This window comes from Macrotis lagotis, chromosome 7 (genome assembly GCF_037893015.1).
Source record: "Macrotis lagotis isolate mMagLag1 chromosome 7, bilby.v1.9.chrom.fasta, whole genome shotgun sequence".
NCBI classification, from domain to species: domain Eukaryota; kingdom Metazoa; phylum Chordata; class Mammalia; order Peramelemorphia; family Peramelidae; genus Macrotis; species Macrotis lagotis.
In genome coordinates, this window is record NC_133664.1 from 49,493,238 (window position 1) to 50,336,106 (window position 842,869).

Genomic DNA, 842,869 nt, shown 5'->3' on the forward strand with positions numbered 1-842,869 from the left:
TTGAAACTCCTGACTACAAGGCCAGTGCTCTATCCTCTGTGCCATCTAGCTGTCCTTCATTATCTAAGAAGACCACAACTTGGCATCATTATGTTAGAGTCTTGCAATATGTTTGATTATGGCTAATGTGAACACCTGGGTGGATTCCTCTATTGAGTTGCTTCAATTCTTGCTCATAGAGTACAGGAACCCATCTGATGAGAGCACACCACTCAGGGTGGTCCTGTGCCAGTGTCTGTCATGCCACACAATCAACTTCAAAGTTCTGAGTGTCCTTATATGACATTTTGGATAGCACTGAGTTGAAAAAAGACCTGGGGGCCTTAATGGACCACAAGCTCAATGAGTCATCAGTATGATATGGCTATTAAAAGAGCTAATGAGATCTCTATGAAAAGAGACATGACTTCCCCCCCCCAAAAAAAAGGAAGTGATAGTTCACAGTACTATGCCCCTTGTCAGATCTCACCTGCAGGATTATATTGAGTTCTAAGGACCGCAGTTTTAGAGGGACACTGTTAAGCTAGATAAGCTATAGATCTGCATCTTAGTGAAGGTCCTTGTCTGTGCCATTAGAGAATCGTTTGAAGGAATCGGGGATGTTTAGGGTGTTGAAGAAAAGGGTGTTATGTCCAAGGGATATAATGGCCATCTCCAGGGTTTGAAGGGCTGCCATGGAGAGCAGGAATTATGTAGTCCTGATTGACCCCAGAAGGCAGAAAGGAAAGCAATGAGTGGAAGCCACAATGAGGCAACTTGAGACTTATAGTAAGAAAAATTGCCTAACAATCAGAACTGTGCAAAACTGTAACAGGTTGCCTCAAGAAATGATGGGATTTCCCTTCTTAGAGGTCAGTATGCAGAGAATGGGTGACCAATTATCAGGTTATGTCAGTGTAGGTATTCTTCTCAGGATGAGTGTTGCACTAGATGGCCATGAAGCCCCCCCCCCCCAACTTTTCAGCTGCTGTGATTTATGGATTGAATTAGAGTGAGGAGGTAATCTGGTGGAGTAGGGAAAGTTCTAGCTAGGAGAATTACGGCTTATAACGCTTGCTCAGTCACGAAAGTTACCTTTGGCAGATGGCTTCACCTCAGTGTATTTCCTTCATTTCTTTATCACAAATGAGATGGGCAGAATGACTTTGAAGGCCCCTTCAAGCTTGGAGCTGTTATGATTTTATCTAAATCAAAATAGCATGTTAAATGCCAAAGTCCCCATGGGTTGGCTGGAGCTTCAAAACTCTGAAATGTTACATATATGCTTATATAACCAAACCTGTTTTTCTCTAGATGATGTTTCCTATACTTGATATATTTTAGAATTTTTGAAAAGTCATATTCTAGGAGGTCCTCTGGACCCTAGTGAATTTGTACTTTTATAAAGCAAGTACATAGTCAAAATACATATGCTCTACATACATTTGTTTTCTTTCTTTTCTACTTCATTCTTCCTCCTTCCTTTATTTCCCTTCCTCTCATTTTTTCCTCACTCTTATCCCTTTTTCCTATCTTCACTTCCTTCTCTGTTCTCTCCCTTCCTTTTTCCTTCCTTCTCTCTCCATCCATCTCGTCCTTCCTTCCTTTTTCCTTCCCTCTCTCTCCATCCATCTCGTCCTTCCTTCCTTTCTCCTTTTCTCTCTCTCTCTCCCTTCCTTTTCCTCCTTTTTTCTTTCTTTCCCTCTCTCATCCTCCCTTCCTTTTCCCTTTCTCTTCTTTCCTTTTTTCTCTTTCCTTTTCCTTCTTCCCTTCCTCACTCTCCCTTTCCTTCCTTCCTTCCTTTCTTCCTTCCTTCCTTCCTTCCTTCCTTCCTTCCTTCCTTCCTTCCTTCCTTCCTTCCTTCCTTCCTCTCTCTGTCTGTTTTTGTCTCTGTCTCTCTTTCACAGTCCTCTCCCTCTCCTTCTCTGTATCTGTCTCTCTGTTTCTGTATGTGTGTCTCTATCTCTTTGTGTCTGTTTAACTATAAGTGTAATGATCACTCACAGGTCCAATGCCAGAAACAGGCCACACTGATGCTTTAATCTATTCCAATTTCCCAAACTGGATCTGTTCAGCTTTCCTTGGCAGCCTCTCACTTAGCCTCTAGTCCTTGCTGCTCACTGTATCAGTGCTGAACTTATTTCTACTATAGCTCAGAATTCCTAAACTCAAATAGTCCACTAGTCTCAGTCTTGCCAGGGACTATAGGTCAGACACTCAACATTCTAAGCTGAACTTGGGTAAATAATTTTCTCACTTTCTCTTGGCCTCTGGTTTCTTATTTAAAATTGGTTGTAAGGATAAAATATCTGAGGAATGATAGAGAATCAGAAATTTTTAAACCACGGGCTGATGACAGTATTTCTTTAAAATATTTAATGATTAATTAAATAATTTTGTATTTGATTATATTATATCTATTTGGTATTATATTATATATTTATATTAATTATATTATAGATGTGGTATTTTATTATTTTTTAAAATTTATTTATGAAATACTCTGTATTTTATCTGATGTATTTGAAAAAAATTATCATGAGAAGATCTCCACAGGTCTCATAGGCCTGCCAAAAGTGGTCATGATATAAATAAAAGTGAAAAATTCCTGTCCTAAATGTTCCTTCTAACATTAAAATTCGATGCACCTATGAAATAATAACTTGTATTATGTACTTTGATATCCTTTATTTAGTATAAACATTTATCTTTTGAAAATGATGCAAATTTAACCTTCAGATCTCTGAGAAATATCCACATTTCATTAAGTGCTAAAATAGAGATTAACTTTGCCAATTCACAAGCTTGTGGTTTCACCTGAGCCTCCTGTAATATTCTATACACCAAAATGAATGAAACCCAGACAAAGGGATGATGCTTCCAAATCTCTTTTATTCCATCTTGCTACAACATGGGATGCTGTCTTTGAGTCTTTCTTCATTCTAATGGTACCATATTGAGATTCTTTTTTTAATAATTTTTATTCATCCTCCTCTATAAAACTTGGCTTCAATCTGCATTTTTATGACCTGTTAATCAGTAAGTCAACAAGCCTTTATTATGCACCTACTATGTATCACACAGTGTTGGAAGTACTGGAGAGGGCTAAGAAGTGAAACAGTCCTTGCCTTCAGGGTGGTCCATGACTGAAGGAAACTAAATGAATATATACACGTTAGATGCAAGGTGAGGAAGGTACTGAGAAGGTAGATAGGAACTGCATGATCTGCAACCATTTACAAAGACTGGCCCAGAGCCTAGAACATCCTCCCTGCCTCACCCTTAGTCTATTGGAATCCTTCTGCTCCTTCATGGTCAAGTCAGAGGATACTCCTCCATGAAGCCTTCCCTATGATCCCAAATTGGAGCTCTCCACTAAGGAAAGTTTCTTGCCCCAAATTGTCTAGATCACCCTTCTTAGATCCTTCGCCCCTCCCCTTGGCTTTTAGCTCACTCTATGAATTTACCCAAATACTTAGCCTACATATATGGACATGTCTTATTCTTCCTATTGAATTCTAACTAGAAAACTAGGTGGCATAGTGGGTAGATTACTTGGAGTCAAGAAAGCTACAAATTTGATTTCAGATTTAGAATCGGTGTGATTCTGGAAAGTCACTGAACCACTATTTGCCTCAGTTTCCTCCATTGTGTTAATAGGACCTATTCCCCAAGTTTGTTGAGAGGATCAAATAAGCTAATATTTGTAAAGTGCTTAGTACATACAGTGACTGATACCTGGTAGGTTCTTAATAAATGTTTCTATCTTTCTTAAACTTCTTTTTTTTTAGGGTTCTTTTGTTGCAAGGCAATGGGTTTAAGGGGCTTGCCCAAGGCCACACAGCTAGGTAATTATTAAGTGTCTGAGACTGGATTTGAACTCAGGTACTCCTGACTCCAGGGCTGGTGCTCTATTCACTGCGCCACCTAGCCACCCCTTTCTTAGAACTTCTTAAGGGCAGAACCTAGCATATTTAATTTTGTAATTCCATCCTGGAACAGCATCTTGCAGTTTTATTAAATGCTCCATCAACTAAGTTGACCTGATAAAATGCAAGAATAAGGTTTTATGATAGATAAGAATACATGGCCCACTTCTATATGCTGAAAAAAATGAGAGTAGAATGGCAAAAGTGGGTGTATGTAGCCCAACATAGACATGGCATGTCTCTATTCCCTCTGGAACCTGGCAACTAGGGACTGCCACACAGACTGGCAAGAAATAGTCAAAGTGACTATCTTTCCAAGTTTTGGGGAGACTCCCACCTGGCTGTTATGATATCTGCACACTAGCCCCATCACTAATATTAGTGTCTTTCAAAAATGGTGTCCTTGAGATCCTGGCCCTGAAACTTTAAACCTCCAGGTATTTATAAAGTTGCTACTCTGTGATGAGCGCTGACTCCATGTTAAAATGAATTTCTTTTGGTTCGTCCATCATCCTCGTTGTTTAGCCATTTTCAAATGTGTCTGATTCTTCTTGACCCCCATTTCCTTTTTCAGATCATTTTATATGTAAGGAAACTGAGGCAAACAGGGATAAGGGACTTGTCCAGGGTCACACAGCTACTGAGTGTTTGAGGCCGGATCTGAACTCAGGTCTTCCTGACTGTGTCACCTAAAACCTAACTCCCAGGATGGTAGTGAGGATAAAATATTTGAAGAGCAACCTGAAAACCTTAAAACACTATATTAATAATAGGTAGGTGGTACAAGACATGGAGCACCAGGTTTAGAATCAGGAAGACATCTTCATGAGTTCAAATCCGGCCTCAGACACTAGTTGTGTGACCCCGGATGTCTCTTAACCCCATGATGAAGAAAGACATAGCAAAACACTCCAGTTATGCTTGCCAAGAAAACCCCAAACGGGGTCATGAAGAATCAGACACAACTGAGCAACAACAAAAATTATTGTATCTATATCACTTAATAAAATATTTAGGAACTGCTTAATAAATGTTTTTGAAGTGACAAGTTACATCAAGGCTCTGTCTTTCAACCATCTTACTGATATTGGTAGATATGTCAAAGGGAGAAAGAGGTGCTTTTCCCAATTTTAGGAAAGGAAGGAAGGAAGGAATTGGCACAACAGTGGAGCTCCTTTGCAATTTTGTATTAAGTGTCACCTTAGGGGCTCTTACTGTTTGTCATCCCAGCCTAGGCCCCATGATTTGACTGAATGTGACTGTCTGAATCCATGTAAGGGCAAGCTATAAGGAGGTTCTCTTGGATTGTGGAAATGAAGGGTTCAAACCTTTGCTTTCCATTGTCTGTGCAATCACTGCGCTCAATTATCTTAGGTAATTGGATATGTCATACTAAAATGCATCCCTGCTTTTATCTTAGATATAAATTAAAGAGACCCCCACACATATTCCACCCCCCCCGAAAAAAAACCCTGATTCACAGCAGAGGAAAAATTGTATCAGTTTAACATAATAGTCCTTGACATTTTTCAACTTCCAACTAAGCCTTCAGGTCTATTTGACTTCCAGGCACTTGGATGCTGGGATTGTGAGGAAGAATCTACTCCAAGGGCAAGAGAACACTTTGTTTCACTGCACATCATTTAAGCAAGGGCACACTGCTGATTTGAAAGGAAGCAGAGGCTACATTTTGTCTATGGGGAGAATTTGAAGTTATTCCCCTGCAAATTTAATTCAAACAGGTGTGGAGATCTGAAACATGGAGATAGCCACAGATTAGAGGATAATACTTGATTTTTAAAAAGAAAAGGGAAGGAAAGGAAAGACAGGTCACACTGAACTATTTCAAAGCATTGCTGCTCATTCTTTTTTAATGTGTTAATCACTGCATTGCTGTGAATATACTTTTTAAGACCTGTTCTGTAGAGAAATATTCTTGAGATTGCAATCATTTCAAAGGTACAGAATATCTGTGGATTGATGCTTACAATTTTAAAAACTTAAAATTTTAAATAAAATGATGGCCAAGAAGGTGTCTATTTTAAAGAAATGCAATCTAAAATAGTTTAATAAAGGATGCTAACTGGGGAAAAGGTGCATAAACATGCTTTTAAGAGATATTTTATATCTGATACCTACTCCAAGACATTCAGGCATCACATTTAAGTGGCGTATCAAAAACCATCTAAATGGTATTACTTAGAAGTATGTGTCTATCTTAGAACAGAACCATCTGAAAAACGAAAACAATAATGTATGAATATTCTCTACTGGGAAATCAGAAACAAAACTGGAGTTTTTTTCCTTTTCTAAATAATTGAAGTTAAATATCTCCTTGGCTGGTAGAGCTGATTATGACCTTCAGAGTATTTACTTTAAAAAAATGTACAATCACCCTAATCAAAATCATATTGAAGAAATTAAATTTTGTTACTCTGTCATGTTAAAGCCCCAATTTCTAAAACATGTAATTCCCTATTTAAAACATCAAAGGGAGAATTCATATGTTCAAAGATCATGATGCTCTATTTATAGGGAGAAATTGGTTATCACTTCTTGCAGTGTACCTTTTCAAAATGAATGAGTCCAGAGGTTTGTCTGCAGCTTAATCAACAAAGTGACTTCTTATTCAGCTGGAAGGTTGCAGTGTCACATAGCTATGTATAAAAGAACATCATAAAGCCAGAAGAAAATACTTACCCTCCCAAAGTTAGTGGGGAATTCTAAGTCCCTTTGGACCAAAGCTAGAATCACAACTTCATTGGTGCATGAGAAACAGCTACATAACTTTGAAGTCCAAGGTTATACTAACCCCCTCCCAATGGACTCTAATGAGAAATTCTGCAGGGTGTCTACAAAGACCATGCCATTGATTCCACCTGATCCATGGGACAAAAGCTGGCCTATAGTCAATTACATTGGCTAGAAGAAAAATTCCAAGAAAAGCAGCGATGTGAAAAGAAAATCTTTTTCTAAACAAGTATATATTCAGCCTGCAGTGTGCGGTGTCAGCGGAACTGCTCTGAAATCACACTGAAGAACTAAGATGACTTGTGTTTCGTTATTATTTTAAGTACTTGGCCCATCATTCACTGCTCCCTAGCTAAACACCAAAAGGTCTGCCATTGCTCACTGGAGATAAAAAGAGCAGTAATACAAACTCCTATTTGATGAGTGATTGCCACAGAACTAAATGAAAGAAACTGCTTCAGGCCCTGCCTCTCCATCTTGCAAGGGCTGATATGGGAAAACACTCTCTGAAATTAAGAATATGACCCTAGGGGGCTACAAAACGTAAGTGTATTAAATATTTGTTTTTCTTTTAAAAGCTTCAGAAGATTCTCTTTACTGAATATATATATGATCATCCCAAAAGTTAAATCAAAGAAGCTGGGGGTAGAGGAGAAAAGACTCCAACTGACAGTTGTTATTAAGAATAACAAGAGAACACATTAAATCATATTTCAAAATAAAGATTGTCAGGGGAACACCAACATGGTCCTATAGCTACTGTGATACAGTGCCAATGGCTCTATGGCCTTTGAGGCACCTTGGTTTGGAAATCAGTATTAAGGCACCTAATCTTTTCTTTTTGCTTTTCAGTATTAAAGCAATTTCAACTGCAATGACGGAGCCAGGTGTTGATTTTAAAAGTCCTTCTACAGTTACTGAAACCTAGTTTACAAAACTGGTCTGCATCAAACCCATTATCAAACCATCCTGACTCCCCAGGCTAAGGAGCATCCTGGCATTTATTCCTCGTGTAAAATCTGGTGCAACTTCTCAAAAATAAGCCGGGGCTTCAAAGTAAATTTTTGGAACTGACATCTTAACTAATCTAGTGTCCTAAGAGATAGATTTTAAAATTATTCTTTAGAGCTGTTGATATTTCCATGTCTTTTCAAATAGCTTCCTTATTTACTTAGAGCAACTGAACAAGGGTAGGGGAGAAAAAACATATGAATTACAGTTACAAATGCTCCCTAAAATTCTGGGTTATAAATATTTACTTTTCCCCAAAGGGAAAGTATTTTCAATTTCCCTAGAAGTTGAATAACAAAAACAGTTTTTTTTCAATTCCTTTATAACCAAAACATCATTGTGATATATAGATGTTCATTTTAGCCCATTGTGATTGACTAAAAACACTACAATGTAAAAATATGTCACAAAAGAAAGTATTGAATCTATATAGTAACAGGTCTTTCAACTCCCCTTCTTTTAAACAAAGCTATTTGGGGTTTTAAAACTTCCATTTTCTCGTTTATAGCTTAGACAATAAATCTGTCCGTATTTCCATATTATAAAATGTTCACTAACCTCTGCATGTATGCATTAAACTAAAAAAAAGACTGTAAAACTCTTTAATTAAAAAAATCAAACTCTTTGAGCTAATCATAAATAATTTTGTGGGAGACTACAATAAAGGTTCCTTGGAAGAGAAATTTGGGAGCTTCCAAAGCTTTCCATCTAATTTTTTTTAAAAAAGTGACAGATCTAGATGCAACAGAAAATGCTTAAACCTCATTTCCTTGTTTGTTTCTGAATATTCAGAACTGGAGAGAGAAATTAATCTCATAAATATTAGAACAAAAGTAATTGATGAAATATGAACAAAAATGTTAAAGTGTAAATCTTTGGGGTTTTTTGGTAATAAAATCCCAAGCTCTGTGGACAAAATCCTTACAAACTTCTATTTTCCTCTTTTATAAAAACAGTTCTTTTCTTGAGTTCCATGAGATCAAGCACGGCAGAGATCCTGAATATGGTCACCATGGTTCTTTGGACAGACAGATTTATTTAACCCAGCCTCAATGTTGAAGCAGCAAACCTGTTTTTTGAATCTCTGTCCTGAATTCCTCATGCAGTGGGCTGGGCTTGGGAGCCCCTTATAAAATGAAAAGACAGCAGACAGTACAAGCTCTATTCCCGTGAGGCACAAAGACCATAGCATTTTATACAAAACCTCAATTTTTTTATTTGCGAAATTAAAAATATGGTATTTGATATATATAAACTTCTATTCCTCTATAAATATAGATGATCTTGTGATAGTGAACAGAATAAATGCATACCAATTTTTTAAAAAAGAAAGAAACCTTTGCATTTTAGGGTTATGACAGCCATAGATTAATTTAGGATCTTAAGTACAGGCTTTATGATATACTCTGAAAGTTTAAAACAATGCTATCAGGACAGTTTTCTTCTCCTTTCCTTACACACAAACCCACAAAAAAATCTGACTGGATCATATTTTTTTTTTTTGCATGTACCAATCCATGAGGAAGGAGGAATACACAAGATTTTAAAAGTAGCAGAATTTGGCCCCCCTTTCTCCCCCCTGAATGCATTTGACTGAGGAAGTAAACTCATCAATCACGGATACTCCTCAGCACAGCTTGTCTCTTCTCCCTCCCCCCACCCAGGACTCACTCCTCAGTTTTAGTTTCTTAGTAACGAGAATGGGTTAACAAGGTACAACATTTTCTTTGCTTAGAGTCCTGCAATTATTGTAAACTGATTTCCAAAAGTGACTAACAATATAATATGGAAAAGGTCATTTTCTTGAACCCCTGAAGTTTTCTGATCCTGCTTACATTTTGTTGTCCTTTTAGGGGCAATAAATATCCATTTCCCAATAAAGATTTCCAGGTGATCTCAACTGTTTTGTTTACAGAAGAGTAAAATATAAACACTTAAGCTGTCTCAATCCAAGAGGCCGACAGCCAAGAATGAGTCTCCGATTGAAATGCACATTTTCAAACCACCATTTTCAGTCTCTTCCAACCCACACAAAAGTGTGATGCCTCTTCTGAAGACTCAGCCACCACATTTTTTTTCCATGAGGTTGGCCAAATCTATTTCAGATTTTACACACTCAGGGAAAAAAAATTAGTTCATCCACGAAAAAGTAGACTGGAAAACAAGCTTGGAATTTACATCCTATTTGCCTCCCCCCCCCCAAAAAAAAACAGGTTAAAGTGTCACTAAGAGAGGGCTTGGGAAGGAGAGGTGGGTTGTGGTGGAAGGCTGAGCACTGTCAGCACCCACATCTGCCAGATCCCTGGTGAGCTTGGAGCACGGTTCTCATAGAAAATTCAGTTTTATAAAGTAAAAAGACAAGGCTTCAGAATCTGCCCCCAGGGGAGGGTGGAAATGGGCCTGGCAGGGCTCCCAGTGTAGGGCTTGGAAGGCTGGAAGAGAGATCTGAGTCCCCCCCACCCCCACTCCACTTCAGAAAGGGGGAGTGGGGTCAGAGGGAAAGGAGGGGAGAATAGTCAGACACCGGCAACTAAATCAAGACTTCTCTGCTCAATCCTGAGCAGATGGCTCTGAAAGGGGGGAAAAAAAACCAAAACAAAAAAAAACCTGTGTGAAGGAGGGAAGGAGTTCCCCACCCCGCCCCAGCCCCTTTTCTTTTTGCAATACTTGGGGGAAAATAAAACAACCCGAGGAGGAAAATCTGGGAATGGTTTAAAAATCCTGAAATAATTAAAAATGTGATTTTCTTTTTCCATCATTTAAATACAAATATACTTACAAAAAATCTTACACAGGCTATTTACAATCAAAAGCATAAAGTCTTGGAACCAGAGAGCGAGCTGTCTGTGGTCCATAGGTCCCAAATCTCTCTCTTGGTGGTGAAGTCTCCTCGTCTGCCGGCTTTGGGGGACGGCTCTGGAGAGTGGAGGGGGGCTTTGTTTCTTTGTTTATTTTTTGGAAATGTGTGTGTGTGTGTGTGTGTGTGTGTGAGTGTGTGTGTGTGTGTGTGAGAGAGAGAGAGAGAGAGAGAGAGAGAGAGAGAGAGAGAGAGAGAGAGAGAGAAAGCAAAGCCAGAGGAATGAATCCATCCCAGGGAGCTGGGGAGGGGAAAGTAACTGGAGGAGCCTGGACGGCTGGTTTTTGTTCTCGTTCTCTCTCTCTCTCTCTCTCTCTCTCTCTCTCTCTCTCTCTCTCTCTCTCTCTCTCCTCTCTCTCTCTCTCTCTCTCTCTCTCTCTCCCCTGTCTCTGTCTCTCTCAGACGGTGGTCTCCCCCTGCTTGCTGTTGGTGAGTCTGGTGTAGAATTTTCTCCAAGAGTTGAGGGTCTTGCCCGACCAGATCCAGAAGCCCGAGGTGATCCCCACGATCAAGGTCATGAGGTACTTGATCATGAAGACGGTGAAGTCGGGGCTCATGGGGGGGTGGGGCGGGCCCGGGTGGGGGGGGCAGGGGATGGCGTAGCTCTTGCAGCTCTGGGCCACCCAGCTGCGCTCCCACTGGTCCCTGAAGGCCTGCTCGTAGAAGTAGCAGGCGATGACGATGGTGGCGGGCACGGTGTAGAGCACGGAGAAGACGCCGATGCGCACCATCAGCTTCTCCAGCTTCTCCGTCTTGGTGCCGTCGTGCTTCATGATGGTGCGGATGCGGAACAGCGAGACGAAGCCGGCCAGCAGGAAGGAGGTGCCGATGAAGAGGTAGACGAAGAGCGGCGCCAGCACGAAGCCGCGCAGCGCGTCCACGTTGTGCAGCCCCACGAAGCAGACGCCGCTGAGCACGTCGCCGTCCACCTGGCCCAGCGCCAGGATGGCGATGGTCTTGACGGCCGGCACGGCCCAGGCGGCCAGGTGGAAGTACTGCGAGTTGGCCTCGATGGCCTCGTGGCCCCACTTCATGCCGGCCGCCAGGAACCAGGTGAGCGACAGGATGACCCACCAGATGGAGCTGGCCATGCCGAAGAAGTAGAGCATCATGAAGAGGATGGTGCAGCCCTCCTTCTTGGTGCCCTGCGCCACGGTGCGCGCGCCCTCCTCCGAGAAGCGCTCGTTGCAGACGGCGCGGTCCTCCAGCAGGAAGCCGGCGATGTAGGCCACGGCCACGGCCGTGTAGCAGCCCGACAGGAAGATGATGGGCCGCTCCGGGTAGCTGAAGCGCCGCATGTCCACCAGGTAGGTGAGCACGGTGAAGAGCGTGGAGGCGCAGCACAGCACGGACCAGACGCCGATCCAGGTGCGCGCGAAGCGCAGCTCCTCCGGCCCGAAGTAGAGCAGCCCGTGCGCGCGCGCCGGCTCGCAGGGCGCCCCGCAGTCCGGCTCCCCCAGGAAGCGGTAGTTGAGGTAGGCGGGCACCCGGAGCGCCCGCGGGCAGGAGAAGCGCCCCCCGCCCGCCCCGCCGCCGCCGGCCCCGGCCCCGGCCCCCGCCGCCGCCGCCGCCGCCGCCGCCTCCCCGGGGGTTGCTGGTCCAGAACTCGGGCAGCAGCGAGGGCGTCGGCGTGCCCTTGTCCGACGTGTTCTGGCCCACGCAGAGCTCGCCGGCGCCGTGCACCGGGAACTTCTCGCAGCGCAGCGTGTCGGGCCACTGGAAGCCGAACTTGTTCATGAGCGCCTCGCAGCCCTGGCGCGCGCGCTCGCACAGGGAGCGGCAGGGCGGCAGCGCCTGCTCCAGCACGGTGCACACCGGCGCGTACATGGAGCAGAGGAAGAACTTGAGCTCGGCCGAGCACTGCACCTTCACCAGCGGGTAGAACTGGTGCACCTCCAGCCCCGCGTCCTCCTGGTTGGTGTGGCCCAGCAGGTTGGGCATGATGGTCTGGTTGTAGGCGATGTCGGTGCACAGCGGGATGGAGATGGGCTGGCAGTAGCCGTGGTCCGGCACCGAGATGCCGCGCTCGCCCTGGTACTGCGGCGCCGGCGGCGGCGGCGGCGGCGGGGGCGGCGCGGGGGGCCCGGCCGCGGGCGGCGGCGGCGGCGGCGGCGGCGGGGGCGCGGGCTGCGCGGGGCCCGGCCCGGCCGCCTGCGCGCGGCCCCCCGACGGCAGCAGCAGCAGCAGCAGCGGCAGCAGCAGCGGCGGCGGCGGCGGCCGCCCGCGCGCCCCGCGCTCAGCCATGCTTGGCGGGCCCCGCTCGGCGCCCGCCGCTGCCCTCCGCGTCCCGCGCTGGCTCCGCGTCCCGCCGGCCCCGCCGCCGCCGGAGCGGCCGGCTCATGAAGCGCCGGCGGGGGGTGCCGGCCGCGCCGCGTCCCGGGCCCCGGCGAGAGCGCACCTCTGCCGCCGCCGCCGCCTCCGCCGCCGCCGCCGCCGCCTGACCATTTGTGTCAGTCCCTCCGCTGGGCTCCCGCTCCCTCTCCCCGGCCGGTTTCCAGGCGCCCCGGAGTCTGCCTTTCACTCGGAGGGAGGAGCCTTGAAACCGACGCGGAACTGGTGGGCTAAGGGAGCGTCACCCAATCACCGCACCCGCTTCCCGGCGAAAAGCAGCCCGCCGCTGTCTACTCGCTGGAAGCCGTGGGGGCTGGGCCGGGAGCGGGGAGGGAGGGGGGCAGAGAGTTGGTGCGCCCCGGAGCCCGCCCCGGCACAAAGAGCCGGCTTCCCTCCGCGGCGGGACGGGCCAAGAAAGAGGCAGGAGGAGCCGCCGGAGCACAGCCCGGGGCGGCGGGCCGGGCGCTCCCGGCTCGTCCCGTGGCTACAGGGTAGCGAGTAGGGACCGGCCCTCGGCCCCAACCTGCTACACTAGCTACGGTGTGGCGAGTAGGGACCGGCGCTGGACACGGCTGCCCCCAACCTGCTACAGTGTAGCTACAGTGTAGCGAGTAGGGACCGGCGCTGGACACTGCCCCAACCTGCTACAGTGTAGCGAGTAGGGACCAGCGCTGGACACTGCCCCAACCTGCTACAGTGTAGCTACAGTGTAGCGAGTAGGGACCGGCGCTGGACACTGCCCCCAACCTGCTACAGTGTAGCTACAGTGTAGCGAGTAGGGACCGGCGCTGGACACGGCTGCCCCCAACCTGCTACAGTGTAGCTACAGTGTAGCGAGTAGGGACCGCCCGGCTGCCCCAACCTGCTACAGTGTAGCTACAATGTAGCGAGTAGGGACCAGCGCGGGACACGGCTGCCCCAACCTGCTACAGTGTAGCGAGTAGGGATCGGCCCTCGACCTGCCTCCACGCTGCTGTCACTCAAAGTTTTCAGCGGCGCCAATTCCGGACCATCCCCCACACTGGGGACCGGAGGGTGGGCCAGGCCCGGTGCCGCTCAACTCTGCCTGTTGACCACCTGGGTCGCCACGATCACTGAGCCTTAGTTATTTGTATATCTCCTCGTCCTCGTCCACTTTATCCATCTCTTTATGCGTTTACTCATTCATTTATGTAGTTCTTTATCTGGTCATCCAGCCATTCATTCATTTCTTTCTTTTTCTACTTAGTTATCTATTCATTTATGTAGTCATTCATTCATATATTTATTTATCCATTCATTCATTCCTTCCTTCCTTTTTTTCTACTTTTTAAATTTATGCTGTCATTCATATATTTATTTATTTATCTGGTGATTTATCCATTCATTCATTCATTCATTTCTTTTTTCTACTTATTTATCTATATAGTCATTCATTCTTATATTTATTTATTTATCTGGTGACTTCTCCATTCATTCATTTAGTTATCTATCTATATCTATTTATTCCTTCGTTTCTTTTTCTACTTATGTACTCATTCATTTTGTTCTTTATATATTTCTTTATTCATTGATCCATTTATCTGTGCATTCACTCATTCATTCATTTATGCGTTTATTTATCTGGTTATCCATTCATCTAGTTATCTTTTTCTTTATCTGTTTATCTATCTATTTATTTATTTATGACTGAAATCAAGAAAGTCTAAGTCCATGGCTCCCACCTTCCTCTTCTTCTTAAGCCAGGAAACATGGCTTTGAAGCTAAGAAACTAAGAACTTTAGCGCAAAAACCAGCAGCTCTAAATAATAATAAAAATCAACCTCTTAGGACTGCAATAAAATGTGTAAGAGATTCTTAACCTGGGGGAAGGTGGAGGTGGAAGAGGGGGTTCTATGAAGTTTTTTTTTAATTTTTGAGACTTGTATTTCTTTATAATTGGTTTCCTTTGTGATCCCATGGATTTTATCTGTTTAAAAACAGTATTCTAAGAAACGATCCTTTGGCTTTAGCTCACTGCTAAAGGGATCCAGGGCACAGATAAGGTTAAGAAGTCCTTTCTTTAGAGGAATTGGAGAAGTCAGCATCTGGCTGAAGCCTCTTGAAAGTGGGAGGGGGGGAGGAAGAGGAGGTTGAAGACCTCTGAGTCTGCCAGGGGTGGGGAGTAACTTGAGGCTCTTGCCGAGCTTTTGACTTCCCTGGCCTATGAAGAGCTGGACTGTTTTGAGGTTCCACCGGTTCCCAAGAATAGAGAAAAATAACAATATTCTGACCTGGGTGTTTGTGAAAATACCTAAAACTCTGGGAGGACTTGGGGGCAGGGGATTTGGGATCTAACTTGCTTTGAGACTGTGCCATGTTCAGTTTCCAGTCACCTTGAAATCTACCTAAAAAGAGAGTCTTCCTCTAATTATGAAAAGAAATAGTGTATTTATGCCAGACCATATTATTTTGTGATCCATATGGTTATTCCATCAGTCCAAAGAACTTTCATTATTTCAACTCCTTCACCAAGGCAGAATAAGCAACTCACTGCAAATTATAACTTCAGAGAGTTACCAGAATGACTGAGATATTAAGTGATTTGTCCAGGGGTTACACAGTTAGTAAACTGGAGCTCCGGTTTTCCTTACTGCAAAATATGCTTTGTCAGGTTACCTCTTGCCAGACCTACATACCTGTGGGTTTTTAATCTCCCATGTAAATTTTTTTTGTGATTTTTTTTTTAACCAAGTGGCACAACTATGTAAATCCACCTCTTTACCCTATAATTTTATGAAATAAAAGATTGGAAGATTTTTTTGCCAAGTTTTATCAGACTGCTGTCTCCTTATCTACAGCCATCTTTCAATAACTATTCTCTAATCCTGCTACTATTATTTATATCTCTGTAGTTTAATTTCCTTCTTGCCAGAACAATGTCTTGAAAGAAAAGGCCCATAGAGCTGCAACTCATTACATGAAATGATATGAGTTCATAATTACTAGAGGCCAAAGTTAAATTGAATGAAACCTTCAGGGATCTCTGAATCTTTTTCTTACCCATTTGTCTTTTCTAATGTTTCTAAATTGTCTAATGCTCCACTCATGACTTTCTTCCTAACACTCCATGTTGATAATCATCATGATAAAATGGCTAGACAATCTCTTATACATGCTATATGACCCTGGACAAGTCACTAACCTCATACTGCAGTTATCAATCTCACTAGGGTGTTCCCTGTTCCAGTAAAATGGAAAATCCAGTTTCCTACCTCCATGCTGTGGGCCCTCTGACCTAGAAAAAAATTTGCTAGTGTTAGATCTCAGCTGCCATACTTACAAGTCATGTGGCCATGGGGAAATCATTCAACTTCACAAAACCTGAATTTTCCCTTTTCTAAAATAGAGATGATACTTTTACAGCCAGCCTCACAAGATGTTGTAAGGAAAGCACTTTATTTCTCAATCATATATGTGTGTGTGTATGTGTCTGTGAATATTGAATATATATTCAATCACACATAATGTATGATTTAAATGTGGGATATCATGAGTATCATTATTAATCATATAATTTCCTACTTCAAATCAAAATTTACCTTGTTCCATATTCTAAATGTCTCCAAATTCTGCTATATAATTCACCAATAAACTAATTTATACCAAATCAATCAATATAGAATGATAATCTTTTATTAATTTCTAATAATTAATAGTGACTTATCTTTTCATATAATAGTTTCTAACAGTTATCTTCAGAGCTTCCAATATGGAGATTTCCACCAAGCTGTTTAAAGACCATGATCAATGTTGAGGGGAAGGGTGGAGATCCCTTTGTCCTACCCTTCAAGCCATGTCGGGGTGGCCTATGAGAACTGGTTAGGTGGTGGTGAAGTCAAATTCTCTCTTAGATTGATAGAATACAGTTTTAGTTCTGCTTTTTCTGACCCTCTCAGTTTCTCTCTAAAACAGGTGTGCGATGTTTTGAAGAAAAACTGTGCTAGAGTGGGAATTCTGGGAATTTTTGTGCCTTCAAAGCATAATCTTGGTGAAGATTTCACTAGAGCTGAGACCAGGCCTAAGATCTCATTTTCCTCATCTGCCAAATGATGAGTTGGACTACATGACCTATAAGTTTGGTTTTTTCCCCCCAATTCCCAATCTATGATCCCATAAGTCTCCATGTAAAAACTTAATGTGTTCCCCACCCTGCATCATATCCCCTAATTGGGCCTCACCACAGAATGCTTCCTGGAGCAAAGCACAAATACTCTCTCCTATCAGTTCTTTACATAAATGAACAATTGCATATTACTCCCTTTGCGTTCCCTACATCAATAATGAAATGTTTGGAGGACCTAAGTTTGAAGCATAGATAAAGAGCCAATCATGGTACCATAGATTCTTACTCTTCTTACTATTTTTATTAACTTTCTGAATAAAGACAGGTGGCATGCTCACCAAATCTGGGGATGATACAATGTTGGGAGAGAGAGCTGAAATGTGCAGGTTGATAGAATTAACATCAAAAAATATCTTGACAGTCCAGAATCCAAGAAGTTCAAATTCATTAGAGCTCCATGGAAAGTCTTGCACTTGGGTACAAGATATCAACTTTATAAGTAAAAGGTGATGGAAGTATGATTAAACGACGGTCTGTCTGAAATAAAGATGTGGGAGTTTTAGTGGATTGTAAGTTCATTATGACTTGCCTTGAAAGGCTAATGGATTCCTGGACTGAATTAAGAATAAGGAAGTGATTCTGCCCCCATCAGATCTTATCTGGAATATTCATTTAAGTGCTGGTGCCCCAATTTAAGACAATGATAAACTGGAAAACATCCAGAGGACAGGCAACCAGAATAGTAAAAGGCCTTGGATCCATATCATCTGCGGATCTTATAAGGGAACTGGGCATGTTACCTTGAAAAAAAAAAAGACTAGGGGAATAGGAGATTGTCTTTAGGTATTTGAAGAGTTGCTATGCCAAGGAAAAATTACACTCTTTGGTTTGATCTCCAGAAGGCAACACCAGAAGCAAAGAATAGAAATTATAAAGAGACTAATTTGTCAGGAAAGGCCTCCCCCAAATTGAAGCTGTCCAAAAGGGTAATGGAGCACTTGAGAAGATTCCTCCTCCATTGAGGTTTGCGAGCAGAGGCTGCATAACCGCTCATTACATAGGTGGTAGTGGAGATTACTTTTGGATATGAGTAAGACTAGAGAGTGCCTGAGGTCCTTTCAGACTCTCAGATCTTGTCATTCTGTGAAAAGAGAACTAGGGCAGAGCATATAACCAATAGTAACTACAATGTTAATTGGGAGATTGGGGAGAAGAGGAGAGGAGAGTGGGGGGGGGAAGAGAAGGGAGAGAAGGGAGAGGGGAGAAGAGAAGAGAAGAGAAGAGAAGAGAAGAGAAGAGAAGAGAAGAGAAGAGAAGAGAAGAGAAGAGAAGAGAAGTAGAGGGGAGGGGAGAGGAGATGAGGGGAGGGGAAAAAGAGAGCCAATATTGGTACCATAAATCCTTGCTCAGCTTAAAAGAAAAGGAGAAGAGAAGGGGATAATAGGGAAAGGAAAACAAGAAGAGAGAGAGAGAGAGAGAGAGAGAGAGAGAGAGAGAGAAAGGAAGGGGAAGGAGGAGAGGGGGAAAGAGATGGAAAGACTTTTCCTTTTTTAATATCTACTTTTTCAGCTGATGAAATTACTTTCTAAGGATATTATGATGTTTAAGAGCCTCAGATGACGATGAGTAAACAAGAACAAACTATAATTTAACGATGTAATAAAATATTTACACTCAAGTGACTTGCATAATATTCTCCTGTGGGCTTGGTTGCATCATGCTCTTCATCATCTTAAACATGTTATCTTATTTTAAATATCTTGTTTGACCAGCTCTTTCCCAAATCCCCCAAACTTTTTCAAGTTAGATTATTTCGTCAAGTTCAGTGTGGTTAATTATCAAGGACACTGTTCCTTTTAGACATAGCCTAGCACATTGAAGCACCTGGCCAAACTATGGATAAATAGCTGAATGACAGAACTGTCCTTATTTTTGAATGACAGTCTCTGACTGAAGGGGAAAAAAGAGATCTGAATAGAACACAAGAAACACATGGATAAATAAGAGAGGGTTTCTCTTGTTCCAGATGCTCCCCCCATTCACCTAGTGAATTAATTTCAATTTGACAAATATATTAACATCCTTTGGTTTGCAAGGCACTGTGCTAGGCTATGATACTCCACAGTCTTTGCGATCCTTTGCAACTCAAATTTCATGTGATTTTGAGATTGTGCTCAGATTCAGGTTTGCCTTAGAAAGATGCAGTATGGTATGACAATAGTCTCCAAGTCTTTTTTATGACAAGCCCCTATAAGGAAAAAGAGAAGACTGAATATGCAATCCAAAATGAGCATATTTGTTCGTTTATATATTATTAACATATACTACTAAGCTAATAATTGCATGCATAATTATACAAAATAGAAATTTTAAGTGAAGAGATAAAGATGAAACGATATCTAATTCTAGAGTCACTAGGAAGCCTCAGGAGCATAATAAATGAGGGGATTGACTTGGTCATGTTTATGCTTTTTTTTTTTTTGGTTGGTTTTTGCAAGGCTATGAGGTTGTGACTGGCCCAAAGTCACACAGCTAAGTGATATTAAGTGTCTGAGGCTACATTTGAACTCAGGTCCTCCTGACTCCAGGGCTGGTGCTCTATTCACTGTGCCACCTAGCTGCCCCCTACATTCATGCTTTAGGAAACTTATTTTGTCAACTGTATGGAGACTCAATTGGAGAAGGGGAAAGAATGGAGACTGAGAACCATTAGAAGATGACTGCAATAGTCCCAACAAAAGGTGATAAGGGCTTGACATAAGGAAATCTCTGAATGGGTAGTGAGAAGACAACAAAATTATGGGAGTTAGTGAAGACAATATGGACTACATTCTGCAACTTATTGGATATATATGGTGAGAAACTTAAAAATGTCCCCTCCAGGTCTGAAGGGAGACAGCCCAGAGTTCACTCCCTTGGTCAAGCTTCCAGCCTTTCCACAAGGTCATCTGTGGCATGAGGAAATGGTATTGTGGGTTGTGAGAAGAGAATTTCCCCAATGGCACCTGTGTAGTGGATACCTAGGAGTCGGATTCTTAGATATCTTTAATTATAATTAGGTGAGAGGCCTACAAAGAGGGAAGGGACAGCTTTGGGAAATAAGAGGAGGTAAAGTTTCAATGGAAACCAATCCAGGACTTGCTATCCCAGGAAGGGTTGGATCCAGCTCATTATTCCACTTTCTGATTGGTTGATCATATGCCCTTCTTTGAGGGGTCAAATCAGATGAGAGCCTCTTTTGTGTCACACTTTAAAGACTTCTAGTGTAATGAATACAAGACTGGCCTTGGAATGAGCTAGGAATACCAAGTTTGAATCTTGCCTCATGGATATTAGATTGCACATTAGCTGGTTAAGTCAGGTAATGCCCCAGTGCCTCTGGCAACTTTCTAAGACTATAAGTGGCAGAGCTTCAGCTGGGCAGGAAGTTTCCACATAGGAAATTCCCAACTGATGAAATCTCAATGACTTGGAAGCAAATAATATAAGGTTGGACTCTTAGGCTTTGATTCATTGTTGATTATAGAAATATAGACAAAGCAATCCAGTCCTCCAAGTGCCTACCTCTTATCATTGAATTTTTAGGGAATGCCTATTAATTAGCTAGCCCCATGATTACTGACAGATAAATCTCACACACTGATACTCCCAACGGGGCCTCACAGAAGATTTAGTTGCCAGTAGTCAAACGTCCTTGCTGTGGTGACATGCTGGCATCTTGGCTATAACTCTGTGCCATGTGATTCAATTACCTGACCATACACCTGGGCACCTACATGGATGATCTAGCACAGATCTCTATCTGATTTCTTCTTGGAAGAACGACAACTCAGAGTTTCTGCAGAAGTCAACTCATCTTCAAAAACAAATCAAAACAAAACAAAAAAGCCTAGCTTAGTAATTTTGCAACACTTTAAAAGTAAGCAAATAAATAGGGCTTTCATTTCTTCACCCTTTCCCCGGAATCACACTTACACAACACTATGCCTCACAGTTACAGTGTAGTCCCTTACATAATAAGCCTCTATTCAGATAGAGGCTTTGAATGGACCAGTTTTTCTCAGAATTTCATCTTCATCAAAGCAACTAACTTATAACAACCACATAATAATAATAATAATAATAATAATAATAATAAATAGTTGTAGTAGTTGTATAAGTAGCTAGCATTTATGTAGTTCTTTTTAAGGTTTGCAAAAGACTCTAAATATCTCATTCAACAATCTTGAGAGATATGGGTCAATATCCCATTTTACATATGGAGAAACTGAGGCCCATAGAAGCTAAGTGACTTACCTGAAGTCTTAGAGCTGACTAGTATGCATCTGAAGTGAAATCTGAACTCAGGTTTTCCTCTTTCCAGGACTAGGTTCGTGTTGGAATTAGGGTTAGAATCAGAGGTTGAATTACCATCTGACCCTTTTATCATATAGAAAATCCTATACTAGGCTTTAAAATACTATTTCATTTTGGAGAATTATCACTTCATTTGTTAGAAATTTCCATTAGAAGCACTAGATTCAAAGATAACTAAAAGATTTTCTAGTAGAATATAAGCTCCTTGAGAGCGGGGGCCTGTGTCATTTTGGTATGATATTTGTATGCTCAACACTCTACCCAAAGCAAGCACCTAATAAATTTTTTTGACTGACCAGTAGGAGAGAGACTAGATACTAGGTATGAAACTGTATAGGTGTCATAATTAAGGAAATTTTTTTAATTTTTTTAACTTCATATAGAGAAAAAAACAGGAAAAAATTGAAATTGTGAAAAGATAATTAATGTGTCATACAGGACTTTTGAGTCAGCCTCAAAGTCAGGAAGATCTGGGTTTGAACTCTGTATAATACCAACTGTGTGACTTTGGATAAGTTACTAGACCACTCAGTATCCCCAAGCTGCAGAAGTGGGGGGAAGATCTGACTTGATTGAATTTCCTCACTGGTAGTTCCTGGGACCAAAACAAAATTACAGCTCCCTTAAAGTCATAAGATCTTAGAGCTGGAAGACCTTTTTTTTTTTGAAGAGATCATCTTGGCTAACTCATTTTACAAATGAAGAAACTGAGGCCCAGATCAGTTACGAAACCTAAGATCTGTGATGGAGAATACCATCTGTATCCAGAGAAAGAACTGTGGAATTTAAACAAAGACCAAAGACTATTACTTTCATTTTTTTAAACAAGTTGTCTTTTGTACTACATAATTTTGCTATCTCTAATATTTTCTTTCTTCCTCAAGGCTATTTTTTTCTCTCAAAACATTCAATTTTGATCAATGCATAGCATGGAAACAACGCAAAGATTATCAGATTGCCTTCTGTGGGGAGAAGGCGTGGGTGGGGGAAAATTGTAAAATTCAAAACCTTATCAAAAATGATAAGTAGAAACTACTGTTGTATATAATTGGAAAACAAATAAAATATTTATATAATTAAAAAAAGAAACTAAGCTCACACTAGATTTGAACACAAATCCCTGGAGAGTACTCATTACTCAAAAATCTATTCATAAATATTTTTATGATCAAAATTCACCTATTAAACTCCCCCCCCAAAAAACTTCATAAAATATGTTCTCCCACTGGACTTCAGCATTTAATGTCTCAAGAACACAAGATTCAAAAGACACACTTCAGATCAATCCTTTTTTTATTCTTTCTAGAGCAATGATGCTCAAATTGGCAAAGTTTGCAAGCTGCCTCCTATCTTTGTATTCCATTGAAAATGTTGCATTTCTGCAAACACTTGGGACAGAATTGTCGACGATCCCTTGTAAATGAAAGCCTGGCTGCTTAGCTTTCCAGATTTCTTCTCTGATTGGTTGGACTGGACTTGGAACAAGTGCTCAGAAAAGTTTGGGAGAACAAGACAAACTTTTGCCCATCCTGCTGGTGGTTTGGCATTTTTTAAGTCTGTGTCAGGAAATCCCTTTAGATCTCTGCTTTCAAACCTTGTTATATCCTGTTCAAATACCCTTATTATAGTATTATTTTGCTTTCTTTAATTTGTATTTCCCCCCCTGAAGATTACATGAAGAATAGCCCCCTGATTTCAGGACTGCCTCTTCCTAGCTTTGCTGTTTTAGAATGGCAATTGTACAAGACTGAAAGATGCTTCCTTCCCCATCACTGACTCACCCAACCAATGCCTTCATTTCCTCAATTTAAGGGTCACCTCTCTACCTGTCATTCCGAGGTGGTAGGTTCCCTCTAAGCAGCAAAATAACTCAGTGGTTAGTATGCTGGATCTAGAGTCAGAAAGGTGGGTTCAAATCCATTAAAGATAGCTTGTGGGACTTAACCCCATACTGCTTTAGTTTCTTTCCCTGAAGGGGCAGCTAGGGGTACAGTGGATAGAGCACTGGCCTTGGAGTCAGGAAGATGGGAGTCCAAATCCAGCCTCAGACACTCAACTCTTACTAACTGTGTGAACTTGGGCAAGTCACTTTACCTAGATTGCCTCATTTCCAGGACCATCCATTGGACCCAAATGACTCTGGAGGAGAAAGTGAGGCTGGTGATATAATACAGCATTCCCCTTCCTCAAATCCAATTCATGTGCTTGTCATGGCATCTTCTCCCTGATGTCATGGTCATCTTTGAAAATGAAGGACAAAACATTATCCTCTGTAAAAGCAGGGAAAATATAGCCTATTCTTCCCAGAGTTATGAGGAGATAATGAGAAAATGTTGGTAAAGTGCTTTTTCCAACTTTAAAATACTATATAAATAATAACCATACCCCGAATCACTTTGTACATGCTTTTTATTTAGTTTAGTTTTTTTAATGTAGAGTGTATATAGTTCCCCCAGCAGAATATAAGCTCTGAGAAAACAAGGAGGGGATGACTTACTTTTGTATTTTTTAATCCCCAGTTCTAAAATAATACTTCTTGAGTTGAGTTGAACTGAATAACAGGAGGACTGTCCAATGACTTAGATCAGGTGGAAAATTCTAAACTTCTAATGACCTAAGACCAGAGAGGAATGTTAAGGGGTTTTTTGTTTTGTTTTGTTTTGATAGGAAAAAATTTGTCTAACACAAAATCTGTCATCATTATACACCCTGATGTCAATCACAAATTTAAATTTTATAGAATTCTGTATATTTTATAATTGTTAAAAATGTCATCATTGTATTTTATTTTTTATATTTGAAAGGTAGTTTAATGACTGAGTGTCATTAAATGTATATATATTTTTATATTATATTTTTGTTTTATATTATATTTTTTATATTTTAATTTTGAAATTTGTTAAAGACTATCTTGTCATAGACAGTTACTATTTATTTTCCCCTGGGCAAGTTACAAATCTCCTTGGGCCTCAGTTTCCTAATCTGTAAAATGGAGATAAGGATACTCAGAGAACTTTCTCCACAGAGTGAGAATCAAATGAGATAAGCAGGCTTTGCTTCATATAAACTCTAGTTGGGATGCTGCCGCTGCTGCTGTTACTGATATTAATGATGATGGTGTTGATATGATGTGAGAAATATTACAACTCATACACAGTGTCCACAAAGAGAAAGAAATCAGTCCCAGAATGTATCTTGTCCCCAGAAAGAATGCTTCAGACCACCTATCATCATCAAAAAAGTTTCCCATCTTGAGTTATTAGGAGCTGGAGCTGGAAGGAACTTCAGAAATCACCTAACCTCCTCAGGATGAGCAAATGTGCCCACAGAGTGACTTGCCCAAGGTCTCAAAATTAGTAAATAGCAGAGCAGATTTCAATCCAGGTCCTCTACCTCTAGCCTAGCCTTCTTTCCACACAGGTTTGCCAAAGTAATTTCCATTTCTTTTGCCAATACTTATAACTCATAAACATTCACATTTCCAACTGTTATCTTATTTTGTTATATATGACTGTTACAAGTATTGACTTTAAGAATCAAAACTTTTGCACTACTGTTTCTGATAAAAGAGTTCTGTTACCCACTGATGGGGGAATATATAAGAAGTTTGGGGTGAGAAATGTACTCATAGATCTCAGATTTCTTGCTATTTCTGTCTTTTCTTTGGTACTGTATAAAGGCCATTACCTGAATGACTTTATTAATGGGTAACATTCCTGGTGTGGGAATTTCCTTCTACCTAGTCAGGTGGCTAGCCTTTCATGACATTGTAAATAAATCCCAAAGACTTTCTGGACCTTTGCAATGACTTTGACAGGACCAAAAGGCTAGTAAAAATCAGACAGAGAATTAGAAACTCAGCTCTTCCCTGACTTAATTCTACCACTCTATCCCTTGTACTACATTGATTCTGTCAAAAGGAAACAAATAAATATGGTTTCTTTCATAATTTTTGGATGTTTGGGTCTTTAATTTTCTCATATGTTTGAATAAGAGAGAGTTGAACTAATTAGTTTCTTCCACCTCCAAACTCTATAGATTTATAATAATATAAATTAGGTGGAGTTATGTTAAATTGCAGGTTCTTAAGGTCTATTTAGGCACATTTAAAAAAAATGATCACCCAAAATTTATTTTGTGATTAAACTGGAGAACATTTTATGTAAACTCAAACTGAGAAGTAGTCTGTAATCTCTCATTTTCATCTTTTATTTTCCCCAAGTCTCAGGGGCAGTTGGTGATGCAGTGGATAGAACATTGGCCTTGGAGTCAGGAGGACCCAAGTTCAAATATGACCTTGGACAATTGTGACTTACTAGCTGTGTGACCTTGGGCAAGTCACTTAAACCTGATTGCCTCACATCCAGAACCATCTCCTTTGTTCTGATTCATATCTGGCCACTGGACCCAGATGGCTCTGGAGGAGAAAGTGGGGTTGATGACTTAGCACAGCCCCCCTCACCCAAATCCTGTTCATGTGCTTGTCATAGTTTCACCTCCCCTAATGTCATAGTGCTCTTCGAGAATGAAGGACAAACAAAATATTACCTCCTGGTGACTCAGCGGAAGGAGTTCAAATGCTTACAATTAGATTATTTCCATTCTTCAAGATTAATAATCTAATCTTTTTTTTAGGTTTTTGTTTTTTTGCAAGGCAAATGGAGTTAAGTGGCTTGCCCAAGGCCACACAGCTAGGTAATTATTAAGTGTCTGAGACAGGATTTGAACCCAGGTACTCCTGACTCCAGGGCCGGTGCTTTATCCACTACACCACCTAGCTGCCCCGCTATGCCACCTAGCCGCCCCAATCTAATCTATTGATATAATTTTCATGAATAAAGAGAACAGGGTGAAGTCATTAGGACATTTCTAGGATGATATCTGCCTTGTGATATATTTCTAAAACACACACAGACAAAAGTGGAATATGGGATACATAGGATACATTTATTTAGAACTAGAAAGGACCTTAGAAGTTATCCAGTCCAGCCTTTTCATTTTCCAGATGAGAAAACTGAGGCTTAGAAAAATACTGTAATTTGGGGTGGCTAAGTGGTGCAATGAACAGAGCACCAGCCCTGGAGTCAGGAGTAGCTGGGTTCAAATCCAGCCTCAGACACTTAATAATTACCTAGCTGTGTGGCCTTGGCAAGCCACTTAACCCCATTGCCTTGCAAAAAAAAAAAAAACTGGAAAAAAGAGGAAAAAAAGAAAAATACTATAATTTGACCAAGAACCACTATTCAAACCCCAGTTCTTTAACTCCAAATCTAAGGACTCTTTCCAGTGTGCCATGATATGCTGACTTTAGGGCCATTTAAGATCACTCTTTCATCTAAACTCCATTATCATATAAACTATCTGAACTCATAATAAATGAACAAAAAACATTCATTAAGTACTTATTTTAAGTGCTAGGGAGACAAATGCAAAAAAAAACAAAAACAAAAACAAAAACAAAGAAAGTTCCTGCCCTTTAGGAGTTTGCATTTTAATGGTGAAGGGAAGCCACTTTGGTTTTGAAAGTTAAGGTATAGGGAGGAGGGCCAAAGGGGAGTATGATGATAAACCCTATCCAGGAATAATGATAGAGTTGATCATAGAATAGTTCTTGGTTCTGGAACTGGAGGAAGAGAAATTCAGAGGGGAGAAAAAAGCTAGAGGGAGACAGAGAAATTCCTTCAGAACATAGTTTCTGATCTGTGCTCCAAGGAGCTTTTGGTGTTGATGGTTGGAAAGGATAGAGTATAATTTATAAAATGACATTCTCCAAATAATTTTTTATTGATGTAGGCTTTTGCAGTTTGTACCATAGCCATATATGATTCTTGAAATTTTGAATGATACCTTTATAAAAATACAAGAACCTGGACCTTCAATAGGCATTAACATTTGTACAAAAAACTATTTTGACTTAACAGGTTCAGTAGTTTCAGCTTAGGACCCATTAGCCAAAGCTTCCTATGCCTGAATAAAAGCCTGAAAGTTGGCTCTATATTATAATGGCTGAGCTAAGTGAGCCTTGAAAGGTTTGAATGCTTCCCCAAAAGAATAAGGTGACTCACAGGGACACGGAGGGCTGCTGCATTATGACTGTTGGGAAACTACATCTTAGCTCTGTACTCTGTAATAGATTTCACTATCCAGAATTTTGCTGTCATCAAGCAATGTTCTAATACAAAGGGTTTTCATCTTGAAGAACAATTAAAATGTAAATTGCCAAAGCATAGAAATAGAAAGCTCACTTTTTCAATGTGAATAATTTTCATCCATCAAACTGAGTTACTTAGTACATTCATGTTTTGAAAAAATATAATTTACCCAAAAAAGTTATAATGAATTTGCAGATATTCAAATAACTGTATCCTGCCATAGTTCTATTTTGAGCAAGAATACTGGTGCTCTTAAGATTAGAAATGCATATTACTGACACTTCTGACTTAGTGTTAGCAGCCTCTGTTACTAAAGACCTAGAAAAGAAAATTTTCACCAAAGTCCTTGGCACTGTCAAATGCCTCACCATTAGAGGTGGATTTGACATAACCATCAGCTTTGCCATTACACCCTAAAGACCATAGGACACTTCCATCTGACTTTCAGCTGTAATCTTTCATGTGTTGTCTCCATCATTATGGCATGGGAACCTTGGGAGCAGGGACTGTCTTCCTTTTCTTTTTGTATCTGAAGATGTTAACAATGATGGTAACTTATTAAAGGGTTTTTATTATTATTATTATTATTAATTCAGAAATTTTGAAAAAACCCTTGGGATTTCCTTTTGAAAAAAATGGATAAAGTAATTCCTTTTTTTTTTCAAATGTACAGATAAGTCTATGAACTGGAGTATCTTCAAAATATCAGAACTTTTTGACTTATAGTTCATCTGAGTGTTATAATTTTGCTAAAAAGTCATGAAAATGATTAAAATAAATTAGGATCAAATTTTTTTTGAGTTCCAAATTCTCTCCCTCCCTCCCTCCCCCCTCCTTGAGACAGCAAGCAATTTTCTATAGCTTATACATGTGCAATCCTACAAAACATATTTCCATATTAGTCATATTCTGAAAGAAAATCCAGACCAAAAATAAGCCCCACCAACCAGAAAATAAATAGTATGCTTCAATCTGTATTCAGACTCCATCAGTACTTCCTCTGACAGTGGGAAGCATTTTTCATCATCAGTCCTTGGGAATTATAAGCCCAAATCCTGAGGTTTTTTAGGGGGAGCAAAGTATCGGTATCATCTGAAACTCTGGCCAGTGGTTAATAATAGCTAGCATTTATATAGCTTTTCCCAAAAGTCTTAGTGCAGTTTTCTGTTATTAAATTCTTAAAAAGTGAACTAATACTTTGGGGAAATCGGAATAACTAACTTAGACTCATATGGAACTTCAATATTTGCCTACTTTATTTACTTGATGTTATTTGAATCTCACAAAATCCTGTGCTACAGGAATTGCCCCCATTTCACAGCTGACTAAACTGAGGCTCATATTGATAATTTTAATTGTTCAAAGTCTCACACAGGATAAGTAGTATAACCAGAATTTAAATTAAGGTCTTCTGACTTCATGCTCAGAATTATAACTGCCTTTAAAGAAACACTGTCATAATTCAACAGAGCCCTGATCACAAAGAACACTGTGAATACTCATTCGGCAGATTGGAACCCAGCCACATCCTGGTCTTCTGTGAAACTCTTATCCATGGCAATGCTGTAAATGCCCATGGAGGATCTATCCAGAAGAAGTCCACCCTGGAGGTCTTTTCCTATTGTGTGTTTTACTTTGCATCACTTCATCTTTTGCTCTCCTTCATTTCCTTGGTGATTTCATTTCATTCAAGGCACCACCAGTATTTCGCTGCTGCCCACTTATGCTTCTCATGTATTTTCCCACTATACTTTCTTTCACACGTGATATTGATTCTTGATTCTCTAGAGACTGTGGATTCTATGGTACTTACTCATTCTTATAGCAACATCTAAAGAATAGTGCTGTCAAAGGGATGCCTACATTTGCTTGTGGGTGTAGTTAGGAGCATTAAAAATTCTACTCAGATCCAATTCCATCCAACAACTTCTCTTCCTCCCATTTAATTTTCTTCCCAGCTCATTGCCCATCTATGGTGCTTGTCTAAATTGGATACTGATGAATTAATTTAATGAACATCTAGATGTATATCATGCTCTGGGTATCTTCCACAGAGGTAGGCTGGTAAATGTCTAACAGCCAGGGAAAAAAATTGCACAAACAATACACTTTTAAATTGCATTATTAGCATTCCCTCTATCACTTTCTTAAGTTTAGCCAATAATCAAAACAGTAATTTAAGCCTGACTTGTAACATTTGCCAACTTCCAAAGTCAAAAAGCTCACTCTGAATATTTAAGAATTAGTTCTCATGAGCCAGCAGTCTCCAGTACCCCTATTGTTTCATCCATTTGGTTTTTCCTATATGGATTGTTAATCTGATCTCTTTTGAGAATTCATGAAGTTTGGGTGGAAGTGGGGGGAGGGAAGCAAGAATGGGGGAAAATTTTTAAAACTCAAAATCTTTCTTAAAAAAACCAAAAAACACAAAAAGGTGGAAGCATCTGAAAGTCAAGTGAACAAATATTTTCTGAGTGTTTATTGTGTACTCCCCGAGCTAAGTTCTAGGCATAGATTGTTGTTGGTGAGTCATTTTCAGTTGTGTCTGACTCTTTTCTACCCCATTTGGGGTTCTCTTGGCAAAGATACTAGAGAGGTTTGCCATTTTCTTCTCCACCTCATTTTTACAAATAAGGAAACTGGGGAAAACAGAGTTAGATGCCTTGTCAAGGGTCACACACCTACTAAATATCTGAGATCAGATTTGAACTTAGGAAGATGAGTCTTCCTGACTTCAGACCTGATACTCTCTCTGTACATTAGCCAACTAGCTGGATGTTTTAAAGGGGGGGGGGACCAGTCCCTGCCCTTGAGGAGCTCACATGCTAATGGGGGGGGGGATATCATACAAACAGTTATGTACATATAAGGCTTTTACAAGGTAAACTCTAAGGAAGGCACAAACATTGCAGGGACTCTCATAGAAGGTGGAATTTGAGTTTAGATAAAGGAACCAAGATACTTTCAATGTGGGCATAGAGCATTCTCTTAAAAATTGTACAGAGGCTTTAGATAGTAGCAATATGAATTGGTATTAACCGATACTCCCTTTAAGATTTTTGAAAGTTTGTTTATTTCTTGTGGTGATATCCACCATGGGGCAGCTAAGTGGCACAGTGGATAAAGCACCAGCTCTGGAGTCAGGAGTACCTGAGTTCAAATCCAGCCTTGGACACTTAATTATCTAGCTGTGTGGCCTTGGGCAAGCCACTTAACCCCATTTGCCCTGCAAAAAAAAAAAAATCAAAATAAATGACACTGCCTCAAGTACAGTCCTCCATTCATCAGGTCCCACTGCTCTTCTTAACCTCATTTCCAGGTGCCATTTCCATTTTTCCCCTAGTGCCTGGGTTCATATAGATTAAAGTGGAGTCCTGAGTTATCAGAACTTGAGAATTTCCTAGTTTCACAGAACAGATGTGGCATTGATGTGGGCTCCTTTTCCATTTTGCTGGGGGTTTCCTTTTGCCTCCCAAAGGCAAAGTTGTAGAAGGAAATGATACTCAAGGAGATGGTCTCAGCAGGCTCCACAACTTTGGTGTTTCAATTAAAGTAAAAAGTACTCTCTGTGTAAATTTTCCTTTCCAAAGGAATAGAAAGCAATTACTGAAATCAAAAAAGTTTAAAGGTTTTTTTCACTCCTAGAAATCTCTATTATGACATTAGGATCTGAGCTGATTGACCCCCAAATTACCTTTTTCGGTTTTTTTTTGTTTGTGGGGAACCTCAGACCCTATTGGTCTGGCATTACCAAGGTAACCACAGGTGGAACTCAAAATTCAATAAATCTAGTAGATTTTTATGGGTGAATTAATGAAATGTTTGACCAAACATAGCTCTTGAATGATGTTATAAATATTCAAATGGTTCTTGGCAGAAAAAAAAGATTCCCTACCTCTGGTTTAAAACATCAAACAATGGGACAAAGAGTTGATATTCCCCAAAGCACCATAATTATCCTTCACAACTTAAGAGGAAAATATAATAATTAGTCTATGGAATCCTATTAAGGGCACCTTGTCTTTCCACAACTTTCTTCCTCAGATCCTTCCTTGATTTTCCATTCACTCTAATGATTTTCATCATTAGGACATTTGTGATTGTTCTTTCCACACATGGTTTGTAGACTAAAAGCCTTGAGCCCTATTTGGGCTCTTCTACCCACTAGGCTACCAAGGATTTCAGGCCACTGAGCAAATATATAGGAAATGATTAGCATGATATAGCCAAGGCAAATGCCTAAAAAAATACTCATGAAATCCTATATTTACATGATATTTTATAGTTTACAGGTGTTTTAGTTCATTATGTCATTTAAGTTTCCTAACAACTTTCTGGGTAACTTGGACAGGGATCATTCTAAGCTGAAAGAAATCTTAGGAGTTCAAACCCCTCATTGTAAAGATGAGGAAATGAGTCATGGAGAAATTAAATGACTTACCCAAGGCAACCTAGCCAGTGAGTATAAGGGGCAGAATTTATATTCAGTGGTTTCTAACTCAAAATCAAGTGTCCTTTACACTGTGCTGTACCATTCCAAATATTCTATGCATGAGAAGTACGTTATGAAACTATGTCTCCATACAGCAACCAAAATAATTATATTTATTTTACAGAAGGATAAGCTGAGGCTCAGAGTGGTGAATAATTGGCCCCCGATCACAGTGAGTGGCAAACTTGAACCCATCTTCTGACTCTGAGACCAATTCTCATTCATCTATACCATGTTTCCTATACTTGTTAGTTGCCTTTTGCCTTAAGTTTGTTGGAGGAAAATCTAATGAATAGACAGTAAGTTTTAAAATTCATTCATTATATTGATCTTCTCGGTTTGTGATATAGGTAGGCAATTATTCTCATTTCTCCTTTTGAACAGAAAATAAAAAGGAATTTAAACATAGGAACATGATAGAGCAGTGATATATATGGCCAAAAGGAAATATATATATATATATATATATATATATATATATACACACATATATATATGTATGTATGTATGTATGTATGTATGTATGTATGTAGAGAGTGATGTATGTGATCAAGAGAAATGGATAATCAGGGCCAGAGGATCAGATAAAAGGATCTTAGAAGTCATAGATTCCAACCTCCTCGTGTTGCACATCAAAAAATTGAAACCCACAGGGTTTAAGGGGCTTGCCCTAGGTCTCAGAGGTGGCAAACAGAATAGCCAGGAGTCCAACCTGGGGCCTTTGATCGCCAGATCAACTTGGTGATCAGTTGTATCCAACTCTTCTCATCTGATTCATTAATCAGAGCAGTTAGAGAATCAGCAAGGTTTCTTTGAAGCCATGTCCTCCAGATCTGTTAATTAGACATTAGCCATGATAGTTGGGGATTTTTTTCTGGTTTTTAAAAATTCTTGAATGTGACTGATAATCATTTGGAGGGATCAGGAGGGAATGTTTTAAACATGGCTGGGTAGAGTGTGCCAAAGGAGTTCATTCTGGAGAAGATGGACCTCTCTAGTTGTCTCGAACTGACTTTGTGTTCATCGGAATGTGGCTTTTTCTATCTGGAGACCAGAACACAAAGACTAAGGTTATCATGACAATGATCGTCAAGCCAGTCAACATGCCTAAGGAGAGTGCAAAGCACAGGCGAGGTAAAGAAAAGGAAAAGACAATCCCTGCTGTTGAACATGTCATCAAGTTTAATGGGAGAAACATGCAAAACTATATACAAACTTTGTCCATAAATTGGAAATAACTACCGGGGAAAGACATCCACCATCTAAGAACTGACTAAGAGGGGGTGCAATTGGGAGTTCAGTTTCAGGGACAGCTTAGCAATTCTTGGGGGCTTGTACTTAGAGGTTTCAAAGGCAACAGGAGGGACAGATGGAACTTCTTTTCCTTTTGGTTTCCCTGGAGAACACATTGTTATACTCTCAAGCTGGGAGAGGAGAGCCAAGTCTGTCAAGAGTCAATGTCTATAAAGATCTCAAGTGCCTGTAACACCTATTTAAATGTTTCTGGATTTACTCTCTGATTTCTAATTTTAGTCATGGTTTTATTGGTATGTTTTATGCTTTCTATAAGAAGCAAGCTCATTTATAAAACTTGTTAACATATGTATGACATATTAGAAAGAGTCTGAGATTAGTCAGAAGTTGTGGAGTTGTAAAAGTCCCAGGGTCTATAGTTACCAGCTACATCACCTTGGGTGTGTAATTTAACTAATCTGAACCTTACCTTCCTCATCTGTAAAAGGGGAATAATAACACCCTCCATGCAGAAACAGTGTCTGGCACAACTTAGGTACATATTAAAAGGTCGATTGAGTCTCCCAGCTATGTTGTCTTGCCCTATTAGAATGTTGCCTTCTTTAGATCTGGCTCTTTTATATATGTCCCCAGCTTTCAAAGCAATATTTAGAGCATAATAATTCTTTTTATTATAATTGTTCTTAATAATATGTCTTGATTACAGTTACCTCCATGCCAGACTCCCTCTTTTCTTAAATGTCTTCTCTCCCTTCTTTCCTTTCTTCTATCCTTCTTTCCTTCCTCCCTCCCTCCTCCTTCCTCCCTCCCACCTTCCTCCTTCCCTCCCTCCCACCTTCCTCCTTCCCTCCCTCCCTTCCCTTTTCCTTCTAACCTTCCCTCCTTCCTTCCTTCCTTCCTTCCTTCCTTCCTTTTTTCCTCTTTCTTTGCTTCCATTAGCTTTAGTACCGTCACAAATAAATGTTAAGGGAGTAGACTCAATGTGAGATCCCACTCAACTCTAAATCTTAGACCACAGTATGAGCCAGATTCACGTTAGTGTAGACACTTCTTCCCCTGTAAAGTCACAACTTCGCCACATCTTCTCATCGTCTTATCCATACCTTTCCATCTAGCCTCCACAGAGTACACACCCAAAGCTCCAGAGGACTTCCTTGGTTCCCTTTCTTGGTGTTGCTATTGTTATTTTTAAATGCTTACAGTAACCTATGAATGAAGAATATAAAAATAATCCAAACCATGATGACAGGTTATCATCCACGTGGAATCTGAGATTACAGCAATGAGGCAGCCAATTAAAGTGGTCAAGATGCTGAATCTGATTTTTGACGATATAAGTACAATGAGTTGGCCTGGGACTGACTTCAGTGAACAGAGTGCGAAGTGCATACCATACATATAATTCTCTTAAATGACAGTATCTAAGGAGGGGAAAAAGTCTTTGGATTTTCTGATCTTAAATCTGACCACGTCTAGACTCTAGGCCATTCACTTAACCCTTTCGTGCTTTGGTTTCCATATCTTTAAAGGAATGATAATGTCTGGCTTCCTTGTGAAGATAAATTAGAGATAACATTGGCAAAGCCCTTGAAGCTTTGCAGTGAAAGGCGCCATATAAATATAAAATGTAATTATTAATATTATCTCATATCCTAATTGAACCTGATTTGAATGCAATTATATTATTAAGTGACTAAAGCCAATCCCGGGAATTGCAGTGTTGGTCGATTGGCTCAGTGTGGAACCAGAAAAACGCAAACCTAGAGCCAAAGAGCTGACTCCATTGCAGCTATGTGCTGGGAAGGCCACACGTGTTAAAATGGATTTATAGTGCTGCCCAGATTCCCCTGGGAAAAGACCATCATAAAAAGACCTCAAGCAGTTTGCAAACATGGCTCATTTTTTCTTGTCCTTTGTGATTCATGATCATTACACAGTCCACAGGAATCCTAAGTGGGAATATTTACAGCAGAATCTTTGACCTGAATTTCATTATTCACATTTGCTCACAAGGCTTTTTTCTAATGGCTTAAGGACTCTTCGAGGATGCCATTCATTTCAGTCTATCCTTGCCTGCCTTGGCTTGCACACAGTTGACATTTGAGAAGAAATGACTTGAGTAGGTGAAAAAATGCAGTTAATGATGGCAGAGTTCTGGGGGATTTTACCATCCAAGGAAAAGTGAAGCCCTAGCTCACTTCAAGGTCCGGTTATAAGTGTTACCTCTTATAGGGGGTTTTCTTGATTACCAAAGTTGTTAATGCCACCACCTATCCATGACATTGTATTTATTTAGATTACAGATCATAAGCTTCCAGTTTGTGGTCTCTTCCAGAGACCATGTAGTCTAACCCCCCTCATTTTATAATGAGGAAACTGCCCCAGGACCCACAATCTGCAAATTTTGAAGCGACACTTGAACACAGATCTTCCTAACCCCCAAATCAGCACTCCATCTACTATGCTCAATTTATCTGTTAATACTATGTTTCTTTTCCCAAGTTAAAAGTTTTGAGGGCATCAACTATTATGCCTTTGAACCTATAGGGTCTAGAACAGAGGTGGGGACCCTCTGACTCTTGGGTATGTAAGGCCCTCGAAATCATGTGATCTGGGGCTGTCAAGGCAACAGCAGTAGGAAGGAGATTTTTAGGGGTGCATTAATTAAATGTTTGACCAAATTTAGCAAGATAATTTTAAAATTTTCACCTTTGGCAGAAAAAAAAAAGTTTTCCCACTCCTGGTCTAGGACTGCTTGGCATACAAAACAATTGCTTGTTGAATTGAATTGAATCCACAATCTATAGGGTTGGGATTTCAAAGCAAAATTCAGAAATAACCAATACGTCATCTTCCTTTACAAATTTAATGACTGTTATTTCTTCAGGATTCTTCAGTTGAATGAATTGAATGAATTTCATAGCTGTGATTGAACCATGGACCATTTTTTTCTTTTCTTTCTATGTCTTTTCTTTCAGGACTCCCAACAGTTCCCAGGGGGAGAGGAAGGGGTTGATTATAATATCTCTGCAGACTACTCTTAGTTCTATATATCCAGTCCTAGGCTCTTTCCTGAGCTGGAGCTCCAATCACTAACTGCCTATTGGATAGTTTCAACTTGTTGACTTCTAAACATCTCAAACTTAGCAGAACTAATGCATCAAGGTATCTGGCTCCTTTGTCCTACACTTTCACTCACACCATATTCAGTTGCCAAATTTTGTTGACTGACCTCCACAATATCTTTCACATCTTCCCTTTTTGCTGCTCATGCCTTAGCCATCTTAGATCAGGTCTTCTTTATTTGTCACTAGGATTTTGTAAAGTAATACTTTTCAGTCTCCTTGTCTCATGCCTCATGGTTCTTCAGCTTCCTGGAGCACTGGGCTGTCCAATTTATCCCCTACTCAGAAAGTTCCAATCGCTCTCTATTAATGATGGAAAGTTCATTTAAGATTTGACCATTCAGAGAAAAACCATGGGTTCTTCCCTCAGTGAACCCCTAGCTCTTTTTTTCTTGATATCCAAAGGTGTTAATGGCACCACTCATCCACATACATTGTTCCAATGAAATTGGAACTCTTCTGTTTGGCATTGAAAATCCTTCATAGTCTGGATCCAGCCGACTCCTTCAAGTTTATGAATGCATACGACTTCCTTTCATATAACTGACATTCTAGCTTTAGTAACATTCCTTATCCACAGCACTTTAACTCCTTTCTCTGTCTTTGCACAGGCCACACCCCTTGAACTTTCTTTTTACCTATGTCTTTTAGAATTTCTAATTTCCTTTAAATGCTGCTTCTTGGAACTGTAGAAAAGAGTCCTGGACCTGGACATTGGAAAACCTGATTCAAATTCAGTCTCAGTCATTTGGTAGCTGTATGAGTCTTTCTTGCCTCAGTTTCCTCAGCTGTAAAATCCCATTTCTCAGGATTACTGTGAGGATAAAAATGAAATATTTGTAATGAACTAGCAAACTTTGAAGTACTATATAAATGTTAACTATGAAGTTTTTAACTGTCTTGACCCCTCACCCAGGTTCTAGAGCCTAATTTCCCTTGTTTATATTTTGTATTTGCTTCATATGTTGCTTCTCCTAATACAAGAGCAGGGACTACCTAGAAACTAAACTGGGAACTGCCATAGAAGAGGATTATGGACACAAATTTGTGGTTCTTCTAAGTGCTAAAAATTGGAATATCTAGTATTCAATCAGACATCACCAATCAAAAGAATCATTCTTAGGTAAGTCCTGCCATATTAAATCTATATATGAACTAGGAAGATATACCTTATCTTTTGTTAAAGATGTGTTTCTGAAAAATTATAAGTTGAAATTTTCTTTTAAAAAATTATTATCTTTAGCATTCTTTTCCTTTTAAATTTTGAAATTTAATTAATTAAAATTTGAAATTTAAATTTCAAATTCTTTCCCTCTCTCTAATTCCCCCCACTCAATGATAAGTGCAAGCAAATGATATCAATTATATGAGTGAAATTATGAAATCATATTTTCATATTATCCATATCACCAAAAAATAAAGCAACAAGAAGTAAAGCAAAAAAGTTATACTTCAGTTTGTAATCACAGTTTATCAGTTCTCTCTCTGGAGATAGAAAACATTTATTCATCATGAGTCCTTTGGAATTGTCATAGATCATTGATTTGATCAAAGTAGTCAAGTCTTTCACAGTTGATCATCATCCCAACTTTGCAATGATCTCTTGGTTCTTCTAACTTTAATTTGCCTCAATTTATATATGTAGATCCTCCTTTTTTTTCTGATTTCTACCATCCCCATCATTTCTACAGAACAGTAGTACTCCATCACAATTATATGCCATGATTTATTTAATGATTGTCCAATAGATGACCATTTGCTCAATTTCCAGTTCTTCAGCACAACAGCAACAACAAAAGGTACTTTAAATAATTTTGAACATATAGGTCCTTTTCCTTTTTCTTTGATCTCTTTAGGAATAAATCTTGTAATGGTTGTTGTTTGTTCATGATTCCAAAGAGGACCATGACCTTTGACCAATTCAATTTTTAAAATGTTATTTTGTTCAGTAATTTTTATAGTTCTTTGTCTGAGTCATCCATTTTTCTTTTAATAATTTTCTTACTTCATTCTCATTTCTTTTTTCAAATTTTCTCTTACCACTCATCTCTTTCTTGTTGGGTTTGGGCCCAGTTAGCATCTTTCTTTTAACCTTTGGTCGTAGCTATTTTTTTTTAGGTTTTTGCAAGGCAAATGGGGTTAAGTGGCTTGCCCAAGGCCACACAGCTAGGTAATTATTAAGTGTCTGAGACCGGATTTGAACCCAGGTATTCCTGACTCCAAGGTTGGTGCTTTATCCACTATGCCACCTAGCTGTCCCCGGTATTAGCTATTTTAAAAAATGTTGTTGTCTTCTGAGTTTGTGTCTTTGTCTTCCCTGATCATAGAAGCTTTTTATGGTTAAGTTCTTTCATTGATGTTTTTCCTCATTTTCCAAGTCTGTTTTTTGACTTTGAACTTTATATTAAAATTGTATTCTGCTCACCTTGGGGTGAAGAGGCACTGTCCCAATCTTCAGGAGGCTTTGTGCTACTGTTTTCAGAACTATTTCAGGGGATCTACAAGTTTTGCGAAGAGATTTGGTTACTGTTCTCCTGGTCTACATTCTGGTCTTTACCTAGAGGCCCCTGCCTCCCAAGTGTGCCCCTTGGCCTTGGAACTGTGACCAGGTTCCTCAGTCTTCTGCAGCCACAAGTGCTAATACTCCTCTCAGGTCCCCCCTTCTTTGTATTTGACCATGAGTGCTCCTTTCTGCTCTGGAACTGTGATCCAGAACTGCTAATGACCAATAAATTTGCCAATCAATGTCAGCTGGTACCAATGCCAGCAAAGGGCAGTAATCTCCCTCTGATCAGTTGTCTAACCTTCATTCCATTCATTGAAAGCTCCTGAAGTTACTCCTGCCTCTGCCTGCGTCCAAGGTCCACAGCTGGTTCTGCTTCTGCACTCTAGACCAAGTGCCCACCCTGGTGTCATAGACCTTTCCTGCCCATCTCCTAAGCTGTCTTAGACTAGAAAAATTTCTAATGACTTTTGGCCCAATCTGCCATTCCAAAATTTGATTTGTTCTTTTAAAGTTGTCCGCAAGAGAATGTTTAACTCAGTTGCAGCCTGTACTCTACCATCTTGGCTCCCAACTGAAACTTTCTAAAATGAGCCTTGATACTCACGGGCCATCAAAGCTTCAAAGCTTTTGGACTTGAATCACGCAAAATTCAAACCTAGTATTTTTTCTTCTATAATTGAACCATAGATCATCCATTGTGCCATTGGCCCTAGGATTTCCCTAGGGCATTTAAAATATGACTTGTTACCTTAGGTCATATTTCTAGTGCCCTGGGGGACTGTTTAAGCAAAGAAATAAGATACTTTTGAAAAAGAGAGACCTCATTTGTCAAACCTGCAGTCACCCCCACCTTAGCTGATCTCTAAATCAGCATTTCATAGATTGATTTCTTAAAGCTGAGAACTGATGAGAAATGTGATAAGCTCACTAAAAGAGTGGAAATTCAAAATGTAGACTAATAGATATTTAATTCAATAAATATTTATTGAGTGCCTACTATGTGCCAGCTACTAGGGAAAACTATATGGAAAAACCATGTTTTGCTTGACGTATGAAGAGACAGGAAGGATCAGGGAGGCTTTATTTATTTGTAATAGCTGCATTACATTGGATGGATTATTTCTCCTGTCTAGACCTCAATTTCCATCCCTGCCAAATATGGAATTGGCAGTGATTTAGCTGATCTCTAAGGTCCTTTCCAGTTTGAATCTACTCTCCAGTTTTCCTCTATGCTAGAGGCAGTTAGATGGCATAGTGGATAGAGCACTGACCTTGGAGTCAAGAGGATGGGAGTTTGAATCCAGCCTCTGACATTTACTAGCTGTGTGACCTTGGACAAATCACTTCGATTGCCCCACATCCAGGGCCATCTCTGGCATACATTTACCCCCTTCTACATACACATGAGTGTATGGGGTCCTTAAGGAGAACTAGCGTCTCTGATGTGAGGGCTTGCCAAACCCTTCTCAGGGTTGCTCATCTGGTGTCTACCTAGCCCTCAAGTTCTTAGCCATAGTTCCAAGAAACTTTAGGATGGACAGCAGGTACAATGTGGTAAATCATCTTGGCAGATGGGCTAAACCAGGTTGAGATCTCAAATCTATTGGTGAGTTAAAGGGGTGCCTAGCCTAAGCATAGCCATTAGATGGCACAGTAGATAGAGTACCAGTCCTGAAGTCAGGAAGACCTGAGTTCAAATTCAACCTCAATCGTTTAATAGCTGTGTGCCTTTGGACAAGTCACTAAGCCCAGATCTCCCTGATGTCATGGTCTTCTTCCAAAAGGAAGGACCAACTTTATCCTATATGCTATTATAAGGTTGAATAAGATCTATGATGGCTTAATTTTCATGAATGTGTAACAATGATGAGTTGTTTTGTCAATTAAAACTGAATTTTTACAGTAAGGTACTTTGCTCCAAGCTTGAACCTACAGGGTATTTTCCTCTAGCCACTTGAATACATTCAGTGGCATATTTTAGGAGCTGAATGACCCAACACTACTGTGCACCTGTAGCATCTCTCACATGTGCAGGTAGAGGGGGGGGGGAAATATAATGATTTCCCAAGTCTCTCTTCAACTCCTAAGAATTCTCTGTGTCTGAGATTCTAAGATATGGAAAAGGAAATTATTTCAGTGTATCTTAAAGTAATATTAAATATCTTTAAGCCCCTCAACCTCATAGTTGATTCTCTGAGAATTAGGGGAATATTTGGAGCTTAAAATATAACCATTTTTTTTGGAGAGGGAAACATATTAATATAAAAATTTGATTATTAAGGTTTATCTGGAGAAAATATCTTGCCCTAGAAATCAGAAAAGCTTTGCATTCAAAGGGTTTAGAAAATAAACTCCCCTTCTGCAGAGTCCTCCTCCTCAGGATTTGCCCTAAGAAGGGAAAGGGAATTTTGATGAAATAGCAAGGGGTCCTTGCTGGCATATTCTGACTTCGTTCTGAAACATCTTGACCTCTCCAGGTAAATTTCCACAAGCATGGGTTTTACTAAATGGAAATGGAAGGAAGTGGGTGGATGGGAAGAAGTCAAGGTTGGATGACCTGGCATGATGATATTGCTAGTCCTCTGGGTTGGCAGTTAGCAGAAGTCTTATCATTGAAGGCTGCCAATTAATTACATGTGCCTAAGGTGTGAGTTGGGGAATGTCAGTGATAATGTGTGTGGCAGGCAAATGAGGATCAAGGCCAAGACATGCCAAGAACAAGAGCAGGCAAAGAGCTGGCCAAGTGGGCTGGGTTTTATTGCATTCCTCTCTTGTCTCCTTTCCCCATCACCTTTAGGAAGCTCTCAGAAAGCCATTATCATAACTGAATACTTTGCATAATAGAAAACAGGGCACCTCAGATCTTCTTTTGCATGACAAACGCTTAATTAGAAAAATAATAGGATGGAAATGAAATTGGTATTTACTATGGCTGGCACACAGACTGGTCCTGGAAAAGATCCAGTCTGAAAGCACCAGAGGCCAAGAAAGAAAGAAAAAAAGAAAGAAATGAAAAATGCAGAAAGAAGTCACATAGGGAAGTTTAGGAATAATGTATATAGCTTATAGGATGCATATAATAATAAAGGGAATGATACACATAATTCAAACCTGCAGACATAATGCAATATGTCTTAGCGGTAGAAAAAAAAGCCCACCATTGCCCCTACAGAGAGAAAATATTAATACTCTTATGTTGAAGGAAGGGCTGCTTACTTGCCTGGGGAAAGATTCCTGCTGTCTAAATATGGCATTTCTATCAGATAAGTGGAATTGTGTACCAAATTAATGTATTGTCCCATTCTGCACTGCATTAGCAATCTCATTATAACTGTGAAATAAAGCAGTGTGGAACCATATGCTAAAATATGGTAATTGGAGAATTAGTTATGTTTTTCAATGTCCTTTTGATTCAGTGTTGCAGAATCTGCCTTCTTGGGTCAGTTAATCAGGAATAAGGGCTCTTTTTTTTATCATAGGAACCAGATTTCCTACTCTTTCACATGATGACATCTGGTCCAACCCCAAATGGGCAGGCCTCTTCTGTATGGCTGTTTTCAGGGTCCAATATCACCTCACTCAATTAGTTTGCTGAGAACCCTTTGAGCATCTGGGTCCGACCTTCCTTGATCCTTAGAAGACTGAGTTTGTAGATTAATTTATCAGAAGGTCATATCTACCAGACTAGGCTTCATTGAGAATTGTCCAATATTTCATTTCTGGACACTTTTAGAAAAATAAATGAGCTATTTAACCTGAGTAAACATTCAACATGTCCTAGAATTGAAGGATCTTTCCCAGTCACCCAGATACAAAGTAGTTAGTGACTCTACTTTGACTCTAAGTTCACTATTCTTGAGTTAGAGTTTACTTTGATAATCAGTGGTGATCTACTGTGTTTTGGCCCCATGGTTAAGAACCCATAGGTGGCGCAGTGGATAGAGCATCGGCCCTGGAGTCAGGAGTACCTGGGTTCAAATCCGGCCTCAGATACTTAATAATGACCTAGCTGTGTGGCCTTGGGCAAGCCACTTAACCCCATTTGCCTTGCAAAAACCTAAAAAAAAAAAAAGAACCCATAGTATTTGATTAATAAGACCAATGGGTGCAGCAGATTGGAACACAATGCAGCTAAATACTAGCCATCTTTTCCAGGCTCACTCTGCCTTGCCCTTCATTTCTTTAATAGTGGTTAAAACTCGATGTGCTGGCTTAATCACAAATATCAAACTGAAATTTTTCTTAAACGTGAAGGAATCATTCCTAAGCCACTGAAAGATATAACTAATTTATACAACTGCTAACTTTTCTTCAGATAATTTTTTTACACTGAATATCCTTTGATTTTCAGATTCCTTCAATGAAGTAACATCTGAAACTGGAATGATGTCAGGAACAAGAATTGTGGAAAAAACCCTGAAATTTACTCTTTGGACTAGCAATACTCTGGTAATATGGCCATTTTCTATTATGAATATCTAATATCATTAAAGTAAGTTGGAACTGGAACTCTGAGCCCAGGAAAGGACAGGGGCCAGGATAGAGAAAGGTGAGACTGACTTCTGGAAATACTATCTTTGCAGAAATGTTGAGCTGTCATTTAAAAAAATATCACCTGTTATTTTCTTAATTACTACAGACATCTTAAGCCTTCCTCACAATGGGAGAGGATTAGGACGGTTTTTATTTCTTCTTCTTCTTCTCCTTCTTCTTCTTCTTCTTCTTCTTCTTCTTAATTATTCTTATTACTCATCCTCCTTTTCCTTTTTTTTCTTCTTTTGCTGCTGCATTTCTTCCTTTTCTCCTTTTCTCCTTCTCCTCCTCTTCTTTCTTTTCTCCTTCTCCTCCTCTTCTTTCTTTTCTCCCTCTCCCTCTTTTTTTTTAGGTTTTTGCAAGGCAAATGGGGTTAAGTGACTTGACCAAGGCCACACAGCTAGATCATTATTGCCACCTAGCTGCCCCTCTCCCTCTTCTTCTTGCTCTTCTATGACTCATCCTTCTTTTCTTTCTTCTTTTCCTTCTTCTGTTGCTGCTTCTCTTCCTTTGCTCCTCTTCTCCTTTTCCTCATTCTTTTCCTCCTCCTTTCCTTCTCCTTCTCCTTTATTCTCCTCCTTTCCCTTTTTCTCCTTCTCCTTTCTCTCCTCCTCCCCTCCTCTTCTTTTCCTTCTTGGTTTTCTTCTTCTTTTCCTCCTACTTCTCCTTTCTCCTCTTCTTCCTCCATGACATGAACCCAGCAGAGTATTACTGAAGGAGAAAACCTGCAAGTCGATTTTTGAATTGGCCATTCAGTACAGTGACTTCTAAATTTCAATTAGTAAGTTAAAGGCTAGATATTTCACAGAAAATACCCATGGTGGTTTCTACCAAAGAAAATAGTAGGAGAGGCTATCAAAGCTCCACCATTTTTTCTCACATTACATAAAAGCTAATCTTTTCCCCCATAGCTAATGACAGGAATTTTGATAGAACCAGCATTTGTGAGGAAAGGAATATGAGTGGTGGGCTAGCCTCATATTCCTCCATCTCGTAAAAGAATTCCAATTCTCTTTCTGCTGAATGTCTCCAGGAGTTAACATGGGGTGATCTCTGTGACTTATGACTTTGAATTTCAGTTCCAAGACATATAAAATGATTTTTAGAAAGCAATCAGTAACTCCATGCATGATTATTGCTCCATTGTGTAGATTAGGTTCCCAATCAGTTTCTTTGTTTAGATGATATACAATCCTCAGAACATTTAGACCAGTCTGTCTGTCTGGACCCCCACTAGCTCCTGGGACAGCAATAGGAGAATACATTCCGAGAAGTGATCAGAAGTTTGATGAGCCAGAAATGAGAAAGTTGGGTATTCTAAAAGGGGCAGAGTTCCACAAAGGTAGGTTGAAGCCAAGAGGGACTATAGGGCTAGACAGGACAGATAACATTGCTAGAAGTCAGACAGCAATAAAGAATTCAAGCTAGGAGAGAAGAGAGCAAAGGCTCTAGGCAAGAGGGACCAATAGTCCAGAACAAATCATAGAATATTGGAACTGACCTGTAAGGAATCTTGGAGATTGTCTAGACAACCCCTCCCCAGCCCCCACCCCACACACATTTTGCAGATGGGGGAATTAAGGATTAAAGAAGAGAAATGCCGCCCAAGGTCATAACAAGATTTAGTGTAAATGTTGAGTCCATGGGGCTTGGCATTTCTGTACTCTGGAATATCCAACCACACCTGGAATATCCTTCCTCTAGGCTGGCCCACTTCTCTGAGTTCCACCTGGGGCTTCCATTTTTGTGGAGATGCCCAAGTTGACAAAACTTCATTCCCCTCCTTAATTTCCAAACTTCAAGACCATATCCTGAACCATTCTTTTCCTTCTTTTTCCTCCCTTTCCTGACCCTTCCCAGTTATCTTTTGCATCGTCCTCTCCGATTAGAGCATAAGTTCTTTGCAAGCAAGAATTGTCTTCCTTTGTGCTCATATTTCTATCCCCAGAACTTAGCACAGTAAAGAATGCTTATTACATTTTGTTTGAGGGAGCTTGAACCCGAGCCAAGGATTTTGTGAGCCAGTTACTCCCTATAAGCTTCCTGCCCAGGACCAAAGTGCTTCTGGAGTGTGGGTGGGCTGGGGTTTGCAGGTGGGGGCAAGTTGAGTGTGCCTGGGTGGAATAAGGGAGTGAACTGGCAGGGAAGCCGGCAATTCTTAAAAATAAAGGGTCACTGAACTGAATGTATTTGGGGCTTCTTAGTGTCCCATATTTTTCATGATCTACAGACTGTCCTTAAAAAAAATCTACCTGTAGGTCTTCAGTGTGTTATCAAATCTTTCCCCATGTGATTAATCTTCTCATTTTATGATTTCATATTCTTGGTCAAACATTCATTGCTTCTTAAACTATTTCAGGAAAAGCCTAATTAGCCGCCTGCAGAGTGTAGCCTCTTCAACTTAATGCTTCTCACATGAAGATCTTTGTAGTAACATGTTTTGACTCCCAAACACCTGAAAGGAAAAAGAATCTGGAGACAGAGACACTTGAAGTAATTCCAGCCTAGTCAGAATGAAGTAGCTAGCCGCTTGGGTCAATAAAGTGCTCAATCTGGAGTTAGGGAGGCCCAAGTTTGAAGTGAATCTTAGGCAATGATTGACTGTGGGGCCCTCTGTGAGTCACTAACCATTCTGTGTCTTTGTAAAATGGGAGAATCATAGTAACAACCTCCCAGGGACCTGCTTATCCTGTTAAGCCTCAGTTTTCTCATCTGTAAAATGAGAATAATAATAGTAACAACCTTTCAGGGATTGATTTAACCTCCCTAAGCCTCAGTTTCCTCATCTGGAAAATGTGAATGCAAAGACTCTATTAACCTCTTAAGCCTCAGGTTCCTCATCTCTAAAATGGAGATAATAATAGTAACACCTCCCAGGGTTCATTTAACCTCTCTAAGCCTTAGTTTCCTCATCTGTAAAATGGGACTAATAAAAGGAACAATTTCCCTGGGATACACTTAACCTCACTAAACCTTAGTTTCCTCATCTATAACATGGAGATAATAATAGTAGCAACCTCTCAGGGATTGACCTAACCTCTCTAAGCCTCAGTTTCCTCATCTGCAAAATGGGGACAAGAATAGTAACAGCCTCCCAGGGATGTGATGAGGAGAAAATGAGCTCCTAGAGGGAAATACTTTGCCCATTTTATGGTGCTACATAATCCTTAGATTATTATGATTAGTTTAGCATAAGTGAGGTATGGCACCAGGTGAGACATGTGACCCCGAGTCTAGGCCATTAAAGGATGCCATAGACTTTTAGCCGGTTTGAGTTCAGGTGTCTCCCCAGCCCACTCTGGCAAACAAACAAACAAGACTGAAAGGCAAGAATTTCATGGACATTGTTACTAAGGAAACCAATTCCTTAGTATTCATGTGCTCGGCAGCTCCTTCTTGCTGTGTCTCAGAGGCAAAGGCAGCATCATCCAGTGACATTGTAGGAGAAAACAGACAAACGGATAAATGCCAACGACCGTTAACAAGAAATTCAGTACATCAACCTCCAAATAGTGGTTTCCAATCCTACTGGCTAATGAGGACATTTGCAAATATCCAACAGTGCCTCAACTGATTAGGGAGGGCTCTTGGGGCACTGGCCCCTATGCTTAGTAGAGGAAAAAAATATATAGCTCTGCCCTCCTCCTGTTCACAGCTCATGCCCTAGCCAAAAGGTGGGGTCTCTCTCAAAGGCTGCAGGTCTTTCTAATCTTCAGTTTCGAGGAAGTCATTGAAGGCATCTTTCCCAGCCTCGTCCCTAGCAAACAATCTTCCTGGCTAAATAAAGGAAGTGTCAGGGATATGGGCTGTCAGAGACCTCTGGGGTGACATTTTTTCCGGTGAGAATGTAAACAGTCACGTTCCTTGCTATGGGCCATTTGAATCTTTAGGACGGGTAGAGGATTATGGATGAAGTGAGTGACTCTCAGGATTTCATTTTCATTTTTTTCCCCTCCAGACTTTTTTCTTTGCATCCCTTCAGAATGTCTCAGTTTGACTGGTGCTCCTTGGAATCACGTATTCTCTCTGTATCTGGATGTTCGAGCTACTCGAAAAACTGGAAATTAATTATGTGAGAAGAAATCGGGAGAAACTGACTGTGAGTGAGGATAATTCCACAACACAGATCTGTTCTCACCAGGCCTCCTGGCTGTGGCCTACTCATTCCATCTCCAGACCTTTGCTCCTGCTGGTTCCTCCACTGTCAATGACTGCTTTTCTCTACCTCTTTTTTCAAGGCCTCCCTAGCTAGCTCAAGCCCCACCCTCTTGTATTTGCACTCACCTAACTACATCAGCCTTAGGCCATCTTTTCTGACTCTGGATTCACCAATATCAGTTTTGACTCCTTTTATTCTTATTAGTAGTAGATTGTTCCTACAATAGTAGCAGATAATAGATTGTGGATAGTTGATAATAGATAAGAGTAGAAGTAGGAATCGGGATAGGGATAGTGGGAGTAGGGGGGAGAGCGGGAGTAGAGGGAGGAGTAGGAATAGGGAGAAAGAGGAGAAGGAGAAGGAAGAAGTGGAGAACGGGTATACAAGAATTATAGGAAAAAAATTATCATTAGTATGATTTTCCAATTAATCTCAGAGGGTCGCCAATCCAATCTGTGCCTGGAGAAGACACAGACACCCCCCAAATGACCAATAAACTTCTATTTGAAGATCTCTGAGAAGTAACTCAGCACTATCCAAGGCAATCCACACCACCCATGGGCAACTCTTAGTTTTTTTTTTAGGTTTTTTTTTGCAAGGCAAACAGGGTTTAAGCAGCTTGCCCAAGGCCACACAGCTAGGTAATTATTAAGTGTCTGAGACCAGATTTGAACCCAGGTACTCCTGAATCCAGGGCCGGTGCTTTATCCACTACGCCACCTAGCCTAACTCTTACTTTTTAGGAAGATTTTCCTTCTGTAATTATATGCTGCTTTATATTGCAATTTGACTTAGTATATCTGCCTATCCTCCAGCCTGGAATGCTTTCCCTCCCCTGCTCTGACTACAGATCCCTGGCTTTCTCCAAGTCCCCATTCAAATCTCTCCTTCTACAAGAAGCCTTCTCTACTCCTTTTGTGAATAACTCCCTATTTATCATGTATACCCTTTGCTTTGTCTATATTTGTTTTCCTGTGGTTTCTCCCATTAAGATTGCAAGTTCCAGGAAGGCAAGGACTTAATGTTGATTGATGGGTATTGATTATCCCTGAGCCCTACTAGGCTGGAATCATGTCTTATTCTCTGAGTCAGGCACAATGAATAAATAGCATTTGGGATCTGTGTGTGTTTAAGCTCTGTGTGCAGCAGGAGAGGAATGGTTACCATTGGAAAGATGAGACAAAATGGATTCAGAGGAGTCCAAGGGTTCCATTTGGAGTTCTTGCTATACTTGTATTTAAGCACCAGCTAAACAGGTCTACTCTCTGCCCTGCTGAACATGCCCTGTGCTTCAGATCTCCATGTCTTTTCTCATTTTCATATTCCTGCAATGTCCTCTTTCCCCATATTTGTTAGGTAGCACAGTGGATAGAGTTGTTGTATCTGGGGCCAGGAAGACTTACCTTCGGAGTTCAAATCTGGCCTCAGATACTTACTAATTATGTGACCCTGGGCAAGTTACTCAACCCAATTTGTCTCAGTTTTCTCATCTGTAAAATGAGCCAAAGCAGCACAAAGTAATTTTTTTTTTTGCCAAGAAATCCCCAAATGGAATCATGAAGAATTAGATATGACTGAACAACACTTATTGAATTGTTATTCCCCCTTTAAAGTCTGACTTTAACTGCCAGCCTTCTCCATGAAACCTTCATTTATTGTGCTATTAGTAGCAAATGTTCCCCTAGCACCTTAAGCATCTTTTTTGTCCCTTTCTACTACACTTATGTAATGTTGATTATATATTGTACATTGCCCTGTTTTCGTCTTCTCCCTCCACCAGATAAGCTACGAGAGGTCTGGGGACCTACCGCCCCCAGTCCCTATCACAATTTTCCCTATCCATAGATACTTACTGTTGTCCTTCATTTTTGAAGAAGACTACAACATGAATTAAATTTGAGTGATGGGAGGGTCTGTCTCACCTTCTCCTACAGAGCCATATGGGTACAGTGACCAGAAGTGGATCAGGACCACTGGAGATGGCCCTGGATGTGAGGCAATCAGGGTGAAGTGACTTGCCCAAGGTCACCTAGCTAGTAAGTGTCTGAGGTCATATTTGAACTCAGGTCCTCCTGACTTGAGAGCCAGTGCTCTACTCCCATGTCATCTAGATGCTAGATTTTGAAGGACTGAATGACTGAATAATGAGTCTTAATACAAGAATTGTGCAGTTCATATTATAACCTCTTGGATTGTCTTTTTTCATTCTTCCTATGTACACTGCTTTTTTTTTTCTTTTTATCTGCTGTCCAATGACAGGGCCAACCTAAATGAAAAAGAGCATGTCTTCACTAGAGGATATCTCCTCTGAGAGTAGGTCCACATTGGGGTCAAAAGCTATTCCTCATGGTTATAAGTCAATGAGTGAGCCCCATCTCTTCATCGTTGGATATCAGCTCCAAGATACCAGAGAAGGACCCACTGAAAAAAACTGAGTAAGTGATGGCTCCCATGACCCTAGTGACTAGCTAGCTTCTAGTGACCATTCTTGGAATTTTATTTATATCTCTTTCCAATTACCTCATAAGAGAATTGAGAGTTGTGATGGAGTTAAAAGATAGAAAACAAGAACTTTTCATTGAATGGAAAGAGCAAGATAAAACTGGTAAAACACAAATAAATAAAAAATTTTCATTTTAAAAAATGTGTTAAATGCTTATATGGGCATTTAGCATGAAGTAGTGAATACAAGTCTGGCAAAGGAGTCAAGATGACTGCTACATAATGATTGTGTGACCTTAAGCAAGTCACTTCATCTCTGATCCTCCAGGAAACTAAGATTATAATTTGAAAACCAATTGATTATCTACTTTGATAGAGGGAATTTGCTCCCAGAGTTCCCTCACATCAGAAATCACAAGTCCAGATCAAAGCAAATGGCATAGGAAATAAACACAGCAAAAAGGCTAATGGTGGGATAATGCTTGATCCTGTCCACCGCAATTGACCTAACTTATCTTGGGGCAAACACTCCACAGAGAATGTCTTCAGCCTTTGAGGAATTCTATGCTCTCTCCTCCACGTTCTACAACAGCATCTTTCTGGTAGAAAGAATCTGACCAACTAGTAATTTTCCTAATGAGATTTAAAGACAAAATGGCTTTAGAACTTGGGCAAAGAAATAACTTCCTGTCCCTAGGAAAAATGCTCTCTACTCCCCAAATTAAAACATTTCTAAAGACTAAAAACAGAATTTCCTAGTGCCCCTTTGATTTCCTAGGTCTGGGAGCAATGTCTGTTCTTGGTTTAGATCACTGGGGATTCTTGAAAATGCCTTATTCTTGAGGCAGCTAGGTGATATGGTGGATGGCACACCCACCCTGAAGTAAGGGGGACCTAAATTCAAACCCACCCTAAATATTTAATGCTTACTTAGTAGAGTGACCTTAGACAAGTCACTTAATCACATTGCCTTGCTAAAATCCAGAAAAGAAAATACTTTATTCTTGGTGACATGGCTTTTATTCAGCTTTGAGGGTCTCCTCTTCATCACCAGTAGTTTGCTCTCTTGACCATGTAGAACATATGTAGTAATGCTATACAATAATAGCAATAACAACACCAAACACTTATGTCGCATGTATGTTGTCCAATTTTTTCAGAATAAGACCTGATATATTACCTTTTAAGGTTCCAGGGAATTTCCAGGAGTTTGGGGAGTCTTTTCTCTAGTCCATTGGCTCTAGGACTATATTCCTCCTGTTTGTTAAGGGGTCAGTAACATTGTATGGTTTTTACAAATGGATATTTACTTCAAAGATATAGGAAGAACAAATGTATAAGCATTTTCCTCAATACTTCTAGATTCCTGGGGGAGTAGAATCCTCTTGGTTTCTGGGGGAGTAGAATCATAATTTAGGCCAGTTTCTACTGAGTTCCACATTCATGCAAGGGAATTGAATTTAAGTGAGGGAGCTGGTGTTCCTAATACCGGCCTCACTTTCTCCTCCAGAGCCAGATCTGAATCAGGATGACTGGAGATGGCCTTGGTTGTAGTAGAAGATATTGGCTAAGGTCTTTCCCAAGACTCAGTTTAACTGAGGGAACACCCAGTCCATAATTATGGTAAGTAAGAGAGATAACAAACAAAGAGGCCTTTTGCAAAGTCAAAAAAAAATTTTAAAAAATCAGTCTGGGAAGGGAAGACCCTCATGGTTTCTGGCCAAAACAGAGACAATGGCTATTTACATTCACTCTGAGCCAATTAGGCCCCAAATGCCAACTAAGTGGGGCCAGGTCTGAGACCTGTTGTTGGCCAGTGAAGAAAAGTTTAGAGTGAATTGGACTCTGTAAACCCTAAGGTATTTAGTGAGGTTCCAATGAACAAAATATACATTGCTTTGGGCAAAGCTCCCCTGGTTCTACCAAATCCATATCCAAATGCTGAATGACCACCAGACAACTCCTTCCTCTGGGCTGGCACGCTGAAAGACACTCCTGAAGATTGCTCCTTGTTCTCTACAACCTCATTGCTGCTCTGCATGCCATAGACTGATTTCAACTTCCCGGATTCCTGTGGCAAGGTTGAAAACTTTACCCCTATCACCTAAAATGAAAAAGAACAAATGAAAAAAGCCAAAGAGGCCTGAATGAATTGGAGTCAAGTTCGAAGGGAGTCTTGGTATTGTTGACTGGCTCACCTTTAATTAAATCTAAGTCCGACTGTTGCCGCAATATGCATAACCCTACCCAAGCCACCACCAAAAATGTAAAGCATCTTTGCTTCCTGAAGGGGAATCTAAAAAGTTCTCCTATGAGAACTCACTATTGCTAATATCCCATTCAAAACAGACAGCAGCCGCATTGGGAATGCTATTGGTAACAATGGAGATTTATGTCGCCATCTGTCTCTGGTAAATTTAAATACTTGTGTCATTCTCAGCTGCAGGGTTTTGGCAGCAATATCCCTAACACCAGGAAGCAGAGAAGGATGCAATTAAAATTAGTAACCACAGGCTGCACAATAATCCATATGGGATGATTCATGCTCTACTGAAAAGTAAGGAAACTGAGGCCTAAAGAAATTCAACTGATGAAAAAACAGAACTAAAACCTGAATGTTCATGACTTTGCAAATTATCAGGCTACCACTGTGGTTCAGTATAATGACTTTTTAGGGATGGAGGAAGTATGGGAGTGGGGAGAGAGAGAGAGAGAGAGAGAGAGAGAGAGAGAGAGAGAGAGAGGAGAAGAGAGAAGAGAGAAAGAAGAGAGAAGAGAAAAGAGAGAGGAGGAGGAGCAGAAGCAGGAGGAGGAGGAGGAGGAGAAGGAGGAGGGGAAGAAAAGGAAGTGGAAAGAGGGAAAGAGAAAGAGGAAGGGAAGGAAGAGAAGGAAGAAGAGAAAGAGGAGAAGAAGGAGAGGAAAAGAAGAAAGAGAAGAAAGAAAAAGAAGAAAGGAAGAGGATAAGGAAAAGAAGAGGAGGAAGAGAAAGAAGAGGAGGAGGAAGAGGAGGAAGAAGAGGAGCAGGAGGAAGAGGAGGAGGAGGAGAAAGAAGGAGGAGAAAGAAGAGGAGGAGAAGGTGGGAAGGAGGGAGGGAGAGAAAAAGGATGAGAAAGAAGAGAGAGAGAGAGACATAACTAATATATATATATATATATATATATATATATATATATATATATAAACAAGTATATATTTGTTAAACTTATGTCCTGTCCCAGTAATGAATCTTTGTTTTTCTACTATTCCACCCCAATCAATTATCTTAACATAATGAATCTTAACATAGATCAGATGAATATATCTATACCTGATATCCACCTATCTGTCTGTCTGTCTATCTATCTATCTATCTATGCCTGATATAATTTTGAGTGTTGTGGCACAGCTGACAAGGGAAGGATTTCCCTTGACAGTTCTGCAACAACACTCAAAATTATAATAAAGTAGGGTGATGCATAAGAAGAAAACATTAATCAGAGCAGTGCATAGCACAGTTCTGTCATATAATCGGTATTTAATAAATGTTTGTTGAGTCAGTATTCAAAAGAAGAAAGGAATGGACATTTCTTAAACATTTATGTTGTGCAAAGTATGCTAAGAGCTTAATAAATATCTTATTTGATAATATAGATGATATACAATCAGTGCAATGCAAACCATATAGACATATATCTCCATTAAATAATAATGATGATGATAATAATAATAATAATAATAATGATGAATTTAATTTTCCTTATTTTAAATTTGGCATATAAAGCTCTTCTTGCAGATTTCCCAAGAACACAGTGAGTTTTTGTTCACGGTTCCTTAGGTGAATGTATCAATTTATTTATGCAATAGAGGATAGAAAGTAACTTCAGACTACTAAAAATAATACTTCAAATTCTCTGGATAATTTATTGTCATATAAATTATTTCCTGAATGAAAAGTGCCCATAGATACCTGCACATTCTTTCCGCTAGTGTAACCTATATAACCAAGAGGGGAGAAAAGAGGGGTTTTTGTTGGACAAGCTGGCATTGGACAACTCAGGCATTAGGAATAAGCCACATAGAACTCAGTTATTAATCTTCTAAAAGCTCTTTGTGGGTGAAGGAAAGGGAGCATCTTAATTAGAAACAAACATCGTGTTTCTTAAAAGAGCTCGTTTTGACTCAAGTGCATTAGATACAATAGGAAGATAAGGAAAGAAGAGGATTAATAAATCAATCAACCAGCATTTATTAGACAATTACTATGAGCCAGACACTGTACTGGAGATACAAACAAGACTAACAGCAACAGCCATAACAACAAAAACAGAACTTGACCTCAAGGAGCAAGTCCAGCTGGGGGAGCAAGCAAATAAATAATTAGCTACATACCAAATACATATGAAATAGATGGAAGATAACCTGGAAGGAGAAGGCTCTCAGATTTTGGAGGAGTGAGAAAGGTTTTCTGTAGAAGGTGGCACATGTGACCTAAATCTTGAAGGAAGCAAGGATTCTAAGAGGTGTCAGTGAAGGAGCAGAGCCCTCTGGCCAGGGGTTCAACCAGTGCAAAGGCTCCCAGATAGAAGATGGAGCATCCCAAATGAAGCTGACTAGGTTGGAAAGGAATGGAGGACTGTAAATCATAATAGGAAGGGACCAGGTTGTTTTAAAAACCAAACAAAGGGCTTTTTATTTGAACCTGAAATTAATAGGAAGCCAGTGGAGTTTATCAAGTAGTAGGGGGAAAAGAGGGAAGGGGAAAACAGGGACAGCATTAAGAAAACTGCTTTGGCAGTGGTGTATGGATTGAACTGGGGTGAGATTCGAAGATGGAGTGATTAATTTCCCAATATTGCCAATGCAACAGTCTAGGCAAGAGGAAGTGAGAACCTGATCTGTAGTTCATGTTTTATTTTCAAAGATAACCACTGACATCATAGAGTAATATTTTGACTTGTATGTGAATTGGATTTCAGTGAGGCAGAGCTGCAGAAAGTCATCAGACTCACTCTCTCTTCCAGAGTCATCAGACTCCTGTGGCAGGACAAAAGTCAAAACAACTTGGTGACAGCCTGGGATGCAGCTGATGGACTTGGTGACTGAACAAGCTTTAAGCACTCCTCAGTTTCTATTTCAGTCCCTTCATGGACATGGAATCAAATTGTTTTTATCTGCCCATTCCACCAGGGGAAGTCTTTACATGCTTAGAATTTGTCCTTCGATCTCAAAGAAGACCATGGCATCAAGGAGGTGATGCCATGACAAGCACATGTATTAGATTTAACTTGGGTGGGGGGACTATGCTCTATGCTGTCACCAACCTCACTTTCTCCTTTAGAGCCTATCTGGGTCCAGTGGCCAGATATGAGCCAGGATGCCTGAAGATGGCCTTGGATTCAGGCATTCTGGGCCTAGTGACTTGTCCAAAGTCACACAGCTAGTAAGTATCTGAGGCTGGATGGAACTCAGCTCTTCCTGACTTCAAGACCAGCACTCTACCTCCTGTGCCATATAGGTGCCATGCTTAGGTTAGGCACCCCTTTAATGCATCAGTGAATTTGAGACTTCAACCTGGTTTAGCCCATCTGCCAAGATCTGCTGTCCATCCTAAAGTTTCTTGGAGCTCTAGGTAAGAATTTGAGTGCTAGGTGGACACCAGATGAGCAGCCCTGAGAAGGGTTTGGCAAGCTGTCACATCAGAGGTGCTGGTTCTCCTTAAGGGCCCCATATACTCCTGTCTAAGTAGAAAGGGGTAAATGTATGCCAGAGACGAGAAGGTTGTAAAGGTAGAAATAGCAAGATCTGAGAACTAATTGTGGATATGTGGGTCAGTAAGTGGACTTTAAGAATGACACTCGCTAAGGTTGTAAACCCAGATGACTGGGAGGATAGTGGTAGATTGAAAAAAGGGAGAATTTGAGGAGAAAGATGGTGAGTTCTGTTTCAGACATGTTGAGTTTGAGATATTAGTAGGTATCCTGGATCTAGAACCAACCTCAGAAAGCATGACGAAGTAGTGTATCATTTTGTAGATGAAAAATCTGAGGCCCAGAGACGGCAAGTGATAGGAAATAGCCAGGATAGGTCCATCACCATTCCAGTAAAGATTTAAGGAAAAAATGCTGGTCCCTGGCTATCACTTCCTCTGGTGTGTTGTCTCCCTTATTAGAAGGTGAGCTCAAAGAAGGCAGGGGCTTAGGACACAATAAGCACTAATAAATGATGGGGTTTTTTTTAATTCACACATTTACCCCCTCATCTGTTCTTTGAATTGTCGAAAACCATGTTTTCTGACTTTTAGAAATAGAGTTCTTTCTATTGTACTTTTCCCCTTTAAGGTCAACCCCTTTACTTTAATTTCTTATTTTGCAAAGAAATGCTTCTGGGAAAGGGACAAGAGAGAGATACAGACAGACAGGCACAGAGAGACAGAGACGGAGAGACAGAGAGACAGAGAAGACAGACAGAGAGAGAGAGAGGGACAAAAAGAATTCAAATCCTGCCTCAGACATTTAATTACTGGCTGTGTGACCTTGGGCAAGTCACTTAACCCCATTGCCTTGCAAAAACAACAAAAGGAATGTATGTTTATTCCCAAATATCACAAATGAGATAATCTCTGTAAAATGCTTTACAAATCTTAAAGCACCATATAAATGCTTGCTATTTTGTTGTTAATGTTAAAAAGTACAAACAGAATAAGCTTCCTTGTCTCTAGTAGTTCTTTGAGTGTGAATTCTAAAAAAGCTTTTCTTCCACAGTATAAGACTTTCAAGTTCACTAATGATCTTTAGTAGATTCGCTAGGATCTAGGATCTAGTATAGGGGCAATCTGTTCTGGTGGCCCTGGGATTGTATAAGGCCCACAAAATCATTTGGTCTGGTACTGCCATGGCAACCACAGGCAGGACTTGAAAATCAATAAATCTGGGAGCTTATTAGGGGTGAATTAATTAAATGTTTGACCAAATACAGCAGGCTAATTTTCCAGTTGATAATTTTGTTTGACCCACAAATGATATCATAAATATCCAAATGACCCTTGGCAGATAAAAGGGTGCCCACCCCGATCTAGGTCTTGGGAAATAGTATTCCCTGAAGAGGAGTCACAAAGCTAAAGAGAACTCATTTGTCGCTATGGACACAGCCTGTGTGTCCAAATAAATGGCTCGGAAGGTAGCTCAGGACCTGGTATGTATATAACAGACATCCCTACTGCCACTCTTGCTCTGAAAGGGGCTTTGTATCACAAAACAGCACATGTCAATCAATAAATAATATTTATCAATCACCTGCTAACTTTACTAAGCACTGGGGACACAAAAAAGAGCAAAAGGATACTTCCTGTCCTCAAGGAGCTTACAACCTAATGGGGAAGCAAATACATATAGACACAGAGAGGAGGCACTATAATGAAGAGGGGTTTGAAAAGGTTTCCTGCAGAAGATGGGATTTTACTTGAGAATTAAAAGAAACCAGAGATTTGAGCACATGAGATTAAGAGTAATGAGTTTTAAAAGCATTCAAAGAATCATACATCACGAATTTAGAGTTGGAACAAACCTTGGACGTCAGTTCAACCCTTTGTTTCACGAATGAGGAAACAGGTTACCTTCAAGGGATACATAACTCCCTGACTCCAACACTCTACTCCACCATACAACACCATTCTACAACACGATACTACACAAAGCTACTTGAATATTAATGATTTGCAAGGAAGTGCTATTAACTTTGGGTTGATTTGGTCCAGAGTTGGAAACACTTGAATCCTAGTAATCCTGATTCTGAAAATGCATCTCTATTGACTTCATTCCATTATGAATTGGAGGTCACCGTTAATTCTTTGGGAAATGATTTGTGCCAAACCACTACTTCCCTGGCAAAATGGTTTATCTCATTACTGATGTTACAATACTTCAATGGATAGACTTCAAAGACCAAGGATTTCAGCAATGTAGGGATGGTCTCCTCTGATGCAGATCATATCTCCTTGTGCCGCCTTCAGTTTCACAGGTGGTACAGTGAAGATGATCCATCCTCCAAGGTCAACCATCTGGGAGAGGCACCTCTAAACGTCTCAGATGCTGGACACACCAGCCAGCACTATATCCACCACACCATCCATGCTGGAAACTTTCCTATTTTTTTCATGATGTGGCAGAGAATACATTCCACTCTTGTGATGCCAGGGAATCAAGTGCCAGAGACATGTCACAACAAAGCAAAGGAGAATGACTTTAGTGGAAAGGGGGATGTTTATAATAATATAAAGAATAAGTTATCATTAATATAAAACCTTAAAGTTTGTAAAGAGTTTTGTTATCTTATGTGATTCTTAGAGCAAACCTAGCAGGTAGAGGTTACAATGCACATTTTGCAGAGGAGGAAACAGATTCCAGGTCATATTAGTCAATAAATATTCATTAAGCACCCACTCTGAGAAAAGTAACTTGTCCAGGCTCACACAACTAGGACATGATTGTGGCAGGATTCACAATCAGTCTTCTAGAATGAAATTCAGGTCTTTATTCTCACCACCTAGCTACTTTTTATGAAATCCATCTTAATAAGGAAAGGAAAATGTTTTATCATTTCATTGAGTACCCCTCATTTTCTACTAGACTCTATGGCCCTTTATTTCATACAAATTCATACTCTGATGCCTTATTATAAGAGGAGATGACCCTGGTTTCCCAAAGGCTCTGAAAGTCCAGCATAAACTCCAGAAAGTTTCAACTTTTTTTTGGAAAGACCTTTGAATATGGTCCTGACTTCCCAGTAATAAATGTCATAGTTATGTATATACCCTTAATAGTCAACTGACTATTTGATCATGAATTCTTTGGTAAAACAGGTAACAAAGGAAAAAATGAAACAAAACTAAAGGGAGGTGACTTGTCCACTCAGTATCTACTTGGTATTGATGATGGTCAAATGGTGGAAGGGAATGGAGTAGAGACCAAGGATGGTCAGAGAAGCCTGGAGGGGTAGTGATCTATCATCTAAGAAGTTCCTTGAAGGCAGAGACTATTTTTGCATTTCTCTTATACTTAGTATGGTGACTAACATACAGTAGGCACTTCATAAATGCTTCATTGGAGGGAGTAAATATATTGATGATGACATGGAGCATCCACCTGAAACTTACCTTCACCCTTCATTAAATCCCATGCACTACAGTGTAACTATGATGGACTGGACATGTTGTCAGAATGCCAGATGTACGTTTGCCAAAATGTATGGAGAACTCATGTAGGCCAAATGCTCACAAGGGGATCAGAAGAAGTGACACTGAGACACCCTAAAGAACTCATTAAAGAACTTTAGAACTGAGTGTACAGCATGGGAGACACTGGCACAGGATCATCCTGCATGGCGTGCCCTTATCAGTGAGGGTGCCACACTCTATGAGGAAGGCAGAATTGAAGCAGCGCAAAGGAAATGTGACAACTGTAAGTTCCCTGGTATTGATGCTCAATTTGTGGTAGGGCATTCCAAGCTCGTATTGGTCCAATCAGCTACAGTTGGATATACTATCATTTGTCTCAAAGTGTTATCATTTTGGTCTTCTTCAATACTGAAGGACAAGAACCAAGAACCAACCTAATCCCATGCAGCCTCCCTTTGTTATATAGCCTATCAAGTGAAGATAGATAGAATATAATAAAGGTCATCCTCAAGGAATGCCTTGGATGAGGCATGACTGTGAACAGTTGTGTAATTACAGGTTGTTTTAATGCTTTTCCACATTCTCTGTAGAATTCTCAAGTGAACATGAGACATTGGGTAAAAGCCTTGAGATGTAGGTGGAGGGAGGCAGAACAAGGTAGGGTTTAATTTTTATATTTTAATTGTTTTATTTTAATCTGGAAATTATTGAACAAACAGGCCTATGATGACACTACTTGCCCCCTTCCCCAATCCCAATTATTTGCCTTTTGCTTTACAGCCTGGAGTGGGGTGATATATAGACTCTACCTTAACTTTGACCCTTGATGGGCTACTTCTCAGCTACCCTAGCTGTAAACACTTCTAGGTAGGTCCTGTCCTAGGAATGTCCTTAAAAATTTTGGGTGGTCTTGGAGAGAAGAAGAAAAAAGACAAATCTATCAGAATCATGCTCTCTCTTTCCCCAGTAAGCGCCATTGGCGGAGAATAGCTCAGGGGGCTCCAAGGCTGCTCTCAGCTATTATTGTGCCGGGCTCTCTCTCAGCATGACTCACAGCAGACAATATATAACACCACAAGCAAGGAGGATGAACAGTAAATACTAGGCCCTGGATTTTTTTTTTAATCTTGTCAGTTTTCCCCTGATTTGTGTCCTTTATCCCAGCCCCCTCTGCTCTATAAGCTTCTCAAAGCTAATGCCCATAACACCACCACCCACTGGTAGCAGCAGGCAGCTGTGCCACGCTAGGGCTCTCATTGCAAAGACTGACAATGACGGCCATTATCTGGCGACTGTCTACGTTAACCTAGTGGCAGAAGGTTGCGTGAACACCTTCCCCTCTGGTTTCTCTTTACTCTGGGGGGCAACAGTGACTACGGTGAGTGCCGCCCTCCTGACTCTTCACTGCCGGCCTACAGCGCCACGATTCTGCCAGAGCAGGAGAGCAAGAACTGAACAATTACTGAGCTGAATGGAAGCTGGGATGCTGCCATGCAACTGGAGAGCCATCTTTTTATACTATCCAAGCCAGTTTTCTAAGCAGTTGTCCCTCTTGCCTTGGATATGGATCCCAAGAGCTTTCCCCATCAAACAAGGTTGATTACTTGTCTTGTGTTCTGGGAGATGAAATCATTGTGCCAGTCACATTTCTGGACTGGAGAGATCTCAGTAAGAAAACTCACCAACTGTTTTGTGACATATCTTAGAGTCACCTGGGGGCACATGAAGGGTTAAGTAATTTGCTTAGCATCACATAGCATGTGTCAAAGTAGGACTTGAACCCAAGACTTGACATTGATCAGATCACTCTTTCCCCATGATACCATGCAGACAACATGAAACAGCACTGTCCATATTTTTATAGTGGCTGGGTTGACATCCAATGAGCATGGTCATGGACACTCTCATCACACTCACTAGAAAAATGGGATGAGTTCCTGGCTTGCTCTTTTCCAGTAGATTCTGAGGAGAATGATAGCCTTTTGCCCATGCTTTATCCACTAATTCATTTGTTCATTCATTCATTTGTGATCTCAACTAGTATGAATCTCAACTTCATATGAAGGCAGATGCTCATCTTAATAAAAAAAATCATGCATCATTATTTGGTTTCATCAAGGGTTATTTTTTCCAGTCCCTGGGTCATGGATCTTGTGCCCAACTATCTGAAGCCATTGGGGTGTACCTCTTTGATCTCTCAGAGGGCTAAAGATTGCACCTCTTGTTGACCACTTTTTGGTAGTTACTTGGCCAGCACTTTCCCTGAGCAAGATAAGCCAGGAAAATAAAGGAAGTTTTACGAGACAATGACAAAAACGGACCTATGATTTCTTTGATATAGGTTACTCCAAGATGAAAATATCCTTTTATCAATGCAGGTCAGTACCCTTTCTGTAACAAAATCTCAGAATTGCCTAAAGGACTGAGAGGCTAAGTGACTTGACCAGGGTCACACAGCTAATATGTATCAGAGGTGGGAATTTCGTAAGAATTCTTTAAAATTTTATTTTGTAATTTGATCTGAGAGTCTGGAAGCTCTAGGCTAACTCTAGTTGGCCATGGCTTCCAAATAACTGATTATTTAGTATAGGGACCATAGGGAAGTGTGAAGCACCTTCACCTCCCTTTTGGATAAAACGTCAAAGCACATGATAGTAAATAGAGCCTCGGCAGATCTCAAAGATCATCTAGTCCTGGCTTTTATTTTATGGATAAGAAAATCCAGCCTGACTACATCAGTTGTCAATAGCTGAGCTGGGATCTGAAGCCAGGATCTTCTGAACCTAGATGCAATACTTTTCCATTGTGCCACAATCAGCCTCCATGATACTTTGCTCTCTCTTAAGAGTTTATTTCTTCACTTTGGAAGATATAAAAAATGAAACCTCATGTTCCCAACAGTAGCTGACATCCCACTTCTGAAAACTTCATTAATTACATGAAGAAATCTTGTTAACTTGATAAATCTCTTGGGGGGAGAGCAAAAATGAATATTCACAGTGTCAGTCCATCACCACCAAGGTCAGAATTTGTTAATCTGGGATTTGACCCAAACTTGTTCTGCTTCAAAGCACTAACTCTTCCTAGCTGGTATTCTAGGTTGTCTGGGAGGCTCTGAGAAGAGTTCGCACTGAGCTCCCCTCAACTGCATGAGTCTGGGAAGGGAGATGGGGTGGAAAAGGTCAACTGGAAGATGCTGTATAACATTAAGGCGGGGGAAACCACTTGTACTTTGATATGTATTTGATGGAGACTAACAGATGCGTCCTACATCATAGGAGAAGGTGCAAAAAACAAAGCAAAAGCCAGTAAAATGCAAAAGGAAGAGTCATTACACAAGATCAGATCACAGATGAAATTTGTGATGGGTGAAACATGTGGTGAACATCTGCATCATGTCTTGGGAATGCTGATGATCTTGCAATGGCTGGGTTTGTTTTGCAATGTCTCTGCTCATTTTGGGGAAAACCGGCACAGCAAATAAAATAGTTTTAGTGGGATCTTCTGGAATGTTCCATTTAATTTTTTTCTGTCTGATCCAGTCCTACAAAGTTTCTTTGGGGGAAGGGGTGGTCAGAAGAGAGGATATGTGATTATGAGCACTCAAAGAAACAACAACCAGTTGTAAAATTATATCTTACAAACTCCTTGAAAGCTGGGACAATTTCCTATTTGTTTTTGTATTCCCATTGGCTAATACAGGAGAAAATATAGGGAGATTCGGCTACACTTTATTCCATATCATATTACAAGAAAACAACAGTTACAGCTGACAAACCATTACATCTCTCATAATACAGACAAAGTACAAGTTGTAACAAATAATGCAACATGTATTATACCATTCTGCTTACGAGGCTGTCATTGTGAAGAAATCATACTTTTTTTTTTTTGAATGACACGGCCGCTTTCATCCTGTGCCCATTTGCCCTTTTACAAAATACACAGCATGGTGTATCATCCAAAAACTAAAAGTTAAAAAACAAAACAAAACAAAACAAAAAAAACCCCAACAAAAAACACTTCCAGCTAGAAAACGAGTATCTTGTACGTGCCGCTAAAATACACTTGGGTGGGGGTTGGGGAACATTGCTTATTTCATTTTATTTTATTTTTTGGTGTGTGTGTGTGTGTGTGTGTGTGTGTGTGTGTGTGTGTGTGTGTGTGAAAATTGCAAAATGGTGACATACAAAGTTACTGTCACCCACAAGCCAGGAAATAGGCTTCTCTACATAATGAAGCAGCAGTGCATTTCTATTTTAAAGGGGAGCCAGTCTTCTTCCCTATTATGTACAGCCTAAACATCTTAAGTAACAGAGATTACAAAATCAAGAATATTCACAAATAGTATCTAGTAAAGAAGTATAACATAGAATGTGGACTATACTTTCAGTTATGTGCGTACAGAGAATGCCAAGAGGCCTGTGTCCTCTCCCAAAGCCTGGGGGAAATGTCTCTTCCCCTCTTCTCTTATCACTCTTGGGAGGTAGAAATATCTCTCACCCCTCCTATCGGTAAATTGACAGTTGTCTTCCCCCACCCCACCTCCCCTAGAAAGTTTTGCAGGACTTTCCTTTGCAGAGGAAAGTTTCCCCATTATGTGTGCAGAAGTATTGCTAACCAGAATGTTGCTTTTAAAAAGAAGAAAAAATGGAAATCAGATCCCAAGACTCAATTCAGAATTCTCTGCAGTGATGTAATGTTGATACAATCACAGTGCTTAGGCGTTCGAACTACCCCAGCTCTTTGATTTCAAGTTATTCTTTTATAGGAAAATAAACTTGTCCAACATACTAGTGCTTCCTTTGACTAAAAAGTAAATGGAACACAATTTCCAGGGCTAATTTAAACATGAAGGGGAGAAAAGGGGAAGGAAATATGAATGAGAATGGAAGAGAGAGTCAGCCAAATCTTTGGCTTTATAAATTGGATGGCAAAGTAGTAAACCTTCCTGAAAGGCAATTAACTCCGTAGACAGTTCATTTATAAGTCAGACCAGCAGATTTCTTCATTGAGTAATACAAATACAAAAAAGTTTTCTGGTCTTTCTAGAGCAATTATCGCTGAACAAGTGACACATACCTATGGAATGGCCGCCTCGTTCCTAATTTGAACCTTTGTTATAGTAAATGTTTTCAGGTTTTCTTTCTCCCTCTTGTCAGCAACCATAATACTTTTAAAACAGCAAATTATAATTCTCCATTCTAATCACAGGATGAAGTTCTGCCTCTGACCAAATAGAAACATGAAGCTTTAGAACAAACCCGTGAAAATGTTGGTTGAGATCAAGAATGTAATTTCCTTTTAAAAAAAATTTCCAGTATCAGCTTTAAAACAAAATACTTCAAAGGTTCAAAATGCCTTGAAATACCTTAAATTTGGTAGGAATATATGATAAAAGAATGGAATAGATCTCCTGGGAGCAAATGGTGAACATTTTCTCATTGGGTAAATGTTTTGTTTTTCCTTAAGTGTCAAATAGCAAAGACTTTCTGGTTTAGTAGGTACTGTACAATTAAAAATCAATGTTGAATTCACATCGTATTAATGTAGTTAAGCAATGACATCATATTCTACATGCTTACAATTCTGGGTCTTATGAATTCTGAAATTCAGCTCCCTTTTTCTGCTGTGTCCTGAATGTGAGAAAAAGCTCTTCAAGATTGAGTGTTGGCTTCCCTTGTTGTAGCCATAGTAAATGGAAAACCAAGAAGGAAATGGTAAGATTGAGCCAATGTATAATCTGAAGTTTCCATGGCAAGCTGTGTCCTCAGGATGTGAATGAAGTATTCCTTGGGCTCTATACTGTTTACAATGCAGCAGTGAGCCCCACAGTACTCCTACTTTTCTTGAATTCAGACACCATTCATTCCAGATCTGAGAAACTCAGAGCTTCCATCTCTCTTTTGCTTCCAATTTGAGGTCTTCTCCTTCTTACCCAAATTTCCCTCGTGTCCTTAAATCTGGGTAGCTGGGTCCCTCTTTCTAAATGATGCATTGCAAAATTTTTAAAATGTGTACTGCATATTTGTTTTGGCAGTCTCTCCAATGGGTGTCCAGTGGCATCTTCCAATTATGTTGAAATGAAGACAAAATGGAACTTTGAATTTGAGACAGCAAACTTACTTGTGGAAAGCTTTACACTTTGTTTTTTCCTAAAGCTAACAAGCAAAGATTGCTTTAATGGCTCATTCAGCATTTCCTAATCCTATAAACTCTTTTTTTAAGGAAATACTCCAAAGATAACACAATATGAGAAAAACCAAGTGTAGAGAAGATCTATGAAAACCAAAAGGCTACTTTGAACTCTAAGGACCAAAGAGCAATTAATTAATCAATGAAGCAATAATTGTCTTTGTTCATATGTTCTGTTTCCCTTTTCCTTCACCCCCCCCCCCCCAGCCCTGGTCTCATTGTCAACCTATTCTGATGACTGGCATGCTCTGTAATTTAAGAACAGTAACCAAGTTTCGATGTGCTAATTGTGCAATTATTTCCTTGGATTAAAAAAAAATCAAAGCTATATGTAAAGATTCTTACGAAGTAAATAAAACATTGATGGCATCGTGGCCAGGGACTGTCCTTGTCAGTCAGCAAATAAGGGTTTGTTCTAGCTAAAAATGGCTTCCTACTGGTCAAACTATTCTCAGAGAAAACACACATTCTTTTATGCCACTCTGTGGCTTTTATGTACAGACATTACTGGAGAAGTGTGAACACCAAATGTGTTGTCTTAATGTATTTAAGACCTTGCTGGTGAAAGCATAAAAACCTTTACAACGATGCCGCACCGCAGTGGAAAATCAAACAAAATCCAACACAAAAGACTGGAAAGAATACATGCCATGTATCAGTAAGCAAAGCTTAATCTTCACATAGTTCTCTGAAATCACAAGGTATCCGAATGCGTGCAAGGTTTTAAATAAATTGCAGGGAAAATAGGGTCTTGCCAGCTTCAATTTTCTTCTGAACAAAATCCACCATAGGGAGAGAGAAAGGAAACTGAACCATGATTCACTTCATATTATTGGCCTCTTCATTAGATTTTCTTCTCCCTGGAATGATGACAACTTAATCCTGCAAGAAAAAAGTAGAAAAGCAAATTGTGAAGAAAGAAAAGAAATCCAAAACAAAACAAAACTCTCAAACTTCGCACCCTTTCATGCTCCCCAAATTATATGATAGGTTAAAGGAAAAAGTCCCTCAAAAGTAGGGCCAGTTATTTCCACAACAACTCAGCAGAAACTTGGAGCAGTAGATCCAGACTGAACCCACCTATTAGTGTAATATGATAAACAGATGCTTTTATTTTAGTTTCTCCTCTCACTTAGAAAGAAAGAAATTTGGCAACTTTTCTTCTCTAAATCTGTAAATTGTATGTGTTCACCGGTTAGAAGCATTTAGTATTTTGGAAGAATTAGCCCCAAATTTGTCAATATGGTTTATGTTGCAAAAATAAAAACAAAACTTAACATATCAACAAACAAATATAACATACAACAAAGAAAAAAAAATCACACCTCACTTGGATGAAATAACCAGTGGGTGCCTACGGTTGATTAATATAGTAAATACTTAGGGTGGCTAGGTGGCGTAGTGGATAGAGCACTGGCCCTGGAGTCAGGAGTACCTGAGTTCAAATTCGGCCTCAGACACTTAATAATTACCTAGCCATGTGGCCTTGGGCAAATCAATTAACCCCATTGCCTCACAAAAACTGAAAAAAAAAAATACTTTCAGCCAAACAGCTCAAGAAGACAGAACGTTCAATCCCACAACACCCTCTTATATCCCTCAATCCCCCCCCCGCCGTTAATTCCTTTTCATCCTTGAATACTTCCAAAGGATGGCTGATGTAAGTTAATCACTAAGCAACTAATCAGCAAGAATTTATTAAGTGTCTACTATGTGTCACTGTTCCTAAGACCAGGAGATACAGAGAAAGGCAAATGGGGGAGACAACAGGCTCCATACATACAATATTCTATAGGTGGTAAACTGCAAGCTATCTTAGTGGGAAACAACCTTTTAAAGGGGAGAAAGAAAGAATTCTTGCAGAAGGTATGATATGAGTTGTGACTCACAGGAAGCAAGGGAAGCTATGAGCTAGAGATGAAGAGGTAAATATTCCAGACGAGGGAGATGGCCCAGGGAAAAATTGGAAGATGTCATACTGTGTGCTTGAAATAGCAAGAAGACTGGTGTCACTGGATCACAGAGTATATGCAGAAGGGCAAAGTATAAGAAGACTGGAAGGGTATGAAGGATCCAGGCTGTGATGGTTTTTAAAAGTCAAATGAAGGATTTGCTATTTAATCCTATAGGGAGAGGAGAGAGAGGTTACATGGGCGGGGGTGGAGGGTTACAGGTTACATAGTTTTATGCTTTAGGATGATCTAAGTCTAAGATAGACTATAGAGGAAAGAAAATAAAATAAAGCTAGGGAGATGGACCAGAAGGCTATTGCAGGGCTTGTACCAGAGTGGCTTCCATGTCAAGGAAGAGTGGGGGGGGGCAGGGGACAAATAGGGGAGACATCGCAAAGTAGAGATAATGGGACCTGATAATGGATTAGATATGTAGAGGTGAATGAGGAGCTGAGAATGACAACTGATTTGTGAGCCTCAAACTGAGAGGATGGTGGGGTCCTTGACAGTAATGACAGTAATTCTTTAACAGGAATGTTTAGAAGGAGGGAAGGGAAGAGAAAGAGATGGAGTTTGGGGGGAATAACTTAAATTTGATAATACTGGATTTAAGATGTCTGGCAAGCAATTGGAAATGGAAGACTGGAGGTCAGGAAAAAGGTTAGGGCTGGATCTGAGAATAATCTAAATGAAAATTTCAACTGTATTCACTAGAAGGGAGAAGGCAAAAGAAGCAAAAATGTATTAATTGCCTACTATGTGCCAGCGCTTTACTATTAATATTATTTCATTTGATTCTTATAAGAACTCCAGTTAGTAGGTATTGTTATTATCCACTGTTTACAGTTGGGGAAACAGAGGCAGACAGAGGTTAGATGATTTGCCCAGGGTTCCACCACAATCAAGTGTCTGAGGTTGCCTTCAGTCTCAGGTCTTTCTGATTCTATGACCAGCTTTCTACCCACTTAGCTGGTTGAGTGATGAGAGCAAGATAGAGAAAAGAAGAGGGCCTATTCCAGAGCCTTGGGGAAGACTCAGTTAACAAGCATGACATGGACAGGTAAGTGAAACATTTCATTGATAAGGAAAATAAGAATAACCCAAGTAAATGATTCTTCTTCATCAAAATTATGGCTCTTGAATCTACTTCATCATTTAGGAACTGAAACGAGAGACTATTCCAATCCAGTTGGGATTTTGTCTTCTTTCAAAGAGATGGAACTCAAGATAACTCTTGATGCTGCATCTTTCCTCTAGGCAAATACTTGCTATATAACTCCTGGTTCCTGGATTTCTAATTTCTCCCATATCACTGGCCTCTCTCAAATATAGACAGGCACCTCTGAGTCTACTGTGTCTATATAGATATTGCATTCCCGAGACAGAGAACATGGAAACAACTTCTTGACAAGTAGGTGCTGGGCAGGGTGCTAGATTTCACAGTTTTACAGTTCTGTGATTATGAAAATAGAATATTTCCCTTTTAGTCCCCACATCTCCCCTTTACTGTTAATATTATCTTTGTGTCTCTGAGCACACATGCATGCCTCTGATTTCTCACTCATGTTCCCCCTTCTTTTAGTGCTCTTTCCTTAGAGCCTGAGCCAGATTATACAAAAGATAGTCTCAAAAGAGTCATAGAATTCTGGGGTATGTCTGGATTCATCTAGATCTAATTTGGTCATCTTGTCATAGTTTTGATGCTTTCAGGGCCATATCTGCTAACTTGCTTAAAACTATTCAATAGTTGTTTTTAAAGGGAGGGTATGCTGTGCGTCAGGGTAGCTAGGTGATGCAGTGGATAAAGTGTGGTAAAAAGGGTAGAAAAATGAGTTATGTGTAATACATCTAAAAAAAGTGGGTTGGAGCCTGATTGTGAGGAATCTTTAAGTATCAAAAAGAGGAAGCACCAATCTAGAGACCCTCCAGAACTCGTTGAAAAGGACAGTGATATGGTCACATCCATGGGAGGATGGGTTCCAGGGAGATCAATTAACAGATTACTATCATAGCACAGATCTGAACTAAGAGAGTGGCTGTGTGAGTGGAGTGAAGGGAAAATATATATATGAGAGAGATAAATGGTAAATGGTTGGCTAAGGGGGATGCTGAGAGGGAAGGGTCAAAGATAATTCTGAAGTTGTGAGATTGAGAGATGGTGGTGCCCTCAAGAGAAATAGAAAAGTTAGCAAGAAAATGGTCATTGGCTGTCTTTTTTGGACACATTGAGTTTAAGATGTGTTGGAAACCGGGTTGGAAATATTCAATGGACAATTAGTTATCTCTGCAGTACATCCCCACATGGGGACCAAGATAGTAAGTCATCTGGCAAAGGAGATCAAGATGGAGCCACTGGATGGGTTAAGAGGAGAATCAGAAGAAAGCAGTGTCATGAAAACACAGGAAAGGAAGAGGTGAGGAGAAGAGGTTGTTACCAATATCAGATGCTGTATATAGATGAATAAGGATGAGGACTAAGAAGATGCCACTGGACTGGGCAATTAACAGAGAGCACTTGTCACTTTGGTGGGAAAGAGTATTAGTTAGGCAATGAAGCCAGAGAAGTTAGTGAGAGGAGAAGGGAAAGCACTAAATGCAGACAGCTCTTTTGGAGCCTTTGATCCAACAGCAGGAACCATGTCTCTATAATTCTTTGTGGGTTTAACTTAGTATCACTTTAAGGCTTAAATCAATGGTTCTTTGTTATTGTTGATCATGGTAAGCGGCTCATTTGAAAGGGAGGTGGCTTTACATATCACTGAAGTTTGCGTTCTCAAAGCTATTGGGAGACTTGAGAGAATTAAATATGTTGGAATGGAAAGATGTTCTCCATAAGGTGGCCCTTGCTACATACATAGTTTATTGCTAATCATTTTTTATGCTTTTTTGAATTTCTATCAGGTTTGAGTTCTAGTAGTAGTGTGCTGTAGTGACTTCTATTCTAGAAGAAGTTTTGGTCCAGCGTAATTTTGTAGCAATTAAGTACTATCACAGTGAAAGATGACTTTGCTCCCTCCTTCCACTTTTTTTTTAAATTGATACCCAACACATCACTTGAAGAGACCCAACAATGGTGTCGATGCTGCCTTAGTGAAAGTTTCACCAGAAGTTACTATTTAGCCCAACCTCTTATGGAACATCACTTTAGCTATGATCCTGAATACCCAGTTTGAGGTTGAGGTAGCTGTCAAAATACTTGATTGGCCCACAGTGTAGCACTGTTTATACTGCTGGCAATTTGGTGGTGGAGAGAACTACTCATGTATGTGAGTACACTGAATATATGTAGAAATTCTTTTAAGTGTAAGTATGACCAGATGTTTGGTGAGTAGGTTTAGGGTGGGGATGAGTGAAGGATGTTTCTGTCTCTTATGGGAAGTAAAATATCAGATCGATTTAAATCATCCACTTACACATTCTCAACCATTGAGATATACGGCACACCCAGAGACACGAATCTTTTACATGCATCGTCCCCTCAGATATACAGACACCACCATTTGTCATTTGTGACTTTCTTCTATCTCTACAAAAGAAATCCATTTCGCATGAAATGGATTATTATTGATAACCATTTTATTCAGAAACTATCTACATGGAGCTCCTTGGCTATAAATATTAATTAATTGGATCCCTGATACCCATAATGCAACTTTGTTCTGACCTGGGTGCCCTATGAACTAGATATTTTTTGGATTCAATTTTCTTAAAACCAACTGTCAGCATCATGTGACAGAAGAGATGAAAAATGAAAGTGAGCCTTCCCGCTGTGCAGGTGAGTGACCTGTGGGAGAGAGCTCTGCCGGGTAGGATTTTTACACGTACCATCAGACACAGACCAATTGATTAGATCATCTCATACCCGCCACCAACTAGGCTCAAGAGACTAATTAGAGAGAGTACTGCCGGAGCGGGCACCCCATTGACACCTAATTTGCTCAGCCAAAGCCTTTGGGGAAAATGTATTATCTCTGCAGCTGCCCTTCATGCATTTCTGATTGGAGGCATGGGCAAGGAAAACTTGATCACTCTTTTGAGCAAACTGAATGCAGGAGCCCTTAAGTGCTGAATACAAGCAAACAGACCCAAATTAAAAACAGGCCAGGCTCCTCCACTTTCCCCTTTGTGCCCCCCATTAAATCTATGTGTGTATGTAGGATGGCACATATGTGCTGTTTGTCTACCCCAGGAAAACACTCTCTCTCTCTCTCTCTCTCTCTCTCTCTCTCTCTCTCTCTCTCTCTCTCTCTCTCTCTCTGTCTCCAGAACACTTGTTTCATGTTCTCAAGGATGATCAGGTAGTCAAGCCTTGGCTGGTTGGTCTATTTTGCTCACTACTAGCTACCCCCTCCTTTCTCCCTCTCCTTCTCTCTCCCTCCCTTCCTTTTTAAAATTTTAAAACAGAATAAAAAATAAACCCAAGAACTCTTCTTGTAAAGGAACCAAGAAGATTCCACAGCCTATATTTTTTCTCTCCCTTCCCCCCCGCCCCCACCCCACACTCCTCCTGTTCCTCAGTGGTGTCAATGCTCAGCTATAAAGCAGTGATGATTTCAGTTCTAACTTAAATGTGCTGGGGGCCTTCCTTGCATCGGCTAAAATGTGCATATAGTTTGATGAGAGCTACCATTCACTGGGGTATATAGGGGCGAATGGGTGACTTAGCTCATTTCTATTTCAGGCTCTGTTTGGTACAGTTGCCTAGTGAAGGTAGGAGAAATACTCAGGCTGGCTGGATAGAATACAACTGCACTTTGGAAATTAGAGCATTAACAAATAATTTTGATCTTTTCAAAGAAACCAAATACATCCTTTCTATGCTTGGAGTTTTTTTCCTACTCAGAATCTATTAAGCACCAGATTTATTTAGTAACGGATTCCTGATGTCCCACAAATGGGCACTCTGGAATGAGACACATCAAAATGATGAATAATGATCGAATCAGTGGAGACGAAAATAGGAAGAAAAGGAAATGAAAAAAAAAAGAAAAAGAACCATCGATATACTATGAAGATAGGTAAAATGGCTAGGTCAAATCCCATAATCCCTGAACAAGAATTTCCATAATTGAAAATGTCTCCCAAATAAACTCGTGATACCAGCTCTCTATAGCTATAGCTTTCTTCCTGTGGTTTCCTTCCAAAAGATTTCGACAAATCCCTTCCAGAGTCTGCGTGAAGTCTGACTCTATATTGTTACTTTCCCATTTTTGCTACTTTCCAAAATTCAATTAAAATTTTACTATCTTGGCCACTCCATTCTATAGAGAACCTTTCTCGGCTTCAGAGACTCATGTATTTGAATAATGTTTATTTAGGAACCCATTTTTTCAACTGTGGGAGATTCAGGTGGATACCCAGATGGGTGGCATATGGAAGTGGTGGTATGAGGAATATGTGTATGTATATATATATATATATATATATATATATATATATATATATATGCTTTAAGTTTGAAAATCAAGCCCTGAGTCTTAGCTAAATAAGCCTTTGTTACTCATAACTGCCTAGGGAGTGTGCCCACAGTCTCTGAAGAGAGAATAAAGTCCACAAGTATCTTTGTCTCCCCTCAGTTACCATATGAATAGATTCTCACATGAAATATACCCAGGAAAAATTTCTATAGCTGTCACTCTGAGCTTTGATAGGGAAACATCACTCCCCTTACAGGGATATGATGAACATTTTGGATTAAAAACTCACCCAAATAAGTAAACAAAATAAGTCTTTTGTAACCAACCCACCCTCAAGCAGAGTTTTCTGCAGTGTGCAATCAAGCCCATGAAAAGTCTTGATCAAAGCTTAAGGGCCGAATTACCCCAGAGAGCAGAAATTCCCTCCCAAATGAAGATATCTGTGCATGAAAAAAACAACAAAAGTCAGATGAGCTTTCAAAATCTATCAAATAAAAAAAGTCAATGATTAAACATACTTGTTGGCACACATACACATACAAGCATCCAGAATTTGAAGTGTATAATTTGAAATAACAGTTTTAAAACTGAGTTGAGATAATGAACTCTGACCTTGCTGGTACATAGGTAAGCTTTTAAACATGGGTTGCTTTCAGTAAAAGCTCAGATATATTAACATTTGGTTACAACTATTTTTATGGAGTTAAGACAGCTCACTTCACATCCACGTAATCATTAATGAGAAATGTTTAATGATTTTACAATAGAGAAACTCTTTGATCACACATAGCAGAGCTCCAATTCAGACAAAAATCAATGGAAAAGTGATGGGGACAGGGGGATTGGGGATGGTAAATGGAATATTTCTGCACCATATCCAAGCACTGCCAGAAGAAATTTGTGACCTTTAAGGATAGATTGTAGAGTATGGATGTTTAAAATTTCCTGAACTGATGCTTATCAAAGTAGAAAGCTTTCTAAGTCACACAGTAGAAGGAACTTTTAGTTCATCCAATTATCTCACCCTTTCTTGTACATTTAAACAAGATTCAGTTTGGTGGAACAGTTTGGTAGGAGAGTTGTCTGAGAAAATTGTTATATTTTTTAAACAGCAATCTGAAATAAATGTGCACCATTTATCCTTATTTTGTAGATAAAGTTTTAGCTGTGGACCTTTGGGGGAAGGGGGTGAATGGGAGTTTATTGAGATAATACTGGACTATTAAATTGTAGTAAAATAATGAAAACACTTTTTGTAACCAATTTCTACCTTCAATTATCTAAACTCTCCAACTTCTACCATCTTCTACAACGAGACAGCATGCTGTTTTTGAGCCCAGCAAAAGAATATCAATTAAAATGTGTTAAGATCTGCAAGGTTCTCCCCTCCCCCATTCAACAGAAGGGACATAATTATAGGCACCTCCTAGATCGCCAAAATCCTTCAAGTTGAAAGCTGTTATTTGGTCATGTCCATCTGGATACACCAGTCACTAATTGCACTTATTTTTCATATTTTAAGCATTGTGCCAAAACAAAGGACTTGATTTTTTTTAAAACCAGAATTGAAAACTTTAAGTGAAATCTTACTTCAAATTAAAGTACCTCATATTTTAAAAATCTGACTTTATTCATCATTAACAGTTCAGGCTGATGGAAATTTCCATTGGAGATGTGGCATTCTATGGTTTTAGTGGGCATGACTGAGAAAATGATACATATTGATTGTGACTTAAAAAGTGGCTTTTCTCTAAATTAGAAACCTTAGATACATTCATTAAAATATCATCAACTTAATATATGGGTTAGATTATGCCAGATATAGGGTTATTTTTGGTACAACACACATTATACTCTAAGATATAATTATTACAACAATAATGAAAAGAATTGTAACTTATTTTTCTTTTCAGGTCTCAAGAATAAGTTTTTTCTTGTAAACACCAAGGCTTATTTAAGCTTGCTTTTGAAGTGCCATGCAATATTAAATGTAAAGCCTGGAATAGCTTATGCAAATAATTAAAATGATACAATACTAAGAATAGGAAAGCCTTCTTCAAAGGTAGCTTGTTCTTTCCCAGATTTCATATGACTTGTGATTTATTTTCTCAGCACACCTTTGCACTGACTTGGTGGTCTTCCAAGTAAGCACAAGTTAATTAAATTAAATAGGATTTTAACCCTTTTACCTTCCTTATATATCACATCCCAAGTACTACCTATTTAAATAAACCACAGGAAAAAGTCCTAAGGTTACAATGTCTGCATTACATTTTCTGATTATGGTAAAGAAACAAAATAAATATCCCATAAACCAATTCCTAAGCACTTCATAATCAGAGCAACCACTACCAGCTCATGCTGACTTTAATGAAGAGATCTGAGGGGAATGTGAATCTATTCAGGATGGATTTCCTCAAATTAAAGCCTGGCTAGTATTATTGCCCAGGGTATTGAAGTATACAGATTCTTCATTCTTGTGCCACATCGAAGTCATCAGTTCCTATATGTTCTGTGGGTTCAATTTTATTCATTAGTTTGCAAAGTCATTGTCCTGGTGATAATAAGAAAATGACAAAGAAGGAAAACTGAAGCATATTAAAAGGTAGCTGTTGTTTCTGAAGATTTATAGAACAACAGAGGAAAAATCTTAACTGAAGCCAGTATGTGATTCAAATAAAAAAAAAAAGTCTCCAATATTTAAAAATGATACAATTTTATTTGGTCTATGTAAAATTATTATTATTATTATTATTATCATCACTAAATAATAATAATACTTTGTCCTGAAGTGATTCTTAAAATAAACTGTCATAAGATCATGGATCTAGAATGCAAAGAGGACTCTAAGGACCTCTAGTTCAATCTTCTCATTTTACAGGTGAGAAAATTGAGGCCAAGGCTAGATTAAATGACTTGCCCAAGATTGTCACATAGAAATCTCCAGGGGTAAGCTTTGAACCAGCATTCATGGACTCCAGAACTATTGTTCTTGCCTTTCTTATACCTCATCTCAATTTAGGCAAATTCAATTAACTCAACAATTAAGTCAATTAGCTGATTGGAGATACAAAGACAAAAACCTATTAGTTCTCTAAGAAGGAATAAACTTTTTTTTTCAGATGTGGGGACTGCAAATTTATGCAAATGTACAAATAAATATTTACAAAGCTTGTTTAGCCTGTTTTGAAGTTCTGACCTTTTAGACTACTGGCATATAATATTGTTAACAGTTTTTGTTATCTGTCTTCATCATGACTCCATTTGGGGTTTTCATGGCAAAGGCACTGGAATGATTTGCTATTTCCTTCTCCAGTTCATTTTACAATAAGGAAACTGAGGTCAACAGGGTTAAGTGATTTGCTCAAGGACACACAAGATTTGAACTCATGAAGATGAGCACCCATGTTCTCTCCACTGCATCACCTACCTGCCTGGTAGCAGGGATTTAGGCACTTTTAAGCTATTCAAAACATTCATTGTAAGAGCTGCATCAAAAGTAGGGGGTAATAGGAATTAGTGTGTAATAATTTCTAAAGACATAAAAATGGAGCTAACAAGCTAGTTATCTGGGCTTCTAGATTCAAACAGTGAGACAGAGCAGCATTGCCACTATTTAACACCAAGAATGGTCAAGAATATGCTAGCATAATGAGAGAACTGGGCCAGTCTCCTACTTCCCTCATCACTGAATCCCTACTCCAGGCTCGATAATAGGGGTTCTTAAACATTTTCTTGTGCCATGACTTCCTTGAGCAATCTGGTGAAGTCTATGAAATACCTCTTAAAAGAATGGGTTTAAAAATATAAAATAAAAGTCATAGACCTACAAAATGAACCAAAGGTCAATGGGAAAAAAAAAAGCTGTGATGTCTGAACTCATAGACCTCCCAATATATATTTACAGACCCCTTGGGTCAATGGCACTAGGTTAAGAAACTACATCCAGGAGGGAACTCTCATCTACTTCTATGCATGGTTCTCTTTTTTTGGCAAGGCAATGAGCACCCAGCTAGGTAATTACTAAGTGTCTGAGGTGTTTGAACTCAGATCCTCCTGACTCCAGGGCCGGTGCTCTGTTCACTTCACCACCTACCTGCCCTTCATGGTTACATTTTAGTTCCATCTCCTATAAATTTTCCTCTTAGTGGAGGTGGACTATACTCTATTTCATCTTCCCTGATGTGGTAGCTAAGCTTAGGATCACTTTTTTTGTAACTCTATATGGTAATCAAATATATTTACCATAGACAAATATTGACAAAGACATCTAGAAGAAGGAATAATGTTTTATATATGCATAGATGAAACTCTCAAGTTCAAATATGTAACTGGATTAATAGATTGCAAAAGAGAAACAGTGGTAGTGAAAATAGACAAATGCCTATATGAATACCAAATAGAGTTTCAATTTAATGCCTTTGTTCTAAGTGCATTAGTTTTAAAATGAATAAGAGGTAGATGTTCTAGATTGAAACTCACCAAGGGGATGGCAGTGGGGACATCTTAGGTATAACAATTTGTCCTAGGCTAGGTATTATCTCATAGATATGGTGAGTAAGATAACAGGAACTTTTAGGATACACTATGGGAATGGATGGCAGAAGCACAACAAATAAATTTCCATTGGCATAGGAAGGGAAAGAGGAAACAAAGCAGGAACAAGACCTGAGTGATAAAAATTAGCCAAGGTGAATAGGCTTAGGGAGATGAGGTACATGGTAGAGAAGGGAAGATGGGACTCAATGATTACTAAAATAATGATTTAATATTTTATACATTTTTCTCCAGGTCAATCCTTATTTGAGATGGATAGTGAGGTGGAAGGAAGTAATCTCTAAGGAGGCCACTTGATACCAGTTCTATGACTCTAGGCAGTATATTTTTACTCTATTTTACTCTAATTCTTCTGGACTAAGGATCAGATCTGGTAGAATGGGGAAATTGCTCATCATGCCTTTCTCAATAATGACTTGGTACTCCATCATAACATTTCATACATGAGTGGCCTTAACAGCAGACTCTAAACATAATGTTTTTTGCTGTTCAAGAAATAACCAAGGTGTTCTTTCCAGTTTTGATGTTTTAGAAGGATAATTATAAGAGCACGGCACAGAGGAAAGAATTCTGACTTTGGAATCAGAATGACTTAGGGTCAAGTCCTCATTCTACTATGCAATAGCTTTGTGCCCTTGGGTATGTTATTTTACTTTCTGAGACTCAGTTTCCCCATCTTGAAATTAGATTTGGATTATATGACTTTTCCAGTTTTTACATCCTCCCCCTGGGACCTGAATTCTGCTCCTGGGAATCTGGGTTCAGATAGATGAATCTTCGCTTTATCTTGTCTGCAACCAGGCCTCCATTTTACTTCCTTGGCATTTCCATATAGACATACTTGCTCAGTCTCCATACTTTCTAGTTATCTTTTTATGGATTTATTTCCCTCTTTAGAACATAAGCTCCTTGAGAGAAAGAACTCTTTTGCTTGCTGGCTTTTAATAGTACCATTGACCCTTAGCATAGTGCTTGATCACAGTAAGTACAAAATAAAAGTTTCATTCATTCACCTATCCATCCATCCATCCATATATCCATCCATCCATCCATCCATTAATTCATTCATTTATCCTTCATTCATTCATTCTAGGTTTTGTAAATCACAAGAATACATGACAATCTCTTCCCTAACTTTTTCCATATACAACAAATATTTCTATGCAACACAACACATTACAAATGACAAATGTGGCTGCTTTACATGAAAGGCAACCAATCTTAACTAGGGTGTTTAAAATCCAGTATATAGCATAATGGGAAAGATAATAGTTCAAATCAAAGATCTTGGCCCCACCACTTAAAATACTTGAGCTTCACCAAGACACTTAACTTTTCCCCATATCAGCTTCTTCAAATAAATGTGGAGAATAGTGAGAAACCCATCTCACAAGTCTGTTGGGAAGGACATGTGAAAAATTGCTTTATACTCATAACAATCTATAGGAATGTGACCTATTGTTATTGTCATTATTATTATTACTATTATACCAATTAAAGGTTAGATAGGAAGGACCAAAAATATGGTCAAAGGTAATTTCATATAGGTGAACTCTCTGGATGCTTTTGGCTAGATTCAGTGTACACATATGTGCTCTCCAGTGGTTACTCTGTTATTACTAATGAATATGATGGTCATTTGAGTAGGTCAAAACACCATTTTACCTGCTTAGAAAGTATGAGGACATATTTACTGATTAAAAAAAACCCACTTTCCTTGTGCCTATGCAGAAAAGTCTGTTTTGTAGTGGACAAGCTATGGCCTAGAATCCAAACTTTTTTTTATTGGTGTCTAAATTTCCAAAGTTTAACCCATGGGGAAATGTGAATTTTCATGCAACAGAAAGCTGTCATGGATACTTAGACAACAGTATGTTGTAGAGAAGGAAATGAAGGAAGAAATGCCAAGGAGAGACCTTTGGGAAACACATCAAAGGACTGGGAAGAGGTAGAGGAATTAGTGAAGACAGAGGAGAATTGGGAGAATATGATGTTTCTGAAGCTAAAGGAAACAAGAGTGTTCAACCAATTAAAATATTTATTAAATGCTTACTATGTGTCAGAAACTAGGCCAAGAACTGGTATATTCAGTACTCAGCAGTAAGAAATGGTCAATTGTGTCAAAGGCAGAAAAGAGATTAAGGAGGTGGAGACCAGAAAAAAAGATAATTAAAAGGTCATGAATGACCTTGGAGGGAAAAAATTTTAGCAAGGTGCTGGGGCTAGATGCTCAAATACACAGGGTTGAGGGAAACAACGAATGAATCAAGGAACTAGAAGCATCAGGTATCAAACCCATCCAGAATTATTTGATCATATGTCACATGTTGAAGGAACTTGTACTCTCATAATGATTAGACTAGATGACTTCATTCCACTCTGACCATCTGTGATTAACCTAAAAGTTAAACACACTTTAAAGTAAAAAAAAAAAACAAGGTAGTGCCCTTTACTAACTTTATGACTTCATTTCGCATTTCTATCCTTAAAAGATTAGTTGTTTTAGATGACTATACAAGTCTCAACCATTGTCATAATACTATAATCAATCAATTTTTTTAGGTTTTTTTGCAAGGCAATGGGATTAAGTGACTTGCCCAAGGTCACACAACCAGGTAATTAGTAAGTGTTCAAGGATGGATTTGAACTCAGGTCCTCCTGACTCCAGGACCAGTGTTCTATTCACTGTACCACCTAGCTGCCCCCCAATTGTCAAAAATGTTACCAATAAATACTCTAAAGTTCTAAAGGGAGATTTGGTCACTATATTCAAGTTTAGGTTGACTCTGATTACATGTCCTCCTGGGCCAGAAATTCCAATGCATTCCTTCCACCCTGCTAAAATTTTTTCCCTCCAAGGTCATTCATGACCTTCTAATGATCTTTTCTCTGGTTTCTACCTCCCTGATCTCTTTTCTGCCTTTGACACAATTGACCATTTCTTACTGCTGAGTACTGAACATCTGAATCATTAACAACTGGCCTCTCCTAGGTAGGGAAAAAGAGGAAGTGTTAAAAGTTTAGTAGTTTAGAGGTACTGGAAAGAAATAGGGTTATCTCCTACTGCACAGCTGAAGAGGCTAAGCAAGTTGTGGCAGCAGGTGGGACTCAAGAATCCTATGGATAAAAGAAGACTTCAGAATTGGTTAGGATCAGTTGCCTAGAAGAGTATTAATGAAGTACAGAAATGAATCTAGTTCATGATGCTCAGGTCAATGCCACAGCATTCCTGTCCCCTCTCCCCCGCCCAAGCCCTCCTCTTAGCAACCCAGTAAATTCCTTCCAAGCTGAGAGAACAAAAAAGTGAGAGATCATATAAGTTCTGCCTCTTCCTTCTGGGCAGGACCACACCTAAACCACCCCAGTCTATTGATTTGGTGAGAAAAAACATATTTCCTCTTCAAACTCACGCAAAACAACAGTCATGTCTTGTCTGAGTTATTTTGTTTGTTTTCCAGTCTACTGGCATGAACATCACCAAAGAGGATGCCCCACACCAATCTTCTTCAAAGTTTTTGATTTTTCACACTTAGATCATGTTAGAAAAAGAAAAGCCCAGTGATTTGGGCTGTCTCATATTTTCAGAAGAGAAAAAAAAGCAGCCCAATACAACACCCATACAACAATGTAATTTTAACCAATGATAACCAAAGATGACACCTCTCGTGCAAAGAACAGCTTATATGGGGGAAAAAAGGTCAAGCAAAATCAACTTCTAGCAGTTGCTTTTTTCCCATAGCAATCCTTAGTTTCAGCTGCTCAGCATGAGACACCTTGCTCAGTGAGCAAGGACATGAGCCACAAAAAGAGAAGAAAACTCTTTTATTTATTAATTACCAGTCCCTAGAGTTTCAGGAATAGAATTTGTATATATATCTCATATCAATTATTTCAGACATTGAGCTAAACAGTCTGTGTACCACAGCTCACACCCTGTAAAAGTAAATCAAGGTTTTTCCTGTAGAACCTTATTTTTAAAAAAGGACAACCAATTTATTTCTAAGGAAAAATACATGTCCATAAAAAAAAGAGGAAGGGCTAGATGTTAGAGTGAATCGGGTAGAACAGAACTAGTATTCAAATGTGAAACCTCAATTTTATCATTTGTAAAATTGGGATAATAATTTTTTCCCAACTACCTCAGGGTTGTGACCTTTTCAGGGTCACATAGCTAATAAGTGTCTGAGGTCAGATTTGAATTTAGGTCCTCCTCTGTGGACTATTCACTGCCCTTCACAAGGCCATTTTGAATAAAATGTTTTGCAAAATTTAAAGATCTCTATAGATAGGAGATACTATTATTAGTATTAGTATTTTATTTGCTCCTAAGACATCTCTAATGGCTTGGAAATTCATAGCTAATCTAACAGAGACTATGAATTTCTTTTTATTCTGATACTTCTACATAAGTGGTTATACTTTTGGTTCAATGTAATAGAATAGACTATGCAAAATATAGCAAATTTTGATTTGGACATAAAGGACTAATCTATGCTGATCATGTTGTTCCCTATCTAAAAATACTCTTTATTTAAAAAAAACCCAGGAAAAACTAACATAAGGACAAATAGATACCAACTACAATAAGGGTAAAAAATAGAAACATCTAGGTATAATGAGATACTTTCTTCTCTCACTTAGACATAACAGCTATCATGTGCAATTTATCGTAATAATCTTTTGTATACTATGTTGATCAGATTATAGTTGGACTATTAAATGCAATCTGGTCATTGTATCTAAAAAGAGACATTTATAAATTATAGTAATATAAATTATATTATTCAGCATATATATTATAGTACATGCATTATAATATATAATTGAATTATAGTATATATGGATAGTAAGGTCAGGAAATCATGATATAAGGGAAAAGTAGAAAGAACTGTTAGTATTTAGTCTAGGAAAGATTAAGAGGAGAAATGTTAAATGTCTTCAGATTTCTGAGGACAGTCCTTTGAAAGAGAGAAAAGATCTGTGATAGAGAAATAAATTCTGAACCTGAATCTTAGGAATAGCTTTTAGATAATTAGAGACATTTGCCAATGGCAAAGTCTAACTAACAATGCAGGGGACTCAGGTCTTATTCTGAAGATGATTATAAAGAGGCAGATGTGGATCTTAAAGCAACACAAACTCTTTAGAATAAAACGACAGAGGGCTAAGTCAGTGGAGAGAAAGCATTAGGAAAAATGGGACCAATTCTCATGAAATCTAAGTCATTTGTTGCTAATTATGTTATTACAACCCCTTAGTGATAATCTTAAGAAAAAAAGGAAAATTGACAAAGGCCATAGATCATATAAGGAAACTTGTAACTCTATGAAAGAATGAAGAGAATAGAAAATGGAGCTGTGATTTCATTACTATCAGGGACCCAGGGGAAGGGAACGTCTCCCAATGAAATCTTGTCTGCAATTTCTAATGTTATAAAGTTTCCTAGACATCTGAGAAGTTAGATGACTATCACAGACATTCAGGCAGAGAGTGTCAGAGGCAGAAGTTCTGATTTTGAAGCTGGTTCTCTATCTATATAGCATACTGTCTCTCAAAGGGATGACAAATTTACATTTAATAAAATATTATTTGGTACATCTAATTGATATTAGATTAGCTAGTCATAGTTTGAAACTTTGCAAAACTTCTATAAATCTAACTGAAATCACAAGAAGAAAAAATTTTGATGGTTTAAATCATTTATATAAGTCAAATGCTTTCTGTGATTCTTTTATGTTTTGTTTTTTTTTTTTGCAAGGCAAATGGGGTTAAGTGGCTTGCCCAAGGCCATACCGCTAGGTAATTATTAAGTGTCTAAGGCTGGATTTGAACTCAGGTACTCCTGACTCTAGGACTGGTGCTCTATTCAGTGCGTCACCTAGCCACCCCTTTCTGTGATTTTTTTTTAAACAAATGACAACACAATTTGTAAAAAGAGGTTAATAATGGAATTGAGGAAGAAAGAAACTGAAGGCTACATAAAAAATTATTTCAGTTGCACATGAGACACAACTACTAGTAAAAACAAATGGATTCCATATAGTCTAAAATCAGTCATAAAATCAAAGAAGGTCAAATGATTGACACTTGTGGAAACCACCATAATCATTTGAAATCATGATGAACTGACCCTATTTCCCACAATTCCAAGGTAACTTTCAATTTTATAGAATTTATAGAAATAGAATTTCAAGCAGAAATGATTTCTTTGTAAATCTAAGTTTGATATAGTGAATAATGGAGTCAGGAAAATCTGGGCCAAGTGATTTATTTAACTGTCCAGTGCGCCAACAATTTCTCAACGTCTCTAAGTTGCAAAGCAGGTGTTGATCTGCATTTGGTCAAGGTAGCTTCCTCATTGGGAGTTTACTAGATTGATGAAATCACATTCTGGGTCCAAAAACAGGATACTTCTAAGATTGTGAAGGCTCTAAGTGAAGGGTCTCCCTGTATAACAAGTAAGATAGTAAGCTTAAATCTCATCTAAGACTTTTACCTCTATATTATTTCAGTCTCACAATAATCCTGTGAAATAGAAATTACAGGTAATATTATCCTCTATTTAGAGATGAGGTTGTCCAAGATTATATAAATAGTAAATTTCAGAGCCAGAATTTGAGAACTGAGGACTTCTGTACCATGATATACAATGATACTTACCCTCCTGGCTGTTTGAAGGAACAAAACACTCCATCTCTTAGTTCTAAGCATTTTCTTTGGCTGCCCTCCATACCTGGAACCTCTCCCTCACCTACTCTGCCTACTGACCTCCCTGCTTTCCTTTAAGTAAATCCCACCTTGCCCAACTGTCTTAATTTCTTAAGTGATTTCCATCTGTTATTTCCTCTTTTATCCTAAATATAGCTGGCATTGTGTATATACATATATACATACATACATATATATATATATATTTGGCATGCTGTTTCTCATCATCAGATTGTAAACTTTTGAGGGCAGGGACTGTCTTTTGCCTTTTTTTTGTATCTCTATCACTTAGCACACTGTCTAGCCCATAGTAGATATTTAATAAACACTTATAGATTGAATATTCACAACCATGGCCATTGTTTAAGGAAGATTATGTTGACACTGTTATATAGACTAGATTAGATTAGTGGGGAGGTAGTTTGAAGTCCTAACAATCCATTATTAGGCATTCTACTGTGGAAATGGAATTCTGAGGGTCTAGATTAGGTGATGGCAAAGGGAATGGAGATGAGATAGATATGAGACATCTTAAAGTTAGAAAAAAGTAAATGGTGTAGGGACATGGTTGAATAAAATGTGAATCCAAGGTTTCAAATGTTAATAGGAAGAATGGTGGTGGCCTAGACTAGAAGGGGGAATGGATTTGGGCATAAGAATAATAAGGTTAATTTCAAATTAGACTTAGATTTTTAGAATTTGTGTTTAAGGAAATATCCAGTGAATAGTTGTAGGTAGGAGATCCAGATAATTCCAGCAGCACAGATGGGAAGGATATCTGGAAAATTCAGGTAGTAGAGCTATTATTTGTGTGTGGACCCAACTTCAGATTATAGTATTTTGTAACTCAGTCTAAGAGTTAAATCAGAAGATTGGGGATTTGCCTTGTGTTCTCTTTAGCTTATGTGAACAATGATGAAATAATAATAGTTAATATTTATATAGTGCTTTACAAATATAATCTAATTTGATGTTCACCACAACCTTGAGAGGATTGTTATTTTTTTACTCCATTTTACAGATGAGAAAACTGAAGCAGACAGAGGTTAAGTGACATACCCAAGGGTTACATAGCTAGTAAGTGTCTGAGGTCAAATTTGGACTCGGCTCTGACTCAGGACCAGCACTTTATCCACAGCACTATCTAGCTGTTATGGATACCAGTGAAGTTAATGGACTATCTAGGAATTATCCCTTGGTTACATGGTTAGCTCATCTTCTCCCCCCCCCCCCCCCCCGTTATACTGTCAGTTTTTTGATGACATTCTTTATACTAAAGTTGTCTGGAAGATCTCAGTTCAAATCTTGCCTTGGATACTTAGAATTATTGAGAGCATTGGGGGTCCTTTATAATAACTTTATGTATTATTAAATTACATAAAGCCAATCTATTTGTAATATGCTCATTATTTGTGACATAAAATTCTGAGCTATTCTATCAAACTCTTCTCCCCTCACAGGGTTAAGCTTTAGCCAATGAAAACAAATTCCTCATAAAATTAATGGAAACAATCTGCTCCTTCCTTACTGAAAAGGGATTTTTCTTAATTACATTTTTTTTCTTTGAATCATATATCCTGTAGCTTGATTAAATCCTCTTAGAAGTTAGCTAAGCATCTAGCTTTGCAGTGTGACTCTCAAAGCTCATGTTTACTTGTTAGATGTAAACCTCTCTATCTAGGAAAGTCCAGATTCTGCTCAAGTAATGAGAGCCCATGTTTTCCCCTTTGAGGATACAATTTATTCCTGAATTTTTTCAAAGCTGTATGATCTGGACTAAATGTTATGAAAAATTGAAACAGTTAATTATGGGTCCTCTGATTAATCTTTCAACATACATTTAGGCTTGGTAAATCTCTGAATCTGAGTGGAATATTTAAAGGAAAAAAAGAGTTAGAGATTAGAGGAAATGGCAAGGTAACAGGAAAACAGGTCATAACCAGACATTTCATTGGCTATAAAAACAATGGCCCAAGTCCTCAACAAGTTCATGTCACAGGTCAAGAAGTTTATACTTAGTATTAGTCTTTCATTCCCATTTCTTCCTAGTTTCCATGATGGTCATTACTTCTTTTCAAGAGCCAAATTTATTTGACAGCCAATACTAAGAAGAACTAAATGATGGATGAGTTATCAGGGTGTCCCTAGTCTACCTCCTACTTGGTAGTTAGGAATATAACCAGTTTATTCTCAAAAGATCAGTGTTTGGTTAATTTTTGGAGGTTTTTTAGAAAGTATATTTTATGGCTTCTCTTGGCAATCACACTAGTACTTAAATAACTTTCTAGAAAATGTTCTTTTGTATAGCAGTATGGACTCACAACTGGATCAATGGCAAGTCTTCGGCTTGTTACCACAGTGATAAAGTTTTGGTGAATTGAGGGATTAAAACATATTGAGGCTTGAATTCCATGTTGTTTGGGGTTCTATAGCTGAGTCCTCCCAACCCCTCACCAAAAGGCATCTTTACTGCTTTTTAAACTGAAACCCAGTCTCCTTAGCTTGACTTTCCAAGTCCTGTATAGTAATTCAACTATCTTCCTACCCTTTTACTTCCACTCAATCCATTTTCACTGATTTGGTTAGTCTCCTTACCAGAAAGCTGTCTCCCCATTCTTTGAGGGGAATTCGAAATTCCCAACAAAACCCAGCTGAAGTCCAATGTTTTCCATGAGGATTTCCCAGATTATCCTCTTAGTGATTGTTCTTTCATCTGAACTACTGTAGTTCTAAACCATGCAAAAATAGTCAAATTAAGAGGCAGATTTATGCTTGACAGAAGGAAGAATTAGAGCTAAACTTTTCAGAAGTCCGTCCTTCTTCACTGAGGTCATCAAATAGTAAAGACTGGAAGCTCAATTTCAGGAAAATGGTAGTCAACTGTATTTATGGAGAAGATGCATTAAACAGATCACTATTCTGAATCTAATATTCTGTTACTACAATTCAGTTAGAGTAGAAATGGACAAACCTTTTCATCAAATGACTTCACTCTACTCCCTCTAAATTCTCTCTTTTGAAGATTCTACATTGCCTCTTCTGCATCAAATAATAGGTGAGATCTCCAGGTAGGATCCAGGAGTTATGTTTTGAAACTAGTAGCCAGTACATTGACATAGAATGACAGACTTAGTCCTAGAAAGGACCTCATAGGACTTCTCCTATCATTTTACAGAGGAGCTGAATCAGAGTGGATAAATTATGTGCTCAAGATCTTAGAGATAACTATCAGTCAGCTAACAAGCATCTAATAAATGCCTACTATATCCTAGACATTGTGCTAATTACTGGGAATATAAAGAAAGGCAATGGGGGGCAGCTAGGTGGCACAGTGGATAGAGCACCGGTCCTGGAGTCAGGAGTACCTGGGTTCAAATCCAGTCTCAGACACTTAATAATTACCTAGTTGTGTGGCCTTAGGCAAGTCACTTAACCCCATTGCCTTACAAAAAAACCTAAAAAAGAAAAAAAAAGAAAAAAAAAGGCAAAAGTACAGTTCCTGCCCTCAAGAAGTTCAAATTTTGTGCATGTAAAAAAAAACGTACATACAAGATATACATAGGATAAATGGAAGGTAATCTTCGAGTGAATGGGTTAAAAAAAGACTGGGAAAGGAAGGTGGAATTTGACCTGAACCCTATAATCTCTGGTGCTGGCAGTTCAGAGCTTTGCAGCATTAATGCTTCTGGGTTGCCACCACAGGTAGACTTTTGCTATGGCCAAACTGGCTATTGAGACTTGAGCAAATGTAAGCCTGTGTCATGTCCACTGTGGAGAAGAGGTACTGAGTAAACTCTGATTCAAAAAGTGCCGGTTTCTTTTTTAAAAAGCTTCTTTTGGATTCTAGATCATGGAGATGTCATGAACAGGTTTGAGAAGTCATGGAGAGCGGAGGAAATGTCTAGTCTGCTATCTTTAGAGGCATTTCATAATAGAAAAAGTTGTTTTGGTTTTTTTTTTTTTTACTAAAAGAATACCTAAAAATGACTTTGAGATTTGGTCTGATTGCATACATTATATGCCTCTTCTCTAAATGTCTAATGAATATATTAAATGTCTCTAAGGATTTCAAAGTCAGTTGGAAAATTGTGTTTAAATCACTTTTGAAACAACTTACAAATTGCATTTCATGATTATGTCCTATGGATGTGTAAACTTGATTCCATAAAATATCTTTGGATTCTACCATGTTTAATGAGCCACTTCATGATATTGAAATAATAATAATAGATGGAAATGCAAAACTTTCCAGGCAATGATTTTTGAAAACCTGTGCCTTCATTATCATGTTTGTGCCTAACATGGGGCTCTGGTAAGGTCTAGATACACAGCATCTGCATTTAGGCATCAGATACACAGTAAATATCTTATACTCTAGCATCCTTAATCTCACTGTATTTGACCTCTAAGGAACAGCTCTTGTCATTGTAGAGTGAAAATGGTGGTGAAACATTTATCAAGATAAAAGACCTCAAGCAGTTAACCTGCTCAGTCTAAGCGACACAAGCAGCCGACAGGATAATGACCTCCATCCAAATGTGGAAGGTCTATCAATTTAATACTATGACAGCTAGACAAAAGATGATGGCAGCTCAGCGGGAAAACATTAGCAATGATAACTCTGGGTACTTGGTGTGCAGAGAATGAATTCTAAGCATTTGGGTCTATAATAGGGATTTTTTTTAAGCCAACTTTATATTTGGGACTATGGTTATGACTTAAATTCTTTCTTTCCATTCTTCTCCACCTGAAGAAAAGTCTGATAAAAGAGGAAAAGCAGAGTGGATTAAATTTGAAACTTAAATAAAGAATTTTGAGGCTAGCCAAGGAACTGAGTGCTATTAAGCCTAGTGTTTTTTCCGCATAAAAAACCTGGGGATTGAAAACTGAGCTGATCGCACTTTAAAAGATAGAGAAATTGTATCAGGGTGGAATGCTAGAAGGATGATTGCTTAATCATCATCTTCATTAATGTTTTTGGTTGAATTTTTAAAGAAAGAGGGTGTTTTTGTCTTTAATGTTTGTTTCAGATAGTGGACTGAAAAGTTTTTTTTTTCTCATAGGGTTTCTCTAAGGAAAAAAAAAAACTGTTTATTTTAAAAGTAGTAGCCAGTTCAGACTTGCCTGGTTATTCCCAAACCTCTACTTTCCAACTGGGATTTCAGCCTGTGAGGTTCTTGCTGCACATGGTGGGCAGCTGTCAGAATCAGTGTGAGAGGTCAAAGGACACACCAGCTGCTCTGCTAAATCATGGGGTTCCATCAACATCTCTGGATTCCTGCCGAGTGGGAGCTGGAAGACCACAGATTAGAGTACCCTAGAGTGTGTATACTAGGTCACTCGGTGTCTATCAAAGCACTATCACGCTGGAAAGCTGTACAATAGATTTTACTGTGTTCCGTTCAAAGAGAGCATAAGGAAAATGGACATATGTGGAGCAGATTCCCGTAAAAAACGGAATTCTATATTATCTTTAATTTGATGGATTTATTATCTACAAATAGATATTGACTCTGAACAAGCAGAATGAATGCCTTTAGGAAACCGTCACTGGTGGGGTCTCCATTCAATCTTTAGCCATTGCCGCATACCAAAGAGGCAGTGATGAAGGAAAACGTGGCCCAGGCCGGTCTATATGGAAAGAATAGCAACCCAGGATTTCGTCCTGACTGATTAACTTCACTACTTTAACCATTCACCTAACAAATACTTGTAGGTTTATGTGAAAAGTGGAGGGGTAATAATGATACCTTACAAGGTTATGATGATTATTTCCACAAGACTATGAGCGACAGAGGTAAATAAGCCAGTTCCCTTTTGTCCGCCTCAAGTAACATGAGCAGGTCAGAACAGAAGATCTTCCTGACCCTATGGTCTCAACATGGAAAAGAGGTCCCCACAATATGATGAATAGAATCCACCTTGAAGCCAAATACCTGATTCCTAGCCCTGCTTCTCTCCTTCTCTCCTTCTCACTCTCACTCTCACACACACACACACACACACACACACACGCACACGGGGGGTGGGGGTAGCTCCCTAAGAGAATAAGTTGTTAAGCATGAAACCAATATATATTGGTAGAGGAAGTTTTCTTCTTCTTCTAAATTCTTTATACCTAGCCTCACATGGCAAGGCACACATGAAAATAATACTAGCAATAATACCCCAAAAATGAAGTCAACAAAAGGAATTTTTCTAAGTCATGTCACTTGACACAACAACCCTGTGAGGTAAGGGCCTTGATAACCACCTTACAGAGGGGTAAATGAATGCTGTAAGGATAAGAACCAATGGGAAACAGGATTCAAACTCTGACCTTGGGACTCCAAGCCCGGCTCTCAATCTATTATACCACACTGCTTCTTGTGTGCTTGAATGTATGGCATAGTTTGTTTACATAGAAACAGAACAAATATTTACTGACATGAATATGCACTGTTTAATATTTTTCTTTATTAAATTTAAGTTCCTTGAAAGGTCTTTGTTTCTATAAGAAAGGGAAAGAGGAATATAATTTTACAAGGCTTCTATTTAGACTGCCAGAGAATGTTGTTTTCATCTGTGGTTCAGCACACAGGGCCAGATGAAGGTCCTTCCGGGACCTTGGCACTTCTATTTTGTAGGCTCTTTGGGGAAGGCAATTTTCCAACTGTAACGTCTGCCTTGAGTCAGTGAGGGGATAATTCTGTTTTCTTTCTTCTGTAAAATTTTCTATTGAGAATGAGATTGTAGGAAAAATTATTGATCATACCATCACAGATTTAGTTTTGGAAGGGTACCTAGGGGTCATCTAGTCCAAAGAGGTCATTATGCCTGTCTCTCAAGTGACATTTTCTGTTAAGAGTATTCTCTTCTCTTTACAATTGTTATCATCATAGGCAGCTAGGCAGTGCAGGAGAACAATGCATTTGTAATCAGCAAGTCTTGGGTTCAAATGACCTCCTACTTACTAGTTCTGTGACCCTAGGCAAATCTCTTAACCATTATTTGCCTTAATTTCTTCATCTCTAAAAATAGTACCTATTTCCCAGTGTTGTTAAGATAAAGTGAGGATGTTTGTGTAAAGCATTTTGTAAACTGTAAAGAGATATGTAAATGCTCATTGTTATTATTCTTATTATACTATAACTGGGGAAAGGAAGTAACAGAAGCAAGTGACTTGTCCATGGTCACACAGATAATGATGGAGAGAGCCAGGATTTGCATCTTGTACTTCCTGACTGCAAATTCTCCTATAAACACTACACACTTCTGTCTCCATGAAAAAAAAGTTAGGAGGAACGGAGTTTAAATCTGGTCTCGGACAGTTGTGTGACTTTGGGCAAGTCACTTAACTTTGAATGCCTCACATCCAGTACCATCTCCAATCGTCCCGACCTCATATCTAGCCACTGGACCCAGATGGTTCTGGGGGAGAAAGTGAGGCTGATGACTTAGCACAGCACTCCCTCACTCAAATCCAATTCACATGCTTGTCATGGCATCACCTCCCTGATGTGTTCTTCTTTGAAAATGAAGGACAAACATTATCAATAAAAAAAAATCTCAAGAAGCTCATGTTGGAAGTTTTAAATTCCTTTTATGGGGAAAAAAGAGATGACACTGACTGATCAATCAATATTTAAGCACTTAGTAGGTGCCAAATACTGTGACCCCACCTCTATGGATATACAGTTCCATTCTTGACAGCCCTTCCTTCACAGTTCGGCTTTTCATATTGTATTTACCTTGTACATAGTTTGTATTTCCTTATAGATATAGAAATTGTTTCTCCTGAGGGGATATGTGATTTTATTTTTGATTCTATCTTCTTAATAACTAGTATAAAATATTTTCTGATAGACAATTAAGGTGTCTCAAAATTCAAAGAATAGGTTTAAGCTTTAAAAGCATTAAGACTTTGGGCTACTTAATTTCATTTATTAGATTTTTATTATAGTTTTTGATCCTATAAATCAAACAGGGACTCTACAAAACAAAAACAAAAGTACATTTTCCCCCCTTAATTCTTTAAGCACAATGCTTAATGTGCCTATGAGTAACAGTGCCTTTTAAAAATGTGTAGCATAGGATGTCCATGTTTACATTATAAGGTACATGAAGCCTCCTTCAGATGCAGAAATAAAATCTCACTCTATTCTGCCTACTAGAATGCAAAGCTCACAGATCAGAATTCTGCTCAAGTAATTAATAATCATTCAAATAATTGCTCATGTGAAACATCCATTAAGACTCTATTCACATTAGTGTAATTATCCTGTCTCCATTAGAAAAACCAACTGAGTATTTGTTCTCATGTGAACAAGAGCATGGCAATTATGGCAGGGGAATGGAATGTATCACCAATGGAAAAGACCAGAAATTTGGTTTTCTGATCTCAAGCTTACAAGTACCCATATAAACTGGAACTTGAACCTAGCAGGAATGGGAAATGGCACCCTAAGGCTACAAAAAGGAGCAATGAGAGCCTCCCCCATATTTTTTAAGCAGATAGAAATATGAATTCCATTCTGTAGAGGAAAAACATGACATAATGAGAATCAGCAGGTTGTCCTGGAAGATGTGTCAAGGAGCCATGAGTCTGAGTATGATTCTTGATATGTAAAAGCTTTATGACCATAGGCAAGTCATTGCCTTTTCTGTCAGTTTTCTTACCTTTAAACTATGGATAATAATACATGTGCTTTCTACCTCGCAGGATGATGTGGATTATAAGCATATAAAATTATTAACATTCATCATTCTTCAGAATAGTTAACAGTGACCACATATTATTTAACTTTGTATTTTTTGGCAGCATGTGCCTTAACCTTTTTTGGATGCTCCATTTTTGTTGAATCAAAGAATAATCCAATAGAACCTACCAAAAATCTTGGTATGGCACCATCTCTTACAAGAAACCTTTTCTGGGGGCTGCTAGATAGAGCAGTGGATAGAGCCCTGGTCCTGGAGGACCCGAGTTCAAATCTGACCTCAGACACTTAATAATTGCCTAGCTGTGTGACCATGGAAAGGTCACTTAACCCTATTGCCTTAAATAAAACAAAATTTAAAAAAAACTTCTCTGATTCTCTATTAACACTCCTTACTCTCATTACTCTGAATATATGTACACACACATGCTATATCAATTAACTATGAATGTGTCTTATTCTCCCAATAGAAAACACCTTGAGGGCTGGGAGTCCTTGTTTCCCCAGGGTCTAGCGTGGTATCTGCCACATAAAAGGGAATCAGTAACTGTTTGTTGAATTCAGCTGAATTGAACTCTTGTCAAGATGGGCCAGAACAGAAGAAAACAGCCACATAGCCACAAGGTGAGTCACACAGAACTCGTTTTGTATCTCCCTATGTGTAATTTGCTGGTTTGGCAACCAAGTGACCTTCTACTAGGGGATTTTCAATCCTATTTTGCTTTCCAACTCTAAGGTTCTATGATCTTTGAGTCTACACAGAAGAGTAATATCATGACTAAAAGGAAATGATATGCAGAGGAACTTTATTCTAAAGAATCACTGTTAAAATCTATAAAACTTGAGGAGTATGGATTGCCCAAAGGACAAATTTTGAATCTCATCCTTTTTGATCACTATTCACAATTCAGCTTAAGTGAGAAATAAGTGAAATAGGGAATTCTCTCTGGGCTTTCTTATGAGTGAAAGGAACACTTGGAGAATCCCAGTTGAGTACCTGCAGAAAAGCAGCCTTATTCAACACTTAGCACCTTCAACAATTTCCAAGATGACCACCAATACGTAGAGGAAAACAATCTGAAGACTGCAGAACTCTCATTAATGTGGTGACCAATATGGATTGTAGAAATCTGATGGTGAAACATGTACTACTATTGCCTCCTGGAAGAGAACTAGGGAGGGGGAATGAGACAAAGGCATTCTCAGACATGGTCAGTGTGTGTTGATTTGTTTTGCATAATATTTCTTCCAACTGATGGATCCTATGGGTCAGAGAGTGAGTTAGTGGGATGTGATAGAGATGTTTAAAACATAAGCATGATTGTCTCCTCATAAAAACAAAAAGAAATTGGGAAGGGGATACAAACAGGACAATTTTTCTATCATCTTATAAAATTTAATGTACACTTTTTTTTTTAGTTTTTTTGCAAGGAAATAGGGTTAAGTGGTTTTCCCAAGGCCACACAGCTAGGTAATTATGAAGTGTCTGAGGCCGGATTTGAACTCAGGCACTCCTGACTCCAGGGCCGGTGCTCTATCCACTGCGCCACCTAACTGCCTCTAATTTACACTTTTAAAAAACAAACTTCACAACAGAAATTTACAGTTTTAAATATAATCATCTCTTTTTGCTCCTTATATGTTGGAACGTTTGTATTAACTGATGATTAAATTTATTATAAAAATATTTTTAAAAATTGTTTGAAGAAGTTAAATAAACCAGGGATAATATAATTAGAAGATAAATAGAGACCTGCATTTTTGAGGCATTCCCAAATCTAGAACATTCTCAGGGATAGGACAAATAGTACAAATAAAAAGTTCAGGGATAGTACAGATAGTACAAATAAAAAGCTAAAGTCTGAGGGTCCTTCAATGATGAAACTGATTGTTGCAGTCAGCTCTGATCAGATGGGCAAACTGAGGTCTAGAGAGGTTAAGTGAGTGAATCCAAAGTTACATGGCTAAGTAGAAGATGTAGGATTTGAAATCAGGGTCTCTGATTTCAGAATCAGTGTTTCTTTTACAATACTACATTATCTCCCAAAGTAATATATACACATCTGATTCTAATAAGACATACATACATGATCTTTATCATAATGGCACCCTAGTTTATTTTCCATCTTTTCTTTAAATTCTTTTAAAATACAAGCAAGCTGATTCTTGGAAATCAGTTTTAATCCACAAACTGGACATTAGTAAGGCAGTCTGCTATTTCTTTTCTTATTAATGTAAGGGCATCTCTGACTTCAAATCTTCACAAGGACATCCTATTTCTTTATTAATTTTATTAATTCTGAAGTGAGTTGCACCTCAATGGTATACTTATACTCAACTAGGTCAGGTCTGCTGGGATGAGATTTGAGCTTTCATTACAGACACACATTGACTGTCCCAGAAGCAATCTCAAGCTACTAAACAAATTTCCTTTCCAAAGATTTGGGTGGAAGAATCAGTTAACCTTTTGAGAAAACATCTATTTGGCAATCTCAGGTTGCATTTTCTGAAGTATATATCTATATTCAAATATTTATATATAAGGCCTTGACAGCACACTGCCAGCTTAGAAATGAAAGCAAGCATATTCTAGACAGTCCATTTACAATGTGGAGATGTGGAAGCTGGAATATATATGTTATATAAATATAACTAGTAGAATCAAAAGAGTCTCCATGAATTCGTGCTCTCTAATCAAAAAGATTTTCTTTGCGGACTTAATTTGAGATTACAGTTCTACAGAGTCTGAACTATTTTATAAAATAAAGTTAAGCATGAAGACATGAGGGCAACAAATGGTTAACCGCTCATTAAAGTTGTTTAATTTAAGTATCGTTGTTGGGAGAAGCTGTAGTTGGAATAGTGATATCATTTAAAAGACTTTGGAAAGAAAATGTAATTCAGAGGTATGCTCTTTAGAAAAAAATTTAAAGAAAAAAATGACTTTTATTCTGCCAAGATATTTCAGCATGGTATAGTGGGATGAACCCTGGATTTGGAAATAGGAGCTCTGGGCTCAGTGCCCAGCTTTGACAATTTAATAGCTGTGTGATCTTGGGCAAGTAAATTCACATCTCTGAGCTTCAGTTTCCTCATCTGGAAAAGTAGGGAGTAATAATATTTTCACAAACAATTCACCACCTTTAGAAACTTTAAAGTTTGAAGAAAAGCAAATTATTTGTCATTGCACAAAAGGGCCCTGAACACCTGCTAAACTTAACTGCTGTATCTTCAACAACAAAAACGGTATGGTGGCAAAATAGTGTGCCACACCTGGAGTCAGGAATATTCAACTTTCTAGTTCAAATTCAGCCTTAGATACTTGGGAGCTGTGTGAGCTTGGGTAAGTCATTTAACCTTGTTTTTCTCCATTTCATCATCTGTCAAATGAGCTGGTGGAGGAAATGCTAAACCACTCCAGTACCTCTGCCAAAAAACCAAACAAACAAACAAACCCCAAACCCAAATGGAATCACAAAGAGTCAGTGTTTCAACAGGAATAAAAATGGTTTAGTTGTAACCGTGGAAAAGTCCTCAAATATCTTCCCTTTGGCCTTTAATTATAGAAACATAAAATAGTAATTTCCTATCAAAAAAAGAGGTTTGATTAGCAGCACTTGAGCTTTAAATGTGATGAGAAAGGTTGATGAACTTTTTGAATGAAGGTTTCTTAAGAATTGTCCAAAGAAAGCAGAATGTGGTGATGATTTCTCTCTTCTAAACTGAACCTCAGAACTTTAAAGGGCAGTGAAGATGACATGGTCCATCCCTTTCATCTAATCTTACGGATGGGATAAATGAGGCTCAGAAAAATGATTTACTCAAAGTTACCCCATTAGGAATGGGTGGGAAGAGGAACTTGAACCCAGACCCCATGAATTTCACACTGGTGCTTTCTGCTCCCACCATATATCCATGATGCAAAGGAGCTATACAGAATCAACCCATCCCCATTCTTTACTGCTTCTCTCTCTCTGTCATCACATAATTATTAGATGTGTGCAATTTGCTAGGGGAATTCTTTGAGGTTAGATAAAATATGTAGCAATCTAAATGTCACGGGTCTGGAAGTAATCAAAAGGAATGAGAATGCTAGGTACGACCGTGCTTAATGCTTGCAACATCTCTTCGGTCTATTGCAATGTTATTATTATAGTCTAGGTTTTTGTTGTGACTGTAGGAACCAAGCCGCAGAGGGATCACTGAAGAGTGATCACAAAAATACCTTTCTTTCCCTACTGTCCCTCAAGCAGCAGGGATCAAATGACTGTTTCTCAGCTGTCTTTCTTTTAAACAAAAATATGTTCTTCACTCTACATGTATCTGTGGCAAGTTGGTGTCTGCTTCCTCTCTTCTGTTCTGTTCTATTTTTCAGACCCCAACCTTGGATCACCGGGGGATACGGGGACTAGAAAGGGTCTGACATGATGTTTTACAAATTTAACTCAGATTCTTTGCGTACGTCACAGTTTGTGTTCGATAACTGTGGTGAGTAAAGAACTGCCGTATGGAAAATGGTCCGCCAATGGATGCTTAGAGGGATGGAACTACCTGCCACCAGCTGTTGTCTTGTGAATGGCCTTCCAATGAAGTAGGACTATGTTGCATGCTTTGTACCCTCTCCCCCCTCACCCCAGTCCAATTAATGGTATGTCATAAAAGTGGTGATATTATGGTTTCAACATCTATAGTAAATCTGTCTGTTATCTTTGTTTAGGTAAAGACCACAACTAGGAAAAATCCTGGAAATGGTCACTTTCCCTGCTCTACTACTGCCATTTCTTTTTTTAAAGCTATTTTATTTTTTTCCAATTTCATGAAAAGATAGTTTTCAACATTCATCTTTCTGTAAGATTTTGAGTTCCATATTTTCTACTTCACTCCTCCCCACAATTTCTACCAGTCTTGAATAGCACTTAAATTATCCAAGAAAGTTTTTGATCCATTTTCTTAAAGCCTGGTTACCTTTACATCACTGATACAAAAATGGTGTTGATTTGTTTAAGAGGTCAAATTGTTTTTAAGGTTTTGAGCATAATAATCACTTTCATTTCAAGCAATATTGCTAGTTATATGTACAACTTCCTCTCTTTGTTAAAATATAACCTTGTCCTCGCATTCCCACCCCCAGGCCTTTATTTGTTAGTTTTTTTTAGAGGAAGATAAATCGAGTCATCTCTATCCACTTGAAATTAACTAAATAGATTGTCTTTAAAAATGTTATAAATCAAGTTTTTAATTCAAACCACTCTTTGCTTAATTTGTCTTTCTAAATGATATGTTTTCTTGGATGTTCCACCAGCACTTGAAACTTGACAAAGTCAAAAGTAGGCTTATTATATTTTTTCCTAAGCCTGATCCCTTATTTGTCTTCACTCTATTTTTATGGTATAGCTATTTGGTCCAACTCTCATGTTCAAGACTTTGGTATTAACTTTGAAGCTCCTATTTCTCTCAACACTCACATCCAGTCAGTCATCAAGCGCTCTTCACTTGACCAACCCACCCACAATTATCTGCCACATTCTTATCTTCCCCTCCTCTCTTTGCCCATGGTCCTTATTAACAGCATCTTGCACTAAAGGTCTTCATTAACAATAGCTTAGACTATTAGCAGTAACCTCTGGACAAGCTTTTCTTGCTCTACTCTTTGGTCCTCCCTATCATTGCTAGAGGGTAGCTAGATGGCTCTATGGCTAGAGTACTGGTCCCAGAGTAAAGAAGACCTGATTTCAAATCTAGCCTCAGACATTTACCAACTGTGTGTACCTGGGCAAGTCAGTTAATCTCTGTTTGCTTTAACCCAATGGAGAAGCAATGGCAATACACTCTATTATACTTGTCAAGAAAAGCCCATGGACAGTACGATCTGAAGATTCAAGAGCTGGGCCCAAGTGAACCACAACCACTGCTAGAATGAACTTTCTTATGTTTAGCTCTGGTAAGGACACTAAAATCTTTGGTGACCCTCTCCCTTGCACATTAAGTGCTTTTGAGTTGCTTATTTCTTTAATGTAGTTATCACATGGTATCATGTAATGTAATATCAGGTATTATCAGGTAACTTTAACAATTTGGAATAAAGCGGAGAGAGAGGAAAAAAAAGTTTTAAAAAGCCCTCAGCCACAATAAGTCAAAGAATGGATGAATTGATTAACACAGTGTTACCCTGAAGCAACATGTGCTATTTAGGGATATAGGAGATCTGCCTCTGTGGAGATTTTCCAACAGGTGATCATTTGTTGCATACCCCAAAATCGAGAAGACCCCCCCCTTTTCTCGTATAGGTCAGAACAGATGACCTCTCGGGTATCCTCTTTTTCTGACATTTGATTGCAGTTCCTATGCTCTCTCTCCTCTAGGTGTGTGGTCTCTAGTTCAACCATACCTGAACAAGACTGCTACTCAATAATATATCTGAAAAGTGGTCAGTTAACCTCTATTTAAAGATTTCTATTGACAAGAAACTACCTTGCAAAGTGACCCATATTACTTCTGATTGCCCAGAACCATCAGCTTCTTAGAAATGTTAATTGGCTTCAAAAGCATTCACTCAGACTAATTCCTTCTAACAATTCATTCCAAACTGCCTGGGCCAGCAGTGATCTACAGAAAAGCCTGGTATATGGTGGTGACATTAGATAATTTCAAGAGAACAATGAGATAACAAAATCACATTCAGACCATAATGTGATAATTACTGTTTTCCTTTATAACAGGCTGCCCTGATGTGTGTATTTGTGTATGAGATCAGACTAAGGCTCATGAGGGGAGGGAATTCCTTTCATCAACATTCAGCCTATGCTTAGAGCACCACACAAATGTGAGTGAGGTGGGGGGGAGGGGCCAATATATTATGGTGACTGGAAAAAATTAGTTGGCTTAGAGGAAAGGAGTATGCTTGGGAAGGAAAAAAAAAACCTAAACTGCAATCTATTTGAAATAAGAAACCAAGCAAAGAATTGGAAATTGAGGGAATGTCCATCAGTTGGGGAATGATTGAACAAATTGTGGTATATGAATGTGATGGAACGCTATTGTTCCATAAGGACTTCAGAATAGCCTGGAAAGACCTGCATGAATTAAAGCTGAGTGAAGTGAGCAGAACCAGAACATTATACTCACTAACAGCAACATTAGGTGATGATCGACTATGATGGACTTGTTCATTTCTTTTAGTTTTTGCAAGGCAAGGGGGTTAAGTGGCTTGCCCACTGCCACACAGCTAGGTAATTATTAAGTGTCTGAGGTCAGATTTGAACTCAGGTACTCCTGACTCCAAGGCCAGTGCTTTATCCACTACACCACCTAGCCGCCCCTGACTTGTTCATTTCAACAGTACAATAATAAAAGACATTTCTAAAAAACTTGTGATAAAAAATACCATTCATATCCAGAGAGGAAACTGTAGACTTTAAATGCTAACCAAATTTTACTATCTTTAATTTTTAAAAGTTTTCTTAGGTATTATGTCTGTTTCTTTCATTTTGATTTGATTCTTTTTTCATAACATGATTAATAGGGATCTATGTTCAGCATGACTCTACATGTATGGCTTATATTAGATTGCTTTCTGTCAGAGGGAGGGGAGAAGGAAGGGAGGAAGGAAGAAAAATGTTAAACTCAAAACTGCAAAAAAAAAAGGTTGTTGAAGAGTTGACAATTCTATATAATGAATGACTGTGCTGAAGAAAAAGGAAATAGGAAGCCAAGAATTCACATAGGAAAGATTATAGTAATGATAGGTCCAAACTCTGGAGATGTCCCTTACAAGCAAGGTCATATAAATATCATGGATTGGGGGGGGGGAACAGGACAGAAAACATGAAAATGTACATTTTTCTTAAGCAAAGAATCATCCTGATACAGTATTTTTTTGACAATTGAAGTATACTAGCTATGTTGTCACCTCAGTTAGCTAATGCCGAAAAGCTGTAGGACTAGACTTATAATCTCCAGTGAACTCAAGGCTATGTATTGGTCAGCAAACATCAATTAAAAGCTTCCAACACTCCAGCTCCCGTGTTTTCTGTTTGCATTCTCCCAGTCTTCTGGTACTGTAGATAGTCCTATCACCACCATCACTCTTCAACCCTCCCAATTCCAACTCTAGGATCTCTTGGAGTGCATATTTTTCTTTTCTATTCACAATTAATGGGGGTTAGGGAAGGGTTCGATGACTCTAGTTTATCATTAAGGTGGGTCCATCACAATAAACACAGTAAGAAAATAAGATGGATGGAAAATAAGATGGACAGATATAGTTCATGTTATCACAGTCTACAACTGGCAGATTCACTGAGGGACCCTTTATTTCCCAATTGGCTAGTTTTGGGGAGTGTATATTTGGGGACTGGTTAGAGGGCCAACTGAGGACTTACATATAAGGACTTCCCAGAGGTACAGTATGGAAAAACTGCCATTTAAAGGTGAACTTGGGTAGGTTCTGTCTTCTTTCTCTATAGTTATTATTGGTGGGAAAAACACAAGTGAGTACCCTAGGGTGTACAAAGTCTATATAACATATCTAGAGGGTATGAGAGGGTGGATGATATCAGATGCCATCATGGGAAGCAGAGTAAGCTGTCTTGTTAGGAGGTGGGGTTCCTGAGATGCTGTTCAAGGGCCCCAGGTTTAATACTCTGTCTTGTGAGTGGTAGTGTCATAGATGATGAAGAAAAATGAAATCTTCCCTTACCAACACTCAGATCTGATTATGTGACATGTGTCCATATTCAATGGCAGCCTAGTTCCTCTGGAATCAAATATAAAAATCTTCCATTTGGTATTTAAAGTCCGTCCTAATGTGGCCCAATCTTACTTTCCATACTTGATTCAATCCTTTATAATCCTGCCTCAATGACTAGCCCATTTGCTGCTATTCCTCATATTCAAACTCATTTCCCATGCTATCTTTGCCCGGGCTGTTCAATGTACATAGAATGCTCTCAATCCCTACCTCTATCTCCCGGCTTCTTTCAAGACCTATCTTCTGAAGAAGGCCTTTATTGTTCTCCCAAAACTGACCTCCTGCTACTCTGTGTGTGTGTGTATATAAATAAATATATATATATATATATATATCTTATATGTCTAAAAAATGAATGAAACAAGCATTTAATTAAACAGTGCTAAATGATTTACAAATATTATCTCCTTGGATCTTCACAGGTAGGTGCTTCTATTACCCCCATTTTACAATGAGGAAATTGAGGCAGAGGTTAAATAATTTGCCCAAGGTTCCAGGACTATTAAATATTTGAAGCTACATTTGAACTCAGGTCCTCCTGATTCCAGGCCAGAGCTTAATCTATAAGCAGTAATTGAGAAAGTCTTCCCAGTTAGAATGTGAACTCCAAGTCAGGACTATGATTGATTTTCTTTGTATTGCCCTTTGAATAGGGCAAGGGTGGGAAACCTCTAGCCCTCTAGCCTTTATAAGATCCATGAAATCATGGTATAAATATCAAATGGCCCTTGGCAGAAACAGGTTCCCCTCCATTGCTGTAGGGCAAAGCAGAATGGAACTTTATAAATATTACTGACTTTGGCAAAGAATGTAAAACATGATTATCTTTTGTTTTGGTTTTTTGTTTTTTGTTTTTATTTTAGGTTTTTGCAAGGCAAATGGGGTTAAGTGGCTTGCCCAAGGCCACACAACTAGGTAATTATTAAGTGTCTAAGGCTGGATTTGAACTCAGGTGCTCCTGATTCCAGGGTCGGTGCTCTATCCACTGTGCCACCTAGCAGCCCCAAAACATGATTATCTTAATGAAAAATCCTAAGTAGTCATTTTTATATCTGCCTCCAGGAAGCACATCTGAGGATACCCAGAAGTTTCTAAGCTGCTTACATGTGGTTGGGGTTGAGAGAGCACCTCTCACTTCCCCTAGGATAGTTAGCGCCTACATTTTCCACCCTAGACAAAGGCCCTGCCACCCTGCTTTGCCTGGCCCCTTTAGGGAGAACGGAGTTTTACTAATGAAGACCAGAGGAAAATTAGATATCTGAGGGGAGAGAGCCTTGAGAGAAAGAGTATGATCAGAACTGAGACTCAAAATCCTCTTAGGGTCATGTTCTAATTTCATCCTCTCCTTGCTCAGTGTTTTCTGAACAAGTGTGGCCCCTGGACATTTGATCTGAGGGTCAAAGTCATTGCCCAAGACAGGGGTTCTCAATGCTTTTTGTGACAGATCCCTTTGGCAATTTGGTGGTGCCCATGGAAACTTTCTAGGAAAGTCTTTAAATTCATTAAATAAAACACATGGGCCTATAATAGAAATCAAAACTTACCAAAATATTTTTTGAAAAATAGGCTCAAGGGCCCCAGATTGAAAACCCATTCTCTGAAAGGAGATGAAAGAAAGGGTTGAGAGAGGACACAACACATAAAAAAAGACAGAAAAAATGGCAGTTGAGTGAGATTTGTTGTTGACAACAAATATTAAATGGTAAAACACAGAGACAGGTGTGAAAGCTGTGTCCTGGAAATCCCTCTGATTTTTGCAATTAGCCTTTCTGGTGACAGGCTGCCTCTGCTTTAGAAATATTTCCTCTTTCTTCTATGTCCTTTCTTTGGAACCTCTTATATTTGTGGTGGTTTTTTTCCCAGGACTTCCATTCTTCATCCAACCTTAATAATCAGGCATCTCTCTGTCTGTAACATGAAGTTGGGAAGTTCATCAGAGATACTGGAGTAAGATTCCATCCCTCTCGAACCTGTGCTACTCTTCAGTGATCTTATTCATGCAGTGAACAAAAAAACAGAAATTGTGTCCATCAAACTTTTGGGATGTACTGAGTCCTGGGGACCAGTATCTTGTAAGCCCACTGTGCCCTATCTTGGCTATGGGGTATAGGTCTTTATGTCTGAGGCTCTCTACAGATGGCCATCCCCGTATATTATAGACCTTCTCTGCTGTTTTTGCCTTTTCCTATTTGCCCCGTCTCCCTTCCACCTCTCTTGGCCAGGAGACTCCAGTTAGGGACATTCTTCCATGTGATAAATGTACCAAAGAAAGGGTTTCACCAGTGGCTAGAGGCTCATTGATTTGTTTGGCAAAACTCCCTTGGATCCCAGCAATGAAGCAAAAGCATGATTTATCTTTAATTTTTTAATCTCAGCATGACCAGAGTGAATCACAAAATTTCCAAAGAAAAGTCAGTCTACTTCCCCATGAATCTTTTTGACTTTGCCAGAATTTCCTTTTGGTCATCTGTACTCTTTGACCCTCTCTTATGGCAAAACGACTTTATGACCAGTAGCCTTAATGTGGTGTTTGTCTCAAGTTCTATCATTCTATCATTTTAAACATTGATATGGTTCTATGAGCTGACTTGCACCAGGTGGTTATGGAGACAAACATTTAACAGCACCCACGTCAAAGACTTTACATTCTAATAGGGAGACAATGTGTGTTAATATAAAATGAATGCAATATATTGGGGGGGGGAGGCAGTGGTGGTAGAGGAAACCCAAGAAAGTGGAAGGGTAGGTGTGGGGGTGGGAGGAGAAATTAGAAAAGGACTTTTATGGGAGGTAATGATTGAGCTGAGCTTTTAAAGAAGCTAAATATTTTAGAAGGCAAAGATAAGTGGAAGTATGTTCAAGTATGAGGGAAAGTCAGGTAGTGTTAGGAATGAACAACAGTAAGAAGATCAGTGTGGCTGGACCATAGATGTATGGAGGTGAGTTATGGAGAATAAAGTTGGAAACGTAGCTTGGAGGTGAGTTGTGCCCAACAAAAGAGCTGAAAGATACCACTGCTTCTTGGCAACCTGTTCCTCCATGCCAGTGGAGTTCATTAGAGGATAATATATTTAAAGTTGGAATGAAATTTGGGGTTCACCTAATCTAACCCCTCATTTTATAAATGAGGAAATGGAGGAACAGTGAGGTTCATTATTTGCTCTTAGACACAGGTCAAGATAAGAGCAGGATCTAAACCCAGATTCTTTTACTCCAAATCAAGTGCTCTTTACACTGTACCTTAGTTGTGGTCATGAATGGTTTTTCCATGATTCTTTGCATCAAGGTTGACATAGCCTATACTGCCTATTCCCTAGGAAGAAAAACAGACTACATGGTGTTGGTTGTTATCAATAGTCATGCACTTGCTCATTCCCCGTGATCTCTATGCCAATCTCCCTTTCCTTTCATTTGTTTCCAATTGTACACCTTCATTATGATACCATCAATTTATGATTGAGAAAATATTCTTTCAGTCAAAAGAATGTCTTAAAATCCTCTCTGCATGCAGCCTTCCTAAAGAGAGGAAGGGGACTAAACTGAGGTCAGTGAAGGAAGAGTATTACTTCTCTTCAATCTAAGATTCATCAGCACTAGTCATAATCAGGGGTAATTATATAAATTAGAAAGCATTTCCAAAGCATCTCATGGATACAAAAATAATATATAATAACTCTACCTGTGTGGTAACTATATGTGGCTTAGAATGGAAGTCCTTGGAAATGTATTTTTAGTCTAAAGTCAGTGCTGAGAAAATGTGGTTTGGGGGCAGGAGTCTCCTAAAGGGAGACTCACTCAGTCAGCACGTAGCCGTTCCAGTACTCCTGACGGCCCTATTGGTCCCCATGGCCTCTTACATATCTGTCCAAGTGGATAGTGTCAGTTTTCCCCAGAAGACAAAGACTAGTCCTCTCGACTTGGTCACATTTACACATCTCCTCTATTACTATTCCAGTGACTGGCAGTCATTCTAATAAAACACTGAGGGTATAACAGGCAGAGAATCTAATTTCTACTCTCCACTTCTAAGGGGGCTTCATTGCTGTTCTGCTCTTATTTAAGTTAAAATATGTGCTTATTCTGTCCCATTGACAGGTTGTTGAGCACACTGTTATCAGAGATGATTGCCTCAAGGTAGCTCTTCTGAAGGAAGTGGGAATAAACATTTAGTGACTTATTATGCCCCAGTAGCCTGTTAAACACTAAGTGGAATTTAGCAGTAAACAGAGCTTTGTCCCTTGGATAATCATTTCCAATAATCCATTCTAGATTAACTTCTTATGTTCTCAAACTCATTTGAGCTGCATCTGGTTATATTTATTAAGATGAGACAAATGATTTAATTGAAAAAATTTGGTACCTTATTCCAAAGTTGACATCTAACTGGGAATGAGACAAAAAGAGTCAGCTCTGAATTACCCCCCCCATGCTTACAAATAGCCAATATAATACTACTAATAAGAATTTATTTACCTAGTATTTGAGTATTTGGGGATTTACAAAGTGTATGCTGGCTCTGAAGTCAGGAAGACTCATCTTCCTAAGTTCAAATCTGATCCCAGATGCTTACTAGCTGTGTGTCTCTGGGTAAGTCACTTCAACCTGTTTGCCTTAGTTCCTCATCTGTAAAAAGAGTTGAAGAAGGAAATGGTAAACTACAACAGTATCTTAAGTCAAGAAAACCCCAAATGAGATCATAGAGTCTGAAATGACTGAGCAAAAGCTTTATATATGTTAATCTTCTTGGATTATCGTGACTAGTTGAAAAATATTGAGGCTCAGAGAAATTAGAGTAGCTAATAAATGGAAGAACTAGAATTTGAATGCTCTGCTTACAAACCCAGTTCCTCATACTGAATTAATGTTGGATGCTATTCACCAATGAAAACATGGAACAATTCTTACTGTTTTTTATTGAGTTCATTCATAAATCTCCTCTAAACCTGTGGGGGAAGCAGAAGTAAGAAGAACTCTTAGACAAGTGACTTCCCCACTCTGGAACTAGTCTCCTTTTCTGTAATGCAGGTAACACAATACCTCATGAACCTAAGTTGTGAAATCAATATTTCATAGGCATCTGTAATCCCTGCCTATAGGAAAGAGTGAGATCCATCACTTGAGCTTGGGGGTTTGAGATGTAGTTGCATGAAGTGCATGACCAATATGGTGAACCCCAGAATGGAGGAGTACTGGGTTACATAAGGAAATGAAATTTCAAATTAGGGTATAGAACTCTGAAGGTCTTTCATCTCACCCTAATCTGAAATTCATTTTATTTGTATTAATTTTTTAAAACTTCCTAGTAGTATCTCAATACATCTCTCTCTTCTCCTAGTCATTCCTTAAAACAAAGATTGAAAGGGGAAAAACTATTTGTGAAAACTAACAGACATATCAGTCATATTCGACAGTATATGAAATATTCCATGTGGTCTAGTCCCCCACTGAAGGAAAGAGGTTCAACTTCTCAATACTTCTTTGGAACCAAGCTTGGTTTTTCTAATAGCCTTACATTCCATTTCAATGTATTATTCTTTCTATATGCATCACTGTAGCTGTGTGTATTAACTTCCTTGTTCTGTTTACTTCACTCCATACTAGTTCAAGTCATTCCATGCTTCTCTATATTCTTCAAAGTAATTCCAATTCTTTGTTTAGCCATTTGCCTATTCATGGTCATGGACTGTGATTTTTTTTTGCTATGAAAAATTACTATTAATATTTTCTTTGTTTTTTACTATTAATATTTTCAATAAAGATTTTTCTTCTGTTTTTGACTTTCTTTTGGTTGAATCAATGAATCTCTGGGGACAAGATATAGGAGTAGGGATATCAGCATGTTAGTAACTTATTTTTTTAAAAAAAAGCAAAATTCCAAAATGTTTTTCATACAATTTAGACCAATCCATACTTCCATCAACAAGGTATTAGTGTTTCTGTCTTATTGCAGGTATCCTCCCCACCCCATATCCATTTTTTGGCATCTTCCCAATAACTGAGAGTTTCTCTTAATTTCTTCTCTGAAGGAATCTTTGTAATAGTTTGCTGCTCTTTGAGAACTATTTGTTTATAAGCTCTGATGACTTAGTCACTGGGGAATTGATCACTCCCTCATTTTATTTATGAAGAAAAAGCTAATATGATTTTCTCAGCATCACCAAGGCAGTAAGCAGTCAGGTTGGGATTTAAACCCAAATTCTCTAACTCAAAACCAATTATTCTTCTCATGTTGATTCCACAAATCTGCTTCTCCTGCTATTGTATAATATTTTGGGTTCCATTTGGATGAAGTCCACCTGTCCAGCCTCATTTCTTCAAATCCTTCCTCTCTATCAAAATACTTTATCCACTATTAAGCATCCTTTGTACTTTCTACTTTTTGACTCTGATTTTTTTTTTTGCATCTACATTGTCTTTAGCATTCACCTCAAAATACCATCTTTGAATACCTAGCTCAAATACTTATACACCTCAAACTTTTTCTTTTCCTTTCCTCTTCCTTTTGCCTATAGGCTTGCTATCTCCCATGACCTACAAGGCAGTTATCTGTAGCTTCTGCCTTTCCCCAAGATTACCCAACTAATGTTGTTACGACTATAAAGTAAGAGGACCTAATGGATGGCTTGTGGAAGCAGCCTTCTAACTTTACAATTATTATAAATATATATATATATACATATTTTATTATAATATATATTATAATAATATAATATAATATAATATAATATAATATAATATAATATAATATAATATAATATAATATAATATAATATAATATACTCTTTGCAGCCTCAACCACAGTTAGTGGCAGGAACAAATAGTAGGAGTTTGATAAATGCTGAATGAATGTATGAATGAATGAGTTGTAACAAAGAGAGGCAGAACATAAAGTAAAAAGGCCCCCCCCCCCAAATAAAGGGACATGTGAAATTAGTTTTCTAAAAAAATGGCCCAGACAACTTCTGAGTAGCTAACATATTGGAGAGGAGAGATCAATCTGAAATTATTTTTCAATCCCCCCATGTCAATAAAAAGCAAAACCCCTTCATTTCAATTTCCTTCTCTATCCTTGCCCCCAATGCAGCACCTAATAAATATAATGAAATGGCCAAAGTGTTGGTAAGGAGGAGATGTAAATACAGAGGATAATGGGGACCAGACTAATTAACTAACTAACCGGACTAATTAACCAAACTAATAACACTTTGTATTTTCAAAATCTTTGCAACTACTATTAATATTTTTGATTCCACAGTCCTATGAAATGTATTGACACTTCAAATTCTTTTTTCCATCAAAGAGGCAATAGGCAGAATGAGGATTACGTGACTTAGTGAAGCAGGTTGCACAAGAAGACAGAAGAAGAAATGGAATTAGTCTCTCAATTCCCAAGTCTTTTGTCAGTTAACTGAACTTATTCAATGAGGAGACAGAAGTCATCAACCCTCTATCAACTTAATTTTTCTCAGCAAAACAACTTTAAGATGTATTTTTCATTCGAAACTACACCATCCCTCAGTTATGATTCCATGCCAGTATTTTATCTGTTTCCAGTTAAAGGAAATGTAAAGATGCCAGGAAATAGTTGCCCAAACAGTGCTGGTTTTCATTAAGCCTGTGCTCCTAGGGCCTGGTGACTGCAATATAAACTTGGTATTGTGCTATTACCACAAAGTACACACTGGAAATCCATTCTCGATTCCCTCCCCCACTATCAGCAGTATATCGCATTTGTTGAGTATTAAATACAATGTTCACAGATATTAAAACTCTTTTCCCCCCTGGGAAGGACACATCATTGGAATGAAACATAACTTCCATTCTTTTTTGGCAGCTCCCAAAGTGGACCATTCAAGAACCTAATCTTTACAAGCTGTTCTAGACAGCCAGGATGTTATACACCTCCTGTGGTCTGTGTATTTATGCATACGTGAGTGTATGAGATATACAGACAGATAAAAATTTCGCCCTTTCACCCTTTGGTCCTTTACTTCTGTCAGGACAAAGGACTGCACTCCTTCCCCAGAAGGGGTATCTATTTTCAAAATTTATTTTATTCCTATGGCAATATCAAAACAATTTATCTATGTACCTGCCATGTTCTCCTTTGAGAGATGATGATTGCAATAATAATAGGTATAATGTGTCCTCAACTATGTGAGTTAAGTCCTATTTATTATCTTCTTCATTTTACAGATGAGGAACATAAGGCTGAAAACAGTTAAGTGATATAGCAGGGTACAAACATCCAAGGCAGATCTGAACCCATCTTTTTGACTTTAAGTTCAACTAAACAGATATGGGTGACTCCTTGATTTCATTGGTCTAAGCAATTGTCTTAGCAGCATAGCTGTAATCCATCTGTGGCTTGTCATCCCATGTTATTCTTGTTCATGTATTTCCATCAATCATAAACTTTCAATGATGGGCGAGATTCTGCTGAATAATGATCCCTCCACAAGTTTAACTAGCAACTAACCCCCTAACTTTTACTTGAAGACTACCAATAAGGGGGAACTCTACTGCTTTCTAAGGCATACATTTTACTTTTAGTTAGCTCTAATTGTTTGAATGTTTTCCCCTTATCTTTTCTAAAACTGTTTCTCTGAAACACCTACTCTTTGCTATTAGTGTTTCCCTTTGGGGGCCAAGAACTAAACTATCCTATTTTCTACAGATACTTGTAGGCAAATAGCTTGTTCTCCTGCTAACCTTTCCTTTACCTAGATTTAATATCATTTTCTTTTATTTCAACTAATATGGACCAAGCCTCAAATGGTACAGTCAAGATCCTTTGTTGGCTTGGTTGCATTCTTCCAAATGCTCCCTAGTTTATTTATCATTATCTTTCCCAAACTGCGAGTCCCAGAAAGGAATCTGATATAGTCTGACTAGGGTAAATGGCTCAGTGGGGTTGTCATCTCAGTCCTGAAGACTGTGGTTCTCAATTTGGTTTATGTTGGTTTTGTTGGCCACCGTATCACACTGTTGACTTATAATGAGCTCGGGAGTCCCACAGGATGTGTTGTTAGCAAATAGGGGCATCTGGAGAACTTTTCTGTAGCAAAGGGACTCCTATCAACATATAGGAGCCAACAGGAACAATAAAACAACATGTGCCATGGGCTTTTATTTCCAAAGGAAAATAACAGTCAAAGCCATGAGATTATAGGGCTTTCAAAGTCCATTTGCATGTAAATGATGTTTAATTCTTCATGTGCAAGGGGAAAAAATCCTGAAGAGGTGATATCTTGGATGGTTGATAAAAATGAAAAGTCTGGCATTTACTTGTATTTTATAGAAATATAAAGTAATTAGGGGAGCTGCTGAATTTATTATAGAATATTTTATTTGCTGGGCCAGATGCCTTTGCTGTCAAGAACAAACGTCAAAGTGGTGAATTGAGCTTAGCCACTAGAATACTAATTACCCATTCACTGCACTGGAAGCTAATACATGGGACCAAAGTGGAGTTGATCATATCTGTCAACTGGCCTGGTAGTCCACTGGAATCATATAGCCCCCCCTCACTTTTATTAGGCCCTTTAATAAAAGACTTTGGTTTTTTTTAGTTAGCATTAAATAGTTATATGGGACCCCCAAACTGCCTTCTTACTGCTATACTGGAAACAGAGAGGGTATGATTCACCAAGTCATGCACTGAGTCTCCCCCCTCAACAAATACTGGTTTGGAAATTGCAGCCTATCTTTCCATATGCTGGTTCCTTTTCCTTTCCCTATATTAAATGTGCTTGAGCATTAAAGGTACCTTAGTTACAAGGATAGATGGAAACATATAACCCACAAAGTATGGAAATGATAGCTGCTTAAAATAAAAGTACATACTGATCCAAAACTCCATTTCCAGGGCCTGAGAATGTTTCTTTAAATGTTATCTTCATATTTCTTCATTCTGTTTGCAGTGTTTTAATGGGCCTTCTTATTCTCCAATCACAAACTATGCCAACAAGCTCCACATAAATGGTTTCAGATGCATTGAATGTGATGAGAATTTCATTCAGAACCATATGGCAGCAGCAGTAACACACACACACACACACACACACACACACACACACACACACACGACCACCACTCACAGGTATGAGGCCTAAAGGCAGCCCTGTTCCCGTTAGAAATAATAAACTAAATAATGAGCAGTCAGAGTGATTTCCTTCTGTTTAATTCCTAGCTCAATAGAGAAGTCTACGCCTTTCCTACGCCACAGCTGAATTTGGGTTCAGAAATCCCATCTTTATTCATTTCCTTTCACTCATGATGAGCCATATTGAGAGCAGCTGTAAGCTAAGGAAAAAACATAATCCTCTCACTCTCCCCAAATCATCATCAAATAATGGTGATAAAGAGTCCATCTGTGCTCAGAGCTGGTCACCCAGAAATGGAGCAAGAAAAGAAAACCAAAGAAAAGAGAAAGGAAAAAGCATGAGGGATGAGTCCATCCAAAAGCATTCAGATCCCCCAAACCATGACCATGATGACTTACAGTAAAGTTGGGGGGCAAGGCCTAGAGGGAATCTACAATTCCAGTTAACCTTGAGAACCTCTCGTTCAAGGTAAGAGGAAACAAGGATAGACAAGGGACAGGTCAGAAGATCTCAGGAAACCAACTCCAATGAGATTTTACAGACAAGAATAGACTGGGACAGTTCGATATCAGTAAGTTGAAGCCAAGGAGAGTGATCCAGTTATAAGAAAACAAACAGTTTGAACAAGGGCAGAAAGAAACTAGAAATGACTTACATATGGGACTGCCTTTTCACAATGGAGAAACAGTCTAAGTTCAGGCAGCAAATGAACTCAACATCAAAACTCAGTTAATACAATCATGGACCAAGGATGCATACTTTATACAGGGTTGAGGCCAGGAAACAAATGGTTTTTAACATTTTTATTAAAAAATGATTTCATCTGTTTTGATGTGATAAGAGGACAAATGGACTGTCATTTGCTGGTTGTTGACCATTTTATTAAGCTTCAGTGACTCAGAAATAGTTTTAGTTTCAAAGAGGAAATCTGGCAAGTGAGAACAAGCATAAAGTTTGTGAGGCTGTTTATTTTGAAGGAGATTTTACCCTGTGCATGTTTAATGGTTATATGAACCAAATGCTCATAAAACTGTACAGGGGACACAGAATAGGGAAGAAGCATGCTTCTGCTGCAGAAGTGATGAAAAAGGAGACAGATTTGTACAGACGCTTACAATGTGATTTAAAAGAGAGACATTCTCCAAAATCAGGAAAAGGAAAGGAGAATTACCTGAAAGTGACCAAAGGGGAAAAACGAAAGGTAAAGGGAGGGACTTGGACCAGATAGATAATAGCTAAGGTCCGATTTGACTCTACAATAAACACTCTAAATAACTGGGTTCTTCCCACTACCATGTACCACGTCCTTGTGGATGCTCTCTTCTCTCTTGGTTTCTATGATCCCTGTTAGTCAGTCAACAATCATTTCCTTAAACCTATTATGAGTCAGATACTAGGCTAAATGTTGAGGATATCAAGAAAGGTTATACAATCCCTGTCTTCGAGGAGCACCAGTCAAGTGGGGGCAATTAGGTGGTGCTGAGTCTTGAGTGAGGAAGACCTGAGTTCAAAATCAGCCTCAGACATTTACTGAAAAGCCACTTGGCTTCTATTTGTCTCACTTTCCTAATCTGTAAAATGAGAATAGTAACAGAACCTACCTTCCAGTGTTGTTGTGAGAATTAAATGAGAGGAAAATTAAAATGATCTTAAAACAGTAACCCCTTCCACAGTATGCATTATATAAATCTTAGCCATTGTTATTAATAGAGCACAACAATGTACAAATAAGATATATATATATACAGGATGAACTGGAAATGAACTCAGAGGGGAGGCAAAAACATTGAGGAAGACTGGGATAACCTTCTAAGAAAGAGGTAGTAATTTAGCTAAATTTAACATAAGCCAGGAAGACCTGAGTTAGAGATAAGAGGGAGGGTGTGCTAAGCATGGATAAGACCTCAAGTTAGGGGATGGAATGTCTTCTGTGGAGACAGCAAAAGGAGGTGGGTGCAGTTAGATTAAAGGATAAGAGGACTGGAAAGGAAGGAAAAGGTCAAGTTATAATGGATTTTGAAAGTCAAAATGAGCATTTTATTTTTTATTCTCAAGGTAATAGGCAACTATGGGAGTTTATTGAGTATATTTGGAGGGTGTGTGTGTGTGTGTGTGTGTGTGTAAGTAATGTGGTTAGAGCTGCTGTTATTTTTTGGCATGTTTTGTAGCTGTATTTATTTTTTTAATGCAAATTTAATCATCTTTGACTCTTATCTTTTGATAGAATATAGGGAACTGTATCAAGTGGTTTTTTTTTTCTTGGAATGGGTTTTTCAAAGTTGTCCCTTCCTGTTACCATAGACAGCATCTTAGTCTGGATTTTTATTTCTTTCCATTCAGATTACTCTCCCACCTTGGTTAACAATGACACCATGGTTTCTTTATTTGCCTAAATGATCTCTTGTCTTAAATTTTACAGGCTGCTGTCAAATTAATCTTCCCCAAATACTATGTTTATACTGCTCCAGATTGTTATAACAGTTCCCTACGGTCTATTGCAGTGTCTAAAATTCTTCCTTCCCATCCTAGTCTTTTGATTTCTCCTTCTCTCACTCTTCTCTCTGGTTTATTTAAGGGGAGGTGAACACAGCAACAGGAAGGGTCCCTTAGCTTTCCTTTTTTGCCCTCTTTCCAGCTGTTTTCCCCTCTATGCGTTTACTACTAAACCTTCCAATTCTTCCCTCACCCACCTCATCCTTCTTGAGTCCATTGGATTTTTCTCATAATTGCTTCCTGATTCTCTCCTATGTTCTCACTTCATTCATTCACCGAGACTTTCTTACTCCCTTTTGAATAGGGGGCTCTCACTGCTCTCTCAACTTGGTTGCCATCTTTTCTTTTGTTCCTTCCCCTTCCTCCACTGTATTGATTTCCTTCTCTAATTATATAGCACTTTATAGAGCCAAAGAACAAATCTATTGCCCTGCCCTTAAAAAACAGACACAAACAACAACAAAGCCATCTTTTTTCTAAAGGTCTGACCTTCTGTGATTTCACTTTACCCCTACCTAAACAACTTCATATGCAACTTCTCCCCAATAAAAACCTTCCACAACAACTAAACAAATCTCCTATTCTCCCTTTCCCCATGATAATTTGCTGTTTGCCTATAAAAATATATGAGCTTTCTCCTATTATGAAAAGAGCTCCCCCCACAAAGGAATGTTACTTTCAAGCTACAATCCTCTCTTGTTTTTTGCTCTTGACCAATACATTTCTTGAAAAAAGTCATCCATGTTCACTGCTTCTACTTTCTTACTTCTTATAGGCTTACAGAACACTGCACTTGGAATACTGAAGGCCTGGGTCTAAATTCTACCTTAGTTATTTAGCTGGATGACCTTAGGCAAGTCTCAGCCTCAGTTTCTCCATCTGTAAAATAGGGATAATAGGGATTAAAAACAGCACCAACCTCACAGGGTTATCATGAGGCTCAAATAAGAAAACATGTAAAAGGTTTTTAAATCCTCAAAGCACTATATAAATGTGCCAATTATTGTTTCTCAGGAAGCCCTTGACATTCTGCTTATCTAACATGTAAATCTATGAATTCCTCAAGCACAGTCTTGAAGGTGACTAAATCTTAAATAGAGCACTATTGGTTCTTGGTTCTTCCTTCAGGTCATTCATTTCCCAAGGACAGGACTTCCAGCTCCTCTCTCTGTGTTTGTTCACAAATGTTACACACACAGTGAGAGTCTGAAAAATGCATGGCTACTGGTGGGACAGATTCCACAAAAAACTTACTAATAATTCATAGATCAGAATATTGGGTCCTTTCTGATTCTTAACTTTGATCCGTAAAAAAATAAAAAGGTTTTTGAAGGCAAGATCAATATTAATTAGAAAAGTGGGAAAGGATTTCTGTAGGAGACTGATTTTAAGGTAGGTCTTGAATTCAGTTAAAAAAAATGTATGTACCTCTCTTCTAACAATCTTATCTCACCAATAATAAAGGAAAGAATTAGAGGACAGAGGTGGAAGAGACCTTCTTAAGACAGACAATCTATTGTTTCCTCTCAGTGTCAGGGAATACCTAAAAGGCTTGTGAGAAAATGCAGTATGTCTGCATGTATATTTGAATGGAGCAGTAACACCTGGCTATTATCTCCCACTAACCCAGCAGTATTAATCACAGATAAATCAATCAGAACAGCTAGCACCTCCAAAAAGCAGGCAGGTGATGGATCAGAGGTATGGAATGAGATGCGCATTCTCAGAAAGAGTCAATGTGTGGATTTCTTTCACTTGATTAAATATTCTTGTAGAAGGGAGGGCTTCTGGGTAGATTAGTGTGAAGGGAGAGATATGGGGGAAAACATGAATAAAACATTTTTTTAAAAATGCAGAGAAGAAAAGGAAATTCCGAAGAGGACACAAATAGCAATTTTGTTACCACCTCGATAAATTATATATGTACAGTATGTATGTATCTATATGTCAAAAAATAATTTCTTTTAAAAATATACAAAACAGAACTTTGCATTTTCTTATTCATTTTTTCTTCTTTTCATATGGCAAAGTTTGTTGATGATCAACTTCACAATAAGAAATATATATCTGTGAATGTGTTCATCAATCAATGTGTATATGCATACCTATATCTATCTAATCTAGCAAGAAATCAATCTCTCTCTCTCTCTCTCTCTCTCTCTCTCTCTCTCTCTCTCTCTCTCTCTCTTCCTCCCTAGTAAGAAATAGTTGGAGGTAATCTAGAAAAGCTAATTATAATAAAAAGGAGAGGAATTGGCAAGATCTGGAGTTTGGGGAAAACTTTCTGTGATAGGTCAGACAGGAGAAAGAAGGACTAACAGAATTTTGCCCAGGGCTAAACCCTGCCTACAAGCCCAAGCAAGGAAAGTAGACTTTATCATTGCTATACACTAGACATTCAGATATGATCTCCACCTATCTACAAAGTCTTAGCTAGAGACCACAGTTGAAGATCCTGAATAACAATAGACACCTAAATCCTTTTGGGTACAACAAAGGCACCTGAGTACTGAAGGACAGACAAGGCCTTTCTAAGACTTTAAATATAAAGTCACCTAGATATATCTGGTCAAAAAAAATAATTTACAGTTGACCTTTATATTGCATGAATTATTTAAGAAGTTGCATATCATGCATTTGGGAAATTCATGATCTTAGTAGGCAGTGAAAACAAAATTTGTCAAATTCTGGAAATAATTTTCATTTCAGGTATGAGTAGACCATGACATTAGCCTTCCAATGGGTTTGATTTTAGTGAATTAAGTAGTTTAGATAAATACATATGTATATAGACAATTTTATTTCAACATAATTGATTTCCACTGAAATCTTATGGCTTTATTGTAGGCATTTAAAGTCATTATTATGAAAAGGGGTTCACAGGCTTCATGCCAAGGGAATCCATGATACACAAAAAAGCCTAAGAACCCTTGGAACATTGCCTAGGAACATGGAAAGGTTAAGAGTCTTTCCCAGGATCATATAACAAGGAAGCTAACCTGCAAAATAAAGTGAAATGAAATTGGATTGCTATCATCCTAATTTCACATTGCAAATTTATACCAGCTATTGAATTTATTGATCTTTCTTTTAAAAAGAATGTAGATAACTGATGGCAGTCACAAATTTTTCTTATTATATCCATCAAAAAAAGGTAGCATATTTCTCTTAGGTCCAAAAAGAAATTAGAATTCCTAATAAGCAGACATTGTAAATGATATACACGGAGAACAGCAATTTTGTAAACGGTTTTAGGGAAGGATATGACTGTACAAGGAAACTTTGACTAGTTTGTGTGTAGTCATCCAAGCAAACTAAGGCTGGTATTAGCAGCATCATAATTCTGAACCTGCCATTTTGGTTTTTAAATAATATGTGGGTCTCACTCAAGCATGGTGTATCCACATCATAGATATTTTCCATCTCATATTTGTCCTAACCATCATTACTTTGGGCTACTTCACTACTCTCATTGAGATCCCAACTTTCTCCAAACAGTAATATAATTAAGGCAGAAGACTAACACTGGCTGTATTCATAGTGACAAATGTTTTAATATTATTGAAGTTAAAGATAAAAAATGATCTCTTGACTGGAGGATAATAATATAATACAAGGAAATCAAGAAAATTACTCCAAACCTCAGAAGGCTGAATTAGAATGATTATATATATATATATATATATATATATATATGTATATATATACATATATACACACACACACACACACACACAGACCATCACACACAGTGCAGACATATTTAAAAAAAAACAATCATGAGATCATAGCTTTAGAGCTGGAAAGTAGCTTAGGGTTCATCTAGTTCAACCTCCTCATTTTAAAAAAAAGACTAGAGAGAGATCACATGGACAGCAGCTGGCAAAGAAAGGATTCAAGCCTAGGATTTAGGACCATGCATTTAACACCCTATTTGTGGTACCACATTGCAGAGAAGCAATTGTGTATAGAGGAAAAAGAGAAGGGAAGAGACATGAAATAAATCATTATTGTTATTTTGCCAAAGATTATAAAATTTTTATATCTAAAAGAAAAATGATTTGAAATCTACTGTTTCATTCGGAGCTTGATTTTATATTTTATTTATTTTCATTTTTTGACTTTGCATTATGAATTATATTTTTTGGAGGAAAAATGTCCTTTGACTTCACTATTGATTCCATACAACATTTGCAAAGAAGGTGAGCTGCTGACAAAGGGCTAATTAAGAACAGGTGAGGAGCAAGGATTGACTTATCAATAGATATACAGAATTGTGACATGGCCATCCTAGATTTAGCCATTAAGGTGTAGGGGATCTCAGGAATTGTCAAGTCCAACCCTTTCATTTTACAAATGAAGAAACAGGTCTTAAACAGGTCTTGAAGGATTAAGCGAGTTGGCCAAGATCATACACAGTCAGGGGTAAGAGTCCAGACTTGAGATCAGGTCTTTAGACTTCAAGTTCATTGCCTTCTCCAAGGCATCACTTGGCCTTCTATATATAATGGGCTCATTGAAGCAACATCTGAGTAGCTCTACTCATTGGGAACCATTCAACCTAAGTGTCCTCTCTTGGTGGGTGTACAGCCTGGATACCTAGCCACCAAGAGATTTTTTCATTCACCTAATGAAAGTGTAATTGAAGGGGGAAGGGGGAAAGGGGAAGTAGTGAAGGGAAACATTCCCTCCTCTGTATTTTAGCAGATTGGAACACAATGAAGGAAAAGTCTTCCAATTCACAGAATTTTTTTAAAACTATAAAAATGATATGCCTGAGATGGTTCATAAAACAAAGAAATGAAGATATTCCCTACAGAATCCTTTTATAATACTAATGTTAGAGAAAAGAACTTGCTTTTTTCCTTCTCTCTCCCATCCCTGGACCAAATAATAGCAGGGTTTTCAGAAATGGAGCAGTATTTGGGGAAAGAAGCCTATTTCCATTGGTGTGAATAATAAACTTAATTAATTCAAGACCAGATGGCTCACAAGAGAATTCTACCAAGCATTTAAAGAACAATTAATCCCAATTCTATATAAACTATTTGGAAAAATAAGCAAAAAAGTTTTACCAAATTCCTTTTATGAACAAATATGGTGTTAATATTCAAAGCAGGAAGAGCAAAAACAGAGAAAGAAAATTATAGCTCAATTTCCTTAATGAATATTGATGCAACAATTTTAAATAAAATACTAGTAAAGAGATTACAATAATACATCACAAGGATCATACACTATGACCAGGTGGTATTTATACCAGGAATGTATGACTGATTCAATATTAGGAAAACTATCAGCTCAAGTGACCCAATTTATAACAAATCCAACAGAAATCAAATGATTGTCTCAATAAATGAAGAAAAAGTCTTTGACTAAATATCACACTCATTCCTATTAAAAACACTAGAAAGAATAGTAAAAAATGGAACATTTAATATTATATATATCAAAATTCTAAGTAATATTTATCTAAAATTATCAGCAGGTATTATCTGTAATGGGGATAAACTAAAAGCCTTCAAATACAATCAGGGATGAAGCAAGGATGACCATCATCACTCCTATTATTTAATATTGTAGTAGAAATGTTAGCTACAGGAATAAAAAAAGAAAAAAGAAACTATAATAGTTAATGAGGAAACTATTAATCTTTGCAGATGATATGATGCTATACTTAGAAAATCCTAGAGAATCATATAAAATTATTTTAAATTATTCACAACTTTAGCAAAGTTTCAGGATACAAAATAAATCCACATAAGTTATCAGCATTTCTATATTTTACCCACAAAATCCATAGAAAGAAAATTCCATTTAAAATAATTATAGAGACAATATAAAATGTTTTGAGAGTCCACTTGCCAAGGGTCAGACCCAGGAACTACATGAATACAACTACAGAACACAATTCACAAAAATAAAGTAACAGCTAAACAATCAGGAAAATATTAATTGTTTATGGGTAGGCTGAGCCAATATAACAAAAATGATAATTCTATTTGAATCTATTTATTCAGTACCATACCAGGCAAACCATCAAAAATTATTAGACAGAACAAGGAAAATTGATTTTAAACAAGTCATCTGGAAGAACAAAAGCTCAAGGATATCAAGAGAATAAATTTTAAAAAATGGAAAAGATAGTAGTCAGACTATATCAGATCATAAACTATATTATAAAGTGATAATTGTCAAAACAAACTAGTACTGGCTAAGAAAAAGACTGGTGGATCAATAGAACAGGTTAATACTCAAGACAACAATCTGGCATTTGATAAACCCAAAAGAGTCTAGTGTTGGGGGAAAAAAAACTTGCTATCTAAAAATATTTCTGGGAAAACTGAAAAGCAGTATGACAGAAATTATTTATAAATCAATACTTCATACCGTGTACCAATATAGAGTCAAACTAGGAACATGATTTACAAATAAAGGACGAAACCATAAATAAATTAAGAGAGCATGGAATAGTCTGCCTGTCAGATTTATGGATAAGGGAAGAATTTAGATCCAAAGAAGATATAAAGAACATTACAAAATGAAATTAAAAAGCTCTGCACAAAAAAATCAATGCATCCAAAATTATAAGGGAAGCAGAAAATTAGGAGAAAAATTTTGCAAGAAGTATCTCTGATACAGGTCTCATTTTTCAACTATACAGAGAACTAAGTCAAATTTAAAAAAATATACAAGTCGTTCCCTGATTGAGAAATAGTCAAAAAATATGGACAGTTTTCAAACAAAGAAATCAAAGCTATCTATAATCATATGGAAAAATGTTCTAGAACACTAGTGATCAGAGAAACAAATTAAAACAACTCTGAGACACTACTTCAAACCTATCAAAGTGGTTAATAAGAAAAAAAGGAAAATGTTGAATGTTGGAGGGGAAAACTGGGACACTAATGTACTGTTAGTGGAGCTGTGAATGGGGCAACCATTCTGGAAAGCAATTTGGAACTTTGTCCAAAAGGCTATAAAACTGTGCATATCCTTTGATCCAGCCATACTGTTTCTAAGTCTATATTCCAAAGATATTACCCCCAAATGGGAAAAGACCTAAATGTAACAAAATATTAATAACAGCTCTTTTTGTGATGGCTAAAAGCCAGAAATCAAAAGGGATGTCCATCAATTGGGGAAAGGCTAAGCAAGTTGCAGAATATGACTGTAATGAAATATTATGCTATAAGAAATGACAATCAAGATGGTTTCAGAAAAAACCTGGAAAACACATACATGAACATAGTGAAGTGAATAGAACCAGGAGAACATTGTATCCAGTATTGCTCAATGAAGAATTGTGAATGACTTAGATATTCTCAGCAATACCATGACCCAAGACAATCCCAAAGGACTAATAATGAAACTACTGGCTTCCAGAGAAAGAACTGATATTGATTGAATGCAGACTGAAGCATGGTGTTTTTCCACTTTCATTTTTTTCCCCCATTATTCAAATCTTCTTGTAAGAAATGACTAATATGGAAATGTTTTACATAAATGCACATGTATAAACTGATTGTTCACTCTCGTAGGGAGGTGGGAAGGAAGGAGAGATAGAATTTGGAACTCAAAACTTTAAATAAAAATGTTAAAAAAAAACTGAGGAAAACCCTCAGAATTTTCCTATTTTAGGGATATAATCAGTGATGAATGTACTTTCCTTTTCCATATTCTTACAGTTTGTAATGTAAATGAATTCTATTTACTTCTACAGATTCATCATGATATTGTAGACATAGGCACCCCTCCTATGTATAGAACCTATCCATACCTTATCATCTGGCATAATTCTTGCTTATATGTTCTAATAAATGGATAAATAGGGGCGGCTAGGTGGCATAGTGGATAATGCACCGGCCTTGGAGTCAGGAGTACCTGGGCTCAAATCCAGTCTCAGACACTTAGTCATTACCTAGCTGTGTGGCCTTGGGCAAGCCACTTAACCCAATTTGCCTTGCAAAAACCTAAAAAAATAAATAAATAAATGGATAAATAACTCAACATACTGAAGAGTTTCAAAACATTCCAAGGGCATTGGAATATTTGCTGTTCCTGATTCTTGACATGTCTAGCCTACAGACATTTCTGATCATATTTTTTTATTCTATTCTATGTACATGTCTTTGTGGGCAATATGCAGCTAGTCTTCTTGCCATAATACCATTGCCCCTTACTTTACCTATAATTATGATGTTTTCATGATGATGGAGTTCCGTACCTTTTGGGCACATAATATCACAAAAAGAATGCTGGTGTTTAAAAGAAGGATTTTTGTGTTGGGGCAATTTTGGCATTCTTAAAAGACAATGTGCAATTCAATACTTGAATTCAATATAAAATGTATTTTTGAAGTATTTTAAGGCATATTATACCATGTGATTTCTGATGTCTGAAAAACAAATTCAAAGAAATACATGAAATATATATGCTATAACACAGCATAGTGAGAAAACCACTGTACTGGGAATTATGAATTTAGGCATTTCATATCCTGGGCATATATCACTGAATTGTCTAAGCCTAAGTTTTCTTACCTTTAAAATGAGAAAGTTGGGCATAAGTCCCTCTGGCTCTAAAATCCTATTACTCTCTGGAAAGGAATATATCCAAACATTGTATTGTAGTGTGTTATTAAATATGACTGACCTTGGTACTTGGGAATAGCAGTTGTCAGTTCCAAAGTTTGACAAAAGAAACTCAACAACTGAAACAAACATTTAGCAGCAAAATAAACACAGCTATAAATTCAGTCAAATTATGATCCTGTTAAACTTTGTAAAATAATCTTTAAACGTATCAATCATAGATGTTTTGTAGCATGAACAAAATTCGGAATTCAGGTAGATTTACCAGCAACAAAAACTCTTGTGATTTGTTGCCCTGCAAGTAAAAAACTGAACCTTTAACTTAGGAACATTACTAAAAAATTGAATAAAGTAACCTTCCTTATTAAGTCAATGTTAGAAAGAGCCCCTGACCATTAATTAACTTTGACTTTATGGAGCAAAAACTGTTGAATCTGGATAAATTGGCCAGTAGACCAATATGTATAAAACACTCATTGTCTAAATTACAAAAAAAATGAATTTAAATAGTTTTTTAAAAGAGCAATATTGTTGTTTTCAATTAATGGACTAAGGAAACATTAATAAAGAAAGGTTTTTTCCAGGACCTAGTACAATGTAAATATACAACTGATTTCTCATTAGGTAAATGTTATTCGTCCATTCTATGTGTCTATTAATTTAGTTAGAAAACACTTAAGTTGGGGAAGAAGCCAAGGTGGTGGCATGAGAACAGCCTTTCCTAGAAGTTCTCTCCAAAATATTCCAAGAAGCATAAAATTATGGCTCTAACTAAATTTTCGAAAGATAAAACCCACAGAAAGATCCAGTGAGCCAATTCTCTAGCTCAACCTGGAAGATCTTGAGAAAGCTCTGTTCCATGGGGGTAGAGGGGGCAGCAGCACAGCCAGTAATATCATGTCAGAGCTAAGGAGTTCCATTCTTCCAGGAACAGCCCGCTGGGCGCCTGGGCACCTGGGTCCCAGAGAGTAATGGCTTCCAGAAGCAGAAGCAATTTCCTGACCTGCAACTCAGTAGACACCAAGCACAACTTGGAAGATCAGTGGGGGAACCTCTTCCAGAGCAAGCGTGAAGCCCAGGTCATCATGGCCCTCCTCAATGAGGCCCTCCTCTGGGCCATCTGTGCAGCCCAGATCTCAGGAAACAGAATCAGTTCCATAGAGTTGTCCAGTAGGGAGGCACCCCGCAGCTGCTTCCAGAGTGCTCAGGTCATGGAAGGTAGGGAGTGGGAGGAGACTGTTGATGTCTCTCCTCTGGCCCTGCTCTGGGGTTTTGTCCATATTCAGACCCTGGCTGCAGTCTGGAAGCCCCCATTGCCATAGAGCAGGAACCCTCCTCATAGCTACAGAGCAGAGGGGGTGTGCTTGTGGTCATCGACAGACTAAAGCACGTACCAGGAGATCAGTCAGAGCCTCTCATAAGACCTTGAAGGAACTGAGGTCCTTGCATGGGTGTCCCAATAATATTCAAAAGCTCAGGAAGCTCCCCAAAACCAAGGCATAGGCTGGGGAAATGAGTACATAGAAAACAAAAAAGGAACCTGACCATAGACAATTACTTTGGTCCCATGGAGGACCAATACACATACTCAGAAGGTGAGAATCCAAGCTTCTACATCTAAATCTTCCAAGAAATATAAAGCTGGTCTCAGGCAATTTCAGAGCCACAAAAAGATTTTGAATATAAAGTTAGGGAGGTAGAGAAATAATTTGGAAGAGAAATGAGGGAGATGCAAGAAAAACATGAAAGCCAAGTCAATAGCTTAGTCAAGGAGATCCAAAAAAATGCTGAAGAAAATAACATACTAAAAACTTGTTTAGGTCAAATGGAAAAAAAAACAGTTCAAAAAGTTAATGAGGAGAAAAAATCCCTTAAATAGCAGAATTGGTTAGATGGAAAAGAAAATAAGAAAGCTCTCTGAAGAAAACAAATCCTTCAAATGTACAATGGAGTTGAAGGAAGCTGATGACTTTGTGAGGAATCAAGATGGAATAAAACAGTATCAAAAGAATGAAAAACTAGAAGAAAACATGAAATATCTCACTGAAAAAAATGATCTGGAAAACAGAACTAGAAGAGACAATTTAAAAATTTTGGACTACCTGAAAGTCATGATCAGGAAAAGAACCTTGACTTCATTTTTAAAGAATTTTTACAGGAAAATTGTCCTGATATCCTAGAAGCAGAGGATAAAACAGAAATTGAGAGAATCTACCCATCTCCTACTGAAAGAGATCCAAAAAAAAATAACCCCCAGGAATATTAGAGCCAAGTTCCAGAACTCCCAAGTTAAAGAGAAAATATTACAAGCAGCCAGAACAAAACAATTCAAATATCATGGAGCTGCAGTCAGGATTACACAGGACTTAGCAGCATCAGCAACACAGGCTCATAGGGCTTAGAATATAATATTCCAGAAGGCAAAAGAGCTTGGAATGCAACTGAGAATCAACTAGCAAAACTGAACATCCTCTTTCAGGGGAGAAGACACACTTTCAATGAAACAGAGGAATTTCAAATGTTCCTGTTGAAACAACCAGAGCTGAACAGAAAGTTTGATCTTCAAGTACAGGACTCAGGTGAAGCATAGAGAGAGTGGACAGGAAGGGTCATTATGAGGGACTTGATGATGAACTGCATGTATTCCTGCATGGGAATATGATACTGATAATACTCACATGAATGTTCTCTTTTATTAGAGCAGTCAGAAGGAGCTTATATAGACAAGGCACAAGAGGGAGCTGAATATGAAGGTATAATATATTTTAAAATGGAGTCAATGGGTGAAAAGGAAATGTACTGGGAGAAAGGAAATGAGAGGTAGAATAGACTAAGATATTTACAATGGTATGGAAGGGGGAAGGTGAGGGGGGACTGAGGGAGCCTTCATTCTCATCAGAAATAGCTCAGAAAAAAAACAACATATATACTTATTAGGGCAGAGAAATCAAGAAGAAAAAAGAGAGAAAGGGGATGAGAGAAGGGAAGGAGGATGTAGGGCATAGAGGAGAGGGTAGATCATGGGAAAGGAGAGTCATATAGAACACATTTGCTTTTTTACTTTTTTGCAAGGTGGTGGAATTGGATAGCCTGTCTGGAACCAGAGAGAGGGCTGGGTGGTTGCTGGGTCTCTTGGGGGGGCGGGGTAGGCTTGGGGCCTCTTGGTCCCAGGGTTGGTGCTCTGTCCTCTGCACCATTCTGTTGTCCCATAGCACACTTTTGAAGAGGGACAGAGTTAAAGGAGAGAGAAAATATAACAAGTGGTAGTGGGGAAAAATGGATGGAGGGAATTACAAGCAGCAACAGCAAAAATATGTGGAAAAATATGGAAGTAACTTCTCTTATGGACTTATGATAAAGAATGTGATCCACCCCAGAGACAGAGTTGATGGTATCGTAACACAGACTGAAGCACATGTTTTTTCTCTTTCTTTCACTTTATTTCATGTGAGGTTTTTTTTATTTTTGTTGGGGAGGGGAACATATTTACTCTTACAACAAGACTTTTCAGTAATGTGTAAATAAATAAAAAAAGAAAAAACTAAAAAAATAACACAAATCATTTAGAAGATATACAGTATAAAGTGATATAGGTACATGACACTTAGCAAGTTGTGTAATCTCAATTTGTCTCAGACAACTCGAAAGGATTTAAGTCACTGACAGATTGCCTCATTGTTGGTAGAAAGCTTTCCATATAGATATAATCATGGATCTTTCCTATATTATTTTGTAAATATTGTTTATATCTCTCTTATCCACAAATTATTTAATGTATTACATCTCATTTCCTCAACTGAATTAAAAGATTGTTTTTTGGATATGAAAAAAAACGAAAACACTGAAGTCCTTACTCTGCTAGGCAGTGGGGAAGGGATAAAGATCAATAAAATAACATCTCTGCCATTTTGGAGTTTTGAAGTTAATAGGTTTGGAACTAGAAGGGACCTTAGAAGGCATCAATCCAATGTCCTAATTTTTATAGATGAGGAAACTGAGGGTCAGAGTGGTCGCCACTTGTTTTAAGTACTGATACACGATTCAACCCATTTCTTCTTGACTTCAAGTCCAGCACTCTCTAACAACTCTATTGTGCTACTTCTATGTAAAAGGTATTTCTAATATGCCTTTGAAATTTAATTTTCTCAAATAAAAGTCTAAACATTGCCCCCTTGTGATCATTTTCATACTTAATATTTGCTTAGCAAGTCTCTTTTTCATAAATAATTCAAAGATAAACTTTTAGCCCAGGTCTTGTCAGAATGATCACAAATTCTAAATTATAATTTAATTATATACTAGACTTTTACAATTGTACATATTTCAATAATATCACAACCCAATTAAGTTATTATTAACCATCAGACACCCTCATTTCCTTCACCCCCTCCCACTTTTTTTTAATTCTATTTAGCAGACATATTTCAAAACTACTAGTTATCTGAAAAAAACAAGCAACACATCACCACCGCCAACATGGAATGAGATGGCAAACAAAACAAATGGGTTATGTTATCTACTCCTGTGACAACCAACTTGACAACAACTGATTAAACAAATAAAGATGCCAAACTGGAAGGTCTTAAGTCAGGGTATTTATATATCAGGGGCTTTATAAATTCCACTTTAATGCATGATTGTTAGAGTGACTTCCCTCAGTCTGGCAGGATGAATCGAGTGCCTGTCTGTACAGTAAAGGGTTAATGATCTAGCTAAGTGTCTACTCCGTTTCCTGATGAGAGGAGAATGTTGTAATTTGGAGGATTTATGAATTACCCAGTCCAGTCAGCATCTTTCATACAACAGCTCCTGTCTAGATCTATTCCTTACCTGCTGGGAAGAGACAATTCCCCTCACACTTGGAACCCTGAAGCCCTTTAAGCTTCTTGCTCTGTAGCCTTGGCAGCTGGGCCCTACACAATTCTTCATCTTTTGCAACTGGGCCTCACTAAATAAAAACTATAGTGCCTTGTTAGCCAACAACTGAGCGTGAAATCACTACATTGCAATCCCCTACTCTACCAGTCAATCATTTTTTTTCCACTATAGATCTAGATGCTAGGGGTCGGGGGGGGGAATAGTAGGGAGCAAAGTGATGGTGACAAGAGAACATTCCAAACCACACATTTAATTCCATTCAACAACATTTGTTAATTTATTTGTTAATATATTAATATAAAGCAGTTTCACCTTAGCTAATAAAGCTGAGGAAGCATGCTGTTGAATGTTGTCATTCTTTGAATGCTGCATAGGATATAATGGACTGAGCTGCAGAGACAGATACATGGCCCAGGAATGAGTTTTTATCAGGTCTGAAATTGTGAACAGATTAGTCTGTTTGACAAGATACTGAAGTTGTAACATATGTTCTTTTACAGAGTATTAACATTTTATGCATTGGATACATGGTAACTGAAAGAGCAAGTGCTGCTAATCTATCAGAATATTCTCTCTATTACATCATGCCGGTCCACCACTGTCCATACATGTAAAGACTGGGGGGGGGGGGGGTAAGGAGGAGAAGGGAAGAACTAGGGAGGGAAAAAGGTGGCTTCAAGAACAAAGATGGAAGAGAGAAGGGATGGGGAAAAAACACTGCAATGTTCTCTAGGGGGAAAAAAAAGTTAAATTTTGAAAATAATGGCTCTCAACATAACTTAGATGGATTAGGGGGTTTCAGAAAAATAAACAATATTCTATAAACTTATCACATTTTTAGTCTTCAACACATTTTTTTTTCTGGTTAATTACTGTATCGCCAAACAGTCCACAGAAACCTAAAAAGCTATTCAGGTCAGTTGGCCCTTCAATCCAATCCCAATTTGAACTGAGATCAATTAAACAAAATAAGATTAAAATAAACCAGTCCTTGACTCTATTCAAGGTGAAGCAAAAGTCTTAGTGAAGGTTTAAGCTTCATGCTGAACTAAGTTTAAAAACCTCACTAAGACTTTTAGGACACTGTATCTGTCGGTTCTATTTAAGGAAATTAAGATCTTTGCATTATGCCAAGTACACAATACAGAAGGTTTATTTCAGGGGAATGATAATGAACTGTCTCACATGATATTCTCTACTAGTAGGGAATGGTAACTTTAGTCATAGTTCTCGTATGTTAAAGATCATAGTTTTGTTTCTTTATTTTATTGAATATTTTCAATAATTGCTACCAGAAAAGGGATTAGAGAGATATGAAAGAAATGAAAAGTTGGGCATGCTTGCAAGTAATCAGAGCTTTTGATTACAAAGTGTCAGATGAAAATGAGCATCATTCCTTACTCTTGAGTCCAGTGATGGTTGATTTTTCTATAAATACACAATCTGATTGTTGCTGTGCCCAATCTCTACTTCATAAAGTTAACTAGTATCCAAATTTAATTCTTTATCTCCTTTCCTATACTCTCTCCTAAACTTCAAGGCTAGTGCAGCTACTCTTGTCTTAGGGGATAGTAATTTCAATATATTTTTTGTTAAATCCCATAAATAGAACTACAAATCAGACAAAATAAAATATAATGTTTTGATGTCAAACCAAAAGAATATAGAATTACCCCATTTTGGAATACCTGGATTATTTTGTTATGGGGTACCTACCTTACATATGTAACAGAATAAGAGGCAAAATTGTGAAGTTGATAGAAAAATTGTCTTGTGGGGGCGGCTAGGTGGCACAGTGGATAAAGCACCTGCCCTGGAGTCAGGAGTACCAATCTGAGCTCAGACACTTAATAATTACCTAGCTGTGTGGCCTTGGGCAAGCCACTTAACCCCATTTGCCTTGCAAAAACCTAAAAAAAAAGTCTTGTGTCCCTAAAAAAATGACTGCTATGCTCTTCTCAGAGGACCTATACTCTCACTTTACAATCTTGTAAATTGGGAGAATATCTATTCAAGAGTAAGGTCATTATTACTCATGCACCATAACCTACTGGGGGAAAGCAACATGGCTTGTTTAAGAAGAAATCATGTCTTACTAATCTTCTGGAGTTCTTAGATAGGGTAAACAAGCAGCAAGCATAATTTATTTAAAGTTTCAAAAAGCACTTAACAAGGTTTTTCATCAAAGGATTTTTTTTCTTGAGTGAACATGGAATTGGGAGTAGGAGCAGAAATGCTGGGTTTTCCCCCCCTTTGGATAGAGAACTGGATTAAAGACAGGAAATAAAGAGTAGAGATAACACTTCTCTAATGCAGGAATGTTAATAGTGAGGGCCCCAGAGGGATTGGAGCTGGCTGGCTTTCTGTAATATTTTTAGAAATGATGTGGAAGAGTGCACAGGGAAACTTCCAGGTTTGCAGATGTCATTAGGAGCTTTCAAATAATGAAATGCCCATCTGGTCTCAGTTTCCTTCTCTTACAAATGAAGAGGTTTGCTTTTTGTCATCTCTACAGTTCCTTTCAGTTCCGCCATTTTTGATGCTATGCAAAAAATAAACTAGAAGGATCTCATAAAGGGGGCCAGAAAAGTGACCATGTATAAGGGTGTGCATGAAGGGTGAAATTCAGCTCAGTGACCAGAATGACCTACTCTAAGCTGTCTGCTACAGTTGAAGATAGGGATCTAGATGTCATTTCCTACATAGAAACAGCCTTCACTCAAGGGATTGCTTTACTGGCATAGGGTAATGAAATGCTGGGCATAATCAAGAAGCATACTGGAATTGAAATAAATTATTCCATCCTGAAGAAAAAAAAAACAGGATTTGTGCAGTTTGGGTCACTGCACTTCAAGGAATGAAATCACAGAGGCCTAAAAAATATCAGAGAAAGATGACTGAAATCAGGGGAGGACATACAGATCCTATATTGTATATAAAGAATCTCTTTATAAAGAGGAGAGAGTATCTTTCCAGGAAGAGAGAAAACACAGGCTCTCCAAGATGGAGGGTTATCACAGAAATTTTTTAAAAAAATCACAAAAGCTATAGAGCAAATCCTACATTTAGTCTTGAACTATCAGAAGATCCTTATTACAACATAGAAAGATGGAGTTTAAGGAGAAATATAAGCATTTACATGAGTTACAGTGGGTAGTAACTTATCACCTGAGTTTATCAAAAATAAACATTGGCACATGCTGAAAATCTAAATGGGTTCAAGAAAATGTTAGAGAAATGTATTTGGACAATAGATAATTTATTAAGTTTGGGGTCTTCAAGGACATGCCAAATCTTTTGAGTATGGCATTTCAGTGCAAAATCATGTCTTTACCCCAAAATATTAAACCAATATGATCTGGTTATATTATTTCTTTTACTTCTTTTTAATAACATAGAGTTGATTATTTATATTACTCTATTCTAGCTGGCACCTACTGAATCGATTTTGGAGGAGCAGAGGGAAAAATTCCAAACAAACAAGCAATATTATTTGAAAATGCAAAACATCTTTTTTTGGGGGGGTTATTAATTTTAAAAATTTTAATTTTAATCTTATCATTAGTAATTACCATGAGACATAAAGTAGAAGAACTTGTGGGCATTAGATCAATAAGTTTCAGTGAATTTTTAAATCTAGTTTAGTTTAATCTAATGGCAAATTTATATTTTAAGCAATCTAAAAATCACTTGTACGCTTGATTACTCAGGAGCCCTGTCCAGTCAATAGAAAACATGTAAGAGACTAGGCCCCTTGGGCCTTATTTCTCATTCTCTCTTCCATTTCTTGTTGTTCAGGTGATTTAGTTATGTCCAATTCTCCATGAACCCTTTTGGAGTTTTCTTGGTGTAGTAGTAGTAGTACTACTACTACTAAAGTATTTTGCCATTTCCTTCTCCAGCTTATTTTACAAATGAGGAAACTGAGTCAACAGAAGTAAGTGACTTGCCTGGGGTCACAAAGCCAGTAAGTGTCTGAGTCCAGATTTGAACTCATGTCTTATAGATTTCAAGCCCAGCACACTACCTATGAGGTGCTACCTACCTGCCCCTTTCTTTCATTAGGCTTTGCCATTATTTTATATTACATGTTTTAAGGTTATTGGGTTTTTTAAAATGAAATCCAGGATTCTCAACCACATTTTCCAAAAATGGGTCTATCAATTTATTAAGCAGGGCATCAGTGACTAGACACCTTGGCCACAAAATTGAAATCAAAGATAGAAGCTTTTTTTCTTGTGTTAGCCTACTCTACCTTACCCACTTCCTTCTCTTCTTTCCTTGATACTTCTAAATAGAAAATTCTCAATCAGGTGTACACGGATTATCCAATTTGTGTTATTTCCCACAGCAAATTTTAAATCTCATGCTATATGAATTAGTTTATAGTCAAGTAACCCAAACTAATTTTAATATTAATCCAAATAAAACATGGAGGCAACTAGGTGGCACAGTTGATAAAGCATAGGACATGGAATCAGAAAAGACCTGAGTTCAAATCTGAACTCAGGCATTCACAGTGTGGCTCATGGCAAGTTACTTAAATGTGTTTGACTCAGGTTATTTATCTGTAAAATGAGGTGGAAAAGGAAATTGCAAACCACTCCTATATCTCTGCCAAGAAAGTCTCATATGGGATCATAAAGAATTAGACATGATTCCAAAGAGATCACAAAAAGGGTAAAAATGTACAAAAATATTTATAGCAGCTCTTTTGGTAGTGGCGAAGAATTGAAAATAGAGGGATGTCCATCAGTTATTCAATGGCTGAACATTGTGGTATATGAATGTGATAGAAAACTATTGTTCTATAAGAAATCATGAGGCACACAACTTCAGAATAGCCTGGAGAGACTTGTATGAACTAATGTTGAAAGAAGTGAGCAGAACATGAAGAAGTAAAATAATAGAAGAAAAATAATTTGGCGATCAACATAACAAGCAGAGAGGCAGTTTTGGCAGAATGGCTAGAAGAGAGCTGTGCTCAGAAGTCTTCGATTCAAATTTTGATTCTGGCACATACTCCATGTGTGACTAGAGGTGAGTCACAGAGCTTCTCTGTTGGAAATTTCAAGTCATAAAGCACAGTCTGACTTGTAGTTAGCGATGAAGAAAATTTCCCCACTCATCATTCCTTAGATAGAAAAAAAACAAAAGATCTATCCATAATAACAACTGATATTTATAAATCGAATGTAATAGTTATAACTATTCTGGGAGGTAAGGGGTAGTTACTTTATTATTAACTTAGAACATTCTATATTCTAGGAATGAGAGCTTGGAGATGATTAAGAATGTTTGCCCAGGGTCACAAGGCTATTAAATATCTAAGGAGGGATTCTAATCGAAATTTCTCTGACTCCACTAGATAAGTGAGAGTGGCCTATAGATATTCACACTGGGCAAAAAACAGAGACCAAAGCCTATTTCTCTCTAGCAAGGTATCCAGTGTAGTTTTCATGCTGAAGGCAATGTTAAATAATAATATCAACCATGTGTGGCCAATGCTAACCAAGGTCTTAAATATGTTTTAAAAATGAGTTTCCGTGTTAAAATCTCAGGTAGTTTCAGAAGGAGCAAACCTTAATGAAATTTCACAGAGAGTAACTATGTTACAAATTTTATTTAAAACAAATGGTGAATTTGACTGAAATGATGAGATAAAAAATGACCATTTTATGGTGAAGTTATTAAAATTATGTGTAGAAAAACTAAAAATATATTCTTTTCTGTTTTGTTTTAATGTTGGCTCCCAAAGCTTCTCACTCACAGTGAAATTACATTTAAATAAAGCCTTTAGGGGGTTTAGAGTTATGGATTAATTAATTTGACTTGGAAAGCTTTTTTATTTTTATTTTTTTGCATTGTGTTTCCCACTTTAATTTTCATTTCCTGGAATAGTGAAAGCTCCTTCCTACACATCAACTAAATAATGGCTTGAGGTTCTGGCTTATAACTGACTATGATTGAAACATCTGCAGAACAGGGAATTGAGACACATCATTCTCAGTGAAGTAACGTGGGTCTTGCTTAGTTTACATTTCTATCTAAAATGGGTTGAGAGACTGATTCTCTAAAATAAAATCTAATAAAATGAAGGAAAAAAAACTACAACAAGTAATTTCTGCACCAAGTCCTGCTAAAAGTACTGGATTTGGAGAAGGAGAAATCAGGTTGGATTCCGGATTTTCTCCCTGGCACTGGCCAATTGTGTCCCTTTGGGCAAGTCCCCCTGGGCCTCTGTCCCTAATCTGTCACTCAAGGGGGCTGACCTAGATGACCTCTAATCAAGATTCTGAATTCAGGATCTCATGATCTCATCTTGGCTTTTCTTTATCTGGACCTCTCTATTGAGATTCCACTAACCAACTTTGTTGTAGCAATGTTCATTTGTTCTTTTTCTCTCCTTCCTTCCTTCCTTCCTTCCTTCCTTCCTTCCTTCCTTCCTTCCTTCCTTCCTTCATCCCTCCCTTCCTTCTTTCTTTCTCTTTGGACCTACCTACCTAATCTACCTAATCTATCTATCTATCTATCTATCTATCTATCTATCTATCTATCTATCCATTTATCTATCCATCCATCCAACTATATATCTATAGTATACAGTGTAATTAAATATATACTTTATGCAGAACACTATTCTAGAGGTAACAGTAGTACATCACAGGGAACATAATTAGAAGCCCCTCTCTGCCCTTGAAGAGCTTACAGTCTCTTTGAGGAAATAAGACATGAAAAACAGGTATAAAGAACCACAGAACATATAATCAAGTACCAGTGGAATATAGGGGGAAATCAAAGCAAGGAGAGAGCACTGTGAATTTACCAACAGGTCAAACTAAAGTTCATTCATCCCATTCCTTCTTTCATTCAAACCTTTCCTGATTCCTGAGCTGCTGGATTCTGTTCTGTCAAATTAACTTGCACTTTGTATATCTTATATATAGTTATGTATGTACATTTTTGTCTGCCAGGATAGAAGGCAAACTCCTTGAGGGCAGGGACTATGTAATTTTTGTTCCTGTGTCTTCATGGTCTCTCCTCTTGCTATTTATTCTGTTTTTTTTTTAGGTTTGTTCAAGGTAATGGGGTTAAGTGGTTTGCCCAAGGCCACACAGCTAGGTAATTATGAAGTGTCTGAGGCCAGATTTGAACTCAGGTACTCCTGACTTCAGGGCTGGTGCTCTATCCACTGAGCCACCAAGCAGCCCCTGCTAATTATTCTTTTGCAACATCTCTAAGACCTACCCCTTTCTATTTTTACAGTAACATCTTTGAAAGGCATGATCAATGGAATGCTTGGAATACTGCTAGGAATATAAACATCATAAAGATACTTAAAATAATGCTTTAAGGTTTACAAATCCTTTTATGTACATTCCCATTTAGTCTTCACAAAATGTCCTGGGGGGTTGGGGTTCTTATCATCCTCATTTCATAGATAAAGAAATGGTGAACTCCTCTTTTACTTTTCTATCTTATACATTGCCTGATCCATTAAGTAGATACTTAAATGCAAAGCTGATTAGAATAGCTACTCTGACTTTCTAATCTAGCTAGTTATGTATTGGAGCCTAGATTTAAACCCAAGTATCTTGTAACTCTAAAATCAAATCATCTGGATAAATACATCATACCAGCCTATAGGCTGGTCCTCTAGTCCCTTTGGATTTTCCACTATTTTCTACATATTTCTCTTAAAATAATCTTCAAACATTCTTTTTTTATTCAGTTGACCTTTTGTTCATACCAAAGAATCTGCTTGATTTCTTCCTGTATAGCTTGTTTATTCCCTATTATCATGTTTTTGTATATATCATTTCCTTCAAGTTGAATGGCCTTCTAGCAAACCTATTCCCTCACCATCTTCAAAACTTACTCTGCTATAAAACTTAGTACATTTCAATATTCTTAAAAAACACTACCATCTAAAGTTCTGGCTGCCTTTTTTTGATATGACTCAACATATATATATATATATATATATATATATATATATATATATGTATATATATATACATATATATATATGGAGAGAGAGAGAGAGAGAGAGAGAGAGAGAGAGAGAGAGAGAGAGAGAGAGAGAGAGAGAGAGAGAGAGAGGGAGGGAGAGGGAGGAGTTTGGACAAATTTATATCTTACTTTGTAAAATTCTCTTAAATTTTTTGCAGGTAGACTAAGAGATCAATAAACAGGTATACCTTAAATTAGATTTGTGGTTAATTCTGTCATCTTGAAACAAAAGCAGTTTCTTTTTTGGTCACTCATCACATATTTTTATAATATTTTGCTTAAGTGTCACCTTCTATAATTCCCTCTTATAGGTCCCTCCCTTCTCTCCCCAACTCTACCTGTTGAATTTAATGAATTTCTACCACAAAATATCCATACATGTATTCAGTTCCTTTATTTATCAGTGGCCATTTCCTCCATTCTTTCTCCATATTTGTACATTTTTCTATTTCCTGTACCTTTATTATGTGGTATAGTAAATTCACTCCTTTTCTTTTCCCTTACTTTACTAGAATGTTTCCTTTACTCTCCCTTTTATCTCATAAGTCCATTGAAACAGAACACAATCACTTCCCAGGCTCTCTGTTTACCTTACTTAATTCTCTATTCAACTCTGGAAGACAGGATTTTGAAGGAGGACATTTTTCCTCCTAAGAGAAAATAAGCACTTTATTATTATAGAGCCTCTTCACAGTTTCACTTAATTCTGGCCCTTTCATTAGTAATACTTTAAATACTCTATCCTATTAAAGATGTATTTGTAGCATTATCATAAGCTTTTCCAGATAGGTCATTCTTGGTTGTAAGTCTATTATCTTTTGCCTTTTGAAATAATGTATCCAAGCTCTTCTCTCTTACATTATAGCAGCTCTGAAATTGTGTACAATTCTAAATATTTTGCCTATTTTATTCTTGAGGAAACTTGAGGTAGAGATCATATGACTATTCTACATTATTGTGTTTAGTATTTTCTTATGTTTATAAATAGCTCTAACCACAGTTTCTAGATTGAGGCTTTGTGTTTGGGTCACATTCTACTCCAGCCTGTTCTATTGAATGGTGATCACAGACCCTTCTTTGTGGATCCAGATGCTGAGCCAAGACTAGGCAATGTGATTCACAGGAATTCTTGGGTTTTGATTCAATGTCCTGCTGGCTTGACTTAGGTTCAGGACTCAGCCACTTCTCTGTCTCCTTCTTGCATTGTCTGACAGAGTCCTTCATTAGACCTTAGGTACACTGCTTCTTGCTGCTACCCTGATCCTTGAACCTACTGTGGGGTGGGTGTAGGCTGCCTGGGTGTTAGTTTGGTCTTGTCTCCTGAGATGAAGGCTTTGCGAATATGACATCTGAGAGGTGGTCTGGGTCTGCCCCTTCTAGGGATTGGACACAGTTTCCCTTGGTGCTGCTAGTCATGACTTTTAATGAAATGAAGTACATGAGTACATGTCAGAAGCTAAGTAAGGAACCCTTGACAAACAACAAACCCAAGTAGGCTAGGTGATTGAGCATATTACGCTAATGGCCAAAGAAAGTCAGGACTTAAAATGGGTTCAACTTTGACAAGGAGATGGTTTTGCAAAAATACACTTATTGGTGAAGATACAGGTTTTCTAACTAACTCACTCACATGTCTTTCGTTTTGTTAAATGGTATGATCCTGAACTTTGTCATAAACTTTTGTTCTGGGAGCTTTGTGGTACAGTCTACACAGTCTTCACTCCAATCACCTTATGTGATAGCCAGAATTCTCATTCTCTCTTCTATTTGTCAATCTTGTTCAATGGAATAAGGAGTCAAGATGAATATATGACTTTTTTTTCCTTTTTCATATACAAAGTTATTTAAAGTCATATGCAGCTTCAAGAAGGTCAAGCTTTTCTAAGAGACTCAAGAGAAATTTAAATTAGAGAAAACCCAGGGGTTGAATTGGTAGCCAATGTCATATTCCAAATGAATGCCCTGCTTAGTCCCTGTGGCAGTTAACTACTTATGTCATACATGACTAATCTTGCTGCTCAGACCAGGAACCATTCTTGCTTTTGATTAACTGTTTCTGAAAAAAAATTTGGATCTTCTTTCCAAAGTCAATTCTCTGTGAATAGGTCTCAGATTTCAACCTCCAGTCCATTACTTTATTTCTTTAATCATCAGACAACAATGAACACAAGGTTAGTCTCTTCAAATAAGATGATTATAGGTTCAAAGATATAAGGTTTTCAGAATAACATCCAATCACTATAAGAAGCTCAAAAATGTTAGCTTATCTGAATGTGGGAGCTCTGTGATGTTCTCAGTGGGGGGGAATCCCTTCACCAAGGAAGATGGCAAGTTAGATTTAGATTAACCCAAGGGAGCTAAATGAAGGCATATAGAAGCCCAAGGTCACAAAACCAGAGAACATAAGAGGTAAGATTTGAATCCAGATTTCACTGATTCCAGATAATAATACTTCCTAAATCTTTCTTCAGTTAAAACTTTAATTCATCTTCAAAGGACAACAGGTAACTTTTTCAAGGACGGTCCTGAAAATTTTAGTTTTAAAATGCCAAAAGCACAAAACAAGAAAGATAATATAAAAAAACTTTAGAAAGAATTGTCATTTCAATGCAACAATATGCCAATATCAATTCACCTTCTGCATTCAGAAATGATTGTATACAAAATTTTTTCAGTACAATTCCACATGTGGAATGGTTTGCATAAAACAGACATGACAAAAGTTTAAGGTTTTAAGAAATTATTATTGAATTCTATGCTTAATCTCATAAAGCCATCCCAAATGCTATCCCATTAAATGCATGTGTGTAATAATTCTTCACTTTTGTCTTTTAATTTGGCATCATGCCCCACATGGTGCAACTTTTAAAACTGCATCTAACACTCTTGTCTATATAAGGTTGCTTCAAACCTATTCATTTAAACACCACATCAGAAAATGGATTCTATAATTTCTTTCCTACAAAAATAAATAAGAGAAAGGAATAAAATAGATAAAACCTTCATAGAGAATTGCAGCAATTATATCTCCCCAGCTACAATATAACCCAAAACTTTGCAGGGGCTTTGATGATTGAACCATGGCTGAAGTGAATAATTTGCCTTTCACTAAGAAAACAAGCACATTCATTCTCACCACAATGGAGAGAGGCAGTTTTAATTAAACCTTATCAAAAGATGAATAAAGAATAAACTCAATACCCATTTGACAGAACTCTATTTTCATCTGTTTAGTTTAAGCTTGCCATGTTCCTGCAATAATTAACCACTGTCCAAGGAATGCTGAAGTTGTGTTAATGTTGGTAAAGATTTAATTAGTTCAATTATCTGGAGAGTATTGAAGGCTCAGCACAGTACTAATTTCTTTAGGCTTTATACATACCTCTGATCAAAATACATTAAACTGAAATATAAGTGAACAAAGGAAACTTACCATAACAATTCAGCTATTGAAACAGTCTATACTTCATAATTTCATTACCCTGACTTACAAAAAAAAAAGTATCTTTAGAGGCAGAGTTCATAAATGAAGGCTTATCCGTGTGTGTGTGTGTGTGTGTGTGTGTGTGTGTGTGTGTGGTAACATTCTGAACTTGTAAATATCTTTGTAGATAGTTAATTAAATTTATTTTTAGGAAGGAATATTAGAGTTAAAACTCCAATGACTGGTGAAAAAAACCAAACTACTAACCTAATGTTTTTTAATGCTGTCTCCATATTTTGCCTCTTTCATGGAAAGTGAGGCTTTTAGCAAGCATTGAAAGTAAAGTAACACAGACAACTGTTTCAATCTGTCAGACACCAGGGACAGACAGTAGGGATCATTTCAGAAAATAGCCTGGCCCCCAGCAGTCTGACCTTCCTGGTGGGAAAGAGATCACAGTGCTGTGCTCAACAAGCTTGGCAACAAAGGAGGATATTCAGTCACCCCCCTCCCCAATTCTGACACGCTTCTCATAGGGAAAAATGCAAAGAGGGAGGAAAAAAAACTTACTTTTTTTTTTACAAAGTGGAATTTATTTCTATCACAGATAATTATCCACGCCATTTAAAAAAATTAGCAGATCCACAAAAACAGTAAAAATTACCATCTTCTTCACTCATTTAATAGTTTATTATTATTTTTTTAAAAAGAATGTTGGACCACTGCAGATCCCCAGGGACCCAGCCTTAACCTTGATTGATAGTCACCAACATCAGTGACGTCAATGTAAAGACCAAATGGGACTCACTGGGCTGGTGAAAGATTCCCTACTTATTTTCCGGATACAGAGGGCATAAACTTCTCTGAAAGAAGTCTCAAATTAGTTTCTAAGTACCCTTCTATTTCCCTGAATGTGTTATGAGCTTTCCCTTTATTTTGGAAGAAAGACATCCATTTTCTTCACTTTGTAGGAACTTATAATGATATATTTTTCATTGCATTTGCATTATGCTTCTATAGGGTGAGCTCACATGTAGATCTCAAAGTTTAGTTCTAGAAAATTAATCCGTTAAAAAACACACTTCTTCCCCCCCATGTCTACAGTCAATATTCCTAATGCTTTTAATCTGAATATTGAATTTGAAAGTGAATATTCTATTTGAAGTCAAGATCTTCTCATGCAAATTCCCCACTCCATTCAATAGTGTACATCTAGGATAGATATACTGAGCCCATGACCTCAAATTTAAAAAGCACCAAATTCAGTCTAAAAAAACAGTAAACCAACTGACCAATTAGTGTCTTGTCTTCTGATTTCAATATATAATAGAGTCTTGATGGCTTCCTATCATATTCCTCATATCTGTCCCTTCCTCTCCAGACTCCTGGACAACTTATTATGGTGCCCTTTCACTGGTCTCCCTCATATATAGTCTTTATTCTTTCTCAATTCATATAACACAGCCCCTCCTTTGCTCAAAAACCTTCAGTAGTGCACAGGATAAAATACACATTCCTCATTCTAGAATCTGGGCTCTCCATTTCTGGCTCTAACTTCCCTGCCTATTCATTTCATATTATTTCCCTTCGTGGGGCAGTTAGGTGGTACAATGAATAGAGTGCTAGGTCTGTAGTCAGGAAGACTTGGAATTGAATTCAATTCAGCCTCAAACACTTGCCACCTGTATGACTGTTTGCCTCAGTTTCCTCATCTGTAAAATGAGCTGGAGAAGGAATTGCAAACCCTTCTAGTATCTTTGCCAAGAAAACTCCAAATGGGGTCACAATGATGCAACAACAATGAAATGACTCAAGAACAATAACACTATTTCCCTTCTTACTGTACATTCTAGTCCAACTGGACTGCCTGTTGACCCCATTCTTTTTACTGACCCCTATTCTTATTCTCTCTGGATATCCTCTCTTCTTGAAATGCCTGCCTCCTTCAAAGAAACCTTTCCTCAACTTCACCAGGGGAAGTATACTTTCTTTGGTCCTATCATATTCTGTCTGATATTTTTTTTTTTAGATTTTTGCAAGGCAATGGGGTTAAGTGGCTTGCCCAAGGCCACACAGCTAGGTCATTATTAAGTGTCTGAGACTGGATTTGAACCCAGGTACTCCTGACTCCAAGGCTGGTGCTTTATCCACTACGCCACCTAGCCGCCCCATATTCTGTCTGATATTAAAAATAATCTGTACCAGTTATATTTCTTTATTATAAGGTAAACTCCGTGGGGCTCTACAATTTTTGCATACCCAGCACTTTAGATCTACCTTGTCCCTTGGACAGATAAACATAGTGCACTGAAAAGAACATTGCATTTGGAGGGAGAGGACATGGATCTGAATTCTAGATCTGCCATTTCCTTCTCCAGTGGATTAAGGCAACTGAGTTAAGTGACTGGCCCTGGGTCATACAGCTACTAAATGTCTGAGAATGGATTTGAACTTAGGTCTTCCTGACTTTAGGCTCAGGGCTCTATCTACTATGCCTCCTATCTGACTTGCTAATATAGTATAATGAAAACAGTGTTGAATTTGGACTAAGAGGTTCTGTGTGCAAATCTTGGCTCTGCTACTTATTGCAAACCACTCCAGGATCTTTGCCAAAAAAACATCATGAATAGCATGGTCCATGAGGTCATGACAGGTCAGATATGAACAATTGAACAATCTGCTACTCTGTGAGGTCATTTTTACAAATGAGGAAGCTGAAGCCCAGAGACACTTATCAAGATCATGTAGGTAGTACCTGGCAGATCTAGAATTCGGATCCATGTCCTCTCCCTCCAAATGCAATGTTCTTTTCAGTGCACAATGTTATTCATCTAAGGGTCAAGGAATGGGTCTAAAGTGCTGGGTATACAAACATGATGATATAATTTTATCTAGGTTTCTATGCTTCTATTTTCCTAACTTTAATAATCTTTAGTGATGCTAAGAAGACTCCCCAGCCAAATATTAAATATGAGAGATGCCAAAACACCACAAAGTCCCAAATACTTCACATACTCTAGGGCAGGGTTCTTAACTTGGGGTTCGCAGATTCCAGGAAGGTCCATAAACTCAGGAGAGAAAAAGTACCTATTTATTTTAATCTGCTTCTTTTCCAATCCTACATATTTTATGCATTTGTAAATATTTTTCTGAGAAGAGTTCCATAGACTTCATCAGACCACCAAAGGGGAAGATGACAGACACACACAAAAAAAAGGTTTAAAACTTCTTGCTCTAGAGCAAGACATCTGGGGATATGTTCAGAAATGTATGCAATGTGAAAGTGACCTTTAATTTAAAGGATAAAAATTAGAAGAAGAAGAAATTTCAATGAGTGGAAAATGATTATGCTATAGACAGTATTTTTAATTCTGAAGAGCAGATCTGTAAAAGTGGAGATCATCATTATCTCAGCTCTAGATGTGAACTCTCATCCTTCTTTGTCCTTTCTCTCCCTCAGTCTAAAGATTATGTAGATGTCCCTATGGGAAAAGGCAGTTTTACAGATTTGATAGGCTTCCCCTCCACTTGGGGAGTCTCCAGTGCATGGCCCGCTATGCCAGAGTGAGGGAGCTGCACCTTGTTTTTCAGCCCACAAACATCACATTTACAGTCCGCCTCAGTTGGATGTTAAAGTCTGTCTGTGACTCTTCAGAGCAGATCTGGGGCACAGAACAAAGGGAGCTTGGTTCAGTTGGCAACACAAGTCACTTTTTTTCCCCTTCCTGAAATTGCCACTTTTGTGCTGGGGAAGGGGAAAGCTTTGAGCCTTGGACTTTAGCAGATCTTCAAATGGACAATAGTGGGCAAACAAGCCACAGGGACTCAACTTTACCAGAATAACCTCCAGGCTGAGACTGGGGCTCTGAGAAAGGCCTCTTCAGGAGATTTCCTTCTCCTCTTTACCCTGAACAAAGCCCTGACTGACAATACCGAAATCTCCCACTTTCTTTGGATTAAAACCCTTTTTACAGAAGCAGTATGCAAATATGCTGCCTTGGTTCCCTTGTCTGAGGCTCCTCACACCCAGCTATCTTTTTCCCTGTCTATTTTACTCAGCAGACCATCCTACTGGCTGACAGGGGGACCAGCCTTCCAATTCAATATCATTCAGAATGCTGACAGTTGGATCCTGGGGCCTGCCACTGACTCTAAAAAGGACCTCATTTAGTCATAATTAACTATTCCCTGCATATTTTCTAAGGTATGGTAATTGTGCTAAAAGCCAACAAGTGAAGCATTCATTCGGATCCCATTTAAGTCTTTTTTTTTTCTTTTCCACATTGGTCTCTCCCTCCCCTCTATTTTCTTCTCTTTTCATTTTTTTTCTCTCTCACTTTCTTTTCTGCCTCCTCCCTGGTAACCTTTAGAGTAAAGAGATGGAATGAAGGTAGAGACTGAGGTCTACAGAAAAAGACTTCAAGTAAAAGGCAAAACCTGTTTTGCTTCCTGATACAGAATTCTTGGAAGGACTGAAATAGCCAGCTCAGGAAGCAGACACAAGTTAAATGTGATTTGGATATTAAATAGATAATAGTGGTAAATGGATAAACCACATTCAGGTGTCCAGAAAAGTGTGTATCTATATGCATGTACATACAGAAGATCAGACAACTGGAGGCCAGGCTATTTTCTGAAATGATCCCTACTGTCTGTCCCTGGTATCTGATGATTGAAACAGTTGTCTGTGTTTCTCTGCTTTCAATGTTTGCTAAAGCTCACTTTCCATGAAAGAGGAAAAATATGGAGGATCTAGGCATATGTGTGTATGTGTGTTTTGGAGGAGTGGTGGGAATGATGTGGCCCTGTGATTTCACATCTAGTGAGAAAACACCTTTATCAGTGTAGACTTACCATTGGTTGGGAGCTTATTTAATTTTACTGAGTTGCTTGGGTTATTGAGAGGTTCAGTGAGTTATCTAAGATCATACAACCAATATATATCAAAAGCAGATCTTACCTTCTCTGGGCTTCACTCTTTTAATCACTAAAATGACAGACTGGATTGGACAGCCCAGAGGTCACTTCCAGTTACCAGTTGTATGATCTTATGGCCTTGAACCCTTGTCTTTCTGATACTTGATTACTATCATCAGTATCAGTGCTGCCAAACTTAAATAGAAACAGTATTCGCTAAGTCATATAGAAGGCTCCCCATGGGTTATGTATAGACTTAGAAAACTACATTTGAATATTATCTATATTACATTGTATTTTAAAAAAATTATTAAATATTTCCCAATTATATTTTAAGCTGGCTTGGGCCACACTCAGGAATGTTGTAGGTAGGTCTCATGCTGCTTGCTGGATGCCTATTTACATCTCTGCTGTCTTTGATAATTTAATAAACGTTAAGAGATCTGACTTCACTCCTTATGTTTTCATAATGCTTTAAAATAGAAGCCAATGATTTTGTGCCACCAGTTTGCATTCCGTTCAGGTTTTAAGACCACTCATAGAAACATTTAGTTACTTAGCCAACAAGAACTTCTAAAGTTCCTAACATATGTACAACCACACGATAGGATCTAGAAATTAAAAAATACATATACACACAAATATAGGCATACAAACACAGCACACACATATATGTGTGTGTGTGTGTGTGTATATATATATATATATATATATATATATAAATGTAAAAACCTGATCTTTTTTCTGGAGCTGGCAATCTAATATAGAAACAAGTAGGATACAAGGTAGAATGTTATAAGGAGAAATCCAGAAAAGAAAGGTTTCACAGAATCAAAAATATGGAGCTAGAAAAGACCTGAAAATCTACTGAATCCATCCCCTGCCTATATTACAAATGAGGAAATAAAGGCATGGAGAGATTAAATAATGGTTCAGGATCACACAGCAAGTAAGGTTCTGTGGCAGGATTTGAATCCAGGAATTTCCAATTTCAAGTCCAACACCATATCAATTACACAATGCTGGAGGATCAATTTTAGCTGTGAGAAATCTGAAGAGGCTTTTTTTTTTGGAAGGAGACACTTCAGTTGGGCTCTGAAGAAAAGGTTAAAAGTTGGACTACTAACCTGAGCAGTCTAGGTGAGTGGATAAAGTAGCCGCCGCCCATTGGGTGCCTAAATTCTAGGGATCTGAAAACAAGACCAAAATCCCTGTACTCCAGGGCTGTCATTGTACTGAAGGAAACCTCATGTACACAGATAAGGAAATAATTATACAGTAAATATAAGGTAATTTGAGGGAAGGTAAGCATGGGTGGGGATTGGGGATTTCTGAATAATTGAGTGACATGATCAAACCTATATTTTAGTGGTAGCTTTCCAACAGACATGAGGAGGATGGACGGAGAGGAGAAATACTTGTTATTATGGTCTAGAGGTAGAGAGAAATATGGAAGTAGAATCTACTGACAATTGATTGGAGGAAGAGAGAATGAGGAATGGAAGATGCCTCTGAATCTGCCAACCCAGTTGATTTTTGGATACAATGTGATGCTATTTTTGTGAGATCTCAGAGGTCGAGTTCAATCTTCTCTTTTTTACAGATGAGGAACTTCGTTTACTTGTAAGATAGATAAGGATGATAATTATAATTCTCATTTTAGGAGTGAAGAAACAAAGGCCTTGCTAAAGGGAACCCACCAAATAAATGTCAGAGATGGAATTTGAACTTGTGATTTTTCAAATGTACTACACTTCCTGAAGGTTTTGCACACAGTCCTATGGTGAGTTTCTACTCTTTTTAAAGTATTACATAGGATCAGTTCCACTTTAGGTTGGCCTTGTCACACTTCCTCAGCACCATCAATATGTATCACTGAATGTACAAGTTATAAAATTGACTTGGGCATATTGTTTGTCTGTATCAAGTTTATAGTTCAACTAGATTAGATAAAATCTTGGGCATATAATAATTTACAACTGTGTCTTATAAGTATTAAGGAATTTAATGGATTATGTACTTTACTTTGTAGTTCCTTTTGGGCAAATCCCATATAGGAAAACTAGATTGTCTCCTCCCTCCCCCAAAAGTAACAGGTAACTATTAAAAGCATTAACTTTTGAATAGATTAACATAGAATTCACAGTAAAATTTCTTTAACTAGCTTATACAAGATATATTTAAATCCAAGAAACATTTAATAAGTAACTACTGTTTGTAGAACACCATATTAAGTAGGAGAAATAACGAGTTTAGGCAAGAATGGTCCTTATATTCATAGGGCTTGAACACACAAATAACTACAAGACAAAATGATATATTCTAATATAATACTGGAGGAAATCAGAGAAAGCTTCATGGAGAAAATATTAGTTCATCAAAACTTTAAAGGATAAATAAGATTTCCAAGGGTGGGGAAAATAGGAAAGCATTCCCAGTGTAAGGAAAAATATGAGCCAAGGCCAGAAGTCAGAGGAGGATAGCCAATAATCAGTTTGGCTGGCATATATTTTGCCAAGAAAATTATCTCCTGGTCACATGAGCAACATGGCAGAGTAGATATTCTCTTTGATTTCCACAAACTCCAAAACAGAAATTATAAACCAAAGATAAAGCAACTTTAGTTGTTTCCATGATGTAAGGCACCCAGAATTCAAAAGAAGGTAAAAGGAAATATATAAACCCCACAAACCCAGAGCCTGAGAGCTCCCTTAGATGCTACCCTCCAGGACCTCTATTTATTAGTAGACACAAAGATACAACATGAGCTTATATCAAAACCCATCTCTGTGTCCCAAATGCCCCATCTCTTTTCAGTGCTGTAGAGACTCCAGCTCCAGATTGTGGAAGTTTGCTCAGACTTAATAGCCAGCTTGGTCATTGCCCTTCAGGAGAAAAAGTCTCCTAGAGATTGCAACCCAGAAGCACCAATGATCCTAAGTTCAGAACTGCTTTTGTTGGATAAAACAAGCCCTTATCTGCTAGTGATGAGCCAAAAAACCAAGGAACAAACAGTGGGGCAGGTCATCAAAACAGGATACCATACATGTAGGGGTGCCTTCACCAAGCCTCAAGAGAGTATAGCATCTAGGTGGCGCCAGTTCTGATCAGTCAAAAGTCAGCCTAGGCAGAGACTTAGACTGGTGATTCATGAATTGATCAATGTAGGAGAAGGCAAATATGTACTGTTATTCAGACCTCAAGGGAAACTACAGTCAGGGGGAAGGAATCAGAAACTGGGCAATAAGGAAAACAAGGGGAGAAAACTGACTGAAAGTCCCAAAGATTTCAGAAAGAAGAAATCTCAAAGACCTTGAATATAAACAGATAAACCAAGAAAAAAAACAGTAATAGGAGAAGGAAATATGGCCTCCAGATCAAGTGCATGTGTTCAGGCTTCTTTGAATAAACATTGTAAAATGAAGGAAAATTCAAAACTTGATGAGACAGAATTTGTAGAATTTGAGGAGAATAGAACCACAGCATCTTGCTTCTGAGTGATATAAAAGAGAAACGAGAACTATGAGAGCAGAATTTATATCTTGCATAGAAAAATAATGAGCAGAATAGAAAATATTGAATCTACAATGGCAGACTGCACAAAGAAACAATAGGTGAACAATGGTTTGAGAATACAAATACACATAAGTGAAAGACAACCTAACAAAAACTAAGAATATTAAAAGAAAATATGCTCACTATGAAAGGAAAACATGGATCTCAAAAATAAATTGCATAGAGACAATCTAATGATTATGAGTCTTCCCTTAAGAACAGAACACCATAATGAGGGGGAAATAATGAAAGACAACTGTCAAGGACTCCTGAACATAAAAAATGAAATTACAATTGAAAGAATTTACAGATTACTTCCAGAAAAAAAAATCTAAGGTTGCAAACCCCATGACAAAGTGGTTAAGTTTAAAAATCAGTTCAGAAACAATATGTTCTAGAAGCCATCAGGTGAAAGACTTTCAAATACAAAGGAAACAAGACATTTGACTAACAAGACTATTCTGCACCTACTTGAAAAAAAGGAGGAAGAAATGGAATAATGTGTTTCAAAGAGCACTGGAGTTCAGGATGCAGTCCAGGGTGATCTAGTCTACAAATCTGAGCTTAACTATAACAGGACAACAGGTGGCTATTTAATAATAAAGAAGAGTTTAAAACATTTTTAGAAGGAAAACCAGAATTGGAGAGATCATTTGCTTCCTCAAACAGCCCTAAAAACAGAAATGCTGGAGTAGTGAATATAAGGACAACTCAGTAACCACAGAAAAACAGAAAGAGACTTCTCTTTTTTTAATTTTTAAATTTTATTTATTTTGAGTTTTATGATTTCCCCCCAATCTTCCTCCCCGCCCTAGAAAGAGACTTCTTAAATGTACACAAGGAGATAGAAATGAAGGCAGAGATCTGGTAGAGGTAACAGTGAAGAGGCAGATGGTGGGGTATGATGGAGAGAACCTGGTGACACTGTCTATACCCAAAGGCTGCTTTTGTGGGATTACATTACAATATATAAAGATAAAAGGTGTGGGGAGGGGAGCAGGGGGATAGAGAAGTGAGTGATACTCCAATGTCAAATTAAGGGCTATTAGGAAGTGGGAGGAGGTTCCACTGATGAATACTACTGTGGGTGAAGGGATTTATACTTGATGAGACCTGGGAGGTTTGGCATTTAACAAGTTTCCTTGTCTAAGAGAAATGAGAAGTTGGAACCTCTGGGGGAAATTGTCCCCTGTAGAAGTGAGGAAAAATGGACATAGGCAAATGTTGGAAAAATAAAAGGGTCAACAAGAGAGAATATAGCTCAATACCCCCCTTTCATAGATCAATGGGGGACTTCATAATCAGATATGTGGTTGGAGACCACATACATGTCTGACATCTTTTTGTTTTTTAGGTTTTTGCAAGGCAAACCAGGTTAAGTGGCTTGCCCAAGGACACATAGCTAGGTAATTATTAAATGTCTGAGGCCAGATTTGAACCCAGGTACTCCTGACTCCAGAGTCGGTGCTTTATCCACTATGCCACCTAGCTACCCCCCATCTCTGACATCTTTAGTAAAACTGGCATTGTTCTGAGAGTGAGGTATAAGAGGAAGATGGGAATTCATGGGGCAAGCCCTACCAAAATAGTGAAGGAAGCACCTAGAAGGCAGAGACTAGAATGGATACTTTGGAAGCTGTGACAGTATGAAGAATACAGAGAAAAGAGAGAGATCAGATGATTATGGGGGGAGGTCATGAATCAAAGAATGAGGGTCTAGGATAAAGAGTTAAAGAAAATGGATAATGAAGAAAATGAGAGAAATTCTTTTTAGGAAAAGAGTGCAAAAATGAAATAGAAAAACTAAGGAAAAATTTCACTGGAAGATAGGAGGGAAGGGGGAATCTATTTGGAAACTGTGGGGAGAAAAAGTGAGAGAAAACATATAACCAGATAAAGCAGAAAAAGAGAAACTAATAAGCAAAACCTTGTGGTAACAAATGAGGAGAAGGAATCAGGGATAAGGGGAAAAGAGTCAATGGGATTTATTACCCTCCCTATTCACTCCTCTTATTTCTTTCTGAATTTAGAAAACTTTTGTAACCTTATGCATATGTATATATTATATATATATGCATATATAAATATATGTGCATATATATAAATATGTGTGTCTATATATAATGCATATATATATATATCATGCATCAACAGCAGAAGAAAGGAAAATGTATAACTTAAAACAAAACAGTTTTAGGGAAAGGAGGAAAAAACATAAATCTATCTTTAATATCTTAAATGTGAATGGATTAAACAATCCAATAAAGTGAAAAAGAGAACAGATTAGATAACAAAAGAAAATCCTACAATCTTTTGCTTACAAGAAATACTAGCTAGGTGGTACAGTGGATAGAGCACTAGCCCTGGAATCAAGAGGACCAGAGTTCAAATCTGGCCTTAGGCACTTAATAATTACCTAGCTGTGTGACTTTGGGTAAGTCACTTAACCCCACTGCCTTGCAAAAACCAAAACCAAAACAAACCAAAAAACCCAAAATATATTTAAAGAATAAAGACATACACAAAATAACTCTGAAGAAATGGAAAAAATTTGTTTACTATCCATCAGGTGAATTTAAAAAAAAAGCAAGATTTACCATTATGCTATCAGTAAAAGCAAAAATCAATATTCAAAGAATTAAAAAGGATTAAACAGAGAAATACAGTTTGGTGAAAGAAAAAATAAACAACAATATCAGCAATAAACTTATAGACTACTAATGTTTTAGCAACCAAATTTATAAAAGATACATCATCTGAGCTTTAAGAAGACATAGATAGTAACATAACAGTGAAGGAGACTTTAATAGTCCTCTGAAAATTCTAGATAATTATAATAGGAAATATGGAAACAAAAGGGAAAATATGGAACTAAAAATGTCAAGGAAAGTTCCTTGAAAGAAGGGATTGTTTTTCATTTTTCTTTTTATATTCTCAGTGCCACTTGGAGAACTAAGATTTAGGAACTGTCTCCCTTGTCAAGAATTTAGCAAATTAAGTAGAATAATCTAAAATAATAAACAGTAATAAAAATAACAACTAACACACTGGTGGGTTAACATTTACAAAACACTAGCCCTACTAGCCTGCATTTATACAGTCTTTTAAGGGTTGTGAAATACGCCTATATGCTACTTCATTTCATTCTTACAATAAGTCCTGTGAAAGAGGTGCTTATCTCCATTTTAGAGATGAGGAAATTGAGGCCTAGAGACTTTTCCTGGGCCATTTAATTCATAAGTGTCAGAGTTACGCTTTAAAATCAAGTGCAACGTTGTCTCAAAGAGCAGCACTCTATCCACTGGACCACCCAGCTGCCTTTACATGCTAGATTAGAAGGTACCTGGCCCAATTCCCTCACTTTATTGAAGTGTTATTTATTTTTTAACATTCTTTCTTTTTTGTTTCAAATTCCCTCCTTCCTTCCTGTCCCTCTCCCACCCAAGAAGGCAAGCAATATATCAATTATACATGTGAAATCATGCAAAACATTTCCATTTTAGCCATATCGCAAGAAAAATATTTCAATTTGTGCTCAGAGTTCATCAGTTCTTTCTCTGGAGATGGAAAGAACTTTTCACCATAAGTCCTTTAAGCTAATTCCCTCATTTTAGAGATGATGATGATGATGATGAAGAAAAGGAGGTAGAAAATAGCAGCTATCTATGTAGCTTGTTAGAATTTACAAAATGTTTTACACATTGAAATCTCAAAGCAATTCTGTACAGGAGGTATTAGGTGTATTTTTAGCCCATTTGCACATGAAGAAACTGAGGCTAACTTATTCCAGATCTCACTTCAAGTAAGCCGGCAGAGTTAGGATTAGCTCTCTGGTCACCAGCTCTTTCCACTTTGCAAGTGGCTTCTATTAGTGTTCTCTGGAAAAGTAGACAGATTTGGCAGATAGGAAGGTATCTATTGTCAAGGCATTGTAGAGGAGAAAGCAACATCATGTACAGACATTTAAGTTTCTTGAAGTACGCTTTCCTTTCCACTAGTGTCTATTTCTATTCACTTCTAACTTTGGAGGTATATTCTTTCTCCCTTCTGTCTCTGTTTAGGTGGCCTTCATGTTGGCTCAGCAGCTTGACTCTGCCCTTCTGGACTTTCTTCCTTGGTATACTAAACTTATCTGAGTAATCAACTGGTTTGATTGAATAGATTGACATCTATCTATCTATCTATCTATCTATCTATCTATCTATCCATCCATCCATCTATCTATCTATACAAAACCATATTTTACAGAGTGTACAACAATTTCCTGACCAGAACTCTGGAAGATAGGGAATGTATTATTATCTTGAATTGATGGAACATAAACTTATCCAAGATCTCCTGGCTATGAGGCAATACAATATATAGAGGCAATGAGATGTTCTACTTCCATTAGACACTAATTTTTGAGATTTAGAATAGGCAAGCATCTAAATGTCCAACTCCCTTATTTTGCAAATCAGGAAATTGAAATCTAGAGAAACTATGATATGCCCAGATTCACACAAATAAGAACCAGGTCTTCAGATTCTACATCCAGGATCATCTTTGTTATTCCAACCTGCTTCTGTACCATGTAGATTCTATTTCAGAAAATTATTTTTATGCTGCCAGTAAAGGAAAATGATGCATGGGATATCTTTTTCATATCAGAAAATCAGATACATAGGTCCCAAAAGAAAAGTCAACAAGAAGAGGAAAATGAAGAGTGGAAAATCCTTTTTTTTAAAAAAAAATGCTGGCCATGAGAAGGCATCCTCCAGGAAAAGGATCTTGGGGAGGGGCTGCTAGGTGGTACAGTGGATAGAGCACTGGCCCTGGAGTCAGGAGTACCTGAGTTCAAATCCAGCCTCAGATATTTAATAATTACCCAGCTGTGTGGCCTTGGGCAAGCCACTTAACTCCATTGCCTTGCAAAAAAAAAAAAACCTAAATAAAAAAAGAAGAAGCAGCAGCTTGGGGAGGAAAGGCTTCTTACAATTTGTGAAGCCTAGACAGTGACTCCTAGGTAGCAGTCCTCAGGAAAGGGTTGCCCCACCTCTTCCCTACTAGAATGGTCATTTGAACCCTGAGAGTATTAGTTCTTAAAGAAAAGTGGAGATATGTACAAGAAATGATTGTTAACTCATTGCATAATAAACATTGTATAACTTTAGTTAAAATGCTAAAATAAATGCTGGCCTATCACTAATAAGGAAATCAATAAAGTGTATTATAGCATGAATTAAAGATAGTACCTCTTGAGAATACATAAAAGGAAATTTATTTATTATATACCATGAACACTGAGATAACAGGTTACACAGGTGGAATTAGCATAACCATAGGAAGCTAAACTTCTTGCCATGTTCACCCATTTCTTCCAAACAGAAAAAGGAACAAAATATCATCAATATCATTAACACAGAAGTATCAAATGGAGCATAAGTAGAGAAAAAAAATCTGTTTTTTCTTTGGATAATGTAGATCTTATTTGAAAAGTAAAAAGAAAAAAAACACAGTCCATAGTCCACAGATACAGATATAATGATGCTAGTCAATAGGAATGTTTTAAAAATGAAAATGTCAATACATACTATAAATAATTCATGTGAATAGCCAGAAGAAGAGTTTGAATCATCCAAAATATTAGATAATCATAAAGTCATTTAGCATAGTTGGCTTTGGAATTTAGAGAGAGGGAATAGGATGGAAGAAAGAGGAAAAGAGTCAGAAACAAAAGAAAGGAAGAGAAGGGGACAGGGTTGGAGAAGAAGAGAGAGAGAAGACAGAGAAGAAGGTAAAGAGAAAGAAAGGAGGACAGAGAGACAGAGAGAGACTAACTATATGAACTGAATATATTTAATAAGAAACCATCTATCATCAGACACAAACCACAAATCCTTACATCCCTTTCTGCCTGGCTAAATCTCCCTCTTGGCATAGCCCTTTTAGGAGCTGGGGATGGGTGGAGGTCTTTAACTTTTGCAAGATAATACACAAACTACAAAATTCACTTATAGGTAATTGGAAATATAAATATATACCCATATATATAATCAAATAGAAAAATGTTGAATTCTATTCTGAATCTTATTGAAATGAAACAAATGGTAAATTTATATATTTTCCAAAAACCTTCTTCAGCATCTAAACAGTCTATGTAATAACTTGGTTCTTTATTAATAAACTTATAGATTTTTTGTGAGTTGGTTTAAATAAAATTTCCCCTAAGAAAATGTTTAGAGAATTACTAGAGCCATAGAATAAAATATATACTATATATATATATATATTTTTTTTTTTTTTAAAAGAGAAGATTTCTGGATTCTGGATTTCTGGTTAAAATCTTCACTTTGACTATCTTGATGACTATATATATAGCACCTAAATGCTAAGCTTTTTTTTAAAACTCTGAACACAGGACAAAATGCATTTTCCAGTACTGTTTTGACTAGAAGATTTTAAAAGATGCTTATTCATATTAGACAGGCAAAGGGAAATCCAACAGTCTGTGGTTGGTTGATAAAACAAGCCCAGTTATTTCATAACTGCCTTGTAAAATGTCTCAATATTTAAGAGCAAAAAGAACTCAAGGCAGAGAGAGGGATTCTGAAAATCTCTGTTCTGACCAAAGTCTGAATGCTAAGTAAACAGACTTTAGTATTCAACCAGAAAGACTCATGGCTGGAGCATTTGTGACTTGCAATAACAAGAAAAGATCTAAGACATGTGAAAGATATATGAGATCATAAAAGTTTCTCACAAAAAGAAAATACATTTTCACATGAAATATATATGGGACAAAGCCTAAGTGCATTTAAACTTGACTCAAAAAACCTCAAATAGTATTTGAAGGCTAATTTTGATAATCTACTGTAATAAGTATATGTGAGGTTGCAATATTCCTTTGTTTAATCATGGTAAATTATGCTAATATATTTCATCTACTAAGACAGGACTTGCCAATCGCATATGCACACATAGATAAATGTTTATGCGTTTATTAAGGAAGAGACTAGCATTCTTATTTTAGGATAAACACATTTATGTGTTTACATACAAGATGCAAAATAAACGATTAGGGAAGCCTTTAGGTTTTGACATTTGGAAAATGTAAAATTTTTTCATGTGCAATTTGTAATAAAATTTTATAAATGTAAAAAATTGCAAGAGTGCAACTGACTTCTAGGCAGTGAACATTCTAAAGCAGTCTTACTTAAGACACAGATCAAATTTTAATCAGCAATCATAAATATGGAAAACACCCAAGAACTATATCTCCAATAGCTCTTTCTCTACAAATGTGATTCATTGAAATTAATTCATTAAACAAACATGAAGCCCCTACTAGATATGGAGGGTCTTGTCTATCTATTTATGAATGTCTATGTACATGATGTATTATCAATTTCTCCAAAGAACCAATAGTCTCCTCTATAAGTGAAATTACAGTATAGATCATAAAAGATATTCTGATTTCATTCCATTTAGCTACCCATTAAAGATAAACATGAACTCTCCTCTAATTCAGTATGCAACTGAGACAATCTTCCTTTTACACAGCAGCAGGGGGACAAACACCACCACCACCATCACCACCACAAAAACCTGCAGCCTTATTTTCCCAAGTAGTCTATTTCTCTCCATCTCAGCCGAAATGCCGCCATCGCCCATATAAACCATTTGAGAGAATGTCAGCTTTAATTAATACAACATGACCTGATCATTTCCACAGTTAAGAAGAAAGAAGTTGGCATTCTTTAAATCCTGAGCTCAACCTGGAGATTATGCTAAGTTGCTTCATTCATAGTCCACACTCCTCCACACATGTCAGGAGGACAACGTTTGTCCCCTCTAGTGATAAACAAATTATACATGAAATCAATTCCACTTCACAATAATTTTCCCTATTGGGTATTATCTTTCCTCTTCTGCTCCCTCCAGTTAAGCTTGCATCCTGGAACTTGCTAATGAGCTAGGGGCTCTCTGTTCCAGGTGGCACCCCCTGCCTGGAAGTCATGACATTTCCCATTTCGGATGCTGCTGGCATTTTTTCGACAGCTCCTGCTAACTAGCCTTTTTGACCTGCACTAAGAGGAACTCATCTGATCGAATCCTCTAACCTGCCAATCATTCCAGCAAATGATCTTCACAGTCACTCCCAAGGCAGGGGGAAAAAAAAGGAAAGGGAAAGGAGAAACTAGGGAGAGAATGGGGGAGTAGGCAAGCCGGCTGCCTCTGCAGCTACCTAATGAGAATACTTTAACTCTCTGAGGCAGCTGAAACATTGAAAAACTGGTGGGAAAATTAGGACAGGATGGAACGAATGCCTGGCTGGGTAATTACTGATTTCTTTCCATCCTGAGATCATTTTGAGAGCAACACCTCTGAGATGTGCCAATTTCTAAGGAACACAACTACACTCCACCATAGACCCGGAAAATAGATTTATTTCTCCTGCCACTATCAATACCCAACTCTCATAATTCTACTCTGTCAAACAGCATCATTCCCAGAATTAATTATGTGCTAGAAGCTCGTTAAGTGTACATTTGCAACCAGGGATGATTATAATGTTTCTCACAGTCAAGACAAGAATTCATTTTTTCCCCAAGCATATTTTAAATGTTGCCATCATTCAAATGTGTTTATTTATATATAGATGTTCTGAATATAAACAGGCAGACATGGGGGAGGTTTTTCTAGGCTACAAAGTTGAACTGTATTTCCTCTGGCTTTTATACAGGAGGTGACTGAAGAATAATGTGGCCATTTTCAATTATTGGGGGGGGAGTCAAATAAGATTTTTATTCTTAGAGCATTCCTCTCTTGTGCAAAAAAGTGTTTATTCCATTAAAATGAAGCTTAGTGGGTACCCAGCCCATTTCAAAAACTAATTACTTAAGAAGGAAGAGCCTGAAGATACTGAATTTGGCAGTGTCGGAGGACTATAGTATCTTAACATGGGGCAGATATATTTTTGAAAGATTATACAATATAATTATGTGTTATCATTATACCATTAGATGTAATAATATAAAATAAATACTGTACATGGTGTAATTGGACAGTATAATCGCACATCTTTCCCCACATTTCTAGTAATTAGGCCAATAGCCCCATTTACAGTAATTATTATGTGTAATTGATGGCATTATACTAATTGCATTGAAAATGATAATCCAGAGCAATTAAAAATCCAAGGGCACATAACACAAACCCTATTAAAAGAATGGTGATAATTTGAAACAAACCAACCAAAGTATAGATGTTAACCTAAGGTTCTGTTCTCAAGAAGACACAACAGTGTTTGGTGTCAAGGTGGGAAGTTTGGATTTAAAATGATTTGGCATTATTATTTCCTTTTTAAAAAACAATAGTTTTGAAAATGTTTTTGGTGAAAGCTATGACCAGATGGAACTGTGAGATCAAATAACTGAAGTCCAGCTGACCCACTGATAATATCTGACTCCCTATTTGGGAGGAGTTGGTTGGTCTAGGGCTGAAAACTCTTATTTTGGTAGAAATATCAGTGACTCTAAACTCTGAAATGAGTCAGTGTAAATTATTTTATGCCACTGAGGTAATGCTTTTAAAAGATATGCCCAAAGAAAGAATCCATTGCATTGCAAGTATTTTGCTAAATGTATCTGTCACCATTTAGCCAAAATGCTTTTCTCCTGGCACAACCACATGTTTTAGAACAGGGATTTTCATTAGATTTGTTCTCTCCCTTTAGGCTATTTCAGACTCTGGATAAAGGGCATTGAAACCTTGATGTCTGGGAATCTCACATTCTCCCCTTCACTGATTTCACTCCCCCTGCCTTGAGAGACAAAGCCCAAACATGGACCCAAATATCTCTGAAAGGAGCTGGAGCTTTCCACAGGATAATGGACACAGTTTAGTTTCTTTTGCCTCGACTTGTAGACACTGTCATTAGACATTGTCCTCTGTTCATTCAAATGCCATCCCAGACTATCAGCCCACATCAACAAAAAGAGTCTCCTTTTAAGCTCAGATGCTTCTTAGAGCATCAGTATAACACAAAGACAGTCGAGAGGGAATCGGCTGCTAGTCTGGTATTAATAATACAATACAGTGCACTTAGGACATGGCAGATTCCTTCTTCTGTATCCCAAATTTGGAAGAATGAACATTAAATGAAAAGATAAAAAAAAAGCATGGGCTTACTGGTACTGTTCAACACATTCACTGATAACTTCCTAATTTAGCCAATTGCCAATCACAGACTCTGTCTCATTATCTGCTGTACCAAATCCCATACTAGCTGTTTGTAAGAACTTCCCACTCATAGGATGATGAAAGCTAAATAGTTATAAAAACAGTGTTAAAAAAATCAGAAGACACAAACTTCATTGCTTCTCCCTAGCCCCAACCACCTGAAATCTCATCTGACTTGTAAATGCTGAAAGAGAATGACACATTAAATTCTCAAAATTTCATGGACTGATTAAAATTACTTTTGAATTACCCAATGCCGATTTCATTCATTTGCCTATCTTTCAGCTATTTCAGTTCTATAATTCAAAGACTGAGGAAGCAAAAGCAAAGGACAGGAAATTGTGAATTCTGAAATCATCTCAGTCTATTCCCTAGGAAGATAAAATGACTGGTTTGCCGAATGTTTCTGTGTACACACACACACACACACACACACACACACACACACAGATATGTATGGACACTCAGAAAGGGAAAGAGACACAAAGATACAGAAAAAGAAGTGGGGAGGAAAGGAAAGAGAACTATAGAGAGTCAGAAAGATAGAAACAGATACTCAAAGACAGGCACATAGAGAATTTCTAGTTCTTCTATGAGGGAGAAGCAAGGGGAAAGCTGGACAACTTTCTGGTTTCTTTTGAATCAGGTATCCACAGTATAGAGTCAACTTGAAGTAGAAGACTGGACTGAGTGACAAAAAGCTCTGGATTCAGATCTTCACCTCTTAGCCCTAACTTCCTCATATAAAATGGGGATAATATTAGTGCCTGGTCCAGAGTTGTTGTGGGGATCAACTATGCAGTGTATTTTTGTAAACTCTAAGGGGCCATTTAAAGGAAAGGTATTACTTTTTAAGCACAGTGAAAGAACAAAATGACTGATTTTTTAAAATTTATTCTATCATAATGTGGGTCAATCAGTATTGATTGGTAGATTTGTGAAAACATCAGTAAAGGTAGGTCCATTATACCCAATACTTGTTTTTTAAATGTATTCTTTTGAACAAAGATCTCCTTTCTTTTCTTCCTTCCCACCACATTGAGAAAGTATAAACACGAAACCCATTACAAACACGTATGTAGTCAAACAAATTCCACATTGGCCATGAAAAAAAAAAGCTTCAATCTCTACCCTGAGTACCAGGACTGAGGAGGTAGACAGAATGTTTTTCAACAGCAGTCCTCTGGAATCTTAGTTGATCATCATACTGATCAGGGTTCCTAAGTCTTTCAGAGTTAATAACCTTTAAAATTGTTGTTACTATTTAAATTGTTCTCCTGGTTCTGCTCACTTCATTTTGCATCAGTCCATATAACTCTTCTCAGAAAGTATCCCCTTTTCATTTCTTAAAGCAGAGTAGTATTCTATCACATTCACATATCACAGTTTGATCAATCATTCTCCAGTTGACAGGCATCCCCTCAGTTTCTAATTCTTTATTAGAGTAGTTGTAAATATTTTTGCTCATATGGATCCTATTTGTTCTTTATTTGATCTCTTTGGTGGATTGTCCTAGGAGCTTTATCACTGAATCAAAGGCAAAGTTTCAAACTGATTTTCAGAATGGCAAACCTGTTCAGAGCTACACCAACAATACATTCATTAATGTATTTTGTTTTCCCACAGTCCTTCTGGTATTTGTCAGTTTCCTTTTTTTTGGTTAACTTTTCCAATTTGATAGATGTGAGGTAGAATCTCAAAGTTGCTTAATTTGCATTTCTAGTGATCTGGAGCATTTTTTTTCATATGGCTTCATTACTTGAATCTGTTCTTTTGAAAACTGCATATTCATATCCTTTGATCACTTGCTAATTGGAGAATAATTATTATTCCTATAAATTTGAATCACTTCTTAAAAAATCTGGTTTTGTTTGTGCAAAAAAATAACTTATTTTAGGTTTTTGGTAATCAAAATGGTCCATTTTACTTTCTATGATACATTCTATCTTTTGTTTGATCATCAGCTCTTTCCCTATATATAGCTCAGATGGATAATTTATTCCTTTTGCCTCTGTTTATGATGTCATCCTTTAAGTCTAAATCCTGCCTCCTTTTGGAGCATATTTTGGTATACAGTGATCTAAACCCAGTTTCTAGTTTTACCCTAGTTTTTTGTCAAATAATGAGCTCTTGCTTCAATAGGTGGAATCTTTGGGTTCATCAAACACTAGGGTCTTGCACTCATTTGCTACCTTATATTCTGTACCTAATCTTTTTTTCTACACATGAGCTTTTATACTTCTTAACCAATACCAAATTGTTTTTGATAATTACTGCTTTGTAGTATAGAATGTAATTTAGTGCTGCTAGATGCCCTCCTCACATTAATTTCCTTGAGATTCTTGACTTTTGTTCCCCAAGATGAATTTTTTTCCTCTAGCAGTATAAAGTAATTTTTGATACTTTTATTGGTATGGCACCAAATAAGTAGGGAAGCTGGATGACACAGTGGATAGAGACTAGCCTTGGAGTCAGAAGGATAGGAGTTCAAATCTAGCCTCAGATACATGACACTTACTAGCTGTGTGACCTTGAGCAAGTCATTTAACCCTGACTGACTCACATCCATGGCCATTTCTGATCATCCTGATTCATCTCTGGACAATGGATTCAGATGGTTCTGGAGGAGAAAGACTGATGACTTAGCCCAGCACCCCCTTATTCAAATCCATTTCATTTGCTTGTCATCTGATGTCATGTTCTTCTTCAAGAAGGAAGGACAAACAACAACCAAATAAGTAAATTAATTTAGACAGTATTATTATTTTTAAAATTGGTTTTGACCTACCCATCAGCAATGTTAATTGCCCCAATTATTTAGATATGTTAGAATGTTTTGAGGTTGTGTTCATATGTGTGTGTGTGTGTGTGTGTGTGTGTGTATGTGTGTGTGTATTGGCAGTTCTGAAGTTATTTTAAATGGAATATTTAGTTTTGTCTTTTCCTTTTGGATTTATTGGTAATATAACAAATGCTGATGATTTATAAAGATTCATTTTATATCTTGCAGTTTTGATAAAATTGCTAACTCCTGATTAACTTTTTTTTGGTTTATTCCTCAAGGCTTCTCTAAGTAAACCATCATATCACCTACAAAAAGTATTCATTTTGTTTAGACTTTGTTCATGCATATTTCCTCAATTTCTTTTTCTAATCTTATTGTCATAAATTAAATTTCTAGCACTAGTAATATCGATAACAGAGTCTTACTTTATCTTCACTGGAAAGGTCACTAGATTATCCTTATTACAGATCATGTTGACTCCTGGTTTTAGATGGATACTGGTGGTGCTTGTCTTTCATTATTAAAGAAGACAAAAATTACATCATTATGCTTGAGACAAATTACAGTGGGTTGGGCTATGGCTGACCAAATCAATATGAGCTTAGAATACTTTGCCATGGGTCAGACACAAATAGTCCATGGGAACACCTGAGGTGCTTACCCTGTATTTATAAAACTCATATTTCCTTTGAGCTGCTTCATAGAGCACACCCTCACTGATGAGGGCATGCCATGATGGGTGGTTCTGAGCTAGTGTGTCCCATGCTGCATAATCAATTCTAAAGTTTTGAACAGATAATGATGATATATCTTGTCAAAAGGTTTTTAGGATCTATTGATATAATTATAGGATTGTTATTAACATAATCAATTTTGTTTATTGTTTTCCTAATACTAAAACAGTTCTATATTCCTGGTTTAAACACAAGTTGACCAAAGTGTATAATCTTTGATATATTCTTGTAGTCTCCTTGCATCTAGATTTATTAGGAATATTAATTCATAATTTTCTTTTTCGATTTTGATGCTCCCAAGCTTAGGTCAAAGAAGAATTTGGTAGGATACTTCTTATCCAATATTTCCTATTTTTCTTATATTTTATGCAACACAGGAATTAATTTTTCTTCATGTGATTGATAAACTTCACTGATAAATCCATCCAATCATCTTTTTCTCTCCTTTGGGAATTCACATAATTGCTTATGCAATTTTTTTCTTAGATTAGGTTGCTTCAGTTTTCTTTAGTTAGTTAATTTTGCTATTTTAATTTTGTAAATATGCATCTATTTCATTTATATTATTAGTGTTTTGGAGGTAAATAATTGGGAAAATAGTTCCTCATAATTTCTTTTATTCTATTTTCATTGTTTGTGAACTACCTTTTTTGCTTTTTGATATCGGTAATTTGGTTTTCTTTCTTTTTTGAATCATATTAGTTAATGGGTCTAAAACAAAAAATTATTAATTCAATGTTTTGTTTTGCTTTCAACTACTTTTATTTTCAGGATTTCTATTTTCCTATTTAATTGGTTTTCTAGTGACTTGTTTGTGTTTTCCTCAATTACATGGCAAGATCATCTTTAAACATTCATTTTCATAAAATTTGATTTCCAAATTTTTCTTCCTCCTTCCCTTCCCCTTTACCTAATACAGTAGGCAATTTAATACAGATCATGTATGATAGCATGTAAAACATATTTCCATATTCCACATGGCTGTGAAAGAAAAAAAAAACAGCTCAAAAGGGAAAAAAAGAATAAAGTAGCAAAAAATCATGTTTCAATCTGCATTCAAAGTCCATCCATTTTTTAATGTTTGTTTTTAGTTTTTTATTTTTGTAAGGCAGTGAGATTAAGTGACTTGCCCAAAGTCACGCAGTGTCAAGTGTCTGAGGTCACATTTGAACTCAAGTCCAACTAGACTACCAGGCTGGTGCTCTACTGCACCACCTAGCTGCCCCAAGTTCAACAGTTCTTCATCTGGATGTGGATAGCATTTTCCTTCATAAATCATTTGTTCTTTTGTATCACTGTGTTACTGAGAAAAGCTGAGTCATTCATAGTTGATCATCACACAATATTGCTGATACTGTGCAAAATGTTTCCTGATTCTTTTCAGTTCATTCAAGTCCTTCCACGTTTTTCTGAAATCCGTCCTTTTATCTTTTCTTATTGTATAGTAGAATTCCATCACATTCACATGCCAGTTTGTTTTGTCATTCCCAAATGATGGACATTCCTTCAATTTCCAATATTTTGCCACCACAAAAAAGGGCTAAGAATATTTCTGTACATGGAGGTAGCCTTTCCCATATTTTAATGATCTCTTTGGGATAAAAACCAGTAGTGTTGTTGCTACATCTAAGGGTATACACAGTTTGGTTGCCCCTTGGGCACAGTTTCAAATTATTCTTCAGAATGGTTGGATCAATTCACAAATCCATCAACAGTGTTTTGGTATTCCAATTTTCTCACCTTCTCTTCAACATTTATCATTTTTCTTTGTTGCTATATTAGTCAATCTGATATGTTTGAGGTGATAACTCAAAGTTGTTTTAGTTTGCATTTCTAAAATCAAAAGTGATTTGGGGCACTTCTTCATATACCTGTAGATAGCTTTGATTTCTCCAGCTGCAAACTGCCAATTCATATTCTTTGACTATTTATCAATTGGGGAGTAGCTTGTTTTCTTACAAATTTGACTCAGTTCTCCATATATTTGAGAAATGAAGTTTTTAATCAGACTTTTCCTGTGAAGAATGCTTCCTAGCTTTCTACCTTCTGCTTTTGGTTGCACAGGTTTGTTTGTGCAAAGCTTTTTTTTTTTTTTTTGCAAGGCAATGGGGCCAAGTGGCCCGCCCAAGGCCACACAGCTAGGCAATCACTAAGTGTCTGAGGTCGGATTTGAACTCAGGTACTCCCAACTCCAGGGCCAGTACTCTATCCACTGCACCACCCAGCCGTCCCTGTGCAAAGCTTTATAATTTAATATAAACAAAGTTTCCCATTGCTCTTTCATAATGCTTTTTCTCTCATTGGTCATTATCCATGGTATTGTTTAGGATGATGTAGTTTCCTTCCTTTTCTCTATTAATTAAGTCTATTTTTGCCTTTCCTTTGTCTGAGATCAGGGTTGCTTTCCCTTTTTTTAATTTAGCTGAAGCATAATAAATTTTGCTCCAGCCCCATACCTTTATTCTCTGTGTGTCTTTCTGCTTCAAGTATGTTTCTTGTAAAAAAGATATTTTAGCATTCTGTTTTTTGCTGTTATTGTGGGGTTTTTTTTTTGCAAGGCAATGTTTGCCTAAGGTAACACAACTAAATAACTATTAAGTGTCTGAAGCTTGAATTTAAACTCAGGTCCGCCTGACTCCTTGCTGGTGCTCTAGCTACTGCACCATCTATCTGTCTCCTGGGATTCTGCTTTTTGATCTACTCTGCAATGCTTCCATTTTATGGGAGAACTCACTCATAGGTTATGATTACCATGTATTTCTCTCCATATTATTTTCCTCCTATTTGTCCTCTCCTTTCACCCTTTCATCCTCGAGTGTTTTGCTTCTCTGTAGAGCCTCTCTCTCTCTCTCTACCTTTTTTTTCTGTCATTCCCATTCCCCTTTCCCCAGTCTTCCCTTAATCTTGCTTCCTATTTTCCTGTTGGGTAAGACAGATTTTTATAACAAGTGATTGTGTATATTATTTCCTTTCAACAAATACTGATTAGAGCAAGGTTCAAGCAATGCACATCACCGACCCTCTCATCTTTCCCTCTACTGTAATAGGATTTTTGGTGCCTGTTCAAGGGAAATAATTTACCCCATTTGATTTCTCTTCTGCTCTTAGTATACTTTTCTTTCTCTTCCTCAATTTTTTTCCTGTCATTTTCTCAAATTCACTTTATACCCCCACCCTTTCTTTAGATGTATGTATGTATGTATGTATGCATGTATGTATTCCTTCTAGTGTACTGTTAGTGGTACAATTTTAAAGAATTACAAGTATCATCTTCCTATGTGGGAATGTAAACAGTTCAGCTTGATTGAATCCCCGATAGGTTTTTTTCCTCTTTCTTCCTTTTAAGTCTTCTCTTGTGTATTGGTATTAATGATTAAACTTTTTTGTTCAATTCTGGTCTCCTTATAAAAGGGTAAAATCCTTCTGTTTCATTGAATGACCACTTTCCCCTTTAAATATTATGCTAAATTCTTCTGGGAAGGTGATTCTTGGTTGAGTTCTAGCTCCTTTGCACTCCTGGAATATCATGTTCCATGACCTCTAAATCTTTAATGTTGCAGCTCTTAAGTCCTGCATAATTCTGATTGTGGCTTCTCAATATGTAAATTGTTTGGGTTTTTGGGGGGGGTGGCACTTGCATTATTTTTCCATTGACCTGATAGTTTTGAAATTTGGCTATGATATTCCTTGGAGGGTTTTTTTTGGGGGGGGAATCTCTTTCCTTAGATGATTGGTAGAGTCATCCAATGTCTATATTGTCCTCAGACCTTTTAACAATAGCATTCAAGTAGATCAATGATTCTGCCATTGTCTCTCCTGGATCTATTTTCCAGGTTGGTCTTTCCCTTGAGTTATTTTACCCTTTCTTTTATTCCCCCCCCCCTTTATTTTGATTTATTTGATTGATTCTTGACATCATTAGCTTCCACTTGCCCAATTCTAACTTTAAGGAGTTATTTTCTTCAGTGAAGCTTTTGTACTTCTTTTTCTAACTGGCCAATCATACTTTTTAAGTTTTTGAGTGTATTTGTCTAAATCCTTTTTCATTTGGCCAATCCTACCTTTATAAGAAGGCGTTTTCTTTTCCCAAGTTGTTGACTTTTTTTCATAATTCTCTTGCATCATTCTCATTTCTTTTCCCATTATTTCTTCTACCTCTCTTATATGATTTTTAAGCTTCTTTATTTGAGATCTTCCATGAATTCTTTCCAGTCAAGATAATTCCCATTTTTCTTTGAGGTTTTTGCCATAGTTGTCCTCTTCTAAATTTGTATCTTTATCTTCTCTCTCACCAAATGACATCAAATTTTCTTGTTTTTTTATTTTGCTCATCTTTTTTGGGACCATTTTTCCTTTCTTTTAGATTTGAACTCTGCTCCTGGGATGGAAGTGGCACTGTCTCATGTTTCTTGTGCAAGGTGTTACAGACCCTCGCTGTTTTCCTGGTACTTCACTGAAAGGTCCATAGGGACCTTTTTGTCTGGCATTGTGAGGTGGGGGGGGGTAACTAGCACTGTTGTAGGTCACAGCTGGGGTCCTGTGCTGATGTCTCATGTGCTGAAGCTGTTTGGGATGTTTCTCTATTTCCTTGAGGCTGTACTGAAGTACACAGAGGTCTGGCTAATGGAAGCTGCCAGTTTGCCCAGAGCTTTGCTGAAGCTTGTAGCAATCCTCCAAGCTAAAATCTGCCTATTCCCCTGGTTATTCTGAGGCACATGGGGAAGGGGTGGTCCCTGGTATTAGTATTTATTTGTTCCAATCAAATTTGTCCCAATTGTCCCAATTTGTACTGGGAATCAGGGTCTCCTGCTCATTTAGTGATGTGGGGCTTACTGCTGGTTTGCTGGGCCATTCCCTGCCATGGACTGTGTTCCCCTTTTATCTGAGTGAGACAGACCTTTCTTGCTGAACTTCCAAGTTTCCTGGACTAAAAGATTGTTTAATTTCATCTTTTTTTGCAGAATTTTTTCTGTTCCAGGATTTTTTTTTTGGGGGGGGGGCAATTTTAAGGATATTTGAAAGTGAATATGGGAGAATTACAGCTATTTACTGCTTTACTCCACCATCTTGGCTCTCAGAAGTCAATAATCTCCATTGTAAATTCTATTTAATTTTTCTAATGTATTATTCAGTTTCTTTACTCATTTAGATTAGATTCATCTAGCCCTAAGAAAGGTAAATTAAGGTCTTTCCCTATTAAATTTTGCTGTTATTTCTCTCTGTAATTTCATTCAAGTATGTAGATGTCATGCTCTCTCTCTCTCTCTCTCTCTCTCTCTCTATATATATATATATATATATATATATATATACGGATATATATATATATATATATAAAATTGATATTCTTTATGGTATCTTTTAGCAAAATGTAGTTTCCTTATTTATCTCTTTTATTCAGGTCTGTTTTTTGCTGTTGATTTGTCTGAGGATCATGATTGCTACTCATTTTTATTTTTACTTCAGTGAAACCATAAACAATTTTGCTCTAGTGTCTAATTTTACCTCTGCAGGTAGAATTAAATCTAAAGGTTAAATCTAATGCTACTCGCTTTATATCCCTAATCCTCTTTCTTGAATTCTCTGTGGCCTCTGACGCTGTCAACCACCCTGTTCGTCTTGATAACCTCTTCTCTATAGGATTCCATGACATTCCTCTATTCTGGTTCTCTGCATACCTGTCTGACCATTCCTCTTCAGTATCCTCTGCTGGATCTTCATTCAGGTCATGTCCAATAAAGATGGGTATCCCCAAGGATTCTGTTCTAGGTTCTTTTCTCTTTTTCTATATGATTTCATTTAGATATCTCATCAGTTCTCATAGACTCATTTATGCTAATGATTCTCAGATTTACATACCTACTTCCAACCATTCTCCTGGTCTCAGGAGAGACTTCTTCTATTCTCTTATCTCCAAATACCACTAGAAATCTCAAAGTGGACATCTCATTTTAAACTCAACATGTCCAAAACAACTCATTATCTTTACTTTTACACCATGTTCCCTTCCAAATCTCCCTATTACGGTGAAGGGTACCTGTACTTCCCACTCAGACAACTACACAACTTAGGTGTCATTCTTGACTCCTCACTCTCCATATCTAATCTGTTGCCAAGGTCTATTGATTATACCTTTATAACATCTCTCACATAATATTCCCTTTTGTTCTCAGTCACTGCCAGTGGAGGTAACTGAGAAAGAAAGGAAGATATAGGGGGAAATCTGCCATTAAAAATAGTAAGAAATTTGTGCACGTAGAGGGGTTAACCTTGATAAGGAGAAGGTCATAAGCAGAGAAAAAGATAGAATGATTAAAAGTTATGATCAGATAAAGGATTTTCTCAGGATTCATGAATACGGAAGTGAAATGAGACACCCCCTGTTGCCTTTACTGACTTTCTTCTTTTGCTTCCCACTGCCTCTCATGTTGGAGGAAGAAGAAGGCAATTCTAGTGACTAGATTGTTCTGCCATCCAGAACCTCTCTATGGTTATTTCCCCCCCATAATCTCTGTTGTACTATCTTGCCTCCTATGGAGATATTTCTGCTTGGCAGAGGCTCAGTTTCTATGAGGGTGGGTAGTTTGTCCATTCTCCTTCTTGCCATTCAAAAGAGAAATTATTTCCTTCCTCCTTGCTTCCTTTAGGCTCTTCCAGTCATCTTGCTTTCTATGGTTCAGCACTATGGTACATCATTTTGAGAAACTTTGAATAAAAGGCAAAAAAATCCCTTAAAACTTCACAGTTTACATAGAATTCACCTTTGGTTCTCAGTCCTTAAACTCTATCATAAGAAAGTGGCAAAGAGTAGGAAAAGATACTCTTTTTTTGTCAAAACAATATTGATGAAAAAGCTGTCCTCTATTTTAGGGGAAAGGTTTGAGTAAAAGTAACCCTCTGTAAAGTTTGGGCTTTTTGAAACCAAGTTTAAGTTTTCCTTTCTTTATTATTACAATAATGCCCTTTATGATAGTTCATTTTTTTGTGGAAGGGGAAAGGAATTAAGCACCATAGTGCTAAATTTTTTACAAATATTATCTCATTTGTTTAATTCAAAAATGAGAAAAACCTTTCCTCGACTCACAGCAATGAAATGTGCTGAACATTCTTGTGTATAAAGCACATTGACCATCAATGCACAAAGAGATTGGAAGAGGGCTCTCTACAAGTTCATCCAGTTGGATGTTTAGACTTGGCTATGTTGCCAGAAAGACCAAGTCAGAGAGCACAGTGAATTTCGAATAAGGAGAACTCCAGTCAAGACCCAAGGTTCTGACACTGAGGAGCTGTGAGATGTTAGGTTAGTCATTGATCCATTCTTTAGGTCTCATCTAATTGATCTATAAAATGGGAACCACACTTCCTTTCTGCCAGGAGAGTGCTCTGTAAACCTTAAAGTATGATAGAAATGTGAGTTTCCAATCTAACCTGAAGAACATTATTTCATTTTCCAGATAATGTAGTATTTTTGTGATTTCTATAGTTGTAATAGATTTGAAGAGATGATTTGTTGCTAGATAACATATCACAACCCATATGTATTATTTTTTCAACCTATATTCCAAAATAAGTTAAAAAATCAAGACAAAAGGACACTTCATTATATCCATCAATGAAGGAACTAGGCAGTGCATTGCCCTACTCCTTTCTCTTAAGATTGTAAAATTAAACTTGTCCTAGAGATGTGTGGTATGTGCATGTAAGTATGTTTATATAAATATAAAATATGTAGTATAAACATAATTAAATTTTATAATCATATAACATAATTATAAAATATACACTATAATATAAATATAGATTTTATGTGCATATATTTGTGTGTGTGTATGTGTGTGTGTATATATATATATATATATATATATATATATGCATATACACATACAAAAGACTTGGTCTTTCTGTCAATACAGCTAAGTCTAAATTTCTCTCTCTCTCTCTCTCTCTCTCTCTCTCTGTTGCAAAGAAAACTCCAAATGGGGTCACAAAGAGTTGAACACAACTGAAATGACAAAACAGTAACAATAACAAGGTGTTATCAGTGATGAGAATAAGTGTGCAACTATCAATGTAGACTGACTTTTTTGTCCTCTCATATAATTTCCAGTTTTCTCTTTCTGGTGGTCTCATCCTTTGATGTGAATAAACACATGTAGGATAAAAACAAAAAACCCATCAAGCTATATTTCTGAATGACAGGAAAAATGTGAAAACAAAGCACAAACCAAAAAACAAAAACAAATCCTAATGATCCAGTGGCACTCACCCCGTTTTAAATACAGATGCTTATAATTTTAAGTAACTCATCTTGGTTGTTACTAGATTCTAAAACCTAAATTGCTTTCAGCTGCAAAGCAAAATGCATCTTATTAGCCTTTCCACTAAAGCCAATTTATGCAAATCCAACATGATTAGCTAAATAATTAAAGTGACCCTCAACATACATGTATAGAAATAATTTGGTGCTGAGATATGGGAGGGAAATTAGGGCTGGAAACACATCATCCTCACCACTTAGTCTTCCATCTTTACAATGGCTGTAGTCATACAATGAATGCTTCTTCACAGTTATTTTGGTTTAAGTCCCCAAAGCTGGGTTATTAAAGTACTAGCTTAAAGCCTTGTCATATCTGAATCCCTATCCCCCATCCACACTCCCACTGCTTTACCCAGAACACAGACATTTGGGCAAGTCTAAGATGCTACTGCCTGTTCAAACACTTATTTAAATCAACAACAGAAAAACAGAATCTCAGGAGCCATGGTATTGTTTTTTTTTTTTTCTCCCATGAATCTTTTTTCAGGCAGACTTTCTACACTAAAACTTCTATAGTTTTATCTTTAGATGTGGGTGGAAGCAAGACCAATACATGGCTGTTATTAACTGGCTTTTCAGTGATTAGCTAGTCATTGCACAGATAGGTTTAAAACCCCCACACAGGCAGGGAAATAAAATGAGATGTCCAATGACTGACAGAAAAATGCCTGGACCACAGTCTCCCTGCTACTCTGAGAAGCAACTCACTCACTCTCTCTCTCTCTCTCTCTCTCTCTCTCTCTCTCTCTCACACACACACACACACACACACACAATCAATGTTCTTCAACAGCATTTCTGAATAAAGAAGGAATTGAAAGGAAAAAAAGATAAAAATTTTAAAAACTTAACAGACAAGAGACAAAAAAAGATAAAAATATCTGTTGCTGCCAAATAATTCTTTGTGGTTGTCCAGTCATTTTTTAAGTCGGGTCCAATCATGTCCAATTCTTCATGACCCCATTTAGGGTTTTCTTGACAAAGATACTTAAGTGCTTTGCTGTTTCCTTCTTCAGATCATTTTATAGATGAGGAAACTGATTTGTCCAGGGGTCAAACAGCTAATAAGTGTCTGAGGCTGGATTTGAACTCAGGAAGGTGATTCTACCTGACTTCTGCCCTAAGAAGCAAATAGTCCTAGAGGAATAATGCTCACAGAGGAGGCATAGGCTTGCCTCCACTTGTTATATTTAATAACATAACAAGCACAAATTTTAAAAAGAAAATATTAAACATTAATTAAATTTAATAACACATGTATAAATAACATATAACAAAAATCAAAAGGTAAACACACAATATACAGAAATATATATATATATATATATATATATATATATATATATACACATATTTTTTAATGAATGAATAAGATTGCAGAGAAAATGCTTTCCTCAAATGACTTTCCAATGTTGCCAATGGCAGCTCCAAGTCTACTTTAAAAATTCTTTTCAGTGAATGCTTTTGGCTACCAGATTGACAGTGGTTTTGATACTGGACTTCATGTATCTGATGAAGATAATTTAAAAGATGTTATGCCTGCTTTGATTGGCTATTGGAGGAGTTCTGTTCTACTGAATTGGGTAGGGAAATTATAAAGCTGGGAACCTCATTATGGAAATATATATTTCATAATTTAAAGGCATATGATTATCTTCCTGTATCACATTTCTCTTAGAATCCCAATGTCATTGGTCAGAAACACAAATCCTGACTTCGTTTGGTCATCTGAAATCTGAGTTATAAGTTTTTATACGCTAAAATATTGAGAAGGAAAAGTTGAAATACCTGAAGTTTTTCCCCCTCCCCCTCAATCCCACCCTCCTACATCATAGAAAGAGTCAGAACTGAAGAAATTTCAGGATTTTCTAGTTCTGGCTATGGTTCTTTACCAACAAGGGCTCAGTTCTGCAGTAATTCTGACCAGCATTTACAAATTATCTTTCATCTTGTCATCTTTCATCTCAGGATCATTCATAAATCATCACCCTGCTCCTGAGAGGGAGGAATTTCCTTGCTCAAAGTACAAAAGAGAGAGCTCGAGGTCCCAACTCAGTGAGTCAAACAGGTTACAGTATTGACCAGTCATCCACATGGTCAATAATGACCAAAGCAGAACCAGGAGGCTTGTTCACCATGGTAACCATTGAAGCAACTTTGATAGTGGGCCATGCTCCTAAAATGCCTTAAGAGGCATGTCCTAAGGCACATGATGAGCAATGGGTCTGGAAAGTAACAGGGGAACTTCCTCATATTATTAAGTTCATGCACCTAACAAGTGATCCTGAAATCCAGGGTTTTAAAAAAATCAAAATTTATAATATAAATTTATTCATGGTTTAGAGAAGATATATAAAGCATGTTATTAGTTGTGTTTGTGTGTGTGTGCGTGAACAAGATTATTTCATTTGATCACCACAACAGTAGGTAGAGTCTAGTTCATTTATGCTGGTATGACATCAGTTAAAAATTTTAAAGGATTAAAGCTTAAAATTATACAAGACTCTTAGGACTCCCTGTGTAGAAGTATGTATGTAAGTATGCAGATACACACACATATACCCATGTGTGTGTTTACATATATATTATACTTACATATATATTATATCTAATATACATACCACAAATACACAGTCTATAAAGATACACTACATATACACTGTGTGTAGATATTTAGATATCTCTATTGTTATCTCAAGATAATCCACCATTACACATACAAAGTCAAGAGATATAGACAAAGGTCCTATACCTTGGGTGATTAGCCCCAAGCCAGTGCCAACTAGCTCCAACACATTCCTGGCATTGATAAACATCCAGTCATGACTTGTCCAAGACCACAAAGGAAGTAGAGAACAAACCAGAAAAAGAATCAAAGCCCAGGACTTCTGATTCCAAATTCAGACTTCTTTTCCTTCTGCCATCTCACTAATCTCTATTGTTTTCGCTTCTTGGTTTTCTTCTTTCTTATTTTCATCTCTGATCTTCTCTGGGTTTCTTATTATGACTTAGTCAAATTTCCTACTGATGTGACATGTCCATGGTCCTCTCTGTTTTCTCTAGGATAGTGACAGCAGATGCTAACCCATGGTACTGCAGTCAACATCATTCACACCTAACAAACGCAAATGGTATCATGTTCTACCTTGATCTAAATTGTTTCTGGTGATGCCTCCTGTTGGTAACTGGCATTTTAATCATACTGTGTCTAGGCTCTGACCAGGTGTGTGTGGGTAAATGTTTAACTACTGGTTCTCTAAAAGACTGATATACTTTTAAATTTATCCTTTATCATTAATATTTTCTCCATCAGTTTCTTAAATCTAAACAAACAAAAAAAAATCAAATTCCAATTTGGAGCACTTGCTGATTTTCTGAGGTAGAAATGCTCACAGTGAAAACTTATTTACCAATCCCAAGCTGGTATCAACTGACTCCATCACATCCCTGGCTCTTGATAAAAATCAACCCATTTTCTGGAGAAACAAGGAATGAGTTTGAAAGGAGTAAGGGGACGAAGTCAGTCTGAAAAAGAGGTCAGTGAGCAAAGCAAAGTCCAAACACTTAGAGATCAACATTGCATTTCAGAAACTGAGCTAGGGTTCCATTTTGTGGCCTCTTCAGTTTTAAAAGTCTTGGTCCTGAATTCAAATACAGTCTAGGATACTTAAAAAATTACCTAGCTGTGTGACCTTGGGCAAGTCACTTAATCTCATTATCTTGCAAAAGAAAAAAGAAAAAAAAAGACTTGGTCTCCGGAGCCATGTGGGAATAGGAAGAATATAGAAAACTAATTTGACTTCTTAAGTGTCCATGGCAATACCATGGATGGTATTGAAAATGTTAATGCTTCCATGATATATTTAGAAGAAAATCAAACCCTACAGAAAAGAATCTGAAATATTCTCTTCATGGGGGACAAAAGTTTGCAGCTTAAATTTTTCTTGAAAGCTTTGTTTTCAAAACAACGTGTGCCTTCTTACCTGCATCCCCTTCGGCACCCATGTGTTCTTCAGTGCTTGCTGTTTGACAGACTTTTGCCATAACTATTGTTTTTTCCAAAGGCCCGCATACTTTCTCCAACCTCTGGTTGTAATCTTACATTTGGGACAGTAAAAACAGAAGACACTGTGGACAAAATAGAAATTTTAGATATTACTTATTAACTTATTTCCTTCTGCTTTCATTACTACGAATCACCAATGAAGAATTATAAAGAAGAATAAGTAAAGGGGTTTTTTGTTGTTTTTGTTGTTGAGTTTTAAGTTTTTTGTTGTTCTTTCAGTCCTGTCCAACTCTTGTGATACAATTTGGGATTTTTTTAAAAAGTTTATTTAAAGCAATGGGGTTAAGTGACTTGCCCAAAGTCACATAGTGAGGCAATTGTTGTGTCTGAGGCTGGATTTAAACTTAGGTCCTCCTGACTCCATTGTGCCACCTAGCTGCCCCCATTTGGGGTTTTCTTAGCAAAGATGATGGAGTGGCTTGTCATTTCTTTCTCCAATTCATTTTACAGATAAGGAAATCAAGGCAAACAAGGTTAAGTGACTTGCCCAGGGTCGTATGACTAGTAAGTGTCTTAGGTCTGATTTGAACTCGGGAAGACCAGTCTCCTGATTCCAAACCCAGGGTTCTATTCACAATATATCATCCAAAGGATGTAAGACTAAGAAATGAGATAACCTGGTTATATAATGAGAGCAAACAATAACTAATGATGGACAGCATGGGTGCTCGATTTATACTTATATACAAATTTGTTGTTGTTGCTGTTAGTGAGTCATTTAATTATGTTCAGTTCTTTATGACCCTAAGGACCACAGTGATCATGGGGGTTCTCTTGGCAAAGGTACTGGAGTGGTTTGCCACTTCCTTTTTTTCCAGGGGATTAAGGCAAATAAACCTGCCTGGAGCCACACAGATAGTAGTTATCTGAGACTGGATTTGAGTTCTGGTCTTCCTAACTCCAGGCTAAGTGCTCCATTCACTGTTGCACCTAGCTGCCTCAATGTACATCTTTATCAAGGTAGAATTTGTACCCAAGAGACCCATGGAAAGACTCCTAGCATGGTAGAACCAAGCACCCATGGAGACTTTATAGGGGGCATGAGTCAGAGTCATACAGAATGAAAAGATGTGGCTGGTTTCTGAACTGTACTGGGGTTAGGTGCTGACGCTGATGAGATCATAGCTACAGGAAATGCTCTCCCTCTAAGTTCCATCTCTTAGAATTCCTGGTTTCTTTAAGATTGTAGCTCCAGGGCCATCTCTTAGAAGTGGCCTTTCTGGATCCTTTCTGGCAGCCACATGGTGCAGTAGAGAAGGTGATAACTTGAAGTCAGGAAGATCTGAGTCCAAATAGTGCCACAGAGGCTTACTAGCTGCGAGACCCTGGGCAAGTTTCTTTTTTTTCTTTTTTTTTTTTGCAAGGCAATGGGGTTAAGTGATTTGTCCAAGGTCACCCAGCAAGGCAATTATTAAGTGTCTGAAGATGGATTTAAACTCAGGTACTCCTGCCTCCAGGGTCGGTGCTCTATCCACTGTGTCACCTAGCTGCCCTGAAAGTTTCTTAATGGCTACCTCAGTTTTTTCATCTGCAAAGTGGGATAATAATAGTACCTATGTCCCAGGGTTGCAAGGATAAAATGCCATGCTATTTGTAAAGCACTGCAAAATTTAAAATGCCGCTATTATCCACAAGCTGCTAGTGCCCTCACTCAAAAAATGAAGTATGTATTTAATAAACATTATTGAATTAGTGAATGCTTAACCTCTCTCTTGCCAGAATGACTAATTGTTGCAAAAGCAACATCTCAATATAGCACAGCAGCAATTCATTTCAATATAGTAAATGTTTCTTGAGCACCTTCTCTGTACAGAACTGGGAGTTATTACACACTGGGAAATCATCCTATGGGGCCAAGAACGCATAGTAGGGACTATACCTAACGATATACTAACTATGCCAGCAAAACAATAGATGGATCATTGAAGATGACCCATGGGTAATGAATGGATTTACTGAAGATGAAATATGGGCAACTGATCTATCCACTGTGGCTCCAAGTAGGTTATAACGTCTTATCTCTGAGGCACACAAGAACTTACACACATGATTATTATTGTACTAATGCTAGAAAAGAAAGTGTGCTGGTCATGTGGTGAGAGCCTAGGAAGTAGGAATAATGATAATAACTGTCACGGACATAGCAGTTTAAATTTTGTGATGTATTTTTTTGAATGGGATTTCATTTGTGTCTCCTAATAACTTTTGGGAGGTAGGGATTACCTGCATTTTATAGATGAGAAATCTAAATCTTAGAGTTGCAATGTCTTCCTGAGATTACACGTCCAGTCAATGTCAGAGGTGGGATTCTTACCCATATCTTCCTGACTCCATGTCCAGCACTCTATCTACCATGTTGCCTTTGATAATATAGGGATAAGAGACAGAGACTTTCATGGGACCTAAAGAAGCTTAAAATAGTCCAAGGAAAGGCTGTAGCATATTTTTTGTTAGAATGCCTAAGGAAATCTTGTGGGAAAAGTCTTACATGATGAAATAGTATGTGTGTCATATGATATATATCTACACAGAAGATATGCACATAGATGAGATCATGGCTCCATCCAAAAAAGAAATATTTCTCAAGACATATGGCTTAAGAATAAGAACATTATTAGTGTTCTTGAAAGATCTGTTGATTAGCTAACTGACCTCACTTCATTCTTTTCCTTATCTAACATCTGCTGAGGAACAACTCACTTCCCATTTTAATCATTCCCTCCATCCTTCTCTCTCTAACCTCTCCTCCCTCCCTCCCTCTCCCTCCTTCCCTCCCCCTCCTGTCTCTGTCTCTCTCTCTCTCTCTCATCTCCCTATTGCACCTTCAATCTGGAAGTATAGCAGTCACTCATATATAGCCTAATCCCCCCAACTGATAAGCATGGGAATTTTGACCTGCTCTGTTTCCAACCTGGACTTGGCTTGCTCCTCCTTGTGCAGACCTCTACTTGCATGGGCTCCCTGTGTTGGTGTTGGACTCAAGAATGGACACCTCATCAGTCTAGCTCACTGTAGTTCAGAATTCCAGAGAACAAACAAATCTTAGAGATGAGAGACAGATACCATCATGTCTTTCTAACTTTCTAACTTCCAATGTGGCTGTGGGCAAGAGACTTTATAATCTTGGGCTCAGTTTCCTCATATGTAAAATAAAGTTGACATCTCTAAAGTTTCTCCCAGCTTTAACATTCTAGGATTCTTTATGAACAAGCAAAGATCCTTAGGTGAACTCATGAGCAATTTGGTAACAGGTGAGTTCTCATTTTCTTTTGGGTGAATGTGTGCCTTTTTTGTTTACAATTGATCTTTGAAAAATATTTAAAAAAAAAAACATTAGAATTGCTTCCAAGTGTGAACACAGCTCTAGAAGAATATATTAAAAAGCCTTACTAGCTATTCCAAAGATGAGATTCATCCTTCACAGATGCACATTTTGTGAATTAGCAAATGAACATATAAAACTAGGGCCTTCGCACTGTAAAGTCTACTTTGTTCATTTACTTTGACAAGGGTAGTTCAGCTTTAATTATTTATGAAATTTGATAGTATACACTAGAGCCCTATAGTGTATTTGGTGAAAGTAATGAATTCCATCTATGCCCAATCCTCTCTTTCCCTCTTAGCAAGTAAATCTTTGTGAAGAAGTGGAGCAAGACTGGTGGGGCATTAGGATGGAGGGTGAATGGCAAGGGATGGGGAATAAGAGACACAAAAATTAACCACCTTCTAGAGCTAGGGTACAGGAAGTCTTCACCACTGATTATTCTTGTTCACGCTAAAATGTTTCTTGCCTTGTTTCATTTGAAGGTGGGTTATAAATTATTTAAACATATGGGTCCTATGCAGATGGGCTGAGATAGTTTAAAGAAGTAAAATAAAGAGCAATGTTAAAATTTGTGTGTCCTTTCGTAATAGGGAGAGTAGCATACTGAATAACAGGCAGATTCTTCATTTTTTCAAGCCAATGTTAGTGACTAAAAGCATCTTACCCAATGAAATCAAAGTATAATATTTTTATAGTACAGAGTTTGGGTTATAAAGAAGGGGAAGAAGAAATTATGAGAATCACATTGTCCCTTAAGTATCTAAATTCCTTTCTTCCTGCCCTCCTTCTTTCCCTAACTTCTTCCTTCCTTTCCTCCCTCCTTCTCTCTGTTCTTCCTTCCTTCCCTACCTCCCCTCTCCCTTTCCTCCCTTCTTTCTTCCTTTCCTCTCTCCTTCCCTTCCTTCCTCCTTCTCTCCTTCCTGCCTTCCTAAATAGCTTTTGTTTCCAGGTTAGAGAAGTCTTTTCCCTTCACTGTTACTTTCCCAAAAGAGTCACAAGTCATTTTTGACTATATTAGGTCTATTCTGGTGTATGAATCCAAACCAAGATTTAGTCCCTAGGCCAACTCCTTTATTGATTCTGCAAGGTTCCTTACCATGAAGGCCTCCTTAAAAAAAAAAAAAGCCCTTGGGAGAGGAAACCAGCTTATATATTGGTATGGCTGCCCACTCTACTGTCTATTTTCATTCATATGATTCTACATATACTCAAATTATCATTGTGGAAGTTTGTAAGGAAAACCTTTGACCATGGGGGGAAACCTGAACTTAGCAACAAAGTCCCTAAACTAGTCATTTCCCATAAAGGGAATATTTCTCCAAGACTCCAAAGTCTGTGAATCCTTTGTTTTGTAAACATGTTTACAAGTAGGGCCAAGTTGTTCCAAATGAAGTGATTGTAGTTTTCGATACTGGGATTGTGCTTTTTTTTTTTTGCCACTGGATTTATGCTCCATAATGATTATCTACTAGACACAGAAATAGCATTTCTGTAACTCGAAATTGTTACCGGAGGCCTTTAGCAGAATCTTGCTTTAAAAATATAATGATTTTTCATCTTTATTCTCCCCCCTTCAAAAGGTTCCACCGCTCCTGATGTTTAACGCTATGCAAAGACGTGTTTCTGCCAATGAATATCGCCTTATGGTTATGCTTCTGCAAATAACCTGCTGTGAGCTGATAAAAGGATTAATGCAGCCAAAATTCTTAATCTGTGAAATTACAAATTAAATTCTCATATTAAAAATGCCACCCTGAGGTATTTTTTGTGGCTTTAATTCCCCTCTGGTGTTCTGCATACATTGTGCTCGTTAATGATGGGGACAAGGCTGTCTCTGCTGGCAGCCTGCTGCCGAGTGATAATGTGCAGGCATTTACTCCACCGATAGAACTGGATTTAACCACTGGCTGATAAACTAAGTGGCAAGTGGCTAATAAGTCCATATTAACTGGGAAGCACTACTACAGAATTCAGAACTCGGAGACTATCAAAATCCTGGCTTAAGCTCAATCGTGGAGTCAGATGGGATTGAGATGTCACCAATGCCGAGCGGTTTGGGGTTATCTGTTACACTAAATGAAAAACAAACCGTATGTTTGATGTCTGATGAGCCATAAACTAATGAAGCTCTTTGTATCATTTTTTTTCAAGCAGAGAGAGATTCATCATCATTTCATTATCTAGCCACAGGGATTTCATCTTTAATTTAAGGGAAAAAATGGGTAGAGTTGTTGTGATGGTCAGCTATATGACTTCTGAGGGGAAAGAAATAAAATAGGAGAAGGATTCACTGGTCAGGAAGGTCTGGGTTCAAATTCTTTCTCTGACACTTGTTAGCTGTTTGACTCAAGGCAAATTATTTGATTTTCCTGTTCCACAGGCAACTTTCTAAGACTATTAACTGCAGAGAAGGTGCCAACCTTGCATTAGTTTCCTCATCTGATACTTGCCTCTGTCACTGAAATTCTAGATACAGTTCATTTTCCTAAGAACTTTTTGGAGAGGAGGAAATATGTGGGCTGTTCAGAGGAGGTGGGGTGGTCAAATTTCTCATGAGTAAGGATATATATGGAAAAGAAAGCATTTATAATTAAATGTGTAGTTAGTATCAAACTTTTTTCCTCCCCCATGAGAATCATTTCTCAGGGAGGCTGCCACTTGGGTTTTATCACCAAGTGATGGGGTTATACTGTGGTCAGTTAGGAACCTAACACAACGATAAACAAAGAAAATTCCGAAATCTAGGTAAGTAAAGAACAAAATGCCTCATAATCAGAGAGATAAACAGCAAACAGGTTATTAAATATGCACATATCAATATAACTTTAGAAAATAACCTTGATTTTTAAAATGATAAAACCTTAAGAACAAATAGCCATTTGGGTGTAACATATCTATAAAGATCAGAAATATTCTTACTGCAATTCAGTTTCACAAGATTTCACAAGACAGAGGCTTTACACTTTGGAAAAAGAGATAAGGACCCTTTGCCCTAAATCCTTCCAAATATTTAAAATGTAATTGAAAAAGGCTGTGTAAATAAGAACTTTTTTTTTATAAAGACAAAATACAATCCCACCAGGAGAATGTTTTGTTTTAAAAGGCTTGGAGGAGGACTGCTTCTGAGAATACCAAAAGCATTTCTGGTTATAGTGAATTACAAGTCATCATTCTTACATTTTTTTGCTCAGTAAATTAACCAGTTGTCAATTCTGTGCTCCTCAGTCAATCTGTTTTAAGGTTATTGTTCTAACAAAGATAATATCTGAGAATCAAATAGAAATGAATCTTTTTTAAAGAAAAAATTCTATGTACTGTAGCCAGTTACAAAGTAGTGTATGTAGAAAGCACTAAATATGTAAATTGCATTTTTCTTTTGCTTTTTGACTGACTACTCAGATAATTCTTTTGGATGCACACATAATCAAATACAAAGATATCTCGCTACACACTGCAGAGTGGAGATAGCGAAAAAAGGAATCCATTTTCTTCCTGTGTCAAGCAAACTCTGCTCTTTGAATGGCAGGATTCCAATAAACACACACACATATCTATGTATGTTTGCATGTCCAGTCACGTGTGCATGCGTGGGGATATGTGCACATGCATGCCAATTTCCCAGCTTTCATAGGACTCCGAGGTTGGGTCATACTCACTATCAGTTAGCTCCCATAGCCGGGGGGGCAGATCACTGAAATACTCATGGTTCAGGGCTGCTGGGGCAGACAATCTGTTCTTTGGGAAACACTGGAGTAGTTTGGAGGCCAGATCCTCTGCATGGTTCACATAGCTGAGTCTGAAATGCAAACAGTAAGGGGTGAGACAAAGCAGCTGAATTTTTCAAGAGGCTCACTTCATTCTTTTTTTTCCCCAAGCTTCCCCATATTTTTATTCACAAAGGGGGCTTAAAAGAAAACCTGCTGAAAACCCAGCACCAACAGAGTTCTCTTCCTCTCCTCTTTTCTTAGGATATTTCTATTGATCAAAATAGGTCTTCAACTACAGAAATCTGAAAAACATCTATTTAACGGTGGTTCTTCTGTATGCAAACTAAAGAAACATTTGGAACAGAAATCCCAAGGCTCTGGATAGACCAGTCCAGCGACTACTTGCTGAGTGGCTGGAGAATAAGTATTTTGTAGCTAATAGGACCCAACCTTAGAAGACACATATTCTCTATATATCTGCATACCTTTCCATGAAAATCAATCCAAAATGACTATGATGGTTAGAATAAAAGCTTTCAAGTTACTCATTTTTCCCCCCTAGACATCTAAATTTCCCTCAACTGAACACAAGATAATTTGCCTAATTAGACCATAAGATATCAGCTACCACAATATTAGCCCAAGGGGATTCCTTTCACCAGATGAGGCTGTAGAATGTGAGTATTTAAACTTCTGTATTTGATGGAAAAGGAGTATCTATAATGCAAATCATGGAGCCCAGTCATAATGTCTTCTAGTCTTTGCTTTTCCAGACTTCCATTTTGCTTCTTTCAATTATTTATAGGTAGCCAATTAACACCTAGATTTTTTTTAATGTTTTAGCTTATTTCTTTATTGATTTCTAGGGGAGGGTTTCATGTAGAGAATGATTCAAGAAGGCAGTGGCAAAAAGAACTTGTTGAGTCTACCAGAGTTTAATGTAGAAACAACAGAACAATAAATAGATTTCTCCTTACACAACTTTTAATAGGTTACACTGAAAATTTTAATATACAATTGATTGTTGGACTTTTCAGCTCTAAGTGATGTCAGTTGGTTGCAGAAATGTTTCTCTAAGTTTTTAACCTATTTTTCATATATTCGTAGGACATCCGTAAATAATCTTCTTCTTAATTGATGAGGAAATATATTTCTATAGCTGCTTTGAGAAAGACCTGTTTTGATAATATTTCACTTTGCTTAGATACTTTGTTAATCTGTGATCTGTTTTACAATTCTAAAACTATATGTTAATGTGCAGATAATAATTATTCCCTTTGAGCTTTGACTTAAGGATGCCATTAAGTCTCCTAACATACAGTCACTGCTTCCTCTCTGATTAGTTTTATGTTCAGTGGGTCATGACTGGAGAAGACAAAGGTCTTTTTAAGTAGAGAAAAAGAAACATCCATTTATTAAGTGCCTATCATGGGACAGGCACTATGCTAAATAAAGCACATTTAATCCTCAAACAATCCCATAAAGTAAGTCTATTATGATCTCCGTTTTATAGCTGAGGAAACTGGAGATAGACAGAGGTTAAGTGTCTTGTTCAGGGGCAGATAATAAGTGTGTGAGGCCAAATTTGAACTCAGATCTACCTGACTCCAGATCTAGGGCTCTATCCATAATTCATTTCATGTTAGAATTTAATAGGGATTAGAATTTCATACATATCTTAGCATTGTTGCTAAGATAATCATTTGTCCCTGTCAAGCTACTAGGACAATTGTGTTGATGTTCTGTCAATCAGTCATGTCCAATTCTTCATGACCCAATGGACCATTCAAAGCAAAGATAGTAGAATGGTTTGCCATTTCCTTTTCCAGTGGATTAAGACAAAGAGAGGTTAAATGACTTGCCCAGGGTCACACAGCTAGTAAGTGTCTGAGCACATTTAAGCTCAGATCTTCCACTGAGTCATCTAGTTGCCCTACTAGAACAATATTGTCATGTTAATCAATCAATGGGTGACAGTTTCTGGGCAAGAAGGGGAGGACTCATAATTGCATCAAAAGACATATTAAATCATTCATGACCAGAGACCATCAGTGGCACAACTCTCACATTAAGCAAGAATAGTTTTATGAATAGCACTAGAATAGTACAGATTAATAAAAACCATCTATCAGTGCAAACAAGTGTATTCCCTTTCTTCAGCTTGCCCAGATGAAACACTCTTCCTTGTCTACACATCAAAGGCAAAATTTTTTTCACCCACTACACTTCAAAGTTTGCTGACTTGTATGGAGTGAACTAGCCGGAAAATGATTTGGAGTAAAAGAATTTGGCTTCAGTTTCTTCATATGGCAGAGGCAGGTCAGTATTTGGTCAAGCAGAACATAGTTAGGATCACTGGCATTTGGTTGAGGGTTTTGGGGGGAAAAAACCTCAACAACAAAAACCAAAGGAAGAAAAGATTTAGGGATGTTCAATGAACTTCTGAACCCTGGGGACTTGATGCATGAGAAATGAAGAGAACTCTAATTTACATTAATGGTTAGACATTATTATTCAAAATTTTTTAGTTTTGTCTACATATATATTTGTCAAAAAGAAAGGGTAATGAGATCTTTCAAAACAAAGTTTGTTTTGGGTATAATTTTTATATTCAAGTTATATTTTTCATAAAAAACTGTCCAATACAAGTGTTTCACATTCAATGATATTACTATAATAAACCTTTCAAAATTAACAACTTAGGACATAATCAACCCATAGCACATTCTTCACCTGAAAATACTTGAAATCAGGGGTGCCTTATAAATGTTTTAACAAGTGGCTCTCTGGGGAAAATGTAGGTATTACAGTTTTAAATTAAATATGCCTTAAGAATATATTCTTCATTGCTCTCTTAAGGGCTAAAAATTCAACAAAACAATAAATCATGCTCTGATGTGTAGCGTTTGTGGATTTTCAAAGTATAAATGCTCTCACTGAAAAATTAACAATCGGCTCAGCCAGTTCAAGTTTGCTTTAGCACAGCCCTACTTGAAATGAAACTACCCAAGAGACAAGGTCACATTGAACCATAGCATGAATGAGAAAAGGCTGTCGTGCAGAAAAGAGTCTAAAAGGGACCTTAGAGATGATCTAGCATCACCTAATCTTACTCTATGTTTCTCCTTCATTCTTTTTTTTCACCCTCATTCTTTGAAGATTCTGACATCAGGGAGATGGTGCACATGCACATGAATAATATTTGAATGAGGGGAGGCTGTGCTAAGTCACCAGTCTCACTTTCTTCTCCAGAGTCATCTGGGTCCAGTGGCTTGACATGAATCAGGATGACTAGAGATGGCCCTGGATACAAGGCAGTCAGGGCTAAGTGACTTGACCAAGGTCACACAGCTAGGAAGTATCAAGTGTCTCTGGCTGGATTTGAACTCTCCATCCTCCTATCTTCAAGGCAGTGTTCTATCCACTGTGCAATCTAGCAGCCTGATACCTGATCTTATTCACAGATGAGGAAACTGAGGCCCACAAAGGTGATATATCAAGATTATATCTTAGCAGCTTTAGGTCCTCAGACTCTACAGTCAGTGCTTGCCCAACTATATTATGCTCTTTCAAAAGCATGATTTAATAAATCTATTCTTTGTTCTCTTCTCTTCTCTCTCTATCGATGAGCTATTGCTTTTCTACATGAATCAACTCTCCCTTCAAAGATCCCTTTGTATAGGGGCTAGTCTTTGAATTGTCTTAAAGTCTCCCTAGTCCCTAGCAAATGTTCTGAATGACAGGCTCGATGGGGGAAAAGATGCTGCCTGTAGATGGTGCATCAGTTGGGTAATGCTCAGAAAAATCCCACTAGTACCAACTGATCACAGAATTTTCAACTTCTCCCTCTTCAAACTTCTTTCTCTCCTTGCTCCCTCCTCCTTCCCTGCCATTGGAAAAAAAAAGCAGGGCTTTTGGTCAACCCACAGACCCAGGGGAAATGTTCTAACTGTACTTTGAAGCAGTGTAATAGAACTTTTATTTTTAATTTTGCTGAGACTGCTCTAGTGTTGGCTAACAAAAACTGGTCAAAGAAAATAAAAATCTTAACTTTTGATTTGGATTGTTTGGAGTGATAAAATAAAACACAGAAAGCAACTAACACTTGACTTGACAGATGCACAGAATCTCAGAGTGAAGAGGGACCTTAGAGACCATTTGGTTCAGTTTGTACCTGACCTAGAAATCACTAATTTTTCACTTGAAACTTTCTAGGAAAGGACTATTGGTGTCTATCCATTTTTTTTTCTGTTTAATTGCACTTAAAAAACTATTGATACAGAGAAATAATGCTATGATAGATTTAGGAGTTGAAATCAGGGTTCAAAATAATGATGCAGTCACTTTTAGCTATGGGAGTCTGGGCAAATTACTTTATCCCTCTGGAACACAGTTTTCTCATCTAGACAGTGGGGTCTACCAAATAGGATCTACCACAGCCATCAAGGCCTCTATTATCTCTCACCTAAACTACTGCAATAACTTTTTCTTTCTTCAGTTTCTCTCTTCCCATCCCATTACTTCTCCAATTAGAATGAGTCTTCTTAAATGCAGACATGACTCTGACACTCTCCTCCATTTACTCTAAAATTAAATAAAAGCTCCTTGTTTTTAGCATTTAAAGCTCTTTACAACCTGGCCTCAACTCAACTTCATATTATGAAGTCTCAGTTCCATTTGTTGTTCTTATGGTCCAAAAAATAATGGCCTTATTCATGCTCAGAGCCAGCTTCACTTCTTTCTCTGCCTTCTCAACTAGCAGATGAAGTGCCCAAGACATTATAAATACTTAATAAATGTTTGTTGACTAACAGATTATCCTCCCTGGGATATACTCCCTCCTTACCTCTCTCTACATCTGAGAATCATATCTCTTTCAAGTCTCACCATGAGTCTCTTTCTATGGTGATACCTTCAAATTATGCACTTTCCATTTTTTTATATCCCTAAGTGTTGATATTTCATTACTTCATAATAATTATATGAAGATATTTTGTATAATAGAAATAATATTTGTATTTTATATAAAGAAATTTTGTAATAGACTGCACCAACAGTTTGTTTAGCAAAACAAAACAAAACAAACAAAAAACCTGTTATTTGCTAGATATAGGAGTTTGGGCAGATTACTTAACCTCTCCAGTTTCAATTTCTTCAGTCGCTAAAGGTTAAGGGCTGTGGCACTATCTCTAGATTAAATAGTTTTACTTTGCAATTTCCCGGCATGGGAATAACAGAAATTTCAGAATGTGTATCCACTTCTCAACAAATCTCTGAAATCAACCTTGGTTTACATTTTAAATTTTTTCAGTTTTAAAAACATCCATAAAAGTTTAAATAAAATGTTTCTTCATGATATGGAGATGATTGGAGGTTCTCAAAGGTCATGGCAACACAATGTAAGGTCTAGAAGGTTCTTTGAAGTGACAAATAAAGGGAACTGTCTTCACCTTGCACCCAAATACAAAAGACATGGATTCTAATAGTCATAAAAATTGAAGCTGAAATCATTAATTTTATATATAACTTAAAGTGTGCTCATTATTTTATGGATGTTAGTTCCCTGAATTCTTACAAAAAGCTGGTGAAATATGTAGTATTATTTTATAGATGAAGAAAATGAAATTTGGAATGATTTATTATCTCTACCACTAACTTGTATAGATATAATTCTTTAAATTGATATAGGATTTTACAAAATACTTTTAAAATTTTATCTCATATTATCCTTACAGCCCTGAGAGTTTAGGTGCTTTTATTATGAAAATTTTATAGAGAAGAAAAATGAAGCAGAAAGAAGTTAAGTGATTTTCTCAGGGTCACACAGCTAGGATAGATTAAATCTCAGGTTTTCCTGACTTAGATTCAGGTTCTACCCATTGAATCACCAGGTATTGTGCCATTTTGCTTATGGCTATATATTTAGTAATTATTAAAGGTGAGATTTGAACAAGGCATCTACTAAAATCAAAACTCAGCACAATTTTTACCACATCATATTCCACCTCAATTATTACTATTGTATCTTACAAATATTTTAAATCACGTAAAATAGTTGTCACAATACAGAGACTGAGTCCAGAAACTGTCAACAATTTAATGTCTTTGTCAAGCAAAAAGATTGTCAGTCATAACACCAGTTTAGAGTACAAGTTAATTTACCATTAATAAAAGGGTAGAGAATCATGAAACATTATGACTCATATGGTCTCATAATGAAATGAAACTCAGTGGGGAGGAAAACAAACATGTTTGTTATGAGAGTCAAGAATATACATATAAGAAACAAGAAAAACAACAAACTAGACTTATCTATAATAAGCACCTTCATTTTCTTTTCTTACTCTCTTCATAACTCCTAACTTTAAGGTTTCTGATCTCATCCTTACATCAGAACTGTTCTCTTCAAAAGTTACTAATCATCTTGTAGTTGCCATAAACAATAACTTTTTCTCTATACTCATTCTCCTTGACTCTTTGCAGTCTTTGACACTGCTGATCATCCTTTCTCCTTGATATGCTTCTTTCTCTAGGCTTTCAGGATACCTATCTCTCTCCTGGTTTTCATCCTACCTGACCAGTCTTCTGTCTCCTTTGCTGAATCTTCCCCTAGAACATGTTCCCCAGGATTCTGTCCTTGACCTTCTTCTCCTCTCCTCTTACTTTACTTGGTGATCTCTATATTGAAGATTCTCAATTCTATTTTTCCTGCTCCAATCTCTCTGTTAAGCTCCAACCTCATATCTCCAGTTGCCTTTCAGACATCTCAGAAGAGGAAAACAATGACAAAATGCCTACATGTGAAGTCTCAAAGGGGTTTATGAATTAGTCTCAAATTCAAAAAGAGCTCTTGGAAGAGTTCAAAAAGGATTTTAAAAAAACAAAGAGAGAAAGAAGAAAAATGGAAAAAAGAAATGAGAGTCATACAGAATGATGAAAAATTGAATGAAGAAAATGATAGCTTTAGAAATAAAATTGGTCAAATGGGAAAAGAAACCAACTCCTTTAAAAAATAAAATTGACCCAAATAGAAAAGGAAAATTATTCTTTCAAAAGTGATAATGACCCAATTGGGAAAGAAAAACAACTCATCAAAAAGTAAAATCAACTAACTGGAGAAATAATATAACTCATCATAAAGTAAAATTAACCAAATGGAAAAGGAAAACAACTCATCTAAAAGTAAAATTAACCTTCTGGAAAAGGAAACTGAAGAAAATAGAGCCCTAAAAATTCAAATGGACAACTGGAAACTAATGACTCCATACATCAAAGAAAACCAAAATGTTAAAAACAATTCAATGAGTTTTTATTTGGGATTTCTCTCTGGGGATAATTGATGGATTCTTTTGAGGACTATTTTTCTCTTCCTCTTCTAGGCTACTAGGTCAGTTTTCCAAGATAATATCCTGAAAGATAATGTCCAGGTTACTTTTCTTATTGTGTCTTTCAAGTAGACCAATAATTCATAAATTATCTTCCCTCAATCTATTTTTTCAGTCAGTTATTTTTCCTAAGAGGTACTTTATATTTTCTTTTATACCTCATCATACTCTGGAGCAAATTAGGAAGCACTAGGAAAGAAGGATTTTAAGGTACAGAGTAGGGATTATTAAACTAGAGTCACTGTCAATGGCCTTTATTATCTCAGTAAAGTAAGAGAAGTCTGCTGGATGGAAGAGAGATGTGGAAGGAGTTTAGAAGAAGATGGTACAGGAAATTTGAAGAGAAAGAAGATATGCATTGGTCAAGCAAAAGTTAATTGTTTAACAATAAAATAAAGTGTTTAGTAATGAAAATTTAAAAAGTGATCAAAGAGTTCCCATGCAGCAGTGAGGGCAAGGCATTAGATGAATGTTATTATTTTTCTTCTAGCTCTCTAAAGGATCTGGAAAGGATTCATGTAGAAGGCAGAATTTTGAAGATAAAAGGGCATTCTATGGAGCAGAGATGAGAAGGGTATGCTGTGACTGAATGCTGTGTTTGAGGCAGTTATAAGAGTTTTCTTATCCACCATTTTGTCCCAGTGTTTCAGGGAGAATAAGAATATCCATTAAAGGTTGGACTAGGGTAAACATCTTTTGGGATGACCATGTTTCTGTTGGTGCAAGAAGATGGAAAAATGTGAAGAGAGGCAAGATAAAAGAGAGTTCATTAACTTAAGATTTCACAGGTTGACAATGCCCAGATGAACAGAGTTCAGAGCTGTGGGTGTCTTCATTGATGAGATTTCCTATCCATTGAAAGGCCCAAATATGAAAATTATTTTCTTTGCATCTTTCAAGGAAGGCCTATGATGTCAAAGACTATTACAAATCCCATGTCATCCTTATTATTGACAGTTTCCAAATATTCATAAGTTGAAGAAGCTAGATTTTTAAAAACAAATGTTTTATGGAGGCTTTAAATTATGTATTTGAATCTTCATAAAGACATTCACATATTATCATATGATAGAATTAATGATATAATGTGCAAAAATAAATGCTTCTTGACTGACAATATTATATAAATATGCTATAAAGATGGGTTTATATATCACTTTCATTTGCTAATTATCTCCTCTCCCTTGCCAACTCAGGATTCTCCCCTGTAAAAGAGGATATTTAAAGAAAGAATATATTTAAGAAAGTATGTTTAAGCAAAACAAACCAATTCCCTGCCCATGATTAACAATATAGGCCTCACTGTACCCAAGATAAGGAGATTTCCTTTTTCTAAATACAAAGTGTGTTTGTTCCTGGGTAGTAACTCTCATCATTTCTGGACATTTTTATTCATCTGTGGCCAAATCAACTCCACAAAATCCTATCCATCATTACTAAGCCCAAACCCTGGACCAATGTTTTATGCATCAACAGATGGTATTCTAGTCTGGGTAATTTGCACCTATTTAGATAAAATCACATGGGTGATACAAAGATGCCTCTGTCACTAGAATATTTCAAGGTAGGTAAAGAAAGTTGCTTTTAAGTATCTATGCATAGGGTAAGCTTGTCTAATAGGAGGCTCTAACTCCACGACAATCAGGACCCCTTTGTTCCTTTGAAGCACTCTAGAAGGTCACAAATCTCAGGATCAGAAGCGCGGTTTCTGAACGCTATCTTCCACATCTCAGCAAATGGAGCGGTGTGTCCTTCGAAAGTAAACAGGACTAAATATAGCTCCTGAAAGGCATCTTTTGGGGCTCTATTATTTCTTCAGGAAAGGAGGGGGTAGGGGAAATATATCTTTAATCCTGGACAAAAACCTCTCCAAGGTTGATGTTCTCAATAAACCTTTCACCAAGAATCGAAAATATAACTTAGTAATGCAATAAATGCCCTAACAAATAGATCAGATTTTTCACTTAATGCTTTTTACAGGCTTAGATCAAATGGAGAGAGAGAAAATCACCTTTTACAGTCTGACTCTTAAAGGAAGAATGCCGAGCTGTTATGCTCTTTAAAGAAGGCATGGTGAATTTATATCAACTTTGCTGAATCTTGGGGCATGATAAAAGGAAGAAATACACCAGGGCCGTCAACATTCCATAGCCTTCTTCTTTCCATATTTATTTCCTCACTGACTGGACATCAGCCAAAGTCAAAAGAAAAATTGGGGGGAGGAATATAAAAAAAACAAACAAAACATACAAGGTAAAGAAAAAGAGGGGGCTAATGGGGGGGAGTAGTCAGGGAGGTAAAGACACAGGGAGGGTTGAAGTATATCCCTCTGGCACTATATGCAGTTACATAGGGAGTTTTATTTTATTTCCTTTAAAGTCATCATCATCATCCTGGATTGCTATTTTCTGAAAAGTCTTGGCCATGGTTGAAAAGGAATTTGGAGCCTAGCGTGCTTTGGGTCACTGGGTGTTGTGTGAGAAGAATGGAACAACAGTGAAAAAACAGATTCACATTTCTGTAGTTGTTGCCTTGAGACAATCCTGTGAAACTAGCACATCCCTTTAACATTCCCCATTTTGCAGAAGACACAAATTCAGAAAGGAGATGACTCCTCAAATCATAGGATCATAGACTTAAGAGCTGAAGGAACCTCAGAAGTCATGGGATCCAACCAATCCCTTCCATTTTACCCATCAGTCAACTGAGGTTAAGGGATTCCCTCAAGTTCTCACAACTAGTAAGTAATGGAACTAGAAGGTGAACCCTTGTTCTCTGACTCTCCATCAAGAGCTCTTTACACTGCAAATGATATCTCTCTATAGCTAATAAATGTTGGCTCTTACCATAAAGGAAGTACAGAGAATCAGTTTCCTTGACCTTTCCAAGTGAAAGCTTCCTTTCTCTTCTCGTATTCATCATATAGCTTTTTTTGGGGGGGGGGCAGGGTAAAGAAGGCACATGTAAGCTATCCAGTAGATAGAGAGCTGTCCCTGAAGTCAGGAATAGCTGAACTCAGACACTGGCTGTGACCCACACTGCTTGCCTCAGTTTCATCTATTTTAAAATGGGAATAATACCTACCTCCCAGGGTTGTTGTGAGGATCAAATGAGAAAATACTTTGTAAAAGTATAAGGACTGATTCCTGTACACAGTAAATAGTTCATAAAAATGCCAGTTCTCTTTTCTATTTGTCCCCTCTCATTCTTTCCTGTAGCAGATTCATTTTTGTATTAGAATCTTATCTCAATTATTACATGAGATTATAAACTCACTCATGGCAGCAGTAGCATCACTTTCCCCTTCACTTTTATAATTCATAGCTTGAAGAAGAAGCAAAGTATGATAGAAAGAAGGCCATCCTCAGAGTCTGGGAGAAATGAGTTTAAGTCCCACTTTTGCCACATATGGACCATGACCCAACACTGAATCTTTCAGTGTTTCTGGCAACTTTAAAAAGACTAATGTGGAGCAGGTGCTAACCTGCATTAGTACATTAGAAGATGGAACTTACTCATTGGGAGTTTCCTCTACAATTAGAGCAAAGGCACAGTAAAACCAAATAAAACAAAAACACTAAATAGCAGGGACTTTTATTTGTTTTACTCAATTAAAGAGAAGGGGAGACAGGAAAATAAATTAAAGCTGCAAAGAGATTTCTATCCTCTTCTCCTAAAGTGAGAAATCAGGAAATCAAGGTGATCTCTTTCCCAAAAGGGGTCAAATCTGTGGAAAAGGAGTTTCTTCATTTACCTCTTCGGCTTTAGTGACACACTTCTACATATCTATTCCTATATACTTAAGAATTATTGCCACTTCCTCCCCATCCTCTCCTACCCAATACTTCTACTATGCTCTTTGACTCCTTTCATCTCTTCAAATTAATTGAAAATTGTTTTTCTTATAGGGTCCAGAGGCAGATTTCTGGATACTGCTACTGATTCAAGGTCCTTAGTCAACAAGTCAATTGGCAAATAAGCATATATTAAATTCTTTCCACTAATTGCTAGGGATACAAAGAAAGGCAAAACGCCCAAAAGAGGGATCCCAAGGCTAGAAAAGTCACCCTGCATACAACTATGTAGAAACAAGATAGTCCCATGATAAACTGGGCATAATTGGCAGAGGAAAAGTGCTCACATTATGGGTGATTGTGAAAGGTTTCTTGGGACCACTTCTTGTCCCTTATCCAGAACTTAAAGAAAGCTGAGGATTCCAGGAGAAGATCTGAGCCCATTAACTCCATACAACTCAAGTAAACACCATTTCCTCATGTAAAGGGCTGTCATCTCCCAATCTCCTAGACACTCTCTTCCCTTTCTCTATAACTCTGATGTCTAATTTGCTGTTTTTCCCATCCTCTCCTCTTTCATGATAAGTCTAGAAAATTCAAGTATACACTTAAAGAATTTTAGAAAGAAGAAGTTTTATTCCTCCCCAAGGCTGTCCATTCAGCTTCAGAATGATTCCTCCCTTCAAAACTCAGCTTATATGTGTGACCTCCTACAAGAAGCATGACCTGAGTTTTCCATTTGTTAATGTTTCCCCCTCACCAAAGAATCTGTTATTTGCTTATCTGTATTTGTGGTGCACCCTTCTCATAACAGAACATAAACACTCTTGAGAGTGGAATAAAAGTTAAAACCCTCAGATTACAATTATGGCTGGAATGGGAAGAAGGAAAAGGGCTATGGCAAGATTGAAGTTCAAGAGAGAACTCATAAATTTGGGATTCATCCTCCAAAAGATGACAGTTGAATTCATGGGAGTGGATGATATCATCAAGAGAGAATGGGGAGAGCTAAGAGAAGAAGATCCAAGGGCAGAGCTTGGGAAATACTAATTCATAGGGAGTAAGACACATAATGATTCTGCAAGGAAGTCTGAGAAGACTTGGTCTGGTAGGTAGGAAGAGAACCAACACAGAGGAGTAGCATGGAAAATTCAGTGAGAAAGAGAATGAATCTAGGTCTGTGGCAACTTCAATAGAGTTGCCAAATTGACTTTCCTAAAGTACACATCATTTCCCCATTCAAGGAGCTCTGGTGGCTTGTTAGCACTTTGCGGACAAAACATACACACTCCTCTGCTTGTCATTTAAAGCTTTCAAATCCTGGTTCCCAATTAGCTTTTCAGGAAAATTAGATATTACTCCCCTTTCCATCAGATGGGTGTACTTCCTAGTCTGACACAAGACATTCCATCTCCTTCCTCTGTTTTTTGCTGAAATTCTCTCCTTTACTTTTACTTCTTATAACCTATAACTCTCAGTAACTTTAAGGTTCAGCATCATGTTTCTCCTAATTATTAATTTCCATCATTTAGTGTATTTTGCATACATAACATATTTATTTATAAATTAACATGTTTTATATTTCCAATATAATATGAGAGGGAAGGAAGTCTCTCTACTTTTGCTTAATAATCTAATGTGTATCTATTGATCTGGTAAGACACATGATTGGCTAAGATGGAGTAATTTAGAAGATGAGTGTTAATCATGTCATGACTCTCTTTAAAGTTTTGAATTTCATGCTTTCTTTGTTTCTAAAAGTAGTACCAGCTTCTAACTTCCAACTTGATCCTTGGTTAGGACTATTTTATGAGAAAGCTAAATCATTTCTCATCATTTTGTTTTGTTTTTAAACTCTAAAGGTGGCTTCTGTGTAAGAGTGGCTTAGGTAGATCTAGCTTGGCTGTGTCTAAAATTGAAAGCTAAATCTTTAAAGTCAAAAGTCTTTAAAAATTAAAGTGAAAATTAGTGAGCAAAATAAAATTGCTACATATGTACTCTCTATGAGGGTCCAAGTCATTATCACAACATGGTTTTTGGATGGCAAGGCAGAATAGACAAAATGATTTGTTTATATCATAAAGACTGCCTAGATATTTATCCACATAATACAAAAAGCTGAAGTCATTAGCATTCACCACATCTTCTTAAAACAAAACAAAAACTCCACCTAATTACACAATGCAATTCTATTGACACAATATCAAAGGCAAATTGACATAAGTTCAACATAATAGGCATGATTTGGAGTCATTGTAGGCGGGTGAGGTTGGAAAATAGGTAGAGGCAGAATGGTACACATTGACACTTGCCCTTGTTTGGTTAGCAGCTGTAAGAAAAACAAAATATGCCTGAAAACAGGGCAGATCAAGGTTAAGACTGTGGAGCCGCCAACTCCAGGCAGAAGAAATGACACACCATCCTGGAAACCCAAGACAGCTATATGGAATATCTGACTGAAATCAAGGTACCAGAAAATTGGCATTTATAATGCTGTTGGGAGAAAGCAAACCCTGGATCAGTGTCAAGAAACTAGTATATGTGAATGGGGAGGATGGGTGGGGTAAGCCTGGAGAAGGAATAAACCAGAGTTTATAATAAACTAAATTCTAAGCCTACAAAATCTTATCTATCCAGTGAAACATCTTAGTAAGGAATGTATCCTAGAAAGTTGACAAGGAGCTGCCCATCAAAGTAAGAGAACCTTCTAGAAATCAACCACAATTTTTGTACCAGTTCCAGTTGAGGTCTTCCAGGTTTCCTTGTAGCATGTGGGTTTCCCAAGGCTAAGTTGGGTATGTATATGGGTGAGGTGGTGGGAGGGTACATAGTGAACTGAAACCATGTAGTCTAGTACAGAGATTATGATATATAATAAAGAGAAGAGTCACAACTGGTAGAATTGGATGGGGTGAAATCTAGATAAGTTTCTCCAGAAACAATGTAGGAAGGAAGAAAACATTTTTCAGGGTTGGGAAGAGTTTCATGTAAGAAGAAAAAGGTTTTTAACATGTGGAGATGGGTGTGATAGCTTGTGCAAATACTGTATATGTAGGTAGGCTGAGTCTTGGTAACTTCTAATAATCTAGTTTGGGTGAAGCACCAAAGACTCAAATAAGAACAACGGGAAATCAAAGTAGGTTGGAGTCCAAATATGGGGAGCTTCAAATGACAGATATAACAGTATGAATTTCTGAGCAGAGACATGATCAGATCTGTGTTTCATGAAGACGATCCTGGCAATTCTGGAATGGATAGACTGGATCAGGGAGTGACCAGAAGGCAAGGAGTTAAGAGGTTATAATTATAAAGGTGTAAAACTATGGCGAAGATGGGAGGAGAAAGAAGGGAATGGATATGAGGGATGCTGTGGTGTAGACTTAGGAGAACTTTGTGACTGGTTGGATGTGTGACTAGGACCAGTAACAGAAAGAGTAGGGAGGTGGGGCTTGGTTGGGGTGGAGAGGGGAAGATGTTGAGTTTAAGACTCCTAGAACCCATCCAGGTGGCAAAGTTCTGGAGACAAAAGGAGATGTATAAATGAAGCTCTCAGAAATATAGACAGGTGGTGGGAAAGAAAGGTGGCTTCAGGAAGATGTGAATTCAAGTCTTAACTTTGGCACATACTAGCCGTGTGTTTTTGGGCAAATCACTGCAGTGTCCCAGGGAAGTTTCTAAGTTACTGAGAAGGTGCTGATCTGTACCAGTAGAGGGAGTTCCTTACACTGAAGAAATCACTGTCAAAAAAAAAAAAGCATTTAAAAGGCAACATAGTTTCTCCAAAAGATCTATGTTACTCTTAGGGCACATTATAATTTATTTGCTGGAGAAACTGGTTCATTGTTTAATGACAGAAGTAGTTCTAGAAAAAAGATCTTATATGAGGCTACTGATCTTTGAAAGTGGAAGGAACAATCAATAGATCCATGGTATGATTTCGGATGTTAGAGATCACCAAATACAACTTGCTCATTTTACAAATGAAGAAATGGAGGCACAGAGCATTGAAGTAAACTTCCCAAAGTCAACAAGTCACTTAAATAGAGTTGAGATTAGAATCCAGGCCTTGTTGTGCTTTATCCACTTTATCTGCCATATTAGCATTCTATCTTCATAACAGAGGGATGCAAAGTAGACAAGAGAATGAAAAAAAAGTGAATAGAAGATACGGATCTTGGCTTAGATATGAGAAGCATGTGGCATCAGGCTACAAAAGTGGACAAAATCTTCATGTAGTCAAAAATGGTTTACTAATGGGATGGGTAAAAAGAAGCAGAAAAAATTGGGAGAAAAAACATGGGACCCTAGGAAATAGAGCAGGAGTGACTTGTTTAAGGTTTGGCTAAAAAAACCAAATCAGCACCAGAGTTAAATGGGATTCATTCAAGCTTCTCTATAGTATTCCCAGAGATTCTCAATTATACCTCAAGAGTTTCTGTTATAGACAGGAACTTGGAAGTTGATCCTACAGGTATCGGTCATGTGGGAGCCAGGCACAGTACTTGGTAGAATCTTATATTAAGCACATAACTATTGGATAGTTGAATAAATTCACAGAGACTTTTACCACCTAAGTCTACCATATGGCTCCTGTTAGAAACAAATGAGAGCTTGACAACGAAAGGAGGTGGTGAGCTTGTCTTGAGAAATGACAGAAAAATTCCAACTGCTAAAAATGCAACTCCTTCACAACTGTCCCTATCAATTAGAGAATGGCTAAAAATGGAGGGGCACATGAATATAACGGAATATTACTATACTGAAAGAGACAATGAATATGATGTATATAGAGAAGCATAGGAAAACTTACATGAACCAACATGGTTCATAAGTAGTAGAACTGGGAAAACTATAATTAAAAGGGTAATAACAATATAAATGGGAAGATATACAACCAGTAAATAACTAAAATTGAATAGGGTAAAGCTTGATCCCAAAGCAGAGACATAAGAAGGAACCTTTTTCCCCTTCTCTGTAGAGATGGGAGATATAGACAATTGGAACACACAAACAATACTAGACTTTCTGATTATGGTGGTGAGTTCTGCTGAACTGTTTTTTAAATGATCATTTATATACTATCAATTTTAAGAGATGACTCTTTAAAAGACAGATTGAGAAACTAGGTGATGTTGAAAAAAAGGATATCAATAAAGTTTTTTTTAAAAGAAAATACATCTTTTATGAATATAAAGAAATGTTTCCATGCCCTTTTCAGAACATGATATCTGATTCCAATATGGACATAATGAAAGTGGGAGGAAGAGTGTATTTGGATGGTTAAAAGGTTACAGAACTAAAATAACTTTAAATATCTTTTGGTTTTAGATCATCTTTATTTGCAAATATAAATCTCTTTCAGGCTCTACTCATCAAGTAATCTTTTGTAACAAATCACATAACAGGGAGAGGGGAAAAAACAGTTCGGTAAAATTAGCCACACATTAGCATGTACTCTGACAGCTTATCTGATCTTCTACATCCACGATTCGCCATCTCTACGAGGAGGGAAAGAAAATACATTTTCTCATCTTTTTCTCTGAGGTCGAGTGAAGTTATATAATGAAAATTAAATGAGATTTTATAAACCTCTAATAATTGTTTCCTTTTCAGATGGCACACAAATGAATAACCTGAAAAATGGTAACATGCAACCCACATTGCCCTTTTTCTAACCAAGAAACTCAAAAAGATGTCTAATTGTCCATTATTCAGTTATTTGGACCAGTAATTGGCCCAGGGATAGGACTACAACATAGGAAGAGAAAGAGAGAAGGGTGGTGGGCAGATGCCATTTGTCAGCCTTCAGTAAAATCCCTAGCGCTCACAGCTTTGTGTCACCACCCAAAGGTATTTCAACACAGTTCTAAGCCTGTAAACAAAGGCCAATGCATTCTCAGGAATATGCTGCATCCCTAAATCTGCCAGGTTTTAGAGGAATAACACTGGACCCTCTACAGACCTGAAATGCCCACAATCTGGCCAAAGAAATGAGACCTTTCCTTCATTTTCACTTCAAACTCCTCTCTCACAAGAGTAAAACTCTTTAAACACACACAGCTGGCCTCTTTCTTGGTTTATTCACTGAAGGATTTAGCTGGACAAACATCACAAAGACAGTGGCTGATTTAATTGAATTTATGATCAAATAGTCTCTGCTGCAGGAAGAGTGGGGAATCACTTATTGAGAGATGTGAATAATTTAAGGCAAAGTTCTGCATTTGGCATCATGTTTGTATATCTAATCTTGAGGGAGCAAATACAGCCGGCATACTGGTTTTTGAAAATCGCATATGGTAGAACACACTGTCTTTGGTACCTAGACAACCAAATTGATTCATTTTGCAGTAAAATTCCTATTTGCTTGTCTCTCCTGATGTTTATACAGCATCAACATTAGGAACTAATCATAACTCGTCAAGGGTGAAATGAAACTGAAGGAAAACATCAATTTTAAACTCCTATTGGAATTTTTTGCTTGATTTACAAAATGCAGCTATGACCTAATAATTCCCATTTAAATCAGACAATTTATGCCACAATCATTTGGTTTCAGGGATAGTCTTCCTCCTTATTTTTATTTATTAAACATTTTAATGCTTGCCTTTAGGCGATAGACAAAATAAAGCCTACTGTTAAAATCAGTACCACAAAGAGTATAACAATTTAGCATAGGATTTGTGCCTTAGGATATAGAATTAACTCTGCACCTGAAAGAAAAAAAAGATCTGTTCCCTTTGGAATCTCTTGTCTCGCTCCCCATCAGAGATGACAGGTGCATCAGTGCTATCCTCAGAGCCCTTATTTACAAAGTATCACTGGAGATAATATAATCTACCCTCTCCTTTTTAATATCCTAGCAAGAATAATTCCCTTCTTTCCATCTATTTAAACTACAGGTTAAGTGAATATAAGGAGCATACCTGGCTTTAGATTCATTCATCGATTTACAGAGGAAAACTCTAGGCAGCTTTAAATAGGTCCTTCAAATTTTCTAAAAGTGTATCATCTATATAGGCTTCATTTGATCTAATTAGGAAAAATGTTTGTCTAATAGAGTGTTTCAAGGCCTGAAATAAATCCCAGTTTTACATTAATTATGTACAATGCCATTTGTTAACATAGCATAAATAAGAGGAAAATGTAAGAGAACTGAAAATTCAATTTCTACACAAGAATTATAAATACAATTATGAACTGGTTAATGATTATTTTTAATACATGGAACTTAAAAGCCCAAAGGAGATTACTTGGAATTCCTACATGAGTGGTCTGGTCTTTAAGAGAACTATTGACTATCTGGTAACTTTATAACCATGGCTAAAGTAGAAATAACAAGCTTTGGTCATTTAGTTCAGAACCAAAAGTATTGATTGGAAATACTCTGATTGTGGAAGACCCATGAGTTTTATTGCCAACTATACCATATGTTCCAGTGTCTAGATCCCCTGCCTCCTCTACATTCTTTTCTGATCAGATCAACGGCATTTATTGAAGAGTATATGGGGCATAACATCGGAGACCTAGATTTCAATTTTTTCTCAATAATTTATTAGTTGAATAATTGAGCAAATCACTTAATCCTATCTGCATCCCAATTTTTTAACTCCATAAGATGCAGGTGACCAGAGTACTTTCCATAGAGGGTTTTTCTTTTCTTTTTTGTTTTTTGCAAGGCAAGGGGGCTAGGGGCCAATGTTCTCTCTACTGTGCAACCTCACTGCCCCAATAGAGGGTTTTTCTTTTTAAAAAAAAAATTGAATTGTATTTAATTTAAGGCAATGGGGGTTAAGGGACTTGCCCAAGGTCACACAGCTAGGCAATTAGTAAGTGTCTGAGGCCTCATTTGAACTCATGTACCCCTGACTCCAGGGTCAGTGCTCTATCTACTGTGCCATCTAGCTACCCTGAGGGTTTTTCTACTGAATGAGACAACTTATTTAAAGAACATTAAATTTATTATTATGCTCCTCTCATAGAAAGTAAATTTATTTCATGGGATCTCAGATTTAGACCTAGAAGAGGTATAGAGAGAAATTTCTAGCTTAAGTCCTTCATCTTACAGATGACTAAGTCTCAGAGAGTTTAAATGATTTGTTGCAAAACAAAGAAGTGGTACTCAATCAAACATTTTTAAAGAACTTACTATGTACCAACACTGTGCTAAATAATTCAGTTTACAAAGAAAAAAGTCGAATTAGTTCCTGTTCTCAGAAAGCTTAAATTCTAACAGCAGAGTCAGAATGCAACCCTAGTGGTCCAAGACCCCAAATTCAGCAAGCCTTCTTCACATTCTGCCATAGTGACCTTTAAAGGAGAGAGCGAAAGAAGGATAATTCTGCAAAATGTTAGACAAATTATTTCCTCAAATACATTTATGACATGTTCACTTTCCCAAAACTCCCTTCTTCTGAGATTATTTGCATGAAACAGATTCCAGAGAGAGGACATGGAGAATAGAAACTATTTACCACTTAACCAATGTGAACCTCTGACCCAATGAGGGTAGAAGGCAATGACCTATGGATCTAGGGTGCTACTCATATTTTTAGCACCCTCTGATTATTCTTTTTGGTATAAACCCATTTGTCTGGGGGTGGAGCTAATAGGATGGGAGAAGAGGAATGGGATTTTCCAAATATCCCTCCAACCAACTTTAAATAACACTTCATAATGAATTCTGGGATGGCAGAATTCTCAAAATAATGGGCTCAAACATGTCCTAGTGAAGGCAACATCTAAGGTCATCAGGAAAGATCACAGGAACAAACACTTCATATTCAATCTATTTCAATGGTACAGAAGTTTTCTTAAAAACTATGATAAAAAGTTGTTATTAAAGATAAGTAAAAAACTGAAAAAAAACTGAAGAGCCATTATTCCCTAGCAGAAAAGTAGTTGATGAATATGAACATTTTTAAAAGATAATACAAATGATCAATAACCATATAAAAATTATTTAATTCTCCAAGACTAAGAGAAAGAAAAAAGACAACTTTTTGGCATTTACCTAAGACCATTTAAAATATCACAGATAATAAAAGATAGAAACAGTTCATATTAGAGGGGCTATGTGAAGAAAGGCCCTCTAATATCATCTTGGGAGAACTATGAGTTGGTTTGGTTATTGTAGAAACCATTTTATACTCATGTGGGAAGAAACACCAAGTTTTTCCATACCCTTTGTTCCAATGATTTCATTCATGGCACCCAAAGGCAATCAAAGACAAAAGGAATATTCAGTAATAATAATAATAACAATGATAATAATTCTTGAAAGTTAAAATTAAAATAATCACAATGTTGTTATAGCATATGCTGTCATAGTGTGCTAATTAGCCTATAATTATTGTCTCATTTGATTCTTACAACCCTGGGAAATTGAGGATATTATTATTATTTTGATTTTACAGATAAGGAAACTGAGGTAAACAGATTATTTGACTTAACCAGGGTTGCCACACAATTGGTAGGTCTCTACAATCATATGTGAACTCCAGGTCTGGCATTCTATTTACTGAGTCATGTAGCTGCCTTCCATATACCAAAATATTCACAGCAACATTTTTTTTTGTTAGTAAAAACTGAGAGCTGAGTCAAGTATCCATTGATTAGAAAATGGAAGAGCAAATTGTAGTAAATGAATAATTGTTGTCATAAAAAGAAATAATTATGATAAATTTTAATCAATTGAGTATAAAAAAACACCAAGGAAACAGAATAAGCAATACCTACAATGAAGTATCCAAAGAATTAACACTGAGAAGCTGCAGAACTCAAAGTAATTTTTGTTTAGAAGAGGAGTTCTTAAAAAAAAAAAAAGAAGAAGAGTTCTTAACCAAAGAATTCATAGAAGCCTCAAGTGATGATGGAGAGAATACAAGGAGGTCCATGGACCTGGATGGGAAAATATTACATCTTTATTTCAATTTAATTTGATTGCTTTATAAGCCTTTTAATTTTATTATATTTTATGAATTTTATTTTCATATATATGTATTTTATTTTAGGAATTTTAAAACATTTTGTCACCAGTGTTACCAAATACTTTGGGGATCCAAGACACACAAAATGTTTAAGAACCATTGGTTTAGAAGGGCAGGTATTATAACATCTATTTTTCCTCTTCATTAAGAGATGAGGGTCAATGAATATGCAATGCTGCATGTACTTTCAGAATATAGTCCTTTTCTCAGTTAGTTTTACCTAACATTTTTCTCTTACAAAGAGAGGTTCAATAGAAAAAGGCATGATTTAAAAACAAAAGGTATCGATTTAAAAAAAGAATTGACTGCTTCTCTCTTCCTCTCTATTTTAAAGAGTAGGATATTATTTTTCCTTAGGTCAAATTTTGAGGAGGACACTTCTGAACATGGTACTACAATAGCCCTAGATACATTTTATACTGGAGAGTCAGAAATAGTCTGAACCAAAGGCCATGGTTTGCCTTCCTTTACTCTAAGGAATCCTTTGTGGGCATTTTTAATTTAAGAAGATTAGAAGAACATCTTTAGGCCACATTTCTGGAAACTTTCGAAGAAAAGTTTGAGAATGTCTATTTCCATCCTGCTTCAAGGCACAATGGTTCCCGGAGCAGCTTTGTGATTGCTGTTGGAGTAGCCGATTGGATTTTATCCTTTAACGAGTTGAAAAGCAGAAGGAAGATATTAGTTTAACCATAAGCATGCCTCTTTGGACAATGAGCCCAACATATAATTAGAAAGAACGGAAAACAACGGTTGTTGCCAATTCACAAATCTGGCACACACTGCCAATTAGTAAGCAAGAAGATGGAGATTTTTCTGTCTATCAGAGAGTGAAAAAAATTCCTGCCTGTCAGATAATAAACAGAGGGCCCAGAGTTTACAATGGATTGCTCTAACTCTGAGAAAAGAAGCATCAACAAGATGGTCATCCGATGGTGACACAAAATGACAATAAAGTAAACTTCTGGGTCATACAGGGACAATGTAAAGTGTGGGGGGAAAATTAAAAATTTACTAGGAAACTGAATGCTTTCAGGACTATCACAAATATGGCATTTATCTAAATGATCCTCTTAAATGACAATTGTAGGAAGGATGACATAGTCAACCACATAGCTGAGTTCTCGGTGCATATTCCACTGTCATCATTATGGTCAGGATAAATGAAGTCAAAACCCTGTTCTAGACCAGATGGGTCCCAAAGCTAAGATGGGACATAACTACTCTTATACAGACCTATCTCTCTAGAAGGGTTGGTGGAGGAAGAAATGAGTTCATGTACATGTAACACCTCTGAAAAATTGAAGGACTATTACAAATGTGAGATACTATTTTCATTATTACTCATAAAAATAAATAATAGGACTGACCAATTAATTAGTATGAGGTCTCTGCTTTGGGTCATTTTTTCCCCAGGGGCAGTGATAGAGCACAGAATTGGATTTTGATACTTTCCCACGTCTCTTTTGGAAATTCTACTCCTTCCTCCAGATCCCAGGATTTTTACTGCCAATGCACCACTGACTCCTATATTTCCATCAAGGTTGTCATCTCCCCATCTCCCATTTGTCATCCTATTTTTTCTCTTTCTCTTCCAAAACAAACTTCTTGAAAATCAATCAGACACTAATTCATCAATGGTGGAGTTGTAAAAATGATCCAATTATTTTGAAAAGCGATCTGGAATTAAACTTAAGAGTTACTAAACTACCAATACCCATTACCCAGCAAAATCAATACTTGGTCTATTTCCAAAGATGGTTAGGGAAAATGGAAAAGAGCCTATATGTTCTAAAATGTTCAGAGCAGCTCTCTTTGTGGTGGAAAAGAACTGGAAATTTCAAGGCTGTTCATCATGGGGGAATAGTATATGGCTATGATGGAATTACTACTGTGTTATAAGAAATGATGAGCTCAATGATATTTGAAAAAATGGGAAGACTTGCATGAAATAATGAAGAGTGAAATGAATAGAACCAAGAGAGCATTGTAGTAAGTAATAGCAAAGTTGTTTTAAGAATGACTGAGTGAATAAGTTTTTTGGTCTTTTATAAATATCCAAATTAGCTATAAAGGACAAATGAAGAAAGATGTTATCTGCATCCAGAAAGAACTGGTAAAGAGATGTACAGACTAATTCTACATATGTGTGTGAGTGTGTATATGCATGCACACATGTGTGTGTTTGTGTGAATGTGTAATCTGTGTATGTCTAATGGTGGTTACCTCTAAGGTGGGAGAGGGAAAGGGAAGAAAAAAAATTATATGATAATGTGTATATTGAAAAGGAATAGCAAGCTGAACATGGCAAATTTTTTTTTTATTTTTTATATTATTATATGAAATGCTTATTTTGTTTCATAAATTAAAAATAAAATGAAAAAGTCAGCTAATAAACCTATAGTAAGAGTTCACAGTGCTAAATATTGGACCAGTAAGTCAGCTAGCAACACAGCAAGCTATGCTGGGAATAAAAAGAGAGACAGTGGGGCGGAGCCAAGATGGCAACAAGAGCAGATCATGTCTTAGGTGCTCTGTCATAAATCTTTGAAACTAAGGACTCTAACTAAATTTTTGAGAGACAGAACCCACAGAGGGACCCAGTGAGGCAGTTCTCCTACTCAAGGTAACCTGGAAAAGAGCAGAAAGGCTCTGCTCCCCCAGGGTCGGAGGGGTGGCCCACCAGAGGGGTGTCCCACCAGAGGGAAAGAACTTCAGCCTCTGGGAGGCAGCCCCAGGGCGCTGAGAGCCATGGCTCACAGCAGTGGGGGAGTTTCCTGCCCTTTGCCCCAGGGAACACCAGGAACAAATTGGGGGAACAGCGGGGTGACCTCTGCCAGAACGAGCACATGAAGCCCAGCCCTCAGGGCATACAGCGAGCAGCATGGGGACCACAGCCCAGATCCAGAAAACAGAAGCAGGCAGAGCTGGTAAGCAGGAGCCCCCAGGGCATGAGCCCATTGAACCTAGGGAGGGGAGTGAAGAGAGAGGGACTACCCAGCTCTGTCCTCTGCCCCTGGAACAGGACTCTGGGGCTCTGACCACATTCAGATCCTGTTCGCAGTCTAGGCTCCCCATAGAACAGAAGGGTCCCCCCACCTCAGCCCCGTGGCAGAGGGGGGCTCATATGGTCATTCACAGACCAGGAGGGAGGACAGTGCCTCACCCACTGAGACCCTTGTGGGAGTGTCCCAAAAGCTCAGGAAGCACCCCAGAGACAGGCTAAGGCTGGGGAAAATGAGCAAGCAGAGAAAAAAGAGGAACACCATTGAGAAATATTTTGCATATGAGCCCAAGAAGGATCAAAATACTCATTCTGAAGATGAGGTAGCACAAGCTCCTGCATCTAAAGACTCCAAGAAAAACAGAAATTGGGCTCAGGCTATGATAGAGCTCAAAAAAGACTTTGAAAATCAAATGAGGGAGTTGGAAGAAAAACTGGGAAAAGAAATGAGATACAGGAAAAACATGAAAATGAAGTCAGCAGCTTAGTCAAGGAGATCCAAAAAAAAAAATGCTGAAGAAAATAGTATGCTAAAACCCAGCTTAGGTCAAATGGATAAAACAGTTCAAAAAGTTATAGAGGAGAAGAATGCTTTAAAAAGCAAAATTGGCCAGATGGAAAAAGAGATAAGAAAACTCTCTGAGGAAAATAAATCCTTTAGACAAAGAATAGAACTCAGGGAGATTGATGAATTTATGAGAAATCAGGACTCAATACTTCAAAACCAAAAAAATGAAAAATTAGAAGAAAATGTGAAGCATCACACTGAAAAAACAACTGATATGGAAAACAGACTTAGGAAAGATAATTTAAAAATTATTGGAATACCTGAAAGTCATGATCAGGAAAAGAGCCTTGACATCATTTTCAAAGAATTACTACAGGAAAATTGCCCTGATATCCTAGAAGCAGAGGGCAAAATAGAAATGGAGAGAATCCACCGAGCCCCCTGAGAAAGAGATCCCAAAAAACCAGCCCCTAGGAATATTTTAGCAAAGTTCCAGAACTCCCAAGTCAAAGAGAAAATATTACAAGCAGCCAGAAGGACACAATTCAAATATCATGGAGTTGCAGTCAGGATCACACAGGACTTAGCAGCAACTACATTAAAAGCTCGTAGGATAATATACCAGAAGGCAAAAGAGCTTAGAATGCAACTGAGAATGAACTACTCAGGAAGGCTGAATGTCCTCTTCCAGGGAAAAAGATGGACTTTCAATGAACTAGGGGAATTTCAAATGTTCCTGTTGGAATGGCCAGAGCTGAACAGAAGGTTTGATCTTCAGATACAGGACTCAGGTGAAGCATGGAGATTGGAGGAGAAGGGGAAAATATGAGGGACTTAATGATGTTGAACTGCATGTATTCCTGCATAGAAAAATGACACTGATAATACTCATATGAACCTTCTCAGTTAATAGAGCAGGGAGCTTTTATAGTTGAAACACAGGAGAGAGCTGAATTTGAAGATAAAATATGGTGTAAAAATGGAGTCAATAGAAAAAAGGGAAATGTAATGGGAGAAAGAAAAAGGAGAGGGGGAATAGGCCAAGATTTTTTCTTTATTACAATGAGCTATTGCAATGATATGGACGGCGGGGAGGCAAGGGGGAATGAGGGAATCTTTCCTCTCATCAGAGGTGGCTAGGAGGAAACAACATATATACTCAATGGGGTATAGACATCTGGAGTAAGAAGGAGAGGAGGGCACAGGGGGATGTGAGTGATGAAGGAGAGGATGGACCATAGAGGGGGAGAGTGGTCAGATATAACACATTTTCTTTTTTAACTCTTGCAAGGGGCTGGGATTGGAAGGCCTGTCCTGGACCATAGGGCCAGGTGGATGCTGGGCCTCTTAGCCCCAGGGCCAGGGATCTGTCTGCTGTGCCACTCAGCTACCCTACAGCAGAGTCAGAGTGAAAGGAGAAAGAAAACATAGTACATGGTAGTGGAGAAATAAGAAAGGAGGGAGTTGCGATCAGCAATGGCAATGGTGGCAAAATATGGAAGTAACTTTTCTGATGGACTTATCATAAAGAATGTGATCCATCCACAACAGAGTTGTTGGTGTTGGAACAAAGACTCAAGCACATTTTATTATTATTATTTTTTGGGGGGTGCAGGGCAAATGGGGCTGGGTGGCCTGCCTGGGGCCATATGTCTGAGGCCGGATTTGGACCTGGGTGCTCCTGGCTCAAGGATCAAGGCTCTGTCCGCCACCCAGCCACCCCTACTATTAGTACTATTTTATTTTATTTGGGGTCTTTTGTTTTTCTATTTTTGGTTTTTTCAGGGCAGTGGGGTTGGGGCGGCTTGCATGTCACATGGCTGGGTGATTGTTGGGTATATGGGGCTGGATGTAGGCTTGGATGCTCATGGCTCCAGGGCTGGTGCTCCATCCATTGTGCCACCTGGCATACCTACAATTATTACCATTATTTTTTTAATTTTAATTTTTTCTCTCCCCTTTACTTTATTGCTCAAGTGAGTCTATTTTTGGGGGGGAGGGTGTATTTTGTTTACTCTTAAACAAGAATATTTTATTAATGTATAAAAAACATTATTTGTACAAAATGAGAATAATATTAAATATAAAAAATTTAAAAAAATAAAAAGAGACAGAAGACAGACCACCTCTACTTTCAAACAGCTCAGTCTAATGGGGGGAGAGACAACATGGGAATAGCTATGTACAAACAAGATACATACAAGGTAAACCAGAAACAAAGAAGGTAGTTTAACAACTCTTTCTTTCAAAGGAAAGAACTCTAGCTGAAACCTTGGGGAAGTCAGGGAAGCCCCAAGGTGAAAAGCAAAAAAAGCATTCCAGACATGGCAAGACAGTCAGTGAAAGTATCCAAGCTGGATGATGGAGTGGACTATATGTACACTGGAGGAAGGTCCAATAAACCCCAAATGTAGTCTACCCTTAATATATTTAGTTCATTCTTATACATTTACTCTTTTTTTTAGGTTTTAAAGACAATGGGGTTAATTGACTTGCCCAAGGCCACACAGCTAGGCAATCATTAAAGTGTATGAGGCCAGACTTGAACTTGGGTATTCCTGACTCCAGGGTTGGTGCTCTATCCACTGTGCCACCTAGCTGCCCCTACACATTTGCTGAGTCCTTGAAGGACTTGTTTTGACCTCACCATTTAAATTGAAACATCTTTCTTGGAGGTCACTAGTGACCTCCTCCTTCTCCTAACTTCTCTACTCAATCACCATTTCTCATTCCTCATTATCCTTAACCTCTCTCTTGTACTTGAAACTTTTGAGCATTGCCTTCTCAAAACTCCTTTCTTTGGTTTCTGTGACACTAAACTGTTCCCAGTACTCTTCTTCCTCTATCTGATAAATATTTCTTTATATCATTTGTAAATTTTCTCTTCCTCTTCTTACTTCCTAAACAATATCATTTCCATGTATTCTGCTCTTAATCTTTGTTCCCCTTGCTCTATAATTCCTGGGTAAATATATCACTATTCACAGCTACCTGCTCTATGAGAATGATACCTAAACTCACTGGCATGGTTTAAATTAGAATAAAACCTCTATCTTCCATCACCCTTGTCAGTAGTTGAACCTAATAAATATTTTTGTATGGAAACATCTATGACTACATTTGGTAGGTGCAAACAAATAATAGTTACTCTTTCTCTTGCAATCCAAGCTCGAAACCTTGTAGTCACTTTGGACTTTATCTACCATGTCCTGGGCCTGTTACTTTTGTTTCTCCCCTCTCCCTTGGTCTTTGCTTTCACATAGTCATGACTTTAGCTTAGATCCTCATTATTTCTGACTTGTACTACTGCAGTAGCCTCATAACTGATCTCCTTGGGGAGATCTGGTAATTTTAGTGGACTGAAAGTTCAATTAAGCCAGCAATGGAATTGGCATTTGAAAAAGCTGATGCCATCTTGAGTTGCATTAACAGAGACTTATTTTTGAGATTGGGGGAAGGCTAAATGCTCATTGTACACTGCCCTTTTCAATTCTTCCCTGGAGCATGGTGTCCATTTTTAAGCCACAAAATTTAAGAAGAATATTGCTAAGATGAAGTGACTCCAGAAGAGAGTAACTAAGATGGTGAAGATTGTGTCCATGTGATATGGGGGTGGATTGAAAATAACTCGGTATGTGTAGGGTAGAGATGAGCTGCCTTTAAGCATCTGAAATGTGGGAGTAATGCTAGATGTGCTTCATTTGGCAGAACTTGTTCCAGATGGCAAAACCAAGACTCATGGGTGCCATGTCTACAAGTAGACTGGGTTGTTAAGATCATGGAGGCTGTGCTTTCACCTGTCAGCTTTGTGACAACAATGTGGGTTAGACTAGTTGGCACCTGATATTTCTGTCTCACATTCTGTGATTCATTTTTCCAAGCTTTCCCACCCACATATATTTATTTGTTTTATAAGCTCCATAGACTATCTCCCCCATTAGCTGGACTATACCATTCCTACAGTCCTTTAGGAGATGCCACATCTTCCTCGTCTGTGTAGTTTTTTTCTTATTGATCCTTGCAATGGAATCATTCTCATCCACATCCAAACTCCCATTACTTTTTCTTTTTTTCTCTATGTTACTCTATGTATTCTCTTTCATTTACCCCCTAAGTTCCCATAGGTTCAAATACCATCTCCATAAAGATGATTTTCCCAAATAAAATCTCTGGAATCCAGACATTTTCCCTGTCTTTTCCCTGGTCTGGAATGCTATTCCCTTCTCACGTCCAATTCCTGGCTTCCTCCAAACTCCAGCTAAAATCCCACCTTCTTACAGGAAGCCTATCTTAGTTCCCCCCTTAATTCTAGTGCCTTTGCTCAGGTGATAACTTCCAATTTATCCTCTATGTAGCTTCCATATTGTATCCTACAGACTGTCAGTTCCTTGACAGTAGGTTTTTTAATCTTTCTTTCTATCACCAACATTTAGCACAACTCTTAGTACACAGTAGATACTTAATGACTATCTACAAAACGCCTATATACAGCTCTAATTTTTTCCCTAAATTCCATTCTCCTTGTCAATGACTTGCTCCTCACTAGATCTCTCTAACCGAACTCAATATAGTCCTTAAATTCACTCTTCATTCAAACTTCCCTATTTAAAAAATGATAATTTGTATTATATATCTAAAAAGAATAGCAAGTTATATATAATAGATTTGCAGTTTCATGGGCAATTGCTTTTGGTTATATACTCTGTTATGAAAATGCTTGTCTTATTCCACAAATTTATTTTTTTCCTAATTAGGGAAGTCAGAGATAGATAGACAGACAGACAGACACAGAAAGAAAGAGACAAAGAGTAATGTTTAAGTGTTCTTTGTACTAATATTCCAAGGAAGCAAACTATTTCTTATCCTCAGGGAGCTTACATTTTAATGAAGATAATACATAAAGAGGTACAAGAAAACAGGGAATAGAGTGGGGTGACAGACTTCATCAGAGATATTGAGGAGATAAAGGCTAAACTCACCAAAAATAACTGAGCAATTGGAGGTGGAATTCAGATTTCTGGAGATGGTTAGAGAGGAGGATCATGTTGAGAAGCTGTAGTAATAGCTTATTATAGCATTGTATACTCAGACTAACTGGTTTACAGCATCATTTTCATTCTCATTCCTGTCATTTATAGGGTCAGTTCACAGAGTTTTTCTAATTATAAGCTGATGTTACAGATATAGATATAGATATAGACAATACAACAATTCTGGAAGATTGGTACTAATACTCCTTCTCTTTCCACCCCAACACCCTTTCCAATTCTAAGAATAATGAAACTAAAACTCAAGGGTTGGTGTTTCTCCTATGGGTCAAAAAGCTAGTAATGTGTGAGTTGGGATTTGAACTTTCAACACTTTCCAAGTCCAATCCTCTTTCTACTACATACTGATGTTCCACATCGATCCCCATGGCCTTAGGCTCATTAGTACTGTGGCCTCACATCAATTGAACTAACCAAGAGGACAGTCCAAAATTGATTCATGATTCATCCTGTGAGCTCATTTTTACTGAGCTGTCAAAAATCTGTGCCCCAATATTAAATTGTCACCTTGTTGCACTGATTACTTCACCATTTTGAAGTTAGGGAAGGGAAAACACATCAATGATACAAATAATTATTTCGGTAGAAATATAAGAAGAAACCTCCAGGCCCTGAAATAAAATAAAACTGTTACTTTGAAGCAAATAGAATTTTAACAAAAATGGTCAACAATAAAAAATATTGCACCTAATGGAAAAGAGGACAGTTTGCCTTTGAAGAGTTGGCTCTTAACTCAACTGCTCCTCCTAGTGTCAATAAGAATTTTGTTCCCAGCACATTTTAACCTACTTGCCACTGATTACATCTTTAAGTAGTGCACCGAATTAATTGACTCATTCTGCTACTAGCCAGCAAATTAAAATTCTCTTCCATTTTGCTACATATTAATACATAAGAAAATCTGAGTCCCAGAAGAGAACAAAAAAGGCAGAGTGAAAACAGCAGTTTTCATGAAAAGGAACTAAACGTTTCATAGGGAAGAGATTTCTGAACTAAAATTTAATGGAATTCTACTGATGTGCCAACACCCAAAATGTAGCAAGGATCAACCAAAATAAATACACAGGGAAATTCATGGCTTCCTCTACACGTGTTATTTTGAATTTATTACAATGTGTACTGTACTTATCTCGGGGTGCCTTCTTAAAATATATTTTGGAGGTTAAATATGGATCAAGATAAGAATACTTCAGACAGAGTTCATGAAGCCAGAGCTTGGATATAGTCCAAAATATTTTAGATTAAAGTCTATGACTTTGCCAATAAATCCAAATATATGGAGTGGGTGGGGACAGAGTATGTGGGTTATTTTTTTAACCCTTTCTTCACTTCCTTGGATTCGGTTTCCTGACTTTCTCAATTTATTAACATAACCAGGGGAGGTCTCAGCAAGTCGGAAGCTCAGAAAGCATCATCTCATGTTAAACTTAAGGAAACTGAGTCCCACTTGGACATGGCTCATGAGAGGAAGAGTTCTGAACTGAACCAAATTCTTAAGTCTAGTCTTTCTTGCATTGCACCGAAGTTCTCTTAAAACTATGAATTTCCATAGAACTTATTCATTAATCTGAATGCCAGGAAACCCCAGTTGTTTCTAACTAAAAAGAATGAACAGACTACATTTCAGCACTGGGATAAATTAAGGGGAAAAAAACTCAACAACTTTTTATAGCAATTCACTCTCTAATAAGTTTTGCTGTGAAAATTAACTATATTTCCATTCCCAAGTTTGCTGTGGGTTTTTGCTGTATGTTTTTTGGTATTCTCTTTATAATGGCTAAATTTCTGACGTTTTTCAGCTGTTAAAGAGTTCCAAAACAAGCAAGTATCTTCCTGGAAGCTAAGTCTTAACTTTGCTGGAGAGCACATTAAGGCCTCTGCTCCAACCGTAATAATAAAAGATCTTTTTAGTGGTCAAAATTCTTGGTTCATTGCACATACATGCCAATGTTAGACAACTATAAATAGGAAGATCTGGGAGAAAAATAAGGAGAGTCATTATAACCCCAGTGAAATACAACAGGGTTTGTTTTTGAAAGATGAAAACAGTTCACATTTTTATGAAATTAGGGTTTGTTCCTTGTTGCCCCTTATGCAGAGCCAGTAGCTATGGTGTGATGCCAACGTAAGAGAACAAAGAAGCCTATATTCTTTATTAATACATATCTTCTACCCTGAGTTCTACAATTAAGATTTCATCCTCTTAATGGCCTTTGGAGTTGGGGGATCTTGTATCTTTTGAAGACTCCCCCCCACCTCTGCTTTGTTACCCCCAGAATCCTAAAACACCTTTCAAAGGGCCAAATTATGCCCATGGTTACATGTACAAATGAAGTCAGTGGGGGATTGTATGTTACCTAAGGCAGACTTTGCCCCAAAATAAATTGGGTTACTTATTATATCCAGTTGAGCAGCCTCAGGTTTGTGTGCGCTCTCGCTCTCTCTCTCTCTCTCTCTCTCTCTCTCTCTCTCTCTCTCTCTCGCTCTCTCTCTCTCTCCCCCTCCCTCACTCTCTCTCCCTCCCCCCTCCCTCTCTCTCTCCCTCTCCCTCTCTCCATCCCCCTCTCCCTCTCTTTAAAGCATTTGGGCACAATTCTACTTAGTTGACTCAATATGGCTCATCTTCTAGATTCTTCCACTAGCTGGATGAAGCAGCTCAGAATTTTTTTTTTTTTTTAGTTTTTTTGCAAGGCAAATGGGGTTAAGTGGCTTGCCCAGGCCACACACCTAGGTACTAAGTGTCTGAGGCTAGATTTGAACTCAGGTACTCCTGACTCCAGGACTCTATCCACTGTGCCACCTAGCCACCCCCAGAATTTTTTTTAAAGAACACCACATCTTCATTTTGAACATTATACTGGATCATGCTTTTACACTCAATTCATCCTAGCAATGAAGCTACTCCAGAAATGCAAGGTTTGCTATGACTGTAAATTAGTTCACCTAATTTTGAATCTATTACAACAGTCTTTCTGGATGGTTCAACTTTGTAGTGGAAGAGAACTAACCGGTTGCTACAATTTAGTCATTGTAGCGTGGATGTGTAAATTAGCCAGCATTAGGTACATGTATCACTTGCTTTACAAATACAGCTTTTAATGGTATAATTATTTTGCATCTCGACACCATTCTGGGAATGTTACAGATGATGAAATGGACACAACTGTTTTGAGATCACCAAGTCATTTAGTAGAGAAAGCAGTATAATTAGAATTGCTTCGTTCTTAGCTCCTTTCTGAAATTATGTTGGGTTTGAATTGACCACAGGCTTTCTTTCCAAGCTGCTAACTAAGTATGCTGCATAAAAGTGGCAAAAAAGTAATACTCCTCACTGATGATTATGTTTCTTAAAATTTCTCTAATAGATCTTTGAGAGAGTGAAAAGTTAAGACCATGAGGTATGGACCATTTAATGTGATGGAAAAATCAGAACCTTACAAAACTAAAAACTTCTTAATTCAGGTTATGTGAATAATTTAAAAAATATTCATTTAAGAAATCCAATAGGTTGACAAAGCTATATTTCAAAAATCCTTCTCAATGACCAATTCAGTTCATCTGTTAATTAAAGATCTAACATAAGTTTTAAGAATGATAGACAACTATATAAAATATAGTTAGAAAATATATGTGTATATACATAGAATATATGTAGAATTATATATAACAAAGTTAGAATATCATTAAGACAATCCTAATTGCCACCACTGAAAATCACAGTTTAATGATGTGGACATAGTACTGTAATCTGGTACACCTACAGATTGTGTAGCAGCAACAATAATGACAAGTATTACCAACAATTTAGGCAAATTACTTAAACAGAATTTTGTCTTGAAAGTCCCTTTCTTGTACTGGGAAGTTCTTCCCAGAACCTCTATTTTAAAGGAAAATATCCAGGGTACCTCTGGAGATCTTTGGAGAGATTGACTTCTGACTCTCCATCTTACCTTCAACCCCTTTTCATTTTCTTTTTGTATATTTTCTACCTTTAGACTATAAGCTCCTTGAAGGCAGGGTCTAGCTTTCTTTCTCCTTGTTATTTTTATACCCAGCTCTTGAGTCAAATATTTATAAAATGCTTGTGGATTTGAGTTCAGTTTTCTCATCTATAAAATGGGGACAGTGATAGCTGCAGAACTAGAATCTTGTACATACAAACTTTAAAGGGCTATGTGAATATCAGTGACTATTAACATATTTGTTATGAAAACAAATTATCCTTATGACCTAATTACCAATGCTGCTAGTGTTTGAATAACCAGTTGTATGGTAATCCATATCACAAAATGGCCAATTATAGCTGAGAATAGGCAGTTCTACTGGATCAAATAATTAGCTTATGCAAATCATTTTGAAAACCTTTAAGTTAAAGTGCTCTATAAATGTTATTGCTGTTATCATCATCACCATCATCAGTTTAAGTCTGACATCTTATTGAAAAAAATGCTAATCTTTTGTTAATGGAAAACAGATACTCATTATTTCAGAAGTGATGAATCAAATGAAATTCTAGTTCCTTATTTTGTTTAAATCCTGTCATGAAAAGCTCCTATTGTCCACAGAAACAAGGCTTCATTGATAAGTCTCTGATGTTAAATGCTTTTATAAATCAAAGTGAACACCCCTACCATGGGAAACACCTAGTCTTAGATTCTGAGAGAGAAAGAAAGAGTAGAAGTAGAAGTAATCTCAGAGGACATCTAGTCCAACCCTTTCATTGTATAGATGTAGAAAAGGACACCCAATGAGGCTGTGATTTGGCCAAGGTTTTGGATTGGAACAGGGTCTAGGTCTTCTAATTCTGAAGCCAGATTGTTGATGGTGCTTGTCCTTCATTCTTTTTTTCAAATTTTTTATTTATTTTAATTTAAGGCAATGGGGTTAAATGACTTATCCAAGGTCACACAGCTAGGCAATTATTAATTGTCTGAAGCCACATTTGAACTCAGGTACTCCTGACTCCAGGGCTGGTACTCTATCCACTGTGCCACCTAGCTGCCCCTACTTGTCCTTCATTCTCAAAGAGAACCAATAACATCATAACTTCCCCACCCCCTCCATTTTATAGAAACATGAGGCAAGAGAGCATATTAGATAGAATCCTCAATATGGAGTTATAAAGATCTAGTATCAAACCTCCTGTTCGATGTTTACCCTCAGGCACCTATCTAAACTTTAAGTTACTATGGGGTTGCAATCTGTGTTTGTGGCGGAAGTTCTCATGAAAATGAAACCAAAGTTCCTAAATAATACTGAAAACAACTTATAAGCAGCACATCTTCATTTCCTGATTGTGCTTTGATAATGAAATGAATTACTTTGCAAATTTTCAAAGGAGCTAGAGGGACATTAGGGTCTTTAAGAATGAGAGACAACTATATATAATATAGTTCACCAGTTAGTGTTTAAGAAAGGAACCTGAGGTCCAGAGAAATTTGATTGATGATTGGCTCAGATCGTACACTTCTTGTAAAAATGTAAAAATGAACTGGATATGTCTCAGGAAAAGGCCACAAACCAGACCAAAACTTTAAAAAGCAAAGTGCAGGTCTGTTTTAATTATCTTTCCATTTGAAGGATGGAGAAAAACCTGATTGTGCCTTCCTGACATCAGCTAAAGGTAATCCAGAAATATTTGCAAAATTAAAAGGAAAAGCAAAAAAATCAATGGACACAGCTTCCTGTTCCTCAGCTCTGGCATTCTGCTCTAACTACAGTCACATCACAAATGGAGGGCCACCAAATTTTGGTTGTAAAAGGAAAGCTGATCAATCAGCTTCAAGTCACTGGCCTTAGAAGGAGTACGTACACAGAATGCCTATGGAATGGGCAGGGGACTGATAATCCTGAGATTGAATCCCCTATCAATGGGTTAGGTTTCACCTTCCTCTCTGTGACTATCTTTATACTTCCGCCTCTCTAAAATGATCAGTCTTGGGTGCCATTTTTCAAAACTGGTAGATCTCAGTATTACTTAAAAAATTGGTCAGGAGGTTAAAACTATATCAGAAAAAATATTTTCAAAATTTGGGGAATCACTGCATGGGATGATTAAAACTTGATGACATTCCTTCTTTAGCCAACATTTATAAAGGAATGCACATGACTGTTTTTTTAAAAACAATTTAAAAAGGAGAACTTGATTTATATATTTTATACCATATTAAAATATTAATTAGTATATAATAAAAAATAAATAATTCTAACTCAGGGCAATGAAGATTTTTTCTAAAATGTGAGGTCAGACAGAATAAATCTGTAAATTTCACTAACACATAAAGGCATGAAAAAAATCTGTCTTTTAAATAATTAAAATAATTCCATGAGACTCCCTAAGAAAAAATTACACAAAACTAGAATCACTAATACTACAGATGAGACTTGAACTATTTGAAGAAACTAAAGTTGTTTTCTTGTATTTCATTTTCCAGGAAATGGTGCCTAAATAACCAGATACATCATAATAAAAAGGCACCATATATAGGAACTTCTCCCAAGAAAAGTATCATAATTTCTTTAATCATATCCAATTGGGCTTCCTGATTTTTCTTGAAATGTGATTCTTAAAAAAATTATTTAAAAGAGAATGCCAGCAATTGAATAAGAATTTCTTAATCTGTTTTTAATTCTATCAAAACTTTCCCAGTAGGTTGACTTAGTGTTTTGTTTAATTTAAAAATTTCTCTGAATAATTTTATATGGTGATACTTCTTGGTGTAATCAATTTCAAACATAATGAAATAAAATTCTTCTAGAAATAAAGGAAAACAGACTTTTAAAGAGAGCAACAAATTAAAACATAATGTTCAGATCTCATGTGGAAGAGAGAGAGAGCTCTATGAAAAGTTTTAAGAGTGACTTGGATATCAAATATCATATCATTCATCCATTGCACCAAATTGTGTAGGCTGGTCAGCAGCCCTCTAAATTTTATTAGTAATGATGTTTCCCTTGATGTAAACTTTTCTTTGAAAACTTCAGAACATTAAGCATTGACAAATTTGAAATGTGTACTCTTGGAAAAAAATTGATATCATATAACAAAAATGATTACAAAGTATTCAAATATTAGTTCGGGCCCAGAAATATAAGCAAGAGAAAAAAAGATTCAACAAGGAACAATAGTTTTAAAGACTTACTTATTCCATGCTTGTCTAAGGTTTTTAGAGCTGTACAGGGTAAAGCGTTCTGGAAAAAAAAAAAGAAAAATACCAAATTACCTTTTTTGAAAAACAAAGTGATATAAACCTGTACAAGAAAAACTGATTTTAAAAAAAACTTAGTTTAATGAATGATGATGGAGGCAACATTTACACCAGATGTTCTGCTCTCACTTCCAGCTGAGACCTTAAAGGGAGAAATGAAAAGGAAAAAAAAAATGACAAAAGAGTCTTTAATTTGAGAACATTATTTTCTCCAGTCTAGTTAAAAAATTATTCTATAAACTTAGTTCCTAGAGTCACCATTTTTCACCTAGATAAATAGCACAAAGGGAATGAAACCATGGGGGAAGACACTCCATAGTGCCTGTGTATATACATGTAAACTAGACTTTTTGCTTCCTTCAGGAAGATTACCTTCTTCTTGGTTCCAGAAAAATACTGAACTTTTTCCCCATTGTATGTTATGTTCATACATCCCCAGAAGAGAAATTTATGAGTATTATATGTAATGACTATTGTGCCCCAAGTAACTTGTGTGAGAATGGGCTCAGAGTATGTGTTGAGTCGCCAAGACAAACTCCAGGATAGTGTAGCTCAGTTCTGAAGAAACTGATGCTTTGAGATGATTACACATTCCTCTAATTGGCTATAGAACAAGAAAAGCTGATGGCTCAGTGGACCTTTAAAAAGTGGTAGATCAAACTTCAGAATTCTTGTATTGAGATTATAAGAAATTCTTTTTTGAGAGATAGGGGAAGTGACTGGTCTCCCATGATGGCTAAAAGCACATGGCAGGTGAAGAACACAACCTGCCTAGGGGAGCCTGAGCATGGAACCAAAAGTCCGTTATGCTTTTTCAACTTTTCTGTGTGTTTCTTTCACAAGTATGGAAGGTCAAAGATGAAGCCTAAAATAGATGTTTGGAGACTACCTTGGGAGTTCCAGAAGGTTTGAGTCCTAGGTCATTTTGAAAGTACCCTCTTTTTTCAGAGCTGATGAGTACTAGCTACCTCCTACACTGAGTTACCAGGGAATTGTTTGGATAATGAGATGAGGTGAAATGTAAAATGCTTATTCAGCAGTCCCACAAATTTCATGCTTAGATGTTCCTGGGAGAGTAAACAAGGATGATGAGTACTTCTTATGATCATAGGATCATAGATGCAGAGCTACAAGTGAAGGATATAGGCCAGTCTCTTTTTTACAGATGTAGAAATAAGACCCAGAGAATAACTAGCCCAGCATCACAGCTGAGTATCCCACAGTTGGGATTCGAACCTAGGACTTTTTGACACCAAGTCTAGAACTCTATTATATCAAACTTCTTTGAAATATAATAACTTATATGGGAAATAAACTCAGAACCTTATTACAGAACCATGTTCTGACCAAGTGAGCTAAAATCAGTAGTTATGAGCTTAAGTCTTTGTTAAAGCAGGTTAGTGAGTTTTTATTTCAAATATCTTTAGGACAGAAAAACTAAATAGCTCTCCCATACTTAATCCATAACATTTGAATACTTTTTTACTCCTCTCCTTTGGGGAGACTCTAGATATGAGACCAATCCTAAGGAAATATTTACCTGTGCTTTTGGGGGGATGTTTATACCTAAGATTTATAGGGGGGGAAAGTCTGACGATTATTTTAGGTGGCCTGAGTTGAAAGGTAACATATGCAGTTTTTACTGTTAGATAATATGAAATGTGCTTCCTTAGATATAGACTTATTATGTAATTTTTATATTCAGTTTGTCTCAGATTATGTTTCACATCTATACACTCCATACATTATCATAATCATCATATTGCTAACATTTATGTCTCAGGTACTATGCTAAGCACTTTATGGTTATATCTTATTTAATTCTCACAAGAATTTGGGGAGGTAGAACTATTATTACCTGAATTTTATAAAATAGCAAATAGAGGCAAAGAGAAGTTAACTGACATGCCCAAACTCACACAGTCTGTATATGTCTGAGGTCACTTTTAAACTCAAGTCTACCTGACTCCAGGACCAATACTCTCTCCATCAAGTCACCTAACTGCTTATCTCAGGACAATTTGTCATCTGCTTTGTTGCAGTACTTCCTCTCCAAATAGAATGGATCTGGGTGAGTCAATCACTTAGTTGAACAAGATATGGTATATGACTGTGATGGACTATTATTAGAGATGGTCTGGCTGTTGCGGGACTCTTTTGGCCTTACATGGTTTAGTTTCCTCCTGTCCCACTTCTGATATACTAGTTATGGTACTCATGGGTTCTCATTGTGACCATGCTACTCCTCTGTGACTTCAGAAAAATCTCAAAAACTCTTGCAAAAGAGTTACCTATCTCTTTTGGCCAAGAACGTTTTCCCATTGGAAGTTTCTCTTAGAAAAATAATCACAAGTCACATTTAAAAAAATCAAGAAAATTACATAAAAATTCTCAGACTTTTTCATCTCAGGATCTATTTATACTATTGGTTAGTTAGCAATTCTCCTTCATATTCAAAGTTGTTGTTGCTGTTTGTGCTTCATTCTTGATGAAGAATATGGCATCAGGGACATGATGTCATGACAAGCACTTGAATTGGATTTGAGTGAGAGGGGTATTGTCCTTTCACCGATGTAACTTTCTCTTGCATAGCCATCTGGGTCCAATGGCCAGATAAGAATCAGGACAACTGAAGATGACCTTGGATGCGAGACAATCGGGGCTAAGTGACTTGCCCAAGGTTCCACTGCTGGAAAGTGGTAAATGTCTGAGGCTGCATTTGAACTCCCATCTTTATCAATTCATATTCAAATAAGAATATGTTGTTAGGTATATAAGGACATGACTTACACATTAAAAAATTAATGATCTTCCAAGTCTCTGTCTGTGGCTTATATCTTTGGTATTTATAATATCAAATATTAAATGTATAAGTTTAAAATTTTATCAATTCATTAAATCTAATAATAATAAAATTCATTATACTGACAAATGACATTTTAATGAAAAATAACTGTTTTATAAAACAAAACACTAATGAAAAATTGGCATTGTTTAATAATTTTTTAAAAAACTTTAATTTTGGGCTTAATTGAAGACAGCTGAATATTCATATATTTCTACATTCAATGTATCATGATATGTTGCTTTGGTTGAAGTATATAAAGAAAATCCAGGTTCAGACAAATATGTATGTATGTATGTATGAATATATGGAAAAATATTTTAATGGACCAATAATATCATAGGATCATTATGAAATTAGTTTTGACCTCAAGTCATCCTGAGGTTCTGGTAGCTCATACTTTTGAGAAGTGAGTTTTCTGGCATTTTTGATGACTCAAACAAAAACAAACAAACAAAAAAAAAGGAACCCCTAGCTCCCTTCAAAGTACAGTTCAGACTATCACCTTCTAAATGGGTCTATTCCTAATCCTATCTGTTATTGTGGATCCTCTCAACAAAACTTTTTTTGTATTTACTTATCTATGTGCAAATTGCAAAATTTAAGCTTCTTGAGGAAAAATATAGAGTGTCCGACAAGTTTAAGCACTTAACAAATCTGGTTGAATGGAGCTGCTTTGAAAAATTGCCTTTGAGGTCTTTATGAAAATCAGTGATCACTGGATTAAACAGGACTAATTGGATAGTGGTGTCTGGTAAACAATCTTGGATGTCCAGGTGTCCTGACCACTGGACTGCATGAGATGAGACAACTGAATGTCTAATTGAGTGAGTTGCTGAATAAGTTTAGTTTACATTTCAGGCTAAAATTAAAGGTGTTTTCTAGTTTTAATGGATAATTGAAAAGGATAACATCCATGGGAAAAGGAAAATTTTACTTTTCAAAGCTCTCCAATGTCATATTCTAAAACTAACTGGTATTAAACAGGAGGAAACATTAGAAAAATTAATTATATCATAGCCCTATATAACAAATTTGATTCATTTAAAAAAATACTTAGTACTCTTCACAAAGTAACCTCTGCAATTTGTAATGATTTCCCAAGTAACAAGAATTTCATTAAAGATAACACAAGTTAATATCATTTAGCACTTACAAAGTAACTTGGTTTCTCATTTCTATCAATCATTTGCCAGACATTAGAATCAGTTCTAGGGAAGCTCTCAAACTTTGCAGTCTACCACACTAATGGCAAAAGACTTATTCTTCATCAGTCTTTTTCTTTCAGGGATCAAATGCTAACAAGGCAGTTTTAGATGGGAACAAAAGAACTGGAAGGAACATGAAGAAAAGGATAGTGCTGGATTGAGAATGGGAGTATCTAGTCCAGACCCTAGCCCTGTCTTTTATGACCTGTGTGACCTTGAGCAGATGATTTAATCCATATCAACCTCAATTTCTTCCTTGTGAAAATAAATGAGTTTAATAGATGATCTCTAAGGTCTTTATATGATCCTATGAACTAAGCTTAAAACTGAAGTTAAAATTAAAAAGAAAACATTAAGAAAGAGGAATTAACCATCACGAGGAAATTCATAAAATCACAGAATCTGATAGCTTTGAAAGGAATTTCATCTGACATTTGAAAGGAATTTCACTATAACATCACTGATAAGTGGTCATCCAGTCTCTGCTTAAAGACCCCTATGGAGATCCTTCTATGGTTGGATCATTTCTGAGTTCCAACAACAGTATATAAGTGTGCCTGTCTTTCCAAAGTTCCTCCAACAATGACCATTCCTACCTTTAGTCATGTGTGCCAATGTGCTAGGAATGATATGAAAGTTCAGAGTATGATTTGTTCTCTTATTATTGACTTAGATCAATTGCACATATGTATGCCAATTAATCTGAAATATTTTTTTGAGAATTCTGTGCTTGCATGCTTTGACCATTTATTTATTAGGTAGCAATCATGTATGAACAGAGCACCGGAGGAGGCCCTCAAGGTGGAAAGGTCATTTTTGATGCAGGGGATCTGGAAAGAAGAGGTGGTATTTTACCTGGGCTTTGAAGGATAGAATTTCTAAGCAAGATAGAGTATAGAGACCATCCCTTAAATGGAAGATGGGAGAGGCAGAATCATAAATCCAACCCTGAGTTCAAATTCTAGCTGTGCAGTCAGGGGCAAATCACTTAATCTTTTGAAGCTTCAATTTTCTTATCTGTAAAAAGGAAGGAAATAATAATACCTTTTTCAAAGAATTCTTGTAAGGATAAAAATGAAATAATATATATATAGATGCTAATTATCATTATTATTACTACTATTACTTCAAGAACTTATACAGTACTTCTCATCCTGCTTGATTTGGATATGAAGATTACACACTTAACCATATTTATTGCTTATTTTATTTTATTTTTTTGAGAACAAGACATGTTCTTAAGTAAAATGATTTCACAAAATCAATATTGGATGTTTTTCATTAAGTAGATACCTGTCTAAGAAGAGGTTTTGTCCTGTTGCTCTCACATTAGCATAAGAATGTTTTTCTACTGCTCTCCTAGAGTAGGTTTACTATAACACTTAGAATTTTAATAACTACATTCCCTTTCCAATTATGGCTAAGTTAGAAGTTTAAAATTGTGTTCTCCAAAAGCACTGGCTCGTTTGGAGCATAGTGGAGAAATGCAATTAATTTAAACCTGCAGGGGCACATTCACCTTCTTTTCTTCTGCTGGGATGGCTCTGGCGGATGCCCGTATCACAGCAGGAGATGAAGAGCATCCACAAATGAAGAGGAGAAATAACTTACTGCAACAAAAAACAGTGATGGAGAAAAGTCTAGTAATCCTAAATTCTACAAATCCAGAGTCATATACCTTTATTTGCTTGAAAATTCCTAAGGAATAGCCTTTAACCCTAGCTGGGAGGACTGAACTAGCTGGGAAAGAGGACAATCAAGTCAAAAGGCATCTGAGACCCAACATAAACAAGACTTTACCCACAGAAAATCAATTCTGAAAGGTGGATTTTATTTATTAGCTCATAGGGAATATAATAAACATTTCTTAATTGTGTTTATATTCATTTGCTTCTTTTTAGTTATAGGAAAAGAGAGATTTTCTTTTTTAAATTAATTAGGTTTTTATAAGAAATAATGAGGGGAAATGCAAACATACAAACAAATGAGAAATTCCAAAAGTTTGAATGGCTTTATAAAATTCCTAATACTTTTTTTGGGGGGGGGACAAGGGGCTTGGGGGAATCACTATTTCAAACAAGGTTAAGACCCTTGTATTTTTTTAGACAAAGATTGATATTTGTTGTTATATAATATTTATCAGTGGATTAATTAAGGATGAGGAAGAACGCAGCATACAAAAACCAACTGTGAAGTGAAACATTTAAAATACTTGACTATTTGATATATGAATGTCTCCAAAATTCTAACCATTATCAAGGCAGAGTGCATTACAGATCATGTAACCTAACCATCATGGTGCACAAATGGCAGAACTGAGGTTCCATTAGGATCAAGATTAAATTCAAGTTAAATGTCACCCCATTTCCATGGTGCTATCTGTGATCAGGAATGACCTTCTCCTTTGGACATCCCTCAGAATTTTGTACTTCTCTAATGTGTTAATTCTAATATTGTGTATTATAGTTTTTCTTGTATGTATGAACATGACTAATATAGTAAAATGTTTTACTTGATTGCACATAAATAACCTATTTAAAATTGCTTATCATCTTGGAGAGGGTGTTAGGGAGGGAGAAAACTTGGAACTCTGTAATTTTTTTAAATGAATGTTAAAATTTGTCCTCTCATGTAATTAGAAAAAAATATTTAAAAATGATGTATGTGAGCGGAAGAGGAGAGGTTGATGTCTAAATATATGAATATGGCTTCTGGGAGGTACAGATGACCTAAAATCTAGTGTATTTTCACAGAGAACAGGAGAAGGGTCATATGTGCACCACTAGGTGTCTAGCTGGGAGGAAGAACAGGCAAATTCCTGGACCTCTAAGGCTATATCTCTCTTCTTATGACTCTATTAGAGGAATCAGGCTAGAATTATATCTTTCTGGAACCCCTTATATCTTTGATCAATAGTGGTACAATATGTCCAACAAAAATCACTTCCCTGATTGCTCTTTAAGAGGAAAGTAGATTACAGGTTACCTTCAACAGCTCATCCCCTCCTCAACAGAAATTAGTGTATGAGTAACCATTATATATATAATAAATAATAGATGACTGCATTTATCCAGGCAGAAGCAAACAGGAATCAGAGAAATCCTATAGCAGAGAATACATGGAATTGAATAAGCTCTTCCTCAGGGAATGAGATAAAATCTCAGATCAGACCAGAACATAGAGTATACCTCACCCAAGGGAGTTCCTCTTAAATGTCCCTATAATTGCAAACTCAGGAGGGCAAAGAGCATAAGGGGGTTAACTCCTATACCTGTCTGTGATTCAGATTTCCAGGTTATCATTCAAATCCTCTTGATTACCTCCTAGATGGTCTTCTTTTGATATGAAACCAGTTTCTCCCCTATGGTCTACAGAGATCTTCAGTTGAGTAGGCAATCTAATCCTTTTTTTCTTTGGCATGACCCTGCTATACTGTCAAGGTTTCACAGGCATACAACGATGAGGTCAGCACAATAATTCAGTCAACTTACAGTTTGGTAAGCAACTTAACAATTCTTCTCTACCACATTTTCCTCTGGAGTCTCCCAAATACTGAACTATTTCTGGCAATGTATGTATCAACTTCATCATCTATGTGTATATCTCTAAAAGTATATTGCAAAGGTAAGTGAATTTATCTACAGCATTCAAAAATTTCTGAATTTGCTGAAAATGATAGTTGCACATATGCACATATGGAAGTTGTGATGCTGACTGTTTTCTTGGTGTTAATTGTCAGGCCAAAATTGGCAGAGGAACAGAAAACTGATCCATACTTTGAGGCTGAGATGCAATCATCTGCTAACAAAAAGATTGTGCACCAATTCTCCTTTCACTTTAGTCTTGGCTTGTAGGCTTTGCAATTTAAATAATTTACCATCAACGTGGTAGCTAATCTTGATGCCATTTTAGTCCTTGAAGACATCTGACAACATCTCTGAAAACATCATGCTAAAAAACATGAAAGAAAAGACACAGCCCTGCTTAACATCATTGGTCACTGAGAAAGTCTGAAAACATTGTTTATTATCTAGAAATATGCAAGCCTATTGTCAGGAGGTTGATATATCATTGTGATAAACTTTTCCAAGCAATCATATTTTGCCAGAATTTTCCAACTGACAGTATTGGTATCAGGTGTTTTGTCATGCAAAAATGAAAAAATGCCTTATGGAATAAAAGTTTGATTAGAGAGGAATTGACTTTAACATTAGGTAATTTGCTTAATGACTTCAACATTGGTTAACGACAATCTATTAAAAAACACTATGAAAGGGATCAGTCTATCTCTTTAGGATCAAATTCATGTCATTAATCAATGTGGCTCTATCAGCACTAAGAGATGGACCCTTTATCCTTGATATATGATTTGGATTGTTTCTATTAGTGTACAACTTAATTTTTTTTATCTGAATTTTTACTGAGCCAAGAATCCTACATCTCTCTAAGCTTTGCTTGCACTTTACTTTTGATGAAGATAAATGCTTCCTTAGAGATGGATGAATCCTCCTGCCGAGTTCTCTCATGACATGATTTCATCTTGCAGTTCTGCATTTCACATCCAGGGTCACATAGCTGGTAGAGTATCTGAGGTTAAATTTGAACTCAGGAAGATGAGTTTTCCTGACTCTGGACACTGTGCCACCTAGCTGACCCATTTTACAGATGAGGAAACTTGAGTAAGTGATTTGTTCAGGAATATAACTAATGGAGAGTTGAGTTAGGTTTAGACTTTAAGAAATTAAAAATAAATATATCTATTATGACAATATGAAAGTGAAGAATAAAAATGTTTAGGCATTCATTCTTAGCAGCACTAGACATCCTCCCAAATTTGAAAGAATAAGGGAACTTCTTTTTCAAATATGGAAGAATATTTTTAGCCCTCAGTAAATGAAAGTATGTTTTCTTTCATAAAGCTATGATTTTTACTTCCTGGCACTTTAGTTTAGGGAACTAAACTCAGCATTTTTATTGACACTTCTGATTAATATCTAAAGCTCAATTTTACACAATGACATAACAGAAGGAAAATGCATGAGTTTATTAACTCTTCCATTCCAGCTAAATTTATGATCCTGAGATTATCCTATAAACTCTTCTATTTTGAAGTGACATTTTCTTTTCTAAAATTATTTATAAATAATAAATTATTATTATAATTATAAATAATCCACGACTCTCCCCAACTCCTTCTAAAAAACATATCCCAGATAGTCAGTATCACAGTGGCCCTCCAAACTAACTTTTTAAGGCTCACATAGTATTTTATATTATATATGAAATTGCATTTGATCATCTTAGCTATCCTGTAAGTTATTATCCCCTTTTTACAGGGAAGAATATTAAGGATCAGAGATGTGGGGAATTGCTTGAGGTTGCACAGTTAATAACTGTCCAAGGAAGGATTTAAGTTCAAGTTTTTCTGACAACAGGTTCAGAGCTCTACCCAGTTGCTTAACACTAATTGTTTATATCAATTTGCATCAGAATTAACTGGGGAAACTGATGCATAGAACAAGCAGCCTTAGCCTAATTTGTTATATAAACTCTGATATCTGAGACTAACCCACAAAGAAAAACAGATTCCATATTAATATTCTCTCCTGAGAAAAATATCAATTGCATTTCCTCTTATGGATTTGCCTATTATTAGTTAGAGTTACCATTGCACATAATAGCATATGTTTGCATGCATGCATACACACACGTACACACACACACAAACACTCTGTCATAATAATCTCTACTGCAATTTGACTGATAAAGAGGCACTTTCTGACAGACTTGCATCAAGGACAGGTTCAAACTGACTGAAATTTCAGCAGAATTCACAAGTGAGTTTATTAGCAGACAGCTGAATATACATCTGGTCTGCCATGAGAATTTGGGGAGAAAAATAAACATTGCATCTAAACTAGTGAAAAAGCGAAAAAGGCTTTCTTTTTTCTTCCCCCTTCCCTCTCCCAAGTATGTTCTTTGGACCATAACAAAAATAGTCATAAAACATTCTAAGATTTGCAGAACTTCCTCAAAATAACCCTAATATTATTATTTCCATTTTAGAGATGAGGAACTAGAGGTTCTGAGAGATGAACAAACTTGCTTATGGATTTATAGCTAATACATGTCTACAATGTGATTTAAACTATGTTTCATGCTTCTAAGCTAGCGTCCACTTTCCAAGGCTGTCCATCATATGATGCTTTGTCTCCAAAAAGCATAAAACTCATTCTTTCATCGCAATTGTTTGATACAAGGATAATGTATGGCCTGTCGAAAAATATTAATGGCTTGACTTGATTTCCCTTATTTAGGCAGGGAATGTTTTATTGTTGTTGGTGTTAATCAGTTGTGTCTGCCTCTTTAGGACCCCATTTGGGGTTTTCTTAGCAAAGATACTGGAGTGGTTTTGCCATTTCCCTCTCCAGCTCATTTTACAGATGAGGAAACTGAGGCAAACAGGGTTAAGTGACCTGTCCAGGGTCACACAGAAAGCAGGTTTGAACTCATGAAGACGAGTTTTCCTGACTTCAGGCCCAGTACCCTGTCCACTGCATTTCCTAGGGAGTGGCAACTAATTATTTAACTGGCAGCAAAACACTGTACGACAACATGTTAATTCACCTAAGTGGATATATTTTTTCATCCCAACAACCCATCCCTTGTCCTAGAACACTAGAGTCAGGTAGCGGTCTTCTTAGGCTCCAGAAAGAGAAAATCTTCCTTCTCTCTAAGGCTACTTAGCTCTTGGCCAGACCAGGGTTGGGACTGTTCCCTTCTACTCAGTGGGAGAATTATAGGTGGAACAGATGTGTGGCTAGGAGAAGTGGCCTGTATTCTTCACTCAGATCTGCATCCTTCCTGCAATCTCACCTCTCTCACTCAGGACAGTCCATATAGCATATTCTAAGAGCTAGAGAGCCTCTTTTGTTTTACAAAGGGGAAAAATATCTGGTTAGATAGGTTAAGGGATTTGTCTCAAAGGGCCCAAGTGCCCAGACCCCACTTAGAATCCAATCTTGCTGAGCTTGGCACTGGGTACCTTGCCACCACTGTACACCTAAACCTATCATCCTGGATGATATTCTATTCATCATGATATTCTAAATCATCAGGCTATATTTTTATACTTCTGAACAAACAAGTTGCTGCGGTCATACTCTTTCTTGAACTATAGGATAATTATTTATATTGGATTTATTGGATGCTTCTCTAGCATAAAATTATATTTGTTGTTTGTTGTTATTTAATTGATTAGTTGTGTCTGACTTTGATATATGTGGCATTTGTACCATTAGAATGTACATTTCTTGAAATCAGGGACAGTTATACTATTGCCTTTGTAGAACCTAATATTACTTATAATTTTGTCATTGCATAAATGGATGTTTACCTAATTCAAACCTTTTGAAGCCAATTCAAAAGGGCAGAACTAAACCACCAACATAAACATCAATTTAGTAGGAAATCCACAAACAGAAAAAGCACTGAAATCTTTCATTTCTTCAGATAATGATAGTACTCACTGCTTAGAGGTTAAAACTGTATCTTATACTTAACATCACATTCTCTATCTTAGAATATAAGATTCTTCAAAATGAGCAATTTAATTTATTAAGTTTATCATCCTACATAAATTTCATAAGGCAAATTTCAAAAGAAATCAGTGCTATTTTTTCCTCCCTTCAAATTTCCAGTTTTTTCATGGACTTAAAATAAACTCCTTAAAGTGAATTCTAGAATTTCAACAGGAATTGGAGTTATAGGTAGGTGTGTGTGTGTGTGTGTGTGTGTGTGTGTGTGTGTGTGTGTTATTAAAAAAAACACCCTATCATTGACTTTGAGAATTACATTTAAATTCTTCTCATGATCAGCAAATAATGTCATCAGCTGGTATGGCATTAAAGTAGGCCCTCTAGTGAATATAAAAGGGAAATAGTTTTTTTAAAAAGCAGGTATAGTAAAAATAGCTATAGTAAAAAAATCTCTGAATCAAAAATCTTAATTAGATATAGAAGGGAGAAAAGTCTTTATGGGGGGGCTTGGGAGAGTCTAAATATATAGAAGAAACATGTATGTGGACATGTATATACATATATATGTATGGCTGCATGTATATAGGACTTTGCCTTTCCACTTGATACCAGAGAGATTTCAAATCAACAACATCCGATCTATTTATACTTTTATATTATTTTCTATAATTTTTCTAATTCAACAAAAAGAAAGACTCAACCATTTGTCACCATAGCCTTTGCTTTCTAAAATGAATTTGTGAACAAGGGGCTGGAGGAGGTCCCTCCAAGTGACTCCTACAACTGGATCCTGTTTGCTCTTTAGTACAATGAGTTGGTTGATCAGACTAACTACTTTTAACTTTAGAAATCAGAGAAAGACTGAATAGAAGGACAGGGGAGATGAGGAAGAAGAGGGCACCATGGCAATCACTAGCAGAGATGGGAGGGAGGGATAAGGGCGGTGTCCAGAGGCACTAACTCAAGAGAGAGGGCACAAATGAGGCTGACCAGAAGCCAGAGGAGGTAGGGAAGGGAACAAGACCTCCAGACCTGCCCATTTGTACCTTTTTGTACAGATTCAGGCTCCCCTCTTTGTTTTGGTTAAATGAGTGGTAGTGTAGATTTTTAAAGTCATGTATAGGTCAGAAGGATGTTCCTTGCTGCTGACCTTGTAGCTCTATAGCAGAAATAGCCAAAGAAGTGAAAGAAACTAAAATCAAGTCCCCTAACTGCCAGTCTGCTCTGGTCTAGGTCCTTTTCCCTGGGCATTTGAGCAATAAAAATGTTTATTTTTCCTTTAGGAGCACTATGGAATCAAGGTTTAGGTTAATATTAAATCCATCATACAAATGATCAACAGCAGGTCATAAAACAAAGCTGTAACAACATTACAATGCCATTTTAATGTCATAAAATTTGGAATCTTAGAAAATGGGAATGCCGACTAATTAACCACTGATTATGTTATATAAAGTTAGAAGACAAATGTACTAAAAAATATCTACAAAACACATAAAAAAGGAGTACTCTGCAGTATCATAAATTTCATTTCAAATGAAATCTGCATCGATAATAAAGCTTAAGTAAATATTTAGACTTCTTATAATTTAGAATATATTTGGGGATAATATTGGGTTATTTTAACATACATTAATATGATATTCTGGAAAGGTTCAACAAACATCATCTAGCTAAGAGGCTTTGGGACAACGAGGGACCCTAGATACCCTTGTCTAGACCAAGCACAGGGAAGGTGCTTTGCACCAGAGCCTTAGAAGTATGAAACGTCAAGCTGAAGGTCAATATTCATTTGCATAATAACTGGTGTGATTTACATAATTGTGTAAATTACGCAGTCATAGTTTAGCCTTAACTTCATTAGCTTTCAAGTTCATAAAGATTTTTGAAAAGATAGACATAAGAAACGTTAAGGTGAGAGAGAGAATGGGGGAAGGGAGAGGAAGGAGAGGAGAGGAGGGAGAGGAGGAGAGGAGAAAGGATGAAAGGGGAAGGAGAAGAGAGGAGAAGAGGAGAAAAGGAGAAATGTGGGAAGGGGAAAGGAGAGTGGAGAAGGGGAAAGAAGAGGAGGGTGGGGGGAGGATTCAGCAGTGCTGAGGGGGAAGCTCATCCCTGTGTTCCACTGGCATTGGTATTAGTATGTTTTAGACAAGAACTGAGCAGCTTCCACCCCTTAGCTTCCTAATTATTCCATGCAGGAAGATAGTGATCTCATGGTCTGCTTTCTGGGAGGAACATTCATCCACTTAGTGCCACAAGCCAACCTTTCTTCTTTTGCTTTTTCATAGGTTCTTTAAATAGCTTGGTAGCTTCCACACAGAAAAGACAATGGGAGTACAAAGAGTCAGACACAACTGAGTAACAACAACAGTAACAAAACATTCCTTGCCTCAACAAAGGAAATCAAGCCAAGCTATTAATAATCTTTGTGTGGCTTCTCCTGAAAGCCATGAACAGTTGCCTTAAGCAACTAAGGGGCAACACAGCACAAAGAGTTCAAGGCTTCTTGGGGTCTGGAAGATGTGAGTTTAAATTTGTCCTTCAACACTGACTAGTTGAATGATCCTGGGCAAGTCATTTCACATACTTGCCTTAGTTTCCTCAATAATAAAACATATCTCCCTTCCAAGGTCGTTGTGAGGATCAAATGCACTCATTTTTACATTTAACCTGGCTTGACCTCCTTCTTCTCCTCTTTCTCTTCTGCCTCTTCTGCTTCCTCCTCTTCTTACTCCTCCTCCTCCTTCCTCTTCCTCTTCTTTCTCTCCTCTTCCTCTTCCTCCCTCTCTTCTTCCTCCTCCTCCTACCAGTCTAAGCACACATATCTTAGACAAGCAGTCCAATACATTTTTGGTTCAAACAAAGTAATAATAAAAAAGATAATAATAACCTTTATACAACTTTTATAAATAACTTTTATATGGGAAACATAAGCTTTCCATACATATTGTACTTTATACATAATTATTTCCTCACAACAACTCTATGAAGGAGATGCTGCTATTATCAGTATTTTACTAAGGCACAACCTGCAGGAGAGAGAGTGATTTTCCCAGGGTCTCACAGTTAGTAAGTGTTGAATGAGGATTTGAAATCAGGTTTTCCTGACCACAACGAACTACTCTGCCAACTTCTTGTCTCAGATAGGCTTAGATGAGACTTGGGGTTTTGACTTGACTGTTTTGGTTTTGTTTTTGTTTTTTTGAGTGGGCACAAGTGGAAATAACTATGACCCCGATTAGCACACAGGTATTGTATCAGTTATCAGCACTGATTGCCGCGAAGTACTCTGAGAAAACTATGCAACCTCAGGAATTCCACAGGAATAAAACACTGAGCATAAAGGGAATAAAAAATAGAGAAAATTTAAGCCATAGCTGGTCCTACCACTCACATAGAAGAGATGTGTTTTTATTTATTTTGTGCTATTCTCTCCTACCCTAAACCTGATCTTGTAGAATTGACAAGATTTTTTAAATGTCTACTCATAATCCATCAACAAGTATTTACTGAATGCCTGCTATTTGCCTGGTGTTAAGTGCTAGGGAGATAAGAACAAAAATGAAGAATCCCTGGCCTCAAGGAGCTTCCATTCTAATAGGGAGAGATGTCCTGGATACAGGGGCTGTATGCTTCAATTTCCCCATGTGTAAAATGGGGATTATAATATGGGTTGTTGTGAGGATCAATTAAGTTGACAAATGCTGACTTTAAATTGCTATTTTATGTGTAAGGGATAACATGAAAATCAACCCCAAAATGCAGGTGCTTTTTCCAAAAGTCCTTTCCTTAAGTTCAGTGGTTCTTACTTTTCTTGAAAAAGAAATCTGTTTGAAAGTAGTCATCAATACTTAAAGATGACAGCTGTAATGAAGTTCCAAAGATAAGAATGATCTTCCATGATCTTCTTATCTCTTTCATGATTCTGGCCATTACTGTAAGGGCTTATCACTTGAGTTTTTGTCTCTTCACCTTAGGGGTCTTAGAATATCTTTATTTAGTACTGAATTATTGAATATGAACTTAGTATGTCTCTGTGTTGTTTGAAATTTGTATCTTTGTATTCAAAAACTGGAGGGGGGGATTTATTTCAATTTCTCCAATTTGCTCTTTATCCAAATCAAGTCTATTTTTGGTTTTGCATCACTTAAATTTCTTAATGTAACTCTCTTCCCATGTTTGCCAGAGAGCAAGCTTCTAAAACAGGGGAAAACAATTCAGCAAAACTAAAGGTCTGACATAAAATGTAGCATTCCAAGGAAGTATGCAAAAGTGTATACTTTGGAGTCAAACTTAGTCAACATATTTATACAACAAGCCATTTCAATTTTTTTTTTTTGTGATTGTGTTGTTCGTTTCAATTGTAATTAATTTTTCGGCTTCTGCTTACTTCACTTTGCATCCGTTCATAAGTCTTCCCAAACTTTTGAGTCAACATATTTCATGTTTCATGTACTATAGTAACATTCTATTATATTTATATACCACAACTTGATTAACCATTCTTCAACTACTTGTGGATTGTTCCTAGAGAAGTTAGATGGTTTCTAGTCATCTCTGTTTTCCCTCCTAAGTTTGTACAAACTCTTCTGTTCATGAACTGTTAAAGAATTTTGCTAGAGATGGTACCAGCATCAAATGACCTACCACTAATAATTAATCTACTTCTTTCTCTTTTTTTGAAAATTATCTCTGATCAGTACTGTAGCACCTTTTCCAGGTACCCAGAATCCTTAAAGTCACTGCTAATAGCCCAATGGTAACATCTTTGAGGGATTTTTTTCTTCAAAAATCTGATGTGTTGCTTGTTTAAGCCAGGGGATAAATTCATTTAAGGATGTTAGGAATGCTATTATTAATTCCTCACTTATCTTTAGTTTGAACTTTTCCTCAACTAGTTTAGTTTAACATTTGCCAACTGCAAATTTCCTGGAAAATAAAAAAAAACAAAGAAAAATCATAGTTGAATGGTTCCAGTTTTGCTTCCATTATTGTTGGATGTATTATTTTAAGGAGAGATCCCGTACTTTCCTTCTCATTATTCCTATATTGTTGTTATTTTTAAAACATTTTTCATAAGTTTCAGTATACTCTGGGATTCAATCATCTTGGGATTTTTATGCTATTCTTACACATCCCAGCCCTTCTTTAACAAATAACATATATCCTTGGAGATGTGGCTTTGCTTCCATCATTTGAATGTGTACTTTCAGAATATGAGCTCATTGAAAAGCTCTCAGTGCCTGGGCTCTTTAGATGTTCTCTCTACCTCCTTTTATCTTTGAAGAGAATAGTCACAATGGTGAATAATCAGATTCTTGCTGATATGACACTTCCTTCACTCTCTTAACTTTCAGAACTCTTGATTATGCCAACTCTTTCTTTGAAACTTCTGATATCCACTTACCTAAAGTTCAAGGTGTATGTGCATTTTTATAAGTATCATATATATATATGCATGCACACATGTATTATGTGTTTATATAAATATGTAAGGACATACATGTATTTGTGTGCATTTAGGCGGGTATCGATATGTATTATATGTAATGTAATATGTGCGTATTATGAAAACTATTTTCAGATTTATATATTTGTGTATATATATATATGATGATGGACTTGCATTATTACTAAAAGCAGGTAAAATGAAATTCCTTACATCTCACCAACATATCTTTCTTCCCATACTGAAATAGGAGTCACTACTAGAAAAAAAAAATCCATTTTTAAGTGGATTTAGCAATAAAATGCAAAGTCATAAGAAAAAGACAAGGACATTTTTTTTTTACCATAGAGTCTTATCTACACTGTTAGAGTATGGAAGATGGTTTGCCTTGAAACTCATCCATATGGCTATAATTACTGAAGTGCTAAAAAGACCTCATTATAACCTCTAACCTCAAAGGTGGTCCCCATAGCCTGTACCCTGAGGACAGCATTATAATGAGACTCCAGTGAATTAGAAGATGCCAATTTTTAAATGACCATGAACCACAAAGTCATGGGGAGAGAAAAGTAGGGAGGCAATAACATTCCAGGCAGAATAGCACCACTACTCTCCTCCAATAGGAGAGGAGGGCAATAATAGCGATTTCTTTTATGATGGATTTAAATTTAAAGGCATAGTAGAATCCAGCAGAACCTAGAGTCTCAGGTTAGCCTCTTTTATGCGTATTTTTGAAGGCAGGGCTGTGGACTTTCAGGGCAGCATGTGATGTAAGGTTGCTATGGGAATAAGCTGGAGTTAAAGAATACTGAGTTAGAATAAATGTGAGGGTCTAACAGAGCATCTGAAGACCGAAGAAACACATATCGATTCAACCATAATTCAATCATCCATTTTTTTAGTGGGGAATATAAATTTTATTTTATATATATATATATAGAGAGAAACACACACACAAACACACGCACACACACATACTTTCTTAATTGAATCAAGTCACTTCCTTTCAGTGGAATATTTGCTCCCCATTCTCTTTGTTCAGGATATACTTAGAGAAAACTACCTGAGTTTAGCACACAAAGGAAGGTCAGGAATCTAAAAAGTAACACTTCTTCTCAACATTAGTATTTTGTCTTTGCTGTATTAAATTCATCCAAGGAAAAATAACTGACCTTTTAGATAATTAGTTCAAGGAATGATAGAAGCAAGAGCGTAAACTTGATATAAGGCCAAGATCATAACAAAATGATGAGACCATTCCCAACAAAATGATCGATTCATTTGCAAACATTAAAAGAACTCTCCTGCCAATCAGAAAATGTAAATGAGGTTTAAAGTCTATACAACAAAAGGAAATATTTATCAAAATTTAAGAGAACTCAAGATGTGATGATAAAATCATTATTTGAAGGGCGGCTAGGTGGTGCAGTGAATAGAGCACCGGCCTTGGAGTCAGGAGTACCTGGGTTCAAATCCGACCACAGACACTTGATAATTACCTAGCTGTGTGGCCTTGGGCAAGCCACTTAACCCCATTGCCTTGAAAAATCTAAAAAGAAAATTATTATTTGCCCAGAAATTCTACAACATATTTTTTTCTCTTTTACATAATGGCCAAAGGTTGTGGGTTGGTTAGTTTTTGGTGAATATCCTGTCTCTTACTATACAAGAGCATTTAAATGAAAGCTCACAGTAGAAGAAGGGTTGTATAGTAGAGTCAGGAGTCCAAATTCAGCCTCAGACACTTACTAAGTAATCCTAGACAAGTCTCAGTTTCCTCTTCTGTAAAATGGAGATAATAAGAGCATCTATTTTCCATGATTTTTATAAGGATCAAATAAGATGATATTTATAAAGTACTGAGGACAGAGAAAACACAGAAGACAGACTTCTGTCTTTAATATACTCTGGTTATGATACTTGTTAAATGTTGAGGACAAAAAATAATAACCACCTGTCTTTTCCCTGTCTTCCTAGTAGTGTCTAATTCATTCCCTTCTCCTCCCAAGCAAACTTTTAAAATGGCCTCTCCCTTTTTTTTAAAAAATCCTTTCATGCCTACTTCTAGGCCTACAGTTTAACCAATTAGGTGACAAGGGAATAGAGTACTGAGACTGGAGTTAGAAAGACCTAAATTCAAATTCAGCCTTAGATACTCACTATATGTGACCCGAGTCCAGTATTTAACCTATCTGCTTCAGTTTCCTCAAATGTAAAATGGGGATGATCTCCCATCCATCTCCCAGGATGGTTTTGAATATCAAATGAAATAATATTTATAAAGTGCTTAATACAGTATCCTAGCACATAATAGATATTTAAGAAATGTTTGAGATTTTTTTCCTTTTTACCGTGAAGTCACATCATGGTACAGTAAAATGGATTGGGGGTAAGAGGACTTGAATTTAAACCAAGACTCTACCTGTGTGACAAGGGAAAGTCATTTCCCTGTGAGTTTCCTCACTTATAAAATGACGACAGATCACTTCATTGTCCTTAAATGTCCCTTCCAGTTTTCAAGACATGATCCTTTAATTCTATCCTGTTCTTGGAATAACTTCCACATTGACACACCAGGATCTAACCTTTCTTTTCCTTAGGTAGATCCTAAAATTTCTCATCTTACACAAAACCTACATGATCAATTAAAATAAAGAGAGATTCTCCATTGCCCTTCCCCATCTAAATATACAGTTTTCCTGAACCCCCTGTGCCTTGAATACTAAAATGGATGTGAAGGTTCATCAATTTGAACATAACCTCTAATGAAACAAAAAGTAAACCACACCTGTCCATACATCTGACATGACTAATGCCCGGGTATTGCTATTAGTTCACCAAAGAAGATCTACTTAATATATGGGAGTGTTTGGTGACCAGAATCATATCAGCAGCAAGACACTTGGGTCATCCATTTCTTATTTCTCCTCCTCATTCACCATGTGACCAGAAATCTTTACACCCATTCATTTCCCTGATGACAGTGTTCACTCTTATGCATCGAGACTCCTTATTTATTACATGCTACAGCTTGTTCATTCCCACCATGTTTTTCTATTACCTTCAATCACTGCCACATGAGAAAAAACTTAATATTGCACCTTACAATATATTGCATTCATATTTGATAAACTTCCCTATATATCCAATTGTCTGTTTTTCTGGCTATAGGAACACTTTCTTGGATCTTATTTTTCATTTACGTGATCCCTAACGGTGGTACACATTGAAAAATACAATCATAAATTCAGATATTGGTGAAATAAAAGGACATACAGCCATGTAAAGCTAAATCTGGTCTGACTTGGATCTCCTCCAAGGGGTGTGATGCTGAATAGAATTCAGGAATAATTTGATCTAATCTTCTCAATTTACAGATAAACCTTTCCTTTCAAACTCCACTCTATTTCTCTTCTAAGACTTAGGACTTTAGACTTTAACCTGTTTTAAAAAATGCTGAACTTCAGGTTGCTAAGTTGAGAAAATTGATCAGGTATGGTGTTCTTCATTGGTACTTGACTTGGAACAAGTAGATCAGACAGAGAATATTTCTTACTTAGTCCAACCTCCCCAAATCTGCAGGACTTCTGAAATATCTCAAAATGTAGAGGGCATTTAGGATTTTCAGCAAAAGAACAAAAAAAAAAGAGGACTTGGAGAAGGAGGAGGAAAGGGTTCACAGAACAGTATCCACTTTGAGGAAACAATTCAAGTTAAAGAGGATAAAAATAGAATTTCATTTCAGCCATTCGTTTGGAAAACTAATTTATTCTTATGGCCCCTAAAAGAAAGACGAGGAGAAAAGGAACGGGGTTGGCTCCTGGACAGAAATTATCCATAGCTCCTTTTCCTTTCACAGAACTGGGTAATTTTAGAGCTTCCTTGCAATTGTTCTTGCAATTTTATGGTGAGTCTGGGTTTCACAATCCATGTTTTATAGCAGAAGGAAAAAAGGAGAAAGAGTCCAACCAAAGAACCATGTTACAAATAGCTCATTTCATTGTATTTTATTGACTGTCCAATTCTAACCCTTTTGGGCCTCCTAAAAAGATAACTGTAGAAAACTAGAGAGATGCTTCCGAGTTGAGGATAATCATGAAAAGGGAAAATTTCGTGACTGCCATCTACTGACCAGGAAAATTGTGACTATTTTTAAGAAATGGATTACATTTCTATTTTTCCTGTTGGATTTAGGAAAAGCCTTGGTTTACATTTTTACATCATTATATTTAAATATCAAAACAGGAATATTATGTATAAGCATGTGTTTACATAACATTGCAATAGTATATGCAAATTTATAAGGTTTCTTTTCTGATATCCAAAGAGAGGGAGAAAGAGTAAGAGTGCAAGATGGGGGGAGGGAGGGAGAGAACAATATAGAGAGGAAAAGAAAAGAAAGAAAATGAAAACTAGTTGGGACTCTAGTTATTTAGGACTATCTTTTAAGGGATGAGAACTGTCTGAGTTTGAACAACTTGCCTTCTAGGATTTGAAGATTTTACTATGTTAAAGATCCTAAACTTCTCCAGAAAACAAAGGTGCATCTTAAAAAAAATCACACATTTAAGCAATGTTCTTTTGCGTGTGTGTGAGTCATGGAAAATAACCATTTTGGAAAAACTCAAATAAGAATATGACACTGAGGATGAGGAGGAGGTACATGGTAGTCATGTGGACAGGTTACTCCATACAGCCCCAGAGGAACTTCAAAGAATAGAAGTACAAGATATCACAAGACAAATGGAAGTTAGAGAAGAGAAGAAGGGCTGAGCAAAGATGAGGATTTCAGATGGATAGTTGGAGTCTTCCACTTGCAATGATGGCAGAAAGGAGAGTCACTAGCACAGGAGTGTGGTGAACTTAGGGAGGATGTGATGTAGGATAGGAAGGTAGGGATGAGTTACCATCTCTATCACTGGAAGAAAGATCCAAATTGATGAGATCAGAGATATATTTCAGCATTTTGAGTATTACTTTAGAAAATCCCATGAACAGGATTTTTATTTCTTCTTTTAAAATTTATTTTAGGACTATTCAATCATAGAAAAATAAACTATAATGAAAATAAACTGTCACTTATTTTTTCATCTGATAGTCAATCTAGCTGTCACCTAATGATTGATGAACTAATGTCAATACCTTCTAGTTGGCCTCCCTGTCTCAAACCTTTCCCCACTCTAGTCCATACTCCATTTAGTTATTAAAGAGTTTCTGCCAAAGCACAGCCCTGATCATGTCACTCCCCTACCATCTAATCAATCAACTCCAACTCTTGCACATTATCTCTCAAATATACCCTAGGATATTGGTCTCCATGCTGTTGCTCTTCATCTCCCCACGGTCCACAATGACTGGAACTCTCTCCCTCATTATCTCTTATGGCCTACCTTCTCAGTCAAGCAAAAGGTCTAACTTTTTTCTGCAAGAAGTCTTTCCTTAACCTTAGCATATTCCTTCTTATATTATCTCCAATTTATATACAGGATATTCCAAAATTCTTTATGTCATTTTAAAATCGTTAAAGTTTAGATGCTAAATGATATTGAAGTTATTGAAACTTAAAATTACATTAAGAATTTTGGAATATACTGTATATCTTGTACATGGATGTTTTCATATCTCTCCTCCATTAAACTATGAGCTTTCTCAAGATCAGAGAATACTTTTGTCATTTTTTTTCATTCCTAGTCTATATTTGTGTGTCACACAGTAGGTTTTTAACAAGTATGTTTTTAATTGATTTATCAAGAATTTTCTCTGAAAATTTTCTTCAGGATAACTGAAGAAGTGAGAAGAGCAGAAGTATGTGTGTTGAGGATGGTGAATATGGAACCCAGTCTCATCATGAACCAGAATTGATTTCATATGTGTCCAGCTTGGGGGAGAGTCTTAATAAAATAGGTGATGACTATAAAACTGAACAGATGTTTCTTTGAAGAGCAAAGATATCAGACAAAAACCTGTCCTGTTGGAGTAAAAAGGAAGACTGAAAACAGAAATTGTATTATAATGCAAAATTAAGAGCATGCTACTTTTAAAAACCAGTCGCTCATTAACAACATTGTGAAATGAACAGCCTTGATGGAAACAGCTCCTCTCAACAGTTCAGAGATCTATGGACAACGCTATCCCCACCCAGAGGAAGAAAAACAAAACACACACACACACACACACACACACACACACACACACACACACACACACCCCAACCCTTCAGAATCTAATGAACACTTTATAAAAAAAATCTCATGAATTTTTCTCTTAATCCTAATTCCCCATAATGAAAATAATCTGTAAACATATTTATCAAAAATATGTATGTACAATGCTAACCTGTTTGTCACCAAGGGAAGGAGGTAGAAATAAATTTTGTAATTTAAGAATATACATGTGCATATGGCTGCAAACTAATTAATTAATTAATTAAAAAGAGGGGAAAAAAACAGTCACTCTAATGATGGGTGAGATATTCAAAATGAATTCACCTGAGATGCCTACCAACTTACTTTACTATGGAAGTCTCTTCTAAAAGCTATGATGTAACAACTGTGAGATCCACAACATACAAAAACGACTAAAGCATACTTGGGGTTTAATTTGAGCTTGTGGGAAAAGATTTATTTGTGTATCCTCAAAATGGGTGGTACACTTAAGAGGATATAGCTGCTTAAATAAACTTACCCGGCTTAAAATGTGGTAAAGAATAGACTCCAGGCCAAGTATCTTCATTAGGTGTTCCAAGAACCTGTTGAAAAGCAGGAAACAGGGAGAATAGTGGTTAATATTTCTGAAGCACTCGGAATCCTCAAGTGTCCAAGAACATTAGACACAATGTATTATGATACCCTGCATTCTTCCCATTACTATGTGCCAGGATGTTTTACTCGAATGAAAGCAAAACCTGGTTACAGTGCCTCCCCAGACATAAGTCTTTGTAATTTAAGAAATACTTGAATGAGGTAAGAAAAGCTGTGTTTGCTGTGCTTTATATAAATCACATCTAAACCTGATCAGTCAGTCTGGGACTTGAACCAAGGGCTGTCAGGACCACTCAATGGGCTTCTTTCTGAAGCTTTCATACCTCATTCCAAAGTTACACACCTCATTGCCCAATGCATCTTAAGAATTCTGGTATCCGCTTCCCTAATTCCTCTCTGTTTGGGCATTCTAATACTCAAAGGATTAGAACAAACAGCTGAATGCTCACCATCTTTTATTGGACTTATTTATCAAGCTAAAGTATGTAACAATGACAGGTCAAGGTTTTCTCCTCCAAATACAAATCTTCATATTCTTTTATCATCCCACCCAAATGCTGAATGTGTGGACTTCCACTGGCTTCATCATAGCCTATCCTTTAAGAAGGAAAGTCACTGACAAGTGCCCCATATTTTTATATTCAAAGGGAATTCTTATGTTGATAATCTCTATTTGGGACACCCCCCCCCCCAAAAAAAAAGCACTGAAAATCACCAGTGGAAACTGAAGAAGAGGTTTATGGGTGAAAAGAAGGTCCTATAAGTCAGAGATAAGAAAAATGAACATCAGCTTTGCCGCTTGCAACTGTCAGTGGGGCCTAAGGTCAATTATGTCACCTCATTGGGTTTTAGTTTCTTCATCTCTAATTAAGAGAGCTGAACTAGGGTCCCCTTTAGATCTAAGAGAAAGATTATTTCTTTCATTTTCTGTAACAGAAATCTGACCTAGTCTGGTACCTAAAAGGGGTTGTATGGAAAATTACCTCCATTAAAGAGACTCACAGAATTTCAGAGTTAGAATACTTTTAAACAAAGTCAAACTTAATAATTAACAATAAAAGCAAACAACTAATTACCAAATAGGGCATTTCATCTTACAGAAAACAGCAAGCATTGATAAGGTGGAACCAAATAAATTAAGAACCTGCAAGTAAACATCTTTCCTAGTCCCTGTCATTCATTTCCCATCCCTCTTTTGTTTCTCCCCTAATCCATAAGAAGCAGGGGACTCCTGTTGCCCCTGGGATCAAATCAAAACATCTTTAATCAGCATTTAAAAGCTGTCTAGACTCCACACAAATTCCTGCACTCTGTAGTCCAATCAAACCAGCCTAGGTGATTTCCTTCCCAACACCAAGGTTTCGTCCACAGGCTGTCCTTGATAGTTGGAAGGACTTCCCTTCTGTCCCTACTGGTTATCTCTCAGAAGCATTCCAAAGCATCAGCTTCAGGTGCCTTCGTGGCTGCCCATTCCCACCAGGGGGAAACTTTCCCATGCTTGGGGCAGACATCTCCCTAACTCACCCATAGATTCGAAGCCTATCAGCTACTTTCAATCTGAATTAGCTGATCAGCTGAGATGGTTTTACTCAGGTGTGGCCATCAGTTTGTATAGGTCTTTTTTAGCTACTGATAGTTTTGAAAATTCTGCTCGCCACTCCTCATTTTTGTTAGGATTTTTTGAATATAAAGAATCAAGCACTAAGCACCACTAAAATAGGGAACACCCAAACTGTGGCTACATAATAAGTAATGATGCTTTGTATTCATTTCGAAGGTCAAGGAGCATTTATTATAATATTCTAGTTACTGTATTAAATAAAAGAGATACAAAGAAAGGCAATATATGGTCTCTGCTCTCAAAGCTTGGAAATTTTCTAATGAGGGAAACAATATGTACATAGTATATAAGATATATACAGGATAAGATAAGAAACCTGGGAAGAAAAGATACTCTCAGCAGTATGAGAGACAGGGAAAGTCCTTCTGTAGAAAGTAGCATCAGATTAGAGACTTAAAGGAAACCAAGTGAACTACACGGTATTGTGGAAAAGAGGAAGAACATTCCAGGCATTGTAGACAGAGAGTGTGTCAAGGCAGAGAGATAGCCCATAGAGTGGCTTACAGCTCAGAGACAGGGGGATGGAGAATTGACTTCCCTGCTGAGATCTGTGGCAAACAACAAAAAAAATAGGAGGAAACCCTCCAAAACTTTTACCTGCAGGGCAATTTAACAACATGAAAAGTCAGATTCTGCCTATAATTCTTCTGTTATAACTAACTATAAACAATGTCACTAGCTCCCTAGATTGACACTCAGCAGACTTGGGAGATTTTTCATTGCTGTACAATCAGACTTCTTAAAAATCAGAGAAAACCCCAAGACTAACCAATAGAAATTGGCTGCAAACAATTTTAGCAAACTCTAAGGGGGGGGGGGTCCATAACAAGAGTGAAAAGGGAAGTTGCCCCTGATTCACCAAAGATCTTAAGGAAATGTACTTCAGTTCTTGCCAAAGGGTCCATCATAGATGTATTAATGACTTTGAGCTGATGTGGGGGTGACTTGTAAGTTAACCAGAGGAACACACAATCATTTGAAATGTTTTCACGGTTACCAAGCTTTTGCAGCCCTACATGTGAATAGAGCCATACCTAAATTTTTTTTTTTAGGTTTTTGCAAGGCAATGGGGTTAAGTGTCTTGCCCAAGGCCACAGGGCTAGGTAATTATTAAGTGTCTGAGACCGGATTTGAACCCAGGTACTCTTGACCCCAGGGCCGGTGCTTTATCCACTGTACCACCTAGCTGCCCCCTCATACCTAAAATTAAGAGGCATCACTAACCTAGTATATTGGGGGGGGGTGGATATGCAATCAAGAAGGCTTGAATTCAAATCTGACCAATTAGCTCTATAACTCTGGTGAAGTGGATAGAGTTAGGAAGACCTGAGTTCAAATGTGTACTCAAACACTTCACACTTACTAGCTGTGGGACCTTGAGCAAGTCCCTTAACCCTGACTTCCTCTTATCCAGAGCTGTCTCCAGTCATCCTGACTCATATCTAGCCACTGGACCCAGATGGCTCTGGAGGAAAAAGTGAGGCTGATAACTGAGCACAATACCCCTTTGCTCACAGCACCTCCAATTCACTCACTTCTCATGGCATCACCTCCCTGATGTTGTGGACTTCTTCAAGGATGAAGGACAAACAACAACCACCACAAGTGGACCAGGCTCTTCAATTCTTGGGACCTCAGAATCCCAGATATAAAAGAAAGCAATGTGGTATAAAGGAATAGCCACTTTTTTGGAATCAGAGGCCTTGAATTAAAATCTCAGCTCTGCCCCTTCCTGGCTGTATAACCTTAGTAAATCATATTTGCTTCTCTCCAACTGTTTTCTTTCTCAGGTACAAAAATATACCTAGTTATTTTGTCCGACTTAAGCTTATTTTACTCCTTTCAGCAGAGGTATTCCTTCAGTTTGTTAGGGTCAGCCCTCCTACAGCCACCTCGGAGCCCTTTTGCTCCCATTTGCTCCAGCAGATTACCCCCACTATTATTTCTACTCTATTTCTCTCTGTTTTTGTTGCCCTAAAACCATGCTGGTGTTGGATCCATATTTAAAATACAAAAAACTTGATACTGGTTATTGAGTGCTTTTAGTCATGTCTGGCTCACCATTTGGACTTGTTTGCCATTTCTTTCTCCAGTTCATTTTATTCATGAGGAATTGAGGTAAACAGAGTTTAAATGACTTGCTCAAGGTCACATGGCCAGTATACATTTGAGGCTAAATTGGAATTCAGATCCTCCTGACTCCAGGGTTGGCAAATGAAGCACTGTACTACCTAGCAGCCCCAAAATGTTACCTGATCTTTCCATTCTTACTAACTGTTCTATATCTCTCCTCTTCTTGGCTAAATTTAAGAAAGTCACCTGCACTAGGTACCTATAGCATTCACTTCCAAACTCTCAGAAGTCTGCTTTCCTAACTTATCATTCAAAAGTTACCAAGGATCTCTTAATAACCAAATCTAATGACTCCCCCTCCCCCATTCTCATCTTTCTTGACCCCTGTAGTTGGATACTCTCTTCTCCTGAAATTGCTTTCTCCTGGTTTTCTTATCTATATGACCACTCCTTCTCAGTCTCTTTCCTTGAATCTTCATCTAAACATGGGTATTCCAAGGCCTTGTTCCTGAGCTCCAAATGCTAGTTAAAGATGTTTTTATTTGATCCTACAGCCAACAGGAGTCCCACAAAATGCTTTTATGATGCCCTAAAGGCTATTCATGGGCCAAAGACATATGGTGTATCTCAACTATTCAATGCTCATGGATCTACATTGATTAACAATAGGGACACGATCCTAGAGAGATGGGCTGAACACTTCCAGTGTTCTTAACAGACTATGATCAATCAATGCAGAAGTCAGTGACCTTTTGCCTCAGGTTGAAGTCAATCAGTGCCTAGTTGAAGTTCTGACAGAAGAAGAGGTTTTGAATGCCATTAGGCTCCTTTCAAGTGGCAAAGCACCTGGTGCTGATTCTATCCCAGCTGGGATGTACAAGATGGGAGGTCCATTGCTCATCTACAAACGGAAATTTTCCAGGTTACATGGCATGAAGAGGTTATCCCCCAAGAATTCAAGGATGCCTCCATTGTCCATCTCTATAACGGTAAAGGAAATCACAGGGGTACTTTTCTTTTAGTCATTGCTGATAAGATTCTCGTCAGAGTCCTTCTCAATAAGCTGATCCTGTGGCTTCAGGGTAGAGGAACAGTCGACATGGTGTTTGCTGCCTGAAAACTCCAGGAAAAATGCCAGGAACAGAACAGAGGTCTGTGTGCAACATATGTAGATCTGACCAAGGCCTTTAATACCATCAGTTATGAGGGTTTATGGAAAATTATGTCAAAATTTGGTTGCCTGGAGAAGTTCATCAGTATTGTCTGTCAGTCTCATGATAACATGCATACCTGGGTTCTGGATAGTGGTTGATGCTCTCAAGATTTCCCTCACCACTGGAGTAAAACAAGGATGTGTCCTTGCTCCTATGCTTTTTAGCACGACATTTTCAGCCATGCTATCTAATGCCTTCACTGAGGATTGAACATGGCTGCAAGGTCAGCTACTGCACTGATGGCAAATTCTTCAACTTGAAAAGACTTCAAGCCAATACCAAAATGGAAAGAGTGTTGGTGCAGGATCTTCTGTTTGCAGATGATTGTATACCCAATGCAGACTCTGAAGCTGAGATACAGCAAAGTATGGATCAATTCTCTGCTGCTTGTGTGAATTTTGGTCTAACAACACCAAGAAAACATAGATGTTCTATCAGCCAGCTCCACAACACCCCTATGTGGAACCATCAATTACAGCAAATGGAGAAGTCTTGAAGACTGTGGACAAGGTCACTTCCATTGGCAGTGTTCTTTCCAGGAAGGTATGCACTGACAAATGAGGTTGACACATGCATTGCCAGAGCTAGCTCAGTATTTGGGAGGCTCCAAAAGAATGCATGGGAGAGAAAAGCTATTAGACTGACACCAAACTGAAGTTCTACAGAGCCATTGTGCTGACCTCACAGCTATATGTCTGTGAAGCCTGGACAGTCCACCAGCACCATTTCAAGAAACAGAATAGCTTCCATTTAAATTGTTTCAGGATGAGTCTGAAGATCATCTAGCAGGAAAAGATCCTAGACACTGAGGACCTTTCTGGAGCTAAACTGCCAAACAGTTCAATATTACTATAGAATGCACAACTATGATGGGCTGGACATGTTAGAATGCCAGATGTTTGCTTGCCAAAAAAAAAAAACCCAAAAACCTGTTTTATAGAGAACTCACACAGGGCAAGAGGTCACATGAGGGTTAGAAGAAGCAACACTGAGACACTAAAGGTTTCATTAAAGAACTTTAGAATTGATTGTACGGCATGGGAAAGACTGGCACAGGGCCATCCAAGCATGGCGTGCCCCCAACAGTGAGGGGAGGGGGCTGCACTCTATGAGGAAGGCAGAACTGAAGCATCTAAAAGGAAACATAACATCCGTAAGTTTAGAGTGCCCACCCCAGGTGTTCACATGGACTATTTGTGCACAGTTTGTGATAGAGCATTCTGAGCTCATATTGGTCTGAGCAGTCACAGTCAGTTATACTGTAATTTGTCTCAAATATAGTGATGTCATCTTGGTCTTCTTGGATAACAAAGTACAGCAACCAACCAAGCAATCCTGCATTCTCTTCTCTTTTTGACTTGGTGATTTCATTATGTCACAAGGTAAAATTATAATTTCTAGGCAGATTACAGATCTATATATCCATCTCTAATCTCCCTTCAGAATGCCAATATAAAGCCAGTTATCCTTGGGTCATTTTTAACCAGATTCCCATAGGCAACATGTTCAATATAAAGTAAATTACCTTTACCTCAAACTATCTCAAACCCCTCCCAAACTTTATCACTTTGGAGAATACCACCATCCTCCCAGGCATTTAGACTCCCAACTTCAGTATTATTATATACAGCTTTCAGTATTATTATATACAGCTCACTCCCACTTATTTCATGTAAATAGGGGACAATTATTGTAATTTTTACCTCTGAAACATCATATATATGTATATATGTATATTGGACAGGTAAAGAGAAGGGGGCATATATATATATATATATGCCCCCTTCTCTTTACCTGTCCAATACTCTAGATTCCAGGTCTCATCACCTCAAGCACACAAGTCTAATAATTTTCTAATTAATTTCCTTATCTACTCATTGTAATTCATCCTCACATGCCAAAATGATAAAGGGAGAAACAGGTCAACCTTCTACTTAATAAAGCCCACTGGTTTTCTATTCCCTTCAGAATTAAATGTTAGATCATTTGTCCACACTTCCTTTCTAATTCTTTTTTTTGTCTTTTCAAATATATACATATATGCCTATTTATTTTCCTAACCATATAAAGAGATAATTTTCAATATTCATTTGTGTAAAGTTTTCTCCCTCCCCCACCCTAGGATAGTAAGTAATCAGATATAAGTTATGTATATACAATCATGTTACACATATTTCCATATTATTTACTCTGTGAATGAAGAAGCAGGACAAAAAGGGGGAAACCACAAGAAGGGAAACCTTTATAATACTTTATCCCCTCCCATTTCCTTTTAAGACCCAGATACAAGGTCTATTTGATGCTTCTTGTTACTCCATCTCCTGTGTATGAAGTTTTACATCACCTGTCCTCCATGACAAGAAGACTCTGCCTTCTTGGTTCCTCTTCTTGCTCTCTTCAAAAATTTGCTTAAACCTCATCATCCACTGGAGGTCATTCCTGGTCCCTCCAGGTATACATAAATACTGTACAAGTTGAAAAACCAGCACCAAAGTTATGTGTGTCTAAGAACTAGAGGTTGTGTTCCTCATTTGAATGTGAGGGTAGGGATGATATATGACGGTATGTGTGTGTGTGTGTGTGTGTGTGTGTGTGTTCTCATACTTATCTTAATTCCTGAAATACAGCAAATGTTATCAGACTAATGTTATCAGACTCTAGTCCTTGAATTTTCTCATTTGAACATTCCCTTACCCTTTGTCAGAGAAAGTCAGATAACTTACTGGCCATATAATCATGGACAAGTTACACTATCAATTGTTTGTGTACCTAAAGTTAGATTATTCATATTAATTAATATATCAATATTAATAACAAAAATAGTTATCAACAAAGTATGAATGTATTATAAGAAGCAATGAATTTGAAGAATACCAAGAAACTCATAAGACGTATGAGCTGAAAAAGAACTTATATGAACAACATGGAGAAAAGTAGAAAATATGGACATAATAATGACAATAATGCAAATGGAAAGAATAATAAAAATTGCAGTCAGTGTAATTATGTGTGGGTGGGTGGGTGGGGTGGGGGACTAATCATTAATTGAGTATTCATCAATTTACACTATCAAATTAAAGGATTTACTGAAAACAATAGAGACAATGAGACATAATGGTAAGTAAGCCCTTTCAGACTCTGCTTGGCAAATGTGTTACAAAATGATAGATTTTAAACTGAAAGAGACCTTAGAAGTTATCAAGCCCAATTTCCCCATCTGTCAGATGAGGAAATTAAGATACAGGGAGGTTAAAGCACAACTAGTATCTGAATTCATTTCCTTATGATTCCAAATCAGGGTCTTCTCAAGGATATATAAAGAATTGCTTACCCTTTCGGATGCCTTTAAAAAGTATGAATAAGTTCCTCACTCATCTTGACTTATAGGGTGTCTAGCTTTTGGCCATCCATGCTCTTGCTGACTAAATTAAAATGTTAGAGCAAGTTCTGAGAAGTCATCTCAGGCAGGTGAATAAACTGACAGCTGTAGAAGTAATTCTAGCTCTTTTGAGAAATAACTGTGAAACTTTTTTTCCTTTTGCCTCTTAGGAGTCTGGAGGCTATGTGTGTGAAGGGAAGGGGCTCACTCTCCCATCCTTCTACAAATACAAATGCACACACATGCACACATCCAAACACACACACACACTCTTTTTCAAAGGCAATGATATTCTGCAGAACATGTCATCCATGAGCAGATGCCATCCCCAGCAGAAAAAAGTTCCATAAATTTCAGTTTGAGTTGTTGTTCCAGGTAGTCCAGCAAAGAAAGTGACCCCTCCAGGAGAGAGAGAGAGAGGGAGGGAGGGAGGGAGGGAGGGAGAGAGAGGGAGAGAGAGAGAGAGAGAGAGAGAGAGAGAGAGAGAGAGAGAGAGAGAGAGAGAGAGAAGTAAAAGGATACCATGAGAAGGGGGAAGACTTCAGAACTTCAGAACCTGCAGTACTAGAAGTGTGAGTTGCCTTGGACCACTTATGTCCCCAATATGTAACCTCTACTATCATTCTCTGTATATGTTCATTACCCCCACTGACACTATTATTATTTGTGGAAGAGTGTATTTTTGGTTCAATGAAGAAATATTTTATCATTATTGTTTATGAGCAATTTCAGTCAATGTTTTTGCTTGCAATTACTCGTAACAATTGGCTATTCAAGGGAAACACACACATAGGGACACAATCTAGAATTTTAGGAACTAGGATGCACCAACTACCTTGAACCTAGGGTGGTCATCCCCTGGGTGATTCACCATGTGAAAGCAAGCTAAGGTGGTGCAGCAGCTGACAGAGGGTACTACAATTTTAAGGACCAAGCTTTAATGACTCCAAAGAATTAAGAAAATAAATCTGCTACCTTTCCTTAAAAAAGAAGGGAAGTATGGGTGTGAAATATTCCACAAATTTCTCAAATATATTCTTTGTCTGAACTGGTTTAGCTAATTTTTTTTATTTGTTTTAGAAATACTTATCTGGGTAGGAGATTTAGGAGATATATATTCAGAAATGAATGTACTTAAAAAAAGACAGAAAGGAAAAAATTATTTCATGGATATGGCTTTCTATAACCCTACATGCTCTCAAAATTCTTTTCTATCCACTTTATAATTAGATCTCCACAACAATTATGTGAGGGGGATAAGATAGATATAAGTCAAGGATGCTTATAAATATGGTAACCTGTGGAGGCTTAGGATCAGGACAGTAAAAATAGCCCTAGTATTATCTCTGGTCAGAAATCCATAATATCTTCCCTGATTTCTAACTGTTTAGAAATAAGGTCACTGCAACATAGAGAGAAGGTAGAATTATGTTCCTAGGAGGGGGAAATATTAATAAAGACTAATTTGCTGTTTTTTAGCAACAGGACACAGGTAGGGGGACATCTGTTTAAGAAGGTCTTTGCTATCGATTTTTAATTTTCTTATAACATTGGGTTGGAAATTAAATGGGAAAAATCAAATTCCCCAGGTATGAGGGAGATGATATTTTCTTGCACATTCATTTAACAGAGGTTCACATGATAGAGTGGAAATGCTGCTGGCTTTAGAATCCCGGCTCTGCCAATATTTCTTGAATGAACTTAGGTAATTTGCTTTACTTCCTTTTGTCCTAATTCCCTTACCTTTAAAATAAGGAAGTTGTGCTAAATGACCTTTGTGGACCCATCCAACTCAATCCTATGGAGGATTCCAGACCTTTTTCAGGGAGTGTACCATTTTCAATGAATTATACAGCTATACTTGAGCATAACCAGGAGAGGGAGCTAACGGATAGCAAAACAGTTTCATTTCAACTAGGCCATACACATTACACAGCATTTACACTTGAATGTTGTTAAAAGCAGTAGAGTTGAGAAAGTCGGGAAGCAAGCTATCCCCACACAGTTTGAGCACTTTACCATAAAACCATGTAACCTCATGAGGCGAACTCAAACAGCCTAGAGGTTGGACAATGTCATTTTCTACAAAGTCTTCGAGTCTGTCAATTATCTACTCTAAAAGCAAAGAGATTAGCTTCACCAGATAATCTCTCAAAGTCTCCTTCATATTTGTACTGCTACAGAATGAGGAAAAGAAAATTCCGTCATTAATACAAGTAGACAGGAAAGATAATATTTGTAACAGACAAAATAAAATCAGTACAGTCTGAGGGAAAAGCATTGACCTGGGATACATAGGGGTTTGAGGTTCTGAGATGATTAGCACCAGTTACTGTTGTTTGTCCAGCATTCTCGAAGAAGACCATGACGTCACGGAGGTGACGCCATGACAAGCATGTGAACTGGATCTGAGTGAGGGGGTTGTACTAATTCACCAGTCTCACTTTCTCCTCCAGAGTCATCTGGGTCCAGTGGCCAGCTATGAATCAGGACTACTGGAGATGGCCCTGGAGGGGAGGCAAGCAGGGTGCAAGGTGAAGTGATCTGCCCAAGTTCACACAGCTAGTAAGAATCGAGTGGTGAGATCAGTACTGGTAATGATTTGCTGAACAACCTTAGGCAAGTCACTTGAAACTCTCTAAGTCATTTTTTTTAATCTGCCAAAAAAGGAGACTGGATGGAATGATCTCCAAGCACTTTTCTAATTCTGGCATTCATGGTCAATCATGGTGCTGTCATGTGTACATAATAATGAGAACACAAAAACACATTCATGTCAATATGAAACAAGTATAGGGAAAAGGAGCTTGATTTCATTCTTCTTGTACCAAGTTTAACTGCTCTGAGACTCAGTTTCTTCTTCTGTAGACTTATTCATCTGATTTTGAAGAGGACCAATGACATCATAGGATGATGATGTCTCGACCCATGTGTGAATTGGATTTAAATGATGCAGAATTCCCCCCCAAATCAGCCTCACTGTCTCCTAGAGTCATCAAAGTCCAGTGACAAGATAAAAATAAGGATGACTATCGATGGCCCATGATGCACTGGATGACCCTGGAGTATACCATGTTTGACCACGCTCTAAACATGCCACAACATCTACTTCTGTCATCATGAATTCATGGGCTGTGGAACCAATTATTTTCCTCCACCCATTCCACAGTGGGGAAGTCTTCACAGGCATGGGGTAAACACTCCCCCTCCCAACTCACAGAGAAGTTTGATGTCCATTGGTTACCTGGTTTGTGCTTGCTTCAACTTCTTAGAACCATAAGTGAAACTTGATTGCCAGATGAACATGGAAGGTAGATGAGTAGCTCTGACAAAGGTTCTGCAGTCCTCCCACTAATCCTCCTTGAAAACCCCATAAACCTCCCTCTATGCTCTGTGGAGTAAAATGAGCATATTAAAAATCCATGATTTCTATTTCACAGGTCTGCTGTTGACCTTGAAATGATAGAGAAATATTACTATGAAAACAAAATGATTTTAGAAAAGAATGATCATATCTCTCCCCCATGTTCCTGTTTCCTTTGATCTTTAAATATACAATTAATCCATCTTCTTAAGTCTATTTTCTTTTTTTGTCTATTTTCTTTAAATAATTCAAATTAGTTTTTTCAGAATTAGTTTATTCTAGTGCAACTTTACAAATTAGTGTAAAAACTGACAAATTAAAATCTGCTATTTTTATCTAAATCATTCATGGGATCTCACGGGTGGGGGGGGTGGAGAGAAATTCCAGATGCTGAGAATGACAAAAATAAAAAATAAAAATAACACAATGTATTTGTGATGCTTTCAAGAGGATATTTACCCTTTTCTATTAGTTCTGGTAAATTTGAAATAAATTATAGGACTTATACCTATTCCTTGAAAATGAAATTTTGTATTTCAAGAAAGGAAAAATAATACAGGGACAATTTAAAGGCAGTCTAATCAAATATTAATAATGATGACTGATATTTCTAAAGTGTTCTATGTTTTGCAAAGTGATTTACATACACTCATTCATTTAAGTCTCAAATCAGCCCTGCTAGTTTGATACTATATTGTTATACCCTTTCTGCTGTTTAAAAAAACCCCACAACTTGACAAAGAAATCTGGCCATGTTCATAGAGCTAGTTAGGTAGGTAAGTTAATAGTACTTTGAACCTGATGTAGTTCAAAATTCCCTTCCCTAAAACTATAGGCTCCTTGAGGGAAGGTACTATCTCTCTTTTTAATAATTGTCCCCTTAGAGCAGTGCCTGCAAGTAGTAATAAGGATAATAATGAATGTGGATTGGATTGGGCAGCTGGAAGTTCCAACTTGCCTGGTAGGGGCAAGGTTGCTGTTTAATCATTTTCAGTTATATGGACTCTTTGTGACCCCATGTAGGGTTTTTCTGGCAAAGATACTTTTCCAGATGAGGAAATTGAGGAAAACAAGGTTTAGTCACTTCTCAGGGTCACAGTCTAACCATCCCATTACCTAGCTGCTCAACACTCTTTCCAATTGATTGTATTGCCTTTAAATTGAACTATCAAATCAAATATTATGTGTAGAAAGCTGGGTAATAGATGACAGATTTTGTTTTTCTCTGAAAATGGAACAAATTTATACATCATGGAGATGTTCACAGACTGGAACTAGCACAATCAACCCCCCCCCCCCCCCCATTGCCTCTTCTCTCATCTGTTTTGCCTTCCTCTTGGTCTGTCTCCATCCTATTTCTCCCTACATTCTGACTTGCCCAAGTCTGTTTCCCTCCGCTCTTTACAGACAGAATGATATTAAATAGTGATCTGGCTGCAGTTTAACTGTCAGCTCCTCACTGTGCGCCACAGGAGCCTGAATAAGCATCAAGATGCACACAAACACACAGAGAAAGACGAGGATTTTGCACTGAGAGGAGGCACTGTTGTCCTGAGCAAAGGCAGGAAGCAGACAGGCAGAAAGAGCTGGCTTTGTTGTTATGCCTTTAGCCATAGAAAACATCCCAGGAAGCACCACAGTAATGAAGGACTGTGTAGGAAATTGAGCATTCGGGCTTCCCTGGGGAATCCCCATCATCCAAATTCTGCACCAAAAACAAAACAAAATTGAGAATGGAAGATCAAGGGGAAGTTCAGTTTCGGTTCTATGTATGGGCTGATAGGAACTGGAGGGTGGGGAAAGGAAGTGTGGGCAGCCCCCAGTAAACTGGTGCTTAATAATCAATAAATACAGGGTGTCCACATTCAAAGCATCATGGGAGTCGTCAATGTGAACTAGATCTTTCAGAAAGAGGATGATTCATCAGTTAATAGGAACAATGCTAGTCGTTAATGATGTTTCATTCATTGATACTTTCAGTAATATGAGTGGCAACCTGAAGGTCAACAAAAAACACACATAAGAGATGCACAAACACTTGAGCTCTGTATTCATTATCACTCATTATACAAAACTTACTTATATAATTAGCTTGGAAAACAGTGAGCCATCAAGCCACAATAATGACATAATGACGAAATGGACAGGCCATACAGGTGTCTAACAGTTATGATAGATTCAAGTGTATCTTGGGAAAAGGGAAAATTCTGCAAACTAAATTTTGTGTTATATTTATCAAAAATATGAGTATCAGAGTGGAGCAGCAGATACAGACTGAAGCACATTATTATTATTATTATTATCATTATTATTATTATTTGGGGGGTGCAGGGCAAATGGGGCTGGGTGGCCTGCCTGGGGCCGCATAGCAGGGTAATCGTTGGGTGCCTGAGGCCAGATTCAGACCTGAACTCCTGGGTCAAGGGCCAGTGCTCTGTCGCCACCCAGCCACCCCTATTATTATTACTATTTTATTTTATTTTGGGTCTCTTTTTTTTCTTTTTTTTTGGTTTTTTGCAGGGCAGTGGGGTTGGGGTGGCTTGCATGTCACAAGGTGGGGTGATTGTTGGCTGTATGGGGCCAGATATAGGCTTGGGTGCTCCTGGCTCCAAGGCTGGTGCTCCGTCCACTGCGCCACCTGGCCATACATACAATTATTACTATTATTTTTTTAAATTTAAATTTAAATTTTTTTCTCTCCCCTTTACTTTATTGCTTAAGCTAGTCTATATATTTTTTGGGGGTATTTCATTTACTCTTAAACAAGAATATTTTATTAATGTATAAAAACATTTGTACAAAATGAGAATAAATATTAAATTAAAAAATATGTGAGTATCAGGGGGTGGCTAAGTGGCACACCGGCCCTGAAGTCAGGAGTACCTGAGTTCAAATCCAGCCTCAGGCACTTAATAATTACCTAGCTGTGTGGCCTTGGGCAAACTACTTAACCCCACTGCCTTGCAAAAACCTAAAAAAAAAAAAAAAAAAGAGTATCATAAGACACACCTTAATTTGGGGGCCCAAAATTTGAAAAAAAAATGGATCCCATAAAGTTACTGAACTCAAGTTTTATTCATTATAAAATTCATATAACTCCTCATCACTGTCAAAACTCCCATCCACTAGCTTGTCCTCATCTGTGTTTAATGACGAACCATTGACTTAGGAGAGGCCCTGCTGAACCACTGTCTTAGGAGAGCTCTTGCTAGGCTCTGGTATGGGGCTGACCACAAGCGCTCCCTGGGCAAGTCTGGTTCATGGACACAGGCTTAGTCTGTCCGTTTCATGAATCTCGGGCACCAATTGTGTCCTCCTTGGAAATCAGTCACTTCTTTTTCATCACAATTCTTCTTGCCTCCTGCTGAACCATCTTGGTGGACACAGGAATTCCAATGCCCCTTTGCTCTTCAATTCCTCTCTTCAATTCCCTCTTGAACTCAGGCCATTTGGCTGCCTTGCCTCTTAAGGCCTCCTTCTGCTGGAGTGTTTTCAGTTGGGTTTCTTCTTCCTTTAGTCAGTCTTAGATTATTTTTCCTCCATTGGAGGAGGACCAGATTGATGTTCAGCAGCACAATTTCCATTCAGTTTTGCAAACTGGATTACTTTTAACATGAATTCAGCACTGGATGAAAATCTTTTCTGAGTCATTTCTGGGCAGAACATGGCAAAACGTTACCTAATATACTGTAACAAATGTGAAACAATGAGCACAAAGACAGCAAGCACAAAAAAAGCAGGAAGTGCAAGCAAAAAATCTACAACCGCTGTATAAGACACTCCCAGCTTTTAGACCCCAAATTTTTTGAAAAAGGGTACATCTTATACATGGGGAAATATGGTAAGTAGGAATGTTGAATACAAAGAAGTATACTTTAAAAATAATGTTTTAAAATAGGTATTTTGGCACACTTAAGAAAATATGACTATAGATGTTGTGCATATCAATTTAAACAAACAGAAGGAGAGTGCTCTTGAATACTGACATATTAAGAGCAAAAGAGATATTATTCCCAAATCTCCATATGGCTTTGCTTTATAATTACCAACTTCATAATTCTCCCCTCATATCCATCCATCCATACATACATATATACATACATACACACACACACACACTCACTCTCAGTCTGTAAATGATGTGGTAACTGGACCCAAATAGAAAAGCATATATCCAGAAGTTCTTATTGTGGTTATAGAAAAATTAAACTTATCACACAAGTTTTTGATAGGTGGAGACTAGAAGTTAAATTGAAATAGTCCCTGATTCTTTTCAAAAATCAGTTGTAAGGCAGCTAGGTGGCACAATGGATAGAGCACTAGCTCTGGAGTCCGGAGGACCTGAGTTCAAATCCAGCCTCAGACACTTAATAATTACCTAACTGTGTGACCTTGGGCAAGTCACTTTAACCCCATTGCCTTGCAAAACAAACAAAAAACAATTCCGTTTATTAAAGCAAAAAGAACTCTGGGTTTGGAACCAGAGGGTCTGCATTTGAATCCTGGCTGTGCCACTTATTGCTTATAGAACCCTAGCCACATGGCACAGAGGCAGCTGAGGTGTGGTGGACAGAGGGGTGGCTCAGGGCCAAGAAGTCCTGGATTCAAGCCTCTAGCACATCTTAGCATTTTTCAAAAAGAAAACATAAGACAAGGTACTTTGGCTGGACTGCCAAAGTCTTTTTAGTTCATATTAAAACTGTCACATATAGTATACTGAATTAATTGCTTTTTTCCCTCTTTGCTTATCTCCATTTCATTCTGTTCAAAACTTATTTGTGTACACAGTTATTTGCATGTTGCCACTCCCCTTAGACTGAAGGCTCTTCAAGGGTAGGGACTGATATTTGGCTTTCTCTATAGCTGCAGGTAAGTAGGTATTTAATCAATGCTTGTTGACTTGACTTTAATTACTAGTAACCTAGACCCTGACCTGCTCATGATATTGTGGGAAAATGTGTTCAGAGCTCTCACTTGATAAAATAGGAAGAAATGTAACTCCAATTCAGTCCTGGCAGTGGAAGGAGGCACTCCCATCCCTGGTCCTTTTAACTTGAAGCAGGGTCTTAGGGGTGAGATGGGGAAGGCAGTGGGTCCCACCTGCACCTCTAATTTCCCCTCTTACTTATGATCCTGGAAGGGACCCAAGAGTAGGTAGGAACAGTGTCACAGGATCCTCTAGTAACCTCTTATCTTCATTTTTTTTTATTCCCTTCTTTTACAATGCATGTGAAACATGCTCAAACAGGAGCAAACAATTTAAAGATGAAGGAATAATAACAGTAGTAAAGCAGACTTTTCCTCCTCCTTTCTTCCCAATTACCCTTATCATGATCTGTCCTACCCCTGTGGATTCCTTCTCCCATCACAATTAGGAAAAGGAAAGAAATAGGCTGTCTGGGATGAGGGATTCAAGAGTAATGGTGGAAGGAAGAAGAATTTCTTCTATGGTGTGTCACAAAGCACCTTCATATTAAAAGGATGACCATTCATAATATAAGGAGTATAAACCAGGTGCATATAAGTCACTTGTACCTCCAAGTGGGAAACAGTTTATGTTTATTTTAACATAATTTTTAAAAGCCACCATTTAACTTTTTTTTGCAAAGTTTTTTTTTTTGCCCCGCAATAAGTTTTTACATAATTACTGTAATAGAACTCATATTTATTGGGATCTTTTCACCATTGTGAATCCCAGGCAAAAAATATATATGAAAATGAAAAATTGGAGATAATATTATAGAGATAAAACTGATTAAGGAGGACAAAGAAAGGCAGAAGGACTTTAACTTAGGCTTGATGGAAGCCAGAGAAAGTAGGTGGAGAGATAAGAAGAGAGTTCCAAAACTGGGGGACATTCAGTAGTGATGATTAACTATATCTTTAACCATAATGGAGTGGCTCTTGAGTCAGGAAAATCTGAGTTAAAATCTGGCTTCAAATGTTACAAGTTATTTGTCCTTGGGCAGTACAATGTGCCTCAGTTTCTCCATCTGTAAAAATGTGGATAATAATAGCATCATCTCTTAGGGATGTAGTGAGAATGAAATGAGATATTTGTAAAATGCTTAACACAGGGTCTGGCCCATAATAGGAGCTTAATAGTTGTTTTTTCCCCTTCTCTGCTCTTTCTACAAGTCAGGAGATGAAGTATGTTAGGAACAACAAGGAGATGCAAGTCACTGGATGAGAGTATATGGAGGGAAATAAGGTATAAGAAGGAAAGGTAAAAGGGGGCCAGGTTATGAAGGGCGTTAAAAAGCAAGCATAGGATTGTAGAGTTGATCCTGGAGATAATAGGGAACCACTGGAATTTGCTGATCAGGTCAACGGGCCAGCGGTGACATGATCCATTTGACAGATGAATGAAGAATGAACTGAACTTGAGTCACTTGGGATCAACCAGAACACTACTGAGAAAGTCCAGGCATGAAGGGAGAAGGGATGGCACTGGGGCAGTGAGAATGTCAAAGACATGAGTGTGCGTATATGAGAGATGTTGTGATAGTATACAATATAATGGCAAACAAAAGGATGACAACTCATTGAATACAAATACTGAGAGGAACTGAAGATGACACCTGGATGGCTGGAACCTACAGAAGTCTACCTTTTTTCTTTCTGTGAATTTTTACATAATCTCCCCATTTTCATTCACTAGTAATTAGATGATAGGGGACACACTTTCACAAATCACTGGGAGAACATTGGTGTAGTCCCCTGCTGGGCCTCTCTCAGGCTGCCAGACTCTCTGGGATGGAATTGTTTCTAATTGCAGTGTGCTCAAGCTCCCAGATCGTTGAAACTGGTATTCTGAGCTTGGCAATTTACTCTTTGGGAGCTGCTGGGACTTGGAGAAGGCTGAGAGACCAGGCCTGCAGAATGACGTCGTTTTTAGGGTTTTTTCTTAAGATGGGGTGATCTCAGTCTCATTCCTCTGCGCAAAGGTAGTGCCTGTAAGTGGGACAAGGACCTGGGGAAGCTCCTCTGGGTGGCCTCCATTGGGGATGTGGTGAAGATGCAGCAGCCGCTGCTGGTGTGGGAGCAGGGCCTGAACGATCTGGAAAAACTGAACCTCCCCCAATCCCCCACTTTGGTCCCTGGGCCTCTGCTAACCTTGGGAGAGTTTTTTTCCTCCATACCTGGGAAAAAGCAGAACCTCCCTTGAGGGGTAGGGGCAGGATGGAGTCACCCCCACTCCTGCCTGTCCATTGTTAATAAGTGGAAAATGTCTTCATTTTACTTTTAGTCAGGTTTCAACTAACTTTGTGTTCCTCAATGGCGACATGGTGGTAAGTAAACCTTACTTTTGGTGAAATTTCGTGGAGTCTGTCAGGACTGTTGACTCTCCCTTGGAGGCATTTTGAGGATTCTCTTGGCAAAGCTATTGGAATGGTTTGCCATTTCCTTCAGCAGTTCATTTTCCAGAGGAGGAAATTGAGGCCAACAGGGTTAAGTGACTTGCCAGGGTCACACAACTAATAAAATGTCAGCATTAGAATTGGAAGGAGGAGATGCAGAATCACCATGGGATAGAGAGGTGGCTGACAGTCATAAACAAGAAAAATATTTGCTGCATCAAATTTGTAGCCTAAAGAGAAAAATTGCTACACTCTAACTGGCACTAGCAGAGAGAAAAAAACTAAAGAGATGAAAATCCAGTATACCAAAGAAAATGAAGTTTTAAAAGAATGATGAACTTCATAAATTAAAACTGACTGAAGTGAACAAATAAATGTTCTGCTAACTGAGAAGGCAATGCTGAAATCTAAATTGGAAACTGAAAAACAAAACAGAGACAATCCAGAGACGGAGACCAAAACTGAACTCCACCATTCCCATCTGACTTGTGCTATTCCTCATCATGAACAAAGTCAGACATCAGAACTAGTCCTTGAACATAATGTTCAGCAAGAACAAGCTCAGTGGCTTCATTTTCTAAATTGTGACTTGTCTGGTCTTAATGATAAGAATGATGTCCTTTGTCAAGAACATTCTAAAATGGAAAGTAAAATGAATACTGTAGCAAATGAGCTATCCCTTGAACACGATTTCTTCAGAAAACCCCCCCCCACTAATTATAGAACACAAAGAGAATTAAACCCAGGTCCAGTATAAAGCAAAGGAACTACAAGAAACAATTCAAATGGTAAAGGCAAAATGGAACCAATATGATCTCCAACAAGAATCCATCCAAGAAAGATTAGTTCCAATCCAGAGTGAAAATCCAGAGCTTGAAGATGTCCAAAAACGAAGGCATCATTAAAATTACGGTTTAATGATCTCATCAGTCAGTTATACTAGTAGTGGAAAACAAGTTCTTAGGATAGGATAGAGAAACCAAAATTATTCAGGGTATTTACCTCCTTTAGAGAGGAGTTAATATGTAAATATGGACATGAGAAAGCAAAAAAAGGAAAAAGTTGGAATAATTAATTTAACTACTAAAGAAATTGCTACTCGAAAGAGAATAAATTAAAGAAAATCAGTAAACAAAAGAAAATGCAGTTTTAAAAGGATGAACTTCATAAGAGATTAAAACTGACTTTAGCTTTAAGTGAACAAAGAAATATTCTGAGAATGCAATGCTGAAATCTAAATGAAAAACAAAACAGAGACCAAAACTGAATTCCATCGTTCCTGGCTTGACTTCTACTGTTCCTGATCATGAACAAAGTCAGACATCAGAACTAGACCTCGAACATAACATTCAACAAGAGCAACTCAGTGGCTTCATTTTCTAAATTGTGACTTGTTTAGTCTTGGAGATAAGAGTGATATCCTTTGTCAAGAACAATTTTACAATTTTACAATGGCTTCTCTTAGTTTGGTTTTTTAAATCTTTACTAGACTTCAGTTAAATTTTTGCAAGATACCTAATCTAATAAGACAGAAAATTTTAAATTTCTTTTGATTTTTAACTTCATTTGCTATTAGTAATATGCTCCATGATTGTCTTTGATATAATTTTTAAATCATATCTTTATGTGTATATGTATTTGCTTGTGTGTAACCACGCAATTATATATATACAGATATAGTATACACTCATGCTTTTGTGAATGTATAAATGGTGAGGCAGGGTGAGACATGAGGTGTCTGTGCAGAGTCATTGTGAATTCATGACTCTTTCTCCACCCATGGAGAGTTGTGTGGTGATTAGGTAGAGTGCCGCAGCTGATGGCATCGATTCCTATGTCATGGAGAAGTCAGAGAACACCAAAGCAGTGCAGCCAGGAAAGAAATGAGGAGATGCCTGTCCTTGTCTTCCCTTTTAAATGGGAGGATTTGGAGTTCAGGGCCCTCCCCTTCAATAAGAGGGTCTTGTACCTTCCCTATTACATTATTATTTGAGAATAAGAATTATTTAAGTTTACTGAAATAAGAATTAATACATTTATCAACATATGTGTTGCTATAAATGATTTTTTTCTTATGGAGATGAGCTTTGTTTTAAAGCAAATATCCAAAATAAGTGATTGGGAAATCTATAGGTTTGCATGATTTGATTTTTTAGAGCTGTCACTAACTGACAGAATATTAGATATTTTTACCATGTTCATGCTTGCAAAAGATTAAGAAAAAATTTTGGAGGACATTGTACATTTCCTTCCCACTAATTTTAGAAAGACCCAGTAGAAGAAAAGAAAGATAGTGTACTGACTGATTCTGGGTTTTGTTTTTTTTTGCAAGGTAATGGGGTTAAGTGATTTGCCCAAGGGCACTTGGCTAGGTAATTGCTGAGTGTCTAGGGTTGAATTCGAACTTGAGTCCTCCTAACTCCAGAGCTGGTGCTCTATTCACTGCTCCACTTAGCTTCCCCAGTGTATTAATTGTTAATGGTGTTAGATAAGAAACAACTCATAGGGGCAGCTAGGTGGCAGTGGATAGAGCACCGACCCTGGAGTCAGGAGGACCTGAGTTCAAATCCAGCCTCAGACACTTAATAATTACCTAGCTGAATGGCCTTGGGCAAGTCACTTAACCCCATTGCCTTGCAAAAACTAAAAGAAGCAACTCATGAAACTCCACGGAATCCCAATGGACTTCAGGCTCCAGTTACATCAGAGAATTGTTCTGCTAGACAATGTAAGATATTGTTCTGCCAGGAACCATGATGTCATCACTGCAGATAATTCACAATGGGGAAATTTCTACCAATGCAGATTGGCACCTGTTTTATAGTTTCTAATCTTTCAAGCAGCCTGGGGCATTATGTTCATTGGCTTGCTATGGTCATACAGTCAATTTACCAGAAATGGGATTTGTTCATTCATAAAATGGAACCCATATGTAAGATGTGGTGCTATCCCTCAAAGTGAAGAATATGTGCACAGAAATTTATTTTGTAAAATTGCATTGTAGGGGCGGCTAGGTGGCGCAGTGGATTAAAGCACCAGCCCAGGAGAGTCAGAAGTACTTGAGTTCAAATCTGACCTCAGAAACTTAATGATTACCTAGCTGTGTGGCCTTGGGCAAGCCATTTAACCCAATTTGCCTTATAAAAACCTAAAAAAAAAATTGCATTGTAAACTTATAAAGTATTTGACCTAAGAGGTATGTCAAATAAAAACAATTTTCCTTTCCTTTTTTACCCCAAATGAAAGAATGTTAGTGTAAATTTGATGAGGTTTTATAACCCAAAGCTATCTGAGATCATTTAGGCTTTCTTTATTTCTCCAGTGCTCAGCCTGCTGCCAGTTCTTATTGAAAGACTATGAATTTGCAATTGTAATTCAAGCTAATGTCTTCCTTTTAATTACAGGTCCAAATCATTATCCAGACAAGAACCATGCATACACATGCATACACAGAGACATAAACAAATGCAATGAACTATCCATACCATTATATGCCTAATCTGGGTCATATTCATTCTTCATCCACTTAATTTGTCTTATGGGGATTATTAATACATTTTCTTTCGTGTGGTTATGGATCTCACCGAGTTGATCCTTTGGCATTCTAGGACTGGATGCAATAATGTTGCCCACAAGCTGGAACAGCTGGAGTACCTCACTAAACACAAGAACAGCTGGAATTCTTTTTCCATTTGAACTGCAAATCTGACATCACAACAGTGGAGAACATCTTTTGTAAACATATGTTTTCCTGGATTATATCTCATTTGCAGTCTAAGGTTTGTTGAACATAGTTCTCTGTGGTAGCATCAAAGAATGTGTACAAAGATCTTATAATTTAACGTCTGTAGAAGATGCCTTGTTGTGAGAAAATCTTAAAATCGTTTTGTTTTTAATTAGCCATAGTTCTTTCTCTGGATGTGGATGTTATTTTCCAGCACAAATCTTTTGGAACTGTTTTGGATCACTGTATTGCTAAGAAGAGCAAAGGTCAAATAGAGGATCATCACTTAATATTGCTATTAATGTGGACCATGATCTTCTGGTTCTGTTGAGCATCATTTAAGTTTTTCCAGGTTTTTATGAAATCTGCCTGCCTGTGATTAAAAGCCAATTTTTTTTTGCAATTTACAAATGATAAACCCAGCAAGATCATGTATTTTAATATATTTTAGTCAATGAAATGAATTAAAGTATCCTATTTTTTGTTTCTCTTATTTTCATCAATTATCCCATTGATATGTGTGTAGACCACTCACTATACAAATAAATGAAAAAAGTAACTGCTGAAATCTATCTAGTGTGCTGCTTGGCTGTTTCTGCCTCATCACATTTCAAGTCAAAACATTATTTGAGCAAATGCCAAGAGTATGAAATTTTAGGAGCTGGGGATGCAAACACAAAAACTAAATAGTCTCTCTGCCTTCAAAAAGCTGACATTCTTCTAAAGAAATGATTATCAGAGGCTCCTAGGAAGGAAACAAATGGGCTTTTATTTAGCTGTCATTCTGTGTCAGATTGTTAAATGCTTTACAATTTGATCCTTCAACCCTGAGGTAGAGGCTAATATCCTCACTTCACAGTTGAGGAAACTGAGGGAAGCAGCAGTGTAGTGACCTGCTTTATTTTTCTGAAATCTGCCTGCCCGTGATTAAAAACCAATTTTTTGCAATTTAAAATGACAAAGCTAGCAAGATCATGTACTTTAATATATTTTAGTCAATGATGTGAAATAAATTATCTTATTTTTGTTTACCCTATTTTCATCAAGGATCCCATTGATACGTGTGTAGACCTCTATACAAATAAATGGAAAAAAGTAACTGCTGAAATCTATCCAGTATGCTGCTTGGCTTCTTCTGCCTCATTTGAATTGACCTAGTTACCTTTGCACTACACCATCTACATAGACAGGAGACATTAGTTCCTCTGGGAACTGGCTGCATTCATACACATATCTGCTCTGCAGCATGGTCTTGGCTTTGTGCCTTAAAAATGTGATTGGGAAACATTTTTGGCCTGGATGTCCTCATAAAAGCTAAGCTTGTATTTAATTACAACTTCACTTTATTGGTAATTTTATTAAGTAAACTGCATATGTCATGCAATGTTCCATTAATCTGCATATTAATAGGTAAACTGCTGTGACTCTGCATATTAATGTATATAGAATTCGAAGCAGTAATCTTTTCTTAATATAATAATATTTCCCAGAATATCACAGTATCATAAAATTAAAGGGTATACAAAACCTCAGGGATAATCTAGTCCAACCTTTCATTTTTGTTGTTGTTGAGGCATACCAGACTCTTCAAGGAGAGAAAACTGAGGCAAACAAGGTTGTGACTTGCCCGGGGTCACACAGCCAGTTAAGTGGTTGAGGCTGGATTTGAACTCAAGGAGAAGAGTCTTCCAGGCCCAGAGCTCTATCCTTTCATTTTAACAAGGGAGAAAACTGAGCCTCATAAAAGTTAATATAGCTAAGGTCATGAAAGTTAGTTAATTCCATGGATAAGAACAGAGTTGATCTCCTGATTGATGTGTGTGGTCTGTATATCTGAATACAATATACTCATATATATGATAGATTATATATGACAGACACATATAGTCTATATACTTATCTGTATAACATACTCAAACTAATTTCAAAACAATTTGATTTTCTACTTGGGACCTCATTCTAAATCCCTATTTCTATAATGTTTTGAATATTTAAGAGGTGATTTCCCTACAATTGTAATATTCCTTTGCAAGAGATAAAGTATCATTCCCAATTTACAGAAAAAGAACTTTAGAGAAAGTGACTTGTTTAGGGCTGCACAATGAATAAGAGTGGGTCAATATTCAAACATTTCCTGGCTCCAGATATAGTTTTTTTTAAACTACACTTTGTTGGCTCCATTTAATAAGACAAATCAATTATGATGTCAGCAATTGCTTCAAAAAATGGGAGTCCTGGAGTCAACACATTTTGCCAAACTAAATGAAATGTTTTGAGGTCAAGTTATTGGCAAATCTCTAAAATACTGTCAAGGTGATCTGTTATTTTCAGTAAAAGGCAAGTCTGTAAAAAAGTTATCAAACTCTAGTTGGCATCAAAATGCTGGCAACATTACATGCTTTCCCCGCTCTCTAGAGATGTTTATTTCTTTTCGTATTATTTCACTCTTCCACTCTGATCCTATGGGGGTCATGTTGACAGGATAAAAGAGAAGATAAGTTAGCCATCAAAACTATCCATCAACCCAGGAAGGAAAAGGTGACATCCCATTGTACCAATGATCATAGCCTCTGAAAGATTGGTTGCCTTCTGCCCATTAAAGAGTCAGATCTGAAGGTCAGATTTCCATTGCTTTCTGTTACCTTGCTGTTCTTTAGAATGAGGATAAGTTGATGGAATCAAATATTTAATTTACTAATGAAACAAGGGAAGATATGGGTGAGAGGAGTGTGGAGTGAAGAGAGTAGTTCATTCTGGAAAAATGAAACAAAAAAAATTGGCTTTTCCCCATTGGGGAAGCATTAGGATTGACATAACCCATTACAAAGATATTCTTCACAAGATAACAGACCCCTGATAAAATACTCTCCTCCACACTGTCTGTTTCTTACTGTTCTGATAAATGTAAACCTTAGTTTCACAAAGAATTATTTTAATATTTCTTTCTTTGATCTATAAACTTCCCTCTTCAGAGACAATGAAACCAACAGCTTGTTCTTATTCTTAATCATACAAAACTGATCTCAGGTTTATTTCTAGACTATTTTGTGATTCACATCTGCCAGCATTTTTATTACTTATTGTCCTTCCAATTAATACTGATGGAGCAAACATAAAAGCCAGCATTTTTACATCATTTATATTTTACAAATATTTAGCTCAAAACAACTCTGGGACACAGGTGCTTTAATTATCCCCATGTTGTAGATAAGGAAACTAAGACAGACGAAGGATAAGTGACTTGCCCAGAGTCACATAGCTAATAAATATCTCTTGTTGAATTTGAGCACAGGACTCTCCAAACTCAGGTCCAGCTGTTCTATTCACTGTGCCACCTTGGATACCTTATAAAATATCCTCTGAGTCTACTTGCTCCTATTTGCTCCCTGAACATACATGGGCTAGTCACTTCCATTCTTTGGGCCTAGATTCCTCATCCATGAAAAGAGAGGGAGGCAGCTGGGTGGCACAGAAAATAGAGCACTGGCCCTGGAGTCAGAAGGACCTGAGTTCAAATCTAGCCTCAGACACTTAATACTTAGCTGTGTGACCTTAGACAAGTCACTTAAACCCCAATAACTTGCAAAACTCAAATTGACATCTGTTGCTACCCACATATATCTAACTCTTAATGACCTCATTTGGGGTTTTCTTGGCAAAGAGTGGTTTGCTATTTCCTTCTCCAGCTCATTTTACAGAGGAGGAAACTGAGGCTAACTGAGTGAAGTGACTTGTCCAAAGTCACAGAGTTATTAAGTATCTGTGGACAGATTTGAACTCAGGAAGATAAGTCTCCCTCACTTCAGGTCTAATACTATGATGTCACCTAACCTCCCTAAATTCTTAGTCTGAGAACACTAGGAAATTCTCCCATCACTTTCTCTTTCATCCATTGCTTAAATGTGATTTTGGTAGGAGGTCAAGAGATCAAAGTTACTAAGACCTGATAAAGTTGGTCTCTATTAGGATAATTATCGGCTAAGCTTCAAATCAATTTATACTTGATGGATTACTTACTATTCTATGAAGCCAGAGCAGGTTCCTTCCAAGCACATTACCTTCCCGAGTGTACCATTTGACTCAGTTATAGAATCCAATCTCTTACCTTTTGAGTTACTTTCTTAGCTACCTTTAAGATGCTATTTCAAACTGGAAAACACAGTTTTAGTATTTTGTTTGTTGTTGGCTGGTTTAAATCACCACCTCCTGCCACTATAAAGCAGAATCTAGTGCTTTTATTCTTTTTTCAGTGTGCACTAGTAAGTCCCCTGTGAATGAGTTAGAAGCAAAATATTTTAGAGTTTAGACAGCACCTTTTTTCAAAGGATTTCATTTAGACTTTAATCATATCAGTATGGCAAGGAGACTAGAAGCAAGAAGTCCACAAAACAAATACACAAAAAGACAAAAGGGACTTTTTTCACCTAGGATTTCCAGTTTTTTTTCAGAGGGTTAGATATCATGAACCAACTACATTAGGAATAGTGAAGAAGTGGATCTAAAGACCTGGGGAAAACTTCATGGCACCATGCTGGTAAGGAGGAAAGAATAGGTTCTTAATAAGGAGTTAGCAATAAAGAGTCACTAGTAGAGATTATTAGAAACTTGGTATCAGCATATGTAGGATGCTCTTGGGCTATGGCATGCCGCCCCTAACAGTGGGAGTACTTCAACCTTATAACATTATATAAGTGCCAGCAAGTATTATTTTTAGTATTATCCAATCCCCTTCCAATTCCTGCTGGGGTTTCTTTCACATTGCTCCAGTCATCATTCAAATTATTCATGTAAGAATTTATCCCATTTTACTGCTGGGAAAGTAAGGTTAAGTTACACATCACAAATTCAAAATGCCTAGAATGGAAATGATATTAATTCAAAGACCAGAAATCTTTCCATTATACTTCTCATCTTGCTTCTGGCAACAAAATCTTTCCAAGTTAGAATATCTTCTAGGACAAGCAAAATGACCGGCACACACTATGTGATTAATAAATATTTACTGACAACTGACTTTTCTTACCAACATGTATATGCTGGTTCTATTCATTATTAAAATATGGCATTCTCAGATTCCTCTTGCATCTTCACTTCTTCATATTCATTTTAAGAACTTTTTTGCTTTGGCTTCAACCATAATCTCATTTAGTCTCCATTTCATTCTAAGTCCAAGTGAATATTTTTTCTATTTATTCTATCACTCTTGGTTCTTTAACTCTGAAACAACTATAATATCTTTTTAATGTATAGAAGTAACTGGAAGCCCATTTTGTCTGGATCAAACATAAAGTTAAACTTTTCTGTGCCATCATTCCAAAGGCAGATTTATGAATCGTCAGTAAGGACAATGTACTGTTTGTAAAAGAACAAGCTTTTATCCAAACACTATGTTCTGTCAACTGGAACAGTAGTGCTAGGAGGTGAAAAATCCAACTTGGTGATATGTGTTTTCTCTTCAGATGCAGCAGGAGATCAATAAAATAAAATAAAATAAAAATTGTCACCCACATGAGCACAATAAAAACCTAAGTGTGAGTACTTCGAAGGATTTGGTTGCTTTAACAGATGAGAAATATCTACAGTTGTCTTCCACTTTCATAAGGCATCGGTCTTGAAGAAGGTGATGCCAATTAGACCATAAGGGATAAAGGGGATCAGTTCAGGTAGATCATGCTTTTCATCTTCATTCAGGGAGTCAGAGTGAGCCTAGAAAGAACTGACAACCTCTTTTCACAATGGGTAACAAACCCCAAGAAAAATGAATGAACCCTACCATTTCCCCCAATTCATCTTGAAGATGTGAATATGGCCCAGATAGATAGATAGATAATACACACACACACACATACATTATTCTCTATGCTGCTTCTTGCATTTATGACCAAAGAAAATGCTTCCTTCCTTCCTTGGTAATGTTTCATACTTAATGAAAGTTTGCCAAGAAGTCAATGTTTGCCTGGAAATGCAATCAGTGCCAAAGGATAGAGAGCTATAGACATGTTCTGAAGATAGTCACAGCATCATAAGAACATGGAAACTGAGTCAGAGAGACCTTAAATCTGTCTAATCAACTCTGCTTTTTTATAACAAATGAGACTCAGAGAAGTTAAATAACATCCAAGGATAGAAAGTGACAGAGGCAGGATTACAGGGTAACTCATCTGGAATCCAGTTCTTTTCAACCTGGGCTGTCCTAGGCCTGGAATCAGGAAAACTTATCTTCATAAGTTCAAATTCTCACTAGCTATGTGACCTTGGGCAAATTATTTAACCTGTTTGACTCAATCTCCTCAACTGTAAAATGAACTCAAGAAGGAAATGGCAAAACCACTGAAGTATTTTTGCTAAGAAAACCCCAAATGGGGCCATGGAGTGTCAAATACAACTCAACAAAGCAATAATAAAATCTCTTCTCCCTTTTAATTATTTCTTTCGTGGATTTTAAAAGATATATGAGCAAGGTGGTTGAAGACAAAGCCAAAATATATAAATATATAAGGAATAGGAAATAAACAACCATTTAGTCACTTTATGCAATAATCCTCCAATATTTTAAAAATAATGATAATAATATTTAATCTTTATTTAGTACAAAATCTATTATTATTTTGGATATTCAGAACAACTTTGAAAGGTAAATGGTATGAATATTTCCATTTCATAAAGAAACTAAGGTATAGACAAGTAATCAGACCCCTGTGTCTCACCCACAGACAATTAATGGCAGAGCCAAAATTTGTTTATTTTATATTATTACAATAACCTAGTTGTGAGAGTCAACATAAACCTCTCGCCCTAAAAAAAGATGAGAAACCCCAATAATAATGAGAGAGGAAAAAATGTATTTATTCTGTGTTCAGATTCCAATGGTTCTGTCTCAGGGATGAGTTGCCTTCTTTATCATAATCCACCAAAGAAGTTGGTTCAATATTTTTCCTACAGTTGCTGTTAATAGCTGTATTTCGCTCCACTCTATTCCTTTCCACTCTCATTCTTTTCTCTCTCTCCTTTCAGCCCATCCCTGGTCAAAAGTGTGTTGTATCTGAGTATCCTCTCCCACAATCTTCCCTCTCTTCTATCACCTATTTCCCCTTTCCCTACCCCCATTTTTCCTTATCCTATCCCTTTCTTCTCATTTTTCTCTAGGGTAAGATAGATTTCCTCACCCTATTAAGTGTGTATGCTATTTCCTCTCTAAGTCATTTCTGATGAGAATGAAGACTCACTCATTCCCCCCCACCCCATTCCACTCCATTGAAAAAGCTTTTTCTTGACTCTTAAGTGAAATAGCTTAGTCCTTTCTTCATCTCCTTTCCCTTTCTCCCAGTACTTTCCTTTATCACCCATTGACTCCATCTTTTTACTATATTATAACATTTTATTCAGCTCCTTCCTATGACTCGTCTACATATGCTCCTTCTAACTGCTCTTATAAATAAAGTTCATATGAGTTATCAGTATCTTCTTCCCATTCAAGAATACAAATGGTTCAACATCATTAAGTTCATCATAGTTAGTCCTACCCATTGACTCCCTCTATGATTCACCTGAGTCCTGTATGTGGAGATGAAGCATTCTGTTAAACTCTGGTTATTTCAAAAGTCCCATTTCATTGAAAGTCCATTTTTTCATGGAGTGGCTAGGTAGCGCAGTGAACAGAGCACCGGCCCTGGAGTCAGGAGTACCTGAGTTCAAATCCGGCCTCAGACACTTAATAATTACCTAACTGTTTGGCCTTGGGCAAGCCACTTAACCCCACTGCCTTGCAAAAACTAAAAAAAGTCCATCTTTTCCCCTGAAAGAGGATGTTCAGTTTTGCTGAGTATTTGATTCTCAGTTGTAAAACAAGATCTTTTGCCTTCCGGAATATATTCCAAGTCCTATCAGTCCTTAATGCAGATGCTGCAGATCCTGTGTAATTCTGACTATGGAGCCATAGTAGTTGAATTGTTTGTTTATGGCAGCTTTTAGAATTTTCTCTTTGACTTGGGAGTTTCGGGATTTGGTTATAACATTTCTGGAAGTTTTTCTTTTGGGATCTATTTCAGGAGTGGATCAGTGAATTCCCTCAATTTTTATTTTACCCTCTGCTTCTAGGATCTCAGGGCAATTCTACTGTATTATTTCTTGAAAAAAATGTAGTCTAGGCTCTTTTCCTGGCTGTGACTTTCAGGTAGTCCAATAATTTTTAAATTATCTCTTCTGGATCTGTTTTGGAGGTCAGTTATTTCTCCAATGAGATATTTTACATTTTCTTCTAATTTTTAAATTTTGGAATAGTTTCATTTCTTCCTGATTTCTTGCAACATTATTGGATTCCTTTAGTTCCATTCTGCATTTGAAGGAGTTATTTTTTTTCAGAGAGCATTTTTATCTCCTTTTCCAGCTGGCCAATTCTGATTTTTAAGATATTCTTCTCCTCATTTGCCTTTTGTGTTGCTTTTTCCATTTGGCCTAAATGGGTTTTTAACATACTGTTTTCTTCAGTATTATTTTTTGTATTTCTTTCACCAAGCTGCTGATTTGATTTTCATGATTTATCTGCATTGCTCTCATTTCTCCTCCCAATTTTTCCTCTACCTCCCTTAATTTCTTTTCAAAGTCTCTTTTGATCTCATCCATAGCCTGGACCCATTTTCTATTTCTCTTGGAGGTTTTGGATATAGAAGCTTCGATTTTGTCATCTTCTGAATCTTCTAAGGGACCAAAGTAATTTTCTATTGTCAAATTCTTCTTTTTCTGTTGTTTGTTCATTTGCTCAACCTATGACTGATTAGCTTTGGGGGGGGGGGTTTGGGACAACCCACAGGGACCTTAATTCCTCCAAGGTCTTATGAGAGGTTCTGATTGCTCTCTTGCCTGTTTTCAGGCCCTCTCCTCTGCCCTGGAGCTGTGAGGATGGTCCCTGCTTGGCTATGGTGGTGTTGTAGGGACCCAGACTGCAACCTGATGGGCAAACAGCTAAGTCCTGCCCCAGGGAGAGCAGAGAGATTTCTGCAGTCTCCCCCAACCCCCTTACTGTCTGTGGGCTGTGCTCTGGAAGTACAGGTTGGCTTTCCTGATTACCACTGCAGTTTCTCACCACAAGGCTGCTCGGAGGCCAGCACCCAATCTGCACTCACTATGGCAGAGTCCTCTGACCACCCCTTCCAGTGTCCCTGATGACCCCTGGGCCAAGAGGTTTGGAAACCTTCCCCTCTGCCACAGACTTAGGCATCCACAGAGATCTAGGCATCTAGGCCTGTTGTTCTGTGCTGTGACTGTGGCTGTGCTTCCAGTGGCTTTTTCCAACCATGGTCCCAGTGAAACAGACCTTTCTCATGGAACTTCTAAGTTGTCTTAGACTGGGAAATTGTATCACTCACCTGCCCCTCTAAATTTGGGCTAGAGTCATAATTTTTTATTGCTTTTGGAGGTTTTTTGGGGGGCATTCCTACCTTCATGGAGCTATCTTGGCTCCACCCAATCCAGAGTCAAAATTTAAACTCAGGTTCTCTATCCCATGACTGCCTCCCTTAGTAGTCTAAGGGAGTACTTTTGGTAGTGACAAAGCCATGGGCAGGACAAGTAATTTCACAACAGCATCCTCTCAACAACTAAGGATTTCTGAGACTTTCCATTGGCCCTACTACCTGCCCTTAAGAACTTTGAGCCTTGGGGGCAGCCAGGTGGTGCAGTGGATAGAGCACCGGCCCTGGAGTCAGGAGTACCTGAGTTCAAATCCGGCCTCAGACACTTAATAATTGCCTAGCTGTGTGGCCTAGGACAAGCCACTTAACCCCACTGCCTTGCTAAAACCTAAAAAAAAATACTTCATAAATATTGCTACCTTCCTTTTCTTTCCTTCCTTCTTTCTTCCTGTCTTCCTTCTTTTTTTTGTTCCTTCTTCCTTTCTTCCCTTTCCTTTTTTCCTTCCTATCAGAATCTCAATTCTTAAGGCCAAGAAATGGTTGATTTTTATAATAATAATTATTATAATTATAATTATAATGATGATAGTTGACATTTATATAGTACTTACTTAGGTTTCAGACATTGAGTTCTACAATTTATCATTATTATTTCATTTTATCCTCACAAAATTCCTGGGAGGTAGATGAAATTATCATCCCTATTTTACAGAAGAGGAAACTGAGGCAAACTGAGTGCCCAGAGTCACACAGTTAGTAAGCCTATGAGGCTATATCTAAATTCATGTCTTTCTGACTGCAGGTCCAGTGTTCTATCCACTGTGCTGCCTAATATCAGTATATAGTATGGTGCCCTGCCTATAGGAGGGGTTTAATAAGTACATCAAGCATTGAATTTCCATGAAGATTCTTGTCCAGGCTCTTTTTATGGCTCTATGTAGATTTATTTCACTTTTTGCCATGACAGAATCATAGGATTTAAAAAGGGATTATCTTGACCAATGATTCATTTCCAGATGATGAAACTGAGCACAAATAAGACATTCAAATTGTTCAAGTATTTAGTGACAGAGATAGGACCAGAATGTCAGATTTCTGGCCACCTTAGCCCAGTTCCCTTTCCAGCATATCAAAATTCAATTATCAGTTACCACACTTAAGTTATTGAGATGAAAAATACCATATAAAAGCAAGGTACTTGTAATAACAATAGTACTCTGGATGGTCACATAACACTCTACACCTAACAAACTAAAAATGTTTACAATGAAAGAATAAATCAATGAGATGATTAAGATTTTCTAAGAAAAAATCATAATTCTGCTTAAATGACAAAACCAAATATCTATTTTGAAACTTAGCATATTTTCTTAAAAGGATCAAATAATCCTGAAAGAAAATAAAAGAAAATAAAGGTGTGAATCAGAATCAGGAGTTCAATTGCCAAGAAAGCCCAAGTTAATACAGCACTGATAATGTTTAATCATTTACTTTTGTAAGTTGAAAAGATGAAAAGGCTTTGAATTTTCCAGCCCTGGGTCTTGAAGCTACACTTAAAAAAACAGTATTATGTTCATGATTGAGTCAAAAATTGAAAACAGATCAAAGGGAATTCTATTTGGTCTAATTTTCAATGGATATGGAAACAGCAGGAAAGTCAGATGGATATTAAAGAATATGAAACAAGAAGTCCCTGGTAGCTGGGATTTGGATAAATTTAAGCACCATGTATTCACCCAGTCCCATGCAAGAGTCACATTTTGGCAAATGAGTTTGAAGAAAAAGCAGAAAAATCTATAAGACATCAGAAGAAGACATTCTGACTTAAATATTGTAACCTCCTCTGTAGGGAAGGAAATAAGCAATGAGAACTAATATTAGTCTGAGTCCTTTTTACAGTTATCTCATCATATCCTCACAATGACCCTGAGAGATAGGTGCAATGATGATCCCCATCTTGCAGTTGAGGAAACTGAGCCACACAGATGTTAAGTGATTTGTTCAGGCAAGTTAAGTGTTTGAAGTCAGGGTGTGTCTGAAACTAGATTTGAACTAGGATCTTCCTGACTTAGGGTCCAGAACGCTATCTATGGGGCTACCAGCTACTTAAAACCAAAAAAAACAAAATCACTCACCTGTCAAACTAAAGATAAGTCTAAAATTCACCTCAAAGTAGAATTAGAAGCAAAAACCTATCTTTCAGGCATATCTTTTCCCCTTCAAATTTACATTACTTTTTAACTTATGGAATAAAACAAACATTTCCATAACAGTATAATAAAAAAGATGATTGCAGGTGAAGCCACAAGTCAATTATGTTCAACTGATAATTCCTTTTAACATATAATAAAGTTATCATGTAAATTTCTCTCTCCCTAGCCCCACCCTAGAGATGGCTACTTTTAGACCCAAAAAGTTGTGTAGATGTGTATATGTACGCAATACATACTTCTATTGATCAGTTCTTTCTCTGAATGCAAATAATATCATCTCTCATGCCTTTATTTAAATTGTATATAATAATCAAATAACTCTTGCTTAAAATCATTCTTGAAACAATATTGCTGTTACTGTATAGAATGTTCTCTTGGTTCTGCATATTTCCCTTTTTACCATTTTATTCACATCTTAGAGAATATTTTTCCTTATTTAAAATAGGGGAAAACTTGAGATGGAGTTAATAGTGAAGCCAGTAACAGTTGATATCAAGAATAAAGTCTTTACTATTCCATGATTAAGAGTAGTCCACATAAAGAATGGGTTTCTAATTAGAAACACTGACTCTATTATATCTCCTTTTAATTTTGGAGGGGGAAAATCCTCAAGGCCAAACATCATAATTTAAAAGGACTCAGATTATTTTTGCAGATTACTAGGATGGAGGAGGGTCTTCAATCCATATAATAGACCCAAGTGAAGAACTGGGGATGTTTAGCTTAGTGAACAGAAGACTCAGGCTGTGTCAAGACCATTGGGGTACTTAGCAGCTGAGAAAAAAGCAGAAATCCAAAGGGAAAGTCTATGAAACAACTCAAAGAAAGTTTTTCTTTTAGGGGGGAAAAAAGCCCACCCTTACTACTAATAAGGTCTTAGAAATTGGTTATTACTCTGCCTTGATCTGTTAGAGGGATTCCAAGTTTCAAATCTAGAAGGATAAAACTCACTTTAGTTTCCTCTCTCTGCTGGCTTAGTACAAAGCATGAAACAGATCCCCACATGTATATGTGTGTGTATATATATATATATATATATATATACATATATATATATAAATAACATAAATATAATGTTTCCCCTTTATTCTTATTTTTTTTTTTTGCAAGGCAAATGGAGTTAAGTGGCTTGCCCAAGGCCACATAGCTAGGTAATTATTGAGGCCAGATTTGAACCCAGGTACTCTTGACTCCAGGGCTGGTGCTCTCTCTATCCACTGTGCCACCTAGCCACCCTTTCCCCTTTATTCTTGAAGAAGACCAGGACATCAGAGAGGTGATACCATGATAAGCACATGAATTGGATTTTAGTGAGAGGGGCTGTTCTAAGTCACCAGCCTCACTTTCTCCTCCAGTCAACTGGGTTCAATGGCCAGATAGGAATCAGGCCAACTGAGGACAGCCCTGGATGTGAGGCAATCATGGTTAAGTGACCTGCTCAAGGTCATTCAACTAGTAAGTGAATGAAGCTAGATTTGAACTCAGGTTCCCCTGACTTGAATCACCATCAGCATTCTACCCACTGCACCAACTAGCTGCCCTTAACATAAATATAAAGTGAATCTTTACACACACACACACACACAGGAGTTTTTTTTTTAAAGGGATATTTGGGGAGGGAAAGTCCAAGTAATTTGTGGGATCATGTAAAAAATCCACAAGATAGTGTTTGAGTGATGTTTTTAAATTTTCTTTTGTTTTGTTTTTCTGAAGACTAGGTCTCTCCATCTTTGCCACACTATTACAGTGGTCATTCTGGGCCAAGCTGGGTGCTGACTGACAATGCATTTTTGATATCTTCCATTTCTTAAGAGGGCAGCTTCGATTCTCCTGAACCCCTCCTCTCCCACTGGAGCCAATTTCAGGAGCTCACCATGGTGCTGATGCAGATAACAAATTGGCTTCCATTCTCCTGAAACTCAAAACTCAAGTGATCCATCAGTATTCATCAGCTCCTAAGTACCAGAAATTATTGGAAGGATGTACAATAAGGCCTGGCGAGTAATATCTTAAAAGAAGAAAGGAACTCTACAGGCAAAAGATGGGAAGGTATTTGAACTGCAGCCTTAGGAAATTCAGGTTTATTTAGTTGATTTAGAAAGTCATGCATATCAGAATATTTAAATTTTCCCCCTGTGGTTGGGTCATAGTAATTCAAAACCATATCAAACTCCTTTGGATAGTATGTTGACTTAAAATCTTAAATTATCTATAATGAATTGCACTTTTATTTTCCTTAAACTCTTATCAATTATATTTTAATCTCATTCTGGCCCTACATAGAAGTATTGTGGAATTTACTTTAATACCACTAATTTAAAATATACAAACTCTTACAACATATAATTTTGAATTTTGGTGGGACTTATTAATAAAAACAATTACTATGAACTGCTGACACTGAGAAAATAGGGGAAAAATGTCATAATCACATACTTCTAGGGTTGCCCTAGAATGATGAGATTTAGACTTTACAATCTAAGACCTGGGATTTATCTTCTGCAATCAGTCTTCTGGAAATCAATTAACTATCTCTGAGCACCTGTGACATAATGAAAAAAAGATGTGAATTTGGAATCAAATGAGTTGGGCTCAAATCTTAACTTCTCAAATTCTGAACTTAGAAAATCATAGCCTCTTGAATCCTTGGATTTTTCAGCATAATTTAATTATAAAGAGGTCAGAAGCAGCACTGAGAGACCCTGAAGGTTTCACTTTAGAGCTTAGAATTGACTGTACCAGACCACCCAGCCTGGCATGCTCTCTCAGAGAGGGGGCTGTACTCTATGAGGAAGGCAGAATTGCAAGCATATGAAATATGCATAAGTTTAGAGTGCCCATCCCAGGTGTTCACATGGACTATTTTGTTCTTGACTTGTGGTAGAGCATTCCCAGTTCATATTGGTCTGATCAGCCACAGTCCAACATACTGTAATTTGTCTCAAACATAGTGATGTCATTTTGGTCTTCGATAATGAAGAACAAGAACCAACCAACCATAATTAAATTAAACTACATGATCTTGAAAATCTGTCAGCTGTAAGTATAAGATTCTATGACAGCAAGAGAGAAGGTAGGAGAGATACATGGCCCCTACCTGTAAGGGATGTATAAACTACTTGAGGAAAGAAGGCATCAAATAAAAGAAAATGACAGGATACAAGTGCACAATAAAGACAATGAATAGAATTTTCATAAAAAAGTTGGTGAAAGTGGGACTTGAACTAGACCTTGGGTGTCTAAATTTGGATGTCTAAAAATTTAGAAAAGTGTCAAATTTAGATGTCTAAAATTTGGAAAAGTGTCAAAAATATAAGTAAAGGTACTAGAGGAGAAGAGTCAGTCCAGAGTAGATGAAAGCAGTAAAGAGACTAGCTTAAATAAAAAGAGTTGGTGCAAAAGTGAAGGAAGGTAAGAGATTAGACAGGAAAGGCAGAGTTCTGACTACTAGATCATCTAATTGAGATAACCAAACAAGAAACAGGATCTAAGTTGAATGATTATAATAACCAAGGGCAATTTCTTGATGTCATGAACTTCATTACTAGGACATATTCACATTTATTTAATCTGGCAACAGTACATGGCCTTTTAATCAAGACGGGAAAATAATGGACTCATCGTTTGATCTTAAGCCAGGACACGTTTGATTATTGTAAAGGTTTATTTTAGTCACTTTGGCAACAATTCTAGAGAGAGTCTGAGAACTAGAAAAGTCTATCATAAAAATAGACCTTAACATTTTGATTCTAGGAATAGCAAAAAGGAGTTCAGAGAAAATAATTTTGACTTTTGACTACTTTGTTTCAGTTCCCTTGGAATTAGGACTAAAGAGAAGATAACCCTGAATTGATTAAAGAAGTAAGATTTCCAAAGAAGGGTTGAGATAACCTGTTAAATGCAAACTATTTGTGGTGAGATTTGCTTAGGGAAAAACCAATAACACTGCAAAAAAGATGGGAAGAAAAATCCAAAGCATGCATTTTTTTTTTAGAAAATGATGCATAATTCAGTAGGCCTAAGAATTGATCAGAGAATCTCATATTAAAGAAATTGTTTTCTGTGATTTTTCTGGCAAACTTAATAGAGAGCTGATCCCATAGAAAGAAAAAAAATGGCTTCATGACTTCTGATACATATTGGGATGTGCCTCTGGGCAAATCACCTAATGATTCAGGTACGTCATTTAAGCCACTAAGACTATCAGGTGAAAATGTGCATTGGAAGATGGAGTTCCCTCATCTCGGACTTCTTTATACCAAAGAAATTCCAGGACCAATATCCCCTCACACCTTGATAAGGAACAAAGTGTCACCAGTTTTGAGAAAATATGATATGATGAGATGAAATGAGAAAATTTCAAAACTCCCAGAACTATGTATCAAAATAAAAATGTGACCTACTTTTTTCTCCCAATCTTCCAATTTTAAATATTTGATTCATAAATCATACAAAAATATATAATGCATGGATATAGTCTTGAGTATTATATTATAGCAAAACTTAGGATGAATCTTAAATACATGTTATCTCAAATTTTGTATGGAAGTTGTAACATACACATCCACCCACCAAGATTCTTTCTCCAGGCTCCCTTTCCTCTTACTCAAAATAGATGAAAAAGTATGAAGGGAAAAATGCTTGAAGGGTTTGCTAAAAAAATCTTATACTTTTGAAAGAAGTGTTTTGCTATTGGAGACTTGTTAGTTTAAGAAATTGTGATTTTATACAAATTATAAATTACCTTCCTAGAATTACAAGGATTCTCATTGTCAGAGTAACATTTTGGAAAAAGGGGAGGGAAACCTATGGGAAAATGAACCAAATTATTATATTTCAAATATTTCTAGAATGTCCTATTTTGATTCTTGACTCATCTTTGAGCTTGGCATAGAACTTGATTGATTTTGTCTAAAAATGAATCAAATCTCCCACTCCACCCAAATTAGAGCAATAAAAAATATGGAGTTTAAAATTTGTATTTATCAGAGACAAAATTTCAAAGCAACATAGTTCTCAATAGAGCCAAACAGTGAAAGAGACAGGACTCGGGAGACACTGGAGATACCACGAGCTTTGTTAGATGGACAGATATTAATTAAGAAGCCAAAATTATAAAAGTTGAATGGTTACCTGTGTAATGACATAATTAGGTATTTTCCCCACAACTTTACTCAAGTGTTATGAAGGCAAGTGAAAGCTTTAATCCCAGGAATGTTTTTCCAAATATACTAACTAGAAGTAAACCAGTTCTAGAAAGCAATGTTGACATTTCTGTCCTCTTCTATGATGATTTTAGGCTATCTTTCCACATTCCTCAAAGCTAAACAGAAGGGTGCCAGGGAAACAGCTAAACCATCCTCAGTTAAAATCAGAAACAGAGAAATTCAGAATTATTCATTCTTCTTTATTTCTGTTTTTACTATTGGATAGCTTAGCAGCCATTAGAACCTGGCCCATTCAGGGTTTTTTCAAGTCTTTATTTGCAATAAGCAATTTTTGCATACTAGGGAATAATCAGGACTTTTGATAATAAATTCACCACTTTTTTTTAGATTTTTGCAAGGAAAATGGGGTTAAGTGGCTTGCCCAAGGCCACACAGCTAGGTAATTATTAAGTGTCTGAGACTGGATTTGAACCCAGGTACTCCTGACTCCAAGGCCAGTGCTTTATCCACTACACCACCTAGCTGCCCCAATTCACCACTTTTTAAGGTACTTCATTAAGAAAATAAAAGAATAATTACCCAATACAGTTCAGGACAGTGAGGCATGCCATCATATGGAATCTGTTACTGAGAAAGAAATTGGATTGTAGACATGGCAAGAGTTATTGAAGCAAAAGATAAAGAGAGAAGGAATAGAAAAATAGTGACAACAATAGCAACAACGACAACAATCAACACATTTATACAGGGCTTTAGTGTTTGCAACATGTTCTGCATCCATCAGATTTCAACTGGGTCACTTACTTCTGTAATATTGAACAAGTGATTTAACCTTTTTGAACCTCAGTTTCCTCATCTGTCAAAGCAAAAGGTTGAACCAGATAACTTCCAAGATTCCTTCCAGCTCTAAATCTATTATGCTAATATATCATTTGATACCTGTGGGGTAGGTAAAGGGTATTATGAATGCTTGTCACACTTTACAAATGAAGAAACTAGATAAGAGAGTTTCAGTTCCCAGAGTCAGACAGCTACCAAGCCAGAGGCAAAATACAAATTCATTTCTTCCTTACTCTTGTTGTTCTTTGTACATTGAAATGCTTTTGCTTGCTGGTAATTGTTCAGTTCATAATGAAAAGAAAAAAATAAATTTTTAAAAAAGAAAGGCATTTTACTTCTCTATTCCTCAGTTTCCTCACATGTAAAAGAAAGAGGTTCATCAAAATGACCTGTCTTTTCTAGCTCTAAAATTCTAAAAGGGAATTGCTTGACTTTTTTGGTACAGAAATAAATATGTACAGGAAACATGCACACACATATTTTAATTGCTTTTTCATTACAAAACAATCTGCTCCCACTCCAGAGCTTCATTTAAATGAGAAGTAAGCTAAGCAGGTTGTAAACACTTAATATGGATTTGTTGAAATCAAGCCTCATCCAGTTAAAAATAACTTGCATATGTATCACGCCTCACAGTTTACACAACACTCTCACATATATTATTTTATTTGATCTTCACAACAGTCCTGTGAGACAATCAGGGTAGTTATCCCCATTTTTCAGAAGAGGAAATGAAATGGGAAAAAATTAAGCAATTTGTTCAAAACCACAAAGCTGATCAAGTACTATGTTGAGACTAAGACCCAGATCTTGGCACATTAGTCAGGTGTTCCTTCCATGACATAACCGTTACTTGAAATATAAAGTAACATCTGAGATATAATTAACTGGGCTCCTATCTATCATTCTGTGAAAAATAATTACTTGTTTGCTTAAGTAAGACTCCATGATTTGAATGCTGGGGCAGAACCCAGTAACGCCACAAGATCTTAGCTCTTACTGTATAGACATAATAATTCAAACAAACTAATGAAACTCACTTTGTTTATTTACAGTTAACCATCGATAGTCATAATTAAGGCAGGGTTGTTCAGGCAAACCAAATACAATTATCTTTGGTTATAAGAATATGAACAGAATTGTTGTTAATAAATTTGATGATCATTATTCTCTTTTGTGATCGATATGGCTTATGGATGATTGATAGATAAGAGTATATAAGAAAACAAAAAAGGAATTTTATGCATTTAAAAGGCTAGCAACTAGAAAGAAGAATATGAATACAAAAGTACAAAAGAATGTTTAGTATTTCTAAAAAGTATCTATGGAGAATTTACTGTGTTGATTGGGATGATCTGAGAAAGGAAAGAACACTGGCAGCTGAGGGAAAGGTAGGAAAGGTTTGATTTGGAGGTGATACAAAAACTGAAAGAAACCACAAACCCTAAATAGAGGAAGGTGAATGTTTCAGAAAGGGAGGAGAATCTATTAAAAGAAAACAAAAATTGTCTTCAAATAAATAAGCAAAAGTCCACTTCAAAATTTAGAGTGAATGAAAGGAAGCCAAATGCAGATATTAGCTTCTAAGTTGACCTTGGAGTAGAAGGAAGAGCTTGCATTCTGATTTTTTTCCCCATTTGGCTAATGTTTTTATAGCCCCCTTTGCATCACCTCTCCACCAATCCCAGAAGTATTACCCTCACCGTCCCCCATCTGAATCTTACAGCCAGACTAAAGGGAGTAGATTGAAAATTCGCAACTGAAAGCTGTCTCTTCATCCCATTGGGACTGAGGCTCCATTCACTCCCTTGTGTAGGAATCAGACATCATGAGTGACAGTTGTGGCCTGCCCCAGTCGCCAATCCTTCCCTATGGATCTGACCCAGTAGCATTCAGCTTCTGCTATGTAGCATCCAAGTGCTTAAGGATGCCCAGGTTGTCCCTCCTGAAACAGCAGCTGCTTCACACTGCATAGGAATGAGCATCAACAAATAATTGATGTTCAGCAGACACTGGCCAGTGACTGTGCGTGGAAAGACTGCAACCAAAGTTTGTAGACATTTGCTAGTTTGAAGGATTTCTCATTCTAGTCAATTATAAAGGATTCAGGATGCAGGCTTCTATTCATTTGGAAAGGACAAAGAAACCCACACATTTATTTTGTGGGTGTTAGCAGCAGGGATGGATTTGTCTGACTGCCAATTACTGGCAACAGTTATCTAATTGTATAAAATTGATAAAATGTGCCTGGCATCAGAATAAGTGAGTATATATATTATTTCAAACACAAACATGATGAAGAAGATCTTGCATGCTCTGTGAGGAGGAGACTCAGTCAGGTTCTAATTTAATGACAGTGTTAATTCTTTCACTAAGGTCACAGTTAATGTTCCCAGAGCTTTCAGGGAGGTATACTAGAGAGAAAGCCCCAGGGAATGGAATGGAATAGAGTGCTTAGTTACAGGAAACAAGCTTTCAGTTCAGTTCAGTCTGTCCCAGGTAGAGTGAATTATGGATTGCAGAAGAAAATGAGTACAGATTAAAGCAAGTCAGGAAAAAGACAGGACTCTATTATACAAAGTTTGCTAGCAAACTGATGCTAGAATGGGCTTATATCAAATAAGATGTGGTATGTTTATAAAGATTGTGGCCCTGAGAATTCCACTCCTTGGAAAGGGAAGGGATTACAGACTAAATGACTGGCCTCCCCACAACTACCTTAGTATCCTGTTTATTTGTTTGAATAGACTCATGCAAAGAACCTAAGACAGACTCAGTAGGTTTCAATTCTTCCTGAGAAAATCAATTTGAAAAAAATTAAAAGAAAAAAGAAAATTAATTAACCTCTCTCAAGTTCAGGTCCTTCATTTTTTTAAAAAATAAAAAAAGATGACAGCAACACTTATCTTGCAAGTTTGTTGTGAGGATCAAATGAGATAATACATGCAAAATATTTTATAAACTTTCAAGTGCTATATAAATGTTATTATTAAATGGGAGCAGACCTAGAAAAGTCTCAACGTTTACTATTATCTTGATATAAATTTAGAGAGAAAGATAAATAGAAAGATCAGATGATTGATAGTAGGCTGGTAGATGGATGGATGGATGGATAAAGGATAGATCAATAGATTGAGATAGCTAGAGAGAAAGATACATGGACAGGTGAATAGATATGTAGGTGGATCAATAGATGATAGATGAGAGATTAATAGACTAATCACGGATAGGTGGAGACTAAAATAAGTAGATAGGTGAATAGATAAGTAAACAGACAGATAAAATATTAATTAAGTACCTACTAAATGTGAAGCACTGTGCTTAGCAAATAAAAAAAGCAATATGGTACCTCTTCTCAAGGACTTAATATTCCAATAGAGGAAGATAAAATATAAAAGACAGGTAGAAACACTAGGGGTGAGAGGGAGGAGGGAGAAGGAATGATTAATGTAGGCCTTGGAGAGAGCAAGCAAAGCTTGAGATTAAAATGAGCATTGTGGGGCAGCTAGATGGTGCAGTAGATAGAGCACCAGTCCTGGAGTTCAAGTCTGCTCTCAGACACTTAATAATTACCTAGCTGTTTGACCTTGGGCAAGTCACTTAACTCCACTGCCTTGAAAAAACTAAACTAAAATAAAATGAACACTGCATCTTCCATTTCATTTAGCTGACAATTATATCTGGGCTGAACTCCTGGCCACTCCTCTCAAGCAGCTCCTTTTTCCACTAGTTATCAACTTCCACCCACAAGACTTAAACCAATTTTCAGCCAAGATGGTTGGAAGGGTATCCTTGGGGCACCATGTTATCCTTTACCACATCCAGGGTAGGAACAAAGGATGGACATGAAAACTCTCATTAACTTCTCCAGCTCTTATGCCACAGCTACCCATGATATTGTCTGCTTCCTTGTTGGCTGTGCTCTTAGAATCTTGTGGAATCTAAAGAAAAAACCATTTTGGTCTCCAGAATATAATTTGCTTACAAGGAGTCAGGTCCCACAGACTTGGCCCCATTTTTCACATGATATCAATTAGAGATATTAAATCTATATTTGGTCCCCAGGAATAGCACAGCTGTTATACCTTTGTGGGCGGGAATGGGAAGCCTTAACACAGTCTGGAAAAACAAGTAATTTTATCCAACTACAAATTTATCCAACTACAAAGCCATTGCTGTCTAACCCATCAGTTCTTTACGGCTAAAGTCAAGCTACCAAACCTTTACAAAGTCTTCTCGGGATACTCTAGACTGCACTGACCTCTTGCATTTTTGAATTCTTATGCCTGTGGTAGGCAATAAGAAGTAGCGAAAAGACTGCAACCACAATTACTGTATTACAAGTTCCTCAAGAGCAAGGACCATCTTTTGCCTTTCTTTGTAACATCACTACTTAGCATAGTACCTGGGACCCAAGAGGAACTTAATAAATGCTTATTATTTTCCTGACTGAAATCCTATTTCTAACACTGGTTAGCCGTGTGACAGTGGCTGGAGTCACTTGGTCTCTGTGGGCCTCTGTTTCCTCACCTATAAAATGAATGATATGCAATGTAATAATAATGAACTGTAATAAAAATAGCCTCACATGGTTGCTGAGGTCAAATGATAAAGTGAATGCATAGTACTTTTCTTTTTTTTTTTTTAGATTTTTTTTGCAAGGCAAATGGGGTTAAGTGGCTTGCCCAAGGCCACACAGCTAGGTAATTATTAAGTGTCTGAAGTCAGATTTGAACCCAGGTACTCCTGACTCCAAGGTTGGTGCTCTATCCACTGTACCACCTAGCCACCCCATTTTTCAAAGCACTTAATGTCAACCAGCATCAGCATTCTGGCTAATAATCAGTAACATATAGTTTAATACTTAATTGTTTTATAATTATTTATTATAAAGTAAATTGAGTATCTCCAATTAGACTTTATGTTGACAGAATATTTAAACCCAAACTCTATTTCTAAATACAGTAGAGTAAATGGTTCTTGGAAATCATTTCAAAGAACCAGAGTTCTTAGAAAGATGGAAGATGAATTACATACATCTTCCAGGATCCATGTTAAAACCTGCCTGCTATACCTTACTGACAAAGAAATCTATTCTGTTTGTAGTTTGTATATCCTATGCATCCCCAGATGTAACTGGCTGGAACCTTCTGGAAGGTTGTCAGCAACAGGGAGGAGGAAGATGAAGGAAGGCTAGCTCCCATCATTCTCAGGTCCCTAGTACTGGTTCCCTAAGTTGCCAATCAGCATTAGTCCAGTCAACTACTATACTCCAGGCTGAGGGAGGGGGTGACACTGAGATGGGAGAAGGCGTATCCTTAGTGAGGAATAGCAAGAAGACCAGTTTAGTTGGCATATAGAGTGTGTTCCTGAGGGGAATGTGTAATAAATTGGAAAGGTCTACTATGGTTAGGGAAGAAAGAGGTTAAATAACATACATAGATTTACTGGGGTGGTACTTGAGCTCAGTAGAGGTGACTGGGTATATAAATCTAGGAGGCTTCTGCACTGAACGGATAACTAAATGCATGTAAAATGGATAAAATCAAGAAAAGAGAAAGCAAGGGGGGGAAGGGGTGAATCATTGCTCCCTGGTCTAAAACACACTAGCAATTTCACCAGTCAGTGACAATGATGGAGAACAGCAGCATGAACTCTTCCTTTTATGCTTTCTGGAACACTACTATTACAAAATTCTTAGCCCCCGTTTAGGGCGTTATACAGTTCCCAAATGTTGACTTGACTTATCTAACTGTCAATACTGGTACCTTTCCTCTAAAAATAGCTTCAATTTATCCTGTATACATCTATGCATCTTTTTAGTTGTTTGTGTGTTATCTTGACCATTAGATTGGGAGCTCCTTGAGAGGAGGAACCATTTTTGAGGTAGTCTCTGTATCCCCAGTATTTAATAAAATGCTTGGACCATTAAAATGTATGCTCCCTAAGGACAGGGAGCAATTTTTTTCTTTCTGCTTATTATGTAAGTAAGTCTCACCAACATTGAGCATGGTGCCCAACACCAAGACTAAATGGGACTTAATAAATGTTGGTTGACTTAGCCTAAACCACATTATTCTTTTTTTTAAAAATTTTATATATTTAAGGCAATAGGGTTAAGTGACTTGCCCAAGATCACACAGCTAGGCAATAATTAAATGTATACAGTCACATTTGAACTCAGGTTCTCCTGACTCCAGGGCCATTGCTCTATCCACTTCGTCACCCATCTGTCCCTACATTATTCTTTAAAGCAACAATTTTACTATATTTTATTGAGGATTCCCATTTCACACATGTAATAAATATGCATATGTGGCCAGTACCTCCCACTAAAAGAGATATCACAAACCACTTCAGAGCCAAATGAAAATCTGATCCTCCTCATTTTTCAAATTATATTTTTTAAATGAGGAAATCCATTTCCCCAGGTTTTTTGACTTCCATAAGAGATTTCCAAAGAAAGATGGAGGGAGAAAAAGCTTTTAGAAAAGAGGAAAAACTAATTAACTGTTGATTATTTACTCAGAAAAAGAAGAGTGAAATAATAATTGCAATAATGGGAAACAAAATTAATATGTGATTATGGTCCTAATTTTCAAAGAAATATCCTTTAACAGAAAGAACAGGGAATGAGAAAATGCTTTTAGTACTGCTATTATTACAACTGTTATTGTCCATAAAGAAATGACACTAAGTGTCACTGAATTCCAACAAATGCAAAAGTTATTTGAGCCTAGAATTACAGAGTTAATGGGTTTGTTGAAAATGACTCAGCCATCTGTAATCTGGGAACAGAAGTCAATTGGACAGTTTGCTAAGCCTTTTACATGTGAATGGAAGAATTACTATCACCTGACTCTTCCAAACTCATCTTAAATATTAAAACAACAAGATTTCCTAAGATGTCTAATTTGATTCTTGCTGGGGCAGAGGGCAGGGGAGGAGGGCAAGTGGGCTTTTGTTGTTGAGTCATATCTGAGTCTTCATAACCCCATTTTGGTATTATCTAGGCAAAGATACTAGAGGGCTTGCTACTTCCTTTTCCAGCTCATTTAATAGATGAGTAAACTGAGGCAAACAGGGTTCACTGACTTGGTCAGGGTCATACACTAGTATGTGTACACAGCTGGATTTGAACTCAAGAAGATGAGTCTTCTTGTCTCAGGTCTAGTGTTGTCTTCACTGCCCCAATTAACTGCCTATGGAAAATGTAGATTTCTGTTACTTGAGGTTTATCCATGAGGAAACCCCATAGATTCCATGAGAATAAGTTTTCTCATCTATAAAAGGAGAATTATATATATGTGTGTGTGTGTGTGTGTGTGTGTGTGTGTGTGTGTGTGTATCTTATAGAATTTGTGGTGTGAAATAACCACAAATGCACGTCAGTTTTTGATTTGAAGACTATAGATTAAATGATTATCCAGAAACCCCATAGCAATATAACATGAATGCTTTCCTCAACAAAGGCTATGGCAGACACTAAATCACAACATATAAAATAAAATGTAGTATATTTTAATAGGAAAGAAATGGCTGATTACCTGAGTATTTCTGATTCAGCTATTACCATCAGACTTGGACATGTTACAACAAATATCTTAAGCACAACCCAATTACAAGAATAAAAATAAGGAAAAGATATTGTGTGACACTGATTCCAACATGCTCTTTTTAAATGAGTTATTGATTCCACAAAATGGTAAATAGATAAAAGAACAGATATTGAAGATGACTGCCATCATTTCCTAAGAAATTGTAACTGATATAAATCAACTGCCAAAATATGTCAAAAATACCCATGAAATTGCCTCAGTTAGAAAACTCTCCATTTACTTAATAGGGCAGCTAAAAATGATGGCTTGGAATATAAATTCAGGCTGGTAACAATTATGAACTGTAGTACAAAAAACACTGGAGAAAAAGAAAACTGTAGAATTTGTAGTATGAGAATAAATTAAGCCAAATTATCCCAAGACAATTTAAAGATGAAACTGAAAGACAAAGAACAGATGAAAACTGGAAAAACACCTTGTAAAAAACACTTTTCACCATTGTAACCAAGATCAAAAGAAATGTAGCAACTGGGAAACAAGTTTTGCAACTAGTATTTCTGATAAAGTACTCATTTCTAATATACAGAGAACTGAGTCAAATTTTCAAAAAAACAAGCCATTCCCCAACTGACAAATGATGAAAGGATATGCAAAGGCAATATACAGATGAGGAAATCAAAGCAATCTATAGTCATATGAAAAACTGCTCCAAATCATTACTTATTAGAAAAAAGTAAAATTAAAGCTTCTCTGAGATACCACCTCACACCTCTCAGACTGGCCAATATGACCATAAAGGACAATGATCAATGCTGCAAGGGATATGAGAAATCTGGGACACTAATACATTGTTGGTGGAGCTGTGAACTCATCCAACCTTTCTGGAGAGAAATTTGTAATTATGCCCAAAGGGCAACAAAAATGTGCATACCATTTGATCCAACATTACCACTACTGGGTCTATACCCTGAAGAGATTATGAAAAAGGGTAAAAACATCACTTATACAAAAAATTCAAAGTAGCCATCTCTGTGGTGGCAAAAAATTGGAAATTAAGTGAATATCCTTCAATTGGGGAATGGCTTAACAAACCGTGGCATATATATGTCATGGAACACTATTGTTTTAATAGAAACCAGGAGGGATGGGAATTCAGGGAAGCCTAGAAGGATCTGCACGAACTGATGCTGAGCAAGATAAGCAGACCCAGAAAAACATTGTACACCCTAACAGCAACATGGGGGTGATGATCAACCTTGATTGACTTGCTCATTCCAACAGTGCAAAAACCAGGGACAATTTTGGGCTGTCTGCAATGGAGAATACCATCTGTATCACAGAAAGAATTATAGATTTTGAACAAAGATCAAAGACTATTACCTTCAAATTAGGAAAAAACCCATTATCTTATTATGTAATTTTACTATCTCATTCTTTATTTTTCTTCCTTAAGGATATGATTTCTCTTTCATCACATTCAACTGAGATCAATATACACCATGGAAACAATGTACATACTAACAGAATATCTTCTGTGGGGGGTGGGGGGAAGGAAGCAAGAATGGGGGGGAATTGTCTTTCTAAAAAAAGAAAATCAATCATCTCAAAAAAATAAAAATAATAAAACCACTTTTCTGCTGGAGCGACAATATAGTCGACACATTTGGCCTTCAACAGTTCCCAAAGTACTGCCAGACCAGCAGAAATTAAATAAATCAAAGATGAGAAGGACAAGAGGATGAGGCACAGGCTGGAGGCAAAAGAATTTTCAATACTGATGGATCAGTTTTCAAGATAACAGAAATGTGAGATGATAATAAAGGCTTGAACTTCATTAGTTTCAAAGTTTTAAAAATTTCAATAAGCATTACCTTATGTACCTGTTTTTCTGTTGCTATAAAATTTTTATGCAAATAAATTATATGTTTACTGATGACATTGATAAAGCTATGAGGAGGAACATGTGGGTCAGTCAGTCAGTAAACATTTATTAGATGTCTATTTTGTGTTGGAAACTGTGTTAATTGCTGGGAATAAAAAGAAAGGCAAAAGATAGTCCCTCTAATCAAGGAGCTCACACTCTAAGGGAGGAGACAACAAGTATGTCAGTCTCATGAGATTTCTTGGAAGATTTAATGACCTAGATAATTTCGATAATCACTTGCCTTTAAAGAACATCAGGAATAAAACAGGGAAACAGATGGACAACAAATTGGTTTGTCACTGTCTTGGAGGATAGCCTATTTAGAAACAAAAGAACAAAGCTGACTTCACCCAAAGACTCTTGTGCCTAGATGACACTGAACAAATTCTCTCAAATCCAAGAATACTGTGGAGTCTTTGAGATTAATAATCATCAAAATTATTTTACCTGGCTATCCATATGGGAAAAACCAAGTGGATAACGATTATCTTCTTTTATGCTCTAATGTGCAAGTTGGATGTGCCATTTGAAGAACCCAGATAGTTATAGATATAGATATAGATATAAATATATCTATTTCTATATGATAGACAGAAAGACAATGTGGATGGCCAATGAATGACCCAGGCCCCAAAATAGAGAAGGATAGGATGAACTGCTTTTCAGAAATTATGTAGGACTTTTATTAGCTTCTTCTAGAAATAAAGTCCTTTCAACATTGCCATCTAGCAATATTTTAATGGTTATGAGCCATGTAATATGACAAAAAAAGGAAAATGATAAATGTTGGAGAAGATATGGAAAAATGGGATAGTCATGCATTGTTTATGGAGTTACGAACAGATCCAACCTTTCTGGAGAGTACTTTGAAACTATGCCCAAAGGGCAATAAAACTGGACATACCCTTTGATCCAGTAGCCCCACTTCTAGGTCTGTATCCTAAAGACATCATAAAAAGGGAAAAGGACCTAACTGTACAAAACTTTTTATAACAACCCTTTTTGTGGTGACAAAATAATTTGAAATTGAGGATATGTCTATCAATTGGGGGATGGCTAAATAAGCTGTAGTATGTACATATAATGGAATATTATTGTGCAATAAGAAAAGATGAACAGACAGAATTCAGAAAAACCTGGAAAGACTTATACAAAATGATGCAAAGTGAAATGAGCAGATCCAAGAAAGCACTGTATACAGTATCAGCCACATTGTTTCATGATCAATATCATCAAAGAAGACTATGACATTGAAATGATGCCATGACAAGCAAGTGAATTGGATTTGATGATATGATGATAAATGATCCAGTTCTTCATAGCAACACAATGATTCAAAACAAGTATAAAAGCCTCAGAAAGAAAATGCTATCCACATCCAGATAAAGAACTGATGAATTCTGAATGTGATTTGAAACATACTTTTTTCACTTACTTTATACTTTTTTGTGTTTTTTGACCCTTTTGATTTGTTTCGTTTTTAACCACTGTGGCTAATAAGGTTTTACATGATAGCACATAAATAACTATTTCAAATTGCTTATCATTGTCAGAAGAGGGAAAGCAGAGAGTGGAAGGAAGAAAAATTTGAAACTCAAAATCTTGTGAAAATGAATGTTAAAAATTGTCTTGGCATGTAATCGGAAAAAATAAACTACTCTGAAAAATAAAGGTACAAGCCACGAAATAGCAAATTGCACATCACCCAAGGAGTAAGGGCAAGCCAGATGGTGGACATATCTTGGCTGAAATCCATTACCAATCAAGATTTTTATATAGGAATGTAAAGAGAGTCAGCAGAGAGATATGTAAAATAGACAAACTGATTCAATAATATAGAAAGAATGTGAAATAACTGATAGCTTCCATGATTCAGGGTCATCACTATTCACTCAATTCAATGAGAAGAGAGTTAGGAAAAAAAAGATGGCCAGGACATTGAGCAAACTCTTTGTGGTTGTGGAGGATTTAAGGAGAGCTGCAAAAGCAGAAAAGGTGGGATGAGTTACCATCTGCATCACTGGATGAAGTACCTAAAGCAGTAAGATCATAGAGTCATTGAAATATCAAAGGTACTTTTTTTACTTATTTATCAAAATTAACATCTTGCATATGTCTAAACAAAAATTAATGTACAATTTAATTTTTTGTTTTGCGTTTTATGAAGATCAAGGTTCTGCTACCTACCACCCAATCAGTTTCAGAAATAAACATTTCTAAAAAAAAGGACCCCTATGTGAAATGGCTTGGAGTCAGGAGGACAGGAGTTCAAATTTGATCTCAGACATCTGACACTCTGGAGGAGAAAGTGAGGCTGGGGACTTAGCACAGTCACCCCCTCCCTGCTCAAATCCATTTCACTTGCTTGCCATGACATCACTTCAATGTCTTAGTCTTCTTTGAGAACAAAGGACATATATCACCCCTATGTATAGAAGAAAACTGAGTAATTATAAGAGGACAAGGTAATGCAAAAAGAAGTCTCACAATTAAATTTAATGTTTCTTTTCCTACTGCATCTTGGTGAGTCACTGACATTGATCCTCATTGTCCTAATTATTATGAAGAAAGTTCAATAACATTTCCCTGGACTTTTCTAAGCCTGACTGAATTTATATTAAGTCTCATCCTGCTAATAAAATCAAAACCCATAAATTACTAATCTGAATAGAATAAGCAGTTTGTAATTCTGCTGAAGGTAGGAAGTGTTGGGTAATGTATCCTTCATGGCTATTTCTCAAGGTTTTTTTTTAATTGTACTAATCATGCTCTACTGAGGGAGGGGGAGAGAAACCCAACAACAACCTAGATTCATTCAACAATGAGTTTCGCTTGCTTCAAACTGACAATTATTTTTATTGATCTTCAATACAATCAAGCTTGATTTGAATGCCATCTTAATGTTAAATTTTAATGTCTGTTAATGTGTTGTATCTTATCAGACTAATGGAAGAGCTAATGGAGTAGTTAGAAGGAAAATTTCAGCTCATTAAATTCATTAGTTTGCTTTTTAAACCAAAAAAGAAGACATCTTTTATTTTGTGAATAGGTAATAAAAAGAAACCTCTCTCTCTTTTCCCAAAAAGTCATGCCCTTACACCATCACAAAAACACAGTTACAAAGTATTATAGTCTATTTTGAGAAGATACTTAGATCAGGAAATAATTTTGTCATTAATTAACACATAATATCATCATGATCAAGATTCTGGATGGGCATTTGTTGGTGAAACTTACCAGCAGGTTGAGTTCCTGAGTGCCAACAAACATTTATTAAGCACCTGTTCTTTCAAAAGCCCTCTGAGGAGAGACTGGAGGAGAAGCAAAATCCCTGCCTTGAAGAAGCTCATATCACTCTTGGAACTAATCATTTAGTTAAAGAGGTAAAGCTACTAAGCTGAAAAAAACAATGAACAACAGAAGACAGCATGGAATTAAATGTTAACTCAAATATGTCTGAAAATGAATGTTCTAGGATTGGAGAGCACTAGTGCAGTCAGAGAACCAGTAGAACCAGCTAGGTGGCTCCATAATGAACAGAGCTCTAGGTCTGGAGTCAGGAAGACAGGAATTCAAATTTGATCCCAAAGATGTGTAACTTTGGGCAAATAACTTATTTCCTTTAGCTTCCTCAACTGTAAAATGGAAATAATAACATCACTTCCCCTCACAGGACTGATATGAAGATAAAGTGAAATAACATTTGGGAGGGGGGGAAAGTGCTCAATAGAGAACAAAAGAAAACCTAGGGAAGCAAAGCTGTGTAACTTTGAAAACAATATGTAATATTTATTATACAGGTTTTCTTGAAATGGAAATTTATTGTTTTATCTTGAATTCTCTCATGTTCTGCTATGTACATAAAACTATTCTTTCTTTTTTTTCATTCTTTAATTTTTTTAATTAAGCTTAAAATGAATTTTTAAAATTACATTAAAAAGCAACAATAAACATTAAAAAGTGCTTTGGCAGCTAAATGACCCAACGAATAGAATGCCAGGCCCGGAGTCAGGAAGATAAGTTGAAATCTAGCCTCAGGCATTTAATAGCTGTGTGACCCTGGGCAAGTCATTTAACTGTTTGCCTCAGTTTCTTTATCTGTCAAATGTACCTGAAAAGGAAATGGCAAATCACTCCAGTATCTCTGCCAAGAAAACCCTAATTGGGGTCATGAAGTTTCAGACACAACTCAAAAATGACCAAAAACAATGAAAAGGCTTAACCCTGTATTTTGTACTTTAAAAAATATTCTTCTAAGAAGGGAACCACAGGTTTGACCCAAGCAACAAAGGGTTCCACAGCATAAAGGCGAAGAATCCCCGATTCCTACTTTTCCTACTTGCTATTAAAGTTAGAAGACCTCTCTTCTATGATCATTACTAGTTATGTGAGCTGGAGGAAGTTGCTTAACCTCTCTATCCCTAGGTTTCGTCATTTGTAAAATGAGGATAATACCAATACTCTCTACTACAATGTTGTTGTGAGGTATGTCTGTGATTCATAAATGTCATAGAAATAAGAATTATTATGATCATTAAAGCTAAAAGTATGAATGAGTTTTTATGTAATTTTATTCATTCAATTGTCTATTCGTTCAATTAGCAAATATTTAATCCTAAGAGTAAGTCCCTACCCACAAATGGGCAGATTTCTACAAATTTTAGGAATCCCGAATCTCCACTGATCCTAGCTCATCTGCCACTATTCTAATCAAGATTATAGTTCATCTCTAACTTTCTTCCCTTCTTCTAGGTGATTAAAAGTCTTTTCCATATTTCTGACTATGATTAATACCTGTGATCTCTCTGCCCAATATTAAGTAGTAAATATTTCTTAAAGAGAATAGAGAATCATCCTCTCATTACTATCATTCTTATTTAGCATCATGCTTATTAACACCCAGCACAGTGTCTTGTTCCTACTATACACTTAATAGATGAATGCTGAATGACCAATTAATTGATTACTCTCTTGACCTCTGAGTTTCTAAGCAGACAAGGTCTTTGTCACTATGACTTTAGAATGAAAGTATAAACAGAATTACAGAAGGCCATTAACCAGCAATCTCATGAAAAAAACACCAAAAACGAAAGCTAATTCTGATTTTTGCTGTTGTTTAAAATTAATTGAGGCCAAAAAGTGTACTTATCACAGCATTACAAGTTGCTGTTGCCTGATGGGTATACAACATATCATTCCTGACACAGTGAATTAGAGAACCAAGTCAAGGAAATTAGTTTTTTAAGGGTTATGCAAAATGACACATCCTATACATTTAAAAAAAGCATACTGTCAAAAGAAATCATAGGAATTAGCAGGAGAAAAAGAGGCCTAAAAGGTTAACTAATTGCTCATTAGGGCCATAAGAGAACAATTTGATGTCAAAATCACCCAAGAAACCTTCCAGTAAGGCTTGAACCAGATTAAAATGCAATTAAGAAAGATTTAACAGAATAAATAATAATAATAATACAATATCTACAGGTAATGTTTACTTGTGAATTTTTAAATCAAAATGGGGCTCCCCTTTCTATTTGAATTTGATATTACTACTCTAAATGCTTTCTATGGGCAATTTTTTAGAAATAAATTCAAATTTTAAAAGTTCAAATTTTATAAATGTACATATTGTTAAATAATAAGCAATCAAAGAAAGATCAAATTAATATTGGAAGTTTTTAGGGAGAATAGGCAATTAAGACCAGGATTTAAATTCCACTTCACAAATAAAATAGTCGATTGGCTATATTTGTCTTTGAGGGGGAAAAATATTTTAAAACATACAAAATGTGGACAACACCATCCACATCCAGATTAAAAAAAATACAGAATATGAATGAACATTATGTCCATTTTTTAAAAGTTTCTCTTATGTTTTTCCTTCCTATCACATGGTTTTCGTTCTTTTCTTAGTCCTAATTTCTCATGCACAAAACGATTAATGTATAAACATGTTAAATACAAATGTAGATGTACACTAGACTGTTTGCTGCTTAGGGGAGGGCATAGGAAAAGAGGGTAGAAGAAAATTGTGTAATTTATACATATGCAAATGGATGAATGCTGAAAAACTTTTCTAATATGTAATTGGAAAAATAAAATTAAATATCAATAAAAAACCAACAAACATACAAAATGGTAAATTACAAAGTATAGTGAATTATGAAAAGCATGGAAGTAAAGTCAGAAGAAGAAGTTAATATTACCACTAAGTTCCAAAGATAATCATTATAAGGCCAGTTTCCACGGCATAGTGTATGATTGAATGAATGTTTTAAAAATCATGCTTGCCTAGTGTGTGGTGCACTAGCCTTAAAATCAGGGAAGTCTCAAGTACATGAGTTCAAAACAAACCTCAAACTAACTGGATAACCTTGGACAACTCACTCACCCTGTTTGCCTTGGTTTCTTCATCTGTCAAGTGAGCTGGAGAAGGAAATGACAGTATCTTTGCCAAGAAAAATCCCAAATGGGGTCAGAGTTGGACAAAACTGAAATGACTGAACAACTCTGTGAATACAAATGTGAGACAGTTCAAGGTTCCATTAAAGGGCTTATATTTGACTGTATACATACATACATATATATATATATATACATGTATACATATATGTGTGTAAATATATATATATATATATATATATATATATATAATGGACTCAATTGCAGACAGTAAGTGTTAGTAACTGTAAATAAACTTCTTGGTGTCGGGGAAGGAATTTTGGTGGAGGGAGTCACTGGGATGGTGAATGGAGCCACAGAAGAGTTGCTTGTCACACCTATTTCATCAGTAATGGCTAGATTGAGGATTATTCCTGGAAAAAGAAGTGAAAAGAGTGGTGGGGTGGTACACATTCCTTGGAGGCAGTGATTATGTCCCTTTCATTGCTCCATTTTCTACAGTGCCCAGTGAAATGTAAACAACATACAGAGCTCTACAATTTTTTTTAATGAATGAATAAATACATCTTTAAGACATTTCAATAAGCTGAATATGTTACAAATTTGTAAGGCTATTATGTAATGCTGATGAAAGATCAGTCTCCAAAAGAGGCTTAAATTCCTTCATCCAAATAAATAGTTTCCTATTTGGTTTCATATCAAATGAAATCAACAAATATTTAGTTAGAGATAAGTGGGAAACAATTATTTTCTTTTCACAACATACACTAAACACCAACCAACTGGAGATCAGAATTTTTAGACTTGTTAAAAGCATTGATATCTATATACATTATCAAATGGGGTCACTGTTCCTGCTGATTTTTTTAACTGCTTATCTTTGGTACAAAGAAAGGCTCAATTGGAAAGGCAAACAGGTGATCCTAAGTGGAAAAAAGCATTAATAAGAGATATAAAAAAATAAAAGCCCAGGGCCACCACTAATGTGCTGAATGAAGAAAATATTACTACTAAATCATACCAGTTGCTAAATCAAGAACTAAGTATTTAATAGCTTCTACTATATATCTGGCTCTGTGCTAGTCATTGGAACTACAAAGATAAAAATTAAATGTAGTGCAAAAGACATATTAAAATTATATCCACAGCTACAAAATCAACTGTATTATCCATTGGAGGAAGTCTTAGTGCTCCATCACATCTAGGGCCTTCGTAGTGATTGGAATACACTCAATATATCATTAGTAAGGTAAAGAAATCTCCAAGGAAGCTGTAAAATAATCCCATAAAAGTGTGCAAATTTTATTTCACACATATTTCACAATGTGATAGAAACTAGAGGTGCTGGATGCTGCAGAGGACATTGCGCAAAATAATACAGTCTTTGATTTTAGAGACTTCATAAACTAGGAAGAAAGTCATTCTTATACTAGCATTAGAAAGGACCTAGTATATGTCAAAGAAAGGCTCTTAATTGATAAAGATTAGCCTAGAGGACTATAAATGCTATCAGTAATTGTATCATTCTTCAATCTCAGCATTGAGACTTCATGGCATTCTCTTCATCCCTTCTTTTGAAGAAAATACATGATCTTTAATCCAAGAGTATTTGGGGACAAATAAATCTACAACCTGACTCACTCCAAATTTTTTCTAAACAACAGATTGGGCATCCTGATAATCTAAATTCTCTTGAAAATGAAAATGTCAGTAGCTAGACTGTGGTAGGCTTGCAGTACTGTACTACTTTGTCTTAAGATAAATGACCCTGCTCAAGTTTGCTGCCAACATTTCCATTATACTTAATAAGCACAGCCCATTCTTTATTAGAACATTAATCTACTGTCCCTGTTTATGGATCGCTCAATTCCTCCCTCTCCAAAGTGTTCAATCTCTCCCTCTCTTCCCCTGAATTCTTCCCTCTTAAGTATTTCTCATTTTATGTAAATGAGCAGTCTACCTCTACTGGAGAGTTTCATTTCCAATCCCTCCAAACTCCCTGCCATTTGACTTCTATCATCTTAGCATGGAAATGGATGCAAGCTCAACAGTGACCTTAACTGAATGGTACACATTTCTTCATTTTCATCCTCTTGTAGTTCTTTCTTTTTTTTTAGGTTTATTGCAAAGCAATGGGGTTAAGTGGCTTGCCCAAGGCCACACAACTAATTATTAAGTGTCTGAGGCCGGATTTGAACTCAGGTACTCCTGACTCCAGGGTCCATGCTCTATCCACTGTGCCACCTAGCCACCCCTCTAGTTCTTTTTAATGTCGTGAGATCATTCTTTTCTTTTTTTTTCTGGGAGATGACACCCTTCTGATCTTCCTCCTTGAACTGTACTGAACAAATTCTGTTGTTCATTCATTTTAGTCTTGCCTAAATCTTTGTGACCCCATTTGAGGTTTTCTTGGCAATGATGCTAGATTGGTTTGACATTTCTCTCTCAAACTCATTTTACTGATGAGGAAACTGAGGTAAACAGGGCTAACTGAGTTGCCCACATAGACAGTAAATGTCTGAGGCCAGACTTGAATTCATGAAGATGAGTTTTCTTGATTCCAGGTCTGGCACCCTGCCCACTGGGTCACCTAGTTGTCTTTATTAAATTCTATTCCTTGATGATTCTTTTATTCTTTCTTCCTTCTAGTTCAATTCAACAATCAGGTATTAAGTATCTACTGTATACAGAGTACCATGTAGGTGTTGGTAAAGGTTTAATATCTATATAATCAATTATACAATCATTGAACATGCTAGAGTCAGGATGATACAAAGAAAATCCTGTCATCAAACACTACATTTTATTGAGGGAGTCAAGATTAATACAAAAATCATTGATTATATGAGGTGAGGCAGAGTCAAAGATAATACTGGAACTGCAAACTTGGGGAACTAGAAGAATGGCAGTGTCCTTCAGTGAAGACACTGTACTGTCTATCCGAATGAGGTTTACAGTCTTGCAGGACAACTAAGATACATATATGAATAATCTTAAGGCACCATTACATAGGATTAGCATGATACAGAAAAGCTCCCTTCTAGTCATATTCTCTTCACTCTTGTTGTTCCCTAGTATAAGCACTGAGGTCAAGGACTATGTTTCTCCTTTTATCTTATATCCCCGTTGTCTGGCATTAACACATGCTTGTAGAATTGAATTAAATTGAATTGAGTTACATGGTGAGGAGAAAGTTGGCAAAAACATCCTATTCGTGGGAATGGACAAAAGATCAAGAGAACAAGCCAACCACCAGGACTCATGTATGGAAAATGTGCAGATGGTTCATTAAAAAGTAGGCCAATCAGGACCCACATGATTCCTCTGGGATAAACAAGGCGACTTTGAGAAGAAATCTGATCTGTCAGAAACATTCAAATATCCAGGGAGCAGAAAGAATAATTTCAAAAAGAGTTTCCTTCAAAATTTGTAAAAGTAGTCACATCAATGCAGAGGAATATTATATAAAGTGTGCCAATGAAATACAATTTAGCACAAACTATCATAAGATTATAATGTAACACTGAGAACTTCATGCTCACACTCATATGAGAATACCAGGGTGAATCAGATATTCAGAGAAAGGAAAACTTAAATCAACCAAAAGATTCATTCATTCTAATTCCTCAATCTTAGTTGAGCAGAAGTTAATGATCATTACAGGTGTGGAATTTACTGACCTCACAACATTAAGACTGTAGCAGAGTCTGCAACTTGCATCTGGTACCATGTGCTTCTTCATAAAGGTGTAACTCACAGCTATTCAAATGCTTATTCAATGTTTCTTATTTTATTGTCTCCCAACAAACATAACTTGAAACCAGAATGATAGTTCATATTATTAGCAAGCATCCTATGATTCATTTTTTAAAAAGTAAGCAAAAGGATTCTAAATTTCTTGAAATTGATGAGAACTGTTGTCCTCATGATCTCAAAACTGATTTCTTTATCCAGAATTTAGCAATTCTTTAAAGACAATTACTGATTGATCAGTATTTTTCCTTTCCTAAGCATGAAAATAATTTGTAAGAAAAAAGAATCTTATTAGTTTTTCATTTATTTATTATTTAACCAGCAGTATGTGAAGCAATGTTTTGTCATCAGTTATACTCATGGCAGTACGTCATAAAATCTCTAAAAATGGTTTTGCTGAAGGCAGATTAGACAAAGCACATATCTTGAAGTACATTTATCATCAACACCAGAGGCACCATGAGGTACGTGTGTACCCCAGGCAAGGTTTATAAAAAACTACAATGTGCCATCCCTCATTAGAAAACTGGATGGTCCACATTTTATTATCCATCAGAATCATCACAGAAAATATGCAGCTGATCATAGAATAAATACTTACATGTTGTAGACTCCGGAATTTTCAGGCAATGAAAATATGCACAATATTAAGTAGCATCTCTAATGAGTCCCACCAAGTTACACCCTAAGAAACTATCTACTTTGCCAATTCTAGTTTCAGCTCTGTTTGGTCCACCCTGATTCGTGGAATTATTTCATTGAAGATGTTATCAATAAAAATAGTTTCTCTGTTGCTCTCCTCTCCTCAACCCAGCCACTAATATAAAATAAAATAATTCAGCATACATACACACACACACACACACACACACACACACACACACACACACACACCTTCCAAAGGAAAAAAAATGCTTTTTGTGATATGGTTCTTATTTCCTTTCACAATTTAAAAAAATTCTCAGTGTGTGATAGTTAATTGTATTAGTTACTGGAGGTAGGGGGGTGGGATTAAACTGATTAATTTTGTACTCCAAAGTTATTAACTACCTTTCTGTATGTAATTCACAGAGGAAATGAATACATTTAGTTCTCCTGTTAAAATATAAAAAGAACAAGAATAATCCCCATTTTATTATTTTAAAATTGATTATCTGCTTAACGATGCTTATAACAAATGGAACTCAACTGCTTCTTCAGTAAAGGGTCTTTTTTGATATTTCTATTATAAGTCCTATTTTAAGGAGATTTAATTAGGTTTTTGAAATACCCTCTAGGTTAGAATATGACATAAAAGCATGTCCACTCTATCTCCTGATAACTACCATCAATTCAACCATAATGAACTGAAATTATTTCTTGTTCAAAGAGATCTACCAGAAGTCAAATCTAATATTTTCCAGAGGTTCAAGCTAATTTATAAAAGAAACTTTCTGTTTTATTTTCTTAGCTGAAATATTTTAAACTCAATCACTGATTTCAAAAATAAGTCAATAGAATATAGTATCTTAAAGATTAAGATCATATGATTTTTAAAGGACTAATTTTAGGTAATGGAGGGAGAAAATTCTAATAATCTTTAAAGAGGACTCCTCATCCTTAAAAGATATTCTCCATCCAGTATGAAGCATCCAAAGCTATTGTAGGAGCTATTAACATCCATCACGATAATTACCTACATATTTAAGGTCCCTGCTCTTTATAAGAGACAATAGTATCCTGTATCAATAATTTCATGCACACTGTGGGGAATATGCATTTATTTATTTGATTTATTAAAAGACTACACATTTCCCAAAAGTCTCTGGATGCTCATAACAAAGTATTAAAATGCACCATAAAATTAAGTAATAGGAATAAAACCCTTTATAGAAGCAACCTGGCATGACCATACCAATTGGGAAATTAGTTAATTACATAAATAATAAATATTTTAAGTATTCACTTTGACAGGCTCTGTCAAGGCAATTCAATAATCTATGCATTCATTCATTCTACATAATGTTTTTCAGCAAGACAGCCCAAAGAAATAGGTATTTCCCTCCTAATTCATTTTCCCCCCACAAAAAAATCCAGTAAGGAATTTTGCAACTCTTATTACAAGAGTTATATCTTAAAAACATAAAAAAAACTACTTTCCAAAAAAAAGTAATAAAGCAAAATTATCTGGGATCCTAAAAGAGATAATAAATCTCAATGAAAAGAGAAGAATAGAATGGAAAATAAGGAAAAAAATAAAAATCTGGGGAAGCATTTTCAAAGAACATTTTAAACTCAGGCAATATTTAGTGTTTATTTTTGAAGTTTACTTTTATTGAATATAAACATTCTTTAGAAAGATTTCAAAATGAAAATCCAAATGAAAGCTATTAATGCTCTTATTACAATTACAAAATAGGCAGATGTTGTATCTTGCTAAAAATCTACTTACCAATTTGTTTTCAGTTGCACTTCATAGTTCTAGCTTAACAACTCTGTTCCTAATAACAAAAGAATACTAAAAGATGGCCTGAGAGTCTACTGGAAAATAGCTTTTAAAAAGAAGGATATCCATTCCCCTTTGGAATCAGATCAAGTTCTACTAGCCTCAGTTGTGCAGTTCATGAAATATCAGTCATAAAGTCTAGATTTAGTAGAACCTTTTCAATTTATAACTGGACCAGATTCATTCATTTGGACATTCATTCATTCACTGATGCAAAAGCATTGTAAGTGCCTACTGTGCTGTGAACTGACCCTAGTTCAGATGAAAATATTCCCTGCCCTAAAAGAGCTTATATTTCACAGAGGGGGGGAAAGGAGTAATTTGGAATAATCTGTGAGATGAGAAATTAGGAAACCAGAGTTTAAGAGCTGGAAGTTCATTGGAGGTCATCTAATCTAATCCTCTCATTTTAGAGATGGGAAAATAAGTCCTCAGGGTTTAAGTCACATGAGTATTAAATGGCAGAACTGCCAGCTCCTTTGATTCCAAAACCAATCTTATTTTTCACTGTATCTGACCTAACTTGACCATTAAAATAAATACAAAACAGTAGATGCAAGAAATCACTAGGAATACAGAGATGCCAAGAGATGGACATGAGGACAAAGAACATTCTCATCACTGCAGACAGTTTGGGCAAAAGCATGGAGGTGAGAAAATATCATGTACAGCTAGGAAACCAGAGTGGCTGAAACAGAGTGGGAGGTCAGATGTAATATGATTGGAAAGACAGATCAAACTTAGATATCTGACATGCAAAGTCTTATTTTACATTTATTTATAACCATCACAAAGGAAAAAAAACAAAAACAACTGCTGGTCAGTTATGACAAGCAACCAAATGGATTCTGCAGAGTTTCATCTCCTTTAATTTTCAGAGATGATGTTGAACATTGACAGGGTAGGAAAAAAACAGAGGAAAGAGGAAGTCAGGAAATAAAAAGTCTGGTTAATTATAGCCCTAGGTTAATTACAATATATTGAAGATTACCACATGGTAAGAAAAAAAGTCTCAAAGGAAGGAAAATAAGCCAAAAATAAGCTGTTTTAAAAAAAAATCTCTATTCATATACTGACCTTAGTTTCCTTAAATTTTAAAAATAACTACTAAAGTTACCACTAAGAATATATTCCCATCATACTTAAATTTAAAAATACTTAAGAGATTTTTTAAAAGTCTTGTAGTAAAAAGAAAAAAAGGAGAGCAACATGAGCAACACAGTTTTATAAAAATGAATGCTAACAAAGCCCATATTTAAGTCTCAAAATACAAATCATCAATATAAGGATCTTAGTGTATAATTATCTTGGATTATGGGAGGAAATCAGTGATTTCTAGGAGACCAATGATTCTTTTCCATTCTCAGAAAGCAAAATTTCTGAAAACCAATTTCAATCAAGCTTTTAAAGATCTAGACTCAGGTGTGGTAAGAGTAATGAAGCCTTCATATACCCATACATTTACCTTGGGGATAGCGAGAATCATCTTCACCATGCAAGTCCAACAGGAGGAAGTCAGGAAAATGGATCTTCAATAGGAAGCTTTTTCACCACCCCTTCTCAATTCAAGTGCCTTTCTTCTTTTAATTATTTCCAATTTATCCAAAATAACTTATTTATAATTTTTGGATTTGTTGTTTTATCCACTAAACAGTAAACTTCTTGAGAATAGGGACTGTGTCCTTTACTTCTATTTTTAAGACAGTACCCTTCACATGGTAGGTACATAATAAATATTTATTAAATAACTGATTATTTCATATGTATCTATTACCATATATATGATATTTTAAAAGAGATAAATATGGAGATGACCATAATGAGCACTAGAAACTGTAACACCTGGTCCATTTTGAATACTTCTCAGCCAAAGAGACAGTTGAATTATAGGAAAGAGGTTCAGATGGTCCTCTTCTATCAAAACAAGTATGATTCTACTTTAACAGAGTCCTGTGTTTTCCCCCCAGCTCTATAGAATAGGGTTGATTCCACATTCTGTCTTAGGTATCACAATAAAACCATTTTGCCAAGAGGAACAGAACAAATTCTGCAGATTTAATCATCTTTTTATTTGCAATTATTTACAACCGTTCAAATAAATAAAAGCTTGGATCACAATTCTGCATTCAGCTAACATTTCAATTGTGAGTCTAGAATGCTATCCTTTTTATGATATTTGGTCCAAGATTTTAATACTCAACTTTTTACCCTTGTCTGTATTTCCAATATTTGATACAACAAATGATATTTTAATGGTATTCTATCAAGCACTGTATAAATTAGTCAGCAAAAATTAAAATTAAAAATCAGATGCCCATTCTACAGAAACAATATTTAGAGAACTTACCAGAAATATTCGTTCAAGTTGATCCTGAATGTCTTTCATTCCTGGAAAAGCAGCAACTCCTTGAATCATTTCAACGAAGATGCAGCCGACTCCCCTACAAAGAGATATATAGATATAGATACAAATGTCAGAAAATCCTATTTACAATGTAAAGTTTGGAAATAAACTCTAAAGTCCCAGTGCAATCCGAAATTATTTTTTAAAAAATTATTATATACTTAATATAAATTATTCCATTTCTTTTTCATAATGTTATAAATTGAGAAACATCAAATATATGTCATGGGTCCACTGAGTTCAGTCAAACTAAAAATGATACAAGAATTTCCAGAAGCTCTTATCTACTTAAACTGGCAAAGATAATCACAGAGTGCTATCCTAATGGAGATTTTTCATAGCATTATGTCTTAAAGGGTTTTTGAGAGTATATTACTATGGTTGCAAAAATTATGTTCAAAGCACTTACTCTAAAGTGATTTAAAGCACAAGAAAAAAGAATGAAACAAAAATGGATTAGGTATATAAACATTTCCGTAGGAAGCTTTGTAACAAAAAACTGATTTACTTTCAGAGAAGAGGCCAACAGCTCAGTCCAGAATGGGAAGAAGCACAGTCTTATGGTCATTTCTCCTCAGCTTTCTATCTTCCATTAATGTTATTGCCATGTTCTCTCTTGATGCATTTATATTAAGTTGTCTGATCAGCTAAAGTAAGTAGTTCATTGAAAAAGAATTCACCCACTTAGGCACTATAAATTATAATATATAATCTCATTCCAGTAAATGCTTGCTTCATCTCTGTGGCCTCTGATGAGAATCTGAATAATTATACCATTATTGCCCATTTATCCTAAATTTCTTAAGCATGAGAACTGATTATAACAATTCACTATAAAGCTGTCACTGAAGTCCATGGCATCATTCTATGAAAACTATTTCATGATGGTTTTAGATCTCTAATAAACTATTCTTATTGTTGTCTTACATATAGATGGAGATAAATATTTACTGAATAAACAAATAAATTAGATCCCTTCTGAATGAAAATTTCCCACAGGTAATAAATAAATTATTCAGAAGTTGACAAATGGACATTATGAACCCAATTCCCTCACTCAAAGGGTTTCAAAGTTCTGGTTCTCGAGACTTTGTAAGTCAAAATTCTCTAAGCATGAACTCCAACAAATGTATTTACTTTTAATAGCCAACCAGAAAAGAGACAACTTACAACAAATTAAAGGCCAATGCAATAAAAGTTACAATAGAACACAGTTTACAATACCTGAAGCTTACTCTGACAAATATTTATACTTCAAAGAGAATATATCTTCCCAGGAATAGTATTATCAAACATAAATATATGAGAAATTTGTGTGGTCAGAATGTGTTTGATACCTGTGTGAAAGGGTTCACACACAAGGAACAGATATGAGCCAAGCTCAGGTGTTGGGGGGCAACTCATGACTCTTAATCACCTATGCCAGGTATCTTCATCATCCACCTTTGTCCTGGAGAGAAGGTTATGGATGTTTCAACTTTCTACTATGTTATATATACATTTATATTTATACTTATACAGGAAAGATAAAGTTCTTCACAACCAGACTTCAAAACTCATTTTCTCATGCAAGACGGGAAGCTATCAAACAGAGATAAAGCTCTGCCTGGTTCTGAATTTTCTCTGTACTCGCGAGACTCTATTAAACTATTTTGGCTTTTTACCCTTCATATTGACATGCTATCCTTTGCTGTCTCACTCTAATATTTCAATTCAACTGTCACTTAAGGCAAAAAAAAATGACTTGAGATTTGTTCTTAGACTTTCTTTGGGGGAAGAATAGAGACTTGGATTAAACATTACTGAGCTGAGAGTAGAAGGCCATAGATGTATCTACCTGACTCTACATTTAGACAAAAAGATTTTTCATGGAATTATTTTGCATTGTTATGTCCAAATTATAATATATATTATTTATATATAATAAATGTAAATATCTAAACATAAAAATTCACTTTATTTCAAAGATCTCATTATTCTGCCTTCTACCAGTTAAATATTTTCTTAAATCTAGTTCCTATCAAAGAAGAAAAGCTTGAGTGAACCAGGGCTGTAGAACTGTTATTTGTTAATTTCCCATCATATCTCCCTGTTCTATGCAAATAGAAATGACTGTGATTAAGTTATATTTCTGTAAAAATATGTTTGCAGAATTTGGTAAATATCCAATATGATAACTGGATGGGTGACTAGATGATTTAAATATTTTGTTCACAGGGAATCATGAAAAAATACAAAAAACAAAAGGTCTTCAATTCCTTTGATGTAGTGATAAAGGGATGGAATGAAGTTTTTGAGAATTGCATAATTATTAGACTATTTTGGCACAGTAATTCCCCAAAATCACTCTTAATGTGAGATCTTTGTCCAATGATCAAACAAGTTAAAGGACCTCTCTAGGAAATAGACCACATCTAAATTGCATGAAGTGATACATTGGACAGAGTTCAATTTAAAGTCAAGAAGATATGAATTCAAATCCTCTCTCATTTACTTGCTATGCAATCCTGGATAAGACACAACTGTTCTGTGAATCAGTTTCCTCATCTGTAAAACAAGGTTAATAATAGTGCCCAGTCTGCAGGGATCAAATGATATAATATTTTGCAAACATTATTATGCTTTATAAGTGCTAGTTATCATTATTATTATTATTATTATTATTAATGACATCACATTCAATCAGAAAACAGGCAAACTGAAGAATAACTGAAAGATTCTCCTTGGAGACAGATGAATTGGTGATCTACAGAAAGCTTGAGAAAAAATACTATTTCTTAATATTTTCAGTTTTACTAAGAAAACATAATTTTAATGTGTTTCTACAATTTTTTTGTGTATTTTCTATTTATTTATTTTAAATATATCTGACCATAAATACAGGATGTGAGTTTAAACACCCTCTTCTAAGTGTTCTTCATATCTATGTTAAATCACGCAAGATTCTAGAACAGATTGTGGTTGTGGAGATGGTTTTGTTTAATAATCAACTTAAAAACACCAAGTGAAATATAAAACAGGGAAACATATGCTCACCTACATTGTTTGCCAGTATCATGGAGGATGTCTCAAAGAAGCAATAGGAGCTGTTCCATAGGTTATTTTCTGACAAGTAGAAAGTCTCAGTAGTGACTTCTGAATTTATTTGAAAGAAGTCATTTTAACCATCCATAGTGGATAAAAGTATCTTACAAAAATAGAAGGCTGGTCATGGTACAGCTGGACAGACACCTTATTTTACTGATCTCAGGCTTGATTATGATATGCAACTGGATGGTAAACAATCTGAGCAAATGGAAGAACGTACATAAGCACCTATGTGAACTCTTGAGTAGACTTGGGCATCAGAAAGACCTGAGTTCATATTCTTCCTCAAATGCTTATTAAGTGTGTATGATTCTGGGAAAGCCACCTAGCCTCTTTTCAGCCTCAGTTTACTCAAAAAGTAGAATGGATATAATAATGGCACCTATGTCAGAAGATTATTATGAAGATTAAAGTAGAATAGTAAGAAAAGTGCTTTACAAACTCTGAAGTGAGATATAAATTTTACCTATTTATACATATATATTTAAATTTATTTATGTTTTTAAATATATAGGCATGTAAAAATCAGATGAAAAGATAGCCTAACAGAATAGATCTTAATAATAAGAAATCAAACTGGATTTTGTTTAAATGGTGCTGCCTTCTCTCAATCAATTCCTCCCATGTTATTTTATTATATATCTGTGACTCATGGAACACTATAATTTTCAAATAACTGAAATTTTCATCACCAGAAAGACATAAAGATTGTATAATACATTACAAGCAAAGAATTACAACATTGATAAATGGTCTTAAAGCACATCATCAAAGAATTGTATCAGTAGAGAGGGAAATAAAAGGACTGACCAGAAAGCAAAAATGGCAGACAACCTACATATTCCATTGGAATCTGTGATATTAAGAGAAAGAAAAGAAATATTTTATGGCTCTGGACTGATGACTTGTGGACAAACATTTAGGAGGACACAGATGTGTCACACGGTTCAAGAAGCATGAATGGGTTGAGATCTGTATCCCTGGAGGTTATGTCCACACTTGAGGAGCTGATAGATTCAGTCCATTATTTGTGCAACGAGAAGATATATGGTAGGTGTAAGTAGGCTGCAGTAGTCAATCAGTCAACAAGAAATTAGATATGGCAAAGTGAAGACAAAACCTAGATACAAAAAAATCCTGTCATGAACAAATTAGAGGAATAAAGAAGAAATTATTTTTCAGATCCACTGGCAAGTATTCATAACCAAAGTAAGGGAGAAAATCATAAAAATAAAATTTTATTATATTTGTACAAACAAATGCAATATAACTAAGATTAGAGAGTTAATTGGCAAAAATATCTTTGCAGCGGGTTCCTCTAATAAAAATCTAATTTCCAAAATACATAAGATTCAAATTTGTGAAAACAAAAGTCATTCTCCAAATGATGAAAGATTTAAGGATATAAATGGGTATTTCTCAAGGAAAGAAATTCAAATTATTTATGACCATATGAAAAATATGCTCTCAATCACAATCAGAGATGTACATATTATAATAACTTTCCAATTCATTCCTATGAGACATGTAAAACTGTTAGAAAAGGAAAAGAAGGAGGAAGGAAGAAAGGAAGGAATGGATGGGAGGGAGGAAAGAAAGAAGGAAGGAAGGAGAGAGGGAGAAAAGAAAGGAGAAGGAATGGAGGACATGGGGAAAGGAGGGAAGGAGGAGAGAAGGAAGGGAATTTGGAAGGATTACAGGAAAATAGGTATTCTGATGCTATGTTGTGTAGATGTAAGTTATTTCCACTGTGGGGAAAAAAATTAGAATTAAGTCTTCTAAATGTGGAGTTATTGTTGGAGTTATTTCCATTGTGGAGGGAAAAAATTAGAATTACATCCCCCTAACAATGAACACTCTTTGAAACCCAGCAACATCTTTACTGGGCACATACCCTAAAAAAATCAGAGAGTGGGGGGAGGAAAAAATGTATATGTGTAAAAATATTTCTAGCAGATTTTTTTTATATGGTGGCAAAAAACTGGAGACTCTAAGAGGGAATCCCACAATTAGAGAATGGCTGAACAACTACAGTATATGGATACAATGGAGTACTAATGTATGGGGGTTTACTGAAACATTCAGTTTCTATTCTTTCAGTCTTAAATCCACATTCAAATTGGTTTTCAGGAATATATCCAAATGGACCCATTTGCCAGTATGGGTGAATGAAGCCTATAGATCCCTTCTCAGAATAATGTCTTTAAATACATAAACTAAAATTCATAAGATTAACAAGGAAATCAGTTACATTGAAAGGAAGAGCTTGAAAAAGAAACAAGCCCTGATCTGTCCCACCAAAATGATCAAGCATAATAATACATTGCATATGGGAAATGTGGAGTTAAAGAAGAGGGGAGGAAAGAAGACCAACTTTCTATTTAACTTGGTGACTAAGAGATTTGCACATGCTGTCATAAATCTGTACCACATTGAGTTGGCTCCTCCTCTGTTCAAGTAAACAACAAAATCGACGTCATTCTCAAAACTGAACTACCTCTCAAAGTCTCCAACAGACCTGCCTTCTCTTCTCTTCCTTCAATTCAACAAATGCTTAAATGATCCACTTTAGATTTCTTCTTCCTTTGGTGTCCTACTCCCTCCATTTTCGTCACCCTTCCCACCTCCTTCTTCCTCTCCCAACTCTTTGCTCTTTTCATGCTAAATTTATAAACAATCAAAAAAAAAAATCAAAACCACTAAGTCAAAAATAGCTATGCCAAAAATATTCCTACTTTGGCCATGTCTGAAAATGTATGACATTCTTCAATTTGAGGTAAGCACCTCATTCTTAGGACGTGGGCAGAAAATTCTAACAGATCTCTTGATCAAATTGATCCTTCTCTTTCAATCTTTCCTAACTTTTTGAAATTTACAGTATGTTGTCATGCTCCAAGTTCTTCTCATTTTATTCTATACTAGTTAATTTGCCTGCATAGGTTTCTCTGAAACTCTCCTTTTCATGTAAGGGTGATCCTATTATTATAGTCATATACCATTATTCATATATCATGAGATTCTATTATTTTATTAATATACCATAACTTGTTCAAATATTCTGCCCTTCATGTATTACATCCCAACTTTCTAAATCTTTGATTTTGTACATTGTACTCAATTTCACCAAATAGCTCCTTTTTTCTTTCTTTGATGTCTTTTAAAGTGTCACTTCAAATTTGCTTTACAGAATGACTAGTGAGTTCACAAGTCCCTTTGTTTTTCCTTTATTCCCTCCAACAACTGTGATTTTTTCCAATCTCCTGGATAAAAGAAGAAATTTCAGCCTTTTTTAAAAAATAATATTTCATTTCCCCAATTATATTTAAAAACAATTTATTTTTTTCAAGTTTGGAGTTTCAAGTACTATTCCCCCCTTTCTTTTCCTCCCCTCCCTAAAGCAGCAATCTGATACAGATTATAAATGTGCTATTATGTAATATGTATTTCCATATTAGTCATTTTGTGAGGCGAAAACAAAAAAAGGAAAAAGAAAGGGAGGGAAGTAGAGAGAGAGAGAGAGAGAGCGAGCATTTTTCATCATGAATGCTGTGGGATTATCTTGTATCACTGTATTGTTGAGAGTAGCTAAATCACTCACAGTTCATCATATAATATTACTGTGCACAATGTTCTTCTAATTCTGTTCACTTCACTCTGCTTGAGTTTAATTTGTATTTCTCAGGGCAATTAGGTGGCCCAGTAGACAGAGCACTGGTCCTAGAATCAGGAATACCTGAGTTCAAATCCCACCTCAGATATTTAATAATTAGCTAGCTGTGTCACCTAACCTCACTGCCTTGCAAAACCCAGCAATAATAATAATAATAATAATAATAATAATAATAATAATAATAATAATTGTATTTCTCTAATCATTAAAGATATGACTAATTTTTAATCACCATATGACTATAGCTAGCTTTGATTTCTTCTTCCAAAAACTACCTGTCCATATTTTTTGACCATTTATCAACTCAGTTTTCTAATTATTTGAGACCTGAAGTCTTTATCAGAGAAAATTCTTGCTTTTGCTTAATTTTAATTGCATTGATTTTATTTCTGCAAAACTTTTTTAATTTAATGTAATCAAAATCACCTATTTTAACATTACATAATAGTCTCTATCTCTTGTTTGTTCCTAAAATCTTCCCTTATTCATGGATCTGATGGGTAAACCATTCTATGCTCTCCTAATTTGCTCATGGTATCATGACTGGTATCATTTATATCTAAGTCATATATACATTTTGACTTTATCTTGATATAAAATGTGAAATATTGGTCTATACCTAGTTTCTGCCATATTTTTAAATGTTTTCAACTTTTATTTTTTGTACAAATTTGAGTTCTTTTTAAAAATATATTTGAATATATTTTTCTCCCTCCTTTCCTCCCCTCTCCCCATAACAGCAAGTAATCTGATAAAGATTATTTATGTACAATCATGTTATACATATTTCCATATTATTCATGCTGTGAAAGAAGAATCAGAACAAAATGGGAAAATCAAGAAAAATTTAAAAATATACAATAAATTTTAAAAAGCAAAAAAAAATAATGTTTTGTTCTGTATCCAGGTTCTATAGTTCTTTCTCTGGGGGTGGATGGCATTTTCCATTGTAAGATTTTTAAACTTGTCTTTGATCATAATATTTCTGAGAAGAGTTAAGTTAAGATCATCACAATGTTGCTGTTAAGATGTATAATGATCTCCTGGTTCTGCTGACTTTGCAAGGCAATGGGGTTAAGTGACTTGCCCAAGGTCACACAGGTAATTATTAAGTGTTTAAGGCTGGATTTGAACACAGATCCTCCTGACACCTGACACTCTTGGTGCTCTATCCACTGGGCAACCTAACTGTCCCTTATTCGTTACTTCTTACAGAACAAGAGTATTTCATGTATTGAGCCCTTCCCCAATTAATGGGCATCCTCACAATTTCCAATTTTTTGCCACTACAAAAAGAACTACTCTAAACATTTTTGTATTTTTGAGATCTCTTGGAGTAGAGACCTAGTAGTCATATTGCTAGATCAAAGGATCAGTTTTATGTCCTTTGGGCATAGTTCCAAATTGCTCTCCAGAACTCCATCAACGATGCATTAGTGTTCCAGTTTTCGCCTATCTCCTCCAACATTTTTCATTTTTCTTTTTTGTCGTGTTGGTCAATCTGAAAGGTGGGAGGTAGTAACTCAGAGCTGTTTTATGTTTTAATCAATAATGATTTAGAGATCTGTAGTCATGTGACTATAGATAATTTTTATTACTTCTAAAAACTCCCCGTTCATATCATTTGATAATTTATCAATTAGGGAATGTACCATATTGTTTGCTAGCTTTCCCAATAGTTTTTGTCAAAAAATGAGTTTTTGTCCAAAAATCTTGGATCTTGTGGGTTTATCAAACATGAAATTACAATGGTCATTTACAATAATGTAGTGTAGGCCTAATCTATTCTACTGAACTACCACTCTATTTTCTTAGCCAAGACCAGACTTTTTTGATGATTACTGCTAAATAATACATTTCTAAATATAGTACTTGGCAACTTTATTCAAATTTTTTAAGTCTTTTGATAACCATGACCTTTTATTCTTCCAAATAAATTTATTACTTTTATAGCCCTAAAAATAATTTTTGTAGTTTGATATGGAATTTAATAAGTAGATTAATTTAGGTAGAATTGCCATTTTATTATAATGACTCTGCCAACTCATTAGCAATAAATATTTTTTCCAGTTATTTAGATCTGACTTTATTTGTGCAAAGGGTTTTATAATTGTGTTCATATAATTCCTGACTTTGTCTTGGCAGGTAGACTTCCAAGGAGCTTATATTGTTTACAATTATTTTAAATGGAATTTCTCTATTACTATCACTTGAAGTTGACCTTTCTTGGCAATATATAAAAATGCTGATGATTTATGTGAGTTTATTTTATACCCTGCAACTTTGCTAAAGTCTTAATTATTTCATCTAGTTGTTTTAGTTGATTCTCTAGGATATCATCACATCATCTGCAAAGAGTGATAGTTTTGTTTCTTCATTTCTTAGTCCAATTCTTTCAATTACTTTTTCTTCTCTTTTTGCTACAGCTAATATTCCATGTATAATATTAAATAATAGTTATCCTAGTATCACCCCTGTTCTTCCTGGGAAGGTTTTGGCTTATCCCCATTACAGATAATGCTTGCTGATGATTTTAAAGATATATTACTTATCATTTTTAGGAAACTTCCATTCTATGTTTTCCACTGTTTTTATAACAGGATTGGGTATTATATTTTATCAAATAATTTCTGTTGGTTTTGTTACTGATAGGGTCAATTCTGATATTTTTCCTAAAATATAGAATCAATCCTGAATTTCTGGTATAAATCTCAAGTGGTCATAGTGTATGATCTTTGTGATGTATTTTTGGAATCTCTTTATTTGAAATTCTTTTCATAAATATTCATTTGGTCAAAGCGGACTACAGTCTTCTTTGTTTTTGCTCTTCTTTGTTTGGGTATCAGTACTGTATTGATGTCATAAAAGGAATTTGGGAGGACTTCACCAATGTTTCCAAAGAGCTTATATAGTATTAGGCTTAATTACTCTTTAAATATTTAGTATAATTCACTTGTGAACCCAGATGGCCCTGACTATTTTTTCTTGGGGAGTTCACTGATGGTTTCTTCAATTTCTTTTTCTATAGAGTTATTTAAGTATTATATTTCCTCTTCTGACGATCTGGACAATTTATATTTTTGTAGACATTCATCTATTTCGCTTGGATTGTCAGAGTTATTGGTATATAATTGGTGAAAATTGCTTCTAATGATTGCTTTAATTGCCTCTTCATTGATGGTGAATTCACCCCTTTCAGTTTTGATACTGGTAATTTGGTTCCTTCTTTGTTAAAATCAAATTTAAAAATGGTTTATCTATTAAAGTTGTTTTAATGTACATTTCTCTATTTAGCTGGGGAAGGAAATTACAAACTTCTTTAGTATTTGCTAAGAAAAGCCCAAATGGGATACAACTGAAAAACACCTCATTTCTCCACTTAGTGATTTGTATTTTTATTTTTTTCTTATGTCCTTATAACATAAAAGTTCACCAGAGCTCTGAAATTTTATACATTTCTGTGTTTACATAACGGATCATAGCAACACAGAAAAATATGTCCAATCAGATAAGGATATCATAGAATGAGAAATCAAGCCAGAAGAAACCTTAGTAAGTCCCCTATTCCATTCCTTTCAATAGGTAATAAAAGCCAAGAGAGATAAACTGACTTGCAAGAGAGCACATAGGTAAAAATTACAGAATAAGAGTTTAAAATGGGATCCTCTGAATCATATCCAGCGTTTGGTATCTTCAGCAAATTATCAGGTAAATTCCTAATTCTTAGGCTACATATTTTACAAAGAAGTTAAAAGGGAAGTAAAATTCAGGTAACTTCTAACTTGAGGTAAATAGAATAACAAAACCCTGTCAAAGGACAAGTTAGTCTGATAAATGGAATTAAGAGTAAAGGGCTGGACTTGGGAGTCAGGAAGACCTGAATTCAAATTCTGCCTAAAGCTGTTTATTTGCTGTATGATCTTGAAAAGTCTCAATTTCATTACCTGTAAAAGGAGGGATTGGGGTAATAAGGATAAAATGGGCTTTTCCAGTTCTAAAATCAAAAGTGCAATGAAAACAATATTAAGTTCCTCTGGATTTTACCCTTTCATGTCATTACCATGACCAGGACTATTCTCAAAGTTTTCATGGCCTTCAAATGCAAAGACTTGTCAAAGGATTCTGCTATTCTGCTTCTAAAAACTCTTCTTGTTCCATTGTTTTCTTTAATAAACAGAAAGTTTTTCAAATAGGGGTTATAACCTAACCAAAAAAGTCTCTGAAGAGTGAAATAATTTTCTTTTCAGTGTCAAATAAACCCTTAATTGAACATATAGGGAGCCATATTATTTGGTAAAGTTCAGCAAGTCACCCTATTTGATAATCATATTTAGCTAAGGGTCATTGAAACAGATGACTACTCATGAAAACAAATGGTTTTTGGTCCACAAAGCAAAGCATATATTTGTATCATTTCAGTAAAAGAAGTATTTATACTTGTAAATCTGGTTCAAAAGCTATGCTATTTCCTACTGAAGCCTGGTTCCAAGAAATCAAAAATAATTACAATATAAGCAATAAGGAAAATTCAGTACCCAGAACAGTAGTGATTTTTTCCATGTGGGTATTCAGTGTATTTGAAAAGTAAGAGATTAAAAAATTATATTCCCCATGCCCTTGGTGGCTACTGACAGAATTGGATTGATTAAACTGCCACTCATCATTTACTTTGGTTAGTGCTTCATTAAGCACAGATAGGCACAATATATCTTAGTCAAATTCTTATACACAGAATTTAGCTCTTGAGAAAAGGGAAAAAAGATTTTGGAAAGAAGCCATTTACTCAGCTAGAAAATAAAACAACAACTGAATTTTTTGGAGAAGAGAACTCAGCTATTGTTTCAGAGGAGTAGGATGTGAAATAATAAGAGATTGACTTTTAGCGAGTCTGAAAAAATAAATATAACCTCAAATTTTATATTAGCAAACAAAGAAAAAGGTCAATATTACCTATAAAAGGAACACAGTTCAATGGTCAGACTCTAAATCTGGCTCCATTGTTGATTGGGCTCAAGACATTGGCCAATTCCTTTAGTCTCACTTTCTCAGTTTCCACATTTGTAATTCTGGATGTCATGGTGAAGAATAAGCCATTACAAAGCATCTGACAACTACTACTGTTAGAAAAGTCTTTAATGCTTATGTCTGGATGCTTATAGATATATCTCAAATACACAAATGGATTTGTGATGTCATAGATTTGCATATTCTCTCTAGTGATGCATATTGCAACTTATTCACCTCATTCATTTTGTACTACTCTGGCCAATGTGCTGTTCCAAGTTCATCATGGGTAGTTAATTGAACATGCTAGAAATGTATACACACCATCATCACCATCATCATCGTAATAGATATTATTCTCAATATTCATATTCTTATTTATAATCTTATGGATTTTACTATTCTTCAGCAATAAATATTGTAAATGATTGCCAACAAAATTATATATTATGTACACATACATAGATCAAAATATATGTATTTGTGTATATATTCTGTAGGCTCAAATATATACAAATAATAACGAAGGTGGGTAATATTAATAATGTAATTTATATCGAACTTTAAAGTTTACAAAGTATTTTACATATATCATGTTTTGTTATTCTCGTAACACTCAGTCCTTTGAGGCAAGAACTATCATTAATTCCATGATACAGATGAAAAATTGAGAATGAGAATTTCAATGAATTGCCTAGGATCCCATAGCTAGGAAGGCTCTGAACTCAGATCTTCCTGAATGCAGGTCTAGCATTCATCTCCTTGTTATCAGGCAAAGAAATAACTGAAGTCAAGGTGATTGATGAGATAACCAAGAGAAAAAATATTGTAAGAAAAGAAAGGAGGGACTGACCTAGATCCTTAGTTGAAACCCTTTGTGGTGAGTAAGACATGGGTAGAGGACATAGCATAGCTGATTAGAGGGGAGAGGTAGGAAACCTAGGAGAATCCAATTCCATTCACACAACCTTTGAGGTTTCTTTTTTCCAGGAGGTTTTAAAGTGAAAATTTTTCTTCAATGGCTTTGAATTAAATAACACATCTGATAAGAGTTTTGCCCTTAATTGTCCCATTTGATATGATAATGATTTTCCTGAGATACAGATTCATAATATTTTAATTTTTTATACTTGTATTTCTTTTGAAACATCATCATTACCTGGCACATTTAAGAAGTGAATGGTCCACCGACTGTAGTATATAAATGCTAGGACCTGTCTGTGTTCATTTGCATATATATATGAACATATATTATGTAGTCAAAGATTTTAAATTTATTTTTATATATGAGATTATTTTCAATTCTTCCAAAACAAAATTTAGCATGAAAAGAGTTAAAGTTAAAGTACAAATAAGATAAGTTTGGAAATAGAAACAAAATGGTCTTTCAAGGGTATGCTCTATTACCCTGGTGTCAAAAATTTATATTCTGGGCACACTTTCTGAAGATGGATTTAGACAAAGAAATAAAAACCACCCGAACAAAATTTTGCCTCCACTAAGAATACAGGAAGTGCATTGAGTCATTCAACCTCAGTCAGTGCTCTTTAACTAAATGAGTATTAGTAGAACACTGAATTATGTTCATAATTGTTTCAGGTTAGTTTCCTCTCAAAAGAAAAAAAATGTCTTTGGCAAAATTTTATGTTGTGGTATCTAACTTCCATGTTCTTAATCTTATTTTTTCTTTATATCTGCCCTCTGGTAAGTATTATTTTTGCTATTTTATAAATTAAAATTGAGGTTTTATGAGATGTTGACAAATAAATGGAAGGGACAAGAAAGGCCACATTAGGATTCTTCCCTTTAGATCAAACAACCTATATTTCCAATGTTGATGCATTCCATCCAGTTTTTCAGGGAATTCATTTTTGGAGTGCTCAGACCTCAAAATATAAAGCAGTTAAAGATATCTAATAACTTAGCAGCTTGAGTATTGGTCCTTAATATATATATATATAAAATCTGCAAATTATTATCTTTTTTAACGTCAATAATCAAGAAATATCTTATATGTAGGCATTTGTTAAATAACTACTGTATGGTCAAATTCTTCTGTAAAGCAATTTGGAATTATTATAAAAATAAAAACAAAAACAAAAAATCTAGTATTTACGACCCAGATATCCTAATACTAGGTATATACCTCAAGGACAACTCCTACCTATAACCAAATATTGATAGCATCAGCACTTTTTTTTAAAAAACCCAGAAATGTAAATAAAGCAGAAGACTAAATGGCTAAACAGATTGAGCCACATGAAATTAATGGAATATTACTACTCTGTAAGAAACAAGTATAAAGAATTCACAGAGGAATGAGGAGATTTATTTGGCTGAATTTAGACAGCAGAATCAAGAAAACAGCATATATAACTACAACAATGTAAATGAAAATAATTACAAAACTTCAAAACTGAACTGAATTATAATGTTAAACTATAAATTCAAGTAATAATTAGAATGATTAAGTTTAGTCCCAAAGATGAGATGATAAAAATTTACCTCCCTCTCTTTCAAAAGTGGAGACTATGGATGTGGATTATAGGTGAATCTGGCAGACACTGATTATTTTGAGTGTACTGTCTTTTATTTTCTTCTTTAAATTTTTATTTTTTTGGTTTTACTTTGAGTAGAGGAAGGAGGAAAGATACAAAAAAAATACAAAAATCTTTTTTTTAGTTGAAAGTAATATAAAATTATAAATAAAAATATTAAGTGTATCATGCTGGGCCCTGTAGGTAATACATCACATAGAAAATACAAAGTTGGGGCAGCTAGGTGGCGCAGTGGATAAAGCACTGGCCTTGGAGTCAGGAGTAACTGGGTTCAAATCTGGTCTCAGATGCTTAATAATGACCTAGCTGTGTGGCCTTGGGCAAGCCACTTAACCCCATTTGCCTTGCAAAAACCTTAAAAAAAAAAAAAAAAGAAAATACAAAGTCCATTGCCATGAAGACCTTGGAAGTGCAAAATTTATTCTGAGAAATAAGAAAAGCCACATTGTCCCCCACTGCAATAGGGTTTACAATCTCAGGGGGATTGTTGGGATTATTAGTTTCCATACAGAAAGGAGAATGGGCTGCATTTATTTTTTCCATAATTCTGCAATAGAAATATGGAGGATCACTGATTAACCTGATGAGCATGCAATGCCTTATATTTACATGGTACTATATTTTTCAAAGTACCTTCATATTCATTATATTAATTGTTGCAACCAGTAATCTCATTTGAAAATAAAGGTAGGTTATCATCATTATGGACCTCAACTGTAGAAAGGACACTGAAAACTAGAGAGGTTATAACCAATCTCACAGTGTTCAGTCATTTTATGTTAAGATATTTAAAAAAACCCTTGAAAAAAAGTTGAAGGCTAGGTAAATGTTTCTCCAGCAGTGATAGATTTCCATTCAATTTTTACGTGGAAGTTAGGGGTCACAATTTTCTCTTTTTTGGAATAAAAATAACTTTTGTCACTTACAAATGACTGATCCCTAACATTTTTTCATTTTGAGGTCTCATACAAAACAATAACATGTGGACAATTACAAAGGGGTTGGATTTTATGAGTAGAGTTCTGTTTTTCTTTCTGCTGACTTATCAACAGCTTGAAATTGGAATTCGTTGTTTAACCTTATTTCAGCTTTTATTGTTTAATGCATCAAAAATCCATTACTAGAACATCATAGAGACAGAGCTTATTTTTTTTTTATTTGAAAGGTAGAAATTAGTTTTTCTTAAATTAGTTTTTCACAAGTATAGACTCATTCCCCTGGTCAGAATACTTTGGAAGATCCATGTATTCCTTTTCAGATCACTCAGATTTCTTTCTCTTACTGAATCCTCCTCTGATGTCTCAGTATGTATGGAGGTGTTACTGGGATTCTGATGGCTTTGCCAACAAGGTAAAAAAAAAATACAAAACAAAAGATAACAACTGATAGTCCAAAAAAACTAAAAAGACATAATATGGAAACAGAAATGGATTAAATGCCTGCAGTTATGATTGCAATGTGAACCTTTCACTTGATAAACTCTAATGGTTTCCTATTGTCTCCAGTACCAAATACAAAATCCTTCGTTTGATGTTAAACCTCTTAGTAATCTATCTCCCTCCTCTTGTACCTTCTGGATCCTTCACACTTCCTATTCTGCCACGTGCTCTTTAATCCAGTGACTGGTAGTCTCCTTGCTGTTCCAATAGGAATAAGACATTCCATCTCCAATATCTGGACACTTCCTCTGGCTGTCCCCATACTTGGAATGCACCTCCTCTTTTCATCCCCAGAGATCAGGGCCCAACTAGAAGCCTTTTCAAACTCTTCTCTGAATTCTAGTGCCTTTCCTCTGCTAATTATTTCCTATTTTTCCTATACATAGCATATTTGTCCATATTCATTTGCTTGTTGTCTCCTGGTTTTTGCCTCTTTTTTTTGTGTCCCCAGTGCCTGGTATATAGTGGGCATATAATAAATATTTATTGACTGACAGACCACTGGAGTAGTAGTATAATTCAAGTTTTGGTTCAGCTTATTACCAGGTTCTCTTTAGCATAATGAACTTTCTGATCACAGCAAATCTCTAAGACAATTTATTAATTTAAATTAAGTCATTTAAATGTTTAAATTTTAGACAGACTGGAATAATCCATGGCAATCAATAGAGGGGACACTTTCAAGTATCCCCTTTAGGGATATCATTGTCCTTCACAAGACTCTGGAGGCAGAATTAGGCCATGAAAGCTGGCTAACCAGTGCTTATAGTTCCTTGCACATAGTAGTTCTTCCTAAACATTTACTATCACAAATACTACAATTTTCATTGATCACATAGGCGCTTCTGATTATTTCTGACTTGGTGGCTATTTGTTGCTGCTACTGTGTTGTTGTTGCTGTTGTGATGGTGGTGATGGTGGTAACTAATTACCAATATAGTGCAAAGGACTACCACAAACAATCACTTAGATTGGAAGTCACTTGGGCAAGCCTCCCCTTTGAGAAAGGTGAAGCAATTTCTAACTGTACCTAAGTCAAACCTTCCTGCTTTTCACATCTTAATTTTAATAGCACTGAAGGTGAACAGTCCTGAAGGGTAGCTTTTATCAAAAGAAATCAAAGGTTCATTATTATTAAAAATCTCTTTAGAGTTTGTCACATTATTTTCAGGAGCCAGTGTAAATAACACTGGGGAGTTGGGAAAACAGACCCTAGTCCAGACTTTGTCTCAAGAGATATTTAACGAATCAAATGATTTATGACTTAGTTTATTTCAAAACAACTCTCCCAATAGTATCAGAACCCCACTATAATATGGCGATCAGGGAACAAGAGTAGACCATGTAATGGACTTTTTTACATTATAATGAAAGATGTATGACAGGTTTTATTTACACAGGTAGGTCTGACTTGACATGGAACAGAAACAGTTTTATGGATTGCAAAATTTACAGCACTTGTTTCATAGCAGCAAAAAGACTGGTTTCTTCCTAATTTTATCATTCAAGACAAACTAAAATATGATCTTACATATATTATTCTAAAGTTATAAATAGGGTGAGGGGAAGACTTTTTTTCCAATGGTTCCATTTCTAAAGTTATAGTTTTATAGTCATACATGTGACAACAGAAGGAGGAAAGGTAAGAGTGAGAGGGAGAAAAGTGTGGAATTCAAAATCTTACCAAAAAATAAATGTTGTAAACTATCCTTGTAGTTGGAATCATAAATAAATAAATACATGTACATTTTTTAAAAATAAATAAAAATAGGGCGGCTAGGTGGCGCAGTGGATAAAGCACCAGCCCTGGAGTCAGGAGTACCTGGGTTCAAATCCAGCCTCAGACACTTAATAATGGCCTAGCTGTGTGGCCTTGGACAAGCCACTTAACCCCATTTGCCTTGCAAAAAAAATAAAAATTAAAAAATTAAAAAATAAAAATATAGCTTGGTATATTTGGGTACCAAGACATCTTTGTTTACAAATCTGTACATGTGGTAAATGTGATAATTAAGTAAGAATTATCAAAACCATAACCTCGATGATAAAATAGGGAGACTAAAAATTCCAAAACACTCAGGAATACATACCTTGATTTCTGACATAGAAAGCATCACCCCAATACAGACACCTTTCTCAACCAATTAAAGCCAGCATACCAATTTTTTTCTCCAATCACCCAGCTGCTACAATGTTAAATAAATTAATTTTAATCTTAAATCAGAGATGTAATGGAGAAAATTCTGATTTAATATGCAATCTCATTACATTTGACAGGCTTATTTATAAGTGATTTGTCCCACACTTTGACAAGCATAGTTAATATGTTAATTAGTCTTTAGAAAGATGAAAGAAAGAAGCTGACATATGATTTCTCTCTTTACCTGGCTAAGGAGTATCATAGATGAGACTGCAAGGTAGCTTTAATGCATTTTTTTGAAATGCCAAAGGGCCCTGTGATCACCACAAAAAACCCATTTCTTGGTCAAATATGGCTTAAAGTTAACTACATTAAAAATGTATCCCTGGTGGCATACTACTGTTGAAAACAGATGCTGTCCTGAATGCATTATGAGACTCCAAAAGGGCAAAAAACAATGACCACAACTAAAGCTGGACTCCCCCTGCAAAGGCTAAGTAAAACAAGGAACATCTTTCAGATTTGGTACTACTAAATACCATTTTAACCATTTTTATATTCTCTTTGGTAAAGGTGGTTAAAGATGCTTTCCACAGCTCTGACCCTTAAAGAGCTAGTAAATTCAAATATTAAGACAAGTTCCAGTAGAGATAATGCTTAACTTTAGCTTTCCCACTTAAATCCTTCTTCAAGGGAAAAAAATGGAAAAAGGATGAAAGATGATCTTAGCTTCTTGTCAAATTGGAGGCTACACTTCTGCTCCCTAAGCATCATACACTTAAATCAGTAAATCATAATACATCCTGCTCATCTACTTCCATCACCTGCTGACAATCTTAATGTGCCTGTGTATTCATTAATATTTTTATTGCCTGTGGCTATTTAAACAAAAACTGGGAGAATATCACACTGTATGGGGATCATTAGTTTTTACTTACTAGCATAATGCCCTCCAAAGACAAATGAAGTGTAAAAACAGCCCAAAACCACAGCCACCTGCTTCCTCACCGCTGTCCATGGGTTAATATTTGCACTGCTCTTTGGTGCAGCTGGGCTGAAGCTCAATTACAGGCACATTTTCAGGTCTTTGAGAGCCCAGCATTTATGTCATTGATTATGTTAAAGTCAATGCCCCTGCAATCTCTGTTCTAAATAGAAAAGTACATATATTTCTCTAGATGCTACTTGCAGGATAATAATGAAATAGCTTTGTAAGAAAAAAAAATAGGAAAATGCAATACGAAAATGAAAGATTTAGGAGATAACAGTACAAAGAATGACAGGCATAACAAGGACATAACTCATGATTTTAGGGTTTGGATGTGAACAGCCAATAAATATGAGCAGCTGCTCAAATATAACACATTTGTTATTATTTTCTGGCAAAGAATAATCTTGGCAAGTAGACAAAAGGGCATGTGGGTTCTACGATTTTCTTTCAGATTTTTTTCCGCCCTTCCATTTAAATAAGAGTCTTATTGTGATGGTGCCATTATGTCTCCACTCAAAATAAATTGGCAAAGGGATCCCAAGCCATCCTCTCTTCAGAGGAGAAACAAAAACTGGAACAAAATTGGAAAACAAGCCCTGTGTATCTAAAGTAGACCCATCACAAGCTTTCTAAAAGATCTGTACTTGAAAGAAGATGATCTAAAGTTTTTGGAGAAACCCCTTCACTTATTTGTCCATAGATTTCGCCATGTAAAATACAAGCTTAATATTCAAATGATCCGCCCGTTACTGAAATATGACTGGCTTAAAACCATTATTATTTTCGGAATTATGTTCTACAACTAAAGTCCTTAACTGACCTCTCTGGTGGAACCTAGACTTTTCATACTAATGGGACACAAAGGAAAACATTATCAGTTTGGAAAAGAATATACACAAGCCCAGCTCATTGAAGTTGGGATAATAATTCTGTGTGTGTGTGTGTGTGTGTGTGCATGTGTGTGTGTGAGTGAGCCTTTAACTCAGTCAAATATAATAGTTTAAATTATCATCTGTATCTTCTGTTCATGTCCAATGGTAACCAAAGCATAAATAGTTCAAAAGGCATTCAGGAGATGAGATGAAAAAATTGATTTTATCAACCCCCAAATAATGGGAATTCATTATTGCTAGTACTTTTGTGTGTGAACTGTGACAGCACCAAAACAAGAAAAATGCAGAGAACTATGAAAGAGAAAGGAAACACTGTACAGAGATGGGAAGAGGTTAGGCCAAGAGTCAGAAATACAGAAGGCAGAATGAAGTCAGAAAAATATCACTAGTATCTACCATCAATGAATTCAGTTCGAGGAGAAAGAACTCAGAGATCAAAGTTTACCACATCTCTCAAGGGAAAAGGAGAAAAATGCAAACATTCCTGAGCACCATTCAAATGGGAATTTGAACAATAAAGTAAAAGTATGTGCTTAAGTCCAAAAAGGTTAGGCATAGTCAGGGGGAATTAAAGCACACCACCACCACCACCACCACCACCACATGATGTTGGATCAATAATAGTCACCCTATAGACCACACGTTCAAGGTCAGCAACAGTGAAGTCCTGAAGAGTGGTATCAGAGGGACAAATACTTTTTAGGTTCTGAGTAGCTGAACAGCTCTATTTCATTTTCCACCTTTAGGAATCATGTCCCTTAACTTATGGGAAATTCTTGACTCTTGGTTCAGTCTTTCTTGAGGTTGTAATAAGCAGATTTTAGAGATGACAAAGGAAGCTGGGTGGTACAAATGGATAGAGTGTCAGGTCTGGAGTGGCTTCAGACACTAGTTGTGTGACTCTGGGCAAGTCACTTAATCATGTTTACCTCAGTTTCCTCATCTGTCAAATGAAGTGGAGAAGGAAATGGCAAGACACTCCAGTACCTTTGCAGGAAAAAACCAGCAACAATAACAACACAAAAACCAAATTGGGGTCACAAAAAGTCAGAAAACAACTGAACAAAACAACAAAAAAGGTGATATGGAGTGTATTGTCATGCAAGGATGATGAACATCTGTATACATCAAAGCTTTAGGGGACAGAATGGCATAGAGTACACTGAACAGCCAAAGCTTAAACCTGGACTTAGGGACCTTTGAGACCTTAGGACACTTACAATTCTTGGGTCTCAATTTCCTCATCTGCCAAATGAGTGACTTATTTATCCCAGATGGCTGATGATAGCTGCTTTTACTCTATATCAATGATCATATGGTATGATAACCATGAATACCAGAAAGGAAATCTGACTTTACCTTAGTCAAATAGATCTCAGCTTCATGAAGAAAAAGTATCGTCAACTATTCTAGTATGAACTGCATTTGATGCTTCCATCACTTCAGAATACTCCACACCTTGGATATGTATCAGATATTTATAGAAATTTTATTAACAGGAAATTAAATTTAAAATGGTAAATGATAAAGGATAAAGCATAATTTCACTTTGGGAAGACTGAAAAATATAAGATAGCCAGAAATAGAAATAAAAAATTATCATATCCTTCCCCACCATTCCATTTGTTAAAGCTTGTTATTGACACATCTGCAGTCCCTAAAATATTAAAATTCATGGGAGAGAATTATCTTTAAATAATCCCCAGGTGCTGTGTGAATCAATTTTTGCTCTGAACAAAAAAAATGTAGCCTTGATAGAACTGTTCTATGAAAATGCTTCTAATATCAGCCTTACACCTCCTTGGTCCCTCAAAACAAAGTCATTCCCAAGGCAGAACTTTTGATTCATGGTATAAAATATATGATAATTAAGCATTTAAAAATAATAAATCTTTTCTTCCTGTTGATGTCATAAGATAGATACTTACTTAATATCACATAAAATGCAAGCTAAGCGAGATTAAACCTTCTTAAAATAAATATGAGTTGATTTCCTTTTTTGTTTTTTTTTTCCAAATGATTCATGTTAGTGATTTTGGAGGTAATGCTGAAACTCCTGTGTTTAACAGTTGGAAAAGAAAAACTTTTGAGGCCACTAAAGTATCCTTCATGTGAGTACCATTTTAGCATTATTACATTCTAGATGAAAGGGTGTTGGGGACATTTCCCTGATATAGGGAATAACAGAAGAATAAATTAAGATTCTTGGGGAAAAGAAAACCATCATATTCATGGTTAGAAAAATGTCCCTATCCCTGCTCATCAAGAATCATTACTATACACCATCTGCAAACCAGGAGATGATTAAGGAGTATCCCTCCTTCAAGGAGAGGAGAGGGGAAGGGAAGGGAGGGGAGGGGAGAAAAGACAAGAAAAAGCAAAGGAAACAACACTCTCAGTCTTACCACATACCAGCAAGTTTTGCTCCACCATTAATCTTCAAAGCATAATGATTATGATATTTCTATAGGCTTGACCCTAACCCAAAGCTGCAGTTAAATTAGCTAATGTAAAGCTTTTGTTTCTCACCACATGTCAAGGCAGGTGGAGTATTCTGTTGAACCCAAGAGAACATCTGGAGGCCTGTACCATAGAGTAACCACTTCATTGGAGTATGTGTGGCTAGGGACCGATTTTGCTCTTGCAAGACCTGTGGGTGACAGAATAGAAAGAAAGCTTCATCAGCATAAGTGGGAATTGAATGTTTACAAGTTTCAGAGGTCAGACTGAGAATGTAATACAAAATACATGAATGGAATGTGATCAGTTTTTTTGGTGAATTAAAAGTGCCACCTTAGCTTTTGAGGCCATAACCAAAGAAATGTATTGGTTATAAATTATTAAAATTACAAAGCTAAGAAAAGTAATTTATGGTCAACATAGGCCACCCAATTGGTTTAATAGTAACTTTTTCATATATCTGTGTAAGAATTATGAGAATAATCTGGCAGAGTAAGGCATTGTTCTTCTACCAACTCAATCATTTTACATTTCTGAAGATCAAATAATCATTAAAGGCAACAAAGCTAACGAGAACAAATGTATCAAATTTGTTATATCACCAATAAGACGCTAGCATAATGAGTTCAATATATTTGAAAAGGAAAACAATCAATCTTGAAACATGGCTTACTTTCTAGTCCTGATGAATGCAATTTGGCATAATAGTTATTACATCTTTGGTTACTCCAATTTCTGGTAATGTATGTGAACTAAAGAATGAAAGAAATCTCTCCAGTTTTGTGGTGTATAATATATTAAAAATACCCTTGCAAAAACAAGGTTGATATCTCCCACCTTTATCAATTCCAGAATGGAATGTTTTATCATTGCCAAATCTAAAATATATACACATGTATTTTAAAATTTCTCTCTCTCTCTCTCTCTCTCTCTCTCTCTCACACACACACACACACACACACACACACACACACACACACACACAAACACACACACACCAGACTCTTCCAGGAAGTTAATCATCATTATGCTAACTTTAATACTCTAATAGTTGGAGTATTGGAAACTATCTCAACATGAACTCTTTTTTTTCTATTTATTGGAACAGTTTTCTAAGCATACATTTAAAGATTAATTGGACACACGATGAAAGAACTCTAATTAATAACACCACTGAAGTTGTCACTCTACTCAAACATCAAATGCAATTTTTCTAAGACTGAATTATTTAATTACTCCCTTGTATATTATTCAAAATTGCATATTTATAAATGCATGAAGAAAAAGTTTTAATTTTTTGCATAAATCATGTGGATTTTTACAACAGATACCCATAATCAATTTTTAGGTATGTTTTCTCCTCCAAAAATATTTTATTTGGGATTTTTCATACTTTAATGCAAACATAAAAAAAAGACATAAAACAAGACTAGGCAAGATGTATTTAATCAGTTTGATGGAAGGATGGCTTTTAGTAGCACACAGACAGCACACATAATGCTAAGAACTCCCCCTCATCATGTGCCTTTTCATGACATGGAGGTAAACTTATGCTCTCAATGGCAAATAATAAGCTTTGGAGCTTTCAGCATAATAGAAGATGTGAAGGACCAGCCATGAGCTTGACTGCACATCTCTTGTCTCAGGATCAGTCTGGATAAGTTGAGATGCTCATCAACAGGCAGAACCTGAACTAATGAATATATCGGACAAAGTCAACTCTCAAAGAACAACTGTTTAGTCATAGAGGGACCGCAAACAACACTTGGTGGAGTATATGCTCTTATCAACAGAGCTAACAGTCCTTGAAATTATTAGGAAAATACAAACACCATAAAGCAGAACTAAAAAGTAGGGAGGGAAAGGCAACAGGAATCCAAGAGATAAAACCATCATAGACTATTTTTCTAGCATAAAAATAAAACAAATTACAGAGATTTTTTTTGAAGACATGTCATGTTATTGTTATGACAAGATCCAGATAGCCAAGACTGAATTTTTTTATTTAGGTTTTTGCAAGGCAATGGGGTTAAATGGCTTGCCCAAGGCCACACAACTAGGTACTTATTAAGTGTGCCGGATTTGAACTCAGGTACTCCTGACTCCAGGGCTGGTGCTTTATCCACTGCGCCACCTAGCCACCCCAAGACTGAACGTTCTGTGGTTCCCAGAAGACTGGTCTTCTTGATGCTTTTCACATATAACATTCTATTCTTCTTCTCCATGTTTTTTCACTGGCTTCCCCTTGTACTTGAAAAGTTTATTCTTATCACCTCCTCCTCTATAAACTCTCAAAACTAAGTTAAAGGGCTCATTGTCTTTTCTTTAGTATTCAAAAAGAACCAAAATGACATCATGATGTTGGGGTTATTGTATAGTGTGTTCAACATGAGCCTGGAAGGGTCTACCACAGGTCAAGCACAAATAATCCATATTCAAGAGCTACTTTCCTCATGAAACCTTCCTTAACTGGGAAAGGCATCAGGAGTATGAAACTAAAAAGCTTCATCTAGGGAACATATGCAGCAATGTTTCTTGGGCTAATAGAAATGTTTATTTGAAAGAGAGCTAAGATCATATAGAAAAGGATCTTACATTGTCTTGTTTAAGGATTTTAACCTGTGTCCTGTAGATAATGGGGAGCCACTGACTATTTTTTGTACATAGAGGTGACATATGCAAAGTAGTAGTTTGTGAAGGTTAATCTGGCAGCTATTTGTAGGAGAAACTAGAAAGGAAAGCAAAGGAACAACAACTACTGCAACAATACAGGCAAAGAAATTCTGAATTAGGTCAGCAAAAGTGAGAAGAGAAAGTAAAGGATGATTGATGCAGGAGGCAAAGGGAGAAGTCTTTAGTAACTGAGAAAATACTGGTAGCATTGACAGATTTGACAGATCTATTCTGTACCCCACACTCTAGGGACCCAGCTCTTTGATCAAATAGAGTGATCACCGAGAGGTTTTAGTTTAGTAGTGCTTTGTCATAGTGAAGTCCATGGTATGGACAGGACAACTTGTGGTGAGTGTGGAGCATCAGAAATGTCACAGAAGCCAAAAATTTGCAAAGTGGAAATCCACTAAAGATAATGGCAAGAATTTAAGAGAAAGGGAAAATTGTGACTCTCTAGCTGACATCATCATATAAGGCTAAAAAGACTCCTGGAGAGGGAACAGATAATAGCAGGAATGCAATCGAAATTTTCTTGTTGAATAGAAAAAGCAGTGAAATTAGGGAAAGCCCTTTGAATTTCAATCTGTTATGCTTGCTGGACAAGTCCTGGAAGATGTGAGAACACTTTTAAATTTAGAGTTGGAAGACCTCCATTCCAGTCAAGCCTTTCATTTTACTAATAAGGAAACAGAATTTCAAATAAGTGGAATATCTTGCCCAAAGTCAACCAGATAATTAGCATTCAGGATCATCCTTGAACACAGAACCTCCAAGTCAGAGCCACCATGTCATATTACTATTTGGGCAGCAGTCCTAACTTTCACCATTTAAGACTGAGGCAACTCAAAATTACATAAAGAATTGTAGAAATGTAGATATAGATTTAGCACGATTCCCCTATAAATGAAAAGTTCTCTAAAAATGGTAAAGTATAATTATGTGAACAAATGCTATAAATCACTAAGAATTAGAGATTCTAATGCCTGTCCAAAAAAAAAAAAAACCAAACACCCTGGTCTCACATTATATCTGAGAAACAGGGAAAATGAATAAAAAATGCCCATGTTGGACAGGTTATAGAAGAATGAGTATATTAATACATTGGTGGTGAATCTGTGAAATATTACTTTCATTTTGAAAAGCAATTTGCAATTAATAAAATGAAATAAAAGAAAAAAAGAAAAGAAAATGTAATTAACAAAATAAAATGACTAAAATGTTCATATCATTTGAATCACAGAATCCATTACTGAGTTATATCCCAAGGAAGCCTTTAAATAAAAAAAAAGTTCTCATATACCCCAAAATAATTACAGCAGCACTTTTTTGTAACAGTTAATGCCTGGGGAAAAAAGGAAATACCTATCAACTGGGGAATGGCTAAGCAAACTGTGACACATGAATGTAAGAAATGATGCAAGCGATGAATAAAAAGAAACATCAAAAGATCTATATGTATTGTTGAAGAGTGAAGTAAGCACAATCAAATAAACAACATACATAGTGACTATATTAAGTAACTGAAAAGAACACTGAAAAAACAAAAAATATACCAAAATTAGAAAGATCAAGCTTGACTCAAATAAATAGTGATAAGAAAACACTTCCCAACTTACCCCTTCTTAGAAGAGGGAGATTCATAGGTATTCCACATTGCACATGTCTTTGAATTGTTTTCAATGTATTGATCAGATGGGATAATTTGGGGGGGTTGTTTTTCACTTTTTTAAAAACTACTATTTGTCATAAGGAATAGCTCTCTGGAAGATAGGGTTGGAGGTTAGGGATAGTTGAAAAAACAGAAAATAACAATAAAAACTTTTAATAGAAGAATGAGGCCTAGACCCTCTAAATTAAAGTGAAAATTAGACCTTTAACTATGTAACTTTTCTGTGTGTTTGTGCTCTTATCTGCTTAAAGGTTTCCTCATGCATTGGTTATGGCCAAGAATTACTACATGTTATCAAATACATTTCCTCTCAGAGGTCCTCTTTAATATCCCTAGAGTAAAATTATCTCTTCCTGTTCTCATATAAAGAGTTGAGAGTAAAATTATCTCTTCCTAGTCTCATACAGACTATTAAAAACACAAGTTCCTAATGAAGGTGTTCTGCCTTCTCAGAAGCAAAACATTTTTTACCTTAAAATACATTTAAAAACTTAATGTAGGGGGCAGCTAGGTGGAACAGGGAATAGAGTATCAGCCCTGGAGTCAGGAGGATCTGAGTTCAAATCTTATTTTAGACCCTTAATAATTACCTAGCTATGTGATCTTGGGCAAGTCACTTAACCCCATTGCCTTGGCAAAAAGAACCAAAAAAATGCAAGAGGGAAATAAAATACAAAAGTTTTCAAAAGTTTGTACAAAGAAAGTCATAGCAATGACTGGACTGCAAAAGTGTAAGAATTCAATCACACCTAAGAAGGGATTCTTCTCTAATCATGAAATAATTTGGAAACAGTAAACTTCTCAAATATTTTTGGTAAAGATATATTGCTACATATTTATCCATCAAAACATGCTTACTCATGCAAAATTTATTTAACCACATCCTCCAGCTGAAGGAAAACTGGATGGTTAGATTAATTAGCACAGCATGTGTGAAAGCTTTCTTTCTAGGTTCCTTGTCAGTTGCCATGGTGACACTACAGGAAGAGAGATATCCTACCTTTTCAAAAAGGTGGAGCTCGGGGACTATCATCAAAACTTCTTATATTAATGGTTAGTGTTATTGTGAACTAAAAGTCAAAAGTCAATGTGATCAGCTTGCCAGATGACTACATGTTATTTACAGGATGCAATTCTTGCAGAAGAACCTATGAGTAGGTATCTCTTAAAGTGTGTATATGTATGATTATTTCATAACTCAATGAGGTCAACTTTCAACTGCTGGTGCAAATTTTTTTAATGGCAAAAAGAGAAAGGAAAGGAGAGAAAATAGAGGAGAATGAAGGAAAGGGAAGGATAAGAGCAATGGAAAAGAGGAAAGGAAAGGGAAGAGAATGGGGAGAAGGGGAAAAATAGAAAGGAAAGGGAAGGGGATAAGAAAGGGAAGTGGAAGGGAAGAGGAAGGAATGTGAAAGAGAAGGGAATGGGAGAGAAGAGGGGAAGGGGGAAGAAGGGGAAGGAGAAAGGAAAGAAAAGGGAAAGGGAAAGGAAGTGGAAATGAAAGAGAGGTGAAGGAAAGGGAAGGGAAAAGGAGACAAAGAAAAGGAGAAGGGGGAGGGTAGGAGAGAGAGACAGAGACAGACAGATACTTGGGGAGTTGGGTGGAGGGGAGGAAGAAGGAGAGGTTCTTATTAAATGTTAGTTGAATGGATGATAAAGCCTAATCCAATATCATGATGAATGCACTAACAACCCTGTTAAATAAACATCTTATCTAACTTCCAGGGACAAACAACAGCTCTGAGGTGCAGGAAAAGGGAAAGTCTGTTCCTATTTCGGCCAATTTTAATGATTAGTTCTTCCACATATTAAACTAAAGTCTTCTAAACTAGAATTTCTACACAATTGGGTAAATTGTAATCTCAGATAACACAGGTTTATGCTAAGAGCATATAAAAATCTTTTAACTATTTACTAAAATTTAACTTCAAAAAAGTCAAGATGAGCCAACCAAGCAACCAGGACCACAAAAAATCACTGCTAAGGCGCTATAAAAACTCTCTAAAAATGCCACCCCTGATTTAATAACCATAATGGGGGGGCAGGTATTAGTTTACTGAAGGTATCTGATACATTGTGATGAAATACTGAGCATGGACTGTCTGAATACTGTATGGGAAGAGGATATAATGCGAAATTTACCACACCTGGATGCTCAGTCCCATTTCAACATGTGTCAAACTAAGAGACTGAGAATATCTCTAAGATTTCTTTTATTTTTAATTCATTCCCTTGTAAAGGTAATAGCCCATTATACAAAAAGATAAATGAAATGTTTTAGAAACATTTTACATAAAAGCTTAAGCTTCATTTATTTATGTTTAATAACATCTTGTTTGTTTACATAAATCTATAGTTTTAAAATTTCACAATTCTGTGAAATGTACTAAATTATGCTTATATGAAGATCATACATGTACAAGTTCATTGAAAATATTACTAATCAGTAATCCACTTCAATGATACATCACATCATGTATGCATTAATGAGGAAAAGAGAATCCTTTCCAGGGTTGTAGATATGAATACATCATCAATTTCACAGTTCACTGATTTATATTTGCATCTCTGGCTTCTGCTTTTCATTTAATGATCCTCATTGCTATTATTTCAATGTTGGATATGAGCAAGATGACCTCTACGTTGGAAGACAAAAAAAACACAACAGAAACCAAAAGCTACAATGACTTTACTATTCCAATAATTTTTACAAATTTGGGTGATGTTTGTGGATTAAATTCCTTTCTATGAGAAAAAAAACTTAATGGCAATATAAACTATTTAAATAAATTTCAACAACTTAGCTTCCCAAACCAGTTGTATCTTTAAACATGTCATCATAAGCCAGCTGCTTAGCACATATATGCAAAATATACAACAGGTATGTTTGAATGTATGTATATATTCATATGTATGCTAATGAGATATTATTTTGTAAAGTAACAGTATACTATAATTAAGGGGTCAGGTAGGATAAATGAGCTTTTGACTTGATGTCAGAAACATGGTTTTAATACGAGATATTCAATCAACTGTAAATTATTTCATCCATTCAATGTCTGAATTAGCAATATATTTGGTTTTCAAAGTCTCTTTCTTCATCTTCCTGGGATAAATGTCTCTCAGTGTTCACAGTAAAAATATCCCTTACCTAAGACCTAACAGTATAAGTGAATTTACTGTAGGGAAACTACAAAAATAAAAATGGGAGTTTTAAATGTGCAAATGTTTTTAAAAATGTGAAAAATGAGACTGAATACTATTTGTGTAGAAGTGGTATCTTTAAAGCAAAGTGGTACAGATCATCTTGTTTTAAAACCAATTGTTTTAGGCTTTTTTTCTGCTAGTCATTTTTGCATTTAGCATCTAATATTTCCCTTTACCTCTATCTTTATAACAAGGATATATTTATATTTTTATTTTTTTCTTCAATCAATCAAGCAAAATATATTTATTAAACAATTACTATGTACTATTCTTTGTAAATTTTAAGTCATCACTTCTCTAAAGGAACTGACAAGCCGTTGGGGAAGAAAATATGTACACATATAAATACATGCAAAATAAATCAAAATTAAATACATATTCTTTAAAGTTATGAGAACAATTAAATAGGCTAAGCATATGTTTTAGGCTGTATTCTGTGGTAAAGATCATACTCAGTTAAGGTTTGTAAGTCATATTGCGTTTTTTTTTTGAAAAAGAAAAATCTTTCAATCTCTAAGTTGTTTCATTCTTGCTTCTAGAACCATACACACAATGTATGAAACTGATTATTATAAAAAGATTTTATAATCTGGAACTATTAATAGACTTGGAAAGTCATTTGGAAACCTATTCTAACCTTTCTAAAATATTTTAAAATATTTTTATTATTTTCCTTTTTTCAACAACATGCAACAATAATTTTAACCAATCATTTTTGACAAGGTTTTAAGTTTTACATTTCTTCCCTCCCTCTCTTCTCTCTCTCTGACAGAAAGCAATGAAATATAGGCTCTATGTTTAATTATGCTAAGCAGATTCATATTAATCTTGTTGTAGAAGAAAAATCAAATTCAAATGGAAGAAAAAACATTAGAAAGAAAACAATGATATAAAATGATATAAAAAGTTTTGGTCTGCATTCAAACTCCACAGTTCCCTCTGGCAATATGAATGATATTTTCCATCACAAGATTTTTTAGAATTATCTTTGATTATTGTACTGCTGAAATGAACAAGTTCATCATAGCTGATCATCTTCCAGTGTTGTTGTAAGTGTTCTTTTGGTTCTGCTCATTTCACTTAGCATCAATTCATATAAGTCATTGCAGACTTTTTCTGAAGTCCTATCCCTCATGATTTCTTATAGAACAATAGTGTTCATTCACATTCAAATATCATAATTTGTTTAGACTTTCCCTAATTGATGGGTATCCCCTCCATTCCAATTCTCTGCTACCACTAAAAAAACTACTGTGAATATTTTTGTACATGTGGGTTTTTTACCCTCTTCTATGATCTCTTTGGGATACACAACCTAGTAACTATTGCTGGATACAAGGGAATGAATAATTTTATTGCCCTTTGGGTCTAATTCCAAAGTGTTCTCCAGAATTTTGGATCAGTTCACAACACCACAAAGAATGCATTAGTGGCCCTGTTTTCCCACATTCCCTCCAACATTAATGATTTTTCCTTTTTGGTCATATTGGCCAATCTGTTCAGTGTGAGATGGTAACTTAGAGTTGTTTTAATTTGCATTTCCCTAATCAAAAATGATACAATTTTTCATATGATTACAGATAGATTTATTTTCTTTATCTGAGGAGTGCATTTCCATATTCTTTGACCATTTATCAATTGCTTTCTTATAAATTTGATTCAGTTCTCTATATTTTAGAAATGAATCCTTTATCAGAAATACTAGGCATGGGGGCGGCTAGGTGGCACAGTGGATAAAGCACCAGCCCTGGAGTCGAGTACCTAGGTTCAAATCTGGTCTCAGACACTTAATAATTACCTAGCTGTGTGACCTTGGGCAAGCCACTTAACCCCATTTGCCTTGCAAAAAAAAACTAAAAACAAAAAAGAAATACTAGGCATAAAAATTGTTTCCCAATTTAAGGCATTCATTTTAATCTTGGCTATACAGGCTTTGTCTGTTCAAAACCTTTTTCAATTTAATGAAAACAAAATAATTCATTTTGTCTTTTACAATGTTCCTTCACTTTTTTGTCATAAACAGTTCTCCTTTCCATAGATCTGACAGATAAACTATTCCCTGTTCTAATTGGTTTGTGATATCACCTTTTATGTCTAAATTCTGTACTCATTTCAACCCTATCTTGGTTAGAAGGGGGTGAGGTATTGGTCTATACTTATTTTCTCCCAGCAATTTTTTAAAGAGTGTCTTCTTATCCTAAAAGCTGGAAACTTTGAGTTTATCAAACAGCACATTACGGTAGTTGTTTACTACAGTTTCTTTTACATCTAGCTATTTCACTGATCTGCCACTTTATTTCTTAGCCAGTACCAAACAGTTTTAATGACTGATGCTTTATAACATAATTTTAGAAATGGTATGACTTGGTCTCTTTCTTTTGCATTTCTAATTAACTGCCTTGATATTCTTGACCTTTTGCTACTCATTTGAATTTAGTTACTATTTTTTCTAGCTCAATAAAGCAATTTTTTTGGAAGTTTGGTATGGCCCTGAAAAAGTAATTTAATTTAGGTAGAATTTTCATTTTTATTATTATTAGCTTAGCCTACCCATGAGCAATTTACACTTATCCAGTTATTTAGAACTGATTTTATTTGTGTGAATGGTGTTTTATAGCTTTTTCACAGAGTTTCTGAGTCTGCCTTGACAGGTCGATTTACAAGTATTCAATGCTATCTATTATTATTTTGAATAGAATTTTTCTTTCTATCTCTTGCTGCTGTGTACTGCTAGGAATATATAGAAATACTGATGATTTTTGTGGGTTTATTTTATATCCTACAACTTTTCTAAAGTTAAAAATCATTTCAAATACTTTTAGGGAGATTTTCTAGGGTTCTCTAAGTATAGCATCAGATCATCTGCCAAAGAGTGAGAGTTTTGTTTCTTTGTTATTTATTCTAATTCCCTCAATTTCTTTTTCTGATCCTATTTCTAAGGCTAACATTTCTAAAACGTTAAGTAATAGTGGTGATAATGGATATCCTTGTTTCCACCGCTGATCCTACTAGGAATGCTTCCAGCTTCTTCCCATTATATTTAATGCTCATTGATAGTTTCAGATAATTCTGCTTATTGTTTTAAGATGTCCTCGATTTGTTTTTTGTTTTGTTTTGTTTTAGATTTTTTTAAGGCAATGGCGCTAAGTGGCTTGCCCAAGGCCACACGGCTAGGTAATTAGTGCCTGAGGTCACATTTGAACCCCAGTACTCCTGACTCCAAGGCCGGTGCTCTATTCACTGTGACACCTAGCCACCCCCTCGATTTGTTTTTAAAAGGAAAGGGGGCTATATTTCGTCAAAAGTTTAATCACAGGATTACTGTTAGGTTTATTAGCAATACCGTAAATTATATTGCTAGTTTTCCTAATACTGAACCAGATCTGCATTCCTGGTATAATCCTACTTGGCCACAGTCTATTATCCTAGTGATCACACGATATAATCACTTGGCTAAAATTTTATTTAAAATTTTTGCATCCATATTCGCTATGGAAATTGGTCTATCTTTTTCTTTCTCTGTTTTGAAACTTCCTGGTATGGAAGATCAGTACCATATTGTTATCACAGAAGTAATTTGGCAAAACTTCTTTATTTTTTCAAATAATTTATATAGAATTGGAAATTATTGTTACTTGAATATTTGATAGAATTCACTTGTGAATCCATCTGGCACTGAAGATTTTTCTTAATTCACTGATGGCTTGTTCAATTTCTTTTTCTGAGACAGGGCTATTTATGCATCTAATTTCTTCTTCCTTCAACCAGGGAAACTTATTTTTGTAAATATTCATCCATTTTACTTAGATTTTCAAATTTATTGGCATGCAGTTAGGCAAAATAGCTCTGAATTATTATTTTAATTTCTTCCTCATTGTTGGTGAATTCACCTTTTTCATTTTTGATATTGGTAATTTGGTTTTCTTACATTTTTAAATCAAATTAATCAAAAGTTTATCTATTTTTATTGTTTTTTTCATAAATACAGTAGTTTTATTTATTAATTCAATAGTTTTCTCTCTTTTTTTGGAGGGGGGTCAATTTACTTAACATTTTATTTGCTTTTCAACTATATACAATAGTAGTTTTTACCTATCATTTTTTGTAAGGTTCTGAATTTTACAATCCCACCCACACACAGAAGGCTGTCTGATAGTCTTTACATGGTTTCCATGCCATACACTGATGTAAACTGAATGTGTTATAAGAGTAAACATGAGTGAACATAAACCCCCTCCCCCTCCAAGAAGAAGAGAAACCTCAAGAATAGAGAGGAAAAAAAATGTACTTCAGTCTATGTTCAGATTCAAATGGCTCTATCTCTGAGGTGAGGTGTTACTTTATCATAAGTCCACCAGAGAAACTGCTTCAATATTTTCCCCACAGTTGCTATTACTAGCTCTATTCCTCCCCACTCTCATTTATTCTGTTCTCTCTTTCCTTTCACCCTGGTCTTGTCCAAAAATGTGTTGAATCTGAGTACCCTCTCCCTCGATCTTCCCTCTCTTCTATCACCTATTCCCCCTTCCCTCCCCTCATTCCCCCTTATCCTGTCCCATTCTTCTCATTTTTCTCTAGGGTAAGCTAGATTTCCTCACCCTATTAAGTGTGTATGTTATTTTCTCTCTGAGTTATTTCTGATGAGAATGAAGGCTCACTCATTCCCCCCCTGCCTTCTCCCTTTCCACTCCATTGAAAAAGTTTTTCCTTGACTCTTATCTGAAATTTCTTAGCTTATTCTTCATTTCCATTCCCTTCCTCCCAGTACTTTCCTTTTTCACCCATTGACTCCATTTTTTACTATAATATCCCATTATATTCTGCTCCTTCCTATGTCCTGTCTATATATGCTCCTTCTAGCAGCTCTTATAAATGAGAAAGTTCATATGAGTTATCCATACCTTCTTCCCATGCAAGAATACAATCAGTTCAACATCATCAAGTTCCTCATAGTTATTCCTTCTCTTCTACCCCCTCTATGGTTCACCTAAGTCCTGTACTTGGAGATCAAACTTTCTGTTCAGCTCTTGTTGTTTCAGTAGGAAACTTTGAAGGTCCCCAGTTTTATTGAAAGTCCATCTTTTCCCCTGAAAGAGGATGTTCAGTTTTGCTGGGTAGTTGATTCTCTGTTGTAAACCAAGATCTTCTGCCTTCCAGAATATCATATTCCAATCCCTATGAGCCCTTAATGTAGATGCTGCCAGATCCTGTGTAATCCTGACTATGGAGCCTTGGGGGTTGAATTGTTTGTTTCTGGCAGCTTTTAGAATTTTCTCTTTGATTTGGGAGTTTGAGAATTTTGCTATAATATTCCTGGAAGTTTTTCTTTTGGAATGTCTTTCAGGAGGTGGCTGGTGAATAATCTCGATTTCTATCTTACCCTCTGCTTCTAGGATCTCAGGGCAATTTTGCTGCATTATTGTTTCTTGGAAAATGAAGTCTAGGCTCTTTTCCTGATTGTGGCTTTCAGACAGCCCGATAATTTTTAAATTATTTCTTCCGGATCTGTTTTTGAGGTCAGTTGTCTTTCCAATGAGATATTTTACATTTTCTTCTAATTTTTTGCTTTTTTTGGAAAAGTTTTTTCTTGCAAAGTCATCAGCTTCCTTTAGTTCCATTCCGCATTTGAAGTAGTTATTTTCTTCAGAGAGCTTTTTTATCCCCTTTTCCAGTCAGTCAATTCTGCTTTTTAAGGCAGCCTTTTAACATATTCTCTTCAGTATTTTTTTTTTTGTATCTTTCACCAAGCTGTTGATTTGGTTTTTGTGATATTATCTGCATTGCTCTCATTTCTCCTTCCACCTTTTCCTCTATCTCCCTTAATTGCTTTTCAAAGTCTTTTTTTGAGCTCATCCATAGTCTGAGCCCATTTTCTATTTCTCTTGGAGGTTTTGGATATGGAAGCTTCAATTTTGTCATCTAAGTATGTGTTTTGATCTTCCATGGGACTAAAGTAATTCTCTATGGTCAGATACTTCTTTTTCTGTTGTGTACTCATTTCCTCAGCCCAAAAGTAATTTACAGCACTTTCAAGGCTTTGGGTTTTTTTGGGGGGGGCAGCCCACTGGGCCCTTTATTCCTCAAGGTCTTATGCTCTCTTGCCTGTGCTTTGATATGTAGACTGCACTTCCCTTTGTCCTGGAGCATAAGGAGGGGTCCAGCTTGGTTACTTAGTATGGAAGCCCAAATTGCAAACTGGATCTGAGTGTAGGCTAGCAGCAGAGTCCTACCCTGAGGGAGAGCAGAGATATCTCTGCAGTCTTCCCTGACCCCCTTACTTTCTCTGGGGGTGCAGGCTGCTTTCTCCTGATTCTCGCTGCAGATTCTGCGGTTGGTGCTCCTCACTCCACACTCATTCTGGTGGAGCAGAGTTCTCTCACCACCCCTTCCAGCTGTTGCTGGTGATCTCTGGGCTGGGCTGGGCTTCGGCCTTGACTGGGGCTTTTTTCCCCAACTCCCAATCCTAGTAGACAGAGCTTTCCTGTGGAACTTCTAAGTGATCTTGGACTGGGAAAATATATCAGTCAGTCTTTCTGCCCCTCTAAATTTTAGCTAGAGTCATCATTTGTTGGCTTTTGTAGTTTAGAGGGGAAGGAATTCCCAGGAAATGTTGCCTTCATGCTGCTATCTTGGTTCTGCCCCATTTTCTCACTTTCAATTTTGTTAATATCTCCTTCCATTTTCAAATTTCTACTTTGGTATTTAATTGGGGATTTTTAATTTGTTCTTTCTCTATTTTACTTCATTGATTTCCTGTTTATCTTATTCATGTTTGCATTTAGATATTTCCCCTAATAACTTCTTGGCTGTATTCCACAAGTTTTGGTATGTTCTTCCTTTATTGTCACTATCTTGAATGAAGTTATTAATTATTTCTATGACTTGCTGTTTGATCCACTCATTCTTTAAAATTAGATTATTTTGTTTGAAATTAATGTTAGATATAACTCTCCATGGCCCTTTATTGAATGTGATTTTTGCACCATATTCTGAAAGGATGCATTTAATATCTCTGCCTTTAAGCATTTGATTATGAGATTTTTATGCTCTAATACATTTTCAGTTTTTGTGTGGATGTCATATACTACAAAAAGATATATTCCTTTCTATTGCCATTTAATTTTCTCCAGTGATCTAACATACATAACTTTTTTAATATTCTCTTCACCTTCTTAACTTCCTTCTTGTTTACTTTATGGTTAGATATATCTACTTCTAAGTGGGAGACTGAGTCACCCATCAGTATAGTTTTGCTGTCTGTATCTTCCTGAAACTCATTCAGCTTCTCTTCTAAGAAGCTGGATGCTATACCACTTGGAGCATACATATTTAGTATCAAAATGACTTCATTGTCCAAGGTACCTTTTAGGAGGATATATATGGTTTCTTTCCTTATCACTTTCAATGAGATCAATTTTTGCTTTTGCTTTATCTGAGTTAAGGGCTGCCAACACTTCTTTTTTTTTGCTTCAGCTGAAGCATAATATACCCTGTTCCAATCTTTTATCTTTACCCTGTGTATATCTCTATGCTTCAGATGTGATTATTGTAAGCTGCATATTGTAGAATTCTGGTTTTGAATCTACTTTTTCTGCTTCCATTTTATGAGAGAGTTCATATCATTCACATTCACAGTTATAATTACTTTTATTACTCTTCATATTATCTCCCCTCCATTTGTACTTCCCCCCTCCCTTCACCCTATCGTTTCTCACTAGTGTTTTGCTTCAGAATACCATCTCCCTCAATCTGCCCCCCTTTCTACCAGTCCCCTTCCTTTTTTCCCTTTCCCTTTCCTCCTTCTTCCTTCCTTTTCTTCTATTAGTCACTCCTTCCTCCACCCCCACACCTTTTCCCCTCCTAAGACATGGGGATAAATTTCTATTCCAAATGAGTATATGTATTGTTCCCTCTTCAAGCTAAATTCAATGAGATTAAGATTCAAGCAATTCTCACCCCTCCATTCTTTCCTTCTGCTGCAATAGTTCCTTTGAGTATTTTCATGTGATGTAATTTACCTCAATCTGCTTCCCTCTTCCTCAAATGTCATGATAATCCCCCCCTCTTTTAAAAGTCTTATTTTTTAAATCATTCCATCAAAATATACATGACCATATACTTCCCCTAATAGAGTTAAAATTCCTAAGTATTTTGAGAATTTTCCTCCCAGGTAGGGATGTATCCCAGTTTTAATCTTTTAAATCTTTTTCTTTTCCCTTAATTACTTTGTATGCATTTCTTGAGTCTCCTGTTTAAAGATCAATTTTTTTGCTCAGTTCTAGTCTTTTTATCTGGAAAGTTTGAAAGCCACTTGTTTCATTAAATATCCATCTTTACCTTGAAAGAGTATGCTCAATTTTGCTGGAAAGTTGATTCTTGATTATAATCCAAGTTCCCTTGAGATCTGGAATATCATGTTTCTGGCCCTTTGAGCATTTATTGTTGATGCAGCCAGGTCCTGTGTAATCCTGACTGTGGCTCCTTGGCATTTGAATTGCTTCTTTCCAGTCATTTATAGGATTTTTTTCCTTGATTTAATAATTCTGAAGTTTGGCTACAATATTCCTTGGCATTTTCATTTTGGAATCTCTTTTAGGAGGTGATTGGTGTATTCTTTTGATGACTATTTTTTTCCTCTGGCTCCAAGATGGCAGGGCAATTTTCCAGAATGATTTCTTGAAATATGAAGTCCAGGATCTTTTTTTAGATCATGGATATCAGATAGAACAATTATTCCTCAAATTATCTCTCCTGAATCTATTTTCCAGATTAGTTATTTACCAATGAGGTATTTTACATTTTCTATTTTTTTCATTTTTTCATTTTGTTTGACAGATTCTTGATTTCTCATGAAATCATTAGCTTCCATTACTCCTATTCTATTTCTCAGGGAGGTACTTTTTTCCTTTAGTTTTTTTTGCATCTCCATTTCAGTTTAGTAAATTTTATTTTTAAAAGAAGTGTTAGCTTTTTTAGTTGACCAATTCTTTTTTTTAAAAGTATCTGCTTTATCCCGTCACTTTTTATTGTAATATGTTAATTTTCTCTAATTTTCTCTTGCATTTCTTTCTCTGATTTTTTCCATTTGGTTTTTTAAACTCTTTTTTGAGCTCTACTAAAAAACCTTTCTGGGATGGAGACCAATTTATCTTCTCCTCATAGTTTCATATGTAGCTCCCCTTCTGCTCTCCTTTTTGCCCATTCTTATCTCCAAGGTAACTTTCAATGGATCCTGTTTTTTCTGGCCTTTCTTCATTTTGAGTTTTGTTACTTTATTTTCAAAGTTACTGTGATGAATGAGGAGCTTGCCTGCAAACCTATGGTGTGGAGAATCTTAAAGACTTGCTAACTGCCCTGGGCGTTAACATTAGGAACTTCCATGGGATGCTCAATGGACTGACTGGTAAGGGAAACCTGAGGCACTCCTATACTGGGGATGTCAGTCACCCGTTTTCCACAAAGTGGAAATGTCTGGGACAGCACTATCTTTGGGTTAGCCACAGGCATCCCAGTCACTTGGCTAGGCTGACCAAACTGTAAACATCAGAGGTTCTCTCAGAGTTGGGAAGTCACCCACTCCCTCTGGGGATGTCTGAGCTGTTTGCACAGGAACAACTGGGGCTGTTTCTCTGGACTGGCTGTCAGCACTGGGGGATCTCAATCTACCTGGGTTATAGGGAAACATAGGAACATCTAGAGTCATCTTAGGGTTGTTTATGGCAAGATGTCAGGCCCTACATCTGGCTCAGAATGCCAGAAGCTTACTGTCATTGTCAGATCATCTAGACAGTCATGCTGGCTGAATATGGGGTCTGGGTACCTATGCTAGAGCTTTCCCTGCCCACTGGAGCTTCCCACCACACAGTCAAGTCCCACCTCCAAAGTCTTCACTCTCACAGTCAAGGAACTCAGGTTAGTACACCTTGCCACCATTAGCTGGGTCTCTGCTCTCTGTCTTGGTATTGCCCCTCAACATCCTTGGTGCCTTTTGCTACTCCAAAATATGTTAAGAGGCTTGATTAATTAGAAGAAGAAGCTAACTAGAGTCTAAAACATTAAAAAAACAGTTTTGAGGGAAACTCAGGAGTGATTACCAGAAGTTCTGGTTTCTCTCTGCCATCTTGACAAATGTACACAAAGACAAATTTTTAACTGAAAACAACTGAATAAAGTAACCAAACTAGACAATATATGCAATATGGTGTCCTGGTACTGCCCAGACTCTCTACTAAGAAGAAAGAAGATTATTTCATTTAGTATTTGGGTAGGATTTGATTTTCAAATGCTCAAATTTTGGCTTCCTTTTAGTGACCGTTCCATTGAGACCATGGTCTAAATATGTTAGGATATACATATTTAAGTCTGCATCTGCTCAGTTACACAATTTATTACTATAGTTTTCTGCATTTCTCATATATGACATTTGTTAGTGTATATAGTCTTATTAAAACATTCATGTACTCCCAGTTTTCCAACTATTCTGCACATTCTTTAGTTTTCAATCCTTGGCTACCACAAAGTGTAGCCCTGAAAATACATTTAGTATACATTTAATCAAAAGAGAATTGTTTTGATGGGATGAGGGGAATCATTATAAAAGCCTGAAAAGAGTCTGGGTGTGCTAAAGCTGAAGCTGTGAAGGAAAAAAAGGAGGAAAAATATTTTAGAAATAGAGATCAGTAAAGACAAGTACCCAGAGGTCTGGGGGTAAGAGTGTAAAATTTTTTTGTGTTGCTTTGTTTAGTCATTTTTCAATCATGTCCAACTTTTTATGACCTCATTTGGGGTTTTTTTGTCAAAGATAATAAAGTGGTTTGTCATTTCCATCTCCAGAAAATTTTACAAATGAAAAAACTGAGGAAAACAGGATTATGTGACTTGCCCAGTGACTTGTCACACAGCTACTAAGTGTCTGAGGGTGGATTTGAACTCAGGAAGATGAGTTTTCTTAACTCCGGTTCCAGTGCTCTATTCACTACAATACCTAGCTGCCCAAAAAGTGAAAAATGGACTGGCTCATACTGAAAAGGACCAAGGCAACTCATCTCTGTAAAGAAGCATCAAAGGCCATGATTTCATCACAGAGTCCTCACCCCAACACTCACACACACACACGCCAAAGTAAAGAAGAGGAATTAAACAGAAACTAAAGGCATGATCATCTGCATTTTTATAATAACAATCAATATTGACTCCAAACAGTTGAATAATTTTATCTAATTCTGTTCCATAAAAAATTTTGAAAACAGTTTCTCTAAAAATGAACTTAGAGATGCTTTTAGAATTTACTTTCTAATACAATAGCTATCTGATCTCTTTTGACTCTACTAGATTCAAAGTTAATTCAAAGTAATGAAACAATTATGCAGATGGTTTAATGAAGAAGCATAAGTGGAGAAGCCAACTGGAGTATAAAATATTGGATTATCATTTTTTTATGTGAACCTGTGACCAAGATTTGATACTCTTCATTTACAAAGAAGAGGTTCAAACTCAAAAGACTTTTCAAGAAATAGCTTTCTTTGTAGTGGTTGCCAGATCTTCCTCTGGGACATCAGAATGTCTCACATCTAAGTCTTTATCCTCCCCCCAAAAAAGAGCCATTACTTTTTGAAAATACCTGGGTAATGAGTCATCAAGTGTAGCATAGAATTTATATATATATATATATATATATATATATATATATATATCTATCTGTATCTATCTATCTAGATAGATAGATAGATATACCTGTCAATTTTTTAATAAAAAATACTTCCCAATATAACTCTTAAAGAATACTTTTATAGAGACTATAGTTCCTTCTCTAGCTAATCCCTCATTCCAGAAACCTGGATAATACTTACAGCTTAGAGTAAAAACTACAGTGGTGTGGGGCATTCAGGATTGCCAGAGACCTTCACAGGATCTACACAGTCCATATAACACAACTCCCAATGGTGATTCAGGTTTAATTTTTGTGGAACTGTCTGTTGTTCTCTAGCTTCAGCTCTCACTCAGAAATTGTGAGGACCCTCTCACTTTCTAATTTGTATTCCTAGTCCTAACTATAGTTAGATCATAACACAGAGTAGGTCTCACATTCTTGGAAAGTCCAGCTTGGCACAGGAACCATAATTCCTTTAATTGTGCCTGAATTTTGATGGTCATACAATTTCCTAGGGAAACTATCTGTCTGTTCCAGCTGCTTTTCAGAAAACCAACTATACACACACACACACACACACACACACACACACACATATATATATATATATATATATATATATCTGAGTTTTTATGATATTGGCAATATTATCACCTTCAATGGTTTAAGTAAACTATCCTATCTCTATGTAGTAGATTATTCTTAGACCTATATATTGAGCCATCATCTCTACCTAGAGTTTTACCTTCATGTCACTAATGACTCCACGTACATCGTGAATTGGATATTAGATAAGCAACATAAACTCAACATACTCAAAACTGAACTCATTATTCTTTCCTCTTAGCTTCTCCTTTTTCATATTATCCTATTTCTGTCAAAAGCAGAAATATCACTCTTCAGGAGTCTCAAGTCTTAGGGCCAGCACTAGCCTGGATTCCTCACTCTACTTTCACCTATTCAATCAACTGCCAAATATTGCTGTTTCTACTATGACAACATTTCTTGCATATGACTTCTCTACCCTAAGAGACTACATCCTCAATTCAAGCTCTTATCACTTCTCACTTAAATTATTATAATGTCCTCTTAATTGTTTGTCTTCCCTCAGTTCTCTCCCTCTTCCAGTTCACCCTTTGCATTGCTGCCAAATAATTTTCCTTCATCACAGATATGATCATATGACTCTTTCTTTTCAACCAGCTCCAATAGTTTCTGATTGTTTCTCTGATAAAATACAGTCTGCTGTTCTTTAGTTTTAAAACACTCTACAACTTGGTCCCAGTCTCTCCTTCTTTCCCTCTCTCTGGGATCCATCCAAATTGTACTTTTCTTTCTCTCTCTCTCTGGGATCCATCCAAATTGTACTTTTCTTTGTTCTTTACAGTGTCCCTCCATCTCTCATTTCTGAGCCTTTCTATTAGCCATCTCCAGGCTAGAAATGCTTCTCCTGCCATTTCTTTCTTCCATCTCATATAATCTCTCTATTCTTTTAATATGCAGCTTAGGCCTAGTCTTTTGTAATGAAGACTTTCCTGATTCCTTCACCTTCTGATGAGTGTCCTTCTCAGGTTACCTTGTATTTAATTACTTTGTTTATATTCATTATATATACATATATATATATATTATTCTAGATATACATACACACACACACACACACACACACACACTTGTTTCCTGCCCCAGTTGAATGTAGGCTCATTTATGAATAAGAAGAGTTTTTCTCCTTTGTCCATGAGTTCCTAGGACAGAGCACAGTATCTGATACAGAGCAGTTACTTAATGAATAGGTGTTGATGGATTGACATCCTACTATTGGTGATGTCTCCTGAAGCAAAGTTCAAATGCTCCATGGTGAAGAACTTTGCTCTAACATGGATTAGCAATTCTCGATAAAATGTAAATTCTTTGCCTCCCCTTGGGTTAACCCTGTTATGATTCGCCAACAGTGATGGCAGATTAATTGGTTTATGACCAGTTTGCACCGATCATAAATAAGCTATGCTGAGGAATTTAAGCCTTTTAAAGGGAAAATATGTGTAGGAGAGTATGGCAAAGGGAGACCAAGACCTGGGAGACTGGAGAGCAGCTGGTCAGCTATGCATGTGTCTAAACACATCTATGTCCATATTTACATGTGCATAAATATCTACTTACATATGCATCAACAGACATTTATGAAATCCTTACTCTCAAGCAGGTACTGTACAATTCTATCTCTAAAATTCTCATGCAAAGGTCATGATGTGAGCAATCAATGTAAACAAATGGCACAAATCCACATGCCTAAAAGATGGACCATAAGATCAAATATTTATAGAACAGGAGGGAAAGAGCTCATCTGGCCCAAATCTCTTATTTTCTATTTCAATAAAGTGAAGTTAAGAGAATTATCCAAGGTTATACAGGTAGTTATGATGGGGGGGGAGGGGGAATTTGAACACAGGTGCTCTCGCAGAATCAGGAATGATAAGGGAATTGTCAGAGAGAACTGCAGTCAATTTCGAGGAATACATCCAGAAACATAATTAAAAATCTTTTCTGGTTGAGTTACATAAATTCTCATTGCCCCCAAGAAAACCTCTAAGTAGTAGATAATATTCTCTATTGTGTAGGGAATTTTTTCATTGAGAATGCTCTATAATAGTGACACCACAATCCTAAAAGAAATATCAATACAAACACTAAACTCACAAAGATATGTATTTGGAGGATTACATATTATTGGGGGTTTTGGGGATTTTTTTGTTTGTTTTTTGTTTTTGCAAGGCAATGGGGTTAAGTGGCTTGCCCAAGGCCACACAGCTAGGTAATTATTAAGTGTCTGAGGCCAGATTTGAACTCAGGTCCTCCTGACTCCAGGGCTGGTGCTCTATCCACTGCGCCACCTAGCTGCCCCTACATGTTATTATTTACTGGGAAACAATTTATCCAAACACTTAAAAATAGATGATACTTCACTGATGGTCATTGCTGTTAGCATTGATATTACTTACAGAATGCAGAAAATAACTGTCTTTTTAAATAGTCATGAATGCCCATTTTTAAACAAATGGAAAGGGGTGTCCCATTTTTAAAAATTCTGTTCAAGGGGCAGCTAGATGGCTCAGTGGATAGAGCACCAGCCCTGGAGTCAGGAGGACCTGAGCTCAAATCTGGCCTCAGACACTTAATAATTACCTAGCTGTGTGGCCTTGGGCAAGCCACTTAACCCCATTGCCTTGCGAAAACCTAAAAAAAAAAAAAAACATTCTGTTCAAGCAGACTTGAAGAACTCTAATAAATGTAGTGCTCAACTATACTTCTAAGGGAAGATGAAGAATGTTAACCACCTCCCAAAAGATAGGTGATGGACTCAGGGTAGAGAATGAGTCAAATTGTCTGACCATGGCCAGTGTGGGAATTCGATTTTTCTTGACCATAAATGTTTGGAACAAGGGTTTTATTTTTCCTTCTCCTCCCCACCAGTCCCATCACCAATATGGATTACAGTAGGGGAGAAATAGGCGGCAGATAAAAGAGATTTTTGGTCAAGTAAAAGTATATTTTCAAAATCAAAGAAACAAACAAAAATAAACTAAAATTCACTTCAAGTTTTTAGGCAGTCTGTCATATTTTAGACCAAGGGTTCTCAGGAATGAAGATCCTGACCCTTCTGTGCCTCAGCATTTCTGTAACAGCCAAGGACTTCTTCATAGTATCACAAGTTAAGAGCTATCAAAATATTCTAAAGTCATATTGTTGCTGGAATGGTAGGAAAAAACCCTATGGTGAGGAGTTAAAAAAAGAAAGTAGAGAAAATTGAAATAGGGTATGACTTAAATCTTTCTTACCACTGAAACCCTGCTGCTCCCAGAGATCTGGCATTTCTCCAGAAAGGTCAATTATCTAAAGAAACATAGACTTGTGACAACAATCTGAGTCGCCCAGCAATTCTGAAGTTGAAAACATCTCTCTGGAAAAATTGCTCCCATTATAAAATTTAGAACAGCTTTGCCTTGGTTGAGACCATCAGAAAATGACCCTGGTTGCTATGAGTTTTTTTTAAACAATTAATGCACAAAATGTTCTATGTCTTTATCTCACTCGGTGGTGTCAAACTCAAGAGTATGAAGATGTGCTTCTCTTTATATTACAAAAGAATGAAGAAAAGAGCAAACAAAATCGAACTCTGGATCGTGACTGCACAGCTGAATAGTTTGTTTAGGCATTTCAAACTCAAAAGCAAGTATCTGACAATTTATTTCTCTTCACTTGTTAACTTACACAGACATTACAGGTGCCAAGTTTTAGAGTGCTGAGGCAGTCTAGGCAATGAACAGGCAGACAGTTGCACAGAGCTGTCACACCCAGTACAAATTCATCCTTTTCTCTCTTCTAAGCAACTGTCTATTACTTTGAGGGCTACAGACAGTAATGGAACTCTTGTACCACATTTGCCATTTCTTTAATATCAGTATACTATCTTGACTATACCAGTCTCATCAGCCCAAAAGACTCTTCAGTGAATTTCATATTTTTTTTTAGGTTTTTGCTAGGCAATGGGGTCAAGTGGCTTGCCCAAGTCCACACAGGTAGGTAATTATTAAGTGTCTCAGTCCAGATTTGAACTCAGGTTCCTGACTCCAGGGTTGGTGCTCTATCCACTGTGACACCTAGCCACCCCAATTTCCTAATTTTTTTTAACAGTCCTTTAAGAAATATTTCCTTTTCCATTACACTTGATTTGGAATTTTATGATGCAATAGAGGGGACTTTCAATTTAGAGATTTTCTTAAAACTGAATGTAGCACAAAATGACTAATGTGTAAAAATGCTAAACACGCAAATGTACATGTACAATATTTACAAGACATATTTACAATATTTTGCCACCAAGGGGGAGTAGGGAAGGTGAAAGAAAATTGTTTAATTTATAAATATGCAAGTGGATGAATATTGAAAAACTTTCAAACCATGTAACTGGAAAAATGAGATAAAATATTTTTAAAAACTGAATGTAAATTCCCAAGTTATAATGTGCTCTTCTGTCTATCTTGTTAACCAGAAACTTTATAGTCTGGGTGTTTTCCTTCATTGAATATTTCATTACAGCAGGATATAAGAGAAGTTGAGTAAAAATGCAGGATATTAATAAAAATCAAATCCCTAGGCTGATCAGCCCTTGAAATCATGATTCTGGTTGAACATCTATGTCAATCAAGACAAAGACACTGATCTTTAAATGATTCCTAACCAACATTGCAGTGTTAAGGATGGCATTCCATTAATTGCTGAGACAAAGATATGTCACCTAATTTATGCTTTGGAAGGTTAAAGTAGAAGTAATATTCAAAACAGAAGAATCAGGTCAATTTTAATGGAGATATATTTCAGAAGGAGTATCCCTTTGGCAGTCAGCAAAGCCTGTAGATCCTTTCTCAGTTTTGTAAAGTTTTATAATGTATAAAATAAAAATACATAGCATTACAAAGGAAGATAATTATGCTGAAGATCAATTTTGACTAATTCATGTTAATTTATTTTTTTAAAAGGTCATAGACCATGATTCAAGAACCTTTGCTTTTGGAAGTTATCTCCAGTAGGAAATAAGGACACCCATACAGAAGAGAAGTTAAGTGATGGTGGTGGCACTCCTAAATAAAGAAAGAATTTTAACCAAGGTCTTCCTGAGTCAAGTCTCTATAAATCATGATTCTTCAGCCTTTGGTGCCCCTCAAAGTCAGTTGCAGAAATAGTTTCTGGTATTAACCTAATCATAAGGTCATCACTCCTTCCACAATAGCTGAATCAAATTAAACTTCAGAAAGAAAAGAAAGCTGGCCCTTTTAATAGAAGAAAGTGAGAAAAAAATACATCACAATGAAGAAGGCAAAAATCCTAGAACATTTACAGTTGCCTAGAGTCTGAACAAGCAAAGGTCCTTCTAGAATGATCTAATACCCCTTGACTTTATTTTTCCCTGAATTCTCAAGACCTTGGGAGAATTCACTGTTTTTCAAAGGGTTAGTGCTACATAAACAAGAAGTATCTGCTAAATCAAAAAGAAATTCTTCTTTTCTTTAAAATTCTATAATATTCACACTATTAGGGGAAAGTCTTTTAAGGTTTGAATGTAAAACTCTAAATTTAGAAGAAACATAAACTAAAAACCATACTTTCTTAAGCACAGTCTGAGAATCATATAGTATACAGCATTCCATGTAAGGAATTGTTAATGCTGCACAAAATTTCAAAAAATAAATACCCTCATTTAACAGTTCAGCAACAAGATTTCAGGTTCAATCTTGTATCTGAGGTCTCACTTCATACACTGAATTTACAAATGATTCTCCCCTACTCCCATGGCTGTCAATTTGCCTGTAATATTAATAAAGCGGATGAGTAGTCCTGATTTTGTCAGCTTACAATAGTTCCCAAAAGATTCTGAATACTTTTTTTGGTTACTACATATTCTATGAACTTGCGGAAATCATGAAGCTCAAGAGACAAATGTACTAAATTAAAATTTTACAAAACATTCCATTACCTAATGTGTTCATTTATTAAGGGCACACTGAAATCCATGGGAAATATAATCAGCTCATAAAGCAGTAGGGAGCAATAGTGATATTTAAACCAGTGATTTTAATTTCAAATCTCTAGCACAAGCCTGGGAATGAGATTAATTCTCCAGGCAGACATTTCTTCTTGGGGATAGGGTGGTTCAAAAAAGGAAGGGAGCTATTAGTAGCAGACTGATTCTAAGGCAATAAGGGAAAAAACCCAACAATATTTTAAAAAATGAAGACAATTGCACTTCTCATTGTGAGAATTTGGCAAAAAAAAGTATGCATCATTGAATTAAAGATGGCTTCCCTTAAAGAACCATAATAACAACACAATACCTAACTCAAATGAATATAGGCTTTCATCAATTTAGATGCCCCCCCTGTGAGGAGGAGGAGGAGGAGAAAGAGAAGGATTTTTAACCTATTCATATCTTTCCATTATGTTATTTTGAAAAATTATAGAAGGACTGCAAACACACTAAGTACCTATGAGCTTTAAAAATATATCATTAATATCCCTGTTCTACTGATGAGAACTGAGGAAGACTGGTTCAGTGATTTGCCAAGTGTCCCACAACTAGTAAGAGTCTGCGTCTAAATTTGAACTTGGGTCTTTCTGACTCCAAAGTCGAGGTTCAATCCACTGCACCATCAATCTACCAAATCCACCAAAGTTTATAGCCAATGTACTGGAAGCTGCCTCTGCTTTCTCCTGCCAATGCAAAGACAAGTAGTATCCACATATCATCAGTCATCTGGACCATCCCATTTTTTCGTCCTATTATGCATTTCTCTGCTGACCTCTTTCTTATATATCTGTTCTTCAAAGTTTCTCACTGACTATCTTCCAAAGCCTTCTCAGTCACCATGCTCCTCTCCATTGAAATAAAAAAGTGATGTCACTTTAAGCTGTTTAAATACTATCATGTGCTATAACTCTCAGTCATTTAAAACCTCTGGTAAATTACAAGTATCAATTAATTAATTTTATCCCTGTAAGGAGCTAAGGGTCATTAAATTTGAATTTTCCTCAAGGCACTCTAGACCCCATTTTTCTCCCTGTTTAATTCGGAGTCCAACTTATGATGCATTTGCATTCTCTATCCCAGATATACATATTGATGAACAAACCCCATCCTGATCCAAGTCACAATCTGGTCAATAGTCACTCTTCAACCATAAAGTTTTCTGATCTGGATCATTATTAGGCCAAACTCTAAAAAGTTATGGCCTCTCTTCAAGATGAGATCTTCTATAATATTCAAGAGTTCAATGCCATCAGAAAAATTAATTTGAAAACAGGCACACCCCTAAAAACAAGAGGACCGACCATCCACAGAAAATCATTCCTGTCCTGTTGACCCATGTCTTTCCTTTAGGAACAACAGTTCTGCCTATTTGGCCCAAATTTCCAGAAACCTGTCCCATGTCCCTGGAAAAGTTGCTCTACTCAACTCTGGAAACCCCAAAGAGGGTGTTGAGCCATCTTAATTGGTGAGTGATTGAGCACAGACTTAGTAAGTCATCTTTATCTGACCAGACATAGACCATGCCATGATTTACTTTCCTTCCAGCTGTTTCCCAGAGAAATCTTGCAATCTCCCACTCCTCACTTCCCAAGGTACCCCCACTTGCTTGGGGCATAGTAATAAAAATCAATTTACTATTGCTCAGCAAATACAAAAATTCTCTTCTATCACTCCCCCCATTTGTGTTTTCCTCCATTAGACCATAAGCTCCTGGAGATCAGTGGCTAGTTCACTTTTTGTATCTATATCCCCATCATTTATTTACCACAGCAATTGGGACAAAGTGCTTAAAAAATGATTTTTTCTTTTCAGTCATTCTACATGGTACAAGGGAATGGGTGCTGAATTTAAAGAATAAGCCCCCAGGTTAGAATCTTGGCTCTATCTTGGGCAAATTACTTAATCATATTGGGCCTCAGCTTCTTTACCTTTAAAACAACAGAAATGGGGGCAGCTAGGTGGTACAGTGGATACAGCACCAGTCCTGGAGTCAGGAGTACCTGGGTTCAAATCTGCCCTCAGACACTTAATAATTACCTAGCAGTGTGGCCTTGGGCAAGCCACTTAACCCCATTGCCTTGCAAAAACCTTAAAAAAACAAAACCCAGAAATGGACTAAATGATATCTAAGCTCCCTCCTAGATCCAAATTTATTATCCTATCTATGATCCTCTGAACTTAGAATCGATACAGGTCTCCTGCATCATAGTACTGAACACTTTAAGCAAAAATATATTTCTCTTTGTTTTTGTTAGTCAATATTCAGTCAGATCAGAACCTTTGTGTCCCCATTTGGAGTTTTCTTGGAAAGATACTGGAGTGGTTTGACATTTCCTTCTCCAGATCATTTTGAACATGAGGAACTGGGGCAAATTAGGTTAAGTGACTTGTCCAGGGTCATATAACTATTAAAGATCTTAGCCTAGATTTAGATTCAGGAATATGATCCTGCTTGACTCCAGACCTGGTGCCCTATCCACTGAGTCACTTAGCTGCCCCCTGTGTGACTCCATGTCTATCTTTCAAAGAATTTGGATTACTTTGATGTATATATGGGGTAGCAGCAATCATAATAATGATGATAATAGTGGGGATGATGATAATGTTTGCCATTTGTGGTATAAGAAAAGCACAAACTGTCCATGATTTTCCACATTCAGGATAAAAGAAATTGATGGAAGTGACAGATGACAGGAAGTCCAAGACCAACTCCTCCTTTGGTTCTGTGGCTTTCATCTTATTTTATTTGTACTTTTCATTTTTAGGGGAATGTAACCTAATATGACCTGGGAAATGAGTCACAGGGATTTTTGAACCCATGGTTGGAGGCTTAACATTTATTAAGTAGGGAAGCCTGGCAAACCAGGCAATGAGATACAAGGTAAGTGAGTCCAGGGAAATGTCTGAATTTAGAACTTGGAGAGTCAAATGCTATGCTGGAACTGAGCAAAAATACACAACTAGTCCCTATCTTCTTCTCAGAGATTGTGGTGGAGTAGAAAGAGGATTATTCTCCTAGGTGTTGGTGTTGGGGAAGTATTCCTTAGTAAAAGCTATTTATTCTGACAATTAAATGGTTAATGGAACTTGGGTTCCTGGAACTCTAAACATATGAGAACACAAGGATGCGTGTTTGAATCAATGGCAAAGATAAGAGATTCCTTGGGATAGCAGAAAATCCTGGGAAAGAGGTGAAAAGTAATCCACTTGACCTTCAAACAATGAAGGTTACAGAATCACTGTTACTGATTTAAAGGAGAAGCTTCCTAAGGAATAAGAGTGATAGGGATTTCATTGGGACTTATTTGCTTTAACCTAAAGCTAGATGATCATTAAATCATAGTATCTTCTATTTAGAGAGAGAAGAGATTGTAGAAGTCATCTTATTTGATGAAGAAATTGAAACAAAAGAGATGAAGTGACTTGCCCAAGGTCACAGAGAATCTGTGCGGCCCAATGAGGATTTGAACTCAGATCACGGAACTCCAGAATCCCAAGGTCTATCATCTTTCTACCATACTGCAATGTCTGCCCAGATGTTAAAGGAAGGAATCTTGATCGAATGATAACTGAACTAAATGGCTTCTGAGGGGCCTTCCAATTTGAAGATTCTTCTTCAGTGAGATAGTCTTATTTCTTCATATAACAAAAAGATAAAAAGGTAAGAAGAGCATTGGCTTGAGAGCCAGAAGAACTGGGTTTGAATCCAAGTTGGCACCCCATAGCTATGTGGGCAACTAATATATTGGTGGTTTTCTGAAACCACAGAGAAAAATCAATAATGATAAAAATAGAGAAATGAAAAATAGTTTAAAATGAATCAACACATACACCCTGAAGAGCAGACACTCCATTATATAATGTCTTTTAGTGTACTGTACACTGGCTTTTCTGGACATGATTGAATTTATTAATTAATCAAGCACCAAGTTTTTTAAAAGGATAAAATTTCATTTCTCCCATTATTCACTGTCCCTACTGCAAAGAAACAGGGTCTAAAAAAAAAGAATCTTCTTTCTGGAGATTCCACTAAAGAAAACTCTTACTGACAAACAACCTGAACTTCATGAATCAGAATCTAACTGAGCTGAAGTCAGCAAAAACATTTGCTAAGAATATTAAAAAAAGTGTCAAAAATACAGCATAGTGCACATTTCATTTACTTCAGCCAACAAACTCTTTATGCATTTTTATCACATGCTTGTTTCATGTAAATGATAGACATTGAGGACTGAAAAATGAGGATTCTAAGGCAGAGAGGTAGGGGTTTCCTCCAAGGTCACTCCATTTAGATAGTGATATAAACTAGAACCCAAACTGAATCCCATTTCACAGATATCTCTGTCCTAGGGGTAGCCTCACAAAGAATATTTCTATTGGAGCTTAATTCAGACCCCCTATACGATCATTAGAAGGACCTTTTCCAATACAGCCATCTACTTTGGAATTCAATTAATTTATCAGTCATTTCCCAAAACCTTTGGTACTTTTCCAATTTCCAACTCCAGGTTTCAGTCTAGTTTTGAAGTGGAGGAAAAAAAAATCCCTGGAGCTAAAAGATACAGATACAAGTTAAGATTCACAATTTTATCCCCCCTTTCTCTAATCCTGATGACTAACATGGTCAATTATTAGTTAAGAGGCTACACCTTCCCACAAAATCTCACTTGTACAAAAACTGAATGCAGTTCATAACTGATATGAATTGATCAATGTGTAACAACATATAAACACACACATACATATACATATGTATTTTTTCCCCTTTACAACCAAGTTCTTTTTAAGAATGGAGCCAACTTTTATTTGAATCAATAGGGAACACTCTAATGATGTCATTTTCAACAGAACATCTGACTTGTTAGTTGTCTGATTAAGTTCTAGCATTTAGCAGGAGCTCAGTAAATGTTTATAGATTGGTTACTGTAAAATATTTGTTATAACTTCACAGAAATCTTATCTTAGAAATCTAAAGATTAGAAAGTGCTTTTATGGGGGCAGCTAGATGGCACAGTGAATAGAGCACCTGCCCTGGAGTCAGGAGTACCTGAGTTCAAATTCGGCCTCAGACACTTAATAATTAATTACCTAGTTGTGTGGCCTTGGGCAAGCCACTTTTGCCTTGCAAAAACCTTTAAAAAAAAGTGATTTTATTGTTCCAAAGTACAATACACATGTAAGAGGTGACATTGCTGTTATTTTTACCTGTGTAGTACAACTGCTAATGTGATCATATCAAATGGCATGCCAAAAAGCAAAAAATAAAACTATTTTCCTGAATGTTTCCCTTCACAAATACAAATTAAAATGAAGGGGGAAAAAACTTCAATAGTTTGAACAAGTCACTTAGCCTTCCAACAACTAATTCCAAGTTTTTTTGTGTGTATGGGGGGGGGGGTGTTAGATCTAACATCAAAAGTCATGCATTTTTGACACTTTCTTTTCTCTCTCTGACAGACAACTGAGAGAAAGAATTTCTTTTTCCCACCAGAATTGTTTTCCTTTGCTTAACTTACCAGAACTGGTGTATTCTTTCCCTTCCATTTCTTTCAGGCTTTTTCAAAGTGAGCAGTCTGGAGTTCAGGGTCATCAATCCAGGCGACTAATTTGAAGATTTGTATTGAGAGCTGGGACACTAGCTGGTATTGACAAAGCCAGTGATCTATGCCCCCCAGGCAAGAGCTGAAAGAATGGGAACCGGTCTCCAGAGCTGAAGGAGCCAGTCAGCCAACAGCTGTGCCTGGGGGCTTTCAGCTCATTACTGTTCAATTGGGTATGGGTGTTTTGTCTACCTACATCCCTGAGCTACACTCCACTGAGGTACAGACAGACAAGATTTGACACCAGCCAAACTCTTACTCCTCAGGAGAGGTGACCCAGAGCAGCTGCATCCAGAACCCTGCCAGCAACAGAAGGATGAGGTCAGTGGAGAAGCTGCTGTTGTTGAGTCAAGTTTCATTCATGTTCGACTCTTCATGACCTCATTTGGAGTTTTCTTGGAAGACATAATGGAATCGTTTGCTATTTCCTTCTCCAGCTCATTTTACACAGGAGGGAAACTGAGGCAAAAAGAGTTAAGTGACTTTCTCAGGTCAGATCTGAACTCAGCAAGAGCATACTCCATCTATTTGTCTTTAGATATACTAGTCAAACCATTTAGGAAAATACCAGCTAAACATTATATAGAATAGGTACAAACCTGTTTACAATTATCTCATTAATCACAACAATCCCATGCAGACAGAAGTCACAGTGACTAGTCCTGTCTCACACAGTTAATAAATGTTTGAGGCTGGAATTTGAATTCAGGTTTTCCTAATTCAAGTAGTGCAGTGATCATACTTCCTAGTTGCAATACTAACTGTTAAAGGAACACAATTGCTTATCATCTATTTTCTAGCCTTGTGAGGTCAGGCCCAGGGCTCTCTCCCAAATGCTGCCCCATCTACTGGCTTCCTTCCAGACCCAGCTCAAGTTTCACTTACAAAAGAACCCTGGGAGATAATTATTCCTTAACTCAGTGTATATCTCACATAGACACAATTCTTAGAATGATTTCTTCTGGGGAAGCTAGGTGGCGCAGTGAATAGAGCACAGGCCCTGGAGTCAGGAGTACCTGGGTTCAAATACGACCTCAGACACTTAATAATTACCTAGCCACGTGGTCTTGGGCAAGCCACTTAACCCCATTCATTGCCTTGAAAAATCTAAAAAAAAAAAAAAGAATGATTTCTCCTCATTACAAAGGGAATTAACTCTTTGAGAGCAGAAACTATTTTTGTCTCTTTTTTCATCTTCAGCAATCAGTAGATGGCTTGAAACCTTTAATAAATATTTATTTGACAGAGTGACTATTACTGGCAGATATCAATTCAAGAAACATGTATTAACATGACCACACACATATATAACCTTGAGCAAAGTGCTTACTCTCTTGAGGAAGGGGAAAAACTGGAATTCAGAAAAATTTTTAAATGAATGTTAAAAAATGTCTCTAAATGTAATTGGGAAAAATATTTTTAAGTATTAAGTATTAAAGTATTAAGTACACAAATTAAATACCTGCTAATGTATAATGAATTGGGGTAAAATGAAATGATAGCTACTAGGGTGGGAGAAGCTTAGAGTTTAATGGGTACACAGATAAGAACATACAAGATAATATGAGAAAGAAAAGAACAAAGATGGGGAGGGGAAGGATGGGTAAGGAATAGGGGTCAGGTGTCAAACTCAACCCTTACTAAGATCTTGTCATCTCTATCTCTCCACATCCCTCTACCTGTTCCCTTCTCACAGCTCACAGCCTATTTAGGTCCTGCATTTACAACCTATGAAATGGCAGCCTCTGCCACCTTTCTAGTCTTCTTCCATGGTACTTCCTTCATGTGCTCAAAGTTCCCCCTTGTTCCTCCACAAAGACACCAAGTCTCCATGTCTTTGCACTGGCTTTCCATCAACCCTAGTATGATCTGCTGCTATAGTCTCTCAGCTCTATCTCCGAATCTCTCCAACTTCCTTCAGGCTTCAGTTCAACCCTCCACTGGTACAAGAGACTACTCCAGATTGGCACCAGCTATAAGGAGACTTCCTTCTGCAGACTACCTTCCAGTTAAACCACATATATTTTGCATGAACCTAATTATTTTCAGGTTGTCTCCCCTCATTAGAAGGTGAGTTCTCTGAGAGCAAGGGATTTTTAACCATTCATTCCATTACCTTTATTTACTTTAGGAAGCATTTATTTATTTATTTCTTGATTCTCAGTTAAAAGGGGAACCTGAGTTGTGGCATGAAAGAATCATAGATGTTAAGCCTTGCTGAGTATTTTTTACATGTATTATCTCATTTGATCCTCACAACAAACCTGGGAGCTAAGTGTTTATAGCTGAATTTTAACTCCTATCTTCCTGATTAAAGACCTAATGATCTATCCTTTCAACCCCAGCTGTCTGTATGGTAGAACTACTATATAAGATGACGTCTACTATAAAGACTACACAATCATCTCATGCCAGATAACAATACTATATTAAAGATTTATTTGCAGGATTTCACAAAATATAACCATAATCATGGTGCATTGGGATTGTAAAACTTAGGACAATTCTTTGCATAAGTCTGGACTGGGCTGTATGGATCTGGTCACAGACCTGAATCATGAAAGCTAGAAATATTTACACCCTAATATGATAAAGAGTGAGAAAAGCAAGCAAAAGAAACCTGGAATGAAGGAAAAGGGGTTAAATCTTTCTTTCCCAGGAACCCCCTAAAACAGCTTATGAAATGATAGGGGGATGACAATTCTTAAATGAGTTTTAGACATTGTTTGGGGGGGAGGAAAATATTCTCACCTTGTGAAAGATGGCACTCCTTGTCCCAGAAAAAAAGTTATAAGCATAACTAAAAAATATAAGGGCTAGTGAGAGCTAGAGATTATGAAAGGAACATTTCCATGACATCCCCTTTCCTTCTTCAAAAGACTGGAGGCAAAGGATCACCAACTTTGAGGCTGCCTTCTTATGAATTGGCTCCTATAAACTCTTAAAAAACTTAGCTCTGGTTTTTTCAACAGTAGTTAACATCTCTCAAGGATATTAAGTACTCCCAGTTAAGACAAATAGGAACAGAAGGTTTCAGGCAAACAAGATATGAAACAAATTTTATGTGTAGATTGGTTAAAGTATATTTTCATAGGACATCTGATTTTTTAAGACATATACATACATATGATCTTATGAGAGTTGGCCTGGATACCATTATGTTAAATATGCCTATAAGTTGGGGGGGTTTCCAAATTAGAAAAGTAAATCACCCAGGTAAATGCTTATGTCTGAGGCTCACACCTAGACTGAGAAAAGCAAAGTCAATAGCATTTATTAAAACACTATTATGAATTAGGCAATACACTAAGTACTAGGAATGCAAAGAAAGGCAAAAATATGTAATTTTACCACCTAGTATAAACCATGACATAACCAAATAAAAAACTCTGTAAAGCATTTCACACGCCTGTTACTTCAGAACAAGTGAAATATCAAATCCCACCCAACCTATAGGTGATTACTTTTTTTTAATTGCATGTGATTTCCAGAGTTGGTTCTTGAATTTACTCTTTCTTAAAGATATATCTTTCTGTAGGCTCCAGACAACTTGTGGGGAAACCAAATATCAGTTTAATTTAGGCAATACTAAACCAAGGTTGTATGCATAAAAGTTAAAGTAATCCTGTATTTATTTATCACATAATGCCTATTCTCTGACCAACAGACCTCCAAGGAGTCTCGTGAATCAGTATCATGTTCCTGAAAGCTGTTTCACATTTGATTTCTGCCTCTGTGACAGATGCAGAAAGAGACCAGAGTAATCAGGTTGGTGGAGAAAGACCATATAGCAGCCAGAACAAAAAGAAATGAAAACAGTCACTTTTCCTAACATCTAATTAAGGATATTCTTTGAGATAGCCACTGTTCACCAATTTGGTGTTCAATTCAAATGACTGAATCTTAAGAGGTTTGAATCATCATTTATTAGAGAAAAGAGAAGGCCAGTGAACACTGAATCTGACTTTAGACATAAAAGAATTTAACAAGGTGACATGTTATTCCTATCCAACACATCAAGTTAAGAAAATCCCATTTGCCCAAACATCTTTGATACTTTTACTAGAAAAATTAGTGCTCCATTTTGTTTTGTTTTGTTTTTTGCATCAGATCAATAAATACTAAAAAGTATCTAGCATCAATGCTGCCCTAATTATATCCTTGGTGCTCAGTTCTCCTCTCCATATATTCCTTTCCTTAGCAATACTATTGACTCTTCATGGATTCTATTATCAAATCAATGTGTGGGATGTCCAAACCTATTAGTCCAACTTAGATCTTGCCCAAAAGCTGGAGCCTGACATTTCTAACTACCTGCCAAACATCTCTCCTTGAATATCTGCAATGTGTTCAAATGTAAACTCATCATATTCCAATTCCAAATCTACCATTCTAGAATCACCTCCAAACCCATGTCAATCCCTAAATTTTCTTTTTCTTAAGATCACATCAAAATTCCCAGCTTCAGACCTGAAAAACTGGAACAATCTCTGACTTTCATCTTATGTGTCCTGCTCCCTAAATGCAGGCAATTTCCAAGTCCTGTCAAATTTATCTTTGTTATCTGTTCATTCTTTAACATTTACAAACAAAGTTTCGTTCAGGCATTCAAAATCTCTTACTTTTATCACCTTCAATCTTGTCAGATAGGCATGGATATTACAATTTATTGAAAGTAAATACATCTGCTAACACAACAGCTTCTATGTGAGGAACTGTGGGTGGGAATAAATGAAAACACTTGGAGTTCTCTTTATCCTTTGGTGTAATTGGGAGTTGGGATGGAAGGTAAAAATACTGCTCTGAAGTAATAAAGTTGAATATGGTTAAAGTATACATAATTTCCCCTCTGAGTGACCATTCCTCAGCTATTGTAAAATCTCATCAGATGGCTATTTTACTTTTCTGCTTTTTTTTCTTTGAAATGCTTATGGTTGCTACATCCTGAACAATATTGCAAAACTGTGTCCATTGTTCTTCAGGCACAATATTTAACAGATCTAATTCCTTCATCTATTCATTATCCCCACTTCATATTGATAAATAATGTCATTTAGGCCATACCTATATAGTCTGAATTTTTTTTAATTTATGGCAATAGGGTTAAGTGACTTGTCCAAGGTCACGCAGCTAGGCAATTATTAACTGTCTGAGGTCACATTTGAACTCAAGTCCCCCTGAATGGTGCTCTATCCACTATATCACCTAGCTGCCCCTTATACAGATTATATATATATATATATATATATATATATATATATATATAGTCTGATCATTTTCCCCTCCTTTCTTCAACTTAAGTCTGAATTTTGCAATTAAGAACTTCATTATTTGAATCACAGTCAATTTGAAGTCATGTTTGAATTGATTGTGAAGAGCTTCTCCACCTTTCCCTGCAAAGTATATAATCAGTCTAATTTCAATACTGGCCATCTGACAATGTCTGTGTGTGGAGTTGTCTTTTGACTTGTTGAAAAATATTGTATATGAACAATTTGTGAATAAATAAGATGTAGAGAATAGAATAAGGTGTAAAAATGGATAATTTTGATTAGATTAAGGCAAGAAGATTTTGTTCAAATAAAGTAAATGTAGCCAAGATCAGAAAGTAAGCAATGAGCAAAAAAAAAATTACAGCCATTTTCTCCAAGGTCTCATATCACAAATATGGAGAACTTAATAAAATCTATAAGAATGATTCACTCCAATTAATAAATGATCAAAAATATGAACAGGAAATTTTCTGATGGAATCAAAATAATTTACAGTCAAATAAAAAATGCTCTAAATATCACTGATTAGAGAAAAGCAAATTAAAACAACCTTGAGATATCATTTTAACCCATCAGAATGGCTAAAATGATTAAAGGGGAAAGTGACAAATGTTGTTAGTGGAATTGTAAATTAATCCAACCATTCTAGAGAATAATCTAAAAATTATATCCAAAAGAGTATTATTAAACTGCCTATACCGTTTGACCCCAAAATACTAATACTAAGTCTATTTCCAAAGATGATTAGGGGAAAAATAAATAAAAGAACCTAAATGTTCTAAAATCTTTAAAGCAGCAAAGAACTGGAAATTGTGGGGATGTCTGTCAATTTAGGGAAAGGCTGAATAGTCATGGTATATGATTGTGATGGAATAAAGAAAAAATGAGCTTGACAATCTTAGAAAAATATGGATAGACGTGCAGGAAATAATGAAGAGAGAAATGAAAAGAAACAAAAGAATGTTGTTTGCAGTAATGGCAACACTATTTTGAGAACAACTTTGAGAGAATAAGTCATTTTGATTATTATAAATCCCCTAATTAATTTATTCTTTCTTGAAGATAGATCTTTCTCTCTGGAGGCTCCAGACAACTGCTGGGAAAATAAAACATGAATCTAATTTAGATAATACTAAAGTTAGGTTGAATGCATCAAACTTAAAGCAATCCTGTATTTGTTTCTCACATAATGCCTATTCACTTATGTAATTCTTATGTCAACGACATTCTCTTTACAGCATCAGACTTCACTTTCACCAGTAGATATATTTGCAGCTGAGCATCCTCTTTGGTTCTGGTCCAGTCACTTCTTTAGTACTGATCCACTTGTAGCTGTCTTCTGATCTTCCCTAGTAGTATATTAGATACCTTCTAACCTGGGGTTAATCATCAAATGTCATCTCTTTTAACAGTTTAGCACTCTCCCTGGGGTTTTCTTGACAAAGAAGGAATGGTGAAAGGGGAATATATACCCAAATGAATGCAAGGGAATAGCAAGGAGAGATAGGTTTTTTAAATGATCAAAGAAATAGAAGCAAACAATAGAATGGAATGGAATGGACAAAATCTTTTCATGAAAATTAGAAATATCAAGGGAACATTTGAAGAAAAATGGGCATGATAAAAGTAAAAAAAAATGATATCAATATAATAGAAACTGAAGAGATTGAGAAGAGGTGGCAAGGATATGCAAAATAACTATAAAAGAAAGATCTTTACATCATTAATGACCATGACCAGACATATTGGACAATGAAGTCAAGGGGAAGCATCATTAACAATAACTAGTGGAGATGGTAGAATTTCAGCTGAGTTATTTAAAACCATAAAAGATAATACTGATTAAGTGTTGCATTGAATGTACTAGTAAATTTGGAAAATACAACACTAGTGATGGGATTGGAAAAGATTCGTTTATGTTCCAATTCTAAAGAAGGGCAATTGGTCAAAGAACGTTCAAATTACCGAGCAATGTTATACTTAAGATTCGGCAAGCTAGGCTTCAGGAATAGGTGAACCAAGAATTACCAGAAGAGCAGGCTAGTCTTTGAAGAGGCAGAGGAGTTCAAGGATGAGCTTGCCAATATTCCCTGGATTACAGAAAAAGCAAGGGAATTCCACTAAAATATAACTTCTGCTTCAGTGATTACAATAAAATCTTTAACAAATTGTGGTAAATCCTCAAAGTATTTGAAATACCAGATTATCTTGCTTGTCTCCTGACAAGCAGGCCAAGAAACAACAGTTAGAACATGGAACAACTAATTGATTTAAGATTGCAAAAGGAATATGAGAAGAGTGTATTGCAGAGAACATCAAGTGAAATGCCAGGCTGAATGAATCAAAAGCCAGAATTAAGATTGCTGGGAGGAATATCAACAGTCTCGGATATATAGACGACACCATTCTGATGGGAGAATGTGAAGAAGAATTCAGAAGCCTCTTGCTGAGACTGAAAGAAGAGAGTGTAAAAGCTTAACACTGAAAAAAAAAATGAAGATCTTGGCAATTGGTTCCATCACTTCCTGGCAAAATAGAAGAAGAAATGAAAGCAGTGTCAAATTTTATATTCTTGGGCTCAAAAATCACTGCAGATGGTGATAGCAGCCATGAAATTAAAAGATACTTGCTCCTTGGAAAGAAAGCTATGGCAAATCTGGTCAGCATACTAAAAAGCAGAGTCATCACCTTGCCAACAAAGGACTGCATAGCCAGGGGCAGGAAATCTCCCACCTGAGGGCCACCTTGGTCTGGTGTTGCCAAGGCAAATGTAGGCAGGGCTCAAAGAAATTCAACAATTCTAGTAAATTTTTAGTGGTGAATTAATTAAATGTTTGATTATAAATATCCAAATGACCCTTGACCGAAAAATGTTCCCCACCCTGGTATAGTCAAAATTATGTTTCTTTTTCTGTTTTTTCCTAGTAGCAACTTAGTTGGACTTCAAGGAAGTTCTGAGTGTGACATCCTGGATAGCAAAGAGATCAAATGAATCGATATTTAAAGAAATTAATTCAGATTATTCAGTAAAATCAAACAGAGAAATTGAAGTTTAAATACTTTGGTCATATAATGAGTAGGTGGTACTCACTGGGAAAAAATCCTGATACATTAAAGGCAAAAGTAAATGGGGATGACAAAGAATGAAAGAGATGTACAATGTTATGGAAACAATGAACATGAACATGGACAGATTCAAAAGATAATGAAGGACTTGGCATGCTATGGTCCATGGAATCATTAATAATTAGACACTACTGAATTGAAAATAATGTGAGCATCAAAGGTGGATGATGCCTGTGATGAAGAGCAGATTAATGGGCACTGAATAAATTTCTTACTTTATATTTATATATGATTTTTATAAATATATACTGTATATTTATATATGTGATTTTTTTCATCATGGAAATGAGATGCCAGGTCCTTTCTCCATCTTGGTGGCTAAGATCTCTAAGGACATTTTACTACTAAAGAAGTTCAATATAGACTACTTTTGGATCTAATTATAATTGATCTTTACCAGCACTTCCTTATTCCATCCTCTTTGTAGGGTCACTGATGCCTCACGTTTTAATCCCCTAGGTGAGAACTGTACAACCTGAGGAAACAATGACAATCTCTCTTAACTAGAAGTTTTCTTTCCCCTAATATGGTTCACACAGCTCCATCCTGAAAAGAGTTAGGGGAAACCAACGTATGGAATTAGTGGAATGGGTCTTGTTAAAATTGGGAAGGTAAAACTATCTTTTATATGCAAGGTGTATGGGAGTTTATATGAGAAGGATATTTGGCCTATTTGGAGAAGATTTTAACTGAGTTTTTTAAGTCTTGAAAGGGACAAATCTCATGGAAGAATATGGTGATTCCCTCAGAAAAGGTCCCTAAATGGAACAAAATTTGGTATTTATGGACTTCCAGCCCAGATAGCAGAGAGAAGACAGGCACAGTTCTAAAGTCTCCTGATATTCCCTTATAAATCATTTGAAACACATCCAATCAACAAAACCCAGAAAGAAAAGCCAGGAGAAGAGCATCCACCACAGGATCTGTCTCCTGAGATCCTGGGTGACTCCAGGCACAGAGGGTGGACTCTACTGGGAAGCATGGATCAGTGAGAGCTTGGGAGCCTGGATTAACCTCGGATTAGCCTGATTAGCAGATGGGCTGGAGCCCGGAGCCGGAGGGCCTGAGAACCAGACCTGCTTGATCAGCAGCAGGCTAGAGCCTGGTCAACCTCTGGGCCTTGGATCAACTAGGGAACAGAGGCATTGGTGGTGGTGCTGACCATCTGGAGTTTGCCTGCAGGGCTGGAGGGAGAGTTCCTGAGCAGGAAAGCTACAGACATCAGATCCCTTGGGCTCCTCTGGTCCAGAGGAACTCAAAGTACACATCTCCATTTCAGCTGAAGCCTCTTCCCAGAACAAACACAATTACAGACTACTTCTGCCCCAGGCCCAGGTGTGTGAGCAGAAGAACTAGCTCAGCTGACAATAGGGAGAGGGATGGCCTCACCCCAAGGTAAAGCCCACCATTGATCAAAGACAAAAGTATTTAAGAGCTTCAATAATTCCCTCCAGGCTAAGGGAGAGAGCCTCAATCAAGGTCACAGACATTCCAGAGAAAGCAACAAGCACCCCCTACTGGCCAGCTGGAGATATTACACTCAGTGAGCAAAACCTCTAACACAACCTACTGACCAGCTGGAGATATTGCACTGTGAGTAAAGCCTCTAGGGATTCCAACACCAAACCTCTGTGAACCAACCCCTCCCCAACCCAGGGTTTTAGGATAATGAAGAAAGGCCAGTGCAAAGGAGGGTCTGTAGAAAAATTCTGGGAAGGAAAAGACACTAACTCAGATAGACCTAGAACCTCTGAGGAAAATATGACATGCTTTCCAGCACAGAAAGACTTCTTTGAAGAAATAAGGAAGGAGTTTAAAAATCAACTGGAAAATTTGGGAGAGAAAATTAACACCTCGCAACAAGAAAACAAATCAATGGAAAATACAATTGAACAAATGCAAAAGAAAATGATTCTCTCAACACCTCAACTGGCCAAATGGAAAACTCCTTCAAAAATAGAATTGACGAATTGGAAAAGGAGTTGCAAGAGGTAAATGAAGAAAATTCTTCTCTAAAAAAAAGAATGGAGTCTTTGTAAACTAATGATTTCATGACACAGCAAAAGTCTATTAATCAAAACCAAAAAATAGAAAAAATAGAAGAAAATGTAAAATACCTCATCAGCAAAACCACTGACCTCAAGGATGAATCGAGAAGGGACAACCTGAGAATTATAGGTCCTCCTGAAAACAATGAAGGAAAAAAAAAGCCTAGACTTAATATTACAGGATTTAGTGATTGAAAATTACCCTGATATCACAGAACCAGAGGGCAAAATAGTTATTGAAAGAATACATGGATCCCCTCCAGAAAGTGGTCAAATTCCAGAACTATCAGATAACTATCAGATAAAAGAGAAAATCCTGGAAGCAGCCAGAAAGAAATGATTTAAATACCAAGGAGCCAAAGGATTACATAGGACCTGGGTGCATCAACATTAAGGGATCAAAGGGCTTGGAATGAGATATTCCAAAGAGCAAGGGAGCTTGGAATGTAGCCAAAAATCCACTATCCAGCAAAGCTGAACTTTCTCCTTCAGGGAAAAAGATGAACATTTAACAAAATGGAAGATGTCCAACAATTCCTGATGAAAAAACCAGAGCTAAATAGAAAATTTGGATAAGAGGCACATAAAAAGGTAAAAGCAAAAGGGGGGGGTAAAGAATAAAAAATGATACCCAATAAGATGAAACTGGCTATACCCCAGGATGAGAAAAAGATTCTCATACCTCTTGAGAATTGTAACTCTATCAGAGAGAAAATTCTTAGCTAGAAGTGATGGACACGCATGACTTAGCCAGGAGACTGCTACCCAATGGAATGAAACTGGCTATATCCCTACTTGGGAGAAAGAGTCTAATAACTCTCAAGAACTGTAACTCGAGGGGCGGCCAGGTGGCGTAATGGATAAAGCACCGACCTTGGAGTCAGGAGTACCTGGGTTCAAATCCGGTCTCAGACACTTAATAGTTACCTAGCTGTGTGGCCTTGGGCAAGCCACTTAACCCTGTTTGACTTGCAAAAACCTAAAAAAAAAGAATTGTAACTCTATTAGAGAGTTAGCCATAAGTGATTAGCCAATTAGCCATAAGTGATGGATACTCAGGATTGTCTATGATTCACACAGAATGATTTAAAAACACTTCCTCCTTAAAAGGGGGGACAGGAAGGTGATGGGAGAATGGAGGTGATTGAATGGGGTAAATCTCATTACATTAAGAAGTACAAAAGAGCTATTGTAATAGAGAGGAAGAAGGGAGGAGATGAAAAACACCTGAATCTCATCAGACTTGGCTAAAAGTTAACTTACACACATACTCAGTTAACTTAAAAAACATCTTACCTTTCAAGTATTAAAAGGGGGAAAAGGGGAGGGGGAGATGGAGAAAGGGAAGGGGAGAAAAGGAGGAACTGACAGAAGGCAGGGAATGGAAAAGAGAAAAAGGAAAAAAGGTCAAGGGGAAAGAAAGGGGAGGGGAGTGGATATAGGAGGACAAACACACAGAAGGTGGTGGTATTCAGAAACAAAAATAATGGGGAATACAGATAAAGGGAAATAAGGGGGAAAATACAAACAGAGGGAAGATAGCATGGAGGGCAGTAAAGAGTTCATAATTATAACTTTGAATGTGAATGGGATGAACTCTCCCTTAAAAAGTAAATGAATGGCAGAGTGGATTGAAAACCAGAATCCTGCAATATACTGCTTACAAGAAACTCATTTGAAACAGAGAGATACATATAGAGTAAAGGTAAAAGGTTGGAGAAAAATATATTTTGCTTCAGCTGAAGTGAAAAAAAAGCAGCAGTAGCAATCCTTATCTCAGACAAAGCAGCAGCAAAAATAGATAGTGTTAAAAGAGATAAGTAAGGAAACTTTATCCTCCTAAAAGGTACCATAGACAATAAAGTAATTTCAATATTGAATATGTATGCACCCAATGGGACAACATCCAGTTTCTTAGAGAAGATGAAAGAGCTACAGGAAGAAATAGACAGCAAAATTCAACTAGTGGGAGACCTCAAACTTCTGCTCTCAGATCTAGACAAATCAGATCATAAAATAAACAATGGGAAGTTAAGGAGGTAAATAGATTGTTAGAAAACCTGGAAATGATAGAGTTATGGAGGAAACTGAATGGAGATAAAAAGGAATATACTTTTTTTTCTGCAGTACATGGCACTTGCACAAAAATTGGCCATGTACTAGGGCATAAAAATCTAATGAACAACTGCAGAAAGGCAGAAATAGTGAATACATCTTTCTCAGATCATAATGCAATAAAAATCATATGCAATACTGGGCCAGGGATATATAGACCCAGAACTAATTAGAAACTAAATAACCTCATTTTAATGAATGAGTGGATCAAGTAACAAATTATAGAAAGAATTAATTATTTCATCCTAGATAATGACAATAATGATACAACATACCAAAACCTATGGGATACACTTTAGGTAGCTGTCAGGGAATATATATTATATATCTTTAAAAGCTTACATGAATAAATTAGAGAAAAATGAAATCAATGAAGAAATTAAAGAAAGACCAAATTAAAAACCCCCAATTAAATGCCAAATTAGAAATTATAAGAATTAAAGGAGAAATTAATAAAATCAAAAGTAAAAAAATAACTATTGAATAAAACCAAGAATTGGTTCTATGAAAAAAAACAATAAAATGATAAACCTCTGGTAAATTTGATTAAAAAATAGAAAGAAGAAAGCCAAATTGTTAGGATCACAAATGAAAAAAGGTGAACTCACCACCAATAAGGAGGAAATTAAAGCAATAATTCAGAATTGTTTTGCCCAACTCTATGCCAATAAATTTAACAATCTAAGTGAAATGGATAAATATTTACAAAAATATAAGTTGCCCACATTAAATGAAGAAGAGAGTAAATACCTAAATAACCCTATCTCAGAAAAAAGAAATTCAAGAAGCCATCATTGAACTCCCTAAGAAAAAAATCTCCAGGGCCTGATGGATTCAATAGTGAATTCTATCAAATACTTAAGGAACAATTGGTTCCAATTCTATATAAACTTTTTGGAAAAATAGGGGAAGACGGAACTCTGCCTAACTCTTTCTATGACACCAATATGGTGCTGATACCTAAACCAGGAAGAGTTAAAACAGAGAAAGAAAATTATAGACCTATCTCCCTGATGAATATAGATGCAAACATCTTAAATAAAATCTTAGCAAAATGATTACAACATATTATCACTAGGATAATACATTTTGACCTAGTAGGATTTATTCCAGGAATGCAGGGTTGGTTCAATATTAGGAAAACTGTTAATATAATTAATCAACAACAAACCTATCAGAAATTATATGATTATATCAATAGATCCTGGAAAAGCTTTTGACAAAATACAACACCCATTCCTACTAAAAACATTAGAGAGTGTAGGAATGAATGGATTGTTCCTTAGAATAATAAGCAAAATCTATCTGAAATCATCAGAAAGCATTATATTCAATGGGGAGAGGCTAGAAGCATGCCCAATAAGATCAGGGGTTAAACAAGAATGTCCATTATCATCACTACTATTCACTATCATAATAGAAATGCTAGCTTCAGCAATAAGAGAAAAAGAAATTGAAGGAATTAGAATTGGGAAGGAAGAGAAAAAAACTCTCATTCTTTGCAGATGACATGATGGTATACCTAGAGAATCCCAAGAAACAATCCAACAAACTACTGGAAACAATTAGCAACTTCGGCAAAGTTGCAGGATATAAAATAAACCCTCATAAATCCTCAACTTTTTTATATATGACTAGGAAGACACAGCAGGAAGAGCTAGAAAGAGAAATCCCATTCAAAGTAACCTCAGACAATATAAAATACCTGGGAGTCTATTTGCCAAGGCAGACTCAGAAACTTTTTAAAAACAATTACAAAACACTTCTCATGCAAATAAAATCAGATATAAATAACTGGGCAAACATCAACTGCTCATGTATTGGTTGAGCTAATATAATACAAATGATAATTCTACCAAAACTAAACTATCTGTTTAGTGCCCTACCAATCAAAATTCCAAAAAAATACTTTAATGAGTTAGAAAACGTGGTAAGTAAATGCATATAGAGTAATAAAAAGTCAAGAATTTCCAGAGATTCAATGAAAAAAAAAGTGCAAAAGAAGGTGGCTCAGTCCTACCAGACCTAAAATTATATTATAAAGCATCAGTCATCAAAACTATATGGTATTGGCTAAGAAATAGAGTGGTAGACCAGTGGAATAGAATCTGCTGTTTGATAAATCCAAAGAGTCCAGCCAGTTATTGGGATGAAAACTCTCTCTTAGATAAAAACTGCTAAGAAAATTGTAAGTTAGTATGGAACAAACTTAAATTAGACCAACACCAATCAGATCAAAATGGATATAGGTTTTAGACATAATAAACAATGTTATAAGCAAACTAGAAGATCAAGGAATAGTTTACCTGTCAGATCTATGGAAAGGGAAGCAATTTATGACTAAGGAAAGATGCAGAACATCACTAAAAACAAACTAGATGATTTTGATTACATTAAATTAAAAAGCTTTTGCACAGAGAAAACCAATGTAACCAAAATCAAAAGAAATATAGTAAAATCGGAAACAATCTTTACAACTAGTATTTCTGACAAAGGACTCATTCCTAAAATATACAGAGAACTGAGTCAAATTTTTTTTAAAAAGCGATTCCCCAATTGGTCAAAGGCAATCTACAGATGAGGAATTCATAGCCATATGAAAAATTGCTCTAAATCATTACTTATTAGAGAAATGCAAATTAAAGCTTCTCTGAAGTACTACTTCAAACTTCTCAGACTGGTCAATATGACCAGAAAGGACAATGACCAATGTTGGAAGGGTTGTGGGAAATCTGGGACACTAATACATTGTTGGTGGAGTTGTGAACTTATCCAATCTTTCTGGAGAGAAATTTGGAATTACACGCAAAGGGCAACAAAAATACACATACACTTTGATCCAGCAATATCACTACTGGATCTATACTCTGAAGAGATGATGAAAAAGTGTAAAAACATCACTTGTACAAAAATATTCATAGCAGCCCTCTTTGTGGCGGCAAAGAATAGGAAATCAAGTAAATGTCCTTCAGTTGGGGAATGGCTTAGCAAACTGTGGTATATGTATGTCATGGAACACTATTGTTCTATTAGAAACCAGGAGGGATGGGAATTCAGGGAAGCCTGGAGGGATTTGCAGGAACTGATGCTGAGTGAGATGAACAGAAGCAGAAAAACACTGTATAGCCTAACAGCAACATGGGGGCGATGATCAACCTTGATGGACCTGCTCATTCCATCAGTGCAACAATCAGGGACAATTTGGGGCTGCCTGCAATGGAGAATAACGTCTGTATCCGAGAAAGAACTGTGGAGTTTGAACAAAGACCAAGGACTATTACCTTTAATATAGAAAAAAAAACTGATGTCTTATTGTCTGATCTTGCTATCTGGTTTCTTCCTTGAGGATGTGATTTCTTTTTCCTCACATTCAATTTGGATAAATGAATACCTTGGAAACAATGTAAAGACTGACAAATTGCCTTCTGTGGGGGGGAGGGAAATAAGATTGGGGGAAAATTGTAAAACTCAAAATAAATGAAATCTTTAAAAAATGTTGGTATTTATTCTTTCTGCTCAAAGGTTTTGGCTGGCAGTTCTGGAAACAGAGAAAGCTTTATAGTTTGGGGTGACATGATATCCATTTCAATTCTGGCATAATTTGAGATGCAAAACACCTAAGAATTCTTAGCTATTTTAATTTACATGGCATGAATTGTTTTAAGATAACTACTTATATTATTTTGTGTTTTTATTTTTATTTGCTAAAAGATGCTTCCTCAATTGTTAGTTTGAAAGTTTCTAGATACTGATGAAAAGTCTTCCAAAAAAAATTGGACCTTTTCAACAAGTGGAAGGAGGAGATATGGTAAGAGTTTAGGCAGACTCTAGGGGCTATTCCTGTCCTTCACTACCAGCTAATACTTAAGATCCCTATAGTTCTAAATTACAAAAGAAATTAGTCTGGTGACAGGAAAGGCTATGAGAAGTCTTTTCCTGATTTCCAAACAATCCTTCAGTCCCTGATTTAAGGACAGAAGAACAAAAGATATATTTTATTTCCTTTTTAAATCTTATGAGGTTTTAGTGTTCGATTACTATAGTAGTGGCTTTTATGATTTTATATAATGGTTTTTATAATTCCTAACTAAATGCTGAATTAAAAAAAAGTCTTGAATCTATTGGACTAAGTTCATTTTTTACTTAACGCATAATATGGCTCATCACCCTATTAAGATACTAACTGAAACGAGCTGGTTGTTTTATAATAAATTTCTATCTCCCTAATCTTTTTTTTCTTTGTGAATACTTATGAATGATGCAATAGAAGATAGCTGATTATTTTATAAAATTTTTTTCTTGACTTGGATACATGAAAAAATAATTCTGGTTTGAACAAAGTAAGACAAGAAAACTTAAAGAAATTTGTTGGATGAAAGTGAATAGAAAAAGGTCACTAACCAAATACTATGGTGTCCATTCATTATAGCAAATGACCTTTTATCAAAATGGAAATATGAAGATCTATCATGAGAGCCCTTATTCAGTTCAATGTTTTAATTACTCAGGTACCTGCTTTCCGAGTCCATAGCAAAATTTGTAAGAAAAAAGGCCCCAGAGATAGGTACAGAAGTATTAATAACGACTAAAAGACCAACAATGTAGGAAAAAACAAGGGAAAAAGATAACAAAAAGTAGTTACAAAAACTTAAAAAAGACACAACATTAGGGTCTACTTAATATAGGGACAAAAAGCCATTTTTAGTCTATAGTCCCTTTGTACAGTGCTATATCACTCTCCATCCCAAACTAACATTTATATTGAAAATCTAAAGTTGTCAAGAAAAGTATAAGTTATGTTCAGTTGAAGATGGCAAGAACAGGGAAAACAAAAGGGAGGAGTACCGGCTCTGGAGTCAGGAGTACCTGGGTTCAAATCCAGTCTCAGACACTTAATAATTACCTAGCTGTGTGGCCTTGGGCAAGCCACTTAACCCCATTTGCCTTGGGAAAAAAAACAAGGGAGGAGATAGAAAAACCATTAAGAAACAGACCCATAAGAACCCAAAGATATGCCCTAACTTACCTTTTTTATTTTTTTTTAATTTCTTCTCCTTCCCACTTAAGTAGTGTTAGTTGAAGTGGGAGGATGCAATGAACATACCTGCAGAACAACTTGGATTAGATTTTACAGTACTGGCTTTTCCCAACTTTTTGGAAAAAGGGAGTATTTTGAAGGTTAAAACTCATTCCATAGAGCATTTTCCAGCTATTGCTAAAAATAATAAGCACTTCCACCACCTTTATATTTCACCTTGCTGCTATTATGTTTTCATTTCACTCAAAAAGACATTAGAGAATGGAACAATACTTTGTAATTTAGAAAACACAAAACCCCTTAACTCCCAGGGATGAGGGCTTAACCCTGTTCTGTGTAAGATTTTTATCAGTGACTTGGTAAAAGCATAAATGGTATACTAACTGAATTGCAAAAGGAGAGCTGATGCACTAAATAATAGAGTCAGATTTCAAAGAAGTCTTGACAAGTTAAATAGAGACCAAATAAAATGGGGGACATGGGCTGAAAAAAAGTTAATTTTTACAAGCATAAGATGAGGGTGGGGACTGACTTTACAGTACTTTGTTTGTAAAAGAGCTAGGATTTTTCAACATTGATATGACCAACAATGGAATATGGTAAACTAAGGCTGAGTGAAATCAGCAGAACCATAAGATCATTCTCCACCTTAAAAGCACTATATGATGATCAACTATGACAGATAGAGCTCCTCTCAGCATTACAGTGATCAAAGACAATTCTAAAAGACTTGTGATGAAAAAAACCATTCATATTCAGAGAAAGAACCATGGAGCATGAATATAGATCAAAACATATTATTTTCATTTTTTAAATTTGTTGTATATATTTTTTCTTTCTCAAAATGTTTCCTTTTGTTCTGATACTTCTTTCATAGCATGACTAATATGGAAATATATTTAACATGGTTGATATATATAATCTATATCTGATTGCTTGCTATCAAGGGGAGTGGGAGGGAAAAGAGGAAGAAAAATGTAGAACTCAAAATCTTACATAAATGAATATTTTTTTAATTTTTAAATGAATATTTTTATTTAAATCAATATTTTTAAATGAAAGCTTTTTATATATAATTGGAAAATAAAATAAAATAAAAATGAAAAAAAAATGGCAGCTAAAGTAAAAAAAAGTCCTAGAGGACTTGAGAAAGGCTAGTTCTGTTCATCTGCCATGGTCAGCCATATATGACATTCTGGTTTTTGCATTTCAGAATATATATTGATAGGCAAGAAAACATTCTGAGATAGTAATGGGGAAGAGCTTAGTTAAGAACCTTGAAATCAAATCATATGAGGATGGGGAGGAAGATAAAGATCAAGGAACTAGACATATTTAAGTCAGATGATGGAAAAACTTAGGGAGGATATGATAATATGCAGTATTTGAAAGGCTATCATTTAGAGAGGGAGCAGATTTATTCTACTTGTTATATATTTTAAAGAGACAAAATGAAGTTGGACATGAAGTTACAGCTTCTTATCAGAGCTGTCTCTGAGTAAAAGAGGCTGGCTTCTCATAGTTTTTTCTCAGAGGTTCCTCAAAAAAAAAAAGATCATTTAACCACTTATTGGGTTCTATCTTTGGTGTTCCTTTTTAGAATCTCCTTGGATTAGATGGTCTTCAAGATTCTTTGAAATCCTGAATATGAGTCTATTAATATGACATTTACCATAATGAAAAAACTCTATAAATATTCTATAAAACACTTTGGCCATTTTCATATCCAGATTGTAATGTCTTCTAATAGGTTTCTTCATTTTCATTGATAGATATAAACCCTCTTTCTGTCTCCACCTAATAAAGAGCAGCTTAAGTATGGCAATGGTACATGCCATCTGACCATCAGGGACCACTCTAGTTTAGAGAACAAGCTAGTTAATCACTAGCTCCCAAATAATATTTTCTTATGATACCTCAGCAAGAAGCAAAAATGTGATGGCACCACACACTTATCCTTTGATGGATACTCAAGCTCATAAATGTGAATTTTCCCATCAACATATTTTAGCATCACCATGACTTCCTGGTCTGTATGATTCTATCATGTCCTTTCTTGAGACCTGCACCGATGATACTAGAGGAATTCTTCTAGGTCATTTATTATTTTGTGGAAATAAGTACTATTTTCTTGCTGTCTATCTGTTATTGTTGGTTTTTTTATGACTGCTGCATTTCTCTTTTTAATGATATTTGGCTTTTTTGCAAAACAAAACAATTTCAAAATTGTAGAGAACTTCAGAGGTCAACTGATTAAAATTCTCATTATGGAGGGAAGCAAATGTTGATAATTACATTCACCACATACCATTTCATTTATCTTTGGGTCACAAATATTTTTGATTCTCAGGATCATGCTGTTCCATAAATCACTGTCAATATATATTCTTTAGAATTTTTCAAAGGAGATAGCTGGGTTTAAATATTCAGAATACAATGTTCAGAGGGATGTGGGAAATCTGAAACACAAATACATTCATTGTTGGTGGAGCTGTGAACTCATCCAACCTTTTTGGAGAGCAGTCTGGAACTATGCTCAAAGGGCAACAAAAATGTGCATACCTTTTGACCCAGCAATACCACTACTGGGTCTACCCTGAAGAGATTATGAAAAAGGGTAAAAATATCACTTGTACAAAAATATTCATAGCAGCCATGTTTGTGGTTCAAAGAATTGGAAATTGGGGCAGCTAGGTGGCACAGTGGATAGAGCACCGGCCTGGAGTCAGAAGTACCTGAGTTCAAATCCGAACTCAGACACTTAATAATTACCTAGCTGTGTGACCTTGGGCAAGTCACTTAACCCCACTGCCTTGTAAAAAACTAAAAAAAATTGGAAATTAAGTGAATGGCCTTCAATTGGGGAATGACTGAACAAATTGTAGTATATATGTATGTGATGGAACACTATTGCTGTATTAGAAACTAGGAGGGATGGGGAATTTAGGGAAGCCTGGAAGGATTTGCATGAATTGATGCTGAGCAAGATGAGAAGAACCAGAAGAACACTGTATACCGTAACAGCAACCTTAATGGACTTGCTTATTCTATCAGTGCAACAATCAGGCACAATTTTGGGGTATCTGTGATGGAGAACACCGTATGTATCCAGGGAAGGAATTGTGGAGTTTGAGCAAAGACCAAAGATTATTAACTTTAATTTTAAAAAAATTAACTTATTATGTAATTTTGTTATCTCTTATACTTTGTTTCTTACTTAAGGATACAATTTCTCTCTCATCACATTCAACTTAGATCAATGTATAATATGGAAACAATGTAAAAACTAGCAGACTGCCTTCTGTGTTGGGGGAGGAGGGAAGCAAGATTGGGGGAAATTGTAAAATTCAAAATAAATACAATCTTTTTAAAAATAAATAAATATTCACAATACTGAATATTGGAAATGTCTAAAAATCAGGGTTTGTTTGTTAGAGAAAACATGGTTAATACACTAAAAAATTCCTTTGGATAGTTAAAGTTCCTCTCAATCATGACTACTGACATGCTACAATTATCAGCGAATAATTTATAAATAAGAAGAAGCCTAAGTAGAAGAAAGTTGGTATATGCAGAACTTTCCATAGTCATACATTAAATCCCATAGAAAAACATTTCCCATAAGTTTCTAATAAAACCTATCTTTTCTTAAAATTATTTCTATCTTCCAGCCAAGATGGCAGAGAGAAGACAGGCACAGTTCTAAAGTCTATCTATCTATCTATCACATGAAACAAACCTCTTAAAATAAATATGACCCACAAAACCCAGAAAGAAAAGCCAGGAGAAAGAACATATACCTCACAATTTGTCTCTAGCAGCAGCTTTGGCCAAATTCAGGCAGGTGAGTCTGGGCTCAGAGGGAGGATCAGCCCTGGATCAGCCAGATTAACAGCTGAATTGAAACCAGGAGTCGGAGGGCCCGAGAGCCAGACTTGCTGAATCAGCGGTGGGGCTGGACGACAGGGGCTTGGGTCAGCAGGGCAGCAGAGGCGCTGGTGTTGGTGCTGTCCCCCTGGAGCTTGGGGATGGGGCTGGGGGGGAGAGTTCTGGTGCAGGAGAGCTGAAGACACCATCCCTGGGCTCCTCTCCTCTGAGGAACTCTGAGTCCCATTACAGCTCAGACCTCTTCCCAGAGCAAACAAATGCAAACTACTTCTGCCTCAGGCCCAGGTGTGTGAGCAGAAGAACCAGTCCAGCTGAGGAATAACCTCAGGCCAGGGTAAAGCCCACCATTGATTGAAGACAAAAGAATTCAATAGCTCCAACTCCTCCCTTCAAGCAAAGAGAGAAGGCCTCAGCCAAGGTCACAGACACTCCAGAGAAAGCAACCAATACCTCCTACTGGCCAGCCAGAGAAATTGCACACAGGGAGTAAAGCCTTTAGCGATCCCAAGCCCTGGTGAACCAACCACCCCATAACTCAAGGTCTTAGCAAAATGAAGAAGGGTCAGCAGAAAGGTGGATCCATAGAAAAATTCCTGGAAGGGAAAGACCCTAACTCAGAGAGACCTGGAACCTCTGAGGAGAATACAATCTGGTCTCCAGCACAGACAGACTTCCTTGAAGAAATAAGGAAAGAGCTTAAAAATTTTGGAGAGACAATTAACTCCTTGCAACAAGAAAACAAAACCTTAGAAAGTACAATTGGACAAATACAAAAAGAGAAAAATTCTCTCAGATCATCAATTGGACATTTACAAAATGAGAATAAATCTCACAGCATCAACTGGACCAATACAAAATGAGAATAAATCTCTCAGATCCTCAATTGGACAAATAAAAAATGAGAATAATTCTCTCAGATCCTCAAATGGGCAAATGCAAAAAGAAATTAATTCTCTCAAAACCTCAATTGGCCAAATGGAAAGCTCTTTCAAAAGTAGAACTGACCAATTGGAAAAGGAGTTGCAAAAGGTTAATGAAGAAAACTACTCCCCCAAAACAAGAATGGGGTCTACAGAAACTAATGACTCCATGAGACAGCAAGAGTCAGTTAAACAAAATCAAAAAATAGAAAAAATAGAAGCAAATGTAAAATACCTCATCAACAAAACCACTGACCTCGAGAATAGATTGAGGAGGGGCAACCTGAAAATTATAGGACTTCCTGAAAACATTGAAGAGAAAAAAAGCCTGGACTTAATATTACAGGATCTAGTGATGGAAAACTGCCCTGATATCATGGAACTGGAGGGCAAAGTAGTTATTGAAAGAGTACATTGATCCCCAACAGAAAAAATGCTAAAATGACAACACCAAGGAATGTTTTGGCCAGACTCCAGAACTATCAGATAAAAGAGAAAATCCTGCAAGCAGCCAGAAAGAAACAATTTAAATATCAAGGAGCCACAGTAAGGATCACTCATGACCTCGCTGCATCAACATTAAGAGATCAAAGGGCCTAGAAAGAGATATTTCAAAGAGCAAGGGAGCTTGGAATGCAGACAAGAATCTACTTTCCTGCAAAGTTGAGCCTTCTCTTTCAGGGAAAAAGATGGACATTTAACAAATTGGAAGAACTCCAACAATTTCTGAAAAGACCAGAGCTAAACAAAAAATTTGGACATCAAACAGGAGGTTCAAGAGACTCATGAAAAGGTAAAAAAAAAGGGTGTGGCAGTAAAAGGAAAAAAAATGCAATCCAGTAAGTTGAAACTGGATATATCCCAGCATGGGGCGGGGGGAGATTCTCATCAATCTTGAGAATTGTAACTCTAACAGAGAGAATACACCTAGCCAGAAATGATGGACATTCATGACCTATCCATGAGACTGCTATCTAATGGGATGTAACTGGCTTTAACCCCACTTGGGAGAAAGACTAATAACTCTCAGGAATTTTGACTCTATTCTATAGAATATACTGAACTAGAAGGGACAGACACTCAGAATTTTCTATGACTTAGATAGAATAATCTAAAAAACACTACCTCCTTAAAAAGGGGGATAGGAAAGAGACTGGAGGAGGGAGGGGATTGAATGGGGTAAATTTCATTACACTAAGAGGTACAAAAAACCTATGGTAATAGAGGGGAAGAAGGGAGCAGAGGAGAAACACCTGAATCTTCTTCTCATCAGACTTGGCTTAAAGTCAACCTACACATACTCAGTTAACTTATAAAACATCTAACCTTTCAAGTATTAAAAGGGGAAAAGGGGAGGGTGGATGGAGAAAGGGAAGGGGAGTGGGGGAAAAGGGGGAAATAACAAAAGGAAGGGAAGGGGAAAAGGGAAAGGGGAAAGAAAGGGGAGGGTGTGATATAGGAGGGCAAACACACTGAAGGGGGTGGTATTCAGAAAGAAAATACTTGAAAATACAGATGGGGGAAAGGGGGAAAAATACAAACAGAGGGAAGATAGCATGGAGGGCAATAAAGAATTAGTAATCATAACCTTGAATGTGAATGGGATGAACTCTCCCCTAAAACGTCAGCAAATAGCAGTGTGGATTAAAAAACAGAATCCTACAATATGCTGCTTACAAGAAACTCATTTGAAGCAGAGAGATACATATAGAGTAAAGGTAAAAGGTTGGAGCAAAATATATTTTGCTTCAGCTGAAGTAAAAAAAAAGCAGGGGTAGCAATCCTTATCTCAGGCAGCAGCAAAAATAGATAGCATTAAAAGAGATAAGGAAGGAAACTTTATCCTCCTAAAAGGTACCATAGACAATAAAGTCATTTCAATATTGAATATATATATATATATATATATATATATATATATATATATATATATATATATACACACACACCCAGTGGGACAGCACCCAAATTCTTAGAGGAGAAGGTGAAAGAACTACAGGAAGACATAGATAGCAAAACCACTAGTGGGAGACCTCAACCTCCCACTATCAGAGCTAGATAAATCGAATCATAAAATAAACAAGAAAGAAGTTAAGGAGGTAAATAGACTGTTAGAAAAATTAGTAGACTTATGGAGGAAACTGAATGGGGATAGAAAGGAATATACCTTTTTCTCTGCAGTACATGGAACTTATACAAAAATTGACCATGAACTAGGACCTAAAACCTAATGATCAACTGCAGAAAGGCAGAAATAGTGAATACATCTTTCTCAGATCACAATGCAATAAAAGTCATATGCAATACTGGGCCGAGGAGATATAGACCCAGAACAAATTGGAAACTTAATAACCTCATTTTGAAAAATGAGTGGACCAAAAACCAAATTATAAAAAGTATTAACCATTTTATCCTAGATAATGATAATAATGAAACAACATACCAAATCCTATGTGATTCATTCAAAGCGACTCTCAGGGGATATATTATAGCTCTAAATGCTTACAAGAATAAATTGGAGAAAGAGGAAATCAATGAACTAAACATGCAACTGAAAAATTAGAGAAAGAACAAATCAAAAATCCCCAATTAAATACCAAATTAGAAATTCTAAAAATTAAAGGAGAAATTAAAAAAAGCAAAAGCAAAAAAACTATTGAATTAATAAATAAAACCAAAAGTTGGTATTATGAAAAAAAATAAAATTGATAAACCTCTGCTCAATTTGATTAAAAAAAGAAGAAAACCAAATTGCTATTATCATAAATGAAAAAAGGTGAACTAACCACCAATGAGGAGGAAATTAAAGTAATAATTTGAAATTATTTTGCCCAACTCTATGCCAATAAATTTGATAATCTAAGTGAAATGGACGAATATTTACAAAAATTAAGTTGCCCAGGTTAAATGAAGAAGAGATTAAATACCTAAAAACCCCTATCTCAGAAAAAAGAAAATCAACAAGCCATTATTGAACACCTTAAAAAAAAATCTCCAGGGCCTGATGGATTCACAAGTGAATTCTACCAAACATGTAAGGAACAATTGGTTCCAATTCTATATAAACTCTTTGGAAAAATAGGGAAAGATGGAACTCCGCCTAACTCTTTCTATGAAACCAATATGGTACTGTTACCTAAACCAGGAAGAGTTAAAACAGAGAAAGAAAAGTATAGACCTATTTCCCTGATGAATATAGATGCAAAAATCCTAAATAAAATCTTAGCAAAAGGATTACAACAAGCTATCACTAGGATAATACATTATGATCAAGTAAGATTTATTCCAGGAATGCAGGGTTGGTTCAATATTAGGAAAACAGTTAGTATACTCAATTATATCAACAACAAACCTATCAGAAACCATATGATCATATCAATAGATGCTGAAAAAGCTTTTGACAAAATACAGCATTCATTCCTATTAAAAACATGAGAGTGTAGGAATAAATGGACTGTTCCTTAAAATAATTAGCAGTATCTATTTGAAACCATCAACAAGCATTATATTCAATGGGGAGAGGCTAGAGGCATTCCCAGTAAGATCAGGGGTAAAACAAGGGTGCCCATTATCACCACTACTATTCAATATTGTATTAGAAATGTTAGCATCAGCAATTAGAGAAGAAAAAGAAATTGAAGGAATTAGAATTGGGAAGGAAGAGATAAAACTCTTACTCTTTGCAGATGACATGATGGTCTACCTAGAGAATCCCAAGAAATCATCCAAAAAACTACTGAAAACAATTAGCAATTTTAGCAAAATTGCAGGTTATAAAATAAACCCTCATAAATCCTCAACTTTTCTATATATCTAGCAAGAAACAGCAGGAAAGGTTAGAAAGAGAAATCCCATTCAAAGTAACCTCAGACAATATAAAATATTTGGGAGTCTATTTGCCAAGACAGACTCAGAATCTTTTTTAAAACATCTATAAAACACTTCTCACACAAATTAAATTAGATTTAAATAAATGGGCAAATATCAACTGCTCATGGATAGGTAGAGCTAATATAATAAAAATGACAATTCTACCAAAACTAAACTATCTGTTCAGTGCTCTACCAATTAAAATTCCAAAAAATTACTTTAACAAGTTAGAAAAAATTGTAAGTAAATTCATATGGAGAAATAAAAAGTCAAGAATTGCCAGGAGCTTAATGAAAAACAGTGCTAAAGAAGGTGGCTTGTCCCTATCTGATCTAAAATTGTATTATAAAACATCAGTCGTCAAAACTGTTTGGTATTGGCTAAGAAATAGAGTGGTGGACCAGTGGAATAGACTAGGTGTAAAAGCAGAAGATGATTATAGTAATCTGCCATTTGATAAACCCAAAGAGTCTGGCCATTGGGATAAAAACTCCCTCTTTGATAAAAATTTCTGGGATAATTGGAAGTTAGTATGGAAGAAACTTAGATTAGACCTCACACAGCTCACACCCTTTACCAAGATAAGATCCAAATGGTTACAGGACATAGACATAAAAAACAATACTATAAGCAAATTGAAGATCAAGGACTAGTCTACCTGTCAGATCTATGGAAAGGGGAGCAGTTTATGACTAAGGAAGAGTTGGAGAACATCACCAAAAACCAATTAGATGATTTAGATTACATTAAATTAAAAAGCTTTTGCACAGATAAAAACCAATGTAACCAAGATCAAAAGACATGTAGTAAATTGGGAAACAATCTTTACAACTAATGATTCTGACAAAGGACTTATTTCTAAAATATACAGAGAACTGAGTCATATTTTTAAAACAAAAATCCATTCCCCAATTGACAAATGGTCAAAGGATATGCAAAGGCAATTTACAGATGAGGAGATCAAAGCAATCCACAGCCATATGAAAAAATGCTCTAAATCATTAATTATTAGAGAAATGCAAATTAAAGCTTCTCTGAGGTACCACCTCACACCTCTCAGATTGGCCAATATGACCAGGAAGGCTAATTATCATTGTTGGAAGGGTTGTGGGAAAACTAGGACACTACTACACTGTTGGTGGAGCTGTGAACTCATCCAACCCTTCTGGAGAGCTGTTTGGAACTATGCCCAAAGGGCAACAAAAATGTACATACCTTTTGACCCAGCAATACCACTACTGGGTCTATACCCTGAAGAGATGAGGAAAAAGTATAAAAACATTACTTGTACAAAAATATTTATAGCAGCCCTGTTTGTGGTGGCAAAGAATTGGAAATCCAGTAAATGTCCTTCAACTGGGGAATGGCTTAGCAAATTGTGGTATATGTATGTCATGGAACACTATTGTTCTATTAGAAACCAGGAGGGACGGGATTTCAGGGAAGCCTGGAGGGATTTGCATGAACTCATGCAGAGTGATACGATCAGAACCATAAAAACATTGTACACCCTAAAAGCAACATGGGAGTGATGTTCAACCTTGAAGGACTTGCTCATTCCATCAGTGCAACAATCGGGAACAATATTGGGCTGTCTGCAAAGGAGAGTGCCATCTGTATCCAGATAACGAGCTGTGGAGTTTGAACAAAGTGCAAGGAGTATTCCCTTTAATTTAGAAAAAAACAGATATCTTATTGTCTGATCTTGCCACCTCTTAGACTTCTCTTCTTTAAGGATATGATTTCTCTCTCACCACACCCAATTTGGATCAAGGTACAACATGGAAACAAAGTAAAGACTGACAAAGTGCTTTCTGTGGGGGTGGGGAGAAGCAAGATGGGGGGGGAAATTGTAAAACTCAAATAATATCTTTAATAAAAATAAATTTAAAAAAATAAAATAAAATTATTTCTAACCTATTGGAATATTCCACATCTATGAAATTGCTGGTAAATGGTACCTGCTATATGTTTAATAAGTCTTTTGTTGAATTACTCTAATTGTAAAGATTTACAGTGAAAAATGCAGAACACAAAAGAAGGCAACCTCATCCAAATAACAATTATGATTATATAGTTTGCCTTTATTCCTGGAAAAAAATCTATCAGTATATTTATTTGTTTATATACAATTCCCAGAGATCAAACTCTTAAAAACTTGAAGCAATGAACAAAACAAAAAACTAAATTAAGAAGACACAAACTTTCAATCATCAACAGGGCACCAAAGCATTCAATACATAAAATAAATCCAATGAAAACACAGGAATTTGAGAAACTTTCTAACTTTGTTCTCTTGTGGCTTCTTTAATAATTTCAACTTGAAATCTAAGATATCTCCTGCCTCTGATAAAGATTCCAAAGCAGGTTTTCTGAGTTTGTCCCTTTTTTGTCACTTTCTACGACTTTCCTAAAACGGTTACACTGGCTCAGTCTAAAAATTTCATTTCTTTTGTTTTAATCAGACACATCCATGATACATTGTAAGTATCTGTACAAATTCTTGATCTGATAATTCAACAATCCAGCACAATTTTATTAAATGCTATTAAGTGATGGAGATTCAAAGCAAAACAACAGATCCTGCCAAATCAAAATAAGTTGATTAAAATTTTTAATTAATAAAAAATACCTTGTTTGCAAGGAATACACATGTTATTGGATAAAAGTAATATGGTACAATTACTTTCTTAAAAGAAAAATATTGTCAGTGTAGAGGATGATCACTGAGAAAATTTCTCTACCAATTAATAGTCTTAAAGCAATTTATAGTTTTAGAGAGCTGTCTGGGACACAGAGAAACTAGGGTAACCCAGACATTATGTGTCAGAGACACAGAGATCTGTTGCCTCAAAACTTTAGGGAATCTGTGATAGTAAATCCTCTACAGAAATAGGTCATTGTACACTCAGGAAAGCACTACTAATGGAGAAGTTTCTCAGTGGTGAATAAGAGCCAAGAGCTAAATGACTTCTCCCTCAAAAGGTAAAACATATGTTGCTATTAATAGATTAAAATGAATTACCATAATCCAGACTATCACACATTCATGGGACTTTGAGCTTATCACTTCTTAACAATTAACATTTATGTTCCAAAACTTCGAAGAGTGTTTCATGGCAACTGAGCAGATAGAAGTCTCAGAGGAACCTTAGTAAAGTAAAGCATAGCCTTTCAGTGGCAATTTGCCAATAGTTTACTTCCATTTTGTTCCCATTTAAAAATTTGTTATATTGAGCATTTCAGTATGAAAAAAAGACCTACATTTTATTTCATTCTGACAATATGAACAGCAGAATATAACTAAAAGATAAAGTTTTTTTTTTTTTAATTCAAAATAAAAGTTAAATCTATGCTCCTAGAAAATCAGTCACATTTTGGGATTGGGGAAAAAAACAAAATAATATATTGTATAGATACCATGATAAAAATATTTAGAAAAGACATAAAGTTGGGCTAAGTGGACATGAAAAGCTAAACTGGAGAACAACAGAAAATTTCAAACCTAAAAGGGTCTTTAAAGATTGCCTAGTCTAACCCATTCACTTTTCAGATGAAGATATGGGTATAAAGTGAAGTGGGGGGGGTGAAGTGGAAAGATGGCTGAATTTGGAGTCAGACATGGTAATTATTCTGTCATTTCAGTTGTGTCTATCCCTTGGTAACCCCATGTAGGATTTTCTTGTTCAAGATACTGGAGAAGGTTACCCATTCTCTTCTCCAATTCATTTTACAGATGAGGAAACTGAGGGTAGATTTGCCCAGGTCCTACAGCTAAGTGTCTGTCTTCCTGACTTTAGGTCCATCACTCTAGAAACTATATTGCCAGTCAGCTACCCTCAGTATTCAGAGGACCTGAGTTCAAAACCTGATGCAATATTGTTTATTGCTCATGGATTAATGGACTTCCATTCCTCATTTATAAATAGAGAGGGTTGTATGAAATTATTCCTAAGGTCTCTTTAAGATCTAAATTTATGATTCCATGAAACTGAGGTCTAATTAAAGAGAATAGATTGTTCCAGGTCATATGGGAAAGTGAGTCTTAGTAGTAGACTTTGAACCCAAGTACTCTGAAAAAAGTGTGTCAATGGATAAAAACTGGAATTGGAGACAGAAAAGATGAGTCTTCAAGAAATGTACACCCTTGTAGGAAAATGACAATCATTATCATCATTATAAGCATTTATGTGACACTTAACTAGTGATCCAATTAATGATAGCATGGGGAAAACGGGGAGAGGGCTGCATTTGAAAGCAATGAAGCGATGTTCAAATTCTCTGATCCTTATAAGTTATGTTATATTTCCTCTACCTGTGTCAATCCATACTCTAGGTAATAACACCAAATCCTAAATAAGTTGTAATGGAGTTGACAGAGGGAATGCCCACAAAGGAGAGCCCCCATATTGGCACAATTACTGATCTTTTATGGATTCATGCAGCCTTATTTTAAATTCAGCACTCTTTCCATTGTAACTTGTTGTCAAATACTGACATTCATTTCTACTTCAGAAGAACGTTAGTTATTGCTTTACTTTGTCTTACAAAGAAAATTTGCTGAGAAAAGTTTAAATTGAGTACATGGATCAAATTAAAATTAATTATTGCTATCATGTTATCATTTTTATGACAGATTGTAGAATATTTAAATTTTCCCCTGGAATTTCAATGAGGTTTGGAGAAAGAGGAAACAAGCAGCTCTTTCTCCAGTTCCTACTAGAGCACCAATTATTCTAAATATATTCCTTCACCTTTCAGATTCACATGAAAGCCTCTGCTTACACTTCATCATCAATTCTTAAATGGCTTCTCATATCTCTCTTCTTCCAGAAATTATCTATCGTAGAGAACTGTGGCAAGATATAGCAATAAGAAATAAGACTCCCTTGGTTTATACTCTTTAAAGAACAATAATCTCATATGTGCATGTCAATAACCTGGAGCTCTCCTTATTCAATATGATCCTCTCTAGCTTTCTAATGCTCTAGGGTTCGGTCTTAGTCACTGTGTGATGCACCACTGAGCAATGAAACTTCTTTTTTCTTTTAGCATATTGCTTCAAGAACAAAGATATACCAAAAATTCTATTTTCCAGGCCAAAGAAAACATACTGGAGTAAATCTAACCTTGAATTAAAAATTATGACTGCAATATTGAATTTTGTATGCTCACAATACAAAACACTAAAAAGGTTTTCTCTCCCGGGATCAAAAGGTTTTTATTCAGAGATTTTATATTTATCATCCTGACAAAGTCTGGCCTACTCTTGACACTAGCTGATTTCTCATTGCTTTCTTCTATCCCCAATGTGGATTTTAAAAAATAACACACACAAACTCAGAGCCTCTGAAGATTTGAATTTCTAGGGTATTTTGCAATTAATCTAAAATATGTCATATAATAGTTTCCCTTCCCTAACCTGGTCAAGAAGTAACCTACAGGAGAAAATATATCAACAATAGGAAGATAATGTTTTATGACCATATGAGGAACAAAGGGCTGATAATTTTTAGGTGTTCAAAAACAGGGTGATTTACCCTGGTATAGTTAATGAAAGATGTCAGGACCCTGGCATGCCTTTACTGAACACTTAACAATTCAGCCCTACTGGTCCTGACTTATTTGTGAGGTGGTAAATCTAGCACAGTCGTCTTTTTAGGAAGGGCATGCCCTACGAAGGGGTGGAAGAGAGAATGGAAAATACGAACAAGAAATAAAAGCTACTACTAAAAAACTGCATTTCCATACAATTATTTACTAAAGCAGCATAAACAATGATATGGCTGATGTTATGATCCAACATACTATATGATAAATGTTACATGATATTCTCTAGTGACTTTTTGTTTGTATTTATCCTCAAAAGATTTCCTCTACTTTTTCTTTAAGATTATCTTTCTGAACATTCTTGAATATATATGACATATATCTAAAGAATTTTCTAGTAACTAGAGCTAAATAATAAGAATGGGGGATGAGTCAAGGGCAGTGTCTTCCTTTCCATATTCACTATTAGGTTTATTAACTATAGACTGAATAACAATACCCAGATTTGAATCATAGTTTATCACAATGATTAGAAATCATGTTGGATGCATCTACACAGATTCAGGAATCTATACTGATTCTCTTTCAAACTAATAATTAAAGTCAATAAGCTTTGAGTAACTTTCTACTATTAAGTCCCTGTCCTCTGGAAGCTTTGAAAAGTCATATATTAGGGGCAGCTAGGTTGCGCAGTGGATAAAGCACCTGCCCTGGAGTCAGGAGTACCTGAGTTCAAATCCAGCCTCAGACACTTAATAATTACCTAGCTGTGTGGCCTTGGGCAAGTCACTTAACCCCATTTGCCTTGCAAAAACCTGAAAAAAAAGAAAAGAAAGGAAAAGAAAAGAAAAGAAAAGAAAAGAAAAGAAAAGAAAAGAAAAGAAAAGAAAAGAAAAGAAAAGAGAAAGAAAAGAAAAGTCATATATTGACAAGAATTAAAAAAATAAAAGGGAGAAAGAATTAACCACTAGAAATCAGGAAAGGCTTTCCATAGGAATTTACCTCTGAAATGAACACTGAGAAATTCTAAGAAGAGGGCATATTATAAGTTGACAGGATGGTCTTTATAATGTCCTGGAGTTGGGAGATTAAGATGCCCAATACAAAGAAAGCACCAAGTAGGTCCTTTGGGATGTAACTGAAAATATATGAAGGGGAGTAAAGTGGGAAAAAAAATCCAGAAAGATGACTGAGAACCAGATGTTATAAGGGTTTGAATGACATTAGAGGCAACAGAGAGCCATGTGAGATCCTGAAATGGTGGTAGTAATAGTGGTGGGGGGGAGAGCCACACAGAGTAAAGGTTTAGAATGATTTTTTTGGCAGAGGATTGGAGAATGGGCTGAAGAGGGAAAAAGGGGATTGTTAGGCACTGGAGATATATAAATAAGAGTGAAACAGGAACTGGCTTCAAGACATTTATATTCAACTGGAGGGATAGAAGTAAAAATTTATATACTCATTCCTCTGACTTCATATAATTTAAAGGTGAGTGGCTTTAAAAAGTCCACCTCAAAAAATGTAGCTTAAAAAATAACACAAATGATCTCAGTACTGTAATAGTCCATGGAATGACCTTCAAGACCTTGACTTTCAGGGTCTCTCACTAAACCAGGTCATGCAATGGAAAGGACACTACCCTAGTATTGAGAGACCCAAGTGCGAGTCGGCTTTATCATCAACTAATTGGGTGGTCTTGAAGAGACAAACACTATGGGACCTCAATTTCATCATCTGCAAGATGAGGGCATCAGTCAAGATATTATTTGAAGCATAAGGGTGCAACCTTCTCATACATATCTCTACTTTCCCCATTCATTTGACATAGTATTCCAGATATCCTGGAGAACTTATATAGATGAACAGAAAAATAAAGGTCTCTACAAATTTCAAGTATGATACTTTCAACCACACCATAATGCCGCAAAAGTAGTCTATAGTTGGTTATCAGGAAAATTAGCTTCCTAGATTTATAACCAGAAGAGACAGTGGAGATCTTCAGTTGAGAAAACTGGGCTCAGGTTAAGTAACTTGCCCAAGGTCATACAGTGAGTCTAGTCACAGAGTGAAGATTCAAACCTTCTGAATTCAGATTTGGCATTCTTTTTACTGCACAATAATTTCTATGCTAAACAAAACTCCACTTAGAATATCTGTTCTTTAATTTCTCTATAAATAAGAACTCAGTCCCATAGAACAAACACCCACATTAGTAGAGACAAACATCAAGAAGCTGTTGCAACTTCATCAATACTAGATATTTACCATTCATTGAGAGGAGGTGGGATGCGACTATTTAAATATTCAAAGACATAATAAAAATTGTATGCAGATATTTTAACAAGAAATACAAATCCCTTAACAAGACAAAGTTAAGTATTTAATCAATGTGTTTAATGAATTAATTAAGAATTTCTTCCAGAAGACTATTAAGGGGTTTTGACCCTATGGATACCAGAAAAGAACCTTGTTTAAATTTAACTAACTATTCTTCCTTCCTATTATGCCTCTCCAATTCCTCCCAGACAATACTTTGATTACTTCACTCCAGAAAATTTCAGCCGTTCCTTATTAGTACTCAATAAAGCAAAAACTCCTGTTAGACAGTTAAAGATCTTCATAATCTCATTGCTGTTGAGTTGTTTTCCAGTCATGTCCAATTTTTCATGACTCCTTTGGGGTTTCTTCGGCAAAGAGATTGGAGGGGTTTGTCATTTCCTTCTCCATCTCATTTTACATGAGGAAACTGAAGCAAACAAGGGTCACGTAGCTAAGTGTCTGAGGCTGGATTTGAACTCATGAAGATGAGTCTTCCTGATTCCAGGACTAGGGCTCTGTTCACTACACCACTTAGCTGCCTGATAATCCACACAATCTCCCTCCACACCAAAGTTGACCTTTGCAGCTCTATCCCCTATTTCTTCTCTTCCAGAACAACTCTTCCAACTCTGCTAAGATGAACACACCTCTTCTTATTCCATAGTAAAGAATGGACTCCGTATTCATCTCTAAATGTTAAAATACTACCCTTCCATCAAGGACCCGAACTGTTACCGTCTCCTGTAAAATCTTCACTGATTCTTCTTGTGAAAGCTTTCTGCATATGCCAAATGTCTTAGTGCTTTATATTTATAATGTTCTTTCTTACAGATTAGTCATTTCTATATGCATGTGTGTTATGTGTATCTATAGTGTCTATGTCCTTCTGCTTTGTTCAAATAAGAATGGAAGAACTAGAGTTGGAAGGAATCTCAGAGATGACTTCATCCAACATTTTCAATATACAGATGAGGAAATGAAGGCTTATAGGACTTGCACAATTCCTCAGAGACTAGTAAACTTCAGAGAGGATGAATTTAATCCATGTCCCCTAACCCTACAAGCAATTCTCTTCTCATTTTATAATATCCTATAATAACAAGAACATTGTTGATGATGATGATGATGATGATGATGATATTTCAAGAGTGCTTTACAAAATATTACCTCACTTGATGCTCAAAGCAATCCTAGGAGAGAGGTAATATTAATAGATACTAGAGAATAAGATCTGCATCCTTAGCTTTAAATAACAAACAAAAAAAAACTTAAGTACTTTCCATTAAGGTAATGTTTGCTGAAAATATTTTTTTAATTTAAATTTATTTTTATTAAAGATATTATTTGAGTTTTACATTTTCCCCCCCCAATCTTGCTTCCCCCCCCCACAGAATGCACTCTGTCAGTCTTTACTTTGTTTCCATGTTGCACCTTGATCCAAATTGGGTGTGATGAAAGAGAAATCATATCCTTAAAGAGAAGTCTAAGAGGTAATAAGATCAGACAATAAGCTATCTGTTTTTTCTAAATTAAAGGGAATAGTCCTTGTACTTTGTTTAAACTCCACAGCTCCTTATCTGGATACAGATGGCACTCTCCTTTGCAGACAGCCCAAAATTGTTCCCAATTGTTGCACTGATGGAATGAGCAAGTCCTTCAAGGTTGAACATCACTCCCATGTTGCTGTTAGGGGGTACAGTGTTTTTCTGGTTCTGCTCATCTCACTCAGCATCAGTTCATGCAAATCCCTCCAGGTTTCCCTGAAATCCCATCCCTCCTGGATTCTAATAGAACAATAGTGTTCCATGACATACATATACCAGTTTGCTAAGCCATTCCCCAGTTGAAGGACATTTACTGGATTTCCAATTCTTTGTCACCACAAACAGGGCTGCTGTAAATATTTTTGTACAAGTAATGTTTTTACCCTTTTTCCTCATCTCTTCAGGGTATAGACCCAGTAGTGGTATTGCTGGGTCAAAGGGTATGTACATTTTTGTTGCCCTTTGGGCATAGTTCCAAATAGCTCTCCAGAAGGGTTGGATGAGTTCACAGCTCCACCAACAGTGTAGTAGTGTCCCAGATTTCCCAGGATTGCTTTGATCTCCTCATCTGTAAATTGCCTTTGCATATCCTTTGACCATTTGTCAACTGGGGAACGGCTTTCTGTTTTAAAAATATGACTCAGTTCTCTGTATATTTTAGAAATGAGTCCTTTGTCAGAATTATTAGTTATAAAGATTGTTTCCCAATTTACTACATTTCTTTTGATCTTGGTTACATTGGTTTTATCTGTGTAAAAGCTTTTCAATTTAATGTAATCGAAATCATCTATTGGCTTTTGGTGATGTTCTCCAACTCTTCCTTAGTCATAAACTGTTCCCCTTTCCATAGATCTGACAGGTAGACTAGTCCTTGATCTTCTAATTTGCTTATAGTATTGTTTTTTTATGTCTATGTCCTGTAACCATTTGGATCTTATCTTGGTAAAGGGTGTGAGCTGTTGGTCTAATCTAAGTTTCTTCCATACTAACTTCCAATTTTCCCAGCAATTTTTATCAAAGAGGGAGTTTTTATCCAAATGGCCAGACTCTTTGGGTTTATCAAACAGCAGATTACTATAATCATCTCCTGCTTTTACATCTAGTCTATTCCACTGGTCCACCACCCTATTTCTTAGCCAATACCAAACAGTTTTGATGACTGATGCTTTATAATATAATTTTAGATTGTGTAGGGCTAAGCCACCTTCTTTTGCACTTTTTTTTCATTAAGCTCCTGGCAATTCTTGACTTTATTTCTCCATATGAATTTACTTACAATTTTTTCTAACTCATTAGAGTAACTTTTTGGAATTTTGATTGGTAGGGTACTAAACAGATAGTTTAGTTTTGGTAGAACTGTCATTTTTATTATATTAGCTCTACCTATCCATGAGCAGTTGATATTTGCCCAGTTATTTAAATCTAATTTAATTTGTGTGAGAAGTGTTTTATAATTGTTTTCAAAAAGATTCTGAGTCTGTCTTGGCAAATAGACTCCCAAATATTTTATATTGTCTGAGGTTACTTGGAATGGGATTTCTCTTTCTAGCTCTTCCTGCTGTTTCTTGCTAGACATATATAGAAAAGTTGAGGATTTATGAGGGTTTATTTTATAACCTGCAACTCTGCTAAAATTGCTAATTGTTTCCAGTCGTTTTTTCAGATGATTTCTTGGGATTCTCTAGGTAGACCATCATGTCATCTGCAAAGAGTGAGAGTTTTGTCTCTTCCTTCCCAATTCTAATTCTTTTCATTTCTTTTTCTTCTCTAATTGCTGATGCTAACATTTCTAATACAATATTGAATAGTAGTGGTGATAATGGGCACCCTTGTTTCACCCTTGATCTTACTGGGAATGCCTCTAGCCTCTCTCCATTGAATATAATGCTTGTTGATGGTTTCAGATAGATACTGCTAATTATTTTAAGGAACAGTCCATGTTTTTAATAGGAATGGATGCTGTATTTTGTCAAAAGCTTTTTCAGCATCTATTGATATGATCATATGATTTCTGATAGGTTTGTTGTTGATATAATTGCGTACACTGACAGTTTTCCTAATCTTGAACCAACCCTGCATTCCTGGAATAAATCCTACTTGATCATAATGTATTATTCTAGTGATGACTTGTTGTAGTCGGTTTGCTAAGATTTTATTTAGGATTTTTGCATCTATATTCATCAGGGAAATAGGTCTATAATTTTCTTCCTCTGTTTTAACTGTTCCTGGTTTAGGTAACAGTACCATATTGGTTTCATAGAAAGAGTTAGGCAGAGTTCCATCTTTCCCTATTATATTGGAACCAATTGTTCCTTAAATGTTTGGTAGAATTCACTTGTGAATCCATCAGGCCCTGGAGATTTTATTTTAGGGAGTTCAGTAATGGCTTGTTGAATTTCTTTTTCTGAGATAGGGTTTTTTAGGTATTTAATCTCTTCTTCATTTAACCTGGGCAACTCATATTTTTTTTAAATATTCATCCATTTCACTTAGATTATGAAATTTATTGGCATAGAGTTGGGCAAAATAATTTCGAATTATTACCTTAATTTCCTCCTCATTGGTGAAAATATTTTTGAATGAAGCATCACTGCTTCTCACCCCAGTCTGCCACTTATTCATTATATGAAATCTTTTAAAAGGTAATCCTTTGTTCAGGTTGAATTTATTCAAGTGCCCAAATGCCTCTTTAAATTCTTTGGTTCATGTATGGTAATTGTTAATGTGGCATGCAAAATATATTCAAACAAAAGAATGAGGCTTCTCCAATTTCATCAAAAGCTTTAAATTTCTCTTATCTCAGATATTTAAAAGTATAAGAACTGTTAAGCTGGGGGAAAAATGACAAAAACAATGTAATAAATTCAATTCCATACTCATTTATTAAGGACCTATCATGTGTCAGATACAGAGGAAATTCAGTTATAGGAATTTAAATACACACACACACACACACACACACACCTCTCCTCCAAATTTGAGGCTGTATCTTGCAAACCCAAACAAAAAGGCATCACAGGAAAGCTATAAGTAAAGCCCTCTCTACAGCCCAACCCTGGGTCTGGATACTGCTCAGTGTTGATCTTCTCAGTTTTAAAGTAAGGAAGTCAATTGATTGTGCTTGCAGTGTGGTTTTCTTCCACTTTCATCTGGCTGCCATCATTTCACATTTTCTCATGGGTACACATGCACACTGCTCACACAAAGTTAAGCACAATAATTTTAATTAAAAGAAAAAATAATGCAAAATTAATCGAGTAAATTGCCAATTAGTGAATAAGTCACTCTTGTTACATTTAATAAATAAGACTATGAGGCCTCCTGCCAGAGATGAATTTTGAATATAGAAACTCAAGAAGATCCAATTAATGATTTTCAGTAACTAGAAGCATACTCAAAAGAATCATTTTAAAAAAAAAAAACATTGAGCTCTCTCATAACATTTAATTTGCTATTGAACCTGATCATTATATCAGAATACCTGGCTAGGTCTACGATATCATTACTGGAGGTTTTTCTGCACTAGGTGATGCAGTGGATAGAACACTGGCCTTGGATTCAGGAGGATGGAAATTCAAATCTGGCCTTAAACATGTGACTTTGTGTGACCTTGGAGAAGTCACTTCACCCTGACTGACTCACATCTAGGGCCATCTCCAGTCATCCTAATTCATTTCTGGCCACTGGATCCCAGTTGGTTCTGGAGGAGAAAGTGAGTCTGAAGACTTAGCACAGCCCCCCTCACTCAAATCCAATTCATGTGCTTGTCATGTATCACCTCCTTGATGTCATGTTCTTCCAGAATGAAGGACAAACATCATCCTGTTCAGAATGTAATCATCCATGCCTTTTCCTTCTGTGAAATCCTGTCTGGGTCCTTCTAGACATTGACCCCAAAGGGCAAACTCCTATGTCAGAACCATTCTGTGGGAACTTCCTGGCCAGTTTTTGGACTGACCCCTTTCCCCCCAACCCATTCTCACCATATGGCCTCCTTTTCTAATCATATATCTCCTCCATGATAGCTCTGACACCATTTGTTGCAGATAGGTAATCACTAATAGTATACACTACTACACAAACCATGGCAATGTCCTTTTCGGCCACTTTTTCTAAGATTCCCCACCATAAATTATCACTGGGCAAAATGATTGGGTGAAAAATATGTGAATAATAGGAGGGAGAGAATGACTAAAACCCTGTTTCTATAAATCATCATGTTGCTTAGAAATAGAAAAGAAAATGTCTTCAGTGAACCCCTATATGTTATTTATTCCTATTAAAATGTAAATATATTTATAATTTTTAAATTAAAATTTATGAGCAAGCAAGTCTTTCCATGAAAATACAACAAAGGTTATGTCCAATAGTTTACTGTATACCAACACATTTTGGCACCCTATTCAAACTTATGCTTTATAAACTATTAGGGCATAGGTTCAAAGTAAAGATTCAATGATCATTGGTTGATAAGCAGCCATCCATAGCTCCCCTCCTTTTGGGCTTTCTACACTTTGATATACTGGAGTAACATGCAGTGTTTAACTTGATTCTAAAGTAGACATTGCCTATAAAAATCAAAGAGAAAATATACTCAGATTTCCTTCCCCCCCCACAAACAATACAACCAAGATCAAGCTAAAATATAATGGCAAAATTTTCTGTATCTTAAAAAGGAGAGTTAAGAGCAAAGGATCAAGAAGAATGTTCAAAATATCTCTCTACATTTGAATTTAATATAACATTATATTGGAAAATAATTCTTTTCTTCTCTTTCTCACACTGTCTTCTAGGCCCCTCCTGTCTTTCGGTGAAGTAATTATATTATAGTAATAGCTTATATCACATCCTCAGGCATCCTTTTGTCCCAAGGGCAATATTTCATTTGACTATCAAGCAAAATTCTAATCAGAATACACACACACACACACACACACACACACACACACACACACACACACACACTCACTCAAAATTAATTGAAGCAATGCATTGTCAACAACATCATGCATCCATGACAATTCTGGTTGTTAAGGCCTTGCTCAACACTCCATTTTCTCTAGGTTGACAGAGAGCAAGGGCAATTCAGATATTTCTGAATACATCAAGACAGAACGGAGAAATTGAGGAGGGTACAAGGAGGAGAACCAAGCTCTTCGAATGTCTCCTAAGTCATAGAGACAAAGTTTGAAGGAATATGATCTTAGAGTGAGATAAACTAATTTAAAAACTTCTGTGGAAGGCTCAGTTTATAATTTTTTTTATTATTAGTCATGTCCAAGCCTTAATGATTCTGTTCTGGGGTTTTCTTGGCAGATAGGAGTGGTTTGTCATTTCCTTCTCCAGTTCTATTATATATGAGGAAACTGAGATAAATAGGTGAAGGGACTTACCCAGGGTCACAGATCTAATAAGTGTCTGAGGTTGGATCTGAACTCATGAAGATGAGTCTTCCTGATTCAGATCCAGATTCTATCCAATACCACCTAGCTGCCCTCAAGTTTAAAAATGAATAGACTAAAACAATTCTCTTCTTTTCAATGATATTCCAGGTTTACCCTCCTAATTCTTCAAAAATTCTTGAGTCAAATGTCACTTCAAGAAAGTTAACTCAGCTTGTGGATCCTTGGACTCAAGGATTATGACCTCAGGATGATGATACACCTAAGTAATTATAAGCCAGGGGGATGACTTGGTACCTTGCTTTCAAGACTTCTTTGTCCCAAACCCTTTCTGCAAGTCCATCTCTTGTTGTCTATCTCTGTCTCTTTCCCTCCTCCTTTCTTCTCAAAGTGGATACTCCCCCATACCCCACCATTCTCTCTGTGTGAAAGATGTTTCCCTTTCCCACTTCTCAATCTATCAACCATTATTTAGATCATAATGAATCCTTCATTCCAGAGGAAATTTTACCAGTCTCTACAATGCAGTAGCTGTGTCTAAGCAAAATCCACACCACCATCTGCCTGGCATTCTCACAATATGACAAAATAGACTCATAATTAACTGCTTTCCTACCGAAATCTGCCAGCTTTAACTCCCCCGTGTCACTGATGAGAAGATTCTGTGGCTTCAGGTCTCTGTGCAAAATATAACGCTGGTGGATGTAAGACAATCCTCGCAGCAACTGAAATAAAAACAACTGGAAAAATGGGGGTGGGGGGTAGAGAAGACACAGTTAAAATCTGAAGGCAGATAAAACAACAGTTTTTATACACATCCTGAAAAGTAACTGTATAGGAAAATGAATATCAATTTTTTTTAAATCAAATCATCTGGCATAAATGGGAGGAGAAATCTATACAGAAAAACTAGAATCACCAAGGAACAGGAGCACCAGAATTTCACAGCATTCTTTGAGCTAGTAGGAATACCTCCTCCACCTGTTCTAGAACCAACTGAATTCTGTTTTCTATTAAATGAATCTAAGTATAAAAAAATTAAACATTTGCAATTTTCTGTTTAATTAGTTTTAAATAAGAGTTTGAAGGGGAAAATTCATTCCAAACAAACAACTGGTATATAGAAAGCACACAAGGCAATATATGCTAATATATGTCCATATATAATATCATACCATTGAAACAATGCTGCTAGCCACTGTAGTCCTTATGAAATCACCCACTCAAATAAAACTACAGTAATTAGAGCTGGCAGGGTCCTTAGAGGTTACCTAAATCAACCCCCCTCACTTTATAAAAGAGTAAACTGAGGCCCAGAGGTAAAGTGGCTTGCAGTGGCATCACACAGGTAATGAATATCATTAGCAGTACTTGGCCCCAATGTTAAAACCAAATCCAAATCCAGAATTTTTTCTTCTGTACCATTCTTAAATGGAGTCCAGACATAGAGAATAATGGATATAGCATTAGAGATCATGCCCCTTGGTGCAGGGATCAGGGCTGGAGAGGGAGGACTCACCAACGAAATAAGGTAACATTTTCTTTTTTATATCCTAGTGATTTCCTCCAGAAAAGAGGCACAAATAGAGCCAAACTGATTCAACATTTTCCTACTATGGAAACTTTCCATTTTCTAAGGAAACGCTCCTTTGAGGGTTCCTGTTTCCTTTTACATTATACTTGGCCCCTTATGGAATCTCAATAGACTGACATGCTTTATAGAAAGAGGACAACAAGGAAAGGAATACAAAACAATCATAAAATTAAATTGTGCCATCTTGTACACATATACAGGAAAAAATGACAGACATAAGGCTCAATTCCTATAAAATTGTAATTATTTTTCATTTACCCACATAGCTTCAAAAGATTAAACTGTTGCCTGAGGACTGATTTGTATCTTCTCCAATTATAAAATAGCTCAGAAACAAGGAAGGGGGGTAGGCTTAGGAAGGAACACAAAGAAAGGTCAACATTGATCTGAAGAATAACTCCAAAGTTGTCTTTGGATTTTCACTTAGATGTGTGATGTTGTGCAAAAGAAATGCTAGATATGCAAATTGAGGAAATCCATCCCAAATGTTCATATGAACTATTTGTGTCCGATCTGTGGTAGAGCATTCCAAGCTGGTACTGCTCTGATCAATCACAATTGATTGGACATATTGTAGCTTAACCCTAATATAGTGATGTCATTTACTCTTCAAGAGCAAAGGAAAACCAATCAGATGTGTGAGATGAGACCATAATGAATGCTTCTAATTCTATAAGATACAATCTGTAGACTTTCCACTCCTGTAATTATGAAACAAGGGGCACATTTTAAAATAATTCCATTAACCCCAAAATGCTTAACTGTCTTTGTATATATTCCCCAAAACTAATTACTGGCTACCAGGAAAAGCAGCATCCCTCCTCCACCTCCACCCTTGAAACTAGAGATTTGGAATTATCATTTCTTCAGCTGTTAAGTTTCCATCCATTGGAACTTCTACGTTTTTGAAGGATGCTCCTTCCATCCTCATATTTTGGATGGTAGCAACATGGAGTCTTTGCAAACTTAAAGATCACTGTGTAAAAGTAATCTAGAAATGGATCATCTCATCTGAAGAGCTCATTTTACTGAAAAGCTGAAGTACCTTCACTGAGATCATGCCGATTATAAATAAGGATTAAAATTTGAACCTGGCTTCATATTATCATTGATTTTGAATTGGAAAGGATTTTAGAAGTTTTTTCATCCAACCAATGAATACTTGTCCTCTATTACTGGCATTCTTTCTACTCCACTGTGCTGTTAAGTAACTTCTCACATGAGGCAGGAATACCTGGAATCTAGTCCTAGCCTTGCAATGTTTTTGCATCTATTATCATATTATGAACAACAAATAAAATATAAGTGATAAACCAGATAAGTGAAAAACCCTAGTCTTAGGATGTTCAAAACAAGTATACTAAACTAGACTACTATTTTCTAACCAGTGCATATCAATTTTTCATATGACTCACACTTTACTGATAGGACAGATTGGTTTTACTCAAGGCTGATAACTAACTTTTGGCCACTTACTCTCTTCTAACAATGGTTGGGCTAATCCCTAGGCAGCACTGAGTCAATAACTAGAAATACCCTTAAAAGCCACTAGTCTAAATAATTAAAGCCATCAAGAGGAGGTAAGAGATATGGTACCCTGGCAAATAGAAGTTACTTTAGTTTGCAATATGAACTTCAAAGACTGATACATCTAAAATGCAAAAAGACAGAAGGAATGAAAAATCAGAACTGAAACAATCTCAGGTGTAACTTAAGGTGTTTTTTTTTAAATAATTCATTTGTTATTCAGCAAAAGTATGAAAGAAATTTTTTTAGCAATATAAAGAACAAGATGCTCTACAATCCAAAGGGACATGGCCTGGATTGTGACAATTTCCTGAGTACATATTTATGTGTGACAATACATGCCTTGGGACTCCCAGGGCAGAGAGAATTTTAACAACAAAAACTTTTCTTATCAGTGGGTGTTGGATTGTGTCTAGATTATTATTAGTCCATTTACTTCCCCCCCAATACAGATAAGATGCTATTATAAGCACACAGATAGTCAATGGTAAAAATAAGTTGGGAGCTAAATTAAAATGTCAATTCTTTAATTTATCATATTGCAATTTGCTATCATCCAAAAATAGAATTTTTATTGTATCTTTCTGAACCAGGAATATAGATATAACCTCCTTTACTGTCTGAATAATTTTTAAATAACTTTGTTAATATCAATAATAACCAAACCTTACTATTACACAAACTATATATAATATAATTATGTATATTATATATAACACACAAATATTACAGAAAGTATATAATATATAATATTATAATTATATGTATTATATATAATAATATATAGAGTTCATTGTTGTTCAGTTTTCTGGGTTTTTTTAAGTCATTTGGGGTTTTCTTGTCAAAGATACTGAAGAGATTTGTCATTTCTTTCTCTAGCTCATTTTACAGATGAAAACCTGAGACAAACAGGGTTCAATGACTTGCCTAGGTCACATAGCTACTCAAAGTCTGAAGCTGGATTTGAATCTTCCTGGCACTCTATCTTATTGCCTAATGGTACTCAGATTGTGGTCCAGGATCTCTGAAAGTCCCTGATACTCTTTCAGGGAATTCTCAAGGTCAAAAACAAGTTTTATCATCATCATAATATTAAGATTTTAAAAAATCTCAATTATACTATATCCTGACAGAACTACTAAACAAAAGACCTCTGGGATCTTCAATAATTTTCAAAACTGTAAAGTCTGATAATTCATGAGATAGGGAATAGAGAGGCATGGTTGAAAGTCATTGATTTCAGACTCATCTCTGATACCTATTTGTTACATGAAGATAATCAAGTCATTAGACTTCTTAATGTCCCAGGTAACTGTCTATAAATTCTGAAATTTGTAGCTCTGCATTGATTGAAGGAGTTGCATCATTGGGAGCTCCCTAACCCAATTCAATCACAGGCCCAGAGTACAAAGTGACAAATCTCTTGATGATGACCACATATTTAAATCACATTTAAAACAGTGGAACCATAGCATCATCAAATACAAAAGGCACCAGTTTTGGAGTTTAGGGCTTAAACTTTGTCTGAATCTCAGTTCTATAACTTACTACCCAAATCATTCCTTCCTAATGGGCCTCCTTATTTAGGAGTAGATGATTTCAAAGGCCCCCTTCCATCTATATCATTCCATGGGTCACTTAATATCATATCAATATTGTCTTTTCTAAATGTGAAATAGTTGATTTACTAGGGGAAAACATAGATGGAAGTATCATTATAGAAATTTGAAAATATATGTGTTCTTGATAGTGGGAGCAATGTGCTTATGGACATTATCTTTTATTTTTAAAAAATGTCTTTAATTTGCCTTGGAAATCCAAGAAATTTAGTTCTTGATTATCAGAGTATGAAGAATATAATGAAAACGAAATTAGGGACAGCTATGTGGCACAGTGGATAGAGCACCAGCCCTGGAGTCAGAAGGACCTGATTTCAAATCTGACCTCAGACACTCAACAATTGCCTAGCTGTGTGACCTTGGGCAAGTCACTTAACCCCATTGCCTTGCAAAAAAACCTAAAAAAAATATGAAATTGACATTTAAAAAAAAAAGACTTAGAGGATCCTTTAAAGAATGTCATTAATCAATGATTCAGTCATTAAAGTTGTAAAGTGGACTAAAAGGACAGATGTGAAAGAGGAACTAATTGAACAAAAATAGACAAGAAATTACTCTAAACAATTCAACTAAAATAGAGTAAGAAAAGGTTAGTTATGCTGTAAGAAATTCAGCATCATTTCTGACCATCATCATTTCATGTCAATGTAAAATTCTTTTATTTAATTATAATAATCACATTTAATTACAACTGATCAATTAAAATAAATTATTTTATATTATAAACCACTGAGTAAAACTGTCAATGGAACTTTCCCCACTGCTCAGAGAATATCTCTCATTACTTTGTAAGCATCACTAAGTGAGAATGTATATTGTTTTTATTGTAAGATGACAGTTTTGGTCAGCTTCCAGACCAAACTCCTGGAGGGTCATTAATTAACAGTTGATGAGACTGGATCAACTTTAACTGTCATCAAAATTAGACTGGAAAGCAGGTTCTTGCCAAGAAGAAAATGGAGAAATGCATACTAAATAGAGATCCAAATGTCTTCAGTCAAATTTTGTCCAATTATTACCAAGTGTTTACTAATATTTCATCCTTAACTAATTTCTGAATAAAATTTTAAAAAAATTTTCAAATATGAACTGCTCAAAAGCACACAGAATATATTCAGGGTATTTTCCCTCAGATTAAAAAAAAATCTGCATCACTGCTAGAAAATGACTCAAAGAATGTTAAAAGTAATTTGGGGGATCAATCTTTTTTTTACCAATGAAAAAAATGAAAATCAGTGAAGTTTTTAGCTAGGTAAACTTAAAAAACCTTTCATTTATCTTAGAAGAGAGAAAAGGGGAGAGGGAGAGGGGGAAGGGGAGAGAGAGAGAGAGAGAGAGAGAGAGAGAGAGAGAGAGAGAGAGAAGAAGAAGAAGAAGAAGAAGAAGAAGAAGAAGAAGAAGAAGAAGAAAAGACGACGACATAGAACTAGTTAGGAACAAAGAAACCATCCCTGGGGACTAAGAGGAATTAGGATGCTATCCTAAGAAATGATTTTTCATTTGTATTTAAATAATAATACTTATCTTACTGAGAAACAAAGCATGCTAGACAGATTCTGCAAAGTAGAGAAGGACAATGACAGAAAGGCCACATTGTATAGCTGCTTACTCACAAAAGCAAAATACTTAGATGAAGATTTTTAAGAATCACACAGGCAGGAATTTTCCCAAAGGGATGGGTTAAATATCACTGCCAATTAATGAAGAAATAGAATACTAGAGCTTATCCAGAAACAGTTCAAAGCAGGATAATACACTAAAAAAGATTATGAAATACAATGTTAGAAAGGGATACAATTATATAAGCCTTAAGTTAATTGTATTCATAGCAAAAACAAACTCCAGATCACAGGATCCATCACTCACTATATTTTTAGGTTTTTAATCAATAGATAGTGTTGCATCAAAGCAGCTTCTCACTGCAAGGAATTTTTTTTAACAATTTACTGACAAAAAGAGCAGCATCCTGTGAGAAAGAAGTCAATAGAAGAGAAACTGAAGTGGTCTAATTTCTCCTTTGAATTGTGGTGAGCCTGGTATTCACAGCACACACACTGTTTATACAACAGGAAACAGAACTGGCATTCACACCAGCCTGGAGTTAATATCATGTGTAATTTGACAACCTCCTTGTGATCCTGAGGAAAAAGTGAGTAACACCAAGAAAGGAAAAAAAAATTACTTTATTAAAATAAAGTATGAGAAAAGTCATTTTTAATCCTGATCTTACTAAATTAAAAAGCAATACAAAATTTTAAAATGACAAAATATAAATCTCTATATCCTACTATTAAAAGTTGTGCTTTTAAAACTCTTTACTGCAACCATTTGAAAATTTATTATTATAAAACAATGTTGTAAAAGGTGGTTTCTTTGGTTCATTTTTTACTTAGAAGTCTTCTTACACTCAGGTTTCTAATGTGAAAGACTTGATCAATGGACTGTCATACCGAGTTAAACAGCAAGCCCCCAAAGGGTTAAAGAATGTTCTTGGAAACTAAAGACATTGGGTCTCAGGCTGATCTCAGATGCATAGATTATTACCAAGCTTTTCCATGGCTATTTGCATGAGAAAAGGAATTAATTCTTTGATGGTTATGTAAATTACCACCTTCACAAGCTTTGGTTGGCCATTTTCCTTTGACATGAAGTCACTGCAAAGAGAAATAAGGGATACCAAAGACAGAAGAATCATTAAAGAAATGAAGGTGGAGATAAAGGAGCTTCAAGAGTTTACCTTGAGAGTGTAACTCATTTTATAGTTGAGGAAGATAGGACCCAGAGAGACTAAATGATATAACACACATTTCAATGGCAAAGCCATGGAGTTAACATAATGTCCCTAACTACCAAGACACCAATATTTTAACTGCATCACAATGGAACTTAATAATAATACTTTCAATCCATTTGTATTAAGATATTAATATTGCATATTACATAAAATATAATAATATCATTTCATGCACACAATGGACCTCAATAAAATCTTTACAAATAAATGGATGCTCATTTTCACATCCATGTGTCAGATGATTAAAGTATCTTATGTTCATTACATTCATTAGTTTATGATATAACATAAAGTATCCACCAAAGTCCAAATGACACATTTAGATGCATTCCATGACAGCCAAATCCAGTTTTACTTTTTTTGGCTATGAAAAATCTTTTTTCAGAAGTAAGCAATATGACTGAGGATTAGTTTTGCATATCATATTTGAACATAAATACATCTGAAACATTTTTTCTTAGTATTTTGATTTCCCAGGGAAAGGCTTCCCCCAGATGGTTATATTCCTTGTGATCACTGAAAAGGTACTTGAAATGGCAAACATGCGTATTGGCTATAAAAATCTATCATGAGTCAAACAGGTCAGTGATGTGAATAGCAGGGGTTAATGTAGAGAGTAGAGTTTCCAGCCTTAGCACATCCAGCGGGGAAAAAAAATGGCCCATTCCTCTTACCTCTATTCCTCCACCCCAATCTTGAAATTAAGTGGTTTTTTTATTGTGCCAAAAATATTACAGCAAAACACTTCAGCAAAAGTTTAACAGAAACAACATTAAAAAGTAATTTAGCAAAGGGCACCTCTTAAAGGATTTCATTGTATTGTTCAAATTAGTTGTGGGCAATTTAATTTCTGGGTTAACCTGCATTTGAAATGAACTGTACCACTTATGTTTTTTTTTCCTATGTGTAATGGCACATATAGTACTATTCCTTCCTCTTCTCCAAAATAAAAATTCACCATACATCCCACAACCAAAACTTAAAAAAATCCCATTAAAACCATCGGAAACCTTGGCATTTACAATGAAAGCTTAAAATGCTATTTAGGACTGTTCTGTCTTTAGTACTCATGGAGATTTCAATTAAATCTAAGTTTATTTAATGATTTATCCAAAGTTTGAACCCAACCAGTGTTCACATTTTTACATATTTCCATATTTCCTATTCCTCCAGCAACTGACACAAGGCTTTAATTTACCCCCACAAAAGAGCTCTGTGTTTTTTCCCCTTGGATGAAAGCTAGTCTCTTCTAATTTCCAGAATGTCTAGACTAGTCTAGTTTGAATGCATGAACCATCTAGATAGGGTGTATAGTACTGAACACACAGACTCATTTGCCATATGATTGTGCAATGAAAACACTGACTTGGAAATGACTCAAAAATAACTGAAAAAAGCCCAATTCTTAATTTTATAGATGAATCTTCTCCTACTCTGTTTCTTAGAATACGGAATTTCAACTTGGATAACTACTGCTACTTGCCCTTCTCCCTCTCAAATCCTTCAAATATTAGCTCTCCCCTCTTTTGTCATGTCATGAAGGAAGGGGCAGACACACCCTATGGCAAATTTGAAGGGATCTGGGGTAAAAGAAAAGAATTGAATTACTATAACACTGCAATATATGTGTTCTTATCTACTTTTGGTTTTTTTTTTTTTAAACAGATTAATACACATTATTTTCTGTTTTTTCTCATCCAAAAAGGGATCCGGTCATTAACTTTCTCAAAGGGATCACAGCTTCTTCAATCAATTCAGTCCAATTCAACAATCACTTATTAAGCAAATTCTGAAGATAGGACATTGGACTGGGCTTGGAATAGGTAACAAGTTGAAGGACAAAATAAAGCAGAAGACCTGACCCATGGGAGTTTATGTTCCAGGAGGGAAGATGGAACACTGACCCTCATGAAAGATAAATACAAATTAATTAGAGAGGGGAGAGCTAACATTCCTTCTCCATATCATTTTATAGATGAGAACACTGAGGCAAATAGTGTTAAGTGACTTGCTCAACATCACATAGTTAGGAAGAATCTGAGGTCAGATTTAACTCTTCCTGACTCCAGGTCCAGGGCTCTTTGTACTGCATCAGCTGACCACTAATACTCATTCTAACAGTAAAATTCTCTGAAATTCTATTTCATTAAATATGACCCAGAAATATTGTTTTCTAACTTCTCCAAAATACCTTCTTTTCAACTCTCCCTTTTGAGCTATTCTACATAAATTCAGAATTCAGTAGATTATGAATTTCTTGAACTAAAGATAAGTAAGTAATTAATTCAAATCAAAATGAAGAGTAAGTAGAGTGCCCTAGTGGATGTTCTGTTGAACACTTTTAATTATTTTTAAATAAAGGGACCGTTAGCAAAGTTACCAAATTTCTGGATAATATGAAATTAGAAAGGAGAGTTAGTACATTAAATTAACGAACTTAGGATCCAAAAAGAGTCTTACATGCTGCAACCATAAGCCAAAACTGCAATGATAAAATACACTAGGGAAATGAAAAGTCCTACTCCTGGATTTTTAAAAATTCATTTGCACAAGTGCACACTATAGCATACAATAATGGATAAGCAACAATAGTTTGTGTGGAGAAAAAAAATCTTGGGAGTTTTTAGGAACCAAAGGTACTAAAGAAGTCAACAATTTGGCTCTACAGCCAAAAACACCTACCTAATGCAATCTTGGGAATGAACAACAGAAGCAGTAAATCTTGGAAGAGTTCCATTTTATGTTTCCCTGGTTAGACCATACCTGAAGTACAAGGTTCAGCTTTGGACAGGAAGTTTTAGGAAAGACATTAAAAATCAGGAATATATCCAGAAGTAAGCCAAAGGTAAGTTGGTGAACCAAATAGAATTTTTTTTAAATGAGTCAAGAGAAAGAATAATAATTCTCCAAGGATATGACAGACTCTTATTTGGAAGAGGTATAAGATCATTTTGCTAAAGCAAAATCAGAAGTGATGTACAGATCTTACAGAAACAGAGATTTTGGCTAGGATAAAGGAAATACTTCCTGCATTATACGTAGTCAAGATATAGTCATATAGCCTGCACTGCTAGAGCTCTTCAGGTTAAGGCTGAACACTCATTTATAAAGAATTCAGAATTATACCCATGTTTCCTTTTTCATCAAAGGTTGGAAAAGATGATCTTTGAGGTCCCTTCAAAATAATACTCTATGATTCTATAAGCAACTCATAATTTGCTAGATTTCATACCAAGTTCCTAACCAGAAATTGTGCCTAGGTGATTCATCTCTTAAAAGCTACAAAACTAATTAATTAATTTGTAAATATCAATTTCTTGGAAAGAGATAATTTGAAAGATATTAGCAAAAAGAAAAAAGCAAAAGGATTTTAAAATATTTTAGAACACACAATAAATTATATTTAGACAACAGGATTAGGTTCAGTTCCAACAGTCACATGAAGACTTATTTGGTAGTCATTTTTTAACATAAATGGGGGCCATCTCCAGTCATCCTGATCTATATCTTGCCACTGGACCCAGGTGACTCCAAAGGAGTGAGAGAAGTATGACTTTGCATGGACCTGCCTCACTTAAATCCAATTCAAAGATTCTAGAAATAGAAATTTACAATCTTATTGAGGATTTAATAAAGATTTACCCTTAAAAGATTATTATAAGGAGTGGCTCGGTGGCACAGTGGATAGAGCACCAGCCCTGGAGTCAAGAGTACCTGAGTTCAAATCCAGCCTCAGACACTTAATAATTATCTAGCTGTGTGGCCTTGGGCAAGTCACTTAACCCCATTTGCCTTGAAAAATAACCTTAAAAAAGATTATTATATATGAATGGACAAAAAATTTCATTTTCAAAGTTACTCTCAAAGAGTAACTTTTCTAAGTTCACACAGGTATTAATTAGTAAAGCCAGGATGCATACCATTGTCTGTCTCAAATGGAGTATTCTTTCCTCTGTATCTCTGTATCTCTTCTCACCAATAAGCCATAGTTACCAGGTTCAAATTTATTACCAGTGAATTATAAGGTACAGGTTGATAGGATCTGGACCTATGATTTCATTATCCTAAGGAACTTCTTGACAAAGAAAAGCCTTCTCTACCAATGCAGGTCAACATGGACTCTACCACTAATAGTCAACAAAAGCTGATTGGATTAGAGGTGTCAAACTCAAATAGAAACCAGGCCATTATATAGTATGTAAAGATTCCTACAGCCTGTATATTGACTTAGAAAACCATTCGTCAATTTATATTTATTCTCTTTTAATTTTTTTTGTAATTCAATGTATTTTATTTCAAACACTTAATGATTCTGAGCAAAGGTCCATGGCATTCACTACCAAACTTCCAAAGAGGTACATGAGACCAAAAGGAAAAAAGCTATTAAGTCCTATTCTAGGTAATCAATTCATGTCTTAATTTAATAACTGTTCAGTATAACTCTCACGGCAATATACTTGAACAATTTCTGTCTTTGAAAAAATAAGTCCATATTTTGGGAAAGGAAGCAGTACAGTATAATAGAAATTTGGATTTGGGCTCATAACATCTAAGGTGCAGACACCTAGCTCTTCTATAAAGGACCAGCATGTCCCTGGGCTAGTTATGTGACTTATCTGGATCTCTCCTTTGCAGTGAAATAAAGTGGTGATTAGCGCAGGTGATCTCTGGAATCCTTACCAGTTCCTCATCCTCTGCTACTAAATTTCCTCACTGCAAGCTGATTCAAGAAAACAGTACCATCAGGACCTAGATTTGCATTCCTTTTAGAAGCAAACAACAGGTCAGAGCAAGTACAGATTAATGAATTGGGTCAGCAGAATTTCTCATTTTTTTCCCTTCAGCAAATCTGCTGCTACCTTTCCACGAAAGTGCTTGTTCTTTGTGTATTTTTAAGGAAAATGATGGGAAAGCAGAGATTTTTTAGATTATAATAATTAAGAAATGCTGAATTCATAAGAATTGTGAATGCTTGAGAATAAATAAGGCAGAATCAAACCAATGCCATAATCTAACATATAGAGTGAGTGCAGATGTATAAGCCTCTTGTAGAAATAAAGTTTAATATCAACTGGAATTTTGCACTTAAAAACTGGTGGGTCACATTAGTCCATACATTTTCTAGTAGAAGGTTGGCTTCCTGGGAGATGTCTTAGATTTTATATTTATCTTCCCAACAACTAGATAGACCATCGTCTAGCTCATTCATTAAGCAGCATTTTTAAAATGTTAGAGGAAAAGAGGGAGGGAAGGAGAGAAACAGGAAGAGGAGGGAATAATGAATACACTATTTTCCCCAACCTGGTCAGGTAAGGCTTAAGCAATGGGTCTCAATGGGATTGTAGTTGGGAAGTGGACTCACTTGACATAAAATATTCATTAATAAGGATTTGTTAAGCACAGGAAAGCCACAGTAGAAGGGACTTAGTTAATTCCTAACACAATCAGTGGTATAGTGAAAAGAGCACTGACTCGAAGATCAGAGGATTTAGATCAAATCCTTTTAGATTAACTATTGGTTTGGCTTTGGGAAATTCAGATAACAAGCTTGGATCTCAATATGGTCCTTCTTGCCTCTAGAGCTATGATCCTATGAGCCTATGAAAATCCAGAAAAATCCTATTCGAATATACTGATGACTCCCTAATATTTTATCCATAAAAGTTATCTTTTCTAGTTCTAAATTTCTGATATTATAATCCTCATCCATTTACTAAGGCTGTATGTCTTGGTTTCTATTTTGTGATCTTAAACTATATGAATCAAGTGGTCATGTGTGGAATCCTTTTTTTCCTGGGAGGCAATCTAAAAAAAGGAAAGTCAAAAACATTATTTTAAACATTAAAATTTTAAATAAAGAAAGCATGAAGTCATGATTTCTCCATTCTTCTCAGGGTAACCACAAACTGTATATCCTCTTAATCTATCTCTCTACTGAAGAAATATACTGAAATGTTTACTTCATTTTCCTCTTTTGCTAATTCTTTTTGATGTGTTTCGGAAAATCTGCCAAGGAGAATGGATTCACAGGAATGGATTTTTTGTCATTTCCAAATAGTTCTCTCCAGCTTAGTAGACAATGGCAATGAAGTCAATGATTCTTCCATTCTTAATAACTGGACCTGATCTACTTTGGGGAGGGTTTTATTTTGTTTCACCAGAGCATTCTGATTTTCCCAAAACAGTCAAGAGTCAGATAGATATCTGATTCCTAAAGTTCACCTTGATGTAGACTGATATTATCCAATATTTCTTTTAAAAATGTTTGTTCTTTTCTCTCTCTCTGGATAGGGTATACTTAGTTTTTTTTTTTAATATAACAAAAACTTCATAGCAGAGGAATAGATAAAACATAAATATTCATTAAACGTTTTGGTGTGGAGTTTCTCAACACACTCTCTCACAAGCTTAGGAAGTAATCATATTTTCAAAATACAGAAAAGGGAAAGACTCTGTCATAGTCACCATGATGCATGGGAGTAAGTCATTACCAGCTAAATGAGAACTCTAACAGAGGATATAGTGAAAATGGGTGACACGCTCAATATCTGAATACCAGAAAGTCTCATTTAAAAATCAATTCTCAATGCCATCTGTATAAGACAGCCTTAATTTGGCATAACATTATTCTGTCTGCTATACACCTGCTTGTTCTCTGGACTATGAATGAAAAATAGCAACTTTTCAACCGTAATAAACTTCATACCTTCCTAATTAGCATATCTATTGAAATGGAAAAAATTAAGTCTCCTTGCAATAGCACTTCAAATACCTCATGGAATATGATGGGCCATTTCAAAAATACTTTGGCCAATTTCAGTTATTCCAAAACAATTCAAACCCAAATATTGGAGAACTAGAGGCACTACTATAATAGGGACAATTTTTTTTACACTTTCAGAAAATGCTTACAATGAAGTTATTATGATAACAATCTACTGGAAATAAATCTCATAAAGATGCAAGTAAATTTATCCTCATCTCATTAATAGCCTTCACACATTAGAATTCCCAGATATCAAGTTGAGACAGTATCAATTAATCTTTTTTTGAAAGAAGTTTCATTATTCATTATCATATGCTTAACAATTTTAAAAGAAACTGAAAAATGAATTAATTTAGATGGAGGAAGGATTGGTTTCTGATTGGAATTTCTCTTCAATTTACCAATCAGTAAATATCTAAAAAGATTGCCAATTTTATTTAAGACCTCCAAATAGCACCAACAACAAAAAAAAATGGATTCTCCCGGTAATGCATTCTATCATAAAGGTTGGATTTCTAATATTAAGAGCATTAACAGCAAATGGCTAATGTAAAAATAACAACAAAACACTAAAAATAAGTATGTAAATACTAACCAATTTCTCAAGCGCCCAACTGACACAGTGGCAGAAATCAGTTGTTAGACTTTTAACAAACATAAATATTTATAACAAGGCCAATGTCCTCGGGCTTTTGACTCAGGTTGTTAATTTTCAGATTGGTAATTAACTGCTGAAATTATCCATTTGTCAAGAATAGATATTACTTTAAAAAACTAAAAATGAAACCATTAGTTAAGGGTGAGTGTTCATTATGGAAAACAGTTTGTGTGGTAGACGTTCCCTAAGCAATTAAAACAAGAAAATGATTTCCAGACATTTAACACAGACATTATTTTTTCAAAGTATGTTCTAATGGTCACAAATATTCTATGCTTGAAAAGAAACCTTTAACACAGATGGTTTTTGCAGTGGATTAGGGTAAATGGACTTCATATCACCAAAGCCTAAATGAAATTAAGATCCAACAAAAGACTTGCTTATATAGAAAAAAGAAACTAAAAGATCTTTTTCTTTCTCTTTTCTAAGTCATTTTAGTATTAAATCATGTAATTATTTCATCATTTAAACAAGGACCTCCCTAGTGGTAATTCAAAAGATAAGAGGCTGACTGAAATTATTCACTGCACTTTAAATTTTGCAAAGGTCTTTGGATGCATTATGTCATTGGACCCTCTCTTTTTGAGATCGTTAGATACAGGTTCCCATTTTCAAAAAGAAGAAATTGAGGTATTCATCTAAGATTAAGGAACTGCTTTCTCAACTATTAAATTAATCTCACATTCATGTACTTTCTTTTAAAAAATGTTTGTGGGGGGGAAGTACAAAGTCTTCAGGATTAGAATTTTTTTATAAATCTAGAAGACTTCAGAATGAAATTTAAAAAGCTCTCAAGTGACTAAAAAAAGGGTTCTGCCAGGGGGAAAAAGCAACTCCTATTTACCCCAAAGGTTTGCCTCAGACAGACACCTGTTTTGCATATATATATTTAGGCCTGATGCTATCTTTTGGATGATCTTTAGTCTCTGTGCCATATTTATGGAGATCATATAGTTCTTCAATAGATTACAAAGGAAGACTTTTTAAAAAAATAAATAAATAAAAACCAGTGTCAACACTCATTTGCCCCTGTTCTAGCTTCCATGTAACCTATGGTTTCTAGAAATAGTTGCCTATCTTGTTCTGTTTTTAGCTTCTACCAAACACCCAGATCATCATCATGAGCAAGTGCTGGCTTAGTAAATATTATTCTGATCTTCTTAATTTTACATGCATAGACTTAGGTGACAACAAATAGCGCTGTGTGGAAAAAACACCCGCTCATACATCAAACTGAAATACCCGGGGGGCATCTGCCACTCTAACAGGCTCCTGGAAAATGATATCACCTGCAATGCAGTTCCTGAGAGTAAACCTGAGGGAGCTGCACTGTCTCCAAGCAGACAAACAGTGAGCAGAAGCCAATCTGTAATTAGGTTGGTAGCCTCCCATGGAAACCAACTCAGTAATAATGGCCGTCTGTTTTTTTTCTACTGCAGTTCAGATCTGAAAACGATCACATTCACAAATGACTTTCCCTTTGATAACTTTTGATATACTGAGAAAAAAGCTTTCCTTCAGAAAAGGAGAGGGAGTTATTGCTGTGATAGAGAACACACACACACACACACACACATACACACAAACATTTAGTAAAAGAGTGGATGCAAAGATGTTGGGAGTGTAGAGAAAGGGGCAGTGGGTTGGGAGAAATCAGATTGGGTTCTGCCACTAACTACCATGGCAATATGGGCTACCTAGTTTATCTGGTCTCAAGTTTCCTCATCTTCAAAATGAAGAGGTAGGGTCCAATAAGGAAGACTTGAATGAAGTGTTGGTTGGCTTATATGAACTTTTTTTTTCCCTATAAGACATTGCTTTGGGAGAGAGGGTAGCATATTTATTTGGTAAATGGAAAGAATGGAAAAAGCAAAAGATAATGAAATTTGCTGAATGATAATTTAAAATAAATAAAATGAAATAAAATAAAAATAGATATTCTAAGAAAAAGAACATTCCCAAAACCTCAAAAATAAAATAAACAATAAACTATGATCCCACCACCTTCAAGGGTCTTTGATCTAAAAGAGATGGTCAAATGACCATTCTTTTATTAATAACATGTTGGCATTATTAATAAAATTATTAAATTACTCATAAAAATAAAAAAATAAGTGTTCTAAGGAAAAAGGACAATCATTATCAATGTTGTTAATTATTAATATTAGTGTTGATATTAATATTGTTAATATTAATAAATGTTCTAAGAAAGGAATATAAGTTCGAATGTTCTAAAATAAAATAAATAAAAAGCAAATATTCTAAGAAAAGAATGCAACCATTTTTTAACAAAGAATTCCATTAAAAGGAGGCAAAATTATATGGTGCTTAGGAATCTGACTTTGGAGTCACAAAGTCCTGGATTAAAGCCTGGCCTGTCAAGGACTCCAAGAAGCAAGTCATTTAACATCCCAGTGGCCCAAGAAACTCTTAGATTAGCAATTACAATAAAAGTTGATTAGAGATGGGATGCCTCTGTAGATCCCCATAAATCTCCCCCCTTTTTGTTTTTAACCTTCTATTCTGGCATATACAGTATAAGCATGTTAAAAATATTGGCCAAACAGAATTCAGCTGGATCCTGGGAGTTTTTTCCCATTATATAAGAAAAGAATGGCAGTAGTGAAGTTGTAACAATCTCCTTCAAAGGAAAGCATTAATATTTGACTTTTAAAATGTCTTTACCTACCTTCACATTGTCTGGATGAAGCCCTCCGGGGTGTTTGTCCATGTACTGACATAAATCAGTGTGCTAGAAGACAAATCCAAAGGAAAAATGTATTAATATCTCTATGGCTCCAATACAAAGAATCAATAGTGTTCAACTTCAAAGTCTCTGTTAGTTCTGTACAAAGCACAGAAAAAGTGAGCAGTTCCCTTTGTAGTGCTTACTTTGGGCCCCCCCTTCTCTTGCCCTTTCTTTCACTACCACTGTACTATGTCTTTACCTTCAGGCCCTTAATTCTGTTAAACTTTCCATGTGTTGGCAGCATTATGTGTGTGGATAATTCTTTAATGTGTCTGATTTCTTTCTCAACTGACATGGACAGCTCACTTATGGCCCCATGTCTTACTCAGAGATATAATGAACCCTCAGTCTGCAATCTCATTGTCTGGTATTTTACCTAGGTAGCTTGGAAACTCTTTTATTTTCTACACAAGATGAAGTCACCATAATTAGAAATGTTTCCTCTTGCTAAAATTTAATTAGAACATGGGTTAAAACTCAAAAATCTTATTATAACAGTGCTTGCTACAGAATAGATGTTTGTATGAGGCCAGTCCATGCAGGTTTCTACCTGTAGGAATCTTATTGCTGTCACCAAAATGAAGCTTATAGAAGGAAATGCAGCATTATAGCAAACATACCATGTAATAATATTAACTAATACTTACTTATCAAATTTGCAAAGTCCTTTACAAATATTATCTCATTTTAGCCACATACCTCCAAGACATAGGTGCTATTATTATCTACCTTTTACAGATGAGGAAACTGAGGCAGGCAATGGTTAAGGACTTGCCTAGGCTCCTGTAGCTAGTGATTATCTAAACCCAAATTTGAACTCAGGTCTTCCTGACTTTGGATCTAGTGCTCTATTTTGATGATTTAGCTGCCATACAATATTTACCAACTAATTAGAAACAGCATAATAGATCATAAACTGAATTCATGGAAAGGATTATTATTATTATTAATCATTACTTACAACAGAAACTTCTTAGAACTCAAGAAACTCAATTTCATCTGACTTTGAAAAAGAAGACTAAAATAGCATGATACCAGCAGCTCTCTGTGCTTGTTCTGCTGAGTGAATAGGGTACTCGGAACCAATCAAACTACAACTGAGCTTCAGAATTTCAGACCTACAAGGGACTTAGAGATCATCTACTCTGAGGGTTCCTAACCTAAGCATGAACTTTTAAAAAAATTTTAAAAATTAGTTTTATTAAATGTCTTTCAACACAATTGGTCTCCTTTGATAATATATATGTTCTATTTTATACATGTAAAAATATTATTATAAGAGTTCATAGGTTTTACTGAATTCCTGCAGGTTTCTGTGGAACACATACACACACACACACACACACACACACACACGATTAAGAAAATCTGATCTAGACCCACTCTCTGACATTTTACAAATGAAGAAACAAACTCAGAGGGGTTAACTTCTGCACTAATTAACTATCAAGAGAGGTATGGAGCCTGATTCCTAGTTCAGTGTTCATTTCTTCATATGACATACTGAACAGTTCTTTTCTCTGTGTACCCTGGACAGGTCATAGCAAGTGTTTAATAAAAATTTATTAAGTTGGGGTGGCTAGGTGGCACAGTGGATAAAGCACTGGCCCTGGAGTCAGGAGTACCTGGGTTCAAATCCGGTCTCAGACACTTAACCCCATTTGCCTTGCAAAAAAAAACCTAAAAAAATTTATTAAATTTATTAAAGTCACTTCATCCCTTTAAGTATAAATGCTTCACCTCAAGGTAAGTTTGTAGCAAAAGCCTCAATCCATGGGGTGAAAAGCACAGGATTCAAAGTCAGAAGATTGCTTTCAAATCCCAACCATGCCATTTCCCACCTCAGGCAATTAATCAATATTTCTCAGACAGTAGTTTCCTCATCTATAGAGTGAATGGGTTGAATTTCTACAGATATATCTTCTAGCTTTAAATTTATGACATTTAATTGAAATAAGGAAAGGGAAGGCATATAGGCATTTTACTTGATTTCCTGTTTTACAACTTGCCTCTTCCTAGCATCTTAACTTTAGAATCCACTTTTTAATCTTTCTTCTCATCCTTGTCCTTTCTATTATCTTTCATTCTCTCCTTACGCTTATCCTCTAAATCACTGTTTCCCTCAAATATAACAAAATCAGCTTCTAAAACAATGACAGCTATGACTTAGAGATAATTGAGTTCAATCACCTCATTTTCCAGATTAAAAAAAAAAAACAAACTAAATTGAAGCCTTAAAAGGGTAAGCCAATTTAGGAAGCATTAAGCACCCACAATATACCAGACACTATACCAAGTGCTGTGACTTGCCCAGGGCCACATGTCATTAGGTATGATTGAAAAGAATCAGGTCTTCTTGACTTCAAGATCAATCATGCTGTGTCTCTCTGGAGTTTTTGTACTGTGGTCTTTCTTTGTAGTATAGGAAGGTGGACTGGATTTTTAAGACTGGTATATAGTTTTCTAAATTTTGAGACATAGCATGCAATATTATGGAGAATTCTAATGTCAATTGTCAGTCTAAGCTAAAGACATGAATTAATTACTCTGATGACAATAAAAATTTTAACATTTAAAAAATGTCACAACATAGTAAAAAAGAGTGGGCTTGGCTTTGAATCATGATTCTACCACCAATTATCAGTGTAACATTGCCCAAGTTTTCCATACTAAACCTCAGTTTACTCATTTGTAAAAAGGATTTGAATTGGATGACCTCTGGAATATCTTTCAGCTTTACACCTACAATTTTGTACAAGATTAGCCTTAATTTCTATTTCAAATATTCAGATAAGTGAAAGTGTGTATGTGTGTGCATATGTGTGTTTTCAATAACTTTTTCAATGGTCATGTGGGATCATACAATTTAGAACACTAAGTGAAAATTTTCTAGGCTACTCTCCTTTTTTTGGAGATGAGGAAATACTAATTTAAGGTGAGTTAATTAGTTTTCCAAGAGCATATAGCTAGTGGGAGATCATCGGTTCACATCCAGTGTTCTTTCATCTATGATGAAAAGTAAAATTAAAAAAAAAAACAGGAGAGGGAAAAGCACTCTAGCTAATCATAATTGATGCAAAAAATAATAAGACTGATGACAGATTGTGTGTGTGTGTGTGTGTGTGTGTGTGTGTGTGTGTGTGTATGTATGTATATACCTGCTGTTCAAGAACTAGCCTGGATAAGGAAGGAAAAGCTTATTACTAATATGACTTGAGGATGATCTATTTTGTACACATCAATCCTTGAGGATCATCTAATGAAGAATGTGTCAAACTTTTAGCCTGCCCAAATGGAGCCAATGCCAGAATAAAATGTATATAGGAAATGTTTAACAAAATTTTAAAAAGATTACAACATAGATAATGTTAATTTGTGGTTTTTAAAATCAATATGTGGCCAAGAGGGATCCACTTCCAGTGGAATCAGCAAAACCACTCTGGTGGGCTTATAGAAGAGCTACAGTATTCTTGGGTGAAGAAACTGTATAACCCTGAAACACTGAAATAAGAAGCCACAAATTAAATTCCTTGAAGTTTGTGGATTATCCTCGGGATGGGAGGAATGAATGGTGCAACCAATATTTCAACAAGCTTGGCCACTTTATTTCTGATACTATTAATGATTAGGGAGTAGGGAGAAGAGAGACAACACAGTAGAGACCAGAATGTTTACAAGTATGATAAGTAATAGCAAATAATCACAGATAAGGTTGAAAAACTACAAAAAGCTGGCACAAGAATTCAAAAAACCTTAACTATCAGATTATTTAGTAAAGACACAAATAGCCCAAACACACCCATAGATTCTGGGTCAAGATTATCTCTGAATATTACAATTAATGTTCAAAATGAGAGCACTAAATCATTAAGAAAAGATTAAAGTATGTTAAATCACATTCCATATGACCTATTAGTTATAAATTCTCTCAAATATATTTAGATGTATATATATATATGTAGTATAATATATGTGAATATATAGAAAGTATGTGTATTTGTGTGCATATTTGTGAAGACTACATGAGTGTAGTATCACATACCTTTTAGATAAAAAATCACTGTTATTCTGTTGTAAAATCATACACACATAAATATATATATATATATATATATATATATATATATATATATATACATATTGATACACACATACATACACACACATACATATATGGTGAATTTTCCAAGATAAATAATTTAAAGTTTGGGGCTTAGGTCAGGAAAAATACCACACATATCTTTCTTCATTCCGTGACAATACTGTCCAAATGTCTTCCCACTGTAGTTATGTTATAGGAAAAGAAACATGATGTATTAATTTAACTATTGAGAAGACTAGAGAGAAGAAATTTTTAGAGAAATGAAAATTTCCACTTGATATAACTAAAAAAAATTTAAATTTGCTGATGAAATCAGAATTTTCCCTATCAATCATCTAATTTAAAAATGGACCAGCCACTTACAAAAGGAATTTTAATGGAGTGTTGGAGTGTATAAACGTGTATTAAGAACTTCTGTTCAGTCATTTCAGTCATATTTAATTTTTTGTGACTCATCTGAAGTTCTTTTGATAAACATCCTGGAGTGGGTTCCCATTTTCTTCTCCAGATCATTTTGCAAATAAGGAAACTGAGGCAAACAGCATTAGATTGATTTGTACAGTGTCATACAGCTAGCAGTATCTCAGTCAAAATTCAAACTCAGGCCCAGTGTTCCATGTTCTATAGCAACATCTAACTGCTTGCTAAAAACTACAATGAGCCAACTAGTACCTGGAGATACAAACAAAAAAACTCCAAAATGTCCATATCTCCCAAAAGCTGACATTTGTTTTATAAATAAATGGCTTCTATAATCAGAACCCATGAGAACGTTGAATTTTAAAAATGACCAATTTTTTCCCTCTCTCTGAACTTGCAAAGTTCCTTTAGCATCAACCTCTTCTTTTCATCACAATCTTTCTTTGAGTTTGTATCCCAATATGAATCAAATGACCTAACCTTTCTGAACCTCAGTTTCCTCAACTATAAAATAAGAATATATAACTTGACTTCTCAGGTCACTTCTACTTTCAAATCTAAGATTCTATGATTATAATCTTAAGTTCCTTTTTCATTAATTGATTTTCCATGAAGCTACATAATTAGATCTTCCAGTTGTAGAAATCTAAAGTGAGTCAAGATTTCTTTTTATCACTTCACAAGCTCATTACTGATTCCCCAAATATGATGTCTGTCACTTGCTCAGTGTCTGGTCATATTAAGCATGAAGTCCATGGTTTTTCTTCTACTCATTTTCAAGACTTTCAAAAGTGTTTCCAAAATATGGCATTGAAAATGACAGAGCATTATTTTTATCCTCTCTCCTGAAAATAAATGCCAGCCAAGAGCCTTCCACTAAAACACTAACAATTTTGAAGTCCTTTGGAAGACAACCAATGAGAGGAAAACCACATCTTTATGCATTTGATGAATTCAGCTTTCCTTTCTGATGTCAATAAGAAGACCATCCAAGAAAACAAGGGTCAGTAATTTTAAGTTTCTGACTTATTATATTTCTGACATATTGTGTTAAAACCCATAAACTAGAAGGATAAAAATAAAGATTTCAGAGAAAAGAACATGCTAACACCATTTCATTCACTTGTCTTTTGGCTTTGGCTTCTTTCCTGCAATCAGTAGAATAGTTTATGTCTAGATATCTAACATTTTATACGAAGTATTTGTAGGCAGCTTGGGAAGACAGCTGGCCTCTGAAGTGAGGATTAGGTCCAACCTCTGACACAAATTGGTTAGGTAATCCTCAGCAAGAATCTCTTAGTGCCCAGGCAACTCAATGAAACAAGGGTTCTGTGATGCTTTGTCTTGTTGCTGTTGTTGTTTTAACACGCTAATAACTATATAACTTATTTTCCTTTTAAATTCTCTATATTTTATTCATTTAAAATAGTGTTCTTGTCAGGGGACCCTTCCATGGCCCACAAAAAAGTACAAGAACTCTATGTTTTGATACTTTAATTCTGAGAGGACTAAGTAAAAAGGATCTACATTGGTGGAGTTGACCCACCAAAAGCTCCCAGTGCTGAAGTTTCTAAGTCTCCTAGAACATGATTAGGATATTACACCACGTGATCTTCTTTTCATCCATTTGATCTCTGTATCGCCTTGTCAAAATATTACTGGGATACATATTCCAATACTGGAAATTTTGGAATATTCCTAAGGAATATTCCAATATTGGGAGAGAGAAGGGAAGACAAAAGGAAGGTAAGAAAGAGAGGGGGAGGAGGAGGGGGAAAGGACAGAAACAGAAAGGAGAGAAGAATTAAGTAGAGGGAGAGTAAGGAGAGAACAGAAAGGAGAAAAGGAGAAGACGGGGGGAAAAGGGAGAGAGTACGCATATGTATAAATGTGTAGATGGATTTAAAACATTTAAGCATTATTGAAACCTAAGCAACTGCTACACATGTTTGCTGGCAGTGGTGGGGAGGGTGAGTCAACGTTCTGGCATAGCTGGGACAGCATGCCCAGCCTTTCCATAACAATTATTTTATTACAGTTTACTCCTAATTAAATTAGTCATTTCTTTCCCCCATGTAATCTATTCGCTTTCTCCTTCTTCGTCAGGATAATGCTCTATGTGACTTCGCTGTCCTCTAATTCTGCCTAATTGGTTTCAGCTGTCATTTCTGAAGCTGACACGCATGGACAGCCTGGGGCTGGTGAATGAAACAGGAAGGGTTTCCAACCACATTCCCATCATGTTAAACCAGCCACGGGAAAGAGTTCTTCCATTAAAACAAAAAATGGACTATTTGGCTTCTGGCAATGACATCATGCAGCAGACAGATCATATCATTTCATTGGGGCAGCAAGACTGTTGCAAGCCATTCTTCTCTGATAAAGAGAAACGTTGCTGTTACTTATGCTGTAGCAAGTCTTAAGGATTGAAAGAGTTTCCCATTGTTGCAATTGATTCTAAAGTTGAAATCATCTCTTCACATTGCAATGAAGGAACAATTAAGATATCAAAATGAATTTCTCAAAATTAAAGGCAGTGTATTTTAAGTTTAAACAGAATTTTAGGGAATCTTTTAGTTTTTTAAATAGATATTTTATCAATATATATTTTTATAGATATCATTCACATTTCTTCATTTTTCATCTCCTTCCAACACCCAGAGATCCACACTACGTAAGAAAAGAACTGTTTTTTAAAGTTCAGCAATACTAAGCAACACATCAAAAAGTAGTGTTAAATACCTATAGTATAAGTATAGTTTCCCAATCTCTGCCCTGAAGAATTGGAGGTACCTTTTCATATCTTTTCTTTAGGGTGCAAGTTTCATAGCATTCAGATTCAATTGTTTCTCATTCTTGTTTTTTCCCATTTATATTATTTAAGTCATTGTGTATATATTGCTTTCCTAGTTCTGCATCAGTTCACATGAGTCTTCCTATACTTCTTGGTATTCACCTGTCAACATTTCTTATAGGGCAGTGATATTCATTACATTGATGCACCAAAACTTATTTAATCACTCCCCAAAAGATGATTATCTACTTTACTATTATAAAAATATTTTGGTGGATTTTGGCATAGAAGCTGAGTATTAGAAATTTTGGTTGAAAGGGTATGGACAATTTCATTTTTTATTGGCCTAATTCCAAAATGCTCTCAAATGGGTGGCAAAATTCACAGCTCTACCAACAATGCATCATTGAGTGTGTCAGTATTTACACAGCCCCTTCATCAAGTTTGCTGGGGATGAGGTGAAAACTTGTAGCTGTGATTTGTGCTTCTCTTCATCTTAGTGATTTGGAATGTTCTTTCATCTGGCTGCTAATAGTTTTCAGATCTTCTTCTGAGAATTGTATGTTCATGTCCTTTTTATATATCTTAAGTCAGAAACTGTTTGTACAGCTGCAGAATATTAGTATAGGTAGGTATGTATAAGAAGAATTTGTAAAATTTTCCAGTTCCTCTCACCAGAGCAAAGTATTACCCATAAGTCCTGTGGCAAATCAATCCCAAGGTCTGAATACATAATAATTTTTAGAAAACTCAGGGAATCATTTCTAAATTATATTCTTGCATTTTGTTATTTTTCATAGCTAATTGATTCTAATGGAGGACTGGAAAGAATAATGGGGGGGAAGATGGAATGTTCTGATCAGTCAAAGATCTCATGGGCTTTTACAAAAGATGAATAAAATAGGATAATGGCAAAATGGGGAAGTAGACAGAGAGCAACACTCACTCATGAAGAACTCGGAACAAGTCTCAGCTCTTGATACACAGTGATTGTGTGACTCTGGACATTTAGAATTTCTGGACAACTCTCCAAGACTATAAATTTCAGAAAATGCTGTGATCTATATTGATAGAAGATGGTCCATCATGGGAATGCCTTAAGCTAATGGCCTCACAGAGCTACAAAGCAATTAAAGAAATATAAAAGAAAGAATAATTCTAATTTATGGTTCATCAGATGAGTTAAAGTAGAAACAAAGCCAGTTCAGTTCTTTTCCTTCTCTGAAACTCCCTGCAGAGATGCCTTGTGAAAAATAGAACAGATCAAAGGAATAAAGATTCACTTTCAAGAGTTAGAAAATGAAATGGGAGAAAAGGGGACTGGGAGAGAAGAACAGTGGAAAATGGGTGAAGAGAAAAGGGACACAAGCAAGAGACTGGATGCCTATCTAGAAGTATCAGATTTTTGGTTATTATTATTATTGCAATGGAAAGTAGGACCAGAAAAGACAATGATCAATGTTGGAAGGGATGTGGGAAATCTGGGGCACTAATGCATTGTTGGTGGAGCTGTGAACTCATCCAACTTTTCCAGAGAGCAATTTGGTATTACTCCCAAAGGGCAACAAAAATGTGCAAACCCTTTGATCCAACAATACTACTACTGGGTCTATACCCTAAAGAGATTATGATAAAGAGTAAAAACAACACTTCTACAAAAATATTCATAGCAGTTCTATTTGTGGTGGCAAAGAATAGGAAATTAAGTCAATGTCCTTCAATTGGGGAATGGCATCACAAACTGTGGTATATGTACATTATGGAACTATTGTTCTATTAGAAACCAGGAGGGATGGGAATTCAGGGAAGCGTGGAAGGATGTGCATGAACTGATGCTGAGTGAGATGAGCAGAACCAGAAGAACACTGTACACCATAACAGCAACATGGGGAATCAACCTTGATGGACTTGCTCATTCCATCAGTACAACAATTAGGGACAATTTGGGGCTATCTGCAATGGAGAATACCATCTGTATCCAGAGCAAGAATTGTGGAGTTTAAATAAAGACAAAAGACTATTACCTTCAATGTAGGGGGAAAAAACCATTATCTTATAATGTAATTTTGCTATCTCTTATACTTTATTTTTCTTCCTTAAGGATATGATTTCTCTCCCATCACATTCAACTTAGATCAATATATACCATGGAAACAATGTAAAGACTAAGAGACTGCTTTCTGTGGGTGGGGGTGGGTGGGAAGCAAGAATAGGGGAAAAATTTTAAAACTCAAAATAAATAAAATCTTTCTTTAAAAAAAACGTAGGGCTAAGAGCCAGAATTCAACTAGATTAGATCTGAATTGACATATTTTATTTAAGTATAGAATTTTTAAATTTTCAAAATTTTCACAATTACCACTATTATCTCATTTTATAAGTCCAGAAATCCTATGAACAGAAAAATCAAATTCTATATGGTTGAGTTTTTTATTATTATTTTTGCTAAGATGATGTGTTTTATTTTGAATAATTGCCATGATCAAATTCATATAGGGAACACCCAGTATGAAACTTCCATCCCTGATATAAATTGGCAACTTTTCATTAAAATATAAATATATATGTGTGTGTGTGTGTGTGTGTGTGTGTGTGTGTGTGTGTTTGCATGTGTATGTATGGAAAACTAAAAATATTAAGGATCAGGGAGCTAAGAAGATAGGTGATTTGCTTGTGGTCCCACTATAAGTATGCATGAGAGGCAGAATTTGAAATCAGATTTAACTCTAAGAATAGTTACCCCCTTACCATATGCTATTTTTAAGGGGGAGGTGGCAGAGAGGGCAAGAACACCAGAAATCTAAAACTTTAGCATTAAACTATTGGTGTTGTTGTACAGAACAAGCAACCTTTACATCTCTCATACCAGGGCCCCTTTTGGTAGTCTGGTACAGTCACTATCAAAATAATATTTTTAAAATACATTAAAATAAAATTCATAGGATTATAAACCAAAAAAATTTTTGAAATAGTTATAATTTTTTTTAAATTCACGAACCAAGGTATAGAAAAAGACACACACACACACACACACACACACACAGACAAATCACAATTCAAATCTAATGAGATATTTCTTCTATTTGTTTACTTAGAAATATTTGTCACAGAAGCCACAGTCATTTTTTGCTACCAATTTCATGGAAGACCCAATTGACATGCTATTTTATACTGAGCTGGAAGCAGGGCAGAGAAGATCTTCTCACAGTCTTGATCAGTGAAAGGAAGGTCAAATAGCAATAAAAAGATTTCACCATCTCCCTCAATCTGATTCTTTCATTCAGCATTCAAAGCTACTGAACCCTTTCACACACTATAAATAGCCCCAAGTTCCCTAGTTGGACAATTCAAAGAGCAAATTTGAATACCTCAACCCAAAATGTAAAATATTCATAATTTCTAAACCAAAATTGGAATGAATGGTATGGCCCAGGGATGTTCCATTTGCAAAATCTTTTTTTTTTAAATGCACTTACTTTCCTTGAAACTAGAATTGTTCCAGAAAAAAAAATCTAGGACATTGTGTCTGTATCAAAAATTTATGCCCTGAAAATCCCTAGCCTAAAAAAAGTATTGGTCCTTGTAAAGAAAAAGTTCAGATAGCCTGTACAAAAGTATCTTTATGACCATAAAATATTGTCTTAAATGAGAATGAATGAAATTCTATCCTGCTGACTCCCTAAAGCAGCTCAGACTGTAACATTTCTGAGTTTTTACATACCTTATGTATCTCCTTTGTTTTGTTCTCTCCATCACCACCCCCACCCCCACAACCATCACCACACCAGCGACCAATCAGCAACTCTAGATTATAGACAAAAAGTTCCTTGTCCAGTTTTTGTCCCTTGAATTTTCACAGTAAAACTCTGAATGAATGAATAAGTGGACTGGCATAGCAAGCAGAGCAGAGAGTCTGTTTTCTGACATGTGCAAATTTAAAAATAAAATAAAGAAATAAAAGTTAAAATGCAGGCTATGCCAAAAGTCTAAGATTTTCAGGACAACCCTTACTGAAAAAAAAAAAAAGCTATGCAACATTTATTTTATTTTAAAATTTATAATTAAATGACAGCATTATTCCTTTCCAAAATATCACCATAATAAAAAAAATTCATTTAAAGAAAGGATACACTGCATATTTGTACATTTGTGCTTTTTTAAGGATTTTGGGATGGGACCTGTGATTTCTTTGATGTATAGTATTCCTGGTGAAGAAACTCATTCCATCAAATTCCTTTTATCAGATCAGATCCTGTTCTTCGACTTAGAATCTTATAAAGTTGCCTGGGATACTGAAAGGTAAAGTAATTTTCCTAGGGTCATATCTAAGTTTGTGTTAGAGACAGGACTTGAATTCTTATTTTTGATGCTGAAGCCAGCCCTCTATACACTAACCCATTCTGCCCATGACTGATAAATATTATACCAATGTATATGGATATATAGGCAAACACATAAAACATGTATGGGGAACATGTGTGTGGGGAGAGGGAAAGGAAAGGAGGAGGGGGGTGAAAGCATGTAAGTTCAGACCTGGGTTCCAACTCTTTCATGATCTATAAGTCATTTAATTTCTCTGGTTTTCAGTTTCCTCAAATATAAAATGGGAATATTGATACCTACAGCACCTACCTGAAAGAAATTTCTGATGATCAAATAAGTTAATGTAGATATAGGAAGTGCTTTGAAACCCTAAATTATATATTTTATATTATCATCTATATAATAAAAGTAAAATATAACTAATATAATATAAAAACTATAGGAGTAATTATATAAATAATACCATATGATTAATATGATATAATATATAAACTATACAACAAAATTATTTTAACTATAATTAATATCAAAGAATTCATGATTATTGCATATTAATATTAATAATTATTATTCTTTTTCTAATTCTGGTTCTGTCATTGACAATCATATGTGCTCTTGAGTAAACTATTTCCATTTTCTGGGCTCGATATTATCAACTTTAAAAAGTGAGACTTATTAAGATATTCTCGCTGGTCTTTAATATTTACTCAGATGTTAGAGGAGTTTAAGTCATGCCTCATCAATAGTTTTTCCAACTTTTCATTTCCCCTTTCATACTCTGACTTCACATGTTATCACTCTTGACTTCCTTTCCCTTTCAACCAAACTATCAGTAGGACCATTGGCAATTTAGGATAAAGCTTCCTATTTAGGATTAGCCATAATCCTTAAGATCCAATCCTTCTTCAAATTACAATACTTAAGATGGAGACAAAGTTGAGAATGGCGTTTTCATGCTATTTTCTGCTATTCTAGTTTCTGTTATTCTGTTATTTCTCTTTAAAATATTCATCTTCCTTCCTACCGAATCTGGCAAAAGCTAGGAGAAAGTTTATTACTAAATTACTGGAGAAATGGGATGGAAATACTCAGAGCTTGAATAGGGATGTAGAAAGAGAACTTGTATACATTTTAGAAATTGAAATTATGCCTTGAAAATTATTATTTCTATCACTATAGATACAAATAGGAACTAAGCATCTGTTTGGAGTTCATAAGTGTTTGAATCAGATGGGAGGAGTATATATATGCCCTTACATTATGTTAATTAAAATGTATGCTTCATTTTTCTGAATAAAAATCAGTGTAACTTTGAAAGCAAGCTTTATACTCAGCATTGTACAGGAGCATTTTTATTCTTAAGAATAAATATGTATCCATTTGTTTTAAAATTCTACTAGGCACATATATATATATATATACACACATATATATATATATATACTTATATATACTTTCTTTAAATGAATTTTTTTATTATGGTGATATTTTGGAAAGGAATAATGCTGTCATTTAATTATAAATTTTAAAATAAAATAAATGTTGCGTAGCTTCATTCTTAAGAATAAATATGTATCCATTTGTTTTAAAATTCTACTAGGCACACAAAATACTTATACAATCACAGATATACTACCTCATAATCAAATCACCAAAGCAGGGCCAACAAAACATTAAGCAGCCAGTTACCAATCATAAAATTTCTCCTTCTAGACAGAAAATCCAACAAAGGACTTCAAACCTTAAATATAGTTTTACATGTGTAAGACTTTCCATATAGACAGATAACTGAAAAAAGATAATCCATTTCCATCCAATCCTATTTGTTTTGAATATTTTAATAAACTTGGGCCATAGATAAATATCAAAGAATTATGCACTTAATCCACTAACATGAAAATAGAATTTAAATAGTTGATTTTCTTAAACTGGAATTCGGATATACAGTATAAAATGCCAGAGTGATGTGAGTCATAGAATATGATAGTCTTCAAAAAATTAAAATTTAGCCCTATCCAAAGGATATAAAGGTACATGATGATATGAATAGGCTATTACATATCATCAACCAAGGATTGCACAGGAAAAGCAACACGTAAGTGAAGTGAAGGAAAAAATAGTCAAGTACAGAGAATAAGAGATGACCAATCAACAATATTACAATCCACTATTAACAATACATTTTAAAAATATGACTCACATAAATATTGGGTGAAACCTTTTGTTCTTCTATCTCCACAAAGGATTTATAAAAGGAGATTGTAAAAAATCACCCCAAAAACAGTAGGCATGGGGGATCTTTAATCTACATCACTGAAGGGAGACACAAGTCTTGGACAACATCACAGAGCCATTGTGAGAATCATTTTGTACCTTTGGAATGGTTTGAAAAGTCTACTCAGAGAACACAGATGTACTGTTCCTTTGAGATTGTTCAAAATAAAAGGGAGTTGGTGGTGGAAGGAATGATGAATTGTTATAGGTCTTCATGGATAGGATAAAGCAGGCAAAAAATTGAAACTACTAAGAATCACCTGCAATAATTATCACAAAATAATTATATTTTGTCACAGAGAGCTGGATTTCTAAATTTCCCCCCTATGAAGATGGGATCATTCCAGGTACTAGAATTATAGATTTTATTTTTATACTAATCTTCAACTTTACCAGCTGGCAAATAATTATTTTAATGGAATGCTTCCAAATCATTATAAAAATTACTTGTACTGTCAAACAAGAATCACAAAATTTGTAAAGTGCAAGAATTCTTAGTAACCAACATACATATACAAAAGAAACTGAAAATCCTATAACCAACAGTCAGCTAGACTTTTCTTGAAGACTCCCAAGAAAGTAGAACAATATGATATGCAAGGAAGAAAACAAAAACCAAATCAATTCATTCAGCCCAATCAGAAGGCAAAGATGCTGTGAGAAGGACATGGTCTTCCTAAGAGAGAGGTCTAAAAGAATATGGCTTTTCCCTATAAGAAATTTCTAACTTTTACTTTTTACCTAACATTCTTTGCTTTCTCGTTCAAAATAATATCTTTTTAAAAAGCTATGTTTCATTCCTCTCCAGATGAGGCATTTTAAGTCTCTGTTTCCCCCAACAAGGGAATATAGGCTCTAAATGGAATGTTTTCAAATTATATTAAATATAAAAAGTATTAAAAAGCAAAAGACATAGAATTATACTCAAGGAAACAATTGTGTGTTGCAAAGTATACTCCAAACTCAACTATGTTTCAGTGGATAATCACTACAGCATGTACTGGAAAATTTGACATATGAGGGGAAAAAATAGAAATAATGATTTATGGCAGATATTATTAGTGATCTGGACTATATGGAATAAAGTCAAGAGAATATGGAGGGTGTCTAGAAGTTCTGATGACTACAAATGAGAAATGAAATGTGAACACCCAAAAAGAAAATAACAAAAAGCTATTGAAATAAGTAATATCAACCAAAACTCTTCATGAATTATGGAAAACAATGCCTTCCACAGAGGGACTTAATAAGTGCTTGTTAAACCAAACTGAAAACCAATTAGGAAAGAAAATTGACATTTCTTCTGCCAATTAAGGCAAGGGGATAGCTCATGACACAACATGGATTGAGAGGCACCTTATATTCATTCCATTTTTTAATTTCTTTCACGGTTTATTTAGTGTTCTCTCTCAGGCTGCATTCAAGCAAACAAGAATCAGCTCTATCTTTTTGGTTAAATTAAGTGAATAATTAAAACTCTGATATGGAACAATTTGGTCTCTGTTGAACACCAGGCCTATAACACCAAATATCTGATGGATATATCTGAGGTTATATGTACTTCAAATTCAACATGCCCAAAAGAGAACACATCCTCTCCCTAAATGAGGTATTCTTAACTCTGGATTCATGACCTTATTTGTCTTTTTTTATGTTGATAATGACATTTCAATGCAATTGGCTTCCTTTGTAATCATATAATTTTATTTTATGCATTTAAAAATACTATTTTCAGAAATAATTCATCAGTATCACTTGACTTCCAAAAAAGTCCATGATAGAAAAAAAAAACAAGACTAAGAACCCCTGCACTAAACCTACCCCAGATCAAAATAACTCCAATCATCCAAGTTCAGGACCTTGAAGTCATTCCTGATTCTCCATATTCAATTGGTTACCAAATCTAGTCAAATGCAGGAGCAGCAGCCAACATTTACAGTGTGCCAACCATGTCTCAAGTACTGAGCTAAGTGTTTTAGATATCTTATTTATTCCTCACAACAACCTGGAAGAAAGGTGCTATTATTATCCATATTTTACAGATGAGGAAACTTAGAGTTTGAATAGGGTCACAAAGCTAGTGATTATCTGAGGCTGGATTTGAAATCAGGTCTTCCTTATCACTCTACTTTCTCACTTAGCTGCCTCACACAAAACCTAACAGCACCAAAGTCTGGCACCACTTCTGGGCCCAACTCGTTGTTTTTGCAATGTCTCAACTTGTTTTTTCACAATGTCTGTCCTAGATAAATATTGTGATCTCATTACTCGATGGACTGTTCATCTAATAGCATATCCTAAAATGAATAAAAGACATTTTTCATACTAACAAAAAAGCTAAAATAAAAATATGCCAATAAACTGAATATCCCAGGAGAGAAATAAATATACTTTTGAGTCAAGTAATCTGAGTTGAATTCTCTATCTATTACTTACAGAGGGCCACATTGATAAAGTGAGGGGGAAACTATACTACCTGCTTCACAGATTATTGTGAGGAAAGAGATTCATAAAATGCTTCACAAAGTCCATGTGAATATAATATCTGTTTTCTCAGTCTAGTAACTCTAGTAAAAAAAAAGTAATTTTGTTTCGTCCCTGTTTTCTGTAAAGTCTTCACCATCGCTCCTAAACAGCATGCCTAGTTCTCATTACTCAGAAGCTATCTAGGTAGTCTTCATTTGGAAATCTGAAATCTCTCCTGATGTGAGCTTCTCTTTGACTGAAAGGAATACAATATTTTCTCCAATTGCCTTCAGGAACACCCAATGACTTGTCTCTACCAAGACAGAAGGAAAATTGTCAACAATTTTAATGTGGCCTTTTCTCCAACAACAAAAAAAAAAAAAAAAAAAACATCCATTCTAGGAGGCAGCTAGGTGGTGCAATAGATAGCTCGTTGATCTCAAATTCAGGAAGAACTGAGTTCAAATTCTACTAAATGACCCTGGATAAGTCATTAATCTCTCTCAGGCTCAGTAACTCCATCAAGAAAAACTAGAAGATAGTTAAGAGCAGCTATTTTACAGAGTTACTGTGAAGAATAAATAAGATAATATATGGAAAACATTCTGCAAATCTTATAGTGGTATATAAATGTGGTCCATTATTATTATTCTACTCATATTGTGTTCCTCAGCATCCCTGATGCACTATAGACTTGTAATAAATGTGTCATCGATGATTTATGAGGCTAGTCAACAAGAATTTCTATGAGTAGCAAGTTACTCCTGGTTCACCTCTTCCCAATTCCCTTACCCTTGTCTTATTTGAAAACAGCAAAAGCATCTGAGATGTCATATGAACACTATTTGAAGTGATAAAGGTGAGAGTTTTGAGGCTTAAGGAAGTGAAGATGATAGAGAAGTATGATGAAATAAAAGGTCTTCAAGGATTCAGAAAGTTAATTCAATTCATATATTAAGTATATACCGATTATGCCCCATACCCCTATTAACATCTAACTCTTCTGCCTCATCTTGGTGTAGGAGTGAATACCTAACAACAGCCACAATTACTATCTATGTAGTGTTTACTATGGAGCAGCAACCAGGCTGAGAACTTGACAAATATTATCTCATTTAATTTTTCCAACAACCACAGGTTATAGGTGTCATATTTATTCCCATTTTACAGAGGTAAACAGGTTTAAGTGACTTGTCTAGGATCACACAACTAGCCAATGTTTGAGATCAAATTTGAACGCAGATCTTCCTAATCTCAGACCACACCACTTAGATGCCCATGAGTGGTGGAAGACGGTGCCATATAAATTCTGGAAATTTCCATCAAGATGGAAAACCCTCATATATAGGTAACCAACCACAGATCAAAGGAAGCATTCTCAGTGGTATGACGGATAAAGCACTGGACCTAGCATCAGTCCTCAGACATCTGCTAGTTTTATGACTCTAAGCAACTCATTTATCTCTTTGTACCTCAAAAAGTGGGAATAATAATAGCACTTATTTCCTATGTTTATTAGGACAAAATGAGATATTTGTAAAACGCTTGGTAAATCATAAAGTGGTAAATAAATACCTTATCATTACTTATTATCAAAAGACCAATTAAATGAAGTTCAGAAAGGCCCACCCAATTAAAGACCACAAAGGGCTACCAGTAATGAAATTTTTCTGACCACAGTAATTCAGGAGGTTGTCTTTGAAGTCATGAAGGAATTGCAAATGGCATCAGTATCAATTTAATCAAGAATCTTTGGGGCATCAGGAATATATATACCATCCCAATCCTCAAGGGACTCTGAGCTAGTGGAGAATGTGTGGTGGTTGTGGGAGGGGGGGACAGTTGGATCTTTAGATCACAGATCAGAATGCATACCAATAATTATATTAGAAGAAAATATGCTTATTGTCTAGAAGAATTTCAAAGTATTGAGATAAGACTACAAGGAGAGGGATTGCATTGGGGAAAGCAGGGAAGGTTTAACCTTAGTAGGGCCATAAGAAAGAGAAGGATTCAGTCCCAGTAACTAGAAAGAATCACACTAATCCTACATGCTCTAACACTGAGATAATGGCAAAAATAATCTTAAATTTATGATGCCCTATTTAGCATCCTGCACTTCTCACAGTTCTTCATCCACAACTATGGAACACAATTAACACATTTGGTGATATGCATATTGCAAGAGTCTTCATGTACAAAGATATATCTCTGGTAATTGGAAGGGGTACTGATTGTTGTTTAAATCATGCCATGTGTTAGCCTGGGAGATTTCTCCCATTAACAGCATGGCTGAGAGAAGAAACAAATTGAATATTCCTATCCTGAAAATCATGATGTGAATTATAAATTTATCCTGGTGTGCCTAATTATTAAAACCTAATGAAAAGTGCTACCAAACATGCTGAGCTCTCTTGTCATTACAGTAAGGGTTTAGTTCAAGAACATATCTTTACATAATCATATTGCCTATATTACTAATGTTCCAATTTCTTCTTATGGAAAATAGTTAAATTTTCAAACATTTATCCTAGTGAATCAAATCTAATGCACATAGATTTGTCATTTATTAAAAAATAAGGTTTGAAATAAATTATTTAAGATTAAGCAGGGAAGAAAGGAAGGGAGGGAGGGAGAAGGAAGGAGAGGAGGGAGGAAAGGAGGAAGGAAAAGAGAAAGGAGGCAGGGAGGGAAGAAGGAAGGAGGGAGGGATGGGAAAGAAGAGGGAGTGATGGGAAAGAAGACAGAGGGAAGGAAGGGAGGGATGGAGAAAGGAGGGGAAAAGAGAGGAAGGAAAGGAGAAAGGAGGAAAGGAAGATGCATAATGTAGATATAAAGTACATAATAAAGTAGATATAAAACTCTGTAAAGAATCCTCCAACTCATTAATGCTGAGGATAAAACAATATAGGTAGTCTCTCTCTATTTCTACTTCAGATTATAAATAGATATCTGTGTGTGTGTGTGTGTGTGTGTGTGTGTGTGTTTGATGAAAAAGTAGGTCACCATTTTAGACCACTGTAAAAAAAAAATCCCTGATGCAGTTCTCTGTTAAATTCATTTCAACTCAAATAGTGCTTATTAAGCACCTGTATCACTATTGTTTAGCACAGAAACTATGTGATAAGCTCTCAATAAATGCTTTTTTTCCATTCACTCACTCATTGATAACAATCATTTATAACCTTATATGACAATGTTCCAAGCTCTGGGGGAGAGAGATACAAACAATATGATCAAGTTCCAGCCCTCAGGAAGCTTACAATGTCTGATGAAACACAACTGAGAGTAGAGCTTGCTGCATTTGTTCACATATTCCAGGCACTCCTGGTCCTACACTGCTTCCATAAAGCACTTGGATATACTTTGAGGCAAAGTGGATTTAAGTTGTGCCACTAGCTCTTTTTTTTTTTTGGCAGAACACAGTTATAGAATATTGAGTACATTCTGAGATGAGATCATTGAGTCAGCTGGATTTGCTTAACCTTTTTATCTTTCCTACAATGGAAGGTTCAATTTTATGGGCATGAGTCCACAAATCTGTGCAACAGAAAAACAAACAAACAAAAAAAAAGCTTGGAACTGAAATCAAGAATCCTCTAAACTGTTTCCATCAGTATTCAGTTTCTTCGCTGAGTCCTCATTTTGCTCAAGACCATGAGGCACTGTTTTCCAAGTCTTTCAGATTTCTGTTCATCACTTACTTAATTACTCTGGATGACAGAACATTTTTTACAAAGCCTATAATAATTATTAGTATGACTACAGCAGTCATCAAGCGACAGTTCCTCTTCTAAATAAGGAAAACTATTCTTGTACATTTGAGTTTTTAGGTAGGTTGTACAAAGTAAGGTTAATGAATAGATCTTTAAGACCATTGTCCTTTTATCTGATATCAAGTACTTCTCTCTCCTCCATCCCTCACTCCAAATTTTAACAAAAAAGGTAAAATGGTTCAATGCCAATCCAAGAAAGCTACACTTCAAAATATGATGTTGTTGGTATGTTCACTTCTGCATATGTTACTCCTGCAGATTAGAAGTTTTTTGATGGTAAAGTCTACCACATTCTTGTCTTTGTCTATAGAACCTGGTAGACATTTAATGAATATTTGTTGAACTGACATACTTCATAGGCAAGTAAAATTCAACAGAAATGCCATTTTATTGTTATATAAAAATTTTAAATGTATCTTCTTTAAAGACAAATTTTTATGCCCAAAAGGCTTTTGATCTTTGACCTACCACTCCTAGTCTCCCAAAAAGACTTAAATAAGAGTAAAGACCTATTTTGCAAAACTATTTATAGCAGCTCTTTTTTGTGGTGGCAATGAAATGGAAATGCCAATCAATTGAGAAATAGCTGTGGTAAATGACTGTGATGGAATAATGCTGAGTTATAGTAAATGAGAAAGGGGCAGTTAGATGGTGCAGTGGCCCTGAAGTCATGAGGACCTGAGTTCAAATCTTCCCTCAGACACTTAATACTTACTTAGCTGAGTGATCTTGGGCAAATCATTTAACCCAATGCTTTGAAAAAATCAAAAAGAAAAAGAAAAAAAAGAAATGACAAGCCGACTCATTTCATAAAATCTTGGAAAGACTCACATGAACTGATTGTAAACTGAAGTGAGCAGAACAAGAAAATTACACACAGTAATATTATGTGATAATTGACTGTGAATTACTTAGTTATTCTCAGCAATTCCAAGGGTCTCATGATGAAAAATTCTATCCACATCCAGAGAAAGTATTGAAGGAATCTGAATTCATTTTTCTATTTTTGTTGTTATTTTTTTCTTTTAGCTTATGTCTTCTCTCACCAAGAGGTCTACTATAGAAATATGTCTTGCATGATTGTATATCTATAACCTATATAAAATCATTTTGGAATGCAAAATTTTTAAATGAATGTTAAAATTTTAACATGTCATTGTGAAAAATAAATATTAATTAAAAATAAAGATAAGTTTTTAATTCCATGATTAAGCTTGTGGCCATTAAAAAAGATATAAAATTTCCTAAATTCTTTTTTTCCTATTCATATATCTTATAAACTGTCCCCAAAAAAGCCTATTGGAATTTTAAACTTATTAAATCTAAAATTGCACTAAGACTCATGAGATAGCCTATATAAAAGCATTTTCTTTAGAAACAAATTCCAAAATGTTATTCTGGTAAGTTAGTGATCTCCAACTTAGAAACAAATGATGTTCCAATGATTTGCAAGGTATGTTTTTGTTTGGATAGCAGGTGAGGAGTGGTGAGGGAACTTAAAATACATTTCTCTACAGAGGCAGTGTCACAAAATAAGGGTTGGGCCTCCAAGTCAGTCTGTAAAAGACTAAGTACCAACATTAAGTATTTGAGTTCTAGGAACTAGAAGCAGGAAGACTTACAGTAAATGAAGCTAAAGGAAAAAAAGAGGAGTTTCCTTTGCCCTTCCTGGGGCCAACACTAGCAACTTGTATTTGGCATCTTCCCACTTCTTCTATTTCCCTGGTGCCAAATCACAATTAGATAGTCAAAGTTTTCCAATGAAGCCTAAACTGAGTCCCATGATGCCAGAGGTAATCATATTTCTTAAAACAAAAATTTACTAACCTAAATAAACCTCAATTTAGTTAAATTTCAGGCATGGGAATGAAGGCAAGAAGAAGAACAGAGTTAGTTAGCCAGAATAATAAAAAGTAACTTAGGTCACTGGTTTTAAAACTAATTCTTTTAATATGTGGAGAAGGAAGTCTCATGTGCATTTATTTTTAAGTTCAACTGCAAAAGAAAAACACTCATTTTAGGGTCTGACCTTTATTTCCCTTTTAATTTAGTAATCAAATTTAGAAGTGAATACGCATAGAAAAAATTATTTTGTATCTTCCAGTTCTTCTCTATGAAACATTACAACACTGTATGCAAATGCACTACAAAAAACTGGATATGCTTGAACTGAATAAAAGGAAAATCATTATCTCTCTGAAATAAAATAAGTTACTGGGAATTTCCAATGCTAAGTCAGTTTAATGTCTGGGATCATCAATTAAATGAAAAAAATATATTTTCATTGATGTGTGAATCTACTTCCATTCTGGAGAGCAAGTTGTAAATGCACATACTCCTCACTTACTAGTCTGGTAGTCACATTATCATATTATTCAAATGTATCATTTATATGTAAATAGACAAGATGAATGTCTTTTCCATATGACAAATAGTTTCTGAATGACAGACGTGCACATTATCCAGATAAGCCATGTTACAAATACTCATTCTGCTGCATATTTTTAGGTAAACCAAGAAACTATTTTACTTTTAAGAAAAAGTAGTAGGCGTGAGTAAAATGCATGTCTCAAAGCATTCACAATACCAATAGCTATTCATGTAAAAGAAAATCTCCACCAAAGTCACTTGTATCTTTGAAATTACATGCTCTCAAATCCATCTGTGAGGAAGGGGTTGTTAATTATCATGGTTACATTGCATGATTCCACAGCTAATGCAGGAGTACTTCGACACAAATACCATATGTTTGTCTACTGAAAAAGTAGAAAGATTAATTAAGAGCTCAAGTATACATCTTTGGGAAGTAATATTCCTGAACAAAATAAGTCCATTGCATTGTGTACTACACAAACTGGAAATCTTAATTAGTAGTTAAATACAAAGCCAGGAAAAAAAAAAAACTCATGAAGTCTAAATTGTAAGCACTAAACTTTCCTCTTTGCATTGCTTCCTAATCAAAGAAACAACTGCTCCATTCTGGAAAGTAAGAGTACTTTTTATGTCTTTCTTTGATATGATTGCTATCTAAAACTCTATCTTCCAACTCCAAACCATTTTGCTAATTCTCCATATCTGAAATACTCTCCCTTCTTACTTTCATCCCTTCTCCAATATTCATGTATTCTCCTGTTCTCTCTCTCTCTCTCTCTCTCTCTCTCTCTCACTCTCGCTCTCGCTCTCGCTCTCGCTCTCGCTCTCGCTCTCTCTCGCTCTCGCTCTCTCAATCCTGACTCAGAAGAGAGAAATGACAAAGAGATAAAGAGAAATAATATTTTCCCATACAATACTTATTATTCAAGTATCTAATATAAGGTCTCACAGGTCTGAAATTACCAAACATTTCAAAGCAAACATCTCTTTAATTAAAAACAAACTTGGAAGGGAAACCTATGTTACTATAAGAATGTCCTTCAACCTCTGGAGCCAAGTTTTGTTGTTTTGGGGGCTTTTTTACTCACCACATATTCAAACACAAGTGTCAAGGTCTCCTTGGTATGGATGATGTCATGAAGTAATACTATATTGGCATGCTTGAGTCCTTTTAACAGAGAGGCTGCAAAACAAAAATAGATAAAAAAAAGACCAAATTACCTTACAAAATCACGTCTAGAAAAAGGAGAGGCAATGATAATGCCACCTGCTTGACAATGGTTTAGGTTTGTTTATTCACAGATTAAACATTCAACTCTGCTAATATATGTATTTACATAAGTCAAGAACAAACCAGTCTAGAAGAAACAGGAATTGAATAACTTGATTTCTAGGAAAATCTCAGTGTTAGTTCATAGGTGAGTCATATATACCCATTAATGTGCCAACAAGCAATATTTTCTTTTGAATCAAACCAGTGATTTTACTTACACAGTGATTTCACTGGTATAAAGAAAGTCTCTCCATGAAGGAAGATCAGTATTTCCTTCTCCCTTTAAAAGTCTTAAAATAGGGGTTCTGAATCAGTAAGCTAAAGTTCTATCTCTGAAGAGATTCAGGAAGTCTGAATTTGGATGGAAAAAAAATCTTTATATTCACTAACCTGAAAAATTATCATTTCCTTTAGTATTTAGAACATTATTCTGAGTAGGGTTCAAAGGCTTCATCTGATTGCAACAAGAGTCCAGGACAAAAGACCAAGAACCCGTGTTGTGGCATTGCCAGGTGGTAGAGAACTGAACAATTTGCCCAAAGTCACCTAAACAATATGGGACTTGGACCCATGTCTTCCTCCCTCATAGGGCAACTTCCAAAGCCACATCACAAATAGCCATTTTAAATTCAAACATACCTTTGCCAAAAACATCTGTGGGTTCGAAAGCTTGCATACTAATCAAATTTTTGCCAAATCAAGTTAGAGCAAATTTATCTGATTCTGTGGAAAGAATCAAAACTGCTAAAGGCAAGCAAAATGAATAGGAAGGGTAGGAAGAACCTACCTAGACACATAACTTCTAAAAGTACATTTGCTATATTGTTATAATGATCATTCATGTGAAGAATTATTTTTAAAAATGTGAGTGCTCTTTTTTGATATAGTATTAACTTTCCAATGCCCTTATCCTCTGAAATCCCCTTCTAACAAATAAGTTCAAGCAAAACGAATCAACACGTTGCCCTCATTTGAAAACAGTGTCTCATTTCTTCTCTACAATTCACCACCTCTCTGCAAAGATGCTTCTCTGATCAGTCCTTTAAAGTTCCAACTGGTCACCAAATCAATCAGAGGTCTTAAGCCTTTCAATATTGTTTTCTTGCTGTGGTTACTGCAGACAATTATTGTCCTTGTTCTATCTCTTTCCCTCTGAATCAATTCATTCAACTCTTCCCTGGCATCATTTCTTGCAAGGCAATACTTTTCTATGTTGTCCAAATACCAGTCTGTTCAGATATTCCTTAATTAATGGGGACCCACTTTCTTTCCAATTCTTTGTTTCAGACAAAGCAAAAAAAAAAAGCCCCTTCTTTATGTCACCAGTCTCCATAAAAGAAAAAACTAGACAAAAAGAAAAAACTATAAAGAATTCCTCCTACCTTCCATAGAATTAAGTATTTCAAGGTAAAATCTAGAAGCTGCTTCTGGTTACATTTTTTTGTCTTAGTGAGGCCACTCATCTTCACATTTTTCCCCTTGGCCAGCAACAGTAAAGCAAACAAACCCATCTGTGTAGTCTGTCTAGGATTTATACACTGGTGAGGCTCCCTGGTAAGATGTTAAATGGTAGCAAAATCACACAGCTTTGAGCAAGACTTCGCTTACAATCTCTTAAATTCAAAAGAAAAGAAAATCTCTCACAATTTACAGTTGATTTCCAATATGAAAGTAGTATGTGTATATTTTAAAAAGAGTATTGAAACAAAGCCAAGGTTTTAGAGTCAATCCCTATCAATGAGTGAATTTCTCCTGTTTTACAGACTGCATTCTTAATTACAAGAAGGCACCTCTCAAAAAAACAGCTTTAGTCACAAGAAAGGGAGCTCCACCTGAAAATCATACAAAGGAAGTTTCCTACAGAGTTGTATACTGAAAGAATACTACTCAATAGGGAGTAGGAATTCTTCCCCTTAGCACTCCTTGAGCAATTATGTTAACCTCTCTGGACTTTTGGTTATTCGTCTGCAAAATGATGTGGGTAAACCAGAGAACCTCTAAGGTGCTTTATAAATCTATGATTATTTACAAATACAAAAGGCAGAAAAAATAAAATCCAAAAAGTCCACTTGGTAATCTAAAATTCTAATGTAAAAACTGGATGACTGAAGCTCTAAAAAGATCATCAGCTCTTAGGAGCTTAAGATAGTTTATATAATTTTAATATATACATATAATTATAAATATGTATAAATATAATTATATTTAAAATGTTTTAATGAAAGCATTTATATGTGTGTTTCAACCGAGATCTATAGTTTAATATAGATATTCAGAAAATGATGCATAAATCAGAATAATACAATAAAATGAAAACATATGACACCTTGAAAGAAGGAAAAATTCCCAATGTCAGCTTAATTCACTTAGCATTGTTCATTCCTATAATTATTCAGTCTTGCTTCTTTCATCATTAAAGGAATTCATAGCCCTTCAACAAGGAGGGATACAAGGTGCCAAAGGCTCCTCAGACAATAGCTGCAGATGGTAATGAGGGGACAAAATTCAAAGGTGCCCTATGAAGAAAAGGCTGTCAATGCTGCCAAGGTCTTTCCTGCATGGAGATTAACATCAGCATTTGGAATATCACATTTGAAAACTAAGAACCTTTTTCCCGGAGGTTAAGTTTTATTTTTCTTCCACAACTAGCTAAGGACTTGGACAATATCAATTTGCAAAGAATTTAAAAAGAGAAGGAACTAGACTGACTTTTGAGGTATCAGTCCAACTCTGCCAGCTTCTGATTCTCTTTTTTTTAAGGTTTTTGCAAGGCAAACGGGGTTAAGTGGCTTGCCCAAGGCCACTCAGCTAGGTAATTATTAAGTGTCTGAGACCGGATTTGAACTCAGGTACTCCTGACTCCAGGGCTGGTGCTTTATCCACTGAGCCACCTAGCCGCCCCAAGCTTCTGATTGTTAATGTAAAATATACCTGAAGTATATTCCCAGCCTGATAACATAGCTTCATAAATACATTTTTTTAACAGAATATCATTCGTGGCCAAATCAAAAGTGACAGTGCAGGTAATCCATGACATCAAGTTAAATTTTGTAGTAGCAAAGATCACCCCAGCCTCAAGACTCTATCACAGGCTTCCTGTTTCCCATAATCACCTCTCTCCCCTCATCACTTATCTCTAAAAGGTTTCTCATGTCTCAGAGGTTTGGTCATCATAACCATCATCACCCAGAGTACATAAAGACTACTATTTCATTAACATTGCTTTCTTCCACAATTCTTCTTGGAAGATAGGGAGTAGAGTGGAGTGAGGTTAGGAGAGTGGGTCTTTCCTGAGAGCCAATAATAAAACAATTGACATATAGTAAGCACAAAGTATTTCTCTTCTATTAAAATGCTGATATTTGAGAAATGAAATGTCCAAGACTATGATTTTTCTCCTATACTTACTTCTCAGTTGAGACATGTGTATTTAATACAGATTTTCTGCTTTGGATGATATCTGTACACACATTTGCACACACAAATACACACACACAGAGTCATAGTTGGATTTGAAAGCATGCCCATTTCCTTTGAGATTAACAGAATGCATTCCTACTAGGAAATGGATGAAGCCACTAATTTAAAAGCTGACACCAGGAAAATGGCACTCAGGGGCAGAAAACAGCCCAGAAAATCTATCAACATCAGAGTATGTGACAGACCTGACTGACTTTGAAGCTGCCAAAGCAGCTGCCATTGGAGCTCAGGAAGGAAGGAGCCAGATATCCCAGCTCCTGCTGATCTCAATGCAAGTTAGTCTCCAGTGGACTGCCAAGTCGGTCCAATGATTATCACTTAGAAGCGTGTTTGCCTCTTCAAGACAAATACTGTCAAAATAATATTTAAAGCAATCATAACAGTATCAGATATGCACGCAAAAGTCACTTTTGTTGTTTATACTGATGCAAATTATGCAGTATTAATTTTCCAAGCACTTTTGGACCTGCCATGAAATTTTAGGTAAACAGATGGTTAGCATTTTTAATTCATTTCCCTGGCGAGTTTTGAAAAGTTCTAATAGTACATGATGTAAGAGGCTGGTAATTAGGGTTTGGGATCAATATTACTGTTGAGGCTTTTAGGCGTTAATGTCAATCCAGTACAAAAACTCTTAGAAAAGACAAATAAATCCCAGGACATTGTTGGCAATGGGTTGCTACAAAAACTGGGCCTGCTTGCATTTGGTGACTTCCCACAGACTGATAGTCAAGCTGAAGGAGCCATCTCCACTTGGGGAGTCATCCTTGAACCCATTCTCAAATCATAGTGGGAAGAAAAATTTGAAATCATTTCTTATTGAACTTAAATCTATGAGTAAGAATGATATCAGATTACTCTTCTTCTGCATCTTCAGGTCTGCTTCCCTTGACCTCCACAAATGACATTCCCCTCCTAGGATAAACTTTTCACCCAAAATATCCTATCATGTATTTTAACTCAGTTTTAGATATTCAACACCTCCCCAAGCCCCTCAGCCTTTTCACCTATCATATAGGAGGGAGTTGCTCTTATTTAGGCTTGCCCAACTCTTCATGACACCATTTGAGGTTTTCTTGGTACTGGAGTGGTTTGCCATTTCCTTCTCTAGCTCATTTTACAGAGGAGGAATAGGGTTAAGTGACTTGCCTATGGTCACACAAAGAGATATGTGAGACCAGATTTGGTCAAAGGAAGATGAGCCTTCCTGACTCCAAGCTTGGCACTGAAGACCACCTAGCTGCCCCAGAGGAGTGAGGATTTGGGGAACTGAACTCTTCTCAAAGCTTTCCATTATCCTCCCTGTTGTCCTCTTCCAGCACCTCACCTCATCCCTAGTTTTTTAGCTTTCTTCATATTCAGAAAAAAGTGGGAAACATCTTTGGTCCTTTGGGTGGGCAGTTTGTTTTTGTTCTAGCCCAAGTGCTAACATCTTCCAAAGTTTTTTCCTACAATATTGTTATCATTGAGTAGGTTTTTCTCCTAATTCTTCTCACTTCATTCTGCATTCTGAAAATGTCTACTTTAGTATCCATTTTTATGATACAATATTGTTGGTATATTGTGTACACATACCACAATTTATTTTGCTATCTCTTAAAGATGGATCTGCTCTTATGGGGTTACAATAAAAATTGCTGCTATAAAAAGAGCTGTGTGAACACACAGGTCCTTTTCATTTTTCTTTTGTCTCTTTGGTATATGACAGGGTTTAATGCAATTTTCTTTTTAATCTTTAGTATACTGACCAGAATAGGCACTCAGTAATTGTTTCCAAATATGAATTGGCAAATAATGGATGTATATTTACAATATGTTTATTTATTTATTTTGGCTGTTAAAAGCTTACTCTATCATCTATGAATTCTCCATTGATCTAAAAGAGAGTTAAATAAATATCATTCATTTGTCCCTCTTTTCAAAGGTCAGCTCATTCTGAGCAAAATCATGATCAGAATTATAATATTTCATTTTTCTACTGAGAAATATTATTGATTATCATAGAATCAAAAATCTTATGAGAGGAAAAAAGGATGTCAGCCTGATATGTTCAATTTATCACAGAAACATCATCTTGGTTTTCCTTCCCCTAAATTTTTAAAAAAGAAGGAAAATAAAAGCCTATAAGATGCTACAGAAATAGTTTGGTGTCTTTTATTATGAATCTGCAAGACATAGAAGAAATACTAGACAACAATAATGTAAGTAAACATCATTCTTACTGAATATTTTATCCATTGTATAATGAAAGTAGAAGAGTTTATGTATTTAAATTGCATTTTTTTTCTGAAGTACCATTGAAGAAATTTATGACTAAAGAGAACAGAGTAGAAGAGACAGCAACAAAATATGACTTGAAAACAAGATGACCTAATAATTGAATGTTGTGTCAAAACAAACCCACTGTACTAACCATATGAGTTAAATGAGACAGATGGGAACTGGTCAGTAGTCTCTAAAGTCCCTTTCAGCTGTAAATCTTATAATTTGGTAGTTGAAGGAAAGAAAATTATATTACACATTTACAAAGTCTAGGAGCAAAGGAGAGTGAGACGGTGTGACTATGGTTACAAGAGAGTCAAAAGCATTCTGAAAGCAAGAACAGGTAAGAATAAAATCATGTCCATTTCAAAGCTTTCATCCAAGGACCTCAAAAAGAATCTATTAGATAAAATAATATCATTTAGCATTTAATATCCCAGAGAATTTTTAAAATCTTTTCAAAGAACAGAATAATGGAAGTTAAAGAGTTAGAATGAACATCATAGTTCATGTAATAAATAGGAGTTAGCAATTATATAGCACTTTTACATTCACAAAGTGTTTCTACATATATTAATTCATTTCATCCTAACAAAAAACTTGTGAGGTAGGTACCCATTTTGAGGGAACTCAGGAATAGAAAGATTAGGCTATTTACCCAGGGTCAAACAAGTGTTGGAGTTTGGATTTGAACTCAGGTCTTCCACCCTCCAGATCTAGTATTCTATTCACAGTAGACTGAGCTACTCACACCACAACTGAAAATGAACACCAAAGACAACAAGCTAACAATTGATGTTTATTAGTTTCTATCAAAAGGATTTCTGTGAGAAAAAAGTCATCACCTTCTAAGGTAAATATTCCACCTGATGGCTTTAATATAGATTTGTTTGTTTGTTTTTCTCAGGTCAAGACCAGATCTGGTCTTGTCATAAGCACAAGTAGAAAAATGTATAATCCCTCCCATATATCAGTTATGAGGGCTAAAGTACAAAGTTGGTCAGAAATACAGGTATATGCCCAATTGATAAATGGTCAAAGGACATGAATAAACAATTTTCAAATGAAGAAATTAAATCTATATATTAACATGAAAAAATGCTCCAGATCATTGCTCATTAGAGAAATGCAAATCAAAACAATTATGAGGTATCACCTCACATCTATTAGATGAGCCCAGATGACAAAAAGGATAGATGATCAATGATGGAAAGGTTGTGGGAGGACTGGAACAATGATGCATTGTTGGTGGAGTTATCAACGGATCCAACTATTCTGGAGAGCAATATGGAACTATGCCCAAAGAGCAATAAAATTGTATATACCCTTTGACCCAGCAATTCCAATTCTAGGACTATATCCAGAAGAAACTGTAAAAAATGGGAAAAGTCCCACATTTCCAAAATATTCATAGCAGCTCTTTTTGTAGTGGCAAAGATTTGGGAATTGAGGGGATACCCATCAATGGGGGAATGGCTGAACAAGTTATGGTACATGAATCCTATGGAATATTATTGTTCTGTAAGAAACCCTGAATAATTGGACTTTAGAGAAGTATGGAAAGAATTACACAAAATGATGTTGAATGACAGGAACAGAACCAAGAGAACATTGTACACGTTAACAACAATATTGTGAGTTGATAATCTTAATGGATGCAGCTGCTCTCAGCAGATCAGAAACCTAGGACAGCCCTGGGAGACCTATTATGGACAATGCTATCCACATCTAGAGGAAGAAAAACAAAACGAAACAAAACAAAAAACCTTCAGAATCTGATGAACACTACATTCACTGATTAAAAAATATTTCTTATGTATTTCTTTCCCTTAATCCTGATTCCTCACATCCAAAATGACTAACCTGTAAACATGTTTAACACAAATGTGTATTTACAATATTAATCTGACTGTTTGCCATGGAGGAGAGGGGGGATGGGAAGGGAGGGTGAGGGGAAATTTTATAACAAAGATATACATATGCATATGCATATGAGTGAATGTTGAAAAACTTTCATACCATGTATTTGGAAAAATAAAATATCAATTAAAAATGCAGGTACATGAAAAGAATTTTTTTTACTTATATTCACCTAATCATAAATACTATACTGGTTTGGTCTTAAAAGTTCACTTTTTAAGACAGTTCCATAAGGAATAAGAAACTATAGCTGGAAATTATTTGATATCTATAAATGTTCCCTATTTATTGAAAATATTTATTATAGCCTTTGGATCAATGAGAAAGCAGACCTATATTCTCCAGCAGAGGAAAAACCAAACCCAGAGGTTCTATCTCAGTGTACCACTTTTCTCTATATAATCTCTCAAACCACCCATTATTAAAGGTCAGGTAAATGTTATCTAAGGATTTGAGCAGCTTTTTCAGCAACCAGTCTGAGACTAGGACCCAAATCTTCTTATTCTACTGCATAGCTCTAAGCTTTAGAATCATAAAGATTAAAGAAATAGAGAATAATCAGGGGATGGTTACGACTACCTGGGGGTCTAATTACAAGAGGATAAAAAAACAGTCTTGTTCAGATCACATGAAAAACAAAATCAGAATCTCTTCCAACCACAATCTGCAGAAATGTCATCATTTGTTTGTTGTTTGTTATTCACCATTTCTGTCTTGCTCCACTTTGTGACTCCAATTGAGGTTTTCTTGACAAAGAAACTGGAAAGGTTTGCCATTTCTTTCTCCAACTCATTTTACAGATAAGGAAACTGAGGCAAACAGGAAAAAGTGACCTGTCCAGAGTCACTCAGCTAAGAAGAGTCAGAGGTTGGATTTGAACTCAAGATGATGAGTCTTTCTGATTCCAGGCTGGCATTCTTTCCACTATGTCACCTAACTGCCTCCAAAGAGGAAGCATACTTCTATACACCACACTACTTAAATCACATGTGTGATCTTATCATCACTCCTGGGTGCCACACTTTAATAAGTAAAAGATAATAAATACTGTGAACAACTATGAATCCTTCGCATATGACCATTGGTTGAAGGAACCAAAAATGTTTATCTTGGAGAAGAAGAGAATGAGGATGAATTATATGAAGCATGGTAAAGGGATTGAGGTTCTTCTTTTTGGTACCAGAAGGTAGAACCAGGAACAATAGACAGAAGTTGGAAAGAGGCAAAATTAGACTTGATATTAGAATCAGAGTTATGCAAAAGTGGAAGGGGCAGCCTCAGGCTCCCTTATCAAAGGTCTTCAGACAGACCCTCAAGAACAAGTTTTCACCAAGTTATGAGTCTAGTTGAGATGAAATGGTCACTGATGTTTGTTTTGACTCAACTTCTGTGATTGCCATTCTCCTAGAAAACTATACTGCTACACAAGAAAAAAGTGCTTGGCAGGCTAAATAGAACACTAGATTTAGAGTCGGGTTCACAGAGATTTCAATCTCACCTCTGAGACTTACCAGCTCTCTGATTATGTGCAAGTCTCAACCAATTTGCCTCTATTACTTCATTCATAAAATGGTGCTGATATCTGGAGTAGTTCTCTCACAGGACTGCTATAAGGCCCAGATGAGATAATCTATACAAAACACATTGCAAACCTTAAAGAAGGATAATATAAATGTCAGCTGTTGGTACAAGTGACATGACTGATACTAATGGCAGAAAAGCTGAATATCAACTGACATATAAACTCAAAAACTTCTTTTGGGAAAAAATATCTACAATGCTAAAAGTTTAAAAGCTTATCTTCAAATTATATTTTTTCTGTGTCTTTTGCTAATTAAGATGATAATGTCACTCATCCATTTAAAGGTTAGCATCAAATGGTGCCTTAAAAACATCTTTGGTACAAGATCAGCAGCACAATGGATTATTTATAAGGTGGCACAGTAAATAAAGCTCTAAATAAAGGGACCAGAACCAGTAAGGTTCATCTTTCTAAGTTCAAATCCCACCTCAGATACTTAATAGCTGTGTGACCCTGGACAAGTCCCTAAACCTTGTTTGCCTCAGTTCAGTTTCCTCCTCTGTAAAATAAGCTGAAAAAGGAAATAGTAAACACTTCTCTCACAAATAAAATCAGATTTAAAAAATTGGGCAAAATCAACTGCTAATATAATAAAATAACAATTATTCCTAAATTAAACTATTGTAGTGCCCTACTGATCAAAATTCCAAAAAACTATTTCAATGAGTTAGAAAAAATTGTAAGTAAATTCATATGATAAATTAAAAAAGAATTTCCAGGGATTCAGTGAAAAAAAGTGTAAAAGAAGGTGGCTTAGCCCTATCAGATCTAAAATTATATTATAAAGCTTCAGTCATCAAAACTGTCTGGTATTGACTAAGAAATAGAGTGCTGGATCAGTGGATACACTAGGTGCAATAGCAAGAAATGATTATAGTAATCTGCTGTTTCATAAACCCAAGAGTCTAACTTTTGGGATAAAAACTCTCTCTTCAATAAAAACTGATAGGAAAATTGGAAGTTAGTATGAAAGAAACTCAGAGTAAACCAATACATCACACCTTATACCAAGGTAAGATCAAAATGGATACAAGATTTAGACATAAAAGACAATATTATAAGCAAACTAGGAGAACAAGGAATAGTTTACCCATCAGATCTATGGAAAGGGAAGCAGTTGGTGACCAAAGAAGAGATGGAGAACATCATTAAAAACAAACTAGATAATTCTGATTACATTAAATTACAAAGCTTTTGCACATACAAAGCCACTGTAATCAAGATCAAAAGAAATGTAATAAATTAGAAAACAATTTTTACAACTATCAATTCTGACAAAGGACTCATTTCTAAAATTATGTAGAGAACTGAGTCAAATTTATAAAAAAAAACCATCCCCCAATTAACAAATGGTCAAAAGATATGCAAAGGCAATTTACAGTTGAAGAAATCAAAGTGATCCATAGTTATGAAAAATTTGCACTAAATCACTATTTATTAGAGAATTGCAAATTAAAGCATCTCTAAGGTAGCACCTCATACCTCTCAGACTGGCCAATATGACCAGAAAGGACAATGATCATTGTTGGAAAGGATATGAGAAATCTGGGACACTAATGCATTGTTGGTGGAGCTGTGAACTCATACAACCTTTCTGGAGAGCAATTTGGAGTTATGCCCAAAGGGCAATAAAAATGTGCACACCCTTTGATCCAGCAATACCACTACTGGGTCTATACCCTGAAAAGATTATGAAAAAAAGGTTAAAAATACCACTTGTGCAAAGATATTCATAGCAGCCCTGTTTGTGGTGGCAAAGAATTGGAAATTAAGTGAATGTCCTTCAATTGGGGAATGGCTGAATAAATTGTGGTATATTTACATTATGGAACACTATTGTTGTATTAGAAACCAGGAGGGATGGGAATTCAGAGAAGCCTGGAAGGATTTGCATAAACTGATACTGAGTGAGATGATCAGAACCAGAAAAACACTGTACACCCTAACAGCAACATAGGGGATGATGGTCAACCTTGATGGACTTGCTCTTTCCATCAGTGCAACAATCAAGGCCAATTCTGGGGCTGTCTGCAATAGAGAATTCCATCTGTATCCAGAGAAAGAATTGTTATCTTATTATGTAATCTTGCTATCACTTATATTTTATTTTTTTTCCCCTTAAGGATATGACTTCTCACCCAACACATTCAATTTAGATCAATATATACCATGGAAACAATGTAAAGACTAACAGACTGCCTTCTGTGGGGGGTGGGGGAGGGAAGCGAGATTTGGGGGGAAATTGTAAAACTCAAAAATAAATAAATAAATGTATTTAAAAAAATAAAAATAAAAGGAAACATGTTTAATGAGGATAATAAATTATATATCATCTTTTTTGAATCTCTTTTATGCTGTTTGTTGAATCTGGAATCTGGAACATCTATAGAAATAAAATGCAAATTATTTGAGTATAAAAAAAGCTTATCTTCAAATTATATGTTTTCTGTGTCCTTTGCTAATTAAGATGATAATGTCACTCATCAAATTAAAGGTTAGCATCAAATGGTGTCTTAAAAATATCTTTGGTACATGATCAGTACCACAATGGATTATTTATAAGGTGGTACAGTAAATAAAGTTCTAAATAAAGGGACTAAGATCAGTAAGATTCATCTTTCTAAATTCAAATCCCACCTCAGACACTTAATAGCTTTATGACCCTATGCAAGTCCCTTAACCTTGTTTGCCTGTTTCCTCCTCTATAAAATGAGCTGAAGAAGGAAATGGTAAACAATTCTATTACCTTTACCCAGAAAATTTCAAATGAGGTCACAAAATGTCAGACACAACTGAAAAATGACTGGAGAACAACATAAACAATTTAAAAGTTGACTCTGAATAGAAACTGATATTTCCATTCAGTTTTATTGAAAGAATTAGGATTCTCTAAATAGTATTTTAAAATTTCTTGTTGATGCTGCAGAGTCATTTTAGTCATATCTGATACTTTGCAATTCCAATTGGTGTGCTTTTGGCAGATACTAGAGTAATTAGACATTTCCTTTTGTAGTTCATTTTACAGATGAGAAAACTAAGGCAAATGGAGTAAAATGCCTTGCCCAGAGTCACACAGCCAGTAAAGTCTGAGGCTGGTTTTAAACTCATGAAGACAAGTCTTCCTGAATCCAACCAGTCCTCTATCCAATGTTCTAACTTCCCAATTTAAAAGATCAATGATATTCAAAAATATTTCTAATTAGATTTATAACACATAAATTAGATATTTTTAGTTAAATACATTTTGGGTTTTCTAACTACATACAGATGTAGTTTAAGAATTAGTCTTATAACTTTTATGTGCCTCAGTTTCTTAATCTATAAAAATCAGAGGATGAGCTTCTACGGTTCTTTCCAATTTCATAATCTATGGTTTTTACTTAGAATGAATTAAAAATATAATAACTAATCACATGTAACAATTGTAAAAATATTTTACTTTTCTCTGATATTGACAGACAATAGATATTTATTTAGAAAAATGGCCATTCCATGGCCATGAGTTTTCAGGCAGCCTACCAGATGCCATATTATATAGGTTTGGTTCTCTAGATGTAAAACTCTTATTAAGAACATGAAATCATAATGAATAGAAATTAGATGCAAGGTTTTTGTGAGTTTATAAATAAATATGATACTCATTTATTTCACAGAATAATAACATTATGGAGCTGGAAGGAACCACTGAGGTCCCACAGGTCAACTTTTAATCATTTTTAAAATGAGGTGAATACACTGAGACTCAAAAAAAAAAAAAAAGGAAATGGAATTTCCCAAGGTAATTTGACAGGTTAGTGGTGGAGCAAGAACTAGAATCTGCATATTCAAACTTCCTAATTCATTTGCTCAATTCAACAAGCATTTTGCAATGACTACTATGTGTTAAGCTAAGTAGTGGAGATAAAACAATGAAGGCAGCTTTCAACTGGGAAAGAAATCATGTATGAAAATATATCAAACATCTCTAAGAATATATAAAACAGACATAAATAAGTCCAAATTAAAAAGAAAAGTCAATTGTACCTAATGGAACTGTCATTTCACAGACAATCCTATTTCTGGTCTACTATGTCAATACAAATGCCCATTCTATTGACCTTCCAGCATGCAGCTTATCACTTTCCTTACACTATATACATATACATATATATATATATATATATATATATATATATATATATATATACATACTCCCTCCTCTAGTTTCTCATGATATTGCTCTATCCTGGTTCTCTTCCTCTCTCTTTCATTGTTCCGTATCAGCTTCCTAAACTGATGTTCAAGTTCAGAATAAAATTTAAATATTAACTTAAAAAATAAGTTCAAGGGACCTTCTGGAAAACAGAACAAACACTAGAAATCCATGGTCCTTTCTGTCATGCAGTGCTCCTGTTTGAATTTTCTGCCCAATTCTTTCCCCCAAATTTAAGAAATCCTTCTGGCTAAAATGTTCCAATAAAAGAAACTAAGTCTTTCAATTAAATCTAGTTATTATCTCTTTTTTAAAAAAATAAAGTTTATATCAGAGAGAGGTAAACAAAAAGGAAAAATCAGATTGACTTTTTTCCAGAAGAGAAAAAGAAAGAAAACGTATTCCCCTGATCTATAGAAGACAAATGCAATATTTGGCTCTGCAGTAAAAAAAAAAAAAAAAGTGATGCCATGTCAGCTAGGTTTTCTTTCCCTGGTTCCCTGACAGATCCTGCCTTGTAGTGTCAGAAAGAAAATGAATGATTGGTGAGGTTGACTCAAGACAGAGAAGGTTTCTGACCACCTCAGGTACCTTGGGGAGCAGACAAAGAAAAGTCAAATCTAGACCTCAAAGAAATGGAAGGTGAGGGAGGGTGGGATACCAAGTAAACACTCCAGGGTGAATTGTACCAGGAGCAATAGAAGGCTAGGGAGCCAGTGAGGTGTTGAGGAAAGACATTGATTTTTTTTCTCTTTTAGAGTACTCTAAATTTGCTTAAGCTTATATCCTGCAATAGAGATTTTGGTTGAGGTTTTTTTTTTTAAGTAATGAAAATTCTGGGGAATTGTGAGTGGGATTGAACAAGAAGAAGTCTCTGTGACATAAATCAACAAAGTTATAGAGCAAAAACAGTTGGCTGTAACAACTGGTGCATATCTGAAAGAAATCAAAACTATATGTAATAGGTTATCAGTTCTGAGTAGAGTTACAGGTCACAACTAACGGTATGATAAAGAGACTGCTCCCCTTCCGCAAAATTTCCAATTCTACTCGACGTAATTTGCCACTTTTTTGGAGAACAGGAATTATATATCCTATCTCCTATACTTTCCACATTGAATAGACATTGTTTCACTTAATAAATTTGCCCATTATTTAGTCAACTAAGTTGCTATTTCTTCACTGCCTTTTTGAACCTCAAACTAGGAGATCCATTTTATTTTCTTCTAAATTTTAAATCATACTAATGTTTGTTGTTTTTATATCATCATCCCCCAACATATCCATCCATCTCCTCTTTGCTCCCCCAGCAAGCCATCTCTAGCAACAAATGATATAAAGAAAAAACAGCTCAAAAAAAGTTAACCAACATAACAACTGAGTCTGAGAGAATGCTCCAGGTTACACCCCATAGATGCCCTTCTTCTACAAAAGGAAATTTCATGCTAATTGTCATTATAGAAAAGATGTGATCCTTAATTTTGGGTGAATTACCAATTACACTGAGTATGTCAACAAGGGAGGAATATTTGTAAGCCAAAGGTTGCACGGATATATAGCTACCAGTTGTTCCCCCAGGCATATTTAAGAAACATACTGACCATGTCCAAAAAAGTATGACATTCTCAAATTGAGCTTGGAGTCTTTTGTTGAGGAGATAGGTAGGATGATTCTCTGTCATCTCTAGAATCATAGTTTGTAAGACTTAAATATTGTCTTTTTAAATTGTCTCTACAATGCTATTATTGTATAAATTGTTCTCCTGGTTCCGGCCACTTTACTTTTCATCAGTTCATAAATGACTTCCCAAGTTACATTTAAAACATCCCTTTTATAATTTCTTACAGCACAATAGTATTCCATTACATTCATATACTATAATTTGTTCAAACATGATCCAACTGTTGGAGTACCACTTTAGTCTCTAGTTCTTTGCCAGCATAAAAACATCTGATATATAATACTTTTTGTTTATATAAACTTTTTTTCCTTTTTCATGATGTTTTGGGTTCCCTAGTAAATCAAATGATGTACACATACACACAAAAACTAATTCAAGTGAATGACTAAAAATAAGTAAACTCAGAATTTAAAAGTCTCATCTTCAAATAACAATTTTCTTTTAAAATATGCAAAAGAAAAAAGGAAAAAGGGGGGGATATGCCTGAAGAGCCAATCTCTGTGCCTCATGCAACAGTGTCCTGAGTTTTAATTGCCTTGATGCTTTCTCTAAAGGATATCTCAATGTGCATACAATTTTAAATTTTATCAAGTGTTTATAATAGTAGATGACACCGTTTATCTAGGCTCTTTGATTTTGCATGCATGTAATTTCCATAGATTAAAACTCTATAATTTAAGTGATAAACTTAAGGGAATTGTTTGAGGTTCAGAAAAACAAATCCATTGTCACCTAGCTAGTGAGTGTCAGGGAGGGGATTTGAACCGAAGTTTTCTTGATTCAAAATTCATGCTGTTTCATAATTGGAGATATTCTGAAGATAACACATAAGACTTAATGTTAAGAAACAAGTAACCTATGTAAAGAATTTTAGCATTGGATATATAGATATATGTGTGTCTATGTATATATATATATATATATATAAATATATAGATGCATATTTATATGTGTATATCTATTTTTGTTGTTGGGCTGTATGCATATAAAAACAGCTCAACAATTACTGGGTCTCTGGAAAGTCAAGGATGATAATGTTCTAGATTCTATCATGTTCATCTCTTATTGTTCTTTCTATCTCCCTCACAATCTAAACTCCCTTTTCTCACTATATCTCAGCATCCTTCAACACCACTTACTCATTATTAAATGAACAATTTTTCCCCTCAAGACAAGTGCTTTCAGACTCTCCATGAAGCCGTATTTTGACTTCACACCAGCTCCATAAAATTAAGTAGCTGTGAGACTGGTCTGAACAGAACAAAGAAAATCAAGTCAGATGTCTCCAGGATGTTAGCTGTCTATAAATGTCAAATAATATGAGTATCAGATCAAAATAGCATTTTATTTGGGGGGAGGGGAAGGACTTAAAACATATGATATTAAATAATTAGAAATCAACAATTTTTTTAAAATTAAGGCAATTGTAATAACATTCAAATTGTGTGAATAGTATATATATAAATATATATTCATAAGCAGCTGTCTAATGCTATGAGCTGGCATCAGTACCAGGGTCTGTTAGCAGCCAGTCTGTCCAATACTCCTACTTGTCTGTCTGTGATTTACCATAGGGTAAGGAGAAAGGATGCTGGGGAATAACATAGCACAATGATGGGCAAAACTGCTACAAAAAACACCATTCTTTGATTAGCTACTTATGGAAAGGGTGGGAAGCCAAAATCGAAAGACATCAGCAACATCTTCAATTACCAGAGTAAACCAATTCACAATAAGCAATTTACTCTAAATGGGTGCAGTGCAATTTTAAATATAGAGCAAAACCTCTCAAAAAGTAATTTAAAGAGATAATGAAGTGCCATACGCTCCATTTCCAAGGAGAGACCCCCCCACACACACACTAGTCAGTGTAGTCCTTTTCTAAAAGGTGAAGAGATTCTAAGCCAGTATCACTGCATCTTTTCATTTCGGTAGGATTTATATCTCACTTCCCTGCTATATGTGGCTGAGTTAACATCATGAAACCTAGCTGATTGCCAGTTTGATGCTTATGAGTAGAGGATAAGTATGGGGAGGGAAGGAGGCAGGACAAGGTAGGAAAAACTGACAGAGTAGGAAAAATCCAGGTTTTTCAGTGGCTTCCATCCTAATCTCTTATTTCTGCAAAACGCACATTATTCCAGAGATTTGTCCTTTTCTTCCCCTTTCATCCTCATTATTCCTTTTCCCCCATTGCTCTTCACACACCACTTATTCTCCTCCAAAAGATACAAGTTAAGGAAGCCAGCTCAAAGCTGAAAGGTTTCAGTGGTCAACCAACTTCCTTCCTCTCCCCAAACCTAACAAATGTTTCCTAAATAATATAAAGAAAATCCCCCTCCCAGGTAGCTGGGTCACATTCTTCACAGTTAGTGAACCTTCAAGGACATGAATTAAAAGTCTTACAAAAATATTTTAAGATCATGAACTTTCCAAACTTTATGATATGGATAACAGCTAGCAAAGCGATTGGATCTTCTGTGGCTTCACTGAAATCACACAGCCATTCTCCCCAGCTGGGATAACAGGATCCGGCTTTCCTTTTCTCTCTTTTTAAATAAAGCAAGTAGAGCTAAGGAAAAGACGATAGGGAGGTGTTAGGACAGAAAAGATAGGAGAAAAGAATGTCTCAGCTTGAAAAGCCGACAGCTAGAGCTGACAGTGACAAGGTGATAAGGCAGCTAAATGTTTCTTAGAAAAAAAATAGATGTAACTTGTCCCCCAAAGCAAGTTATTTCTGGCCTCTATTCTCAAAGTTTAAATGATAGTTAGAAAGCTTAGCTATCATCCTTCATATCCATCCTCATGTCTTTTCCAGATGAATCAACTAGCAAGCTCTAGGTTTAAACTAACAAAAAAAATCTTTCTTGAGAAATAACATTTAAGAAAAAATTTTAAACAATTCATATATATTTGATAACAATGTCCCACTTTAGTTCACATGTGGAATTGGGATTGAGATTCCTTCTGGGAATTATAATCAATGGAAATCAACAGGATGAGTTATATCCAAGGACAGGCATGGATAAGGGTTCAAGTTGCACAATTGGAAAAAATATCCAGATTTTGCATTTACAACTCCATTTTTGTAAATTTGCATTCATAAATCCACCATGGTGATTTAAAGAAAGTATTGTTGTTCAGTCATTTCAGTCATGTCTGAGTCTCCATGATTCCATTTGGGATTTTCTTGGCAGAGATACAGGAGTGATTTGCTATTTCCTTCTCCAGTTCATTTTACAGATGAGGAAACTGGGACAAATAGGGTTAAAGGACGAAGACTGGGGTCATGAAGATGAGTCTTGTTTCCAAGTCCAATTCACTATACTACCAGCTTTTGTTAATATGCAAAGAATTTGTTAAACTTATGTACAAATATGTATCAAATACAGTCTATGATAATTTTTACATATTTTAACCAAAGACTGTCTCAATTTTCTGAGTCTTAATAACCCCACTGAAACATTCCCACAAAAAGCACAGTTAAAATGTTTGGAAATAAATTCAATGAAAAGAAGTCAGCTATAGGTTCCAATAGCACACAAACTTCATAACACATCTGTTAAATATCACAAATACTTCCTTTCCTCAAGGATAATTTCCCCCAGGTGTCATTTTAATAATGAACTTTGCCCTTGGAGATGAAGTGAGAAAAATTATGACTTTATTCATTTCAGAGGTGGGAAGAATGATAGAAGAGAACTAGTGATTGCAGAGAAGAACTACTGCCCATACTGTCAGAGTCTATGTATTGACAAGCATTGTTGAACTGTATTTTTCTCTTTCTTTAAAAATCTTTGGTACAAGTGAATGCCTGATGGGAAGTTGGGGAGAGGGATGTAGAGGAAGAATATGCTTGGAAATGAAGTTGTAAAAACAAGATGAATCAATACTACTGTCCCTCTGATGCACAGAAAAACCAATTGAACCAGAGCCCTTGTAAACTGAAAATGTAGTCTATTCTCTTGCCATTTTCTAAATATTTTGCTGAGAACTTGGTTCACTAATACAAGAAAATAAATCTGGTCTCAAAAAAGTCTACCTTGAGCAGAACCAGAAGAACATTATATACACTAACAACAACATGGGTTGACATCAACCATGATGAATTTGCTCATTCCATCAGTGTGAATAATCAGGGACAATTTAAAGAAATGTGTGATGGGGGCAGCTAGGTGGCGTAGTGGATAAAGCACCGGCCTTGGAGTCAGGAGTACCTGGGTTCAAATCCGGTCTCAGACACTTAATAATTAGCTAGCTGTGTGGCCTTGGACAAGCCACTTAACCCCATTTGCCTTGCAAAAAAAAAAAAAACCTAAAAAAAAAAAAAAGAAATGTGTGATGGCGAATATCATCTATATCCAGAGAAGAAACTGTGAAGTAACTGAAGATCAAAGCTTATTATCTTCAGTTTCTAAAAGTTGCCTTATATAATATGTAATATTGCTATCACTGTTTTCATTTTTTCTTTTGGATCTGGTTCTTCTCTCACACAAGTTCAAGTTTGATCTGTGCTTATCATGGATGCAAATGTAAAAGCTAGATCAAAGTGCCTTCTGTTGGGAGAAGGGAGGGAGGGTGATAAATTGTAAAACTCAAAAACTCACAAAAAATGACTCATAGAAACTACCACTGTATTTGGAAAACAAGTAACATATATGTGTGTGCATACATATATATATATATATATACAAATATATACAAATACATATATATATATATATATATATATATTTAAAAGTCTATCTTCAGAGGCAGCTACATGGTGCAGTGAATACAGCACCAGCCCTGGAGTCAGGAGGACCTGAGTTCCAATCAAACCTCAGACAATTTACCTTAGCTGTGTGACCTTGGGCAAGTCACTTAACCTCACTGCCTTGTAAAAACAAACCAAAAAAGTCTATCATCTAATAAAGATAGACAAAACATGAAACATTCTGAAGGAGTGAGGTGGTGCCTGAAAGAGACAAGGGAAGTTGATGAGGAGGAATAAAAGGTATGAGAATGAATTAAGCTGTAAGACAATGAGCAGTAGAACTACATTCTCAGGATAAAGAGACAAATTGTGGCATTGTACTTGAACTTGAAACAAAGAAACTCTCCAAAGGATGTCCTATATACCTAACAACTGCAATACCCTACAGATTTCTCTAGAATCTCATCAGCTTCTCTCCTCAGTCTAATTACTGATATTATGGTATAAAGGAAGCAGTAGTTCTGGAGCTCCTAAGAACCCAGGTTCAAACTTCATCCCCATCATTCAGTACTATTTTGAGACTGGCCAAGCTACCAAATACGTCTAGACCTTAACACCCACATCTAAGAAATGAGGCGGTTGGATTTCATGGCTTCTAGGGTCCCTTCCAGCTCTAGATCTAAGATCCCATGCATATTTGCACACATGAATATATGTATAAACATAGGCATATTAAGAGATGAGATCCCAGATCTAGGAAAGATGAGATAAGAAAAGAGCAGCTGCTTTCAGCTATTTTTCAGTGATTAAAAGGGATTTGTGGTGCTTGATTCAGGAATATTACAAAAAGTAAGAAGAATTGAAGGGAATCTTTCAATCTAATTCATATGTGAAGGAAAATTCCCTCTAAGCATCACTTATGTGTACCCATCAAGTCAGATAAATTCATTACACATAAAGTGCTTTACCAACCTCAGAACACTCACTGTCTGAATGTTAGTGTATGGGTGGTGGTGATGTTGCTGGGATGGGGCTGGTGATGGTGATGCTGGTGTTGATACTAGTGGTGATGCGGGTGATGGTGACAGTCATGGTGATAATCACAATTAAAGAAAGAATCCCTCACACCTCCTGAGGTAGCCCATTTCATAAGAGAACAACTCTAGCTATTAGGAAATTTCCCCTTAAATTGAAATTAAATCTGCCTCTGAAACTTTCTAAGTATTGTTGTTTCAAATTCCGACTTAAAAGGCCAAGGAGAAAAAATTAATGCCTTTTCAAACTCAAACTCAAATATTTGAAAATTGCTATCACGTCCTGATTAAACACACCTAATTCCTTCAACCTGTCCAGATATGGAATGGTTCCCAATTCTCTCATCATACTAGTATCTCACCTGGATAACCCATCCAGATTGGCTATACTTTTCCTAAGACATAGTATCCAGAACTGAAGATGATATGCCAGACTTCTCACTGGGGCATTGCTAAGATAGCATTAGTTTGTTTGGGACTATCCTTTCAAATCATTCATTCTAAACCTATTTTTCATAAGAAATATCATCTATCTATGCCCTTCTAGACTGTTTTTTCCTAGGTTTTTTTAACCAAACTGTAAAACTTCATATTTACCTTCATCAAATTTCATATTATTAGTTTTTCAATCTTACTAGTAGGGTTTTCCCACACTCTATAACACATTTGACATAAATACAATGAATTTAGGGAAATGGAAATTGAGGGGTTTTTTAAGTTCTGTATTTATATTCCATAACCATGAAACAAAATAAATCTAATTGTTCCATGAAGGAACCATTAACTCCATTTGATAAAAATATGAATTCAAATAAAGGAAAAGAGAGTCAACAATACCTTTTCAGAAACTGCTTTAAAAGCAATTATAAAGACAAAGCTTCCATACCATAACTGAGGAGATGTCAGCTCTTAGAGGATAACAGAATACATTTTAATGATGCTTGTGATGATTACATAATGTTTCCTCTTATATTGTCTCCAAAAAATATCACAACAGCTCAGTGATGGAAAGAGTCCAAGTATTTATAAGATGTAGATAATAATGAGCCTAATATTCAGAAGTGAGGCAAATTGACAATGGTCCCAGAGTTACCTATCCACACCTACATTCACATACAATATTTTAACCAGCTGTGTTTATGTGATAAATATATATTTCAAGTTACCACCTTTAGGATTGTTGGTTAATGACTCAGAATTACAGTTTAAAAGTAATTTTCAAATAAAAATGTTGTTAATGGTAAAGTAACTTGCAAAAGAGGGAGAAAATAATTTCACTTTATTTTCCATCAACATAAAAATATTAAAATAATGTTTTTGTGATTTTTTATTTTTTTTACATAAAAAGACACTATTTTAAAAGAGAAATTAAAGAAAACTGAGAATCTCAGAGCCTGAGAGTAATATGAATAGAATGGGAAAGAATATCAACAACCATCCATATCCACCAAGAGACCTGTTAGTCACTACCCTGGTATTTTTCCAATAAGAGACCACATGCTAACCTATTCATTTTTTTACAGTATTGTTAGTAACGATATAGAAAGACCTATGCATCATCCTTTTTCAGATTCCTAAAGTCTAAAAGGCCTTTTGAAAAACTAGATTTATTATTTTTCTAACAATAAACAAATATAGGTGAGCCAATGTTTTAGACACTAATATTTCCTTAATAAAATCTTACCAGCTTCAGGAGGTAGAACAAGGTGAATAAGGGGAGTACACAATACATAAAATCATACTTCATATTTGCATCTATTTTTAAAAAATTAAATAACCTTAGATACCTTGCCTGATAGGGCTAGTATAAAATTATGTCATATACTGATGAAGAATATATAATCCTAATGATTAATATTATCAATATGAAATCACCACCAGAGACTTTTTCAATCAGGAACTATTAATGTGCCTATCTCAATCCTCTTCCTCTAGGTTACTCCTCGGAGTTAAAAACCTACTCCTTAGACCTTAGAGTAAAAAAAAAAGCATTTTTTATCATGTTATTAAGGAGTATAGAACTCCTTTTGCTTAATTAGATTCTAGATTCTAGTTTTAATCTTCTTGGCTAGGCTCAATACTCCAAGAAAGTCTAACCACTTGATAGTCAAAAGATTCTTAGCTACAAACCACTGCCACTGTCTGATTCCAAAGTTTGAAACATGGTGTGTATCATATGTTAAACTCTCCATGAGGGTGTGGAGTACATGTGGTTTTCTTGATCATGAAGTCACCTGGGACTCCATGATCTAGAAGTTCATTATCTATCAAGACTGGAATCGAAGTATGAGTCCAAAGTTTAAACTAAGGGAAAATTCCAAAAGAAATTCCAACAGAAATAAGAAATGCTCAAAATAGTTACAAGCTCCTTTAATCTGGACATGTCTGTTGGTTACAACTGAATGTATACTTGTACTTTGTTTTGGTCCCTAGTATTTAATGGGGTTTCATACACCTACATCCACAAAGTTACCCATCATTGTAGAAAGTACCAAAGGAATAAAGAGCAATATTCTGTATGGACATGGGTGTCCATTGGATACAGTCCAAAAACAGCTTTGCATGGAAATCACCCTAAGGGACACCAGCCAAGAAACGTCTTTCCAGCATGCCCTCACATCTAACCTACAGTTGGGGAGAAGCTAACAGAAGTCTGCCAGGATAAATGAATCCTTCATTCATTAGTCTTCTCTTTTCCTTTCCCTTTCTCTCCCACAAAGAGTTCCAACTTTCATTAACCTCCCTCTCCTCTATCCTTACACCCAGTGACTTAACAACAAAAAGAGTATTTGTCCCTTCCATCAGGCAAAAAGAGATTAAGAAGCACTTTCCCCCACAAACTCACCTTCACAGTCAGTACTCACCAGAGACCTGAAAATGGGCCAAGCATACTACATTTCAGGACCAGTGACATTTTATTCTACATTTTATTCTAGTGAGAAGTAAAACAAGGTAGTGAGAAGGAAAATAAGGCAGCCTAATAATGATCAGTACAGATTTCCTCAGGGACAGAAAGACAGGATTCAACCAGAACTGAATTTCCAGATCACCATTCCAACAGCTGAAATGAATTGGCAACCTCTCCTCTTTATCTTGGGAAATAAGTGATTACACTTACAACTGAACCAAAGTTATCTTTATCTGGTTTAGACGTGGATAAACTATATGTGAGTTAAAAGATGACCTAAATTCCTTCGTCCGGATGTGACTAATAATAATGCAAAGTTGATAGTATTTTTGACTGAGATTTGCTAAAAGCTCAGTTATGTATTATCATTTAAGCGTGAACTAACATTAACACTTTTTTTAAAAAAAAGGAAATTTGAAAGCAAAGAAATAAGAAGGATGAACAAAATCCATCAGACCCTTCATAATGAAGTTAATAGGATGTCAGAGTAAACAGGGTAATTTAAATCTAATTCTCTGAATCCCAGGCTTTGAGGTTCACATACTTTGAAAACTACAAGTATTTAGGGTCATGTATTTTGTTGGTAAAATCATAAAAATGAGTTAAACTTTAATGCTGTAATGATTAGGGGGTCTCATCATGGTGGTTAATACTTCCAAGTGTGGATCTTACTTATTTTTATGCCTTCCTATACTCCTGGTTCTTTTATTTAATGGATACTAACATAAACTAAAGCTCTACAATCACTACTACTCTATATTGCTATGTTAAATAGATAAATTCATATTTATTTTCCTACATGTCCTTTCTTACCTGTGAGTCATCAGTAGAAATGTGTTAATTAATTCTGCTTCATACTATATGAGTGTCTTCATTTCCTTTTTAGTCGCTCCAGTTGATTCCTCAAAGATTGCCATGTCCCACCATTCTAAGTCTTATACCATCTTCAGGAAACCACTGATTTTAATTGTTTTCAAAAAGTTTCTGAGTCTGTCTTGGCAAAAGATTCCCAAGTATTTTATACTGCCTGCAGTTACTTTGAATGGGATTTCTCTTTCTAGCTCTTCCTGCTGTATCTTGCTAGACACATAGAAAAGTTGAGGATTTATGAGGGTTTATTTTATAACCTGCAACTTTGCTAAAATTGCTAATTGTTTCCAGTAGCTTTTTGGATGATTTCTTGGGATTCTCTAGGTAGAACATCATGTCATCTTCAAAGAGTGAGAGTTTTTGTCTCTTCCTTCCCAATTCTAATTCCTTCATTTTCTTTTTCTTCTCTAATTGCTGAAGTTAACATTTCTAATACAATATTGAATAGTAGTAATGATAATGGGCACCTTTGTTTCACCCCTGATCTTATTGGGAATGCCTCTAGCCTCTCCCCATCGAATATAATGCTTGTTGAGTTTCATTTCAGATAGATACTGCTAATTATTCTAAGGAACAGTCCATTTATTCCTACACTCTCTAGTGTTTTTAGTAGGAATGGATGCTGTATTTTGTCAAAAGCTTTTTCAGCATCTATTGATATGATCATATAATTTCTGATAGGTTTAAAACACTGATTTTAAAAGGATTCTGTTATCAGGAAGTACCTTCAGATCCTCAAAGCCTCACTCCCCAAAGAAGTCAAATTATGTTCATTCTTCCCAACTCTAAGTCCATCTCATGAGACAGAAGTGTCTATCCCAACTGTAGGACATAATCTGGACAATGTGAATTAAGTATTGAAATGACTTCTCCTGTTTGCATAATTAGGATAATTTCACACCCAAAGCTAAGGACTCATTATAATGTTCTGGGACTTGATATAATAAGTATTAATAATAGTCAATGTTGCTTTGTATGTATTTACCACAAGCTGGCTAGCCATCTTCCTAATAGATGGATATCTGCTTTGGTCCCAGTTCTTTACTGTTACTAGAGGTGAATGTGTGGCACAATAGCTAGATTGCTCGACCTGAACTCACGAAGATCCTTAGATCTTATAAGGCCAAGGAGAAAAAATTAATGCCTTTTCAATCTCAAATCCAGTCTCAGTTACTATCTTGGTTACCTCATCTGTAAAATAGGAAGAAGAATACCTACATCCCAGGTTGTTTTGCAGGAAAAATTTACAATATTTTGTAAAGTATTTTGCAAAATTTAAGTATTATATAGAAATATAATTACATAGGATTACAGATTGCAAGCACCCAAAGAAGCTAGATGATTTGCCCCAGAGAGAAAGCAACAATGATAGGGGCTTGAATTTGGGTCTTGAGACACCAAATTGGCTTTGCTCTGTCCTACTGTGTCTCTTCTATCACCATTTCCCACAACCTGCCATGCCTGTTGGTGTATCTCTGCTTCAGCTTTAAACTGCTATTGTCACTGGAAGCTCTCAAAGGTCTGCCCATCTCTTCAGACACAGATCAAGTTTGCTAATTCCTTGATAAAGTCTTATCCACTTCTCCCGATCTGCAATGATTATTTCCCCTCTGAAACCTAATCATACCAGAATTTATTGAAGTACCTAGACCAAGTTAGACAGCATAAGAAACCCAAACTCAGACACTTACTAACTCCTTACTAGATCCTTGGCAAGACCCTTCACCCCATTTCACACCTCAGTTTCCTCATCTATAAAAATAAACTGCAGAAGGAGATGGTAAACTACTCGTTTCCCTGCCAAGAAAACCTCAAATGGGGTCATGAAGAGTTGGACATGACTGAATAACACCTTAATTAATCAGAGACAAGCTCAGTGTTCTTGCTTAAGTAAATATAATAAAAATAACAAAGCTACTTAAATTTATTTTCAGATTTGGTGACATCATTTAAAAACAAGCTATTTATGGGAAATATATCCCATAGAATTCAGCATAATGTATGTTGTCCTTTACTAAGATGACCTTTACTGGAGTTTTGATTAAACTAAGAAAGTATAAACAGGACAAAGAATTTCAGCCTATCTAAAGAGCTGGCCTTGGATTTATGATTCTGAATTTGACATATACTGTTTGGCTTTGAGTAAGTCACATCCTCTCTGTCTCCATACAAACTATCACTATAAATTATAGACCAACTCTTGATTCAAACCAATAGAGTCAGTTCCACATCAGGAGTTCCAGCTGATAAAAAGTCATTGTGGTAGAATTGTTTAAATTATAAATTTTATATACATACATATATATATATATATGTCTCCATATCCCTTGTATATGTAACATGTTTATGTGTTACAAATATATATGCATGCAAAGGTTTTTGAGAAACAAACACACTCCATTCATTTTAATAGAAAATATTTAATTACTACTTAGGATTTTTGTGGCTTTGAAAAACTTTGTAAATAACTAAAATGGCAACTTCACTGCAAGCCTTGCTGGGGAGGCCCTATGGAGTGCTTTACACCGTTCAGTTATAAAGTGGAATCATCTTCTGTTAAATGAGTAACTCCAAGGCTCAGGTCACATGTTCTTGCATATAAATATTATCACTGATCACTACATTCTGGCTTAAGAATCAAGACTATAAACTCTATATCTGCTGCATTGTGAAGCCATTTCTTCAGTTATGTATAAAATCCTATTTGTTATGAATAAGTCTCAAGTGATTCAAATATTAATTTTTCCATGAATCTTGAAAGGAAGGCAAACACTCAGGAAAGAGGGCTGCAAAACTAAACCTAACCTTTCTTGATTCCTGAGGAAAATTTAATTGCTTAATTGTGCCTAGAAGTCCAGAGACCACAAAAGTTCTGAAACAAGTTAATCTGTAAATATCTAAAATATCTCCCCAAGCATCAGGCAATTCACTCCCTAAGGTCATGATTACAAGCCAACCACTGTCCTCCGGGTAGCTACTACTCACTTCCCTTGAAACACACAAAAGAATGAATTTTACCAATTGGTATAAAGTTCTCCCAAAAACTAGATGATTTTCACATTCAAATATATTTATTAAGCACCTACTATTTGCAAAGTCATATGATAGGTGTTGGAAATCCAAAAATAGACTTAGAGAGGGGAAAGAGGACCTTACAATGTCACTTAATCTGGTCTAATTCCCTTAACTTTTTTAGGAGATTAAAAATTGAATGAAAAAAATTCACTTTTTAAATGCCTACTATGTGCTAGACATTGTAATGAGTGCTATGGATTCTAAGTTCCCCTCTCAAGAAGAAATTTGGATTGGTCCTGAAAGTTAGAGGGAGGGATGCTAAGCAAGGGAATGGCAGAGAAGACCAGCATACCCCATCTAGAAACAAGAGTTGGTGGTCGTGGTTCCAGAAAAGGGAAGAGGAAGAAGAATAAAGGGAATGAAGGATATGAGCCTGGCTGGAAGATGGGTAGCAAGACTATAGAAGGGATTATCAGGAGAACAGGGAATGAAGAGAAATGTATCTGAGGTCACTGAAATGGTGGATCAGTCAAGTCCAAATAGGACATTCCATCCCCCAACACCAAACATGACTACTTCCTCTCCTGGTTCCTCTAGAGGGAAGTCTAAGGGTTGGGGGGTGGGGGGCACAAGGGAAGTATTATAACTCACAAAGCCTCTATTGGTGGGTTTCATCCCATGACAAATCAAGTTTTTATCAATTAGTCAATAATATTTATTACTCTTTCAGAAAAAGGAATAGTTTAGTCAAAACATCTAGAATGGGCTTTGTCACCGGATCCATATAGGTGGAATCATCTTACCAATCCAAAATATTTTTAAAGCTTGATGTCATAGCAGCTATTTTATTCTTTTAAAAAAGCGTTTGATAAGTTTCAAATCTTAACAATAAGATCAATTAAAAAGGACAAGGAATCAGTTTTAATATATTATTAAGTTTGCAAAATTTTCAGATTTTTTTTGTTGAAGATAGGAATGAATCAATGAATGAATGAAATTATTTACTTAAATAGCATGTGCTATGTATCAGGCATTGTCATAAGCATTTTAAAAATATTACCTCATTTAATCCTCAAAACAACCCTGGAAAATAGGTGCTATTATTAACCCTACTTTACACATGAGGAAATTGAGGTAAACAGAGGTTAAGAGATTTGCCCAGGATTACACAACTAGGAAATATTTGAGGCCAGAGTTAAACTCAGGTCTTCCTGATTCCTAGCCTAGGGTTCTAACCACTGCATCACCAGTTGCCTCTAAATCTGATCTGAGAAGTTTGTTAGGTATTTCCAGGCCTTATAGGATATACTTTCACCCAAACTTCATCATCACTGGATTAAGACTGTAGGCAACTGCATGGCTGCCTAAGTTTGTTTTTACAAAGATTTAAGACAGAAGAATAAATAAAACAGGTAGCTAAATCCTTAAGTAGTAATGATGTATTGCTTTTGATCTCTTCATGGAATTGCTAGTGGGAGTTTTATATGTCATCTGAGGGCAATTTTTGGTCTTTTATATTTCAGTTATGAAACATAATACAAAAATGAAACCTGAGATGACAGTCACAGACTCAGGTTAAGATAAATACAGTCTCTTCTTTTACAGTCTGTTTGTTTTCCTTATTGGTAAGGGAATCATTGAAATGCTTTGGTTATGCATAGGTGACCCATAATTTATACAATGAGCATTCTCGGGACTCTTGGAAGCTGCATTGCCTACTTTGGCTTCTTCTTCTTGTATATTGGCAGTCTGGCACCACAGACACACAAAGGAGCTACAAATGGAGATCATTTTGAGAAGTTGACCATAACAAATGGTCTAGTATTCTTACACCTTCCCCTCTGATACATACTCTTTGATCCAGAGACCCTGAACCCTGGCTGCCTCAAGAATAAGACATCCCATACCTCCTGGCATTTTCTCTGATCATAGTGGCTTGTCTGAATTTATTGAATGAATTAAGCAGCAAATATGTAACCAGCATGCGGGATACAAAAAAGCAGTAAAAGATAGCTGCTACCCTCAAGGAGTTCACATACTACTGGAGAGAACATGCAAACAAAGCAAGCTATAAAAGGGATAAATAGTTAATAATTACAAGAGGGATAGCACAGAAATGAAATGGGCATGAGGAAAGTTTCCTGAAGAAGGTAGAATTTTGGTTGGGACTTGAAGGAAGCCAGGAAGGTCACTAAGGAGAGTGCAGGAGGGAGAATGTTCCAGGCAGCGAGGGGGGACACAGAGAAAAGGCCAGGAGCTGAGAGATGGAAACTGTGGAACACATATGTACACAGGAGTTTCCTTGTCCCTTTCGAGTTTAGTACAGGTGACCAAGAAATCTTCCTTAATAAAATTTTTCCCTATTTCTTTTAATCTCTCTCTCTCTCTCTCTCTCTCTCTCTCTCTCTCTCTCTCTCTCTCTCTCTCTCTCTCTCTCTCTCTCTCTCTCCCCCCTTCCCCCCTTCTTCAAGTTGTGTATTTGTTCTATCTGCTCCAGAGAAAGTAAGCTCCCAGGGAGTAGGACTAATTATCTCCATAGTCTTGGCTCCCCAGCATGGAAACACTAGTAGGTACTTAATAAATGATTGAATCAAACTAGACTGATGGGTGGCTGATTCCCATTGGGCAAAGCACATTTTAAAAATCTACTGTTTGGGATATAAACAGAAACTGCCATTTGAGGAATAGCTAGCAATACCCTTAATTTGATAGAAATGTAAAGATGGTTAAAAAAAAGTGCTGGATAGTAGAAGCCAAATTTTAAGGTCTTTAAATTGACCAAGGTAAAATTTCTTAGATTTAGCAACCGATTGGATATGGAAATGACTCAGATTTTGGGAAGACTGAGATGGTTGGAAGGGGGATGACAACAGAAAATGGTTCTTGGAAAGGGTAGGTTTTGGAGATTCTGATGTTTACTGCTGTTACCTTTCCTTTAAGGCAGTGTCCATGACATATGCACAAAGAAAGACCTACAAAAGCAAAATTCTCTTTAAATTCCTTCAGATGAACTTTTCCTACAATATACTAGGTTTTGAATTTTTTTTCCACATATGCTATGCAGCATGTCCACAGTTTTCCCATTTTGTTCCTACACTGTTTTATCTGACAAGTTTTAAAATAGCTATCCCTTGGAGGAAAAAAAAGTGCCATTAGAGAGTTAGGAAGCATCTCAAAATAGCAGAAGCGAATGAGGAATGTGTAAGGACCTGGCCTATTTCTTTAGGCTGGCACTTCACCTAATAGTTTGATGCCACATGATCTGGACAGAAGGGCTCTTGAAGAGCCCTAGACCTTTAGTAATACCTCCTGGATGCTTTGATCAAAACCTTTCCCTGCTTGAACCAAAAGCTCCTAGAAACATCTCTAAGCCTGGATGGTTTTCTTCACCATGAGATCCGGAGAGTTGCTTCAGGCATTAATACCAAAAATATCCTTTACTATACCAGACAGACAGATTCCTCTGACCCTTTGCCCTCCTTAGGAGACTCAGAAATTTAAATCATGATGATCAGGTAGGAAAATCAAGTTTTGATTAGAGGGTTTCTCTTCATTTCTTTCATCGTGGATTAAAGGAAATCTAGTCTTGTGACCTTGACAATCTCCTTTATGTAACCCTAAACCTCCACTCTCTTTGTTCCCTTCTCTTCTGAACAATAATCATAACAGCACATCTCCAGATGACTTCTGAAGATCTTCCACCACACTAACCTTCTTTCTATACCTCTTTAGTCTCCCTTTCCATGCCAAACTTCTAGACTTGCCATCACTTTCCCACTGACCATTGACTTCTCAATCCCTTGCAGTCTGTTTTTCAATCCCAATATTCATGGAGTGCTGGGAAATTTAGCTCTGGAATCAGAAAACCTGAGTTCAAATCTCAACTTTGCTACTGACTTTGGATGAGTCATTTCCCATGTCTAAGCTTTGGCTTCATTTGTAAAATGAAGAGGGTTTGAGTAGACATGACTTGAGTTTTCTTTTAGCTCTAAAATTACAATTCCATGAATTCACCATTTCCCCACCAAAACTTTCTCTTCTGGCCTATCTATGACAGACAGTGGGATCATAATTTTCCTTAATCACCCTTACTTAGCCCCTTGAAACTATTTACAACTTTTAACGCCCCCCCCCAAGAACCAGGTAGGCACAAAATCCTTAATTTTTGTTGTCTTTCAAATTCACTCCCTCCTTTTCATTCCCACAATTATCATCCTAATTAGGACCCTGAAATCTCCCTTCTTGGATTGAGGCAGAATTATCCTCACTTGTCTCCAACTTCTATTCTCTGACCTTTCACAAATCCTAGAGATTATTACATAGTAAAGCTGACCTTCCTATTCAGCCCAATACTTTTCTAAGTTTCCACTGCCTACATCTTATCTCCCACTATTCTTCTCATAAACATTCAAATGGAACCCAAAATTCATACAAAGACTGTGATAATATAAATGGAAAGAACAAAAAAAAATAAAATAATTTAACGCTGTATCATTTTAATGACAAAACTTGTTCTCAGAGAAGAAATCAGATGTGAAACATTTGGTATTATATTAGAGTTTGTTGATATATTCAGTTTTGTGGAATTGCTTTTCTTTTTCTCTTTAATTTTTATTTATTCTTATAAAGAAAGGTTATATAGGTTAATGGAAGCTGGAAAATGGAGGCAATATGTTGGAGGTTTTTTTGAAATCTGGTCTCTTTCTATTCTGTATATTTCATTACTTTTCTATTTTCTTATCTTTCTGACATTCCCATTTACCTGAATTCCAGACTTCCTTTGTGATCTATTCAAATTTCATCTCTAACAAGGTACTTTCCCTGTCAATTATACTGAGGATGTAAGCATCCTAAGGGAAATCATCCTCTTTTTCTAATAATACAATATAGATACTACTACCTTAGAACTTATTACTTCCTAGATGTAATTATTACTTACCTTTGCATTGATCTGTATCTTACTTCATCAACCAGAGCTTAAGTTCCTTAATAAAAAGAGATGATATAAATTCCCAAACTTCTTTGAATCCCCCATAATGCCTAGCAACACCTGGAATACAGTAGGCACTCAATAAAAAAACCGGGGATGGATAAAATTAAACCAACAGGAACCTGGTGGGACAAATAATTTTCAAAGCTATTTCAATAACAGTGAGGGCTTGCGGCATTTTTTAAAATGCCTATTAGACTAAGAGAGGAAACGTGATAAATGGCTAACAAGTAAAATGTCACTGTTATGAAAGGCAATTAAAACAATGTATGATAGAAGAGAAATCCTAGGATCGAAGACCTTGGATATAGACATTATTCAGATTGCTCGACTGGGAGAATAAAAATTGAGTGCAATGGTATTGTTAAAAATTCCTAATATGACATAAATCTGGAAATAGGGCACTGCTTTTCTTATACAACACATGAAGCTTCGTCTCCTCACAAAGAGCACATACCTTAGGGAGGATATGAGTCATTTTTCAAGTCACAACTTCAAGAACACAGAACTTCTGCTTATCCTGAAGGGTCATGTCTTGTTTTACTGTTCCCTTTTTATCCCAGGTGTATTAATCAATATCACATTGGGGCCTTTGCTTTCAAAAATAAATTACTACCGCATGGTTTAAAATTTAAAAAAATAAAAAAAAAATCTCTTCTCTTTCATTCCTCCTGTATTAAAGATATTGTTGTGGATAAAGCTGCTGCTTTAAGATATGTGAGAATAACTGCTTTATTGAGACAACTGGTTGTTTACGAACATAAATTTTTCAAATCTGACTTACCTCTAGGGAATCCCTGGGCTAATGGCCTCCTCTCTCTCTTTTTTCCCAAGCATAGTCCTTAAAATATCTTATGAACCCAAAGATCATTCAACTACTGACCATTTGTTGGAGTGGCAACATTTCAAAACATCTGTGACCACACACATCTCTGCTTTTTTTTTAACTTTAGGGCCAGATGGGCAACAGTTTTGGCCTCCCCTGAATACAAACCTAAATCCCTCTTCTCAAAAAATTGATAGAGACTCCATTTTTTTAAAGTGTGCTTTTGTACAACCCATGAAGATACAGAATGACCATTTACTATAAAGATAGTATAAGTTAACACCCAGGACAATGATATGAAGTATTGATAAGGCATAAATGTCAGAGGTCCACAATATCCAAGCCAGAAGGGGACCTTTATCATTCATTCCTTTGTTCCAAATGAAGGCTGCGGATGAAGAAATGGGATTCAGGGTGATTCAGCTTAAGAGTCTGTATTCCAGGGCAGCCAGGTAGTGCAGTGGACAGAGCACTGGCCCTGGAGTCAGGAGGACCTGAGTTCAAATCCAGCCTCAGACACTAATTATTTAGCTGTGTGACCTTGGACAAGTCACTTAACTCCACTGCCTTGCAAACTCCCCCCCCAAAAAAAGAGTCTGTATTCTATCTAAATGACACTATCTCTAAGTGGTAGGTATACCCTGAAAAATATGGCTTGGAATGTAATATGGTTATCCTAAAATTTCAGTGTGCCCATGTCTAGACCATGTCTCTCTCCATAAGAAGAGCAAGCATGAAGTAGTATAGTCAAAGGAACAGGGTTCAAATCCCAGTTCTATTACAACCCAGGTTTCTTATCATTTGAGTCTCAGTTTTTTGGTCTGTAAAATGAAGATCTAAGACTTAATCACTGAAGCTCTAAATCTTATGACACAATGATCAACTTCGCTACAAGGTAAGACAATGAAAGACATGATCTGCTTCCCAAATCATAAACTAGCTCCAGTCCATACTCCCCCGCTTAATAACTTCTCAGCAATTTGATCCACATTGATAATCACATATAACACCAAAAGGAACTAACAAGTATATAATATTGTGAAGGTTACAAAGCATTTGGCATATTATTTCATTTGATATTGATATTTTTATTTTACATATGAGGAAACTGAGATAGAAAAAGGTATTCTTCAAATCCAATTTATGCAGCAGATGTCTACTACAAACTACTATTTCCTTGAGTGAAGACTTAAATATTTGAGTTTGCTGAGATAACACCAATATCTGCCTCTGAGGTTCCAGAAATTCTAATCTAGTTTTCTGGTATGTAGCTTGTAGGGTTTGGCTCATTCTGCTTTTAATTAACAAGAGAAATTCAAACTATAGTTTTAAAAAAGACTAGGGAAAACTTTTATCCTTGAAAAAGCATGAAGAAATGATATCAATTCTTTGTTCTCATGAGTCCATATGATCAAACATCTTGCAGAACGTGTTAACATCGATGGGCAGCCTCCCATCAAATTATTTTTGATATAGAGAACAAGAGTTGTAGCAAACTGCATAAAATTCCATGAAATCTAAGACTAGTCCTGCAGATTTTTACACTGCATTATAAAAGTTTCTGCCTGTCAATCACAAAGAGATTCTAAAGCAGTTCATGGTAACTCTGACAGTGACAGACATAAGTAATGATTATTAGGTAGTTTCAGAGAAATATTTCTAACAAAATAAAAGTGCATCACATTATAGCATATTGTGTATCAAGAAATCTAATAGTACAATTATAGACACGTGAGACACTAAATACTGCAGCTACCTCCCCTTTTTTATAAGAAACTCAAATAAGATGATGAAGTCATAGATTGTAGAGCAACACGGTGAACTACTCCAACTGCTCTCTTTTATATATTAAGAACATATAGTCCAAAGAAGTAGATATTCAGGATCACAGAAGAAAGGGTCAAGTCAGGATACCTGACTCTAATATAATATTGTTTCTATTCTTTGACTTTCAACATACTAGATCCTCTGATCAGTACAACAGGGATGGAGCTAAGAGATCAGACAAGGGAGATACCTAAAGTTCAGAGAAGTATGACCTCACCTCACACAGGAAGAGTAAGTAGTTCAGTGTTCTTTCCAGTGCCTCCAATTATGAAAAGCTACAAAATTAAAGTCTAGCCCTTGTTCCATTCCCTATATACATCCAAGAGCATAATGAGCTATCCTGCCTCTCTTCTTTTTTTCCTTAGGTTGATTTTTATCGGAAACTGTGTTTTGGCAGGCACCCAATATGTTTCCCACATGGAGATTATCCTAGTGATAAGAGCAACAGTGGAGAAGACTTAGGGAGAAAGGTATAAAAATGCATAGAATCAAGGCAAGTTTTTTGCCTGACTAAAATTTTTGTGGCTTGCTCATTTTAGAAAACTATTTTTCAAGACTGACTATGATCACAATGTCAATAGACCAGGATTAATGGAGTTCCCAATGAGGAGCTCTCCCTACAAATGTAGATTAGCATCTAACTGGCAATTTAGATTCTGAGAGTTGCCAGGAGTTTTGCCCAAGATTAGAGAGACATTTTGGAACAGAGACAGAAACTGAACCCAGCACTTGACTCACCCAGTTTTCAATTCGTTCTCTTTGTTGGCCTCTCATTACACTTTGAACAAAGATTTCAGTAAATTATTACAACTACAGAGAAGTGAGGAAGTAGTCCAAAGGATAGTCTTCACAGAACCACCTTATAGAAAAGCCTTCCTACCTTCAACAGAAGATTTTTCTGGCCCCTGTTTTATATCCAAGTCTTCCCTATACTAAATGGTATTACATTATATGCCCCTCTTGGAATTTACAGCCATATTAAAACAAACATGTGAAGAACAAATTCCAATTTACCTAAATATAGTTATGGTATCTAAAATAAAACCCAATATGGAATAGCAAAGATGAAATTTCCATTCGTAATCTTTACAGTTAAAAAAATGGTATCTTTTTATTTCAATATTAAACCAAATCATAGAAACCAATGAAAGGGCAGATTTAGCTGGGAGAGAGAGAGAGAATTGTTTACTCAGATGAGCTGAACAGCAGAAATACATGGAGTTTGGGGGGGGGGGGATTCTATTTATAGAAGGAAAAATGAAAAAAATGACTGAAGGAAGCAGCCATATGACAGAATTATCTCCTCTGTTGCTTTGGTTAGAAATCAGTAGTAAAAGAAGATGCTAAGAAGAGAAAATGCTAAATCAAAGAAATTATCATACATGTGAAATTATCAAAAGTGACAATTTGTTGCTTGATTTTAATTTCTAAAAGTAACTTATTTAAGATACTAAATTATTAACTATGTGTGATCTTATTAAAAGGCTGACAATTAAAGTCTAAATATTGTTAGATGGATTATAAATGAAGTAGATATCTTCTAAAGAGAAGTCTCCAGTTGTTACATGAAACATTTTAGATAAACTATGAACTAGTACAGACTAGCATGTGCACGCATGCACACACACACACACACACACACACAAATTCATTTGTATACATATGTGTTAACTTAGAATACCGAATATTCTAATTCCTGCTTAATACGAAGTATGGAATAAGACATTTAGATGATAAATGAAAAGGGATGGTAATAATTAGAAAAGAAAATAAGAAGAGGTTGTTAAAAAATTTATAAACATCCTCCTAATCAAAACTTAAAATCTCTATCCTGACCAGTTAGAAACTTTCTTACGAGGACCACGGTTAGCACAACATGATGCCAAGAAGGGAGTGATACCAAACTAGCAAAAGATCCATGAGATGCACCATATAATCTACAAGTTTGTCTTCTCTCTATCTGAACAAAACAGCAATCCATATCACCAAGCCTGTTGTCTACTATATTCTAGGCAATGAGCCAAGCAATGGAAGATACAAAGAAAGGGGAAGGAGAGAACCAGCATGGACACTAGGAGTTCACAGACTAGTGGAGGCATCTTATATTCAAACTCAAAATGCATTTTCTCACAAAAACATGATAAAGAGCACTCAAATGCTATAATACCATGACTAGCTTGGTTGAGATACAATTATAAGATTTACAAACTCAAGGGATGGATCCCAGAAGTCTTTTGTCTACACATGAAGTTCTTTTAATACAAGAAGGTTTAGAAGGTTGAAATGATAGAAACTGTTCTTTCCTTTTCTTCTTTTCTCTTCTCTCTAGGTCCAGAAACATTTTTAAAAAATACAGAAAGTCAGGGGATAGTTCAGATAAAGCACTGGCCCTGGAGCCAGGAGGACCTGTGTTCAAATCTGGACTCAGACACTTCATAACCGCCTAGCTGTGTGACCTTGGGCAAGTCACTTATAAAAATAAAAATGAAATTTAAAAAAAAAGTCTACCTCCAAAAATGGGTATCCAATTATCCCCATCCTCCCTGCTGCTCAATGAGAAGTATTAAAAAATAATTTATTTAATTTTCTGAATATGAATAAATTTGTTTCACAGATGATATCAACAGTGTTATAAGAAATAACGGAGCAGAACAGTCTAAGAAAAATCAGAGATTTATATGAACTGATGTAAAGAGAAGTGAGCAGAACCAGACTACTATACATAGTAATAGCAATAAAGTATCAACTGTGAATCACTTAGCTCTTCTCAGCAATACAATGTTCTAAGACAATTCCAATGGACTTATGATGAAAAATGCTACCCACTTCCAAAGAAATAACTGAAGAATCCAAATACAGATTGAATTATACTGTTTAAACTTTATTTTTCTAGGTTTTGATCTGTGCTCTCTTTTGTAACATGGCTAAAATGGAAATATGTTTTGCCTGACTGCAAAATATATATTATCTATATAAAAGTGTTGGCCTCCTCAAGGAGGAGGAGAGAAAGGAAGGTGGGAATTTGGAACTCTAAATTATAAAAAAAAATAAAAGGCTTTATGTATAATCACAAAGAAAAGAAAAACATTCTTTTTTAAAAAAAGATACTATGAGTCTCTTGGCAAAAAGCTTTCTCTAAAATCTTTCCTCAGTTCCAGAATCCATCAAGCTCTGGACCTAAGATCACAGAGGAGTTATTGTGTGTGTTCCTATAGCCATTAAAAGCCAAGAAAAAGGGCAACGTGAGGGTAATAGCATTGGTGCAATAGAGAAAAGGAATACAAAAAAGGGTCCTGTCAATTCAGAGAAGAAAGAGGATAAGGAATAAAGGGAAAAAGGGAACAAATCATCATCATCGATCAGACTTTCACTATTTCCTCTTGCAGCATGGCCATTCACCTACAGCAAGGTCACTCAGCAGGGAGATTTTATTTGAAAAAGTATGAGGAAATAGCCAGAGTTTTTATTCAAAGAAAGACACTGTAGTCCTAGGAGATTAGATGCTCTAGGTATTATCCACCCTCATAATGTATTCCTTTCCCCTCAAAAGATCAATATCAACAAACAAAAATTTGGAGTATACATATGAGAAAAAGAAAATACATATTCTGAAAGGAATCACAAAGAAACTTCATCAAAATCATAATATTAGAGATTGAAAAGATCTTAGAGGACATATATTATTGAGTTGGAATATTTCAAGAGCTATCTAGGATGACACATAATGAAATATTGAAAAAAAGATATCCTCACTCCAAGATAGCTAACAAGGGATACTACTGTTTAATAGTTTTTCAGTGGTGTCTTACTCTTTATGACTCAGTTTTTCTTGGCAAAGGTCCTGGAGTGGTTTGCCATTTCCACCTCCATTTTACAGATAAGGAAACTGAGGCAAACAGGGTAGAGTACCTTGCCCAGGGTCACACAGCTACTAAGTGTCTGAGGCCTGACTGAACTCAGGTGTTCTTGACTCCAGACCTGGTGCTCTATCCATTGTTGCACCTAGCTGTCAATCAATCAAGTGGTACTTCTAGTCCAGTTTTATGGTCCCAAAAGAGGGCGAACTTCCTACCTCCTGAAGCAGTCCATTCTACTTCTAGACTGTTCTAATTACAAGAAAGTTTTTTCATGACATTCTCCTCTCTCCAACTTCTACTCTGCTCCTGATTCTGACCTCCAATTCCAAAAGGCACAAGTCTAAGTTCTTTTCTTTTTTTTACTGAATTTTTTTTAATTTTTCCAGTTACATGTTATGGTACTTTTTCAACATTTATCCATTTGCAAATTTATGAGTTACATATTTTTCTGTTACCATTCCTTCCCTCTCCCCTTCCTATGATGGCAAACAGTCTGGTAAAAGTTGTACATGTACATTTGTGTTTAAGGTATTAACATATTAATTATCTTACTTGACTTAGAACTAAAGGGAAAGAAAGAAAACCATGAGATAGGAAGGAAAAACATAAGAGAATTTTTTAAAAAGTTAATTCAGATTCCACGACTTTTTTCCTCTGGATGTGGATAGCATCATCCACAGCAGATGGACGCTCAAACTTGATTTAAGTCTTTCTCTGTGATCTAAGATCTTTCCAATATGACTGCCATTCAAATGTCTTCTTTTCCCCAAGCTAAACATACCCAGATCTTTTGATCAATTCCCATATTACTTTAACTTAAAACTATTTAACATCCCAGTTCCCCACCTCTGGAGTCACTTCCCCTTACCAGTATCCTTAATGAATCCATGTTGGATATTTAAAATATCTAGATCCTTGATTAGAGATGTTCACTAATCATCTCTTTAATGATCTACTTTTTGAATATTCCCCAAAATCATCAAATCAAGGTCAATGACCCATCTCTGCCTTATATATTTTTATTCTCTTTCTTTCTTGAAAATGAAGGAAATATTTGCCAGTCTCCAAACCTTCAGTGCCTCTTCCTTCATCTGCTTGTTATTTTAATAACATTTGTAATATGTTTGAATTTATCAAGGGTATTAAGGTAACTTGACATTGTGGTTGGTGTTCGAAGCTCTTTATAACCCATTTTCCTCCAATCTTTCCAGTCTTCTCATACCTCACTCCACTTTTAGGCATCAACAGTCCAATGACACTGGCTTCCTTGCTGTTCTATGAATAAGAATATAGACATTTTATCCTATACTTAATTCTAAAGATTTGTTTACCTGTTGTGTTCCCTGCCCCCCCCCCCACGGCCTTAGACTGTAAACTCCTTGAAGGAAAGGACCATCTTTAGCTTCTTACTTTAATCTTTAGAATTTGCAGCCAAGTTTTGTATCCTTATCAGGGCAGGTGTAAAGGTGCAAAGAATAAAGTAGACAATAAATGTCTACTGACTGTTATTACCTCCTAATTACCCTAAACATAAACAAGATAGGATTATTGATTCAGAGCTAGAAGGTACCTTAGAGGCAGGCTATCCAGTTCAACTGCCTCATTTTATTGATGAGAAAAAATGTCATAGGGAAAGTTTAAGTGATGTGATCATGGCCACACAGATAGGGTCAGGGCTCTGGGAGTTCCTCTATGGCAGATAAAACAGAAACAAAATTCAATTCCTATAATTGCATCTTCTCTGTGTCATCGTTTCATCTACCCATGCTTTTTTGCCCTTAGCTTTTCTTAACAACATTCCTAAAGTATTTCTTATAACACTGAGTTACCTGTAGTTGTTGATTCCATTTTATTTACCTTTTTAAAGTTAAATTTAGTGGTGAGCTCCCTATGCATCAGTTTTAGTTTCTTCAGACCACTCTCTTTTTCTCCATTACTTGTCAATAATTTCTCATGGTAGCTAAAGAAAATTTCTCCTCTTTTGTGCTAAGTTCTCCTATAGAACATGATGCCATGAGACATTCCTTTATCTATTCTCACAAAATTTAGGCTACATGTCAAAGAGCTAACCTTTTCAATTTATCTGTATCACAAACACCAGGGTGCAATGGTCACTTTTTTTTCCAAGGTTGCTATCATTTCTATTCTAGGAACCAATAGTTACTGTCATAAGAATCATAACTGGGGTATAACTGTCTCTTGTTTCATCATCTACCTTTTGGAGGATAAAATTATCAAGACAAATTAAGAAGTCATTAGTTGCCCTGCTTTTTGCAGATAGAAACAGTGTGGATAATTAGTCTCCCATTACTATCAAATTGTGCCTGCATGCCAGGTTTTTCATCAGCTTCCTAAACTCATTTATTTCCTTTTCCTGGTCTGTAGTATACTAGAATGATAAAATCACTTGTTTCTCTTCTTCAATTGAACTTCACCCAAATGTTCTCCACTGTCCTTTCCCCTTGGATTACTTAATACAAATATACTTTTATTTTCCTTTTTAGGGAAGTGAAGAAAAAGAGAATGTTATGTTGAAATCATTTTTATTACATGGCTGTCAGTCCTCAATAATTCCCTTGAAACAAGAGAGAAGAGTACATTATCAATTGCAAAAGGGATGATTGACTATATTAAATTAAAAAGGTTTTGCACTTATGAAACCAATGCTGCTAAAATTAGAAGGAAAACAGAAAGTTGGGAAACAATTTCTAAAGTATAGAGAGAACTGCATCAAATTTATAAGGTTAAAAGTCATTCCCCAATTGATAAATGGTCAAAGGATATGAACACACAGTTTTTAAATGAAGAAATTTAAGCCATTTATAATCATTTGAAAAAATGCTCCAAATGATTTCTGATTAGAGAAATACAAATTAAAATAGCCATGAGGTTCCACCTTCACCTATCAGATTGGTTAAGATGACAAAAAGTGAAAACAATCAATGTTGGCGAGGTTATGGGAGGATTGGGACATTAATGTATCACTGGTAGAGTTGTGAACTGATCCAACCAAAATAGAGGGCAATATGGAACTATGCCAAAAGAGCAATAAAATTGATTGTATCAAAAAAAAAAGAAAAGAAAAAAGTGATTGTATCCTTTGGCACAGCAATACCAATACTAGTCTATATCCAGAAGAAATCATAAAAAATGGAAAAGTTCCACATATTCCAAAATATTCATAGCAGCTCTTTTCATAGTGGCACACAATTGGAAACTAAGAGAATGCCCATCAATTGAGGAAGGGTTAACAAGTTATGGTATAAGGGGCGGCTAGGTGGCATAGTGGATAAAGCACTGGCCCTGGAGTCAGGAGTACCTGGGTTCAAATCCAGTCTCAGACACTTAATAATTACCTAGCTGTGTGGTCTCAGGCAAGCCACTTAACCCCATTTCCCTCGCAAAAAACAAAAAAACAAAAAAAAAAAAACAAGTTATGGTATATGAATGCTATAGAGTACAATTGTTTTATAAGAAACCATGAAAGATAGGATTCTAGGGAAGTATGGAGCAAATTACACGTACTGATGCTGAGTGAAGTGAGCAGAGCCAAGACAACATTGTACATATTAACAACAACATTGTGAGTTGATCAACCTTAATGGATGCAGCTCCTCTCATCAGTCCAGAGAACTAGACCAACCCTAGGAGATCTGCTATGGACAATACTATGGACATATAGGGGAAGAAAAACAAAACAAAACAAAACAAAAAACCCTACAGAATCTGAATGAAAGCTATTTTCACTTTTTTTTTTTAAAAAATTCTTTTATGTTTTTCTTTCCTATCTCATGGTCTTCTTTCTTTTCCCTTAATCCTAATTCCTCATATAGAAAGTGACTAATATGTAAACATTTTAAACATAAATATATATGCACAATATTCACCAGACTAATCACTGCTGAGGGGAGAGGTGTGGAAAGGAAAGACAAAAGGAAATAATATAACTTAAAAATACGTATATGCATGTGGATGAATGTGGAAAAACTTTTATATGCAATTAGAAGAATAAAATATCACAAAAAAAAGAAAATGAGAGCAGAAGAGACAGAAGAGAGACAGAGATAGATTTACAGAGAGAGAGAGAGAGCAAGAGAGAGACAGAGGAAAGAAGGGGAGGGGAGGAGAGGAGAGAGGGGAGAGAACAATTTCTTATAATTTTATTCCATATTTTATTAATTCTGTATCACTTTTAATTCTCAATTTTTCTTGGAATCACTAAGAAAGTGTCTTCTATGCTCATACTATTGTAGATTAAGGGTGGGAAAAGTCTTGGGAGTTCATCAAGTCCAATCCTTTCTTTATCTTACTGGTGGGGAAAATGTGTCCCAGAGAGGAAAAATCACCTTTCCAGTGTTACAGAGTAAATAAGTGGCAAAACTAGGATGAAACCCAGATCTTCTCATTCCAAACTTAGCCCACCTCCCATTGAACTATTGTCTTCATAAGAGTATAATTTCATAGACTGTGCTACCATATCCCTTTCATCTAGTATGTTTTATTTGAATTGATTTTGCCCAACAAGAACTAAGTTCCACTCGTGGGTTTCACATTACCAAATTTCTGTGATACTTTTAAGAGCATGGCATTAGGACCTCTAACTCATCTTCATTGCTGCCATATCTAAATAAATATGAGACTAAGGGCTTCGCTACTTACTAATTTATTGGATTTATTCTCCTTTATACTTCTACATGTCTCACCTATGCAACAGACAACTCCAAAATCTACACCTCCAGTCTCTTTCTCTCTCATATCTTGTTTGGTATCAGTCTCCAAAACTCATTTTTGTATTCTCAGCCATGCATCTCTGCTCTATAAGCCCTGCCTTATATCCTCTTTTCCACTTATATAAATTCCTATCAATGCCCTAATATTTGGCTTACATCCATCCTGCAACCCCAAACCATGATATCTCAATTCCGTTAACAGTAAACCACTTATTGTTTATAATATTCAGTATTGTATGGAATCCCAAAGACCATATAGTCTAACCCTTACTCAAAACACAGATTCTTTCTACACTATTCCCAATACATATCCATCAAGTATTTAATAGAATACTTGTCGAAACAAGAAACACTACTTCAAGAAGCAATACATTCAATTTTGATGCATCTCTATTGATTAGTACTTTTTTCCCCTTATACTGAATCAAAATTTAATTTCTTAGAACTATCTGCCAATGGTTCTAGAGGCAGGATTCAAATAAATTAACAATCAGTTCACCAAACTCAACACAAAATTAGGTATTATTTCTGCTGAACCAGTGGGAACCAACTGAAGCCCACCACTGGTTCTAATTTAATGTTCTGGGAAGCATACAGAAAAAAAGAACCTCCACAATAATTCAAGACAGCTACAAATCCCCATCCACACATATTCCCACTATTCTCTAAGCTAAAATTCAAGATCCCAAAGTGATTCTAAAATTCACAGAGCTATCGATCCACATGACATAATGTTGAGGTCCTTCTAATGAAATGAGCTAATCAGTCTCCTTTTAAAAATGTAGTGCACACAATAATTCTCTTGGAAGAGAAGTGGAAAGGAAATAATTTGGAGAAATTTTATTGATGTAAAAAAGACAACCTTTTAAAAAATGATGAAATATAGTTTCCAGAAATGGGTGTGCAATATTATGGAAGTTGTCTGACCAGGGAAGACTATGTGAAAACCATTCAAGAATGAATGATAGACTGAAAAACTGTCCTTCCTTCTAGATATTTCCACTTGTGATTTCCTTCCTCACTTAAATCTCTTGCTACTCCACATGGTGCTTGGGGAAAATCGTCTAGTCACCCCATTGAGCCACTGGAAAAAAAGGATCAGTTTTGCTCATTGAAAGGACACTTCTTCCCTAGTCCTATACTGAGTTAGGCTATCTACAGGTGAAGATTATCATATATAATGTTAGATGTTTTTGAAATATTGATAAGTAGCCAATTTCTTTTCCCTTTTTTGTTCTTTTTTTCTTTAAAAAATATCTGTTAGATGAAATGACTCTCTGAGCGGGACGAAGGATGGGGGGAATGAAATTCTGGAAATGATAAAAAATATTTTAACAAGATAAAAGAGATAAGGAAGATTCACTTCTTAATACTGTCATTCTCCAGTTAAAAACCAAGAATAAAGTCTTAGAATTCCAAACAGGAAGAATTCCAAACAGGAAGAAATCTAGCATGCAGTAGTGAAGTCCAAGTTCAAATGAAATAACATAAACTTGTAGTGAATCTAGTCAATAGGAAGAGGCAGAATTTGGGACTTGAAAGAGATTAACTAGGACACACTAGTTTCAATTAGTGTTTCTCCCTCTTACTTATTTATTGATTTCTAGTTTTATGTCCAACATTTATTGCAGTGATTGCTCAACAAACATAAGCCCTGGTATGTTCATCAGTAAGCTGCCCCTGCCCCTAACATAACATTCAGAATCTTTAGAGGCTAGATACCCCCACACTCAAGTAAGTCAAAACAAACAACATGTTAAGTCAAAGGGAAATCAAAGAAGTTACCAATAGTTAATCTCAATCTCTCTCTCTCTCTCTCTCTCTCTCTCTCTCTCTCTCTCTCTCTCTCTCTCTCTCTCTCTCTCTCACACACACACACACACACAAAACATTGCAATGACATTACCACCATCTCTAGATATTCACACACCCCACCCCCACTGGTAATGACCAACATTCAGAGGTTTGTGCCTAGATACAGGGATGAATATATTCTCTTTATAATTAATGTCCATATTGGAAAGCACTTTTGATTTTTAAAATGACCGATTTTCGTTTTCCCAGAAGTAAATGACTCATAAAATTATAAAAATCACCATTATCCATTGCTGCATAGTTTCTTTAAATGGTTAAACTTGTGTTGAATTCAAAAAGAGAGCAAGACAAACCCCTACCTTCCCGAATCGCTGTGAAGGGTGTACCTTCTTCCTCTTGAAGCCGGATCACCTTCAGGGCCACTAGCTTCCCATTTACTCTGGGAAAAGAAAGAAGAGGAAGAGAGAAAAAAGTAAGAATGAAAATGTTTCCATGACAGTCCCAACTGTCTTCCCGCTGGTGTCCTGTTCTTTTTCACTGAAAATGTCAGTGATTCAGTTATACTTTGGGAAGACAAATTCTGCAAGGCTGAGTTCCCAAATCATCAGTTTTTAAAATATTCACACTGCCACAATCCAAGAACTAATCTCAGCTTTCTTGAGTCAGTTCATGTTTCTTTTTAGAATTAAATTTACAAATTAAAGAAATCACAGTGTTAGGAAAACATATCATAATGTGGTTGGGCAAACTTTTGATCATTTGATTATAGATTATTTCAAATCAATAGTTGCAAAAATAATTTTTCTTTTCCAGTAGCTCTTATCTTACTTGGTTCTATGAACACTCCCCACTTCCCATTCAATTCAATTCAATAAATATCTGTAAGTCACCTAAACTACAAATCCCTAGTACTGGAATGCAAAATTAAATAACAGACAAACATCTTGTAGCAGCTGTGACTCAACTCTTCTCAATAGTTTGGGTTTTCCTGAATTTCCCAATATTGATAGAATACTAGGTTCTCAGGTGCAAGAGAAAACTTAATACAGATTCGTGAAATTATAGTTATCAAATTTTAATTTTGAGACTTAACAGATACTTTATTCAATCTGCCCCAAAAAGATTTCCTAACACAACACAGCTGATACCCTATGAATGGAAATAAAAATACTTCCTGAAGCAGTTCACTCCACTTCTGTTGTTGTTCAATCATTTTAATTTGTGTCTGAAACTTGGTGACCCCTTTAGAGTTCTTTTGGCAAAAGTATTAGAATTACTTTGGCAAAAGTAAAAGAATTAGAAATTGCCATTTCCTTCCCCAACTCATTTTAAAAATAAGGAAACTGGGGAAACAGGATTAAGTGTTGTGCACAGGATCACACAGCTAGTAAGTGTCTGAACTCAGGAAGGTGAGTCTGGGTGACGCAGGCCAACACTCAGTACACCATGTCTCCCAGAAACCTCCCATTCTGCTTTTGCAATGCTCTAATTGTTAAGGAGGTTTTTTTTTTTCCTAACAGTAAGTCTGCAATTTCAAACCACTGCTCCTGGATCAACCCTCTAAGTCCATAAAGAACATGTGCTATCTCATATCTCTTCCTTGTGTTTAGTATTTTATACAATTTTTTCTTCTGTAGGCTAAACTTCTCCAAGGTCCTTCAATTGATCTTTATATAATATGAATTCAGAAGTCCTTCCCGATCATGGTCGCCATTATGGTTACCTTTCTTTCAACTTCCTCCTGTCCTTATTAAACTTGAATTGACCAAAGTATTCCAGATCGGATTAGACCAAGGCAAAGCACAGAGGATCCATTGCTTCCTTATTCACAGAATTGATGCTTGTCCCAAAAGCACATCAAGTGTTTGACATTCACCTCATATTGGAGAACCACACTGCACTTGCAGTCCCTTAAAATCCCAATTTTTTTTTCAGAACTACTGTCTATGTTTTCTCCATTTTGTGCTTAGGAAGCTGAGTTTCTTGAACTCCTTATTTATTCCTCTTCACTTTCACCTTCTTAGAGTCATCCCAATGCTCTGGCCTGTAGAGATGAAGGGCACTCCTCTGCTAATTTTTTTTCCTCATCCTATTTAAGCTTACCATCCTGGATCTCAGGAGAAATAAAATAAATCTAAGAACTGCTTTGATTCTCTCACTAATTTATTCTCCTTCCTTTATAATCTCATCATTTCTTGACACTAGCCCTCATAAAAAGAGATAAATATACACATAAATATTCTATGTATATATATTTGCAACTCTTTCCCTAGAAGGTTAATGTCCTTCCTTGCGCAGCTGCATTCAACCTCACCTTTTGCTTTATTTTAGAATGAACATGCCTTCTGTTTCTGAAGAGTCTGCATTTAAACAAAACAGCCAAGCTAGGAAAGTAGGTTGAAGTCCACAGACTTTTTACTAATGCATCACAAAACAAAAAAAAAAAATCAAATGCTTAGAAATACAAGGTCAATAACACAATGCTTCAACTCAGTGTTGAACTGTGTGTTAGGGAGATCCCCCACAGTACCCAGAATACCTCAATAAGTAGCACTTACTTCACACACCCTAAGAATTCATCTTTAAATAGCCACTGATAGTTTACAAAGCACTCTCCTCAAAATAACCCTAAAAGGTTAAAAGTCCTTGGAGGAGATCATACTAGAAAATTTACCACAACAAACTGATCCAACAGGTAGGTGAGTACAAGAATTCTGAGACTGACAGCCCCCACACCCTCCAGACCAGCTGTCCTGATTCAAGCACGGCTCTCTCCCTCATCACACAAAGACACAACTCCTGTGAAGAAGAGGCCAGTCGCCCCACCAATTGTCAACTGGCTGACCTTCCAAGAAGAAGCAAGCCAGCTCTGCTTGTGCCAAGAAAGTCAAAACATCACCCCTTCCTTTGATAACAGCCCCTTAAATTCTCATAAAGATAGGCCAAGGCCCTGAACCAAAGAGTCTTGGGAATAAAACAAAGCTAGTGATGACACAAGAAAGAAAATTCTTGTCACTAAAGTCCCTGGCACTATCCAATAGTGCAATATCAAAACTGACAGGATGGGGGCAGAGCCAAGATGGCAACAGGAGAAGAGCCTCTCATCTCCATAATATTTCAAAAATCATAAAATTAGAACTCTAACTAAATTTTTGAGAGAGAGAAGCCACAGAGGAATCCAGTGAGGCAATTCTCCAGCTCAAGGTAACCTGGAAAATAGTGGAAAGGCTCCACTCCACGGGGTTAGAGGGGCAGGCAGCCTCCAGAGTGAAGGAACTTCAACCTCGCAGAGGCAGCCCCAGGGCACCTGGGAGACACCACAGGGTGGGCTGTGGCAGGCAGTTTCCTGACCTACACACCAGGGAGCACCAGGCACAACTTGGAAGATCAGCAGGGGGACCTCTGCCAGAGCAAGCTGTGAAGCCCAGCCCTCAGGGCATTCAGCAAGCAGCATGGACAGGGAAGCCCAGATGCAGGAAACAGAAGCAGGTGGAGCTAGTAAGCAGGAGTCCCCAGGCAACTGAGCCTTGGGTTCTTAGCCTACCAAAGGTAGCAGAGTGGAGAGAGACTTCCGAGGTCTGTCGCCCATACCTGAAACAGGACTCTGGGACTCTGACCACATTCAGATCCTGATCACAGTCTAGGACCCCCACAGAACCACAGGGCTCCCCCCCCACCTCAGCCCCATGGCAGAGGAGTGTGCTTGTGGTCATTCACAGACCAGGAGGGAAGACAGAGCTTCACACACTGAAATCCTTGTGGGGAGGTGTCCCAATAATACTCAAAAGCGCAGGGAACACCCCAAAACAAGGGGCAGGCTGGGGAAATGAGTAAACAAAGAAAAAAAAAGGAAAACACCTCTGAGAAATACATTATCTATGATCCCAAGAAGGATCAAAATACTCAATCTGAAGATGAGGAAGTACAAGCTTTCGCATCTAAAGACTCCAAGAAAAACGGAAATTGGGCTCTGGCTATGACAGAGCTCAAAAAAGATTTTGAAAATCAAGTGAGGGAGATAGAAGAAAAATTGGGCAAAGAAATTAGAGAGATGCAGGAAAAAATGAAAAAAAGCCAGCAGATTAGTCAAGGAAATCCAAAAAAATGCTGAAGAAAATATGTTAAAAAACCAGCATAAGTCAAATGGATAAAACAGTTCAAAAAGTTATTGAGGAGAAGAATGCTTTAAAAAGTAGAATTGGCCAGATGGAAAAAGAGATAAGAAAGCTCTCTGAGGAAAACAAATCCTTCAGATCTAGAATGGAGCTAAAGGAAGCTGCTGACTTTACAAGAAGTCAGGACACAATACTTCATCACCAAAGGAATGAAAAATTAGAAAAAATTTGAAACATCTCATTGAAAAAAACAACTGATCTGGAAAACAGATTCAGAAAAGATAATTTAAAAATTATTGGGATACCTGAAAGTCATGATCAGGAAAAGAGCCTTGACATCATTTTAAAAGAATTCCTACAGGAAAACTGCCCAGATGTCCTAGAAGCAGAGGGCAAAATAGAAATTAAGTGAATGCACCAATCTTCCCTGGAAAGAGATCCAAAAAACACAATTCCCAGCAATATTATAGCCAAGTTCCAGAACTCCCAAGTCAAAGAGAAAATATTAGAAACAGCCAGAAGGACACAATTCAAATATTGTGGAGCTGCAGTCAGGATCACACAGGATTTAGCAGCAACTACATTAAGAGCTCATAAGTCTTAAATATAATATTCCAGAAGGCAAAAGAGCTCAGAATTGAATCAAGAATCAACTACCTAGCAAAACTGAACATCCTCTTCCAGGGAAAAAGACAGGCTTTCAATGAACCAGGGGAATTTCAATTGTTCCTGCTGAAACAATCAGAGCTGAACAGAAAGTCTGATCTTCAAAAACAGGACTCAGGTGAAGCATAGAGAGTGGAGGAGAAGTGTAAGATATGAGAGACTTAATGATGATGAACTGTATATATTCCTGCATAGAAAAATATACTGATAATACTCATATGAAACTTCTTATTTAATAGAGCAGGTAGAAGGAGCATTTATAGATGAAGCACAGGAGAGAGCTGAATTTGAAGATATAATATATTGTATATGATATATTGTAAAAATGGCTAAAAGGGAAATGTAATGGGAGTAAGAGAAAGGAGAGGTGGAATAGGCTAAGATATTTCGTATAACAAGATTTTTTTTTTATTATTGCAATGAGCTATTGCAATGAAATGGAAGAGGGGGAAGGCGAGGGGGCGATGAGGGAATCCATGGCTCCAAGAGGCAATAGCATATACCCTCAATAGGGTATAGACATCTAGAGTAAAAAGGATAGAAGGGGGACAGGGGGAAGGGGGGATGTGAATGATGGAGGAGAGGGTAGATCATGGGGGAGAGTGGTCATATATAACACATTTTCTTTTTTTACTTCTTGCAAGGGGCTGGGATTGGATGGCCTGTCCAGGACCACAGGGCTGGGTGGTTGCTGGCCTTAGGAGTGGGATGTGGGCTCAGGGCCTCTTGACTCCAGGGCCAGTGATCAGTCTGCTGTGCCATTCAGATACCCTACAGCACATTTAAGAAGATGGACAGAGTGAAAGGAGAGAAAATATAATATATGGTAGTGGGGAGGTATAAATGGAGGGAGTTGCGATTAGCAATGGCAATGGTGGAAAAATATGGAAGAAGCTTTTGTGATGGACTGATCATAAAGAATGTGATCCACCCACAATAGGGCTGGTGGTGTTAGAACACAGAACTGAAGCATATTTTTTTCATTTTTCTTAATTTGTTTTCTCTTTACTTTACTGCTCATGGGGGTCTATATTTTTTGGTGGGAGGGGGTATTATGTTTACTCTTAAACAAAAATATTTCAGTAATGTATAAAAAAAATCATTGGTACAAAAATTATACATACACACACAGAGACACTAAATAAATTTTAAAAACTAACATGATTGCAGCAATGGTAATTGTATGAAAGAAAAGGCATCATCATTCACTTTGCTTCTGTGTCCTAAATACCCTGAAACCTTTCCATCAGTGAAATCCTCCATATGTGTTGCCCCCAACATTAGAATGGAAACTTAGCAAAAAGGAGAATTGTATTACCTTTCTATTTAAATTCTCATAGTAAGCTCTTAATAAATGCTTTACTAATTCATTTAACATCCAATCCAGATCTTGACAGATATTATCTTTTGACTCTAACTTCTCAATCCTTCATCATATTTAATTCCCATGATCTATTTACCCACTCTATCTCAACTACAGAGATTGCATATCCTTGAGTTTGCCATTACCTACAAATGTCCCACATGCATGAACTCTTAAATTCTTTTATCTTAGCAAAGTATTTTTCTCATTCTGTATTTCCCAGTTGCCTTGTGACCCCCCCAACCCTCTTCTTTTCATCATAACTTCCATTCATTTTATTCTTTATTTCTTTCTCAGTTAATGACCTCTAAAGGAGTTAACCTCTTCTCCCTTCCCTATCACACACTTGGGATAAACCTGCTCAATTTTCCACTATATTCATCATATCCTCTCACTGATCCCACACTGCCAAATCCCAAACCTCCCTCCATCTGCCTTCTTTCCTCCTATTCACATGCCACCAAAACTGGAAAATCATGAAACCATGCCATTTGGGTCTACTACAAATTTATATTATCTAAGATTAATTGAGCCTTCACTGCAACAAGGCAATAGTTTCACATCTCCTTAATTGGTTTTCTCTTCCAGTAATTACAGTGACTCCAAACTTCTTCATCCTTCCTCAAACGTCCATTTCTCCATCCTCTCAGATCAAGACTCTCCTCATACATCACCAAACAAACTGAGGTCATTCAAGAGTAGCTTCCTCTTTATTCCTTATTTCATATGTCTCAAGTATCTTTTCCTTCCTATCACCTTTTTTCACTCCTAGTTCTTATGAAAAGGTAAACATTCTTCCCTGGCAGGACCAATAACTCTACATCCCTTCTTTACGCTATCTCTTCCTATCTTTATCACATTGCCTCCACTGGCAACCTGACTCTCTAATTTTTGATCTCTCTAGTTCTACAGGTTCTTTTCCCACTGCCTATCAACATACCCATGATCCCCTTCATTTAAAAAAAAACCCTCATTTCGTCTAACTAGCCCTGATAACTATTTACTGCTTATCTCCTTTCCTTCTTGGCAAAGTCCCTGAGAAAGACATTAAACATTAACTACCATCTTCTTCTAAACCATCTGCAAAGGCAGAGCTCATGTAGGCCTTCATCATTTCCTTCCTCAATTATGGTAACAGCCTTCCAATTATTCTCTCTACCTCAAGTCTCTCTACTCCAAACCATTCTATTTTTTCAGAATAGTGGTTTTCCTAAAGCACAAGAATTTTCCCTCTCATCATCCTCCTCAATAAATGCCAGTGTCTTCCTATTATCCCTAAGATCAAATATAAAATTCCGTATTTGGAATTCAGGGCCCTTTAGCATCTGGACCCTTCCTATTTTTCCCATCTTCTCCAACTTAACTCCCCTTCCCATACTCTGTGATCCAGGTGTACTGGCCTATTTATGCTTTCTAACCCTCTAGATTTTCCATCTCTGTACCTTGGCCCTCAGGTTCTTCAAGTCTAAATAGCATTCATTCTTCGACTCTCTCTTTTCTTCCCTGGCTTCCTTCAGGGCACAGTTCAAATTCTGGATGAAGACTGAAAAATACTATTTTCATTTTTTTCCTGGTTCCCAACATGATTAATATGGAAATATTTTTACATGATTGCATGTATGTATACCTTTGTTAAACTGCTTGCCATCTGAGGGAAAGAAAGGAAGGGAAAAATGGAGAAAATTCGAAATTCAAATTTTTATTTTAAAAAGTGTTAAGAATTATCTGTACATGTAATTGGAAAGAATAAAATACTATTTTTAAAAATGTAACTTATTCTTCCTACCGTAAGATGCCTCTTTAGGCCTTCTCTCAAGTAGCACAGAGACCTTGGATTCAGGAGGACAGGAGTTTGAATCTGGCCTCAGACCCTTGACTCTTACTAGCTGTGTGACCTTAGGCAAATCACCTAACCCTGCTTGCCTCGTATGCAGGACCATCTCTAATCATTCTGATCCATATCGGGCCACTGGACCCAGATGGCTCTGGAGGAAAAAGTGAGCCTGGTGACTTAGCATACCCCCCCAATCCAATTCACATGCTTGTCATGGCATCACCTCCCTGATGTCACAGTCTTCTTCAAAAATGAAGGACAAACATTACATTACAAATTATTTTCCATCCACTAAATGTGTGTGTGTGTGTGTGTGTGTGTGTGTGTGTGTGTGTAGTTATTCACATGTCTTCACCTTTTTCAGGTAAGCCCCTTAAAGACAGGGAGTGGATTTTTACTTTCTTTATTTCCCCAGTGCTTAATCCTGTATTTGGCAAAGACTGAACAATCCCTTCAAACATAATACCTATACCAGGGGGCTGTTAAGAAGATCCATTGAGATAACAATGGAAAGCACTCTGCAAATCTTATTAACTCACTCTAGAAAGACAATTAAGCTGAAAATAAATAAATAAAATTTGAAAAAAGAATTTTAAAATCATTAAATTAAAAATAAATAGATCATTAAGGAATTATTGATCCTCCTTTAAAGATATGGAAAATGAGGTTTAAATGATCTGTCCACAGCCATATGCCAAGTAATAGGTGAGAAGAAGCTAGAATGGAATCTGAGTTTTCTAACATCTACCCAAGTAATTTCTCATACCTGCTTTCACTCCATAACTCAGAAAAAGGGAGTGCAGAACTTGTTTGGTTTCAGGGTCATTATGTAACTCTAACTTCTTTTTTTTTCCTCATATAAAATATTTTAATCAAATCTCAGCTAAATGGTGCACTGGATAGACTCATCTTCCTAAGACACTAGCTCAGTGACCCTGGGCAAGTTACTTTGACCTTGTTTGCATTAGTTTTCTCATCTATAAAGTAAATTGGAGGGAAAAAATGGTTAAACCACTCCAGTATCTCTACCAAGGAAACCCCCCTTGGGGTCATGAAGACTAGGACCAAAGCTAAAATTGAAATGACTGAAAGGAATGAAGTCACAAAGACCCTTCTAAAAAGTGTTGATTCTAATTCACTTAAACAAGTTTGTTTCCTAATAAAGTAATTTCAAATATTATAACAGGTGTCAATAATTTCTCAACAAAGCCTTATCATTTCAAATTCAAAAGGAAGTGTGGTAAAATGGGGTTGGGGGGATCTGTTCTGTGTTCATCATCTATGTGCAAACATCAAATTATAATAGAACTTCAAAAGGTCATCAACTCTCTCTGGGGCTCGGCTTCTCCCTCTATAAAATCAATGGGTTGGCCTAGACAGTTGTTAAGGTCCCTTGCAGTTCTCTCTCTGGCTTTTAATAATAAACCTAGCACATCGAAGACCTCCCATCTATAAAATTTGCAAGAAGGAAGGCCAGATGGGGCTCTCTCTTTTTTTCCCAAAGACTTCTGAAATTTCAAAGCATTATATCACTGTCAATTTTAGTTTCAGGCCTAGTTGACATTTATTCTAATTCTTTTTCTGTGTTCATTAGGGTTCATCAAGAACAAAGTGCTGAATATGAAATCAAAAAGACCTCAACTTGATTCCTACCTCAAATATTTACCAGATAAGTAGTTCTGGAAGTCATTAATCACTCTCTACCTCAGTTTACTAATCTATAAAATAGGGATAATAATTTCATATATTTTGTGGGGGAGATTGTGTCTATCGAATCAAATTCCATGAGTAAAGCTCTTTACAAATTAAAGCATTACAAATTCTAAGTATTATTCAATTTCATTCAACATTGATTAAAATATAGTAGAGAAACAGCAAGACTAAAATGTTTCTCTTGATAGTTGTCTCATACTTTTTCTGTTTTTCCATTAGAATCTCATATGTTAGGCTCATCTTCCTTCAGGAAGCAGAAAAGTTCCCAATGACTGCAGTTAGTAATCTGCAGTTCAGTAATCTGATCACATACCACCTCATCAGCAGCTAACACCCACAGTCCAACTGCTTCACTGGGCTGCTATTAATGATTGTATTGATTATAAAATTGCTCTCTTAACCTTAGAACCATCTTGACTTTCTCCCTTCTTAATTAGTTTTTCTCTGGCTGAATGGACACTCTTGACTACTGAACTCATGAGTCCTTTTTAAATATTACCTACCACCATATAATAATAAGTAAAAATTCCAAGACATGAGATTGGTAGCAGAGAAAAGGCTTAACACAAAGTTAAGACATTTTAGGAGAAAAAATAAATCTTTAAGAAAACAGACAAACTTTTAAGCATTTCTCTTGTCCTGTGTTGGAGCAGGAACTTGGAAATACAAATGCAAGAGTTAAGAGAAGCCTAGAAAGAGTGAATTTGTTTGACTAATCAAGAGCTGTACACTGGTGTAGTGTTAACATCCTAATGGGGGTGAAGGAAACAAGGATCTCTTTAAAAACTGAATGTCTCCAAAGGGAACTAAGGGAGTTAAACGATAAAAACAGAGATCCTGGAAGTGAAATGATTCTATTCTGAGAGTTTTAAGAAATCAAAGGAATGGTAAAAAAGAAGAATGCAGTCTCATAACTGGATTCCACAGCAATAAAAACAAACCTAGAGGAAGAGATGGAGTGAATGGTCACAAATTAATTTCATTCATCAAAAACGGCCAAGGAAGAATGGGTACCAAGTACAAACAAATAATTTGATAAAAAAAAAAAAACACCAAGGTAAAGGAGAAACAAACAGGAATGGAAGAGGGATATAATCGGAAAAAAATACCAGGGAGGGTATGTTTGTTAACATTCCTTAGCAATTTTATAAACTTTTCAAATACCAAAGAAATAAAACCATTGTTCTACCTATAAAAACTGAATTGTCAAATGACATAGCTTGGTCCTTGAAGGAAATCTAAAATTTCTCTTCTAGTTTCTACTTTGGTTGGTGAGTTCTTGGTGCATCTACACTGATCTCTTCAGACTAATTCCATTTCTTCTTCCGAATTGGAATTGTTTCCTTTCTCTCCTACCCATCTTGGGTTAATTTCCCTTGAAGCATTTTAAGGAAAGGGATTCTGCCTATGCTTCATCTCAATTCTTTGAAATCTGTTCTGCCAGAAAATGCCCAGATTTTCCCTCCTCCTCTATCAGAAATTCTAGGATGGAGAGATCACTTTTCCACAAGTCCCCACCATTCCCATCCCCGGCAACCAGTTCCTCTCTGTTAGAAAGAATCAGATGCAGAATAGCATTTCCCCTTACTGGTTCAACTGACTTTTGAAAGATAAAATTATCACTAAGGCATGTCAAGAAGCAAGAAGTCATTAGCTGTTCTGGGTTTTTGGCAGAAAAAGAGTTCTAGCAGATGTCTATATAACTCAAGTCTCCCATCTTTTCTGGGCCAGGCTTCTAAGGTTATGAAGTCAAAATCTGTCATTTTACAAAAGAGGAAATTGATATCACAAAACATTAACAGTAATAAACCTACAACTAGAAAAATCTATAATTAACAGTTACATAGTATAGGTTTGGAAGGTGTTTTTTCAAAAATAAAACATTTTGTTAAAATAAAATCACAAAGAAAATGAGCTAGAGAAGACAAGTATTATTATGTACATCTTAAAGAAGAGAAAACTATTCAAAGAGTATAAGTGATTACCCCACAGTTATACAGCAAGTAAGATTTAAGCATCAAACTGTTATCTCCTGATGCCACATCTAGAGTGTTCTTCACTGTGCCACGTCATCACCCACAAATTAAATTGATTTAAAAAAGGTTTGTAGCCAAATAGTGAAGACTAAAATCTTAGCTGTCCAACAAAAACCTCATTAATTAAATCAGATATTAATGAATGGAAAGCAATTTTTTGGAAGAAAAATGTTAAAATGGAAAAAAATGGAAAAAATAGAATGAACGCTCTGACTTTTCTCAGAAAACATTCCATTCAAAGAAGAGAAACAACTTTTGAGATAAATTATAAATTTGAGAAACATATCCCCTTTAGATGGAATTATTCTCTTTCAATTAGATCAATTTATGGTATGAAGCCAAAAGAAAACTCAATGACAACTAAATTGAGATCTTACAGCAAAATAGACCTTCAAATTAACTTGGTCCATGACCTTTGTTGAACACCTAGACCAGAGGTCAGTGAATAGAGATAGTTCATTGGATGGGCAGTGGATGGACAGCCAGTTTCTGCATATGTAAAATGAGGGCAATAATATCTGCCTCCCATGGTAGTTGTGAGATCAAATGAGATAATATTTGTAAACCACTTTGCAAACTTTAAAATGATGCACAAATAGTAGAGATAAAAACTAGAGTATTATATAAATACTACTAAATATTATAACATGGTAAAAAATAGTATAGATGGATATATATATAATGATTTACATACATATAAATATACATTTATCATATAATAATGTCTGCATTAAAAACACACATTACAAAAAACAAATAAATAAATGAAAATAAAAACATATATTACATATATTGCCTATATATATATATATATATATATATATATATCATGTATTTATTCGTATATATTATATATTTTGGAATTTCTGCCTATGTTATACTATATACATGTTTGTATTGTGACATATATTATATGTTTATACACATATAAATATATGTATCTAAGTATAAAAGCAAAAGTTTCTTACTGAAAGCTTCCTTCACTGATCATCTCCAAACAATGGGATAAAGGTTTAGAGCTAGGATGGGCCTTAATGGTCATTAAATCTAACCCCCCCCCTCATTTTACAGATGAAGAAAATAAGGCACTGGAGAAGAAAGAGCTCAAGTGATTTATCAGTGACATAGCCAGTGTATTTTTTAAAAAATTTTATTTATTTAATGCAATGGGGTTAAGTGAATTGCCCAAGGCCACACAGGCAATTATTAAGTGTCTGTGGTTGAATCTGAACTTAGGTCCTCCTTACTCTATCCACTGCACCACCTAGCTGCCCCCAACATAGCTAGTGTCTTCAATGGGATTTGAATGCCATGTTCTCTTGGGTCCAGTTATCTCTGAAAGGAACTTTATGTATATTGTCTCATTTGAGCATCACTACTACTCCATTGGGCAAGCAATCCAGATATTATGATCACCTCCATTTAACCAATGATGGCATGGTTAATCTAAAATCACATGGACCTCTACTCATTTTCCCAAATTATTAGCAGCAGAAGCAAATATTGAAGCCACGATTTCTTGAATCCAGGTTCAGCACTCTATAAGATCAAAACCATATGTAACTATTTTGGAAAATTTTTCAAGAAAATGCAGAAATTCTCAAGAACTTAATTACAAACTGGATTTTTTTTTTTATTTTGTAAAGTGCAAAAAGATACAGAGTTCCAGTGGGAGGCAGACTCTGGAGGAGTTGTTCTATCATGTCCAACTCTTTATGACCCCATTTAGAGTTTTCTTGGCAAAGATTCCAGAAGGGTTTTGCCATTTTCTTCTCCAGATCATTTTATTGATGAAGAAACTGAGACAACCAGGGCTAAGTGACATTCCTAGGGTCACACAGCTGATAAATGTCTGAGGTCAGATTTGAACTCAATTCTTCCTTACTCCTATACTTAGTACTTCTATCTACCATACAGGAGTTAGAGGCAAACTAAAAGATAACTTTTCAGATAAGTCTTTGTGTCTTATAATATACATACTTGCAAGTCAATAAATGGTAATTAAGTACTTACAATGTGCCAAGCAATGTGCTAGGAATGCACATTGGAAAAGAATTATAGACATTTCAAATATATCAATTAGTTATGTTGATTTTTTTCCCTCTTTTCTGACTTTACAAATACTATTTGTTATATAAGATGATTCTCTGGAAGGGAGAAATGCAGAGATATTAAGGGAATATGGAAATGTAAAATTTTTTTTTAAAAAAAATATGATCTTAGAATTGTAAAAGTTCATAACCAACATTCATTATCCTCATGGTCCAGCAACTGTCAAAGAAGGTCTTATAATTTTTATCTCTTTTTGAATTTGCATAAAATTGTATAATAACAATAAAATAAAATTAGTAATGTTACCTAAATCAATTTGGGGGGGGGGGATGTCCAAATGCAAACAACTAAAAGAAATTATGTCTAAAGGATATAAAGGAAATTAGGTAGCATACCTGAAAGAAATTTAATATACTCTGGAAAATTTAATATAGTCTGTTTCTCCTTTCCCTTGTTATGAGATCTCAGGAGAATGTGGTAGAAAGGGTAATACTGAAGAGCAGGCAGAAATAAGGCTTTTGTTTTCTCTGTCTCTTGGTAAAAGGAATAATGAAAGGCAACAGACAGGATGGGGCAATATTGGTACAACTGGAGTAAAGAAAAGGAAAATGTATGAATTGAAAACAAATGCCCAAGGTCTAATTTTTAAAGACTACCTGAAAAAACTTTCCTGAAAACACTTCCATTTTAGTAATTCCCATTCAAAACACCTAGTTAAAAGTATGATTTGATTTATTAATATTATGAAAATAATAGTTATACATTGTATTATACATAATTTATATATAAGCATGTATTATAATTAAATAATTCTATATTATAAAATTTTAATAACATATAATATTGTAATTAAATGATGCATTTTAATTGTATTTACAATTACAAATGTAAAATATTAAAATATTATATAGATACATAACCTTAGCAGGAACTTTTGGATACACCCATTAAAATCTGAACTCCTCAAGAAGAAGAATTATCTTAAGTTTCTTTTTATACCTACAGGGCTTACCAAGGTACATTATACACACTGAGTAAATATTTTTCCATCATTCATTTATTCACTGAATTGCATGTCTATATTTATCATAAAGAAGAGATAAATTATTTTTATAGGTTATCATTACTGTTTTGCTTTGTTTTTAGCTTATTCAGAATAACAAGAGAAGTCACCCCAAGTCTATTTAAACTGTGATGTTCTGACAATATTTCAATCTGAGAAAATAAATGAAACTTCAGTGAAATTCTAAATGACATTGCCTCCTACCCTAATCTTTATCAGACTTTCATAAAAGAAAAATGGATAGGACTATTGCCAAGATACTTGCAAATTAAATTCTCTCTTAATGAAATCCAAAGCTTATAGAACGCTCTTATAATATCTGTTTATTAGAGTGCAATTAGCAATAAGGATGTGTAACACAGAGCAATGACAGAAAGAAATGGAGATTATATTTTGGAACAATGTCCCAAAGAAGAAATGGCTGCTAAAAACTAACAAAGCCATTCATGGTGGTCAATTTGTATTGTATTAGCAAATTACAGTGAATGTGTAGAATGGAAATGGAAATGAAAGGGGGGGATTGGATTATTGAATGAAAAAATGCTTCTACAAATAAATATACAACTAAACTAATTATTACTGACCAACTTTGCTATCTGAGTGGCCTTGACCAGGTCATTTAAAATGCTTTAGACCTCAATTCTTCATGTGTAAGATGGAAGGTTCCTATCAGCTCTAAATCTGAGTTCCTATGAACTCACTAAATCCTGGAATCTCGGGGTGGATGGGACCTGAGACTGAATTCATACACTCTTACTTTGGTGCACCCATATTCTATTGCATAGCTATCCAAATAGTGGTCATCCAGCTTTGGTTTGAAGTTTTCTTATGCAATAGAAGCCATTTACCACTTGAACTAGGTCATTCTACTTTTAGATTCTTAGAAAATATTTCCTTTATATCATGCACAAATTTGTCCCATTTAAAAGGGATAACTTGAATTCTTATAGAAGAAGAACTGGAAGAGTTCTAGATCTCTCTTTGGGGCCTAATTAAGCAAGTCCAACCCTTCTACCATTTGAGAGTCCAACCTATATGTAAAGGCAACTTTGAAGTTCCTTCACTCCCTACTTCTTTTTGTGTAACTATAGCATTTCATTATTCTACCAAACCATTTCCTTCTCTTTGAGCAAATGTCCTACTTTACAACAAATCTACAAGGTATTATCACCTGCCCCCCCCTTACAGATAAGAAAACCGAGACTTAGAGAGGGAAAACACTTTGTCCATGGTGGCACACTTACTAAATGTGTGAATCAAGACTTAAAAGAGAGTTGTGACTTTTACTCAAGCTCTTTTGCTAGGTGGGACAGTGGAAAGAACATGGGAACTGGCATTAGGACAATCTCAGTTCAACCAGCTTCAAACACTAACTGACTAGTGACTTTGGGTAATTTACAACATGTTTGCCTCAGTTGCTTTATCTGTATAATGGGGGGGGTGTAAAAATAATACCTCCCTTCTAGAGTTGTGAAGATAAAATGAGATATTTGTAAAGAGCGTCACAAATTTGAAAGCACTCTACATATGCTAGGTATTATTATTTTAATCATTAAAATTGTTTTACTAGTCACAGTTATTTCAAATGCAATTCAAAGACGTCACACACACACACACACACACACACACACACACACATATACACATAAGACCTGTTGATTTTTTAACTCTAATCTTGAGAAAATATTAAGTTGAATACCATTGATGAAAAACCCTTGCCATACATACACCATCCCTAACAGAGCTCTCATCTTCCAAAAAAGTATAATTTGGGTTAGTCATTTCTACTCTTTCTTCCCCCAATGTTATACCAGGACTGATGACAATGCAGCTTTTCTCATCTTCAGTAACCCAAAGTCACTCTCTGACTAAAGTGCTAACAATTCAGAAGGTAATAAACAGAAAGTAGACGAACAAAAGTATCCCTGCAGATTTATACACAGCAATGGACTCTATGTACTCTCAAAATTGTTATCAGACAAGAGTTTCAGCACAAAGGACAGCAAACAGAGCAAAAGATGAGGAGCCATTACAGGGGCAACCCACGCATGCAGCCAGATGGACAGATCATGGAGTTAACACATCAGGAATTACACCTCAGGCAGGAACTGCAAGAAGCAGGGGAGCCTGACCCAAATTATAAAGGAGCAACAGAGAAGACTGGAATGATTTGTGAAGCTGCAAACTGTTCCATGAATTAAAAAGCCATTTTTTAAACCATCAGTGTTCTTTTGATTATGCCATATAGTACCAATTCAAACTAATAAGCATTCATTAATCAGTCAGCTAAAAAGTATTTAGTCATTCAGTATAAAAAGGAAAAACTAAAAGAAAAAAACAGATCCTATCTTCAAAGAGCTCACACCATAATGGACTGATTAGGAGGCATGGAACCCCACAATCTTAGAAGAATAAAAATGGAAAAAAATCAATTAATTTCTCTAAGGCTATCATAGGATAGGAATATTATAGGATTATTAATAGATTGGATGAGGAGCCAAGGTCAATAAGGAACTTTGTAGTAAGAACACACTGTGAATCTAATGTTTTTTATACTATTACATTTCCCAAATCCTTTCTTATACCTTAGAAAATTTTCTGAAACTTCTTCCCCAAGGTGTTTCCCTCTCTGAATAAGAAGAAAAGGAGTAAATAAACTATAGGTCAAATTCACTTACTCATAGGGTAATTCTAACCCCAAAAGAAGAGAGAACAAAGTCTACCAACCGGATTATACTCATTAATGGATCTAAGGGTAAATGAGCTTGACTAACAGTTCATTATTTGGTGAAATTTACCCACACAGCTGTTGGTGCTTCCATTGCCTTTGACATTCAAGGCATAAGAATGTTCTATACAGGACTGTTTTCCCTGTTTTGCTTACTAGTTCCCCAGCCCTCTAGCATAACATATAAAAGCATAGCATTGCGAGCACTCCTATGTACAAGAAAACAGTTTACAACCAAGTTAAATAAGTCTTGTTTCAGAATCCCGGCACAGTTACTCTCTGGAGCTCTGGGGAGTCTCCAGATACTCACTGCAAAGTCATACAAACCACAAGCATTCCACTCTTCTTATTCAAAAGCAGTCATAAGAAAGGAAGTAAAATTTGGCACAGCATGGCCAAATAATTAAAGGAGCTTTCAAGAGGCTATTTAAAGCCCATTAAATCAGGGGGATTCAGAGTTCAGGCTGTTCTCAACTTAATGCCAATCAGAAAAATGTTTCACAGACTATCATCTAACCAATGTTGCAAGCCATGGTTAATTATTTCCTTAGCCAAAAAGAAAACCCAAAAAACCTTACTATAAATACAACAGTGGCCAATGCCCTTTCACTTAACTTTAGCTTTAAAATGATTTTAAATTTTTAAAAAATGGAGACTAGAGTGTCAGCTAATAGATTCTTCAAAAATGAAGGAAGGAATAAATAAGTGAGTGAATAAATAGATGAAAGAATGAATAAAGACAGAAAGAAATAGAAGTAAACTGAGTGACATAATGGCATGACATACCTGAGGCAGTAATAGTGCATCTGAAAATAAGAAGTGTTTTGTGCTTTTTTGAGTATTATTTTAAAGATTTGACATATGATTAAATCCTAACTATAAAAAAAGGTAGTAAACTTGAGAATAGGAAATAATGAGTGTCTTGAAATGTACTGCTGTTTAGGCAGCCAAACACATAAAAAAGATGGTAGTATTAAGAGTAAAATTAATGGCATCCACTTAAATAGCAAGTAGTATATAAGATATGCTTAAATGCATATATAATCAAATGGATGATTGTCTTGTCTGAAGACATTAAAAAAAGACTGTCATAAAATCTATTCCAATATAAGTTGAGCTGGCCTGAAGTAGAAATTGGTACATGCATAGCTGAGTAGTTCAATTATTCCGTGGGGAGAAATTTGCAATCAAGACAATTTCCTTGATTTAAAAATAATATTAATGTTGTAGAACCCAGGCTAATGAAGTATAAAGTTATTTTTACACTGATAAAGTGAAGTGCATATTTGTAAATACCCTGAAGTAACCATTCTTAAATATAAGTCATGACCCCTGACTTGACCATTCCAATAAGAATTTTTATTTGTTTCAGGCACAAATGAGCAATTTACTTACAATCATCTCTATCAGTATCTTCTCAAAAGCAATGTCATTTTAATTTGGAGAAGATATTAGATGTATGTAGGGTGAAGTCAAGGGAAACAACAAGGAATACTCCAAGACTATAATCACAGGTGATGTGACATATAAAAAGTTGGAGAGAAAAAAGTTTCTGGGTAATTAATCATTTTATTAATTATTACTAGCAGATAATTATTAAAAGGAGTCAGTGCTATTCTCAAGTGCCAAAGAATGAACATGGCTGCTTCTTGATGCTTTTATGCCTTAAGAAGAATGAATATTCCCACAAATGGCAATCAGCTCTGAGTGGTTAACAATTAAGGACAAGAATGAATATTATAAATAAGAGGTAGACCTATTCCATTGAGAAGTCAGGGACTTAAATCTGATCACTCAGACCACTCTGTCTAGAATATAATGGGTAATATTTCATCTAGATTAGATTTTCTTTGCAAGGTTTTTCCTAGTTGAGTGAGACAACAATTCCACTTACATAAAATGTCCTGGGTAAGTTAAAATTTTGGACAAGATCAGAGATCTCCTTGAAGGCCCTGACTCTGTCAAAGAATTATGAAGCACAACTTACACCACAAAGTCTTTCCTGATCCCTCTTCTATTACTTCCCAATGTGTAAATTCCTTAGTTTTAACTATTTTATACTACATTATATTTATTCTCTATATTCATCAAATATATATATGTATGTATGTATATATATATATATATATATATATATGCACTTGGTGTCTTCCCCTTTAGACTGCAAATTTCCTGTGAGTAGAGTTTATTTTCTCTTTATTTGTATCTCCATTGCCTAGCACAATGCCAGGCCAGCCACAGACACTCAGTAATTAAATGAATTGGACATCTAACTTACTTTTATGATTACTAATATCATTTTTATTAAAAAAATAATTCCCAAATCTCAATGCTCAGCTACCTATACCCCAGTGCTTTGCTGGACATCTGGTTATCTCTCATGCCCCTCAAATTCAACAAATCCAAAATGGAACTCATCATCAAATATTAAAGGAATCATAGATCCATCTGGTGCCTCCCATACTTAAGTGTTTCCAGTTTAAAACCAAAGATACCTAAATGTAATCTCTGTGCCTGAGATTTTCTAACTATAAAATAGGATTATTTACCAATTCCCTGCTTAGAGTATTTATGCAATAATTAGAATATCTGAATAGCACTATAAATTTCTGAGTAGATATATAGAAAAGAGTAGCTTATATTCAAATGCTGCTTTAAGGTTTTAAAAATATTTTGCACACATCATGTCATATTGTCTTTACACTATCCCCATGAGAAAAGTACTAAAGATATTGTCATCTCCATTTTAGAGGTGGGAAAAAAAGCTCCAAGTGGTTAGATGACTTTCCATAGTCACAAAGTTAAGGGATGGCAGAAGGAGGGACTGAATTTTTCTGAACACTGAAACTGAAATGAAAGGTCCCAAGAACAAATCTTGGATTTTTTAAAATTTACTATTTCAGTGACCTCTGAGCCTCTTGCTCAATTTAAAATTGAAGAAAATAGAACATAAGACCTATGCAATACATTTCAACTCTAAATCTATAAACTTTTGATCCTTGAAAATCCTAATCTATTTTGCTAATTCTGCAACTAATTTTGATGGTATCAATATCCTTCTAGTCAAAAAGAATTGTAACCTGTGGGTCAATTTTGATGCTTTCTTTTTCTTAACTTCCTATATTCAATCACATCTCAAATCTTCTTACCTTCAAAAACCAAAGAATCTCCCACTTCCATTTATACCATAATCAACCCAGATAAGGATTTCCCTTTCTCCTCCTCTAGACTACAACAACAGTCACCTAATAACCCTAATTAGTCTTTCAACCCTTTAGTCTTTCCTCCATTCCAATCAAAATATACATTCTATCCACAAGGTGTTAGTAGTAGTAGCAGAGGAAAAAAGGAAGGAAGGAAGGAAGGAAGGAAGGAAGGAAGGAAGGAAGGAAGGAAGGAAGGGAGGAAGGGAGGAAAAGAAGAAAAAAAGCCAGAAGGGATTTCCTGCTAAAATGGCAGAGAGAAGCCGGATACTCTTTTAAGTTTTCTTGGCTTTCCCTCAGAATGATTCAAGCTTCTTAACAGATTTTGGATCCACAGAACCCCACAGAACATCCCACAGTAAGGTCTGTCACAGGGAAGAGTGGATGTGCTGGAGGCAGAGAACAGAGATGCAGTTTAGGGGTGACAGGGGGAGTATGGGGATTGACCTGAGAACAGCAACAGAAGCATTTGCTGTGTGCATGTCAGCTGGGAGAGCTCCAGTGTAGTACACAGATATATATCCAGTCAGTTCAGCTGGTCTGAAGTGGTTTTAAAAATATTTTGCACACATTACCTCATATTGTCTTTACACTATCCCCATGAGAAAAGTACTGGTCTGAACATGAGTCCCATGTTTCCAGATGTGTTCCCCACCCCATTCCTATGGGAGAGTGTGACTTTCTCCAGAAAAAAACATGGTAACAACCCCCAGGTGTTTGCACCTTGCTCCAAGGCTCAGGTGTGGGTGGCAAAGCTCCCCTAGTGCTCATTTCTGATTAAGTTGATTAAATGTCTAGCTCTAAGGCCCAACCCAGATTGTATAAGGACAGAGCAGATCTTGCTGCCCTCCCCTCCAAGCCCCCCCACCAGGCCTAGAGAGTAGGCCACTAATCAACATCACAGGCAATCCGGAAAAAGATTCTGGTATTTCTTAGTGGTTAGCCCACTGAGGAACCCCTTGGAGTGGGCACGACATCTAGGGGTCTTAACATTGAAAGGTCTGTGAATCAGCCCCTCTCCTAAGGAAAAGGCTCAAAATGAAGAAAGGTCAACACAAGGCAGGGCCCATTGAATGTTACCTTGAAGACAAGGATCCTAACTCAGAGAGGATTGGAAAATATGAACTGGTCTTCCAGACCAGAAAGACTTCTTAGAAGAGATCAGAAAGGAATTTAAAAATCAAAAGAAAATATTGGGAAAAGAAATGCAAGAGAAAATTAACACTATGCAAGAGAAAATTCACATCTTATGACAATAAAACAAATGCTTTGAAAATACAATTGGATGAGTGCAAAAAGAAAAAAACTGTCTCAAAAACATAGTTGAGCAAATGGAAAAAGACACAAATCCTTCAAAAACAGAACTGATCGCTTGGAAAAGGTAATACAAAAGGTAAATGAAGAAAATTCTTCCCTAAAAAAAAAAAAAAGATTGGAATCTGAGGAAATGAATGACTTCATGAGACACCAAGAATCTGTTAAACAAAATTTAAAAAAAATGAAAAACTACAAGAAAATGTAAAATACCTCACTGGCAAAATAACTGACCTGGAAAATACATCCAGGAGACAATTTAAGAATCATAGGACTTTCTGAAAACTTTGAAGGAAAAAAGAAAGCCTGAACTCCAATACTTCAGGATATAGTGAAAGAGAACTGCCCTGATATGTTGGAACCAGAGGGCAAAATAATTATTGAAATAATACATCGATCTCTTCCTGAAAGGGATCTCAAAAATGAAAATACCAAGGAATACTATAGCCAAACTCCAGAATTATAAAATCAAGGAGAAAATTCTACAAGTGGCCTGAAAGAAACAATTCAGACACCAAGGAGCCACAGTCAGGATTACCAGGATTACACAGGACCTGGCTGCATCAACATTAAGAGATCAAAGGGCCTGGAATATGATATTCTGGAGAGCAAGGGAGCTTGGATTATAAGCAAGAATTTACAAACCAGCAAAATTGAGTCTTTTCTTTCAGGGGAGAAGATGGACATTTAACAAAATAGGAGACATTCAACTTTTGCTGATGAAAAGACCAGGGCTAAACAGAAAATTTGTCTTCAAACAGGAGACTCAAGAGATACATGAAAAGGTAAAAAGGGGAAAAGAAAAAAAACTCATTCAATAAAATTAAACTGTTTATATCCCCACCTGGGAGAAATATTCACAAAACTTTTGATAATTGTAACTCAGAGGGAATACACTTAGCTAGAAGGAATGCGCATTCATGATATGTCTATAACTTTGATGGAGTAATTTAAAAGTAATATTAAAAGGGGGAGACAGTAAAGAGATGGGAAGAAATGGGGTAAACTACAACACATGAAGAAATGCAAAGGACCTATTGCAATAAAGGGGAAGAAGAGAGGAGCTGAGAATGGCCTGAATCTTATTCTTATCAGATTTGGCTCAAAGAGGGATCAACACACACACACACACACACACACACACACACACACACACACACATATTCAGCTGAATTTGAAAACTTATCTTACCTTTCAAATATTAAAAGGGGAAAGGGGGGGGAAGAGGGACTGGCAGAAGGAAGGGAAAGAAAGAAAAAAGGGGGAAAGGGAAAGGGGAAAATAAAAGGGAAGGAGTTGGATAGAAGGGGCAAACACACTGAAGGATGTGGCATTCAGAAACAAATACTGGGAAATGGGGGTAAGGTGAAAAAAGGAGAAAAATGCAAACAGAGGGAAGATAGAATGAGGGAAATAAAGAGTCAGTAATCATAACTTTGAATGTGAATGGGATGAACTCTCCCATAAAACGGAAGCAGATAGCAGAGTAGATTAAAAACAGAATCCTACAATATGCTGCTTACAAGAAATGCATTGAAACAGATATGTATGTGTGTGTATGTATATATATATATATATATATATATATATATATATATATATATATATATATATATGGAGAGAGAGAGAGGAGGTAAAAGATTGGAGCAGAATATATTATACTTCAGCTTAAGTGAAAAAGGCAGGGGTAGCAATACTTATCTCAGACAAAGTAATTACAAAAACAGATCTTATTAAAAGACATAAGGAAGGAAACTATATCCTTCTAAAAGTTATAACAGATAATGAATTTATTTCAATACTAAATATGTATGCACCAAGCGGTGTACCATTCAAATTCTTAGAGAAGCTGAATGAGTTACAGGAAGACGTTGACAGCAAAACTCAACTGGTAGGAGACCTCAAACTCCCTCTGTGATGGAAAATGCTATCTGTATTCAGAGAAGGAATTGTGCAGTTTGAGCAAAGACCAAAGATTATTATCTTCAGTTTTTAAAAGTTGTCATATATATTATGTAATTTTGCTGACTCTAATGTTTTCTTCCTTTTGAATCTTTTTTTTCCTCTCAATACATTCAACTTTGATCTATGCATATCATGGAAGCAAGGGTAAAGACTATATCCGAGTGCCTGCTGTTGTGGGGAGGGGGAGGAATGGAGGGAAAGAGGGAGAAAAAAAAATTTGTAAAATACAAAAACCTTGCAAAAAATGATTGGTAAGGGACAGCTAGGCAGCACTTTGGATAGAACACTGGCCCTGGAGTCAGGAGGACCTGAGTTCAAATCTGAATTCAGATACTTAATAATTACCTAGCTGTGTGGCCTTTAGCAAGTCACTTAACCCCACTGCCTTGAAAAAAAAAGATTGGTAGAAACTACTATTGCATGCAATTGGAAAACAAATAAAATCTTTATATAATTTTTAAAAATACAGGAAGGAAGAAAGACAGGGAGGGAGGAAGGAAGGAAGGGAGGAAGGGAGGGAGGAAGGGAGGGAAGGAAGGAGGGAAAAGGGAGGAAGATGGAAAGGAAGGGAAGAGAGAAGGAAGGAAAGAAGAAGTATAATGCAAAATAATCTGAAGAAGTAAAAGCTTCCTAGCAGGACTCCATGAAGAAGGTGATAGAGCTGGAAGTCTAAGGGGGAATCAGGATTTGGAACAAAGAGATGAGAGATGATTATATTTCAAGAATGATGAATCTCTAGTATGAATGTAAGGGAGAAGGAAACAGGGAGTCAAGCTAAGGGAACAACTGGTAGCCAAGAGTTTATGGAAAGTATAAGAGATTAATAATATGAGATAGTCAAATTATTTATAAAAGTCAGAAGAATCTGTAATTTGTCTTAAAAAATTAAGAGTCCATTGATTTTTTCTGCCATGGACCTCCTGGGTTGTCTGGTGAAAATTATGGAGTGTTTCTCAGAATTTTGTTTTGACACAAATGGATGAAATGATGAATTTTGATCAGAAGTTAGGGGAAATAAAGGTATCTGGTGAAACTTGTGGAATCCTCAAAATAATGTTTTTAAAATTACTGGATGAAATGACAAATTTCAATGGGAAGTTAGTAAAAATAAAGATGGAAACTTTTACATCCAAGTTCACAAGCATACTAAAATCTATCAACAGATCTCCTTAGGGGGATCCTGCGGGGCGGGGGACAGGAGCAAGGAGAGAAGAGAGGTCCATGGATCTAAGAACATCTGCTACAGGATATAGGGAGTCACTAAAGTTTCTTGAACAAAAGAGTGAAATGTTTTAAGAGGATGGTTTGGGTAGGTGAGTGAAGAACAGATTATAAATGAAAGATTCTGGGAACAAGGAAGACCATTAAGGAGCAATTATAGAAGGGGCGGCTAGGTAGCGAAGTAGATAAAGCACCAGCCCTGGAGTCAGGAGTACCTGGGTTCAAATCCGGTCTCAGACACTTAATAATTACCTAGTTGTGTGGCCTTGGGCAAGCCACTTAACCCCATTTGCCTTGCAAAAACCTAAAAAAAAAAACCTAAAAAAACTAAAAAAAAACTAAAAAAAAGAAATTATAGTAGTCAAAGGTAGCAGCTGTATGGATATAGAAAAAACCACAGATATAAGAGAGCTATAGAGAGGTGAACTAAGTATCCGACAGCGAAGCTGGATGACATCTTAAGGGGAAAGATAATCAGCACCGTTTAAAGCCTGTCAAGTTTGAGGTGGCAGCAGGTGCTGTCCAGAAGAAAGTGACAGTTTGGGACTGGAGTTTAAAGAAGAGCTGAGGGCTGGATATGTGGATCCAGAGGTCATGTGCATAGATAATTGAATCCACAGGAATAAATGAAATCACTAAGGGAGGAAGAAAAGAGAAGAGAACTAAAGACAGATTCCTGGGGGGATACAAACACCAAGGGGATAAGATGCTAAGTCTCAGCAAAGGGTCTGAGAAACATGCTAATTATAACTCTCATGAGACAGTCTATGGTCCTATATACATTTCATACTGTCGACTCATTGAACTTTTAAAACTATGTTCCCAATTCTTTTTTAGACTAACTGTTAATCCAGTGCTGAGCACATTTCCTAACACATTATTTAAGGTTAATTAATTGATTGATTGATAACTATACATATATATATATATACACATATATATATATAACCACATATCTCTCTATCTCAGGATAATGGGACTTTAGAGGACTATCTAATCCAGTTCTATGGTATTATTAATAAACTGAGGTTTAGAAAAATTAAATACTTTTCCTGAGCTCATAAAACTGGGAGTGGAACACAGACCATCTGATTCGAAATTTAGGACTTTCACCATTACATCTTTGGAACTACTTTATGAATCCAGGTGAATGATATATTTAATAAATGTTCATTTTATTAGATTCAACCCAATGTTCTAACCTACTGAGAGCTTTTTAGATCAGTACTGTAGCATCCAGTGTCTTAGCTACTGTTCCAAATGTTATGTCATCTACATATTTGATGAGTATAACAATTATATCTTTGAGTCATTTATAAAAATATAAAGTAGCACAGATCCCCCTAAGCTATTACATTGGAAACCTTCTTCCAAGCTATAAATGATTTCTGTTTTGGCACAACTATTCATCCAAAGCTACCTAACTCATACCATGCTTCTATTCAAAAGAAATCATCACTATCTCTCCATTCCCTACCAAATAAAATATGAACTCCTAACCCTAGAATGAGAACCCCTACAAGGTTTCCTTTTTTTTATTTTTTCTCATGGTATTCACTCCCTTTCACAGTTATATTTCCCAGCCAAAATGGACTATACTTTGTTTCTCCATGTTTTCAAACCTCCTCATAACAACTCCATTGCTAACTTTTTTATGAAACTTTGCTTGACCTCCCTTTGCAACTAACAGTGATGTCTTGCTCAAATTTCTCATAGCACTTTTCCTGGACCTCCCACTATCCTCTGTATAAATGTCACCTCTCCAATTTCTGTTAGATTGCACCTTGAGAGAAGGATCTATCAAATAGCTTTGATTTTTCTCCAACCCTAAACACAGTACCTTATTCACTGTAGTATTCAATTACCTGAATTAAATGAAGTCAAATGTTTTAGTGAAATAAAACTCAAGGTATTACTGGCAAATTCTTCTCAGGCTTGTTACACACATTTTGTTTTTAGCAAAATGACAGAATTTCATTCACATGTCTACTAAACATGGCTTTAGATAGAAATGTAAACAAAATCATATATTTTACACAAAAACATTTTATATGGCAAAGAAATGAGAAGAAAGAAAGAACTTATTAATTAGAGAACTAAACAAATTGTCATGTATAATGGAATGGAATATGTTTTAAATGTAAAGATTTCAGTAAAACTTACAAAGGTTTGAATGAACTGATACAGAGTGAGTTCAAAAGAAGCAGGAAACATAGAAAACAACATTGGAAGCTGACAAAATTCTATCAATTTAGTGACCAATTGCAACTTCTGATGACTGATGAGAAGTATGTTTCCTGCCTCCTTGTAGAGAACTAAAGGGATGAGACAGACATTTTCAGAGATGGTTAATGTGTTCATTTCCTCCCCTTAAGTGGACTTATTAGAATGAAATAATCTATTAGGATACAGGGTAATAGCCATCAGGGTGTGGTATTGACTTTTTTTTTAACTAGCAATCCATTTTTAAAAAAAAGAAATCTATACATTCTAAAAACAAATCTAGGTCAAAAGTCTAGTGTTATGACTCTTGGATCCCTAGAGGAGGGGAAAAAACTATTTCCAGATGTTTAATGTTGCTATACATATCATTTTTAAAGTATCACTGTCCATTCTCTTGTTTAGCTGAACTACTGCATAAATCATTTGTTCTATCCATCTATGGTACCTTGTAAACACTGTCCAAACTGACCCTGATATCCCCATAAGTTTTCTCTGACTAGCTAAAAAGTCAAAGAAAAGGCATTATCAAGAAATAAGACCATCTCATCCCTTCCCTACTGAACCATCCAATCTGACTGGTTTTATGCCAAGCTCTTCAATTCCAACACTCAGGCCTTAGGATAGCAAGGAAGGAGTCTGATGGATATCCAGCCAGTGTATCAAGCACTGAGCTTAGAATCAGGAAAACCCGAGTTTAAATCCTACCTCCACCACTTAGTAGCTATCTGATTTTGGGCAAGTCACTTATCTTTTATTTGCTTCAGTTTCTTCATATGTACAATAGAAATAATAATAGCTTCTATAATTCAGGATTCTTCTGAAGATGACTTGTACTCTGTAAATCTTTAAGTGTTATTAAAATGTTAATCATTATTATTAATAAATGCTTGTCATTGAACTTGGAAAACAAAATCTACTTCTTCCAGATACTCAAGATTATAATAAATACTCTTTCTAGGAAGTTTTCAGTTCCAATTCTAAATGAGGAATGGGCAAGATGATCTCTTGCTGTTCCTATCCCAAGTGGAAAAAGAAAACTTAGTCACAGAAGTGGTGGGTTCTTTAAGGGCACCTCATTCCTCTCCTCCTGGCAGCCAATTAAGGATAACATACTTAAAATAAGTAGTTCACAAACTCTTGGATATAATGACCCCTTTAATACTTTTAAAAACTGAGGCTCTTTCCTCAAACAGCTTTTTGTTTCTTATGTGGATCATATCTACTGATATTTATTACATTAGAAATTAAAATATCTTAATAGTAAAATGGTTTAGACTTCAAGGAAAAACTAAAGGTTGAGGACTCCCCAGGGATTTCCAGACCACATTTGGAGAACCACTATTTTAACTCTCTATATATGTGTGTCCTTAGAGGCCCATTTACAGTTCTTCCTCCTTAAATAACTGTTTTGACAAAAGGAGATGGATTTTGGCTTCTTAATATCAATTCTGATAGAGGCATGTGTCCAACTTGGTCAATAATACCTGTCCTAAACTTCTAGTGATTGGAATGCTTCAATTAATTTGATTATTTTCTATAGTTTTATTGGAAAGTATTTCCACTTCACACAAGAAAATGGATTTAAATCTATGAAGTCTGGAGTCTGTACCTTACTACTCAAATACAACATTTGAACCCAAGGTTTTGTTTTTATGTGCCCTTGAAAAAATTGCTGAACCTCTCTGGGCCTCATATTCCTCTTATATCACATGAATGTAGTTAAACTTAATGACTTTTGAAGTCCAGCTATAAATCAATAGATTGCAAGAGGGGATCTTTGAACTAAATGATGTACTTATCTATCAGTCATTTTGCCCTAAGAAACCTGTGGCATTAATAATGCCAAATAATATTTTGAACAGATCCCACAGGGAAATAAAACAGATACCACTTGTTTGTTTCTCCCCTAAAATTGATTTACCAGCAAATAAAGCTTCATTAGGTCCTGATGGTGGAGTCTCCTATATAAAGCAATTCAATTCAATCCAATCTAGATAAAACCTCTGTCCTCTAGGAACCTACAACCTAAAAATAGACAATGTAGGTCCAGTCAGAAGAAGTTTACAGAAGCAGAAGTGTGCTAAGCCAATGCAAGGGATGGGAGGAGAATATAATTGAGCATTTCTAAAAAGTGTTATCTATCTTTTCTTACTCTTCTCTTTAAATTTCCCTATCTAATCCTAGGCCTGAAAAGAGATATAACTATTAAAGACAGTATAAATGTTTGTTTGTTTAAGCCAAGCTAGGTAAACTAAACAATTCCTTCTTGCAAGAGAATGAGACTCTGGGAGTGTATCTCATGTGTCCTACTGAAGCAATCAAAGATTACCAGCAATAAACAACAGCTAAATATATTCCCGGGATTTATACATTGCTTAATGTGTATTTTGTCCCTGCTTAGCTTAGCCCAAGAGCTGAAATCATTCCTGTAAAGCAGACAATGTTTTCAGTGTGAAACTCTTCTCCAAAAGATTAGGCATTGTTGATATTTCTGCTAGTTGCTAAATGGAACCAGCTGTACCAATGAACCCCCAACTTTAACACTTGAATTCTTCCATAAAAGGAAATCATGGTTAGAATTAAGTATTATCTAGAAGATGGAGATGAGGGTGAGAGGTGAGGAGTAGGGTAGTATCTATATTTTCAGGCTAGCCAAATGGGTCCTGAATGTTTTCTCCAGGTACCCATTCAGAAGTAACATTCTAAAATATCCCAAAAGTTCTTGCAATAAGACTCAGGTTTTTGCTGTTTTTTGAATGAATGAACATAATGCAAGCTGGATCATAAACATTTAATCTATTGTTATCATTTAGTAGTTTCAGTCATGTCTGATTCTTCATGATCCCATTTTGCAGTTTCCTTGGCAAAGAAACTAGAGTGGTTTACCATTTCTTTCTCCAACTTGTTTTATAGATGAGGAAAATGAGGCAACAAGTTAAATGAGGTAAAGACTTGCCCAGGGTGACACAGTCAGTAAGTGTCTGAGGCCAAATACAAACTCTGATGATGGGTCTCCCTGATTCTAAGCCCAGTACTCTGTCCACTGAGCCACCTAACTCCCCCCTTTACTCTATCATCATATCACCATGCCACTCTCAGACTCCTTAATTAGTAATATATTCAGAGACTAGGTCTTTTAAATGAACTGTGATAATAAGTACTAGTCCATGTCCCCAAAGCTGAAAAGAAATCAGAGCAGGCCTAATGAGAAACAAGTAGTGAGCCAAAGAAGAGTTAGGCAACAGACCGTAAAAACTGGGCTATGCATTGCCTCTACACCTCTCTAGCAGGTTGCTTAAAGTTGTTGAGAGAGGTAAGTTCTCAAGGCAAGGAAGATCAGCATTGACTATTCCTGTGCCAGCTTTCAGATGATACCTCAATGAACCAGAGGTCAAGAATTTTCCATCAGTGCTTTTTCTAGAACTTCCTCCACTACACCTAATAGAACATTTCACTCCACAACCTTCAGAATGTACTCTAAGAGGTAGAGTTGACTAATGCTGAAAGATTAGTTGGTTCACCCAAGCTGCCTGTCTTCTTTCTTAATGAAAATTGTTTGTGAATGTTTTCATTCACTGTTTCTACACTGCATTTCTAAGAGTCTTGAAGAGGTACACACACACACACACACACACACTTTTTTTAAAAGAATAAATGTTTATTCCAGAATTTCCCTATTTCCATCTCCCAATTTTTGATGTCATTCAGTCAGTAAAAGTCCCAATCATCTCATGTAAAACTGTCCCAAAAAACATTAAGGGAAGAAAGCAGCTTTTGATATTAGGAATATTACATTTCAAAAAGCAAGCCAATCCCTTATTATTTATATCGATTCTTACGAGAACAAAGCAGCATGTATGAATTTCTGCAGTATTTCCTATTGAATAAGACTACAAAATGGGGTGAGGGAGGGATAGGTGGGAAGCGCTGGTATTCCTCTACTCAATAACAAGGAGAGGGAAAAATGAACTGGTGTCTATATAAGTATACAGCATAACCAAGGAAGAAGAAAAGAAGAATCTAAAAGAAGAGTGAGCACTGGAAAGCAGGACTCTGAAGGGAGAATATGCCTTACCAAGAAACTCTAGAACATTTAACAAGTTCCAATAACATTTCTCAAGCAATAAGCCCTAATTCCAAGTCAAGTTAATAAACATTTATGTACAGGATGACAGCTAGGATAAAAGGATGATGGATGGGGAGGCTAGATGGCATAGTGGATAAAGCACCGGCCCTGGAATCAGGAGTACCTGGGTTCAAATCCGGTCTCAGACACTTAATAATTACCTAGCTGTGTGGCCTTGAGAAAGCCACTTAACCCCATTTTCCTTGCAAAAACCTAAAAAAAAGGTATGATGGTGCTCTGCACAGCAATAGAGAAGTTCATTAGAGAGGAGAGTTTGGAGGAAAAGAGAATAAATTCAGTTTTGAACATGTGGAGTTTAGAAGTCTAGGCAAGAGCCACCTTGGGATGTTCAATAGACTGTTGGAGATGTAAAAATGGAAGTCAGAAGGAAGGTCAAGGTTGGATAAACAGGTTTGTGAATCATCCAAATAGAGATGATAATTAAATCCATAGAATAGATAAGATGAGCAAGAGAAGCAGTGTAGAAGGAGAAGAGAGCACAGGACAGAGTCTTAAAGGACACAGCACTGGCAAACCAAACCTAAACAGAGATCAAGCAAGGGAGTCTGACACTAAAGCACTGTTGATAAAGTTGTATAATAATTCAGTCATTCAGAATAGTAATTGGGAACTATGCCCCAAAGGACAATCAAACTGTGCCAAATATTTGATTCAGCAAAACCACTACTAGGTCAATATCCCAAAGATATTAAAAAAAAAAAAACAAAAGGAGAAGGTCTCACATGTGCAAAAAAAATATTTACAGTAGTTCTTTTTGTGGTGGCAAAGATTTAAAAATTGAGGAGATACCCATCAGTTGGGGGAAAGCTGAATAAATGGTGGTATATGATTGTGATGGAATTCTATTATGCTCTAAGAAATGATGAGAAAGATGTTCTCAGAAAAAAAAATCGTTAAAGACTTAATGAACTGATACAAAGTGAATTGAACAGAACCAGAAGAACATTGTATTACATATAGTAAGAGCAACATTGTACAATGATCAACTGTGAATGATTTAGCTATTCTCAGTAATTCAATGATCCAAGACAATTTTGGAATTAAGATGAAAAATGTTAACAATCTCCAGAGAAAGAACTGATGGGGTCTGAATGCATATAATGTATACCTTTCCTCTACTTTATTTTTCTTGTGTTTTTTGATCTGTTTTCTTTTACATCATGATTAACATGGAATTATGTTTTTCATGACTATCCTTGTATCAAACTGCTTGCCTTCTCAATGAAGGGGGGGGGGAGAAGAGGGAGAGAAATTGGAAGTCAATTTAAAAAAAAACCTAATGTTAAAGATTGTTTTTTGCATGTAACTGGGGAAAAATAAGATATTAATTTTTTTTAAAAAATCAAAAAAGTCTAAGAAATTATCGGACAACTAGTAGGAAAACCAGGAAGGAGTTGTATCAGGAAGGGGCGGGGGTAATCAAGATGAAAATGATAATAGTGTTAAAGTTTTCAGAAAGTCAAAAAAAGGATAATTATATTTAGGATTTAAAGGATCATTGGTAGCCTTGGAGAGAAGAGTTTCAATTGATTAATGAGGTTGAAAGTCAGAGTTAAGAACAGTGTGAGAATAAAGGAAGTAGAGACTAGTCATTCTTCTCAAGGAGGTTAGCCACACACAAAAAAAGAGAAATATAATTGCCATTGTTATCGCCATCACTGTTGCTCATTCTTTGTTTACAAAGAGGACAAAGTGACATTTTGACTTGTGTGTGAAATGGATTTAAGTGAAGCAGAGATTCACAGAGCTAACAGGAAAAACAAAATAAGGCAAAGGTTTTTTTTTTCCTTTTAAAGATGGAAAAGATATGGGCATATCTGTGGGCAGTAGGGAAGAAGTCAGTAGACAGAGAGATTTTGGAGATAAATGAAAGAGAGTAGATGATAGAGGGTAGAATCCCTTGGAGTAGATAGGAAGGAACAAGAAAGAATGAATGGGATCACTCATGCATGTAGAGGGGTTACAAGACACTATCCAGGGGCTTAACTGAGAAGATAGATATCAATCCTAAGATAAGCAACTATCCAAAGCTGTATGTGCTGCTGTAGTTGTCAAGTAAATGAAGCAGGTACTCTCTTAGGATGCTGATTGGGAGGGCAGAGTCAGAAGTGAAAAACTGGAGAATAACTTTAACAAATGGATCCAGAAATATAAGTACTTGAAAAAATATAGATACATGGCAGGTAGGTGGCACAACAGCTAGAACACTGGGTCTAAGTCAGTAACCCCTGAATTCAAATCTGGCCTCAGACTCTTGATAGTTGTGTGATCCTGGGCAAGTCATTTAACCTGTCTACCTCAGTTTCCTCACCTGTAAAACAGGGAAATAAGAGGACCTACCTCCGAGGATTGTTGTGAGGATCAAATGAGATGAGAAGCATTAGCACAGAGCCAGCAAGTAAAAGTTATACAAATCCTAGCCATTACAAAGTATCCCAAAGTAGCCATTATAATTACCTACAGCAGAGGAGATGACCTAGCAAAGATATTTTGTTAATATGGTAAAAATAATGTTTAGCTTGAAGTCAGTGAGAGAATCTGGATGTGAATCTCAAATATGCCACTCACCTGTATTTCATTGGGCAAGTCATTTAACCTTAATGGGTCTTAAATCCCTCATCTGTAAAAGAAGGGGATTGGACTACATTGCCTGAGGTCCCCTCCATCGCTATAGATTTGATCCAGTTTTTCCTCTGAAGTACTTTAAGCTTCAAAAGGGTTTTATAATCATTCTCCTACCAGATCCTCACAGCAAGCAGCTAGTATAGTTATTTTACATATTAAAAGAAAAACAAAACTGGAGCTCAAAGAAGTTAAATTCATTTGCCTGAGTAATCCAGTTTCAGAACTAGGACTCAAAGTCAGGGATTCAAAAGAGGCTTTCTGGATCCAAATTCAATGTAATTTTCAATACAACACAGTCTTGGGAACAATCCTGATGTTTTGTGGAAGCTTTTCCTTCCAGAAATTGAGGTTTATTTTTTCTAGTGTAGCCAGTCATAAGATTGAGGTTGAGAAAAAGACTTCTCAGACTCTAAATTAACCTCCTCTTCCTTTAGCTAAGGATACCGAGAACCAAAGAAACACCCTGTTTTGCTCATAATGGAAAAGACAGTATTTGAATCTAGGTTGTTCTTTCCAATAGACCATTTAGCAACCTCTTGCCTTCGGCATTGTGTACCCATCGAGTCAGCAAGCCAACCTTCATAACACACTGCTGTAAAAGGAGTTCTACTATCCAAGCATCAGAGATCAGCATTATCAGCAAATTAGGACCCCACTAAGCTAAAACCTCCCTAGGACTTGGATGCATAATTTTGTCTTCAAAATCCTTTAACACTCATGCTCAGGTTTTCAACTTCTAGCAAATAGCAACTCTGCTAAATTCAGAAGTTTCTGAGGAGTCTTGATTGATTAACTCCTCATTTGAAAAATCTGCTAGTAGAATTCTATAGAAGGAAGGAAAGCAAGGAGGGATAGAAGAAAGAGGGATTGGGGTTTGTGGTGGAAGAGCATCAGATAAATTGGAAAAGGTTTTGTTGGTTTGAAGAACGGTAGCAAGAGAGGTAAAGGAGGAGAAAGGAGAGAGAGAGAGGAAATTACTCAAGTCAGACAGAAAGACTTAAAAATCAGGTAGAAATTATATTGATAAAACTAGATCTCAGGGTTAAGAAAACACTTTGTTGCAGAGGTGGGAAACATGTATTTTCACAACATGGCTCATAATGGTCAACAAAGCTGATATGGTTGGTTTTGCTTTTTAAAAAAAATCCTCTCCCCCCCCAAAAAATAAAATAAAGTTCCCTCACTTTCCCTTTAAATCTTCATTACAAGATATGTTTCACTGTGGAGAGAGATGGAAAGATATACTCTGAAATGAAGGTTATGTAAAAAGAAAAGGTATTAATTAGTAAAAAAAGATTTTTTAGTCTTGAAAAACAATGTAAATTATCATGAATTCCATTCTAAAGAGGATGGAAAAATTATTAATTTTAGAATAAGATACAAATTTCTACATAAATGTAATGTCATAATGTGAAGTACATTAAAAGCATTAAGTGATGATCTAGAATAAAAATTAGTAAAATTTCTAGCAATCTAAATGAATGGTCTTGCCTCATTAGCCACTGGTAATCGATAACTTTTCTTTTGGATGAGGGAACAGGGACAGGGGAGGTGGCACAGGCAAGGATGCCAGAAATGACATTTAAACAAAAGGATCCACAGAGGGGAATGCCTGGGGGGAGGCACAGAAGAGAGGGAATGGAGAGGATTGCAATCCGTAAGTAAGCCACAGTTATTGTCTCTGTAGATGTCTTATAGATACACTGCTCCAAGGTGACCCAGCATAACTAATTAGATAGCCCAATATAGTTTATTTTTCTTCTAAACAAGCAAGCTTCAGAGGTATAAATAAGCAAACATAGCTACCCTACCCCCTCTTAAAATAGGTGAAGAGCCATCCTAGAGAGACAGACATATGGGCAATTGCTTTCATCTCCAGCTGGAAGTGAAATTAAGTATAATACATATGACCACCAACTATCAGCCTTGAGATTGTCCAAGAAAAGCTGGCATTGTCAGCTTCAACCTGTCGGAATTCAAGTGATCAAGGATCTAAGGATGATCATCCTAAAAGATTTGGGGTAATTTAAGATGCCAGAAAGGAATGAGTGCTCCCTGAATTCAGAATGTTATTGAAAGGAAGAATTTTCTATTTACAAATATGCCCTATTGACTTTAAATCACAAATGTTTTGTTTCAATAAAATTCAACTTTAATTCATTTACAAATAGAAAACCAGAACTCATCTTTTGAAGGTTTAATGCAAGGAACAGAAACTGGAGGTAAGTATAATTGATTTTTTAAATGAGCTAGAATATTTAGTTTCTACATAATATTTAATTAATATTAGGCAGAGCCTAGTTGTGAACATTTGAAATGGATACAGATAACAAATCTTTCCCAGAAATCCTTGGTGTTGAATATAAAACTGTAAATTTTCATCATCAGAAATAAACTTTTCTTTCTTTTTCCTTTAAACTTCCCATTTGGGGAAATGGGGTCAAATTGATATAAGGTCATTATAGAGTTTGTCACAGTCCAAGCTCAATAACCTTGTTCCTTAGTAATGATTAGGATAAGACAACTCAACATATAGCAATCACAAAATTAGTACAGCTATATATTTTATAATCATCTATAACATTTAAATTGAATACCTCAGAGCTAGGAGTGATTTTTAGACTTATCTTATTTCTACTTCAATATCTCTCTTCATTCATGTCTCTCCATCCTCATCTTCATCTACTCCCAATCATAACAATGAACTTCACTTTGGGATCCCTTGGTCCTAATGAGTAAGCTTTTGTTTTTATCTTTCTGAGTCCGAGAATTAGAGGCATTCCCTTTATCTTCTCACATTGACTTCTCAGGAGTATTTGATTGATACTATCAATCACCATCACCTTCTGTCCTCTCTAACTTTTTCAGCATTGCTCCCTCTTATTTTTCCCTCAAATTGTCTAAATCTATTTAAATACGTTTGCTGGTGCTTTGCCCATATTACAATTACCCCCCACTAACTGTGTAACCCAAGTCTCTGTCCTGGGTCCATTTCCCTGTTCTCTCTTTGTTCCCATAGGTTCAATCATCATTTCTATGCAAATGATTCCTATGTCCATATATCCAATTTATATATCTCTCTCCTGAACACCTATCCCTCAACACCAACTTATTATTAGATATTTCACACTATTATCATTATAGGAAAGTGAAGGAATTTAATTTTTTTGGAGGAGAGAAGATGTTTTAAAAAAGCAAAATCAACTATATCATTATCTTTCTTTAAAAACCTTTCCTTCTTCCGAATTTTCCTGTTACTACTGAAGGCAACACCATCCATCCTTCAACCTCAGTATCATTTTCAAATTCTCACTCACCTCACATATGTAAAGCTTATCATTCCTATCACTACACAACTTACATCTATCAGCTCCCTTCCACTTCCTCTTTGTCTCCCTAGTTCAAATCCAATCATGTCACTCTTGCACCATTAAATTGCCTCTTAAATGATCTCACTTCCTCAGTTCTTTCCCTATTCCAATGCATCCTCCATATGGCTGTGAAGTGAAATTCCTAAAGAACAGGTCTAATTGTGTTATCTCCTCTAAAGTCAAAAACTACAGTGTTTCTGTATTACCTCTCCAATTAAATAGGAAATCCTCTAGATGGCATTTAAAGTCTTGATCACCTTGACCTTTTTATATTTCCAATATTCTTACACATTACTCTCCTCCGCAAACTTTATACTGGAGTGATGGGCCTCAAAACTTCCATTGCTCAAACAACACAGTTTTTCCTACAGAACATTTATATTTAAAGTATCAAAAAAGAAATATTATTCAGTATGTGATCATTAAATCCATATATTGATTAAGCACTTACTTGGACCAAACACTTAAGTAAGTCTCTGTTGGTGACTTCTGGGATATTTTATCATTCTACCCCCTAACAACAAATATCCCTTTCTTTCTACTTCTATTTTAAAGGGGGGGAATCAAAGGTGTGGCAAATTTACTCAGCAAGAGCTGATGATCTCATAAATGTCAGCAAATTCATGCATTTCTCTCTTAGATTGTTCTGATGAACTTCTTATGTGAAATTAAAGAGTTGGGAGGGTCAAAAATTATGTAGACTAACTACTCATCTAAAGCATGAATTCCTACTATTACAAAAGTCAGAATCCCTTTGATAACATCTCTCTGATAAGTGACACACAATGATCAAGTATCTACTTTTAGGAGATTTCCAATGATATAGAAATCACTACCTCAGAAGGTGGCTCATTCCATTTTCAGATAACTCAGTTAGAAAGTCTGTCTTTATATTGAACCCAACAACCTTCACTACTACTTCTACTCATTGATTTTATTTCAGATCTGGGTCTCAAGAAAAGTCTAACCACTTTTCCACATTTAAAGAATTACTATTTATTCAGACCCTCATAATTTCTCATGCATATTGTTGCTTCCACATTAGTCTCCCTGCCTAAAGATTATACCCACTTCAGCCTATCCTAGACACTGCTACCAAATTGATTTTCCTTCAGTGCAGATCTAGCATTTCCTTACCTTATTCAATAACCCCCAATGGCTTCCTATCACCTCTGGTATAATATAGAAACTCATTAACTTTGAAAGTCCTCACAGTTTTTCCCCCATCTATCTTTCTAGCCTCATGGTGTCATTCTTCTTTTCGGGAACTATATAGTCCATTCAAACTGACCTTTTCTCAATTCCTCACACATAAAACTCCATCTCCCTTCTCCATGCCTCACAACTTGCCATCTCTTAGGGTTTGGTGGCACTCCCTTCTTCCCTATCCCTTGGTTTAGAATCCATCCTTTCCTTGAAGATACAGCTCAAGTACCATCTTGTACATGAAACATTTCCTACAGGCATTAAAATGTAAGTTCTCTGTCTCTAAAACTTACCTATTATATATTTATATTTTCACATTTGATATATATATAATAGGTAAGTATAAGTATACAAAATATTTGTGTGCACATATATATATTATGTGTAAAATTATGTACACACACACACACACACACACACACACAAAACACCCTTTGTTGCCTTTATCTATCCATTAGAATGTCCTCTATGAGGACAAACATTCTTTGTAGGCTAGTCTGGCACCCAGCACATAAGAAGCATTTAATAAATCTTTATTGATTGTCTGTTCAATTGATAGTTCTTATGTCATTCCTACATTGTTCCTTTTCCAAATGAAACATCCTCATTTCTTTGAAAGGTTGCTCAGCTGAGATGGTTTCAAGTTCACCCAAGTTCCTCTTAGAAGTATAGTCCAGTTGTGAATGGTCTAGCTCCAAGGACACAGAAATTTCTCTTCTTTTCCTGATTTGGACATTGTATTTGCACTAATGCATCCCAATATTTCATTAGCTTCCTTGGCAGCAACCTCACACTGATTTAATATGCTGACTCATATTAAACTTACAATCCACTAAAATCCAGGGGGATTTTTCACGTGAACTGCTAACTTGTACTATTGATTTTTGTTTTTGACCTAACTGAAGGTTAACCTATAGTCATCTTGTTAAATGTGGGCCTGTTGTTTCGAGTCTCTCAAGAACACTTTGGAGTCTGACTGTCATCTAATGAATCAGGTCTCTCTCCCAAATTCATGTCAGCCCATGTTATAACCACATTATTTAGGTCGTCATTCAAATTCCTAATGAACATGTTGAACAGAACATGGCCAAGAATGGAACCCTATGATATAATGGAGGCCTCCTTTCACAATGACTGTTTAACTCTCCTTGGATCCACCCATAAGAGCAGTTACAAATCTATTTAATTCTATCTTCTCATCCTGGGAAACCTCCTCCTCCCATTTGTGGAAAGTTTCCTCTAGGAACTTCCATTTAAGGAAGGAAGAACCTAAGTCAATCATCCTTCACTTCTCTCCCAGATGTGTCTCCAAACATCGGCACCATGCCTTTAGGAGGTAACTTCTCCTCACTGTCTAAGGGCAAAGATTGTCATTCTTGTTGCTCTCTCTTCTATTCCCAAATCTTAGCAATTCTCCTGGAACCCAGTAACCTCTTAATAAATGTCTGTTGCCTTAACTTACCTATTATCATCAAGTCTACTCTCTAGTTTGTCTATGAGTACACCACGAAAGGCTTGGATAAATGAAATTAAGATAACTCGAATCAGTGGGATATTTCTATCAGAAAGAACAATGGGCTTAGCATCACAAGACATATATTTGAATACTATTTCAGTCACTTACCAATGATGTCACCTTAGACAAGACCCTTCCATATTCTGACCCTCAATTTACTCAACTGTAAAATGAATGTATAGACAAAGCATCTCTATCAGTAGCTAAGATAGAGGATAGATATTTAGAAATAGAGAGATAGACAGACAAACAGAAGATAACAAAAAAATCCTTTATAACATAGTTATTCTCTACTTTTCCAGGTCACCTGCACATTATTCTTCTTCAGATATTGTACAATTCAAGGAAATTTAACCTGTTATTCCCTATATATGATATTCCAATTCCAATCTCTATGCAAGTTGTCTCTCCCCGCCCCCCCCCGGCTTATGATATCCTCAGCTCTGTCTCAGAGACCCTCACCACCTTCAAAACATAAGTCAAAGGCCATCTTCCACACAAAGCTCATACATCCTTCTTCCCCTACTCCACAATTGCTATTACCTTCTAAAAAAATAACTTTGTGCATATCTGGTATTTACTCATCTTTACTCACACTGTTTTACTCTTAATGTAGGCTAATCTTCCTAAAGAGTAGGATCTCTATTGATTTTTGTCTTTATGATCCTTAGCACCTGTCACAGTCTTTGTTGTTCAGTCATGTCTGACTCTTTGTGACTCCATTTGGGGTTTTCTTGGCAAAGACACTGGAGTAGTTTTGCCTTTTCCTTCTTCATCTTCTTTTACAGATAAGGAAAGTGAAGCAAACTATCAAGGGTCACATAGCTAATAAATGTCTGAGGCCAAATCTGAACACAGGAATTTGAGTCTTCCTGACTTCAGGTCTGGTGCTCTATCCACCACACCACCCAGCTTCTTGTTACATAGTAAACAGAAATAAAATTACTATCTGATGATTAGAATTAGTTTGAAAAATGTCAAATCAATAGTAATAAGGGCTGACACCTATAAGTATAATAATGATTGTACTTGGATGACCTGCCAGTTGCCAAATCTGTAGCGACAATATGAGTCAGCTAGATGGTACAGTGGATACAGCACCAGCCCAGGGGTCAGGAGGACCGGAGTTCAAATTTGACCTCAGTCACTTGGCACTTATTAGATGTGAGACAATGGACAAATCATCTAACCCAGATTCCATCACATCTCCACTTGTCCTGATTCATGTCTGACCACTGGACCCAAATGGCTCTGGAGGAGAAAATGAGGCTGATGACTTAGCACAGCCCCCATCACTCAAGTCTAATTCATGTGCAACAACAACAACAAAAGTAATAGTGACTTTGTAGGTACAAAGGAGTCCTTGGTTGGCATGCTAGCTCTGCCATCTTTGTGAGCCAGGATAAGACACTTTATTTCTCTCAAATTTGCTTCTTTGTAAATTAAGAATAATAAAACTATCTTACAAGGACTGTTGCAAAGGAATCACTCTAGAAAGTTGTCGAGTTCTTTTTAAATCTAAAAATCCAGGGTTATCCCAAAAGTTTTAGTGCAATTTTAAGTTTTAATAGATTTATACAAAACAACTAAGACTTTTGGAACAATCCTGTATTTTGAAGGGAAATGATATTAGCCTGTAATATCATGCTCTTATTGAGTCTAGACTAGCTGGAGTCACAAGAGGCGACAAGATATAGGAACAAGAAAATGGACTTTGGAGGAAAAACACTTGGTTTCAAAAATCCCAGTTCTCATATTTGCTGTCTCCCATTAGACTATATACCTTATAATACAACATAATACCACACACCATAACACAACACACATTTATTAAGCACCTGCTACCAAGCAGGAAGAAGGCAACTAGGAGGATCAGTGCAAAGAACACTGGGACTAGAGTCCAAAAAACCTGAGTTCAAACTTCAGACATTAGCTGTATGACCCTGGGCAAATCACTTTGCAGAAGGAAATGGGAAATCACTCCAGTATCTTTGCCAAGAAAACCCCCATGGGCAGAATGGCCATCAGGGTCACAGAGAGTCAAACTTGAGTGAATTGACTGAATAACAAAACTTTCCAGGAACTCTGCTATGAGCTTATCTTTCCAACCCCAGTGCTGTGTCTGGTACATAATAGATGCTTTAAAAAATGTTTACTGACTATTGACAGCTACCAGAGAAACATATTAAAAATAAAAAAAAATGGGCAGCTAGGTGGCACAGTGGATAGAGCACCAGTCCTGGAATCAGGAGGAGCTGAGTTCAAATCCACCCTCAGACACTTAATAAGTGCCTAGCTGTGTGACCTTGGGCAAGTCATTAACCTTGTTGCCTTAAATAAATAAAATTTAAAAATAAAAACAACGTAGACAATCAGAGGATCCTGGGCTTAGTCTTGGTTCTGTTACTTAAGACTTGGTCTTGTCAATTGTGTGTCACTTGAACAAGTCCTTTAGATTACTATCTATAAAATGGGGGAATTGGGCTACATAGACTCCAGGGCATCCAAAGCTCTAAATCCCATGATTCTGAACTGCTCAGTCTCTGGAATTTCTGTTCCCTTCCTGGCAAAATCAGGATAATAGTAGTATCCATCCTATCTACCTCCTGAGGTTGTTGTGAGGAATGTGCTTGGAGCTTATTTTTAGGCATTGTAATCAGTGCTTCCTTTTCTAAGTGCTCCCAAGACACAAACTTAATAACCTACTCTAGAGTTTTGCCAGGGAAGAGTTTCTGAAATCTAGCTTTTTCCTCTCACAAATCCCCTAAACCTGAATATACTGTACATTTAAATCACCAATATAAGAATGACTTAGACTATGAAGGGTTATTTCTCTAGGCTATTTTGAGGAGAAAATAATAAAAACAAGACCATGCTTGAATTTGGCAAGGCAAGTGGAGAAACATTTAAGACTTCTTAAAAATAACATACCACTAACCCCTTTATACTCCCACCCCCTTAATAGAGAAGTCTGGGGAATGATTTTGTGAAGGAATAGAAACACTATAGTTGGGGGGGCAGTCATTTAAAAATCATTCTCTGCTGTATCTCATTATCTTCACATTGTTTTTCAACCACAGTTCTCAAGCCCTACTTGAAGCCTGGCCACTCTTAGCCATAATTGAGGGGAGTCACTCTTGTGTAGAGGGGGCCCACCAACACTACTGTGTACCCCCAGTATACTACTATGTACACCACCAACTCTGCTCCCTTGTCTTTCCCTACATATCATCCATGGAAGCAACTCTTATGAAGAAGCAATAATTTATGGGTAAAAAAACTCCCTTCCCCTCCCCAAAACAGACACAGACACACAGATACAAACACAGACACACATAATTACTAGTCTACACCAAAGTCCTTGGGACTATCAACATCAGAACTAAATAGGGTTTTCTTAATGGAAATACCAATGAAGAAGACAAATTACCATCGATTTTGTCAAAGCATTGAGGATTTCCCCCTCTAAAACATCTTTTATGTGTTTTCTCCTCTATATTTTAATGTAAAGCTACATGAGATCAGGGGGCCACCTTGCTTTTCTAGTTTGTCTCCATTGCTCTGCTCATAGTAAGCACTAAATAAAGATTTTATATCCATTCTTTTACTTCAACACAGTAATCAGGAAAGATATTTGCAATGCCAATATCAAGCCAATATGAAGAAAATTCTGCAATTCTTCCTTGAACAAAAGTGATTTCGTTAAGATGGAGGGGGGAAAAAAGATCTCATACAAAAAGATTTTTCACTGATGACTAATTTAGTTTAGCCAATCAGACAAGTATTTGAAAACAAACTGGTCCTCTAAGAGAAATAAACTATTTCCTTCACCTAGAAGATGAAACTCAGATGATTAGATAATTCCAATGAACCTGAGTACCCTAAGAGAAAATGCACGCTTTAGAAATAAAGGCAAGACAAGAACATGAGACAGTGGAGAGGATGGTAGGAGAAAAAAGGAATATTGGGCATATTTGCTAAATTTCCTTATTAGAAGAATGCACTTTAACATTTATATTATTTCAATTTTATGACATCATTAGTAAATTAATGACTGACAAAGAAAAAAGAACTCAAGTCTTGGAAGAGAGATGGTTGCATGCATATATGCATGCATTTTTAAGAAATAAACACTTTTCTTCCATTTATAATGTTGCAGAACCTTTTCCTTGTTCTTTCTAACTCACTCTCTCAGTGAGGAACTCAATGAAATAAAGTTATGATGACCAAGATTGATTCTAAAGAAAAAGATACACGCAAAGAACTCCCCTCCTGCTTTGCAGAAGTGAAGGGAACACCATATAAAATGTCTTACTTCTTAGGTAAGTTAATTTTATTCAACTAACTCTGTTTTTCTTTTCTGAGTTCTCTGGAATGGGAGGGAATAGGGACACAGAACACAGAAGCAATATTTAAAATACAATAAATAAACACTTTAAAAAGCTTTAATAAAAGAAACCATCAATACGCTATTGGGTAAGAGGCATCATTTCAATAGAAAGTTCACCAAAAATAGAATACTTACTTGCTTTTTCCTTTGTACACGGTGGCGTAAGAGCCTTCTCCCAGTTTCTCCAGTTTTTCATAAGAGTCAGCTTTTCCAAATTTGGGACTTGTAGGCTAAACAAATGAGAGAACAAGCTTTAGGTAAAATTTAAAATTTATCTGCAGGATCAAATTTAAATACACCAAGTACCAGTTTAAATGATCTTCAGTAATCTGAATATATACACTGCATAAGTGTCTTTAAAACAAAAACAGTTAATGAGTTGTTTTGGTTTCTTCCCCCCCCCCCCCATTCCTCAAGGAGATACCATTCAAAAACCTATAATTCGCTGTCAATTTCAATCATATATTATATCAGAAGAATCATTAAAAGAATTATTTGCCTCTTTGACTGTTTCAAATGTATATGTTAATTATCATCCCAACTGGATAAGAAATTTATCTCAAAAGATTTGATTCAACAATTTTTTCTTTACTGTAAAAAAAAAAAAGAAAGCTCTTTAGTAAATCACAAACACATATAACAATGTCATTCAATGGACAAACAAGATGGGTGATCATTAGGAGACTTCTTTTGGGGGGGGGGCATACAATTGAAAACTGAGTAACTTTTTTAAACTAAATTTCCAAGGTAGCTTGATAGAATAAGTTGAAGATCCCAATTTTGTTGGGTTTTAGTTTTTTTAATAAAAAAATGTTTTTCTTAAATTTAAGAGGGACAAAGACCTAACCAGCAATGGCATTTCAAGCAAGAGACTTCTCAAAAATATTATAAAAATACAATGTTTATGTAGCCTTATGACAGATGTGAGATTTATGTATTTTTCTATATTACTTCCATTCAAGACATCACCAATGAATTATTTTAAAGAATATTTACAGTACATTTGGACATCAATTACTTTTTCATCTCTACACTTATTTCCAAAACTGTTTTTCCATTACCCAGTTCCTCACCAGGCACTATAAATAGTCTTTATAGGCCTTCTTAGGTTTTTAGGCAAGATACCTTATTAATGATAATGCTTTCCTTACCTATCCCAGGTATGCTTCTATATGTATGCTAGGCTGAGATCTGTATCTTCTAGGCTATGAAACACCAAAGTGGAATTGAAAGGTCTGAAAGAATATTTATATCATATAATATGAAATTATAATCACCTACCACACACTTTTCATAAGCTATGGTTGACTTACACTCTGATAATAAGGTAGGGAGGGAAGGAAGATTTTTTTTTTAAAAAAAGGGAAATTTCAAAAAAACTAAAAGGAAGCTAAATTTTTTTTAGTTTGAGCTAAATTAGTTGGGCTAAATATGAATATATTAATTCAATTATGAATTAACAATTCTCAATAATGACTTGTTCAAGAGTCAAATTATCAAGTTGGGAATGGTAGGTCAGTAGAAGCAAAAATTATGAAAATGCTACTTTTTAGGTGGGAATTATCAACCTAAATCCAACTGAATCAGGACAAGTGAAGATAGACGCAGTTTTAGCAGCAGAAGAAAACCAGGAAGAAAGATGGCAGAGTGTAAAAACAAAAATATGAAAAATTCTGTAAAATCTCAGTTTCATATTCATTTAGTCATTCAACTAGCCATGTCTCCATCTTGCTCCCAATGATAATGATCTTGTCCAACATCATCTGGATCAAGAGCCTCCATCTAGATCTGGAACACTCTACCTTAACTTGGAATATTCCAGATCTGCTCTCTGGATAAGTGTTATTGACTCACTTTCCAGTCCTGTCCCAATGCTTCATGAACCCTCTGGTTTTCAGGGCAAAAATACTGGAATTGTTTGCTTTTTCATTCTCCAGCTCATTTTACATATGGGGAAACTGAAACAAACTGAAGTCACTTGCCCAGGGTCACACAGCTAATACGTGTCTGAGGTCAGATTTGAACTGACTCGAGGTCCTGTACTCTATCTGCTGTACTACCTAGTAGCTCCAATTTACTAAGCATACAAATCAATTCATTAAGAATAGACTCCAGGGGCGGCTAGATGGCATAGTGGATAAAGCACCGGCCCTGGAGTCAGTAGTACCTGGGTTCAAATCTGGTCTCAGACACTTAATAATTACCTAGCTGTGTGGCCGTGGGCAAGCCACTTAAACCCATTTGCTTTGCAAAAAAGAAAGAAAGAAAGAAAATAATTGGATAGCAAGAATAGACTCCAGAGGGGTAGCTAGGTGGCACAGTGGATAGAGCACCAGCCCTGGAGTCAGGAGGACCTGAGTTCAAATCCGACCCCGAGACACTTAATTATTACCTAGCTGTGTGGCCTTGGGCAAGCCACTTAACCCCATTTGCCTTGCAAAAAAAAAAAAAACCTTAAAAAAAAAAAACAAGAATAGACTCCAGAGCCAAAATCAGCTGATTAATGACTAAAGGTGTCTACCGGTCCATAACATCTAGAAACAAGATCCTGCTTTAGCTTCCTGTTCCATTCAGTCATTATGCTCTCTGCCAGTCATCTCTACCTTCCAACTCCACCATCCAATAACCAAATACATCCTCCTGCTTATATTCCCCAGACATGTCATCTCCAATTAGAAAGAACCTCCATATAGGCAAAGGCTGTTTTCTTTTTTAAAATACATTTGCATTTCCTGCACTTAATGTTGTACCTGATATATAAAAAGCACTTAACAAATGATTTTTCATTTACTCAAGACTTGTATGAATTGATACAAAGCACAAGTCCAAAAAAAAGAGAATAATTTTCTAAAAGATTTCAATAAAGTAATGGAAAAGTAATACATTAAACCTTGTGAACCATGTTTCTAACCTCTTGGCAGGACAGAGATGGACTAGAATTGAAGAATGAAGTATATATCTTCAGTCACAGCCTATGTGAAGATTTGTTTTATGTGATTATATTCTTTACAGAAAATAAGGAAAGGTTTTTATTTTGGAAGGGAATGAGACAGACACAAGAAATTACTGGGGATGTGGAGAGGAAGGGTAGATAAGGATGTTTATGGTGCAAAAACAGGGAAGGAAATAAAGTGTTCATAAATCTTTTTTAAATGAACCAAAAATAAAAAGAAACAGAAGTAAAAAGAAGAAAGTTCAGGAGAGATAGATAAGTAGGGAAATATTGGAAAACTATGTTAAAATAAATCCAAACTCCAAACTGAATGTAATAGAGATTCCAAGCTTCATACACCCTCTCTTCTGTATGTTCTTTGTAAAAGAAATTATTTTTAACTGATTTTTCTGATATTCATACTAAAAGGGAATTTTTTTTATTTTTTAAACTAGTAACATCAAAATTCTGATCAATGCAGTCGCTAAGTTTATTGTCAGAGGCTGATGGCAGAGTATGCCTCATTTCTCTGAGAAGAGAACTGATGACAGTGCGATCTATGAGTGTAGAATGAGGTACTTTTTTAAAAAAATGATCAATGTACTATATTGTTCAAACATGCTGCTCTGTTATTAGGGATGGGTTCATCTATGCTATGATATCAATAGAAAATGATAGCCAGATAAATGAAAGCTTTTACAAAAGATTATTATTGAGAAAGAACCTGAGCAAGCTATGAACCCAACCTACTCTGAGTTACCCTTTTCCTAGATACCTACTACCTCTATCCCACCTACAGCTGATGTGGATGGAAGGGGGACGAGAGGGAGGAACAGCAACCAGTGAGACTGTAAGCACTTTGGAAAATGAAGGGATTTAAACATGCCATAATGTCAGTCAAAAGAGATTTTGGTAATCTTACTATCTTTCCTACCAACAAAGTAAAGAATTGCCAGGATTATGAATTACAGATTCAATGGATAGCTGAGATCACTACCCCTCCCCCAAAATTTTATTTTTCTACAATTCATTTTTAATTGACATTTAGGTCAGGTAGTAAAGGTCTTGCAATGGTTTCTTTAATTATATTATCAATTGTCACTAGGCAAATTGTCCTGATTCTTAAATCTAAATTTTCTCCAAAGTCTTCAAATTCTTTGTTTCTTACTGTCATTTTTAATGGATTCCCCTCTACAGTTACCACTACTATCTTTCTTCATCCAGATGTATAAAATCTTTAGATAATTCCCAGTTAATTTCAGAGTTTTGCTCATTTCTCTACCTGCTGACTTTCTCTTACCAAATTAAGGGTTTACTTATTGAATGTCATGGATTTATATAGTATACCAAAGTCAACAATGTTGAAAATATGTCAGAAGAGTTAACATCACAAGAAAAAATTACAAATGTTATCTTTAAGGCATTGAATTTAATGACTCACATAATTTATAGGATGAACCTACTGACAATCAATGCTCAGGGATTCTTTTAACTTTAAAAAAAATGGGAGGGAGGTTCCAGACCTGTGATATTATGCATATAGAGAACCTATTGTTTAATCATGTGCAACTCTTTGTGATCCTATGGACCATAGTGTCCATGTGGTTTTCCTAGCAAAGAAACTGGAGTGGTCTGCCATTTCTTTCTCCATTGGATTAAGGCAAACGGAGGTTAAGTGACTTTTCTAGAGTGTCTAAGGTCAAATTTGAACTCAAGTCTTCCAGACTTCAGGTCCAGTGTTCTATCCACTATCCATCTAGCTGCTTAACCAAACTACGGGTACAAAAATTCCTCATGGATCAAATAAGCAACTTATACTTTTAGAAAGTTGCCTAAGAACTAAGATGTTGCCAGTTGTCCAGGGTCACTGTTATAGGCAGTCATTGAACCTTTCCTTCTAACTCAATCTGTGGTACTACATTTATTCCTCCCCTGAATTCTTAAATGTTTTAATATCTTAAAACATGAACTACTCATAAAAATCATGTTAGCCTCCAAGTCATCTAATATATTACTTTGAAAAATGTACCTCTTTTCTAGAATATACTGGAATTTTTTCATTTTAATAAACCAATTTAAGAGAACACTGAATTTACAAAATTGATTAAATAGGACACTAATTCACTTTATAAATCTGAAATCTTAGATTTCACAAATTTAGAAACATGCTGGCACACACTAATACAGGGTAGGCACTGCAACCTGCATCTATGATTCTGTAAAGATCTTGGACTCCACTTAACCCACCCCCCTTCAGAAAGTCTTTGCTGATCCTCCTTCACTGAGTTATTATATTTCTTCCTAGAACTTGGTATGGGGCAGCTAAGGTGGCTCAGTGGAGTACCAGCCCTGGAGTCAGAAGGACCTGAATTCAAATCGGGCCTCAGACATTTAATAATTACCTAGCTATGTGACCTTGGGCAAGCCACTTAACCCCATTGCCTTGCAAAAAACCTAAAAAAAAAAAAAAAACTTGGTATAGATCTGTCTTTGGCATATTGTCTCATCTGCATTATCAGTATGGCTTATTCCCCTCATTACACTAAAATTCCCTTGAAGGAAGATCTCTTTTCACTTTTGTAAAAGTTATATGATTTCAAGTCTTGAGTTAGGGACTCTGGCGTCAAGAAAAATGTTTAGCAACTGGGGAATGATAACAGAAGAGGGGTGATCTTGGAGTGAAATCACCCATAAAAAACTCCAAAATTGCCGCAAAACACTTGTAATGTTACTTCCAATATGCCACTCACCTAGTCATGTATTGTTGTTTGTCCTTCATCCTTGAAGATATCACAAAGGTGATGTTTTTGACTTGAGTGTGAACTGGATTTAAGTGAGGCAGAGCTTCACAGCAAAGTCATCAAATTCATATTAACTCATCCCTTAGACTCCTCTCATCCCCCCTCCTCCTGACACATATTTGACAACTTTTTTTGTCAAAAGTTGACATTTTACTATCAGGTTTTTTAAAATACTAGTAACTATATATGTATGTATATAAGCATGTATGTAAGTATATACACAAACATTAGTAACAACAGTAGAGCTAACAGTCAGGACAGCTAGAGTCCTGGTCCTGGAGTCAGGAAGACTTGGGTTCAAATCCAGCCTGAGATACTTCCTCACTGTGACCCTGGGCAAGTCCCCTGACCCTGTTTGCCTTAGTTTACTCATATGTAAAATGCTGGAGAAGGAAATGGCAAACCACTCCAGTATCCTTGCCAAGAAAACTCCAAATGGGGTCATGAAGAATCAGACACAACTGAAACAACAATAAAGCCATAATCTAATTTTTTTAAGTATGTTCAGTGGGAAGATTTGATTATTTTTGGAATTATGCAATTTTATTGGAACATAGCAATTCCAGGGTTGTCTATATAGTTCTCCTAAGCTACCTTAGCTTAGCATGGCAACCTGTCTCCTAGCAAGATGAAACAGGCCAAATTTAACAGATGCCTAGGAACACACTTCAACTACCACAGAAGATTATCAAAAGAAGAGAAAAACGGGGCATAATGAGTGAAAAGCACACTGAATTAGGAGTCAGGAAACCAGAGTTCTCATCTGTCACTGATGTAGCTGTGATCTCGTCCCCAGGACTCAGTTTCCTCATCTATAAAATGATCAATTTCTACTGATCCGTCCTGCTCTAAATACTGTGAATATATAAATAAAACAAGTGTTCCTAATCAGGAGTTTGTATGGCTGTCTGCATGTCTTTTGTAAATATAATTGGCTTCCTTTGTAACTGTATATATTTTTTTCAATATAATGGGTTTCCATTGTAACTAAGTTTTTTTTTAAATTTCAGGGCATTTTAAAGCATTATTCTAAGAAAGGGTTCATAAACTTCACCAGATTGTGAAAGGCATTCATAAATATCAAAAATACTCCAATTATAAAGAGGATTTTTTTAATTTTGAAATTTTGAAATTTTGAAAATGGAAAATGACTGACCTAAAAAGAAGGGAACAATGACTTTTTAGCAAACACTGCATTTTCAAAGAATTTCATTAAGAAGGTCAGCCTCTTATCTTAGCAGTAAACTCTCTGGCATCACATTGAGTTTGGACCACCTGTTTCCTCTTTCAGAAACTCCTGAGATACAACTCCTAGACTGAACCGAGTCAAAGAAGATTTAATGGAAAATTACATTTGGAACCACCTGACTATCCTTGTGTGAGCTGTGTGGGTTCTGTTCTCATGCATTTTTCATCACCGTCAAACAGCTTGAGAATGTCACACTTTACCATCACACTCCTGAGCCCAAGTTTTAAATAGAAAAATTTTTAAACTATATTAAACTTCAATATGAAATGATCTTCAAGGGAAAAATATTATGTTCACAGTTCCACAGTAAATTATTTAAAATCAGAAAGGGGAGTCTTATCTGTTTAGTGAAGCACTTCTAAAGGAATAACTCCAACCTAAGAAAAAACCTTAAAGAGACAAAAGAGCAGGCTAGCCAGGGCCCTTTTATCTCCTGGAAGAGATAGTGTTCCAACCAAAAATATAGGAAACTTCCAGTGACCTTAATAGGAATTACCAGTGCATTATTTGAAGGAGAAGAGATGTGTAGTCTACTAAGGACAGAGAGGTGAAGACTTAGTATATGCCCATTAAATTGAATTGACAACTAGTGTTGGTTAAATTTGAATTCAGAACCTTGGTTTCAATATTGGCTCCACTATTTATCCTTCGACTCTAAAATGAAATCAAGAGATTATATAGTATTTAAAGACCCCTCCACCCTTACAAATATCTTTGTAAAATTATCCTAATCAAAAAAGAGGAGTACCCAATGAAATACTCTGTACACTAAGACCTCCTATTCGCACATGTACACATAGATACACATGAGTGTTTTCATACAGGTATAAATACATATACAAATGTGTATACACATCTACATGTGTGTTGTGTGTGGATTTGGATCATTATATAGATTTCATATAAACATGTATAAATGAATTATAGATTTCCATCTAATTGCTTTTCATAAGAGTTGATGTATTTAACAAACAGAATCTTTTCATGCAAGTCAAAATCATATTTAAGCTTTATTGCATTAACAAATCTAAAATGAGAAAATTAGACAAATGAGGAAATATTCTGTGGAAAACACCCTCATTCAACTAGAGGAAATGTTCAAAATTGCAATTGAGAAAATGTTGATGGCCCAAAGTACTCTATTTATCTAATTAAATGGATTCAGATGCATTAACTGCTCTGGTTAAAGTACATTCCATTAACACTGAGATGTCAGAAAATTAATATTTTGCCACATGTCGTGGTAAAAACAATCAATTTTATTTGTCCTGTGAAACTGATATGTAGGCGTTATGGAAATCGACTTTAATTTTCAGATCAATCATGCTGACATCACACAAACCACTGAAAAATTTAAAATGTCTGTGTAAAAATTATCCTAATCAATAAAGAGGAGTACCTCAATAATGCTAAAATAAATGTGTCCATGAAATCCTTTTGTGTGCTAAGAGGGTGAGCTGACCTCCTGTTCTCACATGCAAAGGTATATCCGGGGCGGCTAGGTGGTGCAGTGGACAGAGCACTGGCCCTGGAGTCAAGGAGGACCTGAGTTCAAGTCCGACCTCAGACACTTAATAATTACCTAGCTGCGTGGCCTTGGGCAAGCCACTTACCCCCATTTGCCTAGGAAAAAACCTAAAAAAAAAGTATATCCAACTTCATTCTGAGCTACGAAACAATAACTGAACAGGAACAGTCCCTGGAGTGCAACTATCCTATCTTTTCAGGCTAAACAAAGAAGGAAGGCTCAGGATATCTCAATCTGAAGCTTTCATTCTGTACCTTTAAAATAAAATTTTCAACTTTTATTGGCCTACTTCTGATCTTCTTGGAGAAATGATGAAATTCTAAAAAGTCATTGAAACAAATAAATACAACTGAACATGATTTTAGCTATTGAGGGAGCATATGATATAGACAGGGAAGGAAATTTCATGTTCAGGCTCCTATACTGTACTCATCACTTCACTTAACAATGCATGCTTGGGACAGTATATTAGTAAATAAAAATTGCAGAAGGCTAACTGATAAAAAGGACAATTAAGAATATCAATAGTCACAGAGATAACTTCACAGAGATATAGAATGTTGTGAAAGGAGACTCTTCATTGTCTACCCCAGGGCGAAGAGCTTTGATATGGACAGTAGCAACACTGCTAATTCACCCTATTGAGTTGGAGCTCCTTATGTGAAGGGAGTTCTCTGTGGCTATGTGGTCAGGTCCTGTATATGTTAATACAGAAGCTACTATGCTGAGTTCTGATCTATAATGGCACATTTACTAAGTGCCAGAGAATTCTGGAATTCTTGGCAACAGGGTAGCACAGTGGATAGCATGATAGGCCTAGAGCCAAGAAAATTCATCTTCTTGAGTTCAAATCTGGTCTCAGACATTTACTAGCTGTGGGATCCTGGGCAAGGCACTTAACCCTATTTACCTCCATTTCCTCCATCTATAAAATGAGCTGGAGAAGAAAATGGCAAATTCCTCTAGTATTTTTGCCAAGAAAATCCCAAATGGGGTCATGAAAAGTCAGATGTGACTGTAAAACAATTAAAGAGAATTCTATTATTTATGAAGTCCCATTGCTGACAGCATAAAAAAATCTATAGAAAAGAAATGAATAATATATATGTAAGAAATTAGGTGTGAACACAATAATGCTTCCATTATAAGAATGGGGAATCACAGGAACTTTTAGAAAGAAACTTATTTTCAGTAGATTTGGAGTCAAAGGGTCCAAACGAAAGGGTACAAAATGGGTACAAGATGAAAGGTTCAGACAATATAGTTCCATGATCTTCTAATTATATCTCTTTGTTTTATCTAGTGATTTTTAGAAGGTTATCTGGATTATACATGTCAGTTTCTGAGTTGAATTCCATTTTAAAACATTTTCCAAAATATTTACTTTAGAAAAAAATCATTATTAGATTTTAGTGTCTGGCTTAAGAGAGGCATTTAATTAGTGTTTGTTGATTGATTAAAGGAGTCCTCCTTAATAAGGTAGGAAAAGAAGGTGATTATTGCAGTTAGAGTCAATATTTTTCCTATCATAATGCCCCATTATTGCTTGATTTCACAAAACCTCATTCTAATCTGTGCCATATAATTTTTAACTGCTTAAAGCTAATGCTCTTTTTTTATTTCATTTTATCATTCAAGTTTATTGATGGAAGCATAAGATTAGCAAGCAAAAGTTTTGGAAAACCATTGAGCACTCAAGTTATGCTGTAAACACCACCCCGTACTGTATTCTCCAAGAATGTCTTTAAAAGAGTGCCAATTCAAATAAAAATCACAATTCATTGTAAATTCCTTAGAATTTACAATGTTACTAACTACCTAATAGCTTTCCCAGTTCTTTAGAAAACCCCAAAAAAGTAAAGCCAAATGGTTTGACCACATTGTAAACCAAGAAACCTGGATTCTTAGAGTACAGAGAGAAAGTTTGGATCTATAGAATCAGATTTTTAGATTCAGGCCCAAACTATAACTATGTGTATAGTCTATTCTACTTGGAGCCTACTTGGATTTGAAATTAAAGAGTAAAAATTCCATAGGAACATATTATATATCATTGGGGGGGAAGGCATTATCAATTAAAGCTGTTCAAAAGCAAGTCAGGTTGACCTTCATTGGAGGTCTTCAAAGTCAAAGGTGGATAAGCACTTTCAGGGATATTGTAAAGAAGAACCCTGGATTCTACTACAGTATAGGATGTTCTATATGACCTCTAAGAATAAAGTTTCATGAAAGAGCAAATGCACTCAACTTTAGCAAAAGACGTCAATAGAATACCTCTCCTAGCTTCCAACAGTTTTTCAAAATTATCCAAAGTTTCAAAATAAGAGTATCTGTTCAATGAGTATGTATTTAAAATAAAGTTGCAGTGTTATGCACCACTCCCTATTATTCACAGCAATTACCATGAGATTCAAAGGTTTTCTTTTCTTCTATCATAAATGGAGAAATTGGGAAACTTCTATTAATATTGGTGAGGTTAAAAACCCATCATTAAAGAGAAAGTTGGCTTAGAATTCTAAGCTATTTCAATACAATGGAAGTCAATTTTTGAAAAAGTCACTGGAATGAAAAGGAAAGCTTATCTTTGCCAAGATACCACTGCCAACACAGATGCAGTGAACGAGACAGGCAGATTAGTAAGGGTAGAGATGGTCTACAAGAAAAGCCCACTTTCCATTGAACTCTGCATTGCATTCAATATGTCTCCCATGATTCATCTTTTTGTGTCTAGCCTCTTTAGTTCCAATTTTCCTTGTCTGTCTTTGTGTGGTTCCTTCATTAAATAAACCTGTATTCAGACTCTCATTCCCTGGATCAGCTTCCTTGGTGTGACTAGAAGGGACCTTAGATGTCATCTAATCTAATCCCTCATCTTTCATATGAAGCCTGGAATGAGAAGAGGTTATTTGTCTGAAATTACCCAGACAAATAACAGGGATGAGATACACAACCAAAAATGAATTGTGATTTCTGGTGCCCATCAATTCTGATTACTTCTATATTCCTTCTAGGAATACAGTTCTAATACCAAATCATTCATAATTAAGAATTCCACTAAATGAAACCAAACATAAAGCAACCCTTCAAAAACATAATTCCAAGTCATTCCTTATAAGTTTCCAGAGTGCTAATGAATTTTAATTTTTTCTCCCTTAAAATTATAACCATTAGTCAATGAACATTTATTGAGTGACTACTGTGTGTCAAATGATGGAAGAAGGTGGAATAATGGAGTCATACTACTACCAGATTTCCTACACAGTTTGCTATCATTAGTTTGGGCATGATACTTCTGTTGACAAAGAGATAACAGGGTATTCTGTACTTACAGAGCTTGGGCTAGAATGCCGGCGAACTTTAGGAGATTCCTTCCCACTAGAGGAGGATTTGAAGTTAATGCAAGCATTGTTCTCAGAATGCACCCTCTTCACTTGAGTGGCAGGTTTCTCAAAAGGGTCGAAAGTGCTCTGTGTCCTCTGAACCCTAACTTTCTTGTCCTCAGGAATTGTGTCCAGGGGTTTGATTACTGAGTCCATTCCCGGGCAGTTGCGTGTAGACATCTTTGTGACACATATCTGAAAGAATTAACAAATTAAATTCAGTATCAATTGATATCCATCTTTTAATAGTATGGTGGGTGAAAAGATGAAATGATTGAGGAAAAAAGTTCAAGCTTAAGCAACACACACACACACACACACACACACACACACACACCAATGATTCCAATATTTTGCTTAGAAGTATGTTCAGAAATTCAAAACTTTGTTTCCTCAACCAAATCATCTTTCACCCACAACAACAGCACCAAATAGTTTGGTAACATATTTTACATTATATCTATTATATATTATATAATATATTATATATATTTATATTAAATGATATATCATTTAATCTAATTAAATTCAACAAGCAGTAGCAATAGATGGGACAGTATGACTAGTCACGGGTCATAAAAACAAAATGAAAAATAGCTACTGTCCTCAAGATGTTTATACTCTACTAAAAGGAGTACAATATTTAGACAAAAAAATTACAAAAGCAGTATGAACAAAGGCATTCTGAAGGAAGCTGAAGATATGCCAAAATCAAAGGGGGGTGCCCAATGAACACTAAATATGCAGGTTTGGCTATATATAAACTAACTTCAATTTCATAAAATTTTTCTTTAGACACAATTTTAAAAGTTATACCAGGTTGTACAATAAACATATTTTTAATATAAAGAAGCAAATTTAAGCTTAAAATCAGGGGAAATTTCCCAATAATTAAAGTTGTCCAAGAGAGGTGATGGGGCCCCCTTCTTTGGAGGCAGGTATTCAAACAGAGGCTGGACAACCACTTGTCTGGTATGTACTAGTAAGGAATCCTTTCAACTATAAATTTGTCTAGAAAGTAATTGAGAACACTTCCAAATCTAAATTCTGTGCTTCTAAAGTCTATTATAAGTATTTAATGTTCATTAACTTAAAGACCATATATGGACCACTTACTGAATCAGAGAGCCAGTAAAATCTAAAATGAAAAATCAAATTGGAAGAAAATATAATATATACGCTGTTATCAGAATTTTAATTCCTCCTCATTGAAAGGTTGGATTTGAACTATGCTACAGATGGCTTACCATCTGACTACAATTGGAAAATTTTCTAAACCATTAAGAAGTCACATGTCATTCCTAAGGGGGGAAAAGGGGAACTGAATTCATGCATTATAATTATTGCCTAGTTTGGGAAAAAAATATGAACCAGTAAACAAACAAAACCAAAAAATCTCAGTAAATATTACCAAATCTAGATAAACTTGAATGTTTACATCACAGGTATGGAGAGCCTTCAGCTACCCTCATACCAGATTTAATCTTGTTTTTGAATTGCTATTGCTTTGCTTACTGCTGATGGAACATAAAGAATTATTTCCATCCTAATTGAATGCTCTGCTATCCTCAAAAAATACTAATAAAAATAGTTGAAAAATTAGGAATAATGGGGGGGGGGAAACCATGACATAGTAGAACAATCCTAGTCTCTGCTGGTCACATTAATTTTACTATTTTGCACCTTAGTTACCCCATCTATGAAAATGAGTGGGTTGAATAAGATGACCATTAAGCTCTCTTCCAGTTTCATTACTTTATAGAATACTCAATAATTAGTCAAATATCTACTGATTCTCTTTTTCTCATTCTAGTCCCACTAAACCTATTCTGTGTCCTGTTTCTTTTTGTCTGTTTTGGTATTCATCCCCATTTCTCTCTTGTCCTTCCTTTCCTCCACTTTACCATTATATACCCCATTCTCTGTTTTTCTCCTACTACTCTTTAAATTCGGTGGCTAGATGGTCCAATGGATAGAGAGGCAGGATTGGAATCTATATAGATATGAACCTGCCTCAGATATTCACTAGCTTGCCCTGAGCAAGTAACTGCCTCAATTTCCTAATGAGTATAATAATAGCACAAAACTGTGAGGATCAAATGAAATAACATGCAAAATCACTATATAACATGATAAATGTTGTTATTTTTACTGATTACTAAGAAATTGAAGAATATATATTTAAATTTTATTTATTTACTATACTAAAAGTCAGTAGACAAGAGCTAACAGAATTTTAAGTGCAAAATATGGATTTAGTGAATCTCAAAATAAGAGAAGTCATTGCTTTATAGAGGTAAGGAGCAGTGGGGAGCAAAGGGTACTCCTACTTCCCCAGCTCAACCAGCACCTTGGAAAAAAAGTGAATATTAAACCACTGAGAGAAAGGGTAGTCAGGGGAACCATGTCATCAGTAAGAAAGTAGTAAGAGTCATCTTCTGAATGAGGTGGGAAAGGAAAAGATTTAAGAGGCAAGTAAGTTTTTTAATCTATTCAATATATACAAATACTGAATTTACTCCAGGAATCACAGTGGAAAAGGTGGTTAACTTCAGATGTGACATTAGAGGGAATGAGGGGATTAAGGGAGGTGGGAATAAGGCAGCAGGCAATAGGGGATGGAGAAGGGGATGTGTAATGACTACCAGATGGGTGGGGTCAGTATGACCAAGTTGATTATATTAAGAATGTCCATCTGAAAAAAAATCTTCATTTGATCTATCTATAACTACTAGCTATTATCCTACACCTCCCCTCTCTTTTTTGGCTAAAATCCTTGAAAATATTATCTACAATAGATATCTCTGCTGGGCTTTCTTCTAACTCACTTAACTCTCTACTCTTGACTTCTGATCTCTTCATTCAACTGCGATTGTTCTCTTCCAAGTAATCGATGATCTCTCACTGGTCAAATTCAATGGCTTTTTCTCAAACTTCATTCTTCTTGACTTTTCTGTAGCTCTAATATTGTACATTTCTATTTTCCTTCTCATTTTACTAGGTTCTCAGAACACCTGATTGTCCTCTCCCCTACCTGACCCCTCATTCTTAGTCCTCTTGACTATATCTTCATCCAGCTCATGCCCATTAACCCCAAATGCCCCGCAAGGCTCTGTTCCCTTCCCTTTTTCCTCTATACCAGGTAACTGGATGGTTTCAGCATTTTCCATAGATTTAATTATCATTTCTGATAATTAAATTATAATTAATTACATTTATTAAATCTATTTGTGCAGCCTTAACTTTTCTCCTGAACTCTATTCTCATGTCTTCAACTGTCTAGTAGATTTCTCAAACTAACAAGCCAAAGACATCTTAAATTCAACATGTCTAAAATTAAACTCATGATCTTTCACCTAAAAAAATCTCTTCCCTTACCAGTTTTCCTATTATTCTTAAGAAAGTCAACAACCTTCTGATCAAGCAGATGAGGTGTCATCCAAGCAAGGGGTCAAGCATCCATACCACAGCCTATCAATTTCACCTTCTTACATCTCTCCTCTATGCTCCCTTCTCTCCTCTGACACTGTCCACTGCCCTGGTATAGGAACTTAATATGCCTAGGTTATTTATAATAGCCTGCTAGATTGATGCAAAACTCTCCCCACTCAGCTGCTGAAATGATAATTCTAAAGTGTGGATCCAGCTAAGTCTCCCCCCTCCTTGCACTCAATAAACTTCAGTGGCTCCCTAGAGCCTCCAGAATCAAATATAAAAATCCTCTGCTTGATATACAAAGGCTTTCATAGCCTGTGCCCCTAAATATACCTTTCCAGTCTTCTTATACATTAAAATACTCCCTTTCCCACAATTACTCTGTAAGCCAAAGGCACTGCTGTCCTTGCTGTTCTAACAAAATACTTGATTTCCCAATTCCAGCCACTTTCACTGGCACTCTCCCATGCCTGGAATATTCTCCCTCTTCTTCTCCACCTCCAGCCTTTTCTGGCTTTCTTCAGGTCCCAGCTAAATTCCCACTTTCTTTTTTAATTCTCCTGTTTCCCCAGCTCTTGATAATCCAGGAGACAGTGTGTTTGTACATAGTTGTTTGCAGATTTCTTCCCCATTAGCTTGGGAGCACCTTGAAAACAAGAAAAGTCTATCCTCTCTTTAGACCCTAGTGCTTTTGTACAATATCTAATATGCTTAATAAATCTTTACTGACAGACCTTCCTGATTAAAAAAAAGTCAGGAAATTATGCTTGTTTCACTGGAAAAGAGTAGATAAGTTGTCTTTTTTAAATGTGTGTGACTAATTCTACAATAGAAAAAAAAAATTTCACATCCTTGGTATATACAGAATAAAAAGTTAGAGAATAGGAGAAAGCCCATACAAGTTAGTGAAACCAAAGGCTAATTTTTAATTCAGTATTAAGTACCCAGTCTGTCCTGAATTCTGCATCTGAACTGCTCTTCACAAGCTGAATTCTAATTAACTCTAACCAAAGAGACATTATTTGTTTTTCTTCATGCAAGATATCTGGTGAAGTTTTCTTTAAAAAGTACTGTAAGGGACTTCAGAATTGTGAACAATTTAAAAAGAAAAAATAGCCATAAGCATGTTCAGTAAAAATTCCTGGAGCAATAGCTTATATTTTATTCTTCTAGCTAATTAAAGACAAATAAAGAAACAGAATACTTTCTTTAATTTCTTTTTTTAAAGTATTCATAAAACACCCTGAATTTCATAGGAAACCAAAAAACAAAACAAAACAAATCTACAGGAACACAACTAGTTTGAATTAGTCTACTCACACTAGAAAACAGTATTAAATATAATAGAGTAAGAGTCACTAAACTGTTCCTATCTGCGGTTGATGAAGATACATCACTACTAGACCTCACATGATGTTTGTCCTTCGTTCTCAAAGAAGACCATGACAGCAGGAGAGGAGATGACAAGACATGCATGTGAAAAGATTTGAGTGAGGGGATGTTGTGCTAAGTCACCAGTCTCATTTTCTCCTCTAGAGTCATCTGGGTCCAGTGGTCAGATAGGAATCAGGACCACTGGAGATGGCCCTAGGTGTGAGGCGATTAGGGCTAAGTGACTTGCCCAAGGTCACAAAGAAAGTAAGAGGAAAATGTCTGAGAATGGATTCAAACTCCAAAACTCCCATCCTCCTGACTCCAAAGCCAGTGTTCTATCCACTGTACCACCTACCTGCCCCCGACTACTGAACCTACAATTTAGCAAAGAAAGAAGGAAAGATTCCATGTACTAAAAAATGTACATTGTCTACTCCCCACATTTTTTTAATGTCGGTGATGCTATAGATATTTAAACTTTATAGATTTGCTATCATTAGTAGTAGTACTAATAGTGGTTATTATTATTATATCTGTGACTTTGCAGGTATAATAATAATAACTGATAATATAAAGGTAAACAGATATTAGTCTCTGGCTGATGAAATGACCAATGATGACTCCAGGGGATGGACATTTAGTTTAATATACTTCTCTCAATTTGGCAAAGGGCTTGCAGGCTTATATGTATAGAATGAGGGCTATATTATCAGACATGGCCACTATTAAAAAGGAGGATATATTTTGCAGAGAGGAATTACTGAAAAAAAAATTTTCTAAAACATCAATAAAAGTTCTTTCTAAGGATACTAATTCATAAGTTTGGAGTTTTGGGGGGGAAAGTAAAAAAAAGTCTATATTCTAATACAAAAATTTCATTATTCAGCAAGAATTTCAAGTAGATCAGTAAAAGATTTTTTTAAAAAGCCTCTTTTACATGAAATTGCTTTCTAATGCACTTTAAGCCATAGGAAAGACTAGAAACAAAAGAATATGGGGAAATAGCTTGATTGGAAATAGCTAAACAGGCTGTGGTATAAGATTGTAATGAATTATAATTCTCCTGTAAGAAACAATAAACATAATCTCTACAGAGAATCATGAGAAGACTTACATGAACTAATGCAAAGTGAAATAAGCAGAACTAGAAAAACAAAACACACAATGACTACAACATAAATGAAAGGAACTAATTCTATGATGTTTGGCCCCAAAAAATAGATATGAGAGAGTAATTGACTTTCTTATTTGCAGTGGTAGGGTGTAAAATACTGTAAATTATGTCTGAGAGAAGATATAATGAGAAATCATTTCTAATTTTGACTTTATCCTTTTCTTTCATCTGGAAGCATCAGTGTCAAATGACCATGCTACTCACTAAGAAGTCTGATTACCCTATTGTGACAGATTTATAGTTTAGGTCAAAATCAATCCAACCAATAAAATGAGCTCAGATTTCCAGTCCCATCAGCAATAGGGCCAAAGGGTATATTTGCTAAAGGAAGAAAGAGTGGTATTTGGTATATAGTAGTCTGAGTTAGATAATTCTTGTCCTTAAAAATCTGGGTGGAAGGAATATAATTCTATATCTATATGGATAGTTCTAGCTATCCATAAAACTCAAATTCTTATTAACACTATAAACATCATTTCTTCATGATACATACCTGTTCCCAATTCTCCACCCACCCTTTCCATACCATCATTAATGACACCATTGTTTTCCTGGTTTTCTATATTTTAGAAGTAATCTTAGACTATATTCACCTCTTACCATCAGTCCAAATACTGGGTTTACTCCAATTCTTTATCTCCTCAGATTTGCAGCCCTTCTTTACACACGTGCAGTTATGGTCCTAGTCTTAACTCTCCCTTACATTACTTTTTCCTTGGCTCTGTACACTGCCTTTCTCCAAACCTTCTCTTCACTCCTGCTGGGACATTGTCCATAAACCTGATTGAAAAATGTGAAATTCCTATCTGCTTTAATACTTTACAACACTGAACCTAAGCTGGGCTGGTCTTCGGGGATTTCCACATTACCATTCTCATTTCTTGCTATCCCTTGACACAGACTCTCTAGCCAAACAAATCGACTTGTCACCTCTCTTATAAAGGAAATAGCAAAATAGAAAAGGTTAATCCTGTGACTTTTTGTATATTAGAAAGACTAAAGGACTGAACTGAGGGTCAGTCAGGAGACCTGATATCAGGTCTGCCACTGAGCACCTTTCCTGCATCTTGTACAAGCAAAGCAACTTCATCATTTAAGAGGAACTAGCTGATCTTTAAGATAATTTTCAAATCTAAAAGTATCTGAAATTCATGCCTTTCCTATTCTCCCTATAATGAATTAGCTTCCTTCTCTCCATTCTATTCTTGAAAACACTCTATAAACCTCTTCTATTGCAAGGGACCTTTCCTTATCAATTCCTTCCTAATATGATTAATCTACCATCATATGGTCCACCTAATGTTTAATAAATGTATAATTAAATATTTATTAAATGTTTACACAAAAGACACAAAATATAAGACATATAAACCTGGTCCCTGGCCTCCGGAAGCTTACATGTAGCAGGGAAGGATAGATGTATGTATACAAATAACTATAACAAATAGAATGGAGTGTGCATAGAAAAAATTCAAGGAGGGATAGATAACTTTTAACCATAGAAATTAGAGAGAAGCTTTATCAGTGTTAAGTCTTTAAAGACACAAAGTCTTTCTCTACAGAAAGAGAATCATCAGGGAGACTAGAAGGGAAAAGTGAATAAATTCCAAAGATTTTCCATTTGCATTCCATTGACTTTTCTTTAACAGAATGCAAACAGGAAGTATTTTCATTTGTATGCTTTAGGATTTCTGTATTTCACTGGTTTAAAATTTCAGGAATCCATTTTTAGTAATATTGGTATTCATCACAAATGGATATAGCACCTTCTGTCTTGATAGTCAAGGATTTATAGAGTACCTAGTACTTTAAAAAAAATCATTACCTTGAAGGTGAAATTCCAGTAAGCTTCTCTAATTTTAATTAGGGTTAGTTTCAGGAGTCAACTAATCCAATTCAGCACTGGACCCATACAAAGATTTTACACCTTGGGTGAATATGGCAACACTTAGCATTGTTCCTGGAACATACATACTATGTGTTTATGAATGCTAGTTTGTTGACTGTTCCCACTCCAGATAAGAGAACTTTAGAGATCACAGAATCCGCAAGGCAGACCCTGAGTAGGGTTTTACTGAATACCTATATTCCCATATATACTAACCAAGGTGTTTCTTCTCACTTGAGGTCAGATCATTTTTCTTTTCCTCTTCTCCTTGTTCTTCTTTTATAAATCCTAGTACTAAATATTCAACACTCATGGGCACCTGACAAATGGCATTAATTTACTCACTGTTCTTAGTATTCTGTGGGAAGTCTAAACCAGAGTCCCTTAACTTATTGTAATGTACCACCTTCCACAGTTCTCAGATATTACCTCCTCCTGATAAACAGTAGGACAGCCTAATTACAATCAGAATGAAAAAGTGAAACAGAAATAAGACTAACAAATTCTGCTAAAATAGTAGGCTCCTTGAGGTACCAGTTGCCCTTCATTTCTCTTGGTATTCCCACACCATTCCTTTCTCATAGAGTTTCTCAGTATATGTTTGGGGAACAACTCCTGGGGAGACTGGTCTAGCAATCCTCACCAACTGTCAACCAAACACTGCTCACAAGGCAAGTAGGGCAGTCTAACTCGGGCAACATGGCACCCTGAAGAAGAGGGGGAAAAAAGGCAGCACCATGTGCCACTCAAGTCAAAACAACACTCCCACCTTGAACACCATCTCTTCTTGGAGTCGATAGAGAAAATCAAGGACCATGAACCAATATCCTTGGAACAGAGAAATTAATGAATTTAAAGAAGCATTATATTGGCTTAATCACTGTATACCCTAGGGATCATGGGACTTTTCCATTTGACTTACCCCATATGCTGTCTCTCCAGTTAGAATAGGAGTTCCTTGAGAGCAGGGACTATAGTATTTCTACCAGAATCTCCATCACTTAGCAAAGTGTTTTGTATATAAGAGCTAAATAAATGTTCCCTTCATTAATTCATTCATTCATTTTCTTCAAATATCTACTTTTAAGGAAAAGCATTTCTATCTGAGATGAGATGGAACAACTGTCCTTTACTGAGATATCTTTCCAAGGGAGGCCACTCTATAACCAATTTCCAATGAGAAAGTGGCAACAGAAGGGATCAATAAGTGTTTGGTGAATGTTTATTCCGATGTCTTTCTTTAGCTTCACCATTCCATGCATGATATTTCCCTATTAAAAAGGGAAAAATTCACATGACCTAACATATCCTTCAGATACAGAAATACTGTTCAACAGGCTTCAAAACAAACAAAAATATTAAAATTAATATGAGTAAAATTAATGACCTGGCAGTTGAACTTCAATTGCTAAGTCTCTGATTTTAGGTAAGCTGCTCCTGAAACTGCTATAGTTCCCAAACTGGTGTCCTTATTTCAAGTTTATCCCTATACCAATCCATCCTCCTTAGGGCTATGAAAATGATTTTTCCAGTGGACAGATCTGGTACCCTTGGTTCAATAAACTACATTGTTTACCCATTACCTACCTCTGGAGTAAAAATAAATTTTTCTGGCTAGATGTAAAGGAACTTTAAAATGATTCCTTTAATATTTCCCATCTTTTTGCAACCTTGTATCGCCCTCCCTACTCCACCAGGATGGGTAGAATTTCAAGGGGATGGCATCTGAGAAATGATAGGACTGTCCCACATGTCCAGAATGTTCCCTCTCTTCATCCCACTGGTCTCTTTGGCTTCTCAAGATTCACTTCAAATCTCACGTCCCACAAGAAGTCTTTCCCACTCTCCATTACTACTAGGTGTCTTCTCTCTAAGACTATCACCACCTTCTCTCTCCTCTATCTTGTTTATACACAGTAGTTTGTATGTTGTCTCTCCATTAGACCATGATCCTTGAGATCAGGAGTTGTTTTTACCTTTCTGGTATTCCCAGCAATGCCTCAGTAAATACTTGATAGACTGACTTACTCTAGGTAATTCTCTAAGACCATATGCAGTGAAAAGATAGAGCTTCACTGGTTCAATCATTATACCTGGCATAAATGGTATAAATGTTGCAGTCAGATGTTGCTTTTTGTTGGACATCCAATGACAAAGAGGATAGAATGCCACCTGAAATCAGAAAGACTCATCTTTCTGCGTTCAAAACTGACCTCAGACATTTACTAGCTTGATGAGCCTATTCAAGTCACTTAACCCTATCTGCTTAAGTTTCCTCATCTGTAAAATGAGCTGGAGAAGGAAATAGCAAACCAGTATCTTTGTCAAAAAATTTCCAAATGGGGTCATGACTGACCATCAACAAACAACAGTTGGTCTTTGAGAGCTGTGCTTATCACAATTCTCTTAGTATATAATCCATTCTCAGATGCAGTATTCATAAATAGTAACCAAGGATGAAGAAACCATTTAACATAAAAAAAATTCAAAAACACAGTTAGCCAGTAGTTACAGATATGACAAGCACAAGGAGATGTGTGCTTTTTTAAAGTTTCCATCATCACTTTAAGCTTTCTAAACTCCTCTAGTGCATCGGGAATATAAGTTGGACCTGTTTTAGAGATTTATTTTAAAAAACTTAAAAATCCAATCTCCTAATTGAAATTAAAAACTTATATTTCAAAACAAGCAGTCAAAATTTGGTATAATTTTATATTCATTTTTATGATAAGCACCTTCTAATTTAAACTCTGTGATTCAAAAAAAACCATTAGTTTTAGTTCCTGAATAAGACCAAAAGGAATAGAGAAGAAAATGCATTCTAAATGCATTCTATATCTATTCTACTATCACTAAACTAATGAAAGCTGACTTGCAAAGTGAAGAATTCTTTTCCAATACACATAGAATCATTGTAAAGGGTTTAATAGTACTCTAAAATAATCTGTCATTATAGATGAAATCAAAAGCTCACTATAAAGGTGATGGGTGCTTTTTGTCATCACATCTAATGAAAAGAAAATAAAAAGTAGTCACACTTTTTTTAAGTCATTACTTCACTATACTGCTTTCAGTAGCCGTCTTATTTAGTTGAAAGAAAACTCCACACTACACTTCAAAGAAGTCACGCTTTTAAATAAATGAACCGGGTTCTTAACTCATCAATTCCACTTAAAAGTGTCTGCTAAAAGGCTTTCAATATCTTAAAAAATCTTGAAACAGCATGCACTTTGCTGCCATTCTCCTTCATATGTGTCTTACGTGTCCTTCTTCAGCAAGGGATTAGTGATATCACAAATCTTCCCTCTATCTTTTTACTTAAACATCAAAACAAGTCAAAAGAATGGGCTGATGCAATCTAGAACTCATAAGCTTTCACTTACGGAGCATAAAGGGGGCATACATCTTCACCCTGGGGTTGCTTCCCAATCAGAAGGTTTTAAAAGTATTATCAGAATGGAATAGATACCTATCTAGCAGACTTCTGAAAAGCCGTGACTCAGACAATAGTATACCTTAATACTGAAGCCTGGAAAAGTTATGAGTTAGCATCTTTCACATTTGTGATATCATTCTCCCATGTTCACTGGCATAACAATTTAACAAGACAGGTTCATGGTGAGTCTTGATTCAGATATAAAATGTTGCAACAAGAGTCTAATAAGATCAAAACAGTCATTAAACTAATAAGAATAATGATCGATGGAATTTCAGAGCAGATGACTTTTATGACCTTACAAGTATTCTGAAGATGGAGTTCAACCAATTCTCTTTGTTTCATCAATAAGGAGACTTGAAGTTCAGAGGTACAGTGAGTCCCCCCAAATGTCACCAAGGGAAAAACATGGAAGCATGGGAGGCAACCAGTATGAAGCTTACAGTTGAGGTATAGAGAGATAGTAACCAAGGAACAACAAGAAGTCTAATGTCGATGGGAAGGTTAAGTAGTAAGTGTTTATATGGTGCCTACTATGTGTCAGACATTCTGTGAAGTACTTAGCCAACTATTTGAATAAGAAAGGGTATGAAGAAAAATGTGTGTGTGTGTGTGTGTGTGTGTGTGTGTGTGTGTGTGTGTGTAAGAAGGCTAGAAAGTCAGGATCAGGTTATAAAGAAATAAAAATGATAAAAGATTTTTATGCTTATATAAAATATTATATACACAGAGAGAAATGATTTTATATTTGATTCTGGAGATAACAGGGAGCCATTGAAGCTCACTAAGTAGAGGAATAATATGATCCTATATGGACTCTTTGTGCTCAACTAATGATAGTGTATTCTAAGTTCATATTGAATTAATCAGACCCAGTCAGACACACTGGTCCTCTTTAATCATAAAGGATAAACAACCAATAACCAATGTGATTGGATCAATGTTTTAAAAAAAATCAATTTGGCAAGTAAACATAGGAAGTTGGAATGAAGTGAGGAGATACCTGAAGCCAAGAGATTGATTAGAAGGTCACTATGCTAGTCCAGGTAAGAGATAATGAGAGCCTGCACAATGATGGTGGTTGTATGCACAGAGAGAAGGGGGTATATATAAGATGTTTATAAAATAGACATAACAAGATGTGCCAACAATTAAGGATGCTATAGAAAGTACAGACATACATAATTGAGAGGACAGTGGTGTCCTAAGAAGAATAGAGAAGTTTGGGGGTGGCTAGGTGGCACAGTGCATAGAGTACTGGCCCTGGAGTCAGGAGTACCTGAGTTCAAATCTGGCCTCAGACACTTAATAATTACCTAGCTGTGTGGCCTTGGGCAAGCCACTTAACCCCATTGCCTTGCAAAAACCTAAAAAAAAAAGAATAGGGAAATTTGTAGAGGTAGGGGAGGGGAGATCATGAGTTTATTTGGAGATAAGTTGAATTTGAAATATCTAAAGGAGACTTAGTTCTAGAGGTCCAAGAGGCTTTTGGAAATGGGTAATTTGAGCTCAGCTGAGAGACTAGGACTAGTAATAGAGATCTGGAAACCTTCTAAATAGAGATGATGATTGAGATCACTGAAGTTGATGAAAGTGCAATAATATAAGAAAAAGAAAAGATAGCACAGCACAGAACCTTAGGGGACATCAACAGAGAGTGGGTCAGATATGGATGACAAACCAGCAGCATTTGAGACTGAGAAAGGGTGGTTGGACAGATGGGACAAGAAAGAAGAGATACAGCAATGTGACAAAAACCAAAAAAGGAGAGAGCTTTCAAATGCTGCAGGAAAGGTCCAGGATGGATCAAGACTGCGAACAAAGCTAGTCAAAGAGAGAATTTTTCAGAACTCTTTCCATAACACTAACATATAATAAAAAGAGGTGACCTGGCAAAAAAGGATGGAGATTCAGTCTAGGAATAAGTAATCAATCAATATATATTTATTAAGTGCCTTTTATATGCATAGTACTGGAGACAGATAAGAATGAAACAGTCCCTGCCCTCCAAGAATTTATGTTCTATTGAAGTCCTGGGTGACAAGTCCTTCATTTAAAACAGAATATATCAATACTGGAGAAGTCAATACCCCCCTCAGTGAGTGTCCTACACAATTCTCTAAGACACTGGCTGAGTCACTTGGCCTCTCTCAACCTCGGTTTCTTTATCTGTAAAGTAGGAATAATAATATCATCTACCATATAGGTAGATTATTAGAAGGATCAGATAAGCTACTATTCATAAAAGGGCTCTGCAAACCTTAAAGAGCTATATCAACCTTAGTTCTTCTTCCTATTGGTAATAGAAGAACAATCTTTTTAATCATTTACAGGACATTATAAAAAATTAATTAAATGATATCTACCAAATGGCACACTTATCAGGAAAAAAAATTAAAATAGAGTTAAGTAAACTTATTTATCAGACTTATCCATAAAATCTATATACCACTTTGGCTTTCAAAACTGTTGTCTATCCAACTGTTTTTTTTTCTCAGCAATGATAGAGAAAATCTACAGAAGGTATTTTTACCCTTTTAAATTTTATGTGTAAAAATAATTCAATTAAAATGATTACTATAGTTTTCCATCAATAACTATAAGATGCAGGGAAACAAGAACAGGTTAAGATATTAAGATCATAATTCCTAGTTCTACCAACTTGTTTGTGACCTTAGATAAGTCATACAAAATTGTTTCTTATATCCATTACTAGATTTATGTTTTTCCCATATTCTAAAGTAAAGATGAAAAATATGCATATACTGAAAACAGTTTAGATAAATTCATGAACAAAAAGGAAAGAAAATATGTGTTCAGAATAGGTGCTTAACGTATTGAAGCTACACAGTCTTTAGTAACCACATAACTAGCTCCCAAATATAGCTTGGTAATAGTGTGTCTGATAATATTGAATTGGACCACTTGTCTGTCTATAGTTCTTATGAATGATAGGTAGATTAAACTTAGTATTAATGAAATCCCTAGTATATATCAATTAAGTGAATGGATAAAATAAATGTTTGGAATACATAATTTAGCCTAACTTTCAAGTGGTGCACTCCAGTCCTGGCCAGAAAATAGCACATCCAAAATGCTACTTTCAATGAGGAATTTGAGTGGAGAAAATGGAAGGTTATAATAAAAGCTCAAGAAATTAATTAACTGCTGTCCAGTTCATGCAATTGCTTGCTCCCAATTTCTGTTTAGAGGCTGCCTTTCTATTGAGTGTCATAACCACTATTATTCTTGACTTTTTTGGATGTGGGGGGATGGCAGATATTCAAAATGAAAGCTTTCTTTGTTTTGGCTGTTACTATTACAAAATAAATTGTGACAAGTTATCCTGAAGTGGCCCCACAGTGTCATCTTTATACTTAAAGGACATGACATTTATGTAGACTTGGATGCTGTCACATACTGCCTCACTTTGGGGATCTGGCTGTGAGTTCAGTTGAAGGGATAAAGTGAGAAAAATTCATCAATCATCTCATCACTAAGTGGGACTGCCATTTATGCAGTTTGTAACATTCCATTTTTTAAGTTCTAACTAGGAAAAGTAACAACATGAGATGCTGAAATGGTTATAAAGCTCAGGTATTCTAGAACCAAGCAAATTGGATGTCTTTGGAGGAAAAAACATAGACATTGCAAAATGTTTTTTTTTTTTTCTGAAGAACAACTCAACAAAACTCAACATGGGTTGTAAAACTCACTATCTTTGGCCTAGTAATCCCACACCTGGAAATATCCTTCTAGGAAAGGTTTTTCTTTTATTTTCTTTCATCTTTTGTAAAGACAAGGTCTTTAAGGTCTCTTTAATCTTGGCCAGGCTAGAAACACTAAAGTTCACTCACAGGCCCAAACCCAATATGAATTGGTGTGGAAGCTTAATCCTGCTCCATGCTCCCCCTTTCTTAGAAACTCTTGATGATTCTCCTCCTAAAGGCTCACTCTGTTGGTGCAAAACCTAATGTGACCATCAAATCAATGACCAGGGTTAGCCCTACTGCAGAGCAGAATTCATCAAACCACCAGCTAAAGCCTCTCTAGCAGAAGGAACTCCAGGCTAGCACCACCAGACCCAGCTCCACAGAAACCACTAAAAAGGGAAAAAGGTCTCCTTTGCTCAATGAGAGAGGAAGAAAATAGAAGCAACCTACATGAACAATGATCAGTGAATGCTAAATGAACTCTGGAGTATCAATAAAATAGAATGGTGAATGATTGTCATTAATATAACAAAGAAGAGCAATATGAAGAAATCACAAAAACATTTAGAAGAAATAATACAAACTCAAAAAGTAAAGTGAATACTATGTAAGAATGGTGAACTTTTCTGTATATAATGTAAATGCAATTATGCAAAAATATAATCATATTACCAGAAGGGGATTTGGAGTAAATTACAAGTTAACATTGTTATTAGTATATTCTAAATGTCTTTGTTGAAAAATCGTCAGAGGTTGAATGTTTAGGAGGTTCATATTTTCCTATAAAATTGCTTGTTTATAATAAAAATAAGGCCGCAAGGGATAAGAGTTCTTAACAATAAGTTTGTCTACAGAATTTGTTTAAACTCTTCTGTGTTTGGACTAATGGCCCAGTCAGCAGGGAATATTTAAAATCAGGAGCTGTAAATAAAAGACGACGTTCCAGTACAGTCTTACAACTTCACCGAGACACCCGCTCCTAGCATTCCAGACTCTCCATAAGCTAACTCCAACATAAAGAACAAAAAGAACAATAAGGAAACAGTCATAGCATAACAGTAGTAATAATCTAGCCCTTTAAATTTGAAGTGGTATTTCTCATAAATTATGTCATATGATCAACACAACAATCTTATGAGACAGAGGAGGTTATTTTACAAATGAGATTAAGTGAACATCTGCCAGTTAGTCTCTTAAATCATTAATCAGAGTCTAAAGAGTAGAGTTTGAATTCAGGTCTTCTTCACCCACGGATCCACTCTGCCAGCCATCTTGCTGCCTTCTCTGTCTTGTTCAGCCTTATTATCTCACGCTTAATCACTGTTCCTTCACAAACTCAATATAGGCAAAATGCCCCCTGTTCACATCCTGCCCTCTTTCATCTCTGGGTTTTTTCCTCCAGGTCTAGAGGAGATTCCTTTTCCTCTTTCCAGCTCCATCCTCTATAATCTCTTCCTTCTATCCAGGACAAATCCACCTCCATACATAAAGTTTTCCCTCTTTCTTCACCTTCCCGACTCTTCCCTCCCCAAGAGACCTCCTTAAATTGCATGTCATGGCATCATCTTCCTAATGTCACAGACTTCTTCGAGAACAAAGAACAAATATAATCATCTAGTACAATTCTTGGCCCATAATATATGTTTTAAAAATACTTGGTGAGAATCTTCTCCAAGACAAGATTTAATTGTATCAAGTGCAAACATGAATAAAACAGGATCAGAATCTGCTTGAGCAGATTAGGAAAAATAATTCATCTATATTTGTCATTTTACTACACAGTCAAGTCATCATGAGAGATGAAAAAAAGTTTCCAGCTCCCAAATTTTATAACATGCCAACTACTTAAACTTGAATGTTCTGATTCTGGTAATTAGCCCTCAAAAGAAAGCCATTTTCATACTATAACTGAAAACATAGCAGAGGGTGTATTACAGGATTGCATTGGGAAATTGGAAGAAGGGAGAAATTTGATTTAGAAGATCAATAATTGACCCTACCCATGGATTCACAGCTAGATAATTTCAATAATGAGCTCTCCCTTATTTTCCAAATGGAAGGGCATCTATCTCATGGCTTAATGGTCATAGTAGCAATGTCATAGTACCATAGTACCAGTACCATAGTACCTGGAGCAAGTCAAAATCTTTCTGGGCCTCAATTTCCTCATCTTTTGGGTTGGAGATATTTAAATTACATTTCACAAGGTTGTTGTCATAAATTTTAAAATGACTGTGATTATATTATATGATAAAAAAGTAAAATTGTTATCGTCAATATTAATGAAATCCTACCCCCAAAACTAATCATGTTTTTATTCTGAATCCTCCCAGATTTCAGCTTGCATATATTCTGCATTATTTGGGATGCTGTAATTATTCTCTAATTGTTTCATGTATGCAAATTTTCCTCTGATAACTAAAGTACAGTTTCCCTGAGAGCAAGGTTTATGTCATCTATTTCTTTTAGTTGTGATGCATTGTGTAGTGTTTGAAATATAGTAAGTGTCTAATAAAGGCTCAGGCACTAACTAATAAGAGTGGGGTGTTCTCGTGTTTTCTGTCATTCCCAGAACCAGAGGCCAAAATATAGATCACCTATGTGTAAGATTTATTGACGATAGGGAGCTACATTATCTGTTCTTAGTAGAACTCCATGTCTATTAAGACTATAGTAATATGAAGTCAACTAGATGGCCAATAGAGAGAGTACAGGGTCTATAAGAGAAAGATCTGAGTACAAATTCAGCCTCAGACCTTTTCTAGCTCCGGGCCTGGACAAGTCACTTATACTGTCTGTCTCAGTTTTCTAATCTGTAAATGATGAGTGAACCTCAAGGATAATTAGCACCTACCTCCCAGGGATGTTGTTAAGAGAGATGATATTTTACAGATAGGAAATAGATAAAGGTTTGCTATTATTGCTTGTTCCGTTGCTGAATTCTCTCCCATTTCTTTATTCCATTTAGATACTGAAGTGACAAAAAAAATCACACAAGAAGGGATGTTCTCATGGTATTTAAAACAGATGAAAATGCCAAAAAATGCTTCTGTTCTTTCCTTTTTTCCCCGTAAATGAATTCAACAGATCCAAGAAGTACCCATGAACTTGAGAGATGCATTAGTACCTCTGGGTGCTTATCTGAACCAATTATTTTGAGGTTCACTCATCATTAACTGCAGTCTATTCATTAGCTGCTAGCTCAAAGCCCTATAAGAATTGTTAGAAATTCAAACAGTGTTGCAAGCTGCAAAAGTCACAGTCTGACCTAAGATTTTTTTGCTTCAAGCTATGTAAAAACCAGACAACTGTCTCCCAAACTCACAGCAGTAGACTGGACAAAGCACAACTTAATTCAGCTAAGGTTGGCATTCACTTCAAATGAATTCATTTGAACAAAAAATTGTGCCTAAGAATCAACCATTTTCTGATGGCCTACAGTTTAGTGGGCCCAGGGCATGGGCTTACCTACTTGTCTTAAAACTACTCTTATTATAATCAAGGCTGAAACTGCAAATAGAAATGATTTCTAAAACTGTAAGGCTTGAAGAGATCATATCTTCTTTTTTAAGGCCATGGCTCATTTTCTCTTCCCTCTACTGATATTACCAATATCACCAATTATCTCTGAGAGGTTAGGCAGCATGGAACTACTTAGGGAGCTAGAGTACATCTCAAGTGGAATTCCCACTCATTTCCCAGACTGCATGTCCAGCATACTGAATCCTAGACCCCCTCTGTTATGTTTCAGTCATGTCCTACTCTTCATGGTCTCATTTGGGATTTTCTTGTCAATGATACTAGAATGGTTTGCCATTTCCTTCTCCAGCTCATTTTATCGATGAGGAAATTGAGGCAAACATGTTGCCCTGGTTCACAGAGCTAGTAAATAGCTGAAGTCACATTTGAATTCAGGTCTGTAAAAAAAGGCAGGAAAGGTTCTTTTGTTATAAATTTATTTTATCTGTGGAGAAACTGAATGAAAGCATTATTATCATTTCCATCCTTTCCTGTGTACTTTGGGTAAGTCTGGTTTGACAGAAAAGCCAGGTTTAGAAACCAGTTCTAGCTCAAGTAGGACACTAATCAAGATTTTTAAAAAATTCCATAAACTCTCAAGAGCTAGAAGAGACTTCTGAAGTTGTTCAGTGCAATGAGTGATCACCTAGTTTCTGTCCAAAGTCCTGCAGTCATTAAAACGGAACCCCTCACCTCCTTGGGGCAACTCATCCTCATTCTGCACACCTCTAATAAATGTGCCTCTTCCACCACACTATTCCTGATCTTGACCTTTAGGGAAGAAGAGAACAAACTTAATCACTCCTTTTCTAACATGAAAGCCTTTAAAATATTGAATTTTTAACACTAGTGGAACCAGGTGCAACAACTGATACAAGAAATATACTTCTTTGAAATGAAAATCATCACACTATTAATTTCTTTGCCTTATGAATGTTTAAAAATGTGCTATGTCAATTGTTACAGCTTGGTCCTTCAAGATGTTCTTAGGAAGATCAGAATCTCTCTGTGAACCTCAGTTTCATCAGTCTCTAAAATAGAAATAATAATAATGCTTATACTATCCACCTCACAAGACTGCTTCTAAACTGTCAAAGGAGTTAACAGACAAGAAAGCGCCTGGAAAATGATAAAGGACAACCCAAGCACCCAATGACTTGCTGACTTCCAATGAGTAACAATGGAAACAAGAGTGCCTTTGGTAATTCTCCACATCACATCTAAGATAAACCCCAGCAATATCGAGCACTGAAACTTTTTACACTGTGATTACAGGGAGGGAAAGGTTTGTCCTTCTGACCAAACGCCATCCATTCCTTTTACATGGCATCCCCATGTTTCATTCTTTTATGGACTGCTGCTGCACACATACCAAGAACAGTGAAAACTCTGGCAACCATACCATAATTCCACTTGCAGCAGAATTTGACTGTACCTCCTGCAATTTCCAAGCAAGTGACAACTTTACAGGAAAACTCTTGGTGATAGGAAATGAGGCATCTATAGGTAATGACAAGGAGACACTGCTGGGCAGCCAAACTAGTTGGCTTACTTTGGACAATTCAATCTTCCATCAAATTTTTGAAAAAAAAAATACTTTCCTTCCCCTTGTAAAAGAAAGCTGCTTCCCATTAAAGAAAAGGATTGAAGTGATCCAGGGATGATTTGAAGTCACTTCTCAAGCAAAAAAAAAAAAAAACTAGGTAATGTGTAAGTACTTATTTACAGGAAAACAATTTGAGAAGAACAACTATTGTATTAAAATGCAAGATAATAATATTGCACCATGAGAAAAGGTGAATATGAAAAATGTGGAGAAGCTTGGGAAGACTTGGAGGCACTGATGCAAGGTGAATTAAACAAAATCGGGAGAACAAAAGAAAACATCAGAATTAATTACCAGTAAGTATCAAAATAATAATAATAATACATCTTCTGTGAAAAATCAGAGAAGCATGCCTATGGGTGCAGAATGAGGTCATTTTGGAGTTGGGGAGAGGTCACCGTGAAGTAACAATAACCATTAGAAAAACCTTTATTTAAAGAAAATAATTTGAGAAATTCAAAAGCTATTCTATTATTAAAATACTTTCTTTTTTAAATAGCCTTATAAAATATCTAATGGCATATCCTTTATATATGAATTATTTCTGTTCACCACTCCACCAATGACATCACCATTCTTTCAGGTTCCATTTCAAGGCATCACTGCCAATACCTTCCTCTCTTTCAACTACCACTCACCTCATCACTCCTTCCTATCAATTTTCCCTTCAAAGTGTGGTTTTTTCCCTCCACTCTCATTACTACGACAACTAGATGACAAAATAACAGAATGCTAGAAATGGAGTAGGGAAGACAAGTTGAAATTCTACCACAAGACTATTCCCAACTTATCCATAAAATGGGGATGAAGAGAATAGTACCTACCTCATAGGGCTGCTATGAGGATCACATAAGATAATGCCTAGAATGTATTTCACAAATTGTAGAGGTACCATATATATATATATATATATATATATATATATATATATATATATGTATATATATACACACATATATGTACATATATGTATATATATACACATATGTATTTCAGTTATTATGATCACTTTTGTTATTAGTATTATTACTGCTATAGTTATTATTACTATTATTATTATTACTGCTATTACTATTGGCTATTATTATCATTGTGTAGCTCCTCAAGTCTGTACATAGCTCACACCTGGAATATGCCAACAACTTATTAGCTCCCACAGTCTTTTCTGTGTTCTTATTCATCCAGTTTAATGTCATTAATCATTTTTAAATCATTTTCTCCATGTTTTCTCTCTGCTAAAAGAAAAAGGCAAAACATTCCCCGTCTCTAAGTCCAAACTCTCTTGCCTGTTTTTTAAGGTCATCTATCTTCAATATAATGGATACTCATGGACTTTTGTCTTGCCACAGAACTTTGACAACTCTGGAAGAGGGAACAAGGCTGATGACTTTGCTAAATTAATTAAATAAATCCAATTCTAGCACAATTCAAGGTATCACCCCTTGGTGTCATCCTCCTCCTCAAAAATAAAGAACGAACAACTCACTGACAGCATCTATTATATGCAAACCATATTGTAGGTGTCTTCATAAACCAGTACTTCTCAGCATCTTGAGCCATGAGCATTCCACCTCCTACACTTTCTCCATCACCCCTTGGCCTTCATACACCTAGACTTTCTCATTTTTTCTTCCTATTCCTAGAACTTACTTCAGTGTCTGACCCATAAATTCTGGCTGATTGAACTCCTCTTGTGGGAATGAAGTCTTTGTTACTAGAAATAAAGAGGCTGTTCAGTGTCTTCATTCATACGGTTCACTCAACTCCACTGGTTATCTAAATCTTACCCATCCTTCCAGTACACAAATCCTTAGCTAGAAAAATCTCCCCCCATCTATAAACTCCTAGGGATTTTTTTGGTTAGCTTCAAATTAATTCGATGTAGCTTCATATTGCTTATCATCATTTGGCTATGGTTTAGTTATGCCTCTCTCAATCAAAACATAAATTTCAGGAAGATGGGAATAATGTCTAATAGTTGTTCTGTGCTTCCCTGTAATATCTAGTACAAGGTCAAGTCAGAGTGGATGCATAATACTTGTTGTCTGATTATTTTTTATAAGGGAAGCTCTACCCCCAAAATGAAAGACTATCCAACATGCATATATATAAAGATATTTATATATTATATAGATAATATAATATATTATAGATAAATAGATAGATAAAAACTAAAGAAAGCTGAATAAGAAAATTATACCAATAAGAACCCTTGCCAAATTACTACGATTCTTATGAATTGAGTACTGGTCCTATAGTCTGAAAGATATGAGGTCAAACTGAAGTCAGACAGTTAGCATCTGTGAGACCTAAGCAAGCCATTTAATCTCTGTTTGACTCAGTTCCCTCAACTGTAAAATGGGAATAATAATAGGACCCAGGGGTGTTGTGAGGATCAAATGAAATAATATTTGTACAGTGTTTACTTCAGGATTTGATACATAGCAGACACTATAAGAAATGCTTACTCCTTTCCTTTTCCCATTTTATCAGTCTATTTTTTTACCAGATAGTTCTTCTTTTTGAATAGAACATTACTAAAAATTCTTTTAATAAAACTTCCAGAGGTAGAAGATGATGGGAGAGGGACTGTACCTGCTATTTCATTGGTACAGATAAGGGCATACCTTCTCCCGAGGCAGTTCTGCCTCTATTCTGGCATTTACTGACTTTGAGAGCTGCCTGAGCGATTTTCCCAAGGCCATTCATTAAGGTGTCAAAGCCAAGACTTGACCCCAGAGTCTTGTTGGCTTCCGGGCTAGCTCTATCCATTGTACCACACTTCCTCCCAGAGCAGCTCTCTATGGCCCAGAGGATTTCATTTCTAATACTGTGAATCATTCTTTATTAATTAAACATTTTACATTTGAGAAACATTATTTCTTTGGGGTCTGACCTAATTTCCTCCACTTCCTTGAATCCATGGACTGATGGGCATGGCTTCAGAATATGATGATGTCCCTTTATGCTGCCGCTCTGAATGTATTTTGTTATAATCCTCATTCAGTTTCAGTGATTACCTCCTACAGGTTTGATAATTGTGTTGCTAATTCCATTATGAAACATTTAGATGTTTTCCCAGCAGCCTGAATTCTAATATATGTTGCTAAAATAATTCCATTTAATTGCTTTTCTTTTTTCATGATTATAAAATTATAGGTACATACATACCATATTGTGCATACAGAGATAGGTGTGGATATATATATATATGTATATATACATATATATATATATGTATGTATAAAGACCTTCATTTCCACAACCATTTCTTTTCTAAATTTAACTATCAGAAGTATAGCTCTATGATTTGGAAGAGATCTCACAGTCTATTCAGGAATGAATTCTCTCTACAAACCCAAGTACCAATCTAGCTACCCCTACACTGAACAGCCTCTCTATCTCCAGTAACAGAGACTTCATTACCACAAGAGGAGATCAATCAACCAGCATTTAATGGGTCAGACACTGAAGAAGGTTCTAGGAATAGGGCGAAAAAAGAGAAAGTCTGGTGGAGAGAGGGAGTGTATTACATTCTATTGAAATATATGCAATGTAATTTTTAAGGTAACACTAAAAGCTGGGGGAGGGGAGAGTAGAGAAGTAGTTCATTCTATTCCTGGATTTGATAGCTGATCCCCAGGACATTTTCCCTCCTTTCTCAATGAATTCAATGCCTGGCTCACAACTTCCTCTCGACCTTCAATACCCTTCTTCATTCTAGGAGACTTGAACATACATGCTCATTTTCCTTCCAATACCCTAACTTCACAGTTAATCATTCTACTCAAAATCCATGACCTTCTCCTCCATCATACCTCAAGGAATGATCATATATTCCTGAATGCCACCACTTAAAAGTATTCTAATCATATTTTCAAGAACTCTGAATTTTTTTTTGACCATAACCTTCTATCTTTCCATTTCTCCATATGCCTTACTGTCCTTAAACCTACTCTACATCCCCACAGTCACCAGCAAGTCCTGAGTGCCCTTCAGTACATTCTCCTATCATCCCAATCTTGACTCTTTATTGAACCAGTTCAACACTATACTACTTTACTCTTGAATTTGTTGCCCTACAGCACCCCACCAAATCCTAACATTACATTACTCCTATCAACCACCTCTTTCCGTCCTACTCATGGATTGTTGGAAAAGACTAAAGGTCTTTTCACGTTCTTTTTTTATTCTTATTTTATTTTTATTTATTTTATATGATTGCACATGAATAACAAATCATATTGCTTACCATCTCAGGGTGGGAAGAGAAGAGAGAGTAAAGGATAGAATTTAGAACTTAAAACTTAAAAAATGTTAAAAATACTTTTTACATGTAATTGCGAAAAATATTATTTTTAAAAAAACTCTAATGGATGAAGACACTATACTATAAATTTCTATTAGTTCATCTCAACTGGGCCCTCACTATAGCTAGTAAAATCTTTTATTCTTCCCCAACTGATTCTCTATCACACTCATCGCAACTACTGCTCCAAACATTTTCTTCTCTCTTGATGTCTCCCCTGCCACTCTCTTTCACTCTGCCTCTTGTTGAAAACTTCACCTTGCAATATTTCATGGAAAAAAGAGTTCTTCTCACTTTACCTTGGAAAGACCCTCCCTGCACTATTTTTTTTCTCCATGTACTCTTGAATCCCCTCCCCTCCCATCTTCTCTAGTAGATTGCCTCCATTATCATTCTCACTCTTTCTCCAATCTGAATTCTAATGTATGCTACTAAAATAATTTCATTTAATTATTTTTCCTTATTTTATGATTAGAAAATTAGAGGTCCAGAGACACATGTATATTGTGCATATAGAAATAGATGTCTGTATCTCTTATGTTCAATTTCTCCTTAACAACTGTATCCATCTCTGCTGTCTATCAATATGCCCAAATCTTTCATACTTAAAAATCCTTCACTAGATGCTAACATGCTTAAGACATTGCTTCCATTTTCATCCTTAAACTGAAACTCTGCACTTACATTAACAGGCAAATTTAGAGCCTCTTCTCAATAATTTTCATATTTCTTGACCTCTGTGGATCTTTTCCCAGTTCCTCTTAGGTAGCTCATTTCTCTTTGAGTTTTCAGTACCCCCACCTTGTTTCTCTTCCTATCTATCTGACTTGCTTCTTACTGGTTAATTAAAGCTTGTTGTTAAAATTCAAAACCATAGTTTACTTGTAATTTCCAATTGTTCTCTTTGCCCCCAGAGAGAAGCCAAATATATTTTCCACATGACAAACTTGGGAGCTTACTATCAAAATTTTTTTCCTAAAATTCTCTCTTTTCCAGACTAAATATCCCAAGATCCTTTCATGAAAATTAGATCACATGCTTTCAAAATCATGCAGAAAAAACAGAATCTCTATAAACCATGATGGTGAGGGAGATAGATCTGAGATCTATGTTTTAGGTTGTGTTATATCAAAGTTTTACTGAATGTTGCTACATTCTAGAGAGCATAATTTGATCTGAGATAATTCATGTAATAATGAGTAGGTTATAATGGAATTCCACAGCACATTCAAATGAGGGATTAAGGGACACAATGGAAATATTGAGAAAAAACCCTTCAGACCAAGAAATCCATTTCTGAATCTCTGAAAAGTATGAGATGAACATTTCAATATTCATCATGTATAATTTCCCTACTCCTTCCCCCCTAAAGATTATAAGAATCTCAGATCACATTTTGCCAAAGTGAATGGTAGAATAAGTTTATACATACATAAAAACATATGTGTGTATACATATATATTTATATACTTTGAATAACAACTTTATCCATGGGTATTCCTGAGTGATATTGTAATGAATTTTATGAAGGCCTATAAGAAACATTCCGAGGCTCAAGGAAGTAGACATAACATGCCTTCCCCAGACCTAGTTACTGATTCCAAGGGCAGAAAAATTCATTTGCCCAATCCTACAGGTCATTGTAACTTTCTAGGCTAAACATTATTAGCAGTAATATATACATACCCCCCCATCCACAGTCTTTTCTTATCAAGATAGTTTCACTGGTTGAAGTTATTTATCTATTTTACAAACCTAGGCAGCAGAGACTAGTAAATCCCATCTAAATCCAAAAAGGAATTATTGATATATCTTTGATCCACTCTACCATGTGAATTAACTATTGGTGACTCTATCCAAATTTGAAAACTGACTCTCCCAAAGTCTCTCTATTGCCCACTGGCCTCTAACTCATCTCTTCAGAAATGTACGATGATTCTAAAACAAACTAGACATTTTTAAAATGTCAAAATAATTATGCTTTTCTTTCTACTGATTTATCAGTATTTATCTCTATTAGAGAAAACTTATACTTTTTTCTTCTTCCTGGTCAAAATGATCATCACTTCTTTCCTTTTCCCCATCCTGACCCCCTAGTAAAGAGCTCAACTATGTACTATCCTTGTCTCTTGAATCTCTTGCCTTCTTTATCCCATTACCAAGATCCACCCAATCAAACCTATGCCTTTATTCCTATTTATGTGCTGTTAAAGGCAGCTAGAGTAAAACCAATTTGACCCAATCCCTTTCAAATTTATATTGCATAATTTCAACTGGGTCTTTTCTGTAACAAAGCAATCCTTTCCCTAATTGATTCACTATCCCTATCACAATAGCAGCTTTTCCAAAACTTTTCAATCTTCCTCAATTTCCCAAATCTCTCTCAAATGAGAACCTCATCCCCTATTTCACTGAAAAAAATGAGACCTGTGAGTTTCCTCTTCTCCCCTCTACAATTCATATCCCCCCCAGATACCTTCTACCACCATTTCTGCCTTTATTCCATCTCACAAGATGAGGCTACCGTTTTTCTTGCCAAAGAAAGTTCCTTTATGTGCACAAGTAATTTTTCATTTCATCTTCTCTGCAAGATTGCCCCCTCCATTATTCCCACTCTCTTACTTATCTTCAGTTTCTCTTTGACTACTAACTCTTTCTCTAAAACAGTTCCATGTCCCCTCCATACTAAAAAAAAAGCAATAACAACAAAGACAACTCTCACTTGATCCATTTAATGTCTGATATCTATTGCCCCATATTTTTCTTACTTCTCGAAGCTAAGCTCATTAAGACAGTCTTCCACATTTGGTGACACCATCTCCTTTTTTCTCATTCTCTTCATATTTCTCTACAGTCTGACTTCTGACGTCACCATTCAATAGAAACTATTCTCCCTCGAGTTATTAACAATTTCTTAATTGCCAAGCCTAATGACCTTTTCTTAATCCTCATCCTTCTTGGGATTCCACAGTCTATGATAGTCCTTGATTCTCTCTTCTCTCCAGGTAACTCTGCCACTATTCTCTCCTAGAGTACCTTCCACCTATCTGGCCACCCCCTTTTAGTCTCCTCCACTGGATCTTCATCCAGGTCATACCCATCAACACTGAATATACTACAGGTATAGGGCCCTCTTCACTCTTTCCTTTATCCCATTTCACTTAATCTCATCAATCACTATGGATTCAATTATCATATATCTTCTGACTCAACTATGGAGAAAAAAAACCATTGTACATTTAGAAAAGACCCCCTGACAGAGAGATATATATGAAGTAACTTGTTAGTGGAGTCTGACTAAAATCAACTAAAATTCTAAAACTTCTACAGTATTAAAATCATGGCAAAGTAATAAAACAGACAGTGTTGAACATCATATCACAGAATATTGAGATGTATTATTATATTTGCTCATTCAATAGGATTTCTTCTTTTTATATGTACTTTTTAGTGTTAGACATAGTCAAACATTTTAAACAACAGTTTCTGTCACTTCTTCAGGAAGTCTGCTCCTGCCATAATATCTGATGACTACTATAGGAGGGCTTGGTTTGTCCCTTCAATTCAATTCATTGCAACATCCTTCCACTTTGTATCAAACTAAGCTGGTCTCTAGTTTGATGTTAATGTCTTTGAAATATTCATTGAGAAATGCTGTCCTCCATGAAAAATAAAGCATTCAGAAAGTATCATTAAACACGGAAACTGCAAAGAAGGCCACCTCTGTAGCTACTGATTGATCCATTCGGATATGAATCCTTTCCCCTGGTAACCATATGAACAGCATTTAAAAATAAAGATTAAAAAATATTTTTAAATCCCTTCCCTGAAGGAGAAATAAAGTTGTGTACTATCTTCTTGCTCAGGAACAGATGGTGATAGAAACAAATACAACTTAAGTCTCCCCATCCAAAGTAGTCATCTTTTAAAAATAAAGTTTCTACATATTATTAATGCTAGGATGAGAAATGAGTGACTAACTTTAATATTAATGTTATACAATTTAAAATTTGATGTATTTCCTATTCTGGTCTCAAGACCTGGTCTCTTATGTGAACACAGTTTCCTCAAAGGAATTCATAAAAGCACAATATTTGAATGACTTTCAATGTGCTTAAAATTTTCAGAAGCTCAGAGGTCACTACACATGCACACAGATTATGAAGAGAAGCCCAGGGAACAAGGTCCCTGGGGGAAGGAGGGAAGGGATGGAAACCTCTTAATGTTCGAATGTCAGTTCTTTCTATTATCATCAGTCGAAAACTCAACAATAATAAAACTGACTGCATTCCATTAATAAAATCCTGACCGGTCCCATAAATTCCAGCTGTGTGAACAATTTCTATGACAGTCGATACTGAATCCTAACTGAACTCTCATATGGGAATAAAGGAGAGTAGTCAGATGTCCATACCCTGCTGTTTATCTGCCATATGAAAACACAACCCAATGATTCTATGAAGAATTTCTCCATCAAGCACTCTGTTCTTAGCAAGACATCATTTAAGGATGAACAGTGGTGGCCAAAAAACTCTTCAAATTATATTCCAAGATGCCCCACCTTAAAAAAATCCTTTTCATAAAAAAGGTCCCTTTGTCACAAATCCTCAGGAATGAAAGCAAACAGAAACCACACTCATCACTCCAGTCAGGATGAGTTGATTAACAGAATATGGTTCAACAGAAAGAAGGCTTAATTTGGAGTCAATGGACCCAAGTTTGAATCATATATTACCTCTGTGATCATAGAAAGTTTCTTCATTTGTAAAATGAGGGGCTTAGACAGAATGCACTGCTTTAGATTCTCTTTCCAATCCTAAATCAATATGACCAGATTTCCATGGCATTTTAGATGATCTCCATTTCAACCCACTACTCATCAAAACAACAAAAATAACAACTGCCCTGGAACTACAAATTACCTGAGAGCTGCAAGGAAAACTTACTGAGATGGTTCAGAGTGGATTAGGTAAGGACCAGAGAGTAGCACGCACATGGGATGTGAGCTAGTGTCAAAGTTGGCTTTCTAATTCCTGATGGGAATGGGAAGAAGGGAAAGCATTCAAAAGAGATCAGACGTTTAAGAACCTTCTCTAGCCCTACAGCTTCCCAAAACTAAATTCAAACAGACCTAACTTGACTCTAATTCTCATGTTAAGTAACTCCTCCCTCCTCTACTCTACCCTCCCAATCTCATACAACAGTTCACAATCCAGAAAATTCTACAATCAACTCAAATTAAACTTAGAGTGGCCAGAAGACCAAGGACTAAGCAAAGTCCATAGACTTGAAGCTAGAAGATATCTGAAAGGATATATGATCCAATCCTCTCATTTTACAGATAAGCAAACTGAGGCATAGAGCGCTTAAGTGATTTGTCCAAGGTCACAAGTGTCTAGGATGGGATTTGAATCTAGATCTTCCTGACTCAAATGTCATATCCACTACACTCATCTGCGTCCATAGGAAGGTTAATAATGATTCAGATAGAGAGAAAGGCATAAGTATTTCATATTACCATATGATTACATTCATCCTCTACAGAAATGATGCTCAAGTCTCTAGCAGAATGTCCTGTGGGCATCCACAGATGCTTGTTCACTGACTCAGTCTCAGGATTTTAAAAGCTGCTGAAAACAAATGGACAATAAGTATTGGAATCTCTAATCTTGGTTTTGTGAAAATGATCCTCTGTCAGAAAACCAGCTAGGAATACTAGCAAGAAATTTGAGCAGGAACAAGCTATTGATAGAGCTAGGCTTACCTCACCAAATGGAAAACTGTTTAATATGCCATTACCCTCATAACCTCTACCAACCCCCATTTCTTAGGTCTAAATTAAGGCAACTGACTCTCTTGGGGTCCTTTATTGTCTTATTATGGAAGATAAATCCCCATAGAGGAAGAAGCACCAATCTAGTTAAGACAGGAACCTAGCTCCTAGTCCTAGTTAAATGAGTGACTTCAGATAAGTTATCATTGTTCTGAATCTTTAACCTTAGTGAGAACCTTTCTAGACTTAGAGATCATTTCTAAGGTCCCTGCCACTCCAACATCCTAGGAATCTCTGTTCGGGAAGAAGAGGGCCCCACAATCATCATCATCAGTCTGCAGTGGGTGAAGGGTTAGAACTTGCCTGAGGAAAGAAGGGAGACTAGGATAAAAGAAGGAATGGCTCTAGAAAAGGTGCCATTCAGTTCCCTGTTGAATATTTCAGCAAAGAGCAAGTAGCTCCCCAGAAAAACTGACGGCCTAAACAAGCAAACTACTGGAAAATGGAAAGGATTGCCTTATGAACATGTCCTCCTGTCACCAGAAGTGTTCAAGCAAAGACAGAATGACAACCTGTCAAGGATGTCATGGAAGGCCTTGACACTGGCTGGGAGATCCAACGGGAGCTCTCCAAAATCCTTAAAACTCTCAAATGCCAGGATTCTATATGGAAAATGCGAAAGGTCTAATTACCCTAACCAATTATCTGGCCATAGAAAAAGCCCAAATGAAAATTGGTTCAGGTTTCCTCTTAAATAAATAAATTCCTTACTTATTGTTCTTCCAGAAACTACATAGTAGAAAGTTCAGGTTTTTCTCATTTCCATTTGTTAATGTTCCCAAACTCTATCATGAAGTTCACTGTTTTAGGACTTTAATTTAGAAGTGTTATCCACTAAGGAAAGCAACAAGGGGGAATAGTGTTCTGTTGTCATCACCATATAAAATTTAGAGATGTCAACTTTCTAGTTCTTATTCTAAGTTCAAAACACTCTACTTTTTTTATCTCTTTCCACTATCCCCCTCCCCTTCAAAACATTAAATAAAAAAACCCTCTGAAGACAAGCACTGTAGATAGGAAAAGTAGAAATCATGAAAGCATTGACTTAGTGACTCATCAGAAAGTAAAACAATGATTGGGGAAGTACTGAAAATTACCTATCAGATCTATCACAGTGAGGAGCAAGTCTAATTTACCTGCATGTCTCCAACAGCATGGAATACCTTCCTTGTATAGAGTGGTTACTTAATAAATATTTTTAAATTCTTTTTTTAAAGCATAACCTAAAAAGCCAGCCCCCCTGCTAGTCTGCTGTCCTAAAAACTAGGACTTTTCAATCACTTTTTTTTCCCCAACCAGGTACAAATCTGTTACCAGAAGGCCAGGACTGGGAAAAATCTCACATTTAAGACAAGGTGAAAGTAGAAATAAAAATAGCTCATATATATCACTTTTCTGACAATAAGAGAAACTATAAACACAGGGTGCATCATCTCCTAAATAGAAACAAAGTTATTTTCTTTTTTAAACAAACAGGGTAAAATAAAACCCAGGACGGAATGTGCTGCTTTTCTCCATCTTTACTTTCACTAAAAAACATCTGAATTTAAAAAAAAAACCCAATACTCTTGGGGAAAGCATGTTAATACTCATTTGAGTTGGAAGTAAACCACCATCTCTATGTAAAGTAAATCACCTGCTATAGTATATTAGGAGAATTTTTTCAAAAAAAAATTTTTTGATGATCAAAAAAAATAAGTTTCTTTTTTAATACATTTGTTATATAAGCAAGTTTTCTTTCTTCAATTCTTTAAGCTCTACAAAGCTAACAGGCTTATGACCACCATATCAGAGGAGTAAGTGACTGTTTTCTCCAACTACTATTGAGTCTCTCCAACTCCACAATTACATTTGCTTCCTTACTACTTATGGTTAAGTAAGCCTACAAAGAATTCTCTTCTAGAGCAAAACGCAAATGCTGAGAGCCATAATATTACATGATATGTCTATGTCCTCTTCACTGCCACAACAAACCAACCCTTTATATAAACTAACAAGGAACATCTGCTGGTTCCACTTAGGGTTATATTACAATTCAATTAAAAGAAGTCCCTCATCTTCCATCAATACACTTTGCTAATTAACAAAAGAAACAAGAATTCAAGCCCCCCTCCCAATTAAGGCATATACTCACACCTTTCCATTTTTATCTCCTCCAAGACCAGATAAAAGTCTTTTTGGAGCAGCAAATCCATTGCCCCCAGGTCTCCCACATGCTAGAGTACTCCATGAACATTTTGAATGCTAGCACTCCACTATGTATGAGGCATTTCCAGGAGAGCTAGATGAACAACTAACATTTCAAATAGCTATCATAGGTGTAATGATGGAAAATACCTACCTACTGACCTCTGCTATGCAGTACACACCTCAAGCAGGTGCACCCAAAAGGAGAAGGTGTGGGGGAGGGAGATCCAAAAATCCCTAACATACTAGAGATATTTATTCTGGTCAGATCAGATCAGGCTGGGTTCTGAACATCAGTTTACCCGGATGAAAAAGTGGTCTCCCGTCCTTCACTCACTTGTCCCAGAGGGCAGGCATCCAAGCATATGCTGGCAAAATCATCCATAAGATCTCTTTAGGCTATAATGAATAAGGCTAGTTTGAAGACAAATAAGATTCAGCTATAGCAAAGAGATACATTCCTTAAGCCTCTTCCACATCTAATCATGATGCTGATGTTTACAAACTACAAGGGATATCCTAGGGAGCCTTAAGAGTCTCTCTGATGTGTGGAGCATCATGTCAGATTATAGGTTTAAATACCACATGCATCAACCTATGGTTTGGGGTTTTTTTTCAGTTAAAAAAAAGAAGATAAAATGACATGCATAAAATGAATCCTTTTCAAGTTGCAAGTGTTTCATAGTCTGGATACAGGCTAGCAAAGATGCTCCATTATTAAAAAAAAATGTTGCTCTATTCCAAAGAAGCTCCGTCTTACCGTTTTGCTGTTTTCTGGATCAAGCTAGATTCACCTGCAACTCTTTAACATGTCTCTAGCAATGTGTTTGCAGTCAGGCCAGGCTCATTCAGCAACTGAATTCACATCTTTCTGCACTAGCAAGCTGAAATGGTACGGCTGTACTACAAACCCAGAGAGGGGGAAGCAGGAAAAAAAGCAGAAATCCCTCCAGACAGGGTAGTCTCCGTGGACCGGACGGGGAAAAAAAAAGAACCAGGCAAACATAAAAGAAACCCTATCTATCTCTCTAATGGGCTCGTGCCTGGCAATTGTCTGTTTCCTAAAAACTTATTTTTTTTCTTCTTTAATAGGATGGACTTGCCTGTGGAGTTCCCGGGAAGGAAGCCTAGCCCGGCTCTGCAGCAGCATTGCAGCCAGAGTACCCGTGCATATGCTGTCTAGGCAATTTACAACACACTGTCTCTTCAGAAAGATATTGATTTGCAACGCAGTGGTGCTTCTTCAGAATGCAGGAATGGGAGCCAAAATAAAGATAATGGTGATTTCATAAGGGGGTGGGGGAGGGGGGAGGGGAAGGCTGAAAAAAATCATTTAATCCAGGGGATGCAACTAATCAGGCCCAATTCAATTTTTTTAAAAGCACTAAAGGAAGCCAATAAGTGTCTTGACTGAAAGATTGCATTAGACCATCATCTAAGGTCCTTTGGAAGTCAAAGTTTGTGCTCCCATTAGCCCCTCTGCAAGAATCAGAGAAGAAAATCCAGAAGTCTATGTGCACAGCTGTGGGTTCGACCACTCAGCTGGGGAGTGATGCCCTACAACCTCTCTAGACACTAGACTTCTCATACAGAGGGCATCAGGAACAGGGGTATGGAGGTATGTACCACTATCACATTAAGAATGGGAAGTTATCTGGTGGGTATTGAACTCTTTAGGATGCTAGATTATGCTTGGAGCTCCTATTAACCTCAAAAAAATGAAAGTTCACTACATCCTAGAGCAGGACCCACAGGGAAAATGTGCCAAGTCATAGGCAGGGCACCTTCAGTGCTGCATGATGGGGAGGAGAAAAAATTGATGGCATATCTGATCCTTTCATAGTGGCCTCTACAGGACAGGGCTTGATCTGCAACTGATACTGATTTTGGAAAAAGACAGTCCTCTTCCCCTCCCCCATTTACAAAGAAAGGAGGAACAAGGAAAAGTAGGACAGTTTTCTTGACTACCAATCAGTTGTGTTCGCACCTTTTTCTGTGGGCACCTCTGACTCTCCAGCTATTGGAAATTCCCAATGAGAAAATTCATTTCATCAGCACAGATCAGTAAATTCTGTACAACTGAAGAGTTGTACAAAAGTATCTGGTGGGGAGAGGTTGAATAACGTGCCCAAGGTCACAGAGTCTGTGTGTGTCAGCTGTGTCATGAACCCAGGTCTTTCTGATGCCAAGGTCAATTCACATCTACTAAGCCTGTTACCAATCTCCTGATTCCATCCCACTAGAAAAGAATAAAATAAAATAAATTAAAATAAATTATCTCTACTCAAAGGAACTATTTACCAACTCTAGCTGGAAGATTAGTTATGCAACCTGACCAGATTTCTGAAGTGCTTGAAGGGTACCATTTTGAATTGCCAAATGGCACAAAACACAACTCCTCTGGGACTTAACAGAGTGTAAGTTCCTTGAGGGCAGGGACTGTCTTGATTGTTTTTTGTGTCCCCAGGGGCCAGCACCCAAGTCAAGCGACAAATAGTTAAATACTCAATCTGTGCAAAGAAAGGCAAAAACAGTTCCTGTCTTCAAAAATGTATGTTCTAATGGGAGAAGAAATGCCATAGGCAAGGTTTGAGCATGGGAAGGAAGTGCTTATGAGCTGCTTACTGACATGGATTACTAGATGATCTATGAAAGCTGAAGTGGTAAATATCTTCATCCACCTCTGGTAAGGAGCCTCCACTAATTTAGCAAAGTTGATCTTCAAACAGCAGATATAGGAATGGCAGGCTCATACCTCTCAGTTTGGGAGAGTCTGCTGGAATATGCCAATCCAAGGTCAAAGCCTTTGATAATCAAAGGTTCCCTCCCTCTCCACCATGATGAAGCACTACAGTGAACTTTAATAGATGATTTACATGATACTTACTAAACACTCATTAAATAAATTAATGAATTATCATAGTCTATACTTTCATACCAGATTGTTCCTTAGCAACCATATCTTTTATTTTAAAAAAACGCCTTTGTGTCCTCTTCATCAGTGAGAAGATACTGTCATGATCAAAATTCCATACTTAGTTCATATTTGCTGCATTACATTAAATTGAAAGGCTTTTTTTGGAGGCATCTAAATTCAGTTTTATGTATTTTTTAGTCTTTTGATACAGCATGCATCAAACCACTGTGTGTATTACACTTACTTATGTGGCATCTTGGCTGTCCTGAACAGAATGTAAGCTCTTTGAAAGCAGGTATTATTTTTGTCACTGTCAATGTGTCCCTTGCACCAAGCACCAAAAGGTGTTTAAACATTTGTTGAAACTAAATTCAACTCTGGAGATGCTAAGGACCCTTTTATTAGAAAGCATGCACTATACTACCAGAATTCCTTAGATAAATCCATCATCTAGTCAAAGAATTCCCAAAGAAGGAACAAGAATAGGGGTTAGCTTCTTAAGTGACAATTAGATATTACAGGGTAAATAGAACACTAGAGTTGAAATTAAGACAAGTTCAAAACCTGCTTCAGATGCTTACTAGTTGTGTGGCTCTCAGTAAGTCACTGGATCTCTATCAGTGTCTGTAAAATGAGCATAATAAGAGAACCTACATTCAAGGTAAGGATCCAATGTAAGAACCAATGTTAAAAAGCTAGCCAACTACTATTTAGGTTTCCTGTGTCTTAGTTATTCAAAAAGATAATAATGAAGTGTGTATTTGTGTGTGGATGTATGTATGTCAATGTGATTAAAAGGGAGATTTTGAGTGTGTTCACTTATTTGTTGTGACTTGGAGAGGTAATGATTTTATCATGGAAATCTAGAAAATGGAGATAATACTTCAACTACTTGCATAAGTTAGAGGGTGACTATAAAGTTCAAATAAGATATTTCCTCATAAAAAAAGTGCTAAATTAACAGAAATAATCATAATTCTATTATTATAAAGTCCTTCATCTAATATTTCACAGAGAAGTTAATCAAGGCTACCACAAGAGAGTAATAGTTATGATAGGTCCATTAGAAGGAATATGCCTGGCTGTGGCCTGGAGAAATGTCATCAAAGGACCAACCAAGCTAAAGGAGTAGAGAGGCTCCTCACCAGAAAGACGACCACCAGATGGCCTTCCCTTTTTAACTACTCTCTTTTCGTGGGGCACAGACTGTGGGGAGACATTGTGGAAAGTCTCTGTTAACCATAACAGGGATGCAATTTAGAAAAGTGAAGGAAAAGGTTAGCTCTAGATCAGGTATCCCCAAGAAATGAGCTTGCAGTTTTGGTCTACTTTTGTCCCTTTCAGTTTTAGGTGGAGAGATTGTTTTCCTTTGACTTCCTAGGAAGTCAAAGCATGGGCACCTTGGAAGCCCAAATTCCAGGCTGGAGGTTGCCACGAGCTCGGGAGGGAAGTTCAGAGTCCCAGGGTCAGGGTCCTAGTAGTACAGAAGTCGAGAAGACTTTAGTGGGACTGATTCTACATAGAAACTTAGCTAAGCTAGGTACCTAACCCTCTGCCCTCCCCAGAGACCAGAGCACTTGAGGTTGGGAGACTAGAGCCCAAGGAGACAGAGAAAGGAGGGCTGTTTGTATGTTTGTTCCTATTGTCTTTGAAGTAAATATTCCTTCATAAAAAACTTTTTCTAAATCATTGACCCAGTCAAAGATGGTTTATAATCAATGTTAGTAAAGGGGAATGTGCCCAACCAATCAAATCCCCAATCTCTGAAATATTAAAGAAAGAGGATGATGTTTATGATGAGGAGGAAGATGAAGACAATGGAGAAGATGGGTGGCACCTAATAACTAAAAAGTATAGTAAGGGCTCCTTTAGTCAGCATCTAAAGAATATGGTAACTGATATCAGTGAATTTTCCACATAAAAGTCTGTCCTTTAAGTGTCAAAAAACTTTATCCCCTTTTAATGGAAACTCCTCTGAAATGGATTAATTTCTCTATCATATTAAGCAAATTATACTGAACGCAATTTAACTTATTGATGACTTGTGTCAATTCAGAACATCAACTATTCAATGTGCTATGTCTGTTACAATAAAACTCTTATGATCTATTGATGCTGCTCAGAGCTGTTCTGCCTTTTGCTGACTGACCCCTTGCAGGTGTGAATTCTTTTGTCTGCCATTTATATTTCTATATTTAGCCCTGTTGTCAGCTATCACTATTTGCAGCCTTCACCTGTCTACCTCAAGCAGAAGGAGCCCCATCCCCAAACCCTACCCCCATCTTATTTGTTTCTAATCTATAATTTCCTGAGGATATCAGACAATCAAGTTTATTAAAAATGAATTTAATTCATTTCCACAAACATTGAGCTCTAACCACGTTCAAGGCAATGTAGAGAGAGACAAAGAAAAAAAAATAAAAATAAAGTGTCAATCTCTGTCCTCAAAGAAGTTTCATTCTACTCGAGGACACATCATCCAAGATAGCAGGATTCACTTGAAAGAAAAAGAGCATTTTTGAATCAGGGCACCTGGTATTCCTTTAATAATCTCTCTCTCTCTCTCTTTCTCTCTCTCTCTCTCTCTCTCTCTCTCTCAGAAAAAAAATTAAGTTAATTTGGAATGACTTTATCTTAAACAAGAAGTCATCTTAACTGCTTTCCTCTCTAGGTGTTCATTTACAAACCACCCTTTAATACAATCTATAATGTAAGACAAGGATCAGGTCAGCAGACTGAAAGTAAGGGCCTGAGGCATTCACCTAAAAGGGTAAAGTCCCTAAGTTTTTTGGCACATATTTTGGTTGTTCAAAGACTTTTTTCACTTTTGAACTATCAGTAATATATTGGATATCTGACTGCTGGAAAGAAAACTAATGAGAAAAAAGAAGAAAATTAGTATTTTGTAAGTTTAATAAAAATATAGATGAGGAAGAGAAAAATCTAAAACAGCAAATGAGGGGAAAAGATGGGAAAACAACAGGACAATATATGGAAATATTGTCCTAAAGTGACCCCTGAAATAATTGTGCAGTATGTAAAATTAAGCAATGACCAAAAGAGAGAAGATGGGATTTCCAGAGGAGGCCTAGGATATTTTCCCTTGAATTAATGTTTCCAAAGACCAAATGTTTAAATGGAGACATCATGGCATGGCAGAAATCAGACTAGATTGGACTCAGATGGCCTGTGTACCAATCCTGCCTCTGCCTCCACTTCTATGTGATTCTAAGAAAGTCACTTTACTTCCCTGGGTCTCAGTTTCCTCATCTTTAAAAAGAGGAAAGGAGACCAAGATGATCTCTAATATTCTGATTCTAAAGATATGGATCTATGACACTGTTAGATACTTTAACATGTAATCCGGTGGTAATAATTTTCTCTTACTGAGTCCAAGAGAAAGAGGCAGAAAAGTGAAAATTTTGCAGGTAAAAGAAGGAAAGTTTCTAAAAATAAATTTCTTTTTTCTAAAGGAGCATAATATCCCCTAGAATTTAATTTTTTCTTTTTGCTAAGCTCTGTCTCAGTAAAAATTATTCTTATAATATAAACAAATGTTTATAGCATTAGAATTATCATATCCTTCCTTAATTTATGATTATCACCAAAAACTCCAAAACTCTTCAAATTAAGAAATTCCATGGTTTTGGTTGTTATTGTTATTGCTAAAAGGCGGTTGGGGGGAAGAAGTCCCCAAACTAAAGCCATCACCATGTTCTTACTAGCACATGACTTAAGAAATACTTCTTGAATAGCATCACTTTTCATGAAGACCTTGGTGCCACCATCGAAATCTAGCAACATGTCTGACTGTGACTTTGACTTTATAAAATCGCCACAATAACTAGTCAAAATTCAAGAAAAAATAACAATTAAATATGAAGAAAGTAGAGGATCTTTTATAGTAGGAGAGATAGGATGGATGGAGCAAGGGAGGGAGAAGGGAGGTGGATGGATGGATGGATGGATGGATGGAGAATTAATTAATATTAGTACTCTTCATGTCTAGTAGACTATAATCAAAATTTATAAAAATGGCCTTTTTCACTAAATCTTTAGTGAATAAGTATGACTACAGTACCTCCTACATGCAAACCATTGTGCTAGGCACAAATAGTATCTCATTTGATCTTCCACACAATTTTGTGAGATAGGTGCTGTTATTATCCCCATCTTGCAGGTGAGGAAACCGAAGCAGAGAGTTTTTACTTGCCCATATGGGGTAGCTAGGTGGATAGAGCATCAACCGGAAAGTCAGGAGGACCTGAGTTCAAATCTGACCTCAGACACTTACTTGGCTGTGTGACCTTAGGCAAGTCACTTAACCCCACTGTCTTCCAAAAAAAAAAAGTTACTTGCCCAGAATCACAGAGTAAGTTAAGTATCTGAGATGTAATTTGAATTCGTCATCTTACTGATTGCTGTCTGTCCTTCATTCCATAAAATGAGTTTATTAGTTTTAAGTTTTCTTTAATTCCAAGATTCTACCTACTGTACAGCTTAGTGACCTCAAACTAGCATTGAAGTTTTAAATGAGGGAATGATAGATAAATAAAAGGAAATTCTATTTTTCAATGTAGGCAATAAATCAATGGAGTTTGTTTTTCTAGGGTGGTACATATCATGAGCAGTTACTTGGAGTAGTGAGTTCAAATCTCACCTCAGCCACTTACTAGCTATGTGACACTGGGCAAGTCACTTCATTCTATTTGCCTAAGTTTCCTCATCTGTAAAATGAGCTGGAGAAGGAAATAGCAAACTGCTCCAATATCTCTGACAAGAAAACTCCAAATGGGTTTCACAAAGAGTTGAACATGACTGAATAGCAACACATGTTGAAAAACATAAAAAAATAAACCATTAGATGAAATAATTGAAAACATAAAAGAAAATTTAATTAAATACATAAATTTAATAACTTGGAAAATGTCATTAAAATGAGTTAAGAATGTGTGTGGTACACTTTTCAACTTCTAACATTATAGAAGTCTCTAACAAAATATCAGTAATCACCCCCAAGGAAGTTCCCTGACAATGCTACTAGTCTTCTTTTTGAGCAACTACCCAAGGGATTCAAGGCCAGGATAATCTGTGTTGTTCATTGATTCAGGACTATATAGTTCAGGAATCCTTCTCTGAAAAAAGTAGTCTATATCATAACAAAGAGTTAGGCCTTTTAGGCTACCAGAAACTACAATAATCTAAGAGAATTTGAGGATGTAGGTAATAGCATTTAAATGGAAAGCATTTTAAGGTCTACAAAGCATTTTATAAATACAGTCTCATTTTATTTCATCATCCTGGGGGGGTAAATATTATTATTGTAATTGCTATTATTCTCACTTTAAGATGCAGAAACTGAGGAAGAGAGTGATTAACTGAGTTGCCCAGGGTCACTAAGGTTGGGTTGGAACTTAGGTCTTCCTATCTATAGAAGGTAGTAAATTATAGATATGGGCCATATTTTACAGAGACTAGATCCATCCATTTGAGGAAAGGCTATACTCAAGGATTCATTCCCTTGACTTCAATAATTTCTGACTAAACGGTCTTGTTTTTATTATTTTCTATCCCTCAGGTCAAGTTAGAGTTATATTCTATTGGCCCTCTTAAAATATTGAACATACAAGATTATCTTTTTACTAATTGTACCAGGTACTCCCATGATGCCTCTCATGATCAGATTCACACACACACACCATCCTCAGTTCATCTCTTTTTTACCTTTTAACCTCCTTGCGCAATGCCTTTTCTCCATCACCACCTCCTCCCTATAACTCTCACTTCTTACCCATCTCCCAATTATCACATACCTTAGCTTCTCCACACCCAAAATCTCCATATAATATTAATTAGTTTATTAGCTATTGATAGATCCCAGATTCTAATATCAATATTTATATTAGATATACTTAAGATGATTATTGGTTCAAAAAGGAGATGAGCAAAAACTGAGAGAAGGAATATTAATCATTGTATATGTTCCCCAAAAATATAGCCTAGTTAAATTTTCCAAAATCTGGGAAAGATGAGTCAACGACCAGTATACTCTGGCATTTCTTATGGTGCAACTGTGTAATAAAAACAAACTAGAAGATTTTTCCTACAGAATTCTAATTTGGAATAGGAGACTAAAAAGTAAAACTCAATTCAATCAACCAATCAATACACATGCTTACTATGTGGCAGGAACCACCAAGCAAGTGGTACATCTTTCAACTTCTAACATTATAGAAGTGGTGATATTATTATATTATTATATTAGTATAGAATCTTTGCCCTCAAGGAATTTACAATCTAGTGCAAGAGATAAAACACAACTAAATATATACAATGCAAGCTATATCTGTAATAAATACAAAATAATTTAGGGAAGGCACTGGAATTAAGAGGAGACAGGGAAAGCTTCCTATAGAAGGTAAGATTTTGTTGTTGTTCATCCTTCATTTTCAAAGACAACCAACCAATGACATCACAACACTGGAGCAGTGTGTTCAGCTGATCAGACCAATACAAGTTCAGAAGATTCTACCACAGATCGGCACAAGTGATCCAATAGAACATTGAGAGTGGAAGTGGCTGTGGATTTGCATTTCCTTTGTGTTACTATGATTCTGCCCTTCTCTTGGAATACAATACCATCTTTGATCCCAACTGAACAGTCCTAAGGCAATGTCGCTCATGTCTCCCAGTCCATGTGAAAGTTATTCAGAAAGACCTTGAGTGTGTCCTTACACCACTTCTTCTGACCACTATGTGAGCACTTACCTTGCATGAAAAACTGAAATAACTCTTTTGGGTAATATAGATAGGCATAAATAATAATAATTATTGTTATTATATATAATAATAATAATCATTTTGGTATTGTGGATTTGACATTCAACAATGTGCACATCAGAGCTGTACTCTATACAATACAGTGTGAATGCTTGGCAGTTCAGCTTTAGAGAGGATCTCAGTGTCTGGTACCTTATCTTGTCAAGTAATCTTGAAAATCCTGTCCTGAGACAATTCACACTGAAACTATGGAGTTTTAGTTGAGTCTTAAGGGAAGCCAAAGAAGTCAGTAGTTGAAGCAGAGGAGACATAGGGGACAGCCAGAAAAAAAATATTCAGAGTCAGAAGATGTAGTATCTGGTTTGTGGGATGGCTAGAAAGTAAATGTCAAAAGACAAAGAAATACATGATGACAAGGAGTAAAGATGACGAATTTTAGAAATATAGGAAAGGGCTAAGAATGCCAAAAGGAGCATTTTAAATTTGATCCTGGAGGCAATAAGGAGCCCTAGAGTTGCCTGTGCTTTGGGATTATCACTGTAAGTGGTTCCATGGAAAATAGATTGGGGAGGGGGAGAGAAGGGGGGGGGAGATATGAAGCAGGCAGACCCAACAGCAGGCTATAGCTGTATTCAAAGCATGAGGTGATGAGGGCCTGTACCAGAGTGGGGGCAATTTCAGAGGAGAAAAAAAGTGCATATTCTAGACATACTGCAAACATGAAATAAGAAGACCTTGGCAAGAGATTAAAAATGACCGAGAGAAGGTGAAGAATCTAGGATGACTCCTGGGCTTCAAACCTGAGGGATGGTGTTGCCCTCTACAGTAATTGGGAAAACAGAAGGAGGAGGGGAAGGGTTTAGGGGAAAAGATGATGACTTCCATTTTGGACTTAATAAATTTCAAAATTCCAGTTTCTGCTACATTTCTAATGGGGAAAAGATTCTAAATCTCCTAAAAGTATAACAATGAAATCATTTCAGTGATGCAAGCTGTACTCCCAGTCTTCAACTGCTGACACCAACCAAATCTTTGGACAGCAAAAAAAAAAAAAAGACAAAAGGCATTTCACAGAAAGATACAAAGATTTCCTCCCTCACTGATGTGAGAGCAGCAGTGAAGAATGGAAGCGGTGAATTTATGTCCATCAAAAACTTGCTCGTGAAGGTCTGGATTTTTAACTTGGCAAAGCTTTTTAGCCAACTATAAAAAGATAAAACTTTTCTAGTTAGGAGCTATAAGTCAGCCTGACTTGCAAGCAAACATATCAAAGTGTTCTTTTTCTTTTGCTTTGTGAAACTTAACTTGCCTGGGAAATCTGAAAAGTCTAAAAGGATAGAAGAGTTCTTAAAATAATTGATCAAATAATAGTGCTTAGTTTTGTTTTCAATCATAGTGAAAAATTCTAAGATTAGGAAAAACTAATCAATCACTGAGCTAGGACATCCTTAAAGAAAAACTACAAGCAAAATTATCTACACTGGGCTATCTGTTCTCTTCATGCATCATCCCTAAAAAAGGAGAGAAAGATACATAGCAAACTGTAGTAAAACAAAAAGCAACATCTACATGATATTTAAGAGAATAAACTATTTAGCTCTAAAATTGCTTAAAATGGCAAATAAAAATGTACATTTTTATAAACTTTGATTGATTTTACTGTGGTCAATAACCCAAAATCAAGAACTTAATTTCTTTTTACAAATATTGGTATAACTAGATCAAAGCTTTGGTAATTGTACTTACATTTTTGCACATACACACACACACACACACACACACACACACACACACACACACACAAAAGAAAATAATCACAATGTATTCTTCCTCTCCTCTCTCTCTTCCTCCTCCTCTCTCCTACCTCTCCAGCTCCCACCTCAATCCTTCTTTTTAAAAGATCCTATAGCAAACAAGGATAGGGATTCATTCTATTACATTGAGAATATGGATTTCTATTGTCATTTGTTACCCATTAAAAACAGGATTTAGATTCATTGCAGAAGTAAAATGTTAAGGGACCAGCCACTGCATCCCAAACTGCCTATGACATATCCTAATGGTACCACAAGCAAACCACCCAACCACTTAGGACCCTGGGAAATTAAAGTTTTAAGTTATGGAAGAATTGTTGCATCTGTATAGGGAGGATATATAGAGAGAGTTCTCTATATAGGGGATCTGTATAAATAGGTTCAATCTTAAAGAGATAGAGATAGAAAGAGAGACAGATATCAGAGAGATAGATGAATAGATTACAAAAATATAGAAAATAGGTGTGTGTGCATATCCTAATATTTTTTCTGGGAAATTTACTAAAACATAAATATTAAATAATGAGATGACAAATTAAGATGCCTTTAGACTAGCAGAAGCAGTGATGAGGTGGTGGTAGTAAAGGAAGAAGTGATGGTAGCAGTGGTAGTAGCAGTAGCAGTAGTAGTAACAGCAGCAATAGCAATAACAGTTAGCTGTAAGCCCTTTAAAATTTGCAAAATATTTTACAAATAGTCTTATTTGATCCTCACAACAATTCTGGGAAGTAGGTGCCATTGTTATCCTCATTTTATAGATAAGGAAACTGAGGAAAACAGAGGTTAAGTGACTGACTCAGCGTCACCTAGCTATGAAGTGTCTGAAGCAGAGTTGTCCTACACAGAAAATAAATCTATATGAAAAAAGTTATTTAAAATGTAAAATTGCTCTAAGATTTCAATCCTTTTGGTCTGTCCTTCATTTTGTACTTAAAAGACACAGAAAAGACTTAATTTTCAACTAAAGGTACTTCTCAGTATGGCACAAGATAGATACAATTAAATAAGAGACACTAATTCCTAACTCTAGTTCTGAATTATAGGATTCAAGAAGGAAGGGGTTTAGAATTTTTCTTTTTTTTCTCCTTTTTAGTTAAGAACATGAAAATCATAGGCTTGACTTCAGTGATGGGCTTCTTCTAGGAAATGTCAGCCATGGAGAGACAGATAAGAAAAGTACAAGGGGACACTTGAAGGTTTGAAGTCCTTTATTCTCTCATTCTCTCAGAGCAATTTGAATTAAACAAAACAGAGGAAACATGGTTAACTACAAAGATAGGAAAAGATGGCCAGTAAGTTCCAAGAGTATTGTTGTCATATCAACAGGAGCTTCCACATTGACTTCCTCCACTTCCCTTGTTTATAGTGATCATAGTTTACTTTATTTTGCCTATTTTTCTTCTACTGGAAGCCAGCAATCATAGGGCAAGCAAAATGCTAGGAAGGAGAAGTTATTAGAGTATATGGGTCAAACCAAAATGGCTCCATCTATCCTCTGTAGCAATTTCATAGTGCCCTCATATCTAGGACGCATTCAGGTGAAACAAGACTTCCATAGTCATTTCTCAACTGAAGGCTCACTGTTTCCAAGTGTTAGAAATGTAGACTTCTTTGGGACAAAAACAGCAACAACAAAACCCTCAATTAAGTAGAAGTAGGAAGTCAGTAAGAACAAAGTAGATTTTTACCTTTTTGAGGCCAAAGAAATGTGAGAGAAAGTAGAAAGTTTAGTAAAGGAAAGGATATATATATATATATATATATATATATATATATATATCTGAATGTATATGGATTTTAAAAATCTATTTTTATAAAAAAACAGAATTAACAAAATATTAATTACTTATGTATAAGGTGAATCAATATAATAAAAACTGCAATATTATCTAAATTAAGTTATACACAACCAAAAAATTACTTTTGAGGACCATAAAATTTTTTTTTAAAAAACTTATCTGCAGGGACCACAATCAAGAATCTCAAGGGAAATAATGAATACCCACTTGTTGTATCTAAATGAATTTTTAAAATGCTTTTTAAAAAATATTTCAAATCAATGGGGAAATGGGTCTAACAGATTTGAAAACAAGCTAGAAGCCTGAAGAGGTTAGTCAAAAATGCAAAGAGGAACATCAGCACTCATCTTCTAACAAGAGGCAGCTGAGGGGAAAAGAATGTCAGAAATCAGAAAAACTTTACCTGATGCAAAGGGACAGTCCTAGGATGCTTTGGAATCGTGAGCATCCATGCAGAAGTGATACAATATCTCCCCTTTCTCTTTTCAAATTTAACAAGGTACATTAAACAAGTGGCTGAAATAGAAAAGAAGTCTTTCCATTCCATAGAGAGGGAATGGTTAAGTATTAGGATATATGATACAATGCACTGAAACAGCAGGTTGAGTAAATTAAAAATAGGAGAAAGGAAATGAAAGCTTACTTTTGATGCTAAGATGATGCTTAGTAAAAGTTGAAAGTTAATTTCTAATTAAGTCTTGGATACAAAACTATGGAAAATTAATAAAGCTCTGATAATAAATATTTGTGAAATTGTAAACCTATGTAGAAGATTTACTTCTTAAAATCTTGCTCCTGGATATCATTTTACATATGTAGGAATTAGTTATGTTATTTTTCCTTGTTACTTGAAACCTTCTCCTTATAAAAAAAATCACTTCGTGTCTATAATCATATGTTATAATATGTAAATCCCTTAGGTGACAGGTTTTCAAATTATCTTTACCCATGAGAAGCTGATGAGACCATCATGATAGTATAGCATAAATGGGCAATGCTGTCTATCTAGTGATGATGCAAACTGAAAATGTAGTTATCTGAGAATAAATATAACCAACCTTTAAAAGTAAGAATCAATATCACAACTTGCATTATGAACAGGAAGTAACACAACACGGAAAGGCTATGATGATGGCTTTCATTGAAAATCAGTTTAACAGGGCAGCCTAGGTGGCACAGTGGATAAAGCACCATCCCTGGAGTCAGGAGGACCTGAGTTCAACTTTAACCTCAGACACTGGACACTTGCTAGTTCTATGACCCTAGTCAAGTCATTTAACCCCAATCATCTCACACAAAAAAAACAGAGTTATGCATAAAGTTAAGTCTAGAGTAAAAAGTAATCTGTACACTGACCACAACAGTCAATGAGAAGAGGAACCACAACTAGTTTGACCAGCATGGCCCCAGTCCTCCATGATGCATCTATGCTAAGGCTAATAAATCAAAGATCAGGCATTATACACCCACCTGTGTCTTAAGGAATGATAGTTAGAATTAAGGACTCCCCTATTCCTACCCCTTGCTCCTTAGTTCTTTTGGAGGCAATTTAGAAAATAATGATATTTTGTTGTTTCGGGGGGTTTGGGGAGAGATTTTTTAGGTTTTTGCAAGGCAAATGGGGTTAAGTGGCTTGCCCAAGGCCACACAGCTAGGTAATCATTAAGTGTCTGAGACCGGATTTGAACCCAGGTCCTCCTGACTCCAAGGCCGGTGCTTTATCCACTACACCACCTAGCCGCCCAAATAATGATATTTCAATGGTCCCATCTATCATCCTCTAACTCCTATTGGAGTCAGCCATCATCTATGTCTAAAAGTCTATGAAAATCTGATTCCTGACTGTTCCCATAGGCATCTCTTCCCTTTCTGTCCTTATGAATGCTAAAAGATGTTAAATTCTACCTCAGTATGGCTCATCCAAGTTGTTCTTGTTTTATTAGATTCTATGTGACCCCACTTGGGGTTTTCTTAGTAAAGATACTGGGATGGTTTGCCATTTTCTTTTCCAACTTATTTTACAGAGGTGATTTGCACAGCTAGTAAATGTCTAAGGCCAGATTTGAACTCTGGAAGAAGTCTTTCTGACACTCTAGGCATTGCGCCACTACCCCCTTTCTAGATTTCTGATTTTTATCTTTTATTTTTTCCTTATATTTTAAGAGATGGTTCTCCAGGATGGGGGGAAAGAAGGATACAAAACCATAAAAACATTCATTTTAAAAAATAAAGGAATCTAAAATATTATTAATAAAAAAAAGTTGCAGACTATTTAAGAAGCTTTGAGAAGTTAGAAATGGTCTTGAGAGAGAGAGAGAGGAAATTAGTTATTGCAATATCATGGGTACCAACCATTGAATGTGCCCCAAAGCTTGATCCTAGATCCTCTTCTATTTCTACACTATCCACTTGGTGATCTCACCTATCATCTCAAAGCAAATGACTTTCCGTCTCTTTGTTCACTTCTAATCTCTCCTCCTCCAGACTTACATCTTCAATTACATTAGAAATATTCAACCGCATAGCCCATAGATGTATCAGACTTCCAGGTTACTACTATCTTGTCTCAGGTACCAGGTGGAGCCAAGGCTAGAGCACAGAGATCAGCATCAAGAAGATCTATATTCAAATCCAGGCACAGACACTTTCTCTCTAGAAACCCATCAATTGGGGAATGACTGAATATGTTATGATACATGAATGTAATGAAATAATTATTGTTGCCCAGTGGTTTTAGTTATTTCTGACTCTTTGTGATCCTATTTGGGGTTTTATGACAAAAATACTGGAGTTATTTGCCTTTCGGAATACTGTGCTGTAAAAAATGATGAAGCAGGTGGTTTCAGAAAAACCTGGGAAGAATTATATGAACTGATGCAAAATAAAATGAAAAGAACAAAGATATCACTGTTCACATTAATAGCAATATTGTAATGATAACTGTGAAAGTCTTAGTTACTCAGGTCAAAATAATGATCCACCACAACTCCAAAGGACTTATGATGAAAAATGCTATCCCCAAGCAAACAGAGAATTGATATACTCAAGTGCAAACTGAAGCAGAGTATTTTCTTTATTTTTCTTGCTTCTTAAAATTCAGAACACAGTTAATGCAAGAAATACATTTTGCATAACTGCATAAGCATAATGAATATATTATTATATTTCTTGCCTTCTCAATGGGGAAGAGAGTATAGGGGAGGAAGAGAATACTGAAAATAAAAATTAAATTAAAAAAACAAATTTTACCTTTGAAAAAAAGTCTTTCTCCCACTTAATAATAAGAGCCTGTGAAACTATCTCTAATTTATCTTGACTATATATTGTCTGTAAAGAGTTTTGTGTTTTTTGCATGTTGCCTTCTTCATTAGACTGTGAGCTCCTTGAGAGTAGGGAGCTGGTTTTTTTCCATTTACATTAGGTACTTAATAAATGCTAAGTGAAAAGAACCCAGAATACAGAGAAATACAGACATTATTAAACTGCCATCGGAATACATTCTCTAGACATCTAATATTGATAAAATCTCCTTCAACTTCTTCACTAATGGACTAAGTAAAATGGGGAAGTTTTAATTCAGGTAGTCACATATCTGCTTTTAAAATATGTAGAGCTGCAATATCCCCAAAACTATGTCTGTCTAAAAGCCAATAAGGATAACTCTAGATAATTAAAATTGTAATCTGTAGCTTGGTCTGATTTGGAAAGTTGACAATGAACCTTCTGTAACATCACAGGAGGACAGAACAGCAGCAGAGTTGCACAATTTCCACCATTCGGAAGCCTGATGAACAATGATTCTTTTCTTCCCTCTGGTGGAGGACTATCTGGAAGGATTCCAGTGTCTCCAAGAGCCCTGAAAGTCCATATGGTTAAAAGGCTGTTTTTTGCCTCGTTGCCTTGGATGCAGTTTGGCCATCAGCTACCACAGCTATACTCCTTTCCCCTTAAGGAAAATTCAGTTCTGAGTATGCTTGCTGCTACTAATCACAGAGGGATCAGAAGCCACCATGGAGACTTGCTCTTCTTTTTCCTTTTGGAATTGATTTTAATTCAGAGAACAGATGGTGTGCTAGCCTACTGCAAAGTCCAAATCAATGACCTTAGCACTGTTGATCATTTCCTAATCCATCCACCACAAGACTAATTCTCTCTTCCCCAGTCATGAAAGTCTCAAACCAAACAACAGATCACCATACATTACACCACCTTCAACTGATATTTTCCAGCTCGAGGAAAAGTTACAAAGATGGCAAGGTGTCCCTCCTCCTTGGAATTCAAACCAATTCTTCAATAAGTGTGTCCCCATCCAAGGACCCTCAGTTTGATATTTAAAACCCTGGCTTTATCCTTCTTTTCCAGGCTTATCCCATAAGACTCCCCTATATGCATTCTATAGTTCAGTCTAAGTGTCCTTGTTATATTCTTCACATACGACTTTCATCTCCTCTCTCCACGACAGGGCAGAGGTTGTTCTCCCTATCCCAATTACCCCTTTCTCAGTTCTGCCTTTTAAAATCTTTTAAAAACTTAGATCAGACACTGTCTTTTTTAAAATATGAAGAGTTACAATATCCCCAAAACTATGTTTGTCTAAAGGCATAAGACCTTTCCTACTTCTGTCATTGCAAGTCTTGCCCCTACCTCTTGAAAATTAGTTTTTAAGTATTTTCTATATATTTTCTATGGATTTGTATGTGTACATGTTGTTTCTCCCAACAGAATATAAGCTATTTGGATGCAGAGACTGGTGCACTTTTGTATCTGTATTCCCAGTATCTAGTAGATATTAGGCACTTAATAAATATTGATTGATTTTACAAAGACCAAGAAACCCAAGTCAATCCAATAGTTTATTAAATTCTGCTTGGTTAGCAGGGTCCCGTATGCTAAGCTACAAAAGGAAAAACTTTTACTTCCATGAGAATTAAACTATATACGAGGAGATGTAACTTGTACAATAGATAAGTAAATACAAATTAAATTTTGTAGCTATAAACACCAGTGGGATGAGGAAGAGACTCCATAGAAGAGGTGACATTGGAGCTGAGCCTTGGAAGACAATCAGAGATTCCATCCTAAAGTGTTTCCCCCCTTAAATCATCATGCACCTATTATATCATACTCTACATCAGTGGTTCTCAAAGTGTGGTCCATGGATCTCTGGGGATCCTTTAAACCCTTTAATGGAGTCTGTGAGGTCAAAATTATTTTCATGGCACATCCTCTAATATAAATCACAACCCTTCAATTCCCTAGTAAATGGTCTGGAGTTGCTAAAAAATTCATTACTTTGAAACCAACTCACTGTTGTTGATAAGTGTGAGGTAAAAATACTGGTCCTTAGACAAGAAGTAGAATCTAACAATAAGCCTGTTGTCAACCCTGCTTTTATTTCACTGCCAATGACATTGTGAAACTCAGGGTTACCTCCCCCACACCACAGAAGCAACCAAGAAAGATTCAAGAGAACATCAAGGAATATACAACCATATATTTATAAATACACGTATATAAATACATACATACCACACAGTTTGTATACACATATGTATATTCACCAACACTGCCATCAGGACTGCAGAAGTTATATATAAAATAATAAAAAACATTTTTCTTGTACTTCGAACTATATTAGGTTTTAATCACAACTATTTAATGTAAATACTAATACTTTCATTTTTCAAAATTAACTGAGGCTCAGTAAACTAAAAGAAAAATTAAAGATAAAATTGCAAGTAAGACTCCATCCAAAACTTCTAATTTTGTCCCTTTCATCTATCCTTCATTTTGTATTTTGAAGGCTTATAAAAGTTTACTTCCAGATTAAAGGGGTTTTGCAGTTTGGTATGAGATACATGCAATTAAATAGGTATTAAGACCTAACTTTGGACATATGTCAACCTGACTGTAACTCATACATTTGCATTTGGGATTCAAACCCCAGGCATCTCTTAATTTCTAGTATCTGTGATCTTCCCTGTGCACCACATACATGTTAGTATAACACAGATCTATACACTTCCATGACAATCCTCTACCCAGATTTTTTGCTCATAATTCCAAACAGAAATTTTTAAAAATCCATTTTAAACCTTGCCTTTTGATATGCCTACGCTTCTAAAAACTTCTAATAATGCCACAGACACAGCATTCAAGATCACGTAAATGAAATGCTTTTTTCTTTCACGCAACTTTTATTTGACAAGTGGACAATCTCAAACCACCACAAATCTGTGGTCACTACTAGAGGTCAATAATAGAATCCAATTATTTCAAAGTCCTATTCTTTAGAATGCCATTCTATCAGTCCTTCTAAGGACTTCCCACATCTTCAATGCTGATCAAAAATTAGACTGACCTAATTATTAGAATAGTATAGGTATCTGAACAGTGAAAATATTTTTGAAAGCTCTGACTTTATGTAGTACAGCATTAATAAAAGATAAGGACATTGAAAGATTCCCAAATGGATGAAATATGTAGATGCTGCACTCAGTTATTTATAAATAAGGAACAGATGCACAAGAGAAACACAGAAAAGGCAACAGACATTTATTTAATTGCCTAAATATACTTGGTAGAATGGAAGACACATTTTTTTACTTTACTTTTCCCTTTTTTCCAAAATAGTCAGAGCTGTGGTATGGTTTTGCTCAAGCCTACCTGTCATGCGACATTTTGGATTAGAGACAATTTAAAAAAGAAACCCACAAAAGTGGCAAACATAAACTGACTATAACCTCCAAGTTACTGTTCATTTAAAGAAAACCCCTTCCAGAAAAAGAGACACAATGGCAGAGGCATTTCCAAGAAACTGGGGATGGAGGGAAGGTGTAGAAAAGGTCTGCCCTCTTTATTCTGAGTTAGTCCTACACAAAATCGCTTCTGTTTAAAAGGGCAATAGAGTGCCCAGGTGTCCACTTTCAAATTATTTTTTAAAAAATGGAGTCCTTAGCATCATAATCCTTCAATTTTTCACAGAGTGCTTTGAAGTAGAAGCATGAAGCAATCTAGCCCTCAAGTGCAAAGGAAATTCAAATTAAAGGAATCATGTCTTCCCAAATTACAAACTTTTGAGCATTTTTTTTGCAGACATTAACAAAATGTCATCCCTAGGGGAACAGGTTTAAATGGTTCCCGACAGAACCAATATAAGCAGGTAGTTATGACCTATAAGATTGCTCTAGGATATCACTGGAAGAAAAAGATACCATCTGAATTTATCATAAGATAACAAAACCAGAAAAGTGGGTTCTGCCTAGGGTAAAGAGAACTCCTCACCATAGGTCTTCGTTAAAGAACTTTTCTCTTGAGACATCTGTCAGCCCTAAAATTTCATATATGTGACTCACATAAGAAAAACAACGGTTGCAACAGGTGTGAAATCATGTGTTCACAAAAACAGAAGGAAAGCCAGTCTATTCACAGAAATATCTACTGGTGGCATGGCATCACTAACTTACTCGTCTTCTTTTCTAAGTGGCATTCTTCTCACAACCAGCACATATGCTAGTAGTAGAATCTTAGATTTAAAGTTTGGAAGGAACCTTAGATCCATTTAATCCAACCTTTATAATTATGTAGATGAGAAAACTGAGTTTCCAGGACATGTCCAAAGTTGCCATAAGTTTTAAGGCTGGGATTTGATCCCAGGTCCTCTGACTATAATGCCAGTGTTCTCTCCACTGTTTCACAATGGAACAAGGAAGAAAAGTGAAGTTAAAAAGTACTTTTTAAGTACTAAAAAAATGTTTTATTAAAAGTACTAAATTTTTTTAAAATATAATTTTTTTTAAACATTGGCTTGGTTTCCACCATCCACTGCCAGTTTGCTAAAGACAAGGGTCTCATGGAAATTTTTATTCATAAATTAACATCAAGGCTCACAGGAAACCTCACACAATGTCATGCCTGTTGCTACTGTACCTGCTCAAAGCTATTGCCTCCAACTAAAGTGGTTGAAAGATCACTGTAAATACACTGAAACTTGACACACTCTAAAAGGATTTTTCAGCACCAAGGAGAATTTCACATGCTCTCTCCCTTTCAGTGGCAATTTCCTCCATCTCATTTCACCCTCTTAAGTTCTGCTATTATTGGAATTAAAGACGGTTTCATACAAGTCATGCCTTCCTTTCATCTTTTGGTGGAGTGAGTTCAAAACATTGAATTTGCATTGGAAACAAAAATCATGGAAACATGATCTGTAAGGCAGCAGGGTACAAGGAAATTGTATTTGTATGGGACTGTAATGCATTACATTCAGTTTGTTATTTGCTTTTGCTTTTTAAATAGTATATTGGAATTGGAAGGGAAGGATGTCAGTAGCCATCTAGTTCAAACTATACCCCAAAAATAATTCCTTCTACAATATATCCAACAAAAGGTCATCTTGCTTTTGCTTGAACATCTCTGGGGATGGGGAACCCATTGCTTTTGTTGAGTGGTTTTACTCATTTCTTATTTTTATGACCCTATTTGGTGCTTTCTTGGCAAAGATACTGGAATGATTTACCATTTCCTTCTCCCATTCATTTTACAGATGAGGAACCTGAGGCAAACCAAGTTTAGTAACTTGCTCAGGGTTTCTGAGGTCAATTTGAACTCATGAAACTGAGTCTTGCTGACTTCAGGGCTAGTTGTCTATGTACTATGGCATAGCCTAACTGCCCACTAGATGAGGAAGCCACTCACTAACAAAGCAATAAGCCATTCCTGGATAGCCTTAATCACCAATAAATGTTTCCTAACCCAACTAAATGTTTCTTTGCAACTTCCTTTAACTGTTCTGAGTTTCATCCTCTGGGACAAAAAACAAACAAACAAACAAACAAACAAACAAATAAATAAATAATGCTTTTTCCCTTTCATGCTTCCCTTAAATAGAACCAGCTCAATAGCATAGCAGATAAAGTTCTGTATGTGGAGTCAGGAAGATGAGTTCAATTTCTGTCATGGGCAACCACTATCGGTTTGTGATACACTTAACCTCTTCTGAAAAATGGGGACAATAGCACCTACTGCAGAGTAGTGTTGGGCAGATCAAATGGAATAATGCATGTGAAACAATGTGCAAATTTTAATTTATATGAGAGCTAGCAAATATTAGTTTAAAAAAATTTAGAGCTCAAAGAGACCTCAGAGGACATCTAATCCAATGCCTTCAGATTTATAGATGGGCAAAATAAGACCTAAGAAAGCCAGATAACTTCCCCAACATCACAAAGAAGTAGGCATCAGATTAAACAGTCCAATCCTTCAACCATCCTCATTTGTCATGAGGTCAAGTCCCTTGACCATCCTGCTTCATTCATCTCTATTGAATTCTCTCAATTTGTCTATGTCCTTCCTAAAATGTGATGCTCAGAACTGAACATCATCTAGCTATATATGCAGTTGAATACAGGTGGGCCATATTGTCATGCATCCTTTATTGTAGTCCAAGATTATATTATATAGTATATAGTATATAATTATATTTTACATTATATTATATTATATATATACATATATATATGTGTGTGTATATATATATATGTATATATATATATTACAAAGCTGACTCACTGAGCCTAGCAAAGTCCTCCAGGATTTTTTTCAAACTGATAAAACTTAGAATGGCAAAAACTAAGTTCAAAATCTACTTCTACAGACCAACTATGTGACCTTGGTCAAGTCACTAAACTTCTATAGGCCTGTTTCCACTTCTATAAAATGAAGAGGTCAGCCTCATTTTACATCTTTTGTAGCTTTAGCTCTCTTCCATTTCTCAATCTATAATCCTATTAACACAATGTTGGTTATTTTTTGTTTATTTATGTTATAGTACTAGACTTTGGGTCAAATTCTTCTGATGTCACTGTGGGTCCCATGAAATTGCAGTTCAAGCAAAATTTCATCTACCCCAACACCAACCTTCCTAACAAACACTAGTCTGCCTTTCCATTTTTCTTAAACCATAAAAACTCCCTCCATAATTAGAGCTATCATAATATTTCACTTTCTTGACAGGCTCAGTTCATTGCCTTCTTCTCCATGGAGGATTCCTGGTTTCCACCATCATGAGGTAATTTCTTCCTTTCCTATTCCCCTTTATTAGATCATGTCCTTCAACAAATTCTAGCTCCCATTTCTGGATTTCTGCACCCATAAGCTCTTCCCCCCAACTAGACTATATACCCTGAGAGTAAGGATTATGTTATTTTTTAAACTTATATTGCTAGTTCTTAATACAGAGTAGGAAATAAATTCAACTAAAACATTTTTTCTAGTTCACTTACTCTACCTAACCATTTCCCAAATGTTCTTAGAATTGGGTTGGAATTGAATTCTTCCAAGATCTGTTCAAACCCAATCAATTCAAGAAACATTAAGTCAGGTGTGATGGTAATAACAGAACCCAGAGAACAGAGGCAGTCGACATTAATATAATGAGCCCCGAGGAGTAGGAAGTCATCACATTATCTAAAGAAAGGCAAAGTCCCCATGTTGATGAATAATGTGAGCATACCCTGTACTTCCAGTGTGGGAGAGTTGGGGAAACCCAATCTTTAAAAAAAAAAAGAATTAAACTCATTATTTATCAGTGGTAGAATTGCAAAGACAAAAATTAAAGCAGTTCCAGCCCACAGGGAACTTATGTTCTATTTTATTTCTTGATCAAAGACTCAGAAGTATACTGAAGCCAACTCAGACCTGCTCTAGAAAAGACTGCTAAACTTTCAGAGGAGACATATACACCTCAGAAATCATCAAACATTACAGATCAGATCTTTGTTTATTGTTTTAGTAGTAGTCTCGACTTAAGAAGGTGACAGGAAAAAAAAATGGTAACTAACAGGGATTTTAATTTAAACTGCATCCACTTCTTAAACATTTACCAGGATACATCTTTGGAGGAAGGACAACATGAAAGAAGCAAAATGACTCAAATGTAGTTTTTAATGTTTCCCTGTTTCTCTATTTTTCTTCAGAAGAAATTTTAAAGGAAAGTTCATTTCATATTACCCCAGTATGTGATGAGCTGCTCATGTTCAAATATGAACTGTGAGGAGCACCCAAGTCTTTCAGATGCTGACCTCTAACCTCACACTAGGGCCTTAATGAAAAGTGGAAGTTCATTTCTGGAACTTCATGAACTTTCAGTGAAGCTTCTTCCCTCTCTCCATCTCTGCTGCATACCAACCATCAAGAGATCACCACCTCTCAAATTGGAACAGAAAAACCAAGGTGAAACATCTAATAATCATTCAGCTCCACATTATCCACATCTGACAGATTCACATGAAGCAACCCAGCTAAGGGCTCATTGTCTGGACACTTTCACTCACTAAATAGTGTCAGAAGCAAAATTTCAGTGCCTTTTCCTTCAAGATGCTCAAGAGAAGCTTTGTTAGGACCCTCTATTTAGCATCTTTTAATCAATTAGCTCTTCAAGTTGAGAACACTTGTTTGCAAAACTTTAATTAATGCATATGATTCTTGCATATTCACATGGAATCAGTTAACCTATTTTAATATTAAACATTAATATGACACTGAGTAGTGAAATATTCAACAAGAAGATTCAATTAGGGTTATTTTAATTATCAAAAACCCAGCATCTAATTATTCAGATACCTGAGTTTCTAGTGTTTATCCAACACAAATTTCAAATTATTCTTCTAGTTTATAGAGGTAAATAAAAAAAAGTTCTATCCATATCAGATTGAAGAAAAGAGTTTGGACTGTGAATCATTTAAACTGTAGCATATTACATTAGGATAAAGAGAAAAATGTTAACTTAATTCTGATTTGCTCATCTGTTTCATGCCCACTGAACAAAGCTTCACCCTTTGATTTTCTAATACTGAAAGCTAGTCGATACTGTAGATAGAACACTGAACCTGGAGCCAGAAAGACTCATGTTCCTGAGTTCAAATCTGGCCTCAGACCCTCACTAACTGGCCAAACCATTTAAACCTGTTCACCTCAGTTTCCTCATCTGTAAAAGGGTCTGGAGAGGGAAATGGCAAATCATGCCAAATACCTTTACCAAGAAAACTCCAAATGGGGTCACAGAGAGACAGACATGACTGAAGAACAAATGAACCACAAAATTACTTCTAATCCTTCTAAGTTCCTTCTCCTTTTATTCTTCACTTTTTTCCTAAACTTCAGATTTATAGGATTTGATCCACTATTGACTTTTCATTCTCTTTTACTACCTTCAAGAAAATATTGCATACAAAGCTCTCTCTTCACCTTCTGTCCCTTCCTTTCAAAGTTAATAGCAAGTGTTCTTTGCCACAAGAGACCAGTCTTGATTTCTCCATTTGCTAATGTCGCCCCACACCAATGTCTTTCTATTTATTATGTGTATGATGTGTATTTTCCTGTTCATGTTGTACCCTGATGGCATGTAATCTCCATCAGGGCAAGAACAATATCATGTTTTTGGTTTGTTTTATATACCCAGTGTCTACCATGGTATATGGCATATCAATGTTTAATGAAGTCTTTAAAAATTGAACTGAATACATACTTGACATTTTTTTACCTTTTCTATTGGAACTTTCTGCTTTTACTCTTCCCTTTTTTGGGAGACTACTATTTCTTATAATTGTCCTGTGAATCACAAGGCTTTTTTCCCCCTATTCAAAGTGGTAAATGAGATTTCAATCCAAGTTAATTCATCTTTAGGCACTCTAAATTATTTTAGGCATCAGACATAATTGGAGTACCAGTCTGGGTGATGAGCAATGTATATTATTAAGTGGTACCCTAGACACAGACCTTGTTCCTCTTCCTGGGAGCAAAGAAGATCTGATGTGCAGAAAAAATCAACAAAATAGCTAAACAAAACGCTAGGATATTTTGCTAAGTGAATTCTTTCTGAAAGGTATTTTCTCTGTGAGTTCTGGTAATTTCAAGTGAATCAGCTCTCAAGCCTTGGATACCCTTTATATGCTGCCTCGGTTGACCCTTCCTTGAGTTTTTCTTCATGACTCATTTTTCTAAAAACACTTTCCTGGATGTTCTTAGAAAGCTAAAAGATAACCACAAATATTTTCAGTATTTAAAAGAGAAAATAAAAAGGCTCTAAATAGGAAGGCTTTCTATGCCAAACCAAAGAAGTATCCTAGAAAATTGTGATAACTGACCTTCTGAAAAATTTCATTTGTATACCCTCCAGATAAGAGGCAGCATGACGTGTTGGATGGATAGCCAGTTCAGAGTCAGAATGAACTGGGTTCAGGTCCTATGTCTGACATACACTGGCTATGTGATACCAGGACTCTCAGGCAATTCCATAAGACTCTAAGTTACAGAATATAAGATAGAGTTTCCTCCTGGATTCTTATTGAAATTATGGATCTAAACAAAAAGTTATGGTCTGGACAATTGTTAAGATATGATCAATGATGTTTCCTGAATCAGAAGCATCAGACCAGTGTTCAGAGAAAACTATAAAAATGACAATGTACCCATAAGTAGTGACAGCGAGACACAGACAAGGTTTAAGAGGTAGCTGGTAAGGTTTGAGAGGTTTCTGATTCCTGATGGTAAAGATCACAACTTCAGGTACATGATACCTATATCCAGGTACATTCCACCACTAACACAAATATTTAGCTCTCACTAACAAGTGCCATCTGAGAAAAGATGCCATATAGGAGGTGGGTCCTTCAACTGGACTCTGAAGAGAACTGGGGAATGCAAAAAATGGAGATGGGAAGTGAGCCCATTCCAAGTGCTAAAGACGAAAGGAGGGTCTGCCGTGTACAAGAATAGCAAGTTGGACATTCTGGCTGAAAGGCAGCAAATTACATGAGATGAATCTGGAAAGACAGGTTGGAGCCAGGCTGCAAAAGGCTTTGAACGAGAAAAGTTTGTACTTGATCTTAGTTTTAATAAAACAACAAGAATTGAGTCTCTACTCCATAACAGACGTAGTCCTAGGCAAAGAATCTATATTCCAATAGAAGTGACAACAAAAACTTATAAAAATAACATGCCCCATAAATATGAAGTGAATTAAAACACATATATATATATATATATATATATATATATATATATATGTATATATGACTTTAGAGCAGTTAAGTATTACAGTGGATAGTGCCAGGCTGGAATAAGAAAGATTCATCTTCCTGACTTCAAATCCAACCCAGACACCTACTAACTGTGTGATCCTTAACTTTGTTTGCCTCAGTTTCCTCATCTGTCAATGAGCTGGAGAAGGAAATGGCAAACTACTCAAGTATTTCTGCCAAGAAAACTCCACATAGGGTCATGAAGAGTCTAACACAACTGAAGAACAACAAACCATAACAAGTGAGATATGAATGGTATGGATGGTTGTGAGCTTCTACCACCATCCAATTTCATAATTCAACATGTCACTTCTTCACCTATAAAATAGGAGGAATAGGCTACATAATCTCTAAAATCCTTCCCAGCATGAAACATCCTATGAATCTATACACCAGAGCACCGTAATTATAACAGCCTTTACTTACATAAGTGATTTATAGACACTATTTAAATGATCCTCACAACAACAAGGAGTAATAAAAATATTACCTCTCCATTTTAAAGATAAGGATGGCACATTTACCATCCCCCATTTTCTACTTTATAGATGAGGAAGTCAAAGCACAGAGATACTGGATATTGTCCAAGGTGATGAGCTGGCTACACCTGGCTTCTTCTCATTGAAGAGTACACAGCCTCAGGACAGAGAGGGACAAAAAAGGAAGAACCAAAGCTTGAAACTGCTATGACTTTCTTCTGAAGGTCTGCCCTGCCATAAGGAAAAGAATCTGCCCTCTGCCAGGACTCATTCACCATGGACAAATGCCCAACTAATTCTCGATAAATATTTAAGTATAAAGGATTATGTACATTTTGAATTTAAATGATGACCTTTAGACACCAGCTTTAATATTTACATTCAACAGAAGTAGCAATATTTTTATTACCTCTGAGGATGACACATGGATTTTAGATGGCAAAAACAAATAAGCCAATGATATGAAATGGGTTCTTATTTTTTAACAGGGGGTGGGGAGGGTCAATGGGATAAAAAGTGACCAAATCTTGCTTCTTAGATATGAGTTTAAATTATCTATTAATGTTGAGGGGCAGATTATGAGGAAAGAATATTTTTCTCAAAACTTCACATTATCCTGTAGATTTTTTTCTAATTTAGACCCAAATGGCAGATGTTACTGGTGAAATAGCTGGGGGTACAGGTGGGAGGGGTGATACAAGGAGAGGGGTAGGGTAGCTGAAGGGGTAAGGGAGACTAGAAAAAATGCCCTGAATTTAAAATACTGTCTCTTAAATTCTCATAGCACTGCAATGACCTTTATGCAAAACAAAATGGAAAAGTCATATTAGTATGATAAAGTAGAGAAAGGAATTCAGGTTTGTGGCTAAAATATACCAAATCTTTGGTTCTATAGTTAGCATATTTGAAGAAGGGGGGGGAAACAGCATAAAATAAATCTCTGTGAATAAAAGAAGTTTTCCTAATGGTTATGGCTCCCAAGAGACGAGCCAGACAAGCTGATGAGCTAATTATTAGTCATCTTTCTAAAATTTCTATGTAAAAGAGAGGTGAATCTACAAGGAAATTAAAATATGGCATATATTACTATGGCACATACCTTCATCTATAGAATCAAAAAACTGAAACAAAAAGGCTGAAACTACTCTATGGCTAATTTCCAGCAAGTAGCAAGGATTTGATAAAGGTGATTTGACATTGCTACGACTTGTCTATAAAAGCAGGCCTTGCAATGACTGACTAACTTTCTGGATGCAACAATATACTTTCCCAAAGCACACTACATTGAGAAGTTGTACAGGAAAGAAAAACCCTCCTTTACTACCAGATTTAATAAGGGTACCTGGACTATCATTCCAATGAGAAGGGTTTTTTCTATTGCCTAAACTTTTTCTAAGGAAGGAAGGAAGGAAGGAAGGAAGGAAGGAAGGAAGGAAGGAAGGAAGGAAGGAAGGAAGGAAGGAAGGAAGGAAGGAAGGAAGACAGGCAATAGATATGCCAATTTAGTGGGAAAAACACTGTATTGGGATCAAGAGATCGAGATTCTAGCCCTAATCCTGCCACCAACTTGTAGTGTAACCTTGGGTTATATCATATTCTCTTAGAGCTTGAATATTTTTACATGTAAGCTATCCCAGATTTGTGGTTCATTTTGGAGGTCAATAATCACTTCAAACCATAGTTCACACCCACACCCTCAACAGAGATTCTTTTTACCACAAAGATCAGAGGACAGGATAGCAGAATAATCTACAAGGAAAGCCACCCCACCATACTCATAAGGGTGCAATCAGTCATAGATTCCTGGAACAAACCTTATCACAAATCCTCTTTCCTCTCCTATAACCTCTCTAGACCTTGAAGGACTCAAGCAGATTATGAACTATTTGAGAACCTGTGTATGTATCTATCTCTTAAACACAATTTGAAGGAGGACAGGTAGGTCCTTCATAAGCAATAGTAGGATCCTTTGCTGAAGCTGACCAAAGAGAAGTCTGCCACTGTAGCTTCTACCATGACATATAATATGTTGGGGGGGAGGACACAAGGAGGCACTCTAACTGTATTTCTCCTTCTAATTTCTCATTTCCAGTCATTTTTTTCAAACTGTTCTAAATTCAAAGTGAGATCACTTACACTGAAAGTTCCCAACCAATCAATCTAGAATGGGATGTTCAGGATCCTCCCTCAGTGAATGGACCCATCTGTCCCAAAACCTTGCCAAAGACATCATACAGAGTCCAAATTGGGATTCTGCCTACACAGAGACAGCTCTCTCACATTTAAGATCAAACAAACTGAGCAAGAAGATTTATAAGGGTAGCTCAAACCCATGCCCTTTTGTCAATAATTATAACAAGTGTCATTTAAAAAGTACTTTGAAGTATGCAAAATGCTTTGCAAATATTTCCTCATAGGATGCTCACAACAAGCTGTGAGATAAGAGTTCTTGTTATTTCCACTAGATGAAGAAACTGAAGCAGAGAAGACCTGAATTCAAATGTGACCTTAGATCCTTACTAGTCTTGTGACTTTGGGCAAGTTACTTAACCTGTCTACCTCAGTTTCCTCATCTATATAAAGGATAATAGCACAAGTCTCCCAGGTTTGCTGGAAGGATCAAATGAAATAACATTCATAAAATGCTTAGCACAGTTACTGGTGCAGCATAGTAAATGTTATATGCATGTATGTATGTATGTGTATATATGTTTGTATATATATATGTAAATGTATGCTGTTATTACTGCTGCTATTGTTATTCTACTGGAGAACACTTGTCAGCAGATAGATGCCAATCTAGGTCTTCCGGACCTTGTTCAGTTTTCTATCCACCACAATACTACTGCCTCTCTTCTCAAGAGTGCAGCTTCTTCCCTTACCCTGTACTATGTGAGTAATAGTTTTACATCTCTGATCCTACTGGAATGATAGGAGAGGAGATGGAGAATTCTTGCGGAATGATCACCTCCCTGATGAGAAGAGAGCCTTACAAATAGAAGACGTTGTCATTATCTGAAGTCTTAAATCAAATATCTTAAATTGCTAAGTCATTAAATCCCCAATTACCAAAGTAAAGGAAGAAAGCAAAACGCTATCTTAGTTCAACAACTGGCTTCTATGGAGAAAGAAGCTGTTTTCCCCAACACAAGAGGTTCCGTGTCAGATTACTAGGTGCTCTGACTCACAGCAGTTCCAGTGATTGAAGAAATGATTCTCACTGTATCGAAATTTCTAGAGAAAAAAAGGGGGGCTCAAAATATTACTCATCCTTGGATGAGATAAACACCCACAAAGTCAGTTTGAGAAAAATGGGGCTACAAACTGTTAGCCTTGATGTTTGTCCTTCATAATCAAAAGGATCATGAGGATTTGACTTGTACATTATATTTATTATAATGAAGGGGGTGTTGTGCAAAGACATCCTTCTCAATGCCTTATTCAGAATCATTTCAGCTCTTGGCCTGATTCAATAGGAAACAGGACTACTGGTGAGGTCTGGATTCTTAAGGAATCCTTGGTCTTATACATGTGGTTTCTCTCCTTTATTGGGGAAGTACCACAGCACCCAGCAATGTCAGGCTCACAACAATATGATGATTTTAGTGACAACTTTGCGACTGTCTACCGATGGACTGTCAGTAAGGTGATTTGAGTTGTTCTCCTCAGCTCTACAATCATTCTTCCCCCAGAACTCAAAGACTTTATTTTCCTAGAAGCTGCCCAGAGGGTCACCAGGCGAATATAAATGATGGTGGGCATCATTTATGGTCAGAACTACAATGGTATCCAATCATCTTCAAACTCCCGACTTTGGTTCTTGATTAATGAAAACATTATTGGCAAATGCTTTTGCTCTGGTCCCTCTTGTACTGGTCCAAGATTTTCAGCTATAGTGGTACAATACAAATGCTCCAGGTCATCCCTGTTAATCATAGCCCTAGCTCAAAAACTAAAAAAAAATACAACCAGTTAAGAACATTGAGGAGGTGCAGAGAAACAGTGGCAGGAACTGGTGGTTGCTTGCCTCAGGGCTTCATCCTAAGATTTTTTTAACTGAAGCAACTTTAATAGATGCTTTTGGAGCTGGAATTACTATGGCCTCTGGTACCAAATTGCCCTCCTAGGGAGCAAAGTGTACTCATTCTAAGTATAGGGTCTTGAAAGAGTGCTGTATTGTCATTTTTCAGCCCTACTGATGGATAAGGCCTATTGCTATGATCTTAATTTTCACCATTTTCTTGTGCAGACCACCAAACACAATTATTTTAAAATGATCATTCTTAGGGGGCAGCTAGATGGCGCAGTGGATAGAGAACCAGCCCTGGAGTCAGGGCCTGAGTTCAAATCCAGAATCAGACACTTAATAATTACCTATCTGTGTGGCCTTGGGCAAGCCACTTAACCCCATTGCCTTGCAAAAAAAAAAAATGATCATTCTTTATCCAAATCAATCAGTCATGATATTTGTCCTTTGGTCTTGAAGAAGACCTTGACATCAAGGAGGTGATACCATGAAATGTATGTGAATTGGATTTGCATGAGGGGGTTGCTATGCTAAGTGACTAGCCTCACTTTCTCCCCTGGAGACACTGGGTGTTGGGGACTGTTGTGTGTGGGAGCACTGTAAAATTATCTTCACCTGGTGCCCTTGAGCACAAGACCCTTGTTTTTACTAAGTGCCACAGGAGTGGAAGTGGATTAGAGATTGGAAAGGATATTAAAGCACTGGCATTTGGTTCAACAAAGGGAGACCTTGGTATACAAAGGGAGAACTTGTCTTCCTTGTCTCCCTCCCCCTCAACACTCTCCTGGGAAAGATTGAGGGTGTCCAGAAAGGGACTCAATTGGGTCCAGTGGTCATTTATGAAACAGGATGACTGGAGATGGCCCTGGATGTGAGGCAATCAAAGCTAAGTGACTTGCCCAAGGTCACAGGGTTAGGAAGTATCTGAGGCTATAATCTGAACTTAGGTCTGATGCCAAGCCTCAGTTCTCTACCCATTGTGTTACCTAGCTAAGTGGGGAAAGGAGAGAAAGAGGACAGGTGAATGAATAAGTGAATGAGTAAATAAATGAATGTAGTGATTTTTTGACTGTATATTGAAAGATAAAAAGTTAAAAGATTTGTAGTTATGGGGGATAAAATGGGGGATAAAGATTCCAAAGAAGTTGAAAAAGATCCCAAAGAAGACCAAAGAAGAAACAGAGATCTCAATTAGATATTATAATTTATTGACTACCAAAGGGTCAAAACATTAAAATAAAATAAGCAAAGGGCTTTTGAGCAGTGTCTATACATACAGATTATCAAAAAAAAAGAAGAAGAAATAACTATTTGTCCTGAGTACTTTAGATCTACACCTATCTGAAGGCATCAGACTGGAGTAGATTATCTGTTCAAGTTCTTTCTATTCATACAATTCTACAAAAACACTTACATTCAAGAATCCTAAAGCAAATACTAAAATCATTTATAAAAATAATGCCCATCCCAAATTTTAATTGCAAAAGTCACTGGTGAAAAATTATAAAAGTAAAGTATTGACAGAAATAAAATACTGACAAATTTTTAAGAAAATAATTAAGGAAAAAATAAAAATACTGAGAAGTTTAATCAATGAGAACAAAATTATGATATGGCATGCACAGCGATTGATCAAAGGCTTGTTTAATTTTTAAAAGCTGCTTGCTTGGAATTCTACAACTGAAAAATACGTTAAAGCACAAAATTAATGGAGGCTTCCCTGCTCTATAGTCTAGCCACTGGTTGCTCAGGAAGGACTCAAGGGAAGAGAGAGCATCTCAAAACTGATAGAAAAGACACCAGAAACAGCAGGGGCACAGATTTGAGTGCAGCTGAGGTCCCAGTAATAAATGCATAGTCTGGTCATGACTGTACAATTGTCCTTCAAACTAAAGAAAATCAAATAATGCTTAGAATAAAGAATTACATTATTGCTTCATTTTTAAATTAGTGGATATAGATTTTTCATAAATCACTATAACTATTGGAATTTTTATTTTATTTAGACACAATGGAGGAAAATAAAAATCTATTAATGGGCAATTGGCATTCTACAGCCGTTTCCAAAGTATGTTTGCGTGTGTGTGTAAGTGCACGAGTATGTGAATATGAGTGTGTGTGTGTGTGTGTGTGTGTGTGTGAGAGAGAGAGAGAGAGACAGAGAGAGAGAGAGAGAGAGAGACAGAGAGAGAGAGAGAGAGAGAGAGAGGGACCCCTGCAGTCTGGTAAAATCTATGAATCCCTTCTCAGAATGTGTTTAAATGAATAAAATAAAATTAAGAGTATTAGAAAAAAAACGAAAGTCAGTCCTCTAACTCCAGGACCCTTTACTACACACACCAAGCCTATTGTCCTACAGAATATTTTTACTACTCTTGTTCAGTTGTAACTGGCTCCCTGTGATCCCATTTGGCGTTTTCTTGGGAAAGATACTGGAATAGTTTCCCATATCCTTCTCTAGTTCATTTTACAGATGAGGAAACCGAGGTAAGCAGGATGAAGTGACTAGCTTCCATAAATAAGAGACTGCATTAAGTAGAAAGCAATTCATTTAAAAAACATATGGCCCATAAGCTCAAAATGACAAATCTTTTAACTTTTTATCTTTTAATATAGTTATATTAATTATACAGCAGTGAAATATGGCAACTTAAGAAAATTAATAAGTGTCTAAGAACAGAATTGAACTCAGGTCTTCCTGACTCCACATCTGGCTCTATCCACTGGCAACACCTACCTGAATTCAAAATTAGCTGAATGGATGAACCCAAGGAGTAATCATGGATTAGATTACACCTGGAAGGTGAGCTTAAAAGTGCCCCCAGCAAGTCCTCCTTGGTTCTATGCTTTTTAACCTTATTATCAAGGCCTTGAACAAATGCATAGTTGGTACCATTATCAAATCTGCAGATGAAATAAGAGTTGAGAGGAATACTAACATACTTGTTGACAGAACCTACCCCCAACAAGATCTCAACAGGCTACAAAATTGGGTTAAGGCTAATAAGATGAAATTTAATAAGATTAAAGATAAAGTCTTATACCTAGATTCCAAAAGGGTTTTCATAAATCAAACATTTCATTCCTCTAAAAAAGTTATGGAGTTTCTTTTGGAACATAAGCTCAAAATGAATCAGTAGCAAAATATGACAATCTAAGAAAGCTAATATAGCTTCAGGTTGCAGTAAGAGAAGTAGAGATTTCAAGAATAATAATAAGGTGATAAACCTACTACTATTCTCTGATCAGACCATACTTGGAGGGTTCCAAATTTTGGAAAGGACAATTATCATAAGCTAGGGAGTTTCTAGGAAAGTAACCATGGTCATCCATAAAGATCAGTTAAAGTAATTGGGGTTTAGCCTAAAGAAAACCCAGGCTTGATGTAAGCAATAATTTCCAATTAGAAATATCCCCCCAAAAAGAAATAGACTACCCTCAAAAGAAATGATATTTCTTCTCACAAAAAGCTTTCAAAAAAGACCATATGACCACTTTCCAGAAACACAAGAGAAAGGATGAACAGGTTCATGATCATGTTAGGCTTAATGACCTCTGAGATTCTGTGATGTTGCTCATCCTGACTGAAGTTCAATGGAATTATTAAAATAATAACCTTGTCAGAAAATATCTATAAAGGATTTAAGCTTTGAGAATTTTGAAAATCTAAGAAAGGTAGCCCGTAACACCTGTGTCAAATGTTTGAGTTTTTAATTCCATTTAGCTCAAGTCAGAGGTAACGTTCTAAAAGTTTCAAATATACTCACTTAACTGAATTTGAGCAGAAGCCATCTCTCTCATCAAGGAGAAAAGCCAAAGAGAATAAATATTGATTTAGCACCTATTATGTGCCATTAACCATTTTATAAATATTATATCACTTGATCCTCCAACAATCCTAGAAGGTAGGTGCTGTTATCCACATTTTATAGTTGAGGAAAGGGCGCAAACAGAGGTTAAGTGACTTGTCTAAGATTACACAGCTATAGCTGTCAGAGGTCATATTTGAACTCTAGTCTTCCTAACTCCAGGCCTAACACTTTTTCCACGGTGCCACTTAGCTGTCAAAGGACATCTATGTACAAATGAGCAAAATACCACATGTGAGCTACCACTTTGGCAAATAAAATTTTCTAATCTCCTAGAATATATAAAATTGGATGAAAGTCAATAGAATATGAGAATATGAATATAAAGGATATGCTAAATTAGTACAGAGTTCAAAATTGACATGACCTAACATGAAATTTCTTTGTTTTAAATATGGAAAATTGTTTTGCACCTTTAAAATGTGAATAGAAGGAAGTTGTTCTATAGTCAACATCCTATAACCTTTTTCCACCATATGATGTCATGCATTAAAAATACAATCCTGAAAAAATAAGAGCTTTAGAAATACTGCAGCCTCACCTAGTCAGTATTCATTCAAACAGTGATCATAAGAATATATTTATTTGATCCAATCCAATTCAAGAAGATTTCATTAAGCATCTTCAAGAGAGGCAACATGACAAAATCAATAGTGTTGGACTTGGAATCAAAAAAACCTCTGCTCAAATCTTGCCTCTGAAGCCAACTATCTGTGTGACCATGAACAAATCACATTAACATCTCTGAGACTCAGTTTCCTCATCTGTAAAACTGACCTAATAATAAGTATCAACTATGTGCAAAGGAATGGAGAAGCAAAGACAAACACAAGGCAGTCTTTGCCTTCAGATAGCTCTATTATCTACTGGATAATCATGTGTATGTCACCTACTCTGTATTTTCATGGCAATTCCATTCTAAAATTATTTGCTAAGAATTTACTTTAGTGTCACACTTAATGCAATCTTGATTCTATGAACTATGAAAAGATGGAGTGATCTTATATGCCATCTAGTCAAATCCCTTTATTTTAAAGATGGGGAAACTGAAGCATAAAGAAATTAAGGTCACACTGATAATAAGTGATAGATAGAGGTGGTATTTAGACCCACATTTTTTGACTCCAAATCCAGTGCCTTGTGAACCATACCATGCCACCTCTCAATAGACTATTAATACCACAGTTACTTTTAGAGGTTCAAATTTTTCCAAACAAATATTAACATGGTGGAAATAAAACCCGCTGAAATTTTTATTATGATTGATTATGATTGACTGTGTTCCTGGGTCCCAACATAACAGAAAAATAACTCTTATAACTATAAATTCAGTAATTATTATTCTATTCTTATTTTTCCCATAAAATCCACTAGACTTTAACTGGAAAAGAGACAGAATTTTTATAGCAAAAAAATTTATAACCATCCTCTTATCACATGCTCTTAACATGTTTGGGGGTTCAAGACAAAATCAGAGCTAGTGGATAACATTGCATAGTTTTAAGTATCAACTTAAAAGTACCAGAGTAATTGCACTTAAGGGGTAGCATCATTGTTCATGTTAGCTGATACTACAGGCAACCTAAAATGATTCAGACAACTCAGGACTCTTCCTTCTGTGGCTGCAGAACGCCATCTGGCTTGATGGGAGAGAAATCACTTTATGTTCAAGACAATGCAAATATCCTTGTAAATACACTTCACAAGAAGCTCCCAAGACTAAATTAAATACTTCCTGGGATATAATTTGACTCATTTACTTTTTTTAACCTTTGTAAATTAGTCAGAGAAATAATAACAGTTTACAAGGAGGTAAATGTTAAATGACCCAAATCCATGCAGATGTCAACTTCCCATGAGGAATATTACATAATCATACCATATGTACATATCAAATATTTCCTATATATTTATAGTGATATGCATTTAAAGGAGCTGCTAAAGGCACTCTACTGGTACAATACAGCATATAGAAATAATTTTCCATTTTCTTTTTTTGTGTTTATTCTTCATTTTTATTTTTTTAAGTTGATTGTTCCAAGAAGCATTAATTAATCAATCACCAAACATTTATGGAATAATTTCTGTTTCTAAATACTATATTAGAATTGTTCAGTCATTTCAGTTGTGACCTCTCTTGGGGAGTTCTTGGAAGAAATAATGGAGTGGTTTGCTATTCTCTTCTTCATCTCATTTTCACAGGTGAGCAACTAGGACAAACAGGGTTAAGTGATTTGTCCAAGATTACATAACTAGTAAGTGATTGAGCCCAGATTAGAACTCAGGAAGAGATGTCTTCCTGACTCAGGTTAAACACTCTAGTCACTGCACTACCTAATTTCTCCCCCCATTAAAATTATGGAGAGTTAAAAAGTAAAGAAGGAAATAGTCCAACATTATAAAGAATTTACAGTAGAGGGGAGGGTGGGTTGCAGGAGGTAGGGGTGGAAGAGGGAGAGAGTAATCAAGGACAGAAATATAAGGATATCAAACATATTATCCTCCCCACCAAAATTAAGAAAATTTTTAATTAAGAAAAATTTTAATTAATAAATTTAATTTCATTAAGAAAAATGTTAAAGAAAAAAATCACAAATTTAAGTTAAGCAAAATATTTTTGCAGTAATATAGTGTCCTACTAGAGTTTCTATAGATAATATGTGAATATTCACATCTTACAAGTAGTTAATATGCCATATTTTCATCCTCCATAAAAAATTTTCACACAGCATAACAAGTTTGCAACACTGAGACACAAAAATCAACAAACATTCAATACATAGAAAGAGTCACTGCTTTCCCCCACACACAACCAAACTAAAGGTCCTCTGACAAAGTTATTCAGATGATGGAAATGCAAAAAGATTTCATGGAACCTCAAAGATTCAAAATAAATTTTATAATTTCCCTAAAAAATGCATACTCCAAAGAACAACCAAGCTGTACCAGGCTTACTATACACCCTGCTGGCCAGTATAGGAAGTTACTTGAACTCCATCTACTCATCCATTCTTTTCTCTCCTATCCCTTATCACACTTTTCCCCAATATTGTTCACCATTTATATTTGAGGTAATTCTACTACAGGTATGCTTCAGTAAATTCTCCCTCAGACACACATAGTCTTCTTCATTTCCACCTTTCTTTTGATTTATGCTCAAAAAACAAACAAGCAAACAACAACAAAACCCTTTCCAAAGTATTTTGGTCTTACTTTAAAAGAAGAAACACTTTTCATGAACAATAAGCTAAGGGTAGTGTGTGTGACATACCCAATCCAGGAAAAAAATTTTAAGAAGATCTTGAGATGAAATTAGAAGCTGAATGTACCAGTTCTTATTATGTGTGAAAAGTCCCTTGAGAATCTCTGAAAAATTTTTTCATTCCTTTCTAATTAAATGTGATTTCCACCAAACACCAGCATTTTAAGAGCAACTAAAAAGATTTCTCATCCAGTTGTTTTTATTTTATTTCATAGCAACAGTATTGTTTTCTACTATTTTTATTACAAATGTACATTATTTCAACTATATTGTCAGTTAAATTTTTGCGGGTTGGCCTGGAAACCATCATTTATGCCTTCGTTTTGAAAGGGAAAAAAATACAATCTGAGATCCAAAAAACTGATTTAAAATTCTTGGAACAAAACTCATTTATAAGTTGGGGACTTCCTGTCTGGTTGCAAATAAAAATTACTGCTATCTATTGGAATTTTTTTATCCCTTTGAGTCATTAACCATAGCTAACTAGCTTTCAATCATCATAAAAATATAAAATTCCAAAATCATGTAATTTTCTATTTATTTCTAACATAATTTATGAGAGAATATTTCCATTATCCATGTCACTGAGCTAATACTTTTATGATATCATGGTAACTTCCATTTTCCTAGACTAGCAATGAATTTGACATATGGAAAGCCTAGAGAAATCAAGTCATTTAAAGTAAGCCCCCAAAGAGAAAATTTATGATACCCCCCAAAAAAATTTGGTGCTTTAAGATTTGATTTGTTTCTAAATCACCACAACTGAATGTGTTATTTAAATTTACTGATCTATTATTTGTCCTCTTGGCTGCTACTCTCAACTTCCATCAAAAATCTACATTCATTTGTCTATTCCTTATCCTGGATGATAAAACTAAATATTAAACATACATCTGAGATTTTTGCAGCAATATTTCTATTCAGTCCATTTTAGCTGCTGCAATGAATTGTGGAAATTTTTTTCAGGCTTCTACTAGTTGCTAACCAGAGGCCTTATTTCAAGTTAGAATTTTTTCAGCTTTCCTTCCTAACAAGAGTATCATAATTTCCATGTAGCTCACATCTTTTTGTTATCTGCACTATAGTTCATCATTATAATAATGATTATATTAAAAGATGGTACTGAAAAAATTAATAATAGCATTGTGCCAATCTAGGAATGCCAACCAATCAAGTTTTTCTTAAGCTTATACTATGTGTTTGTCACTGTTTTTTTGGTTGCTGTAACTTTTTAGCTCCAGCAACTTTTCTACTTCAGATAGTCAAGGAGAAAGAAATGAGATAGCTAAAGGCATCTCAAAATATTGCACTGGAAAAGACAGCATTGGCTTCTTCATGACAAATGAGACTTTTCTTATTCGTACTTATATGTCACGTGAATAATTCATCAATTCTTTAAAATGACAGTGATTAGATTTATTCCTTTGAGTTTTACAGTTTCCTACAGTAGCAAATATAAATTTTTCTATCTGGATTTCAACTTTATTGTCTACCATTTTGCAATGCAAACTCTCTCCTCTGTTCAGAGCACAGAATCCAAATGGGAAGGTCTCACACAGGACATCTGAAGAAGCGTTCCATCCATAATGTACTCAAAACACAATAAAGTGGCCTTCCACTGTAGCTCTCTACTGATCTGGTACCATTTTTCTAGTCCTGCAGGTAATTCTTTAAAAAAAATTAAACAAGTTTTCTTATTTTGCTTCATATAAATATATATATATATATATATATATATATATACATATATATATATATAGTGACAAATGCATCTATAAATGATTGGGATTTTTTTGGTAGTACATAAACATCTGAACTAGAAAATGAAAGAGTCCATTTAAAACATATTCAAATGAGACTTATTGAAAAATACTCTTTACAATAAACTGAATCCTCAAAAAAAGACTGAAGATAAAGGGGAAGCAATGGGCAGGTTGGTGGAGGAAGAATCCAAGACGAATTCCTAGCTTTCCCTTTTTTACAGGAATGGTTCCATCTTTGAAGTATATCATTGATTCTTCCTCAGTTCCCAGAGATTCTAGGACAGTGAAATGTAGGGAAGAAAGGAGTTATTGCCACTTCTACCATTCTAATTGACAGAGGCAGTGAAGAAAAAGAGAATGAAGACTTTACTCCATGGTTAATTGTAAATTTACTAGGACTATTCTCATAGAGAAGGGAACTTTCTCTTATGGCCCTGGCTATAATATATGAAATATGATTTTGAAATTTTCCCAAAGCCTCACACATGTGCACTCAGAAGGGGCTTCATGGCAAAGCTTTGATTGTAGCCTAAATTTCTGACTCATCTCTCCTGTACTAATCTCCAAACTCTAACATCTATTTTGAATAGTCTTTTGAACAGTACTTCATATTTGGGGTCCCTTGTTTCAATGAGATAGGCCAGGAGGCAACGTATGAGGACAAACATACATCATAACACAAGATTCCACAACCTCCCAGGCTACCCTACAGTGGTGTAGCTCTAATTATTGGGAAATTTCTCCTGCTAATAAAAGGATAAATCTTTGCAACTTCTCTCTACATGTTAACCCTTCACATATTAGAAGAAACTATTATACTGCCCATAAGTCATACTAAACCTGCCCTTTAAGAATCACAATACATGGGAGTGGCTAGCTGGCATAGTGCATAGAGCACCAGCCCTAGAGTCAGGAGTACCTAAGTTCAAATCTGATCTCAGACACCTAATAATTGCCTAGCTATGTGACCTTGGGCAAATCACTTAACCTCACTGCCTTGCCTCCCCCCAAAAAAACCAATCACAATACAACATGATCTCAATTGAAGTCTTTGACCATCATGATAACCTTTCTCCTAACACTCTCCAGCTCACCAAAATCCTTCTTAAAATGTGGTGCCCTGGGAAGGCTAGGTGCCGCAGTGGATAGAGCACCGGCCCTGGAGTCAGTAGTACCTGAGTTCAAATCCAGCCTCAGACACTTAATAATTACCTAGCTGTGTGACCTTGGGCAAGCCACTTAACCCCATTACCTTGCAAAAACCTATGGATAGATAGATAGATGATAGATGATAGATAGATAGATGGATGAATGAATGAATGAATGAGGTACCCAGAAATGGACACAGTACATATAAAGTCCTGGATACTATACCTATATGAATACATTTCAAGATTACATTAGCCTTTTTTCAACTAATCATATAATTGATTCATATTGAGTTTATTATATTACCTAAAACTCCTAGATCTTTTGCTCACAGACTCTTTAGTCATCCATTCTTCAGACTGGACTTTGGAAGCTTTTAAAAAAAAAACTAAGTGGTAAGAGTTTATATTTATTTAAGAGCAAATACTTTAAGCAACAGGGATAGGGACTGGACTCATGATTTCAACCCTCTAGAGAAGACCCAAAGGAAAAAGGTTCCTCCACAAATACAAGCTAGCCCTTCTCTTCAATCTCTAGTTTTAGAGAATTAACTACAATATATTCCAGGATCAAACAACCAGAATGTATCAGAGATGGCCTTGAATCCAGATTCAAGGAGACCCCTCTATCCTGCCAATTCTCATAGTGTTCCATAAACACGCCATACTATTCTTCCCTCATTCCCTTTTCTTAGATTGCCTCACCTTTTCCTTTTAGTCTACACAAACCCTATTGTTCCCCAAGTTCCATCTCCTCCATGAAGCTTCCTTTGAGTACTCTAAGCCTCTGAACTAATTGTTTCATTATATATTTTTATATTGTCTACTGTTCTGGTATATTAATCTCATCTACCTGATGACATGGTGAACTCCTGGAGGGCAAGGAGCTTTTTAAGACCTAATTCAGAGTAAAAAGTAAAGACTGAACAGGTTATTGTTCAGTCATTCAATCATATCTGACTCTTCCAGATCCTTTGTACCAATTGTCCATGGGGTTTTCTCCATACAGATAAGGGAGTGGTTTACCATTTCCTTCTTCAGTGGATTAAGGCAAACAGGGATTAAGTGACTTGCCCAAGTATCTAAGGCAAGATTTAAAGTCAGGTCTTTCTGATTCCATATCCAAAGCTCTATCCACTGAGCCACCTAGTTTGCCTCCTAAACAGATAGCAATGATTATTTGCCTAGAATGATATCATTTCATTTATAGTAATAAAATAATTTATACAGCATTTTAAGGCTTATGAAGAGATTTCATCACAATAATTCTCAGGGATAGGGACGATAAATATTACTATTACCCATATCCCTTTTCTCCCTATTGAATACAGGAGGACCCCAAGACTCAGAGTAGTTAATAAACACCAGGATTGGACAGATAAGAATCAGGATTCAAAATCAGGCCTTTCTCAACTTCCAAGCCCCAAAACGCTTTCTACCAAATTCTCCTACCTCTCACTAATAAGCAGTTAGCACACATCAACATGATAGGCTCACCTTGTAGATGTCAGACTTTTTCCACTAATGTGAACAAATTTGAAAAGTCCTTTGAAAACCTCAGTCATTCATTAAATCTTTTTTAACACTCGGTGTCAACCTGTTTTTACTGAATGCTTAGATTTGCCTATCAAAGAATCTTGAAACCCTTTGAAAAAAAGACAAAACTTCTCTTTATTCTGTTAACCATTTTGTTCTGATCATATATTTCATATTTCCAAATTACAAAAGCTTCCACTGCTGCTTCTGCTGCTGCTAAAACATGTCTTCAAAATTAAATCAGATTTAGGCACATTTAGACATGATTACAAATGTCCGGTTTACTGTTTCTTACTTCCTCTGTGGTCTTTCTTTAGTCTATTCACATCGATCTGGTATTTTCTCAAGTTCTCTTGTTTACTGTACAAAATTGTATCATATCACTTATTGAATATTCACCTGCAACCTAACAAGCCTGCTTAACCTGTGTAAGAAAATGAGTCAGCCTGAATAAAAAGAAAATCTTGATTGGGGATAGAATGTCAATGATCTGTTGCCTAACTCATGACTCCTCTCTGTCTCAGAATTGACGGTTGCTTCATTTAACACATTACCTTTTGCTACCATTCCTTGGAACTTGCAGTGTTCCAGCCTTATCAATTTTCTTGCCTGCTGAGTCTGACACACTTTTGCATTCAAATCCAGTCTTATGGGCTCCATACACTGACATTCTGGCTTCTCATTTCTCTTAAGAGCAGATTTCTTCAGTTTATTTCAAGAGAAGACAGTTTAACTGTCACAAAGAAACCAAGTAATAAACCAGTTTAGCAGCTTCCCATTTAACACCGGAATGAAGTCACACAATCTCAGGAAGAGGATACAAAAGTCTCTTAATCAAGTTATTCTCCCAAGAGCTATGAGCAGAAATGACCAAAACCTATTATATAAGTCTTTGGACAATGCTAATCACCTACCTGGTATTTGAATACTAAAACTCTGCTGCACTGAAGTCACTAAACCAATAACCGATGGACTGTTCCTAAGTTTTTTAAGGAACAAGCAATGGTCAACTCCTACTTTCCTTGGATCAAGCTGGCACTCTGAAAGTTATTTGCATTATCCCGTGAGTGAAATTTCTTAGACCTCTAAAAATGTGCCATGCTTATAGAAGAGATGAGATGACAGTATGTGATGGTCCTCTTGCAGACTGTTCTGAAGTATGAGTGCCTATTTATAAAACCAAAATTGTTCATATCCAAAAGACAAAAAAGTTTGGAGAGTCAATGAGAGCACTGACTAACTGACCAATTGTTGCTGCACAGCAGCATTTTTAGTCATTTCTGACTCTGTAACCCATTTGGGTTAGAGTGGTTTGTCATTTTCTTCTCCAGCTCATTTTACAGATGAGGAAACTAAGGTTAACAAGATTAAGTGACTGGTCCAGGATCATTCACCTAATAAGTAAGTATCAGAAACCACATTTGAATTCAGGAAGATGAGTCTTCCTGACTCCAAAATCAGCAGTATAGCCACAGTCCATCAAGGACCATTTCCCGGTTTATGTTCAATCTTTTTTTTTAATACTTTTGTAATGCTATTCATTTAGCTGAAAATATATTGAATTGCAAGTCATTTCCAAACGTACCATTTTTTTAAGGGTTTTTTTTTTTACAAGGCAAATGGGGTTAAGTAGCTTGCTCAAGGCCACACAGCTAGGTAATTATTAAGTGTCTGAGACCAGATTTGAACCCAGGTACTCCTGACTCCAGGGCCGGTGCTTTATCCACTGCGCCACATAGCCGCCCCCAAATGTACCATTTTTGTGGAGCTGTAATCTAATTAATTTAATTTTACAAAATACCAGAAAAAATCCCCCAAATTCTAAAAGAATAGTTTTGGGTTTTGTTTTTTTAGGTTTTTGCAAGACAAATGAGGTTAAGTTAAGTGGCTTGCCCAAGGCCACACAGCTAGGCAATTATGAAGTGTCTGAGGCCAGATTTGAACTCAGGTACTCCTGACTCCAGGGCCAGTGCTCTACCCACTGCACCACCTAACCTCCCAAGGAATAGTTTTTTAAACTTCCTCCAAGTATTTTCAGAATCTCTTGACTTGGGTAAAACAAAACAAAAATAGCCAAAGTAATAGTGAAGAGAGAAAAGCAAGGTAGTACAGTGGATAGAGCTCTAAGTCAAGAGGACCTGAGTTCAAATTCAGCTTAAGACACTTATTAGCAGTATAACCCTGGACAAGTCATTTAACCCTGTTTACCAAAGTATTTTCAACTGGAAAAATGAGCTAGAAAAAGAAATGGCAAACCATTCTAGTATCTCTGTGACCACATAGTGTGGAGATAGAATGAAGAATAAAAGAACAAAAGTAAAATAAACCACAGGTCTATTTCAGACTGAGGGACAGAGGAATATTCTCTGGTAAGGATAAAAAATGAACATGTGTAAAATGAAATGTGTTCTTTATACCGTCTAGACTTTATCTGGTGACATAGTCTAGGGACTAAAATTTTAATTTGTAATTGTTTACTTTATTCTCCATAATGACAATGTCTCCTCAATGACATCCCGAAACTTGGAGAGATCAGTCTAATAGCACACAGAAGAAAAACATAATAGAAGAAAAATATCCAGATCTTGGTATGCACTTGGATGGGCAATCATTTAGATATCCCTTGGATAGGCACTGAGAATTGGAAACTGAGCTGTGTCCAAAACTGGAGGAAGAAAGTGAGATTGCTCTGTGAAATTTCCTAGGACTTTAAATCAAACCAAAAATGAAACCTGAGCAAAAAAGCAAAGAAACAAAAATACCAACAATAAAAACTCTTCATTTTAACAATGATATCCTTCTGTTAATTCAATGTGGATATGAATCGCAGAATTCCACAATCTCCCATAATAAAAATTGCAAGTGACCCAATAGGCAATAGAAAGACTATGATGAACATAAAGAAATTGGGAGTACATCATTAACAACTAATACAAAGAGTGGTTCAGCTATACACTGAATAACAGGATAAGTAGAGGGCCAGGTTATGGAGAGAAGGAACACAAAGAGATACTCAAACAATAGCCAGATGCTTATCAAGTGTTAAAAGACTTGGTAGAAAGTATCATTGCACTGGACCAATCCTCTATGGAATATTTATGGGAGGATTTAGACAAAATTTCACAGGATGAAAAGACAAAAATAAATTAAAAACTGTGCCACTTTTACTTCTAGTTCTTTACAGATAACAGATCTGATTAAAATATGGATTATATTTGAGTTGGAGTGAATTTAAGATTTCCACTGAAAGAAACAAGCAATATCCCATTCTCTAGTTCCATACTGAAAGAAAATGTGAAAGACTTTTCTTAGCAAATGCTATTGGCTGAACTAGACAGATTGGTTTAGGTTCCATGAAATTAGACACAAGCACTTAAGGTATTATGCTATGAAAAAAAATCAGCAGAACAATTTTATGAATGTTTTTGTAATTTAATTACTGACCACAGTCTATTGCCTTTAAAAATATAACAGTCAAGATCAAATTATTCTTTTTCAACCATGTCTGTGTATTTATGCTCTAGTGGGTACAAATTTATGTAGTGTTATGGTTAAGTAAAAAAAATGAAACAAAATGAAGAAACTGACTGTGTGTTTCCTCTAAATGACATAAGAGAAGCAACTTCAAGGCTAGGTCACTGGATCAGTCTGATCTACATCTCAGGGGAAGAGCAATCGATTTTCTTATTTCTTAGCTCTCAGCACAATGATAATTGACATTCATAATGATAAACATGAAGCATAACAAAATTCTGAATCAGAGGAAAATTAAATTACATTCAGTATATTGTACTAAAGTAAGGAAAAGATTTTCTAGAAGAGTAAAAACAATCCTTTCAGTGCTTTCAAAAGGTTAATCCCTGTCACACACAATATCCCATTCCTAGAATTTATCATTTAACTTAAAGATTACTAGGCTCTGTTGGAAAGAAACTACATTTTTCTTTTGGATTTTGTTCTCTAAAAAGGCCAAATCTGATTGCAAACACAATCAGATCAGCTCCTCTTGAAGCGAAAATCAATCAATGAGCATCCAATGGGATTCAGTATTAGATTGAAAAATTCTTCAGTGAAAAAGTATTCTCTAGGAAATATTTATTTTGCTATTTAATAAAGTCATAATACAAGTACATGCTTATGATCCCCAAGTATGTAAGCTTAAGGATAGAACTGTTTTTTCCCTTTCTTTGTATTCTCCAAAACTTAAGAAAGTGCCTGCCAAATAATAAGTCATTAATAAATTGCTCATAGGTTAACTCAACTACAACATTCAACTCATACATAACTTATATACATTATCAGACCTAAGAGGAATGCTAAATAAATGTATGTCTAACTGAATTACAAAAGTTAAGATATCTGGAATCCAGGAAATAGCTTCCTATTGAAAAATATAATGTTGCTGGGGTTTGTTTTTTTTTGTCCTTCATTTTTGAAGAAGACCATGACATTAGGGAGATGATTTCATGGCAAGCACATGAACTGGATTTGAGTGGGGGAGTGCTATGCTAAGTCACCAGCCTCACTTTCTTCCTCCAGGGAACCTCTTCTGGTTCCAGTGACCAGATATGAATCAGGACAATCCTAAAATTCTATATTTTATGGTAATAAGGTAAAAAGGCTAGACTACAAAAAAATTATTGAGCCCACAATATATTTGAAACTTATAGTATCTTTTATTTTTAATTTCCTTAGGGAACTTGCTGAGAAAATCCTTAAATAAAAGCAAAAAAGGAAACCAGTATGAAATTTAAGTATTAGAACAGGAAGTTCAAATTTTGTTTCTAACACTAGCAATACGAACCTCGACAAGTTTTGTTGCCTCAGTTTCCTCATCTGTAAAATGATTTGAGGAGGAAATGGCATACCACTTTAGATCTTTGCCAAGAAAATCCCCAATGAGGTCACAAAGAGTCCAATAAGACTGAAATGACTAAACAACAAACCACAAAAGCAGCAGTTCTTAACCTTGGATTTATGAATTTGCTTGTTTTCTTTTAAATATTTTCCTATTTTAAACTAGCAGTTTCCTTTGCAATCCTATGTATTTTACTTTATATATTTAAAAACATTATTTTGACCCTTGGAAAGTCATTTCAATCCTGTTGGCCTCAGTTTCCCATTTGTAAAATGAGCTTGAGAAAGAAATAGGAAATCAACTCCATAATGTCAAGAAAATCCCAAATGGGGTCAAGTGGATACAACTGAAAATGACTAAGCAAAAAACAGTACAGAGGAAAAACAAAGAACTATCTTGGACATTTTTAATCTAATCCAACACTCGCTGTCTCAACTCATTTTTAAACTACTGCAATCTAGCTTCTGACCTTATCACCAAACTAATACTATTTCCTCCATGTTAATCAACAAAACTTTTAATCTGACAAACCCTGTGGTTCTTTTCTAAATCCTCTTCACCTTACTGTAAAATTTGAAATTGTTGACCTGCCTGGGTCTTTCTGAAACTGTTCTTACCTGGATCTCTTCTTACCTATCAGTCTTCTTTTCTGGAACATCATCTATGTCCTGCCTTCCAACTTTAAGTGGACCCTAAGGTTCTATCCTCTGCTTTCTTCTCCATCTTTACCTTCTTGAAAATCTCATTAGCTTCCATGACTTCCCTTATCATCTCTTAGCATTCCTTCTGAATATTCACCTGCAAAACCAACAACAGCAATGGGAAAAACCCAACAAGTCCCAAAAATGGTACTTCTTAAGCAGCATACCATGAAATGGGGTTGGGAAGGGGAGAAGGAATGGCTGAGTTTGGGCAGAAAATTATCCAGGTGCAGGTGCTGTTTCTTAAGTGGGCACAGCCATTGGCACTTGAATGTCCTGCATATCCAATGCCAGCTGATTCATTTCCTTAGAGAGAATTCATTCCTTGGTGCTGAGATGTCATCTGAGCCTGGTGGTTTCACCTTATCAAGTATTGAGCCTCCTCTGGGGAGATTTGCAGCAAGTTTCTGTATCTTGACATTTCTATTTCTGGTTCAGGTAATAGATAAAAGTAATACAGCTCCCTTCCATGGGGAAGTTGTCCCTGGACCACACAAAAACTACATTGTCATAATAAGTCATCATGTCCCTGATCCAGTCATTGATGACACAGCCAGCCAACACAAGAAATGGCTCTCTAGCTCACCAGTTGATCCAAAAGTACACAGAAGTTTAAGATGCCTACCTTTACCAACACTAGGCTGTAACCATATGCTAATACATATAGGCATATTAAAAAAGGCTGGTGTGATAAATTAAAATAAATTTATATGTGCTTAGAAAACAATGAACAAAATGACTAAGTTTTTAAAAAGTGTCCCATAATGACCTTGATAGTCATCCAAAAAAAGTCCTGTCATGCTGCTTTAAATTGGAAATTATCTTTAAGATAATTAATGTCCTATAACAAAAGTTAAATTTAGGCTAAAATGGAACATGCTGCCAATCTGCATGTTGTTATATAATGTGTATGTCAAACTAAAGATAGAACGCAGCCCTTTGTCCACAGCAGCCAGGAAACATCAGCAGCTTCCTATATCAGTCTCTGTTTACAAAGCAGGTAAAGTTGTTAATTGTCTGTCTACCTGACAGTCTCTGATTTGATCATTGGTGACCATGAATAAAAGGAAACTTTTTCTCAAACCTGCCTATACTTCTGAAGCCAAGGGAACACCTCTTGGGCAACAATTTCATACAGAAGCCCCTCTTTCTATTGCATCATAAATGAGAATAAATTAAAATAAATCTTATTTTCATCTCTAGAATTCATGTAAAACAGCAAGATATTTCTTTTAATTCTAATTCTGCTGAAGATAAGGAAATGTTGTAGTTATTGTATAGACAATGTAACTGCATCTGTGATTTCATTGGCATAAGGAGACTCCTTTTACCAATTCAAGGAGATGCCTTCTCTACAATTTATATTATTGGACTTTGCTAGAGTGCCAAATGACTTGAGCAAGATCATATTACCAGGATATGCCTATGAGAAGAAGTGAAATCAAGTCGTTCTGGATTGCTCTCTTTATAACATTCCACATATTGGTCCAATCTATGAACCAACATCATGAGGTACAAGGTCTCATGACTGTTATCTACTTTCAATGACCCCTATCTCATTTTGCCATTATTTTAATGTAATTGGTTTTCTTGTAATTCTTACATTTCCTTTTGTCATTAAAAACCATTATTCTCGAGGCAGCTAGGTGGTGCAGTGGATAGAGCACTGGCCCTGGAGTCAGGAGCACCTGAATTCAAATCTGGCCTCAGACACTTAATAATTACCTAGCTGTGTGGCCTTGGGCAAGCCACTTAACCCCAATGCCTTGGGAAAAAAAAACCTTACAATCAATCAATCAGGGGGCGGAGCCAAGATGGCGACAAGAAGGGATCCAGTCTTAGGTGCTCTCTGATAAAATTCATCAGCTAAGGACTCTAACTAAACTTTCGAGAGACAGAACCCACAAAGGGACCCAGTGAGGCAGTTCTCCTATTCAAGGTAACCAGGAAAAGAGCAGAAAGGCTCTGCTCCCCGGGATTGGATAGGCGGCCCACCAAAAGGGTGGCCCGCCAGAGCCAAAGAACCTCAGCCTCCCGGAGGCAGCCCCAGGGCGCTGGGGGTCTCAGCTCACAGCAGCAGGGGAGTCTCCTGAGCTGCACCCCGGGGAGCACTGGGCACAAAGTGGGGGAACAGCCGGGGACCTCTGCCAGAGCGAGCACGTGGAGCCCAGCCCTCAGGGCACACAGCAAGCAGCATCCTCTTTCCCCAGCCCTGATCCAGGAAACAGAAGCAGGTGGAACCGGTAAGCAGGAGCCCCCAGGGCATGAGCCCATTGAGCTGAGGGAGGGGAGTGAAGAGAGACTGCCTAGCTCTGTCCTCTGCCCCTGAAACAGGACTCTGGGGCTCTGACCACATTCAGATCCTGACCAGAGTCTAGGCACCCCCCATAGAACAGCAGCCCCCCCACACACACATCAGCCCCGTGGTAGAGGGGGCCGCTTATGGTCATTCAGAGACCAGGAGGGAGGACAGAGCTGCACACACTGAGACCCTTGTGGGAGTGTCCCAAAAGCTCAAGAAACACCCCAAACCAGGCCCAGGCTGGGAAAATGAGCAAGCAGAGAAACAAAAAGAAGACTATTGATAAATATTTTGCAAATGAGCCCAAGAGGGACCAAAATACTCAGTCTGAAGATGAGGAAGCACAAGCTCCTGCATCTAAAGACTCCAAGAAAAACAGAAATTGGGCTCAGGCTATGATAGAGTTCAAAAAAGACTGAAAATCAAATGAGGGAGTTAGAAGAAAAACTGGGAAAAGAAAGGAGAGAGATACAGGAAAAACATGAAAATGAAGTCAGCAGCTTAGTCAAAGAAATCCAAAAAAATGCTGAAGAAAATAGCATGCTAAAAACCAGCTTAGGTCAAATGGATAGAACAGTTCAAAAAAGTTATTGAGGAGAAGAATGCTTTAAAAAGCAAAATTGGCCAGATGGAAAAAGAGATAAGAAAACTCTCTGAGGAGAACAAATCCTTCAGACAAAGAATAGAATTCAGGGAGATTGATGAATTTACCAGAAATCAGGAATCAATACTTCAAAACCAAAAAAATGAAAAATTAGAAGAAAATGTGAAATATCTCATTGAAAAAACAACTGATATGGAAAACAGACTTAGGAAAGATAATTTAAAAATTATTGGAATACCTGAAAGTCATGATCAGGAAAAGAGCCTTGACATTATTTTCAAAGAATTACTACAGGAAAATTGCCCTGATATTCTAGAAGCAGAGGGCAAAATAGAAATGGAGAGAATCCACCAATCCCCCAGAGAAAGAGATCCCAAAAAACCAACCCCTAGGAATATTATAGCCAAGTTCCAGAACTCCCAAGTCAAAGAGAAAATATTACAAGCAGCCAGAAGGACACAGTTCAAATATCGTGGAGCTGCAGTCAGGATCACACAGGACTTAGCAGCAGCTACATTGGAAGCTCGTAGGGCTTGGAATACAATATACCAGAAGGCAAGAGAGCTTAGAATGCAGCCAAGAATGAACTACCCAGCAAGGCTGAATGTCCTCTTCCAGGGGAAAAGATGGACTTTCAATGAACCAGGGGAATTTCAAAGGTGCCTTTTGGAATGTCCAGAGCTGAACAGAAGGTTTGATCTTCAGATACAGGACTCAGGTGAAGCATGGAGATTGGAGGAGAGGGGGGAAATATGAGGGACTTAATGAGGATGAACTGCATGTATTCCTGCATAGAAAAATGATACTGATAATACTCATATGAACCTTCTCAGTTAATAGAGCAGGTAGAGAGAGCTTTTATAGTTGAAGCACAGGAGAAAGCTGAATTCGAAGATAAAATATGGTGTAAAAATGGAGTCAATAGAAAAAAAGGGAAATGGAATGGGAGAAAGAAAAAGGAGAGGGGGGAGTAGTCCAAGATATTTCACATAAGATTTTTTTTATTACAATGAGCTATTGCAATGATATGGAAGGGGGGAGGCAAGGGGGAATGAGGGAAACTTTGCTCTCATTAGAGATGGCTAGGAGGGGAAACAGCAAATATACTCAATGGGGTATAGACATCTGGAGTAAGAAGGAGGGGGGAGCAGGGGGAAGGGGTGGGGATGTGAATAAAAGAGAAGAGGATGGACCATGGGAGGAGAGTGGCCAGATATAACACATTTTCTTTCTTATTTCTTGCAAGGGGCTGGGAATGGAAGGCCTGTCCAGGACCACAGGGCCAGGTGGATGCTGGGCCTAAGGGGTGGTATGGGGGCTCAGGTCTTCTTGGCCCCAGGACCATGGATCTGTCTGCTGCGCCACTCAGCTACCCCACAGCAGAGTCAGAGTGAAAGGAGAGAGAAAATAGAGTACATGGTAGTGGAGAAATAAGAAAGGAGGGAGTTGAGATCAGCAATGGCAAGGGTGGAAAAATATGGAAATAACTTTTGTGATGGACTTATCATAAAGAATGAGATCCACCCATGACAGAGTTGTTGGTGTTGGAACAAAGACTCAAGCACATTTTTTGTTATGATTATTTGGGGGAGGGTGCAGGGCAAGTAGGGCTGGATGGCCTGCCTGGGGCCACATATGGGGTGATCTTTGGGTGTCTGGGGCTGGATTTGGACCCAGGTGCTCCTGGCTCAAGGGCCAATGCTCTGTCTGCCACCCAGCCACCCCTACTATTATTACTATTTTATTTTATTTTGGGTCTTTTTTTTCTTTCTTTTTTTGGGGGGTTTTTGCAGGGCAGTGGGGATCGGGTGGCTTGCATGTCACACGGCTGGGTGATTGTTGGGTTTACGAGGCTGGATGTGGACTCGGGTGCTCGTGGCTCCAGGGCTGTTGCTTCGTCCATTGCGCCACCTGGCCATACCTACAATTATTACTATTATTATTTTTTTATTTTAATTTTTTCTCTCCCCTTTATTTTTTTCGCCCAAACAAGTCTATCTATATTCATGGGGGAGGAGGGGTATTTTGTTTACTTGTAAACAAGAATATTTTATTAATGTAAAAAAACATTTGTACAAAATGAGAATAAAAAAAAATTTAAAAGAAAAAAACAATCAATCAATCAATAAATAAATAAATAAATATCTACCAGCTGACAGAAGGGCACCATGATGCTTCTCCAGACTGCCAAAGGCATCCAAGACTGCTCTGCACTAAGGAAACTTTTGGCATGTCTTATTTTCCAGAGGAACACAAAGCTCTAGCTCAGATGCACCTTCCTAGTCTGACAAGTTGTTTCTACAAAGCATGGGGAAAAATTAAGAATGGAATTGAAAATTCATGCAAGTGTGGTCACTATTTCTCTTAAGCTCTTAAAGGGATCCACTCGACAAAATATTTAATCAAAACATGGGTCTCAATTGCATGTGTTCTACCATATGGAGAGGAGGTTTCTGGACCAAAAACAGCTCATGACTCAATGTCAATCAGAAGTAAATGAGGGATGGAGTGGCACAGCACATCAGGATTACATCTTAACAGTCTCTCTGTTTCCTGGTAGATCAACGACAATACAGACAGGGAGAAAATATGTTGGTGTAAATGATATAGTATCGTTTCAAAGCTTTGCCTCAAGTAGTCATGGTCTAAATAAAGTACTGTGTAAAGCAAGACTAAATCAACAAAAAAAAAAAAAAAAAAGAAGGAAGGAAAAGGAGGAAGAAGGGATTTGGATAAATATTCATATATAGAATTACCAAATCCCTTGGACTCTTTTGAAAGATAAAACACAGCATTCTACATCACAGGCAAGGGGATAAAAACAACACAACAAAAACAACCTTCCCAGCATTCATCAGCAATCCAAACGCCCTACTTCTGCCTCTTTTTATTGCATACACAATACACATTGTTTAATTTTCAAACTGAATGCTAAGCAGGCTCCATACACTGCCATGTCCCCCAGTGACAGGGCCAAGATCAGATTTACTCAAGTATCAAGTGATGTGACATTTAAAGAATTAGTTCTAATTTATACCTAATTTAGGTTTTCAGATACATGGTAGGGAGACAGCATGGCTTTGTAGTATATCTTATCTGTGACACACATTATTTGTTGTTACCATAGACAATTTACCATAGACTTGAACACTAAGACTCTAAATTATTGAGGAGTTGCTGGTCTGACCTGACCAGAGTTAAAATGCTACCATTATAATGTTTATTATTTACTAGGCCTCAGCCCCATCACCTCTAAAATGGGATATTCTAACTAGATGATTTATAAATTCCCTTCCAGTTTTAGAGGGATAATCCTATGGTCTGTGGATGAAGTTTCCACCACTGGAATTTCTCTACATCTATAAAGAACCAGGTGCAAACCACTCCTCCAAGTAAAAAAAACAAAAAAACAATAGTCATCACTCCTCCTGTATCCACCTGAAATGGATGCCAGTGTTGAATAATACCATGGCAACATCATATTAACTTCCCTTTGTCTTCCCTCTCCTTCTCCTCCATCCTTGACAAACTCCAAGATGTATAGTTTAAAAAAAAAGCTTAAATTCTCCAGTGGCTGATATGAACCACTAGATATTATGTCTTTGTGATTTGTGATGACAATCAGATAACCAAGTTAATGTATTGTCTTCAGTCATGAAGAGCCTTCACAAAGAATTTGATTAATTTGTCCAATAGATTTTCAAAGTGTAATAGTGTCTTTGGGAACAAGACAAATAGAAACCCATTCCATATGACCCCAGGGTCTAATCTGGCTGCTTCGAAGCATGATTTAAATTTATCATTTGTTCCATATTTTGTCTTGCTAATCAATGAAGAACCGGGGTTTCTCCACCTATATCATCAGATGCAGGCAGAAAATTAAGGTTATCAAAAGAGATATGACCTGATCACAAAAGCCAATAATATAAGAAATTATTTTAAAGGAACAGCTAGAGAAAAGATGCCCAGAATAAACAAAAAAAAAAAGGCAAGGTTCCCCTTAAAGGAAATTGTGGTCAAAAAATAGCTAGGCATCACTTGAAGTCTCTTTTATGTCATTAGTAATAATATTTCTCATGACTTTTAAGATACCATGGTGTTACACTTGACTCCAACTACAAAGATCTCATTAAATAGATATACATCCTAATATGAAGGAAATACCTTCTTATAACTCACATTCCAAGTCCCTCTATAAAATGTGTGGTGTTGTTGCTCTTCATTCGCTTTCATCTTTTCCAACTCTTTGTGATCCCATTTGGGGTTTTCTTGGCAAAGATATTGGAGTGGTGTGTCATTTTCTTCTCCAATTCCTTCCACAGATGAGGAAACTGAGGCAAAGGTTAAGTAACTAGCACAGGGTCACACAGCTAATAAGTATCTGAGGCTGCATTTGAACTCAAGTCTTCCTGACTTCAAGCCCAGCACTATATCCACTGCTCCATCCCAGTGCCCCACTGGTCTAAAACACCAACAAGCAAGCAAGGACCTAAAAGAACCACAATCCACATCCCACGAGAAAGGTCTATCCCAGGAGGTTAAATAAATCTATTCCATCAGTGCTTCTCCAATAACATGAAGTGATTAAGAATTTATACTCAGTGCAGGAAAGGAAGTTATTAGCAGCTTTCTTTAAAAGGAGTGTCCCAAGGATGAATAAAGTAAATTGCAAAACCAGGACATACTGGTACCACTTAAAATCCTTCTGAGAGGGCAGCAAGAAAGAGGCAGATTAATGTAATGAAAAAAGTAGAGCCAGCAAACAACTACGTTCTGAACTGCCTTCCCACATTTACTGGTTCTGACTGGGTAATTCACTTCTTTCTCTAAGCCCTAATTTCCTCATCTGTAAAACAGGGATAATATTTACCATACTTGCATCTCATATGGCATGGCACTCAAGAAACCTGACAGTTTTTATTATCAATAACATTAACCCAGGGGCAGTTAGGTGGCATAATGGATAAGAGCACTGACCTTAGAGGCAGGAAGGCCTGAGTTCAAATCCAGTCTCAGATACTTACTAACTGTGAGACCTGAACAAGTCACTTAACTTTGTTAGCCTCAGTTTCCTCATCTGTAAAATGAGTTGAAGAAGGAAATGGCAAAACACTCTAGTATCTTTGCCAAGAAAATCCCAAATGGGGTCATGAAGAGTCAGACATGACTGAAAAACAACAAGCCTTTATTGATACCAAGCACTAGGCTAAGCACTAAGGATATAAGGAATAGCAGAAATAACTGATCTCATCATACAGGATCCTCCCCAGTCTTTATAGTTCTTTTCATTTTACAAAATAAAGGCAGCAACTATAATGTGAGAGCTTGTTACCAATATTACACTCATCTGCTTTCCCTAATGCTGCTTCTCACTAATGAAATTCTCTTTTCTAATGCTCCATTTTGCTCATCTTTGAATGTTGGGACTTTCTTTAAACAGCCATTATCTTACAAAGCCTGTAAAGTATTGAGGTCATTTACAATGCTAGAACTTGGGAGTCAGCAACCCTGATTTTGCTCCCTGGCTCTCTCCAGAAATAACTAGCTGTAAGACCCTGGACGAGTTAATGTCTGTGGTCCTCATTTAAAGAAAAAAAATAGAAAATGGAATTGGAATACCAAATTTCTAAAGTCCCTCACTACTAATAGTGCTTATAGCTGCCTTCAGATCTCCCGCTTTGATTTCTAAAAATGGGGCTGAGTTGGGAGAAGAAAAGAGAGATCTAAAAAATAAATATAGATATTTATACTTCCCCATCCATATGTGCTGTTTCCCCTAAAAGAATACAAATTCCTAGAGAATAGGAGCTGTTTCACTTTTGTTTTTTAAATTTACATCCACATCATCTGAGACAATTATTGATATATATCATTGGTATAATATTAGGTGCATAATATATGCTTCTTGATGGATTCTTCTCCTCTCTTTTTACATCAGATACTTGATTGATTACCCTTCCTGGTCAGAGTTTCTAACTCTTCTTTTCCCCTCCGCCCAAAGTTACATCATAAAATGTAAGCTTGTATATTCCTAAGACTATCCATTCTTATCGATTTCCAAAAACCACAGTGCTGTTAAGTATTTGATGGGTATTCCATAAATATTTAACTGACACACTGTATACTATCTCTACAGCATCTTAAACTGAGAATCTTAACACACCAAGCAGTTTCTTCAGCTCCCAACTCAACCCTCTCCAAATGGGCACCCTTCTTTTGACTGTCCCACCTATTGTCAAAAGTACTACTGTGCCAGTAGTCACATGGGTTCTAAAGTTCCAAGATCATCATTATTACTACTCATTAATACTCATAACATACAACCAGGTACCAGATTCTGTCATTGCTACCCTATAATCTCCCTTGACTACATTCTCTTCTCTATACTCACAGGGCTAACACACTGAAGTCCTTATCACCTCTGACCTGTACTATAACAACAGTCTCCTAACTGGACTACTACTTCAAATATCTCCCCCAATTCCAATCCAACTTCTATACAGCTACCAAAGAGATGTCTGGCCATGTCACCCCATACTATACTCAGTAGTCTCCTATAGTCCTCTATTCCCTCTAGGATCAAATTAAATGTTCTTTGTGGGGCACTTAAACTCCTTCACCACTTTGCCTCTTCCTAGCTTTCCAAACTTTTTATACATTCTTCCTGTTGTTCAGCCATTTAGTCACATCTGATTCTTCGTGACCCCCATGCTTCCAGAATCTTCTGTCATCTACTATTTCCTGATGTCTTTCTAAGCTTTCTAAGTTTGTTCATGAGGTTTTCTTGGTCCAGTATTGGTCTTCCATTTCTTTCCCCAGGGATTCATCTTTTGTCACAACTCTCCACCATGACCAATGTCTTGGATAAACCTACAAGGCATAGCTCCCAGTTTCTCCCCTCTGCCATGACAAGGAAGTGATCCAAGAGGAATCTTACATATTGCTCCTCTTTATACACACTGTGACCTAGCCATACTATTCTATTTTCTGTTTCTGCCACAGACCCACCCCTGGAATGCTATCCTTCCTCACATGTACCTCTAAGAATTCCAAAATTCCTTCTATCTTCAGGTTAAATGTCACCTTCTTCATGAAACCCTTTTTCAGATCCTCTATTGATTAGATACATTTTGTACACATCAAGTCACAAGGATGCTGTCTCCTCCATTAGAATTAATTCCCTCTTTGAGGGGTTCCCCCCCCTTTATTTTTCTAACCCTAGAATAAAAAGGAATCATATGGTAAAGGTGAAATGAACTATTTGTTGATTGACTGAAAGGGAACTCTTCCCTTCCAACCCTGACAGAAGTAGAACCATGAAATGGAGAGTATTGGATTAAGGAAGCAGGAAGAATTGTACTTGGCTCCTGTTCCAGACATTTCCTGGCTGTGTGACTCTGAGCAAGTCACTTGATTAATTAATGTGGTTCCACTTTTGCTACACTTTACTAGTTAAGATTTTTTTAAATGTCCTCTCTGCAATTTGCCCCAAAGGTTCCCAGTTCTGTCCTGTGGAAACCTGGAAGATAAGCCTAATCCCTCTTCCACTTAACTGGACATGGCTATTATGTACTCTAAATTCTGCTTTTCCAAGATAAACATCTCCTGTTTCTTCAACCAATCCTTAGATGACATGTTCTTGAAGTCATCCATCATCCAGGTTGCGCTCCTCTGAACCTTGCCCATATGATCAGTATCAATGAAAAGAAAGTATAGGACTTGAGCTCAAATCCCACTTATAAATTATAACCTCTTTTGGGCCTCAGTTTCCTCATCTGTAAAATGGGGGGAAGGGGAGAGAGAACAGACCAGAGAACTTCTGATTTCCTTTCAAACTCTAGATCTTGATCCTATGGTCCTAATTCTGAACTAAATATGTACTTGTGAAGGGGATGGCAAGAGGAAAGAACGCCATTCATATCCTAGGGTTTCAGAGTCCAAATCCTGTCTACACTCCTAAGAGGCCTATCCACAATGACATCATCAAAGACTAGGCCTTTATTTCATTTCCCTCTTTATAATCAGTTAATAACTAGAGACCAGAAGTTCGGCTCCTAATCATTTAAACTAAACAAATGTTTACATTCAAGGCTGAGTCACAGCCTCTCTTTCTCAACTGTCAGTTCTGCCAAATGGTCCCCTCCAGGGCACAGCTGCAAGTCAGAGCCACAGCTGGCCTTGGTGGAATCCCGTGTTTGCTTTTAACCCACTCCCAGGAAACAAACCATTCCTGTGCGAGGTGCTTCTCTACACTCTGTGGAGACACACCCCTTCCCACCCTCCTTCCCACCAACCTCCAGACATAGCATGGACAGAGAAAAATGGAATGAAATATTCCTTCCTCCGACACAGACCCAGAGGTTGACGAAAATGGAAACATCTCATCATGGGAAGCTTTGAGCCATTGGCCAAGGCAGCCCCCTTGGCTAAGGAAATCTTCAATGTTGAGTGGCTGGGAACAAGGAAGAGATTTGTTTTTTGTCCTATTTATACCAAAGAAAATATTCCAACAAGGAACTATATTCCTTCATCTCTGAATGTATCTGGGAGCCAAATAGATTTGCTACTTTCCTTCATGACAAAAACAAAATCTTATCACAAAAGGGGTTTCTGGTGTAAAATCGTTCATCTGATCATATTTATGAAACAAATTAGCATTTTCCTCTACATGCCCCAAAACCCCCACTGCTTTTGCTCTTGCCTTAACACAATCAAAAATCAATTTCTTCCCAAAGAATAATTTATTATCAAAGCAATGTAATATAAAATACATCTAAATAATTGTACATACATAATTTTATTATACATTTATGTAATTACCAATTATTTGAATTACACATAGAATAAAAGTATAAAGTCAGACTTATGTAACCAATTTCACAACAAATTTTTTTGTGATTAAATATTGTAAAAGGACATACAGGCAGGTAGATGAATAGCTAGAAATTATGTTTTTAGGATCACTATCTAAAATCTAACTATTTAAATAAGATTACAACCAGCAAGACCCAGATATATATACAACATAATAATCTTTTAATGGGTTTTAAATATTTGAAAAGCCAAGTAGATATTTTTAAAAATTCCAAAATGTTTCCTGACAGGGAATATATGCTAATAAATATAAACATTTAAATGATCACTTTTTGTTCTCAAAGAAAAATTCATATTTGGTCATCAAAGGGTTAGCAAATCTGAGTTAAAGAAAAAGGAGAAAGATATAAAGTTTAAGGGAAGGAAAAACAGAAATAAAAGGAAGGCAGAAGGTAACACTCAGGGAAGGCTTCATGATATTTGAAACTTGGATTGGGCTTTGATATATGGTGAAGATAGATGATTCAGGAGGAGGAGGAAGAGCATGAGGCGAAAAAGAGCACAGAGGTAGGAAATTACTCTAGTTTGCCTGGAATGGATGAATGATGCCAGATACTGATTAATACTTCAAGAAAATTTTTTAAATGCCAATCTTTATTCCTAAGACTAAAACTCTTCAAAATGTAAAAGTACAATTCAAAATGTGTTCCTTTGTTTTAAAATGACACACCCCTAGGAAACTGGTATATCAAGAATAAAGTAAAGAGACAAGTGCTATCTGACAACATTTTCCTGCCTGAAAACTATTCTCAAAAGATCCCACTATTCATATCATTTCTTCTACTGTACCCTCCTCTGTTTACCTTCTTCCCTCCCTCAGTCTTCTCCATTGCTTCCCCTCTTTCTTTCAGGGGTCCTTATGTAACTGAAAGTGGATGGGACTTAGATCTGGATTTTTCCATCATCTCTGTTAAAGGAGGCTTAGAGTCCATACCCTGCACTGGCCATTTCTCAGTATAAAGTCTGCTGGGTTTTGTCCTCCTAGATCTGCTCTTTTCTCAGGGAACTGTAACTAACCATTAAATCACAGTCCTTATTTTTCCACTTTCCAGGGGATTTTTATAGTCTGTTCAAGCCCCTCCTTTTTGGGGGCATCACTCCTGGCCCTGCCCTGCTTAGTTCCCCTGGTTAGTTTTTTGGTTGCACCTTGCTATCCAAAATACTGCAAGCCCAAAATAACCAGTATAAGTCTTTTTTTTTTTTTTTTTTGGCAAGGCGATGGGGTTAAGTGGCTTGCCCAAGACCACACAGCTAGGTAATTATTAAGTGTCTGTGGCCGGATTTGAACTCAGGTACTCCTGACTCCAGGGCTGGTGCTCTATCCACTGCGCCACCTAGCTGCCCCCATTATAAGTGTTTACCAAGCAGAACATCCAAGGTTTGCCAGGCTCTCCCTCCAATGTCAAGTACTGCTTTGACTAAAATATGGTTTAGGTACAAATTTCTCTTTTCTTTGAATAATACAAGTTTATTCTACAAAGCACCTGCTCTTCTTGTAGTTAAGTTCCCTCTGTAACATTTATTCAGAATACCTTGTAATTATATAGATAGGATTTGTTTCTTTTTAAGTTACTATAACTGTGGGCAATATATTTTAAACTGATTGTCCAAAAGGCAGTTTAGTTAAGCATCCTCATTTCAAATTTTGTTTATATAATAGTGCATTTATTCCCATGCAATCAGCATCATTGAAAAGGCTATGAAAGTAATGAATATCTTATAGTTTGCATGTACAGTAGAAAACATGAAAATATTAAGACTCAAATGTCTATGGAGGGGGGAACAATGTATACCTTTTTGGACATTCCTAGGATGTCAGAATATTTGACAAAATATATATTATAGTATTTGATGCTTTTGTTACAGAAAACATCTACTGCAACATTATTTATAGGTAACATGCTCCACAATAAGTAGGTAATATGTTTATTTCTTAACCTGCATAAAGATAATTTATGATTTAAAAACTTGTTGCTCCCTTTAAAAGGTGGTTTAATGAGGGGCAGCTAGATGGTGCAGTGGATAGAGCACCAACCCTGGAGTCAGGAGTACCTGGGTTCAAATCCGGCCACAGACACTTAATAATGACCTAGCTGTGTGGCCTTGGGCAAGCCACTTAACCCATTGCCTTTCAAAAAACTTAAAAAAAGATGGTTTAACTAAAAGAACATTCAGCAGGGTGCCAAGAGCCATGGGTTCCAGTCTTTATCATCACTAAGTGTGATCTTCCATTCATCAATTAACCTCTAAATGTTCACAATTGTATTAACTGCAAGATGACAAAGATGATCTCTTAGGTCCCCTCCAATACTAGAATCATTTGATATATGTCAAAATCTCTTTTATTAAATGATGATAATTCTGTGGTTCTCTTCTAAGGACAGGAAGGCAGCTTGGAACTACATAAAGAGCTCTGGATTTGAGGTCAAGACAGCTAGTAATGGAGTTCCAAACCCTTTCTTCAACTTATTACTTGTGTGATCTTGGGCAAGGGTAACACCTGTAGGCCTCAGTTTCACAACAGCAAAATGAAGTGGTTGAACTAAATGCCAAAAGTCTCTTCCAGAGGCAGCTAGGTGATGCAGTAGATAGAGCACTGGTCCTAGAGTCAGGAGGACCTGAGTATAAATCTAACCTCAGACGTTTAATAATTACATAGCTGTGTGACCTTTGGCAAGTCACCTAACCCCATTGTCTTGTCAAAAGAAAAAAGGTTCTTCCAGTAGGAAATCCTGTGACCACCATCACTTCCCCATAAATATCCAGGATTCTTTTTACTTCTTAAGTTCTAAGTGCCATCTTTGGCATCCTTGGACATATACATATGTATGTGTGTAATACATATACATATATATATATATAATAACATCAATCAATCAAAAAATTTATTAAATATCTACTATGTACAAGACCCTGGGCTACAGGCATCATCTTTTAAAACTCAACAAGTAGAATCTTGAATACCTACTATGTGCAGGTACTGTCCTAAGTGCTAAATTATGAAAGCAACATGCTGGTGCATTCCCCTTCATTACTCACTCAAAGACCATACGCAGAAATTGGTCTAGAGGTAATTAACACCCTTTGTTTAGAAAGCAACAAAATATAGCCCAAACATAGGAAATAATGATGCCAAAAATTTAAAATTAAAGTTGATTTTAATACTTTTTATTCATCAAGAATGAACTGCATGAAAGAGAAAAGAAAATATATCTTCCTCCTTTGCAAAGGCAGAGGCCTGATGATGCAGATATTGTCAGATTCAAATGATGTTAGTTTTACTGGACTTTCTTTCTTATATTTTTGTCACATAGATCACAGGATCTTAGATCCAGAACTGGGAAGGGCTTCAGAACCCATCCAGTCCCAAACCCTTAAGTTTACAGGTGAGAAAACAGAGTCTCAGAAAGGTTAACTGACTAATCCAAGGCCATACAGGTGTAGTAAGCATTGGGGTAGAATGTGAACATAGGCCCTCCTATTCCAGTTTACCTTCCCCTGATCAGAAAGGAGGGAAAGGAAAAGGTTATATTCAGAAATTAAGATGACATAAAAAAAGACATCAAGACAAATTTTAGGGAATTTTAAAACAGGAGCATAAAAGGCAGCAACAAGAAGAACTATATTTTAAAGGAGAGAACTATTCAAAAAGGAGGGGAGACTGTATGATGTTGTTGTTCAGTTGCACAGAAATCTTCATGACCCCTTGGACCTATATAGCATGCATGACATCCATGGGTTTTCCTGGCAAGGAAACAGAAGTGGTTTACCATTTCTTTCTCAAGAGTATTGTGGCAAACAGAGATTAAGTGATTTATCCAAGGTCGCACAGCTCATAATGTCTGAGGCCAGATCTGAACTCAGGTCTTCCCATTCCAGATTCAGCATTCTATCCACTGAGCCACCTAGCTGCCCACCTAAGACATTCAAATAGTTTTTGGTGGCAGCAAAGCAAACAAACAAACCTGCGAACAAAGTCAATGCTCCCAATTATGGAAAATCTCAACAAATTTTATCATATAAATATAAGGAAGTAGATCACACTCTAAGAAAGAAAAAATTAATGAGGGGATCCAGAAAAATATGAGAAGATTTGCATGAATGATGAAGAATGAAATAAATAGAATCAGGAAAACAATATGCACAGTAACTATAATTATGTTAATGAAAAAGAAGCTGATCACCGTGGAACTGTAATGACCAATCTTGCCCTCAGAGAAGAGATGAGAAAACGCATCTGCCTCCTTTCCTAAGGGAGTTGGGGGATGATGAGTGCAAAATGTGCCAGATGCTGTTAATTGTATGGCTCCATTGTTATTCTTTGTCACAAGGGAAGGCTGCCTCATTTTCTGTATATCAAGAAATGAGTGATGTAAAAAGGACATCAATGAAACTGTTAAAATAGAACTTCACATTTTAGTATGTGTACACAAATAATTCAAACATGTATTAAGAGTGAACAGTACCAAGCAGAGAGAGATGAGCACATAGGATCTGCTCTGGCTGAGAGGCCAGAGAAAGGATTCCCAAAACAATCTGCTGCCCCTGGTGAGGTGGATCCTGGAGGAAGAGCAGGACAGAGGAGGGAAGTCTGGTCCAAATACTAAGGAAGGGTGAGGAATGCTGAGGCAGCATAAAGCCAGATGAGATCCAGGAACAGATAGAAGTGTAGTTTAGCAGAAACATTGAATACGCAAAAGGTAGGAATGTGAAACATGACTGGAAAATCCAAATGTAGAGAGTATGTGGTAGAGAACTTTGGATTCCAAGATCAAGGGCTTTTATCTATCCATACAGGAAATGAGGGATTAGGAAAATGGGAAAGAATAATATCTAAAGGTTTCTGATGTGATCTGAGTTAGGCGGCCAGATGGTGCAGTGAACACAGCTTTGGAGTTAGGGAGTGGGAGACCTAAACATTTCACTCTTTACTCTGACTGTCCCTAAGCCTGGAATTTTCTCCCTTCTCATCTCAACCTTTAAGCCTCAGCTAGAATCCAACCTAAAATCTGAGAAATCTTTCTGGTTTTTCTGAATCTTAGTCTATCCAGTATATGTGTATGTATGTCACAATCATATATATGAATGCACACACATACATATATCTACATAAATGTGTATGTTTCTTGATAGTATATAATTATTTGCATGTTGTTTTCCCCATTGGATTAGAAGCTCCTTAAGACAAAGTATGGCCTTTTATCTTTCATTGTATTCCCAAAAGTTGAATAGTGTCTGACACATAGTAGGCACTTACGACATGCATTATGAATTTGACTACCTTGGGTGACCCTTCTTTGAGTCACTTTACATGATTTATGTCTTGGTTTCTCCACTTATGAAATAAATGGGTTAGACTTCTAGTTCTAAATCTATGATCTGCTGACTTGTGCATGGAAAAGATTCATCAGCCTAAGAATGGGCTGGAGAAAACCTAATCCTCAGTAAGTGGCAAAAACATTTGAATAAACAGTCAAGAGTAGAATTATAAACTATAAACAACCATATGACCCCCTGCATCAAATCACTAGTAACAAGAATAATGGAAATCAGAAGAACTGAGGTTTCATATGCCCAAGCTAATTGATAAAGATGACCAATGGTGGAAATAGTCTATGTGGGATAGGCTATAGAAAGGTCGCCACATCAATATTCTATTGGTAGAGCTGGGAATTGGTCCAATCATTATGTAAAGCTATTGGAATTTATGCTAGGAAAGCAAAAATATCTATCATCTTTGACCCAGAAATCTCATTACTGGGCAGTGATCCCATAAAGGTCACATACAGAAAGAAAGGTCCCATAGACAACAAAATATTCATCACAACATGTTCTGTGGTATCAAAGAACAGTCCGGAGGCTAGTAGATACTTTATACATAACTGCTATTGTTCAGTCATTTTTTGGTTGTGTCTGACTCTTCATAAGTCCATTTGGGGTTTTCTTTGACATGATTTGTCATTTCCTTTTCCAGATCATTTTATAAATGAAGAAACTGAGACAAAAAATGACTTGCTCAGGATCACATAGCTAATATCTGAGGGCAGATTTGAATTTGGGAAAATGACTCAATGTTCTAACCACTGTACTACCTAATAAATGCTTACCAGATGACAACAGAATGACCAGAGACAGGGAAATTAGGCAGATTTAAGAAGAGAGGATGAGTACCAGTAAAGATGTCCAACAGAAAAATAGAAATTTGACCTTGAGGTGAAGATGTAGATATAATTTTGGTTAACTATATAGTGGTGATAATTGAAGCCAAGGAATGACCAACAAGGGAGAATTTAAGGTAAAGAGGCCTGAGGATAGAATCTCGAGGGAGTTAAGGGTAAGAGGAGGAACAGGAATCAATAAAAGAAGCAAAGAAGTAACAATCACAGAGACAGGAGAACCAGACTAAAATCATGTTATAGAAGTCAAGAGAAAGGAAAGGATAAGAAAGAAGATTTGATGGTCGTTATGAAAAACAAAGAGGTCCAGAAGGAAAAGGTCAACCGGTAACTGAGAGATCAACACTGAACTTAAAAGAGATGTTAAAGTAGGGAAAAAAATAATCCTGATTACAAAAGATAAGGAGCAAGTAAGGAGAGGCAATGGTGTGTACAATTCTTTCTGCAAATATGGTGATGAAGGGAAGAGAGAGAGAAACAGCATAAAGAGGAGCAGATTCAAGGAGAGTAGTTGAGGGATTTTGCTTTGTTTTTAAAATAAGGAGATCCAAGCAATTACCTAGGTCTGGAGAAAAGACAGCAAAGGAAAATAAACCAAAGATATAAAAGAGACTGTAGCTAACAACTGAATGAAAGTCTTAGAGAATAAGCAATCTTACTCTCTTGTTTCAATATATTCTTATTTTGTATAAGTCCATCTACCCAAGTGGACTAAAAACGACTTTGAAGACAGGTACTTTGTTTCATTCATCTTTATTTCTCTTACAGAGTCTATCATATCAATTATTAGTAAATAAATCATTAAATTGAAAATTTAAGACACTAACAAAGGCACAATCTACTAATTAGCTGGTTAATAGACATTTAACTAGTCTATAAAATATTAACATGGACATGGAGAAGACTGAACTTGTAATTTCACTGATAAAGAGAACTTCCAGAAAGGGGAAGGGAGAGAAGAGAATAATCATTTATTATGCACCTACCACTAGGTCTCAGGTACATGCTAAACATTTTATCTTGTCTGATCCTTACAACCTGGGAGGTAGGTGTTCTTATTACCTCTATTTTGCAGTTGAGGAAACTGAGGCAGAAAAAGAATAAATGATTTGTAGTGTCTGAGGTCAGCTCTTCCTGACTTTAGGTACAGGCCACCATCAGCTTCCTCCTTCCTCTCAGAAAAGGAAAATTCCTCTTCCACTTCATGTCCAAATCTTTTCCTGAATTTACAATCCTAGGGTTTCCTGGAACACTGAGAGATGAAGGGGCTTCCCTGGGGCACCCCTTGCCAGCATGTTTCAGAGAATGACTTGAACTTAGGGTTTCCTGGCTCTGTTATCTATAGTTGTAAACTATATAAACTATAACCTATTTTAAACAAACTAAAAATAAGAGAGACAAAAAAGCCATTTCCCTAAGATTCTACAGTTTTTTATATACTAGAAGAAAAGAAAGATTTTCTGCTCTGGAAGATCCCATGTGGGTGTTCTATTATATCTAACTCCAAAGTTTATGCAATAAGAATGTATTTGTGATTCTAATTTTTATAATTACTGTGAAATAGTTCTTTAATGTAATATTATGAGTACTTTTTCATTCCTGTTAACTATATGGTTCCCATATTATTGAATTCTCTCTCCTTTTGGCATGCAAAATTCCCCTCAATCTATCCCATTACTAAAAGCTCTCTATACTCAGTTACCAAGAACTAATATGGAAAAGTTTTGCCAAACTATAAATGCTAAAATCAAACAGAAAAGTAACAGCAATGCAAATATACTGAAACAGGGATTTTTCTCCATATATGACATTTTAAAAACAAATTCTCAAAGAAAAGCATACAGTAAGAAGACGATTTGTTAAAAAAAAATTTTAAGTTGATAAACATCCACAGAAGCCCTGCCATAGCATGTCAAGAGCTTTGAGCTCCTAAAGTTCTGGCCTGGTCCACCATGCTGGAAAATTTTCAAGTTTATGATCCCATAAAGGAGTGCTTGCTGTCCAAAGCCAAGTGCAGGGAGGTCCAACACCAGCAGTTGGCTCCTAGATGATAAATGATTTGGCCTTGTAATTCATGAGGAAAAAAACTTCTTTGCCAAGGACTTTGCCAAGGAAGAATAAAGAGGGGAGAGGGTACTAAAAATCCCTCCGCCATGTCACATGTACACCATTTCTTAGAGTCACCAAAAACATTGAGAAATTAAGAAGCTTACCTAGAGTTCCTGAGCTGGAATATATTAAAGGATGACTGGAAACAGGTCTTCCCTTCCTGGAACCTTGCTGTGAGGGGGAGCTCTCTGTCCAGAGGTTTTTAGATTATCAATAAATATAAACTTGGTGGCTGTGCCCTGAATATGAGATATTTGCCAGACAAATTCACTACTAAAAGGACTTAACCTCACCCAATATTGACATTCCACATTGGTTACCAAAGAGGAAGCATTTCAGAAATCAATTGTCTGTGGGTCATCAGGTCATTAGAGAAAAGGTCAAAATTAAAAGAATAAATTAATTAAAAGAATAAAAAATTTAAAAGAATTAATTAATAATTTAAAGAATAAATTAAAAGAATAAAAAATGAGAAAATTGGAGAGAAGTTACCTTAACCCCAGAATGATTGATTAAAACCTGATTTTTGAAAAGAAAGGGAAGACATGAAAATAAAAACACTGATGTCTGATCATCTGCTTCTGACTATCTGGCAAATGGTGGGGCAATGGATGAAGCACTAAGATTGGAAACAGGAAGACCTGAATTCAAATAGAGCCATATTTAGTAGTATGACCCTAAGTTAGTCACTGAACTCATTTAATAAAGTATCTACCTCCCAAGGGGTGGTTGCAAGGAGCAAATGAGAAAACTGGAAAGCACTAGTAAGCATTTATACATTAAATATTAGTTATTATCATCACCATTTCTTTGACAAGTTTAACAAACCACATAAATAAGACAGTCACCAGAATAAGGAGGACAAAAGTGTACATCAAACCCTGAGCTCCTAACTGAGCAGGAAAAAGGGTAGCCAAGAAAGACCACCAGCTTTTTAGCAAAATATTTTTGAGGAGAACAAAAGATCCTTGGCAAGATGATCTCATAGGTATGAGCAATGGAAAGGAAAGGCCCCTGAAGAAAGAAAAGAGTATATAACTCAGAAGCCAGAATATCCAAATACTTTAGAGATTAAAAACTGAAAGGATTAAAAAAAGAATATTTTTTGTGAAAAGGAACAGATGTGCTTGATGTTTTTACAGGTATCTCTTCTCATCAGTAATGACAATGAAGACAGTATAATTAAACTCTAATATCTGTATGATTATAGGAAATCCACAATGAGGTAGCAGGCTTTTAAGGCATTTCTCAAGAAATGTAAGATATACCAAAGAGGAAGGGATTCCAAAAGAATTGGGGGGAGAAGACAAGAGAATCAAATACAATATCTCTACTACTACTACTGAGAAAAGCCAACTAAATAGACATCAGTAAGACCCCACAGGCCTACTTTCTCAACCTGTTTGAGATCTTAGTGGTCTATATGGTGGTCTATATCTACATGGAGGATGTCTTTGATGAAAACATAAGAAACAGGAAGAATTTCCCAGATGATTCTTTATAGTCAGCCACATCTTCACAGTTGGAGAAATAACCAATAGGGCAGCTAGGTGGCATAGTGGATAGAGCACTAGCCCTAGAGTCTGGAGGACCAGAGTTCAAATCCAGCCTCAGACACTTAATAATTATCTAGCTGTGTGGCCTTGGGCAAGTCACTTAACCCCATTGTTTTTGCAAAAAACAAAAAAATACACTATTATGCAGTTTGTCTATTCTTATTAAGTATTTTTATAAAATATATCTCTTTTTATTAAAGCATCAACAAAGTATAATCTTTAAAAGCTCTCAGTATGAATGGATCAGCAACCATACACATAGCAGAAAAGTGTATTGACTACTAAGATCTAAGGGGACAAGGACAGATTTATGACTTTAAGTTACTCAAAAAGTTTGGCAAATCTACATCATCTATAACTTCATATTGCTTTCCAAGTTTTCCATTTAAATAATTGAATGAAAAAGCATTTATTAAGGCAAAAAAACCCTATGTTAGAAAAAAACAAGATAGCCCTTGCTCTTAAGGGATATGGGTGGGTGTGTGTGTGTGTGTGTGTGTGTGTGTGTGTGTGTGTGTGTGTGTAAAATCTCCTTGAGAGGTTAGCTACAAGTCGAATGCAAAATTGTCATAGTCCTTAGGGTACAGACTGCAAAGGAGAAGACAATGCATCATCTTTAATGTCATTGCCACTAATCAAATCCTATCAGTTCCTGATGATGAATCTTTTGAGGTTGAAGGCAAGCACTTTAGCGATGAGATCTCTTTTTCCATTCTTCAGTAATTGTGGCTGGAGCATGCACAGCAGCTTTGCTTTCCAGGATGATGGGGAAATAGTATCTATGCATCAGAATGGATTCTAAGAAGTGGCCAAATGCTGTTAGGAGGCTTTGGCAGGGTATTTTATGGGAAAATGAGATTTTTTTAAAGGATCTGTAAGCTTATGTTTATCCAAGATCATTTTCCTCAAAGTATGTCCTAGAAACATTTGCAGGAATCATTTTTAATTTCACAAGGAGAGCTATTTGTAAGCCTATACCATAACTTTCTGAAAAATTTCAATGAGAAATTGTTCAAATCTTCTAATTAAGTGGGGGGTGAGGAAGAAAGAATAGTGATTCATGAAGAAGGAAGGGAGAAAATCACCTCTGGATAGGTAGAGAGAAGAGCCACTTGCCCCAAATGACCCTCTGAAGTTGAATTCAATCGGTTGTGAGGAGTAAAGATAAGATTGCTAGCAAGTTGCACCAGGACATCATTTTCCCACCTGATTTAGCAGCCATAGGAGAGCACCATCTGGATGAGAAATGAAGCTTAGCAAACTATTCCAGGGGAACTGGAGTAGTGTGTTCAGGATAAATGCAAATGTCCAGCTGCTAAGTTGCTAAATAAAGACTCATATCCACAGACCCACCTTGCCAATTCACCATCATATTTCCCTCAGGAATCTTTTGGTAAAACATCACCAGTTTTGAAAATGTAAAATGTATAAGAACAGATACAAAAGGAAGAAGAGGCAGAAGTTGGCAAAGGAAACAGTGGACTGGGCATCAAGGAACTTCAGCTCTTGCCCTTGTTCTGCTTATTTGTCAGAGACCTTGGGAAGTACAACCTGGACTCTCTGGTCCACAAGCTCCTCATATGTAACATAAGGGCACTGTATCAACTAAGCAGTCTCCAAGGTTCCTTCCATCTTTAAAATTCTACTTTCCATGAAATAGAAGCACAGTGCATAATATCAGCACTATAATTTATATTTGAAGGTTATATTGAACAATATGGCACATTGCTAGGCTTCAAACCAAGAGAACTCATTTCCAATAATGGCTGATACTCATTATCTTCTTCAGTTTATCTGTAAAATGCCCCTCTGTCAGGATTATTGTGAGGAAATTTACCTTTCTTTGTAATACTTATCGTTTTATGCCATTTGATTCTGAGTTGATTAGAAAAGTATTTTAATTCTGATAGTGCTACATAAATGTAAATTGATTGTAGGATTCACCCAGATATTCTGTAAATCATACTTTCCAAAGTAACTATTAAATTCTCAAGTATTCTTTCACTCTTCTTACTTCTCATCTCTTCATGGGGTTACTACAAGAGCCAAGAGACCAATAATAACTGTTTACAACTGTTTACCAGTAGAGATCATCCTATTGCCTCATCTCTTGAATGCCCTTTGCTAGAAAAGAAAATTTATCTCACAAGGATAAATTATATAACTGTGATGCAAAGAGAGCACTAAGGTAAACAGCATGAAAAGATAGACAGATGTAAAGAAGAAATGTCTGGGAATAGAGACAGCTTGATTTTACTTATGCTTGACTGGGTGACCTTGGGCAAATCATTTCATCTTTCTATCCCTCCTGATATGCAAAATGAAAGGCTTAAGCTGTAACATGTCCACCTCCATGAGTCCAATCTTGTGTCAAAACAACAAAATCAGACAAATTTTGGTACCTGTCCTCAAGAAAATGACAGTAGAGATGGGGGGAGGAAAAAACTAGCCCAGGAAAAAGTCAGAAAACAAAACAAAACTATCCATAATAAATAAAATAAGTGCTAAATTATTTACCAGCAGTAAAACAATATTTTCTATGTACAAAGTATTGTAGAACAGAGTAAATGCAATTTCTAATGCTCACGAAGCCTAAGGAATATTAAGAAAGACAGGCAAGCAGGTGACACCAGAGTATTAAACTTGGAGTCTTGGAAGAGCTGGATTCAAATTCTGACTCCGAGACATTCTAGCTGTATGATGCTAGATAAGTCACATTACCTCTCTGAATCAGTTTCCCCATCTGCAAAATTGGGATTGATAATAGGAATATTACCTTAATACTCAAGAGTATAAATAAAAATAATAATCATACTCAGGATATTAAGAATATCTATCTCCCAGGGTATATGAGGTGTAAATAAGATAACATATATGAAGCACTCTGAAAATATTAAAGTCACTATAAAAATGTGAGTTTTATTAATATTTTCATAAATTATATACACTCAAAAAAGAAAGTAGGTTGGGCAAAGAATAACAAAAGCAAGGAATAACAAGAGAGTCTGAGTTGTACTGATACCTATGGAAAGAGAAAGACCCAGAGAACGGCCTCCAAGGATCATTGGGAGCACTATAGGGATAGTATGGACAGATAGGATGCAAAGGCTTTCATGGGTTCACATCTGCACCCATGTGACAGAAATACCCAGAGAGAGAGAAGCTCACCTCCTCACTGATAGAGGATTATCTATGTCACATACATAAATTGAGAGAAGCCTTCTGAAAATTTTCTTAGAGCACTGAAAGGAGAGACCTTCCACACGCGTATGAAATATTCAGTCACAGAAGTTAACAGAGGTCGTCAATTTAAAATAATCAGTGGTCACAAGGATCAGTACTGGCCTAAACATTATTTGCCTACTTCCCAGGGCAATGTCTCCTATCTAAGGGCATAAAAATGTCTGAATTATAGGGTCCTATTTCTCCATCATTTCGATAAGAAGGAAGTTTTATTACTTCCTTCCTATCACTATCATATGATCTTTCTCTCTCTCTCTCTCTCTCTCTCTCTCTCTCTCTCTCTCTCTCTCTCTCTCTCTCCCCCCCATCTCCTTCTCATCCAGTCTCCAAAGTCACCCATGACTATACCAGCCAGACGTAAACTTCTACTTTCCTTTCATTTCCTCTTTCTGGGTTTGGCTCCTTCCACACTTCTCTTCAGTTGATGTAAAATGCAATTCTGCCTCTGGCTCTGGGTCCTTGCACCCAATGATCCGCATGGATGACAATGGTTTCATCAAGGAAGAAGCAGTAGATCAAGGATCATTTCTCTTTTGCTGGCATTCATCAAGGCTATTCAGTGATTGCGTTCATGCATTTAACCTAAAACTACCCTACCTGGAGGAAACACAAATCACCTCCTACCTACAGGTCTCCTATCTGGGGAATCTTTCCCATGCCACACTACCTATTGGAAATTTTAGCATCCATACTGCATCCAAATGTGTTCTAGTTTGTGCCAGCAGGCAAGTGTTTAGCGAGAACCTAAAAACGACTGGACGCCTGTACAAATAAAATGGCATTTGAAGTGATTTTTCCTAAGGTAAAAATTACAAGGGCTCATAGGACAAACACAAGCTCATTATCAGCTGAGATTTGGAATAATTTCCCCCTGTAGTATAGTGCTGAGCAACTAGCATCTCTGTTCAGATATGTATAAGTCCTCCTAAGCATGGCATGTACCCCAACCCTCAGGCAGACTACCACGGGACATGGACCATCAATCTTTTTCAGCTGGATGGCTTCTAATAGCAGAGACATGCCCAAAACTCCAAGTCTGATCAACTTTTAAAGTTCTGTTGTTTTTTATTTTTATCTGCGGTAGCACTCATAAGCAATCCTCTTCTTTATTTTCAAATATAGAAGGGAAATATGACATTTTTTTTAAATTTAGGGTAGGTGTAACTATTATAGAATAGCATCACTGAATAATTCCAAGGGATTTGATGACAGTTTGATTTGACCCCTCTGTCTTCTAACAGAAGAATGGCTAAATCAAATGGAAAGTCCTAAAAGTTGTAATTATTAGATAAGAATCTAGAGAGGTCCAAAGGCATCCAAAATTTCTGCAAAGTTAACATTGAAATTTCAACAGTCTAAGGGATATGATCTGGACAAAAAAAATCTATCCTGTCTGTACTTGCAATTACAAGATTAGAAGAAAAGGTACGAAGGTTACATACTTGTAAACACTGTAGAAGTTGGGACAGAGAAGGGCTTAATAAAGGTTAGCATCACTTTGTCAATGAAGGGGACCCACTCTTTCTAAAGGGGTACCACTGTGGGGAAAAGATTCTATAAATGAAAAGAGGCAGCAAAGTAGAAAAGACAAAGAGGATTCAAGAAATCTTGATTTTTTAAATTGTAACCACCCATGAGGCAAGCCACCTCAATTCTATCTTGATATAACCATCTGTAAAAAATAAAGATGCTCACTGTAAAAATGTGATGAAGTCAAATTAATAAGCATTTGTTAAATTAAAACAACTCTAAGGTACTGCCTCACACTTTGACTAATATGACAGAAAAGGAAAATGATAAATGTGAGAAGTTCAGAACACTAATACATTGTTGGTAGAATGGTAAAATGATTCAACCATTCTGGAAAGTAATTTTATAGCCCAAGAGTCTATAAAACTGCATAACCTTTGATCCAGCAATACCACAATTAGGTTTGTATCCCAAAGAGAGCATAAAATGGGAAAAGACCCACATTTACAAAAATATTTATAGCAGCTCTTTCTGTAGTGGCAAAAAAAAATGGAAATTGAGAGGCTGCCCATCTATTGGGGAATGGCTAAACAAAATGTGCATAGAAATGTGATGGAATAAATACTATTGTGCTGTAAGAATCATGAGCAGGTAGATTTCAGAAAAACCTAGAAAGGCAGTGAAATGCTAAGAGCTTAAGCAACTACAATAGACAATTTCTCTCAGCAATATTATGATCATGATGATGATCTTCTCCAAGAAGACCATGACATCAGGGAGATGATGCCATGATAAGCACATGAATTGAATTTGAGAAGAGGGTACTGTGCTGAGTCACCAGTCCCACTTCCTTCTCCGGAGCCATCTGGGTATTATGGTCAGATGGCCCTAGATTCAAGGCAGTCAGGGTTAAGTGACTTGCCCAAGGTCACAGAGCTAGTGTGTATCAAGTGTCTAAGGCTGGATTCAAACTCCCAACCAATCTATCACACCATCTAGCTCAAAGACAACTAAAAAGACTTGAGACAGGGGTGGCTAGGTGGTGCAGTGGCTAGAGGACCGGCCCTGGAATCAGGAGTACTTGGGTTCAAATCTGACCTCAGACACTTAATAATTATCTAGCTGTGTGGCCTTGGGCAAGTCACTTAACCCCATTGCCTTGCAAAAACAAAACAAAAACAAAAATTTAAAAGACTTGAGATGGAAAATACCATCCACATCCAGAGAAAGAACAATGGAATTTGAATGCAGAGCAAACTATACTATTTTCACTTTTTTAAAAATTTTCTTTTATTTTTTCTCTCATTTTTTTCCTCCTTGTTTTGATTCTTCTGGAAATAATATTGAACATGATTGTACATGGAAAATCTCTCTCTAATTACTCTCTATCATAGGAAGAGAGGAGGGAAATGAGGGAGGAGAAAAATGGGGAATTCAAAATCAGAAAATGAATGTTGAAAACTATCTTTACATGTAATTAGAAAAAATAAAATTAAAATTAAAAAAGGAAAAAATGAATGTTGATAATTATCTTTACATGTAAATAGAAAAATAAAATACTCTTTAAAAAATAAGCATTTATTATACCTGTATTATCTACGTAAAAGGCACAGTCTTGTCTATGGATATAGATACAAGTGAAAAACCAGTCTTTGCCTTCAAGGAACTTCCATTCTAGTCCAAGAAGGCAACATATAAAAGGGTAGGAATACTGGCAATCCCAGTATCTGTGGAGTTTTTTGGCTTTTGTTTTTTGACTTAGCTGTTGCATACTGAACTATATGATTTATAACAGGGAGTGGTCAATAGTAAGTCATAGATGAACTGTGGGAATCTAATTTTCTTTAGTTTTGTGGATGCATAATTAAGTAAAATTTACATAGTATTTTGTTAAAACACTTGCAAAGCCCAGTATTGGAAAAAACATAGTAAAATCCATCCATGATAACTCTATTTCATCATTTCTTTAAAAAACAGTGAGAAATAATTTAGAATTAATCTCTTCCCTCTGTTCAAAATGGAAAGTTAAATTTTTTTGAATTTATTTTTGCCCCTTTTAAGATATTGCTTCATTTATGTACAGATTTGATGAATAGGCCATTTTTCTGTTTCAAAGAAAAAATACTCAGTTTGACATCAATTTTCAACTATAATTAAAGGAGGAAATCAAGTTTTAAGGTTTTTGAAAAAAAACTTGACACTCTGATTTGAAAGTTAGGTACTCAGAATGTGACAGGAGCATTATTATTTGTTAAAACTTTCAAATGTTTAGTACAAACAACTTCTCCATTCTTCAGTTATCTCATCTTTTTTTTTAAAAAAAAGACTATTTTAATAAGGCAATTTTTAATCTAGCAAAGAAATTATTATAGATAGATGAGTGAGAAAGATAATATAAGCATTATGAATATATTCCCAAATCAGAAAAAGGAGCCTTTTTTAAAATTATATTGATTTAAGTTGAGCAGAAGGTTAACAGGAATATGAAATACCATGTTCTGAATACAGCAGTGTGCTCAAACGCTAATAACTAGAGTGTTGCTAATAACAATTCAGGGTCATGTCTTTAGGAAATGTCTAACAAAGGTAAAAGAAGCCATGACTCCACTTAATGATGAGCAAGAGATTACAGTATTATAGAGTCAAGATTAGAAAAATATCCAAGAGAGAGAACTCCAATATAGATTTACGTCCTGAAGACTGTGGCAGAAGAAAAGTTTCTATATATGATCAGGGTCACGATCGCACAACTAAGCTCCTTATCAGGAAAACCAAACAGTTGACAAGATCCCTTCTACCTTAGACAGCTGTAACCTTGAGTAAATAGGAAGATATTTATGTACACATATACAGAGGCTTGTAGATGTAGGCTGGCATGTACATACGTTTGTTGGTCATGCAATGAAAAGAGCAATAGATGAGGCATCGGTGGTGAGGATGATGATGATATTTGTCCTTCATCCTTGAAGAAGATCATGACATTAGAGAGGTGATGCCATGACAAGTACATGAATTAGATTTGAGTGAGGAGGGATGTGTTAGGTCACCAACCTCATTTTCTCCTTCAGAGCTGTCTGAATCTAGTGAGAGAGAGAGAGAGAGAGAGAGAGAGAGAGAGAGACAGAGACAGAGACAGAGACAGAGATGGGAGGCAGACAGAGAGACAAAGAGAGAGAGACAGAGAGAGACAAAAGGTAGGAGGAGGAGGAGGAGGAGGAGGGGGAGGAGAGGAGGGGAGGAAAAGAAGGGAGACAGAGAGAGATGGAAAGTTGGACAGAGCCTCAGAGGTCATCTAGTCCCACCCCTCATTTAACATTTCAGCCCCTTGTTCAAGGTCACACAGGTAGTAGTTAATAACAGAGGCAATAATTGAACCCATGCTTCAAGACTCTAGAAACTCAGGTCCTCTTTCTGCCACCACTATTTCCTGTCCTGTAAAATTAGGATATTGGTTTAGATGACCCCTGAAGTCTTTTTTTAGCTTCAAATCCTTTGAACATTATGTGGTTAGGACTGCCAAGTTCAAAAAAAATAATAATATAATATATGAATGACTTCCCTTACCCCTCAATCACTCAAAGCAATTATCCCCACAATCCAAGTCTAGATAATTGATAGCTAAATCCTACTCTATATTATTTTAGGTCCTTCAGGAATTGATAGTAAATCAGGAGGAGCAGAATTATCAGGGAAAGATTGAGGGAAGGCAGAAGACTTCAGTTGGGCCCTAAAGGATGTAAGGGGAAAAATGAGGGCCCTCTAGGAAAGGGAAATAACCTAATGAATAATAGCATGAGTGGACATATTCTAGAATAAAAAATTTTATGTGAACATCTTCTACCAAAAAAAAATTTAGATCTGTGTTTTTTTAATGCAAATAGTGACCTGGGGCCCCAAATTTTATTTATGTTAAGGAATCTCAATACCTTTTATAAACATTAAGTCCATGATATAAGGTATAAATCTTCTCAATTTGAAAATGGATAAACAGGTATTAAGCAATTCAATGATTTGTGACCAAGGTTATAGGAGTAATAAATAGAACTAGGAGAACATTTCCTCCTTCCTATTTCATCATGCCTGGCAGTCAGGGAAAGATGAAACAGTCCCAGACTTTGATTAAGAAAAGTCTGTATTCAAAAAAGATTTGAATCATGTGTATGACATTAGCTGTTAAGGGGTCTCCAGAACTTGTCCTTTTGAAATCCCATATTTTCCAGAACTACCGGGCCCAGAGCATGCAGGATCCCTCAGGTAACAGAAAATGCTTATGGGGGACAGTGCAGTCCTCTTCAAAAGATCCACAAAATCTGATTCCATTGGGAGAAAATTGCAGAGGTAGAGTATAGTGCCAAAGATTTCAGTTTTCCATAAATAAGTTTCTAACAAAGACAAAGAAAAGTGTTGTTGCTTTATGGGGCTGTGAGTTCCCTTTCTATAGAGATGAAGAAGACGACTTTCTAAACACTATAAAAGAGGGGAATTTATGGATTTAGCAGACAAGGTAGATTGGATGACCTTCCAATCAATCAGGATTTCTTAAGGACAAAAATGAATCAATCTCTGTCTTCAAAGACCTTACATCGGATTCAAAGAGAAAACATATAGATAATGTGTAATATATAATATGTACAAAGTGAACACACACACACACACACACACACACACACACACACACACACAAACAAAGAAAAAAAAGGGGGAAGGAGGTGACAGGTAAATGTAGAAGAAGGAGGAGCTTGAATGTTCTCATGCAAGGGATAGGACATCCCAAGCTATTCTGAGGCACAGTGGTGGGAACCAAATGATCCAATATGGGGAACAGCAAAAGCTACTTTGATTGGATGACAAAGTGTGTGAAGGAGAGTAATAAGAGAAAAATGAAAGGTGGATTTTGAAAGGCCTTACTTTTTTTTCTTAATTTTACCTTGAGGGTTTCTTCAATGTCTTTTATTTTTATATCTTCATTTCTGAATATATCCCTGCCTGTCCCCAACCCATCCCTTACAAAAAAAGTTTTAAAAGAGAAAGAAAAATAGAACTATTACTAGCACAACCAATCAACTGTCTGATAGTAAATGAAATATTCCTCACCATCATCTCCAAACTCTCTGCCAACAAAGGAGGGAAGTACATTTCTCTACCTAGAATGCTGGCCCAAAGTCAGTGTGACGAGTTCAAATCTGGCTTCTGGCATTTACTACCTGAGTGAGTTATTGGACAAGTTGCTGAACCTCTGTCTGCCTCAATTTTCTCAACTGTGGATACAGAAATAAGAGCAACTACCTCTCAGATAAGGAGATGAAATTAGAAAATATTTGTATAGTGCACATTGTTGCTGTGCTTTGTTGAATCTTTTCCAGTCATATACACTTTGTGACCACATTTGGAGTTTTCTTAGCAAAGATACTTAGGGCTTTGCCATTTTCTTCTCTAGTTCATTTTATAGATGAGGAAACTGAGACAAACATTTCAAAGACTTGTCCAAGGTCAATCATAAAACTAGGAAATATATGAAGTTGGATTTGAACTCAGGCCTTTCTGACTCCAGGCCTGGCACTTTACCTAATAGTAGGCACTTGATGGGGTTTCTTTTCCCTTCTCCAAAGATTGTTCATTAAAACTAGCACTTTCAATTGGTTTTATTCTATTTACATTGCTGCCATTGATTTTCCTGGTTTTGCTTTACTCTATTTCAGTTTACCCAAGCCTCAAAACTTTTATGAAAATTCTTCATATTTGAAAATTGTTCCATCATATTTATATAATTTTTCTAACCATCCTCTGATTATGGGCATTTTCTCTCTAACTAGTTATTTGGTTACACAAAATTGGCTTCCTTGATGTTAGTTAAACTAAATATTCCATCTCCTGCCTCTGCACATGTTTTTTTCTTGCCTTGAATGTACATTCTCCTCACCTTTCTCTCATCAGCTTCACAAGTTTAATTGCCATTTCTATGTAAATGTCTCCAGGAACTGTAGATGCTCCCCTAGGCTCTTTCCTGAGCTCCAGTCCCATATCACCAATGGCTAACAGGTCATTTTGAATTGATATCCTATGGGCATCTCAAGCTTAACATATCCAAAATGAAATCTATCATTTTCATCCCAAAATTCTCCTTTGAACTTTCCTATTTCTGTTGAAAACACTATCAATCTTCAGTCACCCAATCATCCAGGTTTGCAAATTTGGAGTCATTCTAGAATCTTCACTTTCCTTTTCCCCATATGGCCAATCAGTTGATAAATTCTATTGCTTCTACCTCAATATCTCTTGAGATCATCCATCTTCTCTCCATTCACCACCCTTTTTAGCCACATTATTTCAAAATAATCCTATTTGATTTCCCTGTCTTGGGTCTCTCCTCCCCTCCAACTCCTTCTCCACACATCTCCCAGAGTAATTTTCAGGTCTGACCATGTCACTGACCTATTCAATAAATGCTAGAACCAAACACAAACACTTCTGGTTGGCATTTAAAGTCATTCTCAACTTGTTCCACCTTATTTTCAAGCTTTATTATTCATTACTCTACTCCCTGGTCCATTCAACATGCCCTTCAAGGGGTGGCTAGGTGGCGCAGTGGATAGAGCACCGGCCCTGGAGTCAGGAGTACCTGAGTTCAAATCTGACCTCAGACACTTAATAAATACCTAGCTGTGTGGACTCAGGCAATCCACTTAACCCCATTGCCTTGCAAAAACCTAAAAACAACAAAAAAAAAACCCCAACAAAACACATGCCCTTCCAACTGCTCCTCACATAGGACCCTACCACCATAACTCAGTTCAGGCTGTTCCCCTGTGCCTATAATGCTCAGTGTAAGTGTCGGCTCTTAAAATCTTCATTATTCAATGGAAAATTCAGATCAGCTGCCTCCATCTACATGAAGTCTTTCCCACACACTCAAAAAAAAACCTTAATATTTATTTTGTATCTATTTATTTACAGTTTGTCTCCCTCTCCCAACAGAGCATAAGCCTCGAGACATCAAGGGTTGTTTAATGTCTGTCTTTTCATCCTTCGAGTCTAGAAAATGCTGAATTTCTCCCTTCCCTCATAGCTCAGTTCCTGTAGCATAGAAGCCATAGAAGCTTATCCTAAGTCCCTAAGTTGTTCTTGCCTTTGCCTCAGTCTTCAAATCACCATTCATATACTTAACTATTTAAGGTTGCATTCTCCTCTGAGGATTCAGCAGGCAATCTGAAAGCAGAAAGTGCTTTTGATTTTGGTTTGGTTTAGTTTGGCTTGGTCCTGTAATCTTCAGCACCTAGCTCATAGTAGGCACTTAAACATGTGTTGGATTTCCTTGGAAAGTAGGGGGAGAGGGAAAGATGTGATGGGCACAACTGGAGGAAGCGCCTACACACCACTGAAATCACAGAGGCATCTACAAAAGTTGAAGCAATGATGTCAGAATCTACCAAAACATCCTAAGCTCTAACAAAGTTCTCATTTAGATGGCTCAAATAAAGAGCATATTAAACTCTCTTCCTCAAATAAATGATCTCAGAGAAATGCGATTCCACTGAGAGGGGTGCATGCAAGGATACCCCTTTACAGTTTTGTAGACACACAGTTCTGCTTTACATGCCTAAGGGAAGGCTGACTAGGAACTCAGTTTTGGGAAGCTTGCGAAACACAGGTCTAATAAACAGCATATTTTTAATTCTTTGCAACGTTGGGAAAAAGAAGTGGCCACCAGCTGCTCTGGACACCCGCCCCATAGCAGAGCAGTTGTCTGTCTCTCTGGAAACTCCTGTTGGCCTCTAGCTTTAAGGCAAGGCGTGTTTAACCTTTTTTGTGCCATGGCCCCACTCTGGTGGTCAGTCTGCAGAAACCCCAAGAACCCCTTTCTCAAAGTTAGTGGTCATCATTTACAATGCACTGAACAGCTACTTTTCATGTAGAGGCTATTGAAAATAAAAACGTAACATAAATCTATCCACAGGGTAGCCATGGATTCCAGGGGAAAAGCCCCTATTTTAAGGTTTCTCCTGCCTCTTCCACTCAAAGCATTTCATGAACAATTTAGGCTCCTATAGAAACACCAGGGGGAGGAAGGGTCACCAAAATTTTCAGAGGAGAATGATGAAGGAGGGAGGACAAAAGTGGAAGGAAGGAAGGTAGAGAGGAAGGAGGGAAAGAAGGGTCGGGGAGGAAGATGCTTGCAGCTTATAATTCCAAAACTCTTTATGGTTTACAAAGCACTTTTCTCAAGTGATTTGGTCTGGGTCCCACATCTGAAATAGCCATCATTTGAACATGGGTCTCTCCTGACTCCTGTGCCCAACTCCATCCATGATTATACTGTTGTCTCTCCAGGTTTAACAGTCAAGAAATGTCATTTGAAGACACCAAAAAAAAAAAAAAAAAAGGTTGATAAAATGACACTGTCCACCACATTAAAATGACCTAAGGGAGCTTGGAATTCCTCCAAGCTACATCCCAAAAATATGTGGGAGGAGGAAACTGCCTGGCCACTCACAGTAAAGATTGATTTTATCAATGTAAATGAAGAACAGAGCATGTGCCAAAAGGCAAGCAAGGGTTTAGAAAGAGCTCCCCTAACTTCAGGCTAAATGGAGTCCATTATGAAGACAAAACTGGGATCAGAATTAAAAGGTCTCATTTCCTGTGATTTATGTGGGCTGCACAAAACCTGGGGGAATAAAAAAAAAAAACCCCAACAACTATTTCCTTCTTACCTCTTGGGAACTCAATTAAAGAATATAGTAGAGACCCAAGAAGAGTCCTCTTTCTCAATTTCTCCTACCTAAATCTTAAATTCAAACCAAACAAAATCATTCAATTTAAATGAGATCTCTCTCTTTCTAGCTACCTATCCCACTGAAATGAGCTAAACTTACATTCCTCAGGTAACATGTAATAATTGGATCTTTACCCACTCACTCATCAAAGCTGCAAACACTTCAAGAAACCTGCTCTCCCCATTTCCAAAATGGCAAGTAGCTGATCTGCTAATGAAATCTGATAAATTGTTAATTGGTTGGTGAGAGCGAGCAAGCTAACTTCTCAGATCTTACTGTTGTTTGTCCTTCATTCTGGAAGAAGACCACAACATCAAGGAGGTGATGCCTTGACAAGCAGATGAATTGAATTAGAGTGAGGGTTTGCTGTAGAGGGTGTCCCAGAAGTCTTAGTGCTGTCATTTTAAGTACTGAATTTTTCACAGGAGTTTCTAAAGATAATACCTTCATCTTCTCTAAAGAATCCAAAGCACCAAGTCAGTAACTCAAATGGTAATAACTTTAAAGGAACAGAAAAGTTTCCTTCCAGAAGTTCCATGGCAAGCCAATCTCACCATCAGGGGTAGCTAAGTGGCGCACCAGCCCTGGAGTCAGGAGGACCTGAATTCAAATCTGACCTCACACACTTAATAACTGCCTAACTGTGTGACCTTGGGCAAGTCACTTAATCCCATTGACTCAACTTTAAAAAAAAAGAAAAAGGAATCTAGGCAATTGTCTGCTACTCCCTACCAGTGTGATCTTAAGCAGCTCTCAGTTTCCTACTAGGACTATCTGTTCTCTTTTCTAGTTCCCAATCTCTGATCCCTTAGCCTGGAAACAAATCCTACAAGTTATCTGATGAAAAGAAATAATGTCTCCTGATTACCATTTCAGAGGGCTGATACTTCTGAATTTCCCAAAATAAATGTCTAAAACATTGCCTTTCCTGAACATTGGTTAGCAGAACTTACATGACATTATCCCACAAGAACAGGGTGAGGGGTGGGGGATGAACAGTAGTTCATACTAGTTAAGTTAAAAATGAATACTAATCTATCTTTACCAAAAGAGGGGAAATCAATTCAAAAGAAAATTCAGGATTTATTCTGGTCCTGGAGTTCTCACTTAACCTCTTAAGCATCACAGGACTACTGAGATGACAGTTTATAAAACATTGTGTTATTGTTGTTGTTACCATCATCATCATCATCATCATCATCATCATCATCATCATCATAAAAGAATCAATTCTTTATAGAGGCAAAACAGAGAACTGAGCAATTAATGTGTCATACATCTTCCTACATAACAAGAAAGCACCAAGCAAGACTATTCTTGTCCTCGAGGAGCTTATATTCTTAGAAAAGAATACAACACACTATCAAGAACTAGCGGCCATTGGCACATGGCTTTGGGGTGACCAGGAAGGCTGGGGACTTGCTAAAGAAGGGGAAATCTCACCAATCAAAGTCAGGGACTGACAGAAGGGAAGAGTCCTCCTTTTGGTAAATGGAGAAGGTTAGAGACATGGCTTGGATGTAAGATTTAGAAATGAAAGGCACGGGTCTAAGTCTCAGAACTGGGGAGCTAAGTGGTGTAGTGGATAGGGTGCTGAGTCTGAAGTCAGGAAGACAGGAGTTCAAATCCAACTTATTAGTTGTGTGATCCTGGATAAGTCACTTAATCTTGTTTGTCTCTGCTTTCCTTGATTGGAAAATGAGCTGGAGAAGGAAATGGTAAACTACTTCAGTATCTTTGCCAAGAAAACCCCAAAAAGGGATCACAAAGAGTTAGAAACACTCAACAAGGAGCAGCTAGGTAGCACAGTGGATAGATCACTGGCCTAAGAGTCAGGAGGACCTGAGTTCAAATCCATCCTCAGACACGAATTACCTAGCTGTGTGACCTTCAGCATGTCAGTTAACCCCACTGCCCAGCAAAAAAAAAAAAAAAAAGGAAGGAAGGAAAGAAGGAAGGAAGGAAGGAAGGAAGGAAGGAAGGAAGGAAGGAAGGAAGGAAGGAAGGAAGGAAGGAAGGAAGGAAACCCTCAACAACAAATGTATGACTTTGGGTAAGTCCCTTAACTTTGCTGACAGGGAGGCTTATTTGAATTACCCATCTCACAGGGTTGCTATTGGGAAAGCACTTTTCAAACTTTGTATTGTCTGAGGCCAAGTTTGGTCCTACCCAAAGGAATGAAACTACTTGCTGTTTCTCCTCTGTCATATTGATGAGATGTCTCAAAAATCAAAGAGCTCTGTGCCCTTGTGCCTGCAGAGCAGACAAGGAAAGGGAAGCAAAAATGTGCCACAGGGAGTAATTCCACACCACATGGAACTTGACTAGATGACTAATGTCTTTTCCATCTCTAAGCTTCATGATAGTCATGGCTGAGTTCACCTAATGCAGCTGTTTTGCTGCTAAGACTCCCTCCCTGTGCATTCAAAGACTAATAATGTAATGCTCTGCAGCTGGTCAAATGAAAACATGCAAGGAATAGGAACCCATCCCTTCTGGCTGATAATTCAGGTTCAATTCAATTCAATTTACATTATCAGACACTCAATAGTCTGAAGAATTTTAGAAAATTAGAAATTTTTTAACATTTCCCTTAATCCTAATTCCTCATACGGAAAATGACAAATCTGTAAACATGTTTAACACCAATATGTAGGTACAATATTCACCTGGCTGTTTGCTGTTGAGGGGAGAGGTTTGAGAAGGAAAGGTGGAAGGAAATTATGTAACTTAAAAATATACAAATGCATGTGGATGAATGTATCTGGAAAAATAAAATATCAATTAAAAAATAGAAATATTAGAAATGCAGATGACAAACAAAAGTCATGGGAGCATGGCCCTTCACTTTACTGAGATGGGGGAGAGCCACATGAATTTTATATTATATATATATTATATTTTATATTTATATTTATATTTATTCTTAAAAAACTTTTGTAACTTTTAAGAACATGAACTAATGAATCAAGAAATATTTATTAAGCATCTACATGTGCTTAATACATAGGACTGTCAAGTCGGCTTCAGTTGAAACAGCCAAGGGAAAAAAAAAATTAAATGTGCCAGATATGCCAAATCACCACTACCATCTTGACCAACATTTCCCCTCAAAGGATGATAGAGGCAACCTAGGACCCCGAGTCAAAAGTGACCCACAGAGCACCAGACTTGCTCCCAGTCCAGTGTCAAAAGCCCTCAATGAGGAAGAAATCCTCAGGGAAAGGAGGCACACATTATCACCATCAGCGACTGCTGACCAATGACCAACAAAAGACAGATGGGTCCAGAAGCCCTGGTGTGACAGCAGTCTTGCTTCTAGACCAGCCCTGACAGTCATCATCAGAAGAAGCATCAACTCCTAAGGAGAAAGTTTAGTCATCCCCACTGGTAGGGCCGGAGTACTGAAACAGCAAGGCCCCCTGAGCAAGAGGCAGAATAGGCCACATAAAACAGATCAGCACCATCACCTGAACTATCATCTCCCTTCAGACCCTGATGGAGACAACTCTAGATCCCAAACCCAGATCCCTGGGTCTGCCACCACCATCCTGGGAAGCAACCCCTTTGGAAATGCATCCTATGTCCACAAGTGCTACAGTCACAACTTCTGACAATCCCAAAAGAAAACTTCTTATCACCAAAGTTCCTAACACAGTCGGATGGTTCAACTTCAGAAACTGAAATGATTTTCTCTGTAGAAGTGACATAAGAAAAGAGGCATTACCATTTCCTTTGCTGTAGTCTCTAACAACATCTAACTTAAAACTAAAACCTTTACTTAGGTACCAACTCTCCCATTAAAAAGGAGACTTCATGAAGAACAGAACTATTTCACTTTTCTTTTTATGTCCCCAGTGATCATTAAATAAATGCTACATTCATTCATTCCTACCAAATGGCAAAAATAAGACAAAAACCCTCCTTGGGTTTTCCTCAAAGGAAAATGCATCCACTCTATAGTCAGAAGACTTAGTTTCAAACTCTACTAATGATACTAATTAAATCTATGACCACAGGCAAATCACATCTCTTTGGGCCTCAGTTTCTTCATCTGTAAAATGGGGTTTGAGGTCTGTTTCCTCATCTAAAAAAATGTAAGCATTGGACTAACCTCTGAGATGTCTTCCAGCTCTAGGATGATAATATAAAACACATACAAAGTGAACACAAGGCATTTAGGGGCAGAGGTAGGAAAAGGGTTGGCTCTTCACTCAAGCTCTCTTGTGTTACCTCATCATAGCTTCCAGGGGACCAGGGTCCCCAAAGATACACCATGGAAGTACAATTTCAGTAGATCTCACAGAGTTTAAAAATCTTTGGGTGGGTAGATTTCAAGGTGATGAATTTTTTAGCCATAAATCAAATGAATTACTCTTAAGCAGTTTTTAAAGTAACTATTTTGTGGCAATCACATTACTAGGCCCTAGGGCTACAAAGACAAATAGGAAAGAGTCCTTACCCAGGAGCTTACATTCCATGAGGGGAAACAACATGTACCTGGGCAAATATATATCAAATGATTATAAAGCAATTATTAGAGGGAAGTCACTAGTAGCTGGGGAGACTAGGAAAGTATTATGCATAATAAATTAGTATTTAAGCTGAGCTCTGAAGGAATCTAAGTATTCTAAGAAACTGAGGTAGAAAGAAAAGCATTACTGTATGGTAGGCAGCAAGTGCAAAGACATGGAGATGGGAGATGAGTGTCCTTCATGGAAAACAGGAAAAAAGGACAAAGCAGCTCTCAAAAATAGCATACCAAGTAACATAGCTGACTTCATTTTCAGGAGCATCTTCATTATTCCTTAATAGATCTCATGCTTTCCTTACAATACAACAACCTTATGAAGCAAGTTATGATGAGTATTATTACTATTTAACATTTTCTAAATCAGGAAATAAAGACTCTTCAGAAGCTGTACATGGTCACTGGTAAATAAATAGCTGAGATTTACATTTGCATTTATATTTTACACTTGCAACTTTACATTTACATCATGAAAAATTATTCTGTCACATCACTGAAATCTCTATTAAGTGCAATATGAAACATAAAAGTAAAAAGATCACTAAAAATGTATTTTTAAAAGCAATGCTAATTAGGAATACTACATATAGAAGTGCTAAATAACTCATATATTGAGTAACTCATAAATTTTAAAAATAAGGATTGCTCAAGTTTTCATTTTCATAGAAGAAAACATCCAACATCAATCCCAGAGGTGGTGTTTAATATTTATTCATTTAAAAAGATAAACTATTTTGTAGCTAATTCACTGTCATAAAATATTGGTCCCAAAAGCTACAAGCTTTCTTGAAGATTACAGGAAAAAAATTTGCAAGAAATTCTTCATTTCTTCACTCTCCATAAGGAGAGAGAGAGAGAGAGAGAGAGAGAGAGAGAGAGAGAGAGAGAGAGAGAGAGAGACTGTTATATCCTAGATATCATCTCCAACTTGATAGGCTTTTTTCACTAGATAAAATTAAAAAAAAATTTAGATCAACTGTGTTCTATAAAGAACTGGAATTAAATACCATCCAGACCACTTTCATGTGAACAAGAATCAAGAGCAAATTGTGTGTATCACACAAAAAGAAAAACAAAGTCTCTACTGGAACTCACTACTGACAGCTTTGATTTGGAAAATATTATTCCAGATGGTTGCTTCCATACCTTTATTAGAAATAAAGGAAGGTAAATATTTCAAATAAAAACTATAAATACTTGTTCAAAATGCGTTATTGGTTTTAGTAGTATCCAACTTTTCACGACCCCATTTTGGGATTTTCTTAGCAAAGATAGTGGGGTTTGCCTTTTTCTTTTCCAGCTCATTTTACAGATAAAGAAACTGAGGCAAACAGGATTAAAGGGATTTGCCCAAAGTAACACAGCTAATATGTCCCTGAGGGTGAATTTGAATTCAGGTCTTTCAACTCCAACAATTAATCCACTGTATCACCCAGTTAAACCCAAAATTACTTTTTTTAAAATTAATCAGGTTTCTAAACAATTTAATTATTAAATAAATTGAAACAATGAAATAAAAACTCTTATGACTTAGTGTTCTCTGTTCTCTTGAAAAACTGAGTTAAAAATCTTAGCCAGTATTTCAACTACCATGAAAATAATGTAAGTAAGCTGTTCAAAACCAAAAAAAGAATGCTCCGTACAAAGTGTGTGGCTTTGGGGGAAAATGGCTTGCAGCTATATGACTATCCTGTTTTCTGAAAATAGAAGTGCCCCTGCTTCCACAATACCACAGGGTAGCTATGAGGTAGTCAGAGAATAACTGGTTTCTATAATCTGAGATCACCAAGATTGAGTAATCTTAACAAACAGCAGCTTAATCACACAGGACGTGAAGCTTTTTGGAGCTTCCCCATCCTAAACTCTGCATGTGGAGAGGACTGTTCAGCCTTTGATAACTGGAGTGGAATGTTCATTCATACATAAGTCATTCTGCAAAGATCCCAGAGAGAAGATAATTTTAGACCTTTCACAAGTGGAGTGGAATATTCATCCATACACAAGTCTTTCTGTAAAGATCTTGGAGAGAAATTCAGTGGTTCTCATCCCCAAATGGTAAAGACAACTACACTTAATCAAATAAACACAAGGAAATAATAGTCACTAAAAAAAATGTTGTTTAATTTTTTTTTTAATCTTGTCTGTTACCAAGTGGAAGTTGTATATTTTCATGTTGACTGGTTTTAAATAAAGGCTGCCTTGAGTAGAAAAACTACCCCCATGGGAAAAGATGTTTAGAGAAATTTGGCATTGTTTATAAAAAGTTAAAATTATTGCTGGGGGTGGCAGCGCAGGTCTACGATGCCTTGCTCCTTCAGGAAGTAGAAGCTGGGGCTCTTGAGCAGAGCTTCATGGGCCTAAACTGAACCACTGAGTCTGGCCCCAATGTAATGAGCTCAGATAAACTCTGTCTTTGACTGGATTTGAATTCAGTCATTCCAGAGTTTTTTACGAAAAGATAAAAAAGTATCTTGTTTCAATTGCTTATAGGTGTTTGTTCAATGATGCTTTAAATTATCAATATATTGCCATTCCTTGCTAGATTATACAATATAGCCTTTAATAGATTATATAGAATTAAAAGGAAAAACATGGAGTGCTGAGGATCTATTTTTATGATGTAGTAGAAATAAGAACACAAACCCAGTGGATTTGAGGATCTGGGCTTAAATAATGGTGAAAATGGTGGCAGTGTTCAGCAAAAGCTTAATGCACTATCTAAGGATAAGCAATGACAATGATGGCAATGGCAAGGGTGGTGGTGAGGATGGGGGGGGGGGGGGATAAATGTGTGACTTTGGCCAGGTCTCCTCTCCACTGAATTGGAAGGCCAGATCGGATGGTCTCTGAAACCTCCTCCAGCTTTAAATCCTATTATTTCCTCCATTTTAAAAACCAGAATACATTGTTAACTATAAAGCCCAAATAAAAGGGAACAAGTGTCAAACACTGGAAGCCTTTTCAACATGACCCTTCTGGGTCATAACCAATAGGACTCCAAGGACATATCTCCAGTGGCTTTTCTAAGAACAATTTTAAATTAAATAAATTTAAAAATTAGATAAATAAACCACTAGTTTATTGTTTTAGGGGGGGGAGGGTTGAGTTTTTTATTGTTTTGTTTGCTGGGTTTTATTTCTGGGTGGGGTTTTTTGGCCAGATTCTAGGGGGGCACAGAGTTTCACTATTGATTTCAGCTTGAAGGACACTTTGATGAATCACAGAATAACATATATTTTAAAAAAGAACAAAAAATAACCCCAACAAATATTCATTCTGACTTTTCATCAAATCTCCTTTGACTCTAAATTGCCCCCAAAAGGCACACATACATACACACATATATAATATACACATATAACACATAAATAACAGACACATATATAATAGCAAGTATGTAGAGAAGGCATAACAGTGATCTTGGGCAAGTAACAACCTCTCTAGACCTCAGTTTCTTCTATAAAGTCTGAGGTTTAGAATAAATGCCCTCAATTTTCTTTCCAACTCTTATTCTTTTTTTTTTTTTTTTTGCTTTTTGCAAAGCAATAGGGTTAACTGACTTGCCCAAGGTCACATTGCTAAGTAAGTATTAAGTGTCTGAGGCTGGATTTGAACACCAGTCCTCCTGACTCCAGGGCCAATGCTCTATCCACTGCCTTACTACCTAGCTGCCCCATCAACTCTCATTCCAAGAGCCAATGAACTAAGACCAAAGTCCAAAAAGAAAAGATAATAAATTATCTATCACCTACTTCTGAGTCTTAGGCTAGGGGAAAGGTAAAAGTGGAAGGGTAGAATACAGAGATGTCCTCCCCTATTTAATCAGTGATCCCACGGAGAACAGGATAGCAAAGTGCAGGAAAGAGAATGCTGGTCTTAGAGTCAAGAAGATTGTGCTCCAAAACTCACTAGCTGTATGACCAAGGGCAAATCCCTTGCCCTGTGGACCTTGGTTTCTTCATCTGTTAAAAAAAAAAACGATGATGGGATTGGACTGGATGACCTCTAAGTTGCCTTCCAGTTCCATACTGAAAGCCCTCTTCTTGCATACCTAGTATGGGACCCAAAGTTTTTGATTAAAGAAAGAGATGGTATTTCATGTTTGATGAAAATGAGTCTGATATATTCTCCCTCCCAGGCTACCACTTAAATTGGAGAGGCTTCAAAAAATGACTCCCCTTTACCCTGGAATTAGGAGTACCTGAGTTCAAATATGGCTTCAGACACTTAATAATTACCTAGCTGTGTGACCTTGGGCAAGCTACTTAACCCCACCACCTTGTAAAAAAAAAACCCTAAAAACAGCACCCAGCTCATAGTGTTGTTGTCAGGATCAAATGAGATTATATATATAAAATGCTTCACCAACATCAAAACATGACATAAATCTGGTTATTTTAAATCTGGTGTCCATCAGCAACCAAATGATCATACTCAACAAATTGTGAACCCGTGTTTTAACAATTCAACAGTTCTCAGATTATGATGAGTTGTATCCAATCTACAAGAGTGACCCTGCTCCCCAACCATGAAGACAGTTTTCTATAGCTTCAAAAAAGGGAGAAGGGCTAGGAGACTGATGGTCATGAAGACTGGAATGCCAGTGAACTATAAAGGCACTGAGATCCTTTGCATCCATGGCAAAAGTGACAAAAGCCTTCGGTCAACTAACCTCTGGCTTGAAGTAGACTTTATTCAAATCAGGATTCAAATATTTGCTAAAAGAACAAATGAATTAAAAGCTCAGAGATCTGTAGGAGGGAAAAAAGGACTGGATTTTAATTCAGGGGGACCTGGGTTCAAATCTCTCCTTTGTTGGCCCTGGAAAAATCACTTAGATAGTTCTAGAGCTCAGTTTCATGCTCTGAAAATGAGAGGCTTAAAAAATCTCTCCACTATTAAATATTCTGATTTTCTACAAGTGAATGGAGGGAAAATAAGGTAGATCTCATCTACCTTCTCCCTTGGCCACTCCTATTGGCTATTACTGACCTGTAATACATGAGCTTTTTGAGTTTTGAAAAGGGATTTAAATGCTGGGAATCATGGGAAAACCAACAGAGGATAAAAATAACAAATGAGGGAAGTTACAATTTCAACAAGTTACACAGTGAAAACTGTCTCTGATATCACTTCATCAACAAGCACAAGTAGAGCCAGGATCCAGACTTGCTCTCTGAGCATTTTTTCCCTACATTTCCTACATTTTCCCTACATTTTCCTAAATTCCTCTGAATAATCTTACTTCTCACTAACAGAAATCGCAGTGGCCAAAGCCACTCCTCTCACCCAACCTTCTCTTTTATCTCTTATTATGCTCCAGGTAAGGAATGTGGGTACAGACTCCTCAGTTCCACTTTTCCATCCCCCAGCCAATTTCTAAGGAAGTGAACAGATAACATTTCTTTCTGAACTTATCTTCCATTCTCTTTCTTCTCTCTAGCCATCAGCTAGACATCTCTGTGCTAAGGAAAAGCTTGGCTCCCACTCTTATCAAGTGGTACACAGCAGGGATGTAAGTAAGGTTTATCCAGGCTAAAGAAGAAGCACCTTATCACCTTCTTTCTCCTTCCTTATCATCCCAGAGGAAGCATCCCTTGAACAGAACCTTTGATGCTACTCCTTTCTATTTCTATTCTATTTCTGCTTCATTGGGTCATGCCCAGCTACATGAATTTTATATCTCTCCCTCTCTATTATCTCCTCATCTCCCTAGAAACATGCTTCGGTCTCCTCAATTCTTTAAGAAGAAAAAAAAGCTTTCCTTTGACTCTTCTACCTCTGTCCCACTCCAAGTTCCATTTTGATGCTAAAATTCTTGAAAAAGCAGTCCACATCTATGCCTTCACTCCCTTATTCTCTCCAAAATCCATTGCCAGCTGACTTGAGGGCCCCACCTTTCTAGTGAAAATGTTCTTTGAAAAATCACCAATCACCACCAAAACTAATGAGCTCTTTTTTAGTCTTCATCCTCCTAGACCTCTACACAGCTTTTATCACAAAGGACCAACTACCCACTATGGAATATTCTTCCTTCCTTTCTCTTACTTTGGTTCTTCTACTTCTCTAACACCTATTTCTACCTCCTTCAAGACTCCTCTGCAACCAATCCCTTCAAGTAGGTGAGACATAAGAATCTGCTCTTGGGGTGATGGTCATTCTTCATCCTCTCCTTTGGGCTCAATGCCTCTGTAACAGAGGATCCAAATTTCTCTCTCTACTTCTCACATTTCTCCTAAGTTCCAGACCCAGATAGCTCTAGAGATTAAAGGAACCTCTGAGGTTATCAAGTCCACTGCTCTCATTTTTACAGATAAGGCAACCAATATCTCTACCTCCAGTAAATGTCCCATCATCCTTTGACTCAATATGTTGGAAAATAGGTTAATCCCATTTCACTGAAAACTCTACACATCACATAAACATACTGTCCATGGACTGTGGTCCTTTCTATAAAAAGTTTTGTTACCTTATAGAAATATAAAAGCTTCTCACTTATAAGGACTTTTTCTGACATTTCTAAGGGCTCCATAATGGATCATAAATTTAGAGAAGGACGAGACCCTAGAAATTTCTGGTCCAACTCCTTTATATAAAATTTGAGGAAACTAAGGCCAAGAAAGTTTATCGGGAAAATTTGAACTCAGGTCTTCAAAGTCAGTGCCCTTTCCACTAAGAGGGTATTAAAGGGAAGTGACTTTATCCTCCTAGAAGTCCACCTCCCAAGAAACATGTAGTTCTAGACCCCTCCATTGGGTCCTGTCCCCCTGATGCGCATAGTTATTTAGACATTCCTCAATAAGGAAAGACATGCATTTTTCCCTCTATAGGAAAGGACTATGGATTCCATGACTCTGGTCTTGTTCAGAATCCATCTCTCCAGTTTTACTGCTGCAGCTCTTTGCAAGGACCAGAAAATCCTCAATGGAAGTGAAACTCTCCTTCCTTCTACTTCTCCAGCTTCTGGTTCCCATTACAGGTCAGGTCCCAAAGTGCACCCCAGGCTTAGTATAAAATCAATGCATCATGCATGCCCACCATTGTGTCAACAGGACAAGTACCTAAAGACAAAGGAAAGAATTTCCAGTCTAGATGCAGAGCGAACAATATTTGGCATCAATAGACCGGTCACTTAGGATCCTGGGCAAATCTCCATAGGCCTCCACCTCCTCCTTCCTGGTGGGAAGAATAAGAAGTTCCCAAATTGTTGACAGGCTTGCAAAAATTACAAGCAAAATAGTTTGGAAAGATTGGGTCAGGGTAGAGGGAATATCAAAGATGGAAATGGCAGAGTTTTATTTGATTGTTTTGTTTTGTCTAAATAGGAAGGCAAACTTCACAACTCTATTCCTCACCATAATTAGTGTTTTGGATCTTTTAAATGTAAAATTTTCTTTCCAATGTAAAATTGGATATCACTTTCACTTACTGCTGCATTTCAAGAAGACAACTATAAGAAGCTATAACCCATCTCTAAATTCCAATCCAATCCTACTGAACTCAGATTCCATCAAACAAAATACATCTTAAAGTCACAGGAATTAATGGGGGGGGCAGAAAAGATTATAATTCCCACATCCTTTTACAGAGGTCAACAGAGATTTAAAAATCCAGAAGGCATGAGTAATTTCCACTTTAAATACATCAACCACAATTCATTTTCCAAAAAAACAGACCAGCTTTCAGCCAGCTGCTATGCATTTGGTTTTACAGGTTCCACCTCATCTTCTTATATATGATTTTTACAAACTCGTTATCTTACAATTATCAGTTCAAAGAAACCCCAGTCTTCCTCTCACCTCTCTCACCTTTATTACTTTCCCTGGATGGAATGAATTAGGTAGGCACCATCCACAACTTGCAATCTTGATGCTTTCAAAAGTTCTTCAAAATCAAAAAAGCGCAGCTCCTATCCACTCTTAATTCCACAGAAGGATCCTGGGCCACTTTATGACACATTTGCTATTTTAATGCCAAAAGTTATGATGGGATCAATCCCATGATGAAACTGTCAGAAGTAATTAAAATATTTCCCTGAGAAACAAAATGTTTTCAGATTCAAAGTCAATCGCTTCTTTCAGGGAGTCAATCAGAATCTCTGGAAGAAGTAGAATGACTTACTCATAAAGGTGAAAATGAATTTATCCACTCAAGTCTGCCTGGACTACGTTCAATCAGATACTTGGAACACCAACAAAACCTCCCTGAAGGGAATTTTAGGTGCTTTGAAAATATCAGCAGATATAAAAGTAAGTAAAACACCTATACCTTTAGACTCAGAGTTCCCACAGCATATCCTCTACGAAGATTAAAAACTGAAAGATCCCAAAGGAAATTCTTTCCTTTGTCTTAGGTACTTGGTCCTGTTGACATAATGGTGGGGATGCATGATGCACTGAGTTTGTACTAATATGTACAAAATATTAATAATAACTTTTGGTAAGTCAACAAAGAATTATAAATAATGGGGACATCCAGTATCTGGAGAATGGTTAAATAAATTATGGGAAATGAATGGGGTGAATTATTACTGCATTTTAAGAAACCGAGAAGCATGAAAAGATTTGTGTGGACTGATGCAGAGTGAAGTAAGTATAATACCTATATAATTTAAAAAGAAAGAATAGAAAAAGATATTTTGTATAATTATAATCAACAAACTTGCTCCTAGAGAGAGCTGAGAAAAGAGACCTTCCTCCCTTCTCTGGGAAGAACTAGGCAGACTGGGCAGGGTAATAGTTTGAAGAAATCTATATCCTGTCAGACACCAATGATATGGTTGATTTTGCTGGAATGCAGTTTTCTCTTTCTTTTTAAGTATGACTCAGTGATTAGGGGAAGAGAGAGGGAGAGAGGGAGAGGGGGAGAGAGAGAGAGAGAGAGAGAGAATGATCATCAGGAATGAAGTTTATATATAAACAAGAGGTATCAGTAGAACTGAGAATAAAAACCCAAACAATAGATTATTCATATTTATAATATCCACTTTTAGGAGGATAAGAAATTAAAACTGAAGAGACTTGTTCCAGAGTGTGATACCTGTCACAAAAATTCTCAGGAAATTTGAATGATAGTAGTCTACTCAGTAGAACTATCAGTGAATGTGGGAAGAAGAGTTCTTGTGGGGTCACAGAGATCCAAGGTCATAGAGGCAGAAAGCATCAGAGGTAAGATTCTAATCCAAATCTTTTGATCTAAAACCATGGTTTGTTCCATTATACCTCAGTTGTTGCATCCTATAGAGTGACATTGAACTACTCTAAAATAACATAATAGATATTCTCACATGACATTGCTATCCTTCATGAAAAAGTCAACCTACCTAATCAATCAATAATGTATTAAACTACTATGTCCCAGGTATCTATGATAAAGAAGGTACAAAGGCAAAACAGAGAAACTATAAATGGAAAGAAAGATAAAAAAGGGTGTGTGTGTGTGTGTGTGTGTCGTAGGGAGGGGTAGATATGCACTAGTCTCAAAAGGCAAATAAATACCTTTAGATTTCACTGGTCAAACCATGTTCACATAACATTACAATATGTTTGGAATTTTTTCTGCAAGGCAATGGGGTTAAGTGACTTGCCCAAGACCACAGGGTTAGGCAATTATTAAGTGTCTGAAGGCAGATCTGAACTCAGGTACTCCTGATTCCAGGGCTGATGCCCTATCACTGCCCCATGTTTGGATATTTTTACTTTTTATCTCTATCAGATCATCAATCTGTATTTCAACTCTAATGCTAACATCATCCTCATAAGTCATTTAATCAATTAAGGGGCTGGAGGGAATTGACAGTCTAAACTAGCAATCATTGAATGGCTGGTTCAATTTAAAAAAAAAATCCTACCATTAAGAGTCAAAGAGACTTACTTAAACATCAGAAGACTGGCAGGACACTTCCTTTTCCTGTTTTGTCCCAGGACATTACTTTCTTGCCTTGAGGTTAGTCTAATGGCTAAAAACCATTAAGTAGGGCTGGGACTGAGAACAGAAGGATCAGTATAAACTACCTTTTCCTGACCCTACAACTGCGGTTGGATGAATTCTTTGGAATATCATATTCATCTTAACAATTAAACATCAATCCAGTTTTGAAATTAAAGGGTCATCTCTCCAGAATCTCCAGAAGAGATCTGATTAGCAATCATCTTACTATCAACAGAATGAAGAGAGCAGTGGGAAAGAAGCTCAAGGCATAGCCTAGTTAAACACTTTACAATGGAAAGAATTTCAACTCCTCCTGGCTTTGATTATTGTCATTAAATAAATAAAGACAAACATTCCTTTTCCTAAGTACAAAATGTGGTCAAAATAGTGGCTGGGAAAAAAAATGAGGTTAAGATTCAAGACCAGATACCAGTTAATGTACAGAAAAGAAAGAAAAATTAATAAACTTTTGACCACATTTGAATTTCACATCATCACAATTGGGAAATATTTTTTTTCACAGCATCAGTGACTCAAATTATCTCTCAAGCACAGTCATAAAAAAATCACAAAATCTCAGATTTGAAAAAGATCTCAAAGGTTCTACAGATGTTCATCTGAAGAGAAATCCCTCTGCAGCACAGAAATGGAAATAATAAAGGGAAATCCAGTCTTCCTTTTCTGAAGACTTACTGCCTGCTCTAGCCTCTTGAAATGGGCATATTTTCCTTTTAATGCTCAGTTCCTGAAAGTTTTTTTTTCCTGATGCCCCCAAACCATGCTAGACTTCTCCCTTCCAAAACAACCTTATTTATATCACATATAAGCTTATGCATATTGAATAGAAATGTATAAAACATGTATATATTGTATCCCCACTGTCAGAATGGAAGTTTCCCTGAGGGCACAAACTGTTTCACTTGTCTCCATTTACCCTGCACCAATCTTATATTATATTCCTGCAAACAAGGACCCATTGCAAGAGTTTATGGATTGATTCCTCTGGTTTATGCCCAAAGCCCTTCAATAATTCCCCACACACAAATGCTTCTAAACTCTTAATGGCTTCAGAATGCATCTAGAATAAAATACCAACTTTGCAAATAGTCATTTAAAATCTTACACAATGTCTCTCCTCTACCTTTCCAGTCTTACTTTACATCACTCCCATTGACTCACACTGTTATTCTAGTCAAAATGACCTGCTGGCTATTCTGTACACATGACATTCACGCCCTAGAGCCAAGTTTTATCATAAATGATCCCCCCCATGACTAATCCAAATTATGTGCATGTCATGACATCACTTCCTTGATGTCATGGTCTTTGAAAGCAGACAACAGTACCAGCAGCATCAGCATCATTATCATCACTTCCTTGATGCCATGGTCTTTGAAATTGAAGGACAACAACTCATCAGCATCAGCATCATTATTATTAACATATTATTATTATTATTATTATTATTATTATTATTCTCCTCCTCCTCCTTTCTCACCTGGACCTTGGAGAATCCTCCTTTCTCTTCAAAGGAACAGGTCTTGTACAAAAAGCCTTCCCTGATGCAGCCAGGCAGCCAATAAGCATTTGTTAAACATCTACTGTGTACTAAGTACTACCAGTTACAAGCACTCTTTTTTTTTTTGAAAATGCTTTGTATTATTCTCAATTGCCTTGTCCTTGTGCATTCAGATACTTTATATTTCTCCAATGGGATAGATGCTTCATGAGAAGAGGGACAGTTTCAATTTTATCTTGAGTCACCCAACCCCCTACCCCCCACTTAGCCAGATTGATGCCTTGGAGACAAAGTCAACATTTACTGAATTTAACCCAATTGTACTATGTTCTCCAAACCAGGACTTCCACTCTGGTCAAGCTGTTCTTAAATCCCATAATGAGAAGAGTGGGAATTTGAGGTCAGAGGATATAGAATATGGATTAAAACCCTACCTCTGATATTTGCTACCTGTGTGACCTTGATAAGTTATCTGGGTCTTCTTTCCTCTTGCATAAAATGAGATTGGACTTTTTAGGCATTTCTGTTCCCATAACTATGATCCAAATATGGACTTTGAGTTGAAGGAATCAAAGAGGGTTGGACACCTAAATGAGTCTTAAACTGAATTTAATAAACATCAATTAATTACCAACTGTAAGCAAAGCATTATGCCAGGAAGGGGTAAACAAAGACAAAACCCAAAACATCTCCTGTCATCAAGAAACTTACCTAGGAAGACTAGAAAGAAAGGAATAACCCTCAAAGTCAGAGATAAGGAAAGAGGATGGGACAGCCTGTATGTATTGTACAAAAGCAGTAGGAGGAAAATAAACTTCAGTAACAGGTGGATAAGTCTGGCTGTAGGGTAAGGTATGTGAAAGAGAATACTATGAAAGACAACTAGAAATGGAGATTGAAGGCTGGGTGTCCAGCACCTTAAGTTTCAAGTGAACGAGCACATTTCTTTATCCTATCAGCAATAGAGAGCTATTGAAGGTTTTTGAAATAGCATGGTCAGTCTAATGTCTTAGAAATCTGTATGGTGGAAAAAGAAAGGGATGATCTCATTCTTACTTCATTCTTACTACTAAACTTACATGGAACTTGTAATACATTAACCAAAGATCATTTTTTAGCTCTGGTCATTTTTTTCTCCTACTTTCCTGGACAAAACAAAAAAAAAAACTGAGAAGAAAATGATAAGCATAATAATAACATCTGAGATAACATGTGCAAAGCACTTTGCAAATTTAAAAATATAGAATTGCTCATTTGTTCTTTCTCCTTCTCTCCCTTCTTCATCTTATAAAAACAGTTCAATCACAAATGGACTAGAGTTATTGCTCTATTCACAGGAAATTCCATTGATTTCATATTTAGGAGAATTCAAGTGTTTATTTAGGCAAACTCCTGTGGGATAAAGACATTTTGAAGGACATCTCAACAGGGCTTAGTGACAGATCATAAGAGTATAGGTCCCTAAATCCACAGCTGGGAGACTCAACTAGTCCAGGTTCTCTATCTTACATAAGAGGAGCTAAGAAGCAGAAAAGAAAAGTGATTCTCCGGGATGACACAGGTCATTCCTAGGGCCAGGATTCAAACTTAGGCCTTCCGATTCTGCATGACTCTGGGCCAGAACTAAGGTAGTATAGTAGATATGGAGACAAGGAAACATATTTGAGAGTTCTTAGAAATAACAAGACAGGATAGTTAACTGGGTGTGTGAAACACTATAAAACTGAGTCAAAAATAATTCTAAAGGGTTAAGATGAGATGCTGAGCACTGAAAAAAAAATGCGGTCTAGATCTGGATTCAAATCCTGACTTTCTACTTGAACAACCTTGGGCAATTCGTTTCCATCTCTCACCATTTTTTTTCAGATGTACAATGATAGCCTAGGAGTTCTTCCAGCTCTAAAATCTGGTTGACTGAAAAGATGGGGGTTACTGACTGAAACTGGAAAGACAGGAGAGCAGTAGCTTCTGTTGCAGAAAGGAGTTCCATTTTAGCAACGTTGCATTTGAGTCAGATCCAGGCAAAGAAAACCAGAGGCCAACTGAAAAAGGGGACAAAGCTCAGGAAAGACCAAAGCTGAAGACAGAGCTTTGGAAGTCAACCATGGTCAAAGTAACATGAAACCACAGGCAGCAGAGATCATCCAAGAGAAATAATATATGGAAAGAAAAGCAAGGCTTGGAGAGAAAATGGTATGAATGAGGTTATTGGTTTTTATTTTTGTTGAGTTTTTTGGGTTGGGTTTTTTTGGGGGGGAAGGGTTATGCTTTTTTTTGTCTTGGTGAAATACCAAGACGGGTGTTGCAAGGGAAGGTGGGAAACAACCCAAGACCAACTTCACTTCCTTCACAGTGGTGCTGAGGGCCAATGCAAACAAACTCTCATGCAACTATTTGCCCAGTAAAATATGGCAAGTGTGTGTACAGAGCTTGAGGAAAAGGTAAGAGGTAAGAGAAAACCAAGTCACCCAGTGCTAAACATGATAAATATTCCCTCAAACCCTAATCTTGACCATATGCTTTCATCAGTTATACTGCAAAAACTTCAAAAAGGAGTTGACCATTGTTGAAGGAGGGTGGGGGAGAAATATAGAGAGGGAAAGGACAGGGAATCGGGACTAATTTCTATCCATACAAGTGGGCTGCTAGGATTAAAGCTATTATTAAAAATAAGAGTCATTATTATAATAGCTATGATTTATAGAGCACATCATGCTAACAGTCATTCAACTTTAATTAAGCTCCTATGAACTGCTAAGGGTTGGGGATTCAAATACAAAATAAAAGATGATGATGTCTGCCCTTCACTCTCAAAGACCACCTTGACATCAGGGAGGTAATATCATGACAAGCACATAAATTGGATTTGAGTGAGGGGGAGCTGTGCTAAATCACGAGCCTCACTTTCTCCTCCAGAGCCATCTAGGTCCAGTGGCCACACAGGAATCAGGATGACTGGAGATGACCCTGGAAGCGAGCCAAACAGGGTTAAGTGACTTGCCCAAGGTCACAAAGGTAGTAAGTGGCAAATGTCTGAGGTTGGATTCAAACTCCAGTCCTCTTGACTCCAAGGCCAGTGCTTCATCCATCTAACTGCCCACAAAATAAAAGAAATAAAAGTGGGGGAAAACAAAATAAAATGGGAGTTGAGAAATAACTGTGCCTGAGTTTAAATGACTTGTCATTTAATAAAGACTAGAATGAAATACAAAGGAAAGATGAGACTGAGATACAAGAGGATTAAAGTTAATTCTTGCTATGGACTCTTCCCCTTTGTAGATGCTCTTCTGAAAATAAGGGGATTGACCTAGATGGCCTCAAGGGTCTCTTCCACTTCTGGAAGATAATAAGAAAATGAAAATATCTGTACCACAAAGTAGATACCACACAAATACTTATTCCCATCTCTTCCAAGTCTATGAGCCTATGCCTCAAGTCCAAAGCTCTTTCCAACACACTAATCTCACTACATACACATCATTCTTCACTTGGACAATTCTCTGTCATCTCCTGTGGACCTTTACGCTAATCAAAGAAAGTGAACTGGGTCATTACAAAGCTTTTTGAAGATACTATATCTTAATATAAACAGCAAGATCACTTGGTATAGGTGCATAAAATGCTAGTCTTGGAATGAGGAAGATGAGTTCAAAGTCTAAATCAAATGCTTAGTAACTATCTGAGTCTGAGGAAGTCACTTAACCTGTCTGCCTCTGTTTCCCTCTCTGTCAAATGAGGATAATAACTAGCTACTTCATAGGATTGTTGTGAGGAGCACATGAGATAACCAAGTGGTTAAGTTCAAGGTTAGAAGCAGAAAGCATTTAGGGGTAGGGTTAGGTTCTATATCAATGTCATCCATCATCATCATCATTATCTCCACAAGGATAATCTGAAATAAGTTAGTCAGTTCAAGTCAACAAGTTTTTATTAACACAACACCCCTGCATTTGCAGTCTTTTTTTACCTTTCCAGATATTTATAATCCAAGGAACCCTATTTCCTCATTCTTCCTCAAATAAAGCATTCAGTCTCCTAACTGAGCATTTTCTCTGGCTTCCCCCCATGTCTGCAATGTTTTCCCTCCTCATCTCCACCTTCTCTGGCTTCCCTCAAGTCCCAACTAAAAATCTCCCCCTTTCCCAGGAGTCTTACCCAATCCCCCCTGAATTCTAGTGACTTCCTTCTGTTAATTACTTCCAATTTATCATGAATATAGTTTGTTGATACATATCTGCTTGCATAAATAAGTCTTAAGGGATTATGTGCCCAGCTCTGTGGAAATACCACTGAAAAGAAAGGCAGCTCCTCAAGGAGCTCACAGTCTAATGGGGAAAACGACCCCAAAAAAAGAAGCTAGAAAGCTATTGGGGGAGGGAGAAATAAAATAGACAGAGTAGAGAGAGGGGCATGGGAAGAAGAACAAGCCCAGGAAAGATGGTGGAGCAGTCTAGACAGCAATGAAGAATGGGAATCATTCTTTTATTTTTTAACTGATATTTTATTTTTCCAAATACGAGTTATGAAAGTTTTTCAACATTCGTCCAAATACATATGCATATTTTTAAGTTACAAAATTTCCTTCCACCTTCCCTTCAGCAACAAAGAGTCAGTCAGGTTAATATTGTATATACACATGTGTGTTAAATGTATTTATAGATTAGTCATTTTTGGTAGGAGGAATTAGGATTAAGGGAAAGAAATATATAAGAGAAATTTTTTTAAAAAATCGAATGTAGTGTTTATCAGATTCTGAATGGTATTTTTTTTGTTTTGTTTTGCTTTTCTTCCTCTGGCTGGGGATAACATTGTCCATAGCTGGTCTAATACAGTTGTCCTAGCTCTCTGAACTGCTGAGAGGAGCTGCTTCCATCAAGGTTGATCAACTTACAATGCTGTTATTGTAAACAACGTTCTCTTGGTTCTGCTCCCTTTGCTCAGCAACAGATCCTGTAATTCATCCCACACTTCTCTAAAGTCCAACAACCATTTATGGTTTCTTATAGAACAATAATATTCCATAGTATTCATGTACCAAAACTTGTTCAGCCATTCCTCAATTGATGGACATCCCCTCAATTTCCAATTTTTGCCAATGCAAAAAGACCAGCTATGAATATTTTGGAACATGTGGGATTTTTCCCATTTTTTTTTCTTCTGGATATAGGCCTAGCATAGGAATAGCTGGATTCACATTTTTCTTTGAATTTTTCTTTTCTTTCAAATGGCAAATGGGGTTAAAAGTGGCTTGCCCAAGGTCACACTGCTGGGTAATTATTAAGTGTCTGAGGCCAGATTTGAACTCAGGTACTCCTGACTCCAGGGTCGGTGCTCTATCCACTGCGCCACCTAGCCACCCCATTTTTCTTCTTTTTGCAAGCAATAAGGTTTAAGTGATGTGCCCAAGGTCAAACAGTTAGGTAATTATTAAATTTCTGAGATCAGACTTGAACTCAGGTCCTCCTGACTCCAGGGCTGATACTCTATCTACTGCACCACCTAGCTATCCCTTGGGCATCATTCTTAAAATGAAGCCTATATGATGGAAAGGGATAGAGATATTTTTCAATACTTGAAGTCCAGGAGAGGGCTGAACATCCGGAGTAAACAAATATATATATATATATATATATATATATATATATGTATGTATGTATGTATGTATGTATGTATATGTATATATATAAATTCCTTTTAAAACCTCAAATGTAAGCTATCATTGTTGATGTTCTTGCCATTATAATCATTGCTCTTTTCTTACTTTGAATTTAAATTCTGCAATGTTTTGGAGGGGGGAGAGGAAGGTGACAAACATCTGGACAGGTAAGGAGCCTCCTGCACTACCTACAAATGGTTTGCAACGGAGAGTGGGTGGTCAAGAACATTGAGCTAGCTTTGTGATTTGCATAATCAGTTTGTGCCAGAGCCAGGTCATCAGATCACTCTTTCCATCTTGCCCCATTTCTCTTTTTATTGACATTTATTAGACATTTACATTTGACAGGTAGACAGAAAGAGGTTATGGGTAGACACTGTGGCTAGTGTCTGTGACCGCTCTTTATCCCTGTTTGGGCCTATCTTTCTCACTAACAGATACTGGAGAAAAATCATCGATTCTGGAATGATGGCCTCCACCTATAGATTTACAGTAAATCCTAGAGAATAAAACTTTATGTCAATTTAAGCTTTCTCACATCATTGTTCAGATGAACTCAGGGTCCTATGCATATTGGGATTTCCAGAGTGATTTTACATACAGTTGATTCTTTAACCAAAAAATAAAAAGCATCTGCTTTTAACATATGTTTAAAACTCTGAGTTCTTGGTGTGGAGGCCTACAACTCCCTGCTACCAATACACTGCTTTTTGCTGGGCGTCTATGATTGTGATTTATTGCAATACACCACCCCAACTGTTCAGACTGTCACTAATAATTGATATATATGCCTTCTTTAAGCTAACAAATGATTGTCTTTCATAAGAGACCTGTAAACAGAGCCCTGATTCATCAACTGACTAATTATTCTTTCCTGGCACAGCCTTTAGTCCTGCTCAGACCTTAACAGAGATATAGCTGCCTCAAGAGAACACTTTGCAAAAATAATAATAATAATAATAATAATAATAATCCTACATTTTTGGAATCTAGCAACGGAGACTCTGTTTCTGACTATTTGACACATGAATGGGTTGGTCCAGTACCATCATCTAAGGAGAATCATTTAGGGCAAAAGAAAAAGGGAAACTGAACAAAACAATGTTGGAATTTTTTTTTCAAATTGATTTGAAACTGTATTGAACTGGATCTAAATTCATCCCCACAAGAAAAAAAAAAGTGGTCTTGGAGCCTTGTGAGTAATAATAAGCTGTCCTTTGACTTTGAAGATCACACCATTAATTTGTTCTGGAATGATCTTCTTCAAAATCAAAGGACAAATATTATTACTCACAAGATTCCAATACTATATTTTGTGTACCCTTTCCTCTTTTCTACTGAAAAATCTTGCTAAACCACAGCTTCTGTCTTTCTTATCAAAAGGCATTTTGATGCTAGTCCAAATCAAATCAATGGACATTTATTTATCAACTACTATGGACTATGCTCTGGCTAAGAAGTACTAAGGATACAAGGGAAGGTAAAAAGAAGCCCTTGCCCTGGGGAGCTCACAAAGTGGGGAGGTAACGGACAAACTACTACAGATAAACAAGCAAGCTCAGGAGTCTCTACTGCCATTCTCCATATAATATTCACAGACCTCTGAGTTTCACTGACTGCCCTTTTTTTTAACTTATGTTAGGCAATGGGGTTAAGTGACTTGCCCAAGGTCACACAGCTAGGCAATTATTAAGTGTCTGAGGTCACATTTGAACTCAGGTCCTCCTGACTCCAGGGCAACTCTATCCACTGCACCACCTAGCTGCCCCCCACAACTGACTGCTCTTAAAAAGCATCCTCTAACACTAAGACCCCTAATCCTCCTGGAACAGGCTTCCACTTCTTTAAGATCACTAGTATTCTGAATCTTTTCCCTTCAATCTACCCTTACTATCCCTTACTTTTCCCTTACAATCTACCCTCATCTTAGGTTGGGAACTGTACAAGTTATTTGTGTTTACAGAGGTCACAGAAATACTTTGGCAGGCAAACAAGAAGGCTAGGAGCATTACCAGAGTGCATGAGTGCTTAGAGTGCAGGGCGGGAGGAATCCTCTTCACGAGTTCAAATCCAGCCTCAAACATTTACTAGCTGTGTGACCCTGGACACGTCACCTAACCTTGCTTGCCTCAGTTTCCTCATCTGTGAAATAAGCCAGAGAAGGAAATGGCAAACAAGTTCAGAATCTTCGCCAAGGAAACCCCAAACTCATGAAGAGTCAGACACAGCTGAAAATGACTATATATCAACAACAAATATGCCAGTCACTGAGTTAAGTGCATTAGTTACAAATTCAAGCAAGTTTACATTCTAATGGGGGCGGGGGGAGAACATACAAAAAAGAACTAAAGAGGGAGAGGGGTACCAGTATATGGAGCACAGTGGTATAATCCAGAGAGTCATTATTTTAGGAATAAACTCCCTAGAATTGAAGGGAGTCACCATAAGGGTAGGAATGCCCCATGTGCTCAAGGAAATTCCTGAATAAGAAAGCAACTGAGGCACAGTGGCAAAATTCAGTCAGAAACATTGCCAGGAGTCAGACAATGAAGTCAGTTAATAAACACATATTAAGAAATTCTCTGTCCTAGGCATTATACTATGTGCTACATACATATAGTGGTGACCTATACATAAAAATAAAAAACAAAGACAGTCATTTTTCCCCAAGAAGCTTATGATCTAACGGGAGAAGAAAACACACAAAAGGAGGCTGATAATTGGAGGAAAGGGAATGGATAGAGACACCCCTGGTGCTAGGGCACGAGAGAGAGTTCCAAAGAAGTCACAAGGGGAAAGATTTAAAAGATATCACACTTATTATTCCACACTCAGAATCCAAACTTATCACCAAATGAATTCATTCCTTCAAATTAATTCTTTTTTTTTCCTCCATTAAAAAAGGGCAGATGAGCCATACAAGCCTTTGGGCAGCTTTGCAACCATCCAATTTCAGAATCTACATTTATCTAGAAAAGTCTCCCCAGAGGGAAGGTCCTTCATACTGTCAAAGCCTCTCTCATTAATTTCTGAAATAGTTTACTTTTCATGTTACATGGCCAGCTTAAAGATCCTAGGTGTTTCCATAAGAAAGGAACTTCCCATAGCGAAATTTCCTTCCCTTAGAATGATGTTGAGACAAACTTGGACAAGGTTAAAGAAAAAAAAAATCAGCATTCATTCCACTAATGGATGAGAGAGTGCCTTGGACATAACTCTTGTTAGTGAGCTAGGTTACCCTAGTCTACTGACTTCTTAAATAAATATCCATCATGATTTTCTTCTCTGTTCTCTATGCCATTTTTGAAACTAAAACCTTTCCCAGATCAGTGATCTACTTAAAAAGAAACACAGTAAGTGGTTGTTAATTATTTTCAGGATATGTGTCAGAGAAGGGAAATTAAAATCAGACAAGAAAGGTTTCAAAAAGAACCAATACTCTTTGTTTCCTCAGTATGTTACAGAGTAGAAATATTATGTTTTTCAGACAATTTACTGAACCACAGACTACTGGAATGAGAAGGGTCAGACTTTGAAACACGCGTTTCCAAACTTTTAGCTCTTCTGAGCTGCATCGTCCAACATAAATTTGTCAAGGGTCAGATATAGAATTTAATATTCATTTTTACTACAATATAATCCATATTATCAATGACTATAATACAAAATGTAATAATAATGCATAAATAGTCTTTGAGGGTCACAGATTGGAAACAAACTCTTCGAAAAGAGATGACTCTATTCCCTACCAGTCAAATGAAAGCTCCGTGAGGACAGTCTTTTTAATCACAAAAGTTGGCACATAGACCTTTAAGAAATGTTAATGAAACTGATAAAGAATGTTGTTCATTAGTTTCTAATTAGTGGAGGATCACAGCATTGGAGAGAGTTGGAAAGTTTACATAAGACCAACCTATACACAAAGGAACTCCACTGAAATATAGCCCATAATTGATCATCCAGCTTCTGCTTGAAGACCTCCAAAGGGAGGGAAGTCATACCTCTTAGGGCCTGCCCTTCATTCCATTCTAGGATGTTTCTAGACTTCAGGAAGTTTTTCTTGAAACCAAGGCTAAATTTGCTAGTTAGAACTTCTATCCAAGGTTTCTTGATTCTTGTCCCCATGGGACAAACAAAACAAATCTAATCTGTCCCCTTCAAGATCACTCTTTAAATAACTGAACAAAGCTATCACGTCCCCCCCAAAGTCTTCTTTCCTCCATGCTAGACACAGCCCACCTTCAAGGGACCTCCTGTTAAGAATTCATGGACCCTCAGTAGCTTCAAGACCCATCTCTGGACTCTCTCCAGCTTATCAACATCCAAAACTGTGATTCCCAGAAGTGAATACATCCAGCCTAGCAAGGGCAGTTTTATACAAAGAAACAAGCATTTATTAAGTCCCTACTAGATGCCAGATGCTACAAAAAGCACAACATAGTAAATGTTTACCAACCCCCAAAAAGGTATATTAAATATGTACATTTCTCTCCTTATATGATTTGTACAACAGTGCTAGAACATCACAAGATAGATTAGAAAAACCAATTTTCCTCTAAATGCTTAAAGTTATTCCTTAGCTTTTCAAAATATCCAACTAATTCCAATTCATTTTTAACCCTGGTGCTGACAAGTGAAATCAAGCTGCTTTTTTATTTTTAAATCTAAAAAGGAAAGGGAGAAAAAGGAGACAAAAACATACCTGAAATTAGTATCTTTTGTTTCCTTTCTTGGTTTTCTGACAGTTTCAGATCTTTAACAAATAGATTTTATTTTTATTTTTCATATTAGTAAACAAAAGTAAAATTCAGTCCCAGACTAAAGGCTTAGAAAGTGAGCTTCTGCCAAAAGCGAGCTTCCACATTTGAATCATTAACCCCTAAAAAGAATGGCATATCAAGGAAATACTGACAAGTCCCCATGTACCGTTACTGCTAAAAGCATCTACTGTACATTATTCCAAGGAATTTACATAAATATTTTTAAAGGAACACTGTGCAATAATTAATCTTCATACTTAGAAAAAAATCTCATTGTTGTTAACATCTTAACATCTGTTTTCTTTTCATACAAAGATGTCTATAATGAAAGCCCAGCTTTTAACCATGGAGCTTTTTGCAAGATGCTTCGTTTGGGAGGGTGAGTAGATGAGAGGTGTCAAGGCAAAATCCAACTCAATTTTTCAGAATTATGGGGAGACACAAAAGCCACCATCCCCATCCCCCACACCTAGCTCAATACCCTTCTGGAGCTTACAGCTACAAAATGACTGAAAATAGTTTAACAGAGCACAACTGAAAATGGATCTCCAGGCAAATAAACACTAATCTTAGGGTATTGAGTTCTTCACCAACAAACACTTAACTGCAAGTAGCAAGTTACTATTTTGCCTAGCCCTAGAGCATCACAGAGAGTGCCCTTAGAAAAGTAGCAAAGAAATCTAATATTACTAATCCAATTACTTTCCCAATGACTTACATAATCATTTCAAAAAGCCTTATCTCCAGGTCTTTTCCATCTTTATGTGGCAGAGGCTTCAAGTTAATCCCAGCCTCCCTAAAGCTGTGCCACCCAGTAGTTAACAGACTAGTAAACAATAATTATGGAGGACCAAGAAAGGGTTTGGGAAAAATAATTCCCCCCCACACAGCTACCTCCACCAACACCAGTACTACCACCATGTTTATCACCGTTGTCAAAGAAGATCCTTATAATATTTAAATATTTTCCATTTTGTCTCAGTATCCTGATGCATTGGCAGAACAGTAATGATATGAACTGGATGTGTTTTTATAAGTTTTAAAGTATAAATATACATTACACATTTTGTGGGCACAACTTTTTACTTGCAACAGGAAAAAAAAACAAAAAAAAAGCAGGGGTTTTTTTTAATTTTGTTTTTATTTTTTCAATTAAAAACTGAGGGATCAAAACCAAAGAAAACTTTCCAGGGTCTGGAAGACTGGGGCTAGGTGGTATAATGGTTAGAGTCAAGAAAACCTGATTTTAAATCCTACCTCATATGCTTTCATCTATAATTTTGAAGACATTTTAGAACCCTCTCTATGCCTCAGCAGCTACACTAGGCCAGAATGCATGACCTAAGTTTTAGAATGTAGACTGACTGTTTCTATGTAATTCATACTGGCTTTGTTCTTGGCTTGAGCCTCAGGAAGACACAGAAAGTAGGGCTGTTAAATGTGTACAAGAGGAAAAAGGAAGTAAGCAAAAGTCATTTATTAAGTGGTAGAATCATGATTCAAAAAGATTTTAAAAGGCCAGAGTAGTGGTTCAAAAAGTGTGGTCACTAAAATGATCTTTTGTGAGGTCAAAACTAATTTCACAACAATACTATTTTAGTATGATAAATATAAATAGGCAAAAATACATAATAAAAAGTAGGGCTGTTATTTTTAAGTGCAAAAGTCTTTGACCAAACATTTTAAGCACCACCAAGCTAGAAAAATTAACAATTAACAAATGGAATTTAATAGGGATGAAAATAAAGTTCTCTATTAACATATAAAAAAAACGATCACACAAGGGTCAAATTAAAAAGTTCTGGTTTGATGCATCTTAAGTCAACATTAACAGCAACATTATATCTATATTAAAGGAAGTAAGAGTAAGCTTCACCAATCAGAAGGCCTCTTTGTTACTATTTACATATGTCTGGGTATCACTTTTTAAGGGACTATAACATCCTAGAACATAGGAGAAAAGAGTAAACAGAAATGGTGAGAGGTCAGGGAATCCCTTATACCTTCTATATATACCTTATACCTTCTAAAAACTAGACCTTTTCAGACAGAAAAGAACAATGGAACACAAAAGTGCACCAATGGAGAGATATGATAAAGATACAGATTGTGGCCCAATAAAAGAAATTTCTAACAAATCAAGGGTCCTTATAAAATGGTTATAATTATTCAAGCAGAGACTGTGTAGCTCTCTTAAGAGTTTTGTAGAACTGATTGTTCACAAACTATGGGAAAAGATATAGTCTTCTAAGACAACTTATTTAAGAGGAAAAGGATGTGAGTTCAAATCTCAAACCTTAACACACAATAAATCAAAGGATGAGATGAATCTGATTTGAGTTTTAAATGATTACTAAATTGATGAAGCCAAGTGATCATACCTAAATAAACTTGAAAGTGAACTATCAAGAGGCAGCATGATTTAATAGATATAGGACAGTTTATTGAGCACTTACTTATCTGGCACAGTTCCAGATACCAAGAACTGAGAAAGTCCTGAAGGAACTTCCATTCTATGAAGAATACAACATGTTCACAGATAATAGAGAATGAATGGAACCCAAATAAATACAAAATGATCTGGGATTGTAATTAATAATGGGGGGGGGGATGGTCAAGACAGGACTCTTGAAGGAAGTAGTCCTTGAAGGTAGCTAGGGGTTCCAGAAGATGACAATGGAAAGAGAAGTTGTGATCAGACTGTAAAGAGTTCTAAATATTTTCTCACCAAGAATTCCTTAAATCAATGGTCCAAAAAAGAAAGGGGGAGAAAATGCTACACAAAGGGTCATTTTGCTAAAATCTTTTCAATAAGAAATAAATAATAACTTTAGGGAATGTGTGCCTTCTTATTACACTGTGAAATTATCATATCCAAACCAATCCAAACAAGAAGGGAGGGTTTTTGCAGGAGGTAAGAACTGATCCAAATGATAATTGCCAGAGTATAATTTTATACTCTTTTCCTAAAGGTAGATGTCTATCACTCACCTGGAGTACTAGTCGAAGATTTACAAATAATTCCAAAACAACTGCTTTTAAAATCAGCGTGAAACTTGACCATAGCTTATGATTGGATTAATATTGCTTACACTGGATTAAATGTCATTTTGACAAGCTGAATGCTTATCTTCACCCTAGGCAGATGGAACTGTTATTAACTTCAGGGTTATCTTTGCAGCAGGAGAATGTGCCTCATTGTTTTCAGAATATTCATAATTTACAAGGTCTCTCCCTTCTTCTTGATTTATAATTGCTCACAATATTGTAGAAAAAGATCCCTGCACAGCTGCCATACAGTAGAGATTTTAAAATTTTTTTATTAATATCAAAGAACTAAATGTTCTCTTTTTAAAAAAGAAACCTTCTTTAACAAAAGGCAACAAGAAATCAACCTTTTAAAAAACTACTTTATAAAATAACATTTTAAAAAATCTGATGCTCTTGTTTCCTTCTCTTGTTTAATATCAGTATCAGCCAGTTTAAAAAAAATCCAATTAATATTAAATCTTGGAAGAACAAAAATATTATTATCATCAAATTTTCTCCATTAACTATCCAGCAATTAGTATCACACCAATCCAATCTCAATTTAGGAATCCTCATATAGCACATCTAAGCATAGAAGTTGTCTATAGAAGGGACTTTAAAGCTTCTTCCACATTTTACTGAAGATTAAATGACTTGAGTAAGGTCATTCTGCTAAGTAATAACAAGAAGTTATTCAGTCATGTCCAACTCTTCATGACCCCAATTGGGTTTTGCTTGGCAGATGTACTGGAATGGTTTGCCATTTCCTTCTCTAGCTCAATTTATAGCCAAGGAAGATGAGACAAACAAGGATAAGCGATTTTTCCCAGGGTCACACAGCTGGTAAATGTCTGAGATAAGATTTGAATTCAGGAGGATGAGTCTTTCTAACTTCAGGTCAAAAAGATCTGAATTCAAATTCAGCTCCAAACAATAAAAGATTTAGTCATTTAACCTCTGTCTGCCTCAGTTTCCTCATCAAAAAATGGGTTTAACAATATCACTTTCCTCCCACAGTTGGTGTGAGGATAAAAATGAGATACTATCTGTAAGAAGCTTTGCAAACCTTAATATTCTCAAGAAAGGCTACCTGTTGTTATGATTACAGTATCTGAACTCAGCTCTCCAGAATACCGACCCTATGCTTTTCCACTAACTGAATGAAATTCAACATACTTATTAAGTGTCTATGATGTGTCTGATACTGTAATAGAATATCAAAACATAAAGGCAACAATGGAAACTCTTCTGTTCTCATTGTCTCTTAGGGTCTGCCATTTAGTCCTCATTGGTCTTACATTAGCTAAAGTGTAGACTTCAGCTTTTAACACATAATGGTTGATGCTGCAAATTGGCCTTTTGCCTTTAGTCCCTGACTTTCAGGAGGGCTCTGAGGGGTGCCAGGGCAAATCCGGGAGCTAGCCAAAGCATGAAGGCAAACTTAAGGCATTTGTCAGAATTGGCCATCTTTCTCCTGGCCCTAAGCTTTGTCTTCTTGGCAGTGAAGGCAAACACTGCAATGTGTTCACAACAGAGAGAGAGACCGCCCCCCCAAAAAAAAAGCCAGGAACAGGAACAGTTCCAGCAGCAAAGTTCAGAGGTTTTAAATGGCCAGAATATCTGGTGATTTCATGTTTGATACACAATTTACCAGTGAGTTCCTACCACTAAGGCTGAGGCCCAATCCTTCTCTTCCAGCCCACCCACCCTCAACACACACACACACACACACACACACACACATACATACATACACACACACACACACACACACACATACATACATACACACACATACACACACACACATACACCACACTCACACAATTGCTAAGAATTCAGGGCCAGCAAAAAAATTGATACATTCTATAAAACAATTCCTTTTCTTCTAACCCAACTATGTACAAAAATGTCATAACTAAGTGAAAGGCTACAGGCTCCACGCTCCTACTTCTTTTCTGGGCCAATCCAATCACAGGCGTAATGGCCAAAGCAAAAATCCCATTCCTTTTCTTAAGGCAATGGGTGAGTCAGAATGTTCGAACTAGGATGAAATATCCTTTCAAAAAATCAAAAAATGTGAACAAAACCCTGGAATCCAACAAACCTGGAATTAAACTCAGCACAGGTGTTCCGCCAGGCAGGTGGCAGCAGGAGGGGCCAGGGGGATGGGCAGAGTGAGAGAAAAGACAGCCGACTCTCCCAGAGATCTTTTTTTATTTTACAGTTAGCAAAGAAGGGCTGGGCCACCTCATAGATATTTTTACTTGGGGGCTAAAAATTTTAACTCAGGCCACCAGGGAGCAACAATTAATTTAGAAAAGTAAAAAGAAGGCTAGACGTTTGGAATTGAAGCATTTACAGCAATTTATCCCCTTCCGAAAGATGGATGACTTTCTATCAGTGACAAGTCTAGGAATGTAGGGAAAACTGGAGGACTAAAGAAAGTCTCCAATGACATTGAAAACGACAATAAAATTGAGCTGAACTGACACTTCTAAAAATCCTAGGAATACCCAGCTAAAAAGAAGAGGATGTACTATTTGTCTCAACATCTGAATATTACAATAGCAGGTATTCCAAACCTGATTCACAGCCAAATTCTGACTCCACAGAAAGACCAACCCATGGGGCAACAAAGGAGAGATTACAGTGTGAGTTGGAAGATCTGGTACATCTAAACCCAGTCAGCCTTGCCACTGATACACAGAATGATCATGGATGGGCAGGTCACTTACCACCTCAGTTTCCTCTTTGGTAAAATAAGGGAATGTTCTCAAATTCTTTACCAGTTCTAACTAATCTTTGCCAGAGATCTGAGGAGTTCCCGATGGTAAATTTGCTTACAAAAAAAGTATAGGAAAGAAAGAAAACACCTCATTTTCCTCTTCTGTAAAATAAGGGAGTGATCTCGAATTTTTTCTCAGTTTTAATTAATCTGCATCAGGGATCTGAGGTGTTTCTGAAGGTAAATGAGTTAAATTTGTTTACAAAAATAGTATAGGAAAGAAAGAAAACACCTCATTTTTCTCTTCTGCAAAATAAGAGAGTGATCTCAAATTCTTTCTCAGGTCTAACTAATCTGCATCAGGAATCTGAAGTATTCCTGAAGGTAAATGAGTTAAATTTGTTTATAAAAAACAGTATAGGAAAGGAAAAAAACACCTCAGTTTCTCTTCTGTAAAATAAGGGAGTAATTTCAAATTCTTTCTCAGTTCTAATTAATCTTCACCAGGGATCTGAGGTGTTCCTGAAGGTCAATTTGTTTCCAAAGACTGAATGGGAAAGAAAGAGAAGAGGTCTGGTTTAAAAGGCATAGTTTAAAAGCTTTATTGGGCAATTTTAGCAAGGTGAGAATAAAAAACAAAGGAAGACAGAAAGGAAGAGAATTTTTCTCTTCTCGAGGGAACAAAGATTTTCCTCAACTTAACCATGTCTGACCCTGTCTCATTTTAATTAAGAGAAAGAAGGCTTCCACATCCAGCTCCAAGTCAGAGGGGGAGCCCTGGTATCCTCCCAAGGCAGCCAGGATTTGGTGGTAATTTGAAGAAAAGGGGGGGAAGCTCTTTGGGACTTGGTTTTAAGGGTTTAGCCCTGGAAGCTTCTCCCTGCCTCCCCAGGGTATTTCCCCACAGCCCATCTCCAAATCAGCCAGATTCCTCTCATTCTTCTCCCCTGGTACATTCCCAGCACCCTGTATAACTGGACTTCAGCCAAAAATCTGCTTCCCAGCAGTCTGTGGGGGGAGGGGAGGGTGGGAAGCCTCCTGGCAGCTGGCCCATATCAGCAAGCCCTCTTTCTTCAAATAGCTTAGATTCCTCTTTCCTAGACAGGACACCCTACAATTTTCTAATGTGATTAATCACGTGAAAGAAAGATAGAACCTCTTTGCAAAGAATCTGCAAGGTTGTCAGTGGCCAGCAAACATACCAGGATCTTCAAAGATTCTAAAAGTCAATCACAGTCATTTGGAAATCACTTTTTTATTTACTGAGTTTAACATGCAACGCCTTCACAAAGAAGGTTTCCTCTATTTTGCACTAAACTTCATTTTCTGTCAAACGAGAAAGAGGAAAACAAGAATTTCCATATTGCCTAATATGTGCTAGGATCTGTGTTAAGCATTTTTGTTTATTTGTTTTCATAAATATGATCTCTTTTGAATTGAAGTCAAACAGCCATTCAAGATTGGTGCTTCTATTCTATCTATTATTACTATTATTATAATACTCACTGGTTATTATTATTATATGTAACTTATTATTACACATATTATAGTGTTATATATTATGATGATGATGATGATGATGATGATGATGTCCAACATTGTTATTATACACATTTTACAGTTCAGGATACAGAGATGTACTAAAGTTAAGTGACTTGTCCAGGGCCACACAGCTAATAAGTGTCTAAGGAATCAGGTCTTTTTGACTCCAGGTCTAGCACTCTATCTACTGAGCAAGGGATCTTCATTTCTCCAAAGCAGAGAATGCTATGCTTAATTCCACTCTTGTATTAAGTCCAAGAACCTTCCTATGTATTTTCACAATCAAGCTACATATCAATATTCATCACTTATTACTAAATTATGCCTCCCCTGATCTGTGTCAGCAATGAATGCAATGTCCTTAAAATTCTAAATATGTAATCTCTCTAAATGGTCCGTTTCCCATCTTCGGGGCCAAAACTTTATAATAAAGCCAGCTGCAGTACAGGAAAAAGAAGGGAAAAAACTTATTCCTCCATTTTTCTAATTCCCTTCTGCAGCAGAGGACACTGTGGAACCTGCCAGAGTTTGATAGAGCAGAAAGCACTGACCCTCCAGCTTCTTCCACTCAGCAGCTATATGATCTAAAACAAGCCATCTCAAATGCTCTGTGCTTCAGTTTCCTTATCTTTAAAATGATGGATAGACAGGCTCTAAGGTCCCTTTTTTTCCAGATTTAACTTGATCCTTTGATGGGCAGAGGTCTTCAGATCCAGGTGTTCTGACTCCTGCATTAAGAAGGCTTACCCTTTTAACTGCAAATTAGTAAGGCTTCTAGAAGTTCAGGAAAGCAATGAAGGCTAATTCCTTTCTAAATGTCATCATTAATCATAATAATTCATTATTTTGATGTTGCTTTTAAATTCTCCAAAGCACTGTACTCACAACCCATTGAAATGGCTAGTAAAAGTTTTATGACTAGTCATAAAACTTTTACCACACATTTCAATGGGTTGTGTTTCATGAATACAATAGTTCACAATGGGTTGTATTTCATGAACAATTATAATAGTAATGAAGTAATCACTATGATTAATATTCACTTTAAGGATTGCAAACCACCTTACAAATATTAACTTATTTTGTCCTCACAACATCCCTTATGGTAGGTTCTGCTATATCTCCATTTTGCAGATAAAAAACCAGAGGCAAACAGAAGTGTCGTGCTCAGGACCCCACAGCTTGTGTTTGAGGCCAGATTTGAAGGTTCAGTAAGATGCCCAAGATCAGCCAATGATCTGAAATTAGGGTTTCCTGCCTCCAAGCCCAAAACATCTTCTACTGTACCATAATGCCACTGGACATCAAACTGAAGGAGTCAATTGCTAGGCTTTCTAAAATAATCCAAGATAGGGGACAAACTTACAACTAATTTAGTTTAAAAATAAGTAGGTTATATCTGGGTGCAGTGGATAAAATGCTTGGCATAGAGTCAAAAAGATTTTCCTGAGTTCAAATTCAAACACTTAACTAGCTGTGTGACCTTGGGCAAGTCATTTAACTCTGTTTTCCTTCAATTTCCTCCTCTACAAAATGAACTGAAGATAGAAACAGCAAACCATTCAATATCTTTGCCCCCCCAAAAAAACCCAAAAAACCCTAAATGGGTTCACAAAAGTGAATAATAATAATAACAAATTACATTTTATAGAACAGTTACATTTCCATTTTCAAATCTGTAGAAACAAAAAATAAGAGGGTACTTCAAATGTAAGATTCATAATACCTTCCAATTTTTATTCTAGAACTTCCCTTTTCCCATACCCCACATGCAACTCACTATTCCAAGCTTCTCCATTTGGGGGAACTTTAACAATACACCATGAGTTATGTGCAGACTCACCAACTGCAGGGTTGGGGGAGGGGAAGACAAAGGCTCTTTAAGTCAAGGAGGGAGAAGATACTGCCAATCCTTTAAAACACATGAAGGAGCCCTAATAACTACGATTTACATTGTCAGCCTCTTCCCTTAGAAGGGCATATGCCCTTACAGACCCATGAAAGACATCTGGCATCCTGATCAAGCAGTTACAGACTCAGGAATGAAGAAATCAGGTGGGGGAAAGAAAAAGCAACCTAGAAAATCAAAATAAAATTACACTAAAAATGCAGTGATCTGATCAATAAGATCCTATTAACAATGTAAATTAAGATAATTCCTGATAAAGCATTCAGAAACTAGGGGAGAACAAAGTTGTGATTAGGGAGAGTTCATGTCTAAGATAAGAATTAACGAAAATATCTTCAAAAATTGCCCACAGAAAAGAAAATACAAGATCAGAGTCTAAGATACTGTATCAGTTAAGAATCTCTGAGCAGCAGGAAACTCAGTTCTAAAGTAAGATGGGGCCCTAAAGGAATTTCCTTACAACAAGGTAAATAAATAAATGAAAAGCATGAATTTACCTAAGATTACATGAACTTTCAGCAAGAAGACAAAGCTACAGGAAAAAAAAAAGTCTAAGGTAAGAATAATGGGGGGGTATTAATTTTTTCTAAAGGTACCTAATGAGATTCACAACTAATCCAATTTTTCCCAGAAAAGAAAGGTTACTTGACAGTGAATCCAGGTCTTTTCTTGATTTCCTTACAGAATCTCTCAGAGCATTCTGCCTCAGTGAGAAAATTATGTTACCCTGAAATTCAGTGCTGTTTTTGTTCATCTTGCAACCAATGAATTAAAAACCCAGATACAAAGTGAATCAATTCAAAAATATTCTGCCTATTGACTTCATTTTTGTGCTTTCTCTACCCAGAAGCCAAGGAATCCTAGGAAACAGCATTAGATCATCAGTTAGTCAAAGAGGAAAAAACTAATCTTCCAATTGAAGATTTCCTCTGAAGTCTTACAAGATTCATACAAAAAACACTCCTGCTGATGAAGACATTTATTAAGTGCAAATGATGCCCAAGACCCTGTATAATATAAAAGAAGACTACAGGAAAATGTTCCCCAGATTATTCTAAATTAGGGTTCTCAACAAGCTGGAGGAGCCAAGATATGGAAAATGAATTATTCATTATACAACAGCTGCCCTAGTGTTGTCCTCAATTCAACTGAATTCAACAAACCTCACCAAGCACCTACTCTACTAGACATGAGGACCAGAATAGAATAACAGAGAGAGAACCAGTCTCTGAGTTATCATGAAGACCTGAGTTCAAATCCCACTTGGGATACATACTGACTATGACTAATGTCTATCCACATAACCACTTAGCATCCCCCACCCCACCCCCCAGAAAAAAATTCTCTTACGAATTGCAACACAGTTTAAATCTGCATTGGTGGAAAGAATTTCAACACAGATAAAATGGAAAACTGGACCCTTTCCCCCACTCCCCCCAATTTAAAAAAAAAAGGTATGTTAAGTGCTAGAGATACAACATGAAAAATGACAATGCACCTGTCCTCAAGGAGCTTACACTCTTATGTGAAAGAAAACACATGTATACAAATAATATGAAATAAAGTAGAATGTGCCCAAATTCAAAGAAAACATCCAAAAAAAGACCAAGAAGAAATTAAATAGGGGATATCAGAGCAGACAGCCTGGAGAAAGGGTTTTTTAAGAGAAAGATTTCAAAGAGGACGTGATGCACCACACAAATCACAATGAGCAAACCAAGGAACAATTAATATTCTGGTTTAAATGGAACACAAAGGTTATGAAAAGAAGTAATAAAAATAGGGCTGTAAAGGTAGGGGGAAGTCAAATTATGGAAAGATCTCAATGCCAAACTTTGGAATATGTATTTTTCTTCTCTTCTGTGTGAGGGATGATGGATTGAAATTGAGAGGCATGGAGGTCGGTTAAGAAGCCCTTATAGGGGGCAGCTAGGTGATGCAGTGGATAGAGTACCAGCCCTGAAGTCAGGAGGACCTGAGTACAAATTTGGCCTCAGACGCTTAATAATTACCTAGCTGTGTAACCTTGGGCAAGTCACTTAAACCCCACTGCCTTCCAAAAAAACTAAAAAAAGAAGAAACCCTTATAACCAGGCCTTGTAGTCCATACATGTAATCCTGGCTCCATCTTCCCCATCCTCCTTTCTTTCAGAATCTTTCTGAATTCAAATCCATCTTCAGACACTTACTAGCTGAGTGATCCTAGGCAAATCACTTCCCTCTACTGGCCTCAGTTTCCTCATCTGTAAAATGAACTGGAGAAGGAAACTGCAAACCATTCCAGGATCAAATTTTGAAACTGAGTGAAAAAAGAACAGGAATATTATTTTAAAAGAGAAAATGCAAGGAAGGACAGGTTTCCCTGGGGACAACATTAAGTTTAGTTTGGGACATATTGACTTTGAGAGGCAAATCCTTAGGACAGAAACCACTGGACTAGTCAATGAAATCTAGGCAGGAAAAAAAAAAAGTACCTTTACTTTAGACCTTTATTTCTAATTAGTCCAACTGCCAAAGGTCAACTTAATGTCTTCTTTCTGGCTAATTTATAGCTATGAGTTGTTTGTAATTCAATTGGAACTGTCATTCACATGTAGTTCATCTCTCTGGTACTGTTTGATTTCCAAGAGTTGAGCTCACATCCTTTTCTCAGTATTTGTTCTTTCCTGTATTTACTGAGTTCAGACAAAAGTCTTAGGAGAAGCAACACATCTAAAGGTGATACAAGATGGAGTGCAGCATCTTTGATACTCTACTGGAATTGGAATGAAGAAGGTAAGGTTCACATCCCACTTCTTACTCCAACCCTTACAGCCATAATTAAGTCACCTCACCTTTCCTGAGCCTCAGACTCCTCAACCGTAAAATGAAGGTGTTGGATTAAATGACCTCTTCAGGTCTACTCTAAATTTATGATTCCATGGCTCTAATGCACAATATAGAAAGCACTTTGCAAACCTTAAGTGTTATGCAAATGGTGGCTCTGATGATGATTCTCTGCTCTGCCTCCTGCCTTCATATTGCCCCCAAGATCTTGAAAGGCTGTAAATTAAATATTCTCCAACACTTCTCACCGTTCTTGGCCACAGACAAACTGCAAAGCTGTGCATTCTACTTGAGATTTTTATTACAGAAACATTCAATGCAGTCTTCAACACACACAGACACAGACACAAACACACACCACACAAAGGGATGCCAAGAAGATGAATGGGTAGTTTTAAGATAAATGTATTTCTTTCCTTCTCACCAAAAATAGAAAAACTACCCCAAAGTTCACAAAATAATTAAAAACAAATGACTACTCTCTCCCAAATACTTCAGATTTTAATGACTCCCAAAAAAATTCACCATAAAAAATTTGTTTGAACTTTAGTTGTGTGTGTGTGTGTGTGTGTTTGTGTGACATAATGGCCATTGGATCAAGGGTTACAAAACAGCCTGAGAAGCTGAAACAATCAGCTTTTTATGATCATAAGGATTTATTCTTGAGCATATTACTCAAGTCCCACAGGAACCAAAAAAAAAAGTGCATTGGACCAGAAAAATAGCAGACAGGAGGTGACTGAAGGCAAGAGATAACTCACTCAAAAAAAAAAAGCTGTCAAAAATATTGAGTTTGAGATGGACCCAGGGGGAAATCAACCTTCCAGTTCTCTTATTAGCTTTTCCCTCTAATACCTGCATAGGACACAATTAAGGTTATTAGGGATCAGTTTAACAGAAAAAGGAATGTTAAATGCTATTTAATCAAACTTGTGCTCTAAACACAAAGCAAGATACAACAAAATTAACTTTGCTTCAATCTTTTCTAATTGTTTTTGAAGATAAAAATAAATTAAAAGCAAAATTATAACTAAGATCACTAAACCATACTAGACCTAAGATAACAACAGATTAACTGTCAAAGGTCAGTGCTTCCCAAATTTAAAAAATAGAAGGAAAACTGGCAATGCAATTGATTTTAAAATTTGCATTATTAGTATGTTGGTTTTTGAATCATGGGATGAAAAAAGGTGAACTGGTTCATTAAATATAGAAAGGTAAAACGAAAAGAGCACAGAATTTGGTCCAGGGAATAAATGCTAGTTATCTTGGGCAAGATACTACCCCATGGTCTCAATTCCCTCCACTGGTCAATTAGAAAGGTTGAAGTAAATAACACCTAATGTCCCTTTGGCTTTAAATCCATGATCTCACAGACAACAGCAAGCTTTAGTGGATGGAGGATGGAGTCCTATAGTCAGGAGAACTTATATTTAATCCTGCCTCAGACATTTATTAGATGAGTGCCAATGGAAAGGTCAATAATAATTTATTAAATATTTGGCAGGCATAATATTAGGTGCTGGCCATACATATTGAAGAGTTAGCTAGGTAGAATATGGATAGAGTGCCAGGTCTGAAGTCAGGAAGATATGAGTTCAAATCCAGCCTCAGACACAGCTTTGTGGATCAGAATAGGACAAATGAGGCCACCAACTGATTCAAGAGACAAAGGGATCTTACTATAGAGTAAAATAAAGGAAAAAGAGAATATCCAGCAAGAGGATGTAAGAAAAGGAGTTCATTTTAGATCTCCTTGAAATCCTAAAGTATTACAGATTGAAAAGATCTTAAATTTAGTTCAATCTAGCTCAGAATCCTCTGTCTTTTACAAATAAGAAAACTAAAGATCAGAACAATGGCTAGGGGTTAAAATATATCTTCTGATGTTCTTTCTCTTGACAAAGGATTCCCTTCCTTTAATGACCAAAGAAATCTGTCTCTTCATGGAATCCCTATAGCATGTTCTTCCTCTCTTCCTATGGAACTTAATTTTAGGTAAGTCAGAAAATGCTCATCATGCATACCCAAATAATAAAAGTCTTACTTGGATCATCTAAACTACAAGATTCATTCATTCTCCATTTGATAATTTTCAATATTTTCAACAAATATAAATATGCAAAAGATGTTAAAAATCTCCCTTCTATAGAATCATTTTTTAGATTTTTGCAAGAAGGGAACCCAGGTACTCCTGACTCCAGGGCCGGTGCTTTATCCACTGCACCATCTAACCATCCCCCCTTCTATAGAATTTTTAGAATAATCCTAGCCATGATTTTGGGGTATTCTGGCAAGAAATAGATAAAAAATAATTATATTAGTTATATCAATATTCTAGTCAATAGTCCCAATCAAATTTTTCTCTTTCCTATTTAAATAAGTTTTATGAATGACCTTTGTCTCTCTGTTACTCATTTCCCACCCTGCTCCCTCTAGACTCCTCTCTCCTAAGCCAATTAAGTAAAAACATCAAAGATTATAGGGTTAAGAGAAAAGGAATAAATGTAATATTAGAAATTTACTATTCAATATTAACCATTTTGTCTTGTTCAGTTGAAATAATTTCCACCTCTTGAATGATGATCTGACACATTGTTAAAGAACATGCCAGATAAAAAGAGCTTCAATCTAGTAATAGGCTCAAACCAGTCTTCTTTATCTTACCTATGAAACTATTTCCCATGACCACTCCTAGCTAAACCTCCACTCATCAGATAGGTCCCCCTTCTTTGGTTGTAGGGTCAAAATGCTGGAAGTACCCCAGGAATGGAAAAGAACAGATTTCCCCAATTCTTTTTTTTTTCAGGTTTTGTTTTTTGTTTTTTTGTTTTTTGCAAGGCAGTGGAGTTAAATGGCTTGCCCAAGGCCACCCAGCTAGGTCATTATTAAGTGTCTGAGGCCACATTTGAACTCGGGTACTTCTGACTCCAGGGCCAGTACTCTATCCACTGTGCCACCGAGCTGCCCCGATTTCCCCAATTCTTAATTTCATGACCCTCACTCTGCTTTGGATAGGATTACATGTATACATAAATATCCTTTAAAAAAAACTATGCACTGAAACTAGATATTAATTTAAATTTGAAAATGAAAAAAGAAAATTGCTATCTATTTTCAAGGTAGCAATCTATTAGAATTCACCTTTTATTTCTTTCCATGAGAGATCCCCTAAATTTTCATTTACATTTAAAAATACCCTCTAGCAATGTTCAATAGCTCAGAAATAGGAGCCAAGAAGATAAGGCAGATGGTAAGGGTGATTCATTGTTGGGGACCAGCAGAGTAGGAAAAGCTGAAGAAAAAAAGAATATGGGGTCAAGACATTGAAGGGATTATTCATTTCTGAGTACTTCAGGCCTCAGGCTTCCGAAAAGTAAATGGCATTGTGGAAAGAACACTGGACCTAAGAGTCAGAAGGTCTAGTTTCTGGGTCTGGTTACAACTCTTTAGAGCTATCTGCCCCTGAGCAAAACACTTATGATTTGTCCGAGTCTCAGTTTTTCCATCAGTAAAATAGGAAGACTAATCATTATAGTAATACTTGTACCATCTACAGCACAGGGTTACATACAAAAAGCACTCTGTAAATATTTATGTATCACAGAAAGGAATTATTTTTAATTTCTTCTTTCCTCCTTTGAGTTGTGATTTTTATCATGACATAGTTTCAAAAGATTTTTCCTCTTTTATTCTCCTTACATTCAATTTTCCCTTTATTGTTTTTTGGGGGTGCAGTCTGTTTGAATCCAACAGATACATCTTTAACAAACACCCAAACAAATCCCCCATGTTATGCATTCCTAGAAAATTTAAGAACGAATATCTTTCAATCTTAGTGTTAAAGGACAGATGTCCTTTTTCCCTAGTTCCCTTTTTAAATACTATTTAACCCAAAATCCTTTTTCCCTAATAAAGCAACCTCAGTGGTTTTAAGACAGATATATTTTAAACAGGCAAGGATGCTCTTTTTAACAGTCCTGTTTCCCAAAAAGCCCATCACTGAAAGAACTTGAAGCATCTCAGGAATCCCAAGTGATGTAGTAATTTCCCTTAAATGTCAAGAAAGAATTAAGTGAAATGATAGGCCTGGTGGTATTTCCCATAACATCCTAGTGAGGAAGAAAGATGAACAAGGTACCTTTAAAGAAAACATATTGGCTCCTAGAGACCATCTAGATAGGTGTCCACCTGGAATTATGCCAGATTCTGAAACTGTTGGGGGACAAGGGATGTCTCACCCTATCACACTCCAGATACACAACACAGAAACATCTTAAGCAAAACACAGGGGTCTGAAGATAATAAAAGAGGACACATAAAGGTTGACTCAAGATTGTTACTGGGCAATGGTATCAAACTCAAATAGAAACATATAAAGATCCCTGCAGGCTGAATTGTAACTTAATTTTTAAAATGAAATAGTATCTATGCTTTATTATTTTTATTTTGCTAAATATTTCCCAATTATATTTTAATCTGGTTCCACTCTACTAGATAGGTCTCAGTTTGATATCTCTGACCTATTTGGAGTTTGAACACTGATTCTGATCTATATGACCTTAAACTACTTAATAACTTTTCTCGACCTCACTTTCCTCTTCTGTAAAATGAAGAAGTTGGAACTAGAAGCTAGGATCAGAACTTTTTAATCTCTTTTGTGTTTCAGATCCCTTTGACACTGGACCCATTCTCAGAATCACGTTTATAAATGCATAAAATACAGAGTTAAGAAGAATGCCAATTATATTGAAATGAAGTCAAAATATTTTTAGAAAACAAGAACTTTGGGTTAAGAACCTTTGGGCTAGGGGCAACTAGGTGGCACTGGATAAAGCACCCGCCCTGGAGTCAGGAGTACCTGGGTTCAAATCCAGTCTCAGACACTTAATAATTACCTAGATGTGTGGCCTTGGGCAAGTCACTTAACCCCATTTGCCTTGTAAAAACCTTAAAAAAAAAAACTTTGGGCTAATCGCTTATACTTTATTTTTGTTCCTTAAGGATATGATTTCTCTCTCATCACATTCAGCTTAGATCAATGCATACCATGGAAACAATGTAAAGACTAACAGACTACCTTCTAGGGGTGGGAAGCAAACATGGGGGAAAAAAATTGTAAAAACTTAAAATAAATAAAATCTTTCTTAAAAAAAAAAAAAGAACCTTTGGGCTAAATGTTCCCTGAGATCCCTCCAGCTCCCAACCAATGCTACTCTGCTTTAGGGTGAGTTTTGAAGGATTTATTTTGCATATGCTTGTAGACCGACAAGACAGATTGAGACAAATAAGAAATCTCTGTATGATGAAGAAGAGAACTAGCTTTTTTTAAGGTATTTTTCTCACTGCACCTAAGATAAAGGGGTTAGCTATATAATAAGATCATTTAAATAAAACAAGGAAGACCTCTTGGGAAAAACTCTATGCTAAATGAGGATTTCTCAGGACATGCCATATGCTATCAAGCCTTCCACCACACCTGAACCCCTATGTATACAAACCCCCTGATATTAATTTATAAACATAAATGTTCTATCATGTAAAAAGAATAGAATCAACCAAGACCACAGCATGTACTCTATCACATTCACTTGGGGACTGGAGATTTAAAATAAATGGACAATTTTAACATGAGCAGGCTAATCATAAAGACTATCAATTATTCCTCTTAACATACACACTCTTCAGACTCTCAGAAAACAGTCCAATAAATGTCAACAAATAGCCAAGAGCCAAATACTGAGGGTTCTCTTTCACCATTATGCTTAGTCTTTATTCTCAATTGAAAAACCTTCATTCTGGAGGATAATGTTGTCATATAAATTCTTTAGGTTTTTAACTCACAGAAACACCTGGAATGACTTTGATGATCTATTTTGAGATACGTGTAAAATAAATACTTATGATTGTGCAGGAAGAGATGAGCAACATTAAGGCAAGGAAGAAGGACTGAGTTTTGGACACCCACCATTTGAGAAACAGCCAGGTTAGAGGAAGGAAGGAAGGAAGGAAGGAAGGAAGGAAGGAAGGAAGGAAGGAAGGAAGGAAGGAAGGAAGGAAGGAAGGAAGGAAGGAAGGTCAGAAGACCAGGGTTTGAACCCTGCCTGGATGCTTACAAATTGTGCAACCAAAAGCAAATCATTTAAATTTTGTGAGCTTTAATTTCATCATGTGTCAAATGAGTTTAAATAATCCCAAATAGTACCAAGTTTGCAGGTTTGTTGTGAGGAAAGTGTCTTACAAAATTCAGAGAGCTAGACCAGTATTAGTTACTATTGTTAATACTCTCATTCTTCTCATTTCATATTCTTATTCAATGCATTTGGATAAAAATTATCCTTGCAGCAGTTAATCATCCTACCATAATTCTCTCACATTCATTATAATTTTAATATTATTATGTCATGATACAGATGACACTGAGAAAAGCAATCCTAGGCAAACCACTGAGACTTTTGAACTCAGTTTCCGGATTTGTGAAATAGAGATGGCCGTTTGGTTGGTTGGTTGTCTTTCACTCTCGAAGAGGACATCCCTATGTTGAAGTGAAATGACAGTGTGTCCAGCTGTGGCTGATTAGACAGTACATGCTTGGAAAGTTCTACCACAGGTCAGATACAAATTGTCCAAGTGAATATTTGGGCTAGATTCTCTAAACTTTCATATCTTACATTTCTTTTGACCTACTACAATTCTGCCTTGCCCTCCCTGATGAGGGCACACTATGCTGGGAGGTCCTGTACCATTTTCTCCCTTGATATAAGCAACTCCAAAGTTCTTATGAAAGATCTTTAGCATATCCTTGTGAGGGATAGCAAATTCTTAGGGACTGTTGTAAGGAAAGAGATTTGTAAAGCCTTCTAGGGCTACAGAAATGTGAACAATATTATAAAATGCTAATTATGATGACTAATATTTCAATTTCTAAATTATATAATGACAATGATCTATTATATAGCTCATTTTAAATTAATAATAAAGAGGGAACAATCTTGAACTTGAAGAAAAGATACCCCAAATCCAACAACCATCCAGCAGTTAAACACTGACTAGGTTGCCAAGAAATGTAGATTTTCCTTCCTTGGATTTCTTTTAAACAAGTAAACTGACTGGTATCATTTATGTCTAATCCTGCCTGGCAACAAGGGAAACTAGCTAACTTTTCAAAGTTCTTTCAGTCTCTTGATTAGGACTTACCAAACTGTAAGAAGCAGGACCATGACTAAAAAAAATCAAGTAAAGGTTCAACTCAAGGATTTTAGACTGTATGATAAATAGCTCTGTGTTACCTCTCCATGGCCCATGAGGAGTCCAGAGCCTTGAAACAGAATTCTTCTCTTTCATGTCATCCCCACACCTGTACGCTTAACATCACAGTTCTGGGAGGAATAGTATTAGCTGACAAGCTCTGAAGGCAGGATTTGAACCCAGGTCCCCTGATCTGGTAAGCAACAATTAGCCAACAAGCTTTGAAGGTAGGATTTGAACCCACATCCCCCAATCTGGTAGCAACTGTCATTAACTGACACTTTTCTGTGGAAGAAAGTAACCTTTTCCAAAACAGAAAAAAAAAAAGGTAATGAAGTTTTCCCTTGCTGGTTGATGAAGTCAGTCAAAAAGCTAATGACATTCAACAATATCCAAAGTTAATGTTATAAATAGAAAATAAAACTATGATTCGGTTGAATTTATAAATTATTTTACTTCAATCACTACCTTTAAATGGTGAAAAACTACTTATTAAAAAAACTATTCTATGAGAAATCTGTAACCAGAATGTATGTTTATTGCATCTGAGATTGGAAATTTAATTCCCTTATAAAATAAAACCTTCATAATTCACTCATATCTTGGAATGTTGATGATTTTCCTGGGTCTTAATTTACTAGAAGGATGAGTTTCATATACTACCGCAAGAAATTCTATTACACGTGCCTGCCATATTTGATACCATATTTTTGTCATTTTTTTCATCTCAAAGGATAAAAGAAATGAGCTACATATTTTCTGATTTTGTCGAATATTAAAATAAGCAACAAATCTACTTTATGACTTTAAAAAAACATAAATCAAGTCTTTCTTATGATAAAAGACAAATAAAAAGTAAAGAGCTATATACTATCTAGCTAAGAATCAGGCAATATGATGATCACTACAGAATGAAACTTTCCTATAAACTAGAGAAATGGGAGAATCCCAGTAGAAGTGAGCAGCCTGTAGTTTTTTTTAACAATGATGATTTGCATGCAGGAAGATATCATCAAGGAAATCAAATGATCAAGATAAAGTGGAAAGAATACTGTCTCTGGAAGCAGAAGACCTGGGTTCAAATCCTACCACAGACACTAACTGTATAACTCTGCTAGTCACTCAACATCTCAAGGCCTCAATTTCCACATCTGAAAGATGAGGACTGTGGAGTCCCCTTGGGTAGCTAGGAGTCAGAAGATTCATCTTCCTGAATTCAAATCTGATCTCACATACTTGGGAGCTGCATGACCTTGGGCAACTTGCCCTTAACCCTGTTTGCCTCAGTTTCCTCATCTGTAAAATGAGCTGGAGAAGGAGATGGTGAACCACTCTAGGATCTTTGCCAAAAGCCACCAAAAGCCAAAACAAAAAACAAATAGGGTCATGAAGCTGAATACAATTAAAACAACTGAACAATGATAAAGCCTACTATGTGTCAATACTGTGCTAAGCTGTTTTTCACAAATATTACTTCATAAGATTCTCACAAAAATCCTAGTTAGGTGCTAGTAATATCTTCATTTTTATAACTGAGAAAAACCAGAGCAAACAAAGGTTAAGTGATTTGCCCAGGGTCACACAGCTGCTAAGTCAGAGTGTGGGGTCATATTTGCAATCATTCTGAAGTGCTCCATTCACTGAGCCACCTAGTTGACTAGAATGAAAAGATTTATTGCTTTTTGTTCCAATTTTTAACATTTTTATTTAAAGTTTTGAGTCCCAGGGCGGCTAGGTGGCGCAGTGGATAGAGTACCGGCCCTGGAGTCAGGTACCTGAGTTCAAATCCAGACTCAGACACTTAATAATTACCTACCCGTGCAGCCTTAGGCAAGTCAGTTAACCCCATTGTCTTGCAAAAATTAAAAAAAAATAATAAAAATAAAAAATAAATAAAATTTTGAGTCCCAAATTCTATACCTCCCTATTCCCCCCTCCCCTTATATATAATCCCCCCTCCTCTTATATATAAGTAATTATATATAGGTTATATAAGATGCAATTACATAAACCACTACTATAGTAATCATTTTGTACATATAATTGTTGAGATTTATGCCTTTTTTTGAAAACACCTTGTAGTTAATATTCCCCAAGGATGAAAAAAATATTAAAATTGTTCCTGAAAAGATCTTTAACAAAAATCCCAACAAATTAACATGTTAAAACTAGCTACCTTTAAAATACCTACAGCAAGGTATAGAAAGAAAGACCCCCTGCCTCTGGATTCAGCAGGCTGCCATCTCTGGAATCCTGCCATCTCTGGAATATGACCTTAGAATTCTGTGTTTACAAGTTTTCCATCCTCTCCCCAGGACACAAGTCCTGGAGAACCGAAATTGGTTTTTTGGTTGTTTGTTTTGTCTTATTATTATTGCCCAGAATTCAACACACTTGATCAGCTCTTAATAAATGACAGTTCCACTGAATTGAGAAAGGTAAGTCTTACACCATGACTGGATCAGCAAAGTGGTAGTGTGACAGACTGGAGGATGAGATGGATGAGATCCGTAATCTGACTACTCCAGCTATAGTTCCTTGAATTAGGAAGATGGCAAGAGAGCATTAACTGATCTCAATTGTCAGGCTGGTATGGAGTGAGAAGGGGATTTCAATGGTAACCAAGCAATTTACAGATTTATAGATTTAAGTCAATAGCTCAACTTGCATTCAAAAGCAAAGAGATATAATGTACTCCCTGTAGAGCACACCATTTTGTAAGAAGCTGAAGCCTATTGTAAACACTTAAGATTGCTCAACCCATGAGGGAAAGACAGACTTCAAACCCTGAATGCCAATTAACTACAAAAAGAACAAAAAAAATAGAAAAGAAAAGCTAATACCCAGAAGATTGCTAGCAAACCATTCATTATAAAAGACGGAAAAGAAAAAAATGCCCAAAATTTTCATTTATTGGTGAAGATTCATTAACTCACAGAGCACCGAGGCTTTATAAATCCCCAATAATCCATTTATACCAATTCCTGCTTCTACAGATGAGGAAAACTGAGTCTCAGAAATAGAAAGTGACTTGAACAAAGGATGAGGCTGCCTTCTGACATTTTCTCATAGTCTGATAGGTGCAGGATATTTTCAGATTTCAGAGAACCCAGATACAAAGATGCAGCAGAACCAAAGATAAAATATTTCTTTCTCAAAAGACAGCAGAGAGCCAAACTGCAATAGATCTCTGATGTCAGGCTAGGGCATTTGTATTTTATCCTTTGGCAATGGAAAGCCACTCACAGCTTTAGAGTAGCAGTAACATGTCATCAAACTGGCATTTATGGAAAACTGACCCTGTCGCAGAAGGTTATAGATAGGGGAAAGAGACTAGTCGGGAGCTACTGTTGGAAGCCACTATAAATTATCATCAAAACAGTATGGCAGCAACAGAGAAAGAAATGAGAGGGAAGAAACAAGAAATACTTTTCCAATTTCTTTTTTTTTTAAAATAGATTTCATTATTTCTTTTGTTATTCATCACTTAGATTTTTCCCTGCGTATATCCTGAGGGCAAGATCAGAATGATTTAAAGACAAATAAAAGAGAGGAAAAGAGAACAAATGAAAATAAATTCTGAGGCTTCAAGATTGAGAGAGTTATGCTGTTATTAACAAAAAGACAAGACAAGAGAAGAGTTTTGAAGGGAAGATGATGAATGCAGTTGTAGATATAGTCAGGGAAGAAATGGGAATTGTAAGTGGAATGTGAATAGCTCCCCTGGATGTAGGCCTGAAGATTTACAAAGCACTTTGATCCATCTCTTTTGATCCCCAAAATAACCCCATGAAGAAGATACCCTTAATGTCCCCATTTTGCAAATGAGGAAATTGAGGCTTAAAGGGGCTGCCAGATCATAAATGTCTAAGATAGATAGCTTATGTCTTCCTGACCTAACCACTTACATCAAGCTGTTAATATAGTACAATTGGAAGTGGAAAGAGTCAGTTAAATCATTCAATCAAATCATCTCTCTTAAAAAAGTAAGACTCAACATGCTAGGGTTTGATAGAGTTTTTGGATGAAAACACCTTCACTGAGTTAGTCTAAGTTTAAACATCGTGAAAGAAAGCTTAAATACCTCTGTTGAAATAATCAATCAAAGGCTTAAGCCTAAGTGTGAAAAGTCCTTGACCAATTTAGAAGTCCCAGAAAGCCAAATGGATGAACTAAATTGACTTTGCACAGGAAGCAGTCAGATTGATGGAGGAGATCTGGTCCCATCTTGTGACACTGATATAACCCAAACATTCTAGTGTCTGAGGATCCTAGAGTGAGATCACTAGAGAAATCCTACCTACTGAGGAAAGGCAGTTTCAAAACTCTACAAGGAGTCCATTAGAAAACATTAGACCATAGGGGAAACTTCATGAATACACCAGTCCCCCTCTTCAAGAAGGGAAGAAAAGTCAAACGAGTTACCCCTCTGCCTCTTCTACTCCCTAAGTTTGAGTCCACTTTTCCCTGGTCTCTATGTAGTGGTGGGAAGCTCAGTGAATGTTTTATACCAGTTTGTTGTTTATACTTGTTGTTTCACACCCTGGTAAATATTCCATACAAAAAGTTAAGTAAGTCTCAAGGACTGGATACATCAGCTGATAATCATGGAGGAAGTCCCAATGGTGGGGGCTTGTGAGCTTTAGCATTAGATAGACTATCCCCCCTACCCCTGTCCCTCAGGGGGATTGCCTCAAGTGTACTTAAAGAAGAGAGTGACCACCTCTAGGGAAGACTGGATCAGTACAAATGTGAGTTGGGTTAAGAGTTCCTTACTATGTGCTACAACGGTATGTCTGTCACAGTTATCAATCCGGAGTCTAGAAAGGCTTCAATTTAAATGGTAAGTCCAATATTTAGTGATTATATGAACCCAGACAAATCACTTAACTTCCTAATATTAATTTCTTCATCCAACAAACAAAAATACTAATATTTGGATGACTTGTTTTATAGGCTATTGTGGAAAAACTTTAAAAATGTGAAAAGTATTATGGAAATATGTATATTAGGACTATTAATAATTACTAAAATCTCCATCAAATATTAAGGACAAAGTACTTGCTCTCAAGAAACCAATAACTCATTTCCTTCTCAAGTTACTATATTTTTTTTCCTAATATCTCAGAGCTACAGAGAAAAGTCACGGCTCTCACTCACATACAAATCATCACTAAATAGTCTAAGTTCCATTACTGTATTGAATAATGGAGAAGGAAGTGAACTGGAAAGCTCAAAGGAAACGAAAGGAATTATAAGAAATTAGTGGATAGTTGGAATTCAAGGTCAGAGAATTCAATTTCCTCATTTTTTGGTTGTTGTTCTTAGTCATGTCTGACTCTTCATGATCCCATTTGGAGTTTTCTTGGTAGATACTGGAGTGGTTTGACATTTCCTTCTCCAGTTCATTTTACAGGTGAGGAAACTGAGACAAACAGGGTGAAGTGACTTGCCCAAGGTCACAAAGCTACAAAGTGTCTGAGGCCGGATTTGAACTCAAGTCTTCATGACTGCCTATCACTCCATCCCCTTTGCCTCTAGCTGCCCCTCATTTTACTAAGGAGGAAATTGAGCCCCAGAGAAGTATAGTAAATTGCCAAAAGTTCCTTTGGAGCTCTTTGCAGGCAATGCCAGGACTTGAACCATGATCTCCTCATTCTCAATTCTATGCTCTCTTCATTATAATAAAAAGACATTTGGTGCTTATGTGTTAATATGCTGCCTCCCACATTCTCATCCCTTCTAGATTGTTCCCTGATCTATCTCTCAGAGCTACTTTCTTGATATATAGAAGCATTTTAAGCACATTGGGGGAAAGGTGATATAAAAACCTTAAGCAAAATTATTGGACAAATGGAAAATATTGAGAGTCTATTTTTTGGAAGTCATATGCACCTTTGTCAAAAATCCAAAGGGGGGGGGAAGGGAATTGCTCAACTAGCCATGAATCCAGCACCAAAATCATGAACCACAATCACCAAGACCCAAACCTTAACATCTCGAGCAAGGAAGAATAATTAACAAACTCATGACATCCAGTTTACACTTGAGATTGTTATGTATTTGCTTATCTACATGAAATGCCTGAAACAAATGCATTTCAGAAGTGAAATTTCAGCTTCAAAAGCCTTACATTTCACACCAACCAAGCCTTACATTTCACACCAGTCAATAGATACATATGAGATAAATAGATACTAAACCTACCAGGCAGAATTTCTACTTTGCCACTAGCTGCCTCTTATTTTACTAAGGAGGAAACTGAGCCCCAGAGAAATATAGTGACTTGCCAAAGATAACAGTCTTGAAAAGGGAAATATTATTTGGTGAGTTTTCCCTTTGAGTCTTTAGGCATTCTCAAATGCATACCGGCATTTGCACTTGTCCAAAGATGGACATTCTATACAGATGTTAATTATATCTAAAAGAGGTGGGTTGGATTTGAGATTCTCCAAGTGTACAGAGCTCAGGAGAGAAACCGTTTCAAGCAAGGCCCATTAGCACCTATTCTGCACTTTCAGTCTTAAAGGATTGTCAGAAATTCAATGTCTTGTCAACAATTTTACAGCTACCATGTATTAGGGACCAACTGACCCTGACTCTGAGACTATCTCTCATTCAAGATGTCCCAGCCTCTCATTTTTATCACTACTTCTGAAAATGTCTTCTGAATTCATTTTATTTCACTTTATTTTAAGTGCTACAGTTATTTCAAGGAAACCACTAATTTATAAGAGAAATTACATTAAACAAATAACCTTTGGCCACAGGTTTGTCTACTACTCTAGAGACCCCTCCAACATAGCCTTGGTCACAGTCAGATATAGAGAGCTAGAAGGGATATCAGAAGCCATCTTTTAGTAGAGCCTTTTTCATTAAAATTGAGAGGAAATGAAGCCCAGACAGTGACTCATCCAAGGTGATGTAGCATCAGCAATGAAATTGAGACCCAATAGATCCAATTCTAGAAGTAATATTCTTTCCATTGCACCTGGGTTCTCCTCAGTAAACCGTGAAAAGATATTTCCAGCAACTGACCTAAAGAAAGCTGTGTCTTTGGAAAACTTATCTTGGAAACTCTGAATTGAATTTAGGACACTTCTTAGAGATGAATTAAGAGTTTAAAAAAAATATACATTGCCAGACATTTTGCTAACATAGGTTTTTGGTACAGTCTTACTTTTCCTCCTTATTTATCTTCATCAAGATTCATACATGTGTCCTCATGCAGAGCCTCTAATAATAATACAAGAAATCATGCAACCATTGAACAGTGGTCCTTTGGTATCTTTCTGTATAATCCTCTCAGTTTACAGATGCAGAAATTGAGACCCCAAGAGAAATTGAGTCACTTGTCCAAAAAGTCATACAGCTAAATCTTTTTTTCAGTAGAAAGTCAAAATCTTTACTTACACCTACTACCAAATCAAAAAAGTTATTCCATTAAGAAATAATCAAGGGGTGGCTAAGTGCTACAGTGGATAGAGCACTGGCCCTGGAGTCAGGAGTACCTGAGTTCAAATTCGACCACAGACACTTAATAATTGCCCAGCTGTGTGGCCTTAGGCAAGTCACTTAACTCCATTGCCTTGCAGGAAAAAAAAAACTAAAAAAAAGAAATAATCAAAATAAAATGAATGAAAAAGTCTCACAAATTGAGTTCAATTTGATTAAAAAACAGAAGTGTCTACAGAATTCCATTCCTCATAATAAAGTCATTGTTTTTTTAGGGGGGAGGATTCATAGTTATAAAACTGTATACTCTTTGTCCCAGCAATATCACTATTGGATCTATTTCTCGAGGTGATCAGGGGAAAAGGAAAAGAACCTACATCATCTAAAATATTTATAGCAATTCTCTTTGTGGTGGTAGGGAATTGGGAAGTGAAGGGATGTCCATCAACTGGGGAATGACTGAATAGGTTGCGCTATATGATTATGATAAAGTGCTACTGTGCTGTAAGAAATGAAATGATAAGAATGTTGCTTTTAGAAAAACATGGAAAGGCTTTCTTGAAATGTGAGTGAAAATAGAAGAACCATGAGAAAATTGTAAAAAAGTTAGCAGCAATATTGTTCAAAAAATGGACTAAGCTATTCTGAGAAATACAATCATTCAAATCAACTATGAAGGCTTTATGAAGGAAAATGACATCCACCTTCAGAGAAAGAACTGATCTATGGAAGTATGTATTGTATGGTTCCACCTAAAGATCTCTATCAAAAGTTGACCTCTATCAGATGGTTGGGAAAGAAGGAGGGAGACAACTCAGAACTCAAAAAACAAAAAATAAATAGATAAATGAATAAAAGAATAAATAATTGATATTTTTAAAGCCCAAAGAAATTGTTTTTTCAAACAAATCAAAAGCAAATAGTTTGGGATTTAGGTTTTGGAGGGTTGGCTTTTTTTCCCTTTTACTATAGGATCTCACCACCATTCAGTGAATTTTCCCTTATGCTTTGAGTTTTCTTGGGGTTTTTTTCCTATTTTTTCAACACAGGTTGTTTTGCACATAAAATTTGTGAAAGAGATTATGAATAATCAACCAAAGAATTACTCTACTTTCAGACTCTCAGCAAGACCCAAAATCAAACTTTCTCCTTGATGAACTGGGAAGACTAGACCTCTATTAAAATGCCTTAACCCAAGTTAAAAGTCACTTAATGGACTAAGGGGAGGAAACCACTAATAAAACAGCTGGTGATGTGATTATGCACCAGAACAAGCCTAGGGACAAACTAAACCAAGGTTCCCTTAGGGTACCTGTAAAAAAAAAGTTTTGAACTTCCAAAGTCAGTATCATACAGGAAAACAAAGGCACCAAATGCTAACACAATATAATACAAGAGTTGCCATGCCAAGAGGAAGAGGGAAGGGTTTAAAAAATAAAAGAGCAGAACAAAGCCTCTGAATAAAACCTCGGATGCCATCAGGAGTGTGTGCACAGGCTCAGTTATCTTACTCAAATCTGCAGGGCCTCACAGAAATGCCAAATATTTTGCTTAGGACTGCAAATCTGCTCATGGCCTTGAGTCCCCAGTTCCAGATTTTCTCTCTACTATTTAAACACAGTTCTTGACCATTGTTGTAAGGTGATAGTTTGTTTTTAACTGCAAGAAAGATCATTTTAGAGGGGTAAAACAGAAGAAAGATATTATTTTAAACCATGTCTCTATTTCTATAGTCCCTCTTTTCAGTAATACTCAAGCCCTATGTGTCTATGTATGTGTGTGTTTGTGCTGTCTATGGAGAGGGGAAAAAGGGAGGATGTGAAAGAAGGGGGGGGGGAGAAGAACTCCAGGAACTCATTAAAAAAAATTAGAAAAATTACAAATTTCAAAGGCTACTTCTGGTCACAGGAACACAGCCTCCCTCCAGCCCCAGGAGCAGATGATTCTAGGAGGAGCCTCCTCTCCATCTATAAATATTGTCTTGGGAAAGAGACTGATCCAAGTTGCTTTATAGAAGGGACTAGGAACATCTGGCCCCCTGACTGTATAAGGCTCTTAAAATCATTTGGTCTAGGAAACTGCAGGAAAGACTCAAAATTCATGAAATTTAGGAACTTTTTAGGGGTAAATTAATGAAATATTTGACCAAATATAGGAGGCTAATTTTTAAGTTTCAACCTTTGGCAGAAAAGGGTTCCCACCCCTGCTCTATAGCAATGAAGGGGCCTCAGCCCCCAAGTATCAAGATTTGATTTTGCTGGAGATGTCTTCAAGCATGCAAGAAGAAAGGTGGATGAGGTATAGACATCTAGGGAGTTGATGTTAGATTTACTATTTAAGAGTCTTTTGTCATCATTTAAAATATGTATTTGTACAATCTACTAAATAAAGATATTCTCAGAATTTTAGAGCCAAAGTGACCCCAAGACACTGGCTCAGTTTAGTAACTTCCTACAGGGAAAGAGACCAAGGCACAGAAAGAATCAATAATTTGCCCAAAGATACAAGGTAAGCTTCAAATACAGGAGCCCTAAATGAATCTGGGATACTTTCTCCTAGGTAACAAAGTTTCCCATTTGAAATAATATTGTTATTGAAATGATATACAAATGATCACATTCAACCTTATTTTGGATCCTTCTCAAGAGGATCTGAAGCAATGGTCTGCATTTGTTGTTCTTTATTCATTTTCTGCCATGCCTGTGACACCATTTGGAGTTTTCTTTTTTTAATTTATTTAAGGCAATGGGTTTAAGAGTGACTTGCCAGGTGGCTAGCTGGCACAGTGGATAGAGTACTGGCCTTGGAGTCAGGAGTACCTGAGTTCATATCCAGCCTCAGACACTTAATAATTACCTAGCTGTGTGGCCTTGGGCAAGCCACTTAACCCCATTGCCTTGCAAAAACTAAAAAAAGAGTGACTTGCCCAAGGTCACACAGCTAGGTAATTATTAAGTGCCAGAAGTTGAATTTGAACTCAGGTCCTCCTGACTCCAGGGCTCTATCTACTGCTCCACCTAGCTGCCCCCATAAGGAGTTTTCTTGGCAAAGACATTAAAGTGGTTTGCTATTTCCTTCTCCAGCTCAACTAGGAAATTGAGGCAAACAGGATGAATTTAACTGGCCCCCTAGTTAAGCGCCTGACCAGATTTGAACTTGTGAAGATGAAAATTTCTGACAGCCTGGTATTCTATGCACCGTGCCACTCAGCTTCTCCATTCAGTGTTCCTAGAAAGAAAACATATCCAGAAGATTTTAGAGGGACCGAGCTGCTTTATCAAAGTAAAAGCTAATAGGAGTCTGCACCTGTCACAGGTTTGGTTGTGGTACCCATGACTTTGGCATCTACCAGTTAATAGCAGAACAGGTCACTTCTTTTTTCTTTCTTTCTCATGTCCCCCCCCCCACTTAGTTCTAATTCCTCTTTTACAACATGAATAATGGAAAATATGTTAAACATATACATGAACAATCTATATCAAATTACTCACTGCCATGGGCAGGGGGAGGAAGAGAAGGAAGGGAGGTAGAAAAACATAGGCCTCAAAAGTTTGCAAAAGGATGAATGCTGAAAACTGTCTTTGCATGTTAGTTGGAAAAAAAAGAGAAAAGAAATAATAAAAATAAAAGATAAAAAAACAGATCATTCCACCTCTGTTTGCTCAAATGTAAAATGAAGGGAGTGAGTCTCCCATATCTAGGGTTTCTTCAAGATTTAATAGTCTCGGGGTGGCTAGGTGGTGTGGTGGATAAAGCACCGGCCCTGGAGTCAGGAGTGCCTGGGTTCAAATCCGGTCTCAGACACTTAATAATTACCTAGCCGTGTGGCCTTGGGCAAGCCACTTAACCCCATTGCCTTGCAAAAACTAAAATATATATATATATATATATATACATTTAATAGTCTCTAAGTCTTTGGCCTTTATGGAGGGTCTGAGTAGGACAGAAAAAATGATCCATATGAAAGTTTACCTTCTTGCTGGCTGAAGACATTGCTTGAAAACTGGCCTTGGCATCAAGACCTGGGTAAGAGATTAAAGTCCTTGTCTCTGGGTGGCCCTTGACAAGCTGCTTAAATTTACCATGTGCCAGGCAATTCTCAAAAAGGATGAACAGCAAAACAAACTGGTGTTGGAAGACAGGGAGCTTCTTTAACCAATAAAAATCACAGGGTTAGATCAAAAGGTGTATACCTTTTCATCTCTAAGATAGAAGGAAAACTTCCCCAGTGGCCTGACCCAAACTAAGGCACGAACATCAGGAATGGGAATCAGGACACCAGAACCACTGATGATTTCTGTAAGCAGGTTGTGATAAGTTTCTTCTGCTCCAGGCCAAGGGTACCAAAATTTAATATGATGTTATAGAGATGCTGAGAAAGGGCACTTGGGGTCCAGAGACTCTGAATGGGTTTAATTCATTGCAAGAAAACTGAACAGAGATAGCTTAGAGAAGCACTGGAGTAGGGGAATCCAAATGATACCACTGAAATCTTCACACACATTTCTAGCCTGAGGTAGGGGAGAATTGGAAAGGGTGGGAGTGAAGTGGGGCTAAACATCCTGGATCCTGGCATCTCAGGCTAGCCAGATGGCTGAGGTTACATTCCATACATAGACCCACTGAAAATGGACAAGAGAGAAATGATAATACTCTGGATAAAACATTTTTAAGACAAACAAAGATAATGACACTTTTTACTTTAGCCTATTTACACACATTCTTTCAAGTGATTCTCAGTGTCAGGAGACACTATTGATATTCCTAGGGTTTTTTTTTTAATCTGGAAATCAAATATAATTTTAAAACTACATGGAAGATATTTGGAATAGTGCCTGGGACAGAGTAGGTATTTATAAATGTTTAGTGATTGAAAAGCTGACTTTGCATATTAGTGAAGAACTCTCCACTACTTTATTATGAAATTACTTGTCACTCCACAGCAAGGAGACAAAGAAGCTGAAAGTTGGATCTGATAAACAGAGACTAAGGAAAACTGGAACACAAAAAGTCAATCTGTCCTCTCAAATTGGGAGAAAGGGTGTGGTATCATCTCTGTAGCAAATCCCCAGTAGAGTTTGGGGTCTCTAAAATGGTAATCAACTTAGGTCTATAGGCTACATCCAACTACTCGTCACATCTGGTTTTCATGAGGAGCAACAACGCAAAATTCATTCGCCAAAAATGTCAACAACAATACAAAGGGTAATGCCACTTTCTTGTTAAATGCATAAAAAGCCATTTCCCCCCCAGTTCAGTGCCAAGAAATTAACCTGAAAGTTCAAAATTCCCATAAAATTAAGTCTGAGCATTATGGGAATCACCACTTCACATGAGTGTGAAAGTAGTAAACACTTGCTGACAAAAACAAACCACCCAAACATTCTTTCTGTTTCCAAGAGAGGAGTTGGCAGCAACTGAATATTCCTGGCAGTAATTAAATACATCCACCATAAGATAAAGAAATTTAACCTACCTCATCAAAGCTGCTGTCCTCTTTCTTCAAAGCTTGAAAAGAAAAAAAAGAAAAGGAAACAGTTATTGTCATGAATTATGAAAAAAAGAGCAAAAGAACTATGTTAAAAAGTGAGGAGATGAAGTAACTAACATGGGTCTTGTTTCAGGAAGCAAAGACAACACCCGCCTGCATAACAATTTTATGATCAAAATATGAAAGTGAAAATGAGATATGGATTTGCACAGCATGCATCTTTGTGAGATGCACTTCATAAATATGTAAATCAAGCTATCGGTTCAGGTAAGGAAAAATGGAGTTCACAACATATCTTTTCTACCATTCTTATTCACTTGAAAACATTTCCAGGGAAGTACACCAAACCAGAATTGTAAAGTAATATTTCTCTTTTTCACATCCCTTTGTTGCATGCACCTAAAAATTTTATGCAGAAATTACAGCATGGTGTATGTTATAAACAGATCAATCATTATTTCCTAAGGATTGTTCCAAAGACAGGGTCTCACTCTGCAGAGTATTCTTTGGGTCATCTGAAATGAGAAGTTTAAGTGATATGGGGAAAAAGTCTGAGGGTGTCAGGACAGCAATGTACAGGAGAAAATATATTTTGGCTATTTTTTTTTGCACAATAATTTCAATACGTAAACCCATTATTCAAGAGGATAATTTGTTTGAAAGGTTTTCTGGAAGCTACCAGAGACCTGAACTGAAATTCAAATAAACTGCCCATCTACACGTCTGAAATACTGTCACTGATGTGTACAAGAATCATTTAATCTTTCATGTGCTGGGGTCTGATCTCGAGGGGGTTAAATCCCACAACCATTGAAAGACATGTCTTTTAACGAAGATATATACATTGGCTGATGTACAAAAAGTTGATAGGTTAACAGAACTATTTTAATTAATGTAGTCTAATATGACAATATAGAATTCAAAGTGTTTGGCACCACAACAAAAAAAAATGTGAACAATACTCAAAGTCCACAATATGTTAAACTGCAGCTGCAGAAATCAAAATAACATGAGCAATTATCCTGTTAGCAATGTATCTAAGTTAAAAGGTGTGAAATCAAAGTTTGTATGGAGAATTTAGTAGTCCTCAAAAAATTCTCTCACTCAACAATTTATACAATAAATGTCCTTTCTAATGAAGCTCAAAAGGAAAAATAATATTCTCCAGAATCTTTCATTTTTATACTTCCCCATTTTAATGAAATTGATAAATGAATAGCTTAGGATCCTTTTCTACAGGGAATGATTTCTAATGAATAAAAATAAAAAGGCCGTACTTAGTTACAGTCTCAATTTTCTAATCTGCTTTCAATTTACTTGTACAATCAAATTGATCTATTACCATATCTATACATATTAAAAGATTCTCTAATGGGGTTTTGTTTTTCTTGTTTTCTCAACTGAGGGGGGAAGTTGGGAAGAGAAGGTAGATCTTTATCTGAAAAATAAAATATAATTTAATTTTTCAAGGTTCTCTGACAGAAAAATGGTATAATTCTTGTTCAGTTGTCCAAGATATGCACCTAGGAAAAATAAAACCCTCAAAAGAATTTAAAAGGTAAGTTTTGGAAATGTCTTGTTAAAAAAAAAAAGTCAAAAGGATCACTAGAGCAGTCACTCAAGGAGTCTAATGGATACTTTGGGGTCACAAAGTACCCTCTCCAACTCAAATCGAGCTGGGCAACCACAAGTAAATCCCATAACCTCTCAATGTCCCCAACAACTCACTAAGGCACTAAATTACCCACATCTGGGTCAGGTGGAGGGTGTTTCCATGCCCAGAAATGCTGACTCTAAAAATTCTTTTTTCCAGTCCCAGCTGTTAAATGATTCACTGTAAACTATTCATGGTTCATACTAGCCGATAGAAATGGTTCACTATAAAAACCAGACGGAAAGATCTTAGGGTAAAAATATAGTACTTATTTCTAATCAACATGATTTTTGTAACGAGCTATACGCTAACACATTAAGCTAAACAAAAATAAAATATTCAATAGCTACACATGTTAGACCAGTCATTTATTCAACAATTTTTTTTAATAAAACACAATCTCTTCCCCCAGACCACTACAATCTAGTTTCATAAATATTTCAACTATTTGTTTTTATATTAAATTGTATGTGAAATGAGATCAAGATATCTATCATTAAAACAATTCCCCCTCCCCACCCTACCAAAAAAGAGAGAGACAAAGAGAAAGAGAGAGACAAAGAGAAAGAGAGAGAGAGAGAGAGAGAGAGAGAGAGAGAGAGAGAGAGAGAGAGAGAGAGAGAGAGAGGTATTCAAAAACTATGGGAGATAATGTCCTTTGAGGAACTGTAAACAATAAGTCATGGTAGTTGGTGGTGGTGGTATGGTCTTGAGGGTGTTGGTGATAGTAATTATTCATATGTGAACATTAGCAATTTATTCAATAGCATTCATATATCACTTTAAGTTTTACTAAGTGTTTTACACAGGTTTTTATTTTAGGCTCATAACAACTCTTTGAGGTAGATATTATAATTATTCCTATTTTACAAATGCGGAAACTGAGGCCAAGCAAGATTAAGTGGCTTACTCAGAATCCTACAGCTACTAAAGAGTCTCAGGTAGGATATGAAATCAGGTCTTCCAGAATCAAAGGCCAATGTCTTATTTACCGCCGCCCCCCCCCCCCCCCCCCCGTAGTAGCATACTGATAACAATGTCCAGTAAGATGGTTTATATGGTATCTGAACAAAAGAAAACTTCCACCTACATAGGGAGGTTCCTATTTTGTGCAGGTGAGTTCACACTACAAGCATTCTGGACCCCAAGGCAGGAAGATCAAGGGTTCAAACTCCCTGAGTATATCCCATCCTTGTAAGGCTCATCTGGATACTTGGGGTAAGAAGAGAACACTCAAGGGAAACGTGAAGGATGCAAGTTTTTAAAAGACAGGCCAAAAGAAGAGAGACTGGACTTGTTGAGCTTAGTCCAGAAAGTAGGGCAAGGATAAATGGGAAGATACCGAAAAGAAGGAAATCTGGGGCTGAAGTCAGCAAAGACTTTTCTTTTTTGTTTTTTGCAAGGCAAATGGGGTTAAGTGGCTTACCCAAGGCCACACAGCTAGGTCATTATTAAGTGCCTGGGGCTGGATTTGATCTCAGGTACTCCTGACTCCAGGACCAGTGCTCTATCCACTGCGCCACCTAGCTGCCCCAGGAAAGACTTTCTAAGGAAACTCTCATGGCAGCTAGATGGAAAGGTGGATCAAGCACTAGAACTGAACTCATAAAGTCTTGAGTTCAAACCCAGCCTCAAACACTTACTAAGCTGTGTGACTATGAGCTAATCACTTTTTTAAAATTGCCTCAATTTCCCCAACTGTAAAATAATAGCACATACCTCCCACAGTTGTCGCAAGGATCAAATGAGAAAATATTTATAAAGCCTGAGATAGCAGATGCTAGTTGTTGGTAGTAATACTAAGAGCTATCCGCAAGAGGAACGTACCCTCTTCAAGCAATGCCCAGTACCTACAGGAGGAGGGGCAGAGCAGTGACAACAAACCCAAATAAAAGCTCTGGGATGTTGGCAGGTCACATATTAACTTAGTCTTCAAGTGGACTGATATCTCCATTCGATTGAATTTTTATTTCTTTTGTTAAATAATTCTCAGTTCTACTTTCATCCATTCAGTTATGCTTAGGAAACCTGAGTTGGGGAAAGTATTCTTTTTCTGATCAGTTTAAACTCAGGACTTCTGAAGTCCCTTCTAACTCAGAAATTCAGATTCCAACATTTTCAATGATTGTATAAGGACAGAAAAGAATGATAGCTGGTAATAAACTGAGATAGAGAAAAAAAAGAACTCTGCCAATAATCCATATCTTTAAGCTTTTAGCTAATAGTGTGTCTCTGGCACACTGAGGAGATCCCCTTATTGAGAATATGAATCTCAGAGGAAAAGGAGAAAGCAGGAAGAGTTTGAGAGCTGCCCTGACAGACACACTTGTTCACACAAAATCACAAACCAAGGAGAGGGAGAGTAGAATGGTTACACCATCTCCCAATCCTAAATGGTTATTCCTAGTCTCCTAGTCTCAGGGAATTAGAGTGGGGTGGGGGGTTGTTAAGGAGGTAAAACAGATGGACAGGGGCATAGGTAGGGGTGGGAATGGGAAAGAGGGAAGCAAAAAAAAAAAAAACTTAGGAAAAAAAGAAGCAAGGTGCCAAGAGAGCCATGGCAATACCTGTTCTCAAGTTTTACTCCAGGACCCACCAAAACAAACACCATAATAACACTGTAGGTCAAAGAAGCCTTTTGAAAATGCTTCCCTACACGAATAACTTTGTATTCAATTTTCTAAAAATCTACATAAAGATCCACTCTGACAAGTTTTACAGGAATAAAAACCATGGATTAAAGGTGTCTTGGATAAAGAAATTCTGACCTAAACATTCACATAGCATCTTTTTAATGAGCATATGGTGAATATCAGTAAGCATTCGAGAGAATGTTAACCCAAAATTTTATTCAACTAAAGGAACAGCAAACTGCTTACATTCTTCTGGTTTAAGGGAGTGCTATTCATTAATCCATTTACGGAAATTGTACATTTCCTCTCATTAGAAAAGTTCTCCACTTTGAGACAATCCAAATCAGGTTATGCTCTTGCTGAGAAAAAAAAAATTACCCTTTCTTAAAAGAACATAATAAAATATAAGTGCAAATATTATAATGTCCTGGTTTCCAGATTAAAGTTTTTCATGTGTGGTGGGATTGTTTCCAAGTTTACTATATGCAATCATTTTGATCCATAATGTTATAATCAACTAATGTCACAATTGCTATCTGATGCCTCAGATTTGGAATTATATATTCACTATTCAAGATTCAGTGATTCAAGATTAGATTCAGTGCTGCAAAACTAAGCCTAAGAAATAAATTTAAATTACACATACACACACACAAATTATCTAATCCATGAGATTTCCACTCTCTGCTCCAATACACTATTTCAAGAGCAAAGTTACACTAGAAGGAAATGTCAAGAAATTTAGATTGGTTCTGGAGAACATCCTAACTCCTAACCCTGGCCTTCCAAAAACATTTATAAGGATACATTTTAAATCATTTGAACAATATATAGTATGTTCCCATTGCTCTTTATTTTGTTTTATTGGCATCAAATAAAAAAACTAAAGAGATGTGTTGGACAACTTCAATAATTCCTAATTAGAGGGGACCACTGACATTATTTAGCTATAAACTACAAACACTCCTAACTAGAATCAATGGGTGACTTTAAGATTCAATTATACAAGTCTTATGAGGGAGCCCCAGCTGATATCACAGTCACTCTCTGGCAGACCTCACAAATTAGGGCTCTGTCGCTTGAAAATCAATGTGTTTTATAGGTCCTTTTATAGGCAGTAATCTCAGCTTGTCCATGGTTACTGAAGGAGGGGAGGAAAGCTTGCAGGACCAATTTAATAGAGGAGCAAATGAGGCCTTCATGTTGCCACTCCTAGCTTGTTGTGGTCTGTATTATAAACACTGAATGAACAGCAAGTACTCTCAAACATTGTTCTTCATTGTTAACCAAGGTTTCCTAGTAAGGCAATTTGTCATTGCTTTACAATTAAACAATGCCACTGTAGATCCGAAGATATTTTAAACCACCCTTAGGAATTGCACACAAAATAAACTAAAGGGCAGAACTAAGTCAGTAAGAAGTATGCTATTTCCAGCAGGCATTCTATAATAATCCCATCTGAGTTGGGCTAGGAAGGATAAGAGTACTGGCGTGTCAAATTGCAGAAACGGGAAAAGTATCAGCAATTTGATGCTACCATGAATGACCAAGACACAGAGAAAAGATAACTGATGTATGAAGAAAGCCAGAAGACTCCCAAGTTCTATCAGTCACTTCTCTCCTCATTTCACAGAGCTTTCTTCCCTAAGTCTTTCTCAACTATTTCAACAGTGCAATCTTTTAAGATTTAATCCCAGTACAATAAAGTTCCAAACAGTTAGGACCCAAATGGCTAAAAACCTTCATACTTTTAGGTGAAAGAGGAAAATTACAAGAAAATAAATAGATAGCAAGAACCAATCCCCAAAACACTTTCTAATAGATGACCCAACCTCCGGGTACCTTTAACCCACCCTCCTAGACTTTGTAAATCTATATTTATAGTATTCTACAATAATGATTATTGCTTGGGATGAGGGTCTTCAGGAGTTCCAAGAAGCAATCAGTCATAGTCACTATTGTGTAAATCAGAAAAATTGACTCAGATTTTTAAAAATTTCTCAAGATTTGAATTAGAAAACCAATCTCTGGTCACTAATCCTCAATAAAGCTGAAATTTTAATTATCCACAATATTCCACTTCCCTTAGAGTCTAGTTAATCAGGTCTTACAGAATGGAAATAAAAAAAACCTGACTTCAAAATTATTTAAACATAGTTAATATTAAATTTATCTTTTTGTATTCATTTCCTTAGTTTCTTACCAGGGCAACTGAAATTAATTATTTAATACCAAACTGGCTGGGCTCCAACAGAGTCATTAATATTAGAAAATACATAGTAAAATGTTTTTAAAACATCAGGCTAATGGACTACAAGAGCAGAGGTCTATATGGTCATTTAGATTAGAATCTGAATTACCAGTATTATTAATAATAAACATTGGTTGAGCACCAAGTACTTACTTTCAAATGCTGTTCTTAATCTCCAAACTTTATTTCCTGAGTATTTCTAACCCTGATGGGTCAACTTACAAGAACACTACAGCCGATGCAAGGAAAATTTGGGTATTAATATTAATTCTACGTTTGAGTTTGAGAATCTAAAGGAAGATGGATTTTATAATCTGAATGGACCTGCCTATTCATAAATTAATGGAAAACAAAGACTCCATTCCGTTCATATCCTCACAATTGCCTTTTAGTTGGGAAAAGAGATAAGGGAATATGTGAGCATTTTAAGATATGTTTGTAAAGTGTTGAAATGGTTAATTTAGCACAAATATTTTATGTATGTGTATACAGTAGGTGTCTATAAAATAGCCCTACTGTATATACATACCATCTGCAAAATCCTCCGTCCTTTCCTCATTGGTGCGGGGAGGGGTGGAATTGGCCATCTCTGCTTTATTTGACAATTCCATTAAGACTGACATGAAATAGCTCCAAAGAAGCTCCTGGCCCCGCGGGACACTCGCTATGGCTCCGTTTAACAAGAAACAGAATTTCCTTGCGGGCTGCACAAGCAGGACTAGCTGGAAGTGACCCCAGTCCCCAGGAGGCCGCCCTTCCCGAGTTCGCTCGGCTCCAGGGGCGATTTCTGAAACTGAGTAAAGGCTGCTTTTGCCTTTTTTAGTCATTGTCTCTCTAAAATGGCATTTTCACCTAAAGTTCCTAAAAAGTTTTTTTTTGTAATTAAAAAAAAAGAATGAAGTCAATTGTTCCTCCTCATTCACAAGGGGAAATCAAGTCTTAACTGGGGTAGGGGCGCCTCCGGGACATTTGGGCATCTGCGGCCCAGGGTCTTGGCAGCCCGAGGGGTCCCACAGAAGGTCCCGCTGTGGATGGGGCACTTCCTCTCGGCGGCCCCAAAGCTACCTACAGGGAGCAGCTGTGGTCGGGGGTGGACGTGGGCCGGGGACCCCGACGCCCCGGGGCGTGGGGGCGGGAAGTGGCGGGCCCGGGGGACCCCTGGGCAGGGAGAGGGCGGGGCCCAAGTGCCCCCCGGGATGTGCAGCCCCGCCCTGGGGATGCTGGCATCGCTGCCCGCCGCGCGCTGCCCGGAGGAGGCAGAAGAAAGGAGGCGGCGGCGGCGGCGGGCGCGGGCCGGGCCCGGGCTCACCTATCCGGCTGAAACTCTCCGACAAAGTTCGGCGCAACTTCTTCATCTTGCTGATCTTCTCGGGCGCCTGGGGCTCGATCAGGTCGCACATCTGGCCGCAGCCCGGCCCGGGAGCTTCCCGACGCCGGGCCGGAGCCGGGGGGCACCGCGGAGACCGAGGGGCGGGGGGCAGCGGCGGCGGGGGAGGGGAGGGAGGAGGGGAGGAGGAGAGGAGGAGGAGGAGGAGAGGAGGAGGAGGGGAGGGGGAGGCTCAGCCTCGGGCGAGGCGGGCGGCGGGCGGACCGGCGCGGGGCCGCGATCCAGAAAGTCCCGAGTCCGCGGGCCGGGCCCGGCCGTCGGGGCGGGGGGCGCGGGGCGCCTCTCTACGTGGTCCCCGGGGCCGCCGCCGCGGCGGGGCTCCCCGCAGCCTGGCGCATCGCGCCCCCCGCGCCCCCCGGGGGGCCGAGCTGCGGCCGGGGGTCGGCCGGGGGGCCGGGGCCCAGGGGCCTCCGGGCGGCCGGAGCGGGCGCGAGAGGCGGGGGGCGGCCCGGGCGGCGGCGGCGGAGCCTCGGAGGCGGCGGCGGCGGCGGCAGCAGAGGCGGAGAGGAGGCGGCGGCCCCGGCTCCCCCGCTCCCAGGCCGCGTCATCCCCCGCCCCCTCCCCGCCTGCGAGGGAGCAGCCCCCGGACGGCCCCGCCCCGCCCCCTCCCCGCGCCGCGCCGCCGGGGTCCCGGGGAGGGAGGGGGCGCCGCAGGTGCGGGCGGGCGGGGGGCGCGGGCAGGTCGGTCCGGCCCGAGATGAACCGGCGTGAAATTGGAGGCGGGGCCGGAGCGGGCCTCAGCTGCCGGGGGGAGGGGGGGTCCGCAGGGGGAGGCAGCCCCCCAGGGCCCTCCCGGGCTGTCCGCGCGGGGGCCCGGGGCCAGCCGGCTCCTCCGGCCCCGGACGGCTCCCCGGCGCCTGCCTTTCCTTAGGTCCCCGGGGCCCCGCAGCCGCCGCTCCCGACCCACTCCACCAAAACTTCCCCTAGAAACAGCGAGATGAGCGGCGGCGGGGGGCCCCCGGGGCTGAGGTGCCCTGGGGCCCCAGGAGGCGGGGAAGAGCCGGAGCCGGGACTGGAACCCGAGGCACGGGACCCAGAATGCACAGCTGGGAGGGCAAAGCGCCCCCAGCATCTGGAGAAGCGGGCCCCCACAGTAAGTCGACTTGCCCAAGGTCACATAGTAGGTCCTATTTCACCCACAGAGCCTGGCGTCCCCCTGATTTCTTTCTTTTTGGAGGCAATCTGGGTTAGTGAGTATCTGTGACGGGATTTGAACTCAGGTCCTCCTGTCTCCAGCCTCCGGCCACTCCCTTTCCTCGTTGCCCTTTGCTTTCTGTCCCCGAGTCCCCACTCCCCCATTCTTCCCCCAACTCCTGTACAGTTTGCAGATAGACATCATCTGCATCCTAAGAAAATGAGCTACACCATGGCCAAAGGCTAGTGTCCAGGGAGAGTAAAGGAAAAGGGGGGGGAGGGTTCCAGCGAGTTGTTTGGGGCAGCGGCAGCTCTGGTGAATAGAAATCTTAGTAATCTTGAGTCATCTGGCCGGGTAAGCAAGGGGAGAACTTGGGAGGGTGTGACAATGCTATTGGCTTTAGAGGAAGTTTGAGAGAATATGTGTTTTGTTAAAAGATTGGTATCTTGCAACAAAAACTTACCACCAGCCCCTTTCCTTAAATTGTAAGTTGAAGTGCAGGGACTTTGCCTTTGATGCATTCAGAACCGTGCTGAGGACATTAAAGGTGTTTAAGAAATCTCAGTCCAAAGGGACAAAAGATGGGGGGGGGGGGGTATGTTGGGGAGAGGAAGAATAACCAACTGACTTCCAGGAAGTCTGAGTAGGGAATGATGACTGAGAAAAGAATTCCTCCTAGACAAAGTATGTATACAAGCCATAAAATCAAATGAATTACGCAGCATTTTGGTACTGTTGCCCCCACCTAGCTATCACATCAAGCATCCTGTGTGGTCTAATTCAGGAAAAGTTTTCTCTTTTGTCATTTCCTCATTTGACTCAGAGAGAAAGTGGTGAGCAGCACATGGATAAGTGATGGGACAAAGCCTCCCAACCAACATCCCGGGATGTCCATGAATTCTCCCACAACTGCAAAGCAAGTCCAGATGCTTCTGGCACTTCAAGATACTCTAATCCTCTTTTACCTCTCCAATTTGTTTTTTAAATAAACTTCACATGATTAGAAGAATGAAAAAGAATTAGTTCAAATCCATCATGTTCATCTTTTTCAGCTCCAACAGGAAAGCTGGTTGTAATTTGACTAAAATGAAACTTTGGAAGTATTCGTGGATATCTATTATTCATACCATCTCTTCACCTTTTGATCATCTAATAAAGGTTTGTCCTTCATTTTCTTTTGTCCTTCATTTTTGAAGAAGACCACCACATCAGGGAGCACATGGATTGAATTTGAGTGGGGGGATGCTGTGCTAAGTCACCAACATCACTCTCTCCTCCAGAGTCATCTTCATCCAGCAGCCAGATACGAATCAGAACAACTGGAAATGGGCCTGGATGTGAGGCAGTCAGGGTGAAGTGGTTTGCCCAAGGTCACACAGCAAGTAAGAGTCAAGTGTCTGAGGCTACATTTGAACTCCTATCCTGACTCCCAAGGCCACCTAGCTGCCCTTCTAGATTATCTATTATCAGCACAGTCTGATTGATCTTTCTGTTAAAAAAAAAGTTTTAGGGATGGCTAGGTGGTGCGGTGGATAGAGCACCGGCCCTGGAGTCAGGAGTACCTGAGTTAAAATCCGGCCTCAGACACTTAATAATGACCTAGCTGTGTGACCTTGGGCAAGCCACTTAACCCCATTGCCTTGCAAAAACCTTAAAAAAAAAAGTTTTAAACTGAGTTCTCTGATGAAGCAATAGCTAAATCTGATTGCTGTTGCAATTACCACTTATTGGTATATTCTCCTAAAATTCAATTCAGTTCCTTTAAATAAACACTAAATACCCACTGTAGACTTTCCAAGTCCTTTATAATCTGATCCCTTCTTACTTTTCCAGTCTTCTTATACCTTAAACTTTGACCTACTTTTGGGTCCAGGGACACTGGCCTTCTAGAAGGTGACACTCCCCTCTAGCAATTCTGAGTATTTCCAGTGACTGTTCCCCTTGTCTGGAACTCTCCCCTATCTCTGCCTCCTGCCTTTCCTGGCTTCCTTCCAGCCTCACCTAAAGCCTCAATTTCTTTAGGAAACATTTTTCCAATCTAAATTCCTTTAATCTTTGTACCTTTGCTTTGAGATGGCCCATTTAGTCTGTCTACAGCTTGTTTATATCTAATTATTGGCATATTATCTCCTTCATTTGACTGTAAGCCCCTTGAGAACAGAAACTATTTATTGTCTTTATTTTTACAGTATCTGACATATATATATATATATATAGACACTTTATTAACCAACTAAATCACCAGCTTTCACTGAGGATAGAAAGACAAAAGCAGAATGGTTTCTTCCATCTTATAATGTCATTCATAGAATTTGGCTAATTAAATTAAAACATTATGTAGGAACTGAGAGTTTAGAATGTGATTGAAAAAGGGTGACTTCTTGTTCCTTCTTCCTTTGAGGAGAACCAGTGACATCCTCATGAATTGGATTTAAATGAATCAGAGCTGCAAGAAATTGTCAACCCTATTTTCTCCTCCAGTCAATGAAGTCCAGGGCCAAGACAAAAGTCAAAATTATCAGTGATGGCCCAAGATGAAGCAGAAGACTTTTACCTTTCTAAATTAAAATGGCTGAATCAATTGGCAAAATGACTGAAACAACCAACATTGTTTACTCTAGGACTCTGACCAACTAATTTAAGCAAAATCAGAGGTCACTACACATTTGAATGTCCCTATGCTCAATGAATGCGGCAGAAAAATGTGAAATTGTATATAATCCAGCTCATAAATAAAACATGGTTTTGTAGATTTTAACTCATTTTTAGTGACTTATAATTATATAAATAGAACAGTTAGGTCACATGCAGTGGATAGAGCACAGGACCTGGAGTCAAGAAAACCTGAACTCAAATCCAGTCTTAGACACATACTGGCTGTATGACCTTGGGAGTGTCACTTAACCTTATTTGCTTCAATTTCTTCATCTATAAGACGAACTGGAAAAGGAAAGGGCAAATCATCCCAGTGTCTTTTGCTAAGAAAATTCCAAATGAGGTCACAAACAGTTGGATACAACTGAAATGACTTACCAATAAATTATATAAAATATAAATATGTATCAATAAATGTATTAAATAATATACATTATGGAAATTATATCAGTGAGTATGATTATATGGAATGAATATCTAGATATAAGGAGATATTAATAGAAAATTTTATTAAAATTTATATTGCTATTTCAGCATGGTATAAGAGCAGGTTTAAGACAAGAAAACTTGACCCATGTGGGTTCTATGACTATAGACAAATCGCTTAACCTCCCAGCCAACTAGTCGATTAGCTAAAACTGAGTTACAAGGAAGAGAGAATTTCTTTACCTGGGAGCTATACCATTGAAATCACAGGCCTAGTCACAGTTCCTTTTTATAGTAATAATTGATGGGTGATCTCTGCAATCTCTTAAAATCTAAAGAAAGGCCCCCAGTGTGAATCCCCATCACAGATTACTACTGGAATTAGGTGAATAAGGATGGACAGTAATTGATGGTTTGTAAGGGCCATTGCTGTATGGATGATAACACTGATCCACTGAACACAAAAGCATTGATGTGACAAATGAATATGATAGATCTTGACCATATGAGAATTGGACACTTTCAAAGTTGGAAAATACTTTTTAGGCCTTCTGAGATCATGCTTGAAAAAATAAACTGGTTAAATTATCCAATAGGTATTCAACAGGCTTCACTGGAAGAACCCAAATAAAGGGCAACACAAGGCAGCAGCTAGAAATTGGCTCTAGCTTTTGGAAAATCTTCCTAGCCCAAGCCCAAATTTACCTCTTTGTAATTTCCACCCATAGATCCTGGTTCTAACTCGCCAGGCTAAGTTATAATTAGTTTATACTTTCTTCCATATATCTGAAGACAACCATCATATTGTTTTCTTAACCCAAGCTAAACATTTCCTGGACATTCAACTGAGTCTCCTATGATATGTTCTTGAGGCAATTCTCCATCTGGTTTCCTTACCCTGGAACATTCTTTAGTTAATTGATGTCCTTCTTAAAATGGTGCTGGCCAGATGTGGTCTGACCAGGACATGATACAACAGGACTCTTACCTCTCTCATTTCTCTCCTGCCACAGAGTTGACTCATATTAAATATGCGGTCTCCCTAATCCCCTATATAGTTTTCAGACAAATTTCTGTCTGGCTCTGCCTCCTCTATTGTATTTTCAAAGTAAGTTTTTACTACTCCAAGAGTAAAATTTTTCATTTGTCCCCATTTAATCTCAACGTATTCAGCCCAACAGTCTTGAACTTTAGGGGCCCTGACTATTATCTAGCATGTTACCTATCCCTCCTGGTTTCATGGCATCTGAAAATGTGATAAGCATGCCAATTAAGCCTTTATCTACATCACCACTAAACAGCACGAGACCAAGGACACCTGAGGCACTCCACTGGAGACTTCCATTCAAGCTGACATTGAACAACTGATGGATTATCTTTTGGAACCAGCCATTTGACCAATTTCCATTCACATAATAGTACTATGCAGCCAGCTTTTCTCTATTTTTCCACACAAGAATAGTGAGAGACTTGAGAATTCCCTTGATAAAATCTAAGCAATTTGTCAATCCATCTTCTAGTTTAGTGGGGGGTGGGGGGGTGAGAATGGGACTACTAAACTTATGAAATAAGGGGATGCTATGATTGTAGTTTACCTTTTTTTCAGCATTGCCTTTGATAAAATCCCTCATGCTATTCTTATGATAAAGTTGGAGGAATCTGTAAAACAAAATACTGCAGTATAATTGAGTTGAGAGAAGCAACAAATAGCATAGAATAAGTTTAGAAGAATTAGAATCTGGGAATTGTAGTGATGCAATGAGATAAGATGATTTGGCCTGAAGTAAAATTAGTTCTTCAATTATTTCAGTCATGAATTTGTGCCCCCATTTGGGTTTTCTTGGCATAGATACTGGAGTGGGTTGCCATGTCCTTTTCCAGCTTTTTTTACAGATGAGGAAACTGAGGCAAACAGGGTTAAGTGAGTTGCCCGACGTCACACAGTGAGTGTCCAGGAGGTCAGATTTTAACCTAGAAAAATGACTCTCCCTGGCTCCAAACTTAGCTGTCCCTGAGTTGAAGTTAAGGAAATAGCATCACAGGAGAGTTTGGGGGAAGTAGATGTATAAAGATACCATTGGGCAAGACAAAAACTTAAAAAAGGATGCCAAAGACATGTAGAGTAGAACTAGAAAACAAGCTAAAGGGGAAAGATATGATGTGTGCAGATGTTTAAAAAGCATCTAGTGTTATAAACGCTTCACACTGTGCAGTGAAAAGAACATAAGATTTGTGGTCAGAATCCTGGCTTTGCAATTTATTAGCTTTTGTGACTGAGCAACTTCTCTGAATTTTTTTTCTCCTCATTTGTGCAATGAGGGCATTGGACTAAATGACCTCTGAAGTCATTTGACCTGAAGTTGTAAGGAAACCAAGCTTTACTTGCCTTGAAATAAGGGCATGCCATTTCAGTGAATCATTAAAGGTGTGGAAATATGTGTGATTAGATTCAATCTTAGAGATCTTTATGGGCACCTGTTTAATCACTACTGTATCCTGATGAGAGATAGGTAGGACACCCTGAACTGAATTAACCCAGGACCGGGTCTTAGTGAGTCAGTGGGAAAGGTGGGAAATGGAACCTCAGACTTGGAAGAGTAAGTCTCATCATTACACAATGCTTAGTCTTAAAGAGCATAAAAGAGCAAGTTGATGTGATTAAAAATAAAGTATTGAAATGAAAAGTTCCAAGAATTTTAGATGCAGGCAACATTTTCCTAAATCTCCCCACCAAAAAAAAACTCACAGTAATCACCAGTTCCTGACCAGACTCCCTATATTGGGAAATGGAAAGACTGAGAAAGAGAGATAATAAATTTAGATATATCAATATTTAACAGGTTAATCATAAAACACTGTTCATTCTCTCAGGCCTCTAGACCCATTCAGAAATGGAATCTACACAGGCCTTGACACTTTAATTACATCAATAAGATTCTTTTGTAATTTATCTCATAATGCTTATTGTATTGAGAGAATCTGGTTTCACTTGCAAGAGGCATGATGTGGAAAATACAGATATTGTCAAAAAATTCAAATTGTATTAAGTTTGAGAATCCAGGGATAATTTTGAAGAAAATCAACTACATGATTCAAAAACATATTTTCATATACCTTAACTTCAGTCTTTAATGTAAATGGTCCTTAAAACTTCTAAGAATGAAAAATTAATGCCTTTTTTGTGGCCAAGCTCTGGCATTTAAACTACGAAAATGAATAACAGGAAATAGCTACCAGAAGGTGGTTGTTTTGTTTTTTTTAAATGCAATCCATTGGCTATTCTATCCCTTAGTGTGACTGATGTGCCAAATAATTTGTTAATTGGTATTTGCTAAACGAAAGGTATGTGTGATGTGGGTGTAGTATGAGTGGAGTAATTCTAATATATGTTTATCATCCATTCCAATTTATCATGTGGCATCCATCAAAATTATGCTTCGGGCGTCCTTGGTGTAATTGAACACCACATGTTGATAAGGAATCACCCAGGAGCTGCAGTGATCTGAAACCTTATGCCTGAAGGTCAAACTGGTCAGACTCTGTTAGGAGCAATTAATTCCAGAGATTCAGTCTCTTCTAACTCTCTAGGATCCTGGTTCTGTTTTACCTAATCTAAGCCTTTGCCAATTCATCTGCATAAATACTTAGCCTATACTTAGTATTTACAAGTCACCAGTGAAAGTGATAACCTCATGTTATCAGTTTACTTCACTCCAACTCTCTAGCTATGCTGAATTTTATTTTTTTGTCTAATAATATGAGTTTAAATCAAACCTTCACATCATTTCCCATTAATGTAATGGGGATATAGAGGAGATATATGACCCTTATTTTACTGGGAAAATGACTTGCCTAATTCACATAGTGATTAAGACAGATTTCTGAAATTCCAGTCTTATTTTTTAAATTCAGTTAAGCTCTATCATGAGAAAGAACAGAATGTATGCTGTGCATAAAACTTGAATGGGTATGGAAGATTTGCATCAAGCTCTAACATCTGGGATGAGGGCATTTCCCATCCTCAGTGGTCCAGAGACTACAATTGTTGGATGAGGTGGGAATGGAACCAAAAGAATATGAGGGAATTGTATTTTTTTTTGGTTTTTGCAAGGCAATGGGGTTAAGTGACTTGCCCAGGGTCATACATCTAAGTAATTATTAAGTGTCTGAAGTCAGATTTGATCTCAGGTCCTCCTGATTCCAGGGCCCGAATTCTATCCATTACACCACCTAGCTTCCCAGAGGGAATTGGATTTCAGGACAATTGAGGAAGTAGGGAGATTATCTCTTGTTACCCCTCTCTTATTCTAACTCCAAGTAATGCTCAGAGATGTTGTACCCAAGAGTAGGTCTTGTCAATAGAAGTCTCATTTTTTTCTAGGTCTAACAAGTCTCACATCCTTTTAACTCCTCAAGCAATGCCTTTCATGAAGAGATGCGATTTCCTCTTGCCAGTGAAATTGGATCTCCTTTATGAAAGTAGCCAGGGCCTCTTTATGGCTGTCCCTTCCTCAATAGGAACAAGGTCCACAAACTTCACCTCCCCAGAATAGCCCAACCTTTTCCCTAGAGGGTCCAGACCTTAAAATATTTTCACTTTAGGGACAAGCTCTTAATCTGTGGAAGCACTGGACTTTCCCAAAAGTAGCCCGGTTACTATTTACAAAGGGTCATGAGTTCACCCCTATCCTACCCAGACTATTCCATGCCCTTGAAGGAAGTGGGAGTGTGGAGAGACTTAAATGATTCATTTTGTTCCTGATGAAAGGATTCCTCATTACCTGACTCTGCATCAGAGTACAGAATACCTGTACTAAGAAAGAATCGACTGAATGAAAATGATCAAGTCATTGCTATTGAAAGATGTCAAATAAATAAAAGAGTCCTGACTTCTGTGGATGAAAAATATATAATTCATTGCATCCTGAATTGAGAACTAGGAGAGATTTCACAGATCATCTAGTCCAAATTTCATGTTCTACAGATACAGAGGAAACTGAGGCTGATGAGTGACTTGCCCAGGATCACATATTTTATGGGATTCACAACTATATCATCAGATTCCAAATCCAGCAGTCTTCCTTCTTTTTTTAATTTTTATTTTAAGGCAGTGGGGTTAAGTGATTTGCCCAAGGTCACAAGCTAGGTAATATTTAGTGTCTGAGTACAGATTTGAACTTAGGAACTCCTGACTCCAGGATCAGTGTTCTATCCACCGTGCCACCTAGCTTCCCTCTAGCATTTTTCTACCGCATTGCACTGCTTTCCTAATTATTAGATTTTAATAAAGGATGTACTATGATCAGTCTAATCTCAAACACCCTTAAATGAAGTTAGGACATACACACACACACACACACACACACACACACACACACACACACACGTGTGTGTGTGTGTGTGTGTGTGTACGTATTTGTGTTTGTGTGTATGTATTTATATAAAACCTGTTAACTGAGGAAATAGATTTTGAGACTGGGATCAAGTATATCATTGAAATAGTGTGTCTCATAATGAAGTCTCCTGGGCTCATTTAGGAACAGTCCCAATAGCTCTTCCTTGAGGTTTGAAAATACCTCTGCTCCCTGAGATGCAGCAAAAAAAAAAAAAAAAAAAATTGAATTCCCTAGAACTGTAGATGTCATTGTGTTAGGTTTTTTCAATGCACAAAGTAAGGAAAATTTGACCATGGAGGCAGTCAGGAGTACCAAGTATAGAAGTCAAGGTACTCTCTGTCTTCAAAACATAAGCAGGCCAGTACTGAACCTGATATCCCACCTGAGAAATGGCAGTGACGTCAGACCTGTGAGGAAGCCTTTCTCAAAATGTTCTCACAAATGTCTCAATGTTAAGTAGACCTGCATCTCAGGAACTTAGTTCTTCCTCACCTACACTGTACCCAATTCCCAGTTTCCTTGCAAGGTCTTTGCTGATTTCTTTCCCTCTTCCTGCCCCCACCCCCTCAGCTGATAGCACCCTTATCCTCTTGAAATTATTTTGTTACCAAAATATTTATAACCATACTTTGCTATAGTAGCAAAAAATTAGAAACATAGAGGAAGCCCAACAAGTGGGAAGTGGGAATATAAATCATGATACATAAACGCAACATAATATTACTACTCAGGAAGATATGACAAGGATGAATTCAGAGAAGCCTAGAAAGATTTACATAAACCAATTCAGAGCAAAGTAAGCAGAACCAAGAAAAATATATACTCAAATACTATAACTTAATTGGGAAAGAAAAAATGAGACTGATAATCATCTGATTACAATGATGATAAGCATGCATAGAGCACGGGGGAACGTGCTGGCTAATATTCTATGCAAGGCTACGATAATGATCAAGCTTGGACCCAGCTGCCAGGCCAGAAAAAGTTTAAGAAAATATATATCCCACACCTCTCTACAGAAGTAGAGGATGAGGGATGTGAAAGATTGCTTATTCTAACAAACAAAACTGATGGATAGGTTGGTTTTGCTGAACTTTTTTCCTTTTTATTTTTAAAATCTTTGTTATATAGAACACTTTATAGGATCAGAGAGTCAGAGGTCATATGATGTTCATAGAGAGCTATAGGATGATGATTTTAGAGCAGAGATTTTAAAGGTCACATGGTCTAACCTCTCTTTTTGGGGTCATCAGAACAGACCTAACAAGAAGAGGAGCGCCTTCTGACTACCAGGAAGGAACAATACGGGACTATGCTTATTCTTAAAAGGTCAGCTAGAACAATAGCTAAGACAGGGAAATTGGGAGTTTGTCCCAGTGTGCTAGATTTAGAGAGCTTCAGATTTAAAGAGCATTGAACTGTAAGTTCACTCAGAGAAAGGAAAGATTATGTATAGAAAAAGTATTCCATCAATATAGAAATAGTAGAGCTTACTACTGGGTTAATATAGTAAAATGTACAGGAGGCACACTGAGATCAGCTCCTCTCCTGTCCTGTCCTGTTTCTGCCCCCACCTTTCTGCATGGCCACCTTCTCACCCCTGGCCTTATACTTGCCTCGCACCCCCAATTAAAAGGTATATAGCCTGAACCAAACCTCTCAGCTGAAGGAGTGCTCCATGCTACTTTCTTTTATTTTTTATTTTATTTTAGTTTTGGTTTTTGTAAGGCAACAGGGTTAAGTGGCTTGCTGAAGGTCACACAGCTAGGTAATTTTAAGTGTCTGGATTTGAACTCAGGTCCTCTTGACTCCAGGATGGGTGCTTTCTTGACTATGTCACCTAACTTCCCCCTACTCCATGCTACTTTTTTTTTAGGTTTTTGCAAGGCAAATGGGGTTAAGTGGCTTGCCCAAGGCCACACAACTAGGTAATTATTAAGTGTCTGAGACCAGATTTGAACCCAGGTACTCCTGACTGCAGGGCCGGTGCTTTATCCACTGTGCCACCTAGCCACCCCTCCATGCTACTTTCTTAAGGAGAAAAGATTACCTAGTTATGGTCTGGCCCCTTACTGCCAGACCCTAATACCTGACCATGATGTGACCCATACAGGCATTTGACTTGAAATGTCTTCAAATTATAACCTTCCTGGTAGTAAAGGTAATAATTAAGACAGTCTAACAACTTCCATTATACCTGCTTGTTTTCACTTGCCTATAATTTTATGAAAAAAAAATTATCCCTCAAAAGAGAAATTTTCCATGTTTTATCTCTGTCCAACAATAAAAATGCTTGAAAAGCTTGGAGGAGTGTGATTCAGTCATTTACAAACCAATAAAATCACAGGCTGAAACCATAATAACATTCTGAGTAGTTTTTATGAAAGGGAAATGAGTTTTCCTTTGACTTTCTATAAGTTTTCCTTCTCTCATGAGTGAATCATGATTAGGAAAACAAAGGAAAAGAAAAGTAGATGGAGTAACAGTGAAGGAATACCAAAAGAAATGGCTAAGAAGGAAGAAACAAGAAGAATGATGTATGACCAATGAAGAGAAAAAAGAAATAAAATCTCAGTGGAAAGCTCATTGTGGAAGGATCTCTTAATTGGACCCATTCCTGATATAATTTGGCCATATTTGCTCTTTCCCATGGGGAGAGATTTGTTCTTGGTTAGTCATTTTTGGTCGTGATTGACTCGTGATTGCATTTGGGTTTTTCTTGCCAAGATACTGGAGTAGTTTTCCATTTCCTTCTCCAGCTCATTTTACAGTTGAGACAACTAAGGCAGACAGGATAAAATGATTTGCTCAGGGTCATACTTTGTAATAAGTATCTGAGGTCAAATTTGAATACAGGTCTTCCTGACTCTATCAGTGCTCTATCAACTACATCACTTAGTTGCCCCATAGACAGAGATGATAACCCCTAAACCCTAGCCAACATCCTCAAACTACCTCTCACTGGTGAAAGAAGTCATCACCATTACTAGAAAAAACATCTAACTGACAGATGAGGGGTCTAAAGTAGCTTCTTTGTATATCAAAGATGGATGATGAACCATAGTTCCATCCTCCTGAAAGAAGAGTGATGAGTGTCAATGTATAACATTAGGCACCTAAGAGAAATGATTATTAGAACTGGGCCTGGAGTTGTCCAAAAACAGAACAAAGGAAAGAAAAAAGGGTCATTGAATCACTTTTTAAAATGCACAGAAGAGAACTCTCTGTTTTAGTATGAAGCATAGATTTAAAATAAAACATCTTTTTTAAGTAAAATATTAATACATTTTATATACTCAAAAAATCAAATTACAGAGAGAGATTTGAGGTTTCACAAACTATTCTCTGTTGTACTTTATATAAGGAAATTTAGTAGGAGTAGGAATTCATAAAATTCAGGATTAAAAATAAATTTTTTAATATTTTCAAATATATTACCTAGGAAATACATATAATTAAGTAAAGTATGTTTCAATAGTAAATAATTTTAACATAATTATATTAAAAATCCTATCATTTCAAGCAAAATAATCTGAGCTTTGATGTTTCTATATTTTGATACTTTGGTTTGATGCATGGTTCCATAATTGGATGTACTCTTTTAAGTTTTTCAGACCACAACTCCTTCATATCTCTTGATTCCATGCAATTCTTGTCCATGAGCACAAAAATAAAATTATTTCACCAAATAATGTTCTTCAGAACAAGTTTTATCTTTATAATGACTCAAAAAGTCCCAATAAACTATAATTCTGACTCACTACATTTCTATTTAAAATCGATTCGCAGAAGACAAAAGTTAAGAAATGAGGCAGCAATAAAATCTATTACTTCATCTCTATATATTACAGACCATCTGAACAAAAGGAGGAATTATAAAATTCAATAAACACAATACAAACAAGTTCACATGATAACTTAAACTAAGAAGCAAATCTGATCACAAATATTGATATTTGATGAGATGGAAACTATCATTTGAACCTGATTCTTAAAAGGGTATATTTTATTCAAAAGAAACAAAATACAAGAAGGGGGAATATAAAATTATTTATTAAAAAGATAGTATCTAGTTTATCTGTCAGATCTATGGAAAGGGGAGCAGTTTATGACTAAGGAAGAGTTGGAGAACATCACCAAAAACCAACTAGATGATTTCAATTACATCAAATTAAAAAGCTTTTGCACAAATGAAAATACTGTAACCAAGATCAAAAGAAATGTAGCAAATTGGGAAACAATCTTTACAACTAATGATTCTGACAAAGGACTCATTTCTAAAATATACAGAGAACTGTGTCATATTTTAAAAAAAAAAGCCATTCCCCAATTGACAAATGGTCAAAGTATATGCAAAGACAATTTACAGATGAGGAGATCAAAGCAATCCATAGCCATATGAAAAATTGCTCTAAATCATTAATCATTAGAGAAATGCAAATTAAAGCTTCTCTGAGGTATCACCTCACACCTCTCAGACTGGCCAATATGACCAGAAGGGATAATGATCAGTGTTGGAAGGGTTGTGGGAAATCTGGAACACTAATACGTTGTTGGTGGAGCTGTGAACTCATACAACCTTTCTGGAGAGAAATTTGGAACTATACCCAAAAGGCAACAAAAATGAGCATACTCTTTGATCCAGCAATACCACTACTGGGTCTGTACCCTGAAGAGATTATGAAAAATGGTATAAACATCACTTGTACAAAAAAAATATTCACAGCAGCCTTGTTTGTGGTGGCAAAGAATTGGAAATCAAGTAAATGTCCTTCAACTGGGGAATGGCTTAACAAACTGTGTTATATGTATGTCATGGAACACTATTGTTCTATTAGAAACCAGGAGGGATGGGAATTCAGGGAAGCCTGGAGGGTTTTGCATGAACTGATGCTGAGTGAGATGAGCAGAACCGGAAAAACACTGTACACCCTAACAGCAACATGGGGGTGATGTTCAAACTTGATAGACTTGCTTGTTCCATCAGTGCAACAATCAGGGACAATTTTGGGGTGTCTGCAATGGAAAATACCATCTGTATCCAGATAAAGAGCCATGAAGTTTGAACAAAGTTCAAGGACTATTCCCTTTAATTTAGGGGAAAAAAACAGATATATTATAGTCTGATATTGTTATCTCTTAGACTTCTTGTCTCTTCCTTAAGGATATGCTTTCTCTCTCATCACACTCAATTTGGATCAATGTACAACACGGAAACAAACTAAAGACTGACAGATTGCTTTCCATGGGGCGGGGGGAGTAAGATTGGTGAAAAATTATAAAACTCAAATAAAATCTTTAATTAAAAAAAAAGATAGTATCACAAGAAAATTCAGAAAGGTAACAGTGGAAAAAAAATCATGATGAAGAACATCTGAGTGAAGATCAGAAGGAGAAAGAGAATTGATATTGTCCCAGATATAGACTACACAGTATGCACAGACCACCTCAGCAGAATAAGGAAACGGGTCAGAAGTTTGGAAAAACAGATCACAAGTCTGTCCTGAAAACAAGGTGTGTGGTTAATGGAAAGCTCCAAAAAAAACACCATTTTCAGGCGCTCACTCTCTGATGAAAGCAGAGCAGCTAATAATAGCTTAGTTTTTTCCTATTGATAATTTTATCCTTCAAAACATGGAAGAACAAGCAAAAGAAATTATTACTATGAAACTTTTCAAATTTCTACTTCAGCAGCTAGATTCCCCATATGGGGAATAATGTAATAAAGAAGGAAAGGAAATCCAGGCATGGTTTGACAGTTTCTAAATTCAAGGAGAACAGATAGTTCAGAGAAAGGACAGGCAATATCCAACTGACTTCATTTCTTCAAGGGGATTAAATGCAGGAGGGATGGGAAGTTGTCGTGAACAATTTTTATCTTAAAAGAATGAAATTCTGAAGACAAAATTCCAATGAGAGTTGTCCAGAGACAGATGTGGACAACTAACTTCCTCAAAGTTCTGCTCCAATGTAGGCTAAGGTTGTTTTTTTGGTTGTTGGAGTTTCTTTTTTCCTTCATAAATGGTATTGAAATATTTTTGAGACTTAATGGGCTCAGTGGACCAAATACTCAGGTCATTGACACATAATGCAAAAGTCAGGACTTCTGATCCATCATATATCACATATACCACATCATATACAGAAGCATGGAAGGTCAACTGAATCAATACTGTATCCTCACTGAATATCCGTTCCTTATTTGTTGATGCTCTCAGAGTATTTCATATTGTTCTAGAATCCATCCTCTGGTATGAGATTGGCCTGGGTTGATCTTGACATGTTGCTACAAGAAACTAATAGACCATCTTATATTTTTAAAAACTTGCACAAAAGATGGAAACATGGCTCAGTCTTATAAAAATTCTACCAGGTGTATTGTGTTCCAAATGGTGATTGTTAAGAAATGCTAAGAATAAGAAAAGAATTATTTTTAAAAATAAATTTAGGAGAGAGGCAAAACAAGATGGTGGCCTGAAGGCAGGAATTCCTGGAAACTCATTCCCCAGTCCAAGACAACTTAGAAGTTCTTCAGGAAAGGTCTCTTTCATGGGTTGGGGGGGAAGTCAGAAAAAGCCACTGCAGCTGCAACCACAGTCTTGCCAAGTGCCTAGATCCCTAGGGCTCCTCATGGCAGAAGGGGCAATTTCCAGACCTCCTAGCCCAGGAATCACTAGCAACAGATTGAAGGGGTGGTGACAGAGTTGGCCTCAGAGCAGCCCTCCTGTGAGAACCTGCAGTGGGAATCAGGAAGCCAGCCTGTACCTACAAAGCACAACCCACAGATGGTAAGGGGGTTGGGGTAGACTGCAGAGGCCTCTCTGTTCTCCTTGGAGCAGGACTCAACTGTTTGCCCACACTCAAATCCAGGTTGTGGTCTGGGCCCCCATACCACCTTAGCCGAGCAGGGACCCTCCTCACAGCTCCAGGGCAAGGGTAGGGCCTGTGATCATCCACATATCAGAGCACAGTCAAAAGAGCAGTCAGAGCCTCTCATAAGACTTTGGAGGAATTAAGGTTCCTGTGAGGTGTCCCAAAAAAAAACCCCAAACCCTCGGAAGTGCAGTAAATCAGTCATAGGCTGAGGAAATGTGCAAAAAAGAAAAGAAAAAGAAGAATCTGACCACAGAAAATTACTTTGGTCCCATGGAAGAGTCCGAAGATGACAAAATCGAAACTTCTGTACCCAAAATCTCCAAGAGAAATAGAAAATGGGCTCAGGCTATGGATGAGCTCAAAAAAGTTTTTTGAAAAGCAATTAAGGGGGACAACCAACTGACACGGTGGATAGAGCACCGGCCCTGGAGTCAGGAGTATCTGAGTTCAAATCCAGCCTTGGATACTTAATTACCTAGCTGTGTGGCTTTGGGCAAGCCACTTAACCTCATTTGCCTTGCAAAAAATCTAAAAAAAAGAATAAAAAAGAAAAGCAATTAAGGGAGGTAAAGGAAAATTTGGGAGGAGAAATGAGAGAAATGCAGATAAATCATGAAAATTAAATCAGCAGCTTGGTGAAAGAAATATAAAAAAGTACTGAAGAAAATAATATGTTAAAAACCAATTTAGGCCAAATGGAAAAAGCAGCACTAAAGGCAAAGGAGAAGAAGAATACCCTAAAAAACAGAATTGGCCAGTTAGAAAAGGAGATAAAAAAGCTCTATGAAGAAAATAACTCCTTCAAATGAAGAATAGAACTAAAGGAAGCCAATGACTTTGCAAGAACTCAGGAAGAAATACAGCTATTCAAAAAAATTAGAAGAAAATGTGAAATATCTCCTTGGGAAAACAACAGACCTCAAAAACAGATCCAGAGAAATAATTTTAAAATTATTGGGCTACCTGAAAGTCATAGCTAGTAAAAGAGCAAAGACTTCATTTTTCAAGAAATAATACAGCAAAATTACCCTGAGATCCTAGAAGCAGAGGATAAAATAGAAATTGAGGAAATTAGGGCAGCTAGGTGGCATAGTGGATAAAGCACCGGCCCTGGATTCAGGAGTACCTGGGTTCAAATCTGGTCTCAGACACTTAATAATTACCTAGCTGTGTGGCCTTGGGCAAGCCACTTAACCCCATTTGTCTTGCAAAAAAAAAAAACCTAAAAAAAAAAGAAATTGAGGAAATTCACTGGTCACCTCCTGAAAGAGATCCCAAAAGAAAAACTTCCAGGAATATTATAGCCAAATTCCAAAACTCCAAAGTCAAAGAGAAAATACTAAAAACTGCCAAAAACAAACAATCCAAATACTATGGCTCAATAGTCAAGATTATACAGGATCTGGCATGAAAAACTACATTAAGGGCTCATAGAACTTAGAATATGATATTCCAGAAGGCAAAAGAGTTTGGTTTACAACTGAGAATCAACTACCCAGCAAAACTGAACATCCTCTTTCAGGAGAAAAAATTGCCTTTCAATGAAACAGAGGACTTTCATACTTTCCTATTAAAACAACCAGAGCTGAACAGAAAGTTGGATCTCCAAGTATAGGACTCAGATGAACTATAGAGAGGGTTCCTGCATGGGAAGAAGACACTGATAACTCATATGAACTATCTCATTCACAAGAGCAGTTAGAAGGAGCATAAATAGATAAAGCACAGGAAGGAGTTGAATATAATGGCATAATATAGTGAAAAGATGGAGTCAATGGATGATAAAGGAAAATACTGGGAGGGAGAGAAAGGAGAGGAAGAAGGGGCTAAGATTTTTCACATTAGAGTCAAGAAAAAGCTTTTGACAATGGAGTGGAATGGGGAAAGGGGAAGGAAGTGGGAATAAGTGATAGAAGAAAGGGAAGATCGTGGGAGAGGGTACTCAAATACAACATACTTCAGAGCAGGGACAGCAGGATGAAAGGAGAGAGAGAATAGAATAAATGAGAGTGGGAATGAATAGAGTAGAGGGAAATATAGTAATAACAACTGTAGGAAAAATAATGAAGCAACTTCTTTGGTGGACTTAAGATAAAGAAGGCAACTCATCCCAGAGACAGAGCCATTGGAATCTGAACACAGACTGAAATGAAGTACGTTTTTTTTCTCTCTTACTATTCTTGAGGTTTCTCATCTTCTTGGGGGGGAAGGGGGTTTATGTTTACTCTCATAACAAGATTATTGCAATAATATAAAATAAATAAACCAAAAAAATTAAAAAAATAAAATAAATTTAGGAAAAGAGGAGACAAAAAAGGGAGAGGCTGTGAAGATAATGGGATGGCAACAATAGACAATGAGAGAATGAAATAAGTATTTCCATAGTGCCTATTTTATGCCAAGCTCTATAAGAATTATCTCATTTGATCCCTGAAAAATGGTCTGTTATGCTCATTTTATAATTGAGGAAGCTGAAAAATTGAAGATTAAGTGTCTTGCCCAGGGTCAAATAGTGTTTCAGGTCAAATTTGAACTCAGGTCTTTCTGACTCCAGGGTCAGCATCCTATGCACTGTGAGGCCCACCAATTGCCCAAAGAGAAGGCAGAAATACTTAATCTTTGCATCATTTTCCCTACCAAGGAGAATGCTCATTGGATTTGAAAAGGAAACATGAAAAATGCCTATTAATGAATTAAAAAACAATATAATTAAGTAAATAAGAGAACACAGCTGCCTTTGATTAAATTCTAGTCATTGATTCCAGATGAACTACATTCCAGAGAACTGAAAAAACTGGAAAATATGATTGCTAAGAAATTGTCAGTCGTCTCTGAAAGACTGTACAGAATGGGAGAGGTGTGCCAGGACTGGTAAAGGGCCAATATCCTTATTTTTTTAAAAAAGGCATGAAAATAAAGTATAGATCCCTTATCTTAACTTCAGTTTCTATCAAAATTCAAGACAATGGGGGCAGCTAGGTGGCTGGAGTCAGGAGTACCTGGGTTCAAATCCAGCCTCAGACACTTAAGAATTACCTAGCTGTATGGTCTTGGACAAGCCACTTAACCCTATTTGCCTTGGGAAAAAAAAACCTAAAAAAAAAAATTCAAGACAATGAACAGCTAGGAAAAAGAAACAATGATCACAGAAAAACAGAACTTCAGAGGTCACTCAGGTCAATCCAAAACCTCTTTTTTTGACAGGTCTATGAGATTGGCAGATTAGAGGAATTTTGTATATATATGTTTTGTCTAAGTACTTGACAAAGTTTTTCACGTTATCAATGTGGACAAGACAGAGGGTTAAGACTAGGTGTTAATACAATTAGTTGGTTAAGTTGTCATTTGCTAGTTGGAATGAGCATAGGAATAGATTCCTGGTGGAGCATATCAGGGATCTTTGCTTGTCACTGTGTACTTAATATTTTTATCAATACTTTCTTCAAATCAATCAAAAAACATTTTTAAAATATCTGCTATGTATTGTGTACTAGGCAAATAATTTTACAATTTGTAGGTGACAAAACTAATATACATCAGATGTCAGAATTAGGGTCAAAAAACCCCAATAAACTCTGGCCCGCTACATTTAGTTGTAAATCTAAGAAAATCATATGTAATGGGGATTAATATAAATTTTATTTTTGAGGTTCAAAATATCTTTTCACGGGAGCTGCTAAGTGGTGCAGTGGATAGAGCACCAGCCCTGGTTTCAGGAGGACCTGAGTTCAAATCCGACTTCAGACACTTAATAATTACCTATGTGACCCTGGCCAAGTCATGTAACCCCATTGCCTTGTAAAAAACAAAACAAAACAAAACAAAAATATCTATTCACAAGTACAATATCAGGGAGGTGTGGTTAAAGACAAATTTGTCTAAAAAAAATTTAAGATTTTAGAGAACTAAAAGCTCAATCTGAGTTAATGTGATACTTTGAGTTATTTTCATTCATTTGGTTTTTCCAATGTGGCTAGTTAGATTAAATTCTTTTGAGTGATTTTGGATCTCATTTAGGAGAATCTGCAATGTTTTAGCAGACTTCACCATCTATAAAGAATTGTCTCTGTGACAGTAGTAACTCCTTTGAAGTATATGTCCTTGTGTTATAGCTTATTTGATAATTATACTCAATGAGTTTTTGAATAAAATTATGTCTGCTATTCCAAGTTTCAAGGAAACTTAACGATGGACTGCTCTCTTTGGTAGGTTATCACTTCAGAGCGATAACATAGTTTGTCCACCCTCTTAAAAAACCCTTTAAATTAAAATTAAAAACCCTCCCCTCAACTCCAGCTCTATCATCTTTGATAATAAAATTTTCAAGCCCTTTTCTAGTTGGGTTGTCCTTAATATTGTTCTTTTGCCTCTTGTGAAACTTCTGTAGATTTCCTTTCCATACCGATGATTTCACTTCCAACTAATTCTATGCCTTTATTTAAATTGGCTGCTATTTTCTCCATGTTAACATTTGTTATCATTGTGTCTGGTTCCATTTTTTACTGATGAAAGATCTCTCATTACATGTATCAGATCAGTATGTATAAACATCTGATCTTTCTTCACCAATCCTTGATTCCTCTTCATGTCCTTTCATGTGATGATTATATAGTTTGATATGTCTCGTACTAGACTACATTTCTTTGGTTATTGTTGAAACTAATTTATTTTTTTCCTTCTAGTGGCTTCCCTTTGGAATTTTAAAATCTGTAATATTTGTACATCCCACTAAAGTTTTCTCTTCTTTTTCCTGCTTGCATATTTCTAGTTGCTTTTCTTTATCTGAAAAATTATTCATTTCCTTTTTTTAACTTCTTTCTCTTTGTATATAGTATGCATGTTTATGTGTACCTGGAAGTATGTTTATCCACATAGAAACTAAAAAGCTAGACTTTTTTCCCATGACATCTCTCTTGGACATTTCACAAGAATCTAGAAAAATTTCTTAACCAAGATATTGAATTATACTATAAGAAATTTTTCTTTCCATTATCAATCACAGAATCCCTATCTTTGGACATTGCCATGCCTATTATGTTGTGCAAGGAAGTAGAAATGGCATTATAGAAACAGAAAAAGGGGGGGAGGGATCTGGACTAGACCTAATATAAATAGTAGAGGTCAGTGCTAAAGGCAACATGATTTTGAAGGGATTGAGAGATTGATTCTCAAAATAGCTAAAAGAGGAAAGGTTAACAAAGACTTTTTTTCCTTTCCTAAACAGTGAAAAAGGATGAATTATAGCCCCAGATGTCTGTTTTCCTATACATACAAAATCTTTATGACAATAACCTTCACATATATCTAGGGTGGGTGATACAAGTGTGAGAAAGGAACAAGGCTTTCACACAGAGTATCATCAGCCCACTTCTTTACATTGAACATGGCTATTGCCAAAAAAATAAAATAAAATTCAAGATCCAATGTCCTTAGTGTTTTCTGACTACTAGAAAGTATTTGTTTCTGTAAAGCAAAACATTTTCTTAATGCCTCTCCTCCAAACAAGTGGCTCCCATGCATAACCATGTCAAGGGAATTTGTTTGACAATTCTCTGGGGATAAATGTCATCAAGAAACAAAACAGAGAGTCTTATGCTCACCATAGTATTTGCTGGGATATTTTGGAAGCAGGTTAAAACAGTCTTTGAGAGGTGATTGTTAAATTTTCAGTTTGAGCATTAAATCTCAGAAATCAGCAGATCAGGTCTCGATTTGGGTTTTAGAGATTTTCTAGTCTTTAGAAAGTAATGGAGAAAAAATACTCATAATGAAGATTAAATTTAAAAGCATATCCTGGGGCAGCTAGGTGGCGCAGTGGATAGAGCACCGGCCCTGGAGTCAGGAGGATCTGAGTTCAAATGAGGCCTCAGACACTTAATGATTACTTAGCTGTGGCCTTGGGCAACCACTTAACCCCATTGCCTTGCCAAAAAAAAAAAAACCCTTAAAAAAATAAAGTGTATACTATGTACATTCACACACACACACACACACACACACACACACACAGCCCAGAGCTGGTTGTTAACATTTATTAGCATATCCTTGGGTGTTTATCACTGTAATGGAAACTTTTCAGTGCATAAACAAATGGAAGAATTCCCTATAGATCCCTGTAGATTGTCCAGCTATGCCTTGTTGAAGAAGATATTGTGATAATTTTAGAACTTCCTTGGTTTGAATCAAGTTTGTGTTACTATCACTGAGCCTTCAATACCCTTTCTACAGAAACTATTTCCTGCATTTTTTTTACATAAAAGTTTTTTCAATTAACAAAATTTAATTTTTTTCCATCTTACACCTCTCCCATCACTCTCTCTCTCTCTCTCTCTCTCTCTCTCTCTCTCTCTCTCTCTCTCACACACACACACACACACACACACACACACACAAATCTCTAGTAACAAATTAGTTAAACAAAGCAAAATTCTCATACTGCCCCTATCCAAACATATCCTTCTCATGTAGCATTTTGCAAATCTCTTTTTTGTCAGAAGTGAGTGACATGCTTCATCAATGGTCCTCTAGAAGCCTGATTCTTTCAAAGTCACCGGGTTGGGAGAGTCAAATAAAATTAGGCATATAAAGCACTTTGTAAATGCTAAAGCAATATACATATCAGTTATTCATGTTAATTATTTAATTAGCTATCTACCCCACCATTGTTCTGTTTCCTATTAAATCTATTACTGGCTTATTACAAATTAGCATTTACTGCTAGCTTCATTTACACCAATTACACACAAATAGCTTATTGACTTTAGACAGACCTATAAGGTAAGAGAGGAAGATAGTACAGGGGATGAAGTACTGACTGAAGAGTCAGAGAAGAGCAGTGTTCAGGCCCTGTCTCTGCTGAATATAGACTGTGAGACCTCGGGCCAAGCTCTCAGTTGCTTAGGCAATGTTCTAAAATAATAGATAATAGAAAGGGTAGCCATTTGTATTGGGAGAAGGAAATTTCCAATGCCAGTGAAATCACAGGTCCAAACCCAGTTCCTGTCCCTATAATGCATACAATTGGATTGAGGGGTGGGTTATTCTTCCAAAAAGATGTGGAAAGACCAAGGGGGTATATGTAATGTTCCAAAAGTCTTAGTATGGTTTTAAGATATGAAAGCTATTCAAATTTTAAATACCACTAAGACTTTTGGGCCATTGCATATACCATTACAAAGCAAATGCTTTACTAAGCAAATGCCCCCAAATTTGTTAAACAGAGAAAAAAGTTCTGCACAAATATACTTAAATTGTTTTGTAGTAGTAAAGCATAGAAGAAAAGTGGTTTCCCATTCCTTGCAGAATGATTGAACAAATTGTCATCTATAGAATGGAATAGAATGATAATGTGCCTTGAGAAAGGATAATTATATAGACCAGAGAACTTGGGAAAATTTGTTCAAGAATGCATAGTAAAAGGGGGGGCTAGGTGGCGCAGTAGATAAAGCACCGGTCCTGGAGTCAGGAGTACCTGGGTTCAAATCCGGTCTCAGACACTTAATAATTACCTAGCTGTGTGGCCATGGGCAAGCCACTTAACCCCATTTGCCTTGCAAAAAAAAAATCTATAGGGGCAGCTAGGTGGCATAGTGGATAAAGCACCGGCCCTGGAGTCAGGAGTACCTGGGTTCAAATCTGGTCTCAGACACTTAATAATTGCCTAGCTGTGTGGCCTTGGGCAAGCCACTTAGCCCCATTTGCCTTGCAAAAAAAAAAAAAGAATGCATAATAAAGAAAGCAGAATCAGGACAGTAATGTAAATGATAGTATTAAAATTAACAACAATTAAATAATATTAAGCAATTAACAATTTTAACAGCCATACATACATTAAAGAATTAGCTAATAGTAATAATTATAAAACAATATCAAATAGCAATGAAAATGGGGGGCAGCTAGGTGGCGCAGTGGATAGAGCACCAGCCCTGGAATCAGGAGTACCTGAGTTCAAATCCGGCCTCAGACACTTAATAATTACCTAGCTGTGTGGCCTTGGGCAAGCCACTTAACCCCATTGCCTAGCAAAAAAAATAAATAAATAAAAATAATGAAAGTCATCAAAGCAGTAACCAATTGTGACTTCAGAGAATTGCTGGTAAAACATTTGTTTTTCTCTTCATTATAAGGGGTGCACTTTGAGTATGGAGTAAGTATGGTATCAGACTAACCAAGGGATTTATTTGATTGTCTTGCTTAACTGTATTTTTTACAGGTTTCCATTAGGAGAAAGGGAATGTTTTTTTGATGTTTATTTTTCAAAAAAGCATCAATAAAATATTTTATAAAAAGAGAAAAACAGGGATAATGCCTAAAAGAAAAATGAAATTGATTCAGAAGACAAAAAGGAAACATTAGGAATGTTATGAGGTGGAGAAGGGGGACTGGCCAAGGGAAGTCCAGTCCTCAGTACATGTACAGGGACTTATACCTGCTGATAACCCACAAGAGGTGCATGATGGTGTGTAATCCTGCTCCCAATGGATATAGTCTATGATTGTTTCTTGTCCACTTAATACATAATGAGCAAGAGCCTTTTAATTGATTATTGAGCTAAAACTCAGAAAATATACAAAGCCCCCAAGGGAAATTTGAGCTGTTTCTCCCTAATATGGAGTAAGAAAGAAGAAATACCTGTACAACTCTACCTGGTCTGACTTGAACTTGTTTTACTATCTTGATTATATTTCACTCTTTCCTGATCTTGGGCAAATGAATGTGGAACCACCAGAAAACCACCAGAAGGGGCAGCTAGGTGGCGCAGTGGATAGAGCACCAGCCCTGGAGTCAGGAGTACCTGAGTTCAAATCCAGCCTCAGAAACTTAATTACCTAGCTGTGTGGCTTTGAGCAAGCCACTTACCTCCATTGCCTTGCAAAAACCTAAAACCCGAACTGTGGATGGAGCCAACACTGAGGAGCAACCTGTCCCAGCTCAGCTGTGGATTGATCCACATCAGCAGCTAAGAACTTACTTTTCCTGTTAGCAACAGAGTGATTTGTCCAACATTTATTCTGTCCTAGTGATCTCAGTAGTGGCAATAATGTCTGTCGATCATCACTTTAAATTTGAGCCCATCGTTTCCAAAGACTGAAGTGGCTGGGGGGGACAAGGGACCCCAAATCAGGGAAGAATATCTTTATAGTTCTTGTGATATTTTTTGGTGTGTGTACACCTATTTTTCATTAAATAATCCCTTGTAAAAAAAGTCAATTGATGTTTATTGTTGATGATTTTTAGAAGTTTTCAGATGGTTAAATGACCCTAGAAAGATAACTGGTCCTGATAAATGACATGGAAGTACTAATCACTCATGATTATATGGAGAGAGTGCATCAGATAAAGACTCAAGGCAATAACATAAGGAACTCCTAGAACCAGGGAATAAGGAGTCAGGTTGAAGACGCAGTCTGCTAGTGTGCCTATGGGTCTTGGAGAGTAAGTCCAGGATTACTATAGGTGGAAAGGTAAACAAATTCTAATTATTTATACAAGAGGAGGGGAAGCAGAAGTTTAGGGATTTATGAATTCTTCAAGGAATTAGTTCAATTGTGTATAGTTTCTGGAAGTTAAATGAAATACAGATTGACTTTAAATAGAAAAGTTAAGTTGGTTTCATCCTGCACTCAAAGACATTAGAAACATCATTTCCTGGGACAATTGGCTATCTTACTTTGCAATGCTCACAATGAATGTAGGCAAACAGATGTATGTTGACTTAGGAAAAAGGATCTTATCAAGCTCTTCACAGAATCTCTCTACTCCTTCACCCTCTTCTATTAATGTTGGTTTATAAGCTAGGATTCCCTTCTTGGAAGTCTTTTTTACAAATGGTAAAGAAATATGGCCTCATCCTGTGAAATCATGTGTAACTAATTTTGGGTACAGTAGAAAATCAAATTCCTCCAACTCTTTTCCCCACTCTGTGAGGAGAAGCTACATTCCATTTGCAATTTCTTTATATCTTATGACTTCATTTATGGCAAGAATGTCAACATGGGTGTGGGAGAGTTACTCCATTAGAGTCAACTCATTTTACACTGAACAAAGATTATATCTTAAAAGTCCTGCAGTTAGGTCAATGTTTGTTTAAGAACAGGGTGATTTTTAGTATCACCTGCTCCCTTTTCTGATGGTCTGCCATCAGCATTGCAGAATATGAAGGGGTTTACAAAGGATTAAGGTCATTTTGTACTAGTCTCTCAAACATTCGATCATCATTTGGGGGCCAACAGTCTTGTGATGATCATCTTCATACTTAACTAGACATATAAAGCAATTAATCAACAGTCATTCATTAACTACTTTGGACAACAAATACATAGTATATTGATGGACCTGTATTCAAAGTCTTTTTAGTTTGTTAGAACCCACCAAAAACTTGTGGTCTTCCTGCATAGTCTCCAAATACTCAGAATTACATTCATACCATAATTAGATAGGACTTAACCCAGTACTTATCAAACACAAAGTCAGACTGGATGAGGATAGCTCTTGAATATAATTCCATTGCTAACATTATAGTGTTGCAAATAAAAAATCCCAATTGACAGAATTTCTGGATAATTAATAATCTATAATCAATAGCTAGCCCATAATCAATAAACTGATGGTCAGTGGTTTCTCTCAGTAACCGAAGATGCCAAGCGAGACTCTGAAGTGCTTTAAATCACTTCCAAAAGAGAACTCCTTGACAAGTAACTCAACCCTGATTAGTGAACATTTAATGAGGTAGTCTAAAAATCTTCAATTTCTCTGGAGATCATGGCTTTATCATGAGAATTAGTAGCCTCAAGGCATCTGAGCATGGGAACCATTTCCAAACAGAACTCTCTGACTGTTGAGTCCCTTTCCTGGACTCTTATGTTGAGTCCCACTGCTGGACTCCATCAATCTTTCCCAGGCAAACATTGGAGGGGCAGGAGACAAGGAAGATGTTTCTCTCCATACACCAAGGTCTCCAAGGTCTCCAAGGTCTCTGTTTATTGAACCAAATACCAGTGCTTAAATACCTCTCTTGTCTGTAATCCACTCCCATTCCTGTGGCACTTAGTAAGGTAAGGCTCTTGTGCTCAAGGACACCAGGTGAAGATCCTTTACAGTGCTCCCATACACAACAGTCCCTAATCTGGCTAGTTTTCTCCTTCATGAGGTAGTTTGCTCTAAACTAGAATGGAGGGAATGAAGGACAAGGGGTACCTCATTCAGACAAAGACTTGCCTAAACTGGATTCTCTTTATACTCTAAACAGAAATTTGGTTTCCCAGTTGGGTGGGATCCTGTCCAACCTAGTTAAGCAGCATGCACTTTGAGAGCTATGAATGATCACTCAGCCATGTCCTTCCAAGACTGACTGACCTTTCAGGAATTGGGTCTCAACAGAAATAGAAAGGGGTGAGTCACAAATTAATAATTAGTTATTAATATCAGAATATAATATTAATTTTCCTCAATAGGGAATGATGAGAGATTAGCTACTTCTTATTTTTAGCTATCAAAGGTTTTTATTAGTTATGTAGTATTTTTCAAGGCTTCACCTATATTTCTCTAAAAAAAAGTTTTAATCTCTATAAAAATAAGTTCATTCATAATATATAGTATATTAACATTATATACAAAATATAGATTTGAAAATATACTTATCCAGCCACTCTCACCAGGTCAACTCAAGTATAAAGTAGAATACAATTGTATGATACATTATTAGAGGAAGTGACGTTTTATACAATCCCTGATTCATTCTCCAACAGAGGTTTCTTCTCAATATTTGTACAGAACAGGCTTTTGTGATGCAGTCATTTCTTCGCCTTTTTCCTCTTTTCCATGGTTGTTTTTCAAGTATTTTGCATTCTTTGAATCTTTTTGGTACAAAAGGTGTTAACTATAGAAACCAAGAAATCAAAAGGGATCCCCATAACCTTCTCCTTCTCTTGATGGTTATCACTGTGACTCCTCCATGAACATATTTCCACCAGTTCAGACTGGTTGAAAGCTCATTTAATGGTCAACAAATACTTATCTTTTTTTTAACTTCTATTTATTTTTTATTAAAATTTTTTCCAATTATTAAGTATATTTTTCTCACCCTCACACTAAAGAAAAATGAAATTGGTAAAACAAATAAGCATTGCCAAGCAAAATATAGTACCACATTGACCATGTTCAAAAATGTATCTTTCACTCTGCATTTTAGTGAGTAATCTATCCTTAAGAAGGTCATTAGCACTGGTTATTGGTTGATCAGAGGACTTAAGTTTTTCAAAGTTATTTGTTTTTCACAATGATGTTGTTACACATTTTTCTCCTGATTCTGCCTTATCCATTTTAATCTAATTTCATATCTCAAAAAAAAAAAGGAGGGGGATGGGGAATTTGGTGAGAGAGGTCCCATTTAGATATGTGCACTAAGGATGGTTTTGTCTTCTTAACATATCCTTATCTATACATTTATCCTCTTTTCCTTCCCTCTAGTCTTAGAGCAAGAGGTTTTTCTTTACTGTCCAAAATTAAGCTGTACACTAAACATCTCTCTGCACAGTAACCTTTTCAGGATCAATCTCTTTCTCTTAAGCTCATTCTGATCGTTCAATTTTTCTCTTTCATAGGGTCCTTTTTATCTTCCTTCAAAGGTATTCAAGTCTATCTTTTTAAGCATAGACTTTTAGCGATTTGTTATATTCCTTCTCTAGTCCTACTCTTTCTTAGAAAGGCATCCTTTATAACAGATTTTTTTTAAAAAAGGAAAATTTAAAAATAAGCAAAACCAATCAATATACATAAAAATTGCATGCAATGTTATCCACCCATGAACCCTTTCTCTTTAAAAAAAAAACATTAAATGTCCAATGTTTAAACCTATGCCTTTATGGTTGGTTGTGGGTAAGCCAAGGGGACACAGTAAAGTCAGGGCAGGGGCAGTGGATGAGAGTGTCTACCACAGGTTTTTACGTTTATCTCAGCTTCTTGAATTTAAGCCTTAGGAAGAAACCCTAGTACTGATCTAGTGTGACTTTTTTAGTTTATACTGGTATTCTCAATTAGATCTGAATAAGATTGCTTTCCCCAGTCCCCAAATTAGCCTTATTAGAGCACCTCATAGTCTCTCCCAGACCAACATCCTTCAAGACCCTTCTAATTATCATCAAAGTTCTCTTTTCTTTGCCTGCTGAACTCCAATAGTTTGTCTTTGCCTAGTGCTTCCACTTTTTCTTCATTAACACCTTTGTTGATGCACGACAACCTGATCTCTCCTAACCCTACCCACTTACCTTCCAAGGCAGCCTAGTCCACTCTAAGGCAACTCTAATTGTAATGATACCATTATGTCATGTCACACTTGGAGTTAGGGGAAAACTTGATCTTGAGTTCAAATTTGACCTCAGACATTGACTAGCTGCGTGATTCTGGGCAAGTCTCTTAATCCTCTTTGCCTCAGTTTCCTCATCAGTCAAATGAGCTGGAGAAAGTAATGGCAAACTACTCCAGTAGCTTTATCAAGAAAACCCCAGATGGAGTCATAATAGTCAGACTTGACTGAAATGACTGAACAGCAATAGTAAAGAGATGATTTTTTTTAATTGAGCCTAAACTGGCCTTCCAGCCTTCAGTTTTCCACCCACAATGATAAACTCCCCCAAGTAGGAGGAGCATAAAATCTCTTTCTTGTTTTAGCCCTTCAAATTCTTGAGCATTTATCACATTCTTCTCTGAGTCTTATCTAATCTAGACTAAACATTCCTTAGTTCCTTTAAGAGATCATTATGTGGCAGGGTTTTTAATCCTCTCACTATCCCAGTCATTCTCCTCTTGGTACACTGTCAAATGTCCTTTTCAAAATGGGAGTCTCAGAAATCTATTCAGTACTCCACATATGGCCTGAGCAAGATAAAATACAGAATTATAGTGTTATGGACACTGAAATTCTATTCATATTAGCTTTTCTGTCTGCTGTATCATAATACTGACTTGTTTTGAGCTTGCAGACCACTAAGACCCTAAGGTCTTTTTTCATATAAATCATATAAATCACCTTACTTTTAACAGTTTTTATTGAAACAATAGACAATATATTTTTGATTTCCCATTTTAGTGAGAACTCTGAGGTACCTTGGCTTTGTTTATTAAAGCAGGAGGCATCAAGCCACACTGTGGGTCATATTTTGGACAGCCCTGATAAAAATGATTGCCTATTTATGTCTCCACATCTTGTACTTCTACGGTTTATTTTTTAAAATATTGGTGTAGACCTTTACATTTATTGCCATTGTAATAATAAAAATTAGTTGCTAGGCTGAGAGAGACCTAAGTCATGTAACCCTTTTCTTTTCTCCTAAGGAACCATTATTACTAGGTTTATTCCTGGTGATGCAGGGGAAAGATGAAGAGCCTAACCTCTGATCAGAGGAGTCAAACTCTTTTGTCTCAACTCTAGCTCTGGGCTCCCACCTAGAATCCCAGGGAAAATTACTTAAAATTGAGATCTGGCTCATGTCTAGGATTTTTCCAAAACTGTTGCATTAATGTAGGAAAGAAATGTTGAGAAGTTGAACTATGGTATATGAGTGGAGAGATGGTCCATAGGAAGAATCACAAGATTTCACAAGCTTGAGATGAATGAAAAAGAAGAATGAAACATGACAGGACAGTTGTAAACCTGGGTAACTGAAAGGATGGGGCTAGCATCATGAATAATAGGAAAATTAGGAAGGTGGGAAGGGTTTGAGTGATAAGACAGTGAGTTGTATTTTGGAAATGTTGTTTGAGATACATATAGGGCAACTATTTGAAATTTTCCAAAGACAGTTTGTGGCCCTAAAGCCATCAGAAGATAGAGGAGAGGGGCAGTTAGATGTCCGAGTGGATAGAGTCAGTACCTGAGTTCAAATGGTCTCAGACACTTAATAATTACCTAGTTGTGTGGCCTTGGGCCCCATTGCCTTGCAAAAAAACTTAAAAAGAAAAAGATAGAGGAGAGCTGGATATGGATCTGAAATTCATCTGAAGAGAGAATAATTGAATCCATAGGAACTAATGAGTTCACCATGTGAGAAAGTACATACTAAAATGAGAAAAGAAAAAGTACAGAGCCTTAGGGAATGATCACAATTAATTAGCATGATATGCATAGTCCAGAAAAAAGAGATTGATGAGGAGGAACAGTAGGAAGTAGGAAGAGTAGGAAGGAGTAGGAAAAGAGCCAAGAGAGAACAGAATAACAAAACCCCAGAGAAGTGGGAGTAACTAGGAGTATGGCAGCAACAAAAGCTGCAGAAAGGTCAGGAAGAATAAGGATTGAGAAGAGGTCACCAGAGAGGAGAGAACAGCTTCTGTGGATTGCTAAAGTCTGAAAGCTCACCAGAGGGTTTAGAAAGAAGTAGAGGCAGGGCAGCTAGGTGGTGTAGTGGATAAAGCGCCGGCCCTGGAGTCAGGAGTACCTGGCTTCAAATCTGGTCTCAGACACTCAATAATTACCTAGCTGTGTGGCCTTGGGCAAGCCACTTAACCCTGTTTACCTTGCAAACCTGAAAAAACAAGTGGAGGCACAGATTGTCAAAGATGGCTTTTTCAAGAGATCCAGGGAAATAAACTCCCCCAGTTATAGAACCAGAAGAAACCTTCAAAATAGTATGATATATTTAATAGTAATGTGAAGCAGCAGGGCTAAGAGAAATAGAAATCAGACTTCAGAATCAAGAAGATGGTTTAAATCTCAACTCTGATACATTCTAACTGTGTGGACCTAGACAACACCCTTAGAGCTGCTGTAGATTCTTTTTTTTTTTTTAGTTTTTTGGGTTTTTTTTTTTTGCAAGGCAAGGGGGTTAAGTGGCTTGCCCAAGGCCACACAGCTAGGTAATTATTGAGTGTCTGAGACCAGATTTGAACCCAGGTACTCCTGACTCCAGGGTGGCTCTAAGTCCAAATTCCACCAAAGTCCATGATCCCACAGCTAATGAGTGTCCAAATATCAGAGAGGGATTCAAATCTAATGGTGACTCTAGAGGCCAATATTCTATCTCTGTTAGTCTGCCCTCTTAGACTTAGCCTATTACATGAGAAATAACACATCTCATTGGAGCGTTAGAATGTCCTCAACCAGGCAATCCTGGCCAAAATAGTGATCAGCCAAGTCCTGGGGCCATAAACAGGGAACTCTCTTTCCGTTCATCACAAAGCAGGCTGATGGGACAGAAGCCAAGGGCCTGCAGCCCTTTCCCCCACTTTTCAGAGAGTCATTAGTGAAAAATGCTGCCAAAAGTATTTATGTATCCCAAGGGTAGAGCTAGGAAAAGGGCCTGTCCTTCCCTACCCCAAATCTTCAACTGTTTATTTTATAGGTAACAACTAAAAGGACCCTTTCTAGGAAAGTCATCTTCAAAATTAAACCTACATTGCTGTTGGCATCTGGGGAAAGTAGGATATTCCCTGGCAAGACTCTTCTCTTCAATATTTAAAGTTATTTTATCAATATAAAGCTTTGTTTTTAATTTCATTGACTACAACTAGCCCATTGGGAGTCTCAGGGTCACTATGAAGGCAGAGATGTGATTTTGTTGGTGTGGGTCTGCTCATAGACAATATTTTTTGGTTGTTTAGTTATATTCAGTTGTGACCAATGCTATGTGACTCCATTGTGGGTTTTTTCTTGTCAAAGATACTGAAGTATACTAGCTGAATGACCTTGGGCAAGTCACATAATCCCATTACTGTGCAAAAACAAAGATGCTAGAGTGGTTTGCCATTTTTTCCTCCAGTTCATTTGACACACGAGGAACCCAAGACAAATAAGATGATAATTTGCCCAGGGACAAACAGTTAGTTAGTGTCCAAGGTCAGACAAGTCATCCTGACTTCAGGCCCGATATTCTATCAAATGCACCATCAAATGACTCCTGGACATTGTTTTTTTCTGTTTAGAAAGAAATACATTCAAGTAATTCCTAGCTAAGAAAGGGTGCTGGTCAGGATATAGAGAGCAATTGAAATTTTCTCAAGGGAAAGCATTTGTTTTCTCTCAGGAATACATACATATATATATATATATATATATATATATATATATATATATATATATGGCAGCTAGGTGAAGTAATGACTAGAGTACCAGACTCGGCATCAGAAGGACATGAGTGCAAATCTGGCCTCAGACACTTAATACTTACTTAGCTGTGTGACCGTGGGCAAGTCATTTAACCCCATTACCTTGCAAAAAAAAAAAAGAAAAGAAAAAGAATATACATGGACAGGATATTTGGTCTCCATGGGAGTTATCAGTAGAAAAATGGGCATAATTTTTTCCTACTAAATAAATTGTCAGGAAAGTTTTCAGGACAAAATGGAGAGGTAGTATAGTGATGTAATGGATAAAACAGTGACCCAAGTTCAAATCTGTCCCATATGATCCCAGGCAATTCACTTAACCCCAATTGCTTCAGGGAAAAAAAAAAAATGGAACACAACCATCTGATGCTCCTAAGGGGAAAAAATGGAACACAAACATCTGATGCTCCTAAATCTTATTTTATAGATAAGGAAACTGAGACCCAGAGTGTGGAAGAGGCTCTCCCAAAGTCACATGGCTAATCAGAGACAGAAATGAAGTTGAAAGAACACTTCAGGTCTCTTGATTCCCAGGTCAAAGCTCCTTCAGTAGCATTCGTTTTTCTTAGTATATTTATAATATTTCATTCATTAAAAGTTGATTATTCCTGGGCTCTTTGGTACTAGCAGCAGGACTGCATGGGACCTGACAGTGAATTTCCTCCCCCCAAAATGTGCTCCATTCTTTTATTTAGCATTGAATTATTGCATTGTATTAAGCTGCCCTCTGGTGGCTTTCTATTTGACAAAAATCCTTAAAAACCTCAAGACCTTTATAGCTGTGTGGAGTACTATGTAAAGCTTTTGTTTTTCTATACAGGAAAGTCAATTTAATGTTTCTATTCCTATCTCCACTTACCTCATAACTTCTTTGATATATTCTCATTATCATTAAAGTTGTGGTTGATGTCCCACCACAGGGAAGAATAATTAGCAAATTCATGAAGCAATGGTTATATTTCTACTGTAAAATATAATCACTAATTAACTTAATTTGTCTAGCTATCACAAGAAGTCGCATTGGAGTAAAGCACTAACTATTCCATCTTCCCTTGTGAAACACAGGATTTGCAAAATTCAAACATACTTGGGCAATATTACTATATTTTCATTTACTGATGACCCCTGGAGGCTTTATTGAAAGAAAAACATCTCATTGAATACAAACAGGACTATTCTGTGATCTCATCAATGATCCTCCAAATGATCATCTGCCTCCTCCAAAGATGCAGATGACAATTTCTCTTCCCTTCTCATTTTATGTACTTTTTGTGCATATTTTTCCATAAATCGTGCAAAACTTCATCTTGAGGCTTTCACTTTACATCTCACGACAATACATGGCTAGATTATCACTTCCTTTTGTTATATGAATATGCAAGCTTTTTTGACCATGTTGCATATAGCTTCTTGGTGATAGATAGTTGGATGGTCATTCATAAAGCTGACCTTTCAGTATCACACCTTGAAGAGATGCTGTAAATGGACAATGAAGGGGATCCAGAGTTGAGCAAAAGATTCGTGGACTTAATTGACTTTGGAAAACTGTGAATGCTTTAAGTGACAATCCCCTCCCCTGATCCCATCTTTTTAGGCCCAATTAATGGGACTAGCAATCATAATCTATCACATTCTCTGAAGAATTAGAATTAAAATTCCCTGGAAAGGTCATAGGGAGAGGCATATGGTAGGGGTTAGCAGGCTCCTGGAGAAAAGTATCAATGAACTTCCATAATAAAAGTGAGCTCTAATTGTGCTCTAAATTAAGGAATTTGCTAATTTACAAATATTTCATTTGATTAACACAATGAATGAATGAAAGAATGAATGAATGAAAAATTCACTTTCCTGATTCAACCTCATCTTAATCTTTAAATTCTTCAACAGTTAAATGGCCAAGTCATGTAGAAGTAGTTAAGAAAGGAAGGAATGTCTTTAATATGATCATCCTATATTAAGTGTTTTACAAAGATCATTTCATTTGATCCTCACAACCACCATGGAATGAAGGCATTATCATTGTCCCCTTTGTACAGTTCAGGAACCTGAAGTAGATTAAGTGACCTGCCCAGTAGTGAAGTATGTATCTGAGGATTAATTTGTACTCAGGTCTTCTTGACTCCAGGCCCAGGACTCAATTCACTGCACCCTGTCTTATGAAAGCAACCTGAGGTTTGCCAATCACCTGCTTTATTTGTTATTTCTTTTCCTTTCTTCAGTCTGATATTCTTGTTTTCTGAGATGATCTAGTCTTTACAAGTAATACAGTGAGGCTTCAAAGACTTCAAGAGTAGGAGGTCACCAGTCAAATCTGTCTATTTCTGCTCTCTACACTCAATGTTGAATTCTCCCCTCTTTTGTCTATTGGTATATATCTATATCCTCCATGTTCCCCTTCTTGTCTCCATTCATGAGATTCTTAGTTTCAGTGTAGGTATAGCTCAGGCGTTACCTCCTTTGAAAAACCTTGTGGATCACCACAAGGCCAGTGAAGAAGGACATGTATGGCTTCAGTTGGCATTGCCAACAAAACATTGCACCACAGAAAAGAACAAAAGGTGACTACACAACAGAAACAAAGATACTCTAAGTATGGAATTTGATAGGGGAACATTCCTGCTCTAATCTAATGTTTGTGTATGTTTTCTGGATCTCTGTCCAATCATTGGTGCTCTGCTTTCCTCAGATTAGCCAGGATTGACTTCTCTGCTTACATGCTGGTCTTCCTCAAGAGGATGGTTAGCTCATTGAAGACCTTGGTTCTCTTTTTTCTTTTGTGTGTATGTGGGGGAGGGGGGCAGGGATTGCACATAGAAGCTAATTGTTCTCCCTCTCCTTAGGTTAGGTGTACAAGGTAGGCCAACAAATAAGATAACTGTATAACTGTTAGGGGCTGGTCTCCAGGGAAGCTGGCCTTGGTATGAGGAAAGTGATAGCACCAATGCCTAACAAAGGGCTTTGACTCTGCTCTTCAAGAAATTCAAGGCAAGAAGTATTTATTAAGACTTGCTATTGCTGAGGGCGGCTAGGTGGTGCAGTGAATAGAGCACTGGCCTTGGAGTCAGGAGTACCTGGGTTCAAATCCGACCTCAGACACTTAATAGTTACTTAGCCGTGTGGCCTTGGGCAAGCCATTGCCTTGAAAATTCTAAAAAAAAAAAAAAAAGACTTGTTATCTCCCAGGTATTATTCTAGAGGCTCAAGATATAAGGGAAAAAATGGAACAGTCCTTGCCTTCAAGATGTTTACATTTTACTAGGGTGGAAGGGAGATGGAGAGAGAGAGTCTAAATTCAAACTTAACTTCAGCAGAAAAGAGAGACAACTGATTTGGGAACAGAGAAGTCTCAAGAGAGGAGGCAGCTTTGTCTTGAAGAAAGCTAGTGATTCCAAGGTGTTATTGGAAGGAGGAAGAGTATTTCAGACATGGGGAAGATGACCTGCAAAAAAGACTCAGAGGCAGGAGCTGAATACCTGTGTATGGGAAATAGGAAGTAGGCTAATTTGACTGAGATATAGATGGAGTCATGAAAAATCAGTCCAGAGAATTAGATGTATTAGAGCTAGATTGTGCTCCAAAAGCTACAAATGACCTCTGGATCTAGCCCTCTAGCAACCTCATACATGAAAGCAGATGGATCTGAAGTGTTGCACTTGGAGTCAGAGAGATGTAAGTTCAAATCATCCCTCAGGCACTTACTGGATGTGTGACCCTGAGTGAGTCATATAACCTTTCTTGGTCTCAGTTTCCACTTCTATAAAATAAAAGGAATAATAGCATTTAACCCACAGGGTTGTTTCGAGGCTCAGATAAGCAACCAGAGTTTTCCTCAGAACATGGAAAAGAAGAGAAAAATCATATCAAGTGAGTCAAGGCCTATAGGAAAGAGGGAGATTCTACAAGTGAGTCTTTGGCATTAAAGGACTTTGGAAAAGTCATGTAATTTCTCCTAGACTCAGTTTCCCCAAGTGTAAAATGAAGGCATTGGACTAGATGGAATCTAAAGTCCTTTTCAAGTCTAAATGTATGGTTTTTTGTGGGGGCTTTTGGGGGTTTTTTTTAGGTTTTTGCAAGGCAATGGGCTTAAGTGGCTTGCCCAAGACCACACAGCTAAATAATTATTAAGTGTCTGAGACCAGATTTGATCCCAGGTACTCCTGACTCCAGGGCCAGTGCTTTATCCACTGCGCCACCTAGCCACCCCCAATGTATGGTTTTATAAAAGTCAGTATTATTAAACTCAGGATTATGATTTATTTAAGTTTCAAGTAAATCTTTCCTTTGGTGTTTCATATCCATATACATTGTGTGACAACTTTCATTTCCAGACCATTTTGCTGTTTACTCAGTAATGGATTCACAACCACTTGTTATGAGAATGGTGAAAGAGTATTCTGGGAGATTTCCCATCATTCCTCCTCCAAATAGCAATTCCCCAGTGACTATTAACTGTCTTACTTCTTCATTCCTATTGGACTAAATTGTGGCATCTGGGTCATTAATAGGCAGACAAGTTTATTCTAACTTCATGTTGAGAACTAAAAATTCTCTTTTGCCCTACTAAAACCTACTAAAACCCCCCAAACCACGTACCACTGCCTAGACCCATTTAAGCCCTTTTTAAGCATTTCATTAATCATCTTTGTGTGCACATGATAAAGTAGAAAAGAATCATATAATTAGAAATGGAAAGGGTTTAATCTAGCCTTAGCTCAACTCCCTTGTTTTACAGATGAGGAAACTGAGACAACAAAGTTAAGTGACTTACCCAAGGTCACACATCTAGTAAGTGAAACTGGTTTGAACTCAGATCTTCCTGAGACCAGGTCTAGTGCTCTATCCATGGAGCCAACTAACTAGACCTCCCTCATTTTATAGATGCGAAAATGAAGTAATGTAGAATTTAAGTGACTTAATCAAGGTCAAACAGTAAATGGCAGAGTCAGAATTCAAACCCAAGACCTCTGACTACAAATTTCATGCTCTTTCAATTATATCATGGTGCTCCCATGAATATGTTGATCCCCATTATGAAACTGCCTTACTTTTTCTATTTGTGTCTCCAGCTCAATATTTTGAACATAGTGAACTTTTTCATTCATTCATTCATTCATTCATTCATTCATTCATTCATTGTGTTAATCAAATGAAATATCTGTAAAACACTCAGGACAGAGCCTGGGACTAGAAGTGCCACATAATATTAGGAGTCTAATAAATACTTATTTCCTTCCCCCCCCATCCAGTCCATGCATCCAATCATCTATATATAAATACATGCATACATATACATATATATATATATATATTCATTCATTTAACCAGTGTTGATGAGGAAAATTTAAGGCACAGATTTAAGCAACTAGTTCAAGAGCCTATGACCATTCTCACAGGATCTAACTCAAGTTGATAAACACCTGCAATCCAATATGATTGAGTACCTTCTACAAGAGAATTTTGACTTCTAATTGATATAGTTTTCTGTGTAGGAAATAGCAATTCTCAGTTAAAAGAAGTTGAGCACTGCATCTTTCTTATAGTAGGAGGTCAATAAACATTTTGCCCTGCTGATTGATTGATATGAAATAATTTTTAAAGCTATTACTCACTTCAAAGCTCATGTCAATTTTTAATGAACAACTGAATTCATAATGAGAGGTAGGGACAATATTGCCATTCATTTCAAATATATATATTAAGTCCACAACCAGAATGCTGCCTCTCCCTTCCACCTTCAAGGCAGTCCTTGCCCTTATGATGTCCCCGCCTTCTAAGAATAGGTTTTATTCCTCCACCTACCTCATTTGCCCTTTCTATACCTGCTCCCCAATGTATCCCCAGCCATTTTATCCTTCTTGGGAGGTCAGAGGAGGAAGGTCCTAAAGATTTTTATCTATGGAAAAGCAATGTGGTATAGTGGAAAGAGCAGTGGATTAAAATTCAGATGACCTGGATTAAATCTCATTTTATGAGTTTTGGTAAATTACTTAGCCTCACTGGGCTTTAGTTTGCTCAACTTCAAAAATCAAAAGATAAATGACCCCTAAATTCCTATCGTTGGTGCTTAAGTTCTCTAATTATATGAACTTTTCAATCCATTCGTTTAACAAATGAGAAAATTTAGATCCAGAGATTCAAAATATCTTGCATAACTTCATAGCAGAACCCAGAAAAGAATGGAAATTTCTTAGTTGATATTTCAATGACTTTTACATTATACTCTGCTTCTTTCTTTAGAAGCAAAATCATATTTCCAATTTCTAAATTGTTATTTGGAGATGGGGGAGGATTCTATAAAGATATATGTTTGTGTATAAGGAATAGGGGCCATACCTATTCCTCTGGAATGAGGAAATTGTCTCTATTAATAGAAATCAACACATCACAACACTTACAATCTTAGAGAGTATCCGAGAACACCCAGAGGTTAAATTAGCCCAAAGACACATGGTCAGTTTGTATCAGAGGTAACACTTGAACTCAGGGCCTCTTGGCTCTGAAGCCTGCTTTCTATTTTGCCATCGTGTCCCTCAAATTCGGGGTTTAAGTATGTATCAATAAGAGTTTATTTCCAGGGGCTGGAGTTCCAGCTAATACCTAAGCATAATTAGATGATAAAGATTACCATTTTTACCCCCTCAAGGGGCAATTGCATTGTTAAAAAAAAAAAAAAGCAAAAACAAAAACAGTGGCTTGTCTCAAAGGAACAAATCTTTAATGGTGGCATTTCATACACAGAAGTCAGTCAGATGAAGAAGACATTTGGGCTAGCCCTCAAACTATAGAAAACAAACTTTTGGAGGATATAAATTAAAAAAATAGACTAGAACTGATGTTGAAGGAGTTAATATTCTATCAGAGAATAAACCACATAAACACTAAAAAAAACACTTTAAGGTGTAGCTGTGGATTTCATACATGAGAAATGACAAAAGCACAAAGGCAGGATATGGAATGTCAACTTCAGGGGAAAGTCAGTTTGGTTGTTGAGGGATATGCTGGAGTCAGCTTATACTAGCTTCCTAGATTCTATTGTTAAACTTTCAGTGAGAACATTTCAACCTTGGAACTTGGCAAACGTGACAAATCATGGTTTGATTTATTTTTATTGATTTATTATTTTGATTGATATGAAATAAATGTTGATTTCTAGATTTAAGAAAGTGTTGGAGAAAATGCTAATAATGGAAATTAAGCTTAAAAAATGTGTCTTGTATACATTTTTCCCTCCCAGAGAGCCAGTTGTTAAACATTTACTTGATTGTAAAATACTGTGCATAACAGATGATAATGTTTAATAAGAATAGAAGGAAAGATTAGAGCCAGATTGGGAAGAATCTTTATCACCAAATTGAAGAATTTGTATTTTAGTTTGTAATAATGAGAGCAAACGGTATTTTTGAGAAGCAGTGTTATCTAGAACCCTAACCCTAACCCTAACTAACCCTAACCCTAACTAGCAGGCCAATTTTGCCATCAGGAAGACTGAGGCTGTTTAAGTCCTTCCTTTGGTACAGCCAGGCCAATCATTGAGTATTTCAGTGTCTGATGCTATTCTCTTAAGTTGAGGAGTTGCTGAGCTGCAAGATTGAAGAATTCCACACTAGAGAGTTCTCAACTCCAATGAAATCACAAATCTAAGCAAACAAACAAAAAAAGGGAAAAACAAAAATCCTATGTTGATAGGATCAGTACGCTCAGTGATAGGTTCTGATCCTCTGATTTCACTCCTCCAAGTTATCTAATGGTTTCTTCTCAGTCTCTTCTGATACTTCTTCACCAGGTCACAGACACTAATTGTAGTGAACTCCAAGGCTTTTTCCTAAGCCATCTTCTCTCTTCTCTCTATCCTCACTCTACTGGTGATCTCATCAACCTCTGTGGGTTCAATTATCATCTCTATGCAAATGATTCTCAGATCCATATCTGTAGTCCTACATGTTTCTTTTACCAAATTCCTTTTGGTCATCCTAAAATAGATTTCCTGTAAACCTCTCAAACTCAACACATTCAAAGCAGAACTCATTATTCTTTATTCCAAACCTACCTCTCTTCTAAGCTTCCCTCTTAGCATCAAGAACACCACTCAGTGATAGAATCTGGTCCTATGATTTCACTGGCACAATTGTTGTTCAATCATTTCTGAGGCTCCGTGATTCCATTTTGGGTTTGCTTGGCAGAGATACTGGAGTGGTTTTGTCATTTCCTTCTCTAGCTCATTTTACAGATTAGGAAACTGAGGCAAACAAAGTTAAGTGATTTGCCCAGGGTCACACAACTAGTAAGTATCTGAGGTCAGATATGAACTCAGGTTCCTGACTCTAGCCACTATACCACCTTCTTCCTCCTTCACTGATACTAGGAACTCACAGATAAGGAAAATCCATCTACAAACACAACTGGGCACCTTCTTTGCAATTTATATATAATCTTAGAATTTCTTGGAACACTGAGAAAGTTATTTTAAAGTCAGGGCTTTTTTCAATTATCAAGCTTTCTTTTTTTTCCTTCACAGTCATAGAAAGGAAGGAAGAGGAAAGAGAAAAGGAAGAAATAAAGAAAGGATGGAAGAAAGGGAAAAGGGAGGGAGAAAAGGGAAGAAGCAAAAAAGGAGGGAGGAAGGGAGGAAAGATGGAAGAGAGGGAAGGAAAAGGAAAGGAAGAAAATAAAAAAGAAAGGAATGAAGAAAGGAAGAAAGGGAGAAGTGAGGGAGGGAAGGAAAAAGGAAGGGAGGGAGCAAGAAAGGGAAGATGGAAGGAAAGATAAAAGGAAGAAAGGAGGGAAGGAAAGAAGGAAGAAAGGAGGGAAGGGAGAAGGGTGAAGGAAAGAGAGAAGAAAGGGAGGGAGCAAGAAAGGATGGAAGGAAGGAAAGAAAGAATGAAGAAAGGAGGGAGGGAACAAGAAAGGGAGAAAGAAAAGTGGAAGGAAAGAAAGAAGGAAAGAAGAGAGGGAAGGGAAAGAGATGGAAGAAAAGAAGGAAGAAAGGAAGGAAGGAAGAAGGGAGGGAGAGAAGGAAAAAGAGGGGAAGGAACAAGAAAGGGAGAGTGGAAGGAAGGAGAGAAGGAAGAAAAGAGGGAAGGAAAGAAAGAAGGGAGGGAAGGAAGAAAGAGCAAGAAAGGGAAGACAGAAAAAAGGAAAGAGAGAAGGAAGGTAGAAAGTGAGGAAGGGAGGGAGGAAGGGAGAGAAGGAAGAAGGAAGGGAGGGAGCAAGAAAGGGAGGATGGAAGGAAGGAAAGAGAGAAGGGAGGAAGAAAGGGAGTAAAGAAAAGAGGGAGGGAAGGAAAGAAGAAGGAAAGGAGGAAGCAAGAAAGGGAGGATGGATGGAAGGAAGGAAGGAAGGAAGGAAGGAAGGAAGGAAGGAAGGAAGGATACAAAGATTAGGTGACTTTCCCAGGGCTACATCACCAGTAATTTTCAAAGGTAGCACCAGAATCCAGTTTTGCCCTGGCTCAGAAATTAGCTCCCTAGGTACTACTCCCCCCACCTTTATTTCCAATATATTCAGGCCCAGAGAAAATTCATTTTCAGGCTCACTATATAGTTAGTAAATGTACCATTTGTAAAAACAAGTGAAGTTCTTTGCATACTACATTATGTGGTTGGGATGGGGGGGTGCGTTGAGGGGGGCCTGGGATGGAGCTGCCTGTGGGTATAGACATTGTGGAAAGCAATACCTCTGACCTTAGGTGAAGGACAAGTCCATTAGGTTTCATTTAGTTTAAGACTGACAAAAATGAAATTATAAGCACAGAAAAATGACCCCACCAAGGCAGACTTTAATATGAAAGTGTAATGGCTTCAAGGAAAAATGAGGGAAGTAAGATTGCCTGGAGAAAGACGGGTTTTTTTTTTCTCTTTTTCAGGGGTGATTGATGCTGTGCAGCAACTGGGGAGGGGCAGCCCCTCCAGGAGGCTGTACACATTGCCTCAACCCAGGGTGCACCTGGCCACAGATTGAAAGAGAAAGGAAGGAGCTCAGATGAGGAGGTTACTCCTATTCTTTTCTCTGATCCAGGTAGGAATCCACTGGAATTCTGTAAAAAGCTTGGGCCAAGTCAACTTTTAACTTTCCCTTCTCTAATTTGTGCAGGAAAAATCCAGTTAGAGCTCCCTGTCCTTGGCAACCTAGGAGTCATCTTTTTTTTTTCTTGGCTATTAATGGCTCAAAGACCAAGCCTCAGACATAATTATATGCTTAATAAAATGATAGTTGACCAGCAGAATCAGACTGATGGATGGAATGAAGAAGAGCAGGACTGTTAGAAACAAAATCATTTTTAAATATCAGGAACCTACTGTGTTCCAAGCACTACTGCCATGTTTTTAAGCACTGAGTATACAAAAGCAAGGATTTGCATTCCATTGGGAGTAAACAACATGTATATAAAATATCTCTGAAGTAAATACAAAGTAGTGGGTCTATGAGAACATCCCAGGCAGAGAAGACAGCTTTGTAAAAGGAAACAGGAAGTGCCAATTTATGCATGGGGAAGAGCAAGTAAGCCAGTTTGGACCCTAGAACACTTAACACAGGCAGTAATGTATAATAAGCCACCAGCTTATAAAGGGAATTAAATGCTAAGCACTGGGGATTCACCTCGAGGTAATAGGAAATCACTAGAGGCTTCTGAGCACAGGAGTAACATGATAATACATATACCTTAGAAATATCACATTGTGGGTCAAAGGATATGAACAAACTCTCCAAAGAATTGTGACCTATTTTTTAAAAATTCATTTATTCATTTTTCCAATTATATGTATAGTTTTCAACATTCATTTTTGTGAAGTTTTCTCCCTCCCACCCTTCCTTTCCCCTGCCCTAAAATAGCAAGTAATTTATACAAATGCAATTGTGTTACACATATTTCCATATTAGTCATGCTGTGAAAGAAGAATCAGAACACAAAGGGATAAATCATGAGTAAGAAAAAACAAAAACCAATTTTAAAAAGTGAAAATAGTAGACTTTGATTTATATTCAGACTCCATAGCTCTTTTTCTGGATGAGGATGGCATTTTCTATCATATGTCTTTTTAGTATTATATTTGCTCACTGTATTGCTGAGAAGGGTAAGTCTTTCAGCACACAGTTATTATCACATCAGCATCAGTTCATATAAGTCTTTCAAGGTTTTTCTGAAATCTGCCTGTTCATCATTTCTTACATTACAATTATAGAATTGCAACCTGTTAGCCATTTGAAAGAATGCTGCAAATCACTAATAAGACAAATGCAGATCAAAACAATCTTTCCCCTTATTCCATAGCCATCAAGATGACAAAGATGAAAAAGGATAGGAACAGGGTGGCTAGGTGGCATAGTGGATAAAGCACCAGCCCTGGAGTCAGGAGTACCTGGGTTCAAATCCGGTCTCAGACACTTAATAATTACCTAGCCGTGTGGCCTTGGGCAAGCCACTTAACCCCGTTCGCCTTACAAAAAAAAAGGAAAGAAAAGAAAAAAAGAAAAAGGATAGGAACAGTCAATGTTGGATGGATTGTGGGGAAAAATTGACATATTCATGCATTGTTGGTGGAATCGTGAATTAGTACCAATATACTAATTTGTAATTATAAAAATAAAGAGGTTAAATTGTTTACATTTTTTTGACCCCAAAACTTTACTGTTACACATACAACCCAAAGAATTTGTTCTCAAAAATATCAAAGTTGATGAAAGTTTTTTTTTTCTTTTTAGTCACTCAAAAATTTTCCTTAATGAGAGGTAGTACTTTAAATCAATCACACCAATTCAGGTGAATAAAGCTTTGGGGAAGAAGTCCCAAGGAAGGCTGGAACATACATTAAATGTATTGGATGAGGATCCTGGCATGACCTGTTGGGTTCAGCTATGAGAATAGGTGATATCAGATGAAGCCCAATCCCCTCCCCTATTTCTGCTGAGATCCCTTAATGACAGTGGAACGAGACATCAATGCTACTGAAATGAGGACTCAAGAATCTTTGGGAAGAGAAGGAAGGGAAGGACAATGCAAGAATTTGGGTTTCTTTACACAATTACAAAAAGTTTAATAAGAAAAAAATAAACTAGGGCAGCTAGGTGGTGCAGTGGATAGAGTACTGGCCCTGGAGATAGGAGGACCTGAGTTCAAATTTGGCCTCAGAAATATAATACTTACTTAGCTGTGTGATCTTGGGCAAGTCACTTAACTCTATTGCCTTGCAAAAAAACAAAAAAAAATAGGGGCGGCTAGGTGGCGTAGTGGATAAAGCACCAGCCTTGGAGTCAGGAGTACCCGGGTTCAAATCCGGTCTCAGACACTTAGTAATTACCTAGCTGTGTGGCCTTGGGCAAGCCACTTAACCCCATTTGCCTTGCAAAAACCTAAAAAACAAAAACAAAAAAATAGCCCTGGTCTAGAAGCATCTCCCTACTCATGGACTGGGTTTACAGGATGTGTAGGAAACTTGAACATGACTAGGTGTTGGAAAATCAGGATAGGAGGCAGAAAGTGTTGGCATTATGATTGTGATTGGATTTATGAGTATGGTTAGAAGACCTTGAGTCTCCCCAACACACTGATTCCCTCAGAGAAAATAGCTGAGTCTGAGGATATATTGCAATGAAGCCAGTCTTCACTCTGCCTAGGATCTATTTTCCTTCCATATTCACCAAAATATTTATATCAGCACTCTTTTTAAGGCAGTAAAGAACAAGAAACAAAGTAGATGTCCAAAATTTGAGAAATGGCTAAATTGCAATTCATGAATGAAATGAGCTGTAAGAAACAAATAGGATGGATGCAGAAAAGTACTGGAAGATTTACATGAAGCCGATTTATGCAGAGTGAAGCAAGCAAAGTCAGGAATACAAGATTCAAGGTGACTACAACAATGAAAATGGAAGGAGCAACCTCCACCAAGCAATCAACAATGAATGTTCCAAAATTATGAAGAACAAGTTTGACCTTGGAAGCAATAAAAGACCCCTTCATCACACTTCTTAGCCAGAAAGGGCATGTTTTTATTGAGAAAAATGAGTGAAATGAATGAGCAAAGATCCTGATAGGTGACCAAAAAGAAAAGGACTGAAAAAAGGTTGGGGGTTTTTTGCATTGAAATTAACTTAACTAGGCAAGACTTGAATCCAGCTCTTCTTGAGTCCAAGGCTGGCTCTCAATCATGATTCTAGACTGCCAGTTAGTTGTTTATATTCATGTTTAAATTACTCATTTAAAAAACATGATGTTTTAAGCAATAACTTGATGCATATGTCATGTTTTTTTTTTACTTTTAAAAAATCAATCATATCTCTACTGTGGATCACATACATATACACACTATAGTTTATTATGTGTGATATTTGTTAACATACCTATGTATGTTATGTATGATACAAGGTGTCCAAAACATCTTTTGTGGCACTTGGCCTGGTGTTGGTACACAGTAGGTGCTTAATAAATGTGTGTTGTTTAATCTTTAATAAGCTGAAAATATAAAGCCTAAAACTTTAATAAGTTTAAACTGCAGTAAGACTTTTAGGACACCCTGAATATTATATACACATCTAAATTTCCTGGACAATGTCTCTTTCAGACAGCTTAAAAGAAGGCAAAGATTGGGGTGGGGGGATGGTTAATGAGGAAGCCTGCAGCTGAGGGAAAATCAGTATGTAAAATGCCAGCATACAAAACAACTGCTGTGAATACATAAATATAAAAGAGAGCTGACAAGATCTCAGCATAATTTTATCCAATAAAGTAGGTAATATGGAGGAGTGCAGCATTTGAGGAAATGTCTGGGTTGGTGCAGAGACTTCTTAACCCTTTCGATGATCGTACCTACATAGTTCCCAGCACTGAGATATTGAAAGTCTCTCTTTAGAGGGCAGCTGGGTGGTGCAGTGGATAGAGCAACGGCCCTGGAGTCAGGAGGACCTGAGTTCAAATCCGACACCTTGGGCAAGCCACTTAACCCCATTTGCCTTACCAAAAGAAAAAAAGAAAGAAAGAAAGTAGCTCTTTGCTTTGCCAAGCAATATTAAAGCATATTTTTATTGTGCAGTCATTGTCTGATTCTAATAAGGAGTTTTTTCCATGAGAATGTGAGCTCCTTGAGAGCAGGAACCATTTGTTCCATTTTAATTTTTGCATTTCCATTATCTTACACACAGTTGACACTTAATAATTGTTGGACTGAATTTAGTGACATTTCTGTATATTTTATCTTTATGAATAATTAATAATATCAGTCAGCTCAGTTTCCTCATCTGTAAAATGATGAAGGTAGATTAGATGAATCTTTTACTGATTTTGTTCGGCTCTTAAATTCTATGAGTCTAATTTTACCAAACTTCAATTTGGCACTTCATTGATATGTGCTTAAATTTTATTAGAGTATTTCCCTTTTTATATTCCATAGTCATTTTAAAATTTTCACAAAATAACTAATATTTCATTTGTTCCAGAACCACATTCATATTCATGCCAGTACAAATTATTTTCTACAAGAAGACCTCAGTTGCAAAGTCTTAGAAAATACAAACACTTGTTGTTTAAAAAAAACATAAAATATTTGATACAAATGTAATATCAAATGTACAATAAAAGGTCTCCCATATGTATGTAAGATCATGCAAATTCCTGAAAAGATGCCACCCTAGCTAATTTTAAATCCTTTGATTATCAGTACCAAGGGTAGCAAAACAAAAACCAAGGAGCTGTCTTCACATCCAAAAATACTGAAGTGCCTACTATGTGCAAAACATTGGGTATAGGAAAGCAAAAATGAAAGTCTCTGATGTCAATGAGTTTCTTTACTATGTTCACAAAGGCTATTTGCCTCTTTCATAGAGGATGCCCCTCTGAGAGTCCACCCCATAGAGGTGGCAGGGTCTTAACTGATGCTCTTCTTTGGGAATGACAGTGTATTGATATCATCAAAGTGCAAAATTTCTTAAGGTATCCTCTAGGAGCACCAAAGAAAGCTGCTCAGAAGAGATTAATCTAATAATCCACACAGGAAAAATCTAAATGGGTAAATAATGGGTGGAATTCTCCAAAGGATGACATGAAGGTAGAGGGGCAGCTAATTGAATTAGTACAATAGTACATGTTTCAGTTGTACCCAGATTAGGAAGAGGAGGTTGGATTGGAACTGTTCACAATATTTTGCTACTTCTTAAAATGAGCAACACTTTTAAATGATTCCAGGTTTCTCCCCGGATATGATCTTTTTTAATGCTATAGTCTTTTTAATACTAACATTCTTCAAGTGATACTATATGACCACACATCTGGGAAAATCTCAATATAAGTGGTCCAAAGGACAATGGAGACTCAGATGCTACAGCTTACTTACAGGCAATAAGTTGTATAAATGATTTGAACCAAGAAGTGCATGCCTGGAAGAGAAGTCGGCAGGGGATTGTGGACAGATAACCTGAGTGTTACCCAGGTACCCACGAATGGTAAAAGAACTAGAATACACATACACACACACACACACACACCTCAGAACATTGGGTATATGTTTTGTAGAGGATTTATTAGAGATTTTAGGAAAGAATTGCATAGGATGAGAAATATCAATTCAACAAATATTTCATAAGCACTTTCTATGTGTGGAGATTATCACTGATGATGATGATGAGGAGGAGAAGGATGTTTGTTCTTCATTCTTTTTTTTTTTTTTTGGTTTTTGCAAGGCAAATGGGGTTAAGTGGCTTGCCCAAGGCCACACAGGTAGGTCATTATTAAGTGTCTGAGGCCATATTTGAACCCAGGTACTCCTGACTCCAGGGCCAGTACTTTATCCACTGCACCACCTAGCCGCCCCTGTTCTTCATCCTTGAAGGAGATCATGACATCAGGGAGGTGATACCATGAAAAGTATATGAATTAGATTTGAGGGAGGAGCTTCTGGGCTAAATTACCAGTTTCACTTTCTTCCTCCAGAGTCATGTGAATCAGGATTAGTGGAGATAGCCCTGGGTGTGAGACAATCAGGGTTAAGTGACTTGCCCAAGGTCATACAACTAGTATCAAAGCCGAATTCAAACTCCTGTCCTCATGATTCTAAGGTCGGTGCTCTATCTACTGAAATACCTAGCTGCCTCATGAGAGTTGATAGGAAGAGAAAGACTAAAAAGCAAACAGTCCCTGCCTCATTAATTTTAGGTTATAAAAGAATAAGTTACAAACTACCTATGTTTTTTAGGTAGGTTACAATCTGAACTGTTTCAGTAAATGTCTGTATTAGTGAAAACATGGATGTATGGAAATACTGAAGCATAAGTAATACAAACATATTCACGTCCATTAACTTGAATGTTGAGTTCAATGCTGGTGAGTTTAATAGGAAAATCTTCATATTATTTAACTCATAGTTTTGAATATCATTGACTTAAATTTAATGATTGTCATCTAGAATCTAGGTAGTATAGGAAGAAAAACAATTGGAACTGCTCACAATATTTTGCTACTTCTTAAGCCCATGCATATTTTTAAAATCAATCTGACAGCTTCTCCCTCCTCTTATTAGGGTAATGACATTTATTCATATATTATAACAGGTGCAAAAGATAAATGTTTTTCTATTGAGTCAAAAATGTCAGTATTCATTGTGCTGTGATGGGCAGACCTCCATAATTTTTACATAAAACATCTCCTGGGAAAGCCATCATGAGGTCTTATTGAGATATTATCAACTTTTATCACAAATCATTATTCTTCCAAAATAGAAGCTGAATTGTACTTTACTCTTTGATCACTGTTACTACTAAGAAAAGATATTAATAATTTCTCTTTAACAGTACACAATTCCTAAGGCATAGTGAAATTCATTTGGATTGCAGCCTTCCAATCTGATGAGCTACAGTTGTGCTGATTCTTAACAAAAACAAAACTATAAAAACTGGTAGGTGGATCATTAAATTGAAAAAAAAAATAGAAATTAGGGTCAATTCCAAGTAAGATATAGCCAGTCTTGAAACTATATTAGAAAAAGAAAGAAACTATATTAGAAAGCAAATTTGTTAGACCATAAAGTTTTACTTCCTTTAACATTGATTCATAGAAGGTGTTTCTCAGATCATTACAATCTAAAGATTGTTGCCTTGTAGAAAGAATGTTTTTCCCCAGTTTATGGAAGTTATTGAAATTATGTTGAGAAAAATATACATGCTACTGAATTTTCCCAAATTGAAAATTGTTATATGAGATCTGGGGTTATATAAAGAGGCTAATAATCTTCCTAAAAACAAAAAACTTTATTTCCATTTGAATCCATGATATTTTCAATGGAGGGTGAGAGTATATGTATAAAGAAAGAACAGAACTGGAAGGAAGCTTTTGGTTTTTAACAGTACAAAAATGGAAGCATGTTTTGGAGGTCCGAATTTTTCTGATGAAAAGAGTGAAGAAGTACAATATTTTTAAACTTGGCAGCTATCCTTCTTAATACTTAGTCAAGAATAATTTCCATTTATTCTACCATTTCTTTTTACTGATACAAGCTTTGCACAGAATTAATGTAAAATGTTTTAAAGTTATATTTTTTAAAAAATCAATTAAGAATTCAGAGGACAATTCCTTTTTTTTTTTTAGGTTTTTGCAAGGCAAATGGGGTTAAGTGGCTTGCCCAAGGCCACACAGCTAGGTGTCTGAGGCTGGATTTGAACTCAGGTACTCCTGATTCCAGGGCCGGTACTCTATCCACTGTGCAGCCTAGCCATCCCTAAAAAGTTAATTGTTAATTTTAATTTTTAAGTTATAGTTTTAAAATTGTATTTACATTTAATTACCAGTACTACTGATGAATTGCTCTGTTACTGTCCTATCCAGAATTCTCCCATTAAGGCACCAAAATGGAGAGCTTTCAAACTGAAAATGTTTCTTTCTAGAACAAACACCAAAAGCTATTGAAGTTCTCCAAGACAAATACCTTTCCACAATAGGGTTGACCCCCACTCTAAAAATGAGTGGTGAAATTCCAGAATTAAAAAGACATTAATCACCAGGGGTAAAGATGGAAAGAAGTTACTCAGGAAAGACAGCATTGAAGTAGATGTGAGAGGAAAAGGAATGCTACTGATGCAACTGGAACAAATAGAGCTAATATTGCATCTCTCTAAGCTGATTCATATTTGTCAAGCCACAGAGCCCCTCTACTGAAGGTGAGTGCTTGGGGTGGAAGATAAATGACCAAAATTTAGATACAAAAATAGAAAAATGAATGAATGGATAGATGAATAGATAGATAGATAGATAGATAGATAGATAGATAGATAGATAGATAGACAGACGGATGGATAGATGGATGGATGGATATATGGACAGATAAACAGAGAGACAGACTGATGGGCAGGCAGGCAGACAATATAAAGTATTTATTAAGAACAATGTATTAAACATTGCACTAAAAACAAGCAAGACAATCCCAATCTACAAAGAGCTTACATTTTTATGGAGTTAGACCACACATAAAGGAAAACCAGAAAGCGGAAAGGAAGAATAGCATGAAATGATGGGGAAGGTGAAAGTATAGCTATCAGAGCCCACCAAGTTTGGAACTATGTTTCTGGTCAGAGGACAATGAAGAAAATGGGTGGAGTATAAAAAGTACAGTGTGGAGATAAACAAGAAACCTCATGGAGAAAAAATCTGAATTCAGACAAGATAAGGCAAAAAACTCCCCTATTAGAGCCTGGTATTCCAATAACTAAAAAGGGTAAGGGAGAGAACCACAAACCTGCTTCAAAGTTACTAGATTGTCTTTGGCTAATTTGCAAACTTCTCAAAATTTTTTCATTGTTTCCTGCTACAGGTATACAAATGTCATGAATTTGTGGTCTCTGGACATTGACAGTCAGGAGACTGTCAGGCGACATGGCAGGAGAAATGAGCCTTTTAAAATTCTGGGCAGTTGAATTCTTCACAAAGCCTCTTTGCAATGGTTTCTGCACAACTAGATTCACGTCCATGCTTCTTGCCCCCAACTACAGCTATAAAGGCTTTGCAGCAGAGTGCAATAAGTGGCAGCAGCAGCAACAACAAATGGCTTCATCTATTTTTCCAAATCAGAAGTTTTCATAGGATGTTGGTCAATATACTAGGTGTTATTTGTAAAATAAGAGTCCTTGGTTGAAATGTATGGCATCCTTTGGACTTGGACCTCAGTTTCCTCATCTGTAAAATGAGGAAGTTGGAGTAGATGAGCTCTAAGAGCCCTTTCAATTTTAATCTTTCACTTGACTGTTATGTTTCTGAACTCTATTAAAAAAATACCGAAAATATTTTATGTTAATAAGAGCCCGGTATCTGATTACATTGCTTTTTTTTTCTTGTGTGAGTCACAATTAACTTTCCCTGCTAAGAGTAACGTTTCACATATTCTTCACTGAATACTCAATTTGAAAGCCATGAAAATGAAATAGCTCCAACTTTGAAAGAAAAGTGAACATTGGTGCAATATTTCATCCATATGTGTTTATATAAAGGCACTCGGTTCTTCTTCCTTCATACAGTAGCAAAGATTTTATATTGATGATCCAAGAACAAAAGGCTAAGCCTTTTTTGGAAAAAATTGAAAGGAAAATTATCATAAACACATTCACTTTTAATTAGTGTTAATAACCAAAGGCAATACTAACACAAAACCAAGGGTCCAGTCTCCAGTTCTTTTAATTTGCTTACAGTACTCTAGCTGATAATCAAAGAAAAGTATGGTAAGATTGTGTGAATGCTCAGGAAAAGGAAAGTTCCAGAGCTCAAGATGGAAAAATGTCTTCTTTATACCTAATCATAAAAGGCTTGTAAAAAAAGTTTTTCAATTCTTATAATCTCAAGACACAAGTTGTAATTTGAAAAATTATTGAAATACAAGATTAAAATGTTCAGTAGATCTTAAAATTTCAACATTAGAGAAAATTTCATCTCTCTCCATTCATTCTCAAAGAGGCTGTAAAAAGGATAAGAATTCCAAAGAAGGCCTGGAGGAATAAAAAGATATTATAGTCATTAGCAATTTAATCCAACATTCATTCCCATCTTTCATGTTTTAATGGAAAAGCTCATCTGAGGCCTATTAAATCAATTTCCCTGAAATGTAATGCTTTTCAACTTCTGCCCCAACCCTTGAAAAAAATATACATGGGCTATACTAATAATCAGGTTGCATCCACTGTGGTAAATGAGCAATGAAAAGCCTCTATTCCAATTGGAGTTTTTCAATAACCCCTCAATTCCTAAATAAGATTTATCTCTTTATGTAGATCTCTAGGAAAATTAATGTCATATTGGCAAACAAAAGCATTGAGCACAACTGTACCAAGATTAAGTTGTTCAATAAAGAGAAATGTTTCCAGAATGGGTCCCACTCTAACCCTGGCAGACCATGCTTTTCTTAAAGGTTTTGTTGGTTTAATCTGATTACTTGTAAGAACAATCCTGTCGAATACATTGGACTTTATGCAGGAAATGTGACATAGAACAAAATCTTCCCAATCAGAAAAATAGAATCAATAGCTAACAAAGAGATAAGGTTTAGGCTAAGGATAGCAGGACTCCTATAGATAATCTAATTGAGTATTCCTTTGTTATATGTGTTCTTATGCAGAAAGGTCCCATTTGAAGAAAGCTAATAAATGAAAAGATGAATTTCTATAAAAAAGAATTTTAAAACTATCAAAGGATTCTTTACTTTGACTGAATGAGTGCTTCCTATTTGTCAAGTACTGTTCTAATTTCTGGGAAGAAAAATAGAAATTTTAAGACAATCCTGTTCACAAGGAGCTTACGCCATAATTGAGTGAGAACACATAAAAGAAAGTTCCATTTCAGGGTAACTGAAGGCCAAAGTGTGAAGCAGCAAGGTCCAGGAGTCCTAAGGATTCACTGTCAAGTTAATCATTTTTAAGGCTTATTGATGCCTTTTGTTTTTTACAACTCACAATTTCTTAACATACACATCATGTCTGCATTCAATATCTTTTTCTTCTTTTTTTTTTTTTGCAAAGCAATCATCAAGTGACTTGCCCAAGGTGACACAGCTAGAAAGTGTGAAGCATCTGAAGTCAGATTTGAATGTGGGTCCTCCTGATTCCAGAACCAGTGCTCTACCCACTGCACCAACTTGCTGCCCCACTACAATCAGTTTCCATAAATCTAATTACCTATGGAAGATATTTCTATTTGGATGCCCCATTTTTTTCTCCTTAAAAATATAAGTTACAGAGATGGTAGCAAGGTAGTTACCTGAGGAGGTTTCCTCATCTGGTAGTTCTCTATGCTAATGAAATCAAAGGACCAGTCCCTATGCAGGCTCTCTCTCCTGCCATATTCATTTCACATTTCATACATCTAAAATTCCACATCACTTTCCTTTCAAAACCACAAAACTCTTTTCACTTTCCTATTTTGGCTAATGGCACTAATACTCCCTTAGTCTTGAAAATTTAGACATGCAAAATTTGGTTCAACTTGCCCCTTCACAGACTAATAGTAATCAACTTTTATCAATTCATCCTTCTTAGCATCTCTCAAGTTCATGCTTTTCTCCCTACTCCAGGGCTTCATAAAGAAAGCAAAGTGGTGATTGATGCTAACTCTAGTAGAACGGTATAGGTCCCTCCATACTGAATTTTTATCCATAATTAAAAGACAGATGCTTCTTCCTCCTACCCTCCCCACCCCAAGTGATAACAAAATGCTCCTTAAGCCAAAGGCTATCCTTGGAACCAAGAGAGCCAAAAATATACAGTGAGAGTAACTCTATAAAAAGTAGAAGTTAGAGGAAATGAGAAAAAAGAGATTCTGAATTTGGTGACTGATAGACATTGGTATCCTTTGATTTCAATAAAGTAGCAGAAACAGAAGTCGAGATAGCACTTCTGTGGATTATTTTTTTAATATAAAGTATTCTTTTTCAAGTTTAGCAGTGAAGGATAAGAAGAGACAGAAACTGAATTAACTTTAAGGTAAAGCAAATCCCATTTTTTAAATTAAATTTTATTTTTTTGAATTAATGAGCATTTATTTTCTCTACCACATGCCTCTTCCCCACAGTGTAATTGTTCTTTTTATTTTATTTTATTTGGTTTGGGGTTTTTTGGGGCAAGGCAATGGGGTTAAGGGGCTTACCCAAGGCCACACAGCTAGGTAATTATTTAAAGTGTCTGAGGCTGGATTTGAACTCAAGTCCTCCTGACTCCATTCCCGGTGCTCTATCCACTGTGCCACCTAGCCACCTCCTGAAATCTTTTTTTTAAAGATTGGGTAGACTTGTACTTGTGAGCCGATGAAGTTACAGTGGAAAGAGAGAGAGAGAGGAGATGATGAAAACAAAAGGAGTTAAGTCCTCAAGAAGATGGGAAGAAATACAGTCCAAAAATGTAGGTGAAGGGAGTGTTAGATTTTATTGAAAAATGGGGCTATCTGCTCTTTGGGGACCCCATGCAAGGAAGAGAAAGTGAAGAAGCTGAGGAATTTTAAGAACAAAAGGATACTGGGGAGGCTAGGTGGTACAGTGGATGGAGCACCAGCCCTGGAGTCAGGAGGACCTGAGTTCAAATCCAGCCTCAGACACTTAATAATTATCTAGCTGTGTGGCCTTGGGCAAGTCACTTAACCCCATTTCCTTGCAAAAACTTAAAAAAAGAAAAGAACAAAAGGATAGACTGAAGAAGTTCAAGGTGAACAGAAATAATTTCCTCAGTGAAGTAAAAAACTAAGATATTTACTCTTTATATGGAGAGGGGAGGTCAAAGTACTGATTGGGACAAGAAAAGAGAAGAATAAGTTTCAAGCAGACACTAAGAGGAATGGGAGAAGAGGTCACTAATGGTAGAGTAATAGTATTGAACAGCAGTGAAGGGCTAGTTGGGGTTAAATACATACCTTTGATGAATGAAACTAATCAATGTTCACTGTGGGGTGAGACTAGAGAATTCAGGTTGTGGAGCTTACTGCAGGAAAAGGATTCACTGTGGGGAATCACTAAAAATTAAGGTGGCCAGTAATTCTGGAGCAGCACCTATTAGAAGTATAAAGTATGACCATGGAGTCAAAGTTGGATAGGGGGAAGAGCTATCCAAGTGGAGGAGATGAGGTAGAGAAAAAGGATAGATTTATTACAGCATAATAAGTGACGAGGGGATCTTTTCTGAAGTTTTTGAAAAAAAAATTAGACCAGATTTCTAATTTCTAATATTCTAGAATGGTGTGTGTGTGTGTGTGTGTAAGTATAATATAGGCATGTTTCATAAAGGGGGAGAATATGCCTCAAAAATTCCTGTAAGTTGATAATCATCTGATATTTTGCTCAAGATAGACTCCTTATCCAATAGGAACCAAGTTGAGATGCTTTGGAAAAGGTGTGAAATGTTATATAGACTCTAGATTAAATTTATGCCTGCATTGACATTTTTAAAAATTGTATTTATTTAAGGCAATGGAGTTAAGTGACTTGCCCAAGGTCATACAGCTAGGCAATTAAGTGTCTGAGGTCACATTTGAACTCAGGTCTACCTGACTGCTTTCTCCACTGCATCACCTAGCTGCCCCACCTGCAATGACTTTTTTTTTTTAGATTTTTGCAAGGCAAATGGAGTTAAGTGGCTTGCCCAAGGCCACACAGCTAGGTAATTATTAAGTGTCTGAGGCCGGATTTGAACCCAGGTACTCCTGCCAGGGCCGGTGCTTTATCCACTGCGCCACCTAGCTGCCCCTTGCATTGACTTTTGACCAACTTTTGTTTTTAAACCTTAAGTTCAGTTCTAACTAGCTTAATTATAATTATTGCTTCTTTAGGACTACCTAGTGGAATGCCAAAGTGAAAAGAATACTGAATGTGAATCAGGAGAATGGTTTAGGTGGGACTCTCTCACTTATGTACTTTAATTCACCTCTCTGATCCTTAATGTCCTCATCTGTAAACTGGGGACAAGATTATTTATACACTTACCTCATTGGGCAGCTGTGAAGAAAGCTCATTGTGAGCTATGAATCAAAACAGCATGTAAATGTGAGTCATTGTGATTGCATAAGCATATTTCAAAATTCAAAAATGTAAACACACCTGGGTTCCTTCCTGATGGTTATTCTACCAGACTTGGATGTTGAGCCAGGAGGGATCTATTCATTATGTACCAATTATCCATTTAGCAATCTATTATTCATTGATCAATACTTCAAATGGGACAAATGTCTGCATTTTGCACTTCAGTATATATGGGACTAACCACACTACATCAGGAATATGGGGTCCTTATTTGTAATGTGAATTTTCCCCAGTTGTGTCTTTAAGATTTTCATGATGCCTCTATCACAGTAAATAATGTGAATTTCTTTTTTTTGCAAGGCAAATGGGGTTAAGTGGCTTGCCCAAGGCCACACAGCTAGGTAATTATTAAATGTCTGAGATCAGATTTGAACCCAGGTACTCCTGACTCCAAGGCTGGTGCTTTATCCACTACGCCACCTAGCCGCCCCAATAATGTGAATTTCTCAAGTCTTCCTATAGTAATTTCAAAAATACTTCATTACTAACTCAGATTGATCAGTCTATAAGAGATGGTACTTCCCTACTTTCAAATAATTTTAAAGGTTATAATAAATTTTACCCATCTAGCAGAATGAACAATTACTGATAAAAGAAATGAATATTACTGAAATACCATGAAAAACATGAATAGGGAAAATGAGAGGATATCACATTGAAATTTGTTCTCAGAGCTGAATGGAGATGGAAGATAGAATCTCCCATGAAACTCTTGGAGTTGCTGAAAAGAACCTCTCTTTAGAAGAAAAAAATGTGAAGATCAGTGATGCTCTTGGGATAAAAGTCTTTGAAACAATGACGTTATTCTAAATATATAACTATAATCCAACAGGTAATGTGAAATAACCGAGAGAGGGTCAGCCTCACTGTCAGGAGGACCTGAGTTCAAGTATTGCCTCTGACTTAGATTTAAACTTTCAGTGCCCAGGGAAACTTCAGACTTCAAGCTACAGAGAGTTGTCCATATGCACCTGTGGAAGGACTTCCCACATCAAGAGTTCAAAATTGTTAATACAATAATATCTACATAGTTCAAATTTATTCAAAGTACATTAGGAAAATTCTCAGTAACATATATGACCCTCAGGAATCACAGAGGTTTCTTACATCAATATAAAAGAGTTTTAAAAATATTCCCAAAATAAGCAATTTAAAAATGAGTATTTGTAATTATTAAGGGGGGGGGGAGACAGATAAACAGAGAGAGAGAGAGAGAGACAGAGAGACAGAGAGACAGAGAGAGAGAGAGAAAGAGAGAGAGAGAGAGAGACAGAGACAGAGAAACAGAGATAGAGAAGAAGGAAGTTCTGATTTCTAGTACTTCCAAAGACAGAGAGAGGGGGAGGAAAAAGGTAAAAAAGTAGGGAAGGAGGGAGAGAGGGAGAGAAAGGGGGGGAAAGGGAGAGAGAGAGAGAGAGAGAGAGAGAGAGAGAGAGAGAGAGAGAGAGAGAGAGAGAGAGAGAGAGTTGCAATGCTATATAAATATGTAATTACCATTTAAATGGAGGGAGAAAAGCTGGTGACTGAAATGAGAAAAAGACATTTCTTTCAAGCTATCCGAGGGTGACATTTCAGGCATGATCATTGAATCTACAGAGTCAGGTTAACAAAGCCATTGTTATTCTGCCACTCACCCTGTCCTCCTTCACACTGACTCTCTTCTGTCTGTCAGAAGGAAGCAGCAGGTTAAATCTCCTCTCTCCATAATTTTCTGTAGCAATTTTCTTATTAGGCTCTGGTCTGCTTAATATGCAGTTTAAAAGCCTATGTCTATCAGAAAGCAGTGGAGAGAAATCAAATCTGCTTTGAATTCCTCATTGTTCAATTGTTCTGACACCTACAATTTTAAGAATTAATGTGATTTAGAAACAAATTTCTATTCATCACAGGTTCTTTAAGGTGGAAGGAGCTTTGCAGGTTATCTAGTCCATGCTCTGACCTAATGTAGACATCACTGCTTGTTAATTCTTTTGTCCAGGAATTTGTATATTAAAAAACCTGACAGTTTGAGAGAGAGCTGAATAATCAACAAATTCTACACCTGAGTTCAGAATTTCCCATGAAAGGAGTTCTAAGTTTTGGAGAAAAAAATGATCACTATTATCATCATTTGTAGCTGAAGAGAAAAGTGCAGAGGTCAAAATATTTGACTGATGCTCAGACAAGTTAGGCAGAGAATCCATTACTCTGACACTAAATAATGTTTTTTGAAAAACCCTTGAAGGTCTAAACTTCTAAACATCATTTATCATTATATTCTTTGTCATTAGTTATTTCTCTCCATCATATTATGTCAAAATCATCCAAAGACAATAATGTCAATGAAAAAAACATGAAAAAGACTCTGAACTCTGAATAACTGCAATAACCAATCCTGGTTCCAGATAACAATATATCAAAATCTATCACCTTCATCATGTCAAAGAGGTGGGAGAATGCAAGAACAGAACCTTGCAAACATCAATAGGCTTGCTCCTTGGACTGGTTATTTCTCTTGGTTATCAAGGAAGGTTTCATTCCAGAGAATAGGGAGTTAGAGCAGGGATGGAATGGTGTTAATCTACAGAAATGAAATGTGATGAAAAAAGCATCAAACAGCATCAAAACAATTGAGTTTAAAAATTTAATAATCAATTACACAGCAATGCAGCAAACTTGGTATGAACATACAACTACATAGTATATAAAAGATCTAAATTTTATCATAAGTAAGAGAATAAAATATAAAATTGTGTTTGACAAGAGAAATGGGAATACATTCTAGTAACTTTACCTTTTCATTTCTTATCTCTTTTTGTCATAGACATATCCTCCAAGGAAGGGAATAGCAATTCATACTTTGGCTCTTAGATTCTTTCACTAATATAATTAAACTCCCCAAATAATTTTAATTGTTCACTGCAAAAAAAAAAGTGTACATCCACTTTAATTCATATCTATTTAAATTAAAGGCAAAATTTGTTTTAAGGAACATGAAGCTTTGTAAATAATCCATTCTCTGTAACTACCAGAAGACAATATATCATGATTCCTTGGGTAATAGATATGTTCCAAGTCAAAATTTTAAACACATTTATGGAGCCTAATATAAGTACTGAGAGGCTAGATTGATTAGAGTGCTGGCCTTGGAAATCTGAAGATCTGGGTTCACATCCACTTCCAGGGTTGTGTGAGCCTGGACAAGTCTCATTCACCTATCAGTACTTTAGGCAACTCTCAAAGACTATTTCAGAGAAGTTGCTGGTAACAACACCGTGAGAAGGAGTGTTCTCATCTTAGACTTCTCTATATCATGTATGTAATGTACAGTGTAGATGTATAGGTTCAATCCCATCCCCAAACCAAGTATGATGAACTTTGATGTAAATAATAATAATAATAATAATACACAGTTATCCCTTCCATGTTGTGAGGTTTCCCCTATTGCAGTTTTGATATATTACAGGTTGGCATAAAAAATTAAATGAAAATTTGGGGGGGGAGTTTTGTAGAAGTTGCAGATGATTCGAGAAGTTCAACAGATGACACAGAAAAAAAGTTTAGAAACTCAGAAATGTATAAAATATACATATAGCATTTTATAATACAAACTTAAATTTTATAATAAAGGTATAAAAGGAAAAAAACATTCAGACTTCACCTCTGGTACAAAATGAGGGCCAAAACATATTATGTGAATTTTCTAGATTATGGGTACACCACTCCCCTAACCCCCACGATGTGGAAAAGATAACTGTAATTGAAAGGTTCAGGTTCCAATGGAGATAAAAATGATTTCTTGGAATGGCAAGATAGTACAGTAGTTAGAATACTGCATTCAGAATTTCCTACATGTATGATATTAGATAAGTTACTACATCAAGTAAAACAAAACTTACCAAAATACACTTGAAACATAGACAACAATGAAATTATTTTGACAGAAATAAAGGAATAACTAAAAAACTAGAGGACTATCTCATGCTAGTTGGGGCTAGAAGATAAAAAATCAATAATTCCAAAATTAATTTGAAGATTCAATATCATTTGAATCAAAATGCTAACGAGATATTTTATGAAATAAAATAAAGCAATAATACTTATAATGAAAAACAATTAGACAAAAATATAGGGCACTGAGACCCTAATTTAAGGCAGAGGAGATAGCCTTGCCCTGACAATTATCAAAATATTCAGTAAAGGGGGGGCAGCTAGGTGGCCTAGTGGATAAAGCACTGGCCCTGGAGTCAGGAGTACCTGAGTTCAAATACAGCCTTAGACACTTAATAATTACCTAGCTGTGTGGCCTTGGGCAAGCCACTTAACCCCGTTTGCCTTACAAAAAAAAAACCTAAAAAAAATATTCAGTAAAGTAGTATAGTCTGAGTTTCAACGAGCTTGATATTTCCATAAGTTTTCCCTTTCATTTCCACAGTACCTTTTCCATGCCGAATCATGGGATTCATGCAAACTTTTTACAAAGCTGTATAGGCAGATTTGAGCTGTCTTAGAATCATGGTTAAAACCAAGAGGTTCCCTTATTTTACAGAAAATTTGCCTGAAATAGTCCAGAGGAAGATACTTGAAATCATACCAGTCATACCAAAGAAAGAAAGGATAAGCAGCAATTTTGTTATTCGAGTCTATTGGACCCTGGGTCAGGGTGATGTCAGAAGCAACAGGGAGCCCTTCTGGAGAACATCAGATTTTTAAGTTTCTCCTAAGTCATCAACCAAATGAATAACATCACAACTCGAGTTACAACTCCTGATGATGTAGTTCTCTTTGTCCCGTTGGTGATTTTGATTTAGGCGCATGTTTGAAGGGCCTCCTCCACTGGGACCTCTAGGACCTCTTCCTTTAGATCCCACTAGGACCTCTTGACAACAGCTAGGTTGAGAAATCAAGTCTTAAGAAGAAATGGATTTGTTAAAAGGGTGGTTCAAACCTATACATCTAACATCTCTGCTGGGTAAGATAACCCACCACCAGACATGGGAAGCTGGGCTCCTGGCAAGTCCAGTATTTTCTGGTGCCATTGGCTATGAACCCTCCAGTGACCACTACTAACACCCTTCAACTTCTGCCATCAATGGGAGTTTGTGATGGAACTTTTAGATCTCCCAAACTTAAAAGATCACCAGAGTGTTTCTATTTCAGAATATTCATTTCCTTTAAATACTGAAGAATAAATACAAGATGATCATGCTAGTTAGGGTCAGGGAGGAGATAGGACTGATATCCTTTCCTTGCCTGATTCTCAGGACAAGATTGAAATAGTTCTGCCTAGCTTTCAACTGCTACAGAAAGAGACTGATATTGGGTTAGGCCACCCTTTCGTATCTCCTGGGTTCAAATTCAGGTGCCCCGGAATCTTCTGTCCTAGCTCGGCAGCCAATCAGACTTGTCTATCACACAGTCTAATTCCTGAGATATGCACACGGTCACTAAGAGCCGAAATCAGAAAGGTAATATCTTCACTTACTTCAAGGGCCAATGAATGTAAACTACAAAATGAGGCAACTCTCACAGTAAGAAAACTTTTAGTTTGTGCTCTTCTTGCAATGTCTTATATCACACTGGTAAATAGCCTGGGTGACATCTCTCTTTTGGTTGTCAATGCTTGGATTTTCTTCAGAGCATTATTTGTCGCTTTATTTGGCCATTATTTGTCTTAAGTTACTTTATCTATCAGTGAGAGATATATTATCTGTTTTAATGACTACATTCTGTTCAGCCAAGTCAAATATTTTAGGGCATGTAGAATTTTTCATATTAATCAATATGATATGTGTAATGAATTTACTAACAATTTGGCTTCTAGAGATCCATTTTCCCTGCAGACTCTGGCTTGGGAGTCACACACACGCAGCTTGAGATAATTAATCAACTCACACAATGCCTGCATTCTTTCACTGTGTTCCTGTTTGAATTAAGTGAATTGAAAACTGTGTAACCACTTCCTATAACCCAGCAAAGTAACCCCCCCCAAGACTAAACAATCAACTTAACTGTTTCCACAGGACTAGAGGACATCTGTATTAGCCTATTCTTGTGGGTTGGCATAAGAAACTGCTCAAGTCTTAGGAATGATTGTGTTGTGATCTACCTTCTTTCTCTCTTGTGATTTATGTATTTTATCTCTGCCTTCACTAGAGCAAGGCAGAGTTCTAATCAGAAATCCCGATTTGCAAATCTGTTCCTCACAATGTAATTAATTAAACCATTACTTGATTACTGGCAGCCTATCTCTGGCCTGCTCTGTTTCACCATTCACAGACTAGCGACCAGCTCAGAACAATTCCCTTAACAGAATCTACAACTTCATCGTTTCCCTCTACCAATAAAATTTAATACATATTCACTCCTGCGATTAAACAGACAATCTTTAGAATTGAGGTTGGCAAGACCAGGATTATTCTGTAACCACTTTGGTGATGGACCTACCAGAGTTTACCTAGGTTGATCACAGACCAAGTCTATTATTTGCAGCCCCTATTTAGTACTAAAGGCCACCTACTACCATCAAACATTGACAATTCTCATGCACAATAGACAACTTGCTCAGAAAAGTTACCAAATTCTCTCTGGCTACTTCCTCCTCTAAGTTGTGGCCCTTTGTGGTGTTAAGCCTCTTCTCATTCATTATCTAACCAACTGTTTCAATGATTTCACCTTGCCCCATCCCCATCCCCAATCTTTCCAATGTCAAGTGGCAATCCCCCCCTATAACAGGCAAGCAAAATGCCCTGAAGCTCAATGCCGTCTCCCAATGCCACCCACTTCCGTTGGAAGCTACCAAGAGGCTTTGTTTTTATTTTTTAACATATGTTACAACCTCCTGATAGATCAATTATCTTTGTATTACTTTCAAACTGGGCATGTCTGACAAGAATTTTCCCACTGGGATAGATTGTCTATCTCTGACTTGTCAATGCAGTCAGAGGAAGGAAGATACAGGCTCTTACAAGCAAGGTACTATTTTCTCTTCTTTTATTCATCTTTTGATAATTCTAGCATATCCCTCTGATGTCTCTGGTCCTCCTTTCTACTCCTAATTTCTATTAGCATCCTATGAGTTTTGTCAGGGCTAACGAAAACTGAACACACAGACTAGAGAGAAGTCAAATTTTATGGAAAATATTGAAAAAAGAGAAAAAAAGTATTTATTAAGAACAATATTTATAAGAACCAATTTATACTGATCACCATGCCAGTTGAACTTATATTTCTTTTTTAATAGATTTTGTTCTTTCCAATTACATGGAAAGACAAATTTTAACACTTTTTTTAAAGTTTTTTGCAAGGCAATGGGGTTAAGTGACTTGTCCAAGGCCACACAGCTAGGTAATTATTAAGTGTCTGAGGTCAGATTTGAACTCAGGTACTCCTGACTCCAGGGTCAGTGCTCTATCCACTGCACCACCTAGCCATCCCATTAACATTCATTTTTTTAAAAAAAAATTTGAGTCCCAAATTTTCTCCCTCTTTTCCTTCCCTTTCTCTTCTCAAAGACACTAAACAATTTAATATAAGTTATGTATGTGAAATCATGTAAAAAATTTCCATAAAGGAGAAGAAAGGATCAAAAAGGAAAACTATGAACAAATAAATTGAAAATAGTATGCCTTGATCTGCATTCAGACTTCATCATTTATTTCTCTGATTGTGAATATTTTTCATTGTGAACCCTTTGGAAATGTCTTGAATCATTGTTTTTGCTGAGAAGAGTTAAGTCATGCATTGTAAAATGTTTCTTTAACTGTGTTCAGTGTTCTTTGCATCAGTTCAAGTAATCCTCCTAGGTTTTTCATTTCTTATAGCACGATAGTATACCAACCATTACATTCAGATACCATAACTTGTTCAGTCATTTCCCAATTAATGAGAATCTCTTCACTTTCCAATTTTTTGCCACTACAGAAACAGCTACTGTAAATATTTTTGTACAAGTAGATTATTTTCCCTTTTGTCAACCTATATTTAAAAACATTTAGTAAAAGTCAAGTTCATAAAAAAGTTAAGTATATATTATTGTTTTCATGTTTATTTTTTATTTTATTTTTAAAAGTATTTTTGTTTCTTTTTCCAACTGGATGTTAAGATAATTTTTTTAGGGTTTTTTTTTTTTTTGCAAGGCAAATGGGGTTAAGTGGCTTGCCCAAGGCCACACAGCTAGGTACTTATTAAGTGTCTGAGACCAGATTGGAACTCAGGTACTCCTGACTCCAGGCGGGTGCTTTATCCACTATGCCACCTAGCCACCCCTCCAAGATAATTTTCAATAATCATTTTGGTAAAGTTTTGAATTTCACATTTTTCTCCCACCCACCAGCCCCTTGACAGAAAGCAATCTAATATAGGTCATAATTTCATGTATATTTTTAAACAACAGTTTAACTACAGTAACTATAATAGTCTTATTGTAAAAGTAAACATAATCCCTCCTCCCCCTACAAAGATAGAGAAACCTCAAGAAAAATAAAGTGAGAGAAAAAAAAGTGTTTATAAGTCTACATTCAGATACCATCAGCTCTGTCTTTGGGATGAATCACATTCTTTATCGTAAGTCCATCAGAGAATCTGCTTCAATTTTTTTTTCCCACAGTTGCTATTACTAGCTGTATTTCACTCCACACTATTCCTCCCCACTCCCATTTATTCTATTCTCTTTTCACCCTGTTCTTCTTCAAGAGTGTGTTGTATCTGACTCCCCTCTCCCATGATCTTCCCCTCTCTTCTATTACCTACACCCCCTCCTCCCCTCCCCCGTCTCCTTTCCTCCTTTCCTCTCCTTTTTTTCTCTTGGGTAAGATAGATTTCTATACCCTATTGAGTGTGTATGTTATTTTCTCTGATTCACTTCCCATGAGAGTGAAGGCTCACTCATTCCCCCTCACCTTCCTCCATTTCCATTCCATTGCAAAAGCTTTATGCATTTCATGTATATTGTTGACCAATCCATCAGACATCTAGTCACCTAGATGTCTGAATCAGATTAAATTCTATAAATATTTTTAAATACTTTGTGCCAGACTTCTGTTGTGGATGCAAAAACAAAACAGAAACAATCCCTTCGTGGAGGAATTTGAATCTTCCTCTCCCTTCTGACTGGAGGGCTGGAAGGTAGAGAACTGAACTCTTCCCAAAACTTTCCTATACAAGGGGAAGAAACTGGACTTCCAACTCACTCCGCTCCATATGTTTGTCTGGTTTCAACTCCATGGAGTGATATGCAATCCCCACCTAGTTCTTCCAGTTTCCATTGGTACGCTATCTTTCACCATCAGATCATAAACTCCTGAAAGATAGAACTGTCTTTTTCTTATGTGTATACTTATTGTTTGGGACTTTAAAGTGGTTATTGAATTCAGTTAAATTATACCAAGTTTTCAAAAACAGAAATTAATTTTCTTTTGCTAGGATTCTAGAAAATTGACAATTAGATGGTGCAATAAAGAGAACTCCAGGGTCTGGAAACAGGAAGACCCAAGTTCAAATCTGGCCTCAGATACTTCCTACTTTGTGGCCCTGGGAAAATCATTTAACCTCTATTCATCTCAATTTCTTCATCTGTAAAATGGAGGTGATAAGAGCACATGCTTCCCAGGGTTGTCATGAGGAACAAATGAGATAACAACTGCAAATGTATGTGACACACATAAATGTCAACATCATCATCATGATGTTATTTTTTGACATTCAGGAATGACATTCTTTTATCTCCCTCATATACTTTGACCCCTCCCTAAAGCATTTGTGCATTATATCTTTATGTCTTATTCTCTTGCTCCTCAAAGGGCACAGATAATGTCTTATTTGAATTTTCTTTGCCCTTGGCCCTCTGATTCTATGCACAAAAATGTGCTTATGAAACATCTGTTCACTCAAATTCTATGAGAATGTTTTTTATTTAAGACTTTTCCCCTTTTATATTTACTTTTTCCTTTCCATGAAAAGCTCAATTATCAAGTTGTATTTAAAATACAATAGACAAACATAATAAATCTTAATTCAATAACAATATGTTCTTTAAATTATGTTTTAATAGGATATTTCCTCTAAAAGCTGTCTAGAGTGGTTGTATAGTCTTAATGGAAAAGAAATTGGAAAAGTAAAACATTATGTTCCAAATGGAAATAAGATTATAAAAGGGCCAATTTAGTATTGGGAAAGGGCTCAGGGGAACAAAGCTCATCTCCCTCAGCTAATTGACCAAGTGGCTAAAAAAAGCTTTTCTGCCTCTGTTTTGACTTTGAACAGTTCCCTTTAATTTCCTGGGTCTCAAGTTCTTCCTTGAAGAATCTGGGACATTAGATAATGGCCGACATTTGTCCCAGTCCAAATTCCCATCATCTCCTCCCAGTTCCTTGATCAGCATCCAGGGGTAGGCTAGTGCCAATTCAAACCAGAGCCACTTGTTAACTTTTGAGTGTGAGCATTTGCACTTCAGAATCAGTACTCTACAAATCACAGATTGATTTTTTTTGTCTGTCTAGATTTAGGAAATTTATGGAGAAAATGTTAGTAATGCATTTTTCCTAGCTCTATTTGTTAAATATTTACCATCACAATCTTAATGGCACCCACCCTTTCTCTCCCATCTGAGCCACCTGATGGTTGTTGGGCCAAGCAGACTTGTTCCTATAGAGTCTACAGCCTGCTCCTACTCATTTTTTACCATTACTGTTCTTGGCCAAACCTCATGGCTTCCTCAATTGTCCTCCTTCCAATCAATAAGACTCCAATTCTTAAAAACAAAATAAAAAACTGACAAAACAATCTCAATCAGAAAGTATTTTCTGAACACCCATTGTATCATACACCCATTCATGGTCTAAATTCTATGCCAGTATTTTTATGAGATATAACATCTACCAGAAGGAACCTGCCATCCAATTGAGGGGTTAAGATATACATATATGGAACAAGTCATACAATATACCTTACTGGATAAACCAGTTTGCTTTTATTTAAGTACAGTGAAACTTTGGCTATCTAGAACTCTTGGGTAATGGATACTTCTGGATAGTCAAGGTTTTCTAGATAGCTGAGGTTTTATCCCTCTGGCTACCAAAATGTTTTTAAAAAAATAACTACATGGTGTGGACAGCCAGATGGCACAATGAATGCATCCCCGACCCTGGAGTCAGGAGTACCTGAGTTCAAATCTGAGCTCAGACATGTAATAACCGCCTAGCTGTGTGCCCTTGGGCAAGTCACTTGACCCCATTGTCTTATATAAATTTTTAAATTAAAAAAAGAAAAATAGAATTTGGAATATCATAAATTCGGAATTCATGAATTTGGGATATCATAAATTCAGAATTCACTGAAATGCATGGTCTCCAATGTCTACATACAACTGCACAAAATATAGGCAACCAGCAAGATAAAGACAGAAATAGATAATAGATTCTAATTTTCTAATAGAGTATAAATACCACAAGTCATCTACTCAGAAAAAAAAAATAAAGGAGAAATTTGGGAAATAATTCATAAACCTAGAAGAAAGAAAACTTCAGTTATCTAACCATCTATCAAAAATATCTCTCTCTCTCTCTCTCTCTCTCTCTCTCTCTCTCTCTCTCTCTCTCTCTCTCTCTCTCTCTCTCTCTCTCTCTCTCTCTCTCCCTCTCTCTCTCTCTCATGTTCTAAAAGTAGAATAGCTAATAATTTCTTGACTTTTGATACTCATTTCTCTTTTACAAAATGTAGAAATCAATAAAAAGAAATTCCATTCCAGATAAGATTCTCAGCATAGGAAGAAAATGTTTTCTGGAATGGAAATGATGAGCACATTGGGAAGAAGTAAACTCTATCTCTTAAGGTTTGTGATAGAGAAGAATTCTTGGGAAGGTCTAATATGGATAAACTGTACATTTTGGAAGAGCAAATTTCAATGAGCAAAGATAAATGATGTATAAGAATCCATGAACTAAACATCTACAAAGGAAGTTGGCCCAGGAATAATGGGAAACTCAAGAATGAAATTCTGAAGACACAAAAAAAGAAAAATAGGCGCCAATTGGTCCTTGGCACTACACAGGAAGCCTGCCAATCAATATTTTTGCTTCTATCTTCTCTGATAAGAAGAATGACCTTTAAACCAGAAAGAACAAAAGTAGCTACCAGGGAGCTGATACCCAAAATAAGTATGAAGATAGTATGAAAGCATCTAGCTCCCACTGATGAGATCCATTCACTGTCCCAGATGAATTACATCATTAAGTTTAAAAAAAATAGAGATTGACCTTGGGCAAGTCCCTTAAGCCCACTGCCTCACAAAACAAACAACAACACCAAAGCATTCTGGAAAAAAGGAGAGGCACCCCAAGCCTGGAGATGCACAAACACTGTCACTGTTTTACTAAAGATGGGAGTCTCCACACTTTAGGCCAATGAGGTTGACTTTGATTTCTGACATGATTACAGACTTTTATTACCAGAGAGTTGGCTAATAAATATCTAGTAAATGAAGGGGTGATCACAATTAGCAAATTATGGTTAGGTCAAATACATTTATTTCCATTTTGTATAAGATTGTTAACTCAAAAGATCAAGAGAGTTGGGTAGAATTAAAAGGACTTTACAAATAATTGATGAATCACCAGTAACAAAGGTTAGAATAGAGCATCAAAAGAATACAGAATCAATTAAATAACTGGACTCAGAGAAAAAGGATTAATGAATGGAGGCTAATTTAGAGATCAGTTTTCCCCCCTAATATTTTAATTACTATCAAGAATGAAAACATGGAAGGCATGGTTACCTCATTTGTAGATGGCACAGAGCTTGAAGACACAGTTATAAAGAAAAATAAAGTCAGATTCTAAAAGGTCTCAATATGAACTGAATTCAATAAAATAAACTTTAATAAGAATGAAAGTAAAACCCTACACATGGGTTAAAAAATTAAAATTTACATATAGGGGATGAAGGAGAGAGATGGGTAAAGAGCATTTCACATGACCAAGCTCTTAGTATTTTCATAGATAACAAACTCCCTGAGGGCAGTGAGGTGATTCAGGGGTTAGAGTGTCAGACTTGGAGACAAAAAGACTCATCTCCTAGTTCTAATCCAGCCTCACTTACCAGCTGTGTGACTCTGGGGCAGGTTACTTCACCCTGTTTGTCTCTGTTTCCTGCTCTATAAAATGAACTGGAGAAGAAAACCATGAATGATCCCAGTACTTTTGCCAAGAAAATCCCATATGGGAAAATGAAGAGTTGGACGTGACCAAAAAGACTAAACAAGGAAGGTCACAATGGCATGGCCAAGAAGGCTATTGATCTTTAGAGTATTTTAACAGAGGAGCTGTGTTCAAAACAAGAGAGGTAAGTCGAGGTATGTATGAAATATTCTACTGAGTGTCAGGTACAACCTTTTATGAATGATGCAGGATAAGGCAAATACTAGAATGTATGACTGATCTCTCCCTCTTTCCTCTCCTAACTATGCCCAGAACATTTATTTCTCTCGATAATATACTTTTATCACTAGTTTTTAGATTGGGAATGTGATTTCCAGCACTGCACTCATAATAACCAAATTCCATTATAATTACAAAATTTGGATACCTTGCATGATTTGTTTTAATGGTTTATCTTCTAAATACAAGACATTCTCTTTTTAATCAAATTATTCCTGCCCAAGTCTATAATGGCTCTTTTGATGCTGATTCTCTTCAAATTCATCTAACTACTCACTTTACACAGATATATTTTGAAAATGCCTAATAAGAAAATGCCTAGTAAATTTAATGAACTTCCAACTTTTAGTAACCAAAGAGGAGATAGATCACCCTCATCAAAAATCAAAAACAACGCAACTGCTTTCTCATCTCCATTAGTGAAAAATAAAATAAATTGGGAACATTCTTCTTTTTCCAGAATCAGGTGTGGTCTAAGACTAATGCATCTGTCCAAATTATAGCAATTCAAAATTAGTGAGTTTTGAATGAGGCTTCTTTATACTTACATCTGTATATTCAGGAAGTCAACAGTAGTTTTAATTCATTAGGTTGGTCTATTTTTTTTTCAACAATGACACATTAATACTTCTTTCTAAATTAACACTTACCTAACCATGTGGATAGATTAAAACTTTTTGGCAGAATGTTGAAAAATTGGATTGAATTAGCAAAGCCAGTAGAGTCAAGGAGACATAAAATACGGGCACATTTTTAACTGTTCAAGTGGGTTTTTTTCTTATTATTCCATTAGATGAGGTCAAGAAAATAAGATCCAATAAGTATCATGGAAACTTACTACTATTTCAAAAGTCTTATTTGATGACATTCCCAATGGAGCTCATTAAATGTTTTTATCTTCCAGGAAGTCCCATCACATGAATTCCCAAGAACTGTTTTAAAGCAAAGCGCCCGTGGAATTTAATTTCCAAAGACATTTGTGAAAGAAAAGTAAGCTAAAGTGAAGACTGGGTGCTGTATCATTTATTGGCTTCTCCTGGTACACATCAAGTCCTTTCCTATCTTCCTATCCCAGCTTATGTCTAGGATCATAGATTTCAGAGTCGGTAGGGACAACAAAGGCTTCCTGTCTGATCTCCTTATTTTATAGACAAGAAAAATGAGGTCCATTGAGGTTTCGACTTGCCGGAGATTTATGGATGATAAATGACAGAGACAGGGTTTGAATCAAGGTTCAAAACAATGTTCTTTTCTCAGTACCTCTTTACTTCTCTATTGCATTAATAAAATGTTATATTTGCTCTTACCTCATTGATATCTCTGAAAAATCCACTTCAACCACCTAAGTTAGGATCCTTAACTTTAGTAGAAAGTGGCTGCTTCTCTTTCCCATTCTTCCAGTCTCTTGATGTTCTTTTGGAGATGAGAAAATAGAAGACCTCTTCCAGCTCTAATGGATCTCTCAAGTACCTTTGAAGGTAAACATATGAAGCCTGGAGACAATGAGATCTTAAGGAGAAGGCTGTGTCAGTCTTTTTTCTTAAGGCAAGTCCTACTCACCAAATGACTCCTTAAACACAACTGGGCATGGCGCCCAACTTTGAAAAAGGTTATGCAGAAGGAGATTTAGAGGGACTGTGTTAGCTTTTCCCTTGGTCCCAGGCTGTTTCATCTGACAGCGCCCCATGGCAGTGCCATAGTCTGGCAGCCATGAGGTGAGGTTGGGTTCCACCACCAATACAAACTCCTAGCTCGGTCCCACTGCTCTGTCTTAATATGCCTACTGTTCATCTGCCTCCAGGGATAAGAAATGATGCCAAATGAGGCAGTTGAGGAGGCAAGATTTGAAAGTAGGAAAGAATCCATGAAGCATCAAGGGTAGGTTTGGTCTCTCTTTGATTTCTACTTTCCCCCAAAACACAGATGGGTTAATCATTAAAACTGTTCCAATTTCCCTTTTTTATTAACCAGGCGCATCAGCTGGCAAAAGAGAAGATTTTTTAAATAGTAGATAATTTTTTTTCACTATCCTTTCTTAAGTAGGTGTTGAGAGTGGGGAGAGAAGGGGGGGTTAGAACCCTTTTTCTGCCAAGGACCTTTTGGATATTTATAAACATCATTCATGGGTCATATAAAATTATCAACTTAAAAATTACTCTGTTATATTTGATCAAACCTTTAATTAATTAACCCCTAAAAAGCTCTTAGATTTATTGAGTTTTGAATCCCACCTTCAGTTGCCATGGCAGTGCCAGATCTTCTAAGGTCCGTGAGTCAGACATTCTCCACCCTTGCTTTAGCAGGTCACACAACTCCAGTGGGATAATGGGCATCTTTACTAAGGATATTTTTATCCTTTATACTCAATTTATGCTCAATTGTCCTTCTGGCAGCAAAACAGCAGGTACAAAAGACAGTCGACTGAATGATTACACAGATGAGGAGACAAATTTAGTTGATTATAAAAGTATCCAAATACAGACCGTTAAGCCCACCTTGGAAGACCTGAATGCTTCATCATTGTATTCTTTTGCATTTACTCATTTTCTAACTTCCAAATACAAGGTTCAAAAAGAGCCCATTGAAATTGTTGAAAAAAATAATGTGCATTTTATTCTCTGATAAAGCTGTTACACACACACACACACACACACACACACACACACACACAATCATTATCAGTTTGGAAGAACAGCAAAAATGATACGTGATCCTCAAATGTGGTGCTGACTTTTTTTTTAAATCCCACATTTGATAATCTCTTGGTCCACCAAACCAATCTATTCTTCCTAAAATCTCATGGCTCCATGAGCTCTTTCTGACTAATATATTGCACCAGACATTCAAACATAATAATCTCTCAAAATATAAAGACATATAAATATAAAGACATATAAATACAACTAGCTCTCAAAATGATATGTATACATATCTATACGCATATGTATATATTAGATATGTTTGTATTTATTTTTTTGTTTTTAAGATGCACACTAATAAGATGGGAGAATTGATTGTCTAAGGTCTAATAAGCAAAGAAGTGGTCCTCCCACAAAGAGGTTTCTGGAATTGCCAGATTTCTTGTCTTCGTCCCAAATAACCTGATAGGTCTCTAGGAGAGAGCACCTTGGAGTGGGCAATTAGGGTCTCCATTAGTATTCAAGATCCTACAAGAAATATCATAGGTTCCACTTGCTTCTGGGGGTTTCACTTCAGGAAACACTCTCTCGACATGAAGTCAAAGTACCTGGCATTGACAAGGAACACAATAAAACAAGAAAGAATTCAAAGACAAGATTGCCTTTAGTTCCTCCTTGATTAAAACTTCAATTAATATAAATATCTGGGGAATAACAATGACTGAGATTTATCTGGTGCTTTAAGGAGAAATATCGACATTTAGCCCTCACATCCACTCTATAACCACTACAGGACTGGAAGACCCATTTTATAGTAGAAGAAACTCAGGCTGAGAAAAATTAAGTGGCTTGCCCCTCCCCCAAAAAAGTCTCTATAGTCCAGAATATTTATATAACTAAATATAAATCTATATATGAATAGATTTAGATTTATATATAAAGATATTTTACATATCAATATATATTTATATAAAAATAACTATATTGTATGTAAATATATTTTATATTTATATAAAAATAACATTATATTATATAAATATATCTTTATATTTATATGGAAATAGTAACAAAGTAGATGCTTATTGATTGAGGAATGACTAATGGGAAAGATTGCATGCAAAAAATAATGTACAAATAGAATACATACAAGATAAATTAGAGAAACTCTCGGGACAAACAGTAAGTTAAATAAGATTGGGAAAGTCTTCTTGCAGAAGATGGGACTTTAGCTGGCATTTGACAGAAGCCAGGAAGTTGAGATGAGGAAGGAAAGAGTTCTAGGATTGGGCACAGCCAGAGAAATGCAGTATGTCTAACAACATTTATTAAGTTGTCTCTTTGTTAGGAGCTTGGAAGAAAAAAAATTAATCAATGTGTGTCTTTTAAAATTCTTCTTTTCATTTGCAAACTATACTCATTTCCTAATGCTAGAGAGAATTTAGCCAGTACTAGATGTCAATTTAAAGACTATATCCATGCAAATAGAAATGAGAATCACCTACCTCAACAGAATACCCAATAAGAATCCAATAAGAATCCTTGAGTGTTCACACTAATCCTGAAAAAAAATTTTTTTGAGGAAAGTCTTTGCAATTTTGCAAATACACCAAAAGCACTATCAAGAAGAAGAAAAAGAAATAAAGAAATTTTAGAAATGATCATCAAAACCTGCCTTCTCCCACTGTTTCAGGGAGGGGAGTGTGGGATGGGGCACACCTCAAACATGGCAGATCAGCAGCTCATCTCTAAATAGTTCCTGGGACACAATAGTCTAATAATAAGGGGCAGGAACTGGAGTTGAACTTGGGTCTTCCTGTTTTCTGCCCATCTTCATCCTAAGTTGCCTTGCTCTGCAGTCCACCTCTGACCTGGTTTTACCATATGTAGATGCCCCTCGACCCACCTCCGAACCCTGTGGCCCCACCTCTTCCTCTCATTCTGACTGGTCCTACATTCAGTTTCCAACAAGATTTGTGCCATAATTCTGAAAATATGGCATCTGATTTAAAAAACAAAAAATTCGATTTTTCTAATAATGTTTACTGCTCATTTTCATTATCATTATTACAGAATTAAGTGAGAGGATTTTCTGGACACTCAGAGGCAAACTGCTAAATTTCATAATGCCCCCAAAGAGAAAGGGAAGTAAATTTATTTTGAGTTTTTTTTCACACATTCATCATGAGTCTTCTTGGAAGTATGCACTATAAATAACAATATAATAAACTATATAAAATATACAACTTGATTTATATCCCATACAGAATTCAAAATTCAAAATACAAATCATATGAAAAATTTTAAACATTTTTAAAATATAGATACAAATCACGTGTATATATATTTATATTATATATGTATGTGTGAGTGTGTACATATATCTATTAAACTGTGTGACCCTGTTTACCTCAGTTTCCACAACTATAAAATGATCTGGAGAAGGAAATGACAAACCATTCCAACACTCTTTGCCAAGAAAATCCCAAATGGGATCATGACGAATCAGACATGACTGAAACAACCAAACAACAACAAAAGATAAATTTTAGTTGTTATTCCAATATTTCATTTTAAAGAGAAAGAAATTGAGAAACATAATTGTGCAATTCATGCCTCCAATCACATGGTTGGTTGGTATGGTCATCTTCATTGTGAAGAACTAGTGGTAATAACTGACTCGTCAGTGGTCACACAGCTAGGACATTATCAGAACAAAATTTGAATCTAGGTCTCCTTGCCTCCAATTCCTGTTCTCATAATTTTTGTTTCAATCCTGATTTTTATTGAAAAGTCTTCATAAAATATATTACACACTTTCTTGCCTTTATCAAATCAGATACACAAAATGTAATTTGACCTGCTCTTGTTGGCTGAGGTTCTTCCTTAGAGTCAATACTGTGCCCTAGATATGGTGAATCCATTTGCTGAATCCCTAATGAGTCCAATAACTATCCTAGGATTTACTATGTGTCACCCTGGACAAATCACTTAACCCCTCTTTGTCTCAGTTTCTTCATCTGTAAAAAGGAGGTACTAGTACCACTCACCTTCTAAGTTTATTGTAATATTTAAAAATGTTGCACAAATATTATCATAGACACCAGGGTTACATAAAGAAAACCCCCTCCAAAGCCTCTTATTCCTCTCAGCTGCTTCTTTATCTTAAGAAATAAAAGGTCCTCATCATAACTTTATTGCCTTTCTGCAACTTCAGCATCATCCTCCTCTTCACTCTTCCTCACCCAATGCATCAATTCTTGTCATTTGGATCTTTATTCCATTACAATAGCATTCTAACTGGTCTCTCTGCCTTGAATTTCTCCTGCTCCATCCTTTACCTGGGGATCATTCTAAAGCAAAGATGTAGCTAACCTACATAGGTAAGACTTGAACCCAAGTTTTCCTGACTCAACCACCAGCTCTATATCACTATTCTATTCTGACTTTCCTAATTATGTCCTTAAGCACCAGGATTTTCTTGGAACTAGCTAGATAGCAATGTGGATAGAACTGAATCAAGTATTCCCACAAAGTATTCTTTTTTCTTTTTAAATTTTTCCTAGGCAAATGGGGTTAAGTGGCTTGCCCAAGGCCACATGGCTAGGTAATTATTAAGTGTCTGAGGACGGATTTGAACTCAGGTACTCCTGACTCCAGGGCCAGTGCTCTATCCACTGCACCACCTAGCCATCCCCTCCCACAAAGTATTCTTGTTTTGGATTATGATACCCTGGACCTGTGATGGATCCACCCAAGCTTATGTTTTGGGTTCCCTCGGGTTCTAGTCAAGTTGACTGCTGGGAAAAAATTGCTTAATTGTGTGTGTGTGTGGGGGGGTTGTATTTGGGCACCCTTGTCTAAATTTTATATAATATAAACCTTACAGAGTCTGGACAAAAGGAAATCACCTCTATTCTATTTTGCGCTCCTCTACCAAACAGGCTAATAAATTCCTTCTAAAACTAAATTTAAAAAAATAAGAAGATTCCAGTTGTACTAACACAAATACAGTGAGCTCTCTGGACCACTCCCTAGGAAGGGCAAAACCATCTTTTACCCAGCTTGGAAAAACAGAGTAGGCTAAAGTATCTAAGCTGATCGTTATGGGGATCCAGCCCATGCGTGGGCTGTGCACTTCCAGCCTGGGTGAGATAGGGACCCTCAGGCTCCAAGCCAAACCAAAGAAGCTGTTAGAATCCTGCCTCAGGTGCTCACTGGCTTTGTGACCCTGGGCAAGATTCCTAGCCTCTCTTAGACACTGTTCTCATCTATGAAATGGGGATAATAAGAGCCCCCTTACTCACAGGGCTGTTAGGAGGATCAAATGATATGATCTATGTAAAACATTTTACAAATTTTTAAGTGCTGAGAGTTATTACTACTACTATTATTATTATTGTTATTATTATTACTTCAACAGAGGCACAATGTCCAAAAAAGGTAAGTGTTGCTAATTCTGCAGGCCTCTGTGCGGGGCAAACTACAGTTGGAGTGTTATATGTTCAGGAAACGCATTAACAAATGGATAGCGATCCAGAGAAGGTCCACCAAGGCAGAGATGGAACTAGAAACCGTTACTATAGAGAACACTTAGAAAGAAGATAATAACAAGTTATCAAATATCAAGCATTTGAAGGATTGACAGTAGGGAAGAGGGAAAGCTTGGCCACCAGGATGAAAACCAAGAGCAACGGATGATGCTGTGGAGAGGCAGGTAAAGCAATCTGAGATACCAGCCTCAGGAGGAGGGGAGACTCCCTCGCTGGACATCTTGAGTAAAGGCTAGGTCCCCAGCTGTCAAGAATGTATACAGGGCCAAGCCCTGGGCTTAGCACTGGACAGACAAATACAAGCAGAAAGAAAACTCCCAGTCTCAGGGACCTTAAAATTTCTTTCTTTCATTCATTCATTCATTCATTCATTCATTCAGTTATTCATTTATTTGTTTATTTGCAAGTCATGGGGTTAAGTGACTTGCCCAAGGCCACACAGCTAGGTCCTTATTAAGTGTCTGAGGCTGGATTTGAACCCAGGTCCTCCTGACTCCAGGGCCAGTGCTCTATCCACCTAGCTGCCCCGACCTTAAAATTTTAATGGGTGAAGACATTATCCTTGAGCACAGGATATCGTTATGTAGATAGTGATCAGGTTATCTACCAGTTAGAATATGGATCAAAATCCATATCAAGGTTCAGTAGATAAAGCATAGGCCCTGGAGTCTGGAGGACCTGGGTTCAAATTTGGCCTTAGCCACTTGATACCTACCAGCGGTGCGACCTTAGGCAAATCACTTAACCCCATTGCCTCAGACAATAAAACTAGGAGGGAAAAACCCACTATCAAATCAGAAGAATAAAGGAAAAAGACATAAAATTTTAATATCTTGAAACCGACTTATTTAAGCAAACCATCCAATTCAACCATACGCATTAAGTGCCCACTAGCAATCTGACCTGACGATAAGCTAAATCTCCTGAAGCACTTGACCTGTACTTGAAGAATTTGGAAACATATGAGACAGTGATTTGAAGAGATTGTCCTCTAGATCTGAGGTGCCTCCTTAATAGGTGCACTGCGGTGTAGGGGGACACCTAGCACGTCAGTATGATTGGAAGGGAGGGTGCACAAAGGCTATGCAATATAAAGCCACTGGAATAAAAGCTAAATTATTAAGGGATTTAAATAGGGGCCCTGGCACACACACACACACACACACACACAGGCACACACACACAGGCACACACAGGCATACACCATACATACATACTACACACACCACATACACACTTCATATACTCACACACTACACACACACCAAACATTCACACTCCCACACACACATGCACACACACCACACACCAATACATACATCACATACTCACACATACCACATACACATACCACATACATACATACATCACACACACCAGACACTCACACCCAGTACCCACACACATGCACACACACACCAAGCACCCAAACATATGCACACACACACACCAGACACTCACACCCAGCACCAACACATATGCATACACACACTCATATATCATACACTTTTGCACAAACTCACACTCTTTGGTAGTAATACACAGTTTCAAGTCTTCTCACAACCACCTCAGTCTCCTAAGAATGGAAGCTGTGAGGAGCTCAACAATCACTAGCATGGGCCCCAATGGGGTAGGGTACTGTTTTGTGACCTACACCCCAAAATGGAGTAAGTGGTCTCTGTTAGAAACTGTCAGATCTAAATAGCAGGTGATGGGGCTAGTCATATAGGAGGAGTTACGGGTGGGACAGTCCCCACACTGCAGGCATTATATAGGATATGTAATTTTTCTGAAAAAGAGGAAGGCCTCGGCAGGCAGCATCAAGAAGACCTGCCTGGGTTAAAACCTAGAGGAACAGAAGGATATACACATCCGTGAGATCTCTCATTATCCTGAAGTTTTGAAAATTCTTGAGCATTAATGAAAATCAACCATATTCAAAAGTGATTCACAACCTCTTTTCCTATAAAATTCCTCATCTCTGGGACTTGAAAAGGAAGTAAAGAAAATTGCCTTTCCCAAATAAAAGCACTAAGAAAGATTCTTGATCATTGTCACCTTCCATATCAGGAATTAACCAGGATTGTGTGGGTCATATGCTGGCTGCCCTTCATTAAGTTTCTTAAGCCCATAGTTTCTACTTTTCCTTTACTGTCTGAGTAATTACAGATCCAGGGACATGTTTCTAGTCATGAATATTGGATCTCATTGATGGGGTTGCCCCCTCCATCAATTCACCTCACAACACATTCATCCATATATAAGGAGAAAGATAATTAAAAATAACTTTTCAGATTAAAAATCTTATGGAACAGCTGTGACACCTTCAGAAAAAAAAAAGGATAAGGTGCCTGAGTGAAGGCTCCATTAAAAGCCCTTGGGACTCTCCCGCCTCTGCTCAGTTAGCCCATCTATTCAGAGACATGCCATCTTCATTCACATTGCACATCCATTGTTGTGCTGGTACCCAAGCCCATTCTCTGCTGGGCAAGGGATGAAGGGCAAGGGCACACAGCCCCAGGAGGTAAGAGAAACCAGCTAACTCTCCCAGGTTTAGATCAGGCAGAAGTACTCCTTAAGGAGGTTGCAGCGGGGGGGGGGGGGGGGGGGGGGGCGGGGTGTCAGAGAGGGCTGCTCATGTTTCCCAGACTCCTATGTTTGCCCATTTCAGACTGTTCCCACTCTCTTACAGTTTTGGTAGAACCAAGGAGGATTTTGGTTGAACTTTCTCCCTGAAGGTGAGAAAGACAGAGATAAAGAGGTGGCATGAATTGGTTCAGCAGTGCCCTTCCCGCTATGCACACCTCTCACCCCCATACTCTGTGGCCCCTTGCCTTCAGAGGGCCTCTGCTCAGGCCCCTCCTCTCCCATACTTGCACCAAGGCCACCTGCCCTGAACTTCTCCAGCTCCCCAGTCCCTGCAAGCTCCCTCTTATGCCCTTCCCTAACCCCTGAAGAGCAGTCCCTCTTCTAACACCTACCTAAGCTCCAGCTACCACCTTAGGTGTCTGAAGATAGGCAATGAGATGATTTCATTTGTTAGCTTCTTCTTGGTCTGGTCTCCTACTCCCAACACTAGCATCACTTTTAAAAAGCAAACAAAAACAAAACAAAACAAAACAAAAACCCTGCCTTCTTCCACTGAGGCCAGCTCTGGACTTTACCTAAAGGTCAGCTGTCCTATTTAGTGGGTGGATGAGTGAAAACTCATTGAACTCTTCTCTCAGGGGGTGGGGAGAGAAAAGAGAGAGGGAGGGAGAAAAACATAAAATTCAAAACCTTGCAAAAAAAAATGATTGTTGAAAGCTTCCATTGCATATAGCTGGAGAAATAAATAAATAAAATGTTCAATTTTTTTTATTAAAAAAACTCATTGAGCTCACCATATCTAGCTGGTACCTATGCATCCCATTGCACATCTGTCACCAGATGCCACATGCTGGTGCTTGATCCTGATGATGCCTTGCTGATACAGGAGGAAGAGAAACAAAGCCAAGAGACTCCTGGAGTAGCCAGCCCATCTCCAATGGTCCTGTTTCCTCTTAATCAGGTCGCGGGATGGAATGTTTCTGGTAAAGGCAAGTGAGAAGGAGGCCTCGCCCAGCATATCCTTCACTAAACATAATTGTGCAAGTCCTGCCATCAATCACTTGGTTAGTTGGTGTGGTCTTCTTCAATAAGGAAGGACTACTAGGAATATATCAAACCAGCTTCCAGGGCAGACTCCAGGACTATGGGAATGGGCAATTTGCCAGCTACTCATACTCTTGCCTTTTGCCCCCAAGTTCTACGGGTTACCTTCCCAAGCTTGCTTCCTGCCTCCTATTCTTCCTCTAGAGAAAATAATCAAAATACAACCTCCATCACCACTGGAGAGGACGGGAATCTCTACTCTTCTAAGAATCCTTTTAAAGTACCTGTGCTTGTCTCTTAATCACAAGAATTTATTAATTGATTATTAATTAAACACTTATTAAGGAGAGGCAGCGCCAGGCACAGCGGGCCGAGCGGGGACTGGGCCGCCATGGGAGACATGGAGAAGGGCAAGAAGATCTTCGTGCAGAAGTGTGCCCGGTGCCACATGGTAGACAAGGGCGGCAAGCACAAGCCCGGCCCCGACCTGCACCGGCTGTTTGGCCGCAAGACTGGCCAGGCCTGGCTTCTCCTACACCGACGCCAACAAGAACAAAGGGGTCACCTGGGGAGAGGACACCTTGATGGAGTACCTGGAGAACCCCAAGAAGTACATCCCCGGCACCAAGATGATCTTCCCGGGCATCAAGAAGAAGGGCGAGCGGGCCGACTTGATAGCCTACCTGAAGGCCACCCACGAGTAGCCATGCCGCCGCCTTATTTATTGTCAGAAGCTGCCTAGGAGACTTCTTTCCTTTTTGTACGTGTACCACAACGACCCTATTTAAATTGGTTTCATCGACCTGAGCATTTCGATCATGAATGGCTGTTCTAATAGAGAAATTACGTAGATGAGGTAGGCTTGGGTTTAGATAAGAAATACCCCTTCTCTCTGTTTCGGTCACAACCAAGCTGTCACACTTGAATGTTTATTTTAAAAGATTTAGGCAACTATATTTTTTTAAGCAAGGGCTAAGTGTCCGTGCCCCATGTCTTAGAAAAGTTTTAATTAAAGCTGGTTTCTTTCACCAGACTCTGGGGAAAGCCTACTTAATAATTTCATATGACTTTTACCTGTTATGGGTTTTTTTTGGGGGGGGAGTTATGCCCCAGCCTGTCCAAAGGCCAGTCCTATTGAATCCATCTTCAGTTCCCTAACTTTGTGCATAAGTAACTTAATTACAATGATTTCATTAAATACTGCCTTTAACTTGTTGAAAGGCATTTCAGTGTATTGTCTAAGGACTGAGTAAAGGTCATCCCATCGCTGCAGGAGTTCAGTTGGAGATAGGACCTCCTGAATACCTGTTGAATTGAAAGATTACAGACATGTTCTTAGTATGTGAATAGCAGTGGTATATTTACTTGGAGAGTCCAGTTTAGGGATGTACCATTAGTACTACATCTGTAGCCATATTTAAAACTTAATGCACTTGGAGGATTCAGTTGTATGGGGATGTGCCATTAGTGCATCCAAAGTCACCCCCAAAACTTGATTCAGCAATTAAACATTTGTGAATATAAAAAAAACACTTATTAAGCACCTAACTATGTGCATTGGGGATACTAAAACTAAGAAAAAAAAGCAAACAAGCAAAAATAGTCCCTGACCTGAAGGACAAAGTGTACAACACACACAGGTGCATTACAGGATACAAAGAGTAGATGGAGAAGGCATGAGCAGCTGGGAGAGACCAGAAAGGGGGTCCTTGATTGATTGTTCTGTGGCACTTGGATCTGGAGAATAATAACCACTATTCCAGTTGGCACAGAGCAATATTGTGACCAAACAGCATTTTTGAATTCTTGTCCACATCTATCTAAAGTGGGAAATTCTAATATGCAAGGATGTCATTATTATCAAATAGAATCATCAGGTTTTGCCATGCATAAAGTCTTTTCCCTGAGTTTGTGGACAAGTCTTTGTTTTTACAGAAATAAATTATCAACTCAGAGAGTCCTGATTAACATAGACCTGTATTGACTGTATCACCCTGGATAAGTCACTTCCCCCATCTTAGATAACTCCCCAAATATATAAGTTCCAGTGAGGCACATATCTGCTTTGAATAACTTTTTTTTTCTTTTGGTTTTTGTAAGGCAATAGGGTTAAGTGACTTGCCCAAGGTCACACAGCTAGGCAGTTATTAAGTCTGAGGTCACATTTGAACTCAGGTCCTCCATCACATTTGAACTCAGGTCCTCCAAAAGATTTGAACTCAGGTCCTCCTGACTCCAGGGCCGGTGCTCTATCCACTGCACTATGCCACCTAGTTGCCACACACACACACACACACACACACACACACACACATCTGCTTTGGTAGAACAAGTGTTCTATCTGAAATTTCCTTAGACTAATGAAATCACAGAATTTTTTACAGAGGCATAATGTTTGTTTGATTGCCTCCCTTATTTGAAAATGGAGGAGAATTTGACAAGACATGAACACCATTACATATTATTTGTGGAGATGTTTTGCTGAATGGAAACGTGAAATCCGCAAAGCTCTTTCAACATTGAAGACAAAGTATTAAGAATTAGAAAATATGCCAATCATTTGTCTAATGAAATATCCTTAAAAGAAGAAATGATAAAGAAACTATTTTTAAAACCTATTAGTTAAAAATCCACTTTGGATTTAGTTAATTTTTAAATTTCTGCCAGTTTCTGCTCTTCCTTTCCTCCTTGGGGTGGGTGGCTGAATTTTCAGTAACAGGCTCTCTAAGGTTTCACTGGATAAACACTGGTAAACCACTAGTTACATGAATAAAATGAAAGAAAGTGCCCAGGATCAACCAGTCCTAATCTACATTGCACAGTCATATAATCAATTCCAAGGACAGAAAAGCTGATAAGAAAAAGCAATTATCTCCAATTTCTATATTTGTATCATATATATTTTATTTTTATAATTGCTTAATATAGGTTTATTTTGTGATAAATTTTAAAAGATTTAAATTAAATTAAATATTATGTTGCAGAAATTAGTACATTTATGATTTGCAATGGGTCTCCTATTTCATCTACTATGGATACTCTCTTTAGCAATGCAGATCAAAATTTATCCACCTCTGACCATCCTGCATCACTGCCCATATATGCATTTGTAAATATTATTTTTAGTGTAATTGCCATATAGATGCTGAATGTCTATGGTATACCATAGATAATTTAGGTGTTTTTCTCATGTAAGGAATAGTTGAGGGCAGCTAGGTAGCACAGTGGATAAAGCACCGGCCCTGGAGTCAGGAGTACTTGGGTTCAAATCCGGGCTCAGACACTTAATAGTTACCTAGCTGTGTGACCTTGGGCAAGCCACTTAACCCCATTGCCTTCAAAAAAACCTAAAAAAAAAAGGAATAGTTGGGTTCAGAAATAGTGCTCTCAAAATTCTCTAAATTTTATGTTTCACATTAATAACAAAGAGAGGCTTGTGGTTGTGGTAGAACTGATATTTGGCAGTGTTTCCCTGAATTGGCTTCACACACACACACACACACACACACACACACACACACACTCAACACACATACCTACCTACATATACACACACACACACATACACACAAGCTCACCCCCCACACTCACCACATACACACACATATACACACACATACACACACACACACACACACACACACACACACACACACACATGCACACACAATGTGGAGAGGCCTAAGCCCTTTCTCTTTCCCTACTCCTTAAAGATTAGCTTTCCCTATTAGCTTCCCCTTCCCCTGTGTAGCTTCCTGGATATCAAAAGGCAAAAAAAAATCCCCAGCCTCAGGCACTTGGGCTGGGGTTCCTTAGACTTGATGGATTTCTAAGGACTACAGGAGTCACCATGACCTGTACCATATGCCACCCCAATGAACAGACTTATTTCCATAGAGAGATGAGTTCCCTCCTCCCATTCAGAGAAAGGAGGTTCACACTATCTTTGCTGTGTATCCCTGGTATCAGTAAACCTCCTCTACCTATTTCATGACTTACAAGGGCCTCATCCACCTCATCATCTAACCTGAGATAATGTTGGTGTTAGAGGCTCCTTGAACGGTGGTCCAATGGATAACTGGTCAGTCTTGGAACTAGGAAGGCCCAAGTTCAGATACTGTCTCTGATACCTACTCACTGTGTAACTTGGGCAAGCCATACAAACATTTCAATGCTCTCAGGAACTTTAGAAGAGACAAGATGAAGATCTATAAATTGAAGGGAACCCACAGCAGGGATTCCCTATGCCAGTAAAATCGTAGATCCAATCCAATTCCAGAAAAAACAATGACGTCAAAGAGAAGAAAGGAGGAGCCTTATATACCTCTTCTCTGTTTTCTCTTTTCTTCCTCCTTCCAGCAATGGCTAGATGGAAGGGTTTTGGATAGATATTGAACAGTATTTATAGAGGTCCAACTAGGAAAGATGGACCTTAGCTGGGATTAGCTCAACTAGTCAGCCTTACAAATTCAGGCATAGAGACTCCAGTTTTTGAAATCTATAGCACTATTAACAACAACAAAAACCCAAAGATTCTTAACAGCATACAACCGCCACTAGGGTAACCCTTGCCCAAAATTATATGAGAAAGGCAAAATATTTAAAGGGCTTTCCCTATCTTAGAGTAGATTATGTGAAAAACATTTAAATGGATTACATTAAAATTATTTTTAAAGTTGTAAGGCTTCTACAACTTGAATTTGTATTAGTTATTCCTTTTCAAGAAAAAATTATTTAAAATCAGATATTATCATGGAATTTACTTTTTCTTTTGACTTGGCATTCCAGCAAAACTTCACATGGCCAGTGTGACAAGGTAGGAAAACTTTGCTGGTCACCAAAGAAAACTTCAGCTTGTTGGACTTCTTAGGTAGGAATACAGGGTGGGCTGTGACTGCAGGCAAGGATTGGATCAAGTAAGGAAGAAAATAGAAAGGGAACCAAATGGAAAGGAAATGAAAGTAAGAGTTATGTGGATTATGTTTAGATGGGAGAGATGGACCAGAAATTCCTGAAATAACATCCTTGAACTCAGGAGTCCCAGCAAAACCTTGTTGTTCTGGAACTAGTGGTTTTGTAGACCTATAGGCTTCCCCAAGAGGCTACTGAGTCCTATGAGCAGATAACATGAACATTAAACTTTTGATCAATAGGGTTATAGGTTAAAAAATGACCATCTCCTTCCCAACATTCTGGGTGAATTATTATATTAGAGATTAGAGGATTAATTTGATTAGACTTCCCTTTAAACCTATAAGGACTAGCATCCAGAGGATACTTGATCCAATTCCCTCTTTTTGTTTTTATATTGCTTTCATACTCTTATTAAATGTCTTTGCTACTGATTTTATATTGACTGATGTCTGGAAATCAACAGAAATCAAGTACTAGAAGAGAATCGGGGGACCAAATAGAATCAATTTATGTCCTTCATACAAAAATAGGTAAGATCATGAAATGGTGTGGATATAAACAGTTTGAATTTTTGTAATAAATGACTAAGCAGCTTGACTTGATTTTAATGATTAAATAGCCTTTTTAATTATTAAATTCCTATGCTCATCACTGAGGGAGAATTTCATGATCCAATAACTCATACATTCAGATGCACAGATGTAAAAGTAATATAAATTCCTCTTATCTTTAGTACAAATTTAATAACTTAAAAAAGATAAGAATTCCTAAAAATGGGCATGAACTTTCATTAAGTTCAGTTTACTTAAAACATTTTTTTAAAAAAGCAATTTTCTTGGTCTTTTTGTTTCTTTTCTGGGCCAGGCTTGACTCAGGTCAGTACAGTGGGGAAAAGTTCTGTACTGGAATAAAACGATATACTCATAAACAATTCATCTGAACTGAACTGGCCACTAACCTGTGGATGACCAGAATTGAACAGGGAGGCTAGAGTCAAAAAACAAACAGAAGTTTCATTTCAAAAGAGTTTGCAAAAGTCCTTCCTAAGAAGGGAAGCTTATGACAAGGGCAGGGTTTTTAACTGGGAAAAAAAAAACACAAATGGCTTGACCACAACATAGGCATGCATTCTGGGTCCAAGTCCATGACTGGGCCATATTCTCCAAGTTGCTAGGGTCGTTGAACCTTATGGTTCTTCAGTGGGGTACAGAATCAGGGTTAGTTTGGGGAGCAGCAGTAGGGTACCTGGTTCTGTTCGCTTGGCCAGTACATGCAAGGGGGATTGTTGATGGTTTAACTAAATTTTTTTTGGTGGGGTAATGGAGTTAAGTGATTTACCCAAGATCATACTACTAGGGGCGGCTAGGTGGTGCCTTGGAGTCAGGAGTACCCAGGTTCAAATTCGGTCTCAGACACTTAATAATTACTTAGCTGTGTGGCCTTGGGCAAGCCACTTAACCCCATTTGCCTTGCAAAAACCTAAAAAAAAAAAGATCATACTGCTAGCATGCTTCAAATGTCTGGGGCTGGGTTTGAACTCAAGTCCTCCTGACTCCAGGGCTGGAGTTTTATCCACTATACCACCTCACTGCCTCAGTAGTTACAAGCTTGGGGGGGAGGTTATTATTATGCCAAGCTCACTTACTTGCTAGACCTAGCTATGGAAAACTGGCTTCTAATGTCTTAATACTATATAACCTTAACCAAATGGAAATTTACTCAGCAATAGTATGGAAAGGGAGGGCCTAAGTTCAAATCCAACCTCAGACACTTAATAGTTGCCTAGCTGGGTGACCTTAGGCAAGTTACTTTTAACCCCATTGCCTTAAATTTAAAAAAAATTGTATGGAAAGGATAGTAGTCATGACAAGCTAAGAAGCCTGGATTTTTATACCCTAGACTACAATGAAGATACATAAATGGTTTGAACCTTTGTCCCCTGGATAAATTAGGTCTCAATAAATTGACCATGTGGCAGGGACTTTTCAGATTCCTTACTCCACATCTAGAGAATTCTTGTTTTGCAATGGAGTCCTACTGTCATGAGATCCACCCAGATTAGTAGTCATTATTGCTCCTACCACAGTCTCCATGTCCCATTCTGAAGTTTTTTGTCTACTGTATAATTGTCTAAATTGTGTTTCAATTATCTTTGTTGTTTATAGAGTTTTAGGAATAAAAATATGCTCTATAAATCTGGCCAAGATTCAACTTCCTTACTTCTTTCAGGTCTGAGATGAGACTGCTAATCCCTTTCCCCCCCCTGCCTTCTCTCATTCTTCATCTGAGATACTATTTCAATTCTTCTCCACATATTCCCCTGTCTATCTCTCCAGTCTAACTGTAATCCACATAACTCTTACTTTCTTAATTCATTCCAAACCAACTCATTCCTCTCCTCCCTTGCTTTAAATCCCTCAGTGAAACCTTAATAAAAAAATTCTTGAGAAAATTTTAGCTTTAACTCTAACACTTCTTCTCCTGACTTTATTTTCTGAGCTTCATTTTATCTATATTTTTTCACTGTATTTGGATTCTTGTTTGTTCATTTATATGAATGATTTATATTTCTAAAACTATTTTTAAGATTTCTGTAATCTTTCCTTACTGTGATATTTCTTTGTTGTTGGGTTTTGTTTTTTTCAGTGCTACTGAGAGAGAGAAAGAAAGAGAGGGAGAGAGGGAGAGAGGGCTCTCCTGTGACCTCATCCATCACCATTTCCCCAGAAATTCCTTGGAGAAGTCATATTTACAGGGTACTCTGAAGAGAATACCAGAGAGTGATTTAGCTTTGTCTGAGGCTGATAACTTCTTAAAAACAAATCTCTGTGTTGAATTACTGAATACCTTGTCTTTCATGAATAGTGTTGTTGTTAGAGACTTGCCTGGGTCACTGAGAAGTTAAATAACTTGTTCGTGGTTATGCAGGGGAATTTAAACCTAATGTCAGTTCTCTAGTCTCAACCATGTTATTTCTTGATCTTAATTGATTATTAGGGCAATAATATAATTGCATGAATAATTTGGAGCCGGATATTTTGTGTGAGGTTTTTTTTTTTTTACTGTTATTTAATACCTGAATTGGATGAATCCAATCAATCAATGAGTTCTATCACTACTTCAGTGGAGCTGAAAAATTGTTAAGACATAACATATTGGGGCAGCTAAGTGGCACAGTGGACAAAAAACCAGCCCTGGAGTTAGGAGGATCTGAGTTCAAATGTGACCTCAGACACTTAATAATTACCTAGCTATGTGACCTTGGGCAAGTCACTTAACCCTATTGCCTTGAAAAAACAAAAACAAAAAAAAGACATAATATTAAAGGAAGGCATCATGATATAGTGGAATGATCACTAACTCAGGAGTCAGAGGAGACAGATTCAAATCCCACTACCTGTGACGTTTTGGGCAAGCCACTAGATTTCCCTGGGCCCCAAATTTTCAAATGAAGGAAGTGGACTACATTACCCTCCTAACTCTAAAGCTCCAATGCTATACTTGCATCCTGATTTAAGGCCATAGTCAAAGTTGCTGTATTTTGTTTTGTTTTGTTTTTATGTGACACTCACATGAGATCCACAGGGGGAAGAAAAAGAAAGATGGAAACTATCCAATTAGCCTGGATGGAACAGAAAAAGTGGTTTGTTATCTGTCAGAAATCTGAGCAAAAGAGTCCCCAACTGAAAAGCAAACCTAGTTGGTTATTGCCGTTAAGTGTCTCTTCTGCAAATGTCTCACTGTATTGGATTTCAGGCCCCGTTGAATTAGAGTATGCTGAAATTTGCGATTAGCTCAAGGTAACTCAAAATGACAGGCCAAGTGCTTTTAAAAACTCACATTTCAGTTAAATCTGGGTGTACAAAAACAGCTGCTATAAGTTAGCACTGCTAGAATTTCAAAGGAAAATAGCAGCGGATTTCTGATATCATATGTGCCAATGGCAGAAATTCTAGAAGAGACTCGCTGGCTCTGGGTGAAAGGTCACCATTTGGACTTATCCAGATGGTATACTTAATTATTGAAGAGCAGCTATAGTCATCTAATTATTTTAGAGCCTGAGATGAAAGGGTTTTTCCCCAGGTGTACTGCAGCTAGTTGTAACCAGAACTTAGTGGCAGAATTTTCACCCTGCCAGTGAGTAGTTTTTGCCACTTAATACTCTTACTAGTTTTACATCCCAGAGAAGGTTGACTTTGTATTGTATTATCCCAGGTACAGAGGTGGCGTGGAAATAGTGAAGGTGGAGCTTGGAGTTTCTTTTGTGGTAGATTCCCATCTATTAAAGTTAGATTCAAATAAAGCTTTATTTTAAACATACCCCAGGATTCAGAGTAGACAAGAAGATGCCTAGAAGTTTTCTTCCCTGATCAATTAATCATTTAATCAACAAGCATTAATTAAGAGTCTACTTTATGCTGAGCACTGTTCTAGATGTGGGTGATACAAATACAAAAATAGGAAGGAAGAAAGGAAGAGAGGGAGGGAGAGATGGAGGAAGGGAGAAAAGAAATAATTTCTACTATTAAGTAGCTTATATTCTTTTGAGGAGGAGGATGTATACATTTATAGATATGTACAGAAAAAAATTAAAAATAAATGCAAGGATTTGGAACTATGTCCAAAAGGTTATAAAACATTGCCTATCCTTTGACCTAGCAATGTCACAACTAGGTCTGTATCCCAGAAGAGATGAAAACAGGAAGGAAAAGGATATATAGATATAGATATAGATATAGATATAGATATAGATATAGATATAGATATTTGTAGCAATTTTTTTTTTAGGTTTTTGCAAGGCAAATGGGGTTAAGTGGCTTGCCCAAGGCCACACAGCTAGGTAATTATTAAGTGTCTGAGACCGGATTTGAACCCAGGTACTCCTGAGCTGCCCCTAGCAATTTTTTTTTTTTAGAAAAGTTTTATTTTCAGTTTTAGTTTTTGCTCCAATCTTGCTTCCCTACCCCCACCCCCAGTTTGTTAGTCTTTACATGATTCCCATAGTATGCATTGATCTAAGTTGAATGTGATGAGAAAGAAATCATATGCTTAAAGAAGAAACATATAGCATGAGATAAGCAGAATTACATAAGACATTTTTTTTTTAAATTAAATTAAAGGTACATAGAAAGTTTTTGGTCTTTATTCAAATTCCACAATTCTTTCTCTGGATACAGATGGTATTCTCCATCGCAGATATTCAAAAATTGTGCCTGATTGATGCCCTGTTGGTATGAGCAAATCCATTAAGGTTGATCATCACCCCCATGTTGCTGTTGGGGTGTACAATATTCTTCAGGTTCTGCTCATCTCTCTCAACATCAGTTCATGCAAATCCTTCCAGGCTTCCCTGAATCCCCGTCCCTCCTAGTTTCTAATAGAACAATAGTGTTCCATCACATACATTCCCCAATTGATGGGCATTTGCTCAGTTTCCATTTCTTAGCCACCCCAAAGAGAGCTGTTATGAACAGCTTTGTACAGGTGATGTTTTTACCCTTTTTCATAATCTCTTCAGGGTATAAATCCAGTAGTGGCATTGCTGAATCAAAGGGTATGCACATTTTTGTTGCCTTTTGGGCATAATTCCAAATTGCTCTCCAGAATGGTTGGATGAGTTCACAGCTCCACCAACAATGTATTAGTGTCCCAGATTTCCCACATCCCTTCCAAATTGATCATTGTCCTTTCTGGTCATATTGGCCAGTCTGAGAGGTGTGAGTTGGTACCTCAGAGATGTTTTAATTTGCACTTCTCTAATAATTAGTGATTTAAAGCAATTTTTCATATGACTATGGATTGCTTTGATTTTCTCCTCTGTAATTTGCCTTTGCATATCCTTTGACCATTTGTCAATTGGGGGATGGCTTTTTTTTTATAAATTTGATTCAGTTCTCTGTATATTTTAGAGATGAGTCCTTTGTCAGAAACACTAGTCACAAAAATTGTTTCCCAATTTACTACATTTCTTTTAATCTTGGTTACAGTGGTTTTGTCTGTGCAAAAGCTTTTTAATTTAATGTAATCAAAATTATCTAGTTTTTTGTTTGTTTGTTTGTTTGTTTTTAGTTTTTGCAAGGCAAATGGGGTTAAGTGGCTTGCCCAAGGCCACACAGTGTCTGAGGCGGGATTTGAATTCAGGTACTCCTGACTCCAAGGCCAGTGCTCTATCCACTGCACCACCTAGCTGCCCCTGTTGAGTTGGTTTTCAGTCTTGTATGATTCTTTGTCACCCCATTCAGGGTTTTCTTGGCCAAGATACTGGAAGGATTTGCCATTGAGTTCTCCAGTTCATTTTACAGATGAGGAAACTGAGGCAAACAAGGCAAAGTAACTTGCCTAATGTGTCTCAAGCTGGATTTCAACTCAGGTTTTCCTGACTCCAGGCCTGGTGCTCTACTCACCTAACTGCCTCCATCTACTTTGTATATATTTATATTTAATCACTGAATAGTTATGCTGTACCCATTGTTGTGTGTATTTGTTTTAGCCTCATTAGAAAGTTAATTGTAAATAAGAATTGATTCATTCCTTAAATTTGGATTTCTAATCTTGGCATGTACTGAGTCCTTTAATAAATATTTTTTGATTGATTGACTTTTCCTACACATTTATAACCATTTCCTAACTTGCATTAGAATATTTTATGTACATATTTCATGAATCTACTAGATTGTAAATTCCTCAAAGATAAAGATGGAGTTATCTTTGAATCTCCAGTCTTCCTTGAAAACAATGCCAAATTTAATAAATGTTTACTAAATACAATCAATCAAAAGACACATTCAACTTTTCTTCCTGTTAAAGACAAATTCTCTGAGTCTAAATAGAATTAGAGTCAGACTTTGAGCTCAAAGGGACCTTTGGTATAGTATTTTCAGATAAAGAAATCGATGTCTAGAGATTTTAGGTGACTTATTCAAGTTCACACAGGCAGTAAGCAAGTGGCAAGTGGACTTTAATTCCAGGCTTTTCGATTCCAAATTTATGACTTTTTGTTGACCATATGTGACTACTGAGAGACAAAAAATACAAACACACACACACACACACACACACACACACACACACACACATATACACACACAAACATTGATTTACAATGAAGTCTGCTAAGTATACTTAAGATGAATTGATCAAAAGTTCATTTTTCTAGGAAATCACAGTCTCCTTTCAGCAGGTTTCATTGCATCCATGTGCTCTTTTGAAGATAAAAATAGTCTAGACTCTTCCAATTCTGTATTTTGGTATGCCTCTAAGCATTCCCCAAGAATGAAGAAAATCCTTGGAGGTACAGAGCCAAAGTAGGATTTGACTATAACCAAAACAATTCCCAGATCTGTGTAGTCAAGACAGCTGCAGATTATATATCAAAGCTAAATTATGCTCATTTGCTTTTAGAGTATCATAGTGGAAATCTATTTAACATAATAGACTATTTAGCCTAGTCGAAAATTCCTCTCCAGCAAAAAATTTTAGAAATTTATTAGGAATTCAGTTTAGGAGGCGGCTAGGTGGCACAGTGGATAAGGCACCGGCCCTGGAGTCAGTAGTACCTGGGTTCAAATCTGGTCTCAGGCACTTAATAATTACCTAGCTGTGTGGCCTTGGGCAAGCCACTTAACCCCATTTGCCTTGCAAAAAAAAAAACTAAAAAAAAAAAGAATTCAGTTTAGTCTAGAAGACGCAGCCTGGTTTAACAGAAGAGACATTAGACCTGAAATTAAGGTACAGGGAGCAAGCCCTAATTTTGCCACTTAATAGCTGTGTGAAGTTCCCCAAGTGACTTTAAAAAAAAGTCTCAGTTTCATTGTTTACAACATGGGAATAATAAGACTTGTAACTGCCTAATTCACTGGGTTATTGAAAGGATAAAATAAAATAAATAAAATATTGTATGGAAAGAGGTTTAAGAGTTATAAGAGTTTAAGAGTTATAAAGTACCTTATAAACATGAGCCTGTTAGGATCAATAATATAGATCATAAAGGGGAGGGCTCTCAAAGCTATTTTTCGGCAAGGTTGTCAACTGTTGCTGTTCTAAGAGTATTTTCAATAGGATATTATTTGAGGGGAGTTGGGAGGAAGACAACAGCTTTTTAAAGAATTTTTCAAATTTTGCTCGGATGCAAAGGATGTCTACTGCTATTCAGAAATGAATTGGTTAAGGAAATTGGTTATTCTTTGAGCCAATGTCTTTAATCAGAAAGAGTGAACTCATTGAGCAGACCAAACATATATGCTAAAATTGGTGCATATAATTGTTTTCAAGTTGAAATATTCAAATGATCTCCAAACCTTTTGATTAGATTGTGCTTTATATTAAATGCTGTGAAAAGAACTTCAACTGTGACTATTCTCGAATGCTGAGACAGTACAAGGAATGGCTATAAATCAATACCAGTGTCGTGTGAAAATCTAGAGCTTTTGATAATAGGCATACTTTGTCTTTCCATAAAACTGGGGAAAAAAATCTTCAAAGGTGATTAGAAATATTCCTTCTTTTGTACAAGTTTATAAACTTATTATTTTGACTTAGACAAATTCAGCAGCAAAGCAAAAGCAGTTTCCAGGTGTGAATGGTTTTGCAAATTTCCCCTTGCTGCCTCCCCTAGGATCTTACTCTACTAATCTTTTCTCCCTCATTGCTTCTTCAATCTCTCCCGTCTCTATTGTCTTCCCTTACCTCTTCTCTGGTCTCTCAAATTAAAAAAAAAAATAAAATAAACATTGAAAAAATCTTCCCTCCACCTTTCTATCCCTTTCAGTTACTGTCCCATGTTTCTCTTCCTATTCATTTCCAATGACTATGTGAATGAAAAAGTATTTAAGCACTTAATAAATAATAATCACTGTGCTAAGTACTAGAAATACAAATACAAAAGCAAGAACAGTACCTGGCCACTAGGAGCTTACATTCTAATGAGGGCACAGCACAGCACAGCACAGGTATTGGTATAATGGAGTGTTGACCAAGGAGAGCCTTTTTGATGTGAAAAAGTTCTAAAGATAATGGGTGAGGCCAAAAGGGAGTTGCCATGTCTCTTCCAGGAAAAATGCATCATTGAACCGATCCCAATTTATGGTTTCAAAACTAAGGAATTGAGAAATTTACTAGAATTCTGAGATTTGGAAAGTCAAAGGGATGAGATTCTCTCAAAGCCCTGAGATCCATCTTAACTATTGTAGTCTTTCAGCTGGAAGCAGGATTTGAGTCATTCCTGGAAGGTTTAAAAGAGGAACGCACACACGTCTTTTGAGAAGACAGATTGAAAAGGAATAGGAAAGCTGTGTTAACCTAGCTCGGGCTGTTACATAACAAGCCAAACTGGAAAGTACTGGAAGCCGGAAGAAAGTGTAAGGAGAAATTGTAACAGAGAAGGCAGCCACAGAGGTGAGCCATTTCTTTGGTTTTCTCAGAAAGGAGATGTTCTCTTATTGCTTCTTTTACCTTTTCCTGGATCTTTGCCTCACAAATCTAGAGAGGCCAGAGATTAGTTTAATTTAAATTGAGGCATAAAACCAAACCTCTAATTAAATGTTTAGAATTTTTATAACTGGGGGCTCTGAGCTATTGTGATTATACTATGAACTTTTGATCTGACATAAACTCCATAAAATAGCAGAGGAAGGGAGAGGACCATGTAGGTCACTGGGAAAGAAAAGAAAGCTCATTGGAAGAAAGCTCTAAAATAATGTGAAAATATACCCTCCCCACACCCAAGACTAACAGTTCTATTCTGTGGAATAATGGGGACATCTAATGGTCAAATCAAGTAATTCAGGGCTAAAAAATGAGCTAATTATAACTAAGTCTACAGAAAGACCAGGGACATAGAAGCCATAAGATCCTGGCTAAAGAAAAGACCATACCCTGAACTATCTTACCCAGGAGAAGGTCTGGAAGGGATCTAACTGCACTCCTCTCCAGCCAGGCGGGGGGGATGACTGAGCACCAGCCAGCCAATTCAATACTTCCCAGCAAACCCAACCAAAGGTCCTCTATGGAAAGGGCTTTTCAACTAGATGACCTCCGAATGAGGTTCTTCTAACCCCAAGATTTTGTGGGTCTAGGAAATCTCCTGTGTACAGCCCTCACTGACTTCCAAATTGAGTTCTATTGTCCAGATATTGGGAAAACAATGATCCAAATTCTTCTGATTACAAACTAAGATGTGTGAGATAAAGAGGCCTTTGTAACACCAGGATTCCCAGTTAGAAGAAAATATGATGTCAGCACTAAAATTATTTTTTAAAAGATGGTGCACTGTGGGGTGGCTAGGTGGAGCAGTGGATAGAGCACCTGCCCTGGAGTCAGGAGTACCTGAGTTCAAATCTGGCCTCAGACACTTAATAATTACCTAGCTGTGTGGCCTTGGGAAAGCCACTTAATCCCATTGCCTTGCAAAAAAAAAAAAAGATGGTGCACCAATGTTCCATTTGAGTACAACTGAATTCAATTAAATTAACACTTACTGGATGCTACATATTGAAAATACCTTAGTAGCTTTTTTTTATAGCTTTACAATTCATAAAGTTTTCAGATATTATCTTATTTGATGGATAAGACATACATTATTATTCCCATTTTGTAAATGAGATGCCTGAAGGTTAGAAAGATTAGTGATTTGCCAAGGAACTCATAATCAAGGCAGATATATATTGGTAACTTTACTTTGGGAGCATCAAACATTTTTCTTACTTAGTAGAGAAGAAGAGAAATGGGAAGGAGCTGGCCACAAAGCCATGAATATCTAGGCGACATCACCTTCTCCTTTCCTGCACCCAGAAGATGCATGTATAGCTCTATAGGCAGGTAGGCAGGTAGGTATGTGCATGGGTGTATACTTAGATGCTTACATGTGTCTATACCTACAAATGTTCACACCACATAGGATATATGTATGCATATCTACATATAGACTTTCACATGAAGTTGGTGGAATGCCAAATACTAACTCAACACCTGGTATTGTTTTACTGGGAATCATCCTGAATTGTTCACTTTTCAGCCGGTTTAATTACAAAATAATGTCTAATGAATTAACTGCTATACATCAAAGAAGGACAAAAGGGGAAGATATGAAAAGGGAGGAGATAGTAGAGAAAAATTCCTGCAATGAAATGGAACAACAGAAAATTATATTTGAAGCATTTTATAGCACTCTTTGAGGGCAGTTAGACCTGGAGTCAGGAATACTTCTCTTCTGGTCTCACAGACTTAGACCCTGGGCAAGTCACTTCATTCACCCTGTTGGCCTCAGTTTCCTCTTCTGTAAAATGAGCTGGAGAAGGAAATGGCCAACCAATCCTGAATCTTTGCCAGGAAAACCCTAAATGGGGTCATAAACACTGCTGAAAACAACAACATTGTTCTTTGGCAAAGATTAACTAATATTTGATGAACCTGAAATAAAAGTTCTGAATTTGGATTCCGCCCCTGTCATTAGTTGTGTGACCCTTGTATAACAGATCATTTAAATTCTCTAGAACCAGGGGTGGCAAGGTGGCATAGTGGATCAAACACCGGCCCTGGAGTCAGGAGTACCTGGGTTCAAATACGGTCTCAGACACTTAATAATTACCTAGCTGTGTGGCCTTGGGCAAGCCACTTACTTGCAAAAAAAAATTCTCTAGAACCATTTTCTCATTTGTGAAAATGAATTTAGACTTGATTTCTCTAAATTGATGGTCCTTTAGCTCAAAGAGCCTGTGAATAGTCCCCTGGAATTACCTGAACTGGCCATTAGATGTCCCCATCATGCCAGAGAATAGAACTTTTGGCTTCACAAGGTCACAGAATCCTGGTGTCTTATTGCTGGAAGGATCTCTATCAGCCATTCTTGTGCCATTGGTCTTATGTTCCTGATGACTGCAGTTGTATTCGTTAGGAACAAGGCCCAAGGGATTCCTTTGGGAGTATCTATAGCAAAGGAGGACAATTTTGAAATTCACCTTTTTCTTTTTTTCAATGCCAACAATCCTTACAAAAGAGAAATCCTGCTCTCCAATTTTTTTTAAAGCATTTTTTTCTCAGGAAAAATGGCTATATTGAATTCTCATGAGCCTGCTTACAATTTTGCTTAAATTTCAATGGAGTTAACTAGAATTCTAGACCTTGTGCTGACCCTAGAGTCATCCCATCCAAAACCTCCTAGTTCTGTTCTACAGATGAAGGAGACTGAAGGAAGTTAAGTGACTTGCCCAAGGTCTCGGGATCAATAAGCCTTGAGCTTAGCTTTTCTGATTCCAGTCATTGTGCTTTCCATTATGGCCATTTTGTCTCAGCAGAGGAAGCCTGATGAAGAGTCAGAGGAGATGGCTGCTCATTTGAAAGAATCTCTAAAACCTTCTCCCATGGTGCCTAAAATTCCTCATTTCAAGGTTCATTCCTTTGGATTTGGGAGACTTCCATCTTCTGGACTCTTCTATTAAAATGAGATTATAGAGTAGGAAGAAAAGAGAATGTTATCATCTCTCTCTTCAGATTAGTTGGCTGCTAGCTGGGCAAGCATTCATCTGACACAAGATATTGCTAAGGAAGTTGTGGGTAGAGTTTAGTGGACATGGAGATGAGGAGAGACTACCAAAGACACAAGCAGAGGACTTCAGAAGTCTGCTGTAGACCCCAGAATTACAGGATGCCAGAGTTGGATGAGCTCTTGGTCTGGTCCTTGGTGATGGGGACCCTTGGTTTTGGTGCTGCCATTTTTCTCTATGGCTAAGCACTGAATCTATGATTTTGAAAGGGACTGGATCAAGTTGGTCTACACAACAGAACAAGAGCAGAGGATCATGTAGTTTACCTCAAACCTGAAGAGAGGCTGGGCAGTCAAAATGGATATTTGAACTCAGGTCCTCCAGACTCCAGGGCCAGTTCCCTATCCATTGTGCCACCAAACTGCTGCCCCAAATAAATGACTCATTTATTTTCCATTTTCTTTGAGGAAATGGGGTTAAAGGATTTGCCCAAGGTCACACAACCATTAAGTATCATGTGTCTTCCTGACTCTCAGTTGATCCACTGTGCTAGCTACCCTCAAAAATGGATATTTGAAACAAAAACTTTTCCTTTCTACTGTCTATACTTGTCTATCTTGTGGTAACATCGTGAGGTAAATAACAATTATGAATATAATAGCAATCATTGTGTTGATTCTGTTTTGTATGGGATTACCCATATATTTCTAACACCCTCACTGTAGCTCCCTCTCTCTCCTCTCCAGAGGGAAGGAGTTTGGAATGGGTAAGTAGGAGAAGCAACCTAGGAAAGTTGTAATAGAGTTGTGATAAATTCAGGGATAAGGAGATGGGCATGCCAGGACCGGAAGATGGTGGCACTGCTCCCTGCCAGGCCTAGATGTTGCAGCATTCATCTTGCTGCTTTTTATGACTTACACCAGCCTAAGGAAGAAGCAACCAAAGGTCCCAGACAATACCCAGATACCCTCTGAGCCTGGGGAAAGTACCCCCTCTTCCTTAGTTTAAATTCATAACTGAAGGGAATGCTATATTTCAATTATAGGTTAATGAAAAATAAAAGTCATATTTTTCCTATACACAATTACTGACCTAAAGTCTACTCTCAGAATAGAGATTAAGAAGCCTTCTAGGTGAGTTGAACATTAAGGAGAACCTCTTTTGCCTATTTGAAGGAGGTGGCTGGGAGAAATTTATAAAAAGAGAAACCATACATTTCTTAAAAATATATAACTGCTAATATGAAATATCTACCTGCCCTCTACAATACTATTTTATCCTAAAGATGTTTTAAGGAGCCAATTCATGTTAAATGGGAATATGTATTCAATTGACCAGGATAGTTTCATCAGGTATTATTGAGAAATGGAATTATGCTTCATATATTTTTCTCCATTTGCTATTAATCTGTTCTGTAAGAACTTTATGAAATCATTGGTAGGGAGTCTCAAGCAGAAGCAACCAGATAAAATCTTGGATGGAAGAAATGCCAAGAACCATTTCTTTAATGAAGTTGTAATTACTCTTTATACAGCAAATCCCTGAAGAATTTATGAGGCTTTCATTTTTTGCAGAGAATTTAGATGAACATTGAGAGTATAATTGGGGTGGCTACGTGGTGCAGTGAATAAAGCACAGGCCCTGGAGTCAGGAGTACCTGAATTCAAATCTGACCTCAGACACTTAATAATTACCTAGCTGTGTGGCCTTGGGCAAGCCACTTAACCCTACTGCCTTGCAAAATCCAAAAACAAAAAAAAACAAAACAAAAAAAACCCCAAAATAGTATAATTACCAACTGTTTGAAAATGTTCAGTAACAGTGAAAGGTCTTCATATTATATAAGATTAGTTATTTTTTTCCATTTTATCCTTTTCTTCTCCCCATTCCCTTTCCCTTTCCCCAAAACTTCCTGAAGAAATACTTGGATATTCATTGCAACACTGAGGGTACTGACACTTTCGGGACTAAGTAAGGTCTTTGCTGCTGGCTGAGCCAAACTTGTTTACTAGTTGGTACAATTTTTTGTATCTATGAATGCCATCTTTCTTTCCCCAGCATTTGGGCTGATTGATTTTTCCCCCTCCTTCCTTCCAGCTGCACTTCTGAAAGACACAGGTCTCAATAATACAGTTATATAGACCCACTAAGACTTGGAAGTTCATGGTCACTTGGGCAAGAAGGTGAAATCCAATATTGTTTCCAATTTCTCATCACTTTAATATATTTATGCTTGTGTTCTTTCAGCATTGACACAGGTGCTCCCAATCAACTTGGCACAGAGAGAATATGGCAAAAGGTACACTTTTCATTTGCCAAAAAACATTTGGAGAAAATCAAATTAAGTGCTAGCAACTTACCAACCCAAATCATATCACTAAGACACTCCATAAGATACCAGAATCAACAAATAATGAATAAAATTAGAACCCTGTAGAAATCTTTTGTAATCATATTCAAAATATAATTTGTATTACTGGTGGCATTATAACTCTAAAATTTCCCCAAAATAATATAAACTGTAACCAGAGAAAATAGACTATAAATTTGGGATTATACTTTGATTACAATAGTAATTAGTAATAAAATATCAAGAATAGAAAAAATGGTAAAAATTTGTATTTATTGAACACTGTTGTATATGTTCGACAGAGCAACAGGGAGACAAGATGAACTGTAACAGTAACTGCCTCACATGAATATTCCATTTATTAGACTTTTTTTTCTCATTTACTTTTAGACCATTCTGCCTTCACTTGGGTACTCATTCTCCTATTGGATCTTGGACTCTGCCCTTGGGATTCTTGTCTCTGATAAATGAACTTTGATTTCATATTGTACAGAACCCTGCCCTCATTTCAAATTACCTCCAACCCAGATCCCTATTAGAATGTAAATTCCTTGAGGACAGAGGGTTAGGTTGTGCTTTTTTCTCTTCTATTTGTATTACCAATACTCAGCACACAAACTGGATTTGAGTGAAGGGAAGTTGTGCTAAGTCACCAGCTCACTTTCTCCAGAGTCATCTGGGTCCAATGGTCAGATACAACTGGAGAGAGCCCGATGCTAGGCAATCAGGGTTAAGTGACTTGCCCAAGGTCACATAGCTAATTAAGAGTCAAGTGTCTGAGGTTAAATTTGAACTCAGGTCCTTCTGAGTCCAGGATATATATAGATGTTGAGTGAATAAAGCATGTATTATATGCTTGCTATACTGTTGCTTATTCTTTATTCTCAAAGTGGACCAATGGCATTACTAGGGTGATGTCTTGTCTTGTAAAGGTATTGGATTTAAGTGAGGTAGAGCTCCAAAGTCATTAGCCATCAGCCAAAAGTCAACAAAGTCCAGTAGCAGGTCAGCCCTGGAGATACAAGTAGAAAGACAATAATCTCCCTGTCTTCTGAGGCGCTCCCAATTGAATAAGGGCCGGCTGAACACAAGGATTCCAGCTATAGGAAGGTCTGGATTTCTCAGCCACTTTCAAACCTTGCCACACCAGCGTTTGAGTCACCTTTCTCATACAGGATCCCAAGTGAACTTTCATCTCATATTGCATGGAACCACACCTCCATCTCAATGTAAAAACAAAGGTCATCTACAAGAGCTTTTAAACATTTTTTTAATAGCTTTAAAGAGTCATATATGAGGGGAAAAAATACCAATCACACTTTTCCCTGAATAACCCTAATTGCTTAGCCGGATACCTGAGAAACAGAAGTAGCAATATTAAGGTTGACAAACCTGAAATCAAAATGGAGTTGATCTAATAGAATATTTTCTATAGGCTATGACAGAACTTAAGAGAATTTTCCCTTGAATGAATGAAGTTCCCATGAATGAATTAAGCATTAATGTGTTGGCCAGGCATTATGATAAGTACTGAGATTACAAACAGATCCCTATCACAGAGGAAGGTTGTTTCAAAACGAAGAAACATGCTGCATAGTTGCAGATAACTGACTGGATTCAAGTGAATGTGTTCAGTAAAAGTCAATGGGACAAAGCTCTCGGCAGGCGTGAGTTAAAAAGTAGACCACCTTTGGCTTGGATCCTCAACAGATTTGCCAAAAAAGCTCCTTCACAATCAACATCTTTTTTTTTTGTTGTTACTTTTTGTTTTTTGAGGGCGATGGGGTTGTGACCTGCCCAAGGTCACACAACTAAGCAATTATAAGTGTCTGAGGCCACATCTGAACTCGGGTCCTCCTGACTCTAGAGCGGATGTTCTATCCACTGCACCACCTAGCTGCCCCAAACATCTCTTAATAACCTAGTCCTCCAGATCGCTGGATTATGAAAACTTTTCCACCAATTACAATTAAGATCCACTGATAAGGGACAGCTAGGTGGTGCAGTGGATAGAGCACTGACCTTGGAGTCAGGAGTACCCGAGTTCAAATCTGGCCTCAGACACTTAATAATTACCTAGCTGTGTGGCCTTGGGCAAGCCACTTAACCCCATTGCCTTGAAAAATTAAAAAAAAACCACTGATAAGCATCAATATCTCCTTGCATTGAGCCAAGCAAAATGGGGAGACCATATTTATTCAAGTGTTCCAAACATTCACATTTAAACATTAAAGAACAAGAATCAGTACAAAAGTTTGTAAAAATACATCTTTTAATAAACATACAGAAATAGGGCTCAGAATTAGGTGTATCTAAGAAGTCACCTCACAGTTTACAGAAAATGTACTATATTTTTACATTTATAAATATTAGCAAGGAAATTTTCCATAGGGAGACACACCAAATATGGCACACTGGAACACATTTAAGGTAGTTTTCCAAACTGCCTTTTGTATTAGAAAGCACAGTAGCAACATCAATAGGCCTTTAGGAAGAAAAGACATATTCTCTCCCTCTTCCAAACAATGATAATCTGATGAGAATTCCCAAAAAGAAGAAATGGTTAAAGACAGGGGGAAAAAAATCAAAAGGTTTATTTTCTCAAGATGGCTCCAAGAAAGAGGAGACATTGATGATCACATCTTGGGAAATATTCAGTGGCAAATTTGGAATAAATAGAAAAAGAAAAAACAAAAGAAACAGCTGCTGCCTCTGCTTTGTGGCTCCCAAGTAAACAGTGATGAAAGGCGGCAGCAGGGAATGCAAAAAGAGATCCAAAAGAGACTTTTAGCCACTGATTGAAATATTAAACAATTTAAATCTATGCTTAAAAAACTGGGGTATCCACTGTTGCCTCAAACACCAACTTAATCAGGTTCCCCAGCTAATTGTAAGCTCCCCCAAGGCAACCCATTCTTCCCTACTTTCCCGAAAAGTGTTAACATTTTTTTGTTGGCACAAAAAAAACTATTCAATATGAGAATTTAGAAATTAGCTTAAAATTTCAGTTACCATTGCTCTTTCTAACTGCACCAACATCAATTGAATAGATGGTTAAGAGTTGGCTTTATCCAAAAACAGCAGAGGGGTGGAGCTGAAAGTCAGATGCCATCACCTGAGAACAACAAATTAACATGCATATTTTTTAAAATGACAGTACTTCAAGAAGCTACATGTTTGCATTTCTCTACTATATACTATCTATCTATCTATCTATATATATATATATATTTATACAACATACAGCTGGGCTCTTTAAAAAAAAAACCCTTCCAAAATTATAGCCAAATTTTCATAAACATATAATTGTTTGTGTACAGTGTACCTAGTTTTCTGTAAATTCAGTCTTAGTACCACAAACTCCTTATGAACACAATATTTTGTTGGTGTGACAAATTATGCAACTGTACAATTGATTTAGCAGCCTGAATTCAAGCATTCTAAAGAACCAACATCCCTGAATTTTTCAACTTTGATCACATGGCTGATTTACTTTCCTAAGAAAGGTATCCTATTAAGTCTCTTGGATTTTAAACTTACCACACTCCTAAGTGACTCACCAGTTTTCCAAGGCAGGATTTCACCTTCTATACTAATTTATCCCTTTCCCCACCCATCTGTCCTGATAGTTTTCACTTAGTAGGACTTCAGTATCTAGTCTCCAGGTTACTGCTATGGACTAGAATTCTAAACCTATCTAAAACTGAATGGACTAGGGCATTTAGTGCAATGTCCCTCCGCACATGATCACAGATTCAGAAGGGACTTTAGAGATTGCTAGTCCAGCCCTCTCATCTTAGAGAAGAGGAAACTGAGATTCAAAGAAGTGTGTGGTACAATGCCCATGGTCCTACAGTAAAAGGAGCAGAACCAGCAGTTGAACTCAGGTTCTCTGACTCCATATCCATTACATACTCTATATCACACTCCCAAGTCTATTGCTCCATTATTTTATATCAAATTAGATGTTTGTGAAAATGCTTTAAAACCTACAAATGTAATTGTATCAGCATTGTCTAATCATTAAGACCCACTGGTCAATGTGATCAATGATCCCATGCTATTTTTCAGTTCTGACTCAACTCAGTTAAAACTTTTTTGAGGGCAGAGTAGTATCACAGAACTCAAAGAAATGGAAGAGATCTTACAGACCAGGGGTTTCTAAGCCATTTTTTGGTGTCCTGGACCACCTTTGGTAGTCTACTGAAATTTAAGGACCCCTTCTCCAAATCATGTTTTTAAACAATTGAAGGAAATGCTAAACTTTAGTTAAATGTTAATGAAAAATAAAAGATAGGAATTCTTTCCCTAAATTCACAGAACTCCTGAAATCTATCCATGGACTTCTGTGAATCCCAGATTAAGAAACCCTGTTAGAGATGATCTGATCTAATTAATTCTTTTTTCTAGCTGCTGAAGGGACATGCTCCCTGAAACCCCCATGGTGCTTCATTAATAGTGGACACCTGTCCAAATCTGGACTTGTTCCTCACTTGTTTGGTGTCAAAGGAAAGCAGCAAGCCAAGACAAGTGAAAGTATGATAGAATACTGCCAGAACTTTAACCCCCTCACCATTTTCCCATTCAAAGAGCTTGGCCACAATGACGATAATTTATTGTTGATAACAAGGCTCAGTAAAGAAAAGGGATTCCTGTCCCCAGTAACCATTATTGTTAGAAGAAAAACTACTCAGGTCTGCCATCCTGACAGATGTATATGTGTCCATTGGAGACATCCTACCTGACCAGCAATACTGGTGTATATATAGATGATTATGGCGGGGGGGGGGGGGACCTTTCCTAACAATGGGAGCATGGAAGACCATCAAGTTTTGTATTGGACATATTTAATGCACATGAAGCAATTTTCAACAAAACCAGGAAACTGAAACAGATTCCTATTATGGTTGATAACTCTTAAATTTTTTTTAAAGCATTTTCTAACTGCTTTCATTTAAAAATGGGTTTAGCTTTAAACAAACCATAGCAATAAGATGGAATAGAATTAAAAAGAATTCTTGAACTGTAATCTTTAAAACATTAAATCCTACAAGAACACAATTACTACAGAGTGGAGAAGTAGTAAAAGGTTCCATATTTTCAAGTTGGAAGAGCAAATAATTCTAGAACAGATCATGTGGCTAAAAGAAAAGTACACTATTAAAAAATGACTTCTTTTTGCTTGCGTACTTTTGTGTTTTTCTCTAGTCTATTGAAAAAGGGCGATTTAACACAAATACTAGCACAATGTAATTAGTGGTGTGTTCATGTGTGTAGACGCTCCAGCATCAACTTGGAAGTAGAAGTGGGAAAACTTCTTAGGGTGACTATTAAAGGAATGCAGTAAGTCAAAAGGAAAGACTTCTGCTCAAAAATAAAATGTAAATATCATGAAAATCAGTTAGCAACAGTTACTTCATTGGATCAGATTGTAAAAACATCGCAACCTTGTCTGGTCAGAGACAAGATAAATTGTGTGCAGGTTGCAGACACTGCTCTGTAAATGATCTAAAAGTTTTTCTTAAAAACAAACTTTTCCCACTAAGTGGTATGAGTTACCACAGGGATGTCGATTTCTATGGCAGAGAGGCGCGATCTGGCTGAATAGGGTTGTGAGTAGCTATGCATGCCGGGAGGAGGGGAGTACAGGGGCTGCCAGAATGGAGAAGGCAGAGTTTTGCATGCGCAGTACCAAATAAACAGCAAAAGTGAGGTCATAAACAGGCCCCCCGAGCTTGCCACAGTGACATATACCGCATAGTCAAACGAAAAGACGGGTTCGAACTTCCTGTTGAGGTGACTGTTGTAGAAGATGACCCAGATGGATGGGGTGAGGCTCACCACACCTGCAAAGAAAAACAGGAGCCCAGCCACCAAGTGACAGCCTGCACTATTGACCAGACACCTGGCCAGTTTGATGTTGGGTACCGTAGACCTGAAGGCTGTGTTACACATCCCAATCAGACAAAGTAAGAGTGCTGCCATGGCGATGAGGATGCTGAGGGGCAAGGCAAACTGAAGAACCCGCAGATCCAGCTGGTCAACAGAGGAATACCATTTTGTATCATACATTAGGCAGTCACTGCTCCGGTCATAGCGGGCGCATTTTACCCAGAGCCCCGTGTAAACCGTCAGGTTCTTCTCATTCTTGTTGAATGTGATTAATCTCAATTTCCTCCAGTTAGGAAGCATAGTCCCAGCAAAAAGTCCTGCCACTGAGGCAATGCCACACAGGAAGGAGAGCACAGTTGCCGCATGGACATCCCGACAACCCATGATGAATGGGAAGGCTGAGCAACCACTTTGGGTCAAAAAAATACTAGGGACAGAAAATATAAGAGAACAAAACTTCAGGAAATCACTTAACGGCAGAATTAAAAAGGACAAATATATTATAAATCATTAGCATGAATTTCAGAATAAAAACTTGATGACAATCCCAATTCAGTGTAAATTTCTAAGACTGATGATAGCTCCTCCACTTAAGATTCGGGGCCCAAAGCTCTCATTCTGAAAGTAGGATAACTGAGACCACAGAGAAGTGGTTTCCTAAGGACACAAGGGTAGTAGGACCAGGTCCTCTGACTCCAAACCTAGGGCTCTTTCTGAATGTATCATACTTAAGTATGTATGTAATAAAAACAAACATGCTCATGTTTAGACATCATAGATATGATTATTATGACAACCAGAGCTCTTGGCCAGGTATGAGCTCTTAACATCTTCCTCACGCCTAAGCAGAGGAAGAGTTAAAATTATTTTGACCTCAAATGATCTTAAGCATTAAATTTTAATTTTTTTTTTACTACCACTATGCAACATTGATGAATTGTCTTTTTGTGATGGGAAGTAAAAATGTCATACAGAGCTTCAAATACTCAATTTATACCAATAACTGAATATTCATGTGGCTGGAAATATAAAAGAAATGGGGATTCCTAATGAATCAGGAGAGCAGAAGCATTGAAGTTCACCCATGAAGTTGTCCCTGATATTAGTAGATAAAAGGAAAAAAATTATCAAGAGAGAAAACCCAATGCATGATTAATAAAAGACTATAAATTGGAAGTCAAAAGTAGACTCCTCCTAAATTCATTAGAAAAAAGGTTGGATAGGCTAAAGAGCAACTACTAATGGATGAGTCAAGATGCTCCAAATGAAATTCAAGGAAAAATTAATACCCATTCACATAAATAAACCCTATTTTTGCAATAAACATTTCAGTCTCTATTGGTACATTAATGATGCTCTAATGAAAAGAAAAACATGTCCCTCATTTCCAGACCACTCTCTCTCCTAAATTAAATAAATTTTCTGTGATAGAAAACAAATCAACAAAAAAAAAAAAAAACCCAGGACTCCATCCAACTAGGATTTATCCAAAGAAACTTGTAATTTACAGGCAGAACAAAATCAAAAGCCTTTTTCTCTGACCCATTCTCTAGCAATCTAATTGCTGAGCAGATCACAGCCTTAGCCATAATAAGTTAACAATAATACTGGGGACATGGTCAGAACTCAGTTAATATAGGATGGATTGACCTTGGATGACCAATTAGTGGAAAAAAGAGAAAAGCATGTCAGAAAAGGTCAACCAGGACATTTACTTTTTTCCCCCCCTTTCACCAAGAACATAATGTTGAGGGAGGAAGGAGAAACTATTTTGATTTCTGGGTAGAGTACACTGTGATTCCATCTGCTTGTTTTCCCCTTTAGTAGCAAGCAATTTTTATTGATCTGGATTTGCAAAAAATGGCAAAAGAGAAAACAGCAGTAATAAAATGCATGGATGGTGCAAGTTATCTGTAAAATGTGAATGCTGAAGAGGCAACTGGAGCTCAGAGAGGTAAAATGATTTGTTCAAACAAAGTTCTTTCTGGGGTTTCAAAGTAAGCCTTTTGATTACAAGAGCAGAGTCCTTTCCAAGGCATCAAGGATTCCTCATCAAAAAAAAGGGAGAAAGTGTGGTAAAAAGATCCCAACTCTTTCACTTTTACTACCCATGTGCTGCTATATTTGCCAAGTCACTTCCTAAGTTTCCTTACATTGCAAAACATTAAAGTTGGAGGAGGTGACCTAAGTTTTCTCCCAAATGATCCTAGGATTTGTGACTAATTAACTCAATTAGAAGAAGATACTAATGAGGCCTCGATTATGGGTTCACTTCCCATGTTCCAAGGCCATGGATGTTCAAGGATGCACACAAACCAGCCACCAGTTCCAAGGGACACTGGACAAGAATGTGAAGAGGTCAAATCTATTACAATTTAAAAAACAAAAACAAAACACTCAGAATACTCTCCACTGATGGGAGTCAGTGACATCTTCTCTAAAAATAAGGACAGCATTACTATCATTAGGCCCCCAATAAAGAGACACGAAAGCTTCCAGCCAGAGGGAGATGACCACTCCTTTCAAATTTCATTGGTATACCTTGCTCGACCTTTACTTTAAAGTCTAAAGACAAAAAACTACATAGAGGAGGCTCTTGTAGATTCCTTTATGAGTTTCAGGGACCTCCTGTTACCTAAACCACTCTGAGACTCAGAATTCCCCCCTGTTTACAAAGAGAAGCTTACCTTCACTTATAGTCTCTGTATAAATTCTATCATACAGAGAATTTCTAGAAATCAGAGTATTTGAGAAATAGGGGCAGAACTAAAGTCTCTATGACCAACTAATGTCTACAGAGGGGTAAAAGACCTTAAAAAGATCAGTACACAACTTATTCAGACATCTAGCCCACATAATTTTACCAGAGAATTGTGAATGCACAGAAGTCAAATATTTAGCATCACCTGTATTTTAATCTTTCCTGTTATATCCCCTCATTTTATATTTAAGGCAAAGCACAAAGAAAGTAAGTGATTTGTGCTCATAGTCATAAGACCTTATCTGTATTCAGCCTTAAGAAGGGTCATTTTTCTCAGGTATTAACCATGCCAAACTATAGGGTCACTGTATTTAGCACTAGGAATGACTTTAGAGTCATTTAGAGTTTATCTACTCCAGGTGGCACAGTGGATAGAGCACTGGCCCTGGAGTCAAGAAGACCTGAATTAAAGCAGTCAAGTGATACAAGTCAGATCTCCTCCAACCTGATCCCCACTTCCCATGGAACTTCATTAAATATTCACCTGGAAACCTCTATACTGTAGCTTAATGAAAACATACCAAGATTGGTGTAACCAAATCTAACTTTTCATACAAATTATCCCGAATCATCAGGAATGAACTGGATGAATAAATCAATATGGACTAATTTCATAGGACTCAAAATATGACATTGCTCTCATCTTTAAACAATCTCCTGGTATTGTTTAAAGTTGGGAAGATGTGCAGTCAAGAATAAGACACTCTTCCCACCCACACCAGGCCCCTGACTTCCTCAGTCATGAAACCAGATTGAAAAAGCATTCATCTGCCTGAAGGTAGGGAGCTGGGGATTTGAGATTTCTTACAGCTCTGAGGTCAATGACTATCTGACTTTATTATCATAGGTCAAAATATTCCCTCTCTACTTACCTTTCTCTGGCTGGCCTATTCTGGAACTGATCCTCTTTCAGGTGCTAGGGATTCAAAGATCCCGAGAATGCCAAATACCACAAAATCTTCGAGGAATCAAGACACCAGAGCATGTTTCCAGGAGGCAATGTTAACACCCTTTCAGCTCTCTAGGCAAACTGCAACAACTCCACAGATAATTGTATCTTAGGTCTCTGAAAATGCTTCCAAATGACATCACCCTTACAACCTATTCTTAATGCTGCTTCCACATGTTTATGAGATGACAAGGCAGTAGGAAGTATATTCTACTCAAGGGAGGGATAAGGGATTTCTTTGACTGAGGAGGAGGAGGAGAGAGGAGATATGGTGTAATGATCTGGCCACAAGCTAAAATTCCCCACCCCCCCCTGTCAAATCTGGCTTATTGTAAATCTTAGGCACAGTCTGTAATGGCATTCTTGGAAAGAGATCAAGGAAAGTGGTAAGACAAATAGTGATAATAAAAATTTATTAAACATCTTTATCTGAATTGAAAACAATATCTAACTTTTTCAGCAATCTAAGGAGGCAGATTGGGGGGGGGGGGTAGAGGAGTTACAGCACTAAGCCAGGAGACAGAAAGACCCGAGTTCAACTTTGACCTGAGACATTTCCTAGCTATGTAATTCTGACCAAGTTACTTAACCTCTATTCTGTCTGCCTTAGTTTCCTCAGCCTATAAGATGGAAGTATAAATACCAACCACCTCTCAGGGCTGTCATGAAGATCATATGATTGTAAAATGATTAGCAGAGTATGTGGCAAAAAAAAAAAGGGGCAACTACCATACAATTTATAGTCTTAGGGAATTGCCTGGGGAATCGAGAATTCACTGACTCACCCAGGATGATAACTGTTCCCCATGCCTCCTTTTCCCTCTTTGTGAATTTTCTTTCACATCTTTCAAAGATTAGCTCAATCTCTCCTTCAAAATACTGAATAAGCAAAAGAAAGTCATTTGGGGGGGGATACCTGTAAACATATCATGATGACAAATATATTAATATGACTAAATAAAACATTTACATGTCATGACTGATGCTGTCAAATGAAAACTGGGTGATTGGGTCATGATTTTTCTGTTTTCACCAGTAGGTATTTAACCAATGGTTCCACTCTTCAACAGTTTTATAAAAATGTTTGTACTTCATTTTTTTTTAAATTTTAGAAAGGTTTTATTTATTTTGAGTTTTACAATTTTTCCCCCAATCTTGCTTCCTTCCCCCTACCCCCCCTCACAGAAGGCAGTTTGTCAGTCTTTACATTGTTTGTCCTTCATTTTTGAAGAAGACCATGACATCAGAGAGAGGTGATGATGTGACAAGATGGATTTAAGGGAGGGATGCTGTGCTAAGTCCCCAGTCTCACTTTCTCCTCCAGAGCCATCTGGATCCAGGGGCCCTGGAGGGGGGCCAGTCAGGGTGATGTGACAGCTAGTGAATATCAAGTGTTTGAGGCCAGATTCGAACTCCCATCCTTCCAAGGTCAGTGCTCTATCCACTACCCTCTTCAACAAATAAGCTAATGCTGATTCACTAGGCAAAATAATCAGTTCTATTTTTACTTTCTCTTTATTTCTCAAAGTTCTTTAAGGCTAAAAAAGGAAAATATATTTTTAAGCATTGCTTGATCAAGACCTTTAATAAATTATTTGTTGTTGTTCATTGGTTTTTCAGTAATGTTCAACTCTCTGTGGTCACTGTTGGGGTTTTCCTGGCAAAGATACTGAAATGGTTCCCTATTTCTTTCTCCAGCTTATTTTACAGGTGAAAAAACTGAGGCAAAGAGGGTTAAGTGACTTCCTTAGGGTCACATAGTTTGTAAATGCCAGGTCTGGCACTCTGTCCACTACGCCACTCACCTGCTTCTATATAAACTACACTGAGTTGGAAACAAGTTTCAATAATGAGAAAATCTAGCTAGCTGATATTGCCTGGGAATCATAATAAATATATACTACACACATACATACATACATGTCTTTTTTCCACTGCCTAGTCTGTTTACATCTGTCTTAGCTTAGAAATATCTTCTTTTATGGAATCTCAATAATGAACTAAATTTCTACTTCGAGTCATTCAACAGTGAAAGACCGCCCCTCTATTTAGAGTAGTTATGGCTCAAACAAAATCTTGTCTCACCATTTTCTGTTTTATGATGACTATCCCTGAAGTTGAAGGCTGACAAAAGCTATATTGGAAGTTATGAAAGATCAAATACTGTGAATCAAAAAACTATTTTATTAGACTTTTATGCTTTCAAAATGATATATATTTTATGTCATTTTAGCACAAGCCATAAGAGCATAGATTTAGAGATGGAAGAGGTCATGTGATTTTATATGGTGAGAAAACTGAGGCCCAGAGAATGATTAAGAATTTAATGTTGTTACAAGGGCTCTTACTGACCAACTAATCCATCCCTTTCATTTTTCAGGTGGTGAATAAGATCCAGACAGTTTATGTAATTTACCCTGTGCTTCAGAGTTAAGGAGAAAAACCAGAATTCAAACCTAGGTCCCTCACATTCCAAAGCCTATCCCTTTTTCCAGTTTAACAAGCTTCCTAAGGTGACCAGAGGATAGGTGGTCACTTCCAGTCCAGGACGCTCTAGAACTATAGATAAAGCCACAGCTAACTGTAGTGAGTAAAGCCTACAGTTCATTTGAAGACTTGGTGTACACTATCTCAAGACTAATCTGGACAATAGCAGTATGAATTCAGGCACTGTTGTCTATATGGTAACTAAATTAATTTTCAACTTTATTTGGGATGGCTTTTTTTTTTGCCAATGGCACTGGAGTGGTTTCCCATTTCCTTTTCCAACTTGTTTTATAAATAAGGAAACTAAAGCAAGTGACTTGCCCAGGATCACACAGCTAGAAGTGTCTGAGGCTACACTTGAACTGATGAAGATGAGTCTTCCTGACTCCAGTTCTGGCACTCTATCCCCTGCTCCATCTATTTAACTTAGGGAATAGTTGGCTTAATTTGACTGCTTTTAGAAACAGCATGAACTATACCCAAAAATGAAGTTTATCTCTTTTCCTTCTCATTCCAACAGAAAGAAATCTGTTATTAGTCACTAGAATATGTATGACACCAGAGGGAAGAGAAAATAATGAAATAATGGTAAATAAAAGATAACCCAAGAGGACTGGTACTTACCCTTTGAGGTTTCCTTAGGAGTTTTAAAGTGTCTTTTGTCAAGAAATCCTAGCAAATCTGAATGAATAGATGGAGTGAACCGCACCTGAAAAAAATTCACATATTTGACTCCAAAGTAGAACTTAATATTTTTGCATATACCAATGAAGTTTCATATTAAAAAGTTAGGTTGGAATTACAACTCACATTTATATGGTGCTGTATAGTTTACAAAGTATTTTCTTTACAATGAAATATGTATGTAATAGTTTTAAAAAATGAGTTCCATGTGGGGGCCTGCTCTGTGGATTGATGGAGTATATTTTTGACAAAAAGTTATGAATATGATCACAATAGTTCCAAATCCTAAAGGAAAATTTCTTACATTTAGGTAAGTTTAGTTCTTTGCCTTAACTTACATTTATATATTCTTAAAAACAAGTTTTTATTAGTTTCTTCTTTTTTTTAGTATAATTAGTTTTCCCCAAGATCCCTTTCTCTCACTCTCCCAGAGAGATGCCATAAAACAAACAATATTGTTAAAGATAGAGAGGGGGAAAAAAAAGAGAGGGAGAAAGAAAGAAAGAAGGGGGGGGGGAATGAGCCAACTACTCAATACAAAGAAGAAAATCCTAAACACATGCAATATGCAAAAAGGGTAGATTTGAGAATCATGTCATTCATATCTTTCATTCAAATCATGCTGCCCTTTGTTGTTTCTTC

At 36.7% G+C, this 842,869-nt stretch overlaps 3 protein-coding genes and 1 pseudogene across 4 annotated transcripts; 1 reads left to right on the forward strand and 3 right to left on the reverse strand.

Moving 5' to 3' along the window:
• Window positions 1–10,654: 10,654 nt before the first annotated feature.
• LOC141494043 (frizzled-1-like) lies at window positions 10,655–12,771 on the reverse strand. The gene is given in 2 exon segments (XM_074195220.1): window positions 10,655–12,081; window positions 12,083–12,771. Coding segments are annotated over 2 exon segments (1,845 nt in total). The 3' UTR covers window positions 10,655–10,925.
• Window positions 12,772–63,253: 50,482 nt separating this feature from the next.
• Window positions 63,254–727,949, reverse strand: CDK14 (cyclin dependent kinase 14). Of its 2 annotated transcripts, XM_074192846.1 has the most exons (15): window positions 727,795–727,947; window positions 719,933–719,964; window positions 544,653–544,898; window positions 532,949–533,043; window positions 488,422–488,501; window positions 442,193–442,287; window positions 418,517–418,579; window positions 401,486–401,609; window positions 328,464–328,584; window positions 306,096–306,189; window positions 241,182–241,245; window positions 217,392–217,440; window positions 180,474–180,613; window positions 173,410–173,554; window positions 63,254–66,189 (listed from the first exon to the last, which is right to left on the reverse strand). In XM_074192846.1, the coding sequence occupies exons 1-14, from the start codon at window positions 727,883–727,885 to the stop codon at window positions 173,439–173,441; spliced, it is 1,410 nt and encodes a 469-aa protein (XP_074048947.1). In that variant the 5' UTR covers window positions 727,886–727,947; the 3' UTR covers window positions 63,254–66,189; window positions 173,410–173,438. The 2 variants fall into 2 exon arrangements, with proteins under 2 accessions (XP_074048947.1, XP_074048948.1); XM_074192847.1 differs by lacking the exons at window positions 63,254–66,189; window positions 173,410–173,554; window positions 180,474–180,613 and adding an exon at window positions 180,639–202,811 and having other exon boundaries at window positions 727,795–727,949.
• Window positions 727,950–810,102: 82,153 nt separating this feature from the next.
• Window positions 810,103–810,415, forward strand: LOC141493672 (cytochrome c-like; annotated as a pseudogene).
• A 19,367-nt stretch (window positions 810,416–829,782) lies between these two features.
• On the reverse strand, window positions 829,783–842,861 carry CLDN12 (claudin 12). The gene is made up of 2 exons (XM_074192848.1): window positions 842,168–842,861; window positions 829,783–835,773 (listed from the first exon to the last, which is right to left on the reverse strand). The coding sequence occupies exon 2, from the start codon at window positions 835,728–835,730 to the stop codon at window positions 834,996–834,998; it is 735 nt and encodes a 244-aa protein (XP_074048949.1). The 5' UTR covers window positions 835,731–835,773; window positions 842,168–842,861; the 3' UTR covers window positions 829,783–834,995.
• Between the last annotated feature and the right edge of the window lie 8 nt (window positions 842,862–842,869).

What these genes read in the sequence shown, in the direction of transcription:
- CDK14 (XM_074192846.1), bottom strand. Translation starts at nt 727,885, where the DNA reads ATGTGCGACCTGATCGAGCCCCAGGCGCCCGAGAAGATCAGCAAGATG. An exon ending in AGGACAGCAGCTTTGATGAG is followed by an intron (nt 544,899 to 719,932) that starts GTAGGTTAAATT and finishes TAATTCTTTCAG; the next exon opens with ATATGTGTCACAAAGATGTC. An exon ending in AACTTGAACGAATATTTCTG is followed by an intron (nt 241,246 to 306,095) that starts GTAAGTTCTCTA and finishes GCTTTTCAACAG; the next exon opens with GTTCTTGGAACACCTAATGA.
- CLDN12 (XM_074192848.1), bottom strand. Translation starts at nt 835,730, where the DNA reads ATGGGTTGTCGGGATGTCCATGCGGCAACTGTGCTCTCCTTCCTGTGT.